Here is a 1,113,506-nt window from a genome sequence, read left to right on the forward strand (position 1 = left end):
TGATGGAGCCCCATGCAAATAAAAGAACAAAGGGGAAACAGCCCAAGTTGTATGCAACTGACCCTTGAACAACACAGAGGTTATGGGCACCAACCACTCACACATTCGAAAATCCCTCTATAACTATTGTCCCCCCACCAATTTTACTAAGTTTTTCATTGACTGAAAGCCTTACCAATAGCAGAAAGAGTTGATTAACACATACCTTGTATAAGTCTTATATACTATATTCTTACAATAAAGTAAGCTAGAGAAAAGATTAAGAACATCATAAGGAAAATACATTTACAGTACCGTACTGAAAAAAATCCACATGTAAGTGGACCCAGGCCATTCAAACCCATGTTGCTCAAGGGTCAACTATACTGGGATAATTACATCATGCCAGAAAAAAAAACAATACCTGGTCACAAAGGAAGTGATGACTATCATCTAGCATTTCAAAATGAGACATGATAAATTTTAAAGACCAGAGAAGCTATGAAAGAACAGCATAGCACTCACAAATGGTACATCTAGAACACAGAAGAATATGAAAACAGAGCTGAAAGAGCTCAGAGGCTGCCATCAGAAGGGAAAGGGCATAGAAATGGCAGATAGGGACACTGGAGACAAATGCCACAGACATCACCATTTACAACCTGGTTCTTACTCAGAGAACAAATAAGGGCTCAGTTCTCTAGCTAATTAAACTTCTGCAGCTCTGTCTTTGGATTGCCCCCTACCTGCCTTTGCTTGTCCTCACTATAGCATTTTTGTATCTCCTTCTGCATTATCACTTGGGTTTTCCTTCTTAATCTCATATATTTTGCCGACACTCTCTGAGCCATGCTCCATGAACGTGTCTAGTATCACTACTTGCACCTACAGGGCCCATGGTGTTCACACTCCACAAAGAATGAAAAGTCTTAACCCTGGCATCCTTATTGTTCCCTCAAAACCCTCCATCTCACCCCAAGCAATAAGTAATTCAGACTTTGACTGCAGAAGTGACACTCAGCAACTGGTGACAGTTTCTCCTGGCAAACAACCATCAGATAAATAAAAGAGACTTGGATTGTGTCAATTTCCTAGCAGATGATGTGGTTTTAAAAATGGGGGTAGAAAAACTCCCTTTCATGTATGTTGAGCTGATTTTAAGTACACAATAAGTGGAATAATTGAAGCCTAAATATTGTATGTAACATACTTCGCTGTTTGTACTGTTAGGTTAATATCAGACAGTGGTGACATTATGAAGGTTCAAGTACACCAGCAACTCCAGAAGGAATCATTCTCTCCCTGAGATTTCTTCTCTCTGTTCATTGTACAGCCTCCCAACAGCCTGGCTTTCATAAGGCAGACTACTTCATGGTCAAAAATGTAGTATGATGCTAAAAAGGCCAAGAGAAGTTGCTGGGTAAAAAAAAAAAAAAAGAACCCCCCCACCAAAAAAAAAAAAAAAAACATTTCAGCAAGCAGGAAATAATGCCATCACCCTTTTAAACTAAAAAGCATCTTTGATTTTATAAAGCAGATTGCAGAAATATTAATTCCCCTTTATTTTAAAGTTTCATTCTGAATTTTTCTCTTAGTTAAAGGTGTTACAACCACCTTGACACTTGGAAAGCTACGGTGATTTAGTAAGCACATAAATCTGAGCTTAATATCTAAACCAAGAGCTTCTAAAGACTTACGGGTTTTACTCCAAAGACGACAGCATGTCCTTCCAAACAGCTCTCTGCCACCATGTAGATGAGAACCTGACCTCTGAGGATTACAGTTGGTGATGAGGAGCTTCCAACTTTGCTCCTAAAAATCTAAATATAGTTTGGGTAACAAAATCCAACATGATAAAATAAGATGGCATTTCTGATCACATTTCTGTGGCTGAGCAAGATGCTCAAGGTACTCTGTATGCAGATTGCCTTAGAACATGCTGCAGATGTAATGTATAACCAAAGAGAAACCTACTGATTTTAATTTAGTGGAATAAATAATTGTGAGAATGGCATCAAAATCCAAACCCAGACCATGGCTCAGTTGGTTGAGGAAAGGGACAAGTGCAATCAGGATGGTTTATATACCTCATTTTCTATATAAACAAATTTTGATGTGTGAGAATGTCAGTGCTGGCAGACTGTTTCTATAGTAATATCCTAATAGCTTGGAGACCTCCTGGGGAAATTATTTCTCTCTTTGCTCTATCTGGTGGTATGTGAAACCAATCACGTCCAAAATAAAACACTGAGAACAGCACAAAATGTAAGCATGGAGAAAAGAAATGTGTTAGAAGGCTACCCTCTTGATCTTAAGGAAAAACTAGAAAATTGAGCCTGTTTTTAGCCAAAACTTTTGCCCAATTATTTAAGTAGAATATGGGGAGAGGGTACTTCCTTATTTCTATTGTTCATGAATTTGAGAAAAAGACAAATACTCCCAATAACAGAGAACAGTGATGAGGTGAATGATTACCAAAGGCACTTTTCTTCTCTTTGCCTCCTCTTCTAGGTTAGAGACAGGGGCATTTTTGTTTGTTCAGAAGGTCTTTTTAAAAAGTTTAATAATTATTTTAAGAAGAATAGTTTCTAAAGCTAATATAAATTAGTGCAAACATTATTAACATATATAACATTCTCCATTGTCACTTAAATTAACTGAATTCCATTTTAGGTCATTCCATTTAATTAAATCAGAGCTGCTCGCAACAAAGCTTTTCCCAAAATAAGTATAGTGAGGGCAATTACTCTGTTCTACTGTAAGTGTTGCAGGTGAAAATCAAGGAGGAACACCCCTCAACCAAAAGACTATTTATGTTTGAATTTAATTAAAGCCAATTCATTTCTCCAACTGCCCTGAGACACCTAGAATTTCCAGAATAATCTTACTATTTTGTGCCAAACTCAAGAGATAGTGCAGGATTGGGGTAGAGTTGAGACGTTGTTTTCTTTTAAATAAGAGGCAATGTTTCTTGCTTTTCCTATAACTGTGTGAATGAGAAAATGTCTGGCTCAGACTGTCTCACAGTAAGATTATAGCAGGAACACGTGAGTCTTTGATACAAATTATTTAGTCAATAGTAGGTATAATGCAAGTTCTGCATCTAATGATATGACTATAAGTTACAAACAATATAGAAAAAATGCAAAAGAAGTCATGGCTAATTACTTTGAAAATGCAAACATGGTCTTTATCAATGGAAGGAAAGACTTGGTTCTGTTTAGGAGGGATCAGAGGAGGAGGAAATAAAGGGACCACTTCACCAACACTGCACATTTTTTTGTCCTAAACAGAATACACATGAATACATTAACAGCATGAGAGTAAGCTAGCAATGTCATTATCCACAGGAGTGTAGAAAGTGTGTGAAAACTGCTCAAGTCACTCAGGAAATTCAGGTTAGTACAAGATTACAAATAGCTCTTTCGCCTCCATATATGCAGAGCATGAGCATCTTTGCACTAATTATCAAGGCATAGAAATACAGTTCTAGTATCAAGTGCAGTCTATAAATATGGACTCAAAATAGGACTCAAAGGAACAAGTTTAGCCTGGCACCATATAGAAAACCTGGCCAGTACCCCCTTGCCCTTAAGCTATGAGACAAAAAATTCAAACTAAATAGATTTTTTTTAATCCCTGAGTGAAACCCTATATCCTTTTCTTTGGGAAAGACAACAAAATAAGCCATTGACTTTTTAAAAAAATCTCTAACTTAGCCAGCATCCAAAATGCAGTACAATACAGGATATTTATCCCACCACCCTTTGCACAAATACAGATTTCCATAAAATCAATTAATCTCAGGGTAGAAGGGGCTTTGGAGGTCATGAAGCCCAATCTCCTACCGAGTTACTCTCACAGCCAGAAGATTGTCCAGCCGTGTTCAAAAACCTCCATTTGGGGAGCTTATTGCTGTTTAAGGCAGCCTCTTCCACTGAAAAAGAGCAGAAGTTATTAGACTGTGCTAATATTGGGCTGAAATCTGCCTCCTGGTAATTTCCATCCACTGGTCCTAGTTTTATCCTCTGAAGCATTTCAGGGTCTAAACCCTTATCATCACCATGACAACTCTTCAAATATTTGAGGGCTATGAGAGCTTTCTTCACCAGTCTATACATTCCCAATTTTCACACTTCCTCATTTAGAAATAGACCCTTCATTCCCCCCAGATGCTATACTTGAAACTAAATCTTACTTGATCAATGTCCATGTTAAAAGATACAGACCACAATATGATACAGTAACACATTTGGGCCTGGGTTCAAAGACTTCTGCCCTTTTCTAGCAACACACATTTCCTTACATAAGAATAAAAGTTTTGTTCAATCACTCTCTCTAGTAAAGCCTATTACCAGAAACATAGGTGGTAATACTCAACCCTGACATCTCCAAAATAGAAGTCTTTCCTAGAAAACATTACAAAATTGACTTCAGTTCAAAAAATGGTTTCAAGTGCTCACAACAAAGAAGGTTTTATATAGAGGACATATAAGATACAAAATCCTAAAAAATATAAAAAATATTATTAGATATGGAGAAAGGGGAAATCATTTCCTTGGAGAAGTCTGGGAAGGCTTCATGGAGAGCGTAGGAAGAGACAAGAGTTGAAGGGTCTTGAAGGATGAGTGAGATTTTTTTAAAGATATTAGATATTTATTCATGAGAGACACAGAGGCATATCTATATGCCTAGGCAAGACACCTATCTTTTGCCTAGGCAAAGGCATAGGCAGAGGAAGAAGTAGGCTCCTCACGGGGAGCTTGATGCGGGACTGGATCCCAGGATTCCAGGATCATGGCTGATGACTTTTCTACTCAGTGTAGGAATCCCTAAGATATTCATTTCTATACTCTTATTATATTCAAGTGGAATTTGGACACACAAAAACATGCCTATTTAAATGGCCATCATTAAAAGACAGGCAATAACAAATGCTGATGAAGATGTGGAGAAAAGGGAACTCTGGGGCACTGTTGGTGGGAATGTTAATTAGTACAGATACTATGGAAAATAGTATGGAGGTTCCTCAAAATATTAAAAATAGATCTGCCATATGATCCAGCAATTCCACTCTGGGAATATACCCAAAGGAAATGAAAACACTAATTCAAAAACGTATCTGCACCCCTATGTTCACAGAGCATTATTTACAACAGCCAAGATATAGGGACAATCCATGGACCCATCAGTGGATGAACAGATAAAGAAGTTGCAATACACACACACACACACACACACACACACACACACTAAATATTATTTAGCCATTAAAAAAGGAAATACTGAGGGATCCCTGGGTGGCTCAGCAGTTTAGCGCCTGCCTTCAGCCCAGGGCATGATCCTGGAGTTCCGGGATCGAATCCCACATCAGGCTCCCTGCATGGAGCCTGCTTCTCCCTCTGCCTGTATCTCAGCCTCTCTGTATCTCTGTGTCTCTCATGAATAAGTAAATAAAATCTTAAAAAAAAGGGGGGGGGGGAAATCTTGCCATTTACAACAACAAGAATGAAACTTGAGGGCATTATACTGTCTTTAAAACAATCAAATTTATAAGAAAAGAGATCAGATTTCTGGTTATCTGAGACAGAATGCTGAAGGGAAGGGGAATTGGAAGATGGTGGTTAGGAGGTATAAACTTCCAGTGATAAGATAAATTTGGTGACTCCCGCTAACACTGCTGTAGAATACACAGGGAGATTGTTAAGAGAGTAAATTCTAAGTGTTCTCATCACAAGAGAAATTTTTCCTTTTTTCCCTTTTCTTTTTATTGTATCTGTATGAGAGAATGGATAGTAACTAAATTTACTGCAGTAATCACTTTACAATTTCTAGAACTCAAACCATTTTGCTATATACCTTAAACTTACACAATGATACGTGTTGATTATATCTCAATAAAACTGGAAAAACAGAGATATATTATATGTACATATTTTGCAAACTCAATAACAGCTACCATATTGTACTTTATGTTGTGCTATTCATATGCCAGGCACTATACACTAAATGCTTTACACAAATGAACTCATCAGACATGTAGAATGCCCGTTTGATGCAGGAACTATTATTTTCTCCTTCTCTATAAGAAGAAACTGAGTCATAGAGAGGTTAAGAAACTTGTCCAAGATCACACAGCTAGTGAGTGGGAAGAGTAAAGATTTGAACCTAAAGTCTGGCTGAGGGCTAATTTGTTACACTATGCTACCTCTCACATTAAGTATGTGGTTATTTATTCTAACAACCTGCTTATAATCTTACTAATTCAAGTTTTTAAATGCTATTTTAGTCTTCAGGATGAGCTACAGCAACTTTTCAGTTTATATCTATCTGTTCAGCTTCCAGAATTCTTATGCTATTCTGGATACTGATTAAGGGACACAGTTAGCCTGCTGAATCCCATGAATTCTGAATCATCATAGGAAACAAGCCATTTCTCCACGGCTAACTGAAGGGAACTTGCCTGTGATAAAAATACATCTACAGATCATGCACCGTTCCCCTCATACCTCCTCTAAAGCATATTCCATAATTAAGGGTAGGCTAATCTCCTCAAGCTGCCACTCCCTCCCCACTTCCAGGATGGTTGCTGCTAAACAACTCTGACAGATAAAAATGTAACCTGCTGTTAAATCCCCAGGAAAGAAAATTCCACAGCCACCCCCAAGGTAACAAATCCCCTTGGCTGATCACTTGGAGCCATGCCTATTCATCAAATGAGAAAGTTTATTTACATACTTCCAGTGAAACTGCTTTCTCTTGATTTCCTCAGGGGCCCTCTGGTCCCTGAAAACTTGCTTTGTTCTGTGGCAGCTGGCACTGTTTCTGATTCTAGGATCACTTAATTGGGCCATGACTTGTTTTCTAGTCCTGACTCCTCTGCCACCAAGGAAACTTGCTGAAGTTAGCAGACTAAGCGGAGGTGACTTAAGGGAAATCTAGACCTCTAAAGGGAGATTTTCTTATCTTGACCACAGAGCTGGGCACATATGTAGGTCCCTATGCACCAACGCAGAGAGGCTTGCCCTCTCTCAGTTAATCCTACACCTTCTTCTCCATGTCAGCTGAGCTTTCTGCTCTGATAGTCTGACTCATCTTTTGGGGGGATCACTTACTTTTCAAGTCTTCAGAGACTTTCAGGGCTAGGCTACATTGGGTAGGAGAGTCCCAAAGTCTACAATTTTTTCAAGAAGCTTCAAAATTCTATAATAACTAGGAATAAATTTAACCAATGAAGTAAAAGATATATACTCTGAAAACTATAAGACATTGATGAGAGAAATTGATGACAATACAAATAAATGAAAAGACATTCGGTGCTCATGGATTGGAAGAACTAATTATTGTTAAAATGTCCAAACTAACCAAAGCAAACTATAGATTCAATGCAATCCCTACCCAAATACCAACGGCATTTTTCACAGACCTGGAATAAATATCTCCCAAACTCATGGAACCACAAAAGAGCCCTGAATAGCCAAAGAAATATTGACAAAGAACAAAGTTAGAGGTAACACAATCCCTAATTTCAAACTATACCAAAAAGCTATAGCAATCAAAACAGTATGGTACTGGCACAAAAACACACACATAGATCAAATAGAACAGAATAGAGATCCCCGAAATAAACTTGCTTATATTGTCAATTAATCTATGGCAACGGAGGCAAGAATATGCTACAGGAAAGACAGCCTCTTCAACAAATGGTGCTGGAAAAAAACCAGACAGCAACATGCAAGAGAACAAAACTGGACCACTTTCTTACACCATACACAAAAATAAACCCAAATGGATTAAAGACCTGAAACCATAAATATCCTAGAAAAAAACAGGCGTAAGCCCTTTCACCACAGTCTTAGCAATATTTTTTGGGGTAGGTCTTGTCAGGCAAGGACAACAAAAGCAAAAATTAACAAATGGTACTATGTAAAACTAAAAAACTTTTGCCTAACAAAAGAAAGCATTAACAAAATGAAAAGGCAATCTACTAACTGAGAGAAGATATTTGCAGATGATATATCTGATATGGGACTGATATCCAAAACATACAAAGAATTCATATAACTCAATAACAACATCAAAAACACTCAATTAAGAAATGAACAGAGAAACTGAATAGATATTTTTTTTAAAAAGGACATAGAGATGGCTGACAGACACATGAGGAGATGATCATTATCACCAGTCAGGGAGTTGCAAATCAAAACCACAATGAAATATCACCTTATACCTGTACAAATGACTATTATCAAAATACAATAAGATATAACAAATGATGGTGATGATGTGGAGAAAAGGAAACCTTCATGCACTATTGGTGGGGATGTAAAGTTGTGAAGTCAGCATGGAAATCAATATGGAGGTTTCTCAAAAAATTACAAATAGAACTACCATATGATCCAGTAATTCCACTTTGATTATTGATCCAAAGAAAATGAAAACACTAATTCAAAAAGATATATGCATCCCTATATTTATTTCAGATTATCTATAATAGACAACATATGGAAGCAACTCAAGTGACCATGGATAGATGGATGGGTAAAGAAGAAGTGGTATACATAAACAGCAGAATATTATTCAGCCATTAAAAAAGAAAGAAATCAAAAAAAAAAAAAAGAAAGAAAGAAATCTTGCCATTTGCAACAACATGGATAGACCTAGTATGCTAAGTGAAATATGACAAAAAAGACAAATGCTATATGATTTCCTTTATATGTGCTGTTTAAAAAACAAAACAAATGAGCAAACAAAACAAATGAGCAAACAAAACAGAAATGGACTCATAGATTAAAAACAAACAAACAAAAAACTGGTGGTTGTGAAAGGATGAAGGAGATTAAGAGGTATAAAATTCCAGTCATGAAATAAATAAGTCACAGGGATGTAATGTATAGCATAAGAAATATAGTCAATAATATTGTAATAATTTTGTAAGGTGACATATGGTAACTAGACTTATCAAGGTGATAATTTCATGATATATAAAAATATTGGATGAATATATTATATAGATGAAATTAACATAATATTATATGACAATTATAACTCAATAAAGAAGTAAAAATAAGGCAACTCTGGCTACAAAAAAATGAACATTCTTGCACAGACCCTCAGGGCCACACCTAAGCCCCTCTCCTCATCCCAGCCAGCAAGGATAAAAGCATAAGACACAGTCACCCTCCCTTCATTTCATACTTTTATCCACACATTCTCCTGGTATAGCTAAATCTGGGATACAATTATCCCAACTTTAATGACTCCACTCAGAACATGCAAGTCTCAAACCACCAGCCTCTCCTGACACCAAGCAGCCCCTGGCTGTTTGTCCATTCATGAGGTAGAAGGATGCTTTCACTCCTCTACTCTTCATTCACTTATTCAACTAACACTTATCAAGCATCTTCCAAGTTGCCCCAAATACTGCATTAAGTGCTTGGGTGCACAAAGATTATCAAGTCACTGCCCATACTTTCTAGGAGCTCATAGTCTAGTGGGAGAGACAATTATAAACCAAATCACTGATTTAGAGGGTTATAAGTCCTCTATCTGTTGTGATGTTTATATGTTATGGTGCCTGGAGAAGAAAGCAAATAAGTACCTGGGGAAGTTGGAAGATGCAAAATTTAGCCTGAGTCTTAAGAACGAATAGGAGTATGCCTGGAAGAAAGAAGGAATAGAATGTTCTTGTCAAAGAAAGTACCTTGAACAAGACACTAATATATAAAAATATATGCCGTATTCAGAGTCAAGAGGATGTGTCTACTATGGTAACTAAGGCCAAGGGGAAGGGGAGAGGGCCAGAGAGAGTAACTTGAAAGAGAGGTTGTGACTAAATTGGAAAAACCTTGCCAAGGACTCTGGTTTCATTCAGGGGCCACAGGTTTCCAGAAGAGCTAGAAGTTTTCTCTTTGTTTTAGAAAAATCTCTCCAGTGTGGAAAAAGTATAAAAGACATGAGTACTGGAGATAGAATGGTTAGTTAGATAGAATGGGGGATTATTCTAACAATCCAGATTCCTGTCCCTTATTCTCCCTATTACCGATGGGGAGGAGACTGTGAGGGAACATGACAGCAGATAACAGATATTGGAAGGCACATCCTGAGGGAGAGGGCTCAGTGTACTTTTCCAAAGTCCCTGAGAGTAAGATGATTCTTCATGGAAGAGTGAGATTTTACCTCAACAGAAGGGACAGGTAAGGTTTGACACTGAGCATGGAAAGTGCTTACAAATGGTGCCATGCTATAGAATTGGAAGAGTTGGGTGTTCTATTTCATGTTCCTCTGAAGTCCATTTAGAATCTTATAATATGCTAAGGATGTACAAAAAGATTCCCAAAGCACTGTCCACTTTGATCCTACTGCTGTGTAGGAGAAATACATTATATCTTCAATTTTTTTGGCTAAGGGATAACATGGAGATTTGTGGCTAATATAAAATATTGCTGATGTTACTCAAGAAGGAGCCAGCAAAGCCAATATTTACCAAACCCCTTTTGGAATCCACACAAACACTAGATGAGGTAGATATTATTGTTCCTATTTTGCAGATATTGAAATGGAAACACAGAGCAGGGGACACTTACCTAAAGCAATTGTGCTGGAGGGTGACAGAGATGGGATTGGGTCTCAAAGCCCTTCACCTCCCAAGTCCTACATGTTGCCCTGAGCTGCCCTGGGGAGGGTGGGCAAGCGCTGAGAGGGGCTCTGAACTGGAACACAGAAGCTGGTGTTGGAGCTAGGAAAGACATCAGATGCAGGGTATGGCTCTGGGCAGCAATATTTGTTTAATACACTTTTTCTAAGTGAAGCCACTTTCATTTCAGTATTTTTCCAACTATTTTTTAGGATAGAAAGAGGAATGGGTCACAGACCCTGAGAGACTGAAGTGGCTCACCTTCTAGCTCTGCCTCTTGTTTTGAGGGAATAACCTAGGTCAGCTTCCCCCAATGGAAAAAAAGTTTTAAGGAAAAAACTTGTTTAGTTTTGTATAACTCAATAGTTCAAAAACTAACTTGATCACAGAGTCTTTTATCTATACAGCACCTAGCACCTTGCAGATCGACAGTTCAGAAAACACATAGTGACAGAGGCTAAGGACCTCTCTCCCCCAGCCTTCATCTCCTCCAAGGCAATCCCAATATTGAGATGTGGATTAACCTTGTAGGTAATGATTCAACCAGAGCCTTCTGCAGGCAATGTGGGTGTGAAGAAATAGAAAGTGCAATGTAGTGATGATTGCTTGAGTGAGTCATTAACTCCTTTGAGCCTCAGTTTCCTTATCTAGGCAGTGGAGGAAACATAACGTTGTCTTGGGGACTGATGAAAGAATGTAGTGAACGGGTTTCATATAACTGCCTGACACTTAGTAAGACTCAGGGAATGTTAGCTATTACTTTTTAAAATCATATTAAATGCTGGAGGTAACATTACATGAGACTTGTGAAAATGCTTTATAAACTCAATAATACTATATAAATGTCAATTCTTCACTGTTGTTGTTATTATGAGACACTACCTAGTCTCTATAAAATGCTGCAGTTAAGTCCTCTGTGTCCACAGAAATACTCAATTGTTAAAGATTGATTACTCTGCTTGTTAAGGCTTCATTACTCATGTGGCCCTGACCTGCAATGGAAAAGAACAAAAAATCCTTCTGTTTCCCCCTCTATAAATGGAAATTACTTTTCAAGAGGCCACTTCCTTTTGGCATGAGAAGTGAAATAAAGAAAGCACTTTGGGTGGGGGTGGGGGGGCTTGCAATCAATAAAGTGTAAGAAAGTAAAGAACATTTAAGCAGATAAGAAAGTTTTAATATAGCAATCTGCAAGGATCTTTAGCGTTTTTTAGTTTGAGCAGTCAATTCTTAGCTAACTGACCATACACTGGAATTTCAAATAGCATCAAGAAACTAGAGGACTGGAAAATAATCCATTATAATCCATTGAGCTCCTACATGCAGCTAGGGAGTCCTGGCTGCTTCTACATCGGCTTCTGATGAACAGGTTTCCTATGCAAGCAGAAGCTTTGTGAATGTTTCCTTTTCCACAGGTCTTGTTTATTCATCTGGACTCTCAGATGAAAAAGGTGAAACTCTTAGCTTCAGTCTGGCTTTGGGATCCATCAGGGTGTTTACCTGGAGGAGTTCAGTATCCTTCCCAAAAAGGCTAATTGCCTATACCAAGGTGCCTAGAATATGCTGGAAGAAATTGTCCTAACATAATGCAGATGTGTGTGTGCAACTGACTATGAGGACTTGATAGGTGAACATTACACAGTCCACAGACACTCTATCTCCTCGTCCTCCCTCAGTTGGGGGTGAGGGGGCATAAACACAGAGACAACAGCCCCTGTGCTAGTCCTGCAGCTTCTAGATCTCTCCCCTCTCATCTCTTGTCCTCTCTACTCCCTTCCACTTTCTTCACTCTCTTTCCCCCTTTCCCCAAAGGAAATGCCTTACCTACAAGACCTTCCAACTTACAAGGTAATTTTACAGTTCCCTCTAATACATGGACTTGTGAGTCCAGAGAAATGAGTCTGTGTTTAAATCCATCTCAGACACTCACTGACTACGTGCCCTTGGGCAAGCAGGCTAACTTCTTTAAGAAGGGTCAGCTAAGAATATCTAACTTCAAAGAACTGTTGGGAACATAAAATGATCTAATGTATTAGAGCATTTTCCGCCGCAACCACCATGGAGAAAGTACTTGTTAAGTAGCAACTATTCATAGCAGGCCCTTCTGACTTAGAGACTAATGGCATCTTAAGTAAAATGGCACCATTTTACTTAAGAGAAAACTAAGACAGAGGTAAGATGACATTGCCAAGGCCATCCAGTTAATAGGAAACAGAACTAGACTTTGAATCCAGGGCATTCGACTCCCTGGACAATTTTCATTATCCCAAGAAATGTATTTCTTAGTAACATGCAGAATGATTCCATAAGATTTCCTTTATTTTCTGGCTCTGGAAGCCAAGAGCTGATATGATATGATTCCCACCATCCTACAGTGGCCAGGAAAGTATGGTCTGACTTGGACAATCAATAGCTTTACACAGCTTGCACACATCAGTATGTATATGCATATATACATACATATATGTGTATATATGTGCACTAAACTATAAATGTTCTTTTATCCAAAAATATTATAGATAAGTTGGTATGAGAAATCTGCAGTGACTTTCAGGGAACATTCAAGAACAAAGCAGAGGCCATCCAATGACACGAGAGGAGAAAACACATTCCGCTTCCAACTTTGCTGCAGCAATGCTGATTCAGTGTTTTTATTTCTTCAAAGAAATATTTGCAGTAGCTCGTATATTTAACAAGCCACCTTGTGCTTAGTGTTTTATAAATACAAAATAAGAATACAATTTTTTTAAAAAAGCAAGAACACAATAATACTGAGTAATGCTGAGAAAGCATCATAATTTGGTACAATAAGAAAAGAACTCTGGGTACAGTTTGGATAGTTATTATCTTAGAACTCGAGAAAATACATACCAAATACTAAAAGGTTATCAAATATAATCACATCAAGAAGTCAAAAAACTTCACTAGACCCTAAATAAACACTTGTAAATGAAATCTACTTTTTCTTACAACCTGCTTCCAAACTATATGGGAAATTTCTTTCAGGTTAAAATCAGTAGCACTTTAAAATGTATTTTATTAATACTGGGGAAACCACTGGAAAACCCTCAAAATGGAGAATGTTGTGGGGTGGGTTGTAAGTAATTACCTTGATCCTCTGAAATAGCTACAGGAGTTCTTGAACCTGGCTGTCCTTATACTCTGACTTCCCCAAGTTGCCCTGGCTTATTATTGTAAGGGTAGGAAAACCCAGGAAATGCAAAGGCATCCTTGTGCAATCATTGTAAAAATGAGTCATTTCACCCACAGTAGAATTTTATTACCTATAATAAATATACTTTCAGTTTTTAGTATTAAATATACTTTTTTTTTTTAAAGTAAGGCTTTATATTCCTTTAGGTTCCCAGCAAAATTAAAGGGAAGGTATAGAGATTTTCCCATATACCCTCTAATCTCATGCATGCATGGCCTCCCCCATTATCAACTTCCCCCATCCCAGAGGGGTACATATGTCACAATCAATGAACCTACAATGACACATCATTATCACCTAAAGTCCACAGTTTACATTACAGCTCCCTCTGGGTGTTGTACATTCTATGGGTTTGGACAAATGTATAATGATTCTCTGTGCTCTGCCTATTGATGCTTCCCTCTCCCCAACCCCTGGGCAACCACTGATGGTTTTATGGTCTTCATAACCTAGCCTTTTCCAGAATGTCATATAGTTGGAATTATAGCAGTATATAGACTCCTCAGATTTTTTTTCCTACTCAGTAGTATTCATTTAAGATTCCTCCATGTATTTTCATGAATTGCTAGTCCATTTCTTTTTAGTGCCAAATAATATTCCATTGTCTAGATACCACAATTTATTCACTTACTTACTGGACATTAACAATATACTTTAAATCACAAACAGTACTAATAATATGGAAGTAGGATATAATACATAAACCCTCAGAGTTTTGGGGTCTAAGACCCAAATCATGTTATAGAAGAAAGCTCTCTGAGGAGTTAGGTTTAAATCTTGGCTCTACCACTTATGGATTCATGTGCTTTTGCACAAAACATTTAGCCTCCATGAGTATTTGTTTCCTCAAATTATAATATAGGGATAATAATATATACCTCAAATATGCTTTGGGAAATGGGCCAGGTAACATACATTAAAACTCCTAGCATGGGGCTAAACATACAAGAGTTCTGCAAATGTTGGTTGAGTCTAAATACGAATTGAGCCTGAAGCTAGACATATCCAGTCCCTGAAGGCAAATATACGTGGCTTCTAATTCTCTTGCTGCCCCCAACCCACCTCCAATTCCTGGAGAAGAATTCAGAGAACAGTGAGTTTTCAATCCTTCTGACTGGTATTTCCTTCAGAAAAATCTCAAAATTCGTACACATCACTTAACTCTCAGAAAGAATCACACATGTTCTTTGAAAGCGCCAGTTTCCAAACATGAGGGAGTTTTATTTGTTTATTTTATTTTGAGGAGAACAATCTTTATTACTGAAATTTTATGTTGAAGCACAATCTGTATAAAATCAGTAGAACCTGTGAGTTTATGCTGGTGAAGGTATGAGTTTGGAACAGGGTAGCATCTGGCCTTGAGTCAGCTGTCTTCTCTCCAACAACCAACCTCTTCTACAAACCCCAAGAGCCTCCAGGTAACTCTCAGATATCCCTGGGACAGTTTGAAAATTTCTGTTCTTCAGGGACAAATAAGCCTTCCCACTCTGAGGTAAAAAAGCTGCTAGAAATATTATGTCACAACCCCAATTTTTAAATACCAGTAGGGCCACCATCTATGGAGGAGTCAAAGTTAAACAGAAATCTACCCCCATATTTCATTTCAAATTCTTGTGAACTTTAAAATTATCTTGGACTGGGCAGCCTGGGTGGCTCAGCGGTTTAGTGCTGCCTTCAGCCCAGGGTGTGATCCTAGAGACCAAAGATCGAGTCCCATGTCAGGCTCCCTGCCTAGAGCCTGCTTCTCCTCTGCCTGTGTCTCTGCCTCTATGTGTGTGTGTGTGTGTGTGTGTGTGTGTGTGTGTGTCTCATGAATAAATAAAATCTTTAAGAAAAAAAAACTATCTTGGGCTAGCTAATTAATAAACACTCATTCATTTTAACCCAACTTATTAACCCATCCTTAGTATTAGTTTGGTAGTGAATGAAATAAATGGAAGTCACTCCGAGTATTTCTGATTTGGGTATAAGAGAACAAAACTGCAAGGTTCGGCATTCTGCAGGTTTAAAATCATCTAATACTTAGCACCTAGTTGCAGGCATCCTCCAAAAAAATCCTCCAAAAAATACATACAATCCATTCGGGTCTAAATTGAGCAAAGTAGGCATAGTGATATGAGAGTATTATAGACAAGGCCTTGCCCTGGTGTCAAGTGTACTTTAATCTCCAGAGCAGAGGGAATAAAGAAAGTACTGTGCTTTAATTTGGGGGCTATTTATACACCTTAGTAATTACAGACGTGAAAGCAATGTCTTTGTAAGAAAGTTCTGGCTAAAACCATAGTTTTAAGGATCTGGATAATAGCTTTCCAGTAGCTATTTGTATTTCTCTCCAGATTGACTATCAGTTGTATCTTTACTTAGAGAAATGTGTCCCACACAGCTAAATCTAAGATTATTATATTTCAGAAAAGAGACTCTCTTTATTTGGTTGGAAACAGACAGAGGGTATCTGTGTTAATTCTCTGCAGCCCCAAATATTTTCCCCAGCACCACACTTAACAGTTAAACCATTTTAACTCTTGAATGTAAGTGATTATATAGCACCTTGCAAGTTAAACTCTTCTCTTAAATAATACCTATTACTATTATCACCCATAAATTCATTTTCATGCAGACCCAATTTATAAAAGATAAGTGTTAATAGTACACAAGCTGCACTATTTCCTACAGAGAGTGGTATCCATTAATACAGCTCGCTTCAATCTCTTAGGAGATGGTTGTTTTTAAACCAGTGAGTGGCTTCTAATCTAGTAAATTCAAATCAATCTGAATTTATTACACTCTGCTCTTTTTTTGCCCTTTTCCATCTTAAAATTTAAAGAGGTTTACTTAGTCCCAGACCTTGTGCTTGCTCTTGGAGCAATGTAAGAAAAATTTCCTGAAAGAATCATGTTTTCCTAGTTGTGAACCATAAAGAAACAGAACATGTGGGGCTGTGAGACACTGAGGAGGCTAGCTTGGAAACAGAACCTGCTGCTCAGCCTTATGGCTGAAGATATAAAAGTGCCAATGTTCTAGTCTGAACGGGTGGCTGAGTTTCATAAATATCCATGCTGTTGTGTGATTAGCCACAGAAAGAAGAAACTGTGAGTCATTGAAATGCAAGCAAATTAAAACAAACAAATAAACAAAAACCCAGAAAAAAACAAAACTGTAATTCAGTGCAGTATTCAGGGATAAAATGCTGTGTCATTGCCAATGGCCACAGGTTACATGCCAATTCTAGCTGGGAAATTTAGCTTTCCCTAAGCCAGGACTCAGATTCAAGATGGAAAACTGGGCATATGCATCATGAATCCTTCCTCATCTTGTGTCCTATTGAAATGGTAGAAAAGTGATTGGTTTTTTTAATAAACATCTATCACAGAAGAACAGAAAGTCCAAAGGAACCAGGAAAAGACAAAGCAAACATGATCAAACGAACAAAGGACACAGGATAGGGAAACAGTACTTTAAAACTACTATAGTGTTCAATGAAACTTCAAGATTTAGGTCAACTAATACAAAAAACAGAAATGGAACCTGGGGCACTCATCAAAATAATTCACAAAGAGCTAAAAGCCAGCTGAGCCAAATAGCCCCTTCCAATTTCTGGAGTTAAAAGGACTGACATTTGTTGAGGCCTTACAAAAGCCAGGTACACATTCAATCTTTATAACAACCCTCTGAAGCAGGTATTATTATTACTATCATCCTTATTTGCTAAATAAAGAAACTGAGGCACAGAGAAATTAAGCAACTTACTTACAGTCACTGGCTAGTAAGTGATAGAATCCAAACCCAGGAACAGTTTAGCTCCAGAAAAGATGTTTCTATTAGCCATCTGTATTACTGCCATAGAAGGCCAGTTGAAGACTGCTCCTTTATGAAATTGAGGAGCTTCAAATTCAGAATGGCAGACTAAGCACCAGCTATAGCCTTACCTTCTCAGACCATCCTCAGAAATAATAGCAACAAAAAATTTTTAGTATTCATTTCTACAATGAAAAGCAAGGAACACCTTTATAGAACCAGAAACTTTGAGGACTCATAAAAGGCAGAAGTCAAAAGGGATCAAAGAAAGAAACCACAGACCAAAACACTTGCAAAAAAAGGACTAAAGAGAAAAGAAGAAGGAGACCTATGTGTTTGAAGCTCAGACTTGACAGTTACTGGAGGGAGAAGTAGGCCTTGAGGCAGCTAAGGAGACAAGTGCCCCACCCTGCCCACAGGCTGTGCTGTTGAGCAACAAAAATGCTGGCCCTGTAAAAATTATGACTGCAGCACTTAGGTCTTGGATGCAGAACTAAGCCCTGGCTAAAAGGAGGAGAAACTGGTATTCATTGTCCTCTGGATATAAGCTCTCTTCCAGTCACTGACCCTCTTTCAAAGGCAGGCTTTGTGGACAAGCTAACAGGGAGGCTCCAATCTGTAGAATAATGTAAAACCATGAGGCACCAGTATTTGATGTAGAATATCACCAAACATAACAAGCGGAAATGTTCACACCCTGAGGAAACAGAGCAAACAGAATAAACCTTTGGGTTAGGAAAAAATAATGTCCACAAAATCATAACAGTGAATATGACATCTATAAAGTAAATCAAGTATAAGTCTTGACAACTAGAAATTTGATCATTTATATAAAAAAAAAATATGGTTGCCTGGGTGGCTCAGTGGTTGAGTGTCTGCCCTTCAGCTCAGGTCATGATCTCAGGGTCCTGGGACCAAGTCCTACATTAGACTCCCCACAGGGAGCCTGCTTCTCCCTCTGCCTATGTCTCTCTCTCTCTCTCTCTCTCTCTCTCTGTCTCTCTCTCTGTCTCTCATGAATAAATAAATAAAATCTGTTTTTTTAAAAAAAGGCAAGTTAATGAGCTAGATGATCAGAATGAGGAATTCTTCCACAAAGCAACTCAAGACATTGAATGTACAACAAAAAAAGTTAAAAGGTTAGACCCAGATGTTCTAATATTTATCTAAATATCCCAGAAAGGAGATTATATAGTATTGAAGGGAGTAAATATTCAAGACAATAATGGAAGACAATTTTCAACAACTGAAGACAGTACCTCCAAGATGGGAGGACCCACGAAGTGCCAAACAGGATGAATAAAAAAAGACACATTATAGTGTATACCCAGAACTCCAAAGAGAGAGAGAGACAAAAATCTCAATTGCTTCACAAAGGAAAAATATTCTAATGCTAAATAAAGAAACAAGTGTCAGACTGACATAGGCCTTCTCATCATCCACAGTACATGCAAAAATGTCTTCTTGGGGTCATCTCTTACAAATTCATATGGGGAGTGTGCCTGAGTGACTCAGTTGGTTAAACATTCCATCCTACCCTTGATTTTGGCTCAGGTCATGATCTCAAGATCATGAGATCAAGCCCCAAGTCAGGCTTCACACTGATCATGGAGCCTGCTTGAGATTCTCTCTCTCTCTGCCCCTCTCCCACCATGCCCACTCACTTTCTCAAAAAAAAAAAAAATCATGTGGGAAAACTAACCTAGGATTCTAGGTCCAGAAAATTATCATTCAAGAGTGAATCAAAATAAATACATCTTTGAACATAAAAGGAATCAGAATTTTTTTGAACCAATAAACTCTCTCTCAATGAATGACTCAGTTTTAATTCAGAAAAAAAAAGACAAAAAGGCAAACAAAAAAATGAATCTAAGAGTTTGATCCAAAAAAGCAATGATAAGCAAAAATAATAATATGAATAATACTATAATATATATACTGTGTCATTTGTATCATAGTATATATAATTATAAGATATAAATACATCCATTATATACCATGTATATACTATACTATATAACATATAAAACATAATGGTATAAATAAAATAATATAACAAGTACATAAACATTTCTGACAATCTGGAACTAAAATCTCAGATAATCTCAACATGGTAAATAACTGGGGGAAGTGAAGTAGGAAATATAAGGATTCTAAGGTTCTTATCGTTTTTGGAGAAATCATACAGATATTGACTTAAAAATATTGCTAGAAAAATTTTCACTGCTATTAAATTTTTAAGAACAACCACCAAAAATGAGAAACATAATGCAAAGATTGTAGAATTTCCAAACCTCAGGATGGAGGTAGAAATGGAACAGAAAATGATCTATCCAAGAAAGAACAAACAGAGGGGGAAAAAGTTCTTGAATGGAAACTAGAAAACAAAAAGGATAGCATGCAGCATAAATCCAAGCATATCACTTATCACAATAAATATGAAAGACTTTAAAAATCTTTAAAATAAAAAATATTAATGAGGATAAAAAGAACATAAAGAAAGATTATAACAATAGGGAGCTGGAAACAGAAAGATAAATGGTTATTAACTTAGAGTGCTTGAACTAAACAGAATCTCTTGACTAGGGGAAACGAGATATAGCTGAGGGAACAGTTATCATACAAAAAAACAGAGAAGTCAGTCAAAGTCTAGGTAAGTATACACAGAATCTTGAGTGACCTATTCCCACCTGGATCCCAAAATGTTTTTAGTGATGCATTTTCCCTTCAGACAGAACACCAGAAGATTCTTCTCTGAGAAATAAGACAACCCAAAAGAACAGACCAAAGGACACTGACATCAGGAATTCTCCAATTAAACTGCCTGGTCAATATCCCTGTTGGAAAACCAATGGTCAATAGCCCAAACTATGTTCACAAAGGTTCCCATCAGCTTTTTAGTGCCCTATTCTTAAATAAACATAGAACCAAGGATCGATATATATATTGATATATATATTGATATCTTCAGATATCAAAAGCTAATAGAAAAGACCAAAGCTATATTCAGAGTAAAGAAAGTTGAAGGAAAGTTTGTTTTAAAGAAAACTTTGAAAAATACTATCTTTAATATTCTCAGAGAAATAAAAGAAAATATTATAGTCATAAAATAAAATTAGGATGCTTTTAATAAGAAGCATTCAGAGCAAAACCATCTCTCAAAATTAGATATATGATGGATAAATATTAGAATACTGGGAACAAAGAAAAAGTCCTAAAAACTTTCAGAGGCTAAAAATAGGTGGTGTGCACACCTAAAAAAAAGAATCAAAATTGTATTAGACTTTTCAATGTCAAAACTGGAAACTTGAAGAAAATGGAACGTCTTCAAAAATTCCAAGGGAAATGGAATCCAACACAATTTATTTTAAATCCAGTTAATCATCAGTCAAATATGAGGGTAGAGTAAAGATGTTTTCAGAAATGTAAGATGTCAAAGCTTATATCCCATGCACTGTTTCTCAGAAATCTGCAGGAAGAGGCATTCTTCCAAACTGTCAAATAAGTCAAATAAGAAATAAAATGTGAGATTCTGGAACAAGGCATTCAACTCACATGTAGTGAGGAAATTCCCAAAATGATGGCGCAAGGAGGCCCTGGATGATAGCTATGCAACAATCCTGGAAAGAAACAGGTCCAAATTAGAGAAGTTTAGAAATCTCCAGAGAGATTCTCCAAAAAGAAAAAAAAATTGATGACATACCACATGTGCTCAAATATTTATCAAAAGAATACTTAAGAATTAGCAGAAAGTGTGGGTATAAATCAATGATAAATAGATTTTTAAAACTATCATAAAAAAACCTTTCCAGGCCAATAGCATTCTCACAAACATGGTCAATGTTCCTAGAACCCACCAGACTTCCTGCAAGAAGTGTGTCAAGCATCAACCCCACAAAGTGACAATACAAGAAAAACAAAGATTCTCTTTCTGCCCAGAGAGTGATGTTAGGACAGGAAGCAGGGTGGCTATGGTGGGCAGTCAAAGACAATTTTCCAGAGGAAAACTACAAAGATTGCACCAAGGCTTGAATGCACTGAGCCCAATTGCAGATCTAAGAGAATGCTGGCTATTAAGACATATAAGCATTTTGCACTGGGAGGAGATAAGAAGAGACAGGACCAAGTAATCCAGTTCTAAGCTTCGTATTTTGTTGTATCATGAAGACAATAAAATCTTGAGGTTATGTAAAAAAAATGAACATAAAAAAGAAGTCAATTACTCTAGGGAGAGCAAAAAGATATACAAGTAGCTTTGAATAAAGTTTGCATGGTCATAATCATAAAAAATGTTAATACTGATCTAATCAAAATTATCAGTTCATTGAAAGATAGGTGGAATGGAAGACTACTTGGGGGAACTGAATGATAAATCTTCAATTTATAATATAGAAGGTCAATAGGTAATTCCCAAAGCTTTTTTAAAAAAGTGACAGAAAAATTTTATTTAATAAGTTTTTAAGAGCTATTTGATTCAATCAGCAAATAGCTATAAGTTAGAATCACGAAGTATTTTGCTAGAACAGGACTCCCACCTACCTACAAAGAAATGAAAACACAACTGGCACCAGGCTTCTCATCAATAACACTGAATTCTAGAATACCAAATTGCACACCTTCAAAGGCCCAAGGAAAAATAATTTTCAAGCTGAAATTTTATACCTATATAAATTATCAAATATAAGAATAAAATATTTTCAGCTTTGTATGGATTTGGAAAGTTTACATTCATCCATCTCGTGGGAAAATGATTTCTCTAGAAAAAAGCAAAACAGAAAAAGAATGCAAGAAAGACTACAAAATGAGATACAAGGAACCATGGCAACCAAGCATTAACCTAAAAGAAGACAGAAAAACTAAAGATGCAAATCCATGTTCTTTGGCATGTAGGATATATTTTTTCTCAGTAGTAGTGTTCAGATACACAGTATTTTAGTTCTTTATTTTTTTAGAGCAAAAAGAAAACCTGACTTGGCAATGAAGAATATTTAATAACTATGTGATTTTTATTTGGTTTAAGTTTTTAGAAACAATCTACAGATAAATCGGAGAATGCTGAATCATAAAGATCATTTTGTAAATATTATAGATTCTGGCCATGAAAAATAAGAATAACTCCTTTTTTAAAAAGCAAGAAATTGGAAGGATTGTGGTTAAGAAACTATGTGTACAAAGTTCCTCATCTTTCACTATTTAGAATTAAAACATGACATATAAATTGTGAATTATGAACCATAAATATTTTATTTAAATTATAAAGGAAAGCTCCAGAAGATAAAAAATAAAAGCAATTGAAAATACTAGTACTCATTTTGAGAAATGGAATTAGGTCTAGGGAGAGATGACAATTATTATTTTTCATTTTATATATATTTTTCTCATTTTTGTTTGAGTACTTTTACTATGTATGCTGCTATGGTCTGTTTGTGTGCTCCAAAATTCATGTTTAAATCCTTTCTCCAAAAGGTTATGGTAAAAGGTGGAGCCTCATAGATGAGTTCCCACAGGGCTCCCAAAGCCCACCGATCACAGGAGTTCACAGCAAGAAGCTACAACCTGAAGAGCGGTCTCACTTGATCATATTGGCATCTTGTCCTCAGACTTCCAGCCTCCAGAACTGTGAGAAATAACTTCCTATTGTTTGTGTGCTACCCAGTCTATGGTATTTGGTTATAGCATCTTGATATATGCCTAGATAAAACTTGAATTTATATAAAAGACTAGCTTAAAATGAGAAGGACATAGGTTGATGCATATGTTAGAAAGAGGATACACCAAAAGGTCAGAATCAGGAACAGAAGGTGGAGGAAATGAATGATTTCCATTTTTAATTCCTAAATTTGTTTCAGACAAGTGTTACGTTTGGAATTTTATAATTTAAAAATTAAAAATAACAAATTTGTAGTAAAACTAATGAAAACTAGTCAAGAAAATGGACAACTGAACAAAATGCTATTCTTCATTTCTGGAAGAAACAATTTAAAACATTTTCCCCACGGGTAGTTGTTAGCATTATTTTCCTACAAAAAGGAAGAATGCCATTATTTATTATAATTAATTATATTTATTAATAAATATAATAACAAGCACTTAGCTAAAGATACTTTCTAGAGTGTTAATTTATAGTCCTTTAAAAAAATTGAATTCCCCAAGCATTAATTCTTACTTATGTATCATAGGCCTCGTATGCTTTAATTAAGTTAATTCTTTTTATGGAACAGCTCAGTAGTTTTGCAAGTCTTTAAAATCTAATAATGCAATCCACTTACATACAATAAACTTTTTGACAAGAGTCTGAGTGACAGGACCTTTGCTAGGACCTGAGGGACACAAAGATGAGTAAGTCAGAAAAGCAGCTCACAGGAAGTTCACAAGGGAGTCTCAGTGTCCATAGAAGGATTTCATCACCCCTTGAGAGCCATAGAAATCTTTCACAGCTAGCCTGTGGTTCTCAGCTTCTCACTTCTGTATCAAGTTATTAGGTTATTTTCTGAAGTGGCCAGGAGTCAATCGTGGCTTTTTTGGTTAATAGCCATTGGTTAGAAATGTGACACTGAGGCATTAAATATAGCTTCAATATTTGATACTGCCCTCTTTTCTTGTATGTGATATCAACAACCAAAATTAGAGTTATGCTATGCCCAGAACTTGAATGTAACCCCACTTGTGTGTACCAATGTTAAAGCTTTAGCAGTCGCATTTCCATTTGGATTTGCAGATGCACCAGCTCTGTGTGGCTCTACCTCCGGAAGGCTTCATTTTGCATGGATTTGAATTTAGCTGCAGGTCTCTATCAGGTGACGGTAAGCAGTTGAAGTGCTCTTTCTCGTGGTTTACTATTGCCAGAAACCAAAACTATCCAGCACCCCAGTGTTTGTACCTTTTTATGACACTTTTTATTGTTGGTTACTTTATACTCTCACATACCTATCTTCCCCCTCTGGCACATGAGTTTTGTGATACAGGAGACTTGTCTCATTGTTAAGTGTCTCCTCGGTTCTGTGTAAAATGTCTAGAAATAAAATTTTGATTTGTGTTTAACGAATCTTTTAAAATATTACTTAGTGGACAATCTACCCTCTTGTTTCTACACGTTCACCCCCATCTCGCCAAGGTGCAGAATCTCTGACTCACCATTTAAAGAGCACTTATGAGAACTGGGCCCTAATCACAGCAGCAACATGTATGGATTCCTTTTTATGTTCCAGACCATGTGCTAGGTGTGTATTTATTTACACATAGTGGGTTTTTTCTATCTTTACAACAATCCCTTAGGATCCATTTTATTGCCACTGCACGCATGAAGAATCAAGGCCTAGCAGGAAATGTTCCCCACATCAAGACACAGTTCATAAAGGGTAGACATAGGATTTGAACCTACACCTGTCTGTCTTTTGAGTCTAAGCATTTAACCACTGCATTATACTAAAGGTGGCATTCCCAAGACTTTGGGAGAAAATGGAAAAGAAATTTATTAATCTCAGGAAGTGGCAGAGACAAGCAGGGGAGTTTAGAAAGACATGGCTATGACTGGAATGCTGATCTTGGGGTTGGGTAGAAGTTAATTCCAGTGACATGGAATTCCTTTGCATTAATAAGAATAATGTACTTGACAAGTCATTTCATTATATTTTTCATGCATGTAGTCACTTGCCATTTATTTACAATGTGGGAATAATTATAACACATTTTGTAATTTGTACAAATATGCACAATGAACCATTTACAATTGTTAGACTCATGATTACGGCATGTAATTAAAGCACAATGGTTTTGCATTTTTTCACAAGTGTTGATAAAATTAATCCTTTCTGTTTTGTTTTGTTTTTTTCAAAATGACTTTTTAAAAATACCAATGTTTAATTATTAGTATTATTTTTTCTAACCTTTTTTATTTTTTATTTTTTTAATTTTTATTTTTTTATGATAGTCACACAGAGAGAGAGAGAGAGAGGCAGAGACATAGGCAGAGGGAGAAGCAGGCTCTATGCACCGGGAGCCCAACGTGGGATTCGATCCCGGGTCTCCAGGATTGCGCCCTGGGCCAAAGGCAGGCACTAAACCGCTGCGCCACCCAGGGATCCCTAACCTTTTTTTTCTTTTTAAGGTTTTTATTTTTTTTATTTTTATTTATTCATGATAGTCACACAGAGAGAGAGAGAGAGGCAGAGACACAGGCAGAGGGAGAAGCAGGCTCCACGCACCGGGAGCCCGACGTGGGATTCGATCCCGGGTCTCCAGGATCGCGCCCTGGGCCAAAGGCAGGCGCTAAACCGCTGCACCACCCAGGAATCCCCCTAACCTTTTTTAATAAACCGCTCTTGCCTTGCCATGGAAGTGTTTTTAAAGCCTTGGCAGAAAAGCCTCAGTTTATGTCTTTGTCTACCCCTCTCTAGTTTTGTGACATTGGACATGATGCTTAATCTCCCTAAGCTTCAGATAGCCATACACAAAACAAGAAAAAGGAATCCTAACTTGCCAAGTTCTTTGAGAAGAGACGAAGTACATGAAGCTCCAAGTACAGGGTTTGAAGCATAGTAACTGTGATAATGATGATGATGATGATGATGATGATGATGATGATGATGATGACAGCAATCTTTATTAAGTGCTTACTATTTGCCAGGCACTTTTCTGAGTGTCTTATATGAATAAACTCATTGACTCCATAAAAAGTAGCAAGCAAGGACTCCTGGGGGCTCAGTTGATTAAGTGTCTGCCTTCAGCTCAGGTCATGATCCCAGATCATGATCTCAGGGTCCTGGGATGGAGCCCCCACATCAGGCTCTCTGCTCAGCAAGGAGACTGCTTCTCCTTCTTCCACTGCCACTCCCTCTGCTTGTGCATTCTCTCTGTCAAATAAATAAACAAAATCTTAAAAAAAATAAAAATAGCAAGCAATAGTTGCTGTACTAGCAGTGCTCAGTTCGAGGACTGCATGCCCATGCCAATATTTCTCCACTGGAATTATAGTGATGGCAGGTTTTAAAACTCATTGTAGTTCCTCTGTGTACCCAAATGAGTTGAAAACTTAGGTTGACACAAAAACCTGCACACAAAGGTTATAGCAGCTTTGTTCATGATTGCCAAAACTTACAAGCAAAACAGCTTTGTTCAGAATTGCCAAAACTTACAAGCAACCAAGATGTTCAATAGCTGAGTGGATAAACTGTGGTCCATCCATACAATGCATACTTTTCATTAATAAAAGAAATGAACGATAGAGCCACAAACAGATCAAGGAACCAGAAATGCATGTTGCTAAGTGAATGAAACCAATCTGAAAGGCAACATACTGTATGATTCCAACTATAAGACATTCTGGAAAATGAAAAACTACAGGGACAGTGAAAAAGATCAGTGGTTGCCAAAGGTTCAGGAGGTGGGAGGGAGGGAGGAATAGCGGAGGCAAAAGGGATTTTTAAGGCAGTGAAACTGGTCTATATGATAATGTAATGGTAGAGACACATTATTATGTATTTGTCAAATATACATAGATTATACAAAGAGTGACTCTAATTAAATTTCTGGAGTTAACAATAATATATCAGTATTAAGACTGAATCATTAATTGTGAAAAATGTACCACACTAATGCAAGACGTTAATAGGAGAAATTATGTGGTTGCAGGTAGGCAATATTGTCTGCTCAATTTTTCTTTAAGCCTCAAATTGCTCTAAAAAAATAAAGTCTGCTAATCTGTAAAAATATACCAGGTTGTACACTTAAAGAATATATTATAGAGTTCTTTCTGAGGCTTAATTAATAAAGATATTTTCCCCTGCCCACAAAAGAAATATATTTTTTTCCCTGGAAAGTCATTGTAAAAAACTAAAAGCTGAGAATGGTCTTACTTAAGTAAAAAAAAAAAAAAAAAAAAAGGAAGGAGAAAAGTGTTCAGAGACTAAATAAAGAGAACCCACCTTGAGTGCCCACCTCATCTATGCTGAATAATTTCAGACACAGAGGAATTCCCAAGTCAGTGATTTCTAAAGCAGTGTCCCTGCAGCAACATCAGCTTCATAGGCAACTTGCTAGAAAGATTCTTGGTCTACCCGGATTGGGCTGAGTCAGGGGTGGAGCCCAGCAATCTGTGTTTTGACCAGTCCTCCACATGAGTCAGATGCTTGCCGAAGTTCCATAGCTACTGCTCAAAGTCAGTGGATCTCTACTTTCCTTCTTTTTATTATTTTTTAAAATTCTTCTAAAAGATTTTATTTTTAAGTAATCTCCATACCCAACATGGGGCTTGAACTCACAAACCCAAGATTAAGAGTCAAATGTTCTACCGACTGAGCCACTCAGGTGCCCCTCTCCTTCCCATTTTTCAGCAGACACATAAATTCACAAGCAAAAGTTTCCCATGTTTGATGACAGAGCCCCAGCGGATAGGCGCTAGGGTGAGGTAAGTAGGGTGCCACAACACGGAGAAATCAAGATAGATCATACTTCAATGCAATGCTTTCAAAATCAAATGAATACAAAAAATATCCATGATGAACAAAATAATAAAATTTTCAATACAGACAGGATCGGTGTGACTGATTTTTCCCTTTAGCCTCAGGCTGCCCACTGATCACAAGGCATTACTTCAGCATGGGGGGGGCAAGTGTGGGGGGCTGGGGGTGGGATCACTGAGGCCAGCCTTCCCTTTCTCCTGACTGAAGTACTTGCCCTGTGTCACACCATCCTCCTTCAGGCACTTCCCCCATTAAACAGTGGTACTAATTGGAAACTGAGGATTTCTAAGAGAAATCAAAGAATTACTGTTCTTAAGACTTAGCATTTTTGTGGGAAGACTGAGTTTACACACAGAAATAGCAGAGAACCCACCAAATAACATCTCCACATGCAAGTTACAATAGTGCTAAGGGTTTAAATTCTGACCAATCACCCAGGACAAGAGAACTGAGCTACATGAGGCTTACTTGGTAACTTGATGAAAACGCTCTGGGGACTGCACATGGCTACAGGAACAGTGGCTGTGTTACAGTGATCCTCCAGGGAGACAGCCACTTGGAGCCAAGTTTGGAAGGTCTGCAGAGTTGGCAGAGGGGATGAGAGAAGAAGCAAAATCTGCTGTAAGCCTGAAGAAGAAACGGAAAAAATGGGGAGTGTGGGAAATGCAGCACAGGTTTGCTTAGCTCCTCTAGAAATAAGGAAAACCAAGGAAAAGAGGTACAGGAGGTATCAGAGGGAAAGGGCAGAGTGGGAGAAAGAGTGAGGAGGAGAGAGCTACAGCTTGTGATTAAGAGTATTGCTTAGCCACAGCCTTCCCCGGATTCTGGAAGCTAAGAAACGGGAGGTCCTGAATCGAGTTAGAAATGGCAAACAACTAAAAAGGAGCAAAGGAAGAAGTTGCTGTGGCCAAGTTCAAAAAGGGTGTTGCCTGTGTTCTCCTCTAGGATTCTGATGGATTCTTGTCTCACATTTAGATCTTTCATCCATTTTTAGTTTATCTTTGTGTATGGTGTAAGAGAATGGTCTAGTTTCATTCTTCTGCACACGACTGTCCAATTTTCCCAGGACAATTTATTGAAGAGACTGTCTTTTTTCCAGTGGATAGTCTTTCCTGCTTTGTTGAATATTAGTTGACCATAAAGTTGAGGGTACACTTCTGGGATTCTCTATTCTGTTCCATTGATCTATGTGTCTGTTTTTGCGCCAGTACCACACTGTCTTGATGACCACAGCTTTGTAGTACAACCTGAAATCTGGCATTGTGATGCCCCCAGCTATGGTTTTCTTTTTTAATACTCCCCTGGCTATTTGGAGTCTTTTCTGATTCCACACAGGTCTTAAGATGATTGTTCCAACTCTCTAAGAAAGTCCATGGTATTTTGATAGAGATTGCATTAAATGTGTAAATTGCCCTGAGTAACATTGACATTTTCACAATATTAATTCTTCCAATCCATGAGCATGGACATTCATGAAGGCAAGAGAAACAAAAGCAAAAATGAATTATTGGGATTTCATCAAGATAAGAAGCTTCTGCACAGCAAAAGAAACAGTCAACAAAACTAACAGACAACCTACAGAATGGGAGAAGATATTTGCAAATGACCTAGCAGATAAAGGCCTAGTATCCAAGATCTATAAAGAACTTATTAAACTCAACAGCAAAGAAACCAACAATCCAATCATGAAATGGGCAAAAGACATGAACAGAAATCTCACAGAGGGAGACATAAACATGGCCAACAAGCACATGAGAAAATGCTCCGCATCACTGGCCATCAGGGAAATACAAATCAAAACCACAATGAGATACCACCTCACACCAGTGAGAATGGGGAAAATTAACAAGGCAGGAAATCACAAATGTTGGAGAGGATGCGGAGAAAGGGGAACCCTCTTGCACTGTTGGTGGGAATGTGAACTGGTGCAGCCACTCTGGAAAACTGTCTGGAGGTTCCTCAAAGACTTAAAAATAGATCTGCCCTATGACCCAGCAATTGCACTGCTGGAGATTTACCCCAAAGATACAGATGCAGGGAAACGCCAGGACACCTGCACCCCGATGTTTATAGCAGCAATGTCCACAATAGCCAAAGTGTGGAAGGAGCCTCGGTGTCCATCGAAAGATGAATGGATAAAGAAGATGTGGTCTATGTATCCAATGGAATATTACTCAGCCATTAGAAATGACAAATACTCACCATTTGCTTCGATGTGGATGGAACTGGAGGGTATTATGCTGAGTGAAATAAGTCAATCAGAGAAGGACAAACATATGGTCTCATTCATTTGGGGAATATAAAAAATAGTGAAAGGGAATAAAAGGGAAAGGAGAGAAAATAAGTGGGAAATATCAGAGAGGAGACCCCTAACTCTGGGAAAGGAACAAGGGGCGGTGGAAAGGGAGGTGGGCGGGGGGATGGGGTGGCTGGGTGATGGACACTGAGGGGGGCACTTTATGGGATGAGCACTGGGTGTAATGCTATATGTTGGCAAATTGAACTCCAATAAAAAGAAATTTTTTAAAAAAGGAGCAAAGGACATTAAAACAGAATTAAGTGGTCATATAAAAAATTTCAAGTGAAGGAACCTGTGAAAGACTTCAGTGCAATTCAAACACGTCAACTGAAGTGATGAGTGGGGGACTTCCACAGCAAAAACTTTTTTTAAAAAGAAGAATGCTCAGATTGGGAGCACTGAGCAGTTTCTGCGCCCCTTAGTCATTCTGAATGGAGACACGCAGCACCGCTGTGAGAACCTAACACCCCGGTGATTTGGGCAGGGCTGGACTTTGCAAACTGTTTTCTTTTTGGAGAAAGGTATTTGTCTTTCTCAGTAATTGTTGCTGAAGATCTGCAGCTGAGACCCAGCAGCAGCTGCAGGAGCCAGAACAGGACAAGCTCAGCAGGTTACAGAAATAAAAGCTCCAGTTCAAGCTGAGAAAGCAGATACAGAGGAAACAGACTGGACTACGTAAAGCTCACCCTTAACCTGTTGCTAAGAAGGAAATTGCCAGCAGACAGTAGGGTCAAGTAGGAGTGGAACAGCACTGTCATTGCTTTTTGGAACAGAGAATGAAAGGAGCTTCTCAGGGTTATGGGCAGAGCCTGTGAGAACTAGAATTATGTAAGATCCCTTTTTCAGGGACAGCCATTAGGCATCTGAACAGAACCTATAAGGTCATGATGTCTACCAGGATCAGGGCCTATCACTTCTGTTTAGCAAGTTATCAAACTAGAGCCATCACCCAGATCAGAAGTAGGAAAGAATGAGGAGGCCCTACAAAGCACAGACTTTGTGGAATAGGAAAGTGCCATGGACTTGTTCTTGCAACCTGGTACTCACTGGCCCACTCCACCTCAGGCTAGGGAGCTCTGGGCTGTCCTGGTCAGAATATTCTTCATATAAGTGGTCAACACTGGCTGACTTGGTCTAGGAGAAGCCACTGGCCAGAGCTGAGATGAAGCTCAGCTCTGGAAGCTCAGCTCTGGATCTAAGGAGATGTCAACCCTAGGACTCTACCCAGGGAGGAAAAAAAAAGCAAGACCCTTGGTTCTTTTTTGTTTTTGTTTTTGGATTTTATTTATTTATTCATGAGAGACACAGGGAGAGAGGCAGAGACACAGGCAGAGGGAGAAGCAGGGTCCCCACAGGGAGCTCAATGCAAGACTCGATCCCAGGACCCCAGGATCATGCCCTGAGCTGAATGCAGTTGCTCAACCACTAAGCCACCTGGATGCCCCCAAAAAAGCAAGTTCTGAGAGAGAATTCTACCAACCTAGAGGCCATGCCAACTTCAGGGCTGAAGTGAAGGAAAGAAATTCAAGGCTCAGATTCTGCAAGATGTGTTAATAGATTATATAATGATTGTCCTAAAATTTATCTATATATGTAAACAGTTTTTTAATATTATATATATGTTTTGTTTCTCTTTTAGAGTTAATTACTCATCTCCTATGAAAATACTAACTTGTCTTTGATCAATTGGGAGTAAATGATTTTTGTCATTATTTGAAAATAAAAGCAAGGCCAAAAAGTGAAAATCTTTGCATTATAGAGCAGAGAGTTTTTAAAGATTCTTGAGTTACCCAGTGATATGATGAAATCAGTCTTCAAGGACAAAGATCTGAGCAGTAGCCTAGTAGAAGTAGGAGAAGAAGACTGAAGACAGTAGAAGACTGAAGACAGAAAGCCTAGTATTGCATACTATTGAAATGATTTTAAATCTAAAATAACAATTGCTAGGACTTGAGGGTAATAGTAGAAAGGGACAAATCTGAGAAAAAATTGTTCAGAGCTGCATGTAGGGAGAACAATGAAGGAGAGATGGCACCACATCTTCCACAGAGGGGGTTAGAAGAATGTGGGGGCTCTTGATGGCAATGAGGGAAGGATGCTGAGGGTGCAGATCATGAATCCTGTCCATGTGAGATTTTAGGATAAGCAGAACACCCATCTTTTGTGGGCAACTAGAGATAAGGTAATGGAGAGAGACTGTGAGGTCAAAAAAAATTTAGGAAAGAAAAGACCCAGGTTGAAGCTATGTGCACAATGGTAGAGAAAAGATCCAAGGGTACTATAATAATAATAGCAACAAGAGTAATTACAATTTCTGTGACTTATTGAATGGCTACTGTATTCTAGCCACGTTACCAGCAGTGTCACCTGTTTCGCCTCTAGACACCATGAAATAGATTTGATTGCTCCTCTTACAGATCGGAGATTGATGCTCCTTGAGGTTAAGGGACTTGCCTAAGGCGACCCACTTAAGGACCAGGACTAGATTTCCAGTCTGTTGACTCCCAATTCAGCCTCTTTCCACCAGGAATTCCTTTCATATGTGTAGTGGGTCATTCTTCTTGTCACAAAGCACTGGAGGTGGAATTATGAAAATATGGATATCCTATTGGAGTAACTTTAATGGAAGAGAGGAAGGGAAATCAGAGTATTAACATTGGTTGGGCCTGAGAGAGGCACAAGTCTGGTAAAGAAAGAAGCCAAAAAATTTGTAATATCCTCCTACAATGATAAAAAAAAATCAGTAAAGAAAGCATTACCCCTTGTCCTAAACCTGACACAACACAAAGATAGAACTTTGAAACATAATTTGGTTTTGGAACACTTAATTACCTCCCCCACTAATGCAAAGGGAAAGATGAGATCCAGACAACAGCTTTCAAATGGAGCAGAAGTTCCAGTAGGGAGTTGAGCAGAGAGAACTGAGATGCTTTACAGCTTCATTAATAAATTCCCAGAACATTATACATATCCACATTCACTTATAAGCCCCTCGCCTCCTTGTCTCCTCTCTTTGGCCCCAAACATTCCAAAAGTGAATGTAAGCAACTTTTATTCTATTTTCTTAGGATTTATTATGATAATTATATATATGTTTTGAGGTCAAATGATAAGATTCTAAAATCAATGCCATTTAACAAGCACTTAGTTAATGTGTTCTAATCTCAGTAGACACCAGAATATGTTAGACATTTCCTGCCTTCCAGAAATGCACCATCTTTACATGGGCAACCATAAATCAGGATATGTGATGAAGGCTGTAAGAGAAATAGGAAATGGGGATTCTGTGCAAAAAAAAAAAAAAAGAATGAGAAGAATAAGGATTTACATTATACCTAGAAAGACCGGGTGGAATCTTGTCAGGAGCTAATGTTTATTCTGGGCCTTCAAAGGTGAATAAAATTTTTCTGAGGGGTTCAGAGACGAATAAGAAAAATGGAGTATTTTAATTGGGGCAGAAATGGAGGCTGCAGTACTTGACCAGACTACAACTGGCCTCAAAGAGAAATAGCCCATGACCTAATGGACAATGTATAAAGGAGCCTAAAAGATATATACCCTCTCTCAGGCCTGATACTGAACACAGTTCCATCAACTGGGGGATCAGCAGCAGGAGCCCAGACGGCAGGGAGCACAGGAAGTCTGAGGATCAGCAGAACCGTGGCTCCAGGTCTCTCTTACTGGCCCTGCGAACTCAAGCCTCAGAGAGACTTTGGCAAAGGCTTAGCCTTGGACTTGACAGAGAGTACTGTCCCTCTTAGTGTTTGAGGATGTAAATAAGTTGAGGACCATAGAGAATGGTCCTGGCCATTCCCTTGATAAGCAGACTGCCAATGCCGAGACTTCAATCCAGAAACATCACATATCAGATTTGGGATAATAAGATCAATCTGACCCTACCCAGCCAGCATGAGCTAGTTACAATTCTTTTTTTTTTTTTTTTTATGATAGTCACAAAGAGAGAGAGAGAGAGAGAGGCAGAGACACAGTAGAGGGAGAAGCAGGCTCCGTGCACCGGGAGCCCGACGTGGGATTCCATCCCGGGTCTCCAGGACCGCGCCCCGGGCCAAAGGCAGGCGCCAAACCGCTGCGCCACCCAGGGATCCCTAGTTACAATTCTTTTTACTACTTCTCCAAATTACTACTACAGTGATTTACAGCAAGTAAGTATTCAATATATATTTCTGAACAACTACCTGAATATGTTTTTATGCTACATTAAACTTGTTTTGCCTCCATTTCCTGCAGGACTACAAGCTACATTATCATTGTCATCAATCATCATCATAATCATGTTACTAGCTTCCAATTATGGTGGGTTTACCATGTGCCAGATGCAATGCTGGATGCTGGGGATCACTAATCCTCATAACACTTCTACAAGGCAGATACAATTAGCTACACTTTACAGATGGAGAAAGTCAACTTCAGAGGAATTACAGATCTTGCAGATCTTTCCTGGAACTCACATATAGCTCACCAGTGGCAAAGTAGTGGGACACCAACACCATGTTCTATCCAGTATGAAAACAACCCATTTCAATTGTAAATAAGCAAATTTTTAAATTTGGTCAATTGCAAGGGAGCAAAGTTATTGTGGTCAGTTGGTTTTGCGAGGGTGTAACAGGTATGTGACTTTTTCTAAGGTTTTATTAACCTTATATATACTGAAAAGTAAACAATTTGATGAATTTTCACCAGCTGACAAAACTGATTTTTCCCATTTCAGTCCGAATATGAGAATTCCATGAATATAGCACAAAAATCACCTTTTCTTTGTCCATTACAGCCATCTCACAAAAAAGAAGAGAGATAACAGTTTCCAATTTACAGACATGTGTGATTTTATTCTAAAATTCACAAACAGTACTCTGGCACCGTATCTCAAAGGTTTACTTTCCTACCCTCCACACGTTAACAATGCTGATTACTTAATGCGTGCAATCAACTCCCTCACCAAGAGATTCTAGAAGGACTTGGGACATTTTTATTCGACTACATGCAGGTTATCCTTCCTAAAGAAATATCTCAATTCTTCCCACTATCTCCTAAGGAAACTCAACTCCCCTGAACTCAGTTCTGCGTGCTTCAGAAGTGAGAGATCTAGTAGAACTGGAGTAGCCCCATTTATTCTCATCACACAGAGCTGCAAAATGTAGCAAGGAAATAACAGAAGACTAGCAAAGAACCTTGCAACATCCCTTTTTAAAAGTGTTCCTGTCTGTCAGGGCATATGAATTATTATGCTACACCCCCGATTGCTAAATCTGCCCCCCCTCATGGAGGTGCCAGCTGCTGCCTGTTCACCAGCAACAGCTCTGTCACTTTTACTTTGCATCCTAATTAAGAAGACATCGAGAGACACATGGAAGTACAAGTACCAGAAGGATTGTGCTATCTGTCATACTGTCCTCCAGATGTTTCTAACGATGCTTTTGAATTTGGATGGAGGAGACACACAGAAAGAACTCTGGTGCCATGAAACCTTTCCGTGACTACTTGTTGAAGAAAGACAATTAACCAACCGAACAGCTGCTAATGGGAACCTTTAGCTGGAAAACTTGTTAGGAAGAGCACTTACCATCTCTCAGAGGAATTCATACTGATAAACACCTTAGTTATGCTTCTTATTTTTGTTCTAAAATGCACAATTCATCCTTCCTAAATCAGTTTCCTTCAATTACTAAGAGAGCTCATTAAGATAAAAAAGATTTATCACCAGTTTAAGAGAAAAAAAAATTTTTGTGAGCTCATGGAAGCCTACAGTAGGAATCATTTTCCTGAAATGTTTTTAAAACTTCCCAAGTATTTGACTGGTAGCTTCCGGTATTATACTATTGAGGAATTGCAAACATATAGTTTTGAATACTGAAGCCACATTTTAGGAACTTCCCTGTTGGACATATCACTAAATTACTTTTTAAAGATACTTTACTTAGAATACTATGCCCCACCTCCACATTCCTATCCAGAGGCAATAAATACAAGTTCTGGCTTTGGATACATATGGCTTATGGGGGGTGGGTAGGGTATAAGAGAAGGAGAGAGAGAGAGAGAGAGAGAGAGAGAGAGAGATTCTTAAATAATCATTTTGGCAATGGACCTTGTCTTTGGAGTGGCCAGACTTTATTATAACTATAGTGTACACGTGTTCTTATTTGTTCTGAAGTGTGGTGTGAAATTGAAAGGTAAGCTTCGCGTAAGGAAAGTGATCTTGAGCAAGTCTCAATCAGTGTTGATCTCATTCCCTGAAGGGAAAGAAAGACTAATTAATAAAATGATATTTTAAATAGAAACTCTGACAATTCTGTCCAATTTCATTATACTAACAACCTCTTTCTCTACCCTCAAAGAAAAATGAACAACTCTTACTAATTTTCATAAATACTGTACTATACAATCAGGAAATAATTAATTTGGAGCTCTTCATCAGTAATGGTGATGAAGTTCTTTAATGAACAGCCTCCCTTTAACTCAATGATGAGACAAATATTCCTGAAATATTTATTGGTATAAAACTACATCAAGGAAAGAAAAAAGAAGCAATTTTTTAAAAACCAGGTCAAATCTTGAATAAGGTATAGCTGGTTACTTGTCCTTTTTTTGCACTGAAGGAATGAAATTCTAAAGAGTATTGGAACTTTAAAAAATATATCTAAATATTATTTTTATTAAAAATAATTGTCACATTTCTATGCATCTTCTCTGTCATAACACTATGTTAAGTTACAGAGCTATCCAAGTATGAAAAAGGACTTTTCCTTCAAGAAAATCAGTATCTAAGTCAGAATCTCTCAACAGCACTCTATGGACACTTTGGACTAGATAATTATTTGTGCAAAGGCTGTCCTGTACATTGTGGAATGTTTAATGGCATCCCTGGCCTCTACTCAGCCTGTGGCACCACCTCTTGCTTGAGTTATAACAACCAAAAATGTTTCAGACATTCGGGACATTCAGACAAATGTCCTCTGAAAACAAAATCACCTCTAGTTGAGAACTAATTGGACTTAAAGCTCAAAAACCTTTAAGGACATGGTTTTCATAAGAAGGGTGCAATGATAGATTGAATCAAGAAAGGTATCTAAATAGCTAGACAAATGGGTGATCTAGTGATTATGAGTCAGTTGGTTTAGGTTTACATCCTGGCTCTACTTTTTACTGACATGGGCAAGCTACATGTTTCTTGTAAGCCTCAGTCTCTGATCTATAAAATAGGGATAATAATAAAATTTACACATAGGGTTGTCTTGATGAAGCAAAATAAAGTACAGAAAGACCTAGAATGATTTGCATCAACTTCCATTACCATAGGTGGCCATCAAACTTTTGTTGGATAGACTAGACCTATAAATATCCATCATTCATAGCGACATTAATAAGTACAAAATAGATTTGAATGAGTATTTTAGTGCTAATGGAAATGTAAGCTTTTTTATGCATTGGTAGAGGGCTACTTACATTTTTTTAAAAATATTTTACTTATTTATTCATGAGAGACAAAGAGAGAAGGCAGAGACATAGGCAGAGGGAGAAGCAGGCTCCTTAGAGGGAGCCCAAAGTGGGACTCAATCCTGGAACTCCAGGATCATGCTCCGAGCAGAAGGCAGATGCTCAACCGCTGAGACACCCAGGCATCCCGCTATTTATATTTTAAATAATGTTTTATAACAAATACATCATGTTTAATCTTGTGAGTTTTTCCTTTAGAGGAAATGACTCAGGAATAATTAATCCATAATGAGCAAAATTGAGACATAGACTAGAAAAGTTCTTGAATTTCAAAAATAAGCCCAAAATGTTGGAACAGCCAGGCAAAAATATCAAGCAATAGATAGGAAAAGAGAGAGAAAAGAAAAAGCTGATCTAGCTTTCTCCATAGAGTCCAATGCCAAAACTCAGAGAATCAATACCTGTAAGATTATCAAAGAAAGAATTGTGAGCTGTGGAATTTATGACCAGTCAAGCTATCCTTCAAGTTTTATAAAATGTTCAGTCAAACCCCTTAAAATATGTAAAAATTCAGAGAATATTGCCATGATTCTTCCTTAAGAAAACTACCGGATGACAAGTTTCATCCAACCAAAATATAGCTGGGGAAAGGAAGCAAGAGATGGATGATGATCACTGAGTGTATTTCACTATAAATAAAAGAAAGAATATTTTAACATGATATGACTAACTAAAATTATGAGAGGATTGTGAAAGAAGGTGGTAAGTTTTCTGCTTTCTTCATCTTTAATACACGGAAATCAGAGGATGTCAAAGGTAACAGAGTCAGATAATATAAATTTAAACATACTTAGCTGTTCAAAGGGAAACATTTAAAAAGTTGGTAGTATTGATTGAAATAAGTTAATAAAGTAAAAGAAGAGAAGGGGAAGGAAGAGGGAACATGTGAATTTCAGTACTGCATATAGTAGGAAACTAACAAGTACAATCTAAAAACAAGAAGGAACTAAAGATACTACATAAAAGTATAATTAAAAGATAACAAAACAAAAATGCAAACTTCTTACTACCAGAAAAACTACACAGAGGCAAATCGAATGAAAATAGACCACAAAGTAAAAGTTTCTTCAAAGTAGAAAAGATAGCATGAACTAATATGATAGAATCCAGACCAAATATATGGGCCATATCAATAAATCTAAATGGCCTACACTAATTGAAAGACGAAAACTGAATCACAAGTCAAAACCTAATTCTATAAAAAGGAAAAGTGAACGTTATTAAGAAAGTGAAAATAAAGAGAAAGTGTTTTAACAAGCAAAAGCAAATAAAAAGAAGGCAGGGTTTATGATTTTAACTGGCAGAGTGGAATTCAGAGCAAAAAGTATTAGACAAGACAAAGAAATCTACTTATAATGACGTTTTGTAAAATTTACAAAAATACAACTGCTACAAACATTTTCGTACCAAAGAACAGCAGTGTCATGAATACAGAAAAAAAAATTATAGGAGATTCAAAGAAAAATACCCAGAAATACATTAGAAGAAAGAGATTTGAAGTCATCTCTCTCGGTCTATTGACAAATAGCATAGACAAAAAATAAGTAAAATTATAGAATAATAAAATAAAGATTAACAACAGAGATCTGACTGATAAATATAAAATTCTGCACCCTGGAAAATTGAAACTATACCTTCATTTCATGTAAACGTAAACATTCACAAAAATTAACAACGTATTAGACCCCAAAGATTACCTTGTAAATTGGGAAAAGTAGAAATCACAATTCCATCTAGAAACAGTAAAACTCCCCCTCAACCACTCTTGAGTAAAATAGTAACTGGAAAAAAAATAGTAACTAAAAAGCAAAATTCCAAATTTCTGGAAAACAATATTTTATGATACTGCAACATATCAGGATAAGATATTGCTAACACAGTGCTAAAAGAAAAACTGATAGCCTTAACTGCCTATTTGAATAATAAAGAATAAAGATAAATGACACAAGCATCCAACATTAAAAGTTATATATGGATCAGCAAAATTAACAAAAGGGAAATATCTGAAGAGAATTAATAAAGACAATATAATAGTAATAAGTTAGAAATAGAGATATAGTAGAACTCATAATTAGATACAAAACTTTTTTATGAAGGAAGAGAAAGGGTGAATAATTAAGTATCATTATCAAGAAAAAAACAAAGGAGAAAAATTGCATATACAAGACAAGATGATAAAATGGAAACCCAAACAGAAGAATTTAAAGAATCACAGGAGATTAATTTGCATAGAACTTGCTGAATCCTATGGAAATCAATTTTAAAACCTGTATGGAATAGATAACTTTCCAGAAAAGGCCATTTACCAAAACTGATGAAGGAAATGAAAAATCTAAAGTAAATAAATTCCATTAAAAATATAGAGAAACATGTCAAAGAATTTCAAACAACAAAAGCACTAAGCCCAGTATATTCACAAGATAATTCCAATGAATCCTGAAAAGTAATTAATTCCAATGCTCTTTAAAGTGCTTGGATTACAGGTATTAACCAGAACTTTTAAATTATTTTTATGAATAAGTATAACATTGGTAGCTACATCTGACAAAATAGCATAAAAAAGAGTATTACAGATACATCTCATTTACAAATACTAGTGCAAAAATCCTAAATAAAATATTTGTAAGCAAAAATCTAGCAGCACTTTATAAGAATAATACAATGTAATTAATTACATGAGTCTTGGAGAGATGTATTTTAAAAAAATCAACTACCATTCTTGAAAGGATAACACTCAGTAAAATAGAAAAATATGGGTACTGTCTTAACATGGTCCTAAAGCCAAATTCTTTTTAAGGCCAAACCTAATAAGAAAACACTAGGGGCATTTTCACAAAAGTCAAGAACAAGAAATGATGCCTGCTATCATCTTTATTATTTAACATTTAACTAATATTACTTGCCAATAGAATCTGCCAAAAATAAAGAGTTGGAGGTATAAAATGTTGGAAAGGAAGAGGTCCTTTTTTTATTATTTTTTTTTAGGCAGATGATCTATCTCTATAGAACATTCAAACTAATTAACTGCAAACAATAAGAGAATTCAATAAGGGAATAGGGTAAAATAAGAGTAATCAATAGCTTCATATAAATAAAAATAACAAATAAAAGATATGATAGAAGAAATGACCCCATACATCACATCACCAAGGAATGAAATTATCAAGAAATTTACAAGAATATTGAGAAAGTCTAAAATGTCACTGAATAAAACAAAAAAATGGCATGAACAAATGGAAAGACATACCATTTTCTTAGACACAATGACCCAATACTACAAGGAGGTCAATACTCCCTAAAGTAATTAAATATTCAATAATATCCCAATAAGAATACCAATTTATATCTTAACCAAACAGTGAATTTTAAAGTCCATGTAAAAAACTAATACACACAAAACTCTGATAATGGAGAGCAATAAGAAAAGCTAGTATCACTAAATTTTTATAAAAATTACAAACTCTCAATAATTAAAACAGTGCTCTGGTACATGAACAGATAGAGCAATGAGTTCTGAAATAGACCCAAAACCACCAAATGATTTAGGATGTCACAAAGGTGATATTCCAATAAATGAGGAAAAAGGGTAATGGTGTTGGGAAAAATGCATAGTGCTAAGGGGAAAATATCCACACTTTGAACCAGGATCATTTCTAGATGGATTAAAACGTTAAAAGTAAAAAGTTAAACATAAAAATACCTGGAGAAGTGTCATGGCAGAAGTGTTTTTATATAACTCATGATTCTCTAAGTTTGACACAAAATCCAAAAGTCACAAAATAAAAGACTGATAATTTAAAATATGCAAAGCACAAATTTGCACATGGCAAAGGCAAAAAAAAAACAACACATTAAAAAAATAAAGAACCTAGGGGCACCTGGGTGGCTCAGTGGTTGAGCCTCTGCCTTTGGCTCAGAGCATTATCCCGGGGTTCTAGGATCAAATTCTGCATCAGGCTCCCTGCAGGAGTCTGCTTCTCCCTGTGCCTATGTCTCTGCCTCTCTCTGTGTGTCTTTCATGAATAAATGAATAAAATCTTTAAAAGAATAAAAAATTAAAAAATAAAGAACCACAATATATTTACACATACATCCCAACAGCTAATATTGCTAAATTAAAAGGAGACCATACAACCCAATATGTGAAAGACCAACACTGAATTTTAAAAGGCTATGAACAGTTCAAAGAGGAGGAAGTGAAAATGGCTCCTGAACATATGAAAAAATTCTAAACAATGAGATGATATTTTCCCCTTATGTTGACAAAGATCAAAGAGTGAGATAGTACACTGGGCTGACAAGGGGGAGGGAAAAGACACCTTCATGCAGTGCTGCTGGGAGGCCAGATACACTCAGCCACCACGGAGGACTATTTAACAACAGCATAATTACAACAGTCCTTACCTACCCCTCCAACCTACAATTTCACTTCAACAAATGTAGGAATCTATCCATAGGATAGGTAGACACTAATATATCTGATGTGGTACTTGTAGTCACACAAAACTTACAAACATTTGCAAGCACCAAAATGGACATTAATAGGGAAAGAGTTAAACAAATTTTGGTGCATCCATAGTATAGAATTAGAGAATAATAATATACTGAAATGGAATGACTTCCAAGAAAGAATGGTAAGAAAGGGAAGAAAAGAAAGAATGGAGGGTGGAGAGGGAGGGAGGAAGGAAGAAAAAAAGCAGAAGGGTGGTATAAAGTTGGGGGTTGGACTTCGGGAATAGACACATATTTGTTTATATGCACATGTGAACAAACTATCTCTGGAAAGATACATAAGAAATTGGTTATAATTTCTCAGCTGGGAACAATAGTAGAAGAGAAATTTGCCTTTCCCAATACAAGCAAAAGATGCCTTTTGAATGTTTTTTATAAATCTATTTTTGAGTCTACAGGTTGGATTTGGTCTATAGATTACTACTTTGGGTTTTTTTTTAAAGATATTTTTATTTATTCATTTGACAGAGAGAGCCTTAGAATATTGGAATTATGCAATCGACTTTATCCCAGTATGACAATTATTACAACATAAGTACTTCAACTCCTAATGTCCCAAATTCCAAGTCCATTCCAAAAATAAAGAATTTTACTATGTTCAGAGGTGGGATTATTCTATTGCAGAATAAATCATACAGGGTTTTGCTTGACAACCCTTCTATCTCTGACATAATAATCCTATAGTGTAGATTGATTTATATAGACTGAAAAAAAATTTATCTTGTTAGAAATTCAAGAAAGAGAAAAAGGAAAGATAATATGAGTTTATTTGGCTCTGTCCATCTCTCAAGAGAAACATATACTACATTTGCTCATATTTGCCTTTAAAAACATAAAGGCTGATAAATAGTAAGTAATCATATAAAAAGAGAAACAGACTCACTATATCTGACAGTATAATCCCAGAAGAAAATTTTTCTTTTTTTTTGTCAGAAGGGTTAAGAAACAAAATCACCCCGAATTGAATCCAAATTGCTCTATAGATTCAAATCTCTTTTGTCAGTCCCTGAATGGTCTGAATTTCTCAGACTTGAAGACTTTTTGACCTTTTTTTAATGTTTATATTGTCAACCCACACAATTTCTTGTATACTTCTGACTCCCAATTAAATCTGTAATGGATTTTGACCAAACTGATACTTCCTATTTCGAGTAATGGTGCCACATCTAAAGAACCTACTGCAAATGCTATCTTCACAATGATCTCATTTTCAAGTTTTTCTTCCCAAAAGACTACTTCAACTTCTCACCATATAAATTGAAATTACCCACTATCTTTATTGGACTGTTTATCCATATACTCTTGCTGTTATTTCATATAAAAGGCTTTTGGTGAAACAAGAAGCATGTTCTCTTGAACCTTGCCCTTTAATTAGTGTAAGCTCCTTGGGGACTAATGGCCTGACTTCATGGCAGGTAATAGGATGGATCTAGGAAACAGGGCTAAAATTAAACATTCCTTCCAAATGTTTCGGGCAATCCTAAACCATGAAATGCCTGCCAACCCCCTGAGAAGATCAGATCAATAGAGCAACCACTGGGCATGTAAAGCAGAACCGCCCACTGCAAAGTCCACTTAATGAAAATCCCCAATGGGCACTAGGTCTGCAATAGAAGAACATTCTTACAGAAGAATAGATTCCCTTTGTCTGTGTTTCTGACTCCAGTGGATGGTCCAATGAGCAATTAGGCCTGCAAACACTAACACCTACCAGTCCCAAACTGATTAGATGGCCTCACATAAATAAGATGATTAGATTGTTTTGGACTTCTTGCCTTTAGGAATCACTAGAGTACTGATATTAAACACAAGTATTCTAGGGTCATCTTAGGCAATAGAGCTTTTTCATCAGGAAATTCAACTCCAATCAGCAAACACTTAAGATTGGCTCTTGTAGAAAAAGCACTTTGTCTTTTACCGAGCAGCAAATTTATCCATGTCTTTGGTTTGCTTCATTAAATTTAATGCACATGTATTGTACATTATTTTTAAAGAGGAAAGACATACTCAAGTGTTACCAGCTCTTCCTAATAAATCCATCAATACAGTGGAGTATGCTGTATCTACTTTGCAATTCTATACTAGGTTAGAAGCTCCCTTTCAACAAGTTATTTATCTTACTAACAATCTATCAAAGTAAGTATCTCCTAAGGTACAGCATTATTAAATATTTTTCACAGCTGAAATTCCCCAACCCCCTCAGGCAGAATTAATAGTTTTTGTTCATACATATATCATGATGCTTCTCACATTTTTAATGGGTGCTGTTGTTGATGGATCTTTTATTACCACCAGATTGGGACCTCCTGAAGGTGGACCACAGTTCTTATTCATCTCTGAATAAGCCCCAATAACTTGCAGAGAGCCTCCCACAGTATGGATGAATAAAAAATGAAATCTTGTAGCAAGAGGTTTGTTGTCCTCTCTCTGCTACCTAAACCCCATAGCAATGCTGGGATAGGAGTGGCAGGGTAGAGAGGGGCGGGGTGTTGAAGCACTAAAACTACTTCCCCTGAGTTCCTTTCAATCCCATGGCCCTCGTTCTTCTCCCTTCAATTCTATTGCTATTATGACTCCTAGATTCACAATGTAACTTTCTTCTGAATGTGGCATTTACTACACAGAATGGCAATTTAGACCTATGACAGTTGAGCACAGAAACAGGTAGCCTATGGCACTGAAATGACAACACAACCCCTGGAGTCCCTGGTGGTGACACCCTGTCACACTGCCCACTGCATAGCGCGCCCTCAAGTCTCTCCCACAGAGCCTCTCCTCGTCCCTTCCTTCTGCTTCTTCTCTATTACTCTCTTTTCCTCCCAACTCCATTATTCCCACTGCCCTGCTCATGCAGATGATAGCCCATGGGCTAAAAATACTGCCAGGTAGGGATGGAAAATGTCAAGCAGAGTGTCCCCACCATCTTTCACATGCCCAGGACAAAAATCATTAGTTGACTCTTTAGACGCTTACCTGCAACCTCAGAATTCTAAAACAGGGCTAGAAACAGCCACCAGCAATTACGATGAGTGGGCATGGAAGATAAAGTCTCCTTGCAATCTCTAGGAAATTTTTACCTTCTTGGCAGTTAAAAGTATTAATTTATTTAAGCCTTAGTACTGAACTGACCAAAAAAAAATCTTCCTTTTCTTTTCCTCAATCCTCACCCCCCCCCCCCCCCCACACACACAACCAAACCCCATTGTGATTGACTGGTAGTGGTTCTGCTGGAGTTCTGTGTTTAAAATAATCAAGAGGTAGCATCCTGGCCCAACAAGAAAAGGTATTATAATGCATTAGCAATGTCTTGCTAAGTGATCAAGAATAGAGAGCAGTGACATACATGCTAGTTATTTGCCCCATTTGCCTAACTCTCTCATCTGGTAAATTACTATTCTTGATGTAATCACCAGGGCTTGCAAACTTTGATTCATTCAACAATTAACTGAACTTGAGTACAATTTAATTAGAATTGAGTATGAGCCAGCACTATGCCGGATACTGGACATAAAAAAATAACTCAGCATAGTCCTCAATCTCAGGCAAGAGTCAAGCTTCTCACAACCACAATATTCTGTTTGCACTTCAGTGAAACCAGCCAGTAGGCAATGTGATCCATGTTTGTGCAGTTTAGTAAATGGCTGGCATACAACCATCCTTTTAATCTAACAAGGAAAATCTTAACCTTGGATTTCCAAAAACCTAAACCACTGGAGGGGAGAGGAGAACGCGGAATAGACGAAACAGGTAAAGGGAATTAAGAGGTAGAAACTTCCAGTTATTAAATTAAAAAATCATGGAGATGAAACTACAGTTTAGGGAATACAGTCAATAATATTATAATAACTTTGTACAATGACATGATAATTACACTTAGAGTGAGCATTTGGTAATGTAAATACTTGTTGAATCACTATGTTGTACATCTAAAACTAGTATAGTATATGTTCATTATACTTCAATTAAAAACAGGGACACCTGGGTGGCTCAGCGGTTCAGCACCTGCCTTCAACTCAGGTCATGATCCCAGGATCCAGGATCAAGTCCTGCATCAGGCACCCTGAGAGGAGCCTACTTCTCCCTCTGCTTTTCCCTCTGCCTAAGTCTTTGTCTCTATCTCAGTCTGTGTCTCTCATGAATAAATAAATAAATTGAAAGAAAAAAAAGAAAGAAAAAAGAAAGAAAGAAAGAAAGAAAGAAAGAAAGAAAGAAAGAAAGAAAAGTAAATATAATTGAAAGAAAAATTCTATTTACAATACACTTCCACAGTGTAAAGCAGGTACATAGAAGTCTAATAAATAGACCTATATAAAAATTAAAATAAAAAAAAATTAAAATAGCTAAAAGAAGATGAAATTAAAAAAAATGTTTATTGGAGTTCAATTGCCAACATATAGCATAACACCCAGTGCTCATCCCGCCATGTGCTCCCTCAGTGAGGGGGCCCCCTCAGTGCCCATCATCCAGACAGCCCAACCCCCCACCCACCTCCCCTTCCACTACTCCTTGTTCATTTCCCAGAGTTAGGTATCTCTCATGTTTTGTCACCCTCACTGATATTTTCAGTCATTTTCTCTTTCCCTTTATTCCCTTTCACTAATTTTTATATTCCCCAAATGAATGAGCCACATAATTTGTGTCCTTTTCCAATTGACTTATTTCACTCAGCATAATACTCTCCAGGTCCATCCATGTCGAAGCAAATGGTGGGTATTTGTCGTTTCTAATGGCTGAGTAATATTCCATTGTATACATATGCCACAAAAGAAGATGAAATTTTTAAAAAGCCTAACTCAGTCAAAAATATTCCAAAGGGTCTCCCCAAATTTTCTGGTTACATTTGAAAGGGGCTTAGGGCCTATGATGTAAGTTCAAATAATCAAATATTGAGTTTTGCTACTCCAAAGAGTTTGAGAACCTATAGTTTATACTTACATAGTACATGATACTGGTAACAATAGCTCAAATGAGGACAAGCCTAGAGGAATAACAGACAAAAGCAATATGGCTTTGTACAGAAGTGAGTATATGAGTATATGCCATGCAAGCACTGACTAACTTTCCATAATAATCAGTTCAGGGTGAAGTGTAACAAATGTAGAAACTGTGACATTGACACATCCACACTGGAAGTAACAAGTCTGTCTATGCTAAGAAATGCTGTTGCAATAGGAGGATCCATTCAGCCTGAGAACCAGGGCAGCAACAGGAAGAGGACAGATCAGAAAGGAAGACACACAACTTAGCCCTCTGAGCTAAACCACAGCCTGCCCTCAGGGTCTCCACCTCTCTCTATCCAACATCATGGTGGCTTCATATCACCTTCAAAATCCTCCCCAGCATTAGGTGCCTGCTGTTTTCTAGATCTCAAAACCTTGTTTAAGACTGAATGGTCTTGGACATCTACACTATTAGCAAATTTGGGGTTCTTTCTTTACTTGCTTGGGTTACATTTGTACAGAGGCTTAAGAAAAGTCTCCTAGCTTTTTTTAACTAGATATATGCACTATATTAAATATATAATTTTTAACTAAATACATTCCAACATGAACTGAGAGAGGGTGTGTTGGCCCCCACACATAATTCCAGAATTCATTTATTTTCAGCTGTGGCTCTCTACTCAAAGGTGAGAAAGGTATCCTCCCTATGCCACGGTTAAAATGAACAGGATCCACATGACAAGGTATTTCTCAAGGTGCAGTCCTAGAGCACCCATCTTGAAATCTTCCTAGGAAATATTAAAATGCAGATTTCTGGGCTCCATATGGCAACTATTAAGGGCTCATAAATCTGCATTTTAACAAATTCACCCAATGACTCATGAAGAGATTGAAGTGTGAGGATCTCTACTATTTTATGGTAATTGGTCCTTAAAGGCATTTAAAATATATCAGCAAGGGTGGTTCAAGTCAGTGAAGCCATGACTCTTGATTTCTACCCAGGTTATGATCTCAGGGTCCTGAGATTGAGCCAGGCTAGGGCTCTGCAATGTTCAACATTCTCTCTCCCACCCTCTCTGCCCCTCCCCCACACTCATGCTATCTCTCTCTCAAAAAAATTTTTTTTAATTAAATATATCAGCCAACACAATCACATCACAGTAGCATTAGGGTAATTCAAAGTTCAGATCACTAGAAATTCCCAGAAAGTTGGCATGACTCCTGCCCTGGGGTCCCCATGGGATTAGAATAATCCTATTCCCTGAGTGCAAGGCAAAGGAAGGCTGTGGATGTCTGCTGTGAGGGATGCTAAGACTATTTACAGATTGGGGACAGATCTTCAACACTCAGAGGGGCCCCTGGCAGCAGGGTCCCCACTCTTCGCAGGATGGGCAAAAGCTGTAGCTCCTCCGCATGCCTCTGACCCCCTGTGTTGGTATTTATTGGTGGATATTCCTGGCTCCGGAGGGGCAGCTCCCAGTGTGAGTCACAAAGAGATTTTTGCCTGCATCTCTGGCCAATGCTGTTCACGGTGGAGCACCCATAAATCCTCCTACCCGCATCGATCAATAGCAGACACAACAAAACTTGAACCAGGCAAGTTTAAAGTTCAGTGTGGTCGCTAAGGGAAAACACACTGTTCTCTGATTCCCTTTTTAAGAAAGAAGAGCTCAGAGATAAATACAGAAAATCATTCTCTTGCTATTTTCAAATATCTAACCTTTCACTGTATTGAACTTCAGCAATTGCCTGAGTTATGACCACTTTTGAAACCAGGTTCAAGTTAAATACTAAGTTCCCTACTTGATTTTCTTCTCCAACACCTCAAAAGAACAGTTATTTTGATTCAGATACATGTCACATCACACTTATTAGCACACTCAAAAAAAAAAAAAAGTCCCTGTGCTAATGTTGGTATAGAATGAAAATATTTGAATTTGTTCATTTCCAAAGTATTTGTAAGCCTGCTGGTATCCCTATCACACTTCTAGCTAATACACTTCGACCTATCGAATTCAGAGCATGATTTTGTGCAGGATCATACATACATGAAAGATCTATAGCCAATGAAATAATTTCAAAGTTAGAGACAAAAATGACTAGAATTTAGTCTCCAACCCTCATCTTGCAATGACAGAAACTGAATTCTGTACAGTGGAACTCAAAATTTACTTCCAGCACTGAGATTGTGATTTCATACTCTAACAGAAGCTATTGGTACCTTCCTTTACTCCTTTGTCAGTTAAAGTTCCCACACCTGCCCACAGCTTCCTACAACAAGCACCTGTGCCTCTCTACCTGTTGAGAGACAGCTGAGTTGCCTGGGTAGGAGGGAGGTACTGGGGAGGGAACACCCCCAGGCCAGCTCTCAGCCAGTGACACAAATAAGTTAGATTATCAGCCAGTGTTGAGTCCCCAAATGGGACAGCTTTAAGGTGTGCATTACCCCAATCCCAAATGTGGGTAACCTGCCCGCTGCTACACCCTGTGCTGGCTTCCCTGTCCTGCCTGGCCACTCCTTGCTTACACTCAGATCTAGTCTCAGGATGTGCTTCTGGGAGTTACACCTAAGTCCCCCAGCTATGGAAGGGGAAAGCCAACATGGTTTGGTTTTACATTAAAAAGACAAATAAATATATCAGATTATGTCAGGGGAACCTAGAGGAAGGGGTAAACAGTTCTGTCTCAAATAGTGTGAGTGGTGTTCATCTGGTTCTTATAAGTGCCAATTTTTCAGAATCTTTGTCTCAATTCACATTAGACAGTTATTATGCCTTGAATAAGAACATATATCAATCAGGCTCAAAACTGATCTAATGAGCAATTTTGAAGTGAAACTGAAAAAAGTGACCATACTTCCTCAAAACCCAAAAGCAGCATTTGGGATACTTTCCTTAGGAGACTAAAGCATAAGAATTCTGCAGATGTCTTATTTGGTCTAGCTAAGCCTGGTGTCTCCATTGGTTCACTATGTTTCACTTTTACTTTAACCGAGACACTTTCATACCTCCATTTCCTTAAATATATATTGAAGTAACCCTAGAAATACTTGCTTGAAAACTTTGTGTTTTACTTTCTATTCTTATTAACTGCTCTCTGATAGCACTTTAGTCTCTATAACAATACATGATTTTTATTAAATAGGTTTTGTGGAGAATTTACAGGTTTTCAAGCCAAAGGCTTTTCTGTCTTCCATTGTTATATTGATGGATATGTAAAGACATGAAAAGACAACTTTAAATTTGAGCCTTTGCTCCACTGGGTCTGAGGTCACTCAGAAGATGAATTTAGGATGAAAAAATGTTGTAATATGTATTTATTCCCAAGGAAAGATATTACCTTAAAAATAGTTATTGCTGCAGCCACACTCACAGAAGAGGGGGAAAAAAATCTATGTTTTCTAGGACAAACCAAAACACTAAGATTGTAAGTGAGCAAGTGAATTGCCTGAGACCACTCAGTGAGCCAAAGGTATGAGCGAAAACAGGCTGCAGGACACTAATTCCAGATCATACCGTCTAAATAAAAAGTTGGTTATTGAATCTCACTGCCAGGCAGAGGTGGATTTACCCTAAAGCCAATGAAGCCTTACTACATAGGTATGCAATATTTCCAGAACCCTGGGTGGCCCTCTCATGTGATCTCACATGGTCATATGGTTCTGTAAAATTTGCAGAAGTACAATTCTTTTTACTGTAATTAGTTAAAATCTATTTCCTGAAGAGGACCTCCTCAAATTTTATAAGCTTCAGATTCTATAAAATCTGAAGCCTTCCTTCTACTGGGACTACATGAACATTCCCTGTACTTCCCAGCTGAACACTTATCCTTAGAACTCAGAAACCCACCAAGTAAGTATGCTCTTCCCAGAGAGACATTGTATTACAACATTAGCTCAGGCCTCACAGCACCTCCCCAGGTAACAACTTCACTAATCCATGGACTTCCAGAAAATATTTCACAATGACTCTAAACCTTTGTGAGAAATTTAGAAAGCTTTAGTGCATCAGTGAGCAGTTAATATCTGCGGGTTCCTACTGAGATCTAAGGTATCAATTAGTGGTAACTAGGATTCTTGATTTTTTTTTTAACCAGGATTCTTAGCAATGGGCTTTCAGAGAGAACAAGCATATGCTGATGTTTTAAATTAAAAACGTACTCTCCTGTACAGAATGTCCACAGAGCATTCATCTTCTTTGGACCATATAATTCTTATTACATTTTGCCCTCCAAAAGTGATTATGGCACTCATGGAAACACTGAATCCCAAAAGAAAATATTTCTTTATGAGAAACCATAACTCTTTGCCATTATTTCCTGGACTTTTAATCATGTAGCTCTTTTTATTTTTTGTTTTTGTGAGCCCCTGCAGCTCATTCTTCATTCTCTACCACCAAACCCCAGCCAAAATACTAGATAAAAAAGAGATGAGCCCTAACATAATGGCAGGAGACCATTGTGTCCTGGAAGGTGTTACCATCCTTCTAGGCTATAGGGTAGACCTAGAGAGGAGCTGGCAACTCCTCCTTCTCTCCAACTCTTGTTATTATAACTAATGTTGCCAAGTGTGCCTGAATCGGTTTCATTAACAATAATACTAGCTACCATTATTGAACTCAGACTATGTGCCAGGCACAACATTAAGCACTTGACATGCATTATCTCATTTAAGCAACCTCAAAACTATAAAAGGTAGGTACTCTTTAATGTCCCCATTATATAGATAAGGAAACCAAAGCACAGCAATGTTAAGTAATTTGCCCAGAATTACTTTTTGTTTGACCACCTTCCGTCTCACCCAGGGACTCTTAGTACTAGCCTCTCCCAATATAGGATTATACATGTAACTCAGGCTGGCCAGCTAGAGAATCCTATCCTCCCGGCCATGATGGTTGATTCAGGGGTGGCATTGTATTAGTTTTCTATTGCTGCATAACAAATCACCACAAACTTAGAAGCTTAAAATAACATTCACAATTCTTGTTGGTCAGAAGCCTATACACAGCAGGGCTACATTCTCTGCTCAGAGTTTACAAAGCTAAAATCAAGGTGCTGGCCAGGCTGCATTCTCATCTTCAGCATCTTGGGGAGAAGTCCACTTCTAAAATCATTCTTGTCATTGGCAGAATTCAATTCCTTGCCTTTGTAGGTCCAAGGTCCTTTTCCTTGCTGGCTATTAGCTTTGGGCCACTCTTAGATTGGAGGTGCTACCCACATTCCTTGACACATAACCTCCTTCATTTTCAAATTGGCAACAGTATGTTGAAGGCTTCTTATACTTAAAATCTCTGATGTCACCATCTCTGAGCTCAAGACCTGGATTTAAAGTATTTGTGTGATTAGATCAGAACCACCCAGACAATGTCCCTATCTTAACATCAACTGATTTGGGGACCTTAGTTATGTCTGTAAAATACCATCCAAACAAGTGCTTTGCGGAATAACTGCAAAAGGATATTGTGTATATCAAGGGTAGGAAATTTTCAGAACCATCTTAAAATTCTACCTACCACAGACATACAGCTCAGGTCAGGCCAGTCAGAATCCTCTAAACAAGGAAGCATTCCCTCTTCTCTGGGCTCACTATATATACAACAAATTCATAGAGCTGGGAAATGGAGAGACTGTGCCTACAAATGAAGCCAAAATAGAGGAAAGAAAAGTTAAGAGGGAGAGAGAGGTCACTGATAATATTTGAATATCTGGATACAGATACCTGCTAACTTGACTGGCATCTGTTACACCCAACCAAAGAATTCTGACCAACACAGCTAAATCTTTCTCATTCCAAAGCCCTAGCTCTTTTTTTTTTAAAGATTTTATTTATTTATTCATGATAGACACAGAGAGAGACAGACAGACAGACACAGGCAGAGGGAGAAGCCGGCTCCATGCAGGTTGCCTGATGTGGGACTCAATCCTGGGATTCCAGGATCATGCCCTGGGCCAAAGGCAGGCACCAAACCACTGAGCCACTCAGGGATCCCCAAAAGCCCAAGTTCTTAATGATGAAATCTTGTATTTTCCTTTTATGTTAATGATCGTTAATGCTATCAATAACAAGCATGTATTAGGGAAAGAAATAAAAGTGTAGAGTTTTTGTTTTTGGTTGAGGCTAAGTTTTTATCAGCTTAAAACAAACTGTTAAAACTATAAGATGTTTTATGGAAGCCTCATGGTAATCACAAAGAAAATACCTTTAGAAGCCACACAAAAGATAAGGAAATTAAAGAACATCACTACAAAAATCAAAGTACAAAGGAAAGCATATAAAGAAAAGCAAAAACAAAAAAAATTATAAGATGGAAAATGACAATTTTAAGTCTTTATATATTAATATTTACTTTAAACATAAATTGATTAAACTTCTCACTGAAAAGATATACAGAGCAGTTTAGCGCCTGCCTTTGGCCCAGGGCGTGATCCTGGAGACCCGGGATCGAATCCCACGTCGGGCTCCCGGTGCATGGAGCCTGCTTCTCCCTCTGCCTATGTCTCTGCTTCTCTCTCTTTCTCTCTCTGTGTGACTATCATAAATAAATAAAAATTAAAAAAAAAAAAAGAACTGAGGGGGAGGGGCAAGATGGCGGAAGAGCAGGGTCTCCAAGTCACCTGTCCTCAACAAATTACCTAGAAAACCATCCAATCATCCTGAAAATCTACGAATTCGGCCTGAGATGTAAAGAGAGACCAGCTGGAACGCTCCAGTGAGAAGAGTTCGCGCTTCTATCAAGGTAGGAAGACGGGGAAAAAGAAATAAAGAAACAAAAGGCCTCCAAGGGGGAGGGGCCCCGCGAGGAGCCGGGCTGAGGCCGGGGCGAGTGTCCCCAGGACAGGAGAGCCCCGGCCCGGAGGAGCAGGAGCTGCACCGACCTTCCCCGCGGAAAGGCCTCCCGGGGAATTGGAGCAGGATCCCCAGAAAGGCGGGGATGCCCTCGGGCTCCCTGGGACAGTAAAAGAGGAACCGCGCCCCGGAGAGTGCGCCGAGCTCCCTAAGGGCTGCAGCGCTCGGCGGGACCCGGAGCAGCTCGGAGGGGCTCGGGCGGCGGCTCCGCGGAGGGGGCTGCGGGGCGGGAGCGCGAATCCAACAGCGCAGGCCCCGGAGCACAGGGCGCCGGGACACAGCCCAGGATCCGGCCTCCCCCTGGACAGGTAGAGGCCGGGAGGGCCCAGGACACCAGGGACGCTCCTGCCTGGAGCTGAGCAGATCAGCGGCCCCGCCCGGGAGCCCCCAGGCCCTGCAGACGGAGAGACCCGGAGCTACTGCGGGGGCTGACTCCAGGGTCCCAGAGCTGCCCCCGCCACTGGGGCTTCCTCCCGGGGCCTCACGGGGTGAACAACCCCCACTGAGCCCTGCACCAGGCAGGGAGCAGAGCAGCTCCCCCAAGTGCTAACACCTGAGAATCAGCACAGCAGGCCCCTCCCCCAGAAGACCAAGGAAACGGACCAGTTCCAAGGGAAGTTCAGGGTCTTAAAGTATACAGAATCGGAAGATACTCCCCCGTGTTTTTTTTTTTTGTTTTTTTGTTTTTGTTTTTTTGTTTGTTTGTTTGTTTTTGTTTTGTTTTGTGCTTTTTTTTCTTTCTTTCTTCTTGATTTCTGATTGCTTCCCCCACCCCAACCCCCCTTTTTTTTCTCTTTTTTCTTTCTTTTTCTTTCTTTTTCTTCTCTTTTCCCCCCTTTTTTTTCTTCTTTCTCTTTTTTCTTTTTCTCTTTTCTTTCCTTCTCTCTCTTTTTCTCTTTTTCCCAATACAACTTGTTTTTGGCCACTCTGCACTGAGCAAAATGACTAGAAGGAAAACCTCACCTCAAAAAAAAGAATCAGAAACAGCCCTCTCTCCCACAGAGTTACAAAATATGGATTACAATTCAATGTCAGAAAGCCAATTCAGAAGCACTATTTTACAGCTACTGGTGGCTCTAGAAAAAACCATAAAGGACTCAAGAGACTTCATGACTGCAGAATTTAGATCCAATCAGGCAGAAATTAAAAATCAATTAAATGAGATGCAATCCAAGCTAGAAGTCCTAACGACGAGGCTTGACGAGGTGGAAGAACGAGTGAGTGACATAGAAGACAAGTTGATGGCAAAGAGGGAAACTGAGGAAAAAAGAGACAAGCAATTAAAAGATCATGAGGATAGATTAAGGGAAATAAATGACAGCCTGAGGAAGAAAAACCTATGTTTAATTGGGGTTCCTGAGGGCGCCGAAAGGGACAGAGGGCCAGAATATGTATTTGAACAAATCCTAGCTGAAAACTTTCCTAATCTGGGAAGGGAAACAGGCATTCAGATCCAGGAAATAGAGAGATCCCCCCCCTAAAATCAACAAAAACCCTTCAACACCTCGACATTTAATACTGAAGCTTGCAAATTCCAAAGATAAGGAGAAGATCCTTAAAGCAGCAAGAGAAAAAAAGTCTCTGACTTTTATGGGGAGGAATATTAGGGTAACAGCAGACCTCTCCACAGAGACCTGGCAGGCCAGAAAGGGCTGGCAGGATATATTCAGGGTCCTAAATGAAAAGAACATGCAACCAAGAATACTTTACCCAGCAAGGCTTTCATTCAAAATGGAAGGAGAGATAAAGAGCTTCCAAGACAGGCAGGAACTGAAAGAATATGTAACCTCCAAACCAGCTCTGCAAGAAATTTTAAGGGGGACTCTTAAAATTCCCCTTTAAGAAGAAGTTCAGTGGAACAATCCACAAAAACAAGGACTGAATAGATATGATGACACTAAACTCATATCTCTCAATAGTAACTCTGAATGTGAACGGGATTAATGACCCCATCAAAAGGCGCAGGGTTTCAGACTGGATAAAAAAGCAGGACCCATCTATTTGCTGTCTACAAGAGACTCATTTTAGACAGGACACCTACAACCTGAAAATAAAAGGTTGGAGAACCATTTACCATTCAAATGGTCCTCAAAAGAAAGCAGGGGTTGCCATCCTTATATCAGATAAATTAAAATTTACCCCGAAGACTATAGTGAGAGATGAAGAGGGACACTATCTCATACTCAAAGGATCTATCCAACAAGAGGACTTAACACTCCTCAATATATATGCCCCGAATGTGGGAGCTGCCAAATATTTATACACCAATTGGACCTAAAGGACATATACAGAATATTCCACTCAATAGCAGTAGAATACACATTCTTCTCAAGCACACACAGACATTCTTCAGGATAGACTCCATATTAGGCCACAGAACAAAACTTAACAAATTTAACATTGAAATTGCACCACATATCTTTTCTGACCACAAGATATGAAGCTAAAAATCAGTAACAGGAGGATAACTGGCAAATTTAGAAATATGGAAATTACACAACATTATCCTGGAAAAAGGGGTGGGGTGTCAAAGAAGAAATCAAAGGAGAAATCAAATGAAAATGAAAATTAATGAAATGTAAATTCATTTAAATGAAATTTAATGAAAATTAAAACCCAACATATCAAAACTTATGGGATACAGCAAAAGCAGTACCAAGAAGGAAGTTTACAGCAATAAATGTCTATCTTTAAAAAAGAGAAAGATTCCAAGTAAACAACCTAACTTTATACCTCAAGGAACTAGAAAAAGAAAAACAAACCAATCCCAAAGTTAGCATAAAGAATAATAAAGATTAGAGTAGAAATAACAGAGACTAGAAAAACAATAGAAAAAATTAATAAAATTAAGAGCTACTTCTTTCAAAAGAGAAACAAGATTAACAAACCCTAAACTAAGAAAAAAAAGGCTCAAATAAAATCAGAAATGAAAAAGGAGACAGTGTAACTAATGCCAAAGACATTCAAAAGATCATAAATAACTAGTAAGAATAATTATAGGCCAACAAAATGGGTAATCTAGAAGTGGATAAGTTACTAGAAATATATGACTTACCAAGACTAAATCATAAAGAAATAGAAAATCTGATCAGGTCAATTACTAGTAAAGAGATGGAATCAATAACCAAATCTTTTCAATAAAAGAAGTACAAGACCAGAGAGTACAAAGGTGAATCTACCAAATATTTAAAGCATAGTTAACACCAACATTCTTGAAGTCTTCCAAAATATTGAAGAAGAGGGAACACTTCTAAACATATTTTACAAGTCCAGCATTATCCAGATACCAAAACCACACAACGATGTCACAAGCAAAGAAAATTTCAGTGCAATATCCCTGATAAACATACATGCAAAAATCCCCAAGAAAGTGCTAGTAATCCAAATTCAACAATATATTAAAAAGCTCACCACAATCAAGTGAGATTTATGCCTGGGATGCCAGGATGTTTCAACATATGCAGATGAACTAATGTGATATACTACATTAACAAAGTGAAGGATAAAAATTATATAATTACCTCAAGAGAAACAGAACATGTAACAAAATTCAACATCTATTCATGATCAAAACTCAACAAATGGTATAGAAGGAATGTACTTCAACATAATAAAGACCATATATGACCAAGCTCAGAGCTATCATTGTACTTAACAGTAAAAACCTGAAAGCTGTTCATCTAAGATTAGGAAAAATACAAGGATGCCCATTCTTGCCAATTGTAGTACTTGAAGTCCTAGTCAGACCAATTAGGCAAGAAAAATAAATAAAAGTTATCCAAAGTGGAAAGGAAGAAGTAAAGTTATCTCTGTAGATATGATCTTATTTACATGCAGAAGATCCTAAAGTTTCCAACACACACACACACACACACACACACACACACACACACAAATTCTTAAAACTAAGAGACCAATTCAGTAAGGTTCCAGGACACAAAGCAACATATAAAAACAGTTGTTTCTATACACTAACAAACTACCTGAAAAGGAAATTATCAAACAATCCTATTTACAATCACATCAAAAAACAATAAATACTTAGAAATAAGCTTAACCAAGAGAATGAAAGACTTGTACACTGAAAACAACAAAACACAGATGAAAGAAATTAAAGAAAGAAATAAATGAAAAGACATCTATGTTCATAGATTAGAATACTTAATATTGTTAAAAGGTCCATATTATCTAAAGAAATCTCATTTTTCAATGCCATCTGCATCAAAATTCCAAAGGTACTTTTTTTTTAAGTTTTTATTTAAATTCCAGTTAGTTAACATACAGTGTAATATTAGTTTCAGGTATATGATATGGTGATTCAACACTTCTATATAACATACAGTGCTCATCACAAGGGCACTCCTTGATCTCTATCACCTATTTAACCCATCCCCCCATTGACCTCCCCTCTGGCAACCATCAGTTTTCTCTTTATAGTTAAGAGTCTCATTCTTGGTTTGCCTCTCTCTCTTTTTTACCCCCCTGTCTTGTTTGTTCTGTTTCCTAAATTCTACATATGGGTGAAATCATGTATCTGTCTTTCTCTAACTGGCCAAAGTGACATCTAAATAAAAAAATCTAAAATGTATTCTGAACCACAGAAGTCCTGAATAGCCAAAGTCATCCTGAGAAAGAATAACAAAGTTAAATGGATCAACAGGTATCATGTATCCTGATTTTCAAATATATTACAAAGCTACAGTACTTAAAACAGTGTAGTATAAAGACAGACATATTGACCAGAAGAACAGAATAGAGAACCCAGAAATAAACCCATGCATAAATGGTGTACTGATTTTTTATAAGAGCGCCAAGAATACACAATGGAGAAAGGATAGTCTCTTCAACAAATGGTGTTGGAAAAACTGGATACCCACATGCAAAAGAACAAATTTGGATCCTTCTCTTGTACCATACATAAAAATAAACTCAAAATGGATTAAAGACTTAAACATAACACCTGAAACTATAAAACTCCTAGAAGAAAACTTCTTGACATTGGTCTTAGCAATGACATTTTTATTATGACACCAAAAACACAGGCAACAAAGACAAAAATAGACAAGTGAAACTACATCAAACTAAAGGCTTCTGCACAGAAAACAAGAGAGTGAAAAAGGCAGTCTACAAAGTGGGAGAAAATATTTGCCAACCATATATTTGAAAAGGTGTTAATATCTAAAATACATAAGAAATGCCTACAACCCAATAGCAAAAACACAAATAACCTGATTTTAAAATGGGCAGTAGATCTGAGCAGACATTTCTCCAAAGAAGACATACAAATGGCCAACAGATGCCCAACATACCAATCATTAGGAATTGTAAATCAAAACTACAATAAGCTATCATCTCACACTTGTTAGGATAACTGTTATCAAAGAGACAAGAAATAGCAAGTACTGGTGAGAATATGGAGAAATTAGAACCCTTGTGTACTATTGGTGGGAATGTAAAATGATGCAGCTGCTGTGGAAAATAGTATGGAGTTTCCTCCAAGATGTAATAATAGAACTACCAGATGAGCCAGCAATCCACTTTGAGGTATACTTTCAATAGATTTGAAATCAGGATCTCAAAGAGATATCTTTACTCCCATGTTAATTGAACCATTATTCACAATAGCCACAATATGGAAACAACCCAAATCTCTTGTTAACAGATGAATGGATGAAGAAAAATATGTATACATACAATGAGATGTTATTCACCTTTAAGAAGAAGGAAATCCTGCCATAGGTGACAACATGGATGAACTCAGAGGACATTGCTAAAATTAAATACAAAATGGAGAGGAGACTTGAAAATACCCTGAGCAGACAAAAACATTGAGCAATATAAATGAAACTTAATTTAGCTTATTCTGCAAAACCAGCTGAAACTTAACTTGGGTCGATCCTTATAAAAGAAACAAGCCATCCTCCAAAAAATTATATAAGATAATCACTTTTAACCATTCTCTGATTAAAAACCATCACTTTCAGGAAGGGTCAAGATGGCGGAAGTGTAGGGTCCCCAAGTCACCTGTCCCCACCAACTTACCTAGATAACTTTCAAATCATCCTGAAAACCTACAAATTCAGCCTGAGATTTAAAGAGAGAACAGCTGGAATACTACAGTGAGAAGAGTTCATGCTTCTATCAAGGTAGGAAGATGGAAATAAATAAATAAATAAATAAATAAATAAATAAATAAATAAATAAGCATCCAGTGGGGGAGGGGTCCCCTCGAGGAGCCGGGCTAAGGCCCCACGGCAAGAGCCTCCAGGACAGGAAAGCCCCGTCCCGGAGAAGCAGGAACTTTACCAATCTTCCCGGAGGGAAAGGCAGGGAGCTCCAGCAGGATCCCAGGAGGGGCGGGGAAGCCCTCAGGCTCCCAGGGGCACTAACAGAGGACCTGCGCAGGGGGAAAGCGCCAAACACCGAGGCGGAGCTTCCTAAAGGCCTGGAGTGCGCACCCGGTGTGGCCTTGGGAGCAGCTCCAACCGGGGGTCAGGCACAGGGGCTGCTCGGCCCCGGGAGCAACTCAGGCCACTCCTGCCACCGGGCAGCCCGAGCTGTGCTGATCAGCATCCCCCACCCAGAGCATCCAGGCCCCTGTGGACTGGGAGACTGAGGTAGTTACTGCGGAAGCTGACTCTAGGGCTGGAGAGCTGGCCGCCGCCACTGTTGTTGCTCCTCCTGGTGTCACCTTGTGCCTGGGACTGAGAAGGGCCGCCAGGAAGCAGGGGCCTCACAGGATAAACAGCTCCCACCAAACCATGCACCTGGCGGGGGGAGGGGGCGGGGCAGCTCTCTCAGGTACACACACCTGAGATTCGGCACAGCAGCTCCTCCCCCAGAAGATCAGCTGGAAGGACAGGGGAAGAGTAAGTTCTTGACCAAGCAGCGCTGGAAAGCTCCAGGGGAAGTCGAGGGACTTACAGTATATAGAATCAGAGGATACCCCTCCTTGTTTTTTCTTTGTTTCCCCCTCTTTTTGCCCCCTTTTCCTTCCTTTTAACAGTACAACTTCTTTTTAACCACTCTGCACTGAGCAAAATGACTAGAAGGAAGAACTCACCACAAAAGAAAGAATCAGAAACAGTACTCTTTCCCACAGAGTTACAGAATTTAGATTACAATTCAATGTCAGAAAGCCAATTCAAAAGCACAATTATAAAGCTACTGGTGACTGTGGAAAAAAGCATAAAGGAATCAAGAGACTTCATGACTGCAGAATTTAGATCTAATCAGGCCAAAATTAAAAATCAATTCAATGAGATGCAATCCAAACTGGAGGTCCTAACAACGAGGGCTAATGAGGTAGAAGAGTGAGCAACATAGAAGACAAGTTGATGGCAAGGAAGGAAGCTGAGGAAAAAAGAGAAAAACAATTAAAAGATCATGAGGAAAGGTTAAGGGAAATCGATGACAGCCTCAGGAAAAATCTACGTTTAATTGGGGTTCCAGAGGGTGCTGAAAGGGACAGAGGACCAGAAAGTGTATTTGAACAAATCATAACTGAGAACTTCCCTAACTTGGGGAGGGAAACAGGATTTCAGATCCAGGAGATAGATCTCCCCCTAAAATCAATAAAAACCATTCAACACCCTGACATCTAATAGTGAAACTTGCACATTCCAAAGATAAAGAGAAGATCCTTAAAGCAGCAAGAGACAAGAAATCCCTAACCTTTATAGGGAGAAGTATGAGGTTAACAGCAGACCCCTCCACAGAGACCTGGCAGGCCAGAAAGGGCTGGCAGGATATATTCAGGGTCCTAAATGAGAAGAACATGCAGCCATGAATACTCTATCCAGAAAGGCTATCAGTCAAAATAGAAGGAGAGATAAAGAGCTTCCAAGATAGGCAGAAACTGAAAGAATATGTGACCACCAAACCAGCTCTGCAAGAAATATTAAGGGGCACTCTATAAAAGAAAGAGGAAGTCCAAGGAAACAATACACAAAAACAGGGACCGAATAGGTATTATGATGACACTAAATTCATATCTTTCAATAGTACCTCTGAATGTGGATGGGCTGAACAATCCCATCAAAAGGCACAGGGTTTCAGACTGGATAAAAAAGCAAGACCCATCTATTTTCTGTCTACAAGAGACTCATTTTAGACCTAAGGACACCTACAGCCTGAAAATAAAAGGTTGGAGAACCATTTACCATTCAAATGGTCCTCAAAAGAAAGCAGGGGTAGCAATCCTCATATCAGATAAATTAAAGTTTATCCCAAAGACTGTAGTAAGAGATGAAGAGGGACAGTATATCATAAAAGGATCTATCCAACAAGAGGACCTAACAATCATGAATATTTATGCCCCTAATGTGCGTGCTGCCAAGTATATCAATCAATTAATAATCAAAGTTAAGACATACTTAGATAATAATACACTTATACTGAGAGACTTGAACACAGCGCTTTCTGTAATTCACAGATCTTCTAAGCACAACATCTCCAAAGAAACAAGAGCGTTAAAGGATACACTGGACTAGATGGATTTCACAGATATTTACAGAACTTTACATCCAAACGCAACTGAATACACATTCTTCTCAAGTGCACATGGAACTTTCTCCAGAATAGACCACATCCTGGGTCACAAATCAGGCCTTAACTGATACCAAAAGATTGGGATCATCCCCTGCATATTTTCAGACCATAATGCTTTGAAACTAGAGCTGAACCACAAGAAGTTTGAAAGGATTTCAAACACGTCGAGGTTAAGGACCATCCTGCTAAAAGATGAAAGGGTCAACCAGGAAATTAGAGAAGAATTAAAAAGATTCATGGAAATTAATGAGAATGATTCAAAATCTTTGGGATACAGTAAAAGCAGTCCTGAGGGGGAAATACATCGCAATACAAGCATCCATCAAAAAACTGGAAAGAACTCAAATACAAAAGCTAACCTTGCACCTAAAAGGAGCTTGAGAAGGAACAGCAAATAAAACCTACACCCAGCAGAGGAAGAGAATTAATAAAGATTTGAGCAGAACTCAATGAAATAGAGACCAGAAGAACTGTAGGACAGATCAACAAAACCAGGGGTCAGTTCTTTGAAAGAATAATAAGATAGATAAACCATTAGCCAGCTTTATTAAAAACAAAAGAGAAAAGACTCAAATTAATAAAATCATGAATGAAAACGGAGAGATCATCACCAATACCAAGGAAATACAAACGATTTTAAAAATGTATTATGAGCAGCTATATGCCAATAAATTAGGCAATCTAGAAGAAATGGACGCATTTCCAGAAAGCCACAAACTACCAAAACTGGAACAGGAAGAAACAGAAAACCTGAACAGGCCGATAACCAGGGAGGAAATTGAAGCAGTCATCAAAAACCTCCCAAGACACAAAAGTCCAGGGCCAGATGGCTTCCCAGGGGAATTCTATCAAATGTTTAAAGAAGACACAATACCTATTCTACTAAAGCTTTTCCAAAAGATAGAAAGGGACAGGATACTTCCAAACTCATTTTATGAGACCAGCATCACCTTAATTCCAAAACCAGACAAAGACTCCACCAAAAAGGAGAATTATCCCTGATGAACACAGATACAAAAATTCTCAACAAGATACGAGCCAATAGGATCCAACAACACATTAAGAAGATTATTCAGCATGACCAAGTGGGATTTATCCCCGGGATGAAAGGCTGGTTCAACACTCATAAAGCAATCAATATGATAGATATATCAACAAGAGAAAAAACAAGAACCATAGGATCCTCTCAATAGATGCAGAGAAAGCATTTGACAAAACACAGCATCCATTCCTGATCAAAACTATTCAGAGTGTAGGGATAGAGGGAACATTCCTCAGCATCTTAAAAGCCATCTAAGAAAAGCCCACAGCAAATATCATTCTCAACGGGGAAGCACTGGGAGCCTTTCCCCTAAGATCAGGAACACAACAGGGATGTCCACTCTCACCACTGCTATTCAACATAGTACTAGAAGGCCTAGCCTCAGCAATCCAGTAACAAGAAGAAATAAAAGGCATTCAAACTGGCAAAGAAGAAGTCAAACTCTCCCTCTTTGCAGATGATGTGATACTGTACCTAGAAAACCCAAAAGACTCCACCCCAACATTGCTAGAACTCATACAGCAATTTGGCAGTGTGGCAGGATACAAAATCAATGCCCAGAAATCAGTGGCATTTCTATACACTAACAATGAGACTGAATAAAGAGAAATTAAGAGTCAATCCCATTTTCAATTGCACCCAAAAGCATAAGATACCTAGGAATAAACCTAACCAAAGAGGTAAAGGATCTATACTCTAAAAACTATAGAACACTTCTGAAAGAAATTGAGGAAGACACAAAGAGATGGAAAAATATTCCATGCTCATGGATTGGAAGAATTAATATTGTGAAAATATCAATACTACCCAGGGCAATTTATACATTTAATGCAATCCCTATCAAAATACCATGGACTTTCTTCAGAGAGATGGAACAAATCAGCTTAAGATTTGTATGCAATCAGAAAAGACCCCGAATAGCCAGGGGAATATTAAAAAAGAAAACCATAGCTGGGGGCATCACAATGCCAGATTTCAGGTTGTACTACAAAGCTGTGATCACCAAGACAGTGTGGTACTGGCACAAAAACAGACACATAGATCAATGGAACAGAATAGAGAATCCCAGAAGTGGACCCTCAACTCTATGGTCAACTAATAATTCGACAAAGCAGGAAACACTATCCACTGGAAAAAGGACAGTCTCTTCAATAAATGGTGCTGGGAAAATTGGACAACCACATGCAGAAGAATGAAACTAGACCATTCTCTTACATCATACACAAAGATAAACTCAAAATGGATGAAAGACCTAAATGTGAGACAAGAATCCATCAGAATCTTAGAGGAGAATACAGGCAACACCCTTTATGAACTTGGCCACAGCAACTTCTTGCAAGATACATCATGAAGGCAAGAGAAACAAAAGCAAAAATGAACTATTGGGACTTCATCAAGATAAGAAGCTTCTGCACAGCAAAAGAAACAGTCAACAAAACTAACAGACAACCTACAGAATGGGAGAAGATTATTTGCAAATGACCTATCAGATAAAAGGCTAGTATCCAAGATCTATAAAGAGCTTATTAAACTCAGCAGCAAAGAAACAAACAATCCAATCATGAAATGGGCAAAAGACATTAACAGAAATTTCACAGAGAAATTTGTGATCACAGATTCATGGCCAACAAGCACATGAGAAAATGCTCCACATCACTTGCCATTAGAGAAATACAAATCAAAACCACAATGAGATACCACCTCACACCAGTAAGAATGGGGAAAATTAACAAGACAGGAAAGAACAAATGTTGGCGAGGATGTGGAGAAAGAGGAACCCTCTTGCACTGTTGGTGGGAATGTGAACTGGTGCAGCCACTCTGGAAAACAGTCTGGAGGTTCCTCAAAGACTTAAAAATAGAACTGCCCTACGACCCAGCAATTGCACTGCTGGGGATTTACCCCAAAGATACAGATGCCATGAAAGACTAAGACACCTGCACCCCAATGTTTATAGCAGCAATGTCCACAATAGCCAAACTGTGGAAGGAGCCTTGGTGTCCATCGAAAGATGAATGGATAAAGAAGATGTGGTCTATGTATACAATGGAATATTACTCAGTCATTAGAAATGACAAATACCCACCATTTGTTTCGATGTGGATGGAACTGGAGCATATTATGCTGAGTGAAATAAGTCAATCACAGAAGGACAAACATTATATGGTCTCATTCATTTGGGGAATATAAAAAATAGTGAAAAGGAATAAAGAGGAAAGGAGAGAAAATGAGTGAAAATATCAGTGAGGGTGACAAAACATGAGAGACTCCTAACTCTGGGAAATGAATAGGGGTAGTGGAAAGGGAGGTGGGCAGGGGGTTGGGGTGACTGGGTGACGGGCACTGAGGGGGGCACTTGGCAGGTTGAGCACTGGGTGTTATGCTATATGTCAGCAAATTGAACCCAATAAAAAAAAGGAAAAAAAATCACTTTTTAATCATTTTCTGCCTTTTGAAACTCTCACTTCAATAACTAATCATTGTAGAAATTAAACAACTTCTTCATTTTCACTTTGTAAACCATCATGTAATGGCATGCCCCTGAGCTTGACATCAGTCTTGGAATTTGAAGGTTTCCACTTCAAAAACTGTTCTTATATCCACAATAAACTCTTACTGAGTACTATTTATTGATTCAGTGGTTTTAATTTTGCTATTTCTGGATTTTGACATTTTCCTAAGTGAAACAAGCCAATCAAGGAAGACAAATATTGCATGATTCCACTTATAGAGGGTATCTCAAGTAGTCAAAATAATAGCAAAGAATAGATTGGTTACTGGAGGCTGGGAGCTGGGAGATGAGGGAAAGTTTGTTCAATGGCATAAAGTTTCAGCTTTGCAAGGTTAATAAGTTCTAGAGATATCCTTTAAAACAATGCCAACAGTTAACAATACTGTATTGTGTACTTAAAAATGTGTTAAAAGGGTCAAGCCCATTTTTTTAATTACACAGATGCACACAAAAAGTGTTCCTACCACAAGAAAAATAAACAAAGGGACAGAAGGAAATTTTTGGAGGTGATGGATATGTCTATTACCTTGATTCTGTAATGGTTTCATAGGTGTGTGAAAATGTCTAAACTCCAAATTATATTCATTAAATGTGCCATTTTTAATATCAATTATACCTCAATAAAGGTATTTTTTAAAAAACTGCTTATGGAGTATTTTCCCCACTGATTTCCATAATAAATCCAGAGGTGCATCTAAGAATATATATGCAGTAGAAAGGGTGACAGTGACAGAGCTTAAAGAATGCTTATTCTTCTTCAGCAGTGCCCTACCTTCAGAGATTTTTATTTCATTGCTCTGTGGTGTAGCCTAAACATCAAGATTTTTTTTAAACTCCCAGGTGATTTCAAAGTGCAGCCATGGTTGAAATCATCTGATGCACAACAGTGCTTCTCCAACATAAATAAACATACATATCCCCTGGAGATCTTGTTAAAATGCAGATTCTGATTCAAGAGGTCTAAGGTGGAGCCCGAGTATACATTTCTAAAATGCTTCAGGGCATGCTAGAGATGCTGATCTGTGCCTTGCTCTTGGACCAACAAGCCTATAGTATGTAGCAATATGCAAGGGTAGCATTAATTGAATGAGAAAAACCAAAAGAATATTTGGATACAAGAAAAGTGGCACCTACAGAAAAACATATATAGTGCTTCTTCAGCTTCGGCTACTGTGGAATCACCTTGCAGGGAAATCCATGAGTGGGACTCTATCTTCCTTGTCTGTTTCCATAAACTCATCAAGTAACCAGAACATCATGGATCTGTTATAGGGATCTAAACCAATCATTGTTAAGATGGAGAAATAACAGCTTCTCTTTATGAGTAGAGACAATCTGGAGTAGGAAAGATGCATTCATCTTCTTTTTGTATTGCACCAGTCTGTGACAAGCTGTAAACAACAGGGGAATTCATTTGGCATATTTTCCCTGCAGCCATTTGTCGGTGTCATAATTCTATGAAAAAAAAAAGCCCTTGGGAAATTATAATAAATATATTCCTTACTATTGAATTTCTGTTTATGCTGATATCTCTTAAGAGTCTTAGCTTTTATCTGCATGGCAACATCATTTTAATATTAACATCATTAAACTTTATGGGGAATTATTATTTGATACACAAACACAAAGTATTTTTAGTAAAATAAAACAAGTACAGTATTTCAGAATTCCAATTCCCCATAAAAATGGGCACCTAGAAATAACCTGAAAAGACATTTACAACACTATTACACAATTACAATTACAACACTATTAAAGTTTTTTACAGCTATTTTTCTATATCATAGAAATATGAGTGCTTGTTTTCATTTCCATACTAGTAAATAGAAGATGCATAAATGAAAGGACTTAAATGTGACCTCAGGGTTATTTTTTTCTAGACCAGTGGTTCCCAAACTTTTTTTGTGCCAGGACTCCTTTTCATCCTTAAAAATTATTGGTGATACAAATTGCTTTCATTTATGTTACTTCTACTGATATTTACTCATTTAGAAATTAAAACTGAGAAAAAAAATTGTATATTTAGTTCACTTAAAAATAACAATAGTATATGCATTACATTTCATTATAAATAATGTATCTTTAGGAAAAGTAAGTAAATTTTCCAAAACAAAAAATATTTAGCAAAAAGAATATATTTTTTTTACATTTAAAAAATATTTTTTGAGTCTGTCTTCCTAGAAGAGAGATGGATTCTCCTATCTATGGCAGCATTCAACTTATTGCGATAGAAAGAATATCCAGCATCTCAAGATCTATAATCTGGAAAGGAAGAGTATTTTAATATTCAGATAGTTGTGGATATCCTTCTTTGATACTACACCAAAACTCAACAAGTGGTTGATTCTAAAAGGTTAACTGCAATATGGTACCAGAAGCCATATCAATAAAGTTTTATGCTGTGTTACATTAAAATCTACTTGTCTAGCTTATTCTTTGAATGGTTCTTTTACCCATGTATGACCTTTGACATTCAGAGCATGTTGGTTCACTGAATTATGGAGATCTTCCAAATGTTGACATTTCATTATACAATATCAAAAAAATAATCCATTAATATTACTACCAATCTGATTTAAAAGGTTTTTACATATCAGAAAGCTATCAAGATCATGGGAGCTGATACAAAATTCAATTTTCTCTTAGAAGCTCAAACTTTATCATTAAGAACAAATGTTGTTAGTTGTTTTCCTTGTAGTTATAGGACCAAGTTATACATTTTTTGAAAGATGTCAGCTAAATATTCATGTCTCAATACCAATAGTTTGTTAGTCATTTTTTCAAGTGAAAAGGAAATTTCCTGGTATTCTAGGTAAAACATTTTATCTATAACTCAAACTAATCTACAAATACTTTTCCTCAAGATAATCAGCCTACTTCACAGGCAGTAGAAATATTTTGTACATAATTCCAATTAATCCACCCAGATTATTAAAAATAGTGTGCTCAATAGTCAAGATTTAATAATTTTAATAATTTTTACTGCTCCATTGAGGACATTACTAAGTAAAACTAACTTTGGTTTGTCTGTTTAATTTTTTTTTTATTTGGGTATAGGTAACATACAATGTTACACTAGTTTCAGCCATAACAATTTAGGGATTTGACAAGTTTATACATAATGCTTTGTTCACCACAAGTTTAGCTACCATCTAAACTATTATATCACTATTACAATATAATTGACTGTATTCCTTATACTGTGCTTTTTATTCCTGTGACTTATTCATTCCATAACTGGAAGTCTGTATCTCCCTCTCCATTTCACACATTTTGTCCAATCCCCAACCTCCTCCTCTCCAGTTATCATCAATTTATTCTCTGTATTTACAGGTCTGATTCTGCTTTTTGTTTATTTTTTTCATTTTTTTAAATTCCACTTATGAGTGGAATCATATGGTTTGTTTTTCTCAGCCTGCCACATTTCACTTAGCATAATACATAATACTGAAAGTCCTAGCCACAGCAATCAGACAAGAAAAAAAAAAAAAAGAGAGGCATCCATATTGGTAAAGAAGTTAAACTGTCACTATATGCAGATGACATGCTACTATAGACAGAAAATCCTAAACACCACCAAAAACTAGTAGAAGTGATGAGTGAATTCGGTAAAATGGCAGGATATAAAATTAATACCCAGAAATCAGTAGCATTTCTACACACTAAAAATGAAGTAGCAGAAAGAGTAATTTTTAAAAAACACCATCACTTACAACTGTACCAAAAAGAATAAAATATCTAGGAATAAACTGAACTATAAAGGTGAAAGACTTGTACTCCAAAAACTATAAATCACTGATGAAAGAATTTGAAGATGGCAGAAACAAATGGAAAGATATTTCATGCTCATGGATTAGAATAATTAATAGTGTTAACATGTCCATATAAAAAGACCTACAGATTCAGTGCAACCTCTATCAAAATACCAACAGTATTTTAGCCATAACTAGAACAAATAATCCTAAAAACCACAGAAGATCCTGAATAGTCAAAGCAATCCTGAGAACAAGAACAAAGCTGGAGATCAATCCCAGATTTCAAGATATACTACAAAGCTGTACTAATCAAAACAGTATGGTACCTGTACAAAAATAGACATAGAGATTAATAGAACAAAGAGACCAGAAATAAACCCATGATTACATAGTTAGTTAATCTATGACAAAGGAGGTGAAAACATACAATGGAGAAGACAGTCTCTTCAACAAATGGTGCTTGGAAAACTGGATAGCTACACGTAAAAGAATGAAACTAGGCCACTTTCTAACATCAGACACAAAAATAAACTCTAAATGGATTAAAGGCCTAAATGTAAGACCTAAAACTCTAAAAATCCTAGAATAGAACAGGGCAGTAGTTTCTCTGACACCAGCTGTAGCAACATTTTTCTAAATATGTCCCATTTGGGAAGGGAAATAAAAGCAAAAATAAACTATGAGAACCACATCAAACTAAAAAGCTTTTTCACAGCAAATGAAAGCATCAACCATCAAAACAAAAAGACATCCTACCAAACAGGAGAAAATATTTGAAAATGATATATTTAAAGAAAAGTCAATATCCAAGATATATAAAGAACTTCTACAACTCAATACCAAAACAAATAAATAATCCTATTTGAGAATGGGCAGAAGACTTGAATAGACATATTTCCAAAGAAGACATCCATATGGTCAAGAGACACATGAAAAGATGCTCAACATCACTCATCATCAAGGAAATGCAAATCAAAACTACAGTGAGATGTCATGGTGTTTTTTATTTGTTAGATTGGGTTGTTTTGTTTTGTTTTTTACTAAAACCATGGCAATGAAGAATGATTACTAGTACACTTTGGGCCACTACCCTGATTTGTGCTAAGGCATCAGCAAGTGTACCCATCATGGATTTTTTGCTGTCATTACTTGACCACGGGAAGTATTTCTTTATTTCTTGAAACTAAAACTGTTTTCTGGAAAAGTGTTCCATGGAACACATTTGGAAAAAGTTGTGTTAAATACTTCTTTAGTCCTTTCCTACTTCTAGAGTTTATGGTTACATCTACCTCCCATATTATCCTTCAAATTGACATATATTAGGGGGTAAGAAATTTTACCAATGAAATTTTACCAATTTTCATTAGGCTTCAGTGTTCTTTCCTATTATTTACTAATCAAGTTTTGACTTCTATCTGTAGTACCTAACACAGTGCCTGGAACAGAGTATGTGTTCTAAAAATGAATGCTTCTTCATACTTTAGCATTTTTAAAAGATGATTTGAGGAATCTTACAAAACACATACAATATGGCAAATGTATTTTAAAAATCTGATCAGAGATGCTCGGGTCGCTCAGCGGTTGAGTGTTTGCCTTCGGCTCAGGGCTTGATCCCAGGATCTGGGATGAGTCCTGTATCAAGCTCCCTATGGGGACCCATAGGACCCATTGCTTCTCTCTTTGCCTATGTCTCTCTCCCTCTCTCTTTCTGTCTCTCATGAATAAATAAATAAGTCTTTTAAAAAATAACTTTAAAAATTTGATCAAAGGGTTACCTGGGTGGCTCAGTGTCTGATTCTGGGTTTCAGTTTAGGTCATAATCTCAGAGTACTGGGATTAAGCCCTGTATCAGGCTCCATGGTCAGCAGGGAGTCTGCCTAAAGATTTCTCCCCCTCTTCTTTTGTCCCTCCTCCCACTAATGCTTGTGCTCTCACTCTCAAATAAATAAATCTTAAAAAAAAATAAATAAAAATCAGATCAAAGAAAAAGTACAGCCTGAAAAATTAGTAGAAGTGGGTTGAAAATTTGACTCAGAAGTTTCTGATGGTCAAAGAAACATGAAATCTCATTCAGTTAGAAAAGCCACATTATGAACTTAGGTTTCATAAGAATTCAGCAGAAGGAAATTCAGGGTCATAAAAAGTGATCCCCATCCATATTTGGAGGTGGGTTGAGACAGATTAATAAATACCAGATGTAGATTTAATTTTGGGCTAGTAAAATATTACTTCTCTATAATTTTATTATTTCATTCATAATTTTAATCAAATCTACTCTTTAAAAAAATAAAATCTACTTGAATTATAGCTGTGAGGAGTCAAGTTGTTCAAGAAGTATCCAGGGTATCATCAGACCCATTTATTGAGCAAATTAAAAATCTCCTCACCATGAAAACTCCAGAATCACAACAGCAGCACATGCCAATCATTCTAGAAGGATTAGGGCTTATAAAGAACCTAAATGTATTTATTAAACTATTTATGTATTCAGAAAGTATATATTGGGTATCTTCTATGTGTAAAATCACTGTGTATTAGGTATTATCTAGATGAGATCTTCATATTTCCTGGGAGTCAGATATCCAGGTGATACAATTCATACAGATAATTTTTCCCTAAAAACATAAATAATAATACTTAAGAAGTAGTTAAAAGCAATCAACTTTACATTCATTAGGGCATATCATCCTTGACCATTGTATGCAGGACTTAGATTAGAGCTTATATTAGGTAGATGTGCCTATTTAGGTCTGGAACTACACAGCACAATATAAGTGACAGCTTACAGAAAATATAAATGGATTGGAACTGGATTTTGGGGACAGATGAATTATATGTGGTGGGAGAGAGGAGGAAGATTATATGCTAGAGCAAGAAAGTTATTACTATTGCAACATTTATTGGAACTTTTTAAACTTTTTCTCCCATTTTTCCTAAATGTAAAAATTTCATTACACCAGGTAATTGTTCTCATGTCTTAGAAATTCAGATTTACTCTACCTAATCATAGTGACTTTATTCAAGCTGTTCTCCACCAAAATATAGATTAGAAGGATGATAGATAGATAGATAGATGATAGATATAGAGATATCTTTTCCATTCCTTTACCTCCACTCAAAATTCTATCTGTTCTCCAAGATACAGTTCAAATTTCATGTTATACATGAAACATTCTTCAACATTCTACATCGCCTTGTATTCTCACACCACTCAATTCTTGGAGCACATATAATACATACATTATTGATTTAGAAAATTATTCATGAGCTTTTGCTCTTAATTTTTTGGTCATTTATGATGTCAGATTTCTCTGCCTACCTGATGTGTACCTCAAAATGCTAAATTTTAGCTTCTCAGTCCCTGACATAATACTAAATACCTACAGGATAGGTGCCCAATAAATATGTGTAGAATTTAATGAAATTTCACTGATCTGTGAAAAAGAAGACACAACCACCTAGCAATGACGAAGAGACTTTTTTTTTTTTTTTTTGGTTTGGGTATCTCAGGAACTCATAGAAGAACATTATTATTATCCTTGCTTACTGAGCTCTTTCCAGGTTATAGATTCAAAGGTAAATAAATCAAGATGTGCCATATTGTTACAGCATGTTTGGTAAGTTATGTTTAAATGGATCTTAATATTTTTTAAGATTTTTAGTCATTTCTTTTATAACTAAAAGAATAATAATGTATATGTAGTACCAGAAAACCAGTTATTTTACTAAGTCAATGAAGGAGCCATTTCATGTCATGAAAATCAGCACAACATCTTGCTCACACAGGCAAGTGTCCAGATGGATTAAGTTTGGCCCTGGGAAATTTGGGTACACATCACCAGAGTGACTAGAATTATCATGCTTCAACTGTGCCAGACTATTAATTCTTCTTAATTTGGCATGTTTATTAGTTCTATTCTAAGTCTTTCTTAAATTTTTATCTTAGAAGATAAAAGGGAAGAAAACCCTTTAAAGAACAAAAGCATAGGCTTCATTTGGTATCCCATATGTCAATGGTCCTTTAGGACAATATATTTCAGCTAGCTTTTTGAAACAGCCATCATCCAAAAGATTAACTTGGGTTAGACATTAGATAAATAATAGACCTGAAGATCCGAGAATGACATTTTCTCAAGCTTGAAACAATTTGAGCAACAGGAAATGAATACCCCCTTTATAATTACCTAGAGAGTAATTGATCTAATTAAATCCTTCATATTAAATCCTTCACCCACATTGCCTTTTTATGGTGAAAGCCTAAATTCTAATGGTTTCTTCATGCATCATTGACATAGGACCAAACCAAAACCTAGGAGAACTGCTGAATTTTACAAATCTCCAACTCTGTTAATTAACTGACCAAGGAGGTTTTACATAAAGAATACTTAAGAATGTGTCTTACTTCTCCTAAGTAGCATTTCAAAGGCTGGAAGTAATTACATATCTCAAGGATCCACCCAGAAGGCTTCGGGAATTACATTTCTTATCATAAATGGGCCTCCAAAATACACTGATGACAGAAGACTTGTAACATGGTATTTTGTGATTTGTATCTAACAATCTATTTGAACAGAGATTTGAATTTAGACAGAATTGCTGAAGTTCTCTAACAGTTATTAGGAATCCCACTACCACTTATGTATGATGTATTTCAGACACTGAGCATATCCCCATAACTGCAAAGCAGTGAAGTTGAATAACTCACAGCAGGTCATACAAAAAGTAGAAGAGATAGGATACAAATGTAAATCTGTTTAATTTTAAAGTCCATGCTCAGAAATACTGTGTTATACAGTTCAACCTTTTACTTAAAAACTAATTTAAATAATTTATGAAGAGAATTCAAGGTAGCTCCTAATAAAGAAATAAATATAATTCAGATAGTAAAACAATGGTATAAGAGATGTAAACAAGGAAGGGAGATCATTATATCAAAGGTCCCAATTAAAATACAATTTCTTAGACAACCCTCAGAGGAAAAAGGAAACATACATTATATATTTTTCTCTCTCTGATAAAAGGAAACAGAGTAGTAATGTGAGAGTTACCAGGTTCCCTGCCACTAAGTTTTTAGGAAATGTCATTGTGTCCATGGTTAGAGATGGATCATTGAACACAATTTCTTCCATGCACAGATTTGTAAAAGATGTACAAATATTCCTTGTGTGACTACTACTAACATCAGTCTTCAAAAAATGTTGAGAACATAATGTTAAATCACCATCCTATGAAAGAAATTTTATGATACATAATTTTTTAGTGATCTAGTATAAGTATAAATCTTGGAGTATACAGAAGTGATTGTTTAAAATGTCCCTTAGATGGAACTTTCACACTAACTTTGAAATATTAACTGTTATAAGAATTGTCATCCTGCCATAAACAAATGGAAAGCCATACAAAATATGGGAAATGACTCTTTTCATCCAGTGGACATCAAACAGTGTAGAGTTATGATCTCATGCAAAAGAAGTGGGCCCTACAATTACCCCAACTTACTGGCTGAAGGGTTTTCAGGGTGTAGTATAAAGAGAGGAATCCAACTAAAGCCCAGTCGTGCTAATTGTACTGGAAGTCCTAGCCAGTGCTGTAAGTTGAAAAACATAAAAAAAAAAAAATGGCATATAAAGATTGGAAAGGAATAAATTCAATTGTATTTATTCACAGATGACATGTTTACCCATGTATAAAATCCTAAGGAATCTACTAGAAAGTTACTGAAGCTAACCAGTAAATTCAGCAAATTCACAGTTTACAAAGTCAGTATTAAAAAAATACTATTTCTATAACATACAATGAACGGTTGGTATTGAAATTTTAAAATATAATTACAGTAGCACCAAAAATCATGAAACATGGAAAGAGATACAGTGTTCATGGACTAAAAGACTTAATGTCAGTATCAGTTTTGCCCAAATTGATCTCTAGATTCAATGTAATTCTAATAAAATTCTGATCAGTTCTCTTATTTTAGTAGAAACTGACAAGTCAATTCTTAAATTTATATGGAAAGGCAAAGCATCTAGAACCATTGAACAATTTTGAAAAAGAAGAGAATTTTGGAGGACTTACAGTAACTTACAGTAATTTTGCAAAACTTACTCTAAAGCTAGTTATGAAGATGATGTGATATTGATATAAGGAAGGCACAGAGATCAATGGAACTGATTATAAATACCAGAAATAGGTCCATGTGTATATGGTCATTTGACTTTTTTTTTTAAGATTTTATTTATTCATGAGACACACAGAGAGAGGCAGAGACATAGGCAGAGGTAGAAGCAGTCTCCCTGAGAGAAGCCTGATGAGGGACTCAATCCCATGACCCCAGGATCATGACTTGAGCCAAAGGCAGATGCTCAACCACTGAGCCACCCAGGCACCACTGGTCAATTGACTTTTTTCTGTGTGGGTATAAAGGTAATTCTGCAGAGAAAGTATAATCATCTCAACAAATAGTGCTGAAATAATTCAATATCAATATGGAAAAAAATGAATCTCAAACTCTACCTCATGGTATGTATAAAAATCAACTTGAAATAGACTATAGATCAAAATATTAAAGCTAGAACTAAACAACTTTCACAAGAAAACATAGGAGTAAAATTTTATGAGGTTTCAGTTGGTCAAGATTTTTTAGGTAGGACACAAAAATAATGAATCAGAAAAGAAACAATTGATTAACTTCCTTTAGCAATTTTGTAGAACAACTCTGCTAGTAATGAAATCCTTTGGTTTATATTTATCTTAGAATATCTTAATTTCTCCTTTACTACTGAAGGGTAATTTTGCCAGAAATTTTTGGTTGACAATTTTTTTTCTTTTAGTACTTTTTAAAATCACATCTTGGCCTTTCAGCTAAGATCAAATAAAGTACTTTTAATAAATGTCATCTATTATCTTCTGGCTTCCACGATTTCTGATGAACAATGAACTGTTAATGTTATAGAGGATCCCCTGTATATGATGAGTCATTTCTGTCTTGCTGTTTTAAAAATTCTTTTTTTGTCATTTTACAATTTTATTATAATATGTGGGTATCTTTGAGTTTATCCTTCTTGGCATTTGTTTAGCTTCTTGGATGTGTAGATTTATATCTTTAATCAAATTTAGGAACTTTTCAACCACTATTTCTTCAAATATTTTTTTTGTCCCATTTTTTTCTTGCTTTTCCTTTTAGGACTCCCATGATGAATAACCTGATACAGGTGCTGTCATTTCTACATTCTTTTTTCTTTCTGTTCCTCAGAAAGGACAATTTCATTTGCCTTAGCTTCATGTTCACTACTTTTTTTCTCTGTCTACCCAAATTTATTGTTGAGCCCCAGTAGTGAATTTTTCATTTAAGCCATGATACTTTTCAACCAAACAATTTCTATACGGTTCCTTTATAAAAATTTTCTCTGTATTGACATCCCCTATTTGTTCATACATTGTTTTTCTGGTCTTTTTTAATTCTTTGTTCATTGTTTTCTTTAGCTCACTGAACACATTTACTAGAGTTGATTTAACTTCTTTTATTTTTTTTAAACACCACTATTTTTTTATTTTATTTTTTTAATTATTTTTATTTATTTATGATAGTCACAGAGAGAGAGAGAGAGAGAGGCAGAGACACAGGCAGAGGGAGAAGCAGGCTCCATGCACCGGGAGCCTGATGTGGGATTCGATCCCAGGTCTCCAGGATCGCGCCCTGGGCCAAAGGCAGGCGCCAAACCTCTGCGCCACCCAGGGATCCCCTGATTTAACTTCTTTGATTAGTACTTCCAAAGTACAGGCCTCATCAGAGTTAGTTTCTGTCAAATTCTTTATTTTCTGTGAAAGAGCCTTATTTTCCTGTTTCTTTGTATGCTTTGTCATTTTTGATGTTGTTGAAAACCAGACATTTTGAGTATTGTAATGTATTATAATGTGGTTAATTCTGGAAATCAGATTCACCCTCTCCTCAGGATTGCTTTTTTGGCATATTGAGGGCTTTAGTTGTCCATTTATATGGTGACAGTTCCCAACTATTTTTTCAAAGTCTGTAGTCCTTATGTGTGTGAAGTTTTTTTTCCCATTATCTCTGTAGTCAGCCTGTGACCTAAGACAAATTTCCTTAAATGTGTGGATTACAATTTGTTAAGGGTGTGTATATCTCTTTAAATCTTCCAATGGCCACTACAGGGAAAACCAGTTCAGCTCAAGGGGACTGAAACAAAAGCAATCGCCTATTCCAGTCCCTAAGGGAACTGCCAGACTAATTAAAATGCACAAACCAAACTTTTTGGAGGATAAGTTCCTTAGTATCCATTTGACAATAGCCAGCTACTCTAGGAATGTAGGCCACTAACCCCAATAGCCATGGAGGTTCTGAGGAATGAGGATGGTAGCTTGGTTCACACATGCCACTCTCTTACAAAGTTCAGCAGCCTCTCCCTTAATCAAGTGCTTACTTGGTTACTCTAAGTGTTTGATCAGGTCTTAGAGTTCAAATAGTTTATTCTGATCTTATTGTCTAGCTTAATGGTTGTTTCCATAGAAGGACTGACCTCTGGATTTTCCTACTTTACTCTTTTCAATGACATCACTATCTAAGTTTTAATTGTGAAAAATATTTAGGTGTCCCTTTAATTGAGATAAAATACTATGTTACAAATTTAGCATATAACTTGATAACCTTTAATTAAACCTAAAATATTCATAGAGTTGGCTTTTTCTGTCATTATCATAAAAGAAACCAGATATGCAAGGCAGATGAATGATATAAACATTATTGGCTAATAGGCAAATATAATACTCTCTTACCAAGCATAAAACTCTCCTCTTACGATGGATCAGGTTAAACTTCAGCAATGATGGAAATATACAGGAAAACAATTGTTGTCCATAGTACAGTTTCTGTAGCATTAATAAACTGTTATCAGCTTCTCTTATCTGAATTTAAATGGGCTGGGGTTATGACTTCTGAGCTCTTGACACCTTGGAGTCTGCTCAGTGTGTTTCTTAGCCTCTGTGTATCTATCATCATCTCTTTCATCTCCCTAACCAAATATACACACATTTCCTTTTGCAAGTAAAACCTAAGTAACTTGGAAAATTGACCTGATTTTAATTTCTCTTCCTTGGTATTCGTTTTTGTCATGGAATCTAAATAAGAATCTTTCATACTATATTATATAATATATATATTATATATAATTAAAAATTATTTATCCTAACATTTGTATAGTCTTACCTTGATGATAAGCCTTCTGTCCAGGAGTTAAATCAAGGCGTTTAGCTATGACTGTGTTAGAGAAATGTTGGAAAAGAAAACATGAATTACAAAAACATATTTTTTGTAATTCATTCATTCATTCAACAAATATTCATTCAGTATCTTCATATCAGGAGCTGTTCTTATGCACTGGGGATACAATTGTAGACAAATAAAAGGGTTTTTTGCTTTCATAGAACATATTCAGTGGGCAAAATCATGATGATTTTAACAAAATCATCAATGCTATGAATATACCAGAAAAAAAAAGAAAGGGGCCCTATAGAAAAAAATGTTAATCTAAGAGAATACATAACAAATGAAGATTTAAAATTCAGGAAAACCTTCCCTAAAGAAGGGACCATTGATCTAAGATCATAAGCATGATACAGTGTTAATTTCATAAAGAGGATGAGGTCCAAATGAGGGCCAAAGAGAACTTTCATAGATAGATTTGCCTGTGCAAAAGCCCTGTAAGAGAAAGCAGGAAGGCAGGATTGGGAACTTGAAAGAAGACCCTGTGGCTATAGGGAAGATAGCAAGATGAAGAGAGTGAAGTGAGTTGGAAGAAGGACCAATCTATGAATGATACCATAGGATCATAAGGATTTCATTCTTTATTAAGAACAATGTGAGGAAGAGGAAGACATAGACATGGCCAACAAGCACATGAGAAAATGCTCCGCATCACTTGCCATCGGGGAAATACAAATCAAAACCACAATGAGATACCACCTCACACCAGGGAGAATGGTGAAAATTAACAAGGCAGGAAACCACAAATGTTGGAGAGGATGTGGAGAAAGGGGAACCCTCTTGCACTGTTGGTGGGAATGTGAACTGGTGCAGCCACTCTGGAAAACTGTCTGGAGGTTCCTCAAAGACTTAAAAACAGATCTTCCCTACGACCCAGCAATTGCACTGCTGGGGATTTACCCCAAAGATACAGATGCAGGGAAACGCCGGGACACCTGCACCCCGATGTTTATAGCAGCAATGTCCACAATAGCCAAACTGTGGAAGGAGCCTCGGTGTCCATCGAAAGATGAATGGATAAAGAAGATGTGGACTATGTATACAATGGAATATTCCTCAGCCATTAGAAATGACAAATACCCACCATTTGTTTCAATGTGGATGGCACTGGAGGGTATTATGCTGAGTGAAATAAGTCAATCGGAGAAGGACAAACATTATATGGTCTCATTCATTTGGGGAATATAAAAAATAGTGAAAGGGAATAAAGGGGAAAGGAGAAAAAATGAGTGGGAAATATCAGAAAGGGAGAGAGAACGTGAGAGACTCCTAACTCTGGGAAACGAACTAGGGGTGGTGGAAGGGGAGGTGGGTGGGGGGTTGGGGTGACTGACGGGCACTGAGGAGGGTACTTGATGGGATGAACACTGGGTGTTATTCTATATGTTGGCAAATTGAACACCAATAAAAAATAAATTTATAAAAAAAAAAAGAACAATGTGAAGCTAGTGGAAGATGTTAAGAAAGAATGAGTTGACATCCTAGAAAATAGCTGGCAATAGGCCACTTGAGAGGTGATATTCTAGTAGTCCAAACAAGTGTGGATAGTGGGTTGGATTAGAGTAATAATGGTGGAAAGGGTGAGAACAGAAACATTTTGAGAGAGATTCAATACGATACAATTGATAGGACTTGGTAATATATTTGATATAGAAAGTGAAGGAAAAGTCCAAATCCAGGATAACTTATGCTTTCTGCCTTAAACAAATAGACTGATGAGAGAATCATGAGATAAGAAATACTAAAAGATGACCAGGAGAGTATATGGCAAGATCTAAAGATCTAAATTGGATAAGCTGAATTTAAGGTATGTTTGAGATACCCAAGAAAAGTCAGTGGGCAGTGGATATTAAGACCTGTACTTAGAGAGGAAGTCTTACCCGAAGATGTCATCTGGGCATCCACAGTAATTGAACTATAGTTCTAGCTGAGATTCCTTAGGGAAAGAATAGCAGTACAAGAAAAAATGGGGTATGGAGAGCAAGTCCAGGACTCCACTTTGAGGGAGATGATTATGAATAAAGGACACAGAAGAGTTGGCTAGAAAATATAAGATAGAAATAGGGGATGCCTGGGTGGCTCAGCAGTTGAGCATCTGCCCTTCAGCTCAGGCTGTGATTCCGGAGACCCAGGATCGAGTCCTGCATTGGGTTCCCTGCATGGAGCCTGTTTCTCCCTCTGCCTGGGTCTCTGAGTCTCTCATGAATAAATAAATAAAATCTTTTTTAAAAAGTTCGAAATAGAAGTATATAAGAGAATATTAGGAGAACTAAGAAAATAAATTATTTTAAAAGGAGGGTGTGGTCATCAGTGTCAGGTCAGTGATTGAATTCCAAGATTACCCATTGAATTTGGCAACTCAGAGGATGTTGGTGATCTTCACAGAAGGCACAAAAGTTATTTTGGTGGACTGTTGAGGACATAAATTAGACTGTAATAGTTTTCAAAGGAGTGAAGAATGAACAATGTCGGTAGGTAAGTCTTCAAGAAATTGAGCTGTGAATGGGGAGAGAATAAATGGGTTAGAAACCTACATGGATATCTGAGGTTCAAGAATTTATTTTACTTAGGAGAAACTTCAACAAGTATAAATGTGTGTAGAAACGATCCATATTCATGGTGAACGTGAATACATTGATTCAGATACCAAAATTATCAACAAATGAAAGAGACACAGGGATGACATGAACCAAGAGAAGGATAGAGTGATGGGGGGGAATGGCATGGGTTTCAAAGAAAAAGACTTTGAAAGTGAGTAAGGGAGTACAAGTTGAATACTGATTCCATCTCGAACTACATGGTATGGAATGTGAGTAGTAAAAGAATAAATAGCATCACTTTGAATAGCTACAAGAAATGCCTTGTCCTCAGGGAAGAGGTTAGGATATAAGAGCTACTGTCTACTAGACTGTGAGATCCAGGATCTCACATGGTGAGAACCTTAAGATCAACGATTATGTCTATATTGACAAGATAGTTTAGAGTTATGCCTCTCAACCTTTAGTGTAACATCGGAGTCACCTAGGAGATTTGTTAAAACACAGACACCTGTGTCTTATCCTTGGGTTGTCTAATTTTAAAAATCCTGGGTAAGCCCAAAGATGAGCATTCCTAATAAGTTCCTATATCTGTTGATGATGCCAGTCTGCATACTACACTTTAAAAACCACTGAGATAATCTATGTTGTGATAAGAAACAAACCCTAAAATCCCAACAGGTTAATAAAGCAAAAGTTTATTTTCACTTATTCAAAACCTAGCCTGATTGGGTAGCTCTCTAGAGCATTCTTTTCTAAGCAGAAATCCAGGAATCCAGGTTGTTTCTACTTGGAGTAATGCCATCTGGAACCTGTGGCCTCCAAAGTCACATAGCAAGGGAAAAGAGACTGAGACAGTCATGTAGTATGTATTCAGGGGTCAGATCTGGAGGTGGTTTACATCCTCTCTACTCAGATCTCATTGGTCAGAGCTTAGTCACATAGTCTAAAAATAATAGTCAGAGGGTCAGGGAAATGTAAAGGAAAGCATGTGTATTTCGTGAGCATTTTTTTAAAATTTTTGTTTATTTATGATAGAGAGAGAGAGAGAGAGAGAGAGGCAGAGACACAGGCAGAGGGAGAAGCAGGTTCCATGCACCAGGAGCCCGACATGGGACTCGATCCCGGGTCTCCAGGATCGCGCCCTGGGCCAAAGGCAGGCACTAAACCGCTGCGCCACCCAGGGATCCCTCCTGAGCATTAACAGCCTCTGTCAGAGCATCTTTTGTGTCTAACCTCAACAAAGGGAACAATGCCAGCCAAAATAAGGAGCTCAATATATATTGGCTAGCTCAATAAGTTGAATAGAATTTAATAGCTATTGACTAAAATCTGGGTTTTAGTTTTCCTTTAGCAAGGCAAAGCATCCCTTGCAACTAGCTGCTGTTATTCACATATATCCTTCAACACACACACACACACACACACACACACACACACACACATCACTGCCTTCTCTGAGTGACCTTCTCTGACCTTGCCAGGTTCAACTTTACATTGTTACCCTTGGGACATCCATAGATTGAATTGATATGAACATGCTGAAATGGAAAAGAAAATTATACTGATGAAAAAACAAGACTGTATCATGTTCACTCCTGTCTGCCAGGAATTCAGAGATTTGAGGTAAAGTATTTAGTTCAACATAGGGCCTCATTTTTGAGAAGGTTGTGCCCTTGGGATGTTCCACTTCCCATATTACCTTCAAGGCCTTTATTGTATTCAAGGTGATGGCTGAGTGACAGGAATGCTGACAGTTCTATTAGCTGTAGAAGCAGGACAGGTCAATCAAGACTTCTCACATCTCTAGGTAACAAGTGGATTTCCGAAGGCAACCCAGATTCCAGCAGGATGAGCTGCAGAGCCTTGTTACAAGATGAAAAGGGCTCTTGAGGGCTGCTGTTACCTCTAAAATCCTTGGCCACCACTTAAAATGGAAAGCATTAGTCCTGCTTCAAACTTGCTTCCTGCCCGCCTTTGGTAGCACCTAGTGAAAGAGTACAGAAATACAAACAGAGGGAGAGAGCGATTGTCTGGACTCTGAGGTGTCAGGAGAACATGCTTCCTCTTTGACCACTCATGGTCTCTCAGTAAGGAAAAGAGCCTGTGATGGGTACTTGAGAGAAGCATATCTTTTGGTTTTAACCTATGAAGATAAAAGAGGTCTTGTTTTAATAATTTATATCTTATTCTTCTCTCCCTTTGAGGCACAAGTTTCATGATGCTGAAGAACTTTACTTTGTTTAATAAACACATTCATTCAGGGGAAAATGAGAAAATCTTATGCAAATTGTCATGAGGGAAATTCCAATGAGTAGTAAAGAATGTGTTATTTAGTGTCTCCATATAATTGGTGTAATGGGGTGTTTCCACTTAAAAAGTAGTTAGATTGGCATCTTATTGGATTTGTATTTTTTATAGCATTTCATAGATAGAAAATAAATTAGAACATGGAGTATCCAGCTGCTCTTTGAATCTTTGCACAGTACAAATCTTATTTATTTTCAAGTTCTCATGATAGTGACCAAAGGAACAAGTCAGATTTTTTAAAAAGATTTTATTTATTTATTCATGAGAGACACACAGAGAGAGGCAGAGACATAGGCAGAAGGAGAAGCAGGCTCCATGCAGGAAGCCCGATGTGGGACTCGATCCCAGGACTCTGGGATCACGGAGCCAAAGGCAGATGCTCAACTGCTGAGCCACCCAGGCATCTCACAAGTCATATTTTTAAATCCTGACTGTCATGAGATGACCTAAAAAAGAAAGCTGAGATACTTGTAGCAACTGTCACTGAGTTTACTTTTCAGGTAAAAAAAACATACACTAAGGTTTGTACAAATGTGACCTGCATTCAGACCCCTACACATCTCAGGAAATGATTGGCTGAATGATATCAGATTTATAAAATGTCAGGTGGTCCAAAAGCTACTCTGCAGGGAGGAGTTGTTGTTTCAGGAAGGAAAGTCTTGGTTTTTTTACATTCTGCTATACAGATCTGGGAACCAGAGCTGTCCAAAGCCTCCAGAAACACATAACACTCCACAGGTCAGTGTTTATTAGGGTGCTATTGCCATTTAAAAAGACAAAAATGGCATCACTCTGCAATAAATTTTGCACTCAATCGATACATATTTGTTTGGACCTATTATGACCAGTGAAAATAATTCTATATATTTCTACACAATTTTTATTGAGTACATAGAAAACTGAAATCATGAACCTAGGATCAGGGTTCATGTTTTAAAATGTGGACAGTGAGCGCAATTCAAAGAGGTAAGTATATGTTAAACTACATTGTAACTTGTTCAGGGACTGTGTGATATAACGAAAAGGAGTCTTATGAAATTTTTCAAAGATATTTATTTATTTATTTATTTATTTATTTATTTATTTATTTATTTATGAGAGAGAGCATGCACAAGTTGGGGGAGGGTACAGAGAGAGAGTGAGAGAGAATCTCAAGCAGACTGGCACCAAGCAGGAAGCTGGACATGGGGCTCCATCCCACAACCCTGAGATCATGACCTGAGCCAAAATCAAGAGTCAGATGTTCAACTGACTGAGCCACTGAGGCGCCCTAGTTTTTATTAATTTTTTAATTTGCAAAACAGGTTTTTCCATTTCAAACTTATTTTCAATCTGTGGGATTATAGGAAAGTTACTTAAGGTTCAGTGAGCCTCAATTTCCCACCCATAAAAGAGACATAATATTTTTGCCTTGTAGAGTTGCCATGATAATTAAATGAGGGCTACATGAAAGCCAAATTTGTAGTAAATGCTCAATGAATGGTAGCCGTAACTGAACTATAATTGTTATTATTCAGCATTCTATGAATAGGTGATTGTACAAAATATTGTTTATCAAAAGGAATTTGATTTCTGAATAAAAAGTGTCACGGATTGAATGTTTGTGCTTCCCCAAAATTCATGTTAAAACTTAATCTCCAGTGAGGTGGTAATTTGGAAAATATAGATCATAGGAGTGAAGTCCTAATGAATAGGACTAGTGCCCATGTATATCAAGCCCTCATATATGTAAATGAGATGACAGAGAACTCCCTCACCCCTTCCATCATATGAAGACACAGTGAAAGATAGCATCTATGAATGAAGAAATGGGTCTTCACCGCACATGGACTCTGCCAATTCTTTGAACCTGGCCTTCTCAGCCTCCAGAACCATGATAAATAAATTGTTTATGAGCCAGCCTATGGGATTATGTTATAGCAGCCTAAATAGATAAAGACAAAAAGCTTTCTTTGAAAAAAAATTTTAAAAATATCTTACTGCACAATCATATTTTTGTATAACTACTAACATGAAATAAATATACATTAGCTTGTAAATGCCCGTTAACCTAAGGAGTTGGTCTATATTTCAAAATAAATGAGGATGAAAAATAAGAGGAAATGAATTCCTACTTCCTATTTGATTATCCTTTCTCTTGTAAATTTGAATTTTTAAAATGTCCACTGACATTTATATTAAATTGTTTGTCATGGAGTATATTTTGAACATTCTTTAGACTTGTCCCTAGACAATTTAAAAGAACTGGGCTAATAGTGGTTATCAACTACATCATACACGTTGAAGTTTATCAAACACCTTACGAGAGAAAGATGATTCCTGAGTCAAAGCCCAAAGAAGTGCAAAAGTGGGAAGTTATTTAAAAATCTTTTCATTTTAATTAGTTCCTATAACATCATTTATCATAAACTGTGAGAGACTTGTTCATAAATATTAGAATTTGAAAGTCACATTTATAGATGATATACGTGCTAGGCCTTCTCTACCTGTCCAATTGTCTAGAAAGAGGTCGTTTTTCACATGGACTAGACACACATTTTTATGGTTCTAAGACAATTCATTTCTCGGAGGTTGTGGTCACAGTTCCCAAAAGAAAAACTTCAAAGGATATATAATCTAAAGAAATTAGTATGTCTTTTTACCAATATGAAGCTCCTGGTTTCATTTTCCACACTGTTTGACAGATTTAAATGTCGGAAATCAGTAACAAAGCTTAAAATTCCATGCCATCTCTGAAAAGAGTGTAAATTAAAAGGCTGTCAAGCTATTTAGTTTTAAAAAATGAAGGCAGACTTCCTGGCAGTCACATTTTTCCACCACTGATGATTCTGACCATATCCAGAGAGGATATGAACTAACAAACCAGGAATAGGCAAAAAGGAAGGACAAAAGGAAGTGAGAAGCAAAATGAAGGAAAGAAAAATAGAAAAAGAACAGTTTTTAAACAAAGAATAGAAATAATCAAGCTATTTTTCCAATTGCAAATACAAAGAGAATACATAGAGAATTCAAGAAAATTGAAAATAATTCCTCAGTAAGATAAAGTAAACCAACTAAAAAAAGCACCCCTTCAGAATCGAGAGGGTTTTTTGTTTTTGTTTTGTTTTGTTTTAAAGATTTTATTTATTCATGAGAGACACACACACAGAGAGAGAGAGAGAGGTAGAGGGAGAAGCAGGCTCCCTGCAGGTTGCCCAATGCAGGACTCAATCCTGGGACTCCAGTCATGCACTGGGACAAAGGCAGGCGCTAAAACACTGAGCCACCCAGGCATCCCAAGAGTTTTTAACTTATATGCAATTGTGCTTGTATGGAAAGAGATACTTTAGGCCAGTGTTTTCAAATTGCATTCTACGTACAGATTACCGTTCATATTATAGTTTTAGGAGTGACTATACAAGCCCGCCAGACATTTGGCTTTCCTATCAGATCCAAGCAGTGGACTCTGATAGGTTACATCTCTGATAAATTGATTTGAGGGATGAAAGCAGGATTTCGGAAACTAATTAGATTTCTTATCTAATTTGTCCTGGTTGAAATAAATGAGATTCATTTCTTTCACAGAAATAAATTCTAGAACTAGGGGTCATCTATGCTAATTTCTTTTTTTTATGCTAATTTCTATACAGATATATGATCATGTTCTTTCTTTTATACACATTAATATATCTGCATATTCTCCTATAAAATACTAAAATAAATCACACAAAAGATTAGTGTTAATCTGTTTAGATCACAAGTGGTTATAGAAGACAAGGAGGAATAGAAAATGGTATTTAATCGACACAATAGGATACTATTGAAACAGATAGATTTAGACATACTGTGGTAAAAAATATATCTAAATACCATTTCTCACTTAAAAAGGCCCCTCCTTAAAATGGTTAATTTCAAGGCTGGAACAAGGAAAACATAAGATGAGCCTAGAACATCTTGTGCCAGAAAATGCTCACAGAATGAACGAGACATTCCCAAAGAATCAAGAAATCAAAATCATCTTGAAGGTGCTCCCACTGGGCAAATTTGAGACAATTAGATCATCAAAATAAGTACAATACAAATGACCAACACACATTTGAAGCTGTGTGTGTGTCCATTTACACACGGATCTTTTTCCAATAATATAGTATGGTAATACAAATGTATTTTCTCTTCCCTATGATTTTCTTAATAACATTTTATTTTCTCTAGCTTACTTTATTGTAAGAAGACAGTATATAAAACATATACAAAATAGTGTTAACTGACTATTTGTTATTAGTGAGGCTTCTAGTTAACAGTAGGCTATTAGTAGCTCAGTTTTGGGGGAGTCAAAAGTTGTATATGGATTTTTGACTGCATGGGGCTTGGCATCTCTAACCTCTCTGTTGTTCAAGAATCAGTTGTATATCCATAATTTTGTGGGAGAAGTGATAGAGTGATTGGTTAAAAAAAACTTCCATCAGAAGGTATATTATATTATTATAGCTGTTGAAGCAAGAATGAAATTGAAATCCAGCTTAAATTGGAAACTAGAACAATGTACAATTTATGGGCTATTAATGACAATGTTATTCTTGTATTTTTTTAAATAGGTGATGATGTAACATTTTGATTCCATACTAGTGGCTAATCCATACATTTAGAACTAATGTAAACAGGGGCTCCTGGGTGGCTCAGTCACTTAAGTGTCACTTAAGCATCACTTAAGCATCTGCCTTTGGCTCAGGTCATGATCCCAGGGTCCTGAGATGGAGCCCTGCATTGGGCTCCCAGTGCTGTGGGAAGTCGGCTTCTTCCTTGCCCTCTGCCCCTGTTCGCTTGCTGGTGCTCTCAAATAAATAAAATCCTGAGCCTGGGTCGCTAGTTGGTTAAGCACCTGACTCTTGATCTCAGGGTTGTAAATCGACCCTGTGTTGGGCTTTGTGCTGGATGTGGAGCCTACTTAAGATTCTCTGCCTCCCTGCTCGCCTCACTACCCTTTTCTCCCTCCCTCTCTAAAATAAAGACATAAATAAAGTTTTCAAAAGAATGTATAACTATCTGAAAGAGTGCATAACTTCCAGTTTGATTTTAAAATAAAATTGTTTACATTAGTTTTATTTTTAAAAAATATGCACTCTTTCAGATAGCATAACTTGCAGTTTGATTTTAAAATAAAATTGTTTACAGGGCAGCCTCGGTGGCTCAGTGGTTTAGCCCAGCCTTCAGCCCGGGCATGATCCTGGAGACCCAGAATTAAGTCCCACATCAGGCTCCCTGCATGGAGCCTGCTCCTTCCTCAGCCTGTGTCTCTGCCTCTCTCTCTCTCTCTCTCTGTGTGTCTCTCATGAATAAATAAATAAAATCTTTTAAAAAAATAAATAAAATTGTTTATATTAGTTTTACTTTTTTATTTTTAAAAGATTTTATTTATATAGTCCCAATAGTTTATTTTTGCTTTTACTTCCCTTGCCAAAGGAGATATATCTAGAAAAAAATGGGATTACCATCTATGTTTTCTTCAAGCAGTTTTATGGTTTCACATCTCACATCTAGATCTTTAGTCTATTTTGAGTTTATTTTTGTGGATGGTGTAAGAAAGTGGTCGAGTTTCATTCTTTTGCATGTAGTTGTCCAGTTTTTCCAACATAATTTGTTGAAGAGACTTTTTCCCATTGCATATTCTTACCTCTTTTGTTATGAATTAATTGACCATATAATTGTGGGTTTATTTCTAGGCTCTCTATTTTGTTCCATTGATCTATGTGTCTATTTTTGTGCCACTACAATACTGTTTTGATTACTACAGCTTTGTAGTGTATCTTGAGATTAGGATTGTGATATTCCAAGTTTTTCTTCTTTTTCAAGGTTGCTTTGGCTATTTAGGGACTTCTGTGGTCCCATATAAATTTCAGGATTATTTGTTCTAGTTATGTAAAATTGTTGATGGTACTTCTATAAGATTGCATTAAATCTGTAGATTGTTTCAGGTAATATGGACATATTAACAATATTGGTTTTTCCAATCCATGAAGATGGAGTATCTTTCCACTTATTTGTGTCATCTTCAATTCTTTTATCAACATTTTATAGTTTTCAGAGTACAGATCTTTTACTGCCTTGATTAAGTTTATTCCTAGGTATTTTATTCTTTTTAGCATGATCATAAGTGGGATTGTTTTCTTCAATTCTCTTTATGTTATTTCATTGTTAGTGTGTAGAAATGCAACAGAGTTCTGCATATTCATTTTGTAGCCTGTGACTTTACTGAATTTATTTATCAGTGCTAGTAGTTTTTTGGTGGAGTCTTTAGGATTTTCAATATATAATATCACATCTTCTGCAAATAGTAAAAGTTTTACTTCTTCCTTACCAATATGGATGCCTGTTTTTTTCTTGTCTGTTTGCTATGGCTAGGACTTCCAGTACTATGCTGAATAAAAGTGGTGAGAGTGGATATCCTTGTCTTGTTCCTGATCTTAGAGGAAGAGCTCTCAGTGTTTCACCATTGAGTTTGATGTTAGCCGTAGGAGTTTTTCATATATGGCCTTTATTTGGTTGAAATATGTTCCCTCTAAACCTAGTTTGTTGAGAATTTTTATCATAAATGGATGTTGTACTTTGCCAAATGTTTTTTTTTCTTGGAATTGATGGTATGGTTTTTATCATTTCTCTTGATGTGATGATTTGTGACCTTGATTACTTTGCAAACCACCCTTTCATCCCAGGAATATATCCCACATAATCATGGTGAATAATTTTTTAATGTATTATTGGATTTGGTTTGCCAATATTTTGTTGAAGAATTTTGCTTCTATATTCATCAAAGATATTGCTTGCAGTTTCCCTTTTTCTGTATTTCTTTCTCTGGTTTTGGTATCAAGGTAAGGCTAGTCTCATAGAATGAATTTGGAAGGTTTTCTTTCTCTTTTATTTTTTGGGATAGGTATTAACTCTTCTTTAAATGTTTGGTAGAACTCACCTGTGAAGCCATCTGGTCCTGAACTTTCATTTGTTGAAAGTTTTTTGATTACTGATTCAGTTTCATTGCTAGTAACTGGTCTGTTAAATTTATTTTTACTTCTTCCTGATTCAATTGTAGGGAGTAATATGTTTCTAGGACTTTATCCATTTCTTTTGGGTTGTCCAATGTGATGGCATATAATTTTTCATAATATTCTCTCCTAATCCTTTGTGTTTCTGTGGTGTTGGTTGTATTCATCTTCTCTTGTTTCTGATTTTATTTATTTGAGTCCTCTCTCTGTCTCCCTCTCTTTTAATGACTGGCTGTTTTTTGTTGATCTTTTCAAAGAACCAGCTTCTGATTTCATTGATCTGTTCTATTAGTTTCTCTGGTCTCTTTTTCATGTATTTCTGCTCAATTTTTATTATTTCCTGCCCTCTTCTGACTTTGGATATACCCAGATATTTTAAATAGAGCCTTGTCGCTTGCACATTTTGGTCATTCCATCTTCTATTTCTTTAACTATATGATAACATGTCATTTTATGTTCCACATCTTATGGAACTATATTTTTTGATTCCTATGTTCACAGTCTTTTAGGGTCTATGTCTGTTGTAGGTTACCTATTCTAACTCTCACCAACGTCATTTATTTAATTCATGTGCATGTTTGGTAATCTTTGATTGTGGGCTTATGTTTGATTGACCTTAATCACGGGAAAACCTGAGAGCCTAAAATAAGAACACTTTTAGCAAGGAAGAAGCCATGAACCAGGATAAGCCACCAACCAATGACCACTTCAGCCACCCACAAGGTTCCTACTCTTAATCTGGGACACTAATAGTTAGCAATTTCTCATCCCCACCTTGTCACCAGGCCAGGGCAATTTCATGGCCACAGTGACAATCTGGTTTCTGACTTTGAAGAAATCCCTCCTTTCATATGTGTTTGTTGTTTGCTGACTCCTCACAACTTTTCTTTCTCCCCCCCTTTGGGCTTTTTTGAGATTTGCCTTAATTCTTCAAACCCAAATACCAAAAATTAGGTCTCATGAAGTTTTCAGATTTTTTCTGCAATAAGAAGACCCTTCCCTCAAAACACACACACATACACACACATACACACACACACATAAATATTCCATTCATTATATTCCAAGAGCTATAAGCTATGAAAATAATTTCTACCAACAAGTCTCCCTCACAATTAGCTGCATATGACCCTCAACCCATTATATAGTTATTTCCGTAGGTCCTGAACATAATGCTTGAGTTTATTTCAGTAGCTGGAAAAATACTCACATTTGATTTCCAGCTCATAGAGTAAGAGCTATAGAAAAACAGGTTCATGTGCAGCCCTGTGTATCTCTCTTTTTGTACAGATTAGTAAGTCAAGAGCAATACTACACCCCTAGGAGAAAACAGAGATTATTGCTACCAATGAGAAGGGGAAATGCAGGGTAAATCCAACATGCCCAATTTAATTCTCCAGTTTAGTTAATGTAAAATATAATTGATTCTCACAAAGTAATAATGAATTTTCAGAACTTAAGTTAGTTGATGATGCCAACAAAAGCTGCTACAAATAGCTTTGCCCTTTGATCCCCATGACAGCCAATTCAATGATATGGCAAATTTTATGTCTTGGGAAGGTTAAGATGAAGCATTACACCTGTGGCAAATCTCAGTAGAAGAGTCATAGCAAAGGCTCCGAAGAATACAGTGGTAAGCACATGCTCTTTGATGTGTAATTTTTTATTCTTTTGGGAAACAACATCTTGCTTGCCACTGAGTCCTGTTAACCACGGGACATTTGGTAATCAGAAACCTCAGTTGACCATAATAAATTTGGAGTTTTCAGATCCATCTAGCCCTAAAACTGACTGTAAGCAATGGACTCAACAATCAAGGAGAAGTTGATATATTAGATATCAACTTTAGGAAGATCCTCAAGGCAAAAATTGAAAAAGAAACATTGTCCACACTTAGTAGGGTTATGTCTCTCATGATGTCATGAGACAGCTCACTTCATGGGCTCACACTGATTCATGAAAAGTTCCCTATGACTGAATGATGTGGAAGAGAACTCTGTGGCTGACAACAGAGAGAGGTAGATCACCATAATACTAGAGCCTACTTCAGGGTTTCCCTGAAGAGAAGTAAAGTGAAGAAGACAAATCTTCCCAGAAGGCAGAATTTAAGTACATTTTTTGTCTATATTACTCAATAGAATGTCCTGATTGGTTAGACTGAATGTGTTTTCAAGCTCTGAGAAGCCTGAACCCTTCAATATAGTAGAATACCTAACTGGACCAGGAAGCCATCTTGTGGCAGATTGGTAATGCTGAATCCTGCTACATCCCCTGGAACAAACATTTGTCCTGGATTTGGATATTCCTTCCATGTTGGACAGTCTTTTCAAGCAACACCAACCATAAATTTACTGCATGGTTTTTTCATCTTCATGGAATGCCTCACTATATTCCTTCTGGTAAAAAAAGTCCTTCTACTATAAAAAGAAAGAAATGCAATAAAAATTTACTGGTCATATCTGTTTCCCCATTACCCAGATGTAGTTGGAATTGCCTATTAAATATTCATTTACTGTGTCAAACTAATGCATAACATTTGGCTAGTGTGAAATGCTATCCTACAAGATATGATAAATGCTCTGAAAAGGATTCAATTTATGACTAGAAGACATGAGTACCAGCAACAAGAAGTGAGTGGGGTTGGCACCTGTTGTAATTATACCCACTGACTCTTTACAAAATATTTTCTCCCAATCTCCATGACTTTTTATTCTGCTGACTTAGAGTTTTCAATATCCAATGAGGAACCATCAAAATATTTAACAATAATTTGACTACATTGGAGGTGGCAACTACCATCTGTCCATTTGGTCCTCTTGGGGACAATAAATGAAAGCAAAAAAAATGTGGTATTTGGTCCTGGCTCCTTAGGGGAAATTGACTGGAGCAAAATGGGAGCATAAAGAAGTCTGGCTAGAACCTAGTTGATTCCAAGATGGTTCTATTAATCTAAGAGGTAAAGATTAAGAAGGGTCCTTCAATCTGTCCAGAGTGGACATTAAGAGCTCAGATTCCTCAGGAATGAAGGTTTAAATGAGAAACCAAACAACCTGAGGTGCTTGCTAAAGGCAATATCAAGGCTCATGACAGTTGCATACTTTTTTCTTTCTGTGTTACACATATATTCATATACCTACACAAATGCCCTTCTCTTTCCTTTTCTCTCAGATAGGTAATTTTGTTGTATTATACTTGTATTGCATGATTGAGATGATAATCTGACTGAGATCCTAAACAAACTTTAATTTCCCCGTTGGAGAATTTCTGATCATCCAAATGATTGCACATTAGCATTTTTTTTAAATTTAAGTACAAGATTTGATTTTTATTTTTGTGTACATAACACAAAACATAAGATAAAGTATATACTTGAATAAATGTTTATTGAATAGGTATATGGAAAGGAAGGATTAATGAATAGGTAGATGGATGAATAGAAGGCTAGATGAATGGATGATTCTGTGGTAATAGCAAATAAGAAATGTATGTGATTTTTTCTTTTAAGGAGAATTCTAAACTCTGTTTCTTCCTTTTAGAGTTTGTATTGGGCATATATGTTAGAATATTATTCTTTATGTCTGTCTCTAGTTCATATTATCCATAATTTTATCTGAGTCACATTACAAATAGTTTTCTTCAGATCTACCTTCCAATTCACTATTTCACTCTCAGCTCTAATATTCTAATATAATTGAATTTTTATTTAAATGGTTACAGTTAAATTTCTAGAGATTTTATTTGTCTCTTTGATACTATCCATGTCATGTTCTTTTATACTTCTCCTTTTAATCATTTTAATACACCTTTTTAAAATCAAATAGATGAATGTAACATCTGAATTTCTTCAGGTTATGATCCTACTGTTTACTGTCTTTGCTGCTCTGGTTCAGGGTGAATGATTTCCTTAAATATTTTTAAATTTTAGATTGTGAACTCATCTTCAGCATATCTATTTCTGTGGGAAACTTCTGTGGTCAAGTCAGGGTATTCAATTTTCACAAGTCACCCATGGTTTCACTGACCTGTAACTCCTTTTCATGTTGATTCTCAGCTTGTGGATTTATGAAGCATCAGAAGAGTATATATTTGAATAAAAAACCCATGAGATGACAATCCGATGATTATGAAATTCTCCAGGGGAATTTTGTTCCCTAGCAGCAAGGCTTAGTTTTAAAGCACCTATGTGGCCTCTTTGTGTGGGTGATATTTATTTTCTAGTCACTCTTATGGAACATGTGGCCCTTAAAGAGTCTTTAAACAGAGACCATCTTTATGCAGAGGTCTTAGTTCTAACTCCTGCTTCTCACAGGCCCCAAGGCTTGTCATCCATCCCTCCATGCTGTTATAATCTAAACATAATTTAAATCCCTAGGGTTATCATGACTCTTGGCACCCATGTTCCTATACACACACACACACACACACACACACACACAGCAATAACAGTATCTGCTACAGTGTCAGATATGGCTTTTTATGCACTTGCTCTCTAAAGATTATGTTTTGTGAACTCATCTATGCATTTAAATAGGAGGTTCAAAAATATTCATTCAAAATTTCTAGGTGTTTTGTCATGGGAAAACTTGCAGCTTACTTAGCATAAAATATTGTCTGGCAAGAGAGTCTCAAGTAGTAAGAAACTGGAAAGGTCTCTGAGATGATGAATCTTAGGGGAGGATTTAATTTGCTGAGAAAGGTAAAGAGAAACATGAATGCAAGGAAGGAGAAAAAAGGCGCCCCAGGCTGGAGAGTAGCGCTTGTAAAGAATCCATAACAGGAAAAGGTAGCAGTTGGCTTCCATGACTGAAGGGAAAATTGCTGATCCAGGCCAGAAAGACTGTTAAATAAAAGACCACAGAAGGGGTGGAATGTGCTGGTATTTGTGTTTCCTGGGAAGTGATTGGAATTTTATATCAAAGACCTATGAGATCACTATAAAAAGAAGTAAACAGTACATATGGCTTTAAGAATCAGCCTATCTTCCCAGTTACATGGGGAAAGGGACATAAGAAAAAATCCTGACAGCTTTTAAGTGAAAGCTCATTTGACCAAAGGAGATATAACAGAGCTAGCAGGCAATTGTCGAAGTCCAAAAGGAGACTGAACTCTCTGATACAATTTGACATTGAACAAGTGTTGACAGATTAGCATCCACAAGCATTTCTGACAAGATATAGTTCCCTCAGGCTGTGGACAAACCTGGAAGTGGGCACCTGACAGCCTGCAATACACATACCACTGTATATCACCTTGACCGCATTTTATGATTACAAATCAGTTTTCTTTGACATGCCCCATTTTTCACTGCAGCATCTTCGTCTCAGTGCCTTTATCAGTTATAACTTCATCAGAGCATTTGAGTGCACCATTTACAAAATTGCTTTTTTGCTGAAAGTGAGCGAGTACAAAGCAGTGCAATTCTGCAGAACAAAAGAGAAGAAAGAAGTACTACCTAGAGACTCTAGCACAGATGGCCTTCATTTTTCTAACAAAACACTCCTGTGAGGTGTTTTGCCAATAAATATCTTTATGTTTTACAGAAAGGTGAAATTACCATTGAGTTGATCACACGTTCAGGTTTTCTCCATAGGTGAATTAGAGAAGAAAGTCAAAGGCCTGCAATGTAATGCATGCATGGTGAAGCGTTCATTATCCACATGCAAGCCTCTCTCTCAAGTCCGCTAGCTCATGTCATCACCACTTATTCCTATTCCAAATGAGAAATCAGCTCTCTTTACAGGCAGTTCTATTTTATGCCCTTTCCTGTCTGTGTTCCCAGCCTTCCCTAATAGACTTCAAGGCCTACAGTAGAGAACTGGCAAATCCTTTAATTTCTAGAAACTATCTTCACTGTCAGCTCAGTTTGGGCTTCCTCTTCTATTGACAAAATTTGCTTGTATTTATTCTCTCATTCCATGCATTCATGAAATGCGAATCATTACATGAATCATTACTGCAAGATCAGCTCCAATGGATTCATTCACAATTAGGACCCATAAACAATCTATAACACATGAATAAATAACCTGATAAATATTATTTTATTATTTATGAAAACAGCATCATATCCTTAAAGTCACAGATTTCTCCCAGTATCAATCATGGCAAATAGAGACTGGCATTTGCAATGTAGCTTCTGCTATGCCTCAAAGGCCAGATCCCTGGGACCAGATTAGCTTCTTTGTGTTCTAATCCAAACTGTGCCATGAAGCCACTAGGCCAGAGCAGATAATTTACCTTCTTTCTGCATTAGTTTTTCAATCAGCAGAGTGAGAGCAGGCTACTATTTGCAACTGGGCTAACAGAGTTCAATAAATGTCATTGAGCCATGACTATAAATGTTCTTGAAGTATGCCACAGAACTACCAGGTGTTATTGTCCTAACAGCTAATTACTTCAAAGTGTAAATATTTAGTTTAAAAGTTGAATTGAGGCCATTTTTATATTCCAGGGCCACTTCATATAACAAATTATCCTAGCCTAACACAAAATAAACACCTGTCACACTTGGGTAGCTACCAAATCCTATAAACATGAGACACATCATTTATTTAGCACAACCCCCTCCCCCGCCTTCCCCCCTCTGGCCCCCAGCACATGCGCACACACACACACACACACACACAACCCAAAAACCTAGCAAATAACAACAAAAACAACCAAAAAAATACCTCCAGCTGCCCTCATGGAAAGTTACTGTCTGGAAGAGTGTTAACTCCCAAGAGTCTTTGAATGGGTGGGTGGCTAACCCTTTCCTGAATCTGTTTTTGCATCCAGTCCAGTGAACTGGAAACAACTAATGATTATCAGATTTCTACAGCCCTGCAGCGACCAGAAACAGCAAGGTGTCCATCTCTGCCCAGGGCGAAGGGGATCGTCAACTGATTCTCAAATGATACCACTGTAGTCTGTACTTGTCCTTTTCTCCTTTTCCTTCCTTTTTTGGGCAGTTTCAGCAGATTGATCCATGAAAGCCCCAGTGTTTTGTGCCCCTGAAAGAAGAGCCCTGTTAAACTCAATGTGTGAATGAATCTTTCCTTCACCCATGCTCATTTTTCACTAGCAAATACTACAAGTTGAGCAGGATGGTTGTTAAGTCAACCCTTCTCTGGCTTGAACAAGTGTGGGGGTCTGAATAAGTTATGACTTATTCCATCTTCAAATTTCTTTCTTCTTTTCTTCTCCATCTCTCATCACTTACATATTTGATGTTAACATTTTTACAGCAGAGTCCACAGTAATGTTTCACGAGTGGCCTTGCTTAACGGCACTCCCATCACTCACATTTCTTCCCCAGCAACTCTCTCATCACAGATGTTGCTTGGGGCTGGGTAGGGTTGGGGACAGGATCAATAGCTCTCATACACCTATATACCTGGTGATCTGGCAACATGGCCTTTGTGTTTTCAGTTAATGTTTGAAGAACAATTTCTGTAAAAATGTAGAAAATTTATTTTAGGTAAACTAGTACCCATCAGCTCAGAAAATATCATTATAAAGAATTTTGCTCTACTATCTTGAGCCATTGCATCATTCTTCTAGAATTCAGCCAAAGGTTTGTGTTAGTATCCTCAGAGGTTTTGTGACAATGACAGGGTCTGGTGCACTTACGGACTGTTCTGTTTCAGCTGGACCCTGTCAACCCATATAACATCAGAAGTACAATTATAATGCCCATCCAATCCCTGGCCCAGACTGTGGCCCAAAGTTTTCAGCCATAAGGCCATTTCCACACACTCCAGGGGCAGCACCTGGCCATATTCCATATCCCTGGTATCCTCTCCTCAGGAGCAAGTAAAAAACTGCCCTGCCTTGTCCACATCACACGAGGAGACAGGATTTCTCACAGGAACTAAACTCAGACCCTTCTTCCTGTCTGCATGGATTTCGATCAAATGTACTTCTTTGGTCAAGTCCACTAGGCCTTGATACATTAATGATCATTAAAAGAATCAGAACATTCCTTGTCTTAAAAAGTCTCACATTTAAATGTGTCTTCTTGCAGAATTCTATTTCAGATTTCAGGAGCTAATTTCAAAAGTTCTTGCTTTCCTTTTCTGCTTTTCTTTTTCATCTTGTTCTCCCTGATTCCAGCCCCACCCCAACTTGAAACTCAATTTATCCTATATCCCTCCTTCCCCTTTGTGTTTCTATTAGAACAATCTTCAACCTCACCAAGGCAAAGAATGATCTCCAGAATAGAGTAGGGGAAAAGCAAAAGAGAAAGTATATATATAGCTTAACAAATTATCCCCCTCACAAGTACTCATCCTATCTGTGACTCAGTTGAGCTGCCTGACATCTACAGCTCACTGCTTTGTTTCCCTCAGATCTTCCTCTCTTTTTAAACCTTTTTTAAAGTAGGCTCCAGGCCCAGTGTGGAGCCCAATCTGGGGCTTGAACTCACAACCCTAAGATCAAGAACCAGTCACTCAACCAGCTGAGCCACCCAGCCTCCCCTTCCTCAGCCCTCTTAACAAGTTGAGCCATATCTTGAAACCCTTCCTGGCACCATCTTCATTTCCCCTCTTTCTCTCTTTAAATCACTTTCCTCTTTTTTCTGCCCCTCACATACTCTGGGGATGGAAGCTTCAACGTTGCCTGAACTTTTTCTTCTCATCTCCATGACTTTATCCAAACTTTTCACTTCTCCTTTAATTTTTGACCATTTGACTTCCATTTCATCACCTCTGCCTCTCCCATGCCCATCTCTAGAAATGCTTCTGCAGCTGAGAATATACATTTTAAGTTTTAAAGTCTTCTGATTTAGTTCTTCCTCCAAGTGCTTCTGGAACACAGTGGGGATATTTCATGTCGTGATCGAGGGAGTCTTAGAAGTTATATAGTGAGCATCCATTCTTAATCTAAGTCCCAAAGGAAAAAAAATTCCTTAGCAAGAAGAAACCCCAACCATTAAAACTGAGGACCCAGGACTGGAGAAAGTACCCAGCTAAAGAATATTCAGAGTTAGAGAGGGGTCTACAGCAGGGTCTAACAACAGCAAGAGGTAATTTTTTCAAGTTACAGTTTTTCAGTAAAAAAAAAAAAAAAAAAAAAAAATCCTGCCTTTACAGGCAGCCGGCATTTTGCAGAGCACGGTGAAGGAAAAGTCTCTATAAAGACTGCACTAAAAGTGAACAGTTACATTTGCATATTCACTGACCGGAGGCAATTTGCAACTAGCAATAAGAACCCTGAAAGGAAAGAACAAACGCCACCACTATTTACTGAGTGTTTACCATGTGTTGGGCAGAATGCAGTGTTTTACAGCATTATCTTAATTTTCACAACTCTGAAATTGAACTATTATTTTAGCAATCTCACTAAGAGAGGAAACAGGTTCAGAGAGGTTAAATAAATTGTCCCAAATCACACAGTATATATGTAACAGAATCCAGGTGGTTTCAACACGAAGCCTACACTCTTGGCCCAGAATCATGTGAGACAAGAAGTAGTCATAGGACATAAGAAGGATCTGGACAATACAGGAGAGAAGTAATCTAAAACAGAGCCTTCTCATCCTATAGGACGATCATCTAATAGTTCATGAAAAAGAACATGGTTTTGACATCAGAACCCCACTCAGTATATATCACCAATGTATATATTTAAACTTTATATAATAGAATTATGTCACTCTCTTTACAGAAGGTGGGCTCAGACCTTCTGAATGAATTATTTTTATATCTTCATAAAATTATATGTTAAAGGACCCCTCTATTGTCAAAAATAGCTACATGAATATTTCAGCCAATACTCTGGTAGAAAGAACGGAAAATTAGACAAATAGTCCCCTTGCTACAGAATTAATAACTTAAATAGCGTTTTAACTTGGTGTGCCAATGAATACTCTAGTTCATATTGTGTTATGTAATGCAATTCTATATTATCTTGAAAAGAAACAAGAAGTTCTCACTTTTAATCATTTTAAATCATATGCTAACATTTTCTCTTGTTTAAACAAGAGGATTTTTATCCTCTATATATTCTTTGCAAAGTGTTCTAGTGCCTGAGAAATTATTTCAGCTATTGCCAAAGCATGATAAGAGAGAGTGATCGTGCTATGTTACATTTCATAATCACAGTTCTATTTAGCTCATAATCCTATTAATTCTTTTGGTCTACTTCCTTTTTGGTAAATATTTGCACTCCAAAGTATTAGCATATGTACCTAGATACATACCTTCTAATTCTCCCTCTTGGAATATGATTAGAAAACGTGACGGCACCATTAAACATTGTAAACTCCTTAAGTTTACACAACTTATTAATGGTGTTAGCAGAGTGCTGGGTGCAGTAAAAGGTACTTGGTAAATATTTGTTTACAAACAAATACTACCAATACTAGTAGTAGTAGTAATAATAATAATAATTAACATTTCCTGAGGGAAAGTAACAATTTCCCATGTGTCTGTCATTGTTCTAGGTTTTAAATTACTTTTCTCATGTGAACTTCATAAGAACACATTATTTCTATTTTCCCAATAAGGAAATTCAAATTTGGGGAGGCCAGTTCCTTTCCCAAGATCCCACATCCAATAAGTGAGGCTGCCAGATTCCGTCCCAGGCATATCTGATTCCAAAGCCCAATGCTGAAATACTATACTATCATCTCACCACCCTGTTATCTTTCCTAAAACCCTGCTGAAAAACTTTTTAAGCTCATCATTTTCTTTCACATTTCCTTGCAAAATGGATATATTTACAAATTTCACTGCCCATACCCCTCCAATTCACATACATGCTCCTGCAAGGAAATGTCAGATCTTAGTTCATGTGCTCACTATCACTCTTCCCAGTGCTGTGCTGCCAAGCATTTAACAATTGACTCTGCGGCTAGAGGAATCTAAAGGAGCCCTGATTTGTAGCATTTGTCTGATTTCCATGCTATAAATTCTGCTACTATGAATGACTATGAAAATGATGTCACTGAACACAGGGTCAGAAGGAGATGTGTATAAATGACTTTATCTGGTGCCCATGTACGTCAGCATACCACCAACTCTTCTCCATGCTCAGAGTGTGGAGTTGGAAAAAAATTCAAAAATGTGCTCCCTATTAGGATTAGCTTTGGATGAGCAAAATGAATAGGAAACACATCTGTTTCTAACACTCACATACTGTCTGATAAATTTAAGTGTTTTTTTTTTTTTTTTGCTCTTCTAGATCAGTGGTTCTCAAACTGTGGTCCCAGACCATCAGCATCAGCATCACCTGGGAACATGTTACAAGTTGCATATTCTGGGCCTCATCCCAAACCTACTGGATCAGAACTTTGGTGGGGGTTGGGGGACATCAGCAATCACTGTTTTAAGGAGCCTCAAGGTGGTTCTGATTCACCATAAAGTTTGAGAGCCACTGTTCTGAATTTCAAAATCTCACTTCCAGTTCAACCCACAAGGTAAAGAAGTCAAGGTAGAGAAAGCTAATAAGGGGGAACCCTAGGTCAATTTTAATGGAATAAGTGTAGGTGGTCACAGGCCTGGCAAGTAAGTATGTAATGCAGACTGCAAAGAAAGGTCTCACTTACCACTTATCCAAGTACCACTCACATCTGAGTCAGAAGTGAATGTAAAAGTAACTTGCAGGAGATCTCTTCAAAACAGAGAAGATATTCATTGGCTCTTTGAGGCTCATCCCAGAAGCAGTGTCTTAGCAGGTATCAAAAGAGAAAGGATCCAACTGAAAAGGCTCACTCTTTAGTCTTCAGTTGAAGGAGCTCTGTACTTTACATATGTGAGTTGAAATACAAGTTCCCTAGCTAATTACCACCTGGGTTTATCCTGGGTTCACTTGAGAGTAACTTTTTTTCTGCCTTCCTCTGTAGTTCACCTGCATCAGATTCTCCTGAAAGGCTTGTTAAAACACAGATTGCCAACTTCATTCCCCTCCCCTACCTCAACCAGTTCCTATTCCAGTAGGTCTGGGATGGGACCCCAAATTTACATTTGTAACAAGTTTTGGGTGATGTTGAAGCTACTCCTATAGGATCTACACTCTGAGAACTACTGGCCCTACCTGTGTGCTCTATATGCGCTCCCACTCTGGACAGTGCTCTTGATTTGCTTAGGAGCTGTTGGATTTTACCCAGAGGCCACCTGATGGAGCGGTAGGTGAAGACATGTGTACAGTAGAACCGGCAATAGCAAAGCTTTCATTTTGGTAAAGCCATCACTGCAAAACAGAACCACAGTTTAATCAGAGCCATAATTGGCATATTGCGTAAGGATTTTCATTTACTCTGCTGCATCTCATTTAACTCTGAAGAGGCATTAGCTGCAGACAGTTTTTAAAGGAAAATGTTTATAATTAGAGCATATATGTGTAATCAATTTTGGCTTATGGGAAGGCTTTTCTAGAAATCAAAATGCATACTGGCATCAACACACAAATATTCCAGAAACAAACATTATGTAATTTACAAGGTATTCATTAATATACCAATATACTATTTCCAGCATCTCATTCAGGAACCAGCTGATAATTTGTCTGTGAAGACTCAGTGTTCCTATTACTAAAATGACCCAAAGGCAGCAAAGTAGTCAGTACAGCCTGTCTTCATCATTCTGCTCCTAACCACAAAAATAACCAAATAGCATTCATTAAGTTTGCAGATGGCATCAAGCCAGAAGAGAAATTACCCCAAAGGGGAGAAAAATATTTTAAGTATAGTATGACTTTAATAATTTGGAGCAAGGAAGAGAAAATATAACAAACGTTATCTGAGCAAGGCAATATATTGAAGGAGAAAATCCAAACTGCAAGATAAAAAGGTCAATATACATTCAAGTTTGCCATTTATTTGTTTACTCAGCAATTAATTATTAAGCACCTATTATGTGCCAGGCTTTAGGGACACAGTGGTGAGCAAAGTAAATATTGTCCCTCACTCATGGAGCTCACAGACAAGAGAAGAGAGGCCTTAAACTAGTAAATAAACAAACAAAAATGTAATTTCCAATTGTGGTCAGAGTTTTGAAGGAAAAGAGCAGACTAACAGAAAAAGAACAGCTTGGTGTGTGAGGAGGGACTATTTAGGTGGAGTGGTTGGTTAGGGAAGCTTCTCTGAGGAGCAGACATGAGCCAGAACGTGAAAGATGAGATACGGTCAGCTTTGAAAGAACATTATTCTAGACAGAGAGAACTGGTCCAGGCCAAGCCAATATCCTGCAGTAATTCCCTGGGCAGGAAAGATCAGTATCAAGGCTTTTCCTAGGAAAGACCAGGGTGGCTTGAGCACAATGAGCAAGAGAGAGGGTAGAGAGAGATGAAGTGGGAGAGAAGGCATCCAGGGAAACATGCATCAACAGCCAAATAACATTGTAAATCTGGGGATCAGCAAACTTTCCCTATAAATGGCCAGGTAGTAAATAGCATAGGGTTTTATGGGCCATAAGGTCTTTGTCCCAAGTACTCACTCAATCCTCTGGTTGTAGCAAGACAGCAGCCTTCCACAATACTTAAATGGATACTTTTTTTGTGGTTGTGCTCTAGTACAACTTTATTTATACAAACAGTCAGTGAGTGGACTTAGACTGCTTTCTTACAGTCCCGGAAGCACACAGGCAGGCATGAGACTGTGCTAGAAAACATAAGTAGGAGGAGGAAATTAATCTCCTAAATGAATCAGACCAGCTACATTCATCAGGCCATCATTCCATGAAATGTCTTCTTTGGGCTCCACACTTAAAGTGCGATATAATTAAACAGGCATAGGTTTTAAAATAGTGATGATTACAGCTTTGGAAAACTCTGGCAAAGCACAAAGGTTGAATGAGTTGATGAGTTCAACCTGAACAACAGAGAAAAGTAGTAACATCATTTTCATGTGTCCAAAGTGTTATTTGGCTGCAGGTGTATCCAACTGTTTCCAGTGTTCCCAGAATAGAAAGATAGGGGAATCAGAGGGAAGGGAGAAGTGAGAGAAGGAACTGGAAGTGAAACTGGCAGCCTGACCAGGTCAACCTGTGAAGAGTGGTCCCCCCTGGCTATCCTCCCTGTGTCTGTTGCACACAAGTCTACTCAGGAATATTTTAATCAGTGTGTCTCAGATATACCACTGTTTGAAGGAACATCATATTATACAACTATTCAAGTGAATAGTTGTCCCCTAATGTATATCCATTTCTAAACACTGCGTTTTCCTATTTGCAAAGAAACCAGCATGTATTGATCACTACCTACATGCCAAGTGTACTAAGTGCCTAACACGCATTGTCTCATTTGCTCCTCAGGAAGTCAGTATTATTTTTGCCCTCATTTACCAATGATGGAGTCCTTGCTGTTATCCTCATTTCCCAGAAAACTTAGACTGAAAGATATTAAATAATTTCCCCCAGGCCAATTAGCAAATAAATAGTAGACTCAATTTATTTTATGTTTATAATAAAGTAGATTAAATGAGGAACACTGAGTAATATAAATCATAAAACTGTCACTTTTTTGTTCAAAGGGCCAAAGGTTAGAATGTACTTTTGACTTTAGCCAATTTAGTGCATCACAACTCTGTAAACCTTTCCAGAAGATCAGTGATTCCTATTTATTGTCTATGTGCAAGTGAGTATTAGGTGGAGAGGCTCTAATCTTGGGATATTCAACATGTAGACTTAATTTTCTAGGCTTTCCTAATATCTTTTGCAGTAATTAGGGTTTTATATTTCTTGAAGCATAGGAAGTGTAGTTGTTTTATCTAAAACAACTCTGATACTTCTATTATCTAAAGTATTTGTGAGTCTGTGTCTGCTGTCTCTTATTCTGTTCATTCTTACTCTTGTGTCTTATTTCTTTATAGGCTTAGATATCTTTTACTATATGATGCTCATTTCCTTCAGAAAATTATTTGTGAGGGGGTGCCTGGGTGGCTCTGTCAGTTGAGCATCCAACTCTTGATTTCAGCTCAGGTCATGATCTCAGGGTCCTGGGATCCAGTGCTGTGTCAGGTTCCATGCTCAGCGGGGAGTCTGCTTGAGGATTCTCTCTCCCTCTGCACCTTCCCCCACTTGCTCAATCTCTCTCTTTCTCAAATAAATAAAGAAATCTTAAAAAAAAAAGAAAGAAAATTATTTGTGAGAATTTTTTGAGGCCTAGGATGAAGGTGCACTCCCCCAGAGAGAATTGGAATTTATTCCCTGTTTGGAGGCACTGTCAATTTAAGGCCACTTAATTTTTTTTTAATTTTTTAAAAAAGATTTTATTTATTTATTCATGAGAAACACATAGAGAGAGGCAGAGACAGAGGCAGAGGGAGGAGCAGGCTCCATGCAGGGAGCCCGACGTGGGACTCAATCTCAGAACTGCAGGATCACGCCCTGAGCCAAAGGCAGATGCTCAACTGAGCCACCCAGGCATCCCAATTTAAGGCCACTTTAAACAAAATTCACAGCCTGGGTTTCATTGGACTGCAAATCTGGAAATTTAGGCTGCAGATCTTTGTTGGGATCAGCCTGCAGTTCCACGTCGGCTGTCTCTCCTTCCATCATTACTTGGCACCAAGGTAAATATCCTTACATTCTCTTGGAGAAGGATGTGAGCTGAATATTTCTGGTTCACCCTTTCACTTTGAGGTTCCAGCATGATAATAAGGGTCTGGTGTTTCTAGTTCTCACCTTGGGCTTTGCCCTGGTTCCCCACCCCTTTTTAAAAAATATTTTATTTATTTATTTATTCATGAGAGACACAGAGAGAGAGGCAGAGACTTAGGCAGAGGGAGAAGCAGGCTCTCTGCAGGAGGCTGATGTGGGACTCAATCTCAGACCCCGAGATTGCTCCCTGAATCAAAGGCAGATGGGCAACCGTTGAGCCATCCAGGTGTCCCAAGGTTCTCCACACGTTTGAGGCCAGCTTGACCCACCCACCAGCCATGAAACTGTCCTCAAGGCAGGAGTGGCTGCGGGATTGCTTACCTTTCTGGGTTCCACCTTTGTTTAATTTTGGCATAATAATTCTGTTGTTAGAGCTTTGATGTTCTTAAAAAGAGGGCTTTTCAATATTTTGTAGCATTTTATTTTGTTGTTATAGTATAGAATTAACCCCACTCAAAGAGATGTCTAGCCTTCAGTTTTGGTTCTGGGGAGGTGATCTCTAAGTCCTTGGAACGTACTGCCTGAAAAGAGTGTCTTAGTTTACTCAAGGGCCTTGATTCACACCAATGGACTAACAATGAGATTTAGCATGGGGGCTCTAAGTCACTTAGCATCGGCTCTGGAGGGGTGAGCCACTCAGGCTGTGAACCATGTCTTTGGTGACGGAGCCCCAATAAAAACTCTGGCCCACAAGGCTCAGTTAGCTTCCCTTTTTGGCAATACTCTGTGCATATCATCACACATCATTCTGGGAGAAGTTAGCTCTAGCCATGACTCAACTTGGACAGAGTAATGAAGCTTCATACATGAAGCTTTCCTGGATTCTTCTCCCCTTCTTGGCCCTTGGTATATTTTACTCTGTAACCTATTATTGTACTAAGCAATAACCATGGGTATAATGGCTTTCAGTGAATCCTGTGTGTACTTCTAGCATCAAACCTGAGGGTATCTTGGGGATCCCCAAACTTGAAATTGGTATCAGAAGTAAGGATGGTCTTGGGGACCTCCCAAACTCTGCAATTATTTTCAATGGAAAGTTGTTGCTCTCAGTGGGAAGAAAGTCTCATTACCTAGCTAGTCATATGATTAGAAATGGAAGAGTCTGTAATAATTAGGAAATGCAATGCTATCCTGCCCTTAGTCCATGTTTACATACAGAACTATTTGCTTGTGTTGAGCAATATGATTGAGCTAATTTTAATCAAAATATCAGAACCACCTTTTATGAATCAGACTTCATCAAACCCTGACTGGATATTTTTCAACCAAGTAAATGTCATCATTTATGTGTGAATATATGCACATGTAACATATGTATATATATAGCTACATTTGTATAAATTTACCTGAGAAGTTAACACTGGATTAGTAATCAAAAGACATGGGTTTTACTTATAGTTTTGACTTTATTACTTTCTAGAAAAGTCAACTTTGGTAAGTCATCTATCTTTTTTGAGTCCACTTCTTCATAAATCAAGTAACCAAGGCTGGGGATTCTCACTGGGGTAATTTTGTCTACCAGAAGTCATTTTGGAAATTGTTTGGGTTGTCTGCATCCTGCACAACTGTTGGATGTTTTATCAGACATTTGTTTAGATAAAGCATCTGTCTATAATTGAGCCTAGAACCTCTCTTTTATAAATAAAAATAATTTATGTGTCTGCATCATTTTAATGTGCATGGAATCCAGATTTATAACTACTATGTAAATCAAGGGAAGATTACATATTGTCTTGTTTGGCACTTTCCCAGCAAGGCTACTTATGTGTTTGAGTCACTGAGACCAGTCACCTGCCTGAGTCTGCGTTGTGCAGTTTTTTTTTTTAATTTTTATTTATTTATGATAGTCACAGAGAGAGAGAGAGAGGCAGAGACACAGGCAGAGGGAGAAGCGGCTCCATGCACCGGGAGCCCAATGTGGGATTCGATCCCGGGTCTCCAGTATCGCACCCTGGGCCAAAGGCAGGCGCCAAACCGCTGCGCCACCCAGGGATCCCTGCGTTGTGCAGTTTTTATACTCAAGCCCCTCACTGTAATCCTAAACTGAGCATTTACATATTGAAATATAGGTTATTATATCCCTTTCTTTCATTTCTTACCTATATTACAGTCAGTGAATTATATATACACATTTATTTTATATATAAATATATATATATATATAGAGAGAGAGAAAGAATTTCATTTCTTTTTTTTTAAAGATTTTATTTATTTATTCATGAAAGACACAGAGAGAGAGAGAGAGAGAGAGAGAGAGAGAGAGAGAGAGGCAGAGACACAGGCAGAGGGAGAAGCAGGCTCCATGCAGGGAGCCTGACATGGGACTTGATCCCGGGTCCCCAGGAGCAGGCCCTGGGCTGAAGGCTGCACTAAACTGCTGAGCCACCCAGGCTGCCCATGGATTTCATTTCTATGTGGGGTTCTGGTCTGCCTGTCAAATTTGCCCTATGCCAAATAGACAATGACTTGGGATCTTCCCTTTTTATGAAAAGTTTTCCAATATTAAGAATATGCCAAGGTAGGGGTGCCGGGTGGCTCAGTTAAGCCTCTGCCTTCAGCTCAGGTCATGATCCCAGGGTCCTGAAATCAAGACCTGCATAGGGCTTCCTGCTCTATGGGGAGACTACTACTGCTTCTCCCTCTGCCTGCTGTTCATAAACTCTTTCTTTCTTCATTTCAGTGAATTAGTCTGGGTGGTTTGGGTGCTGTGTGGTAAACAACTGTGGGTATATTTCTAAGCCTTCCGGCCCTGTGTAGCTTCATTTATACCTAACCCCTCAAGGTATGGTCTGTTATCAAGGATGATCCCCTGGTTCAGAGAGGAAATAGGGGACACAACAATTTCACTCTCAGAGGTAGCCTCTGCTCAAGACCAGGTGAATATGTTTTTATTTTAGCATCATTCATTTCAGTGAACTTACTACTACTAAGTAATAGTAGTACTATTACTACTATGTACTACTATGTATTACTACTATGAGTACTATGAGTAGTACTCATCACACTGATGAGTAAGATGATGCCCATCATCACAGAAGACTTGTAGTCTAACTGGGGAGAAAGTCTTAAGCCCAAAAATCTATGCCATAATTCAGGAAATGGAAGAATCTGAAGTGTGAAGTATAAGCAAAATGCTATGGGAGAACTTATATGGGGAGTAACTAATTTGACCTGGGAGAATGAGGGAAGGTTTTAAGAAGTATAATGGGATATTTTCAGGCAGGAGGCACTCCATTAACAAGGGGTAGAATAGAAGCTAAAAAGGCAGGCCACGGGAAAGTCTGGTTAGTGATCTCAGAAAGTTAACATCAATAAGGAGTCTTGGACAAGGTAGGGCTGGAAAGGAAGTTTGGAATCCAATCATGGAGGAAAGCCAGGCTGAGGAATCTGGACAGAATTCTGCAGGCAGTTCTACAGAAAGCCATGATGTTTTGAGGAGAGTGATAATGACTGGAGCCATGGTTTCTGAAAATTTTCTAGCTGGTGTCTGTAAGATGCATTAGGGGCCAGGAGAAGATAGGAAGAAAGGAACTTGTGTTAGTAAGCAGTTGTACCAGTCCAGGTGAGACTAGCAAGGTGGGAAACAGAGTACCCAAATGGAACCAGAGGGTAGAGGGAGAGACTCACAGGGGGGAGGGAATATGGGGAGGTGTATACACCTTGACTCTAAGGGCTCCGGCCAGCCTGCATGAGTTCCCAGTGATGATGCTGTAGCGCTGATACTGCCAACCATTAGGGGAGGGTTGCCCAGGAAGATGGAGGTGATAATGAGCTTTGTCTTTAGACCAGTTGGATTTGAAAAGTAGACACTATATTCATGTGGAGATCTCCAGCAAACTACCAGAAAAAGAGACTGAGTGCTCTATAATTTCCAGATTATCCAACACTTCTCTACTGCCCTTTCCTCCTCTGAAAAAAGCCCTATTCTCTGCTAAAGTTGAAAGGTTACAGATAACATTGTAGTTAGAAACTTATGCTCTGACCCAACTGACTTAGACTCAAATACTAGCTTTGCCACTTTAGCGGTATGAGCTTGGCTAAGATCTCTAAGCCCTCAGTTTCCTCATCTATAAGATGGTGATAAAAAAAGTATCCTTTGCATAATGTTGCTTTGACGACTGAGTTAGTATCTAGCATATTTTAAGTACCTAAAAATGTTACCTGCTACTAAACCTGATAACGTACCATTTCCAAACATACCCTGAAATTTCCTACCTCCAGTCATTTGCTCCTGCTGCTGATCACAGCTTAGAATGCTCTCCTATCCTGACCCCAACCCACCCACCAATGGAATTCATCCCTGCTATTCACCTACTCCCTACTCAAGATCCTGAAATCCAACTTGCTCTGAGAGTCAAGAATCACTGAGTTGGAATTTGGGATTATCCATAAGATTGGAAAAGTTTGCACATTCATTGTTTTGATTACACAAAGTCTTGGCTGGCTTGGAAGGGAAAATCCAGAATTTATTCTATTATAGAAAATACTCTGATTCTGTGAGGTTTCCTAATATGTTTTAATAGAGGGGTTCATGTAGCAAAATCATGTGCCAAAATATAGACTTTATTGAGTATGAAAAGCAGAAAAATGAGAATTTGGGAAACCCAGACAAATTTGGACACATATCCTTTTTTTTTTTTTTTTTTTTTTTTTTGCATGGACAGTTGAGCACTTTTTCCTTAGCCCTTCTATTTTGGATTCCTTTTTGGCAGTATTTTCCCAGGTGAAAAGTGCTACCAGTCAGTTCTTTCCTGCTACCTTCCACCCACGCTTTGTTTTGGCAAATGTAACTTGCCTGAGAGCTACAGAAATGCTACCCTGCACAGCCCTGATGCCAAATTGGAAGAAACATTGTTCTCTGTGAAATTAAGATAAGAGTTCAGAAGGGCCAATCTGCTTCAAAGTATGATTTTAACAATTTTTTTTTAAGTTAACTGAAACAGTAGCTCAATGTCATTCTTTGGGTTTCTACTTATTACAGTATCTTTCTTTTGTTTTAGAACAGTTCCTATAGCAATATGATGAAAATAACCTTTATTTTTTGTTCAGCTGCAAAGACAGAACTATAAATTATTCCTTACCCTAGTTTCCTTTCAGCACATACAAAAGCCAGTGCTTGCTCTGCCCCAATAAATCAAAGCTTCAAAAAGGGCAAGGCAGCTAATCAGAGAACGCAGCTTCCACTAACTAGACAATGAAATCCTGTGTCTGTCATCTTTGGAATTAAGAAGAGATAAAGTGCTACTTTACACAAAGTTTCCAAACCAGGTCAGGAAGGAGTCAAGACACAGAATGGATTTGTAAACTTGGTCATTACATTCATCTAAGACCATATAATCCAATAAAGATTGAATTTCCATCTGCATTTTACAGCCCCAGATAAATGTCTTCAATGCATTTCCAATAGGACCAAAGACTTGATTTTACTTTTGAAAAATATATTTTCAAAAAATAAATATTTTTGATTTTTGAGCTGGAACTGATAAGGAAAATGTTTCTGAGAAAAAACAATATTGGAAATAAACCTTGAAGGATGTAGGACCATTTATTTATTTATTTATTTATTTATTTATTTATTTATTTATTTATTTATTGGATGTAGGACCTTTTAATGGTCACAAAGATGCATAAACATTTTGTAAGACTGGATTGGCTCAAATCAATTCTGCCCTATAGATCCTGTTCATTAGTTTTGAAATATTCATGTCTCCAATAGAGGCATTAATGAAGCCAACATTTATTGACTATATTTAAATTAGGCATCACTGCTAAGCAGGAGATTAAGAAGATGAATACAGCATTGGGCCTGCCCTCAAGGAGCTCTCACTCTTTGAAAAACTCTTCTGTTACTTCATTTTATTACACAAAATAAAACATGTGCATCATTATAAATTAATCCTGAGGTTCATCTGGGAAGTCCACATGAAAACTTTGCTTCACAGAAATTTTCTCTGTGAAATGAAATCAAATGAGCAAAAATACAAAGAAGACAGCTTTTGAAGGGCCGAGTGTAGTTACAGTTACATAAATTCACCATAACCATAGTCACAAACTCAGTAATTCTATAAAACTGCTTGAAAACAAAAAAGAAAAAAATGGTTAACATTTATGTTACAGCACTTTCTTAAGGGCAGAACAGTAAAAAATATAAATGTGTTTGGAACCCAAACAGTGCTAATATGTAGGATTTCTGACCTGAGTGTGTTTATGTGAGGGAACAAGAGAGTTACTGGAAGAAACTAATTTTATTTATTTACTTACTTACTCACTTATTTTAAAGATTTGGGGTACCTGCGTGGCTCAGTGGATAAGCGTCTGCCTTCTGCTCAGGTCGTATCCCAGGGTCCTGGGATCAAGTCCTGCTTCAGGTTTCCTGTGGGGAGCCTGCTTCTCCCTCTGCCTATGTCTCTACCTTTCTCTCTGTGTCTTTCATGAATAAATATTTTTAAAAAATAAAATAAAATTTTACTTATTCATTTGAGAGAGTGAGAGAGCACAGGCAGAGGGAATAGCAGAGGAAGAGGGAAAAAGCAGGCTCCCCACTGAATAGGGAGCCTGATGCAGAGCTTGATTCCAAGACACTGAGATCATGACTTGAGCCAAAGGCAGTGCTTAAGCATGGGCTTGGTTCAAAAAATGGTGTGTTCATGGATAGTACTCAAAGTTTGTCTTTAAGTCCAGCTGCTGGGCTAGGCTAGGCTGGGCTACAGACTTCAAATTTTAAAAAATGAGGGACATCTAGGTGGCTCAACAGTTGACCATCTGCCTTCAGCTTAGGGCGTAATCCTGGGATCCTGGATCAAGTCCCACATTGGGCTCTCTTTGAAGAGCCTGCTTCTCCCTCTGCCTATGTTTCTGACCATCTCTCTCTCTCTGTCTCTCATGAATAAATAAATCTTAAAAAAGAGGTTTTTTTAAAATGATAATGTAATTTTTACTAAAAACTTTATAGACACTGGGGTGTGGGATAACACTGCTTTGGGATCCATTTTGTGCAGCACAAAATGGAGGGAATCTACGTTCTCACTACTTTTGTAAAATACACAGCTGAATATTGGCTTATAGAAGTCTCTGAGATGATGGCACTCTTTTACTCCATTGGCATGTCCAGGAAGGTGAGGTGTCACACTTTACACAGGACAGCCCCCATGGGGACACCTTAGCAGTGGAGATCACCAGCATCAAATGATGCTTATTGAGAAGAAAAAGAAGAATGTGGCAGATGCCTTGAGATTGATGATAGGCAGTATAAGAATGTATGAGCACCACCTGGGACACCTTTGATATAATTTGAGTAGTTTGTGGTGAGTTGCAGGATTTTCCATAGTAAGTGGGGAGAAGAACCAGAGAAATATGGTTTATTCCTGCTCATCTAACCCCATTTGTCTACTTCCCTGAGCTGGAGTGGACTACACACACTACATAAACTATAAGTTACTCAAATGTTAGGTCCTAATTCATTTCAAGAATATGATGAATTATTTTCTAAGAAAAGTACCCACTTATCTGAAATTTAGTAACATATTCAACAACTTCTTTCCATCTGTGGAATTTCTGGTCAAGCACTCATATTTTATACTGTTATGACCATAGCATAATTCTAAACATAAGTGTGTGTGTGTGTGTGTGTGTGTGGAGGACACAAAGAAAATTAAGAATGCAAGGGAATAGAGTTTGTTTGCCATGAAGACCTCCCTATTCTCCTAAGAACCAGTGACACTGAGCAACAAAAAAGGATTCCTGGTACCTTTGGAAATTACATAAAAGGTAAATTGAACTTTAGTCCAGATGACATACCTGTAGGATGTCCGGTCAGAAAGTTCTGGGCTGGATTCTCTTCCTCATTTAAAGGTTTTTGCAAAAGCTTTTCTGCTCACAAGAGAAGACTCTGAAAAAGAACTCATTTTTCAAGGTTTATGTGAAAATGCTCAAAATGGGTTATCCTGCACTGTTAAACCTAAACTGACTGCAAATGGAAAAGTATGTATCCTATTGTACTTTTAGTGGCCTTCAAAAATAATTAAAAGCAAAGAAGGAAAAAGCATTGACAAAGTTATTTGGTGAAGACATTCTAGGATAGCTTTTTTTTTTTGGAATTGGAAAGCCTCTTGTTTTGCAACAATGGTCTTCTTTTCTTCTTCTCAATCTACCTTGTGCTCTGCTACCAGATTAATTTTTCTAAGGCATCACCTTCATCATGTCATTCTTCTGCTTAAAGCCTCAGAAAATAATTTCATAGGCAATGGGCAGGGGGAGTGGCAGAGAATAGCAAGTTCATAGAGGAATAACTATAGCTAAAATGTATTGTGTGCTGTGTGCTAAACACTGTTCTAAACACTATACATGCAGTGATCCATATAATACTCAAAAACTATGAGATAGATGATAATTTTTTTTTACCTCATTTTAAAGATGAGACTAAGGAACTAGCTCAAGATTATATAGGTGACATTTCAACCCAAATAGTCTTGTGGGATGCTAGGCCTCTCTCACTCTTCACCATTGCATTTCTTTCTTTGTTTTTGAAGATTTTTTTTCTTTATTTAGAGAGAGTACATACATGGGAACGGGGAAGGTACAGAGAGGGATAGAGAGAATCCCAAGCATATTGTGGTCTGAGTACAGAGCCCAACACAGGGCTTGTTCTCATGACCCTGAGATCATGACTTGAACAGAAATCAAGAGTCAGATGCTCAACCAACTGAGCCACCCAAGAGCCTCTTAATCACTGCATTTAAATTCTAAAGCTCAGGGCACATGGGTGGCTCAGTCAGTTAAGCATCTGCCTTGGCTCAGGTCATGATCTCAGAGTCCTGGGATTGAGCCCCACATCAGGCTAGGCTCTCTGCTCACTGGGGAATCTGCTTCTCTCTCTGCTCCTCCTGCAGCTTGTGCTCTTTCTCTCTCAAATAAAGAAAATCTTTAAAAAATAAATTGTAAAGCTCAAGAGGCCCTCAGTGTTGGGCACACACACACAATATTTCCTGTTCATGTTGTGCTTGATCCCTGAGAAGTTAAGACAGGCATTTAGTGCCTTCCACAATCTAAGAACTCTTTCCTATTTTATCATTCACTGTCACCTCTTAGTTCCTCCCATATGGCCAAATATTCTTGCTGTTTTGTATGCTGCTCTTCCTGAGGGTCTCTGTCTTCCTGTCTTCCCAAATCTTAACTATCACTTAAAGCCTACAACGAACCCTGGCCTCATCTGAACAAAAGTATCTTCTTTGTCACATTCATTGAAGAGGACCTCTTTGGACTTCCACAATCACTGGGTTCCATTCTAGTGGTTTTGTATCATCACTCATTACTTTGTAGAGTTCTCTCCCCAAATGCTTTTCTTCACCTCCATTCTCAGTATAATCCCATCAAAACCAGGTCTAATGACAGTACACGCTTCAGAAACACTTTATTGATTACATAAGAAATACAACCACCAAATGTTCCATAGATAGAGCCTTTATTTAGAAGACATCCTTGGCTTGATAGAATAAAGCAGAGGAACAAATAAACACAAGTATGGAATTGAGCTCTTCTGAAATTGCCTTGGACAATTATCTTAGGGTTGGAGATATACACAGGAAATGTGTTTTATTGATCAAGTCCTTTTTGTTTCCTCTAGTGATTTCTAACACATACATTTCCAATTTACTGGTGATTTCTTTTTTAAAAGATTTAAAAATACATTTCAACTTATTTTTCTCTTAATATCAACAATAAAATGACTTCTTTTGTCTGTGCTTAATAAGAGTAACTTGACTACTTTTTCTTTTCTTCTTGACATCATCATTTCTCAGATTTTACTGAATTAAAATGTGGAATTTTATTCAAATGCCGTTGTTACCTTACATACCTCTTAAGAATTCTTTCTTAACATTTGGATTAAGCTTTATGTTCACAAGGACACTTGAGAGGATTTATAGTGCCTTTTGCTGAATTTATTATTCAGGATATTTGGAAGAAAGAGAAGGAGCTATAACTAATTTTTTTTTTTTCAAAAAGTGTAAGTGGATGGTATACTTTCTAAATCCAATATATATTAATTTGGGACATAAAACTAATGATGAACATGCTCAAATTAAAAAAAAAAAAACAAGTTTATCATGGAAAAAAAACTAACAATGACTAATTTTGATACTGTCACCATCCTTTGAGGAGAAAGTTGTTTAGACAGGCCACTCCAGTATGAAGGTTATTTTGAGCTGAAAGTAACTGAGACCCTACAGGCTCAAAAGAAACTTTTGACCTTCCTGTAACAGCCTAGAAGAATCTAAATGTAGGGGATCTTTCTCAGAATAAGGATTATTAGCAGAGATAAATTTATCTGAGGGACTCATCTGGGTAGTAGGGCAAACATCTAATTAGCTAATGTATGCTCTACTTCTTATCACCCAGTGAATTGCATTCTTCCCTCTGAAGTCCCAGATCTCTACCCCCTTCTCCTTATTTCAGGATGATATACAGACTTCATTTTGTCTTTCTTTGGAATTTCCATGCCTGTGTGGATTCCTCATACATATGCTATTAAATTTTATTTTCTCCTGTTTGTCGGTCAATTTGATTCTTAGTCTAGCTAGAAGGCCCTTTGAGGGGACAAGAATTCTTGTTCTTCAATAGTTTCAAATGAAGAGGCCACAACTCTTAAGTCTTGATTCTGGAAGGGAGCACAAGGGTAACCAAGACTGGCACTTGGTATTGTTTAGGTAGGGGCAGGGAGAGTGGTAGGAAATGAAGAGGAGGTACAGGTCAAAGAGATCTGTTCCTGTTCCCAAGCATGGGTTTCCTAAGACTCAGTGAAGAAACAGATTTTGTTATGTTATGAGTATATATATATAAAGTGCTTTGCTTCTACAGTTCCTTTTCTAGTATAAGTCTACAGAAAGCCTACTGTGGCCTACTCAGGCCTAGAAGGTTCTGGGCAAAGAGTAACGACCCTATTTTTCTTGAGTTTAGAAAAGGTTCAGCCAGAAATTCCAAATTAAGTTTTAAATGAATTTACCCACTTACAGTGTTCTTGATTTGGTTTTTTTTTGGTTGACATATTGAAATTTGTAAGCAGGACAATAATAGAGTGTGTATAAATGAGTTCTGGCAGTACAAATCCTTCTCTTTTTTTCCTCCAAGACATATAAGATAAAAGGAAAAATTGTTATTGAATCATGAAATGGAGTCATCTTGTCAGCCATTCCCACTCTGACCAGAAAGGCTGTGGAAGGTCATAGGTGAGTCTGGGCAAACCCGGCACTGTTTATTGCACCTTGTGGCCAAAGGACCCTGTCATAAATGTGGGGCCCTGAAAATGGGTTTTTTACTTTTTGTAGCAGGTTTGAAGACAAGTTGGTTTAGTCTATTCTTGAATGAAAAGGGAACCATATTCTTTAAAAAGAATAGTAGTATAGATTGGATGCTTTCTAACCTGTTCTTTTAGGTACGTGTTTATATCATTACTCTTAAAACTAGGGAACTTACCTGTTAAAAGAACTTATTTCCATGTAACTCTCTCCCACTTTTCCCCCAGATTAAGGAATGATGATGAGCTCTGGCTCAGAAGATACAAGCTTGAAGCATCTCAAGAGGCAAACAAAGAGAAATTGTTATATTAAGTCACACTCTTGAGTATTTAAGAAGATGTAAGACTCTAAGATAAGCAATTAGTGGGAACCATCCCTCTGATGTGTAAGATAAATGTTAATGCTTTTCTAACTACAGGCTAAGATATACCAGTCATCCTTACATTCCTGAAATGTGGGCCCCAATTAATCTTTGTTATACACTAAGAACAAAAACAAATGTTCCAGGGACAATAACTAGATTGGCTTTATCTATCATACAAAACCATTTAACCTTGCTAGCATTTTTTACTACAGAGGCCACTGATCAGGTTCAATTACCGAAGTGGTTAGTGCAAGGTCAATTATGTCCAAGGGCCTGGTTCTGGCCAGATTTTCTGTAATTAATGGAATCAAACAAGCTTTGCTAATATTGGTATGTCCTTGTTTAGCCAATCTACTTTTGGCAAAATGATTTCAGGTCGTGGATTCTACGCTATCTGTTGGTATTTACTAATGTATCTCCATAGTCACTAAAGACGAGAGTTCAAATATTGCGACCATATATGCACCAAAAGTATACATACACTTAAAGCTCAACCTGTCCAAAATAGCACACTCTGCACACTCTCCCTTTATCCGTTTTTTTTTTTCTTGCTGTACTTATTATTTTCAGAATGTCTTTTTTTTTTGTCTGTCCCCCCATGAAAATATAAGCTCCATGAGGGCAGGGACTTTAACTGATCCTATCTGTGGTACCCAGAACTATGCCTGGCATGAAGTAAGTTTTCAATGAATACATATGAAATGAACAGACTTAGAGATTGGCTTGCCAAAATTGGTGGCCAGTAGAAGTTTTCACCAGTATCTATCTATTGTTGTTATACTAGGTAAGAATGAGTTCACAGAACCACTCATTCACGGCAGTTTTCAGATCTCAAAATGGATTGTAAATTTGGTGTTTTAATATGGCTCTGGCCCTTGCCAATCTCCTTTTCTTTCTCTTTCCTTTCTTTCTTTCCTTCCTTCTTTCCCTTCTTCCCTCTTTCTTTCTTCCTCCTTCTCTCTTTCTTTCTCTCGACTGTGTTGATTGTGTCACTGGTATCCAAGAGGTTCAGTGGAATAATGACTATGTCCCTGTGCTCCAAACCCAGCTCTGCTCCTTACTATGTGTCTAAAATATCCACTTACCCTCTGGCCCTTCACTATTCTCACACATAAATAGGGATTGAAAGAATTCCCTCATAGGATTATTTTGAGAATTAAAAGAGAGATAATACATGAAAGCACAAAGAGCAAGACGTGAGATATGGCTAACATAATCTGCTATTAGTCTTTTGACTCTCATTTGGATTTTCACTATTTCTGGGGTTTTAACTTCTTTTTTACTTTTCCCATTCCTTTCCTTAACTTCAGTCATTTTTGAATACTACATGGTATTTTTCTTGCCCTGTGTCTTGCCTTATTCCCAATTATTTAACAAAACTTGCTTCATTATATCTATTCTGTTTGATCTTCTTTTACCCAGAGGCCTCTTACTCAGAGCTCTCTGACATCTGTGGTAAAGTGCCCAAGTGGCTCCCTAGTCCTACTTTTACCTGTCATCTGTAAAATGGGAAAATACTGGCACCTGTATCACAGAGTCGTGGGGAGAACTCCATGAGGTAATTGGTGTTAAAGACCAACAAGAGTGTCATGCATAGAATTATTCAAATGATGACAGTGAACTATTTTTTTTTTTTTACCCACAATGTCTCTTCCTCTTTTTGCTGACTAACCCTTGCTCGATTTTTGTTTTTTTCCAACCTCTTAATAGTGTATTAAAATTCTGTGCTACCATCATCTAGGACTGCTACTGACTAGATTCTGGAATTGTACACATAAACTACAGGAGGCTAATGTGGAATTACTTCCAAAGGCCAATATGGAGCTTGTACAGCCTGCCTCAATTGCTTCTAGCCCTCCTTATGTGGTTTAACTAAACCTCTTTAATGTTGGCTGGATACTTCTGTCTCTATCAGAGAGAAATAAGCTTTTTTTTTTTTTAATTTAGCAAAGAGAAAGGATAACTAGAAGTGCTCCCTTTTCCCTTCTTTCCCCACTCCCTGTGGCCCTAAAGGAGACTCATATGGGTTTACATGTGACCCTCAGGCCTACCCAGTGCATAGACATTAACAGCTCACTCAGGCACTGGCTCAGCTGTGCTGGCCCTCCTTTCCCAATGGTAGGAGAGCCAATAGACATCTGTTGAGCTTGAGAACCTCACCATGGCAAAATTTTAAGTTGCATGATAGGTGCAATTTCACAAAGTAAGGGTAGTCTATAGTCAGAAATCTTGTGTGTGTGTGTGTGTGTGAGAGAGAGAGAGAGACAGACAGACCTTCCCATACTCCTTTCCCTCCCTCAGAGCTGCTCACAACCCTCCACCCCCATGTCCCACCTGTGCCCTCAGGAAGGTGTGCTTAGCCCTCTTTGGCCTGGTTCCACCTAAGACTCAAGAGAGAGGTGAAGGGGCCTAACTATACTTGACTCAACCTGATTTTATTTAGACAACGTTAGTAAATTAGAACACTCTTCTAGCCAGGTTTTCTTGACTGGTCGAGTTGTCCTGAATCCTGAGCACCTTCACCATCTCAACTGCAAACAAACACAGTAACAGCTGCTTTCTTCCCCAGAGGAATAAAGACTGTCTCAGAAGAAATTTCTATTTTATGCACTGACTGAACTCTGCTTCACTGAGTTTATTCCAGTCTCTAACAATACAAACTGAATTCTTAAGAAATATTCACACACACAAGTATTCAGCATGAATGCATTCATTTGTGAAACCAATAGTATACTAACAGACCACAGGCCACAAAAAGACCTAGACTTTGTAATGGCTATGTCAGTGGCAACGCACAACTAAATGTAGTCACCAAATCTTGTTTCATTCTCTATGGCAATGGTTTTCAACTGCAGTCGATTTTGGACACCAGGGCAAAGTCTGCTGATGTTTTTAGTTATCACAACTGGGGTAGGGGGCAACAGGAATCTGGTCAGTAGAGGCCAGGGATGCTGCTCCACATCCTTGGGTGCACTGAAGTGTGCCAGGATATGTCACTACAAAATCCACCCCTGTGACAGAAGGACTATTTTGAGCTAAAGACAATTGAGAGCCAGCAGACGCAGAAAAAAGCTTTCTACCTCCGTGTAACTGCCTAAAAATAAAGTATAAATTTCCTTTTTTTGTAAATGAAATTTACATTTATAAAGGAAATTTCCATTTGTAAAGACATTGAAGAGAGCTACTCTGGGAGACAACTCTTATCATCTGAGGAACTCTTATCTACATAACAAGACAACCCTATTACCATACATTTCCTTCCCTCACCTTCCGATAACTTGCCTCCCCTGCCAAGAAGCCCCAAACTCTTTTTTCTTTGTTTAGCCTAAAATGGTATATAAACCTCAATTATCTGACCACCTCGTTGAGTCTCATTCCTTTGTGAAACTCCTGTGTGGATGTATGTAATTAAATTGTTTTTTTTTCCTTGTTAATCTGTTTTTTATCAGTTCTCAGTTTGATTTGAAAACTGCAGCCATTGAAAAAGATCTTTCCTCCCCACAGCGCAGGAGCTCAGGACAGTCTCCCACAACAATCATCCAGCCCCAAACAAATGTAAATGGTGCCGAGGTTGAGAAACCCTGTTCTACAGGGATAGCTAGAAATCTAATGCATGAAAAATCAGGTTGGTGTTTGGGAACTTAGTAGCCTAAGAGAAGCCAAACTCTTTCTAGTCTATGGCCATGTGTTGTGGACATATCAGAGATCTTCAATGTTTCAAACTGTGCTTAATAAAGTGACTCTGCAGGGTCAAACAGATGGGTCTCATTCCCCCGCTGGTCTGCTGGTGACAGATTAGGAGTGCGACACTATCCTGCTCTGCTGGCAGGACAAGTGTCTTGGTGAAATGAAAAGTTCACCAAAGTACAATGCCAAGTGACACTTGTGTTTTGAGTGTTAGGAAATTAGGGCATGTATAACCTAGTGTGTTTTGAGGGGAGAGAGGTATTAGGTGGCCTTTGGTCTCGGATGAATGCCAAGAGGCTGGATGAGCAGCTAGTGAGGTTGCAGATCCAGACAGTCCTCCTGACTGTAGAGGGCGAAAGGAGATCTGCCAGGCTCCAAATCCCACCCCAGCTTTGGCCCGAGCTGGTGACTAAAGGCAAGGAGCAAACCTTTTCTGTGAAATCAGTAGCTCCCCCATGCTCTGTAGGATTCCCTCTAGCTCTGTCATTTTCATTCCATGGTTTCTTATTCACCTGCTCTGGCACACAAGGATTAAGGCAATTCTGTAACAGGATATCAGTGAGGTATACTTGTTTGATAGGCAATAGTATTTGGTAAAGGAAATATAGAATAAAAGGAACATGTGCAGGTTTGCATAAACAGTAAAACCTTTAATTTGATAATCACGCATTCAACAAACATTCATTTACGGAGCATCTCTTCTGAAGAAGGTATACATAATTCTCCATTTTTCTTTCTAAAAATTTGTTTTCAACAAACCAAATGGGAAGTTTCTAAGTTTGTCTGCTTGGCTGTATAGCAGTTAACATTCAGTTCCACTAACGATGACCCTCACTGCGTTCCCCAAAGGACAGATGGGACTCCACTAGCTAATACCCTTCCAGGTGGTGCTGATACAGCACATGTTTGAATATTCCTCTCTGTGGGAAATAGAGGCATAACTTCTCTGCTACTGTAACTTCCTTCACGGCCTTGGTTCTTCAAGGATTTCAAGTGAACTCAACTCTTAGAGACTTTATGCCAACACGTAAACTCACACAACTTCAATGCAATGCTCTTATTCTGTAGCTCTGGTTCTTGTGTCTGTAATGGCTGCCCACCGTGCAGAACGCTGGCCTCCCATGTGCTCCGGCCCAGAGAGCTGTCCTCTGGGGAGAGGAATGCCTCAGCTCCAACCATCACATCTTCAAAAAGGCCACCTGGAGAAGGAAGAAAAACCCACGATGCTCTACTTCTATAACATGATGAAACAGCTAAATGCACATTAAATCAGAATCAGGCAAATCTGGTCAATAAAGAGGCATGCTGATCTAAAAAAGAAAAATGACTCTTAGGGCAGACATTGACATTTTACAGCAGGAGCCAATTACTCCTTTTTTAATGAACCATGTCGTAATTAATATGATTCACATACACGTTAGAGAAAAAAATGAAAGTTTGTATTGATGCTCAAGTTGTACTGGCGTGAAGTAATCCAGTCCCTCTTTCCCACTGGTTCCAATGGCTGTTTGGGACCTTCCTGGAGCAGAATTTTGAGTCGCGAAGATTTCCAGGCAAGTCGAGTTCCGCACAGCTGGCCTCTACTCAGGTCACGCCAATGCTTTCAATCCCATGCAATTATATTTATTGTGCTTTTCAGTAGCAACTGATTTTAAAACTTAGTGTTTAAAAAAATTCAGACAGCTCCACCTACCCACTGAATGAGGCCCAGATCAAATGCATCTATTTTCCCAATAGTTTTAACCAACAGAGAAACAAACAATAAAGTTAATCATAAAAGTTTAGAAAGTTTCAGTTCAGAGGCAATAATAAGTTGGGATGTGTGCCAGTATCAGGAAGAGAGCAGACTGCAGATTAGTGACAAAGATGGAGAAGTGTGGGAGGATTGGCAAGCTCATGTGTGGCCTTGTTGGGGGGGAAAGAGTGAGCAACAGAAATAAAAACATTCTGCTCCTGGACAGTTGGTTCTTAAGTCCCCAAATGCAGTCAAAGAAGGCATGGATTTAATGATCCCTGTTAAGGGGAAAGGAAAAAGGAAGAGTCATGCAGGGCAGAAAGCATCTGTTTTATGTTGAGTAATTCAGAAGGATGTTACTCTTCATACAGTGCTAGTAAGAAAGGCACCTGCTGAGTTTCCATATCAACTTCCTGCTGGGTTTTCTATATCAGGTTCTGCAATGAGAACACCAAAGTTGAAGGAACAGGCAAGGAAGAAAGGTTAAGATTCCTAAACAAAATGTAAACGCAGACAACTGATGCAAACTTCAAGGGCTTACTATGAAGATTAAATGAGATCATAGTTATGAAAATGTGTGTGTTTCACTCCCGTGAAGCTAACAGATATTAGGGGCCCATGTATCTACCAGATAAGAAGGGGCTGTTCAAGAGACAACAGTGGGGTCCCTTAGGGGATGGTCACAGAATTACAGAGGAAGGTGTCCAGTCTGACTTCTGGTTCTCTGTGGATGGTATTTCCGTCAAGTGACCCTGGCCCTGTAAGAAAAGTTTATGGGGACCTGCCAAAGAAGATAATGCCACTGTTAAGATTCAGAAACAGGCAAACCATGGATGAAATCCAATTATCTCCTTTTTAATTCCAAAAATTGCTATGTCATGAAGTATTGCTCCCAGAATAATGGTAATACTGATAAATGTCATCATAAAGTGGTTAATAACTTTAGTTCTGGAATCACACAGACCAGTGGTTCTCAACTTGGGGGTGATTTTGCCCATCAGGGGACATTTGGCAGTGTCTTTGGACATTTTTGGTTATCATAAATTGGCGGAATGTTGTTGGCATCTAGGGGGTAGAGGCCAGGGGTGTTGCTAAACATGTTATAATGCACAGCCCCCCACAAGAAAGAACTATCTGTCCTAAAATGTAGAGAATACTGATGTTGAAAAATACCGACATTATGGACACAGGATCTTAAAACTATTGCCATATATTCGCCAATTTGCCAGCCATGTGGCCTTCAACAAACTTGTCAGCAGCCTCTCTTAGCCCTTCCTCATCTGCAAAATGGAAATTATAATAGAAACTACTCAAAACTTGAAAAACACTTCATAGCATATTTGGACTGCTATCACCCTTGGCACAACCTGTGATTTACATAAAGCAAATGAAGAAACAGAAGCTCAGAAAAATTAAGTGACTTGCTTGGGAAACAGAGCTATTAAGTGGCAATAATGGACTGAGGAAGATATTTTGATTCTTAATCAATGCTTTTCCCACTCTAAGTTTTCAGATGAATGAGGTAAACTCCAGAGATTTGGGGACTTTGATTCTTATTGCTTCAAATATCAAAGATTTATTTTCTTTTGCATGCCAGTGAATATGAACTCAGGATGGAACAGCTGTGTAAGAGACTGAGCTGATTAAATAATGCAAAATGGTGCTGCTGCTGCCCCCTACCCCTTAAAGAAAAACTTAAAGAAAAACTTTAAATTTGACCTCACGTTTTTTTCCATCTCTGGTTTTCATAGTTCTGCCTGCCAAGTACATAATGTATTTTGCAGGACTTAATAACAAGAAACTGCAATCATCCTTGGGAACAGGTATATACAATGCATTTTAGCTTCTTTTTATTTAAAACACTGTGAGTTAATATATTTCAAATGCTGATTTTGTGTTCTCTAGCTTTTATCCATGACAGCAAAAATTGCTTTCCCTAACTGCCATTTATTTTGAGAATAATTTTGTTTCATTACACTGAGAAAACTCCCTGTATTTCATCTTTTTAGCTTTATTCTTGAAAGTGAAGGTACAGCTTCAGGCTCCGTTGTTACATTTCTGGAACATATAGTTACAAAAGTATACATTATGATTAAAAACAAGGGGAAGAGGGACTTTTTCCTGTTGACTCTAAGGTTTGAGTCTCCGAATTCTGTGTACTTGGATTTGGACAGTTGGGAATAGGAAGAGGGAGAGGAAGTTAAGATGCCTAAAAATAATGTCTCTGCTTTGAGTCATCACCTAAAAACAATCTTCTTAAACCACAACAAACAGGGCTATGCTGATGTGATAGCTGACCAGATGTTAAGTTTAAAATCCTCCATTTACGTATGTTAAATACCTTTTAATGTTCTTTTATCTTGGTTAACAAATTTATATTATTAAATTCAATTCCTCAATGTAGATTTGAAATTTCAATCAGTAAAGACATATGTTGTCAAGGCAGGCTGTACAAGATAAGGCTATCTAAGTGCTTTGGGGTGTGCTAAACAAGACAGATAAAACTGGAAAATACTGGAAAATGTGAACTTCATAATAATTGTAAGCTCTAGAAAAGACACTTTAGAATATGCACAGCCATGCACGCATGTTTCTTTTAAAGGGTACTGTAGACTTAGAAAATTGAATATACAAAACCTGCCTTAAATATGTATTTTTGTGTAGGTATGGCTCATGTTCAGAGTTACGTTCTGAAGCAGAATGCTTTAATGGCATGGAAAAGAGAGTTTATACTTCATGTTACAAAACTTCCTAAAATGAAATCTTATTTACAAAATAAAAGATATAAATGTAAATTCAAAAATAATATCAGAAAATGACTCAAGCATTTGTCAAATATATTTAACATCTCAAATTACATTAAGCAATTTTTAGAAACTCACTAAAATACAGCATGGGTCAGGCCCACGTTTATGATACCTGGTCTCCACTTATCTAAGTTGGAGAAATAGTGTAAGGCATTCCTTTCTGTGGGATGGCGGGCTGGCTTCATTCATTCAATTCATTTAATCCTTAAGTACTGTCTATGTGCCAGTGATTGTCCCAGTCACAGAGCACACTGAGAAGGCATTCTCTCACGGTGCTAACATGCCAGTGGGGGAGACAGCCCAGGAACGAGATGATTCTAATAAGGTGGGATAAGTTTAAGATGGATGCCTAGCGCCTGCTGGGAGAAAAAAAACTATTCTGGGTTTATGAAAGGAAGTACGATTTCTGAGGCAGTACCCTGTGAGAGGTCATTATTACTCTGATTATGAAAACTGTGTTGATGGGGAGGCAAAAGCCTGGCATGGCATAGAGGAGCAAGCACTTTTTCCTATTTAAGGACGGCGGCTTGCTAAATGAATAACTAACAAACAGGAAGGATGGAACAAAAAAAAAACAAAGAAACAACACAATAAGGAAGAAGAGCCTGTCCCTCTAAAATGACAATTATGTGTATACTTAACTGGGGACCGAAATTTTAGACTAAGGAAACATTAGTGAAGCCTTCCAACTCTACACTGTTAACAAAAAATCTGTAAGAGCTTTTAGGAAGTAGGAAAAAAGAAGTAAGATAGACGTCTGTGAATTAATTTAAGCCTTGATCTTGTATTTTCTTTAAGCCACAGATGCACTATGGTAACTTATAAATAAAAAGCCTGCTGATTTTCATCTACGTGGGAGCCAGGTAAGTGAAGCATGGCTGTTTTCCAGTGCACATCTAGGTGGAAAGCCAGCAGTATGTCAAGTATAAGAAAAGAGACATGTGTAGGGGGAGAAAGGAAGACTGATGCCCCTTGATCTCAAGACAGGGCTGAAAATGTGCTCAGATTCAAAAGTTACTGGATCTTGATCCTATTCACCAAATCAAGGAAGTTCCAGACATGAAATTGTCATCACCTCTTCCAGAATATGGGGATGGTGGAGAATACTGCTGACATTGGATGGTGCTCTTATAACACTGTAGTGAACAAGGAGTTCTGATGCAATCACTGAAGCTTCTAGTTAAATAAAGCAAACCAAGTAACTGTGCTAATGATAGCAAACTCAGGGGCCAACATTTATATGATAGTAGTCTTTTTTTTTTTTTTAAAGATTTTATTTATTTATTTATTCATTCATTCATGAAAGACACAGAGAGAAAGAGAGAGAGGCAGAGACACAGGCAGAGGGAGAAGCAGGCTCCCTGCGGGGAGCCTGATGTGGGACTTGATCTCGGGTCTCCAGGATTATGCCCTGGGCCAAAGGCAGGCCCTAAACCCTGAGCCACCCCAGGATCCCCCATGGTAGTAGTCTTTAGGTGTTACATAAAAATATATGACCTCAAGTACAAGATGTATTTGTTAAAATAAATAACTCGGCGGGGGGGCAGGGGGGTTCAAATGCATGATATAAAACACTGCCACCATTGCCTATGAATCAAAAGTATTTTTAGTTACTCGTTCCTATGGAATATCTATGGATGATAAGTCAGCAGAAGGGAACCAACAGTAGAAATGCAGCCCTGGACATGGTGTTGTGAGAACCCCATTGTGCTGTCCCATCAGCGATAGGCCTCTGACCAAACAAGTTTATTCAGAACCAGAGTTACCAGAGCTCAGAAACAAAGGAGTGTTTTCCTCCAGTTATTCATTAATACAAATATTTACAGCAAACTCACTTGAATAAGTAATCTTTTTAGGAAGCCATGCTCATTGTTACCCATCTTTCTTAAATGACACGCACTAGTATGGAAGAAGACAATACACTTGGCCTATCAGTACAATTAGAAGTCCCAGATGGGGAAATGAATCTACTTGAGAAACAAAATACTCTTCTATGGCAGATGACTGTCTGTTTAAATCTTATTTCAGTCTGTTTAGATATTTTTAAATTTCTGTTTTACTTGAAAATATTAATTCTTCTAAAAGAGATGCAACCAAGTGAGAAACCTACCAGATTTAAAATACTTTCTGACCCTATTGTCAAGGATGGAGGAGAGACTAGTTTGTGAGGCTGTGGACACTTTTCCAGGTATCCACTGGTTAACAGTGGAAAGGTGTCATTAACACATTTAAGTAGTAGTAATGCAATGCTGTAATGCATGGTCTTGGGGCCAGACCTATTCGTGTGTTAGTGCAGAATTCTGACACTTAGGAAGAAGGCACAAGGTGATTTACCACACTTTTAAGGGAGAGGGCTAAGGAGGGTCATAGCTGCCTTTGTAAATGGTCCTGGGTAACTTATCTCATGCCTGAACAGCTTATTTCTGTTGGCTGGTATTCATTAAGGTCTTTAACTGCAATTATTAAAACTTAGAGACATTGAAAAATTAAAATAAAATAAAACTCAGAGAAATCAAGGGTTGTATTGCTCAATTTTTCTTGTTTTAATAACTGATTAACAAATATATGAATTACAGACAAAATTAGAAAATACAGAAAATTTTTTTGTGATACCATTACTCACTGAGTAATAATGTTATTACTGAGTAATAACATTTTAGATTGCTCTAGAGTTCCATTCTCTGTGTCTAACTGGACATTTCTATATATGCTGTCTTATAATATATAGCTTCTTTTTAGCCTAATAATGGATTGTAGTGACCTTCCCATGACAATGATTATTCTATGATATTTTTTAATGGCTGCACTAAGTTCTGCTACATATCTGTATCACTTAGGGAAAAAAAAAAAAGATAAATGCAAAACTAATTTCACCAGAAAACAAATTCAAGGGTTTTCTTTGGCAAGAATAGGAATGGATGGGGGTGGTGGTTAAGGGATGGTATTGACTGTTAGGCTCAGAAGGTATTTTGGTATAATCTAGTCCAGTGGTTCGCAGGGTGCTATCTCACTAGGCGTCTCCATTTTTAATTCTAGAAGATGATAAGATTGTCCAACAAGGGAGAAATATCCAGTCCTATATCCTGATATTGATAAAGGAGAGTGGGCCCAACATCTATAAAAGGAGAGCTGAATCCTTTTTGTTAGTTATCTAGAGACTGAAGGGGCCAAATATCTCAGACTGACCTACTCTGTAAAGTTATTCTGTTAAGAGTTAAGTGAATGATTTGGGGGGGGCGGGGTGGGAGAGACAGCTTCTGATATGCCCTAATGTGGTTCTTTTCTAAACCTAATTTTCCCATATGGATTTCTACCAAAATTATTTGGTTAGTTCAGTTAAAGAAAACTGTCCTAAATTTTGATTCAAAATAAGGCTACCAGGACAGCATCAAAAGCTGGCAAAGAAACAAAATCTCCCATACATGGCTGGGTGAATATAAAATTGTACAGGCATTCTAGAAAGTAGTTTAGCACTTTCTTTGAAAACTAAACATGTAATTATTAATATGGTCCAGCAATTGCAATCTTGGACCTTTAGACTAGAGAAATGAAAACTTTTTGTTCACACAAAAAACCCTATACACAAATGTTTATGGCAGTATTATTTTAACAGCCAAAAACTGGAAATCAGCCCAGAGATATGGTTAAACAAACTGGAACATCCATATTGTGGAATACTATTCAGCAATAACAAGTAGCAAATTAAGGATATATGCAACTTGGAAGAATCTCCAGGGAATTATAATGACTTAAAAAAAGCCAGCCTCGGGATCCCTGGGTGGCGCAGCAGTTTGGCGCCTGCCTTTGGCCCAGGGCGCGATCCTGGAGACCCGGGATCGAATCCCACATCAGGCTCCCGGTGCATGGAGCCTGCTTCTCCCTCTGCCTGTGTCTCTGCCTCTCTCTCTATCTCTGACTATCATAAATAAATTTTAAAAAAAATTATATAAAAAAAAAAGCCAGCCTCAAAAGGTTATATACAAGGGAACTCCATTTATATATATTTTTTTCCCTTTCACCTATTTAACTTATTCTTCCGTCACCCCCACCCTGTAACCATTAGTTTGTTCTCTACAATTACGAGTCTATTTCTTGATTCGTCTTTATTTTTTCCCTTTGCTTGTTTCATAAATTCCACATATTGAGTGAAATCATACAGTATTTGTCTTTCTCGGACTTATTTCACTTAGCATTGTATCTTCAGCTCTATCCATGTTGTTGCAAATGGCATGATTTCATTCTTTGCTATGGCTGAATAATATTTCATTCTATATAGATACCACTTTGTTATCCATTCATCAATTGATGGACACTTGGGCTTCTTCCTTATCTTGGCTGTTGTAAGTAACACTGCTATAAACGTAGGGCTGCATGTATCCCTTTGAGTTAGTGTTCTTGTATTCTTTGGGTAAATATCCATTAGTGTGATTGCTGGATCATAAGGTACTTCTATTTTTAACTTTTTGAGGAACCTCCATACTGTTTTCCACAGTGGCTGCACCTGTTTGCATTCCCAGCAACAGTGCAAGAGGGGTCCCCCTTTTCCACATCTTCACTAACACCTATTGTTTCTTGTGTTAATTTCAGCCATTCTGACAGGTTTGAGGTGGTGTCTCATTGTTTTGGTTTTTCAGTTTTGATGTGCATTTCCCTGATGACATGTGATGATGAGCATCTTTTCATATATCTGTCGGTCATCTGTATGTCTTCTTTGGAAAGATATCTGTTCACGTCTTCTGCCCATTTTTTAATTGGATTATTTATTTTTTGGGTGCTGAACTTTAGAAATTCTTTATATGTTTTGGATATTAATCCTTTATCTGATATGTCATTTGCAAAAATCTTCCCCCATTCCTTAGGCTGCCTTTTAGTTTTATTTCCTTCTTTGTGCAGAAGCTTTTAATTTTGATGTAGTCCCAACAGTTTATTTTTGCTTTTGTTCCCCCTGCCTTAAGAAACATATTTGGAAAGAAATTGCTTTGGCTGATGTCAAAGAAGCTACTGCCTATGTTCTCTTCTAGGATTTCTATGGTTTTAGGTCACACATTTAGGCCTTTTTTTTTTTTTAAGATTTTTTTTATTTATTCATGAGAGACACAGAGAGAGAGAGAGGCAGAGACACAGGCAGAGGAAGAAGCAGGCTCCATGCAGCGAGCCCGATGTGGGACTCAATCCCAGGACTCTGGGATCACTCCCTGAGCTGAAGGAAGACACTCAACCACTGAGTCACCCAGGTGTCCCCACATTTAGGTCTTTAATCCATTTTGAATTTATTTTTTTGTGTATGGTATAAGCAAGTGGTCCAGTTTCATTCTTTTGCATGTTGCTGTCCAGGTTTTCCCAATATCATTTGTTGAAGAGATTTTTTCCCATTGGATATTCTTTCCTGCTCTGTTGAAGATTAATTGACCATATACTTGTTGGTTTATTTTCTGGATTTTCTATTCTATTCCATTGTATATAACATGTTGAAATGAAAAGATTTATAAATAGAGGACAGGGTAGTGGTTGCTAGTGGTGGTGGAGAGGGGAGAGATAGTGCCAATATAAAGGGCAATAGGATGGATCCTGGTTGAAATGCTGATGGACCTGCTCAGTGTCTTGACTGTGGTGGTAGAAACAGAAACATACACTGGACAGGGGATAGAATGCACTCACATATGGAACCACATACATGAGTACACACACACACAAAGGGATAAAATAAAACCAGGGAAATCTGAGTAAGATGGGAGGGACTGTACCATGTCAATACTTTGGTTGTGACACTGTACTATACTTCTGCACAGTGTTTCCATTGGGGGACACTGGCCAAAGTGCACAAGCAATCTTTTACATTATTTCTTATAACTGCAAGTAAATCTACAACTATTTCAATAAAAATTTCAACAAAAAAATGCTACAATTCTTGGCAAATGATGTTGTCTAGCTTTCTTTAATCCAGTTACCTCTACATGTAGCTTTCAAATGCATATTAAAAATCTTGCCCATATTAATGTTCTGGTCAATATATCACTGAGATCCCATTTACCTCAGGGGAATGACCTGAGTAAGCCAGTAAGTTAATTTTGTAATGAGTTCTAAAGCAGATGGCTACAGTGAGACAGAACACCATTACATTTAACGTGGTTGGGCTGACAGCCTGGCATTAAATGCTTAGATTACACACAATAGCATCTTAAATCTTAGGTTGTATATGAACTACTTATTCTAAATAGTCCACTAAGCACATTCTTTTTTGCTTTTTTTATTGCCTTGGAGTAAATTATGAAGAAAGATTCTTGCATGTTTTTAAACTCAAATGTCATAGAGATTTTCTAGGCACATAATAAACACTAAATATTTTTTCAGACTGATTACATTAGACTTAAATTCTAATTTTACTCTTAAAAGTAATGTTACCTTAAACCTTATAAGAGATTTGGAGAAATGAGAAAAAGGAAAAAAAACATATGCTATAATAATCTAATATAATTATCACTTGGGCCTAGGGTCACCTACGTGAGTGTCCAATCTTGATTTTAGCTCAGGTCATGATTTCAGGGTCATGGGATTGAATCCCGCATTGGGCTCTGCACTTAGCAAGGAGTCTGCTTGAGGATTCTCTCTCCCTCTCTCTCTATCCTACCCCATCTCTGTCTCTCATTCTCTCAAGTAAATAAATAAATCTTTAAAAAAAAATTATCACTTGGGCCTATTTCTATATAGTTTTAAGATGCATTTTTAAAATATCGATTATCATAATTACATATTTTTGATATCATAAACATTTTTACATGTTGCTCAGTAAGTCTTTATTCTATTTTAATAGCTGCAAAATAATTCATCTGAACTTAATCTATTACAAACTTACATTGTTCCCAGGTTTATTAAGATCATAAGCAATAATTAAATAATCATTTTTATCTTTATAGAATTTTCCCATTTTTCAGGATATTCCCTTAGGATTGAGTCTCAGAAATGGGATTACTGGATTGAAAGGTATAAATATTATTATAATTTGATGCATATTTTTTCCAATGAGCTGTACCAACTGGCAATGCCATCACGATTAGGTTTTTGTTTTTTAATCAGCACTAATTTAATAAAAAAATGACATCTCAATCCTTTTTGAATTTATAATTGCTGTGAGTTTAAACATTCTCCCAAATGTTTGTTTAATAACTTGTTTTTCTTGTGAATTGGCTAACTGTGAATTCACATCTTTTTTCTTTACCTACCAACAGGGGGTTTAGTTTCTTTTTTTAATAGTTTGGAAAAGTTCTTTAGTAAATGTTAATATGTTTTTTATGCAGGGAAGAAATCAAGTGCCAAGCACAGTCTCATTTCACTAAATCCTTACAAAATCCACTTGAATAAATATCTAATTTAGTTGTCCCAAGTTATAAAAGAGGAACCAAGATTCAGAAAAAGTAAGTAACTTTTGCTCACAAATATAAGCAAGGAACAAGAGTAGGTTTGCAATCAGTTCTTTGTTTCTGAGCCTAGTATTCATTCCATTATAAAAGCTCCCTTACCTAATTATGGCGAGAGATAATTGCTATAGTAACTTTAGTTGAAGAAAGAATCCATAATATCCCAATTTTAAGCCAGATTTAGTAGCAGTTAAAATGATGTAGACACTCTATTTTTTAAGAAGAAAGTAGATTACTTCTTTTGGATTAGACATAAGAAGGAGAAAGAAGAACTAGAATGCAGATTAAAACCCTTGTAAAAAGAATTCCTTGGTTGGAAGACAAAGCTTCTGAAAAATGAAGAGAGCCAACAGGACAGATGAGAAATTGGCACAAAATCCCAGAATGGAATTTTTATCTGTAAGTTTAAAAAGCAAGATGAGTTAAACTGGCAGAGTTTAGGCAATTCAGTAAAAAAAGATTATGACTTGGAATCATTAAATAACAGTTAAGGCCTGGCAAGAAAGGGATCAAATTGTAACCAGATGCCTATTTTCTTTGGCCGTTTACTAGTAGGCATTACTTTGAAAATATAATATTTAAGAACAAATAAATCTTTAAAAAGGAAAACATGGTAATATATCCATTTTTACATAAACACCATTTATTTCTTAAGCCTGTTATTTGGAGTTGTGAGAAATAATCAGGGATCATAAAACTGTTAATTAATCTATTTATTTTAAAGGAGAGGTAGAGAAAGGTTTATGAGGATTTTGTAACTACAAAACACAACAAAAGTAAACTCTCATCCTAACAGAGCAGAACACACTGAAGAGGACAATGCTATGTGATGTTTTACTGTGCACAAGTTTTTGCCTTTTTTCATTCTAAGCCTCACGGAAAACAAAGTGGGGCTCTTTTCTATGAAATTGCTTGTGCAGCTTCTCCAAGTTAGGAATAGCTTAGGGTCTGGGACTAGAAAAGGGCATGCAGTAATCAAGGTGCAGAGCTGGAAGTTTTATACCCACCATTTAAGATCCAGAAGAAGCTGGAAGAATCAGTGGGATACTAGGAAGGCTCACAAAGGAGAACTCTAATTGCTATGGAAAGAAGACTGGAAAGCTGGAGATAAGAGTATAATAGAGAAATGTAAAAACAGATTAACATGAGAAGGCAGCACTCTGCACAGCTAGAAGCTGCAGGACAGCAAAGATCTAGAGTCTGGACTAAGGGAAAGCTAAAACTAAACTTGTCCTCTAACCCCCCACTCCCACCCCACCCTATGAGCTGAATGCCCACTGAGAGCCTCAGCTCACTCTGGTTCTGAACACTGATGGGTGTAGGGATAAGTGATAAAGAATGTAAATGGCTTGGCAGGCCCTGAACAGATGAGTCTCTCAATGAATGAATAGAGCTTATTATTATTATTACTATACCTAAATGGTTTATGTATTTTATATATTGCTGATATATATATATAATATATACATTATATATATAAATATAAAATATATACATATATAAAATATATATATAAAATATATATATTTTATATATTGCTACAGATGCATCTTCTTCTGTCTGCTGTTCATGAATGACTCTAGGTTTAATTATTTTTATTATTTTATTTTTTAAAGGCTTTATTCATTTATTAATGAGAGAGAAGGAGAGGCAGAGACATAGGCATGGAGAGAAGCAGGCTCCCTGTGATGAGCGTGATGTGGGACTCAATCCCAAGACTCCCAGATTATGACTTGAGCCAATGGCAGATGTTCAACCACTAAGCCACCCAGGTGCCCCTCTTTAATTATTTTTAAAGAAAGAAATACAAATGGCTTATAAAATATCCAAGGCTTAAGTAAGGATTTTTTTTTGTTACCCTAAGTAACAATAACATTTACCAGTGACAGTTACCAAAATTGCAGATATTGACAAAACCATTGCAAACCTATAGTATTTCCAAATAAAGAATGCAGATGGCCTAGTGCAAAATATCACCTGCTACATGAAAAATAACTCCAAGCTCAGAGGCCACTGAAAGGATTACGTAGAGGTTCTCTGGAGGTGTGTAATGGGTAGCACTCCTAGGGATGTAACCTCAGGATAGCCAGCATATCCTTGGTTATCAACATAATCTTCTTCTTAAACATGCAGCTCTGAATCCAGGATAACTATGAGCCAGGAACTATAATCCAGGACTATACTATGAGTCTTTAATACATGAAATTATTTGGCTGAATTTACAATGATTACGTCCTTACCAAATATATCCAAATTATATAATAACATTAACCAGAAAGAAGAGTCTGACTGATTATTCAAGATATTCTGTAAAACGGTGGGAATGAATAGGTAGATATAAGCACAACCTATAACCACTCAATCATTAGTGTATTACAATGTAAACTGGACTTTTCTGGCTACTGGGGCATCAAATACTTGGAAATGACCAAAATTCAACTATATTTTGTTGGGAAATACCAGCATCCTTCAAAATCAGCTAGCCATAAAACACTGGCCTTTAATTCATTATGAGACCGGATCTTGGCATCTCTCCACAAAAATGCAAGTTCTGTGAGTTGGCATCACTGATTAACTGAAGAATTTGCATAGTTCAATGCAAATCAAGGCTGGTACAACATATACCTGGAAGAAACAGCCTGGTTTAGGAGAAAGAACATACCTATTTTCCAGAAACAAATTTTGGTCAGGCTACAAAATTTTCATGCCTTAGTTTCTTCATCTGTAAGAAGGGGTCTCCCTCTCCCTCCATTGGTCAAGGATTGCACCAGACACTGCAATGTTTGTAACTGGCCCCAAACAGACCAACCTTTTCTCCACACTCGGGTCTGGCAAAGCTTATTTAGTCAAGAGCCTTCCTCCATGTGTCTAGAAGGGGTCTGAAATTCATGACTGGTGAGCTACAAAATTAAACACCAAGTAAGTACCTAGGGGTATTTAATGGTAAAATGAGAAATATATTTTTTTTCAGGATTAGAGTTTTAAGAGAAAATACAGAAATATAAGTTTTGATCTGATAAGAATAAAGACTATAACTTCTCCAAGTCAACCATGAGAAAAAATACATTATGTTTTGATGGAGAGTGAAGAAAAATTTGAAACTCCTATGTTTTGGGTGTCTTTAACACATCTCAATTGCTAAAAGGCTTGGAGCATAAACAAGTATTCCACTGAGTGTGCTGTGCTCTCAGAACTATTCCACTTGGTATAGGCTTTAAACACTTTTGACAAATGCTTTCTATTTGCCATTGATTTAGGGGTAAAAAATGTCTTTGAAAAGAAACAATGTTTTTTAAAAAAAATTTCCTTCCCTGCCAGGTCTTCATCTTTCTTTCCTGTTTTTTTTCTAAGGATTTATTTATTTATTCATGAGAGACACACACACACACACAGAGAGAGAGAGAGAGAGAGAGAGAGGCAGAGACATAGGCAGAGGGAGCAGCATGCTCCTCCCATAGAGCCCAGTTGTGGGACTCGATTTGGTATCCTGGGATCAGGCCCTGAGCTGAAGGTAGACACTCAACCACTGAGCCACTCAGGGATCCCAGGTCTTCATCTTTCTAAGCTGTGAGAAGTAAGTGCGCCCAGATGGCAGTCCCTCAGTAAGGATACTTGGGCGACCAAAACCCAGAATGAGTTAAAGGTGTACAATCTCATTCCTTTTCCCAAGAACCTTAGGTTCATAACATTAGTATGATGCTAGTAACAAACAGGGAGATAAAAATTTTGGGATCAGGTTAACCAATGGGATACTAATGTTTTTGTTCTGAAAAACTTATAAAGAAACCCAGCAGGATAGGGCTCCTTACTCAAGCCCAGTGTTCCCTAGGAGCCAACTCCCCCTGTTCAACCTTCTGCTAGTTAACCCATGACAACAGCAATCTGCAGGACACTTAGCTGTTTTTGGTTTTTAACTTATGAAAAGTTTCAGATATTAACATTCTCTAGTAGAGAGGACAGTATAACAAATCCATAAATAATCAGAAACAATAATTACCAACCCATAGCCATTTTGTTTCATCCAAATCCCTGCCACAACTTTTTGAAGCAAATCCCAGACCTGATATTTTGTACATAATTCAGTATGTATCTTTAAAAGACTATAAAAATAAAAACACAGTGCCATGATCACATCTAAAATATTAATAATTCCTGAACATAAATATCCAGTTGGTAATCACATTTCCCCAACTAGCTCATAAAATATTTTAGCAATTGTTTGTTCACATCAGAATCCAAATATCCAAATATGCTCCCATTATTACAATTCATGTGTCTTTTATATCATAAGATCCTCTCTCTCCTTTTTTTCTCCTTTTGCTTTTTATGTTTCAAAGAAATCAGGTCTTTTGTCCTGTAGTATTTCTCAGAGACTGGAATATGGTGACTGTTTTTGTGTTTGTTCATCATGAACTTATAAAAATATATTTGATATGCTTTAATCCAATGCAGTCATTATTCTTATGGATACTCAACTTGTACTATGTTGGTTAGTGAGAATCTTTCCATTTTGAAGCCTGTAAGTCCTATTGATAATGATCCTTGTAATTTACAATAGTTTTGTTTGTTTACTTTTTTTTTTCCTTCTGGTAGGAAGGATTCAGGAAGACTCAGCCTCATCTTACACATTTCCTATCCTAGACATAGAATCAGCCATTTCCCCAAGAAGCCTGGTTCCTTTAGAGAGGGATAGTATTCAGAGATCACAACTACAGATTGTCCTTTGTACCTGTTACCTCATATATACACGTATACACAAGACACTCTTCTTCTGGAACCCAGCGTGTTCCCTTTTCAAAGTTCAGTGAGAAAATACCAAGCTTCAAGCATCCTTGCATCCTGTTCAGAAACCAGGTCCTAAACAACTCAGAGATCAATTTTTTTTTCACCTGGTCAGCCAGGTGACAGGTTAAAATACCACATTAGCAACAAATTATTTTGGTGGACAGAAACTAAAAACAAGAAAGCTCATGAGTCCCTTCCTTTTTCTGGTATTAAAGGAAATACCTTGGTTCCATTTTGAGAACTTAGATGGAAAAAGGAATCTTTGTACATAGAGAATTTAATTTTTTTTAACTAAGTAAAGACATTCCTGTATGAGTAAAAGAAAAATTCTAGAAAAAGACTCACCAAGAATCTCCCTTGGACATGGAATTACAAAGGTGACTCACTGCCTTGTGTGGGACGGGTCCCTGCTGGTAATTTATTTGTCAAAGCTGTGGAAGGATGACATAGGGCTGATCATTGTGTGAGGCTGTGGGCATTCGAAGGCTATCCCCCAAAAAACAGAAGTAGTTTTATATACTTGTCCGGCTAATTAGGAGGAATATTTCTGACCTCACTAAAGGAAAATATTCTTTAAACCTCACAGTATGTTTGAAAACAGAAAAGAAAGCATAAAACAGAAGGGTATGTCTCATGGTAGTTTTTATACTTTAGAGCAAATTTATTCAGATGGTAAAAGGTTTCTCAGTCCCTAAGGAATAGCAGCAGGTTCCTATAGGACTGCTATGTGGGGATAGGGAATTTAATGGAAAGTCCTACAAATTAACCATAAAACTACTTAAAAATACACTTCCAAAAAGAAGATAAATGATCAAAAAGCACCTGAAAAAGTATTCAATATCCTAAGTTATCAGGGAAACACAAACAAAAATCATTATGAGATACCAAAACAGCTAAAATAAAAGACTGACAACTCCAAATGATGTTGATGATGACTTGGAACAACTGCAACACTCATACACAGCTGCTGGGAGTGTAAAATGGCATAACCACTAGCAGAAGTGTTTGGCAGTTTATTAAAAGTTAAATGTACATCTACTCTACAGCCCAGAAGTTCCATTCTTAGATATTTACTGAGAGAAATGAAAACATGTCTACAAAAAGACATCCACAAAATATCTGTAGCAGCCTTATTCAAAATAACCGCAAATAAGAAACAACCCAATTGTCCATCAATAGCAGAATGGATTCGCAGAGTGTGCCATACAATGGAACACTATTCTGCAATGAAAAATAAACCACTGATAAATGCAGTAACATGGATAAATCACAAAAACATCAAGTGAAAGACCAGACAAAAAAAAGATAGTGTTTGATTTAGTTTATGAAAAGTTTAAAAATTGGCAAAAAGAATCTAACATGATAGAAATTAGATACTGTGTTTTTGGAGGGTAGACTAAAGAAAGAGTCCAAAGAAAACTTTCTGGAGGAATTGATATGATCTATATCTTCTTTTCTGAACATTAGTTACATGGCTATATATCAGTGGTTCTAAACCAGGGTGATTTTGCCTCCCAGGGGACAACTGGCAATGCTTGGAGGCACTTTTGATTGTCATGACTAGGGGGGATGCTACTGGTATCTAGAGAGGAGAGACCAGGGATGAACAAGACAGCTTTCCTACAACAAATAATTATTGAGTCCAAAATGTCAATAGTGCCAGGGCTAACAAACCTAGTATATATACAATTGTCAAAACTCATCAAACTGAAAAGCTAAGATCTGTACATTTTATTAAATGTTAATTATTACTGAAAGAAAGAAAGAAAGAAAGAAAGAAAGAAAGAAAGAAAGAAAGAAAAGAGAAAGAAAGAGAAAGAGAATTCAACAACCCCCTCCTCACCTCCAAAAATATATTTGGAGAAGATTGGCTAAAAAAAAAGAAAAGAAAAGAAAAGAAAAGAAAAACTTCATATATATTTTTTAAAGATTTTATTTATTTATTCATGAGAGACACAGAGAGAGAGAGAGAGAGAGAGAGGGGCAGAGACACAGGCAGAGGGAGAAGCAGGCTCCATGCAGGGAGCCTGACGTGGGACTCGATCCCAGGTCTCCAGGATCAGGCCTTGGGCCAAAGGCAACGCTAAACCACTGAGCCACCCGGCCTGCCCAAAAAACTTCGTATTTTAAACTTAGGAGAGTTCACCTGCTCAAAAAATGAATTTCGTATTAAAACTGTATGCAATTAATGTTTATCGAAACAAAAGAATATTGGTTTTTGGTTCCACATGTAAGGAGCTTAGAAGTTACCACTCCATACAAACAAGTGAAAAGCTGAATAGACTGAAAAATCAACAATTCTTCCTGAATCAGTAAGAGTGGGGAGGCCACAGGGCAGACTACTGCCTTTAAGATTGGAGAGACAAGAGAATATAGGGAGTCCTTGCTTACTGGAGCAGAAATTGAGGAGCAGAAACTGCTGTGGGAACTAGTACTACAGTAGGAAAACCTGAACGCATAATTGATGAAGTGCTGGAGGCTCAGTGTGGACAAGTCTGAGAGCTAAAAACTCTAAGGGGATCCATCATAATGAACCCGCACAATTTTGTGAGATTGACCTCTTGGGGGTCGGCCATGAACTCACAGAAAATATCAAGAAAAAAAATCCTCTCACGCTTCCAGATTGGGAAGGGAAAAAAGGTCTATTCAGAAATATACCAGAACATTCTCTTCTTAACAAGGTCTGTCCTCTGGGGAAACCAGTTAACCACAGCCTAACCTGCTAGGGTGTTATCAGAACCAAAAACTAATTTCCCCAGATAAAACCAATTTATCTGGGAAAAGGGAAATAGCCAACTTCAGTCAGCTCTAGCCATTCTGTCCCACCTGAGGGGAGAAAAAGAAAAAAAAAATGAGAAACAGATGTATAGTTCACAGTCCAGAGGCATAGGCTCAATAAATAAGACTTAATTACAGGACTATAATAATTCCCCTCTTCATATACCTCTCTACCATATTCTTAAAGGCCTATTTACAAGCAGTTCCTTTTACCCAGTACATCAGGTCCAGCTATCAAGAAAAAATGTCAAGGCATGCTAAAAGTTAAAAAACAATTTTGAAGAGACAGAGCAAGAACCAGGTGTGGCATGACGGAATTCTCATACTGAGAATTTAAAACAACAATAATTAATTAGCTAAGGACTCCTTGATATAACAGAACATGTAAGAATAGATGTATAATGTAGCAGAAAGATGGGAATCCTAAGAAAGAACCAAAAAGAAAAACTAGAGGTAAAAAACATTGTAATAGAAATGAAGAATACTTTTGATGGGGTTAGCAGTAGTAGACCAGACACAGCTGCAGAAAGAATCACTGAATTTGAGGCTATCTTATTTATTACTGAAAACCAAATGCAAAGAAAAAAAGGACTGATGGAAAAAAAAAATCTAAGGACTGTGAGACAACTACAAAACATGTAACGTATGTGTAATGAGAATAGTAGAAGAAAGAAACAGAAAAAATAACTGAGAGTTTCCCCCAAATTAATGTCAGGCACCAAACCACAGATTCAGAAAGCTCAGTGAACATTTAGGCATTTAGGATAAATGCCTAAAAAACTCCACTACATTTAGCCATATCATTTTCAAGAAAAAGATCCTGAAAGAAGCCAGAGGGGGGAGGGAAATACCTTACCAACAGAGGAACAAGGTTAAGAATTAGATCCATTTTTTCCCAATTTTTTATTCAAAGTCATATAAGCAAGAGAGTAAAGTGAAATATTTAAAGTATTGAGAAAAAAATATAACACCCCACCATCCTAGATTCTACACCCTGTGAAATTATTCTTCAAAAGTGAAAGAGAAATTTTCTCAGAAAAACAAAAGTCAAGGGAATTTGTTGCCAGTAGACTTCTTTCAAGAAACATTATAAAAGTTCTTTTTTTTTTTTTTTAAGAGAGAGAGACCAACCACATGAGCAGGGGGGTGGCGGCAGATAAAGGAGAAAGAGAGAAAGGCTCTTAGGCAGGCTTTCCATTGAAGGCAGAGCCCAACACAGAGCTTGAACCCACAACCCTGAGATCATGACCTGAGCCAAAATTAAGAGTCAGACATTCAACTGACTGAGCCACCAAGGTGCCCCAAAAGAAGTAGTTTAGGAGGAAAATCATATAGGTCAGAAACTCAGATCTACATAAACAAAGAACATCAAAGAAGATGTAAATGAGGTAAAATACAACCTTTTTAAAAACTGGTCTAACAGGGGTGCCTGGGTGGCTCAATCAGTTAAGTGTCTGTCTTGGGCTTGGGTCATGATCCCAAGGCCTTAAGAATGAGCCCCACACTGGACTCCCTGCTCAGCGGGGATTCTGCTTCTCCCTCTTCTTTTTCCTGTCACTCCTTCTGGTTATGTGCTCTGTTACATAAATAAAATCTTAAGAAAAAAATGGTCTAACAAATAAATGTATTTGATTATGTATGCTTATGTATATATCTTATGTGTGCGTGTGTGTGTGTGTTTATGTATTTATACGGGAAATGAATGACAGCAATGATATAAGGGACAGGAGGGAGCAATTAGGATTGTTTTGCTATTATATTCACTCTACCTGTGAAGTGGTATGGTGTTATTGGAAGTGCACTTGGGGGACAACTGGGTGACTCAGCAGTTGGGCATCTGCCTTCCGCACATGGGATCCAGGATCAAGTCCCGTATCGGGCTCCCTGCGGGAAGCCTACTTCTCCCTCTGCCTATGTCTCTGTCTCTCATGAATAAATAAATAATCTTTTTTAAAAAATGAAGTGGACTTGGATTAGTTGTTTTTTTTTTTTAAGATTTATTTATTCATGAGAGACACAGAGAGAAAGAGAGCACATGGCAGAGGCACAGGCAGAGGGAGAAGCAGGCCCCATGCAAGGAGCCCGACATGGGACTCGATCCCAGGTCTCCAGGATCAGGCCCTAGGCTGAAGGCGGCGCTAAACCGCTGAGCCACCCGGGCTGCCCAACTTGGATTAGTTGTAAATGTATATTGCAACCTCCAGGGTAACTATTAAAACATTTTTTTAAAGAAGTATAACCACTATGTTAACAAAGGAGAGAAAATGCAACCCTATAAAATGTTAAATTAAAACCATAAAAGACAGAAAAGAAGTATAAGGCAAAAACAGGAACAAAGAATAAAGGCAACAAATAGACAGCAGCAACAAATTTGTAGATATTAACCCAACTATTATGAATCATCACTTTGAATGTCAGTGGTCTAGAAGCACCAATTAAAAGACAGAGATGGTCAGAATGAGTCAAAAATAAGACCCAAACAAATGTTGTCTACAAGAAACTCACTTTAAATATAAAGACACATGTAAATGGGTAGAGAAAAAGATACCATGGTAACACTAATCAAAGAAAGTAGGAGTAGCTATTATTTTCAGACAAAGCAGACTTCAAAGCAAAGACATTACCAAAATCATAAAGGGGTCAATTCTCCAAGACCAATTCTTTTTTTTTATAATTTTTAAAATTTATTTATGATAGTCACACACACAGAGAGAGAGAGAGGCAGAGACATAGGCAGCGGGAGAAGCAGGCTCCATGCACCGGGAGCCCAACGTGGGATTCGATCCTGTGTCTTCAGGATCACGCCCTGGGCCAAAGGCAGGTGCCAAACTGCTGCGCCACCCAGGGATCCCTCCAAGACCAATTCTTAACCATGTATACATACAACAACAGTGCATCAAGCTACATGGGGCAAAAGCTAAGAGAACTGTAAGGTGAAACAGACATATATACTATCATAGTTGGATATGGACAGATCCAACAGGCAGAAAGTAAGTAAGGACAGAGTAAAATAAATAAAAATCAGTAAGAAAAAAGAGATAGGAAACCCGGTTTTAAAAATGGGCAAAAGACTGGAATAGACATGGCACAAAAAAGGGTGTCCATGTGGCCCACAGAGAAGGTGCTCAGCTTCATTAGTCATTAAGGCAAACAAATTAAAAGCACAATGAGCTATCATGGCATTTACCAGAATGGCTCAAATAAAAAAGACAGAAAATACTCACTGTTGTTGATGATTTAAGGGAACCAGAATTCATATACCCTGGTGGGAGTTTAAATTAGTACAAATACTTTGGAAAACTGCCAAATATCTACTAAAGCTGAACGGATTCCATAATCCTCCTCCTAGGTAAATATCCACCAGAAAAGCACAGACAAGCACCAAAGACTCTATAGAACTGTTCATAGTTGTAGTGCTTGCAATAGCAACGAACAGCAACCTAAATGTCTGTCTATACAAGAATGGATAAAGCACAGTTTACACTCATCAACTAGAATACTACACAGCAGTGAGAACAAATGAAGGACTGCCATAGGCAATCATAACTTTGAAAGAAAGCAGACTCAAAGGGGCATCTCCTGTATGATTCCACTGACAGGATATTTTGGAATAGGCCATAATCATCAACTATGATAGAATTCAGAGTGGAGATTGCCCTTTGGAGGACAGGATCCACACTCCATTTATTATTTCTTGATCTACATGCTGGTTAGATAGGTGGACCTACTTCTTAAAAATTCACTGATAAGGTTGCCTGGGTGGCTCAGTTGGTTAAGTGGCTGCCTTAAGCTCAGGCCATGATCCTAGGGTTCTGGGATCGAGCCCCATGTTGGGCTCCCTGTTCAGTGGGGAGTCTGCTTCTCACTCTCCCTCTGCCCCTCCTCGGCCCCTGTTTGTCGTCTCTCTCAAATAAATAAAATCTTTTTAAAAAATTCACTGATGAACATTTGTGTACTTTCCTACATGCTATACTTCAATAAAAATTTGACTTACAGAATGTAAAGGAAAAAAAATACTGGGAAAAAGACTGATGGGGACCAGGGAGTCATTTCAATAACTCTTTTCAAATATGCTCTTATCTTCCCTTCTTACACTTGTATAACTCGTACCTGGACTACTCTACCTAAAACCTCCTGAGGGAATTAAATTTTGGCCTTAGGGAAGTGTTTAGACAGTCCATGCACAGACAGTCCTGGGGTGAGAAAGCAGCGTGGGATTGGAGTAGAGTCTGGCACAGGCTGCAGGTGAGTCAGGCCAGGGTTCCTGGTAAGCCTCAGCATTCCTTAACCCAACCTGGAATGTCACACTCTTGCTGGGCCCATTTGCTCAGTGCTCAACAAAGGCATTGGGTCTGAGGCAGCCACAGGGAACAGCAGGCATGGAGCATGGTGACGACTTCCAAAGGGGCATCCCTTTGTCCCACAGGTCACAGTAACAGGCTGACAACTGAATTGTGTAATTCCATCTGAATCTCAGAGGAAATTTCTAGTACAAAGTAGAAAGTTGTTCTTCAGTGGAAAGAAAAATGGATCCGAAAATGTAATGCTGTGAACTAGTTTATAGCACGGGTACTATTAACTCTGATGTTTGTGAAAAACAAGTAGCTCACAACTTGGGTTACTAAAGTTGAATTTCACAAACATTTTTTTCCTTAGGGGAATCTAAACTGTATAATATTAGCCTTCCTGCCAGGGATTTTCAGGCCTTCCTAATGCTTACAGTGGTACCTGGAATACATTCTCTACTAAGCCTGGAGGCAGCCCTGAGTCAGCTCTTCCCGTTACCTGTACACCTAAGCCATTCAGGAGATATTATTCAGAAATGCCTCTGGAGGAGATGCTACAGAGCTCCACCAATAATCTGGCCTTCTCCTCTACCAAGAACTTTTTCTTTAAGTTTAAATTAACTGACTTATAGGCATTCACATCTGCTTTCTTTCCCTTTATGTAGGAGTTGCTGCTTCATCCTTTGGGTGGGACAAACTAGAACTCCCAAGTTAAAAAAAATTGTCCACAAAAACTTCGTCACTCACTCCCTCTCAGAAGCCTGATTTCTATACTTGTCTCTAACCTTCACATTGATTCTCCAGGCTTCGAGGTCTATGAGCAATGAAGCCCATTAGCTAAATTCTTTTGGAAACCTGACAGCCTCACACTGTGCAGTTGTTCCTATGGGCACATCTGCTACACAGTAGGGGAATGAGATTGGATACAGTCCTTCCCCCACCTCCTAACTTTACTGTTTAAAATGGCACCGAGTTTTAGAAGTGGTAGGCAGTAGACAATTAAGGCATCCTTATACTTTGGTCACTATCTTGACATATTCAAATACTCCAGCTTTATGTTCATCATCGATTAAACACTTGAACTGCTGATTCCAGAGAGCTACTTCTTAGAGTGGGATTCAATAGACAAAGCAGTAGTGATTTTCAACTCCCAAACCTTGCATGTGACATAGCACCCTAGTATGTGCAGCAGCCCTTGCTCATGCACACAGACACATGCCTCTTTTTGCTAACACTCGGTGTTTTGGTTTCCCCAGATAAAAAACATTCTTATATCCCCAACTGCAACACCAAACTTCCATGTGGAATGGTGATATCTTATCTAAATCTCTATATATCCCTCCATGAGGTCTTGCATACAGGAGGCTGACAACAAATATTTGTTGGCTGGAAGGAATAGTGATTGAATTAATGCATTACATAACTAGAATCCAAGTTTAGTATATTTCTTTCTTTTTTAAAATTTTTTAGTACATTTCTATACAGTTATCAAAGAAAATAATGTTTCATAGGATGGAGCTAAAAAGAGATTGGGAATTCTGATATTTCTAACCCCAGTATTCCAATACTTTTTCTATGTTACCCAGCAAAGCACCCTTGCCAGAAAATGACTTTGCTTGGAGCTTTGCCCAGCACTGCTTCACAGGCATCAAAGTTGAGAGCAAGGGGCAGAGACCCTCACTGCTCTTCCCAGCTCTCGGAAGAGATAACTATCACATGGGGTCCTGAGGATTCTGGGGTCATTTTGTTTCTTATAAAACTTATTTGTTGGGGTACCACCATAAGATTTCAAGAATTAGAATCGGGATAACAGTCTTCATATTGAAAACACAAACTTAAAGGTGGCATCAATCACTGAGTGATTTAAAATATTGGAATTAGGCAGGTGGTGACACTGACAATGTGAAGACTATTCCAAGTGTTATTCTGAACACTGGGGTACAGTCTGGTCCTTAACAATGACCATGGCTCACCAGTTTTTCAAGTGTTTGCTTGCCATGCATATATTATGTCATTCTAGTCTGTTTAACTCAAAAGATTTAATCCCACAAGATCACCTATAATTAGAGAGTGATGATGCATTCTTAGAAGACAAATATAGACACCACAGAGGTGATGCATCAGCAGTCTGAAAATAATTAATGCTTATCCTCACAAGGCCACCTACACCAAGACACTTGGGAACAGTTCACTATTGCCATAATGTCATAGAAGGATGGCAAAATCATTTTTCTTATCTGCAGAAGTAGGTCACAGCAAGAACATTAGGCCACCCCCCCCAAAAAAAACCCCCCAAAATCCAGAGTGGACATGAATAGTTTTGTGACACAACCTTTTAATTTTTCAACTCAATGTAAGAATGTAAGACTTGGTCACTGATTAACTCTGTTCTCTCTACACATCTCCCTACATGGTAATAGACCGGAATGAGGCCTTGAAATGCAGTATTTGCAGCACAGCAAAAAAGCTCCATTACCAGAATGCTGCTTCTTGACTGACAAGAGCTCAAGGATTTGAGGCAGCCACTGGTTTTGTTGTTGTTTTATTTCCAATGACAAAATAAAACCGATCATCATAAATTAGCACATCTATCAGGAGTCTGAGCTAGGCAAAATATAGTCATAGAGGCTAAAGGTTATAGCACTTCCAGCTTTTAAACTCAGCATATGGCACACGTGGGGCAGCATTTTATTCCCATCCATATGTCTGTTTAAGCTCAACTCAACAGAACTTGCAAAAACAGTCTGAGTTTTGTGCATTGCACTAGTGCTGGTGCCTTCTAAATAATAAGTGCCTTTCCCAGTGCCAATGAACAGGGTATAAAAAGGGGTCGCACAGTAGTGGGAAGAGGGACCAGGACATTCACGTGGATGATTCTATAATCTCAGGAAACTTATCAGAGAGGCAGAAATCCACACTGCCTAAGGCTTTGCCCTGTCATCAGTCAGACAGACACAGCATGATTCCCATACCAGCAGCTTTTCCCAGTCACCGCTGGGGCTCCTTACAATCAGGCACTTGGGTTCACAGACTCACTGACACTGGACTTTCTTCTTGGGGAACAGATAAATTATCTCCAGGAAACCAGGCTTCTCTCCTAACTATGTGCTCTTATTGACCTACATTTTTAAAGAAATTTATTCTGAAGTTGTGGGAAGGGCTAGAACCCATTCTTTGGCTCCAATTCTGAGTTACTCATTTGGCGCAGTCCTTCCTCTCTCTTTTCCCCTCAAATGTACTGAAAAGCTTTCCTCTGTCTTTTTTTCCCCTTGCTTTCCTTACTTCCTTCTTGCTCAGACTAATCCTATTTCATTTTTTACAGAATATGATTTTCTGTGTTCACTTTATCATTTTTACTCCTCTTAGTATCATTGATGACCTTCAAGCTTAGTTATTCCCTGCTTTCTCTTCCACATTCATCCTTATTTTTCCCCCATTTTAGCACTGAAGGACAACTGTACAATGAGTAAATTCTGAAGTTGTGTCACAGTTCCCCTAGGGACAATCTTCTTCCTCGAGCTATTAGATTGGAAAATGGTTTTTTAAAAAAACATCAAGGCTTTGTCACAGAGCAGGTGCAATCATTAAAATGTAAAATTAGTCCTTTTTCCAACAAAAGTGGCGTGATACTTTACTTCTAACTGCACAAAAGGATTTAGGAAATGGAATATAAAAAAAACCTATCAAGAGCTTTGAAGAGTTAGGTGCCAAGTTATATGATATTTTGTTCCTACAGTGTCGATGATAAAGCCATAGCAGGGTGGAATGCTATAATTTTGCTTTCTGTATTCACTATTGCAAGGTCAATTAATTTAAGCACTGAAAATTGACCTGCTTTTTATTCACGCACACATCTGTTTACTCATTTATTCAAGACATTCATTGGGTTCTTCCAATGTGCCAGGCAGAGTAATAAAATAAAAATTAAAAATCTTTTTTATACTAAGAAACATGTCAATGGTTAGTCCCTATTCTAGACATACCACTCACTTCAAAGATAATCTCATAAATTCTATTTACCTGCAGAAAATGAGGAGCAGCAGTAATAATAAACTTACCTGCAGGCAGATTCAGGAAGGCATACATAGTTTCACAGCACTCTGTAAAACCTGTGACTGTTTCACTAGCTATTAACTGGCAGCCTAGTGGGCTTGGACCACAGTGGGGAGAAAGGCTCTGGGCTTGCATTCCAGCTCTGTGGTTTGCTGCTGGTATGGCTTTTCTTAGGCCTCCCTGAGCCTCCGTTTCCTTCTGTGAAAAACAGAACTAGCTGTATTAGTCCCCAATAGTGGCTATGATGATTAAATGAAATAAAATCCACAAATCTACTACTATGCCCATCTCAAAGTTGATGCTCAATTAGTGGTACCATTATCATGACTGGAGTTTACGGATAGAAGAAATGACTGCCCCAAACCAAGTTATTCTTTTCTTTTCAGAAGAGGAATGATAACGTTGATTTCAAGGAGACATAGGTTAAAAATTAGTGTATCGCATGCATTAGCTCTGCTCCTCTTGAGTTGTGCTATTTCTCTCACCAAGCACCCCATTTATTATTTCCATAAATGCACATCCACATGAGCACCCTATTCACTGATGCTTACCTGCCATCATTATCTTTTTCTCCTTTTAGCCCAAACTTGTTTAGAGAAAGCTCAACACAGGAAAGTAGTCACCTACTTTACATGAGTCAACAAAGGGAAGGCAATGAATCAATTTCTTTTTGCTTAGGGTTGCAGGTGAGGGAAATGTGAGGAAGAGAATAATAAGGATTTTTTGGGCCCCCGAAAAGAGTGACTTAATGATTCAAGCCTAGCAACAGAAACTGATGCTTGGTTGTAGAGAAGACTATTGATTTCATGTGTTCACTTCAATTTGGTTCACAAAACTACACGACATTAGAGCTGGAAGAGATGTAAAAAATAATTCAGTCAAATCCCATTTTTTTAGAGATAGAGAATTTGAGGTCCATAGAAGTCTTAGATGTCTTGTGAAGGCGACCCAGCTAATTGCTACAGAACTAGAACTAGAATCTAGGTTTCTCACATTTTCATTCCAAAAGAAATTTAAAATGACTAGGGTATAGTGTATTTAGGTGGTTGTCTTTGTCTGTTTGCCAATGTGTTTTTGTCTAGTGTGGAAAAGAATCAGACTTTTAAAAGGGGTTTGGACCTGGGTGATTTACTTTATGTGCCTAGTGGTGGTAGTGAGCAGCCCATCAATGCTTTGAAATGACACGCAAAATTTTAAGTGGATATGCATTTTTAGGGGTGGGGGAGGGGCAGAGAGAGACTCTTTTTTTGTTCTTTTTGTTAAAGATTTTATTTCCTTATTTTTAGAGAGTGCATGCGAGAGAGCACATGCAGAGGGAGAGGCAGAGGGAGAAGATAGAGAATCCTAAGCAAACTCCCCATTGAGGATGGAGCTGGAAAAAAGGCTCCCTTCTCATGACTTTGAGATCATGACTGGGCCGAAATCAGAGTTGGATGCCTAACCAACTGAGCCACTCAGGTGCTCTGTGGGCGTACATTTTTCTAGGAATAAGGTCCAAAGCTTCAACATAGTCTCAGAAGCATCAGCAAACAAAACAAAGTTAAGTGCAGTGGATTGGGTAGAGACAAGAGTAATAAGGCCAGAGGTTTCGAAGCTGCTGCAGGCTGGGATGCTTCTAGTGCAGGCATGGAGGATGTAGGGTAAGAGGAGGCTAGCTGGCAAAGAGAACTCTGTGGTCCCACCTTGCTTTCCAGAAGGGAGGCTTTATTTTGTATCTGTTTTCCACATTAGCGTTCTGCTCAATTTGCTGCAGGAAGGATGCTACTACTGGCAGTAGGGGGAATGAAAACCACTATTGGACCATATTTTATAAAATTTCAATAAATGTGTGGCCCTCCCTCTGCCCATTAAAAAAAAAATAACCTTCAGCATTCTGTCAAGAGTTCCTTCTCCTCACTTGATGGGATGAGCACTGGGTGTTACTCTGTATGTTGGTAAATTGAACACCAATAAAAATTAATTTAAAAAAAAAAAGAGTTCCTTCTCCTGACTATATCTGTTGTTCTGTGTTTAACAACCAAGGTATCTCTTGTCTTCCCCATATCTTCAATGAATGCCTGCTAGTGGCAAGAAAATAAGGACCAGAAATTGAAAGTGGTTGGAAAAAAAGAATCTGAGTCCATCCTATCTTATTTCATGAGGATAACAGAAATCACTTTCTTTTTTCTTTTCCCTAGCTTCTCACAGGATGATCTTCATCCCAAAGGCCAGGGGTGCTGCAATAGCTGTATCAGAAACCCCAAGTGGATTGTCCATCTTTTTCTTTATAACCTGAGAAAAGATCTTCCCTCTATTTTTCTCAGATAATAAAGAGTTGAAGGTATATATTTAGAAACCAGTAGTTTTAAGTTTTATAGAATGTTTGAAACTTGGGATGGGGAAAAATGAGAACTAGCAAAAAGCAATAAAGCTTAGAAAGTAATATATTTGGTCATTTTCACCCAAAATTAGAACTTCATGCCCCTAAGACACAAGCCTAAATAATATTGTTTGTGTTGCATTAACCTTAAGGTATAATATGGCAAAAGCAGATTACAGGAAATCACAAAAAAACCTGTTATAACATTAGCAGCAGCTAGCAGGAGTATTTTGGCAAGCAATCACTCTTACAGATTGAGTTATAAACATTGGGATCATGGCCTGGGTCTGTGTGAGTTTAGACACAATTTGCACATAAATATATGACTTCAAAAATAAGTACCATATTGAAAAATGGCCACCCCACAAGATATTTTATATGAGGTTTGATGTTTCTCTTGTTTTGCATTTTGCCCTTCACTTAACGTGTTTATGAAGGACAGGAGAGCCCAGGGTTGGAGGAATAGTGAGGGATCAGCTGGTTCAACTCTACCTCTCCTGCGCTCCACAACTTGTCAACATGGTATACATGGATTTAGGATTTTCAAAGATACTATCTCATTGAATAGCTGGACCAAACCCAATAATCTTCTGGTTATTGTGAATTATATTATAAAGTATAAGATAGTGGCACCTGGGTGGCACAGTTGGTTAAGCATCCAACTCTTGATTTTGGCTCAAGTCATGACTGTGAGATGGAGCCCCACATGGGGCTCTGCTCTGGATGTGGAACCTGCTTAGGATTCTCTCTCTCTCTTTCCTGCCTCTTGCCCTCTACTCTCTTCCTCTCTCTCTCAAATAAATAAATAAATCTTTTTTTTAAAGTATAAGATAATGTTCCCATTTTTGAGAAATTTATGATCTCACTGGAAACCCTGGACATACATTTAAGCAGCTGTCAGTCATTCTAAGTGGGGGGCAGCCAGAGCAGGGGGTGATGAAAACACAGCTGTTAATCATATTGCCTTCTTTGGTACCCGTAAAGGCTAAGTACTCAATAGGAGGTATATAAAATATAATGTAGCTTGTTGCACTAGAGGAACACAGATAATACAGCACTGGGCTGCAACATTGGAGCCACGTCTCTCATAGTAATAATATGTTCAAAGTCAGAAATGAGAGGAAATAAAAGTAACAGCCATTTATTTAGTATTTATTACATTCCAAGTACTCCTCAATATATTCACTGATTTATCATTACAATAACCATAAGGTAAAAACAAACATAGGCTCAAAGACATACTTGCCTAAGGTTCCACAGCCAGCACATAGGGGCTGAGATTTCACATCAAAGCTGAGTTCTAAGCCCATGCTCCAATCTCAACTCCTCATCCTTGTTATTTCCAAGATTCTTCAAATGTGTTAACATACCTATGATGATGCCTTGTTCAATTATGAAATATAGCAAAGCTCATAAAGTATGTAGAACTTTCTGTAGAAATTTTACTGATATCTAAGTATGTAATAATTTTCTATGTTTCATATTAATATATCTCAAGGACTATTACTACAGTATATTCAAGATAATGAGATAGAGGACACATTATATTTAGTTTCTGAAGGTTTATATCAAAGGCCATACATTCAGAATACATTCATAACTGATAAATTGTTTGGATATTTTACTCAGCTTGATGAATGGAATACTGAGATGAGATCAAGATATTTAAGCATTGGGATAGAGTCAGTGTTGGTGGGGGAAGGCAGATATAAATCTGTTATATTTAATGGTACTGTTTTAAGAAAATGACTGTAAACAAATAACATCAACACACATTTTAAGTATAACTTTTAAGTAGAAACAAATACAATGGACTGTACAGTATAAGGAAAGTACACTTATAAAGTCCTATCTGCTGCTTGAAGAAAGTCAGCTGAAGGTACATTCACTTCTGGATGCAGCAGCTAATTCATATAATGCCTGGGCGTGTTCAGTCAAATCCAATAATGCCAACTTTATTAGTTTTAGATTATGACATTTTAGAAGGAACCTTCCATTTTATCTACACAGATTCTGGCACTTGCAGCATCTCATCAGAAGTCAGACACTAGTTATTAAAAGCTGGTTTCGAAGGATTGAATCTGATGATTAAGGATGACTGTAGAGAAGGGGTACATGGGGCCACTTAGAGAACAAAGGAAAGGCTAAGCTTCTGCCTCAAAAATCCTGCATGAGCCTCCTTTTCTAAAGGATATTGAAAATGACATCTCACGTGGGGCACTTTTTTCCAGTTCTCATAAGGAAATGAATTCCCACTCTCTCCTGAGAGAGAACAGAAGCTCAACTGGGAAGAAAGGAGAAAGCAAGGAAGGCAAGCCCAGTGCCAACAGCAGCAGCAAAGGCAGGAAGAAAGGAAGTTAACTTCTTTGTTTTGGCAGCAGTTTTGTATTTGCCTTTGTGGCATCTCTGAATTCCTGAAAGCGCCATCCATAATCACTGGCCCTTCTCCTAGGGAAGTAAAAAGAAAGAGCAAGCAAAAGAACTTTATGTCCTAAATCTTACTGTGACAGGAACCTTTCACAAAGCTGAGCTTTCTAGGCTACTCATATGCATGATTTATGGTGAAGGTTCGAGGCTCTTAAAGTCATTTTACAAATGAGAAAATGCTTAGTACCTTAGCAGGTACTAAGAAAAATACCTGAGTGTGCTTGATGAAAAAGTTGAAAAGAAGACCAAAGCCTTTTCCGGAAAGGGTCCTAGTTTAGCTTATATAATTAGTGCTGTGGAAACATAAGGTTTGTTGTAACAGGATAACTTAATGAGACATAAACTAGTGTACCGTCTTTGATGCTATGGACTCCTTTGCAAATGATTGCAAGAGTTTTCACTCTCCTTTCCTTTCTCTCATGCACAGGAAAGGCAGAAAGACCCCAGTGAGTTTGAATGCCTACCTCCCTTACCCCTCCTGGAGGCTACAGCTTCCAGAGGCCAGGGAAGGAGGCCACTCCACAAGAACAAAGTAGGCTTTCTGAGATGCAAATCAGGGGAGACAAGGTTAATAAATTCCAGAGCAGTGGCTCTGTTTTTAGTGTCTGGCCTTATAAGTATCAGATCTGAGAGGGCAGATGATTATGACGATGCCAGGGGAGACCCTGGATGCAGCAGCACGGGTCTCTGGAACTAGCCTGGCACACAGGGAGTTGAAACACCAGGAAACTGTCATCTTTTGATTTTGGGCAGAGTGTCTTCCCAGAAATCTTTTTTTCTGATTTTCCTGGACTGACAGAGACTGGTTACTTTAGGGGAAGGAAAACTTGCTTGAGAAAAATAGACATTGCTGTCTCAGTATTTATCCCCAAACTGGAGAACAGAAAACAGTGTCACACACGAAAAAGAAGGTTCACTGAAAACACTCCCTACTTGAGAAAACAGTACTTCAAATACCACCACATGAAATTGCTGTACTAAGAAAGTCACACTTTCCAAGTCTGATTCATAGCATTAATGTTCAACTGGAAAAAAAAATATAAATTTCTAAGAAACACTTCCATACAGGGAAGTATATATTAACACTATAACCAAATACCACACGGTTGGCTGAAGTTGAGAGAGAAGTGTTTGAGGATAAATTACGGAACAAAAGGTATCCACGTCTAGCAATTAATCTCTAAAGTCCTTGGCCAAAGCTTCTCTTCTCATCCAAGCTGACAAATGTGTTTTGGGATTTGATAGCCAGAAAAATCCTTGGGAGGTATTTTAAGAGTAATTTTTCTTAGAGGAAGCAAAGGAGTAAAGAAGGCAAGGTGAAATGCCTTCAATATTTCTTTGATATGCTTATCTTTTTAATATGATAACAGCACACTGATCTGCAACAAGACAATTTAAATGGAAATTTAAGATTTATTACACATTTTGCTGTCTTTCAAAATAGCAATGCACCAAACCTAAAAAGATTTCATCAATTTATAATTTAACATTTTCTTGATGATCCAAGGTCAATATTATAAATTACCTACTAGTTGTGAGATCTTGGGCAAATCACCTGAATCTTCAGTGTCCTCATCTTTACCATGGGAATGATAGTATCTGTCTTATAGAATAGTGGTGATGGATTAAATGAGATCATCCCTGCAAAGCACTTAGCATAGAGCCCTTTACACTATTAAGAGACTCAAAATGGTGGTTACTGTTTCTTTTTAATATATTTCTCTGCTCATGATTATGATCTAGAAAACTGAGTTGACCTGTAAGTTTAACTTCTGAAGTTACCACCTAAAATTTAAAACTTATATTCTCTTTTAGAAAAGAAAAAAAGATCAAATAACCATTTCTTTCAATGTGGTAGACTTAATGTCAGAAGCAGCCCTTGGTATAAAAGACTAAAAATGTTGAATAAATATTTTTAAAATCTCTAATACATAGTTGAGTTGTCAGGAGAATAACTGAATCCTATAAGGTAAGAAAGAATTCTGAAACCTCTTGGTAAGCCAGGGCTGAAGAAAGAGTTTTCCAGAGGAATCCGCTCATCCTTGAAGGTCAAGACTAGAGCATGAGCTTTATGCTGGGGGTCAGAGGACAAGCTTGGGACCCTGTAAAATAAAAGGCTGGATCAGAAGCCCTTAAGATACCTGCTCCTCCTTCCCTGCCACTACCTCGTGGTAAATGAATTAGAAAAACAATCTGCCCTCCAGAGGCTGACAGTAGATGAAGCTATTTACCTGCCTCAGCCTTGGTCAGTCTGGCAAGGAGGGTGAAGGGAAAGGCACCTCTGAGAATCCCCCCTTTTTTTTTTCCTCTGAGAATTCCTAATCACAAGTTCACTCTTGGGAATATTTGGGGATAGAATCCATACTATTTATGGGACCTCATAAACGATCCTTTCTGGAAGAACATACTTTTAATCTAGACCTCAAAGAGCTCCCACAGGAAAAAAAAAAAAAAAGCTCCCACAGATAAATACTAGGGAGAACATGAGCCCACGGTCACTATCACTTACCTACTTCATGACCACAGACAACTTTGAAAATATTTCTGTGACTCAGTTTCCTCATGTAACAAATGTAGATGATAATAGGACTTGTAATCGGGACTCTTGAAAAAATTAAATAAGTTACTATGTATAATATGCTAGGAATGGTGACTACCCCACCACAGTAAATACTCAATAAATATTAGCTATTACTAAAGGATATGGGAAACTATTTATGACATAAATGAAGAAAGTAGGATTTAACATTATATATAACCTGCTTCTGGTTTTTCTTCATCTCTTTAACTGCCCTCCTTCTGCCGCAGCATGCCTGCAGAGAAAACACTGGAAGGAAATAGACCAACATGCTAACTCTGTAGGATATGACTCAGGGAAATTTATTTTCCTTTTAGACTTTTTAGTTTTTAAATTTCCAACAACCATTATATATTTCTTCTACAATTAGAAATACTTAAAATAAGAAAAGACTACTGTTTCCTCTCGTTGTATCCCATTACCCACTCCTCCCCCCTAATGCTAGCATGCTCGTTTTCTTCACAGAGTGACAATTTAGCCACATAATTTTCAGGTTAGTAGGTAAAGAAGAGAAGGACATCTAAAGGAAAAAAAAAAAAAACATATCAGAAAGAAAAAACTGGCAGGTTCCCACATCATGGAGGAGAAAAATAGTTTAAATACTTCCATGCATAAAAACAGATTGGCCAGTGATGGCACTCATGTTAAAAGCCAGCAGAGGTGTGGGGGTAAGGAAGATTTTTTTATCCCCTCGGGTTTAACTTGCTTAGCTTTTGTGATTATGGCCCACAAAGTCAAGATGTCCTATATGTATAATTATAGACAAATATCTGAATGATAAGGGCAAGTAACACAGTTATATCTGAAAACAAAGTCTACTTTAAAAATAAAATACATTATTTGAAGAAGGAATAATAAACCAAAGTCACCTTTCTTGTAATTTAGATATATTTTAGTCTTTAAGAATCAATCTACTATAACAAAAATGTCCCTGGAGTGCTGTCATATTTTCTGCCTGCCCAGCACCTTCTTCTGGACACCCTTGAAATGTTTGAAGAATTTCTTTGGTCCTACTTTCCTAGGACAGAGCCAGAAAACTTGTTTCCCCTGCCTTCCCTGAAGTCAGGGCAGCATTATGGGACCAGATTCTGCCAACCAAATGCCCTGCTCAGCACTAAGTTTGAGAAGTAACTTGAGGAAGAAATAATGGAGAATCCATCCTATGGTGACCATAGAGGGAAGTATCAGACTTTCTGAGGGTAGGAGGTCCCCTGGATAAGTGACGTAGTGACATTTTCCCTAAAACAACCTGGTTGGCGTACTGGGCTCTGTTCCTGGCTGCACATGTAACTACTGGATACCCTTTAATAAATTCTGCTTCTGCTCAAACTAGCCAGGGTGAGTTCTATGGTTTCAAAGAAACCTGAAAATATGAGGAATGATGATAATGAAGCCTCTAAAACATGAAGAATAACAGTAGATGCACCACAAAATTACAAAAATACTAAATAACTATTATCTCACTGGTTGGTCCTTTGTACACAGTAGAGACTAAATTCTCATTTACAGGTGGGGAAACTTTCCCAAGATCACACAACTTATAAGCATATGGTAGAACTGGTATTCAAATCCACATATTTCTGGCTCCAGAGTCCGAAATCTCACACTGACATAAACCTCTCCCCTGATACAACCCAACAGGGGATATAAAAAAAATATCTAATGACACTTTAAAAATACTTCCTAAAGAGGGAAATCCCAGTGTGCTTTATCCAAGCCCCTTTTCAGACTCTTCAGTTCACTTTACTGTGACTTCTAAACTAAAACACAGAAATGGAATGAAATCCATATAAAAAGTGAGTAAGAATGCAAAAATTTGTTCAGATGCTTAATAGATCCCGGGAACCACACATATGAATGACTTTCTTTTTAAAGCCAATTCCTATCAATCACTAAAAATAAAACAATACTACAATCTCTCAGGGACATCTGAGAACATTAATATTGTTACATATATCATAAAAAGCAAAGGACAGGAAATATGAATTTTTAAAAATACAGTTCAACTATATCCTGATATCTGTAATCAGCTCTATATTGCAAATTGCCACTTCATCATGGTAATTTTGCAAATGTACTGGGAAGCTTTAGAAGACCTTTTAACACCTGTCTTAGGGAGACCAACCACCTTATATTAGCCCCTCTGCACATTTAGAAAACAAGATTCATTTACCAAGTCTGCTTAAATCTTAAAATATGAATGTATTCAGTGATAATTTTATTTTGCAGAGTAGAAAGAAACACAAGGGAGCTTCTAAATGTTGGCTCTCATTATACTTCCAATTATTTCAATTATTTCAGATTATGCATAAGGCATTTCTCCTTTGATAAAATGCTGGATAAAGATAACCAGGGGAATCTAAATAGCAGCAGTCTTTGTACATATGGTAAATTATGTTCTTGGGGGGGGGACAAAAAGCTCTAAGTTAGGTGATGTAGTATGAATTTGATTTTCTTATGGAGACACTATTGTAACAAAGCCTCGCATAACTAAACCTAGTCCAAAATTTATATATAATAATTATAAACATCTCATTTAATAAACTGTTCTGCATTATTTCAAACATAATTCCAAAAAAAACAAAATTGCAACCAAATAATAAAACCATGCCTACAATGATTCCTGCTTGATTTTATGTTAAAAACCAGAGGATAAAAAAAGGCATAATCAGAACCCATAGAAATAACAAATCTTTCTTTGGGTAAACATAAGATGTCCATTTAGCCCTACAAACCAATAAACTCTTTCTTAAGGATTTTCTTACTTCATAGGAATGAGTGGCTTTTCAATAGCCATGTTTGTCCTGTATGACCTTGGGCCCCGATCACATCTGACAGAGATAAACTCTGACCTAATAGAACTGCCTATCTTATCACAGAACTAAGACTTTTGGGAAAAAAGGGTGACTTAACTGCTTTTTGAGAAAATATCATTTTTGCTAAGCTTTTTTTATAATTAAAGACCCAGATATGGGCTTTCTAGAACTAAAAACCAAAAGATTTTCAATTTTCTTAAGATTCCAACTCCTCAATACCACCAGCTATTCTTTGAACATTGATGTGAAGGCACTGGAGTCTTTAAAAAGATGAAGATAACCAACATTTACTTCTTCAGCATTTTTCCATCCATTCTTTCCACTTCTCAGAATGTGAGTTCATACCATTACAAGCTACAAGGCTCTGAAATAAATGGTGGCCAAACTGGAAGACAATTAATTATGGTGTGTACATGACTCTACATCAAGCCTTAGATGTTATCTTACATTTAATAGTAATAAAGTAAGCTACACTCAGTCTGATGTCTTAATTTGTATCCAGCTACCTCCTGGTCCCAACTCTCAAATGGAATTTGGCCATCCCCTAACACCTCTCTACTTTAGTTGGCATCAGTATGTTTCCTTTCTTAAGGCTCTAATGATAAGCCTTGGTCTAGTCCCCTATCTTGTACAGAATATTTTTGTTTTATTTTTTTGATTTGCTATCTTATATTTTAAAACTTTTATTTTGAAATATTTTTAAATTTAGATAAAATTGCAAAAAAAGTACAGAGCATCCCCATAAGCAATTTACCTAGCTACTCCTAATGTCAACATCTTACATAATCACAAGATGATTATCAAAACTATGAAATTAATATTTGTACAACCCTATTAGGTAAACTACAGATCTTATTCAAATTTCACCAGTTTTTCCACTATTATTTTTCATTTGTTACATTTACAGCCCTAATCAATTTGGAGTTTATTGCTATGTATGGTGTTAACATATGGATCTAATTTTATCTTTTTCTAAAAAGCCACCCAATTGTTCATAGCAGCATAATTACGATAGTAAAAAAAATAGTCAACCAAATATCCACTAACTGATGAATGGATAAATAAAATGTGATATATCTATATAATGGAATATTATTCAGCAATAAAGAAGACTGAAGCATTGATCTATGCTATGACATAGATAAACCATGAAAACTATGCTCACTGAAAGAAGTTGATCACAGAAGACCACACTGTCATCATTTTTTTAAAACTCTGTAATTTTAATTTATATGTTCCCTTTCACCCAGGAGTTGTTTAATAAGAGAATTTATTAATACCTAGGTATAAAGGCTTTCCTCTTTTTTGTCTTTTTTGTTTTTGTTGGCAAACTGTGGCTTTTAAGCATTTAAAAATGTCGTTTGTCATGTTTAATGCACTGTGGCTTGAATTCTGTGTTGTCTAGTATCAGAATCACTACCATTCCTTTTTGTTTCCATTTACACAATACAAACATAATTCTACCTTTGTCCATCCTTTCTTTTTAGAATATTTGAATCACTGTTTTAGCTAGTATCTGATATAGAATATATACTTGGGTTTTACAACGTAAGCCAAATTGTAAATCTTTTTAATAGGTAAATTAAGCCCATTCACATTTATCGTTAGGACTGATATGTTTAGTCACACGTTTATCATAATATTTTATAATTACGAATTAAAAATAAAATTCCTGTTTCTTTCGCTACAAGAGGCACATATTGATATTTAGGAAAGTTTCTTACTTTAATTCTAGTGATTACCTTTGTACTTATATTTTTAAATGTTCTTTATTTAGGGGCGTGTGGATGGCTGTCAGTTAAGCATCTGCCTCCAGCTCAGGTCATGATCTTGAAGTCCCAGGATCAAGCCCCACATCGGGCTCTCTGCTCAGCAGGGAGTCTGCTTCTCCCTCTGCCCCTCATTCTGCTCATGCTCCCTCCCTCTCTTTTGCTCTATCAAATAAAAAAAAAGTCTTAAAAAAATTTATTTAACTATTCACCATATTACATTTCTCTTTTGGCTAGGGGTATTCTTTATCATCCATTTATTATCAATTCAAAAAATGATTTTTTTCTATTTTCATCTTTCTCTATCCCTTCTCCCTTCAGTTTTTTAGTTATACTATTTCAATTTTGTCACAGAACATAACATGTGTGTTAGTCTTCTATCATCATGCCCATCTCTATTCTAGTCTTACATGAATATCTATATATATTTAAAGGCCATGATCAATGTTAGTCCTATGCTGACGTTTTCTCTGTCATTAGTTGGGAATCCTCTAGTGTAGAGGTCAACACCCTTTTCCTGTAAAAAACCAGAAAGTAAATACTTCAGTTTTGTGGACCATATGGTCCTTATCACAAATATTCAACCCTGCCACAGTGTAGCAGAAAAGCAGCCACAGGCAACATGTAAATAAGCAACTATGGCTATTTTCCAATAAAACTTCACTTACAAAAATAGAGAGGCCATAGTTTGCTGACCCCTGCTCTAGCATTCTTTAAGAAGGACTGATAAATGCAGGATTCTCTAAATTTTTGTATAGTTAAAACTTTCAGTATTGCCTTGGTATCTGAAGGAGAGCTTGGCTGGATATAAAATCCTTGATTCACACTTTCTTTCATTGAGGCTTTTTCAAAAAAATGCTACTTTCATTGTTAAGTTTCATGCTAGTCTAATTATTTTGTCTTTGCAAGTTATTTGATCTTTTGGCCCGGAGCACCTGAGTATTTTATCTTTATCCCTGAAATCTAAGAGATTTAGTATGATATGATTTTAGTCTCAGATTTGGTCAGTCTACATTAATTTTCTCAAGTGCCCAGTAAACTCTCTCAACGTGCAGATTTGGGTCTTTCTCTGTTTCTGTAATTTATTTTTAAATTATAGTTTTAAATATTAGCTCTGTATCATTGTTTTGTTTCCTTTTTTTTTTTTTTCCCCTGAGGGACTCTGAAAAATATTTTTAAATGACTTCTTTGCTCATCTTTTATTCCCACTTCTCTTGGACCTAAAGGGTGGCAGAATAAGGCACTCCAAAATATGCCACTTTAACATAAAAATTATTTTGAGTTAAAGCATTTAAAAAATAGCAAATCAAAGGAAAACACATTGACCTTCCTTCTTTTTCTTAAAAGCAGGATATGAAATTCCCACGTGAAAGATGTCCTTCCTAAACCAGAAGGAAAGTAACATTCTTATCCAGGACCAGAAACTGAGACACAAAAATTTTTTGTGCAAAAACAGACCTTGTTAAAATAATTCTTACCTTTCTTTAGCCTGTTCACGTAGTTTCCCCCCAATTGCTTCCCTGTTCAACCTACTATAGAAGAATGTGGGTTTGGTCATTTCTTTGGGTCTTCATTCCTTATGAGAGTTTGTGTCATGCAAAACTTGTATAAATGTGTATGCCTTTCTCCTGTTAATCTATCTCATGTCAGTTTGTCAGAGCTTGCCAAAAAAACCTAAGAGGGCAGAGGTAAAAGCCTACCTTTCCTTCAGACCCTATTTCCTTCTTTCTTTATGTCATTTTCATTTTCCTGTCTATCTTCAAACCCCTTATTAAATTTTCATTAGAGTCTATTTTCTCTTCTTTTTTCTAAAGATTTTATTTATGTATTCATGAGAGAGGCAAAGGGAGGAACAGGCTCCTTGAAGGAAGTCCTATATGGGAAATCTATCCCAGGGCCCAGGATCTATTTTCATTTGGGCACTTTTAAATGTATGCTTCATTTCTGAGACCATTTTGTCTTTCCATTTCCTGAGTTCCATCAAGTCCTTTTTTATTTATCCTGGTTTTTGTCCATTTTGCATTTCTGACTCAGAATTGTTTTTCATATCCTCAAGTGCCTGATGCCCTTAATTCTGTCTGGATTGTGAATTTACACTCTTCTTTTGCCTCATGGTTATTTTGCAGGGAAGGATTTTCCTGAATTGATGGTTGTGATTTTGTGTTCTCTGATTTTCTGCAAAATTTCTCTACTGACTTTTTCTCATTTTTATGATACTGGAGTGGTTTTTTAAAAAAATCTCTATTTTGAAAGGAGCCCTCTTCTGTCAGACTAGCAAAGCCCAGGTACTTTACTGGGTTTTTCTGTCAAGTGTTTGTTTTGGTGGTGGGAAAGGAGTCCTCTGATTATGTAATTCTGTCTTACAGAACCCTAAATCCACCCCCACCTTCAACTTGCTTTTCTTCCTTTCTCCTTCATGTATTTGCTAAAAAGCACTTCTTTTCTTTTTACTTTTTTCCCCCTCCTCCAGAAGAAAGACTGCCCTAGTAAGTAATGCTTACCCTTTTAAATTATTACCCTTTAAACTGTATCTGTCTTCTTAAATGTTTTATCTGGTCCTATGCCACATGACCCTTTAAATCACACATACTTTAAAATCTCTTGCCTATACTCCAAGCTCTGATCTGCTTGGACATTTTTCCAGCATTTTAAAATTTAGGCTAAATTTAACTTTTCTAGTGGCCATTCAAAATCACCCTTAGGCACTTTTGCTAGCCTCTCTCTTCTGTCTTCCTTGCAGTTTTTCTTGTTCTGCTTTTGCTCACAAAAAGCCTTATGGCAGAGTGGAGGTGGGAGGGAAGTATAAGGAACTGAACACCAGAACTTGTTGATTTTTTTATTTTTCTATTTACTCAAAGTTATTTTACACTTTTGGCATTATCTGTCTCCAAGTATGTGTAAAGAACTTTCATAATCAGAGAAGTTGTTTCATACTGTTTTCAGTTTTTGAGACTGATAATTACATAGCTCCCATTGTTTTCTGCTACCTAGAAAATGTATAGGATATTTTCTGTCTCTCCAGAGGATGGGGAAGGAGCAGGATACAAATTTTTCAATTTAAAAAATGACCACTTTAAGGGGAATAGCAGGGCTCTAGCTGACTGTTGCCAAGAATGTGGCAATACGAGAAGAATACATTTAATTTTGTGTATCCAGAGTCAAAATCATGCTATGACTTCTCTCATTGACTCTCAACACCTGCCAAGGCACATTTGTTTGTTTGTTTGTTTGTTTTAGAGGGAGGGAAGGACACAAAGTGGTTTATAAAACTGACAGAAAGTACCATATCCACAGTGAGGCTCTCTCCAAGCCCTCGACATTATGAAATCAAAGTAATAATCAACTTTTGACAGACATAAAATAATAAACCCTTGTATATCTAGAGCAAGTTTAGTTTAAATAGATTTTTAAAAACACCTAAACACTATGTAGCAAGGTACGTTCCAGATACTATTACCGGGTTAAAAAAGAAACAATAGAGTCAAGAAAAACTGAAAATACAGGGAATGGTTGAGCTAGCTCTATTGTCATTAAACGCAATTTCCTTTCCATTTCACACAACTCTAAAAGTAAAAACAAAGCCACAATCCATTTGCTTCTAGAAACTACTCTGCAATTTGTGACCTGAACTGCTGACAACATATAGCAGACAACTAAAAATCTGAGGATATGTAACTCTATCATGACCTAACATATTTCATTTCCTCACCATGCCACCCAACCCTCCTCAACAAATTTGACTTCAAAGATAGAGAGTAGTGGTAAAATGTGATACCAATTGCATTAATTATAAAAACGGCCACACCTTGCCTTTTTTCTTTACAAAGTGCTGCAACACGAAGGGTATTCTCCTTCTACAGATATTAAAACCAAGATTAAGTCATAGAAAGCCAATGACAACACTAAAATTCTAAAACACATGAGAAATTGAACTCTAAATTAGCCACAAGGTTAACAGCTAGAAGATTAAGCAGCTGTAGACATTAAAGTAACAGAACAAATAAAAAAGACTTAAGAGCATGCTGATTTCAAATTCTCAGAAAAAATTCTGAAACTTGGTATCTTGGAAATACAAAATATATATCCATTGAAAGAAAACTCAATAATGGGGATAAATACCAGAATTTGTGAATTGGAAAACTCAGTACTAAGGGATTTATCCTGAATTCATATATATATATATATATATATATATAAACATTAAAGAGACAAAGGAGAATAGTTTAAAAGACTCCAATATATGTCTCATAGGGGGTAAAAAGAAGGACATGGGAAGGGAGGGATAATGGAGATTTACCATACAACTGTTAACAGCTTTCCAGAACTAATTAAAGATAGGAGTCCTCAGATGAAGTGGTCTCAGAGTATTATGAAGAAAAAAATGTTTTTAATACAAACCTGGACATCACTATAAAACTATTCTACATCTGGCACAAAGATAAAATGTTACAAACTGCTAGGGAAAAAAGGATGGATTATCTTCAGAGGAATGGCAAATAATCTTACAACAGCTGTCTTATCAACAGAAATAGATGGCAGAAGGCAATGAGTGATCTCAAATTAAAAAGAGGTACAGAATTCTATACCTGGCTTAGTCATCGTTCAAGATTGTGAACAAAATAAAGACATTTTAGACAAAGAAAGATTAGGAGACTGTGCTATTTACAGGCTGTCAGTGAAAGGAATACTAAAGGATATGAAACGCAAGAGGAAAACAAAAAGCATGACAACTGATAAGTATGTATATGATAAACATTAAAATACTTAAAATTAATAACTAATTTATTTATTTTTAAGCAAAACAAACAGAAACGGTAGACAACAATGGGGAAGATGTGTGATGAAGGGGAAAATGTGCTCAACAGAAAGTTAAGGAACATGCTGGGGAAGACACAGAGTAGGAGGATCCTGAGCTCACCTCATCCCAGAGATACTCGAAGGCAAGCACATCCATTACAACTAACTCTGAAAACAGACTGGCAGAAAAGATCTTCCACACCTAATCACATAGAGACCACAGAGAAGAGGGCACGAGGGGCAGAGACATAGTCAGGAGCCAAACCTCTGGATGACTACCTAAAATTGGGAGGGACATCACAAACATTGAGAAGTGGGGATCCAGACCCACACTGGCCACCCTACCCTGGAGATTTGCACTGGGAAGATGAGTCCCCTAATATATGGCTTTGAAAATCAGTGGGACTTAACTCCAGGAGAGCTAGTGGGTGTAATGAAATGGAGTCCCCACCCTTAGAGAGCCCATGCTAAATAGTTCAGCCTGAGACTGCAGAGAAGCAGCAGTTTGAAAAGTGCCTGAGGTCAATGAGATTTACATAATAATCTTACATTCATGCAGGAGGAGCAGGGATTTATGGGAGATTTTTCTAGGCATGCGCCATTTATCTTGCTCTCCCCCAGCCTACACAGCCAGATGTTTGCAGAAGCCAGTTCTAATACTGCATCTACCTTGTTAGCACCAAATGTCTCACCTGGCATTCCCTAGCAGACTCATCTCCAAAGTGACTTGTGACCTGGGAAGGCAGGGTAGATAACCTCACACATCAGCATGCCCACAGTTCCAACAGCCAGACAGGCCTCTCAGCTTCCTGTGCAGAAAGTAAGTCCTGTGTTCTATGCACCTGCATGCAGCTGTAGCAGAGAGGCTAACTGCAGACAGTCAGGCTGAGTGCTGGCCCCACCTACCAATGAGCCCTTGCTGTCATAGCCAGGCCTCTCAACAGTGAGGGAATAAACCATGCCTAGTATACCCAGAGCAGGCAAATCAGTTCATTGCAGCCTGCTGGGCTGAAGGCAACTGCAGCTCTGCCACAACAGGAAGGCAGACACATCCCACAAAGGGAATACCACTTGACCACTTGGTTTTGGTGACCAGAGGGCATTGCACTACAGAGCACGAGAGAACCTCTTCTATATGAGGATACTACTTTCAAGATTGGGAGATATAGCTTACTTATCTAATATACAGAAACAAATGCAGAGTTACACAAAATATGGAGACAGAGGAATATGTTCCAAATCAAAGAACAAAACAAAAAAATCACAGAAAAAGAACTAAATGAAATGGAGATAAGCAATATGCCTGATAAAGAGTCCAAAGTAATGGAAAAAAAAAATACTCACTGGACTTGAAAAAAGAATGGATGAACTCAGAACTTCAACAAAGAGATAAAAAAAGAAAGAGAGCTGAAGAATACCTGAAATGAAAAAATACTCTACGGGGATTCAGCAGCAGATTCAAGATGCAGAAGAATGAATCAATGATCAGAAGACAGGATAATGGAAAGCAACCAAGCTGTATAATAAAAAGAAAAAAAATAATAATAGAGAAGAGGTTGGGGGAACTTCTTGATGTCATCAAGCATAAAACCATTCACAATATAAAAAATGACTAGAGTCAAAAGTTAGTAGGAGGAAGGAAATAATAAAGATCAGAATGGAAATAAATTTAAGATGAAAATAACAATAGAAAAGATCAATAAAAACAAAAGCTGGTTCTTTGAAAAGATAAACAAAATTGATAAACCTTTACTAGACTCATCAAGAAAAAAACGAACTCAAAAACATAAAATTAGAAATAAACGGGTAAAATAACAATTGAAATAAAAAAAATACAAAGAATTAGAAGAGAATACAATGAAAAATTATATGCCAAGAACCTGAACAACTTAAAAGAAATGTATAAATCTAGAAACATACAACCTTCCAAAACTGAATCAAGAAGAAACAGAAAATGTGAATACATGGGATGTTTGGGTGGCTCAGTGGTTGAGCATCTGCCTTCAACTCAGGGTGTGATCCTTGAGTCCCTCATTGGGTTCCCTGCATGAAGCCTGTTTCTCCTTCCTCTGCCTATGTCTTTGCCTCTCTCTCTCTCTCTCTCTCTCTCTCTCTCTCTCTCTGTGTGTGTGTGTGTGTCTCATGAATAAATAAAATCCTTTTTTAAAAAAAAAGAAAAGAAAATGTGAATACACAAATTACTAACACCAAAATGGAATTGGTAATAAAGAAAAAACAAACTCCTACCAAACAAAGGTCTAGGACAGATGGCTTCACAGGTGAATTCTACTAAAAATTTGAAGAAGAACTAATATCTAGTCTCAAATTATTCCAAAAAAATAGAAGAGGGAGGAAACTTTTCAAATTCATTCCACAAGGCAAGCACTACACTGATACCAAAACCAGACAATGACTATATAGAAAGAGAACAACAGGCCAATATCCCTCATGAACACAGATGCAAATACCCTCAATAAAATATTAGCAAAGCAAATTCAATATACATTAAAAGGATCATTCACTCAACTAAGTGGGATATATTTCAGGGATGCAAGGTGGTTCAATATTCATAAATCAATGTGATATAATACATTAACAAGAGTAAGGATACAAAACCATTTGATTATCTCAATAGATGCAGAAAAGCATTTGACAAAATACAACATCCTTTCATGATAAAAACACTCAACAAAGTAGGCTTAAAGGGAATATACTTCAACATAAGAAAGGCCATATATGAAAATCTCACAGCTAACAACATACTCAATGGGAAAAAATTGAAGCCTTTTCTCTAAGATCAGGAACAAGACAAGGATGTCCACCCTCACCACTTTTATTCAACATAGTAGTGGAAGTCCCCGCCAGAGCAATTGGATAAGAAAAAAAGGGGGGGGGGAAGGCATCCATATTGGTAAGAAAGAAGTAAAACTTTTACTATTTGTAGAAGACATGATATTATATAGAGAAAACCCTAAATACTTCACCAAAAAACTCCTAGAACTGATAAATAAATTCAATAAGGTCACACAGTATATAAAATTAATGTACAGAAATCTATTGAACTTATATACACTAATAATGAAGTAGCAAAAGGAGAAATTAAGAAAACAATCCTATCTATAACTGCATCAAAAAGATTAAAATACCTAGGAATAAATTGAAACAAGAAGGTGAAAGACCTATTCTCTGAAAACCAGAAGGCAATATGAAAAAGATTGAAAATGGCAAAAACAAATGGAAAGATATTCCATGCTCAGGGATTGGAACAATTAATACTACCATACTGTCCATACTACCGAAACTGATATAAAGATTCAATGCAACCCCTACCAAAATACTCAAGAGTATTTTTCATGGAATTAAAACGAATAAGCTAAAATTTGCATGGAACCACAAAAGACAGTATTTCACTTGAAATAATCCTCTCTGTTCCATCCATGTTGTTGCAAATGGCAAAATCTTATTCTTTTTTATGGCTAAGTAATATATATAAACCACAGCCTCTTTATCCATTCATCTATTGGTAAAACCAACTTTTCATCCCTGTAACTTATTTATTTTACAATTAGAAAGTTGTTCCTCTTCATCACTTTCACCTATTTTAAAAACCGACTCCTGGAGTAGTGAAACAGGATAGAAAGCCCAGAAATGACCCTATGCATAAATGGTCAATTAATCTATGACAAAGGAGGCAAAAATACACAGTGAAGAAAACAGTCTTTTCAACAGATGGAGTTGGAAAAAGTGGACAGCTACATGCAAAAGAATGAAACTGGAATAGTTTATGACATTTAAAAAATAAATTCAAAATGTATTAAAGACCTGAAACTATAAAACTCCTAAAAGAACACATAGGCATAATCTCTTGGAACATACTCTTAGCAGTGTATTTATGGATATATCTCCCCAGGCAAGAGAAACAAAAGTGGAAAATAAACTACTGAGACTACATCAAAATCAAAAGCTTTTGCACAGCAAACAAACAAAATAAAAAGGCAACCTGAATGGGAGAAGGTATTTGCAAATATATACCAATAAGGGGTTAATATCCGTAATATATAAAAACCTTACAGAACTCAAAAAAACAAACAATCCATTTAAAAGGTGTGCAGAAGATCTGAATAGACATTTTTCCAAAGACATATAGATGGCCAATAGGCAAATGAAAAGGTGATCAACATCACTAATCACAAGAAAAATGCATATCAAAACCACAGGACACATCACCTCACACCAGTCAGAATAGCTAATATCAAAAAGACAAGAAATAACAAGTATTGGCAAGGTTATAGAGAAAAGAGAACCCTTGCGCACTACTGGTGGGAATGTATATTGGTGCAACCAATGTGAAAAACATTATGAAGATTCTTCAAAAAATTAAAAATAGGAATACCGTAAGATTCAATAATTCCACTACTAGGTATTTACTGAAAGAAAAAAAATACTAATTAGAAAAGACATATACATCCCTATATTTATTATAGTGTTATTTACAATACCCAAGATGTAAATCAACCCAAGTTACCAACAGATGAATGGATAAAGAAGCTATGGTTTATATGTATTACTTAGCCATAAAGAAGAGTAAGATTTTGCCATTTGCAAGAACATGGATGGAACAGCGGGGATTATTTCAAGTGAAATAAGTTAGAGAAAGATAAATACTGTATGATTTCACTTACAAGTGGAATCCAAAAAAACAAAAGAAATGAACAAACAAAACACAGACTTTTAAAAGTCAGAGAACAAATTGGTGGTTGCCAGAGGGGAGATGGTTACTGAGGGGAATGGACGAAATAGGTAAAAGTGATGAAGGGGAACAAATTTCTAATTGTACAATAAATAAGTTACAGGGATGAAAAGTACAGCATAAGGAACAGTCAATAATACTGTAATAATGTTGTATGGTACCTACACTTAATTGTAATGAGCACTGAGTAATGTATATAATTGTTGAATTACTACATTGTATACCTGAAGCTAACATAATAGTATTGTTTTTTTTTATTTTTTCATAATAATATTGTATGTCAACTATACTTCGTATTTAAAAAATAGATAAAATATTAATAAAATTCTTGCCTGCTTGAAAAAGGTAAAGATATTGAACAATTTTGTTTTTGCTAGAAAATTTTCTATTCTATATATTTTAAAATTTTAAGAGCAACCACTAAGAAAAACCTGCACACTATTGCTTCCAAGACAGTAGAGTTTTTAAAAGGATTAAAAATCAAGATAATAGAATATGAAATAGAAGAAAAAAAAGTATGACAACCAAGAAATACATACTTCTCTCAACACACTGATATGCAAAGATAGTATACATAATTCCTACTATATTAGAAATCACGATCATGTAAGCAGATTTAACACACCTATTTAAAATAAAAATATCAAGAAGCATATCTTCTATTTGCAGTGCCCTGATTTCTGCTAAAAACATTAGTATATTAGTAAGACTTGCTTGAAAAGTGGCTGACAGTGCAAATGGACAATGTCTCAAATGTTTATTTTCCTTACAAATGGTACCCAAACTGAAGTTAAATGAGAAGGAAAAGGGGGCACCTAGGCCTTAGTGGGTTCATCATCTGCCTTCAGCTCAGGTCATGATCTTCAGGTCCTGGAACTGAGCCCCACATCAGGCTTCCTGCTTACCGGGGTCTCTGCTTCTCCCTCCCTCTCTCTCTCTCTCTGCCATTCCCCATCACTCATTCTCTCTCACTCTCTCAAATAAATAAATAAAATCTTTTAAAAAAAATGAGAAGGAAATAATCATAATTTAAGACCAGATGGAAGAGAGTCAGAAGCATTGGAAGTGTGGACAAATGTGGTTGTTTATAAAGAACTACATATATATATATATATAGTTCTAAAGAGACAAGAAAAGGCACCAGCACCTAAACATTACTCAGCCTTTTTTTGGGGGGGGGCGGGCAGGGAGGGGCACTGGGAGAGGGAGAGAGAGAATTTAAGTGGGATCCATGCCCAGCACATAGCCCAACATAGCTCAATCTCACAACTCTGAGATCATGACCTCAGCTGAAATCAAGAGTTGGGACACTTAAGCAACTGAGCCACCCAGGCACTCCTCAGATAATTCTTTACTCCAGTTCAGTTTGTTTTCCTTTATTATAGCTTCGGACAATGCACCAGACACTCTTTTGTATGCTACAGATTAATCCAACTTAAATTGTTGAAACCTAACTGGAGATATTAACTCCACAAAGCCCCAGTTGAAGCTATAGATAGACCTTCTGCCATTCCAACATAATCATTCCTCTGCAACCATCATTTCCAGCTTCTACCCTAGTAAGAAGCAACATGTTGCCTCTCTATCTTAAGGGATGTTAGCCTTATATTAGATGCCAGCCTTTCTTCTTCAGGTGAACTTAATTCATAAGTTTTTACAGTACTGTGAATCCTTTAACTACTGAGACTCAGCATCAGTGGATTTCAGAGAAACCTAAGATCCAGGCAGGAAAGTGACTTTACTGGTCACACTGATGCAGGAGGAGCAGCTAAGAACAGAATCAAATCCGGTCTCTCACTTACATGCCAGGGCTTTTCCCCACTGTGTCACTTAAGTGTATAAGGGCAAGGATGGAAAGGACAATAAAATAACTTCATTTCTCACAGTACCTTTGGCCTGGTTACCCAAAACCTTTCCTGTTCTAAATTTCTTCACTTTGCTGAAGTTATTATTCGTTCCTAGGAGGGCTCACAGAGAGGTTCTCAGTGGAGGCTTAGAATAGTGCCACGTTCCAATCCATCATTTCCTTGAATGTTGGCATCAGTCCCAGGCTGTTGTCTCCCCCTTCCAGCCAGCAAAGCTCCTGTAAACAACACAGTGGCTACCTCTTTGGGAGAAGCAAGTTCAGTCATTTCAATCTTGATGCTACTTTATTTCTAAAAGCAGATATTTATCTTTAAGTGTCCTTTTCAAGGAAGCAAGACTCGGCACCAGGAAGCTACCTGACTGCACTACAGCTGTGCTGAGTGTGTGAGAAAGAATCAAGTCCTCAGGATCCCTGGGTGGCGCAGTGGTTTGGCATCTGCCTTTGGCCCGGGGCGTGATCCTGGAGGCCCGGGATCGAGTCCCGCATCGGGCTCCCTGCATGGAGCCTGCTTCTCCCTCTGCCTGGGTCTCTGCCTCTCTCTCTCTCTTTCTCTGTGTGTGACTATCACTAATAAATAAATAAAATCTTTAAAAAAAAAAAAAAAAGAACCAAGTCCTCTCCTTAATACCTTCAGGCAAGGGGAAAGGTTCACATTTTAGGAAACTTTCTTAGAATAACCATATTTACAAATAAATGCAAACACAAAAGCACTGGAAAATTCCTAAGTCACAAATGTTTCCATGTGTATCAGGATCCAGAGTCAGACTCTGGAGATGAACCCAAAAGTGGACGAATACTGAGGGAGGGTAGAAGGAAAAGGGAAGCAGAGAAATCAAGGGCTGTCCAGAGGATATCACAGCTTTCTTTTACTTCCTTTTCTCTGACAGCCCATCTGCCAGAGGACCTTCCCATGAAGGAGTAAGCTGGGTCTCTCAGGAAGAGCTGGAGGCCAGGCAGCACTCCAGTGCCATCATTTCCGACCCTTCTTTGTGGCTTCTAGGAAGGTCTTGTGGCATGGACTTCATTCTTTTGGAGAGAAAACAAAAACAAAAACAAAACAACAACAACAACAAAAAACTACATAATATGGATTTACCTATTCTTCAGTTAAACACTTTGAAGATATTCAGGAGAAACTTAGTCCCATTAAGAAATAAAGTTATATTATTCAGCCTTGGTGAATAAACTAGGAACAGCTGGGAACAGACAAAATGCCTCTGTGTGAATCGACTTTAAAAGGAACATTACAATCGAATCCAATCTCCTCAATGTACAGATAAAAAAACTGGGACCCATATAGATTACCTAAGACCAGCATCACAAGCCGAGTTGGTGGCAGATCTAATGACTACACTATACCTTAAGTGTCCCACATCAGGGTGAGCAACTGTCCTATCAGACCAGGCTTGCCATGAGAGAGAGAGGGGACTCCAGAGGTTGTCTATCCTTGAGAGGAGGAAGAAACTCAGGCTGGGAGACACTGGTAAGTGTTCATCCTGAATGGCAGCAAGATGACTTACAGAGCTAACTAACATCTGGATTCTACAAAGCATCTAAGTGTACAAGGGAGAGGTCATGGTAGAAGGAAAAAAGGGGAAAGAAAAAATACAAGCTTTGTGACAACGATTCACTATTTCAACAGTCAGGGATTGTGTTAAGTGCTGGTTAATAATGAAAAGCAAAGACAAGAGGAAAATAATTATTAACCTACTTGAGCTAGAGATCAGGGTTTCATCCTGAAAGATTTTTTCCTTTACATTTACTGGGAGTATATTCTATTATAAGTGTTTTTATACCTTGGTTCTAGAAAACCTTTATTAGAAACACTTTGGAGGATGCCTGGGTGGCTCAGCAGTTGATCATCTGCCTTTGGCTCAGGGCATGATCCTGGAGTCCTGGGATCAGTCCCACATGGGGCTCCCTGCAGGGAGCCTGCTTCTCCCTCTGCCTATGTCTCTGCCTTCTCTGTGTGTCTCTCATGAATAAATAAATAAAATCTTAAAAAAAAAAAAAAAAAAGAAACACTTCGGATGTTTGTTAGAACGCAGATTCCTGGGCTCTCCTCCAGGGTTACTGGCTCAGAAGCCTGAATTTCAAACACTGACATATAAGAATCAACACTAGTCATAATCCCATCACCAAAGAATTAGATAGACCCTATTTGTCTTCCAGTCCTCCCCACAGCCATTTCAGAGTCAGAAGTGTAGAGATAGTGAGTGCCCTCAAATCACTAAGGTTGCTCAGAGCCTGCCAGGCCTTGCCATCAGGACTTCTCTCCCCACCATGTCAGGAAGGACAGATGGACTGAACTGGGCTGGATCACAGTTGGTTTAATTTTAAGATTCTATCTTTTTGGTCTAAAAGTCCAAATACATATCATTTTGTTAATGAAAACCATACCACATTTTCTGCCATAAGTATGCATTTCCTTTAAAGTCAGGGGAGGAAGAAAGTTAATGTATTAAAAATTAGTAAAACAAGAGATATTATTATTGATTTTCTGGGCTAAAACTCAATTCCTGCTTTTCTCAGTAGGGCCAAAGACAGAGCACCCCTAGCCCAGTCAAGCTCTCCTACCAAGTAGCAGCTCCTCAGGGTACAGGCCAGTGCCATGTATGGCCTGGAACTCTCCTGCTCTGTCTACAACCCTAGCTCCTTGGTAAGGATAGAAATTCCTGAGGAGTGGGGCACATGGCAGGGAATGTGGGCAGGGCGAGTGGCCTTTGGCTGGCTCACTCCAAGCTCTCTCTAGAGTAGGGCAGCATGGTAGTCAGGTATGAAAGGAAGCAGAGTGAGCCAGAATCCACACTAGGTAACTGCACTAAACTAAGGATACCTGCTCATTTTCCCAAACCAAGAATGCCCTGCAGGACAAAAAGGGATGAAGAAGGCAACAGCCTTTTCACCACCAAATTGCCGAGGCAATTCTCAGAAATCTGTTTTGAGAAGATTGAAAATAGAGCAGTAATCACTACCTATGAGACTGGATTCCCTAAATATAATGAGTAGCACTCAACTCCTGATTATCTCTGCCCACTGAGCAAAAAGGAAATCAGGAGGAAAGAAAGAATGCTGACACTTCTCAGGACTTCAGAGTACCAACACTACTGCCCTAATTCTCTGGAATGTGCACAAGGATTACCATCAAAGCTGAGCACAAATTCTATCAAGTGCCTGCCCATCTTAATGAAGGTCTATCCACCGCCTCCTCCGTCTGCAACAGCCCTTGGATATCTGCAATGGTTTATAGCCTTCCATCTTATCCATGCTCACCTAATAACAGGACCTTAATATGGAAGTCTCCATGCCAGGAGATGAAGCAAAGGAAAGAGGAGAATATTGCAGTATCTTAATTCCCCTCATTTCCAATGAGGCCAGTTTTATACTAAAATATATTTCTATTTGTGTATATACATTTGCACATGCATTTTCAAAGAACATATAAAAACACTATCAATAATTACCCTATAATGCCAATATTGGTTATTCCCAGTGATTTCAATTTTTTTTTACATTTTTCTGTATTTCCCAATTTTTATCATGAAAGTAATCTTTTTATAAACAAATTATAAAATGTTACTTTAAAAGGTATTAATGGTTATTATTTATCCAGAGATGAACATGGTGTGCAACAGACAGATAAGGCCATTTGTGTTGTGCAGTGTCTAAAAGTAGATGGAAGAAATGCTGTGGAGATAGAAACCTCACTTTATCTTCTCTGTAGCCCTTTTGTTGCTACTCATCTGTAAAGTTCCAAGGCCTCTACCTAACAATTTCTTGGAGCCCTTATTGATTATATATATTTTTTAAATTGTTTAAGATTAAACCACAACTTCCTCCAAACTAGTGTACCATCAAAACTTTTTAACTAAGATGCCAACAAATTGCCAAATGATTAAACCAAATTTTCATGTGTTATTTTCCTTCCTTCTTCTCTCATGATGGAGGTTTTAGCAGGCAGTGAAAAAGCAGATGGATGGGAGAATTATTTGTAAAATTATTAATTTCTGAACTATTGAGAAGTTGAATATATCAGTTTTACATCATGGAAATGATGAAACTTAACTATCTGTGGACTTCTTAAAGCTAAAAATCAAACTACACACAAGTATCATAAATGAGAATTTTCTTCTTTAACCAGTATACAAGTCTCTTACTAAGACACTTTATCTGCTTCACCCTTCCCCAGCAAACAGTGCATGCTTTCAAATCCACCTGGAGCTAAGAAAATTTCCCTGAACAACCCTAATTATCAGATGATAATAGATAAGCTCTATAAAGCTTTTGTTTCTTCTATCCTACATATTTTCACTATGTAATTCAATAACACAGCATTATACATAAAACTATAATCAGATGAAGCTCAACTTTTTTGCTAGGATCCATAATGCTTGAGAATGTTACACTACTCCCATGTTTGAAGGTTGTGGTTCTCTAAAGGATGATATTAATAAAAGAAAAACTGTTGCTGCCAGATGGTAAAAATAATATACTACAAAACCCAGGATTGTGAAAAAGGACCATTTGCCATTTTATTTGATGAAACTGTCATGGGATGAATAATAGAATCAGAAGACCTAGGTAGGCATTTAAAAAAAAAGAAAAAGAAAAACACATAGCCCTACATATTAGTAGTTACATAAACTTGTCTAGATTACTTTCTGTACTTTTTTTTTTTTTTTTACTTTCTGTACTTTAAAATGGGGTTTGTTGTTGTGGGGATTTAAATAAGGACAATGTCTGTGAAAATATGTACAATCGTTGTAGAACACAGCTATCTACCTGAGGGAAACAAAGAAGCTTTAATCTGGGGGCTCTATGTCCTTAGAAGTACCACCTGCATAGCTGGGAAGGCCTGGAGCGGCTGATGGAGCTGGAGTTAATGAGGTTAAGTGTGGAAGAAAACAAAAAAGATTTCCTCAGCTTGAGGCAGTGGTACACTCCTTATCTCTCAGTGAGTTTAAGTTTCCAGGAAGACTTCTTGGGAATTCTCTGTGGGGGTCAAACTGTAAGTTAGGAGAAAGAGAGAGAGAGAGAGTTAGGTACATGGCTCCATCTATTAATGGAGCCCTCTGCCATGTTACCACTAGTTGTTCCACATTTAGAGCTGACGGGACCCAACTGCAGTAGAAGTGGAAGCAAGTGCAAACTGGGAAAACAACATTCAGCTGTGGGTCTTTGGGGCCTCTGGCCTGATTAAGTGGTACACCAAGAGTGCCAAAGGCCGGTCTTGTTTCTGATAAGATGTCTGGATTTTATTTTCATTGCAATAAGAAGGTCACAGAAGAATTTTAAGCCAGGAGCAATGAAAGTCTATCCTTCTTCTTGGGGCACAACAACTATAGCATGTACTTAGCAATGCATCAGTGATTCTTAACCAGATCCTATATTCTGTTTGTTCATGATCATCTACAGATATTAAGGTATGGTAACACGGTACAAGTTAAAATTACAACAAATCCGGGGATCCCTGGGTGGCTCAGCGGTTTAGTGCCTGCCTTTGGTCCAGGGAGCGATCCTGGAGTCCCGGGATTGAGTCCCGTTGTTGGGCTCCTGGCATGGAGTCTGCTTATCCCTCTGCCTGTGTCTCTGCCTCTCTCTCTCTCTATCGATCATAAAAATAAAAAAATAAAAATAAAAAAAAATACAACAAATCCACCAAAAGATATCCCTATTTACCTGGAAGAAATGTTACATTATAATTTAAGAAGTTAGAATTTCATGTATGTTAATAGCTCTAATTAATAAGATAAACCTTTCCTTTTGGGATTTGGCAGTGATAACAGCCCAAGCAGGAGTGCCATTTGAATCCCTGGAAACCTAAAATAACATTTTTACAAAAAAAGCAGCAGTGCTCACAGTAACTAACTTGGCCTGGAAAATAGAGAATTGGAAATGTAAAGATGGTATCTTTAACAAGTGTCATTCTACTATTTTACAGCTCTTGCCAATACAGCACTTTAAAGGATATGCATTACAGTGAATTTCCAATTGAAAAAGTAAATCCCAAATATGGGCAAAATTAGCAGCCCCACTCTTTGCCATTGTAATAAATGATTAAGTAGGTGTTACAAAGATGAAAAAGCAGAGCATCTCTTTCTAATCCTGACAGACATCCTCCCCTTCTTCACTGATCCTTTATCTTGCAGTGAAGACCTGCATAAGGAAGTTGATTCCTGGTATGTTCCTGATACCTGGTATGTTCCTGATAAGACACTTTTCGTGAATTTGTGCCAAGTTTCTATGAACCTCGGAAACTGGGTGGGTATCTGTGCTCCTGATTAATACTGTCCAGCAAACAGACCAAAACTACATGAAGTATAATCACTAACAGGGAGGGATAGTCAGTCAGAGAGCTCCTGTGGTTGAGCTGCTTTGAGGCCACTAACTCAACTGGCGGCAGTCAGGGCTTTCATGCCCATGTGCTGACATGAGCCTGAGTTGAGATCATGAAGACATGATGGCCCCCTCTGTTTTGGGGTCAATATAGGATGGGCCTCCTCTCCTCTCAATTCCTCCACATCCTAAAAGGTAGATTTTCTACCTTTAATCTCTTTCAGACTTGAGACTACTTTGTAATAAAACTATTCTCAATTTACATCACATATGGATGATTATTCTATCTCCCTCATATGCTGCAACATCCTCCAAGTCAGAGTCATCACTCTTGATCCCCATTCACCCATTATACAAACATTTCAAATAGTATATGAGAAAGTAAAATAAAGAGTAAATGTCTTACAGCCTTACTCCCCAAAGATGACCACTATTAAGTTTCTTGCATCTGTCCCCATAAATGTTTGTGGGCATATACAAACTTCTATGTTATTCAATGTTTGGTCCAATGAACAAAACTTAAAAGAAATATGGATATACAGAATTTTAAGTCATTTCTGGTTTAGGGTAGTATATAATTATAAGTAACTGCAAAATAAGATGTGTATGGACATTCCAACGTAATAGACATTCCAACGTAATACAACCTGCCTCCATCAACCACTCATACGGTCTCCACCTTCCAGGACTTCAGCAAGTATTGCATTTGGGTAGCAGGTGGAATTACCAGAGCACAAGCCTGGTGAGTCCAGCTCTGTCTCCAACACATGGTGGGTACTCCCTAGCCAAGTCACTCCACCTCTCTGAATCTCAGTTTCCTCTCCTACAAAAGGAGAAGGTGTTTTCAAAGGTCCCTTTGAGAGTTCAGAATTGAAGCTGATAATCAAGTACTGATAAATAAAACAGGTACACCAAGGCCAAAGTATGAAAATCAAACACAATTATCACAGCTTACCAGGAAAATAAGGATGCAAATTAGACTGGAGCAGTTATTTGAAAAATATTTTTAATTGAGGTATAACTGACATATAACATTATATTAGTTTGGGGTGTACAACATAATGACTTCATATTTATATACAGTGAAAAATGATCATCACAGTAAGCCTAGTTAACATCTATCACCATCCCAATTACAAAAATATTTTTTTTCTTGTGATGAAAACTTTTAAGATCTAATCTGTTAGCAACTTTCAAATACACAATGTAGGATTATTAACAATAGTCACCATGTTGCACATTATATCACCAGGACTTACTTATTTTATAACTGGAACTTTGTACCTTCTGATTGCCTTTACCCATTTTGTCCTTTCCATACCCATGAACTTGGATTTCTTTGGTTTTGTTTTTTATAATCCACATATAAATGAGATCATACAGTATTTGTCTTTCTCTGTCTGACTTATTTCACTTAGCATAATCTCCTCTAGGTCCATCCATGTTGTCACACATGGCAAGATTTTATTCTTTTTTATGGTTGAATTATATATATATATATATATATATATATATATATATATATATATATATATATATACACACACATATACCCCCCCCACAACTTCTTTATCCATTCATCCATAGATGGACATTTAATTTCCATATCTTGGCTATTGTAAATAATGCTGCAATAGGGGGTGCATATACCTTTTCGAGTTAGTGTTTTCATTTGCTTTGGATAAACACCCAGTCATAGAATTGCTGGATCATATGGTAGTTCTATTTTTAATTTTTTGGCCAACAGGTTTCTGTTTTCCATAGTGGCTGCATGAATATATATTCCCACCAACAGTGCACAAGGGTTCCTTTTCTCCACATCCTTGCCAATGCTTGTTCTTTCCTATTTTTTGATGACAGCATCCGAAGAGATGTGAGATGATAGTTCACTGTGGTTCTAACTTACATTTCTCTGATGACCAGTGCTGTAGAACATCTTTTTCATATGGCTGTTGGCCATCTGTATGACTTAGTTGGAAAAATGTCTGTTCAGATCTTTTGCCCATTTCTTAATTGAAACGTTTGGGTTTTTTGCTACTGAGTCATATTAGTTCTTTATATATTTTGATAATTAACCCCTTACAAGATCTATGATTTGCAAATATTTTCTCCCACTCAGTAGGTTGCCATTTCATTTTGTTGATAACTTCCTTTACTGTGCAGAAGCTTTTCAGTTTGATGTAGTACTTTATTTTTGCTTTTAGTGTCAGATTAAAAAAATCATCATCAAGACCATTGTCAAGGAACTTACCTCCTATGTTTTTTTGTAGGAGTTTTATAGTTTCAGGTCTTACATTCAAGTCTTTAATCCATTTTGAGTTATTAGTTTTTTGAGATGGTCCAATTTCATTATTTTGCCTGTGGCTGTCCAGTTTTCCCAACACCATTCATTGAAGAGAATGTCCTTTCCCCCACTGTATATTCTTGGCTCCTCTGTCATAAATTAATTGACCACATATACATAGGTTTATTTCTGGGCTCTCTATTCTGTTCCACTGATCCATGTGTCTGTTTTTATGCCAATACCATGATTACTATAGCTTTGTAATATAGTTTGAACTCAGGAAGCATAATACTTCCAGCTTTGTTCTTCTTTGTCCAGATTGCTTTGGCTATTTGGGATCTTTTATGGTTCCACACAAATTTAAGAATTCTTTGTCTAGTTCTGTGAAAAATGCTATTGGAATTTTGACAAGGATTACACTGGATCTCTAGATTGTATTGGGTGGTATGGATAGTTTAACAATATCAATTCTTCTAATCCATGAGCACAAAATATCTACCCATTTATTTGTGTCTTTTTCAATTAGTTTCATCAATGTCTTACAGCTTTCACTGTGCAGGCCTTTTACTTCTTAATTAAATTTATTCTTAGATATTTTATTCTTTTTTGATACAACTGGAAATGGGATTTTCTTAATTTTTCTTTCTTTCTTTCTTTCTTTCTTTCTTTCTTTCTTTCTTTCTTTCTTTCTTTCTTTCTTTCTTTCTTTCTTTCTTTCTTTCTTTCTCTCTCTCTCTCTCTCTCTCTCTTTCTTTTAGATTTGACAGAGAGAAAGAGTGCGCACACAACCAGGGGGAGCGGCAGAAGGAGAAGGAGAAACAGGCTCTCTGCTGAGCAGGGAAGTCAATGTGGAGCTCGACCCTAGGACCCTGAGGATCGTGACCTGAGCCAAAGGCAGATGCTCAACCCACTGAGCCACCCAGGCACCCCTTAATTTCTCTTTCTTAGAATATAGAAACAACAGATTTTTGTATATTGATTTTGTATCTTGCTACTTTATTTCTTTCATGAGTTCTATCAGTTTTTTTGGTAGAGACTTGGTTTTTCTCTATATAATACATAATCTGCAAATAGTTTTACTTCTTTCCTTTTTTAATTTAGATCTCTTATTTCTTTCTCTTCCTAACTGCTTTGGCTAGGACTTCCAATACTTTGTTAAATAAAAGTGGTGAGAATGACTATCCCTGTTTTATTTTTGATCTTATGATGGAGTATGATGTTACTTATGGGCTTGTCATATTGTGGCCTTGATTACGTTGAGGTTCCTTCTATACTCACTTTGTTGAGAGTTTTTATCATAAGTGGATGTTGAATTTTGTCAAGTGTTTTTTCTAAATCTATTGAGATGGTCATATAGTTTTTATCCTTTGTTTTGTTAATGTGGTATATTACACTGATTGCTTTGCAGATGTTGAACCATCTTTGCATCTCTGGAATAAATGCCACCTGGTCATGGTGTATGATCCTTTTAATGTATGTTGAATTCGGTTTGCTAAGATTTTGTTCAGGATTTTTGCATCTATGTTCATCAGGAATATTGGCCTTTAATTTTCTTTTCTAGTGGCATTTTATTTGGTTTTGATATCAGGGTAATGCTGGCTGTATAAAATGAGATTGGAAGCATTCCTTTGGAGCAATTTTTTAAAACAATTTCCTGATCTATAATTCATAGGAAATCCACTTCTTGTTTTACCAGAGGTATATCAAGCAATATACACTGATCCTGAAGTTATCTTAGGATATAGCCACAATCCTTCAGAAGTAGAGCCAACCCATGTTTACTCATTTCTCAGCAATGCATGTGACCTTCTCATCAGCCTCAGAGAGCTTATGAGTATTTTTCCATTGTCAAGAGTCATATATAAGTTCAATGTTACATTCAGTAGCTACAGGGACACAATTTAAGCAACTAGTTAACATCGTAATTCCTATTTGCCACCTCAGTGACAATTAGCTGCCTACCAGGGAGGAGGTTCCTGTTGATCAGACCACATATGCTGTTCTGTCCTGTTTGTTCTGTTTTGACAGGGTCCTTTACCAGGAGCATAGATAAATATCCGGAGGAGTGTCAAAGTGATGAGGGAAGGACTTGAGAGAAAGGGAAAAGGTGCTGGAAGCAGGTAGGGTACCATCAGTGTTAAACATCTATTGGGCGATTTGACTGCAAGCTAACAGCAGCAAAGCTACTAATAATGGTTGAAAACCTTTGTTCTAGGGCAAAGCTAGGCAAAGGAAAGTGGCATTCACAGTGTCCTTGTGAGGTGTTTTTGCCATTTCTCTCAGAGGCAGGAGAGATGGAGGTTAACAGAACAAACTCTGGAGTTAGAAAGATACGGGTGCTGCCACTATTAGACTATTACCTAAGCAATTCTGAGCCTCTATTGTTTATTTATCTCAAAGAGACAGACAAGGCAATACATGCATTGTGCTTATTATTATTATCATCTGGAACTGTGGATTCTGTGGGTTATCTCCCACTAAACACAAGAACCTTAAAAAACAATTACAAACAAAACTGAAAAATTATCCCCTGGTAAAGGAGCTGTTCTTACCTGAAAGGAATTCATATAGCGAAGGGATGGAGGCAGTGTGGCATTATTCCTTGATAAAATCAGCAGCAGCTCTAAGCAGGTTGCAGAGGGCAGGGTTAGAGAGTGGATGCTGATGTCACTTTCCCAAGCACTGGAAAGCCTGAAACATAATGATGTGGATAGTTTCATAATTGTGGGGCACTTGGGTTGCTCAGTCAATTAAGCATCCGATTCTTGATTTCAGCTCAGGACATGATCTCAGGATGGTGAGATCCAGCCCTATGTTGGGTTCCAGGCCTGGCATGATTCTTTCTTTCTCTCTCACTTCCTGTGCCTCTGCCCCTCTCCCATCCGCTCCATACTCTCTCTCTCTTAAAAAAATAATAATTTTATAATTGTATCTGGTCATAATTGTTTCAAAAATCTGATGGAGAAGAAGACTTTCAACTGTGAAAGGGAAAAACAATGCACAAAAATAGAAATAAAATGGTTATACTAAAATTTCACAGAGTAAATGTCTAAGACATTTTTATAGTGTTTTTGACATGAAACAGATTAGGCAATTTTTTTCAGGTCAACATCTCATGTTCAAAGTTTAAGAGTCACATGAAATGCAATCTTATTTGTGAGGGACGTATGTGGGGTGGGGAATGGATAATATAGCTAACAGATTGCTTCCTATATTCTATGTCCTCTTCTATATGTAACATTGTGTTCACCCCTCAGATACCTATGAAATGGAACTGTTGTTGTCTTCTTTCTACAGATGTGGAGATTGTTTTTGAGCTGGATATGCCCTATGAAATATCTAGTTCGTTGATTTTCAAACCTTTAAAAAGTAATGGAATCCTTTTATCAAGAAATCTTGTGAAAGCTCCATTTGTAATACAAATAAAAGCAAAGCTGCTCTGTTGGAAGGGCAAAGGTTGGCAGGAGGCTCTCTTCATCTTTCAAAGTAGCCTATGAAGCATCTCTGCTACATCCTGTTGAACCTACTTGAAAATTCTTTCCATTCAAGAAATGAAGAAACTGAAGGATAGAAAAGTAGAGAGACTTCTCTGGGATGAGGTACGTGTTTAGAAAATGATATGGCTGGATCTAGAATCCTGCTTTCTGGACTTCCCTTCTAATGTTTAATGTAAAGGGGAAAATCAGAAAATCATTATGGAAAAAAAACAATGTAATAAGAATAGGATATATCTTATGCTGTCAATTCTTCTATTTACCTATTTCCTACCTGTGTCTGTATCAAAGTATCTCTTATCACTGTCCTAATTCTTAAAGAGAAATTATATATATGTAGATGTATGCCACTTATGTAAACTTCTTTCTGTGAAGCTACCTAAAAAATTCTGGAATGTCAGAGAGCATCAGGGGCTGAGGGCATAATGGATTTTAACACTTATATGAGTCACAGGAGATGGTTTAGCTGTGTCAGCAGTCAGATTACTTGTGCCAATACATTTTTGATGTGGGGTGGGGAATTAACTCTTCTTTGCAGCATTTGTCAATTAGTTGGACTGAAATAGGACACTGCCCACTTTCCCAAAAAAATGGTCTGTTTTCAGCAACAGCACATTTGAATGTCTTCTCCATGTTTTAATGTCTTCTCTATTTTATATTGATTGCTATGTTATTCTTTCTCCTCTTATTAATTATACAACATTCTCAACATTTCTCTAGGATGGAAATAAAAATCTTGCTGTCTTTGGTAAAAGTCAAATGTAGTACTAGTACAGTGGCTCTAAGCTCAGTCTCCCTACCCCCTTCCTTATGCTCTCTACAAACCATGTAATTACTTGTGTTACATTAAACACACAGTGTCTTGCTCATACAGTTTTCTGGGCCTGGAAGGCTTTTAAGCTACCTGGTGAACTTCTGTTTATCCTGCAAGACCCACATATGTATCATTTCCTTGGAGACTCCTCTTGTTTCCTTTTTAAGAATTAACTACTTGCCTAATACCATACTTGTATTCATTATAACACTTACCACCACCCTACTTGTATTCTTATTGGATTGTGTGACTCACCCTAGATCAGACATAAGCAACCATAACCCGTGGATTTCTCTAACTCTGCTGCCCAGTGTGGAAATAAAGGTTAGATTAGTTGTTTTTCCTTGGGCACACCCAGGTATTAACCTGGCTATAAGAAAAACATTTCACTGACATTTATTTGTATGCCCAATAATTTATTTTCCAAGTGTTATTTTTATAATCAGAAACAAGTTAATGTCATGATGTCAATGGGATTTCTGGGTCACACAAAGGAATGTTTAACTGCTGCCCAAAGGTGCCAACATGCTGCTAAGTGGCTATGGTGTGATCTATCAAAAAAAATACTCAAGTAGAAATTAAAATACATTAGTATTCCTTGTCACAGACCAATGAATGAGCTTAGACAAACACTCTTGGACAAGTCTGGTTTCCTCAAGAGATTCTGGAGTCCATACACAATCTATACAATGTATTAGTCCACCAAAATTTACACAAAAGAACATTCATCACACTAATGATATCCATAGTCACAAAAAAGATGCACTTAGTTATACATGTGAGTTATTCAGGTCTCCGTGTAATTACAAATATTTGCATGGTATGTGGATTCAACCTTGGCATTTAAAATCTAATCCTTCGGGATCCCTGGGTGGCCCAGCGGTTTGGCGCCTGCCTTTGGCCCAGGGCGTGATCCTGGAGACCCGGGATCGAATCCCACGTCGGTCTCCCGGTGCGTGGAGCCTGCTTCTCCCTCTGCCTGTGTCTCTGCCTCTCTCTCTGTGACTATCATAAATAAATAAAAATTTCAAAAAAAAAAAAGGTTTAAAAAAATAAAAATAAAATCTAATCCTTCAAGTGTCCTGTGATTTAACAAATTCTTATCCCTATTGAAGCTCATGGAGTTGAAGAGTGTTGTCCTGATCACATCGTAAGTGATGGAAAAGAAACTCAAGTATGATCCTCTCCATCTAAATTTCATTCCCTTTTATATCTTATAAATGCTTGGTATTTCTGAACAAATTCTATCCAAAAAAGCCAAAGGGTAAATGATGGAGTAAATTTTAGATATCTTAGAACATTTCTTAATAATTTGAATCCCTTATTTTTGAAATTAAACAACCCAGCTAGACCTAGGATGCCTCAAATTCCTAATATTTATCCTTTCATTTCTCCTAATATTTATTCATTTACTCTTTCTTTTCCCACAATATATATTCATTAGCTCCAGGATTTACCTTTTTATTGCTAAGTTTTATAAACATTCTTTATAATCTTAACCACATATTATTTTAATCACATGAAACATCCATATATGAGGACAAAGAAAGTAATACATGAAAAGTGATTAACAGTTGTTTTGGAAAGTTAGAACTATGGGTAACTTTTCCCCAAAACTTCAGTCAATGTTTTTACATTGTGTGTGTGTGTGTATGTGTGTGTGTGTGTGTATGTTTTGTCTTGGTTCATTCTGACTTAGGAAGAAAGAAAAACGAAAGCAAGAAGATGGAGAAATGGTCTGTCATACTTAAAATTCAGGTTACCGTAAAACAACCAGCAAACTCATTATGACAATTTAAGGCATGTATTAATTAAGCCAGAAGTGATCCTTGAGACGATCTACTCATAGCTCAAATATCAATACAAAGTTATGTTAATGACATAAATATTTTAAGAAGCACAGGATTATAATAATCCAGAATTTAGATTTCTGGTATTTCCTGCAAAAACATCCTAGACTGTTAGACCTAAATCAGTAAACTTCCACTATAAAACTGACAAGAAAGATAATTCAAAGTGAATAACAAACTTAACATTAACTGAAATTTATTTTGGTGATTTTAAAGTAGTGGGAGAGGAGAAGCTTTCCTAAGAGACCAGAGCTATCAGCCAGGTGACCTTAGTCAGAGACCAAAATGCAAGCAGAGGACACACTATCCTTATTTCTGAACTTTTGCCTTGACAAAATTCCCTAGAGAAGAAACTATGGCCTATTTTTAAAGAGGCAATGAGAAAGGGGCAAAAAGCCACTTTCCATCATTTCTAACAAAAATAGTGAAATTGAGAGTGAATCAACCCCCAATATATATCAGAAGAAGAACTTGAGAAAATGGAAAGGTGATACAGTCTACTAAAAACCAGGGGTTGTTTAATGTAATAGATGAAAATGACAGAGATGATAAAACTCAACAAAAATTAATATATTTCAAATGATTCCAACATAATATATGGAGAAGAAAAAATACTATGGTATAGGAGAACTCAAGATGAAAATATTTAACTTAAATTTCATGTTTCTCACGTATTAGCAGTTGATTTGGACTCTCTAGTCTTAGAAGGATGTAAGAAAGCAAATAGCCTATTAATAATAAAATATAATACTGTTTGTATCTGTATATTTTTAAATTTCAATTTCAAAGTTATAACAACGATAAAGCTCAATTTAAGCTCTCAAAATACCAAAACAAGCATATGACCACAACTTAGTGCTAGAATCATTATAAACATATAATTATTTAATACATTATTTAGAGAAGGAATCAAAATTTTAAAAATTCTTATACTGTCAAGAACACAAAATTCAGAAACAACCAAATATACTGTTTATCTGTTATGATAATATTTACTCCAGGATATTTAACATTTCAAAAAAACTAATTCATAAAAATAGAATCTAAAAAGTGCTTAAACCAACTGCTCCTTATAAATTTCAAAATAAGGTTCAATAAGTTATAAACAGCACTTCTTTGAAATTACAGTATTTTCTTTAAAAAAATTACAGAAAAAAACTGAATTTTTTTATGTCACAAATGTCAAAGCTGTCCTTCAGTTTGCTTTAAACTAAAGGGCTCTTGAGAGGAAAAAATTAGGTACACAATTCCTAAAAGCTATGCCTTTTAAACTCTGTCCACAAAACATATAAAATGTCAAGGCAAGCTCTCTCTCTCTCCCACATATCAGAGAGCATGGAGGAAATGGTTCTGCTTTGAATAAGATATCAACGAGGCAATCTCAAAATTAAGTGTTCTTATTCTCTGCCAAAAAACAATAAAAGATTTTGTTTTTTATTAATGGCTATATCATTACAGGATACCACTTGTTGAAAACTTAGGGATTAGATTGGTAACTATTTGTTTTTGTTTCCAAGTATTTTGCAATTTATAAATACTGGTTTTATTTTATTAAAAATAATTTTTTGTATAGTTGACACATGTAAAATGTTTCCAGTGTACAACATAGTGATTTTCTTAGATGTTCTGGAAAAAGATTTTTTTAAAGATTTTATTTATTTATTTGTGAGAGACAGAGAGAGAAAGAGAGAGGCAGAGACACAGGCAGAGAGAGAAGCAGGCTCCATGCAGGGAGCCTGATGCAGGACTCGATCCCAGAACTCCAGGATCACTCTCTGAGCCGAAGGCAGATGCTCATCCACTGAGCCACCCATGTGTCCCTAGAATGACTTTTTAATCAATTAATCTTTTACATTTATGCCTTTAATACACTTTGAATTTATTTATTTTTTTAAAGATTCTATTTATTTATTCATGAGAGACACACAGAGAGAGGCAGAGACATAGGCAGAGAGAGAAGCAAGCTCGCTGAGAGGAGCCTGATACAGGACCCTAGGATAAAGACCTGAGCCAAAGGCAGACACTCAACCACTGCGCCACCCAGTGCTCCTACACTTTGAATTTAATTTTTTTTTTAATTTTTATTTATTTATGATAGTCACAGAGAGAGAGAGAGAGGCAGATACACAGGCAGAGGGAGAAGCAGGCTCCATGCACCGGGAGCCTGACGTGGGATTCGATCCCGGGTCTCCAGGATCGCGCCCTGGGCCAAAGGCAGGCGCCAAACCGCTGCGCCACCCAGGGATACCCTTGAATTTAATTTCAAATATGGTATAAGATTTTTTTAAATTTATTTATGTATTTATTAAATATACCTTTCTATATTTGAAATTTTTTGCAACAAAAAGTTTAAAAAATCTGAAGGAATAGCTGGCCTTTTTTGATAGACTTCTAACTATGGTAATAATATTGTGAAGTTTCTGGCAGGCATGTTCAAAGAGGTGTATCTCCTTTAATGAAAGTGTTACCATTGCACAGCCATTAAAAAAAAAAAAAGGGCAGCCCCAGTGGCCCAGCGGTTTAGCGCTGCCTGCAGCCCAGGGCATGATCCTGGAGTCCTGGGATCGAGTCCCGTTTTGGGCTCCCTGCATGAAGCCCGCTTCTCCATCTGCCTCTCTCTCTCTCTCTCTGCCTCAGGCTCCTCTCAGCGAGCGAGCTTGCTTCTCTCTCTGCCTATGTCTCTGCCTTTCTCTCTCTGTGTCTCTCATGAATAAATAAATAGAATCTTTAAAAAAATAAATAAATTCAAAATATATTAAAGGCATAAATGTAAAAGATTAATTGATTAAAAAATCTTTCTAGGGACACATGGGTGGCTCAGTGGTTGAGCATCTGCCTTCGGCTCAGAGAGTGATCCTGGAGTTCTGGGATCGAGTCCTGCATCAGGCTCCCTGCATGGAGCCTGCTTTTCTCTCTGCCTGTGTCTCTGCCTCTCTCTCTCTCTCTCTCTCTGTCTCTCACAAATAAATAAAGTCTTTAAAAAATTTTTTTCCAGAACATCTAAGAAAATTACAAAAAACCTATATATATAAGGCTTTTATATTTTTTAAAATTGTATTGTTAAGAAATAAAAAATCTTTAAAAACCATAGGCAGAGGAAAGGAAATTCTATGATAAAAAGAACTCCCATATTCTCCTATATATATTTATAAAAGAAAGACAGCACAAATTCATCTTTCAGTAGTGAATTTTAAGTTTCAAATAGTGAATTTTAAACCATTTGAAGATCAGAGGTCTCTATGGGATATGGTTAAAACTATAGATTCTTCCCCCACAACAGCGCTTATTTAAAAAAAAAAAAGATTTATTTACTTATTCTGAGAGAGAGAGAGAGAGAGGGAGAAAGAGGGCGAGAGTAGAACACAAGCAGGGAGAACAACAGAGGGAGAGGGAGAAGCAGTTTCCTTACTGAGCAGGGGACCTAAAGCAAGCCAGATCTCAAGACCCCAGGATCACAACCTAAGTCAAAGGCAGATGCTTAGTCAACTGTGCCACCCAGGTGCCCTGTCAACAGTGCTCATTTATACAAAAAAATTTTTGTACATAAATCTGAATATTTCCCAGACCACCTAATTCCCCAAGCCTAATCATGTCCTCCTTTCATATTTATGGAATTTATCGAATATATGCCTTTTCTTGTCTGGCTTCTTTTACTTAGCATAATGTTTTCAAGATACACAGATCTCAGAGTAAGATCCCTTCCTTTTAGATTAAAATATGACTTCTAATTTACCACTTTTTATAGAATATTAAAAACAGTTCCATCTTTATATCATAATACCTATGTAAGCATATTAATAAGTGTAACCACTTATGAAAAGCTTTCAAAGAGTTTTTGAAGAGGTTTCCTAGCTCACATTTTTACCTCATTCCATTACCAGAGAATATCAATTGAAGGGAAGGCTGAGAAATGCACTTCCAACCCGTTAATCACTTCACTGAGTAACTGGAAATCAACGTATGAGGGCTGGGATATAATAAATCAGGTCCACTCTAATAACATTCTCTGAAGTCAACCTCACACTGGCAACCACTGGGTTCCCTGTCCCATCAGGGAGCCAATGCCAGCCAACACTTTCATTAATCAACACTGCCCAGTCTGCCCCACAGTTCAAGTCCTTTGCCAATGTGGATGAAAAGTGTTTGTGGTGCACAAAATACAAAGCAAAAATTTAAGACTGCTGGTTTTACTATTTCCTGGCCTAGGAAAACATATAGGTTTTCTTCATTCTTCAATTCAAATTGGTTGGGAGGGACTGTGTTGAGATGTATGGTGAAACCATGTTTGCTCTCAGCAGAAAAGAGAGAAAATGATCTATTAGAGCTCTATCAGCCCATGGCTTCAGATAAGGATGTATCCTGGTGGTCTGGCACCACCCCCAACTCTATTCTCCGCTGCCTTTATAAAACACTGTCACCTTTAATATCTCTGGCTTCTCTCTACCTTCTTCCTAAGTCCACTCTCAGATGGCCTTCTCCTGCAAATCCATATACTCTTTCTGTACAAAAGGGCACTGGCAATGGTGTAACTCAACTCAGGTGAATTAGGCCTGGTCAATCTTGGTATCTTAGCTATTAAGATACAATAATTTGCATAGCCGAAGTCACCATTAGCTCTGTCTGACCCATTAAAAGGCATATCCCAATGACTAAAACTGTGTCCCTCAATGAGGAGAGATGAGAGTTCAAATGCCAAGATCACTAACCTACTCATGCTCTCCATGCAAGCATCCCTTATTTTAGAAAATGTCCTCTTGTTTTAAGACTCCAGACCTTTTGTGAAATCACATGTCAATGTAACTCTGGTAGAGTGAAAGCACAGTTGGCCATATATATTTCAGGTAAGGTAAGAAAATAAATTTCCAAGTAATTTTGCATAGAGAAAATTCATTTCTACCAACTTAAATTCAATTCCTCTGTAACAATCTGATTCTTCAATGCCTTACTAAAACAAAAAATAAGATCTACCAAGTCAGTCCAGAAAGTCTCCTAAATTTTATGTCTATCATTTACCCACTAGTCCTAAAAAGATACAATTGTAGAAATGGACAAATATGCTTCAAAGTTTTGCTCAAGAATTTTATGAGTTAAGGTGTATTCCCTAGGAAGATGATCTTAAGTCAAAGAACAGAAATATTTGGCTAAATTTATCTAAGGCAGAATCAAATATTATTAAATGGAAATTTCTGGAACCTAAGGAGAATTTCATTGAAACCTCCAAAGGCCATGATTTTTTACAGAATTATTAAATACATAATATTCTCTTTCCTTACACCACCACCTTGAAATGAGGTGTCTCTGGTAGCTGGCTTCACTATTCTACATTCTGTCATTTTGGAGAGGCTATTCTCAGTATTTGAAACCAAGATATAAAAAAGACACTTTAAATGTGGGTAATCCTTTCTGTACAGCGTATGTGCGTATAATTGAGGTAGGAAGGAGGGGAAGTGTTAAATGTGAGATACTCAAGAAATCAGTATTCTAGAAAAATTTTAAAGTTATTCTCAGAAACTGGTTTAACGTAAGTACCTGAATTTGCCAGTGCTAGAAGGGTTAGAAAAGCTAACTTGCCCTTTGTTTCAGCAGCAGTATATCATACTATGGATATAAAAAATACTGTCATCTTCTTAACCAATTCATAATAATGAGAAATTATTTGTGAATGTTAAAGTAAGGAAAGCTTGTATTTTGTAGCCTACAAAATAGAAAGCAAAAAACAATGTTTCTTGATGATCTAACTAAAAAAAGCTTATTTAATTTTATTTTAAAAAACAAAATGCTCCATTTATAACCAAAGTATTTTTTTAAACTACTGATATAAACAGTGGTTTAGTGCCACCTTCGACCCAGGGCCTGATCCTGGAGACCTGGGATCGAGTTCCACGTCGGGCTCTGTGCATGAAGCCTGCTTCTCCCTCTGCCTGTGTCTCTGCCTCTCTCTCTGTGTCTCATGAATAAATAAATAAAACTTTTAAAAAAATACAAATTTCCTTTAGTTAGTAAAACACATATTTTTCAGTGAAAGCAGCAAAATTATACTTTTGATACCTGAGTTCATCTCTTATTAATACCCCAAGTATTATCTTCAATTCTGCTTTCTAATTTACTTACAACATTGAGCTTTAGAAACTAGCAAATATAAATCACTGCTTCAAAGTATGAAACCCCTCAAAAATCAAGCCTTAAATAATAATTATAAATCTATACTGACATGGAAAGGCACACTATTTTGATAAGTTGCTGGGGTTTTTGTTTTGTTTTGTTTTGTTTTCGCTTTTTTAAGAGCAAAACAGGGGCACTTGGGTGGCTCATTCACTTTAGTGTCTGATTCTTGATGTCGGCCCAGATGATCTCAAGGTCATGGAATTGAGCCCCAAGTCAGGCTCTGTGCTCAGCAGGGAGTCTGCTTCTCTTTCTCTCTCTCTCTCTTTCTCTCTCTCCCCACTTCTCCCTCTGCCCTTCCTCCTACTCATGCGCACTTGCTCACTCTCTCAAATAATAAATAAAGGAAATGAAGCCTATCTTGGAATGTTTAAAATGTATATTAATATTATATCAAATGAAATCAGCTTTTTTAATGCAAGAAACAATCAAATCATCTTAACAAGTACTTTAAATCTTTCATTTCCCTGAAACTACCTTAATGGGTAGTCTTTTCCATGAGAAAAGGTACTTGAAGTGATAAATTTTGAATTCAAGAATTTTATCATTGTGAGCATCACTCAAGTTGCTCTAGATATTAAAAATTCATTGCCAAAAAATAATAAAAATAAAAATGTATTGCCTACAAATTTACAAATTTGGTGGCTGCTATTAATACAATTCTTAGATCACAAAGAGTCGGAAATAAAACAAATGACTGACAACTTGGAGTGACTTGAGCAGGTATATTATCTATTAAGAGACTAAATAAAGACATGTTAATAGTATTAGGGAGTTTTCTTTCCTTCTTTTCTTTTTTAATACTAGGAAAAAAAGTTTGTATCCAAAGATTATAAGGCACAATTATTTCAGATAATTTCCATGAACTTGGAACAAGGTAAAAGCCCATGTTATCTGCCTTAGCACTTTGCCCAAACAAACCAGGGAATGTGTCTTCTTTGGAAGTCAGTGTTCCAACCTAGCATTCAACCTAGCATCCATTCATACTTTTGCTATGTCCAATAAAATCAAAACAATAGCCAATCTGCCTGGTGCTATGATCCCATTAGGTCTTGCAACAGAGCCAGCTTAAGTTTAATCAGACCAAACAGCTGTTTTAACAGTTGGGTTTCTCCAAAATTAAAATATTCTATTCCTGACAGTGCCTAGCAACTCAACTGTTGAAACAGCTGCTCAAGTTGAAGAGGTAAAACCAAATGTACATACAGTCTTCTTCCCAGTTGCAACTGCTATGAGATTTTTTTCAGGATAGAAGTTCCTAAAGTTAAGTTCATGTTGACATTTCCTAACCTGTTTAAAACCTCCATCTCTGGTCAATATTTCTGCCATCATCATCTCTTGGTGTCTGCTCTTTTGTCTCCTTCACACTCTAAACCAGCTGGTGGCTCTGTACTTCCCTCCTTAGAAATATCATCAGTGTGCTTTATATTCTTATTTCTCTCTCTATTGTCTTGGGAGTATTTTTATTTCCTATGAAACAGGGGTGGTAACTCAGGAGTCTCCAGACTCTACTAAGTGATGTATTATTTCCCCATGACTTACATCAGCACTATTAAGGATAACTAACTGCTGAAGACCCTTAAAAACAATCTTAAAAATGCTCTCTGGCTAATGGTTTTTATTTCTGGTCACTTTATAAATGTTTTCTAGATTCTGGACTTGTCACTACGATCTCATTCAGATGTGTCTGTTTGTTTAGTCTTTTAATACTCTGTAGCAGAGATACCTTTTCATCAACAGTCCTATTATCAATAGTGAATGCTTTCGTCTGTCTCTCTACCCGATCTTTCTATCCATGCATTCATCATTTTTCCAGCATCTTCTCATCTTAAAATTTCTGCCAACTAGACTGGACATACCCAGACTAATTGACTTTGATAAGCTCTTAAAGTCTGCAAAAGATCTTGACCCTGGTTTTGTAACATTTGCTTTCTCCCCTCATAATGTCCTTACCCCTTTAAATTGTACTGCATTACAGATAATTTAAAATCCTGGCTCCCAGGGTCTGTCTAAGAATAGATTTACTGCAGGACCCAGACTCATCAAACCAGAACACACCTACAAAGACGCTGAACACGTTTCAAGATTACAAATTTTTTCCTGCAGCAGCTCCAGCTCTTCCGCTAGGTTATGTACAGAGTGATTCTGGCACATTAATCTTAGAAACAACCTCTCTCCCATGCCCCATTTCTCAGTGGTGGAGGGCGGAAAAGATACACTTCAACAAGTGCAGATACCATAAATGAAAAGGTGCTCACCACCTCGTACCAGGCAACACAGACCTGGGGCAACCTGACTCCAAGGGAGATACTGGAGTGCTCTGCGGAACAGGGCTCCCAGGCTGGAAGTCATTTCAGTATATCATGTCAAACCCTAAATTACCAGCATCATAAAGCTAAGTTTTTTTTTTAATTAAAGGAGACTTTGAAATACTGGCTCTGCTATCACTATCCCATTACCATGATGTCAGTGTAACACTAGCCCCGGAGTTAACTAACTTTGTTTTTGAATCAGTCTGCAGAACGGGATTCATTCTTCCAGCTTACAGTATTAAGATCAGTTTTGCTTCACAGGGCTAAACATAGAAAAGTTTTCATTTTTAATAAGAGCTTAGATAAATAACCCTAAATCCCAAAGGACCTCGTTAAAGCAGCCTCATAAAAGTTTTACACTTGCATATGAGTTTGAAAAAAAATTGTCTACCTAGCAGTTTTAGCTCCTGCTGACTTCTCTAGCCTTGGGGAAGTTATTGTTGAAATTCATGTCTTGCTATTTCTGATGATTTAAAGCAGTCTATTATGATAAATCACCATGAAGTACACCAAATGAAAGACACTATTCAAACAAAAATTTCAATTTTAAATACACAAAATACACACAATGCACTCATCCGTATGTTTAAATAGCACTAAGGTTCTTATATGTTACTCATCTAGCCACCACATATTTTATCCTCACAGCCTAGGATGCAAAAACATATTTTGTACGAGGTGATCTATTTTCCCTTTCTTTTTTTAGGAGGTCATTTCAACACATTATTCTCTACTCTGGAGAATTAAAGTCCATGCAGGAAAGTTCCAACAAAACTGGAAACTACATCAGTTGGAATAACAAGAACATAAGTAGTGGGCAATATTAACATTTCATCATTTTCCTCACAGGACATGGGAAAATCAAGACTGATACAGTATATTTAAAAGGTGAGAGAAGGGGCAGCCCTGGTGGCTCAGTGGTTTAGCGCCGCCTTCAGTCCAGGGCATGATCCCGGAGACCCAGGATCGAGTCCCATGTCGGGCTCCCTGCATGGAGCCTGCTTCTCCCTCTGCCTGTGTCTCTGCCCACTCCCACCCCACCCCCACCAGTGTCTCTCATGAATAAATAAAATCTTAAAAAAAAAATAAAAGGTGAGAGAAGGATTGAAAACACAACAGAATCTTATATGTTCAATAAAACACCAGAGATGGCTTTTGAAAAATGCCTCTGTGCAGCATCTCATCTTACAATATGGTAAGTGCCTAATATTTACTTAGTGAACTTGAAAGAAATCAGCTTATAGATCATTTTCTGCCATTTTATCCCATTACAGGACAATCATCACTAGTGCTTCTCGGGCCTTGGAATCAGTGACCAGGAGTCTTCACTGAAAATTTGTTAGATTTCAATGATAAAACTTCAGAGCAAAATCCGACTTGAGAGGAATTAAGCCCCTCTGCAATATTACTCATATGTGACTATATGGTCTTGAAAAACTCCAGTAACAAGGAAACTCACTGCAAAGCCCTTCTTTAAATGTAGTGAAATCTACTTCAGAACCCAAGCCTTTCAGAAAATATTTCATAACAACTAACACTTTCTCTTGATTTTTCTCTAAGATAAACATTCCCCATTTCCTCTAACAGGAAATATATTCCATTTCCTAAACATTCTATTTTTATGACCATGTATTGAAACAGCCTTACCATGAACTTCATCATTGCAGAATGAAAAGCTGCATAGGATCTTTTTTTTTTTTTAAGATTTATTTATTTATTCATGAGAGACACAGACAGAGGGAGAAACCGGTTCCTCGCAGGGAGCCTGATACGGGACTCGATCCTGGATCCTGGGATCACAACATGAGCCGAAGGCAGGCGCTCACCCGCTGAGCCACCCAGGTGTCCCTGCATAGGATCTTATATGTCATCTGACTCTTTCACACGTATCAGTTCATTTAGTCTTTACAGGAACATTGCAAAATGGGGTTTTGTTTATACCCATTTTACAGATAAGCAGGCAGAAGTCCAAGAGGTTAAATGACATGCATATGATCTCACAAAAGAATCAGGACTCAGCTCAGTACCTCTGGCTCTGAGTTTTCCATTACACTCTTTAACCTCAGTCTTTTCAGCTGTAAAATGGGAGTAATAATATTAAGCCTATTATTAAGTAATAATAGTAAGCCTCAAAGGTTTCTTGTGAATATCAAATGATAGTGTATAAAAAAATTAAAAGCAGGTTTTTATAGCTAAGATCATTCATATGCAAAAGATCTATGCTCTTTCAAGTATTTAATTTATGAATAGGAGAAGTCCAAGTCACAGACAATATGAATGTCATTGTTCTTTGCTTCCAGAATTCAAAGCATATAGGAAACTAAATGATCTAGGAATTTAAGACTAACCCCTAAAAAGACAGGGGAAAGTCATTCATCCTTTGGAGTTTAGAATTCAATTAAGCAAGCACTTTCCTAGAAAAACTAATTTTTGCCTGTAATAAATGCTTAGTACTCTGTCAGTCTTATAAATTATATTACAGTATGTTACAGATTTTTGTGGGCTAGCTTGGAAACTTATTTGACATTTATCATTTTATGAGAAATACTGTTCTAGTTCTAGGAAAGAAACTTTAGATTATAACTATTTGTAAGGTGAGAAGAGCCTTTTTCCCCCTTGTTAAGGCCTATTAATAGGTTCCTAAGGCATAATAGGGTATTTTTAAATACTTAGTTTTATTTTTCAAGGAGAATAAAGTGGTAGTATAAATTCTAGATCTAGTTGATGAATGGAGAGTTAACTTTCAATTCAGGTACATTTTATTAAGTACTGCTGCAAAAACACCACAATAAGACAAGGATTTAATTCATTTAATTGTTTTCTAAAAGTATGAATTGATATGCAAGCAGAAACCTAATAAATTGCCTCTGTTTCTCAATGAAAGTCATTTAAGCTAAATTGTAAAAAGTGTTTTGTCAAAAATTTGAAAGGTACACAAAAGTATAAAGAAGCATAATGAACATCCATATCCTTATCACCTTCAACATTATCAATGACTAATCTTGTTTCAGCTGTATTTCCCACCAAATACCCTCAATCCCTGAATTCTTTTAAAGTGAATTCCACGAATATGATCACATTATCTGTAAATATTTCAATATGTACTCTGAAAGATAGGGACCCACTTAAAAATATACCCACAATATTATCATACCAAAAAAATTAACATAACTCTTCAAATGTTCATATGTCCTCAACTATTTTAAGTTTTTTTTCCCTCAGTTCATTTAATTTTTTTAAAAAATTTTATTTGACAGAGAAAGACAGCAGAAGGAGGCAGAGCAGCAGGAAGAAGAAGCAGGTTCCCACCGAAGAGAGCGCCCAATGTGGGGCTTGATCCTAGGACTCTGGGATCATAACCTTAGCAGAAGGCAGACACTGACTGAACCACTTTGGCGCCCCCTTTTCAGTTCGTTTAAACTGAGAGCCACATAAGTTCCATAATGTATTGTTTGATAAGTCATATGTTTCTTTTAATCAATAGATTCTCCTTATCTTTTTCCCCCCTTGCTAACTTTTCATTAGGTTGTCTTATAGTGTTTTCAGCCGGAATTTCGCCAATTACATGATGGCATAATTTAATATGTTCTCTCCTGAATTTCCTGAAAGCTGAGAGTTGGATCTAGAGACATGACCAGGTTTGATGCATTCGGGAAGCTTACTTCATAGGTAGTGTTATATGTCAGGAGACATATAATCATCACTCCTCCCCCCTTTGTCTTTCTTTTTGTGATGTTTCCAAGTTCCATGATTTTATGATGGGTCAGTATATGGTGATATTCTAATTCTAGGATTTCTTTTTGATTGATCAGCTGGAATCTTTCTATAAAAAGAAACTTCCCTTCATCATCTATTTGGTTACTTTGAGATATGGTTCAAAAAAGAAAAGCAGGATAAATGCTATATTTTTCCCCCTTTAACATCCAGTTTTCAAAGCAATGAGATGGCTCGCTAGCATCTTCCAAAGGTAATGATCAATGAAATTTCTTGGATTTTTTTAAGTATCTTTAAGAACTTATAGATCTAAACATATTTACTGCTTTACCTTTATTATTAAGTTATTACTCTTATTGATATTCAAACTGACTCATCTTTAGCTAGTGAAGCCTATTCAGGTTGCCTCTTGAGTTCTTTTGACATGACCCTGATAATATTTGATAACTTATTTTCAGTTAGAACAAGATATTACAAAAAAAAAGGAACAAGATTATTACAAGTTCTTCTTATATACTGCCTAAACATATCTGCAATCACCCACTCCTGGGTGGAGTCTTGGTTGCTTTTAGTGGGAAATGGTATTTAGAGACCAAACAATCTAAGTTCTAGAAATGCACTGTCACTGAGTTAGTCAATGTTTTTAGGTCCTTCTCAATAACTAACGCTAAAAAGTATTATCTTTTTAAGTTTAAAATAAATCAAGTATTCATTTTAATATTCTACTTCAAATCCAGAACTACAGAGTTTTACTTAACCTCATCAATCTTGCAACCTCATCTGCATCTTTTCCCCATGCCCAAACTCCCAGTTTCATGACACCAATAAAATTACTCATTTGACTTACCTAAAATGCACATAAAAGTCTCAGTGTATCAGTACCACACTATCATCAATAGTATGATTACTGAAGAAATTTTAAATTTTTTAAAAGTTTTGTGTGTGTGTGTGTGTGTGTGTGTGTGTCATTAGGGTATGTCCCAAGAAAGATGTATAATCAATTACTGTGTTTTAAAGTCTCTTGGAAAAAAAAAAAAGTCTCTTGGAGTCCTTCCTCTTTATGCATTTATGTTATCAACCATATATGCACTTACATTCTCTTTAAATTTCCTTTAGATTTTTAGGGATAGCTTTTAAAAATTATATTCTGTCTTATTATTAAGTAAAATATATACTTGTTCCAAAGACAGATCTATAAAATCAGATAAATTTCAAAAAGTCTCATCTTAATTTCTGTTCTATTTACTTATCCTCTTATCATCCTTTTATAAATACCATTTAAATTCTGTTTTATTCTTTCATTTTTTAAAATTCAAGCAAATATATTCATATTCTAACTATTCTTCAATAAATGACAGCCTACTATACACTTTCCTTCTCTAAGTTTTCCTCACATTTTCTTCACATATTTTTCTTCACTTTGCCATAATGAGATCTGTCATTACTTTTTACAGTTGTATGGTTCTTAATTGCAAGCATGCCTCAAAATTTATCTAGTACCCTATTGATGGACATTGGGTTGTTTCTTTGTTTCATTCATTCATTCATTCATTCAGGTTACTGACAATACAAATAGTAACAAATTGAATAGTCTTGTATGTTTGTTCTTTCATTTTGGCCAATGTGTCATTGAAATAAATTTCTGTAAGTGAGATAGCTCCATCAAAAGGTAACTGCACTTGTATTTTGCCACATTCCTCTCCATAGGATTTTATATTTTGTTTTCCCAGTATTGTATGAGACTTCCCATTTGTGCAGTTTTACCAGCTGAATATGTTGTCAAACTTTTGGATTTTTGCCAATCTAATAAAATCTAATATAATGTTTTATTTTGAGTGTTTTGTTAATAAAATATTTTTTATTAAGAGAGTGAACATCTTTTCATATGTTAAAGAGGTCTTTGCATTTCCTTTTCTGTGAAGTATCTGTACATATCTGTAGTCCATTTTTTATAGGGTTGTTAGCTTTTTTTCTTCTGTTTATAGATTTTCATACATGAGGGTTATCAGCCTTTGTTTGTGGTTGAATTTAGAGGTTTTCATAGTTCTTCTTTTTTACCTTATAATGCTTTTTTGAATAAAAGGGTTTTTTAATTTTTATGTAATTAAACTTATCACTCCTTATTCCTTTTAGATTTGAGACACAGAATATTTTTCTTCACTCCAAGATGATGAAAGAATGCACCCATATTTTTTTTGTACTTACGTGGTTTCCTTTTTTAAAACCTCTGATCCACCTGGAATGTGTCATGGTGTATTTATCATGTAAAGATTAAAATCTTATTTTTTCCCTTGTATATATCCTATTATCTCAACACTAATTATAAATTCTATATTTCCTCACTCATTTGTGTGACCACCTCTATTATATATTCTATTTCCATATAAGATTAGCTCTATTCTACTGAATTTCAATCTGTCTATTCATGGGTCAGTACCATACTATTTTAATTACAGTAGCTTAATAATATGCTTTAGTATCTGATAGGGCTAATCTCTCCTATGATTTCTTTTATTTTTCAGGGTTTTCTTAACTATTTTTGTTGCCAAATGAACTTTATAATCAAATTGTCTAGCTGGAGACAAGACAAAACCTGATAGTATGTTTATTGAGTTTAATTTAATTGGGTTTTTACATTAATTTAGGTATGACTGACATTCTAATGATATTTAACCTTCTTATCCAAGAATACGGTATATATTTTCATTTGTTTTAGATCACTTTAGAAGTCTCTTTCAAGAGTCTTTTATAATTTTCTTCATATAAGTTTTGAACATTTCTTGTTAATAAGTCAATGAATTCTCTTTTTCTATTGTAAAGGGACTATATTCCCTTCCATAATATATTCTAAGTGATTTTTGATTGTATATTAAAAACCTTTATATAATTTACTAATAAATAAATTTGCTAATTAAATAAAATTATTTAATAATCTTAAAAATTAATAAATTTATAGTTTTTCATGGATACTTTTGGGTTTTCCAGACATGTAATCATAACACTTTTAAATAATTCTTAGGCCAAAATTGCATTCTCTTGTCAAACTGCAGTAGCTACTATCTCCAATGTGAAAAAAGTTAAAAATTTTAAAGTTTTAAAATAGAGCCAAAATAAATAAATAAATAAATAAATAAATAAATAAATAAATAAATAAATAAAATAGAGCCAATATTTAAATTAATCATACTGGAAAAAAATCACATTAGAAGAATACTATTTATAATAGCAAAATAACAAATTGGCAAGTTAAAAAGTACTGGCTATGATGTGAAGCAACAGGAATGCTTATGATGCTGGTGTGGGTGTAAATCTGTACAGCTAACTTTGGACAGCTATCTGGAAGTATCTAATACTCTAATACTGAAATGTACTCTAAAACCTAATTATTCCATTTCTTCGTGTAAAGAAGAGAAAAGTACACACAAACTAACAAAGAGTGATGAATAAGAATACAAAGTGCTGCATTATTTGTAATGGAAAAAATTGAAAACAACTTGAATGTCCATTGAAAGGATAATCAACAAATAAGTTGTGGTATATTTTGACAAAGGAATATTTTACAGAAATTAAAATGAATAAATAAACTACAAGTATCAACATGAAAAGACCTTAAAAAATGTTAAGTGAAAAAAGCAAGTTGAAAAAAATACATACACTGTGTATGTATTGATACCATCTACATAGCACTTAAAAACATGTAAATTCATAGCATATAATCTTAGTATCTATATTTAGCAAAAGTCTCAAAGTACACATACTTAGGAAAAGTATACATAGTAATCAACAGTATATAATCTGGTTTACAGATGCATGCATGGCAATGAAAAACATCACATTTCAGATTACACATTTCCCCTGGGGAAGGATAACAGGGCATGGATTCAGAGAAAGCTTCAACTGTTTTAATATTTTATTTTTAAAAATTATCTACTTACCTACCTACTTATCTATCACAAATATGGTAATATGGTAAGGTGTATTAAAAACAGGGAAGAAAACAGATATTCAATATATTATTCTCTAATAACTATTCTATAAATTCAGTTATATTATTCTCTAATAACTATTCTATAAATTCAAAACAGTTCATAGCAAAAGATAATTATTTAGATTATAAACTTGGTCAGAATTCTTAAGAAATTAGCTATAATACCCTGAGAGACTGGACCCCCTCATTGAAGTATAAGATGTGAGGAAACAAATACTTTTCCCGACATAACCAGAAATACAGACAGAACTCTTATACAATTAGCTTCAAATACAAACGCATGAATTTGGTAATTGCTCTTCCCTGCTGAGGACATCAGCCAGTGTTCACAAGATGTCTATATGACTACACACTGGATATTAAGCTTGAGGAGGGGCACCTAGCCAACCACAGCAGAAATAAGATGAAATGACTGTATAAAACAGTGGCATAATCTACTACATGCTATTTCCTTTCTGGACTTTTTCTAAACTAGATTATTAATAAAGCTTGAGAAATGTCTAGATATTTAAGGATAAACATTTAGCACACTGGAATCAAAAGTACAAAGCAAAACCCAGCTGTTGCCAGGAAATTAACTGCAAGAAAACGGAATCGGGCCAGAAGTTCCAGGATTAAACCCAATACTAAAGTGAGTATCACTTTTATCTGGGAGAATCAAACCATAACTCTTAGTGACAAGAAGGTTCACAACATCATACAAAATGGAATCAGAAGGGAAACAGACCTAAATCTTGCCCTCAAGCACTTTATTTCAAAATAACATATGTATCATCTATATATCAAGTTTATGAAATTCTTCAGCTAAAAGAATAAAATGTTAGGTTGTCCAGACAAATACAGAGGAAGAAAGAGCTCCTTTATAGTAAAAAAATTTACACAGGCCTCTCCTACTTCTGCTCTTTATGGCTGAAGAACCTTGTTAGCAGTTTAAAGCCCCAGTGTGTTCAACTCTGATCCAGTGTCATTAACCCTTGCCCTCTGCTCTACAAATCTCATTTCTCCAGGAGGCTGTCCAGATAGCCACTTCTTCCTGAAGCCAGGATAGCAATTACTCCTGTGGGGCTTGAAGAGTCAATTTTAATGTATTACTTACCAGTCGGACAGGCTGCTACATGACATGTAGTACATTCGCTCATCAGTTAGAAAGGTGCATTTTAGTTACTACTTTTTGCCACAAAAATGCCAATCTCATTTCAGTACTAAAAAGTAAAAGTCAAGCAAACTTTTTCATAAAGGGTCAGATAATAAATATTTTAGGCTTGTTGGACATCTGTCACAACAACTCAACTCTGCCGCTGTATATGGTAACAGCAGCCACAGACAATGTTTATACAAATGGGTGTGGCTGTGTTTCAATAAAATTTTATTTACAAAAGCAAGTTAGTGGGGGGAATCTGGACTTATCCTGCTGGCTACAGTTTGCCCAACCGTAATGTAAAGCAAGCAAGCATACTTTAAAAGAGAACTGTCCCATAGGACCATGTTAGTCCTTTTCACTTTTTAAAAGTTCAATTCATTCCGGTCTTCATCAGCAAATACACATCAATTACTGATATAAGAGATATTTTACACAGTGAAACCTTTCTATTATTTCTCTGGGCCTCACTGCTCTAATTCCTCTGAATGAAAACAGATTTGTAGCCTTTCAGAGATTAAGAGCTCTGTTTGGAAGCTGATGCAAGTTTTGAACACTTGCCATAAAAAATGCACATGCATAACGCACATAATTTTTTATCCAATTTCATGGGGTTCACAGACATCATAAAATTTGCTAGAAGTGAGGGTGAAGTGTCTAAGAACTCCATGTTTTTGTCTTATCTCTTGAGTTAGTTATCTACTGCTACATAACCACCTCCAAGTTAGACAGCTTAAAACAACAAACATCAGTTTCTGCAGGACAGGACTCTTGAAACAACTTAGCTGAGTGGCTCTGGTTCAGGATCTCTCCTGGGGCTACAGTCAAGATGTCAGCAGGGGCTATAGTGATCGGAAAGCTGGGCTGGGGCCTCAGTGCCCTCATGCTGGCAGCTGGATCACCTAAGAGTGAGGGAAGCATACAGCAAAAAGGAATCCACTGAGCCTTTTATGACCTACTCTCAGAATTCACCCTCTCTCAGATCTACTTTGTTCATTAGGAGTGTTCACTAGGTCCAGCTCACACACAAGGGACAGGGGCATTAATCTCCACCCCTTAAAGGGAGAAATGAAGAATTTGTGGGCATACTTTAAAATCATCACATATCTCTAAGTTACCCAATGATACCAAGAAGATGGGATTCCATTTAATCTGCCTGTAATACCTCAGCTTTCCTAGCACCATGCTTATCAAATAAATACTCGACACAGATTCATTAATATGCTGAGCTAGGGTTCAGATAGTTTTTCAAAATAATTCTTTAAATTTGGTAGCATACCATTTTTAGAAGTATCTAAGCAGAATCTTTAACTGGCACAAAGGAATAAAACTATAACAAAGAATGGATGATGATTCCTGAGCTATGCTGCCACGGCTTATAAGTAAATCTTCTTCCCCCCAAAATTTTGGTTGAGGGAGATTTATACAAGAAGGTTAGAAGGACAAATTTTGTTGATAAGAAAGAGTTATCATTTTGAAATTAAAAAAAAAAAAAAAAAAAGAACAATAGCATAGCAATCCCTAGCTAATTAAGACTTACCTTCCAAACTGGCTGAACAAAAACTATCTTCCCCTGAGCACTTCCTGAATTCCCAACTTTTTGAATTTTCCCTTAAGGTTTTTCACCAAGGCTTTGATTATCTATAAACCTGCCAAGCACACAGCCTCAGGAGGTAGGTCTGCCAGGTACAATCAATATGGTCGGAGAAAAGATGTATGTGTCACATTAGCATTAATAAGTGTCACCTGCAAAAGTCCCAAGTGCATCAATAAAAAATTAAGATCTTCATATAAAAAAATCAGAAATTAAAATTTTTCCATTAAATTTTCTTTAGTTTCAATTGATTTCAGTGCAAATATGTACAGAGTTTATATAAATATTCCAAGATGTCAAATAAGCCCTCCAACATTTATAGGTCATGTCTCCAAGGTACAGAAATGGAATCTGTAGTTACTCTGCTTCTGTAAAAACATCTGCATTCTTTAGGAAAGGGAATATAAAGTAGAAGAAACTGAATTTTCCAGTGGAAGTATGAGCTGGAAGGAGGATTATAGCTTTGGGACAGTTACCTCTCCCACCTTCTTTTCTCCTTATGAGACCTAGGCCCTGTGGTGAGTAACACTTGGCTACATAGGTATACTTTCATAAGAGATCCAGTAGTTGTAATTTCTCATAGGCCAGCTTATTTCTAGTTACAAACCCAGGAGCCCAGTACACTGGACAGACTCAACATGAGTGGTTTGTGTATATACTGATGCTATTGGACATATTTTATATTATAAACCATTCTAGGGATTACTTCTATTTGACTCCTTTACTAAAAACTAACTGTGCTTTTTTGGTATTTTCTTTGCTATACTAGATTAATACCAGATGTAGATGAATCGCATTCCTAGACTATATTCTACAGAAGCAAGAGTTTCATAGTTTTTACTCACCAATCTGTACCTATCCCCTGACACACTGTTAGTTGAATGCATGAACAAACACATAAACAAACAAATCTTCTACTTACCTCTGTGTACAGTAGGACAAGGTTCTCGTGAATGTGTGTGTTAGCAAAATACAATTCACCATTTGAGTAGTTTAAAACATACTAACCTTAAAACTGTAAATAAATATAGATTCTCTTATTAATTTCCTTCCTTTGGTATACACTCTGGGAAATTACCAACATGTCACTGGCCTCCTTCAGTCTATTCCCCTTGAGAGATATAACCAAGCTATACTTGGTGTACAGTGACACCTACTGGCTGACAGAAAATGTCTTCTATGTGTGTTTACATTCTGCAATCTCTTCCTTAAATTCTTATTTTCCAACTTCCATTCATTCAGTATCAGAAAGTATCTCTATATTCACTCCACTCCACTGACATACAGGATCTTCTTGTGCAATTTTTCAAAAGTATGTTCTTTGGGTCTAGTGTTCCCATGAAAAAAGTTTCCATGATCACATAAAATTCACAAGTGCTAAGTAAGTACTGTTATGTTTCTAATTCACACTGAACCTTACTGCTGTTTGGCCAGTGCAGCAGTAAAGATGCTTATACATAATTTCACTGAGCCCACTGACTCATAGATTTGTTTGTTAACAAAAATGACAACAATAATAAGTAACAGTAAGGGACGTCTGGGTGGCTCAGCGGTTCAGCATCTGCCTTCGGCCCAGGTTATGATCCCAGAGTCTCAGGATCAAGTCCCACATTGGGTTCCCTGCATGGAGCCTACTTCTCCCTCTGCCTATGTCTCTGCCTCTTTCTCCGTGTATCTCTCATGAATAAATAAAATCTTAAAAAAAATAAGCAACAATTATTGCACAGTAAGAATCTCAATTAGCTTATTTGACTATTGCATCCTTTTTTGCTCCCACAAAAGACCTATTAATATCCTTTGAAATACATTTTGGGAAATGCATCCTGCAATTTCCTATCTCTGCTCAGAATGTCTCCTCTTCAACCTCCTGCCCCCATTATCTTTCCATCCCTTAATTCTGAGATCAAATGCTATCTTCTCTATGGAATTTTCCTTAATTAGAACTAATGAGAAAGCCCTCTGTTTATGTCTATCATAGGACAGAGCATGTGTACCTTCTAGAGCTTTTATATAACTTGTTTCCAAGATTAAACACTGAGACTCTGGAAGTAAAAATTCTGTCTCATTTATATTTTTATCTTCGGTATCTCTAAGCAGAAAGTTTTACACACAGGAAGACTAAGTGAATGTCTGTTGAACTGAATCCGAGGCTAAGCACTGCATTAATTAAATACTTATAGCAAGAGAAAATTAAGCCCTCCGTTTATAAGACAAACTAAATACAACAGAACTTGAGATCACACTCTTGAAATGCTTCTAAATATCCCAAAGTCATGAAATTGCATAAAATTAAGTATACTTATCCTAAAAGATGAGGAAATTAAGGGCCAGATTGGAGGCTATCACTAGGCCTGGCAAAGTAGCTAGTCAATAGAAAATCTGGGACGATATTCCATGTCTGACTCTAATCCCATACTCCCCCTATTGTGAAATGTCAAATATTCTCCTACAACTCTAAGTGCCCCAAATGTTTCAGATCATCTCAGTATCAAATGCCCTAACAATCACCCCCAATTACAGATGGGGGAATCATTCTTGTGACTGACTTACTTCAGAGTGAAGTCCCATGCCACAAAAGATTATTAAATTTAAGAAATACATTTCTACAACTGCATCATGAAGCCCCATGCCCAACTCTTTCAGTTAGAAGACAACATGGTCACTTTAATCTTTCTAGGTTCACTCTACTCTTCTAGAATATGTTTACTGAGTAATATGTAAAGTGAACTAATAGTTTGTATGTGCCTACTAGTATGTGAAAAACTGTTTAGGTAGGAATTTTGCTAAGGACACGGCTTTTCCAAATAATCTCCTACCCTAAAGTTCTGCTTTTACTGCAGTTGTTTTTTAAACACTGGCCAGACAATTTCATCAAAGAGGTAAAATGTGGCTGGTAAGCCAAGGTGGATCTGAAAGTTTTACAATGACTAAGGCTGTTACCCCACACTGGAAGAAGAATGGGTGAATATACAAGCAGCTATTGGAATTAGGTCCAAAGAAGCCCAGGGAAAGCAAATCAGGTAGGAGACCTAAATGAGAACTCAATACAGAGAATGTTGAAAAAATAAAGTATTTGCAAAGGAGCCAAGCATGTCAGTCAAAGGTGGAAAAGAGAGGGAAGGAGGTTAACCCAAAAAGTGTTAACATGGTTAGAAGCCTTGTGAGGACATGGTATAAAAATAGACTAAGATGGGCTTGGGAGCAGCCAATTAAGACTGGTGTTTGCAACCAGAAGGGAAAAAGAGTAGACACTGAAATTAGGTTTAGAAGCAGAAGCCAAGTTTAGGCTTCGTTAGGTAGGTAAAAAGAGTGGATAAGTTAGTCTTACTTGGGGGCTAACAGGAAGAAGTCTCGATGGTATCAATCTGAAGAGTCTAAAAGCAGTGCTTTGTAAATAAATCCATTTCCACTTTTTTTTTTTCTTTTACAGGCAGTGTTTGTTGATGGTGGTCTATAAATACTGACACAAGGACACATGGCAGATATAACCAAGGGTTTTGAAGACAGACCTATTTTTGAATCCTGTATCTATTATATCTTAGCTGTGCCTCACTGGGCAAGTAACCTTAATTTCCATGACTTGTAACTACAACACTTTACCACACATATGTTAAAAGGATTCGATGATATGAATGATACGATGTATTACAAAACTTAGAACAAGTATGATACATTGTAAAAGCTCAAAGATAGTAAATATCTTTATTAGATCATTAAAACTACAATACTTATCCTGAAAGACTTTAAAGAGGAGGGGATTTATAGCAAGCTTACAAAAAAGAAGACGATATAGATGCACAGAAAATAAAAAAAAAAAGAGTATCACCAAGGAAAAGAATATCAGAATAAGAGTCTATAGTGCCTTTATAAGCCTTATTTGAACCCAGAGACACTCCTATTCAGAAAAACCAACTAAGCCTGAGTAACTTTCAGAGTTAACTTAAACAACCTAGCACATAAAATGTCAGCTGTGTCTCCCAACCTCCCTGTTGGCCTTATTGATTTTGAAACAAACTCTGTGATAAAATTAGCAAGGTTAAGTCACTTTACCACTAAAGGTATCATTATTTTATGTCGCTATGTGATGGAAATAAGAGATGCTAAGAAAATAAGAGTTAAAAAAAAAAACCAGAAATCCACAGGGCTTAGAATAAATTTTTATATATTTAATTCATGTAATTCCCGAGGATGTGCATGTATTAGCCATGCACAATAGAAGAAAAAATTTTATAGGTCTGTTAATGAAGACCTTACTCATGTAAGAACACTTAATAAACAAAGATGTCCACTGCCATATCAATCCCTTTCTTATAGAATATTACAAAATAATACGGACATTGGTTGAAATGGAAAGCTTAGGGTCCTATGGGTAATTATAAACTTTTAAACATAATGAACTACCTATGATCTGCACAGATGAATATTTGAGAAGCTGTAGAATTCCATTCTGATTGGACACAACAAAATCAGTGTCAGGCATAGGACAAGGCAGGACTAAAGTGGTTAAACCAGAGCCAGGCTATAGAAGAACTCATACAATAATGCAAGGAGATAAAGATTTTGGGTAGGCAGGAGGAAGAAAGGGAGTGATGTAATTGGGGATGGCTAGCTGGCTACATAATTTAGGCTGGACTACAGAGTTTCTGGCAGGCTCAACAGATGCACATAACCTCCACGTGAAGAGTAATGAATACCTGAACTAGGTTGATTAACAATACCAAAGAGAACAAAAAGAATAGATATGAAGGAGATTTAGAAAGAACACTGGACATCACCTCCAAACTGCCTGGAAGTAGAGGAACTGGGAAACAACAGCCAACTTCACAATCTAAGCCTGGGTGACTAAGAAAAATCATGATGCCATTGATAGATATAAATGAGAGGAAAACATATGTTCACCAGGAACATTAATGAATTTCTTCTACCTCGCACATATTGAATTTGAGAAGCCAATGGGATATCTGGCATGGATAACCCAGAAACAAGACAGAGATATAAGCAAAGAACTTGGTGAAATGTAGGTCTGAAAATACAGACTTGAAAGTTTTTACTCAATGGAAATTAGAGTTTCTACAATGAGAGTAGATGAGCTTTAGCAAAAGGGAAAAAGAAATCAGGGATTTGGTTGTCAAGCTATAGCAAAAAGCAGAAATGTAAGGGAGGAAGGGAAGAGGTCAAAACAAAGGAAAGAGAGCAGGCCAAAGAACCAGAAGAAAACCAGGTGAATGCCAGGGCAAATATATCCAAGAAGAAATGGTGAATAAGGATTAAATAAATGCTAAGGATTAAGAAAAAGCAAATGATTTTGCCTACTGATGACCTCTTGAAATCTCTGTCTGGATCATTAGCTTCAGTAAATAACTGAAGTAGAAGATAAGTGAACTTGTTAGAAGATCTCCTTAAACATGATACAAATGCAAAAGCCTGCCAATTCCAATTTTAATTTTGATAGGATCAAATTATGATAGGACTCTAATTTTGATAGGATCAAATACATAACAAGACATCATAAACCAAGTTTAAAAGTAAGCTAAGGGATGGAAAGAAATGTTTCCAACAGATAAAGGATGAGGGTTCACAATCTGAAAGAAATCCCAATACCAAACACAGACAGGTGGGTGCACGCACACACATACACATACATACATTCAGAAACACAAATTTAAGTAGGCAAAATAACATGAACAGGCTACTGACAAAAGAGAAAACTCAAATGGCTAGTAAGCATAAACACAGATATTCAACCACACTAAGAAAAACACTCATTTGAAAAAGATGCAGTTCTATCAATCTGAAGGAGATTTAGACTATCAGACTGACCAAAATTAGTATACCTGATGATATCAAACACTGGAATAGGTATGAGGAGAAGGGTAAAAGTGCCAAAGAAAATAGCTCCTAGGAGAACAATTAGACAATATCTATTAAAATTTAAAATATCAGTGGTGGGGTGTCCGGGTGGCTCAGTCAGTTGAGTGTCTGACTCTTAGTTTTGGCTCAGGTGGAGATCTCACGGTTGTGGGACTGAGCACCACATCAGGCTCTGTGCTTAGCAGGGATGAGATTCTCTCTCCCTCTCCTTCTGCTAGTCCCCCTACTTGTGCTCTCTTTCACTTTTTCTCTCTCAAATACATAAGTAAATAGACTCTTAAAACAAATAAATAATAAATAAGGTATCAGTATTAAGGGCCACTCCCTACTCTCTAATAAAAAGAACCAGAACTCCTGTTGGCAGATTCTAGGGCCGGGAAAAATATGAATCTGGGGCATTTTGCAGTATCAGGAAGTAAAAGGGTGATCAAGAATTATTCGTATGGGGGCATGTCAAAGGGACCCAGGAGCCAGCCTAAAAGAGCTCCCAAAAGCCAAACCTAGAACAATTTAAACAAGAAAATAAATTAATAACAAACATATAAATAACAAAATGTATACCACGGTGTTGGATTATAACCCAAGTTATAAAATAAATATACATGAGTCCATCAGATAAAAATGACTGAATAAATAGAAGAAACCAATCTTCCTTATGTAAAAATTCCAAATAATACATATAGATAACACCCCTCTTCCGGGAGATGAAGCTTACTTTCCTCCTTCCCCTTTGAGGGAGGCTGGACTCAGGGACTAGATTCCAAGGAACAGAATATGGTAAAGAAAAAAAGGTCACTTCATAGTGAAAAAAAAAAATGGCCAAGTGATCACGGTGAACATCACCAGTGATGGCTGTGGAACTCTGAACCCCCTGATATAATGTGATGGTATTCTTTTCCAAACCCATAATCTCAGTCTAACCAGGAGAAAAATGTCAGATAAACCCAACTAAAAGACATTCTAGAAAATTCCTAATCAATCCTTCTGAAAAATAAGTAAGGTCTATAAAACTGTCCAAGACCAGAGGAAACAAAGAAGACACAAAGAATTAATGTAAAGTAGTATCATGGACTGGATCCTAGAACAACAGAGAACATTAATAGAAAACCTGGTGAAATCCCAATAAAGCTTGGAATTTAGTTAATATTAAGGTAACAATGTGGTTTTTAGTTTTGAAAAAGGTGCCATGGTAATGTAAGATAATATGAGGCAAAACTGGAACTGGGTGAAGGCTATGTACACAGGAACCATCTATACCATTTTGTAACTTTTCTATAAATCTAAAACTACTTCCAAATAAAAAGTTCATTTTAAAAAATATAAACTTAATATATCTCAGGAGCAACTCTATTTTTCCTATCCACTCAGGAGCAGCAACTCCACTTTTTCCCATCCACTTTAAACAAGTCCTTGTAGAACTGTACAAGAAGGTACGTACAAGGGTCTTCACTGCATAATTGTTAGTATCAGATAAAAATATAAAAAACTGTAATAGACAAAAATTGTAAACATTATGGAACATCATACAGTTGTTAAAAATGAGATATCTATCTATATGTAGTGAGAAGATATAATGCTAAGTGAAAAAACAGACTGTGGGAGGGTACTACCATATGCGGTAAGAAAAAGGAAAAGATATATAAAAGATAACATACAAAACATTTCTATATACACTCCTGGGGCATTTATAAACATATGTCTATGTTAAGATAAAGAGTAGTGACGGTGGTGACTTCTATCGAGATGGTGGCCAAGGGGATTTGAGCTTTATTCTATGATGCTGAAGTTATTTTACAAGGAGAATGTCTTCATCATTTACCTGGGGAACTATGAGCAATCAATGTTTTTAAGGTAGGGAGATAATTTTCCTCTGAAATGGGAGAGAAAATGGCTAGAGTAAGGTTCTGGTAGTTGTTACCGAGCAGTGATCCACAGGGTTTCCCATGGAGACTGGCAGTATTACAGGAGGCCTGGGGCCTGAAGTCCTGCCTAGGTCCTTGAGACAAGCACTTACTGTCACAGCAGTCAGCCTTAACAACAGAGAGGTCAATGACGTAATGTTCAACGTATCTTGTTTCCAACAGAGGTGCGAGTACCTGGAGGACTCATGCAGCCATCTGGATTTAAAAAAAAAATCCCCACGTGCTATTGAAACGGACTTCTTCCCTCTACTCCAGTTGATCATAGAATCCAAAGTTCATTTTTCTCTCTCAATGACTAGAATAAAAGCTGAACTAACCAGGACCATTGCAGTTGCTCTAGATGACAAATGTCAAACTAAAATTTGGCAGCTATGGAAGATTAAGCACTTTTTCTTTTATACTCATTATCCCACATTAAGCCAATAGATTTCCCTATAAAATGGGATCACAAAAATCATATGGAAAATCTTGAAGAATGTTTAACTCAGAGCATATATTTAAATAAGTGCTTAAAGCTCCATTTAAAGTACTACAGTTTTCCTTAATATATTTAAATGAGATCATTTCACAACAGTAATTTGATATTTTTAAAATAACATTTGAGGAGCTTTAGCAGTACAATGAAAAGTAAATTTCTCCTCTACCAAAGCTACATTTCAGCAGCTGAGAAGCCAAAGTCCTTCTCCAATTCTCAGTCTTCAAACAGGCCACATAGATTCTATGGTCTGTCATTTTAATAACACAAAAATAACACGACACTCTTTGCATCGAGACAATAAAGCTTGAATCCTGCTGACCCCAACTATGCTTTCTCTGTGCTTAAACCTGGGTAGATGATACACTGGACAGTCACACTATAAATTTACAACCACAAACCTCGATGGGCAGTGAACCACACCTACCAATCCCACACATCTCTAGTCATCTCATTCACCTCCTCTCCAAATGACCATTTTGAATCTTCTCCATTCTTCTCAAACTTCCAACTGTCTACTACACTCACCCCTTTTATTCTTAGGCCTCTTCCCCCACCATTCCTACTTTATTGATAAAATAGAAACCATTGGAGGACAAGTCTCTCACTGCCCCAACACCTAGTATGCATACCTGTTCTATCCATTCCAGTTCTGATCCTCCCTCCAGTAACAGAAAAGGAATTAACCCTCCTCTGAAGGCTAGTTGTTACACCTGAGCTTGAGATACGAGACTGCCCGATCCTATTGGAATCCATCACCACTTCTTTCTCACATGTAATCAGCCTCTTCTCAATAAGATCCTTGCTGTTGGCTTTTGAACAGGTGCAAGAAGGTCTAACCGCATCTGCCTAACTGCAGTCAGTTCCCTGTCCCCTTCGTATCGCTCCTCCCCTTTAAGCTAAACTTATTGTTTCTGTCACAGCACCTGCCACTCACTGCTCACCCATTCCAATCCAGCTCCCAGCTCTGTCACCTGACAAAACAATCCCTGCTAAGGTCACTGAAAACTTTTTCAATCTAAATCCAATACACATTTTATACTCAACATCTTATCTTATCAGATGCTTCTGATCTGATCACTTCCACCTTCTTAAAGTATTTTGTTCTTCCCTCAGCTTCTATGAAACATACTCTGTTGTTTCCCTCCTACCTCTCTGGCTGCTCCTCTAGCTTCTTTCTAGACTCATCCTCCTTTTTCTGGCCCATAAATGTGGGTAGTTCTTCACAGCTCAGTCGTTCCATTCTCTCTTCCTAAACAATCCCACCCCTGACCTTGTCATCAATTATGACCAATATGCAGATGACTCACGAATCTAAAAACCCAGCCCAAAACTTTCATCTGAACTCTGGGTCTATATATTAACTTCCTATTTGCTATTTCCTCTTGAATGACTCATATAGTAACTCAAACTCAACACATATAAAACCAAACCTCATTATCCTCTCCCAAAACTTGATCTTCTTCCAACGTTATCTATCCCAATAAATAGTGGTTTGGTTCCAAAATCCAATCAATCACAAACACTGCAATATTACCAACTATCTCTCAAATCTATCTCAGCTACCATCGTCTACTATAGTCATTTCTCTTGGGCTTCTGCAATAGCCTCCTAACTGATCTACTATATCCAATTGTTCCCTAGTTGGCTGCCAGGATAATATTTCTGAAGCATAAATAAAACCATCTCACCCTTCTCTCTGGACAAAACATTCAATGGATTCTTATTGTTCTTATGATAAATACAAAGACAAAGCTCTTTAAAATGTCTCTAAGATCCTAAGTTGGTCTGGCTCCTCCCTACTGTGTCCTCATTTCTCATTCTCGCCTGGTAGCCACCTTGGTCTTCCCATCTCTTGTCCTCACTGTGTCCTCTCCCACCAGAGGGCCTTTGTACTGCTTTCTTTCTTGCCCAGAGCCTCTTTACATAGTTTGCTTATTCTCCTCTTACAGACAGCAGTCAAGCATCAGTTCTGCCTGGAATCCTATCCAGGCCTGGCTGGTCTCCCTACAATTTGCTCCTCTAGCACTATATAGCTTTTTTTCATAGCACTGATCATATTGTAATTTACTAGACTCTACTTAGGTCTATGATGCAAAGCATCACATCTCTTTTATATCAATTTTCTTTTTGCAGTACCTAGCACTATAGTATGGATTTAATAATATCTGTTGAATGAATGAATAAATGAACATCTTCAACACCTGAGATTGAGAACTTTTTTAATGTCCAAATTCAATGGGTTCTTGAAATTCAGCCTCTCCAGTCTGGTACCACTGTAAATGCCTTCTTCTCTTTCCATCTAAATTACCTAAAACAGGGATACCTGGGTGGCTCAGTCCATTAAGCATCTGCCTTTGGCTCAGGTCATAATCCCAGGGTCCTAGGATAGAGCCTTGCATCAGGCTCCCTGCCCAGCAGGGAGTCTTGCTTCTCCCTCCCCCTCTGCTCATGCTTTTACTCTCTCTCAAATAAATAAATAAATAAATAAATAAATAAATAAATAAATAAAATATTTCATAAAAAAATAATTTAAGACAGCCCTGGAGGATGAATCCCTAGCTCTAGCCACTCTCTGATTCACCCTATCTATGTAAAGCTGACAGGATACCGGGGCAACATCATCTCATAGGCAATCAAGATAGTAATAGGAAAGGAGACCAAGTGGAAAAAAAAAAAAAGAGAGAGAGAGGGAGAGAGAGACAGAAATACTGCACAAGGAAAAGGGAGCTTGAAACCATTCCATTTGAGGCTCTTAAGCCTGGAAAAGAGAAAACCTAGGACTGAATGTCAGATTATTTGAATATTTGAAGAGTGGTCATATTCAAGAATCGACAGATTCATTTTTGATAGCTCTGGATATGAGTTTCTGGGAGACAGATAGCTCAATAAGAGGAAGACAATTCAGTCAATTAGAACTACGTCAATGTGGTCAATCTTGTTAAGGAGTGACTTTGCCATGACTCAGTGAATTCAAGCCCAGTATGGTGAAAAGTGCAGCACAGAGAACAGTGGTTCTCAAGCATTTTTGTATCAGCTGTGGAACCCTTTCTTCAAATAAAAGCTTTTGATGAGAATCTCATTTGCCACACAGATAAATGGGAGCATCTCTATGGGCAGATGACTGCCACTCTCTACTCCCCACTTAACCCCTATGCGAGCTACCTGCCACTGCATCGGCAACAGCCTACTGGAACTCCCTACATGAAAACATGCATACTTTTGGGGTGCCTGGGTGGCTCATTTGGTTAAATGCCTGCCTCAGCTCAGGTCATGATCAGAGGATCCTGGGATTGGGCCCTGCATTGGGATCCCTCCTGAAAGGGGAGTCTGCTTCTTCTTCTCTCTCCCTCTGCCCCTCCCCACTGCCTGTGTGCTCTCCCTCTCAATAAACAAAATCTTTTAAAAAGAAAACATGCATGCTTTCCCTGCCCACCCCTCTGCAGCTTTTACTGGGGTGAGGGTGGAGTAAAGTACTTATCTCTTTTCTATTTTCTCTGATTCAAATGATTATGATTTTCCATGAAAACCCTTTCCTCAGCATGTATGTAGATTTTGCTCTTTTCAAAGAATTTTTCTTTGTACATGTTGCCTTAACTTTCCTGTAATTCCTTTATGGCAGTAATCTTTGGTCTCCTGCTTTAGAATCACACATAATAGCAAGTATAGGAGGAGGTAGGTAATAGCAAAGAGGAAAAGGAAAACCCAAACCCTTCTGATGTGAAAAAGTGAAGACTCCAGGTTGGACTCGTAAAAACATCTAGCACATGATTAGAAAACACAGAAAAATGAAGTAACAATTTCATAACATATCCTCTTTCATGATTTAGCCAATCCCGGTCCCCTTTCCTTTTCTACTCCCACAGTTCACGATTATACTTATCTCACATTCTTACATTAGAAGAGGGAACCCAGATTCTTTCCAGAAAGCGGTTCCAAAAGATGAATTGCTGTCCATAGGTAAAACATGCTTTGACTAGTATCTCTAGGGAAAAAGCTCACTTTTATTATATGTCTCAGTCTTATTTCCTATATCTTCCTTAATGATTATAAATTTATGGATAAGAATTCCAAATAAAATAAGTGTGAATTTAGGCCACTGTACTTACAGAGTGTAATTTTTCCAGTTACAAATTAAAGAAGTATGTGCTCAACTTGCTATGTAATGAAGAACAATTTCTAGATAGGTATATCCAAGTGATAATACAGAAGTGTCCAACAAATGTGCGGAAAGTACTTTCCAAATAAGCATTTATGTTTTCCCAGAGCTATTTGATAACTTTCCTGTTTTAGATTAATTTCCTTTCAATGGATTCCTGTTCTAAGAAGCTACAGCAAAGGACTTCTGAGAAAAAAAATTACATTTGTATCCTCAAACTCTAGTCTAGAAGATCAGGTATGAACATACTAGAAGTCAGAAGTTTCCACTGCTGATGTTATGTATTAAGATGCATAAATATTTACTAATATAGTACAGTAAGCAGTATATTTTGGGGAGTAATCAAAATGCTGGTACATCCTAAACTACCAAAGGAATTATTCTTGGGGAAAAATATACATTTATAGTGACATTTTCAGATCTCCTAAAATTTTATGGTGAGGACTACATGATATAATGAAAAAGGACAACCTGGATCAAATTCTGGCTCTATCACCAACTAACAACGTGACTATTTCTCTAATTGAGCCTCAGTTTCCTCACTTATAAATATAATACTTGGACAGTCATATCTGAAGTCTAAATTAATCCTATTCTACAAATGGAATGCCCTAATTAGAGTGCACTGACAATGTCAGTCTATGACTTCTATCTGGGGACATAAAAAACACTTGAAATGCTTTAATAAAGTGCCCTTTAGGGATTGGTAACACTTGCCAATTCATTTGTTTGCTTGCTAATTTATTTATTCTAGCATCATATTCACACACTATCCAAATAAATTCATGTGAAGTGTTTTACGTTATATAATTATTAAATAGCAGGTCTTAGATATTCTGCTAAATATAAATTAGCATAAATTAACATTTGGTTTATGTTTTCATCAGTCAAAAAGGACAAATTCTTCTAAATTTCCTCAAAATCACCTAATTTTATCTCAGGCAATGATAGTATCTGACACAGCAGGTATAGGCACCTCAATTAAGCAGACTTTAGCAATAATTTTATGAATACACAGGCAACAGAATAAAAATAAATGGAACTGCATTAAACTTAAAAAATTCTGTGTATCAAAAGATCAAAAGACACAATCAACAGATACAATAAAAAAACACAATCTATGAAACAAGAAAAAATATTTGCAGCTCATGTCTGATTAAAGAGTTAATATAAAAAAATAAAAAAAATAAAGAGTTAATATCAGAATATATTAGCTCCTGCAATTCAACAACAAAAAAATCAAATAATCTGATTTAAAAATGGGCAAAGAACTTGAACATTTAGACAAAGAAGATATACAAATGGCCAACAAGTATATGAAAGATGCTCAATATCACTCATCAGAGAAATGCAAATCAAAACCCCAATAAGATATCGCCTCATACCCATTAGGATGGCTACTATTTAAAAAAAGAGAAAATAGGGGCACACGGCTGGCTCAGTTGGTGAAGCATGCAACTCTTGAACTCACGGTTGTTTGAGCCCCACATTGAGCATAGAATTTACTTAAAAATAAAATCCTTAAGGGGTGCCTGGGTGGCTCAGTTGGTTAAGCATCTAACTTCAGCTCAGGTCATGATCCCTGGGTCCTAGATCAAGCCCCACATCGGCCTGCCTGTTCAGCAGGGAGTCTGCTTCTCCCTCTGGTTGTGCTCTCTCTCATAAATAAATAAAATCCTAAAAAATAAAATAAAGTCCTTTAAAAACACAGGAAATGGTTAAGTGTTGGTGAGAATTTAGAACAACTCTTGAGGGAATGTAAAATGCTACAACTACCATGGAAAACAGTATGCAGGTTCCTCAAAAAATTAAAAATAGAACTACCATTTGATCCAGTAATCACACTTCTGGGTATATCTCCAAAAGAACTGAAAGCAGGATCTCAAAGAGAGATTTGCACAGCCAAGTTCAAAGCAGCACTATTCATAATACACAGGAAGTTAACCAAATATACATTGAGGGATGAATAAACAAAAGTATTACACACACACACACACACACAGAGTGGAACAGTACTCAGCCTTAAAAAGAAAGGCAATCTTGTTATATGCTACAACATAGATTAACTATCTTAAGGACATTATGCTAAGTGAAATAAGTCAGTTACAAAAAGACAAATACTCCATGATTCCACTTATATGAAGTACCTAAGGTAGTTAGTGTTATGAACTGAATTGTGTTCCCCCAAAATTCTTAAAAAGAATATCAACAGTTAGGGTTCTAACCCCAAAGTGACTGTATTTAATGATAGAACCTGCAAAAAGTATTTACTAAAATGAGGTCATTAGAATGGGGCTCTAATCAGAACTGCTGTCCTAAGAAGAGGAAAAGAACCAAGATCTCCCTGGCTCTATCCCCTCCCCATCTCTCTTTATTCTTTATTCTCTCTCCCTCTCTCTCAAAAAAAAAAAAAAAAAAAAAAAAAAAGGCCATGTGAGGACATAGTGAGATTGTGGCTATCTATAAGTCAGGAAGAGAGGCCTTACCAGAAACCAATCTTGATCCTGGACTTCCAGTGTCCAGAACTTTTGAGAAAATAAGTTTCTAGTTTTTAAGTCATCTAGTCTTTGGCATTTTGTTATGATGGGCCTGGCAGACTAATATAGCCAAGTTCATAAAAACAGAAAATAGAATGGTGGCTACCAGGGGCTGGGGGAAGGGGCAAAGGAGCTGTATAATGGGTACAGAGTTTCAGATGCAGAATGTAAAATTCTGGAGAACTCTTTCACAACATATATGTGAATAGATTTAACATTACTGAAACTGTATACTTAAAAATGGTTAAGATGGGGGTGACTGGGTAGCTTAGTCAGTTAAGTGTCTGCCTTTGGCTCAGGTCATGATCCCAGGGTCCTGGGATCCAGCCCCACATTGGGTTCTCTGATCAGTGGGGAGCCTGCTTCTCCCTCTCCCTCTGTAGCTCCCTTTGCTGCTCCCCTTGCTTGTTCTCTTTCTCTGTCAAATAAATAAGCCTTTTTTAAAAAAGGTTAAGATATGTGGTTTTAACCCCCCCCAAAAAATTAGGCATAATTTCAATTTACCTGCTGAAATAAAGGAGAAAAAAGATTTAAAAATACTATTTCACAAATAACAACAAATATTATTTTATTCATATGAAATGTATATATATGGGTGTAATTTATGTGTTTCTATTTCATCACAAAAACCAATAATGGAGGTGCCTGGGTGGTGCTGTTGGTTAAGCGTCCCACTCTTGGTTTTGGCTCAGGTCCTGATCGCAGGGTTGTGAGATCGAGCCCCACGACAGAGTTCAGAGCCTGCTTAAGTTTCTCTATCTCAAAAAAAAAAAAAAAAAGTTTCTCTATCTCTTTCCCTCTGCCCCTCCCCACCCTGCTTACTTACTCATGCTTTCTCTCTGTCTCAAAAATAAATAAATAAATCTTTTTTTTTTAAAGCAATAATGATGACTATATTAAGGTAAACAATACTTTGTTTTAGAAAGAATATTTATCAATACAGAGCCAACAAAGAAAAATCTAGTTAGTTTAAAAATATAATCTCTAAATTCACCAAAACTAAGGGTGAAGATAACATATCATCATTTCTTCCCTCAACATATTTTGCCGGAAAATGTTGCTACTAATTGTGGAAAAAGAATTTACATTCTCCAGGTTTTTTAATCAGATACTTTACCTTTTGAAAAATGTGGGAAGAGCCACTACCAGTACTTGGACTCATATAAGTTAAGAGAATTCAATTTAGCTTTTTTAAAAAAACCCCACTGATTTACACTCAGTGATTGATTACATTCCTGTAAATTCTCATAAATATTTAAGAACAAAGGACTTGAAACCTATAAAATTCTTCATCATTGTTTATTACAAATAAATCTATTTTTTCACGTTTCCCTAAAAGAAAATGAGAGAAGTATAACAATAAACATTTATATTATATTTGTATTTATCCTGTTTACTCTAAGTTGTTAACATGTGGGATTACAGAAGTTTGAGCTCATGCCTCAGTAAAACATCTCTTATTTGTTTGGCCTAATTAAATGTCAAGAAAATTGTGGGCTGTGACACCAGAGGGAAAGGCAGACACAGCCTGATTTCAGGAGATAGACTAAGACAGGGTTTTTCAAGTTTGGCACTACTGACATTTGGGGCTGGATAATTCTTGTAGAGGCTCTCTGAGGCATTATATGATGTTCAAGGCCATCCTGGGCTTTACCTATCAGATTACAGTAGCCCTTTAAGTTGTGACAACTAAAAATGACCCAAACATTGCCACACGTCCCCTAAGAGGCAAAATTACTTCCAGTCTAGAGAATATAAAGACATAGATGAATCGATGAATTAGCACAATTAAACTGCAGAAGTTAATTTCGGATCCAAAGCTACAAAGTTAACATTTAGGCTCTAAACTCTGATATGCGAAATCAACAACATAAGTTGTAGGATAACTATGCACAGGGGATAGGGGGATAAAAAACAATAGACTTCAAAATGTCAAGACGTGTGACTATTGCTAGAAAGAAAGAACATTCTAAATATACTACCTGCCACTTTATGTGTGTGCTCAAGGAACTAAAACCATAGTTGCATTTGCTGTTTTCCTCTTTTAGACTGCCATCTGGCAATCCACATTTCCACTAAAAAAATAATAAAAAATAAATTTGCAGCCGATTGGACTATAATAGTTAATGCACCACCTCACATGCCAAAAATATGCCAGGGTGTCTATGGTTTACTCAGTAATGCCTCCAAAGAAAGAAACTAATGTCCCTTAAAAGACAATGTCTCTAAAGACAAAAGCAAGTAACTCGCAGGATGCTTACCCAATTTATGAAGTTCCCTTCCTACCGTTAGGAGATACAGAGTGAACCAGTAGTAGGAGAAAAAGCACGGACAAAATCAGTTATAAACAACAGGCAAGCTGAAATCATCAAACTCATTTATTATGTCCCCAAGACATCAAAGTTTAAAAAGTCCACTAATAAAATATAGCAAAATGCAACTGACTATATTATTATATTTCCAGTATCACAGGGATTAGGAATGAGTGAAATAATGAGACAGTGCACTGAATTCTTGTCACACTCCTTAAGAGAAGCAGTGTAAAAAATTCTTCACGATAATGAATGTAAGTTCACCACTGTAACTGAATCTACTACCAATTCCTTTTCCTTAGCACCCAAAAGTTGTCAAAAAACAAACTGACACATCCAAACTGGTATATTCTTTCTTTTTCATGAATCCATAAAGGCAGACTATGGTAACAAGAATCTACAGTCATCAACAGATGAACACAAATTATCAAATATAATGATGAACAGAAAACTATGTACCATTCATTTAACAAATGTTGTGTTCGTTTTTTTTTTTTTTTTTTAAGATTTTATTTATTTATTCATGAGAGACACAAAGAGAGAGAGAGGCAGAGACACAGGCAGAGGGAAAATCAGGCTCCACGGAGGGAACCCAACGTGGGACTCAATCCCGGGACTCCAGGATCACACCCTGGGCTGAAGGCGGCGCTAAACCGCTGAGCCACCCAGGCTGCCTGATAAATAAAATCTTTTAAAAAATAAATTTTAAAAAAGGGTAAAAAAAATTTAATGTCATACCTTTGCTGCAGCAATTACACTTCTAGAAATCCTTCATAAACAAGTACAAATAATTACAAAAGAAATTTGTGTAACAACACACAGCACAACACTAATTATAGCAGCAAAATAGTAATAACCCAAGTATCTATCAACAGAAAAATAATTAAATTATTTGTAGTAAGTCCATTTCATAAAATGCCAAGCACTGACATGGAAAGAATCTTGGGGATCTCTGGGTGGCTCAGCAGTTTGGCGCCTGCCTTCGGCCCAGGGCATGATCCTGGAGTTCCGGAATCGAGTCCCACATCGGGCTCCCTTCATTGAGTCTGCTTTCCCCCTCTGCCTTTGTCTCTGCCTCTCTCTCTCTCTCTCTCTCTCTCTCTGTCTCTCATGACTAAATAAAATCTTAAAAAAATAAAAGAATCTCTAAGACTGTACAGTGTTGCCTTTTTAAGTATAAAAAATACACATGTATCACTCATTTTATGTTGATAAAAAATAAATAGAAAAAGATAAAAATAAATAGAAGTTGAAGAATATATAACATCCTTTTTACTTCCGGAGAGGGACATGGTGGAGAACTTACATATATTAGTTTATGTATGTCTGTTTAAATATTTTATAATTTGCACTTATATAATCCAAAAAAGAAAAGATGAGCAATTTTTCAAAATTTCTTATTTATTTCCTAGAAAAAGACTGGGATCTTTCTGTTCTTAGTACAAATTTGATCTAAGTCATTGGAGAGTACAGGACAAGTATAAAATTTCCGTTCCATTCCCTCTGCCAGGAACACTGTTCTCTCAGATAAGGGTCACTGTTTGACTTCCTTCAGGTTTTCCACTTAAATGCCATCTTATCTTAGAAAACTTCCTTGACTTTTCAATGTAAAATGACAACCTCCTCCACCTATCCTACTCTCCCCAACTACTTTACCATGCTTTATATTTCATTAGAGTAAATCAACACCTGTGTCTTAGTGTTCCTATCTCTAAAATGGGGGTGATAATAGTACCTATCCTGCAGGTTGATGTTAGGCTTAAATATGCCAGAAACCCTCTGATGAGTGCCTGGCTCTTAAGAGAGGCATATCAGTACCATTACTCCATGCCTCTTTTGTTGATGGTCTGCCTTCCCCTTATTACAATGACAAGCCCAGGAAGAAAGGACTGTGTTTAGTTCATGACTGCATCCTGAATGCCTGGAAAGTGCTTCTCAGTAAATATTCATAGCTATTGATGCCTGATTTAGTACTGCAGCCATATGCATAGACAGCTGAGATTACAAGAAAAAGACCAATTATTTTCAGTAAAAGAAGCTTCCTGCACATTAGCATGAATCATCTGTAATAATTCAATCTACTTTAAAGCATAATATTTAGCAGTATGACTCCTAGAAACTTCAAATACGGAAGTGGTATGGTACCATTTAATTCATTAATTTCTCAACACTAAATGGCAAAAGAAAACTAAAATATAATGTGGAATGAGAAAACAAAAACAACTTACTTTTCATTCCTGCTTTTGATGCATGGCTGGTAGAGGACCTTGACAGCATTCCAGGCAGAACCTGAATCTGCCTTCAAGACATCTTCCAATAAGGAGAACTTTTTGATACTTTTGGAACTTCTCAAAGATTCAATCACCAAACTATCTGAGTTTAAAATCCATAGCTAAAGATATGGAGAGAAAAGTCCAAGCATAAGGATATTATCATCACCCTATCCATATTTCATACCACCACTAAAAAACAAAATACAAAGTATAAAAATACCAGAAAAAAATATAGGAGAATCCAGTATATAATTGTAAGTATGGTAAGTCTTTCAAAGTGTAACATCTACTAGAGCTGCTGAGATCATAAAGTTTAAAAAAAAAAAAAAAAGACAACTAGGAGGAAATATTCAATATGTAGATAACAAAGTTATTATCTGTAATTTATAGAATTCCCAATAATCAATACGGGGGCAAAACAGCCCAACAGAAATAAAGGCAAAGAATATGAACAGAATTAACAGAAGAAGTGATAAACATATAAAAATGTTAATATAACTAGTAATAAAAAAATGTAAAAATCATATGCCACCCTTTTTCACTTATCAGATCAGCAAGAACAAAAAGATGGTAACATCCAGTTCAGTAGAGGGTTTGGAACTGCTAGTGGAAGAGTGTTTCAAGATTTGGATGCACACTATTTATTGAGGGGTCAGCAGGAGTCTGGCTTCAGCCTGACCGCATGGAGACCTCTGAAGCAAGAATCGCACCTACAAGGTCTGTCCCACCTTGAGCCAGGAGGCCACTGCTTTCTATCCCAGGGTCAAATCACAGGCAGCAGACAGACCAGGGCAAGAGTGGGGAAGAGGTAACTTTCTGAACAAGGTGGCATCTGTCATGTAAGGGCATGTCTCTGAAGACAGGCAGCTGTGTGCCTGTAGCAGCCCACATGTCTCAACAGCTGGGACATGGGTGTGCCAACTTGAGTAAGGAGGATCTGGGTGGGAGATCAAGAATGTCTCATTCTATGGGATAAATTAGTATAACTTTTCGGGGGGGGGGTGATAATTACCAGTTTAAACACACAAATTCTGTCTAAAATTGGAAAGAAGTACTAAAATACCCATGCAAAGATTATTTTTATTCCCAGCACTGTCTTTAACAACCACACACTGGAATTCTAGCCATTAAAGACTCTTATTTATATTAACACTAACAAGAAACAATCTTTATGACGTACACAGTTGTGTGAAGTAAACACGAGGAAGAAAAATGCTCATCATGTGATTCAGGTATGTTTCACAAGCAGAAAAGCAAACGTGAGTGTGTGAACATACAGTTGCATACAGGGAGGGAAAAAACGTTGAAGTGCACATACCAGATTGTTAATAACATCTACCTTCAAATACTATGATGTAGCAAGACAAGGAAAGAAGATGAGGGAATACCACCACTTCTTTTACATTCTTCATGTTGTCTGAATGTTTTAAGAATGTATTAGTTTTATAATGAGGAAGTTTTTTTGAATTTAAATATATATTGGCAGGTTTTAGGTTTTTAGGTATTTCCTATTCCCAAGTTTTAACTTGAAAACCCTTATAGTAAAAGAAAATTAAAACTAATTTCAGACTATGACTATGGGGCATAGTCACTTCAGTCAAAAAGTATGTTAGCTTTGGTAGAAATGATCTGGAATCAGAAAGCATGGGATCCCCATAATGGATGGCCAGCTACAAAGCCACACTTAATAACAACTTTTAACTCTCCCCCTCCTTCTAGCTACCATGTTTCCCTATTAGCTTGTGAGTTCCTTCATGGCATATTTTTTTCCTAACATGAATGCCTAGAACAGTACCTATAGAATAAGAAATGTTCAATATATGGAGGAAAAGAAGAGATGTAGGCCCTGATTCTTGGATTTTCACGTAAACACCCAAATTCTTTTCTGCAGACCATTTTCTTTTTTTTAACAGAAACAATAACAGTGCTTGTGGGACATGCAGGGGTTGATTCCACTAACTGGAGGACTTCTTACTACTCAAACATCAAAGTGTTAAAATCAGGATCTCGAAGAGGTATCTGTACCCCCATGTTCACTGAAACACTATTTATAATAGCCAAGGTGCAGAAACAATCTAAATGCCGATCAACAGATGAATGGATAAAACAAATGTGGTGCACCCAAACAATGGAATATTATTCTTAAAAAAAAAAAGAAGGAAAACTTGTAATATGCAACAATACAGATGAACTTTAAGGACAGTATGCTAAGTGAAATAAGCCAGACACAGAAGGACGGTACTTCCTGATTCCACTTACATAAGGAATCTAAAACAGTCCAACTCATAGAAGCAGAGAGTAGAATGGTAGTCGCCAGAGGCTACAGGAGGGAGAAATGGGGAGTTACTCATTAAAAGGTATATAGAGTTTCAAATAGGCAAGATGAGTAAGTTCTAGAGATCTCCCATATAATACTGTGCATGCCTGTAATTAACAATACTGCTATCATGTACTTAAAAACCGATGAAGAGGATAGATCTCATGTTAAGTGTTCTTACCGCATACACACATACACAGAAACAGGAGCAAGAGAATACAGAAGAGTATTAAAGAGTATTCTTTAAACAGAAGAGTATCAACAGGGAAAAGTCAATAGAGGGGAAAAAAGTGACAGAGACAGAATTATGTTATAATGATCAAGAAAAGCCATTAACAACTTGGAGTGAAAAATTTTTGCGGTGTGAGCAGGAATCAGGTTTTATTTCTCTCCATATCCCTCATACCTACCACATAGAGGCACTTGATCTTTTGTTATTAAATTAAGGGAATTTGATTTGTGAATTAAACTGATATTATGAATTCAATTTTTAATTTGTTTTCCTGACCTGAGAATTAAAGAAAAAAGAATGGCAAGACTAAAAAATTTCTGAGGCCCTGGATTACCAAGCTACAAAAAGCCGAAATAATTTCTTACCAAGATGTACACTTTTCCATCATGACCTTGAACAGTGAATCTAAAAGTGCTTCTAGCAGTGGAGAGTTCCACCAGACACTGGGCGATAACGCTCTGTACAAACTGAGACCTGTTTGAACAGAAATCAATTTTCACAATGTACCTCTCATAATAACTCTAAGTGGCAAGAGGAGCCAAAAATATCCACAGGGTACCTAAAAGGTATAGGTATGTGCAACTAGACTTTTCTGTACACTGCCCATTCCTTCACAGACTGTGCTAATGTGGATTTTAATATATTTCAATGTATTTGTTTGCTCCAGTCTTCTTATTAACTATTCTCTGATCCTTAACACACTTACTACCCCAAACCTAACTATTCCCCTTGACTGAATAAAAAATACTGTATTAGTCAATTCAATATTCCATTTGTGCTGTAGCACATTAACCAGTGAAGAAGTTAAAAAAGAAGGCATGATATTTCCTACCAAACATTAGACAGGATTACATACAATGTTTTCCATTTGTATCCCCTCAAAGAGTCAGAGCTGAGTTACAGAATCAAAGTATTTACAGGAGGATAAATTTTAAGGTTATATTCAGATTGCCATAATTTTTAGATATCCATAAATGAACTGGAAGATATACTATAGTTAACTTCTGTTTGCAAACTAAAAAGATTCAGAGAAAGAAAACGCTAATGGATCTAGTGGATAAGTAATATATACGTATTTTTTTAAAACACTGGAGTCATTTGAAAACTGAGTGTTTCAAAATTTAAATATGTCAAATTAAACCCAGAAATAATTATTCAAAAACCTACTGATGATTAAATTATAAAACCTTGGATACCTGGCATATAGAAAGAAACACAAAAAAACTTTCAGAATTAGAAGATATATATAATGAACACATTTGTTTATATCTCTATGTAACAAACAAACCATAAATGAATCCTCAAGTCTTTTATATGTGTGGTTTGGTTCAATTGTTTAAAAGTCTTTTTTGAAGGGTTTTGTTTTTCCATTTAAAACAAAGACAGGTAAGAATAAAAATGAATTCCCAAATAATCAATTGTACCTATCATTTTCCACATTTGAAATCACAGTATAATTAATTTGCCATTTGTACCTTGGTATGATGGGAAAATTTCTTTCAGACGGCTGAATAATTATCTCTGTCATATAAAGCTTGGTGGTTTCTAGAAGCAAAAAATAAGAAAATTTAAAATCTCCACATTCCACTAAGATTTTTCTTGTGAGCATGTTGGTCCCAATGATAACATCTCGAACTAAATATTTAAAATGTATACTAGTAAAATTCACATTCAGTAAAAATTTTTCCAAAATGGCTTAGTTTAAGACAACAAAGCACTGATGACTACCAGGAGACTGTAGAGGGCCTGATGTTCTTTCAGAAGACATGCCCCAAGTGAATCTGGACATGCCCCAAGTGAATCTGGTACAATGACACTCTGTTCACACATATGGAAGGTTAGAAAAATCAGCTGCATCACAGCCATAGCTCACTTACATAGAATAGAAACTACTCATTTGACTTCCTAATTTCCATAGGAGTCAATGAAAAGGGATTTTTATTTGAAGATTATTTATTTAGTTATTTGAGAGAAAGCAAGCACAAGCTGAGGGGAGGGATAGAGGAAGAGGGAGAAGTAGATACCCTGCTGAGTGGGGAGCCTGACATGAGACTCCAATCCGAGGACCCTGAGATCATGACCTGAGTCAAAGGCAGACACTTAACTGACTGAGCCACCCAGGCGCCTCAAAAAAGGCTTTTTAATCATAGTGTCCCAAAGCCCATGCAAAGATGCTATAAACCCCACATTAGTCTTTCCCAGAATACTAGTTTATTAATATTAGTTTATTAATCACTGAGTTTATTAATATACAATTCCCAATGAATCTGGTTATGTGATTACTTAGTTTACAGAAAAAATTAAACAGTAAACTAAGTATCTTACAGAAATGAATATAAACATAACCATTCTGAATTTTTAAAAAAATCAATTAAAAATGTTTCTTTTCACTAGTAATTGGCATCAAATACATATATTTGAATGACAAACTACAGCAATGATGAAGATATAGAGAAATGGGTACACTTATTCACATATTGCAGTCAGAGCTGCAAATAATAGATTTCTGAAAGCCACTTGATGGAGACCTTAAATATATTTTGAGGGACGCCTGGGTGGCTCAGTGGTTAAGTGTCTGCCTTCAGCCCAGGGCATGATTCTAGGTTCTCAGGACCGAGTCCCACATCGGGCTCTCTGCATGGAGCCTGCTTCTCTCTCTGCCTATGTCTCTGCCTCTCTCTCTGTGTGCCTCTCATGAATAAATATATAAAATCTTTAAAAATAAATAAATTTTGATGCCATAATTAAACACTTAAGAATTTATCTAAAAAAAAATTCATAAAAATTTATCTATAAAGATGCTTATATTAACTAAAAACAAACTAACAATTGAGAATGGTTGGCCTAGGGATCCCTGGGTGGCGCAGCGGTTTGGTGCCTGCCTTTGGCCCAGGGCGCGATCCTGGAGACCCGGGATCGAATCCCATGTCGGGCTCCCGGTGCATGGAGCCTGCTTCTCCCTCTGCCTGTGTCTCTGCCTCTCTCTCTCTCTCTCTCTCTCTCTCTGTGACTATCATAAATAAATAAAAATTTAAAAAAAAAAAAAAAGAGAATGGTTGGCCTAAACAATTATACATTTAGGCAAGAGAATTCTATGCAGTCATGAAAAGTGGTGTGCCAAACAATTTTTCATTGTTTTAAGATGGAAAGTTATTGTCAGTACATTTTCTGAAACTGTTTTCAATTGCTCAATATAACACACACAAAAAGGCAAAAAAAAAAAATCGATGAGTTTAATAGAGTATTACATATCTAGAGCCACGAAGATGAATTTATCTAGTTCAATTTTCATTTTACTATTTTGAAGTCATGATTAGATGCAGAATTAAACCTTTTAACATCATGAAGTGATCCCTTTTATCCCACTGCTGTTACACTATAATTTAATTCTACAATTTCAATCCTACAAGGTATTACTATTACTGCTTTATGTAGTTAGCATCCACTTAATGTCTTCCACTTACTTACCACTGTCTTCACCAATCCTTGAACTTAGACCTCCTATCTGAGATCACTTTCTTCTACCTTCTTCAGGTAGAATTCTATTCTTCTACAAAGTATAATTTCTTATAATTAAAAAATGAAACCACTAGAAATGAATAATTCTCATTTTTGTTCATCAGAAAATATATTTACCTATGTGTTGGTTCTTTCATATCATATAAATCCTAGGTTAACAGTTTTTAACCTTTATGCACATTGATACTACCATTCCATTGTCTTCAAACTTCCATCATTTCTGCTCATTTGAAAGTGATCTGTCATTTTTCTTCAGTTGCTTTTAAGATTTTCTGGTTTTTGTTTGTTTGCAGTATCGCTCTGGTTTGTCTAGCTATAGACTTTTTTTTTTTTTTAATTTATCATACCTGGGTCTCATTTAATGAGAAGTCAATCCATAGCTTACTGTTTTCTATCTCTTTTGTAAAATTCTTAGCAATTATCTCTTCAAATATTGCCCACGCTCCCTTGTATTTCTTTTCCTTCTAGAAGTGTGACTAAAAATATGTTAGAGTATGGAGGTTCCTCAAAAAGTTAAAAATAGAACTACCCTATGATTCAGCAATTGCACTACTAGGTATTTACCCCCAAAATACAAAAATACTAATTCCAATGGATACATGCTCTCTGATGTTTATAGCAGTAATATCAACAAGACCCAAGTTATGAAAAGGGCCCAAATGTCCATTGACTGATGAATGATGGTACACACACACACACAGGAATATTACTCAACCATAGAAAAGGAAATCTTGCCATTTGCAACAACATGGATAGAGCTTGAGAGTATTATGCTAAGTGAAGTATGTCAAAGACAAATATCATAGGATATCACTCCTATGCAAATTTAAGAAACAAAACAATGGTCGCCTGGGTGCCTAGTCAGTTAAGCATCAGACTCTCGATTTTGGCTCAGATCATAATCTCAGGGTGTGAGATCAAGCTTTGAATCTGGTTTGGGGCTGGGGTAAGATTCTCTCTCTCCCTCTTCCTCTCTCTACCACTCTCTCACAGAAAAGAGAGAAAAAAGAAAAAAGAAAAGAAAAATATCATAAGGGAAAAAAGAAAGGAAAACTAAACACTCTTAACTACAGAGAACAAACTGATGGGGAGGTGAGGTGAGGGGATGGGTTAAATAGGTGATGGAGATTAAGGAGTGCAGCTGTTATAATGAGCACCAGGTGTTGTATATAAGTGCTGAATCACTAAACTATATACCTGAAACTAATATTTTATTTTTTACCTGAAACTAATATTATACTAATATTAGTATATGTTAACTGGAATTGAAATAAAAACAAAAAACCTCAAAAAAAATATGTTAGATCTTCTTGGTGTATGTTTTATGTAGATCTTTCCCAAATATGCTTCCTGTTGTTTCCTTTGCCTTTTGATATCTTCAATCCTGTCTCTTATATGGTTCAATATAGTAAAGCATGGTTGTTGCAGTTTACATCTGATAACTCCAATAACAGAAATCTCTTTCCATTGTTTGCTGTTTTTCTTAGTTCTTATTGATAGAAGTCTAGTTTATCTTTGGTTGTATGGGGAACACTGTGCTTGGTAAGTTATTTGTGGTAATATTATGTTTCACAATGATGGTACTTTTCTCCAAAGGTGATTTGCATTTGACTTTGCCAGGCACACAGGTGTTATAGCTAGTCCAAGGCAGATTAATCAAGTTCAAGACATGAAATTCACTAAAGTACCAAAGGATTGACACCTGTCTGTAATTCCACAGGGCTGTTCCATCTGATTCACCTTCACACTAAAGGTATGGCTCTTTAGGTTCTCACATTTTTGTGCAGAAAATTACTACCCTTTTGGTGTAGTCTAATTCATGTCCTTACTTCTCAAAGCAATCAAAATAAAAGTTCTAATTTTAGAGAATTGGCATATTGCAGGGAAAAAGTGACTTCAATTTTGTGCTAACTTTTGAGTTTGCTTTTGTGATAATTTACCCACATATTTTTTTTTTTTGGCTTTTATAACATATTTTCTATTTATCTTGACCTTTGTTCCTTCCTATGGATTCCAGTTACCATTTGGTATCTTTCACTCCAGCCTAAAGAACTTTCTTTAGCATTTTTTTTTTTTTTTTTTTGTAGAGAAGCTCTGCTAGTAATGCATCACTTCCACCTATTTACATGAAAATGCTCATTTTTGCCTTCATTTCTGAAGGACAGTTTTGCTGGATATAGAATTGTTAGTTGACTTCGTTCACAGCCCCTTCGTTCCCAACCCCAGCATTTTAAATATCTCATTTTAGTGTCTTCCGGCTGTCACTATTTCTGTAAAAAGTCACCTTTTATTGTATCATGAAGTCCCTGTGTGTGATGCTTCATTTTTCTCTTGTACTTTCAAGACTCTCCCTTCATCTTTGGCTTTTATCAATTTGACTACAAGGTACCTGGGTGAAGTGCTGTGTGTTTATCCTACTTTTCACTGCAATTATTAGATCTAAAAGTTAGTATTTTTCACCAAATTTGCCAAGATTTCAGCCATAGTTTTCTACAAATATTTTTTGCTGATTCTTTTTCTTCTTACCTCTGAGATTCCATTTACACATTAACTGAAACATGTGATATTGTCCCACAGATCTCTGAAGTCCTGTCCATTTTGATTCAGATTTTTTTCTCTCTGTTCTTTGCATTGGTTAATTTCTATTAATATACCTTCAAATTCAATGGCTACTTTTTCTTCTGTCATCTCAAATATGTAGTTTAGCTGACCTAGTGAATTCTCCAGTTATGGTACTTTTCAGCTCTATAATTACTAATAGTTCTGAAGTTTCCAATCTGTTGAGATTTGCTATTAGTTCACTCAATGGTTTTTTTCCCTTTTAATTCTTAGCCATATTTATAATAGCCACTTTAACATCTCTACTACATTTAATATTTGCACTTACTCAGCACCTGTTTGTTGAATCCCCTTTTTTTCCTCTGAGTATCAATCACTCTTTTCTGTTTCGTTGCATGTTTCTTAATTTCTAAATGGAAGTAGGACATTGTATGTAATATAATGTTGCTATTCTGGATTTTGTTTTGTTCTTTCAAGGGTTGTAGTCAACTGACTAGCTTGGACTCAAACTATGAAATGTCTTCCCACAGCATGTAGCTGCTAATGTTTCTGCTCAGTTTTATTTTGCTTAGCCTGGCTCCCTAGAGAGTATTCACTATACCTGCATAGTTTAGCTCTCAGCAGGTTTTGCTCAAATACCTCAAGTCATTAAGGCTCCTGCCTCTGCTCCCCAATTGTGTGTGGATTAAGAAATGAAATCAAAGGCATGGGAAATGTGCAAGTCTCCCCAAGCTTCAATTCTTACTGAACTCTCTGGCACCTATTGTATGCATTTAATAGTCAGCCAGAGCTATGTGAAGAGGTTATCTCAGCCCATCCCCAGCCTCTTACTTCCAAAATCTCCATCTTACATTTCTAGTTTCTCCTTTGCCTACCTTAAATCTTATATTATTATGACTATAATGATACCATGGAAATATTTCCTTTCTTGTTCAGCCTTCTGTTTCCCTGCAGTGCATAACTGCTTTCTTTTCCACATTTAGTTTTCCAAGCACCTTTAGCTAATTCTTCCAATATGACAAAATGGCTTATCTCAAGATTGTTACATGTGGTCAAAGAAACCAAAGAATGCATCACTTTCATTTTGTAATTGAAAAAGTGTTTATCGCAATCTTCTCTCCTTTGCTTCAATCTAGGGTGTTATTCCCTAGGCCTGCCTGGGACTCCCTTATCTGTGTTAGATAATCTGTTTCCCAAACTCCATGTCTTCTTTCTGGAGGTCAAATCCTTAGGTTTGGGGAGGTATATCCTATGGTACATTCCTAAGAGAATATGCATTTGAAGTCCGTATTTTGAGACACTGCATTTCTAAAACTGTGTTATCTTCATACTTGATAGTCTGACTCTGATAGGATTATGTTAAAAATCTTTTTTCTTCTAAATTATGAAGGCATTGCTTCATTATCTTCTAGGTTTCAACAATGCTGTTAAGAGTTCAATGCCATTCTAATTTCTAAACTTTTGGACACCACTTGCTTTTCTTCCTCCAGAACCCTCTTCCTGGATGTTCAGAAACTGCTCAATGATACAGCTTTGAATAGCTTCCCTGCCATCTCATTAGTCATAATGGACATGTAGTAGGCCTAGCTCTAGAAAACAGCCTTGTAATGTTTTTTTTAGTATTTTTTTTCTTTGATAATTTCCTAAACTGTTGTCTCCATTCTTTCTTTCTAGCTTTCTATTAGCTAGATGTTGAATATCCTAAAATTCTCCATTCATTCATTCATTCAACAAAAATTTACTGGGTACCCATTATGTGCCAGATATTTGGTGCTGAGTTTACAGTGATAAATGAGATAGACAAGATCTCTATCCTCAGGAAACTTACATGATGATTTTTTTTTTCTATACTTCCTTTCCAATTTTCAATCTGAATTCTGGTTCTGATTTATGAGATAAGACAGCACCTTAATTTTATCTTCTAGTGCTTTGATTAGTTTTTAAAGCAATCACAGCTTTAATTCTATATTCTCTGAATATGGAGGCACTATTATTTCATTTCTCTAAGAACATTATTTTGTTAAAGATATTCTTCTGTTTTATACATACTTTATTTCTTCTCTATGCCTTTATTCTCTTTACTTCATTATTCAGTCTCTTTTATGGAGGTTTGCTCAAAAATTTGTTGATTCTCATCAATCCATTCATGTTTAAGCATAAGGTAATAAAATGCTGACAGGAAACTCAGGTGTGGGTACAAGTCTTGTTGACTGTAGGATGGCTGAATCTAAGCTCATTTTACTGTTGAGGGGCCATATGAATCAGTGTCTGCCATTCTCTTCTCTGGTTCATATTCTTCCATTTCCCAAGAAAGAGTCATCTAATCTCCTGCCTTGAGAGTATAAGCAAGTTGTAAATAGGGGAGGACTCTTAGGAGTCTTACAGTTCCATATAACAATTTTGAATTCATCACCCTTCCTCCAGCCCTTTGTCTCAGACTGCTTTCCCTGTTAACCTCCTGCCTCCAGATTCTGAGCAGACCAGCTCTGGGGCTCTAATAGTGAGTACTGGCTCACTCCTCACTCAGATGATCCGCAGACACTGACATTGCAATGCCCTCCATACTGCCAAGTGTGCTCTCATACCTTTCAGCTTTATAGTTTCCAAAAAATGGTCTGCTTATACCTCTTGTTTACATCACTGTTGCTTTGTCTCCATTGTCCTTTGTCTCTGTGGATGTACATCTTTTGTATTCCCTAACTGACATTTTAACTGGGCTTCAGGGAGAAGAGAAAATAATAAAAAAAAAAAGTCAATTTACCTAATTTGACTAGAAGCCTTAAAATTTTCTAGGATGTTACTTAAAGGGCTTGCTTTCATTCTCCAAAATGACGTTGAGGGTGGCATCCTTTACCACTATTCCTTCTTCCTTTTCTGTTCACTCTGAGCAAGTAACTACTTACAAGATTTTGAAAATATTAAGATACAAACAAAAAAAGACCACCATCTGCCTTCTCTTAGGTACAGTAGCTTCACTTAAATCACATCTTCTAATTAATTGTATTAAAAACAATTATTCATCACCCACAAAGCTAATGCAGCGTGTTGTAGCTCTCTAAACATTCTAAAACCACATCTTTAAATAATGATGCAATTATTAGGATTTTATTATATTTGAAAGTGGTATAACACAGACTTTACCTAAATATAATGAACACTACTGGGAAAAGAACAAGGAACAGAGTATAAAACTCAGAATATGTCTTCTTTTGTTTCAACCCCCAGCCCTAAAATACAGCCCTGAGGCAGAGGGCAGCCAAGAAATCTTCTCCACTGCCTCTAGCAACCAACATTTCTGATTAAGGAGTTGTGCTGAGAAAAAGAAAAAAAAACTCGATATTCTTTACGACAGAGCCAAGTACAAACTTTATACTATTGCTTTATATCCACAGAGAGGATATGAAATATTGAAAAGGACCCAACTTCTTAATGCTTAAAACTCAATACTATGTACTTATAAAGGTCAAAATACACAAACTTCTTGGCATATTGGATGCTATGTTAGCTGATTTCTATTTTAAAAATCATCAATTCTACAACATACATTAATTATCTATCTCTCATATAGATTTCCTATAAAACCTCCTTCTACTCTTTTTTAACAAGAAGGCAATCATTTTGGATTTTTTATTATGAAATTCTTACCTGATGACATGGTCTCTCCCAACATTACCTTGCAACGCTTACAAATTACTTTGGTATTTGCCTTTGGTTTCTGTAGAACAGAAAAATGTCATTTAAATGTCATTCAGCTTTTCTTAAAAGGAATATATAATTTTAACTTAGTCTCTAGAGTATACATTGAACTTTACATTTTATTTTGCCCTCTACTAAATACTGGGAACACATTTAGCTTGTATGCATAATTCACTTGCACAGAGATCTTCTTTTTTTCCAAATCTAAAGACAGAATAATGAATAGACTGATTTTTTCAAACCTAGCCACTTCTTGATAATATAACTGTTGTAAATAATTTGAACAAGAAGCACCTTACATTTCTAAAAAGCACTTCCAAACACCCATTACCATTTAGACTAGGCAGATGGTAAACAACAAAGGCAGAGAGAATAGGTGACTTGTCCCAATTCATGTGTCTAGAAAACAGGAGAATCAAAAACTGGAGCCATTATTTTGACTCCTAGTCCTGTGTAACTTATGTAAAAGTAATCTATAATTCATAATTACTTATCAGAAGTAGAAAATACTTAACCCATTCATATAATTCTATTTTTCCATGTAAGATACACATTATAACTGGAAAAACTGGAAAGTGTTCTGAGACAAATTCCTGAAGCATTCTTAAACTTCAACAATCCAAATTCATTATTTGGGATAGAGATTAAATAGCTAGCACCCATCTAATCATTAAGCAAACAAAAAAATGTTCTTTTACATTCAGAGAACAGAGGTGGTTACCAGAGGTAGGGGAGGAGGGGTGGCAAAAATGGGTGAAGGGGATCAAAAGGTACAAACTTCCAGTTATAGAATATGGAAGTCATGGGGATGTAATGTACAGCATGGCAACTATAGTTAACAATGTTGTGTTATATGGATCCCTGGGTGGCGCAGCGGTTTGGCGCCTGCCTTTGGCCCAGGGCCCAATCCTGGAGACCCGGGATCGAATCCCACGTCGGGCTCCCGGTGCATGGAGCCTGCTTCTCCCTCTGCCTGTGTCTCTGCCTCTCTCTCTCTCTGTGACTATCATAAATAAATAAAAATTAAAAACAATGTTGTGTTATATAATTAAGGTTGCTAAGAGTAGATCTTAAAAGTTCTCATCAAGTACTGGGTGTTATACCCAACTGATGAATTCTTGAACATTACATCTGAAACTGATGATGTACTATATATTGGTTAATTGAATTTAAATAAAAAGAAAAGTCCTCATCACAAGAAAAAAATTATAGTTATGTATGGTGATGAATGCCAACTAGACTTATTATGGTGCATATCTGGCAATACATACAAATATCAAATCATTACACCTAAAATCATCACAAGAAAACAATTATAGTTATGTATGGTGATGAATGCCAACTAGACTTATTATGGTGCATATCTGGCAATACATACAAATATCAAATCATTACACCTATATTATAAAAGTAATATAATGTTATCTGTCAGTTTTATCTCAATCTAAAAAATCTTACTGATTTGCAGTTTTTTCTAAGAGGTTATGTTATAAGCAATTGCATGGTAAGAGTCTGGGCCAGAATTCTTAAGTTTAAATCCCAGCCCTGTTATTTATTATATACATGACCCTGAGCAAGTTAATGAACCTCATCTGATTTCCTCATCTGCAAAAGGGAGTGAATAGTAGTGTTTAACTCATAGCGTTGTTTATTAGGATTTAAAAAGGAGTGTTATAAAGCACTGTACTGGGAACATGAGAACTACTAAATGGATGTTACATAAACAAAATATGTTTTTGGTACGTGTCATTCAAGAAATGGGCTGGAATGTCATACCTTCCCACAAAAGGATCAATTTTTTGCCTTTTATTGGACAGCGACTATGTATTAAGAATCTACCAAAAAAATGTTTTCACATCCATAGTAATACCTTTGTTAAAGTAATACAACATTCCTCTCACACAGATACGCTGTAACATGGGAAGTCACATAAGAGTGGGCAGGGAGAAGGAATTTCTGTAACTCTGGACACCTGAGGTCATCTCTCCTGGGAAACTATAGGATAGAGTGGTGGTCTAAGTAAGGAAAGAGTGCCTTTCTGATGTGGGATAACAGAAGGAATCTTATGATCAAGGTAAGTATGTACAATTTGATCAATTTGTTTGTACAAAGAAAATGTACAATTACATTTTCTTTAGCATTAATAACTATTTCCTAAAACTGCATATTTAAATTGAGTTCCATGGATGTGCTACTAGTAACTGGTAGAGTTGATATTTGAATCTAGATTCCTTCGATGCTAAAACTTGTGCTTCTTAAGTGCTATGCCAAGTGTTTTCCAAACTAATTCATAGAATCAATTCAATTGATAGAAGGTTATGGCCTATATTTTTCTTTTTAAGATAAAATAGAGGGGCATCTGGGTGGCTCAGGGGGTTAAGCATCTGACTCTTGATTTTGGCTCAGGTCATGATCTCAGGGTCATGAGATCAAGTTCCCTGTCAAGCTCTGTGCTGGCACGGGGCCTGCTTAAGATTCTCTCTCTTTGGGATCCCTGGGTGGTGCAGTGGTTTGGCGCCTGCCTTTGGCCCAGGGCGCAATCCTGGAGACCCAGGATCGAGTCCCACATCGGGCTCCCGGTGCATGGAGCCTGCTTCTCCCTCTGCCTGTGTCTCTGCCTCTCTCTCTCTCTCTGTGACTATCATAAAAAAAAGAAAAAAAAAAAGATTCTCTCTCTTTCCCTCAGCCTCTGCCCCTCCCCTGCCACTAGCTCTTTCTCTGTCTCTAAAAATAAAAAAATAAAAAATAAAAAGATGAACTAGAACAGCAATATCACAGTACTTCACACACAGTGTAAGTACTGCTTCAAAAAACTTTTACTTGACATGTGTTCATGTGTGTGCATCAGATTTTGATATAAATGAATTTCTGGGGTGCCTATGTCACTCAGGTGGCTAAGCATCTACCTTCAGCTCAAGTCATGATCTCAGGGTCCTGAGATCGAGCCTCACGATGGGTTCCCTGCTCAGAGGGGAGTCTGCTTCTCCCTCTCCCTCTGCCCCTCTGCTTGTGCGCTCTCTCAAATAAATAAATAAAATCTTCAAAAATATATGTATTTCTTACTTTAGGGGTCAAAAAAAGTCAAAGCTACAGAGAAACTAAGGCTGGTGAGAATTTGTTCAGGTGTAGGCAAGGATACAGGAAGAAGACAGCTCAGAAAGCAGGTGTATGTTCAACTGTGAAGTTTGACACTTGGGCAGTTTCATGCTTTCTTACAATAAAAACTTTCTGTATGGCTCTAAATTGGTATTAAAGATACTTTTTAAAGGACCTATTTTGTACAAGTTAAATCAAACCATCCTCATTAAATCTTACAGAAAACTAAAGGCTTTCCTAAAAACTATATATTGGAATAGCAATACCTGAGAAGAATAAATTTTTCTACTCAGAAATTTTTCTACTCAAAGAAAAACTTTAAGTAGAAAAATTTCATTAGGTACTCTGTTATGTATTTCATTTATAATTGCTCTTATAGCACATTTTGCTTTGTCTTTCAGTGAAGCAGGAGAAGTGGTATTTGTTGGTTAAAAAAAAAGTCTACCTTTTCAAGACACTGGTAATCAGGATTTTTAAATGTGACCAATAAAAAGCAAATTATCTCAAACAACCAAAGGTGTGTTGTTTGATTCAAAAAGAGCCCATTAGAAGGGACCTTTAACATAACTGGTAAAATCTGTATATGGCCTATATTTTTATCATCAAGTAATAATTGTTCATTTTGTCAAATGTGAAATGACACTGTGACTACTTAAAAAAGAAAAATCCTTCTGGGATGAAATGACAGAATGTCTGGAATTTGCTTTAAAGCACTTAAGTGGGGAGTTGGGGTGGGGGAGGGAATTAAAGGGACAGATGAAGCATACTTTATGAATCAAGATGATTGGTATACTGAGGTTCACAATTCTTTTCTTTTTACATTCATGAATATTTACAAAGTTCAACACGTGATTCTAAGAAAAAAAAAAAGCCTTAAGGATTTAACAAAACAAACAGCCAAAATCAACAAATTATTGCCAAGTACACCAGGAAAGAAAAAAAAGTGAAGCTGTTAGTCATGCTTGCCAGCTGTCATATAATCAAAGTTCAATTTTGTTTGTTCCTTAAAAAAATTGGATGAAGTCACAATGTGACCATACTTTCTAAGTCTACAATATTATGAATCTTATAAAAGGTTGAGATGCCATCTTTATCATTCTATTTTAGGATGCTGGTAGACACAAAAAAATAGCATGAAACACGTAAATGCAAGAAATAAGGAAAACTTCAGCAGGTATCATCTGAAAACAAAAGGTATATCCTGCCACATTAACAGGCACAAACACTGTATGTTCTAAAGGGATCTTAAAGGAAAGAAATAAGTGTTGGATTTTGTTCATTTATGCTACTTTTTAAATGAGGTCTTCTCTAATTAAAATATTATAACATTCTAAATTCTGTTTAAACAGAAACTCTGTTTTGTAATGCATTTCTCTTGACCACTACTTAAAGGAAATAATAAAGCCAATAAAGCAGTTGTGCGATAAAGCAGACTAACAGTGTGGGAACTCTACAGAACAAACATCAAAGACAGACCTTGTTGTGGACTAATTAAATCAATATATCTGAGAGACGGCACCACTGCTCAGAGATGTGGATTAGCCTCCTGTCCTCGTTTTTATTTCCCTTTGTGTTGTTTCAATTTCTAAGGACCCTTGATATTGTCTCGCCAAAAAAATGTTTCCCAAGAGATACTATTAGGATGCTGTGTCACCATGTGACATTTCAAAACCCTGCTAGATGGCTAGACTTGGTGATATGAGAAATAGGTTTTCAATAGCACAGAGCAGCCTTGTTCCCACAGGAGCCTTGAGAGCACTGTTTAAGCAGTCCCTCTAAATTTATGTTACTATTTTGGTCACAGGCATACTCTTTCAACTGCTGCAATATGCAATTAAAGAGAACTTCCATCTAGGCTAACTTGGAAACAATCCTGTCAACAGTGGCTTGTCATGACAGGAGTTTCTCACAGTCTCCTTGATACTAAACACCGTAATGTCTGAAAATGAAGGGTCCTCCTTTAATGCACAGGATGGTTGTTTGCAATTAAAAGAAATTATTGTAAATGGGCATCATATAACTGATAAAGACATAAATTGAAGAATATATTTCCAAATAGAGTGCAGAGTTTATCTAAAACGGGAAACTTGTGGTTTCTCTTAATCTTTCTCTTCTCCTTTTCCACTCACACCTTGCAAATATCTTAAAAATTTATAGCTTAACAGTCAAGTATTAGTATATAAATTTAGATTAAAGTGTGATTTTAACATCCATTTTAAACATATAATAGACCTCTGTTAACTTCTGACCATTTATTTTTGAAAACCATTCAAGAATAAAGTACTATAATTTTAAATGAATCATATTTAGGTAAAGGGATTGGTGTTTATGGTGAGAGATAAGGCAAATAATTCTGATAACTTCAATCTCTGATGACTTCCTTAACTTGCCCTCAAAATATAAAACAGTTCTATAAACTAACTTACAACCTGAGAGCTGCCCAACTATTGCACATTTCCTGAAGTGGGTTCAGTTTTCATTACAAAAATTAAATGAGTCTTAAATGAAATTTAATGTACAATGCTTTTGTCCCACCAATAATTAGATGTTAAAATGAAGATTCTCTGGCAATGATTTTCTTTACTTTTTAAATCACATCTGTATTGACTTGCCATCAGAATGATTTCTCACAAGGGCCAAGTCAATGCCATTGATTTTCTTTTAAAGTAAGGCAAACCACTTATTCTCTGTACTGAAAGGAAACTGCTTTCTCCCTAAAGCAACTTCTCTAGCAGGAGGCTCCTGACCTCACATTTTCAACCACCAATTCAGACCCAGTAGCACAAGCTTCATTTCCATGTTTGGACTCCTCCATTTCCTCTGTTTCCTTGATGGCATCTGCTTTTATGACATCAGCAGAAGTTTTAACTATGGGCAGACACAGGAAATACCTAGGCCTCGCTGTATGGCATGTACCTTGGAACAAAAGAACACTTTTAATTTAAATCAGACTATATAGATTATTGAATATTGTCCTAAAAACAAGAAAGTAGGGCATTTTGATTTGTAAAATGGCAACATTCCCAATTCTGGGCATGAAAAAGTCCTCTTTCCCTTCTTCCTGCAGCCCCTGTAAGCTGTTTTGGTCTAAGGCCATATGCTCTTCTTGTATCAAGAGAGCAGAGCTGGTGAATAGAGGCAGTTGAAAATCATGGATTTTGGTCCTTGGAACAGTCTGTGTAGTATGCTTTAATTAAGACTGGAGAATCCAGTTTCTAAGCCAACCTCTAAATTAGCATTTATTTTGAAAAGATATTTTACCAATTTAAAATGGTTCTCAGAAGAAGGACAGCATGTCTCCACTGGGGCTAATTCAGGTCTTGGCTGCCATAAATCACTTCTTAAATTCACCAAGAAGAAAGAGTCTCCAATAAAACAGTCATTCTCTTGCGGATGAAGTGGCTTATTAGCAAAGGGGTCAGGATGACAACACCATTCTTCAACTAGAGCTCCCCAGTTCTCACTCGGCAATGGGAGCACCCTGATGAGCTCCCTAGTAGAGAGAGGAAAAACATTTTTTTAAAGAACAAAATGGAAATGTAGCATTTTCTTAATTAAATCAGCATGAAAGATGAAAGAAATGCATTAACCACACTGTCTGCAATGATAACTTCCCGCCTAGATTACAAAAGTAAAATATACTTATTATAGGCAGTTTGAAAGTGTATAAAGGTATAGAGAAAATAAAAATTATCCTTTCAAGCAACATAGGTATACACATGTTCACAGTCCAGAATCAAAAGATATACACAAACTGTACCTTGCTTTCACTGTTTTAGTTATATTCTGATTCTTAATGATTCCATTCTATTCTATAGGTATGCCAAAACTTTGAGATCATTCCCTTTCTGGTAGGTCCTCAGGTTTTGAGTTTTCCAGTATCAACAACCCTGTCATGAACATTCCTATTAAAACATTTCTATACATATCTGATTATTTCCTTGGGAAAAAAATCTTGCAACTGTGAGATCACGATCACAAATGATATCCACGTTTTAAAACCCCACACATATTGACAAAGTGCTTTTCAGAAAGGCTGTATCAATCTGTAATTCTTCCATGTGCCTGCTTCAGAATTGAATACTATCACTTTTCCATGTAATGGGTGAAAATGGTCTCCATACCGCTTTAATTGGCAACTCTAATTACTAGTGAGATTGAACTGGCTTTCATATTTATTGACCAGCGAGTTTCTTCTGTGAGTTGTGATCAATGACTATTTTCCAATGACCTATTAGTATGCTGTTAGTAATTTTTAAAAGTATATTCTATCTAAGAATATTAGCCTTTTATCCATCATCTATGACAAATAGTTTTGTTATTGACTTTTAATTTGGTTTGTCTTAAATTCCAAATCACCTAACTCTCTCTTCAGTGATTTCTCCCATTAACTATTTTTAATTTTTTTTAAATTTATTTATGATAGTCACACACAGAGAGAGAGAGAGAGACAGAGAGGCAGAGACATAGGGTGAGGGAGAAGCAGTCTCCATGCACTGGGAGCCCGACATGGGATTCGATCCTGGGTCTCCAGGATCGTGCCCTGGGCCAAAGGCAGGCGCTACCACTGCGCCACCCAGGGATCCCCCCATTAACTATTTTTAAATAAACTTTTTATTTCAGAATAATTGTAAATTTACAGAAAAGTTACAAAAACAGTACAGAGAGTCCTTTTTTTTTTTTTTTTTTCAGAGAGTCCTTATACACGCTCCACCCAGCTTTCTCTAAGGTTAACATTTTATATAACCATGGGAGATTTGTCAAAACTACAGACTTTATCTGGATTTCCCTAGTTTTTCCATTAATGTCCTTTTTTCCTTTGATCTAGGATCCAATTCATGATAACACACTGCAGTTAGTCATCATGTTTCCCTAGTCTCCTTAATTTAGTCCGTTACATTTTCTCAGTCTGTCCTTATTTTTTAGGACGTTGAAATTTTTGAAGAGCACTGGTCTGGTGTTTTACAGAATATCCCTCAATTTAAGTTTGTCTGATGTTTCCTCAAGATTAGACTGGGGTTACGGGTTTGGGAAACAAACTGACAAAAAAAAACCCCACAGAAGTGAAGTGGCCTTCTCAGCACATCCTATCAGAGGGTACACTCAATCAATATGACTTATCACTGGTACTGTTAAACTTGAACAACTGGCCAGCATGGTATCTACTAGGTTTCTCCACTAATAAGCTATAGTCTTCCCTTTGCATACCCAATTCCTTGAAGTGAGTCACTAAGCCCAGACCACGCTGGAGGGGAGAGAAACTGAGCTCCACTCTACTATTATTTTTTATGCTTAAAATGGCCTTAAAATTAAGTAGGCAGTTATACTTGCTACTAGTTGTTTTTTTTTTTTAATGGTTTCATTTTTTTCTGGACAACAGATACTTAAAACTTTATCAGAAGAAAAGCTAAACATGATTTTACCTATATTCTAAATTAGGGAGATCTGTAGTCTAAGAGGAGAAGAAATATGGGCAGGATGATAAGAAGCTTCAAAATAATTAATCCTGAGAAAAACAGAATAGAACCACGTTCATGGTCTTCTTAATGCCCATGAGCAGTGTGATTGTTTAGAGCAGCCTGAGTACCTCCATTCCTCTCAGCAAAAACATATGCTCACTAGAGTCAACTATATTTGATCACAGACCTGATTGTGCCACTTATACATTATTTTAGTTACATAATTTAAAAAGCATGTAAACTAAGGAAATATGAATTGCTATTCCTCTGAAAACTAAAGACTTTAAATGAAAGCCAGTTGCCCAAAAAATAAATAAATAAATAAATAACTGATAAGCTGTAGGAGATACAACTATATATAGAACACTGGAAAAAAGGAAGAAGAATAAAAATCTAGAAAAATTCTACAGTTCCATTGCTTTCAGATGTCTAACTTCTCCTTCCATTTAAGAAAACACAAACTAGAAATTGTAGATGATGAATTTTGGATGGAATACCTACTAGTAAAAAAAGCTACACAACAGTATAGCCAAATTTAACAAAGAGGTATCGGTTCCATGGGACGCCTGGGTGTCTCAGCGGTTGAGTGTCTGATCAAGTTCCACATTGGGCTCCCTGCTTCTCTCTCTGCCTATGTCTCTGCCTCTCTCTGTGTGTCTATCATGAATAAATAAATAAAATCTTTAAAAAATATATCAGTTCCAGGATCCCTGGGTGGCTCACGGGTTTAGCGCCGCCTTCAGCCCAGGGTGTGATCCTGGAGTCCCAGGATTGAGTCCCATGTCCAGCTCCTTGCAAGGAGCCTGCTTCTTCCTCTACCTGTCTCTCTGCCTCTCTCTCTCTCTCTCTCTCTCTCTGTGTCTCTCATGAATAAGTAAATACAATACTTAAAAAATGTATATATATATATATATATCGGTTCCATAATAAAATATTCGTAAATTAATGGACATTTGTATGCTTTAAATTAAAATATTTAAGATGCAAATGTATCATTTTTTAACAATTTCCTCCATGTTAATCTTTTTTCTTTGATCTCAACAATGAGTCTCATAAAAAGACTCTTAACTACAAAGAACAAACTGATGGTTACCAGAAGGGTGGTGGGTAGAGGGATGGGTTAAATAGGGGATGGGGATTAAGGAGTATACTTGTGATGAGCACCGAGTGTTGTATGGAAGTGCTAAACCACTAAATTGTATATCTGAAACTAATATTACTCTGTATGCTAACTAGATAAAAACTTAAAAAAAAACACCAATAAGAAAATGACAGGTAAACATAGCACCTTCTCCTACTGGAGTCTTTGGTGAGAGAACTGTGGAAGCAGGTCTTTGGGCAGCATCTCCATTACCATCTTAGCAGCTTCTCAAGTACCAGCCCAAGGCCAAAATCCACAAAAGCTGACAGATGCTCTACTGCACTGATCCACCACAGAACTCTGCCCAGTAATTCTGGATCCACCAGCAACAACAATCCCCACAGAACCCTCAAACATTCTACCTGGAACCCTACTAGCAAGTGGACTCATGGATCATTTGGCTATTTGATCAGGGTTTGATCAGGGACAGGAGAGGGGGATTTGTAAATATAATGTGATTCACTCTATTACTATTTAATGGTCATTCTTCTAGATCTTTCTTACTATTCTTATATCATTATAAAATTAATAAATTAAAATATATTAAAATGTGCCAATCTTGTAAAAAAAAAGGCAATTACAATATGGAAGAAAGAAGTCATGTAATTTATAAATCCAGAGGACAAAGCTAGGAAGAAGAAAGGCTCATTTTAGTTTGACATAAGGAAGAACTTCCCTTTCAGATTAGGAAATGCCCTCTAGCAGCATCACTCCAACTGCTGAATCTGTTTAGGATATTAAGTGACTCTTTCAACATTCATTTTCTAAAAGTCTTCTATGAACCAGGCATTCTGTTGACACAAAATATTAATACACATAGTTCCTTCTCTCAAGGGACTCAGGGTCTAGTAGGAGACTTATAAACAATAAAACTTTATAAAATAAATGTAATAAATACTCCTAACAAAGTAATGGTTCTAAATTCATAGGGGGTTGGGAGAGAGGACAGCTTAGACCCTTCTGAAAATTTAATGAAAGCTTTCAACCTTTCTTCAAACATACATTCCCACAAGCACATAAAATCTGCATATTACTTTAGGGGATTCACTGATTCACAAAACCAACCCACAAATTCAGGGCAATAAATACAAAGTATGAGGGGAGTAGAAGGTATATGAATTTCAGAGAAGTGATACTTGAGCTGATCTCTGAAGGATGAATAGTTCCTTTTTCTTTTTTTAAGATTTTATTATTTATTCATGAGAGAAACAGAGACACATGCAGAAGGAGAAGCAGGCTCCCCTCAGGGAGACTGATGCAGCACTCGATTCCAGGACCCAGGGATTACAACCTGAGCCAAAAGCAGACGCTCAACCCCTGAGTCATCCAGGTGCCCCAGGTAAGAGTTCTTAAAACTATAAAAAGAATTAAGGATATCATGAATGGAGTTAACAATATAAAGGTAAGCACCGTATCTGTTTAACTTTTAACTATATTCCTAGTGTCTGGCACAGCGCGTGACTCACAGTATAAGTTCTTAAATACTTGTTAAAGGAATGAACAATCACATTTTGATACACATGAGGTCCCTGCTTGGCTCTGTCGCATACTGGGATAAAAGGGTTAACAAACCTTTTCCCTTGCTGCTTAAGAATCTAACCTTTGGTTTAACCACCAAGCTCTGTTACCCTGGAAACCAGGTAGATGGTAAGCATGAATTATATTGCTAGGCAACATTGCTTATGGTAAAAATGACCCCTGACTGGCAAATTGCATCTAGACTGACAAGAAGTATGAGTGAGCTACAAATATCTGATGAGGGTGCCATGCTTTGGACTTGCCTGAATGTAGTCCTTTGCAAGGAACCCTAGAAACTATGCCAAGTAATTGCTACAGAAGATGCTGGCTGCTTAGGACATGAGGCTTCTTCTCAGAGTAGCTCCTGCACCTCCTTGATTGTGGATCTCAAGCTTTGCACCTGGAACTGTGTCACATGGAAAGACAAGAGTCACTTGCTTCAACTGTTGCAGGATTCCTGCTGAGAGAAACTCCTTCTGATGCTGCCCTGCTGGCAAGCTGGCAAGAATTGTGGCTTGTGGTAGGATTTTGAGTCTGCAATTTTTTTAAGTTCTTATTTATTTATTTATTTATTTATTTATTTATTTATTTATTTATTTAAGAGAGAGAGAGAGAGAGAGAGAGAGAGAGAGAGAGTGGGCGAGCATGAGCCGGGTGGAGAGGTGTGGGGTGGGCAGAGGCAGAGGAAGAGGCAGGGAGCCTGACCCTGGGATCATGACCAGAGCCGAAGGTAGACACTTGACTGTTTAACTGACTAAACCACTCAGGTGCCCCATGAGTTTGCATATTTAATTGAATTTCACAAGATCTCTGGTGGGCACTGACATACACCTTATTCCATTTAATACTTACTACAACCTTGTGAGGTAAGAATTTCTATTCCCCTGCTACAGAGGAGAAAAGATAGGTTCAGAAATGGTCAATAATCTGTAATAAATTCACAGAACCAGTGGTGAGGAATAAAGGCAGGATCTTAACCCAGGTCTTCCAGGCTCCAAAACTGAATTCTTTCCCTCGGAATATTCCCTCCCCTGACAATGCAGAACATCAGAAAAGGAGACTGGGAAGGGGTGCAAACTGTGTGGGGTGTTACATGCCAACCTAAGAGCTAAGGACTTGTTTCTATAGATAGGTGGGAAGCATTACAAAATTCTAAGGAGGGAAATGATAGGTCAGATTTGAATTTTTATGAAGAAGCAAAAGAGTACCTGTTTCAAGTGGGAGGCAGACCTAAAGAGGCTCCTAAATCTCTATCACTGAGATTCTCTATCTCTTGACATTTTGCAAACAGATCCTCAATACATCGCAAAAGATACTAATATCAAAATCTCACACTTGATCACAGAAATGAAACTGCACCAAAATTTAAAGAAATCTGGGAGACTTGATACACATTAGCACAAAATGTGCTATTTCAAACTTAACTTGACCCCATATCACAGTGAATAAAAGCTAAAATATATCCCATAACTATCTACATAAGACATCAGGAGCAAGAAAAGTGCTCAATTCACAAGTCATTGCAAAGATAAAAGTGTTTTTACTACAGAAATAATTTTTTTCTGGTATTTCGAAAAACATAAAACCTCTTAGAACAAAAGATGTATTATAATCACAGCTCTACTGAAAGTGTATCTGTTGAAAACCTGAAACTTTGATATGATCTACTTCCCCAGAGAACTTTCAAAATAAAATAGATATCATTTTTTTCCAAGGCAGTTTTTAGGTAAAAACCTGTCAAAGCTCAGAAAAAGAGTGAAATGATTTCTTGAATTTTCTCTCATCTTAAAATAACATGAACAGTAACACATTTATAATTAAAATTTGTTAGTTATTTTTAATGCATCTTAACCACAAGCCTTAGGGACAAACAAAATACACAATGTTAATCAATACTATTGACTGATGATGCTTATTCAAAACTTAAACACGTAGAAAAGAAAATGAAATGCCCTTTAACTTTAAAATCAACAATTAATCATTGACAATAACAATGGTAATAACATAGAACTCTTACAGGTTGGATTATAAACAAGTGGACATTAAGAATCTTAGAATAACATCAAATATTTAAAGCTCAAATTATGGCTACTAAAATCTAGATAAATTGAGCTGATGATATCCAACTGGTAGATGACAAATCCTACAAACCAAGCTTTACATTTCATTACCATTATGTACTTAGTAAAATTAGACCCGTAAAGGTATCTTCATTTTTTTTCCCAAAAGTTTATACAATGTTACCAACAATCCAATTTGTGCCTGTACTCTTTTTTCACCTCTGTTCTTTTTCATAGACAAGCGACTGCATTCATAGTAGTTATTTTCAGACTACAATTATAGATGGTCTGTCAAGTAGACCAACTGGTTGGATACTCTGACATCTCTTATGTTTCCATAAAGTCTATTCTACTTGTTTCCTTCTAGAGTTTCTAAGGTCTCCCTAACTGCTGAGCTAACACTCAGCTCTGCTGCTGCAGGTGGAATGAGGAGGGCCTGTCCAGAGACCTTGGGAGACCTCTCAAGTGGGACTAAGAATCAAAATCTTTTATGTTTGAGTCTGTTTGGCCAACTAATATAACTCAATTCTGGCATGAATTTATTTCTAGGAGATGCAACAAATTCCAAACCTGATGATTATTTAGCTGTTTCAATAAAGTAAATTTTGTCATTATTGTTATTTGATATTAGGGCTTATTAGTCTCAACAGGAGCATGATGAAAAATTATATATGTTCAGACAATTTTTTTAAGAGAGGAAAAGGGGGTGAGGGGGCAGAGGGAGAGGGAGAGAGAATCTCAAACAGGCTCCCAGCTGAGTGTGGAGCCCAATATGGGGCTCAATCTGATGACACGAAGATCATGACCTGAGTTAGATGCTTAATGGACTGAACTGGTGCCCATGTGCCCCTGTTCAGATAATTTTCATACAAATACTCTGAACTAGTAAAAGTGTAAACTAGAGAATTTTATGGTAAGGAAATAAAGCATTATTTATTTTCAGATATCCAAAACAAATGGCTAAGATCATGTTCCTAAATTAAGAAAAAAAGACTGCTATAACTAGCAGATTTCATGCACCTTGATTCTAATAGGTATTAAAAGCCATTAATGAGTCTTTTTTTTTTTTTTGAGGTTTTATTTATTTATTCATGAGAGACAGAGAGAGGGGGGGGGTGGGGCAGAGACATAGGCAGAAAGAGAAGCAGGCTCCACGCAAGGAGCCCGATGTGGGACTCGATCCCCGGTCTCCAGGATCATGCCCTGGGCCAAAGGCAGGCGTTAAACTGCTGAGCCACCCAGGGAACCCATTAATGAGTCTTAATAGATTATAGAAATAAGGTGCAGAGGACTGTTTAATTTGCTTGCCAAGAATTTTTTTCATTAAAAAAAGGAACATGGATTAGTCTTGCACTACCCAAAGCATCATGAATCACAGAACCCAAGGTACAACTTTACATGGTTCATTAATCATAGAATTTTCTGCTGGTAGGACTCCTAGAGTTGTATCTAATCCAACCTCCTCATTCTACAGATGAGGAAACTAAGGCTTAGAAAATTAATGTGACTTATTCCCAGAAAATAAGGCTAACCAGTAAGCAGATCTTAACTCTGCTCCATCCTCTTACTAGAGGAGTTCCCAGTACAGATAAATCAACCTATCTCAAAGTGCCCTCCTGTAAAAGATGCTTACAATTAGTTGATTTCGATTATAGAACACACAAGCCTCTTTTGGTTTTGTTTTCTATTTAACATGCACAAAAGATGTCCTAACTACCTACATAAAACAGATATCTGAGGGAGAAACGAGAAGACCCGCTGAGTTTAATGTAAAAAGTCAACATGAAATCCTTGTACATATACTGGAGGATGCTTGTTTTTCCAACAAACATGAGGCATGCTGCCTGAGAGTGAAATCTCCTACTAAGGATTTCTCTGCATTGTTCAAGAGGCATACACTTGCCAGACACACAGGTCTGATAGGAAAAGGCTTTCAGGTAAGCCTTGCTTAAATGCGGCAAGGGCTAAGTCAACTCCATGTTTATTTTATTAGAAAGAATAGGGAGGAAAACAGGGTCATTTCCCTGGCACAGCTAAAAAATCGAGTCCTGAATCAAAAAGACTTGACACAGTAAACTAGATAATTTGCTAATTTGCTAAGAAGACCACTAAGCAAAGGGAAGGGGAAGGAATCTATAAAACCAATTAAAAGGAACTTGTCAAGCTTTTACTATTATATGTATGACAGCTTTTAACTGTTTTGACAAGTTTGGAAAATTGGCCTTATTATGTCTACTTAAGAAGAAACACAAATAGGAAGCATCATAAAATTTTAAGCAGGGAAGTGATTGGTCAGGTTTGAATTTTGACAAAGAAGAGGAAGAAGTCCAACAAGAGTGACTATTTAGAGCGAGAGTTAGGCCTAAGTAAGCTCCTAAACCTTCTCCATCACCAAGATTCTGTCTTTTGACATGTCTAAGATGACTCATTATGTCTACTTAAGAAGCAGCTGAAGGGATATAGACAAGGTTTCCTAGCTACTAAGTGGTGAGGCTGCGGTTCAAACCCAAGGTTCCATTCTCCCACTCCTGCTTTACACCACACAGCCTCCAGATGGTCACGGTTAGGGACCATGAAATTGTTCCTCTAGGTGCACCTATAAGCCCTTCTAGTTCTCAATTCCAATGATTAGAAAAAGAATGGACACAAAACAGAAGATATAGTTCCTGCATGGGAAGAATTGTTACAGGTAACAATTTTTTATATCATCATCCTTTTCCAAAGAAACACAGATACCAGCCAGTAATGGATAAGCATATCCTTTATGGTGAGCAGTACCAGGAAATAGTGCTACACTGTATTTAACTTGCTCTTCCTGTGACTTCTAGGTCACCTCATTGTTGTAAAGGCATGCATGTTTCAGCAACTCCATATGAGAATTCAACCAAAGCCTGAAATAGACTGAGAGGAGAAGTTTCCAGGTTTTACTACAACACAAAGAGGAATCCTATGGGTATTTCAGGTTACAGTGGGTCTGTCACACAGTGCATACTGTGCAGCAACTTCAGCTCTTAGGTAATCTGAGCAGGGACATTCTCTCTTCTGCAGATTTAGTCACCTCATCTCTTACCCAAAATAATCATTCAGAGGTGCTCCATTCACTATCCCCCCCACTTATACTAGGGTAACTTTCCATGATCTCATCTACCTGCGGCACTGCCAGGAATTAGAAAGTAAGCAAGAGAGGCTGGTGGAAGGCCAAAATAAACACCCTACTGTTTATTCAATTCAACCCAGGAAGAATTTATTGAGTACACTATTCATCAGGCACTGTGGCCTGATGCTGGGGCTGATGGTGACGATGCTAGGGCTAATAAGAATAATAATTATAGTGGTAGCCATCATATACTGAATGCCCAGCACGTGCCAGGCACTGCTATAAATACTTAAATTCATTTGATCCTCTGAATAACCCTACGTAGTAGCTCCTATTGTCATCTATATTTTTATAACAGGGAAATTGAGGAATGGAGTGGTTAAGTAGCTTGCCCAGAGTCACAGCTAATAAATGGTGGATGCAAACCAGACAGTCTGGCTTCTGAGTCTATACCACTAGTGGCTACCCTACACTGCACTCTAAATATTAGTGGGGATAAGGGACACAGGTCAATAAGACTATTCCAACACCTAGAGCCTATAGCCCAATTGGGAAGACAGACAAATAAACCTTTGAGGAGCACATAAACCAACCGAGAATTCAGGGAAGGCTCCTGGCTGTAGATGGCCTATCAGATGAAACTAGGAAGGAGCTAATCAGAAGGAGACAGGGGGTAAGGGGTACATTCCAGGGGAGAGAGTAGCTCTGTACAGGCAGAAGTTTGGCATTCATTGAGATAAGGAACACTGAAAGAGGAGCAGGTTTCAGATATGGAGAAAGATCTATCCCCAAAGAAGTCTCAGGCACCCATCTTGGAGGAAACACATCTAATGAAGAAATCTAACTTCTTTCTTTAAGGATTGTTAACAACAATGAGGTTTTGATCCGTCTTTCCAACCGATGAGTGATTAGAAGCTGAAAATTCAGAGGAAAGGCTTTGTGCCCAGGAAACAAGTAGGAGGGAGAGAGAAGGTGGAAAAAACAAAGAAAAGAGACAGACACCTTGGGAATACAAAGAATATACCAAAGGGCCCTTCCCATCTCAAATGAGTAATCATAGCACACTGTAAGAATGGGTTATAAGATGAACCTAATCACCCAGAAAAGGTTAATCTGTGCTCTGTATGCTCTGTTTTAGTAAGTAGGGAAATAAGAAATGGATTTTAGAGAGGGACTAAGAGAAAGAGTTCAAACAAAAAGTTGTGTTGCAAGAGCTTCTATGATTTAGAAGATTCACTTAATGTGGGGAAAAAACCTCATTCACCATCATGATGGATAAAACATGCAACAGAGTCCATGTCTCTTTTCAGAAGAGACATGCTTCGGTGATCAACACAGGCTTTCACCAAGGTAAGTCGTCCTCCCTCAAAGCCAGCATGCTATGTTCCCCTTTGTCACCTTTAGAAGACCTAACTGCTCTATGATTGTTGGAGAGCTTTATGGTTGATTTTGTTCAAAGTGACATTAAGCTGGCTCTCATTTGAAGGCCATATATTGCTCCCCTGATAATTACTTCAAAAATTCTAATAGAAAAAAAGAAAACCATTGCCAGGCACAGAATGAATCAGTGTAAAATACATTCCTTACCTGTCTCTTATTATGACTTCACCGCAGGACTGGCAATAAAATGTGCAACATTCTTGGGCTTGTGAGCTCTGATTAAACATTGAAACCAGTTCTAAAGAGAAATCAATGAAATAGCAAATCTTAGAGGTGTGGGACAAATATATTAACATACTTAAAGAGTTTAACAGCCACAATAAATTACTATTAATAAACACTGTTTACAATCCACCCAGAAGTACACATTTAATTAGCATTATCTGATGACTCAACTAGAAGCAAATATTATGACGTGTTCTCAAAACAACAGATTTTGCTAAGTGTTTCAGAGCTAGGTATTGCCCTAGATTATCCCTGTTACATACCAGAGTTATTTCACTCATTCCATAAATACCAACGCTAAGGATGGGAGAAAGATAGTAATTACTTTCACATCAAGCTAACTACAAGGGGCCTGGCCTCACCATCCTCAGCTTTCCTCTGCTCTGTCTTAGGTACAGCTTTTCATCAGTGTGATTGCTGCTCCTATCTCTTAAATTTAAGTTTAATTTGATTTAAATTACATACAAACAGAAAGAATCTCGAAATTGGTCTTCATTGGGCAGGTTCCTGGGAATGCAATGGTTTCTAAGAATTCAATCTTCCAAGAGCAAAACTCAATTTTGATTAAAGCTGTGGAAAAATGTATATTTCCCACATTATGTGAAGTGCATCATTCCCTTAGTTTCCATTATATCATTCATGAAGAAAGGAAACTTTCATTCCCCCCCCGCAAAAAAAAAAACAAAACAAAAACCCACACACAAAAATATCAGTCTGTATATATAAAAAAAAAAGTAATGAGGTCATACTCATTTCAAGCAATTTGAACTTGGTTCGTGTCACTTTGTATGTATGTTAAGATTTTAAAAACTCATGGTAGAAAATTTAAGCCTTGGCAATTAAAAATTCATCCTTTTAATTTCTAGGGGTCTCTGCCAACCCCTGTAGCACTAAGGTGAAGTAAACAGTATTCTTTAATTTTGAGCAGATAATAAGTAGACCTGGTAAGTCAACCAAAACAGTCTCTTCAGAACCAATGAACAAATTTTCAGTGAAACACTCCCCCCTACTGGTCACCCAGCACGATCCACTGGCTTAGGTTCAAGACAGAACTTCCTGACGAGGTGGCAGTGTGAGAGAGCACTGCCACCTGGGGACGAATCTAATGCTTGTGCTGCCATCAGATTTCATTGTAGTCAGTTTCATGTCAAGGGTCCAGCCTGATCTGACCTATGTTAAACTCAGGGGAGCGTAAAACAATATGTTTACTGTAGTCCTTGAAAGAACATTTATAGTTGCAAAGTCAACTTTTTAAAAACCTCAAAACACAATTGAATGTGCTAAAAATGTCGTCACTTCTACACTACATTTTGACTCCAGTCAACATTAGTATGCATCTACCTGGTATTTATTCATTCAGCAACTATCTATTCATCACCTATTATGTGGAAAGCTATTAAGTACTGAGATCTATTTTGCATACTCTTTTCATGCACTGCAGAGCAGGGCTATGAAAGTCTTCCTTTTCAGATATTTGAGTAAAATGTTTTAAAAATGTAAAGACACAGCAGACCAGTCAAATGCAAGCAATATGCAAACCAACATTCAGCAGTCAACTTTTACCATCCTATAATTACAGCGAAATAATAATGCTTGCTGACTTAAATTTCTTTTAATAGTTCTAGGTTTGCTATTTATTAACAACCTTTACCCAAGTTGGGTAGGCGACAAATCAATTGTTTCTCTAGAAGGCCTTCATACCTCCTCAGTATGGGACCTAAAATCACAAATCCAGAAAACTAGCAGACCTGAAAAATACACCACTGTGGCTTTTGTGCCTATCTTTGCCCAGTTTCCACAGCTGGTGTATTTCCCATCTTGGTGACCCCATTCTTCTTTCCATGGTTATTATACTAGTCATTCTTAGCATGTGGATACGTCACTTAAGCTCCATGAAATTTCAGTTCCCTATGCCTTGTTCCTAAATACAAATCTTTCCAACTCAAAACTAGCTATTCACTAATTTAGGACTTGGGCAAAAATCACTCTCCAATGAAAAAGCAGCACAAGACTCAAGGGAATGTGCCACATCTCCTAAATGGCTCTTCAGAACAATCCTGCTGACCCCACCTTGAGTCTCCAAGCAGCTCAAATGAAAGCCTAACTAGAGATGAGGCAGGAATGAAGTCTCAATGTGCGGCTGAAAGAATCATAACCCTTCCTTGACAAGGAGCATCCTGTAGGTCTGTTACAGTCTGTTTCCCCTTTCACATCATTTTTAATCCTCTGAAGTCTATTACTTACATGGGAAAAGAGGCATTGAGCCAATAATTTTATTAAATAAGTTATTCTGAGAAACATTTCTACCACCTTACTGAATCAATATGACAATAACAAAATACTAAAAATATAACAGCATAGCAATAATCAAGATCATATTATGCGTCAAACTCAATTTCAGAATCTATATATGCTGTTTCACCTGGAAATGTCTCTAAATGGATGGGATCATTTCCATCATTCAGTTCTCTGGTCAAATATCATTCGTCCTCAGAGGGGCCTTCCTTGAGCACTTTTTACCCTAGTCACTCCCTATCCCATTATTCTGCTCTACTTTGACTTTTCTCTGTATCCAAATAACTTATTTGTTCATTATGTTTCCACCCATGAGAATGTAAGCTCCTTAAAGGCAGAGGCTTTCCTAGCGTGTTCATTTCTGTATCCCTAGCACTTAGATCAAAGCCTAGCTCACAATGTAAGGCAAAGTTTGTTGAATGGATGAGTTTCTATGCAATGCTTTAAAATCCACCAGGTCACGCACAACTGCCATCTGATTTTATCTTCCTATCAACTCAGGAAGCTATGTAATTTTAAAATTAAAGAAACAAAGCAAGGGTTATATGGGAAAACTCTGGACCTTCAGCTAATTTTGCTGAACCTAAAACTGCTCTAAAAATTAAAATATATTAGGAAAAAAAAGCACATTAACCACACCCTCCCCCCAATCATGGAACAAAGCTTCAGAAAGGTTAAGTGGCATGCTCAACTGCACAGCTAATAACTCTGGCACAGCTGACAAAGAACCTTTTGACCAGCTCTTTCCATGCTTCTGCTAAACAGATTTTTCACCTGGGAAAAGGTCAACTTTTCAAAAGAAAAATCATCTTTGATTTACAACGGAAAACTAAATGCAGGAACGAAACAGGAGGCTGGGATCACTCACTGGCATTGGATTCTGCTCGCACCTGCAGACGCAGGTGCAGTCCATCTCCAGGGACATACCGCAGCCCACCACAGGAGGATGGCACAAGCCTGACCTCTGCTGGAAGCTGGAGCTCTGTGCAGCCTTCTGGGGTCTTCACCTGGAGTGAGCATGGCGTTATAGAAATATCCATGGACATACCTCCTTCTTTAGGCTCCCTGGTAATTAAAAACAAAACATAAAAAATTACTTCTCCTTGATGGAAACAAAGTGATAAAACAGAGAAAAAAGGCCAAGGACCTCACTGTTCCTCTTCAATAAATGTTCTAAAGTTACTGTCCTAAAAAAACAGTGAATGAACCATAAAGGAAATCATCCTATACTAAATTTAGATCAGGGCAGAGAGTACTTTTCCCTGGCACTGTAACATGAAAGTTCTAGAACATATTTTTATTCTTGCCTTTTTTAATGGTAATTTAAATGTGCGTGTTTCCCTCGTTGCTAATAATGATTTTGAGCCTCAGTTCTCTATCCTTTTTTTATTTTTTTATTTTTATTTTTCCCAGTTCTCTATCCTAACGCATCCTGCAGCTACTCCAACCTGGACCTACCTGGGGTTGCTCTCAGAGTCATTCTGCTCACATAGACCCCTCTCATTTCCTAACGCCCCCTATTTTCTCCCACAAGTTTCCCCACAAGGTTCTTCAAAGCAGCACAATCCAATGCTGACCTGTTGTACATCATGCATTTGTTCTCCCAGGGATCCCCTGTTCTCCAAAATATTTTGGTGAGAGGACACAAGGCAGCATAAGATAGTGGCATATCTGTCTTTGCATCTCTTGATCCTAGCGTGGTTTGTACATTCATTCTCTCTCTCTCTCATTCACTCAATACAGCTTTTTAAAGTTCTGTAATGTGCCAGGTACTGGGACTACCATTAACAAGGTATCTTCTCTGCCCCTCATCCCAAGTAGGGCATGGGCAAGTAAACAGGAATGATTAAGGGAGTATTATAAAAACAACCATGCACTGGCAGGGATAGGACTGGCAGCAGCAGGCCACACTGGCAGGGAATGGGCAGCCCAGCACCCCTGGGACAGGTTCTTCATGATCCAAAATCATAGGACTGCCATCTTCACAGACACCAAGGAGTAGAGCACCATGTTCAAGCTGAAGCATATCCTTGAGGGCATCCTCAAGTGGCCACCTGATGAGCAGCAGTTGTACAAGGATGACCAGCTTCTTTATGATGGCAAGACACTGGGATAGTGTGGCTTCACCAGTTGGATGGTATGGCCACAGGCCCTGGACACTGTGGGCCTGGGCCTCTGAGAAGCTCTCTCTACTCCCTTTCCACCAGATGAATGGTTCAAGGCCCTGCACATGGAGCCCTTCTCTAGCCTTCCTGAGCCATCATGAAGCCACAGGACTCAGGAAGCAGTGGCAATGAATAAGCAGTGCAGTGGGAGGCCCTGGGCCCACCCCTAGTGCCCTATCCCCTCTAAAAGAGATTTGGGTGTCAAAAACAACAACAACATTGTACTTATTCATGATAAACATAGAGTACTATGGAAACACATGGAGGGCTACAGTGACTATCACAGGTCAAGCATTGTTATTTGAACAATGAATGATGAGTGAGTGAAATATTCTTGCTTCTGAGACTAGCATTACAACGATGCTGCATTTTACTTACAATAAAGTACTGTCATTTGATATACAGGATTTTGATAAGGATACCAGGATTACATGAAACAAAAGATACAAGAGAAAGAAATTTCTTGTCAATTTTAACAATTATTTTTTTTTTCAATTTTAAAAATTGAAAAAAATCGGGCAGCCCGAGTGGCTCAGTGGTTTAGCGCCACCTTCGGCCCAGGCTGTGGTCCTGGAGACCCGGGATCGAGTCCCACATTGGGCTCCCTGCATGGAAACTGCTTCTCTCTCTTCCTGTGTCTCTGCCTCTCTCTCTCTCTCTGTCTCTTATGAATAAATAAATTAAATTTAAAATAATGATAATAATAATAAAATAAAATAAAACAATCTAGTGATGTATGAATACCAGATATAAAAGAACCGACTAGTCCAATTTACTACAAATAAAAATCACTTGGTAAAGGCAATCGAGAATAAAACACAGTCCATTCCCTGCCCACCAGGCACTGAAAAGTACAACAGCAGATATAGACCTATAGAAATGATCCTCATATGAAGCTAGAATATGCCTAGAATTCTAACAGAGGTGCCAAGCACTCTGCCTTTTAAGTGTAGACAGCAGGGGCAGGCCATTAACTCCACATCACCTACGTACAAAAGTCAGGCCATCTACTTGAGTATTATCTAAGTACAGAGATCATACCATGTGTTCAGCTGTCAATCTTGATTAGGCCTCTTAATTTGCTTTAGAAGATCCTAAGACTATTTTCTGGTTAGTTCTTTTTCAAAGCATATGGACTTGTACTTAATTGGCAAGAACCTGAGTCTTTTCCAAGGAATATATCCTTAAACTCTTGAGTCAAAAGTCTAGTTCTTTTTTTTTAGAGAGAGATTGTGCGCGCGCAAGAGAGCATGAGTGGGGGAAGGGGCAGAGGGAGAGAGAAACAGAATCCTAAGCAGGCTCTATGTTCAGTGTGAAGCTCAATATGGGGCTTGATCTCAAGATCCTGAGACCATGACCTGAGCTGAAATTAAGAGTAAGATGCTTAATGGACTGAGCCACCCAGGCACTCAGAGTCAATAGTTTTAAGAACTGATATTTAAGAAATAATAGTCCTCTAAAGCAGAGGTCAGAAGGACCAAATGGTATATATTTCAGGTTTTGCAGGCCATTTATGGTCTGTTGCATATTATACTATGTATTTTATTTTTAACAATGCTTTAAATAATGTAAAATCCATTCTCATAAGTTGTACCAAAACAAGGAACAGGTTAAATTTGCGCATGGGACATAGTTTGCTTAACACTGCTCTAAAGATAAATAATTTGTCCATTTTGCTGCTCAGAGATTTTCAAACTGGATTGTGCCACTGGCACTAGAAGTACCTTAAGGGACATCACTACATTTCTACGCCTCACCCCACCCTATCTCTGGCTTACCACTCTTCTTCCCCTTCATGAAAAATTCAGCCAATTTGAGTGGAGTAAGATTAGGCATCAATGCAAGTGTGGGAAAACCACAGCGGCCTGGAGATGTGGAAAACCCAGAAGAGTGAGGAAGGAGGGCATCCACCAGGACAGCCACCCTACAGGGATGTCAGATACCAAGAGGAAGGAAGAGAAACCTAAGTGGGGGTGCGGGGGTGGGCAACTCAGTATAGGGTTTCCAAGCCTGCCCTAGACCGCTCAGGCTGCTATAACAAAACACCAGAGACTAGGTGGCTTAACATACATTTCTTACAGTTCTGATGGCTGAGAAGTAAAAGTTCAAGGTACCTAGAGATTTGGTCCTTGTTGAAAGCCCTCTACCTGGTTGGCAGATGGCCACTTCCTCATTGTAACTTCACATGGCAAAGAGAAGCAGCTTTGGTATTTCCTTTTATAAGGGCACTAATCCCATTATGGTGGCAAAGAGAAGCAGCTTTGTTATTTCCTCTATAAGGGCACTAATCCCATCATGGTGGCTCCACACTCAAGACCTCATCTAAATCTAATTATCTCCCAAAGGTTCCACCTCCTAATACCATCATATTGGGGATTAGGGCTTCAGCATATGAAATTTTGAGGAAACACAAAAATGCATTCCGTAACAGAATCCAAACAGATGAGGAAGGTGTCAACACTGAGGGGAGGTAGGGGAAGAAGCAAAGGATGCCAGCATAAGATTAATTACATAGATGGGAACTGACCAAATAAATGTATGTCATGAGAATAATGAATGCCAGGATTCTCACTGTGGGAGAACAGAGTTATAAAGTGGGAAAGGGAAAAAATCAGAATGGATCCTATGGTAATAGACTAGAACTGAAAATACCTGTGTGAAGTCATGGTTTTCAATGTATATAAAGAGATACAGTAATACAGATGTGTATATGTGTATGTGTGTAGATGTATAATATACATCTACACACATACACATGCATACATTCATACACAAACATTATGCATATGCCACATACACACTCTAGTTTTGTCTACTAGGGCCTGGAAAAAGTGACAGGTCAATAGTAACGAGGATACTTTATGCTCAGATTCTGGTTTCTAAAGGTCATTTTCCAGTTTTATTCTTAAAAAAATTTTTTAAGGTTTATTTATCTGAGAGAGAGAAAGTATGCTACAAGTGGGGGGAGGGGCAGAGGGAAAGAATCTCAAGCAGACCATGCATTGAGCCTGAGTCCGACGTGGGACCCAATCTCATGACTCTGACATCATGACCTGAGCTGAAATCAAGAGTTGGATGCTCAATCAAATCTGCCATCCAGGCAACCTAGTGATTTTCCACTTTAAAACAAATGGACATACACAAAATGATGTTCCTTGAAAAAATAACTACATCCAAGGATGGAACAGGAAAAGAATGAGATGAGACTGGAACATGTTGCTGTGCAAACAAAGAAAAAAATTAAAGAATAATAGGAACATATTTAAAAAGACCACATTACAAAAGAATAATAGAAACATATTAAAATCATCTTGAAGGGACTCCCCCTGGCCACATCTGGTATAAATGTGAGCAAAAAAAGTAAACCCAATGAATAGATGATGATCTTGGGTCCATACTGATGTAAATGAATGAATTAAAAAAAAAAGTCTGATAAGGAACATTGAGCATTTATACATAGTCTCAAAAGGCATCTCCAATTAATACTTATTGATTATACAGTGTCTTGCCCGACTGAATCAGTAAGAGTAGGAAGAGTTGGAACTGGCTATTTCACTGAGCAAATCTGAGATATCAGAAGTATGAAGAACTCTCATTTTGTCACCTTGCAGTATTCTTCCTAAATATTGAAGCTCTTTACAGTATATATCAAAACTACCCATGAGCAGGGGAATACAAGAGGTTTGAGATTCCTATACATGTGACAAAAATTTTTTGTGTTTTTTTAACTCCACCTCAGATTTGCCTTTTTTCTTCCCTGTAAAAGTACTAACCCAGTCAGACGACTTCACCTAGGACCCCATTATGCTGTGCATTTACTGTGAGCTTTTGCCTGCCTGTGCTTTTACTTGTAAAGCCAGAGTGCCCAGTTTCTGCCTTCTGGAATACAGAGATAGTTTTAGCCTGTGCTGCCCTTGTTCTGTAGTTACTCTGATGATAGTCAGTGGGATTCTTGAAGTTTGCAGTATTCTTCTTTCTTGAATGGTTGGGAGAGGAGAAGAGAAAAACATCCTTTTTCTTTTATGATAGTGCAAACTGGCTAAAGTATATGTTCGTATTTCCTTATTATTAAAATACTGTTCAATTTGTTTCTTGAAAAAAGGAAAAATATTTTTGCATAAATGGACTCCACTATTGAAAAAGGGATCGTTTGGGGCACTTGGATGGCTCAGTCGGTTAAGGATCTGCCTTTGGCTCAGGTCATGATCCCAGGGTCCTGGGACTGAGCCCCGAGTCAGGCTCCCTGCTCAGTGGGGAGTCAGCTTCTCCCTCTCTGTTCCACCTCCCTCTCCTGCTCTTTCTCTCAAATAAATAAAAATAAAATCTTAAAAAAAGGGATGCTTTAGATTGAACCATTATAGCTTCAGAATCAATCTTTTCCTAAATAAAAATATCAAAACCAAAAAAACTAAGCAAAAAACAAAACAAAACAACACTTTATGGTGGAGAAAGCAGACATCATCTTACCTACATGCTCAAAGTTAACATATACTTTAATGAAATAAGCCAAAATCCTGTGATACTTGATAGGAGAACACAGCATCACTTCTGTGATATGCTTGCCAAAGATGTACAACCTGAACCTAATCCTGAGGCAACATGAGACAAACCCAAATGGAAAGATATTCCACACAATAATTAGGCTGTAATCTTAAAAAGTGTCAAGATTATGAAGGCCAAGGAAAACTGAGGAACTCTTCCAATTTTAAGACACTAAGGAAACACAACAACGACATATAAGGCATGATTCTGAACTGAGTTCTTTTGCCATTATGGGTATTATGTAGATCAGCGGCAAAATTTGAGAGAGGTCTGAGTATAAGATGGTAGTAACGTGTTTCCTGGTTTTGAAGGTTGCATGTTGGTATGTAGAGGAATGTTCCTATTTGTAGGAAATACACAGTAATGTATTCAGGAGTAACATTAACTTACTCTCAAGTTTGAGACTGTCCAAAAACAAAGATTTTTGAGACCCTAACTGTCCACACCTTTTATATACTTGTGGCTTTCTTCATTGTGCACACCCTGCTTGAAATTATCCAATGACTTCCTATCTCACTCTGAGTACAAGCTAAAATTCTTTTGATGGCCCATAAGACCCAGTGATATACTGGAGGCAGCTGTTAAAATTCCAGGCATTTTGCAAACTAGTTGACATCACTTTGGTAGCTTGACATCATCCATAGTGAAAGTATCTACATCACAGGAATCAGTAAATGTTGCAAATCAGGAAGATTTTTTTGTTAGTTTTATTGGTTTTCTTGGAAAGCAGGTTGTTAAACATTTACTAACATACACCTGTAAGACTATGTGCTCCACCAGGCCACCCACATCTCTCTGATTTTGGCACCCCTTCATGCTTGCTGTTTTCTCAGAGGGAAACAGTCTTTCACCAGGTATTATATAGTTCCAAACCTTTCCCCTTTAAGTTTATTACTCAAGTGTTGCTTTCTCATTTGGAATAAGAGGTTGTAATTTTCTCTCCCTATCCCTTTTTGTTTTATTTTTCTATGTATTTATTTTCGTTCAAATTCATATATATTTTGGGCACCTGGGTGGCTCAGTTGTTGAGTGTCTGCCTTTGGCTCAGGTCATGGTCTCGGGGGTCCAGGGATCAAGTTCCACATCAGGCTCCCTGTGGGGAGCCTGCTTCTCCCTCTGCCTTATGTCTCTGCCTTTCTGTCTCTCTCAAGAAGAAAATCTTAAAAAAAAAATTTATATTTTATTTATTTTGTACAATTTCTGCTCACTTATCACCCACTGCCACCATTATACTATAAGCTAAACGACAGCCAAGAATTTTCATCTTTGTTGCTGTCGTCGTTCATAGCTGGATACCCAGCACTTAGAATCTGAGTTTTTGGGGGCGCCTGGATAGCTCAGTGGGTTAAGCATTTGCCTTAGGCTCAGGTCATGACCCCAGGGTCCTGGGATTGAGCCCTACATTGGGCTCCCTGTAGGGTAGCCTGCTTCTCCCTCTCCCTCCCTCTGCCCGTGGTTTCTCTCTCTCTCTCTCTCTCTCTCTCTCTCGCTCATTCTCTCAAGTAAATAAATAAAATATTTAAAAAATATATTTAAAAAAAAGAATCTGAGTTTTTGGCACTAGAATAGGACCTTAGTAAACATCTGTGGACTCAATGAATGGCTAAGGTTTATCCCAGGAATACTAAAATAGCTTAACATAAACGGATTTTTCTAATGCAATTCACGGATATAAATATGAAAGGGAAAAAAATATGACCATCACAATACATGCACAAATCATTACAGAAAATAAAGTATCTATTCATGATTAAAACCCATAGTAAACTAAGAATAGAAAGGGACCACGCAATCTACCACACAGATTCACCAAGTCAATTTCATCATACCTAGTGATAAAATGCTAGAAACATTTCAAGATTAGGAACAAGAATAAAACTCAATCATATCATTTACATTAACTGGAAACAGACTAAAATTTTTAATTAAAATGCAGATTATCAGAATGTATTCTGAAAAACTCCACCCAGTATATGCTTTTAAAAATTTATATGTAAAGGCAAACATTAACACTAAGAAGACAGAAAGAGATATGTGAGGCCAAACAGTACTGTCAAAAATGTTTTCTGACAAAGATACTGTGTATTTCAATGGAAGAAACGGCACTCTTTTAAACTAATGGTGATGGAACTAGTGGATATTCTTACAGAAAAAATAAAATAAAATTTAACTCCTATCTCACTCCAAACACAGAAAATGAATTTCATCTAAATATAAAAGCTAAAACTATGTAACTCCTAGAAAATAAACATAGGAAAAAACAACCTCAAGATAAGCAAAGATTTCTTAAGAAGCAAACAACACTAACCATTAAAGAAAAAAATGCAATAAACTGAAGTTCATTACAATTAAAATTTTCTGTTCTTGAAAAGACACTATTAAGAAAATGAAAAGGCAAATTTCTGATTGGGAGCAAGCGTTCACAAATTCACAAGGCATAAATAAGAAAGGTCTTATTTCCAGAATCTATAAAGAACTCTGTAAATTCAACAATACAACAAACAGCTTGATTTTTTATAATGACAAAAAATTAGAAGACACACACACACACATAAAATTAGAAGACACCTTCCAAAGGAACATGTATGAATGACCAAAAAGCAAATGAAAAGGTACTTAACATTATTAATCCAGGAAATGCAAATTAAAACGACAATGAGGCTTTGTACCTTTATAGAATTAGGTAATTAAAAGAAATGAAAATGTATGTCTACCAAAAGACTTATATGACAATGCTATAGCAACTTTATTCCTAATAATCAAGTTCTAGAAACCAACAAAATATCCAGCAACAGAATGGATGGATGGATTGTATATTCATACAGTAGAAAACTACTCAGTGATAAAAAAAAATGGACTACTGACATGTGCAATGACACAGATCAAACAGGAATCTCAGAAGCAGTTTTGAAGGAAAGCAGCCAGAATTTAAAAAGTATCTACTCTATGAATCCATTTATATATAGTTCATGAAATGGCAAAACTAATCTTTGTTGAATGAAATCAGAAGAGTGGCCGCTTTGGCTTTTAGGAGAGGCAAGTTGGTGATAAAGTTCAGCAGCCAAAGACCATTGGGAACAAACCAGTCAGATTTCTTCACTTGCTTAAACAAGGGAGAGTAATCTAGGGAAAACTGTGAAGGGGCCCCTTGATAAGAGGAGGTGGGAACTTTGTCTTGTTTTTGTTTTGTGTAAGTTTGGGGTGGTGGATAACCCTGCAAGGTGGACTGGAATTGTAGATACTTATCTCAATGTATGATTTGAGAAGGAGAGGGAGACACAGAGAAAAAAAAAAAAAAAGAAAAAACTATCAAGTATCATCCCCGATTTTACAATTGATAAAGTTCAGACGAAACGATGCTACTCTGGTGAAGAAGCTAGAATTTGAAATCAGTTCTCATGCCAAATCCCAAACTGCCAGATCTATACTTGTCCGATTTAAGGAAAAGAAAGATAAACATCAATCTACCTCGGAGTGGCTCCGTGTAGTAAAAACTTCAGGATTTGAATATCTAATTTACTCTATTTGAAATGGCAGTCACAAGGGAATAATTAAAGGGGGCCACAAACAAGAGAACATTTCTCCTAAAAGTTTTTTTTTTTTCTTATTTATTCATGAGAAGCAAGCACAGAGAAAGAGGCAGAGACACAGGCAAGGGGAGAAGCAGGCTTCCTGCAGTGAACCTGAAGCGGGCCTCGATCCCAGGACCCCGGGATCGTGACCTGAGCCAAAGGCAGATGCACAGGGCAGCCCGGGTGGCTCAGCGTATAGCGCCGCCTTCAGCCCAGAGCGTGATCCTAGAGACCCGGGATCGAGTCCCACGTCGGGCTCCCTGCATGGAGCCTGCTTCTCCCTCTGCCTGTGTCTCTGCCTCTTTCTCTGTGCTTGCTTCTCATGAATAAATAAAATAAAATCTTAAAAAAAAAAAAAAAGGGCAGATGCACCACCACGGAACCACCCAGGTGCCCCTCTCCTAAAAACTTCTCGTAGTAACAAGTTAAACGTTTGTTGACTTCTCATTGGAACGCGGAATACGAATACCACAACGAGCTCCAATAAGAAGCCTGCAAGCTTGGTCAGTCGTTCAGTGAATGTGTCAGTTTTTCTGCAGAAAACAGCGTGGATGGGGGGGGGAGGGGGAACAACCTAACCGAGTTTATGTACAAAATAGGAAGCTCACAGTGGAACTTAACCCTCTGATGAGAAGCCCAGGAAGAAGCAGGCAAGGCTTTTTGTTTGTTTGTTTTTGTTTTTTTTTTGGAAAAGCCGGGCACTGTTAATGTTACATCAGTGCTCCTCAAACTTTGGTGTATTCTGAGTCCTGGGAGGCGTGTTAAAAGAGAAGTTCTGAGTCAGCGGGTCTGGTGTGGGGCTGAGACCTGCATTTCTTAAAAAGAAAACAAAACGAAACCTCCCAGGTGATGCCGAGATTGCCAGTCGAGGAGGGAATAAAAGCACGAGGGTGCGGGAGGAGAAGCTCCACTCTGAGCAAATGACAGGCTCTAAGCAACTGGGAAGAAAGTCACAGCTCGTCCCTCCGAGGGAGGCGGAGGCTCCAGGACCAGCAGCGACCCCGGCTAACGCCCCGTGCCTCGGGGCCCACGCGCCCAGCGCCGGCCTTACCCGAGGACGAGCAGCGCGCTCTGCAGCCGTCTCCGCACCTCCAGGAACACGCGCGTCCCCGCCGCAGCCGCCCCCATGGCGGGCGCCCAGCCGCAGGCGCTGGGGACGAGCGGCCACCGCGGCCGGAGCGGCGGCACGTGCAGCGGCGGCGGCGGCGGCGGCGGCGGCGGCGAGGCGGGGCGGGGCGGGCCTCCCGCGGGCCTCCCGCCCGGATCCCTGCGCCGACACAGCCCGCCAGCCCACAGCGCCACCTGCCGGGCGGAGAACGCGCAGCCGCCGGGACTCCACCTGGGGGCGTGAGCGTTTCCGGATGCTGGCCTGGGTCCGAGGGCTGACAAAGGTGGGCAGGGAGAGCCCAACTGCCCTCCCGCTCTTCGTCTTGTGGGCGGGGCCCGATGCGCTGCTCTCCCAGGATCCGACCTTAAAAATCTGAGCCGAGTACACCCCTTTGACTAGCGTGGGTGGGAATGAGGCTGCAAGAGCGGGGGATGAAGGATGCAGGAGATGCAGGCGGGCGCTGACCTCCCAGGAGGCTCGAGAGCCGATTTCTCCACCCCAAAACACAATCTTGTTTCGTTTCCTAATAAACGGCAGCATCTTCTGTATGAACTGTGGTCAGTCCCTTGGTAGTTCTCCTCTGAGGCAACGAACGTCCAGGATTGACTTGGCATTGCTTCTGGGTTCAGACGCAATGGCTCTAAGACCGAAACGGGTGCAAAAATGTAAGAGGTTTTGTTATCAATAAAGAAGAGCATGTAGTTAAGTCCAATATCGTGAATCACAGGATTAGCCTTTCCTATCATCTTTGAGAAAAGGAAAATGAGAATGATTCCACAGGTACATTTCCGCTCTCCACGTTTTGTAGAGGTCGACACTGATTCACAGGAGTCCTAGTCTTATTACTGCTAGAAGATAATTTTGGAAAGTTTTACCTCTGCTGTAAGGCCTGCTTCTCCCTCTGCCTGTGTCTCTCATGAATAAAAATAAAATCTTAAAAAAAAAAAAAAAAAAAAAGCTGTTCTCAACTCCTAGCATTCTTTCCAACTCTCCATACTTAAGATAGAGGGAAATGCTTAAAAATGGGGAAATATTAAAATGTAAGGCAGGGTGGTAAACTTATAGTAAGGATTCTTTAAAAACAAGAGGCTGGGGGCACCTGGCTGGCTTGGTAGGGGGAGCATTGGAGGCTTGAGGTGACCCCGACCAAATTGGGTGTAGAGATCACTTATAAGTGAAACCTTAAACAAAAACCAAGAGGCCGTTAGGTTTTAAAAACAAACAATGATGGCTTGTATTCAGAAAATCATGTCCATTGATAGCTTCTTAATTCGAAGATTTTCCAAATAATAAATTCACTTCCCTAGAGATCCTATTTTAAGACATCTTCTAAGGTCAGTATTTGCAGTTTTTAATTTTTTATTTATTTATTTATTTATGATAGTCACAGAGAGAGAGGCAGAGACACAGGCAGAGGGAGAAGCAGGCTCCATGCACCGGGAGCCCGACGTGGGATTCGATCCCGGGTCTCCAGGATCGCGCCCTGGGCCAAAGGCAGGCGCCAAACCGCTGCGCCACCCAGGGATCACCAGTATTTGCGGTTTTTAAGTTTATTATGGTGCTTCACAAATTCCTGTATCCACCGCAATGATTCAACATCATGGTTGGAGGTAGCAACACAATGAAGAGAGTCAAGTTTACTACTACCTTCCTACCTCAAATAACGGTGATCATGGGTGATGGTTTCAACTCCTAACCTCTTCCACCTTTAGTTCTCAGGCCTATTAAATCTTAAATGCTGCCACATTGTATTGAAATCTTTAACAGTCTTAGCGCAGCATGCTCTTCATACTTGATGTCTGATTATTTTTAAAGATTGCTTTATTGTACAGTCACACATTCGTAAAAACAACAACAACAACAACAACAACAACAACAAACCTTTTTGTTTCTTTGACCCTACAGTTTAGGCAAAAACAGTGCAATCCTCCCTGCTGCAACTACATGATTTAAAGAGAACATAAAGTTAAAATGTTTCCAAATCTGGTAACTATGTATCTCCTAACTTCAGTGTTCCAATTTCTCTGAGCCTCAAGGTCCTCATATGAAATATCGAGGAATCGTTTAACACTGAAAGGATTGTTTAAATAATAGATAAAAGCTGTTCTCGGGCAGCCCTGGTGGCTCAGGGGCTTAGCGCCGGGCCTGATCCTGGGGACCCGGGATCGAGTCCCACGTCGGGCTCCCTGCGTGGGGCCTGCTTCTCCCTCTGCCTGTGTCTCTCATGAATAAATAAAAATGAAATATTTAAAAAAGAGAAAAGCTGTTCTCAATTCCTAGCATTCTTTGCAACTCTCCATCAAGACGTGGCTGGCCCTGCGAGTCGAAAACCCCGGCTCTTCCGTTTGGAGGCCCACCCCCCTCAGTCGGTGGCCTCGGGCGGCTTCCCCCGCCGTGCGCTTGAGGGCGCTGTGGCGACAGCCAGCGCCTGGAGGCGAGGCGCCGACCGGGGGGCGGAGACCCGGGGCCGTCGACGTCGACGCCGGCGTGGGCGCGGGCGCAGTGCACGCTGGGAGCTGTCACTAGGCCCTTCGGCTCCCGGCCTCCGCGTCGCTGCCGCGGTTGCCAGGAGAGCGGCGCCGGCGGGGAGCGGCCGAGCCCACGGCAGGTAACAGCGTCCCCGCCCCCCGCGCGGTCGCGAGGCCACTGCGGGTCCTGAGCTGCGTCCGCGGCCAGGCTGGTTGCGGAGCCACGGGGACGCCCCGCGGGGCAGGCTGCTGCGGCGTCGGGGGTGTTGCCGCCCTGGCCCCGCCTGGATCCTGAAACCCGGCTGGCCGCCCTCGGGTTTCCGGAGAGGCGGGCGCCGCGCGGGGCTCGGCGGGCCGGGGCCGGGGCCGGGGCCGGGGCCGGGGCCGGGGCCGGGGCCGGGGCGGGGGCCGGGCGGGGCGGGGGCTCGGGGGCGGCCCAGGCACGGGCGGCCGCTCCGGAGCCCTCTGCGCTGGGGCCCCGCGGCGCGCAAGGTTGGGGTGGAGGTCGCACCTGTGCGGGCGCGGCGCGCGGAGTAACCCCTTTGTTGGTGGAATCGGGGTTCGTGCGGTCTCGCTCGCCGCCGGGCTCTCCTGGGATGGAGGAGACGCGAGTGCCGGCCTTGGTTAATGGTCCGCGTTGGGGGATTGGGAGGGAGCGCGCAAGTTTATTAGAGGAAGTCAGGTTAGTCCTGCGGAAGTTGTTGGCCGGGACCACCTTTGATTCTCCAGCCCTTTAAAGTTGCAGCACAACAATAGTTACTAGTTCGGTCCCTCGCATTCTTCTCCCCGCCCCTGGGGAGGGTGGGGGGGTGGGGGGGTATACCGCTGCTTTAAAAACGGAAAGGATTGTGTCTCTTACGCTGTCTTCTAGTTCTGCGGAGTTTGGGAAATAGATTTTGCGATCATCTGCTTTGGAGAGTGTAGTTAGAGCAATCAAAACAGGTGGGGTTTTTTTTTTTTGTTTTTTTTTTTTTTGCGTGTGTGTGTGTGTGGTTTTTTTTTTGTTTTGTTTTTTTTGGTTTTTTTTTGTGAATTACGAAAGAAAATAAGGAAACTAAGCGCTTGCCTGACAAGCCCAGAGCTGCGGAAAGACATAAATTTCTCAATTTTCGGTGTTCCTGGCTTTCTTCTACGCAGACAGACCTCGTATGTTGTCAATGGATAGTGTATGTCGACGTCGTACGCCAAGAAATTCACCGTCTGGGAAACACAGTGATTGAGTTGAGCCGACAGAAGTGGCCACGAGGGTAAATTAAAACCAGTTTCAGGACAAATGCTTTATTTCAGGGAGTAAGCCGCCCCTCTGAAGAAATTCCTCTGCACCACTAAACAGTTGTAAATCTCTAGGTGATTCTAATTGTTAAGAACCCTGGTCTTGAAGGAAGAATTAAAAAATACCTGAGTTAATACACAGACCAGAAAATGTGACACCATAACCAAAGTGTTAGGTGTGAATTCAACGTCTGACTATATATACAGTTTAGAGAGTCTTACTTTGTTGTTAAGGTAGTAGAAAGAGCCCCGGCCTGGGAATGAGAGATTTTGTTCACATTCTTTGTCCTCCAGCTGACCAGATGTGCTCCAAAGTCTCTAGTCATCTGTTTAAAGGAATTTCATGAGATCAGAATTTTCCAAACCAGTGTTTCACCTGAACACTTCTCAATCCAGTAACAGCCTTACTGCCCCAGCAGTGTTCCATGACAAATAATTTAGGAGCACATTGGGTTAAATCATGCCCTACCTAGCCAGAAAGCCTATATTCTCATGGCCAACTTGTTAACATCTAGAATACAATTACGTAGGACACCAGTCTGGAAATTACTGTCCAGATCTTCCTCAATTTATGATGGGGTTATATATCAGGATACATATATATACATATATATGTGTGTGTGTGTATATTTTTGCAGAAGTACACAACTTTAATAACGATAGATGAATGGAAACAAAAAGACGGATATAACACAGTAGGACAGGGGTGAGGTAGGGATGGAAGGGACAGAGGGATCACAGCAGCCAACGGGTGATTCTTTTGATGCCCTGAGGTCATGAGACACTTGACTCATGTCACCAATAACTGCATGTTGAGCAAACCACCAACTCTGGAAGGCAAGTAGTGGTACTATTGCTGAGCTTAGAACTGGGGCAGGGGTCCTCTCTGTCACAGAGTGGTTTTTGTTTTGTTTTTGTTTTTTTACAGAGTGTTTGTTAATTCTCAAGATTGCCTGGGCTCTTGAGTGTTAGGTCAGCATTGTAACATCAGGAGATGGCCTCTTGAGCACATGTTCCCCAACACGAGGTGGAGAAACAGGTCCCCCCTCCCACTCAGAGTAACCAGGATATATCCTGATAACCCCACCATAAATTTAAAATGTCAAAATTTGGAAAGGCATTTACTATATCTAACTTAATGTTAAACATGTGCACATTACTTACATTAGCCGTCGGGCAGAATCATCTGTCAAAGGTCATTTTACTATAAAAGTTTCGAATATCTCATATGACTTACTGAATACTATACTGAAAGTGAAAAACAGAATGATTGTGTGGATAAAGAATGGTTGTAAATGTATCAGTTGTTTACCCTCATGATTGCAGAGCTGACTAGTTGCTGAGGCTTATGGCCACTGGGAAAAAGGGTAAATTGAACTCTCATGAGTTAGACTGCCTGTGCTTGAGCTGGGTCTCCGTTCAGCTCTAAAATTCCCTACGTTACGCTTTTTAGCTCTCAATTTAAGCTTTCTGGGGCATAAAGATCTAGTGGCAATTCACTGGTATAACAAAAGGCTTGTATTTTCCTTATTAAAATATTAAGGATGCACATAGGTTTCAGTGAACTTTAATGCTTTTATTTATGGCTGAAGAAGACTATATTTTTTTTCTGGTCTCTTGATGCTTTTTCTATAACCATAATTTACATTTTGGATTTGATTTTGTGGTTAAGTCATTGATTTTATTGAGAATGGCATTTTAAAGTTCCAACAAAACTTGTTGATTAGGGCATTATTTTTACTATGCAAGAGTTCCCTCTTTAGTCATTAAGTTCTTAAACTATGAAACATAATAAAAGTCTCTTGAAATGTACTTAATAATAATTAAATTTAAGAGTTCAGTTCATTGGAAAGAGTTCAAGGTTAAAACAAATTCTAAGGCAGTCATTTCTGAGTTGCTTACATATAGGATCTAAGTGTTGAATACAATCTTAAATTATTTTGTTAAATTCTGTCAGGTGTCGCTAGCAAACAGCCAGTGTGGCCACTTTAGTCTGTTCTTTGTTACTTTGTTAGGAGTGAGTGCTATTATTGTGCTCTTTTGTTAGAGGGGGACAGTGGTGGGAACAATACATTTAATAGGTAATCCCTAATTGAGGTAAGCTTTCTTCCTGAAATGAAACTGTTGAGAAGTATAGAGCTGCAAGTTTTGTGTAATGGCTTATAGTTTTTATTGAAATTTTGCAATACAAAAATAGGTACTTTTGGTTCCCTCATCTTTAAATGGTGATTTCTTTTTATTGTATTTGCCTATTTACCTCCTCCTCCCCAAGCTATCCAAGCCTAAAACCTCAGTATTTTTCCATTGCATAAGTCAGAAACATGGTACCAAATTTAAGGAAAAAATTACAGATAATGTACATTCATTTTATGTGTGCATTATATAAATACACCAGCATAATCAAGATTTGGAACATGTCACCACTCAGGCCTGTATTGTTATGCTTTTGCTTTCTTTAAATGCGTGCTCTCCCAGGCTTGGCATGTCTACATCATGTTATCCTAACTTCAGTGCCACCTTGTCTGTGAATCCTTTTTTGATTACCTCATTTTGAATTTTTTTCTCTTCTGACTTTCCTGTCAGCATATATCATTCTTTTCTGTCCTTGATGGCTAAACCAATGGTATGCTCATAGTTCATAGTAGGCACTTATATTTATTTGTTGACCAAATGGGTAAGTGAAGTATTTCTCAAATGTCAATCATTTCTACATCATCTTCAAAATTTTGGTCGTATCTGCATATTTTCTGTATACCTATTTTCTTTGTATTTCTCTATATCCATGTAGTTATTAACATAATTTTTAGAGAAAACTTGAAATAATCACCATAAATAAAAAGTAGGTATCACTTGCCATCAACGGAATGTAGACATAAAGTTGAAAATAAGCAAACAAAACTTGTTAAATTCTGGAAACTACTGGATATTGAACACTCTAAGCCTAAAACTTGCTGTTCTTTGTTTAAAAGGGAGATTAACAAGAATTACAAAGGTGTTGATAACATTCTGCTATCAATAGGAGAACCTCTGATGCAGTCAGAGGAAATGCAAGAGAATGAAGAGGGAATAAGTTCCTCACTGATTCAGTGTCCCTTAGCCCTCTCCTTGGGCCCCATAAAATCATCTCACATCTGATTGGTGGCCAAAATTTGGGGAGACGCTGGATTAATCAGGGCCTGAAAATTCCTTAGAATTTTATCTGTGAAAGAATTGGAAAATAAAACCTTAATTGCAAATTAAAAAGTGTACTAGAATTAACTTGAAAAATACAATAAAAAGGCTTAATCATTATTGATTTAGGTTAAGTATCTTTTTTTTTTTTTTCAAAAAATGCTTTTAATGTTACTGATGTTACTTTTACAAATAAAACATTCAGCGTTTTATTAGGAAATCATAGTTGTAAGATAAACCTTTGAAGCTAAAGAAATCTAAAAATCAGTGGGAACCTTTTATATGACAAAGTGATGACTGTTGATTCAGGAGTGATGAAATGTTGATGATATATGTCTATCTGCCATAGCTCCTATAAGCATGGATAAGGTAATAAACTTAAGAGAATATAATAAGGGATCCCCGGGTGGCGCAGCGGTTTGGCGCCTGCCCTTGGCCCAGGGCGTGATCCTGGAGACCCGGGATCAAATCCCACGTCAGGTTCCCGGTGCATGGAGCCTGCTTCTCCCTCTGCCTATGTCTCTGCCTCTCTCTCTCTCTCTCTCTCTCTCTCTCTGACTATCATAAATAAATAAATAAAAGAGAGAATATAATAATTCCTTTATTTCTTTCATTACTTTTTAAGTTTGATCTAGGTTTTAATATTTCCATCCTGCAGAAGACATTTTTGACCTTTTTTCTTCTGAGGTAGTGAAAAATTCTCTTCTCATGGAAAGAGTTTAATGTGAATAGGTAGGAAAATAAATTACCTACTCTTGTTCTATTAAATATATCCTGTATTTCAACTTGCTGTGGTTATTTTCAGGCTTATATCAATATTGTGAGCTTAATGTTTAAATTACCATTATTTCATGTTCATGAACAAAGAGTTCAGGTAAATAGACAATTTAGTTTGGTGTTTCTTTTTTCCAAAAAATAATTTATCTGAATGGTAATACTAGGTTTATGAGTATAGACAATAATTTGCTATTCAACCAGAGGTCAGATTGCTGTTGATCTAAGGTTATGGGATACAGCCTCAATTTGGAATTAAGAAAAGAGCACTCCAGATGAATAGTCTTTATTTCATAAAAGACCTTTCACTCAAATAAGTAGTTTCTTTCCTGTGTCTCTACTGTAAAATAAAGAAGCAAGATAGAAGCAGTGCAGATAAACTTTTTATTATTTGAAGGTAACAACTGACTAATCGGAGAAACTATAAAAAACACAGCAGTCTTAGTCCTTTAAGTTATACAGATAAATAACCTTACATTTCCATTTGCTCTTTTTGTGTGCTGTATCAGCTACTTGAAACCCTTAGAATGTTTGTTAGTATAATCAATCAAATTTTCAAGATAGCTGGAATTTTTGTATATTGTACACCCTAAATGTCATTGCAGTCTGATGTTATGCTTTCTGCTTGTCTTCAGTGTGATACACTTTGCACAGTGACTTTTCATATACACTTAACACATATACACTTGACCATATTTAAAATTTCCTGGACAAAATTTTTTCTCTGTAAAAAAAAATAGAATATAGTATTTGCTTTAAAGTTAGTGTCTGTCATCTTGGGAAGAAAAATATTTAAATGACTTCCCATTTTATATACCAGCAATTCCATGAATGTTACTACCACCCTTAAGTTAGGAGTCCACCTTTAAGCCTGAAGAGGGATTCCAGCAACATGATTATTTTTATGGCACCTGTCATTTTATTGGAAGGCTATCTTCAAAGCATTGTACCCCAAGCCTTCCTGATTCTATTAATTTGAGGTTACCTGTTAGTTTTATGTGATGTGATTACTGCTGTGTTATTATGTCTTTTAAGTTGGGTGTGGTTTAAAAAGAAAATATTCAGTAGGTTGCCTTCTTGTTGATTGATTCCTTCACTGTGCAAAAGTTTTTTATTTTGATGTGATCCCAATAGTTACTGCTTGTCTTCCCATTGCCAAAAACCACGTATCTAGAAAAATGTTGCTATGATCAGCAACAAAACTCCAGGTTTTCCAGGGTTTGGTGGGGGTGGAGAAAGGGGACAGTTAATCTGTTGGCTGTGAGAGACCCTCCTGGGATATGAGAGAATGGTGGTTAAAGGGGCACTAACCTGGAAATCTGAGCATACCTGGACATTGACGCTGATGTGACCATGCTTAGGACATCACTAGCACCAGTCTGGTGTATAACCAGAGCACTTACCAGATGGCTTGTGAAATCCCCCCTCAGAAGGAATTGGTGCTATAAAGAACAGTGTACTGCCCAGGTCCTTGACAGGTGTTATTATGACCCAATTAAAGTTTCTGTGTTTTGGTTAAATATATATATATATATATATATATATATATATATATATATATATATATCAGAGATCAATGTCTATGAGATTGATCATGTCTGTCTAGATGTCTGTGACATCTAGAGAATGTCAATTGACTATGATCAATGTCAGAGAAATTACTACCTCCGTTTTCTTCCAGGACTTTTATGGTTTCAGGTATCACATTTAGGTCTTTAATCCATTTTATTTTTGTGTATGATATTAGAAAGTAGTAGTTCAGTTTCTTTCTTTTGCAGATATCCATCCCGTTTCCTAGCATCATTTATTGAAGAAACTTTTCCCCATTGCATATTCTTGCCTTTTGTCATAGAGTAGTTGACCATTTAACTGTGGGTTTATTTCTGGGGTCTGTATTCTGTTCCATTGATCTATATGTCTGTTTTTGTGTACTATACTGTTTTGATCACAGCAGCTTTGTAGTAAATCTTGAAATCTGGAATTGTAATACCTTCAGCTTATATCCAATAAGAGGTTAATATCCAAAATGTATAAAGAACTTATACAACTCAACACACACACACACACACACAAACAACAACAAAAAAAACCCCAAACGATCCAATTAAAAAATGGGCAGAGGACCTGAGTAGACTATTGTCTAAAGAAGACATACAGATAGCCAACAGATACATGAAAAGATGCTCAGCATCACTAATCATCAGGGAAATGCACATCAAAACCACAATATGATATCACTTTACACCTGCCAAAATGGCTAAAATGAAAAAGACAAGAAATAATAAGTGTGATAAGGATGTGGAGAGAAAAGAACCCCCATGTACTGTTGTTGGGAATGCAAATTAGTATAGCCAGGATGGATAACAGTATGGAGGTTTCTCAGAAAGTTAAAAACAGAAGTACCATATGATCCAGTAATTCCGCTGGGTATTTATCCAAAGAAATGAAAACACTAATTTGAAAGATATATGTACCTCTATGTTTATTGCAGCATTATTTACAGTAGCCAAGATATGGAAGCAGCTAAGTGTCCACTGACAGATGAATGGTTAAGGAAAATGTGATACAGACACACCATAGAAAATTACAGACGTAAAAACAATGAGATTGTGCCATTTGCAACAAAATGGATGGACCTAAAGGGTATTGTGCTAAGTGAAATAGGTCAGACTGAAAAAAGCCATACAGTATGATCTCACTCATATCAGTAGTCTAAAGAAGCTGACAAAAAGCAGGATCAGACCTATAAAAATACAGAGAACTGATGGATGTCGAAGGGGAGGGGGTGAGGAGATACGCAAAATGGGTGAAGGGTAGTGGAGATACAGGCTTCAAATTATCGAGTGGATAAATCAGGGGAATAAAAGACACACCATGAGGAATGTAGTCAATGATATTGTAACAGCATTGTATGGTGACAGACAGTAGCTAGCTACACTTGTGGTGAGCATACCATAATGTGTAAAGGTGTCAAATCACCTGATACTAATGTAACATTGTGTGTCAACTATACTCAAAAAGCTGTTTTAGAACATGAGAGACTCCTAACTCTGGGAAAAGAACAAGGAGTGGTGGAAAGGGACGTGGGTGGGGGGTGGGGTTGACTGGGTGACAGGCACTGAGGGGGGGGCACTTGATGGGATGAGCACTGGGTGTTATGCTGTATGTTGGCAAATTGAACTCCAATAAGAAAAAAAGCTGTTTTAAATAAAAATTTTTAATTTATTTTAAAATTTAATTTTAAAAGTTTAAATAAAATTATTTAATTTACATCTATGGCTGTATGACAAAGTATCTCAAAATGTAGTGACTTAATGAATACCTCTCAGTTTCTTTCAGAAGGGATTGGGGAGCAGTTTGGCTGTGAGTTTCTGGCTTAAATTTTGTGAGGTTGCAGATATTGGCCTGGACCATAGTCATCCTTATGTATGATTGAGGTTGGAGAACCCCTTTCTAACGTGGTTTGCTCACATACTAGCAAGTTGTTTCTGGCTGTTGAAGGGAGGCCTAAGTTTCAATGCATAAGGCTCCTTAAAGTGTCCCTATCACACATAAAGGCTAGAATGAGTGATCCAAGAAACAGCACATAGGCTAGCAGTAATTTTGTGTAGGACAGGTGACTATACAAGAGAATGAATATCAGGAGTTTCAGTATCATTGGAGGCTATCCTGGAAGCTAGCTTCCACATTTTATAAAGCTAATATGCATTCATGTCACTAGTAAGCAGTACATACTTAATCAGTATGCGGTTTATACATAGCTCATGGTTTTAGAATTTTTAAAGATTAACTTAACACTTGATTATATTACTAAATGAAGCAGGTACTTTATCCACAAAATTCTTAGTTTCTGTTTTTCTTTGGGGGATGGTGGGTTGATTCTTGGTTCAAATGTAATACTAAAGATGCAGATTTTATTCATTTTGGTTTTCCTTTATTTCTAAGATGAATGAAGGAGGGAATGCCACATGTTACACAGCTGCTGTTTGATTTGCTATGGAGATGTTATTCTTTTTTAAAAAATTAAGCTTAATACCAAAAAGAGGGAATAATGTGCATGATTTTAAAACTATACAAAAAGTATACGGAGAAAAGATTCCCTTTCCTTGGCCCTTATCTATGCATTTTCCACCTGGCCAACTGGAAGTAAGCAGTTTTATTTATTTATTTATTTATTTATTTATTTATTTATTTATTGCATGTTTTTTCAGAGCTGTATCATATATATGCAGATAATATGACTATATATTTTTTCCCTTTTTGTATAAATGGTAGCATACTGTGAACACTGTTGTGCACATTGATTTTTTTCTTTTTTCTTTTTTAGTTCATATATTTTAGGAGCATTATCTGAATTGGTACATACACTTTATTCATTCTTTTTACCAACTGAGTGTATTCTGTTGTCTTCAATTCATATCACCGTTATTGGTTATTTACTGTGAGTCAGCTGGGACTGACTAGGAGCTGGGGATGTGAAAGCTAAAACTGATGGATGAATACTCTGTCACAGGGATTAATACCCTTGGGAGTCAGGGTTCGATTAAGTAAAGCAAAGGAGGTTCTGTAGCAGAGAAAGTATAGTGTGTAGTGGGAGTTCACAGAAGGGAGATGTACATATGAGTGTTGGAAATAGAGAATAGTTAGGGAAGACTTCACAGCAGAGGTAAGATCTGAAGCCTGAAGGATGAGTAGGTACTAGTCAAGTTAGGATTTAGTGTTTCAGGCAGAAGGAAGTTTTAAAAAGACTTCAAAACCTATTACAACTTTAAAACAGTGTGGTACTGACAGTAGAGGCAAACATGTACACCAATAGAGAGGAATAGAAAGCCCTGAAATAAACCCTGTGGTCAAATCTTCAACAGAGTGCCAGAGCAATCTATCGGGTTTCTTCAAAAAAATGGAATTGAGAAAACTGGATATCCATATACAAAAGAAGGAAGTTGGAATCTTATTTTATGCTAGCTAGATAAGAAATAACTCAAAACAGAATACCTAAATATAATACCTAAAACATAAAACTAGTAGAAGAAAACATGGGAGAAAAGCTTCATGACATTGGTTTTGGCAATGATTTCTTGGATATGACAACAAAAGCACAGGTAACAAAGGCAAAAATACACAAGAGGGACTATGTCAAACTTAAAAACCCTTATTCATCAAAGGATACAATCAAAAACATAAAAAGGCAACCTACCAGAATGGGAGAAAATTTTCAGAAGTGATATATCTATATCTAAAGGGCATATCCTGAATATATAAAGAAATGCCACTCAGCAACAAAAAGACAACCCAATTAAAAAATTGGCAAAGACCTGAATAGACATTTCTTCAAAGATTATATACAAATGGCCAAGGCATATGAAAAGATTTTCAGCATCATTAATCATTAGAGAAATGCAAATCAAAGCTACCATGAGATGCTACCTCACACTTATTTCCATGGCTACTATCAAAAAACTGAAAAGTGTTAGTGAGGATGTGGAGAAATTAGAACCCTTATGTACTATTGGAAATGTAAAATGGTGCAGCTGCTATGGAAAACAGTATGGTGGCTCCTCTTAAAAACAGAGCTGCCATATGGTCTAGCATTCTCACTTCTGGGTATATTGAAAAGAAAAGATGATCCTGAAGAAATATTTTCATACTCAAGTTCATAGCAGCTCTATTCACAATAGCCTAGTGGTAGAAAATATAAATGTCTGTGAATGCATGGATGGATAACTACACATATAGAGTCAAATATTAATCTTAAAAGGGAAGGAGATCCTTGGGCTCCATGCTGGGCATCAGCTTACTTAAAAAAAAAAAAAGGGGGGGGGAAATCCTGTCACACAGTACAATATGGATGAACTTTGAGAACATTATGTTAAGTGAAATAAATCAGTCACAAAAAAGCCAAAATATCGTAGGGTTCCACTTAACATGAAGTATCTAAGGTAGTCAGAAGCAGAAAGTAAAATGGTGGTTGCCAAGGGCTAGGAAAGAGGGAAAAGAAGAGGGTTTTGTTTTGTTTTGTTTTGTTTTGTTTTTTGTTTTGTTTTTTTTTAATGTGTGTAGAGTTTCAGTTTGGGAAAATGAAAAAATTCTGGAGGTTAATTGTACAATGTGAATATACTTAATACTACTGAATTATACACTCAAAAATGGTTAAAATGATAAATTTTATGGTTTTTTTAACCACAATTGGAAAAGATAAATGACATTAAACTTTTAGAAACATAAAACATACATGCCTTTTAAAATGCTATCCTGTAATGAAAGCCACGTTTCTAAATACTGAAAAAGGAGCTGATTGAAGAATGAACCTAGAGGGTTTGAATCAGAAGATATTGTACTGGCTCAGTTGGTAGAATATGTGAGTCTCGACCCTGGGACCATGAGTTCAAGCCCCACGTTGGGCATAGAGCTTACATGAAAAATATACAGAGTCACAACATTTTGAATATAGGTTGATAGAAAAAATTTTAAGTGATGAAAGGGAGCATGGGGCATACCCAGAAGAGAAAGTGCATAATTAAAGACACTGAGGTGGGAGGCAGCAAGACTTGTACAGTTGGCTAGTTTTAAAAAATATTTATTGGCTCTTGTTAAAGATGGTAAGGCCAATTTTATTAAGGAACATCATGATAAGTATAGGGACCACTGCATTGGGATTTTATAGTGGAGGAGAGAGATGGGCCTTAACTTTGAATACATCATGGGCAAGTGTTGGTTTGTAACGTCCTCAGAGCCCTTATTTGAAATCTGAAACCGGCCCTGTCTGTAATGGGAAAGAAGTGACAGAACAAAGAGATCAATCCCTTCAGATTTGTAGGTGGCAAGCTTAATAAGTGAGGGAATTTACATATGAGGCTTGCCTTGGGTGGCCTCAAAACAAGTAGATCTCCACACTCACTCACCAGCTGGAATCTTACAAGTTTATAGATAAATCTTTATTGGGTTCAGTCACATATCCAGTCCAGGTAGCCTCCACACTACGTTTTTATCAAGTGTATCCTTAGAGCAGCTTCTGGGAGTAGCGAAGGCAAGCAGAATACACATTCTAAGGACGAGGGAGGAAGTGAGGAGCCTCCGATTACCTGGTTCCAGCTCATGGGTCAACGGGCAGTCACATCTTCTTGATGATCTCCTTGAACAGCAAGTGGGACTTTATAGCCATGGAGTAGGGTGGGAGACAGGATGGAAAATGATTCTAAGAGGAAGCATCAGGGACAAGGGGGGATTCTGGCTAAACCAACCTACCAGGATTCTTGCTCAAGATAGGTTGAGGTATCCAGATGATGGAGGATGAGAGTCTGATCAGGTATTGAGGGTGGTCAGATACTGATGGTGGGGGTTTCTGGTCAAGCTGACATAGCACGGTTCTTGGAAAAACTACATTTTGCAAGAAAGTTCACAAGTGGGCCTAGGAGAATATTCAGAAGTTTTACTAAAGTTTGGTCAAGCAAAGAAACTTCTGCCAAGTTTTGCTTAGATAGAAATATGAACTATAAGATTGAGTGGGTCCAGTTTATGAAAAGGCTTTAGTCAATATGATTAAGAGCTTGCATTTCATTTCTAAGTAATTGTTAACAATTCTAGCAATGATAGAGTATTTCTTAGGTGTTAAGCTTGGGGCTAAAGTGCATTTTGTAGACAAAAGTTTGCTTGCAGAGCTTCCAGCAGGGAGTAATATGTTCAAACTATGTTTCGCTGTGTAAAATTAATTGGCTCCTAGAAAGCTGAAGGTAGTAAAAGTAGAAGGCTGTTAAAATAGTCCAGGCAGAAACTATTAGGAGCCATGGTTAAAAGACCATTCTGAAAGATAATGCCTACCACAGTCAACTTTGGGGTGGGGGTGGGGAGGAGGAGGTGAAGTCATAGATAGATTCGATATAAGAATAGAAAATAAGGCCAAAGCGCAAGTTTGTGTGATTGGGAAGATGACAGTACTGTTTATTTCAGTAATGAAGTAAAAACAAAAACTCAGAGAATAATAATAGCAGTGCTTGATAGGTCATATTTCTTGTGTTGGAGTGATGTCCTAAAAAAAATTTTTAGAGCAGAGTGTGAAGCAGAAAGTGAGGAGAGGCATAATAATAATGATAAACAGTTCAGGGTTTATCAGTGTTTCAGAGGATACCCAGTTTTTGTAAAGGGACTCTGAATAAAGATTTTACAATAAGCAACACCATATTTTGGTTCTGATTCTATTAGGTGCTTCAGAATCTACCAATATATCTAGAGTTAATTCTCTCTCTTGCCAGGTAACATCTCAGCAAGGTTCTTTTGTTCTTTTATGATATTAAAACTATTGTTCTGTTTTCATCTTAATCTTAAAACATGAGACGAGATGAACATCAGAAGAGATAGAAAAGCAGAGGCAGGTCTGCTGTAGGGAATTCTCATTTGTCTCTGTGAAGTATCTCGGTATCTTCAAAACTAATTACAGCTGCTTTCCTTTGCCCTTTAAGGGACTTAACCCCTGCAGTGCTAGTTCCTGTCCAGCACCATTCATTTAAAACTTTGAATAAACAGATGTGCACAGACACATGCATGGTTTGTGTCCAATGTTAATCCTTTTCTTGTTTGTCTCTATATGCAAAATTACTTGGCTAAAATGTTAGTTTCTTCCTGTTTATTATTTTGATCATCTTCTCTAGATGCATAAGCACAATTGAATCTGCATCTTGTGTATGTGTGTTTTACTCATGATTTTACTTTTGGAATAGTTTTAATAAAATTTACAAAAGAAAATAAAACCCTTCATGGGATTTTTTGTTGTTGTTGTTTGGAAAAAAAAAAATATGTCTTTCTTCACAGTCTATAAAATTTGTTTACAGATGTTCAGTTAAATGCAGTAGGAAGTACAGAAAAACTTGTGCCATTCAGTATACATAATATAGCATTTTTTATGTTCATGTAGCAACCAGTCTCTGTTTTTAAGTTGAATACTGTAATAGTCTATTGCTTATTAATTTTAAAAATGCTGAGAACAATGCTATTTTAAAAATGATTAAATTTTATTTTCTTGGAAATAATTGTTTAATGTGGGTTTAATTGTACTGTAAATTTTGCTTTTTTTCTACATTTTTTTTATCTGTTTCAGTTAAGATTATATTTTAGTGATTAAACTCATTTGTCATTGTTAAATGAATAATAATAGCTACTAATGAGCATATTTATTTTGAGAAGGATACTTTCTGAAAAATGATTTTTTAAATAAACTTGAAAAAGCACTTGGTAGGATAGCTAACATTAATGTTGTCCTTCATCTTGTGTTTCACATTTCTCTTTAATCATTCTGAATAGGCACACTCTCATTTTTGTTACTTATCATTATCTCACACTTCACCTTCTGTGTATTGAAAAACAAGCAGTGTTTTCTCCTCCTAATTAAAAACAAAACCAGAATATGGTCAATCTAAATAATTTAGGTTTTCTTTAAGTGTATTATGCTTGTACTTACTCTCAGGCAGAAGATTTACTCTTGCCACCTCTAAGAAGTTAGTTTCATTTCCCACCACCAAATTCAATCAGTGTATATATAGAGAAATCAGACGGATTTAATATTACTAAATACTTAACATGAAAAAGATACATTTGGAAAAAGCATTATAAACCTCAAAGCCAAAATTTAGTTAACATTCTCAGTTTTAGATTATTCACACAAGTATTTATTTCTTTCTATAGATGTGGTTGATACAAATATGAAATGACTAAATCAGAATATGTAATTGAACCATCAGTGATGTCCACAGGTTTCATAAATATGTGGGTAACTTCTTTGAAATACTTGTTTTCTTAACTATTATTTTTATCCCCTCTTAACAGTCCTCATGAATTCTATCTCCCTTTCCCAAGAGAAAAACAAAACCTGTATTTACTGGATCTTGTAAAGAATCCCTTGGGTGCTTCATAATAAAATTTCTAACCTAGAACATACCCCTAATCCAACAGGAATCTTCGCATCATCCCTGGGTATCCTTAATTTAAGGACAGCCACATTTATAATTCTGTTTTTGGATGCCAAATCCAACCTGTAGCACCTCTCTAGGATTAATTCCACATGAGAGCACATGTTTACTTTTTTGGTATTGTTTTTTCAGGGGAGTAGATTGTGTTCTTGTACATACTGTATAGAGTGCCCCTTCCACCATGGTCATTTATTGAAATAGGATTTTTGTTTTACAAATAACCAAACAAAACCCTTTTATATCAGAATTTATAGTTATTTTGCCTTATACTTTAACCTACACACTTTCAGTATTCAGTAGTGACGTAGGTTTGGGTTATTCAGAGTTCAGTTTTGGTCCCTGTCCCTAAGCCAAGGTCTACAAGGAACAACAGAAATGTATGTACTTATATTATTATAGTGCTTTTAAAAAATAAGTGGAATAGGAAAAGAAACAACAATGTCTAAAAAATGAGTTAAAGAGTCAAGAAAGGCTATATAGCCTGAATAGGTTTTTGAAAAATTGAGTAAGAAAGGAGAGGGAGGCTATGTCAGGCAGAAGAATTAAGAGTTGTGGTAAAAATAGTAGTTGAGGAAGACTGTGATTATGAACCAGGCTAGGTGTCAGCCAGCCAGAGTTCTTCCTTCTTCCTCCTCTTAATTCTGTGTGAAACCTCAAACACCAAAATGTTCATACATACAGGACTTCATGAGCATACTTGCTTCATGGATTTGTTATGAAGATAATTTGTGTAAAAGGGCTTAGCATGGGGCCTGCCACAGAGTAATTACGAAGTCAGTGTGAGCTGCTATTAGTAATCATCATCATCTTGAATAATGTTTGGGCAATGTTTATTTGACCACTGTGCTTTGGGGACAGGATATTATCTTTAACTCAAGGACATATGTTGAGTTTCATTGTTACAGCTATTAACTATTTGAAGCTTACAAAAGAATCCTAGCTACCCATTAAAGGATCATTTTAGGTTGTAATATGTGCTCACACTGTTCTGTTTTTCTAAATTACTTCATGATGCTCATGACGTGTCACAAAAATCAGTTTAAAGCTAGAAGAAATCTTTAGTTATCATTTTTATAGAATTCAGACTATTTCTAACAGATGGATAATTTCTTATATGTCGATTAACTTTAGTATCTTTTTTCCAAGTAAATAAAACTTGCTGTTTGTTATCTTGCTAGAATTGTGGGATTTTTAATTTTTTGAATCTCAGGTGTTATTTTTATAATTTTCACTGAGATCAAAAGTGAGAATATAAATATATAATTAAAATACGGTGAAACTCTATGTCAGAATTTTCTCCATCTAGAGATTAGCATCTAATTAATTTTAAAAGCTTTGACTTCTGGGGACACCTGGGTGGCTCAGTGGTTGAGCATCTGTCTTTGGCTCAGGGCATGATCCAGGCAGGATGAGTCCCATGTCGGGCTCTTTGCACAGAGCCTGCTTCTCCCTCTGCCTCTGTGTTTCTCATGAATAAATAAATAAAATCTTAAAAAAAAAAAAAGTTTTGACCTCTGGGAGTATCATACTTTATAGAAGAAACAACAATCTCTAAAAAATGAATGAACCAAGTACTGAATACTGCTGAGAAGTTGATTAAGATGAAAGGCTGGAGAAATGACCATTGGCTTTGGCTAATGCAGTTAACTGGTGAACCATACATGGAGTGGTTTCCTTGGAGGGAGAGTGTCATGAGGCATTTTTTAGTGGGCTGAAGAGTAAAGAGGAAATGAAGAAATGAAATAGTATAGAAAAATGTTTTAGAAAGTTTTGTAATGAGAACAGAAAAATGGGTTGGTAATCAGAGAGTCTGTGAGAGTCCAGAGGAAGCTATGGATTTTAGTTTCTTACTATGGAAGACTCCAGGGCTTTGTAGGTGAATGGAGAATGATCCTGCACAGGAAGAGAAACTTACTGAAGAAGAGTAAACCAGTAAAGGTACTTTAGGAAAATTCTTGAAAAGCAAGAGGAGATGGGATCCAAAAAGAGCATAAGGGTCTTTGATGGAGGTGGGTCCTTTGTTCCTCACAACAGGAAAGTAGAGAATAAGGATATAAGTGTATATGGGTTTGCAGATTGTTGGAGGGAATGTAAGCATTCCTTTTGCTTCTCTTTTTTTATTGCTGCTGTTCTTTCATGATCTTAAGTTATTTTTAATGGTTAAATATCTTATTGAATTGGTGTGCTAATTTTTATTAATTTAAATTCAATTAACAGTGTATTATTTTTTATTTTATAGTGTATTTTTATTAGTTTCAGAGGTAGAGTTCAATGATTCATCAGGCTTATATAACAGCCAGTGCTCGTTACATCATGTGCCCTTGTTAATGCCTATCGCCCAGTTACCTTATACCCCCACCACATCCTCTCCAGCAACCCTCAAGTTTGTTTCCTATGATTAGGAGTCTCCTATACTTTGTCTCTCTCTCTCTAATTTAGTCTTCTTTTATTCTTCTCTACCCCTATGATCCTCTGTTTTGTTTCTTAAATTCTACATATGAGTGAGATCATTTAATTGCCTTTCTCTGATTGACTTAGTATCCTCTCGTTCCATCTACATTGTTGTAAATAGCAAGATTCCCCTTTTCGATGGCTGAGTAGTATTCCATTGTATATGTATACCACACCTTTTTTTTTAAATTTAAATTCAATTAGCTAACATATAGTACATCATTAGTTTCAGATGTAGTTTTCAACAATTCATCAGTTAAATATAACATCTAGTGGTCATCCCATTACATGCTTTCCTTCATGCCCATCACCCATATACCCCATCCCCCCACCTACCTCCCCTTGAGTAACATTCAGTCTGTTTCCCAGAGTTAAGAGTCTCTCATGGTTTGTCATCTTTGATTTTTTTTCCCATTCAGTTTCCCCTCCTTCACTTATGGTCCCATGCACTATTTCTCATATTCCACATATGAATGAAACCGTATGATAATGGTCTTTCTCCAATTGACTTATTCACTTAGCATAATACCCTCTGGTTCTATCCATGTCATTGTAAATGGTAGGTATTCATCCGTTCTGATGGTTGAGTAATATTCCATTGTATACATACCAGATCTTCTTTATCCATTCGTCTGTCAATGGACATCTGGGTTCTTTCCACAGTTTGGTTATTGTGGACATTGCTGTTATAAACATTGGGGTGCAGGTGCTCCTTTGGATCACTACATTTGTATCTTTGGGATAAATACCTAGTAGTGCAATTGCTGGGTGGTGGCATTTGCTTCTGTTTTCTTAATTAAATTTGCAGTTTGGTCTTTAGCAACAATGGAAGGAGGTGGTATTAGAGTTTTGAAAAGAAGACAAAGTATGAAATGCTTGTGTTAGGCAGTAGATTTACTAAGGAAACAGTGGTTTAGAACTGTGTTGAATACCTGGTTGAGGAGGTTTGTTTTTCAATTTAAAATGCAGTCAGCCACCCTGTGGTTATATGATTTTTCTCCAGCAATGTTCAGTTGCTTGAGCTCAGGCATAGAAAAAGCAGATAATCAAGTTCAACCCAGATTGGGACTTTGCCAGGTAAGTATTGAGAGAATAAGGAAGACATTTCACTCCCTGGCCCTGAAATGGGATGGATATAAAAAGGAAAAAAGCCTCCATGAGACTGAAGAGTAGTGGTGAAGAGTTAGAACTTCACCCAGGGGTGCCTGCTCTTGGTTTCAGCTCAGATCATGATCAGAGGGCCATAATCTCAGGTTCGTGAGATGAAGCTTCACATCAGGGTCTGCATTCTGGGGGAGTCTGCTTGAGACTCTCTCTCTGCCCCTCAAAAAGTTAGAACCCTAAAGCTAGACTATTTCTGTTCCCTGACTCTGCCATTTATAATATTTCTATACCTCTGTCTCTTTATTTGTTAAGTGTGGACAATAATGTTTACTTCATGGGCTCAAATAGGATTAAATTAATTAAAATATGCAAAGCATTTAAATGGTGCCTGGCATGTAGTAAGCCACAATTTAAGGTCAGCTAAAATGTTGTTTTCTCTGCTGCATCTGAGGTCTTATCCTGAGAAGGTAGCTAGGACCAGAAGGCAGCTGGATGTGCAGAGAAAAGCTACAGATCTGTTGACCACATATTTGGAGTTTCTTAGAGTGTATAATATTTTGAAGGTTTGAGATTGGGTCAGATGAGGGGAAGTACAGAATATCAGGATTCTAGTGGATACCTTAACCTATTTGTGAAATACTTGTTAGATGTTTTATTTTATCTATATTGTTAGGTTTCCCAGAAAGTTTCCAGTTCTCTGGAGTAACTGGCTGTATGAGTTGATTGAATAAATTATTTGCTAAAGATCATTAGTGTGTCAATTTTTGAAACTTAGAACTTTTGACCAAAATGAAATAAATTTGTTAATAATTGTCACATTCATTTGTTAGGTGGTAACAGTAACTGAATGATAATTTTTCATTTGGTAAAAAAACTTGGAAAGAGTGTCTGCTGTGTATATGTATATATATGTGTGTGTGTGTGTGTATGTATACACATACATATATATAGCATTTTTTAAAGTACTTTTTCATTCATAATGAACAATTAGAGTTTTCCCCTTGAATTTCATGGTACTTTAAGTAATCTATTTACATAGTTGGAATGTGATAAAACTCTTGGAAAGTCCCCAGATATATTTGTAGAATTGGCTAATACTGAATAGTCCTTTGTCTCTTCATCCCTCTCCTGACTTTTCATGGCAATGGAGACAGGGAAGCAGGGAGCTCAGCTAGTAATAAACAGATTAGCCAAAATATCTTTATTTGGTTATTTTCTGAAATTAGGTCTATTCATTTTTTATAACCACTTAATTTTTTTTTTAATTAGATGGTCTGTTGGAATGTTTTATTTCTTACTAAAATTTTGCCTTTTCACCCTGTAAAGTATGAAAACTCTAATAATTTTCATAGGGTCTAATTTGCCTAGAGAAATCTATGTCTTTTTTTCTTTAACAGCTGTTTTGTTTAATTTTTATATTTGAATGAGACAAAACACTACACTAAATCATGCTTTATGACAATTCAAGTCCAATTTATGTGAGTTATAACTTAGAAATAACAGCTAAATTGTCAAGGGATATGATTATAGATTAAATTTTAGAAAACTGCTTATTAATAGCTCCAGAAAGAATTTTTTTAACAAGGATAACTTTTTTTTTTTACAGTATTATATTAGATTCAGGTGTGCAATATTGTGATTCAACAATTCCATACTGAAAGAAAAATTATAAATGCCGTTTGACTTTCCCTGCAGCACTTTATGGAAGAACAAGCCACAGTCTTAATTTACCTTTTCAGGTTTCCTAGTTATATTAAATAGTTATTGTATTGATCAAGAAATAGGTTTTGGGTTTGGGGTTGTTTTGTTTTTGTTTTAATTTCAAACAAATAAAACTCATTTGATAGTGGTGATAGAATTCTTGTTTGGTTTCTTGTTTAAAGTGATGCACATGTTCAATATTTTAATTCTGGTGAGGAATCTTGATTGTTGTGATAGTTTTATGAGCATATATTAGAACTTAATAGGTATGTTAAATATGTACAGGTTAATAAAATAGTAAAAAAAAAAAAACCCACACATTTGGCAGTGACACATTTTGCATTCATGAGACAATTGGGTATAATTTAACTGTCTTCAGTTTTGCATTTTACTACCTTTACTAAATTCAGAGCCGTATCTTGTTCTTAATTACAATTTATTAGTCCTTATAATTACTTACTTCCTCATACTGTTTGTTTTTATTAGTGCTAATGGTGGCAATAACTTCTTTGAGCATTATCTATGTGCCAGACACTCTGATAAGTTTAATATGTTCTTTATTTAATTCTGATAGCCATTGAGCTAGGTATTATCATCTTGTTTTACGGTTGAGGAAACTGAAGTTTCAAATCTCACCCAAGGTCATACAGCTAAGTGTTAAAACTAGGATTTGGATTCCCAGCTGTCTTGACATTATTAATTCCTATGCTTGGAGACCCTAACTCCTACTGCCCATCTTTTTGTGGACTTGGGGTTCTACAAAACACAGTTTTGTTATTGAACATGTGCAGTTTTTGCCATGTATTACAACATTTCTGGAGAAGTTGCAGTGTATAAAGTTTCCTTGATCCAAATGGGAAATGTTATATTTGCATTAGGATCTAAGCCAGTGGTGTTCCAAGTGTGATTTGTGGGCCATTCACAAATTCTTTATTAAGGAAACATGAGATAAACACAGATGAAAGTAAGTATTAGACATTGGGGTTTTTTTTGCTTGTGTGTGTGTGTGTTTTAAGGTTTATTTATTTGAGAGCACTAGTGCAAATGAGGGGAGGGGCAGAGGGAGAGAAACTCAAGGAGACTCTGGAGTGGGACACAAGGCTTTATCTCAGGATCTGGAGATGATCACCTGAACTGAAATCAAGAGTTGGACACTCAGCCAACTGAGCCATCCAGGTGCCTCTCAATGTTTGATATTCCTACAACAACTATGTACATGGTTTATATTTTTATCAGCAATCGACTGGGGAAAAAAACTGGTTCTTCACCACACTTTGAGAAGTACTGATCAAACCACTTTAAAATAAAATATGGAAAAATAAAATACCTGAGACTTAGAATTTGCATTTGTTATAGATTGGATGAAAAATTAAAAAGTGATATCCCTACACTTTTCTTCTGATATGTAATGAGTAATTTTATTTTCATTAAAAGTCATTGAGGAAGCAAAACCTAATTTCTAGTCCTAGGATCTGACCACTTTTTCACACAAAAGCAAAGTACAATAGCTCCCTCCTGATGAAATTTCTATAAAAGATCTTTCTCATTTTTCAGCTGTTTGCATAAGATTTTGCTTACAATGTTCTACCAGATAGTTATATGTGTCTTTGTTATATCAACTCTTTTTATATTAAAATATTTAGGTAATTTTTAACTAAATAAAAAATAATTAAAGGATCAAATTTCTGCACTGAGGGGGGCACTTGACGGGATGAGCACTGGGTATTATACTATATGTTGGCAAATCGAGCTCCAATAAAAAATATATATACAAAAATAAAAAATAAATACCAAAAAAAGCAAATTTCTTATCTGACTTAACTTTTTAAGCTACAAACACAAAAGTCTAAACCCCACAAACTTAATTGTTTGTTATTGGCTAGTGTTTTATACCAAATTTAAAAAGTATGTCAGAAAATCTGTCAGTTGAGGTAATACTGCTTCACAATTAGATTATTAGTCTTATTACAATTAAAATGCTTTTATTTGGGAAGCCTGAGTGGCTCAGTGGTTTAGCGCCTGCCTTTGGCTCAAGTCGTGATCCTGGCTGGAGTCCTGGGATTGAGTCCCATATCGGGCTTCCTGCATAGAGCGTACTTCTCTCTCTCTCTCTACCTATATGTCTCTGCCTCTCTCTGTCTCTGTCTCTCTGTCTCTGTCTCTCTGTCTCTCAAGCATAAATAAAATATTTTTAAAAATAAAAAATGCTTTTATTTATAGAAATTACTTCTAAATTGATTTTCAGGTTAATTTTCCCAGTGCACAAATACTATATATCTTATCTTGAAAATGATGTATCTTACACTGGAAATATTACAAGGGGAAAAAATCCTTGTCAATAAAAATTATACATGTGCTTTATCTACCACTATTCTTAGGTATATTGATTATAATTTAGTTATTTTATACTATTATATATTTTCAGATAATCCAGTCAAGTTGAATTTTTTCTCTAAACTTAATTTGGTTTTACAGTTCTTCTGTAATTTCTCAGAAGCAAAACTAGAAATGCTTTAGTTTGTGTTCATTCTAACCTTCATTCCTTATATGTCACTATGTGTTAATATTTAACTCTTTTATCAGTTTATGGCTTTAATTGTTTAGTATGGCAGTCTCTTTTTGAAGACTAAGTATAATATATCCACTTAATGAAACCATTAAGAGTTATGATTACATACAAATTAATGTGGAAAATGTTGGTGACAAACATAGAGTTCAAGACATATGCTATATGATCTTAGCTATGTAAAAAAATCTGCATTAACAATTAAATAGAAAATTACGTTAACATTGTTATTCTTTGGCAAAAATATCCACCTGTTTACTTTCAGTTGTTTCTATTTTATTAAATGCATTTTTCATAATTAAGACCTATTTTTTAATTTTTTTAAATAGGTGCCACACCCAGTGTGAGACTTGAACTAATCCTGAGATGAAGAGTCACATGTTCTACCACCTAAGCCAGCCAGGGACCTCTATTTTTCTTTTATAAAATAAAAATCAGTTAAGAGAAATATAAAAATCTTTTTGGCCTTCTGATTTGCCTTTTATAATGATCTTTAATTTGTATTATCCTATGCCTCTGTTTTATTTATTTTTATTGAAATTTAATTGACAATATTAGTTTTAGGTGTAGAACTGTTGATTCAGCAATTCTGTACATTACTCAGTGCTCAGCATACATTATTACAATATTATTATTTTTTAAGATTTTATTTATTCATGAGAGATACACAGATAGAGGCAGAGACATAGGCAGAAGGAGAAGCAGGCTCCCTATGGAGTCTGTTACAGGACTTGAACCCAGGACTGTGGGATCATGACCTAAGCCAAAGGCAGACACTTAACCACTGAGTGGTGCCCCCATTATTATTACAATATTATTGACTATACTTCCTGTGCTGTATTTTTATCTTGGTGATTTATGTACTTCATAACTGGAAGTTTGTACCTCTTAATCCCCTTATCTATTTCACCTACATACCCACCCACCTTCCCTCGGACAACCACCAGTTTGTTCTCTATTTAAAAGTCTGCTTTTTTGATTGCCTCTTTTTGTTCATTTGTAATTTTTTATATTCAACATGGAATATAAGTGGAATTATATTTGTCTTTCTCTGACTTATTTCATTTAGCATCTATACTCATCCATGTTGTCACACATAGCAACATCTCATTCATTTTTATGGCTGAGAAATACTCCACTGTATAGATGTGCCATATCTTCTTTGTCTATTCATCTGTCCATGGCCCTTGTGTTGCATTTGTATCTTGGCTATTATAAATAATGTTGCAATAAACTAGGGGTGTATATATCTTTTCAAATTAGTGTTTTTGTTTTCTTTGTGTAAATTCCAGTAGTGGAATTAATGAATCATGTAGAATTTTTATTTTTAATTTTTTGAGGAACCTCCATATTGTTTTCCAATTTATATTTACAGTTGCTGCACCAATTTATATTCATACTAACGGTGCATGAAGGGTTTTTTTCTCCATATTCTAACACTTGTTATTTCTTATGTTTCTTTACTTTTAGCTATTCTGACAATAAAATGATATACCTTATTGTGGTTTTGACTTGTATTACCCTAATGATTTTGATTTTGAGCATCTTTTCGTTTGTCGGCCATCTGTATGTCATTTTTGGCTTCTACTGCCTTTGAGCTTTGTTCTTTTTCTAGCTCTTTTAGGTGTAAGGTTGGGTGGTTTATTTGAGATTTTTCTTTTTTGTTTAGGATTTTGTTTTTTGTATGTAATCTCCACACCCACTGTGGGGCTCAAACTCAAAACCCCCAGATCAAGAGTTGCACACTCCACTGACTGCCAGCTGGGCACCCCTCTTGCTTTTTTGATGTAGGCCTGTGTCACTATAACCTTGCCTCTTAGAACTGCTTTCTTTTATTGCATCCCAAAGATGTTAGACCATTGTGTTTTCATTTTCATTTGTCTCCATCTATTTATTTTTTTCTTTGATTTCTCTGTCGACCCAACTATTGTTTAGTAGCATGTTGTGCGGTGTCATGTATTTGTGTTCCTTCCAGATTTTTTCTTGTAACTGATTTCTACTTCCATACCATTGTGGGAAGAAAGGATGCTTGGTGTGATTGCAGTCGTGTTAAATTTACTGAGACCTGTTTTGTGGCCTAACACGTGATGTACCCTGGATAATATTCCATGTGCAATTGAAAAGAGTATTCTCTCTTTTTTGGGTGGAATGTTCTGTATATGTTAGGTCCACCTATTCTAATGTGTCATTCAAAGCCACTGTTTCTTTGTTGACATTCTTTCTGGATGATTTGTCCATTGATGTAAATAAGGTGTTAAAGTCTCCAGCTATTACTGTATTACTATTAACTTCTCCCTTTATGTTTTGTTGCTGTGAGAGTCCAGACTATGAAGGTATAACAATAAAGTATGTTTTCCCCCAAAATAAATTTTGCATTATTTTAAGGACCTACCCCTCCCAATTGAGAATGAAAGTATCATGAGGTCAGGAGTGTTCTCTTTATTCAGCATCTAGATGTAGTGCTTGGCACATGGTGTATGTACTGAAGTAAATAGTTTCATTAGTCAAGTGACTCTGTTTAAGATAATCTCTCTAGAAATGGCATTTGGGGATTTGTTTTTATTTTATGGATAAAAGAATCAAGGTAGAGAATTGGGAAGTTTATATTTGTCACAGCTGTAACCAAGAAAATTTTGATTTAATAGATTCATAGATCTTTACCTTTTTTCAGTGCAAACAGCTATTACTAATATAGGTTATATGCTCTAGAGTAGTGACTCTTAACCCTTTTGAGGATTTTGTTAAAAACCATTTTGAGAATATTATAAAAATAGTAGACTATCTCCCCAATAAAATTTAAGAGGTAAATTTTGCATATAATTCGAGGTAATTCACAGATTCTCTAAGATCCATTCTATAGAAAAAAAAGATGTAGATACGTAGAGATACAGATATCTGCACTGAGGTATAATTCATCTACCATATAATTCACCTATTTAAAAACACGTAATTTAGTTTTCAGTACAGAGTTGTGTGACCATCCTTAAAATCAATTTTATTTATTTATTTAACTGTAATTAACATCCAGTATTAGTTTCAAGTGTACAATATAATCCTGTATATTACTCGTGCTCATCAGAATACAGGTAGTCTTAATCCCCTTCATCTATTTCCCACATACCCCAACAGACCCTTCCTTGTGTAACCACCATTTTGTTCTCCATATTTAAGAGGTTTTTTTTTTTTTTTTAAATCTCTTTTGTCCATTTGTTTTTAAATTCCACATGAGTAAAATCATGGTGTTTGTCTTTCTCTGACTTTTTAAACTTAGCATCATACCTTCTAAGTGCATCAGTGTTGTCGCAAATGGCATGGTCTCATTTTATGGCTGAGTAATTCTCCATTGTGGGTACATATACCACATCTTTATTCATTCATCTATCAGTGGACATTGTTTGCTTCTGTGTCTTGGCTGTTATGAATAATGCTGCAGTAAACATAGATTTGCATATATCTTTTTCAAATTAGTGTTTTCATTTTCTTTGGGCAAATTCCCACTAGTAGATCATATGGTAATTCTATTTTTAAATTTTTGAGGAACTTCCATACTGTCCCCCACAGTGACTATACCAGTTTGCATTCCCACCAACAGTGCATGGGGGTTCCTTTTTCTCCACATCCTTGTTAACATTTGTTATTTTTGTCTTTGTGACTTTAGCCATTCTGACGAATATAAGATGATATTTCATTGTGGTTTATCTTTACATTTACATGATTATTGATGTTGAACATCTTATCATGGGTCTCTTAGCCAACAGTATCATATGTCTTCTTTGGAAAATGTTTATTCAAGTCCTTTGCCCATTTTTTTTTTTAAGGATTTTATTCATTTATTCCAGAGACACAGGCAGAGGGAGAAACAGGCTCCATGCAGGAAGCCTGACGTGGGACTTGATCCCGGGTCTCCAGGATCATGCCCTGGGCTGAAGGCGGCACTGAACCACTGAGCCACCCGGGCTGCCCTTCTGCCCATTTTTAAATCAGATTCTTTTGGTGTTGAGTTATATAAGTTCTTTATATGTTTTGAAAATGAACCCCTATTGGATCATTTTACAGATATTTTCTTCTCTTCAGTAGGTTACCTGTTTGTTTTGTTCATGGTTTCTTTCATTGCACAAAAGCTTCTGGTGTAGTGCCAAATTTAATTTTGCTTTTGTTTCTCTTGCCAGAGAAGGCATATCAAGAAAAATGTTACTATGGCCAATATCAAATTATTGCTTTTGTTTTCTTCTAGGCATTTTACAGTTTCAGGTCTCACATTTAAGTCTTTATTCCCTTTTGTGTATGCTGTAAGAAAGTGGTCCAGTTTGATTCTTTTGCATGTTACTCTCCAGTTTTTCCAGCACCATTTGTTAAAGAGACTGCCTTTTCTCCATTATATATTCTTACCTCCTTTGTTATAGAATAATTGATTATATAAGCATGGGTTTATTTGAGCTCTGTATTCTGTTCAGTTGATTTATGCCTGTTTTTGTGCCAGTACCATATTGTTTTGTTTATAATAGCTTTGTGATATATCTTGAAATCTGGAATTGTGGTAACTTCCAGCTTTGTTTTTCAAGATCGCTTGGGCTATTTGGGGTCCTTTGTGGTTCCAAATATAAATTTTTGGACTATTTTTCTAGTTCTGTGAAAAATGCTGTTGTTATTTTGATAGGAATTTGTAATAAATCTTTAAATCTAGATTTCTCTGGGGAGCATGGATATTTTAATAATATTGGTTCTCCCAATCCATGAATATCTCCCAACATGAAATATCTTTCCATTTGTTTGTGTCATCTTCAATTTCTTTCATCAGTGTTATATAGTTTTCAGAGTACAGGTCTTTTACCTCCTTAGTTAAGTTTATTCCTGTGTATTTTGTTCTTTTTGGTGCAATTAGAAATAAACTGTTTCCTTAATTTTTCCTGCTACCTCATTTGTCAGTATAGAGAAATATAACAGATTTCTGTATATTATAGATTCTGTGATGTTATAGATTTATTAGTTTTAATGGCTTTTGGTGGCATCCTTAGGGTTTATTTTTATATATATAATATCATGTCATCTGCAAATAGTGAAAGTTTTATTTCTTCCTTACCAGTTTGGATGCCTTTTATTTCTTTTTCTTGTCTGATTGCTGCAGCTGGAATTTCCAGTGCTTTGTTGAATAAAAGTGATAATAATGAATATCCTTGTCTTGTTCTTGATCTTAGAGGAAAAGCTTTCACTTTTTTAGCATTGAGTATATTGTTAGCTGTGGATTTTTCACATACGGTCTTTATTTTGTTGAGGTGTGTTCTCTCTAACCTTACTTTATTGAGAGTTTTTATCATGAACACAATGTTGTCCTTTGTCAGGTGCTTTTTCTGCATCTGTTGTGATGACCATATGGTGTTTATCCTTCCTCTCATTAATGTGATATACAGGTTATTGATTTGCAAATATTGAACCACTTTTGCATCCCTGAGATAAATCCCACTTGATTGTGGTGAATGATTTTTTAAATGTATTGTTGGATTCAGTTTGTTAATATTTTGTTGATAATTTTTGCATCTCTGGTCATCAGAGTTACTGACCTGTAGTTCAGGTAATGCTAGCTTCCTAAAATGAATTCGAAGCTTTCCTCCTTCTTCTAACTTTTTGGAATAGTTTGAGAAGAAAAGGTATTAACTCTTCTTTAAATGTATGGTGGAATTTACTTGTGAAGCTGTCTGGTCCTGGACTTTTGTTCGTTGGGACTTTTTTGGCTGCTGATTCAATTTCATTACTAATGATAGGTCTGTTCAAATTTTCTCTTCTGATTCAGTTTTGGGAGGCGGTAGGATTCTGTGTGTCCAATTTGTTGATGTAAAAGTTTTTCATAATATTATCCTGTAATCCCTTGTAATTCTGTAGTGTTGGTTCTTATTTTTTTTTTTTTTCTTTCATTTCTGATTTTGAGTACTCCCCTTTTTTTATGAGTCTGGCTAATAAAGGTAGATCAATTTTGTTGATCTTTTCAAAGAACCAGCTCCTGGTTCTGTTGGTTTTTTTAGTTTTTGTTTGTTTTTGCTCTAATCTTTATTTCCTTCCTTCTGGTTTGGGGTTTTAATTTCTTCTTATTCTAACTTCTTTTTTTTTTTTTAAGATTTATTTATTTATTAGTGTACATGGGTGAGAGCAAGGACAGAGAGAGAGAATCTCAAGGAGGCTTCATGTGATGCCGGGCTCCATCTCAGGACCCTAAGATATGACCTGCCAAAACCAAGAGATGGATGCTTAATTGACTAAGCCAACCAGGTGCCCATTCTTTTTCTAACTCCTTTAAGTGTGAGGTTAGGTTGTTTGGGATTTTTCTTCTCCAGGTAGGCCTGTATTGCTATAAACTTCCCTGTTAGAACTGTTGTATCCCAAAGATTTTGGACCATTGTGTTTTTTCATTTGTCTCCGTATATTTTTTTATTTCCTCTTTGATTTTTTGGTTGTTCCATTCATTGTGCTCTTTCCAGATTTTTTTCTTGGAATTGATTTCAAGTTTCATAGCGTTGTGGTCAGAAAGGGTGCATGATATGATTTCTTTCTTTTTTAATTTGTTGAGACTTGTTTTGTGCTGTAATATGTGATCTCTTCTGGAGAATGATCCATGTGCACTTGAAAAGAATGTATATTCTGGTGTTTTAGGATGAAATGTTCTGAAAATATCATTAGATCTGTCTTGTCCATTGTGTCCTTCAAAATCACTGTTTCCTTGTTGATTTCCTTTTGGATGATCTATCCATTGACTTAAATGAGGCATTAAAGTCCTACTGTTATTGTATTGCTATCAATTATTTCCTGTATGTTTTTTATTATCAATTATTTCCTTTATGTTTTTTATTACCTGCTTTATATATTTGGGTGCTCCGGATTGGGTGCATAGATACTTACAATTGTTATATCTTCTTGTTGGATTATTCCTTTTATGACCACATAGTGTTTTTGTTTCTTGTCACAGTCTTTGTTTAAAGTATGTTTTACCCAGTGTAAGTATTTTTACTTGCTTTCTTTTCATTTCCATTCACATGATAAAAGCTTTTCCATCCTATCACTTTCAATTCGAATGTCTGTTTAGGTCTGAAATGAGTCTCTTGTAGGCAGTATATAGATGGGTGTTGCTTTTTTACCCATTCTGTCACCCTATTCCTTTATTGGAGTTTTTAGTGTATTTACATTCAAAATAAATCAAAGTAATTGTTGATAGGTATGTACTTATTGCTGTTTTATTACTTGGTTTATGGTTCTTTTTGTAGTTCTCTGTTCTTCTCTTGCTCTTTTCTCTCATGGTTTGTTCCTGTAGTGATACAGTTGGTTCCTTTATCTTTATTTTTTGCATATCTATTACTGGTTTTTGATTTGTGGTTATTGTTAAGTTTGTATATAGCATCTTATGCACATAGCAGTCTATATTAAGTTGACAGTTGCTTAACCCATTCTTTACCCCTCTCACCCTCATAGTTTGGGTATATGATATCATACTTTACATCCTTTTATTTTGTAAATCCCTTGACTGATTTTTATTAGTATACTTATTTTTATGGCTTTTTTATTTCCTACTTACTTCTGCTTATGATATTTCATTTCCACTTAAGTAGTCCCCTTTAATATTTCTTGTAGGGATGGCTTAGTGGTTATGAATTTCTTTAACTTTTGCTTGCCTGGGGAGCTCTATATTTCTCCTTCTATTCTAAATGAAGGCCTTCTAGATAGAGTATTCCTAGCTGCAGTTCTTTTTTTTTTTTTTTTTTTTCCTCTCAGGACTTTGAATATATAGCATGCTCATTGCATTCTGGCCTGCAAAATTTCTCCTAAAAAATTAGCTGATAGCCCTAAAGGGTTTCCCTTGTATGTAACTTTTCATTTCTCTTGTTGTTTTTAACTTTCCCTCTTTATGCCTACTTTTTGCCACTTTAATTATTATGTGTCTTGATGTAGACTTCCTGGGTTGATTTTGTTGGGGATTCTCTGTGCTTCCTGGATCTCAATTTCTGTTTCATTCCTGAGATTCAGGAAGTTTTCAGCTCTCATTTCTGCAAATACATTCCCCCATTTTCTCTCTCTTCTCCTTTTGGGATCCTTATAATGCAAATGTTATTTCACTTCATGGTGTCACTGAGTTATCTAAATCTATTTTCATTTTTTATTATTTCTTCCTCTCTCTCTTGCTCAGCTTGAGTGCTTTCCATTACTCTGTCCTCTAGGTCACTGATCCATTCTTCTGCTTCCTTTAGTCTATTATTTATTCCATCTAGTGTATTTTTAATTTCAATTATTGAGTTCTTCATCTTTAATTGGTTCTTTATGTTTTCTGTCTCTTTATTAAGGGTCTCATGAGGTTCTCCACTCTTTTCTTAATAGTCCAGTGAGTATCCCTATGACCATTATTTTAAATTCTTTATCAGGTGTATATTTTACCTCTGTTTGATTTAGCTGTCACTGCGATTTTGTCCTTTCTTTCATTTGGGATATATTCATCTGCCTCATTTCATCTAACTTTGTGTCTGTTATATGTGGCAGAAAAGTCAGCTATGTCTCCTGCTCTTGAAAGTAGTGGCCTGTGAAGAGGGCCTGTAGTGCCCAGTGGTGTGTTGTTTCCTGTTGAGCAGAACCTTGTGCTTCAGGGATATCTCCTGTGTGCGTTGTGTATGCCCTGCTGATATGACTTAGCTGCTTTTTGCCTTCTGTTTATTCATCTGTAATGACTCTCTGCTGTTATGGACAGTGTTTGATCCTTGTTTTGTTAGTGAGCCAGTCTGGGGCTACCTTGGGCTTCTCTTGAGTCTGCCAGAGATATGGGAGCACAGAGCTGTAGGAGAATGTAAGAACAGGATGTGTGGTCAGTAAGGTTGGCAGCAGCAGGAACAACTTGCAGCTGCTGAGGACTGAGGTACATGGGTTGGAGAGGAATGGTTCACTGAAGTGGGTGGGGGTGGGGTGGGGGTGGGGGATGTCACATGTTGTTAGCAAAGTTTGCTCTGGTCTGCTGTGGGAGAAGATCTGAAATAGAGTTCTGGCTGGTTGGGGTGTTTCCGTAGGAGAATGGTGGGCAGGAGGCACTCTTCACAAGTTTGGTAGCTCCTGTTGTTACCCTGCTGGTTCCTGCAGGTATCTATGAAAGAAATTGTGCCTGCCAGCTCCTTTGTTACTGAAGAAGTCTCCCAAAGATCCCTGCCCCTCCAGCACATGCTCTGAGATTAGTAAGTAGATCTCCCAGATATCCAGGCTTTTTTCAAACTGCTGTTTCTTTGCTGTATCTCATTGGAGCTGTTTGTTGTGCTGTCTCTTTAAGGCTGGGGGGCTCAATTTCCTCTCTCCCTCCTTGCTCTCTCACAAGCCTCTTAATTTTTGAAGGACCAGGATTTAAGCCCTCCCAGTTGTAAGAACTGACAAAAGTTAGCCCCTCTGGTTTTCAAAGCCAGATACTCTGGTCATTTATCTTCCCCATGCAGGCTCCCTGGTGTGAGTCTTGTTTCTCACCTCTCTCAACACCTGAGATGTCCCTCCTTCCCATGGAAAGTCCCATGGGTCCATTTAGCTCCTGATCTGTCACGACCCTTCCTACCTTCTGTAATATGGCCTCTTCTCTACATTTAGCTGGGGAGAATTTGTTCTGCTGGTCTTCAGGTCATTTTTTGTGTCATTTATACCAATGTGGCTATTATTTGAATCCGTGGGACATGGTGAGCTTAGGGTCCTCCCATTCTGCAATCTTCCCCGGAAGTCCTTTCCTCTTTTCACTTTCTTGCTGATATCTTTTGAAGCAGAAAGGTTTTCATTTTGATGAAATCCAGTTTATTTTTTGTTGTTGTTGCTTGTCATGTTTTTAGTATTATTTCTGGGAAGACTGTGTAGCCTTAGGCCACAAAAACTTATTCCTGTGTTTTATTCTAAGATTTTTATACCTGTTACATTTAGATCTATCATCCATTTTTGGGTTGATTTTTGTGTAGATGTGAGGAAGGAGTCAACTTCATTATTTTACATGTGGCTATCCAGTTATCCTAAAACCATTTGTTGAAGAGACTATTTTTACCTTTCATTTAATCATGTTGGCATCCTGTGAGTCCCATTCTTAGACCCTCCTCCACATCAATGAATCCTAAAGAAAGGTACAGAGTTCGATAAAAATCCAATAGGATACCAGAGAAGTAGAGGAGAAGCAGCATTGGGTTTTAGATTGAGCCTCAGTTAAATCTCTATTAGTTATCTAGTTGCTCTGTTCACTGCTCTACTTTGTTAGTTGTCTAGTGCCTTGTAACAAATTTACCCCCCTAATCAGGGGCCTAAAGCAGCAAGATTACTGTAGGTCATGAGTATGGGGACTTAGTTATGTAATTCTGGCTCAGAATCTTTTCACGAAGTTACAGTCAGTATGCTGGTACTGCAGCCAAATCAAGGTTTGTTTGGAAATGAAAGATCTGCTTCTAAAATGGCTCACTCACACAGCTATTGGCAGGTTCACTGGAACCTCTCAGTAGGGCTCCTTTAAGTGTTTCATCATGTAGCAACTGGCTTTCTCCAGAGCTAATGATCATAGGGTAAGGGAGGAAGCTGAAGTGCTTTTATGACCTAGTCTTGGCCATTACATATATTCACTTCTGCCTTGCTATTTTTGTCAGAATAGAGTTACAAAGTCCAGCCCAACGGGCTGCAGGATTTGGAACCATTTTTTAAAATTAATATCGAAGAATATGTGAACATGTTTTGAACTATGTATTTCTTTTTTTATTAAAAGTAAAGTCTAATTCCAAATAGCTGATGTTCCTTTATACTGTGTGCTCATTTATTGCTTAATAAAATGAGATGATCTCCAAGTAATTAATTTTTTTCCTGTTCTTTTTTTTTTTTTTTGCATGTCTTTGATATTTCCAATCCAACCAGTCTTAGTGTATTTTAATATCAAAGCAAAGCAGAGGAATATGTCTATCACAAATGTTATATCAGAAAAAGAGAAATAACATGATTTCTAAACTGAAGTATCAATATTTCCTGGTCTTTCCTCTCCTTTCATTCTCACGGTCATTTTCCAATTCCTGGGAAGAAACATAAGAATATTATCTTTGAAGCTGTCTATAATAGTTCATGACTTTACATAGTAGCTGACCAATTTTGACCACTTCTAACTCACGAAACATTTTAAAGTTACCCACTAGTTTTGTAGCAAGAGCGTATGAGCCCATTTTAATGCTTTACTTTGTAACTTTGATTCCTTCTGCAAATTTTTTTTTTATAGGTAATGGTTTTACATGACTTTGGAACTTGTCTCTAGTGGGACGCTGTGGGAGGATGAACACAGAAGAGCTAGAATTACTGAGTGACTCCAAATACAGAAACTATGTAGCTGCAATTGACAAAGCACTAAAAAATTTTGAATATTCCAGTGAATGGGCAGATTTGATATCAGCACTTGGAAAACTTAATAAGGTATGTCCATTTTATCCATTCCATAAAAAGAAGTAAAAATCAGAAATCTCATTTTGTACTTACTAGATTTCTCTAAAATTTGAAGTAAAGAATAATAAAAATATAACTAAAGCTTAGAATTATTTTTGGTACTGCTGTTACTTTATGAGTTGCCTGTCTGTATAGCCAGGCATATTTTTGCAGCTAAAACAACACAGTATTTGAAAAATATATTCCATCATTGCCATTAAAAACATAAGACTAGGGCAGCCTGGGTGGCTTAGTGGTTTAATGCCTGCCTTCAGCCCAGGGCATGATCCTGGGGTCCTGGGATTGAGTCCCACGTCGGGCTCCCTGCATGGAGCCTGGTTCTCCCTCCGCCTGTGTCTCTGCCTCTCTGTGTCTCTCATGAGTAAATAAATAAAATCTTTTAAAAATTTTAAAAAAACAAAAAAAAAACATAAGACTAGGAAACAAATATGCTAACTCTGAAGGCTAATAAGTTTCTGTAATTGAGCATCAGATATGGTTCTACAGTTTCTGATAGCAAAATTAAAAACTGCGTATAGAATGTGGTGACTCATATCTTTTACAAATGGTATAGAACAGTAAGGAAAACTTTTTATCCAAGGAATTCTTAGATATATTCAGTACTTTTTACAAAAGTGACAGTAGTTGCTTAGGCCTTGGAGGTTTACCTTGAATATTTCCTCTTAACATGTCCAGTTTTAAGCCCTTATTATGATGGCATTTTTGGATCAATTCATAGCTTTAAATTTTAACACTTTTTTGTTTGCTTGTTTGTTTTTTAACTTAGATCAAACTATGCACCTCACACCTAGAGTTTTGATTTTGGGGATTTGGGAGGGATTTTTTTTTTAGCCATTATTATTGAATTGGAATGCTTTTAAATATTAAATGGAGTGGAGAAGAAGATAGGAAATGAGAACCCTCCCAGTAAGTATTAACATCATACAGCTGAGCATACAATTAGGAAAGAAATTGTCTTAAAATACATTACAAGGACACTACTGTGTCACCTCATACATACTACAGATAATTATTTTGATATCTTTAAACAATAACTTTCATTTTTAATGTGCCAAGGATTTATCTTAAAATTAAATGTACAAACTAATGCTTGACATGTTAAATTCTAAGATTTATCATTTGAGATTTGATAAATTGTCAGATTTTTCTTACAATAATCTCAAGAAATCACTCCAAAAGTATGAATGTGCTTTAAAGGTAATGAGGTTCTTTCTTGTTTTGAAGAGTGTCTCTCTCTCTCTCTTTTTCTCTTTTTAAAGATTTTATTTATTTACTCATGAGAGACATAGAGGCAGAGACATAGACAGAGGGAGAAGCAGGCTCCCTCTGGGGAATCTGATGCAGGACTCAATCCCAGGACCCCAGGATCACAATCTGAGGAATGTCAAAGGCAGACATTCAATCACTGAGCTACTCAGGCTCCCTGAAGAGTCTCTTTCTGAGGACTTACTAGGAATGCTATTTAAAAGCAGTTTATTAAATTGCAGAAATTAATATACATAATTGAGTACATAAGTTTTTTTTTTTTACTAAATATTTATGAAAACATTTTACCATATCCAGATAATCCAAAGTAGGATATGCAAGTCATGAAAACCTTACTTTAGGTTGTAAAACAGGCATGGATTATATGTAATATATGTAATATAAATTTGTTGAAGATAGTTTAAATACATGTTTTAATATAAAATTTTATTGTTTATTAATATACTAAATTTATACAAGTTTTTCAATTCAGAAATGCCTTTAGAAAATGGTGTTATAGGGCAGCCTGGGTGGCTCAGCGGTTTAGCACCACCTTCAGCCCAGGGTGTAATCCTGGAGACCCAGGCTCGAGTCCTGTGTAGGGCTCCCTGCATGGGGCCTGCTTCTCCCTCTGCCTGTCTCTCTGCCTCTCTCTCTCTCTGTCTCTCGTGAATAAATAAATAAAATCCTTTAAAAAAATGATGCTATATTTTACTCTTCTTTTAAAATTTAATTTGGTATTAATAGTTTTTTCATTAAAACATTTTGTGTTATAGATCATTAAATTTTCTTCTGCAGAGATAATTATACTTTTCCTTAAAATATATGTAAATATTAGGGTGCCTGATGGCTCAGTTGGAAGAACATGTGACTCCTCATCTCAGGATCTTGAATTTGACCCCCACGTTGGGTGTGGAAATTATTAAAAAACCGAATTAAAATATGTAAATATTGACTCTTGGCTTTGTGTTTAAAATTCAAATTAATATTTTGTTAATAGAAGTAGCTAGTTGAAAAATATTTTTCATAGCTGTATTATTCCTGGTGTTTTACCCTTATCTTGCTTTTCATTTATAGATTTAATTTTATTTACATTCTTTGCATCCAATGAATTAAAAGATTGTAGTTGGAAGAACATTGAAAATGGTATCTCTAATTGGACCTCAGTTCAAACCTTTACTTTTGTTATAAACTGGGAGATTTAGGGGCACCTGAGTGGCTCAGTGGTTGAGCATCTGCCTTTGGTTCAGGTCATGATCCCTTAGGATCGAGTCCCACATCAGGCTCCTCACAGGGAGCCTACTTCTCCCTCTGCCTGTGTCTCTGCTTCTCTCTCTGTGCCGTGAATGAATGAATGAATGAATGAATGAATGAATGAATGAATGATTTGGGAGATCTAGTCCTGACTTTTCTATTGTGGTACCTTTGGCGGGTCATTTTATGTATTTTAACTTCTGTTCTTTTTTTGCAAAATAAATGACTTTTTATATTTCTTCTAAATTCCAATTCTAGCATATTATACTGTTTTTATTCTGAGTGTTTATTTGTAGTGTTCTATCAACACTTTAATACTTTGAAGAACTTACTTATAAAGTTCTTTTTGTTGTTTAACAAATCTCCTTGGGTGGTTTATAAAATAGAATTGTCTATAAATTCTGATCTGACCATTATCTCTAAAGAAATACTATGTTTGAATAAATACAGTTAGTTGTATTTGGTCCACTTGGGAAATTAAATCAGCAAAAACAAATGGGCATTTATAATCTTAAGTAGATTCTTTTAAGCATTAGAATTCCTTGCTATCATATGATATACTAAAGCAATGGTTGCCCCTCTTCCACCTACATATTTATGTTGAGATCCAATTTCCTTCATATCTTTCAGCATATCAAAAATAGATGTAAGGCTGACTGACATTAGAGATCAGCAAAAATCTAAATCCTTTCCTTCTTTTATGAATAAGTTTGTTGGCAAAATACTGTGATTTTTTTAACATAAAAATGCTGTCTCTGTTACCATGTGGTGGGTTTAGTTTTTAACAAAATAATTTTTTTACATCCTCAGTTTTAATTTTAAATATGGCATATACTGATATAACTGACTGAGGCAAGAGTAATTTGGCATCCTTTATAAATATTTAGAGCCTAAAGAAGTCCTATAAGGATTTTTGATAATTCTGTGCTAGAAAATGGAAATAAAAGATATATTTTTGTTTTCCTCAACTGAATTACAATGTTTTCTTCAAGGTTTTACAAAATAATGCAAAGTACCAAGTAGTACCCAAAAAGCTGACCATAGGCAAACGCCTAGCTCAATGCCTACATCCAGCATTACCAGGTGGAGTTCATCGAAAGGCACTTGAAACATATGAAATTATCTTCAAAATCATTGGTCCTAAGAGACTTGCCAAAGATCTTTTTTTATACAGGTAAGAATAATTTTATTATTTATATATAAATTAAAAATATTTTCAACTGTTTCATGTTTATGCAGTAAAGACTAAAATATTGAAAACTTAATAATGGAAGTTTTTAGATCAATGTCAAATATTTTGATAGTTAAATGCTTCAGAAAAATTTAGGCTATTCATTTTTGTAAGTTTTTTTTTTCTTTGTCATTTATGGCAAGTTTTTGTTTAGGATTGTTGAGACTATATGGCTATCTGCCTTTTTAAACTTAAGGACAATGATGAGAAAAAATAAGATACCTTTATCTCTTAGTAGCTTTCAATGTAGTTAATCATTCTTTCCCTGAAGTATTTTTTTTCTCTTGGCTTACATTCTGCAGTTTACTTTTTCAGTCTTCATATGGACATACGGAATTTCTTAAAGCTTGCTTAGTCTTATGTTTTTCACTTTGTATTCTTTTGTTGGATAAGCTTATCCACATCCATGGTTTATTCTTTTAAGTGCTGACTCCCAACTCAGTATCACCAGTGTTGGCTTCTGCTTTAAACTTCTGGCTTACTCGCCATTTTTGTGTGGTTCTATAAAAGCAGCTGAAGTTCACCCTCTTCCAAACTAAACTCATTTTCTATAAACCCCGCTTTCTGCAAGTGTACTAAGGTTCATTAAATGGCATCATTTTCCATCCATTTATACAAGCCTGAAATCCAAAAGATTACACTTACTATCTTGTTTTCTTTTGCCCATATTCTTTTCATGTACCTTCTGTCACTAAAAGCTAGGTCTCATAATGGTAAAGAACAGAAGATGTGGGATCAAAATGGTTTATCTTTACCACTCACCAGCTCTTTGATCATGGATCATTTTCTTCACCTCTCTGTGTGTATTCTCATTTGCAAAAGGAGAATAAGTTTACCAGTTTCACAGGATTGTTAATAGATTTAAAAATGTAAATATGTATAAAGTGCTTAGAACAATGTGCAGCATATAGAAGTACTCAATAAATGTTAGCTATTGTTCTGATAGATGTTCCAGTGCACTTACTTCTTTCACCCTGACTGGCAGCATCTACTCTTAGGTAAATTATCTCTAGCTTAGTCTTTGTCATTGGCCTCCTAGCATGCATGTAATATCTGTTCTTATCTTTTTATGCCCTTTCTCCCCACAGTACCAGAGTAAAATTTTTAATACATTAAATAGATGTCATTCCCCTGGGAAAACTTCCATTGAGTTCTTCCTGTTACTTAGAAGTAAAATTCAAAGTCCCTACTGTGGCTTCTAAAGTTCTATATACTTTGGTCCTGCCTGTGTCAATTACCTCCAGCTCCTTCCACTTTCCATCCAAATTACTCCATTCTGTGACACAGTTCTTTTTATTTATTCTTCCTTAATTTTTTGTTTCCCTCACCCTGTGATGCTCTAATCCAGGTCTCTGATTAAATATCAAATCCTCAGAGAAGACTTACCTAGCTACCTTATCCATAAGAGCCTTTCCTCCACATTTTTGTCATTAGTACCCCATAATTTTATGTGATGTATTTAAGGGAGGTATCATTTTATTTATCCTGGTTGGGATTTATTGGGATTTTTAAATCTATGAATTAGTGACTTTTATCAATTCTGAATCTCTTCAAATTGCCTTTACTCCATCTGTTCTCTCTCCCTTTTTAGAACTATGAGTAAACATGTGTTAGATCTTCTCACTCTGGCTCTCCCATCTCTTATCCTCTCTTGTTTTAAAACCTCTTGTCTGTCTGTGTTGTATTCTGGATAATTTCCTCTTACCTAACTTCCAGATCACTCATTCTTTTTTTCATTAATATGTGAAATTCTCATCCTTAGTGAGATGTAAGTGACTATAACATTGTATAAGTTTATTGCATACAGCATATTATTTGATATATGTACATACTATGAAATGATTACCATAGTTTAGTCAATACATCCATCATAACCTCAGTTATGATTTCTTATGATGAGAACTTTTAAGGTCAACTCTCTTAACCTTTAAATACAGTATTGTTAACTATAGACACCATCCTGTATATTACATCTCCAGAATTTATCTATCTTGTAATTGGAAGTTTGTATCTTTGACCACCTTCACCCACTTCTCCTCCCCCCATCACCTAGGCAACCATCAATCTCTACCCTGTTTTCATGCAGCTGGTTTTCTTAGATTCCACATTTAAGTGAGATCATACAATATTTGTTTTCCTCTGTGTGACTTATTTATTTCACTTAGCATAATGCCCTCAGGTTCATCCATATTGTCACAAATGTCAAGATTTCATTTTTTTTATGACCAAATACTCCAGAGTGCATGTATGTGTGTGTGTGCACTTGTGTGTGCATAAGCATGTGTGACAGTTTTTCCACTCATCTGTCAGTGTCTTGGCTGTTGTAAATGCTGCAGTAAATATAGAAATACAGATATCTTTCCAAGATCCTGATTTCAGGGATCCCTGGGTGGTGCAGCGGTTTAGCGCCTGCCTTTGGCCCAGGGCGCGATCCTGGAGACCCGGGATCGAATCCCACGTCGGGCTCCCGGTGCATGGAGCCTGCTTTTCCCTCTGCCTATGTCTCTGCCTCTCTCTCTCTCTGTGTGACTATCATAAATAAATAAAAATTAAAAAAAAAAAAGATACTGATTTCATTTCCTCTAGGGTATATATCCAGAAGTGAGATTTTTGGATTATATTGTTCTATTTTTAATTTTTTGAAGGACCTCCTTACTGTTTTCCATAATTGTATCAATTTGCATTCTCTCCAACAGCATACAAGGGGCTCTCTTTTCTCCACATCCTTGCCAGCATTTGTTATCTCTTGTCTTTTTGATAATAGCCTAACAGTTTTGAGGTGATACCCCATTGCGTTTTTGATTTATATTCCCCTGATCATTAATGATGTTAAATACTTTTTCATGTTTGTATTGGCCATTCCAATATCTTCTTTGGAAAAATATGAATCCAGATCCTTTGCTCGTTTTTTAATTGGACTATTTGAGGTTTTTTTGTATTGAGAGATATGAGTCCCTTATATTAATTTTGGATATTTACTCCTTATTAGATATGTGGTTTGCAGATATTTTATCTCATTCCATAATTACTTATTCATTTTATTGATAATCTTTTACTGTGCACTAGCTTTTTAGTTGGATGTAGTCCTAGTTGTTTATTTTGCTTTTATTGCTTTAGATTTCATATCCAAAAATTCGTTGCCAAGACCAATGTCAAGGAGCTCTTCCCCTATGTTTCCTTCTAAGAATTTTATGTTTTCTGGTATTTAAGTAATATGTAGTGTATTGTTAGTTTCAGGAGTGGTAGATTTTCCTTTTTTTTTAAAGATTTTATTTATTTATTCATGAGAAACAGAGAGAGAGAGAGAGAGAGAAGTTATGGGAGGGGTGGCGGGGGGGGTGGGGAATGGATGAAGCACAGCCCTGGCAAAGGCCAACATTGGGCCTGGGACTTTTGGAGCATGGTAGCTTTCAGGAGGCTTCAACTGTAAATTTGGATCAGACTACCTAAAATTGGAGGCAGAAAAGTGTGAAACTAAGGGAGTTTTGTCTTGATGACCTCTATTTATTATATAAAGTAGGAGCAAGAGATTCTTAATGTATTTGTTAAGTACTTAAATGCAAGAGGACTTGGTGCTAAGGCCTTAGGATACAGAAACAAAAAGATAGTCATGGTCCCTTGCTTTCTGATACAGCTTTACCTGTTAGAATTTCTCTATAAGTACAGAATTACTTACTAGAATCAGTAAGTATCAGGTACTATAGGAACACAAAATAGGGAGCCTAACCTGGTCTAATTAGGAGACAGCCTCCTCTAGGAAATAGCTTGAGTTAATTCCTGAAAGTCTAGGAGTCAGCCAAGCAACAAAAAAAGATATAAGTCTGGGAATATGGAATTGAACCTGTCAGAGCAGCATGTGGAAAGGTCTGGATACTAAAAAGAGCATGGAAGGTTCTAAAACAAACCTGAAAAGGAATTTCTTCAGTATAGTTGGAGCGGAAGGTACAAGAGCAAAATTGGCAAGTTTATGTGGGCTGTACAGAGGTATGTAGTAACAAAATGTCAAAAAATGTCAAAAGTAGGGTGCCTGGGTGGCTCAGTCGGTTAAATATCTGCCTTCCGCTTGGGTCATGATCTCAGAATCCTAGGATGGGAGCCTTGTGTCGCTCCCTGCTCAGCGAGGAATCTGCTTCTCCTTCTCCCTCTGCCTCTCCTCCCAGCATGTGCACATGCTCGAGCTCCTGCACGCTCTCTCTCTCTCTCTGTCTCAAATAAATAAAGTCTTTTAAAAAAATGTTAAAAGCTACATTAAACTAAACTATCTGAAAGGCAATAGGAAACTAATGAAAGGTTTTACTGACAACAAGTGCTTCAGGATAATACTGAAGCAATACCTGGTAAGTCATGATAACTGAGCTCTATATAATGGTTATGTCTTCTAAGGAAAAGTCTGGTAGAGATAATTTATAATATTCAAAAAAATATCTAGAAGAATGATTTGGAGAGAAAACTTGGTGATTGATTATGAAAAAGATTATTTTGAGTTAAGGATCTTCCTTAATGTATATAGATTTTTGGTCAGCCAGATGGATGGTGGTGCCATATTTTGAAATTGTGAAATTTGAAGACTTGGTGAAATAACTGTGTAGCTACTGGGTTTGTGAGTATGAAGCTTAAGTGAGAGACCTGGATTGGTTAAATGGATGTAGAAGTCATCAATATATAGATAGCATTTTGAGCTGATTAGTAGTACTTCTTTCCTCAAAATACAAATCAAGATTCATAAATATATATATATATATGTATATATGTATATGTGAATTGATACTTTGTAGTTAATGTGCCTCTCCCCACTCCCTTTTGTTTCTATTTTTGGAAACAGTTCTGGGTTATTTCCTCTTCTTGCAAATGCTGCCATGTCTGTGAAGCCAACTTTGCTGAGTCTGTACGAGATATATTACTTGCCTTTGGGTAAGACCCTGAAGCCTGGTCTACAAGGACTGCTAACTGGTATTCTGCCTGGCTTAGAAGAAGGATCAGAGTACTATGAGAGGTAAGGCAGGACTGCTGGTGGTGCAGCTAAGCGATCAAAATCATGGATTTGTCAGCAAGCATCCTCGGATTAATGTTTTAACGTCATACAAACTAATTATTCTATGCATTTCAGTATATGACCTGAAGGTTTCTAATAGCCAAAAAAAAAAAAAAAAAGGTAGTATATTTAGTTTGTATATTACAATGAAAATATAGGTAGGTAGTACGAGCACAGACTTGAGAGGCCAAGGGACTGGGTTCAAATCATGGTTTGATGGACTGGACAGTTTAGGAACGCTTTTTCACCATTTATTCAGTTTCCTCATCTACAAAACAAACATTATACATAGTGCATTCTGTTGTAATAATCACTTAGTCCAGTGCGTAGCACATTTAAGTCATGAAAAAAATTGCAACCCATAATTTAAAATAATCAAAATATAGGAACTTAATAAAAGAATGGGAAATTGGGCCATATGCCAACAGTTTTTAAATTATTAGTGGTGGGTCACCTGGGTGGCTCAGTCGATTCAGCATCTGCCTTCGGCTCAGGTCATGATCCCAGAGTCCCAGGATCAAGCCATGCATCAGGCTCCCTGCGTCATGGGGTCCCTGCTTCTCCCTCTCCCTGTGCTGCTCTCCTTGCCTGTGGTCTCTTTCTCTGTCAAATAAATTAATTAAAAAATAATATAAATAAATAAGTAAATAATTAGTGGTGGAAAAGAACCTAATACCAAGTATAGTGCTGTTTTGCTAACATGATGCTGTTGATATTTTAACTTTTTAAAGAAAATGATTTAATCTATTTTGGAGTGTGTTATTTCTTAGAAAGTTTATAGACAGTGCACAATAGCATTAACTATCTTTAATAGCTTGTTACTGATATTCTTACCAAAAAGGAAATTATAAATTCAGGTGGAAAAAAAAACAGAAAATGCCAAGCTTATTTTATGAGTACATTTAATGATTTAAATTTAAGTACTTTACTTTGGTACATTGACCAGCTACTCTCTTTTATTGTGGTTATATATTCCTGTAATATAGTAAGAATCTAATCCTGAAAATACTGGATTACCTTCCTAACCTACTTGGAGAAAATCTTTGTCTCAAAACTTATCATTTTCTTTTGCTTACCTTTTTACTTACAATTTTAGAAACATGATATTTCATTTAGTGTATAAATCAGCTTTGTTTCTAATTGTTATATTCTAAGGGAAATACTTTATAAGTCTGCTAGATACAGTTAAAATTTTGACATAATGATTTTTATGAATGTAGTATCTATGGTGTATCTCATTATGTGTCTTCTGTTTAATATGTAATAACAAAATACCGCAGATTGGGCAGCTTATAAACAACAAATTTGTCACAGTTCTAAAGGCTGGAAGTCCAGTATCAGTACCAGCACAGTCATGTTTTGGTGAGGGCCCTCTTCCTGGTTTCATAACTGGACTCTCCTCCCTGTGACCTCACACAGTGGAAGGGACTATGGAGTTCTGTGGGTTTTCTTTCATAGTAACACAAATCTCACTCATGAGAGTTTCACCCTCATGACTTGAGCACCTCCCAAAGGCTCTATCTCTCCTAATGTCATCATTTTGGGGGGTTAGGGTTTTAACATGACTTTTGAGGAGACATTCAGACCATAGCATTGTGTTTTAACAGTTATTCCACACAAATTCTAATAAAGGGATTTATAAACATGTTCTTTTAAGCCATAGATACATTGGCTTAATGTATAGATAAGCCATAGATACATTGGCTTAATGTTTACTTGCCATGTGACCTAACCTAACACTATACTCAAAACTTATCATTTTCTTTTGCTTACCTTTTTACTTACAATTTTAGAAACATGATATTTCATTTAGTGTATAAATCAGCTTTGTTTCTAATTGTTATATTCTAAGGGAAATACTTTATAAGTCTGCTAGATACAGTTAAAATTTTGACATAATGATTTTTTATTATGTAAAAAGGGAGTATAGTGTTAGGTTAGGTCACATGGCAAGTAAACAGTAGAGCACATCATCAGGTTCTTTTGATTCTGACTCTACTGTACTACAATGTAATATATTTTTGTGTATTATGTTATTCTATGTTTGAAACAAATCAAAAGTAATTTATTTTAGAAGATAATCCTTACTAAAGCAATAATTTTGTTAGAGGTCTGATTCATCAAAGTTTAATGAATTACAGGATATGAGGGCAATCTGGCTATGATATCTGTCACCCCATGATAACTAGGGTTGATTCAGCTGACCTGGTTGAGTAGGCAGGTGTCCCCTTCCTTCACTCTTCCAGGTGTGTCCCTCCCAAAGCTGTGTGCTTGATCAGAGCAGCAACTTTCTACAATAGAGGAGGACCATTCTTTGGTCAGAGATAAATGATTAGCCTATATTCCCCTGCTAGAATCTCCAACAAACTTTTTATTTTTTTTTATTTTTTTTTAAGATTTTTATTTTATTTGTTCATGAGAGAGAGAGACAGACAGACAGAGAGAGAGACAGAGACCCAGGCAGAGTTCGGAGAAGCAGGCTCCACGCAGGGAGCCTGACATGGGACTCGATCCTGGGACCCCAGGATCACGCCCTGGGCCAAAGGCGGCACTAAACCGCTGAGCCACCCAGGGATCCCTCCAACAAATTTTTTAAATTTTGTGAATTACATAATACGATTTCAAATAGAAGGAAACATTTGGGAAATAACATTTTTTTTTTTTTTTGGAAAATAACCTTTAAGAATTCATGGGGTGGGGGTGGAATCACCTGGGTGGCTCATTTTGTTAAGTGCCTGACTCTTGATTTCAGCTCAGGCCCTGATCTCACAGGGTTCTGATTTCAAGGCCTACATTGGGCTCCACACTGGGCATGGTGTCTCCTTAAAAACAAAAACAAACAAACAAACAAAAACGAGAGGTGGTGCACCTGGGTGGCTCTCCACGGAAATCTTTAGTAAAAGGCGAAAGATTTATTGCACCTGGGTGGCTCACTGGGTTAAGTGTCCAACTCATGATTTCAGTTCAGGTCATGATCTCATCTCATGTCATGAAATCAAGCCCCAGATTGTTGGGCTCCTCAGGGAATCTGCTTGAGATTCTCTCTCTTCCTCTCCCTCTGCTCTTCCCCCTGTGCACATGTGAACATGTGCTTGCTCTCTCACTCTCAAATAAATAAATCTTTAAAAAAAAAATTTCATAGAGAGGTACCCGGGTGGCTTAGTTGGTTAAATGTCTGACTCTTGATCTCAGTTCGTGTCTAGATCTCAGGGTTGTGAGTTAAAGCCCCATGTTGGGCTCCACACTGGGTGTAGAGCCTACTTTAAAAAAAAAAAAAAAGAATTTCATAGAAATTAAACAAAATATATTCTGCTGTAGGATTACTATTAATTGAGATGTATAGGACTTGGGGCATTTTCGTTGTTGTTATCTTCATTTTACAAATTAGGACATAGAACTGAAGAAAGTTTGACTTTTCCAAATAACACAGCTAGTAAATGGGGGAACCAGGACTGAAATCTAGTCCTCTGAAGTATACACTTCTAGTTTATCACACTTGTCTCCAGGGCAAAGCACAGAACTACAGTATAAATGCTTTCATACTTTCTGGAGAAGAAGAATTTTTTTTTAACAATGTGAAACTAAATGCGTGTCTTCTTAAGCCACTTTGTTTTGTACCTCAGAACAAACACCTTGTTGGAAAAGGTTGCTGCTGCAGTGGATCAGTCAGCCTTCTATAGTGCCCTCTGGGGTAGTCTCCTCACCAGTCCTGCTGTACGTTTACCAGGAATCACATACGTTCTCGCCCATTTGAACAGGAAGCTTTCCATGGAAGATCAACTTTATATAATTGGCAGTGATATTGAGCTAATGGTATGTCTATATATGGTTGCTCATGTAACATACTTCTTTAGAGCCAGGCACACTATTCCAGACAGATAGTGAGAACTGTACCACAAACAGGGTTCCTATTTTTGTGGAGATATTTTTCATCAAGGAAACTCAAAGACCAAATTAGTCACTAATTATTGTTTTTAAAAGTTTCAAATTATTTTTTTCATGGAAATGGAATTATAGGTTATATGTTATTTCCATCGGTTATTCAAGCAAATAAATGGTCTTTATTACCATTTTGCTAACTGATAAGACCATTGTTAATATAGCCACGTTAATTATATGATTCCAAAAGAGACCTTCTACTCAGTCACAGCTCTCATAGGAAAGATGGATTTTTAACAAAGCAACAGCCGGATTCTGTAATGGGATTTGTACAAGAAGATATAGTACCAAAGGAGATGGTGCAAGATAATACCAAAAAAATTACATCAATTGCTTATACTTTTTAATTTCTAGATTAACAACAGAAGGAAACCTTTTATCTCTGTAGAGTGCTGTACTGTGAAAATTAGCAAAGTAACAAACCCTCAAAGGTCATTATGAAAAGTGTTTTTAAAAAATTGTGGTTAATCATTCTGTACTTTTTTTCCCATTTGATTATGAAATGACTGAAATTTTTATGCAGATTTTTGGTTACATTTATTAAATTATAATTAACGTATACTGAAAACAACATCTTGTGTGTACAGTTGTATGAATTTGACAAATGTCTACCATCAAGTAACCAATATTATGAACAAGGTAAAGACTATTTACATCACTCAAAAAAGTTCTTCTGTGCCCCTTTGTAGTTACTTCTCTTTCCCTACACTCCCAGGCCCCTACAAATACTGGTCTGATTTCTGTTCCTAAAGTTGTACTTTTTCCAGAATATTATAGAAATGGAATCATACAGTATCAGCCATTAAGTCTGGTTTCTTTTATTTTTTTTTGCAACACATGTGAGGTTCATCCACGGATATGCACATATCCATGATCCTTTACATTGCTGTGTAGAATCATTTTGCATGAATGCACTGCAGTTTATTTATTCATTTACCAATTAATGAACATTTGTTTCTGGTTTGAGCAATAATGAATAAAGTTGCTGTGAACAGTTGCATACAGTTGTTTGTGGAGACATATGTTTTTATTTCTTGGGGAAATACCTAGGAATGGGATTTCTGGTTCATATAGTAAAGGTACATTTAACTTTTTTTAAATGACAGCTTTATTAAGATAAAATTCACACACCATAAAATGTATCCTTTTGAATGGTACAGTTCAGGGGTTTTTAGTATATTCACAAAGTTGTGTAGTTATCATCTAATTTTTAGAACATTTTCGTCACCTTAAAAAGAAACCCCATAGTTATTAATCACACCACCTTTTTCCCTCACCTCTGTCCCTGACAGCTGCTAATCTTTGTTTCTATAGATTTGCCTATTCTGGACATTTCATACAAATGCAGTTATACACTATATAGCTTTTTATGAATGACTTCTTTCACTTGTCCTAATATTTTTAATATTCATCCATATTGAAGTATGTATCAATACTTCATTCCTTTTTATGGTTGAATAATAATGCGTTGTATGGATGGATGATACCACAATTTATATATCTGTCAGATAGGTTTTTTGGCTATTCTGAATAATACTCTGAATATTCATGTGTAAGTTTTTGTGTCAACATAGGTGTTCATTTAGTAATGGAATTGCTACATCATATGGTACCTCTGGGTTTAACTTTTTGAGGAATTAGCAAACTTTTCCAAAGTGACTGCACCAATTTACATTTCTGCCAGCAACATATAAGGATTCCCATTTCTCCACATCCTTTTTAACGTTTGTTATTGTCTTTTTATAATAGATACCTTAGCAGGTTTAAGTGTTATTTCATTGTGGTTTTGATTTGTATTTCCCTAATGACTAATGACATTGAACATATTTTCTTCTGGTTATTGGCATCTTTATATCTTCTTCCAGGAAATGTCTCTTCAGATTCTTTGCCCATTATTTAAACTGTGTTATTCCTCTTTATTGTTGTTGTGTTGTAAGAGTTCTTTATATATTCTGGATGGTAAACCCTTGTATATATGATTTAAAAATATCTTCTCCCATTCTATGGACTATCTTCTTATTTTCTTGATACTGTCCTTTGAAGCACAAAAATTTTAATTTTGATCAAGTCTAGTTTATCTATTTTATCTTTGTGCTATTGGTATTAGATAGTATCCAAGAAATTGTGTCTAATCCAAGATCAGACATTTATTCCTGTTTCTTCTCGTATATGTTTAAGGTTATAATGAACTGCCAAACTATTTTCCAAAATGACTATACCATTTTTATGCAGATTTTAAAACATATTGTTACATTTCCTTTAAATGACTTAATAGAAATTTTAAACAAATCACTTTATTTCTTTAAAAAATAAATGTCACAATTGGAAAACTATTTATAACATACTCCTGAGTACTATTCTCTATATTATTCAAAAAGCTATAATAAACAAACAAAAATTAATAAGTAGAAAAATGGATTTGAACAGATAATTAACCTAAAGGAAATAAAAATAACTCAAACATATGAAAAGATGCTTAATATTGCTTATGATAGAAATAAAAATTTACACCAGGATACCAATTTTCATAAATAGGATTGGCAAAAATAAAAAAATATAGATAAATATGGAAAAACAGAAATTGTTACACATAGCTGCTGGGAATATAAATCTATATAACCTTAATGGAAAGCATTACACTATTTATATTACAAATACATATACCCAAAGACTCAGCAGTACTACTTTAGATTTATCCTACAAGCATACTTGTATATCTTTGTATTGTATATTGCAGCATTATTTAAGATAGTAAATATGTACAAATAGTATAAATATCCATCATTAGGAGCCTATTAAAAAATTAGGATTCATCTATGAAATAGAGTATTTCTTTGTCCATAAAGAAATAATGAAGCTCTTTACGTAGTGTTAAGGAAAGATCTCCAAAATATATTGTTAAAAAAAAGGCAAAATCTGAGATACATGCATGTGTGCTCCTATTTACTTAGTTTTGGAGAAAATATTCACTAGTAATGCTGGTTGCATGTAAAAAGGAAATTGAGTAGTTTGGGGACAAATATGGGAGAGAACTTTTTGCTGTATACTCTTGTGTGTGCCTTAATTTTTTCTAAACCATCATAATATATTTACCTATCAAAATAATGTAAATACATTTAATTAACGATAAGAAAGAAGCATACAGAAGTATTTGTTGGAAAAAATGAAGCATTCTGTTTGCATGGTAAATCTTTCCCAGTGTAATAGACAATATATATTAAAGACTCTCTTATTTCAGGTAGAAGCAGTAAGTACTTCGGTGCAGGACTCAAGTGTACTTGTGCAGAGAAGCACACTGGACCTCATACTCTTCTGTTTTCCATTCCATATGAGTCAGGTAAAACATCAATAATATTAATCTGAGGAATTCTTTGGAAAAATCATAGATTCCTGATGCATAGTTATTTTTAAAATTGAATTTAACTTGAATTCTTTTGTTTTATGAACTGGTAAGTACAATACATAATTATGTACAATTCATGCAGGGCTTGAACTCACGACTCTGAGATCAAGACCTGAGCTGAAATTGAGAGGCAGACAATCAACTGAGCCATCCAGATGCCCTGAATAAGTTCCTTTTTTAAAGAATTTGTCAGAATTTTGAAAAAGAAGAAAAAGGGTTATTGATTTGCATAGGAACACAGGGAATTGAAACATTATTTCATAGAATCTTTAAAAATTCTAACCTATTAAAAAAAAAAAAAAACCAAGAGATAATCATTGCTGGTTCTAAGTAAGGCAGGACTCTGAGACCCAGGCCTTCTACCAAGCTATTATCTCTGCTCTGATGAAACTTATACCTTTACTTGGTTTGGCAATTTGATGATGTATGTCAGACCCTTAGCAGAGTTGGCTCTTTGAAAGCCAGATATTCAGTCACTGTGACATTCTCTAGTACTTTTTTATTACAGATGAAAACAGTTAACAAATCATGAGTGAAGTGTTTCATTGGCGGGACTTAATTTATTATCAGTCTCTTCATTTTTAAAGAAATGGTCTGAATTCTTTTGAGTTCTAAACTTTGGTGAGCTATGTAGAACAACAATGTATGAACATTCAGAATTAAAGAACAAAAGTAGTTAGATACGGAGAATTTCTGCCTTGGAAAAGCATATTTATTTCTAAAAAGTCATTAACAGAAAACACTACTATTTTGGGGTTTTGTAAGAACTATGGTTGGTAGATAACTAGTGAGTTTTCATTATGATCTGCCAAGCTCACATTTTTCTTTATTACTTTATTCAGTTGAAATTGAATTATTAATAATTGAATTTTATACTTCATTGCCTATATTGTCCCCAATTAGTACATAAACTATCCTTAGTTTCTGTTTTTGAGATTTTCCATCCTTAAACCAGAGGCCTTTATTCTGCCTCTGGCTTTTCACAGAAACACCTGCTGGGATGTCGAGTGGTCTAAACTTATCAGCATAGGAGTGGGCAAACAGCTCATCGGGTAGTAAGGAGTCTTTTTTTAAAACCCATAAAAGAAAATGAATATGCTAAAGTAATGTATATGGCTCAAAAGCCTAAAATAGTTACTATCTGGGTCTTTATTGAAAAAACGTGTACTGACTTTTACTCTTAAACTTTCCCATTCTTTTCTTCCCTTCCAAGCATTCAGCATTGTTTGTCTTTGTCACTGATAGGTGATTCAGCAAGATGGGAGGGATTAAGTCATAGTAGACTTAAATTGGGAAGAACCTAATTTGTAATCTCATTAGACCAGTGTTTTCTCAACCTTTTGTTTAGCTGATTTCTTTCAGTACTTTCTTACTCTACCACCTCTGTATTCCTACCAGCCAAGATTTTCTCAAGCCTTACCTTTTATAATTTGTATTATAAAACAATAGCTGTGTTTAATGTTTTTTTTTAAAGTACATATCCTACCAAGGCCCATTATAGTACTTCCCCCATTACTGTACCAAATTTTTAAATTACCTGAGAATATTGATGAAGACAAAATCATATTTGTTCCCCACTTTTCCTCTTTCTATATCTTGCATACAATACATTTTAAGCAAATATTGATTTTAATTGTAACTTAAGGGAGCCTTCATTATATTGTCCCAAAAGTGATTACTATTAATAACTTCAGCAGTTAGTGTTTATAGACTCTTTTTACTTATTTCATGGAAAATTGACCCTAATATCTAATACTTACACCTTTGAGAATTCTTTTCCATATTAGAAATATGTGGTTATGTCAACAGTAATCAAGAAATGACTTCTTATTTTCTAGAGTAGTTTGAGGTGAGGGGAAGGCACCTGGGTGGCTCAGTCAGTTAAGCAACCAACTCTTGATTACTGCTCTGGTTGTGATCTTAGTGTCCTGAGATTGAGCATGTGTCAAGCTCCATACTCAGCAGGGAGTCCACTTCTCTCCCTCTCCCTCTGCACCTCCCTCAACATGTGCACTCTCTCTCTCTCTTTTTTTTTTTTTTTTCTGGTTAAAAAAAAAGTTATTTGTGTGTGGTTTTTTAAAATAAAATTGGGGGGATCCCTGGGTGGCGCAGCGGTTTGGCGCCTGCCTTTGGCCCGGGCCCGATCCTGGAGACCCAGGATCGACTCCCACATCAGGCTCCCTGCATGGAGCCTGCTTCTCCCTCTGCCTGTGTCTCTGCCTCTCTGTCTCTCTGTGTGACTATCATGAATAAATAAAATCTTAAAAAAAACAAACCTTTAAAATAAAATTGGGGAGACATACATACTTTTAAAAAATTTTTTTAAATTTATTTATTTGAGAGAGAGAGGGAGAGCAAGCACATATGCAGAAAAGCAGACTCCCATTGAACATGGTGCCAGACAGGGCTTGATTCCACAACCCTGAGATCATCACCTAAGCCAAAATCAAGAGTCTGATGTTTACCCAGCTGATCTACCCAGGTGCCCCAAGACATTAGTCCTTTTCAACATTTTATTAAAATATCTGTAATCTTCATATCTGATGTTAGATTAGCAGTTTTCAAATGCTTTGGTTTTGAGACCCTATTATACTCTTTAAAAATATTGAGGATCCTGGGATGCCTGGGTGGCTCAATTATCACGTTAGCATAGATAACATTTTATGAAAGTAACTCTTTGCCAACACATTAAAAAAATTGATGAATAGAGTAGCATTGTTTTTTTTTTTTTTTTTTTGCAATTTCATTAATGTCTGGTCCCACAGTACAGAGCAGAATGCTCATATCTGCTGCATTCAATCCATTTTGTTTTGTTTTTTTCTTTTGGTTAAAATATATGGAAAAAATCTGCTCTGATATGTAATTAGAAAAGGGAGGAGTGTTTCAGCAGTCTGTTGTTGTTTAAGAAGCATATTCTTCGATACTACACCAAAACTCAATAAGCTATAGTTGAAAAAAAAATTAGTTGTATTATGGAAGCTGAAACTGAATCAATGAACTTTTCATATTCTGTTTCTTGAAAATCTGCTGATCTGTCTTGTACTTTGAATGCATCTTTTACCCAAACAAGATTCTATTTGTTTGGTTGGTTTTTGCTGGGCATGAGGTAGAGTTTGAACTCAGGCCCTGAGATAAAGAACCAAGAACCGAGCTGAAGTCAAGAGTCGGTAGCTCAATCAACTGAGCCACCCAGTGCCCACAAACATGCTTTTGTAACATCATGATTGGTTATTTGAAAATATTAGTTTACTGAATTATGCAGATCTTCCAAAGATTAACACAATAACAAACTATCACATTGCTCACTACTACCACAGATCTCATCAGTAAAATTTTTTAGGTATTGGGAAGCTTTCAAGCCAAATACAGATTTGCCAAAATTCTAATTTTCTTGGGGAGTCTGGCTCTCTCAGTTGTTAGAGCATGTGACTCTTGATCTTGGGGTTAAGTCTGAGCCCCATGTTGAGTGTAAAGGTTATTTATAAATAAAATCTTAAAACTAAAATTCTAATTTTTTCTTGGAAGCTCAAAATTTATTATCTGTAATGATGAATATTAATTGTTTTTCTTAAAGTGACAGCCTCACTTTGTTTATTTTTGAGAAAATATCTGCCAGGTGTTGAAACCTGAGTAATCATAGTTTGTATCAGTCCCTCTTTCAGGCAAAGGTGGTAATCAGTTAAAAAAAAAAAGAAATACTGGTAGTACATCTCACAATTCAAACAGGTAAACAGGTGTTTTTCCTCAAGACATCTATCATATATACATCAGTATATGTCAGAAGTGTTTAGTGTATATTCCCCATTTCATTACACAGAATATTAAAAGACTTGTGCTCAGGGGCTAGTGTTTAATAAAATAAACTTAAAATAAAATTTTTCTGCTTCATCAACAGCATTTTTAAGTGAAACTGGTTTTTTTGTTGTTGTTGTTAATTTAGCTGAAGTAGTACATGGCAGTAAAAAATATCATGACTACAAGTACAGTAGATGCCACTGCTGTACTGCTTTTGTTCCTGCTAGGGTGCTGGCAGTTTTACTCATTATTGCTTGATCAGAGCAAATGTCAACACATTTCAAAAGGCAGATAACATCTTGGTATTGTTGTGGGTATAGTTTTTACCTTGGGGACCTACTGAAAGGGTTTTAGAAATCCCCAGAAGTTCAGGGACCACACTTTGAGACTTGCTTAGATGAATAAAAGGCATTCATGTTCAGACGAGTGACCATAATTTTTCAGCTATTGATGATCTGTGTTCTGTAACATCTCCATTATTTCTCTAACATTCCTTTAAAACAAATAAGCTGAGTGAATCCTTTTCCAGTACTGTCAAGGACCAAAGAGTGAAAAGTTGACAAGTCTATGGTTAAGAAGTCTATTCTCAAAAAAAAAAAAAAAAAAAAAAAGAAAGAAATCACTTCTCTGTATTTCTGTATTCAGGTGAGGCACTAACCAGGTACTTGAATTTGAATTTGATGAAGTACTTAGGCCCTGTGAGGCTCTGGTTTTTTATTCTAGAGTGATTCTTAGACTAGTTGATTTCCACATTAGCTTTTTTTTTTTTTTTAAGATTTTATTTATTCATGAGATACACACAGGGAGAGGCAGAGACATAGGCAGAAGGAGAAGCAGGCTTCATGTAGGAAGCTAGTTGTGGGACTTGATCCCAGAACTCTGGGATCACGCCCTGGGCCAAAGGCAGACTCTCAACCACTGAGCCACCCAGGCATCCCTCCACATTACCTTCTAATGCTCAGATTCCAAAATACTATTATTAAGTAGCTATCTAGTAATATTCTTAAAATTAACAGCTATTGAATTAGCTGCTTTCCTTTTATCTTTCTTTTAACCTTACCTCTTTTAGCTAAAACCAGACCTTGATTAGGAAATCACTTTTTGAACATCTAATTAAGGCTATTAGGAAAGGCAAAGAAAAAAATTAATTTTCTCTTTATAAAAGAGCTGGAGTAAAATGAAAAATAAGATGTGTTAAAGCTGGATATGGGTACAAAAGCATTCATTATATTGCCTTCTATATTTTACTATCTGTTTGAAATACTACAAGATAAAAAATTTTAAGAGGTCAAGAAATGAAAGACTTGTAATTGATGAAGATAGTGAACTTCTAATGTAATTACTACTAGTTGACACCACTATGAATATGAAAGACGAAATGCATATGATTTTCTTGAATCTCTTCCATTTTGCTCCATTTTTTTGTTTGTTTTATGTCAAATCTTACTAATATTGGATAGGTTAAAGAACTTTAAACTGGAGATTGAAATAATTGAGTTATGCAGCTAAATAGCTGTGCTGCCTTTTCTTACTGTTTCTGAATCAATAAAATGGAAGTAATCATTCCTGTGTTCAAAAAGTCAAATGAATCTTAAATAAAACTACCTCATAAGCCCTAACGTTCTGAGTTTATTGCAAGGTAGTATTTTATTAAAGAGGAAAAAAAGGAATGTGTTTTTATATGTGATTAAGTACAACTACATTTCTCACTTTTTCAGGCCACTCGACCAGATATGATCAGGATCTTGTCAGCAGCCCTTCATGTGGTATTGAGGAGGGATATGTCCCTGAACCGAAGACTTTATGCATGGCTTCTTGGTAGGTGTTTGGTGTATATTGTCCTAGCTGAGGAAAGATAGAAACTCACCATACATAAATATTATCTAGTTATGTGTATGTCCTAAGTAAAGAAACTAATAGTTTGCTTGAATAGACAATAAAAAAATATAAATGGTATTGTCTATTATTTGAAGAAATTTCAAAATCTTCTTAAGAGAGGCTATTTTAACCCACAAGTTGTGTTTTCTTTGACAAGATTTTTTTCCACTTATAAGTTGAGGCTTTTATACTGTGAATATGTAGACAAAGCAAGATAAATTAATAACCAAAGTAATAACATAATTTTCAAAACTTTGAAGTCATCAAAAGAATCAGAACTATTACTGCTGTCCCACACATGGCTCCTTAGCAATCTCCCACTCAAGCAGTAAGTTCTTTGTTCTTCCATACTTTTTGTGAGTGTTTGCCTGTCTTCACAACTCCTTACTGTCCAGAGTGAAAAGATACAATATATCTTAACTTGGATTTTCTGACTCTTCAGCTATTTCACTGTTTGTAAGATTAAAAAAAAAAAAAAAAAAAGGCAGGATAATGCTGGAATACTATGATACTCACTTACATATTGAATTGGTTTCCCTTTATTAAACTATCTAAAATGATCTTTCTTGCTGACATTGACTGGGCTACTAATTGGTAAGTGTTTGGTGCTGTTTTTGAGATATTTGTTGTTTTGGTCTTTAGTGAACAACAGTTTTGAGAATTCCATTTTAATTTATTTTGCTATTTGTTTCCATGGAGGTTTTGATAACAACGGTGCTATCATAGGACCCAGAAGCACAAGACACAGTAATCCTGAAGAACATGCCACTTACTATTTCACTACCTTTTCAAAAGAATTGTTGGTGCAGGTAATAAATGCTTTCACTTTATTTTTTGGTTACTCCCTGATCAGTAGAGTTACTCAACAAATGTAAGGTCCTGTCTTAATTGAATTAGTATGTCTGGACACCTGGGTGGCTCAGTAGTTAAGCCCCTGCCTTCAGCTCAGGGTGTGATCGTGGAGTCCCAGGATCCAGTCCCACATTGGGTTCCCTGCATGGAGCCTGCTTCTCCCTCTGCCTACGTCTCTGCCTACGTCTCTGCCTCTCTCTGTGTCTCTTACGAATAAATAAATAAAATCTTAAAAAAAAAAAAAAGAATTAGTTTGTCATGGAAGGGTGGAGACAAGGCTCACAAATATCCTAACAATGACTATAGCAAGCAAATGATTACAATAAAATGGGTAAGTAATCTTTAGATTTACTTCCATTTAATTAAGTACAGAGATTTTTTTTTTACTTTGTTATGACTTTATTAATGCATAGTTTCAGCTTCTCACCTCTCTGCCCTATGAATTGGAGATCTTCCAAAAATGAGCTAGGACCTGCGTTATTTCCTCTGAAGCCTCTTGGAAATTTGGGTTGCAAAAGGAATCTAAATGTGGTAAAATTACTATTGTAATGGGAAAGTTAAAATGAGCCATAGTTTTATTATTTTTATTTTAATTATGAGATATTCAAGGTAACTCAAACAGGAAATACATGGTTTCTGAAGCATTTTTAAGTGAGTGAGGTTATAGGAATTCAGTTTTGAGTTACCAGTGGGAAGACAATTGCATAGTAGCAGATGCTGTCATGGTACTATGCCATACAGTACCTGTATGTTGATGAGACCTGTTGATGATGCTATTATATTAAATAGAAACATTTTTATCTTTTAGGCAAAAAGTTAAAGTAACTCATGAATTTTTCTAGATTTTTTTAACTTTTCCACTTTTTTTTCTAGAGAAATGTAAGCACTCTTTTTTTTTCTCCAGATGGATGAATATAACTTTTTTCCCCCTTAGCAGAGGAAAAAACCTAACTTCAGTGAAAGAACTTAAGAAAAGCAATAGATGTATATGTACTGCCAAAGCGAGCACAGAAAAGCAATAGATGTAAATCTCTATTACATATGGTCGTATTTAAATTTTTCCTTAAGAAAAAAGTATTTGCATCTGTTTATTTAAATGACTAATATCCTTTTTCTTTTTTAAAGGCAATGGTGGGGATCTTACAAGTGAATGGATTTGGAGAAGAGAGCACTTTAATGCAGGATCTAAAACCTTTTCGTATTTTAATCAGTTTACTTGACAAACCTGAGCTAGGTAATATATACTGTCCTAGGGCATAAGATCATGTGTGTTTGTTTTGTACTGCCTCATAATAAAAGTAAGACAAAGTCATGACAGAGAAATTGCTGTATTTTGAGGTGGCCTTCAAATACAGGTTCTCAACAATTTCTTAACTCTAGAACGTTAAGAAGATACAAATGTATATACCCAACCCATTTGTTCTCATATTTTACCTTGTACTATGTATGTAATGTATGTATGTAATGGAAGAGGCATTTTAAAGATACTATCTAAGCTCTTCTTAATCCTGATTAAGTTAACTGAAGCATCTGTGATCTGTCATGACTGTCTGTCTTATAGTTCACAAAATTCAAGTACTTGAGCAAAAGATACCTAGGTTCTCTCTCTCAGCTTAATTCCCCATGTCCCCTTTGTTTTGTGTGTTCTCCCTTTCTCCACTGTATATTTCTCGGATATTAGGTCTATTAGGAAGTTCATTATGGCACCTGAGACAGAAATTAAGAAAAACCAAAAATATTAGAAACAATAAAATGAAATATAAAATGGGTAGTTTTATTAAATTATATGCAGATGTTTTAGCAAATATGCATGTCTTCTCACCAACTCTTAAAAATGCAAAATTTTAAATATAAAAACAAGTTGTATTGATGGCTTTGATAATTTATTTTTAGCTGTTGTGTAATAATTGATGAAGCTCAGAAATTTTTTTAAGGAGATTGGCATCTGTTGTAATGAAGTTTTTTTCATATCATTTAAAATAATATCAGTAGTAATAAAAGTATTTATTGAATACTCAATATATTCTGGGAACTATGCTACCAACCTTATAAATAATTTTTCCTAACCCTGTAGCCCTGTAATTTTGGTATCATCCTCATTCTAGGCAAGGAAACCAAAACTCAGAGAAGTTAAATAACTTTTCCAAGGATGTTGCTATTAACTGCCGAAACACACTTGCTTGATTCTGTAATTTTTAGAATGTCAATCTGTTAAATAAACATTTGTTCAGATCAAAATGTGAAGTTTAATGTAGCTTCTAGAAAAAATTATTTTTTTTCAAAATAGTTGTTTTAAAGCATCCTATAATCAGGCCAATTTGTAAATAATCCTGATTTGTCAATGCTAATTAATTATTGTCTTTAATATGTATATTAATTTTAGGACCTGTAATTCTGGAAGATGTCCTAATTGAAGTATTTAGAACATTATATTCTCAATGCAAAGCAGAATTGGATCTTCAAATGGAACCACCCTTCAGCAAGGATCATGCTCAGTTAAGCAGGTGGATTACCAAAAAACTAAGCATGGATACAAAAATGTCCTTATTTATTAATATTCATGAAGTAGACACTGCTCTATGAAATTTGTGTTCCTGAGTATCTGATTTTAAATACTACTGTATTTTGGCAATATGAACTTTCATGATTAACTGTGCTGATCTTTGAAGTAGGCATTTTATAGTAGAACCACCACGTTCCAGGGTTGGTTCTCAATCTAACTCATTAGAATACTAAGTTGTAGCAGTTAATGTGAAGATAAAGATTCCAGGGAGTTTATTCACACTTTCCAAGCTCAAAGGAGATTAACTGCCACATGCCAGTTAGTAATGGAAATTGTACCTTGCTTGGTACTGGGCCTGGTTGTTTGGGTGGGGTTGTGCCTCTTGGTTACTCAACTCACTCAGGAGACCAAATCACAGTTCAGAAAAAGATTGAACTTGGAATTAAATGAATCAAAGGGCACCAGGTGTTATTTCAACAATTTTTTTCCAAGTTATGGTTATTTCTTCTTTCAGGTATATATACAAATATGTATTTTTTTAATGCCTGGGAAAAGTCATGGAATATTAGCATATCCTTTTCTCTAACCTGGTGGTAGATTCATGTTGACAATGTCATAACCATAAAGTCTCATCTGTCATTATAACAAAGGTTTCCTAAAACACAGTTTTACATATTAAAACATTTTAGGACAGTTTCTGATTTCTGATAAATATCCCTGTACTTTTTGTTTGAGAAGTTAATATTGACTACCCTGGTACCCGATTTCATTCTTTACACTGCCTGATAATCTATATTGCCCCATAGCATACTCAGTGAGTCTTTTGTGCTATTGATAGTACCGCACTATAAATAAAAACAACTGTTTTAGCTGTTAGGAAAGGTGGCAGGAGATGATAGGAAAGTGGGTGGTTGATAGGCCAGAGGACCCCCACTTGAAATAAGTTTTTTTTTTTTCCCTGATGGAATTTTAGTAATAATGGCAATTTACGGTATTATTTTGTTTTTCAGCTAAGAATAATAATTTTCAAGGGAAATAAAAGAATGTGGTGCCAAATAACAGGTCCTCAGGGTTCAAAAATAACTTGTTCTTTTGCTGGAAGCACAGCTATTTTTTCTTCTCGAAGGCTCATTTCTGATCTTGATCCATACATTTGAGTTATGAAAACCTGACTTTGGAAAAGTAACCACATACAAAGTAATAGAGTGTCGGTATATAAAAATTATTTGTTGCAATTTTCTCACTAGCAAGTGTTCTAGCAAATACCTAGGAATATGTACTGTCCTAACAACATTGTACTCAAATTTAATTCTGAAAAAATAAATGTTAATATTTCTTAGTTTTTGTTTGTTTCTCTTTTCCTTTTTTAGTAAATTAAGGGAAAATAAGAAAACAGCAGAGCTGATTAAAACTGCCAACCTTCTTTTTAATTCCTTTGAGCCTTACTATATGTGGGATTACGTTGCACGTTGGTTTGAAGAATGTTGTAGGTATGTTAAACTGTTTCATTCATTTTAATTTAATAGCATCCAAAGCCGATTTTAAGTTTTTGAGTCTAACGAAAAGAATGTTCTTTTATATATTCTACTACTACTGACAACTATTAATTATTTAGTAGCCATAATCTGGCTCTGTCATGTCACTTAGAACCATTGATCATATGCTTTTGAAGTTGAAAAGGAGTTTAGAAAACAAGGTATTTAGTCACCAACATAGCTGAAAGATTTTCTCTCTCCAGTTTATAGTAATCCAGTTTTTCTTCATTGTTAAGAAAATAACAAATTTGTGGCTGCTGCCTCAGTATACTTTACCAAAATGATTCCCACTTTTAATAACAAAAAATTCCTTGGAGATTCTTGTGTTTTTAAACTCCTAGAGCTTGCCCATTTTGTCACTGGTGAGTGATAAAAGCCCTCTACCTCTTAGGACATAAAGTATAAAAACTCTGAAAACCCAAGAATACTGTGAACCTGAGTGGAATGAATCTGTGGATTCTAGACAAAATCCTCTCAGAACCAGATTAACCTCTCAAGCCCTGGGAGCATGTAGTCAAAAAGTAAGCATGTACAATCTTGGAATTAGAAGTCTTTTAAAAATATGAAACATTAATTCCTTTAATGGTTTAGAAAGTTGTTTGCTTACTCATTCAACAGATAATGAGCACCTGGGAATATAGACAGCCCCTGTCTTCAAATACCTTATAATGGGAACAAGTGAAACATGCACATGCTTATTCTTAGAATTAAATTAAAAGTTACAGATATGTTGGGGCTCCTGGGTGACTTAGTCATTGAAGCATCTGCCATAGGCCCAGGTCATGATCACAGGGTCCTGGGATCAAGCCCACCCAGGTCAAGCTCCTTGCTCAGCAGATAGTCTGCTTCTCCCTCTCCCTCTGCTCTTCCCCCGCTCTCCCTCCCTCCTGCTTGGGCTGGTGCTTTCTCTTTTAAATAAATAAATAAATAAATAAATAAATAAATAAATAAATAAATAAATAAATAAATAAATAAATAAACAAACAAACTTTTAAAAAAAGTTTACAGATGCCTTTATATATTAAAATGTAGTAGGAATGTTGAAGAATAATGAGTATCTTTTTGCCACCTAGCCCTGGGTTTCCACCTTCACAAACACTCATCCATTCTTCTTTGCCCTTCTGTACTATTGCCTGAACACACATCGATTGACTGAACCTTCACTCCTGCTGCTGAGTCTTCACTTGTGCTATTTCTTCTAAAACATTCTTCCCCTTAGCCCATCTGGGAGATCAATAGCTTTCCTTTTTTTTTTTTTAAGATTTTATTTATTTATTCATTAGAGACAGAGAAAGAGGCAGAGACACAGAGAGAGAAGCAGGCTCCTCTCAGGGAGCCCGATGCAGGACTCGATCCCAGGACCCTGGGATCTTGTCTTGAGCCAAAGGCAGACATTCAACCTCCTGAGCCACCCAGGCGTCCCTTCTGTGACTCCCTTAAATCTTCCATCAGAATCAATGCCTGCACTGCCACATTGTTATATTTATTTATCTATACACTTTTATTTCTTGCTTGTTAGGGACTCTGTCGTATTCTTTGCATCTTCAGAGTGTAGGACAATCAATATATGGTCTAGGACTAATATGATTTAAAGTGAATGTTTGTTGGAGGAATGAATCAGAAGAGGTTTCCTGGTGGAGACACCTTTTGATCTCAGACCTTGAAGGATGGATGCATTCTGAATTTGAGAGAATGAGTTTGAGGGAAGATGGCGAATCAGGAGGACAAATTGGTATTAAAAAAAGGCCCCAAGGTTATAAATCAAGCAGCAAGCAATCCATTTTAACTAGAGATGATATATGTAGTGGAAACCATGGGAAATAAGTCCAAAAGAGTGAGAGCCACCCAGAACACTTGGAAGAGGATGAGCGTTCCAGGGAGAGTTATAAGCCTAGGAATATTGCTTTGGAAATTTTTCACGTAGAGTTAAGTGTTCTAGGGGAACGGAAATGTTCACAGGGACATCAATGTGTGTGTCCCAGTGTTGACTCTCATTAAAAAGAACGTGATGTATGTATGATATAAATATACATACCACTTGGTAGTATACTCAATAAAGTGAATTTTGTCCTTTTAGGAGAACATTGCATGCCAGACTTCAGATTGGGCCTGGAGATAGTAGTGAGTCATCTGAGTTACAGCTAACGAATTTCTGCTTACTGGTGGATTTTTTGTTGGATATAGTTTCTTTGGTAAGACCACCTTGGTAAAAAAGTATTGAGGAAATGTAATAACATAGTTCAAACATTTCATTTGGAGATAGACCTCATCTGTCAATAAATTTTCTTTTCAATGTTAAATTGATTTTTTTTTTCCCTTTTGGCATAGCTTTTTTTTCCTATGAATTTTTCCAAGTTTTGTCCTCTGATATATATATATATATGAGAGATATATATATGTCTTATGTAATACATGGAATATACTTCACAACTGCATGTTATTGAAATCTTAAATGTTAATGTATAGTAGTTTAATGCTGCATTTATATTTAACTAATAATTCTTTCTGTTAAATGAAGACTGTTGGAAATCTTTTCTCCTTTTCTCTCCTCAATTCTTTGCTTTCTCATTTTGAAGCCTACTAGAAGTATGAGGGTGCTGTGTCAGGTATGATATTTGGCCTGTTTTGTCTTGAACTGATTGCATTCACTTTTGTTATAGTTTCAGTAATATAGCAGATAAAACTGGGGTTATTTTATAATATATACCTTGAAGTACTTAAATTGAGAATTTGGGAATAGAAATTTTATAAGCCAGTAATAACATGGCCATACAATGTTAATTAAGAGCATGATACATATAAAGTATTACAGATGAGTAAAATTATTTCTTTTGTGTTACGTACATTAAAAATAAATGAAATAATAGAATTTTATATATATATATATATATATATATATACACTTTTGTCATTTCATTTTTCATCCTCAGGAGACTTACATTGAAATCCAGACAGAACACTTGCCCCAGTTGCTGCTCAGGATGATTTCTGCCCTGACAAGCCATCTCCAGACATTGCACTTGTCTGAACTCACAGATTCACTCAGGCTCTGCTCAAAGATCCTTAGCAAGGTTCAACCTCCACTCTTATCTGCCAGCTCTGGAGGTGTATTGCAGTTTACAAGTGGGCAGAGCAACTCAGTCAAAGAATGGGAAGACAAAAAGGTAAGGTTTGCTATTATTTTTGGTATTAGACCAACTGTATTTCTTCAAAGCAGACTAGTTTATATATAGTCATTTAAATATATATTTTTTAATTTTTATTTATTTATGATAGTCACACAGAGAGAGAGAGAGGCAGAGACACAGGCAGAGGGAGAAGCAGGCTCCATGCACTGGGAGCCCGATGTGGGATTCGATCCCGGGCCTCCAGGATCGTGCCCTGGGCCAAAGGCAGGTGCCAAACCGCTGCGCCACCCAGGGATCCCTAGTCATTTAAATATTATTGAATTTTTTTTTTTTTAGATTCAGTTGTTGTGGCAGTAGACCATCCCTTAGGCTTTTGGCAATTTAGCTGTCTATATCAGCCCTCCACTAAAAATATAATTAAGCAAGATATGTAATTTTTAACTTTCTGGTAGCCATATTAAGAAACAGAAACAGGTGAAAATAATTTAATTATATTTTATTTAGCCCAATATAGCTAATATATTATTTTAGCATATAATCAATATAAAATTGATGTAATATTTTAAAAATGAGGTATTTTACATTTATTTTTTGTACTAGGTCTTCAAAATTCCAGCATGCATTTTATATTTACAGCATTGAAATGCAAAATTTTTATCAGAAATAATTAATCTGTATTTAATTTTATAGTGTACGTTTGAAAAATTAAATTCACATACCAAGTTATTCTAAACCTATGTAAAAGTTGTATCATAACTAAAACATTACTTTTTGAACTTTAATTGAAAAAAAATTTAGTTCCTTTGCCAGATCAGCCATATTGGAAGAGCTTAGTAGCCACATGTGGCTAGTAGCTACCATATTGGACAGCGGGTTTATAGTCTAAACTTTACTTTCACATATACACTAAATTTTTTTTGTGCTCTTCTTGATATCCAGAATCTTTCTGCTCGATTCAGTCTTCCAGATTCTTAATGCCAGCTTTCTAATTTTAAATAGAATTACGTAATTTTAATTTCTGGCCATAGTATCATGCTTAAAACAACTGTGATGCACCTGTGGAAAAAAACACATAGATAATTCCATTGAATTTAAGCACTATTTTAAAAACAAAGATTTAAAATTTTCTCTTACTTGGGATTCATTACCTAAATCCTGGGTTTGTATAGTTGCCCTTTTTTTTATTTCAGTTGCTTTTTAAAATTTTTTTACAGCTAGCAAAATATTTTATCAGGATCATCTAATATAACCTTTCCCATCAAGTATTAATCTTAAAACTTTTTTTTAAAAGATTTTATTTATTTATTCATGAGAGACACAGACAGAGAGAGAGAGAGAGAGGCAGAGACACAGGCAGAGGGATAATCAGGCTCCATGCAAGGAGCCCGATGTGGGACCTGATCCCAGGACCATGAGATCACAAACCTGGGCCAAAGGCAGGCACCCAACCGCTGAGCAATTCCGGCGTCCCAATCTTAAAACTTTTTTAGTGAATTTTTTAAATGTATTGTTTTCCATATATGAAATGAATGTCCCTGACCCATGCTCAGTTTAAACATATCCCAGGATTATCTTACATAAACCAAAACCAGTCTCTTATTTTTGTTCCTACCTGTTTATTATTTATATGTGATACATAATACTGATTCTGTTAGGAGAATTGATTTTGTTCTGTTTCCTTAATTTATGCCTCTAGGATGTACTTAGAAATAAACCTAAAATAGTTGTTAATTGCTTTGTTTTTGTTTTTTTTTTTTTTTTTTAAGATTTATTTATTTATTCATGAGAGACACTGACTGAGAAAGAGAGGTAGAGACATAGGCAGCAGGAGAAGCAGGCTCCTTGCATGGAGTCTGATGCAGGACTCGATCCCCGGATCTCGGGGGTCATGAGCCGAAGGCAGGAGCCCCCAACTGCTGAGACATCCTGGCATCCCTGTTTTTTTGTTGGTTTTTGAATGAGATTAGTTCAAAATGGGAGGACTTCAGCACTCTCCCATTAGCATATTCAAATATGTATTATATAGAAAACATCTAGAGGCACTTATTAATGGTTATAGGTTAAAGTAAATGGGAACGTACATTCATACTAAATGAAAGACAAATACTTTTTTAAATTTTTATTTATTTATGATAGTCACACACACAGAGAGAGAGAGAGAGAGGCAGAGACATAGGCAGAAGGAGTAGCAGGCTCCACGCACCGGGAGCCCCACGTGGGATTCGATCCCGGGTCTCCAGGATCGCGCCCTGGGCCAGAGGCAGGCGCTAAACCGCTGCGCCACCCAGGGATCCCATACTTTTTTTTTTTTTAAACATAATTGGGTATTAACTTGAAAGTATGCTTTACCCTCTCCTCTCTCTTTGGTTCTCTTCTGTATTCTCAGACTATATATGTTCTTCCCTTTTCTTTTACCAAAGCACACTGATATTATCTTCACTGAAATGTCTAAAATTTATTATATTTGAAAGCTGAGGGTATTTTCTTTATTCCTTTTTTTAAAAGTATAAGTGAAGGAGTGATTCTTTAAAAAAATCATTACTCTAATTTTGTCTCCATGTACATTTTTTAAAAATTTTGGATTTTTAAATGTCCAAAATGTCATTTCTTTCTCTTTTCAGAAATATATTTTATTATAAAATAATCTGAAACAGTTATATAATATAGACCATACAACTAAATAAATGTATATAAGTTTAACTGAATTTATAGCTTGAATTCTATTAATGTAATGTTCATTGTTTTATGATCCTTATATGAAAAAGATTAATACAGAAATAACTTTACAATAATAAGCTAATGACAGTTGTATCATTTAAATAAGGCTTCTTTTCAAAAAGGTGTTACAGGGTTTTAGATGGTTTTAACCTTTCAAATTAGAAATGTTGACCTTTCAAATTAGTTCAATTCTGATTGCTGCCTCTAAACTTTGGCAGTGTGATATGGAAGGTTCTCATACTGTTATAGTAATAGTAAAAATACCATGAAGTTCAGAATCATCTAAGCAAAGCTCTTCTAATAACTACTAACCTTATTTGCTATGTAAGCTTGGGCAGATTTTGTTTTCAACTTCCCTGGACCCTCAGTAGCTTACCTTTGAAAGAAATAGAGCAGACAGCCTCTCTTTATCCAATACCCACTTTGTGTATTCATTGGTGAAGTAGGCACAGTCCCTGACTACCTGACTACCATTTTTGCTGGTTGGGAGGCAGGGGTCAGCTCCTAGAGAGCCTTTTCACCATGCTGGGGCTTTTATTCTTTTATTTTAGAAGCAATGGGAAGACATAGGGTAACAGGCAAGTGATATAACATGATTCATATAATAGATAAATTACTTGCAGTGTGGAGCCTGGATCTCAGAAACAAAATGGATGTGGGGAGACCTACAGTAGTGCAGGCAAGAGGTGGTGGTAACATGCTATTAAGGTGGGGACATGAAGACTGAGAAATAAATGGATTAGCCATATATTGAAGAGAGAAAAATCAGTAAGACTCTACTAATGGATTAGAAAGGGTAATGAATGATCACTGACATTTATTGAGTGTTTACTAACTGGCAGGTACTAAGCCATGTGTTTTATATATACTGTTTTACTTAATCCTCACAGCAACTGTAAGATATAGGAACTGTTGGTATCTCAATTACATTTATCAGGATACTGTTAAATAGCTTGCCAAACTAGTGTCAGAATCTTAGCTAATTCGTGGCTAGTACCGTTAACCGCTATTCTGAAGTGGCTATAGGGAAAGTGAGAAGGAAAGGTGGAGAAGATCCCAAGAATCCCTAGGTTTCTGTCTTTTGATTTGATGAATGGTGATGTCATTCACTGAAGCAAGGAACACTGTGTGAGGCCCAGCTTTGTAGCAGCAGAACATTTAGTGTGTATCTTCAGTAATCTTCAATAAGATCACTTTTTAGTGATTAAAAGGTGCTCTTATTCAGGTTCAGCTTATGCTTTGGCATGGTCCCCAAGCAATGCATGATATGTACAACTTTTGTCTCCTTAAACTAAGCCAGAAAATATGCTCAGTGATTGTACTTCTCCTGTCTTTGTAGGAAAGGGATGGTTAATGCATTCCAGCTCCACTCCAGTGGCTGGTCCATGTTTTGTTGATAATTTTAATTGTCTTTCTATCTTATTCAGATTTCAAACTTACTCCTTTTATTCCTAGTACCTAATACAGTGTCTGGCGTATATATAATGTAGGTTCAGCATCTGTTTGTCAAAAGAATGTAAGATTGATGGCAAACATTTAAATAGTACTCTACACATTTCATACAGAAATTTCACATAATGGTTTCTGAACAGATGACCTATTAGAATTTATTTCTGGTTTTTAAAATTTCTCATTCCTTGCATTGTTTAGACATTAGGAAAGTGATTTCATGAAGTAGACTGAATAAATTGTCAGTTGTTTGAAAATAAGGATACATAGAGATCATAGAGATTTGTGCATACACATATTTTGCCCTCAAGAACCCAGCCTTATGTTATGTATGTAGTGAATAATAAACACTTAGCGAATGAGTTTATATTAATCTATTTATTAGACTCATGAGTATTTCCTATTGATTATCATAGACCTATGAATCAGTTGTAGGAATTGTTCTGAGATTCAAACAGACATGTAGATTAAGTTTTAAATCATCTAATCCAACTGACATTTCTCAAAGCATGGCCATTTCTAATTTTTAATTTCTAATATACACAGTTAACTGCTTAGCCTTTGCTCTTTTTAATGTCTACCAGGTATCATCAGTTTCTCTAGAAAATCCTAGTGAAGTGTTTGAAGATGGAGAAAATCCACCAAGTAGTCGATCATCAGAGAGTGGATTCACTGAGTTTATACAGTATCAAGCAGACCGAAGTGATGACATTGACAGAGACCTGAGTGAGGGGCAGAGGACAGCTGCCATCCCCATTGGTAGCACATCCTCTGAGACAGAAACAGCCTCCACTGTGGGATCTGAAGAAACCATCATCCAGCCCCCATCCATAGTCACTCAGGGGACAGCACCTCGAAGTGGGAAGACAGCCCAGAAAACCGCAATGCAGTGCTGCTTGGAGTACGTCCAGCAGTTTCTCACCAGACTTATCAATCTCTACATCATTCAGGGTAACACTTTTTCTCAGGCTTTGGCTACAGAGCATCTGGGGGATCCCAGTCGAGAGCAAGGAGAGACTTCAAAATGGGACAGGGATTCGCATGGAGATGTAAAAGAGAGAAACATAAGTAAACACAAAACTTCAAAAGAATACCTTTCTGCCTTCCTTTCTGCCTGCCAGCTCTTCCTGGAGTGCTCCAGTTTCCCAGTTTACATTGCAGAGGGGAACCATACCTCAGACTTACATACTGAAAAATCAGAGACTGGTAAGGTCATCTTGGTTTTATGTATATGTTTAAATATTTTTTACGACACACTTTTTTTTTTTTTTTTAAGAAGCACTCAGATATTAAAACTGGGATTTTTTTTTTTTTAGCCAGTTAATTTTTTAAGGTGTTATTTTAATTTGTAGATTTTTAAAAATGAAATACTATCTTTATGGGGAGATATATATTGCTATATTGGAAAATTTTGCGATTTTGATGTCTTTCACTGTTTGCTTGCAAATGAGTAGAAGCTAAGAAGGAAATTAACTCCTTTGGAGAAACATAATGTAACATTTAAATCCATTGGTTTCCTTTATTAAGTGTTTAGCATTATTTAATTTTTTTATATAGGTACACCCAAAATGCAGCGAGTGCTATATAATGTTTATTGATTAATGTACTGTGTGTCAGGACAGGGAAATAGATTTATGACTTGGCATAAAGAAAATTACATACCAAAAAAGTTTATGAAATTCATGTTGCTGTTTTATTTTCTTAAAGCTCCAGTCTAGGTGAGAAATTATGGAATTATGGTTTTCTAACAGATCAAGGCCAAAAGGTAGTAAGAAGAGGTGCTTTGTTTTTTTTTTTTTTTTTTTTAAATTAACCTGGAAGTTAGAGTCTGTGTGAAAGGTTTATCATGATGGACTGTGTTGTCTTCCATCTTTTGTTTCAGACTGGGAGCACGTGCAGCCTCCACTGTGGCTCCAGACTCTGATGAATGCTTGCAGCCACGCAAGTGATTTCAGTGTGCAGAGTGTTGCTATTTCATTAGTCATGGACCTGGTGGGACTGACTCAGTCTGTGGCCATGGTCACCGGGGAAAACATCAACAGCGTGGAGTCTGCACAACCCTTAAGTCCAAACCAGGGAAGAGTAGCAGTCGTTATTAGACCCCCCCTCACTCCGGGCAATCTGAGATACATAGCTGAGAAGACTGAATTTTTCAAGGTAAATTCTAAGAAATATGGACATGACTAAGATGGTACTTGACCTAGTTTGCTTAGCAGAGATTTTAAAGATGGTAATCAGCCTTCATTAAATACCTCTTCATATTTTACTATATAGAAAAAGATGTATACCACACTTAATCTGTACTACTTGGCCAGTCTTGTCCCCAGTTTTGTGAGAGGGAAGAAGATAAGGATGAGAGGAGTTGAGGATGAGGTTAGAGAAAGCAAGCAATAGGGCTCTATACTCTAAAGCCATGGAGCTGAGTAACTACAGCTAAAAAAGAAGTAAGTTCATTTACACAGTGAAACTTATTTTCCACATGGTGGGGTTATGACACTTACTCTTCATAGAGTATAATTTCAGCTCTCCAAAACTTCCAGGAAAAGTTTTTCTTTTTTTGACTCTCTATTATCTGATTATCATCTGTGGTGTATGATGCCATTCACAAAAAAACGCACAGTTTTTTATTTTGATCACAGCAGTACAGATGATATCTTCTACATAGAAAGAACATCAAGTATATTGGATTATATTACATCTTAAAGTAGGTAGATTCTTTGTATATAAAGCTTTTTAAAAGTTTTATCTCATTTCAAGTCATTGTGCCTCACCAGATCATTTCTCCTGCTAGATTTAGAGTTGGTTTTTCTGTAATAACATTATGGTGGTAAACCCTAAAAACAGTTACATTTTTTGTTAATGCTATCATAGATCATCAGGTACTATGTTAACATGTGTAACTCTGAAATACATACAACCTATATTTTGTGTGTCTTAAGTAATTTGAATATTTGAACTATGAATTATATTTAATTTTGTAACATATAACCATAAATATTAAATTATATTCTATGTGGGATTTGTATCCTCTTAAGGCTAACGTATTCTAGCAATATTTTACTAAATGTCATTAGAGGTAGTGAAATGGGGTTCTCTCTGGTACCTGTAGAAAGTATTTACATGTTTGATGTTTAAAATAAATATCATTAGGAAGGGACTTTAAAAAATAAAAATTCATCATTAAAGGTCTATCATAAGAGGTTCTAATGGCCTGGATGACCAAAAAGTGAGCACATGGAAAGCTACACTTCATCCTTGTGGCATAAATGAATGTTGATGACCTTCAAGGACTGGTATTCAGAGGCTTGTACATAACAGGAAATGCTTGTTAAATAAGTTTTAATTTATGGTGTCGTAACATTGTCACTTTTACATCTTTTTCTATAGCATGTAGCTTTAACATTGTGGGATCAGCTGGGAGATAGGACACCTCAGCACCATCAGAAAAGTGTGGAACTGTTTTATCAATTACATAACTTGGTTCCTTCTTCTAGCATCTGTGAGGATGTTATAAGTCAGCAGTTAACCCATAAAGATAAGGTAAATTCTTTTTTTTATCTTGTCCCTCCCTCACCTCCCCCACTCCCATTATACCAAAAGGTAAATTAAAGAAACTTTACCAAAACTATTATAGCTAGTATCTGATTAGAGATTATATAAATTCATTCAGAGTGATCTTCATGTCTTTAAAACAAATTTCTTCTGTTCTCTTTAGAAGAAAGTTCTTTACAAAAGCATCAGTAATAGGAGAAATCAAGTAACCCATAATCAAATACTGGGTTTATTTCTTAGTTTAGGACATCAGTTGTGGATAGCAGTGATTCAAGTTGTTGCTGGGCCAAGTTCTTGGCTTACTTAAGGAGGAATCAATAGCCTTGTTTTGGAAGTATGGCTGCATTAACTAATGTATGTGAAATGAAGTGATGTGTGTTTGAAGTTATGTTTATAAGCCACAGAATGCTAATATGTGAGATATTATTTTGCATTATAATAAATATTCAAAATAAGGATTTTGTATCCTAATGTATATGAAATGATCCTAAGTCAGTAAGAGTAAAAGTAATAGAATTATAGGTGCTCCTGAGAAGAAGCCAGAACTATCATTCTGGTTGACCTCTTCAGGGCAGAGTTTTGTTTTTGTTTTTTAGATTTTATTTATTTATTCATGAGAGACACACAGAGAGAGAGGCAGAGGTACAGGCAGAGAGAGAAGCAGGCTCCATGCAGGGAGCCTGATGTGGGACTTGATCCCAGGACTCCCAGATCACGCCCTGAGCCAAAGGCAGACGCCCAACTGCTGAGCCACCCAGACATTCCTTCAGGGCAGTTTAATGAAGTGTGGTCTTCCCATGCCTGCTCTGTAAAGTCAATCAAAGATTTTTTTAAACAGCTCTTAGAGGTGCATCACCTTAATTTTTAAGTACTGTAAACGCTAGTAAGTTTGAATGGGCCATTAAAAAGAAAAAGGCATTGTGTTGAGTAAATGAAGCTTTTGGCAAGAAAGGAAGTGGCAAATGAAGGAATAAGCGGAATAAAGTTGGGTGATGGGCACTGAGGGAGGCACTTGGTGGGATGAGACTGGGTGTTATGCTATATGTTGGCAAATTGAACTCCAATAAAAAAAAAAAAGAATAAAGTTTATTAAAATTCTATGTCTGCTTCAACACATTCTTTTAAAATTGTTTAGGAATAAAACATTTGATAAAGGCTTGCATTTAATTTGTTTATATTAAATATAAATCTAGGACAAATTATATAACTGTTTACTTATGTGATATTTTTAAAGAAATACTAAGTTCTGAATAAACGTATACATCCACGAAAAAATTAAAATACTGTTACTTTTCTTTTTTTATGTGTTTGTATTGGTTGATGTACAAACACAGGCTTCATAGGAAAAGATTTATTAAAAAAAAAAAAAAAGAAAAGCATTTATTAGGCCCATAGAAAAAAAAAGAAAGTCCTCTAACTGATCACCCACAGTTTAGACAGCTTTCAGTCCCTGATGCTGGGGGGCGTTTACTTGATTCCACAAATGTTGAAGGAAGACTATAAAAATCTAGATAACTTCACAATTCCTACCTGATTTACATTAATTCATGTTCATTATCTAGACCAAATGCTTATCTTTCTGAATATTTTTCCGTTATTTTGTCCATTATTATATCACTTAATGTTTTCAAGATAATTTCAAAGCAATATAATGTTTTTCTTACATAATTTTTTAGGTGTTTAAATTTTTTAATCTAATAAACCAGCTTTATAAGTAATGACACATTCATTTGAGATTATTATGTAATTCCTGGGACCAAAAATAAACTTTATAGTGTAGTAAATTTTAACTACTAAGTATGTATATTAAAATAAGAAGGAAAGTGCATCCTATACTGTGCATTCTTAGTTCTTTCCATCCTGTTGTAATCTAGAAAACTGGTTACCTAGTCTAAACTAAATACTAATGATTTATGAGATAACATGAGATGATCCTTCAGGTTTAATATTTCTGTATACATTTAAGTCTCTTTTATGTTTCTACTTTCATAAAAACAATTTATTGTGTTGTGTGTTGAGTACTATGAACATTGAACCTAATACTGCCTCGTAAATTACTACTTTCATTTATTAAAATCCCTTAATATCTTCAAAGGAGAATAAAATAATTTAATCTCCCATCTTCCTCCTCAGAAAATAAGGATGGAAGCACATGCAAAGTTCGCAGTTCTTTGGCATCTCACAAGGGATCTCCATATAAATAAGTCATCATCCTTTGCACGTTCTTTTGACAGGTTGGTTGCATTTGATATTCGGATTTGCAGTCAGATATCTCAATGTCTCTTTTCTTGAATCCTCTGCCTAGTTTGGCAGGGGTAGAAAATAACTTACAGATTTTATTTTATTTATTTATTTATTTTTAACTTACAGATTTTATAAAGAAAACTTATAAATTGTTCTTTTAATCTAAGCTATATTAAAATGCATGGCATTGAAGCACCCAGAGCCCCTTTCTTGCACTAGATGACGATTCATCAAGACCCTACTATGTGCCAGGCACCATTCTAGGTGTCAGGGATACAGCAATGAATACAGCCTTTTTGAGTCTATATTCACAGTGAAGTTTCATTTAAACAGTTAATTATGTATCTGCTTCTCCAACAGTTATATTCAATCTTCTGCCTGAACTGGACATAATAAATCTGTTGCTAAAATACTGACAGACCACTTACATGGATTCAGAGAACCTGTAGCTACCTAAGAGTGGTTTCGCTACTTGTCTATCTAGACCACTTAAGATGCCTCATACCCCAAATATAAGATTTGCATTAACTTCCAAGGAGAGGCTATTATATGGTAGATTCAGATATTGGCACTGGATAATAGGAGTCTCACCAGCAGGTCTCCTGGAGGAGGCCGTAGATCTGACTCTGCTACTATGCTTATAGCCCCAGCTCAGGACCAGATGTGTGCTTTACTGAACACTAATTTTTCTACAGCATCACCATTTTTAAATGATCTGCTGTTGAACCAGTACAATGAACGAGGTGCTTGGCTTAGGTACTTTACAAATGCCATCTCTATTTGACAACTCCCTTTTCTCATCATACAAATGAGGCACTGAAGGACCAGAGAAATTAAGCAGCTTGCCCCAGACCACACATAAGGTCGAGTGGATAGTCCACATTTGAATCTTGGGTTTTCTGATTCCAAAACACATCTCCGTACCTTTCACAGAAGGTCTTTCCTTGACTTAAGCACGTAAGTTTGACTTGGTAAAGAGATTGGGTACAGAAGAGCATGTAAAAAGTGCTGACTTGCAGGGAGTTTAGTATTTGGTGATATGAGCCAGGAATATGTTGCTGAAACAAGACTAAGAGGTTTTTTTTCCTATTCTTTAGTATCTATCTTATAAAGATAATGTATGCTTGTGAAATAAAAAAAAAAAAAGTGTATAAGAGAGAAAGACCATTTTCTCCTTTCTCATATCTACTGAAACTGTAGGGGTTAAGATGATTAAAATGCTATGGTCACCAGTTATCCTGAAGTATGATTACTTTTTAAAAGTTAATTCAAAATAGTAAAACTTAAATAATACTGATTTAAGAAAAATTAGATTTAAGAAAAATTAGTGTTAAGATTAAAGTTGATGTTCTGTTGCTTTAATTATTGGTGTTCATTGTAGGTCACTGTTCATCATGTTAGATAGCCTTAATAGCCTCGATGGTTCTACTAGCTCTGTGGGACAAGCCTGGCTGAACCAAGTGCTACAAAGACATGATATTGCAAGAGTTTTGGAACCATTACTGTTGCTCCTGCTTCATCCCAAAACCCAGAGGGTGTCAGTGCAGCGTGTACAAGCAGAACGTTATTGGAATAAGGCTCCCTATTATCCCGGAGAAGAGAGCGACAAGCATTTTATGCAAAATTTTGCCTGCAGCAATGGTAAATATCACATGGAAGTAGGACAGCTTTATTTAAAATTAAATTATTAAAATAAAGTGAGAGGTGAACATGGTGGTGATTGGCAACAGTAAGGTGTTCCCCATGGGCTTTTTCTCCCCTCCACATGTGCCAGCAATCCTCATTGTGGGCCCTGTCAGAACATACTCCGCCAGTGATAACCTTAAGAAGACTTGTCTCTCTTTATCAGTTGACACTTTCAAGGGAGGAGTCAGCACAACTCTGGTCAAAGACAGTCTTCAATTTTGATGAAAATGCCTTTATAATTTAATTAGCAATTTTGATCCTTCAAGGCTGGGGAGATATTTCATTGGGAATGTATAATCTTGTAGTGCACATTTATATTTCATGAATCATTTTTCTCATCTGTGAAATAGTAGTAGTAGGACCCACCTTTCCAGGCTTTATTGTGTACATCAGACATTGTCCTGTGACATGTTTAGTGCAGACTGGCATATCCTAGTGTTTGTTAAGTAATCAGTATTACCACTTGAGGTTCACACTTTACAAATGGTCAAGTGATGCCATCTATAACACAGAGATGATGGCTGCATAGATTAGATTAGTTTATTATACTTCAGAGACAAACGATGCCCACATACATCATTTGTATCTTAACAAGTAACCCTGTGTGGTCAGTGATAAAAAGGTCATTTTCCTGAGCATATAGCTGATGCTGAGAGGGCAGTGGCTTTCTCACAGTTGCGTGGCTGCTGAGTAGTAAACCTGCGACTGAGCCATTGTGCTTCTGCTTCCTCTTTAGTGTGTTTCTACAAGCCTTGTTTCCTTTCTCCACCTACTTTTCCACCACTTCTTCTGAGTCTGCCTGGGGCATGTTCCACCCTGCCTGTCACCCCAACTTCTTTGTGTTAGCGCTTTCCCCGCTGCAGTTCCTGCCTAACTGCTGAATTCTCCCCTTGCCTAGAGATCAGCTTCCTTACCTGTAGGGTCACTATGCTTTCCCTGAGCTTTATAACATTTCCTTTGTACTACTCCTATGAAAGGAAGCCTTCTGCTCTAGGTGAAAGAATGCCAAGAGCTTAGTATGCCCCCTAAAAGGTACAGAAAGCGATGAATATGTTTGTGATCCTCTCCTAAGTTCAAACTCTCTAGAGAGCAGTGATGTTTTTTCCTTCTCTCACCCCCATTATCTCCAGGTTTAGGCATACTAGATAATTCATAAATACTGAGTTGTATTGAAATCAAGAAGATCATATATATATTATATATAATTTATATATAATATATAAATACATATTATTTGTATATAATATATATTTTACATATATATATAATCAACTACCAAACTATTTGAATTCTTAGAAATAGCGTAACTAAAGGAAATATCACACAAAGAGGGAAAAAAACTAAAATTTTGAACTGCAGTAAAAATGATAACCTTATTTGGGGAAAGGGAAAATTTTTATATTGTTTCTGTTTTAAATGTGTTCTGTTTAATTCAATTAATAGACATTCTATTGTTGAATTGTCTTTACTAAATTCTAGTTACTAGTCATTTACAAAATTTTCTAACTTAAAGGATCTAAAATAGTAAAAGTAAAATATAATTTTAGTAGGGAAGTATAAATAGGTGATGAAAGTAATGAGTAAAAATCTTGAGTTCAGTCTACATTTCAATTATTGTAATATGTTTTATGATTTTCCTTCTGTACTGTTTTTCTCCTATGCCAGTAAGCCAAGTACAACTCATTGCATCTAAAGGAAATGGTGAAAAGCCGCTTACCATGGACGAAATAGAGAACTTTAGTCTCACTGTTAATCCATTGAGTGACAGACTTTCCCTTCTAAGTACCAGCAGCGAGACAATTCCAATGGTTGTATCTGATTTTGACCTTCCAGACCAGCAGATAGAAGTTCTCCAGAGTTCTGACTCTGGATGCTCACAGTCCTCTGCTGGGGACAACTTGAGTTATGACGTCGATCCTGAAAATGCGAATGTCCAAGAAGATTCCCAAATGCCAAATGCCAGCTCCCCTGATGATGATGTTCAGCAGGTAGTGTTTGACCTGATATGTAAAGTTGTAAGTGGCCTCGAAGCAGAATCTGCATCAGTCACGTCCCAGTTAGAAATGGAAGCTATTCCCCCAAAGCACAGTGATGTAGGTCTGGGTGAGGAGGCACTTAAAACTGATGATCAGTCTGCTCAGCAGAGCCAGAGTGCTTTGCTGAGTAATGATGGTTCTCCATTTCTGTCTGTGTCTGCGGAGGGAGGCCCTGAGTGTGTGGCAAATGGAATCTCCAGAAATAGTTCCTCACCTTGTATTTCAGGAACCACACAGGCTCTCCAGGACTCTAATGTTGCTTCCATAGAAACCAAATCTAGACAGAGGAGTCACAGTAGTATCCAGTTCAGCTTCAAAGAAAAATTATCAGAAAAAGTCTCTGAGAAAGAAACCATCGTTAAGGAGTCAGGTAAACAACCAGGAGCAAAACCTAAAGTAAAACTTGCCAGAAAAAAGGATGATGATAAGAAAAAAACTTCAAATGAAAAACTCAAACAAACCAGTGTGTTCTTCAGCGACGGTCTAGATTTAGAGAACTGGTACAGCTGTGGAGAGGGAGAAATTTCTGAAATTGAGAGTGACATGGGTTCTCCAGGATCACGGAAATCTCCCAATTTCAACATCCATCCGCTCTATCAGCATGTGCTTCTGTATCTCCAGTTGTATGATTCATCAAGGACTCTGTATGCTTTCTCTGCTATCAAAGCCATCTTGAAAACTAACCCTATTACTTTTGTAAATGCCATTTCAACCACTAGTGTAAATAATGCATATACCCCTCAGTTGTCTCTGCTTCAGAATCTCTTGGCCAGACACCGGATTTCTGTCATGGGCAAAGACTTTTATAGTCACATTCCAGTAGACTCAAATCATAACTTCCGGAGTTCTATGTACATAGAAATCCTCATTTCCCTCTGCTTGTATTACATGCGTAGTCATTACCCAACTCACGTCAAGGTCACTGCACAAGACTTAATAGGCAATCGAAACATGCAGATGATGAGCATAGAAATTTTGACGCTTCTCTTTACTGAGCTGGCAAAAGTAATAGAAAGTTCAGCAAAGGGTTTCCCTAGTTTTATCTCTGATATGTTATCTAAGTGCAAAGTTCAGAAAGTGATTCTTCACTGTTTGCTGTCATCTATCTTTAGTGCACAGAAATGGTATAGTGAGAAAATGGCAGGTAAGAACATGGTTGCCGTGGAAGAAGGTTTCTCAGAAGATAGCCTTATCAATTTCTCAGAAGACGAATTTGACAATGGCAGCACACTCCAGTCACAGCTTCTTAAAGTGCTTCAGAAGCTCATTGTTCTAGAACACCGAGTAATGACTGTCCCTGAAGAGAATGAAACAGGTTTTGATTTTGTTGTATCTGATCTGGAACACATTAATCCCCATCAGCCCATGACTTCTCTTCAGTATCTCCATGCTCAGCCAATTACATGTCAAGGCATGTTTCTCTGTGCAGTGATACGAGCTTTGCATCAACACTGTGCCTGTAAGATGCACCCACAGTGGATTGGTTTAATCACATCTACTCTTCCTTACATGGGAAAAGTTCTACAGAGAGTGGTTGTTTCTGTGACACTACAGCTTTGCCGAAATTTAGATAATTTAATCCAGCAGTACAAATACGAGACAGGATTGTCCGATAGTAGGTAAGGGTTGATTTTTAACTTTATCGCTGATATTTTTCACATCATGACTGCATAATTGTCCAGAAAATCAGTTACAATTTGAGTAAATAAATTAGTGGTTATCAGTTACAAATAGTACAAGGTTACAAATAGTATCTTATTTTCACAAAGGAGGAAATTCAGCTTGAGGGAGAGTATCAGTAAAAGAAATCCAAAATGGAAAAGAGGAGTGTTTAAACAGGCCTTTTTTCTCCTCTAAGAGTTTAAATTAATTTTTATGTTCTTCTTGACTGAGCTGGCAAAAGTAATACAAAGCCAAGCAAAGGGTTTCCCTAGTTTTATTTTATAAGTTATCTTAGTGGAAATTAATATCACACTAAAAATTAAAAATAACTCTTTTCCCATCTGATTTTTTATTTCCAATTTTTATAGTTTAGTGATGTCTTCCACCTGTATCCCCATGCTCAATTAATCTGTCAGAAATTAGCCAAGTGTTTAATAGACAAGTGTCTGCTTTATGTCCTGTATAAACTTAGCTAAATTTGTATTGTAAATATTGTAAAATATGAGAAAACTGCCTGTATTATCAATACTGATACACCTGCTATTATGTAGTTGCTAGATATTTACTGGCTATATATATTGAATTCTTTAGCCAAAAAGAACTCTAGTACAACTCACTTGTTTTAGATATTAGGATATAAAAACTTCTAATGGGTACTCTTAGTCATTTTTTCATGTAATATTTATTGAGCACCTACTATGTGCCTAGCACATGCTAGACATTTACTATTGATAAAACATGAACACTTCTTTCACAGAACTTGTGTTCAGATGAATACATTTTATTTCAGACCTCTGTGGATGGCATCAATCATTCCACCAGATATGATTCTTACTCTTTTAGAAGGGATCACAGCCATTATCCATTACTGCTTATTGGATCCTACTACTCAGTATCACCAAGTAAGACTGCATGAATATTTGACACCTTTGAAAAGACTGAGGTTTAATACCCGTTTGTAAACCTTGGTAATTGGTATGTATTTTTACCCCCAACTTTGATAGCTTTTGGTCAATGTAGACCAAAAACACTTGTTTGAAGCCCGTAGTGGAATCCTCTCGATTCTTCATATGATCATGTCCTCTGTGACATTGCTTTGGAGCATCCTGCATCAGGCTGATTCTTCAGAAAAGATTGCTGTTGCTGCTTCTGCATCTGTTACCACTATTAATCTTGGAGCCACTAAGGTTAGTCAATTCACACTTTCTCTGTGTATAGTCACAAAAAACTCAAAAGAGTTTTTTCTGGGACTTTCCTAAAGATTTTATTCAGAATTTGTGAATAATTTAATAAATTAATAAATTAAAAATAAGTAGAATTTATGGCACGCTATGTGAATTGAGTAATTCTCAAATAATTTTAACTGTTACATTGAGAAATGATGTATCACATAATTCACGCATTTGTAAGTATATACAATGATTTTTTTTTTCTAGTACATTCCCAGAGTTGTGAAACTGTCACCACAGTCTTTGAATATGTTCGTCACCACAAAAAGAGTCCTGGTACCCATTTGCAGTCACACCCTGTTCCCCTCGCTAACTCCATTCAACCACTAATCTGTTTTTTCTGCATATACATTTGCTTTTTCTGGACATTTTTAATAAATGGAATCATGTGTTATTTGGTCTTTTGTATCTGGTTTCTTTCATGTGACAAAATGTTTTTGAGGTTCATTCATACATAATTTTATTCCCTTTCTTTAGGTTGTTTTAAGTTGACATTTTAATATGCAAAACCCTCCTAGAAAACAATTTAGCAATATGCACAGAGAGCTTTAAAAGTTTTGTAGTCTGTGACCTAGTAATCTACTTGAGTAATGAATTCTAAGGTGATTAAAATTATGTGAATATATATATATAAATGTATATATCATTATAGGCTTATTTAGTGGCAGAAAGAGAGATCCTAAACAGTAAATAAGAAAATGGTTAAATAAATTATCCTTTTAATGTTACATTACAGTTATTTAATAATTGCAGTTTTGAAGAAATATTAGTGGATGGAAAATGTGTAAAACTGTAGTGAAGTAAGGATGTTACATAAATGAACAAATCTTGTATTTATAGTTATATAAAAATGATATGCAGAAGAAATTAGTGTGCTAATAATGACTATCTCAGTATAATGTGATTAATGGTTGAGTTTTTAAGTTTTTTTCTTACACTGGCATTTTCCAAGTTTTCTCCTTCATACTTAGAGGAAAATTATATTTGAAAGCATGTTCTGCAATGTCAAGTTGTTGAATTGATATCCCTCAGTTACCTAATCTTACTTGTAGACCTGACTCCCTAGATCTGCAATAATGGGAGAACAACTGAAATTGAGGGAAGAGGAAGGGCAGAAACTCAAAATTTTTTACTAAGTACTTGTGTTTAGATTAAATATGCTTTTCTGTTGTGTAATTTCACTTAAATATAAAACACCCCCTTTCCTTTTTAAAGGAATCTACTAATGTAATTGAATTTCATTTATACGTTTTCTTATTGTCATATAGACTCTTGCATTTGGCTGATTGGCAGTTGTCATTTTTATAGGGTTTGGGGTTTTTTTTTCTTTTCCAGTTAAAATAACCATGATTGCCTCTCTTAACACTATTAAAGTTTCCTCTACTGTTATTTCGGTAGCAAAACATGAAAGTGCTATATATTATTTTTTAAAAAAACTAGAAGTACAGTCTAGTTATTAATGTGTCATAAGTTTTAATTAACTTGTCATTTGTTTAAATGATTTTAGAACTTGAGACAGCAAATCCTTGAATTATTGGGCCCAATTTCAATGAATCACGGCGTTCACTTTATGGCTGCTATTGCATTTGTATGGAATGAAAGAAGACAGAACAAAACCACCACCAGGACTAAGGTATCTATTTAACTATTTGTTACTGTTGTTGTTTCATTTGGTAAGCATTTGGTGAGAACATGCTAGTTTTCAACTCTCCATTAGTTGCAGTGGGGCTGGGATGGGATGGGGAATAGAAAACGGGTAGTTTTTCTACAGGTTTAGATAATGTATTCATTGCCTAAATGTCTTAAATAAAAAGCATTTTATGCAAAAAAAAAAAAAAAAGAAATTAGTATGATATTAACTATATTTGAAATAGAAAAGTTAACATAGTGTGTTTTTTAAGATTTTATTTATTTATTTATGAGAGACACAGAGAAAGGCATAGACATTGGCAGAGGGAGAAGCAGGCTCCCCGCAGGGAGCCTGATGTGGGAGTCAGCCCCCCTCCCCCACCTCCCATCCTGGGATCACGCCCTGAGCCTGAAGGCAGAGGCTCAACCACTGAGCCACCCAGTGTACTTTTTAAATGTTAGTCATTTAGGGTACAAAGCAAGATTATGGAGTTTTCACCTTAGTTTTTCATTAAGACATTATAGCTTAAGTAGTTCATTTCTAAATGTAATCTATATATTGGTTTACCTGGCTTATATGTGAGATTTTTGCTGCTTTGTGAGTTTGAAAGCTCAAAAATGTTCTAAATTGGAAATAGTGACTCAGTAGAATATTAGGCTATTAAATAATCAAACCTCACATATATATGATTTGTCTAGTTAAAGGTTTCTGATGTGTTATTTTTGTGCTGATTTCACATCACATATATGTTGAACTTTCAAAAGGAATGAAAATAAACATTCCTACTTATGACATTTTTTTTCATGGGATAATTGAATAGCAGATACTACATGAGACAGAAGTAAAATCCTGGATTATTTAAAATCAGTCAAGGACCTGTGGTTGAACAAGGTATATCAAACATCTGCATTTTTCTCTGTCCTTCTTTCAAAATTGAGAGTAGAAGAATTTGGAAAGACATTAAACCAAAACCACGACAAAAGAGAGAGCTGACCACAGAAAAATAAGTGTCAGCAAAATTTCGCAAGATGAAAAAAAACACAAGTCTGAGTGGTAACTGATTTAATAAAGAAAATTGATAACCGAATTGCTGCAAGAAAGGAACCAGTTGCCACTGTAAAGGCTACAGATAGCCTTTGGAAGTGGAAGTGTCAGGTGCTTCTAAATATAAAAGGTTGGGATGGGGCTGAAATCTGGAAGATTGATTGAAAATTTATATATAAGGAGCAGCTAACTACTCCTAGATTCCTTTTTCCCAACTCATATGACCACCAACTGTTATGCTACCCAAGTGGGAAACTGGAGTCAAGTTTGCTCTTTAAAGTGTTGGTCAAGAAAGGCTCTGAACCCAAGGGCACAAGATTCATACAGGTAGACATTAGACTTCATGATGAAAACAGGAGCATTTGCAGAAAGTTTATATACTGAAAAGTGGGCATTAGCTTCACCCAAGTGAGGTAGCACGAAGCCATATAGTCCTTAGGAATTTTGAGGATTCCTCCCTGGGGAAATGACCTGACCAATAAAAAAGACCTAGAGGTACTAAAGTTTTTGGGTCTATAAACAAAAAACTAGGCTGTAGTCACCACACAGGGAGGCCTCTCTACCGATCCATATTACACACAAATGTTTGACTTCTCATTACTTTTTAATAACCTTTTTCAAGGGCAAGAGTAGCATGGTTGTTAAGAGCATAGACTTTGAAACCAGATCCCTGGGTTTCATATCCTTAGTTTACTCACTAACTGATTGACCCTGAGGTAAAAATACTACTTCATGGGACTGTCAGAATTGGAAGAATATATATATCTACGGTACTTAGAGCAACACCCAGCACTTAATAAGCACTCTGTAAATATTAGCTATATTATTCTTCCTCACATAAATATAAAGAGCCAAATATATTGAATAAATATGAAATACCAGCCACATGACAAAAGCCTCTAATATGATAGATAGTGACCAGAACAACTAGATAAAGTCTAAAGAAATAATGCAGGTAACAGAATAACAGGTAAGTAATAATATAGTAATGCCTTTCCAAGAGATGAAACTATTGCATCCATTATATAAGATTATAAGAAAGACCTTTGCAAAAATTAAAATTTTTCTTGGATATAAAATTTTTTATAGCAGACACCAAACAAAATCAGTTTAAGGTCAGAAGAGAAAGTGGAAAAAAAAAAAAAAAGAGAAAGTAAACACCAGAAATAAAATACAAATTTAGAGATACAGAAAGTAGAGGCAAGGAGATCAGAAAATTAGGAGTGATACTGGGGCGGGGGGGGGGGTCACTATCTTCTTGCAAAAAGAAAGAAGAAATTGAGAAAAAATATTAATAGAATTGTACAAGAAAATTCTCCAGAAATGAAGGAAATCCATTTCTACACATACTGTGAAAAGAGATCTACACAAAGATCAGGATGTAATTTCAGAACACTGGATATCAGAGATCTGAGAATGTTCTGAAGAGAAAATACTGATCCTATTCAGTGGAATAATGATATATTTGTTAAGAGCAGTGCTGGGAATTGTGATGGGAAAGTTAGTTTCAACCTATAATGCTATATCTAGTCAAACTGTCATTCGAGGCATTTTGAAACTGCAATATCTATATTTTAAAAAGGCATTGCCATCAATTCACACTTTCTCAGCTACTGAGATGAAAGAAGCATCTCCACTAGAAGAGGAATAAAATAAGGAAGAAGACGTGGGATCCGAGAAATAGGGGTTGGGACACGATAGACAAGGAACAGGAATCTCAAGGCTGATAGTCACAGAAAAGAGATCAAGATGTTAATGTGTAGCAAGCCCAGGGAGTACCAAGCCAGGGTAGAACAAAAAGACCTCTAACAGATGTCTCAAGGAAAAAATAAGAGAGAGAAGAGAAGGAAAAGGTAGAAGATTAATTACCTAATGCATTTGAATATGTAATGAGAGGTTTACAGTTGTTGGAGTATTTGGGGGATGAATCTGATAGAAATGGAGAAAACCAAACAAAAATAAAGCAGTTTATTAACTCTAGGAAGAACAGAAAGTGAAAGAAAGGTAATGACAGTATAATACACAGTACAACAGTACAACCATACGTAGTTAAATGAATATTGGATATTGATTAAAGTAAAATTATGACATAACTATGTTGGGAAGATAGGGGAAAAAGTGTAAGGAAGCTAAATTTTTGTCTTCTGAAGTAGGAAGTCAATAGGAAATTGAAAAAAATCATGAAAAGGAAAAAATAGCTATCTGTATTACTCAGAAATAAAAAAGAGCTGAGTTGAGCATGATTGCTTTGGGGTGTGAGATATAGGATAGGACACAGCTGTCTTTTCTTGTAAGGCTTATTGTCCTGTTTGATTTTTTGAAATGATATATATACATTGTATTGATACTTTTTTTTTTTTTTTAACCTAAAGTAATCAAGAGACTTGCAAAGTCTTTTATATTAAAAAGGGGCCATGAGGGCAGCCTGGGTGGCTTAGCGGTTTAGCGCCACCTTCAGCCCAGGGCCTGATCCTGGAGACCTGGGATCCAGTCCCACATTGGGCTCCCTGCGTGGAGCCTGCTTCTCCCTCTGCTTTGTGTCTCTGCCTCTCTCTCATTCTCTCTCTCTCTCTCTCTCTCCCCTCCCCTCCCCCTCTCTCTCTGAATAAATAAGTAAATAAAAAAATCTTTAAAGGGGGGGGCATGAAATATTCTCTTAATTCTGTGATTTCTCTTAAAAGACTTATGTACCTACATACATACAGAAATACAATGATGTGTTTATTCAGGTCATTCCTACAGCCAGTGAAGAACAGCTTTTACTAGTAGAACTGGTTCGCTCAATCAGTGTCATGAGAGCAGAAACTGTTATGCAGACTGTGAAGGAAGTTTTAAAGCAGCCCCCAGCCATAGCCAAGGACAAGGTAAGAAGAGCTTTCCTTTGCTTTTATTTATAGTTCTATTTCAGAAATGATGCTGGTAGGTAAGATATTTTTTTGTACAGTAATGTCCTTTTAACTCTTACAGATTGCAAAGAGGAAGGCATGTTGCCCTCACTCTACTGTGATAAAAATATTTGTCAACAGTGACTGCCATTGGGATCTTTCCTGTAGCCAGTGAAGAGCCATTAACTGCTAAGATCTCTTATGTGAACATTTAACGTAGTTAAGAGTTGTATGACTGAATTCTTAGGGGAGGTTTTTTTTTTATGGTCATTTAAAGGAAGAACATGCAACCAGAAGCTAAGGTCTGCTTACTTCAATTGTTGCTTTTTTTTTCTTTTCTGTTTTTTTTTTTTTTTTAACAGCTTCTTTATTGCTTTCTCTTTAGAACGAATGTCTAACATTTTGCCATAACCTTAGTTCTACTTAGTGTCATTTCTTAACCATGTATAATCTCAGACTTTTCAAGGACCACAGAAACTAAATAATGTAGTCTGCATTCACAATGCATTACCTCTAATTAGGCAGATAAGAAGTCTCCAAATCAGTAAAATTATGGACTTCTCTACTTTCTTCTGCTCTTTGTTCCAGCAATCCTTTTTTTTTTTTTTTGTTCCAGCAATCCTAAAAGATATTTTCAGAGAAAATATTTATGACCTGTAAACATTAGACTGTAAGCCAAGCCAAAATAAACCAAATCATATCCATAACAGAATTATTACATGTATCTAAAAATGTTTGTTTTTTTTTAAATTTTATCTTTTTCTTGAATTCCCAATGGAAAGAGTATACTTGTGTATGTGTGAATAGCTAATATTCATACTAGCTTCGTATTAATTGGCTTACTATTCTAACATCACCCCTGAGGCATTTGCAATAGGATTAAAGTTGTCTATGAAAGCTCAATTCATAATATTTTGAGCATCTGCTTGTGCCAGACATTGGACTAAGCATGGAGGATATGGAAATAAGTACTAGCAAATTCTGCCCCACCCCCTACAACTGCTCTAAGTTCTGAAGCCAGAACTTGATTTTTCTTTGTGTGATAAAGGGCAACTTTCAAGGGAATAGTTGATACTAAAAAGAAACAAATTGGTAAATGTCAGTGGACATCAGTATCATTTTCTTGCCTATTTCTTGCCTATTGCTAATTTCTAAGGGCAAGTGTTTTTTATTGTATGTTAACACTTGGTACTCTCTAGTTAAAGAATACATTAGGATACTATTAGTAGTTGACATCAGATTTGAATAAGCTACATTAATTTAGTAGAAACTTGTAGTAAAATAGATTTAAATTCAAATTTCATAAAAATCTTCAACCCAATTCTGCTAGCACTAAACAAGTATACGCTGATTAAAATAAAACTGATCTTGATGCTTACAGAGAGTAGATGATCATTGAAAAGTAATGGCTGGAGTGTCAGACTTTTGATGTATTGCAGGTGGGAATTGAGAATCTTTTGATTTCTTCTATGCATTTTCAATTTTTTAAACAGCTCCAGGGTTAAGTTTTTTTTCTACTAAATGAAAGAGACTTTGTGAGGCCTTTTTTATGACAAACTAGTGTTTTTGTTTTCTTTTAATGTTTAGATTAAAAATTGGCAGTAAAGTACAGAGTAGTTGCAACAATAAAAAAGCAAAGGCAGCGTTTTTCTTCACTGTAAAATTGATTTCTTTTGTTTATAGAAACATCTTTCTTTGGAAGTCTGCATGCTTCAGTTTTTCTATGCTTATATTCAAAGGTAAGATAACCGATGTGGATCTCTCCTTACTGCATTAGCAATGTGTCAAAGATAGGGAATAGAGGAGAAAAACACCTGAATTCTTTCAAGTTGCTGAGTTGTCCTTTGGAAACGAAAAATGTTAGAAACATTGCCTATGGGTGTATTTATACAAGTCAGTGGGTACGTTAATGAGCTTGCCATAGAGATCCTGCACCTAAAGACCTAAGTTTATTGAAGATACACTGGATACTGAAGCAGTGAATTTTAAGAAAATCATTTAAATATAAGTGAAAAGCTGAATCCAACTCTTGAAACCATGCTTGTTGCTGCCGAATTCATTATTATTTTGATATAGGTGAACATGTGGTAATTTAATCTGATTTTTTTTTTTTTTTTTTAATATTAGGGATGATGATAAAATACCTTCTGGTATTCCAGTTTGGTGTTTAGTTTCTTGTTCTGGTATTCCAGTTTGGTGACCCCTGAGCAGAAGTCTGCTGAGTTTTGATAGACTTCTTACTAGAGAACCTGAATCTTAATCCTCCCTTATAGGGCAATTGCATTTTAATCACAAAACTTGGCATCAGTTTGTGATCTGTGACTAACATCTATAGTTAGGTTAGGTAGTATATTTAAACTGTGATTTAAGCAAGGACTACCTAAATAAAATTTGAACTTAGATGTATAGAAGTGTTAGAGTTAAGGCCAGACCAAAACAGAGATAATCTTAATTTCTCTAGATGTTAGACCGATGTTCAGGATAGATTGATGACTCTCCCTTAGATGAGCTAAAGACTCATAGGTGATGGAAAAAAGAGCAAATACAAGAGTTAAGTGGAGAGAATAGGACCAAGAGCAAGGGACTATGATGTTAGTAATTAGACTTACTGCGATTGTATTTTACTTCTGAGAGTCCATGTTATGAAAAACTGGGATTTGTATAGCAAAATTTCTATAAAAAGTCACACTGGATATTTTAAATGTGTTGGGTTTCTTTTTATATAATATTGGTATTTAGAATATCAATTTTATATTATTTTATATTATAGAATTTTATATTATTGGTAGAAAACATAGAGCTTTTAGGAATTTTGCCCTGTTATAGTCTACACAAATTTAGGGAATGTTTAGAGAAACTAGTAGGAAAATGTTTTAAAGGCTGTGGGAAAATACAAAGAAAATTACATATATACAAAACCATATTTGTCTTGCAGAATTCCAGTGCCCAATTTAGTGGATAGCTGGGCATCACTGTTGATACTTCTGAAAGACTCTATACAACTGAGTCTTCCAGCCCCAGGGCAGTTTCTTATACTTGGGTAAGCAATTTCACTTAAAAATATTATTTTGAAGAAAAAAAAATGTTCATTGTCTTAACTGCTGAATAACAGATGTTTTTAGGTGACCATGGAATCTCTCTGTATTCTCATGGAATTCTCAAGGTATAGAATTAGACATATGGTTTGAGACCTGAAGAAAAAGGGGCTGGATTTTGGTAGGGAAGAAACAGTGTGTCTTTGTACAAAATGCAAATGCACTAACATAAAACTAATAATAATTGCTTTAGGGATGAGTAGGATGGCTGATGGGGAAGAGGAGAGTCATTAGAGTTTAGGGCCCTCAACATAAACAGGCTTAAAAAGTCATTTTCTCTATTTTAAAGTTTCTTTATCTATGTTACTAATTTGTACGATTACTTGATAAATCCATCATCCATTCTTAACTGCAGGCATCATGGTATCATGGACAATGTTGGTTTTTTGCTCACCATTGTTCATTACATGTCTCCAGTAGATACTAGTTCAGTGAATGAAGGTGTCAGGAGCAGAAAGCCTTTGTGGAGACAGAAATGGGAAGGAACACTAGAGCAATGTGTATTGTCTGGTTTGGTTCTTAGAGTAGAACAGAGGGGGAAAGATGAAGATGAAAAGGGATCTGGGAGCTAGATGGGAAAGGATTCTGTGTTTTAGTTTAAGATATTTGGTCTTGCACAAGGATGGGAGTGTTGGCAGGTCTTGAAGAGGGACATGACTGGCAAGTTAGTAGTAGTATGGATCCGAGGAGAAAGAGGCTAGGCTAGGAATGCTGTTCCATTTGGGAGGCAGGGAGTGTGTGAACTACCAAGGATGGGACAGTACAAATAGGACAAAGAATAAAGAAAAAGAGACCAGTGAGGGAGATAGAAAAGGAAATATCAGAAAACTGGAAGAAAACCATATATGTTCCATGTTCTAGAAAAAGAGAAGAGGCTCCAGTAGCACTTGCAGAGAGATTACAGAAGACCAGGGAATAATAAGAGGGTGTATTTATTGATGATTTCGAGAGGACTGGTGATTTAGGAGAGAGGAGTTTAGTGAGATAGTAAGCACAGATGTTAACAGCCCAGGGTTAAAGTGAGAAAGTGTGGACTACTTTTTGAAGATGTTTAATCATGAGAAGAAAGAGAAACCATAAAGTCGCAGTAGGAAAAGTGATTTGGAAGTCATCATTAATGGTAAAGAAGATTTGGGGGCCCCTTGCTGGCTCATTCCATGGACATGGAGTTCCAGCCCCATGTTGGGTGTATTTGGAAAAAAAAAAGAAGAAGAAGAAGAAGATCTGAGGATGTTAGTGAACAGCAGAGATTTTGAAATTGCCCTCTGCCTGCATTCAGTTCCCTGCTCCTTCACTTCTTAGCTGTGTGACCTTGGGCCCATTATTTAACCTCTCCATCTATAAAATGCATATGATAATAATGCCAACTGAAAGTTCTTATGAGGATTAAATTAGTTAATATTTGTTAAATTCTTAGAACAATGCCTGGCCAATAATGGGTGTTATTTAAGTGGGAGCGATAGAAGATTCTAGTCTAGAGAGAAGAGGGCTCACTGATAGCACCAGATTCCAGAGGCAGCTGGGAGGGAGAACAGGGAATGGCAGGTATAAAAGTGAGAAAGGAGAATACATTTTCTTGAAGACTTTGCTGCTTAAAGGTTGATGTTTAGCCAGCAGCATTGGAATCACCTGGAAGCTTACTGGAAATGTAAGATCTTAGGCTTCACCCCAGACCAACCCCATTAAAATCTGCTTTCTAGGAAGATCCCTGTGATTTGAGTGAGTACACCCTAAAGATTGAAAATGACTGCTTAAGATATAAGGAGGGGGATGGAAAGAAAATAGAGTAAACTTTTCCCCAACCTTTTTACATTACCTCAGACAGTCCAATGAGGTCTTTAATAGCCGGCAACAGTCAACCTGTTTTTATGCTGAATGGATAGAAATTCAACCAAGTGCAAAGAACTTTGACCTTTTAGTTAACTTCTGTAGTTCTAATAGGGATTTTATATGTGTAGATGTGTGATTCTATATATAGAGGTAGCTTCTGCACTTAATTCCCTTATGGGAACTATCAATTCTGGCTTGGCAACCAATGATCTAGAAAATTTTGAAGTGGAGGAGGAGGAAGGTGAAGATTCTTCAGTGAGGTAGCCTCAAGTTTTCTGGTAAATGGGAGAATGTAGTCTTGCACTAGGCAGCAGAGAGGAGGTAGAGGAACCTTGCTGAGTGTTTGGTGAGAGTGGGTCAGCCTGAGGTAGTTCAGTGACACTGAGGTCCGACCGCAGCCAAAGTGAGCCAGATACCTTGCTCAAGAATTTCAGGGATCATGATGATCCCCAGTCCCTCACACTATTTTGAAAATTATCTAAATCAAAAACCCGAGGGAGTGTTAGGCATTAAAGATATAATGAAAAGAGCAGAAAACGCAATGTCTACAATTCCTGAATCAAAAGTTAAGATAACTGGTGTGCAGGAGTTTTAGTGTAAATGTAACTCCTAGAAATCAAACAGCGTAATCATGAAGATTTCTACTTCTTTTTGGATCTCTAGTTCCAGCCCTCATCCCTGTGACCTTGGGTACCTCAGTAAATCTCTCCAAGGCTGTTTTCCCATTCATCAAGCAAAAATAATGGCGCCTGCCCTACCTACCTGAGTAACAGGCTCAAAGAAGGAATATATGTAGTTTTTTGAGTTATCAGCAAATAACCCTGTCATTAAAAATTAAAGCTATCTATTGTGACTTGTGGCTTCTCCACAGAATACTGTCTCCTTAGATAACTTTTCTTCCTTTCTCATTTTTCAGAAAATAAAGGATCCCACCTCCTTCTCAAGTGTGTATACTCAGATTGTTTAAGCAAAAAGTTGGACAATTTCAGAAAACCTAGGAACTTCATTCCCTTTTTGAATTTCTGGTTATGTGTTTATTACCAGCCATTCCATTGATGCTCTAAAAATTCCTAATTATAAAATAGAAATTGATATGAAGGTTGCTTTTTAATATAACTTCACATGTTAGTTTAGAAATAATTATGCATATAATTTATCTTAATAAAAGATAAATATCGGGATGCCTGGGTGGCTCAGTGGTCAAGTGTCTGCCTTTGGCTCAGGGCACAATCCCGGATCGGGCTCTCTATGGAGAGCCTGCTTCTTCCCCTGCCTGTGTCTCTGACTCTCTCTCTGTGTCTCTCATGAATAAATAAATAAATCTTTAAAAAAATTTTTTAAAAAAATAAAGATCAGTAAATATTGAGTGGAACTTTAGCAAACAAGAGAAGTTGAATTCTTTTTCATTCATGAAGTATTTTTTTAAAAGACTTTATTTATATATTCATGAGAGAGAGAGAGAGAGGCAGAGACATAGGCAGAGGGAGAAGCAGGCTCTCTGCAGAGAGCCCCACATGGGACTCGATCCCAGGACTCTGGGATCACGCTCTGAGCCAAAGGCAGATGCTCAACTGCTGAGCCAGCCAGGTGTCCCGTATTAAATAGATTTAATCTATTTATATACACACAGGGTAAGAAACTTTTCTGTGTTGTAATTTAAGATTGCAGGGGTTTGGGGTTTTTGTTTGTTTGTTTTTTAATTTTTTATATATATAAAACAGAAACAAAAATATATAAATAATTAGTATACTCTCCACAAGTTATTACAGAGTGAACACATCAATTATATAATCAAGGCCAAATTAAGAAATAAAACACTATATGTCTTCTCAGGTCCCCTCCCAATTACTGTCCTTTCCCTTCTCCCCAAAGATAAGCATCATTCTGACTTCTAACACCACAGATAAATTTTGCTCTTTTTTTGAACTATTTGTAAATATTTTATTTTATGTCTGCTGCTTTCACACAACATATAAGATTCATCCATGTAATTTCACATAGCTATAATTTATTAAACTTATTGCTGTTTGGTGTTTTACTGTATGAATATGCTAGAATTTATTTCTTCCTTTGCTGGACTTTGAGATACCTTCCACTTTGGTGCTTTCACAAGTAATGTCATGAGCATCCTTGTATATGTGTTTTTGTGCATATGTTTATTCCTTTTAACAGACTCAAAGGATACTCTATATATTCATTAAACATATAAAATAGAAATTGAGGCCATGAAGCCACTTGGTCATTGTGAGAAATCAGATTGCATAATTTCCTTAACACTGATACCCTGTTTGTTTTTTTCTTTGGCCCTTTTAGGGTTCTGAATGAGTTTATTATGAAAAACCCTAGTTTGGAAAATAAAAAAGACCAAAGAGACCTTCAGGTAAGGCATTTTGAATTGAGGGCTGTTGCCAAAACTTTGTCTCTCTCAGTGCCCTCAACTCTAAAAAGATAAGGTCTGGGACGCCTGGGTGGCTCAATGATTGAGCATCTGCCTTTGGCTCAGGGCATGATCCCAGGTCCGGGGACCGAGTCCCCCCACATCAGGCTCCCTGCAAGGAGTCTGCTTCTCGCTCTGCCTATGTCTCTGCCTCTCTCTCTCTCTCTCTCTTTCATGAATCAATCAATCAATAAAATGGTCAAATAAGATCATCTATGAAGTTGGGCGCACACACATACATATGCACACATATACATAACTTTTTCCTTGTCTCTTTAGGATGTGACTCATAAAATAGTGGATGCAATTGGTGCCATTGCTGGTTCTTCTTTGGAACAGACAACATGGCTGCGACGAAACCTTGAAGTTAAGCCTTCTCCCAAAATAATGGTGGACGGAACCAATTTGGAATCTGATGTGGAAGGTATTGATCTCAAACATTGAGGTTTATATTCATAGGCACCTGTGTAGTATGAAATCATTACAACTAGCACTGCAAGCACTATAAGATCATCCCTTTTCTCCTGTTAGCAGATAGCTTTTGTCACTGGGAAAAGACCTAACTGTATCTTTACCTGTCTTTTCTCTTATTTAGATATGTTATCACCTGCAATGGAAACCTCAAACATAACTCCTTCTGTATATAGTGTCCATGCATTGACATTACTTTCTGAGGTAAATATCAAGTTTCTTCACATGAACTTCCAAGTAAACGATGTCACATTTCAATATTAGCAAGCAGTTCTTACAGAGGAGTTTTTAATTTGAAAAACCGTTGTGTGCTTCTAGAGATCACTGTATAGAATGAAGTGTTTTTTTTTTTTTTAAAGATTTTATTTATTTATTCATAGAGACCCAGAGAGAGAGAGAGGCAGAGACACAGGCAGAGGGAGAAGCAGGCTCCACCCAGAGAGCCTGATGCGGGACTCGATCCAGGGTCTCCAGGATCATGCCCTGGGCTGCAGGTTTCGCTGCACCACCGGGGCTGCCCTAGAATGAAGTTTTGACTTTGTAGTCAGACTGTAGTTTGTTAAATATGAGTGATAGCTTTAGATATTGCTTCCTTCCCCATGCACTATTTTTTAAAAGTATGATTTTTAAAAAGAAAAGTGCTTTTGTATCACAGTACGATCAGGAGGTTAGAGGTGGTATAATGATGCTTACCACTCTGAAATATCTTACAGCTGACCAATATTTTTAAATCTATCTTCTGACATGCTCTTTTTTATATCCTGTTATAGTCTTGTAGGTCGCTTTTGTTTCCCCTTTCAGATGTGGATACCAAGTCTCACAAAGATTAGAATGATATGACTAAGGCCAAATAGCTATTAATTGATAGAGTTGGGACTTAAATTTGGTTAGTTTATTTCAAGCCCTCTTTTAACAAAGTCAGAGAAATAGAATACTAGGTGTCTAGTCTTTAATCCACCATTTACTCACTGTCACATTAGAAGGTTCTTGATCTCTTTTTTCTATACTTCCTTGTCTCAGTTGGAAATAGTAAAATTTGCTCTACTTCTGTCCTATATTTATAGCGGGCAAAAACCCAAATAGTGGCAAAAACCATTCATGTAAAAATGGCTTAGTGAGATCTGACTTTAGCTTTTTCTAATTTTAAGGTATTCGAGGCATTCTTATAGACTGAAACTCCAAATGCTGTCAGTTTTAGCTGCTAGATTATACTTCATTTCTTATGTTTTTTAGGTGTTGGCTCATCTTTTGGATATGGTTTTCTATAGTGATGAAAAGGAACGGGTTATTCCTTTACTTGTAAATATTATGCATTATGTTGTGCCCTACCTCCGAAATCACAGGTATTGTTACTAACGGTTATTTCTTAATTCAAAACCTATTAGAAACACATTGTGTTCCTTTATTTCCATTTTTGGAATTACCACAAAGTGACATTATTTTTGCCTGGAATTGTAATGATTAAAAAAAAAATTATTTCTGTTATGGTGCCTTCTGTGTCCTGTCATTGTTCTAGGTGACTGTGATCACTCATGAATCACATGATGATTCAAGTCACAGCATACAGGTTAAAGTGGTTCTGGTTCTCCTTCCCTCCTAGTGCACATAATGCCCCTAGTTACCGAGCCTGTGTCCAGCTGCTGAGCAGTCTTAGTGGCTATCAGTACACACGGAGAGCCTGGAAAAAAGAAGCCTTTGACCTTTTTATGGATCCCAGTTTCTTTCAGATGGATGCTTCTTGTGTTAATCAGTAAGTCGTCATCCTTTATTCAGTGCAATAATGCATCTTGCTGAAATTATCAACTATCCTGCCAAGTAGAACACTTTTTTTTTAGTGGTAACAACAACAAGATCTTAGTTACATATCATAATCCTTGTTTCTTTCAGTTGGAGAGCAATTATGGACAATCTGATGACACATGATAAAACAACATTTAGAGATTTGATGAGTGAGTATTCATAAACAGTGTGTTTCTTGATCTTGACCCATTCTTACTGTTTACCTTGTTTTTCTCCAGAAACTACTGAATTAGCTCTTTGTCAAGTTATAGTTAAAATCCTATAGGGATGGAATTACTAAAATTTAGAAAGGACCAGACATCTGGGTGGCTCAGTTAAGTGTCTGCCTTCAGCTCAGGTCATAATCTCAGGGTCCTGGGATGGGGCCCCCAAATCTGGCTCCCTGCTCAGCAAGGAGTCTCCTTCTCCTTCTCACTCTGCCCCCACTCCCACCTCCAACTTGTGCTGGCTTGCTCACGTGCTCTCTCTCTCTCTCAAATAAAATCTTTTTAAAAAAAGTTAAAGAGGACAACATGGTGATAAATGAATAGAACTATTTGTTTTTGGTTTTTTAAAGATTTTATTTTATTTATTCATGAGAAACACACAGAGAGAGGCAGAGACACAGGCAGAGGGAGAAGCAGGCTCCATGCAGGGAGCCCGACATGGGACTCCATCCCAGATCTCCAGGATCACACCCTGGGCTGAAGGCAGCGCTAAACCGCTGAGCCACCCAGGCTGCCCTATTTGGTTGTTTCTAATTTGTTTTCAAATTGTTTTCCCAGCACACAGCATATAACCTGGCACATAGGAAGCACTCAATAACTAATTACTAAATGGATGAAAGACTGATAGATGGTGAGGCAGGGAAAAGCCGGCAGTTGGATTCAGCCTATCAGACAAGTCACTCTCAATCCAAGGGCTCTGTTTATCTCCTCTGAAGGAAGAAAGAAAGACCAAGAGGATCAGAATCATGCTCCACCCCCCTTCTACTCCATTTTGATTGGCTTTATATTAGGGTTCTTGTATTTCATCTGAAAAAACGGTTTTCTTGTTGTCATTTTATTTATTTATTTATTTATTTATTTATTTATTTATTTATTATTTTATTATTTTATTTATTTATTCATGAGAGACAGAGAGAGAGAGGCAGAGACACAGGCAGAGGCAGAAGCAGGCTCCACGCAGGGAGCCAGATGTGGGACTCCATCCCGGGTCTCCAGGATCACACCCTGGGCTGAGGGTGGCGCTAAACCACTGAGCCACCCGGCTGCTGCCGGTTGTTGTCGTTTTGATTTTAGTTATTTACTGTAAGTAAATAACTACACTTAGCATGGGGCTCGAACTCACCATCCTGGGATCAGGAGCCACATGCTCTTCCACCTGAGCCAGCCAAGTGCCCTGGTTTTCTTTTAAAGTTACTAAACTAACGACCTTAAATATTAAAGCTGGATTACTGATGGTTTTGTCTAAGTTCTTTAACACAAGCTGTAGTTTCCTATCTGGGAAAGGGGCAACATAGTTTCTCTCCTCTCACCATCACAGGATGGTTTTAAGATTCAGATTCATCTGTTCAAACAATATTTATTAAAAGACAGAAATGGGCCAGGCTGTTATTGCTAACCTTAATTAAATAAATGAATTTATTTCAGGGAGTCAGTAGTTGTGAAGGAGGTAGGGTGATAGGATAGTTTTGAAGTAATACCTAAAGAGCTCACAAGTGAGATGAAACTATAGAAGCCAACTCTGGGAAGGCCCGGGGACGAATTATTCCTTGCACAGGGAACAAAAATTACAAAACCCGGGCCAGATAACTTTTTAAAGCAGTGAGGCATTCGGCAGATGGCCTGAAATGTTAGAGGGTTTTATAAAATGGTATTGTTGGTGTTCAGAATTCTCTAAATTTTCATCTTTGTCCACATTCACAATTGCTACCCCCGGTCTTCCGCCTTATATGTGCTGGGTGTCTTTGGCAGCCCTTCTGCCCCAGAGAGGAGCCTCAAATCCTCCACCCTAAGCTCCTCCTACTCTTGAAAGTCACAGGGTGTCGAGCCATTTTTAAAAACAAATAACAGAATTTTTTTTTTTTTTTCAAATGATTGGATGGGTATGTGACAACCTCTCTCACTTGCACTTTTTTTTTTCAGCTCGTGTAGCTGTGGCTCAGAGCAGTTCCCTTAATCTTTTTGCAAACCGGGATGTGGAGCTAGAGCAGAGAGCCATGCTTCTCAAAAGATTGGCATTTGCTATTTTTAGCAGTGAAATTGACCAGTACCAGAAATATCTTCCAGATATACAAGGTAAATAGTGAAAACCTATTTTCTCTGTCTTCCAAATTAAGTTTTTTTATTCCTTAGGAAATACTTCACCTAAACTGTAAGTTGGGGTGAAATATATACCAAGTGTAGGTGGTGGAGAATGTTGTAGAAATAGAAATTAGTTCTACTAAATCAACAAAAGTTATCATCCGCAGCATGTAAAAAATCAAGCACTCAATTTGTAGGACTTGCCTAAGTGTGGTCTCTATTTTATTTTTTGGTTCAAAATTGCTAAGAATTCGTTTAAAGACGAGGCATAAGACTATTTTGCTGCAGGTAGGCATGTTAGTGGGTTGGGGTTTTTTGTTGTTTTATTGTGGATAAGGGGTTACATATTTTTAAGGAGAACTAAAATATAGTCAGAGCCAAGAAATTTTGGCCAGAAATAACATTTGGAGATCGGTAGTTTGGGCAGGGGATTATATAAGGTTTTTGATAACCTTTACCAAATAGGTTTCATGGCCTTCTATGTCACCCTGTGCCACTAAATATCTCAACAGTGGGGATGGACTTGCCCTGAGGCAGAACTGTTCCATACCTGAGTCAGTGTACTTAGGCAGCCACCAGCTTCATCAGCCAACGTGGGCACTATGCAGGGAAGGACAGTTAGGACAATTGTCCTCTCTTTCGGGAGATCATTTCTCTCAGAAGATAAGTGGCTCCATCTTTCCTAACCCTTTATACCAAATGTCAGATATGCAACATGGATAGTTTGTCCTGTGATTTTTTTTAAGTTGACCAAATTAGTGCTACTCAAAAGTGTGATCTGTGGATCAGTACCAGTCTGTTATCCCTTTCATGATAAGTTCGGAAATTTATAGTAAACATTTTAAATTTTTTTAGCACTTTGACAGAATCTGTTGAATCTGATTATAAAATATTTTTATTTTAGATCTTCCTTTATTTTCCTAGTAATTTTTATATTTTATGAAAGTAACAATCAGCAGCAGATTGGATGTTTTTTAATTGCTCCTTCACCAGTTTGAGAAGTAGTAGGCTAGGTTACGTGGAAAAATTGACATGAAAATGATTTTAATTATTAAGCTACTGAAAATATACTGCCTTTCTTTCAGAGAGATTGGTTGAGAGTCTCCGTTTGCCCCAGGTGCCAACTCTTCACTCTCAAGTGTTCCTGTTTTTCAGAGTGTTACTTTTAAGAATGTCTCCACAACATCTTACCTCACTCTGGCCTACCATGATTACTGAACTTGTGAGTTAATTTTAATCATCAGGTTATAAATCTAAATTATAAAACAGCGTGATTAGCATCAGCATGCTTACTATATAAAAACAAATTGTGGAAAAGAACTGAACTCTAGTTAAGCTTGTTATAACTGACAATTTTTAAAGTTGAAAATGGTAAAACAAGTTTGATTCCATCTCCATACAGCTGAAACTTCCTTGAAAATCGTTACTTCATCTGATCTGGTTTCATTTATTCTCTCCTACGCCACATTTTTAAGTTTGTCGTGGCTGCGAGGCCTGGTGGCAGTCCGTAGCACTACCTTTGGAGTGCTTAGAGATGGTTTACCTGGGTTTAAATGGACTGCCATAAGGCTCGTGCTCACTCTTGAAGGGTGGCACTTACCCTAGCTAAGCTTCCTCCACAGAGACTTTCATTAGATTTTGTAATCTCCTAAACAGTAAACATCCCTGAGTCCCACCACACCAGTCCTCCTCCCTGGATCATACCGTCATCCTCATCTGAATGATTTGGGGAGCTGGGGGAAAGAACATGAGTAAAGAAAGGGAAGTGTATTTGTAACTCTGAAAACCCAAGCATTTATAATCTCACAGACTTTGGCTTGAGGTTTTTTATTTATTTATTTTTAAGTAACTAACAGTGTTCCAGCATCACCAAACAAAAGCCTGGCTTCATCCCAGTTTGGTCAAGTTACTAAGAATGTTCTGTGCTAAATTTGCAGTTTAACTTTCAGAAACTAGGTAGGATTTAATTAGATTGAATCCTAAAATTTATTTTTGAAATAATGAAAACATAGCCTGAAGAGAACTTGAAATAAACATTAAATATCCAGCTTAAATAAACATTTAACATGAATTTCACGGTCTTTAGGTACAGGTATTTTTACTGATGGAGCAGGAACTCACTGCTGATGAAGATATTTCACGGTAATATGTACTACATTTCCATATTTTCTCGTCAGTGTTCAGAATCCTAAGTCATCCAGAATGTTCCAATTAGGAGAGTACAGATACTGTTTTATTTGAATATGTTTGTCTGTTATAACCTAATCAGTCATATTTGGATATTATATAGATCATTAATTTCTTAACCATTTCAGTCTAAACTATCAGCATTCATAGCCTTTGTCTTCTTAACAAATGAAGTTTAAAGCAGTATTATTTCAGCTACATGAGCTGTGCTGGTTTTGGTAGGTCAGATCATGTCCCTGAAACATGCAGCAAAACCTATCATGGCAGGTAACCAATACCTAAGGTATCCATATGTCCAGATTTTCCAGCATGATCTCCATGTACTACAGTTTTGTTCTTTTTAGTATAGGCAGTATACTAATACGATTAAGTATAATTTTTTATTTATGTAGAAATTTTGTACAAATAAAGCTTGTAAATTAAAATGTACCTTAAAACCATATGTTTTGAATATATTTTATTCTTCAGTGCTAGGTTTAAAAAAAAAAAGTCATTCCCGTGCCCTAACAACTTTTTTTTTTTTTTAATAGAAAGACCCCTCCCCCAATCTTTGCAGAGACATCCAGTAGTAGGGAGATCTCTTGGTTTTATAGATTGTATTTTTATATTTCTTGAGTGTAACATAAGTTATCCTGTACTATTGTTACATTCTCAACATAAGTGAACTTTTTAGGGACACCTGGGCAGCTTAGTTCGTTAAACCTCCAACTCTTGATTTCAGCTCAGGTTCTGATCTCAGGATCATGAGATCGAGCCCCACATTGGGCTCTGTGCTGGGCATGGAGCCTGCTTGAGATCCCTTTTCCTTCGCCTCTGCCTCTCCTCCACTCTTTCTCATCACCCCTTAAAAAAAAAAAGTGAACTTTTTATTTGAAAACAGCAGAATGTAGTCATGACCTTCCTCAGCAGTTACTGGTACACCTACCAGAATGAAAACTATTAGCTGGCACTTTGGGAATTACCTGTTAGGAAATGGGAATAGCTGCTGACAGCACTATCTCCTGCTTACAGGACTTCAGGCCCCTCTGTGGCTGGTCTGGAGACGACCTACACAGGAGGTAATGGCTTTTCTACTTCATATAACAGCCAGCGGTGGTTAAACCTCTATCTATCTGCTTGCAAATTTTTGGATTTGGCTCTGGCATTGCCCTCCGAAAATCTTCCTCAGTTTCAGATGTAAGTAAAAGCAAGGATATTAAAGGGATATTTTTGGAAATGCATCTGCTTTGATAACTGACATCTAGGACTAATTTAAAAGAAATAATCTTTTTTTTTTTTCTAAAATGGGGGGGCGGGCAACACAGTTACTGGTACTGAATGGTTGCTATAGATAAATTAACAGAGCATTTAAAAACTGCCTGCCATATGTGAGGCAGTGGGATACAGGAGTCACCAACTTCCAGTCCAGTGTAGGGGACATACAGTTGAACACACGCTGGGTGTTCTGAAAGCTGACATGCAGGAGGCTTTTGAGGTCATGCAGCAGAGACCCCTTCCTTGCTTTAGGTCTGTGTGCAGATCTATACTGACATGGTGAAGAGTGAGGGGGTGGTGGAGGCACACGGGGAGTCTGGGGGGTTGAAATGGACCTGGTTTGTTTGAAATGCTGAGGAATCAGTATTGCAGGAGCAGAATGTTGTGGGAAGAGGCTGGAAAGAGGCTGAATGCTGTAAAGCCTTGAAAGCTATATTAGAGCATTTGAACCTTAAGGACGACAATTCATAATAAGGAATGAAGTGATGTTACCAGGCTTGCATTTTAGAAATTTTATTTCAGCTGCATAGTTTAGACAGAGGACTGGAGATGGGCAAGCCTGTAATCAAGAGGCTTTTCAGAGGATAGTGAACTGAACTAGAGAGATGATAGCAAAGGGGAAAGGGAGAAACTAATAGAAGTAAATTCTCATATTTAATTATGGTTTCCATTTTAATTTTTAAATAGGCAAGCTATATGATTGTTTTATCAAATACAGCTAACTTGAGAATTTATCCATATGATCAAATATGTATTTATATATAATGTATTTTATTATTCTTCTGGAATGGAGTATCCATAGGATGAAGAGTAAGATACCAAAATCTGCTTTCTATACTGGACATACTCTCTAAAAATTGCTGTTTCACAAGCTTACTTTTTATTAAATTAAATAGTAAGAACTAGAATATCTGAAAACTATTATACATCTATTTCTTAACAAATATGAGGAGTCTGTTTAAACTGATGTTACTCCTGAAGAAATTCAGAAAGGGATCCTAAGCAGAATTGTAGGAAAGTGGCCAGAATTAATTAGGATGCTTATTATCATAAAAGTGATGGAAACTATAGGTTTTGATGCTCTAGGAAGAACACTGAAGTAGTATGCTCATGGTATTGGCTTTTTGGCTTCCATGATCAGAACCAAAATGAGTTCATCTGGTTTACTTGTCAGGAGAATGTTACTAGAAAAGGGATGAAGTAGGCTGTAATACTGAAAATAATAATAATAATAGTTTTTTAAACTGCTTTTAAAAATCTATTAAGTAGTAGAAGAGTGACATGAGAATTTAATCTTGAAAGAGTAATATCTTTCTAAACATGAAATATTTTCCAAAAGTTAAAGAGAGAACCACAAAAGATTTTAGTCTCTGTAAGACTAAAAAATACCATGAAGTGGAAAAGGCAGCAATGAGTTGTGTGGTGACAAAAGTCTAACTTGCCTAGTATGTAAAAAATCAGCCCAATACAAAAATGAGCCGACAGATTTAATAAATAGTTCATAGAAAAGGAATGGCCTATAAACATTAGAAAAGTCATACTTATCAGAGAAATTCCAGTTATAAATAACCATCATAATGGTTAACATCTAAAAGTATATTCTTTTTAACCTTAACAGATTATTATTCTAGTTGCAAGCATACAGTGGTATCATCCAGTTGTTCTCCAAAGGAGGTGATGTTTACCAAAATTCAAAATACATTTTCTTTGAGCCAGTAATTCTGCTATTTCTAAGGACTTCTATATCACTATACTGTCAGATGTGTACAAAAGTCAGTATTATGTAAGGGTGGCCATTGTGGCACTATTTGTAATACCAAGAAATGGGACATCTAGGAGACTGGTTAAATCAGTTCATTCCAACACTGTAGTACCAAGTAGTTGTTAAAAGACAATAGGAGGTTTTATATATTATCTCCAGGATATCTATCTAGTTAGAATAAGCAGCAGTCATGCTTTTTTAAAGTTTATTAAAAAGGAGGAGGTTGGTTGTATGCATATATGCTCTATTATGCATGTACTCTGTATGGACACACAAGGGACTGGTGATACTGACGGATCCTGTGGTGGGAGGGAGACAGACTACTTTTCCTTAGTATGTCCTTTGATACGGTTTGAATTTTTCCCATAGATATTAATTTTACTTATTAAAGACAAAAATATTAGGGAGGTATGAAAGAAGTTCTATTTATTTTTTTCTTTTCCCCCTACTGTGTGTGTATGGGATCATCTGGCCAAGTATATGGTAGAGATTTTGCCCATTAACAGATGAGGATGGAATCATTTAAATTACTTGCTTTGTGCTCACAAAAAACAAAAAAACAAAAAAAAACCCACTTTATTTACTATTTACAACCCTATGAGGTAGTTAATAGTATTTTTCTTTAATGGTGAAGACAAGGATCAGGTTAAGAATCCTGTCCTAGGTGACAGGGCTGCAAGCAGCACAGCTGCCATTTGAATTTAAGTGGTGGGGTCGTGATCTTTTTCACTATACCTCTGTGGCCTTATCTTGCATGGTACATCTTGTCTTACCAGTATCAATATTCTTCTGTACAAAGGTACCGGTGGGCCTTTATTCCAGAAGCCTCAGATGACTCCGGTTTGGAAGTCAGAAGGCAGGGCATACATCAACGAGAGTTTAAACCTTATGTAGTTCGACTAGCAAAACTTCTTCGGAAAAGGGCAAAGGTATTGCATTCTTCTTTTTTCTTTTTAAATGTAAGAAGATAAAATTTGTAAAGTGTGTTTATATGTCTTATGTACTTTATATTTTTCAGTGTGCATCAGGCTAGAGATCCTTGCCCCAGAAAATAATAATGAATTTGGCATGCTCCTCAGTGAGCCTTTGTTCCAAATCTTTTGTCTTTTTTTTTTTTTTTTTTTGCATTAAAATTTTTTCAGGGGCATCTAGCTCACTCACTTGGTGGAGCATCTGACCCTTGATCTTGGGGTCATGAGTTTGAGCCCCATGTTGGGTGTAGACATTACGTACAAAAATAAATAGAACACAAACTTTTCAAAATTTTTTAATTTCTTCAAAAATGTAGAGTTTGGGGATGATGTGGGTTTGCAGTGTGTGCTTTGAGTGCTCAGAAATTTTCCAGTCTTCTGGGGTCCCCTAATCAGGCAACAGCCCCTAAACTGAACCACATTCCACAAACTAGAACAATGAGATGGGAGGACAGTCACTTAAGAGGATGTTCTGCTTGAAGGATCTGAGGAACTTGATTTTAAATCAAGTTGTTTCTTTGGGAACTAAGTAAAAGGGCAGAGATGAAGATAAAAGTTGGATCCAGAGTTTGTAGAATAGACCTTGGGTACCTCTCACTTTGATATCAGAGTTCAAAAAAATCATCATGATGACAAATCCAGAAGCCGTGTGATTGTGTATGACCTCAGGCACATGCACTTTGTCATCCCTGCATCTCTTTACTATTGACAGTTTTTATAAGACTCCTCTTGTATCTGAGGGATAAAGACAGCTTTTTGCCTAAAACATGTCCCCCAGCATAAGAAAAGTTTTGATTAGAAAGCATTTTCTGCACGTTAAACAAGGTCTTCATGGCCAAGCATACTTTTCATTGGAACAAAGGCTATGAGTTCTCCTCTTTCCTTCCACAGGACAAGGAGGAGGACTTTAAGACAGTGATTTTGGAGGGATTGGAGATGGCCAAGCATCAGGTGAGGGTGGCTTTTTGATGCTTGTGATATGGTGGCTAAAGTTGCCACATCTGGACCAAATATTGAGACACAAACCCAGGTCTGGGTTTCAACAAGTACAAGAGAGGTAAACAGGAAGGAAGCCTGTCTTCAAGTGTAGACTGGTGAAGTGAAAGGAGAAATCATTTTTCTGGAAACATGTCTGACTTTTTAATTTTATTTATTTTTGAGGAGGTGGTATTCTGATGGATAAGAGCAGAGCACCACAAATGCACTCTTTATTGGTCAATAGCTTCATAGTAAAAAGCCCTAAGTATGTTTTGTCTGGAATAGAAACAAAAAGTCACACCTTAGTTCTCTCACATTTGTAAACTAGTTGTATAGAGGGTTCAAGCATATTATGCATTTTCCCTCAGGATAAACTCATCTCTGTTTACCCTTAAACTACTGTTGGATTGCAGTTTGATGTAGGGGACGGTCAGCAACCTAATGGTAGTCAGTGATGTGAAAGTCAGTCCCAGGACTGGTAAAGCCAGTGTTCTAGTTAAAAGGAAGAGAGATTTTCTGTACCCTCGGTTTTAGATTGGGAGGTTAAAAAATTGCTGGGACTGGATGATCTTTTTTTTGTTTCCTCCTGCTTTAACTTCAATCTATTTTCCTTTCTCAGGATTTCATTTTTAAATGATCACACACCAGAAAATAAGCTGGGTTTTTACATCTGCATTCTCCACTGGGAAACTAGTGTTATTTAAAAATTAGATTAACAGTGAAAGTTTCTCACAACATCTGATCTCACAATATCTATCACAAGCAAACCATTTGTTAATCAATAGGACAGATTATAGTTCTGCTTTTTAAGTTCCAACCCTTCATATTTTTTTGCCCATTTTCTCTCTACTCAGTGTTTTTGTATCTGTGATTCTGCCCAAAACCAGACATCTCAGTTCTCTTTCTTTCCCTAGAGATCTACATCTTTGTATAATCTAGTTGGCTGCTTAAACCAGCCTCTTGGTACACAAATTATTTTAACTGTATTTACTTTTAGTTGGACAGTTTTCACCTACATTCTTGTTTGACTTTTCTGCTGGAAGATAGATTTCCCCACTTTTTAAAATGAGGAACCTTTCTGCATCTTGCCCAGATGCCCCCCCAGTGAGTAAACTGCAGAGCCGTGACACCAACCCTGTTATTTTGACTCCAGGTCCAGCTTTCTTCCCCACGTTGTTTACCATGGGGAAGAAGCAAACGTCATTGTCTCTCCTGAGTGTTCCTTTCCTTTCTCTTGTACTGACAGTTACTCACTTTGAAGCCTACTACCATCTGTGGCAAGTGTAAGCCACTTGGCTAAAAGGGAATTACCTGACTTAATAATTAGGTGAACTGGAGAAGACTACTGTCTCTTCCGTTTAACCTCCTTCTGTCATCACCTTATGACTTAGTCCTGGGTCACCTTAGCGGGAGCCCAGAAACCTGGGAGCTTTTTGAGTATATGCAAAGCACAATATAAACTGTTAAAATCTGACTCTCCCTCTCCAAAACCAATTCTGCTAACTGAGCTTGCTTGCACACTCCAGGTGGAAAATGTGCCTGCAGTGTCCACACTTAGAAACCGGCACTAAGAGGCAAGAGTTGAATCAAGTCTGGAATGGAGATTTAATGTCATCATCTGTTAACTGTTGCTGGTGTTTGTACCCTTTCAGATTTTCTCATTTGTTAATAACATTCCCTTTGTGTTTTCTACAGAAAAATCCAGAGGAAGACAACTCAGGGAGAACGTTGGGTTGGGAGCCGGGGCACTTGCTGCTTACCATCTGCACCGTGCGCAGTATTGAGCAGCTCCTGCCATTCTTCAATGTGCTCAGCCAAGTCTTCAACAGCAAAGTCACCAGCCGATGTGTAGGACACTCAGGGAGCCCCATCCTCTACTCAAACACCTTCCCTAATAAGGACATGAAACTGGAAAACCACAAACCATTTTCCAGCAAAGCCAGGCAAAAAATAGAAGAGATGGTAGAAAAAGATTTTCTGGAAGGGGTGATAAAAACTTGAAACACCACAAGTGATTCCATTTAGTTATATGTAAATGTAATTATTTAAAACAAACATTGCTCTGAGTTGTATAGTTTCTTTTTTCTCTTTTTTGTATGTAACAAAAACCCATTTCAGGTTGTATTTAATTTAAATATTTGTAAATAAGAGCAAATGTCTGAATGTGGCCTGAATCAAGTTTAAATATTGTTGGCTCATATCGATTATGGTGCCTGAGAGAGATCTATATATACATATATAGTCCGTTGTTTTACTGTCCTGAGTTGTCTTAAACCTGCAAAATACACACTGCACATTTTTTGCTATTGGTTTCAGGCTTTAATTTAGATCTGTTGCGCTCTTTCTGTTATTAACCACATTCTAGTATCAGAATGATGTCGCTTCTCTGTTGGAGGCATAGTAATGTATGACAATTTTATCTCACATACATTCCTAAGAAGAGTAAAGAATAACTGGAGCCTGGGCCATGCATCCTCCTAAATGTAGCACGAGCATCTTAACCTCAGTACAGAGATGCACAGCGTCTGTATCACGCCTCTGAATTCCTGGTGATGTTCATTCAAGAGGTAAGTCATTTAAAAATCATTCTAAATTTGGCTGTGGAAAAATTGGTTGTATGAAGTCTTCTCCACCCTCCTCATTTGTATTAACAGTGGTGAATCCTCCAGAACAGTGAGCATGATTAGGTTACGACGATGGAAAAGACGTTCCAAGGAGCTGATAATAAGGTTTAATTTTCCAGCAGCCCTCGTGAATTTTCCCTGCATGTATTATAAAGTTGATAATTGAACTATAGAGTGAAGCCCCACTTTACATTAATGAGATTGAAATTAGGTAAGTTTTGCTTTTTAAAAACTAAATTTAACAAGTCTTACCTACTTCTAAACAATTACTATGGTAGTGTTTAAGAAAAATAATCAGTTTTAGAAGCACAATCTAATCTAGTAAGATGCACTGTAAACATTATGATTACAAATGGGTTTGAACCTGTCACAATAATGGGAGTACTATTATTTTGTAAAAACTTTTTAAAAATCCAGTTTCTCATGAATATAAAAATTGTCTTCAGAAACCTGCTTGGGGTGGTTCTCCAACTCCTCCAGCCAGCTGAAATACTGCCAGGCTCACTGCGTGTGCAAGGCTATCTGCATTTTCCTGCAAATTACGTGAAAGGAGATTAGATGAGAAAGAGCATCTCTCTCAGGTAACTTGGGACTGTGAAGGGGAGGGGACTTCTTGATTTTGTTTCACTAACATATTCAAATGAAAAAAATTTTTTTCACCTTTCAGTAACATTCCAACACTCTTAAATAAATAAATGGAAATCTCAAATTCTTCTAAGTCAGGTGAGTCCTTAACTAATTTTGTAATCTGATTTGATTATCATTCCAAAACTCTGAATAATTCATCTATTTAGAAGCAAAGCCACAACTGACCTAAAAGTAACTGTTACAAGGTCCCAGATGGCCTCTCCCCATAAATCAGAAATTTTTATTCCCTGTATTCTAGGATGGCCTAAGCCTCTGCCAAAAAGCTGCCAGCTCCCTAATAAAATGCTTCCTTCTGAGTGCCTATTCAGTCCACTCTATATTGCCTCAGTTGTGCACACACTTTCATTTTATCAAGGGTTTAAGATGATGGTGTCTGAAGAGGACAAATGTTAAAAATCCAGACTGTGAGGTCTTCGCCCTACGGCAGAGACACATGGCAAGGCTGTTTAGAGGAAATTACTTTGAAAAACAAATCAAAAGTCCAGGAACAAAGGGGTGGTTCAGTTGGTTAAGTGACCGACTCTTGGTTTCCACTTAGGTCATGATTTCAGGGTCATGGGATCAAGTCCCACATTGGGCTCTGTGCTCAAATAAAAAGTCTAGAGACAAAGATGAATTTCGATCAACATGGCTGATGGTACCATTAATTTAGACATGTACCTCAAAACTGGTTGTTTCTGTAAAGCAATAAGTTTATGTTTTTAAAGAAGGAAAAAAAGGATAGTCCACTTCAGGCCATATACGCTGAACATAGGCAAACTAAGTACTAGTTACTCATGCCACAGCTAGAAATAGGACAGTTTCAGGAAGTCTGGAATAAATCAAAAGAAAAATATTGGGGGAAATAAACTAAGTGGGTCTAAATTTTTTAATATGAACCTAAAAATCCTCCATAGACAAATCTCAGATGTTAAACCCTGAATTATCACAGTGAGACTGCAACACTATTCAAATTGTTTTCTTTTCTCTCCAACTACTACCCCTACTACCCAATGCTGTCAGATTCTCACTGCACATTTTTTTAATAGAAGTGTCCCAGCTTACCTGTGAGTCTGCTTCTGCATATACTCGGACGATATCTTCTGTACCAGAAGGCCGGACAAAAGCTCGGGAAAGCTTGTACTTCTTCACGAGGTCATTGATTGCTTCCTGTAGGCCTGGAGGTGTAACTACTTGTCTTTCAGCATCAGTGGTGCTGATAACTTGTCTGTCTGCAACCTATGCACAAACATTTCATATTTGTCACTATATCACAATTCCCACCAAAAGATTGTAGCCATTTCATTTTAATAACAGACCTCATTGTACAGCCAAGTGCAACACTGTCAGATAGTAACCTACCGGAACAAATACAGAATGCAACTGCATTAAAATTTTACAGGGTGCCTGAGTGGCTCAGTGGGTTGAGCTTCCAACTCTTGGTTTCAGCTCAGGTCTAATCTCAGGGTCCCGACATAGAGCTCCACATTGGGCTCTGTGCACAGTGGGGAGTCACCTTGAGGTTCTCCCTCTGCCTCTCCCCCTAGCTCAGGAACTCACATGTTCATTAATCTTTTTTTAAAAAATTTTATGATTTTTATTTGACAAAATCAGGGTTATTAATTTCAGTTGTATAACTTCCTTCTTCAGTCTCTAAACAGTTACCACTAAAGTAATGGCCAGTACTATAGGACTTCAGTACACTGATCAAATAACCATAAGAAGGTCATGATAAAAATCACCTAAATAAGCCAAAAAACTAATCTGAACAATCAGTAGCCATTTGTATGAACCTGGGCTTTACTACCTCTAATGGTCTTTCACAAATTCTGTTGGCAATTGGGTACACTGGTATAAATCTGTATAGACATCAATTAGGATTTATATGAAATGCATTTATATGAAATGCCTTTAGAAAAAATTCTTTGAGCCCACAGAGCCTACTTTTTATAAGCATCTAGCCCCAGGAAAATACTGTGTGAACCAAGAATCATGCAAAGTAAACATTCTCACTTGAAATGATAGGCTATCAGGATTGATTCAGAAGAACATGGGGGATATGAGAATGGTGAAGCAATGGAGAATAGTTGAAATCTGGTGAAACTTTTGTTCTCTCCACATTTATATGTTTTAAATTTTCCATAATAAAATCTTTATTATAAATAATATGTGTCACTTTTTCTGTAAAGTATGTAAACTGAATACTTCTCAAACAATTGGTTATTCCATAATTTTTAAGATATGAGAAAATACATGATATAAGCATGTTCTATTCAATATATATGTATACAATGAATTATGACAAAAGGAAAAAATTTTATATAGAGGTTAGAAATAATGTATTTTAATGTATTATGGTAATTTTCAGAAAAGTAATTTTACAATCTTTCTCCCACCTTAACTTTGAGCTGTCTGTTTGGAAGATCCATATAAAGTGCATCCCACTGTTGTACAGTCAAGCCCTTCAGAGTCAAGATTGCCTCAATCACCAGCATGTCAGAAATAGCATCACCAGCTGCCTACAAGACAAAGTGAAAGAAATTTAATGTCAGCAAAGCTTGGAGATGAATGCTCTATCTTAACCAATCACAGTATCCTGTGCCTTCTCCCTGCCCACCTCCACACAGGATTATTACACTGTAGTATATGGAGAAAGAGAAAGGGAATGGAAGACCACAATGAGTTATACAAACAATACTGAAACTACCTCAAGAAACCTGCCATTAATCTTCCTCATTATAAATTAAACCGGATAACTGTTAAGTTTCCAGCATTAACATTCTATGATTCAAAATTTCCTTTATAACAAGATCCCTTTTGAGATATACCATGATAATGGAAGGCATCATGCATGGTAAAGTGTAAGACACACCTAAAGGTGGATCCATACTCTTCATTTATTAGCTCCAAGCCCTTTGTTTCTTCATTTATGAAATGGGAATTATAGTAATGCCTCTCCCTGTATTATTGCAAGGATTATACAATGATGTATGTCAAGTGCCTCAAATGTGTAAGATATTCAAATATTAGTTCCACCACTTTTCTAGGTCACACTCTTGGCTCTTCTGCCATATTGTAGACTCCAGTCTCAATGATGCAACCCATTTATAAAAGACTCAATAGCTGATCTTGACTCTAGGTGGAAGCAACTCATTACACTTAATTTTCATCATAAAATGTAGGGGGAGGGAAACACATCAATGTTCTATCACCACATTTCAGTTCAATGTAAATCTCAACTGTATATACCACTGTGGCAAGGAAGTTGCCAGGACTTTTCTACTTTAATTTTTTATTCAGGCACGCCTGGGTGTCTCAGGGTTCTGCATCTGACTGCTGCCCAGAACATGATCTCAAGGTCCTGGGATCAAGCCCCATGTCAGGCTCCACCCTCAGCGGAGAATATGCTTCTCCCTCTGCCCTTACCCCCTGCTTGAGCTCACTCATGTGCTCTCTCAACAAAATCTTTCAAAAAAATTTAGACAGCATACTATTCTACCTTCTGAAAATGTAAAAGTAACCAAGAGCCTGCCACCCACCAGCTCTGACCTGATTAAACAAATCAATAACATTTTCAAGCATCTTAGCAGCTTTCCTTTTCTTATCTTCTAATTCTTTTGCTAGTTGTTTTATCCTTATTTCAGCAGCTTTACTAAACAGTACCTGCAATGAAAGCATAAAACAGAAAGTCACAAAACACACTATCCATGCCCCAGGCACCCTAGCTAAACCACTTTTGAAACCCTCAATGACTGCAAAAACGGGAAAAATAATGGCAACTTTAGAATGAATGAAATTAGGAAGATCAAATCAGAACCCAAAAGATACTATTGGGGGGAAAAATTTCCTTTATGGATTATAAAACTGGCTATCAAAATTTAAAGAGCTGATTACAAAGAAAATTCTACCCTAGCAGAGGCAAATGCACATGATGAGTTCTTTATGTTTGCCCCTCAACCAGCTGCATCACTTCTGTGCAACCTGATTCTTTAAGCCTATCTGTATCCATTTTACTTAGAAGAATATAAAATTCAACAAAAGTAGTATAGTTTTCTTGTCCTGAAATACTTTTACCTAGCTTATATCCCTAATAATAAAGAGATTCATCATATTTATCACATTACAGCAAATAGTACCATGGATGTTATACACATCATGTTCCTCAAGATTCTTGTCATTTTAAAATTCTTTGCCCGTGATTTTAGTGCCTTCCAAGGTTCAATACCATAGTCAGCACTCTGGTCACTGTTTTTGCCTGACCACAGCCATACCCACTTACCCTACACCAGCAACAGAAACCTTGTAGCCCAATGACTAGAATACATACTCTCTTTAAAATCATTTATCAATATCTGAATTAATTAGATCACTGCAGTTATAATTTAATTGCATTTCCTAAGAACTGATTTTTCTTAATTTAAGGCCTCTAGAACCAGTTTGAAATTAAGGAAAATAATCTGACCCAGAAAACATTTTCTGTTGGCCACCTCCATTTATGAAATGAGGTGAGGTATAAAAATATTTTTTATAAAAATGTTTAAAAAAACCCTGAATAGTATGAGTATTATTACTAAAAGCCAGATAATATACTTCAAAATGTATAAGGTATGTGTACTATATTCTCAAACTTTTCAAATACTCTACCTACAAAAACCCTAAAAATTTTATATGCTTATGGCTCATTATACTCATTATGAGTTGTTCATAACTTAATTCTCAAGTGTTCTAACACTTGAATGCTACTGAACTTTTCTTTACACTGGTCATAAGTGGTAAAAGGAAAGATTTTTAAATGATATATATATATAGACCACCTGCTTGTAAAAAAAAATTAACTGCATTTTTTTTTTAGGAAACTAAGAATAATGTCTTCATACTCAAAAATCACTATCTAGGGGAGGAGGGCGGGTGTTGGAGGGGAATGGGTGACGGGCACTGAGGCGGACACTTGACGGGATGAGCACTGGGTGTTTTTCTGTATGTTGGTAAATTGAACACCAATAAAAATTAATTTAAAAAAAATAAAATTAAAATATGAACATAAAAAAAAAATGATTCCTATTTCATAGGGGATTTGCAAAGCTTAAATAAAGAGACAGTATTTGTAAAGAAAAAAAAATCACTATCTAAAAGAAAATCAGTTTCACAACATAGAAGACTATATTAGTTAACCAAATAATTTTCTTCTGCCATCATACTGATCATTTCAACAAAGGGGGCTATAACGTAGTACTATCCAGATACAGAATTCCCATCACTAAAAAACGTCCAGCTACAGCCAGCTGTAGTTGATTAAGAGAACTTACCGTGCCATGCCCATTTGCTTCAAAATAAACTCCAATGTCAAACTCTTGAGCTTTGTGGTGCAAATGTTTTACACCAGTTTTAGTACAATAGACAGGCACCTATGACATATTTAAAAAATGTAACTGCAGTTATTCAATTGGCAAATAGTTATTTTGTCCCTACTCTTCCCAAGGACAGCACAGGGAACAAACCTCCTGGAGCTATCTAGCGAGGATGACAATTAAGCAATTAAAATACAAAGTGATGTTAGTGAGGGGGAGTGAAGGCACTTACAGAAGCCCACAGCCAAGGAAAAATCAAGAGTGTCACCTGATAAGATAATGCAGGATGGGGGGAGCGGGGCGGAGAGTGACGTGATCTAATTGTAGAAAGCTCAGCTACAGTGTGGAATGGCTTATAGTAGGGGGTCTGCAAGCTTTTCCTACAAACGGCCAGATAATAAATATTTCAGGCTTTACAAACCGTATGATCTCTGTCACAACTGTTCACTTCTGCCACTAATGTAAAGCAACTACAGACAATACAGAAACAAGTGAGCATGGTTGTATTCCAATAAAACTTTATAAACATGTGGCAGACTGGATTTGGTCCACAGGCCACTCTCTGCTAACCCCTGGCTTAGAAGGTTAAAAGAGCAGGAGGGTTCTAGGACTAAGCCCATTATGAAATTACAGTAGTCAGACTAGCAACACTTGGGCGGCCTAAATCTTGGATGGATCTAAAAGAGAAGAGTGGTTACGGCTGATGGTGGCAAAAGTGCAGAAGAGATCAAGATCAAAGAAGATTGGCATTTAACTCGATGTAAAAAACCTCAGGAAAGCTAGAGCTCAAAAGATTTCATCCATCCATAGGAGAATGGGTTGATGATTAACAGTTTCAGGTGTGTTCAGTTTCTTAAACAGGCTATCTTAACCTATAAGAAATTTTTTAAACAGAAAAATAAGAAAATACTGAAACAGTAATCCAGGAGCTGAGAATTCCTGTGAAAGATGAAATGCTGCGAGTGTTTACTACAACCTTATACTTAGGTCACAAACTAGCAGCCTCCAGATGTGTTTCATTTTGCCTACCTATTTATTTTGAATTTTGAATCAGTTGCCAAGACTTAAAAAAGTAAGAGATTTACACAAAATTCAGATTTTCAGCTTCTCTTAAAGAATCTGACTAAAGGTGACAGCTGCTGGCCTGGCTGGGCACATACTTCTCTGTCCTCTTCCCCCTGCTGTACTTATTTACCTCACCTACCAAGGTTCTACAAGAATTTGACTTTGCCATCCTTGCTTAAAAAAGAATGGAAACGCAACACAAACCAGTAAAATGCAGAAATTTGAAAAGGGATACACAAAAGTTGGAAAATAATACATTAGCTAATGAGAAAGAGTAAAGGCAAATCGATCTAATTTTGGCTATGAACCCTCTAACTCTTGGAGATGATATGGTACACAGGATGGTCATCTGGTGGATGTTGGGGGGGGGGGGGAAATTAGATGTAAAACCTCCTACCAACCCAGAAAACTTTTCCACAAAAGAGTAAGAAAATAGTTTTAATTACGGAATAAGCATTAAGCCAGACTGATATACCAGAGGCAATCTGCTAAGAGAATGCAAAGACAGAAATCTCACCGTTGGGCAGGCCAGGTGGCTCAGCGTTTAGCACCTGCCTTCAGCTCAGGGTGTGATCCTGGAGACCCAGGATCGAATCCCATTGTCAGGCTCCCTGCGTGGAGCCTCCTTCTCCCTCAACCTATGTCTCTGCCTCTCTCTCTCTCTCTGTCTCTCATGAATAAATAAATAAAATCTAAAAAAAAACTCACCCTCATATAATAGAGCTGAAGCTAATAACAGACCAAACTTTCCCTGTGAGCCTGAACAGGTCCTGTCCTTGGGTGTCTCCCACAGTGCACTGTCAGCAACAATCTCCTACCTTCTAAAACTGATCAAAGTCCTCGCTCTATCCCATCCCCCAGGTAGTATGTAATCACCCAGGCCTGCCTTCAGCAGGAGTTCAGGTAGATTGAGCCAGAATCCTCCCTGATCCCTGATGACTGCTCAGTAATTTCCCAACTACCAACCACCCCCCTTGCTCCTTGGCTACAAAATCTCCACTTTTCCTTATTGTATTAGGTGATGAGCCCAGTATCTCTCCCCATACTATGAAACCCCATGACAATAGTTCCTATGCCTACTGAATAGGCCCACTTTGCAAGAAGACTTCACAGGGCCATTTGTCACATGTTTTTTGTCTTAAATTTACCTGATAACTGCAGTGGCCATCGATGTTTAATCCTTAGGAAAAGAATAATAAAATTTCTCATCTCTCTATAACAAGTAGATAGGTGGCTGGCTCCGAGGTATAACTAACATAAACTCAGGATCCTGGGAGACAGGTGCTATCTTCCCTGAAGTTCACATTTCAGTGCAGGGACTCCAGCCCCGGAAAACATTCCTGAGCCATAAAATTTACTTAGCCTTTAAAAAGATTTACATTCATTATAAAGGAGACAGAGAAGGAATTTACAAGTTTTCTAAAAGAAATGCTCTAAAAAAAGGGAAGGGGGAAGTCTCTTTCCCTTTTCACATCAGGGACAATTTCCTTTCCTATTTTTGATTTCCACTCACCCTTAAATGGACAACAGCTCAGTTTCATGTACTACAAGCTATTCATTTATTCATGTAAGTGAGGACATTGTTTTCCTCAGGGAAAAATCTTAGAACATAATAATTAAGAAGCTACGAGAAAATGGAAATGGTTCAATACCTTCATAACTTCTTCAAGATACCGTGTTGAACTTCCATTTGCATACGCAGTTTGTACAACACCAATATTCAAACTTTCTCCAATCTAGATAAAAACAATGATAATTGGCCATCAAAAGTAAAGACACTAACTTATAAAAGCAAACATGTAATGAGAGTCCCAAAGGATGACAAAATCACCCAGTTCAGCTGTGTCTTAGTTTATGCAATAAAAGCTGTAAATGAAAATTTACATGCATGCCAGAAAAAAAAGCTAAAATACTTTTGAACATCATTTAAATTCCATAAGGAATCTCTTCTAAAGAAGTTTGTGATTTCTTGCTAATTTTTTAAATAAAAGTATTTACTGAATTCTTAAAGTATACCTTTTTCCACATTATAATAATTACTTCCCATTACATTTTATATTTAAAGCTGGCCTAAGATTTCCAAAACAGCAAAATAGAGCATACCTCTTACATTATTAAGTATAATACAGAAAATACAGATCTCAGAGAATAAGATTTTCTGTTTAAACTTGAGGCTTTGGAAGTGATGATGGAATTCTCATTAATAAAGTGCTAGTTATGAAGAAACCAAAACTGCATAAAGCTTCAAATCACAACGTTGCCAATATAAGTAAGAAAAGAATACTTTCAGGTTCCAAAACCAGTGCCCCATGTTGAAATGACTAATATTACCATATCTTCTTATATTTTCTGGCCACAAAGGTAAGGAACTCCACATGTATTGTGCCTCTGAGACATTCAAATGCCTGTTAGTCACCAGTAAGTCTTGCTCTGAAGGGCAGTTGATCACTCCACCATACCTCCAATAGGAGTTCTTTAAGGAAGCTGCTAATTAGTGTTGCTATCTTGTCTCCATCTATGAGATGAAAGTGACCATCTACATCAAGGTAGTAATAAACAATTCTGTCTGCATCTCCATCAAAGGAACAACATCTTTCGTTAGGCTTCATTTCCATTCCTAGCACACAGAATTTAAAAATGGATTACAGTCAAAGAAATGGGAATAAACCTCCATAAGAAGGTTTTTCTCTTAGTTACAAGGAAGAAATATTTCACTAAAGTATGATCATAACTGGCCTTATGTATTCTATCAAACCATGTCCACTATCACTTTTCAAGAAGTACTTAAAATTATCCTTCCAAATAAAAACCAATGCCTTAATCTTTAATTAGTATAAGGGTTTATTGGTTGTTTTTACAGGGTAAGTTCTTTCACAGCTAACTGGAAAAGAAGAATTCTATGCTGAAACGATGTAATATTAAAATAAAATTCTGTTCTGTAAGCTACTTGGTTTGGCAAGACAGGGTCCCATAGTTTTTTGTTAGCTACAGATATTTGTGAAAGCAACTGACCTAGTACTATGATGTCCTTTACATATAAAAAATAATCAGCAATAGATGAGGTATGTGCTTTAATTCCAATAGAACTGATTCTTATTTGTTCACACCATCGTTAACAAGAAACACTGGTAAGTTAAAAGCAAAGAATTATAACATGTGAGAGAAATATAGCTTGTGTAATTTGCATAAAGTTTTCAAAACCTCAGCAACTGTCATGTCCAACTTATTAGAAAATTCTGCTATTCCTTAACCATGACAGCAGCAGGTGGACAAATCCAACATGAGGCTTCCATGAGGAATATTTTTTTTAAAGATTTATTTATTTATTTATGATAGACATAGAGAGAAAGAGAGGCAGAGATATAGGAGGAGGGAGAAGCAGGCTCCATGCCGGGACCCTGACACAGGACTCGATCCCGGGACTCCAGCATTGTGCCCTGGGCCAAAGGCAGGCGCCAAACCGCTGAGCCACCTAGGGATCCCCTCCATGAGGAATATTAACGTAAGGTTGACCACAAGGCATAACGCAAGCTTCAGGAAAGTGAGAGGGCCTTTAATGGTTTTGTTCATACTGTAGCTGCGTGATGCAGGACCGCCAAGCTCAACAGTGAAGAAAGAATTCTTGAGATATTTTAAAGTGTAAAAGGTGCTTTTATTATAGGAGGGGAAAGGACCCACGGGCAGAGAAAGCTGCATTGGGATTGTGATGAGTGAATGATTATATACTTTTAAGTTTGCTTGGGGGGTATGATTAGAGAGAAGATAAGTTTCTAAGGAATTTCTGCATGCTGAAAGTGAAGTTTACAGGACCTTCGAGGTCTGTTATTGCCAAGATAAGGGTACTTTTAGTCTCTATCAAATACATCAACATGAAGGCAGCCATGAGTTCCTTGAGGTATAGTCACACACTGCATGTCTCAGGTATTAGTGGGCTGCAAGTTGTAAGGAGATTTAATTTTAGCAACGTTTCTTTTGCGCTAAACATTTCTCATTACTCCTTCTCACCAGCGTCTAAAGCAAGGGAGCAGAAGAGCTCATTTTAGTGAATGGACAGATGAGCGACCCAAACCAAACTGTCAGTAAAAGTCACAAAAGCAAGTCAATGAAAAGGAGTTAAAACTGGTTGATTCAACTAAAAATGTAAATGCTTACTACAGTGAGGCGGAATAACAAATGAGAGAGAGGCAACTGGATGAGAACTTCTGTGGAGTTCTGAAAAATGATGTCCTGTCTGAAGTGAGCAGGAGCTACTCCATGGCAGCTGATTATTGCCATGTAAGAATGGACATTTTCTGATTTTGGTAAAGAAGTCAGAGTTTCTAATATTTAAGTAAAATCACAGTATTTTTAAATGGTGACAACTAATGCAATTACACACACAAGCAACAGAGCAAACAAAACACATCTATCTGCCAGCTAATCATGGCCAAAACACTAAACAATTTAGTATCTGTACTGCTACAGATATTTTTAGTGCAACTATAATCTCTTAGTACAACTACAATCTATAGAATAGTTTTCCTCCTGATATGCCAATTGTACAAAACAGTGATTTTTCAGACAGTTATAATTAAGAGTTGCATTCCCTTTCCATAATGTGTATAATTCAGATAAGGTAAAAAATTAAAAAATGCTACTTAACTATTGCTATCCTTTAGATCAATGATTCTCACAGTGTGGTCCCCAGACCAGCACCATTAATGAAGGTTAGGCACTTGACAGAAATCAAATTCTTACCCTACCTAAATCCTGCTCCACCATCTACAAAATGAAAAACTCTCGAATCTAGGAATCTACGTGCTAATAAGCCCTCTAGGTGATTCTCATGCATGCCACAGTTTGAGAATCATGGCTCTAAAACACCAATTTCTGATTTTGCTAACCCCTCACCCCCAGAGATTTCCTACACACTGTAGGAGTTGTGTGACTTACATACAAAGAGAGTAGACCATGTTTTGAATGACACTGACAAGTAAGGAAATGCTCAGATGTCTAGAGCAGAAGCACCAGGACTAGCTACATGACTCAACTCACTTGCCCACCTCTGTCTGTAAATAAGATTCATTTTAAAGAGCTCTAAAAACAAATTTTCTACATACCCTGTGGAGGCTTTTGATGACTTTTCACAAAATCAGCCCCACATAAATGGTTGAGTTTCCCTTTCGTCCCATCATTAAGTAGCTGAACTGACAGCTCCTGGGAAATGTAGTGTTCCATTTCTCTCAGCTTCAGGGCCCCTATGCCATTTGCACAGTCAACCTTAAGTGATCTATATTCATCTCCACTGTAGAAAGCCTTAAAAGGAAAAGACATAAAAGAAAAATTTCAAGCTATAAGAGAGTGAAGCATAAAGCACATATAGGTATATGTAAACATCTTCCATCATTTCAGTTAACTCATCTATTTTAACCTGAGAAACAAAAGGGTACACATATTTAGATGAAAACTGTAGAAAACCAAAGTAAAATTTAAAAACCTTTATTTTGGACTGACACTAGAACAGTTTCACCAATTGAGTAACTTACGGAAATGGAGTTTTTATCAGAATTTAGCCTCAATTAAGCAAGGTCCCTTCAAAATAATACTACAGCCTATGTTACATGACAGGCATTTAAATGTGGGAATGAGCATACAAACGAGCAGAATGACACCTGTCACTCTCTTGATAGTACATAACACCACTGGGCATGTCTGGATTTTTCCTGTCAACCTCCTCTTTGGCCCATCCTTAGTTCAGAATATAAGTTCTAGGAAAATAAGGGATTTGGTCAACAACATGTACTCAATATTTGTTGATCAAATTAATTATACCCCCCAAATCTCAACCAGGGTTTAAGAAGTTAATCTTCCGGGAAAAAAATCTCAACAGTAGACACCTCAAGTATGAAGCCAACAGCATCTAACATTAACCCTACAAGAAAATTCATCTGTATGAATATTTATGAAATCACAAGAACCCCATATTTTCTCAAGAAAATTCATCTGTATGAATATTTATGAAATCACAAGAACCCCATGTTTTCTCTTCCAATTATCTCAATGTACTACATGCATTGGCAAGTAAATACCAACAAACATTCAGCAGAATACAAGGGTCAAACCTTGTGGAGCCTTAGAAAGAAAAAGGAAATACAGCACATTATTGGAAAAAGGAGGAGTGACAAAATAAGATAAATTATTCAACTGATGTTACTTTATTCATTTGCTTAAACCCTAACCATGTTCAAGAGATTTTCACCTGTTTGGTAAGCTCCGTAAAGGCTTTAGAGAGTTTCTGGCAGTAACCTTCTATGGTTGCCTTTCCATATTGGCCACTGGTATTTCGACAGTACACCATGTAGTGCAGCTGGGGCGTCGTTAACAAGCCGTAATCTATCATAGAAATGCAAAAAGCAATTTGTCACATTTCTTAAACAAAAAAAGTTTAAATGTATTCATATCACATGAATTTTAGAGTGACAAATCTTTAAAAAAAAAAAAAAAGACCTTTCAGAAAACAAAAATGCCAACTTCCAAATTATTCAGAAATACACATAAATATCCACTGAAATTATTACAACTGCCACATTGTGATGTCGTGATTTATAATAAGAAATAGAGACTTGGTCTTTGTCAACATTCTTGGCAGAGCTTCTAAACCCTTAGAATTTCTAAGTGATGAGAGCAAGGAATTAATTGTCTTTTATTACGCTAAAGAATGGCATTGGAAAGCTCCTTAAGCAACTAGGATGGGGCTGGTTGCCAGGGAAACCAACCATGTGATTAGAGAGTAGGAACTTACAGACTTCTCCCTTATTCCTTGGCCCCCCGCCACTCCAGGAAGAGAAAAGGGCTAGAGATGGCATTCAAACAGCAACGGCCACTTAATTAATTGTGCCTATGTAATGAAGCCTACCTAAAAACCCAAAAGGATGGGGTATGGGTTGGTAAATATGTGCAGAGTGGGGAGAGTGGCTGCCCAGAGAGCCTGGAAGCTCCATGCCCCTTCCTGCATACCTTGCCCCGCACAGCTCTTCCATCTGGCTGTTCTAAGTTAGATCCTCCATAATAAATCAATTTAGCTAGTAAAATGTTTCTCTGAGTTCTGTGAGTACTTTAGCAAATTAACCAAACCAAGGAGGGGTTGTCTGAAGCCCAGGTGACTGGATTCTGAAATGGGGAAGGGGGCATGTGGCACTGAGCCCTTTACCTGTGAGATCTGACCCTACCTCTAGGTAGATAATGTCAGAGTTAGATTAAATTAATTGTTTGGTAGTATTAGAAAAAAACACACACTGGACACATACTCAATTCCAAAAGAAATATGAATGACTACTATTGATAATAAATAATCATTTAATATGGACAGGTAAGATAAAAATAGAGCAATATAGAAAAATAATAACTGAACTGTTTCCATTAACACTGCAAACTGTGTAATTCAGATGAACCCTCCTCTTGAAAACCAAAAATGACAGACAAAAGTCTCCTAAAAAACCATTGCTGTGCCAACAAGTTTCAGAGGACTAATGCCAAAATCTCTGTGAAGAGAGGAACTTCAAAATTTGAGCTCTGGGAAGCCAGTTTTGCTTTGAGGGCATTCCTCTAAACCAGAAATTAAACTGCTTTCAGTGAAAAAAAGTCCACGCTGACTTAAGATGAGAAGGAAACCCGGTAGAAGACCAAACCCTCATGAAGCTGAAGCCTCAAAAAACTATTCTTCAGTATAAGGGTGAGTCAGAAGTGAATTGGCCCCAAGTACCTACTGTACCCTACTCCCAGGAGAGTTGTCTTGACACCAAACAGAGCAGGAGATAACCCATCCCTGAAGAGCTGTTATCAGAAGCACAGGCCTCCCTTGGTTTTCTAGCCCAAATCACATAACCACAGGGATCCAAAACTCCATCACCAAGGAATCTTGTTATCCACCAGTCAGGAAGCACCCTCAGACACCCTGCAGAAGGATTAACCAAACTTTGCCACAGAAACAGACCTTCGCCATAAACCTCAAAAAGGTCCCACAAATAATTTCCTAAGAAAAACAAACAGCTTATAATCAAAAATAGGTAAACATACAAGAAAAGCACCAAAAGAGCAAGACACAGAAGAAACAGCAGAGATGGACCAGTATCCAATAAATATTCTGTAACTAAATCCATCAAAGGTCTTCAAAGTCAAGCACAAGAGTTTGGACTAAAGACAAAAAGTCATTTAAGCTACTGAGTCCCTGCAGTTATAACAAAAATGGCATTCTATAAGGCAACTATGGTTCTGACACAAGGATCACGTGGGAAGAGGAGGAGGAACTCAAAAAAGTGGATCAGTATTTAACCTAGTTTAATGGAGGGTGTATAAGGAAAGGAAAATGATGTTCCAAAAGACTTACAACACAATGACAGAACAAAAGGATTTTGTAACCACTATCGACACTAGCAAACATTTATTCAATAAATTTTTATCAACAAAAAATGACTATTATATACAGTTACTCATCTGTTCCACTGATCAACTCAGAAACCTAGAAGCCATTCTTCACAGCTCTAGCCTCCTCATAGGTCACAAAATCTTGAGGTCAATACTAATTCAAACTTCACTTCTCTTGCTATCATCTCCCTTGCATGAACTACTTGTACAGTCTCTTTTCCATTCTTACAACCTTCCTATCTCTCTCCACAAAAGCCAAGAATGAAAAGCCAGAATAACTGACTTAAAAGGGAAATATGATTATATTCCCATGCATAAAACCCTTCCATGGAGTTCCCACGAATTTGAAATAAAACTCAAATCTTGGGGCAGCCCCAATGGCCCAGCGGTTTGGCGCCGCCTTGGGCCCAGGGTATGATCCTGGAGACCAGGGATCGGTCCCGTGTCAGGCTCCCTGCATGGAGCCTGCTTCTCCCTCTCTCTCTGCCTGTGTCTCTGCCTCTCTGTGTCTGTCATGAATAAATAAAATCTTTAAAAAAAAAACAAAAAAAAAACTAAAATCTTTACCACAACCCACAAGGCTTGGGATAATATGATCCCTGCTAACTTCCCTAACCTTATCTACTATCTTCCTCCATTCTCCTTATGCTAAGGCTACATTAATCTTCCGTTTCCTCAAGTACACTAGGCTGAAGAGAGAAACAATGGAAAAGTCAAAAAAAAAATTACTCTCAAGTTTTTCTAGACTAAAATATTAGCAAGGTGATGGTTCTGAGCCAGAATGACAGTGCTGAAAAACCAATCTGAATACGGTGAAACAGTAGTTTCAGGCCAGGTGAAGCTGGGATAAGAGCAGATCATTAAAGTGAAGGCCTCACTCAGACCAGTGCTTTACAAATTGCAGATCTGAGCCTGTCAAGGTTCATGGAATCTGCTTGGTGAGAAATAACCAGCATTTTTGCATTTTCTAAAAATATCACAGATGAGGGACACCTCGGTGGCTCAGGTCATGATCCTGGGGTCCTGGGATCAGGTCCCACATCAGGCCCCCTACAGGGAGCCTGCCTCTCCCTCTGCCTGTGTCTCTGCCTCTCTCTCTGTCTCTCATGAATAAATAAAATCTAAAAAAAAAAAAAAAAAAAAAAACACACAGATGAATGCAAGTTGTGCAACGTGGGTATTATTTACTGATAACATGATGTATAACTTTTTTTTTTGATGTATAACTTTTTTGTCAGTTATACATACAAGTACGCATGCACACATGATACAAAATGGGTTTCTTTAAGTTGTGACTGGCATGAAAAAGAAGACTCTGGAGGGTTATACATAGCAGGCAGTCAAAAATGTATGAACTAATAAATGAATAATAATACACAGCTGGGGCTTTGGCAATAAAGACGATCATTCAGAAATCAAGCAGAATGATAGGGAGAAATAAGGAACACCCATATGAAGAGAGAAAGCTCACCCAGAAGACCCATATGGAATAGTGGCCAAAGCAGTAGAAGCCTCAAGAAAGAAAGGAGGAGTTCACAGTGTAGAGAGCTATCAAGACAGCAACTGAAATAAAAACTGCAAAATATAAATTCTGAAAGTTATTTTTAGGTCACAGATCCCTTGGAGTATCTGACAAAAGCAACAACTCCTCTTCCTAGGAAAACACTCTGCACACTGTATCAAGAGGTCAACCAGGTCCCTGTAGATAACCACATACTTCCCAGGGAGTCCTGGGCCCCAAGCTAAAAATCCCCACTTTATAACAGCCACTGGATTTGGCAATTAGGATTCAGATGAGTGCTGAGAAAGACATTTCACTGACGGTACAAAGGAGACTTTGCCTGCAGTTGGGCTAAGGAGTGACTAGAAGAGCAGAGAAGTAGGCCAGGCAAGCTCTTGGAAGAGGCCATTAACTCTGAAAGAAGACCACAGAGGAGTTGGAAAGGAGGTGAAAAGGTCAAGGTAAGATATTTTCTTTTTTTTTTTTTTTTTGTAAGATATTTTCAAATGAGAAACTAGGGAGACACCAGGGAAATTTACCACCAAACAAAATGGAGCTTCAGCATTCAAAAGGGGTATGACTGATGTGAGAAGAGGATCTTAGCCTCCATTTTTGGTCATGTAATTCTTCATTTGATAAAACAGAAAAAACGACCCAGCAAAACTTCAAATCAGATTTAAGTAGGCCAAAGATATTTGCCATCACTATTTGATAGGAAACAGCTGATTCCACATGTGATCAGTTTTTTGGGAATATGTGATACCAACAAAAGCTGCCTAGGATAAACATCTGCAAGTAATTTCAAAGGTTTTTAAATCAGGACTTTGACCTTTTACTGAAGTTAAGAAAGTTAAGATCAGTATTTCTTATATATAATTTCCTATAGCTAAAACAAAATATGCACACCCAGAAAAAAAAATGTTAGCTTTTTAAATTTATTTTTTTAAAAAAAGATCTATTTATTTATTTATTCAAAGAGAGCGAAAGAGAGGCAGAGACACAGGCAGAGAGAGAAGCAGGCTCCATGCAGGAAGCCCGACGCGGGACTTGATCCTGGGTCTCCAGGATCACACCCTGGGCTGCAGGCAGCGCTAAGCCACTGCACCACCGGGGCTGCCCAGCTTTTTAAATTTAAAAAGCTAGTATTTTATAGCTAGTAGTTCTTTTTTTTTTTTAAAGATTTGAGAGAGAAAGAGAGACCATGTGCACTTGTACATGGGGGAAAGGGCAGAGGGAGAGAATCTTCAAGGAGTCTCCCCACTGAGCGTGGAGCCCGACTCGGGGCTCGATCCCATGACCCATGAGATCATGACCTAAGCTGAAAACAAGAGTCAGACACTTAACTGACTGAGCTACCCAGGTGCCTCTATACCTGGAAGTTCATTTTCTAAAAACTTCTTTTATCTGTATTTTCTAAAATGTTACTACTTTTACAATTTTCTTAAAAGATTTAAGTTTTTTAAAGATTAATTTAGATCAGGACAGCTACATACCATGGAATTGACCTTCTAAAACAGTCACACCATCTATTACAGACTGTGAAAGTTTCTCACTGCTGGGCCTAGAAAAGAAAAGGAAGAAAATAACACATCCCACCCTGAAACCAAGAGTTGCTAGTTCTGAAAGCAGATGTAGAAATTATGGGCTACAAATTTCAGAATAATAGGTTCGGTGTATTTGAACTAAAACCTGTCAAGTCTGAAAACACTGCAAAGATAATACAGGTAAAATATAAGCATTTTCTAGCAGCCTTTCACAATATATTTCTTGGAAAGAGTCTGGCTCTTAATGAATTTAGAAAACAGATATAAAAATACACTAATTACACCATACCCAAATACCTTTTCAAGTTCAACTGTAACAATATATACATTACCTAAAAATAGTAGCAAGAAATACTGAATGCACACACTTTGCATAATGCAGTACCAAGAATATAGAACCTATTTCTCATTTGGAAAAGTCATAACAAATTATATATCTGAAAGTAAAGTAGATCATTATAACTGCCTTCTGGAAAATGTTCTATATCATTTAAACTAATTAATTGGTAAGAGGCAATTACATGTGGGATGGCTTCACTGTGAGATAATAATTTGTTTCAGAACATAAGTCACTAGGCTATTTCTGATACCCATAAATCCACAATCAATGGTATTTAGAAGTCTCTCTGGTAACACACTAAGGATAAAATACTAGACATTGTCATATCATTAAGACTATGATGAGAAATTTCCTTTAGAAAGAATTTCTAAAATGAGATCTTACACTAAAGAGAATGCTTCTGTTTTAAGGCACAATTTTAATTTAACATTTTACAATACTTTTTTGTAAAGAATGCAAAAGCTGCCAAATATGACAAGTAGTCCCCTCTTGTCCATGGTTTCAGTTACCTGAGGCCAAATGTAGTCCAGAAGCATGACATATCATCAAGTCAACAGGAGCCTAACACTATGTCACAATGCCTACGTGATTCACCTCACATCCTCTCTCATGCAGGCATTTTATCATCTCACATCAATAACAAGAAAGAGAAGGGGGAGTACGGTACAGTAGGATATGTTGACAGCGAGAGACACTACACTCCCAGAACTTTTTTTTGTTTGTTTATGGATTTCATTTATTTGACAGAGAGCACAAGCAGGGGGAGTGCAGGCAGAGGGAGAGGGAGAAGCAAGCTCAGTGCTGAGCAAGGAGACTGATGCGGGGCTCCATCCCAGGACCCCAGGATTATGACCTGAGCCGAAGGCAGATGCTTAACCGGCTGAGTAACCCAGGTGCCCCTAACATAATCTGTATCATAGGGGCGCCTGTGTGGCTCAGCTGGTTAAATGTCTGACTCTTGATTTCAGCTCAGGTCATGATCGCAGGGTCATGAGATCGAGCCCTGCCTCCAGGCTCAGGACTGGGTGTAGAGTCTGCCTGGGATTCTCTCTCTCCCCACATGTGCACACATGCACTAATAAAAAAAAAAAAGGTTAGGGCAGCCCGGGTGGCTCAGCGGTTTAGCGCTGCCTTGAGCCCAGGGCCTGATCCTGGAGACCTGGGATCGAGTCCCATGTTGGGCTCCCTGCATGGAGCCTCCTTCTCCCTCTGCCTGTGTTTCTGCCTCTCTCTCTCTCTGTGTCTCTCATGAATAAATAAATAAAATCTCTAAAAATAAATAAAAATAAAAGCTTAAAAGAATTCATCTTTATAATTATGTATGTAGAGAGGAAAAATATGGTATAAAGAGTTCAGTACTACCCATGGTTTGAGGTCTACTGGGGTCTTGGAATGTATCCCCTGCATATAAGCAGGGGGAGGGGACTATTGTATGTAGAAATAATATACATTGTTAATGTTTTCCAGTGAAATCCAACATGTGCAAATGATACCAAAAAATGAATGAACAATAATGCAGATTATTAGGCAAATCTCTATAAATACTGAGTTACAATCAGGTATTCTTATTCTCTAAAAGAAAACAATTAACTTACAGAAGTAAAGGGTTGGTAGACATATGTTAAGTACTTCTCTCAGGTCAGGTATTTTGCATACATTATTTCACGTAATTTTCACAAAAGCTTTATCATCAACATTTTATAGATGGGCATACGGAAGCTCCAAAGGTTAAGTAACCGATCCAATCATATAGTGTTAGAGTTGGAGCTCAGACCCCAAAACCCAAGATGTAGGAGCAACTTAGCTCCTACATCCTGCTAAAAATAAAAAGGCCAGGTAGGTGGAGGAGCCTCTTAGGGCAGTTCCACTTAATTCTTTCAGTTTATTATGGGTACTAAAACTGATGCAATCATTTAGGTCAAGTTCCCAAAGCTCCTTTCACCAATAAGTTCGATGGTCACCTGGTATCTCTACCAATCACTACGAAGGCATCTTGTTGCAGATTCACAGCTGCTTTCACACTGATGTCCATCAAAACTCTTGGCATATCTTGTTCCTCAGCATTTGCCAAACAGGTAGCATGTTCCTCCCAGGAGGGTGCCAACATTTCACCCAAAGGATCAACCAATTTTACCCCATTGTCTTCCTTAAAAGAAAAGCAAACAATAAGCCATCTGTGCATATTCACAAAGGGTGAGTTGAAGAAGTAAACCCTAGCTGTTTTCCCCTAAAAAAGACATTCATGGCTGAGTGGCTTCACATGTGACCGTATGGAATCCCAGGGAATGGACTGTTTTATATAAATCCTCACCACAAACATCAATCTTACTAATAATCCTATTTTTATTCCACTCTTACTTTGTAAAAAACAGAGTTTTAGAGAAAGTAATCTGTTTATATTCATACAGCCAATGAGTGTCAGTGCTGGTATTAAAACATCAAGTTGGGGCACCTGGGTGGCTCAGTGGTTGTGCATCTGCCTTCTGCTCCAGGTGTGATCCCAGATCCCAGGGATTGAGTCCCACATCAGGCTCCCCATGTGGAGCCCGCTTCTCCCTCTGCCTGTGCCTGTCTCTTTGTATCTCATGAATAAATAAAATCTTTAAATAAATAAATAACAAAAAATAAATAAAACATCAAGTCTATATTACTCTTAAACCCACCAGCCACTATGCTTACACTAGTTTTTTAAAAAGGCTATTATCTGTGCATTCACCATCAATTACATGACCAGGGCACAAATGGAGCAGAAGGACACCAAGATATCCTCCTCACTATGACTCTGGACTCTTTTTTTTTTTTTAAGATTTTATTTACTTATTCATGAGAGACACAGAGAGAGGCAGAAACATAAGCAGAGGAAGAAGCAGGTTCCATGCAGGAAGCCTGATGTGAGACGGGATCCTGGGACTCCGGGATCATGCCCTGAGCCAAAGGAAGACACTCAACTGCTAAGCCACCCAGGCATTCCAACTCTGGACTCTTTAAGAACACACTGGCCAATATATCAACCAGTCAGTGACAGAAGCTGAAAGGTGATTCCCAATTCCATTCTGCTCAAATGAAATAAAGGGGGGAGGGGAAAGGGGTAAGAAATAAAAATATAATTCAGAGTGAATGTCAACTGAAGGAAATAGCTCAGTATTGTTTTAAGAATTACTTCTAGAACTAGCAATAAATTTAGGCTTCAGACCACAAGTCAGTAATCAACTGTGGTGATTCAGACATTCAGACACACATTTTATAATGATCCACATTTACAAGTTGGACGAATAATGTCCTTTTGTGTGTTGGGGGCGGGGAGTAAAGGAAGGTTATACTCCTTCACAGATCTACATAGCTTTAATTTGCTACTGATTTAGCTACAAAGACAAAAATCTCATGCTCTTGCAACCAAACAGAGGCATATTACTCAAACCACGCATCGGTGAACTATATAGGCAGTACAAAACAAAACAGCTAAACTATGTCAAAAGGAATATTTTGATTAAAAAGAAAAAATGGAGGTGACTGAATGGCTCATTCAGTTGAGTGTCCAACTCTTGGTTTTGGCTCAGGTCGAGATCTCAGGGTCATGGGATTGAGCCCCACATTGGGCTGTGTGCTCAGTCAAGAGTCTGACTGAGATTTTTCTCTCCCTCTCTGCCTCTCCCAGGTTCGCACACTCGCTATCTCTAAAATAAATAAATAAATCTTTAAAAAAATTTAATTGTCATAACACTAGAACCATCAATCCTCATCAATAACCTGCTCGAAGCTTACTTTAATATACGTGGAACCACCTGTTTGGCTGTTCATTCAGAACAAGAAACTATAGAAAACCAGTCTAAAAATTTTCAAAATCCACTAAACCTTTTCAAATGTTTGCCCCATCCCCAGCCTTGCCTCCAATCTCTACTAAATTAACACAAGTAACATTTTTGTTATTGATACTGTCTCAATACAACTTGGAAGGACATTCTGTTATTTCTCTAATATGGACTTAGTCCAAGAAATGACTCTCATTTTCATTCTCTCCACACCCTTTAAAGTCATGAGCTAAATGATCACTCATCAAGAAAAAGCCACTTCAGGGTGCCTGGGTAGCTCAGTCAGTTAAACATCTGACTCTTGATTTCAGCTCGGGTTGTGCGTTGTGCGTGGCCTCAGGGTTGTGGGATCCAATCCAGGGTCAGGCTCTGCACTCAATGGGGAGTCTGCTTAGGATTGTCTCTCCTGCTGCCCCTCTCCTCACGTTCTCATTCTCTCTCTCTCTCTCTTTCTCTCTCTCTCATAAATAAATCTTTAAGAAAAAGCCATTTCAAATCCAAAGGCACATAGGCAGCCCCGGTGGCGCAGCGGTTTAGTGCCGACTGCAGCCCAGGGTGTGATCCTGGAGACCCGGGATCAAGTCCCACATCCGGCTTCCTGCGGGGAGCCTGCTTCTCCCTCTGCCTGTATCTCTGCCTCTCTCTTTGCTCTCTGAATGAATGAATAAATAAATCTTTAAAAAAAAAAAAAAACAAATCCAAAGGCACATAATGAGTAGGCACATTCCTAGAATCCAAATTTGTACTTCAGGTCAAACTGTTCAGACGCTAAGATGTGTTCCTGTAAATAAAGATTTGCTTTATCAGAGCACTAAAAGCATTACCTCGGGATTATGTGATGCTGTTACCATGACTCCTATTGTAGATTTTGTCTGTTTTGATCTCAGGACAGCTAATAATCCCATGCGAAACATGACATGATCAAGATGTTCTGCTTTTGTTCGAAAGCCAGCAGTCCCATACTGAAGAACGAGTCCACTGGGCTTGACATGTAACGCTGAGTATTTTGTAATAGCATCTAAATCCATGTCTACAAAATTAAGGAATATTTTTAATCATAAGAAATCCTTCAAGGACCATTTGCTTCAAAAACTGCCACCCTAAACTAACAGATCTGCCTCGCTCTGAACCCCCACAAAGAACGTTTGAGAAAGAAAAGAACGGCAGAATAAGTCCCAGTGGTGGGCACTGGGAAGATCCTGCCCAACTTGTATCCTCCACTCCAGGGCAAATAGCAGGTTATCCCCAAATCTTCTCTCATTCTGGCTCTGGGGCTATTCCTTCCTGTACCCAGGTGGAACTTAAAATGGTCCACTCTCAACTAAAATGAAAGATTGCACCCACAGACTCATAAACTCCTACACAATCAAAGATTGCCCCATTTTACAAATGGAAAAACCTAAGCCTAGGTCTCAGTTAAATAACCTACATTTACTTGGGTAGCTGGTGACAGACTGGGGCCCAAGGGCAATACTGTCAAATGAACTGGGACTACATATCCTAAGTATCTGAGGAATCTGTCAGTTCTTTTGTTATTCCTCCCAGACCACAGAGACTTAAGCCCAAGGAAAGGCAAAGGGCAACAGCCTCCTCTCCAAGGCTGCCCAGACCTCCTAATATACCTTGCAGTGGATTTTTCCATTTTCATAAGGAAGGATCAGGACACCCTTCTAAACTACGCTCTGAAAGTGGTAACATCTTCTTTTTATCTCTAATTGGCCCCTAGACCACTAGTACTTCTTTCTCTGGGATACTCCAATTTTAGGTGGAACTTGGCCTTTGTCCAACCTCAGCTGCAGGTACTATTCAGTTCTCGGGTCAGTCTCATTCCCAAGGAGCCCAGAGATGAGCAGCCGTCCTACCTTGTTTTCTTCCCTGTCCTTTGTTGCTTCAATGAACAAAAGTTAAAGGAAATGGTGAAAATTTTTTTGCTTTCGTCCAGCTGTATAAAAAAAAAAAAAAAAAAAAAAAAAAAGCTGCTAATCTGCAAGCTAATTTAGTTTGGCCCCAAGGGATCAAATCTCTTTCACAAGCGTGCGCACATTTTGTTAAAAACTGACCGTTCGGGAACAAATCATGATTATTCCTCAGGGCGTAAACCAGTCCTGTTAAATCCAGGAAATCTTTTTTTTTTTTTTTTCTTTTTAAGAAGATAAAATGCTTCCACCCTTCAAAGCGTTTTCGGTCTTAAAACTACGTTCAAAAAAAAAAAACACTATGTTCAATAAAAGCGAACGTGCGAACGAACGCTTTTACTCAAAGTCCTTACAAGTCCAAACAGCGACCACTCTAAAAAAAAGTTGAAAGCATCCACCTTCTTTCCATTCAATTACCAACCGCTTGCTTGTTCCGCTTTCCTTCCAGCCCCCGACGGCCGCACGCTTCCCGGCTCCCGACCCTGAGGCCGCCTCCCCCTCCCCCCGCCCCCAGTCCTGGCCTCTGGTCCGGGGCCCCCAGGACGAGACCCTCACACGGCTCTGAGGCGCCAGGGCGGGGGTGTCCCGCGCGCACCGCCCGTGGGTCCGCCCGCCCGCCAGCCCGCCCGCAGGCCGAACCGCCACGGACAGGAAAGCCCCACCTCACCGCCAACCTAGGGGCCCCGCTCCCTCCCCTGCGCCGGGAGATCCCCCTCACCTCCAGCTGGTGGAGCGGCTGCCCCGCGGCGGCGCCTCCTGCCTGACTGAAGCCCTCAGAACCCGCGGACGTGGCCCTGCGTGACTTCCGGCCCGTCGCCACGCCCCCGAGCCAATCACGGCGGGGGAGGATCCGCTGGCTCCGCCTCGCCTCTTCGCGGAGCATGCGCAGCCCGCGCCTGCGGAACTGCGGATCCAGGCTCCGTGAGGGCTTGGGGCTGTTTCCCTTGAATGACCGGGAAGGGTGAGGCCCCCGCGGTGGCCCGAGGGTTGGGGCCGAGGGTCGTGGGCCATCCGAGCAGTGCGACCTGCAAAGACGCAGCCCCCGCCCCCAGACTGGGGTCTCGGAGGGGGCATTCTTGCGTTCCTGGGAAGCCAGGGTTCCTGGTGGTCCCGGCTGGGGGGGACCAACGCCGATGGCCCCCGAGACAAGGGAGCCTTTTCCCGCATACTCTCCTAAGATCCTCGAGGTTGCCTCCGGGAGCCTTCTCGAGCCGCTGCCCCCAGCCCGTCTCCCCGCACCAGCTCGCACTAAGCATTTATGTACCTGTAAGCCCCCCCCTTAGGCTGGGCCCCTCCGGGCAGAGGCCAGGTGGACCCAAATGGCCCAGAACTCTCAGGACGCTGTCCCGGACTGATGTGGCTCCCGGGAAAGCCCTAAAGGCGCTCGGGAAGGGTCCTTGGAGCCGGGGCCGAGGGACGGCACCTGGCGGAGGCGGCGGGGCCCTCCCGACCTCGGAGCAGAGGCACCCGGCCAGCCTCGGGGGACTGCGGGCCTCCCTTGCCCCGGGGCGCACCCCGCCCACGCCCGAGCCCCGAGTCGGAGCCGCAAGCTGGGCCCCTTGCCTTTCCCGGAATTCGGGCTTGCAGAGCATCTGCAGGTGTTTGCCAACCACCTACCACGGAATAATTTGGAGCACCTGTTGAACGTCCAGATTCCAGGATTTAGATGGGAAGCGGGGGTGGGGGTGGAGGTGGGGAGGTAACGGACTGCGAATCCGAGGGATTTTAACGAGGTGTCTCGCAGGGATGTTGTGCATCTTAGACTTGGGGGTTGGGAGATAAAGCGAAGAAAGAGTGTAAACGTCCCGGTTTGTGCCCCTAGCTGTCGGCGCGCAGCGTTCCTGCAAAACGGCTTCCGCGGAAAGGGACCTTCGGGAAATTTCTCTGGACATCGCTGAAATTAACAAACCTAGTGGCCCCCGGACCCTTACGGATTTCCTGGCAGGTGGATTTCGAGCAACATGTCTGCTTCTATGAAAGAATGCCTGCAGCTTCAGCTGCTAGAGATGGAAATGCTGTTTTCTATGTTTCCTAACCAAGGAGAAGTAAAACTTGAAGATGTCAATGTCCTGACGAATATAAAGAGGTATTTGGAAGGCACCAGGGAGGCGCTGCCACCCAAAATCGAATTTGTGATTACCCTGCAGATTGAGGAGCCCAAGGTAAGTACCCTGAGTTGTTTTCACTGCTGCTGGGTGCCCAGTTTTTAGTGGAAACACTTGAAATGTGAGCTTTCTGTTTAGGAAGCAAATAGAGACTATTCTAGATCTGTATATCCTTTACTTGTTTGAAAGTGAAATATGTAAAATTGTGGGATGCCCTGTAAACTGTCTTCAATAAATATCTTGAATTTTACATAATTATGCACATCTTTTTAAACAAAATATGTCTAATGGTTGTAGTAAAAACATCTTGTAGTCTCATACTACCATTATTTTTCTCTTCACTTAACCAGTTTTTTTTTTTTTACCATTCCAACTATTGTAGTATGTACTGTCTTGTACATATATCATGATTTTTATAAATCTAAATATTGCCTTTAGCAAAACTGACCTGTAAGGAGTGGATGAATGTTTCTTTGGTGGCACCATAACACAAAGCAGATACAGACAGGAAATCTAAATACTAAAAATGAATTGTCCTTCCTCTTCTGATCCATTGTCTCCACAACATTAGCATGCGTTAACAAGTGGACTAGGCGTTTGAGAACACCTCTTCTTGGTGATTTCCTGTTCATCCTTCCACTATCATTCCCTCACAGAAGATCTCCTGGTGCCCAGACTGAATTCTATCTCATTGGTTACACATTTCAACAGATCCCTGTGCTTCTTACCATTGAAATGAAGTACCTGGATGTATAACTATTAGTTTAATGTCTGTTTCCTTCACTTTCCTTCACTAGGCTCTAGTCTTCACGAAGAGCAGAAATCATGTCTGGCTTCTTCACTTATTTATCCTAGCATGGGGTCCCTGACACATGGTGGGTGTTCAGTAAATACTGGAAGTCATGAATGCCTAAGTGGAAGGAATAATGTCTGTTATATTCTCAGTATAGTCTCTGGCCCAGAGCTGACACTTAATAGTAGCAATGATTGTTATATTTAAGAATCATGTAGTTGTCACTGATAAAGTAGCTTAGGTGATTTTATGGTACTTAAATCTATTTGATTTTCATTTTAAGGTGAAAATTGATTTGCAAGTAACCATGCCTCACAGCTACCCCTACGCAGCACTGCAGCTGTTTGGACGGTCGTCTGAGCTTGACAGACAGCAGCAGCTACTTCTCAACAAAGGTCTCACTTCCTACATAGGGACTTTCGACCCAGGTGAGCTCTGTGTATGTGCAGCAATCCAGTGGTTACAGGACAATAGCGCCTCCTATTTCCTGAACAGAAAGCTTGTTTACGAACCATCTACCCAAGCAAAGCCAGTCAAGAACACATTCCTCCGAATGTGGATCTACAGTCACCATATATATCAGCAGGACCTAAGAAAAAAGATTTTGGATGTCGGGAAAAGGTTAGATGTGACTGGATTTTGCATGACAGGAAAGCCAGGCATAATCTGTGTGGAGGGCTTCAAAGAGCACTGTGAGGAATTCTGGCACACAATTAGGTATCCCAACTGGAAGCACATTTCCTGTAAGCACGCTGAAAGTGTTGAAACCGAAGGAAATGGAGAGGATCTGCGCCTTTTTGATTCTTTCGAAGAACTACTCCTTGAGGCCCATGGGGACTATGGATTAAGGAATGACTATCACATGAATCTGGGCCAATTCTTAGAATTTCTAAAGAAACACAAAAGTGAGCATGTTTTCCAGATACTTTTTGGTATTGAAAGTAAAAGTTCAGACTCTTAGGAAGCTATTAAGAGGCCGATGCTTCACTAAGTCAGTATTTCTGTCGATAAGACCAAAACAAAAGGGCCAGTGGCTAGGTAGCGTCATCTGTGAGACACCTAGCTCCAGAATTTTTACCTGGTAATGAAACACAAAGGCCTTTAAACTTTATAACAGTGCAATTGTGATGTTACCTCTCTGTTCTTGTGTTAACTGAAAAGTATTTAATTGTACACTAATAAAAAGTCAATTTAACCAGTGAAGCTGACTTGATTAAAGAGAAGTCCAAATCCATAGTTAATATTAAGCTCTGAACTCATGAATAACGTTCCTCTCTTGGATGATATTAGCACATGATGACACACCACACTTTCTTTTTTTCATTATTGGAGAATGAATTCAAAGTCTATTTGAAGTGAGAAGACCACATGTTGACTACATTTCTTACTTTAAACCTCCTATTTATAGTTTTTTTTTTTCTTTTAGTAAAACCAGATCCTAACTGTAATGGCAATCAGAGCAATGAAATCTCAAGAGTAATGAAGATGACATGTAATGCTATGTGTTCATCTGGCTGTTTCACCAGCTGATTAAAGATACTAAGGATAAGGATACCAGTATTCTTAGTTCTCCCCCAAAGAAGATGCAGTTTCTTGCCTCCAAACTGTTCCATAAGTAGTGCAGACTGTCAGCCTTTGCCTGTGTACCAGGACACATTGCTGTGTAGGGCAGGAGTGTTGAGGAGGACCACTGTGGATGGCTCTGCTCCATCACCATGGGGGAAAATCAACCTCTGCATTTTGAGAAGTCACTGCTATTTCCTCTGAAAATTCTTGGCTTCAACAGCCTTTGTCAAAAATCAGAGTTTATTTTGATGACAGTGATCCCTATTTAACTAGCACCTGCCACACCTTTTCCTTTTCATTGCCAAGGATCCACTCACTCCAGGAATTTCTACTAGTCTTGCCTGTGTTAGGAGATGTCCTGAGCTGACTCTGCAACTTTCTCTGGTTTCAATGGTCGCTCTTTAGCCACTACTGCCTTTTCTCAGGGAGTGTTTCATTCTCCTACTGGACTCAGGCCCCCCACTGATGCCCTGGTCCCCTCAGGATGCCAAAACTGATGTAACTTGGAAGGGAATGAATGCCTCACTCCCTATGTTGTAATACATTCTCTTAGATGCCAAACATTGCCACATGTGCTGGGGAGCTGACAGGATTTTTCGTGAAACAGTACATTCTGGTGTTTCTTTCTGTCTAGGATACAGACACATGTCCTTGAGCTAGAGCAAGGACATAATGTAACAGCAGACCCTGCAGCCTTGGCATGTGGTCTACTCTGCCCTGCCCCACACTAGTAGATCAGAATGAGTTGCTTTCAAACCAAGGCTGTCATCATGGACTGGCCCTGCCAGATGATCCAACATGCCCATTCATGTTTTAATCCTAGCCATAGATGTGGCTGGGACCCAAGCAAGGGCCTTAAACTTTACCTTAACCTATATACAAAGGGAAGAAATAGGACTTAAATTGCCAAAGACTCATTTCTCAATCTTTGTCATGACTGGAAACAATACAGTATAGGAGTCAGTATCCTGCATAATCTCCCCAAGACCATCAGTAGCTAGCATTCACAAGTTTTTAGGCCCAAATAGATGTGACTCTTTTTTTTTTTTCCCATATTAGGTGCTATCCACCTAATATGTGCCTAAACCTCTCATTGAGGGTTTTTTTCCTATGATTAAATTAGCAGAATTAGTGATGGAAAGATAAAGAAGCTTAACTAAAATATGGGATAAAAATTATTTGCATAATTAAATAAATGAAAGGAATAACTTATGAACTCTTCTTATGGGGCTATTTCTGGTGGTAATTTTTCAGAATTTATTTTTACATGCTTGGCATTACCATGCAGCAATACTTTTTTTCCTATCAGAAACACTAATAATAGACTTTAACTATGGGAATATAGGTCTTAAAAAAATAGACATATATGATAATTCAAAGTTCAGCTTTGTATGCATAGTAGACTGCTAGTTTTCTTTGGCCGGCCTGGTAGGAGCATGGACCACCTTCCTCCCCTAGCAGCCAGCACCCAGCCCCACACACATCCAACACTTACTCTGAGGAGCTGCCCCTTTCTCTGTATGGTTTGGGAGAAGTGATCAGAATCAAGTCACCCTCTGGCAGCCTTCTGGAGAGATGGTTTTGAGCTCTTGCTGCTTAAATCCATGGTGCCACCCTCATTAATGACCATTTATTTCTGACCTGAATATTCAGTTGTTCAACACTTCTTTTCAGCTACGTGACATCAGCCCTTTTTTTCTTAAAAGTCAGAAGTCTGAATTGCTTGACATTTAAGAATCAGGATATTGTACACATTCTATTTTTTAAATGGTTATTCGGAAAGAATGCTCTTTATAAATATTGTCTTTTTAAAACTTACTGAATTAAATAAGCCTTTCTTCAAGTATGTTCTGTGCTTCTCATTCCTTACTGGTCTATTATGTGTCAGGCTGAAGGTTGAGGCTAGTTGCGTCATGGACTAAAGAGTGGGTCCAAATAGCTGATGGACATAATACAAGGACCTCTAAAACATCCCTATATTAAGTATGTTGCTAGTGAATTTGAACTTCCATCTATGACTTTTACATGCCAACCATCCCTTCAGAGAACTTGTAAAGGCCTGAGGGAGCCTATCTGAGGTCTTCACAGAACCCTTTTGAACAGGACAATTTTCTTTCATTTGCTTTTATCTTATATAGCCCAGTAGTAAATTGAAAGAATAATTTTCTGAAGATGTCATGGTTTGCTCAAAAAGGCTTGTTTCACACAGAATCCTGATTTGCCTCAAAATTTCACCCATTGTGTCTCCCTCATAAGTGCTACATAGTAGAACTACTTTCACTGCAGCCTGGGCCAGCTTGGAGCAGCCTTTTTCTGAGCCCAATTAAAGCTAGCATTTGAATCAACCCAGAAATCAGTCTGAGCAGTGGACACAAATTTCAAAGAAACTGAGGCAACATTGAGGGACCGCCTTAGTGATAGGATTGTAACACTATAAAGTACACTATTATTCGCTATTCGCTATTAACATCCTAACGTGCATCAGACATTCAACCTACACAAATTTGGCTGAGGCAGCAGACTCTTGTGCTTTCATGAGATATTAGCAAGTATTTGGAAAATCTAATGTCTGTGCTCTGGGTACTATGAACATATCATTATCAATTTATTGGACCAGCGTGATGCCCTATATAGCAGCGAGATGATCAAGGTCTGGTGACAAGAATTATAATCTGTAATATTGTTTATTGATAGCACAAACTGTATCAGTAGCCCTCTACTTAATGGAATATTGGAAAAGCAAAAGTCATTGGCCTAATCACTAGCTACCTATTGATTTGCTCCAAGAAAGAGAACTTGTCTGTCAGCTGCAGTTGGAATCACCAGCTGATCCAATGATCACATTAAGTCAAGATATGATTAGAATCACACCCCTGCTTCTTTTAAAGTTTTTGATGGTGGGACTTACCGCTGTTAGTCCCTGCCAGAATAACTCTATTTTTGTGTGTGATTAGGGATCCAATGTGGTGATAGATGATGAAGAAATTAATTCTAACTCTTCACTGAGAAAATGACTAGATGGTGGAATTGTTCCTGTATACTTAGTCCTAAACATATGCTGAGTCCTATAACCACAGTAATTTTTGAGACCCTAGAAATTTGTATTCGTTCAGAGCTCTGTTACCAAGTGATTTCCAAAAGGACTAGAGGTTTCCTTTCTGCAATGCATTATTATTCTAGTAAATGGAACCTCAAAGGAAGATTTTGGATATTACAGAATTCATCACCTTCAGGGTCTCTCATTCATATCTGAGCAAGGCAATTTGCTGAAGGCCTTCACACTCTATATTGGTGGCTCCAGTCAGGTTTTCTACTGTTGTTGTTATACATATCAAATAGGCCCTACATTGGGTTGCCCACCTACTTGGTCCTAAGCCCAGATAATATTTAACGAATATACATTAGTGTGGTTGTATCAGTTGTATACACTGGCACTCATTTTCTTGGTCAGCATCTGTGCTGCCCTAGTTGTTAGATATTCCAACATCATTTCAGGCTATGAGGCCCAAAGATTTCTGTAGGCCAAACTAAGCCAATGACAGTGGACCAGCTTCCTATGATAACAGTTTCCATTGTGTCTCCAGTTGTTAATTGCTGCAAAGGACTGCTATTCAGCCTCTGTCAACCCCAAGATTCTGATGTCTCCATTAAAATAGGGAGCCCATTTAAAATAAATAAAAATAAATAAAAAATAAATAAAAAGTAAACAAAATAGCCCATTTTTGACCACAGCATTTCCTACAAGTATCCCAGGGTGATTAAAATGTCCTTAATTAAAAAAAAAAAAGTCCTCAATAAACTGCTGATTCCCTCAATACATTAAAAGGAAGGATGCCTGGGTAGCTCACTGATTGAACATCTGCCTTTGGCTCAGGTCATGATCTAGGGTTCTGGGATCGAGGGAGCCTGCTTTTCCCTCTGCCTATGTCTCTGCCTCTCTGTGTCTCTCATGAATAAATAAATCAAATCTTTTTAAAAACATTAAAAGGATTATACACCATGAACAAGTGGGATATATTTGAGGGTTGCAAGGAAGGTTCAACATCAGCAGATCAGTCAATGTGATACATCACACTAACAAAATGAAGGAAAAAAAATCATATCATCTCAACAGATGCAGCATTTGACAAAATTTAATATCCATTTAGAATAAAAACTGAACAAAGTTTATGGAGGGCATAATAAAAGCCACATATGACAAGCCCAGGGCAAATATTATACTCAATGGTAATAAGCTGAAAATTCTTCCTCTCAATCAGGAATAAGGCAAAAAATGCCCATTCTTACCACTATGTTATTCAACATAGTATTGGAAGTCTTAGCCATAGCAATTAAGCAAGAAAAGAAATAAAAGGCATCCAAATTAGAAAGTAGTAAAACTGTCTCTACTTGCAGATGACATGATACTATATACAGAAAACCCTAAAGACTCTACCAAAAATCTTGTCAGAACAAATGAATTCAGGAAAGTTGTAGTATACAAAAATGAGTATACAAAATATGTTGCATTTCCATACACTAATAACAAACTATCATAAAGAAAAATTTTAAAAATAATCCCATTTACAAATGCACCCAAAAAAACCCCTAGAAATAAATTTAACCAAAGAAATGAAAGATGTGAACACTGAGAACTATAAGGAATTAAGAAATTGAAAACAACAAACATAAATGAAAAGAATTAATATTGTTACAATGTCAATTACTGCCCAAAGCAATCTACGGATTCAATGTAATCCTAATCAAAATTCCAACGGCATTTTTCATAGAAATGGGAAAAATAATCCTAAAATTTGCATAGAATCACAAAAGAATCCAAATAGTCAAAGCAATCTTGAGAAAAAAAGAAGAAAGCTAGAAGCATCACATTCCCTGATTTCAAACTACATCACAAAGCCATAATGATCAAATAGTATGGCACTGGCATAAAGACAGACACATAGATCAATGGAATAAAACAGAGAACCCAGGAATAAACCTACATATTCAATAGTCAATTAATTTACAACAAAGGAGTTAAGAATATACAACAAGGAAAGGACAATCTTTCAATAACTGTTGGAAAAACTAGAAAGCCACATGCAAAAGAATGAAACTCAGTCACTCTCTTACACCAATCACAAAAAACAAATCAAAATGAATTAAAGATTTGAATGAAAAACCTGAAACCATAAAATTCCTAGAAGAAAGCATAGGCATAAGCACCTTGATATCAGTTTTGATAATGATTTTTTTGGATTTGACACCAAAAGCAAAGGCAAAAAAAAAAGTAAAAATAAACAACTGAGACTACATCAAAATTAAAAAGCTTCTACCCAGAGAAAGAAACCATCAACAAAATGGAAAGGCAACCTACTGAATGGAGGAAATACTTGCAAATCATGTTTGACAAGAGATTAATACCCTAAATATTTAAAGAACTCATACAACTCCAAAGAAAAAGAATCCGTAAAATGATGGGCAGAGAATCTGAATAGACATTTTTTCAATGAAGAGTGCAGATGGCCAACAGACACATGAAAAGATGCTCCACATCAACAATCAAGGAAATGCAAATCAAAACCACAATAGATATCACATCACACCTGGTAGAATGATGATTATTGAAAAGAAATAACAAATGTTGATAAGGATGTAGAGAAAAGAGAAAACTTGTGCACTGCTGGTGGGAATGTAAATTGATACAACTACTACGGAAAACAGTACGGAAATTCCTCAAAAAATTAAAAACAAATACCATGTGATCCAGCAATTCCACTGTTTGGTATTTATCCCAAGAAAATTAAAATGCAAATTTTAAAAGATACCCACACATCCATGTTTGTTGCTACATTATTTTCAGTTGCTAAGATATGGCAACAATCTACATGTCCAATAGCAGATGAACGGATAAAGAAAATGTAATTAGTGTGTGTGGGTGTGTGTGTATGTGTGTGTGTGTATAGTTCAGTCATTAAAAAACAATAAAATCTTGCCATCTGTGACAACATGGATGGACCTTATGGGCATTATACTATAGTGAAATAAGTCAGAGAAAGACAAATACTGTGTGATCTCTTTTATATATAGAATCTAAATAAATAAATGGGAATGTTATGTACAGCATGGTGACTATTGTTACCAATACTGTACTGCAAATTTGAAAGTTGCTGAGAGTAAATCTTAACAGTTCTCATCACAAGAAAAAAATTTTGGTGATGGATATTGACTGGACTTATTGTAGTGATCATTTGCCTTAATATATACAAATACAAAATCATGTTGTATATGTGAAACTAATATAATGTTAATTACACCCAAGTTTTTAAGAAAATGCGTTTCATGGATGCTGCTACTCCCATCTCCAATGTATTTCTCAAGGCTTTAGTGAAAGGAGCCTCAGTGATAGGTTTTCTTGGGAGACTTAGGAGATCCCCAGGATTAAAATGGTCTGATTGCCATGACAAATCCACTCCAACCTTCCTATCACTGAATCTTTTAATTCCTTTACATTATTTCAAGGAAAGTTTGCATTTTCAGTTTCATTTAATGTGGGCCATTATTCAGTCTACATTTCAATCAACTAACTGAACAAGTAGAATGACTTTCAGCTGCCTAAAGCAACATACTGAATCCAGAATCTGTGGCAAGTGCACCCCTACCAATCAATTCTATCCAATCCAAAATTGTACTTCTCCTTTCTCAGTACATTTTCAGAATCCCGTACATTTTCACTCAATTTTTGCCAATACAAATAAGCAAAGTCAAGAATTCTTTTGGTGGGAGTCTTCTTCTGGGTCTCCCTTTATAACTATATCCACCACAGCTTCTCTCTGGAATCTGATATTAGTGTGTGGAAGAGGAGCAGGAGGTAAACTGAGGGAGCTGATTATAGGATCTTCAAGCAAGGCAGTTAACAAAGTAACAGGAAGAGCTCCCACTTTGATTAGCAAGGGAAGATATGTCAATTCTCTGTTTTCCTAGGGGTTGAGAGATTCTCTGGGACACAGGGCTTTCAGTATTCAAACCTGGATTATTGTACACACTAGCTAGGATATCACACATCTTCCAAATATCCATACCCATAGATCCCATTCCAAATCAAGGTCCTCCTGTTTCTGATCAATACTCTCAAATACAAGATCTGGTGAAGCTGTGAATGCAGCTCCTGGTGGAATTTGGCAACGAGTAGGATCAAACCTGACCTTGTTCTCAGTGATTTCAACCTGACAGCAAGACAGAAAAGATTCTTTTGGCAAAAACATAGGCATTTTTCTAGTTTTTACACCATAACTTGAGCTGAGGATTTAAGCCTTTGAGCCTCGATGATCTCCTTCTTGATGAACCCATCTCTATAGAACCAACCACCCTCATCCCACAGTCCTGAATTTCCACTCCTTTACACTGTTTGGGAGTGGCAGCCATTTGTCAGCCCAAACTTGCCCATCCTTTGATAGTGCGTTCCATCCATTTTTTGCTTCTTGTTTTTGAGGGCCCAAAGATATTTCATTACATTAATTTTATTAACTATATTTTTACTATTTATATTTACTTCTTTAACCCATCCAAAGTCTCCCTTTTTATATGATATAAGGTATGGTTCTAGTTTTAATATTCTCCATGTGGTAGACCAGTTTTCCCAAGCCTTTTATGAAAAGCCCTATTCCTTTCATCTGTTGATTTTCATCTGTTGATTCCTTTCATCTGTTGCTACTTTTGTCATTCACATATTCAAGAGGTCTGTGAGCTTCCAGGACTTTGATGTATATGCAAATATCTGGATTCTGGAGGCTAGTAAACGGTAATGTAAAATGTTTCATTAATATTTTTATATCAATTACATACTGAAATAATATTCTGGAAGTGTCAGTATTAATAAATAATACTGACATAATATAATAACATATTATAATAATAAAGTATTAACATGGATTCTTCCTGTTTCTTCTTTTTATGAGGCCACTAGCAATTATACAGGTGGCTCACTTTCTTTTTCTTTTAGATGATGCTATATTCTAGACTGCACTCAAGCGAAGAGAGACTATGAAGCAAGATTAAACACAGATTTACAACCCACCTCCTTCACGAATTAGCTCTGTGCACCTGGTAAGTTCCTTCAGAGAATACCTACTTGGTAAAGAACTTATGGGACTGCAGCAAATAATATATACAGAATACTTGATACATAGTAAGTAATCATCCAGTCCTTGCTTTATTCTCTTCCTATAAGGATAAGGAAGTAGCTCATTTATCATAGTATACAGCAAATATGACTACACATTTATTAAATGAAGGTCAAGCTAAAATCAGCTATTAGAATATTTTTAAAATTCATACCCTGTCACATCACTGCCAAAACACAGCATTATCACTTTAAAAGGTGACAATATTTTAAGAGAAAAAGACAATCATAATTTTATTCATTCACTTTTTCTATGTTTTAATAAATCTTTTGCATAGGTAGATACATTTAATTAGAGCTACAAGACACATGAAACAGACAAGAAATCAGCATTCTGGATCTTTTCAAAGTAACTATATTGAGGAAACTTTTGACTAAATGTTACTTTCAGAAATACCCCCCAATCCCTTCTATTCACACCTAAATCAATCTGTGTAACTGTCAACCTTTAATAAATCAGTTTATAGTATGGTTTATCTTGAACATCTTCTTATGCTTTTTGAAAGCATTATTTCAAAAACAAAATTCTCCAAATAATCCTACAAATAAATAGCAAATGTTATTGCACCTGAGCTTAAGAATTTAAAATTGTTTCCACTGGTTCAGTAATTAACTTCTAAAGTAAAACTTGAAATAAACATTAACGTCTGGGCTATAACTACTGATGATAACTAGAATATCTCAATACCTGATGTCCAAATAATTTCTGATATTGGGTAATTCGTTACAAAATTTCCTCCAAACTCAGAGGAAAGTGAGTTTGTTGTAATAGAGGGAGCTCCTCATTACCTGAGCTAATCAAGGAAACATGAGGGCAGGTCACTCATGTGGGAACCCAGCTTATCTGGGAACCATACTCTCGCTCCTGCCTCTGGAGATCTCTGTTCTAACAGATAGGTTCCACTGGCAGCCCTTTCTCAAAGAGATGATCTGCTCTCTCTCAGCATTTTCCACGGCTTGGACTATGCTAAACTAAGGGTACCAACTTCAGGACAGGACCACAGTCTACAAATGCCTGGCAGCAATAATGTGGAGGACAGGGCATTCAGTCAGGGGCAAAAAAGGTGGTTTGGGAAGGGATATCTGACTGAGGACCAAAGTGATAAGTCACAATGGTGAAAGAATATTAAAATCTAAGGCTGCACAAGGCACTGTAAACAGCAATGATCTTTATTAGAAATGTTAGAGTTCAGTTGCACTAAAAGAGCTAATATAATCTAGGATTGAAATAAAAATACCTGAGAAGTTATTTTTCTCTAGGCAACAAAGTAAGTGTTGTTTCTGTTTTTAGCGAAAGTTCATCGATGCCTTAATTCATTTGTTTTCATAAAAAAAGAGTAGATTTTTAACAAAATGTTCAACAAAAGAATTATGGATCTTAATGCTGAGTATATCAATTTACTACTTATTTTGGTCTTTCCATTAGTTACCTATATAAAAATGGTGTGTTTCTCAGTAGCAGGTACAACAGCTTTTAAAGAGAACTTAGGCAAAATAAGAGAGAAATCACAAATATCAAGAAAGTAAATGAAGCAAAATTGTCTAGTGTCATGTTCATCCTAAAGTATATTAATATTCTTCCATGGATTTTCATTATTAAAGTAAAATTCTTAGTCTAATGAATTATTACAAAAGATTCCAATCTTTAAAAATGATGAAAGACTTTAAGATCTCATTAATGGAATTAGAAATGTCAGTTCTTATGCTACTGGTCAAGTTTGGTCTGTATTTTCTGGGCCTCTTCAGGCCAAGAATAACAATCAGGTAGGATCTGGTCATAATCAGTATCATACATCTGAGAGCGGACAAATGCCTCCTTGTTTGGGGGTTCAGGATAAACTGTGGCTGTCTTTTCTTGGTAAGCATCTTTCACAATCTAGGAATAAAAAAAGAATATTGATTAACAAATAGAGTTGATGGTAAGTACATGTCAGTTTTTATCTGTTTTGAAAAATTAATTTATGTCACCTGTTTAAAAAAATAGGTTAGATTATGATAAAAGCACACATACAAAAAGAAGGTTTAAAATGAAAATGCAACTTTAAATCATATAGCTGGAGGAGAACATGATGTCAACAATGGAAAGTGAGAATAGAAATGTATTATATGTGATCATAACAGGATTTAGCAGATAATCCAGTGGTAAAGGTCTTGACATGACTAGAATGATAATTAACTTGAACTAAATACCTTAATATTCCTGCTAAGTCTGAACTCAGTGTGCAACTTCAACAGTCCCTATGCTGACCACAGCCTCTTACAAAATGTCCTTATTTATCCCTGCTCACCTAATCAGCTGGACTCTGTCCTCAGTTTCAATGCTCCTCGCCAGTATCACAGGATCTCCCCTCCCTGTCTCCCTGTCAAACTCACCATCTTAGCCCCCAGCCTGAGGGGGGGACCCCAGTGCTGGCTTTCTTCCTTCATGGCTCCCTCCTGCGATGTCATACTTTTCCTAACCCTACCTGGGTCACACATTATGCTTTTATCCTTTTCTTTGACAAACAAAAACACTTTCTCTCCTAGTTACCACAGGCAGTTGCGAACCTTCCTCCGTCACATCTGCATTTGACTCTCACTGCTGTACTGAGAACATCCCAGCTAATCAGAGAAAACAATCTCAATTTCCCCTTCCATCAACTCAAACTATCTCCTCTGTATCTTTAAACATTCTCTCTTCCCTTACTTTCTTTGAAAAGAATGGATTCTTCCTCTTGTCAAGATTAATCAGTCTATACATGTTCTGACTCCAGTTGTAAAAAAGGCAATCACTGGCAGCTATTTATGTAATAGAGTTATTTGGATAAGTCTGATTTTGAAGACTATTGAAATGATCAAGTATCCTTTCTCAATGAAAAATTATGCATTTGTGAAAAAATATGGTTCCAAAGACTGACGTTTTATGGAGAAATGTTTATGAAAAACATGAAATAGATGTATACATCCATGATTATGAAGATGTTAGCAAAGCAAGCAAGCAAATGAAGAAAGACTGGAGGTGAATATACCAAAATGGTAAAACTGCTTATGTTAGAAAAATACAGTAGCAGGTAATTTCTTCTCTTTTTCCCAAAGTATCTATAATGTGGTATTATTACTTTTTAACAGCTTTTTTGAGGTATAATTCATTGACTACAAAATCCCAACATATTAAGTACACAATTATTTTTGTAAATTCATAGAGTTGTGCAACTGTTAGCACATCCAGTTTCAGAACATCTCCATCATCCCAGAGAACTCTTATGCTTTCTGCAATGGCTATATTTTATAATAAAATACATTGTTTTATTCCTGACATAGACCTCTGGAAGTTTACTCCTCTTTCTGCTCACAGGACGTACTGTATCAATGATCCCCTCTCTCCCTGAGGTCTTTACTCTGTCCTTGTCAATGCCAGACTCTGCAAGAGCAACTTGTATTGGTTGCTTTCCTAATTCTCCCTAGATACAACTTCTGTGCTATGGAAACTTTTGTAAAAGGTTCTGGTCACTTTTAGGTACTAAAAGTTCATCTGTTTCTCACTACCCCAGCTGCGTTAATCAAAACTTCCACTCCCATCCTGACACTGTATCTTGTCTAGTTTCTGACATGGGTTTGGTTCTGAGTCTCTTCTTAAAATGCTGACTTCTCCTCTTCCTGGCTTCTTGCCTCTGTCTTCTGGACAAAATAACAAACCATGTTCTATCCTTGGTTCTCACTTGTCAATACTTGCTGTCTTAGTAGCCTCAACCACTCCTGGCACCTCCTCTGTTACCACTGGGAATACAGCCCACATCTTTGTATCTGGCGTCTCTTTAAGTTTCAGTCATTTCCACCGACTTGCTGGAACTGTATGGATTGTACATGAATGTCCTCTGAAAGCTCATACTTTCAGTCCACTTAGACCATCTTCCTCCCTTCACTTGTTTCTTTGTCTTGACTTGATATTCTGCATTCTGTGCCTTCCCATTACTCTAGGTGTAGTATCTGAGTCTTTCTAAACTTCTCTGAGATTCCTTGCCTTTATTCTTTCTCCTCTAATCATAAGCTAACACCTTCTCATTTAAATCTTCAAATTGGGGATGCCTGGGTGGCTCAGTGATTCAGCATCTGCCTTCGGCTCAGACCGTGATTCCAGGGTCCCAGGACTGAGTACTACATCAGGTTCCCCTGCAGGGAGCCTGCCTATGTGTCTGCCTCTCTCTCTGTATCTCTCATGAATAAATAAAATCTTTTTAAAAATCTTCAAATTAAACTTAACATGATAATGTGCTGATCAGTGTATTAATAATCCAAACTTGGTAAAAACTAGGATATAAAAATAGTAGAACGTAGAATACTTATTTATGGATAGGTAACCAAGCAGACCATCTAGTTTTTTGAAGTTTTACGTGGTTTTTGAAGCATGTGCCCTCAATCAACAAGGCAAATAGTGACATGTGAGTCCTAAATATCGTATTGCTTTGCTAAATTTGCTAATGGCTTTGATTTTCAACCAACAGTAATTCTGCCCCTGAGGGGACCCTTGGCAATGTCTGGAGACATTTTTGGTCATTACAATTGGGCAGGGGCTGTGGCAGCCCATGGGTAGAGGCCAGGTACGCTAAGTATTCCATAGTGCCCAGGATAAGCCTCACAACAAAGAGTTGTTCAGCCAGTATGTACATAGTGCTGAGGTTGAGAGACACTCATTTAAAGAAAACATATAAACATAACCATTATGGGCTGACCTATGTCACCAAAAATTCATTTGTATTTATCCCCACTACTCCAGAGTGTGATATTTGGAGATAGGGCCTTTAAAAAGGGTAAGTAAGTTAAACTGAGGCTGTCTGGGGGTCCCTAACCCAAACTGACTAGTGCTCTTACAGGAAGGGTAAATTGGGACAAACCAAGAGAACCAAGGATGTTTGTATACAAAGAAAAGACCACAGAAGGACACAGTGGAAAGGCAGTCATCTACAAGCCAAGGAGAGAGCCCTTGAACAAAATTAAGCCTCTACCATCTTAATCTTAGATTTCTAGCCTCCAGAACTGTGAGAAAATAAATTTCTGTTGTTTGAGCCACCAGGTCTGTGGTATTTTGTTATGGCAACCCTAGTAAGCTAATACGATTATACTGCAAAAAAGTCAATTTCCCACTCCTTTTAATGAAAATTTCTGTGAGTTTAGGTTCTTCTGCATTAATTGTTTCAAGAGCTCATCTGTCAGCCCAACAGTTCTGAGTTGCTTGCCCTCATTGTTTTTACCCTCTGCCCGGTGTTATCAGTTATGATCTTTAAGATGCCATGCATCCAGCAACATGGTTAAGACGGGTGATTCAAGGTCTAAACATTAATCTACCATATCTGCAGCATTTTGGTGACCATTGCCAAGTGTGATATGGAGAGCAATAAGTAAAAACAAAAAAACAAAACCAGAAAAAAACAAAAACGTGAAGCTGGGGAAACCTAACCGAAATGAAACCCTGCTAACTTTTTTAGATTATGGAAAAGAATGATGGGGAAACTAATCATTCATCCCAATTCTTCAATTCCTAGGTATGAAATGCAGTTCCTAAGCTCTGCTCAGGTACTGTGGCTCATTTCTCTAACTTCCAACAAAATAAGTTGATACAGATATGCATTTCAAGGGAGTTGATTTGTAGTACCTAAAAATGCCTATTTAGGAACAGAAAGAAGGAAAAATAATGAGACTTAAACACAAGTGGTTTTACCTTTGCTGCAATTTTCAGAGAAACATCTCTAATGGTGTCCAAAGGAGGATAAAGCCGGCCCTCTTCCAAGTGTTTATCTGATACTTGCTGGGCTATAATCTTTCAAAAAAAGAAAGACAAAAATGTTTTTATTTCATACCACAAAACATTTCCTTCCCCTTGTCAATGGGAAACCTGAGTCCACAGACACTTGGGGATTGGTGGGATCACACCATTACTAAAGTTGGGAAAAGAATCTTCATTGTCCAACTCTCTAGTTCCTTTTCTACTATGCCATGAAACTGGAAGCTTTTCCCTTCTGATATACTAGTGGAATAGGAGAGAGAGGAGCAAGGAAGGCAGAGGAGAATGATGCAAGTGATAGTACAGGAGGAAAGGGACTCAGGGCTGACCACACTACTTCTCCCAGATCACATATTCTGGCACAACAGGTAGAGCAGGAGGCTGAGAAAGCCATTTCGGAGTCACACTGCAAGTAGGATTTCAATTTACCCAGATTCTGGATTATCTGAATCACCTAACTGGCCCTGGCATTTGGTATCCCCAAGCCCTTCTGTATTTCTAAATCAAATGGCATACGCTTAAAAATTTGCTAAATATTATCTCTCTCTCTCTCTCTCTCTCTCTCTCTCACACACACACACACACACAATAATAGAGAAAACAAGAAAGGACTTTTGGCAGTAATGGATATATTTATGGCATATGTTTTAGTGATCGTTGCACAGGTATATATTTATCTCCAAACTCATCAAGTTGTATAATTAAATATGTACAGTTTTTTGTATGTCAATAATACTTCAATAAAATGTATTTTTTAATGAGACAGACATTATATGCCTCCTGATGTGGTGCACCGAGAAGAGTGCAATTATTAGGCATTTAGTACTCCTAACAAAACCACATACCTTGAATTCAATCATGAGGAAACAATCAGATAAACCCAAAGTGAGGAACATTGTAAAAAACAACTGGCCTGTATGCTCCAAAATGTCAGCACCATAAAGGAAAGACTGAAATATTCTTGCAGATTAAAGGATTAGTCTAGGGGTTATAAAGGCCTTTTTTATGGATAATTGGAAAAATCTGAACTTGGACTATGCATCAGATAAAAATATTATATCAGTGTTAAAGTTCCTGAATTGAAAATGGAACAGAGATCACATTTAAAAAATGTCCTGAAATATCTAGGGGTAAAGGGACATAATATTGTAAGTTGCTCTTGAACAGTTCACAATAAAGTTCTATATGCTAAGCTATTTGCTAAACTTCCTGGACCACAGAGGTAGACTCAGCAACTTTGAAGTTCCCTTCAGCTGTAAGACTTTGATTAGGTATTCAGTGTGGCAAGTCTAAACCAGTGGGTTATGATTTAATGGAGCTGAGGATGCAGAGAGGAAGTAGATAATCTTCCTCTTTTGAACACTTTGAACCAGCCGCTTATTTCTCAGTATCTCGTAATATCTCTTAGATTTTTTAAATCATGAAATTATTTCTGCAATTGTTTTACTCCATCAGCAAATATGAAAGACACTGAGCGTCACATCAAGAGAGGTTAAAAAAACAGCTCCTGCCTTTGAGAGAGTTGTAAGTTAGTGACGGAGAAAAGAGAATGCTGGAGGGGAGGACAGTCTTAGCTATAGGTGACATGTAGAGTATTAGGAAATCCAGAGGAATAGTGGAGGGACCTGGAGTATGGGACAAGTTAGACAAACAGGGAAGGCATGGGCACTCCAGAAAGTAGATTCAGACCAATGGCAGAGATGTAGGGGCTGGACTCAGTGAGCTGAAGTGTCCTGATCTTGGGGAGCTGAGGGGTGGTCTGCATAGGGAATAAGGATTGGGGCACCATCAATACAAATTAAGTTCTGGTGGATGACTGAAGACTTCTCAGGCAGGGTATTCAGGCAAGGGTTTGGAGTGGAGGAGAGCAAGATGAAGTTACTAGTGTAACTGCTATGTGATTATTACATTGCATATTATGCAAAATATAGTGTAAAATTATATTAATAGAAAGTCGATCACAAGGAATTTTATAATGACATTGCTTAACTCATTTATTTCTTGCCTTTGTAATGGGATGCTGAGTAAAACTTTTCCTTTGCCCCAGAATTGGTGATCAGAGCCCCCCCGCCCCCAGCACAAACAGACAGAACTGTTTTTACAAACAGAACATTTTAATGAAGCCATCCAATAAGTGAGGACTACCATCTCCCTCAGAACTGAAGAGGTGGTGGAATCAGCCCTGCAACCCCCATAAACACAGCCACTCCCCTTCCCAGAAGGCTGAGATCAGGAGAATCAGGGAGAGTCGCTAGAACCATGATTTGGCCTAGTGGGTAATGCAGTGGCTTGTCCTTCCTCTTTTTATTGCATGCTGTCTCTGCTTGAAAGCTTCAGGTGCCCTCAAGAAGGAGAGACTGGCATTCTATTCCCCACTTAGCCTGAGCAATTACAGACGTTTATATAAGTAGAGGTGAACTGAAGGAGAGTGGGGGAGAATGAGACAGAAAGGGGGGATTGCTGCAGATCGGAAGGCATGAGCTTCCAAAGTTGAGTGACCACTGCAGAGGATGATCCAACAGGCTGGGTAAGCTGAGGAAGGGGAGGGAGGCTGAGCTGGAGCCACATGTCTCACATCCTGCCCAAGAGGTTCCCAAGAGTCCTTTAAGCTCTTGTACACATGCCCCATGAGAAAGCCAGATTTTTGCCCTGGCCTCATACGGTTTAATGGCCTAAAAAAGTGGAGAGTTAATAAAACACATTTGCCCTTTTCTATACACATGTGAGGAAATAGGCCTTAATGAGGCAGGGAGAGGTTTTTCAGAGCCAAACCAGTTTCCTCCAAACCACTCATGGTGCTGGTATGAGAGGTTGGGGTGGGGGGCAGTAAAAGAGAAGATGACTCTCTGCCAGCTGTTGCTGCAGGCCTCTTGCACTGAAGGGAAAGATACCTGAATTGTATACAAATTCTGAACTAGAGAGTTGTTTAATAATTGTTCACTGATGTATCCCCAGCACCCAGAATAATGCCTAGTATACAGTAGGTACTTAATTAATACTCGTTAGAAGAATGAGTAAGAAACAGAATTAAAAATTACTTGAGATGCCATTAAGAGAAAGAAAAGAGGGACCTTATGGGGAATTATTTCAAACGATGACTGGGCCAAAATAAAACCATTTTATGTTGACTGAATAAATTGGGCTGCTTACAAAATCTTGTTACTCCTTGTACTGCAAAGATTTTTTAGCACATTTAAATCAGTTGACATTTCTTAGATGTTAAAGCAAACACTTGTATGGAGAGGCAGTATTGTTATTTAACTGGATAGAGAAAAAATAAGCACAATCATGAAAGGATGTAATAGCACAGTGGTTGAAAGCTCAGGCTCTGATGTGAGGTAGGTCCGTATTCAAAATGTAACTGCAATAATTAGTATTTGCTTGAATTCAGGCAAATTAATTAACCTTTGTAAGCCTAGTTTTCTCTTTGGTGACAGAAGACTAATAACAATTCCAAATTCATGGGATTAAATGATATAAACACCAGTAAGGAGTTTACCACATTGTCTGGGAAAGTAAGCGTTCGATAAATCTTAGCTATTTTACTTTTCAAAGAACAGATGGCAGCCAGCATGGAAGAATGGAAATAAAATAGCTTTTGGGGTCAGATCTTGTTCTACAACATATTAGCTTATTAGCTTTTTGACTTGAAGGAAACTTATATAAACAACCAACTGCAAATTATTTCTATGAGATAATATGTATACCTCTCCTCTCACCATTGGCATATGGCTGGTATCCAACACCATTGTTTTTTCTCTAGAATGTTACACAGTATCATTTTAGGGAGATCTGGGGCAGTTAGAAGACTGCTGAGTAAAGAAGAATCAGTCTGAATCTTTGCTTTCCATGTATGCCTGTCAGATAGACAGGGAGCCAAGAAACTGTAGAATAGCCTCAAGTAGCAAACAGGTAACAACAGGGAACCTCACTGCTAGGAACCAAATCACTAAAATGGAATGGAGGAGTGTCCTAGGGGAAAAGGAGGGATTATAAAAGAGTCTTGGTGTCATTCTCACCTAGTAGCTCATTCACTCAAAAACGATTTGCTGCTCATGATTTGCCATTGGTGTCAAACTATGTTGTGTCCACTTTCAAATGACCTCTCTTCATTTCATTTTGGCAATGTTACAACAGCTGTTTTTTCAATTATCCAGTGATTTAAATCAATCAGTTTCCTCCAGATGCTGTTGTCAGTGGTGATCATCTCGTGTTCCGGACAGACATCAGAAAGGGGTGGGGTGAGGCAGGTGAGAGGACGTGAAGCAGGTGACTCAGGCAGAACAGTGTAGGCATAGGAGGCCAAGGCTTGCCTCTTAGATGTGGACAATAGATGAGGGGTTTTTTTCCAGGCAGCTGTACAGACAATGCAGAGCCACAAGGCTGATCCAGCGGAGCACTAAGTGCTCCTATCTGAGGTCCAGAAGGCTGCCAGAGTACCAGGAAAGCTAGAAATCTCTTTGTTATATAAAAATGCCCAGGAAATCGTCAGGATTGATGCTTATCCATGAGATTTCTAGTTCCAAAAGAGACTCAACTATTTAAGGAAATAATCCTTAATTATTAAATTTTAGGTTGCCAAATTCACCTAGATCTCCTACATGTAACTTTTGTTAACTACAAAATATAATCTAGTAAGGACTTCCTTCTTTGGTCCCCCTAGCAGTGAGCACCTGTGATACTGTATTTATTCTTCTTGATAAGATAAATGCCTAGTTCTATTTAGCTCAATTCAGTAAATATTTACAAAGTTTCTTTATGTGCTTTAGCATTGTGCTAGGTGCTAATGGAGTTTTGAAAGAAGTATATGAAAGACTGTCTTTAAAGAAGATAATCTACAATTTAATTGTAAGGCAACACCTAACTGTTTGAAACATAAAGCTCTCTCAAGAGCATAATACAAGTAGAAATTAAACTAAATGTCAAGGTGTTTGATAAAGACAGCCATGGCTAAAGACAAAGATCAAGATGAGCCACGGTAGTCACAAAAGGAGTTAGGCAGTGACCAGAAGGATAGGCTTAGCCAGGTGGAAAACAGTTCTGAGTTTTCCAAGCAGGATAACAGAGCAGTTATGCAGGTCTATGTGTGTACCATGTGTTTGAAGCTTTGAGATTAGGGAGAATGAAAGAATGTCAGGTTTCTAACCTTTAGAGTCTGCTTAGAAAGGGATGTCACTAATAGCAATGCAAATATTGAGGGTAAGGGAAGATGAGAAGTAAAGTTTTATGCATCTTGAGTTTAAGGAAACTCAGGCATTAAACAGGCATTAAGGAAGCAGGCATTTCTGTGGAAATATCGATCAGACATAAGAAAAGATGAGACCAGAGATACATAGATTTGGCCACTTAGAATTAAGATAATGGAAACTAGAGAATGGAGGAGATCCCCAAATTCCCCAGATTCATAAGAAAAAGGGAAGAAAAAAGTTAGGACAAAATAAAAAGGATGCTAGAAAAAAAAAAAAAAAAGCTCTTAGTTAAAAGGGATTTGAAAAGAAGACAAAGAAAACAATGAGGTGGTATAAATAACAGGAATGTTGTGTTGAAGCCTGAGAGAAAAACAGGGGAAAGGTCAAAAGATTTAGCTGGAGAGATCACTAGCTATGATAAGAATAAGACTATTGACATTACATTTTATTTCTTTTCTTCATAGTTTTTTGGTAGTGATTATTACTACTTTGTCTAGAAAGTAAATGAAAGGATTTTTTTTCATGAACCTTGTCACTAGATGGTGCTGGAGTTATTCAGGAAAGCAAACACGGGCTACAATGAGTAAAAGATCTCCCCCACCCCCCACCGCTTTGATGTGTCTGTTACATAGAACAATGATTACATTTTCCTTAATGTATAAACAGCTTTGAAAAGCTCTCCTAGTAATTAAACATCTATTTATGTTTAACAAGATTTTTTTTCAAAGCTCGGAGGGCACCTGGCTGGCTCAGCCAGTTAAGCATCTGCCTTCCACTCAGGTGATGATCCCGGGGTCCTGGGATAGAGCCCCACATTGGGCTCCCTGTTCAGTGGGGAGCCAGCTTCTCCCTCTTCCACTATGGCTCCCCTGGCTGTGGCTCTCTTTCTCTGTGTCAAATAAATAAAATCTATATTTTAAGAAAAGGAAACTGAGACATCAGCTGTCATACTTTTACTGCAGTGAAGAGAAAGAAAGGAGCAAAACATAGCCTTCAGACTTCAGAATATTCTGGACTCACAGAATGATGCCAGGTTCTAAGCACTGATATTATAATCCTTAGATCAAATCAATAGCATAAGACTCTTTATCTGTATTTTTAGAGTTCCCCTTCACAACAGAAAGAATAGCATGTTTGCAAGATGAAAATATTTGAATTTTAATAAATTTTTATTTAGCTCAGTTTAGTTATAATGTTGGACAGTGGTTTAACTTTAGAAGAGATTCACTCAAATTTCTCATGAATTGGATCCTGTTCAAACATGCTATCAACCAGATGAACATTCTGATTGTCAAAAGCTCATGATTTTATAAATATGTGCCTGATATTGTATCATCCCCCTGAAGTTTGAGGGTTAAGAGGAAGTGAAGGGAAGCTGAAGTTTATGGTACCTCTTGCACCATAAGTAATAAAGTACTTTGTTTCTGACCTAAGAGTTTTGTGTCGTTTGCCAGCACCTATGAAACCATGGCAGGCTAACTTGTTGGCTTGCAAGAAGGGTAACTTCAGATCCTTCAGTTCTTAAGAGTTCTTATCGATCCCTCATGAGTCTGTTTTGTGATGTTCTGAGGATCTTTCCTGAAGGCCCACACTCAAACCTACATCTGTGCTTTTAATAACTTTATAAACATTAATTCCTTGTTTTAATTTTCTTTCCGCTTGAAATATTACAGTAGTTTCTATTTTCTGCCCTGAATCCTTAATGATAAGTACTTTCTAACTATGCCAAATGACTTTTATTTTAAACCTTCAAAATGCAGTTATTAAGGAAGGACTGGAGAAATACTTACCACTTCATTATGATTTGCAACAGTATTTTTGTGTCACTACTGTCACAGAATTCGATTGGAAGTGTGAAGACAAAAAAAAGCTTCCTTGTAAGAGATCAGAAGTTTTCTACTGGCTACTGATGAACAGTCTTTTATTCAGTGACTCGATATGAACCTACTACCCACCCCTTACTGTCCACTAGGAGAGTTTCTTTCCTTTTGACTTTGTATCTTATAGGGAACAAGCTGAGATTTTATATAAAGAGATCATTAAACAACCAACACTGAGCTCACTTGGAGTTTTATAGCCTTGGTGAACACAGAGTATTTTACAATACCTCAGCAGTTGTGAGAAAAATGTTATCTGTGATATGTCTCAATCCACATGCCACGACACCAAGAGCGACTCCAGGAAACACATAGGAATTGTTTCCTTGGCCAGGATATAGGGTCCGTCCATTTGGAAGGGTGACCGGATCAAAAGGACTGCCACTGGCAAAAATCGCACGCCCCTACAACACAGACATGTGGCTAGCTTTAAAAAGAAGCATGATATTTTCAAACAAATGTATCATAGCAGAACTACCCCATAGTTAGACAGTACTGAGTGTTTAGAGAGAAGGCTAATTTTTGTTTACTCTCTAATAAGTCTGGGCAAGTTTTTATGATGTTGGCAATAAGTTCTGAGGTGGATGATTACTGTTGTTCTCTGCCTCACTCTCCTTAGAGATGTGTGCAAAGCACAGGATGCCCCAACGTCACCACTCTCTTCTCTGCAATGGTCCAACCAATAAGCCTACCAACCATTTCTATAGGGGCTTCAGATTATACACTTCTAAACATTAAAAAAATGAGAGATTAACATTACAGCATTGGAAAGTATGACATTTTAGGTTAGAGTTTAGAGATCTACACATTTCAGCATAACCACTGGGACAAATTTTATGTATTTCCATATTGTGGAGAATTATATAGAAAATCACATAGAAACAAACTCAATAGCACAAATGGGATTAGCAAATAAGAGTAAAGTTAAATTATCAATAATTGTCAAAAATTGTCATTTTTTCATATTTTGTTACACTGTTTTTGAGAAATCTCACATATTGCATGTCTTAGATGGCAGTGACTTAGGGCCTACTAGGTGCTGCAAATTCATACTGCTAATCAAAAAGGAAGAGGGGCACCTAGGTGGCTAGTAGGTTAAATGCCTGACTCCTGATTTCAGCTCAGCTCATGATCTCACAGTTGTGAGATTGAGCCCCGCTATGGGCTCCACACTGTGTATGGAGTTATGGAGTCTGCTTGGGATTCTCTCTCTCCATCTCCCTCTGCCCCTCCACTCTTTCTCTTAAAAAAAAAAAAAAAAAAAGGTTGGGGGGAGAATCTATCTGATCTGTGAAAATGAGGGTGGAAATGTAGCTGAGAATAGGCTTCTAAAATAGTTATAGGAAACCCTTGACAAATAAAGCATCACAATCTAAGAAATCCATTTGAAAAAAGCAACATTTAAATAATGACAGTTTTTGCTGTAACTTTCCATCCCTGCTTAGGATCTAAATTCATTATAATATTAATAATATTAACTTAATATTCATTTTTAACAAAGGCCATAATATATTTTTGTATACAGGTAAAGTTGTATAATGATTCAACCTTCATCAGGGTATAAAAAGATGAAAACAGGTAAGAAAGAAAATAGAAATTGTCATCTAGATGTCTTTGGACACATGTTTTATAGAACATTACATTTTGTTTTCAGACAAGTCTGATAACTTCATCTGTTTAGCAGATAAAATATTTTATTATAAGGAACTTTCTAATGTAATTTTATTTTATTTTTTTTATTTATTTATGATAGAGAGAGAGAGAGAGAGAGAGAGAGAGAGAGGCAGAGACATAGGAAGAGGGAGAAGCAGGCTCCATGCACCAGGAGCCTGACGTGGGATTCGATCCCGGGTCTACAGGATCGCGCCCTGGGCGAAAGGCAGGCGCTAAACCGCTGCGCCACCCAGGGATCCCCCTAATGTAATTTTATTATTTGAAATATATATATCTTCAAAAAATTATAGCTGAGAAAAAGACCTACAAAACTATATATATGCTTATCTCCTTTCTCACCTCCACTTCCTGCCTACTATTTTATAATCATCATTTTAAGGAGGAACAACACTCAATAAATGATAGCTACCATTCTCATGTACATGGACTGTTAATATGCAGAAGAAAATCTCTCCATACTTTTGGATTATAGTTCTTCATGATTCAATCATCTTTCTGTATTTTGTATTTTTAACCTTTCCTAATGACATTAGACCTTTCCTAATGAAGCAGCAGAGACTTATCCAGCACAGATGGACCTTTGCTTGTGCTGTGATCCTTTGGCCAAACCAGTATTTAAATTTTTAGCCTCAAAATAACCTTCAATTTTATTTAAAAATTTTTAACAACATAGAACATTAGGTAAAATGGTGAGAATTAGGCCATTTGTATCAGACACATTCAAATTTAAAAATACAACTATAAATTTGGCCAATTTTGTTCATGTCTATTCCTGGGGAGTCTACAAACTCTTCACACCTACTGAGATACATGACAAAATAATTACATAAACATTTATTATGCCTAATGCACCATGCTAAAATCTTATTTCCCAGAGGAATCTGTTTTCCCTTTTAAAGGCTTAAGGACTACTGAGGAATGTCAGACAAATTCTTCAATCTAGAGATGGGTTGAAAATTGAAATTATTGAGAACACTGATGTCATCACAAATCAGAGAGATAAACAATGGGGTAGCTCCTTGCCAACAAGTTCATTAATTCTAATAATGAGCATTTAATGTTATAATGTTAAAGGACCAGTGCCATCAAGCTCTGATTTGTGCAGAGTGACCTAACTTTGTGTCATATTTACCTTTTCTAGTTCATTTTGGATTTATTTCCAAAATAAAAGTGCTAGATATATATGATCCAACCTCTATTTTGTTGTAATGACATTTCAAGTCTTTCAAGGGAAAATAGTTCCAACCTATTAGTCAAATTTTATATTAATACAAACATAGTATAAAATAAGCCACTTTTTTTTGGAAATAATAAAATCCTTAACCTCTGAGGATGCCTATCCCAACCTGGCTGGATGTCAAAATAGCTTCCCAAATGTACCACCATGCCATAAAAATCCAAACCCAGGATTTAGCAAAGCAAAAATAAGATTGTGGTCTTACACTGTTTGCTTCAATGTTCAGAAATAGCTAATTAAGAGTTATTTTAGTAAGCATCTAGAATCACACTTTTTCCTTTTTAGCTTTCATATTTAAATCTTGGAGACTTCCAAATCACTGGAGAAAAACTATCAATAAACATTACAAAGTTTATTTTGTTTTACTGAAGAAGAGGAGGATTTTATACAACATTCTGGAAAAGGAAATAATTCTTATCCCTTCTAACTTATTCACTTTGCTTTCAATCATGGTTGTTTAATTTTTAAAGATTAAGTGGTAAGAACCTTAGATATCCTTGGCTCCCCTATAATGAATAAGAATTAGATTATAAAATATCAAAGTCTGTGCCAGCATTGGTGGAGCTGGGGAATGGAGGAGGGGTAGAAATCAGTTATACTTTTGCTTTACCTTGGTTAGTTTATAGCACTGCTCTGCAGTACATTCTGCTTTGCTAGTTGGATTACTCAAAGCAAAAATAATAGGCCGTTCATTGAAGGCAGCCATATCTTTGAGAATTTGTTCTGAGAATGCACCACCAATTGCAGCAACTCCTAATGTAGAAATGAGAAACCAGTGAATAGACTATCATTGTTCAATTAATCTAAGAAGTCCATGCCCTCAAACAACGAGACATGTCAGGTCACTTTCTAATAGACCCTAAACAAAATACAGAATATTTGCATTAAAGTGACAAAAAGAGATAAGTTCATTAATGCCAATGATTTATAGGGTTACAAATCTATAAGTATCTACAGAAAAAAATCACAGATATAACATTCGGCTCATAATACACTGAGTTAGTGACCCACTCCCTAGGTATTTTGATTATAGACATTTAAATCAGGAAATTAAAATGTGCCTAAGATATATTATCTCTCTATAAACAATTCTATGAATATATTCCAGTCTCTCAGGCTATAATTATGTTTTATAAACCAGTGCTTGACACTTAAGACAATCATCCAATTCAATTGAAAAATTGAAGTATCACTCAATGAAAGAATCCTCACAGAAGTATACGGCAATTAGCATAATGGAAATGGAAAAAAAATCAGATCCCTGATACAATATATTTTGTAAAAAACAACAATAAGAGCTTATTATAGTTTCTGGCAGAGAGTATTTGCTTGTATTATGATTATCATTATCATCATTGTTCTCAATACTGTCATCTATTTCACAAGAGCATCTAGGAATGAAGTATGATACAAAACAAGGACTAACATCATATACACACAAAATATGGCCTAAAGCTTCATAACTTCGGCTGCGTTTAACATTAAATCTGACCATAGTAAAGATCATATGTGCACATACACTGTAAGCTACTGCATTAAGTGCTATGAGGAATATAAATATGGTCCTTGTCTTCAAGGAGTGTCTAGTTAGTTCAGTGTTTCTCAACCTCTGGGATATTAACAATTTGGGTTGGATGATTCTTTGTTGGCAGGGGAGGGCTTTCCTATGCATTATAGGATGTTGAGCAGCATCCTCAGTCCCCACCTACTAGATGCCAGTAGCCCTGACACCCCATCCCCAACCTTTCCAAAGTTGTGACAACCAAAACCATCTCCAGACATTGCCAAATGTTTCTCTGGGGGCAAAATCACTCCCATTTGAGAATCACTGTCTATCTGGAGTAATCAAGCCTGGTAAAGAGTGGATTATGCCAAGGATTAACAAGCTGACAGAGTCAGCAAAGGGGGCCACACACTTTAGCTGGGATTGGTAGTACTGAGAGGGAAGCACTATATTTACAAATCTATATGATGTCTGGGGTACTGCTGATTCAGTGAATGTGTGAATTCCAAAGGTTAAATTTTCAAAAAGCTCAATTATGCCTCAAAAATCAGTAAGAAAATGAATCAGGCCAAAATGAGGTCAGAGTGGGGTTTATGGGAAAAAGGGAAAAGTTTACCTATGAGGGCAGTTGGTTTTATTTCTTGAACAATGGCTTCTAGGTTCTTCATTTCTTCATGTTCATGGGCAAATTGCTCCTTCTCTTGTGTTAAGGCAACACGTCCCTAAGTAAAGCAAATAAAAAGAAATGTTAAATCTGCCAAACATATGTGAAACAAAGACATTTTGGAATATTACACATATTACTGGTATTTGTCCTTAACATCTTCATGCATCATGCGTTACAGCTGTTCTTAAACTCTCTTCTCCAATTATTAGAGTATTCCTTCATTCAGTCTTTCAACAAATACTGTGTCTTAGACAATGTCCTAGGCAATGGGGATGTAACAGTGAACAAGCTAAAGTCTTTCCTTTTCTTTCTTTTTTTTTAGTCTTTCTTTTTCTTAACTGTTATTTAATACTAAAAATCCTGATTCTACAGACATTTGTGAGAAAATGGCACTAATAAATGGCAAAGCAAAATGTTTAAATATCATTTACTAAACAATATTTGTGTTAAATAACAGTGTTCTCTAATGCAGAGCTAACTTTAGCCACAGCACTCTCAATTTATGTACCACTGAGTTAAAAAATAGAACTTGATGCCATATTTATATCATAGTTTGATTTTCTGAATAAGCACTAGCTTTGTATATTTTATCTTAATGTTCTGATTATGAGTGTGTCATGTTTTATCTAGGAAACATGCAATTATAATTTTCTAGCTGCAAATTTTTAAGATTTTCACTTAAAATCATAAATCACTGCCTAATGTTATATGGTACTGGATGACTTGCAAGTTGTTTTCATATATTTCATATGATTCCCTCAACAATTTTAAGAAGTAGGGCAACTAATATTACACTATGTGTTAACCAACTGGAATTTAATAAAAACTAAAAAAAAAAAAAAAAAAAAGGAAAACCAATATTTAAATAAATATTATTCACAGTAGCCAAGACATAGAAGCAACCTCTGTGCCCATCAATAGATGAACGGAAAGGAGGAAAACAAAACATGGCGCGTGCACACACACACTCACACACACAGAAGACTACTGACTATTATTCAGCCATAAAAAAATAATGAAATATTGCCATTTACAACAACATGGATGGACCTTTAGGGCATTATGCTAAGTGAGATAAGTAAGAAAAAGATAAATATCATATGATTTCACTTACATGTTAGAATCTAAAAACAAAAACAAAAACAAAAAAACCCCAAAAAACCAACTACAACAATCCTGAATTTAAAGATACAGAGAACAGATTTGTGGCTGTCAGAAGTGAGGATGGGAGGGGCAAAATGGATGAAGGAGGTCAAAGGTACAAACTTTCAATTACAAAATAAGTAAGTCCTAGGGATATAATGTATGGCTTGGCAACTATAGTTAATACTGTACTGTATATGGGGATCCCTGGGTGACTCAGCGGTTTAGCGCCTGCCTTCAGCCTGGGGCGTGATCCTAGAGTCCCAGGACTGAGTCTCACATCAGGCTCCCTGCATGGAGCCTGCTTCTCCCTCTGCCTGTGTCTCTGCCTCTCTCTCTCTGTGTCTCTCATGAATAAATAAATAAAATATTAAAAAATAAAAGGTATAATACTGTACTGTATATTTAAAAGTTGCTAAGAGAGTAGATCTTAAAAGTTATCACAAAACCCCCAATTATAACCCTATGTGATGATAAGTGTTAACTAGACTGGTGATCATTTTGCAATATACACAAGTATTGAATTATTACGTGTATACCTGAAACTGACACAAAATTATATGTGAATTTATACTTCATTCAGAATCAAATTTGAAGCTGTTTCATATTCACTTAAAAGAACATTCTAGTCTCCAGTAGTATTAAATTGAATGTAGTTAGATCATATTCTTATTTAACTTGTTTATTAAGAAAAAAGTCAAAAGCATCACATAAATTATTTTTTTTTACAGATTTTATTTATTTATTTGAGAGTGTGAACTGGAGAGCATGTAGGGGGAGGGTCAGAGGGAAATGGAGAAGCAGACTCCCCACTTAGCAGGGAACCTAAACTAGGGATCTATCCCAGGACCCTGAGATCATGACCTGAGCCAAAGGAAGCCACTTAACCAACTAAGCCATCTAGGTGCCCCCATAAATTCAGTTTCTATTTCTATCAGGAGGCATCTAATTGTTCAATAAACCCTATCTATTATCATAGGCTTTTTAGAATTAGTCATAGGTTCAACAACAAATAGTTTATGCAAATCTAGACTGATTTCATGAGTAAACAGTAAATATTCTGTTTTTTATTTAGAGACAAGATTTTTTTAATTCCTTTTTAATAATATAAAGAAATCTATGACAACACTGAATGAAATCTTTACAACTATCACCAAATTGTGGGGAGGGGATACCTGGTGCCCTCATCCTCATCTCTCTTTGCTTCTCAGCCAGGAAATCTATTTCATTTACATATCTCAATTATAGAGATTAATTCAACATTATCCTAGTATATAAATAAAGGCTAGGTTTAATGATAATTTATTAATCACGAATGAAAAAAAACAGAGGCATTTGGAGTACCTCAGAATTCCCTCCAAATATTTTGATAATTCAGAGTTTGCCTTAGGCCCCAATTTCATCTATTTCCTGTGTCAATGTTCTTTGCATTGTAACTTGACAGTTCCTCCTACAAAAAGCACTTATACTTTCCAAGCCCTTGTCTTTGGACTTGAACATGTGATTCTTTAGTTAATAAAATGTACACTGAAATGAGAGTGTGTCAGTTCCAAGCTTAGATCTTAAGGGTAATTGGTGTTTCTACTTATGTTCTTGTGCCTTTACCATTTGTGCTTTAAAAGTGCATAACCTGACTAGCTGGCTGGTCCAACGAGGATGAGAACCTTGTGAAAAAGGCCTGGACCCAACCTATGGCTTAGAGCCACCCAGCCAACATCATCAGAGCTACTCTACCTAACCCTCAGGTATGTGAGAAATAAAGTATTATGGTTGTATGTCACTGAGATTCCGTGGCTTTCAATAAATATGCAATAGCTGAGTGATACAGGGGATAATTTGTTTTTGATACAGGGGATAATTTTAATTTTGATTATACATTCCATCATTTCTTTTTACTCATTGTTCCTATCTGTTGCTTTGGGAATAAGAGGTTCCTTTTCCTGAAACAATTTAATGAAAGGAATGCTTTTGCAATCTATCTCCTACCTCAATGCTCTTAGTTATTTGCAAAAAAAAAAAAAAGTTGCATTATTGGAAAGGAATGAAAAATTCTGGTCTTGGATAGGAATAAGAACTTGGAACCATTTGAGAGTTACAGTATTTAACTATCTAAATTATTTCTGAACTATTTCTGGGAGTAGTATAAGCTAAAATTCATGACTATTTTTGTTCTCGCAACAATGAAATTTCTAGGACAGGTACTAAATAAAGTTGCAGACATATTTCCTGGGAATAATAACTTCCAGATTCCAGCATTCTACACTAAACACGACATAGTTTTGGCTTGTTGCTCTTTCCCAGAAACGCATATACTCAATTTCAAGTATAAAGGCAAGAGGTTAAACTAATATCTATCTGAGGCTCTATATGGCAAACACTATAGAACTCCAAATTGCTTCTAGTATGACTTCCTGTACATTTGAGGCTAAAGGGATAAACTAGATCTTGCAGCTAGAGTTTCTACTTTCAACCCAGCAGTCACCAAGTTGATGTACCTTCATAGGACTCTGAGGGAGAAAGTACACATCGTGAAGCATGGCCATGTGGCTTTTCCTGAAGCTTGCGGTAGTGCTTGCTGGTTTTCAGGCAAAAGCAGTGGTCTCTAGTGTCTAGCCCACCACCAACAGGTGAGTGCTAAGTAATGGTGGTGGCAGTGGCCACCATATTTGGCAGCTTTCCTGTTTGTGGCTGAGACCCTGATGCTCCAGTCCATGGCTACAGTAGTCTCCTTACTATAATACAGATATGCACGACAACTGAACATTCAGCCCTGTTGTCTACTACTTTTAAGATTTAGAGATTTGCATTTCAGAATGTTTTTATAGACAAAGGAACTTTAACATGTGCTAGGTTCTCTGACAGAGAAAAAGATCTCAGGATAATTAGTCACCCACTCCAAACTGGATAGTCACCTCAACACAATGTTACATAATCTTGAGAAGTGCTAAGAAAACGCGTAACTCTTAGAGAAGATGATGTATTACAGTGTTTGCCTACTGGTCTTTTTGATTTTCCACCTGACAAAGTGTAAGTATTATGCAAATATAATCCAATAAATTTACTATAGTGTCTCAAAATGTCATATTTCTTTTATTTTTTAAAACATTTTATTTTTTTAAAGATTCTATTTTTAAATAATCTCTACATCCAATGTGGGGCTTGAACTTACAACCCCAAGATCAAAAGTTGTCTTGTTTTTTTTTTAAATTATTGTGAAAACACAATATGAAATCTTAAATTTTTAGATGTGTAATCCCTTTTTAAAAAAGCTTTTTTTTTAAAATTGACTCTTTTTAAATAAGATTTCCTAGTTTTAGCCAATCACACTGCTGCTCAGGTGGAGACTGCACTTCTTACTCTCCTTGCAGCCTAAAGTGGGCTGAGACTATCTCTGGTCGAAAGGATGGAGTGAAAGTGATGTGTGCAACTTCTGATGCAGCACCCTCCCCCTGTCCATTCCATACCCCCTCTCCCCAGCTGGCTGGGACAGTGAGAACTGGAAAGCTGCTTCAAACCAGATGCCTCTCTTCTTCTGCCTATCTCTAGACTATTAGATGACACAGAAATAAATTTTAACTTGTTTAAGTTACCATATTTGGAGGTCTCCTTGTATAGCAATTTAACCTGAAATCTAACTAATACTGATCTTTAGAGTCACTTCATTTCATATCTGAAAATAGCACACACACTATCAGGAGGAAACTGCCTTGACAAGCCCTTATCATCTGGGAAGACCAATGACCAAAGAGTAAAAACCAAGAAACTGTATATACTTTTTTAAAGATTCATAGCAATGTAAATTCTACCATTTCTCTATACTTTAACAATTAATTTTTTTACTCCCGAATTCCTGCTTGCTGCATTTATACAATTTCTTTTTGTTCAATTTTGTATCACTGTCCTTATACACTCTTTTGTGTAGGGGTGGTGTCTGGGTGGTTCAGTTGGTCAAGCATCTGAGTCTTGGTTTTAGCTCAGGTCATGATCTCAGGATTCTGCGACTGAGCCCCACCATGAGACTCTGGTGCTCAGCACAGAGTTTGTTTATCCCTTTCCCTCTGGTCCTACCCCTCACATGCCCTCTCCCACGCCCCAAATAAATAAATACAATCTTTTAAAAAAATATTTTGTGTATGTTAAAACAGATACTGAATCATAGGATCTCCTTTCCCAGGTGAGGAACTCTGATGTTTTTAATCTATTTTTCTACTTGAATCTCTCTCTCTTCCCTATAATTGGTTAGTGGCTCAACAGAACTCTCAGATGCTCTTGTTCTGCTTTATATACCACAAAATTGAAAAGTATTCCATGAAAGGAATAACCAATGTTGAACATGGTCAAGGAAGATCATACTTCCTAGATCTGTCTTTAAATATTGTAATACTGCATTCTAGTATCATGCTTTCTTCTTTAATAACAGTAAAACATAATTGGTCTTTTCCTGTGGTTTACTTGAAGTAGAAAGAAATCCCAAAGAAAGGATGGTGAGAGAAAAGAACATTTATAAGATTTTCAGAATTATCATCAGAATAAGAATAGGAAATACTAAAAAAAAGGAAAATATGCCACTGACTTGTTTATTTTAAAAACTGCTTAGGCTCATCAAACAGTAAGATCCCACACAATCCATGGAAAAACAGTCTGCCCAAAGCATGAAGTAGAAGAATCAGGTGCTCACAGTGAAGGCTTGCTGAAAGCATCTAATGTTCCCAGTCCGAGAAAACAACCAGTTCTTGACTATTCAACTACTGACAAACAACATGACAATGCAAGTAGATCCAAACTGTTTCTGGTATACAGTTTAAAATAAATTCACATATGATCCCCATAAAAATGGAAATCTATTCATTTTCATTACATCACCAAGGCAAGTAGCCTCCCACATGAGAAAATAAAACTAACTTAAGAGCAAAAGTCTTAGAAATGATTTTCTTAACAGCTGAAATAACTGAATCCAACCTGGTATAGTATGAATTGTGTGGCTGCAAAATGCAAACAGAAGGGGGTCTAATCTGTTTATATTGAATGTGAGCCTGCAAAATCATGATGTAAATGGAGTTTAGAAGATGCCGAGTAATCTGAAAGTGACAGACATGATCCCCATTTTCTTAATTCAATGACTCAAAGTAGTTTCCTGAGAGCAGTGTCTCAGTTTATCCAAAACTGTAAGTTTAAAAAAATTTTAAATGTGTTTTACAAGATTGTCCATACAACTGCTGATTGTTGTCAATATACCATTAATTAGTGATAAACTTTGTTGGCTAGGGACATGAATAAAATCACTGCTATCAGAATGCATTCTAATAGCCAACAGCAAATAAATTTGTTATTTCTGAAAATTTCTAATGATATTCAGAAAAGTAAAGAAAGCGCCTGCCTGAGTGAGACACAGAAAATGCCATCTCCAAATTCTGGGGACAGAACATAAGACTAAGGCTCAGGATCACAGTCCCCAGGCTCTTCCCTTCACTCATGACCTAGGGCATGTCCTTTGATATTTCCATGGATATTGATTTCTCCATCTATAAAGGCAGTTTGGATTAGTGACGATGACAATGTGATAAAAGTGAACCAGATCTGAGCTTTCCAAAGCTAACTGAGCACCAGACTCACCTCAAGAAAGAGCGATTCCTGAGCCCTACTTTCAGATATTCTAATTTAAGACCAGGATGAGGCCCTGGAATCTATGCATATTTTCTTTTTAAGTTTCCCAGGTAACTAGGCTGATTACCAGTTTTGAGAATCACTGCGCCAAATGATTTGTCAGATTTCTACCAGATGCATTTTTAAAAGATTTGTGATATGTTTTCAAAAACGTATAAAATGATTTTTCCTTTACTAAAGAAGAAAAACTGCAGAATAACAAATTATTAATCACAGATTCCTAGTACTGCTTTTTTCATGGCCAACTTTAGATATAATGAAAAATATTTAATTTGGTTTAAATCCCCTAAATATCCGGGAATGAGAATCAAATTGCAAAGAAGATGGATAAACATCTTGAAAGGCAAAGATGTATGTTTTCAGCATGAACACTTTACTTTCTTAATCATAGATAGCAACAGTATTGGCAGCTCCTAGCCACTGCAGCCAGATCCTGACCAGAAAACATCTACCCAGTAAGAAACACAGATTACCCACAGTCTCTCCCCGAAAGGCTTGATTCTTTTTTTTTTTTTTAAGACTATTTATTCATGAGAGATACAGAGAGAGGAAGAGATGTAGGCAGAGGGAGAAGCAGGCTCCCTGCAGGAAGCCCCATGCAGGACTCAATGCTGACTCTGGGATCATGACCAGAGCAGACGCCCAAACACTGAGCCTCCCAGGTGCCCCAAAGACTTGATTCTTGACAGTTACTTAGGAAGGCCAGGAATCATGAAATGTAGTACTAGCACCTCTGAAAGGCTCTACTTGCCCAAAACAGAAGAAATTGGAAGACAAAAATAAAGGTCTCTCAAATATTTTCTATGCCATTTTGAAAATTAAGCTGATGATCTGGTTTAGATAAACTACTGGAATGTGACCTCTAGATCTGGCGATACTAAGGTGACTGCCTATACTTTTGGACTTCTATTTTCTGCACCAATGGCTCATTTTCTTCCTCCTTTCAAAATCTGAACTGGAATCCATATTCTTTATACTACCCATACCAGTTGGATATGGATATAGAAGATTTTTCTGTTCACATTCCCCTTTCCAGGATCCCTTACTGAAATGCTTTTTGCCTTCTTTTGGCAAAGTGCACATGAGTATTTCTTATCGTAGAAATCCCAACTTCTATGTGTTTGTTTTTTTTTTAAGAGTCTGTAATTAAACCAAATGTATTATGGATAGCGGAGAATTCTTTTGAACGTTATTTTTTTCTTCAATCGCCCCTTCCCCCATATTTTGTGCCGGTTCTTAGACAAGAAGCGGCTAACTGTACTGAATTACTACCTTTTTCAAAAGCACAGATGTTCTGGTGCAGGTGGAGAGGATACATGGCAAAGACCATCAGGATTTGGGGTTAGCATTTCATGACCCAGGACAGGTACAAAAATGAACTATAGATTGTTACTGATAAATATTTATTTCTGCCTGTACATAGGCACTAGAAGAACTCTACCACAAGTGTTTTTGTTGGCCTTCTTTTGGAATCCATGCCTTCTTGGACAATTTGCACAAGTGTGCCATGCTGGTTCTACTGTCTGGTCATTATTTGTTAGAGTTGAATAGGGCTCCTCTCTGCATCTATAGACAGGGCCTTCTTAGCGGACTGCCAATGCCATTTCACTGTCAGAATTAATCATCTAGTCTGATGAAGATGTAACTCCATAAATGAGGCAATCATACAGTATGCTTTTTAGTTTCTGGCTTTATGTCTTTAAAGAGTGAAGGGGTTTGGTGTATTTTTATGTATTATAAACAATTACATAACAAGTTAATAAAACTAATAAAATGATTCTTATTGGTTCTTTTTTTAAATTAATTCATTTATTTATTCATGAGAGACACAGAGAGAGAGGCAGAGACACAGGCAGATGGAGAAGCAGGCCCCATGCAGGGAGCCCGATGTGGGACTCGATCCCCGTCTCTAGGATCAGGCCTTGGGCTGAAGGCGGCGCTAAACCGTTGAGCCACCCGGGCTGCCTGATTCTTATTAGTTCTCAGGAGAGTTTATGAAAGGATTAATGATAAAGGACAACACCCAAAAAAACATGTAAATTTGAAAGCAAGATTATATTAATTTACTAGTTGTCCTAAGATTTATTAGTTCCGCAACAAAAATCAACATAATAATTCTGACTTTAAAAACCTGAAAGGAAAAGTGGTTAATTGAAGCTTCATGTTCCTTTTATATTAAAGAGTGCACAAGCTGTTAAATATATAACAACCTTTTAAAATGTAACTTTATCTTGGCAAGCAGAATATATGCGGTTCTTTATTTTGGCAAGTAAAAGACATAAAGTAAGAGTGACTGATTAGGTCTAGGCAACAAACTGCACAGTTATTCCAAGTATTGTAATCCATGGAATTTTGAGTCTCAGTTCAGTAAATCTATGCTAAAATTATCTGACATGCTAAAATCTGTATATTTTATAATGATTTCACATAAAACATGTTACTAGAAATCACAGAAGAAATCTATAGTCCCAGACTTTCACTTTTTTAGATACATGTATCTAAGGTACAACACTATTTGTATAGCTTTTCCCATGGCTCCAACTTTTTACATGCATATGTCACTGAAATCTATCTCCAGGAGCCCAGACCCTTATCCTGAGCATCAGTATTATATCTCTGATTGCCAAGGAGACATTTCCATGAGATGTGCAAAGGTACCTTCAACTTGCTATGTCCAAACTGGATCGTATTTTCTTTCTCTTAAACTTGGTCTGTTCATCATTCCTTTTTTACAGTAATGGCCATATCATTTATCTAGACACCCAAGGAGTCCTGCTAGATTCCTGCCCATACTCTATACTTCTCCTCCTTCCATATTTGGTGTTTAGCAAGTATGCCAATACTATTTGCTAAACATCTACTGAATTAAATGTCTTTCACTTATTCCAATAATCACTGCTTTATTTCAGGCACCAATTAATTTTTATCTGTATTACTACAATAGCTTTGTAACTAGTTTCTTTTACTCAGTTTTACCTCATTTCAATTCATCCTCCACAATGCCTAGAGTGACAAGACACAAAACTCCTCTGCATAAGTTTTTTCAATTGCTCATTGTCAGAATTTATAAGAGCCTTTGTCACTGGTCGGTCAGCTGCTTCCTTTCCAAACTAATCCCTAAATGCCTCTTATAATGAAATATCATCTTTTGTAAATGCTGCTCTTCTGCCTGGAAGGCCATTCATCAATTTATTAACAAAATATTTATTGTCAATTATGTGATAGACATCACATAGGTCTTTGAAGACACAGAGATGAAAGACGTGATCCATAGGTTCCATCATGATCTCCTAGTGAACTTCTGATTATATTTCCCTTGACTCACTTTTACATAGGAGACATTCAAGACATCCACGGCGACTCAAGATAAACTCCTAACTTCCCTTTCAAACTGAGGTGAAGAGACACTTTTTCTAGGAACTTTCCTCAGCACTCCCATTATTCTCACCAATGCAGTTGGGAACATTATCTCCAGGGCACCCCTGGCACCAAGGACCCATTTCTATAACATTTTCATGCAGAGATGTAACTTTTGGCTTGTCTGAGTTTTTCCCACTAGTCTGTGAGGCTCCTGAGATCAAGGGAATTACTGAATCCCACAGTCTACAATGCCTACCTAGAGTCAATTTTATTCAGTAAATCTCATTTCAAAACTATTATATATTATGTGGCCACAATGTACAGTTTTTTCTATTTATGCTGATTCTTTAAAGCAATAGAAGTTTTTAAGCCAAGACATTTTAAACTTAACATTTTTCTAATATGTTATAAAAAATTAAATTGCAAGTTAATAAAATGATTATTATTTGATTCTCAGGAGATATTGTATAAGTAGTTCCTATCTTATTTTCCTTCCTTATAGATTCTCATTTGCCACAAAAAGTTATGCATACAATCTTTCCTTAAGGCAAAATTTGTCTATACTAATTACAAATTTTTTCTAGCTTTATAAGAAAACAATTTCTAAGGAGAATTTGGAATATACAAAAAGGCATCAAAATAATGTAATTTTTAAATCACACATATTTTATACATTTACTTCTATAATTTTACATGCAACTCAGTTTTTTTTAGATTTATTTATCTATTTGAGAAAGAGGGTGCATGCAAGCAGGGATGGAGGGATGGGGCAGAGGAAAAGGGAAAGAGAGACTCTGAAGCAGACTTCCCACTGGATGTGGAACCCAACACAAGGCTCAATCCCATGGCTTCAAGATAAAATCAAGAGTCATCTGCTTAACCAACTAAGCCACTCAGATGCCCCTGCAACTCAATTTTTAAAATAAAATAGTAATATATAACATGTTGGTTTTTTTTCATCTAACATTATACTGCTAATCATTTAATGCTATTTGTAGTTCTTTAAAAAAAAAAGACTGTATATTTCTATTCATTTATCTACTCCACAATTACTTCACAGCTATCCTTTATTTAGGTAAACATAGCATATTACATTTTTTCTTCAGCTAAGACAGCATATTACTATTATAATGACTGTATGATAAAACACATCATTTTTATGAGTAATGCTGTGATAACATTCTTAAACATAAAATACTGTGACTGGCACAAAAACAGAGACATAGATCAATGGAATAGAATACTTCGTTGTCAATCTTTGACAAAGCAGGAAAGAATATCCAATGGGAAAAAGAGTCTCTTCAATAAATAGTGTTGGGAAAACTGGATAGTAACATGCAAAAGAATGAAACAGGACCACTTTCTTATACCATACACAAAAGTAAATTCAAAATGGATGAAGGACCTAAATGTGAGACAGGAAACCATTAAAATCCTAGTGGAGAACATAGACAGTAACTTCTTTGACATTGGCCATAGCATTTCTTAGTAGATATGTCTCCTGAGGCAAGAGAAACAAAAACAAAAATAAACTATTGGGACTACATCAAAATAAAAAGCTTCTGCTTCTGCACAGCAAGGGAAATAAACAACAAAACAAAAAGGCAACAAAACGGGAGAAGATGTTTGCAAATGACATATCTGATAACAGGTTAATATCTAAAATATATAAAGAACTTATAAAACTCAACACCCCCCAAAAATGAATAATCCAATTTAAAAATGGGTAGAAGACACGAACAGACATTTTTCCAAAGAAGACCTACAGATGAGCCAATAGACACATGAAAAGATGCTCAGTATCACTCATCCTTAGGGAAATACAAGTCAAAGCTACAGTAAAGTTATCACCTCACACTGTCAAAAGGACTAAAGTCAACAACACAAGAAACAACAGGTATTGGCAAGGATGTGGAGAAGAGAGAACCCTCTCGCACCGTTGGTATGAATGCAAACTGGTGCAGCCACTCTGGAAAACAGATGAAAATTCCTCAAAAAGTTAAAAAGTACAACTAGCCTATAATCCAGCAATTGAACTACTAGGTCTTCACCCAAAAAATACAAAAAGACTAACTTAAAGGGATACATGCAGAATGTAGATAATAGAAGCATTATCTACAATAGCCAAATTATGGAGCCCAACTGCCCAGTGATAAATGAAAGGATGAAAAAAAAATGTGGTGTGTGTGTGTGTGTGAGGGAGAGAGAGAGAGATGGAATATTACTCAGCCATAAAAAGAATAAAATTTTGCCATTTGCAACAACATTGATGGAGCTAGAGAGTATTATGCTAAGCAAAATAAGTAAGTCAGAGAAATACAAATACCATATGATTTCACTCGTGTGGAATTTAAGAAACAAAACAAATGAGCAAAGGGAAAAAAAGAGAGAGAGAGGGAGGCAAACTAAGAAAGAGACCCGTAACTATAGATAACAAACTGATGGTTACCACAGGGGAAGTGGGTGGGAGGTTGGGTTAAATAGGCGTGTACCTGTGATGACCACCACGTGTATGTAAGTGTTGAATCACTATATTGTACACCTGAAACTAAGCTTACACTGTATGCTAACTAACTAGAATTTAAATAAAAACTTTTAAAGAAAGAAGAAAACATAAAACATTGTTACATCTCTATCTCTTGTAAGATATATTCTTACAATGGAAACTATTGCATCAGAAGCATAAACTTTTAAAGGTTCTGGATACACATAAGCCATTTTTCCAGAAAGTTTGTACACATTTCACATTTGCTTCTATAATAAATTCCTGAAGTCTATGCTTATCACTGGTTATTTTAAAAGTTCATCTTCAGGTAGAAAGAAGATTTACAAGTATTTTCTTCTGGCAGTTTAAAGAAGAGTGACTAATGTGCATAGATGGCAGAAGTAATATTAATGCCTTATAGCCATGTAGCAACATAGTCAACCTACCCAGTCTTATTTGGTTCTCACAATAACTTATGAAGTAGGTCCTGTTATCTCTATTAGAGCTGGGAAAACGACCTTTCAGTTAACACTGAAATAGTCATTTTTTAAAGCACTTCTCAGGAATTCCCATTCAAACTCTCAAGAGTTTAGTTGAGAGAAAGTAGCAGGCAAAAGGGAAGCTATTTCATGGTTTGTTCTTTTATCCTAGCTATTGTGCAATTTGCCAGATAACCTTTAATAAAAGGAGCTACCCTTAGGTGTTTCTGCTGTATCAATATAATACTGCCTCATCCAGAAACTAATTCAAGTGGACTGACAACCCATAGAGTAGTAAGGAGCCAATAAACTTCATAGGCCAACCCGATTTGGTAGCTGAGCCAGTCTTCTTTTTCAGAAGAGTATCAGTATTATTGTATGACATGTGGTCATTCATATACAACAGATTTTCTTTCAACATAGTGTTGGGAGTATGGTGAGTGGAAGCAGTAGTAGTCTTTGAGATGGGCATCCAGAATGGCACATTAATTTTTATTCAGTTAAAATTGACAAATTCTGGGACACCTGGGTGGCTCAGCGGTTAAGCGTCTGCCTTTGGGCTCAGGGTGTGATCCCAGGGTCCAGGATCGAGTCCCACATTGGGCTCCTGCAGAGAGCCTGCTTCTCCCTTTGCTTATATCTCTGCCTCTCTCTCTGTCTCTCATGAATAAATAAAGTCTTTAAAAAAAAAAAAAGAAATTCTTACCTTGACTATTAATCCTTTTGAGTCAACCAACCATATCTTTTTCATGGCCTTCTCTTTTGGTAAACCTTCTTTTTCCATGGCCATAACAATCAGGTGTGCGATCCCTAAGGCAGCCTGAGAAGACATTATAAAAACAAAACTTTAAAAAGTTGTTCTGCATAATAACTTATCAAGAGTTACGTTTCACTCCATTTTATCTTTGTTAATAAGAAAGAACAAAATGGCTCTACTACTGACCTAAACGGTTATATTCATTCATTTATACTGGGAGCAAAGTATTTTTGTCACATTTGGGGTAAGCTAAAGGACAATTATTTACTCTTCTTATCACAAAAGAACCACTATTATGTGGCCTGCTCTTTAGCCACAGATAAATCAGTGATATCCTTGATTGTCATCATCTTTAATCCTGTTAATGCAATTAAGATTTGCTCCAACGAGAAAATATTGAACTTAAAAGAATGACCTGATCAGCCTTGCTTATTGGACTGTATTGTTTATTGTTGGGCTCCAGCTCCTCTATTGAATTTGAAGAATGAAGCCTGGTCATTTGGATGGGAACTTGACCAATTAGGCAATAGAATAAAACACATAAAATCTCTGTCCCTAAGCATTTATTTACTCTATTAATTTGGACAAAGAAAGTACTGTGAAATCTCTTTCAAGATTAAAAGCAATCAACTTCTTTGGTATTTGATAAATTTTGTGATAATCTGTGAATGTCCAAAACCTTTTCAGGGACAAACAAGTGCCAGTTTTGAATCATCCAACCATGAATACATCTGCCCTGCTGAGTATCAAGAACTGACCTGTACCATTCATCAAAATCCTTTGGAAATTCAGAGAATTTGAAATAGAAGAAGCTGACTAAAATTAAATACAGCATGTAACCTTCATCCAAATAAAAAACTCAAATTTTAATAAGATGTAATTTAGCCTTGATTTTTATTTTGATGTGAAAATGAACTTGTGATTTATATTCTGAATACTTTGACATGTTTACATCTTGGCATTTAAATTCTAGCTTTGTGAATTTTATTTTAAGAACAAGTAAAATCAAAACCAACATAATATATACAATTTCTACTAGTGTAATACATTTGTTTATAATCATATTCAATTTGAAAATTTAAAGGTTCTTTATATATAGCCACGAAGTATTTCTTCTTTCACTCCATCCTACAATTCTAAACAGATTTGGGCAGTTTTTTCACAAGAAGCTCAAACTCAATTGACATTTTAAGTCCTATTTTGGGGACATGAATTATCAGTGGAGTCTAGTTTTCTTCTTCCAAATGATTAACTCACAGCAGAAGAGAACAAAAACAGCCTACTTTTACTTTTGTCTCCATGCCTTCTCCTTCCAGCAACTGTGAACGTTTTGGTTCTTTTGCATGTGAACAGTTATAATGCACAAGTCTCCAATTCAAATATGTTTTTCTTAAAAACTTGAATATAGTTATATATGTGTACACTGATTTGTGAATCAAATTAAGAGAACTTTCATATGGGACACTGGAGGGCACTAAAAGCATCAGATATAATAGCTTAAAAACTTAAAAGCTTTTATACATAATCACACATTGGAAACTTTTTTGTTCCCACAAAACACACAAAACAAAAATCCATGCCACCATTCGATAATTTTGGAAATTTATGACGTGAAAAGTGTCACTATATCTCTATGATAAATGAATATACCTCAATACTTAACTGGGGTATCTTTCAATAAATAGCTGCAATATATTGAAAATTTGAAAAAATACCTTAAACTTCAAATTAGTGAATAATTAAGATAAATTCTGTTCATCACTTTAAGATAATGTAAGTATTGTATAAGGCAAGTACCTCTCCAGCTCCTTGGAAGAGTATTTTTTGATCAGACAGTTTGTTTTTGGTTATTCGAAGAGCCGCAAGAATGCCTGCCACTGCAACAGACGCTGTTCCTGTAACAAGAAATAGCCTTACATGATCCTCAAACAGATCCTGCCAAATTCAAAGTCTTGAATCTTTATTTGCCTCTTGAATTCATTGTACAACAAGGTAACTGGTACAGAAAGGGAACCTATGGTTGTCTGACCTCATGCTCACATATGACGTTAAATTCTCAGGCTATGGACATCAATATTTTAACACAGCAACTCTCCACTATTCTTGATGGCTTTCCAAAAAGATGCTATGACTTAATGTGATATAATGAATAAAAGCATGGGGTTTGAATTCTTATGTGGATTCCAGGTCAACCTGTTTACTAGCTAGATGAATTTAGAGAAATTATTTTTTTTTCATTTTGGGTTTCTTAAAAAAGATTTTATTTATTTATTCATGATAGACACTGGGGAAGAGAGAGAGAGAGAGAGAGAGAGAGAGAGAGGCAGAGACACAGGCAGAGGGAGAAGCAGGATCCATGCCGAGAGCCTGACGCGGGACTCGATCCAGGATCACGCCCTGGGCCAAAGGCAGGTGCTCAGCCGGTGAACCACCCAGGGATCCCCTCATTTTGTTTTTTTAAAGATTGTATTCATTTACTTGAGAGTGAGTGAGAGAGAGAAAGAGAGAGAGAGAGAGTGCATACAAGCGGGAGAAGAGTAGCAGGAGAGGGAGAAGCAGACTCCCCACTGAGCAGGGAGCATGATGTAGGACTCGATCTCAGGACCACAGGATTGCAGGATCATGACCTGAACCCAAAGGCAGGTGCTTAACCGAATGAGTCACCCAGGTGCTCCTAGAAAAATTATTTTATCAGTTTCCTCATATGTAAAATAGTTCTACTGTGTGAGACTAAAGAGTACTAAGTGCTATTAGATTCTTCCACCTAATTACTCTAGGGACCCTGAAACCTACTACTAATCCCGTCTATACAAAATAGGTGTGCAGTAAATTCTTGCTGATAATGGCTGTGCTAGTAATGACGTTTCCAATACATTTGGAATTTGATCTTTAAATCTTTAATTTTAAAAACTGACAGACAATAGCAATTAAAATCTGGTGTTATTGTGTCCTTTAATTGGCTATTACAATTAAACCTATAACAATCATTGGTGGATCCCAAAGGTGCTGGACAATATTAATGTAAAATTTATTTAGGATAATAGACTGAGTTTTCCTCATCATGCCCCACGGTCATAGAAACTTCACCAGTACTACTTTTACTACTTTGGCATATAAGCTTTCACAGATCACAGAGCAGTTTTCTTGCTTTTAAACATAATTTCATAGCTCAAATTCTTTATTGGCTCAGGTCTGAAGTAAAACTTTGCACCCTCTTGCAGTATTTCCCAGCTCTGTCATCTATTTTCACTCCTCTACATAACACATTACCTATAATGGTTCTTAGATCACTCACCTAGGTAGCAAAGCTTAATTAAACTTTAAACATCCATATTTGGTATAAAAAAATAGATTTAGACTAGGTCTGATGAATGACACAATGATGAAGTGTCATATATGCCAAGTACCAAGGATGAATGAAGCATTTCACCATTAGTATATGTTTGTTCTTTTCAAACTTTTGGTTGTTTCTTTCTTGTAGAATCTGGTAGTCATAAATAAGATCATGATAAACAATAATTATTGAAGACCTGTGTCACTTGCATGTTTTTTTATTTAGAAACACAACATAAATCACGAAAATAAAATGCTTGAATTTTGAGGCATCATTATAATAAACTGTGGTAAGTGATACGTTATGTAGAGACAACTCTCCTATATAACATTTAAAATGAAAGCCTGTTTTCTTTGGGGAAATACGTAGTAGTGGAATTATTGAATTATAGGGTATTTGTGGTTTTAGTTTTTTGGAGACTCTCCATACTGTTTTCCACAATGGCTGCACCAATTTGCGTTCCCAGCAACAGTGCACAAGGGTTCCTCCTTCTTCACATACTTGCCATTCACATACTTGTTATTTCCTGTCATTTTGATTTTGGCCATTCTAACAGGTATAAGCTTATATCTCATTGTGGCTTTGATTTGCATTTCCCTGATAATGAGTGATGGTGAACATATTTTCACTGTTGACCATCTGTATGTCTTCTTTGCAAAAATGTCTATTCAGATCCTCTACCTATTTTTAACCAGATTATTTAGTTTTTATATAAGTTATTACACAAATAAGTATAAGTTATGCAAATAAGTATTATTTGTAGAAGTTCTTTACATATTTTGGATATTAACCTCTTATCAGATATATTTGCAAATAAATGAAAACACCAATTCAAAAGGATATATGCATCCCTATGTTTATTGCAGCATTATTCATAACAGCCAAGATATGGAAGCAACCCAAGAATCCACTGATAAATGAATGGATAAAGAAGATGTCTATGTACACACACACACAAACACACACAATGGTATCACACAGCTATATAATGAGATCTTGCCATTTGTGACAACCTATATGGACCTAGAGGATATTAAGCTGAGTGAAGAAAGTCAAACAGAAAAAGACAAATACTTATGTGTGGAATTTAAAAAAATAAATGAATAAAAAAAGCAGAATCAGATCTATAAATACAGAGAATGAACAGACTAATGATTGCCAGAGAGGGAAGATGGGCAAAATGGAGGAAGGAGAGTAGGTGATACAGGCTTCCAGTTATAGAATGAATAAGTCACAGGAATAAAAGGCATAGCAGAAGAAATACAGTCAATGGTATTGTAATAGTGTTGTATGGTGAGAGACAATAGCTACACTTATAGTGAACACAGCATAACAAATAGAGTTGCTGAATCACCACATTGTACACCTAACACATAAAATTGTATGTTAACTATATTCAAATAAAAAATAAAATAAGTAAAATAAAATAAAAGCCTAGGTAAAAATATGGCTGATCTGTGTAGAAAAGACATTACAATAGGATCAGAATGGTTTGTCTCTTACATCCATGGTACTTACAGGAACTATTAAATAGAAGAAAATAATTTTAGAGAGGTATAAGTATCCAGTCACTATACAAGTAGCTATTCACTAATACTAGCTCAAGTTATCTCATTCTCAGGCTTTTTGAAGTAAACTGACCAGAAGCTTGGATTTGAGGGACTCTAAGCTCCCTTCCAACTCTGAGACTTCTATCATTTTAGGGTCTCTATAGCCTCTATCAGAACCACAAGATTTAACCAGCTGAAGAATCAAAGTTGAAGCAATCACTGTATTTGTATTATTGTTTTGACTTTAAATAGAACTGGGCATTTAAGAATAGTAGAATAAAATCTTTCAAAAGATCCAAACTATAATGTGGTGACATTTTTATATGGTTATGCTGGATCATTCTGTATTAAAAGCCAAGATGTTTTAAGTTTGTACATATCATCTCAAGTAAGATAAAATACATCTCTGTTTACGTTAGATGTTAGTGCCTTCTATTTAAATATATATTCCACAACATCTCATGAGGCAATAATGAAACATCTAAATTTCTCTTCATAGAATAAAAATAAAAAAGATATTTTTAGCACTATCAAAAAGCTAATTTGAGCATGATTCCTTTTTTTGACATGTTAGCTGAAATTTATTTTTTTGTAATAATTATATGTATGGGTTTTTTGTTTATTTTTTTTTTTAATTGAGCATGACTCTTGCACATGTCCTAGTCCTACTTCCTGGTACGACTTTGATTTAAATCAAAGTCAAGGGATCCCTGGGTGGCGCAGTGGTTTAGCGCCTGCCTTTGGCCCAGGGCGCGATCCTGGAGACCCGGGATCGAATCCCACGTTGGGCTCCCGGTGCATGGAGCCTGCTTCTCCCTCTGCCTGTGTCTCTGCCTCTCTCTCTCTCACTGTGTGCCTATCATAAAAAATAAAAAAAAAAGAAACGACAAATACTCTTTAAAAAAAAAAAAAAAAAAAAAAAAATAAATCAAAGTCAAGGGAGTAAATGTGGCAAGATGATATCTCATAAAAATGCTGAGTTTTTGTAACAAATTATTCCAAAATAATTTTTGAGATTGAAAACTAAATTTTTAGTAAAGCAGACAAAGACAGGCTGAAGTTTATCTTTGTACTAGGACTTTTAGAGTACTTCATATTTAACACTGATCAAAGAATGACCTCTACTAATACAGTAATTTGTTAAATCTGATTAGAATTACTATATAACTAGCAAAGGAGACTGATAAGTAATCAAGTTAAACTCCTCATGTGCTACTAAATAAGTAGTTCAGACAGCACCAGAAGCAAGGGGAGCAGGAGTAACTTTTTTGAGCAGGGCTACAGTATTAGGAGTACGTGCTACTCAAGCACAGTATTAAATAACGTGAGAGGTCCAGGATTTCTGACAGGGCAAGCATGACACGGAAGCAGGGAGGACTGGTCAAAATGGGGGATTGAACACATAATTTAGTTTTCCCTCTCCCCAATAAACTCTACTGAAACAACAGAAAGGATATTAAAAAAAAAAAAAAAAAGATCAAGAAACCACAAGAGGATAGCAACAAAATTGCTAGAAGCTAGAAGGCAGATGGGCAGATAGCAACAGACAGTGGATGCGAAAAGGCTGAGTTCTTGGCCAGCCATGGGAATGCCTAGAAACAATCGGAGTGAGAAAGCAGAATTATCAAAAGACCTGGCTACGGAGGCACCAAATACCTCTGAAAGTGGGGATTTAAGAAGAGATGTAAAACATGAGGCTACTCAAAAATCTGTGAAGAAGTAGTTATAACCTAGATCCATTTTCCTGACCTTCTAGCAGATAGGTGACCCTCTACACTCCGGAGGTTTATTTAAAAAACCAGAGGTTTATTTTCTAGAAACCATATCTGGATTGTAAGACATGAGGCACAACCGTAAGGCATCAGGGATAATTGGTTGCAAGGGTGCTATACCTTGAAACAATGTTAAATGCCAGTTAACATACTCAATATAGAGACTTCCAATCTTCCCCCTACTTGGCTCCAAGAATACTGGCAAAAAGCTCATCCTAGCAGAAAGCTAACATCAAGAGAGAGACTGAAACAATCTTTTCTGTGGAATCTGAGCAGTGTAAGAGAGAAAACAAAACCAGACTGCTATGGAGGATTTCCTTAAGAAAATGGCTCAATCAAGTATCTTACAGTAAAGACCTAGAATACAAGCTCCATTTGTTTACCAAGCCTTCCAAAATGTAAGAGAGAGGACACAGAACACATGTGAAACTGTAGTATAGTACTGCTGAAACAAACACAACTTACTAGAATGCTGCATGATATGATGCTGAAGTGTTGGATAAGATCATGCAGGCTCTTCCACTACATACTAATAATAACTGTATATATTGTTTTATATACATATAAATATATAATGTATACATATATCATATACATAAATAAAACTAAAATTATAAACTGTATAATTATAAAATTATATAATTATAATTATAGGTAACATGGCTAAAAAATTCTAAATTCAGAGAGCAGTGGGGGAGTAATTTGAGAGTTGGGGGCTGATGATCACTGCAATTATTGAGGAGAGAGGATATTGTAACAATCCAAGAAAGAAGCAAGTTGAAAGGGAGGAAATAATTAAGAGATAAAAATCAACAGGTCTTAATGATTAAATGCATAGAATGGGTGAGGAAAAGTCCAGAATAATCATACATTTTCTTGTTTGGGTGACTAGGAAAAAGTTTGCAAGGAAAATATGAGTTCAATTTTGAACTTGTGAGCTTGTGCTTCCTGTCTATGTGCTGCTCAGGGGGAAATGTCAAGAAGGTAGTTAGATATACAGGTCCGGAACTCAGCATAGAAATCTAGGTCAGAGATAAAAATCTGGAATTTGAAAACATGTAGTTGTATTTAGGTCATGTGGATTGACAACACTATTCAGTGAGTGGCTAAAGGAGAGAACCCAAAATAAATATAAACATTTAAGGAATAAGGGCAGAAGAATGTGATATAGGGGAAGATGGCCAAGTAAGAAAATGATCAAAGAGACAGAAGAAGCAAGAAAGCCTATGGTACCATGGAACCAAAAGGAAGAAGTAGTGATAAACAGTGGAAAGGTTAATCAAGAAAGGCAATGATAACAACTACTGGATCTGACGATTATTACATCATGGTGACCTTTCAGAGAGCTATTTTGGTTATATATGTTAAAGCCAAAGCTGAAGGGCAGCATGCTGAGGAATAAATAAAAGATGAAGAATAGAGACAGCAGATGTGGAGTATTCCTTGGAAAAGTTTAAATAAGAAAATAATGAGATGAAAATGGAGATGGGGGCAGGAGGGAAACAGGGCCAAGAAAAATATTTTATTTTTATAGGAAGAATGACAAGGACTGTTGGAGGAAAGAATGTTGGGTCAAGGTAATTATTTTAAGAATTAAAGAAATTCTTAAATAAACCTAAATTTTCTTAAATTTTGGGTGTCTGGGTGGCTCAGTCGGTTAAGCATCTGCCTTCAGCTCAGGTCATGATCCCAGGGTCCTGGGATCCAGCCCCACATCAGGCTCCCTGCTCAGTGGGGAGTCTGCTTCTCCCTCTACCCCTCACTCTGCTCATGCTCTCTCTCTTTCTCTCTCTCAAATTAATAAATAAAATCTTTAAAAAAAAGAAAGCAATTTAAACATGATATAGCCTAATGGCAGTAGAGACAAAGAAGCTGAAGTCACAGGAAAAGAAGCTACCCACTAATTCTAATGAGCTTTTTCAAACTGGTCTGGTTTCACCATTAGGAAAGCCAAGTATGTTTAAAAAATTCTTTTCTATTAAATCCTTTTGTAAAATAAATAAATAAATAGATAAATAGATAAATAAATAAATAAATCCTTTTGTAATAAGAATATCTGACAAAATATTCCTGCATTCTAGTTCATGTATTGATTTTTAAAACAAATATTTGATAAAATAAATTCTAATATAACAAAATAGTCTGAATAGTTTTTGTCTCCTAGTATAAAGACATCTTAGCAGAAATGCAGGGGAGATCTGGGGGAGCCTGGATGGCTCAGTTGGTTAAGCATCTATTTTCAGCTCCGGTCATGATTAGAGGCCCTGGGATCAATCCGTGTGTCAAGCTCCCCAATTAATGTGGAGTCTGTTTCTCCCTCATCCCTCTGCCCCTCCTTCCACTTGTGTCTCTCTTTCTTTCTCAAATAAATAAATCTTAAAAACAAAAAACAAAACCAAAAAAAAAAAAAAAAAGAGAGAGAGAGAGAGAGAGAGAGAGAAATACATGGGAATGTAATTATGGTATCTAGATATAAAATAAAGTACTTTGGATTAATGTTAAATCAACTGAGAATTAACTTAGAATCTACAAATAAGAGGAATGTCATCTGAATACTATTTTCCCTTTGTTTTCCATTTAATTTCTCTTATACGATAGAGTTATATCTAATATTCCTTCATATAACTGGTATTAAGGATAACATGAAAAATGACTCTTCTAAGAGATGACAGCAAATGCCAAATTACAATATAAAGTAATGACAGTACCACTTTGAAAAGAACACTAATAGAAGCATTGGGTTTTTGGTATTATAACTAAAGACTATACTTCAGGTAATTTTGTGTATGGCTCAACAACTCAGTAAAATGTGCTATCTTTCTACACTTGAAAAAATGTATTCATAAATACATGCCCATTGTAACAAATGCATTAAACAGTTAAAATCCAGATTGACAAAGACTAAAAAAAAATCACTTCTAATCCTACTGCCTGGGTAGGATCATTTTCAACATTCTGATGAATACTTGTACAACTGTTTTCTATATCTGATATATGCAAATTAAAGAAAATTTTAATTTGCAAAAAAATATTTCACGCCATGCCTACTATTTTAACATACTTTCTGACACTTAAAAATATCTTGTGACTAACATACGATGTTAATAACATATTTTAGAGGACTTCTCATTTTTTGCTATTAAAAAAACATTGCAATAGAGATTGCATTCCAGAGATAGTAATGGGTGGCCAGGACCCTCCTTGAGCCCAATCCTTTCCCCATCCCTTGCCTTGGGGGGGGAGGGGGCAGCTGCGCCACCTGCCACCTGGAGAGGGATATAGGATCCTATATCCTATAGAATATAGGTTTGTTCCTGTCTGGCTTTCAGTGCCAAAGAGCCAGACCCAAAATGTGGTGCGGATAGGCCAGGTTCCAAAGAAGTTAAATAACTGATGCTGGACTCACTGGCTCTGTACCTGCCCTGCTCATGCTGCTTGCTCCTTGCTCCAGAATTTCCTGGGTATGGCACCAGGTATGCATTTGGTACCAGCTGAAAATATGTTTCTAAAATGCAAGCTCAGTTTAGCAGAACTCTTGGGACAGCCTTGCCCTGTCCTCGAAAATTGGATCATGAAGGTATTAGAAAAACTGTTTCTGGATGTTGCTTCTAACACTTCGTTTACTAGTGGGTGCCGTGGAACACAAAGAGATATCAGAACATGCCATCAAGTTGCAGCTTAATGAAGCAGAGGGGCAGCTAGAACTCAGAGGAAGCAGTGGGTCCTCCATAGTTGCAGAAAGCTGCCTGGGCTTCTTCACTAAAAAACTGTGGTTCTTTACTAACTGAAAAGGGCCATAGAGAAGTGGAAAAAGACGCTGGCCTATGGAATGAAGAAACAATGTTCCAGGGGTACACAGTTGTAATTTTCCAAAAAGAGCTGAATGAAGTGAAAAATTATGGTCTCCTAGGCTACATACGGCCCTAGAGAGCCCTTGAGAAGAAAGAATGTGTGAAAATTCCAGCAGCAGGAAAACATCAGGGTGACACCTTCGAAACTACACACCATCAAAACAGAAGTTTATCCATGTTGATGATATTCTCGAAGATGGGAGAAAGGCAGCATATTGCTCTGAGGAAGGCATGGAAGTACACACTTTTGATGACAATAAATGAGGCAAAAAAGGGGTCAATTTGAGGTAGTTCTGAAGGCGAGAAGAAGAGGTCAACTCTAAACAAAATCTCACAAAATAAGAAACGGAGTAGGATGTAGGTCTTAGCGTGGTGACTCTGAAAACAATGAATATATTTTGACCAAGAGATACAACAATCCCATATGCATTTCACTACTTTCTTTTTTTTTTTTTAAGACTTTATTTATTTATTCATGAGAGACACAGAGAGAGAGGCAGAGACACAGGCAGAGGGAGAAGCAGGCTCCATGCAGGGAGCCCGATGTGGGACTCGATCCTGGGTCTCCAGGATCATGCCCTGGGCTGAAGGCAGGCGCTAAACCACTGAGCCACCCAGGGATCCCCCATTTCACTACTTTCTAAAGAATACTGTGACCATAGGAATGTTGTCTTTACTGAGAGCTGGCTGTGCACAAGAGGACTGCCTACAACGTTGTGTTACACTAATCGTGGTACACTTGGGAACTCCAGGACTAAATAGGATTAAGTTAATAAACTTACAATCAACTTACTACGAGGGAAGACATTAGGAGAATCTTTTTCTTATTGGCTTAGAAGTTTTCCGAGCAAAGCTAAGCAGGGTAGTGAAGACTGCCCTACCAGGACTGTGATATGTGACTCTATGAGTGATTATATTGGGCTTCTTCTGGGGATACCTTTTACAGATCAGATCCACTAAGAGCATCTTTATTTCTACCTGCCTGTCCGTATCGAGCATACCCTTAGTGTCCAGATTCCTCATGGGTAGTAGCACACAGGGTGAAAAAGAAGCACTGACCATAGCATGGTGCTGCTTGGAATAATGCTCATGGTGCCGGATGCACAGCTGGCATGCTGACCCTCATCCAAGCAGGAGCCAATACTTAGTTCAATATTGTCATGCTGTACTCTGAATACCGGCTTGTTGGTCAGATTCTTTTCTCCAGGCCTGCTGCTTTTATTCCATGTCTTATTATAAAGATTTACCTCATAGGACCATATTATCTAAAGCTGTGTATGGAAAGCAATGGGAATAAAAAAGCTCTTATCTTAGGAATCTCTGCTTTCATCTTTTTAATGTTAACAGTCATGGAGCTGTTCGATTTCTCCATGGAGCTAGACTGCATCCCGACCAGAAAGCTCCTTCTTTTGTGAAAAATGTCTTCTATCAAATTTGATTTTGATCTTTTCGATTATCAAAACATTTAGTATAAGATCAAGCTATATTTACCTAATTTTTAAAAAATCCTAATAACCAAACTAGTTCATTATGGCTAAACCTCCTATGTAAATAATTACAATGTCATGTTAGAGAGCAGCCATTCCAAGGAGGCCATTATGAGAACAACCACCTCTTTTTATAATTGATTTTAAATGACCAGAGGATGAGACCTTATTATTTTGATCTGAATTTGAATTCTGATGGTCTCTAGATTATATTATTAAATGTCCAATTATTTATAGATTTAGCCAGCACTTTTTCAGCTAAAAATAATTTATAGTTAGACTGCATTGAAGTCCAAATCTCTATCCAAAACCAAATTGTCTATCATTTAAAATTATTTTAGGTCACTAATATAGAATTATAAGTATTTTTAAAATCAAATACTTTTTATAAACTATCTTTAACGCATCTGTTAAAAAAAGAAAAGAAAAATGTTCTCCCAAGAGTTTGGTGTGAAACATTTATTTACATGATGTGGCTGTAATAGCTAAATAGCTACATAATTATTTTCCTTGGCACTGAAATGCAATTTTTATGCCCACAGTGGGGAAAGTATTACATTGTGGGCAAAATGGTAAAAACATAAGGTTAGAAAGGTAAAATAGAAACACATGGGGAAAAAGTATCATTAGAGACACTATTTTGGTATGGAGAAATGTACAGAATGGTTTGGTCATTTCTAATCAGAACCCCAATAACTTGCCAAAAGTTCTCTCTAGCCAGAGACTGGGGCCATTTTTCTCAAATCTGTCTTTTTGTTGGCTAAGTCAGAAATGCTCTAAAATTCCTATGTGTAAATAGGTAACTACGCAGATTATATTTTAGGACAGATTAACTGGGGTGAAAAATTAAATAATTAATGCCTCCACATTGGTGACCCACTGGGTAGAAGGGGGAATATTCTGTGGTGAATCCTACAGAACGACTGCACATGCAGTGCTATTTGGACTTGGCTTAGCATCTGCCTCAGATTTCCTGTGCTCCTGACTTTAATTCTGATGCAGCCCAGACCTTGACCTCTAAATTCCTACTCCTCATTGACAGGAGCTCTGATCCTAATTACAAAATACTCATTTTGTTTGATTTGGATTTAGCATTCTTTTTATCTTAAACCGAACTCTAATGCCTATCAATTCTGCATAATGGTTCAAAAGTATGTAATATTGGTCTTTAACTTCTATATGGACATTTCTGTGGGACCCCCAAAATTGAAAGATAAGAGTATTAAAGAAAGGACAGTTTGCTCAATAGTTTATGTGGCTATTTATTTATTTTTAAGTAATTTCTACACCCATCATAGGGCTCAAACTCCAAACTCCGAGATCAAGAGTTGTATGCTCTACACCAAACTCTACACCAACTGACCCAGCCAGGTGCCCCTAATATAGAGTATTTTAGAGACCACTGCAAAATGAACTGGTAAATGACTCAGACACTGGTCTACAAAATCTTTGTTTGTAGCACTGAAGGCATGCTATCACTATACATGTATCTTCTAGGAAGGTCTATAGCTCTGTAAAATTAGACTCTTACTACCCTTCTGAAATCCTCCAAATACTCACTTCTCATGAATAAATACTCAAAAAGAAATTTAATAACACAGGAAGAAAACAAAGTTGAATTAATGTAAAGCATCTTTGTCATGAAAATGGCACTAAAGTAATAATGTGATAACATCACAAAGGATTTGGGGAAAAGAAAGATTTGACCAACTAATTTAGTGTGCCCCAAAAGATACAGAGACTCATTATTTTTAAACACATTATATCTATATAGCTATGTCACACTATAAATTTAAAGCATAGTGAATTTTAAAAATTATACCTGTGAAGTACATTTTATTTTACAGGGCACTTTCACAAATGATTATTTGTCCTTAATACAAACTCTATGAATAGAGAAACATCATCCTCATTTAAACTTTTCTTTGACCACCTCATTTCCAATGGCACTCATCTCATTTCACTTTGGCTGTCTTCCTCCAAAGTTCCATGAGATGGTGCTTACTATCACTCAGATCTAATCCTTTGTGGTAATACTACATTAGAATACCTCACTCAGGCAGCCCAGGTGGCTCAGCGGCTTGGCGCTGCCTTCAGCCCAGGGCGTGATCCTGGAGACCTTGGATCGAGTCCCACGTCAGGCTCCCTGCATGGAGCCTGCTTCTCTCTCTGCCTGTGTCTCTGCCTCTCTCTCTTTCTCTCTATATCTCTCATAAATAAATAAAGTCTTAAAAAAAAAAAAAAGAATACCTCACTCAGGGTCTACAATTTCCCACCCTCCCAGTTGATTCAATTGTCCCCATTATGCTTATTCTTTAACTTCATGGGAGCCTCTGGGCCCTCCTGTCCTTATCTTCACTCCCCTTTCCAGCTTACCTTGAATATCATCATTGAACGTACAATATCGGTTTTGGTATTTCTTGAGGAGACGAAAGGCATTTATATTGGCAAAATCTTCAAACTGAATAAGGCAATTCATCCCATACCTATGGGACAAAACATTCACATGAGAAGAGGTTCTTGAAATAACGTATCAAAATAAACCTCAAAAAAATTCTATCTTGCTACTTAACTATAAACATGTAATACAATGTCTGTTCAGCAAATATTCACTGTATACTTACTACAGAAAAAGTATTGTGTTGGCACTGTGAAATAATATAAAAATTACAAAAATATGGTCCCTACCATGAAAGAATTTAAAATTTACTAGAAACAAAAGTACTTTGAAATAAATGAAAAGTAACCTAAAAGTGGTATAAACAAGGAATTACAGATGTTGAGAGGACAGATATCACTTCTGGCTGGTGACACAGACCAAGCAATAAATGAACTGAGTTTTAAAGAATGGCTATGATTTAAAAAATAGAGATGTAGGTTTTTACACGCTAGGTAAAAACTAGAAGCAACATAATTGAGGTGAAAATTGAGAAAGAAAACAGTCTTTAAAAAATAGCAAGAAGCCCTATTTGGCTATCATGTGGTGATACATGTAAGGGTATACTAAAAGATAAGGTCAGAATTTTATATGAGAACCATTAAAATTTTGGGTTCTGGTTTTTACTCTACAGCAATGGCCAAACACTGAAGGGCTTTGAGCTTTGAAGTATATTGGACAGATTTTTACTTCTGAAATGAGCAGGTTGTCTCACCCTTTATTTGTATGATCATCCACCTACCTAACCTATCCAAGGCAAAAGAAATTAACATTTTTTTAAAGATTTCATTTATTTATTCATGAGAGACACAGAGAGAGAGAGAGGCAAGAGACAGTCAGAGGAAGAAGCAGGCTCCCCACAAGGAGCCTGATGCAAGATTTGATCCCAGAACCCTGGGATCATGACCTGGGCCAAAGCCAGACACTCAACCACTGAGCCACCCAGGTGCCTGAAATTAACATTATTGATAACCCAAGATTCTTTTTAAATTTTTTTAAAGATTTTATTTATTTATTCATGAGAAACACAGAGAGAGAGAGAGAGAGAGAGACAGAGAGAGAGAGAGAGAGGCAGAGACATAGGCAGAGGGAGAAGCAGGCTCCATGCAGGGAGCCTGATGTGGGACTCAATTCCGAGTCTCCAGGATCACGCCCTGGGCCAAAGGCAGGAGCTAAACCGCTGAGCCACCAGGGATCCCCAATAACCCAAGATTTTAAGAGTTGCCAGAGAAAGCCATATCGCCATGAACATCCTTGCCACTACAGATTTATGGTCTCCAACCTAGGCGAGACTCCCACTGCTGCTCTCTATGTGATTCTTCTCATTTTTTCTTCATCAGCTTCCATTTCCATCACACCCAATGGTTACTCCTAATGTTTCCCAATCCTTTTAAATCTTGACTTCTCTACTTGTCTCCTACATGTGCATATGGTTTTCCTATTCTAGCACATACTGTGCCATTAATCATTTACAGTATTCCTGCTTGTTTTTACAAAAAGAATTTTAAATTTTTAAAATTTTTTATTTATAGTTGCTGCCCTTGATGGTATGCTTCTTACAGTCTTCTCCACAAACATTTATTTAAATATTAATCAAAAATTTCTTCTGGTGAGAGCATCGATTTAGGAAATAATCTCTGTTATCTATTTATTATTTTATTATTTTTTATTTTCTTACTGTCTTCATTTAAAAAAAAAGATAATCAAAATTTCTGTTTTATATATTTGAGAGTCCATATAAATAGCTGTAATTAAAATCATGAGCGTGATTAAAATTCTACTAGGATGCACACATCCATACACAGTAGTCAAGGAGAGAGTAGTAGGAAACATCAGTGTTTAAGTGCTAAGGATGCTACAAAGGAGAAAGAAGAAATGATCACATGTTTAGGAGACGGCACATAAAAGTATGACACCCCAGAAGTCTAGGGGGCAGAATGTTAAGAAAAAGACAAATCATCCAACTATGCCATCATAATTTATTTAATAGTCTATCATTTCCTCTCATCAACGGTAATCAGATACTATATTATGTTATATAGTAGATTTGCTTTCTGTGCTTTTCCTCTTTTATTCTATTGCTAGTAGCAACAAAAATTTTTTTTCACTTTTTAAGTAGTATGTATGTGTCTGTATACACTTGCTTATTCTTTACAACCACTCTATGATGCTGGCAGTATTATTACTCTTATCTTATATATGAGAAAACAGGCACACCATGTTGATACTTCCTGGTAATAACAGTCCAATAGTAATGATTAGTGTATTAATATCTTTATCCAGAAAAAAAAGCCTCTGTTTTAATTACTATGGTTTGTAAATACCTTTAACATTTAATAATATTTATCTCTCATCTTTCTCTTTATGTATTTGCTTGGCTGTGGCAGTGGTTTAAAACGCAGACTTTAGATTCAGAGTTCCTGGGGTGTAATCTTGTCCTCCTCATTTATTCTGTATTCTTAACTGTCATGTGATTCTATATCTACACTAGAATAAGTGAGAATAATAACGGCATATTATCATAAATTTGTTATCAGAATTAAATGATATGTATAAGCTCTCAGTGTGCAAAGACTGACGCATGACTGCCCTATAATCATGAAGCATTTTTCACCTAATACTAACAATAGAAGTCATAGACAGTGCTTTAAAGGTCTAACAGAAAATAACTGTCATCCTAGGACAGTATGTCTACCAAAGCTACTCTTCGAAAGCAATGTTGTAATTCAACTATACTTCTTTAAAAAAAATGAATGAATATAATGTTTTTTATAAGTAGAGTTGAAACAAAGACATCTGCAGATAAATAAAAACCAAAAGACTTCAACTAAAGGAATCTTAAAAATGTATATTTCAGAAATAAAGAAAATAATCTCACTAAAAGTCTATGATAAAATTTAACAGTAAAAGATAACAGGGAATTTTTAACCCATAAAATAGTAAAGAGGAATAGGCCTAACAGAGTGAGGAGGTTGAGAAAATTTTCCTCAAACACCAACAATAAAGCAGAACTAATCCTTCAAAACCACCATTTCAGGGCTTGGAAATCAACTAAAGGCAATGTAGCAAAAATGTTAAAGTAAAATGTGGGATTGGGTTCAAATCTTGAATGGAACATAAAATCTTTATGCTCCTTATATATATGATGCAATTCTAGCAAACTCTTTAGCTAGCCTTATTAAAAATTACTAAAATGTTTTTAAGAATGAGTAAAAGCATTTCTATGATTATAAATTACTACTTTTCTTTACAACCTTAGCAAAGAAGGAGAACCTGTGGTAGCAACCGATCACCCCAAACACAATCATCTGGTGCTTGGAATGGCTCCTTTCCTACTTCTCTGGTTTCCACACAGGCCTTTAGAAAGTAAAGGCTGTGCGCTTTCAGACAGCACCCTCATACAGTTTGCTCCTGATGTGTCATGTACTGATGATGGTCTAGCAGCATTAGACGATCTGTCATTATGTTCAGAAGCAGCAGAACTGTGTGGTTTCAGTATATGAGGACGAATCAGAGCCTTCTCAGTTCTATTCCTGGATCTACTACTTACTCGGGTCTTGTGGTTTTGGACTTGTTACAATTTCTCTGTGGTTAAAATGAAATCCCCACAGTACGGTTTGCCTTCAGTGTTTAGGACACAATGTGGTCAGGCTACAAGTTTATAATATTTTCTAAGTAAAATCTAGGAACAGCCAGCCACAGGTACTAAAATGCTACACAAGATACTTTATCATTTACAAAAGTTTATTTTAGAATTGTTCCCTGGAGAATATTGTATATCTGTTTCAATTTCACAACTTTTCTCTACCTGGTAGTTAACTCTGATTTGATTCTTAAAGATTTAGAGAGAGGCATCCTGGATTCATTTTGTGATACAGCATCCTGTATCATATAATAAAAAAAAAATGTAACAGATATTTTGTTCCACACTGAACCAGCCTTGTCACTATGAAATTATAAGTAGTAGAACACAAGGATGTTAGCCAATTCAATTCTACATAACTATGAAAAGAACCTACTATTTCATGATCAAAATAACACATAAAACAGTGGGTGTAAATGGTTTTAAAAGTTAACAGAAATACCACCCATAAAATTAGCCTGTGAAAACTGCAAATTTTATCTTGTGGCATTGTTAAACCACAGAAAACCTCATTACAGTGACTAATCACTACATCCAGCACTTCGTGGGTGCCAGGCGCTGTGCTCCACTCTTTATATGGATGTTGTCATTTAATTCTCTCAATAACCCAGCAAGGAAGGTAGTTATTACCCATTTTACAGATGAAGAAACTGAAGCTCAGAGAGATTAAGGGCCATAGCTGAGTGCATACTGTTAATGAGTGGTAGGGTCTAGACTGAACCGCAGGGCCCACCATTTTAAGTACTATATATACCGGGTCCCAAGAGCACCACTGTCATAACCAAGTCAATGAAGTGAACAATATATTTACAAATAAAATGATTGAATTGATCAAATAAAAGAGTTGTAATTTTATAAAACTAGCAAGATAGCATTTGTATGTATTCAATACCCTAGGTATTTTTATTATAGAAAATATATAAACAGGTAATTAGTGAAAACAATTAGTCTTTCTTTGATTATAAATTCACTGTAACCAGGTCAACCAAGCGCATTTTTCTTTTCCCTAAGAGATACAGTAAAATGTGGTTCTTTCAGGATTTATTGCATATATGGCACTATGCAGTATTTAAGATCCAGAGCCCTTTAGTCCTGATGGGTTCCTCAAAGATAATTTATTACAAATTACTCATTCTTAATAATGTACCTGGAGTCTGAGGATGCTTTAAGAATTTGGCAGTAATAGGACACATGGATCTGGTGTTTAAAATGCTTACAGTCTCATTGAGAAGATAAAGGATACAAGCAAAAATTTAGAGGCTCTGGTTAAAAGGAAAGTCAAAGGTTCAAAAGAGATCAACTATAGGATTTAGGGAAGACAACATGAATTCGAGGAGGCTTCAGCTGGGCCCATGAGTAGAATTCTAAGATAGGTAATTTGAAATTCAGTGAGGTTCCCTCTGGCCAAGAATCATCCGAGTTTTATTTTCCTTGTAGGTAAGAACTAAACAGAAAATTGTCCACTCCCTTGTTAGTTCATTGTAATATAGCCCCACTTCCTACTACCTTACATCTGTGTCATTGTGTAACATTTAAGTATTCTTCTCATTTCTCTTATCATCCCTTCTATTATATTTTGTTGACACTTCTTAATTATTCTCTGTGAGAGTGGAGACTATAAAGATCCAGCAGTAATCATCCATTCTTCCGTTCTTTTCCCCTCTATCTATAATCCTCCCCTTATCAAGTTCACTTATCCTAAGGGATTTATCAGTCATCTTTATTTTTTTTAAAGATTTTACTTATTTATTCATGACAGATCGAGAGAGAGAGAGAGAGAGAGAGAGAGAGAGAGAATGAGAAGCAGGCTCCATACAGGGAGCCTGACGTGGGACTCAGTCCCGGGTCTCCAGGATCACACCCCGGGCTGAAGGTGGCACTAAACCGCTGTGCCACCGGGGGCTGCCCCATCAGTCATCTTTAGACAGATGACTTCTAAATCTCTCTCTCTGTTGCTGATCTTTCAAAGAATCTCCAACTCTCTGTTGTCAAAATGATAGTAAAAAAGACTTGGAGAAATGCTACATTATGGATCTTTTTTCTTTAAATGAGAAAGAAATGTTGAAGACAGTGTTGTTATATATTGTCAACCATTCCTTTTCTTTAAAGATTTTATTTATTTGAGAGAAAGAGAGCACAAGAGAGAGGGAGAGGCAGGTAAAGAGGGAGAAGCAGACTCCCCACTGAACAGGGAGCCTAATGTGGGGCTCGATCCCAGGATCCTGGGATCATGACTTGGGACGAAGGCAGACCAACTTGGCTTAACCAACTGAGCCATCCAGGTGCCCTTGTTAACAATTCTTACTCTAAAATGAGTTTCTGTGAAATTTTCTATAGTATCAAAAAAATTACAATTCAATATCAAGGACAACCAAGAATCACAAGCAAAATGGAGTCATTTTGTTTAGATGTTGACTACTCAAAAAACAAACAAACAAACAAAAAAAAAAAACACAGCAGTTTGTGAGATTTTAAGTTCCTTAAAATTCAACAAATTCCAAAGCTGCTTTTATAACTAAAATTTCCACTTGGTATATGTTACTGAAAAGCATTTTAAAAGTTACTTCTTGCCTCCAAAATCAGTGAACTCTTATCCTTTATGCTTTTAATTTAACATATAAATACAAAGCTCCTAAAAATTCTAAGCTTTTTCCCTACAAAACTGATTGCTCAAACTTTTCCTATTTCTATCATTGGCGCCACCAATGCCAAAGCACTAAAAGCATTTTCTAATTTGCCTTTCCCCTCACATCCTGGGGTCAAGTTCTGTTGTGCCTTCTTCTTTCTTTCATATTCATTGTTCTGCCTTCTGTTCTAAGGGCCTCAATTCAAATTCAGGCTCTTTGGGCCACAGGGTCACAACAGTACTACAATCTCTTGATTAGTCTCCTTGCTTTTGTTTTCTTTCCCATGGAAATCATTTACATGCTAAAAAAAAGTCTTGTCATGGTATTTTAAATAGGTACTATGTGATGAGATCTTGTCTAAGTTTATTATCTCTGCTATTCTCAAAAGGAAACGTTATCCTTCTTTCCTTCCCTTATTTATTCATCTATCAAATAACACACTGAGGGCAATGAGGGGTCAGGAATACTCTAAGTGCTGTTGACACATTCCTGCCCTCACAGAGTTTATAATCTTTTGGAGAATACAGTAAATAGGAGATTACAACACAGTGTGATAAAAAGTATAACAAAGGATATTTAGGGCGCCAAAATGCAGAGCAGGGGCACCTACCTAAAATTAAGGAGATTAGGAGAGGCTTTCCAGAGGAAGCTGAGGCCTGAAGGATTAGTAGGAACTTGCCAAGTTAAGAGGATGGGGAAGAATTTTCAAGGCAGAGAGAACATACTCATAGGCCCTGAGTTAAATAAATCAATGTTATGTTCTAGCAACTGAAATCAAGTAAATATGATTGAATCACAGTATTTATAGGGAGAGACAAGAATGAAGACTAGAGAGGTAAACCAGGTCAGATTATGAAGGGCCTCTAACCCGTGTTGGGGGTTTATACTTGACCCTGAGTGGGACATTACACAGGAGCACAACATGATCATTTCTACTTTAGACTGACTCACTTTGCACAGTCAAGATAAAGAATGGCTATCACAAGGGCAGGACTAGAGCAGGAAGCTTACTTAGGAGGCTGCTGCAAAAACCCAGCCACGCACTTGGAAACAAGAACAGGACAAAGACAAGCAGACGGATTTGAGAAATATTTATGAATTAACAGTATCAGGTGAAGAGAAGCAGATGATGAGAAAAAAGAAATGAAGAATGAATTCCAAGTTTATATTTGGTAACCTGGCAAAGGATGGCTTATATTTTTTAAAAAGTAGAAAACCTCAGGAGAAGCAGGTTTGATAAGGAAGATCAGTTCAGCTTTGAATAAGCTGTGTTCCAGCAACTAGAGATACGTAAGCAACGGAAGTTGTCAGGAGACATTAAGATGTATGACTTTAGTATTTTAGAGTTTGAACAGCTGCAGGGAAAGATAAGGCCCATGAGTGGGTGTCTCAAGTGATGTAGCAGTAAAGGCCATTAGAAATGAAGAACTTAAGAACAAGAAAGGCCAACATACAAGAAAGGTCACTGACATGAAAGTTAAACGGGGCTGAGAACAAGACTGAAAATGGGTGAGAATTGGGGGAGAGTAGTTTAAACTGGGAGAAGATAGAGAGATGATAAACCTAATTGACATAAACCTCAAAGAAGCCTGTGGGGGGGGGGGGGGGGTAATTAAATGAGGATGGAGGGCTCATAGTCTGAAAGAGCCAGAGGAGAGAAGATATTGATCTCATCTCCCAATCCTAAAATGTTGTGTGGACCAATAAGCATCACTGTTTGAAAGTGCTACATGAAAAATGGGAGTCTCAAATGAGAGCCATGTTGCCATGAAGCAAGAATGTAAAGGGAACATCTATGGAGGAAGTGAGGACACAAGGAAGTCTTTTATTAAAAAGACAGGAAAAAAGTTTCAGAGGGAGAAGTGTTGGGAGTTTGGTTTAGTAAACATGAAACACAAAGCATGAAGTATGTGAAAGAATATATGGAACTAGATAAATGACGTGTTACTTTTACATTGTAACAATTCACATTTTAATAGACATGAAGCAGGATTTGCTAAGAATTGTGTCTCGAGGTCACTTGATGGACTACAAAGGTAAAATGTAGAGAGATGGGCATATGGGAAGGGATAGGTTGCATCCTGGGCTCTCAGTTGGAGGGCAGCACCCATATAGGCTGAAATGCTCAGGGCAATGATCTGTGCTTCTACATAGCACTGTTTTGTGACCTTCTAGTCTGTCATTTCTCTTGCCAGAATGCCTTCATATAAAGGACTTAGAAAATGTTTTTATAAACCCCATCTGCAAATTTACCATAGAGAATTAAAGGTCTCCTCAAATGCAGGTTTCGGTAAATACCTTATCCCAAACCTCAATCATGTCATTTACTTCTACAGTTTGAATCACTAAATCTGTCTATGTCTCCTTCTCAATTTAGTCTAAATCAAACTGTTTATTTCTAAAAGCCAACAACTTCCACAAAACACTAGGAATCAAGTTTTGAGCAGCAAGAGAATTATATGTTATTTTGCTGAAGGTTATTAGAGTCATAAGATTTTCAAACTAGAAAGATCCTTAGACACCATGTAGCAACAAGTAATGGCCAGGAATGTCAAATAACACCCAGGATCACAGGAATAGACGTACCAGTGAGTACTGCGCCTAAGAGAAAAGACAGAAAAATCAAGTACTTGGTACTTAGGACGCTAGTAGATAGTAAAATTCACTAAAATTCTAGTAAATCTACTAAAATCAGTTCCAATGTTTTAAAGTTCTTTCTTGTAGGTTATCTTCCTCCCTATTTCTTAACCAGCAATAATCGATTTGAACAAATATTTTGTAAAATAAGAACTTGATCCAAATATTGACTTGGATCAACAGTCTCATTTTTACTATTCCCAAGAATCAATATCAGCCTCAAAGGGTTTTAGTTTAAATGTCATCATTATGATATTTAAAAGAATTGCTATAGGTTCTAACGATAATCTTCAAAGAGGCATTCCAAAAGTACTGTGAATATTAACAGTAATTATTGTACAGTGTTCCAGGGTATTACTTGGAGACAGATAACCCTCATTTGGATTTAGCTTTGTTTAAAAAAATAAATAAATCACATTATTCTATAATGAAACCTCAAAATCAAAGTAAAAATGAAAGACTTTTTTGCATGTGTAATTCCTTAAAAACACTGAAAGACGATACACATTCTTGTGCCACTGAATAGCAGAAATCTATGCATATTATTCAAGACAAATCTGAGAACTCTACATTTAGAAATAGCTGAAGGCACAAATCCAATGTAAATTACAAATCTGGCTTCTTTGGCACAATCATCTGGATTAATGTCAAAGTTTGAACACTAACTATCTTCATAACTAGAGCCCACCTACCAATAATGTGTCCTGAAGCTATGTGTCTATAATTCCATATTAGTGGTATTTCTTATGGGAGTGTTATTGCCTAATACCAGTAAAAATACCAAAATATCATGTTCCCTGCTTTATTAATAAGCTCTTTTCTTCCCTGGGGGCCTTAAGAACTAAGCCAGCATATGTTCCAGTGGTACTGAAATCTTTTAAACCCAAACTGGTTTAAAACTATTTCTATTGGCCTCTGTATGGGTACATTTATCTGCATGTCAATGACTTTTTCTCTTTTAAAATACCTTAATAGTTGGTTGAATTGATTTAATCCAATATACAAAAGTTAGATTTCTATTATAGAATTCCTACTTAGTTTTGAACAATTCTTAGGAATAAAATATAATCTAGTGCTAAGAACTGTTTAACTTTGTTTTGCATTAAACCATTTTTAAATGACCATGATACTTTTTTGAGTTAACAAGTACACTTATATTTCAGTTTAAATTTTCAAGAATGCAACTCTTTGACAAACTGACATATTTTCAAAATCTGATTAACAAAGCTATCTTTGTGTTAGAAGGGTAATTTTAGGTAATTTACTGAGTTTACTATAGGGGTGTGTGGAAGTATAATTTAAGATTTGTAAACTACTAATTTTATTCTGGTATCACTGAGAAATATAAGCCAAGACAAGTAATTTCTGTGCCTAAAATAGTACTTACTGAAAGGAACACTTAAAATGGAGTTAATAATCCAAGGGGCTTAGAATGTAACTACTTGGGTTTAAGTTTTGCCTTTTCACTTATAAACTGAATCTTTTAAGTCAAATTCTCAGTCTTTCCACTACCTGTCTTAGAACTTCTTTGTTGGCAATTCTAAATCTATAAAAAGAATTAGAAAAATATCAAATTAACAATTCAGGCCACCTACTAGTACATAAAATATTCAGTTTTTGAAAAAAATTGGACTTTGTTACCAATCTGATTCATGAAAGTGAGAAAATAAAAATCTGACAATTTTGCTCTCGTTTATTTCTTGTCTTTTTTAATATTAGCCATCCTGACTAATGTGAAGTGAAATGTGAAGTGGTATCTCACTGTAGTTTTGATTTGCATTTCCCTGATTATGAGTGATATTGTTGAGCATCTTTCCGTGTGTCTTTTGGCCATCTGTTTGTCTCCTTTGGAAAAATATCTATTCAGGTCTCTGCCCATTTTTTTAATAGAATTGCTTGCTATTTTGGTGTTCAGTTGTATAAGTTCTTTATATATTTTGGATATTAGCTCCTTCTCAAATGTATCATTTGCAAATATCCCTCCTATTCAATAGGTTGCTGTTTTGTTTTGTTGATTTCCTTTGCCATACGAAACTTTTTTTTTTTTAATTTTGGTGGAGTCCAATCTTTTATTTTTCTTTATTTCCCTTGCCTCAGGAGACATATCCATAAATAAGGCCAGTGTCCAAGAGACTACAGCCTATGTCTTCTTTTAGGAGTTTCATGGTTTCAAGTCTCATATTTAGGTCATTAATCCATTTATTTAAAAGACTTTATTTATATGTTAGAGAGAGAGAGCGAGCAAGCTTGAGATGGGAGGAGGAGAGAAGGGAGAGGGACAAAGAGAAACGACTCATTGTGCTGAGCACAGAGCACAGAGTCCGACATGGGGCTCCATCACAGGACCCGGAGATCATGACCTGAGCTGAAGTCAGACACTTAACCTACTGAGTAACCCAGGTGCCCCATCTTTAATTCACTTTGAGTTAATTTATGGTATAAGAAAGTGGTCCAGGGATGCAAGGGTGGCTCAGTGGTTGAGTGTCTGCCTTCAGCTCAGGACATGATCCTGGAGTCTTGGGATCAAGTCCCACATCGGGCTCCTTGCATGGAGCCTGCTTCTCCCTCTGCCTATGTCTCTGCCCCTCCCCCCTCTCTGTCTCTCTTGAATAAATAAATAAAATCTTAAAAAAAAAGGTAGTCCAATTTTGCCAATACCATGGAGCAAAAAGACCTTCCCCATGGCATATTCTTGCCTCCATCATCATAGATTAATTGACCATACATATGTGGGTTTATTTCTGGGCTCCCTAATATGTTCCACTGATTTATGTGTCTATATTGGTGCCAGTATCATACTGTTTTGATTAGTACAGTTTTGTAGTCTATGGGACTGGGATTGTGATAACCTCCAGCTTGGTTCTTCTTTATCAAGTCTGCTTTACCTTATAAAACTTTTTTTAAATGGATTTCAGTGAAATGGTGTGAAGCTTCCTTGAATGTATTATTTATTTGGATCTATAAATAGGATGCTATGTGAATAAGGTTTAGATATGTACCTATTGTTTCACTACTAAATACCTATTTATATTTTAACATAATATTTCAATCATAGAGAAAAGCATTAGAGAATAATGCTTCCCTACATCCATGTGCTCCCTACACAATTTTGTGAAATGTTGACATTATGCCATATTTATTTCAGAATAAAAAAAATGGCCACATATCACTTAAAACCCCTTCTGCCTCTCCTTGATCCCAATTCCTTCAGCTATTCTCTTAAATTTGATGCATATCATTCCGAAACATGCTATACTTTTACTACAAATGTATGCTACCCAAAAGCAAACCTCACATTGTTTTTAAGCTTTATATACATAAAAACCGTATATGAATCTGATGGGTGTTGAATGGTATCTGATCCTTTTGACATCTCAGTGCCATTATTCACAGCTCAGGGTGAGTGAATTGAATGGTCTCCTTTTGTTTTTGTTTTTTTTTTTAATGGTCTCCTTTTGAATTTTTTCCCTGAGTTCTGTAATTCTTAGATATATTCATGTGGACATATGAAGCACTAATGTCATTCAATTTTTATGTGCTGTGCAATACTGTATGCTATATATACACAATTTATCAATTCTCCCATTGATGGACATTTAAAATACTTTAAATTTTTCACTACTACAAACAATGCTGTTCTGAAAATTTATGAACATGCCTCCCTACAAATGAGTTGCTCTGGGGTGCAAATGCCATACAGTAGGTTATGATAATCTTAACTATACTGCCAAAGTGTTTTATGAATTTACATTCCTGAAAGCAGTGTTAAGTATTCATCCCCAGCTTCACATGCATTTGGCATTGTCAGATTTAAACATTTTTGGCAGTCTGATGGAGGTGACATGGTACTTGATATCTGTGAATTGGCTGTGTGGTGCTGGGCAGCCAAGGGAATACGCTGTTTGGATTGCCCTTCAAGAAAGAACTTGCCTAAGAGTGCAGTTATAGACAGCTTTCTCCACCACAATGGTTTAAGATTGGAGATGCAGCATTCCATCCACAGCCACACTCTTCCCAGGGAGTCCCCAGGCAATTACTGAGCACAGCAGTAATACTGGGGCCAGGTCATTTATACTCAAGGTAAACTCATCTAACAAGCAATTTTGTCTCTGGAGCTTCCCATTAGGTTGGCTGAGACTTTGTCAGATATGTATTATAGTCCAAGGTGCTCTCTGCCCAATTCTGCTTCCCAGATGTGCATTGTGGTCTGAAGGCTTTTTTCCCTGCCTTACCCTCCTTCTCTGCTAATGTCTCACAGGCATTACCCCTTATGTACTTCTTACACTTCAACACCATCTCAGGAACTGCTTCATGGAAAATGCAAACTGATATAATCTGTAGAGTTCAAGCCTTTACTGAATCAAAATCCTTATTACCTCTAGAAGTTGGGCGGGTTATTTAATTACTCTATACCTCAGTTTCCTCATCTCTGAAATAGGAATAATAGTACCTGCCTTACAGGTTTGAGGGAATTAAATTAATATAAGCCCTTGGAACAACCTCAAGCACATACTATAAGCTCTCGGTAAGTATCAGTTTTTATTTGTCCAGTATGATTTCCTTATTTATCACAAAAGTTGTAATTAAGGTTGGGGATATTTGAAACTATTACTAAGTAAACAAGGACCTGGGAATATTTATTGTTTCCTTCCTTGGATTGTGCATTTAGGCAAATGCTATTATAGCATGTGGGTAAAGATAGGGCGCGATCTCAAAACACTCAGTGATAAATAGTTCTGATTATCTTTGTCAATGATAAATCTATATTCTAAAACTTGTTTCTCTACCATTTATATTCTGGGTTCTTTTTTGCTCATAATAAATTACATATACAAGTAACATTAAGGAATGCTAACTGTAACACTTAAATATTCTTGGGAGTCTTTGATTAAATGCCTTCTCTATCATACAGTATACATTTAGATTTTATAGTCTACAACTATTGGGACTATTAGTTCCCTTTGGGGTGATATTAAGTCAAATATCACAAAAATTTCCTAAGATAAGGCAGAAATCAGAGCTAATATTCCTTTTTAAAATGATTTTCCCTGAAATTATTTTCCCAGAAATGTCCACCAGTTCCCCTTTAATCAATAATTTTTCTAAAATCTAGAGTAATTGTAGCCCCAAATTAATGTATCTGTGCAGAAAGATCAAGAAAGCTCAGCAACGAATGCATTCTTCCTATAATCTTGTCCTCAGAGATCAGGTTAATGAGAATTTGGAAGAGCATTAAGTCTTTAAGAATGACCCAGTCAAACATTTATTGTAATCAGATTCTTTTCCCCCTATCTTCAGTTTTAAAACTGGGAGTTTAGCCAAAAATGAATTTCTAGAATAAGCAGATGCTTATAAAAATAAAAGTCTTCATTAACTTTGTAAATGTATTTTCTGTCTCATTCCAAAATTCTCCATTTCTCCATAGCAAGAAAAATAACCTCTGTATTATTCCAAAACTCCATATGAAGTATATACACAGAGGTCTCAGTCTACAGACCTCTGTAATACATTTGTGAAAACAGATCATATATCCCATTCTTTAATTCACTCAATGGAAAAACACCAGAACAGTGTATCAGAAAATAGTACTGAAGCAAGTGGTGGAAAGAGAAAAAGATTTGTACTATCTTGTCAGCAAAATGAGTGATATCATCACCCTTCAATTGATTTGAGTAATAAAATTCTATTGGGTTTTCTAAGACATATATGTTATTAAAATATATTTCTTGGGATGCCTGGGTGGTTCAGTGGTTGAGCATCTGCCTTCGGCTCAGGACGTCATCACAGGGTCCAGGGATGAAGTCCCACCTTATGGGAAGCCTGCTTCTCCCTCTGCCTATGTTTTGTTTTTGTTTTTGTTTTTTTTAGATTTTATTTATTTATTCATGAGAGAGAGAGAGAGACATAGATAAAGGGAGAAGCAGCCACCACCCGCCCCCGCCCCGCTGCAGGAGCCTGATGCAGGACTCAATCCCGCACCCCAGGATCATGCCCTGAGTCAAAGGCAGATGCTCAACTGCTGAGCCACCCAGTTGTCTCTATCCCTATGTTTCTGCCTGTCTCTCATAAATAAAAAAAGTCTTTAAAAAATAAAATAAAATATATTTATCATATTGTATCTGCTTTTACATACTATATTTTAGCTCGTCTTCATTACCACTCTTCATTTCTTTATGTTTTTTTTTTAATTTTTATTTATTTATGATAGTCACAGAGAGAGAGAGAGAGAGAGGCAGAGACACAGGCAGAGGGAAAAGCAGGCTCCATGCACCGGGAGCCCGACGTGGGATTCGATCCCGAGTCTCCAGGATCGCGCCCTGGGCCAAAGGCAAGCGCCAAACCACTGCGCCACCCAGGGATCCCCTTCATTTCTTTTTTAAATGTTAGCTAAATTTCAGAACAGTTCAGGTTCCAGGTTTCTGGATAAATGAGCAATGATCAAAATCCCTCTTCTCTCTCTACCCCCCCCCAACAAATTAAAAAAAGGGGGGGGGCTTAATCTTTTGCAGGAGAAATCCTACTTAATCATTTAAACTTCCTCTGAGGAAAGTGATCACCACTTTGCCTAGTTATTAGAAACATCTAAGAAATTGAACTTTTCAGAACCTTGTGCTATAGTAGTATTAACTGGGATTTTGCAAAAAATAGCAATCCTTGAGCAAGTGTTTTCAGAAACACTAGACAAAACAGGTCTCTTCATCCAGCATTTGAGTTCTTAGAACTCTAAAATACTATTCTGAACTGATAATCTCTGAGAAGAAGCTGCATATGTGAATTTATCATTCTTATTTAACAAGAAAATACCTTTTTATAGCCCCCAAAAGAGGTGAAAAGAATACTGAAAGACCAAGCATGTACAACTGTTAAGACAGGGTTAAGAAAGCCCTTAAGTTGTTCAACAGTTTATAATAAAGATCAAAATCTATGAGAAGTAATTATTATTCTATACTGGTAAATAGAAGGACATCATTTTTTAGAGGAGAAAATTTTTAGTCAAAATGAGGTAATATAAATCATTAAAGACAAAAATTTAGTTTCAAATGAAGAGAAATTTGCAGCTGAGCTAAGAAGTAAAAAATAAGTATAACAAAGAACCTCTACACAAAATTTCAGGAAAGGACTTTCTACTTCTGGTAACGCAAAATAAAAAACATCCCAAGGCTTCTTATTTGAGGATATTCCTATCTTAGGATTATTTATTGGCCTAGCTCTCTTTTCAAAGCTAGATTTATTAAATAGTGAGAAACTTCACAAAGTTTCACAAAACTCAAGATGGATCAAAATTTTTAAGTAAGTCAAATACAGTTGACAGACATGGTTTCATGAATTCACTTGGTTTTCTGTTCTGAAGGGCGGTCCTATCAGTTCACAAGACAAGTACACGGAAGCAGAGCAGAAAGAAAGGGAATGTGGCTACAACTGAGTCACATGGAGGCTGCAACTGGTTTAATAAAAGCTGGCAAAGCTTAAATCACAAGCATATGTAAAGAAATCTCTGCTCGTTCTCATGTGAGCTGTATTAGTCACTTTGTTTTCCCACAAGCTGATAACAATAGCATTTTGTGGTGTCTAGAAAAAAATGAAAGGTTTATATTTTCAAATCCCCAGTTAAGAAGGAATTTTTCAATTGAGGAGATTACAGATTTGGAGTGATGCTGGTTGTAGCTAAATATCAACTATGAGACATTCCAAATTCTTCACATACCAAGCAATGTAAAAACAATGTGAAGATCATGACTTCAAGGAAAAAGTTTACAACGTCATAATCAGAATGTAAGACAGTAGGGACAGCATTTAAAAATGGGTACATCATTAAACCAACTCATTAGGATAGACTAAAGGACCTTAAAGACAGGAATATGAAGTACCCCTGATATTTCACCACCACATAAAATAAATAAATCCAAATCTCCTTTGAAGCCATGGTGTAAGAAGGTTTTATTTTTATTTATTTTTGTATATTTTTTATTGGATTTCGATTTGCCAACATATAGTATAACACCCAGTGCTCATCCCGTCAAGTGCCCCCCCTCAGTGCCTGTCACCCAGTCACCCCATCCCCCCTCCCACCTCCCCTGTAGGAAGGTTTTTTTTTAAAGTTTTTTTATTTTATTTTATTTTATTTATGATAGTCATACAGAGAGAAAGAGAGAGAGGCAGAGACACAGGCAGAGGGAGAAGCAGGCTCCATGCACCGGGAGCCTGATGTGGGATTCGATCCCGGGTCTCCAGGATCGCGCCCTGGGCCAAAGGCAGGCGCCAAACCGCTGCGCCACCCAGGGATCCCTGTAGGAAGGTTTTAACAGTCATTAATCCCAGCAAAGAGAAGGATTTTTTTCCTGAAACATAATATGCTACCTTACACTTCACATTGCTGTGTGTTAAATTTTAAAAGATGCCAATTTCAAATGTTACAGAAGATAATCTGTGTTTAACACACTTTAATTGTATCAAAGTACAGTATTCTAGGCTTTAACACAGAAGTATGTGACAGATTTCTGAAATAAAAGAAAGTGAAACAAAAGATATCACGATTAAAGTTGGGGAGACTTCCATAGTATGCTTTCAAATAATCCTATGGTTCTATGTATCAGGGAAGCTGTGCTTCACTCCTTTTAGGGGTAACTGGAAATGCAGTCAGCTACTAACTCTGACTGGCTTCATAAATCTGAGGACTAGATTCACACAACTAAAGCCAAGATGAAGCTGTCCTTTAAAACTGAGGGCATACATATCATGCATTTACAAAATCAGTCTCTATTGATTTAGCATGCATATACTTAGCATAGTTATATGCAAATAAGTTTTATATATCTTATATGTTTTATATCTCTATAGTTCTATAAATCTAGAATTTATATTCATGTTTATTTTTCTGTTTTCTTTACATGTAGATTAAATCTATAAAAGCAACTAATAGCTCCTTGAAATAAAGGCAAAAGCTGCGATATTAACTTCTAAAATGAGAGTTTCAAATGACCTCTTTTAAGAAGATACATAAAATAAGGTTTTAATATTCCTATGAGCAAATCTTTTGAAAGCTCCAGTTAAATATAAACAGTGACTAAATATATCACAGAGAAATGTTATTTTCTCTAGCTTGGATTCACAAGAGCCTTGGTTTAAAGACTGCTTTCCAAGTTTTCCACTGTTATCAATTTTTAACAAAATATTTAAAAAGTTATAAAACAATCAAACGTCTCAATTCAAAACATACTTTCAACGAAAACCCCTAAAAGTTAAGTCTTTTTCTGTGACCAAAACCAACATTCCATGACTGCAAACAACTTCTTCTATAGCAAAGTATTTTTTATCTAAAAAAAGATAGAGGTTGGTTTTCCCTTAAGCTCTTTAAATACAATTATACTAAGATGCAAATGGCTGATTTTAAGGTGCCAAATCAGGTAAAATCACTACCATTTTTGAAAGGAGACTTTGTCTGCCAACAACAAGAATGTTATTTCATGTTACGTGTTAAGAAATGAAAGTTATACGACACCATCTCTGCTGCTTCAGTTAAACCTTATTCCTCTGAGGCTTCACTCCCCCGCCTTTTTAAAGTTTTTATTTAAATTCCAGTTAGTTAACATACAGTGGTAATATTAGTTTCAGGTGTACAATATAGTGATCCTGCCAAAGCTTTTTAAGTGGACCCACAAGTGTGCCTTCGTGACATTTAGTTAAGTGCCTATTAACCCCTTATGTCAAGTAGCCTGTTCTTATAATGAAAAAAAGGTGAGTTTTTTTTAAAAGATTATTTATTTATTCATGAGAGACACAGACAGAAGGAGAAGCAGGCTCCTCACAGGGATCCCGATGTGGGACTCGATCCCAGGATTGGGATGATGCCCTGAGCCAAAGGCAGATGCTCAAATGCTGAGCCACCCAGGCATCCCAAGGTGAGTTTTCAATTGCAATTTTTTAATCCTTTCCTTGCTTGATTCACTGCTGTGTTGGTCCCTGTTAGTCCCTCCTTTCCTGAAACTCTTATCATTTAGCCTCACTACTACTACCTTTCCAGCATCTAGCTCCTTTCCTCTGCTGGGCTAATACCCAATAATCTGCCAACATTGAAATATTGAAAGGGGGAATATAAAATTATTTTATGCTTACTACCTGATTTTAAAATTTCTATTCCCCTACGGTATTGATAGGTGTACATGTCTATGGTGACGTTAAAAAGAAGAATGGATGGAAAGTGCATTTTTCTTAGTTTCTTGATTGCAAAAAGTTCTATCTCTAACAACAAATTGCTAAAGGAAAAGAGGCTAAAAACTTACATGCTATATTTCTCTAGTTCTATGATAAACTGTTAAAAGATTTTTAGACTGAATTCCAGCACATTAAATCTTAAAACAACCATCTGTTTTGAAGTAAACTTAATCCCACCTCAAAGAATACTTGAGATGAATGATAGCATTCCTTTATAAGAAAATACAGCAATATACATTCTCTCAAATTTAACTTTTAATACAGCTTGTGAACTATGTAATTAAAATAGGCAAGCCACTTAGATATCCATTACATTGCCTTTTATAAACAGAATATTTATATTCTTATATTCATTCTAAGAGACAAGATGTGCAGTGCCAACCACTTACTACCATACCTTTTTAATAGTGTGTGAAATTCAACGGCTTTTGAATCTGAGTTCTTAGGCCTCACTTTACTCAGAATCAGCCAACAATTCTACATTTGCAGGAAATTCACCTGAAAACCAAAGCTCACATTGCCCACCACAAGTATGTTAGTTCTGGGTCATGGATAATCAAAAATCATGGAAGACTGGAGGCTTAGTTGGTCTTGTGGCAGAACAGGAATAACACTATGGAGTTTAAGGCAACACAACATCTGGAGAAGATTCATACAGGATGTGCTAAGGTAAGGCCACAGTTCACACCATCAAACTAAAACTGAGAACAAAAATTAAATTTGTAATTCAAATTAGTGTGCTGCAAAGCTCCCTCATCTTCTTGTATCTCCTGCCATCTGTATCCCAGACTTCTGAATCTAGGGTCAAGGTTTCTGGTCTAACACACAAACGGCTTGGAAGTTGATGCTACAGTCATCACAAGAAAAAGTTGAACAAACTCAAACTAAATAGCTCTTCATAGACCAATCATACTGAACCAAAGAGACAAACAGGCAAATACAGATGATCACAGTTTACTGGAAGCAGAAGGGCAGGAGCAACCTGGCCACTGGAGCCAATATCTGTGCCAATGTTTTCAACTGTAATTGATGAATTGCTGGCAGCTCAGTGAAGACTCACTTGAGAGTTAAGAACTCCCGGGGGGCCCACTCTTGCCGGTGGGGGGGGAGAGTGGTGGTGATAATCCCGCAGTTTTATCCTCTAAGAACCTAACCAGGTTCTCACAGTGAAGATCAGAGAAAAATTCCCTTATGCTTACAGTAGAAGGAAAGCAAAAGTAACCATTTTGAAATACTCCCAATGTTTCTGTTCTCCTTGGAAAAGGCCCCTCTGGCCTTCAAGATGGGGGGAGGGAAATACACATCTTAGGCTCACTAAAGGCTGAGACCTAAGCATAGGACTACAGCATGCCTTCCCTCCCCCCACATCGTTTTTTTTTTTTTAAGATTTATTTATTATATATATAGAGAGAGCATGCACACAGAGAGGGAAAAGGAGAAGCCGACTCCCCACTGAGCAGGGAGCCCCACATGGGGCTTATCCCAGAATCTGGGGATCATGATCTGAGCCAAAGCCAGAGCCACCCAGGTGTATCTCACCCCACATCTTATTAACACGTCAACAGGGCTCTTCTAACAGGAGATTTCAGATAAAAGAACTGCAAGCCTTAGACTCTATTGAAGATATAGGAAAATCCAAAGACAACAAGGAAGACAAAAACAAGGACACTGAAAAAATTTTGCCTCCTAACATCACAGCTACAGCAGACTGTAAACCCAATCTAACTCCTAGCCAGAGAAAAAAACCTTCACATTAAAGACCTGTATACTTATTCAGTCCCTTTTATATCATACATCCTATCCAGCTTTCAATAAAAAATTACAAGGTATGCTAACTCCCCTGCCTTTTTTTTTTCTCCCCTGCCTTTTTAAATAAAAAAATACAGTTAGAAAAGACAAAGCAAACATCAGAATTAGATTCAGATATGATATAGATTTGGGGATAATCAGACCAGGAATTTAAAATAAATGAACATGCTAAAAGATCCAATAGAAAAAGTGGACAACATGCAGGAACATAAGGGTAATGTAGGAAAGAAATGGAAACTCTAGGAGAATCAAAAGGAAATCCTAAAAATCAAAATCGCAATAAATAAATATTGCATCTGATGGGCTAATTTGTAAACTAGATACAGGAGGAAAAAAAATAGTGGGCTCAAAGATATGTCAATAGAAACTTCTAAAACTAAAATGCAAATAGAGAAAAAGAATAGGATAGTAAAGATACAATATATATAAAATACAATGTAATTTGTATACCAAGAGGAGAAGAAAGGAACAGAAGTAGTATTTGAAGTGATAATGCTAAGAATTTTACAAAATTAATGACACATGCCACACCACAGATCCAGGAAACTCAGAGAATTTCAACCAGATAAATACCCTACCCACCCCACCATCACCAAAAAATAAATAAAATAAAAATAAGTAAAATCCATAGATATATCGTAAGTATAACATATCCAAAACTCTAGACAATCAAAGATGAAGATAAAACTATGAAATAAACCTGACGGGAAAAAACACCTTACCTACAAAGAAGAAAGTTAACAATACATCACACTTCTCTTCAGAAACCATGTAAGCAAGAAGAAAGTAGAGTGAAATATTTAATTTTTTCTTTTAAAAAACCCACCACCTAGAATTCTTTACCAACCAAAATTATCCTTCAAAAGTAAAGGAGAAATAAGGCTTTCTCAGACAAATTAAAATTGAAGAAATCTGGGGCAGTAGACTTGCCTTGCAAGCAATATTAAAAGAAGTTCCTCAGAGAGAAGGAAAATAATATAGGTCAGAAACTCAGACCTACATAAAGAAAGTAAAAACAGTACCTTTTAAAAAAAAATCTTAATTGATCTAATAGAGAACAGTTTGTTCAAAACAATAATGGTAATAAAGTATTTGGTGATTATGGTTTATAGATAAGTGAGATGAGTAACAGCAATGTTATAGGGGATGGCAGGAAGGAAATGAATTGGGAATATTGTAACATACCTAGAGTGTCCATGAAGTGATACAGTGTTATTTCAAAGTGGACTTGTATTAGTTGTAAATGTATGTTACAAACTCTGGGGCAACCACTAAAATTTTTTTTTCTTTTTAAAGAAGTAATAGTGGGGACATCCAGATGGTTCAGGTGTTGAGCATCTGCCTTTGGTTCAGGTCACAATCCCGGGCCCTAGGATTAAGTCCTGCATTGGGCTCCCCTCAGGGAGCCTGCTTTTCCCTCTGCCTATGTCTCTGCCTCTCTCTCTCTCTCTCTCTCTCTCTGTATCTCTCATGAATAAATTAAATTAAAATTAATAAATAAATCTTTAAAAAAGTAAAAGTGATACACTAATGCAGATGAGGAAATGAGTCTAAGGTCAGAACTTGCTTCTTTTTATACTAGTTAACCCCTTGGCCTTCCTTTACCTACATGTCTGTTACATGTGTCTTCTGGAGCAATGTGTATATAAAGTTTTGGATGGTCCAATTGCTCTATCTTTTTGCAGTTAATGTTTCAGCAACATGATGAATATATTAAAGGAAAAAAAAAACAAAAAAAGCTGCACACAATACTGAAGAACTGATCCCACAACCACACTGACCAAACACATGGATGCATGTTGCAGAATTCTATAAGCCTTGCCTCACGGTAGGTAGTGGTCGGTTATAACAGAACTCTGTACAGATGAGTCTGATAATACTAGTAGTAAAAATGTATCTATACCAGTGCCTAGAACACCACCTGGCATATAGCATAAACTTGATATTTATTGAATGAATAAATGAATTGATGTAAAAAGGAAGAATATTTGATACCAGCTGACAAAATTTTTTTAAATGTTATTTATCAACTTGCTTCAACATCCATCTTAGAAATAAAATGAAGTATCCTATATTGGTTTGCATTTCTGAAGTCTAACTTTACACAAGTATTTAAAAGCATGCCTGGGAAAGATCTTACATCTGGCACATTAAAAGGTATTGAGATCAGGTGTCTAAGTGTTTAAACATAAAAACACTCACTTGTGGAAAAAATACTTTGAAAGCTTTCCAGGTATGTTTGCATATTTAGGCAGCCTTACCCCATGATTAAAGCCAATTTCATGGAAATTGAATATAACTTTTCAAAATATCTAGGGATGATGGTGAATCAAAATGTACAAAGTGAGTAAAATATGCCCCTAATTTTAATTTCATATGGTTTGGCACTTAAGAAAAAGAACAGTTAATACTATTTTTTCTATAAAAGCTAGAAAAGACAAGTGAAATAGGTCCTCTCTGACAACTCATCTTCCCCCATTATTTATCAGGTACACTATATTCTTACAGCACCCTACCCTCATTTCCACTAAAGGTTTATTAAAAATGTCTATTTATATATCTTCCCAATTGTGAGTTCCTTAAAAGCATTTAGCAAAATGAATGCTTCAAATGTTCAATGTGTTTGTTCAATGAGTATATAATTCAAAGTACCCTAAAAATTTTCTTCAACTAAGTTTACAGAAATCATTGGCATGATTGCAGAATAGCTCTGGAAGACTAGACTAATTTCTCTGTTTACTGGTCAATAATGTTTTTGTTTTTGTTGTTCCCTTTACCCTAACATCTATCTGTTTTCCATTATATCCAAATAGCATACCCAGAGGGAAAGTATAACTTAGACAGTAAAAATTATTGGTATGATTGTGAACCCACACCGAAGCACACATTCACATTATATCCTGTTTGGCTACAACATGCTCTTTTCCTGCATACAGCATTATATTGCTAAAATCGACCAAATTATCAAATTAAAGTGGCTAATTTTCTATTCATAAAGATGTCTGAGAAAATTTTTTACCTCTGTAGGCCGGAATTTAAAATTTCAGACAATGACTTTCTTCCTCATTAAAAAAATTAACACATTGCTGTAAACAACATCTAATGGCAACCAATGCATAGCAGAGTATAAGGTGATTCTGAAGAAAAACAGGACTTCCATTCTTTTTATGTTTTTACAGAAATAACACATGAATTCTTATTAAAGTGACATATAAACATTAACATAAATTGAGATAAAATTTAGGAACAAAGGCCAAAACACATGATGAATTCAAGGGCTTTATTAGCTGGATTAAATCTGCTTGTAAGAGAGAATACAACTTCAAAAGAAATCTATTTACTCTTTGTTTACAATTTAACGTGCATTAAGTACGGGATATATTTGCTTGTTTTGTCTTAACATTACAATGAAAAAGTAGGAATGGGAGTAGAATAGATTATAAAACTAACAACCTTAACTATTGTAGTATACTAGATATTTAATAGTTATTGAAAAGTTACTATGTGCTAGGGACTATTCAAAACCAAGTGGATTGGCTGTCTCAGATTTGTTCTTTAACTTGCAACAAAAAGCATGAATGCTTTAATTCTGGTTAACTACCCAATAAATCTTAATGTGAAATATTTTGACATCAGAGATATGTTGAATGCACTCAACAAGTATTTCCTGAGTGCTTCCTACAGTCAGGCTCTGGGGATACAGCTGTGAACAAAATAGACAGAAATCCTTGCCCTTCTGGAGTGTATCGTGCATTTGGGGGAGACAGACAATAAATTATAAATAAATTATATAACATGTTATGAAGTGGTAATTAGCACAGAGAAAAACACAAGAGAGAAGGGAGACGAAGAAAGCCAGCATGAGACATGCAATTTAAGACAGAATGATGCAGGTAGGCTTTAGAGAGGGGATAAATGAAGAAAGACTTGAAGGAGGGGAGGAAAAGGGAGAGAGGAAGGCATGCAGGTTCAAGAGACCAGCAAGGGCAAAGACTGTGAGGTGGGAGCACCCCTGAAGTGTACAAGAAACAGCAAGACTTGGAATTCCCATTGAATGAAACTCCCCCTGAATTCACATGCATTTCCTATCTGTTTATAACTCAAATACCAGAAAATATCATCACACAGTTTTGTTTAGAAAATCATATAGGGAAACAGAGAAATTCATAGTTTTCAACCAAATTACCTAGTTTTCAACAACTGCTTTTTCACAGTTGTTAGGGTACTGCTTATCTTCATGGCTACCTGTTTAAAATTCAGCCAAAAGTTTACAGTTGTTGTTTCTATTTTCTGCATTGTACTAAAAGTTGCATTTGTAAGACATCTGTCCTATAGATAGATGCCAGGCCATTTGCATGTGACATATCTGGTTAACACTCCTTTAGATCATAGAAGAATGTAGTACAATGACTAAGAGGGGTGGCTGGGTGGCTCAGCTACCCAGGTAGCTGAAGGTTAAGTGTCTGCCTTCAGCTCCTGGACCTGCAGAGATCTCCACAGGCTCTCCTCTTGCTCAGCTGTGGCTGAAGGGAACTGGTGGAACAACACTGGCCCTTTCCAGGACCAGGGAGTTTCGGTTTGAGACTTTTCCATTCCCCCTTCTCTCAAGTGCCTTAACAGGGCTAGCTATATGGAAAGTAGGGGGTAGGGCAGGCTGGCAGCTCTCCAATGAGAGGCTCAGTTTTTACTGAAGAATCACAGCAGCTGGACTCTTGCTTTCTATTCTGAACTAATTTATTGCCAAGCTGAAAAATATATATATATAATATGTTTTGATCTTACCACATCAAGGATCAAGTCCCACTCCCACATGGGGCTCCCTGCTCAGTGGGGAGCCTGCTTCTCCCTCTCCCTCTGCCACTCCCTCTCTCTGTGCTCTCTCATTCACTCTTTCTCTCTCTCAAATAAATAAAAATCTTAAAAAAAAAAAAGAAAGAAAGAAAGAAAGAAAAAGAAAAGAGCATGGGCTCTAGAGCCAGACTATCTGGACTTGAATCTCAGCCCAATAACTTTCTGGTTGGGTAGCTATTGAAATTTACTTAAGCTCTTTGTGTCTCTGTTTATCTTACCTGAAAAAAAATGGGGATAAATAATTATAAGAATCTCATAGGGCTGCTTTGAAGATTAAAAGAATGTAAAAGCACTTAGAGCTTGGTATATGTCTTAAAAATGTGCTAGCTGTTGTGGTTATTTTCACTGTTACTAATACTAATGGATGACATCTGTCTTGTTTTGTTTTCACGTGTCATAACCAAAATAAGAAGGAATTACTCCTCAATTTTTCATCTTTCTTTCTCTTTATGGAATTGGTAAAAATCATTATTTAATTTTGTAAGATTCAAATGCATGAATACATGAATGCATGTGCATCCATGTGTTTAAAAAGCTATTTCTAAACGTCAAGAAAACAACACATTCAAATCAGGTCACCTTCTCATAATTTCTAAGTTAGAAGAAAATATGCCTTTTAATATCTAATACTTATAAGTGCTCAGCAGACTGTAAAAGGTATACTTAAAAACAAATTCCTTTGTTTTTTATAGCATTTAGAAAAATACAAACAAGTGATAAATAGAGGAGCAGGGTTGCTATTCCAGGGATATTCAGTCCTTAAAAAGCACAAAATATGGAAATCTGGAAAATGTGTATTTGTATTAAAAGTTTCCTTATAGCCTCAAAGTGTTCTCTGTGTTTATAAAAAGTCCATGTGAAATACTAATTTCCCCACATTCTTCTCCCCAGCTCATAGTAACTACCTTTCTACATTCTTTTTTTCTCTCTCTCTCTCTTTCTCTCGCTTTTAAAGAGAGAAAGCTTTTACTAGCACATGAGGTGAGGGAGTAGCAAAGGGAGATGCAGAGAGGAATCTTAAACAGGCTTCATGCCCACCCAGAGCTAGAGGCAGGTCTCAATCTCACAACCCTGAGATCATGACCTGAACTGAAATCAAGAGTTAGATGCTTAACAGAATGAGCCATCCAGGTGCCCCAGCAATTACTGTTCTACTTTTTATTCTTATGATTTTGACTACCTTAGGTACTTCACATGAATATACTCACATACTACTAAGAATTTAATTTTGGTATGCTTTACTGAAACTGTAGATTCAGTGCCTAGCATTTTAACCTAAACTGAATGGAAATGAATTTTTCCAGGTAAATCAACTATCTCTCTCTCTCTCTATATATATATATATATATACACACACATATATATATATATTTTTTCTATATATATATATATGAAGTGGGCTAAGGGAATAAATAGGGGGAAAGAGAGATTATAATATATCTGCTTCTGGGCCAATTGTTTCACTGCATTTGCCCTCATTCTAGGGTAACTCCTCAATCTCTTTTGACAAATTCCTATTTCTAAATAACATCTCTACCATACAAATTCTCCAGGGTCACTTTTAACACAAACACCACTAAAACAAACTGAACATTTTAATTCATCTCATGCATTTACTTGCAGCATCGCTATTTATTCTCTGTGTACATAGGAGATTTATGATAGTTGTAAATTCCCCTGAGCAGACACTACAGGTCTGGATAAATCCAAATATTACAATAACCTAGAGTTTAATTAATAAGGCTAAAGAAGGTTAAAATTATTAGTTGTTACATCTTTAACTGTCTGGAACTGAAAAACAACATAAATGCTGCTGATTACATCATCTATTAAGTATGGAACACACATAAAGTTAACCTTTCACTTCCTATGTAAAATCCTATTACCTTGAAATACACAGACAATACTAAAGCTTATCCAAAAACATTGAACAAATATACAATCACTCTGCTTCGTTCATTGGTGAAAGATTGTTAGTGTTACAGTACAAAGCCTTATTTCCTTTTAGAATTCAGAATTAGTTTCATATAATCATTTGATACATACTCCCTTAAGGTTATACACAGTCTTCAGATACAACTTCTGTGACATTCCAGAACTGTAAGACTTTACCTTGGCCCTCAGTCAACAACCATTTGTTGAGCATCTATTATGTATTATTATAAGTGTCCTAAAGGAAAAGAAAAAAGACCTAATCCTTGACTTCTAGTATCTTCAAGACTTAGTGCCAACTCAGTGTGATACATGCTATTAGAGTATATCCATGCTCAGGAACCATAGAGGACTTCTTTAATCTAGACTGGGATAGTCTAGCTATTTAAGCTGAGTTCTGAAAGAAAAGCAAGAATTAAATAAGCAGAAACAGTGGGCAAGAAACAGTATGTACATGGACAGAGTAGCAAGAGTGACATGCACAAGCAATTAAAACTTTTTTTTTCCTTTTAAACATTTATTTATTTTAGAGAGCACAAGTGAGCTGGGGGGAGAGAGCAAAGGAAAAGGAAAAGAGAATTTCAAGCAGACTCAAAGCTGAGTGCAGAGCCTCAGGGCTAGATCTCACCACCCTGAGATCACAATCTGAGCCAAATCATGAAACTGATGCTTAACCAACTAAACCACCCAGGTGCCCCAAAGAATACGTGGTAAGAAAGGAAGGTGAAGTGCATGTGCCAAATTAGGAAGGGATTTATTTGTAGAAAATGAAAATAGTTAATAAAAGGGTAAAGATAAATACATGAGAACTTATTAATATAACACAAAAGACAACTAGAAGTTACCGAAGGTTTCTGAGATGGTGATAAAGATATAGAGTGCTCAAGGTCTAGGGAAGTTGGGTATAGTTATACAAATGGAATCAGGGCATGGATCAAGGACATATCAGAAGAACTGTCTAGATGGATTTAGTAATGAATTTGTTCTTGAGGTAAATGCACAGGAAAGCATGGGGGAGGCATAGAAGATACTCCAGAAGAAGTAATTACTTCAATATGCTTTAAGATATAATCAGATGATACAGATATAGATATCTGAGAGAGAGAGAGAGAAAGGACTGGCCTACTTGATTGGCATAAATGGCTTGTGTTATGCTTAAGTCTCATTTTAATCACTGCAAAGTTAATTCAATGGTTTTTAATGTCTTTGTATCATTTTTATTGTATTTACTTTTAGTTTTTATTATGAACCCACTCTAAAGTTGACTATAAAAGTAATATGTAGCATAGGGAATAAATGCAAGGCAAATAAAAACTTTTTGTGAGGGATGCCTGGGTGGCTCAATGGTTAAGCATCTGCCTTCAGCTCAGGGCATGATCCTGGAGTCCAGGGATCAAGTCCTGCATCAGGCTCTTCAGGGAGCCTGCTTCTCCCTCTGCCTTATGTCTCTGCCTCTGCCTCTCTGTCTCTCTGTCTCTCATGAATTAATAAATAAAACCTTAAAAAAAAACTTTTTGTGAAATATTTTCTCTTGAATTCATCACCTAGCCATCTGTCTCTTGAGCTCCTAATAAACGAACTTTGAGTAACAAGAGTAAGCTAAAGTTGATGTAAACAAAATAATTTAAGACGTTGAATGAGAAGCTTATTCCTCTGGGTCAAGCATAATTATATAATGTGATGATCAAACATTTTCAACTGACTGATAATGATAACAATTATCAATGAACTGATGAATTTTATGATACAGATCAACCCAAATGTTGAAACAAAATGCAGCTTCTTTAATACTTTACTAGAACTAAACTTGGAACATTTTAGAGAATATTTAGTTCTAATCCATCCTCCACTTAAGGCAGAAATCTTTATATATTAAGCATATCTCCCTACATACTTAGAGTGACAGAGAGGTCACAAATATTATTAACAACAAAAACAACCAAGAATAACAACTAGTGAGTGATTTTTATATGCAAGCATTATAGTAAGTACTTTTACATACATTATTTTGGGATAATGCCAACTATTAAATGTTCTATATAATATTAAACTGAATTTACCAGCCTATAACTTTTAACTAAATTATTGACCCAAATCATGCTTCCAAGGAAAAAAATTATAAATACTATTTATAGCACTTAATAAAAGTAATTTCTTAAATGTCTTATCTCAATCATCTCTGAAGTGGGTACTGTTACTATTTTTCAAGAAAAGGAACTAAGCCTTAGGGAAAGTCAGTAACTTTCCCAAGAGTGCAAATGTGGTAGATGATGAGCTGAGGAATGATTTCAAACGCCAGGTTTTACTTACATTTGTCCCTGAGACATGGCTTTTGTAGTCTGGCAAAATTAGGTTTCTAAATTTCCTGAGCTGAGTCAGATCTCAAACCACTGAAATAAAAAAGTCATGCTATGCGGCCTCTAAAGAAATGGACTGTGAACCTATTCCAGGCAACACCACATGTGCTCAGTATGACTGAACCTTTTGCCATTCAAATTTCTACACTTCTCAATCAAACCATATTGGTTAACAATAAATTTAACAACTGCTTGTTTTGTGTTCTGTTTATAAATGTAGTAATCTCTACCATAAATACTATAGGATATGGTATTATTTTGACTGAAGAGGTGAAAAAAAATGGGTCACCATCTGTGAATGCCAAAAAGGAAAACAGTCTTATGAATTAATCCTTACATCACAGTTAAATTGAAATCATGGCATGCTGTGTTCATTTTGGCTTGTTTTACAGTTTATGAAATAAAAACAACAGTCAATGATGGAAAACTGAGTTGCCAGAAAGTGATCATCTTGGTAATATGAATGGTTATTTTGTTTTTAACTCTTGATCATAGCAAATTTTATGCAAATCTTGTTACAGCTTTAAATGACAGAATTGTGAAATCTATAGTTCAAAAAATATTTACCACCAACTTACATTAAATGTAGTTGCTTTATGTAATATACCAACCTCAGTACTTATCTCTACCCCTCAAGGGATAGCCTGTTCATGAAGCCTGAGAAAATCAAGTTCTCCTTTCCACATAAAAATAATGCTAGTAACTCATCAAAAGTAAAGCACGATTAAAATTTAATTTTCTAATAATGGTGTAAGATTTGTGTCAATGCACTCACATTTTCTTATGTGGCCTCCCTTTGAGTAGTTCAGTTCAATTCAACATAGGTCTACTGTGTATCTATTCTGTGCTAGGCACTGATGTAGAAACCTGTTCATAAAAAGAACTAGATCCCTGTCCTTGGGGGTGCACACATTCTGGGGGCTGAAACACATAATCAGTAAATGTAACAAATGCTAAATTATATACAATTATAAAATAAGAAAAAGTATAGCAAGGCAAGAATATCAGGATACCCAGGAATTGGCAGAAGGTGGGCAAAGTTCAGTATTATTTGGGGTCATCAGGATAAGTCTAGAAGAATGAAAGATTTCAACAAATACTAGAAAGGATTAGGTTGTTAAGTCGATTTCTGGGGGAGAATATTTCAGACAGAGGGAAGAGCAAAAACAAATATTCTAAGTGGGAAACGTGTTAGGAGGTCAATGACTGTAAAGGCAGTGCAGACAGGATGGTTGCAGGATTGCTCATCAGAGAGGCCAGGAGTGGCTGTGAGGAGGACCAGCTTTTACTCATGGAAATGCACTGCCCATAAGGCTAGGTCAACGCAGGATAAAACAGCAAATTATTTTCGCATTTCCTACTGAACAAAAAACTCCCCTTAATTCCTGACCTCACCCTAAACCAACTTTCTAACTTTGCTTCTGTAACAATTCTTTTCCTTTCAGCATCTTTAATCCCCATTAATGAAACTACATCTCCTTCAAATATTCTTATAGTATTCCTCCATCAAATTGGCCACACAGATAATCTTTAAAAATAAAAACTAAACTGTGCTCTCATAAGTGCATAATCACTTTATCTTTGTTTACAAGTACATTCAAATTGAGGAGGGCAAAAGAAGATTACAACCTTATTTTGACCCATAAAGCATTGCTGCTGATGGTGCTTTCTGGTTTTGTCTGGTTTTGTTTTGGTTTTTGCTTTTGTTTTTAATCTTTGAGCATAATAAAGGAAATCCACCCAGTCTCCTTTTTTAATATTACCAATAAGCAGATATATACTCATTCTTATTTTCCAATTTATTACGCATTGTAATATACATGGAAAACTATAAGAAACATAAGCTTTTAAGGAACTAGGCTGCTTTACCTTGCTAAATAAAAGTCAAGATTAATAAAGAGAGAAGCACGATACACAGATTTTGTCAAATCTTAATGATCATCTTTAATAAATATAATAATTTACCCCTAATAAACTCGAATAAAATATTTAGGGATTTACTATATAGACCTCAATGTCAATTCAAAAAGAAGAAATAATGTGTTGGCCATGTGTATGCTTTCTTTGGGAAAATGTTCATGTTTTTTTTATCGGGTTAATTTGGTTTTTTTGGTGTTCACTTTTATAAATTCCTTATAGGTTTTGGATACTAACCTTTTATCAGATGTATCATTTGCAAATATCTTCTCCCATTTCATAGGATGCCTTTAGTTTTGTTGATTGTTTCTTTTGCAGAAGCTAGAGTTTCCTCGAAGAGTTAAAAACAGAAGTACTCTACAATCCAGCAATTGGACTACTAGGTATTTACCCAAAGAATACAAAAATACAGATTCCAAGGAATACATGAACCTCAATGTTTATAGCAGCATTATCAACAATAGCTAAATTACGAAAAATGTCTACCAACTGATGAATGGATAAAGAAAATGTGGTATAAATAAAAATAGAATATTACTCAGCCATAAAAAAGAGTGAAATCTTAACATTTGTAAAGATGTGGATGAAGCTATAGAGGATTAGGCTAAGCAAAATAAATTCAGTCAGAGAAAGACAAATACCTTATTATTTCACTCACATGGAGAATTTAACAAACAAAACAGATCAACACAGGAAAAAAAAAAATGGAGAAAGGCAATCCAGAAAACACTCTTAACTACAGAGAACAAACTGATGGTTACTGGAGGGGATATAACCAAAATGGATTAAGGAATGCTCTTGTGATGAGCACCAGGTGGTATATGGACGTGATGAATCACTAAATTCTACACCTGAAATTAATATTACACTGCACTAGCTGCACTCCACTAGCTGGAATTTGAATAAAAACTTGAAAAAAAAAGGAACAATGATGGATACAATAGGAATTTATCAAAATACTTTCTTCTTCAGAAAAACTTCAAGATCTAAAACATAAATGTATCTATACAATTAAAATTCAAATCTTTACCCATGCAGAATTACTTTATTTGGAAAATTGTGTGTTTCTCTAGTTTACATTAGTGAGCCACCTTTCCTTTATGTAAATGTCACTGTAGTTTCATGAAAGTTGGATTCAATGTTTAAGGCATGCTTTTTCAAAAGCAGTTATTTTATGCCCAGTATGTGGTAGAGTATATCGTGGGATACTCAGAAAAACAGTAACCCCTTGAAAAAAAAGTTCTTTTTCTGACACAATTCATATTCTAGTAAAGAAAACAGGGCACAGTGGAATATGTTCATAAGAGTCAAACAAATAGAATAAAACCAGTATAAAACATTTATATTCATATTAAAAGAATGCCAGAATTAACACATTAGAATTAATGATTTTTTAAAAATTGATTAGGCAAGGAAAGCACCTAAAACGAAAAAGTTGTAAACCATGTTCAGCAAGAAATGAAGATAAATTTAACTATTCCTCAAGTCAAATTGGTTCCTTTAAGGTTGGGCCAGGATACAGACAAAAGTGCAAAATGAACAAAATATCCCCCTTAAATCTTTATATATAAATATAAATCTATGTATTCTTTTTTTATATGTACATATTCTTACATACATACACGTACAGCATACCTGCAGATTTCTATATGATCTATGTTTTTTATTCACTTGAAAAAAGTGGACAATGAGATATAATTAGAAATAGAATTTTTAAAATAAATGTTTCTTTCCTTTGTTTTTTGAGAGAGAGAGAGTGCAAATGGTGGGAGATGGCAGAAGGAGAAGTGAAAGAATCTCAAGCAATTGCCCCACGCCAGGGGGCTTGATCTCACAACCCTGAGATCATGACCAGAGCTAAAATGAAGAGTCAGACACTTAACTGACTGATCCACCCAGGCACCCCTAGAAATAAAAATTTTAGGAAAAATATGGCCTTGGTTAAATTGTCAATCTGATCCTTCTTTGTATGGAAAAGTGGAAAAAAAAAAACCTCTGAGTCATAAATTTCATCTGAGTCATGTTCCTTGGTAAGTAACATGGTTACTGATTTTTCTCATATTGACATTCTTTCCATTTGATTTTTTTTTTTCAAATGGTTTACCTCACCTTTGGACCACATAAAAAAATAGCAGATGGTGTCCCAGAGAGTCATATGTTTTCATTAAATTTCTTATGAAAACCAAAGTAAATTATGCTGATTAAAATGATGGGTGGAATCCAAAAGGCCTCAGATTTATAGATAAAATCATCTAAGTTATAAATATATCCATTCAACTAAAAAAAGTTGGCATAAAAGGCAATGATTGGAACAGGTGGAAGAAAGTAGCATAGAAAGTTAGTGATGAAATTCACTGCAGCAGAAATGGCAGAAAGACAAACAATAGGAACAAATGATAAGGCCAAAACTTTAGCATGGTTAAGTAACTATTAAATTGCAATCTTGTGTAAGGGTGAAGAGCACATAAAACTTGTATTTCTGATGACTTCTTCAAAAAGAATATTACAAATAATAATAAACTTAGTAAATCTGGCCATGATGATCAGGGGCTATATATCTTATTCTTATCTTATTCTTCGAGAACTCTGACCAAATTAAAACTCTGAATAGTTATGTGAATAGACACACAGAGGCTTTATTTTAATACTGAGTGAATGAAAAAAAAAAAACATCACTTTATGAAAACACTATCAACATACCCTGCAGTATATGGCAGATGGCATGGGGCTTTAGACGAAGATTATTTCTCTTAAATATTATGTGACTGATATTAATAAAATTTGCGATGGCCACCAAGGTTGAGGAGAAGTCATCTAAATATTATTATAATCATCTTTTTGGCCATTCCTTGTGCTTTTAATTGACTTTTAATTTTGATCATTTAAAGTAAAAAAGGAAAAAAAACTTAAAATAGAGTCTTTGCTAAATAGTTTTTATTTTTTTCATTAAAAAAAGTAATACCAGCTTTTTAAAAACTCACTTGAGGTACAGCTTTTTTTCCTCATTTAGTTAATAATCATCAATGAAATTCTGATATTGAGAATTTTAGGCAGCAAAGCTGAAGCAACCATTACTTTTTTTATTAACATTCAGGGGCAACTGATTCAAGAAAAAGAAGGCTACTATATGGAGGGGGTGTAAAAAGTATAGTTTTAGAATATGTTCAAATTTAATTTTTTATCAACTTATAACCATTATAAACATAGGATGTTATGTGCAAACCTTGCAATAATCACAAAGCAAAAACTTTTAATAAATACCTAAGAGAAAATGACAAAGAAGTCTGAACATAAAGAAAGCCATCGGGATCCCTGGGTGGCGCAGCGGTTCGGCGCGTGCCTTTGGCCCAGGGCGCGATCCTGGAGACCCGGGATCGAATCCCACATCGGGCTCCCGGTGCATGGAGCCTGCTTCTCCCTCTGCCTGTGTCTCTGCCTCTCTCTCTCTCTCTGTGTGACTATCATAAATAAATAATAAAAAATTAAAAAAAAAATAAAGAAAGCCATCAAATAAGGAACAAGAAGTAATAGGAACAACAAAAACAGCCAGAAAACAACAAATTGGAAATAAGTACCTATTAATAATTACTTTAAATAATAAAGTAACATTTAAATAATAATGGATTAAATTCTTCACAATCAAATGACAGAGTGGCCCAATGAATGAGAAAACAAGATGCATCTCTATGGTGCCTACAAGGAACTAACTTCAGAAGCAAGGGATACACAGACTGAAAGTAAAGGGACAGAGAATGATTTTTCCATGCAAATGGAAATAAAAATAAACCTGGTGGAGCTATACTTATATCAGACAAAATAGATTCAAACAATGTCATAAAAGACAATGAAGTACATTACATAGTAATGTAGGGGTCCATCCAGCAAGAAGATACAGCATTTATAAATATGTACAGCAAACACTAACAAACCTAAAGGAAGAAACGAACAGGAATAAAATAATAGTAAGGGATTTTGACATCCCACTTTCATCATTGGATAGATCATCCAGACAGAAAATCAATAAGGAAACAACGGCCTTAAATGATACATTAGACAAGATGAACTTCATAGATATATCCAGGATATTCCATTTAAAAGCAGAAAAATACAAATTTTTTTCTCAAGTGCTCATGGAATATTCTCCAAGGCAGATCATATGTAAGGTCACAAAACAGGTCTCAATAAACTTAAGACCAAAATTACATCAAGCATCTTTTCTGACTACAATGATATGAACTAAAAATCAATTACAAAGAGAAAACTGGAAAAACTATAAATACGTGAAGATTAAGCAACATGCTACTGAAAAGCCAACAAGCCATCAAAGAAACCAAAAGAGAAATCAGAAAACACCTACAGACAAATGAAAACAAACACAATGTACCAAAATCTATGGGATGCAGCAAAAGCAATTTTAAGAAGTTCATAGTGATACAGGTTTACCTCAAAAAACAAGAAAACTCTCAAGTAAATAATTAACTACACACCTAAAGGAACCAGCAAAAGAACAAATGAAGGCTAAAGAGAGGGAAGAAAATACTAAAGATCACAACAGAAATAAATGAAATAGAGACTAAAAATTCAATTAAAAAGATCAATGAAACTAAGAGCTGATTCTTTGAAAAGATAAATACTGACAAACCTTTAGTTAGACAAACCAAGAAACAAAATTAGAAACGAAAAAGTAATTACAGAAATACAAAGGGGTATAAAAGACTACGATAAACAATTACATAACAATTTGGACAAACTAGAAGAAATGGCTAAATTTCAAGAAATGCAATTTTCCAAGACTGAATCACAAGGAAATATAAAATTGGAATAGACTAATTTCTAGTAAGAAGACTAAATCTGTAATCAGAAACCTCCCAACAAAGAAAAGCCCAGGATTAGACAGTTTCACTGGTTAATTCTATGAAAAATTTAAAAAAGATTTAATACTTATCCTTCTCAAATTCTTCAAAAAAAACTGAAGAGAAATAAACACTTCATAACTCATTTTACAAGACCAACATTACCCTGAAACCGAAACCAGATAAGGACACCACAAAGAGAAGTTATAGGCATTATTCTTAATAAGCATAGAGGCAAAAATTGTCAACAAATATTAGCTGATTCAACAAAACATTAAAAGGATCATATAGCATGAACAAATGGGATTTATTCCAGGGATGCAAAATGGTTCAACATCTGCAAATCAATTTGACATACCACATTAACAAAATGAAGAATAAAAAGCATATGATCATCTCAATAGATGCAGAAAAAGCATTTGGCAAAATTCAACATCCAACTAAATAAAAATTCTCAACAAAATGGGCAGAGAAAACATATCTCAACACAATAAAGGCTATATATGACAAACCCACAATGAACATCATACTCAATGCTAAAAGCTGAAAGTTTTTCCTCTAAGATCATGAAAAAGACAAGCATGCCCACTCTCACCACTTACATACAACATAGTATTGGAAATTCCTAGCCACAGCAATGAGACAAGAAAAAAACAAAAAGCATCCAAATTGGAAAGGAATGAAGTAAAACAATCTACTTGTAGATGTCATAATATTATATGCAGAAAACCATAAAGTCTCCATCAAAAAACTGTTGTAAGATACAAAATTGATGTACAAAAATCTATGGTGTTTGCATAAAATAACAAATTAACAGAAGAGAAATGAAGAAAATAATCTCATTTAAAATTGCATCCTAAAAAGTCTAGTAATAAATTAAGCCAAGGAAATGAAAGACCTATACATTGAAGACTATAAGACACTGATGAAAGAAACTGAAGAAGTAGGAAAAGAAAGATATTGAAGATGACACAAATAATTGGAAAGATGTTCCATGCTCATGAATGGAAAGAAATAATTTTGTACTCTGAAAACTATAGAACACTTATGAAAGAAATTGATGAAGTATACAAAGAAATGGAAGAACATTCCATGCTTATGGATTGTAGGAACAGATATTGTTAAAATGTCTATACTACCCAAAGCAATGCAATCCTTCTCAAAATGACACCAGCATTTTGCACAGAGCTGGAACAAACAATTCTAAAATTTGTATAGAACCAGAAAGAACCTGAATAGCCAAAGTAACGTTGAAAAAGAAAACCAAAGCTGGAAGTATCACAATTCCGGACTTCAAACTGTATTACAAAGCTATAATAATCAAAATAGTATGATATTGACACAAAAATAGACACATAGATTAACGGAACAGAATGGAAAACCCAGAAATGGACCCTCAACTCTATAGTCAACTGACCTTCAACAAAGCAAGAAAGAATATCCAATGAAAAAAAGACAGTCGCTTCAACAAATGGTGTCAGGAAAATTGGACAGCCACATGCAGAAGAATGAAACTGGGCCATCTTTTTCAAAAGATTTTATTTATTTATTTATTTATTTATTTATTTATTTATTTATTTATTTATTCACTCACTCATTCATTCATTCATTCATTCATAAGAGACAGAGACGCAGAGACAGAGAGAGAAGCAGGGTCCTTGCAGGGAGCCTGATGTGGGACTCAATCCCCAGACCATGATCAAGCCCTGAGCTGAAGGCAGAAGCTCTACCGCTGAGCCACCCAGGCGTCCCACTGGACCTTTTTTACAACATATGCCAAAAAATTTCAAAACGGATAAAAGACCTAAATATGAGACTACAATCCATGAAAAACCTGGAGATAAACACAAGAAGCAACCTCTTTGGCTTTGGCTACAGGAAATTCTTGCTAGACCGGTCTCCAGAAGCAAGGAAAACAAAAGCAAAAATGAACTATTGGAACTTCATCAGGATAAAAAGCTTTTGCACAGCAAAGGAAACAATCAACAAAACTAAAAGGCAACCTACAAAATGGGAGAAGATAGTTGCAAAGGACAATATCAGATAAAGGACTAGTATCCAAGATCTATAAAGAACTCTTCAAACTTAACACCCAAAGAACAAAAAACCCAGTCAAAAATGGGCAAAAGCATGAACAAATATTTCTCTAAAGATATACAGACATATGAAAAAAAGCTCAACATTACTCATCATCAGGCAAATACAAATCAAAACCACAGTGAGTCAGAATGGCTAATATTAACAACTCAGGAAACAACAGATGTTGGTGAGGATGTGGAGAAAGGAGAATCCTCTTACACTGTTGGTGGGAATGCAAGCTTGGTGCAGCCACTCTGAAAAACAGTATGGAAGTTCCTGAAAAAGTTAAAAATAGAACTAACCTATGACCCAGCAATTGCACTACTAGGTATTTATCCAGGGAATACACAAATAGTGATTCAATGGGGGCACATGCACCCCAATGTTTATAGCAGCAATGTCCACCATTGCCAAAATATGGAAAGAGCCCAGAAGTCCATTGACAGATAAATGGATAAAGAAGATGTGGTATATAAACACAATGGAATATTATCTGGCCATGAAAATGAATGTTAATCTTGCCATTTGCAATGATGTGGATAAAGCTAGAGTGTACTATGCTAAGTAAGTGAAGTCAGTCAGAGAAAGACAAATACTATATGATTTCACTCGTGTGGAATTTAAGAAATAAAATGTCCATAATACCCAGCACAAATTACAGATTCAAAGCAATCCCTCTGAAAATTCCAATGGCATCTATCAAAGAACTAAAACAAATTATTCTAAAATTTGTATAGAACCACAAGAAATCCCGAATAGATAAAACAATCTTGAGAAATAAGAACAATGCTGGAGGTATCACACTCCCTGATTCCAAACTATAATACAATGTGGTACTGGCATAAAAACTGATATATACATCAATAGTACAGAATCAAGAGCCCAGAGATAAATGCACTCTTACAGAGACCAAGAACATAAAACAAAGCAAAGTCTCTTCAATAAGTAGTGCTGGAAAGACTGGACAGCCAAGTGCCAAAAAAGAAAGAAACTAGAACACTATATCACATCATACATTAAAAATTAACTCAAAATGGATTAAAAACCTGAATATAAGACCTAAAACTATAAAATTTCTTGAAGAAAACATAGGGAGTAAACCCTCTGACAATGACAGTTGCATTGAGAATATAGTCAATTTATTAGCAATCTATTTCTGGATCTGATTCCAAAGGCAAGGGAAACAAAAGTCAAAATAAATAACTGGGACCATAATATCAAACTAAAAAGCTTCTGCAAGGTGAAAGAAACCATCATAAAAACAAAAATTCAACCTGAGTGACAGAATATATTTGCAAATCATAAATTGGATGAGATTAATATCCAAAATATACCAAGAATTCATACAGTCAACAATAATTTTTAAAGAATCAAACAACCTGATTAAGAAATAGGCAAAAGATCTAAATAGACGTTTTTCCAAAGAAGACATATAGAGGCAAACAAACACATGAAAAGATGTTCAAAAATCACTAATTATCTGGGAAATGCAAATCAAAACCACAATGAGATATTACCTCACACCTGTTAGAATGACTATCATCAAAAATAAACGATAAGTCTTGGAGGGGATATGAAAAAAAGGAATGCAAATTGCTGCAGCCACTATGGAAAACAGTATTGATTCCTCAAAAACTCAGGAACATATCCACCCTATTGCCCAGCTATTGCACTTATGGGTATTTATCCAAAGAATATGAAAACACTAATTTGAAAAGATATATTTACCCCTGTGACCACCAGACATTATTTATAATAGCCTAGATATGGAAATAGCCTAAAGTGTCCACTAACAGATGAATGGATAGAGGATGAGACAGACACAAACACACAATGGAATACTACTCAGTTAAAAAAATTGAAGTCTTGTCATTTGTGACAAAATGGATTGGATATTGTGGGAATTTACTCAGTGAAGTAAGTCAAATTGAGAAAGATAAATGTTCTATGATATCACTGATCTGTGGAATCTAAAAGAAAAACAGACAAAAAAAAACCTCAGAGTTTACTTTAAAAAAATACTAGTATAAGAAGTAGAACCAGAAAAACAAACACAAATATTTAAGGAATGCATACATTTGGTGATTTTAATATATACTCAACATATGCAAGGATTGTAAGAACTTTAGCATTTCCTAAATTAAATCACTTGAAAAGAAGTAATTCCTTGAAATACCAGACTTCTTCCCTGGTATACCTGGTATACAAGAAATAACAAATGTTGGTAAGGATGTAAAGAAAAGGAAAACCTCATGCACTGTTGATGGGAATATAAATGGGTACAGCCACTGGGAAAAGAGTAGGGAAGTTCCCCAAAAAATTAAAAATAGAAAAGTCATATGATCCATTAGTTCCACTATTAAGTTATTTATCCAAGGAAAGCAAAAACACTAATTCTAAAAGATACAATATTTATAATAAATATACAATAAATAATTTATTTATAAGAAATATTTACAGTAAATATGATACAATATAACAAATATACAATTTTATAATAAATATTTACAATAAATATACAATTATTTAAGTATTTACATATTTGTATCTAATATGTAAATATGCAGCATTATTTATAATACCCAAGACACAGAAGCAACCCAAATGCCCACTGACAGATGAATGGATAAAGAAGATGTGGTATATGTACACACAATGGAATATTACTCAGCTGTAAAAAGAATGAGATCTTGCCCCTTGTGAGAACACAGATGTACCTAGAGAATATTAAGCTAAACAAAATAAGTCAGACAAAGACAAATATCATATGATTTCACTTATATGTGAAACCTGAAGAGCAAACAAAACAACAACAAAAAAAGCAGAAGTAGACTCATACATACAGAAAACAAATTAGTGGTTGCCAGAAAATAAGGGGGTGGAGAGATAGGCAAAATGGCAGAACGAGAATGAGAGATACAGGCTTCCTTCCAGTTATGGAATGAGTAAGTCACAGGGATGAAACGTACAGCATAAGCAATACAGTAGATGGTAATGTAATAGTGTACAGTGACAGATGGTAATCACACTTGTGGTGAGCACAGCATAATGTTTAGATTGCTGAATCACTATGTTGTACACATGAAACTAATATAACATTGTGAGTCAACCATGCTTCAATTTTAAAAACTTGAACACACAACCAAAATAATAGTAACAACAAAATCAGAAACAGCTCATGGAGAACAAACTGGTGATTGCCAAACAAGAGGAGGATAGAGGGATAGGTGAAATAGGTAAAGGGGATTAAGAGGTATGAACTTCCAGTTATAAGATAAATAAGTTACAAGGATAAAAAGTACAGCGTTGCGAATATAGTCAATAATATGATAATAACATTGTATGATGATAGATGGTGACTACACTTACCATGGTGAGAACTGTGTAATGTACAGAATTACTGAATCACTATATTGTCTACCTGAAACTCAAAAATGTTAAAAATAGAACTACCCTATGATCCAGTAATCACACTACTGTGTATTTACCCAAAAATATAAATCACTAATTCAAAGGGATACATGTGCCCCTATGTTTATTGCAGCATTATTTACAAGGGCCAAACTACGGGGGCACCTGGGTGGCAAAGTGGGTTAAGCATCTAACTTTTGGTTTCAGCTCAAGTCAAGATGCACAGCACAGAGTCTGCTTGAGATTCTCTCTCTCTCCCTTTGCCTCTCTGACTTGTATGTTCTCTCTCTCTCTCTCAAATAAATAAATAAATCTTAAAAAAAAAAAAAAACTATGGAAGCAGCCCAAATCTCCATCAACTGATAAATGGATAAAGATGTGGTATCTTTATACACAGTGGAATAGTATTCCGTCACAAAAAAGGATGAAATCTTGCCATTTACAACTACATGGAGAGAACTAGAGAGTATAATGCGCTAAGTGAACATGGAGGGAACTAGAGAGTATAATGCACTAAGTGAGATAAGTCAGAGAAAGACAAATGTGTGGAATTTAAGAAAAAAAAATAAGTGAGCAAAGGGAATAAAAAAAGAAAGAGATACACCAAGAAACAGACTCTGAACTAGAGATAGAAACTGATCAGAGGGGAGGTAGGTAAGGAAGATGGATGAAACAGGTGAAGGGGATTAAGAGTACACTTCCCAAAGTGAGTACTGAGTAATGCATAGCATTGTTGAACCACTATATTGCACATCTGAAACTAATATAATACTTTATGTTAATCATTAATTAAAATTAAAAACTTACCTAAAAAATGAAACTAGCATAACATTGTATGTCAACTACACTTCAATAGTTTAAAAAAAAAACAAGAAAGAATTTCCAAAATAAAAAATGATGAATGACTAGATGAGGTTACCAAGGAAGTAAGGATAAATAGCAAAGAGAAGAGTTTTAACCTCTGGCCCTGAAGCACTCTGAAGTGTAGAGGTTAGGGAGATGAGAATACATAAAGTAAGGAATCACTGAGGTAGAAGGAAACCAAGAAGAGTGGGCTATTCCAGAAGCAAAGGGAAGAAAATCATGTAATAAAAATGTTCAATGAACCTATTTGGGCATAAAATTCATTCATTATTTAGGATTATTTTCTTTTTCTTTTCTTAGGATTATTTTCTTAACCTATATTCTTAGATGTAGAATTACTAGGCCCAACTAATAAAACTGTTGAAAAGGCAAGTTCCAGGAAAACAGACCCATAGTATTCCACTGGATATGCTAATTAATATCCAGGCTAATTAATCAGTACTTTCTGAATTCAGTTTTTCCATTGTTTATTAATTTGCCTAACTATAATTAAAGGGTTCACATTAATTTTCAACAAAAGCATCATGATCAAAAAAGTATCAGGATTTGGCAATAAACTTCATAAAAGAGAAAACTATATCAATTAATAAAATAAATAGAAGAAAAGTAAAATCTGTGCTCAAAAAAGAGATAACACCATTCATCTGACTTACATAAATTAAGTCATCTATTATTCTTAGTGTAATGTTTCCATCATTACACTTATTATAATTTCATTGTTTCATTTGATTATTTGCTTGTTTACCTATTATCTGCCTCCTCTAGTAAAGAATAAGCTATATGAAAAATAGAGATTATTTTTGCTTTATTTATCCCTATATCCCCAGCACCAACACACTGCCTGACTTTTAACAAATAAAAATGAATCAAAACAATAAAAAAGAAAACCTAACTAGGTAGTTTGACAAGACCTAGGTACTAGAGAAACCTAGCTCCTGTCGGGGCACAGGTAGCTAGGGCAACTCAATGGTTTGCTCCAATGGCCAATTTCCTAAACAAAAAATATTTTGCAGAGGTTAGCATTTTTCTGTAATATGGCTTGATAAGAAAATATCAGAAATAGACTATTCAACAGATTCCAAGAATGCACATGCTATGTAAAGCCAGAAAATCCGTCAGATATTCCACCTGAATGCCCAGAAAACATACCATCTACCAAAGTCATAAGGAATATGCCAATAAGAAGATATCCACATTAGTAAGTTTTGGTTCTCTCTCGTGAAGGCTAGAACTAACAGAAGGAAATGTTGTTCTAGAACTGGGCTCATTGACAGCAATGGAGAAGACAAGTCTAGGTGAGGATCAGAAGTCATGAGAAGATAGCTGGACATAATTATCATGAGAGTGGCAGGTTGGGGTTTCTGAGGGGCTGGCGCACAGAAAATTATTGAGATAGTTAAAAGAATACAGCATCTGTAACGGCAAAACAGCTGACAAGGCTACTAGTCAGTGTATAAGATCCAAAGAAATCAAAGATGAATGAACAAATTGGAGGGAAGCTTCCCCAATTAAGCCACAGTATCTTTCTCAGCTTCTATTCCTGAGCTAATTTTTGGACTCAGAGCCCTCTAACTTAAGAGGCCTAGAATCCAGAGGGAAAGATCTTGCAACGCTATGTTAAGACTACATGGTAATAATTCCCTCAATCCTTCTCCCACGGGACCTATACCTTTTTATTCAGGTAACTGTGCTATGGGGATAAGGAATTCCCAAACATCTCAAGGGCACAGAGTTGACAGTGATACTAGAAGGCCAAAAGCATCAATATGTCATCACCCTCCTTATTAAAGTAGAAGCATATGGAAGTTAGTAATAAACGGAGCCTTGGCCAAGGTCTAGCTCATAATGGATCCATTCACTAGGACTATAGACTGACCTGATGACTTTCTCAGTCCCCAAATGTATAATCAGAATAGACTAACTTAGGAAGTTACCACAGCACCCATGTCAAGTCCTTGTCCTATGAGGTAAAGAGTATAACTGTGAAGAAAGTCAAGAAGAATTTGAAACTGCCCCACCCAACCCTGAGAATATAGTAAGTAAAAAAACCCAGCATAGTATTGGGAAGCAGGGGGATTGGTAGAAATTAGTACTTAACTGGACACAGGGATGGTTCCAATGAAGTTATTCAAGGCTGCTTGTGGTTTCATGGTGCAGCTCGACTTCTCCCTGTATCCACTCCTATTTCTGTCCCCTCCCTTCCAGAGGGGTTTATTCCAAGCGCACTCCTTAATCAGCATCCAATTTAGAATCTGATTCTTGAATAACTCAACTTGCAACAGTCATTTTACACCTTGAATTTTGGTTACATTTTCTTTTTTAATAATCTTGAGCTTATATTCAGGACCACTTCCCAATTTAATTGGGTAGTGCTAGGTGTCACTGCTAAAAAATTTTTCCCAAAGCAGTAGCATGCCAGAAACTATTTCTGAAAAGTCTTTAAGATTCTTCTCTGGGAATAGTCTATGGTATAACTCCTGATCTATAGGTGCCCTCTGCATTTAAAATTATTTTTTTTAATCCAAATTTCCTTATCAAAGATCTTAGGTAATCCTTCAAGTCACTATTTTTTTTTAAAAAAAAAAAAAAGCTTTTTTGACTGTTTATTGACACAAAACATTCAAAATTAGCTCATATCTCATTTTCTGAGGAAAACTTCTCATTGATTCCAAATGGAATTATTTCTCTTTTCATTTTATCAGCACTTAAGCATATAGGCCATAAAAACTATGTTCATCAAAGAAGTTTAACAGCTTCTTTCTAAGTATACTGAAGTTATGTGTGTATATATATATAGATACACACATACACACATATACACACACAGACTCTATTTACACAGACAATAAAAACAAATATAAGAACTGCATTTCCCTTTTCTTTTATAAAGCATCACAATGTTCTCTACATAATCTCCTGATTAATGTTGGTATCTAGTAAGTTACAGGTAATTTCAAAACATTTCATTATATATGAGAAACTACTAGAAATTAACTATACCATGCAATCTTGAACTTAAACTATACAGTTTCTCAACTATTTATATGAATAAGTATAGCTTAACCAAAAAACTAATAATAACAATAAATCCACCAGGCATATGTTTTTAAAAAGTAGACCATACCAACTGGCAAATATACTCCACCCTGAAATCTTGGGCAATGGTGAGAGATTCAATATATCCTAAATATTGTGCAAGCTGATGAAAGCACTCTCTGCTATTGCATATAACTTCTGAAAATTAAACCTTATAATAAGAAAAACCAGAAGTACGTCTCCAGTTACAGCTGAGTCTAGTGATGAGTTTATTTCTATCAAAAACCAAGGCAACGTATACGGTTTAAAATAGCCCATGGTTTCTGTGGCTGTATAGTGACAAATGGGATGGCTGTCCCTTAGTGTGAAAAAATTCTCTCAGAATACATCACTAAATTATGGTGGAAGTCTCTTTGCTGAAAGAAAAAGAAATTGGAAAACTTTATAGTCGCACTTGGCCCACAATTAAATGCTACCTAAATTAGGTGAAATACAGTAATGCATTTTAATCAAGGCTATAGTTTTAATCGGACTCATGATTTGTGATTGGATGTCCTGGTTCTTTTTTTTCTTTTTTTCTTTTTTTTTTTTTAATGTCGTGGTTCTTAAACACCATCCTGGCTTGTGGATTATACTAACTCACATTCAGTCCCTACTTCCTCTCCCGCTCTTACCACCAAAGGGTCAGATTCACCCACAAAGATGACTGGGAATCACATTTTATTAGTAGCCAGAAACAAAGTACAGACTACCAATAATTATAAAATAGCTTGCTCGGGTAATTTGGTCATTGGCCACTGCCTCATTTACCATAATTACGCATTTCAATAACCACAGGATCTAAAGATTTTCATAAAATTATCTTTACAGATAGCAATAAAGACAACCTTTTTTGAGATAGATGCATGACTTTGTCATTTGGCCACCAATAATTAAGATAGTACGTGTGTATGCATTTCATAAAAATCACTTCTAATTACTAAACATCCTATATCAAACTTGGACAACTTTATAGTTTATTATGTTAGGTTATCTTTAAGTTTTTGAAATTCAATTCAAATATAGATAAAGATTATACATACTTGGAAGAAACTGCCTCCATGAATTCATCCAAAAAATCATCATATTCAGGACCTCTCACTCTTCTCTGCCGTAGCCCAATGTACAACGGATCTTTAAGTAAAGCCTATTTAAAAAAAAAGTTACCACAGATATAGGAACAATGATAGGAATGTCATTCACAATTTCTAAGCCTCAGTTTCCTCATATATAGAAGAAATGGAAATAAAATCTTTCCATACTGAGAATTAACCTATAGTATTAATGTCTATTATATTTGTAAGTCAAATAAAAAAATACTAAATATTAAAATATTCTGCCTTATTTGGGGAAAATAAAAAGAATTAAAATATTTTAGTGATGTTAATTAGAAAAGTTCAATTCTGATTTTATAAGCAAAGTTTATCATGTAGAAAAGTAATACTAAGTTTTGAAATACTACATTAGTTTAGGAAAAGGAAAGGTACCAATTCTTTCCTTAGATTTGTTTTGTTTATGAAAGCAAAATCTTCAACAAAATTTTGATTATATCTTTAATATATTAACTGGTGGATGTTAAAAATAAATATTTAGCCTTAACTAAAGTTTTCTTAAACTTTTTAAACTTTACAAAGTTTTTTCTAAAACTGATAGATATAAGACATTACTCCGTTCAAGTTTTAGTATATATTACACTCTTTTTTATGAGACCAGTTTTTTCATCAAGGTATAAATTATATACTATATATACTATATATATATATAACAAAAGCTCCTAGTAAACTAGGAATGAGAATGAATTTCCTCAACCTAACGGAGGGCATCTGTGAAAAACCCATAGCTAACAACATATTTAACAGTGAAAGACTGAATGCTATTCTCCTAAGATTAGAAATAAGACAAGGATATCTACCCTTGCCACTTCTATTCAATGTTATACTAGAGATACTAGCCATTACAATAAGGCAAGAGAAAGAAAATAGGAATATAGAAGGAAGAAAGCAAACTTATTTGCACATACATGATGATGTACATGGAAAATATTTAGAAATCCTCATACAAAATAATCCACTAGAAAAGATATATATGAATTTAACAGAATAGTAGGCTCTAAGATCAACATATACAAATCAACTATATCTTTATGTCTATCAATGAGCAGTTGAAAATGAAATAAAATACACAACTTCATTTACAATATCATTCCAAAACATAAAATTCACAAGGGACATATTCACAAAATATGTGTAAGCCCAATACACTAGAAACTACAAAATATTGCTGAAAAAAATTAAAAAAAGACAAACTGCTTTTTTGGGCTGGAAAAAGAAAAACCTGCAACCTATGTCTTATAATAGTGAAACAATGGACAAAATGGTCATCTTCAGGGATGTGAAAAGACAATGTACCTAAAGAACCCATGAATCTGGCAGAAGAGATATCCAGGCAGAAGGCTGAATGTGTAAATTGGCCTCTCTTAGCTGTATGATAAAGTTAAAACAGGGATGAGTTGAAGAAGGAAATGTTTAGCTGTTGAGCAAAATTTAGAGAATGTAGAGGAGACGATACTTGCTTGTAAAAGATTTCCAAAGTAAAATAAGGCCTGCAGTCAAAGATCAAGTGTGTGGTTATAACAACTTCTGTGAAAAACTCTGAATGATCTAAAGTGGAAAACTCTGAATGATCTAAAGTGGAGCCTAACAGGCCATCATGGCTAAATAAAAAGAACTGGTTCTGCAGCACTATGGTACATCAGTCAATGTAGAGAGGTGTGTTTTGAAAAGAATTATGAGTAAGTCCTTTATCTAATGGGGTAGATATTAGTCTGATATGGAGAAAGCTTAAAAAATACAATTTAAGGATACTGTACTATTTAGATGATTTGGGATAAAGACACTTCAAAATGAAAATCCTTCTCTGGACCTTCAACTTTCCATAGGCAGAAAGCAGAGAGAGCAAGTTATTCAGCTGCAACATGGCCACTTATTATGGAAAAGGAAGGATGTCTCAAAGGACAGAGCCAAGAGCTCAGAGAGCAGAGCCAAAAACCTAAAAGAACAACGAATTACAGGACCACTCTAAGGGAAGAGAATTAGGCCTCATTCAAAAAATATTACCTACCCCTCAGGTAGGTGGCCTGGCAACATGTCCAGTGGCAATTCAGAATTGCCAGGAACCAGAGAGCAATATGATTCCCATTTTGAATTGAAGTGTTGATTATGGTTATTCTGTCCCTGCCTCACCACTGAACAGCTAAGAGGAGTCACACCAAGGAACAAAACACAAGACACTTCATTTGCATCTAGATGTATTTAGATGACAGGACCCCAGACTCTGGGCCTGCTGTTGTTAATGGGATGAAACTTCTGGGAACCTAGAATGGAGATATGCATATTTTACATGTGGAATGTGAACAATCTGTGAAGGATAAGAATCTAGATGGAGAAAAGCTGTGCCAAGCATCCTGACCTACCTAGCCATCCCAGTGAATCATAAACATTAACAAAACAGTAAATGTTTTAAGTCACTAAATTTGGAGGTGGTTTGTTATGGATAAATGATATGTTTTTGCAGGTGCTGTGATGTTAAAAGTTAAGCCATCTGAATCACCTGAGTTGGGACCTTCTTAAAGCCAACAGAAATTATATGCCAGTTCATACATATTATCCTAGTATAATTATTAACAGCATCCTCTTTTAGTGGGTTTGGCCAGTAGATTCTGTGGTCATCCTATTTATAATAAACTGCACAACAATGAGTTAAGGCTCTCCAGCTAGCTGTTCAAGTTAACATATTTAATCATATAAATGTATCTCAGATGAAATACAAAATCTGAAATAGTGCTGTAGTAAAGTCCAGCTGTTCTGTGAGGCCTAATAACTTTAAACAATCTACTGGCAAACTTCTGAAGAGCTGAGATTAAAGCACCAATGAGCTACTGCCAGAATTAAAATACTTTCTCCATGTGTGGAATATATTTGGACTTCTAAAATGTGAATTAGGAAAAGAACACAATTGAGAAAAGACGCTACATGTTTCGCCTTCTCTTTTGTCTCATTCTTTCCCATTCTAATAATTAAGTATGTATCATAAAGAATGATACATACATACAATGAAGAGTCAAGTATGAAGATTTAAGAATAATTTATCTTGTAATCTTTGAATTAAATCAGGAAGTTATAAAATGCTTCCAAGTCATAATGTCCCTGTCAAAAGTTACTGTTTTTTTTAAATTTCATGATAATTGCAGCATGAATAATAAATGTAATCTTGGAAATATCACTGACCAAAAAAATTAGTATCTACAAAAAGCAATTTAACAAGATTACCCAATTTTGATAATGGTTCCATAGACCAAATAGCCTGGCACAGAAGTGATACTAATTCATTGGCTTAGAAACTTCTTATTGCCAAGGGTAAAAATTTAATAGATCTTTGTTGGAGAATAAATGAAAGACTTGAAATTAAGAAAGCACTTAAAAAAGTTTAGACTTCCTTTAACAAGAAGTGTCACATAAAATATATGTGGTGTCACAAAAGACTTATAAGCATGAAAAAAGGGGGAAAAAGCAGAAAAAAAGCAGGGGAAAAATATTAAAAGACAAAATACATAGAAATAGAAGAGAGTTCCAAAAAGAAGTAAGGAGGGACTACACTGGTGAAGGTAATTACTTACTCATTAGCAATATCTCAATTCTGAAAACTTGGAAATTTTTATTTGAAGTACTCATTTATTTAATGTTGATAGAAATCATTTTTAACTCTCACCCTGTTTCAGTTTCTCGCATTCTTACCTTGCCAATCTGGAGTTTGAGAATTAAAAAATATTTTCTTAAGAATGAAAAAAAATAATTTATTTTTCATTCCTAAATAGACTTTGGTGTGTGTTTAGGGGCTGCCAGGCATCCTATATGTGAATGTGGACATGTCCTGAATTTAACAATTTTTATCCTGTGTCTTATACTGACTTTGTCAGAACACCCTAAATATTATTCTATATTCAGCTTTTTTCAGTAAATTATAAAAATTTGGTAGTCAGGAAAACTATTTTTTTCTTAATATTTTAAGGTCTTTTTTACATTAGAAAAGCTACATTTGCCTAACAGAAAATTTGAGAGAACTGAACAGTAAAATTACAAAGAATACCAACAATCTCTACTCACTACTAGCACCTTGATGCATATACTTCTAAGTCATTTTCCCGATGTCTATGCATGTAAAATACTATCTCTTTAAATGTGTGACTATATCATAGATTGTTTCATAACCCCTTTACACAGAGTAATATATTATGAAAAGTTTTCATGTCACTAGATGAACATTTTAAAAACTTGCAATCTATACTGAAACTCTGCCCTTCTAGAGAGTATGAACAAATTAATATCTCCACCCAGTAACATATAAATACAGGCCCTTCCTTGCCTTACAATAGAATTACATCCCAATAAACTCATCATAAACTGAAAATATCTTAATTGAAAATGCATTTAATACACCTAACCTACTGAACATCATAGCTTAGTCTGGACTCCCTTAAATATGCTCTATACAGGAGCACAATCATTGACAAATAGCCTATTTTATAATAACGTGCTGGATATCTCATGTAATTCCTTGAACACTATACTGAAAAACAGAATGGTTGTCTGGGTACAGAATGGTTATAAGTATATTGGCTGTTTAATGTCATGATCACATGGCTGACTAGAAGCTGCAGCTCGCTGCCTCTGCCCAGCATCATGAGAGAAAGAGATTATACCACATACCACTGGCCTGGAAAAAGATAAAAATTCAAAATCTGAAGTATGGTTTCTACTGAATGCTTATAGCTTTGGCACCATTGTGAAGCCCAGAAATCCTAAGTCAAACCATCATAAGTCAGGAACCATCTATGTCTCTATTTGTTGCAGCATCAAATATATTATCTTTCTCTATATATGTATATATATGAAATATACACATAAATATATGATAAATATGCAAATATTAAATATATAAAAATACACATTATTTGATATATAAAATGTTGTCAAGTGGCATTCATTTGTATTTCTCTTCTAACATTGAACATTTTTATAAGTTCATTGACCATTTTTAACTGAAAAAATCAGGTTCTGTAAGGAATATAAATTTCGGCTGTTTTGCTGATTCGTATCATCAATAATACACTTACAGAAACTATACTACCAACATTTAGCCAAGAGTCTGAGCCATAAAATTTTAAATATTGCATAAAAGCAATATTTTAAATGTCATCATGCATATGAGCTGGCATGAATGTAAAAAAAGTGGTAGAAATAAAAATGATTCAAGTTTGACTATGATTCAGTAAGTCTGGAGTGGAGCCCAGGATTTTTCATTCTTAACACACGTCCCTGGTAATTTTGAACCAGTTGGTTCATAGAACATATAGTTAGTGAGAACCACTAACTTCAAATTTATATTAAGTTAAAACAAAAATATTCTACTTCCCAAAAGGTTCTTATCTCAGGTAAATATTTTGTCTATTTTAATTTATACATGGGTGATTCTAAAATATAGCACAAACTTCAAGGGCTTCCCAGTAGTTTTAGTGCATATAAAGCCAAACTGAAGATCCCACCTCGTTCCCAAGGCATTGCTGTAGTACTTCAAAAAGCAAAGAAATTCTTGATATGATCCATTATCATCTGATTTAGATAGGGTGAGATAAAAAGAAATTGCAAAATGTAAGCACATGACACGACAAATAGAAAACCTGGAAACTGAGGGATCTTCTTTCCTCTGGCTTTATTATAATCATTAGTGCTCATTCCAGTGCAGAATCACTTGTCTGAAATGACAAGCAATCCCATCATATGAAAGGGAAAAAAATGAAGGAGAGTGGAGGGACAAATGATGACATTCTAGCTGGGACTCGGTGGTAAGAAGAATAATGACTTCCCTCATCCTTAGAACCTGTCAATATGTTACCTTATGTGGCAAAAGGGACTGCAGATGTGATTAAGGGTAAATCTTGGAAAGTGAAAAAAATCTTTCCTGGCTGTGCTCAGAGAAAGAGAGGTGATGACAGAAGGAGAGCCAGAAAGATACTACACTGCTGGCTTGAAAATGGAAAAAGAGCACCATAAACCAAGGAACAAGGAGGCAATCTCTAGAAGTGGGAAAAGATAGTGATATAAAACACAGCCCTGTGGACACCTTTTAAGATTTTAGCCCTTTGAACCTTGTGTCAAAGTTGTGACCTATAGAACTATAAAATAATATATTTGTGTTGCTTTAAGCTAAGTTTGTAGTGACTTTTTATAGTAGAAACAGAAAATTAACACAGGCCACATTTTAGGGCCAACACTAGTTTCTGTACACAGCTACAGGTGACAGAAAGTCTAAAAGGTTTTTCCTTCCTTCAGTTTCTCTCCATCATGGCCAGTTCATGCAAGATATGAAGAGTACTTTCCAGAAGGAACACAAGGATGAACTTTCTAAACGGATGGAGGCTTCAACTTTGTGAGTTTGAGTTTCAATAAGAATTCTAGATCTAGTTATACTGTACACATGAACTAAAGACCAGACTAAACATAAAATGAGAATCAGAAATGAGACCTGGAGCAATGATTCCATAAATGAAGAATAACTATGCAAAAACAACTGCCTTTAGCCTCTTGGAAGAGTAACCAAATGCTATGGGCCAAATTGTGTCCTCACCAAAATCATATGTTGAGGTCCTAATCCCCAGTACCTCAGCATATGACTATACTTGAAAACAGAGTCTTTAAAGAGGTAATTAAGTTAAATGAGGTCATTAGGGTGGGTCCTAATCCAATATAACTAGTGTTCTTATAAGAAAAAATTAGCACACAGATGCACAGAGAGGGAAGACCCTAGGGAAACACTGAAGGAAAACCAGAGGAAGAAAAGCCAAGGAGAAAGACCTTAGAAGGAATTAACCCTGTTGACACCCTGATCTTAGAAATCTAGCCTCCAGAACAGTGAGAAAATAGATTTCTCTTGGTGCACCACCCAAATCTATATAGTACTGTTATGGCAGCCCTAGAAAACTAATATACCATGTAATACATGAAAGCAGTCTTTAAGACCTAATAAAACCTAGATCGGTATGTAGGGAACACAAGGAATATCTACTCATGTTTTTAATCAAATAGCAAATTTTGATATTTGTCACTTATAAAAGAACAACCAACAAATAATAAATATAATTAGTTTGAAGGTTTTGCAACGGCTTATAAAGAAAACTGAGTATGGTATGTTCTGAAAAGACAACTGAAAAAATTAAGGTAACAGAAGTAAATTGTATATAGCTACAGTTTCACAATTAACATAAAGAAAATGTGAACTGGGGATGCCTGAGTGGTTCAGCAGTTGAGCATCTGCCTTTGGCTCAGATGGTGATCCCAGGGTCCTGGGATCGAGTTCCGCATCAGGCTCCCCACAGGAGCCTGCTTCTCCCTCTGCCTATGTCTCTGCCTCTCTCTGTGTGTCTCTCATGAATAAATAAATAAAATCTTTAAAAAGATTTTTTTAAATCTAAAAAACGAATATGTGACCTGTGACATAACAGATGAAAAATATGAAGGAAACACAAACATCCTACCTAAATGAATGCTTTGCTTTATTACCTAAAGAATAAGAATAATTTTTTTAGCCAACCATTTTATGGCTCAGTTTCATCATCTTTGGCTTTTTTATTTTTTAAGATTTTATTTTTAAGTAATCTCTACACTCAACTTGGGACTTGAACTTACAGCCCTAAGATCAAGAGTCACATGCTCTATTGACTGAGCCAGTCAGACACTCAACAAGTGTCTTTGTCCTCTAAACCTCCTCATAGTGAAAGATGTTGAGATGAAGGAAGTCAGGCAGGTGTGATCTTACATCAAGTGAAGAATGTCCTATCAATTGGCTCTTAATTTCTTTCCTATTTCCATTACTATTCAATATATGAATTTATAATGAAAAAGCAAAGTGTTTATAATTTATAAAAATGGGATCTAGTTCTCATTAAACTTTGCTGGAGTATTCTGGATAAGAAAATAAGTGGTGTTATCAATTTGTTTTTATATTTTTACCATAAAATGTAAAATTGGACAGAGATTCACAAAGAGATGATTTTAAAAGTTTTACCATAGGGGGAAAAGTTTTTACCATGGAATGTTTTTACTAAAAGCAGTTTTCCACATATGAAAGTAAAACATAAATCAGCAACATATAAACTTCATTACATTTTATATTCAGTCATATTCTAGTGAATTAAATTTTGTCTTTTTAGTAAAGCGGCAATACAAAATAAAAAGAATAAAGTGTCAGAATGAATTAAATAAGATTAAGAGTTAATAACACATCTCACTCTAAATATTTTTCTATTCTCCTTTAGGTATTATTTAAGAGCTATAAACATAAAATTCAGGTTAGATTGCTTATAAGTTAGAATGTTATAACGTATTTTGAATTCCAATAGCTCACAAGAGAAAAACAAAGTCATGTGTTGGAGCATTTTTATTTTAAGCAACAGAAAAGTTAATCTAGAATCTAAATGGCTTCTATTCTTCCTGATATATAAGTACTTTATTGTTTATAGACTACAGTTGATTTGTCTGTCCCAAAAGTTAAGGAAATGACAAAAATATATTCTGCTTTATAAATACAGCATACCTCTATTAGTTTTTGGAAAAGACAAGGCAGATGTATACTTGTAAAAAAAAATCATTCTTCTGATGAACTAAATCAAATGTCACTATTTCCTTGTTAGAAAATTTGAAAAAAAAAAAAAGAAAATTTGAATACCACATAACATCAGCAGAAGAAACTATTCTTGCTATTTTGCAAATGAAACAATTTTTGTTAGTTATTACAAATACTTAGGAAAACTGTTGAAATTTTAATATTTATTTTGCAAGCAGTCACCTTACTGAGGGCTCTAATTTGGTCATGATAATTGTTACTTGATTTTCTTGGGTTTCATCAATAAACCTATTACCTATAAATAATGATAACTGGGTCGTTTCAAATCAGTCAACTATCCCATTTGTTTTTCTTGTCTTATTACAAAGGCTAGCACTTTCTGAACAATCAAAGAGAATACTGATAACAAGTGTCTTGATAACTCTTTAAAAGAAAGTCTCTAAGGGGCACCCAGGTGGCACAAACATCTGACTCTTGGTTTCGGCTCAGGTCACGATACCAAAGTCATGGGATCGAGTCCCATTTCAGGCTCTGCACTCAATATGGAGTCTGCTTACAGACTCTCTCTCTTCTGCTCTGCCCCTCCCCCCACCATTTGAGCAGTCTCTACTAAAATAAGTAAATCTTTTTTATAAAAATTAAAAATTAAAATTAAAAATAAAAGAATGCATCTATCACCATTAATTATGAAGTTGCTAATAGTTTGAATAGTTTTTGATATTAAAAGTATCTGGCTAAACTCAACAGCCAAGAAACAAACAATCCAATCATGAAATGGGCAAAAGACATGAAAAGAACTCTCAGAGGAAGACATATACATGGCCAACAAGCACATGAGGAAATGCTCCACATCACTTGCCATCAGGGAAATACAAATCAAAACCACAATGAGATACCACCTCACACCAGTGAGAATGGGGAAAATTAACACAACAGGAAACCACAAATGTTGGAGAGGATGTGGAGAAAAGGGAACCCTCTTGCACTGTTGGTGGGAATGTGAACTATTGCAGCCACTCTGGAAAACTGTGTGGAGGTTCCTCAAAGAGTTAAAAATAGATCTGCCCTACGACCCAGCAATTGCACTGCTGGGGATTTACCCCAAAGATACAGATGCAGTGAAACGCCAGGACACGTGCACCCTGATGTTTCTAGCAGCAATGTCCACAATAGCCAAACTGTGGAACGAGCCTTGGTGTCCATCAAAAGATGAGTGAATAAAGAAAATGTGGTTTATGTATACAATGAAATATTACTCAGCCATTAGAAATGACAAATACCCACCATTTGCTTCGACGTGGATGGAACTGGAGGGTATTATGCTGAGTGAAATAAGTCAATCGGAGAAGGACAAACATTATATGGTCTCATTCATTTGGGGAATATAAAAAATAGTGAAAGGGAATAAAGGGGAAAGGAGAAAAAATGAGTGGGAAATATCAGAAAGGGAGACAGAAAATGAAAAACTCCTAACTCCGGGAAACGAACTAGGGATGGTGGAAGGGGAGGTGGGGGGGGGGGTGACAGGCACTGAGGTGGGCACTTGATGGTATGAGCACTGGGTGTTATTCTATATGTTGGCAAATTGAACACCAATAAAAAATAAATTTATATAAAAAAAGTATCCTGTAAGGTTCAGTTTGCCAATATTTTATGAAGAATTTTTGCTTCTACATCTACATTCATAAATATCTACATCTACATTCATATAAGCTAAAGTTTACTAAGTGCTTACAAAATGCCAATCACAATCATGAATACTCTAAGAGCATTAAATTATGACAACTATGTAAGATAGGTACTCATTTTACATGAGGAAATTAAAGCACAGAAGAGGTAAGTAACTTTTTCAAGATTACACACCTAGAAAGTGGTAAAGGTAGGAACATGGGTAAACATGAGACAAATTAGCAGTTTCTTATTATATGCTATCTTTTTTTACCAGGTTTGGATATCAAGGTTATGTTTTCATAAAACGGAATGGGAAGCTGTAATTTTAATATGCTCTAGAACATTTTATAATGTATAGGAGCTACTTTTCCTTAAAAGTTTGAATGATCAGGGGATCCCTGGGTGGCTCAGCGGTTTGGCGCCTGCCTTTGGCCCAGGGCACGATCTTAGCGTCCCGGGATCAAGTCCCACGTCGGGCTCCTGGTGTGGAGCCTGCTTCTCCCTCTGCCTGTGTCTCTGCCTCTCTCTCTCTATGTCTATCATGAATAAATAAATAAATAATTTTTTTAAAAGTTTGAATGATCAAATTCATAATCTTGTATAAATTTAGAACTGAATTCTATTTGATTTAACTTAATTCTACTGAATTAGTTCATAATTCTACTAAATTAAGTCAAATTCTACTGAATTCTAATTAATTTAACATTAAAATTTAGACCTATTTTCCCTTTTGTAGGCTTGTCTCTTCTAATTCTATTGCTTGCATAAATCTGGTGACATGGTTCATAAGCATTCAACCATTTTGGATAGAACCTCACTATTTTATCTAAAAGCCTAGGAGCCCCAACTAATTGTCACAAGGTGTAGGCTAGCCATGCCAGAAAAACTAACCATGTGACCTGGATTGAGGGACTTTGATTCAAATGTAATCAAACTGGTGCCTGGGTTCATGGGGGCAATCAATCAATCAATCATGACTAGGTAATGGAGCTCCAATAGAAACTCTGAGCAGTGGGGGTACAGATCAACCTCATATATTAACACCATAGGTAACTTGCCCTGTCTCTACAAAGAGGAAAATAAAAGCTTCACACTTGGAACCCTCTGAGACTCTCCCCCCTACACATCTCTTGCTTTGGCTGATTTTAATCTACCATAACTGTGATTATAATAGTTTCATTGGGATCTGTGCATCCTTTTAGGGAATTATCAAGCCTGAGAGTTAGCTTTGGGGAATCTCCTACCAAACACACAGTTGGTCTCAGAAGTGAAGACAGTTGCAAGGACTTTGTAGTTTGGCTAACTCTACACAAAACGAAGTAATCTTTTTAAAAGAAACAAATAATTTACTCTTTTTAAAATAGGAACTCTAGCTGCTCAGATATTAATATACAGTTTCACCATTGCTAAATGTGACTTATAGAAAAATGGGAGTTATAAGCAGATAACAGTAATATAGAGACTAACAATATATTGTAAATGGCAGAGAAGTGGTTTGCTAATTGTCCCTTAATGGTTTGCCGAATGTCCGTATCAAAGCATTTAATATATTTTGAAACTAATTACATATGTACCTCTTTTTCTTGATTCAGAACATCTTGCTGGCAAGATCTTAAATTATTAACTCCATTATCACCTAGGTTTTGCTTAGGCCTTAACAGATAGTAGGTGCTCAATATTTATCTAATTCAATTAAATCTATAATGGAATCTTAAGAGTTTTGAAAAGGTCTCTCAAGCTAAAAAGTGACCTGTCAAAGAGTTAAAATTCCACTATTCATTTTTTTCCCTAATATCTCCAAAAGTCCACTGGCAATAAGCAAAAACCTCTAGAAATAACACATAGCATTTCAATAACAAGATAATGTAAATTATCAGATTATTTTCTAATTTAGTAACTTGAATACCTTTCAAATGTAGTAAGCACCAGGCATGTTTAATGAGAGAAGGGCAAAAGAAAGCAAGATTTACAACAAGGCAAAGTAAGAAATTTGATGAAGGATCAATGGATATGGATTCTATAGGCTGAGGAGGTAGAATACAGGACAGAAATGGAATAAATGTAAAAGCCCTGCATGCAAAAAGAATAAAAGAATACTATCAGATAATGTGAGAAAACTCAAGACAACTAGCCAATTTGACAATTTTAAGACCTCTTTTCGTGAAATAAAGTATCTCCTATAACTAAATACAACCTATCAGTGCAAAATACCCAGTGTTATAGTTTCATCATTAGTATGTAACTTTCTCTATGTCCACATTACATCGACAACATCTCAATAAAAGACCCAAGTTTGGGGTTCCCGGTTGGCTTAGTCATAGGAGCAGGTGACTCTCGATATCAGGGTTGTGGATTTGAGCCCCTGCTGGGTACGGAGACTCCATTAAAAATAAATAAATAAAATCTTTTAAAAACAAGCAAAAGCCAAAATTTAAAACTGAATTCTTACATTTTTGCATGCCTTTCCCATCACTCCTGACTCCTCTTCACCTCTCCCTAGAATTCTTAAGATGTTCTACAGATTTGGTAATGCTAAAGGTTTTATTTATTTGAGAGAGAGTGAGTAAGCAAGAGAACACAAGCAGGAGGAGGGGCAGAGGGAAAGGGAGAAACAGATTCCCCACTAGCAGGGAGCCTGATGTGGGTCTGGATCCTGGGACTCCAGGATCTGACCTGAGCCAAAGGAAGATGTTTAATGGACTGAGCACATCCAGATTTTGTAATTTTAAACTATACCTGATGTTACTGTAATTTATCACAGAAGAATGTTTTTAAAATATATGAAAAAAATAAAGAGAAAATCTTAATGTTCAATATGCATACGTAATTTTAGGATGATTGTTCAAAGATGTCAGGTTTGATCATTTCTAAGTCATTTCTATTAGTATTGAAAAAGAATATATCAGATAAGCAGCATGCTATTATCAAAATGTTCCCTTTATAAAGGTTAAATGAGCACTCGCATACATAGGAAGTTAGATATTATAATTTTCTCTATTAATGAATATAAAACCTGTTCAAGTTAATATTATACTATCAATGGGTTAATTGCCTTAGTAGGGAAGAAAACAACTATAAAAACTGTATACGTTCTACCTTTAATTTCTAGTATCTATCACAATAACTGAACCTAAATATTAGCAATAAAGGATGAGCAAAAATATGTACTGATATACAACCTTAGGATTCTAAAATATTGATACAGGAATGAGAAACACTAAATTCCAAATCATCAGAGGCACCTGGGTGGCTTAGTCAGGCATCCAACTCTCGATTTTGGCTCAGGTCATAATTTCAGAGTCCTGGGGTAGAGTCGGCCATGAGGCTCTCCACTCAGTGGAGAGTTTGCTTGTCTCCCTTTCCCTCTGTCCCTCACCACTGCTCACCTGAACACAATCTCTCTCTCTAAAATAAAACTTTAAATAAATAAATAAAATTCCAAGTCATCTACCACAGGTTTAAAACAGGCTTCTAGAACAAGATTTCATACTGATTAAACTTAGTAAGGCCTTTGGGATTAGTTCCTAATTAGTACGAAAACAATAATTTTAAAAAAGAAACCATGATCTCCTAAAGTAAAACATATACTCTATAGAATGATGGTTGAGTGTTCCTCAAAGGATAAAACACTAATAAACAAGCTGGTAAAAGATTAGTCACATTATTGAGAAGGAGAAGAAAAGAGCAAAAGAGAAAGAATAATTTTCTTATAGTTCTTGGGGGATGAGTTTGAGGAGGGAGGGAGAACCAGACAAAAAGAAGTGAATGTTATGAAGTTCCTGAAAAAAACCTCAAAAGACAAGAATTGGTGCTGTTTTTAAGGTGTCCAGACTGTCTTACAGACTTAAATTGTTTACCTCATTTTCTGTTCCCACATCCAGAATAACAGGCAGACATTCCTGAGGATTCATCCCTCCGCAGGCTGTATACAGCGCCAACTTGCCCACAGGGATGCCCATTCCATTACAGCCAAGATCTCCCAAGCCAAGAATACGCTCTCCATCAGTCACCACAATAGCCTAAAAGAGATAGAAAAAGTAGCCATTAATAGATGTTTAGAAATCCAGGGGCACAATTCCTTGTCTCTGCCTTCTGAAGTTAATACTCCTGTAATGAAATACTAAGCTGTCGAAAACCAAAATTTAATATATATATCTAAGAGATTTCATATGATCTTAAGTGTGGAAGAGTGGAGACAAGAAATAAAGTTGGTACATATTTTTAAACCATTTTTTAAAAATACATATAAATGATTACTTTGGTTAGTGAAGAAGAGAGGGTATAACACATAAAGATCAGAATAACTTTGTGGCAAATGGGAAGAGTACAGGGAAACAGGGGCTCAAAGTGGTAACTAAAGTGAAATGCAGAGCAGCTTTGATACCAATCCCATCCACTTTGAGCATAATTTTGGGAGAGCCCTAGGTAAATAATGCATGATTGCTATGTAGCCCCCCAATGCTCTGATGTTTAGTTTATGCATCTTGGCACCATTCTCCTATTTTCACGGCAATGTTGATCCATCCTCTTTAACTCCTCTAGCCACTGGATACTGTTCTGCCATTTTTGAAATATGCTGAGTACAGTTTGCTACTTCTCTTACCTGAAAACCTTCCACTAGACTTAATGAATTTTGTTTAGTTTCTTTCCAATAACCTTGAGTATCTATGAGACATACATTTTAATCATGAGGAGATTTTATTTCTATTTTATTTGATATCTGTATGAAATTAATGCATCTAACATCCTTATTCTGTGATTCATGGCCATTATATGAATTTAAGCAAAACCAAACTTGTGAAACACAATTTGTTAGGTTCTCTTTCAACTCCTACACTTGTTTCAATTGACCCTTGGGAAAATGTCAGTCATTTGAACTTAAATAAACGGATGAATTAAATCTTCTGTTTCTTATTTGTAAAACAGGAATAATAAAGGTACTTTGCAGAGGCGCTACATAAAAATAGGAACCAACTCTATTTTATTCTGCTACTGTACAGCAATACCATGCATAGTATTTGGCACATAGTAAACAATGGATAAACGTTAGTTAGTTAGTTAGTTAGTTAGTTAGTTAGTTAGTTAGTTAGTTGCATAAATCTGTGATTCAATAAAACAGGAACATGATATACAAAGTATTTACCATACATAGTACCTGGTACATTACAAATTTTCAACAAATTATAACTATTGATACTACCATCAAGAGTATTATACATGGTCATGGTATTATAGAAGAGGAATTAAGAGTATATTAGATGAACTCATCTATTTTGTTTTATAGATTAGGAAACTGAAGATCACAGAACTGAAATCATCTGTCTAAGGTGATTTACCTGGTTAATACCAAAGAATCAGAAACTGGGTATGTTAACTCCTAATACAATGTTTTTCCCCTACACCACAGTGGAAAACATTTTAAAATATACTTTTCAGATCTTTTTAATTTTCTGTTCACTTATATTATATTATGCAGCTCTTAAAGAACTGCCTTAAAATAAATACACCTGAAAAGCAGGTGAAAATTATTTTTGCATACCCCATAAAGCCGACCTTTGTCAAATTTTCCATGTTTAATTGCAAAGGGTCAATAGATTATGTTATTTTGAAGATGACAACTTGATAGCACTGGTTTAGTCAGCTCTGAAGATAAGATAAATACCACAGAAAAATGTAATTTTGTTTTTTAAATTAAAATCAAATTTTCAAAGTCCAAATACTCCAATTACATATTTGACATTGTTCTATTTATCACATTATCACAAACAGAAGTACTTTTATCTATTGCTGGTAATGCATACTTTTATACATTATTTTACATACAGGTAAAGTTTAGTTGGCCTGCATTTATTTTAAAAATATTTTTAAAAGATATTTTATAAAGAGAACATTGTTGTATAACTTAGGTATGATCTGGATAATAATTTATACAATGCTTTCCAGGTTCATTAAAGATATTTAGACCCAGGGAGTTGCTACTTGCGATTTTCATCTGTTTCAACATTTTTGAAAAAGGGGTTGAAAGTAACAATAATTTTCACTTATTTTTGATAGCACATCTAAGTTATACTAAATCTATGTCTTGTATGTAAAGGAAAAATGTTACTTTAATTCACTTCTTCCTGAGTTTTATTTTCTAAGCCCTCCTTTCATCCTGAGCTATTAGTTTTGTTATATAAATATTGCCATGGGCTTTTATATAGGTGGTAGTCATTTAAGTAACTTTTAAAAAAGATTTACTTATTTATTTTGGGGGAGGAGCATGCATGGGTGAGAAGGGGCAGAGAGAGAATTCCAAGCAGGTTCCATGCCCAGCAAGGAGCCCAAAATGGGGCTTGATCTCAGGACCCCAAAATCATGACCTGAGCATAAATCAAGAGTCAGATGCTCAAATGACTGAGGCCACCCAGGTGCCCATGAGTAATGTTTAAACTGTTTTTGAGACATTTGCTATTTTATCTGCTTATGCCTTGTTACAAAACACTAATTCACAAACATCTCAACATTATAGATTCTAATAGTGAAGGAATCCTCTGGAAAACAAAATTCTAATAGTGAAGGAATCCTCTGGAAAACAAAAATGTGCCACCTACACAGCTTATCATTAAATTGACATTCCCTTGGCTTTTGTTTTTACCTACTTTACCTCCCACTTAAGGAAAAATAAAGCATTTGGATGTCTTCCACACAATAATGAAGTTACAAAGCAGGATGATCTCAGTAAACAACCATAATTCTCTCAACGATGTCTGCATTTCAGAAATTTCATCTTCATTCTACTGTGTCAATTAATACCTAGGCATTAGCTGACTAGTAACTCTGCATGAGTATACAGGGGTTCTCCTGAACACACACAGACACCCTTACCATGTATCCTGTTTTCACTCCTTCTTTTCCTTTTCTAGGACCTGAATGCACACCTCTTGCCACTTTGTTGCCTGATGAGTCTTCCTCAATATTACTTATAGAAAGTTACTCCTATCTATAAATATGACATACTATCATTTCAAGTCTAAATCCCTCTGAATTTTAAGACCTAACATAATAATTTGATCACCTCTTACTTAAGCAATCTTAAACCCACTACATTTCCATATTAACACTTAGCTTTAGGCCAGCCAAGTAATTCACTTTCTGCACAAAAACACTCCATTCTCTTCCTGTACTGGATACTTAAATTCATCTGTCCCCTTTTTAGAATAAAATCTTCTTCCCTTTCCAGTTATCAAAGGCTAAATTTAAATTCCAACTTTGGTACAAAAATTTCTTAACTATTTTACCTTTTCTAAATGATAGTCTCCTCTAAATGAATATGGCATTAATAATTTATACCAGTTTAATTATATATTGTCTAATAATTGATTGTCTTTGTTTCATGTGTGCTTTCTTCAATATTCTATTACAATAAAGAGCTGCCATTTAAGTGCCTATTCTGTGCCAGATATTATGCTAGGCTTTTAAAATAATACTAAGTATAGTTAGTGATGTGGGAAACAAAGGCAGAAGAAAAATTATTAAATTTCCTTATTACTTACAGCCCACTGATAAGTCCTTGAAATACTCAGAGTGATCTTGATCTAGGAATTCAACTGCCTCGATATTAATACTTTGCTAAGGGCAAAGGGCAATTTTAGCCCAACCCTGTAAGTCTACCTTAACATATAAAAATCCTTTAAAAATTTCCTTTCTCTCTAAACCCCCCAAGATATGTGTTGACAATCATCCCCCAAGTATAAAACCCACCAATATCCACCTGAAGGGTCTCACTGACTAAGGTTTTATTAGGCTGTAATAAATGACCTTTTCCCCAACAATAGCTAGCCCCCTCATGGCTTCCAAGAGAGACTTATGCTATCCCTAACCCCCTCCCAACTTAAAATATATAATGGGCGACTCCTCATCATCTGGGGGCAGCTCTTTCTGCCCACAGGTCCTGTCCTCGTGCTTTAACAAAATCACCTTTTTGCATCAAAGATGTCTCAAGAATTCTTTCTTGGGGACACCTAGGTGTCTCAGTGATTGAGCATCTGCCTTTGGCTCAGGTCATGATCCTGGGGTCCTGGGATAGAGTCCCGCATCAGGATCCATGCAGAAAGCCTGCTTCTCCCTCTGCCTATGTCTTTGCCTCTCTCTGTGTGTCTCTCAGGAATAAATAAATAAAATCTTAAAAAAAAAAAAAAGAATTCTTTCTTGGCCATATATAGGCTTCAAACACTAACATCTTTTCCTATATCAGTTAGGATCAGGAATATCAGTGAGGGCCCAATATTAAGAGTTGAAAAAATAAAAGTAGGCTACTAATGAAAATAAATGCTCAGAGATGAACTAGTAGGAAGAACACAAAGCAAGGTAACTGTATTGCCTAACTGTTATGATTATGTGGGTATGAATTAGTCCTCTGTACCTTAGAACTATTTCCTATACGAACTCATTCTTAAAATCCTTTCTAGATTCCAACTAAAATGTAAGCATCCTTCTTAGACATTTTATGCTTCACAGAATTAACACTTTGGGGTAGTTTCTGAGGACTGGATCCAAGGATACTGCAGTCTACCTAGTAGGATAAAAGCTAAGGAAGCAACTTTGGGAAGAAAAGCGAAAAAACTGGGAAGACTAGAAGTCATGAAAAACATTTTGCCTTCTAAATTTGCCTGGCATAAGCCTTAGAGAGCAGAGTGAATCAATACTAGTCATTCTAGCTCACAAGAAAAGGAATGATGCAGAGGAAGACATAGACATGGCCAACAAGCACATGAGAAAATCCTCCACATCACTTGCCATCAGGGAAATACAAATCAAAACCACAATGAGATACCACCTCACACCAGTGAGAATGGGGAAAATTAATAAGGCAGGAAACAACAAATGTTGGAGAGGATGTGGAGAAAGGGGAACTGAACCCTCTTTCACTGTTGGTGGGAATGTGAACTGTTGCAGCCACTCTGGAAAACTGTGTGGAGGTTCCTCAAAGGGTTAAAAATAGACCTGCCCTACGACCCAGCAATTGCACTGCTGGGGATTCACCCCAAAGATACAGATGCAGTGAAACGCCAGGACACGTGCACCCCGATGTTTATAGCAGCAATGTCCACAATAGCCAAACTGTGGAACGAGCCTTGGTGTCCATCAAAAGATGAATGGATAAAGAAGATGTGGTTTATGTATACAATGGAATATTACTCAGCCATTAGAAATGACAAATACCCACCATTTGCTTCGACGTGGATGGAACTGGAGGGTATTATGCTGAGTGAAGTAAGTCAATCAGAGAAGGACAAACATTATATGGTCTCATTCATTTGGGGAATATAAAAAATAGTGAAAGGGAATAAAGGGGAAAGGAGAAAAAATGAGTGGGAAATATCAGAAAGGGAGACAGAACATGAGAGACTCCTAACTCTGGGAAAAGAACAAGGGGTGGTGAAAAGGGAGGTGGGCAGGGGGTAAGGGTGACTGGGTGACGGGTACTGAGGGGGGCACTTGATGGGATGAGCCCTGGGTGTTATGCTATATGTTGGCAAATTGAACTCCAAGAAAAAAAAAAAGAAAGAAATGGAGTGATGTTTCAGAAGTCACAGCTGAAGTGCCACTGTACCCCTAAAAGGCATCAGTTCATTCAATCTTACTCTTAAGACATAGCACAATGTTGCCTGGCACTTAAGAGAAAGTAAAAAACAAAAAAGAAAGAAAGAAAGAAGAAGAAGAAAAAAGAGCCCAAGAAGGGACAAGTATATCTTACCTTCCATAGACAAGAAAGGCATTGGAGCAGCACCATGTCTAAGAGTAGTAAGGGCTCTGTGGCCTGTGTTCAGTCCCACCACCACCATGCACTGCTGTGTAGCCACCTCGCCTTCCTTTCCTCATTGAATTATCATGATAATTACAAGAGTCAATCCAGGTAGTTTCTCACACAGAAAACTACTAAACATTCAATACTATTCTTATTTTACTCTCATTAGGTCACTGAGAGAAGAGAGTCAGATGAACTACTTCAGGTCACAATGATATAGGAAGTGAATTAATAGATTTGTTTGTCTACTTATGTATTCTTAGTGGATGATTAAACCCAACAAATGTGAAAAGGGATTTTGCTTAAAGAAATTCAGGGTAATTTCAACATTTATTCAACATTTATCATCATTTACAATGGGCAAGGAAATATTGAGAAATTATATAGAAATAGTAGAGAAACTCAGTCTCTAAATGGTACCAAAATAAAATTAAGCCAGTATGCAAACATCAAAGAAATATAAATTAGGTGACATTCACTAGAAAAGCGAGTAAATGCTGATGCAGAGAACAAAGGCAAAAAGGAAATGTAGATAAAATTAAATTTCCTTTAAAAAAAAATTAAATTTCCTTACAACCTGCAGCCCAATAACAAATAGTTGAGGCAGGCAGAGTGTGACATTCCTCCAACAACTCCCAATCTTAATGTTAATGCCTTGCTAGAGAAAAAAGCAACCTTAGCCAGGCCTCCAAGATACTGTGAGTCTTCTTTAGTATATGAAAATCCTTTTGGAAACTTCCCATCTTCACCTCCTCCAACACCATAGTAGTATATATCAATTGCTCCTCACAATCCCAGGGCAGTCCTTTCTGCTCATGGATCCTGTCCCTGTGTTTTAATAAAACCACCTTTCAGCATAAACATCTCAAGAATTCTTTCATAGCCATTGGCTTTGAACTGCAATATCTCCACACCAAATGCTATTTGGTAACATGAAAATTATCAATATGTTATAGAATAGGAAAAAGAACAGATTTGCCATACTAGAAAAACTTAGATGACTTACCTTGATGACATCTTCTGGCCATGCGTTAAGAACTGAAGCAATATGTCCTCGATCATGGATACTAATAAAGAGACCTCTGACAGAAAAAAAAAAAAAGTAGTTTTAATTTACTTCATACTTGCCAAAATATCATGAACGTTTAAAATTTTTTTTTCAGGGATGCTTGGGTGGCTCAGTGATTGAGCATCTCCCCTTTGGATTAGGTCATAATCCCAAGGTCCTGAAATCGAGTCCCGCATCAGGTTTCCCTCCGCCTATATCTCTGCCTCTCTGTGTGTCTCTCATGAATAAATAAATAAAATCTTTTAAAAAAAAATTTCCAGGCAGTCTGGTTGGCTCAGTGGTTTAGCCTGATCCTGGAGACCCAGGATCAAGTCCCATGTCGGTCTCCCTGCATGGAGCCTGCTTCTCCCTCTGCCTGTGTCTCTGCCTCTCTCTGTGTGTGTATGTGTCTCTCATGAATAAATAAAATCTTTAAAAATTTTTTTTTTCCAAATCAGTTTAATTCACTTCTGTTTTTATCAAATTCATGAAAATTATTTCCTTAAACAAATAAAAGGAATCTTATAATTAAGGGAGAAATTACTTTAAACAATGTATTGATATCTATAATAAAGGTTAGACTCATTCTTAAAATATATATCCTTGAATATTTTGTAAAGAAGCATTCACTCCGTTATATGCAGAGAATTTTTTTTTAAGATTTTATTTATTTATTCAAAGGAGGCACAGAGAGAGAGAGAGAGAGGCAGAGACACAGGCAGAGGGAGAAGCAGGCTTCTTCTCCTTTAGCAGAAGTTAAAGGTGGTGCTAAACCGGTGCGTCCCCGGGGCTGCCCCTATGCAGAGAATTTAACTATCAATTCCACTCATAGATTCATTTAGTCTTTTATTAAATAAATATAAAAGCACATCGAAAAACATGAAGCATGTGTAAATAGGCATTTTCAGTTTATATTTCACTTTACTACATCTTCACCGTCTGAAGATGAGAGTCTGTATTAGAAATGGGTTAAGTGACTAATGCTGAGCAGTCCTTTTATGTGAAACATACTTGACTTTTTTTTAAGTTCAAACATCCAAGTTATAATTCTTTGATATGCAGTCTTAGTTGCTGTTTGCAATCTGTTATTTAGACTCAAATGAAGACTTTGACACTGCTCTCCTCCTATCCCCCATTTCCTAGGAAAGTGTAACAAGTAACTAAAAAAATTAAAATTAAAAATAAATCTCAGTGTCTTAATCTCATTTAAACGTTTTACTTTAGGGACACCTGGATGGCTCAGTGGTTGAGCGTCTGCCTTCAGCTCAGGGCATGATCCCGGTCCAGTCCAGGGATCGAGTCCCTCCATCAGGCATCCTCTCAGGAGCCTGCTTCTCCCTCTGCCTATGTCTCTCCCTCTCTCTCTGTGTCTCTCATGAATAAGTAAATAAAATCTTTAAAAAGAAAAAAAAGTTTTACTTTAGTATTGTTAAACGTAATTCAAATACAAAGAGCTACGTACAACCAATGTACAGCTTAATGAATTTTTATAAGGCAACCACCATTGTACATAATACCCATTTAAAGCAGAGTCTTGTCAGTATCCCAGAAGCCTTCCTCATGTTTCTCCCAATCAAAAACCATTCCCTCCTAAGAGTAACAACTATCCTGACTCTTATGGTATCATTTAATTTACAGTTCTATCATAAAATGATAAGCTACCCCTAGACACTACAATTTGTCTTCTAAAGTTTCTCATAATCTGGATTTTGCTGATTACATTCCTATGGTATAGATTAACAAACAGGTCTTTCTTCCATACTTCTTGAGAAACTGGTAATTAAATCAAAAGGCTTAATCAGATTCATATCCATTTTTTATGAGACAATTCATAGTCTGGTGTTATGAGAAGATGCACAGTACTGTTATAAGCTAGACCCCAAGACCTAACCTTTACTGCTCACCTGCTTATACTCACCAACCCTTGTCCCACATTTTTCCTAAAGCTCATTTTTCCAGCTTATCTCTTAGGCAAATGGAAACCAAAACCACCCCTTGAGCCATAACAACTGCCCTGGCAAGATCTGCAGCTGGCCCAGACCAGCCGGACCAGTTTCAACTTAAACCTTGACTTGGGCCTACGCAGATAGACATGGAGTAACCTCTAGAATGATCCACAACCACTTTTATCTCATTAGTATACTAAAATCTCTACCCAAGGAGGAACACAAGCCTCATTTAAACAACATATAATGTGTATATGGGCATGTTTCCTTATGGCACATCTGTGACCTTATGCCTGCCACTACTTACAAAGACAAGGCTTCCCTATCTAAATATTTACTTCAACCCTAAATAAAAGAAATCCATCCACACTTGCTTGGAGAGTCATGGCTTTGGAAGCTATTCCTCAAGATCTTATTTGCTGCAAATAAAGTACTTTGTGTAACAACTCAACCTGGGACAGTTTCTGACTCACCAAGAGCAAATTCACATTGGTTTAGTTACAGTGTCTTGTAGTCCTTTACATGACTTTAACAGCTGCTGATGCTTAATATCTAAATTCACTAATTCACTAGGAGTTACAACATGGAATATTCCAGTTCTAGCAATCATTCCCCATGTATTTGCTGAGACTCTTATTTAAAGACAAATTTCACCACACCTGTTGTTTGGCAAATGCAAGATTCCTTCTCTTAACAGTTTTTGAAATAAAGAACTCATTGCAGGGCACCTGGGTGGCTCAGCTGGTTAAGCACCACACTCTTCATTTCAGCTCAGATCATGATTTCAGAGTGGTGAGACTGAGCCCCACATTAGGCTCTACACTCAGCAGGGAGTCAGCTTGAGATTCTCTCTCCCCATCTCCCTCTGCCCCTTCCCTGGCTCATGTGCTCACTTGCTCGCTCGCTCGCTCTCTAAAATAAATGAATCTTAAAAAAAAAAAAAGAAAAGAAAGAAAGAAAAGAAAACCTAGCTCATTTGCTGAAATCCTTCAAGAGTCTCCACTAAAGTGTGTGTGTATGTACATGCATGTGTTGTGTGTATGTTCTGGATTAATATGAACTCGTGGACTTAAACATATTTGATGTGCTTTAATCCACTGCAGTTATTTTCTTTACTGGGACTCAAATTATCCCATATTTAACCAGTGGAAGGCTCTTCATGTTGGCCTCTGAGTTCTTTTGACAGGACTATAACTTGTGGGTTTGTCTTTTTTTTTTCGCCTTTTTTTTTTTTTTTTAAGATTTTATTTATTTATTCATGAGAGACAGAGAGAGAGGCAGTCTCCATGCAGGGAGCCCGACGTGGGACTCGATCCCGAGTCTCCAGGATCAGGCCCTGGGCTGAAGGTGGTGCTAAACCACTGAGTCACTGAGGCTGCCCTAGCCTTTTTTTTTTAAAGCATGAGATCAAGACCTGAGCTGAGATCAAGAGTCAGACATTTAACCAACTGAGCCATCCAGGCACCCCATGACTATAGGTTTTGACAGCCTCCTTGTTCTCTGTTATGACAAAATATTCCTTGTTGTCTTAGAAATGTCCGCTTCAGGCCTGAAATAATCCATTTCTCTAAGAATTCCTTCTTTCTTTTAGTAGAAAATGGTATTTCAAGACTACAATATAGGTAATAGACATCCCATCTGCCACTAGTTGGTGAAAGTACTGTTATAGAAAAATTATAAAACAATGTTAAGATTCGCTTCCTATTTATGGCCAGAGATCTCAAACTGGCTCTCTTTAAGTTTATTTATTTAAATAATCTCTACATCCAACATGGGGCTTGAACTCATGATACCAAGAGCTACATGCGTTTCCAACTAAGCCAGCCATGCATCTCACACTGGCATTCTTCTTTTACAAAGTTTACCACTATGATTTCCTAGCAAATTCAACTTCGCAGTCTCTGAGAAGGCCATTTCACACTTTCTCATTTCTCCTCACCTCCTACACTCATCTCCCTCTTACACTCAGCTGATCACCAAATCCTTCTTTTTTTAAGATTATTTATTTATTCATGAGAGACACAGAGAGAGGGAGAGAGAGAGGCAGAGACACAGGCAGAGGGAGAATCAGGTTCCACGCAAGGAGCCTGACGTGGGACTTGATCCCGGGTCTCCAGGATCAGGCCCTGGGCCAAAGACGGTGCTAAACCATTGAGCCACCCAGGGATCCCCTGATCACCAAATCTTAATTTCAAACAGATAGATGCAATAGGGTGAAAACTACCTCATCTTTCTAATATAAATTCTACTAATTCATCTGCATCTTTTTAAATAGGTTTTATTAACAGTATTAGGCTCACAGCAAAATAGAGCAGAAGATTCAGAGACTTCTCATAAACTTCCTGGCCCCACACATGCCTAGCCTTCTCCATTGTCAATATACCTCACAACACAGTAGGCACTGACACACCATTATCACCCAGAGTCCATAGTTTACATTAGGGTTCATGTTTAGTGTTGCACATTCTGGGGGTATGAACAAATGTATAGTGACATGTATCCATAACTAAAGCATAATACAGAGTTGATTTACTACTCTGAAATGTCCTTCCCGCTCAAACCCCTAATAACCACTGATCTTTTTTACTGTCTCCATATTTTTCCCTTGTCTAAAATGTCATATAGTTGGAATCATATAGTTTATAATCTTTTCAAATTGGCTTTTCACTCAGTAATAAAGATTTAAGGTTCCTCCATGTCTTTTCATGGATTCACAGCTCATTTCCTTTTAGCACTAATATTCCATTGTCTGTATGCACCAGTTTGTTTACTCATTCACCTACTGAAGGATATCATGGTTGCTCCCAAGTTTTGGCAATTAAAATAAAGCTGTTTAAAAACATTCGTGTGAAGGTTTTTGTGTGGATCTAAGTTTTTCAATTCCTTTGGGTAAATAAATATCAGGGATAGAATTATTGTATTTAATAAAAGTAGGTTTAGTTTTGTAAAAACTCGCAAACCATCTTCCAAAGTGGCTGTATCATTTCGCATTCCCACCAGAAACGAATGAGAGCTCCTATTGCTCCACATCATGACCAACACTTGGTGTTGTGTTCTGCATTTTGGTCATTCCAAGTAATTGTGTAGTAGTATCTCACCGTTGTTTTAGTTTTTATTTCCCTGATGACATGCAATATGGAACATCTTTTCAAAAGCTTATTTGCCATCAATATATATCTTCTTTGGTGAGGTGCCTGTTAAGATCTTTAGCCTATTTGTAAATGAGGTTGTTTTCCTATTGATTTTTAAGTCCTTTATCAGATACATCTTTTGCAAATAATTTCCCTCAATATGTGGCCTGTCTTTTCATTTTCATGACAGTGTCTTGTTTTTTAAAAGTAAGTTCAATGCCTAATGTAGGGTTTCAACTTGTGCCCCAAGATCAAGGGTCACATGTTCTACCGAGTGAACCAGTCAGGCACCCTGAGAGTATCTTTCATAAAGCAGAGATTTTAAATTTTAATGAAGTCCAGTTTATATATTATTTCTTCCAACAGATTATGCTTGTGGTGTTGTATCTAAAAAGTTAACCATACTCAAGGTCATCTAGATTTTTACTATGTTATCTTCTAGGAGTTTTATAGTTTTACATTTTCCATTTAGGTTTGTGATCCTTTTTTTTCTTTAAGAGACAGACCATGCATGTGTGGGGGTAGAGGGGGGTGGGGAGAGAGAGAGAATATTAATAAGCAGGCACCACATCCAGCATGGAGCCCAGTGTGGGGCTCAACCTCACAACCCTGAGATCATGACCTGAGTTGAAATCAAGAGTAGGACATTTAACCAATTAAGCCACCCAGGCGCAGGCGCCCCTGTTTGTGATCCATTTTGAGTTAATTTTTGTGAAAGATATATAGTCTGCTGAGATTCACCTTTTTGTATGTGGATGTCCAGTTGTTCAAGCACCACTTACTGAAAAGACTACCTTTTCTCCATAGTGTTGCCTCCGTATTTCTGCCATCCCCCGTTATAGTGAAAGAAATTTTCTACTATCACGGACATCCTCTCACATGAGCTCTAGATTCTATTCCAGGTCAACTTTTTTGTTTTTTTAAGATTTTATTTATTTATTCATAGAGACACACACAGAGAGAGGGGCGGGGGCAGAGACATAAGCAGGCACCATGCAGAGAGCCTGATGTGGGACTCGATCCAGGGTCTCCAGGATCACGCCCCAGGCTGCAGGCGGCGCTAAACCACTGCGCCACTGGAGCTGCCCTCCAGGTCAACTTTTTAAAGGTTTCACTCCTACCCATCTTTATGCTACATCACTTTCTCTACTGGATTATTCTTATTGGCATAACAACTTGCCCTAACATTATTTATCTTTTGAAAAAACTGGATTTTTGCCCTCTATTCTCTCTTCATAGCAAAACCCTTCTAAGACTTATCTTTTCTTACTGTCACTACTTTCTTGCCTCCCATTCTCTCTTCAATCTATTAATAAGGCTTTTCTCCCTCACTGCTTCACAGAAACAACTCTTACCAAAGTCTCTGATGACTCACATCTGCTAAAGGCAAAGGTCAACTCTCAACTCTCATCTTACTTGACTTCTCAACTGTGTTTGACACGGCTTTAAATATCATGTTCATAATGACTCTCAAACTTCTATCTTCAATCTAGCCCACTTCCTTGAGCTCCAAACTATAAATTTAGCCAACTAGTTAACTCCTGTCATCATTCAGGCCCCAACTCATAGCTTAGTTCTTCAGACAGACCTTTTCTGATAACAGCAAATAAAGTACCCTTCATACTAACATTTTGATCATCTTTACAGTATTTCCAAGTATCTGAAACGATCTTAAATTTTCATGTTTACTGGTCATCTCCTCCTTGCCACCACCCCACAGTACACATACATACACAATGCAACAAGTTCCTTAAGTACAGATTCTATTTTGCCCATATTTGTAACCCCAGTGCCTGCAACTGTGCTGGTACATAGTTTGTGTTCAACAATACATGCTGACTTTAGTACTGAAAAACTAAGGCTTCTATAATTAAATTTTTGAAAGTATAGAAAACATGAAATAAACCCAGACTTATACTGACTTATTAAGTAACCAAAAATTATATTATGATAGTAAGTGCTACAGGCAGATTACTGATGAGTGTCTGACTCAACAAAAATATTAATTTACCAAATTGGCACTAAATTACATCCTTTCCTGGGTTATTTTTCATATGAATTTATTTTGTTTCTCCAAAATGATAATAAGCTCTGTATGTTACATATTTTTTTTGGATCCCTGTCACATCCAACTATGCAACCAACAAGATCTCAATAAATTATTCTAAAATTAAAATAAAATGTATTTGGACTTTTTAAAGGCAATTTTGTTGAATTATCTAAACTGTTCTTGGCAGTACACCATTCAATAATATCTCTTGGGAACTTCTTAGTTAGCCAAGATTTTTCAAACAACACTAGTCTCAGGAAATAGTACCATTTTTTTTAAAATGAGAGGGACAATGAATGATATTAAAGTTTGCATCAATTAAATATAAGAGCCATTTGGTCACCTGTAATCTCTTGCACTGAGCAGAGATTCATTTGTGACTAACATGTTTACCTCCCCCCCTTTTTTGTTTTTCAGAGAGGATGAGAAAAAGATGGTGGGAGAGGGGCAGAAGGAAAGGGAGGGAATCTTAAGCAGGCTCCATGCCCCATGGCTCATCTCACAACACTGAGATCATGACCTGAGCTGAAATCAAGAGTCAGATGCTTAACCAATTGAGCCACCCATTCAGTTACCCAGGCACCACTAAAATGCTTGTTCCTACAGAGAGCTCAATAAATGAAGAATCTGTAATGTCCAACTGAGGTCAAGCATTTTGAGAGAATAATTTGCAACACTTCATGGAATGTCTCTTTGATCAGAAACCTAATAAGAGATACCCAAAAGTCAGCAGGACATGACTCATATTTGCTGGTACAGAGCTGAATATGAAACTTTAATCCTCAACATATACATATAGTTACAGTTATAAAATGAAAACTTTAGACCAGAAGATTATTTATCAATGACATTTTTAAATGAATGGAATTTCAATAAATATTTTTTCTCCATATGTTCTTGTTGGTCAATTTGTTTAAAATAATTTTTATTCTATTATTTCTATGTATTAAATTAAACATGCCAATTAAAAATACTCATGCTTTTATGTCTATTTCATGTCAAAGACATTTTTAAAATATGAATCATTTTCTCATGTACATAGTTCAAACTTCTCTCATAACCTCTAACATTGTATATACTGCACTCTCAAAACAGATTTGTAAGAGGAGATAATATTCTGACTGCATGTTGTCTCACATAACATCCCTAATAAGTTTATTTCATATCAAAATAGAATTCATTTCCTAACATATAACCTTCTATTATGACCAGATTTGTATTTTCTTCTGGAAATTAGTTCATGACCTTGCGCCTGACTCAGTGAAGGAGGCAACCACTCTACAATTTTCTGTAAGAATCCTCTCTTTCATGCAGAAGCTCATTTTACTATCTTTTGGAATTAGAAAATTAGACTTCATATTTTTCACAAAATATAAGTATGTACTCATGAGTCCTAGGAATCAGGCCAAAGTTGAGTTATATCAGCAGATCTGAGCTGTTGGGAAAAGAAGCACTAAAGAAAGCTAAGTTCAGGTCTAATCAGGAGATACCTCAGATAAAGATGCAGAGTTAGAAGGCACATGTCTAACAGTTGAAAGGAACAGAATAACTTGCTAAAGGAGAAAGAAGTGAAGGCCAAGGGGAAAGCACTACAAACTAGTGCCCATATGAAAGAATAGGATAAGAAGAATCCTTGAAAAAAGGAAGGAGGAAAGGAAAGAAAGAAAGAAGGAAAAAAGAAAATAATCTAATTGGACAACCAATATTTCTAAAGTCAAGTAAAGTCAAGGAAGGAAGGACAGTATTAAGAAGGCATGGATCAATATTATCTTCCTGCAGTAAATGCTTAGAAGAATTCTTGTGTGTGCTCGTATGTGTGTATGTGTGCACGTGTGTATATATATATATATATATATATTTTTTTTTTTTTGAGAGAGAGAACACATGCAAGTGGAGAAAGGGGCAAAGGGAGAGGGAGAGAATCTTAAGCAGGCTCCATGTTCAGTGAGGAGCCCAACACAGGGCTCAATCCCACAACCCTGAGATTATGACCCAAGCCAAAATCAAAAGTTGGACACCTAATCAACGGAGACACCCCGGTGCCCCAAATTCTTCTAAGTATATTAAGAAGAATTGTTTTTTCCTGAACTATTTGAGAGTCCAGTAGCCATCAATACTAGTGTCTCATTACTACCAAACAATTTAGTGCATTTCCTATAAATAAGATACTCCCCTACATCATTATAATTGGAAAATATTTTAAAAATATATTGATACATTAGTACCATCTGATTTTCAGGCACCATTCACATTACACCATTTGTTTCAATGATGTCCTGCATAACCGGAGTCTAGTTCAAAATCCCATGTGTGCTCAGTTGTCATGTTTAGTTGGTCCTCTTCAGTGTGGAATATTTCCTCAGTCTTTCCATGACTTTCATGACCTTAATACTTTTAAAGTTATAAGTCAGTGTTTTGTAGAATGTCCCTCAATTGGGGTTTGTGTGGTATTTCCTCATGACTAGATTCAAATTATACATCTACTGCAGGACTACCACAGAAGTGATACTGGCTTCTCATTGCACTCTATCAGGTGGCACTGTCCCTGGTTTGTCCCATTATTGGTGATGTTAACTCTGATCATTTGATCAAGGTGGTATCTTCCAAGTTTCTTCACTGTGAAGTTACTCTTTTTTCCCTTTATAATTAACAAGTATGAGATGATACTTCAAAACTCCTTGTTTCTCTGTCCAACTTCCAATTTATTGATGTGTTTATTCATATCAATATGGGCTCCTCTTTATTATTTTATTCAGTCAGTTTTAATCAATAGCAATTATTTATTTGATGCTCAAAATGTCCAGACATGACCAGTGAGAACCCCTTCAAGCTGGCTGTTGTTTGCTTTTGACACATCCCCATGATTCTTTGTGCACTTGCTTACTTTCTGTTAGAAGATGTCCCAAACTCATCTTTTACTTATCCTGGTACAGCCCTGAAATCAGCAATTTCTCTAAGGAGCTTTGGTTCCTTTTAATGGAAATAGTACTTAGATATGAATGCCAGGTATGCTCATTGTTACTGGGGTATTGCTGCTCCTAGGACAACTCAATGGAGAGAAATAGGATATATGTATATACATACTTTATACATATGTGTATATATACATACCTACATAACGCATATATATTTCTATAGCTATCCATCTTCTCTATATATACACTGAAAACCATATGTTCACACATATCCCTCAATTCCAGTTCAACACCATAAGGTTCATTCTAGTATTCTTCCTTCCATTTTCATACTTACAACTTTCTCCTATAGTGAGAAACCTAGTTCCCATTATGCTTAACATATTTACTTATTTGACCAGTCCTCTTGTATGAAACCAATCTTGTCCCCTCCCTGGGCAGACACCTTGCTCACTTCACTAAGGCTCCACTCTCTGAAGTAGGCAACACCCCCTACTCAGGTGCCCTCTCCACCCCCTGAGGCTCTGACATCCAGCATTGGACCATCCTCCTACAAGAACTCTCCCTTCACCTTGCTTGGCTCTCACACCCTGAGTCAGGCTACCCTTCTATATGGGGGTTCTTAACCCTGCCAAGCCTCCAACACTCCCATTCCAGGCCCCTCCACCCTTTTAATTGGGGACTGAAGCATGACGAAGCAGAAGGAGGGTGCAGACAGAATGCTGCTGTCCCCTTGGAAGAACATGAGAAAACTGGCACTGTATATAGAGGAAGCAGCTATAATTATCCTCTGCTGCTGGAAGACTACCAATCACAAGCACATCTTTACAGATTAGGGATTTTTATCTTGGAAATATTTCCATGTCCTCAGCTCATCATACTTATGGAAATTATTCTAATTTTTTTATCTCTCACTTTTGTTGGTGTTGTTTCCCATTTATATACAGTGAAACAAGTGATTTTTTTCTCCTTTCAGACATCTTATGTATTTTTTAAGCTTACAAAGTCCTGCCTCATCAATTACTTTTCTATATACTTTCTGACAGGAGAATCTAATATTCCAACTCATACTTTTCCAAATATCACACTTCTGCTATAACTACACTTTGACCTCATTAATGTCTATTTTTTGACACCAGCTTTTATTTTTTTCCCTTCAAATTAGCAATGGATCTTGACTGAATTTCCTTCTTTTTTCAGCTAAAGTTTATCCATTCTGCCAACTATTCTTAACTCCCCTGCTTTCCTGTCTTTCCATCACACCCTTTCTGAAAACCTCCAAGTCTAAATCAATCCATTTGCCTTCTCTTTTCCTCAGGCCCTACTGGAGAATGATGCCATTTGGTCAGGTGTGTTAGATCCATTAAGACTTCATCATCAATATGTATAGACAAAAAAGATGTGGTGCATATATGCAACAGAATATTATTCAGGCATAAAAAAGAATGAAATCTTGTCATTTGCAATGACATGAATGGAGCTAGAGAATATAATGCTAAGTGAAGTAAGTCAGATGAATAAAACAAATACTGTATGATTTCACTCATATGTGGAATTTAAGAAACAAAACAAGTGAGCAAAGGGAAAATGAGATAGAGAGAGAGAGTGAGAAACCAAGAAACAGACTCTTAACCATAGAGAACAAACTGATGGTTACCAGAGGGGAGGTGGGGGGGAGGATGGGTGAATTGGTGATGGGGGTTAAGAGTATATTTATCAGGGTGAGCACTGAGTAATGTATAGAATTGCTGAATCACTATATTGTATACCTGAAACCAATACAACACCGTATGTTAACTATATTTGAATTTTAAGATTAAAAAAAAATTTTTTTAAACCCAAAACCTCAAGATCTCTCCAGTGTTATCTGGGTCCTCGCAACTCAACAAGACTTTCTTAAAAGTATCTTCTGCTGGCTATTCTTATATTACCCATTAAAACTACTTTGTAGGGCAGCCCAGATGGCTTAGTGGTTTAGCACTGCCCTTTGGCCCAGGTCCTGATCCTGGAGTCCCGGGATCGAGTCCCACGTTGGGCTCCCTGCATGGAGCCTGCTTTTCCCTCTGCCTGTGTCTCTGCCTGTCTCTGCCTCTGTCTCTCTTTCTTTCTCTCTCTCTCTCTCTCTCTCTCTCTCTCTCTCCTGCTTCTCCCTGTGTCTCTGCAGCCTTGCTCTGATGAATAAATGAAATCTTTTTTTTTTTTTAAGATTTTATTTATTTATTGAGACAGACAGAGAGGCAGAGACACAGGCACAGGGAGAAGCAGGCATCATACAGAGAGCCCGATGCGGGACTCAATCCAGGGTCTCCAGGATCACGCCCCGGGCCGCAGGCAGCGCTAAACCGCTGTGCCACCGGGGCTGCCCTAAATAATATCTTAAAAAAAAAAAACAAAAAACTTTGTATTTCCACTCTTGCCCATTCCCACCCCTTTATACACTATCATCAGATTAGCACACTTTTCTCTAAAGAAAAAGACTTCCAGCTCCTAGCGATCTACCTATAAACTTTCTTGCATTATTCTTCGGTGAATAAAGTGTCAATATCACTGTCCTCTGTTCTAGTTTACACTCATGCTGTCACTCTCTGGCCACTTAGTCCTCTTCATTGAATGCCAGCATTCTCCAGGTTCAAAAAGTTCTCTTTTTCACTCTAATGCACAGTGAAGGCCTAGGGACTCTGCTCTGTTCCCACCCTTGGAATAATTTTCAAAGTCTCCTTTGCCTCAGCTTCAGCTGAATGTCTGATCTGTCTCCCTTTTGGTCCCATTCTTGCTTTTGGCATTTGACCAACTAATTCAGCCTGAGAACTATCTAGTTTCCAACTCTGGATGATCTTTTAGGGATTCATTTAGGCATCCCTCCAATACCTTCAGTTCCTCTTCATGGCTAGGCTAGCTCCTAATTGCTTATCAGAGGCAGTTCAAGTGTTATCTCCTCTTGGAACTATTTCCTGATCCACACTCAAGCTGCATTGGAATCTCTCTGCAATTCCATAGAACCTTGCTGTTTTTCTCTATTATAACATTTATCATATTTTTCATATAGTTTTTCACTTTCTTATATGTCTGTTCCACCAGAACTCTTAAAATCAGGAATTCTGCTTTCCTTACAGAAAGCAAAGAAGGAAATAGTTTATAGAAAGAATGTAGTAGGGAGAAAAGAAGGTAGTTCAGATGTGATTATGGCACTAGCGGGTCCATTGGTGGGTAAAGCAATAGAAAATAAAAAAACAGACAAAAAACAAAAACTGGAATGCAGAACACTCAGGAGCTATGTGGTCAATGTATATACTTTTGAGGGTCCTCTAACAAGACCAAGAAACAGAAGAAATCAAATTTTAGGGAAAAAGTCCCCAGGAAAGTATAGCAAGAACCAGAGCCAATGCCCAGTTCTAGGACATGGAACACCCAGATGCCAAGAGTTGAGCAGCATGAGATCTATGTTAATAGAGGAGCAACAGATCTTAATGACAGTAAAGAGCCTGAGAAATAATGAGGGACCCAGTGCCACTGGACCTATGGAAGAATCATGAAGTATAAGATCACACTAGCTTTGAAAGAAAAGTGAAAAAGTAGTTCAGGCTTCAGTCTGGCTTACTCAGAAATAAAACTATGATAAAACTAAGATAAGCTTTAGATGGAGAGGGACTCAGGAGAAGGCACAAGGGCTAATAGAAGGTGACATCCTTGGGACTAAATACCAATTCTATTACAGAAGTAAAGAAACATTTAATTGAGGCCAGAAGAGAAAAGTAGATTTTCTATTTCCTCTTGTCCCCGATTCCAAAAATAAGGTTTTTCTTTTTTATTATCACATAACAACCTAGTATTACTAACATGAGTGATACTGTTCTATAACTAGTTGATTTCACTCTGCAATAATAATCTTGTGAATTTGTTTTGTTTATTGTAGATAATGCTTAAAGTTCTATTTCTAGTCTAAATCCTCCTGAGGAGAGAAAATCAGCATGGTGGGCAGATTTCTAAGATGGGCCAAGATCTCCCAGCTGCTGAAGTTCACATCCCCAGTACTGCACACGATGGATTTTACTCCAATTAAGTTACATTAGAGGAAGGAATATGTTCTTTCTCAGGTCAGAACTTGGCAGTTATTTATCAAAGTCCTATATATTTTCAACTTTGGTTGAAACCAAATCAGCTTTGGTATAACAAAATTTAGATCTTATCTAATTATAGATAGTTTTTTAAAGGGTCCTTGAAGAACAGCAAAAAGGATTTAATATTTTAAGAGGAAACCATTAAAGGACAGTTTTAAAAGGATGAAGTAGAGGAGACATAAAGAAAAACATACATCAATTTTAAATATTTATAGGATTATTACAAAAAGCACAAAAATCATTATTTTAAAAATCTCAACCAAGAATAAAAACTTAGGGGTGCTAGGTGGCTCAGTCAGTTAAGCATCCAACTCTTGGTTTCATCTCAGGTCCTGATCTCATGGCTCCTAAGATCAAGCCCCATGTTGGGCTGGCTCTGTGCTCAGCAGGAATCTGCTTACATATTCTCTCCCACTCTTCTTTCACCTGTTTGTGTGTGCTCGCTCTCTCTCCAATAAATAAATAAATCTTTAAAAAATAAAAAATAAAAACATAAGATAAAACACATGTGATTCATGCTTACACTTTAAAGATCTCTTCAATATGAAAGGGGATAAGTTTAGGAAGATTGCAGAAGAAGTATTCAAGGTTTTCTGTGTTATCAGAAGTTAAGGAAATAAAGTAGCTAACAGAGTCAGGTTTTTCTCAGTCTGTCCTACTATTTCTCCAAGATACTATATTGTGAGCAGAAAGAAAAAAAAAAGCACAACAAATTTTACAATTTAACTCTGCAAGGGACAAAACCAGTCACCCTCACCTACCTTGTGTTCAGTCCCCTGCAATAAAGACAGCAGTAGCAAAGACACCAAGAATACCTGCTGAACAGACTAAAATTCTTTGAATATGACATTATAATAAGGGAAATTTAAAATGCCGAAAGCTAAGAAGGAAATGAAGACAGAGAAACATGGAGAAATGACCACAGAATGGTAAATTCCTACACCCAAAAACAATTGGACTGGCACCAATTATGTGCCAAGCATCCATCTTACTTATCCTGTCTGAATTAGCAAATTCTATCAGAACAAAATAATTACCTAGTCTCACATCTATGCTGGTATCTCAAGTTTCTTTCCAAAATGATAAATAACAGCAAAGAAATAAAGGGGAAAAGGTACTTTTTCCTCTCACTTTTAAGGGAAAAATAGTTATATCCTATCAAACATTTATTGGCAATGCAAGGGGGAAAAAAATCCTTAAAAAAAAAAAAGAATGCTTCAGTTACTTGATGTCTATGGAATGAGTCCTATTCAGGGCCAGTATAAACTGACTATTGCAGTGGGATCCAAGAACGGAAATAATAGAGACACTCAATGATGGAAGTGCACTATAGTCATGCTGCTGCTTTTTGTGCAAGAAGTCAAAGCATTAAGGACAAGGAGCAGCAATGAAAACAAGGATATAAAAGAATTCAACTACTTCTATGCATACAATATTTTACTCAGACCATTAAGATTTGCCCCTATGTTTACATGAAATTTACCCACTCAAGCTCATGATCCCATGTCCAAAATCTTTAGAGTATCTCCACATTAATGTAACAATCTCTATTAATCATACTGTTGTTGCTATAATTGGACTAAAGTTTAATTCTTTCATTCTTATTTCTCTGATAAACAGCATTCTTGGATAGCAACAACTTCTTAGTTGAAGCTTTGTTTCGGGGTTTCTTTCAAATCACTAATGAAGTAAATCCTACAGCCTTAACTCTGGGCCTTTATCCAGAAGTCTTTCTTTTTGCTAATCTTTACTTTCTTTGGAAATATTATTGCTGACTATTTTATCTAAACTCAAAAACTCAATGCTTTGATCAATTAGTCTCATTTCCTTTTCTAATATTAAAGAAAACTGAGAGCCCAATATGCATATGCTGAGAATTACAGGAATATGTCTTTATTAATCTAAAAGAAAAACACTGCTGTGTACAGGCATTGTCCCTAGGTAGCCTATTTTTTTTTTTCAGAGAAAGAAAATTCTTCAACAAAAATATAAGCCACATGGGCAGACCTGGTATACTGCCAAATATAGTTCAAGCAAATTCCTTTAATATGAGGTCACTTTTCCAAAGAATTTTCCAGGGGAGGTTGCCACTACTGGGTCCCAATTTCACTGGTTCTCCCCAATCTTACTCCAAGAACCAAACAATGCCCATTTTTCCCTCAGACTTAAACTATCCTTCCATTTTGATAGTAAAATTCAAATTTATACTATCACTGGAAATCTGTCACTGGTTTCCTTTAAGTGTGAGAAATATGCTTTCAAAAAGATGAAGCTATATTATCACCACTCAATAAGACTCCCAGAAAATTAAAGGACAAAATTAAACAGCATTAACTCAACATAATAGAGTTCTCAGGCTACTTCCTTCAAAAGTTGTGCTTCAATTCCAGTTCTGTCTGGGTTAGGGATCCCTCCTATGATTCCCTAGTACCTTGTACTCTCCTATCACATGGTGTTATAATTGCTTAAGGTTTGTCCCCTCCTATTAGACCTTATGCTTCATCAGGCAAACTGTTATGTCTATTTTGTGCATGATTTTACTACAATGACCTAACAGAATGTTTGGCACATGGCAGCTGAGACACATTCAAGTTGGCCATAGACTCTTTGACACTCCTCCCATAAGAATGTGAGTCTATTTCCCTTCCTTGATTCTGCTTTGACCAACAGAATATGGCAAAAGTAACACTGTGCTAATTTCTAACCAATTCTTAAGAAACTAGAAACTCTATCTCAAATAAATAAAATAGAAAGAAAGAAAGAAAGAAAGAAAGAAAGAAAGAAAGAAAGAACCTAGCAACTCCATTTCCATTCTTCTACAACACTTGTTCTTACAACCCTAAGGCTGACAAATATGGCTAAGAAGTATTTGTACAAGGAGTACAAATACATAGAATAGTTTTAAGGGAATCGATTTCCAGATATTTACTTTCTATTTGTTTCCTAAAATTGATCCACTATGACTTGATATGGCTCTCTAAAGACTAATCCACTCATGCAGATTATGCATTTCCTATCTCCTTTTATACCAGACCTTCTATTTTATAAAAGAAAGACATTGAATTACCTATCCTGAATTTTACTATAATGTACTGTCCCAAGGTAGAAGACCTTTGGGACTTTATTGGCTTTGGTGAAGCATGACTTGGCCTTTCACACAATGCTGTTACAAGTAAAGTGTGGCACCAGAATAAGGATATTTTGACTCTGAATACAGACATGGTATAGAGTAAACCAGTGGGGATTTGGCCTCAGTCTTGAGGGAGACACCAACAAAAGGCAAAAGAATCATACTTGAAAATGCATTTCTTCTCCTGATATATTTATTAAGAAGCATACTTTTTCAGTTATTCTCAATAGTTAGACTATATCTACTAGAAATAAATCTTCAAACAGCTGGAAGTAGTAAATGGTTAGTGATGTTGTTTTAGGTATAAACTGAATACTTCCCCAAATTACTAACTATTTCTGGATATACTGGATAAAACCCACAGATAAAAATTTAACATGATTTCAATCAAATAAAGGTATATATTTTAATAAGGTATTATATACTTTTGTAAAATTTACAATCTATTCCTATTATAATAAATTCTATTACTGTATTTTATAAAACGGATATTTTCTACATCTTTATCTCAAAGGTAAAATCATTACTCACCAAATCAATTCATTTTTAGCAGTAAGTATTCTTACCTTTCACTATATATGTAGGAAGTTTGATCATTATGTCTGACAAAATTAATGGATTTTTTATATATATTTCTTACCTATTTCTAAAAGCCCAACACAGAATTTAATACATGATTACACTCATTCTTACCAAGTAATGTCATGCCTTCGTTCATACTCCTTACTTCATAAAAACTTATAATTTCAGCTATATGTTATATTGCTGTATAATAAATGAATGAGATTCCAATATCTTGTTTTGTAGTTTATTTTTTAAATAGATAAATCAATTTAATTATCTGCACCATTTCAATCTTGATGTAATGACTAATTCATTAATCAACTATCTATAAATTATTTCTCATTGTTTTTCATAATATTCAAAGAAAGAAATACTAACACATGTTTTAAACTGACCAGTCTTTGGCTGAAAGAGTTAGTAAAAAGAGCAATTTAGGCCAATAAGGAGTATGACAAGTACTTCACATGAATGAGCTAAATCTGCAACTTCCGAGTTGTGACAAAAGCATAAGATAAAGATATTTTATATCTAAAAAGTCTGTACTGTAAAAGAGGTATTGAAATTAATGTTTCAATTTTCCCAAGCTTTCTGAGTATATTAGGTTAAACAAAATGCTAACAAGTGAAGAGTAACAGATATTAGCAGCTATTTGGTAATATATAATATATATAGTAAGTCTTGGTAAATACTTTGTGATACTTCTCAGAAATCAAAATTGTGACTCTTAATAACTGGGTAACAAAGCATTTTGCAATTCAGGTGGTTTCTAATTCTTTGCTTTCAACATTTTTGAAGGAAGAAGTAAATGAGCTGTCATTTAGTTACTTATTCAAAATAAATGTTCATTATACATCTCTATATGATTTTTAGCACATAACTTGGAAAGCATTTAAAGAATTAAGTGATATAGCTTTAACAAAATTCTCTTCAGTCCCTTCTATTTATTTGCATGAATAAGGTTTTGCAGCACATACATGTGTAAGTATAAAAAACAGAAATAAAACTGATCCTAAGGGGTGCCTGCCTGGGTGGCTCAGCTGGTTAAGCTGTCTTCAGCTCAGGTCATGATCCCAGAGTCCTGAGAGCAGCCCTATATCGTGCTGCCTACTCAGCGAGGAGTCTACTTCTTCCTCTCCTTCTACCCCTCCCCTATTTGTGCTCTCTTTCTGTCAAATAAGATCTTAAAAAAAAAAAAAACACAACTGATCCTACAAATTATTTTCTACCTATAACTAACATATGTCTAGATATACATGAGAAGGGAAAAGAAAAAACCCCATTTCATTAAATGATTTATTTTCAATAAAATTGTTTTTATGTTAATAATCAAAATGTAATACATTTATTTATTGTTAGATCACTTGTATACCAGTAATAATCCTAACAAATTTTTAATGCTTGGAACCTTAATTACAGAGAATAGAAACATTAATGTCACTCCTACACATAGTTTTGTTGCATGGAAGTGTAATGCTTGATCAATAAAAGACTTTCAAGCATTAAAATGTATTAGGATAAAATCATCAACACGAGTGGAATGAAAATATAAATCCAAGGAGATAAGTGAATATTATAAACTTTCTCGGGATCCCTGGGTGGCGCAGCGGTTTGGCGCCTGCCTTTGGCCCAGGGCGCGATCCTGGAGACCCGGGATCGAATCCCACGTCGGGCTCCCGGGGCATGGAGCCTGCTTCTCCCTCTGCCTGTGTCTCTGCCTCTCTCTCTCTCTGTATGACTATCATAAATAAATAATTAAAATTTTTTTAAACTTTCTCTTAAAAAAGCATTTGTTTTTATATTTTTTTTCTTTTTTTTTTTTTAAATTTTTTTGTTAACTTTTTTTTTTTTTTTTTTTTTTATGATAGTCACAGAGAGAGAGAGAAAGAGGCAGAGACATAGGCAGAGGGAGAAGCAGGCTCCATGCACTGGGAGCCCGACGTGGGATTCGATCCCGGGTCTCCAGGATCGCGCCCTGGGCCAAAGGCAGGCGCTAAACCGCTGCGCCACCCAGGGATCCCTGTTTTTATATATTTTAAATAGATAATAAAATATATAAGACTATTCCTTTGGGTACATTTAAGTTTTATTTTGATATGTCAATAATTTAAATATGCTAGAAACTATATTCCTTGCAACTATTCAAGGTTATGATGTAAGTTTTTAAATGTCAAGTTAAGAAGGGCAAAGGGTACAGTTTCTCAATATTCTCTTAAGGGATTTAAAAGCAAAATAGTATGATGATGAACCATAATTCAATGCTGTTGAATTTTCACTGATGTTGACAGTTGTCCCACTTCAGTTACCTAAATTTCAGTGTTAAGTAACATTTATTCCTGAGTATGACTGGCCACAGAATTGAGCAAAATTCTTAAACAAATCAGTTAAGTAGCAAACTAAGAAAATATATACTTTGATAGGGATTAGCAATGATTTAGAATCCAAGAAATAGAGTTTTCATTGTATTTAAGATGAAACATATGAATTTTAAAAGTTATGTTTTACTATTTCTAGATTGCTCTTATTAAGGATTTGTGTTTCCCATACATTGTGAATAGCTGCAGAATCTTCCCAATGGTATAGTTATATACTGGCCCGTTTATAATATGACCTGAAGTATTAGGAAAAAAATTTAAGTTCCGGGGTGCCTGAATGGCTCAGTTGGTTAAGCATCTGCCTTCGGCTCAGATCATGATCCCTGGGTCCTGGGATCAAGTCCAGCATCAGGCTCCCTGCTCAGCAGGAAATCTGCTTCTCCCTTTCCCTCACAACCACCCCTGTTCGTGCTCTCGCTCAGGTACACTCTCTCAAAAAAAAAAAAAAAAAAAAAAAAAAAAAAAAAAAAAAAATCCTAAAGAAAAAAAAATTAAGTTTCTATCAAGCATGGTTCTTCAGAAAAGGAAAGAAAATCATTTGGCATTGGTGAAATTACCACAGTTGCTTGAGAGTACTGTTATTAGAAATTTTAAATTTATACTAATATTTGACAATATATTGATAATCAAAAGAATTTAATCTTCTAGGCTCCCAAATATGTAACAAATTAGTTTAAAAAGGAGAGGCAATAGGTTAATGAAGAATTACTTGAAAGGAAAATGTATGAAGCCTTTGGGATCTCACCCTACAGGTCTCCCTCAAGACCTTGCTAATTAACTATGTCACATGTTCACAGCTGGGAAAACAAAGGGCCTGGTGTTTAAAACACATTAGAACAAAGGCTAAAATGATGGTTTTAGTTTCTGGTCTTTGTTTTCTGCTTTAAACTAAAAGAATAGATAAACAAACTGATAAATGTTTTCATTAAATTAACAAAGGTATGAGGCAGTAACCAACACAAGTTATAGATTCGGGAAACTGTGAACTCTTGGTAGAGAAGTTACAGTGAGCACAGAGATCCAGAAGACTGGCAAGCTTTAGTGTATTTTGTCTGAACTGCATGAAGCCACCCCACCTTGGAGAAGAAAGATGTGCAACCCTAACAAGACGCCTTTAATTTTTTTTTTTTAATTTAGCCTGGGAAGAATATGGGGTCTAATGACTGTCTAAAACCCAGGTTTTGCAATACAGACTCAATAAAGAGAATATAATGAGGGGGAGGGGAGACAGGAAAAAAAAAAATGGTCTAAATACACCTTCTGCAATTGAAAGCAAAATACAGCCAGAGCCCAAAGGTGAAAAGGGGGTTAGTTCTCAAGTCTAATTAAAGGAAGTATATATGGCATCTGGGGAGGGGGGGACATTTCTTCCATTTTGAAAGGCATTTATCAAATGGTCTTTATATAAAGGACATTGAACAATATGTTAGACATTGTTTCCATAAGAAGTTTTAATAAAAAGATACAGAAGAATCTTATTTGGCATTTCTTTCTCATACGGACCCTAATAAATACAAAATATAATGTTAAAATATGAATGAATGCCTGCAAATCAGGTTCAGTACATCAAAAATACACTTTACTAAGAATAGTTTGCTGTGTCGTTAAAATATCAAACCAGGGGATATATTCTCTACTCAGTAATTTATTTATCTACTGATTGGGGCATGTGAGGAGAGGGAAGGTTTTATACAAATTCAAGGTCACAATTACCAGATACTAGGGACAAAGGAAATCCTTCATATAAAAAGTTTCTTATAAGTAGCTTAATATATAAATGAGACTTCCAACAACTTATTCATCTGTTTTCCAACCACAAGGAATTCTTCCCACAATAGTCATAGGTGGTTTTCTCTGGGTAAGGAGTGAAGAAGATGGTCCTCTGAGAGTCTTTTGTATTTTTTATTTTTAGGGGAATGTATCTCATTCCAAATAAAAGAAGAAAGCTGTTCTATATATATATACTCTTTGGTATTGCTCATTTTAATGAGTTACATACGTTAATATACACATAGTGTTCAAATTACTTCCTTACTTAGGTTACTTATAAAATGAATTTTATTAATACAACATTTCACCTTATTTAGTGAACTTTGTGCTCTATTTGCTGTGTGAAAAATCATGGAGAGTAATAAAAGAAAAAGAAACCACACCACCACGTCCAAGACTAACAGCCACATGTTAGGAATGTCTTATAACTGCAAAATAATAAATTAGATACTGAATTTGGTAGAGAAATAAACTTTGCAAAAAGTATGTGACATCAGTATCTCATGTATCTTACTTCTAAAATAAGTGAGCTCACCTTAAGTTTAAAAAAGATAACTCCCCAGTATTAAACAGATCTTTTTCCTGGGTAAGGACTTCTTTGAGAAACTTTATATAGTTTCAATTATTGCTTACACTTAACACTTTCCATCTGTTTTCAGAAATGTTTGTATTTCTTTAGAAGTACCAAATGTATACTGATCATGAGGCTGAATTACATAAAAATTTGCTTTGTGTTCTATGAATACTCATAAAAATATGTTTTTGGTAATTATTTTGTAAGTCTTTACTTGCTAGGATCTTAGTAATATCTTCATTAATTAGGTTTATAATACATAACTTGTATTTGCATCTAGGTTTTTTGAAATCTTTTAATCCTAAAAATAATTTGGGTCAATGATTCACAGGATACCCACACTTTTCTATTCTTATATTTATCTAAATATATTTTATAACACAACTAGTTATATTCCAATTATAGCTGCTGTACTCAGTGTTAAACTGAGTTTCAATACTTCGAAAAAGAGATTTTTGCTTCATAAGATACTTGAGAACTATAGATACAAACTGAACTTTAGATAAATCAGCTTTTAGTTTCTGCTATACATTTCCTGTTCAAAATAGGTTTTAAAAAGATCATCTTATTTAAACATCAAAACAATACTCGTTTTACAAATGAGGAAACTACCTAAGATCCCACAGTTGGTAAGAAGCAATAAAGGAAAAAAAAAAAAAGAAGAAGCAATAAAGAGATTCATAGCAGGCCTTTTCAGGTCCAAACCACACTATAGGCTGGGTGTGTTTATTCACCCTCTCACCCATTTATGCACTCAAAAAAGACTGTGCTAAGTTCTGCTAGGTTCTAGGGTAGAGGTGAAGGGTACAGCTGCTACCCTTAAGGAAAAAATGGTCAAGAGAAAGTCAGATAAACAGAAAAGGATCAGATGCTGTACATCAGTGTGAAATCACCCACCGGGGACCTGGGGGATTCTTGACTTGAGGTGGGGAGCTGGGTGTGAAGAGCAGGAAAGGGGCAGCAATGAAGACAGAGGTAAGCAAAGGAGCCAGATTACAAAAACCCTTGAAAGCCATGCTAAGAAGCTACGATTTTATGGTGATGGAAATGAGGAGTCATTCGATGATTTTGGTCAGCAAAGTGACATAATTAGACATTCCTTTTTGAAAGCTCACTCTCGGGATCCCTGGGTGGCGCAGGGGTTTGGCGCCTGCCTTTGGCCCAGGGCACGATCCTGGAGACCCAGGATCGAATCCCACGTCGGGCTCCCAGTGCATGGAGCCTGCTTCTCCCTCTGCCTGTGTCTGTGCCTCCCTCTCTCTCTCTCTATCATAAATAAATAAATTTAAAAAAAAAAAAAAAGAAAGAAAGAAAGCTCACTCTCTTTTGAAATGAGAAGGGCCTAAAGGAGTGGCAGTAGGACTGCATGGATGAGAGAGATTTAGCAGAAAATTAAGAGGTAAAACTGGCAAGACTCAACAAGGGAAAGGAAGGCGGAGAACTCCTGATGACCTCTGAGGTGTTTGGTTTAGGTGACTACGTGGGTGGTGTCGCAACTTACAATGTTAAGAAACCTGGGGCCTGAGGATGTTAAGCTAAGGAATAACAAGACCTGAAAGAAAGCATCAGAGAACACTGACGTTTTCATAGGTGTAATGGATTACTGTACTTAGTTGCACAGATGAAGGAAATATATGAAAGAGAGGAAACATATTAGGTTGAGTTCATGGAAATAAAATGTTAAGCCAATGAACTCATAGGGGACATGGGGAAGAATATATGAGATAAGGAGGCTAAAGCCGCAGGGTGTTTACATTCTTATAACCACAGGAGTGAGATAAGCCAAGAACACAGCTGGAGTTAAACTCTGGATAAAAGATCCAGCTGAGGCTGAACTCTGTAGGCAGAGTTATACAACTCCACCTCCACATTAATAATATTTTAATCAATCTAAAAAACTGGTGCACAGAAATGAAATGAATAGTATTTTATGGCAGCATAAAACATTGTCTAATTAGCTCTTCCTTGAGGGAAAAGTGTTAATTCAGGATGGATCTGCGCAGTAGACAAAGGACAAGATCATACGAGTATTGACTTGGGTATTAAATAAACTGTACTAGCCTGCATGCTTGAGAAATTTCTATGTATAGCAGATCTTCTTATCTTCTGCTAATGTTTTTAGGGTCAGTTAAATACACAATGGTTTATATATCCATTATCACCTCACCTACTTACTGCAGTCAACACTGCAGGACTAAGGGACTTACTTGATTTCCTTGCTCCATAGCCTAAGAGGATCAAGTCCACTCAAAAGCAATTAGGATTGATGGAAGGAGAGCCAGTATCACAACAGTCTTCTTATTGGTCTTCCTATTTCCATTCTAGACTCTCATTTCGAATAATTTATCCACATAGCAGCTGGGATAATCTTTTAAAACTTTAATAGAATGTTATTATTCCTCTGCTTCAGATACTTCAATGGCTTCCCAAATAGATTAAGAATAACTATGAGGGATGCCTGGGTGGCTCAGAGGTTGAGTGTCTGCCTTCCAGCTCAGGGTGTGATCCTGGGATCCTGGGATTGAATCCTGCATTGGGCTCCTCATGGGGAGCCTGCTTCTCCCTCTGCCTATGTCTCTGCTTCTCTGTGTCTCTCATGAATAAATAAATAAAATCTTAAAAAAAAAAAAAAAAGAGTAACAGGGAAATTCTACCTTGACCCATGAGGCCCTGCATGGATAGGACTCCTGCCTTATTCAAACCTTATCGCCAACTACCCTCTTCACTTTTGAACATGCTACTTCCTCAGCCTCAAATGCTTTTTTTCCCCCTGGTTTTCACAAGCCAACTCCTTATCATTCATGTGTCAGCTCAAATACTGTCTCCTCAGACACATCCCTGACTACAGTATGAAAGGAATTCCCTTATTATTCTTTATCACTGCCTTCTGTTCATATCCTTCATAATACAAGCTGTGGTCATGTATTTCTTTGTACACTTAATACCTGTAAGTTTCACAAAAGCAGAAAATAATGTCTTTTATTTACCTGTACTTCGATTAGTAAAGTATTTGGCATGCAGTGCATGCTCACTACACTTCTGTCAAAGAAAGGAAGGAGAGAAGAAATAACGAGCACAGAGAATCTGCACAAAGATTTTGAAAAGGCGGCAGAGTTGGGGAAGAAAACACAGCAAGAATCTTAGGTAAGAGTTAAGTGATCAACAATGTTATTTGACAATTTCTAAAACTAGGTTTAAATCTTAAGTTACTGGCATTAATTCAATTAGTGCTAGAAACTTTTTAAAGAAAAACCATGTTTTAGCAATATTCATATGAGATACCTATTAGGATTAAACTCTTTTAGAAAGCAAAATATGAACTTCTTTGCATGTAAACACTACAGTATTTGGGAAGACAATCTTAATTAACAAACATACAATTTTAGCTTTTGAAAATCAGAACACATATTAGTCAATGAGGAACAGTCTAAGAAACTACATGATAAGAGTGCAGCTTCTCTGAACAGCTCAGAGCCAAGATAGAAAACATAATCAGTCTGAGATAAAAAGACCCCATATTGGTCTGGGAGGATGTGATGATTAATTTTCTCTGTCAGTTTGGCTAAGCACAGTATCTAGATACTTGGTCTTATAGTACTCTAGATGTTGTGAAGGTAATGTGTCTGTGTGTGTGTGTGTGTGTGTGTGTGTGTGTGTGTGAAGGTAATTTTTTTTTTTTTGGTTTTTTTTTTGTGAAGGTAATTTTTAAGCGATATTAACATTTAAGTCAGTAGACTTTTTGAGTAAAGCAGATTACCCTCCATAATGTGGATAGCCCTCATCTAATCAGTTGAAGGCTTTATCGGAAAAGATGATTCCTCCTAAGGAAGAAGAAATTCTTCCAGCAGACTACTTTTGGATTTGAGTGTAGCATCAACTCTTGCCTGGGTCTCCAGCCTGTCAGCCTACCCTGTAGATTTTGGACTAGCCAGCCCCCACAACTGCGTGAATCAATTCCTTAAATAAATCTCTATACACACACACACACACACACACACACACACACACACACGATTAGTAAAGTATTTGGCATGCAGTGCATGCTTACTACACTTAAGAATTCTTCCTCTGGAGAGCTCTGGAGAGCTCTAATACAGAGGTCTAAATGGTAGAAAACACAAATTCCCAGCTCCAGTACTTAAAACCAGGGTGATCACTGAGCCTCGGAATGATTGTTTTCGATTACAAAGTGAATGGATTGAAAAAAAAGCAATTACCAAATGTTAATGACTCCACCTCTGTCATCCACAACTCAACCACTGTTTCCAAATAAATGTGAAATGAAAATGTACATAAAAACAATTTTAGGGAGATGTCTGGGTGGCTCAGTGGTTGAGCATCTACCTTCAGCTCAGAGTGTGATCCCAGATTCCCAGGATGGAGTCCTGCATCAGGCTTCCCGGTGCGTCTCCCTCTGCCTGTGTCTCTTCCTCCCTTTCTCTCTCTCTCTCTCTCTCTCTCTCTCTCTCTCTCTCTCTCTCTCTCGTTCTGTGTCTCTCATGAATAAATAAATCTTTAAAAATAATAATAATTTTAGGTAAGCTCTCATTCATTTATTCATTTTTAAATTAGTATGAGCATACCGACTAAGTAGAAATTAATAGATGCTGTTCTGATGGTTAAAATCCAAAGGACTTTCCATGGTAGAAAATATTGGAAAGAATCCTAAGGTAACACTAAATTCAACAGACAGATGGCATTTACTTGGCACACTGCCAATAAAAGTTAACTTCTTCCATTAGAAAAATAATATACTTACAACATTTTCAGCTTTTAAAATAAATTACCTAATTTCATAGTGAAAATGTTTTACTTCACAAGGCAACATTATTTTTGTAAAATATGATAGCCTCCAAATTATTATGAATGTCATTCATTCAGTCACAAAACAATCATATTAAGACTAAGACTTATATTGGTAAATGAGAAATTTCTTTGCTTAGAAAAAAGTGAAATTTAATAACTTTCATAGAAAATTACATAATCTGGAATTCTATGAAATATTTTATAAATTTTATTACTGTGAATATAAAATATACATGGAGCTAAAATTGACAATTTCAATTATGCCTTTAAATGGCTATATATTTTTTAAAGATTTTATTTACTTATTTTAGAGAGATGAGAGATAGCATGAACAAGAGGGGTGGGGGGGTGGGGGCGGAGAGAGAATCTCAAGCAGACTTCACACTGAGCAGACAGCTGGACCGGGGGCTGGATCTTACAACCCTGAGATCACAACCTGAGCAAAATCCAAGAGCTGGATGCTCAACCGACTGCACCACCCAGGCACCCTTAAATACTTATAATTTATACTACAAAATCACCTAGGCATAAAATATCCAATATTTTTAAAGGTATATAAAAGAATTCCTTTAAAAAAAGAATTCTTAGGGGGATCCCTTGGTGGCTCAGTGGTTTAGCACCTGCCTTTGGCCCAGGGCATGATCCTGGAGTCCCAGGATTGAATCCCACATCAGGTTCCCTGCATGGAGCCTGCTTCTCCCTCTGCCTGTGTCTCTGCCTCTCCCCCCTCTCTCTCTATCTCTCATGAATAAATAAAATCTTAAAAAAAAGAATTCTTAGATGATAATTATAGATTATTTTATCAAGAAAACTGATGAAAACAAATCTTCAAATTTCAGAAGCATACCTTAGAGGCACATAGGAAATTTTAGGAAGGGTAATAGAAGCAAACTCTAACCTGGTGATTTCTCTTCAACTACTGATCTGGGCAGAGCAGGGGCAGTAGGGGAAGCATAAACACTGCCATAAAGACAATAATTCCTAATAATGTCTCTCCTAGATAAACTCCAATTAAGTTAAAGATATATATAAAAATACAAGAGTTTAAAAGAATATACAGAAAAACAAATAGAATGAAAAAAACTACATAGAAGATCAGATCAGAAGGATATTCAAGTAAGAAAATGTCAACATTAAACTTTTTATCCATTAAAATGGGAGAAATGTTGAAACCACAACATTGTAGCCAGGATACAGCTGTGTAAACTGACATGTTTGTGTGTTTGGGAGAGGGAGTAGGAATTTTGATGAGCTGTGTCATCAAATCACTTTAAATCTGTTTAAAATCATTTTTATTTGAAAATATATTATTTTTAATAATTCCTAAAATTGTAATTAAAGTTGTCACTAAAAAACTTGCTGAATGAGAAAGCAGGGTTATTTGAAATGAAGAGTGAGTTAGTTGTGAGATGTTCCAAATACCTGGAATTATTCATCTGTAGGCTGCTCTTTTAAAAATTCACTAAATTTTTTTAGTTAAAAGTGACCTGAGAATTCAACTAGTTTAGAATCATACTCAAGGCAAGAATCTCATTTATAATGTATATCCACCAATAGATCATCCAAACCATGTGAATAATTCCAATGAGGAAATAATTCCAATGTCAGTTCAATTATCAGAAAATCTTCCTTTACATTGAAATTAAATCTATACTTCTGTAATAATGTCCATCCTCTGATTTTAGTTTTACACTTGGAAGCTATACCATGCAAGTTTATACTTTTTTTCCACATGAAAATCTTTCAAACAATTGAAGACTTAGCTATGGGACGCCTGGGTGGTTCAGCAGTTAAGTGTCTGCCTTCGGCTCAGGGCGTGATCCTGGAGTCCCAGGATCAAGTCCCATATCGGGCTCCCTGCATGGAGCCTGCTTCTCCCTCTGCCTATGCCCCTGCCTCTCTCTGTGTGTGTCTCTCATGAATACATAAATAAATAAACTCTTTAAAAAGAAATGAAGACTTAGCTATAACCCTTTCAAGTCTTTTCTTTTAGACTAAATATTTCTATTTCCTCCAGCTCTTTCTGTTTTAGCAAGCAAGTTTTTAGTAATTGCCACTGGTTTGGTCACTCTTCTTTGTTTGCCAACGATCCTGAAAGGTATGGCATCCAAAACTGAATGCAATATTCCAGATGTGATCTGGGTATGTGATGTAGAGAACTACTGCCTCCATCTGAAAAAAAAAATCTTTATTCTTAGTAGTAAAGACAAGGATTTATAACCCCTCTTAAAAATACAGAATGATGCCCTAATTAATATAGCTTTGGAGATAACATTTGGCAATTTTTCTTAATTCTCCATATGCTCTGTGTATCTTTAAATCAAAACACCTGGATGTACCACACAGATTGTAGCAGAGTTATTTTTGGATCCTAAACTTATATTTCCATTAAACTTTTCCACACTTAAAGTCTCTACATAAATATTGAGACTTGATGAACTGTTACTTTGTATTTTTAACAGTCTTTTACCGTAAAAGATAAGTTTCACTGCCTTGCTAAGGAGATTTACATGTCTATGCATACAGTCAATCTTTAGATCTTGATATGAAGAATTTAAAGTTTGAATCATGCCTACATTTTTTCCATTCTCCAAATTTTTCCTAATTATGGCTATACTTAGGGAAGAAGAAAGTTTGGAATTTTAAACTACTTCTGGGAGCACACTGATTTTTCCAGTACTAAGACATAGGATATTCTATCTCACTCCTATTTAGCACAAGTCATCATATACATTTTCAAAAATATAGCATTTAGTCTGTTCAGGGAAGAAAAGTTAATTTAAATTACTAGTTCTACAAGAGGTGGTAGAAAGGGAGGTGGGCGGGGGATGGGGGTGACTGGGTGATGGGCACTGAGGGGGGCACTTGATGGGATGAGCACCAGGTGTTATGCTATATGTTGGCAAACTGAACTCCAATAATAAATAAATAAATAAATAAATAAATAAATAAATAAATAAATAACTAACTGAGTTCTAGGAATTATCTACATCTCCATAGTAAATGAAAAGCAACTTTTTGCAAATAATTATCTCTAAGAAATCGGCTGAATAGGTAAGGGACTTGAACTAGTTCAGACATTCCACCTAACTTGTTTTATGTCTTTGAAAAGAAAAGAAAAACCCAACACATAATATCTTTTTTCATTCTTTAAAGTGGAGTAGATGCAAATATTAGGCCTATTTCAAGGGAAATGAGAGCAATTAACAAAAGAATATTTTGAAGTAAGTATAAATCAAGACCAAAGGCTTATTACTGTAGGTAAATGGTGAAAAGTTTATTAACATCTAACATTAAAATGATTGCTTTTCTAGAAGTATTAAAAAATTACTCTTAAACATCAACTACTTGAGTTTCTAGAGATACAGAAAATTCTAATATAGTAAAAAAATAAAAATTACAAACTAAACTAGAACTTAAAGCCAAAAATATCCCCTGGTTCTCAAAAGTCTCCTAAATATTTCTGAAGAGTCCAAAGTGGCTTAATTGAAGAAAGCCAAATCCACTCAAGAATAATCCTGGTCCACCTGGGCAACTGTCCTATCCAGGAGGCTGTCCTATCCTACTTAGAGGGGCAGGACCTGCTCTCACTCCTTCCCAGAGATCCCTGTAGTACTGAAAGTTAGTTGATGGAAGAAAGCAAGAGATATCAACCTCTGGAACCTAGATCACTCTACTGTTTATATCACAATGGTCCAGTAACAACTAAATAGCATTCAACTATTGAAAGGTGCCACAGCCTTACTTCAAGGATTCAACATTTCCTTGATAGCTGCTATTGAAACTATGAAACCATGTTTCTTTTCCATAAACAACTTAAACTCTATTTAGAATTCATTACTGAGGTACTGAAGTGCTTATAGCTTATTAAAGTGAAATCCCCATCATATACCTCTATAATACATCGTAAAAATAGATTATGCTTAAAACCTGGTAGATTTAACATGAGAAAATTAAAAAACAAGAACAATATGAAGGTATCCATTCTAAACTGTTCAGTAATAGCTATTATAGTTATAATCTGCCATATATAATGAGATAATTATTGGGTTAAAGGAGTATCAGCCTTGGGAAGGTTTCTTTTTATACTGATTCCTTTTAAGCTTCTTTTCTTACTGCTATTTTACAGACTAAAAATCAAAAGCAACACTCTCATGCTGTAAGATGACAAAATTTGCCAAACTTTTGGCACATCTGCAGAAACTATGTTTCCACATGAGTAATTTCCATTTCTTTTTTTAATAAGTTGCCTATTTATTTATCCATTTACCTATTATAAGTAGGCTGGCTCTAGGCCCCAGCTTAAGGCTTGAACTCAAGACCCTGAGATCAAGAGTCTGCACTTATGCTTAAGCGACTGAGCCACACAGGTGCTTCTTAATTATTTATTTTTAAAATAATCTCCATCTCCAACATGGGGCTTGAACTCACGACCCTGAGATCCGGAGTTAGAGTTAGATGCTATATTGACTGAGTCAGGTCAATGGAAATAATTTCCATTTCTAATCATAATCTAATCATGATCTAATCACAGTATAGTTAAGATTGTTTCTGTATCACTAGGTATTCTTCCTCATACAATATTGTATTTGGGATAATAAAAGCTTAGACCTCACAATTTAAGTAACAAACAGTCCTTTTTGGAATTTTGAAGGAAATAAGTATACAAATAACTATAAATGTAGAAAAACAATTTTAGTATTTTGTTTTGGTTCATCTCAATATATCCTTTTATTCATTTTTCTAAGAATTTTCTGGAAAAAAAAACAAATAGAACATCTTATTGACCAACTCTGACAATTAGTCTTGTTGATAATCTTAGTCATTGTCAAAATCAAAACAGGTACCATTTATATAGCATATGAAATGTGTAAGTTGAGATATAAGAGCTTTAAATATATTATCTACTAAGTTCTAGGTCCATACATTTAATTGCCTATCAGACTTCCTTATTTCGAAGTCCTCTGGGGTGCCTGGGTAGTTCAGTCAGTTAAGCATCTGCCTTTGGCTCAGGTCATCATCTCAGGGTCCTGCAATCAAGCTGAGCCCCGCTTGGGGCTCCCTGCTCAGCAGGAGAGTCTGTTTCTCCCTGTCCCTTTGCCCCTCCCCCTTGCTCATGTGCACTCTCCCTAAATAAAATCTTAAAAAAAAAAAAAACTCAACATGTCCTCAAAAGAACTTTCTATCTCCCTTACAAACATATTCCATTATTCTAAAACTCAGTGAATGATACCATCATCCATTTATCTATTTAGTCATCAACAAACCTGGGAGTTATAATAATATCAGTTGTAATTACTACCTAGGAACACCTACCTTGTGCCAAGAATTATGCAAAGTATATTACCTATATTAAATTTAATACCACCCTCCAAAAATTTGCAAATAGGTATTATCCTAAGAAATCTTATGGTAAAGAATCCTGTTTAATTTCAGTTAATTCAACTTTTCTTCAATTAATTTTAGCACTGAGGGCAGCCCGGGTGGCTCGACGGTTTAGCGCCACTTTTGGCCCAGGGTATGATCCTGGGGACCCCGGATCAAGTCCCACGTCGGGCTCACTGCATGGAGCCTGCTTTTCCCTCTGCCTGTGTCTCTGCCCCTCTCTCTCTCTCTCTCTCTCTCTGGGTGTCTCTCATGAATAGACTTTAGCACCGAATGCTGTTTTCACCATAACTTCTGGCAAACTAATTAATGGTACTAGTCAGATCAAACTCTGGAAATGCCTTTTTTTAAAAAAAAAAACCACAAACTGTTTTATTAGCTCATTCTTTTTGCCAAAAATCTATTAGTGATCTACTGGATAAAGATTAGTAGATGAAAGGAGGATAAGAGTTTAAAGTTGTCTTGTCTATCTGTAATCTAAATTTTACTTCTTCATAGCCTGATTCCTTAGAATGAATCTAAATTTAGAATGAATCTAAATTTTACTTCTTCATAGCCTGATTCCTTAGAATGAATCCAATTTCTTTCAGATCAATTTTACAAAAATTTACTTTATAAAATAATTTGCTTAAATAGTAGGAGAAATAAAGAACAGTACTCTGATTTTTGTGTATGTGTGTGTGTGAATGAATGAATGAATAGAATAATATTAAGTTACTCTTTCTATGAGGTAGCAAATAACATATTTACTTTATAAAATAATTTGCTATAATTTACTTTATAAAAATTTACTTTATAAAATAATTTGCTATAAGGTATATAAAATAATTTTTCTATGAGGTAGCAAATAACATATTTACTTTATAAAATAATTTACTTTTAAAAAATTTACTTTATAAAATAATTTGCTTGAGGTATATAATAATTTGAGCAAATAATAATTTGCTATGAGGTATATAATAATAATAATTTGCTATGAGGTATATAGTAATTTGAGCAAATAATAATTTGCTATGAGGTATATAAAATAATTTTTCTATGAGGTAGCAAATAACATATTTACTTTATAAAATAATTTACTTTAAAAAAATTTACTTTATAAAATAATTTGCTTAAATAGTAGGAGAAATAAAAACAGTACTCTGATTTGTGTGTGTGTGTGTGTGTGTGTGAATGAATGAATAGAATAATATTAAGTTACTCTTTCTATGAGGTAGCAAATAACATATTAATTCAGCACTAACCAGGCACTAAGCTTAAAAGCACAGGAAATACAGGAATAATTTATAAAATATGATCACTTTTCTCTAGATACTTATAATCTATTTGGGACTAAATAAAGAGTAAAATGTCAACAAGAGAGACCAAGAGAAGAAAGAAAGAAAGAAAAAAAAAAAAACCTAAGGTCAAAGATAGAGCAGATTGTGATGGCCAAATATGGGGGATGGGAAGTAGGTGAAGTGGGTGAAGAGATTCAAAAGGCACAAATTAGGGGTGCCTGGGTGGCTCAGTGGTTGAGCATCTGCCTTTGGCTCAGGTCATAATCTCAGAGTCCTGGGATTGAGCCCTGATCAGGCTCCCAGCTCAGGGGGGAATCTGCTTCTCCCTCTCCCTCTGTGTACGCTCTCTCCCTCTCTCTCAAATATATAAATAATTCTTTTAAAAAAAAAGTTGCTAAGAGAATGGATCTTAAAAGTTGTCACAAGAAAAAATTTTTGTGCCCATGTATGGCAACATATGTTAACTTTTAACTAGACTTATTATGGTGATCATTTCACAATATGCAAGTACCAGATCATTATGTTGTATACCTGAAACTAATATATGTCAATATACCTCAATAAAAAATAAATAAATAAGTAAAATAAAAACAGACCAAGAGTACTTTGATAGAACATTAGAAATACCAAAGTAGGAACATGATTAATTGCCAAAGGCATGGTAAACAATATTTAACTAATAAGAGCTTATAAGAGAGAGAAAGATGATTCTTGGAAAATGGAGTATAAAATATAACAGGTAGAAATATTTCCAAAAAAATAACAAATCTGCTTTAGCTGTCCCTTATGTATACCTGCATTATTAATTTGGACATAATTTTTCTTTCAAAAAAAGTTTTACAGAATACAAATAATTTAAGTAACGTAGTAAGCTCAGCATTCTGCAAAAATACAAAAAGAATCATCCCTAGCTCCAAAAATCACCTCTATCTACAAATTAGCCACAATTCGATGTGCTGACATAACTGTATTGCACTACCAAATACTGGAAGTTCTGCAAAAATTAAAATGTTATGGGTATGTGGGAACAAGATAATCCAAACAAACTCAACATTCTTAAAAATCATTATTTGCAACATCTTGAAAAACCCACACAAAGTATCTATGCCAAAGAAAAAAAGAAATTCCATACAAGACCAATAAATGGATACTCCAGTATCATACCTTAGGAAAAAAAAATCTGGAAGAGTTATCCATTTAAGAATTTATTTTTGGATACCCAGTCAGATTTTAATGCCATATTCAAAATGAATAATAAGTACCTAAACATAGAAAAGTATCATATTGAGACAGGGAAACTAAAAGAATCCCATGAAAAATTACTTTATTCACTCTTTTTCCTGCTTCCACTCTTGCTAGGACCTACACCTCACTTCCCTTACACACACCATACAGAATACATAATACATGTCCTACTCATAAAGGTCAAAGATTTAATGATTTCTTCAGAGTCTTTAGCACAATAGATAACATCGAAGGAGTTACTGGGCAGGGTAGTCATGAACATTTTCTAAGATCATTGACTCAACAAGAACCCTGGCTGCAGGGCACAAGGGAGAACCCCTAAATACTTCTCTTTGATCCTGAATTACCGAGAAGATGTGTGCACCAGACCACCATCCTCAATAAAAATCCTAGGCCCCAAGCAAAGACAAGACTCACCCTTCCTTCCTTTCTCAGGCTCTCAAACACCTGAGATACTGGTATCTGTATTCTCTCTACCTTTAATAAACTGTTTCACCTCCTCTTGGCTAAAGTTTGATTTTTAACCTGTATGAAGTCAAGGACTCTCTTTGCTGTTCCTGTGGGAACCTCCCTCTGGAACCTTGGACCCAGCCAGCCTGCATCACTATCACAAAGATGTATTAAAAAGTATGAGATCAGGGGTGCCTGGGTGGCTCAGTTGGATAAGCGTCTGCCTTCAGCTCAGTCACGATCTCAAGGTCCTGGGATAGAACCGAATTGGGTTCCCTGCTCAGCGGGAAGCCTGCTTCTCCCTCTCCCTCTGCCTCTCTTCCCCCTGCTTGTGCACTCTCACCCCCTGGATTGCTCTCTGCTGAATACATAATTAAAATCCTTTTTTAAAAAAGTTTAAAAAGTATGAGATCAAAAGATATACCTCTTTGCAAGTGTATTAAGCTTAGTACTTGTACTATTAACTCTTAACTTTTACTATGTTCCTAATTGCTATCACCAAATACACAAAGTAAATATAACAAGAGATATAATCCTCCTGTTGAATAGTCTCAGAATACATGCTATTGCAGTAGGAAAGATTTAATAGACATTTGTCAATTTTGGCTTAAAATATAGTCTAACATGCTAATTAAGGTCTGAAAGAGCCATCATTCAAACACCATCACAGTTTTCTTTCCAATTAAATACAATGTCTAAATATATGCCACATAACACATTTTTAAACAGGTTCCTTTTTTTTTATAGTTATAGGAGAGGCCAGGAGAATTATTTCATTAAAGAATTTCAAAATCATCAGAAGTTTAATATACACATTAAAAATCAACATGACAGGAAACTACCTGTAGAGATCATATATAAATGGTTTTAGGAACTACTTTTTCTGTTAGTAAAGCATTCCTTTACCTAAATTTCAAATACCATGGAAAAGTTGAAAAGGATAAGATGAATGTTGCCACCTACATTCAACATTTGTGAGCATTTTGCTTCAAATGCTATGCTACCTCCTGCCCCACCTGCCCCACTTCCTCCTCTTCCCTTTCCCTTTATCTATCAATTTGTTTCTTTTTGACAAACACCATGTAATCAAAAACATTAACATGTCTAAAGATAAACAGATGACACTCAGTCAGATAAACACTATAAATATCCATTTATAAATTCAGTTCTACTTGCTACTGGGTGGGTTCAGACAGATCAGGTTTTATCCCAAATGAGTTTTTTTTTTATATATATATTTTGGCTTTCAAGTTTAAATTTAAAAATTGAAGATAAAGGATGGTGGGCTGTAGTTTAATCCCAATGTTACAGAGGAAACTGAAGCATACAAAGGGTAAATAATTTATTAAAGACTAAAACAAACAGCAAAACCAAATACATGAAAATAGGCAATATACTCCAGAGCCCATACTTCTGCTCCAGGAAGTCTCTAATCCAATAGGTAATCCTCATGATTTTTTTATCTAGAATAATTCCATCACCCCTAATTCTGATGCTGCCCTAATCTGAGACCCCATCCTCTCTCACTGAGTTTACTGCACTGTCCTGCTAACCAGGCTATTTGATTCTTCTATCAATTTAACTAATAGTAAAAGCTGAAGTTCTCTAGCCTACAAGAAACTACAGGTTCTATACTCTCACTGATTTTACATCAATGACCTCACCTACTACTCTCCCCTCTCTCACACTGCCAGGACACTGGCTTCTATGCTGCACATCCCCAGGCATGTCCCCCCTTATGGTCTTGACACTGGCTATTCCTCCTGCCTGGCATATGTTTCCTTTTGTTTGTTTGTTTGTTTGTTTTTTAAAATTTTTATTTATTTATGATAGTCATCACAGAGAGAGAGAAAGGCAGAGACATAGGCAGAGGGAGAAGCAGGCTCCATGCCCTGGGAGCCCGACGTGGGATTCGATCCCGGGTCTCCAGGATCGCGCCCTGGGCCAAAGGCAGGCACTAAACCGCTGCACCACCCAGGGATCCCATATGTTTCCTTTTGTATCTACATGACCGCCCCCTCATTCCTGCAATATCTTTTTCTAATGTGGCCCTACATTGTCCACTTTATTTAAAATTGCAACTGCCCACCTTTGGCCCCGCACAAAGCAACTGGCTCGCCAAATCCCCCTTTCCTGCTCTAGTTTTTCTAACACTTACTACCCTTCAAATATTTTAGATAATTCACTCTTTTTTATTTCCCTACTTCTTCTGCTCTTAGATTTATATGTATACTAATATATCCTAAACCCTTAAAAAATTGCCTAGTGCATACTTCATGCTCAAAAAATAATACTGAGACTTCTATGTCAACTTGAATCCAAATATTTTGAACTACACCCTTCTACATATCTTTCTTTTTTAAAAGAGTTTATTTATTTATTCATGGGACACATAGAGAGAGGCAGAAACACAGGTGGAGGGAGAAGCAGTCTGATGCGGGACTCGATCCCAGGACCCCATCATCATGCCCTGAGCCAAAGGCAGAGCAGACACTCAACCACTGAGCCACCCAGGCTTCCTCTTCTACATCTCTTATAGTTGTTAGCATTTCTCAAGATCTCACAAGAAGTTAGAATTTCCAAAAATATGCTTAAATTACATTTTAAAACAGCCAAGTGTTATACACTTATGCTTTTACTAAGATTATTTATGTAGAAATATACTTTATAGACTTGAAGACATGTTCATGATATCACTCTGGAAAGCCAGATAATGAAGAGCTTTTATAGTATGATCCCTTGTATAAGGAAAATAATATGTATTCGTGTGTATTTACAGGTTTTCTAGTATTATGACATTAGGTATTTTTAAAGCATTTCTCCCTTTTGTGTGTTTGTATTTTCTCATTTTTTTCAATAATGAATACGTATTGTTTGTATGATAATAAATATACTTCTAACTCTTGCTCTTTGAATAAAATATTTACTCACTGTTAATATAACTTTTATAAATGCAATATAGATATGTGCTATTAATGTAATTTAAGAGACCATTTACAGATATTCCTCTAATTATTTTCTTTATACAAGGGATGATGTGGCTAATTGTTTCATTTATACAGAGAGTAATGTGGCACAAGTGTGCTAAATATTACCACTACATCAATATATCTATGGGAAATCCATATATTCAATCTAACTTTGAGGTATTACATGAAATACTATTCAAATACTATTGAAATACTATTCCAATACTATTTCCAGTGGAAGTACTTTTAACAGGCTTTTTATATTTGTGGTATAAACTTATAAACATTTCTTTTTGATCTTCAAATTCAGAGTGATAATTAGCATAAATACATTCAACTTGAATTTTGTTGTTGCTGTTAAAAGTATTAATATTTATTTCAATTGTTCCCTGCTTCAAAAGTATTTACAGTAATATAATTAATAAAGTAAAGCTATGGATTTAGAAAAACTATAGTCTATATTTTATACATCTTTAAAGGTTACTACTTTATACATCTTTATATTTTATACATCTTTAAAGGTTACTACTATTTCACTTAAGGAAAATAAGCAAAAGAGCTACTTTAATGCCAACTCTTGATTGAGAAAATATATTCATTTTCATTAGAATTTGGAATCCTTGCTTTAACTTCTAAAATAGATATGTGTTAATTAGCATATCAAAGAAAAGCTTAATTATTATTCATTTCTTTCTTTCCAAACAAAATACAAGTTCACTTGTCTATAAAAGGAAACCTAAACATGTTTATAATACTTTTCTACAATCTTAAATCTAGAAAGAAAATACTATATTTTAGTGTTTACATACATTTATACCTAAGTTCTTTTAAATGAAATTTGATTTAAATTTTTCTAAACTTAAATACCATTCAATGATTTGCTTTAATTACTGCAAAAACTTTACAAAAAATTAAATACACAAAGGTATTTAAAATGCAAAGTTTACATACCTTGGCTTCCGAAATGCTAAACTGTATTGCTGGCAAGCCAGACCCACAGTGGGGGTATAAACGATAGGCATGAATTTCTCAAGGTCAGACATTAACACGCTATAAAAGAGCTTTTCGTTTCTATCTTGGAGATCCATTAAGAGAAGATACCTGTGGAAATTGGACATAATGAGACCTATATTCCAACAAATCATGAAACAGCTGCTTGGAAATGTAAACATGTTGCAACAAAGTATTTTTTAGATCACAGAGAAAACATCTGATCAAAAAAGACTTTAGAAATATTCTTAAACATCTCAAAGAATGAAGAACCATATACCTGAGCAACTGTCATTTAAACATTAAAATCATTTTGCTGAAACAGCAGTTTTATTTGATACCTGGAAAGACTTTGTATCTATTTTAAAATGAAAATACCAGTATAGATAGAATTTAAACATTAACTTAACTAAGTAAATAGACTTCATCCTATAAGTTTTAGTACTAAATAACCAAGGGAAATGACAAGTGGAAAATAAGAAATGTAAGCACCAATCCTAAAAATTACTAAGGTAGGCAAGTTCAAGAGAATTATTTGTATCAAATGGCCATTTCTTTCCAGAGGCATTGCTAATTCAGAGTTCTCTTTCTAAACATCAGCCTTATCGTGTTACCTGTAACCTTCAATAATTCATAGAATAAAATCCAAACTGGTCAGTACAACTTAAAATAGTCTTGCAAAATTGTACTTAATCCTACCAGCATTTTTAGGCTGATTTCCATTCCCTGGAAAAGTTGAAAATGCACAGAATTTGGAGTCAGATACAAGGATCCTAATGTTTAACAAACAGATGGGTTATACCAAACCCCTTTAACATTTGGGAAGATAATGACTTTCAGGCATGCTAAAACTGATTTAGTCACGAGTAAATCATCATTGCTAAGCCAATGATCAATTCTCAGACCTCAGCTTATTTTACCTGGCAAAACATCTGACACAGGTGCCCTTCCTTAGAACTCAATATACTTTTTTTACTTGACTTCCAGGATATCTTATTTTTCTTCGTTTTCCTCCTGTCTCAGTTCATTCCTGATTTTTTGTTGATTCATCCTCTTCTCTGAAAGCTAACACCCAAATCTAACACATTAGGAAATAAGTTTGGCTTTATCTTCAACATAGTATCAAAATCTAAACACCTTCATTGCTAACATCCTGGGTCTAATTTCTTACTTGGATTAATGTAACAGTTCCCTAAATATTCTTCCAGTTTATACTCTATTCTCAACATTGCAGACACTTCTTGAAATATAGGTCAGATCACATTGATCTTCGGTTCAAAATCTTGAATGGCTTCCCATTTCACCCAGAATAACACCAAAGCCCTTTAGTGGCCTTCAAAACCATTCATAATCTGTCCTCTACCTAACTTCCCCTCCCAACCTACCATTTTCCCCTAGCTCATTCTGCTCCAGGCACAGGTCTCTGCTGATCCTAGAACATAGCAGCTGAAGAACATTGTTGCTCAGATTTTCTCATAGTTAATCACCTCACTGCCTTTGATTATTCGCTCACGAATCACTTCCTCAATGAAGTCTATCCTGATTGATATAACAATATAATAACACAAACTGACTATACCCACCTTCAGCATTCTCAGCCGCTCCCCCTCTTTACTTTTTATTCATTAGCACCTGTCAATTTCTAGCATAGTTATTATGTTACTATTTACTATTTAATAATTTTTTAAAATAATTAACCTAAGTTCCATGAGGGCAGAGACCATGGTCTATAATCCCAATATCTCAAAAAGCACCTGACACTCAGTTGATGCTCAATAAATATTTGAGGAATACTCTGTGGTAAAAACATGAATGTGACCAGCTCTTATGAGGTAGAAGTAAATGGTCTAGGAAAAGAATATAAAATATAAAAATATCAGAGACTGAAAGAAAGACTTATGGAACAAATGAAAGGGATTACAAAGGAGTTAAAGAAGCAGCAAACGGGATTCCTGGGTGGCTCAGCAGTTTGGCGCCTGCCTTTGGCCCAGGGCGCAGTCCTGGAGTCCCGGGATCGAGTCCCGCATGGGGCTCCCGGCGTGGGGCCTTCTTCTCCCTCTGCCTATGTCTCTGTCTCTCTCTCTCCTCTGTGTCTATCATGAATAAATAAATAAAATCTTAAAAAAAAAAAAAGCAGCAGCAAACATACACAATAGGCAAAGAGGTCAGCTTCTTTCCCCAGCTGCCCCTGTCATATCTCATGGGTTCATGAAAAGTAGCCATGGCAGGGACGGAGGTTATCCATGGGCTTAGCAACATAGATGTCCACTGATCAAAGCCAACCTGGCTACAGACACTGCTGAGTACCCCATCTGCAAGCAGAAAAGACCAGTTCTGAACACCATTCATATGGCACCATTCTGGAGGTGATCAGCAAGCTACCTGGTGGCAGGTTGATTAGAGTGGACTGGTTTCATCATGGAAGGGGTGGTGTTGGTTCGTACTGAAATAAATACTCTGGATACAGATTTTGCTTTTCTTGCACACAATACTTCTGCCAAAACTAAACCATGGATTTACAGATGCCTTAAATACCATTATGGTATTCCACATAATACTGATTTTAATCAAAGAACTCAATTCCAATGAGAATAAATGAAGTGTGGCAATGGGCCCATATTCATGGAATTCACCAGGTTAGCTGGCTTGACAGAATGGTCTTCTGAAGACTCCATTACAGCACCAAGTAGGTGCCAACACCTTCCAAAGCTGGGGCAAGGTCCTCCAGGATGCTACATATGCTCTGAATCAGAGTCCAATATATGGTGCTATTTCACCTATAGCCAGGATTCAAAGGGCAAAGAACCAAGGGATGGAAATGGAAGTGGCACCACTCACTAAGACCCTCACTGACCCACTAGCAAAATTTCTGCTTCCTATCACCATGAACTTATGCTCTACTGGCCTAGAAGTCTTAGTTTCAAAGGGAGGAATGTTTCTACCAGAAACCAATAATTCCATTGAAGTGGAGTTAATACTACTGCTAGCCACTCTGGGCACCAAAAGCCTCTGAATCAAAAAGCAAGGAAAAGAGTTACTGCGATGGATGGGGTGACTGATCCTGAATACCAAAGGGAAGTTGGACTTTTACTCCATTTTTTTTTTTTTTTAGTTATTTATGATAGTCACAGAGAGAGAGAGAGAGAGAGAGAGAGAGAGAGAGAGGCAGAGACACAAGCAGAGGGAGAAGCAGGCTCCATGCACCGGGAGCCCGATGTGGAATTTGATCCCGGATCTCCAGGATCGCGCCCTGGGCCAAAGGCAGGCACCAAACCGCTGCCACCCAGGGATCCCCTTTTACTCCATTATTATAGTTATTATTATTATTAAAGATTTATTTACCTAAGAGAGAGTGTGCACATGTACGCAAGCAGGTGGATGGGCAGAGGGAGAGAATCCTCAAGCAGATACCCGCTGAGCCAGAAGCCCAATGCCAGGTTCCATCCCATGACGCTGAGACCATAACCTGAGATGAAACTAAGGGTCAGCTGCTCAAATGAATGAGCCACCCAGGTGCCCCATCTACTCCATTATTATTAACTCCCCTGCAAAAAGGAATTCTGCCAAAAGACTGCCTTTGGACTGAAACTGCAACTCTTCCCTTCCTTGGTTTCCTGCCTGCCAATCCGCCTACAGATTTAAGATTGATCAAGGCTCCATAATTATGTGAGCCAAAGAAATAAGGCGGAGGCAAGGTAGATGGCGGAGGAGTAGGGTCCCCATCTCACCTGGCCCCACCAACCTACCTAGATAACTTTCAAATCATCCTGAACACCTACAAATCCGACCTGAGACTTAAAGAGAGAACAGCCAGAATGCTACAGAGAGAAGGGTTTTCACTTCTAACAAGGTAGGAAGGCGGAAAAAAATAAAATAAAGAATCCAGCGGGGTTCTTTATCCTCGCGAGGAGCCAGGCTAAGGCCCCAGGGAGAGTCTCCAGGACCGGAAGGCGCAGCTGCGGAGAAGTGGGAACTTTAAAAATCTGCACCAGGGATCCCTGGGTGGCGCAGCGGTTTGGTGCCTGCCTTTGGCCCAGGGCGCGATCCTGGAGACCCGGGATCGAATCCCACATCGGGCTCCCAGTGCATGGAGCCTGCTTCTCCCTCTGCCTGTGTCTCTGCCTCTCTCTCTCTCTCTCTCTCTCTCTCTGTGACTATCATAAATAAATAAAAAAATTTAAAAAAAATCAAAATAAAAAAAAAATAAAAATCTGCACCAGATTCGTCCCGGACGCAAAGGCGCTTAGCAGGGAACTCGGGCAGGGTCGCAGGAGGGGCGGTGAGGCCTCCAGTCTTCCAGGGTCACTAACAGAGGAGGTGCGCCCGGGGGAGAGCGCCCCATACCCCGCGGGCCGATCGCGGTAAAGGGCTGGAGCGCACCCGGCAGGGCCTTGGGGAGAAGCCAGTGGGTCAGGCGGGGGCTCTGGGGGAGGAGGGGGCTGCGTGGGCTCAGGAGCGCAATTCCAGTGCAGGCCCCAGATCCCAGGGCACCAGGGACACAACTGGGATCCTGTGCTCCCCTGGGACAGGCGGAGGTGGGGAGGGCACAGGACAGCAAGGATGCTCCTGCTGCTGGGCGCCCCTGAGCTGTGCTGGTCAGCGCCCCCACCCCGGAAGCATCCAGGCCAGTGCGGACTGGGAGATAGTTACTGCGGGAGCTGACTCCAGGGCTGGGGAGCTGGCCACCACCAGTGCTATTGTTCTTCCTGGTGTCACCTTGTGCCTGGGAGGAGCAGGGCCTCCAGGGGACAGAGGCCTCATGGGGTAAACAGTTCCCACTGAGCCGACATCCGGTGGGGAGTGGGGCAGCTCCCCCACGTGCAGGCACCTGAGAATCAGCACAGAAACCCCTCCCCCAGGGGGATCCCTGGGTGGCTCAGCAATTTAGCGCCTGCCTTTGGCCCAGGGCACAATCCTGGAGTCCCAGGATTAAGTCCCGAGAGGGGCTCCCAATTGGATCCTGATTCTCCCTCTGCCTGTGTCTCTGCCTCTCTCTCTCTCTCTCTCTCTCTCTGTCTCATAAATAAATAAATAAAATCTTAAAAAAAAAAAAAAAAAGCTCCTCCCCCATAAGACCAGCTGGAAGGACAGAGGAAGAGCAAATTCTTCACCGAGCAGCAGTGAGCAGCACTGGAAAGCTCCAGGGGAGGTCGAGGGATTTACAGTATATAGAACTAGAGGGTACCCCTCCTTTTCTATTCCTTTTTCCGGTACAACTCATTTTTATATCAGACTATAAACTTCCAGTTTTTTTTCTCTTTTCCCACCTTAACTATACTATTTTACCACCCCTTCATTTTTAAGTTTCTTCCTTTTCGACTTTCATATTTCTACAATTATAGGTCTTAGATATATTTTCCACTTCTAGATTCCCTTCAACATACTCAATTTTGTGATATATACAAGATACGATTTTTTTGTTATGTGTGATTTTTTTGCTTTGTGTGATTTTTTTTGTTTTCTCTGGCTCATTTTGTTCTACAATGGGGGAAAAGTTAATACCTTCTAAAACATGACCAGTATGCACCCAGAACCAAGTGGTCACTGCTGGTTCACTCTGTGAGATTATATTCTCTCTTCATTCCCATTCAGCCCCCCTCTTTTATCTCATTTATGTTTTGGTGGTCAATAGTGGGGGTCTCTAAACTATTTCTGGTTTATGTAAATTTGGGACTGAGCATTTTCTAACATACAGAACTTAATATACTCAGAACCAAGAGGATGACCCTCTAAGACCCCTCAGGTAGACTACATTCTCCCTCCATTACAACTTCATCACCACCACCATCTCCCAATACCCCTCTTTTTTCTCTTTTCTTTTTTTGCCTTTTTACTTTTGCTTTTTTCTCTTTTTTCTCTTTTTTTTCTTCTTCTTTGGGATTCTTGGCCTTTTATTATTTGACTACTTTGTTTTAAAATTTGTTTTTCACTTTAGTGGTCCTTTTATTTTATTTCATTCTGATCTTTGTTTTCAATTTCTGGTCTCTGACCTTGTCAGAATCATCTAGGGTGAAATTTACTTAGGTTGTGGTTGATAGTCTGCTCAGACAGCCACTCTGCACTGAGCAAAATGACTAGAAGGAAGAACTCTCCACAAAAGAAAGAATGAGAAACAGTACTCTCTGCCACAGTTACAGAATTTGGATTACAATTTGATATCAGAAAGCCAATTCAGAAGCACAATTATAAAGCTACTGGTGCCTCTGGAAAAAAGCATAAAGGATTCAAGAGACTGCATGACTGCAGAATTTAGATCTAATTAAGCCAAAATTAAAAATCAATTAAATGAGATGCAATCCAAACTGGAGATCCTAATGACGAGCATTAATGAGGTAGAAGAAAGAGTGAGTAACATAGAAGACAAGTTGATGGCAAGGAAGGAAGCTGAGGAAAAAGGAGAAAAACAAAAGACCATGAGGAAAGGTTAAGGGAAATAAATGATAGCTTCAGAAGGAAAAATCTACATATAATTGGGGTTCCAAAGAGCACTGAGAGGACCAGAGGGCCAGAAAGCATATTAGAACAAATCATAGCTGAGAACTTCCCTAACTTGGGGAGGGAAAACAGGCATTCAGAAGATAGAGAGGTCCCCCCCAAAACCAATAAAAACCATTCAACACCTCAACATTTAATAGTGAAACTTGAAAATTCCAAAGATAAAGAGAAAATTCTTAAAGCAGCAAGAGACAAGTGATCCCTAACTTAAATGGGGAAAAATATTAGATTAACAGGAGACCTCTCCACAGAGACCTAGCAGGCCAAAAAGGGCGGGCAGGATATATTCACGGAACTAAATGAGAAGAACATGCAGCCAAGAATACTATATCCAGCAAGGCTCTCATTCAGAATAGAGGGAGAGAGAAAAAGCATCCAAGATAGGCAGAAACCAAAAGAATACGAGAGCACCAAACCAGCTCTGCAAGAAATATTAAGAGGGACTCTGTAAAAGAAAGAGGAAGCCCAAAGAAATAATCCACAAAAATAGGGACTGAATAGGTATTACGATGACACTAAATTCTTATCTTTCAATAGTTACTCTAAACGTGAACGGGCTAAATGATCCCATCAAAAGACGCAGGGTTTCAGAATGGATAAAAAAAACAAGACCCATCTATCTATTTGCTGTCTACAAGAAACTCATTTGAGACCTAAGGACACCTACAGCCTGAAAATGAAAGGTTGGAAAACAATTTACCATTCAAATGGTCCTGAAAAAAAAGCTGGGGTAGCAATCTTCATATCACATAAATTAAAGTTTATCCCAAAGACTGTAGTAAGAGATGAAAAGGGATACTATATTATACTTAAAGGGTCTATCCAACAAGAAGACCTAACAATCATTTATGCCTCTAATGTGACATAAATATTCAATTACTAACCAAACTAAAGACATACTTAGATAATAATACACTAATAATTGGAGACTTCAACACGGTACTTTCTGCAAATGACAGATTTCTAAGCACAACATCACCAAAGAAACAAGAGCTTTAAATGATACACTGGACCAGATGGATTTCACAGATATATACAGAGCTTTGCATCTGAATCCAACTGAATACATATTCTTCTCAAGTGAATATGGAACTTTCTCTAGAACAGATCACATACTGGGTCACAAATCAGGTCTCAACCGATTCCAAAGGATTGGGATTGTCCCCTGTATATTTTCAGACCACAGTGCTTTGAAACTAGAATTCAATCACAAGAAGAAATTTGGAAGAAACTTAAACACCTGGAGGTTAAAAGCATCCTGCTAAAAGATGAATGGGTCAACCAGGAAATTAGAGAAGAATTATAAAGATTCGTGGAAACTAATGAAAATAAAGATACAACCATTCAAAATATCTGGGATACAGCAAAAGCAGTCCGAATAGGGAAATACATTGCAATACAAGCATTCCTCAAAAAATTGGAAAAAACTCAAATATACAAGCTAACCTCACACTTAAGGGAACCGGAGGAAGAACAGCAAATAAAACCTACACCAAGCAGAAGAGAGTTAAAGATTCGAGCAGAATTCAATGAAATAGAGACCAGAAGAACTGTAGGACAGATCAACAAAACCAGGAGTTGGTTCTTTAAAAGAATTCATTAGATAAACCATTAGCCAGCCTTATTAAAAAGAGAAAAGACTCAAATTAATAAAATCATGAGAGGGGGGCACTTGACGGAATAAGCACTGGGTGATATATGTTGGCAAATTGAACTCCAATTTAAAATTAATAATAATAATAATAAAATCATGAGTGAAAAAAGAGAGATCACAACCAAAACCAAGGAAATATATTTTAAAAACTGTATTATGAGTAACTATACACCAATAAATTAGGCAATCTAGAAGAAATGGATGCATTTCTGGAAAACCACAATTTACCAAAACTGGAACAGGAAGAAATAGAAAACCTGAACAGGCCAATAACCAGGGAGGAAATTGAAGCAGTCATCAAAAACCTCCAAAGACACAAAAGTCCAGGGCCAGATGGCTTCTCAGGGGAATTCTATCAAAAGTTTATAGAAGAAACAATACCTATTCTACTAAACCTGTCCCGAAAGATATCAAGGGACAGAACACTTCCAAACTCATTTTATGAGGCTAGCATCACCTTAATTCCAAAACCAGACAAAGACCAATATCCCTGATGAATTATCAGGGATATTGGAGAATTATAGACCAATATCCCTGATGAACACAGATGCAAAAATTGTCAACAAGATACTAGTCAATAGGATCCAATAGTACATTAAAAGGAGAATTACAGACCAATATCAGGGATATTGGTCTATAATTATAGACCAAAAGGAGAATTATAGACCAATATCAAAAATTCTCAACAAGATACTAGCCAATAGGATCCAAGAGTACATTAAGAAGATTATTCACCATGACCAAGTGGGATTTATCCCCAGGATGCAAGGTTGGTTCAACACTCGTAAAGCAATCAATGTGATAGATTATATCAACAAGAGAAAAAACAAGAACCATATGATCCTCTCAAAAGATGCAGAGAAAGCATTTGACAAAATACAGCATCCATTCCTGATAAAACTCTTCAGAGTGTAGGGATAGAGGGAACATTCCTCAGCATCTTAAAAGCCATCTAAGAAAAGCCCACAGCAAAAAAAAAAAAAAGAAAAAGAAAAAAAAGAAAAGCCCACAGCAAATATCATTCTCAATGGGGAAACACTGGGAGCCTTTCCCCTAAGATCAGGAACAGAAAAGGATGTCCACTCTCACCACTGCTATTCGATATAGTACTAGAAGTACTGGCCTCAGCAATCAGACAACAAAAAGAATTAAAAAGCATTCAAATTGGCAAAGAAGAAGTCAAACTCTCCCTCTTCACAGGTGACATGATACTCTACATAGAAACCCAAAAGACTCCACCCCAAGATTGCTAGAACTCATACAGCAATTCAGCAGTGTGGCAGGATACAAAATCAATGCCCAGAAATCAGTGGCATTTCTATAAACTAACAATGAGACTGAAGAAAGAGAAATTAAGGTGTCAATCCCATTTACAATTGCATCCAAAATCATAAGATACCTAGGAATAAACCTAACCAAAGAGTTAAAGGATCTATACCCTAAAAACTACAGAATACTTCTGAAAGAAACTGAGGAAGACACAGAGATGGAAAAACATTCCATGCTCACGGATTGGAAGAAATTAATGTTGTGAAAATGTCAGTGTTACCCAGGGCACTTTACACGTTCAATGCAATTCCTATCAAAATACTATGGACTTTCTTCAGAGAGTGGGAACAAATTATCTTAAGATTTGTGTGGAATCAAAAAGACCCCAAATAGCCAGGGGAATATTGAAAAAGAAAACCAGAGCCAGAGGCATCACAATATCAGGTTTCAAGTTGTACTACAAAGCAGTGGTCATCAAGACAGTATGGTACTGGCACAAAAACAGACACATAGATAAATGGAACAGAATAGAGAACTCAGAAATGGGCCCTCAACTCTACAGTCAACTAATATTTGACCAATCAGGAAAGACTATCCACTGGAAAAAAGGACAGTCTCTTCAATAAATGGTGCTGGAAAAATTAGACAGTCATTTGCAGAAGAATGAAACTAGACCATTCTCTTATACTATACACAAGATAAACTCAAAATGGATGAAAGATCTAAATGTGAGACAAGAATCTATCAAAATCCTAGAGGAGAACACAGGCAACACCCTTTTTGAACTTGGCCACAGCAACTTCTTACAAGATACATCTATGAAGGCAAGGGAAACAAAAACAAAAATGAACTACTGGGACTTCATCAAGTTAAAAAGCTTCTGGACAGCAAAAGAAACAGTCAACAAAACTAAAAAACAACCTACAGAATGGGAGAAGATATTTGCAAATGACCTATCATATAAAGGGCTAGTATCCAAGATCTATAAAGAACTTATTAAACTCAACAGCAAAAAAACAAACAATCCAATCATGAAATGGGCAAAAGACATGAACAGAAATCTCACAGAGGAAGACATACACATGGCCAACAAGCACATGAGAAAATGCTCCGTACCACTTGCCATCAGGGAAATACAAATCAAAACCACAATGAGATACCACCTCACACCAGTGAGAATGGGGAAAATTAACAAGGCAGGAAACCACAAATGTTGGAGAAGATGTGGAGAAAGGGGAACACTCTTGCACTGTTGGTGGGAATGTGAACTGGTGCAGCCACTCTGGAAAACTGTCTGGAGGTTCCTCAAAGAGTTAAAAATAGAGCTACCCTATGACCCATCAATTGCACTGCTGGGGATTTACCCCAAAGATAGAGATGCAGTGAAAGACCGAGACACCTGCACCCCAATGTTTATAGCAGCAATATCCACAATAGCCAAACTGTGGAAGGAGCCTCGGTGTCCATCGAAAGATGAATGAATAAAGAGGATGTGGTCTATATATACAATGGAATGTTACTCAGCCATTAGAAATGACAAATACCCACCATTTGCTTCAACGTGGATAGAACTGGAGCATATTATGCTGAGTGAATTAAGTCAATTGGAGAAGGACAAACATTATATGGTTTCATTCATATAAGGAATATAAAAAAACAGTGAAAGGGAATAAAGGGGAAAGGAGAGAAAATAAGTGGGAAATATCAGTGAGGGTGACAGAACATGAGAGACTCCTAACTCTGGGAAACGAAGAAGGGGTAGTGGAAGGGTAGGTGGGCGGGGGGATGGGGTAACTGGGTGACAGGCACTGAGCGGGGGCACTGGGTATTATACTATATGTTGGCAAATCAAACTCCAACAAAAAAATATACAAAAAAATAATGTGAGCCAATTCTTTAAAATAAATAAAATTTTTAAAGTCTCTCTATATAGGACCAGCAGGACATATATATGCATGTATGTGTTGGTTCCTTTCCTCTGGAGAACCCTAATACAAATACTTCCTACGTGTTAGTCTGTTACTTCTTCTAACCTTTGCGACAATATTTTCAAATAACTCTATTTCTTTCAACTCAAAAATGAAAAACCTCAGGTTTAGAGAGTTTTAGTACCTTAATAAGAAAGAGCCAAGCCACAGGCACAGGGCAAGGCAGACACAGTGGTCATGGCACTGGTTGTAGTAGTTTGCTCAAGGCCCCACTGCTGGTGAAATACAGCCAGAATTTCAACTGACAGCTCTCCAATTCCAAAGGTAGAGAACAATAGTACCTTCGTCTTTGTGCAAACACAGAAACAGAATTCTAAAAGTGACCCAAATTTGTAGGAGTGCTAGAACCAGCCTTGGAAGTTGAAAAAGTATGCTTTTATCTACAATGAACCTAAAATCTAAAGCCATTATGACCTGATTTTACTCTGCCTAAAAGGGCATTTCCAATAATTCACCTTCACAACAACCATTTGATCACAAGAGAAAAGTCGTCTCTCTGAGAATATAGTTTAGGAAAGAAAATTTTCTATTTTTCTAATGTTCCTACCAAGGGTAAATTTGTTTTAAAACATCATTGTATTTATAAGCAAATTCTTCTCAAACTTGACTACTCTTTCCAAATCACTTAATATTTTAACTTTCTCATCCAATAAACTACTAAGAAAAATATAAAAATCATCTTCAGGAATGTGTTACCTGTCAAAGTCAGAGGTCAGACGCTCAAAATTTTTAATGATTCTAAGAACCTGGATATCCTGACTGATGAAGCAAGGTGGCAACAATCCATGAATATTCAACTGTTGTCTTTCTTCCAGGGTAAAAGCCAAGTCCTAGGGATAAAAGAAAAACAATAATTTGAAGGAATAAAAACCAAAAATTATACACACACACACACAAAATTCCAACAAACACATGGAATTAAAAATCAGAAGATCTGGTCTTACCTAAACACAGCCATTCAACTTTGAGATCATGTGATCTCTCAATACCTGTTTCCTCATCTTTAAATATTAGAATACTATAAGTATTTTCATGTGGTTTGTTTTAAAATTAGGTAATGAAGAAAATGATGTGAAGATATGCAAATGAAAGATATAAATATTATTGCTGATATTCAATATACAAATGGGTAGGAGTTATAAGAGATTTTAAAATTATGAACATGAGTAGGTCACCTATGACCTGCTGTGCCTCCTCCTATAAAATAGTTCAGAAAATGCTTTATAGGATTGAGGCACTTGTTCCAACACTCCTTTTCCAAATTATCTCCTACTATTCTTAACTACACTCCTAGATACACAAAATTTCTCACCATTGCCTGAACACAACATACTTTTATTCTTGCATGACACCATGGACAAAAATGTGTTCCCTGCTTCTTTGCCTTTCAAGTTTGACCTCAGATGCTCCTTCCTCTCCAAAGCCTTTCCAGACTCAGCCAGTATGCCCATTAGAAAACTATTATTATACTATGTTATTTGTTTACATAAACACTGACTATATAAAACATGAGGCTCAAAAACAAACAAATATAACTGATGGGTTGATACAGAAATTCAGAATAGACTGAAGAGATTTGCTAGAATATAATATGAAGATAAGTAATAGCAGAGAAACCCCAGGAGTCCTTAATCTGGAAGAATGGAATGAGCAGTTCCCCCTGGAGATGATGCCCCTAGAGCTACCGAAGCCCAAGACACTTCTTTGACTAGACTGACAGCTGTTGCCCTGGGTCTGGCAAAAGTGCTGATGGTCAGGTTCACTCACTGGAACCACGACTGATGCTTCTCATACAATAAGGATGGTAGAAATGTGTTCACTAACTTTGTATTGAGCAACTCTACAGCTATCCTCCTCTGCCTCTAAAAGTTTCTTGTAATGGTAAAATAATAACTCCCAAATCTTGAGGAACTGTATTATTACTCTGGGAAAAAGACAATTTGGTTCATCCCAGATGTGGATGACCCTGATTCTTGAGAAATGAATACGTCCAACCTCAAAAAGTAGGTAAAGGAGATCAACAGGCAAACAATTCTTTCTTCTAATTTTTTATATATTTAGGCCCAATAATTCATGTCGCTGATGGAAAGCTTTATGTTTGATTAAACTCCTGCATCAGGGGGCAGACTGAAAAAAGTCAGATAGAGTTGTCCACTGAATGACCCCTAGTGGAGCTTCTAAATTGCCTACAAGGGCTAGCTGGGACCAATGGCTCCAGAACCTCCAGTACAAGAAACTTTACAATCCTGACTTCTCAAAAGGTCTCCAAGTGCTATCAGCACAGATGTCCAGTTCCCAGAGATTTTTCTCCAATAGCAGCCACTCTTATGACTGCAAAAGCCCCACTGTTACATGTTCAGTTGGGGGTCCTTGGAGCTGCTCTGCTCCCCAGCAACTGGATGGCCCCTTTCCTAAAGGATAATCCAGTATGTTCAACTGTGCCTGGCCCCACTACCCTCTACTGGAGGCCTGGAGAAGAGCAGACAGTGCACCTGTCAGTCCTTTGCCTAGGAGTTCCAGCAGGCAGCAGGAGAAAGGGGAACCCTCTTGCACTGTTGGTGGGAATGTGAACTGGTGCAGCCACTCTGGAAAACTGTCTGGAGGTTCCTCAAAGAGTTAAAAATAGATCTGACCTACGACCCAGCAATTGCACTGCTGGGGATTTACCCCAAAGATACAGATGCAATGAAACACCAGGACACCTGCACCCCGATGTTTATAGCAGCAATGTCCACAACAGCCAAACTGTGGAAGGAGCCTCGGTGTCCATCAAAAGATGAAGGGATAAAGAAGATGTGGTCTATGTATACAATGGAATATTACTCAGCCATTAGAAACGACAAATACCCACCATTTGCTTTAACCTGGATGGAACTGGAGCATATTACGCTGAGTGAAATAAGTCATTCGGAGAAGGACAAACATTATATGGTCTCATTCATCTGGGGAATATAAAAAATAGTGACAGGGAATAAAGGGGAAAGGAGAAAAAATGAGTGGGAAATATCAGAAAGGGAGACAGAACATGAGAGACTCCTAACTCTGGGAAACGAACAAGGGGTGGGGGAAGGGGAGGTGGGCGGGGGGTGGGGGTGACTGGGTGACAGGCACTTAGGGGGCACTTGATGGGATGAGCACTGGGTGTTATTCTATATGTTGGCAAATTAAACACCAATAAAAAATAAATTTAAAAAATAAAACTTAATAGAAACTGAAAAAAAAATTTTTAAAAAAGGAGACAATATTGCTGGCACCTTTTGCATGCCATTTTCTTTTTTTATGGTTTATGCTCCCCACCAGAATGCAAACTCCATGAGGTCAGGGATTTTTGTCTGTTTTTTGTTGTTGTTTTTCACTGCTTCATCCTTAATGGTTAGGAAAGTACCTGGCATAACTAGAATTCAGTAATTTGCTGCATAAATAAAATAGAAAGCTTTAAATATTTAACTTTAGAGAAATATTAGAATTTTAAAAAGAGTAAAATTATTGCTTAGGAAACTGATAAGCATATTAATTCTTGGTAAGTTAAATTTAAAATTAAAAGGAACTGGGGCACCTGGTAAGTTAAATTTAAAATTAAAAGGAACTGGGGCACCTGGGTGGCTCAGCTGTTCAAGTGCCCAACTCTTGATTTTGTCTCAGACCATAATCTCAGGGTTTTAAGACTGAGCCCCTCCCTCATTGGGCTTCATGCTGGGCACAGAGCCTGCTTAAGATTCTCTCTCTCCCTTGGGACTCCTGGGTGGCTCAGTGATTGAGCATATGCCTTTGGTTCAGGTCGTAATCCCAGGGTCCTGGGATCGAGTCCTGCATCAGGCTCCCTCCCAGCTTCTCCCTCTGCCTATTCTCTCCCTCTCTCTCCCTGTCTCTCATGAATAAATAAATAAAATCTTAAAAAAAAAGATTCTCTCCCTCTGCCCCCCCCAAAATACATGCAAAAATAAAATTAAACAAAAAAAAAGATATTTGTATAAAAAAGTAACTATAAAACGGAAAGCACACTCCACTTGTTATATCTTTAACTGGGAAGACTGATCATTTTAGGCAAAAATGTCATGGATCACTATAGATTAAAACAGAATCAAGTACAGCAATGTATTTGAAAAAGAAAGAAAATTCAACAGATTTTCCTCTAGCTCAAAATGAAAAATTTGGAAATTTAAAAAATGGGAAAAAACAAGAGTAAAGTTAAAAATCTCAAAAATACATGACCATATGTAAAAAGCAACAAGCTTCTGAATACTATGCCTTAAAAATCTACCTGCAAAATAATAATCAAAATTATCAATATTCTGAGAATAAGGCTTATTATCAGAAGCACTAACATATGCTCCTGTGTTCACTTAATAATGGCACTTAATCATTTATTGTTAGCCAGTATTTTTATTTTTACATAGATTTTCCAATGTTGGGCAGCCCCGGTGGTTCAGTTCAGTGGTTTAGCATCACCTTCAGCCCAGGGTGTGGTCCTTGGGACCCGGGATCGAGTCCCACGTCAGGTTCCCTGCATGGAATGGAGCCTGCTTCTCCCTCTGTCTGTGTCTGTGCCTCTGCCTCTCTCTCTCTCTCTCTCTCTCTCTCTCTCTCATGGATAAATAAAGAAAATATTTTTAAATTAAAAAAAAAAAAAAAAGATTTTCCAATGTTGGTCTGACCTAACAGGTCTCCTGTAGCTTTTGCCACGTAAATGACAATGCCATCTGACTCTTTTGCTATCCTTTGATAGTAACTACAAACACCCACATACTGTTAGCCAAATATTCTATGGCATAATAAAGTGTCAGTTCAACTCTTAACCACCACCACCATCAAAAACAAAACAAAAAACCTAGGGCTTAAAAATCTGGGGATTGGGGCCAAGTTAAAGTCCTATGACTGGGTTCATATTCTATTACTACCCTTTATGAATTAAAAAAAGGTCAATGAATAAGCAAACTTAAATCTTAAAATCCCTGAAAATTTAAAAAAATATATATAGCATGATTTCCGTTAAATCAGTTAAGAATGACACATCAATGTGATTCCTACCAAACAGCAGCTTCCCAGAAAGTAGTCAGAGAAATAATAAGTGGAATTTTGAACCATTTAATGATCTTGGTTCTATGTTTCATTTTTTTTCATACTAACAGATATATTCATATATATTTTTTAGAAATTATAAACAGTAGCTTAGTACATTCTCCTTACTAAACACTAGCTTAATAAGGTGAAACACTAGCTTAATACATTCTACTCATTAAAAGCTGATGTAACAAATACCTGTTTCAAAGAATTCTTACCTCAGGGTTATGCTGCAGGGCCTATCCAGCAAAGGATAGTGTATCCAAAGTATACATGCAGCTTCTAACTTTCATTTGATTTCTACTAAGTCTTTCATGTAGTTAAAAAGTTTAGACTTCTATACATATATTAGGTTTCTAGACCACCTATAATTTTAATTCCCTAAAAGCTTTCTCATACACCAGATCCCTAGACAGCAGAATGGTATGCTATTTCACTGCCGAGGACAGCACACAGGATAACTATTCTTCTGGACTCTACTAATTGATCTATGTATCTCTTCTTGAGAAAACTGAGACTATCAAGCAGAAATGAAAACAAAATTCCTGACATAACAAGAGATTTATATTATAACTGTGTTTGCACCTGAGAAAGAAACATTGTCCTGAGTAATGTATCAGAAATGATTACCATAAAAATAGAATAGATAACAATCTGAATTCTGTACTAACCATCTTTAATGCTTGCAATAAACTTCAGTAATTTGCCTTGTTTTTTCCTGAATAAAGACTCAAAGTAATCAAGCAGAATGGAAAAAAGGAAAACATCTAAGTCACAAAAATCTTTAAGTAATCTACATATAAATACTTCATTATAAAATGCATTTATTGTAATGTTTGTTTTTGCTATTTATTATTCTGAAATAAAGATATCAAAGTGGCTTAGCTCTAAATGTCAGTATTTTCAAATGCATTAGCATACGTTATATGCACATTCTGTAACTATAGAAGGAAAAATGGTACTAATTTGTCCTGGACATATACTGAAGGATTCCTTCCCCCAAGTCTTCCAGAGTGCCAAATATTGATCTTAGAAATTGATTTTTTTTAATTCTAATTAAAAATGTAGATTATGACTTCTAGAATTTTCCTGGTGTATGCAACCTCATTCCTTCAAAAAGCCAGGGACCCAGATGGGATATACATTTCCAAAGTAAAGTTTTTAAATGATTATTTTGAGTGCATTCAGCTGTGTAACCAAATACTTTAGTGACAGTCTCCTCAAAAGGCAGAAAATCAATTATTTAAAACCAACAATATATTAACAGCAGCTTCTTTAAGAAAAACATTTGGTGTCATTACATAGCAATTAATTTTTACTCATATCTTTATAGATCTTGGAAACTAGCCCTTTATCTGATACGTCATTTGCAAATATCTTCTCCCATTCTGGAGGTTGTTTTTTAGTTTTGTTGACTGTTTCTTTTGCTGTGTAAAAGCTTATCTTGGTGAAGTCCCAATAGTTCATCTTTGCTTTTGTTTCTCTTGCCTTCATGGATGTATCTTGCAAGAAGTTACTGCGGCCAAGTTCAAAAAGGGTGTTGCCTGTGTTCTCCTCTAGGATTTTGATGGAATCTTGTCTCACATTTAGATCTTTCACCCATTTTGAGTTTATCTTTGTACAGTGCAAGAGAGTGGTCTAGTTTCATTCTTCTGCATGTGGATGTCCAATTTTCCCAGCACCATTTATTGAAGAGACTGTCTTTTTTCCAATGGATAGTCTTTCCTCCTTTGTCGAATATTAGTTGACCATAAAGTTGAGGGTCCACTTCTGGATTCTCTATTCAGTTCCATTGATCCATGTGTCTGTTTTTGTGCCAGTACCACACTGTCTTGATGACCACAGCTTTGTAGTACAACTTGAAATCAGATATTGTGATGCCTCTGGCTATGGTTTTCTTTTTTAATATTCCCCTGGCTATTCGGGGTCTTTTCTGATTCCACACAAATCTTAAGATAATTTGTTCCAACTCTCTGAAGAAAGTCCATGGTATTTTGATAGGGATTGCATTAAACGTGTAAACTGCCCTGGGTAACACTGACATTTTCACAATATTAATTCATCCAATCTATGGGCATGGAATATTTTTCCATCTCTTTGTGTCTTCCTCAATTTCTTTCAGAAGTATTCTGTAGTTTTAGGGTATAGATCCTTTACCTCTTTATTAAACTCAACAGCAAAGAAACAAACAATCCAATCATGAAATGGGCCAAAGACATGAACAGAAAACCCAGAGGAAGACATACACATGGCCAACAAGCACATGAGAAAATGCTCCGCACCACTTGTCATCAGGGAAATACAAATCAAAACCACAATGAGATACCACCTCACACCAGTAAGAGTAGGGAAAATTAACACAACAGGAAACCACAAATGTTGGAGAGGATGTGGAGAAAGGGGAACTGAACCCTCTTGCACTGTTGGTGGGAATGTGAACTGGTGCAGCCACTCTGGAAAACTGTCTGGAGGTTCCTCAAAGAGTTAAAAATAGAACTGCCCTACGACCCAGCAATTGCACTGCTGGGGATTTACCCCAAAGATACAGATGCAGGGAAACACCGGGACACCTGCACCCTGATGTTTATAGCAGCAATGTCCACAATAGCCAAACTGTGGAAGGAGCCTCGGTGTCCATCGAAAGATGAATGGATAAAGAAGATGTGGTCTATGTATACAATGGAATATTACTCAGCCACTAGAAACGACAAATACCCACCATTTGCTTCGACATGGATGGAACTGGATGGGATTATGCTGAGTGAAATAAAGTCAATTGGAGAAGGACAAACATTATATGGTCTCATTCCTCTGGGGAATATAAAAAATAGTGAAAGGGAATAAAGGGGAAAGGAGAAAAAATGAGTGAGAAATATCAGAAAGAGAGACAGAACATGAGAGACTCCTAACTCTGGGAAAAGAACAAGAGGTGGTTGAAAGGGGGGTGGGGGTGACTGGGTGACGGGCACTGAGGGGGGCACTTGATGGGATGAGCACTGGGTGTTATTCTATATGTTGGCAAATTGAACACCAATAAAAAATAAATATACAAAAAAATTTTACTTATATCTAATATAAAGTGATTTAAATTGGTAGAAGTAATGTTTACAAAAATGTATCTAGGGCAGCTTGGGTGGCTCAGCGGTTTAGCACTGTCTTCAGCCCAGGGCCTGATCCTGGAGACCTGGGATCGAGTCCCATATCAGGCTCCCTGCATGGAGCCTGCTTCTCCCTCTGCCTATGTCTCTGCCTCTCTCTCTCCCTCTCTCTCTTCTCTCTCTCTCTGTATGCCTCTCATGAATAAATAAATAAAATCTTTAAAAAAAATTATCTAAAATACACTTGGCGTAAAGGGAGGGAAAAACAAAACCAGAGAGGGAGACAAACCATAAGAGACTCTCAACTATAGGAAGTAAACTGAGGTTTGCTGGAGGGGAAGTGGGTCAGGGGGATGGGGTAACTGGGTGATGGGCACTAAGGAGGGCACAGGATGTACTGAGTACGTTATATACAACTGATGAATCATTAAACTCTGCCTCTGAAACAAATAATACACTACATGTTTATTGAATTTAAATTAAAAATAAATAAAATATACTTGGCCCTAAATACCCTAAAATCTACATCAAAATATCATAACTGTAACATCTAAAAATAATTTCATCTAGGTATTATAAGATATCGCAAGCATAACTATTTTGTAGTTACAAGTGACATGTTTGTTTAATTAAAAGACAGAAGATCTCTACCTAAGAGAGCAAATGGATTTTTAAAATACTGGATGAGAGGTTTCATTAAATAGCTTAAGTATTTCTCACTTAAAATTCAGGTGACTAATCTTTACAGATTCCTTATAAAGCTGAGAAATTATTTTTTTTTAATTTTTTTATTTATTTATGATAGTCACACACAGACAGAGAGAGAGGCAGAGACACAGGCAGAGGGAGAAGCAGGCTCCATGCACCGGGAGCCCGACATGGGATTCAATCCTGGGCCTCCAGGATCACGCCCTGGGCCAAAGGCAGGCGCTAAACCGCTGAGCCACCCAGGGATCCCTAAAGCTGAGAAATTATTAACCATCACTGTTAATACTACATTTTTCAAACATAGCTCTTGATAGTATGTGTAGTGACTATTCATTTATGAACCAGAAATACCAAGATTATAAAATAACCATTTACTGTTACTTTGATTTCTTAATTCTTTGAGCTAATCAAAGAATCTATAGAGTATGAAAATTAGATGGCAATTTAACACATTACCAACTAAATTACACATAAACTTGTAAATGTCCCTTTCCTATTCCTGAATAATGAGGAGAAGGAGGCTTTTCCTCCTCCTCTCGGGATTAGTGAGTTGTCCTCCAATGTACTTCCATAACATCATATACTTCTGTCATGAAACTTCTAGTACTTCATTATTTCTGCTGAAGTGCTGTTTTACCCAGAAGTCTAGGTGCTTCTGGAGGTTAAGATGGAGCAGGGCCTCAATAAGTTTTCAATAAACAAATGGATGAATATGTGAATCTGAAAAACTTTTTCATTTCCATGTGGTTCAATTCTATGTACAGATCTTCCTCAACTTACAATGGAGTTATATCCTGATAAACCCCTTGTAAATTGAAAATACCATTAAGTCGAAAATGCATTTAACACATCTAACCTACCAAAAATCAACAGCTTAGTCCAACCTACCTTAAATGTGCTTAAGACACTTACATTGGCCTACAGTTACAAATTACCTTATACAAAGTCTATTATATAAAAAAGTACTCAATACGCTCATGTAACTGATTAAATATTACACTGTAAGTGAAAAACGGAATAGACATATATGTACAGAATGGTTATAAGTGTACTGGTTGTTTACCCTTGTGATTATGTGGCTGACCACATGCTACAGCTTGCTGCCACTGCCTACTATCACAAGACAGGATCATACCACATATTATTAGCCCTGGAAAATATCAAAATTCAAACTTCAAAATACAGTTTCCACTGAACACATATCACTTTCATACATGTACCTAATCACAGACACTAAAGGACTCGGAAGATAGAATTCATGAGTCTTTCAATGTAGGCATCTTTTTTTTCACTAGGGAACTTAGTATTTCCTTCCATTGTAAAAGAAGATAATAAAAGAAGTAGTAGTAGTTCCTGTGACTGTCATAAATAGAAACAGTATTTTATCACATTAAACTTCTGGCATATATCTTGAAAAAAACATTTTTGTCTATCATTACTTTGAAATTACAGTAGATTTAGACCCACAGTAAGTTTGTTTTAGAACATGAAGAAGTACACAAGCTAGTCATGTCAACAACCTCCGTATGAGTCTCTTTAAAAAATGAAATTTTACTTTAAATTGCTCATATTTTTTAAAGGTTTTATTTATTTATTCATGAGAGACAGAGAGAGAGAGGAGAGAGAGAGAGAGAGAGGCAGAGACACAGGCAGAGGGAGAAGCAGGCTCCATGAAGGGAGCCCGACGTGGGACTTGATCCCGGGTCTCCAGGATCACACCCTGGGACGAAGGTGGCGCTAAACCGCTGAGCCACCAGGTTACCCAAACTGTTCATATTTAAATAGAGTCTTGCTATTTAAGTCTTTCATAAAGGGGAATAGATCTTATAGCACACATTTATTTTTTAGTACTTTGATAGCTGTATCATACTTGGTTTCTTTTATAATACTATGCATTCTATTTATCTGGAACCATTTATTTAAGAAAGCTGTGGACTTCAAATTTCCAAAGGGATTTTGGTACAAAATATTTTAAGAACTGTTGCAGATAGTGAAGGAAAAAAAAGCAACAAAACTAAAAAACAACCTATGGAATAGAAGAAAATATTTGTAAATGATGTATCTGATAAAGGGTTAGTATCCAAAATCTATAAAGAATTTATAAAACTGAACACCCAAAACCTAATAATCCAATTAAAAAATAGGCAGAAGAGGGGTGCCTGGGTGGCTCAGTCAGTTAAATGTCTGACTCTTGATTTCGGCTCGGGTCATATCTCAAGGTTGTAGGATCAAGGCCTAAGTTGGGGGCTCAACTTAGGCCTTGAGGGACCAGGGACCCATGCCAGGGACCATGTTCAGTGGGGAGTCTGCTTGAAATTTTCTCTCTCCCTCTGCCCCTCCCCCCTAAAATAAATAAATAAAATCTTTTTTAAAAATGGGCAGAAGACATGAAGAGACATACTTCCAAAGAAGACACACAGATGGCTAACAGACACATGAAAAGATGCTCAAAATCATTCATTATCAGGGAAGTGCAAGTCAAAACTACAATGAGGTATCACCTCAAACCTGCAGAATGGCTAAAATCAACAACACAAGAAATAACACGTATTGGTAAAAAGGTGGAGAAAAAGGAACCTTCATGCTCTGTTGGTGGGAATGCAAACTGGTGCAGCTGCTCTGGAAAACTGTATGGAGTTTCTTCAGAAAGTTAAAAGCAGAACTACCCTATGATGTAACAATTGCACTACTATATACTTATCAAAGGATACAAAAATATTAATTCAATGAAATATATGCACCTCAATGTTTATGGAAGCATTATCTACAATAGCCAAATTATGAAAACAGCTCAAGTGTCCATCAACTAATGAATGGATAAAGATGTGGTGTGTGTGGGATCCCTGGGTGGCGCAGCAGTTTAGCGCCTGCCTTTGGCCCAGGGCATGATCCTGAAGACCCAGGATCAAATCCTATGTCGGGCTACCGGTGCATGGAGCCTGCTTCTCCCTCTGCCTATGTCTCTGCCTCTCTCTCTCTCTGTGACTATCATAAATAAATAAAAAATTTTTAAAAAAAGATGTGGTGTGTATGTGTGTGTGTGCAATGGAATATTACTCAGCCATAAAAAAGAGTGAAATCTTGCCATTTGCAATGACATGGATGGAGCTAAAGTATAATGCTAAGGGAAATAAGCCAGAGAAAGATAAATACTACATGATCTCACTCAAATGTAAAATTTAAGGAATAAAACAAACAAGCAAAGGGAAAAAAAAGAGAGAAACAAACCAAGAAAGAGACTCTTAACCATAGAGAACTGATGGTTACCAGAAGAAGGGAGGTGAGGTGGGAGGATGAGTTAAAGAGGTGACAGGGACTAAGGAGTACACTTGTTCTGATGAGCACTGGGTGATGTATGGAAGAGTTCAATCACTATATTGTACACCTGAAACTATATGACACTACCTGGAATTTAAATAAAACTTAAAAAAAAAAAAAAGAACTGTTGCAGAGAACTATGTTTCAGTGTCCAAGGGATACATACTTCACTTATCAACATGATATTCCCAGAAACGCCACAAGATGGCTTTCTTACTTCAGATCCACAGTTGATATTTTTCAGAAATGTTTTGTCTCCTTTTACTTTATGGGAGATTGTCATTGGTATTGGTCAGGGGTCTCCACAGAAACAGAACAAATAGGGTGAGTGTATAAACATCACATATATGAAGAAATTTATTATAAGGAATTGGCTCATGCAAATATGAAGTCTGCTAAGTCCTCAGATCTAAAGTTAGCAAGTTGGGGACCCAGGAGAGCCAATGGTGTTGTTCCAGTCCAAACCCAAAGACCTGAGAAATCAGGAGAGCTGACAGTATACTTCTAGTCAAAAGGCCAGCAGGTTTAAGACCCAGGAAGAGCCAGTGTTTAAGTTCAAATCTAAAGGTAGGGAAAAAAAACTGATGTCCCACCTTGAAAGCAGTCAGACAAGAAGGATTCCCTCTTCCTCACAAGAGGGTCAGCCTTTTTGCTCTATTTAGATATTTAACTGACTGGATGAGGACCACCCACATGAGGTAGGCAAGTCAGCTTCACTCAGTCTACCAATTCAAATGTTAATCTCATCCAGAGATACCCTCACAGGCACACCCAGAATAATATTTGACCAACTGTCTGGACACCCAGTGGCTTAGCTAAAATGACACATAAAATTAATCATCACATTCACACCAAATATTTTTCACCAAAGATATGCTGAGTGAATGCTTCACACTTGTAGTTAGGGCCTAAGCCAATGAAACAGTGATATGTCCAATATGGTCCACAGCCTCTTGAAGATAATAATCTAGAGAGCTTACCAGGATATTATATGAATAGCTGCACAAATAATTATAAAATAATAATGTGGTAAGTATAAGGGAAAGAAAGGGAAAATTTACTAACTCAACTTAGGGGCTTAAAAGAAAAGTTCACTTATCAGTGATATTAAAATGAGATCTGAAGGACAAGTAGAAGAGTAGGAGCTCACCAGGTGAAAGGCTCAAGGGTGACTGTGCAGAGAACAGGAAGGGCATGAACCCCAATGCAGAAGAGCTTGGCTTCTTGGAAAAAGTATAGGGAAGGAAACATCAACTATGAGAAGAATGTTGAAAGATGACCAGATGACCCTGGGAAGACAGGCAGGAACCAGAAGAGGCCGCCCTTGTTAGCTGGATAATGCTCTAAATTTTATCCTAAAAGTAACCAGTTCTTTGCCGGATTTGTGATGCCATTTTATTAAAACACTACAATTAAGCCAGCAGCACTCATCCATAATATTTGTTATTCACCACGCTGAGGAATCTCCATACTAAGTCTACCTCTTTAAAGAAAGAGAAAACAGCACTTCAGAAGCAGTTTCTAAATACCAGGCAGATGATAGAAGGTTCAGTCTGGGCTCGTGATTCTCAATCTGTCTTCCAAGCCTCTGTAGGACTCACGTACATACTTCCAACTGCAACATTTGTCTTCATAACACCACCTCCTAGCCACCACACGAAGGGCAGATCTGAGTCATGCCCTACATTGTTAACATTTTGGAGTACCTGGGTGGCTCAGTTGGTTAAGCATCTGCCTTTGCCTCAGGTCAGGTCATGATCCCGGGGACCTGAGATGGAGCCCCTTGTCAGGCTCCCTGCTCAGCAGGAAGCCTGGTTCTCCCTCTGCCCTTCCTCCTGCTTGTGCACTCTCTTTCTCTCTCTCAAATAAATAAAATATTTTTTAAAATACAATTACATTTTAACTCATATCATTTTAACTTAGAAAATTAACTTCAAAAATATATACTTCATACAATCCTTCTAGTATATAACAGAAAACCTACTGATCACTTGAAACCATACTGCATCTAGAAAGAACGAACTAGCTGCAGCACCAAAGTGGGAGGGAGACAGACTTTTCATTACTCTTTTGTATTTTTATTTTCCTATAGTTAATCTGTAAGGCTATGGAAATTATTAAGAACTATTAAGAACCATTTATCTCAATCTCCAAGAATAATATAACCATACTTACTATTTACATTTGTTAAATCTCTATCCTTATGTGTCTGGCACTTCTAATTATAGCAGAGACTGCTCATTGCCTACAGTTAACACCGTTCTCCCCTTCTTTCCCAGTAAGGGGACCCCCGTATTATTTAGGGTGGTAATGTATCAGCTAAAAGACTAAATTTCTAGACTCCCCTAGAGTTAGATGAGGTCCTGTGACTGAGTTCTGATCAGTAACTGGTAAGAAGTGACATGTAGGATGTGGGGAAGAACCACTAAAGAGAGTTGATCCCATTGGAAAGTGGACTTTCTTTTGTTTCTCTCATTTCTTCCAGCAGGCAGCTTGGAATAAACAAATATCTATAGACCAATTATCAGTCAGGACCATAAAGTGTTATTGAAAATGGAAGAGCAGCAATGTTCCTGATGATTCTGAGACCCACCAAACATGGCTAGACTGACTCTGATTTCCTTCATGTGCCATAGAAAAATAAGCGACTTCTTAACCAAGTCACTATTATTTGTTTTTATTGTTGTTATTATTATATGCATCAAAACCCAATCCTAAATGATACACTAGTCGTCCCTATAGCCACTAAAGGATCAATAGCATATTCACCCCACAATATAGACTGTGACCTGCGGAGAGGCTTATAGACATATCTGAAAGGCAAAATAGAGCTCCAAAAAGTTACTTCAATAATTATGCCTCATTTATCCACTCAAAGACTTTTACAGAATACTAACTATATTCCAGGTCCCATGAGCCACTACATTAAAAGATAAAACTATGATATACACACCAGTAGAACAACCCTATCCACCTTCCCAGAAGAATTTTGAACCTTGAAATTTCTGTAGCACTTTCTCCCCCATGCATGAAACAGAAGTGAAACATACAGTATCAAAAAGGCCAAGCGGGACACCTGGGTGGCTCAGTCAATTAAGCACCTGATTCTTGATTTTTGGCTCAGGTCATGATTTCAGGGTTGTGAGATTTTTTTAAAGTAAAAAGAATAGTATTCCCTTTAGGATTTAACAAAAACCTGGAATCCCATAATATGTAAAGGAGCCCCAGGTCCAGCTCCTTTCTCAGCAGAATCTACTTGATGACTGTCTCTTTCCCTCTGCCCCTTTACCTGTTCTAAAATAAATAAATACATGTTTTTTTATTTAAAAAAAAAGGCCAAGCATTTTTCTAAATCCTCAAAATATAGAAATTTTATAAATTGTTATTTTTACATAAACTTTCCCACAGAATAACCTTTCCTAACATTACTATGCCAAATATGTGCCCAGTAAATGGGGAGGGGAGGATTGGGAATATATCTTTGAGAGGAGATTCTCTGATTTTCCCCCCCTAAAACTTAAAACCAAGTTAGACTGAGTTTCACAAGTTCACATTCTAAGAATAATAAATCTGAGGGTGCTGGTTCTGTGCAAGATGGTGTAAGCATACTTTATCTTGTCTCTCCCAATGAATCCAACTATAAATTTTGTACAGAATGCACTGGGCAGCTATTGGAAGACTCTGAAAAGTAAATGGCAGAAGAACAGAGAAGACGACTAGAATCCAAGGTACTACCAAACCAACAAGTGAATTTCCTGGAGTTCCTTTCAGTGTAGCCTGGCTCTTTCCCCCTCTAATCAACTGGCCTTCACGTAAAAAGCAGCCTCAGGACTCCTGGGCAGCTCAGTGGTTGGACATCTGCCTTCAGCTCAGGTCATGATCCTGGGATCTGGGATCAAGTCCCATATCAGGCTCCCTGCAAGGAGCCTGCTTCTCCCTCTGCCTATGTCTCTCATGAATAAATAAATCTTTAAAAAGAAAATAAAAAAATAAAATTAAAATTAAAAGCAGCCCAAAAGCCAGAAGGGCAACTGAATACAGACAAAAAAAAAAAAGTGCCAAGAGAAGCTTTCTTTTTCTGGTCCAAGAATCAGGAAAGGAGACCCTTAAACATCACAGAAGAGGGAAATCCACTATTATTTTCCATTCTCTCCAGCCTCAGTGCCCCCCCCCCCCCACACACACACACACCGACCCAGTATCCCAGAGCGGGTGACAGGAGCATGACCACCACAGACATCTAAAATTGTAAGAAAGGAAAATCATTCTCTTTAACCAGCAATGATCCCAAAATCATGGATCAAATGTCTGTTGCATTTTTCTCTGTCTTCCAGTCACTTGGCCCTAAGTACAAATTCAGATAGAGGAAGTATATGCAGAGCAAGGAAACTAAAGGGCCCAGTTTTCTGGCTAGTGAGCTGGGAAAGGGGGACATCAAGGAGACAAAGTATCAGCAAGATCACAGAAAGAAGAGAACTCAAGAGAGCAATTCCATAAAGTTGTATACAAACTCCTGGACTCACCTCTGAGCTATGCATGTATAGACCTGACCTTAAAGTCTTAAAAAGGATTTGAGAACTCAACTATGGTGTAAAACACTGCACAGATCCTACACTAGCCACTGGGCAGTACACATGAAGAAACAGATCCAAACAGCACTACAAAGGGCTTTGAGAAAGGAATACTGGAACCACAAACTACAGAAGGTGGGTTCAACTTGTGAATTGACTGAACAAGTTTGAAAATTAAAAAGTAAAAAGAAGGAAAAAAAAAGTAAAAAGAAGGGGATCCCTGGGTGGCGCAGCGGTTTAGCGCCTGCCTTCGGCCCAGGGCGCGATCCTGGAGACCCGGGATCGAATCCCACGTCGGGCTCCCAGCGTATGGAGCCTGCTTCTCCCTCTGCCTATGTCTCTGCCTCTCTCTCTCTCTCTCTCTGTGTGACTATCATAAATAAATTTTTTAAAAAAATTTTTTTAAAGTAAAAAGAATAGTATTCCCTTTAGGATTTAACAAAAACCTGGAATCCCATAATATGTAAATGTCCAGGATACATGCAAAAATTACTCAGCATATGAAGTACCAGGAAAATGTTAACTTTCAAAGGAAAAGAAAATCAATGATGATATGGAGAATGGAGTTATCAGATAAAAAGTTAAAAACAATTATTGTAACCATACCCCAAATTGTAAGGGCAAGTCTTTTGACATGATGGGAAAATATAAAGTTTTATCCAAGAAATTAAAACTGTAAAGAACCAAATGAAAATTTCAGAACTGAAAAATACAATAACTAAAATAATAAATTCATAGGATAGGCTCAAGAATAGAATGGAGATAAAAGAGCAAAAAAGTCAGTGAACTTACAGATGGATCAACCAATCTGAAAAACAAAGAAAAAAATGGGAAAAAAAAAACACAAAAACACAAAAACAAAAACAAAAAACACCTAACCTAACTCCAGAAAAATTATTTCGAAATGCTGAAAACTAGAAACAAAGAAAAGGAGCCAGAAAAAAAATAACCCTTGCATGCATACAACAATTCGATTGACTAGATTTTTCATCAGAAACAAGGGAGCCTGGAAGGAAGCGCAATGACATTTTTTTTATTTAGGGGATCCCTGAGTGGCTCAGCAGTTTAGTGCCTGCCATTGGCTCAGGGCATGATCCTGGAGTCCTGGGATCAAGTCCCACATCAGGGAGCCTGCTTCTCCCTCTGCCTGTGTCTCTGCCCCTCTCTGTGTCTCTCATGAATAAATAAATAAAATCTTTAAAAAAACTAAAATAAAATATTTTTTCTCCTTTCTCCTTTATTCCCTTTCACTATTTTTTATATTCCCCAAATGAATGAAATGAGTGGGAAATGTCAGAGAGGGAGACAGAACGTGAGGGACTCCTAACTCTGGGAAGCGAACAAGGGGTGGTGGAGGGGGAGGTGGGCGGGGGTGTGAGGGTGACTAGGTGATGGGCACTGAGGGAGGCACTTGATGGGATGAACACTGAGTGTTATTCTATATGTTGGAAAATTGAACACCAATAAAAAATAAATTTATAAAAAAATAAATAAAACAAAATAAAATAAATGCTACAGGCAATTCTTTTTTTTTTTAAGATTTTTTAAATGTATTTTTTTGAGAGAGAGCATGTATGTGAGCAGGGGGAGAAGCAGAGGGAGGGAGAAAGAACCTCAACCAGACTCCATGCTGAGCATGGAGCCCAACGCATGGCTCAATCTCAAGACCCTGAGATCATGATCTGAGCTAAAACCAAAAGTCAGACACTCAACTGACTGAACCACCTATGTACCCCACTAAAGGCAGTTCTTTAGAAGGAAAGCAAATGATATCTGACAAAAATCTGAAATTGCAAATACAGTCTGGTAACTGTACAGTTACAGTCTGTAACTGTAACAAACTACCCTTTCCCCTTAAATTCTTTAAAATATGTATGACAGTTAAAATAAAAAATAATAAACATTACATTAAATTATTACATCAAAAAATTTTTTTCATAACAACTCAATAGCATAACAAACAATCCAATTTAAAAATGGGCAGAGGATCTGAATAGACATTTTTCCAAAGATAAACAGACAACAGACACATGAAAAGAAGCTCAGTATCAGTAGTCATTAGGAAAATGTATATCAAAACCACAAGAAATCACTTCATACCTGTTAGAATGGCTATTATCAAAAAGACAGGAAATAGTAAGTGTTTGCAGGAATGGAAAAAGGTATATCCACTATGGAACCAGTATGGAGTTTCCTCAAAAAATTAAAAATAGAACTGCCATATGATCTATCAATTCTACTTCTGAGTTTTTATCTAAAGAAATCAAAAATACTACATGGAAAGTATATATGCAACCACATATTCATTGCAGCATCATTTCCAACTGCCAAGATATGGAAACAACCTGAATGTCCATCAATGGATGAACAGATAAAGAAAATGTGGCCCATATATATGCAATCTTATTCAGCCATAATGAAAAAAAGAAGGAAATCTCACCATTTTCAACAACATGGATGGATCTTGAATGCACTATGCTAAGTGAAACAGTGTCAGAGAAAAATAAATACTATACGTGATCTCACACTCACTAATTTTTTAAAAATAAACTTTTTAAAAGCTCATAGATACAGAGACAAGAGTGCTGGTTGGCAGAAGTGGGAAGTACGGAAGTAGAGGAAATGGGTGAAAATATTCAAAAAGTACAAACTTCGTCATAAAATAGAGACGGGGATGAATGTGCAGCATGGTGACTATAGTTAATAATACTGTATTGCATATTTCAAAATTGCTAAGGGAGTAAGTCTTAAAAGTTCTTATCACAAGAAAAAATATTTTCGGGGCAGCCCTGGTGGCGCAGAGGTTTAGAGCCGCCTGCAGCCCAGGGTGTGATCCTGGAGGCCTGGGATCGAGTCCCATGTCGGGCTCCTTGCATGGAGCCTGCTTCTCCCTCTGCCTGTGTCTCTGCCTATCTCTCTCTCTGTGTGTGTTTCTCATGAATAAATAAATAAATAAATAAATAAATAAATAAATAAATAAATAAATAAATCTTTAAAATTTTTTTTTAAAAAAGAACACCATTAAAAGAAAAGAAAAGAAAAGAAAAGAAAAGAAAAAAAAATTTTATGACTATATATGGGGACAAATGTTTGCTAGACTTATTGTGGTGATCATTAGCCAATATATACAAACATCCACTCATGTTGTATACCTGAAGCTAATTTCTGTCAATTATATCTCAATTTAAAAAAATTTTATGTAATGTATGGAAATGTAAGCAGATGTAATATAACAACTATTACATAATCAGAGGAAAGTAATAAGATGTGATAAGACTTCTATATTCCAACTGAACTGGTAAAATGGTCTTAAGTAGACTGAAAACTTATGTATAACATAATTCTTAGAGCGAACAAGTACCAAAAAAGGACTATAAAGAGAGACATTCAGTCCTGCACTGAAAACATGATGTTAAAGTCTGCTAGTATTAATGTTTATTTCTCTTGGAATGTCCTGTAGGAGGGTCTTTTTTAATGAAGGTAGCTAACTGTGTTATTTGGTGCATAGATATTAATCACTTTTTTAACTTCATTCCAAATTGCACTTTTCAGAATTACAGAATATTTTGTCTCAATGCTTTTTGATATGGATTCTACATTGTCTGATGTCAGGTATAACACTGATTTCCTGCTGTTTGCATTTTCCCAGGTCTTTATTTTTAGTCTTTTTATAGCATTTTGTTTTGAATGTACCGCTTATCTATAACATTGTTTGCATATGCTTTGTGGCATGATCTGAAAGTATTTTTATTAAATAGGTGAGTTATTCTCATTTGTATTTACTGATATTCATGAATGATAGTAGCGAAAAATGTTTGCCTTTAGCCCAAAAGGCTGATCTATAACACCCAAAGTTCCATTAAGTATCAAATATAATGCTGGTGGCTACATTTTTTAAAACATTGAAACGTATGTATGTATGTATTTCTGTATTTAAGAGCAAGGGAGTGGGGAAGGGCAGAGGGAGACAGAGAGGGAGATCTTAAGCAGACTCCCCCCAAGCATGGAGCCTGATCTGATGTGGGGCTCAATCTCACAAGCCCAAGATCATTACCTGAGCCAAAATCAAGAGTTGGACGCATAACTGATTGAGCCACCCAGGCACCCCTGGTTGCTAAGTCTTAAAGGATCCCACCATTGCCTGGATATTTCACTGATAGCTAATATCAAACTGAATGATAAACATCAGAGAAATCTTGTGAAAGTAGTTTTGAGTAGAAATTCAAAGAAGACATTTATGGTTGATTACTTCCTGTACATCCCCTATCCCTTCAGTACTTTGCATATAATCACCAACTTTATACAACAAAAGTGCAGTTCTCTCTGCCCATGGATCCTGTCCCCATGTGGCTTAAATAAACTTAACAAATAGCACCATAAAACACCTCAAGAATTCTTTCTTGACTGTTGGGTTTAACAACCCCACAACACTATGACCAATATGTTTGATCTCAACTCTGTAACCATTATGCTATAGTTACCATATATAAAAATTAAGTATAAGGTTTTGAATAAGTAAAAACTTAAAATGCTTACAAAAATGCTCATTAAGCAAGTTTTGGTTTCTTCCTGGCTCTGAGCAACCAAGTAAGGACTTACTGTTTTGCTAACTAACCAAGATCTGCCACTGTTATTAACAATAATGGTCTCATCATTTCAAGATTATTGATTTAAAAGATGGACAATTTGGACATGTAGACAGAAAAACAGGAAGCTGGGCCAGTACTGTCAAGGCAAACTAGAAGCTCACTAGTGCACCACTAAGCCAGAAAAGAAAGTTACTCTCCAATAACTTTCCAGGTATGTGAATGCACTACTTAAAGAAGTTAAAGGGCACTGTTTTTTTTTTTTTTTTTTTGAACTATGGACTGTGATTCACATTTTTAAGATTTTATTTGAGAGAGAGTGTGCACAAATGGGATAAGGGGCAGAGGGAGAAAACCTCAAGCAGATTCCCCATTGAGCACAGAGTCTCATATAGGGTTCAATCTCATGACCTATAAGACCATGATCTGAGCTGAAACCAAGAGCTGGATGCTCAACCAACTGAACCACCGAGGTGCCCCTCACATGTTTTAAAAATTGAAATGTAACAGGTAACTGCTGGAGTGCACTAAACACAGTGAAGTATTATATTATGAAATTTTGTTTCAATTATATGTATATTAGTTTGCTAAAGCTGCCATAATAAACTACGAGACTAAGTGACTAAAACAACAGAAATTTACTTTCTCACAGTTCTAGAGTCCAAGAATCAAGATGTTGGTAAAGATCCTTACAGTCTGAGGCTTTTCTCATTTACTTCTCTTTGTGTTCCCTTTCTTTTTTCTTTATAAGGACATCAGCCATATTGAATTAAGGCCCATCCTCAAGACCTGATTTTAACTTATTACTTCTGTAAGATCTTAGCTCCGTGACACCTGGATGGCTCAGTCAGTTAAGTGTCTGCCTGCGGCTCAGGTCATGATCTCAGGATCCTTTGTCAGGCTCCCTGCTCAGAGGGGAGCCTGCTTCTTTCTCTCCCCCTACCCTTCGCTCTGCTTGTGCTCTCTCTTCCGCTCTGTGTGTCAAATAAATATATAAAATCTTTAAAAAATAAATAAAGATCTTAGCTCCAAATATGGTTACATTCTGAGATACTAGGGATAAGTACTTCAATACATGACTCTTGGGAGGACAAAATTCAGCCATAACATTATGTTTATACATATATTATGTATGCATGCACTCTGTCAAAATAAAAAAAGTTTTAAAAATATCTTATTAGAGAATTCTGAATAGATAATTCAAATGTATTACATATATTCTAAACCTAAGGGGCCTAGACCTAATTTTATAATGGAGTCTTAGGATTCCTTCAGTCTCCAGACTTCCAGGTCTTCAGTGAGACAGTTTAGAATTTAACTACCCCAGGGGTACTCATAATGCAATTATGAAAATTTGTATGAACGTGTAAGGACTTTTGCTAATAGTCTTACTCAGTATTACCTGATTAAAAAAATAATCCTAGTGTTTTAAGTGTATGACTTATTAGTACAGAGCTCTAACAGTTATATTTCCATGTTTCTAGAGACTATTATTCATTATTATATTGATTTCCCAAACTACCAGATTAAACTATAAAAACTTAAAGCCATACTGCCTCTCCCTCTCTTAAAACTCAAAGTCCTTAAATATCTAACAGTTTAATCAATGGCTAACCTAGATGTATTTTTAAGGACTGAGGGAAAATATTGATGTTTAAAATTCTCTAAATTCACTTACAGCAACAATAATCCTTTGTTTAAAATATACTACTTTAGTGGTGCCTGGGTGGCTCAGGTCATGATCCTGGAGTCCTGGGATCAAACCCCATATCTAGCTCACTGCTGAGCAGAGTCTGCTTCTTCCTCTCCCTTTGCCCCTCCCTCTAGCTGTGTGTGCACACACACTCTCTCTCAATAAATAATTTTAAAAATAATAAAAAAATAAAATGTACTACTTTATATACAGTAAGCTAAAAACAGGTAAAAATTAACATATAAGCCATAAAATATTTTAAATATCATTTTAAGAATACAAATATCCATATTTTACATTTAGCATGTCTATGGAAATTTCCTAATCATTTAGGTTTAAAATATTGCCAAATTTGTTCCACTTTATTGAAAAATATCTTATGATTTATTCTTCATCTATATACTATCAAAGTTGGTTGAGTTGGTTCAATAACATAAAATAATGAGGTAACAAATAAGCCAAATCAGGACAATCTTGGATCTCTCATAGTATTTGGTAATGTCAATTTTGAAAACCATTGGAAAACAGTCCAAATATTTTTTTTGTCAGAGTAACTGATTTTTTCCAAAGTCAAACAGAATCAAGTAAAGGCTAGTTTCACACCACTGGAACTTTTAAATTTCCTGGCTCTGCAATTTACTCCCTCTTCTCCCAATAATTTTAACTACCAAAGCATATTTCTACCTTTCTCTAACAAGCCTAGTTTCTTTCATTCCCCCAAGCCTTAACACATTTTGAACAGAGTTTCGAGAAGTAGAACACTTTCCTTTTTCACTTCTTCACAAGTATATTCTTTAAAACCTACGGGTGGCATTCCGTTAAAGTGTATGCAAGATTGCAAAAGTCATGTGATGTCAGTCAAGCTCAGTTATATGAATCTGAGGGTAAAATACAAATCTTTCTCTTCCAGAGAGAAGACGTATTTTGCTTTTTACTATAAAATAAAAAGGGAACACAATCATGTCATCCAAAATTCAAGAGAAGGGGGTTAGTACACTAAAAAATAAGTTCTTTATAACTGCTCAAGCTATGACCTAAGGCTTTCTATACAAAAGTGCTATATTAAAAATTAGACTACTAAAAAACCTTGTTTTAGTATAAATAATTTAGAAACAATATTTACTATCTCAATCTTTTCAATATCTAAGTGAAGAGGCAAGGTAGGTTTCATAGGCAAGGTTTCTGTTTCATATTACAACAGAAATGTAAGTGTCCTCACAACAAAAATCTGATTCATTGCTTTATTCCCTGAACCAGAATATTATCTAATATAGAGTGGATTCTGAACAAATATTTTCTAAATAAAAAATAACAAATGAATGCAATTATCACTTTATTTTGTAAGGGCAGTAACTGAAGCTAATTAAGATAAGTTCACTCAGGGCATCCCCGGTGGCGCACTTTAGCGCCACCTGCAACTCAGGGCGTGATCCTGGAGACCCGGAATCGAGTCCGCGTTGGGCTCCCTGCGTGGAGCCTGCTTCTCCCTCTGCCTGTGTCTCCCTCTCTCTCTCTCTCTCTCTCTCTCTTTGTGTGTGTGTGTCTATAAATAAATAAATAAATAAATAATAAAATCTTAAAAAAAAAAAAAAAGAAAAGTTCACTCAGGGATGCCTAGGTGGCTCTGCGGGTGAGCGTCTGCCTTTGGCCCAGGGCGTGATCCCAGACTTCTGGGACTGATTCCCACATTGTGCTCCTTGCATGGGGCCTGCTTTTCCCTCTGCCTATGTCTCTGCCTCTCTCTGTGTGTGTCTCGTGAATAAATAAATAAAAATCTTTTAAAAAAAAAAAGTTCACTCAAATTCTCACAACTGCTGAATGGAAGAACTGGGGCTTACACTTTCTTCTAAATACAATGTCTATACTTTGCATTATATTGCATTTCTCTTACTTGCCCAAAGCTCAGACAGAAATTAGAACACAAAAATGAAAAGTCTCAAACTTTCTTCAGTATTTCCTATACTCCATATCACCAGTTTCGAAAGTTCTCAAACTCATCTCTGTACTTCACTTGAGCACATTATTTTGATTTTGTGCTACCCTATACTACCAGTGTTGTTTGAAGTACAGCAAGGTAACAGACAAGTATGGAGGTATATAGCCCTACATCCACATCACAGGGAATTCCTATCAGTGGGATTCCACATTAAATAATACATCAGTTTCTCACATTGCTGAGGTAACGCCAGAGAATTGTGGTAGATAAAACTCCTGGATAATTAACTCTAGTATAGTTTACACTAAAAAAAAAGAAGGATCCCTGGGTGGCGCAGTGGTTTGGCGCCTGCCTTTGGCCCAGGGCGCGATCCTGGAGACCCAGGATCGAATCCCACGTCGGGCTCCCGGTGCATGGAGCCTGCTTCTCCCTCTGCCTATGTCTCTGCCCCTCTCTCTCTCTCTCTCTCTCTCTCTGTGTGTGTGTGTGACTATCATAAATAAATAAAAATGAAAAAAAATAAAAAGAAAAAAAATACTGAAAATAAAACCAGCAAAACTGTCGTAGTTACCCAAAACGTGAGGTGATGAAGGTTTGTGTTTGACTGAATAAGGCTTCCTGTAGCCAGACAACAGGATGGGGTTTTCAGTGGTATGATCTACTAGCCAAAGTTATCATAAAAATCAATAAAGATTCTTAGGCTACCAAAAAACTTTAAAGCCCAGAGATCTTCAGTGCAGGGCAGATCAAGAATGTCTCATAACCATGGTTTCAATGATCCATGCAAGGCCATTCTGTTACTTCCATGAGGCACGACACGGCTCACCCCAGAGTTGATGAACCAGATTTTAAATCCAATTTGATATTATGCAGATAATAGAGTTCAATTATTAATTCAAAAATGTGCTCTTAACACATCATATTGCACCTTTCAACTCGGTGGAAGGTCTCCTTGATATTATTGCTAAGTAGACATTAATCCTTATTGGTAAACAGGAGCCAAAAAGAATTCAAGAACATATATTCTTGATGCAAACAGTAAAGGCATAATTACCCTTGCTCAGTGACTACCTGTTCCACCTACCCACTTCAAACACTCATTCTTGTCCATGACCTCAGGAAATTCAAACAGGTTATACCACTCAGTGGTCTTTCTTAAGTGACAACCCATTACCTGGTCATAAATTACAGACAGTAGACACACATGAAAGTCACAAATTGTTCTGTCACATCAGGTATTTCCTCTGTTCTACTGAAAATAATCCCCAACCTGCAGAATAATAAAAAGGAGGGCAGCCTGGGTGGCTCAGTGGTTTAGCGCTGCCTTTATCCCCAGGCATGATCCTGGAGACCTGGGATCGAATCCCACCTCAGGCTCCAGGCATAGAGCCTGCTTCTCCCTCTGCCTCTCTCTCAATAAATAAATAAAATCTTAAAAAAAAAAAAAAAAAGGAAGAAGAATAAAAAGGGAAAAAGCAAACTAGCAATTAAATTCATTTTGAAGAAATAAAATAAGTAGGAACTATTTAAAATTCCATTAATGCTTTATGACCACAAATACTAAATAACTATGTATTTGTAAAACTTAACCTGTCACCACAAAAATCAAAAAGAACTCACACTAGCTACAATTTACTAAATAAAAGAAATCACAAGTCTTCAAGCCATTAATAATGATCAACAAATCACCAAAAACCTGGCCAGAAGGTAAGAGCCGAGGTCCAGTTGCTAATGAAAAAGCAGGTCCTCAAGAAACGAGCCGAATGACTAAACAGACCTCTGTGCTGCCCGATGGCATTCCTCATCTCCTAAATAAGAAGGATATGCCAAAAGCACATTTACACAAAAAGCCATCTAGAGACAAGCCCGGCTACAGAGTTAAGTGTGCATGTTTCACATCTAGATAAGCAAAATTATAAATCAGGTAGTTTTCATTTGAGAAAATATTAAGTGTTTACACTCCATTACCAGTGAAGAAAGATGAAATGGTACCAGGATCTGAAAAAGAATCTCTAAACTACACTGAATTCTGTTTTAATAAGAGATCTTAAAAAAAAAAAAAAAAGTTTTAATTTCCAGAAGGCCAAATTTAAAAAGAAAAAAAAAAAAACCAGGAATGGCTTTATCCACCGTCCCAGGTCTACGACAAGGATTTCGTACCAGGCCCTGCAAAGTGTCTGAGGCAGAAGCACCCCCCCCCCCACACACACACACACACACGCATTCCCAGCCTCTTAATTGTGTCGCTCCAGAAACGAAGAGGCCTCGCCTCCGAGCTTGTCAGTGAGACCCGAGGCTCTCAGAACTCCTCTGCGCCCAGGACGGGCCAGCAGGGCCCCTCCCTCGGGGGCAGCTCCAGGACTCGCCGCACTGAGGGGAGCCGGCGAGCGCGCGGCACGTCCACCGCCGGCGGAGCGGCCGCCCACCTGCAATCCTCACAGAAACGTTCGGTTCCCTCACGGAGCCCGATACTACTTTCTCTGGCTAGACTGTGGAGAGGAGAAGCCAGAAAGCATGTAAACAAGCCACATCCTCTTTCCAAAGCGGGATGCCGAGGTGCAGCGGCACCGGGCGCCCATCCCACTGCGCGGCACGGAGCCCCCGCGCGGCGCCCCCAGGCCCCAGGCCCCAGGCCCCGAGGACGGCGCCCCGGGAGGGCCGGCCGAGGGGCGAGGCCGAGCCCGGGCGCCCCCGCAGGGCCTGCGTCCGCCCAGGTGGGCCGGCGGACTCACCTTGTTGAGGTGGGGGTCGCGCGTCACGGCGTAGCCGCGCTGGCGGGTGTGGCGGCGGCGGGGGGCTGCAGGCTCCATGGCGGGCGCGCGGGTGGGCTGCGGGGTCGGGCCGGAGCGGGCGGCGCGCGGGGCAGGAGGCGGATGCTGCCGGGGCGCCCGCGCGGACTGCGGCGGCGGCGGCGGCGGCCGCGCTGGGAAAGGGCCGGCGGGCGGGGGCGGGCGTGGGTGGCGAGAGGGGGTGGACGCGGCGGGAGGAGCCCGCGAGAAGCCGGTGTCCCCGGCCCGGCAGCCTGCGGGAATCGCTGAGTCATGGCAGGAGATCGGCCGAGCCGGCGAGTGAGGAGGAGGAAGAGCGAGGCGCTGGCGGCGCCGCCGGGGGGCCTGAGGGGAGGCGGCCGCGGGAGTCGCTCCCTCCCACGCGCGGGGCCCCGCTTCCCCCCGGGCTTCTGCTCCCCGCTGTGCAGCCCGGCTCTGCGTGGGGCGTGCCTGTCGCTCAGGGAACGCGCTTGCCCCCCCACCCCGGGACAGCGCGGGGTCCCCCGCCCACCCCGGGGGCCGTGCGGGGACCATCACCCCCGGGCCGCGCCCCGCCCCTCGCAGGAGCCCCAGGGAAACAGGGAGGGGGCGAGGCAGAGGCTGCACACTGAGGGATGGGAGCACTGGCGAAAGGGACTCAGAGGCTGCTAATAGCCGACCTCGAATGCCTGGGACTCCAGACCTCTGACCCTTTCCTTTTTTTTTTTTTTTTTTTTTTTTTATAGATTTATTTTTTACTGGTGTTCAATTTGCCAACATATAGAATAACACCCAGTGCTCATCCCATCAAGTGCCCCCTCAGGGCCCGTCACCCAGTCACCCCCACCCCCCTAGTTCGTTTCCCAGAGTTAGGAGTCTCTCATGTTCTGTCTCCCTTTCTGATATTTCCCACTCATTTTTTCTCTGTCCCTTTCCAGTAGGGGCTTCGAAGCTCTCTATCCTCCCTCCGAGGCTGGCCACACCCAGGGTCCTGCACAGAACCCACCTTGACCCAGAAAGCAGAAGCCCGAGCAGCCCTAGGAGAACAGGTAGTGTGGGGCCCGGACACTGTGGCAGTCTCTAGATTAGCAGGGGGGGGATTTTATTTTACTATAATTAAATAAATTTTAATATAATTAAAATAAAAGTCTAGGTGTGTTGCACTGCAGATGTGTCAGGGCCCACTCAACAGTCTTATTTATATTGTATATAATGTTGTGAGACTGCAGAAATCAAGATGTTTCTGGACTTCTCTGAGTATTAATGGATAACAATCTATAAGGGGCTTCGGTTTCTTCTTTGGTAAAAGGGAGAGGGTCAGGATCTTCCAGCACTGTAATTCTGTTATTGGTATTTATACCTGAACTTTCAAGGAATGGAGGAGCAAAGTCAAAAGGAATGTATGACGCACAAAAAAAAACACTAAAGCTTTCTGTGCCCCAGTTTCTTTTCCAGGTAAGTGCGATCAGTAGTTTCTGCCCTATTCATTTCTACCTCATAGTGGTACAAAAGACAGTATTAGGGATTGATTACGGGTTCATTTTATATATCCATAAACTAGACAACACACTGAATGTTTTACATTGCTTGATCAGAAAGATGTTACAATAATTGTTTTTTGGTCATACTTCTATCCAGAAGCTTCTTGGGCCTATTCTTTGAATAACCTAGAATCATCTGTTTCAAGGGAGAACATTTTATTAATGCAGAACATTTTATTGGCATCAAAGTTCTTTAAAAGCATCCCTTGCATTCAAGTAGCACTTTTCACAGTGAACGCCATAGTCCATAAATAGTTAACCCTACCTAGATACCTGAGAAGGTATGCTTTTACAGAACTCACTCCCAGGAGTTAACTGAGGCAACTTACAATTAGAGAGCTTTATCAGAAACAGAAACCGTTTAATTACAGGCCTACGATGCAAACCTAAGATGCTGAAGAAACAAAAATATTAGTACAACAGAACCTTATTATAATGCCCCCTTAGAGAAGTTCAGCTATGTTACTGATTTATCCCTGTTTCTGTGATGTATTGTGTACAGATACGAAAGCTGACATAAATAGGGGGAGAAGCCAAAAAAAAATATGTGGGCTCGTCCCCCAAGCCATCACTATGAAGGGATTACAAGATCCTGGCAGTGTAGGTAAAGAGAAGTAAACATATGGGAGGTGTGAATTTATGAAAAAAAAAAAGTCCATCATTTTCAATATAACAATATGAGGCCTAACTGAGGGAGTGACTTTCTCTATCCATGTGCAGTTGTTCTAAGAGTACTGAGAACAATCTCTTTTTCCATGTAAATGTTATCCAGAACGTCAGATTTCAATCTTTTTTACTTGTTTGTAAGGTTGGGTTTTATTTTCTTTAAGATTTTATTTATTTATTCATGAGACACACACAGAGGCAGAAACACAGGCAGAGGGAGAAGCAGGCTCCATGCAGGGAGCCCAATGTGGGACTCGATCCAGGTCTCCAGGATCACGCCCTGAGCTGAAAGCAGGTGCCAAACCTCAGAGCCACCCAGGCGTCCCAAGGTTGGGTTTTAATGTAAAAACCAAAAAGCAAAAAATTTTGGAGAAAAGAAAAAGCTTGTTTTAATTTTCCTTTTAAGACACTGCAGTTATGCAGTCACTCTGCACATAATTGGTAGTGTTATGAGTAGGATTCACAGATTAAAGGGCTAGATCCTGTAAATTTCCATTATACAGGTGAGAATACTCTCAGTCAAAATGAAATTTTTCTTGCCCAACTAATGCACTAATAACTCTAGTCATTAAAATATGATTACGGTATTCTGATCTAATGTCATTGAGATTAAGTACAGAAAATTCAGGAAATATAGCACATATAGTATTTCAGGTGTTTTACTTTCGAACTTAAATTTCCCCACAAGGAAGGGTTAGTCTCCATCATTGGTGTATACTTGCAAAACATTTCAACACTACAAACACTAAAAGTTTCAAGATGTGCCATTAGAAATGTTTTACTTTCATGAGAAAAAAAGATAATCTGATAGAAGGATGTAGCTATATGATATTAAGTAAATGATTATTTCTTCATATAAAAACCATGTTACCGCTATGTAAAATAAGTGATTTTTAAGTTGAAAACCTCAACATGCCTTGTTCTTGATGTGCAGAATCCTTTTCTGCATAAAAGAAAGACCTTGGGCCTTTGGGGGTTTTAATCTGAGAATTCCAGTGTTCAGTATATTAGAAGAAAGTTCACCAGGGTAGCTGACCCAGAAAGTTCAGAATTTAATGTAGGCAGCTGCATCCTTGCGATGGCCAGCTCCAGGCTAATTGCCAACCAAGCAAAGAGTTAATTTTTGTCTGCCTTCTTCAGTGAGGATACAACTAGAATGAGTGTTGGTGTTGGGGGGAGGCTAAACTCCATATCTACCCATCGTAGGTTTTCTGATGGGACTCATTACCAAAAGGACATTATCAAAAGAAAAAGTTTATAAATACTTGCAGTGAACATCACACCGAAGAACTCGAAAACAAAGAGTAACTCAAAGCAGCAGTTTAAAATTGTGGTCTTTATAGCATCTTCAGCAAAGAACAATACATTTGTAGAAAAATGATAGCACAAAGAAAAGCAGTTTTAGGTTTTCTTTTCTTTTTTTTTTTTTTTTTTTTTTTTTTTTTAGTTTTAGTTTTAGGTTTTCGAGGGTGGCAAACTGGAAAGGTAAATATATGGGAAGAAATTAACAGTAAGATTTGTTTCCGGATTCCTCTTCCCAAAATTATATATTTTGGGGTAGCATATCCTGGTTTCCTTCACAAGTCTTTATTCGTGGCTCTAAGGAATCCCTGACGAGCCAAGCTCTAAGTTATTGGTATTTGAGTTAAATCACAGTTATAGGTGAAATGGGTGCATGAATCATTTCATTAAAATGCTTTGAAAAGATGTGCCCTTATTCTCTTTAACCAAAAGTGTGTGCAGAAGCCCCATCCTCTAAGGGATTCTACAGAATGTCTGGAGCTCTATAGAGTTGGGTTTTCTTTTTTTCCTTCCTGAGGAAAGCAATATTACTCTTTAACAGTTAAAAGCATTGTTCCTGTTTGGGATAATGTAATACCACCTCATTCTTACTATATATTACAATCATTATGCATACAACTGAGGAGGGCACTTGATGGGATGGGCACTGGGTGTTATGTTGTATGTTGGCAAATTGAACTTCAATAAAAAAATATATACAAAAAATAAAAATAAAACTGTGAAAGAAAAAGACAAAAAGTCATAATAACTAAATGTAATTTGGAAAAACATTTTGTAAATATCTTGGATCTACACATCAATTTATGTATATATGTATGTATTTACATTTGCATTGAGAAAACACTGTCACACACCAAAATAAACCTAATGAAAGCCAAAAAAAAATCATTATGCATACAATATAAAAACAGACACTCCATAGTGACTAATTTTGGAATAAAACCATAGACTAAGTCACAGCATATATAAATCATTTATATCTTAACTGCTCACTTAAACCTGAACAAATTTTCATGAAGCATGTTAATTTTCCTATGGTATAATTTGGTTGTAATATTTTGCTGAAGTCCATTTGAAGAAGAAGCCAGTTGTTTCACCTATTCTGGATCATGTTATACAGTATTTGTATAGAAACTTAAAAAGATACATTTTCCCATCAGGAGACATTTTGTCTATATCATCGATTATATTTACAAAACGTTTTAACATTACAAACATTAGCAGTTTCAAGGTGGGGCACCTGAAAAGGTTTATACTCTGCTACAGTGATGCAGGTATGCCTTTTACACAAGACCTCTTAGTGCTGTCAAGCAACTGGAAGTTAGATCTGTGAAAAACGATAAATGAAGTTGAAATGGAGTCTGGAGACAATGAAGGGAGCTTCCTGGCAGCTTACTTAGCGTACTTCAGCATGAAGAAGGAAGATTCTCCTTGCTTGGCAACAACTCAGCCAGTGAGAAACCACATGAACTTAGCCAATGAGAAGTCCTCACAACCTCAAACTCTCCAAAGCAATCCCTTCCAATTGCTTTCTTTCCTCTTTATGAGGATATTCTTTTTCCTTCCATCTTAGGGCTTGCCATAATTATCTGTCTCTTTTAAGTCCTCTACATAAAGGGAATATGTCATCTTCTCTTTGGCAAAAGATTTATCTGGAAATATGTAATGAGTCACCAGAATTGGAGATAGAAAATTCATTGTTGCAATAACTGGTGTTAACAGCCTTTCAAATAATTCTTGATCTTCAAATCATTCTTGAAAAATTCATGTTTTGGGGGCACCTGACTGGCTCAGAGGAGTGAGAATATCAGGATCTTGAGGAGTTAGAGCCCCATGTTCCGTATAGAAATTAAATAAATAAAACATTCTTAAAAATTCATGTTTTCTATATTCCTGTAAAATGACATAAATTTGGTTGAGGCTATTCTCTAATCAATATTCATTTGGATTGTATAATTTTGTAATGTTTTAGTACCCTGTAGAATTATATCTACTGTCAATAATGTCACTCAATATTCATGAGTGAGTACTCATGAATAGCATGTATTGTATTTTTTTTAAGATTTATTTATTTATTTATTAATGAAGACACACACAGAGGGGGACAGAGAGAGAGAGAGGCAGAGACACAGGCAGAGGGAGAAGCAGGCTCCATGCAGGGAGCCCGATGTGGGACTCAATCCCAGGACTCCAGGATCAGGCCCTAGGCTAAAGGCAGCGTTAAACCGCTGAGCCACCCGGGCTGTCCTATTGTATTATTTAAAACCTAAAAGTACAACTATTATGAAAAAGATCCAGTTCCATGACTTTTGTCATTTAATATCACTGAATTAAATTAAAATTTTACTATTTTCTTAAATCTGTTTTTAATCAATTAATCGAGATAAAAACCAATTTCCATCATTGTCATGAATAAATATGTAGCATTGTTTTCAAATACTGTTTAGTATAGCAACTCTGTCATTTGTTGGCATGATTTCTTTTTTTAAATTCAATTTATTTAAACTAAAAAAAGAAAAACAGTTCATTCATTTCTTCCACACATGCGCACACTCTCCTACCTCTGACAACTACCAATCTATATCTGTAAGCTTGGTTTTATTTATTTATTTATTTATTTATTTATTTATTTATTTATCGATTCTACATCATATAAGAGAGATCATATGGTATTTGTCTTTCTCTGTCTGACTTATTTCACTTACCATAATGCCCTCGAGGGCCATCTATGTTGTCACAAATGGCAAGATTTCATCTTTTTATGGCTGAATAATATTTCATTGTGTGTATATACATACATATACATACATATACATACACATACCACATTCTTTTTCTATTCATCCATCAGTGGAGACAAGTTGTTTCCATACCTTGGCTATTGTAAATAATGCTGCAATGAACATAGGGATACACATCTCTTTTCAAGTTAGTGTTTCATTTTCTTTAAATAAATATCCAGAAGTAGAATTGCTAGATAATGGTGGTTCTATTTTTAATTTTTTTTGAGGAACGCCATACTATTTTCCATGGGAGCTGCAATACTTTGCATTCCCACCAACAGTGCACAAGAATTCCTTTTTCTCCACATCCTTGCCAATACTCGTTATTTCTAGTCTCTTTGATAATATCCATTGGTGATATCTCATTGTGGTTTTGATTTGTGTTTCCCTAATGATTGATATAAAGAGCATCTTTTCATGTAACTGTTAGAAATTAGCGTATGTTTTTGAATGATGAATTGAGGGTCTTATTTGTGCTGGCCACATTTCAAGTGTTTAATAGCTACATGTAGCCAGTGGCTATCAAATTACCACTAATCTAATCCAATGCATTTTGGCTCTTCAATAAATGCTTTAAGTGATAGAAGATCAAATATACATATCCATATGTATATGTGGTGACTCTTACTTTCAGAGTCACTCAAGTTATACTACCTTATTAATCTTTTGCTTATATACCTATTTATATCTATAAATGCTATGTAGCATATAGATTTCCTTTACAATGCCCTGATTCTTTTCCTTCTTTTCAACCTAGTTGGTTCATTCCTCCAACTCTTTTATTGAAAGCTCACAAAGTCCCAAATGATTACATGATACATAGAATAAAATGTAAAATAGGGGCACCTGGGTGCTTCAGTGGTTGAGCATCTGCCTTTTGCTCAGGTCGTGATCCCAGGGTCCTGGGATCAAGTCCCACATCAGGCTCTCTGCAGGGAGCCTGCTTCTCCCTCTGCCTGTGTCTCTGCCTCTCTTTCTGTATGTCATGAATAAATAAATAAAATATTTAAAAAATAAATAAAATAAAATGTAAAATAATATTACATTTAAAACAAACTTCTGGGATTCAGGTGTTCAAAAAACTATTGTTCTTCAAAATAGCCATACTGCTTGAGAAATTTTGCACATATTCCTAACATTGCTGCCAAAAATTGAAATGTACTATTCCAATTCTCTTTTGGAATTATTTCTTGTTCACTTTAGGTAAGCAGTAGAGCACAGCCATTTGAGAGTATGACATCCACAGGTACCAGGGGTTAGGACTTCAACATATCTTTGGGGAGTCACAATTTTATACAAAACAAGCATGAAGTCAGACTACTGTTTGTTTTTTAAGATTTACTTACTTAGGGATCCCTGGGTGGCGCAGTGGTTTGGCGCTTGCCTTTGGCCCAGGGCGCGATCCTGGAGACCCGGGATTGAATCCCACATCAGGCTCCCGGTGCATGGAGCCTGCTTCTCCCTCTGCCTATGTCTCTGCCCCTCTCTCTCTCTCTCTCTCTCTGTGACTATCATAAATAAATAAAAATTTTTAAAAAAAGATTTACTTATTTATAGAGACACACACACACACAGAGAGAGGCAAAGACACAGGCAGAGGGAGAAGCAGGCTTAGTGCAGGAAGCCTGACGTGGGACTCAATCCCAGGTCTCCAGGATCACGCCCGGGGCTGCAGGCGGCGCTAAACCACTGCGCCACCAGGGCTGCCCCAGACTACTGTTTGAATCTTGAGCTACCACTTCCTAGTTCTGTGACTGGGAAACATTCTCTCAGGGCCTCAGTTTTTCCATCTGAAAAATGGAAATAATAGTATCTGCCTTTGGAGTTGCTATGAGCATTAAACAAGATGTTTTTGTGTATTTAGGGCAGCCCAGGTGGCTCAGCAGTTTAGTGCCGCCTTCAGCCCAGGGCGTGATCCTGGAGACCCAGGATTGAGTCCCATGTCACGCTCCCTGCACGGAGCCTGCTTCTCCTTCTGCTTGCGTCTCTGCCTCTCTCTCTGTCTCTCATGAATAAATAAATAAAATCATAAAATGAAATGAAATAAAATAAAATAAAATAAAATAAAAATATTTGTGTATTTATTTATTCAAAAAATATTTATTGATCATTTACTCCATACCAGGCCCCAGTGTAGGCCCTAGAAAAACAGTAATAAATAATACAAAATCTGTGGCCTTGAAAATTATATTCAATTGACACAACAAACAAGCTATATATCACATCATATATTATACAATAAATGTATAGTACTTAGAAAAATGCCTGTCACATAGTTAGCACTCATCAAATCTTATTTTTTTCTTCAAGATCCAATATCGAATATCATCTTATGAGGCCATTCCCCATTCCCTCGCATATAGTTATTCGTACCTTAGTTTATTCAAAATGTTTATTGAACACTTACTAAATACTAAGCCTCAGACTAGGCACTAGTATACAGAGATAGACTTGTGAAGAGAAACAGCTAATACACAAGTAAAGAAGTTAATAATTATAAAATATGAAGTGTGAAAGAAATCAGCATTCACTTCAGCAATCAGTAACGTGAACACTAGTTTTAAATATTTCTAATGTTTTTCAACTGTATTTTTCATAATACTTGGCATGCTTTTTATTTAAGTACTTGAGAATATTTCTGAATGATAGAAGTATTTCTTCCACTGTAGCTACAGATAACATCAATAAGGCTTCAGTTACCTGTGTATTGCAGATTTGTCCCCAGTGCGGATATTTCCAGAAATATTTCATTGACTGTGAAAGGGAAAACACACAATTATACAAGTAATAGCTAATGTTCCTGTCAAAGAAGTATTAAAAGTAGTAATTTTGGGGGCGCCTGACTCAGTCGGTTGAGCATCCAGCTCTTGGGGATGGCTCAGGTCATGATCTCAGGGTCATGGGATCAAGCCCCACTTCAGCTGTGTGCTGAGTGTGAAGCCTGCTTTGAGATTCTCTCTCCCTAAGCTCCTCCCACTCCTGCTCATGTGTACAAGTGCATGGATGCACACACACACACACACACACAGACACACTCTTTCCTTTAAAAAAAAATTAGTGGTAGTTTGGAATATAGTCATCGAGACTCTGGAACCAGATTCCATAGACTTCTATTCCAGCTTCACCACTTCCAGCTTGTGTGCCCTTGTTACATTACTTACTACCTCCCTTTGTCTCCTCGGATGATTTATCTTCGCTAGCAGTAACACTCTGTGAATATTTCTCAAGTGAAAGTAAACAAGATAAATCAGGCACACTATATACTTAGCTTGAACTTTTAAAAACAAAACACTATCCATTCATTATCACTAGAAGAAATTAAGTGTCCTAAGAATGATTTTTACTTAGAATTTCAGCAAATAGGTGTTTTGGCAGAATTGAGACTTGACAGGTATTAATACTAATCCTGGAGTATTAACTAATGCACTAGATTCTTCTGTGTATTTTTTGCTCTCATAACTAAATAAATATTATTTGAAATTGCCTATTTTGTTTAAATTTCATGTTTTTAAATTTGGAAATGAAGGTGCTTGAAAATAGGGCTGAATCCATGGAAGCTTTTTAAATTTGTTTTGTTTTTCCCCGATATCATCACAGTATAGCTTCCGTAGATTAACTCTCTACGTATTGCATGTGAAGCTCACCACTCTATTGCCCATGGTTCCTGTACCAGTCCAAACCTCTTGCTTAGATTGAGGAGTGGTAGAGCTGTTCAGGTTCTATAAGAAGCAAAGAAATGACATTACTAAAAATTTGGAAAAGCTCGTAGGGTATCCCAGTAGGGTATTGGTATGTAACATGCTACTCCAAAATTCAGTAGTGTGAAATGATAACTATTTTGTGATCTCTCACAGGTTCTGCAAATTCGGAATTTGTGAAGGGCTTAGCTGGTTAGTGCTGGCTCAGCATCTCTCCTGTGATTGCAGTTAAACAGGAGCTGGGACTGGGAAGAGGGATCCCTGGAGCAGCTGGGGCCTGTACAGGCACCTCTCTCTCTCTCTTGTCCTCCCGTTTCATGTAATCTCGGGCTTTCCGTGCGAGTCTCTCACTGCGGGCTGGCCTGAGTTCCTCACACAACAGCGTGGCCACCACAGGACAGTCAAGCTGCTTACACGGAGCTTGAATTCTTCCAGAACAAGTATTTCAGGGAACAGGGTAGAAAGCACTTTTCATTTTGATTACCTAGACTTGGTAGTCACATAGTGTCACTTCTCCCGTACTCTCTTGATCCAAACAGTCACAAAAACCAAAGAGGAGTTTGTGATAGGAGATGTGGTGCAGACATTTGGAAAATTGCATTTGCCACAGAGGATTGAAGAGATTATTTACATTTACTCCCATCACTTTTTTTATATATATATCATTAGTTCATCTGAAATATGCTGTGGGTGATGCACTTGACATAGACAAATTATCAGCACCCGTGTAAAATTTGCAGGAGTAAAACAAGTTGAGAAAAACTTATTCCAGAAAAGCATTTAAGAGGATATTTCATAATTCAATTTAGATTCAGGCCCAATCACTTACTACATCTTTGGTGTATCAGATTTTAGAGTCACTGGTGATTCTGAATACAAAGAGATTTTCTTTTCTTTTTTTTTTTTTAAGATTTTATTATTCATGAGAGACAGAGAGAGAGGCAGAGGCACAGGCAGAGGGACAAGCAGGCTCCATGCAGGAAGCCCAATGTGGGATTCCACCCCAGGTCTCTAGGACCACACCCTGAGGAGAAGGCAGACGCTCAACAGCTGAGCCACCGGCTTCCCACAAAGAGATTATTAAGTGCTTTCTAAATTGTTTTCAATGTGTTCTAATGTGGTATGTTTTCTTCTAATGCTTTGAAAAACAGCAATTCCTAGGAAAATATGCGTTAGTGCTCAGCCTGGACATTAAATTATCCATAATACACCATTCTATGTTATCTTTACTGTCTTAAATAGTTAGGAGATTATTAAATTGGGCTAGCTTCATAGACTGTTAACAAGGAGCAGTAAAAGAATTGTATATTAGAAATCAAAGGCATTTGGGTTTATTAGAACCATGTACTGATTTAGCTGTGGTAGAAATAGAATAGCATGTTAAAACTAATAATGGACATTAAATACTGACTGAATAGAGAATTCCTTTTTTTTTTTTTTGAGAATTCTTTTTTAATTTGAAAAAATATGCTCCAAAGTTATTGATGGTTTGTTTCATTTCATAGTTCTGTAGTGCTTGAAATTTGTATAAAGAGCATATATTACTTTCATATTCAGGAAAAAAACTTAAAAGGTTGGAATATACCCAGGGGAGTCTGTAATTAAAGCAATACGCTATAAAATTTTAGGAACCTCAATTTTTTTCTTTCGTTCCAAAAGTAATTAGAGATGATGATTTGGCATCATACCTCATTACCTTTCTGCAATACGGATGCATTAAAATCTCTCACTGTTTGCCAGTAGGCACTGAAGCCAATAACATAATGTACCTGTGAGACAGAGAGGATAAATTTCATAATACTTTACTCTGCCAAACACCTTTGTAGATCCACCTTACTTTTCTTACTTCAAAAAAGCTGGACTTAAAAACAAACCAAAAAAAAAAAAAATCCTAAAGTTAAATAATCAAAGCTAAAAAGACTTGGTAGAAATGTACCCCTTTTTCATAACAACATATATTAAAATTTACCATTTAACTCTGCCTCACCTACAGAACAGATTTGCATGCAATGTAGTCAATAAATAATTTTGAAATATAACATGATGTTAGCAAGAATTCTCTAAATTGTGATATATGGCTTTTTACTTCTCAGTATCTGCTACATATTTTGAAATTTTTGATGTTATAATTAGAGAAAATAAATATTAAGTATGACTTATTTTCAATTAAAGTTTTTTTTAAAGATTTTATTTATTTACTTGAGAGAGAGAGAACACACAAGCGGGGGGAGAAGAGGGAGAAGCAGAAGCCCCTCTGAGCAAGGAGCCCAAAGCAGGGCTCCATCCCAGGCTCCCGGGATCATGACCTGAACCAAAGGCAGCCTCTTAACCAACCGACTGAACCACCTAGGTGCCCTTCGAGTAAAGTTTCAATTGCAAAAAGATAATGTTTCAAAAAGTAGCTTAAATTTCTCCTTGGAAGGAATAGCTAGTTATTGCCTCAGAATTACCATTAGTATCTGACACTATATTGAATTGTCTTCATATCTCAAATATTATAAAAATAAACAAAAAATCACACACATGAAAAGTTAGCCTTACGAAGTTGCTTTACGTAAGTGGAATTTTAAAAGATGGAATATTGTTTTGGAGATCAACTCAAAGTATAACGACCTTGTTAACCTGGAATCCATGGGCTGCATTTAGTGGTAAGTGTCTAGTGATCTGCCAAGAATACAACTAAGCCAGCATTAGGTACCAACTATCATTCTGTAATGTCACCAGAAACTTGGCATTTCAAATCTAGTTCTAAACTGAAGCTCCTAACCCAGTGGCAGAGCTCCAAGCCCTTTGGTTTATGTGAGAGGGAGAATATGTATATGAAAGGTTGTACTCAGGAGAGTTGTACAAGAGATTCATTCATGACAGATGAAGAGACTCGAGAGAAGGCACGTAGGCCTGAGGGGAAATTTGAGGACTGAAATAAATCTTGCCGTAGTGGAAACAGCATGACCGAACCATTTTTTGGAACATATGGTACAATTTCTGAAGGGAAATTGGGAATCTTTGGGCAGGGGAAAAACATTATATGGATTTGATAGGAAAGTTATTCTAGGGTTTTGAAAACAACCAGTCTTTCCACACAAATATATGTAATCATTCAAGATTTCCCAATTCAAGAATTTATATTGACACAGGAAATATCCATGTAATTGTTTGTTTTCAGATTTGGAGATACATATTTGCTAGAACCATATGCAAAAAAAAGCTGGAGGAAGTAGTCAATCACTTGTCCTGCACCCCTCCTACCCTCATCTCTACCCACAGAGCATGTTTATCTTCTGTAGCTTAGTGAAGCTTCAAAGGTGGATTTTTCCTCACCTTACACTGTGGAGGCTGCTCTGTTCTGCAGTTAAAATGGGCTTGGGAGGGACTTAAGACCATTATCCCAATGAGATATTTCTGGCCAGAGCTAGAAAACCTGGGGTCTCCCATTTCCCAGAAGGGCTACTCCCACTTCACCTCTTCATTGCCTCAGCTTTTCCATCTGTAAAAAGGTGTTAATAGTACCTACCATTATTACACACACACCCCCCCCCAACACACACCTCTGCCATGGGCTTACTGTGATGGTAAATATGGGCCAGGCAGGAATGAACTTTTATCAGGTAAGCCAGAACCATACCAAGACAGGAATAATCTCCCACACTCTTCAGCTTTTTCCTTTCCTTTCTTCATGCTTTACTAAACCACTCTTGAGGCCCTGGAAAAAAACAAGGAGCAAGAAATGACTAGACCATGCTGAGCAAAAAGGGAGGAAACATTTAAAAAACACAGGCAAAGTTAAGAGCAAAACTATAAAAATCACTTGTGTTAAAAGGAGTGTATCAAAATGCTCTCAAGGCCTTAGAATGAAGTTCAGACCCAGCTCCAGGTCTGTCAGAGAATACATGTCTGACGTTTTACTTATACAGAGACTCATACTTTGTCATACTTTGACTTGTTTGCCCGGTCTACAGAGAAACTGATATATAATTGTTGAAAATATATTACTTAATACAGATATTAAATTACTTGCACTGTTTTCTATCATTTTTCTTGCAATTCTTCTGAGGATATCTGTTGGGAGACACTAAGTCTATCTCATAAGGCTAAAATAGTTTTTTTATTCATAATATCTTTCTCCAATCTGTATATTTTCTTCATAAGTAGATCCACAATAGAGAAAGTAAAAGGACATAATTAAATGTCCAATTCTTGATTTTGGCTCAGGTCACAATCTGAGTCGTGAGATCAGCCCCGTGTCAGGCTCCACATTTTCTGTGGAGCCTGCTTGAGATTCTCTCTCTTCCTCTCTCTTTCTGCCTCTCCCTGACGCTTGTGCAAGCCATTTCTTTCTCTCTCTAAAAAAAAAAAAAAAAAAAAAAAAAAAATTATGACAGGGTGTTCCTGGCAGTAGATAAGGTAGTTCTTGATGTATTTGTTATCTACCAATATTTAAGAAATTACCACAAAACTGGCTAAAATAACAGCATTTTTATCTCATAGTTTTGTAGGTCAAGAATCCAAAGGCAGCTTTGCTGGTGCCCTGGCTCAGAGCCTCTCACAAGGATGTGGTCAAGGTGACAGCCAGGGCTGTTTTCATCTCTAGGCTTGACCCTGGGAGAATCAGATTCTAAGTTCACCAATGCTGGTAGGATTCAGTTTCAGTCTTGGTTGCCCCTGCTTGCTCTTTGAGTTCCTAGGGCAGAGCAACCTTAGCAGTTTGCTTTATCAGAACAGGCAAGCAAGAAGATCCAGAAGGAGAATACGAGCAAAATGGAAGGCAGTCTTCTATAACCTCATTTCAGAAGTGACATCACATCACTTTTGCCATATTCTGTTCTTCAGAAACAGGTCACTAGGTTTAGTCTACACTCAAATAGAGGAAGTGTCATAAAACATGTAAATACCAGGAGGTAGGGATCTTTGGGAGACATTTCAGAGATTGCCTACCACCCCTGATGTGCAAAATTCTTTGTAACTCCAGAGGCTTTTCAAATTGTAATACTTTTGAATAACCATTTCCAAACATTAGTGGGTTTTATTTGAATATAACATGGTCTATTTTATACTTTAAAATGTAGAGAAAAAGATTTTTTGCAATAATTTTTATATACATTTTTAAATAGTTCCCTAGTTTTCACATAGTAGTGATATATCTGAACACTTAATAGATCTAAAACACTTTTTTTGGCTAAACAAAATTAAGGGGAGTCAGAAGGAGAAAAAACCAAATAAATTATATATATGTATGTATGTATTTTTGGAGGTTTATTTATTTTTTCGAGAGAGCGAAAGAGAGCATGCAAACAAGGGGAAGGGCAGGAGAGAGAGAATCTCAGGCAGACTCACCACTGAGCATGGAGCCTGACTTGGGGCTCCATTTTACCACCCTGAGATCATAACCTGAGCCAAAATTAAGAGACAGGTGCTTAACCCACTGAGTCACCTGGGCACCCCTTAACCAAGTACGTACGTATGGATTCAAAACTTGATGTGTATGTGCATGTTTCTATAGAGGGAATTAATTGCATTCATCAGATTCTCAAAAGACTAAGAACCATTGCCCTAGGCAACAAAAATTTTAGGCAGCAAATTCTCATATAGAGTCTCATGAGTTTATTGGATTTTCTTTCAAACTGTTTCAACAGGGACGCCTGGGTGGCTCAGCAGCTGGGCAGCTGCCTTCGGCTCAGGTTGTGATCCCAGGATTTGGGATCGAGTCCCATATCGGGCTCCTGCGAAGAGCCTGCTTCTCCCTCTGCCTATGTCTCTGCCTCTTTCTCTTTGAGTCTCTCATGAATGAATAAATAAATAAATATTTTAAAAAATAAAATAAACTGTTTCATCAATGTAACTGCTGTAATATGACTGCAGGGAGCCTGATGCAGGACTCCATCCCAGGACCTCAGAATGACTTGAGCCAAAGGCAGACGTGCCCCTTCTCTTTCCTTCTTGATTGAGAACAGTTTGAGAGCAAGACCTACATTTCATTAATTTCTGAATCCCTAAGGCTTGGGGGCTCAGCAGGAGTTTTGTAAAAATTTGTGGAGCCGCACCTGAAGGGAGGGGCTGCTGACAGGGGAAGGATTGCACATGACCCAGGACTTTCTCTAATTTCTGCCCTAGGGGGAAAATACAGAGTAGCATTTTTCTCCCTCGGGTTTCCGTCAAAATCAATGAGTGTCATTGATATGAGATCTGATACAATGTAAGAAATGTATTTATCAAGTCCAGATGCATTCTTTCCACGGAAAACTGGTTAGAAACACATTGCTGTGTTTTATTAACCAAAACTCCTTTATCTCCACCCTTTCCCTCTTCTCTGACCTGAACCTCTGTAGCAGTTACACCCATTGTGCTCTACCTCAGCTCTTGCCCTGAGATGAGCAAGTGATCTGGGTGCTAGAGAAAAGAGGACCATGTTATGAAGCGGATAACCCCTGCTTTTGCCTGTCGTACTGGCAAGTGTTAGGAAAAAAAACATACAGATTAAGTTTTAAGATAAATTTACAAAAATAGAATCTGATTCAAATGTCAGGTCTTCGGGGAAATAAAGAGAGATAAAAATTCAAATAGAACTGAACTTCTCAAGGTCAATGTGTTCTATGTGTATATTGTATCAAAACAATTACATCATGTAGCCGTTCTTCTCTGAATAAGGCCTAATATCTGCCCACACCCAGCAACATGTTTTTTTTTTTTTTTTTAAATTCTAAATGTTTCACGAAGGCAAATTCTTTCCCACACTCAGAAATGTGTTCTTGGTCCTCTGAGTATTCGTTTTATGCCAAGTTTCAAAGTTTTAATTCTAAATTCTTTTGTTTAACTTTTTAAGCATATGCTATAGGAGAAGAGAACATTATTTTTTTTTCTGCTTGATTGATTTAAATAGTTAATTATTATTTCTAGAAATACTTGATAAAAGTACTTTTAAACCAGGAAGTAGTAGGAGAAATTCCACGAGACAATCTCATATTTTGAGAATACAACAAACAGGAGGACATAGAATCAAGGGCCGTCTTCTTATGGATCATTATGTTGTTACCTTATTAATAAGTTATGAATATGTTACTATCACCCAGGAAGAGTTAGATTAAATTAACAACCCTAATAATAAATCGACAGCCCTGAATCAGCCTGAAGGGAAATCTCTAATTGAATGACAGAGGCCTCTATCATTGTCTATATTCTTTAACACTGAACCTTTTAGATGAAAATGTGAAGGCATACCTTTTAAAGTATAATGGTATATGTATTTTTTATAACTTTTCATCCTAATTTTAAAAATAGTTCATGCTTACTACAGATAGTTTAGAAAACATAGGAGGAAATTGTCCATAGTAATATGACTTTTCTTTCCCATGGGTAATTTAGATTTCTTGAATAATTTAGCATGGCTCTGAAATAGTTTCGTATTTGCCAAAAATCTATTTGATAGGCCTAGCAACATATTAACTAAATTTATGACTGACATGGGGATTTTAAAAGAATAGTTAATATGTAGAGGAGAGAACTAAGAATCAAAAACTCTGCAGGCTGGAAGAATTAGGTTGAAAAGAACAAGATAAACTGCAGCAAAATCAAATGTAAAGCTCTGGTACAGAAACAAGTGTGCATACATAGGAAGCAGGCAGTGTGTCCAAAGAAGAGTTCCTATGGAAAAGACCAGGCACTTCTAGTTGATGACAATTTAGTTAGTAATTTGCTTTAGTCACTACAAAAAATGCTAATGCAAGCTTATGTACCACTAGTGATGCACAGAATCCTGATGAAGGGATTCTATTTCACATGGTTTGGGCTACATCTAGAGAATTGTTTTCATTCTACGTGCACATTCAAAGATAGTGTTGATAAACCTGGAGTCTTCCCTATTAAATTTTTTTTAAAATCATGTGATCTAAGAACAAGTTGGAGGGACTGGTGCTGTTTAACTTTAAAAAGAAAAATCTAAGGGAATACATACCAGCTGCCTTGAACAATTTTTCTTTAAAAGTTTTATTTACTTGAGAAAAAGAGAGTAAGTGAGAGAGAGAATGAGCAGGGGGAGGGGCAGAGGGAGAGGGAGAAGCAGACTCTCCTCTGAGCAGGGAGCCTGACCTGGGGCTGGATCCCAGCACCCTGGGACCATGACCTGAGCCAAAGGCAGACACTTAACCAACTGAGCCACCCAGGCCTCCCTGCCTTTGAAAATTTGATAAGTTTTTTTCCTGGGCTGCTCCAGGGAGCATAATGAGGATCAAGGGTTAGAAATGTCATTCAGATTTCAGCATGAGATTTCCTCAGCAATGTTTATCTGAAGTAGCCACCTGGTAACAAGTATACTACCCTATTTTAATTTTCTGTATAATGGGTTATCACTATCTATTCACTTGATGTTTTTTCCCCCTGTAAACTTAATTCAGTTACTTATTGTCTGTTGGTCTGTTTTTTGTTTGTTTGTTTGTTTTATTTTTATTTTTATTTTTTTATGATAGTCACACACAGAGAGAGAGAGAGAGGCAGAGACATAGGCAGAGGGAGAAGCAGGCTCCATGCACCGGGAGCCCGACGTGGGATTCGATCCCGGGTCTCCAGGATCACGCCCTGGGCCAAAGGCAGGCGCCAAACTGCTGTGCCACCCAGGGATCCCTGTTGGTCTGTTTTCTTACTAGAATATAAATTCCTTGAGAATGAGGTTCCTTCTACCCTGTTCACAGTTCTATACAGTACATTGAACAGGGTTCCTATAACTGGTTTTTTAATGAATTAACTTACAGGGAGGCAGATTTGGGCTTACCAGAAAAAAAAAAAGGATTTTCTTTCTGTGGGAACAGAATAGTGTGGGAGAGGGGAGTGGCTATCAATCACTAAGCATATTCTACATTAACTAGTTTTCTCTTCATAGTTTATCATTAGCTATTTTTTGAGCACTTATATGCCAGAAATAGGCAATGGAGTCAAAGCTCAGAAAAAGTAACTTTGAGCTACCCCACATTGCTAGAACTGGGCTTATAATCCAGCCTAGTTCCAAATCCAGTGGGCTTTGTGCTATACCATAAAAAGAGCAAAATTTTTATGGAGATGAACTTCCCATCAAGGGTGCTAGCTAAGGTTAGGTGGTCATCCATCAAGGGTGCTAAATTATGCTAGATAATGGATTCTTGAACTGAGTGAGATGTTGGACTAGACCCAACTCTAAGATTCTGTGATTCTAAGATAGAATCAGCCCATTCATAAAAGGAACTGATTCTGTAACAGGATTTCTTTATTTTGCAAATAACAAAGAAGAAAAGAAAACTTTTCTGAAAGTGTCACTGGGAACCCAAGAATGTGAACTTACACACTTGCTGAGACATTATCCCTTAATCCTAGCTGGATGCTGTGGAAAGTTCATGCAGAAATAGATTTGTGCTTCAAATGTAATCACTCCTATAATCTGCAGGTAAAAATAAAAACTAAAACGTTGAAACTAAAATGGAAAGTTTTCAATAAAGGAAGTAAATTGTACAGTGATTAGGGTGATAATTGTTCCAGATGAATATCTAAGCAAAGCTCATTTCACAAACTATGAAAAGGAGTCAAACAAAGAATAAAGAATATTGGCAATGTGCCAGGAGTCATTCTTGGAAAGAATTAGTCTGCCTATTACAGTATTAGCCATTATAGGATTAGCTGATACAAATCACTTCAAAATGAGAATACATTCTGTGGAAGCTACATATTACCTTACACCTTGAATATATTCAGAATCTTTTTTTTTAAATCGAAACTAAAGTTTCTTTTACGGGATCAATGTAAATCAGATACTGGTGAATAATTCATTAATCATAAATCTTTAACTCAGGTGTTTGAGAGGAGTTACGTTTAGATCCATGAAGAAAAGATATTCTGCAAAGAGATTATCTTTGATACAGAGGTTAGCAATATATCAAGGCTTCCAAATGATCATAAGGAACTATGTGAGAGAATTTTTTTTTGGAAATGTTAAGCACTTCCCAACTTCCCAATTTTTGCTAGTTTTTTGGTTTTGCTCTTTAATGCTTATAAATAAGGATATTCCTATAGAATGTACTTAAAATTCTATGCTGAGTACAGTAGCTAACCGTGAGAAACTAATATGCTTTTTAATTGATACAAAAATTAAAAGTGAAAACAAGTTATGCATTTGTAGAATATAAAATATTAGCATGTTTTGTCAGTCATCACCACACAAAGGTGACTTGTGGTATCCAAAAGAGTCATGAAATGGTTGTCAGTGAAAAAGTCAAACAAATTCAGGGCAAGGTAAATAGGAACTAAAAATATCTTTAAAAACAGGATTATGTTGGAGAGGATGTGGAGAAAGGGGAACCCTCTTGCACTGTTGGTGGGAATGTGAACTGGTACGGCCACTCTGGAAAACTCTCTGGAGGTTTCCAATATAAATAAATAAGTAAGCAAATAAATAAATAAATAAATAAATAAATAAATAAATGGATTAAAAGACCCTTTTTCATATGTGCATCTGGCACATAAAAGTTACCAGGCAAATGTTGTTTCCTTACTTACCGTTTCTATGTTCAACTCTGGCAAAGGAGACATTGTTCTGTCCACAGGGGTCCTGACTTATGATGGTTTGACTTCCAATTTTTTGTCTTTATGATACGGGAGAGTTTGGTTCTTGTCTCATGGAGTTGAAGAATGAATCTCACAGATGAGCAAAGCGATAGAGGTTTATTACGCAGAGATACAAAGAAAGTCCTCATAAGTGAGCTGTATCAATATTGAGGGCTGCCACCGAGGGCTTTTATGGTCTTTTATAGGAAGATGACCGGGTACTTGGTAAATTTCTTATCAATATCAGCGTAGAGGGCAGCCCTGGTGGCTTAGCAGCTTAGTGCTGCCTTCGACCTGGGTCGTGATCTTGGGGACCTGGGATCAAGTCCCGCATCAGGCTCCCTGCATGGAGTCTGCTTCTCCCTCTGCCTGTGTCTCTGCCTCTCTCTCTCTCTCTCTCTCTCTCTGTGTGTGTGTGTGTGTGTGTCTCATGAATAAATAAATAAAACCTTTAAAATATATATATCAGCGTAGATATTTAGAACAAACATGGTGAACTTGTAACAAACAAGTTTTTTTAAAAAAAAAATATCATGAGCACAAACAAGATGTTCCCTTCTCTCCAGTTAATAGCTTCTCCATATTTTTTTTACTTCTGGGGTTTCTGTGAGCCTAATAGCCTTTAAAGGGGAATACTCCCTAACAATTTGGAATTTTTCTGTTTTTACTGTCTTATATCTGTTCCCTAGAGATGGGTAAGAGCCTGACTTTGGGGCCTTTCCCTTATCTTCCCCTGCCTAGCCCTGTCTGCCCCTAACTCATTCCTACATCATTTACAATGATGCAAAAGCAATACACACTCAGTAAAAACTACTTTGAATTCTGAATTTTGATCTTTCCCTGGGCTAGTGATATGTGCTAAATCTTCTGTTATGATGCTGTGCAGTCAGCCATTAGATCACAAGGGTAAATAACCAATAAATTGACAAACATTTTGAACCCACACAACCATGTGGGTTCTTTTTCACTTTCAGTACAATATTCAATAAATTACATGAGATATTCAACATCTTATTAAAAAATAGGATTTGTGTTAGATGATTTTGCCCAACTGTAGGCTCATGTAATGTAAAAATGTAAGTTTTGAGCATATTTAAGGGAGGCGAGGCTAAGGGATGATGTTCAGTAGCTTAGGTGTATTAAATGCATTTTCAAATTATGGTATTTTCAATTGATGATAGGTTTATCGGGATGTAATCCTATTATAAATTGAGGAATATCTGTAGTTGTGTCTTATTTTATTCTGTGAACTAAATATCTTTATTTTGTAAACTAAATATCTCAAATGGATTATTAGCATTTATTTTAGTGGTATGTAGCAAATGATAACCTTATAATTTCTACATTGTGTAAAATTGCATTGTTTTAAGTCAGTTTTGCTTAAACAAAAGAAACCTTTTAAGCTATTGAGTAATGGGTCATATCTACTTGGCATAAGATTCAGGATAACAAGGCAGTATATGACATCTCCATACTTAGATCAATGAAATAAACTGCTATATTGATTTATTCTTTTTTTAAAATATTTTAATTATTTATTTATTAGAGAGAGAGAGAAAAAGCACAAGTAAGGGGAGCAGCAGAGGAAGGAGAAGCAGGCTCCCTGTTGAGCAGGAGTCCAACAGGGGCTTGATCTCAGAACCCAGATACCATGACCCAAGCTGAAGGCAGATGAGATGCTCAACCAGCTGAGCCATCCAGGCACCCCTAAATTGATTTATTCTTAAGCATCAATGTGGTGTGATCTGAGATCAGATGCTACATTACTCTGCTTTTGGCTGAATGCAACATTCCAAACTTTTGAATCAGAAGGGTAAATGTAGTTCATTCAAAATAATTATTCTTTTATATAAACACATTAATCAAGTTATAAAAATATTACCAACTCTTGAGGCAACTTATCACTGTAAAATTCCCAAGGGAGGATTGGGATGACACTATTGAATACAAGTGAAAATACCTGACAGGGGGTGCTTGCCCCTCCTCCCTCCCATCTCCCCCTTTCCCCTCTTACTCATGTTCTCTCTCTGTCTCTCAAATAAATAAATAAAATCTTTTAAAAAAATACATGATAGTAGTCAACAGAGGAGAAAAAGTCAGACATAGGAGAGAACAGTATCTAGGAGAAGCCAGATGTGTATCTAAAGCTTAATAATGTGGAATTCCTGATGTCTTAGGCTACAGCAGTTTCAATTCAGAGTAAAGTTAATATCAGTATGTCAAGATCCTCATATTCTGCTGAAACACATTTGTCAAAATTATTCTCTTTCCTCTATTATATATGCTATTTTTTTCTCTCCTCCTTTGTGTATCCCACATTTCTAAATATATAATTCACTGTCAGTAGAAAAGTTCTTTTAAAAACACACACACATATTTTTATACAATATAAATTCACATCTTTAGATCAGAGGAATCTTCAGAGGATGCATGTTCTGATTTAATCTTTACATAGCTTTTGTTTATTTTAACTCTTCCATGGGAAGGAGTGCCATAATATCATCAATAGATCATTAATATTAAATTAATATTGAGAGTAACCTAAATGCTTGCAATTTCTGATTTTAAAATTTGGCATTTTTATTTGAGTCAGTATAAAGGTGATTGTGTCTAAGATTAACTAACTTCCTGTATATCAAAAAAGAGCAAGAGCATCTGTGCCTTGTAACAAGGAAACATTAACACATCTGTTCCTAAACATCCATGTAACCGTGGCCCAACTGTTCATTGTGTTCTAAATTGTAAAGACCAGGGCACATGGATTATGTGCCCCTCTGAAGGAGACTGTAAAGGAAACTAACATTGTTGGGTATCTATTTTGTAGAAGGCATTTTGGTAGACGCTTAACATACAATATTTCACTTGATTCTCACCACCATCCTGCAAAGTGAATATAAGTATTGCCATGCTCCACTGATAACTCCTCCTTGAAGAATGACCCAGGTCATAGATACCACATATGGTAGTAGGAATTTTTCTTTTAAAATATTCTTTTTAAAAGTTTATTTATTTATTTATTTGACAGAGAGAGGGAGAGCACAAGCAGGAGGAGCAGCAGGCAGAGGGAGAGGGCACTCAGTAGGCACTTGTGGCCAGTGGCTCTTGGATTGGACAGAATAGAACATTCCCCTCATCACAGAACGTTCTATTGGGCGGTGCTAATTTTAAGTTTGCAAAAATCAAAACAGACGGCATTTTCATTGCAGAAAACAAAAAATAGAGCTTGCCATTCAACTGAGTAAATAGATTGAGCAAAAATTATTTCAATATTAAATGAAAATTATGTGACCAACAACAAAGGTGGTCTTAATCTTTCCCCTCCACCTGACTAATCTTTAGACAGGCTTCTTCCTTACACTGGGGCCCCTGACTTCCTTTTTCTTAGGTCATTTTCTTCGGAAAACTGGTAATTGTAAATCATTTGTTTGAAGCTTTGGGATATATGGAGTCTTTTAAAAAGCATCTTGCTGGTTTTACAGCCCAGAAATATCTTTCACAATGACTTGGGACCCATCTCTTTGAAATGTAATCATCAAAGGAGATAGCACTCCTGTCTTTCAGTTCCTGTGGGAGGGTCTTGGAGCCTAACTTCCCTGGGGCTCTTGCTCCAGGTTACAAAACTATCTCCTGTCATAAAGATATGAGCTTATTATTCCTTTGGATAAAGCCAATTAGCAAACAATGATGGCCTATGGCTTCCCCCCAGTATTTCCCAGTACTTTTCCACTACTTCAGCCCAGCCCTTTAAAAGCCCTGCCTTTCTGCCTGAGTGAAGTTAAGTTCCCAGTTAGTTCTGACATATCCTCTCCCCTATTGCAACAACCTTGAATAAAGTCTTTTTTGCCTACTTAACTTTAATGCAATTTTTGCCTTAACATAAGTTTTCAAAAAGTTGGAAATAGTCATTCAAAATACTGTCTTACTGGGACACCTGGGTGGCTCAGCAGTTTAGCGCCTGCCTTTGACCTGGGGCATGATCCTGGAGTCCCAGGATTGAGTCCCATATTGGGCACCCTGCATGAAGCCTGCTTCTCCCTCTGCCTGTGTCTCTGCCTCTCTCTCTCTCTTTGTGCTTCTCATGAATAAATAAATAAAATCTTTAAAAAAAAATACTGTCTCGTTATACTGAAAATAGTTTCGATGCTTTCTTAAGATAAACCAACTATGAAAGGGTCTACATAGTTGTAATCAGAGTTATACGGCTGAAGTGAAATGGTTTGATTTCAAAGGTAGATCCAAATCCAGGATTTAAGGATAGAGAATCGCAATTACATGTAGCTGGGCCTGACATCATTTCATCATACGCTTAAATCTCACATAGGCTTAAAATGGTAGATCTGCGTTCACTGGGGGAAACTTCCAGCAATCTACAGTGGTGTCCCCACTTATCCATGAAGGATATGTTCCAAGACCCCTAGGAGATTACTGAATATATATGTATTATTACATATATATATATATATATATATATATATATATATACACATATATATCCATATGTAAAAAATATTTGCCTAGAATTTATATTTTCTGAAAATTTCAAGGAATTAATTATCATGTCTTTTGGCTTCTTTTCAGCATTTTGAAAGTTCTATTTATTTATTTTTGGAAAGAGAAAGCATGTTGTGTACCTCTGTTGTGCCCACTTCTCACTAAACCATGGCAAATTTGTGCTTGGGTTCCTACCACTTGACTAACACTACTCCTACTAAGGTCTCCCTCTTCCCCAACCTCTTTGTGAAAACTTTTCAATGCCTGTCTACCCAGAGTATCATCAGCTCTTTGCAACTACACCTTACTCGGTTCTCAGACATCACTCTCTTTCATTTTTTCCATGGCTTCCCCAGTTGCCTTTTAAAGGACTCAACTTCTTTTACCTTAGAGCTTCCCAATAGACAGGAAGCAAAGAAACATTGATTGCTTTACCCAGGCAGGGCCTGGAAGTCCAGGACCTCCTCACTGATAGCCACCACTGAAAATGTTTTTATTCTGTGCCCCTATGAGGGCCACGTAAGAAGAGTGGATCAGAAAGTGTGCCTCTCTCCCTCCCACCACACATGGAACTCACTGCTCTATTGAGTTGTTCTGGTAGAGGCCAAGCTGCACATCAATTCTAGTAGCCTGAGAAAGAATTTCAGTCTAACACAGAACTGGAGGATATAAAACGGGAAAAATCTCAGTGTCCTCAGGAAAATAAAACTGAAGTACTGGAAGACTGATTTCTGGTAAACGCCTGATTCACGGAAATTGGATAATATTGGCATTTTCTTAAATGACAAGAAGTTGGTCAGGGGCTGCCTCATGTCAACCTTAAGAAGTCTTAGTTTTGGCTACAAGAGGCATGAGCAAGAAATGACCCAGATCAGGCTGGTCTCACAAAACAGGCTGACTTGAGCTTTGTCTCTATGACTGAACTGGTTTGTCTGTCTGCTCAGGAATTTTCAACGCTGGTCTCCACTTGTTTTTGATTTTCCCAGACTCTAACTGAGCTCTCTTCTCTTTATATTCCTTGCCCATAAATACAGTCCTCCCCAAATCCTCAAGGGACTTGCCTGCAGCTTACTTTTACTACATACATGTCCTGAGTTGCAATTCCTCTGCTATTTTCTGAAAACTTATCTTTCTGACACTTTTGAGCTTGCCTCAGTTTATCACTTTATTTGGGTTGACAAGGCCAAGAGGGGTTGTATATAGCAAAAGATAAAGCTGGTGGTAGGAGGAAAATTAGAAGTAATTCCCTCCTATTGGAGCAGCAATCAGAGGACCAAATTCTGTCTTCAAATATATAGCATCAACTACACTTTGAGTAGTCACTAAGGTAGTTGCAGGATGACTATCCTTACTATATACTTGTTCATCAAGAGAAAATTTGATTGAGTGGTTCTTGAGAGGCTCATCTGGTTAAGCAACCAACTCCTGATTTCAGCTCAGGTCATGATTGTGGGGTCGTGAGATGGGGCCCCCAAGTCAGGCTTCATGCTCAGCTGGGAGTTGGCTTGAGATTCTCTCTCCATCTTCCTCTGCCCCTCCCACCTGATCTGTCTCTCTCTCTCTCTTTCTCTAAAATAAATAAATAAATCTTTAAAACAGAAGAGAAAATTTGGTTGGATTCAAAATCCATTCTCTGCAAGAAATTTACTATTACATTCGTCAATTTAAAAAATAAGCTGATTGGGCATCTGGGTGACTCAGTCAGTTGTGTCTGCCTTTGGCTCAGGTCATGATCCCAAGGTCTGGGGATCAAGCCCCCTGTTGGGCTCCCTGCTCAGCTGGAGAGTCTGCTTCTCCCTCTCCCTCTGCTCCTCCTTCTGCTTGTGCACTCTCTCTTGTTCTCTCTCTCTAAATAAAATATTTTTTAAAAAAATGAACTGATAGCATTTTCAAATATAATTTCAACTGTCATAAATTTTTGAGTGATATAAAAATGTTCTTGCTTTTTAAAAAGATTATTTATTTATTTGAGGGAGAGAGAGAGAGCATTTGTGAGCAGGGGAGGGGCAAAGGGAGAAGAAGAGGGAGAGAAGCAGATTCCCTGAGACTATGACCTGAGTTGAAATCAAGAGTCAGACACTAAACTGACTGACCACATCTGTTTTAAGATGACAGGGCATGTAGATATCCAGAATCTGGAATCCCCATGTACCAGCTGAGAAGCCTTAAAGCCTGTAACACCTCTGTCTGCCTACTCATTGCTCTGATTCTTAAGCCAGTGTGCCACAAAAAATGGCACCACAGTGTTTAGCTCCAACAAAACTATGCTGGTCACAAGGATTACAGATTCCAAAAGCAAGAGAGTCCTGACCTAGAGCAGCAGTACTAAATTGGTTGCAAAAGCACTTTCAACCAGACCTTCTACTTCAGCTCAGAAATTTTCTGGAATGCTAAGTTAGTAGGGAAAAACTTTGAAACAGATAGGAACCTAAACTTCCAAAACCTGTCAGTGACAAGGCCCCACATCCTCCTCCTGAAAGTGGCTGGGTTTAACCTGCTCATGATGCCCAGCTGTGGCCCAGCTGAGGTCACCAAGACTGTGAGAGCCCTGTGTTCCCACACTCCTTGCTCCTCATTGCACTTCCTCTCCACTTTCATGCAGAGAGGTACACTCTCGGCCCCATGAAGGAGAAGGCTCCTTCTGCTTCTCTGGCCCTAGTGACAATGCCCCCAACTGGATCCTACCGAATATTTGTGATGAAGATGCTAAAAGAGCTACCAGGCATTGCCACCGTTTCCTCTGTCCCCTCACTGCTGCTTGTCACTGCCTGACATTCATGGCAGAGGCAGGGGCTACTGTAGCCTCTGCTAGTCATGGGGAAACACCCTACTTCTCCCTAGAGACTGCCTCTGACATCCCCTCAGATGACATGGGTACCCAGTGTGTTCTCTTGGGCTCCAGCTCCTGGAGAATGTTGTGAAGAGTTACATCTTTAAAGTAGTGTTTATAAAGAAATATAGATCACCTCTTTCCCTGAGACGTCGGGAAAATTATCTTCCTATTTACGTCCTGCTATGCTATGTTCTAAGTCATGTTGCATATTCTGCTGCCCATGGCTTCATTAAAAGCAATCCAATCATGCAAAAGACATAAACAGAAATCTCACAGAGGAAGACATAGACATGGCCAATAAGCACATGAGAAAATGCTCCGTGTCACTGGCCATCAGGGAAATACAAATCAAAACCACATGAGATACCACCTCACACCAGTAAGAATAGGGAAAATTAACAAGGCAGGAAACAACAAATGTTGGAGAGGATGTGGAGAAAGGGGAACGAACCCTCTTGCACTGTTGGTGGGAACATGAACTGGTGCTGCCACTCTGGAAAACTGTGTGGAGTTTCCTCAAAGAGTTAAAAATAGACCTGCCCTACAACCCAGCAATTGCACTGTTGGGGATTTACGCCAAATATACAGATGCAGTGAAACGCCGGGACACGTGCACCCTGATGTTTATAGCAGCAATGTCCACAATAGCCAAACTGTGGAAGGAGCCTCGGTGTCCATCGAAAGATGAACGGATAAGGAAAATGTGGACTATGTATACAATGGAATATTACTCAGCCATTAGAAATGACAAATACCCACCATTTGCTTCGATGTGGATGGAACTGGTGGGTATTATGTTGAATGAAATAAGTCAATCTGAGAAGGACAAACATTATATGGTCTCATTCATTTGGGGAATATAAAAAATAGTGAAGGGGAATAAAGGGGAAAGGAGAAAAAATGAGTGGGAAATATCAGAAAGGGAGACAGAACATGAGAGACTTCTAACTCTGGGAAACAAACAAGGGGAGGTAGAAAGGGAGGTGGGTGGGGGGTGGGGGTGACTGGGTGATGGGCACTGAGGTGGGCACTTGATGGGATGAGCACTGGGTGTTATTCTATATGTTGGCAAATTGAACACCAATAAAAAATAAATTAAAATCAATTTGGAAGAGGAAAAAAGCCCTGAAGGGACTATACATTATTAGAAAGCATATCCATTTCATTGCAAACATAAAATCTGCTATTAAAAGTAAGCTGAAATACTATATAAATTCAATATTTAGCACTCATATTTCTTATTTTATTTCCTTGTTATACTTATGGAATAAAAAGAAATTATTATGGATTGAATTGTGTTGCCCCTCAAAAAGATACATTGAAGTCCTAATCACCAGTGCCTCAGCTTATGACCTTATTGGGAAATAGGGCCATTGCAGATGCAATTAATTAAGATGAGGTCATACTGGAGTAGGGTAGATCCTCTGATCCAATATGACCCATGTCCTTGCAAGAAGATGGTCATGTGAAGACAGAGAGATTCACAGGAAAAATGCTATCTAATGACAAAGGCAGATACTAGAGTTACACCATTTCAGGCCAAATATTGCTGGCAAACCACAAGAAGTGAGGAAGAGGAAGCGTTTCCCTTATGGGTTTCCAAAGGAAAACAGCTCTGCCTTATATTGATTTTGGACTTCAAGCCTCCGGAACTGGGACAATACATTATTAAAAGTGGCAAGACAGATTTTACCTGAGCTACTGCAGCATGGGAAAGAGATTTCAGTATAGAACTGAGGTAAAGTAGGTAAATTCTGCAAAACAGAAAGCAGGAGGCTTTTAAGTTCTGGGTGTGTTAAAAAAAAAATACTGAAGGATACTGTGTGTTGGGGGGTGGGTGGCCAATGTGGTAAACCCATCTGTGTCTGCTAACGGGGGTCAAATTTAGGCTCCTATTCCTATCCTTGATGATAACATTTCAAAAGGATGATCCTATATTCTTGAGAAAGGCATTCCTGGATTGTAGAATATACAATCCCAAAGACAGAGAAAAGATTAACAATCATATGTTTTCTAAAGTAAATGCTCCGAGGAAAGAGTGGTCAGGGGTCTATAGTCAGATTTCGTCTGACTATAAATTCTTTCAGCAATGTTGAGTTTTCTCAGGCATAGCATTTTGAGGAGACTCAGGTACTTATGCTAGGAACACAGATTTAAGCTGATAAAAACTATATTTGTGTTTAAGTCTTAGTGTGGGAGGTAGATGAAGTCATTTGTGCTGAAAGGTACAAGTTCTCTAGAGGCAAAGGTTGAGGCCTGGTTAGGAAGGACTCAGAGGAGTGTAACAAAAGTTTAGTCAAGGAAAGAGTCTTTGTCAGTGACCATAAGAATTAATATTTGTCCCATGACACTAGTGTTCCCAAAGAATAACCTGATAGGTGTTAATTTTTCACTATTTTAAAAATACCTAATAGTCCAGATTATGTATTTTGTGAAAAGCAGGAGTCAGACTCAATGAACTTGCAACGTCTATTATCACTAATGTTCAAGAGGCAGACATTTAATTTATATTAATGAGACTGAGAGAGGAATTTATTGGAAAAACAAACTAGGTGGCCTCTGAATCTTTGGGTTGCACCTTTTATCATAAGTAAGCAAATGGACTCTGTACCCCACCTAGATATCTTGCCTTGAAACATGCTTTGTGCTCCAAGGAAAATCCGGATCTTTCAACAAATATTTATTGTGTGCATTAGGTTCTGTTCCAGGCACTGAGAATACATTGGTGAATAAGACAAACAGATCACTACCCTTAGAGGGTTCATATTTTAATAGTAGGAGACAGATATACGTTAATAAACAAGCCCAATTTAGTTGAAACATTTTATAGGAAATTGCTATAGCATAATCCATACAGGGTAATGTGATAGAGGGTGATGGACCGAGGGAGAGCCTCTCTGAGAATCAGGGAACCCCTCTGAGCAGGCATTTAAATTAAGACCTAAGTGGTCCTAAGGTCATACAAAGATCTGAGGAAAGAGCATTCTGGACAGAGGGCACATGTGCAAGTGCCCTGATGTGAAAATAGTTTTGGTGGGTTTACAGAAAAGAAGGAAGTACTGGAGCATAATGAATGATCTGAAATGTGGCTGGAGGAAAGCCAGGTTATATAGGATCTTACAGGGAGTGGTGAGGAGTTTTGATTTATACTAAGTATAATGGAAACTCATGAAAGATTTTAAGTAGGGGGTGATCATGAGAACATTTCATATTATGTATATTTATTTTCTTCAATAGTTTTGGTTGTGAAAAAAGAATGGTAGGGAGCAAGAGTAGAAGTAGGAGAGCAATTTTGAAGGTGTTACAAAAACCTGGAGTATATGTGATGGTAGTTTGTACTGCCTGCTGGATGATGGCAGCAGCAGAGAGCAAAAAAGACACAAATAGATTAAGGATATATTTGAGAGGGGAACTGATTTATGAATAGATTAATTGCAGGGAAAGGAGAAATCAAGAACACTTAGATTTATGTCTTGAGGGAAATATTGGGGAAAAATAGATTTGGGGAAGTGGGCAAGAGTTAACTTTAAAGGAAATGTCAATCAGGCACTACATATATGAATCTAGGATTCAGGTAAGGCTTCAAGCTCGAGAAGTTACATTTAGGAGTCATCTATTTAAACATTCCCTTTAGGATTTGAGGGACACAAAACAGAACACAAAATGGGAACATTTTAGTCAAATGGGCAGATGAAGCAAATCAGTTGTCAATGTTATTTATTACATATAATAGTAGTTGTTACTATGTCTTGCAAATGTGCATGTGGTATGCTTTATGTTAAATGTACCCATAGGCATATTCAAAAATATCATGAGGGAAAGGAGAGAGACTTTACCATTAGGTTTTATGGTGTTGTAATCCTCAAAGCATATATCAATTTTGCAAGTTGACAGTCCTCCCCGTGCTAATAATTAAAACAGTGTACTCCCTGGTATAAAGGCAGAGAGCAGAAGTGCCAGTCATTATCTCCTGATGCATTCCTGTGCTATTATGCATCAAGGGTAGTAAATGCAGTGAGTCTGAGCCATCCCTCACTTCTGGAAATAGGAGGGTGGAGCAGAAGAGCTCCAAACAGAATTGCTCCAATGGCCCATCTGAGGCTATGGCTCATGGTGTCATTCAGGATTACTGTGTGATTGAAGCATGCCTTTCATGACACGTCCCCAAAGTGTGTCAGGTTGGGCCTCTCACAACCAGTAGGCAGTTCAGGCATGGTTTGCTTATGCCTAATCCCCATCGCTCATATGTCCCAATTCTTTTTATGAGGTTGTACATACTCCAACAGCAGGTCCAACCACTCTAGAGTTCCATCAACACCATTCAGATATTGAAGATGTTCCTTGGGAAAGGTATCTTTCTCCTTGGCTTTGGGTTCAGCCTCAGCATAACCACATCCAGTTTCTGTGGCAGGCTAACCATAAATATTACTGTGCACCCAAAGTTTAACAAGCATTTTGTGGAATTAGAAGGGAAAATTATGCTTTTTTAATTCCTGCGGTGGTTGGAATAAATAATTATTTTCTTTTGTTTTAAAGACTTTATTTACTTATTCATGAGAGACACCGACACAGGCAGAGACACAGGCAGAGGGAGAAGCAGGCCCCGTGCAGGGAGCCCGACATGGGACTCGATCCCACGTCTCCAGGATCATACCCCAGGCCAAAGGCAGAGCTAAACCGCTGAGCCACCTGGGCTGCCCCAATAATTATTTTCTTCAAGGTTTATGTTCTATTTATTTGAAATGAATGCTATAGATTACTGTCCAATAGAAACTATCTCAGCAACATGGTCTTCTAGTCTTGTCTGAACGCCTCTGGTAAACAAAATTATCAATTCTCTGACTCACTCTATTCTAAGGTAGCACAGTGGTGGCTTAAAGCTGATGTATTCCTGATACACACAGCAGTGGTTGGCACAGATGAGAACTAAAAATAATAACTCACAGGCATTGGATCAATTATGGTTTCAGATATCAGTTCTTATTCTTTTAAACTGTTATTGGAGATGTAAATCTTGCAGACTTCACTTTCAGCCTCTATAAAATGCAGTTAAAATGTATATCTCTTTCTCTGTTATGAGCGTTAAATGTCAAGTGCTTAGAGCAATGTACGGCAATGCTAAACATCTATAAATGGTAGTAAGGTGAAATGCTATTGCTGTATGTGAAAGCCTCTCCTCTCATCCCTCTCACCCCATGACTCTCACTCATATGGCCACTAGAAATGCAGTCTGAAGCTTCCATTGCCTCAAATAAAACAGGCGGCTTCAAATAAAACAACACTGCAAAATGTCAAATTCTTCAAGAAGGATCTGAATGAATAAGTGACCCAATTCCTCCCATCCTCTGAATATATAATAATCCTCTGGAAGCAAGAGGGGGCATTAGAGAAGAAGAAAGAGTGTGTGGATAAATGTCCCCAGACCCTGCCCATCTGGCTTCCCCGTTCCATCAGCAGCTGTCATATAGGGTTTGCAGTTTTGCACAGCCAGCTTGTCACTTTCTAAGCCGATGCTCTTTGCACCTTGGTGTGCTTCTGGAGAGAAAAAGGCCCCCTTCTGGGGATCTTGAACTGACCTCATTTGCCCTAAAATGTCTTTTCCCCTGCAATTGGAGGCTTTAGATAAAATCTGATAGACTTAAAAAAACAAAATTACATTTTGCAGAGGTAAGTATGTGACTTACAAATTCTCCTGGCCATAGGAACTTTTAGCTTTCTATCAACCAAGATACTAAAACACTTAATAAAAACACTCTCCTTTTTATTATCCAGTGGTCATATTTCTACCCACTGGTGCCATGGTAATATAGCTTACATTTTATTTAAAGATTTATTTATTTATTTTGAGAGAGTGAGAGAGCGTAAGAGAGAGTGTGCAAGTGGAGAGAGGAGCAGAGGGAGAGAGTGAATCCCAAGCAGACTCCCCACTGAGTGTGGAGCCCAATACAGGGCTCCATTTCCTGACTCTGAGATCATGACCTGAGCTGAATCAAGAGTTGGATGCTTAACCACCCAGGTGCCCTAAATATAACTATCTTTTACCCAGTAATTCTGCAAATATTTTAAAATAGAAATCCTGTATTTCTCATATTTTCTCTAAGTTAGCATTCTTAGGTTCATTAATCAGTTATCACATAAAATGATTCTAGACCCTTCCATTATAGTTACTGTTATCTGTATGTGGTCAAGCATATTTATTTGTCTCTCTTAAAGATCAGTGATCGAATTGGGTTTTGTATTTTTGATAAAATTTTATTCTGCTAAATGGAATTAATCTTTCTCGACACTAAATTGCTAATGGACATTTAAAGTAATGGGAATAACTGTTTTAAAACATAGCAACAACTATATGGGTGTAGTAGGAACTCAAGTTTTTGTCATTTAAATAAATTTCTCTTTTCCTCATTCTGAGCTTGGTCATCTCTTTTAGACTCTCCATAAATGCTAGCATTTATTGTGATTTTATAAAATAACTTTGTCACTAAGAAACACTCTTACTGATCATATCTATATTTTAATTAATTAATTAATTAAAAGTTAATAATACTCAATTAAAGCGAATTCCATACTCTCTTATTTATATCTTAGAGAAGATTACAGAATGTCCATAATATGGTATGGGTTAATGGCAGATGGTATGAGTATCAGCCAAATCCAAGTGAAAAATTTGTCTAATTAGAATGCAAAACAATTTTGTAAGGGTTTTGTATTTCCTACTTCCTCATGGCCTTACACAAGCAATGACCTTAGTTTCTGGTGGATGTCAAAGATGATGGCTTGTTAGGCAACAAATATAATTATAACATTAGAGGTATGACCTACTGTATTAACAACCACCACCAGTGTAACCATCTCCAGACTGAATAGCTTGCAAGCTGACATCTCTGTGCTATTCTCGTTACTATTTAAGTACAGCTGGACAAAGCTCTTTAGGATCCTGTGCTAGTAGCTCCCAAAGAGAATCATGCAGATGTGCAGCAGTAGCTAGAGAAGCTCCGGAGCCCCTAGGGATGCTTCTTTGTCACTGCTCATCAAATGCAGTGTCTAATTCTAGGCATTATGCTGCCTGGCCTGCTGAGCAAAGCCTGGGGAAGAGGTCAAGATTAACGAAGTCCATTCCTGCCTTGCAGCAGATTTCTGGGTAATCAAAAAAGAACAGATATATTTGTATTAGCAGAATTTAGGAGTTTAAAACATCTCCATTTAGTAATGAAACAGTTTTATAAGGATTTAAAATTTTCCACTTTCTCATTTGCATTCATCCACTTATTTAGCTCCTCAACCATTTTCTTTTTATTTTTTAGAAGATTTACTTATTTATTTGGGGGGGGGGGGAGAGAGAGAGAGAGAGAGAGAGAGAATGAGCAGGAGTGGCAGAGGGACAGGGAGAGAGAATCTCAAGCAGACTCTAAACTGAGCATGGAGTCCGATGTGGGGCTGGACCTCACGACCCTGAGAACATGACCTGAGCCAAAACCAAGAGTTGGATGCTTAGCTGACTGTGCCACCCAGGTGCCCCTCTTTTTTCAAAAGATATTTTTATTTTTAAGTAATCTCTATACCCAATGTGTGACTTGCACTCATAACCCTGAGATCAAGGATTGCATGCTCCACCAACTAAGACAGCCAGGCACCCCCTTACCCATTTTCCAATGGCTTTCCTCATCCATCACCCCCATAACTATTTTTTGTTTGTTTTATTTTTAACTGAAGTAAAATACACTACATAAAATTTACCATCTTAACCAGTGTACATTTCAACAGTATTAAGTACATCCACATTGTTGTGCAGCCACTCTCCAGAACTCTTTTCAACGTGTAGACTTGAAACTCTATACCCATTAAACACACCTGCTCAGTCTGTGTCCCCCCACCCTGCCCCTGGCAACTACACTTTAGTTTCTGTAGCTAGGAATTTGACTGCCTTATATAAATGGAATTATACAGCATCTATCTTTTTTGTGACTGGCATAATATCCTCAAGTTTCATCCATGTTGTAACATGTGTCAGAATTTCTTTCTGAATAATGTTTTTTAAGACCAGATAATAGTCCACTGCATATATACCACATTTTCTTTGTCCATTCATCCCTCATTGGACACTTGGGCCACTTCTACCTTTTGACTATTGTGAATAGTGCTACTCTGAATGTATGTGTACAAGTATCTCTTTAAGGTCATGCTTTCAATTCTTTGGGATATATACCCAGAAATGGACTTGCTTGAGTCATAGGATAATTCTATTTTCAATTTTTTGAAGACTGCCATACTGCTTCCCACAGTACTTGCATCATTTTATATTTTTATCAGCTGTGCACAAGGGCTCCAATTTCTCTACATCCTCACCAATACTTGTTACTTTCTGTTTTTCTGATAGTAGCTGTTTATTGACTGAATTATGTCCTCCTAAAATTCATACGTTTAAGTTCCAACTCCCAGTAAATCACAATGTAGCTGTATTTTTAGATAAGGCCTTTACAGGGTAATTAAATTAAAATGAGGCCATAAGGGTTAGCCCTAATCCGATCTGACTCGCGTCCTTATAAGAAGAGATTAGGTTATTCCAGGGATGTGTGCACACAGAAGAAAGGCCATGTGAGCACACAGTGAAAAGGCTGCCACCTGCAAGCCAAGGGAAGAGGCCTTAGAAGAAAGAGAACCTGCCCACCCCTGGAGACTTCCAGCCTCCAAAACTGTGAGAAAATACATTTCTGCTGTCTAAGCCACCCAGGCTGTGACATTTTGTTATGGCAGCCTCAGCAAACTAACACAGTTGTCATCCTCATGGGTGTGAGGTGGGAACTCATTGCAGTTCTGATTTGTATGACCTTAATGGTTTGCTAGCAGCATCTTTTCATGTGCTTATTGGCCATTTGTATATCTTTTGAGAATTATCTATTCAAAACCTTTGCCCATTTTCAAATTGAGTTGTTGATTTCTTTGTCGTTGAGTTGCTGGAATTCCTTACATATTCTGGGTGTCAATCCTTTATCAGATATGACTTACAAATGTTTTCTCCATGCCATTTTCTCTAATATGCCATGTTGATTGCCCTTTGATGCAGAGACGTGGTAGGAGTGGGGGTGTGGGGAATGACAACCATGCCTGCAGGAACTTATTTTTCAGTATATCATTTGCTACACGTTGCAAGAGTGTTTCCCTACATTGAGCTTCAACCAGGAAGGTGACTGGTAAACTCTTACTGCAATGGGTGGCAGTTCCTGGTAAATTAAGTAGGTACTGTGTGACACATAGTTTCATGTAATGATAGGATTAGAAGGAAACAAGGACATAAGCCACTGGGGAGGATCTCTGAGCAGGGAGTTAAGAAATACTGGCTCTGGCCAGCTCTGTCACCAAGATAAGTGACAGCTCAGAGGCTCTCCCAGGCCCCATCCTCCTTTGCCAACTCACTTAGTAAGCAGGGGCCTTGGTTTTTATTTCATATGGGCTACCAGGAGCTGCAGCTGGATGGATGAGGACATGTGATTATAAGGTATGGTCTTGCATAAAGTCAAGCTCTGGAAACAAAAAGGCAATCTGATGGCTGCTCTGCAGAGTGGCAGACAATCTGCCATCAGGTCACCCAGGAGCAGGAGCAAACTAGAGTCTCTGAGACAAAGCCCCAGAGCAGATCTCCTGAAAAGCCCATACAGTCTGCAGCCATACACCCTGAATGTTTCTGATCTTGTCTGATCTTGGAAGCTAAGCAGGGCCTGACGGTAAGTATTTGGATGGAAGACCAAAAACCCATACAAAGAACAGGTACCCTTTTGTGGCATTCCTTAGCCACAATTCTGGGTGGGAAATGAACCAGTAAGGACACCAAGACAGTTTAGACATCCTCTTAATTAGGTCCCTGGTTCCTTGCTACTCAAAGTGGGATCCAGGAATTAATGATCCTGGGATCACCTATGAGGTGGTTAGAAATGCAGAATCTTAGCTCCATCCCAGACCTATTGAATTCAGGGTCTGAATTCTGGTCATTTTTAACCAGATTTCTGGTTGATTCTCATGCTCATTAAATTTTAAAGAGTGTTATCAGTGAATCATTTGTATTACCACATGCTTCCTGGTTGTTTCTGAGAGCTTTGGCTCAGAGGTTTTCAATAGGGAGAGGTATGACTCCCTCACACTGGGAAGTTTGTGGGGGCTTTTGGTTGTCATAAGGACTATAGGGGTGACTGGCATTTAGTGGACAGATTCCAAGGATGCTAAACATCCTGCAATGTGTGGGAATGGTCCCTTAGAGCAAAGAACTGTCCCACCCAAATGCCAGTGGGTTCCTGATGAGAAATGTGTTGGTTATTTCTTAATCTATAACATAAGCACTTGGACTACATAGATTCCAATGTTTATCCCAGCTCCAAGAATCTTTTGTTCTACCACTGGCTTCACACCAGTTTAGAAAGTTCTCAGTGCTATCTTCCCCTCCTTCTAATTATGCCTGCTGTAAGCCCATGTCATTTTCAGTTAGACAATCCAATGGAGCCAGTCACAAGAGATTAATCTTAATGAACGTAAATTCATATTATTCCCTATTACATACAACCTGCCCATTCTGGTGAGAATTCAAAGGGCCCTTTCAGTCAACTTAATGAATTTGTCGCTGTGATGCTGATAACACTGACAAGCCTGGAAACATTATAGTCAGCAAAATATTTTACCAGTTAGCAGTTCAAGGCAATCATTGCCCTGTCAGATTTGAGGTAAAGCGGCTCTCCCCACTCCCACAACCTCTGTTCTGTTTGGATTAACTGCAGGTCCTGCTGGGGTGGCATGGGAATAAGGACACTGGCCGAGATGCAATCTCCAACAGCTGTTTAGCATTGTCTCTGAAGAGAGAACACAGGCAGCAAACACGTGGAGGGTCATAAGCAGAGCCTGGTGAACCTGAGCATGCTGAGAATTTTCTGAATCTGTGGGCCTAGTGGAGAAGATGAAGACAGATTGAACTGATAGAATGAATCATAAGAGAATCTGAGTAAACAATTGAGCTTCCCTTAAGTGTGGTGTGTCTTTTGAAAATGAAAATGTGAATTCGCTCCTATGTACCCCATTGTAGTGCTGTGAGGACAAAAGAAAGTATCTTTTGAAAAATGTGAACTTCTTGGATGAAAGGTACTATGTGCCTCTAAAGTGCTGTTGGTATTTATCATCATGCTGTGCTTGACACACTACAGGTGCAAAGGTTACGAAAATAAGGTCCTTTCAATCATTACAGCTAAAGGAAAAACAATATACTAGAGGAGATTTTTCCCCCTGGGATTATTTGTCCTTAGGTTCTATGGAGCAGTTTCTGTTAGTGTACTCACCACATTACCTTCTTGCTTCAAAAAATTAATGGCATGAATGACAAGCACAGCCTTCTGATGGTTGATGCGCACACATGCCTTCTCTATTTATATAGTGGCTGGCCATTCTGATATGCAAACAAAGGAGATAGTGCTGAAGACTGGGATTCTGTCTGTGGCTTAGACTCTATGTCAGTTAATAGTGTACTAATTATGCCCCATTTTAGCCTATAGCCTGGGTCAGCAGTGTAAGAGAAGTTTTATTAGAATCATTAGGAAAAGCAGTTGGTTGCGAAAGCAGTTCAAAATAATGAAAATATGCCTTTTCATTTTATCATAAAATGTGTCAATGAACATGGTTTGTGAGCCCTTACTGAAATCTATTCTTTGAATCTGCTGAGTTGAGGGATTCCATGACCACATGTTTACATAAACAATATGCCTAATGCATTTGTCGCATTATCCACTCTCAGTTTCTTAAAAGTGGAATAAGAACTAAAGCCACTTCTGGAACAACCTCGGTGCAAATCCTGGGCTGTTAGTGTTTTCTAATCTTTTATAAATGTCTTGTCAGGTATTTTCACAACAATATGTAAAACTATTGAATCTTTTCCAGAAATTAACAATTTAGTTTTCATAGAAACAGTAACTTTTTCTTTTCTCACTTGTACTTGCCAGTTTGTTAAGTCATATAATCACAATAACAGGTTCAACAGGTATGAACAAGTTTGAGAATCAACACTGCTGACTCTTAAGACATTCACCACTCAACATGTAGGAATAGTAGTAGGGGCCAGACTAGCCAGGAGTATTCTAGCCACAAGCAGTTGTCAGGCCGTAAGTATGTACACTTTTACAAAGGAAATGGAGATGACCAATCAACCTGAAAAGTAAGTTAAGTATGGTTACTGAAATAATTATCTGTTATACTGAATGTGTGTATCCCTCTAAAATTAGTGGAAGGCCTAACCCCCATGTGACTGCATTTTGAGGAAGGAAGTAATTAAAAGTTAAATGTTAAATTAGAAGATCTTAAGGCTGGGGCCCTGATCTGAAAAGATTAGCATGCTTATGAGAAGAGATGCTAGAGCTTACTCACTCTCCCCTGTGCAAAGACACAGCAAGAACGTGGCCATCCACAAGCCAGGGAGAAGGCCCTCACCAGAAACTGACCATGTGGACCTGGATGTAGGACTTCTACCCTCCAAAACTGTGGGAATACAAATTTCCATTGTGCACCCAGTCTGTGGTATTTTGTTATGCAAGTCTGAGCAGATTAATGTACTATCCTTTTACACTAAATACTATGTCTTTGGTTCTGAGGAACACTTAGCAGTAAAGTTCATTGATTAAACACAAAATTATTACCATTTCTGGAGAACTGACTTAAAGTGCAGAGCCTGAGCTAATGGATCCTGATAAATAGTCTATTCAGTTTCATATTGGAATGTATTTACAGGCCTCATTCTAGTAGTGAACTATTGAGTGTAGCTACTTAAATCAGCTCTTAGGCTTATCACTAGAAAATAGTCACAGAGAGCCCTTTATTGGTTAGATATATTTTCTTCCTGTAGTATCTATTAGCAAGACTGTCAGGGTGTTACTATAACTACATTATATAATTATATTACATGATTAGTATATATAATTATATAACTGGCAAATTATTATATAATATAGCTACAGTAATACCGCATATATATAGGTATATTGTATCGTATACTATATGCAGTTGACCCTTGAACAACATGGAGGTTAGGGGTGTTGACACCCATGTAATTGAAAATCTGCATGTAACTTATGACTCCCTTGAAACTTACATACTAATAACCTGTTGACTGGAAGCATTACCAATAACATACATAGTCAATTAACACATATTTTGTATGTTATGTGCATTATATACTATATTCTTAACAATAAAGCTAGAGAAAAGAAAATATTAAGATAACCATAAGCAAGAGAAACTATGTTAACAGTATTATAGTGTAGAAAAAATCTGCACATAAGTGGACCCATGCAGTTCAAATCCATGTTGTTTAAGCACCAACTGTATATATACACTGAAATCCCATGTAATATACTATATCATATACTATATTGTTTGTAGTAGTATTATATAGTTAAGGGGGATGTAAGGATTCAAAAAAGTCACAAAACTGTCATTATTTTCAACTTATATACTTTTCTACGTAAAAATATCCAAAAAAAACAACAGATAAATGGTTATGCAAACCAACTACATTCCCAAAAACCAGAAACAAATAGTTCAAATGATTTTTAAAATGTCATTTATAATAGCAACAAAACACGAATGGTAACTAAAAATAGAAATTTTTAACAAGTGTGTAAGGCTTGAAAGATATTAAAGAAACAAATGTTCACAATGTTCACAGATGGAAAACCTCAATAACATGAAGACATCTGTTCTCCTAAAATCCAAAGTCCAAAGGTTTTTTGATAAAAGTTAACCAGTATTATCCTTAAGTCCATTTCAATGAGCAAAGGACCAGGAATTGCCAAAATGATTTTGAAGAAGAACAAGGAGGATTCACTCTTCAAAATATCATGCATCTTCTGTCCTAAAGCTATAGTAATTAGGACAGTATAGTTTAAGACACAGTAACACTAGCTGCAGGGATAGAACAAATAGATTGATAGAAGGCCTATAAATAGTTCTACCTCCATATGGAAGCTTGTTATGTTATAGAGGAGGCATTGCAAATGAGTGGAAATAGGATGGGAAAAGCTAGTTTTCCATACTGAGATAAAAAATCTCTTCGTTCCCCAAAATAAGTTTCAGGTGAATAAAAATGTAAATGTTGACAGAGAAACTTAAAAAATTTTAGAAGAAAATATAGAAAAATGTCTTTATGATGCTGGGTTAAGAAATGATGGTTTTAGACAAGATTTAGAAATTACACACCAGGGTACCTGGGTGGCTCAGTTGGCTAAGTGTCTGCCTTTGGCTCAGTCCACCATCCCAGGGTTCTGGGATAGAGCTCCCCATCTGGCTCCCTGCTAGATAGGAGGTCTGCTTGTCCTTCTCCTTCTGCCTCTTGCCTCTGCTCATGCTTTCTCTCCCTACCTCTCTCTCAAATAAATAAATAATCTTTAAAAAAAAGAAAAAACTAAATATTTATTAATAGAGGAACTGATAGTGATATAATCACAAAATATATGGTGAAAATGAGCTAACTAGAACTGTATTTCCCAACATTGCTGGAAGAAAGAGTCTTATCCTATTTTTTTTTTTAGACTTTATTCATTTGTTTATTTTAGAGAGAGAGAGAACATGAATGGGGGAAGGAGCAGAGGAAGAACCCATGGAGAGGAAGAACCATGGAGCCCATGCTGAGTGTGGAGCCCAACGAGGGGCTTGGTGTAGGGTTCAGTCCCATGACCCTGAGATCACAACCACAGCTGACATCGAGTCAGATGCCCAACCAACTGAGCCACCCAGGTGCCCGAGGCTTACTCTATTGTTGATGGTTGACTACTGACAGCTCTTAGATCCTCACCCTTCTTCTCTGTCCGTCCCACATCTGGGCAACCTGATAAGATAGCTAGTGCACACCACTCACCCTCTGGCACCAGTGGGCAGTTCAGATCCAGCCTGTGCAAAGGAACTCTTCCCTAGGAGCAACTGGGTGTCTCAGCCAATTAAGTGTCTGCTTCTGGCTCAGGTCATGATCTCAGGGTTGTAGGCCCCTCTCCCCTACTCTCCCACTTCTTCACACTCACTCTCTCACATTAATGCATAAAATCTTAAAAAAAAAAAAAAAAAGAACTCTTCCCTAGTCTCATCTCCTACCCAACATAAGGACCCAAACTTCTTTTGGTTTCATTCTTCACATCTGACTGAATCTGATCCCTTCTCCCTAAGGACTTCTTTTACCCTTTCTGTGTGAGTAATAAACTTTATGTCGTATCTATTGGTGCCTATGCGTCATTCCTCTCAGTGTCTTCATAAATTTCTGGGTGAGAGACTGTCTAGTATTCATCTAGGAATATTAGGTAGTCAAATAAAATAAAACTGTTAACATCATACATAAATGTTTGCTTTAACATTTAGCAAACATGCTAAATAATGACTTTAAAAGACTAAGACAGGGATCCCTGGGTGGCTCAGCAGTTGAGCGCCTGGCTTCAGCCCAGGGCGTGATCCTGGAGACCCAGGATCGAGTCCCATGTTGGGCTCCCTGCATGGAGCCTGCTTCTCCCTCTGCCTGTGTCTCTGCCCCCCGCCCTTCTGTGTGTCTCTATGAATAAACAAATAAATAAATCTTTAAAAAAAAAGAAAAAGTCTAGAGAACATAAGAAACCACTTTATACACATTATCAGGGTTAAGAAGTAAAATATTACTGACCCATACCAAACTCCTGTGTGCTCTTACCCAGTCCTATTCTTACTTCAGAGATAATCACTATCTCAAATTTGATGTTTCTCATTCCACATGTTTTTATACTTTTTAAAAACATTTATGTATCTATAAATAATATATAATACTGTTTGCATGTCTTTTAATATAAGCATAAATGGCATCATACTGTGACTTTCTGCAAACTGTTTTGATTTTTCTTACTCAATTTTGTGTTTTTGTTAACAGTTTTATTTGAGTAAAATCATATGGTATTTGTCTTTCTCTGTCCGACTTATTTCACTCAGCACAATATCCTTTAGATCCACCCATGTTGCAAATGGTAAGATCTCATCCTTTTGGGGGCACTGGGTGGCTCAGTGGTTGAGCATCTGCCTTTGGGTCAAGTGTGATCCTGGGGTGCTGGGATCAAGTCCTGCATTGGGGTCCCCACAGGGAGCCTGCTTCTCCCTCTGCCTATGTCTCTGCCTGGGTCTCCAGATCACGCCCTGGACTGAAGGCGGCACTAAACCACTGAGCCACCTGGGCTGCCCTAGATTTTTTTTATGCTTAAAATATTTGTTAACTTTTTAAAAAAAGAGATAAAAAAGAAAAATTTAGAAACCTGGCTATACCTTGCTGGGGTGCACTAGTTGAAAAATATACCAGTAAAATACTCCCAGTAAAAATGAGTATCTCTGTAAGCAAGTTGTTTTTCTCTGAGAATCGTGCCTTACCATTTGCATGCAATAGTCAGTGTTGAATGTAGAGAAGAAGATGGAGATATAGGAGAAATGGGCCACTTTTCTGCATAATAAATTACCATAAAGCAGTTTAAAACAATATCCATTTCCTGGGTAGGTCCTGTTCCTGATCAAGGTAGCCGCAGGCAGATCAGTGGAAAACTACTTTGCTATTTGAGCCAGCTTTCCAATTAATGCCATTGTAAATGATACATAAAAATAAATCTAATGTAAATACAAAGTTAAATATAAATATAACTGAATATAGTTATAAACAAAGCATTTTTAAAACCAGAATATTAAAAAAATAAATAAAACCAAAATATTTATAAAATGGAAAAGAATTAAAATTGAGGGGAACTGTATTTCATTTCCTATACACTTATAGGCTATGTAATGCTCATTCTTCCATATTTTTGTATAGCAGCTATTCCTATTTTAAACACAGAGTAAGAGAAATTATAAAAAATTGATGGTTTAATTAGCAATAATGATAGCTTGGCATTTAACAATCTTTGGTATGGTCCATCTTATCTTTTACTACTTTCTTACTTGTGCTATCTCATGTAGCAACAAAACAGAGTTGTTCCTTTTTCCCTAAACCCACCACTACAGCTTTAGCCATGTGTCTACCTCTGATAATACTTTTGATGCCATCAAATTCTATTAAATTTGTCAGATTCTCTTTTTAAAAAGATTTTATTTTTATTTATTCATGAGAGACACAGAGATGCAGAGACATAGGCAGAGGGAGAAGCAGACTCCCTGCAAGGAGCCACATGTGGGACTCAATCCTGGACCCTAGGATCATGCCCTGAGCCAAAGGCAGACGCTCAACCACTGAGCCACCCAGACATCCTGAATTTGTTAGATTCTACTGGTCCTTTTGGGACCATCTCAAATGTTGCCTTCTTGGTGAAACATTCTTTGATCTATATCCCAGCCTTTGGTAAAAATAATCTTTTCCATCTGAACTCCTTTAGTACTTCATTCAAAATTAAGTTTCCTGTCACTTCCTACCTTACCCTGTGGTTATTGTGTTCCTATTGTACCACCCTCTACTTGACTGTGTCCTTGTGCAGTAGTAATTTGGACTCTTTCATTTCAGATTACCCATGAGCCTGGCAAAATACCTCGCACTACAAGTATTTAAAAACTGTGGGATTATCTATTGAATGCATGTATTTTTTGTCTCTATCACTGTGCCAAATCAAGGTAAAAGAAATTAATATAATTCTTGCTCTAGAGAAGACCTTAGCCACATCAGCTAGACCTTAGTCACAATTATATTTCACAAATTATTTCTTAAAATTCCCCAAAGTTTTAATTTCCCCATTTCAGCAAACAAACCCTCAGTAGAACACAATCTCCGCACATGCACAGACTTGCGTCATACCTGTGTGCTGCAAGCCTCGATCATGTCAAACACCGAGAGAAGTAAGTTCCTCTAGACCGATTGCCCCAAATCCTTCCTAAACTCTCTCTTCCCCTGAAGCTTTCCAAACAAAGTTTGACCACATTACCGGGGGGAGAGGAAGGTTTTTTCCTTAAATCAGTGAAAAAAGAAAATGTCTACAAGAAAATGAAACAGTTATCTGTTTCTCTTGTGACAGAAGTGGATGACATGTCACCCTCCTATGGTTTTCACAAATTTCATTGTCATAAGATTTTATGGAAATAAATACTGAATTAAATTAGATCACTCATATCTGCCCCATGAGATATTTTATGAACATACAACCTTTTTTTTCAAACATTTGAGTTAAATTTTGGCTTACAAGTTAAAACGGTTTGACAGAACCACTTACTCCTTTTTTTTTTTTTTAAGATTTAATTAGTTTATTTGACAGAGAGAGATAAAGAGAGAGAGAGAGAGAATGTGGACAAGCAGAAGGGAGCAGCAGCAGAAGGAGAGGGAAAAACAGGCTCCCCACTGAGCAGAGAGCCTGACATTGGGGCTTGATTTTATGACCTGAGCCAAAGGCAAACACTTAATCGATTGAGCTACTCAGATGCCCCAAAACCATTTATTCTGATAGACCATTGTCATTTAACTGATTACTTCATTGTACTCAGAAATTAATGAAGAGATATAATTAAATTATGAAATAGGCTCTAAAAATTCACCACTTATATACTTAGGAATTACAGGCAACATTCACAGGGCACATGATAAATACAGGCACATGTACATGCATACGTGTTTGTGCACACATAGGCACACATACACCTACATATATGCAAACACTCATTCACGCATACACATCTATATATACATACTACACACTTTGTAATGGGAAACCAACAGTTTCACATTGCAAAAATTATAATTACAATGCAAAAGTATAAAGGCAAGAAGTATGACTGTGAATTTTGGTGCACAAAGCCTTTGAGTTAGTAATTCATTCCCTAAATCACCAAAACATCCCAAGTTAATATAATAGAATAAACAAAATAGGGGGAAATTTTTACTACTCCAAAAGAAGACAGCAAAGGAAGAGCAAAGACAATAGAAAAAATGAAAACAAATATTGAGATGGTAGACTTTAAATCATATCATCAATTACATTAAATATGAGAAGACTGAACATTCCAACTCCAAGGCAGATCTTATTAGATTAATTTAAAAAAAACAGACTCAATATTCTCAATATTTTTATAAGACACAAACTTTAAATATTATGACACAGAACAGTTGAAAGTAAAATGATGGAAACATAAATACCATATACCATGTAAACACTAACCATAAGAAAGCTTAAAAATTAAGGTTACATTTATAAAAATTATAACTGTGGATATAATGTCAAAGTAGACTCTAAGGAAAAATGTATTACCAGATATAAAGAGGGACATATAATACTGATAAAAGGGTCAATTTAATAGGAAGATCGAATACTCCTTAATGTGTGTGGGCCTGATAGCATACCTTCAAATAGAAAGTAAAAATTGACAGAAATAAATAGACAAATCCACAATTAGAATTGGAGATTTTAAAATATTTATTTCTCTAATGGGCAGAAAAGACAGATGAAAATTATTAACAATATATAAGATATGAACAATCTGACCTAAACAGACATTTGTACAGTGCTTATAGGTTATTACAGCCAACAACTATAAAAAAGAAGAAAGAATACATACTATTTAAGTGCACATAGATTGTTCATCAAAGTAGACCATATTTTGGCCTATAAAGGAAGTCTTGATGAATTTCAAAGGACCAAAGTCTCACAGAATATGTTTTGTGACCACAATGGTATTAAACTAGAAGTCAGTAACAAAAATATAGAAATCTTCCAAATGTGTTGGAAATTAAGCAACACATTTCTCAATTATCTACTGGCCAAAGAAGAAGTCACCAGGGAAATCAGGTTCAACTATTTTGAATGAATAATAATAATACAAATAAGCAAGACTTGTGAGATACAACTAGAACAAGGTTTATAGGAATTTATATATTTTTAAAGGACATTATCCATTTATTTGAGAGAGAGAGTGAGCATGAGCAGTGAGGAGTGGGAGAAGGAGGAGCAGATCCCCTGCCGAGCAGGAAGCCCAAGGCTGGGCTCGATCCCAGAACTGTGAGATCATGACCTGAGCCAAAGGAAGACACCCGACTGACTGAGCCACCCAGGCACCCCAGAATTTATATGTTTAAACACATATGTTAGAAAGAAGAAAGCTTTAAAATCAAAGATCTAAGCTTCTACTTCAAGAAGCTAAAAAAGAAAATTAACATTAAAAAGTATGCAAGATCTATACAGGGAAAACTCTCCAACATTGCTCAGAAAAATTAAAGAACAACTAAATGAATGAAGAGACACATCACTGATGTGATATTAAGATAACAAATCTTCCTAAATTTATTATTCCTTTTTTAAAATTGATTATTTCTAAATTGATTCAGCACAATCCTAAACAAGATCCTAGCAGGCTTAATTTTTGTGTTTGTATGAAACAGTAATCTGAATCTATAATTTATTTGGCAATGCAAAGGACCTAGACTAGCAAATACAATCTTAGAAAAGAGAAGAGGGGTACATGGGTGGCTCAGTTGGTCAAGTGTGGAACTCTTGGTTTTGGCTCAGGTCGTAATTTTACAGTAGTAGGATAAAGCCCTGCATCAGGCTTGGTGTTCAGTGTGAAGTCTGCTTCAGATTCTTTTCCCTCCCACCCAGGCCCTTTCTGCTGGTGTGTGTGTGTACTCCTTCTCTCAAATAAATAAATAAAATTTAAAAAAATAAACAAACCACATTGGAAGACCCATGCCAACAGATTTTAAACTCACCCTAAATCTTTGGTAATTAAGACAGTGTAATATTAGCATAAAGATAGACAAACAGATTAGTAGAACTGAGGAGAGTCTGGAAATAAACCCAGGTAAATGTGTTCACTTGATTTACTAAAAAGACATTCATGCTCTTCAAAGAGAAATAATGGTGTTATTAATAAGTGATGCTAGAGCAACTGGACATTCATATGAAAAAGAAATAAAATTTGACTCTTGTCTCATGCCATACACAAAAATCAATTCTAAGGATATCAAAATGTCAACTTGAAAGCTAAAACTACCTTGAGAGAAGAGTTTTTAAATAGGACACAGCAGAAACCATTAAAAATTTAAGTTATAAATTAGTCTTCCTCAAAATTTAAAATTTTTCTCATCAAAAGACACTATCTAGGTAGACAAAAAGGCACTCCAGCTGCTGGAAGAATGTGTTCACAGTATATATATCTGACAAAAGATTTGTATCCAGAATATATGAAAGACTTTTACAATTCAATAATAATAAAGCAAACAACTCAATTTTTAAAAAGGCAAACATTTAGGGAGATAATTAACAAAAGAAAATATATAAATAGCCAATAAGCATTAGAAAAATATTTAACAATTATATTTTTTTAACAATTATCTTTATCAGGGAAATGCAGATTAAAAACACAATGAGATCTTTTTATGTGCCCACCGAAGTTTTACAATTAAGAAGACAGTTACTTGTGTTGGCAAGATGTGGAGTAATTGAGACTCTCATACACTGCTCTTTCTGGCTGTTTCTATTCAAAGTTAAACAAATGCCTTTTCTATGACAACTATGTCCATAAAAAGACTTATGCCAGACTATTCAATTGCATATTCATTTATAAGAGTCAAAAATTAGGAAGCATCCAACTGTTCATCACAAGAAGGATGAACAAACAGGTAATGGTATATTCATACAATGGAATGCTACACAATAATAAAAAAGAAACATACAAAAACATCCATGAAGCTGAAAAACATGTTGAGAGCAAAAGAGGGCAGATACAAAGTAGTGCGTACTGTATGATTCTGTGTATATGAAATGCTAAGATAGACAAAGCTCTCCCACAGTGATAGAAGTTAGTATGGTGGTTCCTTTGAGGTTGGTTTTATTGTCTGGAAAGATGCCATGGAAACTTTTTTGGGGAGACAGGCATGTTCTGCATGTGGTAGTTACATGGGTTTGTAGTATTCAAAGTTTATCAAGTTGTGTTAAGATTTATGTATTTTACTATATGTAAACTATACCTTAATAAGTAACTTACATGTTAATGAAAAATAATCTTTAAGCTATATAAATTTGTAAAATTTTGACAAATTGTTACCTAAAACACAAAAAGAAAAAGGAACATACAGGTATTCAACTTGTAGTGTGAGAAATACACTGAAGCTATATTCCACTCAAATTTGAATTTTGGGTGTTGAGTGGTTGATTCCACTCAGATTTGTGCAGTAAGTTAATGCATTGATGGTAGGCTCATTACCCAGTAACAGTTCAAATTCCAATTGTATCAAAAAAGTCATATTTTAAATAAGTTGTTTGAATCAAAATCCAAATAAAGTATGAATATTGCAATAGGCAAATATCTACCAGTTGCCATTTAATCAATCAATTTATTTTTTCCTTGCAATCTTTTTTTTTTTTTTTTTTTTAAGAAAATGGGCTATTTGTTCCATAGAACTTTTTAGAGTTCGGATTTTGCCAGTCACATATCTTGCTTCAGTTCTAGTGCCTGTTAACTGACAGTTAAAATTAGAGGTTTAACACATTCAGGTTCAATGTTTTTAACATGACTATCTCATCTTTGAAAGTATCTCAAAGCTTTTAATTTCAGTTATCATAATCTTATTTTGAATAATTCTCTTTGGTTCTTTTTTTCAAATATGTTTGGTCTTTAAAAAACCAATCTCTTCATCCTTATGCATACTTTCAATGCTCTTTTTTTTATTTAAGTATATGAAACAAATTTGTTTAAAATTTATGTCTTTTAATTCCAGTATCTGCAATCTCTGTGGAGTTGGTTCTCCTGAATCTTGCTCATGTGTCTTGTAACTTTGTGAGTTCACATTCCTCAGAAATGTGTCTGAAATAATTATTTGAGGCCTGTCTTGAAAATAGTTCAATGTAAATAAATTAAAGAGATTCAGAACTCTCAATTTCTTGAGCCACAAGCCACGGATCCAGAGGAATGGCCACAGGAGCAGAGTAAAACAGGTGGCAATATGACAGATGTCATTACTGCACTGTATTCACAAGCTGATCATGGTATCATATGACTCTCAGGAAAGGCCTGGAGACCTCTAATGTCAGCTTCTCTCTGCCTGGGCGTGTTATACTTTCCCGTTCTTTTCCTCTTATACCCTAGCACTCTGATAGAATCTCCTAGAGGTTGAACAAACGAGTGGGGGGCCAGGGAACGACAACTGAGAAAAGATGGCAACACGTGCGAATGTAGTCTTGAAAGATCAGCAGATTTGCTTCCAAATATGCATGAGAGTATAGATGAAAAAAGACAATAGTGAAGCGGGTGATGGGGATGTGGGCATTTCTTCTAGTCTGCTATTTTTGTACATGTGCATGTTTGGAGAATTTAGAAATTCTCCAAAATAAAAAGTTTTTGGGAAACCAAAACATCAATAGATAGGTTTAACAATAAAGGATACAAAACAAACTGGAAGATGTACTGGAGAAAACTTGTACAGAGTGCAAGAGAGAGGAGGAGAAAAGGAAGCTGAAAGACTAGAGTTTGTGCTGAATGCTGGAGCATAGGAGCAGTGATACAAGGAGAGAGAAAATAAGGGGGGCGGGTCAGTATAAGCTGAGAGCTCCTGGTAATTTACCTGGAAGGATAATGTAGGTTATGGTTTTTGCTTGTACAAATACTCATCCAGACAGATTCAGATTCATTCCTTAATGTCCCAAAAAAAAGGACCTATCTTCCCTGGCAACCACCATCACTTAAAGCAAAGTCCTAGTTGGCAGGGAAGAGTACCCCATCTTAGTGAAGTGCAACTACCTGGGAAGTGGGTCTGGACAACACTGGCATCCCTCCTCATCTTCAACCCCACCATTTGGCGGACGAAGAGCCAATGTGAAAATAGTAAAACTTGCAGCATTAACAGGTACACCAGAGGAACATTACTTTTCTTTAAGAAGTGAACCACCCAGGATGCCTAGGTGGCCCAGATGTTAAGCTCTGCCTTCGGCTTGGGCCATGATTTCTGGGTCTTGGGATTGAGAGCCCTACATCAGGCTCCCTGCTCACTGGAGAGTCTGCTTCTCCCTCTGCCTCTTCCCTCTGCTTGTGCTCTCTCTCTGTCTCTCTGTCTCTCTCTCTGTCTGTCTCAAATGAATAAATAAAATCATTTAAAAAATGTTAAAAAAGTGAACCTGCCATCATTAGGTCACAAACATGCTATACTTCAGTTGATTTGTGACAAGTCATATGTAAAATGAAACAACAACAAAAACTCAATCTTAAAATGTCAATAGCAAACTGCAAAAACATTTTCAAGAATATGATAGACAACTGGAGAAGGTAGGTATTTATTTGCAGGAAAAAATGGTTTCTGTCTACAATGAGAATACTGACTTTAAGCTTTAAGAATCAGTAAGTTGATTGTATTTCTGGTAATGCTATAAAATTTTGTTAAATCCTACGAAAAATATTGACTTCAAAAAAAGTTTTAATAGATTTTATGTTCTAGAGGAGGCTCACAGAAAAATCATAAAGTACTTCTGTACAGTTTCCCTTGTTATTAACGCCTTCATTAGTGTGATATGTTATCATTGATGAGGCAATAGTGATACATTATTATTAATTAAAGTCCATAGTTAGGATCCACTCTTTGTTGTATATCCTATGGGTTTTGACAAACGGGTAATGCCATGCATCCATCATCACAGTGTCCTACACGATAGTTTCATAGCCCTGAGAATGTGAGGCAATAGTGATACATTATTATTAATTAAAGTCCATAGTTAGGATCCACTCTTTGTTGTATATCCTATGGGTTTTGACAAACGGGTAATGCCACACATCCATCATCACAGTGTCCTACACGATAGTTTCATAGCCCTGAGAATGCCCTGTGCTCTGTTCAAACCTCCCTCAGGAGCCAAACAAAGGCAGACACCCAACAGATGGAGCCACCCAGGAGCCATGACTTCTTTTTTAACTGTTTATGTGACAAATTACACTAGCTGGTTTTTAAATGTTGAACCAACCAGTCTTGCATACTTGGAATAAATCCCATTTGTTCTTGATGAAGTATACTGAAGTCTGCAACTTACTTTATAATGTCTTTTTAAAAATAAGATGGAAAGAGATAGGTTTTATAACAAAATGTTAGAAAAAATCATAAATCTATAATAGACAAGAAATACAGAACCAAAGACAAATATAAAAATGAAAGTGATGTGATTTGTGGTGTTTGTGTTAGTGTAATTTATTTTTCTCTTTAATTTAGGGCAGTCTAAGTGTTGCTAAAAACTTTTTTAAAGCATCATTGGCAAATCTACACTGAGTTTTTTAAAAATAGTTATTTATTTATTTATTTATTTTGAGAGAGAGAGAGAGAGAGAGCCACGCAAGCAGGAGGAGGGGCAGAGGGAAAGAATCTCAAGCAGACTCCACGCTGAGCCAGAGCCCAACACAGAACTTGATCTCATGACCCTGAGATCATGACCTGATCTGAAATCAACAGTCGATGTTTAACTGAGTCACCCAGGCACCCCGCCCCCCACACTGAGTTTTTAAAAGTTCCTTTTAATTCTCTATAAATGTTTGTTTTAAAACTCATTTTCTGGTTTTTAGCCTTAATGGTAAAAATTCTATCCAGTATAACTTTCAACAACAGCAGAAATATTCCTTCTCTTGCACCCTGGTGCTTTTTTTTTTTCCTTATTGACTTAAAAAATCTAACTAAACACATAATTCATTCTTTTTTTTCTGATGTCCTAAATTTTATAAGGACATACTAGGCATTATGAACAAGACTGAAGTAGTTAAACTTGCAATAAAAAAGGATCAGCCAGCCACTCACCACATGTCTATTCATAACCACTTGGATTTGGGAAATGATTTCTCTGATCTTGGTGTTCCATAAACAGAACTACATGTTTCTGCATTTGGGTTGTTCTTTTATTGCAATTCTGAACAACTTTTTTAAGAGAAAAGAGGACTAAATTAACCAAAAAGGATGTTTTGTGCATTTAAAAAAATTTTTTTTAAGATTTTTTATTTTTTTATTTTTATTTTTTTTTTAATTTTTTTTAAATTTTATTTATTTATGATAGTCATACAGAGAGAAAGAGAGAGGCAGAGACACAGGCAGAGGGAGAAGCAGGCTCCATGCGCTGGGAGCCTGATGTGGGATTCGATCCCGGGTCTCCAGGATCGCGCCCTGGGCCAAAGGCAGGCGCCAAACCGCTGCGCCACCCAGGGATCCCTTAAGATTTTTTATTTAAGTAATCTTTCCATCCACTATGGGGCTCAAACTCAGGAGGACCCCGGGATCAAGAGTTGTATGTTCTTCCAACTGAGCTAGCAAGGCATGCCCAGAAAGGATATTTCTAATAAACAGATTTCAAATTCAAATATCTAAGCCCAGCAATATCAAAAGGAAATGTTTATTGTTGCATTTTTTCAGTCTTTTTCAACCTTAGAGAAACACTTTGACATTTCAAATGAATAAGCTTAATTATCCACAATATTCAAATTCTTGTGCTGACATATTTTGGAAATGTAACAATGAAATAGAGAAGGTCCCTCTTTCACAATACAGAAATCCCAGCATTTCAAACATCATATGGTAAGAACAATACCAGCAGGAGTGGGAGAGAGGATAGTGGTGCTGACTTTGTGGTGAAAGGGGTATTTGGCCTTAGATGCAAAGCAGCCTCAGAGGAAGGGCTTTGCAGAACAGGGCATGTATTAGGGTCCCCAGAGAAACAGAACTAATAGGATGTGCTGAAGAGAGGAAGATTTACTTTAAGGAATGGGCTTATGGGATTGTGGAGACTTGGCAAATCCAAAATCTTCAGGGTAGGCTGGCAGGCTGGAGACCCAGTCAAGAATTGCATTTCAAGCCCTAACATGATCTGCTGAAATAATGCCCTCTTCTTCCAGAGGCCCACCCACATCATGGAGGACACTATGCTTTACGGCAAGTCTACTGATTTGAGTGTCCATCTCATCTAAAAAATGTTTTCATAGAAATATCTAGAATGTTTGACAAAATATCTGGTCATATCAAGTTGACATAGAAAATTAGCCATCACAAAAGAATTCTAAGGTGAAGAGGAAAAAGTTAAAAAAAAAAAGATCTTCATGTCAGATAATTTTGATCTCTCAGAGAAAAATGAGGGATTTGTTGGAAGGGAGGCTGAGGGTTGATAGCCATTGAAAGTACACTCTGGGGACAAGGATGGGATTTAGAGATGAGAAAAGCTTTAGGAATAGCACTCAGAATAACCTTTATGTTTGAAGCAATGTTGAACCTAAGTCAGATTTCTCTCTTTTTTTTTCCCTTCAGCATGGTTTCTAAAAGAGGAAAAGCTGTGGAATCATACCAACTGAAATGTGAGTCCTAGAAACCCACTCACTAACCCACTATGTGACCTTGGGAAAATTATGTGAAAATTAGTCTCTGCTGTAAAAAGTGAATAAAATTATTTGTGTAAAAGTGTCTGGAACAGGGAGTGGTTACTTAACTGAGGGTGATCTTGCTCCTCAAAGGACATTTGGCAAAAGCTGGAGACATTTTTTTGGTTGTCATAACTGGTGGTGGGGGGGTGTTATTGGCAGAAGTCAGGAATGATGATACTTAAACCTTATTCAATGTATAAGACAGGACCCTTCCCCACCAACAAAGAACTATCCAGTCCAGAATGTCATAGTGCCAAGGTTGAGAAATCCTGGTCTAGAACAATGTCCGAGGCATTACAAAAACAGTAAATCTTGGTTTCTGTCTTTATATTAATCATGGTAAACCAAATGGAGTAGAATTTTTACCTGTAAGTGGCCACAACTGAAGGTTTCTTTTTCTAAAACACTTAAAATATTCTGCTGTAAAGAAGACTAACAGGAAATTTAGAGACAAAAAGAAGGAAACTCCGTTCAGAAATAAAATTCTCTCACAAATAAAATGTGAAAGAAATGAACAAATTCAAGAAATATCAGAAGTCTAACTTCTGGGCCAGGACAGACTCATTCTAATATATCATGTGCTACAGAACCAAACTTTGAGGGAAACTTTTAGTTGACTGCGATTTACATTTATATATTGTTTATACATTTTTCCTATATCAATGATATATTTTAGAAATAAAACAGAGAACCCAGCAAATTGAATAGTTAGGTTTTGTCCAACTTTATGTGTAACTTTTCGCTAAAAACCAAACTGAAATTCTTTTTTTATATATATAAATTTTATTTATTTATTCATGAGAGACACAGAGAGAGGCAGAGACAGGCAGAGGGAGAAGCAGGCTCCCTGCAAGAAGCCCGATGAGGGACTCGATCCCAGGTCTCCAGGATCACGCTCTGAGCCGAAGGCGGCGCTAAACCGCTGAGCCACTGGGGCTGCCCCAAACTGAAATTCTTAAGCAACTTCAGAACCAACACAGTACAGCTTTACCTGGAATATCTCACTACCTCTGGTTTCTGTGAGTGCAGACACTGAACAAATACGCAAAAATAAGGCAATTTTAATTCTTCCATACTGATTTGACCAAATTTGCATCAAAAGTTCTATCATTTCTATTCTATTTGGATGGGACTGGGAAGGAGGCCAGCGCTGTAAACCCATTAGTTAGTTCTTGAGCACTTAGTAACGCTATCACTCTAAGTCCCACATTTGTTTTTAGTCTTTTTCTTTAGATTGTGGCAAAACTGGCACAAAAAATAAAACTTGCAAAACCTGCAAAAACAGGTTTTTTTGTTTTTTGCTTTTTTGTTGTTAAATGCAGACAGGAGTTTCAAAAATTACTTTTTTAATGGTAAGTTTTATTTTTTTATTTTGTATTTATTTTTAAAAGATTTTATTTATTCATTCATGAGAGACACACAGAGAGAGGCAGAGGAAGAAGCAGGGCTCCTCACAGGGAGCCCCAAATGGGACTTGATCCCAGGACCCTGGGATCACAACCTGAGCCCAAGGCAGGTGCTCAACCACTGAGCCACCCAGGCATCCCTAATGGTAAGTTTTAAACTAAGAAGTCAGATCAACTAAAAGTTGGACGAGGAAGAAACTAGCGTGAGCCCTGATGCCTGCTGGCTGGCCGTCGGCCTGGAAGTCCTTCCTTGGCTGCAAGTCACTGACTAAAGTCTAGGGAAAAGGGGAGAACCATTACCCCTGGAAATGGACAGAAAAACATTAGTGGAGATTAGGGAGGAACTCAAGACTGTGGCTGAAATCAGTCCTGTTACCCTTATGAGCAGAGTAGAGAGTGTTTTCTAAAGCCCTGGGGAGCCTAGCTGCCATCTGAGGAGAGCCTACTGTGGGCCAGGCGCTTTTGAATATTCTTTTATTCGATCCTACAAACAGCCTGAGACATCTAGATGCTGAGCAGTTGTGCTGGGATTAACACCTAATATGAGAGGGATGCCGAACGACTGGAATTTGTGCCTCGATTTGTGCATACCTATGATGAAAATAGGTCTATTGTGGATTTGTAAAAAAATAATAAACTTTGTTTTTAAGCAGTTTTATGTTCATATGTCATGGGCTTGCAATACCAATTTTATAAATAATCTATAACCATACAAGAAAATTAAAATCAGTTGGAGTCCCTCAAACTCCATGTAACCATTTCACGCATTTTTTGTACAGTTATACATACCTATGCAATTTGACAAGAATGGAATCATATTCATTCTTTAACAATTCAAAGACGTTTTATGATATATTTTTGCTTTTGTCTCCCTGTCTCCCCCGCTTCATTCACATAATCCCCCCTCCACGTACATGTTTATAAATGTACACAAATCTGCATATCCTTACACATGTAGGTTTTTTTGGTTGTTGCTTTTATATTAATGGAGTTTATATTCTTTAGTGCATTTCACTTAGACTTTGAGGAACCCACTCCAAGTAAACTGGTTTGGACCTGGCTTATTCCTGATGGCATAATGTCCCAGAGTACAGGTTTACCTACACTGATCCTGAGAATCACATGGGGCTCCCTCTGTTATTCCCATCTCCCACTGCTCAGCTCCTCATGCCCTTTTCACTCTGACCTCTGGTGGTCACTCCTTGTTTGTTCATTCTCTGGGATGTAACTTAAATGTAGTGAAGGCTGTTTGATTTAATTGAAGCTTTGCCCTTGGATCTAGTCAGAGTCTTGGGGCATGAGAACAGAATGGGAAGCATGGACAGAGAGAAGAGCTGACATTAGAGATCCCTGGTCCATTATCTCTCCTGGGAGTCATGTGGAGGCATAGAAATCAGCTTTTGCTGGCCCCTGGGAGTGAAGTAGTGACCACTGCCAGATGTCAACCACACACTGTTCCAAGGACCACTTCTCTGGATCTACAGAGTTGGAATTCTAGCTCTATTTATTGCATGCCCATTATGTGCCAGGCCACAGTTCAAGACATTCACATACCTTCCCACATTTATGCCTCACAACCAGGCAAGTTTTATCATGCCAACTTTTCAAATGGGGAACATGGGCAATGAGAGATTAAGTGGCTTGCCTCAAATCACATAGCTAAGAAGTGGTAGTGTTCGGTTTCAAACCTTAGTCTTCCAACTTCAAATACATTTCCATTGAGTGCATTGTTGTTACAAGCCCAAGATGGATTCAGTGCCATATTCAGGGGCCATGTAGAAGGAGGGGGAACTTTACTCTTTCTGATTGGATACATGATGAAGAGTGTGGTTTGCCCAGGACCATCTGACCCTAATAAAGATCTTTATTGAAAGCTTGTTCGTGTCCATTTGTTATCTATCTCTATTTCCAGAATGAAAACACATGTGATAATAGAAAAATGCTACCTACCATAAGCTTCCAAGTTTGGAGCATAAATGATGGCGCTTCATCAGCTTCAGTTTACATTCCTATGAATTCAGCTTTACAAGAGTCTCTATGTTCCAGCAGTGTCCTATGAAATCCTGTCTCTGAGAGACTTTCTGGTACTTTCTGGTTGGGACCTGATGTTTGTACCCTCGCGTTATTGCCTAGAGTTCATGTCCTCTTCAGGTTTTGTATTCATACATATTTTTGATGGTTCTAGGTTAAGTCTCAGTGATTTCTGTAGGAAATTCAGTTTCTTCTCTATTCAGAGAATCTTCTCTATTCTCTAAACTATAGAAGAGAGGGGCAGAGACTCCTTCAAGTCTCTTTCTGGAGACATTTGCTTTTTCTCAGTAACATTCATTAAACATCTGATTTCCAGATACTGCCCTTAGTGCTGGAGATAGAAAAGTTTTGCTGCCCTTGAGACTCTCACAATCCAGTTAGGGCAGCAGACACAGGAACAAGGAATTCCAAAGAAGTGTGGTAAGTACACAGGTCCAGGGCCAGCACAAAGGAGGAAGAAAGCAGCTTGGCCTATCTGAGAGAGCAGGCCCCACACGGAGGCAAGGCTACACCATGGCTGCAGGGAAGGACTCAATCTTCAGATTTCACTTGGGAACACACCATTGTTTCTCCTCCGGTCACCCACAAGGATGGGAAAGTCAGGGGTTCTTCAGGTGAGTGGAAAGCCCACAATAGCTCCGTTAGCGGATTGCGGGTCGCTCCTGCCAGAGTACATCTAATCTGAATACAAATGCCATCTTATATTTTACTTTGCTTTGTCATTAGATTTGCTTAATTTACGAAGTCTGTCTTAACCAAAAGGCCCTAGGTTTTTTTTTAAGCATGCCGATCCATACTCTCTAATGGGTAAAGGGTTTTGACCAAACTTTGGGATTAAAAGTTAACAGAAAAGATTCCAGCCACAGCAAGTCATGCCCCTTCTACAAGGCTGAGTCATCACTTAGACCTTGACCATAGACCATGAAACATCTCCTCTTCCTGTCTTTCCATTGCTAAAACTTTCCAAGTACATTTCCATAACAAATAAGATTTAGCTTTGGGAAGGGAGCTGTTCTTTTTTGGTCTAGGTCTCTTGGGAAATCAAGTCTAGGGGAAAAAAAAAAAAAAAAGCTAAGCGGCATAACCTTAATCATGGCCAGGAATGATAGGGATCACCACTTTTCCTTAATCACAGTATTCCCAATGCCCTGAAATGTGACAAGAGATGCATCCAGGCACTCTGGTTCATTTCTGGAGAGTTTATACTAAAGCCCCCATTAGGCGAGGGGCCCCACAAAAGATGGATAGTTTTTAATTCTATTGGTGTGTAAATGGAGAGACTGGGTTGTATTAAAAGTATTTTAATAAAATCTTTGGTCATGATAGTCACAATACTAGAACATCAAGTCTAGGAAGGTTGGGGGGAAAAGCTAGCAACCTCAATATTTGTTTTTTAAAAAACTGATAACATTCCTTACAATGCATTATTTACTAAAATAGTAGGAGTCACACTGTACAAAGTGTCCATTCTCATGTAGAAGACTGGTTGTAGAGTGGTGGAAAATTGTAGGATCATCATAACAGAACCAAATTGGGGAACTTAAGGCATTAGGAAGGGCCTGCTTTTGATATAGTTGGATATGGGTGCTAACTTGCTCATGCAAGGCTACAGAAAAGCTGTGGGAGATAGGCTGGGAGATAGAATCTTTGTTAAGCCAGAATCCTGAACCAGAGAAGCAGGAATTATCAAGCATCAGGGCCAGAGGAGGTAATGCTAGAAATGAATTAGTTAATTTATTTTTAAAAAGTCAAGTTGATGCTAAGACAACCTCAAATAGATGCAGAAATAAAGTGCAAGCAGGGCTTTGGGTAGATTGAAGAGTGATGTCACCGAGGCCGCAGAGTAGGAGACCCCCAGCCTCTGCTCTCCCCACAAAGATCAACAACTAATGGCTCTTGATGAATAAAACAGACCTAAGAGCTCTGGAAGCCAGTTAAGAAACTGTAGCATACACTGAAACAAAAACAGCACAAAAAGGGAAGGAAGACTGCTTGGCTTTGCCTGCGTCACCCCATCCCCCAAGCCAGCATGGCTCCACCCTAAGAAGTAACTTCCAGGCTAGAAAAGAAGTCCCCCCTGGGGCGCCTCGGTGGTTCAGTCTGTGGGGCGGTGGGGCATCTGGGACACTCTTGGTATCCGCTCAGGTCATGATCTCATGGCAGGGAGTCTTCTTGGCTTCTTGGGGACTCTCTCCCTCTGCCCCTCCCCTTGCTCTCTCAATCTCTCTCTCCTTCTCTTAAATTAATTAATTAATTAAAAATAAATAAATAAATAAATAAATAAATAAATAAATAAATAAATAGAAAAGACTTCCTCTCGCAGGGAAAGGAAGAACAGGGTGAGCAGAGAGCTTCCTCTGCCTTTCAGGGTAGTACATGAAGGTCCCACTTCAGTTTCACTTCACCCTCTGACAGGCAAAGCTAAGACACATGGAGAGGGATGTGAGAAACAAGGCAAAATAGCAGGGGCTTGCCAGGAGCAATCAGGCAGTGGGAGTGACCGTGGCTTTCAGTGACCTGCTCTGTGGACAGACCCAACAGCTTTGGCCACTGGAAAGGAGAAACAAAACAATGGCCCGCAAAGCCACAGATCCTCCATCGATTTTACCAGCTTTCATCTCACAGGTGTTCATGTTTGCTGACACCAGCCACCTGAATCTCTCCCTGTTCCCTCCCCCAAACTCTGCCAGAGCCCAAGCACCACACAAGCAGCCAGCGCAGGCCTCCGCAGCTGCACGAGTGCAGGACATTGGCCTAGACGCCAGTGGCTGACCTCTACCACTGTGGGCCAGGTCAAGGCTAGCTCCTCCAGCTGCGCACTTGCATATCACTAGCCTGACGCCCCTCACTGGCCTTCACTGATGTGCATGTGCCCAGGGAAGAGACTGCAGCCATGGGAAAGCATGCCAACAGCCAGAATCTCTGCAGCAGCTTATGGGCTCTGATCAAGCCCTGTCTTCTGTCATAAGCCTGCATCACCGTGCTTCCCTGCCACTTGCCCCTCCAGCTTACATGTGCATGCCCCAGGCCAACCTCCATCGCCAGCCTCCACCACTGTGTGCCCATGGCAAGACACAGCAGCCATAGTAGTCAGTGCCAATAGCTAGGGCCCCTGAAGCTGCCAGCACATCAGTAGTGGGCCTTGGCTCTTGTCACCTGCCTTGGCCCTCACCACTGTAGGTATTTCTGAAACCAGACCCTGCCACTATACAGGCGCCTGCACTTGTCTCCACAGCAGAGCTGTGCATACCACAGGTTCTGGCCACTACCAGTGCTTGCCCTAGTCCTTAGCTATTCGACCTAGAGGTGCTGCTGAGGACTCAAACATCTCTTGCTCCCTCAGCAGACACTCTGTTGTGCTCACCCAGGACCATGCAGTTGTCAATGCCGTGGACATTGAGGCAATGGCCTAAGGCAATGCCCCCTTGGACCTGGTGCTGCCACACACCTCTATACGTAGCTCTCAGTGGATTTTTCAGCACAGACTTTGCAGACCATAAGGAAATGGGTTCATAGTCTAAGCATTAAAAGAAAGGAACTGCCAATTGAGAATACTTTACTCAGCAAAGATGCCCTTCAGAAGTGAAGGCAAGATAAAGTTTCCCAAACAAACAAAAGCTGAGACAGTTCATTACCACTAGACCTGCCTTACAAGAAATGCTGAAAGGATGATAACTAGAAACATGAAAATATATGAAATTAACACACTGGTTAAAATAAATATGTGGTCAGATTCAGAACACTGTAATACTGTAGTATCAGTGGTGTGTTGACTACTTAATTCTAGTATAAAGGTTGGAGGACACAAGTAATAAAAATTTCTATAGCTATCATACTATGTTTATGGATGGATACACAATGTAAAAACATGTAAATGTGGAACACTGCATGGGACTCACTGTACAAAGGATCAGTATCCATGCGTGAAGTCTGTGTATGTGATGGCAGGGAAGGGTGTGAAGAGCATCACTTCCGTGGCTGTGACCGAGTGCTTTGCCCATCATTCAAAAGCTAGAACCACAAATTGCAGTTGCCAAAATACTTGCTTGTTAGGGGCTAGACAGGATTGAGAAGAAACTGCCTATTCTGAATCAGCCAATAAACCAGATTGTTGCCAATGCCAGAGGTGCTATGACCAGGGCAAAAGATGCTGTAACTAGAGCCAAGGATTCCATGGCCAGCACAATCACTTAGGTGATAGACAAGACCAAAGAACAAGACTGGCAGTGTGGAGAAGACCAAGTCTATGATCAATGGCAGCATTAAAACAGTCTTGGGTTGTCGGATGATGCAGCTGGTGAGCAGTGGAATGGAAAATGCACTTACCAAATCAGAGTTGCTAGTGGACCAGTAACCTCCCTCTCACTGAGAAAAAAACTAGAAAAAGAAGCAAAAAAAAAAAAAAGTTGAAGGGTTTGATACAGTTCAGAAGCCAAGTTATTATATTAGATTGGGATCCCTGTCTATGAAGCTCTGCTCACATGCCTACCAGCAGGCTATCAGCTGGGTTAAAGAAGCCAAGCAAAAAAGCCAAGAGATCATTTCTCAGCTCCATTCCACTATTAATCTGATTGAATTTGCCAGGAAGGATGTGCATAGTGCCAACCAGAAAATTCATGGTGCTCAGGATAAGTTCTCTCTCTCCAGGTGGAGTGGAAAAGAAGCGTTGGCCATGATGATACAGACGAATCCCACTGTGCTGAGCACATTGAGTCATGCACTCTTGCTATTGCCTGCAACTTGACTCAGCAGCTCCAGACCATGCGCCACACCCTGCTGTTCAAAATCTGAGGGTTACTGCAGAACATCCAGGATCAGGCAAGTCACTGGGGGTGATGGCTGGTGACATCTGCTGGGTGTTCCACAATGCTGCCTCCTTTAAGGAAGTGTCTGATGGCCTGTTCACTTCCAACAAGGGGCAGCTGCAGAACATGAAGGAGTCTTTAGATGTTGTGATGGATTATCTTGTTAATAACATGCCTCTCAACTGGCTGGTAGGTCCCTTTTATCCTTAGCTGACTGAGTCTCAGAATGCTCAGGACCAAGGTACACAGAAGGACACAACTAATCAGGAGGCCCAGCAGCCTGAGCACAAAACACATCAAAGCTGTACCATCAAAGTTCATGGTACAGGCAGCCAGATGACACTTTCTCTTATGTTGAAATTAACCTGTTAGACAACTCTGAATTGAGGAAGCAGCTAAGTAGAGATAAGGTCCTCAGTTATAGTCATTTCTAACTGGATTAAGAGCTTTAAAATTTTTGGCATTAGCAGATGAGTTCTGTTGTTTACCCGGCTGGTCAGAAAATGATAGATTGGTCACAGCCTAGCCAGGACTCCCAGAAAGTTTCAGTGCATTTATAGTCTCATCCTATTACCATTGTTGCTGTTCATATTGAATAAAAACATTGTCATGTGGGCTGTGGTGTGGGCTGCCATCTGCTCAGACGGTTTCGTCTGAGCAGGCTTCATCTCACTGGTTTGTCTCACAAAGCATGCCTGTACAACTCTAGGTTTTTAAATTTTTCGTGAAGGAATGTGCTCTATGAATTCAATAAAATAAACTGCAAAATAGATCAATGAAGAAAAGATGTAAATGTCATCTCAAAAACTTAAAAAGTGGTGGGGGGTGATAAAAGAGTAGGGTTTTTGTATGTGATTGAAGTTAAGTTGTTATCAGCTTAAAAATGACTGTTATGTTTACAAGATGTTTCAGGTAAGTCTTCGAGTAATCACAAATGAAAACCTATAGTAGATACATAAAAAATAAGAAGAAGGGAATCAAAGTATACCCACTACAGAAAATTCAACACAAAAGAAGACAGCAAGAGGAATAAAAGCAACAAGAAACTACAAAATAGCCAGAAAACAATGAACAAGATGGCAATGGTAAGTCCTTACCTACTAATAATTACTTTAAATGTAAATAGATTTAGGGGATCCCTGGGTGGCTCAGCGGTTTAGCAGCTGCCTTCGGCTCAGGGTGTGATCCTGGAGTCCTGGGATCGAGTCCCACATTGGGCTCCCTGCATGGAGCCTGCTTCTCCCTCTGCGTCTGTCTCTGCCGCTCTGTGTGTGTGTGTGTGTGTGTGTGTGTGTGTCTCATGAATAAATAAATAAAATATTAAAAAAAAGTAAATGGATTTAAATGCTCCAATCCAAAGACCTCTAGTGGCTGAATACATAAAAAAACAAGACCCAACTACATACTGCCTACAAGAGACTCAGTTCAGCTTCAAAGGCACACATAGGCACAAAGTGAAGAGATGGAAAAAAATATTCCATCCAAATGGAAACCAAATAGTGTGGGTAGCTACACTCATATCAGACAAACAGACTTCAAGTCAAAACCTGTAGCAAGAAATAAAGAAGGTCATTATGTACTGAGAAAGGGGTCAACACATCAAGAGGATATAACAATTGTAAATATATAAGCACCCAACATAGGGTTACCTAAATATATTGAGAAAATACTAAGAGATCTGAAGAAAGTCATAGAAAACAGTACAGTAAGAGCTGGGAACTTCTGCCTTACTTTTAACAATTCACAAATCATCCAGACATAAAATCAGTAAGTGGAAAAATAGACTACATGTTAGAACTACATGTTAGATAAAATGGACCTAACAGCCATATGTAAAACATTCCATTCAATAGCAGCTGAATACACATTCTTAGGCACACACAGAACACTCTCTAGAATAGATCATATGTTACTTACAAAACAAGTCTTAGCAAATTTAAGGTTGAAACCATATCAAGTATGTTTTCTGACCACAATGGTATGAAACTGAAAATCAGTAACAGGAGGAAAACTGGAAAATTCACAAATATGTGGAAATTAAACATCACACTCCTGAGCAACAAATGGATCACAGATGAAATTAAAAGGGAAATAAAATATATTAAAGCAAATGAGAATGGAAACATAACATACCCAAACCTATGGGATACAGCAAAATCAGTGCTAAGAGGAATGCTAATAGCAATAAATGCCTACATTAAGAAAAAAGAAATATCTCAAACAATCTAACTTTACACCTCATGGAACTATAAAAACAAGAAGAAGCTTAGCCTAATGTTAGTAGAAAAAAGGAAATAGCAAAGATCAGAGAAATAGCAAAGATCATAGTAGAAACAAATGAAATATAGAATACAAAAAAATAGAAAAGGTCAACAACATTTTGAGTTGGTTTTCTTAGGTGGTAATAAAACTCACAAACTTTTAGCTAGACTTATGAGAGAGAGAGAGAGAGAGAGAGAGAGAGAACAAAATCAGAAATGAAAAGGGAGATATTACAACTGATACCACAGAAATACAAAAGATCATAGGAGACTACTATAAATGGTTATATGCTAACAAAGTGGGCAACCTAGAAGAAATGATAAATCCCTAGAAAATACAGCTTACCAAATCTGAATCATGAGGAAATAGAAAATCTGAACAAACAAATAACAAGTAAGAAGACTGAATCAGTAATTAAAATCTTCCTAACAAAAGAAACCTAGGACCAGATGGGTTCATAGGTAAATTTTACCAAACATGTGAAAAAAGAATTAATGTAAATTCTTCTCAAACTCTTCAAAACCACTGAAGAGAGGGAATACTCTCAAATTTGTTTTCCAAGGCTAACATCACCCCATACCAAAGCCAGACAAGGATACTATAGGAAAACTACAGATGATGATCTCTAATGAATATACATGAAAAACTTCTAGAAGAAAAACAACAACTAGCAAACTGAATTCAACATCACATTGTTTTTTTTAAAAAAGATTTTATTCATTCATTTTAGAGAAATAGGAGGGAGAGGGTTAAATGGAGAGGGAGAGAGAGAATCCCAAGTAGACTCCCTGATGAACCCAGAGCCCTACTGAGGACTTGATCCCATGATCCGAAGATCATGACCTGAGCTGAAATCAAGTTGAGCCAGTTGAGCCATCCAGGCACCCTTCAACATCACAGTAAAAGGATCATACACCATATTCAAGTGGGATTTATCCTGAGAAGGCAAGGATGGTTCAATATATGCATATCAATAAATGTGTGATATACCACATTAATAGAATGAAAGACAAAAATCAAATGATCTTTTCAGTAGATGCAGAAAAAGCATTTACCAAAATTCAACATTCTTTCCTGATAAAAATTCTTTAAAAATTGCTTATAGAATGAATACACCTCAATATAATAAAAGGTCATATATGACAGGCCCATAGCTGACATCATACTCAATGGTAGAAAATTTTCCCTCTAAGATCAGAAACAAGACAAGGATGTCTACTCTCACCACACTATTCATCATATTACTGGACATTTCAGACTGAGCAATTAAGCAAGAAAAAAAATTATAAAAGCACCTAAATCAGAAAGGAAGAAGTAAAATGGTCTCTGTGTGCTAATGACATAATTTTGTATATAAAAAACCCTAAAGACTCCACCAAAAAACTATTAGACCTAATAGAGCAAGTCAGTGAAGTTTCAGGATACACAAAGTACAATAGAGAGCAAACTAAGGATTGATGGATGGGAGGTGGGTAAGGGATGGACAAGATGGGTGATGGGGATTAAGGAGGGCACTTGTGATGAATCACTAAATTCTACTCCTGAGGGATCCCTGGGTGGCGCAGCGCTTTGGCGCCTGCCTTTGGCCCAGGGCACGATCCTGGAGACCCGGGATCGAATCCCACGTCCGGCTCCCGGTGCATGGAGCCTGCTCCTCCCTCTGCCTGTGTCTCTGCCCCTCTCTCTCTGTGTGTGACTATCATAAGTAAATAAAAATTAAAAAAAAAATTCTACTCCTGAAACCAATATACCCTATATGTTAACTAGAACTTAAATAAAAACTTGAAACAAATGAATAAAAAAACAACATACACGAATCAGTTGCATTTCTAAAGACTAACAAAGTATCTGAAAACAAAATAATTCCATTTACAATAACAAAAACAATAAAATACTTAGGTATAAATGTAACCAATCAGGTTAAATATCTATACACCAAAAACTATAAAACATTGAGGAAAGAAAACGAAGATAAAAATAAATGAGATGATATCTTGTGTTCATGGATCAGAGAAGTTAATATTGTTAAAATGTCCATAGTACCTAAAGGCATCTATAGATTCAATGTAGTTCATATGATGTTTTCAAGGCCATTTCTCACAGAAATAGAAACAAAATCCTAAAATTCTTATGAAACCACAAAAAAACAAAAACCACCAAAATCTAACCAAAGCAAATAGCCAAAGTAGTCTGGAAGAACAGGGCTGGAGATATCACACTTCCTGATTTCAAACTATAATACAAAGCTATAGTAATCAAAACAGTATGGTACTAGCATAAAAACAGATATAATTACCAATGGAACAGAATCGAGAGCAAATAAATAAATAAATAAATAAATAAATAAATAAATTTATACAGTCAATTAGTATTTAACAAGGAAGCCAAGAATACTCAAGAAAGAATGGTCTTTTCAAGCAATGGTGTTAGGAAAACTGGATATCCCTTATCTTACATCACACACAAAAATTAAATTAAAAGGGGGTCAGGGCTTAAAAGTAAACTTTGAAACCATAAAAATCCTAGAAGAAAACACAGGCAAAATGCTCCTTAACATTTTTCAGATTTGACACCAAAAGTACTAGCAATAAAACCAAAAATAATAAGTAGAACAACATCCAACTAAATGTTTCTGCACAGCAGAAAAGGGAGATATTACAGATAAAAGGGAGATATTAGCAGAATGAAAAGGCAACCAATTGGGACATCTGGGTGGCTCAGTGGGTTAAGTGTCTTCTGCCTTCTGCTCAGGTCATGATCCCAGTGTCCTGGGATCCAGTCTGGCATGGGGTGGGATCCTTGCTCAGCAGGGTACCCACTTCTCCCTCTCCCTGCCCCTGGCTTGTGCTCTCTCTTGCTATCCCTATCTCTCTCTCAAATAAATAAATAAAATCTTAGGGAAAAAAGGCAATCTATTGAATGGGAGAAAATATTTGCATGCCATGTATTTGATAAGGGGTTAACATCCAAAATGTATAAGGAGCTCATTCAATCCAATAGCAAAATACCCCAAATAATTTGATTGAAAAATAGGTAGTGGACTTGAAAGGACATTTTCACAAAGAGATAGAAAATGTATGTGAAAATGAATTCAGTATCACTAATTATCAGGGGAACGCAATCAAAACCACATGAAATAAATATCATCTCACACCCATTAGAATGGCTGTTATCAAAAAGAAACAAGATAACTAATACTGGGGACGATATGGAGAATAGGGAATCCTAGTTCATTGATGGTAGGAAGGCAAATTAGTGCAGTTACTCTGGAAAACAGTATGGAAGTCCTCAAAAAATTAAAAATGGAGCTACCATATGATCCAGTGATTCTGCTCTAGGTCTATTTAAAAGAGATTATCTGCACACTCATATTCATTGCAGCATTATTCCCAGTAGCCAAGGCATGGAAGCAACCCAAGTGTCCTTTGACAGATGAATGGATAAAGAAAAGGTTTTATGTATATATAAATATACATAAAAATTGTATATGCTTACATATTTAATGGACTATTATTCAGCTGTAAACAAGAAATCCTGCCATTTGAGACAACATGGGTAGACTTGAGGGCATCAGAATCTAAAAACATCGAATTCATAGAAACAGAGTAGAATGAATGGCGTAGTTGCCAAAGGTTGGGGGAATATGGGGAGATGTTGGTCAAAGGGTACAAGCCTTCAGTTATAAAATGGATAAGTGGGGATCCCTGGGTGGCTCAGTGGTTTAGCGTCTGTCTTTGGCCCAGGGCGCGATTCTGGATCCCCGGGATTGAGTCCCACGTCGGGCTCCTGGCATGGAGCCTGCCTCTCCCTCTGCCTGTGTCTCTGTCTCTGTCTCTCTCTATGTCTATCATAAATAAATAAAATCTTTAAAAAAATTTTTAAAAAATGGATAAATTTTAGGGATCTAGTGGACAGCACAGTGACTATAGTTAACAATATTGTAATTTTGAATGTTACTATGAGAATAAAGCTTTAATGTTCTCACCATAACAATTTAAAAATGACAATGAGGTGGAGTAAAGGATGTGTTAACTAACCTTATGGTGGTAAATATTTTGCAATGTATGTGTGTAACAAACCATCACACTGCATGCCTTAAACCTACATATGTCAACTGTATCTCAGTAACCTGGGGCGGGGGGGCGGGGGGCGGGTTGTGGAAAAGAGGACTTTTGGAGAGCACTTGGAGTCAGTTTTACCTGGGATGATGACTGAATTCAAGGAATCAGACCTGGGCCTGCAGTCAATCCTCTTGGGTTTATGCAGTGTTAGAATCCCCTAATGAGAAGCGCAGACCGCAGACCTCAGGGACCCCCAGCTCAATCTTCTTGATTATAGCTGAAGAAAATAAGGCCCAGCACACAGATACTTAGTGTCGGAGAGGACTTTCCACTCTGAGTTCTAGGCTTTCTTTAGGGCTACACCACACTCCGTTTCACTGGCAAACTTGCTTAGTTGAATACATAATCAACACCTATCATATCCCAGGTTCTGTGGCAGAGGGCGAGGATTCAAAGATGCCTATGAAGATTATGACCTAAACAATGAGACAGAGAGCTTCAGAAAGAATTATTTTATACCAGATAAAAATTATTAATAGAGTTTCATTATATGCGTAAGTGCATATATACAAAAATGCTAAGTGAAAAAACCAGCAAACAAAATTATATGTATATTCTGTTCGCCTTTTGTTAAAAAAAAAAAAAAAGAAACCATAGAAACTTGAGAAACGCATAATGAGCCATAATGAGCCAAGTGTTCTGGAATATGCGAAGACCTTGTGTTATCAACACCCGTGCACTTCATTTGACCTCCCTTCTTCGAGGTCCAGGACCCAGTTTTTGTACTTGTTACGGGTGCATCTTGCCGCACACCTGCCGCCCGGTAGCAGCTCAGGGGACGCTGCATCAGTGATCTGCACGAAGCCGCTACTCCGAAGGGGCGAGAGAGAGAAAGGACAAGGGAGGGTAGCGTGCTGGTGGGACAGAGGGGGGCGAGCATCAGGAGCTCGCACAGAAAAGGCCAAGTAGCCTTGGGGCGGACGGAAAGCGACGCTCTCCCCCTGGCGGCGGCCCAGGATGCTGGGGGGACCCGTGGGCGCCCGCGGGACCTGGGCCCAGAGGCAGCCCGCGCCCCGCGCGTGGGCTCTGGTCGGATGGGCCCGGGGGTGGGGGTCCGTCCCTGGAAGCGAGATGCCCGACAGAGACAGCTTGGGATGGGGTTGGGGAAACAGCCCTGGTTCTTCTAGACGGCTGGGGTCTAGACTGGGGGTGGGGGCACCCAGTGAACAGCCCCACAGGCTCCCGTCACCCTTCCTCCGCAGCTCTCAAGCCTCCTCCGAGGATGCACGCTGTCGCGGGGACGCACATCCCCTGTGAATCGACTCGGGGACTGCTCCCCGTGCTTCGTTGTTTCCCCCTGGGGACAGAGATGCTGGGGCGTGAGGTCTGCTCCGCACGTCCGAGGACCCCCATCCCCCACGCCGCCCCTCCCGGGCGGGCGTCCGGGTTCCTTCGCCCTCCCTCTCCGCGAGCCCCCTCCTTCCCTCCTTCGCCCCCCCCCGTCCGCCCGGCGTCATCGCCCCCTTTCCCCTCCCATCTCCCCCGCGGCGCGCAGCTCGGCTCCGGCCTCCTCCGCAGTCTCCGCCACGAGCTGCCGGCGGTGCTGCGGGTCCGCGAGGCTCGTGGCTGCAGCCCGGCCGCCCCGCCCGCGCCGGCACCGCCTGGGGGGCCTTGGATCCCGGCTGGGCAGCGCCCGAGCACCCAACAGGCTTCGCAGGTAAGGACGCAGCACCGCCCCCCCCCCCCCCCACCCCGGACAGGGCAAGACCCAAGAATCTGGAAGTTTCCCCGAGAAAGGCAGACCCGCCCAGGAGAGCTGCTCTGCAGGGCTCCAAAGGTAGGGCCCAACTTAGCACTTGGAGACCTCAAAGAAACCACTCTCCCAGGAGGCCAGTGTGTGTGCCCGCCTCGGCGCAGTTTAATGTGAACGGTAACAGTGTTTGCATTGGACTATAAATGGAATTCTTTCTACTTCAGCAGTACCAGAGGGGACCCTCTTGATTTTTATGATTATTAACAGATGCCATCTGAAAGAGGTGTTAAAAACGTTCTTGGAAAGTCTACTCCGGTGGAAAGCCTCGTTGGCAGGGTTACTATGAAACCTAGGAACAATTGTCTGTCTCAGACTTTTTTGTCTGTCTGTCTTTCATCAACTTGGCTGCACAGGTCAGCAAAAGGAGCAGTGAAGAACATTTTTAAAATGAGAAGGTGACATGAAATGGAAAAGTCTTGGACTTGCTTTAAAAATCTCCCCAAAAAAGGCAGGGGCGGGGGCGGGGTAGAGGTAGATAGACAAAGCAAGATTGGCCAAGTATTGGTCATTGTTGAAGCTGGGTGATGGGCACATGGGGTTGTATTATTTTCTCTACTTTTTTTTTTTTCTTTTTAACTTTTCCCTCTACTTTCGTGCAGTTGGGAAATTTTCCACAATAAAAAAGTGTTTTGAAAAGTAGAAACACTCCCACCAGCTTCCTTTGACCTTTTTACACTGTCACTGATTTGAAAAGAAGCTGCTTGTCCTATCTCAGTATTTCCTCCCCTTTTATTAACACTGCTCACTTCTAAAATTAATTCTCATTTTATCCCCATACACTCCTCTCTACAGCGGATTATAAAAGTTCTGTAATCCTGGAGAATTATGCTATGCTTAGAATCTGGTTTATAATTTAGAAGAGAGAATGTTCAAGTTCCAGCCAAATAAGACATCGAGGCTTGAAAGTAGTGGCCAAGTATATGGAATTTCATTTATATTAGGAAATATTAGAGGAACCCTTTTAGTGTGAGAGGAGGTTGAGCATGGATACTCTGCCCACATTTTCTTGCAGACAACTCAACCTGTACATTCTTAAGAATCTTTTTCGTGTTTTTTTTTAAAGATTTTATTTATTTATTCATGAGAGACACACACAGAGAGAGGCAGAGACATAGGCAGAGGGAGAAGCAGGCTCCATGCAGGGAGCCTGACGTGGGACTTGATCCCGGGACTCCAGGATCATGCCCTGAGCTAAAGGCAGACGCTCAACCACTGAGCCACCCAGAGTTCCCTTTTTCATGTTTTTAAATGTGAGATTGTTTAGCTTAGTGCTTGGCACATAGGTTGTGCACATTATATGTTAAGATAAACAATAGCTAATGTGAGTTAATATACCCTATCAAGTAAATTATTTATCTTTCTCTGCCCAGTGCTCAAATATCCAAGGCCAGCATATTGCATTTTAACAATAGAATCAGACTTGGAATTCTGGAGGCTGAAGCCACCTCAGCTGGCGTTGAGTTAACTTTGCAGATGAGAAATCTGAGATGAGAGGTTGGGAACCAGCACAAATTAGTGGGAGAAAAGTTATAACTTCACTTAACCCCATTTTTTCCCCCAAAAGCTTCAAATAAGTTAAACTGATACACAATTGGCCAACAACATTGTGATCCTCAGATGCTTTAAAGCCTGCAGAGTAGCCAGCCTAATACATTCATATATATTCTTGGCTCTGAAAGGCCAACTTGCAAGATATAAAATAAGTCAGGAGCCATATGCTGCGCGCTTCCTATCTCAGTGGATGAGAGAGCCAGCACAAGGTTCCCTTGGGGCTTTCACCCCAAAGTTGATTTACACACAGCATATCCACTGCATAAATTGAAATGTCCATGCCCTGGAAAAAGAGCTAAAAAACAAAGGGGGTTTTATTTTTTATTGTGATGAGAAACAGAAGTTGTGGGTTACTGTAAAATAATCAACTGTGTAACTTTACCATCTTCCTACCCTCAAGTACTGCCAAATTTTTAAAGCAGACATTACTTTGTCTCCATTCCTGAAACTAAACTTGAAAATAGTGCTATGGTATGGTATTTTGAAAAGAAATTGGCACATTGACAATGAACTTTCTTGCCGTTTCTTTTCAGCATTGAGTCAGTGGACAGCTTATCCTCTGGTAATGGATTATAAAGTATTTGATAAACATATGGGGAGTATTTGGCAAGTTGAAGATTTTCCTTTGTGTTGAAAGGCCTTGCAGCACATTTCGGGGACTATTTAGCAGTGCTGTAGGTCAGAGTGGAAGTGTGTTGGCACTACAATGGTTTTTGGAAAACCCACCTGCCAGAAAATTGTCTGGCTGTAGACAGCATCATCAGCCCTCAGTTCATCAGGATAGGCTTTGTAGCCCGTAGATGGGCTTTCTAAATGTGATAAATTCCATATGTAACGACCATTTAGTATATTATTAGCCAGTTGGATGTATCCCCCTGTTGAATCTTTTATGCTTTAAAAATAAATTCTGTATCATAGCTCAAGGAATGTAAACAATTTAAACGCAAGACTTTAGATTTGCTATCAGCAGGCCAGCCCTGCCATCTAGTGGTGGCAGTACAGACAGCAGGCAGGTTGCTCCAGCGATCAGTGCTTTTAAGCTTCTTGAGGATCACTGATGGGTAAGTTACTTGTGTTTTCTCATTTGTGGCTTAGTCTGAGACTTAAAATTTTTAAAAAGATTTTATTTATTTATTCCTGAGACACACAGAGAGAGAAAGAGAGGCAGAGACACAGGCAGAGGGAGAAGCAGGCTCCATGCAGGGAGCCCGATGTGGGACTCAATCCCAGGACTCCAGGATCCCACCCTCGGCTGAAGGCAGCGCTAAACCGCTGAGCCACTGGGGCTGCCCAGATTTAAAATTTTTTTAAACATTCTATTTATTCATGAGAGCACACACAGAGAGGCAGAGACATAGGTAGAAGGAGAAGCCAGCTCCTTGCGGGGAGCCCAGTGCGGGACTCAATCCTAGGACCCTAGGATCATGCCCTGAGCTGAAGGCAGACATTTGACCCCAGAGCCACCCAAGCATCCCTTAGTCTAAGACTTTAGAGCTGAGAGGTATGTTAGACGTGTTCCACTCCAGCTCCGCAGGTTGAGAGGATTATCACAGAGGTTCTTTCTTAATTTAATTTATATTTTTAGAGATTTTATTTGTTTATTTGAAGGAGAGAAAGTGAGAGGAAGAAAGAGGAGAGAGAGAGGGAGAGGGAGAGAACGAGCAGAGGGGAGAGGGGCAGAGGGAGAGGGAGAAGCAGACTCCCCGCAGAGCAGGGAGCTGGATTACAGGCTTGATTCCAGGACGGCGGGATCCTGACCTGAGCCAAAGGCAGATGCTTAACCGACTGAGCCACCCAGATGCCCCTATCAGCAGAAGTTCTTAAGGAAAGAAACTCTGAAATGGTGCATACCATAGAACTCAGTATGTGTTTGTTGAATAAACAAATTTATCTACCCCGTTCTAGTTCTTGTCTCTGGCAATATTGCTCCCCGCCACCAAAAGGTTTTAACATGATCTTCTCTTTTTAGTTGGAAAACTGCATGACTGTTTAATTTTCCTTAAAATGAAAATCTTCCTTTATGTCAAAGTGTCTGAACCAAACTTTCTTTTCCACTTTATGTCACTCCCTACTGTTCTGCCTTTCTAAACATCCAGGGCAGACAGTTGTAAAAACTAGGCTCTTAATGTATCTGCGGCTGCTGCTGTAAAAATGATCAAAAGCGTAGAGATTTAAAACAACATGTTATCTCACAGTTCTGGAATCCAGAAGTGTCAAGAGGGTACGCGGGATTGCATTCCTTCTGGGAATTCAAGGAGAGAATTTGTTTCCTTGCCCTCTGCAGACTCTAGAGGCCGCCTACAATGACCCTCCTTCATATAAGGACACCAGTGAATGCATGGGCCTCACCTGGATAATCCCAGCTAATCTCCTCATGTAAGAATTCACTAAAGCACACGTGCAGTCTCCCTTACCCTGGAAAGAACATATTCGCAGGTGCTGGAGATTCAGATGGGGCTTTCTTCGGGAGCCGTTATTGGGCTTGCCACAATGAGGTGCATGGCCGTTAGAGATGTTTGAGATCGCTTCTAAATATCTACCTATGTTTTGATTCCTTTTGTTTGATATTAATAATGATTGCTGTCATTTGTGGGTGCTTGCTGTGCCCTAAGATACAGCATATTCGTTTCTCTCAGAAATACTCTAAAATACTATTTGTGTTTAACCAGTGTTAGAAATCCTGCTGGGAGAGGTTAGTAACCCTCATGAGATCATATGCCCGCAAAGCCCACTGCCTCCGTCATCACTGAAACGCCTTCTTTTTTTTTTTTTTTTTTCTGAAACGCCTTCTGTTATAATCACTGACACTGCTGCTTTCTCCTCACCGTGCTTCCAGACACAGGGTAACCGAACCGCTGTCTCTAGGCAGCGCTCCAGTCAGTGATTGACCTTAGGTGAGGGCCTCAAAGGGCCAGGAATTAGACTTTGCAAAATACCCATTCTCCCCTGCATCAGCGCCCCCTGTGTAAGGGTGACTATTAAAGCTCCTGCAAGTGACCTCTGCAACTGAATGCATGTGATGCCAGTTGCACACCTGCTTACTCTCCCTGCTAATGCTCCTCCTCTCCCGCTGTGGCTGTTTGCCTAAACCAGCACTCCTGCCTGCAGGATGGAGAGTATCTGGGCCAGGCCCCGGTGTCTACCTGTTGTGTGTCAATCTTTAGCGGGCGGGGGGAAGATGAAAGTGGAGCAGGAGCGAAGGCGGCCGTGCGTGTTTCTGCATGTATGTAGTGTGTGCGTGTGGGAGTTGTCGGGAGGGGCAGATGGCTGGAAACATAAAAGGCTAAATAAAACACAGGCGTGTTATTAAAAGTGGCTATGCAATAGTTTCTGTGTCATAGCATACACATTAGGTAGAAGTAGGTGTTGGCTCTCCAAGGTCATTGATGTGAGCAGTCCCTGACCCACACCACCCCTACAAAATCTTTGACAGGTTCATGTAAAATTATGTTCTATGGGAGCGCAGTATACACACGAATTTGGACAAGTACCTAATTGTACAGAGCAAGGGACCAGATGCAGAGACAGGCCTGAGTAAGTACAAATCAATACCTGGTGAGGGAGAGCAACTCCTTCCCTGCAAATTCTTTTCTTTTTTTCTCTGGCTTTATTGAAGTATAATTGACAAAATAAACGATGCATATTTAAGGTGTACATCATGATATTTATGGTAAGTCAGCATTCTTATTTTCATATAAAGGAAAAATAATTCATTTGAAATATTTAGTATAGTGAGTAGTCATCTAATCTTTCATTAGTCCACCTGTCCTACTTAAGCTTAACTATACAGTTCTTGGGGTAAAAAAAAAACCCAAAACAGAAGAGGCATTGAGTCTTAGAATATAATTATGTTGTGCCATAGTAAAGTTCTACACATTCTAGAATAGACTCACTCGAAAATGTAGATTTTTATTTCACTGTAAACCACTCCCTTGAAATAATTATTTTGACATTGACTCTGTTTCTTTTTAGGCTGAAGGCCTGATGCAGTTCTAGAATTCCTAATGTAGATCCAGGCTATAAATAAGACACAGGAAATGCAATTCAAGTGTTCTGTGGCTGGGTAATGTTTCATCACACTTAAGTTTAAAAGCTCTGAGAAAAATATATTTCAAAGCCACAGATATTCACAGACGTGAGTAATTAGGAAAGCATTCATTGGGAAGTCTCTAAAATGTAGCTGTTCTTGAGCAAAAAAATCTCAAAACAAAGAAAAGGGGAGTTTGCGAGTGTGTCTAAAACTATCCTGAAATAAAAATATTTGTTTAGTTTTAGAAAACTAAGTGCTATAGCTTTGACTTAAGTAATAAACTATTTTAAAGTGATATTAATTCACCCATTAAAGTATAATAATAATTATAAAAGGACCTATTATTGACTGCTTACTATGCTCTGGGCTCAGAGATAATTATCTGGCTATATCATTTTACTTAATCCCCACGGTTTTGTTCTAGGTTAGAGATTACTATTTTCCCCACTTTGCGGATGAGGACGCTGAAAGCAAACTTAATTGTCCAAATTCATGCACCCAGTAAGTGGTAAAGAGGAGACTTAGTCCAAGTGTTCTTAACTCCTCGGCCAATACCCATAACCACAACACTGGTACAGATGGTCCAATATTCTAAATACTATCAGCAATCACACCTCTAAGAAAGCATGAACAAACAGAGGAATAGTAAGTTATCTCTTGTAGTTTTGTGTGGTTATTTCTATTAATATAGACCAAGTACAAATGTGGAGTAAGTCTGCTCCATTGGTAATTCGTAGATGAATTCTACAAATCCTGATTCTTGCTTCCTCCCTAATTTCTTTCTACTCCATTTGTCCTCATGATCCAACCTATAATCAACTGTGTGTATACTGACTCATGGCGGAGACCCATAACCTCACTTTTGTTAACCAAAATTGGAATTTGAAGCCCCAAATCCAAGGCATCTGGAAAGTGACAGTGAAGGTCACAATTATGACAGAAAACAGGAAAAAGGAGGAGGATGAAGGAAGACATGGGACATTAAAGCTTTCAAAATACTATGGCTGCCCCGCCAATTGGGACTGTGTCTCTTTAGATCAATGAGTTGGTGCTTTTTGGATGATGGGCACATGTAGATGTGTCCACTGAACCATGGATTGCTCTATCGGTAAGAGCTATCATTTACCTTACACTGACATTTTACCACAAGGCAAACTTAGATTTTTCCAAAAGAAGTATCCTTAAACATTTGTCCAATTTTAAATTACAGGCCAAATTAGGCTAACTAAATTCATGTCCTCTTATTACTGTGATTCTGAGGTCATATTATAAGGCTCTGCCCTTCCCATGCCCAAGGATAGATGTGGGCATAGTTTTTCCTGTGGTACACTGTAACAGAGCAACAGAGCTCCCTCAAAGGGCCCCAGACAGGGCTGGCAACTCCATGCTCTTGCATAATTTGTAGCATCAGATGTTGGAACCATTACATGCAAGCCTACTGAATTTTTTAAATTGAAGTATAGTTGACATGCGATGTTACATTAGTTCCAGGCATGTAACATAGTGATTTGACAATTCTGTAGGTTATATTGTCTGTGCTCACCAGGCGTGTCACTACGGTGGGTCACCCTACAGCGCAGTTATAATACCATTGACTGAATTTCCTCATCTGTCCCTTTTATTCCCATGACTTAACCATGACTGGAAGCCTATAGCTCCCACTCCGCCTCACCCATTTTGCTCATTCTCCCCCTTCCCCCCAGCCTACTGAATTTGAGTCTTTTCAGATGTGTTATTAACTTATATAAAAGTATGTTTTTTCTTTATTAATAGCTGAACCATTTGATATTAGCAGTTGCTAACACAGTAAAAGAGCAAAACTTAGAATAAATTTGTACCCAAAGATGAAGCAGAGCTCATTTGGAACTTGGTTAAGCAATCATCCCTGGATAAACTGGCTATGGCTCAAGATGCTGCCCCAGGGCCTTTACTATGGCAGTGGTTCTCAAACTGTACTGAGTATCTGAATTACCTGGAGGGCTATAGTCAAAACACGGATAGCTGGGAATCCCACCGCCCATCCCCTTCCCTGCCATTATGGAGAGTTTTGGGAAGTAGCTCTGGGTTGGGCCCTGAGAATTAGCATTTTAAACAAGATCCCGGGTGATGCTGACACTGCTGCCAGGTCTAGGACTGCAGTCCTGACATCCTTAAATATGGTAGAGTTATTTTGCCATACAAGTATGGACTTTTGTTAATTAATAACATTATTTTGAGTTGTTCCTATTTTGAGTCCAAAGGCAGGAAAATAAAAACCAATGTCCCAGCTCAAAGCAGGCAGGAGGACTTTCCTCTTCCTCACAGTAGGGTCAGCTTTTCATTCTATGTAGGCCTTCCACCGATTAGATGAGGCTCACTCACATTCAAGAGGGAAGCTGGCATTAGTCAATCTACCAATTCCAATGCTATTATCTTCCAGAAACACCCTCATAGATGCACTCAGAATAGTGTTTGGCCAAATATCTGGGTACTCTTTGGCCTAGTCAAGTTGACAAATAAAATTAATCATTACACGGGGCTTTCTTAAAAGTCTGCCTAGAGAATTATGGCACTGAGTACATGTATTATTGGTAAAGAGTAAGGGAATTTCTATATTTGAGATTCATGTTCAATGATTTGTGTAGCAAAAGATCATTACCATATAATATTTGCATTCTGCCTTTCTAATCCCTAAGTAGTCTTATTGTAAGGCTAAATTAAATAGTAGTGAGAAAAAAAAAAACGTAACTGGGGAAACGATATCACAGTACCGTGATTTAGATATCCTCCGTTTTGCCTAGGAATGCCTTTCACACATTTATTACTCCACGGATCATTAGTATGAAGTCTTAACATGTACAGTGTGTTTTTTGTATTTCTCACCGTGGATATTTGGCTGACTTTCAGTCTTTGGTGTATATATTTTTCTAAGATTTACTTATTCATTTGAGAGAGAGAGCGTGTGTAAGAGTGGGGGGAGGGGCAAAGGGAGAGGGAGAAGGACAGAAGCAGACTCCCCACTGAGTGGTGAGCCCATTGCAGAACTCAATACCAGGACCCTGAGATCACAACACAAGCCAAAATGAAAAGCCGGTCACCCAACCGACTGAGCGACCCAGGCACCCCTCTTTGGTGTATTCTTCTTCTTCTTTATTTTATTTCTTTATTTGAAAGAGAAAGAGAGAGGGAGAGAGTGCAAGGGGGAAGGAGAGGGAGAGGGAGAAGCAGACTCTCCATTGAGCAGGGAGCCTGAAGTAGGGCCTGATCCCAGGACCCTGAGATTATGGCCTCACCCAAAGGCAGATGCTTAGCTGATTAAGCCACCCAGGTGCCCTGTAGTGTATTCTTATATTAAGTTCACAATGGATAGCTGTTGTCATAAAGAACTAAATTAATAAAATTGATTTTTTTAAATTTTGTTGCCTACACTAAAAATTTTTCTTGATTGAAATTTTGCTAAGAATCAAGTAGATACATACATCAAATACACATACATTAAAAAATAATCCATTTTGCTTTGTTGTTAGGCTAAGAGGCAGCAAATAACTATGATTTTAGCTTTATTTTAGGCAAAGACATAATTTTTCATCTTGAGAACTACCCACTTAAACATGATTTAAAGGCCTCAATAGTTACTGAGTTTTTAGTCTTTTTCACTCTAATTCAGTTAAATAAAACTGACAAAATAGTTCATTGTGAAAATTGCAGAGGAGATGACAAAACAAAATACTAACTAGCTCAACAAAATCATTACCAATATAATTATTGCTTTGTATAAAGTGACATTTGTCATGGTGATGATTAGAAAATATTGTGACATGAGTGTGGATCTTTTTCTGAATTAGGTTCTTTATTGATTTTTTGATGATATCCATCACTCTGTACAGAAGAGTGCCCTGTCTCCAAAATAAAACAAATTACAAGCTATTTAGCAAATAAGACAGTCTAATATTAATCAGAATCACCATTGCTCCACCTTCAAGTATCAGTAAATTTAAAAAAAAAAAAGGAAATTGCAAAACTTCTTTGTAATTTTGTTGATGCCAAATCATGGTAAAGATATTCTAGGGCAGCCCAGGTGGCTCAATGGTTTAGCACCGCCTTCAGCTCGGGGCCTGATCCTGGAGACCCGGGATCGAGTCCCACATCAGGCTCCCTGCATGGAGCCTGCTTCTCCCTCTGCCTGTGTCTCTGCCTCTCTCTCTCTCTCTCTCTGTATCTCTCATTAATAAATAAATAAAATCTAAAAAAAAAAGATTATTCTAAATTTGCTTAATATGTCCAAATATATGATGATACAAATTAATTATGTCATGTTTCAATGAATACATCATGTTTAAACAGTAAAGTGGTTCATGTAGTATATGTTCTTGTTTTATCAAAAGAATGCTATTAGTGTGTTAACAAACTTCTCTACTTGTATATGGCCAGATGAACTCTCTTATGTCAAAAGATGCCCATATTCAACTCTGCCTCAGAAATAACTTTTGCTTTTCATGACAGTGCATAGGATCTTGCAAGTGTGCCATGGGTTGTGGGCCATTTCTAACATTTCTCATTAGCTTTTTTTCCATGCCAAACCCCCCCAAAAAATCCCCAAACAAAAAGCAACCTTATCAGAAAACATTAAGAGTAATGGTACTGTAGGAATAATCTGACCTTGAATTGTCCCAGCTTTCTATAAAATGAATAGCATATGGTAAGCCTTGATATTTTAGCTATTGGTCAAAAATGACTTGGAGCATAGCTCACAAACAGTAGCGACCTGGAAGTTCAAAATTGCTGCTCTAAAGAATGTTACCACTGTCGCCTACCCACACAAAGCAAAAACTGATAAATATCGATTCTACGAAACAGATTTACATGCCAGTGAGCCTAGAGAAGCAGGAAAAAAGGCAAGAAGATGTAAATAGAAGAGGTATTATATAATTTATCAAACATTGGCAACTTAAAAAATATTTAACAAAAGCACTGCTCTTAGATGATGAGACTAATGATGAAAGGGGACTATATTTAATCATGATCATATTTCCCCAAGTGGCAAATTCAGAACCACGATCTTAAATTCTTACAGCTAATTTTAATACATGGTAAAGTTCTACTGTGAGGCATTTTTATATGTTGCTTTGCTTAGGTGGTAGTTCCAGGCACAACTTGGTTTTAAGAAAAGTGCATGGTACATTGCACCATCGGTCAGCCAGGTCTGCAAACCATGGTTTAAGGAAATTCACTGTATTATAATGAACATATTCTGCGCTCTGTACTAGGCATTTATATATACTCTGGGAATGAGGAATTTATGATCCCTGCTCTTAAAAAGCTAAGTGTAGGGGAAAGTACGGGACATCTGTGGCTTTTTTCTAAATCACCTGGAAATAAGGTTGTAGGAGACGTAGGAAGGAATCCTCAGGCAATAGAGAACCCCAGTTCTCCACTCCATCTTACCCTCCCATGTGTTGGGGTGTCTGGGGAAGTAGAGGCAGATATGGCAGGTGGGGGTGGGGGATGGTGGGGTAGGGCTGGTGGAAGGAAGGTTGGGTGAAATACAATTTACTCATTTTGGAAGTCTGTGAGCCTACTGAGCAAGGTGTTTATCTAATCTCAGTAAAATCTAAGTACAGTGCAAATAAGGACTCCTATTTGTGGTGATGGTACATTTCTAAATGAAAGGGATAAGTAATATACTTAAAAGGGGAACATTATAAAGCCTCTCTTTGTTTTTATATTTTTAAGGACAAAGGAGAAAAAGGAGAACAAAATGGAAAATATGCTATTTTGTTGGATGTTTTTCACCCTCGGGTGGACCCTCATTGATGGATCTGAAATGGAACAGGATTTTATGTGGCACTTGAGAAAAATACCCAGGGTTGTCAGTGACAGGACTTTCCATCTCACCAGCCCCACCTTTGAGGCAGATGCTAAGATGGTGCTCAACAGAGTGTGTGGCATTGAATGCCAGAAAGAACTCCCAGCTCCCAGCCTTTCTGATCTGGAAGATTCTCTTTCCTATGAGACCGTCTTTGAGAATGGCACCCGAACCTTGACCAGAGTGAAAATTCAAGATGTGGTCCTTGAGCCAACTCAAAATATCAGCATGAAAGGAGTATCTGTTAGGAGAAAGAGACAGGTCTATGGCACAGACAGCAGGTTCAGCATCTTGGACAAAAAGTTCTTAACCAATTTCCCTTTCAATACAGCTGTGAAGCTGTCCACGGGCTGCAGTGGCATTCTCATTTCCCCCAGCCACGTTCTAACAGCTGCCCACTGTGTGCATGATGGAAAGGACTATATCAAAGGGAGTAAAAAGCTAAGGGTAGGGCTGTTGAAGATGAGAAATAAGGGTGGTGGCAAGAAACGTAGGGGTTCTAAGAGGAGCAGGAGAGAAGTGAATGGTGGTGACCAGCGAGAGGGTGCCAAAGGCAATCTGGAGAGAGCCAAGGGTGGAAGAAGAAGAAAGGAATCTGGTCGGGGTCAGAGAGTCGCTGAGGGGAGGCCCTCCTTCCAGTGGACCCGGGTTAAGAATACCCACATCCCCAAAGGCTGGGCTAGAGGAGGGAAGGGGGATGCTGCCTTGGACTATGACTATGCTCTTCTGGAGTTGAAGCGCGCTCACAAAAAGAAATACATGGAACTAGGAATCAGTCCAACCATCAAGAAGCTGCCTGGGGGAATGATCCACTTCTCAGGATTTGATCATGATAGGGCTGACCAGTTAGTCTACCGGTTTTGTAGTGTGTCCGATGAATCCAGTGATCTGCTCTATCAATATTGTGATGCTGAATCGGGCTCCACTGGTTCTGGGGTCTATCTACGTCTGAAAGAGCCAGATAAAAAGAACTGGAAGCGCAAAATCATTGCAGTCTATTCAGGCCATCAATGGGTGGATGTCCACGGTGTTCAGAAGGACTACAATGTGGCTGTGCGCATCACTCCCCTGAAGTACGCCCAGATTTGCCTCTGGATTCATGGAGATAATGCCAACTGTACTTACGGCTAACAGAAATCTGTACAGAGTCCATGGATTATCTAAATCGCAGAGCACACTAGTTACAATTATTGTAGCAAGATCACTTCATAGGCTATGCCTGGACTTGAACCCTATCAATAATAGCATTCAACATTTTTATAAATTTATCTTTTCAAAATTAGGAGCTTTTCATATGTTTAAAAAATCCTTAGGTACAAATGCTGAAACTAGATGGGCACCTCAATGTCAAGGATATATTCTTCTTTACATGGTGATAAGTATTTGTGGGAAGTCTTTTGTTTCTATCTGCCTTCGTAAAATTAGACACTTTTAAAACTTGTTTAAAACTTCAAACTGGTACTATAAATAATATGTGATTTCTTAAAGGACTTATTCTCAGGGTCCTACTCTAAGAATCTAATAGGGTGCTGGTGCATATTAAATGTGAAACCACATATACAGATGTAGACAGTAACATGATTAGAGGAAGGATAGAGACAGTAATTTACAACAGTTTGTACCACCTGGAGATGGACCCATTCGGCTCATGCCCTCCATGTTTATATAGTATATTCTGTTGGGTCTGAGAAACTTTGGTTTAGTTTTTTTTTTTTTTTTAAGAATTATAAGGTACAGCAAGCTTTATAAACAAAACTATCAACTATTTTACTGCTTTAAAAAATATCAACTGAAGTGTGTATTATTTAAAAATGGGAGAAATACTTTGTTCTATGAAATGAATCTAGTTTAAAAGTAGGGAAGCTGAGGTATTTTAGGATCTCAAGTTATTATTTAACTGAAGTTCAAAACATGGATTTTTCATGAATGCAGAGGGAAGACAGTTCACAAATTATAAATGATTTTGAAAGCCTCATCATTTAATGCTAGTCTTCTGTGTATGAGGTGTTAGAGTTTGAGGAGCAGGAATTTTAGTCTTTCTCAAGAAAGAGCCTTTTCCACTTGACAGATTTCAGCTTTCTTAATAGGGCCATACACATATTATTTGGGTGATTTCTCTGACTAGTGTTTTTAGATAAATCTCTAAAAATGAATATAATTGACACATATAAATCTAAAAGAAGGGTCTGATTATTTTCATTATTATTATTTCAGACCAAGGCTGTGCTGTCGCTCTGGCCATCGTGGCAGCCCCAGCAGACAGAATCAGAATCCCGGGTCTGCTTTCAGGCAAAACACAGAGTAGTTACATATTTCTTGAATGAACAGGTATTTGCTGAATGGTTGTAAAAGGAGTTTCGCTCAGGCTATTATGTTTAAAGGGTTTTAGTGATTTGCAAGTGAGAGCACCATAAAATTCAGGAATTGAGGCCTAATTTCTGGTCTGCTGTTTTTGGCAGTTCCTACAGCACACATTCTTTTCTCTTGTGATTCACCTGAGTCACTGATTCTGCCAGAGTTCAAATTTATTTTATATGTTATTTTTTTAAGAGAAAGGGGAGTATACCCTTGTTTAGTATGCAAAAGAATATTTGATAAGATTGTGATAAAAGGTGGTTTTATAAATCTTGTCCAAAATAGCTGGAATACAAGTATACATTCTTTACTGCGATTCTGTTTAAAAAAACCATTCAATAAAAAATTAAAAATAAATCAATCATAACTCTTACTGTATCTGTAAATATGTTTTATAATCAGGATCTTAGTGAATATTAAATTAACTGTGTCATTTACTAAAAAATGATTTAATTCCAAATGCATTTCACTAAGCAGTATTTTATCCTTGGTGCTAGTGGGATAGGGATATTGACTCAAAAGATTTTGATCAAATCATTTTGGGGAACATCTATATGATCATTCCAACAGAAAGTGTTTCAACGTGAATTTTGCACACTTATAAGCTTGGAAACACACAAAATCTTCATCTTAGATTCTTAGAAAATAATTCCTGGGATTTGTGTAAGTTCAGAATAACTTATGATATTCTTGGTGTTGATAGTTGGTAGCCTAAGCTTAAATTCTAAATCCATATGATTTCCTTAAAGTCATTGTACTTTGAAAAATATAAAATTTAGCCTCTTTTTTTTGCAAAGGTTTATTTTATTTTGCCATTCTCTTTTCCAAGTGAATCATGAACCATTTATAACTTAGGGCCACTAAAGTATATTTATATTATTCAGAAAGTTTTACTTCATATACTTTTCTTGTTATACTTACCAGATTTGAAATAGAAATTGACTTCACTTAGCTGAAGGGATACACTCATGCACACACATGATGTCTACTGTGTGCAAAGAACTATAGTGACTTTTTGTCTGAAGAAACTTAACAGTGATTTGAATTCAAGTAACTCCTTATAAGTAGTATTTACCAAACAGCTGAAACTTAAAATTATATGGTTTTTATTTTACCCAAATAATGTATTTCATCTTATTTGTTTTTTTCTTGTTCAAATTGGTGTGTGGGCAGAAGAGACAACATTTTTTTTTGCTTTTTTGATGTGCTTATTTAAATCCCAAATGTTCTTTTTGAAAAAATATTTAAATGCATATTTGACCAAGATCAGAGTTCCAGACAAATCATTGGCCTTTTTATTTGTAGATCAAAGAATTCTTCGAAATTCTTCTTTTCCTAGATAGAATCTCAGAATTAGAAGAGACCATAAAGATCATTTAGCCTACCTCCAAGATTTAGATTTTAATTTCCTCCATCACATTCCATTCAAGTAGTTGTCCAGTAATAAAAACTTCACTACTTAAATATTTGTTGGTTATTAAAATTAATTCAGGAATATAACTTAACTGTTTTAAATTACAATTTGTTACATTCTGCAGAAATTATATGTTCATCTTGCATTTTATCCCAATCTCCACATTTCAATTACTCATACTTCTTTGGCCTTATGCTAGCAAATTGGGTGTTTACTCTTATCAAAAATGAACTGTGATCCTTAATTAAGAATATTGGGGTAAGGCAATTGAATGAAGTACTGAGCATTACAAAAATGTGGATCTCTAGCTGCAAATAGCCTAGAAATAGCATCATTATTCTTTTACATGGTATCACTATAACAAATATATTTTGGCTACTGATTTTAAGATTACCTAAGGCTTAAAAAATAGTTTTAATGCTTAGTAAATATCTCCAATTAATTAATGGAAAAATATTTTTAATAAATTGATTTTTTTCGGCTAGAATTGTTTTTTCTTTAATGCCCTACTCATAAGGCTCAAAGATACTTAGCAGATTTGGTCTAATTGATCATGAAATCATGTTCTCATCAGATGAGGTCAGTGTATGGATGGATTCACGACTATTGATTCACTATTTAACTGAGGGGAATAAACTTCTTAGATGGTTTTCTTTTCTACTTATAAATAAAGCCTAGGGAGGGAAATTCCTTGTCTACTTCTTTCTACATTTGATAACTGGCAGTTTGATTCAGTTAGTCCAACTGTCCAGAGCATGGTGGCCAACTTAACTTGCAATTCAAATCTGGGCTAGTTTGCTTTACCTCCAGGTAAGGTGGTGTCTTAGTTTTGGCTGCCATAAGAAAGTACCATAGACTGGATGGCTTAAACAACTGAAATTTTGCTAGGTACCATCTTGCTGTGGGACTCACATGACCTCTTCTTTGTGAACATTCAGAGAAAACGCAAACGAGCTTTTTGGTGTCTCTTCTTTAATTTTTTTTTTAATTTTTAAAAGATTTTATTTATTTGAGAGAGAGAGGGAGAAAGAGCATGAGCAGGAGGGAGGGGGAGAGAGAGAGGGAGAAGCAGACTCCACGCTGAGCAGGGAGCTCAATGTGGGGCTGATCTCACGTCCCTGGGATCATGACCTAAGCTGAAGGCAGATGCTTAACCAACTGAGCCACCCAGGAGCCCTGGTGTCTCTTCTTATAATGGGATAGTCCCATTATAAGGGCCCCACCTTCATGACCTCACCTAACCCCAATTACCTTGCTAAGGCCCCACTTCTGAATAGCATTACTTTGGGGGCATGAACTTTGGGGGCATAGTCCACAACAGGTATCAATTAAAAAGCCACTAGTTGCACCTTGTGCCAGCCCCAGGAAACCTCACAAACACAGCAGCCACCAGAAGAACTAGTCAGAGGGTCTGAATGGTAGCTCGAGGCAACTGATCTCCTTTTCACCACTTTCATCATTACGTCAAGTGCTTGTACCTGGCAAAGAGGAGGTGACAAATGCATGCTAAAAAATACCACCAAGTATAGCTTGAGGCTTACTCTTTCAGGGCATTACTTATTCTGTGCTATATGACAAGGCTTCAAAACACTAGAGGTATTGTCTTAATTGTATATTGCACTTAAGATACAGCTATATTTAAATAATAGGAATATTTATTTGTGATGAGAATTTTATTACTGAAATACTGTAGCATGGCACTTAAGGTGTCAGATATTTGCCATATTCCCTCCTGACTCATGTGTGTGTTTCTGATAAAAATGCCTACAAACTGACAGGAGCCAGGCTGCCGTAGTACTGCTCATCCTCTCCAGCTGCCATATAAAGATTTAATCAGATACTCTCTGCCTCAAAATTTGTCCCTAAATTCTTTTTGCTTTAGTAGCATTTAAAATTAAAAAAAATAAAATTTTCTGAAAACATCTTAAAATCCACTTACTTTCGTCAAGCACTGGGACGCTACATGGCAGTCCACGTGAGCATATGATCCACTGCTGCATTCCAGTATGGTGTTACCAAACTGAGGCTGTAACATCTGTGTTTGTAAACATTTTACTAATACTGAAACTCCCATTTATGTTATTGAAATCCTGTATGTATCAATTCATAAACTGAAAAAGTGTGCATACTTTCACCCACGTGGCATAGATAAAGTGAGTACTTCAGAAACTGCTCACACAACTAAATATAGAATTTGGAAGCTTCCTCTAGGCTCTTAGCCAGATGACCACCCATTTCCTTACTCTTCTAAATATTTTACTTTAATTTCGTCAGTAATTTGTAATATGCCATGCAATTAACATGTTATCTAGAATTTCCTTTGTGAATAATTTGAAGTGTCCAAAATATAAAAAATATTAGCCCAAAAATGAGTGACATGAAATTACTTTTACTCTAGATATAATCTTAACAAATTTGGTAACCTGATTTCTCAAGTTACAATTAGAAGGCAGCTGCAAAGGCAAGTCTACAATAGCCCCACGAAATGACAGTGACAAAAAAGAAGGATGCCAGCAAAGTACTAAATGACTTTTAAAAAAGTATAAAGACCATAAAACTATAGTCATTTGGAGCTATTGTATTGGTGCAGTTAGTTATGTGAACTGCACTGGCCTATGGAGGCATATCAATGTATGTCATATTTATAAAGATGATTACATGATCAATTTTAAATTTAGTATGTTCAGTAGGAGTCTGGAAGGCATTACATCATAGAAAAATTTTTATTTGAAAAGTTTAATATATATATGTATTTATAGATATATATATTTTTAAATTTTTGGTTGAGGCACAGAGAATGAGTGTGGGTGCATGTGCACGAGAGTGGGGGTGGGGGCATGTGGGGAGGGGCAGAGGAAGAGAGAGAGACAGAGAGAGAGAGAATCTAAAGCAGTCTCCAGGCCCAGCACAGAGCGAATCGTGAGGGCTCAATCTCACCCTGAGATCATGACCTGAGCCAAAACCAAGACTAGGATACTTAACTGACTGAGCCATCCAGACACCCCATTAACATATTTTTTTAAAGTCTTGTTTAAAAAAGAGAAACATCAGTGGTCTACATAATTGATTTGTCTTTATACTCAAGTGAAATTCTAATCTGAAAAATCAAGAAAAATACCTTTCCTAAATATTTTATCAAGCCTCCAACATCCTATTTTTTCTTTTAAAGAATTTATTTGACGGCATGAGGAAGCAGAACAGCAGGTAAAGGGAGAGAGAGAAGCAGGGTCCCCACTGAGCAGGGAGCCTGATGCAGGATTTGATCCCAGAACCCTGGGATCATGAGCTGAACGAAGGCAGGTGCTTAACCAACTGAGCCAGCCCAGTCACCCCTCAAATTCCCAACATGCTTAACTGTTAAAATATTTGTGCATTTTGAATATTAATGTGTGTTATTCCAAGTTTAGAATCTGATACAGTTGCACCCTACTTATGCATACATTTAGCACTATGGCATATAGATACAGCAACTCTGGAGTAATGGAAATAATTCAGGATATGGAATAAAATACCTTTAATTGTCTGACCACAGTAGACTGCCTTTATAAAATAAGTGTTCAGCAAATAGAATAGCTAATTAGTATAAGATTGTAGAAATTACCTTATATAATTGAAAGAAAGACTGACATTTCCTAAAAGCAGAGAGGCCAGCAATCATTTATCCTGAAGAACAAGTGAGTATGTTTGTATATGGTGCACGAGCTGGGAGGATTAGGGTAATGTACCTCTTGTTCTCTGAAACTAGTACTCCTTGCCTGCCCACCCCCCTGCACTATTTACTTCTAAGCTTCCAGCTTACTGCTGTTTAGCTAACAACACAATGTTTTTCTAAAAACTGCCCATCAAGGAGCTTATAAACTAGATAAACAATTAAGGGATTTCCTAAAAGCAATCCTTATAGTATTGAGTCTTCTGGATGGTAAGGAGGACAAGTTCCTTTGGGCTCCAAGCATCTTCCCCTTATCAGCCCTTCTCTTCCCATTAATTGGTAGGAGTCAGACTTTGCAATTTTTGTTTTATTTAGAGTTTACAGTTTAAACTACTGCAAATGACTCAGACGCCTGATCACAAAAGAGCATACATTTCAGGGCATAGGAAAAAAAATGTAATAGTACATAATAGAGAGATCTGGGAGGACTCATGAACTCCCCCCCCCCCAAACCACTTTAAATGGATCAGCTGTTAGAAACACTTGCAGCTAACCATCTTAAAAGATACAACTTTAAATTTCTCAAAAATTTTTCCTTGTGATACCTAGAAACATGCTGTTTATTTTTTCTTTTAAAAATTAGTATGGGCTTGGTGCCATTCTACTGCCAAACAAAAGTACCACCTTATCAAAGCAATTGCCTAAAAATAAAAGCATGCTGTTTTTGAGACAGACCTGAATTTAGTATTTTTGCCACTGCACTTAGGAAATTTACTTTAAAAGGCTTTCTTTGTGGCCTGGGAAAAGAAGTGACACTATTGTACCCACCAAATGGGCAGCTGTGCCACTTTGTGTAGACCAATGTGGCTCCATGAAAGGACATCCTGGGCAGCCATTGGCCCACAGATGGCAGCATCTCCCTCCTGCACATACCCCCTAATTAAAGCTTGGGTTTTGGTGGAAACTGCTGTATCATAATGCAATATGGACTACCTTTTTTTATGATTGGTAACTAAATGCCTCCATTTTTAGACAAGATGAAACAAAATGCTCTTTGTGGTTTTCCTATTTTGAAGTATTCAGAAAATTTCTCTTTTGCTGGCACCATCTATAACTTTTAAATAGAGCTACTCACTGTGATTCCACGGGATCTCTGGGTTTTCAGTGGTTTTCCTTAGCTTGGGTGCTCATCAGAATGCCCTAGGGAATTTTAGAAAGCCTGTTTCCAGGCCTCACGTATATCTACCCTGGAATCCCTCAGAGCAGGGCCCAGAGATCTATACTTGATAGAGCTCTCCAAGGACTGATGATGATCATCCAGGTTTGGTAACCACTATCATAATGCGTTTCCTAAACCGTTCTTCCACCTTTCATAGCTCTCCCGCCGTGCACAATGATGATGTCTGTCTTTTTCTTCCAGGTTAAATGTTTTCTTAGCTTTACCTGCCTTTATACATTTTCTTGGAAGCTACCTCAAGGACTTTGGTAATGGAAGTCATGGCAAACTGTCAACTACCTGTATAGTATTATTTTTATAAAGTGAAAATACATTTTAGCAATCATATTGCTATAATCCTGTTTTATGATGGTAAGAAATGAATCAAATTCACCAAACTCTTGAACATATGTTGAACAGACAATCGTTTTACAATCTGTGAGAGAATCCAATTTTATGTATTTCTTGAAAATTAGATACTATATATTTTTAACTTATAATCCACTTCACAATGTAGGTTAGATCAATTTAATATAATTCCACAAGCTTTTATTGACCCCAATCTTAGGCACATAGGATATAGTTAAGTCTTAGAGTCTACCCTTCCTTAGAGAATTCATAACATACTAAAGAAGCCAGACATATATTTTAAAAAATAGTGTGGAAAAGGTTTAGTATAAGGTGAGGAGGGAACACATTTGAGAAGGCTTGACTCTCTCAGAGTGGGCAGATATGATACAAGACATGCTTCTTAGAGGAGGTGACACCTAGGTTGGGTTTTGAAGGATGAGCTGAAGTTTGCCAACCTCTCAATGGGGAACTTGGAGGAGGAGGGCATCCATGGCAGGAGAAACAGCCTGTGCACAAGTCTGGAAGTGTGACACTCCGGCGTGTGTTGAGGCTACAGTATTTAAGGATTGTTGCTATTGGAGATTAGCACCTCCTACTGGTGAGGAATGACAAGAAATGAGGTTTCCAAGCTAGACTTCAAGCCTTGGAAAGATTTCTGGGCTTGAACGTAATGCTAGAGTTTTGACTTTAACCTTTAGATGACCAGGAACCGATGTAGGTTTTTAAGTTAGAGAAATGTGATCAGATGGGCATTTGGGGAAGGAAACCTGGCGGTAGGTACCCTTTAGGCTGGACTGAGGTGGGTTTGCGTAGGGATTAGGTTAGAGGCAAAAAGCCCAGTGAAGAGGCTGCTGGAGCCGCTGTGGTAAGGAAGTAGTAGTGGGAATGGCAGAAGAGGGCCGTTTGGGAGGCATCCTGAGGCAAAATGCTCAGCATATTCAGTAGCCCACTGGATGCAGGAGAGAATTGAGGGTGTCATGTCCCCCAAGTGGGAGACGGGAGACCAGGTAGATTGTGGGACCACCAAGCAAGACAGAAAAACTAGGCTTGAGGAAAAAAATGAATACATTTTCAGACATGTGTGTGTAACATTTTTGTAGACTATCAGTAAGGTTGATAACATCCATACACAAAGAATGCAATGCCAAGAAAGTTATGTAACAAGCATATCTGGCTTTTTTAGTGAACTAACCTTTAGTTAACACATAACCACCCTGGTAAGTTATTTAACTATATTTTGTTCTGAACCCAATCAAATAGCAACTGCATCTTTGCCTCTGTTCTAAACTAAATGCTCTTTTAAATTTAGCTTTGAAGCCATAGTTTTGTTTTTCTGAGAAGGGATAGGTTTCCTAAAAATCTGGTCCTAAATTTACATCTGAAATATTGCATACATGGTCACAACTCTATTTCCTGTTTTCAATAGAGTACCAAATCCACGTGATCCAAAATAGAGTTTTGAAAAAAATAATTCCAAATTTCCTTGGGACATACTTATGAGGATTTTCAGGCTGTAAAGTTTACTTCCTAGCTTAGGTTTTATAAAGACAATTACAAATTATAAAATCAGTTGAGTTACCCCAGAGATGTTCTCTACTCTGAAAGAAATGAACCATGGGATGTTTGGATGTGTGGAGATGCATCTGGTATTCAAGACTGTTAATAGTGCTGACTGCCCCTCCTCTCCTCCCAACAGGTTCTGAATAGTGCCTGAGCCCCTGCCCCATAGGGCTGAGGGGTGGGACTGGGGGTGTACAAGTGGCCTGCCCTTTTCTGTTTTACACTGAACAGCTTGTTCTGAGGTGGGAAGAAGGGGAGAGTTCTAGATTGGGCTAGAGGGGGTGGGGGTGTCAGGGAGGCAAGTGTGTTGTGTTACTGTGTCAATAAACTGATTTAAAGTTAAAAAACAAAACAAAACAAAACAAAACAGCAGAGGGCATCATCAGGGAGAGATGACTGTCTCCCCCTCGCCTGGCTGGGAAGGGACTCTTCTCAGTCCTGACCCTTATGCGTGCTGCTGTCCGCAGGCCTGGGTTCTGTTCCAGGCTAGTCTCTTTAGTCATAGGCTTTTATTCAAAATTATCTTGTTCCTGCAGCTCTGATGGCTACAACCTGCACACACGATGTCCATTCTGGATATATTTAACTTCATCTGTATCTTCCATCTCCAATCATCACTAAATATTTTTTAAAAATCACTGTTAAAGTATATTTATTAAATGTTTTGATCTCCAGGTAGAAAGATTTAATTCTATTATAAAACATTTATCATGTCAGTATCTGCCATTCATGTTCTTAAAAAAGTATCATTAGGTATTGGAAAATTAAGAAGGAGTCTCTAAGAAACCGAGTCAAACTCTGGTGGGTGTTGTGTCCTCCCTGCCCACTTACCCCCCAGTGCTGTGTTGAATTGAGTTGTATTTTTTTTTTTTTTTGAGAGGAGAGAGAAAGAGAGAGAGAGAAAGAGAGAGAAAGAGAGAAAGAGAATGTTGGGGGGGGGGGGAGAGGAGGAAGGAGAGAGGATTTTAGGAAGGCTCCATGTTCAGTGCAGAGCCTAATGTAGAGCTTGTTTTCACAACCCTGAGATTATGACTTGAGCTGCTGAAATCAAGAGTCAGATGCTTAACTGACTGAGGCACCCAGGTGCCCCATGAACTGTATTTTTATGTATAACAGGCACTTGCACTTATCAATTTTTAAACACATTTAGTACTTCCGGTGACCATACTTTATATTAAAGAATATTCCTATTATTGACTATTTTTATACCTCTCTCTTCTTTGTCCTTTAGTGTTCTTACAACTGTAGACAACTGGCAAAGTTTATAGTAACTGTAATAATTTGAAAAAGTAACAACAGCAATATGCATGAAGCATTACTCTGTGCCACGGATTTTCCATACCTTATCTCACTTAATGGTATGTACATAGATGGAAATTTTCTTCATTCCACAGACAAGAAAACTAAAGTTTAGAGAAGTTAATTAACTTGCCCAAGGTAACAGGGAGTGTGAGCAGAAACCCTCTTCCATGGAGACTGATGCAAAATTCTCATCCTTGCACGAGTCCAGCATCACCTACAAGGTAATGTCAGGGTGGCGGAAGTAGGCATTTGGAGAGACTGAACAAAAAAAGGTGGTGCTGGGGTTCTTTTATTCACACACAAAAAATATAATCTGATAAAATGTAACTAGTAAATTTCATCTTTCAAAGATGAGAACAATTCTTTATTATTTTTTGAAGATTTTATTTGAGAGTGAGAGCACTAGCAGCCAGGAAGAGTAGAGGGTGAAGCAGATTCCTCACTGAGCAGGGAGCTGGATATGGGACTAGATTCCAGGACCCTGAGATCATGATCTGGGCCAAATGCAGACACTTAAATGACTGAGCCACCCAGGTGCCCTGAGAACAATTCTTTTAGATCTAAAGAAGCTGTTTTCAAAGTATAGTTGGGGGATGCCCAAGGGCTTCAGAGACTCTTTCAAGTGGTCTGTGTGATCAAAATTATTTTTATAATAATACTGGGAGGTCAAAACTGATTTTATAATAACACCAAGATACTTATTTTCTCACAACTGTGCTCATGGTAGATTTTCCAATGACTGTTTGACATGGGATACTGACAGCCACAGTGAAAGCAAAAACAGGTATAAGAAGGAGGCTGTCTTCTGTTAAGACTAATATTAAAGAGATTTGTAGAGATGGCAAAACAATGCTACTCTTTAAAATTTTTGAAATTGTAATTTTCATAAATATTTTTTACTTATGTTAATATGTAATGATTTTAATACTTTTATTTATTTTTTAGAGAGGAAGAGAGGGGAGGGAAGAAAGGGACAGAGAGATAGGGAGAGAGAGAATCTTAAGCAGGCTCTATGCCCAGCGCAGAACCCCATAGGGGCTCAATCTAACAACCCTGAGATTGTGACCTGGGCCGAAGTCGAGTCGGATGCTGAGCCACTCCAGTGTCTAAATATTTTTATTTTTAAATGAATTAAAGACATTTAAAAGTTCCTCAGTTTTAAATTCTTAAACATAGTAAGCATTGACAGAACCCATATAAATGAAAGCTTTTTGGGGGCATCAATAAAAAGTGCATGTACCTTTTGTACATGAGTTATAGAGTACCTACTACAGAGTCAATTATAGAATTCCTTTGTTTCAGAATTGTTTGAACATGCACACATGGAAATGAACTCAGATGCACTGCAGCTCTGAGAGTTTAGCTAAGGTTAATAACCATATCACTAAATCGCAATCATAGCTCTCTGTTTCTGTTTACAGAAGGGATCCAAATAATGTGCTCACTAGTGAAATCTTCTGTCAGCAAGGCTCCGAGAAATTGAGATTTTCTTACAGCCCAAGAGGATGAACAATAAACTACCACAAAACCTGTTGCTTGGAAAATATAAACCAATGTGGCTTCTCAACTAAGATAACATCGATTTTTATTTTGAACCAGTTTTTCCACACAAGAAACACTATGATAATCACTCCTGCAAGAGCATGCCCCTTTCCACCAACAAAAATCTGGGGATATATTATTAAAGGTGTCTACCTAAGAGGGAGAAGGAGGCCTTCACACAATTTATCTTTCTGTGACTTTCCATTTCTCTTTTTATGTGTTCTCCTTTCCTCCTCTCACAAACCCCTCCTAAAGTCTTTGGTCTTTATCCTTTTTAAGTACAATAAATTACATAAAAAAGAACAAAGGTGGCACTTTAATATGGAAAGAACCACTTGCAATCATTATACTATACAAAAAGGGACTCAAAATCTTCAACTAAAGATGAGTTTTAATTGATGTTAGTTCTGTTACAATGAGCTGACAGAGAGCTATTAAAACTCTAATGAGGGGATCCCTGGGTGGCGCAGCAGTTTGGCGCCTGCCTTTCACCCAGGGCACGATCCTGGAGACCCGGGATCGAATCCCACATCAGGCTCCTGGTGCATGGAGCCTGCTTCTCCCTCCGCCTGTGTCTCTGCCTCTCTCTCTCTCTGTGACTATCATAAAAAACAAAACAAAACAAAACAAAACTCTAATGACATCTGACAAACATGCCATAGGAGAGTTATTCTTCAGTAGTTAGAAATATGGTGTTAGCTCAGCAGTATCCAGGTAAGTGAGGACATGTCTAAGAACTAGTATACTTGTATTCATCTCACAGACACCAGCACCTACTAAAGTGCTAGTTCTTGAGGGTATGAACAGGAGAGGTTTCTTGCCTGTGAGGCTCACAACTGGCCATAGCAGATGCCACTGTCACAGATGATTATAATATGTTAAGTCCCATAAAGTTTGATAAAAACTGTGCTGAGTAGAGTAGGGTGGGGAGCCATGATAGACAAATGGGATTTAACAGAACTGCTGGAATTGGTGAGGTAATTCCAGGCAGAGGGTCCTGCGTGAGCCAGCAAAGTGCTTGGTGTTCTGCTGCCTCAGGAGAGGAATGGTTATGCAGAGAACAAGGGGCATGTACCCACATGTACTCTCTGCATGCAGAGGATGGGGTTGAGCCAGAGGTGAGGCTAGAAGGGCATGCTCTCCATGTGGAAAAACGTCATGGGTACATTGGACCTGTGTTGAAAATTATCCAGAGAGGTTCACTTTTTAAGTACCCAGAGCACCTCGTTCAGCATCTCATCTATATGACAATTCTATAAGGATCACCCAGAGCCTCACTGCGGCAAGGTTCGAGTGTCTGATTTAAAAATAATGCTCTTGAAGTTTCATCTATTAAGAATTTATACCATGTGAGCCATTCAATGAAGAGAGAAAGCTTATTAAAAAATACAATATTAAACTTAAAAGTACTTAAAGTCTAAAACACATTTCTATTACAATATGCCTACACAGTAATATATGACCAAAATGTAATCTATAAAAAATTATAATACATAATCAGATACTAGCTTTTGAAAGTTAGTTCTCAGGATATAAACCCTAGTTAGGGAAAGATAGTTTTAGAAATAAGGATATGGGAGCACCTGTGTGGCTCAGTAGTTGAGCATCTGCCTTGGGCTCTGGTCGTGATCCCGGGGTCCTGGGATTGAGTCCCTCATCAAGGATCCCCACAGGGTGCCTGCTTCTCCCTCTGCCTATGTCTCTACATCTCTCATGAATAAATAAAACAAAATCTTAAAAAAATAAATAAGGATATACTTCTAGCTAAGAAATACTTCTATTTGAGATTGCATTACTTTTTGAGTCATTGTCACAATCTAGTTATAGGCATAAAGTCAGTTTTCTAGATTTCTCTGAGTTTATGGGCAGGCGTCTTATTATTCTTCAACTTCCATGGAGAATTCTCACAAAACTAATATAAGAGCTGTGTAATTAAAAAAAAAATTTCATCCTTTTCTTTTTTGAAATATGGAATTTCAGCTTATTTGGCAGCAGCCACGAGTCCCAAGTTTAACGACAACTGATTAAAATGTTTTTTCCCTCATTTTTAATTTATTGTAAAATAATAAGAACTATGTTGGTATGGACAACATTTTTCACTGTGAGTGTTTTTAAATTTTCAATATTTGTATATGCTGTGTGTCATTTGAAACAGATGTTTTCTCTAAAAAATAATCGAAAAGAGAAAGATTGTGTTTGCATTTTCTTTGTTCAAGGTGTTTATTGCATCTCAGAGGGCGTACATGCACTGGGTTTTTAAACTGAAATAGAAAGAAATGCCATTTTGAAATTGGTTTTAGGTAATTTTTTCCCCATTACAGTGTATGTTATCCCCACAGTAAATTCAGATACAACCACTTTTAAATGGTACCATACATCTATTAAATAATTTGAAAAATAGGCAAACACCTTTCCAACCCAATATGCTTTTACGAAGAGCTGCCAAGCCACTAGCAACACTGATCAACAGTGACCTCATTTATGCGTCAAAATCTTAAGCCAAGCCATCAGCACATACAGTATGACAACAAATTAAAAATTAAAGAATACAGTATGTACAGTAAAGGATACAATTCTCTGAATTAGTTTAAATCCTAATCACAATGGTACAACAAAACCTACTCTGAGCTCAATTGAGGGATGAAAGAACACTAGTCTACAGAACACACAAAGAAATAGTAAATTAACAGATGTACAGAAAACCCACAATAAAATAAAAATATTTGCAGTAATCTTTAAATTACACGTATACTTTGTGGTGCCTTCATAATCATTTGAATAGTACATTTCTAATTGCATTTTCACGGACAGGATAGAAATGGACCCTTTACTTTTCAGTGCATTTAATCAAGAATGAATAAATAGGTCAATTTAGATGCAAAACCTGTCAAATATAATCAAAATATACATTTTAATGTAGCAGTGATTAAATATGGAATTCTTTCCATATGATTTTTTCATTCTTGATAAGGTAGCTTCAAGGAGAAATATTTATTATGGACGTTAACCCTTATATTTTTTTTAAAACAAAATTTCTTAACATATACAGTGCCACAAAAATAAACATTTCTCACAACAGTTGAAGTTCCTGTGATTGGAAAAATGTACTCCACACCGAAAAAGTTTTGTATATTTAAGAGTGTTTTCCTTACTATTTGATATTATCACACTATGTTTGTAACAGAGATACAGAGAAAAAGAGAATTTATGGGAAGAGTTTAGGTTTGTCCAAAAGTCATATATACATCAAAACCCTCAAAAACACAGACACATCTTTCCAAATGGCTCACCACACAACAGCTGCATCATCCGTCCATGGGCGAGGTCCAGAAAAGCACTAAAGGCATCAGAAACATCCATTCATTGTTTTTACATCGTACAACACACAAATAACCCAAATACACTACAATTTTGAGAGTAGGGATAACAGCTAAGGTAGTACACATTCCTAATGTTCACTTTCACAGCTGTGCTACACGTTTTGGAAGAGAAGTTACGAGTAAGCATTGGGTTTGGTACTGGTGGCTCACTTTGAAACTCTGAGCATCAATTTTATTTGAAGTCTCCAAACTCATTATTTTTTTCCTATTCAGTCACAAAAATTGCAGCTGTAAAGATAAAAAGCACTTGAATTAGAAAATAACATTATACACTCCTCAAACATATTGCCTTCCTGGCAATTTTACCTCACAGTTACTAGGAAAAATCTTCATGCAAAGGATGTCTTTATAACAAATTCACATTTACATACTTTCCACAATTCTTTGCTTAAAGTTTCAGCCAGGAAGAAATTTTTAGAAAAAATTTTAACGTATAGTTTCATTCTAGGTAAAAATTGTATCAGCAAAAATTTGAAAACATGGATACTTAGGATAAATTTCAGTAGTGAGACATTTACTATTAAATAAGAACAGTTCACCCTTAAAAAAGGGCAGACGGAAAAAAAAAAGGAATGGCAGTGATTTTCATTATTTTTGGCTTCTTTTCAGTTATGGCATTCAGTAGGTTACTCAACAGCTGAACAAGTAACAGAACAGAGGAGGAGGGAGGTATCAAGGTGACTCAGCGCCTTTGCAAATGCGGCTCCCCCTCCTCTGTCCCCAGGACCGCCAGCCCATGCTTCACCAGTCATCTCTGCCTGGGAATCTTCCTGGGGTTGAAGGCTTAGCCACGTGGGTAACTCTTTTTCATAAATTAGTCTGTGTTTGTCTCCCTTGTGACCATGAACCTCTGAGAGCAGGGGCTATCTCAAGCATCTCTGTTTCAGGTGCTCATCAGAGCTCCTGGCACAGTATGAGAGCAGTATTCACAGAAAGATAGCTGGATAAAAGGCTGCTCCCTTCGTCAGTCCTGAACCTATAACGGCTAAGAAGTAAGTGCTCATTGCCTCACTTATGCCTACACCAGCCCAGCCCAAAATGGAACAGAAAAGTCAGACACAAGGAGGAATTACTTGACTAAGATGTCAATGCCTCAAAATAATAAACTCATCAACCTTGTATAAGAAAACAAAAAATCATAAAGTAGGAATCCACAAAAATCTTAGTATGCATTAGAGAAAGTTTAAATATATGTGTGTGTGTATATATATAGGTTGTAAGCTGCATTATACAAATTACACTGGACAGTGGTCTCAAAACTTTGACACTCTTAAACCTCCCTCCAGTGTGCAACCTTGAGCAACTCACTCAATGCCAAGGATCAGTTCCTTTAGCTGTGAAATGGAGACAGAAAATATCTGGCTAGTATAGATCACAGGGTTTCATTTCCTACAGGGACAACCAAAGGAGTTCATGACTAGGAAGTGGGTATGAAAAGTACTGTCTAAAGCAAAAGCAGTATTACTGTTTTTCCACTTTCTGCAAGTACTTGTTGAGAATCTACTCATTGTGTTAGGTGCTGGGGTTAGTAGTAAACTTTTTTCCTTTATCAGTTTCTTTCCGTAAGTCCATTATTAATTATGTCATAAATCATGTTAGAAAACAGAATGTTAGAAATTTAAAATTCTGCTTGAGTGCAGAAATTGCTAAGGGTAACAATCTAAGCTTTGAGGAAGCCAAGTAAGGAAAAACAAAAAATACAATTTTGTAGCCAAGTATATTCTTAGATGTTTTCTAAATGCAATATAATAGATGTTAGCTTTCTATAAATTCCTGTCATCAGGTAATAAAGTGGTAATTTTCTAATTTACCAAGTAGCTTGGGCAGTTTTTTGCTCTATCAATAAAATCTTTGTGCTTTTCATGACAACTTGGAGGCCTTTCTCCCTCTTAGTTTTGTAAATTAATTAAGATTAAAAAATTTATTGATAATTCATTGGCGGCTTTGAATATTGATTTAAAAAAGTATAAATACTTAAATTATTATTATTATTATTATTATTATTATTATTATTATATACATGTGTTCAAAGCACAAAAGTACAAATATCATACCTGAAATAGCTAAGCATTGCATAGGTCATTATTACAAGCCCACAGGAAAAGCTCAATATTAGATACCTTAAATTGTTTACAAGAAATCCTTGATGTTAAGATCCGCTAATGGGTCCTTTGCTGGAGGTTTCTTGGGACTCTGAGTGGCAGGTGTAGGGCTTGGAGAAAGCTAATGGGGAAAAGCCAGCCCAGGATAGCAGAAACAGAAATCAAACAGAGAGACAGGTAAGCATTAGGCAGAGCACATGACACAGAAAACAAACATGCAGAAGATCAGATGGCTAAGGGATTACAAAATCTACTTAATTTTACTTAGCCACAGTGTTGTTTAATTTTGGTTTCATAAAGTACACTTCAAATTATATTTGGCTTTGCTGAAATTCTTTGATATCAGATTTAGAGGACTCTGGCAGAACCATATGGGTATGAGTTAGGGAAGATGCAGAAAACTCGTCACATACAGATATTATGAATATAGAGTACAGTAACACAACAATCAGTTGCTCTAAACAAAAGCATTTTTACTTTGAGTTATTAGTACTACTAAACTAATGAAGGAATTTTAATGACTTGTCCTTATAGTGAGAGTGAGTTTAAGGGAAAAACTGAAAGGAAATAATTTGCAGAAAGTCACTAAAGAAATTACTTTAAATTATTAAATATACTAGAATTTCACTTAAAGTGTTTTAAATGAAAAACAGTCAAGTTTGGGGGCACTGTTTATTTCAGATGAGAAAAGAATTGCCCAAGTATGAATATCATTAACTTCCAATAATTGCCTGTCCAGCTCGCAGAGATTAATTAAATGCTATGGAAAGAATTATATTGCACTTGCTAGCAAAAGCAACAAAGAATTAACTTACCTTGTTTCTGCTTAATCCCTAAATTATTTCATTGTGTGACAGACATAAGCTTTGGAAGCAGCCTTTGCAGGAGTGTTAAGGTTTGAAACCCTGAAAGAGGTCATGTAATCTGTATAGAATAATGTGTCCTTTGAGTTTAATTCTTCTTCTATGTTTGTAACCTGACAGAAATCTCAGAAATCTGGGGTGATGAGGTAGCAATGTATGTTTTTATTGGTTCAGTAAATAGAGCTCCAGAAATAGAGATTTTTAGATTTGTTCCCATGTCCAGAAACTATTTCCTCATTGCACTACCTATTAGTCAAATTTCCATTACTTAAAACAGGAATCATTCTTCATAGAAAGATCAGAAAAAGATAAAATGCAAGGGTTGAAGTTGTTTGGAAGGTAAGAAATTCAAGAGTTGATTCATCATTAATAATTTGGTGAGATGACATCATGAAGGTTGATATCAACTGACTGAGATAGAGTGGAACAGTCAGTAATGAAAAACATCAGTAATGTTGTCACATTAGTAATGAAAAACATTATTTTGTTTTCCGAAGTTATAAAATCATATTTACTTTACTATTTATTATAATCACCTCTGCTGCTTCTCTGATATAGGAAATATAATTTTAAACTTTTTTTTAGAAGGGGGGAGGGACAGAGAGAGAGAGGGAGAGAATCTTAAGTAGGCTCCACACCCAGTGCAGAGTCCAACCGGATGCAGGGCTTGATCTTACAACCCTGAGATCAGGACCTGAGCCAAAATCAAGAGTTGAATACTTAACTGACTGAGCCATCCAGGCACTGCTACAATCTATAACTTTTATAAATATGCCATTCCATTTCCTAAATCACTATAAATTCAATTAAATGACTAAAACACTGTTTTCATCTTATTATCTATTTTTCACTTTCATTCTTTGAATTAAGTAAATAAACTCATGCTGTATAATACTGGTATCATGAAGAAAAATACCTACTTTAATAAAATTGTGTTAATTTATTTCTAAAGCTTTTAGTACACCAAATACAATAAGATTTTAAAAACCTCAATAATATTCTTCCAAGTTAATAAAAATAGAAATGTCCTGCCTTTTTTCAAAAGTATGTTAAATAATCATAGATGTATTCAACCATCAAGAAAACATTAAAAAAATAAGATCCTTTTTAGAATTTAAATATATCTAGATTAAATTTAACCCTAACTATCACCCCCAAAACCTTCCTCACTCCCTTCAGAAACAATATGAAGCAGAGTTCATTAGTCTCAGAACAGACTAGAAAACTTCTCATGAAGCCAGGGCTTTGAGTATAGCCTTGAAGGTTAGGGTTTCTCATATTCTAAATTTATCTCTTTAAACACCCACCATTCTCTCTTCTGGTCCCTGTGGCTTTTGAGGGGTGAAAGAGGCTGAAAGTAAAATTTGGGAACAGGTAGACAATAGATTTTAGAGATGGTTAAAGGAAGCAAAAGGGATTAAAGTCTACTCAGAAAGTTCAAAGTAGGAATCCTATGGATAACAATATAAACGTTCATTTGGTGAGTTAAAAATATCATAGAAGTGGGGCGCCTGGGTGGCTCAGTCAATTGAGTAACAACTCTTGATTTTGGCTCAGATCATGATTTTGGCATTGTGAGATTGAGTCCTATGCAGCAGGGAGTCTGTTTGAGATTCTTTTCCTCTGCCCCTCCCACTGTCCCTCGAAATAAAAAAATAAATATTTAAAAAATATATAGAAGTGAAATTATTTACTGATGCCATTATAATATATTTCAGCTTTTTGTCTTGGTTTGCTGGGCATGGTGCTAGTAAAGTCATAATGTGGTGTTCTGACTCCATCAATGTCAACTTCTCATGGTAAAAACCTCTTTGGTTTTCTACCTATACCTCCACCTTAGCCAGGCAACCTACAAAAGGAATCAAGAACTGGTTCCTCATCAGCATTATTATCACTATCAGCAGCAAAGCAGTTCAACAAAGTGTATGTGTTTTACCATCTTGGTAAACAAAGGTGGCACTTTGTGTTGAAACAAATTTGGCCTCATCTAAAGGGAGGTTTGCTCTTTTTCCTGGATCCTGGTAGGTAACCTCTAAATCCTTGGAATTTCCTGAGTAATAGGAATGTCTTTGTTATTCAGGGTGGCTTCTTAGAACCACACCTGATAGTTTATGCTAACAAGAGGACTCAGGGTAGGGACTAGCCAACCAGAAAGATGAAGAATGTGATGAGAGTGTTAGGTCTTGGGGTCTCATGATACCAGCCTTTCAGTGAAGTTGGGCAGGGCTTGGAGATTGAACTCAACCACAGGGGAATAATTCAATCAATAATTCCTATATAAGGAAACTTCAATAAAAACCCTGCATACTGAACTGCAGGTGAGCTTCCTGCGTTGGTAATACCACATATATACTCTTACACATTGATGTCAGGTGAGTAATACATCCTCCAGGACAAAGCTTCATGCTTGGAACCCTCCCAGTTCCAGACTTCACCCTATGCATCTCTTCTTTTGACTAGATCTAATTTGTATCCTTTCACTGTAATAAAACTGTAATACATTTCATGCTTTCCTGAGTTCTATAAGTTGTTCTAGGAAATTGAGAACCTTCAAATTTGTAGGCAGCTGGAAGTGAGAGGGTAGCCCTCAGGACTCCCAAACTTATGGCTGGTGTCTTAAGTGAGGATAGTCTTGTAGGGACCGCTCCCTGAGACTCTTCAGTTTGGCAGACTCATTGCTCTTAACTAATTGTACGAAAAGTCACAATTCTTGGGAAAAACTGGTAGCCTGGAGGACTGTGCCCCTAACCTTGAGTTTAGCTAGTTCTGGGAACATGTGAGAAAACGATGGATCAGAAGTACTCATTTTTCTGGAATAAATGCCCAGATACTTTAAACGTCTAGTTGTTCTCAGGAACTATTCTGAATTAAGTAGGAGAGGAATGGAAGGACTTAGGATAGTGAGTTACTTCTAGCATTTTCCTCCAAATCTCACACTATTGCTCATATGTCTTCCATGTTCCCCCTTTACTTGTGAAGCAACAGATATGAGGATATATATTAGGTAAAAACATTTTTAACAGTTTGCCATGTGGGTTTAATACTTATAAATTAATATCATTATTTTAAGGACATTAAAAAACTGACCTGTGTGCCAGGTACAGCTGCAGCTCCAAAGGGTGGCCTCATCATGGGTTGTGCAAACATGACTGGCTGCTGAGGCATCATGGGCATGCCCGTCCCAGCAGGAGGCTGAAGAGGAAGAGTGGTTCATAGCATGAGTGGAATCCACCCACTATGGTAATGCCCTGACATTTATTCTTTAACGTTTCTGAAAAGTTTTGAGGAATGCAGGCCTGTGAGGAAGTATAACTTGTGACTTTGAACAATGGGTGCTGTGAGGCTAGCAGATGGCAGAAAATCACTGAGGTACAGTAGAAGCCTAGCTGGCCACATGGCACCCTTCTCCCAACCAGGCTTTGTGGTGATTATTTGTCTTCTGTAAGCATAATTTTTAAGAGACAAAACCTCATTAATTTATGGACCCTAGCCCTAAAATTTGCTAGTGATAAAAGTGATAAGTGAAAAGTCCAAGTATAATGATTAAGAGTTGATTCTGATGATTGAGCTAAGAATATGATTGGTAAATAGTACTCCAAAACTGATATAACTATATACTACAGGAATTATTTTGATGACAGAATTTAAGTATTTTATAGCTGGCTTTATCATATCGTGTGTAGACCTCTTAATGTCTAACACAGATGACTTAATTTATTAAGTCTTACATTACTGCATTTGGGGAAGAATCATATTCTACAGCTGTATTTGTTAATCTGGTATTTGGCAAAGGCCTCAGACATGTCAATTACAATTTCTAGCACAGGTTGCCACTCACCATTCCAAATCCTGCTCCAGGCTGTCCAACAGATGGGGCCCCGGCAACAGGAGGAACCGAACTGGTTGGAGGTACAGCTCCTTGCTACCAAAAAAACCCCACAAAACACACGCACAAACACCAACAATAAACAAAAGAACCAACATAATTTGGTTTTAAAATGACAGAATATAATTTTAAAAATGCATGCCCCTTTAAATATGTGTGGTTATGTAAAGAAATACCAGATTTCCATTTTAAATTTAAAAAAATGGCTCTCACACCATGCCATGATATGAACAAAGTTACTAGCTTAACGTTCATTGTTGTGGTGCTATTTGGGCTCACTGGCTTGCAGACTACTGACAACACTGGGCTTCCTTTCTACCTCCTTATATGCTTCTCCTCTACCCTCACTGTAAATGTGTCAAATTTCTCTAACCTTGTCTTTTCCTATCATTATATCCTCCTAAAGGTACTGGGTTAGACATCTGAAGAATGTGTCCTCATTTACATATCAATGCTTGGTTTCCATTTGCCCATTTTTAGTGTGTGTGTGTGTGTGTGTGTGTGTAAGGGGAGGGAGGGGCAGGAGAGGAATAGAGAATCTTAAGCAGACTCCATGCCCAGCATGGGAGGTTGGGGGTGGTGGAGAGTATGGGTAGGGCTTGATCTTACAACCCTGAGTCATGCATGACCTGAGCTGAAATCAAGAGTCAGACAATTAACCAACTGTGGCACCCAGGTGCCCCTTGCCCTTCAGTTTTAGATTCTCCTTTTTGTGTTATACTTCTCTCTGACTTTTGACTGCTATACATTTGCACAAGGGCCAAAATTATTTCCAAGTTTTATGAAGCATTTAGAAGACTACGCATAATAAAGCACAATTATCCCATTTCAGGTACAGATTTGACGGTTTTCAGTCATACAACAATATTTCCCTTATGTTTAAAACTAACCCTACTGAAATCTCTTAAATTTAACTTAAACATTAAAGCAAAATCCTAGTGAAAAAAGAAAATACTACATTGATGTCAGCAAAAATGGTGAAGTAAGGAAATCTGAAATTTTCCTCAATCCATAAAATCAGTGGAAAAACAGGCAAAAACTATTAGAATCAAATCAACTATTTTAGAACTCTGGAAACTAACTAAAAGTTTGCAGCAACCAAGAAAGTACTTATTCAAGAAAATCAGCTGGATCTCGGCAAGAAGAGTAAGCTTTATGGCATTTTAACTTACCCTAGTTTCATCCACTATTCTTCAGCTCAGCTGTAGTCTTGAAAATAACAGCTTACATTCTCAGTAATAGTACCAAAGGGAGCAGAATATATCTAATTATTTATTTTGTCTCCTTGGGTGGCTCCCTGGAAAGACTGGATCAAAAGGCTCATCTTTGTCTCATGAAACTGGGGATGCATCTAGTGCTAACGTTGTTACCTGAGGCCATTTGTGGAAAACGTTTACAGGCAAATGTTTTAATTGTTGCTGTCTAAAGCAATGGGTAACAGGGCAAATAGTAGACTAAACAAAAAGCTTGGAGGGAAGTCTGGAGAAGGGAATGTTTGGGGGATTATGGGTTCAAAAGCTCAGCCATGCCTCTGGGAATTTAGAAGTTCATGCACATGCCTAGGGCTGTGTGCAAGCTCAGGAAAGACGTGAGAAGGCCTCTAGCTGACCCTGAGGCTTTGAACAAGCAGTAAGTGACTGATTGCTAAGGCAGTGTGGCAAACTGCCTGGTTGATTCTTAGGGCATGCCCCAACACAACTCAAGACCCTCTACAAAGACTGGGAAATATTCTGGTTTAAGGAATTTCAGTAATAGTTATCTAATCATTAGTTGACCACACAGCTAAAGAAGCAGAGACTTTAATGGTCACACATAATAAAGAACAGAGACTACAGAATTAGTTCAGAATAGTCACTCAACAGAAAAACAACCAACCACAAAAAAGTAACCACAACAAGCCTGTGGGGAAGAGGTAGAATTTGATTTCCAAAGCTGCCACATTTAAAAATGTCTAAGTTTCAACAAAAAAATTCTGAGGCATTCAAAAAAAAAAAAAAAAAAACCCAAGAACATACAGTCCATATGCAGGAAAAAGACTTCAAATCAATAACCTAAACTTCCACATTGAAGAACTAGAAAAAAAGGAAACAAACTAAACCCAAAGTAAGCAGAGGGAAGGAACTAATAAATATGGGAGTATCGACAAACAAAAACTGATTGAAGAAGTCATAAAAAATCTAAACAGACGTGTAAGAAAAAGACTATCAGTCATCAAAAAAACTTGCATCAGTAATCAAAAAGGCCCTGAACCATATGATGATTTCAATAACTGTAGAAAAAGCATTTAATAAAATACAGTATCTGTTGATGATAAAAGCTCTCAATAGACTTAAGTTTAGAGGGAACATATATATATGGGTGTATGTGTGTATATGTGTGTGTATATATATATATATGTATGCATGTGTGTGTGTATGTATATATATATATATATATATATAGACATATATATATATATATAGGCCATCTATGAAAAACCACAGTTGACATCACACTCAATGGTGAAAAATTGAAGGCTTTTTCTCTAAGATCAGGAACCAGACAAGGATGTCCACTCTCATCACTTTTATTCAACATAGTACTAAACATCCTAGCTGCAGCAATTATACAAGAAAAAGAAACAGAAGGTGTCCAGATTGGTAAGGGAGAAGCAAAACTCTCACCATTTGCAGAAAATATGATACTACATATAGAAAACCCTAAAGACCATATCCAAAACATCATTAAGACTGATAAATGAATTCAGTAAAGTCAAAGAATACAAACTCAATACACAGAAATCTGTTGCATTTCTCTAAACTAATAATGAAGTAGCAGAAGGAAAAATTAAGAAAACAATTGTACCAGAAAGAATAAAACACCTAGGAATAAATTTAACCAAGGAAATGAAAGATCTATACTCTGAAAGCAATAAGACATTGATGAAAGACACAAACACATGGAAAGACAGACCCTGGCTCATGGACTGGAAGAACTAGTATTATTAAAATGTTCATATTACTCAAAGCTATCTATAGATTTAGTGCAATTTCTATATAAAAAAACTAATAGTATTTTTCACAGAACAGGAACAAATAATATTAAAATTTATATGGAACTACAAAAAGACCTCAATAGGCAAAGCAATCTTGAAAAAGAACAAAGCTAGAAGTACTATAATTCCAGATTAGAAGATTAACTACAAAGCTATGATAATCAAAACAGTATGACACTGACACAAAACCAGATACACAGATCAACGAACAGAATAGAGAGCCCAGAAATAAACCCATGCCTATGTTGTCAATTAATCTATGACAAAAGAGGCAAGAATATACAAAGGGAGAAAAGACAGTCTTTTCAATAAATGGTATTGGGGAAAACTGGACAGTTACATGCAAAAGAATGAAACTGGACCGCTGTCCTAGGTCATACACAAAAATAAACTCAAATGAATTAAAGACCTAAATGTGAGACCTGAGACCATAAAACTCCTAAAAGAAATCATAGGCAGCAATCTCTTGGATATTGGCCTTGTTAGCAACATTTTTATGGATATGTCTTCTCAGGCAAGAGAAACAAAAGCAAAAATAAGCTTGAGACTACACCAAAATAAAAGGCTTTTACACAGCAAAGGAAACTAAATGAAAATCAATAAAACAAAAAGGCAACCTAATGAATGAGAGAAGATATTTGCAAATAATAGATACAATAAGGGGTTAATCCCGATGTTTCTAGCAGCAATGTCCACAATAGCCAAACTGTGGAAGGAGCCTCGGTGTCCATCGAAAGATGAATGGATAAAGAAGATGTGGTTTATGTATACAATGGAATGTTACTCAGCCATTAGAAACGACAAATACCCACCATTTGCTTCAATGTGGATGGAACTGGAGGGTATTATGCTAAGTGAAGTAAGTCAATTGAAGAAGGACAAAGAGTGTATGTTCTCATTCATTTGGGGAATATAAATAATAGTGAAAGGGAATATAAAGGAAGGGAAAAGAAATGTGTGGGAAATATCAGGAAGGGAGACAGAACATAAAGACTCCTAACTCTGGGAAACGAACTAGGGGTGGTGGAAGGGGAGGAGGGCGGGGGTGGGGGGGAATGGGTGACGGGCACTGAGGTGGACACTTGACGGGATGAGCACTGGGTGTTTTTCTGTATGTTGGTAAATTGAACACCAATAAAAATTAATTCATAAATTAAAAAAAAAACTAAAAATAAAACTAAAAAAAAACCAATAAGGTGTTAATATTCAAAATATATAAAGACCTTATACAACTCAGCACCAAAAAAACTAATTTGATCAAAAATGGGCAGAGGCCCTGAACAGACATTTTTCCAAAGAAGATCTACAGATAGTGAACACATACGTGAAAAGATGCTCAAAATCACTTACTACCAGGAAAATGCAAATTAAAAACATAATGAGATATCACTTCCTATCTGTCAGAATGGCCAATACCAAAAAGACAAGAGATAAGAAATGTTGCTTAGGATGTGGAGAAAAGGGAACTCTCATGTGCTGTTGGTGGGACTATAAATGGGTGCAAACACCGTGGAAAACAGTATATAGGTTCCTCAGAAAATTAAAAGTAGAAATAGCATATGATCCAGTGATCCTACTACTATTTATCCAAAAAAAAAAAAAATGAAAACACTAATTCAAAGAGATACATGTACCCCTATGTTTACTGCAATGTTATTTACAATAGCCAAGATATAGAAGCATCCTAAACGTCCACTGACAGATGATAATATGAAGTGGAATATTAGCCATAAAAAAAAGATCTTGCCATCTGTGACAACATGGATGAACCTACAGAGTATCTGTTAAATGAAATAAATCAGACAGAGAAAGACAAATACTATAAGATTTCACTTAAATGTGCAATCTAAAAAGCAAGCCAAATGAATAAAAACACAGATTCTTACATATGAAAAACTAGTAGCTGCTAGAGGAGAGGTGGGAGGGGAGAGGCAAAATACATAAAGGAGATCAGGAGGCACAAACTTCTAATTATAAAAAAAAAGTGCAGCAGGGGCACCTGGGTGGCCAGTTGGTTAAATGCCTGCTGTTGGCTTAGGTCATGATCCCAGAGTCCTGGGATTGGGTCCTGTGTTGGGTTTCCTGCTCAGCCAGGAGTCTGCTTCTACCTCTTCCTTTGCCTTCACCTCCTTGTGCTCTCTTGAGCACGCTCTCTCTCTCAAATTAAAAAAATTGAAAAAAAAAATCTTAAAAAAAAAAAGGTGCAGCACAGGGATTATAGCCAACAATAAAAAACTTCCACCACAGAAAAGCCCAAAACCAGATGGCTTCACTGATGAATCCTATTAAATGTATTAGGAAGAATTAATATCAATCCTTCTGAAGCATATAAAAAGAAACAAAAGTGGGGGAATACTTTCTAATTATTCTTGGATGCCAGTATTGCCCTGATACCAAAGCCAGACAAAGACATTAGAAGACTATAGACCAATATCCTTTATGAACACTGTTGCAAAAATTCTTGACAAAATACTAGCATAGCAAAGCTAGCAGGATGTTGGAAAAATTATATACCATGACCAAGTGAGATTTATCTCAGAAATGTAAGGTTGGCTCAATATAATAATACATCATATTAACATAATGTAAGAAAATCCCGACATAATCATGTCGTTAGATGCTGAAAAAGCATTCAACAAAATCCAACACCCATTCAGGACAAAACAAACAAACACCACTCAACATACTAAAAATATAAGGGAAACTCCTCAACCTGAATAAGGGTATCTGCAAAGAACACATGGCTATCATACTTAATGCTGAATGACTAAAAGCTTTCTCCTTAAGAATAAGATAAAATGTATTGGAAGTTCTAGTTGTGGCAATCAGGTAAGAAAGAAAGAACATCTAGAAAGAAAAAAAGAAAGTAAACAATCTCTATTTGTAGATGACATTACCTTCCATATAGAAAATCCTTAGGAATCTATATACAAAATAAACCATCAGAACTAATAAACAAGTTCAGCAAAGTTACATGATACAACATCAATATACAAAACTCAGTGATCACTGTACACTCAATGAATAATCAAAAAATACAATTACCAAGACAACTCATTTACAGTAGTGTTAAAAATAAAGAACTTAGAAATAAAATTAAGAAAAGAAATACAAGAGTTGGGGCACCTGGCTGGCTCAGTTGGAAGAGTGTGAGACTCTTGATGTCAATCAAGGTTGTGGGCTTGAGCCCCCATGCTGGTTATAGATTACTAAAAAAAAATAAACTTATAAAAAAAGGACAAAGGACAAGACTTGTTGAAACACTGCCAAACAATTTGTTGAAGCACTGTTGAAATAAAAACTTAAATAGAAATGTCCAAGGATTAGAAAACTTAATATTAAAGTGGTAAATATTTCCTAATGGCTTTATAGATTTAGTGCAACCCCTTTCAAAATTTCAACTTTTGGAAAAATGGACAGTCAGAACTTAAAACTTACATGGAAATGCAAGAGATCCAAAATAGCCAAAACACTCTTGGAAAAGAAGAATAAATTTGGAGGACTCATACTTCCGGGATTCAAAACTTACTACAAAGCTGTATTGAAACATGATAGTACTGGCATAAAGACAGACATAGAAATCAATACAACAGAATAAAGAGTCTGGAAATAAATTCTTATATCTATGGTCAACTGATTTGTGACAAGGATGCCAAGATCAATAAATGAACATTTTTTTAAATAAATGGTTTTGGGAAAACTGGATTTCCGCATGCAAAATAATGAATCTGGACCCCTATGTCACACCATACATGAAAATAAGACTAAAATAGTGAAAGAACTAATGTAAGAGATGAAACTGTACAACTCTTGGATAAGTGTCAATCTTCGAGACCGTGGATTTAGTTTCTTAAATATGATACTATGAGCACAAACAACAAAAGCAAAAATAGATAAGTTGGGGTTTATCAAAATTTATCAAATTTATCAAAAGACACTCTATCAAGAAAATAAAAAGACAACTCAGAGAATGTAAGAAAATATTTGCAAGTCATATATTTAATAAGGATCTAGTATCCAGAATACATAAATATCTCTTAGAACTCACAATAAAAAGCCAACCCAATCATAAAATGGGTAAAGGATGTGAAGACATTTCAAAAAAAAAAAAAAAGATATACCAATGGCCAAGAAGCACATGCAAAAATGCTCAACGTCATTTGTCAATCCACAAATGAAACCTTACATATTGCTGGTGGGAATGTAAAATGAAGTAGTTGCTGTGCAAAAGTTTGGCAGGTCCTCAAAAAGCTCAACAAAGTTAGGCATGAGCCAGCAATTCTTTTCCTAGGTATATGCCCAAGAGAACTGAGGACATACATTCACATAAAAACTTCTAGACAAATAATACAAGTATTTTTCATCACAGCCAAAAAGTGGAAATGACACAATTGCCCATTAGTTGATGAGTGTGGCATATCTAAAACATGGATTATTTGTCCATAAAGAGGAATGAAGTACTGATACATACCGCAACATGGATGACCCTTGAAAATGTGCTAAGTGAAAGAAGCCAGTCACAAACCTCTCCATATTATAGGAGTCTGCTGATATGGAATACCCAGAATAGACAAATCTATAGAAACAGGGTAAATTATTAGATGCCAGGGGATAGGGAGATGAGGAAACTGGAAAGTGACTGTTTCTTTTTGGGGTGATGGAGATACTCTGGAATTAGATAATAGTGATGGTTTTATAACACTGTAAATATACTGAAAATCATTAAATGGTACACTTTATAATTGTGAAGATGGTAGATATAATGTTTATGCAAATTTTACCTATAAAATTTAAAAAAAGAAAATACTGAAGTGTAGCAGAATATGCCATCCCTAAGTATGCCTCTCTGGCAAAATATTATTTTGAGAAACAGCAGATGCAGGAGAAGCTCTGAAAACAGAGTAGAAGTTAAACTTCTGTAAGGGGCATTTATATTACAAAGGAAATTTCCATTTGTAAGGGTCTCTCCCACTGTACCAGGAAGAGAAGGTTGACTACATCACAAGAGGATTATACCAATGGAGAAGACGCTGCCTGAAATCTACACAACAAATCTCACCTCTAGATTACCCTGCTTTTCCTGGTAGCTTCCCCCAGACTGGCCACTGAACAGCTTGCTTCCTTTTGTCTGCGGCTGCAGATGGTGTTGAAGCCAATGGCTTAGATGACCTTGGGGAGTTACTTGTTTTTCCCTTGGCATCTCCTCTATACATGAGGTATACATGTTAATAATAATAATAATAAACTTCTGTTTTTCTCTTGCTAACCTGTCTCAGCCAAGAATTCAGAAAGTGAGAGGGAAAGTTATTTTTCCTCCCCTATACTACAGGTATTATATTTTCAGATTCAGTCTTTGCTCATCATTTCAACAGGTTAGGTGGTCGGCTATTCACCAGACCCAGAATCCTATCATTTACCAGGATTGTATCCTACAAACTGTAAATTTTATCAGAACTGTTATTAGAACTTCAGGCTATGAAAGAAAAAAGGTTTTTTATTATTAATCAAAATAAAATGAACTTGTGGAAATTCCTGATCAAATAAACGGATCAAATAATTTAAAGATGGCCTACGTTTACTATTTTGCTCAGATTAACTCTTAATAATTTACTTCCCAAATATTATTTATATCTTAAGGTTTTAAAAATTGTTTTCTTTTTCAGCATTCAACTGAATGTGTCATCTCTGTAGGCATATAAAGGTTGGTTGTTTTTTAGGGAAAGAACTGTGGATTCTGAGGTCTCCTGTCAAATGCATGTATATCTGAATTGCTAGTACCTTCCCAGTTTGTGTGATGAAAACTTAAAGAGGTCTGTTTGCATACGAAAATAGGTAGAAGTAGCCCTGGAAACACAGGGCTCTTGATGGCTATGAAGACAGAACCCTGCCAGCAGACATATTTTAAGTGCTCAAGTCCTGTTAAGATTTTTAGATCTAACTTGAGCTCTGTACTCTGACAAATTTTAAAGCTGCACCTCCAAGCAGCAACTGTGAGAAATTTGAAACAAACTGGGAGGAGTAACCTTAGCTCTTGTCTATCAGGAGAAACTTTAAAAGTCAATAGAAGGATGCTCACTCTCCCATCTGCCCTTTCATCTCCTACTTGAAAGAAGTTTGCAGACTACCAGGAAATACGGAAACACTGCTTTGCTGCTTCAGAGGCATAAGTTTTATTTTAGTCGTCCCTCTTCTTTTTCTTGAATATTCTTAGAAAAAGAGACTCAAACATGTTTTAAGTAATAGGAAAGTGGAAGAGATGTTTTATGAAAGAACTGGCTGGAGGGAAGAAGCCAGAGGCCTTCTTACATAATAAACCGGAATAATCTCTTAAATTAAAAGCAAAGCCAGAGTTTTGTAAAAAAAAGAACTTCACAGGAAATGGGATAAATAAAGGGCAGTGAATTTACACAGCTGCATATAAGACTGAGAGTTGATACAGATAAAATAACTCTGCATTTGACCGCCTTTATACTGTCGCCTAAAATGTCAAGGAAAATAAAAGAAACAGAACTACCTGGTAACTCTGCCCTCTTGATAAATTATTTCTGTTGTTCTAGTTTCTCTTTCTACAGAAAAGATACTTTATGCGAAAGCATGCTGTCTTTTACTTTCTGGAGTTGTTGTTAATTACTAACAACTTAAGGTCTTCTTCATAAATAAAAATAAGGAGTTTCAGAGTTTTAAAAACAATGAGAATATTAATCTCATTCTCAGTGATGGTGCTTGCCCATCAGATAATTAGTAGCCCTGTTGTCCTGAAGAAGCAAAACAGCTGTTAATTAAGTATTTGATGAATTCTTAACCTTGTATGGTTAAAGTCTTGATCTCAGGAGACACGTAGACCAAGGAAGATTTCCAACTTAAAATTGTATCCAACTTAAAATTTTCCAACTTAAAAAAAAAAAAAAAATATATATATATATATATATATATATATATATATATATTTTTTTTTTTAGAGAGAGAAAGAGGAGGGAGGACAGAGTGAGGAGAGACTCTTAAGCAGGCTCCACTCCCAGTGAGGAGGCCAACGTGGGGCGATAAGGGGAACACATGGCGCTTCTTTAATTTTGCATAAAAGAGAATAGGAAAATTAGTTCTTTTAATTTGGTAATGATAATATAAACTGTGAGATTTAATGTCAACATGTGGTTTTCATAGATTTATAAGATCGGTTCTAAAGAAGCTTTCTTTCTTTCTTTCTTTCTTTTTCTTTTCTTTCTTTTTTTCTTTCTTTCCTTCCTCCCTCCCTCCCTCCCTCCTTCCTTTCTTTCTTCCTTTCTCTTTCTTTCTTTCTTTCTTTCTTTCTTTCTTTCTTTCTTTCTTTCTTTCTTTCTTTCTTTCTTTCTTTCTTTCTTTAATTTTATTTATTTATCCATGAGAGACAGAGAGAGAGAGAGAAAGAGAGAGAGAGAGAGAGAGAGAGGCAGACACAGGCAGAGGGAGAAGCAAGCTCCATGCAGGAAGTCTGATGTGGGACTCAATCCCAGGACTCCAGGATCATGCCCTGGACTGAAGGCAGGCGCCAAACCGCTAAGCCACCCAGAGATCCCCTCTTTCTTTCTTTAGGGATCCTATTACATTTATTGAATCTCTCTCCCTCTATCCTCAACAAAGGTTTCTGTTTCTGAGAACGGAGTGTGGCTCCCTAAGACACACAACTATCTGCTTATGGTCCCAGTATCTATCTATCAGTTACAGGTAAACGACTGAGGTCCAGTGTAATAATTATATGCTCCCTTTCACTCTCAAAAAGAGTTCTGGCTTGGACAATAAATGGTCGGCATAGGTCAGTTTAAGAGAGATATAGTTTTCTACAAAGTATCCTTTGTAAAATTAAAACGGAACTCCTTATTTTATAGCTAAATATGGTCCTCTTAAACACTGCTTTAAAATAATGCAAAGAAATATTTAAAAAGATAAATACCTAGATCGATAGGTGATTTTCTCATTGTTATTTGTTAGAAATTACTCCTTAAAATTAAGATCTTTCAGACTTTGAGCTCACCAAAGGCAGAGAATATTAGTCCTTAAATCTCCCTCTTTCTTACTAACAACATGGGGTTGGATGGGGAGACTACAGGTTTTGAGAACTTAAGACTGAGCACAAAATGTTTTTTCTTATAGAAACTGTGGTATAAATTGTAATTTGATTAATACTGCTAGTATTGTTTAGCAGTAAATTTTAGTTCAGAAGGCCTTTTTCTGATTGGCTTAAACATTTTATTTATAAAACTGTAATAAAACTGTTTATATATAAAAATATTACTATTTATCAGGTTATTTAAAAGAAAACATGTTTTAAATTCTAAAATTCAAGCATTCAAATTAATTTATGGATCATAATTATTTTTAATCTCATCTACAATGTTTATATTCTAATTCATATTAATTCACTACCATTCATGTTTATTTGGCTGGGGTTGGTGAGTGATGGTTAGGAATTAATTCAGGCAACAAGGAGAGGATGGCATCAAGAGAGCCTTAGAGGAGACTGTGGTTTAGACAGTTGGAGGGAGTAAGGTGAAAAATCACAAATAAGCTTGGAAAACAGTGATGACCGCTGTTTTTGCAAAAAGTGGGGCACATACAAAAAAAAAAAGCCAGTAAATTTTCCTATCCTGGATATGTCCTTTTTTTTAAAAAAGAATTATTTATTTATTCATGAGAGACAGAGAGAGAGGGAGAGACACGGGCAGAGAGAGAAGCAGGCTCCATGCAGGGAGCCTGATGTGGGACTTGATCCCAGAATTCCAGGATCACTCCCTGGGCCGAAGGCAGATGCCCAACCATTGAGCCACCCGGGCATCCCTGGAAATGTCCTTTTTGTGGTAGCAAAGCTCACAAAATAACTAGTCTTTATTATCAGTGATAGGCTCTTTCACAGAGTGAATGATGGTATTAGTTGAGATATAATACACAAAAATGAAATCTATTTAAATTTTTTAGAAAAGATGGTGTTGGTAGTTTCAATTTAAAAAAATGATAAGCAGAAGTGGACTTTAAAATCAAAGTCCACTTACACAATAGCAAACTGCCCAATCTTTCTGATTAGAAAAAAAGTTTTCCCTACTTATTAAGACAATCAGATAACTTGGACAAGAAATGAGATAAAAACATAGGTAACGATCGGTGATGGTCAAGACTTTTGAAAAGTTGTTTCTATGTGCAAATACAGAATTGATATCTAAAGAAGCATAAATACCATTTTGAAACGATGAAAATAAAGAATAGGTCACAATCTTTATTAAAACGGAAAGTCAATGAAAATTGCATTTTGGTAAATGATGTATCTTGCTCAGGTTCCTTTCATGTGGGTGAAAAAATACGTCAGTAGCAAAATTAAAGCACGCTCTGTCCTATATACTTAGAAACTGGCAAACTTGCCCTGGCTGGCCCTTGGTAGCTACATACCAAAGGTGCACTTGGTGGGACGCTTGCTGACCAGGTTGCGGGGGCTACTTTCGGCTGCCAGTTGGCTCCACCAGTCAACTTTTTCTCTCCCGCATTCCACTGAAGATCTCCCCTAAAATCAAGCATGCAAAAACAAAGACAAGTATTAACACACTAATAAGAAAAGAGTGTGTGTGGCTCATTAGATACTTTAATGTGGGGCTAAAAACAGTCTGAGTTGTTAAGAGAACAGGCTAAAAATTATAAAAGTCTCATCATATTGTATTTAAGAAAGCATAAAAGCATTTGGAAAAAAATCATTTAGAGTTTGGATCTCAATGGTAACAGGAATTTCCTATCACTTCCAATGAAGGAATGTGCCGCAAAATTCAACTGAATTAGTCACTGGTTATTAAAAATTCCAAACAGAAAAAAAAAAATTCCAAACAGTGTATCATAAATACTGTATACCTATACTTTGTCAAATATCTCTATTTTGTTTCACTCATAATGACACTTCTAAGCATGAGAGGGCCCATCAGAAGGTTTTACATAACTACATCATGACTATAACCTGCCTTACAGTGACTGTAAGATACATCTGTTGTAAAATGCATCCCAATTTTAGAAATGTTAAAATGTGCATCTATAAAATGGGCACATTGTTTATCATTCTTACTATCCTTCCTTGAAGCTGATCCTCCATGGGAGACTTTTTAAAAGCTAGGAATAGTGTAATGATTCTAGAATTTAAAGCTATTAAAGCACTCAAACCATAATTCCCAAGTAGTTCTAGCTATAACTTAGTGACAGTCTTGGAGACTGAAATAGATTGCCCCTTTTCATTGCAGAGTCAACAGTTTGAAGGTTCCAGTAGAATAACAACAAAAACAAAAATCCAGAATGTAATAAAAACCAATTTTGAAACTGCTTAGCCTGAGAGTGAGTTATTACTCCAATGAGTTTACTAGTCTCAAATAAATGTAAATACACTGTCATGAGGAAACTAGATAATTTCAAAAACACTTACTTTTTGGATGTGGTACCAGAAATTCCAAGATCTATAAAAGGATAAAAGAAAACAGAATTCAAACCTCTATACTCAGCTTAAATGATATGACATTTAAAAGATCAAAGAGTCAGAGGCCTAGAAAAAGTCCATATTTTGCCTAAGAATGACTGTATTCAATTTTACAAAGGAGAAACTATGTTAGGAAACATGTTCAGAAATCCTAACATTTTCTTTTACTTCACGTTATACTTAAGGATCACATTTTAATGTCAACTGGTGTCTAGGAAAGAGTAAACATAACAGGCTTGAGACTGTTCTCTTAGAAAGGCCTATGTGCCTGGCATCTGAGAACCTCGCTTAATAAACTGTTCTCTATACTGAGATAATACTTTTCCTAATGATAAGGGTGGCTTACTCTGTCTAAACTGTTTGTACAAACAATGTGGTTCATGTTGAACACCTGCTTTTTGCTTCTGTGAGACTGAAATTCTGGGACACGTTAGGCACAGACTGCCTACACGATCAGCGTTCAAAAAAATCCCTGGGTGTGGAGTCTCTACAGGGTAGAAACATCACACGTGTTGCTGCATTTTCTTATGCTCTTCCCCTCATGGGAAGGGGAGAGCATAAAGAAGTTGAGCATAAAGAATTGCTTATTATGTTAATAAGCAATTTAATCATGAAATACAGGCTGAATAGGAACCTTAAACTAATAAAAACTCAGAAAGTGACAAAGGCGCTTGAGCAAATTTATGTGGTATGTGGTATGTGGATTCTTCTTAACTCTGCCCATGTCTTTCTCCCTGATGATTCAGCTGTGTGTCCTTACTATGTTGCTGTAATAAATCTTAGGTGTGAGTATAACTATGTGCTGAGTCTTCTGGGTCCTAGTGAATCTCTGAATGGGAAGGTGGTCTTGGGGACTCCTGACACAACTGGCTTACTCATTCTACTTTAATCTCAATTCATTTAATACTTCAGTAAGTATTTGTTGAACCTCTACAGATGTCAGGCAATGTTCCAAGCACTTGGGATATATTAGTGAAGAAAACAAAGAACTGATTCCTAGAGAAATTTGCATTCTAATAGGGTGAGCTAGATGGTAAAACAACAAAATAATAAAGTAAATTATGTAAGTCACTAGAAGGTAATAAGAAAGCCCACAGGAAAAAGCAAAGGAAGAGCAAGGTATGGGGGTTCTGGTTGAGTAGGATGAGGGTGAGAGGCAGCATTAAACAGGACACTCAAGAAGGCCTCATGAAGAAGGTATGATTTGCGCAAAGCTGGACAGAGATGGGGAAAGAGCATTTTAGATTAGTCACCTGGTATACTCTCTGCCTACAGGTACGTTAGATGAAATTGCCAAACTGCTTTCCACAGTTACATTTTCACCAGCAATGTTAGAGAATTTCAATTTCTCCACATTCTCATCAATGCTGGTTGTCTTTTCTAATTATACCCATCCTCATAGGTGAGAAGTGATATCTCATGCGGTTTTGATACCCATTTCCCAGATGACTACTGTAGAGTATCTTCATGTGCATACTGGCCACAGCTATATTATTTGGAGAAATGTCTATCTAAATCATCTATTTTAAAATTGGGTTATTGTCTTTTCATTATTGAGTTGTATTAATTCTCTATTTATTCTGGGTATAAGTTCCTTAACAGATATGTTCTACAAATACCTTCTCCCATTCTGTGGGTTCTCATTTTCTAGATAGTGTAATTTGTAGCACAAAACTTTTAAATTTTAATGTAGTCTATTTATCTATTCTTATCTATTGTTGCTTGTGCTTTGTACAGATTATAAGGTTATTACTCACACCTAAGATTTGGTGTCATATCTAAGAACATTACCCAATCCACGGTCATGAAGATTTATTTACTAATACATTTTCTTCTTAGAGTTTTAAAGTTTGAGCTCCTACATTTAGTTCTCATCCACTGTAAATTAATTATTTTGGAGTAGGTAAGATATGTAACTCCACCCTTTTGCATGTGGATATCTTATAGCTGCCCAGAACCATTTGTTGAAAAGACAACTCTTTTCCCATTGAACAATCTTGGCATTTTCGATGATAATCAATTGACCACAGAAGTATAAGTTTATTTCTAGACTATCATTCTATTCCATTGAGATATATGCCTACCCCTATGCAGCAGTACCACTTATCTCAATTACTATAGTTTTGTATTAAGTTTTAAAATGACTAAGTGTGAATCTTCCAAGGTTATTCTTTTATTTAGAATTTTGGCTATTCTGGCCTCCTTGTATTTCCACATGAATTTTAGGTTCAGCCTGTCATTTTCTGTAAAAAAGCAAACTAGAATATTGGTAGGGAGTACTTAATTTTTTTTTCAGTTTTGTAAGATATTTTAATTATTTTATTATTATATTATTATTATTATTTTTAGAGAGAGAAAATGCTTTCCCTCTCTAAGTGAAGTGGTGGGGAGAAGTGGTGGGGAGAAGGGGAGGGAGAATCCTAAGGAGGCTCCATGCCCAGTGTGGAGACTGACATTGGGCTTGATCCCATGACCCTTAAGTCATGACCTGAGCTGAAATCAAGAGTCAGACACTTAACTGACTGAGCTACCCAGGTACCCGGGGAAATATTTTAATTAAAAAAAATGTTTACCTATAGTGAAAATCAGTGGTTTTTTGGGGGTGTAGGTTTTTACATTTGTATAAATTTTGATAAATACATGAATTAATGTAATAATTACTATAATCAGGACATAGAGCAATTTAATTACTCAAAAATATTCTCTCTTGCTACCCTTTGCAATAAAAAATACACTCTCGGCAGCTAGAGGTATAAATCCTTTATTTCTGAAGGAGAATCTGGATGATACACTGTAGTGCCAGCAAAAGCAGTTACCACTGCCAACTATCCTTCAGTGACATGAAATTTTAGAGTAGGAAGAAATACTCAAGTAACCTCTCCATGGGTGTCATCAAAGCATTTTAATGGATGCCCAGATCAGGGACAATGAATAGGAAACAAAAATATATCCGTTGGATAATGCATAGGAAAAAAAAAAGGCTCTATCAAGGACCTTCTAAAGCCTTGAGAAAAGTCAAAGGTATCTTCAATGGTGAACCCAGTCACCTTAATGAAAAATCAGATTCAGAGTTAAAAGAAAAGATCAGTCTTTATACCAGCTGCCCTCATCTCTTAGGACTCTTTCCTTCACTTGTCCATCTCCAGTCTTTGGTCTCCTTGTTGTTCCTTAAATATGCCAGGCAGTTTTCTGTCCCAGTGCTTTTGCACTGACTACCTCCCCTTTGCAAGCAAATATTCTCCTTCAGATATCCATGTCGTTCATTTCTTTACCTTCAAATTTTTGCTCAAATTGTACCTTCTCAGTGAGACCTGCTCTAACTCCCACTCTGCAGCATTCCCATTCCTCCTTGGTCTGTTTCTTCCTCCATAATGCTTATGACCTAACATACAATAGAACTTATTTGTAAATATTTATTTCTCCCCTTCCTGAGCACCATAAGAACAGAAATTTATACCTGTTTTGTTTGCTGATTTATCTTTAGAGCCTGGAAGAGTGCTTGGTACTCAATAAATATTTGTTCAGTGAGTTACTTAAATTCACATGGACATTCATCTGTCAATATTAATTTAATTATTTTTTAAAGATTTTATTTATTTATTTATTCATGAGACACAGATGCTCAACCGCTGAGCCACCCAGTGTCTCCCAATTGTCAATATTTAAACATTTAAGTTACCCTATGTTCTTATTTCCAAGTGAAATGAAAAATCAAGTACTTACTATACATAATGTACTTGGTTTCACACTTGAATATGCTCTCTAATTATAACTTTAGTAATTTAGATTAAAAATGGCATAGGTACTACATGTGAGACAATGAATGGCACCGCAACTGTTTATCTTCCAAGGAACTGTACTGGGTAACGCACTAAGAATTTCCATCTACTCCTTGATATACTTAACCATAAGTGAATCCAGAAAAAAAGTACATATATAAAAAAGATAGAGAAAAAATTCACATACGACACAGTAAAAAACAAACAAAAACTGTATTACTCACTGCCTACTAAGCTGGCAAGAGATGAGTCAAGGTCACTCCCAAGGGCTTTGCTTGCTGCCATTGCTGGACTAGGTGGAACCATTGAAATGGGTGCAGGCTGCCCGGCTGGTGCCATGGTTGGCATCAGTAGATCGCCTAGACCATCAAACACTGGAAATCAAATAAACCAGGTTCAGAATGATTGAAAAATAAAAAGGCCATATGCAAAATTAAAGGGAAATTATCTTCTGAAAAACTATAAAACAAGTGAATATACAATCTTACAAAGGAAGGCATGGAATCACACTTTTTATGACTCTAACACCAAGAAGAACATTTCAACATATGTCTACTCATAAAGTACAGAAATACTAGTCAACATAAACAAAGATGGGAAAAAAATCTGTGTAATGTACAAGAAAGAGCACAGATTTTGCAGTTGGCATTAGGCTCAAATTTAGTTGCATGCTTCACTAGCTGTGTGATTTTGAGAAAGTGACTATCTGAGCTTTAGTTTCCTCATCTGTAAATGTGGAGGGTACTGCTATCACATAGTTTTGTTGTGAAGATTAAATTAGATAATAGTATGTCTTTATAATAATGATTGCTCTATATAGGGACTCAGTTAAGTGGTAGCCACTTATACTCTTATTAAACACAATCACTAAAATACTTTATTGAAAATGATAGTAATTAACAGCAAAGCCTAAATAATTTACTCTCAAATCCTACAATGCTTTTTTTCCCTCTACAATGCTTATCTTTAAAACAATTCTTTCATGAGAAAAGAAGGCTGGATCTCCTAGTTTCCTATGAAGTTAGTGTTAGAATAAAACCTGATCTAATGGGCAGTACTTAGTAGTAAGTATCTGAAAAACAGCTGACCATATTTTAGAAGTAAAAGTTTTGATCCTCCCTCTCGTTATAAGCAGTAATTTTTGGTTCTAATTTTAAAGGAATGTTTAGAGGAAAAACTATTTTAACTATTAGGAATCATGCTATTATTGATGGTTCCTGGTCACTATGTAACAAATTACCACTTGTTTAGTTCCTAAAATACAGAAAGACCATTCAAAATATAGACTCAGAGGATTTGCATGAATTGTTGCTAATACCTATGTCAAAATTTTTGTGGTTAATTTTCCTTTAAAAAGTATGAATATTTACCATCAGCACTACTGTACAATAATTCTAAAGTGGAAAAAGGATAGCATTCAACTAGGCACTGGCAAGAGAAGCAACTAAATTGTCAGGCAGGGGTATATTTAGGGTGTTTTCTGAAACACATTTAATTGCCAAAAACTCACCAATTGAAAATTTGTAGTAAGGACCCAGCATGGAAAGAGTAGAATGGAAGAAAATACAAACAAAATGACAGCAGGATGAAAGATTAAAGGCAGGCAGAGAATACTAGTTGTGTCCCAACTTCATAAAACCGAGGGCCATGCAAGCTTCAGAGGGTGTAAGCAATGGCAGTGGGAGTGTCCACACATTCAGATACTGCATAAAGTGTTTGTTTTCCCTTAACCATCTCTAAACCACGTGCATGTAAGCTCATGCAAACAGATGGTGTGTGTGTTGTTAGATTTCTGCTAAAAATTGAAACAGAAACACAGAAAAGGATTACAGGTTATCCTTAAATCTTCCAAAATGTACTGAAAATATATACTTAAAATACAGAATAAGAGATTCATTAAAGCTTTAAAACCAGGTCGTCACTCAATATCTGCTTAGAAGTTTCCTGATATCATACTAACCTTAGGTGGGCTATTTTACAATCAGAATAAATGAAAAGAACATTTGAAAATCACTGCCTCACCTGATGGATCAAAGGAGCTGCTGCTAGAAGTTGAAGGCGTTGTTCCAAAAGCTGCCTCAAAATTGGGCTGTAGCAGGTTATTCTGAGCTGGAGTCACTGGTGATGGAGAAGGGGCCATAAAAGAACCCCCAAATCCTGAGGAAACAAACAGTCCCAGAAAAATATAAATGGAAATAACTAAAGGTAGTTAAAGGCCAGAAAACCAGACAGGAAGAGTCATAGGAGACTGAATCAATATAGATAGACGAGAAGTCAGTAAAACCTGGGAAGTTAGTTTTTAAAAAGTTTTTCATGTATCTTGGTATCTGTCATATATTTTTTAAAGATTTTCATTTATTTTTTAAATTCAAGTACAACATTCAATATTACACTAGGGTTTCAGGGGTACCGTATAGTGAATCAACAATTCTATACATTAGTCAGTGCTCATCATAAGTACTCTTTAATCCCTATCACCTATTTCACAACCCCTCCCCTCCTAACCTCCTCTCTGGGAACTGCCAGTTTTGTCATGTATTAATGAGACTAAAGTTAATTAGAAATAAGATAGCACTTAAGAATACATACTCTTGTTAAGAGAACCTGTGGCAACCAAACTTATTATTACAACAGAACTACATAAAACTTAAAAAAAATCTCAGGAGGGTTAAAACTGAGATAATCCTATTACATTAAAATTTTGTTTCTTCAAGTCACAATACCAAGTAAGCTAGAAAATGCTTAGTTGTACACATTGGCTCAGTATAATAAAAAAAAAAATCAGAAAAATATGCAGGAACTCTGCCACCAAATCCTCCTTAATATCTTTCCTACATGTTCTAGTCCCACTGCTGCTAAATTTGGGATCCTTCACATTAGCTCTCAGGATTTATAAACAGCCACCCAGAGGGGCTTCCTGCCTCTACCCTGGACCCCCCCCCCAATCTAATCTCTGCTGTGCAACTAGACTGACGTTTCTGAATGGAAAACACTGACAAAGTTACTTGTCTAAAGTCCTTCACTACCATAACTTTCAGATTCATATAATGCAGATTCCTTTGCATAGCAATCAAGCTCTTTTGTCTCTGTCCCTCTCTCCCTTCCTAACACCTCATGAGGAGTCAGATGCCCACTCCAGGAGGGCCTCTTGGACTGATACTGTCACCCACAGCTATGCCACCCCTGACTCCAAGTATGCTTGAGTTACATGCTCTGCCTCTGTGTCCTCCATATTGGATACATCTCTCCATCCCATTCCCATCACATGTCTTTATTTCCATCCGCAAGCTCCCACTCTGGGGATGGCTTTTTGGTGTCAGGAACTGTGTCTTCTGTTTTTCACCAATATTCAGCACAATGCCTAAGACATGGAATTACTCTTTACTGCATACAGACACTTCTGAATATAAAAGGTACAGAGGAATCAAAGGCCACTGTAAGGTAACCAGACTTCAAATTATTTACCTTTTGAAGGCTGGAAGCAAGTAATTTCTCTCAAACAACAGATAGAAGCAGAAACAAAGTTCACTCTGTACTGCTTTTGTACAAAACAAGCAACCAGTGAAGGCAGTGGTTTCTTAATAAGACACTGAAAGATATTCTATTATCAAAGAATTTACTTCCAAAGTCTCTTCTATATTGTTTGGGTATAAATATTCCTTCTAATCTAGTCACATCTCCTCTTTTTTACAAACTTCTTGCAAAAACAAAGAATGCTTTAAAAAATCCTTAAATTTTCATTCTATAGAACTAGTTTGTAATTTGGAAAATGACTTCCACTGAAATTCTCCGGCTATTTTCTAAAGCAGGCAATAACATTCAAGTCGTATTGCTCCCAGACATTGATAATGGCACAAGTTTAGACTTTTCTTGCATATGTATTAAAAATGCAATTTGAAAACTGTTATCTAATAGAGGATGGTCTTTAAAGCTCATAGTGGCTACCTGAACTGATTTTAGTATTTTAGTGACATAGGCATTATGTAAATTTCCTAAATGAACAAAAGACATTCTCTAGATCTTTAAGAACTAATACTTTGAAGCAAAGATAGGCTAGAAGTAATTATTTCTGTGGATGGGATTGTTTGGTTTTAGGGAGATTGATGGTTATGCTGATGCTGACTTCTTGGAAACATCCCACACCTCAAGTTCGAATATGGCTGTGCTTACTTGAGGTAATTTTTCTGTGGTGTGGTTCTCTTTGTAATAGATGGATGTGCAAACAGCTGTTCTTGACTCTCGGTTTCTTAAAACTGGACCAAGAAGAGACAATTTATTCTACAATCGCAGCATTTAGTGTTGGAAAAAGCCTTTTGATCATCTGTTTAAAGCCTGTCTTTCTGTGAGTGGAAGAAAGGATGCAAAGGCCATCCAAGATTCAGTAGTAGAAAAAGAAAAATGAGCATTTACACTAGGCTCATCTGCTTAGTGCTACTGAGTTTCATGAGATAAGTTCATAGAGATAAGATCACATTCATAGGTGAATAATGAAAAAAAAATTAATGACTTCTCTAAGAAAGTGAAGGGTAAAAGCCAACACTGGCATGAGGCTTACTAAATACCAGCAGGGTTACTATTTTAAGCATTTTTTTTTTTAGGTTGAACCATATGAACCATATGGATCGCTAATAAATATTTAATCATTTTGGTCCTACAAAAACAGGTTATATTGTTCAAACCAAAACATTTAATCCTCACAACAAATCTGTGAAGTTTCACAGAAGAAGACACTGAGGTCAGAGAAGTTAAGTAATCTGCCTAAGGTCAAATGACAGCAAATAAGAGCCAGGATTCCACACGGGAATCATCCAGAGGTTGGGCTCTTTACCACATTACTACATGGCCTCTTTTCCATAGTGGGGAGTAACTCCAGGGTTATACTCTTTCCTGCAGGATTATGAACTTGAGAGAGATCTAGAAAGATAAGACTTTTCCCCATTAAATTCAGTTCTTATGAAGTAGGTGCCCTCATAAATCTGAACTACTTAAAAAGCTATAAAGTGATATAAGATAACCAACTGATTATGTCAAAGAAAAAAATCTGCTATATTCTAAATGAAGGGTTAAATGGGAAAATTATAGATATTAACAAGGGAAACTCCTTCTGTTAAGTGAAAAGTTTTAGAGCCCTGGAATAGACATAACAAGAAAACCCAAACCAGTAATCTTTCTATATGGTTCTAAATTATATTAAGAAAGATATTCTATGGAGTTGAAGGTAACAATCATAGGCTTCCAGATATCCTGCAGGCATATTTGGACTGTCTTACGCTATAACTGAATCTCCATCTCTCTTCAAGTGCTCAACCATCTCTAAACACACTCTTTTGTCACAGATAGTTGATCTTATGAATCTTTCTAAAGGGAACAGCCTACACACTTAAGGAAGTTCTATTAACAGACATATCAAAACTGACAGTCACAGTTGATATATCACTTGGGTCAGGAGAGTGAAATTTTAAACCTACTGGTAGATAAACACACTCCCACATACCACCCCCACACTCAAATATGTTAAAGATGATGTCATCTCACTTATCTTGTAATATAGTCAGCTGTTAACAAATTCCATTTTCTAAGATCAATCTGAGATAGCCAATATTTCTAGGAATAATAGCCTTTTGTCTGACGTGTTTCAGACAGCTTCCCCCACCCCCTTAGAGTATGAAATAGTTGGTTCTCTGTACATCTTCCCATTCAGTGGATATTATGTTATTAACTCCACCCTGAACATTTTTACATTTTAAATCAGTTCAAAGACCTCTGTGGTTCTGCTAAAAAGTCATCTGTGTCATGTGGTTAACAGAATGCAAAACTACAAAGGGTCTCATAAGACTGGCCCATATTTTTCTCTGCCTTTGGAATTAAAGATAGGATAGATAGGATGTGGCACATTCCTACACTAGTACAAATTTATGGTGTGGTCACTCTAGAATTGTGTCTATTATGGAAGAACATGGTTTTCCTGCTTGCTGTCAACCTGAGAAGTTAGGCATAAAACATCTAATCTCCCTTAAGAATCCATTTTTACATCTGTCATCCAGAAATCTATATATTTCAGACATCTAAGTTTTCAGGTGGTGTATCTTAAGAGGAATTTAAGAGCTTTATTGTTCACTGCATGAAACAATATTTCCTTTTATTTGATACAAACTTTACTTTCATGTTTCCAGTAAGACTATCCCAGATCTGGATAATATTTGCATCCTACCAATAATCTCAATGATTTGGAGATTCTTCAAGCCTGTTCTTATTGTAAAAACAGCTGTCTTTTCTAGAATAGTCTCAGGTTTAACCACTTTGGATACACCAACAGAACTTGAAATTTTTACTTACAGGGTAGAAGATGACTCAGGTGATATTTCATGCACAATTTAATTCTGGAATTGGTATTATTTGAAAGTTCTAGTGGTAAATTTGAATAAAGAAGAATAACCAGTTTTTATGAAAGATATGCCCAATTTAAAACGATCAATTTAGCCTTTGTTTTCTAGTTTTAAATTATATATAAATTTTTGGCAAAGCTTTCCTCCCCAATTTTGAGATGATTCTTAATTTTTGGTTTAAAATCTCTAAAAATCAATTTATTTTATTTTATTTTTTTAAATTTTTATTTATTTATGATAGTCACAGAGAGGGAGAGAGAGAGGCAGAGACATAGGCAGAGGGAGAAGCAGGCTCCACGCACCGGGAGCCCGATGTGGGATTCGATCCCGGGTCTCCAGGATAGCGCCCTGGGCCAAAGGCAGGCGCCAAACCGCTGCGCCACCCAGGGACCCCTCTAAAAATCATTTTAAACATTTAATTATACTACATATTTATTGCATTTCCCTTGTTACATATATGTAAATTTATTCCCTCAAAAAAAAAGTTGGAGGAGCAAGAGCCCTTGTTCAGCAACCAATGCTACTTTTAGAGAGTACACTTTCCATTACAATATATGTGCATTATTTTTCTTTTATTCTCACAAAATAGTTTTATTGCTGAAAGTGAATAATAGAAGATTCTAAATACTCACAAAATACAACTTTTTCTCTTTTTTGGTTCAAATTCTTACTTTTGATCTGATATTTGTGGACTTATTATCTATGATTGGGCTCATTTATCCTAAAACAACAACAAAAAACGTTCCTTTTTATTTCAACAGCTTGTGGACTTAACTGTTCTCTCTCCATAGACACACATACAAGTATAACTAACACATGTTAAGCTTCACTGTAAATTACCATAACACAGTGCCCCAAATATTTGTTCTACCATTGATATTCATTCAACACAAATGTCTGGGCAATTTGAAAACTCTGAAATAGCCACTGTCAGCTAGATTAAATATACAAATGTGACTGGGGTTTTATACTGTGTACATTTAGCAGGGTTTTTTTCTTTTTTTTGGCTAGGAAAGTTGCTTCTAGTTCATAGTATAAAATTACATTAATATTCTATGATATTCTTTAATGAGAACATGGATTCTTGCTGTTTTGTTACCTGAACAAGTATGAGAAACATTTTTCTATAAGCAAAACAGAAAAACTATAAAAAACAAGCCCAAACAATTAAGACCTAGAAAAATTAGAATTTAAAATCTCTTATATCAGGATATAAGGTAAAAGAATAGTAGGCCTCATGTGAGGTAAATCAGACTCAAATATGTACAACAAATTAAATTATAAGAATTGTTTGTAAAGCAAGCCAGACATTAAAACTCATTCCCACCTACTTACATTAAAATTAATCTGTTCAGATTAAAAAAAAAAACAGAGAAAGAAGAAAAGATGCACAAAATACTTTCCCATCACTAAATAAGTCACAGGATGATGCAGTGGAAAAAATGGGACGTGTACAGTCAATAAAACCTATGTAAGTGACATGGTCACTTTCATCACTGATTTTTCCTTTTCTATCCGATTTTACTAAGATTTCAGGATGGACATTTTAAGATTGCTTTTGGTGAAGTGTTCTAACATGCGCTTTTCATGTACTTTCCTTCTGAGACATCCTCATACACAGAGCTGTGCAGCTGAAACGGAGGTCCTTGATGCTGCATTTGGCAGTAACTGATGAAACTTCCTGTTTGTTTCAGGTGTGTTTTAGATCCTATCTCACTCCCAGAATCAAATCTCTTGGCTCTGCCGCTGACTTCTGACTTTGAATTGGAAGAGAACATTGTTTTTTTCCCACAGGCTTTGACCAGACTCTCTGTACGTACTTCCAGTGTTCCTGGCTCTAGGAAACAAAAGATCTCAGGTTTCAGCCCTGGAAGCACAAGGGGGTTAAATGGATTGAGGACAATGTGGCTTTGCAGTCTGGAGGCGCTTAACATGACGGACCAGGCTCCTGCCAGGCTCCTATCTGATAGTCTTACAACTCCTCATTAGGGTCTGTGGCAAGAAAGGAGGTAACCCCAAGAACGAAAGACTTCTTAGAACTCTCCAAAAAGCCAGAGCATTTGATTTCATATGCCATCTCAACCTCAATTACAACTGCAAAGCCAAAGGCTTATAATCAGTACACTCATTTTGAAATTGACAAGGTCATCTTCCCCAAATAACCATTTAAAACTATGCTATTTCTGTGGCCTGTTAAAAACCCATTACTGAACCTTGAAAACCTGAATTAAGGTTATTGGTTTTATAAGAGCTTGAAGGTTTTATGACCAATTTGAAGACTCTAGGAAGAATACCCAGGGCAGAAGAAAAGCCAAGTAAGCTAGTATTTTTTCCCCAAATAACCAACTATGTTTTGCGTTAAGTGCACTGCCTTTTATCATATCTGCAGCTTCCAAAGTCCACAGTGACATCACAGTGGAACTCTGGTTCTTCACTATTCAGAAAAATACCAGCTGGCAGTCACTGGTATGAAGGGGATTCAGCAACCAGGAGTGTCATATTTAATCAGGGTAGTCTGAGTCTGAAGAGGAGAGGACAGACACAAATGCACTGCTATCACTCCCAAGAAAGATGGCTAACTAGCTAGTCTGAATGACTGATGGAAAGGAAGGGTAGCAGCTGGGCTGTGCTTACCCTTTCTGGCCTCTTGAGAAAAGATTGGACCTCATACCAAACTTCCTATAATACTGAAAGGTGACCAGGGTCATTTCATGAGGTCATTACTCATTACTAATCCAAGAATGAATGTGCTGTGCCTGCTGTACCTGGCCAGGACTGTTCATTACATGAAAGAGTGAAACCTAGTCACTCTTTCAAGGGTAACATGATCAGCAGGAAAGTTAACTTGAGAGACTCTGAACATGGCAACTTCCTTGTGCTGATGTGACCCACACTCTCATCAATCCCCTGCCAACATTATGACCAAAATGCATCCCTCGTGGTGCCTGGGGAGGGGCACTGGAAGCTGCATCTGAGTATCTGAGGCTTCTGTGGTGCTACTGCTGCACTTCCTGTTATATACCCTTCTAAATCAAGTCAGAGTGAGGTAAAGTGCCAGTGTCTTATGAGTTTGATAACTTGAGCCTGAAACTTACTATTGTGGTCTTGCATATGGCAAATGCTTTGCTTGTAAAAATAGTAATTTCTAGATCTGGCTATCATTAAGCACACTTTGCCCTGCCTCCAATGAAGACTGATGGTTGACTTTTACTATCTATGAGCATTTGAAATGTCCTCTTTTATCTATATCATTCTGGTAATAAGTAATAATCCTAGGCATCTTGTACAAGTCTACTTCACACTTCAACTCTCTGTTAACTGTGATCTTTGAAGAGGTTTTCAGATAAAAAAAAAATCAACTAGTTAAAAAAGTGGCATAGATAGTGGCAGCTTCAACCCTGGTGGAAATCTATGACAGTTTCTTTTAGAGTGATTCATGTTACAGAATCAATTGTCAAGCATAATGGTATCTTTCCACAAAAATTCCTTTAAAAAATGGGCAGAGTCAATACAAGATAAAATTTGCTACATAAGCATAATACTTCTTTAGTAAACAAAAAGAAATGTACTGAAAGTAAGGCATTAAGGAGCATCCAAGGAACCACAGGGGTGACTTGTATATAATTGTGATTTTAAATACTCATTTCATAAAATCCTGAGAAATAACTTTTTATTACACAGTGTTTTGTTTTTCAATTTTATGTCTCAAAAGGGAAAGAAAACATGCACCTTGAAATTTACATATCTGTTACTCATAAAGATATATGCAAACTTAACTTTCACAAAATACCATTTTATTTTAATTTAATTAATTACCAGCTAGTAGGTCTGCCGATGCTGATGAACTAGAAGCAGCCTGAGGTGCAGGTTGGGGTTCAGAAGCACTACTTCCAAATGCATCTACCCATTATCCATTGTGCAGCAAAAAAAGTAAAAGAGTGTAAACAGTAAGTACAGTAAGAAAATTAAGTGTTTTGCCAAGAAATGCATAGACGTGACACTTTCTGTGATGAGTGTGTTGCCTGTGGATATGTCAAATGACTGAGTAAACTGAATTATGCTCTAACCAGTTTATTCTCTCAAAAAAGATTCCTAGAATATTTCAGATTAACACCTCTTTGTAAAAGTAAGGCAATTTTTGTTTTTAAAAATAAAAGTTTTAGATGAGATCCTCTCATCTCTTAAAATAGGACTGAGGTTTAAAAAATTTTGCCCAAAGACAATACAACAGAATTTCCCCAATTAGAACTCTATTAAACTTAGAAAAAAAATTAACAAACCTAATTCAAGCAGCAGCAGCCCTACTTGTACCCATTTATTAAAGTTCAGTGTTTATTTGCCACAAGATTTGAGCTCCTAAATGTTCCAGACTGTTGACACAGTTGTACTCCTCATGACCCATCATGGCATATACCATGATGCTGCAATGTACGGTACTCAATGCGGTTTTAATTTGCTAAGAATGGTATTTTAGCCTGTGGCATAACATTTATGGACATTCATGAAGAAATCACTTCAAACCAGTACTTTTCCCTATAAATTTACTGCTAATAAAAGACTTTAAATGCATCACCCAAATTAGTGCAAGAGTTAATTCAGTACATCTCCCTGCCTTCAGATAATATACAAAGTAAGGGGAAAATACATTTAAATCAGTGCAACATCTAATTCTCTGGAAGGATTTTAAAATATTACACTCAACATAAATGAACCCCACAGAATAATGTATGGCTCTACATCTTAAGTTTTCAGTTTGGACTGCTTATTTGTTTTCAACTCTAAGTTATCTAATGTTTAGAATACTTTTAAGAACTTAGAAATGTTGATTTAGCCAACAGATCAGGATCACCAAGGAAGAACAGTAGAAGGAAATTCCAACCGGCTGACTCTAAATTAGGATGAACAGAAAGTTAAAAACATAAAGACTTCAAATGAAAAATGATTTGATTCTATTAGGCCATGCATTGAAAATTATGACAAACTAATGAGAATGAAGATAATGATGGAAAAGATCTTAAAAACTTAAATTTATAGTTAAGAGATGGAAGTAACTTTAGAGTCTAAAGAAAAAATGATAGAATATAATGAAATAGAAGATGTAAAAACTCTTCTGAATAGGGGAGGGAAGACTCTTTAGATGTTGAAGGAGGAGAGATACGCACCCCCAAAAAGGTCTATCACACCTGAAGAATCCACCTTTGCTGGAGAGGCAGTGGTTGCAGGAGATGGTGCTGCAAATGCATCCACTGCAGTGAAGCACACAACAGGAAAAATTGCATGTCACCCAAGTAAAATAAAACCATGAGCCTTGACAGATGGCTTCTTGGGATTTCATGTTTAACGGCAGGCAGTAAGATTGCAGACAATCTTACCAGTTAAGAGAAAGCAAATAGATTTAAAAATATAGACTTTCCAGAAGAAAATAAAATTTGACTTCTTGAACTCAGAGGTTCTAGCATGGGGGGTTGGGGGGAGTTGTCTCTTCACCAGCAGTAGATTTGAAATTATTAACCTCTTTAGTTGGTGATGGGCCAAAATGAGATTTTTTTTTTTCAAGTGAAATTTGAGTTTAAAATGACACAAGGCAAATCTGAATGTTTCCGTATCCACCTCTCCACACATAACCCCCATCACACATGTCAGAAGGCTTGGCCTTGGCAGAAGCACTCACCGGATAAGAGGTCAGCAGTGAGAGAACTCTCAGGCACAGGAGAGGCCCCTTGTGGTGGAGAGGAGAAAGCATCTTCCAAAAGTGAAACAAACCAAAACCAAGCAGAGGTAAGTAGAAAGCTGAAATCAAAGTTAAATATCTAACAAATGCATTATCACAGGTGAGCACAAAGAGTTCAATCATGAAAACATCTGGGGAAACTAATGTAAAAAAAGGGTTGATTTAGTTTTACCTGTACCAAACAGGTCTATGCTAGGAGCAGCATCTGGCTTAGGCGCCGCAGCGACTTCAGGAGGAGACTCAAACAAATCTAAGACCAAGAACACACATGCCTTTACTCAACTTGACAAACCAGCCTGACATAGCATCGCTTTCCAGTTCTGAATTAGCACTGGGGAGAATTCTGAAGTAAGGAGTAGCAAATGGTTTCTAGAGAAGCAGGTTGTTACACAGTTGTCATGCAGTAACAGTTGTGTATGCAGGGCATCTCAAGTACCAGAATTTAATCCACCAGATGGACAGAGTTCAACAACAACAAAAAATTACCACCAAAGATATCTAGAGCAGGAGGAGCGGCGGTGGTGGTGGCAGAGGTGGTGGCGGTGGCGGTGGTGGCAGCGGCGGCGGCGGTAGTGGCAGCAGTGGCAGCTGCAACAGCGGGAGCAGGAGAAGGAGCAGTGGCGGGAACCGGAGGGGCTGTGCTAGCTGTAGGGGTAACTACAGGAACACTGGTCTCAGGTGGCTTCATTGCAAAGAGGTCCAACTCGGGTGCAGCCTCTGCACTACCTTCAGATGGGGCAAAGGGGTCTTGTGGAAAGGAAAGTGGAGACACACATACAGCATCAGTAAGGAAAGAGACAAGAGAGACGTGTCATATCTATGGGTAAGAGACACCTGACACAGATATTCACACACTAGCTAGGCATTAAGCTGCTTGGGTTGAACTACTGTTTTATTAGCAAGGGTCAGTGATTAGGATGTTTTTCTAAAGAAAAAAAAAAGAAAATTTAGTAGGTAACACAAGTTAAGAAACTGAAATGCTATGAAGTACTATAAAGATTAGCCTATGATCTGGGATCAGAGACTGTTATTCTTCAAATCCTCAATCTGGGAAATTTGGTAGCTTTGAAAATTAATTAAAATATGCCTATTTATTAGAACTCAGTGCTACAAAAGAGTACGATACAACAGCAGAGGACAAAAAACATTAAGAGAGCATACTTGCACTGACAAAAATTGTCAATCTTGAGAAATTGTCAATTTTGATAAGTATGCACTTCATTGTCTTAATGTTTTAAGTGCCAGCACTATTTATTCAGTTATGATGAATGATACTTTATACTCAAGAAGAAATTAAAGTTAGAAAAACATATGGCCACATCTCACTATAGGAGTTTCACATCAGGACAGAAAAACAACAGACTTGCTCATGACTGTCAACCCACCATTTCCTGAACATGCATCAAGTGCTGCGGCTACGGGGGCTGGGGTAGCTGGCACGGCGGCCCCTTCGGATGCTGCAGGGGCCTCCCCGGGAGAAGCTGCAAAGGCATCTTGGGTGCAGTTTTTAAAATAACAGAAATTAAAGGAATAAAAAGAGAAGAAAATATAGTAAAAGAACCAAGTTAAATTGCGAAAAGGCTCCCTTATACAACATGAATTTTTTCAAATGCATTCTTATGGCCCATGCACTGTTGGCAGTCACAAAATCATAATACTTTGCGCTCCTTTGTGTTAGTTACATGCAAGGGGTACAGTGTTTACACTGCTGAAGCCTATTAGGATCCATCGGGTAACAAAAGTCTTATTGTATAAGGGCTCTGAGAAGCATGTTTTATGTAACATTAAAAATTAATGGATGTGAAAATTAAAACACAAAAATAACCTTATTATGTGATTTAAGACATTAATCTTTCATGTACAGCTAATACTCATTCACTATGTTACTATGATGTCTCTGACTGTGGTTTCTACCAAATATAGATGTCTTGTTTAATGTCAATAAAATTAAACATATGATGGTAATGTAAACAACTAATTAGAGTTAAAAATTTTTTTATGGTCTAGGACAGGCAAAATTACACTGTTAACATGAAAGGTTTACTAAGTATTCATAAAAGTTAAGTCTTTGTTATCCTTGAAAAACATTTTCATATACACCAAGGATTTAAGGAAATAGATAACAAAATTAGGGAGTGACACTGTAATGCCTTCATTTCAACTTAAATTTATCACTGTTTTCAAATATTGCATTGCTCTCATTATTTGGAAAATGATCTATTTTCAACAGACTAAAAACATAGTTCCGTGCTTTAAGACTATAAGCATATTACTATTTTTAAGCAGAAAATCCATTAACATATAGGCAGCCCCAGTTTATAAATGCCCAATATATAAATGGCTGATGTGTACAAACAACACCCAATATGTTTTTGCCAGTAAACCACGTTAATTTGGTAAAAACTCCTGGAGTTTTCAAAGAGATTCTATAGTTCAAAAGTACAAAAGAATGAAGTTATCATTAGTATTATTTGCTCAGAAGAAACTCCTGGAAATACCCACCTAGAATTTGCCACTTACCTGCTAGACTTCTCATTCTAAAATACTGCCTTCCACAATATCTACAAGTGCCCCCTACAACACTGTTCCTCGGGTCGTTAAAAATAATTTTTCAAGTATGCTTGTAAAATTCTACACAGTATATCCCCTTTACTGGAGATTTATGTAATATACATTAGGCTGTAGATGGCTCTACAGTCAAGGCACTTGTTTCTGAATTTAACCCAGCATGTTCCAAACTGATCTGAGTATGAAACAGACTTTCCTGCTTTCTTGTCCTGAGGCCCAGCACTAAGTGGAACAACAAACACTAATTGGACACTTGGGTTAAAAGGTCCTTTACAAAAACACAAATATCTTTAGAAGACACGAGACAGTTAGTTGTTCTTATCTTACAGATTTATTTGATCTGCTTGCCTCTCTCAGCTCTCAGCTACACAAGGGAGTAGGATTCCTGAAAAGTAGAGATCTGTCCGGGGAGAGGCCACATAAAACTGGAGTATGGATAGGCCAGGCTTGCTTCCCCAGATGCAATGCGAAAGACTGTAATAGAGGGCTTAGAGCAATCTGAAAACCCTAAGAGCTGTGGCAGTACACAAGAGACCATAAGAGGAAGCTGGTAGGGCTTGAAAGTATTTTGCCACAAGTCAGGTCTGTTTTCTTTCTTTTGATTCCCGTAAAACCTAGAACTGAGGCTAATAATACTAGAACTAGTAAAAACAGGAAGAGCGGTCACTAGTATTTATGTGCCAGTCACTGGGTAAATATTTTATGTACATTATTAAATTTAATTCCTGTAAGTATCTCACAATATAGGTTCTATTATCTCCACCTTGTGGAAAAGAGAACAAAGTCTAAGTGACTTGACCAAGGTCACAAAACAGGCAAATGGTGGAGTCAGGATTTGGTGGTAAACCGATGGAGGTTTGTGTGTTTAACTACCATGCCACATTGTCATGAACCATGGCACGCTATACTATTTCGTCTTTGTAGGATGGAATAAACACCAGTTACATCAGTGTTGGGGGGGTCAAATAAATATCCATGGGCTAGCCTCTTCGATTATTATCCATGTGTAAGTGAGTGAAACCCAAATTTGTAACCATGTCCTCAGAAGAGGTTTTTTTCCTTCCCTGTCAGCAAGACATCTCCTTTTAATGCTTCTCCTGTTACTTAAAACTAAACATTATAAACTTATCTAGTTCCATCAGAACTTCTCTTAAAGACAGGAGCCTAGCTGCTCCAGGTCTTATCCGCTAAGTCTTAGGCCAGGAGGGAGAGATTTGCATAAGTAGGACTGCAGAATACCCCAGCCCCAGTCACTGCCTGACTAGCCAGGAAGAAGGCCTGGAATGAGAACTGTCTAGAAGAGCTCAGTTGCCCCAGAACTGTGAGAGGGAATACATTTTTTTTTTTATTAATAAAAACAGAACTTGTTTAACAGAAATTGTTTAGCTTTCTTTCATTATCAATGGCAGCATTATCCTTCCAGTTTTGAAGACTTAAGCTCTTTCCAATCAAGTTCTCTTTCCCTTGTTTCCCACTTGCAATTCATTTTTACATTCTGCCTATTTTCGACCAGTGCTATTTCCTGGAAATGCACATTCTTGCTGTACTACAATTATAAACCCAGTCCAGACCTTCCCCAGCAAAATAGTCTCCCTGACATTGCTACAAACCAGTCTTTTTTTTTCCCCTCTAGCAATCTAGGAAGAATTTTCTCTTAAAGTTTTTAAACACGTGACTACCTTTCCAAAAATTTCAAATAGCTGTGATTTTCCCCAGCCTGAATGCTCTCCATTTTCCCCAGGCACAAACCATCTTTAAATTATGTATTTGGCACAAAGGTTTCAATCATTGTCAATAGCCTGAAAGTCAACCTTCTAGTCTTCCTCAAAGTTCCCAGATTATAAGACTCTTACATGAAATTTACTTTTAAGTGCTTATTTTTAAGTACTGGTTACAAGGAAGATTAACTTAGTTTGTCAACCACCTTGTGCAAATGAAAGGCTTGTGAGTTAACGTTCTCTGGTTTTTCGAGCCACGTGGTTCCATGCTCACCAACTATGTCCTCATGAAAGCTTGCTCACAAATTGATTCAGGTGATTAAAAGGGTACCCTGGTGAATGTGTAGAGGAATTAGTATCAATTTAGCATTCTAGTACTTAAAAATCCCTGTGTCGTCACAAACTAATGTACTGCCGTTAGTAAAGTTTTCGTGAGTGAAAAATAGGATATTTTAAGGAAGTTTATCTTTTATCAATATCTGTACATTTTATTGATTTTTTAAAAACATGATACTATCTTGCAGGTGGTTTGCCTGACCACAGAAAATAGATTTTTTTCTTAAAAGTTCACTTTAACAAATAAAAAGCATTTAATAAATATAATGTTTCTGAAAAAAAAGTTTTTAATAACTTACATTGAACTAAAATGTTATGTGGGGTATCAATCTGAATATTTAAAAATAATATTTCCTATTTTTCAAATTTGTAATGAGAATACACAGAAAATATCAATGTTTGTGTATTTCATATTCATGAAATTAATCAATGACTTTTCAGAAATTAAGTATCTTTAACTTATTTCTAAAGATATCTATTTAGTACTGCTGTACAAACTAGATAAAACCTCAAAAGCACATGGTTTGAAGTCATGGAAACAAAATATGCGGTGCCCTTACTGTATTTAAGAGTTCTATCAAAAAAAAAAAAAAGTTCTATCACTTACTGATTTCAGTGACAAAAAATAAGAAAAAAAATGGCCACACAGCATGGCCCATCTCTAAATGATTCCATATAAATCAATAAAGAGCATGAAATAAATTAGGGAATATCATTGAAAACTACATAACAGGAAGTGACATATATAGACTCTTGACCATAAACGATAGAGATTTTATAGCTGTCAGAGGTTAGAAGACAGTTATGGGACTATCCATATCAATAAAAATAACTGTGACAAGATTTATAGATGTACTCATTTTACCTATAGCCAGATGACTTGAAAGGATATTGGTAAAATCACAAGGAGAGCTCCATTCTTTGGTATTAAGTTATACTGTTTTCTTTAGTATTAGTTTTTAAATTTGTATTTCAGGATAGAAAAAAAATGAAAATGTTCACAAACATATGGATTTTTCTGCGTGATGAATGTAGAAAAATCTGTAATGAGTGATCAACACAAACAGCATGATGGCACAAAGACTATTTCAAAGCAATATATTGGGTGTTAGTAATCTAGAGAGCCATGAGGGAAGCAAGATGGAGTTGACTGATTTCTTAAAGGCAATTAAGTTTCTTACAAATAGACTGAAAAACAAAAATCGAAATACCTAAAGATCTAGAAATGTTTAAGCACGAAATAGTTATCCATTCTGTTCATATTTTCCTTGAAGTTTTTGTCAATATAAGCCTATGAGAAACCACCCATCCGCAATACAAATGGAGGGGATGGCGGAGAGGAGGTAAAGAAGTTGATTTTACAAACTTAAGCTAAAAATTTAATATTTGGTCTCAGAAGTTATAGATGCATAACTGAAAAACTAACTTTTGCTAGTGGTTCACTATTTTTAATAAAATACTAAGGAGCCTGCAAACCCCTTTCTCCTTTTAAAAAAAAACCACTTTTCTCCTATAATAGGAATGGCAGTGCAGCAGGGCAGTAGCAATTTCTTCGTGTGAATGAGTGGCAACAATGCCATGTCCAGCTGAGTGCTGCTCCTTGTCTTAGACAATGTTAGCAAAGCTCAGAGACTGGGGCAAGGCAGGTAGCACAGTGGTATGTGGCAGTGTGTAAGTGTATGCTCCCAGGGGAATATATGAACTCCACCAGAGCTTGCCAAATCTCTCCTGCTCTCCCCATCATTTGCCTCCTCCAATTTCTTTACCATATTCTCAAAATGCCCTGGGAAAGATGTTATATGGTAATGGAGAAATACAAGACTATGATGACTATAACACGACTCGATGTATATATTTGATATGAGCACTTCTCCAGGTGTGGACATTAGTACCACTCAGATGGGAATCTGTAAATACACATGCTTCAGATGGTTCATCAGGTCCAGGCATATAATACTGCCAGAGTCTAGGATACCTGACTTAACTTCATAGCTGTAAGTCAACTCTGTCAGAATTTATATTTGCATGTGAAGTATATTTTCAGGCAATCATTTCAAATCCTGATCTAAACCTGTTTTCAATCAGCATTTTGAGCGTTGTATCAAATGATCTCTCAGAGTTCCAATGCCAAAGATGATCTAAGTTTTTGCTTGTACAGAACAAGCTTACAATTACAAAAATGGGCATATTCCTAAACTCTCTTCAGAGACATCCAAATCTGAACTACTCTTAGATGATCTTTTTGTCTTACATCTTAAAAAGTAACTTAAGCCAGGACTTCTCATTCCATATTCTCCAAGTATTATTCATTCAGCCAGTTTGATTATGGTCAAAAGTCAAACCTAAATATGATAGAGAGATCAGGTATCACCTTAATATTGATACTGTGGGGCAGGAGCATATATGGGGTAAGGGTTCTAATAGCAACTTAAATCTTCACTTTTAAGTAATGGAAAAATCAAATGGGCCTAATGCATTACAATCTTTACTCTAAAATCACTAAAATTAAGTGAAGATAAAGTTGATAAAGTTAAGTGAAGATAAATATATATGAAGAAACATGTAAAAAATTGTTAAACACTGACATGCTGTTATGTAATATAAACATTTTTAAGCACCTTAACTCTAAGGTGATTTTAGCAAACCTGGCAGGAAAAGGACAAAACAGTGATGTGACTGACTAACCTCCAAAAAGATCCACGTCAGCAGTGACAGCAGTGACAGTTGTAGTAGTTGAGGCAGAGGCTGAAGCAGTTGCAATTTCAGAAGTTGTAGTAGGAGGGGTAGGTTCTGGTGCAAATGGATCTGAAATTTGTGCTTCAGAGGGAACAGAGGAAAGTGCAGCCAGAGAATCTATGTTGCACCATAGACAAAGAACAAACAAGAGACAAGAAGAGGAAAGGACAAAGATATACCAGGCTCCAAATGATCAAATAAGGACAGTCATTAAGAGAAGGAAGGCTCTCAAAAACACAAGTTTAAAATAAAGCTTTACTCACCCTCTCCCAAGAGGTCTATTGATGTCCATTATATGTCAGCGTATGAAGAAATAAGAGAGAAAGCTGAAACATGCAACCACACTAATGTCCAAGCAGGGCGAGGTACTAACTGAAGACATTTTAGCTTTATGCACCTTTATGGACCACTTGCAATTACAAAATAATGTATTACCTATTATTATTATGGAATGTTTGAGCTGGAAGGGACCACAGGGATCCTCTAGACCAAGCTTCGTATTATATTATACACAGGAAAATGGCGAGCAAGCAAGGTCAAGAGACTTACCTGAAGTCAGCTCTAAATGACTTTGACAAACTCAATTTATTTCTTGCCAGATTTACCATTTCATCTGCTTTGATTAGTTTCACTATGTACTATAAATATGAATTCATAAGAAACTGCAGTTGATTAAACTTTATTATAATCTTATACTTGATGTGTTACTTCAGTCCAGAATACCACAGAATAAATACAGGCCTTATGATAACTATAGTCTAATCATATAGAACATGCCAAATGTAGTAAAAAACCTGAGTGCAGGGCAGCCCAGGTGACTCAGCGGTTTAGCGCCACCTTCAGCCCAGGGTATGATCCTGGAGACCCGGGATTGAGTCCAGCGTCAGGCTTCCTGCATGGAGCCTGCTTCTCTTTCTGCCTCTCTCTCTCTCTCTCTCTCTCTCTCTCTCTCTCTCTCTCTCTCATGAATAAATAAATAAAATCTTAAACAAAAACAAAACCCTGAGTGCAAGTGTAGAGGGTAGGGGAAAAAAAAACCCCTAACCTACATGATTTTTGTCTTCACAAATTTTGCATTACTGGATGCTTTTCAATTTGATAGGTAATCTTTCTGTTTATAAACATTTTGTGACAACATATGATAATTATTTTTAAGATGAATGTGACAGATTGTGTAGCATCCAAACTTTTCAGGCCTTCTGAAGTCTGCATTCCTTTTGGAGATGCATAATTTCTTAAGGTTCAACAGTGGGATTACAGTTGGCATCCTAAATAAAAAGCCTAGGACCAATAAAAAAATATACAAAAAAAAAAAAAGCCTAGGAAGGGTAATTCTTAACTGAACTATGACTTTAGGTGAAACATTTTGAGTGTCCAAGAGCATTCTTGTATTCCCAGTCCTGTGATAGACCCCAGGGCTCATATTTGGATTCATGACTATTACTGGAAATTAAATTTCATCAGAACTCATTAGGGAGCTATTTTTTTAAAGAGCCTTAAAAACAATTATGAGAACTCAGGAAATTAAAAGTTCTAGAAGACATTTAAAAAACTGAGACCCATAAATTTGACATAAAATATGGCCACATTCATTTAACTATGCAATTTGCAAACCCGATAAATATTAGATAAAGCACTCTATAGATACACTAAGATAAGGCTCTTCCTAACCAAATCATATATGCCATGTGATTTAACAGGTTTCAGACTTGCTATTGTCTTTGACAGCGAATGGAGAATTTATTTCATACATTTGGTAAGTGAGAAAGGAGAAGACTATTCACACATACTAGAAGGAGAGAGAAACAAATATTTTTTAGAAGTATAAAAGATGAAAATGCTTTTAAAAACACATGTTTCTGACTAGTGTTCTATTCAGATGGAGAGTTCTAAAACTTGCTGCAATATGATGAAAGATGGGAAGTATAATTTCCTAGGGAAACGTACTAGTATGATTAAACATACTGGTGCATAACAGTTGTTGGAAACTTTTGCCACAGGATTTAGTCTCTGAAATCTTAATTTTCTGGATGAAATATAATTTATGTTACTTATGTCTTGCTTTATGCAGAATTTTCCCTACTATAAGAGAAAGCCCTAATTCAGGATGATGGGAACAGTTATTATTCTCAAAGCCAACACTTTTTATAAAGAATTAAACTATATAAGCCCTCCCTCTGCCCAACACCCACAGCAGTAGAGTTCAATTCACTGGCAGGTAGTACAAAATTAGAAATATTTTTTTTTGCATTATGGAAATTCTAGAAAATATTCACTGTAATTGAAGAAATAGAACTACACTGAATTAATAAGGATATCTAATTTTACAGTGATACGAAGCTAAACTTCTTAGGTTATTATAAAGATTAAATGTGTTAATATATTTCAGTGCTCACCATATCTGGAGTATATCAGATGCTTGCTAATCGTAATAATAGCAATACCTAACATTTAAGCCAAGTTATAATTTTCATTATAGAACTATGCATTTCAAAGCTTCTATAAATCTTTCTATATGTGTGTGTAACATATGCATGTTTCCAAAACACCTCATAGATATCCCCCCAGATTTAATTAACAACAAAATGGTAATATAGGTCACTAAAATTGCTTGTACTGTGGGTAATATTCCCTATGGAAACTATTAAAGTCATATGATTACATAATAATGATGAGCCTTCACATACACGTTGGTTATTACTTTCTATTAGGTCTCTTAATTCTAATAAACCCTAATCAGGTCAACTAATTATAGTAAAACTCTAAGAGGAATTCTGTATTTCTCAGAAAATAGAAATTTCACCTCAAGTATTTATAATGAGAAATTATCTGTTTCCCACTTCTAAGATACGTAGAAATACATCACATACTCACTTGTTTGTGCTGAGAGATGAATTTACTATGAAGAGAAAAACACTCTCCTTATTATGAGCCCAAAGGTAGGGATTTAAAAAATGCTCTGTCTTCTTCAAACATGTTCATTATCAGCCCACAGAATGCAATTCATATATACATTATTTACCTTAGGTTTACTAAAATATGAATTTGCTAAAATTTGGGTCTTATACCAACAGGAAAAATATCATTTACAATTCGTCCCTTAAAATGGCAATATTTTTCAGTGCCTCTAACACCCTTAAGAGAAATTTATGAACACCTGAAGTGGCCAATGGTTGCTGGAAAATGAATCTTCTTACTAGCATTATGGTCAGATAAGAATATCCAAATAGGTCTGAAGAGTTTTAAGGTTTATATTTTGCTGTCAGGTTATACAAAATTAAAATGTGCTTCAATAATAGAAGCAGCTTGATTTTATCAAACAAGATTGAGAAAGTGATTTTATTTATTTTTGCTTAGTCAAATGAGCCAAAACATATTTGTTACAACTTAGCATCACATTCAACTACTACTGGATATCTATAGGAGAAATGCAAGCTGAAGGTAACTAATAATATTTCTGAATTTCATATTATACAAGTTTACTTCAATTTCTTAAGGCTTATAGTTTTTACTATTTTGCTTAGGAATTAGAGAATGTATTAGTATTTTTCTCTCTACCTGACTTTCTACTATTATGAAATACTGCAGTTACAGATATCTTCTTGAGACAGAATACTAACGTTGTCTAATTATCAAAAAGTGATCATGAGGCCCTGAGCCAAGGTTCTGCTAGTCTATCAGGAGCTTTGTACTATATAAAAAAGTGCTGTCTCAGCAGCGGCAGATAGGAAAAGAAAAGTACTTCTTTCTTAAGGAAGAAAAGGCTCACAGCTTGACTCTCAGAAAGCAGGCTAGAGTTTAGTCCCTCTTGTCCAGCCTTTGAGCAAGGCATAAACTGCATGTCCCTGTTGAACAGCCCTGACTAAAACCACACTATTCTGCTTTCCTATATATCCACTGCTATCTTAATGCCTCAATCACCAATACTTATTTCTAACAAGACTGAAATGTATTCTAATGAAATTGGTTATTATAACTTATCCTGTAGAGTACTGTAACTTGGCAAAAAGTGCCTGAAGATGGAAATGAATAGAAATGTTTCACTGAAATTTTAAAAGATTTCACCTAGCTTTATCTTTTTACTTGGCATTCTTTTGGTACATAATTAAAAAATAAAATAAAAGAAAAGAAGAAGTATTCCTCTTCGATTTCATGCCAAAGAATAAGGTGAAAGGGGATTGTTTACAGTTTTAGTGTTTGTTTATTCATTAAAATTCTAGGTAAATCACTAAATGTTCGGTAAGTTCTAAAAATTAGTGTGAATACCTATTGAATGAAATAGTTGACAGAATTAAGGACTTAATACACTCATATAAAACTGAAAATATTTTTGTATGGCCCCACAAATTATAATTAACACTAAGTTTTAAATTATAAAAGTTCTCTGAAAGTCATTTATATGAAATTATGACCGAAGAGGGCTGATTTAAAGATATGGATTTGAAGCATTTTAAATGAACCAGAGAATACAATTAATTATAGTAAGATACTGTGGTAATGAAAATAAATTATTAAATTGAAATAAACACTTCGGAAAGATGAAACTCAGAATGAAAATATGAGAGCCAGAAGAATGTACTTATAAAATCTCAGCAGCAATACTTTCCTTCTACCAAATAAAATTTAATAAAGTTAAGTGAAGTTGAAAGAGCAATTTTATTTAAAAAAACTGATAGCTATAGGCATGGGAGTTCAACACAGAAGGTTTAAATATTTAAAGTGGAAAACCACTAATACTTAAAATGCTCATATTTATAATTAGCAATTTATTGCAGGACTGGTTACACCTGTTGTTTATTTTGTTGTCAAAACAACTTGGAAATAAAATCAAGAGGTCATAGTTTGTACTCTGATGTCCTATTGACACACTGTTTAGCAAGCTAGGATTATTTAATTATCTATGGGAATGCAACTTTATATGACTTTGGAAATTTAAATGTTAATTAAGGATTCTGATTCCAAAATGACATATTAAAAGCTACAGATCTTGCCTACTAGTGACTCAAGTAATATTCTGTCTGGGAGAAGATAACCTCAAGATACGATCTTTATTGCTCTATTGGACATTAACTAGTTTTGTATTTAACCTAGTTAAGTTATTCTAGCACTCCTTTTCAAACATGGATAAATACCAAGTCCCTCAAAACATTATCTGAACCACCTTTATAATCTTACTGATTTTCTCATCAGCAAATTATTGTCTTTTCACCTGTGTTGTTTCTTTTCCCCACCTTAGCTTTACTGAGGTATGTATTTAAGATGTACAATGGGAAGAAAAAAAAAGATGTACAATGTGATGATCTGACATACATGTACATTGTGAAATGATTATTACAACCAACCTAACACATCCATCACCTCACATAGTTACTTAGGTACTATCTTTATTCTTATGGTGAGAATTCTTAAGATTTCAGCAAATTTCAAGTAAACAACAGTATTATTAACTACAGTCACAAGCCATACATTAGATCTCCTGGACTTATTCATCTTATAATTGACAATTTGTGCCTTTTGATCAATGTCTCCCCATCCTGTGCCTTACTTTCCATCACCTGCCAACCATCAATATACTTTCTGCTTCTGAGAATTTGACTTTTTTAGATTCCACAATACAAGTGAGATCATATTTGTCTATGTCTGGCTTATTCCCTTAGCATAATGTCTTACATGTTCACCCATGCTTTTGAAAATGGGAAGATTTCCTTCTTTTTAAGGGCTGAATAATATTCCACTGAATTTACATATATATAAAACATATTTTCCTTCTCTATTTGCCCACTGAAAGACATTTAGGTTATTTTCATATATTGGCTATTGTGTATAATGCTGCAGTGAATATGGGAGTACAGATATCTCTGATATGTGTGTTTGTGTGTGTGTATCCTTTCAGAAGTAAGATTAGTAAATCATGTGGTAGTCCTATTTTTAATTTTTTTGAGGAATCTCTATGCTGTTTTCCATAATAGCTATACTAATTTCCACTCCCACCAACAGTGTACAGGGTTCCCTTTTTTCCATACCCTCATCAGTACTTGCTATCTCTTATCTTTTTGGTATAGCCATTCCAACATGTATGAGGTGATATGGTATTATGGTTTTGATTTGCATTTCCATGATAAATGATCCTGAACACTTTTCCATGTATCTATTAGCCATCTGTATGTTTTCTTTGGAAAAAAGTCTATTCAGATCCATTGCCCATTTTTAAATCAAGTTATTTGTTTTTTGGGGTTTTTTTTTGGCTATTGAATTCAGTCCTTACATATTTTGGATATTAACTCCATACAAGATACAAGGTTTGCAAATATTTTCTCCCTTTCTGTTGGTTGTATTTGAATTTTATTGTTCCTTTTACTGTGCAGAAGTTTTTTAGCTTGATATTGTCCTATTTGTTTATTTTCACTTTTGTTGCCCATGCTTTTGGTGTCTATCCAAAAAAATCACTGCTAAGACCAATGTTTAAAAAGATTAGTTTCTCTGTTTTCTTGTAGGAGTTTTTATGGTTTCAGGTATTATATTTAACTCTTTAATTCATTAAAGTTACTTTTTGTGTATGGTATAAGGTTCCCATTTTATTCTTTTGCATGTGGATATAGTTTTCCCAAAACCAGTTATTAAACAGACTATCCTTTCCCTGTATTTTTGGTGTTCTTGTCAAAAGTTAGTTGATCGTATGTGTGTGGATTTATTTTTGGGCTCTCTATTCTGTTGGTCTGTTTTCATACCAAGTACCATACTATTTTACTATAGCTTTGTACTATAGTTTGAAATCAGGAAGTGTCATGTCTTCAGTTTCGTTCTTCTTTCTCAAGATTGCTTTGGCTGCTTGGGGTCTTTTGTGATCTGTACAAAGGATAGGATTATTTTTCTATTTATGGGAAAATGCCATTACAACTTTTCTAGAGATTTCACTGAATATATAGATCACTTTAAGTAATACGGACATTTTGACAATATTGATTTTTCCAATCCATGAATACAGAATATTTTTCTCTTTATTTGGGTTTTCTTCAATTCCTCTCATCAGTGTTTAACAGTTCAGTGTACAGATCTTTCATGTCTTCAATGAAAATTTATTCCTAAGTATTTCATTCCTTTTGATGCTACTGTAAACAGAATTGTTTTCATTTTTTTTCAGATAATTTGTTGTTAGTGTATAGAAATGCAACTGATTTTTGTATGTTAATTGTGTATCCTGCAACTCTACTGAATTCATTTATTAGTTCTAATAGTTTTTTTGGTAGAGTCTTTACAGTTTTACACATATAAGACGATGTCATCTGCAGAGATAATTTTGCTTCTTCCTTTCCTATTCGGATGCCTTTTATTTCCTTTCCTTGTCTAGTTGTTCTGGCTAAGACTTCTAGCACTAGGCTGAATGGAAGTGGAGAGTGGGCATCCTTGTCTTGTCCTGAATCTTAAGAGAAAAAGGTTTCAGCTTTTTACCATTGAGTATGATGCAGGCTCATCATATATGGCCTTTATGATGGTGATTCTTTTTGCATATAATCTGTTAAGAATTTTATCATGAACAAATGTTGAAATTTGTTAGATGCTTTCTCTCCATCTATTGAGATCATATGATTTCTTTTTTTTTGAAGTAGGCTCCATGCCCAGCATGGAGACCAACATGGGGCTTGAACTCATGACCCTGAGATCAAGACCTGAGCTGAGATCAAGAGTTGACATGTAACCAATTGAGCCACCCAGGCACACTGAGATCATACAATTTTTATCCTTCATTCTATGATATCATGTATCATATTTACTGATTTGTGTATATTGAACCATGCTTGTATCCCGGGGATAAATTCCACTTGATCATTGTGCATGATCCTTTTAATGTGCTACTCAATTTGGTTTGCTAATATTTCATAGAGCATTTTTGCTTTTTTGTTCACTGAGGTTATTGGCCTATCATTTCCTTTTCTTGCACGGTCCCCCCCTATGTGGCTTTGGTCTGAGGGTAATACTGGCCCAGAAAATGAGTTTAGAAGTGTTTCCTCCTTTTCAATTTTTTGGAAGAATTAGAGAAGGACTGGCATTAATTCTTGTTTAAATATTTGGTAGAATTCACTTGTGAAGCCATTTAGTCATGGTTTTTCTTTGTTTTTGATTCTTGTTACAATTTCTTTCCTCATTATGGGTCTGTGGAGATTTTCTATTTCTTCATGGTTCTGTCTCAGTCAGTTATATGTTTCTAGGTATTTATCCATTTTTCTGGGTTATCCAATATGATGGCATATAATTGTTCATAGTAGTCTCTTTATGGCCTTTTGTATTTTATAATATCAGGTATAATGTTTCCTCTTTCATTTATAATTTTCTGAGTTTTGCTTTTTTTTCTTGTTTAGTCTAGCTAACGGCTTGTCATTTTGTTTATTCAAAAAACCAATTCTAAAAAAAAAAAAAACAAAAAAAAAACAAAAAACCAATTCTTAGTTTCACTGATATTTTCTATTCTCTTCATAGTTTCTATTTCATTTATTTCTGTTCTAATCTTTATTACTTTCTTCATTCTGCTAACTTTGGGATTAGTTTGTTCTTTTTTTAGTTCCTTGAGGTATAAAGCTAGATTGCTTATTTGAAATCTTTCTTCTTAATGTCGGCATTTACCATTATTCCTTCTTAGAGCTGCTTTTGCAGCATCCTATAGGTTTTGGTACATTATGTTTCTGTTTTCATCTGTTTCTTTTTTTTTTCTCCAACCTTTCTTTATACAGTATTCATCCTCTCTGCTAAATAATTTTTTAATAATAAATTTATTTTTTATTGGTGTTCAATTTGCCAACATATAGAATAACACCCAGTGCTCATCCCGTCAAGTGCCCCCCTCAGTGCCCGTCACCCATTCACCGCCACCCCCCGCCCTCCTCCCCATCCACCACCCCTAGTTCATTTCCCAGAGTTAGGAGTCTTTATGTTCTGTCTCCCTTTCTGATATTTCCTGCCGATTTCTTCTCCCTTCCCTTCTATTCCCTTTCACTATTATTTATATTCCCCAAATGAATGAGAACATATAATGTTTGTCCTTCTCCGATTGACTAATTTCACTCAGCATAATACCTTCCAGTTCCATCCACGTAGAAGCAAATGGTGGGTATTTTTCATTTCTAATGGCTGAGTAATATTCCATTGTATACATAAACCACATCTTCTTTATCCATTCATCTTTCAATGTGTGTCCTGAATGTTAAAGTGAGTTTCCTATAGGTAGCATATTGTTGGATCCTGTGTTTTCACTTTTTAAAAATATACATTGAACCATCTGTGTCCTTTGATTTGGGGACTTTAATCCATTTACATTTAAAGTAACTACTGATAAGTAAAGACTTATTATTGTCATTTTATTTACTGTTTTCTGACCATTTTGTAGTTCCTTTTTTCCTTTCTTCCTCTTTTCTTTTGTGACTTGTTGATCTTCCATAGTGGTATGCTTTGATTCCTTTCTCTCTGAGTATCTACTAGAGGCTTTTTCCTTTATCATGAGTCTTCTATAAAACAGCTTCTAGTTATAACTGTATTTTGAGCTTCAAAAATAAACTTCAATAATAAACCAAGTCTTATGCTTTTGCTCCTCCTCCCCGCTCCTGACTTTCTATGCTTTTATGTCATATCTTTTAATATTGTGTTTATATTAACAAGTTATAGTAGCTTTAGTTATTTTGAATTCTTTTGTCTTTTAACTTTTATACTATAGTTAAAAGTGATTTAACTACCACCACCCAGTATTTGACCATAGATTTACCTTTACCAGTCAGCTTTTTCATATGTTTTCATGTTGTTACTTAACATGTTTTTAATCTGAATAACTCCCTTTTACATTTCTTATAAGGCATGTCTAGTGGTCATGAATTTCCTTAGCTTTTACTTATAGAGGAATGTCTTCATCTTTCCACTTCTAAAGGACAACTCTGCTGGGTATAGTGCTCTTAGTTGAAGTTTTTCTTTTTTCTTTTCTTTTCCTTCCACACTCTAAGTGTATCATCCTGATCTGTGAGGTTTCTGCTGAGAAATGTGCTGAAAGCCTTATCAGGGTTCCTTTATATATAACAACTGGATTTTCTCTTGTTCTCAAAATTTTCTTTTTGTCTTTGACCTTTGTCAATTTGATTATACTGTATCTCATTTGGGTTGATCTTGCTTGAGGACTTTTGAACATCATGAATATGAATATCCATATCCATGTCCATATAATTTGGGACATTTTCAGTAATTATTTCTTTAAATAAGCTTTCTGTACATCTTTTTCAGTCTTCTTCTGGGATTCCCTTCATGCATATATTCATCTGATAGCATGGTCCCATATGCTTTCTTCACTCTTTTTTGTTTCCCTCACTGGTATCCCCTAATGATCCATCTTTGAGTTTGCTGCTTCTTTATTCTGTCTGATTAAGTCTGCTATTGAAGCTTTCTATTGAGTTCTTCAGTTCAGTCATTATATTCTACAGCTCTAGGATTTCTTATGGCCTCTATTTCTTTATTAGATTCATTTTGTTCATGTACTATTTTCTTGACTTTGTTTATTGTCTATTTGTGTTCTCTTGCATCTCACTGAATTTCTTTAAGATGATTATTTTGAATTCTTTGTCAGGCAATTCATAGATATCCATTTCTTTGGGAATGGTTATTAGTGTTATTAGTTTCCTTTGGTGGTGTCATGTTTGATTCCCTGATTCTTTGTAATCCATGTATCCTTGTGTTGGTGTCTGTGCATCTGAGGAAGTAAACAGCTCTTCTAGTCTTTAAAGACTTATCTTGGTAGGTAAAGACTTTCACCTGCTCTGTGCTAATGACATTTCCCAGAGCATCAGAACAGAATCACAGCTGAGTGGGGTTGGATCTGGGTCATACAGCTGGATATGCTGTGATGTCCATGGTTGGTGGGCCTCTTACGAGGGGCTTGGATGGGTTTGTATCCTGCCTCATCCCTGGGTGGACCTTCAGGACCTTGGTTAGTAGGGCTGGAACTGGGACAAGGGTCCTTTCAGGGTCTGCAGTTGAGTCCACAGATGGTGGGCTTGTTAGCAAGTTCATGGATGGGTGTGGCTCTCACTAGGTGCCTGAGTAGGCAGATATCGTCCTGGACCATAGCTAAGTGGAGCTGGAACCAATCAGAAGGTTGTCTTAAAGGCCATGGTTGGGACCCAGGTCAACGGGCCTGCCTCTGAGGGCATGGGCAGGTGTATCTCTTGCTGGATTCCTGGACAGGCAGGACTGCTCCCAGACCATGACTGAGAGAGGATGGAGCTGGGTCACAGGCCATTTCAGAATCCACAGTTGAGACCAAGGTCAGGAGACCTATTACCCAAGGCAAAGGCCGGCATGGATCCTCCTACATCCCTTGGCAGATGTTGCCTGATGGCAGGACCAGGGCCAAACAGGACTATAAATGCACCCATAGGGGCATGGTGGTGCTTCCGGATCTGTAGCCAGGACCAAGTTTGGTGAGCCTCTCATCCCTGCATAGGCCTGCTCTCTCAAAACAACCTTCCCTGATCTTAGGCTCCATTACCATTTTGCAACCTCCTACCTGGATCCCAAAGCTCCCACAAAGGCACTTTGCTCATGAATGGCAACCAAATTATTTTTGCTGTGGGGATCTATGATGGGGCACCTCCTATTTCAACCCATTGCTTATGTTATTCCCTCTGTGTTTTTCTATAGTTGTATGAATCACTTTTTAAACTTAAAAAATGTATCTTGATAGTTTGGCACAATAGGGCAAGGTATTTAAAACCAACTCAGTGCAGCACTGAAAATGATGCAGTAATTAACCTATTTTTATATTTGTATTTGATTTACTTTTTAATCAAATATTTATAAAAGTTTAAGTTTTTTCAAGATCCATGAATAAAAATGGGCATCAAGCACTTAGGTGTGATTCTTCTGGTTAGTTTAGTATGGATCTTTTCTGGCACAAACAAGAATCTATCCCATATTTCAACTACCTGAAATCAAATACAATGTGAATTAAAACTAGCTTAGGCTTAAAGGAATCCAGGAAGTAGGCTACATGTGAACAAATCAAATTAGAAATGCTGGGGATCCCTGGGTGGCTCAGTGGTTTAGCGCCTGCCTTCGGCCCAGGGCATGATCCTGGAGTCCCGGGATCGAGTTCCACATCGGGCTCCCTGCATGGAACCTGCTTCTCCCTCTGTCTGTATCTCTGCCTCTCTCTCTCTCTCTCTCTCTGTCTCTCATGAATAAATAAATAAAATCTTAAAAAAAAATTAGAAGTGCTGCCTTTGAGTAATTTCAGAAGTTCACAGGAACACCTAATCCTCAAATGTCTGAATCTCTAGAGACCAATTACTAAAAATAATCAGATTTTCAGAATAGCAATGAAAAATATTGCCTTTGCTTCAACTTTTAAAAACTATATGACTACTACAGAGAGGCTCTCTACCTCTCTCTTAATATGTATTGAAATCAATAGATGCCATTCTCAGCATTTTATCTCCAAGTTTCTAGCAACATTTTAGACAATCTGAAGGTAAGTAGCCTGAATAAAAACAACTGAATAGGAAAATGGCACAACTGTCTGGTTTCACTCACCTCCCCATGCAGTGGCTCCTCCAGAAGGTGGTGGTGGTGCTGGTGCTGCGGCTGCTGCCGCCCCTCCAGAAGGAAAGTCTGGCTGGAGGTCCAGGAGATCACTAGATGGTTTAGAAGCGCTGAAAGGAAATTACAATTTTAAAATAACATTTAAAAATTTTATAATGTAAAGATGCTTTAAATAAAGAGTAATGCAGAAAACAAAGATTTTCAATATTTTAAATCCAATAAGAGAATAATACTTTGGAAAGTATAGCCTATGTCCTTCTATACTGAGGGCTGGCAAACTACTTTGTAAATGGTAAGAAGCTAAATATTTGAGGTTTGTGGGCTAGATAGTCTAACACTATTCAACTCTGCCAGTGTAGTATTAAGTAAGACATAGACAATATATAAACAAATGACCGTGCTTTTGTTCCAATAAAACTTTATTTATAAAAACAGACAGTGGGCTAGTTTCGCCCATAGGCCATAGTTTGCCACCTCTTGTTCTATACACAATAACATAGGTAAACCATACTGCAGGCAATGGGCCACTCAACCAATCATAAGGCAGAAATTAAAGGGGGGAACACACCTAAATGCCTCAAATTAAGGGGGAATTTTATCACATATATTAATGTCCACTGGGTAGAATCTGAAGGGCTGGTTTTGAGGACTGTGATAAAAGGAAGCATACTCCAAATATTAAAGTATCGGAGTAAGAGAGTCATGGGTAATTTTTCCTTTTTTCTATTTTCTAAGTTTTTTTGCAAGAAAAAATTCTTGCTTTAAGAATTTATTTATGAAGCAAAGAATACTAAAATGAATAATCACTATATACCTTTTTTTCTAAGTTAAACTATAACACATCAAGTTTGCCTATAGAGGCCTCATCTGAAATACTTCTGTATGTTTTATTCTCATTCAGTTAGGGCTATGCTTTTCAAAGCTCCTCCATCTGCAAAAGTTCCAAGGAAGGGCCTAGAGATTTGCTATTCAAAGTGTGGTCTTTAAACTAGTAACATTCTGAGACATGGCGTAAAATACAGGATATTAGGTATACCTCATATCTTCTATATCAGAATCTTCATTTTAACATGGCCCCAGGAATTTCATTCAGGTTTGAAACACACTAATCTATAGGTTACCAGGCCAGGTACCAAGCCACCAGGGTCCCAGAGTCCCCACCCTTCTTCATAAATAGCAGTTCCATCTTTAACCTTTTTTAAATATTAGATTTCCAAGTAATATTCTTTTGAAGAAGAATTCTAGTTTCTTTTTTAATTTAAAAACACTTGAAACTTGCTTAGTTTTGATTTCCATTTCATAAATATAACTTCTCAAAGTGCCAGGATAGGAAACAAATGATTAAGACCTGAATCAAAGTTTTTAGAAGAAGCAATTTATCTTAGTATAGAGGCAAAAAGGACTTGGCTTTCCCAAATTTGTGATTACAGGCAAGTAAGAGGTAACACACAATAGTTAACATGGGTACATTACATGGATTTATCACTCAATTCAAAATTCAGATCTCCAAATATAGGGCATTCATAATCAGTCATAGATACTATAAATCCTCTCATGACAAAAGAAGCAAACAAAACGTGACCTAAAATTATTGTCTGAGGAAGCCTCTTTGAGCTGGCATTTCATCTGAGGCAGCCCTGAGATTTTACACAATGCACAGTTATCTCCAACTTTCTCACTATTGTTCTCACCTCTAGGTGCTATAAAAGCTGATTAGAAACATCTTGATGGTCTCTTCCTACCACCAGAGTCTGAGTTCCTCATAAGCACAACTGCGAACGGTTTTTGTTTTGTTTTGTTTTTTAAGTGCTGTAAGACACCCTTTAAATTTCACACAAGAAGAGGCTAATTTCTGAAATCACTTTCCATTTCTTCACAATTTCAGAAGAACCCAAAGCATCTGTACCATTCTTCCACCTCCTTCTCTAAATGTGTGAGCAGGAAGGTGACCCAAGGTTTCTACAGCTTGGGTCTTCTGATGCTTTGAGAATACAGGCCCAAGGAACTGTAGAAAAAGCAAAAGAACTTACTTTGTGAACCTAAAGATAGCCCAAACTATTACATGTTACTAGGACTGGATTTCATTTTGTGAAAACATCTGGGTTCAGTACATAAAAATAAAACAAAAACCTAATCAAAATATTAATACACAGTTTAGCACATACTCATGAACTAACCTGACAGGGACAGCCGCAGACGCAGTTGCAAATAAATCAACTGGTGGGGATGTGTCGATAGTTTTAGCTGGTGTAGAATTAGGAGACGTAACAGTTGTGGCTGGAGAAGACTGAAAGTGAAGATGCACAACACACTCTAGTCAAATGTGAATCTAAAGGACACAGAGCAACAGGACCTCCACTTTGTAGACCTCTGGAATTCACAGCAATTTTTTGGTAACTCCTTGTGGGAGAGGAAAAAACTCAAAAAAATTTGAAATGGAGAACTGTAATAAGTAATCAATATTGGCCAAAACAGGTTTTAAACTTTAAAAATTAAATGCAAACTATATAAAATTATGTTTAAAATATTTGGCTTAACATGGCAATGACTTCTACTCATGTATTTAAAATCAAGGTTAAATAGTTATTTCCTAAATAGAATTATCAGGAGAGATCTTACTAACTGCTAAAAATGAAAACAATTATCAATTGGAATAACTGCTATAAAACCAAGGCCATTTTTTTCCTCTGCATTCAGGCTAGAATTCATATAAAGCCTTCTCAGGTATCTTTAAATTCTAGAAATCTAACTTTCAAAATAGTTTACAGGTGGCAGAGAAAAATTTATAAAGAAGATACAAGTCACTTACAGCTTAAAGGTACCATGACTATATCCCATCACTAATATGAAATAGATAAAACTAAAAAAATGAAATAAAATCTAACATTTATTGTCCTGTACTGGTTTATTTTTAAAAAGAGAACTTAATTGTTAATATATTAAAAATTAAGATTTTTGTTGAGGAAACTATCCTATTTCCCTTTATTTGGTATATTTAATTCTTCATATATTTACAAGAGAAAGATTGAAACATCTCAAACCAGTCCACCAATACTTACTGTAAGTGGAAGTGTGATATAATAGCAAGTAAGGTATGAAAGAATAAGAGCAGCCAAACGCTATCAGATACTGCTATAAATGGACATCTAATTTTAAACAGACCAAACGAAGGAAAGTTTTTAAAAGAATAAATTAAGAAAAAGGACTGAAGAGATAGTGTTCAGGGGTCTTCAGAGTGAAATGGTATTTGTTTAATACCTATTTGTCCCAGAATCGAGAAGTCAAAATTCAATAGATACATAATTGCTAAACATTCAGCACATCAGGAAAGACAAACACATGAGCAATATGGATAACGTTGCTCAGAAAAACATCAATTCAAGCCTTTCTCTTCACCAAAATGTCAAAATTTTCAGGTGGGATATGACAGTTTATTAAGGGAATAGAAAGGACCAACGAAATTTAATTTGTATGTTATCCACAGTGGACACTGACAACTCTTCTAAAAGAAATTAGTATTTTTTTAAACCAATACATGTAAATAAGTGATGTTTATGAAAATGCCACTGAGAACTTAAAGACAACAATGAATCTACCAACATAAATGCAGAAATGAAGGTCTTCAGAGCCTCATTAAAAATGCCTTCTAACAATAAGCTCTGGAGAAATGAGACAGCTAGGGAAACAGAACCAGAATAATCCTGTTATTAAGAAAAAGAAAATGTCAATAAAATTCAATTTGGCCAAAATGTAGAGACAGACCACTCCAAATGATGCCATAATTTTTATCACACTCTACTCTACAGTCATATGTTGGAATTTTTCACATAGATGTAATGATTTTAAACCTGGTTTTCTATCAGAATCACCAGGGAGCTTTTTGTTTGCTTGGGGTGCCTGTGGGAATCTTAGGCAGCCAGCCAGGTATTGACATAGTACAGGGCGTCTGGGAGCCACCAGTGCAGTCATAATGACATCCTTCACATCTGTAATAACAGCAATCACAAAAAGGAAATTTGTCATAGAGGAAAGAGCACATTTATTACATTTTTGTCTGAAAAATACAATGGCAAATGTAAGCTACAGACCTAGGGAAATGAGTACTATTATTGTCACTGATAACCCAGATCCTGTCATTCAAAATGATAAAAAAAAGAGGGAGTAGAGTTATTAAAATTATCACAGTAGAGTATCTAAAAGGCATGCTTGCAGAAAGACACTCCATCACAACTGACTTCTTTACCATTCAATCACATATAAAATTATATATCTCACAGGGCTGGGATTCAGAGTATGTATGTGCTTTGTAACTAGTCTGTTTTCAGTTGCAAATATAAATGTAAGAAAATTTCTCCTACTTAAAAACTTAGTCCAAATAAAGGACTAAGAAAACATTGCTATTACTACAGTGGATTGAGAAACTAATAAAGTAGAATACATGAACTTTACCTTTCTTTTCCTTAAAAACCTAAAAAAATTACCATAAGATCCAGAAATAACAGGTATTTACATACTTGAACATTTACATGTTCACCCAGCAGCAGTGTTTACAATAGCCAAATGGTGGAGGTAACCCAACTGACCAACTGACAGACAGAAAAAGAAAATGTACATACATACAATGGAATATTATTCAGACTTAAAAAAGAAGGAAATTCTGACATATGCTGCAGCATAAATAAATCCCCCCAAAATATTACACTAAGTAAAATAAGCCAGTCAAAAAAGGACAGATACTAGATGATTCCACTTATTTGAGGTACCTAGAGTAGTCAAATTCATAGAGACAGGAAGTAGAATGATGGTTGCCTGAGGCTGAGGAGAAGGATGTGGAATTAGTGTTGAAAGGATACAGAGTTTCAGTTTTGATGGCAAAAGTTCTGGAAATGGATGACAGTGATGGCTACACAACACTATGTAGCCAATGCCACTGAACTGTACACTCAAAAACTCCTAAAATGGTCAAAACAAAACAAGCAGCAAACTTACCTTACTTAATGGAGAGGGAGCACCAGATCTAAAAGGCAACAAAAAAAAATTAAAACTGAATATACATGAATGCATTTGTAAGCATTGAAGTTTGATATCACTTGGAGAAATATTAACCTGTTTATATACATATGTTTTAGTAATGGGTAAACTATTTTTTAAAATAATATATTCTTCACTCAATTAGGACATCCTTTTGCAGTATTTTCCATTCACTTAATTTCTACTACTAGAAATTCTTAAATCCAAGTTCTTTTCTATATCTCTAGCAACTCAATTTTTCAAGTTGACCATTATTGCCTGTATCCAACAAAAATAAAATTGGAATTTTAAAAATATTTCCCAGACTTGGGGAAAATAATGTTTTACAGAATTAAAAAAAAACCCTCTGGTGTATTATGTTAAAAAGCTAGAAAACTCCTTAAGGTACACTGTGATTCATTTAATCATAATTGTGATGCATTAGAGGAACATCAGAATTTAAAATATCCCTATGAGCACGTGCCTGAAATGCATCTCAATTTCCACATGCATATTCCTGGTTTGTTTTTTTTCATGGCTGTAATAAAATCTATGGGAAATATTCCCAGTATCCTGTTAGAACTATTAGGAGATTGAAAAAGAACAGTAACCTCATGCTTGTTTCTAAAGGAGTGAGGGAAAATTAGAAAGGAGTAAATTTTTTTTTTAGTGAGATAATTGCTACCACTCTGCCTTGTACATCATTTTTAGCACAGTGCTTCAGAAACGACTGTCTAAACAGGTTACACTTTACCAACCCAAGTTAATGGAAAACAAACTAATGATAAAACAAAATGAAGAAAAAACATTTCAATAGGAAGCCTACTGTCAGCGTCTTAAAGAATGGCAGGCATGGCTTTCTATTCATCTATAGAGAAACTAGCACAAGTAGCACTAGTAAAACAAAATTAGCAGAAATTAAGTAACTGAAATTTTGTACAGTATCATGAATTTTTGTTTTATTTAATGTAGCAAAAACAGATTTAATAATATACATCACATTAATACATTTTATGTTCAATCTTATTTGCAAATACCTGCTATTAAAGATTATCATCCTCAAACCTAAGTACAAATATCATAATTGGCACAAGAATCAGTTTGCCAAGCTCCCACATGAGCACCATTACTAAATGACACTTCTAGTTACCCCAAAGAGTAAGCAAATAAATGAAAAACCATCATCCCACTTACCACATTGTATCTTGTCTCTTTAGTTATCTGTCTTTTCCACTAGAAGCTAAATTCTTTTGAAGAAAGGGAATCTATCCCATTGTTTTATACCCCTAGCACTTTACACAGCACCTGACATCTTCCAGGCAGTGATATTTCTGTATTATTTGAATTTTAGATTAAGAATGCATTCATGTGCTTTGTGTAAAAACAGATTAATCATAAGTCTTAAAAATTATTTTGTGTAAAACTAAACTGTCAGAATGAGTGACCTCTGTTCCTGTGGACCGCACCCAGCCTTTGCCATGATTTTTCATCTAAGAGGTCAGACAGAACCAGAGGTGTGCTCCCATTTGGGGCCATAGCCTTAAAAAGTATCACTAATCACTGATTAAAATCTGAGGGCTCAGAGGCTTAGAGAAATAAATAACTTGCCCAAGCCTCATCACTATTTAATAGTGGATTTAAGACTTTAGTTCAAGTCTGTCTGATGCCCAGAGCCTGTGCTCATTTCACATTCCAGCCTGTCCTGACACAAATACAGATGAGCCCAGCACATGAGTTCCTCTCTTATACAACACACAGGCTGCTTCCTTTCATGTTTCTTCATTGATTTACTTCTCTACCATTGGTCATTTGCCCTTTATAAAAGAAAATACTGCAATCTTTTATATATAGATAATGACACTTACTAAAAATCAATACTTATTTTAATGATTTCAGCAAATATCCAGAAATCTAGTACATGGTAAACTGTGTTGGGAAGAATAAGGCATGAATATAATTTTAAAAGAGAATGACCCATGTAGTCCTATCCTAAATTCTGTGAAATGCTACAAACAGATCAATGGGTTTTTATGATGAACATAGAATATGCCAAGGTTTACTTCCATGATGTTAATAGTAAATCATCGAAAGAGGAAATGTTAATGTCTTATCCACAATAATAATCTCTACATAATTTTGGCTATAAATGTTAGCCAGAAGACAAACAAAAAAATACAGATGTGAAACCCTATCTATGTCTTCCAAATAACTTTAATTACAATAGACTTATCAAATTTACTGTACCCTCAGCACTTAGTAAATGCACATATAAAATAAAATCAATTTCTCTTTTGTTCTATGGCATCACAGAATCACACATATACAAATATATCACACAGTATTGCATAAAACTTCAAAAATGAGTATTGGTGGATAAAAGCTATTACATGTAAAGAGTATATATATATATATTTATAGTAGACATTTGAAAACGCTTGTCTCTGAGATTAGAATCATTTCATACTGCTACTTAAAGACAAACAACTTTAATTTTCTAATACTGTCTTTTGGTACTTTTGCTATATACCATGGGAAAATCTTGTTTACTAATCAAATAAAAAAACTTTGATTTCCAAAATCTAAGAGGACTGCGCATACACCTAAAAGAGATTTTTTTTTTAGTCTTTATCTAAAGAGACCAAGATAAAGTAAAACCATTTATGCCAGTCACATTGGGAGACAAATAAAAAAGGATAATGAAAACACAGATGTGTAAAATTGACAGAAATGAGTTTTAAATGCTCTAAATACCAAATGTGGAGCCTTAAGAGTGATTTTTGCATTTTTAGTAATAACAAATGCAAAAAAGTCACTCAATGTAGTACTCACCCTTCACTTAAGTTCCCAGGTAAGCACAAACATACAAAGAAGAAAACAGTTAACTACTATAGTTCATTTATATTAAAAATAGGGAATAAGCAAAAGACAAGTTCATATGTGGTCTCAGCCAATTCAGAAGAGAAACAGGACAAGCATAAAATGATTTTAAAGGAGAGAGAAACATTACCCTCAGTCAAAGGTAATTCAAATCAGGAGATCACTGAATTTCTATTTCTCTACACTTACAAATGTAACTATGTGTACATAGCTAAGTTTTGCAAAAATAGTTTACAGCAGCCACAAGGGGGCGAATTTAGACTTGAAATTAAGGCTAACGAAATTCACCTGAAAAGACTGCTTTTTTGGTGACTGCAGTACTGGCATGTTTAACGTGGGAAAAGTGTGGCTCTGTGCAGGGTGTTGGGGGACCCTGAAGGGAAAAGAATACAGAGAAGCCGACTTTTCATCGAGCCTTCTGAGGTGCCTTGCCAAGGGAGAGGCTTTAAGTCCTGAGGATATACATGTTTCCTTAGCCAAAGAGGTCCTTCTACCACAGGAGCAGGGACAGTTCTTAGGCTTCTTGCCTCCTTTTGCTTAATTCTTACACAACTCTTTTGGCTTCTTAGACACTCTAATACAGGGTAGCCCAGCAATAACTGGAAGTGGGCAACTTAATGTACTCTCAAGTCACCAGATGCACTCTCATGTCTTTTTAGCTGGCATCAATCTATCCACAAAACTCTGATCATCCAGGGCTACAATGAAGTGGAGAAAGACCTTGCTCTTGCACTGTGGTGACAATCTTAACAGAGTCTCTACAAGGTCCTGTCATGCATCATACCAAATACCTCTGCCATAACTGCCTGAGAGATTCCTACACTGTTGTTCATCATTGAAAATATAAAATATGCAATTATTTTTATGCTAACTTGGAAAAGATGATAGAAATTACACTTAGCTAATGAAACAACAAGCAACAAGTAAGAACAGGACATGAATCTAGATTCTGTGCAAATGCTGAGAGAGAAGAAAACAGAAAGGAGTTGCATTTTGATAGCTGCATTATAGGCAAAATCCATGAGCAACATATAGCCCTGCAATGTTGTCTCTATGAACTTCTGCTGTCAATCTAAATGAAATAAACATAAAGCTGGGACCAACAGACAGATTTCAAGCTAACTCTGTAGACATAGCTACAGGTGGAGATAATGAAGTATAAAATTGTCCCTGAACTTTAGAATCAGAAAACCTATTTAAACTACATATGTGGGAAAAAAATGGCCACAGCACAAGGTAGTGCATGATTAAAGAAGGTTTAATGAGACAGCCCTCCCAGGATGGGTAAGATTTACACACACACAGAGACAAGGAGGGTAGACAGCCAAGACCAGCAGAATTATAATTTGAGCAAGGTACAAAGACTGGAAAGCATTGCGTACTGTGAATAGACAAGTTTGATACTTGCTAGAGAGAAAAAAAAGAATTGGAACCGGCACATTTTTGCATGCAATGTGGAAAAAATAGTAAAAAATGTATGTGCCCAAACACAAAGGTATGAAAATACAGTAAAATTGTACTTATTGCTGACTGATTGCTATCCACTCTATAAAAAAGATCCCTGAGCAAAATATCAGCAGCATGCCATGCTGAAGGCTTCAAGTGGGGAGAGTCTAAAATGCAGAAAACTATACCTGTGAGCTCTGCTTTTTTTCACAAAAAGGTAGGTAATGTAGTAGAATATTCAAGGCTACCTGTGAAACTGTGCGTTTTACTTCTGCCCAATGATAACAGCCTCAGTTTTTAAACACGAATAACTCTTTTTCTGTATATTGTAAATCCCCCTGTAAGGGTAAGTATATACGTCATCAAGTTCAGGCAACTGAAGTACAACCTACTAATCTGCTGCATTAACCTGCAGATAGACTGCTTATGCCCGGGGTGACACTGCCATAAGTTAATTGGATGGATGGGATCTTGGCGGAAACCTTGAAGAATTACAATAAAGCATACCCTAAAGCTGTGGTGGTATAATAGTACCATGATACATCTCATTCTTATAAAGAACGACTGTTAACATTTTTCATTTTATTTAGAATATACAACTAATGCGTACTTGTTTCCAGGTTTCTTTCCTTCTAATGTGTTTAGATGCTGTTCAAGGGTCTCCATAAGACTGCTGGGAGCCTACAATAAGAAAGTAAAAATAAATGTCTGCATTGCTTTCTTTCACAGTAAATACACTGGAACATCACTGTAATTTTGTATGGTGGAGCTCTGTGTGTGGAGCCCACTGCATATGGGAGGTAATTTCATCTCAGGTTCTTTTGGTACTTAAAGATTTATAGATTCCAGAGAATCTCAGACGGGCCCATCTTACATATAGTTAACTCCACTGCACAACAAATGGCACTACAGTGTGGTTTCAGTGTAGAGATTGCATTGGATAGACTTTTCTATGATATTACTTATATGAAATAAACTCAAATCAAGTCCACCATATGGTTCCATAAGATCACATGAGAAAATAATAGGTATTTATATCCAATTAAAAAATATAAGTGCCCAAATACAAACTTATAGAAGTCTGAAACTACAGTAAAATCTCACTTATCTACATGTGACTGAAATGTCAGGAAAAATTGCCACTGTAGTAAATAAAAGTTGAGGGGTGTAAGTGATAGTTATGAAGAAAATGATACATCTTTAGTAGTCAAGAATTAAGATTTTCTTATTGAGCTACTTAATTTATATATATAATAAAAACTTTAGCAATATGATAATGTTAAACTACTGTATTTTAGAAGATTTAATATATTTCAACTCTTTTATTAAAAGGTACCTGAATGTTTGTTTTCATGCTAACATTTTAGGCAATACAAAGCAATGGCATTTTACTGTATATTAGAAAGAGAAATAATAAGTTCATACATATATTCCACCCCATTTACTCCTCAAGCATTAGGAATTTAAGGTCATCGTTAAATAATTTTAACCTAAATTAGTCCTTAACAGCAGTGTAAGCATTCCATGAATGAAATATGGAGCTACATTTACAGATACATTTAATTCTAACAATTATCCTTCAAATTCATATGAAATTAATTTTGAAGACCTTTCACTATGCTAACTGCTAAAATAGCTCACATAATGCAAGGAAATTCATATAACTGTACATTTTACATTGTACCTGTAATGACAAAATCAAGTGGAATTCTTATTAAAAACTTTTAATTTTCAAAGTTCAGGATATTTAATCTCATTTTCACTTCACTAATAGATTCATGAGCCATTTTAACAATTAAGTGATTATTATATATGTAATTATATGATTATTATAAATATAAATTACTAAGTAAATAAAAATATTAATTTGATCAAAGTGACAGAGGTAGGGTAGAAAGACTCAGTCCTATTAGCATTATCTAAAATATTATGGCCTATACAGTAGAAAAAGTAAGCTTATGGGGGATATAATAAATTTAGAAAGTTGTAAAAATTAGAATTTAAAAATATAATTCAGGTGAAAGTAGACTTACTTAGCAAATTCCAAGAAACTGAAACTAAGACTATACCCATAAGTTGTAAAAAAATAAATTTTTAAGAGAGAAGGAAAATTTTGCTCCATAGGACTAACAGTATACTATAAAGATGTATTCATTTAATACACAGAATATGCACTGTATTTTTAAAAGCAAGAAAAAATGCTTCATAATTTTTAGGTGAATTAATACCCGATAACTTCAAAATTATCATGCTAAATGTCATAATAACAATTACTATAATTGTCAGAATAATGGGACCTAGGAAGCCTGGGCATATAATTTCAAAATTTACATATTTCTATTTTTTTCTACTGGGATCATAGTAAGGAAAAAAAAATCAAGCCACAGAACTCCTCTCCATCCAGTTACAAGACATAGGTCCTCTAAATGTTCAATGCAACATAAAGAAAATGTGATTCCATGTTAAAATGGCTTAAAAAGACAAATGCTACTTATAGTCACAGAACAGAACAATATGGGATAACAAAAAAGGAGGTGGTGTTTTCTCCTATAAACTTCCTTGGTTACCTTAAGAACAAAAAAACCAAAAACTGGGACGACAGTTTGCAACTTCATTCTTTTTTGCAAAGTTTCTTAATAATTTTTGGATGAAACATTCAAAAGAAAGTGGCAGTCACAAAAATTACTAGTTTAAAAAAATCTTACCAAGAGCACAGATTACAAAACTAACTTTTGTCTTTGAGGGGGGTTATTCTGTGATAAATTGCACATAAAATTAAGTTTGGAGCATTTTACCTTAAAGGTTTAAAAATGCTTCATTATTTACATTTTTTACAAAGACATGTGAGATATAATAGAAACAAATTCCTCAAATGTTTTTGGAGGAAAAACATCTATTTTGATAGTAATGTTCACAAATATAGGAATATTGGCTGCCTTCTTAACTCTACCTATGGCACTGAGTCTATCTTGGCAGTATAGTAGACAAAAAGTGTCTCAAATTTCCAAGCAGCAAAACTTTGAGAATGCCCCTGCTGTTGTAAAAAGAATCTAAAAGAACAAACTATAAATAGCAGGATCTTAGTTGCTTATTTTTAAAAATGCCACAGTAAATAGACCAATCAGATGGAAACACCAACCCAAAAATCGAGTCATTCTGTGGAAGCTAACAGGTAACAATAATGTATCACTGTTCCAGAACTGATCAGTGGTATGGTTTTTTTTTTTTAAAAAAAAACAAAAACAAAAACAAAAAAATCTTCCCTTTACTAGTAGTTTTCAGATCAACCAGAATTCCCAACACCAAAACCTAAGATGTTTTTCACAAATGGAGATACTTTAAATTTGGATCACACACACACACACGCCAAACAGAAAATGCTTTAGAACCTAAAGTATCTGAATTGTCAATGGTTGCTTCCTTTTGGATCCTGGACTCACAGTCAGCTTTGAATTTGTTCCAAGAAAAGGATTTTCAAAATATCATTTAATTGATGTTCATAAATCATTTAAATGCAATCATGATGATATGCACAATTATCTAAAAAGGACTATAAATGACCACACTGGTATTTATTTTGCATTTTCCAACCAAAATGACATCTATTAAATTCCTCTTCTCCACCTTGCTGCAAGAAGAATTCCAATTTTTTTTTTCAGACATAAGCAGCCTATTCTTACTCCCAGTCGCTAGGTAGCTTCCCCACATCTATCGCCTTTATAACCCTCATCCATGTTGGGTATTTTGGCTCACTGCCACAGCTAGAATCAGTGGCCTTGGTGGCTACAGAGGAGCCTGGCAGAAAGTAGAAACTAATCTCAAAGATGTTAAACGAGTCCACACAACCTGGCATCTCTGACCCATCACCAGATTAATCTTGGTCTAACACTGTGTAAAGTTGGACTAACTCTAGAGCAGCTCACATTCCAACTCAGACCTGATCATACTGTCACAGTGGGTCTAAATTGCCAGATCAATTAGAAGCCTCCACTAGACCATTGGAAGGGGCTCTAAATAAGAATTAGGGAGAGTGTTTAGTCCTGTCACTCATAATCCCAACAGAAATCATAATTGGTTACTTATTAAGAAATTTCAAAAGCACACAATACTCTTGTTTTGAGATTTAAATATATGCTCGAGAAATGAACCAGAGAATTTTTGCCTGTATGATGAGGTAATTTTAAAATAGACGTCACTATGGAAGTTTATGTGGCTCTTAAGGTCATAAAAAATGCAGAGGAAAGAATGATATCAGATTCTAATAAATATCACAAAATACTCAGGGCAAGATTTTACCCTTTTTAAGGATAAGATCTCTGTTGCCCTTATTACAGTAACACAACGTACACCATTAAGTAGTATGTCTCTGGACTACTATTTCAGAGAAGGAGATTCTATAAATTATAATGAATATTATAGCAACATTCAAAATTAAACCCAGGTTTGTGAATCCTTCTTTCAATGACGTATTACAATTTTCTAATTAAAAAAAAGAGAACCAAGCCGGGCCTGAACTCAAGACCCTGAGATCAAGACGTGAGCTGAAATCAACAGTTGGACACTTATCTAACTAAGCCATCCAAATGCCCCCCCCAAAAAAATATTTAAATATTCTTTTAAACTTTTGTCTCAGATGTTAATACAAACTGAGACAAATGAGGACCTAGTTTCTTCTTAACTGAGAGCCTCTATGATAATATATTTAGTTTTACTTTTATTCCATAGTAAGAGCATCTATACAGTTGAAATAAAGATTATTTACCATTTCTAAAAGCTATTCATTGAGCAATATATTTTAATATCTACCTTTTTTTAGGTTAATATGTATTACTTGGCTATTTTACCAAACTACAATGTAAATATTTATTTATTATTTTTAATTTTTTAAAATTATTTATTTATGATAGTCACAGAGAGAGAGAGAGAGAGAGAGAGAGAGAGAGAGGCAGAGACATAGGCAGAGGGAGAAGCAGACTCCATGCACTGGGAGCCCGACGTGGGATTCGATCCTAGGTCTCCAGGATCGCGCCCTGGGCCAAAGGCAGGCGCCAAACCACTGTGCTACCCAGGGATCCCCTTTATTTATTATTTTAAATATAGAAACATTTCAAAGGATTATAGTCATTTTGTTATTATTAAAAAGTGGGTCATCTTTTATTATGACAGTTTTCTTCTATTATGATGACTATTTACAAAGATAGAAAACTCATACATTCACTACTGGTATGTAAGATAGAAGCTCTATATTCTCTCTTAATACCTCACAATCTCTAGTTAAAGGACATGTTTGGGACAGAAATTTACCATAACACAGTAAAGAGTTGATTAAATGAAAACAGTTCCTGCCAATTATGAGAAAAGTCACACAGTAATTCTGGACATGTGAATGGTTCTTGATTCTACATCTTAGGAGCCCTAGAGTGTACCCTCTTGACAGATGAAAGGATCCATAAGAAAGCACTACTGTTATTTTTGCTTGCTAGATGATCCCTAGAGAAATCACTTATCTACTACTATGACTTTTTTTTAAAGGTTATTTATGGTAGAAATTCCTCTACTTGATAGGGAAGACAAGAATCAGTGTAGTAGAACTATAGTATCAGAGTGCTCCTCTTCCATGCCCCTCCTTCGTACCTGGGAAATGTTGAAAACTAGGAGAACAAGCAGAAAGAACATTTCAATGTTCCAACTACATGCCTACCAATAGTCACTGTTCAGAGACAAAATGCTTTTCAAACATTATTCAAGGCTTCTTTTTGAATCAAGTTCAAGAATGAAAAGATGGTCCTCAAACAGTAAATTTGGATGCCTTTAAAAGAAGAAACTATGTTATAAGGGCAGGTAAATCCAAAAAAAAAAAAAAAAAAAGGCAGGTAAATCTTCATATTAACTCCAGAAATATATTCAGTAGCTAGAAAAAATATGCAAGCTAGAATAATTTCCAAGAAAGTTGGTTGGCCTAAATTCAAAATGCATTAAATGCTTATAAGACTATGCCCCAGGTAATATCTTTTATGGCAAACTATGGAGTAATAATTTCATGCCTACTACACTTTTCACTCAGAGAATCACTTACCTGTGTGAGGTCAGGAATGTCACCTTTATCAATGCCAACTTGCTGCAGATTAAAAAAGATAAGGTTCTTAATGGAAATTTTTAAAATTAATTTCTTTGCATTTAACAGAAGACAATCCACAGAATAGTTAAAACCAAGCTGAATCTTGGTATAAAAGAACTGTCAACTCAACATAATAGAGCAATGATTTTCTTAATGTAGTTAGATATAACAAATGTACAGAATTTCACTAGAACCCAAAAAAAGACACAAGATATTGAAGTATAAAATTTAAAGTTTTCCTCCACAGCTAATGACAGCTAAAAGTAAAAAAAAAAAATTCTTAGACTAAATTTAAATTGTTATAAATGCTCAGTAAATCCTCTGGACAGGGAATGGTCATTTAGGTTTAATAACTTGTTCAGGGTGTAGAATCCACCTCTCTTCCCACAGAGAGAACCACTTTGTGTTTTACTTATGTATCCTTCCAGAGTTTCTTTACGTATATCTAAGGAAATCAGAAATATATAAATACATATTTATTTCCTTCATTATTATACAATAACAGTGTATTATATACACTGGGCTTATATTTTTCACTTAACAATACATCTCAGACAGATATCCGCATTAACACACAGAGTTTCCTTATTTTTTTAAAGAGCTTCTTTCCCTATGATTTATTTTTATTTAATAAGTCACATATTAACGGACACTGAAATTGCTTCTAATCTCTGGCCATTGGGAGCAATGCTGCACACAGCATTTTGTATGTATGTGAACATACCTGTAGGATATATTTGTAGAACTGGAGTTATTAGGTAAAAGCACGTGAAATTTTAGTGTTGGTAGCTTAGGGAAGGGAAGCAGGGGAGGGAGGAAGAACAGAAAGGAGAAATAGCACGAAAGAGCACAAATATGGGAATATACAAATGAAAGTGAATCAATGAAAAGAGTATATATACACGTTAACTATACTGTTCTATCAACTCTTTTGTGGGTTTAAAAATTATTCAAAATAAAAACCTGGGGAAAAATACAAATCATAACTTCAATTCTCTCATTATGTAAATGATAAAATTTAGGCTCAAGGAAACAAAGTAGGTTAAATCAAGTCTCTCCCTTTGAGACATGAACTGCCTTGATTATGTTGATGGAAATGCAGAAGCAAATGCATGAAGCAAGCATAAGTACTGGGTTCCTACAAAGACAATAAAATAAACTAGAGATCGGAAAAACCACTTGTTTGACAAATGCTCTTAGCTAAGTTCTTATTTTGCTTTCTCTAGTCTATAGCAGGGTTTCTCAGGCGTGGCACCATTCACATTTTAGGATGATAATTTTTCAGGTCTGTCTTTTGCACTGTAGGATATTAGCAACATCCTTCTCTACCCACTGGATGCCAATACTTTCCTTTCCTCCAGTTGTGACAACCAAAAATGTCTCAAGACACTGGTTGCTGGGGAGAAGAGGGGAGCAAAATCACCCATTGTGGAGAACTACTGATGCAGAGCATTGACTCTCATTCTCCTAGAGCAACTTAGGCTGCAGATTCCTCCTGAAGGTATAGACATTACCTGCCAATGACTGAACTCTGGCTTTAGGGAAGCTATTGTTGCTTCCCAAAACTCAATTAACTATCACAAATTATGGAAATTATAAACTTAGGTAACTTCATTCCATTTATTTCCATATTTTAATACATCTTTAAGTGATCCATTAAAAATATTAATATGAATGAAGTCAGCATTTTTGAAATTAAAGTATCATGCATCTTTAATATTAGGATCATCTTGATAAAAGGTGATATGTTTCTCTTAAATAGATAGTTAACAGAACTTTTTTGAACCGAAGACATAATGGAATTCTTTTTAGAATTCTTTAGTTTAGGAATTCTTCCTTGACACTGCTATTTTCACTAACCTGAACTTCTGAACCATAATGTAATTGGAGGCTTGAGCTGAGGTGTAACTGTATTCCAGAAATCTCATCACTTTCTGTCTGCAAATATTCTGGGAGACATAACTCCTACGACTTGGTATTTATCTTAGAATAGCAAACTAAGAATAACTTAGTTCTATAAAAAGGGAAGTGTGTTTAGAAGAAATGCCTATTAGTTATAAAACGACCATTTTACAAAGTTTCAATTGCCTGCTTTAGGAGACTTCATCGTAAAAATTCAAAACATGCAAAGTTTTCTCATTTCAAGCAATTCCTCTGGGATATTTGAATGTTTCCACAGACGTTGTTCAACTACTCTATGTTCCTTTTAACATGGCGGACAATTTGTTAATATTTGCCAATAGCCTATATAAATAGTTCTATTTTAAAAATGGCATTCTAGAAGTCTTCTACACATTCTTCAGGAAAATGGTACCAACTACAGGGTAGCTACTGGATATGGTCCATACATATGTACATCATACAAGGGTTGTTTGGTAGAGAGAGAAGCTTTGTACATTTGTTAAGAAATTTCTGTATTTACCAATCATAGCTGAACCACTCAACATTGGTATTCAAACAATTAATACCTAATTTATGAATAATGTAATTTAAGTAAAGAAAACACAAATGGTTGTTAGCCCATTGTGGATTAGTATTTATTCTATTAAAATAATTTTGTAAATTAGTATCATTGTATACAAAAGTCATAGTCATAAAGTTCAAATAAAAGTATAATATTTATATTCAGCTATTTAGACTAATTTCTGTATACTTTCTTCTCAACAGCCTGAAATGCGCCTGTGCTAACATGAAATTATCAAGATATATGAAATAAAATGTTACACCTAAAAAGAGAATGAATTAATAAATAAGTACCCCCTTTCTCACAAAGACCTTGAATCCAGCCTTACAGTGTTGATTAGAGAAATGTATACCCTAGATTGTCACACATCCAGCTCCTTACCTATCTAATATATACAATAAAGAATGGGGGAGCTGGGCAGCACATGTACCGAGAATCAATGGAACAATGAAAGGATCTTCTGCTCTGGATGCTTAGGCATAATTGATATTTCCACAGAAAAAAGTCAGGCAAATTTTACTAGATTATATTGATAACTAAGGTTAAACCAGAGGAAAATCTTATCAAATACAAAAAGCAAAATTGTATAGCAGGAAAAGCAAAACTTTCAAGCAAGTCTATCCTTTCTTAAAGACAACCATCATCAATAAGCCCTTGAGAAATACACATGCCTTCATGTATATGTAATTCCTGTAAACTAGTCTTTGCCCTTTGTTTCTCATATTAGATATTAAAAAATACTTTTGTTGATTACAAACTATATGGACCAAGGTCAAGAGACTATGTTTTGCAGTTATCAGTCCCCTAATTTGAACTTGACAATTATTATTCCTGTGAATAAGTGAAATCTGAAAGATAATGCATGGACTACAATGCTTTTGGAATTGTGTGTATAAAATGCTTGTTCTTGTGCTATATTCTCAAAATGACAAAAATTGAAAAAGCATGGCACAAATGTTCCATGGCCACAGCCTTGTATGCTTTGCTGTTCACCTTCTGAATACCTCGCACATGGCACTCCAGTCAATACAATTTGTTCACCGACACATAAGATAAGACCCAACTAGTCATCCTGCCAAACGACTGTGATAACAATGTTGTAACTTCCGATATCAGTATGAATCAATAACTGGATTTCATGAGAGAAAACACTAACTTACAAGTAACACCTCCTCAGGAACACCAATTGTATGGTTACACAGTTATTGTGATTAAGTACAAACAGACATCCTTAAGAAACAATTTATAAACTTCATAAAATTAATGATACTTTAATTTTTTTCCTTGTATTTAATACTGACAAAGTAAGGAGGTCATATGTATGATTTCTACACACTAAGAACAATAAATGGACTTTCTTAAGGGCTTTTTAAAAATATTTTATTTATTTATCCATGAGAGACCCAGAGAGAGAGGCAGAGACAAAGGTAGAGGGAGAAGCAGGCTCCCTGTGATGAGCCCAATGTGGAACTTGATCCCAGGACCCTGGGATCATGACCTGAGCCGAAGGTAGACGCTCAACCACTGAGTCACCCAGGGGTCCCATGGACTTTTTTTTTTTTGTTCAGGGTTTAATAAAAAGGAAGCTCTTCCTTACAATCAAAGATAGCCATAAGTGGAGAAGAGGGATGAACCACCTTTTAAAGCTCTGAATCTGCTCAGTATCCATGAAACTTGTATTTGAATACAGAATGATCATTTAATTGGGATGCAGGAGTGTACAGTTCTCAGTGAGAAGTTGAAGGAGAGCACCTTTGAGGCCACTTTTAGCCCTAATACACTGGAGTTCTGGGACAGAATGCCTTGCCAGATTATAAACCCCATTACTGACTCCAGATACATAAATTTATATTCTTAAATTATATTTCCAACACAGCTTAATATTACTTACCTCTGCAACTTTGAGAAATTCAGATACTCTTGTCATTCTAGTTAGAAATCGTTTGTAAATTTCTAGGGCATCTTTACATTGTCCTTTCTTCATTTCAAAAAACTTTTCTGGAAGAGATAGATAAGCATTTTGAAAAGACTATTATTTCAATTTTCTTCTAAGTTTACGTTAATGCTATTAATTAAAACTTAAATGAGTGTTTGGATCAAAACAACAGGCACTTCAACCTGTATGAGGTTCTAAAGTACCTAAAAGAAAGGGGACTCACAAAGTTTAATGACAGAGTTATGTTCCAGGTGTCTCAAATGGAAGCATTTAAATAATGAAAGCACAATTAAAGTAGAAGAACAGATGAAGTGTCGCAACAAGTTAAATTCATGATCCATATATATATATATCCCAGTACCCTGCTTTAGAAAATAGAATCAAATACTTGCTTATAATCTCATAAGTTTTACAGCATCATTATTTTCTTATTAGCTCACCATAAACCAATAACCTATAAAGCAGTAAGTTTCTCCAAATTAAAGAATTCTTTAATTCTTTGTCTACACTCTGCATAAATTGATACTTTTGTTGGCCATAAATGGTTCTTTCAAACATTATAATGTGTCTCTTGCTAGAAAGTAGTGGTGTTTTGTGAAAAATATTTGGTTTACCAAACTCATCATGGCTTCCTAGTCCATAATTGTATCCTCCTTTAACTTTCAACTTTCCAGACAGAAAAACAGAGGATCCTTTTGCCACTCTCTCTTGCACTCCCAAGACTGGAATTCACAATTACAAGGGTACTATAGCTACATTATAATTATACTACACAAGTGTATTTTCTACAAAAGTGTTTGGAAGAAAACCAGCATTTTATCAGTATTTTTGCCAGCCAGTCATTTATCAGTTCATTCAGTCAATAATTATTGACATTGTGAATGAAGACAGAGAAGGCCAGGGTCTGCAACAGCTTCCAGGCCACTCTAGATCATAACTGAGGATGATTCTGTATTCTTCATTATTTTATATTTTCACATGGTAACACACATGCTATTTTTATATTCTCTCATACTTTAAGGTTCTTAATTTCATTCAGCATGTAATTTTACTACCTTAAAAGTATTTTTAATTTTCTCAAGAAAGGTTTAATAATATATAATTACACAAAGAACTAATTATTGAGGGTAGCTACTCATTACCTTCTGTTGACAGTCTGGGTAATTTTACATTTAACATGGACCTCCCCTGTAGGGTATTCAAGGGAGGCAAAAAGATCAAGAAAACAAACACATACTGTTTTGCACTTAAGAGTCGAGAGGGAAGTAAGTCTTTTAAAATATGGCCATATCTAACCTAAAAGGTATTATGCTAAGTGAAGCAAGTCAGAGAAAAACAAATACCATATGATTTCACTTACATGTAGAATTTAAAAAGCAAAACAAAAAACGGACTCTTAAATACAAAGAACAAACTGGTGGTTGCCAGAGGGGAGGTGGGTGGGGGGATGGGTGAAATAGATGAAGGGAATTAAGAGGTATAAACTTACAGTTATAAAATACATAAAGTCACAGAGATGAATAGCAAAGCATAGGGAACATAGTCAATAATACTGTAATAACATTGTTATGGTGACAGATGGTGACTACACTTACAGTGAGCACTGCATGATAATGTACAGAATAGTCAAATCAGTATTGTTGTACATCTGAAACTAATATAACATTGTCAACTACACTTCAGTATCTAAAAGTGGCCAAATCTCTTCTTTATCCACTCTATCCTGTTTTCTAACGCTACAGGTAGAATTATGGTGCTATAAGGGAATAAATCTTTAACAGTTTAAACTTTTTTTAAAAAGGACTTATCTTGGCAAAATAAAATTCTTTCTTTCTTTCTAAACAATCTTCACATAAATAATTTCTTCCAAACATCTAAATTACTTTTCTTTACTATAATCTAAGTTTACTTATTTGCATCAGATCTTCAGCAGTAACACAAAAAAAGAAATCAACTTAATAATTTTAATTTCCTTTTAGAACCAATGCATCAGAACCTTACACAATTTGTCTCCTCTGGATGCTTTTTAAATTGTTCATATCTTTCACGGTAATTTAGGATTCAGGAACAAAGTAATAAAATTATTATGGCTTTAGGTTATAATTTCCAAATTGTTTCTGTAACAGTGGTAATGATACAGAAAAGCAACATGTACTGATATAGGGGAAGCTGCGAGATTCCCCTGTCCCCTAAGAGACTATGGTAGGGCCAGGAGCAATTCATACTTTTAACAGAAGGGATGGGTTATCCAGAAATAAGCTTCTGTCTTTATTTCATACTAAAGATAACATATGTTGATTTTCAGTATTTGAAATGAAATTTGAAATTTGGCCTTTTTATGTGAATCTTTATAATGTGTTGATAAATTTCCTTGCCATATTACTATTAATTTTCACAGAACAACTGTCCTAAGGAAAAGAATCAGACGAAAAGGAATCTCATTCCTGTGAAATAAACCAAGGCTTTTGCACATGGACTATGACTAATGCCCATTTGTCAAAAGGAAAGCATCTTCTTACTTGCACGTCGGAGTTTCATTATAAGTGATAAAATGTTTGCAAAGATTTGTGGCACCAACATGGATTCCAACATTAGCTGCAGAAAACTGCTCATGAAGTCCTTGATTAAAACTAACCCATAATTTATTTATCAAGTTAATTCCTAGCACTATTTAGTAAACAAGCAAAAAACATACCTGTCTCAAAACACTCAGGATATAGTAAGCGTATCTATCTTCTAGAGTGTTATTTTTGTAAGAGCAATTTAACAGCAATGCTGAATGAAGGCTACTCAACACCAGAATGTGATAAGGCAAGAACACATACCTCTACCACTTTTGAGGTCAAGTCTTTAATATGAAGATACAACTCTCCTTTTCTGCTCCTACTGTTAGACAACAGACTATCCTTTTCAAATTAGATGAAATAAAAATATATATCGCATGGTTATTATTTTAAAATACAGAGAAAATGCATTCTTACTACAATCTTATCTCTGAAGTCAACATAAAGAGAAAGTAAAACAGAGCAGCATTTAAGCAGATGTTCAAGACAATAGAGGAGAAACACATGGCTTAACATGTTTAATTGCTCAATGAATCGTAAAGGCAGTAAGTCCAATCAATGTTTTTGAAGCAGAAGTAGGAAACCAACAAGGGTACACACTAGTGAGAGGGCATGAGAACAAATCGGAACTTCATTTCTGACTGTCTATGGAGTTGAATAGGATAAGCAACTTCAAAATAACGGAGGTTTTAGGTTTAAAAGACTAATTATGTATCAATAGAAATGAGATTAGGAAGGGCAAATTCAAGAGTTCCGTTTTGAAGATTGCTGAGTTTTAAAAACACAATATCTAAATTTAAGTGTCTACAAATAAGACTTGCAAAACTGGTGCTCAGAAGAAAGGTTACAGACTGAAAGAATAAATCTGGGACTCATCATAAGGATATCTCCATAGGAAACCATAGGGTTCCCAAAGAAAAATATATAAGAAAGCAGGAAAATAACTGGCTAGAAATGAATCATAGCAAAAACTCACATTTATGAGTGGTAAGGAAGAGAAAGATATGCCCATAAAAAGGAATGGGAAGATCTGTTATTTGTTTTACTGGTAAACCCTCCCACTTGAAATAAAGGTAATACAGTGTTGAATTACATATTAACAGGTATCTTTCCCCAATAGGGCAAAATCTCTAAGAGCACTGTGTTTGATTGCCTTACCCAACCTCCATTCTCTCTCTTTCTAGACTTAGAAGCTAGGATGTCGGATACAAATTCAGTTCTGTAAATTAGACAGACCTGTGAGAGATCTGGAAGGTAAAACTGAGGTAGAAGCCATCTTCCTGTATGTTTTTAGCTATTTCTGTGACAAGAAAGTCCCTAGAAATGTAAGATTATCCTTCCGTAGCATTCCACTGTCTACCCTCCACCCTCCAAGGTTCTGAGGAGTAGTGGTTATAGTCACACCCATTTGATATGACTCCCTACTTCCTGGATTATAGCTTCACGTGTCTATTCTCTAGGTTCCTGGGGCTGCAGGGCAGCTGAGGTGGTGGCAGAAGTTTCTCATTTTTAGTGTACCATAAAGTGGTGGGCTCAGAAGTAGTAGCTTTCCTGGTGTGTAAGAATTTATCATTTCAGAAGTCATTCAGGAGGCTAAGCCTAGAACCACTTCTGATAATTACTTAAGCACCCAACTTCCTACATTAGATCCCTTTTAATTCAGAGTATGTGGAGTGGTTTCTGTTTCTTGAGTAAGCACAGTATTTGGTATTTGAAGTACTTGTAGAAATCAGACCCTCAAAATAGTCAAAGATGGGAATCTGGGACTAGATAAGTAACTGGCTGGATCTGAAGGCAGTGATGACTACCCACAACTAACAGAAAATTGGATTCTCACAGTCTGTGCTATACAGGAGCAAAATGATTACTTAAATTGTCACCTATGGTTTTCTGAAATGAATAGCTAAAATGAAGCTTACTGGGAGAGACCACCATGATGGGAATAAGACAAATAGAAGGTAGAGTGGATGGCTGCTCCTAACTCCAAAGGAAAATGACAACACAGGATTTTAAATTATTGGCTCGAGGCACCAGTCAGACAGTGGTACTCCAAAACTGCCTTCAAATAGTCTTATCTCTTGCAGACATAGGGCTGTCATCGCTGAAAGTCAGAGAGTCTAATCTTGTTAAGTTGCTGAATTACAATGTATGTGGTTAAGTTAAATTCCCAGCCTCACCACTGTCTCCTCTGTGAAAGTTAGGATGTTTATGGAGAAGAAAAACTAGAAAGGAGAGTGCTTCAGTAGATTCAAACCAAAGTGAGCTACTCTTGCCTGAAGAAGCTTTTCCTCAGTCTGAAGAGGCTGGTCCTGTCTTGCCTGGTGATCCTATAATGAAATCACCTTTCATGAAAGAATGAAAATTTTTCTTATATTCAATCCATCTATTTCTTACCCCTTTCCCCTTGTCAACTGCCTCAGTACCTAGAATGAGATTTAGAAGGCAGGAATCCCTGAATGCCTCAGAAAGACAAGTACAAAGTCTGACCCAGGACAAAAAAATATACATGCTAATAGAAGTGCAAGTCCTTGCAAATTCTGTTGGCAGTAGGGTTGCTAGATAAAATACAAGATACTGATTAAATCTTAATTGTAAATAGGTAACTTTTTAGCATAAATATGTCCCAAATATTGAACAGGATTTATTAATGTAAAAATATTCATGTTGGTCTGAACACAAATTTAACTGGGCATCTTACATTTTCCCTTCTGAAATCTGACAACCATCATTGATAAAAATGTAGAGAGTTGGGTACAGATTCTAAAGGTTCTGAATAGGCAGGAAGGCATATCATATTAGATTTCGTGATATAATTGATAATGTGTCAATTTGGGTGAACATGCTAAAAAAAAACATGGATTCAGATGCTAGCCTGAACATCTGGAATTAGCTCTAATATAGTGATTCCCAAACCAATATCCCAAACCAGTATCAACAGCACCACTCAGGACCTTATTAGGAATGCAAATTCTCAGGCTCAACCCCAGATCTACTGAATTAGGAACTAAGGGTTGAGGTTTAGCAATTTGAATTTTAGTAAGCTCTCCAAATATTCTTAAGAAATGTCCTTGCAGCACACAGCCAAAAGACTTTTTTTCCTCTTCTGTCAGAGACCTTTATCTGGGTGACTAAGCCCAGGGAAAGGGGATATACCTAGACTTTCCAGGAACACAAACTCTAAACTAATGTTACTCCCCGGGAACCCAAAATGTTACTCTACATTCTACCAACTTGAGGGGAAGCTTTTCAGGGATTAGGCAATAAAAGAAAATTAGATCCTGTGGATGTACGCAACTATCTGTAGTTGAAGTTTCCCCAGTTACTGGAATATATGTTTGGAATGGAAATACTATGAAAATAGCAGAGTCCCCACACTAGTTTCATGAACTCTTGAAAGATACAGGGGTAGCAATTTTTTTTTTTTTAGGGGTAGCAATTCCATCAATTTCCTTGATTAACTTGCATATCTGGTTTGTGAAATGGGTCATAGGTAGAGATTTACAGTAAATTACTGTGAACCTAATCAGGTGATGACCCTTACTTGTAGATTTCCAGACGTGTCCCTGTTACCAGCATACCAGGATAAAATCAGCATCATTCTTGACACTTGATAGGCAGCTATCAAACTAGAAAACTCTTTTTATCCCTATCCCCAAAAACAGAGCCCACCAGAAGTAATTTGCTTTCATCTGGCAGGGATGATAGTATATGCTTGCTGTCTTATTTCAAAGATATCAACCTCTCTGGCTATCACAATTCCACGGGTTGTCACATTAATGACATCAGGTTGATTGTACCCAGTGGTCAAGAATTTCAGTTATGCTAGGTGCCTTGATAAGTCACATGTATGTCATGGAGTGGGAGAGAGAATTTATGAAAGTTCAGAGACCTGTTACATTAACAAATTTTCTTTGGGTCCAAAAGTCCCCTGCATGTGAAGAACAAATTGCTTCACCTTATAACCTCTATAACTAAAATGTAGGCCGAAGTTTGCTGAGCTTTTTTAGTTTTAGAGGTAACATATACAACATGTGTGTGTTCTACTCTATAAAGAGTATCAGGTATGGTGTCAGATTTAAGTAGGATCCAGATCAGGGGAAGGCTCTGAAACTGCTCCAAAATGGAACCACATGGGCCTTTGTTCCTATGAACTTAAGAGTACTCAAAGTGCCTGCAGTAGATCCAAATGTTGTAGAATGCATCTGGCACACTCCAACAGGAAAATACAGTGGAGCTTTGGAGCAGAGCCATGTCTTCTTCAGACAGTAACTAATCTCCTTTGGAAAAACTGTTCTTGGCTTGCTTATAGAGACTGAGATTCTAACCATAGAATATCAAGTGATCATAAGACCTCAAGTGTTATCTAATATACATACGCATAAGTTGGACAAGTGTAAGAACACTCTATCATCAAATGAAAGTGGTATTGAAGCAGTCAGTCTCAAGTGAATCCTGAATACCCATGTGGGTTGTACAAACAGATGGCTCATATTCCCACTGCACCTACTCTTCTGGGCTGTGTTTTTCCCTCCAATCATACCTACGGCCTTTGGGGAATTCCCCATGACCAGCGGACTGAGGAGAAAAAGAATTCAAGGTTGGTTTAGAGATGGTTTTTCATGCTGGCACCAGTTAAAATTGGTTTGCTAAGTCATTATATCCCCTCCTTGAGAGCAGAAAGGAATCTTAATGTAATCCAAACTTCAAGCAGTGTATCTATTTTCACTTTATGTCAAAGTTAAGATGATGAGTTGGGGCGCCTGGATGGCTCAGTTGGTTAAGCATCCAACTGTTGATTTCAGCTCAGGTCATGATCTCAGGGTTGTGGGATCAAGCCCTGCATTGGACTCTGGGCCCAGTCCATAGTCTGCTTGAGATTCTTTCTCTCCCTCTCCCTTTGCCCCTTTCTCCATGCATGCTCATTTGCTCTCTAAAATAAGTAAATGAATAAAATCTTTAAAAAAAAATGGTAAGACAAATGGAACTACACCAAAAGATGAGCAGTTACTAACTGCTGGCCTAGATGACCAAAAACTTGGAAAAAATAAAATTGGAAGATTGGTGACAAGGTCTAGAGAAAAGGTAGTGGATGGACCTCTTAGAATGAATAAAGAGCATGAAGCTATTTTCATTTTATGCAAATATAGATTAAAGGGTAATTACCACAAAAAGATTCTCAATGATCAAGGGATAAAAGGACTCTATGCTGATGAACATATTGCCTATTATAAGTGGAGGTTATGAATAGGTCCAACAACATAGTCTGATATATCTGCATCATCGCTAAGTCTTCAGTCTGTCAATACCTGAGATCAACTCTGAGCTTCTACCCTGGCATCATAACCCAGGGAGTGTAGAGTCATCCGCCAAGTAACAAGTTAAAGATTAATTCCTTTTACCAAGGAAAAGAGCAGTGATCTCTCTCGTCTAGAATAGATAGTTTATCATGGATATGGATTTATCACCTCTGCCCATATTGCTTTGCCAGTACCACCATCTGGGGAATTACTCCCCATTATGGTATCTCACACAATACTATTCTGCTACACAAGAAGTGAGACAACAGACGTACCCCACATGATTTGTCAGTCTTAGCACGAATCCCTTTAGTCCAGAAATAGCTGATCTTACATAATGATGGAATGGCTCTACAGAACACGCTATTTTAAACCTACTCTAAGAAGATACCTTAAGAGTTAGAGATTCTGCACCACCGGCCAGTCTATGGTACATTGTTCACCACAGCTAGAGTATATGGGTCCAGAAACCTAGGAGCTGGAGTGGCTCTTCTATAATACTTAATGAGGTGGCAGTGGCTTCTTATTCCTATATGTTTCTAGGGGTAGCATCAGAGGTAGCCATTAGCACAATGACCAAGGGTTATTGGGACTTATTATAAAAGGCAAAGCCTAGAACCTTCAGTCATTCTGGTACTTTCTAAGTACCAAAATCCTTGTATGATATCCCTTCTGCTTGAAATTTCTAGAGTGCTTTCTGTTTCTTGGACTTAATCTTTGACATAAAAACAGAGAAATGTGACTAGAATGAATCATATATTTAGATTTTTATCTATTAAGTCTATGGCATCCAAATTTTTGCATTCTGATCCAGTCTTTATACAAAGATACCATTTTGAAGTTCTACCTACCAAGTAAGTTAATAACGCCATCATTGTAGCAAGCAAAAAGTTTGATAAGATCTTTGAAAAGAAGCATAAATGCAGCATTTATGACACCATTTGTTAGCTCATTTGGATGCACCTAGAAAAAGATAAAAATTTAATATGTTAATTACATGTCATCAAATGATAATTTTTCTCAGAGCACGTGAAAATGTCTAAAATGATTACTAAGAAATTAATCTATAGTCTACAAATGTTGTATAACTCTTTTAGTAGTAACTCTACCAATGTCAAAAGATGGACTGCAATTTTTTTTTTACTTCAATTTCAGTCAAGGAAGTTACTTCTATCAATTTTAAGATATATATACATTCTATTTGATCAATGATTCATAGGTCAATCAAATCTAACTTCTGAACATCTAGTCTTTGTTACTTTTATCATGCTATATATATATATACAAGCTCTGTTCTTTTTCCCTCTAGGACTTTTCTCCCTTAAGACAGAACTGTTTTTAAGGGCAAGAAAAGCAAAGAAAAATAAATAAATAAAGAGGAAAAAAAGTTAAGAAAAGCAATTGCATAAATATCTAGTAAGTCCTTACTGTAAAATCCATCAAAAAACAAGATGCTTTGCTGCTTTTACTGAAATTTCAAAAAGAGATGGATGTTGTAACTAGGACTCAGTTATAGATTAAACCGTATGATCTTAACAGAAATTTTAAGTCACTAATAGATGGAAATCTTTGTTCCAGGCAACCACCAAAACAGAGGAAAGCTAACATTGTGAGTTAAGAATCTTCTTACATGTCAGAATATTTATTTTCATGAATCAGATATGTCTATTTGAACTTTTCATTTTGAAATAACTGTAAATCCACATGCACTTGTAAAAAATAGAGATTCTAAGTACCATTTAACCAGTTTCTCCCAATGGTAACATCTTACAAAACTACTGTACAATATCACAACCAGGATATTGAAATTGCTACAAACCACCAGTCTTGTTCAGGTTTTCCCAGTTTAATTTGTACTCTTGTGTGTGTGTCTGTGTGTCTGTGTGTATGTGTGTAGGAGGGTTAAATATAATTTTACCACATGGGTAGCCTAATGTATTTATCACCACACTCAAGATAAGGGTATGGTTTTAAGAAATATGTCATATTGGTATTGCCAGGAGGAAGGACCATGACCAAACAAAAATAATGCTCTTCAGTGGATGGTGCCATTTAAGCAGTCTATATAAAATGGCTTCTAATAGAAGGATAAGGTATTTAACTATTTATTTAGGCTACAGATACATCTTGCAGCTATTTCACCCTGTCAAACACCAAAGGAGAACATCATCCTGCTCTGAACATGAGGTTCCAAGAATGTCCCATTCATATCTTTCCATGACCTAAGTAAATGCCTGGTAAACCACTCAGGCAACCTGGATAACCAGTCATCTTTACCATGCTAAAAGCCGACATGAAGTGTTCGAGTAGGTCATCGAAAAGAGGGAGACCTCAATCTGCTTCCTGAGTAGATTCCCAGCTTTATCTGTAGCCCACCTTCAAACAGAAGACAGTACTAATCACGTAGGACACATTTTCTAGTACGATACATACATCAAATTCAAGCAGTGCATCAATTTGTCCCTGCAGTATTGGCATACTCTTCAGGAGCTTTTCAGGAGCCATTGTCCTCATTACACCGTCCGCCCTACAATTGTTTTAAAAAAAGAAATAGATGCAACTTCCTTGTATATGGAAATTCAAGACCACATGAATTTTCCAAGCTGTGCCCCTTCCATTTCCCTGTTAATCTCATGGGATGATTGAGCTATTAAAAGGTTGTAGTTGATTCCCCTCTACATTACTTCCTCTCATCGATTCTTGTTCCTCAATCACATGGGCAGTGCTTTCTTTCTTCCTGCACTGACCTCAGGAAGAAAGCAGTGTGGTCTGGATAAAAAGAGATCAGTTGAATTACTGGATGGATTTTTCCATATCTATAATAGAGGTGTAAGTTTTGTGAATGCCAGCTTGTTTGTTTGTTTTTGAGAAAGAGAGCACATGTCTTAAAAGTGCAGAGTGGTGTATGCTAATAACTATCAAGGGAAGAAAAATGCAAGATGATATGCACAATTTGGACAAAAGGAGGTAGAGTTTAACTAGCTGCGGAGGACACAACTGGAGGTCCATGCCTGAGGGTGCATCACACAGGGCACTGAAGCGAGTGCCCAGCTACCGGCCTCTTATGGAGCCCTTGTATCCAGGGATGGTCCAGTGTGGCATTATTGAAATAGTTGAGGAAAATACCCAGCTCATGTCAACAGGCTAAAAAATGCCAACTTTCAGGGTCTCTCCCATTTCAAGGGTGGGGAAAGCATCCCAAAGTATCCTTATGTACCCATAAAAGAGTGCAGAGGTTTCTACAAAGGCTATGGACCCACTGCAGAAAGGCCGCAATGCAGCTGGGCATGTCAACAATGGTTACCCAGGGTCAGAGGAAGACATGTAAACTAGAATCATCTATAATGTGAAAGGGATGAAGTAAAAACCTTAATTTTATAAAATGTTCACCCACAAGAAACTAATTTATTTTGAACAGGCAAGTTTATATTGTTCAGCACCATGATAAAAAAGTAGTTCAAAGCTAAGGATGGGTCAGTCTTAGAAAAATAGCGTTGTCTTTTTGTGTGAATTCTTGAGAGTAAAATATTAAACATTCTGCAATACCTTGCCATTATTTCAAGTCAGGAACAATTATAAGATTTATGGCTGGGTACTTCTGATTAAATTCAGTATCTATTTAGAGGGAAATAAATGATAACTATGTTTCTGTTTCAATGGGGTTTTCTTAGTATTAAAAATCAGTTCAATTATGGTGTCTCTGTGAGTGTGAGAGTGTGTGTAATGCTAGGGAATTATTACTTCTCAAGAACAGATCTCTACCAAATACACAGTTTAGTTTTACCTCAATCAAAACACAAAGAAATAACTATTGTGAACTGAAGCCACTGTTCTTTAAACTTTGAAAGAACTTTAAATTCTCTCTCTTTAAAATTATTTAAAGGAATATATGTGTTAACAATTATGAATTGATTCTAACAAATAAAATGTTATACCACATCAACTCTGAGCAGCTAATCAGATTTTCTGCATGAAAATATAAAGTAATGCATATTACAATATCCAGCCTAACTTCAATAATACTATTGGGTCTCTTTTTTCAGGTGATTGTAAACTGGGCCTTCATGACCAAAATTTTTGATATTTAAGCTTAGTTAAGATAAGTCAAGTATGCCTCAAAGACTTACTCTGCTCAAATAAATATGAGAAAGAAAAAAACATACCCTTTCTTCACTCTGGCAAAATCAAATGCCATCTGTCTGTAAGAGAAAGCCTTTTCATTCAAATATCTACTATAGCGCCTTATGAAGGTAGACATATCATAACCTGGAAGGAAGAGCAGAAGAAATAAAACTAATCAATAAAATACCTTCAATTGTGCTTTGCTTAGTACCATTTTTTTTAAAACTCCCCAATTGTAAATAATGCTAGGATGAGGTCAATAAATGTACCAGAAAGGTCTCATTTAAAATCCTACTGCAGAAAAAAATCCTACTGCAAGAAAAATTTTAGGCATAAGACATTCCAAGACACTTCAATTTCGTTATGCTACAATCCTTGTACAGAATCTCTTTTCTGATTTTTCCTTGCATTTTTGTTCACCATTTCAAATAACAGGCTGTTTTAGGCTTAATACATGTAGCTATCTGAGAACTATCCACTTGCTTGGTGTACTTGCAATCAATAAGGATGATAAATGAACATATGACTGTGTTTTAAATTCTACTAATTTACAAAGAATGTTTCTTTAATATTGGATTTTTTTTAATTGGGAAAGTATTTTTCATTTCATTACCTTTTGTTTTTTTTTAATTTTTTAAATTAATTAATTAATTAATTTATGATAGTCACAGAGAGAGAGAGAGAGGCAGAGACACAGGCAGAGGGAGAAGCAGGCTCCATGCATGGGGAGCCCGATGTGGGATTCGATCCCAGGTCTCCAGGATCGCACTCTGGGCCAAAGGCAGGCACTAAACTGCTGCGCCACCCAGGGATCCCCCCTTTTGTACTTTCATAAACAAATGACTATGGGTCTAGAATACTGACTGTTACAGTAAATACTCAAAAAGACAAAAAGCAAAATTAGAACGCAATTTATATGCTGAGTTCTCTAACAGTTAAATATTTTAATGCTCTACAAAGTAACTATATAATTACTTTTACATTTTTTCTTAAATACAACAGAACTACCAGCTATACTAATTATAGATTAAGAACCTAACCTCACTTCAAAAAAAAAAAAAAAAACAAAAAAACAAAACCTTGCATCAAAAGCATAAAAGCATTATCCAAAAAATTAGAAAACATAAATATTCTCACCATGGGATCCACTTTTGTCTAAAAAATTGCTGAGATTGAACAACGTATTTCTAGAAGCCAAGTACTGAATAAATCTCTGAAAAACAAAAATCAGAATTAAAATCAGTATTTCCAAATCATCCCTTTAAACAATTGCTGATACTAAGCGATATTACAAATTCTCTTTATGATTTTTTTTTTTTTACTCAGTTATACAGTTTCCTAGTCTACTGACTTTCTCTAAGGAAAAAAGACCAAAAAGTACTAGCTGAATTAGAATTAAGTTTTATGATTTTTCACTTTTTATATAACAAAGACTGCAATTTAATATGATTCAGTAAGTACCCCATGTAATAAGGGTAATTTTTATTTCATTAATATTTTCCAAGATTAAGCATTTTTGTAAAAGCAATTTTCACTTAAAGGTGCAAAAGACTGTTTCTAATGGGAAGAATAATTTTATTGTCCCTTTCTCCTAACATTTTTGCCCACTAATACATTTACATGAGATATGCCTTTTAGGTACTAGTAATATTTAATATTTCAATGTCTCCCAGAGAATGTCTAACTTAACATTTTAAAAAATAGCAAAATAGAATATTAAAATTGTACTCTGGACGATACTGAGCCATATATCTCCTCTTCTTCTCCTAATTAATGAAAAGTAAAAGAGCCCTCCATAAATGCCTCCCTCCCTCACCGAAAAAAGGAAAAGTTTACTCCATTTACCTCATTTCCATGCACCATGAGATGATGTGTTGTGACTAAAGCTTTAAATACAACCACCCAGCTACTGTTTGTTGCCCGCTCAAAGAGTGTGTCAGCCATCTGAGGAATATTAACATTGGTCTCATTGGTAGCCTGGATCAAATCTATGAAAGTACAAGAAATCCAACAATGATATTAATCATTACATGTGAAACTTCATTTCAAATTTTAAACATTTAAACCTGTTTACTAAAATAGGAGTCCCCAAATTGCTTTGACAATAGCTACCAAAGTAAAAAAAATAAGCGGTAATATTTTTACACATACACACATATACATGATTTACCCAATGCATTTATTTTTTCTTGAGTTTATTTTTTGCCATTGAATTCTCTTCTGTGTCTTCTGAATTTTATGTTTTCTCATACTAATGTCGTTCTTTAAAATTGCAAATTCCAGGAAAGCTAAGCCTCATGTTAATTCTCTTTTCTCATACAATTCCTCAAACATGTGGACACTTATTCTATACACCATTTGAAGGCCGTAACATAAGTGTATTTTTTTAAACATTAAATGGCTAAACATATACTTCACTTGGATTTTAATTTTGATGGGAGCTAATAAATATACTTGCCACCCAAGTGGCAGAATGAGAGCAAATAATTAAAAAAATTCTATTACACTTACCTAAGCTTCCGAAGAATACCATGAATGCATTAAATTACTATTATGTGACATCAGTCTACAAAAGTAAACCTTTATAATGTATTCACTGTCCACATTTACATATCAAATATGTACAATTCCAGCTATACCTCAGAGGAAAAGTTTTGTTTATATAGTGGCCAGGGTGGGCTGCCAGCATTCAGAATAACTGGTGAGTGCTGTCAAAAAGTTATCTGAGGCCAAGTTCAAAAAGGGTGTTGCCTGTGTTCTCCTCTAGGATTTTGATGGCTTCTTGTCTCACATTGAGATCTTTCATCCATTTTGAGTTTATCTTTGTGTATGGTGCAAGAGAGTGGTCTAGTTTCATTCTTCTGCATGTGGATATCCAATTTTCCCAGCACCATTTATTGAAGAGACTGTCTTTTTTCCAGTGGATAGTCTTTCCTGCTTTGTCTAATATTAGATGACCATAAAGTTGACAGAATAGAGAATCCAGAAGTAGACCCTCAACGTTATGGTCATCTAATATTAGACAAAGCAGGAAAGACTATCCACTGGAAAAAAGACAGTCTCTTCAATAAATGGTGCTGGGAAAATTGGATATCCACATGCAGAAGAATGAAACTAGACCACTCTCTTGCACCATACACAAAGATAAACTCAAAATGGATGAAAGATCTCAATGTGAGACAAGAAGCCATCAAAATCCTAGAGGAGAACACAGGCAACACCCTTTTTGAACTTGGCCACAGCAACTTCTTGCAAGATACATCCATGAAGGCAAGAGAAACAAAAGCAAAAATGAACTATTGGGACTTCATCAAGATAAGAAGCTTTTGCACAGCAAAGGATACAGTCAACAAAACTAACAGACAACCTGCAGAATGGGAGAAGATATTTGCAAATGACGTATCAGATAAAGGGCTAGTTTCCAAGATCTGTAAAGAACTTATTAAACTCAACACCAAAGAAACAAACAATCCAATCATGAAATGGGTAAAAGACATGAACAGAAATCTCACAGAGGAAGACACAGACATGGCCAACATGCACATGAGAAAATGCTCTGCATCACTTGCCATCAGGGAAATACAAATCAAAACCACAATGAGATACCACCTCACACCAGTGAGAATGGGGAAAATTAACAACGCAGGAAACCACAAATGTTGGAGAGGATGTGGAGAAAAGGGAACCCTCTTACACTGTTGGTGGGAATGTGAACTGGTGCAGCCACTCTGGAAAACTATGTGGAGGTTCCTCAAAGAGTTAAAAATAGACCTGCCCTGCGACCCAGCAATTGCACTGTTGGGGATTTACCCCAAAGATACAGATGCAATGAAACGCCGGGACACCTGCACCCCAATGTTTATAGCAACAATGTCCACAATAGCCTTATGATTTTCTTAATAACTTTTTTCTCACTTTATTGTAAGGAATATAGTATATAACACATGTAACATAAAAAATATGTATTAACTGATTATGTTACCAGTAAAGCTTTTTGGTCAACAGTAGGATTTTGGAGAAGTCAAAAGTTATGCTCAGACTTTTGACTGTGCTGGTGATCAATGACCTTAACCCCCGAGGGGTTGCTCAAGGGTCAACTGGTACTTCCTACAGCACAGTATGACCTCCTTGGAACAATACGACAAGACTTCTATTACAGGCCACAGCTACCTTGCAGAGAACAGCATATGATACTCAGTTACAAGAGAATCCCACGCAACAAATGCAGAGAGACAGACTTATCTTTTTCCTTACTCAAAATCTACACTCAGAATCATTAAACTATACATTTGCTTTATACGTTTCTCTATTTTACAAAAAAAATAAGGTTTAAAAAAGTTGGTACTGCATCTCTGAAATGAATTCTAGACTAAAGGGTATCAATAACTGTTCTGAATTATAAATGGACCAGATTAGGCTTACTTTTTACTTTATTTTAAATTCCAGTCATCATCCCTATTCATTTTAACATCCTTCTCTCAATATTTTTCCTTTATTAGAATTCTACTCATCCTTCCGGAAATCTTTCCTGGTCCTTTTTAAAATGCAGCCCCACGTGGCCTCCTGCTGCTTTGAAACCTGAGGCATTTTGTTCCTGGTGCCTATTCAGGTTAGATGTGTATCCATCAAAACTTCCTACCATACCAAAGCTCCTTGAGAATGGAAAGAATCACATCAATGTCTGTTTTCTGTGTAGAGCTTTGCAGAGCACTGTGACAATAAACAACTGTTGAGAAAATGTACGAAACCTCCCATACTTTAACCAAAATATAGCAAAAAGTTCTTTGAAAAGGAAAAATCACTAAGCAGTAACATTGTTTTCTAAGGCTACATTATGGGACTACTTTACACTTGAAATTCTGTTTCTATCACAAACTCTTCTATTCATTTATTGAACTGGGCTCTCGGGATACAGAAACATATTGCTGGTCAGAGAAGACAAATACCTGTTCAGATAATAGAGAAAGCCCTATAAGAAATGAGTAAAGAGAGGCAACAAGAGAGAGTAAAGAGAGCTCAGGTCCAGGGACTAGCTTAGCCCCTGTCTAGATGTACAACTTGGCAAACTAAATGTCTCTTTGACTTAGGCCCTTATCTTTAAAATGGGAAGGAATAATCACTACCTTTTAGGACTATTATAAGGATTGCAAAGTGTCTGAGCATAGTAGGCACCTAAAATAAATGTTTGTAAATACTGTTATACACATACTACATTATGAAAACAGAGCAGAGTAGTAGGAAAGGCTCCATGGGAGAGGAACCTAATGTCACAGCTACGCTATAGGAGAGGAGTGAGAAGGACATTTTTACCAAGTGTGCAAAAAAGGAGAGCCCTAAGACATGGTGTGTTCTTGGAGAACTGTGGTGGTCTGGGACCTGGAATGTGTGGTGGGAGGAACATAACTAAAAAGCTAAGGGATGACCACTGAGGGATTTCACACATGACTTAAAGAGTTTGGACCGCACCCTATGGACCAACAGGAACCCTTGGAAGTATTTTAGTAGAGAAGTAGAAGACTTTCACTTTTCCAGTCAACCACATCATTCAGCGACTACTAAATTCCATCTGCAAGGTAAGCAGAGGCATAGAATAACGAATAATTACCTTTGCCTGGAAAGATATACTAGAATACAGGAAAAAGAATAAGTTAGCCCAGTGAGAGTTAGATGAGGTGAACCTGGCTAATGAATAGGAATGGAAATAGAGGGACATAATGAATGGAGCAGAAAGATATTCAGTTCAGGAGGCTCAACTGATGGGATTTCCGGGTGTGCAAATGGTATTAGAGGGGAAGGGAAAATGAATCATGAACAATTTCAGATTTCTGGTTTGGGGTTCAGTAAATGCTTTTTGTTTTTACTGAAAAGGGAGGGAAGTTGGTTTCAAAGGAGACAAACTATTTTGAACACAAATATTTGAAATAGCTGCTGGAGATCTACGTTGAGATGTCTGATAGGGGACTAGAAGCATGTTCTAAAGTTCAGGACAAACATTTAGCCTAGATACAAATTTGGGAGTCATCAGCAATGAAATGGGAGCTGAATCATGTTAGGAGAAGAGGTAACCCGAAGATCCTACAAAGAAACAATAGAAATAAATAAGTAAAGAAGTAAGGATCAAAGCTAAGAAAGACCAACATTTAAGAGATGAATAGAAGATGAGTGAAATAAGTCAGATGGTAAACAGAAGCCCAGGAAAGTGAAATAGTGAAAGTCAATTAAGAAGCAAGGTTTGAAAAATTCAAAAGGCAATTAGGGAATCACCAATGTAAAATACTACAGGGTCCTCACAAGCTGAACCCCAGGAACAGAATATGTACAACTAAGGGACTGCTCCCGTGGGAAGGAAATAAAGCTCAAGCATAGACTAGATATAAAGGGGAGAGTTTCAAAGAAAGGGTTTTTGTTTTTGTTTTTATGGTTTAACGAAGGGAGACATTTAAGCACGTTTAGGACTAAGCAGGAAAAGCCAAAAAGAAGTGAGGGTAAAAGGAGAGTAGAGATCACTTATGGGAAAGTCTAGAGGCAGAATGAGCTCTAGAATTCAAGGCTCAGATGTCAGAATTAGCCTCAAAGAAGAGGGTCATACAACAAGGAGAGGTAAAGACGGGTGCTGGAGTGGAGATGGAAGAATGATCAGATACAATGCTACTGACAGGTATGCTCTTGGTGAAGCAGAAGTTATAAATTGTATTAAATCTTGACCTTGGGATCCCTGAGTGGCTCAGTGGTTTAGCACCTGCCTTCGGCCCAGGGCCTGATCCTGGAGACTCGGGATTGAGTCCCACATCGGGCTCCCTGCATGGAGTCTGCTTCTCCCTCTGCCTGTCTCTGCCTCTCTCTCTCTGTGTGTCTCTCATGAATAAATAAATGGTCCAGGGCGTGATCCTGGAGTCCCGGTATCGAGTCCCACACCAGGCTTCTGGCATGGAGCCTGCTTCTCCCTCTGCCTGTCTCTGCCTCTCTCTCTCTCTGTGTCTCTCATGAATAAAGATTTAATGAATAAAGATTTAATTTATTTATTCATGAGAGACACACACACAGAGAGAGGCAGAGACACAGGCAGAGGGAGAAGCAGGCTCCATGCCCAATGTGGGACTTGATCCTGGGATTCTAGGATCACGCCCTGGACCGAAGGTAGGCACTAAACCACTGAGCCACCCAGGGATCCCCTAAATAAAATCTTTAAAAATAAATAAATAAATAAATAAATAAATAAATAAATAAATAAATCTTGACCTTAAAGTAGTCACCTTTTTAATATTCTGTGTCAAGGGTTGGCAAACTACAACTTGCTGGGCAATCTGGCTTGCTTCTTGTTTTGTAAATAAAGTTTTATTGGAACACAGCCATGCCCATTTGTTTGCATATTGTCTAAGGCTGCTTTCATGCCACAGTGACATAAATGAACAGTTACAACACTCAACTCAAACTAAATTCAGTGGTCCACGAAGTCTAACATTTACTCTCTGTCCCTTTAGAGAAAAAGTTTGCTGATTTTGTTCTGTCACTAAATGGGAAGTGTGCATGAAACACCTCTGATGTATAACATAGATTAATGGCTGTCTCGAGGAAAAGCAATTGTGTGTTCGAATTGTAAGCTGAACTAACTACTCACATAGACCACTATTTTTACTTGAAAGAATGACTGATAGACTTCAATCCGTGGTAGTTTTGACTTGGTATTCAGCTCTCAACAATAAAGTGAGCCTGTCACATCAAAGAAAACAAATGACAGTACTGACTGCCAATGATAAAATTCAATCTTTCAAGTAAAAATTGGAATCTTAGCAAACTTGTGTCTGCTACAGTAAGCTTCACAATTTTCCAGTTTTATGATAAGACTGTTGGTGACATTAATGAGTATCACTTGTTGATATTATATAATGAAATACAACAACATTTTGGAAGACATATCTCAGTGAACTGGTATTTTTTAAATGACTAGTATGTAAAGTTATAAAACAATACATTTGATTAATTCAAAGTAAAGACAAACTAATACTAATGGATCTTAATGTAACAGAGTACATAAAAAATCCACTGATGTAGTTTCTGAATCAATACTGCGATTTAAATTTAAGAAACTATCACTTAAAGAGTTATGGTGTATAAAAAGGATATTAAAAAGTGTATTAAAAAGTATTTAAAAAGGATATCCACAATTTTCTGAAAAAGCTATTAAAACAGTTCTCCCCTTTCCTACTGTGTATCTGTGTGAGGATGGATTTTCCTTATATACTTCAACTAACACAAATATCCCAATAGATTGATACAGAAACAGATATGAGCATCTGTCTTCTATTGAGCAAGACATGAAAGAGAGGTATTAAGATATAATACCACTCCTTTCATATTTTTTTTGCTTTGGAAAACAATTATTTTCCTTAAAAGTATTATTTGTATTAATATGTCAATAGATTTACTATTGCTATTTTAAAATAAAAAATATTTTAAAATTTCCTCAGTTTCAATTTCTAATACATTAAATATCTAAAGATATAACTTACATAAATGAAAGTTCTTTGAATTCCTCAATAATTTAAAAGTACAAAGGTATCCCGAGACCAGTTTGAGAGTTGCTATTCTTAGTATGTATCTAAAAAGAGAATTGCTAGGTTGTAGAGTATCCACATATTTAACCTTACAAAATGTTTTTACATAGTCATTGCAACATTTATATTCTCACTAGTAGTTTATAGAAGTATCTACTGCTTTACTTGCTCACCAAATAAAGGGTTTCTATTAAAGAATTTCAAAAATTAAAACAAAGAATAGACAAAAACACAGAAAAAAAGTTCTTAAAACTGTAAGAATCTAAATGCTGAATACCTGTCCTTAGAGTTCCTTAGAATTCAAAGTGTTAGCTGAACTTGGGGAGACAGATCTGATATCTTTTAAGAGACAGGTTTTAAAATAGCTTTATTGAAGCACAACTGACATACAAAAAAAAACTAGATGTTTAAAGGATATTTTAAGTTTTGACAAACATGTATCCATAAAACTATCATCAAAATCAAAATAATGAACATATCTATCACCTCCAAAGTTTTCCTGGAGACTTTCTATAACTCTTCTTTCCTACCCCTCACCATTCTTTGCTGCTGTACCTTAGCAACTAACAATTTGCTGTCAGCCAATACACAAGCAGTTTGTATTTTCTAATACAATAAAAGTTCTCTAATAAGGAGAATAGTCCATTTGGCGGGTGGGGAGGCAGAAGAGAAGTTCTGGCTTCTTTCATTCGGGATAATTATTTTGAGATTCATCTAGTTCCTGCAGGTATCAATAGGTCCAATAGTTCATTCCTTCTTATTACTTGGGTATGTTGTGTTATATGGACAGAGCAAATTATTCATTCACCTATTGATGGATATTTGGAATGACTCCAGTTTTTGCTTATTACAAGTAAGCTGCCATGAACATTTGTGTACGAGGATTTGCATGAACATATGCTTTCAATTCCTTGGGTTACTGCCTAGGAGTAGACTGTTTAAATCACTTCAAAGTAAATATTTAAGATACTGCCAAACTACTTCCAAAATGGTTGTATCATGTTACACTCCCACCAGCAGTGTATGGGCAGTCCAGTTTATTTTTTTGCCATTCTAACAGGTGTGATATGGCATCTAATGATGGTTTTTCTTTGCATTTCTGTAATGGTACTAATGTTGAACATATTTTTCATCTATTTTTTGTTACTTTATTTGTCGTAGGCATAAATTCTTTGCCCATTTTTATTGGATTGTTTCCTAATTATTTCCTATTTTGGACCAAGTCCACTATCAGATATATAATTTGCAAATATTTTCTCTAAGTCTATGGCTTCCCATTTCATGCTCTTAACAGTGTCTTTCAAAGAACAGATATCCTCAGTTATGATGAAGTCTTATCTACTAAGTTTTTCTTTAAGGGTTCAATGCTTTTGTGTCATATCTAAGAAATCTTTGCTTGAGCCAAAGTCACAAATATTTTCTCCTGTGTTTCTTCTAGAGGTTTTTTTTTTTTTTAAATTTTTATTTATGATAGGCACACAGTGAGAGAGAGAGAGGCAGATACACAGGCAGAGGGAGAAGCAGGCTCCATGCACCGGGAGCCCGACGTGGGATTCGATCCCGGATCTCCAGGATCGTGCCCTGGGCCAAAGGCAGGCGCCAAACCGCTGCGCCACCCAGGGATCCCGTCTTCTAGAGGTTTTATAGTTTTAGGATTGTATGATTATGTATGCTTAAATCTATAATACATTGTTAATTTTAATAAATGGTATGAAGTATGGATATAGGGGTTTTTTTTTTTGCATGTATCAAACTGTTCCAGCACCATTTGTTGAAAAAAATTATTCTCTCCTACTCTTTATTCTTTCCCACTTTATACCTTTCTCAAAAATCAATTAACCACATATCTTGGGGTCTACTTCAGGACTTATTCTGTTCTTTTGATCTATTTGTCTGCTTTTATACCAATACCACACTATCTTTGTTAATGTAAATTTTAATAATTCTTTAAATCAGGTAGCGTTAGCCCTCTAACTTTGTTCTTTTTCAAAGTAGTTTTTGTTTTTTTAAATCCGTTGTATTTCCATTAAGTTTTATAATGAACTTATCACTTTTAACAAAAAAATGTCTGCTGGGATTTTGATGGGGATTGTGTTGATTACATAGATCTGAGGTGATTCGGCACTTTAGCAATACTGAGTCTTCCCACTATGTACATGGTCTGTCTCTCCGTGTATTTAGATCTGCTTTAATTTGTCCCAGCAATCTCATGCAGTATTCAGTATACAGATCTTACATATATTTTGTCAGATAAATACTGCACACATTTTGATGATATGGTAAATGGTATTGTTTCTTTTTTCATTTCAATTTCTAATTGTTCATTGCAAATATTAATACAACTTACTTTTGTATATTGACTGTATCCCACAACTTTGCTTAACTCATCAGTTCTTTTTTGCAGATTGTATCATATATTCTACAGAGATGACATTATCTCTGATAAAGTTAGTTTTTACTTCTTTGCAACCTTGATAACTTTTCCTCCTCCTCTTGTTTTTTTTTTTTTCTTTATGGTATTGGTACAGGCTAGAATCTCCATTGCAATTTGAAGAGTGGTGAGAAAGAACATGTCTTTCTTTTTTCCAGATCTTAATCAGAAAAAAAATTCAGTTTATTCAGTTTTTCACTAGTGAATGTGATGTTAGCAGTAGGTTTTTTACAGCTATCCTGTGTCACATTAGGGAAATTTCCATCTATTCCTAGTTTTCTGAGAGTTTTTGCTATAAATGGATATTGGATTTTTGTCAAATATATTTTCTGTATCTACTGAGATGATCACATTGTTTTTATTTTTCTATTACTATGGTGAATTAATTTTATTCTTTTACTAAAGATTTTATTTATTTATTTGAGAGAGAGAGAGAAAGTGCAAGGCAGAGGAGTAAAGGGAAAAGCACACAGAGCTCTCTGCAAAGAGCACGCAGTCTGACTTGGGGCTGATCCCATGACCTTGTGATTATGACCTGAGCCTGAATCAAGAGTCGGACACTTAACCGATTGAGCCACCCAGGTGCCATACATTGAGTATTTTCAAATGTGAAACAAGCTTTGCATTCTTGGGATAAACTCCCGTGGTCATGATATTTTATCTTTCTGCCACTGGATTTAATTTGCTAAAATTTTGTTAAGAATTTTTATGATTGGGGTGCCTGGCTGGCTCAGTCACAATGTGTGACTCTTAATCTCAGGATCGTGAGTTTGAGCCCCACACTGGGTGTAGAGATTAAATAAAAATTTGTTTTAAAGAGAATTTTTAGGGATCCCTGGGTGGCGCAGCGGTTTGGCGCCTGCCTTTGGCCCAGGGCGCGATCCTGGAGACCCGGGATCGAATCCCACGTCAGGCTCCTGGTGCATGGAGCCTGCTTCTCCCTCTGCCTGTATCTCTGCCTCTCTCTCTCTCTCTCTCTGTGACTATCATAAATAAATAAAAATTAAAAAAAAAATAAAAATAAAAAGAATTTTTACATCTATGTTCATGGGGGATATTGGCCTATAGTTTCTTTTGTAATACCTTTGTCTGGTTCTGCAATGAGAATAATGGGGTCTTAAAGTAAGAATTCTCTCATCTTCAATCTTCTAGAAGAGTTTGTATAGAATTGGGATTATTTCTTTTTTTATTTTTTTTATTTTTTATTTTTATTTTTATTTTTTTTTGGGGGGATTATTTCTTTTTTTAAATATTTGGTAGTCTTCTGGGCCTGGAGTTATCTTTGAAAGAATGTTTCTAACCATTGAGTCTGGGTAGCTTGTGCTTTTCAACACATTTGTCTTTTTCATGTAAGTTGTTATATTGGCTTCAAGTTGTTGGTAGCATTCCCCATATTGCCCTTTTAACATCTGTAGAATCAGTAGCGATGTCATCTCATAATTGCCTGTTATTGGTAATTTAAGTCTTTTTCTTTCTGATCAGTCTGGGTAAAGTCATTTCAATTGTATCAATCTTCCCAAAGACTCAGCTCCATCTCTGCAATTCAGAGGAGGCCCCAATTCAGGTGGGGTCCTCCATCTTGTGCTACAGTCTGGACCCCCTCTCCTGACAGTAAGCTGGGACAATCCTAGAGCTCACTTTGTTCTCCATCTCATAGGGATCACTGAGCCCTAATGCCTGATGTTCAATACACTGAAAACAGTTATTTGATACAGCTTTGTCCAGTTTCTCAGTTGTTTCAGGCAGGGGGGTACAGACCCTGTTACAGACCCTGTTACTCCATCTTGCGACAAAGTAGAAGTCTTCTTTTTTGGTAGTTTTAAGTAACTGAAAATATGTTAGAAAATCCCTCTAAGGCAAGATAATCAACAGAATAAGAGAATAAAAGAAATAGATACGAGTGGAAAAAGGACTTTAACTTTGGAGAACTGTAAAGAACTGCTCACTAAAATAAGAAAATAGTGATAAACCCGAATAGCTCTCAAATTTGTGATCACTTACTTCTTTTTCCACTACTACATGAGACTTTCAACCACTTCCAGCATGTCAAAAGGTAGCACATGACAGGGTCCTTGTTACCTCTTTCCTGGACTTCTCTATAACCTGTTCTCTAGATTACCTCCAGCCTACAACTAGATAAAACTTGTGGAAAAACAACTGGCCAAGTGTACACTTATGATCTTGGCAGTTACCTACTCACCAACCCCCCACTTCCTGCTATCCACTGAATTAAATACAGTTACCTCAATCCTGAGTTAAAGAGCTCCTATCAGAAGGCACAGTTACTTTCCTACCCTTTTTTACCATCTGTACACCAGCAACATTTTATCAATACCTTTTCATGGTGTTCTTATTGCCTAGAATGTCTCTGCCTTCACTCTTTTGAGATCTCATCTTTTAAAGTCATCTCAAATACTATAATCTCCAAGAAATCTCTTCTGATACTGCCCTCAAATGGAGAAGAGACTTCAGTTCTCTCTTTCATGCAGGGCGGGGCAAAGAACACTGACCTGGGGCCAGAGACCTGGTTTACAACTGAACTCTGCAACTTATGGACAAGTTGATTTGGCCCCTCTGTGGCTCTATATTTTAACTAGAAATTGGAGTAATATGAACTACCTTACAGGACATTGTCATGTGTGCTAATCTTTACATACCTTCATTATAGGCCTTATTACACAAAATTATAATTGTTAATTTACATGTCTTTGCTCTCTTGGAGCTCAGGATCCAAAAGGTAGGAATGAGGTCATATCTATATCTCTTGATCCCTAGTCCCTAACACAGGCTCTGGCATATAAAAGACACTCAGTAAATGACATGGCTATGACTGGCTTAGCATTCTGTGCCTCAGTGTACTTTCATACTAAACTGATAGTGGGTGGTAAAGGTGTAATTCTTTCCACAATTCTTACTGGATACAACTGGATCACCAAATTAGAGTTACTTTCTATGTCATGGATTTATATATACTTTTATCAGCAGCCTAAATTTAGAAAGGGAACTTAAGTTCCATTTTTAAATCTCTAAGTTTAATTTCAAGATTCTTGTCACACCCCACCAGAACAGCAATTTTCCTTAGACTGAATGTCAGAAAGGGGAACAAAGATTGATCATTACTTTATCTTACAATCATCTTCTAAATTCACCCCCCTAAAAAAGATGAGAAGCTACGGAACAACGTCCAGTGATACACTAATATAGATTTCAAAAATAACATCTCAGAGTATTTGCCACATGATCTAAATTCGATATAAATTCATTAAATGTTCTTTTAAATTTATATCTTTTCTTCTCCCTTCTCTACTCTCTCCCTTTCCTCCTACTAGTTAACAACATTGGAGTGTTCAAACATTTGAAAATAGAAGGTGATCTTTCAAATTTGAACAATACAAAAAGATAATGACGCAGATGGTCTGAGGTTGTTTGGGTTCAGTATAAAAGGCAGACATTAATGATTGCCTCATCAATACCTATTTCCTTCTCTCTTCTTCCTTCGCAGCAAATGCCACCCATTCCTCCTGCCTGGCCCACACATCAGAAAAGCAAAAATATGCCAGATACATGCAATCCCTCTTTCCCTTGTAGCTAGACATGGACATATGAGGGGCAGTCTGTTTGGTCACCATAGAAAACTTTTTACTTTGAAATAAATGGCGTTTTGTAATTAACAGGGTGGAAATAGGCCTTGAACGGATACAGTTGTGTAGGCATGGGACATCATGTGTATGCATGAGACATAATGGTCATCTTGAGATGGAAGCAAGCTGGAGACAGCAGTGGGGAAACATGAAAAGCACCTGGGTCTGTGTTGGTGCTGTTGAGCTGCTAATCAAACCCTGGAACTGCCCCACCTCCAGACTTATTAAGGAAGATAGTAAATTAGCTTATTAATTTCCAACTTGGGATATTCTGTTACAGCCAAACAATCCTAAGTGATACAAACTGCAACAAAACACAATAGAAGGAATGAGGCCCATGACTTCTACAGCGTCTTCCAGCTTTAGTATCATTTAAGTATCTCCCTGTTTCTAAAAATCACATTATTTCTGCTCTTTTACAAGTTCAACAACCCCCAGCAGTGCCTTCCCTTAGATTAAGGGGTCCTTTGTGTAGAAGCTCTGTTTCAGGTGAGTTGGTTATAGGAACTAGGAAAAAAAGCACAGATGAAAGGATCACATTTTGGGAAAGAAAAAGATAATATCCTTCTGCAATGCAGAAAGAAGACCTAATAATGTGAAATAATTTTATAAAATATAAATTTTGCATATACACCTTCTGAGGCGGCATGGGGAAGAATGGAAAATAATCAGAACAAAAATATGAAGCAGGTGGTCAGACATCCCAAGATTGAGGAGAGGTGCTGGGAGAATTATGTCCACTCTAGGCAGGGCTGGGCATGTAGAATGAAATGGCCTCATGAGGGTTGAGGTGGGAGCAATGCCTAACAGGGAAGCACTGAGAGCCGCATAAATGACAGCAAAGGTGGGACAGCAGGAGTGAGAGCTGATGACCCTCACCTGTTAACTGTAGACAACAAGGCTGAATGGAGCAGGAACCAAAAGAATAAGTACTAGTGGCTTTACAGAAATTGATGTGGAGCAGTTTGCAAATCTGCCTGATATGATGAACAAAACTTAACAACAGTATCCTTCTTCAAATAAATACTCCTTTAAATAAAAATGCATGAAATGTGAGCTTTAAATTTTTTTCATTTAATTTAGTCAATATAGATACATAAAAACTTTATTTGTATTTTTATATTACTACAATATGAACTTTCTAAACTAGGTAAACTATTATTTTTTTCATCTCAAAGAAAATTACGTATACTTTATGACTTTTTTGTAGTTCTTTGTACTACAAAAATACCCTTCTTATACTGTTTGTTCCTCTATAGGATTTTGGCAGATTCGAAATAAGGAGATGCAGTATACAGCATAGTTAAGTCATTCAATTAAGGTTTTGGAACGAGACCAGATCCATCCAGTTCAATTACCATCTGTTATTTAATAACTGTGTGACCTTGAGCAAAGTTGCTTCTCTTAACTTCCATTTCTGCATTACTATGATAGAGAAAATAATGGCACCTATCTGACAGCTATTTTATTAAAGTGGGTAAGGCAAGCAAAATGTAGCAGAGCCTGATACCTAAGGGATGGACATCAAAACATCTCTCTATATATTTTCATATATATGTAAAATTCATCAGTATATAAATAATAAACATTTATATATAGATATACACATAGTATAATCCACACTAAGGGTTGGATACACATAATTCTAATTAGATTCACTGTCTGGCCACATGTATCAAAACAACTTGGCATACATTGTTAATTAATTTCATTCATTCATTAACAAATATTTACTGAATGCTTATCACGTGCTCAGCAGAGATAAGTACTGTGATAGAAAATAAAAATAAGGGGTAGAGAATAATACTGGGTACTATTTCAGACAGGGTGACGAGAAAAGGCATCCTGAAGGAAATAACATGTAAAGAGACCTAAATGCAGCAAGAAAAGAAAGAGAATCTGTGTAGAGGAAGGCATGTGCTTTTTTTTGTTGTTTCTCTTTCTACCCACTTTACCCTACTCTGTCATTCTCTTCTTGGACTTCACTCTTAGCCGCAGGGAATGCCATGCCTTGTGTAATGTTTGAACTACACCCAAAGGTATGTCTGTTGTCTGTGGGGCACATAAAAGGATGTCCTCAGAGTTATGTCAATAATTTAAGGCATCATGGCACACTATACTCTAAAGTGTTCTAAATATGAGTCAGTTTGAGGGGCAGGCATCAGAAACTTCTCAAAGTGAATGTTATAAAATTACTATAAATCCTCTGACCCATTGGAGTAAAGGGGATACTGACCATCCTGCCTCCTCAGTGCAGCATCATAAGTCACAAAGCTTCAAGGAGCCAGCTTAATTGCCCAGCCACCTGCCTGCATGAATCTGAGTCCAGGGCCATGTACCATACACTACTGTGTGAAATTAGGGTCTGGGAAATAAGTACGCAATCCATGTGCCAATACTGCATCCTCAGTTCACTCTAGTTAAGACTCTGGTGGTAGAAAATCATTAGGACAAAAACTGAAAGTCTCTCTTTTTGTCTTTTAGGATCCATACACAGCCTGCTCTGGCATTAACCATGTAACATTTAAGCAAGTCACTGGATTTCTTTAGCCTAGAGTCTTCATCCAAGAGGTGGAAATAATCACATATGTCCACTAACCATAATACTACATTGCTTTTATGTTTTATTCTCTTGAATGTTTTCTTATAAACCATCACCTGGTTCTCAAAAGAATTCCATGCTTTAAGAAGCAGATGACAATTTATATGAACAGAACTTTAAAAGGACATGTAGGTAGTACTATAAAAAAAGTAGGTAGTACTACAGATGTGAAAGATGACATTTGTAACAGGCCACTGAAACAGAAGATCTTGGTGTTCTGGGCAATCCACAAAGAATGTTGAGCCAGTTCTCTAAGTTGGCAGTAATTGCTGGAAGGATGGCCTCTGTTGACTTTGTTGCTAGGGAGATTTTAGAAGATACGTGTGGTTTGGGTTTCTGATTTCCTTCTACTGCCACACAATGATCAACTACTTGTGTCTAGTCTTCAGGTGCATCAGGTAAATTCACTCATGTCCCATTTACTTCATGATCTTAAAGTTTTGATTTTGTTTTTTCACAGAGCCTAGGTCTAAAAATAAGCATAAGGGGTTTATATTTAAATTATTACAAAACAGTATTCTAGGGGTCTCTTGAGAAGAATTAGGCACATTAGTAAATGTACCATATCCCAACACTCATCAACCCTGCATATCTTTTTAAATATTTAACTTAAGGTCTTCATGCTCTGACCACAGCCCATCACTTCCTATTCTGTCCTCAGAAAGGACTAGCCACCTCAATCTCAGTTAACTCTTTACATTCGACACCTCCTTTTAGAGTGTTCTCCAAGCTATAAAGAACAGCAGTATTTCATAGTCAGGACCCATCAGCAGAAAGAAGACATTGGTTTTCTGTTCCAATCAAGCTCCCTACCAACATATGTGCAGCTTATGTTTCCTAAAAATAAAAAATATCCCAAAATGGCAACTCCTGCTGCAGACACTCAGGACTTCTCCCCTTTGCTGTAGCTATAGCCTAATCTCTAGAATGTCTCCCAAAATCATATCCATCTTTCACTCCAAGGCTAGTACAGGGCTAGATTTTACCTACTTTCCACTCCTGCCTCTCCCCTAGGCAGGATCCCTTGGCAACAACACTTTCCAACGTTATCCTATCTTCTTGACCTTAACTGAAGTTTTATTTTTATTTTTCAGAACACTTTATGGAATTTCCAAGAAGGAAATGTCCAAAAAACATCTAATTCTATTTTCCTTCTGTAATAGCAAGGAAGACAACTTTAGTTTTTAACACATTTTTGTTATACAGATAAATATAATACCTTATCTTTATCTGCAGTAAAAGAAAGAAAAAGAATATTAAAGTGAAATGAAAAGAATATGTAATAATAGTGAAAGGGAATATAAGGGAAGGGAGAAGAAATGTGTGGGAAATATCAGAAAGGGAGACAGAACATAAAGACTCCTAACTCTGGGAAATGAACTAGGGGTGGTGGAAGGGGAGGAGGGCGGGGGGTGGGGGTGAATGGGTGATGGGCACTGAGGGGGGCACTTGACGGGATGAGCACTGGGTGTTATTCTGTATGTTGGTAAACTGAACACCAATAAAAAATAAATTTATTATAAAAAAAGAAAAGAATATGTAAGCCTCTCCTCCATATAGATCCTTAATTCCTAAGAGAAAAAAAATAAGAGGAAAAATTGAGAAAGGGTTCTATATGTATTTTAGGTGCACTGTACAGAAGTTGCTGAGACTACATTTAATGGTAAGTGGATGAAGGGGGAAAAGTAATAAATGATCAGAAATTCAGATATAACAGGTGGCAGCAGCAGCAAGGTAAATCAGTAGGTTGACCCCTGAAATACCAGGTCCTCTCTCTCTCTCTTCTTTTGCTCCCAGCCCTGAATAGCAGACAACCCCTACCAGGCTAACAGAGACTCTCTTCCATTCAAGAGCCAGAAAGAATTAAGTCCCTAGTTCCACAATAGATTAGGGGGCCAGGAGGGAAATATCTTTCTGATGACCCATAATGGAATTCACTGTCTTTAACCCTAAAAATATTGCAACAACTGTTAGTTTCATTGGTGAATTAGTCCTAAGTTTCATTATACTTCAGGTACATTATGATTACTACAGGCTTTGGTGAGACACCTAGGGAACTTAAATATTAATCAGAACATTGTTCTAGAGAAAAGTGATATTTCAGATTTACAAAGCTTCAGTGCTGTAATTGGCATCAAGATACTATTAATATGAATATACTATTCATGTCCACTTCTTTAGATAAATTTAAATATAACCACCTTTCCTGTTACTCAGATAACGCTTTATTATTATTCATTCTTAATAGCTCTTTATAAAGACACCTTAACATCTCTTTCGCTCTTTATAAAGACAGCTTAACATCTCTTTCACACTCAGAGCTAAGACATTTTGGGCTAGATAACTCTTGGTTGGAGTGGTAGCAGGGAGCATGCTGTCCTGTGCACTGCAGGATGGTTAGCAGTTCCCCCATTCTCTACCCATGAGCTGGCAGCAGCACCTTCCCTCCCCCAGTTAAAACCATCTCCAGATATTGTCAACTTCCCCCTTTGGGGCAAAACTTCCCCCTGTGGAGGACCGCTTGCCTAGAATAAGAGTTTGGAGATCTCGGAGTTCAAATGAGGTTAGTGTAGGGCCCCTGGGAGGCTGTCCCAGCTTATATTCAATATTTTGTCCAGTTTCAGTAATGGGCAAATGACCATGATGTATGAGTAACAGTCTCTAAGAATGGAATATACAGCATTTACTGTCAACATTTACTGTTATAACTAATATTTATAGAAAAAGAGACTCACACTTAATTAAGGGCAGCAGTTCCCAGCTTTTGAAGGGGTTATGATACAAAAGTTTACAAGTATATTTAGAATCAAGAACATATTCAGTTGAACTCTCCAAAATTACCATTGTTGTCTCAGTTAAAAAAAAAAAGGCTTAACATCATCAGCAATTTCATATAATTCAACCTAGTAATTTCTTTCTGTAGCAATGGTAGGTTCTCACAAAATCCTATTGAAGTATTCTATTCCTGCTGCCTTTTTCTCCCAAGGTCTCTGGGTGCTACTGACTTCATTTAAATTTTCCTCAAGAGCAGTCACTGCTTCTGTAGAGGCTATGCACACAGCCCCAGAGCTGTTTTGACCCTGCAGTCCAAGGAGAGAGACGCCTATTTTCCCACGTTTCTCTTCAGCTTCTTTTTCCTATTTGTTTAGATTCCCAAAATAAAGACAAATGATGAGTCTCTGTATATACAGGAGATAGAAGATTCATCTATGGTTGGCAATATAACAAACATTACTAGACAACTCACATGCACACACAGCATCAAAGGAAACACAGATGAGGAAAGAGAAAGAATTGCACTTGTTGGAGGTGAAAAATTCTACAGAAAGCAGATAATGAAGGGCATATACTCTGAGCAGCAATTGTCTATTCCAGATGACAGCTAGGGTTACAAAGCAGATCAGAGGTTACCTATTAGTCAGCAATAAACTCTGATACCAATAACGTGTTCCAAGGATGACTAATTATGGTCTACCACTCCCCACAAGTGTTCTGAAATTCAGAGTGGTGGTAGGAATCCTGGACTCAAAAATCCTTGAAATATGGAGTTTAAATGTGAAGCTCTATGGGTCACAGAACTCACATTATCGAGTCACAAAAGTGGGAGTAACAAGTACATTGCAATGTGCTTTTAAGTTACAGGACAACCAAAGCTCCCTTAAACTCTAACACCCTCTAGATCTCCCTTCCATTTGGTGACATGACAGTCCACTGTTTTCTCTCTTCAACCTTGGAGAAAGATGAACCCTCCCCTCCTTTCTGGCCACAGCTCATTCTGGGCTTCCACCCGCCCCCCCTTAGGCCTTTCTCCCTACTTACTCCCTACATCTTTATCTTCTTTCCTTATACCCTTGCTTCTGTTTATTTTATTTTTAAGATTTTATTTATTCATGAGAGACACACAGAGAGAGGCAGAGACATAGGCAGAAGGAGAAGCAGGCCCCTTACAGGGAGTCTGATGCGGGACTCAATCCCAGGACTTCTGGATCACAACCTGAGGCAAAGGTGGATGCTCAACCACTGAAAAAAGATACAGAGCCCCCCCTCTGTATCCTTTAAACACATGCTTAATAACATAGTCCATTTCTGAGGACAAAGAATGAAATCCCTTTCCTGACTCTGAGTTCTACTCCATGTTCTATGTATTGAAGTTCAGATAGGGAACCCTGATTGAGAAAGGCTGACAACAGGCTCCTGCTGCCCAACCTCCATCACATCCTGCTACTTCTTCACAAATAGCCTGCCTTCAAAAATGACAGTCCCCTGTGCAATTTTACATCTGTACTTGTAAATGCTGTTGTTCAGGCCTGGCATTCTCTTCTTCCTGTCCACTCTAGGGCTCCCATTCATCCTGGATATTCACACAATACTTTCTTTGGGAGCTTCCTTGGACTTTGCCAAGTAGTCCTTTCCATGGTCTTTTTACTTACCTTTAGAGCTCATCTTATGATATCATGCAGGTTTATTCACATATCTGTGTGCTTACTAGAATGTGAGCTCTACGGGACACCTGGGTGGTTCCGCGGTTGGGCACCTGCCTTCGGCTCAGGTGGTGATCCCAAGGTCTGGGATTGAGTCCTGCATTAGGCTCCCTGAGAGGAACCTGCTTCTCCCTCTGCCTAGCTCTCTCAGTCTGTGTCACTCATGAATAAATAAATAAATCTTAAAAAAAATTGAATGTGAGCTCTGGAAGACATGACTAGCAAAATTCCTGAAATATAGTGGATATAAAGTAAAACTTTTTTGAAAGAAACATAATAATGCTTCTTTTCTCCTTATCCTCAAAACTTGTGTTAGTAACTCAATTCCTGGAGCTCTATCCATTATTTTTTTTAAAAAATCAGAAATTAATATCACACTGACATTAAAAACAGTTGCAAGAAACCCTGAGTCACCATGTAATGATTCCTCTTTCTCAAAGGAACAGATGGAGGGAGAAAATCATGACAATTATTCTTAAAATGAGTTACACCAAGATCTGTGTCTCTTTTTCCAGAAGATAATCAACATGTGGCAGAAAAGGGGGAAGGGCATGTAATATCTGCATAGACCTTGCTAGAATTCTTTTTAAAGATCATACTTGTTGGCTGCTCTAAGTTCCTGTTACAAAAAGAAGCAAAACTTGTCCCTCGCTGTGTAAACAAGACAAAAATTATGATTGGATGCCACAAGCCCAAAATTTATGCTTTCAAGAAAGCTATAATAAGGGTCAGAACACACCCCACACAGACAGAGTTGCCTGGTCATGCCCTCAGAGCATGACTACTGGAAGGGAGGAAACCCCTCTATGCTATCCCCAAATACAGAGAATTGCATCAGTTCATTCCATGCTGGAAGACATCTTATTTCTGGCAGAGGCTATAAGCAGTAGGAGCAATGCCTAATGCGTGCTTGGCACAGATGAAGAAAGAGAATCAAAGAAATCATAAACACTTTGATTTTACTTGTCCAAAAACATTCATCTCAATGTTATTAAAAAGAATTAAAGTGAGGTCCAACACAAAGAGGTACCATCCCTCTTTTAGCAGATCGAAGACTATCACACATTGCTTAATTTCTTATTTAACCATTCTGTAGGGCAAATTTAAACAGGCAACCTGCCGTCTTTCACTCTTTCATTTTCCTTATCACCACACTAAGTTATTATAAGCTTCATGTCTTTTACTCTATCCATTCTTTCCAATTTCCCTGTACGTGCCACCTACTAAGCCTTTAGACCAGCTTTGGTGTTTTCAGATAGTCTTACCACATGGATTTTCATCCCTCCAATTCCCTCTACATTTGAGAAGACCAATGTCCCCAATACATCTTATTAAGCCAATCATTCTCTTGCTCTAAACATCAATGGCCTGTCACCTACACATAAAATCCAGTCATTTTTATCTTATACTCAAGGCTTCACCTAATGAATTCTTACATCTGTGATTTTTTAAAATATTTTTTTTTAATTTCAGAGAGAGAGATAAAGAGTGTGTGTGCCAGTAGGGTAAGGGGCAGAGGGAGAGAATTTTAGAGCAGACTCCTCGCTGAGAATAGAGCCCATGCAGGGCTTGATATCTCCACCCTGAGATCATGACCTGAGCTGAAATCAAGAGTCAGACACTTAAGTGACTGAGCCACCTAGGCAACTCCCCCCCCCCACCTCCCTCACATCTGTGCTTTCATCTCTTTTTCCTACAGAATTTTTTGTCTTTAACATCTTACTCTATTTATTTGTGTGTATTGCTCATGGACTGTCTTACTTCCCACCTCAAATATAAACTTATGAAGGAAGCATTTTCATCTGCTTGGTTCAGACATACCCCTAGTCATTTAGAATGGTACCTGGTACACAGGTTGAGACCTATTCATTAAGCATTTGTTGTGAAACTGGAACACACTCTGCCTTGATCTCAAGCCTTCCTTCATATCCTACAGTCAGCACTAATTTTTTTTTTCTTATGTCTTTTACTTAGGTTCTTCCTGTATCAGGCCTATGGAAGTTCTTCAAAATCAGATGAAGTCTCTCAGGTGGAAGCTGACTACTTGTTAACACTATTTTTATCATATCAATTGTTCTTCTGAATAAGGTGGTCATATTTATATAGCTTATAATAAAATTCACCATTTACTTTTTAAAAAGTTACTGGCCCCAGAGGTATTTAGCAACAGGGAGTAGAGTGTAATGAGTTCATCAGAATTTAAATATTAAAGAATCTCTTTTCTTCAAAGCACTGACAAAGCTTTGTGCTTAAATTGTGGCTAGTAGGTCTTTAGTGACTAATCCAGCAAATAAGTTAACTTAAATTTAAAGCCCAATTTGGGTCCAGGCCATTAAATGGGGATAAAATCACTTTCATACTTTACTTTTACATTGTCTTTAGATAGCTTGGTTGAATTTCAGGTGTAATATATTAGAGCCTAAACATCTTTTAGGACAATGACTACAACCATTTGGATTAATGGAATGATTCAATGGCTGACACTAAATTTCCCAACTCTAATTTCAATTAGTAGAGCTTAATCAAACTTCTCTTTAGTGCTGTTGCACATGGAATACAACTGAGTAAGGATGAGATAAAAGCCAATTTGCATAGAGATTAGAAATAACGTGAGGCACTCTTAACCAACATGTTCACAACTGCACGTCTGGCTAATTAACAATAATGCCTTTTCTTTTGTTGATAGGCGTGAAAGTCCAAATAGGCACTTACAATGTTCATTTTAATAATAAGGTATGTTACTAGGTTTTGGCTTTCTTGGCTAATAATTCTTATGTAAATACTTAAGTCATTGATAAAGGCCAAGTTTATCAAGTTTTGATACTGAAGAATGAATTTATTGCTTTATTGCACTTAGCCAGGTAGTCTGTGCTTCACTGAAGCTGTTAACTCTTTAGCTTGTTGAGTTGCTACTGGGATTTGATGAGCTCTCATAATTTAAGCAGAGTGATGTGTTCAGAGGATCTGTGATAAAATATCAGCTACTTCAAGTGAACATGTTTATGTCATAAGATTTAGCTGTTTTTACCTAAACTGTGTCAAGGAAAGACATCATTTTAAGAAATATATACCAAGTTATTCCATGCTCTTCAGGAAATAATATCCTAAATGGGTCACATTTGTTATGAAGTTCACTTAAAATTCCGCTACAATGTAACTGTGGTGAGAATTTCCAAATCATACCAATATCACCAAGAACTTAAATATAATTAATGATATGGTTAATAATGTTCTTTCTACATATATTTCTTTTTCTCCTACTATTTTGTTTAACTCATCTCAAGCAGAGACCATCATGCTTATCCATGCAGATATTTGGGGAAAGGGCATTTGAGGCAGAGGGAAGAGATGGTACCAATAAAAGGGCCTCCCTGACTTGCTCAAAACAGTTGAGAGGCCACCAATGTGTCTGGAGCCCAGTGTGTGGTGAAGAGGGCAGAGGCCAGATCCTACAGGGCCCTGAAGGTCATTACAATGGCTTTTAGATTTGCGGGTGAGTGAAGTGGAGATTTTGAGCAAAGCAGTGCCATGACTGGAATTAGATTTAAAAGAATTACCCTAGCTGTTGTGTTGAGAATACATTGTTGGGGATAGGGGAAGATGGAAGCAGAATTAGGCAGCTATGGAAGTAATCCTGGTGAGAGAAAATGGTGGCTGGGAATGGATGGTGGCAGTGGAGGTGGTGACAAGTGGTTGGATCTATATATGTTATGCAGATAGAGCCAACTGGTTTTTCTGACTAAGTAAATACAGGGTAGGAAATAAAGAAGAGTCAAGAATGACTTTAATGACAAATGACCGAATGGGTGAAGTTGCTGTCAACTGAGATTCAGATGACTGACGTGAGATTAATCAGGTCTGGGGCCAAGATGAAGAGTCCAGTCTTGGATGTGCTGAGTCTAAGGGTCTGAAAATGTTTTCAAATGCATAATTTTGCCTCCATAGTTCGCCCAGCTAAAAATGTTAGGTAGCCTCCTAGCTCTCCTTCCCCTTCAGATACAAGCCCATTGCTTCTGTAGCAGAATCCCTTTCCCATCCAGCCTCTCTATTTTATGCCCTTGGTAATGTCCTTGTGTAGGCCTTCATTACCACTTGACTCACTTCAGTCTCTTGATCTGATCTTGATTCTCCCTAAAGAACCTGTCTTCTACATAACCAGATGTATATTCCTAAAAAATAAATCTGATAACGGTACACTCCTATTTAAAATTCAGCACTAGCTTGTTACTACTATATAAAAGTTAGGGCTCGCTTCTGTGATCCTTTACTATATTGCTCCACTCTACTTCTCTTTTCTTTTCACTACACACTAAATATGTCCTGCCCATCATGCTTCTTTGTCTGGCAAACTTATTCATCCCCCAATATCCAGCCAAACATTAATACTTCAGAAAAGCCTCTCCCAACAATGCTCAAGCAAAATTGGCCATTCCCTCCTCTGTGCTCTCCCAATATATCCACCATACCTTCACTGTATCATTTATAATGATGAATCATTACAAGTTTGCCTATATATCTATTCTATGAGGCTCTCAGTAGAGGCTGCTTGTCTTATCTGTTTTCCAAAGCACCTCACTAATTTGCACCCTCTGCTTACTGAAGCCCTGAGGGAAGCCCTTAAGTGTTGCTCAGATGTAGCAAAGGTACCTATTCGAGATCTTTCAACTTCAAGTGTGTCACCCTTCAAGGCTGGGGTGGGGCTTTGAACATCCTCTCTCTTTCTGTCTGCAATATTAGGGGTGAAGACATTTAGAACCACCAGAAGAAAGAGAAGCTGGTAGCAGAGAAAACAGCTTGATGACAACGCAGCCATCATGGCTGAAGCCAGCCCTACGTATTTGAATATATTTGAATATATTGTGGTCTTTATGATGTATATACGAGACTACGTGGCACAGCTTTCAAATAATCATCCACTTAAATCCTAGAAATTAAAAATTCCATTTTGGCTCTCCTACCAAATTATACAACCATGAGAGCAAGAAAATCAACCCTAGTGGATATACTATGGTCTTCAATAAACATTTACAGCAATGATAAATGAACCTTGATACATTTTGCTCACGTAAAAAAATGGTAAAAAAAAAAAAAGATTACTAGAGAAAAATTAACAAGCATTAAAATGGAAATTTCCAAATAACTTTGGGATATTTTTTAAAATCTGGTAAATATTAGCCTAATTTCATATGATAGTGCTCCTTTCACTCTGTCTAATAATCAAGAGAAAAGACAGGAAAAAAAAGAATGAGGTTTCAAATTTAGAAAATAATTTTTGACATCAATCCTCAAAAAAAGTATGGATATAAATATTATGTTTGATTTTCTATCAAACTATGTCAAATGTTTGTCTCCAAACCTCCCGTTTCTTCACATTAGGTGCTTCACCTCTATTTTCTGTCCTATACATTCTGATACTTAACTCCCCACCTTTCCTTCAGGATATAGAATTTTATCTTCAGTGACTTACTATAACTATCTTTATTTTTTCCCCTTTTACTTCCTTTCCATTTCATTTACCTTATTGTCATTATATATATTAACATTTTTAATTAAACAATAGTTTCCTATTTCCTCTACACTATCTCCAAATAATTCATTAAAATTTTCTTTGCATTTGTAAATAATACAGAAAATACTCTCAGATAAGTTTTCTTAAACATAAGGGGAAAAGAGATGATCATATATTGAGGATTTTCCTAATGATTATAGACATAGAACAATAACTTGATAATTTTAATTTTTTCCAGGGAATGGTTCCTAATACTGCCATCATGAACATATCTCTCCTTGAGAAACAAGCAGTACTATTACTCAAAACAAATGTAACATGTTTCTGAAGTACTTCTCCTTCAGTACAGCTTTTTAAGAGATCTGTCATCTCATCTTTCTTTTGCTGTATAATTCAGAAGAAACTATAACATATTTTGAGATTTCAAAATTAGTTAGGAAGCACTTGTTGAATAAAGATTTGCAGGTCTAAGAAAACATTGTTCAGCTAATTACACATTATTAATAAAATACTCAATTCTTTATTAAAGCAAAAGTTACACTGAACATGTTTTGTTTGGCTGGTTTTATCCATATTGATTGACATTAATTTCAAAGAAAGAGAGGGCCAAACATTAGAAAATCCTATGTATTTTCACAGAAGTTTGGAGACAGGAATAGTGAATCTTTGGCTCAAGAGAGACAAGTAAGTCTTACAACTTTGGCAATTTCCTCTTTTCCATCTTCTGTCCTAATACCCCTCAGTTTTATATCTTCTGTATGCACTGTAAGAAAACTGAGATGTGTAATATTAGTTTGGTTCCCATATTAACAGTCCAAAAATAACTGTTAAATGAGTATGGAACAGACATTAATTTTTCTAAAAACTTTCATATAATATAGAGAAAACTATTTAAACTACAAAATAAGTTTTACATAAGACAACCAAGATTTGTCATACATAACAGATCATACTATGATGCAGAAATTGCTAATATTCTTTTTTTATGCATTTCAATTCCAATATTCTACTACTGACAGTTAATTTTTAGATTTTTAAGATTAAAGGTTTAATTCAAGAATAGTACTCCTGAGTCAAGGCAAATGTTTGCCTCTTTCACACTTTTCAAAGCAGCTGGCCAAGTTTAACCATTTAATTAATTAAACAAATGCAAAAAAATGTTTAAAAATAAAATAGCTCATATTTATAACCTGTTTGAGATTTTGACAAACTCTAATAATTACAACTTCCCTCAAATTATATTGTATCTGGTCCATTAATTTATTAATAGTTAAAAATTCTTAACCACAACCATACAGCTTACTGTTAGTTAGAAGGATGAAATTCTTACATGTAAAATTTAAAGTGATTCAATTATTCAGCTAGCAGTTTTTCAAAATATCTTCAAACAATAAACATAATATCCTAAACATTATTAAACTTTTTTTACACAGTACTAAGTATTGTTCATGTTTCTAATAGTATTAAAAATTGTCCAAGTCTTTCAAACATATTTCACTATTAGTATATACAATATAAATTGAGATTCACCATGAAAAACAATCTTACTTTTAAATCAATTTTACTACCAGTTCAAAATTTTTTTCTAAATCTTAAAAAAACTCTTTTCTTAGGGCACCTGTGTGTAGCTCAGTTGTTGAGTACCTGACTCTAGATTTCGGCTTAGGTTATGGTCTCTGTGTCACGGGATGGAGCCCCACATCAGCCTTTGCACTTAGCTCGGAGTCAATTTGGGATCCTCTTCCCCTCTCCATCTGCCCCTGCCCCCATTCACTCTCACGCTCTCACTCTCTAAAATAAATTAATAAATCTTAAAAAAACCAAAAAACTTTCCTTAAGAGCAATTCATTAATGCTTAATGCAAAAACAGTCTATCTCGTGTATCTCCATTTCTTTTTTTTTCTACTCACGTCTTCAACTATAACCTGAAAGCGGTGCAAAATGCTAACAATAAAGAATGTAGGTCCAACAATAAAGTCACTCCACATATTTTAGTTCTGTCACTTCCTATGTCTTAAACATGTCTTTGGACAACTATCATTAATTTTAAGAAGCAATAACCCTCTTTTACTAAAAGTATATTTGAAAAGCTTAGTATAGAAAAAAATGCTAAGTTTATACCTATACCATCAAGTCTCAATAAATTTTCAGAGACGATTTTAATCAAAGTTACACTGATATTTTTATAATTAGTACTAACATTTGTCAAGAGAACAAAACAAGATCATGAAACCAGATAGTGAGGGTTTAACTGCCCCATTCCTTTTTTGAACCTCCTAGGAATAAACTATTATCTCTTAAGTAATGCAAGACCAGCACAGAGCAGCTGAAGGTGGGCTCCTTTTGCATAGTTACTGCTGCATACAGGACCTGAAAAGTATCTAGGAAGATAATTGTTGGGGCCCAAAAGGCTTTTGCCTCTAATAACAATAATTTGTAAAGTAATTTAGGGTCAAAGTTTGTTGTCATTATTCCTGTTTTTAACAAATCTATTCTTTCAAGTGTTACCGTATCCCCAGGATGCCTTAGAAAAAAGAGATTGAGGCCCAAAGAAATGAAGTTAATCTGGACAAGATCATAGCTGGAAAGCAACAGAGCCTGGAATTACATTGGGTCCTCTGATCACAAATCCGTGTTCCTTCTGCCGTACCTTCCGTCACCTCCCAAGGTCCTTAATTAACACTACGATATAGTAAGGGCTTCAGCAGCAAGTTATCAAAAGACATAAGTGATGAGGGGTGAGGCTGGGGCTCTTTTGAACTGAGCCCCCTCCACCTTTTTTCCCATTAGCCAGAGAAGGGTCTTTGGCAAGGCTTTTGCCTATCTAGCTAATTTACTAATGAATTGCCTTTATATCTCACCCTCTTTTTTTCCTCCCTAAAACAATCACATGGTGCTTTAACTGGTTTTATTTTGGACTACTGCTACTCTGACACTAGAGATACAGACAGCAAGCAAGAAACACAATGCAAAGGAAAATGCCCCCATAAGTCTTACAGTTACAACGTCTGATAAAATAATAGTGACAGGGAATAGAGGGGAAGGGAGAAGAAATGAGTAGGAAATATCAGAAAGGGGGACAGAACATGGAAGACTCCTAACTCTGGGAAACGAACTAGGGGTGGAGGAAGGGGAGGAGGGCGGGGGTGGGGGTGACTGGCCGGCGGGCACTGAGGGGGGCACTTGACAGGATGAGCACTGGGTGTTATTCTGTATGTTGGCAAATTGAACACCGATAAAAAATAAATTTATTATATATAAAAAAAAGGTAATTGCTTTTCCCTACCACACACACAAAAAAAATCCTGACTTTTCCCCCTCATTATCTATGGGACCTTGGATGAGTTCCCTAACCAGTTAGGGCCTTGTTTTCCTTCGCTGTTAAGTAAGGATACAAGTATTGAGCTCACAGGGGTTTGTGAGGATGGCAGCAATTGAGAGCATATGATGCTGATGGGTGAGCCTCTCCTTCACCCCAGAAAGCCCCTTCATTTTTCTTCATTTAAATCTTACAGGAAGGGGATTCCTGGGTGGCTCAGCAGTTTAGCACCTGCCTTCGACCCAGGGCGTGATCCTGGAGTCTCAGGATTGAGTCCCACATCAGGCTCCCTGAATGGAGCCTGCTTCTTTCTCTGCCTGTGTCTCTGCCTCTCTCTCTGTCTCTCAACAATAAATGAATAAAATCTTTAAAAATAAAAAAATAAACCTTATAGGAAAAGACAGTTAATGTACTTATACATAAAAAAGTGAGGGGATCCCTGGGTGGCTCAGTGGTTTAGCACCTGCCTTTGGCCCAGGGCGTGATCCTGGAGTCCTGGGATCGAGTCCCACATAGTGCTCCCTGCATGGAGCCTGCTTAAAAAAAAAAGAAAAAGAAAAAAAAAGTGAATAAAGAAGCATCTTACATTAGAGAAGAAACCATATCCATGTAGGTACTTAAGTTACAACTAAAAGAAAATTTCTTGGTACTAAAATTAAGATGTGCTTTGTGTAATTTAAGGCAACTAATTAAACAGAGCAAGGAAGAACTTCTCCCATAGCCTACCCACACAAATCACTAAATTGCTAGATTTTAAAGACCAGGAATCTCTGGGATCACTCCCTGAGCCGAAGGCAGATGCTCAACCACTGAGCCACCCAGGCATCCCAAGACAAAGTCACTGTCGGATGAATTCTGCCCTTGGAACCACCCAAGCTGAGTGCCAATCCATAGTGTTAGATAAATCCAGCAAATGCTTTGCCTTACTATCTAGCATGAATAAACTCCCTAGACAAGGGATGGCAAATGTGTTCCATCTTAAGTGCCAAATATCATTGACAGCATAAATCCAGAGCATTGTCTATGAATGTACTAGGAGGCAAAATCAAACTTTGAAGAAAATTGTGCCAGGATCAATCTGCAATGTCTGCCAAGGATGGAGAAATATGCAATGAGTCTACTGGCTGGCCATTAGTCATCCATTTCCAGACTCATGTGGTCTCACTGAAAGAAAAATTTACAGTAGCTAGCTTATTACTGATCACATTACTTATAGCAGCAAAATCCCTAGAGATCTAGGCGGCATGCAGTAAGTATTTTAAGATATAGGTGGATTATAGCCATAATCCACTTTCTTTTTCCGTGGACATGGTAGAATCAACCCTATGTGATCATATCCCATTTCCTTTCCCTGGATTTGCAGCTAGTCTTCATCTCCCACTTTCTCCTAGAGAGGCCACTGAGTTCTTGCCAATGGAATATAGGCTAAATGATGTCTAGGCCTGGATGCAAATCTTCCCCTGCAATAACTGCCTCTCACACCTCGCCCTTTCTGTCTCCTTCTTCTGTCAGACAGATGCATAGAATGTAGTGGAGGCCTCTGAAATCCCTTGGTGAGACTCCCTAGATAGAAGGAACCATACATAGCAGACTGAGATGTGGGTAAAAAATAAAACTTGTATCAAGCCACTAGCTCTTGGGATTCCCAACAAGGTAGTTCTGGTTAAGATTGACAACCACAGTATCATGCCACATACAAAAATAAATCACGACCTGAACAAAGCAAATCAGAACTCTTCCCTGTGAATTTGTAAAACTCTAGGTATAGAAGGAGAATCCCTTTCTTTTGGTGAGGCTGTGGTGATGTAAGCCTGTGAGCCATCATGTTTCCAGACTCACTAAGAAAGTTAAGTTTGTGAGAATGAAGGATGTGCTCAATCACTATTCTGTGAAACGGAGGCAAGAGAAATGAGGTGGGAGGAGAATCCTGAATAAGAACCAGAGAGGCCCAATTCAACCTGCCTTTCCCTCAGCTTGGTCATAAGGGCCAAAATAATCCTGCCTTTGCCCAAACTAGTTTGATCTATATTCCTGTAACCCATAATCACAATAGTCATGGATATGGGTATAAATTAGGAAGTGAAAATCCTTCAACACACAGATAACATTTTGGCATATAGTCTACTAAAATATGTATCACGGTACTTTTAAAAAAGAAAATTAGATTGTATCCAATAAATTGGCTTTACATGTCAGATATACTTTAACAACATCATTTTTCAAGGTTGCCCAATATTATATTGTTTGGATACACCACCATTCTTGAATAAAGTACTTAGGTGTATTCAATTTTGTATTCCTACATACAATGTTGCAACAAACAGCTTTGAAATCATACTTTTTCCTATTTTGCCAGTTATTTGAGATAAATTTACAGCCATCAATTTTGAAGAGTTTTGAGTAATATTGCCAATTTTCCGTCCCAAAAATTTGCACCAATTTATGCTCCTACCAATTGAGTGCCCAATTTATACTCTTTTTTATCCATCTGAAAAGTAATGCTGAACTCAACTGAGGAAGCACTTCTTTTTATTTATTTTTTAATAATAAATTTATTTTTTATTGGTGTTCAATTTGCCAACATACAGAATAACACCCAGTGCTCATCCCGTCAAGTGCCCCCCTCAGTGCCCATCACCCATTCACCCCCACCCCCCACCCACCTCCCCTTCCACCACCCCTAGTTCGTTTCCCAGAGTTAGGAGTCTTTATGTTCTGTCTCCCTTTCTGATATTTCCTACCCATTTCTTCTCCCTTCCCTCTATTCCCTTTCACTATTATTTATATTCACCAAATGAATGGAACATATAATGTTTGTCCTTCTCTGATTGACTTATTTCACTCAGCATAATACCCTCCAGTTCCATCCACATTGAAGCAAATGGTGGGTATTTGTCATTTCTAATGGCTGAGTAATATTCCATTGTATACATAGACCACATCTTCTTTATCCATTCATCTTTTGATGGACACCGAGGCTCCTTCCACAGTTTGGCTATTGTGGCCATTGCTGCTAGAAACATCGGGGTCCAGGTGTCCCGGCGTTTCATTGCATCTGTATCTTTGGGGTAAATCCCCAACAGTGCAATTGCTGGGTCGCAGGGCAGGTCTATTTTTAACTCTTTGAGGAACCTCCACAGTTTTCCAGAGTGGCTGCACCATTTCACATTCCCACCAACAGTGTAAGAGGGTTCCCTTTTCTTCGCATCCTCTCCAACATTTGTGGTTTCCTGCCTTGTTAATTTTCCCCATTCTCACTGGTGTGAGGTGGTATCTCATTGTGGTTTTGATTTGTATTTCCCTGATGGCAAGTGGTGCGGAGCATTTTCTCATGTGCATGTTGGCCATGTCTATGTCTTCCTCTGTGAGATTTCTGTTTGTTTCTTTGGTGTTGAGTTTAATAAGTTCTTTACAGATCTTGGAAACTAGCCCTTTATCTGATACGTCATTTGCAAATATCTTCTCCCATTCTGTAGGTTGTCTTTTAGTTTTGTTGACTGTAACCTTTGCTGTCTAGGAATAAACCTAACCAAAGAGGTAAAGGATCTATATCCTAAAAACTATAGAATACTTCTGAAAGAAATTGAGGAAGACACAAAGAGATGGAAAAATATTCCATGCTCATGGATTGGCAGAATTAATATTGTGAAAATGTCAATGTTACCCAGGGCAATTTACACGTTTAATGCAATCCGTATCAAAATACCATGGACTTTCTTCAGAGAGTTAGAACAAATTATTTTAAGATTTGTGTGGAATCAGAAAAGACCCCGAATAGCCAGGGGAATTTTTAAAAAAGAAAACCATAGCTGGGGGCATCACAATGCCAGATTTCAGGTTGTACTACAAAGCACTTCTTTTTAGATTCACAGCATTACTGCATGAAATGATTAGCACAGTCCATAGAAGGGCTAAAGAATTTCAGTATTCCACTGAAATACAGAGAACAGACATTACCCTAAAGAGAGTAATGTTACTGCAGCACACAGTTCTTCATAAAATGCAATAAAGTATCACTAAAAGCTAAGTGACTCCTTTGGAACTATGATGAGCTCCGTTGGGGATAAAAAGGAAGTATAGGACCACAAAGCAATGAAGAGATGCAGGTGGTAAACAGTGGGTTCAGCCTGTTTCTTGGCATTGCCTCATATCAACCTTCTGTGGAACCTTCCAAGGGTGCACTCATTCTCACTCAAGGCAGGCAAAAAAACAGAATATTAAATGTTAAAATGCTTAGTGAAGAGCCCATAAAAACATGAACACCCTGCAATCCTATTGAGTTAGGGAGACAAAAATAACAAAACTTTGTTAAGCCATGGTCTAACTGAATCTGATGATGGGGAATCTGTAAAGTGTAGAGTTTGAAGCTATTATAAATAGCTATAAATTCTCTTTCAGCTTTTAAGGAAAAATAATAAAGTATTTTCTGATATTTTTAATACTTATCTTAAGGAAAAGAATTCTAAGAGGATGATAATGTGAAAACAATTAGTTTTGGAGAGAACAGGGAAAAGATAAAATTCTTCACCTGGATATTTCCTTAACCTCAATTTTAATAACTTAAGTTTTTTCTTGGGCATTAATAGACTAACAAACCCAGTGAAGTATGGCATAAACATACTTAAATATACTTAATATATATAGTGATGAGGGGGGTTACTTTTGTTTTGCATTAATAGTTAAGCCTGATTATAAAACTCCATTATTTCAGTGGTGATAGTTAAGGAATGTTATAAATTATGTCACCAAATAATAAGACCAAACTAAATGGCCTCTAAAGCTCATTTAAGAAACAGATTTTAGAAGACTTTCAACTAAGTTACATGAGTCTGTAATCTTTTTAGTCTTCACTATCACTAATGGCATAGGTAACATTCTCTGGTGTTAGCACCATGACCCAAGAACCAAGCAACAGACAAGAAGAGGGAAAAGACAAAAAGGAAATGCTGGCAAGATGAGCCCTGGAGTGCCATTAGGGACTGCTTCATGACCGTTCACTCTGTCAGAAGTGCCCTCGGTTTGTTTTGCATTTATGGTGAGTTCGAATTCAGACTATTAAAGTGTCTGTGTGTGTGCATTTATGTTTAAATATGTTTACATTTACATGATTCACACAGATATTTCCTGGCACCAATGCAGCAATCAGAACTAGGTGAACAAGGCAATGACCCAATAGCGCACCTGTTCAAGAAAGATAGATAAGAATTATTCAGTATTAACCAATATAGAATGTATGATTTTGCCTCTTTGGAACTTAGATTCCTCATCTGTGAAAATGAAGATTCTCTCCAGCCTAGAAAGCCCTCCATAGCTGATCCTGGTTCACAACTCAGGTCTTCTTTAACCTTCTTGGCCTTCTTAAATTCAGTTTTCCAGTAACCTTTCACTACTTTAAATTCCTAAAATGTGTCTTGTTCCCTCTGAACCTCTTCTTAGATAAGAGTGTTCAGCAGCTCCTGGTCGCACCTCACCTAGGTAGTCCACTCATTTTTCAGGTCTAGACTTAAACACCACTTCTGCAAGGTACCTCCACTGGAGTCTTCACTTCCCCTGTTAACACTTAATTCCTTTTGAGTCACTTGTAAAAGGACTGTCTCCCATACTAAGTTGCTAAGAGTTATGTCTATATTGTTTACCATGGTACTCTTGCCTCCTGGAACAATTCCTGACATTTAGTAAATACCTAAATATTTGTTAAATGAATAAATAATGAAATTGTGCTAAATAAGTTACTGAAAGCCTCAATATTGAAAGTAGTTTCTAATTTCTACAAACAGGTCATTAAAAGCCAAATTAAATATGCTAACAGTTATTGCTCTCTTTCCAAAGGCAAAACAACGCAAAATTTTTAGCTAAAGCTTGTCTCCTTTCTTCAGAGCTTTTCTAAAATCCTCATGTTTCTAATGGTAATACTATCATGTTAGTGAATAGCATCACCATCTATATAGTGAACATCATTTTAAAGGAAATTAAGGGTATATAGCTACTTTAAAATAATGTTTTTCTTCCATAACTATACCTACCTGTCATAATGTATGTACTTGTGATAAAGCAGATACTAAAAAACAGTGCTTCCTAACTCTAACTCAAAACAAACTAAAGCAAATGGGTACACACATATACACACAATAAAGGCTAGTGAAGAATTTTCTCTAATATTAATAATCACCTACTACCTAATTATTGATGATATACACTAAGAGAAGTATGCATATGCTTTAAATCCACAACCAAAAAATCTTTTAATATCAAGGACATAATTTTACCCTAGTGAAATTTTTTAAAGTAGGCTCCACAACTAGCATGGAGCCCAATGTGGGGCCCAGATCCCCAACCCTGAGATCAAGACCTGAGCTGAAATCAAGAGTTGAACACTTAACCAACTGAACCATACCCCCTGGTGAAATTTTTATCATGTCACGAGGATACAAGCATTGAAAGACTATCAGGAAATGTACAGCTATGTACATTAAGCAATGTAATGTTTCTTTTGTTTGTTTTCCTTCAATACTACATTTCTATGGCTTTCAAAACCTTGAGAGAAAATGGATCAAGTTTAACTCATTGCTCTTCTGAAAGGTTAGCAAGTAAATGCAAAATCTTTGAAGAAAAAGTTTTTAAGAACCAAAAAAAATTCTGAAATTTGGGAAATATGAAATCTGTAATAAAAAAAATCATTCAGCAAATGTTTACCCAAATATACTGCCATGCTATGTTTGGTGTCAGGGATAAGGCAGCCTCAATGAAACTGCAGGCTAAAGGAAAAAAAATTCCACTAAACAGGATCCCACTACAACCCCATGAGTGATATGACGGGGATACATGTCCTGAGAAGGAATGACTAAAGCTAAGTTTTAGAAATGAGATTTTTAAAATATAAGAGCCCAGAAGTAATATAGAGGATAGTGAACCTAATGAATGTCAAAGTTTCTCAGAAAGGAACTGTGGTGTGTATGGGGAGTGGAAGAAGAGGAAAGAATGGTGGATAGGAAGCAGGTTGCTTCCATTTCTAGCATACAGAAAAAAAAACATATCTGATAATTTATATAAATATTACTGGCATCCTTCCACTTATCTGGGTGAACTCACAAGAAAATAAAACTGATGCTCAAGCCTAAAACATAAAGAAGATGCAGAAAAACACATGGTAAAGTGATACGGAAGAGAAAACTCCTTGAGGCCAAGTGTTAATCTGAGTGGCCGGAAGGCTTAGATTTTAAGAGCCCTATGGGGAACAGAAAACAAGTTCTTTGAGACTAAGCAAGGTGGTTAAGTTGGAATAAAGACCTTTACAGAAAGCTGGGACCCTCAAAGAGTTACTACCTTTGTAAAATCAGGAGAAAAAACAAAAACAAAAGAGAACACTTTGCAGCAAAGGAAGTCAACAGAAAGGCTTGTCCCACTTAGTCTAGGTTTTGGGGAAATGAAGGGGAAGAAAAGAAATCTTTAGGGCTTTTGTAATCATAGAAATCCCCCTGCACAAGTTTGTGACTCATACTAGGCTACAAATTAATACTCTTCTATTCAAGACTTTCAGAGCCATATGTGTTTCAGAATTAATGACTCCAGATTTTACAAAAGTAATATGGTAAATACTCCATACATTAAGTAACACCCCAGTCTAATCTGGACAGCATTCTATGATACAACAATATTTCTATAGTTCAACATACAAACTTTCATGGTATGTAGTACGGATTTTGCTACCAAGTGATTTACAAAAAAGGATTCTGGTCTTCTGAGCTTTTCAGACTTTGTAATTATGGACCTAGACCTGCCCTAGATGGGAAACTCCAATAGCAGAAATCAACTTAAGGTGCCCCCAGGACAGTAGCACTTGTGGGATCTGATAGAAGCAAATACAAGTCTCTCTAAGTTATCCTCAGTTTTCAGGACTACCTCAGATGAAGTCCAAAATGACAAACACACGAGGAAACATTTCAGGATTGAGGGTCAGGCAAAGATCATAGCAAACACAGAGGTTCATGTAATGGATCTATGAAATACAGAACGTGAAATGAGTTGTGTTTCAAATGGTGAAGAAACAAAAGAGGAACTAAAAAATGTAAGAAATAGGTCATCCCCAAAAAAGATCAAATCTGAAAAACTTCAAAAATGAAAAATATTAGGGAATGAAATTAAAAACTAAGGATGAGTAAAAGCAGAAAAGACATAGCTGAAGAGAGAATTAACTAGAACATATCTGGAAAACAAAGCATGCTAAACAGTGAATAAAGCATCTGAAATGACAAAGAGTATATTTAGAAATACAAGGATATGATCTGAAAGTTTAGTGTATATATAATCATATTTGAAGGCAACAAAAAAGAAAATGGGTGTAGGCCACAATCAGTAATAAGACAGACTGAGAATTTCCCAGCTCTGATAAAAGAAATGAATTTTCAGATTCAGGGAACCCAACAAGTCCCAAAGAAGATAAAAAAAAGAAAGCTATATCTAAGAGGAAGGAAAGCTTCCAAATTCATTCTATGAGGCCAGCATTACTCTCATATGAAAACCAGATAAAAACACTACTAATGAAAAGAATTATAGGCCTGTATCTCTGATGAACACAGATGCAAAAATCCTCAACAAAATATTACCAATCCAAGTCTAACAATACATTAAAAAGTCATTCACTACAATCAAGTGGGATTTGTTCCTGGGATGCAAAGGTGGTTCAATATTCACAAATCAATAAATATGATATATCACATCAAAAAGTATAAAAACCATATGATTATTTCAATAGATGCAAAAAAAGCCTTTGACAAAGTACAGCATCCATTCATGATAAAAATTCTCAACAAAGCAGTTTTAGAGAGAACTTACCTCAACATAATAAAGGCCATATATGAAAGTCACAGCTAATATATTCAATGGCGAAAAATGGAGAACTTTACCCCTACGATCAGGAACAAGATCATGCCCACTCTTACCACTTTATTTAGCATAGTACTGAAAGTCCCAGCTGCAATAATCAATAAGAGCATCCAAATCAGCAAGGAAGAAGTAAAACTTTCACTAGTTTAAGATGACATGATACTATATATAGAAAACCCTAAAAACTTCATAAAAAAACTACTAGAACTGATAAATGAATTAAGTAAGGTCATAGGATACAAAATCAATATATTGAAATCTATTGTATTTCTATGCAGTAATAATGAAGTAGCAGAAAGAGAAATTAAGAAAATAATTCCATTTGCAATTATATAAATAATTAAGTGCCTAGAAATAAACTTAACCAAGGAAGTAAAAGACCTGTACTCTGAAAACTATTAAATGCTGATGAAAGAAATTCAAGATGACACAAAGCACTAGAAAGACATTCTATGCTCATGGATTTGAAGAATACTGTTAAAATTTCTGTACTACCCAGAGAAATCTATAGATTTAATGTAATCCCTATCAAAATACCAACAGGATTTTTCACAGAACTAGAACAAACAATCCTAAAATATATATAGATCCATTTAAAAAAAAAACCCAAATAGCCAAAGCATCTTGAAAAACAAGTATAAAACTGAAGGTATCACAACCCAGATATGGAGATATATTACAAAGCTGTAGTAATTAAACAGTATGGTACAGGTACAAAAACAGACACATAGATCAATGGAACAGAATCAACCAGAAATAAACCCACAAATATATCGCCAATTAATCAACAAAGGAGGCAAGAATATGCAATAAGAAAACGACAGGCTCTTCAAAAAATGGTGTTGGGAACACTGGACTGCTACATGCAAAAGAATGAAGCTATCTTACACCATACACTAAAAATAAATTCAAAATGGATTAATAGACCTAAATGTGAGACATGAGGTCATAAAAATCCTAGAAGAAAGTATGGGTAGTAATTTCTCTGACATCCATCAATCATAGTGAAATTTTTCTAAATGTGTCTCCTGAGGCAAAGGAAACAAAAGCAAAAATAAACCACTGGAACATCAAAATAAAAAGCTTCTGCACAGTGAAGGAAACAACAAAACTAAAAGACAACCTACTGCAAGGGAGCAGATATTTGGAAATGACATATCCAGTAAAAGGTTAGTATCCAAATACATAAAGAATTTACATAACACTAAAAAAGACCAATAATCCAATTAAAGAAATAGAGACATGAACAGGTATTTCTCTAAAGAAGACATACAGATGGCCAATAAATATGTGAGAAGATGCTCAACATCACTTATCTTTAGGGAAATGCAAATCAAAACCATAGTGGATATCACCTCACGCCTGTCAGAACAACTAAAGCCCCCAAACACAAGAAACAATAAGTGTTGGTGAGGATGTAGAGAAAAAGGAACTCTCTTGCACTGTTGGTGGGAATATAAACTGGTATAGTCACTATACAAAACAATATGGACATTCCCTAAAAATAAAAAGTAAACTACCATATCATCTAGTAATTCCACTACTGGGTAATTATTCAAAGAATATGAAAACACTAATTCAAAAGACATATGCACCCCTATGTTTACTGCAGCATTATTTACAATAGCCAAATTATGGACATTGCCCAAGTATCTACTGATAGATGAATGAAAAGAAGATGTGGTATATATACACACAATGGAATTACTCAGCCATAAAAAATAACAAAAATCTTGCCATTTGCAACAACATGCATGGATGGATATAGAGGGTATAATGCTAAATAAGTCAGTCAGAGAAAGACAAATATCATATGATTTCACTTATATATGGAATTTAAGAAACAAAACAAAGAACAACAACATAAAAGACAAACCAAAAAATAGGCTTTTAACTATAGAGAAGAAACTGGTGGTTACCAGAGGGGAGATGGGTGTAGGGGATGCATGAAATAGATGAAGAGGGTTAACAGTACACTTATGATGAGCATTGAGTAATGTCTACAAGTGTTGAACCACTATCTTGTACATGTGAAACTAATATAACACTAGTATAATAACTATACTGAAATTAAAATCAAAAAAATCAGGAAGCTACATCTACACACTCATATACTACAGAAGGACAAAACAAACAAGATTACAAAAGCTGTCACAAAATAGTATTACCTAAAGGCAGGCAGACTCACAGATAAAGTCTTAAAAGGAACAACAGAAGCCAAAAGAGTGAAATTATCTTCAAAGAAAAAATAATTGTCAATCTAGATTTGTGTATATAAATTCTTCTTCAAAAATATGCACAACAAAGCTTTTTTTTAGACAAAGTCAAAGTTGACAACTAAAGAGCCTCACTGAAGGAGCTTCAAATGGATACAGTTCAGGAAAACCCTAGGCATAATGAAGAAATGAAAGTGAAAAAAGAAGTTGAGGAGGATTTACTGACATAAACATTGCCTGTATCGAACAACGTCTAGTTTGGGGGGTTAAGATTATGTTAGAATTAAAATACTAGACAACATAGCATGTAAGAAAGAAGTGGGTGAATGGAGTAGTTTCTAAGTTTCTTTTCTTTGGGAGGAAATAAAAAGATACTGTTCTACTTTAGAATTTAAGTAGGCAGATTAAATTTTTAAAAGTGATCACTAAAAAAACAGAAATAGTATCTGTTTTAAGCTTCCAAACTATAGACAGAGAAGGCTGGAATTAATGTAAAGACTGAAGCAACTGAAAGCAGGAAGCAAGAAACGTGCATGGAGAAGTGTAAGGGCAAATCGCTAATGAACATATCTGTTGTTACAGTGGTGGTAATAGCAGTAACGGTAATAGCAGTAATTTTACAAATGAGGTTTATTATGGGGCATCTGGGTGGCTCAGTCGACTGAGTGTCTGTCTTCGGCTCAGGTCATGATACCAGGGTCCTGGAATTGAGCCTTACATCCAGCTACCTGCTCAGTGGGGAGCCTCCTTTTCTCTCTCTGTTTCTGTCTCTCTCTCTCTCTCTCTCTCTCTCTCTCTGCCACTCCTCTCCATCCTACTTGTGTACGCATTCTCTTCCAAATAAAATCTTTAAAAACAAAACAAAACAAAAACCGAAAAAAACAAACAACAAAAAAAACCCACAAATGAGGTCATCACTGATCTAAAGCAAAGCATAAATAATTAAGAAGGAGATTTCAGAGTTTTTAACAACTGAGCGCTCACTGGATATGAGAGATGAGGGATAACTCTTAAAGTACTGGATTTGGCCAGTTGGGTTGACAATGCTTGGCACCTAATAGCAATCCTATTATTTCATGCACATATTAAGCCAAAGACACAGAATATCCAAAGAAGGGTAGACTTGTGTTTGTTTTCTTTGGGTGGTGAACTTCTGTCTCAATAAGCTTGGGTCTGAAAGAAAAACAAGGGACAACAGGTTGGTTGCTGAAGAGGTCATAGAGTCCAAGGAGAGTTATGTATAGGTGGCTTTGTTTTAAATGGAGATACTTGCAAATGGTTATAAGAAAGAGAGAAGAGATTAAAATACAGATGACAAAATAACTGATATAGAAAGGAACAGAGTTATAATTTAAAATAAAAGTGCTAACCCTGGGAGAATAATGATCAGGCCAAAAAGCAAAACCACAAGAAGCAAAGATGCATCTTCTCTCTTTCTTGAGAAACCAGGAGTGGCATATCACAAAATTCTTTGGGAAACATTAGATCCTTCTTAAAGATGTATAATAGAGGAAGTTTATATATATATATATGTGCAGACCCTCACACATTTGGAACAAATAATGAGCAAGAACCCAGTTGTAATAAGGCTGTGGGCTTCAGGGCACAATTCTCTCTCTGGCTTGTTCTTTCACCCAGCTGCTACTAGGAAGACTCCATCATGTCCCATAGGTCATCATGCAATTGACACTGGGTATGCCATTCTACTATTCTCCCCTTTACAAGGAACAAAACATAGAGCACATTACATAAACACCTAAGAAAAAACAGACAGCCAACATTTCCCTTTATAAGCAATGTTTCTCTATAAAGAGAAAAAACTGCCAACAAGGCAGAACTGAAGAATGTGGCAAGAAATGTGACTTTTCTTTTTTTTTTTTAAATGCGACTTTTCAAATTATTTAACTGAACTATGATTATATTTAAAGGCTCAGTCAGTAGCAACTGGCTCAGGAGTTGAGTCACTTAAAATACAACTCTGTAAGAAAAGCATCCTAGGTCCTCAGGGAAGAGGGTTATATGTCACTTCTGACCTTCTTTACCAAGTTATTGAAACCTAGATAAGCTCCAAGAACACCCTATCCCAGCATCAATCAATCTGAAAAGAGGAGGTAAGATATTTAAAGGGTATTTATTTGTGAAAAGCTAAGAGATGGATCCATAGCAACTAAGTGCACAGATTAAATTACAAGTAAGACTTCAGCAGCCATTTATTAAACATTAAAACTCATATGGCAATGTACCAAAAATAAAGATTTTAATCTAAAATGCTATAAGCTAATATAGCAACTGAGATATGAATTTACCCACATAGTTTTATATTTTTTCCATATATTCAATTTTTACAACCTGTAAAAAATTGATTTGAATTACCAATTTTATACTAGTTCTAAGAAAGTATATGCTATCCACACTTATCACCAATATCTAAAGTGAACCAAACAGAATTAACATTATACCACATAAAAAGATATCCCTGAAAATATGGAAGTAAAAAGATCCAGAAAAAAAATCCTTATTGTTCCACTAGCTGATATAAAGCCTGTTTAATTATTTTAAGTCATTTCTAAAGCATGCTCCCTGCTATTTACCTGAGACTCTTTGCCACTCTTCTGCTTCATCTGCTCCTGCCAACCCCTGAACCTCACAGGATCTCTCTGCCCCACCTCCTATTATGCTGAGTGTCATCTGGGAACGTCATAGGACCATACAGACTGGACCCCTTAAAGATTTGCTGTTATCAATCAGTGATCATCTACTCGAATGCTTTTTCAAAAGTGTATTTCCCCCAGCTCTTCTAAACTGCCTAAAAAATATTATCTCTATCTCCATGCTTGGGCTCAGTCTTCTAGTGAAATCAATAAGAAGAACAGAGCATGCCTTGGTATAGAAAAATGAGAGGGTATATTTAGTTGATAACAAATAGTGAAATGAGAACTAGAATAAAAGCAAAATGTATTTACAACAAATTAGCACACTTCTTATGTTGAAATTTACTCCAGTGGTCAGCAAACTTTTATACATTGATCCAATTAATTTTATTTAATAATCTTTGCCTGCTTTCTGGATCTGTGTAATATAGAAAGCTTTATTAAGTTATCACAAATATAGATATGGTATCAACTGAATTAGTGTGCAAACTGCATTTCTATAAATCAAAATATATTTTATTTATCCTAAGCAAGCTTAGTTATAGCCAATATATTTATTTTAATTAACTAATTTATTTAAATTTAGGGTTAAATTTTCATTCTGTTTATAAAATGTCTTATTTGCAGGTACTTTATGAATAAAATTAAAGCAGCAGGAATTTTGTGGTAACTTGCCAATATTTGCCTTGAGTCAAAACAGAGACCATATCTCCCATTTCTTTTACCATAATATTTCTAATGAGAAATAGAATCTTATTTTTTAAAGATTTATTTATTTATTTATTTATTTATTTATTTATTTATTTAGAGAGCAAGTGAACCGGGGGAGGGGCAGAGAGAGAGAGAATGTCGAGCTGACTCCCTGCTGAGTGTGGAGCCTGACTGACATCAGGCTCAATCTCACTGCCCTGAGTTCACAACCTGAGCTGAAACCAAGAGTTTTGCCCAACCAACTGAGCCACTCAGGTGCCCTAAATCTTACTTTTTCTTAATTTGGGAGGATAGGAATCATTTATAAAATGCCAGTCAGTATCTCTCAAAATGTGATTTAGAACTTGAATCATTTGCTTATTATGTGGCGTAAGTTCATTATTAAAAACCCTCAAGAGATTTAGAATGGGGAAAAATTGCATTACTGAGAACTAATTTGGCTTTTCATGAGGTTTGGTGTGATATTAACAGTAATGTCTGTCTGAATTTTGATAATGTTAAAGATGTTTTAGTTTAACAACATAGCATATATAGAAATTGTTGGTAAAAGCTATTAACAGAAGCGAATCCTATACTAGAGCTGTCTAACTTTCCAAGTTTCTCCCTACAGGTATTACATTGGATTGACGCTATTTTTTGGTTGCTCTGTAACTGTGACACAGCACTTGGGTAGATATTAGGTTCCTTACTGGATCTTACCCCTTTATTTGACTTGGGCTATCCTTTAGGCCATCAACTACAAAACAGAAAAGGAAAAGCAACTGAAATGTACGATAGTTGTAACCAAGGTAAATACTTGCTGAATCCTGGATGTTTTATGTGTTACCAAATAGGTACACAAAGTTACAGGGAAAAGGAACATGGATGTGCAGGTGGCCCAGAAAAATTAATGTCAAATTAACTTTGGTCAGGTGTTTATTAATTTTCATGTGCTAGCAGCAACATTATTATAGCAGAGTATGGAATAAAAGTTTTACATAATCCAAAAGTACCTTAAGATATATAATCATTTAGAATATTAAAAATATTCTATTTTATTTTAAATTTAATATATAACTGGCGATTGTGGTAAAGCTTTTCTGAATATATTTTTCCTCTAAGAAACTTACTGTTATTGAAAAAAAGGGGAAAAAAAATCTGAGACTGTATGTCTGGAGTTTATCTCTACCTTTTCACCGCATTTAATTCTGTCCCCAGATGTTACCAAATCATTCCTGTAAACATTTAAATCATATATCATTAAGCATAATTTCATAAATCCCAAGAATTAAGTAATATTCCTTGTCTATCAACCTACAAAGAAAAAGAATTATCTTTTAAACCAGTACTTTAGATAAGTAATATTAGAAGCCCATTCAGTTAACTCAATATCTGAAAAATCACAAAACCATAAACTCAAATCTTATAATCTTCCAACGTAAATTCCAAACTAAAAAGTTATACACCAATCAAATTAAAAGTTTAAATTTTTTTGTCTCAAATCCCCAACTCTACATTGTGCTCTTTTCCTCTCAAGTACTATTTAATACTTTTAAAACTAAAACATTACTTAAGAATGCTTCAGTGCCTATAGGGAAACTTAGTTATGTGTCTGCATGTTCTAATAATAGGTATGATTCACTTTTATAACTGGTGTGTTACTGAAAACCTGTGAATAAATTACTAAGTTAGTCTACTGTTATTTAAAAGAACTTCACAAGGAATTCCAAGCAAAGATGCCCTCTTACGACACATATAAATACAACAATATTTGTATTTTCAAATTTTCCATATAATTTTTTTTCTTAAAATAGGACACATCAGTAATGCAAATAGCTGTCTTTCCAAATTCTGCCCTAAGGTTGGTTTTAAATGCAGTTAATTTATTTTATTACTTATTCAGAAAGTAAAATGTTAAAAAGAAAAACTAATACTGAAAAGTGCTTGTCTCTTGCTCATTTTTTTAAGTGACCAAATTAAAAATTCTCCATGTATATTACAGAGATTGCAATAAGATCATGGGTTGTGTTGCTTGATTTCACACAAAGCCATACACACAGGATGAGTATTTTGGAGATTAAACCATTCAGGCTAATACTGTTCTTTTTTTCCACACCCAATAGAAAATATTACTAAATAAAAACCAGACAACAGGTAAGTGCAGTGGTTAAAAGCTGTGAAAGTTAATTACCTTCCCTGAACCTGTTAAGCAGCAATAAATTAATAATGTAAAAGCCCAGTGCCTGGCATATAGTAACTGCTCAATAAATGTTTAGCCGTTATGATTTTTTATTCACATTAATAATTCAATACCAATTCCTGCTTCATCTGCTTTCTAAACACAGAATCTCCCCCTTATGTTCCACATCTTCAAAATCACCCCACTCACTAAATCATGCTGGAGATCCTGGAAAACCTCCCACCTTGAAAATTTTTAAAAGACCATCCAGATCTAAAATATTAAGGCGACTAAATATTTAGATATGGAAGAGTGAGTCTTTATCTGAATGATGTTTTAATGAAATGCTCAAACCTGTGAATGTTCTATGAAATGTATCGATATGTTGATATACCATTTTCATAGCATTTAGCAAATCCATAACCTATAGCTTTTTTATTAAAAGCATTTGCTAGACTAACACATACCTTTAAGACATGAGTCATCTTTCCAGAGTTGGGGAAACTGATGGAAAGATGGCTAAATGATTCAGCATGCTGCAGCAAAATGAGCTGGTCATGAATTTATAATTTCCACTTCTGTTAGGTGCCCTGGCCTTGATGGCCTCTTCCATCCTGTACTGCATATATAACCCACGATACCATAATCAACAAATTTTGTTAAAAATTCCCTCAGGAAAGGAGTAATGGTATTTTCCCCTCAGACAAGCGTCTAGAAGCAAAATTATTCAATTTTATGGCACAACAGCCTCACAAGGCTGGATAAGCCTTACAATGTCCAGCTGTAAGCTTCATCAAGCTGTGCTTGCACAGACAATAGGACTAAAGTCAATTCTAACACTAGTGCCATTTTCTCAGCTGCACATGGGGGAAGACCCAGAGCAAAAGAAACCCAGAAAACGGGCAAGGGAAGTCAGATGGGGAATAGGTATGGCTATACTTTGTGTACCTTTTTTTTTTTTTTAAGCTTTTATTTATTTATTCATGAGAGACACACACACAGGCAAAGACATAGGAAGAGGGAGAAGCAGGCTCCCTCAGGGGAGCCTGATGCAGGACTGGATCCCAAGACCCCAGGATCACTACCTGAGCCAAAGGCTCAACCACTGAGCCACCCAGGTGCCCTACACTTTGTGTCTCTTATGCCAACACTGATCTTTACCAACAGACATCATAAAACAAAGATGCTAACCAGGCCAAAAAAGACTGCATAGCAGCTATGGAACATACTCTGATGTAGCCTTCCCTATAAAGAACCTCACTACCTAAAGCCAGGGAAAGCCTTTCTCTAAGTCCCTATTTCTCCTTCAACAACAAAATATTTACTATGTTCGTCAAATGCTAAATTTACATCAGAAATACATAGATTCCAAACTGGAATAAAGCCCTTTTCCATCAAATAACCAATAAAAAGAAAAAGCATCATGAATGAAATATTTTCTTGTAAAAGTGCACCATCTCGAATGCTGAGAAAGCACATCCATTTTGTGACCACAGCATAGTCACTCTGCCCAGCAGTTTCTGAGAAAGGGACAAAGAAGTGTGCCAGGATGTGTAAAATGAAATCGCCATGATCTCTGAAGTCCCATTTCCTCACTCAATAGCTTGAATTTATTTTAGTTTGTTGTGGTTACATACAACATACACTCACACACCCACACTCACACATGAAATCTCAGCAGCCACACTGAAAAAGAAAACACTATTTTAAAACTATCCAAAAATGCATTTGGAAAACTAGGGTGACAAGTTTGACCTTTTATGATTTCATCTTTCTCATTCTTTTTTTTGGGGGGGGGCGGGGGTGTATGACTGTATAACCTCTAATTTCCTGTAACCTCGACAAAGGGATGGGGTGAGGAGCAAAAAAAAAAAAAAAAAAAAAAAAGTGAGAAGTGCCTAATCCAGAATGTACATGTTCTCAGTATTTTATAACATTAAAACATTTTTTTTTTTTCCTCCACCAAGACCTTAGAGGTCAACAGGAGGAAAAAAAAATGGCTCATACACAAGGTTTCGGGGTTGACCCCAGGCAACACCTCCAGGTCTGGAGATTTCCAGCTCAGGGGCAGCCCAGCTGGGAGTTCTGCAAGCTGCAGCATTATCGACAGCAAGCCCAGGCCGCACGCCGGCATCCAGGGCGCCTCTGCCGTGCGCATGTCCCACTTATATAAAAAGATGCTTACAGTCCAGGTGCTTTTTCTTGGGGCCCATCACTTCATGAGTGGTGGCTTTGCAGACCGCTCTCGCAACAGCGGAGCCTGTCACGCTGTACTGAGCGGCGGCGATCCGATCCGTGAGCGTTTGGCCCGACATCTTCTCCGGCCACGTCTACCACCTCCTCTTCTGCGGGAAAAGAAGGGGAGATGGTCCTGCTTTACCCCCGCAGCCCCTGCGCCCCGAGGACCCCGGCCTTGCCTCCTCCAGCCGCACGGCGGCTCCCTTCCCCTGCGTCCCCGCCCTGTACCACCTCTAGGAGCCGGGGCGCGCCAAGCCCCGCTGGTGGGACGCGACCTGGGGGGTCTTCCGCAAGAGCAGGTCCGTCAGGGCCCCAGGCTCGTGACCCCGTCCCGGAGGTCCCACGCGCCCAGCCGCCCCCGCCCCCGCCCCCGCCCCCACCCCCGGGCAGTCGGCACTTCGCTTGCAGCCGGATCCCGCGGTGCGTCCGGGCTATTCCCCGCGCGCCGCGCCCACCGGGGGCCCACCTCTCGCGCGCCCGCCGCCGCGTTCCTTCCTAGCGGCCCGCAGGCTCCGGGGTGGGAATCGGATGCCCGAGCCCCACCGTCTCCCTCGTCCTCCTCCTCGCGCGGCTGCGGCCGTGGGCTCGTCCTCCCCCGGGCGCGGCGGAGATTAGCCTAGCATTGCGCCATGTTATGCCCTCGCCTCCCCTTCCTGCCTCGCCGCGCCGAGGCCCTCCGCCCGACTCCCCTCCCCGCGCCCCCAATCCCGCCGCAGGGGCCGCCCCGGGGGCTCTGCGGAGGCGCCCGAGCCTCCGGGCGCCTCGCCCTTCCCGGGGCTGACAGCCCGGCCCAGCCCCCCGCCCGCACCCGAGCGCGCCGCGGAGCTGTCACCGGCCGCTGCCCTTCCCGGCGCCCTAGGATTATCCTCTCCGGATCCGCGCGCCGCCCGGCGCGGGGGAGGGGGCCGAGCCGGGGCCGCGGGTACTCACCCCGCCCCAGGAGCGGCGCCGCCCGCCGCAGGATGCGCGGAGCCCGGCCGCCGAAGGAAGCCGCGCCGGTGGGTGTGTGCGGCCGCGCGCGGACCCGGTGCCCCGGGGCGAGATGCCTCCAGCCCCAGCCCGGCCCCCCCGCCCGCAGCTCCGGGTCCCTGCGCCCGCCGCTCGTGAGCGCAGGAGCCTGTGCCCGCCCGCCGCCGCCGCCGCCGCCGCCGCCGCCTCCGCCAGCGCTGCCGCGTCCCTCTAGCGATCCGCGCCGCGTTCCCATCCCCGCCCCCACCTCAGCTGTGGCTGCTCCGACGAGTCAGGTGACGGCGGCGGACTAACCCGGGCGAGCTCTCCGCCGAGCGCCTCGCGGCCCCCTCCCAGCTACTCACACGCGCCCCCCCCCCCCCCCCGCCCCGGGGACCGCCCGCTTACAGGCAAGGGGGCGCCGCGCGCGAGCATCCCCGGCCGGCGCGAGACGGGAAGGAGGAGGCGGGCTGGCAGGGAGGCCGACGCCCACCAGCCAACCCCCCTCCGCCGGCGAGACCCGCACCCGGCGCTCAGTGCGCGCGCGCACCAAGCACACCTGCCCGGCTGCCGCGGGCTCCGCGCAGGGCGGCGGGGGCGTCGGAGCGCCGCTGCCCGGGGCTCGTCGGTGCCGCGGGGAAGGCCCGGGGCGCCCAGGGCGTCGTCGCGCGGCCCGGCAAAGCGCAGCGCTCGCTCCTCGGCCGGGAAGGGCAGGGCCATCTAAACGTCAGGCCCCTCGGGCCAACCTCGCCGTTACCTGTGCCTCCTCCGCGAGGCCTTGGAGCTCCTCTGCTTGTTTCAGTTACGCTTGGAAGCCGGGGTGGGCAGGTAATTCTAGCCACTTTGATCTTAAATGGATGCAGAGGTCGGCTGCAAGCGCGACTAATGAACAAAGCCATCAATCAGTCAAGGCCCAGATTATATTCACAGCGATTATTTGGGTGTGTAGGGAAAGCTCTTTGTGTCTCCGAAAAGTAACGTCTACCAATTAAATATAATGTTTGAATGTCTTGGGTATATTTCAGTTGCATACATGAATTTCTAAACAGGGTTAAGAGTTTCACGTGTTCACCTTTTCAAAGACTTCCTTCTTGTAATCTTGAAAAACTTTTACCTTCTCAGAGTAGAATCAAGATCAGAACTTAAGCTGGGAATTTTCTTGACATTTCTTTTCTGGCTACAGGTGGCCTCTATTGGACCTTAAGGGCTTAAAATGTCTGCCTATAGGTATCGAGGTTTTGTGGTGTACTGCTTTTACCTGTTAGAGTGTTCGTTATGAAGTCATGATTTTCTAACTTTGGGGACTGATTCTAGCATTAATTAAAAGTGGGATGAGTAGGGATCCCTGGGTGGTGCGGCGGTTTGGCGCCTGCCTTTGGCCCAGGGCATGATCCTGGAGACCCGGGATCGAATCCCACATCGGGCTCCTGGTGCATGGAGCCTGCTTCTCCCTCTGCCTGTGTCTCTGCCTCTCTCTCTCTCTCTCTGGGACTATCATAAATAAATAAAAATTAAAAAAAAAGTGGGATGAGTAAAGAAAAGTGGGATGGGTAAACAAAGATAGCCATTCCTTGGTGTCAGATACTGTTCTTACCGTGATCTAGCAGTAGAAAACCTAGATATTTATCTAAGTGAAATAAAGAGACATTTCCATTTTTAAAAAAATGCACCCAAATTTGAATGGCCCCAAATTGAAAGAAACCCAACTGCTCTTCTACTGGCAAGGGGTAAACAAAATGTGGTCTGTTCACACAATGGAACGCTACTAAGCAATAACAAAGAACAAACTAACAACAGTGGATGAAAATGCGTTATGCTAAATCAAAGAAGCCCACACACCGAATGCTACATGTTGTGATCCCATTTATATAATATTTTGAAAAAAGGATAAACTATAGAGTAAGAAAGCATATCAGATGTCAGGGGTGGAGGGAAGAGACTGAACACAAAGGGACAGAAGGTAACTTGTGGGAGTGATGCAAATGTTCTACATCATAACAGTGATGATGATTACACAACCCCATATATTCTCAGAACTTATCAATCTCTACGCTTAAAATTAGTGAATTTTATTATATGTAAATTATATCTTAATAAAGCTGATAAAAAGAGCTCCATTGGCAATATTAACATCATACAAAGTAGACTTCAGAGTAAGGAATATTAGTAGGGATAAAGAGGCACATTTCATAATGATAAAACTTCATCAAGCATATGTAACAATCCTACATGTTTATATACCCAGGAACAGAGCTTCAAAATAAGCTAAAATAAAAACTAAGAGCTTTAAAAGGAGAAATAGACGCATCTACAATTATATTTGAGGATTTCAACATTCCTAGTAATTGACAGAACAGGTAGATAGAAAATCAGTAGAGTATGGATGGCCTGAAATAACCATATAAACATTTGACCTAATTGACATTTATAAAGAACTCCACCCAACAATGGTAGGATATATTCTTTTCAAGAACATATGGAACATTCACCAGGATAGACTACAGTTCGGGCCACAAAACTAGTCTCATAAACTTAAAAGAATTACAATCATGCAAACTATATTCTCTTACTACTGTGGAAATCAACTAAAAATAAATAACAGATACCTGTGAATCCCTAAATATTTGATAACTGAACAACACATTCTAAATAATCCATGGGCCTAACTTTCCCATGGGAAAATTTACTTTGGAAGTGAATGATAATGAAAACGCAACATATCAAAATTTGTAGGATGCAGATAAAGAAGTGATTAGAAGGAAATTTAGAGGATGCAAATGCTTGTAGTCAGAATGTAGAAAGACCTAAAAGTAACTATATAAGTTTCAATCTTAAAAAGCTAGAAAAAGAACAAATGAAATTCAGCATGAGGAGAAAGAAGGAAAAAATAAAAAGAGTAAAAATCAGTGAAAAAACAAATAAATAATAGATAAATCAGTGAAACCAAGAGCTGTTAAAAAAAAAAAAGAAATTGATCAAGGACAATATTATTAGCCAGACTAATCAAAGAAAGAAGGAGATGACATAAATTTTCAGTGTTAGGAATGAAAGGCAGAATAGATCCCACAGACATTAAGAGGATAAGAGGACATTATGAACAGCATTATGCAGATAAGTTAGACAATTTTCATGAAATAAGGAAATAGTGTAGAATAGTGATTCTCCAGCAGTCCAAAAGTAATGTCATGTCACATATATTGCTATTAGTTAAGAGGTTTGGAGCAAGTAACATGTTTCCAGTAATGGTCAAAATAATATAGTCTGTGAGTCATTTCTTTTCAAAATTAAATTGGAGTAGATTCACGGTCAATCCTAAAATAGTGTGAAATTACATGTAGTTATTTAAGTACGGCACTGTGAAGTATGGGAAGCCATAGTCTGTCTCTGATGTACTAAGCATGTCGCTGGTGCTATGCACGGGAGGGTATTCCATTAATGGACATCCTTCTGTCATGGGTAGTTGTAGAAAAATATTTGAAAATCTGCAAACTATAAAAGCGTCACATACAAATTAGTAAATTATGTAAAGTGTAGAACCAACTTTTGAAATGTTTTGGAAGAAGGTCTTATTGAGCTTTGAAAATAATAGAATATTTGCAGTGTCAAAGATTAAGAAATGCCAGGTTCTTGGGGCACCTCGGTAGCTCAGTTGATTAAGCAATCAACTCTTGATTTTGGCTCAGGTCATGATCTTATGTCCTGGGATTGAGCTCCACATCAGGCTCCATGCCTATGGGTAGTCAGCTTAAGGATTCTCTTTCTCCCTCTCCTTTTCTCTCCCCCCACTTGCATGTGCGCTCTCTCTTTCAAATAAATAAAATAATTTTTAAAAAGAAAAAGGAAATGCCAGGTTCTTCTTTCTAGGAAAACCTAGAAATACAACCATAAATGTTGTATATGAAATTGAAAGAAAGAAAATTGATCAAAAGATAGAAATGCATTGAGAGGAAGAAAAATGATTCCTTATCAGTGTATTCCTTTTGAAGGCCCAGGAACACAATAAATGGTATCCAATAAATTTTAGTGAAGAATGGGCTAAAATTCTTGGCGCCTGGGTGGCTCAGTTGGTAAAGCATCTGACCCTTGATTTTGGCCCAGGTTGTGAAATTGAGCCCTGCATCGAGCTCTGTGCTAGGCATGAAACCTGCTTAAGACTCTCTCTCTCTTCTTCTCCCTCTACCCTTCTGGCCACATTTGCACTTGCATGCTCTCTCTCTCTCTGTCAAAAAAACCTTAAATTTAAAAATAAACAAACAAATAAATTCCATGGCAACCAGCATATTTTTAGGAACATGTACATTTTATATATATATATATAAATATATATTTTATATTTTATCTATATTCTTTCAGCTGAAACCTTGCTGAAAGCAAGTCACAGAGACATTTATATATATATATATATATATATATATATATATATATATATATATATACACACATATATAAAATAATGAAAATAATTTGGTATCTTAATTTTGCTTCCCTGTTCTGTTTTAAATCTAATATGGCCATTCTGGTTTCCTAATATTCTGGTTACCCATAACAAATCTTGTCTTAAATGATTTTTTATCTCTCACACAGTTTTGTGAATTAACAGGGCTCTGCTGGGTGGCTTTCCTTTGAAGTCTTTCATTTGGTTGCCATCAGATGACAGCAAGGGCTGTAATCATTGGAAGTCTCTATTGGACCTCTCAAGATAACTTACTTATTCATTCATATGTCTGGCAGTTGATGCTGGCTGCTCACTGAGCTCAGCTGAGGTTTGGACCAAAACACCAATATAGGGCATCTCTGTGTGACTTGGCTCCTCATGTGGGAGTCCAGGGATGTCACATTTATAACATGGTGGCTAGCTTCTAAGAGAGAACATCCCAAGGTGGAATGTTCCAAAATACCTTGGTAGAAGTTTAAGGTTTCTTATGACCTAAGTCCAAGGTCCTACAGCATCAGTACTGTTATATTCTTTCAGCTGAAACCTTGCTGAAAGCAAGTCACAGAGACAGCCCAGATTTAGAGAGAGGAGACTATTAAAGGGAAGTTCATTGGGAGACTAACTGTCATAGTGATATACAAAAGTAAACATTTGTGAAGAACCTGTAAAGAGCAACCTGTTCTCTCAGAAGTTTGAGGTTAAGTGATTCACTTAATATTCATTGAGAACTACTGAAAAATAATTGGAAATTGATTTAGAAAATGACTTGGGCATACATTAAGATAACATAATGAATTATTTACTCTAGTTTGAATATTCTCTCCCATAGCAGGTAAACCACTCACCCCTTATGACCTCATAGCAAGTTATATCATGACCTGCAAATATTTCCCAAATTCTCTATGTTAGCCTCCTTTTTACAGATGAGGAACTTTAAGACTAGAGAATTTAAGTGACTTCCTCTGTCACACTGAAGTAATGACACAACCAGTCCTAAACTATAGTTGCCAAATTTCTAATCCAGTATTCTTTGCACTGAACCTATTGCTTCTAATAAAGATATAATAGTGTTATGCTAGACTGTCATTTCATTATATTAATTTGCTCCTTATAAAAGTCCTTGTTAAAATGTATGCGCTGGAAAGTATGGTAGCTATTATCTTAGGTTATGGAATTGGACAAGCCCTGGTTTCAGTTCCTAACATTGGCTCTTACTAGCTGTGTGACTTTGGGCAAATTCTGCAGCCTTTAAGGCTTAGTTTCCTGATATACAAAATGGGCACAATTATAGTATCTACATTGAAGGATTGTTATTATCAGCAAATGTGATAATGACATATACAGCCAATAACACAGTGTGTGGCACACAATGAAAGCCCAATAAGTGTGATTAATAGTACTGAGTGAGTAGTTGTTAATGGAGTAATTGATGTTATTATTTTGTTAATTTATGGTTATATTATATTTTTATTATCTTATTTGGAACTGTGACCCAAGTTTATACAGTTCTCTGATATATTACTCTACTAATATCATTTCTAAAGTGAGAAAATAAACTAATAATTTACCTAGCTCCTGAGACGTAAACCCAGATTACTTCAAATGTCATCATGGGTTGGACTGAGTTCCTATTTTTCCCAGAAAAATAGAGTAGAAAATATATGCATATACAAATAATCATTATGCAATAATCCTATAACAAACAGCCATTCCTTCTGTCTTTTTTCCCAATGTAGTGAGATAATGTCAAGGAAATTTTTGGGAGTGAGAAGAATTTTCTCTGAGAAATGAGAGGATTAATCAGAAAAGTGTGTCTGGCAAAGGAAGTTTTCACAAATAAACTAACTTAAAAGCATGTGAGGGCTGAGCCAGTGTGCCTCACCTTAGAAAACCTAAGATTTCCTCTCACGATCTTATTTTCTCCTTTATTTTTGCTTGTATTTGTCTACAGCTCACTTTACATTCTGGGCTGCTTAGGGTGAGTGACTTGGGATCCATCTGATAATCCATTGCATTAGTGTATAGAAGGCCATGCATTTGTCTCTGTAAAGCTCTGGGCGCACAGCATTGTGCTAAGTGAAGACCTGGTGTTCTCACACTCATCAAATTGTGTAACTGGAACATATGCATTACTGGCTGGTTTTAAAAGTTCTCTTGTAAAATCATTACTTAGATCAACTATAATCATAATTATATAATTATTAACCATAATTATATCAGTCAACCATTTCTGTGTCTCCAGTAAAGGCAACATTAAAGAGAAATGGAAAGTTTAGGCTATTTGATGTTCAGTATAACCAGATGAGAATGAATGGCTGTGTTACTGTTTAAACTAATTTTCACTGGAATAAGGAAGACCTTACGCTTTTTAGAGAATAATCCATTGAATGATACTGTTTTTCTACTTGCCTTGAGTATTCTTCTTTGTCCAACGACTTAGACTTTAGCCATTTGAGAGTCATTATAATGGACAGAACATTGTCATGGGAGGCTTAGCAAATTAAAGAACTCTACATATATAGTTTGTTCTAATAGTTATGTTAGCCTCGTCCTAGAATGTTCCCAAATTAACCCTCAAATAAAAGTGTAATGAAACAAAATATAATTTCCTTTTTCAAAGAAATGTTTGTTTGGAGAACCAAATTATCAGCATAGCATCACATTTTCATGTAAAAAGAAAGATTTTATTTATTCATTTACTTTTTTAGAAAAAGAGCAAAAGCAGAGGGGGGGAGGGGCAGAAGGAGTGGAGAAAAATCTCAAGCAGATTCCCTGCTGAGTGCAGGGCCTGATGCAGGGCACCATCTCACCACCCAGAGATCATGACCTGAGCTAATGCCAGAGTCAAACGCTTAACTGATTGAGCTACCAGGCACCCCCACATTTTCACTTTTAAGTAGGAAGTAGGTAAAAAAAAATGCTAGAGTGCCAATTATTTCCTATGGAGAAACTAATGATGAGTGGATTGTTGCAATTCTCCAAATTTATGGCCATTATTGACTTGATCAATGGAAAACTTCCCCTTAAATTTTTGTTTTTGACCTAAAACTGGTTTAAATTCTACTGTCATTGTGAATGATTTTAGATGTAGTCGTAAAAAACAAAACACAGGAAATTCTCTGGCATCATCACTCATCACTTACAGACTTGGTTGCTTGTTATGTCTCTGTATTGATGTTTCTAAATGGGCATTATCAAAGATGAGCATTTGGTTTAATGACACCTGAATCAGTGTCAGTGGTGCAGCTCTTATATCTAGTAGATATGAAGAGACAGCCAATTTGTTATCATTGTCACGGACTTTATTATTCTACAACCCCTGTCAACTTCACTCAGGATTTTGCCGTTAAAAAAGAATGAGCATTAAGAAAATCCTAAAACTTCCATTTTGAGGGCAAAAGCAATGAAATATGAGTCAAATGAATAAGTCAATAAACTTAGTATTTATGCAGCATTGTTTCCTAGGAGCATAAAAATATTTCTTATTAATAGACCATAAAATTTTGAGGGTGTATACATTTCATTACATACTAGAGATATACATACTGTTTGTATCTTTGAAGTTTTGTTGGGGATTTTAGCCCTTGGCCTGGTGATATCCAGTGAGGGACATTATCTGGCAGCTGCATGGGTGCTGGGTGCTGTCCTTTGCACTTGGAGATGTTATTGATTATCATTACCACATGGTCCCTATTAGGGAGCCATAGTCCATTCTGAACTGTGTATATAAATATTGTTGATTGATTTCCAACTACAGTAATGGTTGGTGTGGCTGCTTCCGTTTGAGACCTGCCTCAGAAATACAATCTCTTTCTCCTAAACCCTTGATGGTAATTATATCTGCCCAAGTACATCATCTTTCAAGGTTTATCATCCCCCAGTTCTGTATCCTCAAATGAAGCAAATGAGAATGAGGATACAGTCAAGGAGTTCTGCCAGCAGGAGGTGGAGCCCATGTGCAAGGAGAGCGACCACATTCACATCATTGCACTGGCCCAGGCTCTGAGCATCTCCATCCAGGTGGAGTGCATGGACCGCGGCGAGGGCGGCACCACCAACCCGCACATCTTCCCCGAGGGCTCTGAGCCCAAGGTGTACCTTCTCTACCGGCCTGGACACTACGATATCCTCTACAAATAGGGCAGGCCCTGGCCTCCTGCTGCCCTGTCTGCCCTCCCCTCTGCCGGGCGCTAGACATGTACAGAAGTTTTTTGTGGTTGTAAATGGTCATATTTCACTCCCTCCTCCACTTTCCCTGTCACGAAACCTTCCACATTTTATTAAAGGGGATGCTTGATCCCTGGGTGGCACAGCGGTTCGGCACCTGCCTTTGGCCCAGGGCGCGATCCTGGAGACCCGGGATCGAGTCCCGCATCGGGCTCCCGGTGCATGGAGCCTGCTTCTCCCTCTGCCTGTGTCTCTGCCTCTCTCTCTCTCTCTCTGTGACTATCATAAAAAAATAATAATAAAAAAAATTAAAAATAAATAAATAAAGGGGATGCTGGTGATGAAAAAAAAATCCTGTATCCTCATTCTCATTTGCTTCACTTCCTATAGCTGTGTGTATAAGGAATCACCTTAATGATACAAGTCTGTCTACAGTCAAGGAACTCATTGCTCAAGAGTCACGGTTACCACTTTGTTCTCCATTGTGGCCATCTCAAATCCTGATGTGACATTATGTGTCGTTATGATAGATGACATTTAATTGTTACTGTCATCTGGGAGTTTAGACAGTTACCTCTGAAGCTGGATACCTCGCCAGTTTTAAACTTTACCAGCTTCATCTCAGCCTCCTCAATTTAGAAAGCCAAGTCACCTATCATCAAACAATAATACTGTGGCTTCCAGCCCCACAGAATAGATGTGAGGTCCTGATTGTGATAGGGCTACCTCGCAGAGGCTTGTATGAAATCAGGTCAGTAAAGATGTGCTCATTCCAAATTTCTTTCTACATGGAAACTTCAAGAAGAACAGCACTTGGCAGGATTATTTGAGAAATAAAAGAACACGAATGACCTTCATGATGCTGAAGGATATCCTGGGCTGATGGAATGAACGATTTTCTTACAGGTGTGGGAGAATGTTCTGGTACAATCTATGTCTATTTTTATTAACTACAAGCAAATTTATGTAGAATATATTGTTTAACTGTTGCTGAAAGCATGTATTCTGATGTCTTATTCAGGCTGCTTCAGCTACAGAAAGTTTTAAAAAATAGGATAAGGACCGGATCCCATTTTGGGGTTCAAAACACAGGTGCATAAGCCCAAATTGCACATACTAGGCTAACAATGTGCCAGAAAATGCTAGGTATCTGTTATCCATGGTGAGCCAAGGACTAAGCAGGCAGTACCCAGATAAGTGTTCTGTGAGGGAGCAGAGCCCAGTGAAGGGTAGAGTAGGCCAAGGGTAGAGGCAGGATTCTAACATTGGTAGGAGAGCTGGTAAGAGAAATATAGGAGAGGGATTAAATGCATTCTTAAATACTACCTGGCGTGATTCAGACTTGGAATAGCACTGATTTTGCAAATATGAACAAAGTAGCCCAATTTCTAAAAATGGGTACAGGGGCAAGACATCAAGCTCAGCAAAAACTCTGCCCTGTTTTAGTCTTACTATCTTGCACTGTCGTTTCATGTATAAGTTATCTTCAAATGGTTTAGAAGGCAGACTATTAATAATACGTGAACATGTTTCCTCATAGTGCTAAACATACAATTGAAATATTATAATTACTTTTTGGTGTCTATGTTTGGCTTAATATATCTATGTATGTTCAATACAAAGAAGATTTTCAATAATAATCTCACCTTCTTGCCTTCAACTTTATTTACAGCCAAAATAATTTTTAAAACTGGAGCTAATTTGAGATGCATTCTTTTCATAAAAAGACATATTTGTCTTTTTCTACCTACTTAACTCTTTTCACGTTTTTACAGCTAATTTCCAGACTATGCAATTGTCCCATGTAACTTCTTAAAATCTTTGTCTCTCCTCAATAAAAATAAATAAATGTTTGGCTAGTGAGCTAACGAATGAATGGACCAATAACTAACACAGTGCCTAAAATGTAGTAGATGCTCAATAAATGAGTTTAATAAATGAGTGAATGGGAAATTATGAGTAATAATGACATTGACAAAAAGAATGGGTTTTTCAGAAAAATTTTAATTTGTGAAATAATCCAGGAAACTCTAAGGGTCCTTCTGATTAGATGAGGTCAGCCACACAGGGAAATTCAAGGCAGGCTGCTTGGCACTTTGTACAAATCAACTGGCTTTTCTCCAAGGAATTCTAAACATTGCCACAAGCCGTAACTTGCCAACTGCTTATTAGTCCTTAAAACACCTTCAAGTAAGGTTACAATTATTCAAAAGTAAATGTTCAAAGGGTTAATCTCTGCTATGTTGTGAAAAAAACTTTAATTTTGTCAGCATAATAGTACATTTTGACAGAAATATGCAACACCTTTGTAAAATAGCTAAGCTGTCTCTATGACTCATGATTCCTGACCCAAGTTTCATAATCTTTTCTTCTTAAAACCTGTTCAATTTTTAAAAATCAACTAAAAATGTTTTTTCATAAACTCGAATAAGCAGATGATGAATTTCTGCTGCAGCAGCAATTTTCATGTTTAAGATTTAAATTACAATATATGCTTTGCCTACAGACCACATAGTTAGGAAACTGTGTTTTTAAACCGAGTGTGTTCAGTCATAAACACTGATAGATAAACCATCTTACAACATTGCTTTAAATAATAATGTGATGTGCTTTAAGTCAACAAATATTTGTTGAAAGCTCATCTGCCAAGCACTTCCTAGGGAAAAAAAAAATCATTGTGGATCTTATACTCTAGCAAGAGAAGACAGGCAATAAACTAATAAGTAAATAAATTGTCTAAAATGTTAAAAGATTCCAGCGATACAGGAAAAAAGATGAGTAAGCAAGATCTGGGAACTGGTATGGGATGAATGGTCATGTAATCTTAGGGTGGTCAAAAGTGGAAAGTTCGTGGACAAAGGGCATTTGGGTAAAGACTTGAAGAAGGTAAATGACTCACTGATATACAATACATTGATAATTACTCTTGTAAATGTCCTTTTGAACAGCCCTCATTATGTTTATATATTTATATGGATGATGTCATTCCCTTGCCTAAACCTTCAATTGACTTCCTATTGCTTTAGGATAATGTATCTCTTTAGGATGTTTTATGACTTCTGTGATCTCACCCCTGCCTCAACTTCTGTGATCTCACCCCTGCCTTAACCTCCAGCCCCTGCCTCTTTCTCTTTTTGCTTAGTCTGCTTCAGACATGCTGGATTTATTTTAATTCCTTCTCAAGTACCAGTGGCTTGCTCATTTTCAGGCCTTCCAACAGGCAATTCTCTCAGCATGTAACAATTCCCTGGACTTTTTTTTTTTTTTTAGCTGACTAACTTCCCAACTAACCATCCATCCCACTTCCCAAAGTATCTATCCCGTATTCTTAGATTCTTGTTGCACTGCAGTTTTGCCTTCCCAGTCCTTTTACAATCACAAGTAAATAATTTTTTGCAAACCAAATGCCTTTCCTGATATCCTGTAATGTGCTAGACTCTATCCTAAATGTTGCATATATAATAAGTAAGTAGATCTGGCCCTGCTCTGTTACACTTGCAGCCTAGTTTGAGCTAGTTAACTAGAATTTATTTGGAAGTTTCTGAACACTATTAAATCTTTGAAGTGAGTCTTATCAAACACTATGCATGTAGAAGTACAGACCATAAAGTGATATTCCAATTCTTCAAAATGAAATGAATGAGGAGATGTCTATTTGGTTATCTGGCATATGACATTTCTCAACTCTTGAAAAAAATCCTGTTTAGAAGCAGATGATGACCCTCATGAGCCAATAAGCCATTTTGTCAAAAGTATAACTGCACAAAATATATTTTTCATAGAACTGTTAATCAGAGGATTGTATAGTAGGCAATGGATTCTACAACTAAAATAATCAGATAGATGAAGCTCTTACAGTGGAAAAAGCCATCTATTTAAGAATAAAGCATTCATCTACTTAAAAGGCATTCTAAGTGGATTTCATAGTAGCCCAAAATAATATGCATTTATTATTCTAATCTGAAGAACATGACAGTCACTTCAGGTAACTTGTTCTTGAATAAGCAATAAGGTCAGTGCCTTAAAAAAGGAGTAACAGAAGAGGGGAAGCAACTAGAGAGAAGCCAAATGTCCAGTTTGGGATGTATATTTATATATCCAACACCTGCTACTGTGGAATTCTAAAGATCTCATCCGTGCGTTGTTACGCTATTAGAAACCATTTTATCAAGTGTGCATTTGAATTGTTGGTGTATTAGATAATATTCTTTCATCCACTAGCTTTCAACATTCTAAGCTTCCCATGAGTGTGAAGTGTCACAAATTCTGATGTATGAACACACGGTAATTCTGCTAGCACACAACAAAAGGGCACATTTGTTTTACCCAGCTATTAGTATTGCCACAGGGTAAAATTTACTCACCACTACAGTGTGGGGATTTAACATTTTCCACTGCACTCCTTACTCTGTAATACATATAAATGGAATCATTAATGCTTTCTAAAGTGTCCACAAATAACTTTTTGACAATGTTTTCATTTTATTTCTTTGCTTGATGCCTACATTAAAATAAAATTATGACAATTGTGATTAACCCCACAATGAAACTGACTCTTTAGCAAAGTATACAAAGGTGTTATAAGCATTACTAAATTGAACTCTAATGGTTTGACTACCGAGTTAGTTGTATATTTTGCTAGTTTACTTTTACAATATAATACATGATACAGGAAAACACACAAACGATATAGCACTTGACAATTAAAACTGAGAGAGTGCATTTTGAACATGTTACTCTTGATGACATATTAAAGTAAAAGGATACCTTTCATACCAGCAAACAGTTGTTCACTTGGTCCTGCTAGTGAATTAGTGAAAAAACAACAACAACAACAACAACAACAACAACACTGCATTTAAGAAACTAAAATCCTCACTAGCTTTCTCATTTTAAACTTTCTAGTAGTCAATGGGGGTAGTTACTAAATTTCTTAAGTACAAAATATTCGTTCTTTTTAGTCTTGTTCTGTGGAATAAGAGTATCAAAAGTCTCAACAAATAGGGTAAACATGACTCTAAAGAGACCTAAAGCTAAAAAAAGCAATCTGAATTAGATTCTGTTTTCTGAAAAGGGAAGGGTTAAACTAACAGTTCTAGCTCTGGAGCACTAGAGAAAAATATCATCAGAGCTTGCTAAGGGAAAGCACTAAATTTAAAGTTGCATGTGTGCATTCAGCTAAGAAAATCCCCCATAGCAATGGGAAAATGTTGAGAATTTCATAGAGGAGCTAAAAGGTTTTCATTTCTATTATGCTTGCCCTGCTGCTAGGGTTAACTTTGGATAGAATGGAATTTTTTTTTTTTTACCTCCAATCACTTCAGGACTTTCATTCTAAATTTTAAGATCTGATTGTGAAACTACTTTCTTATATTTGAGCCATTGAAAAATTACTTTGTAATACAAAACAGTGTCTGAGGCCAAATTGAATTCTGTAAGGGATGACACCACTGATCTGCTAGTTAAATGTACCTGGAACTTTGTGCTTCCAGTTTCACTTGATATCACTTTTAAAGAGGTCAATGAAATGATGGAGTGGAAACAGTGAGGGTCTTTCATAGGAAGGCAGAAGCCACCTGGGATCTATTTTTATAAACAACTGAAATCAGTTGTTGTGAAAGCAGCAAAACCATTTTTTTACAAAAAGGAAAGGACTCCCTGGTATTCTTCTCAAAATAATTCCTACTATTTCTTGATGCCTCTAAAGAAATAATCTACCTACTTACGATACTTAGTGGAAAGCTATTTTTATGCAAATCTAGTGATCAAGAAACAGCTGATGAATTTTAAAAAAATAATGGTCAATTCCACCTTGTGAAGTATTTATGGCTCTGAGAAAATTTATCAGACTTAGAGGAACCTCAGGAAAACTATAAAACTAGGGACCTTAGTAAGTAGATAGCCCTACTTCTGAAGCCTACAGGGACTGTTAGGATGAAATGAAGATCAATAGCCATTTAGGGATATCCCACAACAACTTTACAGCTTCCAAATAAATACAGAAGAGAAATACAGTTAAGGTAAAACAATGAAACATATATCACAAAATCCCTGGGGATATTTTTTCCTTTCTCAATGCAAATAAATTGTTTTATCAGGCACATTTGTGTAAACAATCTACCTGGATTTCAGGAAGGCATTTTCCAAAATCTCTTATGACAACATAATGGATGGGAGAGAGAGGAGTGGGTTAGGTTACAAGACACCTGTATAGATTTGTATGTGCTCAAGTGAGACAGGAGTCTCTGGGTATGTGTAAGGGATCTTATATTTGACAATAATTTTGAGCCAGCAAATTGGATGAAAACACTAGAGCCATTTTTATCAAGTTTTAGATGATAAATTTGCTAATGTGAATGTATTGAGAAAGGGAATTCATATTTGGAAGAATGCCAAAAGGTAGATTAATTGGTCAAAATTAATGAAATTGAATTTTAAAGAAAGTGCATGACCACTTGCCTTCCAATCCCACGGTCTCTTACAGTTTGACAACTTTCTAAACTTTAAGAGAACAGAACATGAAGAAAAAGACCAATAGATCCTCTCAATGCAGCAATGCAGGCTGGAATCTCTGCATGGGGCAGTGGCCAATGGGAACTACCAGGAAGTGGCAGAGGATGCAAAGCTGGGGGTTTAAGCAGCTGTCTACCTGTGCTGTGCCTCAGAGGATGGGATCTGCATTAACACTCTTTAGGGATACCATGATCTCTGTGGGTGTAAAGAGCAGTTTAAGATCATGACACCCAAAAGGGGAGGTAAGCTCAGGATCAGAAGAAACCTTTTCTTGTCACTAAGGGTTCTGTCTTATAAGTGGGGCAAGGCAGTAGGAGTTTCTCAGTGGAGCCTACGGTCTGCCTAGGAGCATCCAAGAGGTCTGACTGAGGTGAGCAGGAAGTCTGGCTGAAAGAGTGGCATAATCCCCAGCAGTGGAGGCTGGAAAAGCTGTGCAGAAAGTTAGTCCTATAGATAAGTGAATGTCAGTCCTAACAGGTAAAATAAATTACTTTCTGGAAACAAAGGCAAAATCTCCACATCAGGATTGCATGTGGGGAGAGGGAGGGAAGGAGTCAGTGAGTAAGAGGATGTCTGGGGCCCACTTTGGAGTATTTCTTACTCTGAAGTCTCTAGCGTCATATCCTGGGTCGACCACTTACTAGTGGACAAACTACTTAATTTCTCTGCACCTCTGATAATAGCAGTCTCAAAGGTTTTTTGCAATGATTAAATGAACTAATGTTTATAAAGCACTTAGAACAATACCTGAAAAATAATCAATGCTACATAACTATCTGCTAAATAAAAATAAATTAAATGAACATTTGGATTGATGAGAGGAATACAAAAAGCCTATCTTAGCATATAAATGGGCAAAGAACCTAGTCAATCACACAACAGGTGATTCAATGATTGAGTAAGCATGGAAAAATACTCAGTATTAATAATAACCAATGAAATGCATCTTTAAAAAATAACAAGATACCACTGTTTTAAAAATAGCAAGATACCATTGTAGACACTATGGAATGGGTATCTTCCTCTATTGTGTCATAAAACACTAACTCTTCAATTTAGGTACACTTGTAGGTACCAGAGCTAGAAAAATGAAGACCTCAGACTTGCCTTGAAAACCTTAGTTACAGTCTAGGTGAGAGACAGATGTGTAGACAATGATTATGAAACAATGTGGTGAATTGTGTATCTTACTCATGCTTACTGAAGATCTCTCACCCATGGTGCATGTACAAGAGGCTAACCGGGTTACAGGACAGGCAGGCAGAGGTTATTACTCCTGCTAGGAGGAAATGACCCTGGAAAGGTAATCTGAGGCCAATTTATAACAGATACTCACACAGCATTGCTAGGGAATTCCCTGTAAACTGGACAAGGACAAAAATAGCTCTCTATTTTCCAACAGTAAGAAGTTAAACTCAGGGGGCAGCTGGGTGACTCAGTCAGTTGAGCATCTGACTCTTGATTTTGGCTCAGGTTATGATCTCAGGGTCATGGGATCCAGCCCCTTATGGGGCTCTGCACTCAGCAAGGAATCTGCTTGAGATTTTCTCCCTCTCCCTTGCCCTCTCCTTCTGCCCCTTCCCCTGTTCTCTCTTGCTCTAAAATAAATAAATAAAATCTTAAAAAAAAAGAAGTTAAACTCAATATCCAGAATATCCTTTGAGTAATCTGAGAGGAACAAAAATATCTTCAAATGCTCATTCCTGGAGAGTTAGAGAAAACTAGTAGAAGCATCTCCTTCTAGTTTGGCAATAGTACTGTAGATTCATAGAGGGATTCATCCAACCTTATAATTCTGGGAGTTAATTCTAAGGAAATAAATAGAATTATTTATAATAATAAAAACTAGAAATGCTTAATGGAACTGTGGCATATCAACTTCATGAAAAATTTGTAGAAAACTTTAAAAAGATGAAAATTTTGGAATCCATTTAGAAATATGGAAATATGCTTATGACATAATGTAAAATGAAATAATTCAAGATAGATCTATGATATAATTACTATTATGCATATAAGAAAGACTTAGGGAAAAATTTAACGAGTTGACTTGACATGCTTAGGTTGGTGAGATTGTGGCTATTTAAGCATTTTCCAATTCTGTTTTATTAATTTTAATACAAAATAAAATAAAAATTTCTTCATATAGGGCCAAAAAGATAACTATTGGATTGAAGAGACTGTACTGACAATATATCAGATAAAAAATCCCGGAGAGTTGAATAAACTGTAAATTCAAAATAAAATGACAATTTGATATTACTCCTCAAAGAGCAAATCCCATATTAGGAGTAAAAATACAATGGGCAGCCCTGGTGGCTCAGCAGTTTAGCACCGCCTTCAGCCCAGGGTGTGATCCTGGCAACCAGGGATAGAGTCCCACTTCGGGCTCCCGGCATGGAGCCTGTTTCTCCCTCTACCTGTGTCTCTGCCTCTCTCTCTCTCTCTGATGAATAAATAAATAAAATCTTAAAAAAAAAGTAAAAATACAAGAAGAGGATTTACAGTACGAAAGTGATAGCCTCTGTCAGTTGTCATTGATCAGACTGTATCTGAAACTTGTTTGTTCTGGAAGCCACATTTATTAAGATGTAGGCAAGTTAGAGTACATTTACATAAGAAAGGATGAGGGAATGGAATTGCATAATGTGCCATTGTTTAATTCGGAAACAAAAAGGCAACATGGGTAGATAGCATATTTATATTAAAAAATATTAAGTGCTGTCTTGGAGAAGACAGAATAGATTTTCTGTGGACAGATCCAGGAGTCCCTATCAGTGAATATTGTGGAAAAACAGATCTAAATTTATAGAATTAACTATAATTTATAACGCACGTTAGTACTACTCAAAGCAAAATGGTCTGTCATGGAAGATGATGAAATCCTTGGAATTAGACTGGTTTAGCTTGCTGATATGATCTGTGGGGATATTACATACGAGGTGAGAGCTTGGACTGATGTCTTTTAACACCTAGCCCAATCTTGAAAGTCAATAACTCAAATTGCAGTCTCAAGAAATCCAAAACTTGGCATGCTTTCGAACCTGCAGAACCTACTTGTTACTTCTCTTTCGTATCATGCTTATGATTGACTGGGCTGCCATGCTTAGGAATGAGAAAGGGCTGGGTGAGGTGTTAGAATGACAGCTAAAATGAAGAAAGTTGCTCTTTAAGGATGAAAAGGGGAAGCTTGAAAAACGTGTTACTATCAAATCCTGTAGTAATAAAAAGTTGTATGAAAAGCTGAAAGCTTGTGTTATGGTCACTATTCCAGTAACTGACATTTTGCAATGAGGAATGGTTTTATTAAGTTTCATTCCACTAAAAATTAAATCCATTTAAATCCTCAGAAGGAATGTTGAAGGAACATTACAGAACCTGGAGAAATAGTTATCAGCTCACATAATTTCTGGTCTTTGAGAATGAAAGATATACTTCAGACATATTTTAAAGTGGACTTTTTTATTCTTGCGAAGATGGTTTCTGAACTAGGAGTTTTCTGTGACTATTAAACACGTAGTTTCAAAAATTTCCAAAATAATAGCATATTTATTGCTTCCTATGTCATCGATTTTCATAGGATAGCACTCATGTCCTTGGAGTAATAGTATAAACAGAGATATTCAGATTATTTTTATAATCCTTCAAGTCTTTTTGCTTTAATTGAATGATCTGTGGCAAACTACAAGGACATAGGAATGTTCTGCCAAAGGAATGTTCTGAATCTCTGGTTTGTCTTCTCATGACCCTTGAAGTGTTGCATAGCATAAGCAGCAAAAAACAATGAACATTGTGGAGTTCCTTCTTATAACAACTTACTTTAATCTGTTGGGTATTAAGATTTTGTTTTAATAGGGGATTTTAAGTATAATTGCTGTTATCTATTTTTGAAGTTCCTAAGAAGTATCTATAAATACTGTATTTAGTTCTTTAATTAGGGTAATGGGGTGCTGTAGTAAACTAGTTTAATTAAAAATGCTTGATTGAAATTATTTTATCTTGTGGCAAATTGATTTTGTGACTCTAGAGCAGATGACCCATGTAGCATACATTTCATTTCAAGACAATTTGGCTTTGTCCTTCCTGTCTAATGAGATTTTGTTTTGTTTTATTTTGTTTTATTTTAAAGATTTTATTTATTTATTCATGACAGACAGAGAGAGAGAGAGAGAGAGGCAGAGACACAGGCAGAGGGAGAAGCAGGCTCCATGCAGGGAGCCTGACGCGGGACACGATCTAGGGTCTCCAGGATTACACCCTGGGCTGAAGGTGGTGCTAAACCACTGGGCCACCAGGGCTGCCCTTGTTTTGCTTTATTTTTTTTTATTTTTTATTTTTTTTGTCATCGGGAATTTTGTAGATCTCGAAGCTTTGATTCGGTTAAAACTTTAGTATCTTTGATAGAAAAGATTATATAAATATATGCATATATGTATGTATATATATCACATATAGGTGTATGTTATTTGTCATTTCAAGAAATAGTTCAGAAAATTATTCCCTCTTGTAAACATTTTTCTTCTCAGGACAGGTTATTTATATTTTAAATCTAACTTTCTTTAGTGATTGCTAGGCTGAATGACATTTCTTTTAAGGATAGCAGACATAAGTAAATCAGAATGAAAGGAGTTAATTAGGTTCAAGCATATAACATGCTGGTACCCAAAAACATTTGAAAGCTCCCATTGCTAAATAAACACACAGTCAAATATAAATGGTTAATATGAACATTATGGCATATTTATTTATTAGATTGCTATTGTCCCTCCCGCACTGGCTAGATAATTAGCACTCGGAACAAATACTTCATAATCGACAAAATGCAAGGTAAAGGAAGTAGAGCCCAACAATTATAAGCTTCCTTTCACCAGAGATTTATAAACAGGTGCCCTTAGTATACACAAATACACACAAACACACCCACACATGCCTTCTATCAACAACTGCTAGTGCTCTACCCTATAGACCAATTCTGTTCTTGGCTGACAGCCATGTGTTTCTGGCCTTGAGCCTTGACATTGTCCTTTAAAAAGGAAACAGATGACTGTAGGAAACTAGTCCAAGAAGATGTAGGTCTAAATGATCAAAATAGCCAGTAATCCAAGGGAGACAAATGCACTCATGTCCTTATAGAGCCTGAAGCACTGCCTATGGAATCCTTTGATAGTAAGAAACAAATAAAGAGTGGCATTAATTGATAGAGGAGACCTTGTAGGGACTAAGGAGAAGTATCACATCAAGTCTGAATGTTCCTGCATCCTGGCTATATTCAAGGAATCTTAAATTAGTAATGTTTATCCAGAGCCCTGTTTTGAGAAATACGAATTTAACTACTACAAAAGGCTTTAGAGTATGAACATTTATTAGGAGATAGAAAAGAGAACCTGATTAAATGGAAATCCACATAGTCTATGTTTCTGGTTGGGAAGTCTAAATAGGATATCAATTCTTCCCAAATTAACTTAAACTTTTAACATATCTGAACACAATCTCAGTGACATATAGAGGAATTTATATCAATATTAATATAGATAAAGAGAAAAAATCAAGAACATAAATCACAAACTTGTAAGTACTTAACCAAATTGCCATGAAATATGTAAAAAGTTAAAAAAATAATAAGCAAATTTGACATATTTGCAATAATAGTGGGCAATTTAATATAAAAATTTTATAATTTTTAAAAATTTATCGGCACAGCAGACGTAAAATTAAGGACATGGAATAGCCTGCTAATGATGAAATAACAGGTTTGATTTAATAGCTATATATATATATAAAACCATACTTTTCAATCAGAGAATACACATTCTTTTCAAGCCCACGTGGAACATTTATAAAACATTCAAGACAAGAAGGAATTCCAATATATTCCAAAAAATCAATGTAATACCCATCAAGTTCTCTCACTTTAAGTTTGTTAGAAAATTGGAAGAAAATATGAACATGTTAACTCTATTTCTTTTGTATTGGGATTGTGGATAATTTCTATTCCTTCAAATACTCCGCTGTGTTCCCTTTTATTAACAAGAAATTATAAAAAAAAAAAAAAAAAAAAAAAGAATCCGTGTGTGGCTGGAGGTGGAATAGCAGACCAAGTGGAAACTTCAAGGATAAAGGAAATAACTTCTGAAGTCCTAATAACTCTCCTATAAATCTTGCCTAATGACCAAGACTTTTGTCCACCTTTTAGTGTTTATATGACCTAGTCCAGGCAAAACCAAAACAAACCAACAAACACATGAAAAAAGTAATCTTTGTATTTAATTTCATCTAGGTATTCACTGAGTAGTCCTTATGATGATGCTTAGAAATATTAATGAACTACAGAGTTATACTCCCATGTATTGTCATGTAATTGGATTTCTCATTCAGTTGTTGATAAATCTTTTGTTGGCAGCTAAATCCTTTCTCTCAGTAATGTTTATTTTATCTTTTAATGTTATTGTTTCTTCAGGTCCAATGAATTTATTTATCAGCCAATCTTTACTGACACAGTTTGTTGAGATACTTAGCTTCTGAAAGGCTCCGTTTTCTGGTGCACATAATGAAGGATGTTCCAATGTTTTTCAAACTTTACTGTTTTTTTGAACGACTTAGATCCTGTTAAAGCACAGATTCTGGCTCAGTGTGAAGTGGAGCCTGAGAATCTGCATTGCTATCCAACGTGTATTTTTAGTCGCAGAGTTCTAGGGACCTTTGCAGCCCCCAGAGGCTTCAGAGACAATATTTCATCACTGCTTTTTAAAAATAATATTTTATTTATTTATTCATGAGAGACACATAAAGAGAGGCAGAGACACAGGCAGAGGGAGAAGCAGGTTCCCCACAGGGAGCCTGATGCAGGACTTGATCCCAGGGCCCAAGGATCATGCCCTGAGTCAAAGGCAGTTGCTCAACCACTGAGCAACCCAGGCGTCCCTCATCACTTCTTAAGGTGATTTCTACAGAAATGTGGGACTTAGAGTGAGTTATACTGCAAAGGGTCCCTTCTTCATCTTCTCCCTACCAACACTTTTATCACCTTGAATCTTGCCTAGAGGGCAGAGTGGGGAAGAGACACCTGCCAGATTGTGACTATCAGTGTGGAAAAGTTGGTTGAATGGTGGCAGCGGCTGGAGGAGGAAGGGGAATTGCACGCTGATATGAGTCACATTTGCTGACCGAGCTCTATTTTACTGAGGCTGTGCCCGTCTCCTGCCTTCTCACTGGAACTAATTAAATAGGCCCATCAGGCTGATATGTGATACAGTTTCAACCCACCACATTGTAAAATTATATTTGTCCCACTCCTCCAAGCCCTGGGGACTCTTCTACCCACTGGTCTAGTGCCAGGCACTGAAGTCGATATAAAACAAGGAGACTTGATTTTCTCCTGCAGGGGAGCTTAGACTATGGTTGAGGAGGCAAAAAAAGATGGAGAAAAAGCAAGAAGTGAAAAGAGAGAAGAATCTGAATATTGTTACTTACTCTGATTGAGGACATAATGTTAACCTTGCTTTATTTGAGCAAAGTTTTTGGTGGCATGAATTTAATAAGAGAAAACACTGCATCTGAATTGTTCCTAATCAAGCTAATTGAACAAAGGGAAGAGTTCCAAGAACACCTTTAGTACTGATGGAGAACATTTATTTTCACTGCAAGACATAGACCCTAAGGAACCCTCCATTCCTTTCTCGAATGAAATGTGAACTCTTACAATAAGGTTGATATTCCATTTTACGTCATTGATGGGATCCAAGCATAGTAATGGGATTACTGATCAATGACATGAATTTTAAATTTATAATACTAAATCATTTTTTTGTTTTTATTTCAAGGAATAGATTTGATACAATTTTTATTGGTCATCAGAGAAACAAAGGAATTTGGTTTGACAGGTGGTAAGGCAACCGAAAACAACGGCTTTGCATTCCCAATGTTGAAACTTACCGAAAGTACCTTTGATTGGCTAGTTATTAAAAATGCACAAAAGTGTAATGTTATAGGAAACTGATTTCAAATAAGTTCGCAGGAAAGCTCTGGTGTCCTTAGATAATATTCTTATTTTGCCTAATGGACTTTTATCTGTTTTGGGCAGCTCTGCTGACCAGTAGTAGCTGTTTCAAGAGGGGAAATCTTAGTGGTAAAAGTGGTGCTCAGCTTGTGGCAAGGCAGCACAAAGGAGACAAGGGAGAAAAGAATTAATGCCCCCAAATTAGGACTTTTAAAATGTTTACTGGATTTAATGGCTAAAGAGTGCCCTGAGTGGAATTTAAATTTTATATTCATGATATCTGGATTTAGGGAGACAGGAAAAGGCTAAAGAGGTTTTTGGGAAATGATCCCTGTACACCTAGAATCTAGCTGAACCTCACCTGCTCAGAAGTGAATATCTAAAGTATGGCTTAAGATTGAACATACTTCTAATGAGATTCTAGGAGCTCTCTTTTCCCCTGCTGATATTAAATCACTTTTTTTCTTAGAGTTACATCATTTCCCTCCAAAACCCTTTTTCATATTCGATCTTTCTTGAAAACCAAACTAGAAAGCTCTTTCAAAAGCACATTTAAAAAAGCCTTCCCAGTGACCTTACAGTGCACCAAATATTTAGGTCAGTGAGATTTTGGAATATTTTCCAAAGTAAATGGGGAATTTTTGGCACACACTCCAGGTTGCAAATTTAGACGATATCTATAGTCTTACAAGTGAAACCTGGGGTCATTTTGAAGGATTGGGATCTTTTTTAGACATGACATAACTGCATTCTGTCCTCATGGATCTCTGTGGTGGAATCCATCCCCTTTCCAGGAAGAACTTGATGCTACAGCCATCAGCATCTTCCTAGATTTGCTTCAGCTGCAGACAGCCACACCCTCAATGGCATCCCCTTTCCAGACGTCCACATCCAGGGACCTATGATGGCAGGGTTATCAAGGCCCAGTGAGGCCTCACAATGATGAACAGTACATGTTCTAATTTCCTAGGGGAGTTGCTGAGGCTTTATCATCCTGTATCACAGTTTGACCTTTCCCTCTGCTCAATCTACCCCTGCCCCTCTCTTACACATGTGCTCATTGTTGCATCCAGAGACAATACCAGGAGTGGTTCTAGAACACAGGCAGTAAGATAGGGCTTTGGTGTTGAATCCCTTATGTTTAGCTGACAATGAGGACTCCACTACTGGTGATGAGTGGAACATAGGGAGCCCCTAGCTCTGGTCGTGAATTAGGATGGTATACTATTAGAAAGGAACTCACTAGCAGATGTTTTATCAAGCATGTTGAAAAGTACGAAGAAATAGTAACTGTAAAGAAAACAGCACAGAATGGCTATCGCTTAGTGCCACTGATGTACTAGAAGATAAAAGGTACAGGTTAAGAACTAGTGCTTTCACCAATAGAAAATGAGTGGAGATAGGGGCTGCTGGGTAGCTCAGTCTGTTGGGCATCCTACTGTTGATTTCAGCTCAGGTCATGATCTTAGGGAGCCCTGTGTTGGGCTCCATACTGGGGGTGAACCTGCTTAATATTCTTTCTCTCTCCCTCTCCCTCTGCTCCCTCCCCTGCACCCAGGTGCGTGTGCTCTCTCTTACTCTCTCTCTTAAAAAAAAAATGAGTTGGGATTTAGATAAACTGGTAAGAAAACATATTTCTAAGCCCACAGAGTAGGTGTAGGTGACAACACTCTGGAAGACAGAAAAGAGGAGGAGGAGGAGCAGAAGAAAAAGGAATTTAGAAGGGATAAAGATTTCAGAAAAGAAAAAACTGTGAGGAGCTATCTGCACCAATATAACTTGTTGCAATAAAGCTGATTATTGTTGGTCACTCTCCTTTATTAGTTCTTAGTTTCCTAGCCTTCCTTGTGTTTTCCAGGGGTTAGCTGTATCTTTATTTGTGAATCTCAGCTATGAATATTCAAATCTTCTTCACACATAAATGTGTCAACTGTCATGGTTGCTAATAACTGGATGTACAAAGTGAGAATACATCTCTTTTGTTTATATTGCCAATACTCTTTAAAAAAAAAGATTTCATTTATTTATTCATAAAAGACACAGAGAGAGGCAGAGACACAGGCAGAGGGAGAAACAGGCTCCTCGCAGGGAGCCTGATGTGAGGGACTCAATCTCAGGAACTCAGGATCACGACCTGAGCCAAAGGCAGGTGCTCAACCAATGAGCCACCCAGGTGCCCCAGTATATTGCCAATACTCTTGAATTTTATTTATCTGTATGTGTTCCACACTGATCACACCAAAAGCAAAAATTATGGGCATTTCTCTACCTTTATCATTCTGTCGTATAGAACTAAGGTTTGGAATGAACATGATAAGCATTTTTTTACTGTGATATAACTGACATAACATTATGTTAGTTTTAGGTATACAACATAATGATTCAATAGATGTATAGATTGACAAATGATTGCCACAATAAGTCTAATTAACAGTTGTTACCATATGCAATTACAAATTTTTGTGTGTGTGATAAGAACTTTTAAGATCTACTCTCTTAGCAACTCTCAGATATATAATGCAGTATTATTAACTATAGTTGCCAGCATTTTATTTTAGAACTGGTAATTTGTAACTTTTGACTGCCTTTATCCATTTTGTCTCTCCTCAACCCCTGCCTCTGGTAACCACCAACCTATTCTCTGTATCTCTGAACTTGATGGTTTTTTTGTTGTTGTTGTTGTTGTTTTAGATTTCACATAGAAGTGAGATCACACAGTATTTATTTCATTTAGCATAATGCTGTCAATGTCTAGCCATGTTGTCATAAGTGGCCAGATTTCCATCTTTGTAGTTGAATAATATTATATATATGGATACATAAATATTACATATTATATATATAAGATATATATATAATATAAAATTTATGTATCCATTTATCCTTTGATGGATCCTTAGATTGTTTCCATATTGGGTATTGTAAATAATGCTTCAATGCACAGAGGGGTATATATTTCCTTTTGAGTTAGTGTTTTTATTTTCTTCAGATAAACACCCAGAAGTGGAATTGCTAGGTCATATGATAGCTCTATTTTTAATCCTTTGAAAAACCTTTATATGTTTTCCACAGTGGCTGCACCAATTTACATTCCCATCAACAGTGCACAAGTGTTCCTTATTCTCCACATCCTCACCAATACTTGTTATCGCTTGTCTTTTTGATAGGAGCCATTCTGACAGGTGAGAGATGTTATTTCATTGTGGTTTTGATTTGCATTTCCCTGATGATTGGTGATATTGAGCGCCTTTTTATGTACCAGTAGCCATCTGTACATCTTCTTTGGAAAAATATTTATTCAGATCTTCCATCCATTTAGAATTCAGATTGTGTGTTTTTATTTGTTTTTCTGTTTTGTGGGGTTTTTTTTTTTTTTTTTTGCTATTGAGTTGTATGAGTACTTTATACATTTTGAATAATAACCCCTTATCAGAAATGTAATTTGCAAAGATTCCCATTCATTAGATTGCCTTCTCATTTTGTTGATGATTTCTTTCATTGTGCAGAAGCTTTTTAGTATGTCATAGTACCACTTGTTTACTTTTGCTTTTGCTGCTTTTGATTTTAGTGTCAGATCCAAAAAGCATCACCAACACCAATGTCAGGAAGCTTACTGCCTGTGGTCTCTTCTAAGGTTTTATGGTTTTAGGTCTTACAGGCAAGTATTTAATCCATTTTGAGTTGGGTTTTGTGTATGGTTGAGACAGTGATCCAGTTTCATAATTTTGCATGTGGCTGTCTAGTTTTCCCAACATTATTTATTGAAGAGACTGTCCTTTCCCCATTGTGTATTCTTGGCTCCTTTTTTAAAGTTAATTGACTATATATATTTGGTTACATTTCTGGGCTGTCTGGTCTGTTCCATTAATCTATGTGTCTGTTTTTATGCCAATACCACACTGTTTTGATTACTATAGCTTTACAACATAGTTTGAAATCAGGACATACATACAACATAGTTTGAAATACATTTGTGATGCTCCAAATGTATTCTTCATTAGCATTTTGTAATGGACCAAAAATTGTTTCTCAATCTCCTGATGGAGAAACTTTTGTTTCCTTAAGCCTTTTAAGGATCTTTCTAAGTGATTTTTTAAAAAAGATTTTATTTATTTATTCATGAGACACACACACAGAGAGAGAGAGAGAGAGAGAGGAGAGAGAGGCAGAGAGAGGCAGAGACACAGGCTGAGGGAGAAGCAGGCTCCATGCAGGGAGCCTGATATGGGACTTGATCCCGGGACTCCAGGATCACGCCCTGGGCCAAAGGCAGGTGCCAAACCACTGAGCCACCCAGGGGATCCCCTCTAAGTGATTTTTAAAGAAATACTTATTTAGGGACACCTTGGTGGTTCAGTGGTTGAGTGTCTGCCTTTGGCTCAGGGGCTGATCACAGGGTCCCGGGATCAAGTTCTGCATCAGGCTCCCCACGGGAATCCTGCTTCTCCATCTGCCTGTGTCTCTGCCTCTCTCTCTGTGTGTCTCTCATGAATAAATAAAAAAGATCTTATTTATTTAAAACAAGATTTATTTATTTATTTATTTATTTGAAGAAGAGAGAGAGAGAGAGAGAGAGAGTGCGCACACGTGAGAGAGTGCAGATGAACAGGGGGAATAGCCGAAGGGGAAAGAATCTCAAGCATACTCCATGCTGAGCACAGAGTCTGATGCAGGGCTCAATCTCACAACCCTGAGATCATAACCTGAGCAGAAGGCAAGAGTTAGACACCTAACTGATTGAGCCCACCCAGGTGCCCCTAATCTTTCTAATGATTTAAAAATGAACAGAAGGTTAAAGCAAAAAAAAAAAAAAAAAATTGGAAGGTAAACACTGGAGATATTAGAACATTGGTTTAACTAGTACCAGGTAGAGAGGTAAAATGACACTGAGAAATACATATTACTTCATGTTTTTTATGGATACATTTATGCACTTGCCATTTAAAAAATAGAGATGATTTAAGAATGTTTTTATGGGAAAAGAGAAACCTTCACTCACTCTTGAATGAAAGTGATCTCTCAGGCACCCCATGGAAACTACACTGAATGGGTTTGTTGGGGACAGTATAAACAGCTTAAGATTTGGAATTCCATGTATAGCACACATAATCAAGTTCTGGTGGAATCAAGAGAACTTGACCAAATCACCTCACTTTCTGGAACTTCAATGATCTCTTCTTTATATAAGTGGCTCTCAAAACTAGATGCATGTTAGAATCATTTGGGAGCTAACAAAGAAAATTCTATCATCACAGATTAGTTTTGCCTTCCTCTGAACTTTATAAAATGAAAGAATACATAATTTACTATTTTGTGCCAGCTTTTTAAGTTTAGCATCATTTCTTTGAAATTATCATATTTCATTATTATTGCTATAAAATATTCCATAGCATAAATATATCATAAATTATCATTTTCTGTTGATAGACATTTGGGATGTTTCTAGTCGAGGGCTATCATATGTAATAGTGCTATGGTGAATTCTGTGTCTTCGAGTATACTGGTGTTCTCATTTTTGAGGGGTAGATGTGTAGAAGCAGAATTGCTGACTCATAGATATTTTGCATGTTTTTATTTTAACATATATTTCAGTCAGATTTCCAAAGTGGCTGTGCCAAACAACAGGTCATAAGAGTTCCAGTTCTCTGATATGTGGTATCTTTTAAAATGTTTTAGTAATTCTGGAAGATATGCCATGATATTTCATTGTGGTTATAATTTTCACTTTCCTACCTGTTGATATTGAATACTTTTTTCAAGTTCTTATTGGGCATTTGAGTATCATCTTTAATGAAGTGCCTGTTAAAGGTTTTTGCCCATTTAATCACTGGATTGTTTGTCTTTTCCTTATTGGCCTATAGTAGTTCTTTATGTTTTGGATATGAGTCCCTTGTTGACTTTATGCATTGAAAAAAGTTTTTCCCTCTCTGTGACTTGCTATTTCACTTTTTTGCTGTCTTATGATAAAGGTAATTTCTTAATTTAATGAAATCTGATTTATCATTGTTCTTTATGATTACCCTACTTAAGAAATCTTTACCTATTCCTTGGCCATTAAATATTCCATGTTTTCGGGCTGCCCTGGTGGCTCAGTGGTTTAGCGCTGCCTGCGGCCCAGGGTGTGATCCTGGAGACCTGGGATTGAGTCCCATGTCGGGCTTCCTGCGTGGAGCCTGCTTCTCACTCTGCCTGTGTCTCTGCCTCTTTCTCTCTCTCTGTGTCTCTATGAATTGAAAAAAAAAAAAAAGATCTTTAAATATTTCATGTTTTCTTTTCCCAATTTTATTATTCTCAATGCTTTCACATGTAGGTCCACAATGCATTTGGAATTAGTGTGAATTAAGGGTCAAGGTTCATTTTTCCCCCCATATGGATATCCAACCATTTATATAAAGGATTTTCTACATCTATGTTCATGAGATAGATTGAGTGATGATTTACTTTTCCTACAATGTCCTTGTCAGATTTGGTTATCTGGGTTATGCTGGCATTATAAACAAATCAGGAAACGTTTCCTATTTCTCTATACTCTTAAAAAGTTTGTGTGAGATTCGTATTATTTCTTTCTTAATTGTTGGAAAGAATTAACCAATGATGCCATCTGGGCAGTTTCCCAAATCAAAGTCATGCTGGGTTAGTGGTTAGCCTTCTGGTTTTTCTCCAATATGTCAATGCCTTCTTAATTTTTTTCCTTATTTGCTCAGTTGTAAAGCCATTGAAAATCACAAGGAAGAACTTGAATATCATTACAGAAGATTTTTAGAGGATATTCACATTAATGCCCAATAAGGAAATTCTAGTTATGGTTTTAAGAACTAAGAATCGTGTCATTTCTCCAGAAAACACATTTAAGTGGATGAAAACAGGAAAAAAATAGTGTGTAGGTGTGATAAGTGCTTTCCTTTTTGTACAAAACAAGATAGGAGCACTGTGTCTGTGATCTAAGGGTGCATTTGCTTATTTGTTAGATTTCTAAAAATGTGCCTTCACTAATAGGCCTCTGGATGTTGGTAAAAATAAGCATTGTAATTAAACAAATGAAATGGCATGGCTCTGTTGAACTGTGAGAGTTTTGTTTCAGACTGTAGTCCAGTTCAGGGGAGAAGCAGAGAATAAATAGACAGGTTGTCCAGGTTTGTAACAGATACCATCACTATCGGCTTATGGGAAGGAGGGAAAAACTGATGCCTCCATTAACTTAGTACTACATTAAGTGACTTGGAAAGTATTAACTGCAGCAGTATTAACTACTACACAAAATCTCTCTGTCTACCTATTTCTCTCCCCTCTCTCCATCTCCAACAGCTTTGACTTTATCACATTTCACCTCATCTGACCTCCCTAACTCCCACCCACCCTGCCAATACAGCTTAACCACAAAATGCAAAATAAACCCCTATCTCCCACAAAATAGAAGGAAAACTAGACAGTGAAACAATTCAAATGGAAATCTTAAAAGGCACTAAGATGATGCTTCATGTGTTATTTGAGGAAAGAGTGCAAACTAGCTGTAGGTCTTGGAGAGGGGCCTCTCTGGGCACAGGGTTGAGGAGGGTACCTTGATGGTGAAAAAAAAATCATTGGAAAAATTGGAATAAATCTTGGGAGATTTTAGAGAAGATTTTAAAACAGGAAGAAGTGGTTACAGTATGGGTAACTCTTGAGTTTCTGACCCAGGGATATGTAACTGGGGATAATTGTATAACAAAAAGAAGTTACAGTTCAAGTGGATTAAAGTGAATGAATATGACCTGGAAACAGAGGTGAATCTGTAAGCTCAAAGAGAAGCAATTTCACTTTCTCATTAATCAAGGAAGCCGAAAGAAATGTTTCTGGTGTGCAAGGCAGATGGAAGTACAAGCAAGTTAGGAGGGGGCCTGTGAAATTACTGTAAAATGGCATCGCATATGTCAACTCACCTCAGAAGGAATGTATCGCTGCAAAAACACGTAGCTGTAACCCATTTGCCTTATGTGTAGTGAAATGTGTGTTTATTTTGTAGAGCTGAATGAACAACTGCAGAATAGGATGGTAGGAGAGCTGAAGGAATCATGATTCGAGTAGCAAGTTCTCTTCAGGGGAAACATCTGGTTTTCTGGGAGTTAGAGGCAGAAGGTAACCTGAGTGAAACTGCAAAGAGCTTTTTTTTTTTTTTTTTTTTTTTTTTTTTTTTTTTTTTTTTTGGTAACTGTTTGTCCATCTTGTATTGCCCTAACATAGCAACCAAGACAGAGATTGTTTACCAAGCTTCTTGATGGGTCCGATGTGGTTGGCTGTGAGAATTCCCTACAGAACCTCGTCAGTGTCAGAACCACTAGGGCAAGATTTATAGCATTGCCTTCTTTGTCGCCTTTGCCCTGCTACAGCCCAAACAGAAAAACGCTGGCCCTGGTATCACCCTCTGGAATTCCATCAGATCTTAGCATTTCCCAGCTGTTAACAACCATGTGAAATTGCTCGTAACTGCACTTCAGTGGAACTTTAAAGAGTTTCATCAGACCATTAGATACACTGATACCCTGCCCTGTTCTGTTTGCCAGTCACTGGAAGCAGGCGCTAGCATGCTCTGCCGTGGTTCTTCCTCTGATGCCTTCCTCATTGGTTGACCTGAATTCACACACAGCTTTCACTTCCTTTCTAGAAGTGAACCAGAAATACTTTGGTCAGCCTTTTAAGGTGTATAGTGCCTTATGAAATAGAGGGATATTTCTTGAGCCCAATGTGGCCATTCTAGTGTAAAATTCAATACAAGGATCCCTTTCCAATTCTCTATACATCACCTTTCTTTCTTCTTGTCCTTCGCCGTCATGCTGGAGAGAAATCTGTTGGCAGGGAGTCATTATCGTGAAGATCAAACTATGCTGGAAGAATACAGTGACCATTTTTCTAAAGCGAAGGTGGGGTTGGAGGTGTGGGCTGATAACTGCTGATGACTCCGAGGAAGTTATACTTCTTTCATCCTTAAACAGTAATTTTATTTGTAGCTTACACACTGAAAAGTGAAAAAGCAAATCTAAGAGATCATGTAGGTTAGAAAGGCCAGAGGGTCCTCCAAAAGAAGCAGTTCCAAATTAGATTTGTTCCTACCCTGGCTATTGAACCATAGATAGTAAAATCTGGAAATTGATATCAACTCTTCCCTGGTTCCTACAGAGTGAAGTCCAGGAAAAGTGCGAGCGCACTCTGAGTTCATTAAAGTCTTGTTGACTGGTTCATTTATTGCTAACCCTGCTGCGTTCATATACTCCCACCCTGATCTTCTGTCTTGAAGTTATAGCAAGTGGTTGTGGTATCATGGAAGGACTGCTCTTTGATCACTCTTTTCTCTCTGGCGATAACAGGAAATTAGTAAATGTAGATTGAATAGATGAGTGAGGAATTTCTGGACAACATCAGTCAAGGGAGGGTGGGAGAGCAGAATGGCCAAGGAAGGAAAATAGAGCATGGAAGGATGGGCTAGGAGGCAGAGAGGTCTGATGGGAAAGGGGTTTAAGGGATGAAAGTGGATAAGGTTTTGCAAAAGAGGATTGAAGAGTTGTTAAAATAGTTCTCCCTAGGTGTTTAAGGGGACGCTTAATCCCCTTCCTGCATCTTTTTATCCACTATGCACCCTAGTGATAAGGCACAGGAGATAAATCTAGGGTTTCTGCCTACTTTAGGAGGTGGGTTTGGAGAGTATTCAAGGAGGTAAAGCCCCCTGGCTCCTTTTCCTTTTAGGTCCTTTGTGTGTATATATTATTTTCTTAAGGATTCTCATATCCATCCTTTCTTCTCCACCCAGTGGTGTGCCTTAATTCAGGCTCTTGCATCATTTCCTACTGCGGAGATTAGAGTGACCTTCTGACTTGTTTTCCAGCTTCTAATAGCACTGGCCCAAAGTCCTACCAACATTGCTACCAGAGACATCTTTACAAAACACAAATCTGATTGTATTACTGCCTTATTAAAAGTTTTTCAGTGGTTTCTTTATCTTCCAAACTCCCACAGACACTTTATGATTGAGACCCTGACTACATCTTCAGTCTACCTTTCGCCAGGTTCTAGCATTACTAAACCTCTTGCAGCCCCAGGAGTTTACATAGTGTCACTGACTACTATGCATTTGTATAAATGGCTTCCTCTGACAGGAATCCTTTGCATTGTTTCCCTTCAGCAACCTTCCACTCCCATCACCTAGTAACTTCTACTTATTCTTTTATACACTTAGTGCAAGTATCATCTTACCTGAAAACCTCTCTGGCATCATCGTCGTTGGGGTGCTCTTTCTGAGTGCTTCCTTAGCACTTATTATAGCCATTATGACAATACCAAATGGCTATTGTTAGCTTCCTTTGGCTCTGGTCATGATCCCAGGACACTGGGATCAAGTACCTCATTGGGCTCTCTGCTCAGCAGGGAGTCTGCTTCTCTTTCTACCTCTCCCCCTAGCTCATGCTTACTCTCAAATAAACACATAAGTAATCATGAAAAAATAAAGAAAACCCTGTTGCCTGTAATAGTAATGAGCAGACAGTGGGTATTCAATGACTATTTGAAAAAAAAAATAAAGAGTGAAAGCTTGAAGGAGACTATACTAGAATGTTGATCATTGCTTCCCCTGCTCATACCCTTTCTGCGCCATGTGATCCTATTCCTCAGCTCCAGTGGATTAAGACTATCAATAGTATGGTTTATAAAGATGAACTGAGCCAATCAAATTCATTTTCTGGGGCTTCCATGTTGGGGAATGAGAAGCTGAATGATTTAGGAAAGGGAAGCAATGCTAAAGGTGTGATGTAGAGTCAAGACATAGATGTGGTGGAAACAGAAATTATAGTAAGGAGAAGACGTCAGTTAATGGAGAGATGCAAAATAGAGCAGATGCAAAGGAAAAACAGATGTCACGAGAGAGGAATCATACAACCAGAGAGAGAGAGAGGGAGAAAGAGAGAGAGAGAGAGAGAGAGAGAGAAATACAGAATGAGAGACAGAGACAGAGAGATTTCTGTGGTTCCTATTATATCCAGAGTCCCAACTAGAGGTGGATTCTCTTTACCATTAAATCTTCATGGGAACTAATCTGAATAAATCCTGTTCATTGTTAGTAAGAGTCTTAACTGAAACAGAGAGAATGAGAGGAGAGGGGAGGAGAGAGGCGATGTGACATTGCAATTTATAATAAGAAATACACATTTGGTCTTCTTCCATCCTGTTTCTGGCAAAGCTCCTAAAACCCTTTGAATTTCTCAAGTGATGAGTGTGACAAAGGTGTCTTTTGTTATGTGAATGAGATGACTTTTGGATCTCCTCTAAGGATGGGGCTAGTTGCCTGGAGAACCAACCACGGGTTTAGAGGAGATGGGAAAGGAACTGCTGGTAAATCAGTCATTAATGGCCAATCATGCTGAAGTAATGAAATTTTCATAAAAACCCAAAAGGGCAGGCAGAGCTGCCCTTTGGTGTCTCTGGGTTGTGGACAGATGGAGATGTGGGGAGAGTGGCTAAAAGCCTTGCGCCCTTTCTGCAAACCTTGTCCTGTGCATCTCTTCTGTCTGGTTGTACCTGGACTATATTCTTTTATAATAAACTGGCAATCTAGTAAGTAAAATGTTTCTCTGACTTCTATGGGCCACTCAAGCAAGTTAACCAAACCCAAGAAGGGGCTTTGTTAGAACCTCCGATCTATAGTTGTAGGGTCAGAAGCACAGGTGACAATCTGGATTTGTGATTGGCATCTGAAGTGGCGGAGGTGGGGAGTAATGCAATTTCAGTCTTGTAAGATTTAACCTGTGGGCTCTAATGCTATCCTCAGGTAGGGTGTGTCAGAATTTAGATGAATTGTAGGACACCCAGCTGCTGTCAGAGAATTGCTTAGTGGAGTGGGAAAAAAAATCCTTATATTGGAATTGGTAACCAGAATTATAGAAAGGAAAGAAATGAAAAAACAAAACAAGTAAGACTTGTTTTAGACCTCCAGTTTCCCTCCTCTCCATGCTTCTCTGCTTGCTTCAGGATTTAGTTCATGCTATAAAGAAACAAGGAAATTCTTCCTTTGCCCACTAGCCCAGACCCTTGGGACTAGGTAGCCATCATTTTTTCTCTCCTGTAGGCTCACCCTGCCTGCTGCTCTGTGGCATTGTCACTGTGAGTTATGTGCAAGTGAACAGAGGTCTGAGGGAACAGTATAAATCCCTGATGCTAACATATTTAAATTAATTAAGGAAGTAAAGCATGTTAAATACTCTATTGAACTTCAGTTCAAATAGAGTCAAACTTCAGTAGCAAATGTAAATGCACAATAGTCAAACTTCAGTAGCAAATGTAAATGCACTTAAGAAATATTTTTGGCATTAGCAAGTTGATTACTAAATGTTTTTAAGATCTGCAAATATCAAATATTAATACTTTCAGAGAAAAGTTGTAAGACAATAAACAAACGATTTTATTTCTAATCTGTATCTGAACAATTGTTTTATTGTTGCAAAACTGACACTATGACCTATAATATTAAGAAATAGTTCTTATTTACTATTTTATGGATTTATCAAAGAGAATATCTTCAAAGAATGTCTTACAAGGACTCTCAAAATATTTTCAGATACTAATTGGTAAATAAGAATTAATATAATTATGTGAGACTCCAAAAAACTGACAAGATAGTAATGATTTCCTTGTAGTTGGGAGAATGACCAATATTTTAATAATTTTTTAGGAAATAATAAAAAAATATGAAAAAGTGTTAGATGTTGGCAGAAATTCATTAGCTGTGTGACACGTCATGGAAAGACTTGGGGAAAAAAATCCCCAAACATATTTGTATGGAAAGGACCAAAATTTCCAAGAAGTGTTTTTGACGGTTAAGTGAGAGGAAGACTCACATTTAACTCTTGAATTATTTCTTTATAAAAAGCAGAAGTTAGAAAATTCCTAAATAGAATGAGAAGGAGTGCCATGTCAAATCTAATGAGTCCTTTGGGGAATTCCATATATTTTTTCAGCTTATTAAAGTATAATTGACAAAATTGTAACATACTTGAAGTGTCCATTGTGGTGATTTGATATACATACACATTGTGAAAGGATCCCCACCATCTAATTAATTAACACATCCATCACTTCACATATTTATTTTTTAGGGGTTTTTTGGGTAAGAACATTTAAGCTCAACTCTCTTAGCAACTTTCAATTACATAATAAAGTGTTATTAACTACAGTCATCATGTTTTACATAAGATCCTCAGAGCTTACTGATCTTTGAGTTGACGGTTTGTACCATGTTACCAGTCTTTCCCTATTTCCCCCATCCCCAGCCCCAGGCAACCACTCTTCTACTCTTTGTTTCTATGAGTTTGACTTTTTTGTTTTAGATGCCACATATAAGTGAGATCATACAGCATTTTTCTTTTTTTTTTTTTTGGTGTCTTTCATTTAGCATAATGCCCTCAATTTCCATTCATGTTGTTGCAAATGGCAGGCTGCCCTTCTTTTTAGCGGCTGAATAATATTCCATTATTAGTATTAATAATATTTTTCAATTATCAATTAATAATTCCATTAATACATATGGACTTTTTCTCTATCCATTCATCCATTCATAGACACTTAGGTTATTTCCATACCTTGGTTATTTTAAGTAATACTGCAGTGAAATAGGAGTACAGAAATCTTTTTGATATCCTGTTTTCATTTCCTTTGAGTATATATCCAGAAGTGGAATAGCTGAGTCATATAGTAGTTTTATTTTTAATTTTTTGAGGAACTTTCATACTGTTTTTCCATAGTGGCTGCATCAATTTACATCCCCACCAACAGTGCACAAGGGTTCCCTATTCTCCACAACCTTGTCAATATTTGCTATCTCTTGTCTTTTTTGATGATAGCCATTCTATCAGATGTTTTGATATCTCATTGTTTATTTTATTTACATTTCTTTGATGATTAGTGATGTTGAGCACCTTTTTATATATGTGTTGGTCATTTGTAAGTCTTTTTCAGAATAATGGCTACTCATTTCCTCTGCCCATTTATTAATCAGTTGGGTTTTGTTGTTGTTGTTGTTGCTTTGGGGATTTTTTTTGTTTCTATTGAGTTGTGAGTTCTTTATATATTTTGTATATTCACCCCTTATTCAACATAGGATTTCAAATATTCTCTCCCTTACATAGGCCTGGAAATATGATATATTTTTTAAATAGTTTCTTTTTTTTTAATTTTTATTTATTTATGATAGTCACAGAGAGAGAGAGAGGCAGAGACACAGGGAGAGGGAGAAGCAGGCTCCATGCACCGGGAGCCCGACGTGGGATTCGATCCCGGGTCTCCAGGATCGCGCCCTGGGCCAAAGGCAGGCGCCAAACCGCTGCGCCACCCAGGGATCCCTAAATAGTTTCTTTTAAACAAATGTTGGTGAAGATGTAGAGAAAAAGGAATCATCATGCACTATTGGTGGGAATGCAAACTGATATAGCCATTTTGGAAAATTGTATGGAGTTTTCTCAAAAAATTAAAAATAGAACTACCCTATGATCCAGTTATCATACTACTGAGTATTTACCCAAAAAATATGAAGATGTGAATTTGAAGGGATATATTGACCCCTATGTTTATTGCAGAGTTATTTATAATAGCCAAACTATGGAAGTACCCCAAGTGTCCATTGGTAGATGAATGGATAAAGAAGGTGTGTTATCTATATCTATACATAATGGAATATTAGCCATAAAAAGGAATGAAATCTTGCTGTTTGCAATGACATAGATGGAGCTAGGTGTATTATGCTAAGTGGAATAAGTTAGGCAAAGAAAGGGAAATACCAAATGATATCACTCATGTGGAATTTAAGAAATGAAATAGATGAACATAGCAGGGGAAATGGAGATGCATACCATAAAACAGATTCTTAACTGTAGAGACAAACGCAGGGGATGATGGAGGTGGGTGGGGGGATGCATTAAATAGGTAATGGGTATTTAGGAGGACACTTGTGATTAGCACTAGGTGTTGTATGTAAGTGACGAATCACTAAATTCTACTCCTGAAACTAATATTACACTATATGTTAACAAACTGGAATTCAAATAAAAAATTGAATTAAAAACTAACAAATAAAAAGAAGATGTGGTAAATATATATACAATGGGATCTATTCAATCATAAAAAAGAATGAAATCTTGGAATGCCTGGGTGGCTCAGTTGGTTAAGTGTCTGACTCTCTATTTTGGCTCAGGTAGTGATCTCAGGTCTTGGGATTGACCCCCATGTCTGGCTCTGCACTCAGTTGAGAGTCTGCTTGAGGATTCTCTCCTTCTCTCTCTGCCCCTCACCCTGCTTGGAACAAAGATTGTCTTTTGAAAAATGGTGCTGAAACAACTGGACATCACATGCAAAAAAAAAAAAAAAGAGGGGGGCGGAGAGGAGAAGAAGAAGAAAAGAAATGAGCAAAAGAAAATGAGCAGAGACTTGGACCTTAACTCCTTCACACACACACACACAAACACACACACACACACACACACACACACACACAGACAAAACCTCAAACTCGATCACAGATCTAAATGTAATATGCAAGATTTACAAAACTCCTAGAAGATAACTAGGAGAAAACCTAGACCTGGCATGTGGTCATCTTTCCAGATAATATACTAAAGGCACAGCCATGAAAGAAATCATTGATAAGCTCAAATTCATTAAAATTGAAAACTTCTGTTCTGTGAGAAACAACGTGAGGAGAATGGGAAGACAGTCCATAGATTGGGATAAATGGGAAGACAGTCCATAGGTTGGGATAAAATATTTGCAAAAGAAACATCTGATAAAGGACTGTTACCTAAAGCATACAAAAAGTCTTAAAACTCAACAATAAAAAGATGAACAATCTGACTAAAAAATGATCAAAAGACTTGAACAAACATGTCACCACAAAAGCACAAGCATATGAAAAGATGTTCTACATCATATGTCATTAGAGAATTATAAATTTAAGTAACAAGATACCACAGCACATGTATTACAATGACCAAAATCCAAAATACCGAGAACGTAAATGATGGTGAGGATGTGGAGCAACAGGGATTCTCATTTATTGCTGGTGAGATTATAAAATAATATAGTCATAGTTTGGCAGTTTCTTACAAGACTGAACATGCTCTTACCATAAGATCCAGTAACTTGGTATTTACCTAAATGAATTGAAATCTTATATTCACACAAAAATTTGCACATGCAGCTTTATCCATAATTATCAAAATTTGGAAGCAACCAACATATCCCTTAGTAAGTGAACAAATAAGTAAACTGTGGTACATCCAGACAATAGAATATTGTTCAATTCTAATAATAAATGAGCTACCAAGCTATGAGAAGACATAGAGGAAACAAGTGCATATCACTAAGTGAAGGAGGCAATCTGAAAAGTCTATATTCTGTATGATTTCAACTTGCGACCTTCTGGAAAAGGCAAAACTATGGAGCCAGTAAAAATATTAGTAGTTGCCAAAGGTTGTGGGGAGAGTAGAGGATGAATAGTCAGAGTCCAGAGGATTTCTAGTGAAATTATTCTGTATGATACTATAATAATGATGGATATGTTTCACTACACATTTATCAAAACCCACAGACTTATAACATCAAGAATAAACTCTAGTGTAAACTGTGGGCTCTGTGTGATAATGATGTGTCAGTGTAGGTTCATCAAATATAACAAATGTACTACTCTGGTGTGGGATGTTTGCAGTTGGGAGAGGCTGCATATGTGTGTATATGGGGGCAGCAGGTAGATGGGAAATTTCTGTATTTTTCACTCAATTTTTCTGTCAACCTAAAACTCTCCTAAAAAAAATAGTTTGTTACTTAAAAGAATGATGAAAGACCTGTATTCGATAAGCACAAGAAATAGTACATTGTTCTATTATATGTTGTAATATGTAATTCAGAGAGAAATGGTGCTATCGCCAACACCAGATCCTCTTTTTTTTTTTTTTTTTTTGTTCCATTTTCAAGGCTCTAATCTCCAAAACTTTCTATTCCTCCTCTACCTCTAACATATGGAGTTTGGAGAAAAGTCCTGAGAAATTTTAGATCAGCAATTTTCCATAGGCACAATAATTCTGCTGATTTTTTTGGTATATTTTTTATTGGAGTTTGATTTACCAACATATAGTATAACACACAGTGCTCACCCCGTCAAGTGCCCCCCTCAGTGCCCATCACCCAGTCACCCTTTCCCCCCATCCACCTCCCCTTCCACTACCCCTTGTTCGTTTCCCAGAGTTAGGAGTCTCTCATGTTCTGTCAGCTTCTCTGATTTTTCCCACTCATTTTTTCTCCTTTCCCCTTTAATCCCTTTCGCTTTTTTTAATATATAGTTCTGCTGATTTTAATGACAAGAAAGTTGCCCTTTAGAGACTCTTAACTAGAAAACCGCCACAGGACCAGATGGAGTTCAACTATTCAACAAATCAAATCATGACTGAGTGATATAGCATTATTGTAGTCTTTGAATCTAGCCAAAATTTATTTTCCCATGGCACTGATAGAAGCCTTGAAATATTTTTGATCTAGACCTACATCATGATATACTCGTTGATTTACATTCCATAAGGCCTGCAAATACCTCTAACTTATCAATATTTGATTATTGTTTGTGTAGTCACAGAAACAAAATTGTGTTCTACTACAATTTCATGAACTGAACAAGAATTTGAAAGTTGGAAAGATGTTTGGCAGTGTCTCATTTTACAGGTTAGGAAACTGAGTGATTGTGAACTTATAGTGACTTGACCAGTATGTCATAGCTAGTTAGCAGCAAACCGGAAACTAGAATCCAGTTCTCTGACTCCATAAAGAGTTCTTAGTTCACAGAATGCAAAGTGTTGGCCTCAAAAAGAAATGTGAGAATACTTGCAGACTTAATTTTTATCAGTTAAAATTGTGAACAATATGAATTATTGATTTGATCAAAAAGAGTTAATGCATCAATTCAAAACTTCTTGGACTTAGTATGGTTTGCTTGCAATTGCAATGCACTGTAACGAAACAAAGAATTTATAGCAAGATGTGACTTCAGTTTGCTTCTCCTTAAATAGAAGCCAGCTCTATTTAGAGCACAGGTGTGTTATTAGGGAAAACACACTGACTTTACACTTTGAGTACACTCCAATAGAGTACTCAGTTCCTGACAAAGAGAAGTGAGGACATATGCTGAATATTTAATGATATGCTGTTTTGTGGTTTCTCCCAAACCACAATGTGAAGGCAGTATTTGTTTGCTTTGAGTGATGATTATATTTGGTGCATTATGTTCCATTTGGTATGTAATATATACCATGTCAAAATTGTTAGTGCCGTGAGAGGAGAAAACAAACAAAACTGTGGTTGTTTGTGGTCCCAGAGAAGAGAAACAATATTTTTATCAGAACGTAAGTCAATTTTCACATTTAGAATGCATCTCTACCAGAGACCAGCAAATAATAAATTATTCTCTGTATGTGAGCTTTCCAACATGTCCTTTCCCTAAGATGACTCTTCGTCCACATGCCTGACTGTTGCTTTCACATCACTCAATTCATTGATTTACTTCCCACATTGTAATAAAGTGGAAATGAGAGTTTCTGTTAAGAAGTTTTTTTCCCCCCTATGGAAAAGCAAGGATGAAGGCTCCCTACCTTGAACTGTATTTAAATACTTTGAATCTACCTGCGTGATATTTCTTTCTCTTGCTCAGTCCTCAGACAGCTCTTCTAATTTTAACTTTTCTCCTGACAGCTCTTCCATAGAAAGAACTTTGATTTTAGAACCAATACTTACTCACTGTGGAGTAGCACAAGCAAGCAGTATATTGATTTTTCTCCCACTAATTATTCCTTGCTTCTATTTAAGTTAATATTGGCATTTGGAAATTGTGTTATCACATCTGAAAAATTCAATGCTAAGGCAAACATTTCTTTTGTCATTTATGATGAGTGTTATAGCATTCTTTTTCTGTGGCTCTGTCCCTGATATTGCTGAATTATCAGGCTTTTCCTTGAGCATTTGTTCATTTCTTCACTTAGTTGTAAAGAATTTACACCAGGAATACAAATAACTTCAAAAAACCCGTAGGTGGCAAAAATTGTATATCTATTGGCCATTTCTAAAATTTACCATTTCTCCTTCCATACACTCCTGATTATCCTACCGCTCTTCCTTATCACTGCTGGTGAGTGTGGATGCCTCACGAAAGCAGTCACATGGCGATTGTGCGCAGATACTCACACCCAGCAAACCAAACCAGAAAAACCATGGCCGTTTCATGAAAAGTGAGATCATTTACCTGAGAGCAATTTGTGTTTGCAGCACAAGATAGTGTTAATGTAAATCCATGATATCAAATTATTATTAGGTGCTGTTGAGCAGGGACACTGGACTAGAAAGAAGCCAGGGACACTTATTTCTAGACTCTATCCTGCCATTCACCACTTATAGAACTTATAGCAATTTTGAGTGAGTGATGGAGAATTCAAATTCATATCTATTTGAAGATTAGTCTAACACCAATCCTATCCTGTTTTTATTATTTACTACATTATTTGCCTATGTATCTTTCTCACCTATTAATATTTTGTTCTTTAAAAAATTGCATGAATTCTCCATCACTCACGCAGAGCCCTATTACTGATATGAAAAAAATGCTAAGAGAACTTCAGCTGATGAGTGTATTTAACTCATGCATCCTTCTCAGATCTTATGGGTTGAGCCCAAATCTCATGAGGCCTGTCTTGACTTGTTTAAGGCTCTGGTGCCTGTTTTTTCACATCTGATTTAAAATAAGCTTTGTGTCAGGAAGTGAGATGGAAGATATAAAGTGCAGGGGATCATTTTGCAGACAAAACCTCTGCAGAAGATCAGTTGCAGTCTTATCCAAGGGAGGCATTTGACATGATCGGTGTCAAAGTTTAAATGTATGCACACAAATCTCCCCTTGAAACAGGACTTCTGCTCCTCGCAGCCTGCCAAATAGAGCCTTGCCTCCCACAACATGGAAGCCACCACAAAATCCCTCTGAGGACTATTTGCTTAATGCATTTTTAGGGTGTGCTCTCAAGTGAGCCCTATTTCTAGCTGTTCCTGCCTAGAGATTGTAGGTTTCCTCTGGGTCAAATGACAGTGGCTGGATGAAGTGCTATGTTTAAGATTGTGTCAGAATGATTCGGAGCCTATCTCAGAGGTCGGTAGTAGAGTGTGTCCTTAGGCTGTGGCAGTACACATGCCATTGGTTTGCCCTGTCTGCTGAGTATTTTTGATACTAATAATGCCTGTTGCTTATTACGCTTGCCCTTCCAGGCACTTCTGTAACGCACTGTAAGACTCTCCATTTAATTCTTTAAATAATCCTGTGAGGTATGTACAATTAATATTGCCACTTTTACAATGAGGAAACTGATGCATAGAGTTAAGGAACTTGTTCAGGACCGCATAGCTATTCAGCAGCTGGTCTGTGATTTAAACATAGGCGGTCATTTTCCCATGCTTGGATGCTTACCACTATGCATACTGGCTAGGTATATTCAACAAGAAGTGTCTTATATGACCCGGATGGCTCAGTGGTTGAGCACCTGCATTCAGCTCAGGGGGTAATCCCGGGGTTTTGGGATCAGGTCCTGCATCAGTCTCCCCGAAGGGAGCCTGCTTCTCCTTCTGCTTCGTCTCTGCTTCTCTCTGTGTATCTCTCATGAATAAATAAATAAAGTCCTTAAAAAAATAAAATGCATATATTTGGAATTGTAAGGAGACTGTGGGCTTATTGAGTTCATTGCTACTTCTCACTTTTTCCCCAGCAAAGACTTTGGATATGACATTATCTGACAAATGATTTTGCTTTGAATATACCTCCTTTTTTTGTAAAAGGCTCAACAAGAGCCTTTGTCTCTTTAACCTGATAACAGAACATCAGCACATCCCAAGGACTCATGAGAGGGTGCATAAATGGACTTCACTTACCAGTGTTTGGAAAGGACCAGAATATACTCTGATTTCCCTCTAAATTAACCCCACATTGCACTGAAATAGCTAAACTGTCTTGTGACAAAGGACATTAATAAAATATAAACAAACCTTGTGTTTGATAAATAGGTATGTTACTGAAAGGAAGACGATGCTCATTAGTTGGCAAAGATACTTTTCTATGGTAAAATTTGGGAAAGATATTCACAGTTAATTTTGTATTAATGTAGGCATGCTTCACAAGTAGAGGATAGATGAATGATCTCTACAGAAGGATATAATTTTCCCAGGCTACACCTCCAAATCACATGTCTTTTAAAGTTATAAATGGGTACCTACTTTAAGCCCTAGGTTCTGATCATGGAATGTAGGAGAAAAGTCTTTAAAGATTGGGATCATAAGATATCTTAATGCCCATATATCCTCATATGACTTACTGTGGTTACTCGGATTAAACCTTGACAGAGCCTTCCTCATGTATTTGTGCAGAAATGTAAACTTACAAACCTATTATATTCAATAAACACTCTTTTGAGCACTACTGTGTGCTAGCATCTGTGGCAGAGAACATTAACTACAAAACAGACTGAGCAGAGAAAAGAGTTGATCTGTGAAACCCAATTGTTTGATAACATTAATCAGTATGCTAAAGTATGTTTAACAAAAATGACAGTTTGGGCATGGCTGTAATTAGTATTTAGATTTTTAGAAAAATAACACTATTCTTTTGAGGCCATTTCTTGTGCTGGAAGAAGTAGTCATAAAATCAGCATATAGGATATTTATCATCATGGCTAGGGTTATGGCTAGGGTCACCTGGTTTTCCTGAACAGTTCATGTTGATTCCTGATGCTGTGGTATAGGTATAAATAAGGCTCTATTGTACCTTCAAAATTGCCCCAGTTTGGGGGACAAATTATATGATTATCTTAGTATTGCCACATGTCCTAATCCAGACAAGTTCAGATCTGACACACATAGTCAAGAAGAAAATCTCGACGGAATGACAATGGAAGGGAGAGTAGAGGATCTCAAGAAACTATATCACATAAAGGCCCCAGAAGGTGTATTTTAGTTCCAGAGAAGATGTTACACAAAATCCAGTCTGGTAGATGGGACCAGCAACAGGCAATTCTCAAAAACCAAGCATATGGTCCAGTTCTGCTTAGAACAAGACTCCTTGGAACAGTTGGTTTTGGTAGTGTTGGTGGAGACATATCAATAGGAGCTGGGTTAGTTAAATAAAGCTTTCCAAAAGGGACTGGCTTAAGTTAGAGAACAGCCCAGCCTAGGAGGGAGACTTGGTTGCTAGTGGAGAAAAATGAGTTATAGATTTTATTGTAGAGATTTTTCAATACAATGGGAAGTAAGAGAGAGTTGCAATGTGGTGGATTCTTTCCAGGTACATTAGATGTTTGATCCACACCAGAAAAACCAATCACAGATTCAATCCACCATTATTGCTGCATCTCTTATTGTCAGTGCTGGCTCTAGAGCTAGGTGTGACTGAATGTCAGGTGGAAGCCATCATTGTAAGAATAGATGGAAAGGGCTGGGAAAAGGTTGTCTAAGTCTCTTTTGAGGGAATAAGAAACAAGTTTGAGAATTTGATCTCAAGGCAGGAAGCTTGACACAGATCAGTTGATTTGCAAAGATTTGTTGAGTGAGTACTCAGATGGTATGGGTTTTACTGTTGAGAACCCCCAACTAAAGAGAGCTATTAGTACAAATGCCCACCAGTCTTTGAAACGGAGTCAAAGGGTCTACCAGAAAGTCACAAGTCTTAAGATCAGGAGTACAATCACACACAGCTGATGGAGGCAAGGAGCAGACACCAGACTGGGTCAAAGGAAGAGCATATGGGAACAAAGAAGGAAGGCCCAGGCCAATGAGCATGTCCACTATTGGATGACAGTCACTAACCTGTGTGGATAGACAGATGTGTGGAGCAGAGGTGCGTCTGTTACAGATACAGATTCCAGTGCGGTTGTTGGTAAAACTGATCCATGGGAAATAAGTGGGCCTGAAACTGACACAATTGAGAAGCACACTGAAAGCCAAATAAGAAAGGCTGGGGATAGCATCCTGTTTTATGCCAATTTAAAAAACATAAATGCCTAAAAAGGCTTCTCTGCCTATATTGATTCATGTGGTGGGATCATAATAAAGATTCTGAGAGAGCTTTAAAACTTTAAATCAATACTGCAATTGTAACATTTTCTCTTATGTATGACTCCTGTTCATGAAGGACAAAGGACAACACATTAAATATTTCCAAAAATAAACTCAAACATCTTTCACACAAAATATCCTTAGTTGAAACACTATAATAATAGTCAATGGTACTGTGAACTTAAAATCTGATGACTACTCCTGCGGGATATTGGATTGACAAAACCGTATCTCAATTTATTGGAGAAAAAAGTGGCATTTTAGGAGAAATTACCCATTGAAAGATAGATTTGTAATTTAGAGAAACTGAGTTTCCCCTTTTGTAGATAAGCTGTAGAATGTTTTCATCTGTTTTGTGGGTACTATATTCAAAGTCTTATTCCAGATTGGATAATTACATATAAACATACACATATCTCCAATTCTCCTAAGGTGGTACTCATCCTTTTATAGATGAGGAGATGGGATAACTCATCTAAGTCTAAGAGCAGGATACTGGTAAGGGGTTTTAAGTCCAGGCTCACATGACTTCAAAGTCCATTCTCTTTCTCCCTATGCCATTTTACCTTGATTATTTTATGTCCTAGCCTGGTGCTCTGTATGTGCTATGGACTCAATAGACAGCACTTACTTATTAAATTGTATAAATAAGCACAGTAAATACTATCAAAAGTTCCATCTTTGATTATAATCTATAAACTCCTAAGATTATTATTTTTTTAAATTTTTATTTATTTATGATAGTCACAGAGAGATAGAGAGAGAGGCAGAGACACAGGCAGAGGGAGAAGCAGGCTCCATGCACCGGGAGCCCGACGTGGGATTCGATCCCGGGTCTCCAGGATCGCGCCCTGGGCCAAAGGCAGGCGCCAAACCGCTGCGCCACCCAGGGATCCCTAAGATTATTATTTTTTAAAAGATTTTATTTATTCATTTATTTGTTTATTTATTTGACATAGAGAGAGCACAAGCAGGGAGGCAGAAGGAGAAGAAGAAGCAGGTTCCCTGCTGAGCAGGGATCCCGATTCGATATGGGGCTCCATCCTAGGACCTTGGGATCATGACCTGAGCCAAAGGCAGATGCTTAACCGACTGAACCACCCAGGAGCCCCAGCTCCTAAGATTATAAGTTCCTGTTCACTGATGTACCCTGTGCAGCTGGCATATAGTAAGCGTTCAAAACACATTTGATAAAGGAAGGGCAAAAGAGAAAGAAGAGGGAGGAGGGACGGGGGAAGGAAGAATATTATAACCTGGGATAATCATGGATGATGATCTATATGATCATGGAGAATGAAGAGCAGGGATTTGAAATATCAGCACTAGAAGGTAAAGATGATTATATAATTATCACCCAATATGACACGAGGCCAAAATAAATGATAGAAGGGCATGACTGGCTCAGATGAAGCAGATGGGACTTAAGAGGTATTTATAAATATGTGGAAATCTGTGATTTTGAAGGGTGAGAGTTTGGAAGGCATGGAGGTGAAAAGAGAAGGAGAAAGGAAAAGAAAGAAAATGGAAGTGGAGTGGTTAAGTTTCTTGCGCTATGTCCAGTTAGATGGAGAAGATGAAAGGCTGATGATGACATGCACACAGGGGCAGCTGTGATGGTAACAGGGTCCACAACTGGCTAGCCATCTATAGAAAGCCTCTTGAAAGTAAATGAAGAGCATTAGCTAAATCTGTTATTATTTACAATATAGTATCACAATATGGTATCACAAAGACTGAGAAAGCAACAGGAGCAACTTCTAATATACATTTACCATGAAACTGCAACAAAACTTTCAGCTAAATGAAAATGATACACACCTTGGAGAACATTATAATACAATTTATAATATCCAAGAGGAGAACTCTGGGACACTCCAAGGCGGATCCTTTTGTGCTTCTTGCTATTTCCTTTACCCAGGGTGCATTTCAATTAACAGATGAAAGGGATCTAAAATTTCAAGAATCAATACGTGAGAGCAACATAAGTCTAGGAGAATAATATCAGAAAGGCTCAAGTGCAAGATACGCTGATTTTGTGGAAATGTTAACAATATTTTTAAAAGGTTTTCCAGTGATCTTTTTCTTAAGCTAAGTTCAAAGCAAGAACAATAAAAAAGAGACATGGCTGGGGATCCCTGGGTGGCTCAGCAGTTTAGCGCCTGCCTTTGGCCCAGGGTGTGATCCTGGAGTCCCGGGATCGAGTCCCGCGTTGGGTTCCTGGCATGGAGCCTGCCTCTCCCTCCTCCTGTGTCCCTGCCTCTCTCTCTCTCTCTCTCTCTCTCTCTTTCTGTCTATCATAAATAAATAAATAAATCTTTTAAAAAAAAGAGACATGGCCAAGATTTGGGGCAGATGGTATGATATCAACAGACAAAAGAGAAAAGACAGAACCTTAGAACTCTCTATTTCTCTGTGATGCACGTGGTATTCAAACCGGGACTCATAAAGTCAACATAGTTAGGAGGGGTCAAAAGGCCAGCTTCAGAGGCAATCATTGAAAATCACTTGCTTCCTTGAATGTGTTTGAAACTATAGGCATTCACAAATCATATGCAAGATTTTCCCCCTCAAGATTTATTGAGAGATAATGAACTGTATATCATTATTATATATGCCCAAGATTCTTAGAGGTCTAATCACAGGGTCTCCTTAGGTAAGTTTGAAGGTTCCCAGAGTAAAGTTCAGGTGCCTGAAATAGGAAAAGATTGCCACCAGTTTTAAAAAGTCAGATTCTGAAGGGTGGATCTTGGAAATACAGATCAATGAACTTGAGGTCAATACCTGGCAAAATTCTAGCATAGATTATTGAATAGATGGGCGTCGAGCCCTTAAGAAAGTCCACCACCAAGCCACTGCAAGGGCGAATATTCACAGTGGAAGGAGGAAGGAGAGCAAGGTAGACTATGGGATCTGAGGAGCTTAACAGGCCTGAAACAAGTCAAACTTAGAATTAGAAAATCATTCTGATAAGAGCAAGAATGGAAAATATGATACCAACCAAATGCAGAGGAATGAAGGGATTGTTGATAGGGCTGAAGACAGAGACAGCAAGAGACAGAAGTAGGGCTGGGAAGATATTTGAGTGAGACAAGGCCAGTAGCCATGAAACAAGCTAGATCTGGCAAATGGAAGCTGGGTGTGCCAGGGCTAAACTGTTTCCTCACTGATTTGGTGCCTTCTGGGAGCTTCTGACTCAGCTGCACCCAGGCTGCTCAATACCATATGCTCTTTAAAGGGCCAGACACCAGGGAACTAGGTCTCCCGCCTGCCTCCAAGAGCACCTTCCAGATGCTTTCATTTCTTTGTGTCAAAAAAAAAAAAAAATCACATTTTTGAAAAGAGAGAGAATTTAATTTTATTATACTGTGGATTGTTTAAGATGTTGCCTCAGGGAAGCCCTGGGCTTGCTTAGTCACCAAGTACTGAGCACTCACAGAGGAAAGGCACTTTTTTTCTTAGACATCACTGGAGGCAGAAAATCAGTGTTGCAGAGCAAGTCATGCTTAACTAAATGTTTTTCCCCCTGTAACTTAAATAAAAGATGTTAGGAAAAAAACCAGAATACATGCTTTCCTTAATTAATTGCAGTGAGTGTTGCTTATCATTTTCAGCATCATTTTTTAGTATGATAACTTACCCCAAATTAACTAACTCTGGGCTTGGGATGCCTGGGTGGCTCAGGGGTTGAGCATCTACCTTTGGCTAGGTCATGATCCCAGGGTCCTGGGATTGAGTCCCTGCATCTGGCTCCCCATGGGGAGCCTGCCTCTCCTTCTGCCTATGTCTCTGCCCCTCTCTGTGTGTCTCTCATGAATTAATAAAATCTTTAAAAAAACAAACAAGCAAAAACACTAACTCTGGGCAAGACAGTATCAACTGCTATAGCTCATATTTCTTATACTGGGGCAGTTCTTTATTAGAAGCTAAGTAATAATAGCAGAATGAATATATATATTCATGACACACACATATGTGTGTGTGTGTGTGTGTGTGTGAATAATTTTTTTCCCTTCTGACAATTATATAATTATATCATCCATTCTCTTCTTAGGCAACCTTTCCTTAGATTAAATTTCCCATCTGCTGTCATGTATATTTCTCATCCTTAAATGGGTTCAGAGTTAGGAATAAAACAGATATCTTTATGGGATATATCTCTTGAATTATAAAATACTTTATTTGATATTATCTGCCATTTAATAACTTCTTGACTATGTGATGAATAATTTATAAGAAAACATATAATGTTGATGATTGGAAGATGTTTATTTTTGAGAAGTTAAACAAATGACTGTTTTTCATGAACTCAAATTCTCTTTTTCCCTCACTGTGCTCTTTCTTCCTCCCTAACCCCCATCTCTAATTTTGACACGATTTATTAAATACATTCTCAGTGGCAACTAATAAAAAACACTCCAGTGGCTTAAGCAGGTAGGGTTTATTTTTTTCACATCTCAAGAAGTCTGGAGGTTGGTAGTCCAGGATGTCTGGTAGCCCAGTGATCCCATCAAGGATGCAATGTCTTCCTGTCACACACACACACCACTGTATTAAGTATGTTGGCTTCTACTGTCATGATAGTTACCTTATGACTGGTCTATTCTGGGCAGATATTTGTCTACAATCAATAATTGTAGTCCTACCCCCTTGCCTCTTTGAGAAGAGAGACCAGGAGTTTTAAGAAAAGAACGCTAAGTCTGGGACCCAGGGTCTGGGTTTGCATCTCCTCTTAACACTTACTAACTATGTGACCTTGGGATGCTAAATGTTTAGTGCTTGGTTGCCTGAGTATAGCTCTTACATGAATGTTGGCTGATATTTTCATTTATGTTACTGAATAGGACAAAAATGAGGCAATGAGGATGTATTTTGGAATGTCAATGATGTGACTTCTTTATTAAATCGGATAGTAGGATTTAAATACTGGAAAAATATTTCCTCAAATGTTTGTGCTATTCACAATGTAACAGCCATAGGCATAACACATTTTTTGACATAACACATTTTTATTAATTAATTTATCGTTTGAGGGAAAGAGCATGAATGAGGGGAGGAGAAGGAGAGGGAAGGGGAAAGAATCTCGAGCAGACTCTGCAATGAGTGTGGAGCCCAACATGGATGGGGCTCTATTTCATGATCCTGAGATCATGACCTGAGCTGGAACCAAGAGTCAGATACTTAACCAACTGAGCCACCCAGGCATCCCGACATAACACAGTTTTAAATTTAATATCCTTTATTAACATTTTCCTCATCACTTTTTAAAATTAGGCAATCAACATAGTAATAAATAAACATTGATTTTTATGCCATAAATACTTTCACCATAGCCAATTTCAATCTACCAACATAACATTGCTGAATGCAGAGTTGGAAAGACATGTGCAGTGAGTAGCACATCATTGTATGATATTTCCATTATGTGGATACAAGAAATGTAAATAGCCTTAATATAATGGTAAAATAATTAAAGTGATGTGTTTGCGTGTCTATTATTTTTATTTTTAGTATAATTTAATTGTAGGTAAAATTTAATTTTTAATCATGACTGTGTTTAACAATTGACTCCCAAGACCCCTAAAAACTTAACAATTGGCTCTGAGGAGCCTATGCAAGTTAGCTCAACTACTGAACTTGACCTATTTGAGTTACTGTTCCCTTATTACTGAATGGAAATTAAAATGCTTCTTTTGTCTACCTCAGTGATTGCTGTGAATATTACATAAAGTGACCCATTTGGTAGAAGAACTTCATAATGCCCAAGTGCTATGTAAATACATCTCAAGACAAAAAAAAAGGATAAACATAGGAAGAGAAAGCAAAAAGTATGTTCTGGAAAATGTGCAGGATTCAAAGTAATAAATTTAAACTAACCCATCAATTTGATAAGAAGACACCTTGCTAGAGTATAAGAAAAGGAAGGGAAATGAATTGAGAGCTTTGGTGGAGTATAAAAGTGGCCACAATCCTTCCACTGTCCTCCCATCAAGAGGCAAAATGTGGGCTGACTTGTGACTTGCTTTGGCCCATTGAATGTGGTAGAATCATGTGAGTTCTGAGCCCAACCTTGAGAGGCTTGGCAAGCTTCCAGTCGGGGTCTTGGAAGGCTACGACTGCTATGGGACTTGGAACCAGCTGCAGATACAAGGCAGATCCCAGTAGAGATTAGTCAAGACTGCCCAGATAAATGTAAGGCATAGTTGAGCTCACTCCCAATGACTGACCTTCACTGTTATGAGCTAAATAATTGGTGATTGTTCAAAGTCACTAAGAGTTGAGGCAGTTCCAATTAAAAACTGGGGAGAAGACATGAATAGACTTTTTTCAAAGAAGACATACAGATGGCTTACACACAAATGAAAAGATGCTCATCATCACTATCATCAGGGAAATGCAAATCAAAACTACAATGAGATGTCACCTTACACCTGCTGGAATGACTAAAATCAACAACACAGGAAACAGCAGGTGTTGGTGAGGATGTGGAGAAAGGGGAGCCCTCTTGCACTCTTGGTGGGAATGCAAACTTGTGTGCCCACTGTGGAAAACAGTATGGAGGTTCCTCAAAGGTTGAAAATAAAACTACCCTACAATCTAGCAATCACACTACTAGGTATTTACCCAAAGAATACAAAATACTAATTCAAAGGGGTACATGCACCCCAGTGCTTATAGCAGCATTATCTATAGTAGCCAAATTATGGAAACAGCCTAGGTGTCCATCAAATGATGAATAAATAAAGAAGATTTATATACAATGGAATATTACTTAGCCATAAAAAAGAGTCCTTGCCATGTGCAAGGACGTAAAACTAGAGAGTATTATGCTAACTGAAATAAGTCAGTCAGAGAAAGATAAATATCATATGATACCATATGATATGTAGAATTGAAGAAACAATAAATGAGCAAAGGAGAAAAAAAGAGAGAGAGGCAAACCAAGAAACAGACTCTTCCCTATAGAGAACAAATTGAAGGTTACCAGAGAAGAGGTGGGGGGGGGGGTTGCAGGGAAGGATTGGGTGAAATAGGTGAAGGGTATTAAGGAGTGCACTCGTGATGAGCACTGAGAGTTGTATGGAAGTGTTGAATCACAATATTGTATACCTGAAACTAATATGACATTGTATGTTAACTAACTGGAATTTAAATAAAAACTTTAAAAAAAAGAGTTGAGATAGTTCTTTACAGAGCAAAATACAACATTGCCATATTCAAAGGTTCATGAGTTTATACTAAGTTCTTAGTTCAAGGGTTTGTATTAGATTCTTTGTATTATCTAATCTCAATCTTTATAAGAGTTTAATTTATTTAATTAAATTTAAGTTCAAATTATTTCTTTAAATTTAATTAATTAAATTCTTAAGGGACATGACAACTTTGTTTAGAGGGATGAGATAACTATTGAGTTGAAGAGTGTATACAAGGGCATATGTGATTTATGGGAAGAATATTTATAGGTGTGTTAGAGTTTAAAATCATATGTGGAAAAGAACTTTGAGAAATGAGACCAGAAATCTATTGTTGAGTAACTAAATAATGTATACTTTAGTGTGTTTAAAATTTGGGTCATTTAAACACTGTGGAAAATACACTTTCTATACTTAGATTTTTAAATAAAGATAAGAATTTGAGGAATCAGTTTTCTTCACAAAAGTCCAAGATTGTGTCTGATAGTTACTACTAGTGATTCTGTAAGGAAAGTAATGTTTCCTAAATACCCTTGAAGAATTTCTACTTGTCCCCAAATAACCCTCAATGCTTTTTACAGTTGGATGTTCTTTCTGAATTTCATAATGATATTTTGCCTTCAAGGCATAATAGTCATTATGCCCAGTCATTATGCTGGGCATAATGACTATTAATATTTATTGCATTTAACAAAGATATGCTGTAATTTCTTAACTTGAAGTAACAAATTCACAGAGAAACTTAAGTCACTCTGAAGTTATACACAAACATGTAAACAGGTAATTATTGATATATATTTATTTAATCTTGAAATAAAAAATGAAGAAAAAAACTTGCTGTGCCTTTACTCCCACAAACCTTGGTTCTTTCCTAAGAAGGTAAATATGAAAATGCTGAATTTCAGTATTTTCTCCAATTCTCCATTTTTCTTTCCTTAAAATATCCCACTCTTAAGTCTTAGCTTTTATATATATACATAAATGTGTATCTTCCTGCATGGGTTATGAAATGGGAAATTCTGGTAATACTATCTGCATACAGCAAGAAATTGTTCCACTGCTTGCTTACTATCATCTGTTTTACTTTCTTGTGAAGGAAAATTATTTTGAGATCCGTTGTTCAAAGCCACAGGGGAAAAAATGGAATTATTTGCACACTTCTTTTTCAAAAGAAATTTCAGGAAATATAAAGCTCATTCTGAAGGTACAGAATTGGTCACAGGCAAATCATGAAAAATAGTCACATTTGTCTTTGGGGCTCTCATCTCTAACACTGGGCTCATTTCTTTTCTCCTCTGCATCTTTCACAGCATCCTCATGCTCCCTTCCCACTACCCATGGTGGATAGTGCTTCATCATACAACTCATTTTAGGAAGTATTTGAACTTTATAAAAATCAAATCCTTAAACTAAATGGATAAAATTTACAGCAAGAAATTCTCAAGTTAGTTTGATTGGGGGTAGTGTGCATGTGCAGAAAAGGAGGAGTATGTGGATCAATGACATCACATCATATACCAATGACCTGTTTCATGAATGCAGATTTGGATCTCCAAGGCTCTTAACTGCTGAAATAATATTGCTCTCCCAAATAAAAATATTAAACTGTAAAACAAATGCAAGGAGTTCAACAAAGTTTTGGCTTTTCTAATAGTTTCTATTTGAATTGGTTTTAAAATCAATATTAAATACTTTCAAATATATGGTTTGGTCATTATCTTTGGGTCTTTGCTTATCTCTGGGGCCATAAACCAGATGCTGAGTGGTGCCCTTTGGTGATCCAGCAGAGCACATGTGGCTAAGATGACAAGCTTGCTTTCTAGAGACAGTTATATAGTAAGACAGCCTCTTAAAAGGCCATTCAACATGAGGGCAAAAAGCTTACTTCTTTTTAGTCACTTTTGAGTTGCTAAGAATTTGGAAAGATATTTGAAGATAATTTTAGCCTAAAAAATCTTTACATAAATTCATACAAAGAAACGATGGTAGTTGTGATACTTCTGCGGTATCATTTGAAGAGGGGTGGGAATGGACCAGGTTGGAATGGCACCAAAAGAGGACTTTAATCTTATCTTTAATAATTTAGAATTATTACAAAAAATATATTTATATACTACTTGGTACTTAAGCTTAATTTCAAATGAATTAATATGGCTAAATAAGTATCATTTAAAAGTTATGATTTTGGTCCACTTTAATTTTTCTTGGAGTCCCAGTGTGGGTTCCCTGTGCATTATCAAAGCCTCTTTCTGGCATTGCTCTTTCCCCTCTCCCAGCTCCTGAGCCAATACTATCTGCCTCATTTCTCCTGGTGAGACTTTGCGCTAAATTCCTAAGCTCTTGTCCTCGTTTTAGAGTTGCAACTTGCCTCTAGTAGTATCTACATTCTGAGAGTGAGGGTCCTGAACTTGAGCTCACCTGTAGCCCAAGGTCTTAGCATCTGTGCCCATTCAGAGACCTTCATCCATTAAGCTGCTTAGTTCGCCAGCTCCATGATATGAGTACCAGGGCTCTTCCCTTCTCTCATTTGACCCTTGCCTCAAGATTGGAGATTGTCCTGTAAACATGACCCAGTGGCTGGGCCTTGATCCTGTAGGCTCATCTCCCTAGGAGCCTCTACCCATCCATGTAGCTTCCTGGTATTCCACACCAGCACTTCCTCATCACCATGGCAGCACCAGCGGCCTGCTGGGAAATCTCATTATAGCTGAAACTTCCACTAACTTGTGCTATTTGCTTGAGTCCTGCGGTGAGCTGTTGAAGCAGGTCAGCTAGGCCAGGAGCTCCATCCCTTAAATCCTTTGCCATATGAAAGAGCCCTCTGGAAATCTTCAGAAAGAGCAGAATATCAGTTGCAACATCTGGTTAGAATACATGCCAGCCAGCCAGAAAGACCCAAGTCTTTACCTGAGAGATGGCAGTGTCAAGGCCAGATGGAGGTTATCTAAGGAAGGAAGGAACCGAATAGGCAAAGTGTTTTGGGGGGTTGGGGACAAGACAAATCAGGCTGAGGTGGGGAGACGCCTGTATGCACAGCAGATTCAGCACAAAGCAATCAAACTGATTAAAGACTCAGGCCATGGAGTCCTCTAAACAATTCAGGTTCTTCTTGAGGATCTGGGTAGGGTGAGGAAAGAGCCCAAAGTGATGAGCTCCACCAGCCAAATGCCTCCCTGCTCCTTCTGCCCTATTTCACTCTGAGTCAACTGCCATGACTCACTAAAAAGAAAAAAAAAAACCCAAATACAGCAGTCACATCCAATGGTATCCTTCTGAGTCACCAATTCTGACATCCTGAACCATGCCAGGGACATTTATATGATAGTGTTGTTTTATTTTTAAATAAATTTCATATTATTTTATTATTTCCATGTAATTGCAGAAAATTAAGAAGATGCAAACACGTAAAATGAAGAAATAAGAATCAGCTTCACATATGCCACTTTTATATATGTATTGTTAATATAAAATAATTTTGGTGCATTTTTTATACTTTAAACTGTGTATATGTGTGATCTTTCTACATCTTTTTAAATGAGATCAGACTGTACATACTGTTGGCAGTTTGCTTTTTTCATGCGACAATATGTCATAGATATCTTTAATAGAACCACTTTCAAGTAGTTCTTTTCTTTTGCCCTACTCCTTTCATAGAATCATCTGACAGCTCTTTACTTTTGTACATTCAGTTATTTTGAATTATCTGATATAGTTTTTAAAAAATGTGTTTTGAACAGCCTCACACTAAGTTCCTTTGGTTTATAAAGAATTGTCAAGGCGGGCAAAGAAAGCAAAAGCAAAATGACTGGAGAAGTGTGAGCCTGAAACAAAATAATTAATATAATTTGAAGTTTTTTTCTGATTTTTCAATAAAATTAAGCCCCTCCAGCTATCAAGTTGTCCTATAGCTTTTGCAACTTGTATTTTGATTCAACTTCAATTATTCATAAATTGCTATTGCAATTGTCTTCCTATGGGTGAAATATGCAGGAAATACCTAGAAGGCATGCATTCTATGAAGATACAGGCCCAAGTAATGCAACCCAGAGTGATTCCCCAAATCACTCTGTGATTCTAAATTTCATGTTGTTGTTTTTTTTCTCTAGGGCAGTGAAGCCAAATGAATGTGGTCAGTCCCATTCTGTTGGATGTACTACCGTAAGATTTTTCTGCACAAAAGGCCTCTTGAACTGTATTTTGTTTCCCACCCAAACCCTTACCTGGAGGAGTTTATCCTGGGACCTCCCACCTTCTGGTGTGGAATTACTGCCTTTCTCACTAGAGCACAAAGCTCAGGCAGGTGTCTATAGCCTCTTAGTCAATTCTGTTAGCACCTTCCTAAATATTATGGGAATGCTTAAGTTCTTGTCTATGTTTTTCCTACCAGGTACTGTTTTCTTCTCATATTACAATCTTGGTTTTAATATTTCCAGATTCTTCTGCCCAGTTTACTATGTTCAACATCTGTGATGTATTACTCGGCTACACTGACTATTTATTTCTTACATATTACTGACCTAAAGCCCCTTGCAGTGAAAAACTATATTGTGTTTTAAAATAAACACAAAAGTCTGATGATTAGTCATTACTTCTGGGCGTGTGAATTCTGTGGTTCAGCCATTCAAAGATAATTTTTAAAATAAGAATTCACTTAATACTTGTTTGTGAGTACTTGTTTGGCTGCTGTGCTCACAAACTTCCTCTTGAGTGGCCTATGCTTATGATGTTCATCCTTCCAATTTCTCTGATTCTCTTGGTAGATTCTTGTTATTTTTTTCAGCACATGGTATATTTAGCTGCAGCCATTCTCTTTACTGCTTCTTTGGATTATGTGGCCAGGGAGGCTTTTCTCCCAATACCCCTTTATTTCCTCCTGAGCCTTAACCACACTGTGCCTCTTCCTGAGGAGTAACTTCCGAGTGTATGATTTGCCTCCTGAGTGGGATTTCAGTGATTTGGGAGAGATGTGAACTGTGTAAAGACCTCTTGGGTTGGGCTTTGTAGCAGCCATCTTTTTCTCACATTAGAAGTTCAAATGTCAAATGTCTCTCTCCTTTTTTTTCTGCTATGACATGTTTCCCAATATCAGTTTTTTGTTGTTGTCATTATTACCAGTTAGAATGACAACAGCTTTCTAAGAGCCAGAGGATGACATTGTGTTTCTAGGGTCCTCCTGGCATCTGCTCCTCCTGAGCTGTGCCCATGATTCACAATCCTGGCAGTGTCTACCCAGTTGGGCTTCTCATTTTCCCTCCCTCCCTTTTCCCTCAAGGGCTCTGGGAGCATTTATCTTCTCATTAAAGCCCATCTATATCCATAAACCAAGTTTTAATGCTGAGTTCCTGTACACGCTCTAGTCTTCCATGATTTTTGTTGTAAGGCTCAGGTTTCCTGGAGCTCGCTTTTGTTTTCTCTCTGTCCTGATGTAATATTTCTCTCCTCGCTATTTTATCAGAACATAAAAGAGATGCCCATCAAACTCTTAGTGTGAAATTCTGTGGTATGCCACATCCAAGAAAGTAGTCTGTGCAATTGGATATTATTGACACAAAAATGTTAAAATGATTTTTACCTTTGAAAAATGTAACATTAGCATTCCTTGGAGCTGACTCACATGGTGTAGAGAGTTATAAATTCATTAAACAGAAATTCTGTAGTCTTGTTCTCAATAATTTTCCAAGCCACTGTTTGTCAATACGCATAGTTGTTTAAATGTTCTGAAATTATTCCTTGATGATTAGAGTTATAATTCCATTCTGAGACTTTAAAAACATGTTAAATTAGCTTTTTGGATCATATGGTGCACTCTAGTGGGGTCTACTTGAATTACAAATGGTCTTGTTTCCTACTCGTTCCCACCATTTTTGAGTGGGTGGGGCATGACTTGGAGAGGCAGAAAGAAGCTAAAAAAAAAACTATGACAGTATTCATGATGAAGAAAGCTGAAGAACTTTTTGAGTAAGAGAAGCATATCTCTGGAAAGGACACAGAGACATGCAGTTCATTCCATTGCCTCTAATTAGCACTTCACCCAAGATAATACAGAAGATAGAGTTCTACCCTAAGCATATGTTTGAAGGAGGGAAGATGTGAACTGTGCCACATAATCATGTTATGTTCATTTTGAGAATGTTTCACATAGATGTTAAACGTCATTATCACGAAATGTTTACAGAGCATGGCTTGTGTACATGAAATTGTACTGGATGTTATGATTAGTTTTTCCTGGGCCACTGCACACATCATAACTTCTAACAAGCCACTTACACATAACTATGGCTTCACAGGTCAAATAATTTAATAGAGAAGCCAAAATGGAACTCTTCTAGGATGAAGCATTAGAAGTTCAAATGTCAAATATCTCTCTCCTTTTTTTCTGCTATGACATGTTTCCCAATATCAGTTTTTTGTTGTTGTTGTCATTATTACCAGTTAGAATGACACTATGGGAGGTTGAAAAATCAAATAACATAGAGTACATAATTTACCCTACAGATGACACACACATTTCCATTCTGGTTTGCTTTTGCCTTACCATGCTACCCCCTAGGTGCAGTTAAATCATAACTTTACCCTTTAGTCATTATTTAAATAATAGCTGTTAGTACTTACGAGGCTCTGGGCAATATGTAAACACTAGGGTCATAGTCCGGTGATTCCTTAGTTTTTTTTTTATTTTATTTATGTCTCTAACTTCACAAAATGAGTTCTGTGGTTAAATACTTCATACTAAGCAAAATAGTTGATTTAGTCAATATAGTGCCTGACAACATGTAATCAAATTTTAAATACAATTCAATTTTTAAAAAAGCTAAGAAAAAAGAAAACAATGCTATCAAAATCATATGCATTTACATGAAACCAAGCATGTTACTGTAGTGTCACATAATTTTTACTAGTTTCTCATATACACAGAAAGCAAATGTTTAAAAATCATAAAAAAATATTGCAATATTGCTTACCTAAGATTGGTAAAGTGCCTGTCCTGGTGGTAATAAAATGTATAAGCTATGTAACATTCAGCTTACTATAAAAGCTTTAATCATCTGCATGGCAGTTCTATATTAAGGCACATGCCAAGAGCAATTGAAGAATTTGCCATATAGACACCCAGATCAAGTTTCTACATTTAATTAGCTACAGACAAACTCTATATTTAGATCACTTCTCAGAGCAGTACTTTAGTTATTATCTCTAACTTGTGAAAAAAAAATAATGGTGGAAATTAGTCATTTTAAAGCTGATAAGCTTTCAAAAATACCCTAATTGACAAATTCATGCTAAAAGTGGATACTATATAGATTAGCACAGGAAACAAAATACTGTATGATGATTCAATTGCCCAGAAATTCACAGGTACTCCATCTCAGGGGAGGAGTTAGTCTTAATCTGATAACAATTACCTCCTCTAAAGTTCTTGCCTATCATAGGTCATTTCCTATCAGGGAGGTATTCAGACTTTAGAAATAAAAGCATGGTTAGGGCTGTCACACTATGGTATCCTGGGTGACATTTGACTTGGTTAGCCCAATAAAATTTAAGCACAGATTTTTAAGCTGTCTTTCTATAAATGCTAAACTATCCCAAAAACTAATTACCTCCACTGTCATGAAATATTCTAATATTAAATGCATGAACTACTAACAGCAACATTGTAGAAGCGGAAGCATTTAATTATAATGGAAGACCTTGGAGGGAATATATTATCCAAAACAGAAATTCTCATTTGTAAAGTGCATGCATTTGCTTGAGCTGTTTTCTTCCTGTTACATAAGGACCTGGGAGTCAGCCAGTGGACATCTTGCCACAGAGAATTGACAGATGCCTACTGAGTAAAAGTGGAAACAAGCCAGGGAGTCCAAATTAGTGCACTTCATATTGACTATGGACAAAATATTTGCTTTATGAAAGATATGCAACCAGTTTTCCGGTTTTGACATAATTCTTAAAACTGTGTTAGTACATTTATTGCCTCCTTTTCTGAGGTTTCTTAATAGCAATTCATACCTTCACTTTTATCAAATGCAACGGTGTTATATTTCCCTACAGACCCGAAAATAAACTGCAATATGGTGTGTGGCCAGAAATATTGAATGTTTCAACATTACAGGCATGTGCTGTTGCTTTTGAGGTGGCGTTAGGAACCTGTATATTTGCAAGGAAATTATCAGTTAGTAAAAGAAGTAGGAAAAAATCTCAAAAGTTTTTCTACAAATAGCCATTACCCCACAACGCTACATTTTATTGGTATACTTTGTGTTTAAAACCTCAATCTCATTCTCGTCCACATTTCCAGTTTACCATGTAGTATAATAGGAAAGGCTTGGGCTCTGAAACCTAGTTCTACTACTTCCTAGCAGAATGACCTCAGAGACTGAGCCTCGCCTCTATCATTTAGACAGTAGAAATGGAACTATTTCATTTGGATGGTTGTGAGGAGGATGAAATCAGGAAATGCGCTGCTGGTTGCGCTTAGTGAGTAGATGTGCAAACTGCTGTTGTTTTGCCTCAAATTCCCTCAAAACAATAAAACAATAAAACCTGGGCACATCCTGAGTGTATTGTGGTTTTAGGTCGTGTGAAACTTAAGAATACAAAATTAGTTTTTAAAGTAAATGTGAAATAAATAAATAAATAAATAAATAAATAAATAAATAAATAAACAAATATGTCTATTTAAAAGAAAAATAAATCATAACATATTACAAATTTCTAAAAAGCTGATCTAGGAACGCCCTGGTGGCTCAGCCGTTAAGGGTCTGCCTTCAGCTCAGGGCATGATCCTAGAGTCCCAGGATTGAGTCTCACATCGGGCTCCCTGCATGGAGCCTGCTTCTTCCTCTGCCTGTGTCTCTGCCTCTCTCTATCTGTCTGTGTCTCTCATAAATAAAAAATAAAAGTCTTAAAAAAAAAAAAAGCTGATCTAAAAATCCAGATCAAACATCATACTCTTTGATTGCTTCCTTATATGACCATAATTTTGTAATAGCATTTTTGTATATTGAGGGAAGAAAAATAATTCGTTTTTTTTTTTTTAGCATTGTTGATAGACCTTTGTTTTTTTATATTCTATTTAGTCTATGGAAGTTTTTTTGAGACCATACTCATTATTGACAATGGCATGGTAAATTTTAGAATTATTGTCAATTTTAGGAAAATTTTCATCAAGTTTCTTTCATATATAAGTTGCAAGATTTGGGGGGATTTCAATTTTTCTCTGTGACAAATTTTAAATACCCTTTAAACTGGCAACATTTGACCAATTTTTTACTGATCGTCATCATGTTGTGATGTTTGGTAGAGTGGACAGAAGCTATTTATGGAAGCTATTCTTAAACCCAGTTGACCGGCAACAATTTAACTGTACCCAGATGTGACTTCGTACCCCGTGATTTCAACAAATCTAAACTAAATGTATCTCCAATTCAACTTCCCCTCAATTGCATCTCATACTGTGGAGGTGAAATGAAAGTGGAAAGGAAATGGTCATCTAGCCACTTGCAGTTAAAACATCTTACTCTTGCAAAATTTATAAAACAAATGATCATAGGGGCACATTGCTAAGACTCCTCCCAGGGCCTTAGAAGGGGCCCATGAAGGTGAGGGGTCCTGAAGCTTAAACTTCATTACCTTCACCTAAAATTCAACTCTACTTTTCATCTATTTTCTTTTTTTCTCTCCCTTTTGTTTTTTTTTTCCCCCAAAAGGATTTATTTATTTTAAAAAAGCATGACTTCCTATGGTAGTATGCAGTATTATTTTCATACATGTACAGTTGAAGCAAGATTTTAAAAAAATAGCTGTTGTAACAATAACCATAATCTAATTAGCATGTCCATCACTGTTCCTACATTTTCCAAAGTCTTCTAGGATCTCCTCTGGTTCCAAGTCTCAGGGCTGGACACAGAAAAAAGTTTGCAGACTTTTTTTTCTCTACAATTCAGTCTTCAGCAACTTCAGAGCTTTCTTCATGTTGTCGAGCAGTAGAGCTATATCTGAAGGTTCATAAGCGTAGAGACGATTTGAGTATCTTCCAGTGATGTCAGCTCTAACTGTCAGGGATGGGTCTACAAATATGATCCTGGGGACATACTGGCCATCAGGAGAAAGGTGTTTGTCAGTTGTTTCATAGACTAGATTGAGGAGGACAAACTGCTCTGCCAATTTCTAGGTTTCTTTATTTTCAGCAAACACTTTCTTTAAAGCTTGACTGTGTGGGCATTCATCCAGGTGATGGATAATCATTAAGGGTTTGTTGCTTGTCTTGGATTTGTATAAAACTTCTTCATAGGTCTGAGTCCAGATGAGCTGATCACCCCAACCTCTGGAGAGGGTCTGGGGCAGTTTGGGGGCTGAGTCCTTGGAATCTTTCTTTGCTTCTGATTTAACTGTGATATCTTTGGCCAGAGTGTAAGAGAGGGTGACGAGGAGCAAAAATGCTGACACCGAGATATTCTCCATAGCAAATCTGTCCGTATGAGCCAGCCGGCCTCAAAGCGGTCCAAGCCTCCTAGTCTCTCTCCCTTTCCTGCTCATGCTCTGCTCACCTCTGTCTTTGTCTCCTTCATTGCTTCATCTTTCTATGATCTGACACAGAGAGTTCTATCCCTACGTTGAAATTGCTCTCTTGAATGTGACAATATTCCATAGCTTTTCCCTTATTCTCTTCTGACTTGCTCTTGTAACATTTTAGGCTATCAATCACATGTTCCTTGAAATACCTCCTTCTTTTGTATTTTTGGTGACTCCTCCCTTCCCTGTTTATTCAGCCGTTCAGTCTTTGTTTCCTGCACTGTTCTGGCTTGTCTTCTCTCACCCTCCATATTATATGGATCCCTAGAGTCCAGCTATCTGCCTTCGATACTCATCTCTATGTAAACTCCAGAGAAAACCCTCTTGGCTCTCCTGACTCCAGCTGGAACCTCTACAAGAGTGATTTCTAAATCTCTAAGTCCCATCTTACCTTTTTGGTATGTTACAGTTTCACTTTTTCCACCCACCCCAAGGATAGGTCTTTTCAAAGTTACACAGAGACATTGAAATTATTCAAAACCCATCTCAACCTCACCCTTCCTAAACTGACTCCATATTGGTCTCAAGGATATAAATTTTGGAGTAATTTTTGACAAGACTTTTTTGCCACATTTTACATATCAGGCTATCTCTAAAATGATTCACTGAAAATATCCCCTTATCTATCTCTCAGTATAAATCCCCACTGCCTTCCATCTATAAACTTTGAACCTAACCCCCAATAGTATACTCTGAGTAGCCAAATGTTATCTATCTTTCAGAGAGGAGCTCATGACCCACATCTTCCACAAAGTCTTCCCTGAATTTTCCCATTAACACAGATCATCCACATGGCAAAATATTTCTCTGAACTGGGTCTGATTTTGATTCTTAAAAAAACAAAAGATTTTATTTATTCATTTGAGAGAGAGAGCAGGAGGGAGAGGGAGAAAGAATCTGAAGCAGACTCTGCACTGAGTGCATAGCCTGATGTGGGGCTTGATCCCACAATGGTTCATTAGGCCATGACCTGAGCAGAAACTATGTCAGACACTTAACTGACTGAGCCACCCAGGTGCCCCTAATTTTGGTTCTTCTAAGTTAAACAATGAGACAGTTTAAGGACTCTTAAGAGAGCTTCAGGTCAGTCAATTTCTCTGCCATCCCTTTATTTATTCTCTACTGAGAACAATATTTATATGGCATTTTGATGTTACCAATACAAGTTTGGGTACTCTGTTGGTGAGCTTTTCCCCCAAATGCCCAAGCATATTTGACCTCTATTTTTGGGGGTGAGTAAATAAAGTTATATGCACATCCAGGTTATTGCTTCATAAGAAGTGGTATTCTCACTATCTTTCCTACCTCTTATGTGACAAAATGATAGCCCACTGTGCTACAAACATAATTCCATGTCCTCATATGAGGATGGTTCACTGGGTAGGCCCATCTCTTCTTTGAAAGTGATAATAAAACAGCCAAGAGAAGCTGCTTTTCCATTTGTTATAGTTTGTGAAATTTATCTTCCTGGAAAGAGCCTCAGAGATCCCTGCAATAAAGAACCATTACAATCAACTAATTCCATTCCTTTCCCAGTGGTGAGGAAAAATAGTCTGTGGTTGACATGGGCTTAGGGACATGTGAGAGAAATTGACCAAAGATCTTCTAGAACTCAACTATATCACTCTTCTCTGAATTTCTACTCCACTTCTAATATGTATTTTTGGAAAGGTGTGAAGGTAATGTGGGAGAAACAATGTACTTCTGACACACCCTAGGGATCCAGTGCCAGAAACAGAGTTTTTATTTTTATTTTTTAATTTTTTAAAGATTTTATTTATTTTTTATTATTTATTCATGATAGAGAGAGAGAGGCAGAGACACAGGCAGAGGGAGAAGCAGGCTCCATGCTGGGAGCCCAACGTGGGACTTGATCCCAGGACCCCGGATCACGCCCTGGGCCAAAGGCAGGTGCTAAACTGCTGAGCCACCCAGGGATCCCCAGAAACAGAGTTTTTAGAAATTATTTCTTTATGGAGGTCTCACACATCAACCTACAAGCTGAGGGAAGGTAAGAAACTCTTTAATATTTGAATTCAAGCTTCAGTGGGGGAAAGGATTTAGGTAGGATGCCTATACCTAAATTACTTATTTATTTAATTATTATTACTTAGTTAAGTATTAATAATTACTTAATTATTAATTATTATATATATTGACCTCTATCATGTGTTATCTCCCAGAAGATCAAATGCTTACAAAGGGCTAGAAATGTTTGCCCTTCCTCCTTCCTTTTTGAATTCCCAGACAGTGCTTATTAAATAATATCTACTCAGGGGGCAGTTGGGTGGCTCAGTTGGTTAAGCATCCACCTTCAGCTCCAGTCATGATCTCAGGGTCCTGGGATTGAGCCCCATGTTGGGCTCCCTGCTCAGTAGGGAGTCTGCTTCTCTCTCTGCCTCTCCCTCTGTGATCTCTCTTGCTTTCTCTCAAATAAATAAATAAATCTTTAAAAAATGGTTAGTCAGTAAATATGTGTAAATAATTAAAGGAATTTTTAAACATTGAGAAAATCCTATACATCTGCAAGGGAATAGATTATGTTCAACCTTGTTTGCCTAAATAGACTTTATAAGCATAATACCTATTACATTTCCAGGAATCCTTGAAACATGGGGAAAAACCACTAAGATTTATGAATATGTTGACACATGCACAGTACTCCAATTGTTTGGTCCTTCATTAAGATGAGAAAATCTGTCAAACACTACCATCTGCCATCCAAAGAATCAGAAGATTAAAAAATTGCACAAATGAAGTCAATTGATGACTCACAAAAGGGATACAAGTTGAAAAAGCAACACATTATATAATGACTAATAAAGTCTGAAACAATGGCAAAGCTGCAAGGGTAGAGGAGGAGGGGGAGGCCGGGGGAGGTCTGATGGTGATTATCCAGTTGCCATGTCACTGCCAAACTACAAGACAAGATGATGTAGGGGGAAGATGACTAAATTAACTATTCTCTTCCCTCATCATTACTAACCTCCTGTTGCGGAGACACAATGTCTCGTTTCAGGAAGACTGCTTGTTGTGTTTCAATAGTATGATTGTCTTTCATTGCTTGGTTAAATCTGTAATCAATGGTGGGCAAAAAGTGAGAGGATTGAAATGCTCCGATTTACCCACAGAAAATAGTCACACCCTAACAGACGCATAATGGTCTGTGGTTGTTCATATTTTCTCAGGGGATAACCCAGCTTGAGCAAGAAAAATGCTCCTGAAAAGAACTGGAGGCTGACATTTCATAACCCAGACCCATATCCTGATATCTCAGATAAGGAAACTAAGGCATAGAAAGGTTAAGTAATTTTCCCAAGATTATACTGGTTTCATGTCTTAATGAAAAAAATCTCTTTATTATTATCATATTCTGTTATACTACAGCGCATTTTAATGTATGTCAGGCCATTCTGTTATAAAAAAAATAGAATAATATGAATTAGTTATAGTTGTATTATTAAAACACCAGTAAAACTTAAAATTCAGTAAAAGTGAACCATTATGGGTTACTTGGAGGATCAGATGGTTGAATAACCTACTCTTGATTTTGGCTCAGATCATGATCTCAGGGTTGTGAAATTGAGCCCTGCATTGGGCTCAGCATGGAGTCTGCTTGAGATTCTCTCCCTCTTCTCAACTCCCTGCTTGGATGCACACTCTTTCTCTGTCTCTAAAAATAAATAAATAAAGTCTGGATATTCTTTAAAAGAAAGCAAGCCATTATAATTACTTTAGGTATTTTTTAAGATTTATTTATTTATTTGAGAGGGAGCATTTCATGTGCGAGTGAGTTGGGGGAGGGGCAGAGTGAGAGAGAGAGAGAATCCTTAAGCAGACTCCCTGCTAAGCACGGAGCTTGACACTGCTGATCCCAGGACCCTGAAATCATGACCTGAGCCAATAAAGAGTTACCCACTTAACTGACTGAGCCACCCACCCAGGTGTCCCTAATTATTTCAGTTTTAATAAGAGAAACTGATGCATAAATAAACTATAACCGAGAGTCAATGTAAAATAATGACATCCTAAAATATACAGCAGTTCCCCCTTATTTGTGGTACTTATGTTCTAAGACCCCAACTGGATGCCTGAAATTGTGGTTAGTACTGAATCCTATATATGCTATGTTTTTTCCTATACATATATGCCTTTAATTCATAAACCAGGCACAGTAAGGGATTAACAATAATAACTAGTAATAAATAGAATAGTTATAACAATATATTGTAATAAAAGTTATGTAAATGAGGTCTGTCTCTCAAAATATCTTATTGTACTGTAGTCACCCTTCTTGTGATGATGTGACACGATAAAATACCCAAGTGATGAGGTGGAGGTAGGCGAGTGACGCATGGGTTATGACATAGTGTTAGGCTACTATTGGCCTTCTGATGATGAGTCAGGAAGATTATCTTTTTCCAGATGGCGATTGACCTTGGGTATCTGAAACCACGGGTAAGGCAGTACTATTGTATCCTGCTTTTTGTCTCTCAAATGGTATCAGATTGTATATACTTTTTTAATCAAGTTAAAAACCTTAATATAATTATAGATTTATCCATGTTTAAATTTAACTCATTTAAAAGAAAAAAGGGAAGGCAGTAGCTACACTTGTAGTGAGCACAGCATAATGTATAGAGTTGTGTAATCACTATGTTGTACACCTGAAACTAAGGTAACATTTGTGTCAACTATTAAAAAACAAAGAAAAAGGAAATAAAGCATTTGAAACATCTATATCCTACTATTGCCAGAAATTCAAGTATAGAAATTTCATTTAGCATCTCAATTCAGAAAGTTTTGAAAGGCTTTATAAGCTTCCCATCTGTAAAGTGTTTAGAAACATCTGACACAAGTTATCTTTAAAAGATTTACTTTTAGGGATGCCTGCGTGGCTCAGCGGTTGAGCCACTTTGGCTCAGGGAGTGATCCCGGAGTCCTGGGATGGAGTTCCACATCAGGCTCCCTGAATGGAGCCTGCTTCTCCCTCTGCCTATGTCTTTGCTTCTCTCTGTGTGTGTCTCTCATGAATAAATAAATAAAATATTTTAAAAATTTGCTTTTAAATAAAACTAGTATATTATAAGCCAAATTTACAATAACCTCCAAATCTCAGTTTGGCCTCCCACAGGAGCAGATCATAAGATAAGAATTTAAGTGTAAATAGTTGGGGAGGAGAAAGTCATGACCAGAGAAGAGTTGGGAAGTGAGACAGGGAAGGAAGCAGCCAATGCAGGAGGCAACCATCACTAGGTATGAATGGAACCTAATCCCACCAGGGAAATCCTGACCATGCATCCCAGAAGGATGAAGGAGCTGGGACATTTACATACCAACTCCCATCAGTCATTGAATGAGCACTGCTCTGGTGAAGGACGACATCTCTGCCCTTTGTTAGGCCCACTTACACGAGGCAGAGTAGTCTCCTATAGCAAGTCCTTGGTGCAGGTGTTGGCCACTGGAAGTCTAGCCAGTGTGCAGCACTAGCACCTGTGCCACCTTTTCCATTCTGCCTTTCACTCTAAAGGACATTAGTTTGTCTATAAATCTTTATATCTACATAGCACTTACTTTTTGAAATAACAAAATAAAAGATCAACTTACCCTACAGACCCCATCATGTTGGTTTGTGTAAGGGCTCCATTGAAGCAAATGCCCAGTGAGCAGATCCAAGCTCCCTATGTCAAGCTGCTCTAATGATCAAACACACAATGTCTTGCATGAAATCATAGAGTATGAGTTAGTGGGAAAGAATACATGTGCAAGAAGCCAAATCTACTGAGTGTATATGACGGATATTGGGTATCGAGCTGTCCTCTAGCAAGACTCTCTCCCTCCCAGTACCAGGAGTAAAATGATAGTTACTGCTGGGCCTTATGGTCACCCTTCTTACTTTTTCTATTCATGAAACCCTAACATTCTGTGTGCCTCCAAAACTTTAATTTTTGAGGCAAGAAGGTTTGTAGTCCAGAGGGAGATCAAGTGGCTTATCCTTGGTCAGAAACTGAGTTCATGGTTCATCTAGAGCCAGAACTGATTCCCCACAGTCAAGGAGGTGGCAGGATTCTGAGTAGGAAATCTGCTCCAGCTCACCCACTCTCCTCTAAAGTGTACATATTTTTCCATTCTCACCCACCCTCTAATTTGTCTGATTCTTTCCTTTCTGTCACATAAAGCCCAAATTGGCCAAATGGCCAAATGACCAGATAGATGTTTTTTCTTCTTGGTAGTGTCACTTCATGCAGGCTATAAGTTATGACTTGTATCCTCTTTTTTAGGAATGAAAGAAATGAAGAAATGAGATAAACTCATGGGATTAGAAGATGCAAAGAACATTCCTACCTGCCTTGTACCATTTTTGTTCATCTGTTTCTCGGCTGTATGCCCATGTAAATACAAAAATGGATTTATTTGTGTGTCTTACAGTTTGCCCCAGTTCTTCCCATATTAAACTTTTCCTTAGAATATACTCTGATGTTTTGCCCTGAAACATCCTCATTCATTATCCAAACACTAATAATCAAAACTATTTAACTTTGAAAAATTAATTAAAAGCATTTCCCAGGTTGGGAAAAAAACATTCAAGAAAGAAATGTCATGTTTTAACAAGAAAAGGTAATAAAAGTGGGAAAACACGTGCTCAAGTAAAGTGTGATTTTCACCCTCTTGTCGGATGCCTGACAGGATCGCTTAAAAGAGAAAAAAAAAAAAAGGGTCAACTATGTGATTTATATTTTCACGTTGAAATTTGTCCCTAGCCTGAAATCAGATTTCTGTGTTTACTCAGCCATACAATGAAATCACATTACTCTTCTGACTCATGACTCACAGGAAATACTGGGTGATTTTTAAACAGAAAAGTGAGCATAAAACTCCTTTTTGAGCATCCTGAGATAAAAGGAGATAAAAGAAGGCTGGAAAATGTCTTCCCATAGCCACTGCTTGATAATACTCATCGAGTTCTGAAAATAGCAGAAATATTGACACTTTTTTCTGGTTTATGCAATGTGAAGTATGAAAGATGCAGTTATATAGTAAGTGAATTTGTTAGGAGGTTTTCTTCTCAACTATAACTCCAGGTGTGTGTGTGTGTGTGTGTGTGTGTGTGTGTGTGTCTGTGAAAGAGAAAGGCAGGGCACAGAATCGGAAAAATAAAACTTATAAATATCACTAGGCTTTTTATGCATTTTTTTTTTGTATCTTTGGAGAGAAACATCATAAAGGTCTATAGTATATAAACATATGATTATGATTACAATGGAAAAATAAAATACAACAGAATGATCAAAATTGCATATTTAAAAGTTTGCATAATCCAAATATTACACTAAGTCATCTTTGGTAGAAAACCATACATTTCTAAAAAAATATATATATTATGTAGAGTACAATGTATGCATAATACTGTGTTTTAATTGCATCAGGAATACTGATACTCAGCAAACACTGATTGGATTTAGGATTGCCAAGAAAATCCTGCCAATTTAGGGTTTATTTATTTACTGTGCTTGGTTATTTAGTTGACACTGTTTCAATTATTCATTTAATACTCTTGCTAATTTGATCTATACACAAGTCTCTTCATCTCTAGTTTGATAGACAATGGCTCTTAGGTATGTACTTACAAAAGAGATTGTATTTCATTTATTTATACTCAAGCGTGCTATTCCTATAAAATGCTTTGACATTCAATTCAGAGAAAACGTTGAGGACCAAATCTTGATTTCATAGTGAGCACTCCTTCTTTTACATACTAACCTGGAACTTGTGACTCAAGGAGTACATAGGGAATTCAGATCCTTAAATATGAATAAAAAATTATTAAAAGATAATATCAACTTTATAGACATTCACAATTACCAGAAACATCTGGGAATAGTGGCAAATTACCTTAACCATTTCTAATAATAAGCCACTTAGGTGGAAATCTTAATTAATGCCAGGAGAAAAAGAACAAAAGTATGAGGTTATTCTGGCATTATGTAGATCTGCAGGTAGAAAATGTAGCATGTTTTTATCCTATAAAAATATAATCTCCTGAATCTACAGAACAGAACCATCAAAGAATTATTTGTGGTGGTAGAAATGTTCTGTATCTGCTTTGTACATTGCAGGAGCTGCTACGTACATGTAGCACTAGGAATGTAGCTAGTGCAATGTATTCACTCTGTCTGCTCTTTCTACAGGCCAAGTTGGAGGCCCAGGGTCCTGAGAGCTAACGTAGACTGGGCATGGGAATGAGAAGGGGGTTAGCCATGACTGCGTGATCAAAGCACAGGGCACTTGGGGTTCAAGTTCCATGAATCAATGAGAGGTCAAGGTGGCAAGTCAATGAGAGAGGACTGAGAACAACAATGAGAAACACGGGGAAGGTGTTGTTGTGTAGAACCTGCAAGATGTAAGCAGGTTTGAGAGACAAGGTCCAGAAGGAGTTCTAGAAGCAACTGGAAATAAGGCAAAGGACCCTTTATAAACTGCGATTAATGAATTCAGGGACAGGAAGGGAACTGCTGAGATAAGAGAGCCCACTAGACTGGCTTCTTTCTTTTCTCTGATACACCACCCTAATCTAAGCCCTAATACCCATATTATTATTTAATTACTTTATTACTATTTTGTCTTACTTGTGCTATCTTTGGCAAGTTGTAAAGCTCTCAGTGCCTCAGATCTACATCTGTAAAAGTATTCATACCTATCTCATAGAGTCATTTGAAGACTGAATGTAGAACACTCAGAACAGAGTTGGCACATAATACATGCTAAATAATTGGCTATTGAATTATAGTGTTATATTAATATTAGTATTTCATAACAGGTTTTTGATTGATCCATGTATCTTCAGACTCTATCACTTCCATTCCAACCTGCATTTGGTTTTGTAATCACTTTCTTCATGGTACTTCCTATGGCCTTCCGTGTTTCCCAAATCACCTGATGATCACGCCCAAACTCTTCTATTATGACCTTCAATAATCCAGCCCCTTCTACTCAACCTGATGTATCTTTGTTTTTTTTTTATTTTATTTTTATTTTATTTTATTTTATTTATTTATTTATTTTTTTGATGTCTCTTTGTACCCAATGCTCTACCTCTTCTTCTTCTAGCATGGCCCACTTACTTTCTTCTATGGAAGTCATAACCTTTCATACCACCTCACCTTTGTTTATGTTGCTCTCCCTTTCTAGAAGGATCTCCTTACCTTCTACCTGTCTCAATTCTAACCACTTTCAGAGCCTAGCTCAAGTTCTACCTCCTTCACTATGGCATAAGTAGTTTCTGTTGTGCTTTTCCAAAGTATATGTCAAATAACATCAAGCAGAATGCCTGACACAACAGGAAGATTTCAATAAATATTTCTATCTTGTTTATCCTTGTGCTAGTCCTCCAAATCATAGATTTTAGAACTTACTATTGTTTGATTGATAGTTTATGAATATATATTGCATCAGTTTAGAAAGCCTTCGGTTATATGTCATGGAAGACCTTGTTAATGGAAGGTTGAACTCTAGAGATATTTATTGTGTGCTTCCAAAGTTTCATCAACAAGTCAAAAAACCCTTTGGTTTCATTATCCTCAGACTATTGGATTTCCATCTATATACTTTTTGCTTCACTATCACAAAATGGCTGCTGTAGCTCCAGGCATTTCATCTCTTCATGAGTGAAAGGTAGAAGAAAGTACCAATGGAAAGTGTGTCATGCCTAGGTAGAGAATTAGCAAAAAAGAAAGAAAGAAAGAAAGAAAGAAAGAAAGAAAGAAAGAAAGAAAGAAAGAAAGAAAGAAAAGAAAAAACAAAAAAAAGGGTTCTGGGAAAGGAGAAAAGGGATGCCATAATTGGCTTAAATAATTCATCACTTGGGGCAAGGCAAACTGCTACCCAAACTGGAGTTCTGCTGGGAAAAAAGAAAGAAATGCCTCATGAGTAGGCATCGTGGTTAGTGTCTGCCCCTATTTTGTATTTTTATTCTCTACTATAGTCTCCTATAGAAATAATGTCTTTATTCCCCAGGGTACACAGTACAGTCTTGAAAACATAGCAGCCACACAGCAGGTTAATTGTTTGATTGTTGACTTCTTAACTGCTGTTCAGGGCATTCCCTAAGCCTTCACCTTCTGCCTTTGTTTTGATCCATTTCAGAGTCCTAAGCAGACACCTATTTTGAAAGTAAGAAAGGTTTAACAAGCACAGTGTGAGCTACTAGACACATAAATTTAACACACTTTATACGGATTCCTGCAGAAGCTCAGAAGCCAAAATAGAAATTTTGAGAAGTTTTTTTGTTGCTCTCTGCCTGATGTAAACATTATGTGCTTAGCTGAGCTGGGAGTCCTTTAATTATCTTTTCAGGAAGCCTTGTTGAGAGTGTAGATCCTAAAGCAACCAACCAGAGCAGCCTCCTGACAACAGCCCATGCTCTAAAAAAGTAGTCAACTCCAAATAATAGTCCCTTTCCTGAGCATTATAGTATTTATCTGAGCACAAAGTAATTAACATCTCCAGCAAGTAAAATCTCTGATTGCTTCATATGGTCTCAGCAACTTTCAGGTCACCACCCATCTGGTTGCATTGATTTTGCCATTTGCCAGCATGTGGGTCTGTGTGTGTGGTGAGGGGGTTGTGGGGGGGAGTAGTGGAGGGACCATCAGGTGTTTGGAGTAACACGTTACCACATGTGCATGGTTAGGTTTGTAATGTGGACCCAGTCGCTCCATCCCTCTGCTCAAGTAAGAAAGGGACAGATGCTCCTGGTTACATCACTCTTGGATTTAAACTCTGATACAGTCCTTGCTTGTTGCCTCTGAAGAGTAACACAGCTTGGAAGAGATAAACCTTTTACGATTAATTGGATGAAAAGCTATAGTCTAGCAAATTCTTCAGCTATGAAAGAAAAATTCTATAGATCAGGAAAATAATGGCTGTACTGATTTTAAGCCATTGGAGAGAATGATACATAGACAAAAAGATATTGCTAACTAGACTCCATCTATGTATGTATTCCCAAATGATGCATATGTAGAATAATTTGTACACATGGCCTCAATAGAGCAGTGGAAAGTGAAACATTCGAAATGTCACCAGATTGTTTGGTTTTTTGATGGTCTACACCCAAATACTTTGGATCCCAAGTCTTATTTTTAGCTGCTTTGAAAGTATATAAATGTGATAAACAAATTTGCATAGGTGTAAGGAGAAGTGGCCCAATTTATACAAAAGTGAGTGCAGAAGCTAGGAAATACTCAACTCAGATTTCGCATTGTCTGAAGTTGCTGATCCTAAAGCGATCTTAAATCATTGAGTAAATATAGATGATGGAGTAGCTATGTTACTGTAACTCACGAAAGGTCATTCTGTAGATATGTCAAAACACAATAAAAGAAATAAAACAAGCTATCGATATTCCACACAAGCTAAACATAGTACTTGCAACAAATATTACCTAATAATTAATAAGTGTTGTAAATTTTATCCATTATTTCAATATGTCTTTTGGGGTTTTTTTGTTTAGTTTTGTTTTCCACACACACAAAAACACCAACTTAAACTGGAATGAGCACTCGATATGCTCTCATAGGGGCTCCCATGATCTTGCTTTGATAATAGCAATTAAAGCCCCCAGGCTTAACGTGAGAGGCTGGGGTGAGTGGGAGAGGCGGAGAGGGAAATTATCAAACTGTCTTTACACCCCACAGTGTTCATGATTGCTCTTTGCTGTTGTTGGCTCTGACTCATTTTCTTAGATTTAATTAGCCGACGCTGATGTTTCCACAGCGTGGAAAACATCACAGAGAGTGATAGAGGGTGTTTGAACAGGGAAGTGTAATGGTTAGAGTGGAGATTTGGGAGGCATTGAAAGCTGGCTGCACTAGGCTATGACTTGGGGGAGTTGCTTATCCTTTAGAAGTTTCAATTTCCTTTTTTCTCTGAATTGGGGTAATAATAGTAACTCTCATAGGATTAAGGGCATGAGTATTTATATGAGTAAAATAATCATATAAATTGTTTTGCCTGTTATAAGCCATATAAATGTTAATTATTATTATTATTATTTCAGTTATAACTCATGATAAAAGAAGAGGAAGAAAGGGGCCTTTTAAAATCTATTCCAGACATCATTTTTCACTCATTTCTTCATTTAAAAGAAAAGAACCTTGATTGTCATTTTGAATGCCTTTTGTATTGGGATAGACATAATGGCTTTGGGTACAACACAAGATCTTGGTAAAATCTCACCTAGTTGAAATTTGCCTTTCAAATTTCTCACCTCCATTTCAGCAGTCCTCCTCCAGAGTATTGTTGTCTCCCACTGACCTGGTGATTCAGAGCCAATCACTGAAGTTTACCTTAACAGGCAAAGCTGTCACCTCAGTCAGCCCCCACCAAATCTCCTGTGCAAAGTCTGATTTCTTCAGATTCTTTTTTGGTGACTGGCTTATTTTCATGCTGAGGTGTTAAATTTTCTGATCTGTAATAACTCTTCCAGTTTATTATTCCGATGGTAGAAACATAGTGCCTTACACAAAGGAGTCTTTCTTATATGGAATTTCACAGTTCACAGTAGGCTGGGGTAAAAATGTAGGGGCAGATAAGATTTTCAGTGTCTCTGAAATCAATTCTTACAGGAAGTTCTGTCTGTATGCAGGAATATCTTGGTAGAAGGTAATGAGGTCCTGTCCTGATATGACGGAGCATGTAGTTTAGTTGAAGATTAAAATTATAACAATTAGATAATGATGCTACTACTAGAAAACACAATGCACAATATTGTTAGATAATAAGTATCAGGTAATATTGTTCTGAGAATACATAAAAATGCCAAAATTATTTAGTAATAACTGAATGTTTATCAAAATATTTTATTGTAGCAAAATACCACATGTAACATAAAATTTACCATCAGTGACATTTAGTATATTCATAGTGCTATGCAATCATCACCACTATCTAGTTCTAGAACATTTTAAACATTTCAAAAGAAAAAAAAAAACATCTCAAAAGGAAACCCTATACCCATGACACTCCTCATTCTTCCCTCCTATCAGTCCCTGGCAACTATTATTCTCCTTTTTATCTCTATGGATTTGCCTATTCTGGATACTTCATATAAATTGATTCATATAATTTATTGCTTGTTGGATCCACTTTGTTTTATTTTGCATAATATTTTCAAGGTTTCATCCATGGGGTAGCATATATCTGTACTTTATTCCTCTTTATGGCTTACTAATTTTCCATTTTATGGATATACCACATTTTGTCTGTCCATTTATCAATTGATTGACATTTGGATTGTTTCTGTGTTTTAGTTATTGGGAATAGTGCTTCTCTAAATATTTATGTTCAAGTTTTTTGAGGGGCATCTGTTTTCAATTCTTTTGGGTATATACCCAGGAGTGGCATTACTGGGTCATATGATTTAACTATACTTGACTTGCTGAGGAACTGCTACACTATATGTCACAGTTTCCATTTTATATTGTCACCAGAAAGGTATGAGGGTTCTAATTTCTCCCCATCCTCACCAACATTTGTTATTTTCGATTTTTTTTTTTTTTTTTTGGTTCCAGCCTTTGTAGGTAGTATGAGGTATTATCTCTCTGTGGTTTTGATTTGTATCTGCCTACTACCTAATAATGTTGAGCATCTTTTCATGTGCTTGTTGGTTTTTGTGATAGCATTTTAAATATCTTATCTAGGGGTGCCTGGGTGGCTCAGTCGGCTGAGCGTCTGACTCTTGGTTTTGGCTTGGGTCATGATATCGAGGCCCACCTCAGGCTTTGCACTCCACATGGCATCTGCTTAAGATTCTCTCTCTCCCTCTCTCTCTGCCCTTCCCCCTCTGCTCTCCCTCTCTCTTTCTCTAAAATAAATAAATAAGATCTTTAAAACAAATAGATAAATATCTTATCTTGTTTAACTCTTAACAGAGATCTGACATGTGTTTTACAGATGAGTAAACTGAGGCTTTAAAATTAAGATGAAATATATTGTCCAAAGTCATGAGAGAATCAAGTTCAAATAGATTTTCACCCTTTGGATATAAGGGAAATAAGCCTGAAAAATGATGGGCTTGGGCTACCCATCAGAGTATCTGGACCTCCTGTGTTACAAAAACCTTCCACGGACAGCACAATTTCCATCAAGGCATGTTGGAAGCGACTCACCCCCATAGAAGGTGGGTTGCAGAGGACAAGGCACACACAGCTGGGTTGCTGAGCCGGTTGTTAAATGTGTTGCTCAAGGCAGTGAGCTTCCACAAAGGAGATTCTGGGGAGCCTCTGTAGGCTATTGGCAGTTTTCATTTCCATTTTGTTTCTCATTATTAAAAAAAGAAGTAGCCTGTCATAATTGCACCGAGATCTAATTTCTTTTACAAAATGCCATTTTATTTGATTAACTAGAACATTGAGGTCAGGATATAAAAGATGAAGTAGTTAGACTTACATAACCCAATAGGAACAAAATCCAGACTGTATTTCAAAGAGCTTCGGATCACTCGGGATGTTCAAAGAGCTTTGGAATAGGACAAGTGAATAAAGAACACATGCCCTGGAGCCAGTACTCTTTTAACCAATGGACTGACCAACTCAATAGCCCATGAGAAGAATGTCTGTGCATATATGGATGAGCAACAGGCTTGTCATGGGCATGCCACATGGCATTGGCATCTGGTAAGACTTTGCATGTATCTTGGTTCACTGCTTTGCCTCCTCTTTAGATTAGCCTGCCATTGGTTACATAATTTGGAAATAAAGAGAAAGAGCGCACAGAATGAAGAGAGTTCCTACAAAATGCCTTTGATATCATAGTTTCTAGGAAGAGCTCCCCAGCCCCTCCATGGTAAAAGATGCCTAAAGTCCCATGGAGATTGAGCCAAATGGAAAGGAATTTTAAGTTCTAGTATACCTTACCTCAAATACTGAAAAATCTTGTACTCTCTACGAGATGCTATTAGAGCGATGTATGGCATGGCATTGTAAATCAGCAAAGAGAGTCAAATATACACAGGGACTAGTTAGAGACACCAAAGGTTTAATGTTGATAACTTTAAAAGATATTGACAAATCATATTAATGGACAAAGCTTGCTGGACATACTATGTGGGAGCACTGTATTTTCCCAGGTACTTGTGTGAGTAACACTTTCCTGTCACATACCACCTGGACAGTGTGGGGTGTTTTTATTAGCAAGCAGAAGCAGATCTCCAGCCAACACCAGAGCTTTCTGTTTACTTTAAAGGAAGTGCAAAGTATAAATGTTTACCAAATCTGGACTAGATTGCCTCTTTTCCAAATGAGTTTGGTTGTGATTTCTTTCTTAAATGTGTTTCAATATAGATAGAACAATTTTGGACAGAAAATAGTGAGATTCACTTGGATACCTTTTCTCCTATGATCTGAGCCTTCCAAGGAAAGATGAGGAAACTGGCAGGAATTTTCTCATCAAGGGTGGTGACTGTATAAATCACCCATATGAAGTATACAAAGTTATGTTTTTAAGAAACACTTTGTAAGGTGTTTTAAAAAAAATCCCCTCTCCCCCAAGAATCTTCTATCCTCATATTAAATAACAAAAGCAAAAACTCCCAGCAAAAGTAACATTTATGTAAAGACAAAGCATTAGTGAAAACAACCAGGGAGCATTTGCTGGTGCCAGGCCTGCTATCTGGAGCATTTGTTTCCTGGAGAGTGTGGTGAGATAAAGTGAGCTCTTTTATCCTCTGGATCCAAAATACAGATGCTTTAAATCCCGTTTTGGTGCAGAGCTTAATCAGAGTTGGAGTTGAACCGTGAAAGCACAGACTCCTTGTAACAAGATCTTTATATATATATATATATATATATATATATATATATATATATATATATATATATAAAACTGGCTGTCCACTGCAGGTACAACCCAGCTGACTCTGTTTGAATTCCCCAGATGTTGTAAGAATATTTACTGACCTTTCAAAAACAGTTATAGGTTTATTAGCTATGCAATTCCAAATTCAAAAACAGAAAACCCAAACCCAAGATATTCTATATTAAAAGCTAATGGAAAATTTCGGGTAGACATTACTGACTTTTTAAAAAATCTTCTATGCTCTAAAACATATTTCACTAAGAGTAGTACACCATAGAAACACAGTTAATTAGTGTATCCATTTGCTGCTAGTCAAAAAGAACTACAGTTTTTTCCCCTTTTACTTTTCATATTATTTTAGTTTAACTTCATTGGTTTTCCTGATAAGTAGAAAATCAGAACATTGCTGAAAAAGTAGAAAGTGCAGAAAATGATAAAGAAATAAAATTACCTATAATTGCAACCCCAGCTCTCACAAATGTTAATGTTTTGGTTTATTTGTCTCATCTCCTGTCTATGTTTGTGTGAATATGTTTGCACACCTAGGTATTTGATTCCCTACAGAGCTGATTTCATACCTTAGACAGTTTTCTTCCCCAATTTCACTGAATTATAAAATGAGATTTTAACATGTCATTAAATATTCTTTGAGCATAAGATTTATTTATTTTTTTTTGAGCATAAGATTTAAAATGGCTGAATGATATTATCCCTTAACAATTTATGTATTATTGAATAGATTGTTTATAATTTCAGTTATGAATTTGTAAGTAGTTTTCAACATAAATTTTTTGATACATAAATTATTTTCTTTCAATATGTTCTAGAATTGCAATTGGTGAGTAAAATAGAAAAGTGAAACTTTTTGAAGCTTCAAATATATTTTGCTTTGTTGTTCTGAATGAGGGTGCCAATGTAAATTACATAAACTCCCACCACCAGGGGAAAAAATATGCCTGTATCTCTCACTATATTCTCATCGAGACTTCTTTATAGTGTTAAAAAAAATTAGTTTCCAGGGATGTTTGGGTGGCTCAGCGGTTGAGAGTCGGCCTTTGGCTCAAGGTATGATCCCAGAGTTCCTGGATTAAGTCCCACATCAGGCTCCCCCAGGGGAGCCTCCTTCTCCCTCTGCCTATGTCTCTGCCTCTCTCTCTCTCTGTCCCTCATGAATAAAAAAAAAAAATTAGTTTCCAGTTTGATGTGCCAGAAATAGTACTCTGTTGTTGCTTCGGCTTCCTTTTCTTTAATATTAGTTAAAATATACATTAAAATTTTTGGTAAGTGAAAATTTCTTTGAATTTTCTTTGAAAAATGTTCATTTTCTTTAACTGATTCTCTTTTTTTCTGTTAATTTATTTTTTTATTTTTTTTGTTTTTAAACAAAAAAGATACCTGTTATAAAAATTTCAACAATTATGAAAATAAAAATATGAAAATTACCTTCTACCCACCAGATACAGTTTTTACATGTCTTACAGACATTTGTTTTCACAACATACACCATTATACACGTACATGTATGGGATTTTTTTTAACATAAATTGCATCATTTGTTTTTTCTTTTAAATTTATTTATTCATAGAGACAGAGAGAGAGAGAGAGAGAGAGATTGAGAGAGGCAGAGGGAGAAGCAGGCTCCATACCGGGATCCCGATGTGGGACTCGATCCCAGGTCCCCAGGATCACACCCCGGGCTGAAGTCGGCGCTAAACCGCTGTGCCACCGGGGCTGCCCTCATTTGTTTTTTCACTTTAAAAGTATATCATAGGAGGCACCTGGATGGCTCAGTTGGTTGAGCATCTGCCTTGGCTAGGTCATGATCCTAGGGTCCTGGAATCGAATCCTGGGATCTAGCTGGCTTCCATGACATGTTGGTAGCAGTTCCCTGCTCAGCGGGGAGCTGATTCTCACTCTCCCTGTGCCCCTCCCCCTGCTTCTTCTCTCTCTCACTCTCTCTCTTTCTCTCTAATAAATAAATAAAATCTTAAAAAGACAAAAAAAACATGTCATAGATTTGTTTCCTTTTTGATACTGACAGATTTTCGTGACTAGGTGAAAAAACTTTGTTCTGAAGTAGCACAGTTAATTTCATCATTTCTTTATTTATGCATACCCTGAGCATATATTTTTATGCTCCTTGTGAGTAAGAGACTCTGGCCTTTCCTACGTGTCGTCCCTCTAACCAAATGTAAAATACGGATATAATTTTCCATTATGTATCTTTCTCAGAGAAGAAGCTTCCATCCTACAGCTGAGAACACAGTTCTCGCTAACTAGTTAGAAGAGCCAAGGGCACAATAAAGTGCTCTAAGAGACCCCATTCCCCATGCCTCAGAAATGACAGGACAGGATTCCTGGAAAAGCTGCAAATGACGGCTGAGGGCCTTCCCCCATGCTCATTCTGAAATCAGAGAAGAGGAGCAGAGCTATTCATGGCTCAAGCCATGGGAGAAGAGGGTTGAGTCACCATTTTGCAGCCTGTCCTCTGCTGAACTGGTGGCTAAATGCCTGTAGCAGTGGAGGAGGTTGCCACTGGCCAGACGTAGGGGTCAGGCTCTCTGTTTCTAGTATAAGAACTAGTATATATGGCCTGTGCAGCTGTATGCAGCTTGGTTTCTACCTCCAGAAAATAGCTCAAAAGGCCAGATGAGGAAGAAGCTATCAGGCTCAGGCCCATTTCACCTCCTGCCTCAGAGTGGGTTTTTTCTTTTTTTAGTTATCCATCTATCTCTTTGAGAGACAGAGAGAGAGAGAGAGAGCACTTGGGGGAGAAGGGGAGGGACAGGTGGAGAGGAAGAGAGAGACTCTCAAGCAGACTTCCCAATGAGCGGGGCCCCTTGCAGGGCTCGATCTCATAACCCTGAGATTATGACCTGAGCCGAAGCCAAGAGTCAGACACTTAAATGACTGAGCCACCCAGGTGCCCCATGCCTCAGACTGTTCTAAATGGACTGCCAGTAGAACTGGGCACAATCACCTGCCCGACCTTCACTATCTCAGGTGAGCATGATGCGTGGATGCTATTATGCAGACCCATCATTCACAATAACATACTCCTGGAGATCCTGGGAATGGATCATAGGAAATCCATTTTTTCAACAACCAGATATTTATTAAGTGCCTCCATAATACAGGTTTCTGGAATCTTGTTGGGTAGTGGGAACACAATGATGAAAAAATGCATGATCTTTTCCTTCCAGGAGCATATAGACGGGGAACAAATGATTATAACATATGCTTGATGCCTGGCCAGAAGTATATCCAGGGTGGGAGAGGCACAAAGGGGGCGGTGAGTTATTCCCACTTAGAATGAAAAGACAAGGAAAAGCTTCATGGAGTAGGTGCTTTTGGAGCAAAGTGTGCTGGTCTTTCCAAGCCTGGACTTCCTGAGCATCCCTGAAGCTATATCTGACTCCAGAGCCCGGACCTAGAGACATTAGCTAGTGTGCAACTGCTGAGCAGGGCCATCCCAGTGCCCAGGACTTGGGGTAAGTCTATGCAGAAGGACTTTTAAACTAGAAATGATGAGTCTAATCCTAGGAACATAGTGTGATCTCTCAAGGTCAAAAGCCAGCCCTCAGAGAGGACATGGATTTAAACCCATGGGCGATTATCACTTTGCCTTTATTTTTGTTTGGGTTTTCCCATAAGTAGACCCTGACACAAAGCAAGCTCTCTCTTCAAAAAAAAAAAAAAAAGAAATTTCAGTAAATTGGATCCTCATTACTAAAATTCATTCTGTTTGAAATTAAATTTCAATCTATCAACAAATTAAATTCAAATAATTAAATCTAATATTATGGAGTAAACATGCCATGGAGAATGAAATCTAGAATCTTTTATTTCTCATAGGAAGAGCATTACACGCACCACCTTTTTATCTGGGGGCAGAAACCTCCAATTCTAAAGTCAGCGTTGGAGGCAGAGAGACATTCCTGAGAGACCTGAAGCTTCTAGACCTTTCAGCCAGATCTTCGCAGCCTGGAATAGCCTCAGCCAACAATAGAGTCAGGAGTGTTCATACCTGCTATGATCTGGTTAGCCCAGTTCAACTCTTACCTCCTCATTGTGATCATTGTGGTTTTTAGAAGCCATCCTGCTGAGGAGGTCACCTAGAAGGATCCTGTTTGGAGATAGCAGCAAGTGATAGATGCCTTGCCTTGGAGGCAGCACACCCTCACAGCTGAGACCACCATCCGCACCTCAAATCCCATCACAGTTGTTTACCAGATCTGGGACCTGCAGTTAAGTTGCTCAGCCTCCTGGAAGACAATTTCCTTCATCTGTAAAAATGCAAATAAAATTATTGTGAAAAATACAGCCAACCTCGGTTCTCAGGATTGTAAGGCTGGAGATGGATTTGCCATTGTTCAATGTTTCTTTCTCTTCCTGTAAATTCCAAAAGGGTCAGATTTCTACAGAAGCCTGTCACTAAGTGTGCCTCCCTTGGATGAGATAACACTATGGAAGCCCCCAAATTTCTTCTGGGTTGTGTTTCATAAGTTCATAAGTTCATAAGTTTCATAAGTTCATAAGTTCATAAAAGTTAGAGTTCTGATTTTTAATTCAGAGATTTGGAAACTTTTGACCAAGATCTGTTCCTTAACATCTGTGTCTAGATAATATAACCTGATGTTTGATGTTATGAGCTTATATCTGTTCATAATGTCTATACAAAACCTATCGCTCAGATTGACTTGTTAAAATCTGAGATTTTTAATTGCTTAAAATATTCACTAAAGAAATTAGTTAACTTCATTATTTGAAACTCTGTTATGATTACTACATTGCCCTGAAGTCCTTGCCAGTTTATGAACGATATTACCAAACCATACCATAGATTTGGGAGATGAGGCTGTGGATGCCTTTGGAGGGATACCTGGGGGTGCATAGGGGAGGGGAGGCATCATTTTGCCTACCACAAGTATCATGCTGTTGAATATAAGCTTATTATAGGACCATCAAGAACCATTATGGGGTTTCTACACTGCACAATGACTTGGTCAGATTTTATGTTAAAAGATAATGTCTGTAGAGTAGAGACAAAGATTCTGGACAAGTCCAGGTGGAAGATGGTGAGTATCTGAACTGGGAAGGGCACAGTGCCTGGGGAGAAAAAGGAACCATGAAAAAAAAAAAAAAAGAAAAGAAAAAGGAACCATGGAATACTCATGGTCAAATTTAAATATTCAATCACTCTTTCTATCCTGTTCTTTCTCTACACTTTCTTTGCTGAATTAGAGGGATGGAATGCAATTATTTCTTGCCCTCTGGGAGAGTTCAAAGACTGAGCCTTCCATGCCCTTTAGAGAAAGGCATTTGACTATTTTGGTCGCTTTTCATTTAGGCTCCAGATTTAATGAGTCATTGAGGTTTGTGTTAAGAGAGCACTGAACATGCGGAGGGGTGTTGAGGCTGCCTGCCACACACATAGGTGTGACTAAAACACGTATGATTGTGCTTGCATTCCCTAAGAGAACATCACTTTGCAGACATCTGTGCCAGACCCAATAAGTTTACAGTAGGAGGGACATTTGGAAAGACATGATTTTCTGGGGTTCTTTCTGATTATCCCATGGATGACCCTGCCCACCCACCATGGCACCTCCGAATGCTGTGAACCCAAGAGATGTCAGATCCTAGACACCTAGTAAAACACTGGGGTTTTGGAAAGATCTGACCTGTACTTAGGAGGATTGAACTGTACTTGCAAAGTCTGCCTATGCAAGAGAACTCTAAGGTGAAATAGCAGTTACTGACACCTTGGATACACTGTGATTTTTTTCTTTTTAAAATTAGAGAAAATAGGAAAAATGCTGCTTGCTGCTTTCATGGACATAATCCCTGAAGCCAACTTTATTTTGACTCTGTAGTATTTGCTCTGTCTTAGCCTAAGTTCCCACCAGAGCAGAGCCTGAAACAAAGACCTGTGTGCAGTAGGTTTATTTAGCATGTGATCGCAGGGAGCATGAGTAAGGGCCCAGAAAATATAAAGCAGGGAAGAAGAAAAAACTGTTCTAATGATATATTATCAAGTTATTCACTACTGTGGGCAACTGAGGCTTGATCCCACTAAGGCCTGCTGAGGAATGGACAGTTTCAGAACTGTCTACCAAATGATTTGACCTGGAGAGATATTTGTTTCTAACGTATTGGCTGAGGGTAGCCCCAGGAGGCAAAGCTCCCCTGACTTTAGAGCTGTGCAGGGAGCATGCTGATCAGTGTCGATGGTATTGGAACAGCTGCCCCAGCCAGGCAGCCAAAGATATTCAGGGCCTGCTCAAGGTCAAGTGCTGTCAGTGTGAAGCCACTGGAAACCGACACAACAGTTTCTGAAGCTAAGGCTGCAAAAATCAGTAAGGCTGAGAAGACATGAGGCAGGGCCTAACAGGTGTCTGATACAGAGTCCTCTTCCCAAAATATCCTGATCTCTTCACAGAGAATTCTTGAGGGCAAGAATTCTGGGCTCTTACTTCCCATTTTCTAGAAGCTGAAAGCCAAAGCTACAGATCTGTCTTCTGCTTGATGTAAGCTCACCTCATCAGTGAATGGATGACTCCAGGAGGCAGACCCTACACACCGGGAGGATGTCCTAGCAAGGTTGAGTTCAGTTTTTTGTGGTTGTGAACAACTTGGTAACGCCCTTGTAGGGGCGTAGGTAGGGTGAAGGACAGCCCAGACCTTGAATCCCCAGAGAGTAGAGCACACACGGAGGCACTCTGAAGATCCATCTTATACAGCGGTGGTGTCAGCAGCAACATTCCCACCAGGCTATTCTTTCTGAGGGATGGTCTGTATTCCCTGCTTCCTGTGTCAATTCCTCTGAATTTCCTTGTTCTCGCCACTCCTTTGCCTGAATTTCAGCATCCCTTTGGGTCTATGGACCCCTGATACCCTTTCAATAAATTCCCTTTTCCTTAAAATAACCACAGATTGACAGGACAATCAGTGAACAAATAGAAGACCAGGTGGGGAGTGGGATGGGATGGATAGGTAACACCATTGCCCCCCCCCAAAAAAGCCTGGAACTCATCACATGACTCTGCCCTAATTTGTGTAACAAACTACTGGATTCAATACCCAGTATATAATATGTGTATTTTATGTACACGTGTGCACTATGTATATTATGGCACATACATGGTGCGGTAGTATTAAATTGTCTTTAGAAACCAGTTCTGGCATAATTTGCTAGAATTAATATTCCTTAAGAAAAAAAACGGGGCACCTGGGTGGCTCAGTTGGTTACTGAGCATCTGCCTTCAGCTCAGGTCATGACCCCAGGGTCCTGGGATAGAGCCCCATATTGGGCTTCCTGCTCCTCGGGGAGCCTGCTTCTCTCTTTCTCCCTCCACCTGCCACTACCCCCTGCTTGTGTTCTCTCTCTCTCTCCCCGCTAAATAAATAAATAAAATCTTTTTTAAAAAGAAAAAAAAAATCTAATTTCTGCCTTAGCAGACAGTTATAATAAGACTGTACACCCGATTTTATACTGACCTATAGATTGTTCTTGGTTCTGCTTCAGTCTAACAACGTTTAATGATATAAAGAAGTATCTGGAAATATGGATTGAAAACATACATTTGTCTCTCCTAAAACTCTACTCAGATGATGGTAAAGGAATGCAAATAGGCACACTTGCTCAAGGGCAAAGAGAAGGAAAATATGGAGGACTAGTAACTGAGTCATCAGTTTGAAGAAAGCTGACACCTGAGCCAGCAGTGGGAGAAGACAGTACCCAGAAACGAGCTGACTCATGCTGCAGAGCCCTGGGCAGTCTCAAGAATTGAAGGTACCAGTTATCTTTGGAGACGAGAATGTGGAGTAGTGCTGAAAACAGAAGAATTGAAAGTCTGTATTAGTAGCAGTTAGACATCCCTTCCCCCAGCATATGCACCAGGAAAATATCCCTCCCTGACCAGGGCTGAAAGCTGCAAAGGTCAACCCTGACAAGTTCTAGATGTGAGGACAACAGGCATTGTAGAGGTGTGGGTGAGGCATGATACTGACATGACGGGGGATTAAATGCATCTATGACAAGGAAGCATCTTACATTCTAAAAACTTTAGACTATAAATAATTTAATGCTATATAAGTTTCAAAATTTTTAATATCTAAGTGTCTATTTCAATATAACCTTTCTTAGCTATCATTTATAAATACAGGCCCTGGTAGGACCCAGCCCTGCCTTGCTTTTGACAATCCTTTGCTGTGGATTGTCAAAAGGATGAATCCATGACCATAGACCTCAGCCTAGGAAAGGAAACCTGTTCTCAATAAACCACCAACCCAGATACTATTCATTCTAGTGAATATTTCCAGTGTTCAGCTCTGCTTGTTGTTTTTTTATAACAGGATGGTGATAGAGCACATTCTCTGGAGTTGAGTTGCTTGGGTGTGAACTTTGGCTCTAACAGTTACCCACTAAGGGATCTTAGACAAATCACTTAATTTCCCAGTGTGTCAGTTACCTTATCTAAAATGAATTTTTAAAATGCTTCCAAATATTTGATAGTTACAATATGCCTAGGACTAACTAGGATTTTCTGTAAAACAACAACAACAACAACAACAAACAACAACAATATCCATTGAAATCACATTGTGCTCCAAGACAGAATTTCAAGAACTTCCAGTCATGGAGTGAATATTTGTGCTACCTCAACATTCAATATGTAGAAATCCTAACCCTCCAAATGTGATGCTGTTGGGAAGTGGGGCTTTAGGGATGTGATTAGGTTATAAGGTGGAGTCCTCAAGAATGGAATTAGTGCCTTTATAAGGAGACCCCAGAGAGATTTCCACCTCTTTCCTCAATGTGATGATATAGAAAGATGGCAGTCTGCAATCCGGTAGGAGGGTCTCACCAAGACCTAACCATGCTGGCACCCTGATCTCAGACTGCTAGTTCCAGAACTGTATTGTTTCTATTGTTTACAAGCCGCTAGTCTATGGCAATGTGTCATAGAAGCCTAAAGGAAGACACTTTGTTTTTAAAATTTTTTTTTTAATTTTTATTTATTTATGATAGTCATGGAGAGAGAGAGAGGCAGAGACATAGGCAGAGGGAGAAGCAGGCTCCATGCACCGGGAGCCCGACGTGGGATTCGATCCAGGGTCTCCAGGATCGCGCCCTAGGCCAAAGGCAGGCGTCAAACCGCTGCACCACCCAGGGATCCCAAGGAAGACACTTTGTTTACAAAACCATGGATTATTCATTATGCTCCATGCCAACATGGAATTCAAACAGAATTCTGAATAATAGAATATCTGGATTTTTAAAAATATCAAAACATGATGGCCTAAAATGCAGGTGTAAGGAATGATGGAGCAAGAAAGTTGTCACTTTGAAACTGTCATCATAGCAATTAATTTAGGCAAGAATCGTCAGTGGATTCCAAAACTAGTGGCAAACATTTGTGTTTTTTTTGTTTGTTTGTTTTTTTAAATTTTTATTTATTTATGATAGTCACACACACAGAGAGAGAGAGAGAGAGAGAGAGAGGCAGAGACACAGGCAGAGGGAGAAGCAGGCTCCATTCACCGGGAGCCCGATGTGGGACTTGATCCCGGGTCTCCAGGATCGCGCCCTGGGCCAAAGGCAGGCGCCAAACCGCTGCGCCACCCAGGGATCCCCCAGTGGCAAACATTTGATGAGAAACAGAGTATTTATGTGATCTCAAACTATCTGCCCATAACGATTTATTAGTTACAAAGGGAAAATAACTTCACAATGGAGAAACCTGACAGATACTACTTTAAGGAAGTGATTAAGTTTGATATCACAAATAATGAAAAAAAGTCACATCACGTACCACCTGTTAGGATGCCTTGCAAGATGTAAAACATCACTGCTGAGTTATTCCCCCCAAATTTGTATAACCTGAATTAATCATGAGGAAACATCAGATATACTCAATTTGTGGAGCATTCTACAAAATAATTGGTCAATGTTCTTAAAAAGCGAAACACAGAGCAAAGTTGAGGGACTACCACTAATTAAAGGAGAATAAGGAGACATGCAGACTAAATCCAGTGCATGATTCTGGATTGGATCCTTGGCCTGGAAAAGAAATACAGATATAAAAGGCATTATTGGGATAATTAGTGACATTTGGATATTGATAGGAAATGAGATAATAGTTATTGTAGCAATGTAGTTTCCTGATTTTGTTAGTGTGCTGTGGTTACAAAAGAAATTGTCCTGGGTTTTAGGATATGCACACCAAAGTATTTAGGCATAAAGGAGCATGATGTCTACAACTTACTCTTAAATAATTGAGAAAAAATGTGTTTATGTGTTTCTGTGTGTGTGTGTGTGTATGTGTGTGTGAGGGGGTGTATGGCAAAGAAAACAATAAATCATGTGGGACAAAATGTTTAACAACTGGTGACCCTGGGTAAAGGGCATATAATATAGGAGTCCTTGAGATCTTTTCATACATTTGAAATGATACATAATTAAAGGTCATAAAAAATAAATATACTATAATGGCCAAAAGATCACCTCCTGGATATAATATCCTCCAGGTAGCATTCAATGATTCAGGGTGATTCCAATAAACCAATCTATCCTGTCATCTCACCTTTGCAAAGTCAGAGAAAACTTGCTTTCAAACTATACCCAGTGCTATGATCAAAAGCAAGATAGTTCCAGGCTCCCAGAGTCCATTGAACTTGTGAGTATGAAGAACTGTTTTATGAATTATTCTTCTGATAAAATTTCTTGTGGATAGTTTTAAGTTGTACCTGATGTAGAACAGTAGGACATAATCTGTTAGTTACCACCCCAATATTCATTTTCTCTTGGTAACAAATCTCCCTGTTTTTAGGTAGGGATAAAGTTGCTGGTTTGCTCACAATAAAATGTTTCCTAGCTTTCCTTTCAGCCAGGTGTGGCTATGTGGCTAAATTCTTTTTTTTTTTTTTTAAAGATTTTATTTATTTATTCTTGAGAGATAGAAGGAGAGACAGAGCCAGAGACACAGGCAGAGACACAGGCAGAGGGAGAAGCAGGCTCCATGCATCGGGAGCCCGACGTGGGATTCGATCCCGGGTCTCCAGGACCGCGCCCTGGGCCAAAGGCAGGCGCCAAACCGCTGCGCCACCCAGGGATCCCCTATGTGGCTAAATTCTGACCAAAGAGACTATATATATATATATATATATATATATATATATATATATATATATGTATATATATATATATATATATACAGCAATTTCCAAGACACCTCCTTAAAAGATGTCATTGGCCCTTTTACCCTTCTTCTTTGTCTCTTCTACCATAATATTCCCTGAAGTGTAGATTGATGTCTGGATTTCTAGCAGTTATCTTGGGCAACAAAGGCTAGGTTCATTTCCTAGGGATGCTGACGCAAAGAGACAAGAGGAAACCATGTAGATCCCTCATTAAAAAAGAGCTGTCATGGGTGCATGTATAGCTTACTCATTTAAGCGACTGACTCTTGATTTCAGCTCAGGTCATGGTCTCTGGGTCATGAGATCGAGCCCCCCAGTTAGGCTCTGCATTCAGTGCAGGGTCAGCTTGAGACTGTCTCACCCACACCCTAGTCCTCTGCCCCTCCCCCCTGCTTGCAATACATAAAATCTTAAAAAAAAAAAAAAAAAAAGAGCTGTCATAACAACCCTGGAATCTATGTAGTAAACTATTCTATATGAGAGAAATCTATGAGAGAAAAAAAATAAACATCCATTTTGTTTAAGTCACTGCTAATTCAAGTTTCTATTATGCATCATAAAATAAAAGGTATTGTTTTTCTTAAATAAGGTGCTAAGGCCTGACTTAGACCAATAATTTCTATAAAGTTTTCAGGAAATAATTCACTTTATGAGAGTGGATCCCATCAGTGTCTCTCTCTAGAGCCTAGCAGAGTGGTCACATAACTTAAGGTGATGAATATTTCTGTGGATGAATGAAAATTCTTTTTGTAAAATAACTCCAAAATGTTGCCTGTAACAACATTAGTAATTCATCCCAATTTTGTATTGTTTTGATTATTACAATTTGCTACAAAGGTCACATTAAATATTTTTCTTTCTCTATAAACCTTAGTCAAAAGTGATACAATCCTTATCTAGTAATTCCAGCTCATTAAGGACAGAATTTTATGACTACACTGTTTCCTTTCATGGCACTGTTCTTTAATGAATCATAAAGTAAAGCAAACTTAGGCAACATAGGTTTAGTTATATCATAGGAATAAGCAAATCCCAAATCTCACTAGTTTAAAACCACAAAGATTTGCTTCAGCAGAGTCCTTCTCCATATCTTTCTTATTCAGCTAATGGCATCTTCTCGATCTAGACAAGAGGGAAAGGAACATGAAAAATTGCTTATTGGTTTTTATGGCTTCGTTCAGAAATGAGACATTTCACTTCCACTCATATATCACCGGCCAAAGAAGTCACATGGCCACACCTGACTTCAAGGGACAGGAAGTGCATCCTGCTATGTATCCAGGATGAACATCGCAGAATTACTGGAGAACACTAATGATTATCAGACACAGCATTTTATAGTTAATTCGGAGCTCACGTCTTCTCATTTCAATCTTCTCCTGAATTTACCTTCAGTAACTTTTAAAAAGTTTTTATTTATTCATTTAGAGAGAGAGAGAGAGAGCATGAGTGGTGGGGCAGGGCAGAGGGGAGAGGAAAAAGCACACTCCTCGCTGAGCAGGGAGCCTGATGTGGGGCTCAACCCCAGGACCCTGAGATCATGACTCGAGAGCTAAAGGCAGATGTTTAACCAACTGAGCCACCCAGGCACACTTGCCTCCATAATTTTTAAATATAAGAAAAATTTGATGGGTTAATAGAATGAGCCAGCTACATTTATTATGATTATGGAGTGTAAAGTTTTCCTGAGGTTATATAGAATTAGCTTTAACTCTCCTAATCTGTCAGTGTTTGTTTTTAAGTACCTGCTGATGAAAAACAAAACAACATGGCTTTTCAAAGTCTTGTCAGGTCAGCAGAGTCTATGTTATCTTAGATCGGTGGTTCATTAAGTGTGCAGGACTCCTGAGGATTCTCTAGAATGCAGTTAAGGGTTCACAAAATGCTTTCTTTTCCAGAAATATCTGTCTGAGACTGGATTTTCTCCATGCATTTCAACCAAGACAACATATTGCAACAGATTGAATGCAGAACAGACATGAGAATCCAGTCATCTTTCATTAAGCAGACGTTAAAGAAATCTGCAAAAGAAATTAGTTCTGGAAAGTATAGTCATTTTTTTGTAGATATAGATTTTATGGTAATATGCAATGGGTAATTGTTGTTTTAAAGGAATTAATAAATACATAGTTTAAAATGTTCTCAATTTTAAATTTTAATAAATTAAATATTGATAGATATGATCCACATAAGCTAGAGGTCTTTGGGATCCTGAATAATTTTAACTTTTCATTTTGAAATAATTATTCTTAACAATTTTTGAGAGTTTAAAGGGGTCCCGATGCTAAAAGACTTGTGAAAGTAAATGAAAGCCTCATTTAAAATGGAGTCAGGGGGGATCCCTGGGTGGCTCAGTGGTTTGGCGCCTGCCTTTGGCCCGGGGCGCGATCCTGGGGTCCCGGGATCCAGTCTCACATCGGGCTCCCTGCATGGGGCCTGCTTCTCCCTCTGCCTGTGTCTCTGCCTCTCTCTCTCTGTACATCTGTCATGAATAAATAAATTTAAAAAAAATAAATAAATAAAATGGAGTCAGGAAGCCCAGAGGGAGAGCTTTCAAGCACTACTACTGGCAATAAGAAGCATACTTTGCATTCCCTAACAGGGAGAGGCTTACTTTCCATAGGAGGCAAGAGGATAGGAGAATTTCTTTTTACCTAGGAGCAGCTCAGCCAATGGGAAACTACCACACTCAGCCAATGAGAAGTTGTAACAGACCCTCCCAGCTTCCTCCTTTCCCCTACAAAAGCAAGCCCCTCTCTTTTGATTTCTGGACCTGCTTGCTTCAAATTGCAATTCTCTGCTATTCCCAAAGAAACTCATTTTGCTAGTCAAATAATTAATTGGCTCTTTTTTTAAGGTCAACAGGCTTAAGAACTACCATCTTAGATAATACCCTGCTTGTTAAATTTCAGGGTAAACTTTCAAAAGACAGAACAGCTTAATAGCACTTTCTCTACAATAAAGATTTTAAGGATCAGTGAGATAATGACAACAAATTTGTATTTACCTACTCAAGGAGCACTGTATTGTGGAACCACATCCCATTGCTGGGAAGAATACTTTGGTATACCTATATTAAAAACTCAAATCAACTGCTTATTTGGATTACAAAACAGTATGTTCAGTTAGTCTATTGAATACTACCTGAAAATAGAACTCATCACTGGATGAAGATACATGCAGCTACAAATAACGAAAACACCTTTTTAGGGGGTAAAATTCAAATGAGAAGATTCACATTCTTATACTCAAAGTCCGGATGTTGGATATTTCCACAGATGGTTATCAAAATGCTCCCAGAATCTATCTAACATCTTTCCAACATCTTTGTTTCAGGATCTTAGCTCATATAAGCTTTCATGAGCCCCAGATTTTGGTATCAAAAGTAAATACAAGATTGAGAATTAGAACATGGAGGACTGATATGTTTCCTCCTATTTCTTTTAGGCAATAAGAAAACTTTTTCCCGAAATCACCCTGCCACCATAATACAGACTATTTTAAAAATATTATTGGTCAGAATTGGATCATATGACTGCCTAAACTAATCACCGGCAAGATCACATCACAATTCTCTCCTTGCAACTGAGGAAGAGACTAGTTTTTCCCAAAGCACTTGATTTCTTAATATCTGCACATAATTAGGATTCTTTTAACAAGAATGAAGGAGGTGGGGTGGGGGATGGCTATGGGATAGGCAACCAGTAGGTTCTTGCACAATCGTGGTAACTGAAATGTCTCATTGTAGTAACCAAGACTATTATGGGATAACATAAAATTTAGACAAGTTTTATAAGACTGCATTTGTCTGTTTTTCTTCTTTCAATGATTCAGTCATTGTTAAGAGCCTAATGGATGCCTAGCAACATTAAAGATATACAAAAGTCTCACTTTCTTAAATCTTCACTGATAGTTCACTCTGAGCTTGTAACCTTCTATAAATCCCCATATATATTTCATTCAATATTAACAAAAAGTCAATTCTACTCAGTTTCATACCCCTACATTTTGGTTTTCCTACTTAAATTATCAATCACATATTGCTTGTTGTCATATTATACTATGACACCTTTTAAACTTAATGCTTTCAAAAAAATAAATAAATAAATAAATAAAATAAACTTAATGCTTTCAGTTAAAATTTGGCTCCTGATTAAACTGGAGTCATTTACATATTTAAGGAAAATAAATTTAATTCTCTAAGTAATTACTAAAACTCAGAAACAAATACAGAAAAATACTATCCAATATATCTTTCCTTCTCTAGTACAACCCACACATCAGTTAGCTGTCTGGTTTCCCACTAATAGCATGAGCCAATCAGAACAGGTAGGTATTTTCTGCTATGATTATGTATGGTCTGGATATAGCAGAAATAATTTATAGATCATTTAGGAAATGGTCCTGTCTCATTTTTCATTCAAGGCTCAGCATAAATGTCATCTCTTTGTAGGCCTTCCCTGACCACCCTGTTTAAGAGAGGCTTCCTCCAATTACTTTGTATTAAATCCATCTTAAATTCTGTCTGTAGCACTCTTGAAAATCTGTGATTATCTCCTTTATTTATTTATTTTCTGTTTTCTAGCCAGAATACAAGCACTATGAGAACTGAAAATAAGACATGTTGGTCTTATTCAAACTATATGCTCAATGCTTAATGCAGTGCTTGGCACATAGTAGCTGATCAATAAATGTTTAATTGAATTTAATTTCTTTTCTGAATCATCTCTCTATTTTATGTTGTATATTAAAAAGAATAATTAGGGCAGCCCTGGTGGCCCAGTGGTTTAGCGCCGCCTTCAGCCTAGGGCGTGATCCTGGATACCCGGGATTGAGTCCCCTGTCGGGCTCCCTGCATGGAGCCTGCTTCTCCCTCTGCCTGTGTCTCTGCATCTCTCTCTCTTTCTGTGCCTCTCATGAATAAATAAAATAAAATCTTTAAAAAAAAAAAGAAAAGAAAAATTAAAACTAAATTCTGGTGTTTATCATATTTTGGCCACTGATATTTAATAATATAGGATATTAAAATTGTATGGTTAATGACATTTAACATAAAGGGTCAGACGTGACAAAACATGGTAAAAAACAGTTTTGTAATGAGACAGATCAATCTCCTTTTATGTGAAGTGAATACACTTTTTACATATTGTGTTTTTATTTTATATAATTTATTAGGTAGGAGAAATTAACCTGTTTGGGGCTAGCAAAGAAGTTTAGAAATGTCTAGAAATGAAGCCATAAGGAAGGAACTCTGCATAGTTTACTTGTCCATAGCTAAACTTCTGCAAATACTTTGTATCTTCAATATACTTTGAATTGGAAACACCTCTCATAAACTCTCACTGTGGCTTTAATAACATACATCCAATTATAATATAAAGTATATTGTTTTTAGGCCATTAAATATTATACTCTATTGTTGTTATTAACCATTGTAAGAAAGTTGCTTAAGGAGCACAATGAAATCTGGCTGTTTTCAATGGAGATATTCCCATGTATGAGTGTGATTAGCACAGACTTGCTAAATCTCTCTCTGAGCCATCTGTGAGCACCTTCTTAGTTTAAAACAACACACGCTAGCTCTGCTCAATTCTAAGTCAGTTTTACCACAACTGTTATCTTTATCTTAAACCTGGGAAGATCCTCAAATGCTTGAAGCTTGGAAATGCCACCTTTCACAAAGAGTCTAATCCTCAAACTGAAAAAAGACCTCTATGAGATCAATTATTTCAAATAAGATTTTATTGGCATAAAGTGTTGACCATAAGTTTCAATCCAATTAGAAGAGGGAAAAGGAGTATTTTAGCTTACTAACAGGCTTAGAACCCATTCATGTGTTTAACTTTCTAGTAATGCAATATAAAAATCATAGTTGCTTGAAAACATTTGCTTGCTCTTTAGTTCAATTTCAAATTGAAGTGATGCAAATATTTCTTTTATAATGGCCTCACTGTGAAGGCCTGGCTCCTGACAAATCAGCAATAGTGGAGACTTTATTGACAGATAGTTTGTCACTGTACTCAAAGGTTTGGAGGACTTAAGTCCTTACAGTAGACCGAATACAACCTTTTCTAAAGATCTTGCTCTGATCACCATGAATCAAAGCATTGATGTGGAGCCTTGCAGAGACTGCATGGTAATAAAACTACCTAGAACTGTCCAGAGACCAGTGTAAATGTAACACGTGCTTTAAAACAAATTTCAAAGTTATAACAGACGTTGTTACAACCACTTTTTCTATCAAAGATCTATATTTTAAAAAAATCCAAGTCAGAAACACTGATTTGATAGGCTTGATTCTGACTGCAGTGTTTACTTTCTCAAGCCCAGACTGAGTACAGTTAGGAATCAATACTTTAATGTCATATTTAAACTTTTTATATTGAGCTACATTTTGCACACCATAAAATTCATCCAGTTTTACCGAATAAGTTAATGACATTTAGTAAATCACAGTTGTGCAGCTACTCTGGTGATCCAGTTGTAGAACATTTCTATCACTCTAAAATGATCCCTCATACATATTATGTGTAGGCCTTTGTATTTGATTTTTTTCTTTAAAGATTTTATTTATTTATTCATGAGAGACATAGAGAGAGAGAGGCAGAGACATAGGCAGAGGGAGAAGCAGACTCCTCACAGGGAGCCCAGTGCAGGTCCCAGACTGGGACTTCCTCCTGAGCCAAAGGCAGATGCTCAACCACTGAGCCACCCAGGCATCCCTGTAATGGATTTTTCACAATCTTTTTTTTATGAAAACATAATTACCTAACTAAAGTAAAATACCAAAAATAAGTAAATTAATAAATTTGACTGTTGGCATTCAAGCACAAATGAGAAATTATCCTAGAAAGGAGCACATTTTATAGGTACAGTCTTTAAAAAGGAGTCTAGCTTATAAGGCATATAACTTTCCTTAAATAATGTTCATAAAATCACAGATAAAAAAGGATGTGTATAAACAGACTGGGTCTGGTTTCATACAAGCAAAACTGGCATTATTCAGGAGGCACATGGTGGCAATAGCAGATGTGAGTCATTATATTCCCCTCATTCCTTCACACTTCTGTTTCTCACCTTAGTCCCTAAGTGGAGATTAAGTCATACCCTAGTTGAGGTCATCATGTCCATTGAAAAGGGTGGGGCAACATCAAGTCACATTCAAAATGGGAACCTAGTTCAAGCTCTAATTTATCTTTTCATTTAATATTATCTTCTGGGTAATAGAGAAGAACATATTTCTTGTTTTTATGTGGTTTTGATTTTTCTATCCATCCTCTTCAAGGACCATTGTCTAGCATCCTTTCTCGAGAGTATGCTTCCCTTCTCTCATTTTATAGCCATACAAAAATCCAAAAATTAAAAAAAAATTGTTAGGTACATAGGCACCAGGTGTAAGATGAGTTTGTAATACTTTCTTTTTAGTAAATTACAAACATTGGTGGCTTAGATGTCTGTTAGAATGTAATCTCCATGAAGGAAGGGAGTTTTGTCTGTTTTGTTTACTGACATATCTCAACCTCCTAGAATAGCACCTGGAACATTGTAGGTGTTCAATAAATACTTGTTGAATGAATGAAGATTTTTATAGTTTATATTTGTATGTTTTTAATCCTAGAAGTCTACCTTATTGGTATGTTATGAAAAGCATATTGATATGTTACATAAAGTATATATTTTAGAAATGGATAAATTCCTAGAAATGTACAATCTACAAAGACTGAGACATGCAGAAATAGAAAATCCAAACAAGACAATTACTAGTAAGGAGATTCAGTCAGTATTCAAAAACCTCCTAACAAATAAAAGTGCAGGAGCAGATAGCTTTACTGGTGAATTCTACCAAACATTCAAAGAATTAAAACCAATCTTTCTCAAACTCTCGAAAAATAGAAGAGGAAGGAACACTTCCAACCTCATTTTACAAAGCCAGCATTACCCTGATATCAAAATCAGACAAGGATACTATAAGAAGAGAGAATTATAGGCCAGTGTTCCTGATAAACACAGAAGCTACAGCCCTCAACAGAAGATCAACAAATTGAATTCAACAATACATCAAAAGGATCATACACCATAACCAAGTGAGATTTATTCCAGGGATGCAAGGATGGCTCAACATCTGTAAGTCAATGAATATGATATACAATATTAACAAAACGAAGGATAAAAATCATATCACCTCAACAGATTCAGGAAAAGTATTTGACAAAATTCAATATCCATTTATCATAAAAACTCTCAACCAAGTGTTATAGAGAGAACATACCTCAACATAATAAAGTCCATATATGACAAGCCCATATCTAACATCACACTCAATGGTCTAAAGCTGAAAGCTTTTCCTCTATGATCAAGAATAAGACAAGACTAACCACTCTTACTGCTTTTATTCAATATAGCATTGGGAGTCCTAACCAGAGTAATTAGGTGCAAATAAATAAATAAATAAATAATAAAAGATATCCAAAATGCAAAGGAAAAAGTAAAACTGTTTCCATTTGAAGATGACATGATGTATAGAAAACCCTAAAGACTATGCAGAAAATGCTAGCTAATAAATGAATTCAGTAAAGTAGCAGGATACAACATTAATACATAAAAATCAGTTTGGTTTCTATAAACTAATAACAAATTATAAGGAAGAGAAATTATGAGAACATTCCCACTTACAAATGTGTTAAAAAGATTAAATTCCTAGGAATAAATTTAAGTAGGGAGGTGAAAGATCTATACTCTGAAAGCTTTAAGATATTGATGAAATAAATTGAAGCACAAAGAAACAAAAAAATGGGAAGATATTCTCTGTTCATGGATTAAAAAATTAATATTGTTAAAATGCTTATAATACTCAAAGCAATCTACAGATTCAATGCAATCCTTGTCAAAATTCCAATGGCATTTTTCACAGAAATCAAACAAACGACCACAAAAGTTGTATGGAACCACAAAACCCCTGAATAGCCAAAGTAATTCTGAGAAAGAAGAACAAAGTTGGAAGTATCATGCTTCTTGATTTTAAACCAAATTTAAAGCTGTACTCATTAATACAATATTGACATAAACACATACATATGGACCAATAGAACAGAATAGAGAGCCCAGAAATAAACCCTTGCACTTATTCTCAATTAATTTATGACAAAGGAGGCAAGAATATGCAATAGGGAAAGAACAGTCTTTTTGATAAATGATGTTGGGAAAAGTGGACAGACCAAGCAAAAGAATGAAACTGGATCAATATCTTGCACAACACACAAAAATCAACTCAAAATGTCAAAAACTTGAACATAGGATCTGAAAACATAAAATGCCTAGAAAAATAAAAGCATAGGCTGTAAGATGCTTGACATCAGTCTTCACAATGAGTTTTTTTGGATTGGACACTAAAATCAAAGGCAAAAAAAGCATAAATTAAAAAAAGCAAGTGGGACTACATCAAACTAAAAAGCTTTTGCAGAGCAAAGGAAACCTTCAGCAAAATGAAAATGCAACCTATTGAATGAAAGAAAATATCTGCAAATCAGACATCTGATGAGGGGCTAACATCCAAAATATATAAAGAACTCTTAAAACTCAATAGCAAAAAAGTAAACAAGCTGATTTAAAAATAGGCAGAAGATCTGAACAGATATATTTCCAAAGAAGATGTGCTGATGGCCAATAGGTATATGAAAAGGTGCCCAATATCACTAATCATCAGGGAAATGAAAATCAAAACCACCTCACGCCTGTTAGAATGGCTAGTATCAAAAAAAAACAAGAGGTAACAAATGTCATCAAGGGTGTGGAGAAAAGGACACACCTGTGTACTGTTTGTGAGAATGCAAATTGGTGCAGCCACATGAGAAATGATATGGAAGTTCCTCAAGAAATAAAAAATAGAGCTACCATATGACCCAGCAATTGCATATCTGGGCATTCATCCAAAGGAAACAAAAACACTGACTTGAAAAGATATCTGTACTCCCATTGCAGCATTATTTATAAAAGCCAAGACATGGCTATCATCAATCTATCAATAGATGAATTGATAAAGAAAATGTAACATATATTACATAAAAAAGAAGGAAATTATGACATTTGGGATAACACGGATGGCACTTGAGGGCATTATGCTAAATAAAATAAGTCAGAGAAAGTCAAATAACATTTGATCTCACTTATATGTGGAATCTTTAAACATATAAAGAAGCCCTAACTCATAGATCCAGAGAAGAGATCAGTGGTTGCCAAAGGTAAAGGGGGTGGGTGTGCATGAAATGAATTAAGGTTGTCAAATGGTATAAAATTCCAGTTATAAAATAAATAAGTCCTGGGGATGTAATGTACAGCCTAGTGACTATATTCATTAATAATCTTTTGTATATTTGAAAGTTGCTAATAGAGTAGATCTTAAAATCCCTATCAAAGGAAAAGAATTGGGGGGGATCCCTGGGTGGCGCAGCGGTTTGGCACCTGCCTTTGGCCCAGGGCGCGATCCTGGAGACCCAGGATCGAATCCCACATCGGGCTCCCGGTGCATGGAGCCTGCTTCTCCCTCTGCCTGTGTCTCTGCCTCTCTCTCTCTCTCTCTCTTTGACTATCATAAATAAATAAAAATTAAAAAAAAATTAACAAAGGAAAAGAATTGTAACTGTGTGTGGTAATAGATGTTAACTAGACTTACCGTGATCATTATTTCATAATATATGCACATATTGAATCATCATATTGTACACCTGAAATTAATATAACATTCTATGTGACTTATATCTTAACAAAAAAGCACATATTTTAAATGTGCAAGTGGGGCCCATATAAATTTCTAAATAAATTTTAAATGTAACATAAATAAGTTCTTTTGGTCTTGGCCACATCAGAGATGAGCTTCAATATCTGTATAAATAGGTGGAACAAATATACATGGTCTAGTTCCAGCAATACATATTTCTATCTCTTAGTTTATCTAAATTTGATCAAGTATATATTTTACCATATTTTTTTGTTAATGGGTTCTCCCTTTTTCTTTCTAGCAATGCATTTTTTTCACAATTTTGAGATACTTTATGTTCTCTCAGATTCATATCTCATCATCACATTACTCCTCTTCTTCCTCATGCCAGATCTAGACACCTTGATTAAACTTGCTTCTTGCGTAATCACTGGTGTGCGTATCCTCCAACTGCATGAGAATCATCCCCATGGCTACTGATCTCATTTCTTCTTTCCTCCGAGGGGTCCTGGAGCCATCGTCTAGCCCCCTTTCTCTAGAGGCCTCTCTGCTCCTGCCTCATCTCTTCATCTTACATTCTTTTGCCTCTTGCACCCTAAAAACAAAACCCCCCTAATGACCCAGCATTCCTCTTCTCTTTCTCTTTTCCTTTCAAGAAGGTAGTCTCAATTTACTGTTTTATTTTTTCACCCCTACAGCTCAACTCACTAAAAAAAAGCTTCATCTCCATACACTTGCTTAAAAGTCACTCATGGCCCCTAATTTCCAAATTCAATGAACACACATCCTTGTTTGACCCAGTGGTGGCACTTAATTTCTTAGGCATTTCCTTCTTTGTTGGAATTATTTTATCCCATTGTCCTACCACACTTGATCTACAAATACACCTTGTACTACCTACCTTCACCATTCCTTTTCAGGGAGGTTTTGTTTTGCTTTGCTTTGTTTTGCATCTCTTCTCACTTCACAATCAAATGTTGCTCTTCAGAGCTCTGTCCTTGGTGCTGTTCTGAAGCTACAAAATTTCCTGGGAAAATGAATCAGTCCCTACTGTTTTATATTACTACTTCTTTTCTTAGGACTCCCATTTAAATCTTTAGTCCTAAACTCTCTAGTGAACTCTGGACCTCATATTTCTGATTGTCCTTTGTATAGATTCTCCACCTACATGTTACTAAGTCTTTTAAAATCTGTTAATTTTATTCCCTCCCCCTGTTATGACAAACAGCACTGTTCCAGTGGAAAGAGGTGCCATCAGCTTGTATTCATAAGTGAAGATGACCTAGAGTAAATCCTACCCACCAAAAATGAAATACAGCATGAGTCAGGTATAAGCCTCTATGTTTTAAGGCTATGAGAGTTTGGAGTTCTTTGTTATTGCTGCATAGCCCAGCTTGACCTGACTGATTCAAGATCCCAAACCAAATTCATTATTTTTTCACTATTTCATTATTATTTCACTATTTTGCACACTATTAACAGAATAAAGCAACCTAAAGGCATCTCATCTGTTCTTCCTCCTATATTCCTTGTTTTCTCTGTCTTTGTTTGGGCCACCATCATTTACCGACTTAACCAGATTAGAAACCTAGGAGCATATATAGATTCTACTTTTATGTCTCCCCCACATTTTATTTTATTTTTCCCACACACACATTTTATGATTTAAGTAGCAGTGTAGATTCTATTTCTTAAGTATCCCTCAGATATATTCTTTCATTTTTCCATCCTTACTATACATCTTCTCATTACCTTTTGCCTGAACTATTGCAATGACTTTGTAAATGATCTTGTTTCCAATATTAGCCTTCCCTAAATCTGTCTTCCATATGGCTGCCAGAGAGACTTTTATTTAATGTTAACTTGGACCATTCCATTCTCCTGCCTAAAATATTTCACCAGTGCTTACAGAATAAAGCTGAAATGCTTTATTATGGTTTATTAGGCTCCTGTTAGCCCAAGCCCTTCTATCTCCTCATCCATATCACTGCTCCAGCCATTTCTACTCCCTAGAAGCACTGCGCCTTCTCTGCCCCCTCCTGCACCATGTACACAGACTACACTATTTCTTGATCCTTCTAGAATCCCAGTTTAGGTTTCTTTTACTCTAAAAAGGTTTTCCTGGCTGTCCCAAATAGACTTACCAATTCCCTCTCTTGTACCACTTCTCAGGTTAAAATGTGGTTTTGTTATTGAATGTGACACTTTTAAAAAATCTTTGCTTATGTGGTCATTGTGATGGTCATAGATCACAATGACCATAACCCTCTTGAGGATGTTGGATGGGGTGTGGAGCCGATATCTTATTCACCATTACATCCAGAAAGCACAGTACTTACCATATCCCAAACACCTTAAAAGATTTTTATGAAACCCAAATGATGAAATATTTCATCAGATAGCTTAACATCTGTTAAGGGCTTACATTTTTTAAAATAGCTTAAAGTTTGTTGAGAGCTTCTTATGTGTGAAGCCTTGAAGCAAGCATTCTGTAAATTTTGTTTTATTTAGCCAGTAATAATTCTAGGGCATCGAGACATGTATTAGGTACCTATCCTTACTGATTTCATTATCTGAAACAAACCAATCATTATAGATCCTTAAATATTAATTAGGTTGTTTTCCTACACAACTACTGAATGAATAGCAAAGACACTATTGCTTACACTAAAAGCTTTTATTTGAAACTTTTAAGAAGTTCAACTCTATTATTTAAGACATTTTGAGAAAAATTATGGCATTTATACATCATCTTTCCTTTGAAGCATAACACTTTTCATACAAGGACCTTTGTAATAAGTGAGAGTTGGCTTAAGTAAGAGAAAGAGGGTCACGGAGAGGTTGACAACTTGTCCCATAACTTTTCAAGATTTCATCATCATTCTACACACACCCTGCCTCCACAAAATAATTTCTAATTATCATTGAGTGACAAAATGCCAAGTAGTGACTGACGTCTATACATGATATTCAAGACTTCTCTTCAGGGGACACTGATAAGATAATCAGGGAAAATCACAAAGATAGGAGAAAATAATAGAGAGCTAGATGCCTGAATCACACGACTCCAGTCTTCCGCTCTGGGGGCTGGAACGTTCAGTCTTGTACAATTCATTTTTTTGTGTGTGATTTAAAAAAATTTATCTTCAAATAATAATGGGCAGAACCTAGTCTGTCAATGCATTAACAAAAATGTCCTTTGGTAAGGAGTCGGTTCATTTCGCCCAGCTCTTACTCTGCCAGAAAGAGGATTTAAGGCCATTCCTTTCAGTGTAGCCTCATCCCGGCTTGGAGCAGACTTGGATCCAGCTTGGATGCAGCTTGGATCCAGCTTGGATGCAGAGCTTGCTGCAGGGACCACATTCCAAAAGGCCTCGGGTCAAGTAATTAACCAGCCACTTGGCCCCCCTTTTTTTTTTTTTTTTTTTTTTTTTTGCAGAAATACACAAAATGTGTAGAATCGCTTCGTTTTATCTCCTCCTGGACTCTTGGAAATTGGCTGCTCGGGCGAATGTTGTTTTTCCCCCGCGGCCATGTGTCGCAGGGCGATTAACGCCAGCTCGGCGCAACCCATTCCCGAGCCATTTGGGAGCTGCACGCGTTCGCACCGCGGCCCGGCCCATTCCGCCTTCACGCGCAACCTTTTTGTTTATGCGGCTCGCGGGGGAGAGAGGGGCGGGGAGGGAGGGAGGCAGCCACCGCGTCGGGAGGCAGCAGGCGGCCGGGGCTGCAGATATAAAGCCCAGGGCTCGGGCCCGGCCCGCGAGCCGGCAGCCGCCTCCCGCTCTGCCCCGCCGCGCCATGGAAACCGGGGGACCCTCGGCGAGCGGACCGGGCGGGGGCGAGGGCGAGGGCGAGGGCGAGCGCGCGCACCGCCGCCGCCTGCAGCCCGCGGGGCCCGACCGCCCGACGCGGCGCGGGGGCGCGCGCTCCGGCGGCCGCGCCTCCCCCTCCCCCTCCCCGTCCCGCTCCCCGGCCCCGGCGCCCGCGTCCCCGCGGCTCCTCCCCTCCGCTCTCCACCCCGCACCCGCCCGGGGTCCCCGCAGATCCGCAGGCTTCTGGAGACCGTGGGCTGACGCCAGAGGCTCCAGGGAGGAGGGGGCGCCGCCACCCGCGGCGGAGGCGGTGAGTGAGCCGCGCCCCCCCCCGGGAGGGGGTGCAGATGAGCCGCCGGGACTGGGTCTGCCCTGCCCGCGGAGATGCGCGCGCCGCCCGTGGCCCTCCCGGAGGCCCTGTGCGTCCCGATGCTGCGCGAGGGCCTCCCCGAGCTACGGGGCCCCGGGATCGGCCGGGAGCGCGGCTGCTGAGAGCCCCGGGATCGCGTTCCCCGCAGGCGCGAGGAACGCGTGCTTAGACCGCTTCCCCCCATTTCCAGAAGGTGACTGGTAACTGCGATTCATCTTCTTTCGTCCCCAGATGCCGGACAGCCCCGGGGTGACCGAAGCCTCAGGAAAGCTTTCTCAATACAGACACCCAGTCAGGTGAGTTGCAGGCCTCCCGGAAGGTCTCCCGCTCCTCCAGCCCAGGGTAGAGCCCGGAATCGCATCGCCTGGCTCCAGGGCTGGCCTTGCCGTTTGTTTTTTTGTTTTGTTTTTGTTTTGCTTTCCTTTTCGTTTTTTCCCCTTGGAAAAATCTGCCTTCACGGATCCCAGAGGTCCTTTACTCCTTGAATTGGTAAATTCATGAAGAACTGTTAATCAGCGCACACTCAATAAACTCTGAGAGAATATATTATAAGGAGGGGAAGTGGATGGCATCGGGAAAGTGAACCGATGACATGTCGTGTCTACACACCAGTTTCTTTGTTTTGTTTTGCTTAATGCGGAAGGGTTCTCAAGAAACAGACTTCACAACAGGCCGAGTGTGTTCTTATTCTCTTGCAAACCAGAGGGAGGATGGTGTTCATAAAGATCACTAAGCTTGGGGAAAGGGATGGAGGGACACCACAGGGAAAAGCTAGTTTACTGTTCCTACCATAGGAAGTCGGCCTTTCTGTAGAATTCTTTGCAGCTCTTATTCAGGTGAAAGGTTCATTCTGCAGTTTGTCAGCTTCAGAGAGCTGTGAAATGGAGAACTGTATGATATTTCTATGTATGTGTTCATAAATAGCATGTAGAAGTCAATACATGTTGATTAATTTCCTACCATGTGCTAGCACTAGGGGTGGACACGGGAAAAAATAATCACACCCCTTTGGCAAGTGTTGTAATAGTTTAGTTACAGCGGTTTTACCAGTATGTGCAGGACACGAAGTACCCAACTCTGCCCCAGGGAGTGGGGAAAGATCCGGGAAGTGTGTATGATAGGATGTGGTTGCCTAGCTGAGTCTTGAGATAGCTAGATGGATGGTAGGTGGGGGAAAAGGGGACAGAAGAAATACTATAGGAAAAGGGATACAGGGTCATAGAACAACATGGCTCCCTACCGGAGCATCAAGGAGCTGGAATTTGGGCGCAAGAAGGTGTGGTCATTCTGATAGGTAAGCCATAGGTGGGATCTTGTACCGTTCATATAGAGTTTTGCCCTATTCCTGAATGTGGCACTGGGAACCCATGGACTTTATTCTGTGAATGTATCGGGAGTTAGTCAAAGGTAGTGTGATCAGATTTATATTTGAGAAAAGCACTAAGAAAATGGTGTATAGGCTTATTTAGAAAACCAGAATGAAATTGGAAGTTACTGTAATTTAGGCAAGATATGATAAGGAGCCATTCTAAGGCATTGGAAGTGGGGATCAGACTGGGTGAATTTGGGGAACGCTTAGGTGACACAATAGATTAGGTTTATAATTTATTGGATACGGTAGGTAAAGAACAGGTAAAAAGACAGAATGGCTTCCAAGTTTGTGGCTGATGACCAGATGAATGCTGTATTAACAGAGCGGAAATTAGGACTTAGATTTGGGGAACAAGATAACAAGTTCAGTTTTATATAGCATATTTATTGTGTCTTATGGGCTATCCAAATAGGTATGTCCAGTAAAGAGCTCTATGTGTGTGTGTGTTTGTGTGTGAGTGTGTGTGTGTAAGGGACCCAGAGTCAAGAACTGAAGTGGAAATACAGGCAGTTGGGAGTCTTCAGTAAAGGAATGGTTGAAGAACTCTTGGCAATGGATCAGGTGTTCCAGGGGAATGAGAGAGGAGAGATGATCACACTTGGTGAGACACTAGGGAAGGCCAATACTAATCTATATACTGAGATAAAGAGATCCACAAAGGAGATTGAGAAGAATCACTCAGGACAGGGAAGAATTCAGGAATGTATGATGTCCCCGAAAGAAAAATGGTCAGTAAGAGATTCTGGACAGTATGGTAACAATTACACAACATTCTTTGGGTTTGACAGTTCTACTTAAGCATTAGAAAATCAATTATTTCCTATATAAGAAATCCCTTTCTCTTCTGAACTACTGTAGCCATTTATTTTTACTTCTTTTAGGTTAGTTTTATTTTTATTAATTTCCCTCTTGAGTACTATGTATATTTCTCATTTGTTTTACTTAATTGTCAGTTTCCTGAGGATAGGGAGAATTTTTTCATCTTTGAATTATGAATTATGTCTGGCACAGGAGATCATAAAATATTTATTGAATGACTGAATTATGGATGGTTGCTTAGTTAGGCACCAAAATTAGAAACTTTTGTGTTTTGTTTTTTTTTTTTTTTGTCATTTCGCTAGAAACATTTATAAACTGCATTACCTGTTTTTCTGCCTTTTAAAATGAAGTGTACTGAGCATAATATAACCTCTTTGCTAAAACCTCTCTCTTATAAATGGACACATGGGGCTGGTTACCCTAGACTAGAATGGCCACACTGTTGTTGGCGAGTCAGCATATCCTTCTTTTCTTTACTTTGGAGGAAAAATAATAGAAGACCAGATGGCAAGATTAAAATCTGTCAAAAATGAAATTCTGAGGTAATTGTGTTACATGCAAATTATATAAAGCCAATATTATTTTTAACATCTCAATAAGGTATTTTCAAATTTAGTTAGATGGGGGAAGGGCAGGGAGATGGGATCAAGGTTGGAGTTAGAGAAAGACTTCTTATAGCCCCAGTGTGAGTGCATAGAAAAACTTTAAAATATTGGTTTTTGGGGCAGCCCAGGTGGCTCAGTGGTTTAGTGCCCCCTTCAGCCCAGGGCCTGATCCTGGAGACCTGGGATCGAGTCCCACATCGGGCTCCCTGCATGGAGCCTGCTTCTCCCTCTGCCTGTCTCTGCCTCTCTCTCTCTCATTGTTTCTCTCATGAATACATAAATTAAAATCTTAAAAAAATACTGTTTTTAGTACTTTTCTTTTTTTTTAAAAAGATCTTTATTTATGTATTCATGAGAGACACACAGAGAGAGGCAGAGATATAGGCAGAGGGATAAAAAGGCTCCCTCCGGGGAGCCTGATGTGGGACTCAACCCCAGGACTCCGGGATCACGCCCTGTTTTTGTTTAAATTTACATTGGGTACATCTGTAACTAGCCACTAAATCTGAATTTTAAGCAAGACACTAGGTGATATCTGCTTTTCTGGAAGGTGTGTAATATTTTGTCATCTTTACAAAATTGTCAGAATTTTTTTTCCAAAATTGTCAGAATTTTTAATGTAATATAGTAGGATTCATTTTTTCCCCCAAAGGAATTTGGAAGTTGGAAGACAAACCTTTTGTATATTGTAAGAATAAATATATCCATAATTCTCAAAGTAAGCTAAATATTTATCACAAAGGGTTTTGTGTGAATTTGTTTGATCCAATTTATAGATTGTATAAAGATTTAAAATGACTAGTTGTTAATACTTTGGTGAGTAGACTCCCATGACAATGAAGATAGTATCTTTTTAAACTATGTAAAGACATACATCAATTGTTAAGTATGTGGAGCTCTTAAAATTTGAACATTTCATGAGTTTAAGGATTCTGAATGTGAAAAAAATAAAGCATATTATGTTGTCTGCTTCTTTCAGACTATTTTGGCCAAAATCAAAGTGTTATGATTACTTATATCAAGAAGCAGAAGCTCTTCTGAAAAATTTTCCAATTCAAGCCACAATTTCATTTTATGAAGATTCTGATAGTGAAGATGAAATTGAGGAGCTGATCTGTGAAAATTAATCTAATTAGTTACTTGTGATGACATTCAAAGCTTAAATTTAGTGTACAAATGTATCATAATCCTTTAAACTAATTTATTTGTATATAAATTATTAATAAAATGAAATATTTTGTAATCCTATAGTAGTTTGGCTTTTTTTTACCCCTACACTATAATTCAATGTTGGAATTTAAAAATAAATGCCATTTATGGATGTCTTGATTGGACTGTAAACATTTGGGGCTTACAAAAGATAATTTCGAACTTTTCATCAAATTATAAATTTAATTTTAGTTATAATTTTGCAAATAGTTAGCTAAAACTTTGCAAAGAATGACAATATTTAGCTTTCAAGACCAAATCTTGTAACATCTGGTATTTTCTACTGATCTCCATTAGATATTGTAGTTGCAAATGGATATTTTTAGTTAATAAAGAAAATCACCTTATGCTACCAATCACACAATATTATGTGTTTGCTAGCAGATGGCGAAAAACACTTTAAATCATTGACCATAATTGAGAAGGGAATTCATGCCATGGCTATGAAATTTTAGGAATTTTTAATAAATGATGAATCAAGTTATACTCACATTAATACTCCTCTGCTGTCCTTAAATCCAGTAGTAAAATAGCATTGGTGTTTAATAATTAGAACACTTCATTGAGAGATCCTCAGAATTAAAACAAAAAAAAATGTTTAAGTGAGCAGGACTCATATGGAGTCTAAGAAAGGGGAGTCAAAAGGTTAGAATTTGATCTTTTCTATTTCTGTCCATGGGAGAGCTAAGACATTCTGCAAATATGAAATATTATTCAACAATGTCACTTTCCTTTGTTCTGGCTCCTTGCTCCTGATGTTGTCATGGACGCTTTTTCCAGTGAGATAAATTTTCCGTGATTAGCATTTTTAAATGTAGACTTACAAAAGAATATATCATCATTAAATGACAGAGAAAACAGGAGCACATTGCAAGGTAGGGGTAACCCAATATGGTCATGAATTTCTTTAGTTCAAATACAGTCGCACAATAAGCATTTTAATTGCAAATGTTTCTTAGTATCCTAGAATGATGATGGATAGAGGTGAAGGTCAGAGATGGTTACCTGGCTAAGAAATGCCTATTACTTGAATGGCTACATAGATCACACGCTTTTCCTTTTAACTGAAAAGATACTACAAACATTGATTTACAGGCACTTTAAGGACAAGGCTGTTGAAATAGAGCAAATTCAAATCACGTGTCAGAGTCAGGAAATGTAATAATAATGGATGGGGAGAATTATTTAGAACTCTATTTCTTCTGAAAGCTTTCCCTTCACTGGACTCTACACTCAGGAGAGAGTGTTTCCCCCAAGAGATATGCAACAAAACAAAACAAAGCAAAACTCAATAACCACACCACATCACCAGTCTGGATCTTGATCATTAGGGACTTGTTTTTAGCCGCACAGTTATTTGAGCTTCTCTCAATATGTCAGAAAAATATGATGAGCCACTGACCTTTATTGAGTACCTACTATTTTTTTTAAAGATTTGTTTATTTATGATAGACATAGAGAGAGAGAGAGAGAGAGAGAGAGGCAGAGACACAGGAGGAGGGAGAAGCATGCGGGGAGTCCAACGCAGGGCTCGATCCCGCGACTCCAGGATCGCGCCCTGGGCCAAAGGCAGGTGCTAAACCTGCTGAGCCACCCGGGGATCCCCAGGTGCCTACTATTAACCAGAGACTATACTAGGTAGTTGACATATGACAGCTCATCTCATTCTTTCTGAGACCTAAATCTATTAGGCAGAATGGGGAAAATGAGACTTTGAGATACTAAATTAACTTGCCTAAGGCTGTTCATTTATTAAATGCAAAGAATCCATTCAAACTAAACCTATCTGACTCTTAGACATAACTGTTCGTCACTACATTTGGGGATGGGCTGTGTCAGTACACAATTCCCTGTAGCTTTCAGTGAAGACAGACTTAGATGAGGAGGAAGAACCTGAGAGTAGATGAATGGAGACCTCACTAAGTTTTTTTTTTTTTTTTTTTTTTTTTGACTCCTTCGTTAGTCACTCCGGAGGGTGGCAGTTTGCATTTGACGCCGTAACTCTTAAACGTTTTCTTTCCTGTACAGCCGGGTGCTGTAGAGGAGAAGAGTGGCAGAGAGATCAAAATGCTTTGATAGTGTTTTGTTTGTTTTTCTGTTTTTTTTTCCCCCATTTTTCAAGTAGTGTGATGGTAGGGCTTAACGACAGACGACGCGCGTGCTCCGGGTTAGGAGTCTGTAGGAAGTTACGCTCCGGTTCTGTCAGCACCAAGGCTAAGGCACAGCTTCCCTCCGTCCCTAGTCCTTCCGCGGAATAGCTGTCACCTCCCTGCGGTGCTGAAATCGGGCTGCAGGACTAACGCCGCACACGCGCTCCCGTTGGGTCCCGCCCCTGCCGGCGCGGCGTTCGTCCCTTGGCTCCGCCCCCTTCACGGCCTCAACGTGCTGCGTCACGGCGCGCCTCACCCCGGGCGACCCCGGAAGTGGGTCGGGGGCTTGGCCTCTGCCCGGCCTGGGAGCCGGAGCGGGAGGTTTTACCTCCGAGGGGTGGAGCGGAGCGATCCTGTCCGGCGGGAGACCCCGGGCAGGGCCCGGGCCAGGGGTCCAAGATGCTGAACGTCCCTTCCCAGTCTTTCCCGGCCCCCAGCTCGCAGCAGCGAGCCGCCTCCGGGGGGCGTAGCAAGGTAAGCGGGTGACACCGCGCGTCGCGCTCAGCTCGTCTGCCGCCGGCGGTTCCTCGTACCGAACGGTCCCTTCTCTCTCTCGGCCCCCGCTTCCACCTCCTGTCCTCCGCTCTAGCCTTCCTGCCTCCTGCCTTTGCTAGCGATCCGCTTCTGATGCCCGGCCGTCTGCAGCCCTCCAACTCTACTCACCCCCATCTCCCTCTCACACCTGCTGGCCGTTTCCTTTCCCGTCCCCATGGCCCGTTCTGGTGAAGTCGTTTCCCGCGAATTAAACGGAGTTGTATAGGACAGGGCCAGCACCGTGCTTGCGGTGATCCTAGGCACGCCGTCACCATTAGCTTTCCTCCCCTCAGTCTAGCCTCGTCTCCCGTCTTTTGTTCTGCACTTTCCGAAGGAGTTGGGAGTGATGTGGGTTCTGTAGGAGAAGGGAGAGGTTGGGCAGTGGCGACGTTGACCAGTGACCCTCCTCCAAAGGTGGGGACTCCTGGAGCTAGGGAAGATGGGGGTGGGGGGGGGGCGGGGAGCGAGAGCAAATGTCTAAAATCCCCCGGTGGGTCTGCGGACGCTTCTCTAAGTCACGCTGCCTTTCTTCCTCTGGTACCTGTTCTTCTCACACTGTCTTTCCTGTCGGTATCCCTTTGCTGACTTTGAAGCTAATATAATACTCCTAACTTTTTGTGGAACATAGTTACTGTTGGCAACAGGTGGAACACAGATGCATTTTTTTTAAGACTTTTTAAAAAAGATTTTATTTATTTATTCATGGGACACACAGAAAGAGACAGAAGGCAGAAGACACAGGCAGAGGGAGAAGCAGGCTCCATGCAGGCAGCCCGACGCGGGACTCGATCCCGGGTCTCCAGGATCAGGCTCTGGGCTAAAGGCGGCGCTAAACCGCTGAGCCACCCAGGGATCCCATACAAATGTATTTTATATTTACGAAATTTAATAAAATTGTCTCCGGTGTTCATTGCAATGTTAGGTGTTAAGTACTGCAGTTATTGGTTGGTTCCTCATTCTGTAAGTTCATCTTCATGTTTTGTTCATGTTTTGTTTTTGAAACTTCCACCTACTTGGGCCACCCTCCCCCCCTCCCCCCCTCAATTTCTAGACTCATGGGTCTTAGCATTATTTAGGATCTTCTCTGACTTTTTTTTTTTTTTTTTTTTTCCCCCTCTCCACTTAAACCTGGCATTTGACTCCAGATCAGAATTATGGACTCAGGGATCTGTAGCTTTCATTAGCTTTTCAGAAATCTGTAATTCCACCTATAATAATAATAGTAATATAGCTGAGATTTATTGTGCTTACCGTATTTATGTTCTAAGTGTTCTGAACGCTTCATGTATATTAACTCATTTAATCTTTACAGTAATTTTGTGCTTTTGTTGTCTCTATATCACAGAAAAGGAAACTGGTTAAGAAATGTTGCTTTGGATCCTAAAAGTTTGTTGGGATGTGACTCTGGCTATAATATTTCATTTATTGCTCCATATGTCATCTAGCTATCTAATCACCTGTCCCCTCCTTCTTTAAGGATTTTTTTTTTTTTAATTTGTTCATTCATGATAAACAGAGAGAGAGAGGCAGAGACACAGGCAGAGGGAGAAGCAGGCTCTGTGCCGGGAGCCCAATGCGGGACTCGATCCCAGGACTCCTTCGGGGACTCCAGGATCGCACCCCAGGCCAAAGGCAGGCGCCAAACCACTGAGCAACCCAGGGATCCCCCTGTCCCCTCCTTCTTGATGTTTGACCTGTTTCTCTTCTTGAACTAAATGCTTGGCTAAATAGTATAGACTTTCTGGAGAAAGAATCTGAATTAAAATATAAGAGCTCCTGGTCTTCTGTATTAAAACTAAAAACCACATTCTCAGCATCCTTTTAAAGAAAGCTCAGGGATCCCTGGGTGGCGCAGCGGTTTGGCGCCTGCCTTTGGCCCAGGGCGCGATCCTGGAGACCCGGGATCAAATCCCACGTCGGGCTCCCGGTGCATGGAGCCTGCTTCTCCCTCTGCCTATGTCTCTGCCTCTCTCTCTCTCTCTCTCTCTCTCTGTATGACTATCATAAATAAATAATAAAAAAAAAATTAAAGAAGAAAGCTCAGAGGCAAAGACAAAAGGTCCACAGGTGGTGATGGTAAAGTTGAACCTTTGGGTCCAAAAAGAGAACAAAATACAATTATTGCACAATTCAAAGGGAAACTCAGAATTTTAAAGTGAGGTAATCTTACACATGTTAGAACCTGAGTCAGGATTGTATGAAATGGGTAGAGGTTGAAAAAATAGAAGCTAGTTGGGGAGGATATGACTATATTTAAAAGCACACACTTTTGAGTGAGAAAGACCCAGATTCTTTTCCCAGTTTCCATGACTTAGTGTCTGAGTTTCAGTTTTCTGAGGTGTAAATGAGAATAATAGAACCCATTTTATAGGACTATTCATAGGATAAAATGAGATAATGTTTCTCTTAGCACAGTCTTGGTCTGTGGTAAGCACTCACTGTGTTACTTGCTCTTAGACTTTTATTTATTTATTTGTTTATTATTATTTTTTTAATATTTTATTTATTTATTCATGAGGGACACAGAAAGGCAGAGACACAGGCAGAGGGAGAAGCAGGCTCCATGTAGGGAGCCCAATGCGGGACTCAATCCCAGGACCTGGGATCACACCCTGAGCTGAAGGCAGCCGCTCAACTGCTGAGCCACGCAGGCGTCCCTAGACTTTTATTTATATTCTATGGATTGTTATGTGATTGTTGTGTAAGTCTCTGAGGACAGCGTCTAATGCATAGTATGCATTGTATATAGGATAGCTACTATTTCTACTAACACTAGTAAATAAATATTTTTTGAGAACCTACCACATGCTGGAGATGGAGTGTCAGTTTCCAAGGAGTTTAGTCTAATAGGCAGCACAGACTAATAAATAGTTTTAAATGTCACTAAGTACTATAACTGTGTTATGACCACAGAGGGATTGGAGTCAGAGAAGTCTCTTGGAGGAGATAGTGTGCGTCTGGGGGGTGGGAGGGGGGGTCCTTGAGCCAGGCAAAGGAGCAGATATTTCATAGCAATCAAGGAATCAGTTCCTGTTTGGCTAAAGCATGTAATAGGAAAGAGCAAAAATTAAGATTCAGAGCTAGTGAGGTAAACAGTGATTGATACAAAGGGCCTGGTAAATCACTCTAGGGAATTTAGAGATATTATTATATGGTGGTATGGGGAGCAACTGAAGGAGGAAGGGCCCATGATTAGATTTACATTTTTGGAAGATTATGTGTAAATACCCAGTGGATTATGGAATCCACGTAGACAAGAGAGGTGAGTGACTTTGGTTTGAGATGGGAAAGATCATATTCTCATATTTTACTTCATTTATTGAGATCAGGCGACCTAGAGAGTTTCAGGGATGGTAAGAATGGGATGATGTGATTGGTAGGAAGGAATGCGAAATTGCAATGTTAACACACACCTATTAACTAGGTTATTTAGGGGATAAATGAATACCTACGATAGATGAGATTCCAGAAAGTGAGGTATATAAATATCTTAGTCTATTCAGTCTGTTATAACAGAGCACCATAAGCTTGATAAGCTAGCTTATACACAGCAGCAATTTATTTCTCACAGTTCTGGAGGCTGGGAATCCTAAGATTAATGCACCAGTGAGTTTGGTATCTGATGAAGGCCTGATTCCTGGTTCATAGCCATATTTTCCCCACATCCTCACATGGCAGAACGGATGAGGGAGCTCTTTGAGGTGTTTTTAATAAGGGCATTAGTAGCATTCATGAAGGCGCTGCCTTTATGATTTAATCACCAACCAAAAACCTTATTTCCTAATACCATCACACTGGAGGCTAAGATTTTTCTTTTTCTTTTTTTTTTAAGACTTTATTTATTTATGCATGAGAAACACACAGAGAGAAGCAGAGACATAGGCAGAGGGAAGAGCAGGCTCCCTATAGGGAGCCTGATGGTGGGACTGGATCCCAGGACCCGCGGGATCATGCCCTGAGCCTAAGGCGGATGCTCAACCACTGAGCCACCCAGATGTCCCTGGAGGTTAGGATTTCAACATGAATTTTGGAGGGACACAAACATTCAGTCTGTAGCAATAGACTTCTTTGAACATGCCTTCTTTTACATTAAATATTCCTCTGGTACTATGTTACAAACTGCTTATGAGTTTAGACAGTAGTTCAATTCCATCTTTGAAAGGTTGTCTTAACTGTTCTTAACTGTTAAAATATTAGTAATATCTCTCATCCAAAAGCATATTATTTAAAGCATATTTTGAAAAAAACAAAAAGTTGGGACTCTTGAGTGGCTCAGCGATTGAGCATCAGCCTTCAACTCAGGGCATGATGCCGGTGTCTGAGATCAAGTCCCGCATCAGGCTCCTTGCAGGGAGCCTGGGTCTCCTTCTGCCTATTTCTCTGCCTCTCTCTCTGTGTGTCTCTCATGAATAAATAAATAAAATCTTAAAAAAAAAAAGAAAAAGAAAAAGCTATCAAAATCAAACATCCTTTACTAAATCTTCTGTTCAGGGGTAGATAAACTTTTCTGTAAGGGGCCAGATAATAAATATTTTAGGCTCTGAGGGCCCCATGACTACTGAGTCTCTTCACTACCACCACTACCACTTGTGAAAATGATTCTGAACTCCAGGGTGATAGAGAAACAGGCACGGGCCAGTTTGCCAAACCTTCCTTCAAGTGTTACAGGTTTTTTTTTTTTTCCTCCATTATTTGATAACTTTTGTTTCTTAGTGAATTCTTAGAAAACAGATTGCTGCCTTATGATTTTCTAATGTCCTGTGTATATTGACAATCCAGAAAATCAACTTTAGCTGGCCATTTATATTTTCTTCTATTAAATCTCTTGTGACTTTTGAGGTAAAGAAATTTTGGTCCAAGTTGCTAAGTAACTCCAACATGTGTGACAGAGTGGAGCCAGGACCAAAACTTGTTTTCTCACTCCAGGTTCAGTGCTGTTCTTGTTTTGTTAGATACCATTATGATGAACGTTTGCATGACACCATTTCTAAGCCATACCTCATAGTCCAGATAGTTTATATTGTTCTATTTATAATTCTGATACAATGGAGATGATTTTGACAACCACCTAAATCAAAACAAAACAAAATGTAGAATTGGCAGATTTGAATTTTCTTATCTTTTTGAATGAGAATAAGAGAAAGAAGCAGCCTTCAGAGAAGCAGCCGGTAGGAGTGGGGAAAGCAGCTGACTTCAAGAAGCCACATTGAGTTCTTTCCTTTTCCTTTCTTAGGTCCCCCTAAAACAGGGCAGAAGTCTTATGGATTGGATTCGCCTCACCAAAAGTGGGAAGGATCTAACAGGATTAAAAGGCAGGTTAATTGAAGTAACTGAGGAAGAACTTAAAAGACACAACACAAAAGACGATTGTTGGATATGCATTAGAGGTACGTGGAATTTATTAGGTACAGCAACAAGTTGTAATGCTGTGACCTCATGATCATATTATTTGGTGATACGATTCACAATTAGATAACAACAATATGCCTTACACTGGGCTACAAAGTATATAATTCTGAATTTGGACAGTATTTCTTTCTTAGGTAACTGTTTCCGTACCATACCTGCACTGTAGTTCCTTTGAAAGAAAACAAGCATTTGCCAGGCAATTATTCAGGAACACTACAGTTTACATACAGTAATGGCCCACCTTGGTGCCTGATAACAGTCTTTGTGAATGGGAGAAAGTGTTTTGCCAGAAAAAATGTCTGTGAGCATCGCAAGTAAATCAGAAGATCTGTGTTTAGGCCAGATTGTTAAGTTCTCACATGAAGCAATTTTTATTATTTAATGTAAGTTTCATAGCAATATTAATTACCTGATTTTTCGCCTGTAGCAAATCAGAAGTGCCAAACTAGAAATGAGTGGGTTGGAGAGTGAGTAGAGAGATATAGGAGAGTAGTTGGTGAAGGCAAACCTCATGGTAATCAATAACCTCACATCTCAGATGGGAACAAAAGCAACAAAGAACATAGAAATGTACAGTTGGCTTCCATAGCGATGTCATTGAGTCATCCAGACATTGTTAGGTATGCCCACTATCTTCAGTTTAAAGGGTTGGTCATTCATTGCCATTATACAATTGTAATTTTATCATTGTAAAATTGTGGGATGTTGTCCTTTGTCCTGATTACACTGTAATCTGTATGAGGGAAGAGACCATGCCATGTTAGTCATACTGCTCTGTCCTTGGTGCCTGGCACATAGAGATCATCAATATGTGTTGAATGAATGTGCTTAGCATTTGTAAGAAGTTTTGTTACTTAAAGAAGTGTGTGGTTGTCATGGTAGTTTGGTGATGTGATAAATGCAAAGACACCAGTAGACACTATTAGTTTGCTAGGGATGCTGAAACAAAATAGCACAAACTAGATGGCTTAAACCATAGAAAATTATTGTCTCACTGTTCTGGAGGCTAAAGTCTGAGATCAAGTTGCGTTTTTCACAAGGCTATGAAAGAGAAATCCGTCTGTGTCTCTCACCTGGCTTCTGCTGGTTTGCTGCCCATCTTTGAAGTTGCTTGGCTTGTAGAGAAGCATTACCCCAGTCTGCCTTCAGCTTCAATTGCATTCTCCCTGTGTACATGTCTGTGTCCAAATTTCCTATTTTTACAAGGATACCACCAGGCATATTGGATTAAGACCCTACCCTACTCTAGAATGGCCTCATCTAATTATATGTGCATTGACCCCATATCCAAATAAGGTGGTGTTCTGGTTTACTGGTGGGTAGGAGTTCAACATATGAATTTGGGGGTATGCCATTCAACCCATAAGAGACACAAGTAGAACACTGAAATTTTTTTCAGCGGCAAAGGAGTGGACTCTTCCAGCCGGTGATGGCATAGCTTGTTCTAAGACAGAAGAACAGTTGTTCAACTCCCCAAAGTTTCTCAGGGAAATACAACTGTGTACCCACAACCTGGAATGAGGATTCTGCTAGATGCAGAAAACTCTTTTTGGCATTTTATTGTATTCATTTAAACATTTTTTAAAAAAGGATTTCTTTATTTATCTGAGCGCGAGAGCGTGCACACATGTGAGAGGGAGGCAGGGCAGGGGGAAAGGGAGAGAAACAGGCTCCTTAGTGAGCATGGAGCTTGACACAGGGCTCCATCTCATGACTCTGAGATCATGACCTGAGCTGAAATCAAGTCGGCCACTTAACCGACTGAGCCACCCTGGCGCCCCTTCTTTTGTCATTTTACAGGTTTTTAATGCCTTCCTTGTGCTCTCTCCATGCTGCCCACCTGTTTTACAAGATGTAAGTACCTGGTAGAAAATGACTGCCACCCTCTGCGTGAGTGTTTTCTGCTAGACTGGGTGAAGTGGTGGTCAGTGTCCCAGGAGAATATCTCAGCTGGTCCAGGCTGTAAACACACGAATTCTGTTTCTGTGTAGTAGGAAGCCACTTCTTCAGAAAACTCACATATGTGAACCCTCAGTATCTTAGTGATGTTAGATAAATAAAGCATTAATATAAGACAGTCATAGTTTATTATTCATTTGGTGTATTGATGGGTATAAGGGACTAGTGTGCTATGTTCGATGTATCCTGCTCCCGGTTATGTATCTCCTATAAGGATTTAATGTATGGTACCTTTTCTGGTAAGATGATTGATTTAAGGATAAATTTGTTTAAAGTGTCTGTTGGAGAATGTGTTCTACTCTATTAATAATAAGCCTGGTAGTTTTGGACAGGTTTTGATCAGAAAATAAGGAGGGAGTACATCAAAGTGGAGGGAAAAGCCTAACCTATGGAAGCAGAAAGGCTTGAGATATATTCTGGAATTTAGGTTAACTATTAGAGAGTTATAAAGAAGACTAGAAAGGTATGCTAGGTCAGATTGTAAAGGACCTTGAAAGCTAGGCTCAGAAATATGTCCTTAATTTAGATGACAGTATGAGCTCTAGGAGGTTATGAATATGGGGACAGTGTGATTAGAATATGCCTTGGAAACATCAGTTTAGTGGTAGGTGTAGTGAATTAAATGGGACAAAAAGCCTATAGCTCCTTAGAGAAGTTCAGGTGGTATTGGAGGAACCAAGACAATAGAAAGTAGGTTGAATGTAAGATAAACAGAACACTGGTAATTTCTAAGACAGTTGTAATTTAAAGTAAGCATGTGATTACATGTTACTGTCTTTTTCTTATTAGTTGCTCTAATTAAAAATATAAATGATAGCTTCTTAAAAGGGGAAAGATGCCAAATTTAGCTTCCAAGGTCAGAGATAGTTTAGGCTTAATTTTTTAGCAAAGCTGTACCACAGCGAAACATGGTATCATGGTATCATTTTTCCCTCTTGATAAAATACTAAATTCTTCATTTGTCTAACAATTGCCCCAGTTTTAGGTCTGTGGAAATTTCAGCTGATTGGGTTAAGATATACACAATCTTTTTAAGAAACCTGGAAAATATACACTTTGGTGTGGGTTTTTATGGCTACTATCATAGACATTATTTTCTTTTTTTGAATATATATTAGTGTTTATCTACATGTTCAAGTATGTTGAGTCTAGTCACATTCCTGAAAATGATGGTGTGGAAAGAACAATTGGCTGGCAGCAGACTGTAAGACATAAACTAAAATGTGAGCACTGGCTTAGAATGATCTGTAAGGCAGTATATGGAGGTTCCAATTTGTTCACTTAATAATCACCATTTTCTGTTAAGTATTTAATTACTGTAATGCATTAGGAGGTAATTGGAATGTTGAGGGAATGGATAGGAGAGATAATGCCTTTAAAAAATCTTGTTGAATTTACCATTGATGTAGAATTTTATAGTTTTCTCCGTTATTGCTGTTCTTTCTTGAAAACTAAAGATGATTTACAAACATGCGAAACTTTGAGCAAAAATCTAAATCACTCATCTGTGAGAGCTCTGTAGAGCCTAAATCAGACATTGTTTCTCCCCTGTATTTATTGTAGGATGTAGTCCGTATGGGTAATGATATATTAAATTAGAAAATCATTTTTTGGCATCAAGATATACAACCTTTGATCTCAGACGGGAATGTTAGTCTGATACTAACAGTTATTTAATGAATGGTATTTAGAAAAAGTTGATTACTATCAGTAGATTGGCTGCTCTGTTAAAAATTGATCAAATTTGGGATACCTGGGTAGCTCAGTTGGATAAGCCTCTGACTCTTGGTTTTGGCTCAGATCATGATTGCAGGGTCATGAGGTTGAGTGCCAAGTTTGGCTCTGTGCTCAGCAGGGAGTGTGCTGGAGATTCTCTTTCTCCCTCTCCCTCCACTTGTACGTGCACATGTGTGCACCCTTTCTCTTTTCCCTCTCAAATAAGTAAATAAAATCTTAAAAATAATTTAGCAGATTAAGTTGCTCATAAGGGATTTAATGGATTTCATTTATAACAGAAATAAACATGCTTTGATTTCTTCTAATGCTGATATATACTAGTAAATTGAAGAGGCCTGCTTAAGATCACTGTAAAAGTGACTTCAAATGGGACCTTATTCTTCATGTTTCATTACTGTTTAGAATAGTTTGGTGCACCTGGGTGGCTCAGTCGGTTGAGTATTGGCTCTGGATTTTGGCTCAGGTCATGATTTCAGGGTCCTAGGATCAAGCCCTGCCTCAGCTTCATGCTGGGTATGGAGTCTGCTTGGGATTTTCTCTGCTACCCTTTCTCCTCACTGCATGTTCTCTCTCTCCTCTTTCCCTCTCAAAAAAAAAAAAAAAAAAAAAAAAAAAAGGAAGAAAGAAAAGAAAATCTTGGCAAATTGATTCCGAGAACTAGCATTTAGTCCTATAATATTTCTAATCCAAATTCCTAGATTTCTAGATACATTTACAGTAAACCTTTTTAAAATTTACTTTGTAGTGTGGTACTATAAATTTTTGTGTATACAGTCAATCCTCATTATTCATGAATTCCAAATTTACAAATTTGCCTACTCACTAAAATTGCTTTGTAACCCCAAAAATCAATACTCACAGTGCTTTCATAGTTATTTACAGACATGCATAGGGCAGGGAAAAATTTGTTTGGCCCAAGCACACATTCCTACATGAGGTTGAACAAAGCGATGCTCTGCCTTCGTCTTTCTGCTCTCATACTGTAAAGATGTGTCTTCTTTGAGGTCTAATTAGTGCCAAGTTTTTCTTATCTTATGCTTTTTGTTGGTGATTTTGGTTTAAAATGGCCCTCAAGGATAGTGCTGAAGGCTGTGATGTGGCTACAGAGAAAATATTTATGTTAGATAAACTTTGTTCTGACATCAGTGCAGTGCTGTTGGCTGTGAATTAAATACTCATGAAGCAGCAATACCTATTGAATATGGTGTCTTTAAACAGAAACACACCTTAAGCACCATGGTTATGTGTGGTTTGACAAAAATGTAACCAGAGGCTTGCAGAAACCACACGCTACCCTTTCCCCTAGGAGCAATGGTTCAGTATCTGCTAATTTGGTGTTCACAGTGACTTTGTAAAACATGACTGCTGAGAAAATGGAGAATTGACTAGGCTGTTTTTTATTTATACTCCAGAAATAAAGTGAGTTGTATATACGTTTTGGGTTAGATTCAAATCCACCAAGAACAGAGCTGATTTTTCCAAGAGGCTCTTTGCTTTAGGTTTCCTTAGCTCCTTGCCTCACTTTTATTTTGAGAAACTTCAGTATTATTTGCCTCTAGCAGAGAAACTTTTTTCCTCTAAGAACAGCTTTTCAAATTGGGAGCTAACTTTTTAATTTGTAATGGAATGTATTATCACAGTTATGCAGAGTGTATCTGAACAATGATATACTGTTGTTATAGGTAGCTCAGCTCTCCTGTACATGGTCTACTGTCCTCATTAATTCTTTTTTTTCCCCCAAAGATTTTATTTATTTATTCATGAGAGACACAGAGATGAGAGAGAGGCCGGCTCCTTGTGGGGAGCCTGATGCAGGACTCAACCTCAGGACCCCGGGATCATGACCTGAGCTGAAGGCAGACACTCAACCACTGAGCCACCTAGGTGCTCCTGTCCTCATTAATTCTTGACTGTGGATTTCTGAGCACCTCTCTTCTGCTATCACTTGCTTGTTTAGGAAATACAAATCAACATTTTTTTTTACAGCTACATTTCCCCTTATTTTCTAATTTGATCCATAGGTTTTCCTATTGCCTTTTTCTTACTATTAAATACAGGTAATCTCATCCTTGTTGATTTTATCTGTTCTATCCTTCTGACATCCAAGATGATTTGCTTTTCTTTTACTTTTACTCTGTCTTTATCTCCTGAATGGTCAGTCTTCTCCTTGTTTTTGTTTTTAAATTTTCTTCTGTCTGTACCTTCCTTTCATTCACTAAAAATTCAATAGAGCAAAAAAACCTGGTGGCCTCGGGGCGTCATCTGTAACCCACAGGGGTTTTGTTTGGTTGACCCAGTGGTTTATAAACTTCAGCCAACATTTTAAATTTTCTTTGGGAATTTTTTAAATTATAAATTCAATTTTTCAAAACAATGGAGGGCTATTCAAATTCTCTTTTGTTTTTATGTCAACTTTTCTAAATTATGTTTGTTCAGTGAATTTGTTAACTTTAATCTCAGTTATTGACCATATTGACATAACGTAGTTTACAACATTCCCTTAGGAATGTCTTTAGGTTCTATAGTGAGGTACCCATTGTAGTCCAGATATTGCTAATTTTTGGCTTCTCTCTTTTTTCTTGATCAGTCTTACTAGAATTTTATTAACTTTACTAATTTTTTCACTTTTATTTTCTTTCCTGCTTGTCCATTTTCTATCTCATTAATTTCTACTATCATAGTTAGGAAGGTGGCTAATTTAAGAATTAAATTAAGAATATAATTCATTTTCCTGCAGCATTGGCATCAATATATTTATGGAGATAATTTGGAGTTATCTTTGTTATATTTTTGGTGAATATCTGAACTACCTGATTCTAAGCTTTTATGCTTAAACTATTACAGTATACTGTCTCCTGTTTTATTATATTCAACTCTAGATTGAATCCCAGTTTAGCATTTGTGTGTAATTCACTTTGAGTGCCATATATAAATTAGTTCATTAAGGAATTACCATGGGGTGCCTATTATTTGTAGTTCCTTTTTGTGTTAATTAACAATCATATAGGATATCCCTGAGACAGTTTTTATCTCTGGTAATTTAATGAAACATAGCTTTTGCTTTTTTTGGTACCTGTGTGTAGTTGTCATTCATCAGAAATAGAGAAGATAGGCTTGAACTCCTCTATCTTGGTTTATTCATTTAATCAATATTTCTTGTCCTGCGCTCTACCAGGTTCTAGGGATAACCTGGAAATATAGAACAGAAATTTCTTTTGATCTTAGGGAATTTACAATCCGGTGGAGAACACAAAAGCATTAATCAAGTCTGATAAATAATATTGTGAAGGTGAGGTACGCTGTGCTGAGTGATGCCTGCAGAAGATTGACCTGAGATCTGAAAGCTAAAGGAGAGTTAACTAGACGAAGAAGAATGGGAACTGCACTCCAGCCTCCAGAAGAAGCATGTGCAAAGTTTGGGTGGTGTGGCGCTGTGAGAGACAGAGGTCATGTGCACACATGTCGGTGTTTGCCTGAATAGAAGGTGCTTGAAGTTAGTGATATGTGTCTTCTTCTTTCTTCTCTTGTTTGGATTGGAAAGACACATTCTTTTCAAAGATACCACTGTCTGTAAGACATTTTCTTCCCTATAGTCGTCTCTGTGTGTTCTCATCAGTCCTCTCCAGCCTCATGACCGTGGACAGTAGCCTGTCCAGCACTGCTTAATACCTTTCAATTCTGTCCTTTCTGCCAACAGTTTCTTCCTTTCATCAACCCGTGACTTTGGCCCTCTCAGACTGTGTTTCTTTCGCTGGGCTTGCTTCCTTAGCCCTTGGTCTTGGACTTCTGTTAGAACATTTGTAACATTTTTTGACTATTTTTAGTATTCTTCCTATTTTAATTTAATTCGGGAATATTAGTATACTGTTTCTCTCCCTACCCCTAGCTTCTAGCACAGGGCATGGCTCCTGGTTAGTGTTTATAGTAAATGTACCTTGAATCGTGTATATATTTTGATAGGTGTAGGAGGTTGGGTTTTTTTTTTTAAGATTTTATTTATTTATTCATGAGAGACATGGAGAGAGAGGCAGAGACATAGACAGTGGGAGAAGCAGGGTCCTTGTGGGGAGCCCGATGTGGGACTCTATCCCGGGACCCTGGGATCATGCCCTGAGCTGAAGGCGTAGACACTCAACCACTGAGCCACCCAGGTGTCCCAATAGTTGTAGGAGCTTTATTTTTTTATCTTTTATTTTTATTTATTTATTTTAGTTGTAGGAGTTTTAAACCACAGTATGGTTTTAATTATTTCACAAAATAGTAACCAGTTCAGAAACATGATATTTGATGTTTCCAGATTATTGGCCTCTGGAGTTCCTTAATCAGTTTGAAACTATTATTTCTGGATAACTTTTATATATAGATTCATGGTCCATTATTCATTTTTGAGTCCCATTTTAAAATGTAGTAGTATTTCCATTAAGCTTCTTTTTATGGTTTCTGTCTCTAATAAAATTTCCTTTCTGTTAAATATCATCCACATTTTCTACTAGATTTTTAAAAAGATATTAATTATAGTAATTTTAATGTCCCTGTGTAATAGTCCTAGTATATGCATCATCTTAAGTCTGGTTGTGTTATTGTTTTTCTCTCTTGACAACGGGTTCTTTTGTCTTTTGTTTCTCAGTGTGACTTGTAATGTTTCATCAAATGTTACACATTGCATAAGGTGAACAGTAGAACCTAAGATATTTATGCTTAGAAATGAGTACACTTTTTTTGGCAGACAGTCTGATTGAGTCAGTCTGGGTAGTAGTTGAGCTGGTTTTGAGGTTTATTGTTGCTATTGTTATTATCAGTATACCACAGACTTCAAATTCTTCCAGCAGTGGGTTGCTGCTCACTTGGTTTTAGAGCAAAGCCTGCAGTGTTGGAGAATTTTCTCCTTGTTTCTATTCTATTCTGAGCTGACAGCTTGCCTAGGTATCTGTGCAGGATTTCCTTCTGTGCTCTTCCCCTCTCCCCATGGTGGACTGCTCTTGCGTGTTACCTGGTGCAAGACTTGTCGAGGCAGAAGGGTTTTGCAACCCTTTTCCTGTTTGAGCCTCAGTCTTAGGCAAGTCCTGTGCACTTGAGCCCCAGGGGCTGAACCTTTTCACTGCTTGTATCACTTCCCCAGTGGAGATTATCTTTTGCCTCCTACCTACTCCATGCAAGATCTAGAATGTAGGCAGGTTTCTTGGTTTTTGCCTCTCCCCATCCCCTCCCCTCCTGCCAGCTGAGCTTTGCCTTGTATTGGCAGGGGAGGAGGAAGACAGGGACAGCCTGAGCAATTTCCCTGCTTCCCTTCCAGTGCTAGAAGATGTCTATTTTGTATCAGCACAGAGTCTGGGCATGAATGTGCTTTCTGTCCCTCCCCCAGTGTTTATCTTGCATTTGCCTAGTGTCAGACCAGAGGAAAGGAAGATGAGTATTTCCTTCCTTTTCCAGCAGCAGCTAACATTTTCCTGGTATCAGTGCAGGGGCTCAAGGATGAGAGGCTTGACTGTACCTTCCCAGCAAATGGAAACATTTGCTGCAGGTGAGGGTTCAGTCTGAAGGATGGGTGAACTTCTTGCTTCTGCCCCACTGGGAGCTGATAATCACCTTATATTTGGGTAGTCCAAAAGTATACATAGACTTCTTGGTACTCCTGCTCTACCCTCAAATCTTGGAGCAGGCATTACACACCAATACCAGCAATTTTACTTTCTCAGCTCTGCCCTGCTCATAGTACTTCTCATGAGCATCTCATGAGGTAGAAAACTGTAAAAAAGAAAATTGTGGGAGGGTACAGAATCCTGTGTCTAAGGCTTCCGGGGTTCTAAATTGACGTGAGTACACATTTGGCCCTTAAAAGAGTTTGTTAAAATTTCAGGTGTTTTGTAAATGTCTCTTTTCCATGTTCTATCAAAGATGAAACAATTCATGTATCCCATCTCCTCAGAGGATCTTCTCATTCTGGATTTTAGATTATTGATTGCCTTATGACTTCAAGTCCCTGATGGGCTCAAAAACTGGTGGTTTTTATGGATTGTCTGGCTTTTTCTTTTTTCATTTTAATTTCTTTTTATTTTTTAAAGATTTCATTTATTTATTTGAGAGAGAGAAACAGAGAGAGCGCAAGTGGGAGGACAGGCAGAGGGAAAGGGACTAGCAGACTTCCCACTGACTTCAGAGTTTACAGAGCCTTGAGGCAGGGTCCAATACTGGGCTCGATTCTAAGACCCTGAGATCATGACCTGAGCTGAAGTCAGATGCTTAACTGACTGAGCCACCCAGGTGCCCTGGCTTTTTCTTTTTGTTAAGGGTAGGGATAAATTTTTTATATGACTTTTTACTTTTGAAGTTCATTAGTATCGCTTAACTAATGATAGCTTAGCTTTGTAGCTGACTTGTTTTGGAAAATAAGAAATAATCCAAAGCACAAAGACATATTTACTTTTTTTTCTCCCAAGTAATTAATAGCAAGGCAGTCAAATGCTGGTCACTGGTAGACCTAAGACACAGGCAGACAGAGGGAAATAATCCCATGGAAAACTGATCTTTTAGAGAGAGGGTGTCTTGCTTAATATTGACAAATTGTAAATCCACTTTAAGTATATAGTAACTGTGGCTATTGCTAATGATGTTTGGTCATTGTTTTCCCTAAGAGAGGTTTGTGAATTTTTTTCAAAACATTTAGAGTAATGATTCCTGAAACTGTTGATAAAATTTTAATGCTTTTACTAATCCATTTCCTTTTGAATCAATTTCCTAGTTAAATGTCAGGGCTGTTTTTCCTAATACTAATGTCCATAGGATTATCTTTGATAATTATGCCTGTTGATGTTCTGAAGTGCATAGAGGCCTTTATTACATTCTATTTAAATTTTCCCATGCACACTGAGCCATTCAGATCAGTTTGTCTAAGCTCTTTTGTAAATTAGACTCAGCATGATTGAAGAAATTGTTTGGTGGAGTTAGAAGCTCTAAGTTGTATTCAGGACAGTTTTTACCTGGCTCTTTTCTAGTTTCTGTGATGTAGTACTGGCCTCATTTTTCATCTTTTTCTTTTTAAAATTGTGCACCAGAGGTTGACAATTTAAGTGCTTAGATACTAATCTTAATTTTAGAGCCTTTCTTCAAATGTCTGTCCTTTTATTTTGCGAGTGATAGACCAGAAAGCTAAATGGAAGCTCCATGCATGTGGGCAGAACTCTTTTTTTGCATTGGTTGGCTGCACTGGCAGGTGTCCCCAACTGACTGTATATAAGTCTTTGGGCTGGAATCCCCCCATCGTCTGCAAATAAGTGTTCTGAAGGTTATTTGGGAAATGGGAGCAGCTGGGATGGTGGTAGGTAGGAGGTGGATCTTAATTTTTTTTTTTTTTTTTTTTAGATTTTATTTATCTTTTCATGAGAGACACAGAGAGAGTCAGAGACATAGGCCAAGGGAGAAGCAGGCTCCCTATGGGGAGCCTGTTGTGGGACTCTTATTCCCAGGACCCCAGGATCAAGACCTGAGCCAAAAGCAGACACTCAACCACTGAGTCACCCAGGTCCCCTGGATGTTAATGTTTTGATATGTTAATTCCTTTAGGAATTTTAGGTTTTTAGTTTAGACCTCTCCACCACTCCCAAGTGTGTTTCCTTCCATATAAGGTTTCTCTGGTTTATCCTCTGTAGAGAAAAACCCTACACTTGTTGCAGAGTTGGGAAGGGGCAGGCTGCTTGGTTGTGAAAGAAGAGAGGAGGGGATTTAAGGCTCATATTTCTTCTTACATTGAATTTGAGAACTTCCTGCCCCCTAACTTCAGAACTACCTGGAATCTCTGATTCTTATACTTTTTCTGGGAGGTGGGGGGTTCTGTTGCACACATTGGCTTTTTATAGATTCCTCAACTTACACAGGGTTTATTTTTACCTTTTTCATTCTGCTGAGTATGTTATCACTCATCCATTTGGCTTTCAGGCTCCTGAAACTTTATTACTGTCATCTCCTCTGATTTCTGTGTCTTTTTGGTTTTATGTGTTATTTATCCTTTACATGTGCTCACTTGGCAGCACATATACTAAAAATGTTATTTATCCTTTACAGTCATTTTAGAAACTTTTTAGGAGTATAAGAGACAAAAGAATGCTTTTAATCTCAAAATCCTAAGGTATTCTACTATTTAACATCTAGTTGGGTACAGTATTAAGTAAACTGGTTAAAGTTAAGGATATATATTGTATTCCTAGAATAGTCACTTTAAAAATAATACAAAGAGGAATAGCTAAAAAGTCAATAGATAAAATGAAATTCTAAAAAATACTTCGTTAACCTCAAAGGAAGTAGGGAAAGAGGAATAGATAGAAAACTTATAAGATAGAAAACTTATAAAAAGAAAAAGAAAATTTGAGTATAAGGATGAAAAAGAATGTAGAAATGTCTCTTTAGGTACTCTGTAAAAGAATGAACTTTAAATATAAAGACACAGATAGGTTGAAAGTATATGTGTAGGAAACTGTATATTATCTGGACAGTAAGTATAATAAGGTTGGACTATATTAATATTAGATAAAAGATACTACCCAAACAAAAAAATCTTACTAGAGGTAAAGACATTTCATCATGTTAAATTTTTTTATTTATTTATGATAGTCACAGAGAGAGAGAGAGGGGCAGAGACACAGGCAGAGGGAAAAGTAGGCTCCATGCACCGGGAGCCCGACGTGGAACTCGATCCTGGGTCTCCAGGATTGTGCCCTGGGCCAAAGGCAGGCGCTAAACCGCTGTGCCACCCAGGGATCCCGACATTTCATCATGTTAAAGTCAGTTCATTATGAAGACTTTATGCTTTAATGAAGCTTCAAAATACATGAAGCAAACATTGATAGCATTGAAATGTAGAATAAAAATTCATAGTCATTGTTGCATATTTTAATAATTTTTTTTTAAATTTTTATTTATTTATGATAGTCACACAGAGAGAGAGAGAGAGAGAGAGAGAGGCAGAGACACAGGCAGAGGGAGAAGCAGGCTCCATGCACCGGGAGCCCGACGTGGGATTCGATCCCTGGTCTCCAGGATCGCGCCCTGGGCCAAAGGCAGGCGCCAAACCGCTGCGCCACCCAGGGATCCCTGTTGCATATTTTAATACCCTCTCTTAGCAGTTGATAGATCTAGATAAATATCAGTAGACTTAAAATAATGTGCTATTTCTTTACTGAACACAAGATGGCAAACTGGTCATGGTACTTGCAAAAATGGATCTGTGCATTTGAATACAGGAAAATATACTATGATTTTATTATGTGGAATTAATTTATTATGTGAATTATTTTACTTTTCCTTCATTTATTTTAAAACAAAATGAATAGTGGCAAATAGTGAAATAAATAGTAATACTGCAATGTAGTTGTATAATACTTGACATGTACATGATAAGCATTAAATGAATTTTTGAAAAAAAATTTTTGTTGAATGAATATAATGTGGGACTTTAGAGTTAAATCTATGTTTGAATTTTAAACAAAAATTATTTTTAAATCTGATTACAAAAATGCCACTTTCACTTATAGCAATAGTTCTCAAACATTTTTGGCTTTAAGATCTCTTTACTCTTTTTTAAAAAACTATTGAAGACCTCTAAGGAGTTTTTGTTTATGGTTATATCTATTGATGCTTTCACCTTTCAGAAATGAAAATTATGAAATTTTAAGAGGCAGCTCTTTCTGCCCAAGATTTTACTTATTTGGTTATTTATTTGAGAGAGAGAGAGAGAGAGAGAGAAACAGAGAGAATGTGAGCGGGGAGAGGGAGAGGATCTTAAGCAGACTCCACACTGAACACAGAGCCTGACGTGGGGTTTGATCTCACTACCCTACGATCATGACCTGAGCCAAAACCAAGAGTCTGACAGTCAACCAGCCAAGCCACTCAGGCGCCCCAATTAAACCACCTTAAAAAAAAAAAAGATATTTAAAGAACATTTAAAAATTCATTTTAAAATAAAAACAATAAACTCACTATATGTATTGTATGTTATCACAAATAATAGATATTTTTATGAAAAATAACTCTCTTTTCCAAGAGAGTTTTGTTTTTCCAAAACAAAAAATAGAGAAGTGGCATCGTCTTACATTTTTGCTAATCTCTTTAAAGTGTGGCTTAGGTGACAATTGTATTTTTCTATCACTTTCTGCATTTAATCTTACCACATGTGAAAGATTTTTTAAAAGGTGGATAACATCTTAGTATTACTACAAAAATGTTTTGGCCTTGGGCCACTTACCAAAAGACTTTTGAGCTCCCTTAGGAAGCCCTGGATCATGCTTTGTGACTCTCTGACATAAGATAGAGCAAAGAAAATGAGGAATTATCGTTGGGTGTGTGGCTTGAACCATGAGGATGTAGTTCACTCCTTATCAGTGGATTATTATGGTTCTCTTGTGGTTACCTAACCTGAAAAATTGTAGGAACCTTATCTGGGAGATAGATTAGTAAGTGTAAATGTTTCTTGAGTCTAACTTTGTGTGTCTGATGTAGAGCTGGGGTTGAGAATGAGTTAGAGCTTGCCGCAATCCAGTTGTGAGTTCAGTTATCTGAGATAAGTGATTTGGGGTCTGTAGGTGGGAAAAGGCTTTTTCTGTCTATGGGAAGTTGAAGTGGTGGCTTAAAAAGAGTGCTCTGACGTTGGAAGCTTTACACATTGCTGTTGAGAATAGAAAACATTCTGGCAATTCCTCAAGAGGTTAAACATAAATTGTATTATGACCCAGCAGATTTACGCCTATGTATATACTCAAAAAGAAATAAAAATATATGTCTACATAAAAATGGGTACATGAATGTTCATGGCAGCATTATTCATAATAACCCAAAAGTGAAAACAAGCTAAATGTCAATGAACTGATGAACAGGTAAACAAAGTGTGCTCTGTCCATATACGGAATATTATTCAGCCATATAAAGGGAATGAAGTATTGATACATACTGCAACATGGATGAACCTTGAAAACATTATACTAAGTGAAAGAAGGTAAACAAAATACCATGTGTTATATGTTCCATTTATATGAAATGCCCCAAATTTGCAAGTCTCAAGAGACAGAAAGTACATTAGTGGTAACTTAGGAATACTACCTGAAGAATGTTTCTGCATATTGGTAAGTCATAGTACCTGTCACATGGTCAGTGACCTGTACAGGGACTCATCATATCAACATCAAAAGCTTAGAGGGGGTTTCACCTTTTTAAAGAACTGAGGAGTCCCCTTTGTTTCTTTTTAATACTTTTTAAAATCAGATAATGCAGCTAGTGTTATTAGTGTCTCTTTTTTAGCTGTGGCTGCTAGGAAGTTCAGGATGACATTTACTGCTCTATCACAGTAACTTTGTTAGTTGGGTTAGGCAAGTGGTATATTTTCTTTTACACATTTTGTGGGTTTTTCAAGTTTCTACAAACAAACTTAAATATTTTGTTATAAGATGTCTTAGTCTTTAGCAGTAGTAGCTAGGGTTTAAATTACAACAAATATAAAACGTATATGTGAAAAACTAGGGGCAGCATTTACCAAGATAGAGAAGAGTTCTTTCTGTGTAAAATGGCAACATTAGTTTTTAGGTAGAAAAATGATAATGATCCTTGAACGAAGCCTTTAAATAAGCAGTGAGCTCCTAGACACTGGCACTATTTAAGCAGATGCTAGATGATCATCTGTTTGTAGATCTTATAGAGGTAAGTCCTGTATTGTACTGGAAATCAGACTAAACATTACCTTTAGAGTTCTCCCAGTCTTAAGACTCTTTCAGTGATTGAATTGGCAGTAATCTCTGATGATACAAAGCACTAAGTGGTAATTTTAAAGGGAGTAATTTTTATTCTAAGAACATATTTGAGAGCTTAGAGTTCCAGACATATAACACATGAGAGATAATTTAGTATGAAAATATTAGAACAGGTACTACCAGTACATTGCCTAAAGAACTCAGTGTAGCTGTTGTTCTGAAAGTGTGCTCTCAATTTCACTGCAGCTCAGCTAGGATAATTTAGCTAAAAAATCCACCTCTGAATGTTGCTAGAGCATTTGAAAAGTGATGTATTTAAACATTACAGTATGTGTTCCTAATAAAACTGTTGTATCTTAATTTTAGTAAGTTCTTTTTTTTATCAATTTTTTCAGTTACATTGAGATATAATCGACATATAACACTTTGTAAGTTTAGGGTGTACCACACTATGATTGGTCTGTCTATTGTGAAATTAACTTGCTCTTAACAGTACTCAGTCAATCCTTCAATCTACTCTGGGTTACAGTTTATAAAACAAAATACAAAACAAAAAATATCAGTATAAAGGAGGGGATGGATGAATGGATGGGTGAATGGGTGGATGGATAGATTGATCGATTGATAGATCAATAGATATTCTCCCTAAAGCCCCCTGTGTAACTGAAGGTCACCCATATAAATAACCTAAAAGCACCAGTTGGGCTGTCACCAAAATCCTCTGCTACATTCAGGATTGGTGTTTTATGAATCTCTTCCTGCCCATTTTTGTTCTTAATGTTATTGTTAGGATTTAGATTTTGCAGAATTTATTAATAGCCTAGAATTAAATTGAGATTATGCCTGTGGATTCCTAAATACTATCTATTTATATTTAACAGGCAATCAATTGTATAGATCTGCCATACTGGAGCAGAGTATCTAGAACTGTGGGGAGAAGTTAATTGTGTCATTGCAAAATTTAGCAAGTTGCAAAATTAGTTTCTAAAAACCAGGTGGTAAGAATCCATAGGAAGCTAGAGGCTTAGACATGAGAGACTGCTGTCTAAAACCTGGGTATAGTACAAATAGAATACAATCAAGCATGAAAAAAAAAAGCATAAAGTTAGGTTTTTTGCATTTATTTTCTTTTGCTACAGTTAAGTTTTAGTTGTTAGGAAATGCTTTTGAAAAGGAAAAAGAAAGGAGATAAGATAGAGGAAGAAAAAGAAAAACAGCAGTTGCATTTTGGGAGCTGGGTTTACATCTCATAATTAATAAATTACTAACACTGCCAAGTGTGGTTGGATCTAACATTTCTTGGACTGAAACATTAATAGTCTCAGTTCCTGAGAGTGAGGGATTTTATTGGTATTCCCAGTTTTGTCCATTTGAAGAGCATGGAAGCTGTTCAAATCTGGAGTGAGAATATGAGAGGATAACGGTCCATCAAAAGGGTTGTGAGGGGGCAGCCCCGGGGGCACAGCGGTTTGGCGCCGCCTGCAGCCCGGGATGTGATCCTGGGGACTGGGGATCAAGTCCCGCATCGGGCTCCCTGCATGGAGCCTGCTTCTCCCTCTGCCTGTGTCTCTGCCTCTCTCAATCTCTCTCTCTCTGTGTGTCTCTATGAATAAATAAATAAAATCTTTAAAAAAAAAAAAAAGGGTTGTGAGGTCAAGGAGAGCACCTGTGGGATGTTTTAAGCTTTATATGCTGATTATGGATAGCTGGCAAAGCTGTTTATCTTTCTACTGGTTGCTAAAACACATGACATTCCATTATAGAAGGTTCACGAACCTTCTATGTGTATTTTAAGTTTCATGTTCTTGAGAAACTCTAGTCCAGGTTTGCTTGCAGAGAAAGTTTGGAATTCCTTTGTTTGGAAGGCATTCTGTCTTAAAACAACAACAAACAAAACAAAAAACAAAACAAAAAACAAAAACAAACCCCACACCCACTGGGAATAATTTTGATCCTAATCATTACCTCTGGCATTTGTGGTCTGTGGATTTTAAGCATTAAACAATAGGAAAATTTCCTTCCAAATTTGGTGGGGAAGGTGGATAGGGAAGAAGAAAGGAGGGAACTCCACCAGTGTTTGGATTTTTTTTCTCAGACTTATTCGGAGGACTGCTGAAAGAGAGATTTTGTGAATTTACTTCTGTCTGTTGCCTAAATTGCTTTTAAGCCATTTTATAAAGAAATATAGCTGGTTGGTTATTCTCTAAAATTAAACTTGTGGAAAAAAGACAGTACCTTTTTGGGTCTGAAATCCAATCTCTTTCTTCTAAAGATTATTATATAGAATGAATATTTTAAGTTACCTGAAGTTATTTAAATTCACGGAGTCATAACATAAAGAGGGAATAGTCCTGGATATAAGAAAAACCAGTTGTCCTTGTTCTCTTGAGGTGTCTTTAGGGGTGGATTTGTCTACTATATAGTTTTCAAGTAAAGGATTAAAAAGCAACTCATTTCCTTGGGAGGGCTGTTCATTAAGAAATTTTCCTCCATTTGTTGTTCCCTTTTTTTTTAATAAAAAAAATACATTTAAATGTATGAACAGATAAAATAAATGTTTGAGGAAGATAAAAGGATTATTAAGATCTAAACCATAATCTTTGTTCCTTGGACAACTGCAGAGAAGGATTGTGCTTCCTTTCTCAGAGCATGCATCAGTGGCCCAGTCACTCCTGCTTGCCCATTGTTCACTGAGATGAAATAATGAATGTTTCATTATTTCTTTGTCTTAGGAGGCAATTCTCTATAGGTTTTTCAGATATCTGCACATCTTATAAGCAGAAACAATGGCTGTCTTTGTGCTGGACAATCTTTTCAGGGATATTTGCATAGTAAACAACCTTGGGTAGTAGAACTCCTGACTTCTAGAGTAATGGACAGGCTTGCCTACTGTTTGGTATAATAAAGGTAATGTCACCCTCCAGAACAAAGGGTGCATCTCCTTACTGCCCATTATAAAAGATTCAACTTTCCTAAACTTGAGTTCCCCTCCTGTCATGCTGTGCATTGAGTGCATAGGTACTGTCTGGCCCTCTTCACATAGGTCTTCAGGGAACCCAGCAAATGCTGATATTATAGCCACTGCTACTGCTAGTGATGTGAGTACTAAATTATCCTTTGTGTCTGATGTTTTCTGCCCAGGACCCATGAAACTGGCAGGCTAACTTGTTAGCTTGAGAGTATAGTGAAATTTTATACCCTGTATGTACTAAATACTTTGAAATAATAATAATTTGTTAAATAGGACACATTTGAAAAGTGAAAAGATTTTTTGAAACTTATATTTATAGTTTGTACAACTCTTAAGAAGTTCATTTAAGATATTATTTCCCCTTGTTTTGATATAGGGTTTGTTTATAATGTCAGCCCGTATATGGAATATCATCCTGGTGGAGAAGATGAACTCATGAGAGCAGCAGGATCCGACGGTACTGACCTCTTTGATCAGGTAAGGCGGTGAAGGTGATCATAGTATTACAGTAGAAGAATTCTCTTAGATTTAGCAGTATGATGGTTGTAGAAGAAAAAGAAAATAGTTGCACAAATTTCATATGTGTTGCTTGAATTTTGAAATGTAGGAAGATGCTCATAAGTACAACAGTTTGTTTAATTTGCCTTTGAATTATTTTGCTATAATTTAGAGATGGTTTCAAATCTGTATCTGGTCGTCTACTCTTAAGTGCTTGCTGTTTCCTCTGCTGGCATCTGTTTACTTACTTTTGATTGATTTTGAGAATTATGATGATTGACTTATGGGAGGCAGTAACAATTAGAAGAAAGAACAAGACACTTAGCTTCTCTGCACTTAGTTTTTTCTCCTTTGGGGAGTGTTAAATAATCGTCCCGTCTTGCTATGCTGAATCTGCAAATGATGTAGAAAGTTAGATGATTAATGAATAGAAAATTTATTTTTCCTAGTGCGATAGCAGAGCTTATGTATATTTCAAAAGATATTTAAGTTAGTCATCTTTCCCCATATATTTACTAAAACCAAACATTAGCTCTTATGCTATTTAAAAGTTACATAGAGTATGTTTACTACTATTGTGAAACAACAATCTTGAGAAGAATAGAAATTTGCCTTTGTCTCACATATGCTTTATTTTGTATTTTAGTGATGACGATCCATGTTATGGCACGAGAGTTTTACCATTTGAGATACTGGAGTGAGATTGGGTTATTTTTAGAGTTGACTTTTTTTAAAGATTATTTATTTGAGAGAGAGATAGAGAGTGCACATGAGTAGGTGGAGGGGCAGAGGGAGAGAATCCTCAAGCTGACTCCCTGCTGAACAAGGAGCCTGACACGGGCCTTGATCTCACTACCCAGGGATCATGACCTGAGCTGAAACCAAGAGTCGGACACTCAAAATGACTGAGCCACCCAGGCACCCCGAGTTGACTTCTGAACAAATATAATTTGATTTCTGTTCCTCCTACCTTCTCATCCATTTTAAGTTTTACTTATTAAGCAGGTTGCCAGAAATACTGTTTGTTTTATATTTTAATGATACTGATGTGCATCTGCTTAAATAGCAGATTCCCATTTGCTGTTAATGTTCTTCCTGGGTTGGAGGAAAGTTGTGTTTGGCCATTGGTCATAATAGCAGTTTCTTTGGGAGGTTCTTATTGCTGATTTAAGGCAAATTCCTATTGTCATTTGGTATTTGTTATTGTCTAGCAGTGCAAGCTAAATAGAAAAGTTTGGGAACATTTGCATGAAAAATTATCTGACATACTTTTTTCTTATATCTGTTCTGTAACCTCTTGATACTGAGTATAGTCTTCCATAAAAAGAGGTTTCATCCAGTAAAATCTAGTCTTTATATTCCTCAGTGTTGTGAGGTACAGGGACCTTATTTAAGTAATAAACCTTATTTAAGTTTTGGAGAAATCACAAGAACTGCTATGTTGTTAAATTCTCTAGCAGTTTAACGGTACATTAATTACCAGATTGCTGCATTTCCTTTGACTTCAACAGAAACAGTGATATTTGTTTAAGACTTTCACTTACCACAGAAGTAAACAACTTTATATTCTAGAAACTGTGGTGAAGCTTCTTGTATCTTTAAATATTTGAGAATTTATTCAGGGCTAGTATTTGAGTTGTACAAAGAATATTAAGTAATCTTTTTTACTACTGTCAAATTTCTGTCTCTACTTCCACTTCTGACCTCTTATTTTGTATTTCCAAACGCCTAATGGGCAATTTGATTACCCATTGGCACTTCAACTCATTTTGCTTTCAAATAATATCAACTCATCTTCTTTCCTTTTATTTCCCGTTTCCTGTTTCTGGTAATGGGAACTCAAAGCCACTTGAGTAATCTTTGCCTTCCTCATTGTGCACCAATAACCAGTCACTGGTGAAATCCTGTGATGCTGTCTTTAAACATTACATCCTTTTCTTTCTTCCTGCTGCCGTAGATGAAGTCATTATCACCTTCTCTGACCCTGCTATTTTAATACTGTCCTCATATCTTTGCCTTCAGTACCAATGTAAATAAAATGACAGCTAGATGAGTATTGCTTAAAAAAGACAGTCATCTTAGCACCTTGTCCTACAGCTCTTCAGATGTGCATCATTAACAGTGGGATAAATTGAAAGTCATTAGCGTGGACTTTGAGGCCTTAAAAGACTGTCTAAAGGCGAATATTCTCTTTGAGCAAACTGAAGTGCTTTGAGCAAATCACTAGTTCCATGATTAACAAATGTCCTACCTTTGCCTTCTTGAATATCTTTCTCCTTCCTTTATCTGTTAAAATTTACCCAACGCTATAGCCCCAGGGATAGTGCTTTATATGTCATTGGATGTTCCATAAATATTTGGTAAAAGGAATTTTAATTTTTATTAACAAATGAGTGCCCATTTATAATTATATATTATGGATTTGCTACTTTAGTATATATTTATTTACTTAGGAGCATATATGAAGATTCTCATGTCAGTATTATTTGACCTGGTTATTTTACTAATGAGCTATCATTTTGTTGAATAGTATATTAGTTTTCCTTTACTGGTCTTCTACAATTGGACATCTAGGTCATTTCCAATATTTTGCTAATATAAAAGTAGTCCTATGATGAATATCCTGGTACCTGCATTTTTGTGTATATGTGAATATTTTCTTAGGTGAATTCACAAATTACTTAGTGAAAGAGCTGTGTATTTTTAGGTTTTTAATATATATTGAGAAAGCGTCCTCCAGAGGATATTTAAATTTAATTCCCACTGGTGAGCTTGGCAACAAATACAGTCAGTTGTTTTCCTTGAAGTGACAGTCTCAGTCTGTTCATTTTCAAGCAAATGTCTGTCAGTTATCCAAGTCTGAATAACCAGTTTGTTTTTCAGTCTTTTTTGTTTACATATAAATGGCCTTCTGAGACAAAAAAGCTCGATTCAGTTTGCAAATCAAGCAATTGGGTAGGTGTTTTTCCTTAAGGTGACCATCTTACTTTGCAGCAGGAGTGTTTTTGAGAATGTCTCATTTTGTCACACAGAATGTAAACAAGACCTATACTCAAGCGTTGAGATTTTAGAAAATTTGATAATTTCTTCTACTTCATGAAAGTTATTCTTTTTTTAAAAATAGGCTCCACATGTAGCGTGGAGCCCAATGCGGGGCTTGAACTCACAACCCTGAACTCGAGACCTGAGCTGAGATCAAGAGTCAAATGCTCAACTGACTGAGCCACCCAGGCGCCCCTTCAGGAAGGATATTCTTAAGCCAGTCCCCCACCCCACCACCCCACCCCTGTGGATATGTGATGGTGAAGAATATAAAGATTGAAACTGCTGCCTTGATTCATACCAACATGCAAGCAGTTTAACCACTGTTGCTTTTTCCACATTAGTGCAAGTGTCAACACCAGTGGAAACAGCAAAAGCATCTCATATTATTATGAAACTAATGGAGACCTCATGGATATATGAAAGGGTGTTAGGAACCTCCAGAGGTCTATAGACAACACTTAGAGAACATTGTCTAAAGAATTCCCTATGTATACTGCCTCCCTGTCACTCCGTTATTGGCTGATTGAATCTGCTTCTTAGTTTTTCAGAGCAGTGTAAGATTGTTCAGTTTTGCTGCAAATAAAATGAGAGCATCTCATGGAGTGTGAGTCATGTTTCTTTTTTGTCATTTATATCCCATCCTAGGTTCATCGTTGGGTCAATTATGAATCCATGCTGAAAGAATGCCTGGTTGGCAGAATGGCCATTAAGCCTGCTGTTCCTAAAGGTGAGTGGTGCTGGTGCTAACCTGGCAGGGATGTGTGACACTCCTGTACCTTTTTTAACTTAGATTTCAACAGACAGATTTAAATAAATCACGGTGTTCTTATTTTTCACTGTCCTCTTGGTCCAGCCACTATAAAGGTTTTACATTGGTTCTTTAGATGAAGCAGTGACTTAACCTTAAAATTTTGACATGTTTTGAGGGAACACTCATAGTGGGAGGAATGAGCATTATGAAAGTGAACCAACTTTATTTTCTCCTTATATAGTTTTCATTAGTCTTTTATTCTGTGGTCATATAGATTAGCTAGAATAGTTAGAATTGACTTTTAACTAGAATTTCTCTTTTGAATATGTAATATATTCACATGACTCAAAAATCAGAATATAGGGGCGCCTGGGTGGCTCAGTCAGGTAAGCATCTGCCTTTGGCTCAGGTCGTGATCCCAGGGTCTTGGGATTGAGTCCCTTGTCAGGCTTGCTGCTCAGTGGGGAATCTGCTTCTCCCTCTCCATCTCCACCCTGCTTGTGCACATGCTCTTTCTCTCAACTAAATAAGTAAAGTCTTTAAAAATTCAGAAAATATAACAAGTTATATAGTGAAATTTTTCCTCCCAGCTCTGTCTCCCCTTTTGCCCTGAACCTTTTGCCTCTTTGTCCCTTTATTATGGAAAACCTATGTTCTGATTTTAAGCCACTTTTAAAATACACCCAGTTTCTCCCCCTTACCTTTTGACCTGACTCTATAATCAATATGGTGTTGGAGATCAGCTCTTTACCTACTAAGCCTATTTCAGAAGAGCACCCTCTGAAAATTTTAGACATGCAGTAGGAATAGTCGAATTGTCTTGCCTAATTCTTTACATTGGAAGGATATATTCCAGCTATGTGGTCTCAGAAATTTCAAACCAAAAAATAAAATGGCCTCTCATTAGTGGTTTCTCAGGCTGTTTGGCAGAAGTGTATACAAATTTTCATCGTGAAACACATTTACAACCTAAAATCCTCAAAATCCCCACATCAATACACATCAGATAATTATTAATACACAATAAAAAATTAGATAACACATGAGGAAGAAGCAGGTCAGCAGAAATGAGCAGATTTTTACCCCTAGGACTTCATTATTCATATACAGAATAAAATACAGAATAAAAATAATTATACTTGAAATATATTTCAAATAATTATATTTGAAAGAATGTATTGGCAACAAATAAAAAAGATTAAAAATCATCATGTTGAATTTAAAAAAATAAAAACAAATAGAACTTCTAGAAATGAAAAATAGAGCTAGTGAAAACTACATAGCATGAATAGCCAGAGTTTAGACATAGTAGAAGAAAGAGCTCAGCAAACTGCAAGATTGAGCATCAGAAATTATACAGAATGTGGCACACAGAAACAAAAGGGTAGAAAAATATTCATGAGATGTAGGGGATCTGACACTTGTAATTAGATTTCCAGAAGTAAGTGGTAGTAAGAAGGAAGAGGCAACATCTGTAGGGGTAATGACTAAGAATTTTCCAGAATTGATGTCATAAATCCTCAAATACAGCGATTTCAACTAATTCCAAACAAGGTAAGTAAAAAGAAATCCACGCATAGACTCTTTGTAGTAAACCTGCAGAACACTAAAGACCATGAGAAGATACGGAAACAGCCAAGAGAGACAGATGTACCAACAAACCAGTGCTTGCTGGAGTGACAGCTAACTCATATAATTTATTAGCTGCTACAGCTTATTTACTTGAACCACAGTAGAAGCCAGAAAACCATGGAACAGTATCTTAGAAATGCTGAGAGAAAACAACTGGCAACCTAAAATCATTCAGTTACAGTGAGGATGAAATACAGGTAGTTGAGACCAGGAAGAAAACTAAAACAACTACAAAACCAAAATCAGGAGAGTTTGAGGGATTGAGGAAACAGGCTTTCTAATTAAATCCTAATCATAAAGAAATAAACTATAATGAGTATTCTTTCTCCTTCTCCTCCTCCTGGCTCAGGGGAGCGCAAACACGTTTCTCACCCAGAATGAGATACAGAGTCAGATATTATATATTCGTAAATTATTGAGTTTCCTTTTTAACCCTGTTCCCAGCCCTGCTATTGATGACTGAGGCAGCAGAGGATCTGCAGAAAGAGTGCAAGTTTCATAGATGCCAACATGGGTTCAGATCACATCTCTACCACTCATAAACTGTTACGTTCTTTGGCATCAATTAACAGATCTGAGTTTTCCTCAGCAGTAAAATAGGGTTGAAGAACGAAACGTCCTAACATCACTGGGAGGGCTCAGGGAAGTCATGTTTGCTGACCATCTAGCACTAGGAAGTTGCCAACAGATGGCAATACTATCATTATTATTGCTTTGGCCTGTGAGATTAGGGCTGTGAATCTGTGTTTCATTATAAAGCGTTTTTAGAGTGTCAGTGTTTTGCTAGGGTAAAGCCAGCAGCAGGTAGTGATGAGACAACTTGCAAAGCATTAGGAAATAAAGACAAGAATTTTACTAGTAGGCAAGGTGTTGATTGCAAGTAAGGAGATCAGGGTTTTTTTTTTGTTGTTGTTTGTTTGTTTGTTTTTTTAACAGTAGAGACTTTAGATCTAGCAAGATACAGTTTGAACTCCAGGCTAACCGGCAGGAGTAGAGCATATAAAAAGGGGCAGAGTAACTAAAGAGAAAGATCTGATGTGTCAGAAATAAGGAATATTCACAATAATTAAGGCAAAATACCACTGTAACGTAAGTACTACTTGTGCCTTTCATCTCTGGCCAGGGATTGATCATTGAACTCAGCTGGCCTTATCGATAGAAACTACTAGAATGGGTTAATGGTGTAGTTGTCCAGATTGAGGCAGTTCTGAGTATGCAGGGAGGCTCTGTTAGTAATTGTGCTGGGATGATGGGGGTAAATTGCGACTCTGGCAAATCAGAGCATATGTTCACTCCACACTTAGAACTTTCTAGATGAGTTGGGAACAGAGGATGAAAACAGATGGAGTAGGAATAGACCGTGAAACCAGAGAAGAAGTGGGAACAGTAGGTGGAGAGAGACTATTGCCAATATGAGGATTTGTGGAGGAAGATGGGGAGACTGGCTACGCTGAAGAGGAATTTTATGCATGGGCTTCCTTCAATATAAGATCCCTAGTACCCTCTTTTAGGTAGGTAGCCTGCCAGACCCCAAAGCAGGGGTATCCAGAATTGGCATTCTATGAGCATCTACAGCTGGGCAGTTCTGGAAGGATAGTTTTTAGTTTATCTGGTGGTTTGTAGTGTAGCAGTGGTGAAATGCATGGGTGTCTAGGAAGAAAACAGAGAAGCTAACTGCATCAGAATATAAAACATAGTACTTGTAGATCCTTATGAAGCAAAGAATCAGTGATTTTTAAAAATAATCCTTTGTTTAAAAAGTATTATGGTTCGTATTGTGCTTTAGAAAAGTATCAATAATGAATAAAAGGAGAAACTTGCTTGTAAAGGTAAGCTTCAGTTCTTGATTACTTATTTATGTGGATGGAACACTTCATTCTCTGGCAAAGATAAAAAAGGTTCTTGTTTTTTGCCCTATGTTAATCCACTGTTGCCATTATTGTAGGCACAGACCACCTATGGCTATCCAGTGCTAGAATGTGCCTTGTCCAAATATAGATGTGTTAAAAGTATAAAATACTGCATTCTAAGACTTAGTTGAAAAAAAGAATGTAAAATGTCTCATAAATTTTACATTGATTACATGTTGAAATGATAATGTTCTAGATATATTATGTTAAGTAAAAATATATTATTAAAATTAATTTAACCTGTTCCATTTTATTTTGTTAATGTGGTTATAGAAAATTTTAAAGTATGCTTATGGCTTGCATTATATTTCTTTTAGGCAGCACTGCTCTAGATCATAAGTATACTTTAAAAAATTTTAATGGAAAAAAATTTTAAAGGAAGTCATATTTTAAAAATGGTCATATTTTCCAGTGGCATAGGGTAGTGTCAGAAATATTTCTTCTTAATTTCTCATTGCTTTATCATGGTTTCTAATACTTTATGTTTTTCATTTTTACACCCACTCACTCAAGCAGTTATTGACTATAAAGCACTTGGAACCATAGATCAGTGTAGACTGCTTAGAGATGGAAGAGGATTTAGAGGTGTTCTAACACCTTCACTTGAAAAGTTAAGATGCTGCTTCTCCCTCTGCCCTACTTGTACTCTCTCTGTCTCTCTCTCTCAAATAAGTATAATCTTAAAAAAAAAAGATGAACACACTATATGTTAACTAAATGGAATTTCACCCTCCTTCATCCTCCCATCCCCCCCCTTTTTTTTAACTAACTGGAATTTCAATAAAAACTTGAAACAAAGAAAAAATTACAAAAAAATGTTTAAATAAGAATAAAAGTGAAGATACTGAGGTTTATATGTATATTTACTTAAAGGGTATAGTTACTCAATTGGAGAATCCTGCTATTTAAAGAACCATGGATGCTTCATGTTGTAAGGCAGAGAATCACCTCATTAAAGTTACCTACTTTTGCACATATATATGTGTGTGTGTGTGTGTGTATCAATGATTCTTAACAGGTTGATTTTGCTCAAAGGAGCAATGTCAAGACATTTTGGTTGTCACAACTAAACTAAGTGCTACTTGCATTCTAGTGGGTTAGAGGAGAGGGCAGTGTGCCATTGCATACCCTTAACAGTGCACAGGGTAGACCCCCTCAACAAAGAATTAATTAGCCCCAAATCCAGCCCAATACACAAGATAGATTCCTACAACAGAGAATTTATCTAGCCCAAAGCTATCCAACCCAAAATCCAAAGGGTTTTTGAAGTAAGAAGAGAAGATGAGGTATGTAGCTACATGTAAAACATTCAATTATAAATGCTTAGCATTTCTTTTCCTAGAATACTTTTCTTCAGAGCCTTGTGACAAATGCCTACATATTTTCAATACATAGCTAAAATATTACGTCCTCAATAGAGTCCTTTCAAATTCCTTCCAAGTAGAGATACCCTCCTCTATGCTTCTCTATACCTTACCTTCTGCTTATCTCTTTTAAAGCATTTATCATATGTATTTAAAAGAATGTATCAACATTTTATTTTTAATTCTGTTTATTTATTTGAATAAGTAATGCATTCACATGACTCAAGTGTGAGAAATGTTAATTTCTGCCCCTGTTAATACCTGTCTCCCATCTACTTGTTTCCCCCTTCCATACACACACAAAGGTAACCATGTTACTACTTTCATTATGGATCTTTCCAAATTTGTGGATAATTTTAGTAATTCAGTAAGCAAACAATTTATATCCATATTTTCCTAACATTTTGCCAAAATGGTTTTATATCAAAATCTCTATTAAGATGATGATCAATAAATATTTATTAAAAGAATGAGTATACTGGTAAAACAGAATTTTTCTTGCTTTATCCTAGAGGAGTCCCCCGTGGCTCCACTCAACAGAGGTAAACTGGATTAGGGTCACAATTAAAAATTCTCACCCACGCTCTTACCAAAAAGGAATAGAGTACAGTCTATAAATTGCAGTGCTGGCTTTCACAATGACTCTGATCTCTCCAGAAAGCAGACTCTTAGTAGAGTAATGCAGTTTAACCAACATTGTGAGAAAATACAAGTTCTCTTGGCCATGGAGCAACTAAATAATGAAATTAATTATCTAGACAGAATATCCGATTTCTTGTCAGTCTCATGTGACTAAGATGATTCAGATGTAAATATACTTAATAATACAAAATAGTCTCATTTCTGTGTTTCAGTTTTTTAGAAGAGTTGCAAAAGACTAGTAGAGTTTTTAAATATAATTTAGATCATTTTTAAAAAAGGTTTTATTTGTTTATTCCTGAAAGACAGAGAGAGGCAGAGACATAGGCAGAGGGAGAAGCAGGCTCCATGCAGGGAGCCCAATGTGGGACTCGATCCCAGTACTTCGGGATCATACCCTGGGCCAAAGGCAGATGCACTCAACCGCTGAGCCACCCAGGCGTCCCTAATTTAGATAATTTAATAGAAGATTTCTTCCTGCTGGTACTTTTTGTATTAAAAAATAGACTCAGGAAAAAAATTACCGATTTAGTAGGATCCAGAAAGTTCTGACAGGTTCAATCAGTTCACATCAGGCAGAAAGCAAGTCATATAAGATAAATGTACATTTTCCTCTGGAAACAAATTACCTGGGGCGATATTTTAAAATCTGTGATCCTCTTAGATAAAAACAAATTGTTTGACTTGATAGATGAGATTCTTCAAACTGCCAACTATATGGTGCACTGAAAATAGATTTAATTTACTTATATCTGTGAATTTGTTGTTTGTTCTAAGATAAAACAATCATAGCTGCAGTAGGAAAGATAAATGAAACCCACTGATGAAAGTAAACAATCAAGCAGGGACAATCGGTGATCCCTTAAAAAGTTTGTAAAGGTTTGTAAGCTCATTTGGAGGTAGAATTTAGATTATTTTTAGGTCTTTTGTCTTTCCGGGAAGTATTAACACTAGCAATGCCATGGTAAGAAATACAATGCTGAATTTGAGAGAAGTCCAGTCTTTGTTGCTGAAGAGCTGTGGATTTCATTTTGGTTTTCAGTCTTAAATGAGGGGATCAGATGGTAATTTATGTATGTTGTTAAGATTCCTTTCAGCTATGAATTTTTTTTTGGTAAAATGAGAATAAAAAGAATAGTCATCTGGCCTCCTTAATCATGACTATTTTATGATACTTGGGTGAAGTGGTGGAGGTAATTATGGGATCTCTGGTTGATTGAAAATTAGAACGTAAAAAATTTCAAAACTTTCATTGAAGTAGTTTAGTTTCTTTTTCCTTAAAACAGGTCACCTTAATGATTGATATGTCAGTTTACTACTTGTATATTTTGTTGGCTTGTCATTCTTTTTTTTTTCTTTCTTTCTTTTTTTTTTTTTTTAACTCTGTTAACTTGCTCAGGGTTTTGACCATATGGTGTAGCACTTGTGATGATCAAAATACAATGTAGATTTGTGATTTGGCTGCCATCCTGAAAGAAAATACCTGTTAAATTTTCCTGGGTTTGTAACACTAATTGTATTACATTGTCTATACAAGTGAAAGTCTAATGTTTTAATTATTTTGCCATTTAAATTTGGAGCAACAATAATTATTTTACTGACATAGATTAAGAAAGATAATAAGGTGTCTTTCTTTAGATTGTTAACATGTATGTCTTACATATAATGGATACTTTTGACTACTTTAGAATATGATAACCTGGACAAAACTTGGGTTTTTATATGCTTTCTAAAGAAATTAACCAAGATATTAGGGGAAAGATGTTGAAAGAAGTAGAAAAAAAGATCAGTGAAATGGGAGATGAATACTAGGAGAAGAAATAGTCTGGTAATTTTCAGAGATGAAACTTTCTTATTTCAAACATAGGCCATCTATTTATTAACCTTTTCTACTCAGACCTTTAAAGAAAACCCTTCCAAAAAAGGGCTGTTATCTTCAAATATAATATTAACTGATATTCTCTTTGATGTTATAGTATAGTTACGTGGCTCTTTTTTTTTTTTTTTTCAAAATCACCATACAGACTATCGTGAAGAAAAGAAAGTCTTAAATGGTAAGTCATATATGTTTATGGTAAAAAATGGATCATATTCGCAAAAGTTACATTGCCATACAAAATTGCTTTACAGAGTTATTTGGGGTAGCTTTGAGATTTTTTTTTTTTATCCAAAGATGCCTTTACTTGCCTAAATTTAGAGGATTTGGCAGAACTTTATTGATTCCTTATTCTAGCCATTACTCTTATAGTAAGTAATCCCTCCTCTAACATCCCTGAACATATGTTCATTTGCCTGCGGCCTGAGTATTTGTAGTGATGTTATTCTACTCACAGAAGCAAAGATTGAACAAGTCACATCCTCAGGCATGGAGCTCAATGCGCACAGATGCTGAATAGCCTGTTAAGCTGCTTTTCCAGGCTCAGCAACTCTGGCTCAGCCATCTGGTATGACTCAGAATTATGGCTGCCAATGTCCATCACCCCCTACCTAGCTCCCACTCCAAAAAAAACAAAATAAGTATGATGTAGTGGTCAGTATTGACTCTTAGGAAATGCTGGGGGCTGTTCTGAACTATCCTATTAAGATATGTTTAGAAATGGGTTTTTTCTCCATATTTGCAAAAAAATTTTATAGAAATTCAGCTACAAACTAGATTGCCAGATTACCTCTTCTTTTTTAACTTGAGAAAATAGTTTATATTACAGACTGACTTATTGCAGTTTATGATTTAATACCAGAAGCTTTTTGTCTGATAGCTTAGCACTACATTCAATGAAGGACTGATCTTAGGTTTCACATGATGATTGACTCATTTTGAGATAGGCATACAAGCTTCACTTAAAGACTCATTACTTATGGACTGGGCGTTACCATTCTCACCACAGATGGCTTCTAGAACCTTTACTTTCTTATTGCCCACTTCTGAATCTACTACATTTAACTAATACCTTAGTTCAAGGTAGTCTTAATCTTAAGAATGGATTATTCTTCAGTAATCTGGCCAGCATAGTAACCTATTATGATCTTGGATTCTATAAGATTGTATATTTATATTTATTACCTGCTTCTAATATTTGGCTAATTTAAGTTTATGTGGTAAATCTGTGTATTTGCAGATGTGATGTCTGCCTGCAATGTCATTATTCAAATAGCTATTTTAAATCCTGAATGAGATAAACTACTATGGTATTCCACTAGAGACCTGATCCCTTCTAGTTAACATCAGTCATCAAGCAGTACTTTTGGGGGAGGAGAATGTTCATTTAGTCCACCTACTTTAATTAATTATTTTATTCCACCCACATTTGCTATAGATTCAACTTTTCTGGAAGTATATTATATATAAGATGTTTTGTTTTGCTTGCTAAATGTTGAAATTGAGACACATTTCACAGCCTATTACATTAGTCTGTTTTTAAAAGTTATGTTTGTATGATACCGTATGGTTTTTTTTTAATACGTGGAAATTATTTCATTTGCTCTCTCATGAGATTGCAGGGCAGATTTCTTTACTAGTTTGGATTCGAGGAGACAAAAATGGTGGTTTTTATAACATCACAGTGCTGACACCTGAAATCCAGATTTCTTGGTCCTAATCAGATCCTAATAAGATCAAAATTGACTAACAATCTGTGAATCCTGTTGATAGCTTTTTCTTATCCATATTGTTAGGTTGTGATATATTTGTTTTTTATTTATATATCTATAAGGCCTCCAAAAGCTAAATGACATTAATCTCTTAGTAAAATATCTTTCCAGTGATTTTCAAATAATATAATGTTATCTTTTCTCATTTTTTGTCACTTTAGACAAAAATACATTTTAATTATTATAGTCCTGTTGTTATACTTTTAGTTTTCTGGTAAAGCATTCTTCTTAGGTTCACCATTAGTTAGTTCATAACTTTGGCTTTGTTATATCACATCTCTGAGACTTCCTTTGTTTATCTGAAAGCTAATTGTGTTCTGTAAAGTTACATAGGGAGAGATGGAAACTGAGTAAGGCCTGAGCTCAGGGCTCATGATCAGCCTCACCCCCAAAATATGGCTATTCGATATCCTGTGCTTGCACTTAAATTGGCTTTGAACAGAAGTTTCTCAGCCAGAAAGAATCCTGAAAACCTCTAAAATAGCCTGTCTGTCCCAAAGGTTCCTCCCCTCTCTGACTTTTTTAATTACATGACTTCTATTGTGAGAATTCTAAGACTTAACAGAGACTACTCCTAAAATTTGTTTTCCTGCAGTTTGAGGAATAGAAATATAATTGATACAGTGATTTTTTTAAGTCTTTTAGCAACAGTCCTCCTTTTTTCCAAGCTAAACTTTATAGATACAAACAATGCACTCCTGTTGTGGGAGGGAAATACTTAATGCTTGCAGAATCTCCAGAATTCTTCCACGTCTGTGTTTTCATTTGAAAACCACAGTTTTAGTGGGCTTTTATTTTATTTATTTATTTTTTAAATTTTTATTTATGATAGTCACAGAGAGAGAGAGAGAGAGGGGCAGAGACATAGGCAGAGGGAGAAGCAGGCTCCATGCACCGGGAGCCCGACGTGGGACTCGATCCCGGGTCTCCAGGATCGTGCCCTGGGCCAAAGGCAGGCGCCAAACCGCTGCGCCACCCAGGGATCCCTTAGTGGGCTTTTAAAATGCTATGTTGATGCATGTCCACAACGATGACCCAGATGGAAAAATACAGAACACCACCTGTTGGTGAGGTTGTGGAGCAACTGGAACTCTCAGACACTTTTGGGAAAAAGTAAACTGGTATAACCATTTTGGAAAAGTGTTTAGCACCTTCTACCAAAATTGAACATACACGCAACCTAATAACTTACCAGAAATGTGGATATACATTCTTTAAGAATGCACATGTACATAGAACAAGAATATTTTTAACAGTGCCATTAATGTCTAATAGCAACTGGAAACAACCCATATGTCCATCAATAGAAAAATGTATAAATCCTCGTATATTTATACAATATAGTAATATTTAGTAATAAAAAGGAACAGACTATTGTTGGATTCAACAGCATGGGTAAAATCTCAAAAACCCAGATTTGATTTATTGCTTACTATCAATCATGCTTATTTGACATAATGCCTGTAATATAGGATGAAAAAAAAGCCAGACCTAAAGAAAACATATCTTATGATTACATTTTTATAAAAGCCAAATACAGGCAAAAACTAATGATATTAAAAGTAGAATAATGGTTACCCTAGGGGGAGGGTGGTGAATGGAAGAGGGGATAAGATGAGTGCTGGTTACAAGAGTATATTTTACTTTATGAAAATTCATTATGTAGTACATCTGATCTATGTATGTCCTTTTATGATATTTTAATAAGTTTACTAAAAAGAAAAAAGATAAATGCTATCTAGAAGAACTATAGCTGTTTTGTTTTTCTTTGTGAAGGCATGCTTCCCAAGACCCAAGTGACAGATACACTTACCAAAGAAAGTCCTGGTTCTCCAAGGTATGCATTCTTGTTTTACTTTTTAAAAGCTTAATCAGTTCTTTACCAAAATACGCATTAAAAAGAATAAATAGCTCTGACTTTGAGTTATTGCTTACTATATTAATCATGCTTCTTTGACACAAAAACTATAGTGTCCCATTTATCAGGTATTATAGGAGAACGAGCTATTCTATCAATGTGAATTTTTAGTATATTTGAAGTTTGATCCAATTTAAAGACTTTTGTGTTTAAATCTTTGTGTTTAAAAAATTAAAATTTAAAAAACCTTCAAAAATATTTTTGGCTTTAAAAAACTATTCAAAAATATTTTTTCTGATTACAAAGTATCCATTCTTGATAGAAAACTTGAAAAAATACAGTGAAATACAAAACAAGCCATAAAATCAGTTGTAATTTATCAGCTTTAGGTATATACTTAATATTTGGTTTATTCCATCCAGTTTGATTCATATAACACCTATTTCCATATTATTCTATTTTGATAATTCTGGCATTGCAGTGTATTCTATGAGCAGTTTCCTATGTCATTAAATATTCTGCAAAATAATTTTTGTGTGCTTTCCATCATATGACCCTACCAACTGCTATATTCTGTTTTTGTGTTTTTTGTTTATCAGTTTTTAGTGGAAGTTCTTCAAAATGCACTGCATAGCCACTGTCTTAGTAAATTATTTGATCCATTTGTATTTTTGTTAATGTTAACATTTCAAATGTCTTCAGAGTTAATAAGTACTCTGTGATTTTTTTTCTCTTTCTACCTTTCTCTCCACTGCTAGTCTGTAATATAACAGCAGCATCCTACTACATTTTTAAAATTTATTAAAATATTTCATGTACAGTGTTAATTTAATAGCATAAGGAAAGGGCAGCCTGGGTGGCTCAGTGATTTAGCACTGCCTTCGGCCCAGGGCATGATCCTGGAGACCAGGGATCGAGTCCCACGTCGGGCTCCCTGAATGGAGCCTGCTTCTCTTCTGCCTGTGTCTCTGCCTCTCTCTCTGTCTCTCATGAATAAATAAATAAAATCTTTAAAAAAAATAGCATAAGGAAACCTTCAGGATTTACCTTTGGGTGTCCTAATGTATGTAATAAGTGCAAAAACAATATCAGTTTGATGAACAGCTATTACAGAAGACTTAGTTTTACCTTAGGTTTTACTGTTGAACCATTAAAAGACCTTGATGAATTACTATGTTGAATAATAACATTTGTGACAGGAAGAAGTGAAGGTAATAAGCACATAGATTTTGTCATGCTTCTTAAGAAAATATGCCATATTATTGCTCTTTTAAAAGATTTTGGTAGAATTTGTAACCTTTCTAAAAAATATCTTGTCAAAGGTATTGTTTGTATTAATCCAAGTTGGAATACATTTTAGTATAGGCATTTTAAAATCGGAAATAATTATCACTTATATAATGGTAAACCCCCCCCCCCATTATTTAGAAAAAAAGTTTACTTAGAGAAATATATTTTTACTGTAGACTTTAAGCTATATATTTAAAATTATATACTTATGTTAAGTCATATTATATATTTTAAACCATATATATTTTTAAATCATATATTTAATGATTTAATATATGTTAGTACATGGTTGTTGATGTAATTATTCATTCTTTTAATATTTTACAGCTATGACTGGTTCCAGACAGACTCTTTAGTCACCCTTGTCATATATACTAAACAGAAGGTAAACTGTAAAATCAGAAAAAAAGTAAATGCTCGATAATGTTAGCTATATTCTAAGCACTCTTCTTTTACTAACTTATTTACTCACAGAAACTCATGGGGTAGATCCTTTTGCTATCTTTGTTTTATAGGTGAGAAAAATAGAAAGATTAAGTAATTACCCAGCGTCACATAGTAAGTGGCAGATCTAGCATTTTGAACCCAGGCAGGCTGACTGCAAAGTGTATATTCTTAACAACCATGCTATAGCCTCTTTAAAAAAGCTAGACTAGGAAAAAAAAAAAAAAGCTAGACTAGGAAATATTTTATATACTGTGTGTGTGTATTTTAAGTATAGATAACAAAAGTGAGAATCCCAGTTAACCTTATTGGAAGAACTAATTTCCTATGCATAAATTGGGATTTGAGAGACCGTAGAGACTTTATCACTGTGACTTAGTAAGCCTAAACCACTAATGGGATTCAAATGCCCTCATGAAACTAAAATTAAGGAGATAATTTATTAAGTATCTTGAATTTCTACTTTATTTGCAACATTATTTGAAAATTCAGGGACCTAATGATGAGCCAGATAGGTAAATACTTGGCTTTTATGGGGCTTATAGTCTGTCTGGGAGATCAGATAAATAACAGGCAACTTGCAACATCTCCAAATACATCTTTCAGCAATTGGCAAGGTTCCCACATTTGAGACATCATGTGAATTTTTTTTTTTTTTTTTGCATCATGTGAATTTAAAGACAAGTTCTGGCAGCTAGGAATTTCTGAGACTGTATGCTACTTCTGTAGTAAGAAAGCTCCACTGACTGTGGCAGCGTGATATGAGCAGACTCTCTGCCTGATACAGTCCAGAGGGCTAGAGGCACTGCTTGAACCACTTGCACTCCCTCTCGTTACGCTTCCTCATCATACAGTCCAAAACCAAGAGGGCACAGCTAGGGAGGTTGGGGTCTACTCCCTTTGGTAATATCAGTTAGGCACAGAGGATGAATGACAGGAAAGGGGGAAGATTGCTATGTGGAATAATGTGGTCAGTATGGTATAAATGATAGGTACCAAAATAACTTACACCAAGGCTCTGTAGAAATTAGAGATATCTAAAAATTTGTTAGTGAATTTTTCTTATAAGCTGAAGTCAGAGGTTGTGTAATTTGTCCAGCATCATGTAATAGTAGAAAGATTAAAATGAATGAACATATCTTGACTGCTGGTCTGATTCTAAATTTTTTTCCAAATTATTTATTCAACAAATATTTATTGAGCACCTGCTAGATACCAAGCAATATTCTAGACAGTCCCATACATTTAGAGCTTAGAGATGAGTGGGTGAGGTAGATATTAAGCAGAGACAAATGTATAATTAAAATTGCAGTATGTGCTTTAAAGGAGTAACTTTTATTTATCTTGTGGGTACTATACAGAAGTACCATGTGAACATCCATTGATTATCTTAAAAGTATAGTTGTAGAAATTTGGGGAAAATTTTACTTTTTAATCTTTCTCTTTTTGCCTTCTGTTTAAGGATATTAATTCAGATTCAGTAATAGTTGATCATCAAGTTGATTCCTTTAGAGCAGAAACAATTATCAAGGATTATTCATACATTATACATATTGGTAAGTACTTTACTCTTTATTAATGGAAATAACTCCAGTTTCTTTTAAGTTTGGCAATAACTTGGTCTGCAGTCTAGGTAGCTATAATATTTTATCTGATATTATTTTGGTTTGTCATTTTTGACCAACTTTTTTCGTTTTTTTCCTTATGCTTAATGATAGTGCTCACAAAAGGCAGCATGACTTCACCTTTCCCAAGTTGAAAGAATTGAATGCAGTTGAAATCAATAATATGAAATAATTTGTCGCCTTGGCTTTGTTAAGTGTCTTTTACTTGACACCTACAAACAGATCTCTGGAGGCCTGCCACATGCTCCTACTGAGCAGCCATCACTAAGTGGTAGTTCCATTGGCTTGGGTTTTTTTTGCCAGTTCTGTCGTGGGAAGTCAGAGGCTACACCAAAGCAGCATGAACTGTAAGGTCTACCAGATTCTTAATCTACTTTTCACCCAAACTACTCTAGAATTTCACCCTTTTCTTCTCTAATGCAAGTAATATTATTCTGGTTAGAAGTTAGAGATGAAACCAATAAAAACAATAACAAGAAAATTGTGTTTTAAGCAGGCAGTCTTATATGAAGAACATACCATTTACTTTTGCAAAACAGACTGATTCCCTGGACATCAGCTGACTCAGGATTCTATTCACTGCTTTATTGTATTGATGAAGTACTTTTTGTCTTCAATTTGATCAGAGTTTTCAGTATTTTTTCTTTCCTATATTCTCCATTCAGTATATCAATCAAACTGAAACCTTAAACTTTTCTTCTAGAAGTAATAACCTGTCCTGTTTTTTCTTCACATAAGATCTAATGCATAGGGGCACCTGGGTGGCTCAGTCGGTTAAGTGTTTGCCTTCAGCTCAGGTCATGATCTTAGGGTCCTGGGATCGAGCCCCGCATCTGACTCCCTGGTCAGTGGGGAGTCTGCTTCTCCCTCTCCCTCTGTCTCTCTCGGCTTATACTCTCTCTCTCTCTCAAATAAATAAATAAATAAATAAATAAATAAATAAATAAATCTTAAAATAAAATACTAATATATATTGCCTTTAGGGGAGAGTTTTAACCAAACACTCAGAGATCTAGAAAAGTATAGGTTACTCATGAGCACTGCATGATTTTTTAAGTCAAACCTCTGTGTCACCATTTATTATTTTTCAAATACTTTAATTACTAATTTTGTTCATATTGTACCTAACAATATGTAACACACAATACAAAAGAAACAAAAAGTCCACAGTTAAAGATATGACTCTTAGGTGCTGATACTGGATTGGAAGAACTAAAATAATGCAGAATTGTAAATTCCAGATAACCATGAAGTGGTTTAGAATGGCTGTCTATAAAAACATTTCTTACATCTCCCCCTTCTGGAATGCAATTTCCATAAGGGCAGTGTTTTTTCTTTCATTAACAGTTGTATCCATAATGCCTAGAAAGTAACACATAGATACTCAATAATTTTATTTCAATAACTGAATGAATATTCAACCTTAGAGAACCATAAGAAAGGAAGAACTGAGCCCCAAGCCTGGTCTGTATGCACATCTGTACTTGTGCACACATTAGAGAATACGCACTTCAGGTATTGTATCCTTACCAACCCTGCTCGCTTTGTGGTTTTTAGGTTTAGACTAGTGTGGGTTACCCTCTTGTGGGCAATTGAGTATTTGCTCTTTAATAGGGAGAGAAATTGAAAAGTTGAAAAACTTTATTTGTATTTAAATAATTGGAGATTTTAGTTGTGTACAATTTCTTTCTTTTGGCTATCAGAATATGTTTTACTTATCCTGAGAGATTTGAAATAGTGTGTTTAAGAACTTGTTTAGATGATCTTACATGGTATTCAAAGACTGTATGAATTGAAGTTGGATTTTAACTAAACATATTTTTATTTCCTAGGGCTATTAACTAAACATATTTTATTTCCTAGGGCTAAGCCATGAAATTCAAGAAGATTTTTCTGGTAAGCTACCAAAAATAATTGTGTGTATACATACACATATATATATAAATACATAGGAAGAGAGAGATAGAGGGAAAGAGAAAATAAGCATTTGTCTAATTTTTCATATGTATACTTTTATATTGCAAAACAAAGGTGACATTTTCTATATAAACAAATACACATAATTTTTATAAATATGTTCTCCCACTGGTTTCCCGTTTTTTTTTTTTCTTCCTTATTCCTTTAATTCTTTTACCCTTTGCTTTTTATTTCCTTAGAAGAAAATTCTTGTATTCTTTCCTTTCTCCCTTCCTTCCTTAGCTCTGTCCTCCTCCTGACATGCAACATGTAGAAATATACTAGATCAGACAAATTTTTCTTAGGTGTATATATTTAAATGTGTGATGTTGACAGGATATTAAATAATGAATATTGCTGCATATACAAATATAGTGTGGAATTCACAAAGCTGTTTAATAATAGAAGATTCATAGAATGGTGGTTTCTTTTTTTGTCGTTTGTTTTTAGCTCTATTGATGTGTAATTGACGAGATTGTAATATATTTAATTGCATGATGGTTTGATAGATGTATACATTGTAAAAAGATTCCCACAATTGGGTTAACACATCCATCACCTCACATATTTACTTTTTTGTGTATGAGAACACTTAAGTTCCACTGTCTTAGCATACTGTAATTATACAATAGTATCAACTGTAGTCACCATAGTTATATATTAGATCCTCAGACCTTCACTGAAATTCTATACCCTTTTATCATCTCCCCATCCCCTAGCCCCAACCCCAGCAACCACCATTCTACTCTCTTTTTAATGAGTATATGACTTTTCTTTCTTTAAAGATTCTACATATAAGTGATACCATGCAGTATTTGTCTTCTGTGTGGCTTATTTCATTTAGTGTAGTGTCTTCAGTGTCATCCATGTTGTTGGAAGTGGAAGGATTTTTTTTTTAGGCTGAATAATATTTCATAATATAGATAGAGATATGTGCACACATGTGTAAATGTATATCCTTTAAGAAAATATATATCATATCTTATTTTAAAGTACTGTCAGAATACCTTATGCTGGTACTGTGCCTTCTCTTTCCTATATACCATAGCAAGCTCTGTAAATTCTATCAATTAAAGTCAAGGACCATGTTTCTGTATTTGTTAGGCTTCAAATAAATGCTCATTGAAATGAATGTATTTGACTAATCTATTTTAAAAAGGTATTGTTAAATTGCTGCTGAATTATTTATTTACCTTGAGGAAGAACATATTATTTCTAAAGATAAACTAAAATACATTTTTAGGTCTTCAAAAGAATATTCAACTCATAAAATATAACCAGTATAGGAAAGTCTGTATTTTATTATTATACCTGTATATTCTGAACTTAGTAAAAAATTAAGATATCCTAAAAGGTTTTAAATTAAGATTCATATGTACTTTATTGATTCATGAGGCTTTTTCTTTGTTTAGTTGGCTCAGTATTGAGCTATTGAATTTATTCATAAGAACCCATCAGGTCCCAATTAAGAAATGTTAAGACTATAAATTAAATTTGCTTTTATAGGTCCACTCAATGATAATTTGTATATGTCAACCCCCCCCCCTTTTTTTTTAAGCTGTGTGTTAATTACTTGCCATGGCTATATTTAAGCTTGTATAAAAACTAGCAATACGTATTAATTTGGCCTTTGATAAAGTAGTTTGAAAGGAGTTAATTTGAATTATAAAATAAGCTGGATTTAAAATCATTTAAGGCATAAACAATTTTGATGTATATATATACAAAGTCTTAACTTACTAATGGTCCCTGTTATTCGTATCAGATCACAACATTTGTATTGTTTGAGAAAGATTGATTTTAAAATGTGTTATATTTACTTTCATTGAATACAAATGGAACTTATCTTCTTTTTAGTGCGAGTTATTGAGAATGTGGGAAAAATAGAGATTGTCCTAAAGAAAAAAGAGAATACTTCTTGGAAACGACTTGGTCACCCCCTGGAGAATCACAATTCACTTATTCCAAAGAAAGATACAGGTATGCTGTGCTATTATTTTGAGTTCTGTGTTCATGAAATTGTATCAGTGATGCAGTTGTACCAGATTTTGGAAGGCCATTTTGGGATGAGCCAAAGGTTCTCTTGTATCGCCCTGTAAGAAGTTGAAAAAGAACATGTATCTGTTTTCCTCCTTTTTTCAAATTGAAGTATGATTGGCATATAATATTATGCTAGTTCCTAGTATATAACCTAATGATTCCATATTTATAGACTTTATGAAATTAAGTCTAGTTAACATCTGTCACTGAACAGTCACAAAAACTTTTTTTCTTGTTGTGAGCTCTTTTAAGATCTACTTTCTTAGCAACTTTCCAAATATTTGTTACTGTATTATTAACTATAGTCACCCTACAGTATATTATGTCTCCATGATTTATTTATTTAATAGCTGGGAGTTTATACCTTTTCACACTCTACCCTACCACTTCTACTCTGACAACCTCCAGTCTGTTTTCTGTATTATGAGCTTGGGTTTTTTGTTTTGTTTTGTTTTTTAGATTCCACATATAAGTGACATCATATAGTATTTGTCTTTCTGTGCCTTACTTGTTTCACTTAGCATAATATCCTCAAGATCCATCCATGTTATCACAAATGGCAAGTCTTTCTTATTTTTTAAAATAGCTGAGTAGCATACCATTGTGTGTGTATATATGTGTATATTATATAGACATATATGTATATTTGCCATATCTTATTTATTCATTCAATTAACAATGGACACTTAAATTGTTCTCATATCTTGGCTATTATAAATAATGCTGCAGTGAACATGGTCGGGGTACATATATCTTTTCAAATTAATGTTTTTATTTTCTCTAGATAAATACCCACAAGTGGAATACTGGATCACATGTACTTCTATTTTTAATTTTTTGAGAAACCTGCATGCTGTTTTCCATAGTGGCTGCACCAATTTACAATCCCTTCAATGGTGCACAAGGGTACCCTTTTCTCTGCATCTTTGCTAGCACTTGTTACTTCTTCTCAGAAGAAGCACTTGTTATTTCATTCTCACAGGTTTAAGGTGATAGCTCATTGTGGTTTTGATTTACATTTCCCTGATGGTTAGTGATGTTGAGCCCCTTTTCATGTACTTGTTGGCTATCTGTGTGTTCTCTTTGGAAAAATGTCTGAGTCCTTCAAATTTTGTTTTTAGATTTTTAATCTATTTTTTAATGAGGTTGTGTTTTTGCTGTTGAGTTGTATGAGTTTTTTAAAATATATTTTGGATATTAACTCTTGATTACATAAAAGATTTGCAAATGATTTCTCCTTTTCAGTAGGCTTCCTTTTTGTTGATAATTTACTTAAAAAAATTTTTTTTATTTAAATTCAGTTTAGTTAACATATATTGTATTAGTTTTCAGGGGTAGAATATAGTAATTCATCAGTTGTCTATAATACCCAGTGCTTATTGCATCAAGTGCCTTCCTTAATACCTGTCATCTAAATATCCATCCCCCCACCCACCTCCCCTCCAGCCACCCTCAGTTTGTTTGGTAAGAGTCTCTTATGGTTTGCCTCCCTATCTATTTCCATCTTATTTTATTTTCCTTCCCTTCTCCTATGTCCATGTTTCGTTTCTTAAATTCCACATGAGTGAAATCATGGGATATTTGTCTTTCTCTGACTTATTTCGCTTAGGATAATACCCTCTAGTTCCATCCATGTTGTTGTAAATGGCTAGATTTCTTTCTTTTTGTTGGCTGAGTAATATCCCATCATGTATATCTGTGTGTGTGTGTGTGTGTGTGTGTGTGTGTGTGTGTGTGTTATTTGTCAATGGACATCTGGGCTTTTTCCATATTTTGGTTATTGTGGACATTGCTGCTATAAACATGAGGATGCATGGGCTCCTTTGAATCTCTATGTTTGTATCCTTTGAATAAATACCTAGTAGTGCAATTGCTGGATTGTAGGGTAGCTCTATTTTTAACTTTTTGAGAAACCTCCATAATGTTCCAGAGTAGCTGCACCAGTTTAATTCTTACCAACAGTGTAAGAAGGTTCCCCTTTCTCCACATCCTTGCCAACATCTATTGTTTCCTGGGTTGTTAATTATAGCCATTCTGACCAGTGTGACATAGTATCTCATTGTGGTTTTGATTTCTATTTCCGTGATACTGAGTAATGTTTAGCATTTTTTCATGTGTCTGTTGATCATTTGCATGTCCTCTTTGGAGAAATGTCTGTTTATGTCTTCTGCCCATTTCTTGACTGGATTATTTGTTTTTTTGGTGTTGTGTTTGATAAATTCTTTATAGATTTTAGATACTAGCCCTTCGGTAAGACATATGCAAATATTGTTGACAGTTGATGGTTTCCTTTACCGTGTAGAAGCTTTTTAGTTGATGTAGTGTCCCACTTTATTTTTGTTTTTAGTGCCTTTGATTTTGATATCAGGTCCAAAAAATCATTGCCAAGATCAACGTCAAGGAGCTTACCATCTGTTTTCTTCTGGGAGTATATAGTTTTAGGTCTTACATTCAGGTCTTTAATCTACTTTAATTTTTGTCTATGGTATAAGATAATAGTCTATTTTCATTATTTTGCATGTAGTGTCCTGTTTTCCCAGCACCATTTATTTGAAGGGCATGCCCAGCACCATTTATTTGAAGGGCAGTCCTTTCCCCATTGTATATATTCTTGCCTCCTTTGCCATAAATTAATTGACATATATATATGGGAGGGTTATTTCTGGACTCTATATTCTGTTCTGTTGATCAAATGTGTTTTTATCGCTACTATACTGTTTTGCTTACTATAGCTTTGTGGTATAGTTTGAAAACTGGGAATGTGGTGCCTCCAGCTTTGTTCTTTCTCAGGATTGCTTTGACTATTTGAAGTTTTTGTGATTCCATACAAATTTTAGGATTAAATGTTCCAGTTCTCTGAAACATGCTATTGGTACTTTGATAGTGATTACACCGAATCTATAGATTCCTTTGAGTAGTATGGACATTTAAAAAAAAAAAAACAATATTCATGCATTCCTACAATTTGTGAACGTATTATTTCTTTCCATTTATTTGTGTCATCTTCAGTTTATTCCATCTATATCTTACAGTTTCAGAGTGCAGATCTTTTACCTCCTTAGTTGAATGTATATCTAGGTATTTTACTCTTTTTGAGGCAATTGTAAATGAGATTGTTTTCTCAGTTTCTCTTTCTGTAGTCCATTATTAGTGTATAGAAATGCAGCAGATTTTTTTGATATTGATTTGATATTGCAACTTCATTTATTATTTCTAACAGCTTTTTGGTGGAGTCTTTAGGGGTTTTTTATATATAAAAACTATGTCATTTGGAAATGGTGACAGTTTTACTTCTTCCTGGCTAATTAGATGCTTTTTATGTTTTTTTTCATGCCTAATTACTCTGCCTGGGACTTCCAGTATTATGTTGAATAAAAGTGGTGAGAGGGGGCATCCTTGTCTTGTTCCTGATCAACTTTTTGCCATTGAGTGTAATGTTAGCTGTGGGCTTCTCATTCACAGCCTTTATTCTGTTGAAGTGTGTTCCCTGTCTACCCACTTTGTTAAAATTTTCGATCATGAGTGTTGAATTTTGTCAAATGCTTCTCCATCTATTGAGATGATCATATTTCTGTATTCCATTTATTAATGTAGTGTATCACATTCATTGATTTGTAGGTGTTGAACCATTCTTGTGTCCCTAGACTAAATCCTTCTTGATCATGGTGTATGATCCTTTGAATGTATTGTAGAGTTCAGTTTGTTACTATTTTGTTGAGGATTTTTATATTTATATTCATCAAGGTGTTAGTCTGTAATTTTATTCCCTTCTGGTATCCTTGTCTGGTTTTGGTATCAGAGTAATGCTAGCCTCACAAAATGAGTTAAGAAGTATTTCCTCCTTTTCTTTTTGGGGGAAGAATTTGTAAAGGCGTGGCATTAATTTTACTCTGAATGTTTGGTAGAATTCACCAGTAAAGATATATATAATGGCCCTGGACTTTTGTCTGTTGGGAGGTTTTTACTTACTGACTCAGTCCTTTCTATTAATTGGTTCATTGAGGTTTTCTTCCTTAAAAAAAAAAAAAAAAGATTTTATTTATTTATTCATTCATGAGAGACACAGAGAAAGAGAGAGAGAGAGCCAGAGACACAGGCAGAGGGAGAAGCAGGCTCCATGCAGGGAGCCTGACATGGGATTCAATCCTGAGTCTCCAGGATCATACCTTGGGCTGAAGGCAGCACTAAACGCCTTCAGGTTTGCTGAGCCACCTAGGCTGCCCTCATTGAGGTTTTCTATTTTTTCATGATTTGGTCTTGAAAGATTGTATGTTTCTAGGAATTTATCCACTTCCTCTAGGTTGTTCAATTAGTTGATGTATAATTGTTCATAGAATTATTTTATGATCCTTTTATTTCTCAGGTACTAGTTGTAAAATCTTCTCTTTTATTTCTGGTTTTATCTATATGAGCCTTATTTTTTTTTTTTTCTTGGTGAGTCTAGCTTAAGATTAGTCAATTTTACTTAGCAGGGAACCAGCTTTTAGTTTCATTGATCTCTTTTATTGTCTTTTTAGTGTATTTCATTTATTTCCACTCTGATATTTAATATTTTCTTCCTTCTGCTAACTTGGTACTTCATTTGTTCTTTTTCTAGTTCCTTGAGAAGTGAAGTTAAGTTGTTTAATGGAGTTTTTTTGTTTGTTTGTTTATTGAGGTAGATATTTAGCATTATGAACTTCCTCTTAGAACTGCTTTGCTGCATCTAATAAATTTTGGTATGTTGTATTTTCATTTCATTTATCTCAAAGTTTTTTTTTTTAATCTCTCCTTTGATTTCTTTGTTCACTCATTGGTTACTCAGGCATGCTATTTAATCTCCATACATCTGTGAATTTTTCACTTTTTCTTGTAATTAATTTCTAGTTTCATACCATTATAGTTTGTTATTATTTTAATCTTCTTAAATGTATTAAAACTGTTTTGTGACCTAACATGTGATCTATTCTGGAGAATGTTCCATGTGCACTTGAAAAGAATGTGTATTCTGTTACTTACTTTTGTTTAGAATGTTCTATGTATATCTATTAAGTCACTCCAGTCTAATGTGTCATTTAAGGCCTGTGTTTCCTTATTGATTTATTTCCTGGTATAAGTGGGATATTAAAGTTCTTTTCTATTACTGTATTGTCAATGTCTTCAGTTAGGTCTGTTAATATTTGGTTTATATATTTAGGTACCCTAACTTCTGTTGGATACATATATATTTACAAATGTTATATCCTCTTGTTGGATTGACCCCTTTATCATTATGTAATGCCTTCTTTGTCTCTGATTACAACCCTAGTTTTAAAGTCTATTTTGTATGATATAAGTATAGTTACCCCAGCTTTCTTTAGGTTTCCATTCTCATGAAACATCTTTTTCCATCCCTTTGCTTTCCGTTTGTATGTGTCCTTACATCTGAAGTGAGTCTCTTGTAGGCAGTATATAGATGGGTCCTGTTTTTTAAGCCACTCTATGTCTTTTGGCTGGAGAATTTAGCCCATTTACATTTAAAGTGATTATTGACAGGTATGTACTTTTCCCCATCTTGTTCATTGTTTTCTGGCTGTTTTGTAGTTCTTCTTTGTTCCTTTCTTCTTTTCTTGCTCTCTTCCTTTGAGATTTGATGACTTTCTTTAGTGTTACACTTAGATTACCATGAGGCTCACATACAAAAAATCTATATTTGTAACGGTCTATTTTAAGTTGATAACAACTTTAAATGCATTCTACAACTCTACGTTTTTCCTCTTCCCCCAGACCCATGTTTTATGTTTTTGATGTCACATTTAATAAGAACCTTTTTCTTGTATAAACCTTAAATAATTATTATAGTTGTTTTTATCACTTTTGTCATTAACCTTCTTACTAGCTTTATAAGTGATTAACTACTACCTTTACTATATATTTACCTTTACCAATGAAATTTATACTTTCATATATTTTCTTATTACTAATTACTGCTCTTTCTTTTCAGCTTAATGAAGAATCTCTAACATTTCTTGTAAGACTGGTTTAGTTGTGATGAACTCCTTTAGCTTTTACTTGCCTGGAAAACTCCTTTTTTTTTTAATAGAGATTAAGTTTCAGCATCTACTATCCAATGTTTAGGAATTACAAAGTTGTTAGGTAGTGATACCTGAATGTAGAAGCCCACTTGTGCTTAGATTGTTCAACCATTTACTCCTTCAAGTTCCTTTTTATAAAAGGTGCACAACCAAGTTTTAAGTTTATACCTTTTATGCACATCTCATTTTTTCATATTAAAGAAGACATGTTTATTATTTTTCTGCTTATCTCAACCATTATCTCAATTTACTCCTAAAGGATGTAATTCATTTCCTTCTTCATTTCATTTATTTATTCATTTCCAAAAGGTATGCATTTTATAAATGTTCGACCTGATGAATTTTCAATGAATGTACACTTTATTTTCTTTTTTGAAATTGGTAGGATTATTTCTTGTTCCAAGAATTTTGAAATTTCACAATTTGATATGCCTTAATGTAGGTCTGTTTTCATTTTTCATGCTGGCTCTTTCTACTTGGAGCTGTCTTTTCATTGTGGAAACCTAATGACCTTCCATTTTGAGAAATATTGATTTTCCTTCTCTTTATAGTCTGTTTTTGCTGTCTAAAAGTGTTCTTATTTGAAACCTTTTAAACTTTTAAACAGCTCATTTTTTTCTCTTTCAATTTTGTCCTTTTGTTCTTTTTTGGGGGTGATTTCTTTAGTTGTGTCTTTCAGCTCTTCTACTGAGTTACTTATTTTCAACTCTTATGTTTAACTTCTGAGAACTCTTAATTTCTATTCCTTTGTTTTAACATCCTGTTCTTCCTTTTTTTTCCTTCTTAAGAAAGGGAGAGAGCAGTAGGCAGGGGCGGAGGGAGAGAGAGAGAGAATCTTAAGCAGGTGCCACACCCAGTGTGGAGTCCAACATGGGGCTCCATTTCACAACCCTGAGATCGTGACTTGAGATACAATCAAGAGTTGGACTCTTAACCAACTGAGCCACCCAGGTACCCCTAGCATCCTATACTTAATAGCCTCTGATATCTTTTAAATAATTACTGATAGAACTTTTGAGTTTCCCTCTCCCTGTGTAACCTCCATCCCCAAAGTTTGTTTGTTTTATTCTTTCATTTTAGATGCTTTCTTTAAATGTCTGCTCATCCTTGACTATCTACTCCTTGACTATCTACTCCTATTTCTGGGGGTGGAACTCGCAAAAGCTGCTCAGAAACATTGTGCATATGTGTGTGACTTATTAACATCAATATTAACTATATGGGTGGAATATTTCTTTGGGAAAAATTCAGTGACAGTTATTTTGTCAGAGTCTGGAGAGTAGACAGTCTCCTACTTTGCATCCAGAATTTCAGAAGTCTTATGGGAAAAGAAAACTGGGTGTCTGTAAAATTAATTCCCTTTGTTTGTTTGTTACCTAACATACTATATTATTGCTAAGGCTGTCATAACAAAGTATCAGACTGGATGGTCTGCTAACAGAAATTTATTTTCCCAGTCTAGAGGCCAGAAGTCCTAGATCAAGGTGTTGGTAAAGTTGGTTGCTTCTGAAGATTCTGTCTTTGGCTTATAGGTGGCCATCTTCACATGGTCTTCTCTCTGTGTGTTTATGCCCCTTATTGCCTCCTTATAAGGATATCAATCATATTGTATTAGGATCACCCACACTAATGACCTCATGTTCACTTAATTAACCTTCTAAAAGAACCTATCTCCAAGTAGTCACATTGTGAGGTGCTGGGGGTGACAGCTTCAACATAGGAAAATTGAGAGGAACACAACTCAGCCTATAACATCTACCCAATCCAGAGACCCTTTGTTTTACCCACCCTAGAGAATACCTTTCTAATACTTTGCCAGAATAGAAGAGAGTCAGTCATGTGGCTAGACTAAGTAGAGGAAGACTTCAGAAAAGATAGGGGGTGGTAGTATCTAGGTTTCTTAAATGAACTTTCATCCAGAAAGTGGTTTCAGCTCCACCTTCACTATGATTCCAGAGTGATTATGATCCAGAGATAATTCGTCCTGCCAATTTCTGAGCCTTCAGGGATTTTGTTGTTGTTGTTGTTACAAATGAGTTGAGTTTTGGCTTTCTTTATTTCTAATTTAAGATTCAGCTTTATGGAGTCTGCTGAGTCAGTTACCAGGCTCTCTTTGCCTTGTCAGCTCCTAAAGTTTTGTTGCTTTTCCTTATTTCCATTCTTTCTGTTCTTGCAGGCTTATGCCTCAAAAAACAACCACACACACACACACACACCTTTGCTGTTACTTTAAGGGAGTTAGAAGGAATTAACTGCATATATTCGTATTAGCATCTTTAAATATTTAAAATTATTATAACTACTTAAAATTACAGTTATATTTGTGGATAATACATGATTTCAGAAAAGTTATCAGGTAGCATTGTTTTGAGGCCACATTGTGAGTAGAAGACTGTTGTAGGCACTGTGTTAATTATTTTCCCAAATGAAAGAATATACACTGACATGAGATTGAAGAATACTTTTATAAAGCAAAACACCAGCAAGAACAAGTTTTATAGTACAAATTGAGCATATTCTAAGCTAACCCCAAGCTAACAGATGTGGATCCGTTTGATTGTGAATGACTCCCTCAAAGAAGTGAATTTCAGGCAATGTTGTAAAAATAACTTTCAAACAGATAACAAAAAACTATGAAGGGTTTTCCAGGAAGAGCTTCAAATTGTTACTAGGTACTTATTGTGCCAGGCATTTTGCAGATTATAGAGAAAGAAAAATGTAAGCCACAAGTAGGGAAAGGTCAAATAGACTTCTTTTATAGGAGCAGAGGTCCAAATTTTGTGGTATTAGGAAGGGAGCAAGAACATAGAGGAATAATAGTGTGATCTAGCAGATGAGAAGAAAATAGATAAAGCCAGTGACAATGAAAAGAGGTATTATTAAAGTGAAACCTCTTGCCCTGAAATTATCAATCTAGTGGTTGAAAAATCATAGCAAACCAGATAAAAGCCAAGTCCAGGAGATAATACTAAGAACAAAGGGCAGCCTCCATTTGGAAATTGTTAGAATGAGCATCACTCAGGTTTTCTCAGTAATTTCCCGAGGCTTTCCAATGAACTCTTTTGCCTCTGCCATAAATTTCTGCTTGAGTCATGAGCCACCAAGAAAGCTAGTTTTAGCTTTCTGGTCTGAAATTGGAGCCATGCGAGTATTTTTCATTGAATTGGGTTTTCCACTTTGGAAAATGACTCAGAGTTTAGGGAACACTTTTATTTATGTGACTGAATCAGCAAAGGTGATTTCTTCTTTGTCCTTTCCACTCCTTAAATCATGACAGAAATTGTAGATTATTTTATTCACTAGCAAAGCTGAACACTTACATCATCAAATTATTATGATTAACTTGCTGGCAGTAATGTCACATGTTTCCAGTCTGTCATGTGGTTCCTAGGTTTTCAATATGTTGAAATGACTGACTTTAGTGATGCTAAAATGCTGGCTTCCTCTAATTGAAATTTCTTGGCTACCTGAATTTTGTTTGAAAATAAGCATGTAAATTGAAAACTTTAATTTTTTAAAAAATTGTTTTAAAGATTTTATTTATTAATTAGAGAGAAGGAGAAAAAGTGTGCACAAGTAGGCATAGTGGCCGGCAGAGTGAGATGCAGAAGCAAGGAGCCCCAGTGTAGGTGAGGCTCAATCCCAGGACCCTGGGATCATGACCTGAGCTGAAGGCAGACACTTAACCAACTGAGCCACCTAGGCGCCCTGTAAATTGAAGGCTTTTAATGTGATAACCTTCTCATATCAGATCTAGGATTTACTTATACAAAAGATTAAAATAGAGCAAAGAACATAATTAGAGAGGAGAAACTATTTTATTTTTACCTTTAATCCAAATGTTGTATGTGATATTTTAAGCTATATCAGTGGAACTAGACTACTATTTATAAATTGCATGCTTCCCATTTTTCCCCCCAAAGGTGACAATGATGAGTAAATTGTGCGTGTGTGTGTGTGTGTGTGTGTGTGTGTGTGTGTGTGTGGCTGAGGAACTTGTTTGTCTATTAAGGGTCAGAAACCGATAAATTGGGTTACTATTTCTGTATCCAACCTAAAATTTTATTTTGATTGCAGTTGCCTTTACTGTGGGGTCTTTGATCACCAGATAAAGTTAGTTTTATAGATTTACCAACAAACAATTCAGTAAAAAAATGAATATCAAGATACAAAATTATAAAGAAGAGTTTTAAAAATTTTGAACAATTTTGATGTCAGCAGCCACATATAAACCTACATGTTAAATATATGTATTGAATTTGTCTTTTTAATCTAAGTTGAACTATATAAAATTGCTGATATTCTACAGTTTTTAACCTAGAAAGCTGACAATTTTGCATGGTTTGACTCATACTTTATTTTTTATTTTTTATTTTTTGACTCATACTTTAGTCATAGTTTCTTAACTGCAGACACCACACACATTATACGCCCACACACACCCACATACACACACTCTGAGGTACTGTCTGTGCTCATAAATATGCTTGTGGACACAATGTAAGCAATCATTTAATTCAGCCTTTTTTTGTGGGGCCTCTGATTCCACAGGCAAGCTACTTGCTCATAATGGAACAGAACTTCTTGCAGGTGTAAGAAGAGCTACCCTCACACTTCTCCCCAACATTTGCCTGTACATCCATGTTTCTTTGCTGCCTATAGTAAGCATTCAAAATTACTATAAATAGAGAAATACTGCAAAGAAGACTTCCCTGTGCTTTGTTCTCTTAAATTATCTCTTCTACCCAGCACACATGAAGTTGTGCGTACTCCGGAACCATGCAGTGCTTTGGCATCTTGCTGTCTTATTTTCATCTCTTTCAAAGTGGCCCAAACATGAAAGTGGTATTTGTAAATATATATATTCAAATGTTTAGACATATAATATGTGGGTCTCTGATTATATTCTCACTCTGGGTCCCAGAAAGGAAAGGACAAGGAGATCATTTGAACCTTCATTTCTCCTTCTAGCTGAGACTTTGTTCATTGATCCTTTGTCAGTCTGATACTGGATTAGGTGTTCTAGGATATACAAATGAGTCCTTTAGCTGTAATCTGGTCTAAGCTACATGCTGGCACTAAAAATGAGGTGACTTCAGTAATGCCCTTTGGTTTTGCTGTACAGTGCTACACTCTGAAGGTATGTGTGTACAGGGCTACCATGGGAACAAGTGGAAAGATTTAGTGACCAGGGTCTTTAGGGCCCAAAGGGACAAGGGAGGAAGAGAATTGGGTGAAACCATGGCCAAAATGATTTCTTAGGATTATAAGTGAATTTCAGTTTTCCACAAACCATTGATTATTAGGTATTTAAGATCTGGAGTAAATTTGTACCTACTTAAATATTTTTAGGTTAAGAAAAAAAGAGAGGATAATTAGGAAAAGAAATTGTTTTCTGTAAATGCTGTTTTATAAGAAAGGAAATAAGCCAGTATCATCAGTCTGGTCTGGCATGCTGTTTATGTTCACAAGAGTTTTGTAAATGAAAATATTAATGCCTTTGGAATTTCTGTAACAAGTTCTTCTAACCTAAATGCTATTATTTTGCTCTGTATGCAAATAATGTATATTTTCTGAGCTTGGGATATTAATTTCAAATATTTTCAGTATGAATAGAAACTGTTTCTTTTGTTTATTTGTATATTAGTAGAACAAACTGGGAATTTTCATTTTTCACTTAAATTAATTTTCCAGATAATGAAAACTTACACTCTTAAACATAAAAATTTATTTTTTTGTTTTAATCATTTCTTGAGAATTAAAAAGCTCTATAATTCATTCATACACATAGAGAAATAGAATGTTTATTTTTCCCGCATTTATCAAAGACGTTTTATTTAATAGCACTAATATTGTTAAACCTGAAATATTTGAATTCCAAGACCACTCTGTAAGAAAAGACTTTAGAACGTAGTTTTTTTTGATTATCAAATATTTTTCACATTTGTAATGTAGTTATATAGCTGTGAATATAAAGCTTAAAAGGTGAAATTTTTTAAAAAGTGAATTGATGGAGAGGTGAATTAGGTTTTAATTTCTTAGAATGTAATGCTTTTAATATGCTATTATTACAGACATGAGAAAATAAGACTCAATAAAGTTTGTTTTTCAAACTATAAAAGTATTGGTAGGTTTTAGAAAATATATATTTCAGTAAATAAAATGAAATTCTGACTGTAAGATTTTCAGACTCCTGATAAATTTTTAAAGCACAACAGGCATTTTATTTAGTGATATTCAAGCTTGCTAAACCATAGAAGCTGGGTCTCTGCTTTCACTTAGTGGGTCTAGTGTTACTTCTTATTTATTCATCAATAAGAAAATGAATTGCTTTCTAGGTTTGAACTACAGAAAGTGCCAGTTAATTTCCAAGGAATGTGTTACTCATGATACGAAGCTTTTCTGCTTGATGCTGCCACCAAGCACTCACCTTCAGGTGCCCATTGGGCAACATGTTTACCTCAAGCTAACTATTACAGGTAAGGTGAATAGAGGCTTTGGGGAAACATGTTCCTTACTTACGAGCAGTTTCAAATCAGTACTGCCCTTTTAGGAAGTAACCATTTAAGTTACTAATACAGGTTTCTGTCAGCTGAGTGAGTGATAGCCCAATTCCAGGTTTGTAGATCCAATGTTCCTCCATGTGGGAGCCATAGCCATGCCTCATCACTTTAGGGAACAGAGAAGCTGCCACTGTTAGAGAGAGAGAGTTCCATCAGCACTGTAATGTGTTCCTCAGGAAACTGTAAAGGAAAGAGGTGAGGGAGTTCCCAAGTGTTTCTTTGGGGAGACAACTACCGGCAACACATAAACTATATCTTAGTAACCGTGTCAGATTGTGTCATTTTCAGAATGAGTAGGTGATTATAAATGATTTCCTTACATATGCCACTGGAATAAGAAGCTCTATGAAGATATTCTTGACTGAATTTTCCCCTTCATTCTCATCCTAAAGTTACCTTATGTACTTGTTTTAAATACCCTTCTTAACCACATCTACCATTTTCTTGGTCTTTCAAAGCTGCAGAAGGTCACATTCTCACATCAGTCAGGCCAGCTGACTGCCAGCCAGAACTTGGTAGGTGCAGCATGTTACCATGACACTAGGGAGCTCCTCTCTACATCACCACCACTGCCAGGCTGTCATTCAATCCCTGGCATCCTCCCTAGTACAGTTATTGTTGATGACTTATCATTTACAGGTAGATGAATTATGTATATATCACGGAGCCACATATAAAATGTTGGTCTTTCCAGTGTGTGGTGACTCCTCTTTCTTTGGAATTTGGCTAGCTAAAATATAACATCAATTCTTATTAAATTTATCCTGTTTTCTTAATATTATATTCTTTTTTTTTTCTTAATATTATATTCTTAGAAGTAGTCAGATTAACATATTTTCCTTCAGTTGCCAAAGTAATGTATCACATATCAGAACGTTAAGACAATTCAAAATGTGTAAAGTAAAAAGTGAAATTGTTCCCCTTCTCAACCCAAATGATCCCAGTGACCATCAGTAGCAATTGTTAAAAATTTGTTGAATAATTAAAGTTATTATGTAAATACCTTCTTACATCTCTGTGTAAACTTTTGGTTCCTTTCTTTTTCTGTAGGCCCATTATAAAGTTTATGTTCCGATAAAACAGATGGTTGTCTAAATTTATTACCATAAATCTCTATCATCTTATGCCACACTTAATAAAAATACATTGTTTATATGATGGGTAAAGTAATGATTTGTGTAAATTATTTGAGCACACATAGGCTTGGGATATATATACATATATATATAGAGAGAGAAAATATAGTTAGAATTATATACACATTAAAAATACTGTTTTAAATATGTACTGCTGGCATCATAAAATTAGAATGTTTCATCTTTATTGAGAGCTGTTTAAATTTTTAGAATTGAATTTCTTTGTCATGACTTTTTCTAGGTACTGAAATAGTGAAGCCATATACACCTGTATCAGATTTCCTACTCTCAGAGCTCAAGGAACCAGTTCTCAACAATAAATACATCTACTTGTTGATCAAAATCTATGCTGCTGGACTCTTCACACCAGAGCTTGATCATCTTCAGATTGGTTGGTATTCTTTATAAACCTCATTTGTGTTCTAGATTGAATCCCATGTTATACTGTCCTCTAGTTATGTACACGTGAGAGTCTATCAACTAATTAAACTCAACATGTCTACTACCAAAGTCATATTCTCTTTGTCCCACCCAACCTATCCTCACTACCACATTCCTCATCTTTATTATTTACAGCCTCACTGTTCATCCTTGGCTCAGTCTGCAGGCCTGAGTCACCTCTGACTCCATCTTCTCTCTCCCGGTCCAGTCAGCCACTAACTTCTAGTGAGTCTGCCGCCCAGTGACTTTTTTCTCTTTTTTTTCTATCCCTTCTGCCACCCTGTCAGATCAAGCCTTCATCATTTCTTTCATGAGCGCTGTTCTCTCGCAGTTGCCTCTAACAATGTCTTTCTCTTTTTTGTTTATCTGCATTTCCAACTGCCCTGGGGATACATTTAATCATGTTGTACTGCAGCTTTGAAATTTCTGATGGGCATCCATCACTTAACTCATTAAGTCCTCTGCATGGCCTACACAGACTTTCATGATTGTTCCAGCTTCCTCTCTCGCTGTAACTACTAGTATAAATATAGAGTGCTTGTGCTGCTCAGAGTCCCACAAATTTGCCATCCTCATGCATAGGTACGTGCAGGCGCCTCACGTAGGACGCCCATCACCCCTTTCTCTACCTGTCAAGGAACCTTTTTTTTTTAAAGACCCAAACAAAATATCAGTCCCTTATGAAGCCTCCCTTCTACTGAGCCCCTCAGGAGAACATTTTGTTCATAGCTCCAGGATAAGAATAAATAACATTCCTTCTTTACAGACTGTAACTTTGAGGTTGAGGATAAAGATCATCTTAACTTATCTTTGTAGTTCCTGTACCTAGCATGGCACTTGGCACATAATAGGCTCTCAATAAATGTACTCTGGAAGAATAAAAAGACTATAATGAAATTTACTAAGATTTCAAGACCCCTATTCTTATTTCTGTCCCTTTTTCTGTATCTTCAACTTTTCATTGCCTTCTGTTTCACAGTAAAAGTGCTTTTCCTATTTCTAACACAGCATTCGCAGTAACATCCAGGTATCATTGAAGTAGATCACTAAAATTTGAAAATTAAGAAAGGTTGTTGCTTTCTGAACGTTAAGCCAGTGTATACATAATGGATGTGATTAGTCCTCTTTGGTTACATAAATCAAAATACTGAATATAAATGTGAACCTAAAGAATCTTGAATGGCTGCAAATCTAGTGAGGGTGAGGTTCATCCTGTGGTAGACTGACATGATTGTAATATAGCATGCGGACACTAAACTGATGTTCTCATAACCTATTTATAGAGATAGTGTAAAGAGCAGGGTGGAGAATTAGCCTAGAGCATGGAAAAGGAAAGCCCAAAGGACTAGATGAGTGTTTTTTTCAGCTTCATCCTGGGGAGCTAGACGTAGTACAAATACTTGTGTCACTTAGAGGATGACATACCAGCATGGTAGTGATAACTCATGAAGCCTCATCATGGCCTAAATGAGCTACCCTATGAAATTATCCGCTTCTTTGTTTCAATTCCATGTTCATTGAGCAACTGTTATATGACTGTTTTGGGCTTCCAAATGTTCTGATACTGGGAATGAGATGCCCTGGATGGGGTGTGTAATGTTCAGTTCACGAGGTAAGGGTTGCCTTCTGTAATCAGTTGCCATTCTGGCAGGTGTATTTTATCTTGTGAACTGGATTAAAATCAGGTACCTTGCCTGAGTCTAATCAGTTGTCTGACATTCGAAGGACTGGACTGCTGACAAAAGTTATCAAGTTAACATCATTCTTTGAGGCATCTTTAGTAAACAGTCAGCTGACTTTTTCCTGAAGATATTCTGATCTTATGGTCCTTTTGAACAGGGAGCATCTGTTCCTTTCTAATACTTAATTCATCAGTTACTAAAAGATTCTTACTATCCTGCTTACTATAAACAAGAAGGAAAATATTATGAGCATTAAAAATAATAAAGCAAAGTATTTGAAATTGTTTTTAAAATGTTTAACTGTATTTTTTATTTTTAAAATTACATCGAAAATTTCTGAGATGTCCTAAAGGCAGTTCTCTTATATGAGTGATACATAGTGATTATATCAAATGCACTGCAGAAAAAATGTTTCTCAAATATTCTTATTCTAGATTGAATGCTCTAAGTACAGTTTCTGGTCTTTGTTTTTATAGGCATTAAATTCAGAACAGCTGTTCTTTTAATCAGTAGGTCTTTTCAAAGATTTGATGGAGGTGATGTTAGCACATTTACTAACATAAGGCTTTAGAATACATTTTTATTTCCATTTTCTCTCTTATTTTTGTTGCTGTGGCTAAGAATCAATATGAAAGTAGTGAGTGTATATTCTCCACCTTGTACTGTGCAAGACAGGTATACATGGACTCTGCTTTTGAGGTGCTTATAATTTAGTTTAGCGATCAATCCTTTACTGATAATTTATACTTAAATACTTGCCAGTAATTTGTAAATTAGAGGCTCCAGGTGGTTTGGGAAAATGATGATGGGAAATGAGTGTAATGAAACCTCATTATTAATTTGGTTAGAATGATATAATCTGAACATACTTGGGAGCTTAATGATTATTCCCAAAACTCCTTATACATTTTAAAAACTAAGGTGTAGTCTGAATGTTATGCATTCACCCTGTTACTCATCAGTGTTCTAAATTCAACTAGCTTAACCTCAGTTTCCCTGATTTTTTTTTTCTGATTTAGTTTATATTTCATTGTTTAGGAGATTTTGTTTCCGTAAGCAATCCTGAGGGCAATTTTAAAATATCCCAGTTCCAAGAATTAGAAGATCTCTTTTTATTGGCAGCTGGAACAGGCTTCACACCAATGGTTAAAATACTGAATTATGCTTTGACTAACATACCCAGTCTCAGGTATGTAATTTTATCTTTAATTACTGTCCTTTGTGAAGCTGTTAGCTTAGTATAAGGTATTCTAAATTAATTAAATACTCAGTGGACCTTAATAGACATATTCTCATTCCCTCATTTATCATTTCTTACCCTACGTCCTCCAGTCCTAGCTGTCTTATTAACTTGATTCTTTTATTTTTGATATTTTTTGTTACTTAATTGGCACTAAGAAGCATTTCATGCCCGTTTATGTTTAGACTCTTCCATTCATGCATATTTTAAATGTAATCGAAATAGTTCTTTTTGAGTTGTTGTTTTTTTTTCTTTTAAGGAAAGTGAAGCTGATGTTCTTCAATAAAACAGAGGATGATATAATTTGGAGAAGCCAGTTGGAGAAATTAGCATTTAAAGATAAAAGGTATCAAACTGGTAATAGCTCTGTATTTAAATATTCAAAAATGTATAGTCAGTCTAGGCCTCATCTCCTTTGATTGGAGTTTTTAATTGGCCAGGAAGCTCCTTCAAAGACAAAATAAACTAATCAATAATTCTTTCAATGTAAATAATGTTAAGACCCCTCCCCCAAAGAAATCTTGTTTGATAAGATTAATATGACATCATATATGTATCAATAAAATATATACTGAGTTTTACATTTGTGTGACCTGTACTGAGTTGGGTTTCATTGAAAATGATCTGGTATAGATAATTTGATAATTCAAGATTTTCTAGTTATAGTGGGTACAAATCTAATAAATTTGATGAGATGGACAAAGCAAAAAATATTTTTCTTTACTACGGAATTTCTTAGGGCCTTTCATATGCTAATGTCCATTGTGACTTTTCAAGATGGGGGGATTCTTTATACACGGTTAAGATTTTCTTCATTTTTGTTTATTTACATTAACACTTAATGGCTGTGGTCCTCAGTGCACACTTTGGGAAATGGTGGGATAGGCAATGAGTCAGGCTGAACTGTGGTAGAAATTGAAAGCACGGAAATCTGTTTCATTGCAAAAAGCCCTAGTACAGTCAGCTGAAATAAGATGATTGAAATGGGCATATGCCTCATGTCCTGTAAACAGATTTAAAAGCAGTAAGAAATTTTGAAGGACCTTTTTAGAAGAGTGAATGGGACTAGCTGTCATACTTTCCAAAGGTTTCTAAAGCTATTTTTAAGAGATTCTGGACTTCATAAGTACTTCACACAAAATATCTGAGGTAAATATGTAGAGGATCATATAGTATAGATAAAACTCTACGCCTTTTGAAAGTTGGAATTAAAGACATCAGAAACACAGCTGTTCTGGGGCTCCTTTTCTTGTGAATACTCTGGAAGTGACCTATCTAAGGCAATGCTTGGCCACCACTGGCTTTTCCTTCCTCCAGCCTTCCTCCTCTTTTTCTCTTCATAAATAACATTCACAAATTAAGGATGACCTGAACTTATTTATCCTTGAGGTATTTAGTCTTCTTACATACTTAAAACCGTAAACCTAAGAGTATTTTCTATATCTAGGTAGCTATATGGCAGTTCAAAGCATGGTTTAAAGAAATACAAATTCCTGGGTTTACAAGTGTGTTTTTCACTATTTTCAAAGTGGAAAATTAGAAGCAGCATGAATCAAAAAGCTTGAAGCCCTACATTCTAGTTTTCATTCTACTCTTCACCAGCTTGAAACTTACTCAAAAATTACTTAGCTCTTTGGGCCCATCTCTTTATCTTCAAAATAAAATAATGATGCCTTTCCTACTTATTTCATAAGGCTAATGCGAGAATTAGAGAAAATTGTATAACTACTCTGAAAACTGGGAAGCCCTGCTTCAGATAATTGAATTGTGATTTAGAAGAACTCTATGTACATGAGTTTCATATCTGTATTACCTGTATGAGCTCCCATTTTCTAAACAAACATTTAAAATAATTAAAACAACATAGCTGGGCTTTTTGACTTGAGGTGTTTTTTTTTTTTTTAATATTTCTGGCAGTGTTTTGATAAAGTTATATTTTAAGATAGTTCCCTTATATAAGAAGATCCTTTTAGTATGATTTTAATGAACAGACATTGTACTTGTAGTCTTTCAATAGGAGTTAAACTTGATTTAAGAAGTATTTGGTATAAAGAAATGTGTTGACAGCCTCTGAATATACACTGTTTTGTTTTGTTTTGTTTTGTTTTGGTCTCTAGTAACCTGGGTTGGTGGATCTTGTAGGCTAGAATGTTGAGGGTGAACACTCAAGGAGAAAGACCCCTTTTCTTTCACATGTGGATGACTGGTTCTAATGGCTCTCACCAGATGAGGCCTACTCTCCACCTTGCAGAAAGAAGTGATGTGTTGTGACTTCTGGCCTGCCTTTATCTTCCCCTTTTCTGTGCCCTCTCTTTCTATTCTTGCTCTGCTGTGGGCTCCTGTGTGTGCACTCTTTCTCTCTCTCTCTATCTCTCTCTCTCTCTCTCTCTCTCTCCCCCCCCCCTCCTTCTGCCTCCTCACTAACCCCCCTCCTTCCTCTTCCCAGAGACATAGCTGTCCTTGCTTGAAGCACTCTGTTGGCACTGACTTCTAGCATATAATTTATGCTCCCTGGAGACTCCTGTCAGGCCCTCACTGGAAAACAAAAAGGCTGGCTATGCTTATAGAGATGGCTTTGCCATGTTTATCAGGAATGTTACCGTATTCTGAGGTTTTATGAGAAGCCTGGCTTCAGGGCTTATTGGTGGGTTTTGTAGCACTATTGATTGATTATTGAGTCCCACACAGAAAAGGAAAGTGAAAGTTTAGATTTAACCTAAGGTTGTTTTAGTTGGTCGCATCTGTATTTCAGTTAGCATTTTAGGCCTCAGTTTTTCCATTTGTGGAATAGGGATATCCATACCTACGTCATAGAATTGTTTGGGCATGGGGGCCAGTGTGATAGTAGGTACCTACCCAGAATTAGCATATTTGTAACATTCATTTATTCATTAAATACATGTGAAAGAAAAAAAAAAAGACATGTGAGCTTCTACCATGTGCCCATATAATACAGGCATACTGTGTTGGCTTATTTTCTCATGCAATCCAAGGAATGTACCTCTTTATTTACCTACATGGCTAAACTTAATAGAATTGTAACACAGGTATATCATAAGCACTTTTTTTGGATATTTCTGTTTCAGTCAAGTTTCCAGTAAGCATAAAATTTGAACAGAAAACCACTTACTTGATTTTTATCCAAATATGTTATTACACTTGACTCTTAACTCCAGTTAGGTAAGACTTCATTCACAACATTTCAAATCTAGCAAAATCCCACACACTTATTTTCCTTAAAAAAATTGAGAGAAAACAGAAGGCAAACATGTATGGTAGTAGATGTAGCTAATTACTATGTAAACTAGAATGCAAATTGAATTTCACTCATCTTTCTCTTGACTACTGCACAGTGTTATGCATGAGGTCCCATCTCAGCAGAATTCCCTAGCTCTGTGAGTTTCTCAGCTTTTGCAGACTGATTTTTGAGGGGTGGGATAGCTTGACAATGAGATTGACTTCTGGGCAATATTTCGTAATATATAAATATAACCAGCGTTTTCTTTCCCCTTCAGAGCAGTCATTTTTAGAGAAAATAACCTTCTTTTAGTAAAGCTGCCTCTGGCTTTAACACACAAACACGCATGCTCTTATGCATACTCATCTTTTTTGTTTCATATTTTTTAAATAATGTAGTCATAATAACTATACATTTTATAACTACATTTTCTACTTAGTGTATTACACCTATTCTGTGTATAGAATACTTTAAACCAGTGGTTCTCAATCTGGAGTAATTTTTGTCTGTAACGTCAACTCTTCACCCTAATCCCCATGACTTCACAGGCATTTATGTCTGAAAACATTTTTTATCACCACAACTGAGGGCATCTGGTTGGTAGAGGCCAGGAATGCTGCTAACATCCTACAGTACACAGGACAATCTCTCGCAACAAAGAAATATCCATCCCCAAATGCCAGTAGTGCTAGTTGGGAAAACCTGCACTACACTATGAGTTTTCATAGCTACATTATATTCAGTCGTGTAAGCATACCATGACGTATTTAATCAATCCCCCGCTGGTGGGCATAGTGATTAGAAGTTGTTCTGTACCTCTCTGTGCAGGGTAAAAATTCAGCAGAAGAATCATAAGGTCAAAGAATACCAAGGCCATTGGTAACATTTTGACAAATAGCCTCTAGAAAGTACCCAGCACAGAATATTATACCCCACACATTTAATATGTTGGGTCATTATTTTTCCTTTAGAAAGGATGAGGTTAACATTTAGGGCAAAAGGGAAAGAGAGAAAGGAATCCCAAGTGGCAAAGAAGTGGGGCACAATGGACAGGGGATTGTGTACCCCGTTATGTGCACCAATGGATCACGTGCACCACTTCAGGTATTTGTGTGCTCACTATTTGCAAAATGTGCTTAATGTTAGGGAAAGAGTGAGTAAGGATACCCTCATGGTGGAGAAGTTCTGAAGGTCAGCAGTAACTGTGAAGTCTGTGTGTTGAAATGAACAAATCCTGTTAGAAAGGTCTAGGAAGAGTAAGAGTGTTTTTGTGAGTGCAGGGTTGGCAAAGCTTCAGGGAAGAGGGGTTTTTGAACTGGGCTTTGGGAAGCAGTTAGCATTTCTGTGAACAGGAAAAGTAATTTGGGTAATAGGATTTTAGGAGCAAAAAACCATGAGGGCCAAGGGCGCCTGAATGGCTCAGTCAGTTAAGCGTCAGCCTCTAGCTCAGGTTATGATCCTGGGGTCCTGGGATGGAACCCTGCTTCATCATCATTGTTTATAGTCCCCTGTTTAGCGGGGACTCTGCTTTTTTTCTCTCCCTCTGCCCCTCCCCCTGGGTTGTGCTCACTCGCTCTATCTCTCAAATGAATAAATAAAAATCTTTTAAAAAAAACATGAGGACCAGTATGTTGAGTGATTTACCAAAAGAGCACAGTCTAATTTTGTTGAACTCTATACAGAGCCTAATGGAGAAAAGTGTGAAATAACTTTGCAAAAAGCAAAACCATTGATTATATATATATTAAAAGGAATCTTAGTGGTTGGTGATCACTTCTAATCATCTTTTAGATCACTATCAGCCAAAGAAACAGAATAGGTTAAAATCAGGGAATGAGAGACCTTAAGTGTAATTCATATATTAATAAGTATCTATGAAGTGGACATGGGAAGCTCCAAGAACATGGGAAGCTCATCTCCCTTTATCACCAACAGGCTCTCTAGGTAATGACTGGCTATGTTTCTGTACTCTGGTGTCCGCATTAGGACTAGCAATGTTTCAGTCCAATTGAGATAGCAAAAGCTGATGACCTCAGAGGCACAAGTAAATTGAAAATGTGCCCAAACCCCTTTCTCTTTCTCTAGCCTATGCTGTGCTCAGGATATGGGCCCGTAGCCTGGACCCTGAAACACTCTGTTCCTCCCAGATGTTCCTCATTTGGGGTTTCTTGAAATGTATTTTTTGAAATATTCGTGGGATCCCCTCTAAAAGGCTCTGTGAATGAATAAGTTTGAGAAACAATGTGTACCATATCACCTCTTTGAAGGTTTGCTGTGAAATTAGCATGTTCAGGGTTCTGAGAAATTTTGAAATCTGTAACTTTTCTTAACCCAGTAGTCCCAAATTCATTTGATAGGTTAGCTTTTTCTCGTGGATTACCTCTAATATCTGGAAGACTACTAGTGTTCCATCAGATTTATTTTGAGATACATTTACATAATATGTATATTTTATGAAATTTTAGCCCCTAGCTATTTATTTCGCAAGCTATTTTCCTATGAGCATATAGCAAGTCTTCCTGCTATTTATAGCTTTTTTCTTTTTCTTTTTATTAAGTTTTTCATTTTGATTCCAGCATAGTTAACCTACTCTGTTGTATTAGTTTCAGATGTACAATATAGTGATTCACCAATTGTGTACATTACTCAGTGCTCAACGTGATAAGTGTACTCTTAATCCCCACCACCTATTTCCCCCACCCCCACCCATCTCCCCTCTGGTAACCATCCATTTGTTCTCTGTAGTTAAGACAAACTTCTTGGTTCATCTCTCTTTCTCCTCTTTTTTTCTTTCCTCATTTGTTTTGTTTCTTAAATTCCATGTATGAGTGAAATCATACGGTATTATTCAGCCATAAAAAAGAATGAAATCTTGCCACTTGCAGCAACATGGATGGATCTAGAGGGTATAATGGTAGGCAAAATAAGTCACTTAGAGAAAGACAAATACCATATCATCTAGTATTTTTCTTTATCTATAGAAATCTAGGCCCCAAATACCCTGAAATACTTTTCTCTAGGCAGTGCCAAATCACAGGGGCTTTGTAAACAAGAAGTTGTAAGATGGGATCGGGGTTTTTAGGAGAACTAATATGGCAATGATGTGTCAGATAGATTAGGGTTCATGGTATTAGAGCAGTCTTTTAGACAAGAGGTATAAGGGCTTGATGTGTAGTTGTGGCAGTAAATATAGGAAGGTAGGGGACATGTCTAAGAAATGTGGAGGAAGTAGTTTTTGGAAACGGATTGGCTGGAGGGGGAGGGAATGGGTTGTTGGATGACTGCAGGCTCTGCATAGGATTTAGACTGAATAAATATATTTGTATTTCAAGATTTTTCATCTCAGATCATTATCAGTCTCCTCTAAAATTGTTTTTTCACAAGCTTATTTACTTCCATTGACATTTAGACAATACAGGCATTCCCCAAAAGCAGATCTTTTTTTTTTTTTTCTCTTTCTCACTCTCTTTTTATGTTGATTTCACTTTATGGATTATCTAAATTTGTTTTCAGGTAACATTTTCAAGAGTTCTGGTCCTTTCCTGCATTTCGAAATCATAGGGCAGAAAGGAATTTTAGGACATTTACCCTTATGCTTCAAGGCTCTAATTATTTCAGATACTTCTTTCAGAATAATCCAGAAGAGAGGATTCCATAGTAACCATCTATATCTTGATATGGTAAGAAGGAATCCTTCTTTAAAAGTATTCTTGAGTCTTAACTTGGTATTGTTCCTATTCCAGTTTAAGCTCTTTTAGTTCCTGTAAAGGGGTTAAGCAGCACAGCAGCCTCTTTACAATACACATAAAAATTGCATTCAGGTGACTGTTCACGTTTTCCATTGAGTGCCCAAAAGTTATGGCCAGGGGACCAGTGTGTGTGTGTGAACAAATATGAAATGCATAAGAAGTTCACACTGTTTATGTTAGGATCACGGTTATTTACTACCCATTAGTAGATGTCTGCAGAAAGTATGCCAATGACTAGGTTTGTTTTTTTTTCTCTTAAACATCTCAGTATAAAGGAAACTTATGATTTTTTTTTTTTCAGATGAGAGGGATACCAGTATTGGTTTATATTTTTTAGCAGTTTTATTCCAGTGACAGAGTTGTTGGAAATAGAGCCAGAGAAGATACATTTTTATGTTTTATTTAATAATACAGTTGCTGTCTTTTATCTAGTTGTCTCTGTGTAATTGGAAATGTCTTAAGATAGTAGTTCTGCAGCTGCTTTTGGGTCTCCTTTGATAATCCAATGAAAGGTCTTCCCAGAAAAATGTACTTACGAATTCATGTGGATTTTTTAATGTGATTTCATAGATGTCAACATGACTTTGTTCTTTTTTAGTTTTGGACAGTATACCTTCTTTGTAAATACATTTCTTTAGTCATTCATCAAGCATTTTTGCACACTTACCTCAAGCCAAGCCTGGATACAGTACTAAATATAGCAGACAAGGATTCTGCCCTCCTGGAGCAGTAGACAAATATGACATTCTGGAATTAGCTAAAATTATCCGAAAGAATCTTCATTTTAAATGCTAGCAAGGAAAAAATCAGTGAAAGTATTTGGGGAAACTGTTTTGTACAGAGTAGATTGTATTGCTGCTAAAACTATATGGGAGCCTCAAAGGTAAGAAATAGAACATAACTCTGTAGGGCTTTTAAATATAAAATCAGAATCTCTATAGAGATTATATGGCTCTTCCACCTTGTTCTAAATGGACAAATAAGCCCGAGAGGCTGGGGTCTGGGTGAGAGCTAGGACTGGTTCTCTCACCCCTGGCAGGCACTCTGAGTTGGTGTGTGCTGCTTTGTGCTCCTCAGTTTTGGGGAGCTTCATCTCAGCTGCAGCACAGCAATGTGAGGGCAGCAGCACCAGCCACATCTTGTTTCTGTTATTCGGCTCCCCAGGCCCCTTCACAAGAGAAAATGTTTATTTCTGCTCTTTCTTAAGATTGACATGAATGGATGATTAATTTCTGCTAGTCTTGAGAAAATACCTCAGTTATTCCCCAGAAAAATATAGAAAATATTTTGATCTGATGCTATAAAAAATGGTAAGAATTAATTGTGTTTGCTACATTGGAGAAAGTTTGTAATTTACTATGATCCTTTACCAGCAGTTCACTTAACATGACAGAAATCTGGGAAAAATTGGTCTGTAGTTACATCGTGAGATTTAGTTTGATGTTCTTCTTTCTCATCTTAATTCTTACTTTTTCTTTCATACGTTTCACTTCTTAGTATTTGAGTGCCTCCTGTGTGTTGGCCACTAGGGATGCAGTGACAGCCACAGCAAACATGGTCCCTGTTCTCATGGGGCTTATGATCTAGCAGGGAAGGCAGACGTCAGTAGGATAATCGTCTTGATGACCACATATTTACAAGCTGAAGAAAAGGGAAAGGCAGACATTTCTCCAACACATATATCAGAGGACTGATGGGCTGCAGTACTTCCCCCTGTGGAAATGATGCTTGAGCTGAGAACCGAAGAGTAGGGCATGATAGAAGCATTATAGGAAGAACAAGGATGGGCAGCATCTGAAGACTGAGACGACTAGACACCTAGTTTGGAGCTAAGACTTGGTGAGGTTGTCCATATGGGAGGTGAGGCAGAGAAAGATCCTGAAGATAAATCCCAGGCTCCTGGCCTTTGCAACCAAGTTCCATGGTGCCATTCACAAGGAGAACATCAAGTGTAGGGTAGGGAGATCACAAGTTGAGGTTGAAGTGAGTGAGACAGCAATAGTAAGTAGTCAAATAGGCTCTCTGGGGTCTGGAACTCCTTGGAGAAGCTCAGGTCGGGGATTAAAATGCACATGTCTTTGGTAATTGCTCTGAACTGTGATTTATACAAGCAGATTATTAATAGAAATGTGGAGTTCTCTGAGATCCCTTGGAACTCAGTAAATAATGCCAGATTACTCTACTTAGCCATAGCAAAAGCTGATGCTTAGTAAATATGGAGTTACCTATATGGTTTTGTTAAATTTTTGCTTACAATCTCTTCTGGTGCTTTTCTCGCAAGTGTATCAATCTTCAGGTATTAAATTGTTCTCAAAGGGAACAAAAGAAAACATTTTCATGAACTTGAAACATACTAATAATATGTTTAAAATAATAGGCTTTTAAAAAATGTTTCTTTTCTTTAGATTCCAGGTTGAGTTTGTTCTCTCAGCACCTACTTCTGAGTGGAATAGCAAGCAGGGACACATTTCACCAGGTCTTCTTTCTGAATTTCTGAAAAGAAGTTTAGACAGATCCAAAGTCCTCATCTGCATCTGTGGCCCAACACCATTCACAGAACAAGGAATAAGGTGAGTAGCAATGTGTTAGGGAAAAGAATACCCAACACTGTGAAATGAAAATCTTCCATGAAAAGCAATAGCCTTAGCTATCCGTTCTTCCCATTCATACAAACTTACACTGTAATAGTCTGGTACAGCCTAAGAAAATAGTCAAGTTTTTAACTCTCATGCAGGTGAGAGGTTGGAGGCCAGGATTATGCATGGGGTTAGATGTGAATGATGATCTCTGCTAATGACCGGCAGTGTGGATACAGATTCATGGGTTTGGTGCCACAGTCTTATGTGGGACATTGGATTCAACTTTTCTTCCACCAAAGCTTTCTAACATATGGTAATTAATAAACATTGTTCATCTCACTGTAGCTTTCGACTTTTCTTCATTCTCTGCAATTAGACAAAAGCTAGTAAATTCCAGCAGTTGAAAGCCAGATGGCAAGACAGAAGGAGAGACTAGGACATAAATAAGCAAAGACTAAGAGTTGACTATGGATAATGAATTATCAGTGGTAGTGTTTGTCTTATTTAAAATTCATCTTGCTCTGATTTAAATCTAAAGTGAAACTTTAAAATATTTTGTTAAATGTCGCTGTGATTGGGTGGCTAGGTGATTTTAAAATACGACTGCCTTAAATGCCCTGTTCATCCTTATTTGATTGACTGAACCTAACATTTTCTGGATAGTTTTCTCTCTTGCCTTTTTTTTTTTTTTTTTTTTTTTTTTTTGCTATTTTGTTTTTTAATTGAATTAATTTAGAAAAAGATTGACCTCAATAGATAAAGACATTGAGAAGTGTTTCTCTCCATGTTGTATTTAAAAAGTATTTTAATTAAATTTAAGTGTATTTCTGGATTTTAATACCTTCAGAAAAATACTCTTTTGTTTAAGCACTCTCAACTTAAATTTTAAAAAATATTATGATTTAAACTTTTTTAATCTTTCAAAGCTAAAACATAACTATTAAAATGATAGTGAAGACTAACAGTGTGGTTTGAAGTAAAATAATTTTTAAAAAAGAAAAAAGCTAAAAGCTACATTCTTCTATTTTACTGGCACTACCATTTTAGATGTATCTTAATGCTTCCTTTATAGATCGCAGCATAATAATCCTTTTACATGATGGGAATCTTGTAGTCTTCAGCATTGAAAGAGACTGTCTTTAAGGCCACTTAGCACAGTTACCTGACTGAGGATGAATCCCTGGTCCAGCCTCCTAAAGAAGTGGGTTGTTTTCTCCCGTGAATGGTGGGCTGTTTGTGGGCTCTTCATTCTCATTCTCATTCCATGCAAGGCTTAGCACATTTCCTTGCACACCGGAGCCTCTGTGTGTGGAACTGAATAGAAGGTCACATTTTAATATTGACTGTAATCTCTACAGCTTTAGTTTCTCAGCTTTACCTTAGCACTAATCTTTCTGTCCTGCATTAATTGCCTTGCCTAGAATTGCTCAGGAGTATTACTGATCATTATATAGGGATGTCTGCTTTTGCTCACCTTTGAACATGCTACATGGAGTTGCCTTGTGAGATTTAGCCTGATTCACAGCATTCTTCATTTTATTGCTCTTTCCTTGATTGTGTTTTGTAGATGTTGCTTTTTTATTTTTTTATATTTTTTACATATTGAAGGTTGGTGGCAACCTTGCAATGTGCAAGTCCATATTTTCCCAATGGCATTTTCTCACTTTGTGTCTCGGTTTGGTAATTCTCACACTATTTCACACTTCTTCATTATTATTATATTTGTTATGATGATCTGTGATCAGCGACTACAACTTGGTGAGAGCTTAGATGATGGTTAGCATTTTTTTAGCCATCAAATGTTTTTTAATTAAAGTATATACATTTTTTTTAGACGTAATGCTATTGCACAATTACTGAACTAGAGTATAGTGTAAATGTAACTTTTATATCCACTGGAAAACAAAAAATTCATTTGACTTGCCCTGTTGTAATATTTTATTGTAGTAGTGTGGAACCGAATCCACAACATCTCTAAAGAGTGCCTATACTTGCAATTCATAGCATCTGCCCTTGTGACACCTAATTTAGGACTCCTGTTTCTTTGATTTTTTTTTTGCCTTGACCATCTTAATGGATGTTGTGTATCTCTTACTTGGCAGTTACATGGGACTCTTAATATGTCACAGTTTTTGCTATCCTGAAAAGTGACTCTGTGATGCCCACTCCTTAAGGCCCTCCAAGGTTAATCTCATGTCTGCTGCATATGTATAAACATTTCAAACATATTCTCCATATTTGGTGAAATTTTGTTAAATTTATATGATATGGTAACAGAGAAGGACTCCGAAATGGATTTTATTTTAGTATAGATAAAGAGCAAGATAATTATTTGCGTAGTAAAGGTGCTTTCATCTACTAAATACCCACTTGTTTATTACAGAGATCAATAAAACAGTCTCTGCTTTTGAAGCTGACACTGTCTAGTGGTGGAAACAGATGCATACACTGATAACTAAAATATGACTCAGAATATCATAAGCACTATATGAAAAGTAAAAGAAAAGTGTCATGAAAATTCAGGAAGAGGCAATTTACTTTTACCTTGGGCTGTGTATTGGGAGAGAGAGGAGCTGCATGGTCAGGAAGACCTGTTCTTTATTTATTTTTATTTATTTTAATTTTTTAAAAAGATTTTTATTTATTTATTCATGAGAAACACAGAGAGAGAGAGAGAGAGAGGGAGAGCACAGCAGAGACACAGGCAGAGGGAGAAGCAGGCTCCATGCAGAGAGCCCAATGTGGGACTCGATCCCGGGACTCTGGGATCATGACCTGGGCCAGAGGTGGTGCTAAACCACTGAGCCACCCATTCTGCCCAAGACCTGTTCTTTGAATGATGGCAAAAACATTGCCAGTCGGAGGCAGAGAAGGGCAGGGTAGGCAGAGGACCAAATAAACACATGGAGGATGCAAGTATTCAAAAATCTAGACTAGCGTGGTCAATATGAAGCCACTCACCAGTGAGGGGCAGCACGTATGGCTGGAAAGGTAGGATGAATCCAGGCAGCGAGAGGTGTGACTGCTACACCAGGTTGGCCCTCTGACTCCTGTACCATACTGGTACTTTGAATATGTATGTATGTGTAGAAGCTTCTAATTTGAGTTTGAATCCCAATTCTACCACTTAATAGTCATCTTGCAATCACTAATTAGGCGTCCTAGAACCGGTTAACCTTTCTAATAAGCTTTAGTGCACTCACCTGTACAAGGAAATAAAAAATAATACGTAGGCATGTGAAGTGCTTAGTACAGTGACTATATACAGTAAGTACTAAATAAATGTTTTTATTTTCACCATTTTTTATGAAGTATAATTAATGTATACTGTTGTTAGTTTCACATATATAATATATATTATATGATATAATTCAGCATTTCTATACATTAACCTAGTGCTCATCACAATAAGTGCACTTGTGACCCCTTTCATCTATTTCACCCATCCCCCCACCTACCTCCCCTCTGGCAACCACCCTTTTGTTCTCTGTATTCAAAGGCCTATTTTTTCTCTTTTTTGTTTGTTCATTTTGTTTCTTAAACTCCACATGAGTGAAATCATAAGGAATTTACCTTTCTCTGTTTTCAGCAGCATTTTAAACAGAGGTACTTCTAAGATTTCAGTCTCAGTGTTTTCCAAATTGAATTATACTTAAGAGTATTTCTGCTTGTCTTGTTCAGTTTGGGAGAATGAAAATAGAATGCTAAGGGGATCAGTTCCTTACTTTGAAAACTGATGAATAAAGGGGGGGAAAACCAGGCATTTATTCTGTCTTGTATGAGCTGTACCACTGGGTAACCGCATATAGCAGAAGTTTGTTTTTCTTTGTAGAATTCCAGAGCTGAAAAATGAAGAAAGAATTATAGTAGTATCACAACTTCAGTTACTATTGAACTAATGGATATGTATGTAGACCAGCAGTGGTTGTTAGCATCCAGAAAGAGTGGCAGTCAAGTATTATGTGCCTCCTGGCAGAAGAATACCACCAATGAAGTAGTCTTGTCAAAAAAGAATCAAACCTGTATTTGAAAGCCTCTGGATCCAATTATTAAACTGTGGGAAATAAGAGGACTAGGAACATTTAAAAAAAAAAAAAAAAGAGGACAGAGGAACATAAAAGAGACCATGGGAACATATTATTAAAGTATACCACAAAGATGCAGCAAAATGAAGACTCTGGGATTCTCAGCACTTAAAAATATGGTTTTGTCAACAAAGAAATTGCAGGACAGAGAGAAAGAGAGAAGGGATATTCTAGATCAAAAGATACCTAAAAGACATCACTCAATCACAATGAGTAGACTTTAAATTGGCATTAAACTGACTTTAAAATTATGGTGTTTAGGGACACCTGGGTGGCTCAGGGGTCGAGTGTCTGCCTTTGGCTCAGGGCATGATCCCAGAGTCCTGGGATCCAGTCCCACGTGGGGCTCTCTCCATGGAGCCTGCTTCTCCCCCCTCTGCCTGTGTCTCTGCCTCTCTCTCTCTCTCTCTCTCTCTTTCTCTGTGTCTCTCATGAATAAATAAATGGAATCTTTAAAAAAAATAATAATAATTATGGTATTTATTAGACAATTGAAAATTTGAACACTGACTAGATACTTGATGATCTTAAGAAATGATGTTAGTTTTTCTAGAAGTGATCATTTCTTTTTTTTAAAGAAATGGTTTTTTTTGTTTGTTTGTTTGTTTTAAGAAAGTACATACTAAGCAGGGAAAATGAAAAAGCACTATGGTTATAATGGTAAACTTTGGTCTTACCTCTTTTAAACATTTTCCCAAAGGATCACGTACTTTGTCTTTGTTTTTCAGGTTGCTGCAGGATCTGAACTTTTCCAAAGATGAGATCCATAGTTTTACAGCATAATGAAGAGCTGTCATTGTCCTTTACTCAACTGTTTTTGTCTAAATTTGTGATTATTTAGGATTTTTTAAGAGACCATTTTTGTACATACCAACTAAAAGGTCAGCTAGAATCCAGGTTTCCGTTTCTTCAATGAAATCAACTATTCCTTCAGTATAGATGACTTGTTGACTTTATTTTGTACCATAACTTATTTTACTACTGATCTTTGACCTGGAATCAATCATGGCAACAAGTCTATACAGGAGTCTTTTGTGATGAGTCACAAACTTCCTTACCATTTAAAGTGTATCACTGTTCTACAGTAAGCTCTTGTGTTTTATGACATGATAAAGTAAATGATCATTTTGATCACGTTTCTATGCCGTACAATGTCTTATTAGCAATACAGATTAAATTTTACATTGCACTGTTAACTCAGGAAATGATCATTTATGTCCTTGTATTACTATTAAAACATGGAATGTTATAACTTATTAAGTGATCCAAACATTTTGTGTGTGTGTGTGTGTGTGTGTATGGCAGTGATACAGAGTAGAATAAAAGTACTCAGGTACTTTTTAATTCTTGTGGTAGAAATGTGTTTAAATGCAACAATATCCGTCTAAAGGGAATTAAAAGGCAACAATATAAGATCCTGGAGACATTTCACATATGCGGTTTTGATTAGACATTAGATGTGTCAGAGAGTTTGAGAGAACCTTAACAACTATTTTGATTCTTAGCCAAAATTAGAGGTGTCAGGAAAGATCACAAAAGTGTGGCATCTGGTCCCAAGACCTAAAATGATCATTTATGCTTTAGAATGAGTTAAATTTTAGTTCTTTTTGAGCCTTTCTAGAGGAACACTGTGTCCTAAATGCCACCTTCCCTGGCTGGCTGCTTTCCCCACAGCTGGCAGTTCAGCAGGAAGCCCGGTGTGCGGGCAATTTATTGTCTGCCCCTGCTGCTTAGAGGCAGCCTTCAAATACTTTCACAGATTGGAATTTAGCAAAGGGTATCAAGAAAAGTCACTGTGAGCATTTCATGAGGAAGCTCTTGAATGCTTAGGTGGCTACTGCAGGAGCTTAGATTTTTCCATCTTACCCAATACAGCAGCAATGTTTTCAGAAAAATAAAGGGAGTGGGAGAAGTCTCCAAATTCCCTGAAAATGATGCTGGAAGTAGCTAAAATCTTCACTGAATGTTGTAGTCAAGAGGAACACACTACTAACATTCCTGAGATGACACTCCCAGTTTATGAAGCTGCGTGTGTGCAGGTGCCTGGGGGACTCATTTTCTGTACCTCAGCTTTTGCAGCCATTTCCACCCACATCGACATTCACTGGGCCCAGCAGGATCCAGCAGTGCTCCCTGGAGGCAAACAGGAACATTCTCTACCTTTTCCACCCCACGCCCCGCCCCACCCCAACACCTATTTTTTCTTCTCTAAAAGAGATCATGAACTCTTTAGGGCATACCTTTTTTGTAGTTTATTTGTAAATATACCAATTAATTCCACCTCAGCCAACAGTTTTCTCATCTTTTCTAACCTCATTTCTCTCCAGTCCTTTTCTAGTTACCTCAAGCGCACAAAATCCTGTTTGTCACTCTTTATATGTATCTCTTCCTCATTCCTCTTGTTGTATTTTAAAGCAAAAGGAAATCCATAAGCATCTTCTGGACCCATACGTTAATTATTCCCAAATTGGAGTCTCTAATTGAGAATCACCGAGCTTCACCTTTCAATATCCAGGCACCTCCTGGTGCCACATGGATGTTCCATAGCCCCCCATCTTCAACTCCCACTGTAGGCATCTCTCCCCAAGTCCCCTTCTCCTCTTGCATTCTTGGATTCACTGGACCTACCTTCTGCTTCTCCCGCCCTTCCAGAACCATTCAGTATGGATGTCTCCCTCTCCAACCTGACTTCCACACACTAGCTCACTCTCCCCTGTCATTCCTCAACTGGAGTAGGACAGTGTCCTGGTTAGAGTCTTGATCTCACTGAAATCCATTCTCCACTCTTGAGTCTTCCAGAAAGCCCTGGAGAGAAAATGCCCTACATAAAGCTTCAGTCTCCCCTTGTAGACAGCCATATTATACTGAGGGGCATAGATTGTAACTTTTTTTTTTTTGTAACTTTTTTTGATCAAAGAACTCCAAGACTCTTACATCACATGTTTGCAATGAGGAAAGGGGATTATATTCAGTCACTTTTGCTTAAGAATTGTTTGCTTGCTTGCTTCTTAAAAAAAAAAAAAAAAAAAAGTTTATTAGTTTTCTATTGCTGCCAGAACAAATTAACACAAACTTAATGGCTTATAACAACACCCATTTATTATTTCACGGTTTTATGGGTGAGAAGAAGTCTGAGCATAAGGAGCCTCTGCTGGGCCTCTGCTGAAGGCCTCACCAGGCTGAAATTAGCTCATCCACTGAGTTGCGCTCTTCCCTGGAGGCTCTGGAAAAGATTGTGTTTCTAGGCGTGTTGAGGTTGTTGGTGAATTCAGTTTCTTGCAGTTGAAGGATGGAGTTCCCTGTTTTCTTGCTAGCTGTCAGCTAGGGGCCAGTCTTTGCTTGTAAAAGCTGCCCGCGTTCCTCTCATGCTGTCTATGCGGCCCCTCTAGCACTGGCCGGTTCAGTCCCTCCCATGCTCCCAATGTCACCCAGGTTTCCTCCTGCTACATCTTTTGCCCCAGCTGGAGAAGCTCACTGCTTTTAAGGGGTCAGTGATTCCATTGGGCCCACCCACATAACCCAGAGTAACCTCCCAATTGTAAAATCCATTGCTTATTGCTGCAAAATCTCTTGCCATTTAATGTAACATACTCAAAGTTTGCAAGTGTTAGGCTGTTGCATTCAGTGAGAAATATCCTGCCTTCTACTGTCTACAAAGAATAGAGAGAAACTTGTCCAAGGTAAGATCATTGTGTTCTGTGTAGATGTTGCTGTGGACTCTTACTTTTTACCTTAATGTGATAGAATGTGAGAAGAGTGCAGGGTGCTCTCGTACCCCAGAATGCTCAGCTTCACTGTGCTGACAAAGGCTCTGCTCCCTCCATGATCCACCACCTCTGCCATACAGACTTGGCCTGTTTGGGGCTATATCAGTGATGAACCGGATGAGCCAGACTCTGGTCTATAATATCTAAAATTCTGGCTAGTAACAAAAAGGAAACGCAAACCTTAATCATTCCCAATCTCTTGGTTTCTTTCTGCTTTGCTCTTACCGGTGAATCTTTTCACCCCGAGCTGCCGGTTTGGCAGACCTCAAATCAATGGCAGAGTGATCTAAAAGGCAAAAATGGGTTTTCTCTTCTGTCACCCAGTCACCACTCGTGGTGTGGAGGCTCTACATGGGATGCAACACACCAAGATTGGGATCCTACCCATGAGGCAGTGGCTCCATACCAGGCAAGCCGAGAGGGCACATTAGGCTGCTTCCTCCCCCCTCCCCCAAGCACTCAGCTCTCAGAATGGGGTGTCACTTGGAAAAGCTTGCTGTTCCCCAGAACAGTCCCTGTCCTCAGAACATTCATGTCCAAATCTTTCTGTGCATGTATTTTTAAATTTCTCTTGGATGAATAACTAGAAGTTCAATTACTGGGTCATATGGTAACTATATATTTAATTAAAAAAAAAACTATTTTAGGGATACCTGGGGTGGCTCAGTCAGTTAAGCGTCCAAATCTTGATTTCGGCTCAGGTCCTGATCTTGGGGTCATGGGACAGAGCCCCGCTCAGTGGGGAGTCTGCTTGTCTCCCTCTACCTCTGCCCCTCCCTCTGCTTACATGCCCTCAAATAAGTAAATCTTTACCAAAATACCACCTTGTTTTCTGTATATATTTCTATGCCTAATGTATAGACAAATATTTACTAGTTGGATTATTGTGCTTTTGAATATACTGTTTCACACTTTGAAGAAAATGCCAGGATTTTTTTGCCCCAAATGTATTTGTGTCATTTTACATACAGTGTTGTGTGAGACTTTGTTTATCCTGCATCCTCACCAACTTTGAATTATTAGTCTTTTAAATTTTAGTGTATGGTATCTAAAAAAACACATGCTATCTTATTGTGTGTGTGTTTTTTTTTTTAAGATTTTATTTATTTATTCATGAGAGACACAGAGAGAGAGAGAGAGAGAGAGGCAGAGACACAGGCAGAGGGAGAAGCAGGCTTCATGCAGGGACCACGACGTGGGATTCGATCCTGGGACTACCGGATGATGCCCTGAGCTGAAGGCAGACAATCACTGAGCCACGCGGGCATCCCTCTTATTGTGTTTTTAACAATACACATCTGTCTGATGTTTGGTAATATTACACATATCATCATGTGCTTATTGGCCATCGGTATATTGTCTTTCGTTAGGATGTCCATTTAAATCGGCCCATTTTTAAGTTGGATAGATTTCTTGTTACTGAGTTGTAAGCATTCTTTCTATACCCTGTGCACACACATCTCAGATATGTTTTGCAAGTATTTTCTTCCACTGCGTGACAGCAAATCATGTGTGTTCTCACAGCTATTAGTGCTTAGGGCAAAAACAAGCTTAGAGACATTTAGATTTGACCAAAATAAAAATGTACAATAAATAAGAGTACAGGAGGTGACTGTGAAGTTGATCTGCAAATGACTGCACTTCTAGGAAGATACCTCTAGTTGGGGGACACTAGATTCTAGAGGGGCCAGACTGACAATTAGGGCCATGATGCAGCACCTGCAATTCTGCTTCACTGGGAAACACTTTACATACTGAGCGTCATAACTCTGCTATCATGAAGGCAAATAGAAACCATCCAGAATTTCTGTAAGCTCGGCCATTAGGAGGAACAAACCATTTTTACGTAGTACATTTTGTCCATTGCTTTATAGCAACTGGGCCCTTGGAGGTAAATCTGAAAATGAGCTGGCAACAGTTTTTCTCCAATTCAAAGAGCTTATGTTCTGAGTTGGGGATTCCTAATCAGCCATGTCAGCCCGTGGTGATTAGAACAGGAAAGGGGGTGTTTTTATTTGTAGTGTTGGCTGAAGTAGCCTGCGTAGACTTCATTACAGTTCCATTTCCTCGCATTTAGACCATGCTGTGGAAAGCGGTTGTGTTCGGCAATTGCTCTTTAAATATGTCTAAGGGAAGAGACTGCTGAAATTTTTAGTAGAATATATTCAGGTGTTTGTTATGCTGAGGATTTCCCACTTTCTGAGCAAGTTAATATTTTATTTATACAAGAAATGTCACAAGGCAATTCTCAGAGCAGCCACGTTATTGTGCTTTTCAGAAAAAAAAAAAATTCCAGAAATCATTACACATCTAGATTTCCATCATTAACCTTTCATATATTAAGTGCGGCATTTTTAATATATATATACTTACCATTTTCAATCTTAAATTTATTATTCAAAACCTTTGATGTAGTAGAAATTCTGCCCAATAAACCTTTAGAAGAAGGAGTCTCCCTCACCCAGTTAGGGAGTGGTAAAGGAAACCAAAGATCGGGTCCTCTGTTCTCCCTGGGCTTTCAGGAAGAACATAGCACAAAAGTCAAAAGCAACATGTTGCAGATCCCGTCAGCTCTCTCCTAACCAAACCCTAGAGCTCTGCCCCACTGAGTTGAACGGACTCCCGGGAAAAAACACTGTTCCTTGGAACCCCACCGCACTAGACTGGGGTGCAGGGGAAGGCCTTAAATTCAGGTACTGCACAAGGTTTTCCGTGAGTTGTGGAACAATATTCTTGTGGGAGATATTTTCACCCTTAAAAGTTCTCCTTTTTTGTTCTGTTGGTCATGAAATCTTAAATAGTAGTAGCTAATATGTATATAGTGCTTTTCAATCAACAAAGCAACTTCCAGCAACACTCGCAGGGGGTGCTGATAAATGTTTAACAACCAGCTCTCAAAACAAACAAACAAGCAAACAAACAAACAGCCCTGGGATGCAGAAACTGTCAATTTCTGTGGTATATATCTTTCCACTATGGTCAGTTTCAAATGCAAGGTGACCAAATGTGGATTTGGGAAAAGATGGGCATCATTGGTTCTGCCCAGAGGGTAACCGTCTCAGGGAGTTTACAGACCTGGAACTGTGCTTATTTTCATTTAACTTGAACAAACGTGATGAGGTTTTGTGATGAGGCTTACAGAAGCTAAGTTGTGAGTTGGAAGTGGTGGAGCTGGGACTAGAATTCAGGTGGTCTGGTTAGTTTGCTAGAAGTCACACAACTGGTGGGAGCTACTTCAGGGCATCAGAGCCAGGTGTTCTGAATAGGGTGGCCTCACTTCTCCTAAAGAAGCTCTCTGAAGAAGCCATCTGTATGTCTGTTTGTGTCTTCTCATTTCTTAGGAGAAAGGACACAAATCGTATCATTTCAATAGATACAGAAAAAGCATTTGACAAAATACAACATCCGTTCATGATAAAAACCCTCAACAAAGTAGGTCTAGAGGAAACGTACATCAACAGAATAAAGGCCTTAAATGAAAAACCCACAGCCAACATCATACTTAAGGTGAAACACTGAAAGCCTTTTCCCCTAAGGTCGGGAACAAGACAAGATGTCCACTCTCACCATTTTTTTTTTAAATACACATTTATTCAGTGTCATGATCAGACTCTTAACAATCAACAGCATGGGTGCAAAAAAAAAAAAAACTACATTAAAGCCCTTTGTCAGAATGCTTTATACTTTCCACAGAACAGAAACTAAAATAATCTGTTATATTATTAGTCACAAATGCAGCCCTTGAGTTTTTTTGCCCATACACACGAGTATTGTCTAAAACATGTCTTTGTAGCAGCGAGGCCCTGCCACCACTGTGCTTGGCTGAGTTCACAAATCTGTTGTAACCTGTAGCTTTCCTGTCACTTCTCTGGCTCTTCTCTCCTGCTAAGCTTTGTTTCCTGGCATAATGAAAACCTTCTGGCACTGCCATAGCTGCTACTGCTGCTGCTGCTTCTGGAACCACCATAGTCACCTCGGTTTTGTGGTTTGGCAAAGTATTGGCCTCCACCACCATAGGGGACAGAGCTTCTGCCTCCAGAATTTCCTCCTTTTATGGGTCCAAAATTTGAGGATTGATTGTGGTATTGCCAAAATCATTATAGCTTCTGCCACCTCCAAAGTTGCTTCTGTCATTACTAAATCCGTTTTAGCCATCCCCACTGCCTCCATATCCACCATGACTTCAACTGCCACTGAAATCACCTCACTCACTGAAGATACCTCCATGACCAGTTGTCATTCCCACCAAAACCATCTCCATGACCACCACCAAAGTTTCCAGAACCACTTGGATCTCTGGTTAAATGAAGCACTAACCATCTCTTGCTTAGATAGGGCTTTCCTTACTTTACAGTTGTGGCCATTCACAATATGGTATTTTTGAATGACAATTTTGTCTACAGTCATGGTCAGCAAATGTGACAAAAACAAAACCTCTCTTTTTGCCGCTGTGTCGGTCAATCATGATCTATCACTTCCATTTTCCCATACTATTCAAAATAATCTCTTAGGTGATGTTCTTCAGTGTCTTCTTTAATGCCACCAACGAAAATCTTTTTTCACAGTTAAGTGGACACCAGGTCTTTGAGAATCGTCTCTTGAGACAGCCCTCTTTGGTCCCACAACTCTTCCATCCACCTTGTGTGGCCTTGCATTCATGGCTGCATCCACCTCCTCCACGGTGGCACACGTGACAAACCCAAAGCCTCGGGAGCACTTGGTGTTTAGATTTCTTATTACCACACAATCTGCAAGCATTCCCCATTGCTCAAAATAGCTCTTCAGACTTCCATTGCTTGTTTCAAAGCTCAAACCTCTGATGAAGAGCTTCCGTAGCTGCTCAGGCTCTTTGGGAGACTCTGACTTAGACATGATGGTGGTGGTAGGGGAGACGTTAACGATGCTTACTGGGCAGCATCCACGGGCAGAAAAGACTAATCTAACAAACGTATCTCCACTCTCACCACTTTTATTCAATATACTACTGAAAGCTGTAGCCACACCCATCCCATCAGGCCATAAAAAGAAATAAAGGCATCCAAATTGATAAGAAGTAAAACTTTCACTACTTGCAGATGATATGCTGCTATATATAGAAAATCCCAAAGACCATCAAAAAACCACTATGCTGATAAATGAAGTCAGTAAAGTTGCAGGATACAAACTCAATATATAGAAATGTGTTGCAGTTCTATACACTAATAATGAAGCAGCAGAAAGAGAAATTAAGAAAATAATCCCATTTACAACTGCTTCATAAACAGAGATAGCCAGGAATGGTTCAGTTTAGGAATAAACTTAACCAAAGAAGTAAAAGATCTATACTCTGAAAACTACAAAACATTGATGAAAGAGTTTTGTGGTTTTGATGAAAGACATTCCATGCTTCTGGATTGAAAGAACAAATATTGTTAGCGTCCACACTACCCAAAGCAATCTGCACACTTAATGCAATCTCTATCAAAATACCAACATCATTTTTCACAGAGGTAGAACAAACCTAAAATTTGTATGGAACCACAAAAACAAAACAAAACAGAATAGCAAAGTAATCTTGAAAAAAGAAAAAAAATGGAGGCATCATAATTCCAGATTCAAGTTATATTACAAAGCTGTAGTAATCAGAATGGTATGGCACAAAAATAGGCACATAATCAATGAACCAGACTAGAAAACCCAGGAATGAACCCACAATTATATGGTCAGTTAATCTCTGACAAAGAATGAAAGAATATACAATGAGAAAAGGACAGTATATTCAACAGAGGGTTGGGGAAACTGGGCAGTAGCATGCAAAAGCATGAAACTGGACCACTTTCTTACACCATACACAAAAATAAACTCAAAATGAATTAGAGACCAGCATGTGAGACCTGAAACCATAAAATCCTTGAAGAAAGTACAGAAAGTCATTTTTCTGACATCATCCATAGCAACATTTTTCGACATAGGTCTCCTGAGGCAAGGGAAATGAATGCAAAAATAAATTATCGGTACTTCAAAATAAAAAGCTCTGCACAGTGAAGGAAACAACCAATAGAACTGAAAGTAAACCTACTGAATGGGAGGAAACCTTTGCAAATGATGTATCCAATAAAGGGTTAATATCCAAAATATGTTTTTAAAACTCCATGTTTGTCTTTATACTTTTCTGTGTATGTACATAATCTTAAACCATAATCCATGGAACATAATTATACTTTATGTTTTAAAACTCTCTGTGAATAATATTGTGTATGGTCTTCTGCTACTTGCTTTGCTTTAATAGCACGGTTTAGGGGATTAATGCACATTGATAGATGTGGCACTAGTTCATTCATTTTAACTGTGATACAGTATTCCATTATTGAATAAATATATAACATTTCAAAAGTCAGTTCTTCCATTGTTAGATATTTAATTGGTTTCCAATTTTTTACCATCCCAAAATGGTTAATTGTACATGTCAGTCTTGTTCATACATATGAGAATTTTCTCTGGAATCCATACCTAGAAGTAGAATTTCTAGGTCACAGAGGGTGTGTGCACCTTCAGTTTTACCAAGGCAAACAAGTCCATTTTCAAAATTGACTGTGTCAGATTCCCTGCCCAATGCCAGCGTATGAGAGTTCTCTTCAATCTGTATCCTTAAGATGCTTTTGACTCGTCTGACTTTAGGAATATTCCAGATCTGATGGATATTAAATAGTCTCAGTGTCGTTTTAATATGCAACCCCCTGACGTGCTGGGCATTTATTCACCAGTTTGCTGTCAGGTCCTGACTCAACCTTTCTCTCTTTCTATCCTGGAGGGAGCTCATCTCTGAAAAACATTTCCCAAGGTCCCTTGCCAGCTGGCTTCCATTTTCATTCAGCAAATGGGAAGCACATGTAGGAGATTGAAGGGGAGAAGCCAGGCTCTTTCTCCCCATGTACTCTGCTTCTGGTGCGGTCTCCAGCAGGCCTTTATGTCCTCCAACATCCTCGCTTCTTTTGTTCAGTCCCCCTAACGACTACACCTCTGCCCAATGGCCCTCTTTCCCTTCAGTGACTGCTGGGCAGCCTGAGCTCCTGGACTCTGAGAATACCACCTCTCTTTGCTTTCCCGCCTGGGGGTTCTGCAATTATGTTTCCTGGTTGCATTACCTTCTGGTTTTCAAAGCTTTGAAGTAGTAGTTTTCGTGTCATTTAAATATCCTTTTCTACCCAGGAATTTATTTTTTATTTTTTATTTTTTTTATCTAACTCATGCGTTTCACATTCGCATGTAACTTTGTTCTTCACATTTCAGGTATTTAGCTCATGTGAATGGAGTTTCAAATGTGGTGTAATACAGAGGTCCATCGTTATTTTTTTTCCTACGTGTAACCAGTTTTCCTACAATCAGTGTACTGGGGTTGCCTCTTACCAACTCATGAGAGTCCGTTGCTAAATCCTTGGGAATTTTGTTAGTCTGGCTGTTAAGCACATCACTGGCTTATAGTGGTCACAACAGGAATATTTATACCACAGCAGTGGGCAAACACTACAACTGAACTCCCCTTCCAACCTGGGGAAACTGTTCTTTATCATACTAACACTCTACTGCTCAGAACTCTTTATCAAGAAACTTATTGTATAATGGAGCTTTTCAAAGTGGTTATGGAATCAGTTTTGTGGATTGCAACAGGAAGTATTTTTTAACAAAATGGGATGAATAGAAGAATACCAGAATGCATGCCACATAGTAATTGTAACTATTTCTCTTGAATATTCTGTTTCAGTCGTCTGTATATATTCCTGTATATACACATCACTGTTTTGGTTTGTTTTTTGTTTTTTTTTTTTAATTTTTTTTTTAAATTTTTATTTATTTATGATAGTCACAGAGAGACAGAGAGAGAGAGAGGCAGAGACATAGGCAGAGGGAGAAGCAGGCTCCATGCACCGGGAGCCTGATGTGGGATTCGATCCCAGGTCTCCAGGATCGCGCCCTGGGCCAAAGGCAAGCGCCAAACCACTGCGCCACCCAGGGATCCCCACTGTTTTGGTTTGTAAAATAAAATGCACTTCTTTTTAAAATTTTTGTTTCTTTATTGAAATATAATTAACATACAATGTTATATTGATCTCAGGTACACAACACTGATTCAACAATTCTATATATTACTCAGTGCTCACCACGATAGTATAGTCACCATCTGTCATCATATGTTATTACAATATGACTGACTATATTTCTTATGCTGTACTTTTCATCTCCATGACTTTTTTTAATAACTGTAAGTTTGTATCTCTTAATCCCATTTATCAATTTCACTTGTCCTCATACCCACCTCCCCTCTGGAACAACCAATATGTTTTCTGTATTGAAGAGTCTGTTCTTTAGTTTGTTTCTTTGTTCACTTGGTTTGTTTTTTATATTTCACACATAAGTGAAATAATATGATATTTCTCTTTTACTGTCTGACATTTCACTTAGCATAATACCCTTTAGGTCTATCTATGCTCTTACAGAAGGCAAGGTCTCATTCTTTTTTATGGCTGAGTAATATTCCATTGTGTAGAGAGATAGATAGATGGATAACTCATCTTTATTCATTCATCTATTGATGGACCCTTTGAGTTGCTTCCATATCTTGACTATTGTAAATAATGCTGAAAGAAACATGGTGGTGCAGATTTCTTTTTGAATTAGTGCTTCATTTTCTTTGGGTAAATACCCAGTAGTGGAATTACTGCATTATAGGGTAGTTCTATTTTTAATTTTTTGAAGGAACCCCATCCTGTTTTCTTTTTTTAACATTTTATTATTTTTTAATACAAATTTATTTTTTATTGGTGTTCAATTTGCCAACATATAGAATAACACCCAGTGCTCATCGCATCAAGTGCCCACCTCAGCGCCTATCACTCAGTCACCCCCACCGCCCACCTCCTCTTCCAAGCCCCCCAGTTAGTTTCCCAGAGTTACAAGTCTCTCATGTTCTGTCTCCCTTTCTGATATTTCCCACTTATTTTTTCCTCCTTTCCCCTTTATTCCTTTTCACTATTTTTTATATTCCCCAAATGAATGAGACCATATAATGTTTGTCCTTCTCCGATTGACTTATTTCACTCAGCATAATACCCTCCAGTTCCATCCACGTCGAAGCAAATGGTGGGTATTTGTCGTTTCTAATTGCTGAGTAATATTCCATTGTATACATAGACCACATCTCCTTTATCCATTCATCTTTCGATGGACACCGAGGCTCCTTCCACAGTTTGGCTATTGTGGACATTGCTGATAGAAACATCGGGGTGCAGGTGTCCTGGTGTTTCATTGCATCTGTATCTTTGGGGTAAATCCCCAGCAGTGCAATTGCTGAGTCGTAGGGCAGATCTATTTTTAACTCTTTGAGGAACCTCCACACAGTTTTCCAGAGTGGCTGCACCAGTTCACATTCCCACCAACAGTGCAGGAGGGTTCCCCTTTCTCCACATCCTCGCCAACATTTGTGGTTTCCTGCCTTGTTAATTTTCCCCATTCTCATTGGTGTGAGGTGGTATCTCATTGTGGTTTTGATTTGTATTTCCCTGATGGCAAGTGATGCGGAGCAAATGGTGCTGGGAAAATTGGACATCCACATGCAGAAGAATGAAACTAGACCACTCTCTTGCACCATACACAAAGATAAACTCAAAATGGATGAAAGATCTTAATGTGAGACAAGATTCCATCAAAATCCTAGAGGAGAACACAGGCAACACCCTTTTTGAACTTGGCCACAGCAACTTCTTGCAAGATACATCCATGAAGGTAAGAGAAACAAAAGCAAAAATGAACTATTGGGACTTCATCAAGATAAGAAGCTTCTGCACAGCAATAGGGACAGTCAACAAAACTAAAAGACAACCTACAGAATGGGAGAAGATATTTGCAAATTATGCATCAGATAAAGGGCTAGTTTCCAAGATCTATAAAGAACTTATTAAACTCCACAGCAAAGAAACAAACAATCCAATCATGAAATGGGTAAAAGATATGAACAGAAATCTCACAGAGGAAGACATACACATGCCCATCCTGTTTTCCACAGTGGCTGCACCAATGTACATTCCTACCAACAGCGCATGAGGATTCCTTTTCTCCACATCCTGCCAACACTTCTTGTTATTTCTTCTCTTTTTAATTTTAGCCATTCTGACAGGTGTAAGATGATATCCACTGTGGTTTTGATTTGCATTTCCCTGATTAGTGGCATTGAACATCTATCATGTGTCTGTTGGTCATCTAAATATTTTGTTTTCTTTTTTGAAAAATGTCTACTTAGGTCCTCAGCCCATTTTTTAACTGGATTATTTGCTTTTTTTTTTTGGTGTTGAGTTATGTAAGTTCCTTATATATTTTGGACATTAACCTCTTATTGGATATGTCACTTGCAAATATCTTCTTCCATTCAGTGGGTTGCCTTTTCATTTTATTGATGGTTTCCTTTGTTGTGCAAAAGCCTTTTATTTTACAGTAGTCCCAATAGTTTAATTTTGGTTTTATTTTCCTTGTCTGGAGGGACCTATCTAGAAAAGTGTTGCTAAGGCTGATGACAAGGAGATTACTGTCTATGTTTTCTTCTAGAAGTTTTATGTTTTCAGGTCTCACATTTAGGTTTTTAATCAATTTTGAGATATTATGATGTATAGCTTAAAACAGTGGTCAGTTCATTCTTTTGCACGTAGTGATCAGTTTTCCCAGCACCATTTTTGACGAGTCTGTGTTTCCCATCATATATATACCTACTGCTTTTGTCATAGATTAGTTGACCTTATAAGCATTGGCTTATTTCTGGGCTCTCTGTTCTGTGGATGTACGTGTCTATTTTTGTGCCATTAACATAATGTTTTGATACTATAGCTTTATAATATAACTTGAAATCTGAATCAAGGCCTCCAGCCTTGTTCTTCCTTCTCAAGATTGCTCTAACTATTTGAGGTCTTTTGTGATTCCTTACAAATTTTAGGATTATTTGTTCTAGTTCAGTGAAAAATGCTATTGGTATTTTTTAAATTAATTTTTATTGGTGTTCAATTTGCCAACATACAGAAAAACACCCAGTGCTCATCCCGTCAAGTGTCCACCTCAGTGCCCGTCACCCATTCCCCTCCACCCCCCGCCCTCCTCCCCTTCCACCACCCCTAGTTCGTTTCCCTGAGTTAGGAGTCTTTATGTTCTGTCTCCCTTCCTGATATTTCCCAACATTTCTTTTCCCTTCCTTTATATTCCCCTTCACTATTATTTATATTCCCCAAATGAATGAGAACATACACTGTTTGTCCTTCTCCGATTGACTTATTTCACTCAGCATAATACCCTCCAGTTCCATCCACGTTGAAGCAAATGGTGGGTATTTGTCGTTTCTAATTGCTGAGTAATATTCCATTGTATACATAAACCACATCTTCTTTATCCATTCATCTTTCGATGGACACCGAGGCTCCTTCCACAGTTTGGCTATTGTGGACATTGCTGATAGAAACATCGGGGTGCAGGTGTCCCGACGTTTCATTGCATCTGAATCTTTGGGGTAAATCCCCAACAGTGCAATTGCTGGGTCGTAGGGCAGGTCTATTTTTAACTCTTTGAGGAACCTCCACACAGTTTTCCAGAGTGGCTGCACCAGTTCACATTCCCACCAACAGTGTAAGAGGGTTCCCTTTTCTCCGCATCCTCTCCAACATTTGTGGTTTCCTGCCTTGTTAATTTTCCCCATTCTCACTGGTGTGAGGTGGTATCTCATTGTGGTTTTGATTTGTATTTCCCTGATGGCAAGTGATGCAGAGCATTTTCTCATGTGCATGTTGGCCATGTCCATGTCTTCCTCTGTGAGATTTCTCTTCATGTCTTTTGCCCATTTCATGATTGGATTGTTTGTTTCTTTGGTGTTGAGTTTAATAAGTTCTTTATAGATTTTGGAAACTAGCCCTTTATCTGATATGTCATTTGCAAATCTCTTCTCCCATTCTGTAGGTTGTCTTTTAGTTTTGTTGACTGTATCCTTTGCAGTGCAAAAGCTTCTTATCTTGATGAAGTCCCAATAGTTCATTTTTGCTTTTGTTTCTTTTGCCTTTGTGGATGTATCTTGCAAGAAGTTACTGTGGCCGAGTTCAAAAAGGGTGTTGCCTGTGTTCTCTTCTATGATTTTGATGGAGTCTTGTCTCACATTTAGATCTCTCATCCATTTTGAGTTTATCTTTGTGTATGGTGAAAGAGAGTGGTCCAGTTCCAGTCTTCTGCATGTGGATGTCCAATTTTCCCAGCACCATTTATTGAAGAGACTGTCTTTCTTCCAATGGATAGTCTTTCCTCCTTTATCGAATATTAGACGACCATACATTTCAGGGTCCACTTCTGGGTTCTCTATTCTGTTCCATTGATCTATGTGTCTGTTTTTGTGCCAGTACCACACTGTCTTGATGACCACAGCTTTGTAGTACAACCTGAAATCTGGCATTGTGATGCCCCCAGCTATGGTTTTCTTTTTTAAAATTCCCCTGGCTATTCGGGGTCTTTTCTGATTCCACACAAATCTTAAAATAATTTGTTCTAACTCTCTGAAGAAAGTCCATGGTATTTTGATAGGGAGCTATTGGTATTTTAATAGGAACTGGATTGAATCTGTAGATTGCTTTGGGTAGTGTGGAAAATTTAACAATATTTGTTTTTTCAATCGATGAGCATAGAATTTCTTTCCATTTATTTGTGTCATCTTTGATGTCTTTCATCTGTGTTTTATAGTTTTCAGAGTATAGGTCTTGATTAAGGTTATTCCTAGGTATCTTATTAATTTTGGTGCAATTGTAAATAGGATTGTTTCTTAATTTCTCTTTCTGCTACTTTGTTATTATTAGTGTATAGAAACACATCAGGTTTCTTTTTTTTTTTAATTTTATTTATTTACTCATGAGAGACACAGAGAGAGAGGCTGAGACATAGGCAGAGGGGGAAGCAGGCTCCCTCCGGGGAGCCTGATTCAGGGCTTGATCCCAGGATCCCAGGATCATGACCTGAACTGAAGGCAGATACTCAACTACTGAGTCACCCAGGTGCCCTGAAACACAACAGATTTCTGTACATTAATTTTGTATCCTGGAAATTTACTGAATACATTAATCAGTTCTAATAGTTTTTTGGTAGAGTTTTCGAAGTTTTCTATATATAGCTTTATGTCATCTGCAAATAGTGAGTTTTACGTCTTTCTTACCAGTTTGGATGCCTTTATTTCTTTTTGTCAGAATGTTGTGGCTAGGACTTCCAGTACTATGTTGAATAACTGTAGCAAGAGTGGACATCTCTGTCTTGTTGCTAATCTTAGAGTAAAAGCTCTCAGGTCACCGTTGAGTATGTTACTAGCTATGGGCTTATCAGATACGGTCTTTATTCTGTTGATGTATGTTCCCTCTAAACCTACTTTATTGAAAGTTTTTATCTTGAATAGGTTCTGTATTTAATCAAATATTTTTCTGCAACTATTGAGATGATCACATGGTTTCTATCCTTTGTCTTGTAATGTGATATATCATGTTGATTTGTGAATATGGAAACATGCTTGCATCCCTGGAATAAATCCTACTTGATTGTGGTGAATAACTTTTTAAAATGTATTATTGAATTCAATTTGCTGATATTTTATGGTGGATTTTTGCATCTGTATTTATTTGAAATATTGGCCTGTAGTTTCGTTTTTGTTGAGTCTTTATCTGGTTTTGGTATCAGGGTCATAGAATGAATTTGAAAGTTTTCCTTCTTCTATTTTTTGAAATAGTTTGAGAAGGATAGGTATTAACTCTTCTTTAAATATTTGTTAGAATTCACCTGTGAAGTCATCTGGCCCTGGACTTCTGTGTGTTAGGAGCTTTTTGATTATTGTTTCAATTTATTATAGTAATGGGTCTATTAAAATTTTCTAGTTCTTCTTGATTCAGTTTGGAAGAGTATACATTTCTAGAAATTTATCCATTTCTGCTAGGCTGTCCAATTTGTTGTGATATAATTTTTTATAATTTTCCCTTATAATCTTTTTATTTCCATGGTATCAATTATTATTTTTCTGTTTTCCTTTTTTATTTTGCGTCCTCTTTTTTGAATCCTCTTTTTTTTTTATGAGTCTGGCTAAAGATTTATCAATTTTGTTTATCTTTTTCAAAGAACCAGATGTTACTTTCATTGATTTTTTTTTTTTGTCCCTATTTCATTTATTTCTGCTCTTTTATCATTTCTACTAGCTTTGGGCTCTGCTTGTTCTTCTTTTCTAGCTCTTTTAGGTGTAAAGTTAGGGGGTTTTTTGAGGTTTTTCTTGTTTCTTGAGGTGGCCCTGTATTGCTATATTCTTCCCTTTTAGAATTGCTTTTGCTACATCTCAAAGATTTTAGACCATTATGTTTTCATTTTTGTTTCTATCCATGTATTTTTTTATTTCTTCTATGGTTTCTTGATTGACCCATTTATTGTTTAGCAGCATGTTGTTTAACCTCCATATATTTGTGTTCTTTCCAGATTTTTTCTTTTTTTAAAATTTATTTTATTTTATTTTTTGTATATTTTTTATTGGAGTTCGATTTGCCAACATATAGTATAACACCCAGTGCTCATCCCGTCAAGTGCCCCCCTCGGCACTTGCGACACTTTTGTTCTTGACTTCTGAAGAATTCTGCCCCTCCAGCCCACATTCTGAGATTAGTAAATAAATCTACCCCAGGTAATTTTCAAACTTCACTATACCCCAGGTAATTTTCAAACTGCTGCTTCTGTACTGTGTCTTGGGTGGAGTTATTCATTATTCTGACACTTTACAGGTGGAACTCAGTTTCCTATCACCCTTATCTCTCCCAGTTAAGCCTGCCTATTTAAGATATTTGTAGTTTTATTAATCTTATTAGGTCAGAGAAATTTCTTTTTATTCCTAGTTTGCAAAGAGTTTTGTTTTTAATGTTTAGTGACATTGATTTTATCAGATGAGTTTTTAATTCTCCTTTCTACATTGAGTGTGATTTTATTGTTATGTTAAAAGTTTTATTAAGTTGAGGAAATTTCCTTCTATTCTAAGTTTGTAAAGAAATGTGCTCTTTTTTAAAAATCATAAGATATTTTTTAAACATTTTTTTCTCCATCTACTGGGACAATCTGATTATTTTTCATTTGTTAATCAGCTAATGGGATCATTGATAAAATATAGACATAGATTTAAAAAATGTTTTTTCTGAACTTAAATTCTTGGGGCCAGTTGGGTGATAATTATTAGTATATTTTTAATCATTGACTTTGCTTGGCTAATATTTTATCTAGGATTTTTATGTCAAAGTTCATAAGTGGGATTAGCATGTTATTTTTATTTATTTTTTAATCATTATAGCCTGGTTTTAATATCAAAGTAATAGCTGGTCATATAACATGTGTTTTGGAATAGGCAGTATTTCATCTTTTTTTTTTTTTTTTTGAGGTAAAAATCCCTGTATGGCAGGAATCTGTTCCTTCAACAGTTGGTAAATCTCATTTGTAAATGGTTTCATCACCTTTCCACTCATCTCATAAGGTTGGGTTTTATATTCCTGATTGTCTTTAATATTTTTAAGTCTACTTAGGGTTTTCTTAGTCCATTTGGACTGCTATACAAAACACTACAGACTAGGTCATTTATAAACGACAGACATTTACTGTTCACAGTTCTCAATGCTGGAAGTCTGAGATCAAGACACCAGCATAGTAACACTTTGGCAGAGGCCCTCTTCTTTTTCATAGCCAGTACCTTCTCACTGTGTCCTCACATAATGGAAGATAGGGATCTCTCTGGGGCCTTTTTTATAAGTACTAATCCCATTCATGAGAGCTCCACCCTCATGGTTTACATATCTCCTGAAGGTCCCCTCTGCTAATACCATCACCTTTTGGGGGTAGGATTTAAATATATTAACTTGGGGGAAACAAAAACATTCAAACCACAGCAAGAATTCTATTAATTTTTTTTCTTTGAGTTAGTTTTGCTAACATATTTATCTATAAAATGGTTTGTTTCATCTAACTTTTCGAATTTTGCTGGGAAAAACAATTCGAAGTATTTTCTTCTTTTCTGGGGGGCAGCCCCGGTGGTTTAGCGGTTTAGCGCCTCCTTCAGCCCAGAGCGTGATCCTGGAGTCCTGGGATCCAGTCCCACATCAGGCTCCCTGCATGGAGCCTGCTTATCCCTCTGCCTGTCTCTCTCTCTCTCTGTGTGTCTCTAATAAATAAGTAAAAATCTTTAAAAAATTTTTTTAAAGTATTTTCTTCTTTTTGATACTGCTTCTCTACCTGTAGTTAAGGCCATTTTGTCATTACCTTTGCTCTTTAGCTTTAATATCTACTAACTGTGCCTGCTTTACCATGATTCCTTTTCTTCTGGGATTAGAGAGCAGAGCCTGAGAGGACAGAGAAGAAAATGTACTATTCCTGAAATGAAATTAAGCCAAGAAAAATTGATGCTGGCATTTCCTCTGAGAAGTACTAGATTTAAGTTGTTCTTTAAAGGGAAAGTTTGAAACCCTGCTTCTGAGCTACTTGGAAGGCCCCAGAAGGTATTTTCTAGGGGGGTGGGGTGTATTCAGAGAATGTTAATGTTGTTTTTATTGCATAACAAATTTTTATGCAATCTTAGAGGCAAAAGGAAAAGGATCTTCTATTTTATTTATATGCTATAATTCATTGCAGAGATCATAAACACTACATGGCAACATGGCAGGTAAGAGAGAAAATAAGAAAGCACTATCTCTATAATTTATTTGTAAGTCACAGTGTATGGACTGAATTCTTTTAGTTATCTGGTATTTTGCCTACCTGATGACCTCCTAAGCACATGCAGCCAAGACCCACACAAATGGCAAGAGTTTCCTTGCTTCCAGCATGCACCCAGGTACTATGGAAGTAGTAGGAAGAGTTTGTTCACAAAGTCTCTATTGTCACCCACCAATTTGATCCCTTTCATAGTTAGAATTTCTGATGTCATATGAGCTCACTTTGAACTGATACTTCTCTCTCTCAATATAATGGATTTTTAAAAATTAAGCTCCTAGTTTAATGTGCACAAATAAGTAGACCAACAACTGAAGTGCATTACAATAAATGCTATATCAGAAATATGCAAAGGATGCAATGAGAGGCAGAGAGAGAATCCCTCACTCAGCCTTAAGGAGTCATAACAGGATTCCTGGAGGAAGAATGGAAGCTTAGGTTCTCAAGCAGATAGAATCTCTTTCAAAGTGGTCATGGATGGGTAAGAGGAGTTAAGGCCAGAGGGATTTTGGGATTGGTGGTGCGGTATAAAGGCAATGATAACTACATCCATGGAGGAGTCAGTTTTCTTATCTACTAAAACACTCCAGGAATGAGGAAGGAGGCAAGAGAGGAAAAGAGACGGGGCACAAATAGTGAAGCATACCTGTCTTAATTGGAATGGCTGGTGGTGCCTTCCAGCACAGGAGACATTCAGGTCTTACACAAAGGAGGAACAGTGCCACCTCTCTCAACCAGAGACAGTCCAAGGATGAGCCATCTGCTCCCATCTCACCTGACTGGCTTGCCATCTGCATGTGCTCTCAGATGAATGGTTTGGAGATAAGATCTCTTTCCCTGTCTGTATCATGCCATTTGTTGACTTTTTCTCCTACCTTGTCATTTCTAGAAGGGAGTATCAACTAAGTCAGACCAGAGTGGTAGGAAATTGGGGCTTAGACTGATCCAGTCAGGAAAAAGCCAAACCTCAGGATGCGAACATGGATGACAGCCATGCTGGCTTACTAGCAGGCTGACCACACCATGTGCTTAGAGGGTAGCAAAAGCAAATAGGGAACCTGACATTCTCAGAGAATGTTCTGTTTCAGAAATAACTTCAAAGTTTTTGCCATAAGAATTAAAAGAAGATTGTGTTAGAGTTTCTTACAATTACATCAGTTTATATAAAGATCTTAATCTGGCCCCAGATGAAAGGTTGGCAAATTGGGACCAAGTCCCTGATCCGAAGGATTTCTTGGATGAAGGACCTGCAATAAGTAGTCCCTGGCTGACCCACTCACAGGAGTAACAGGTCTATAGCAAATATTGTAAGGTATTTTTATGAACCACATCTCATTTATTCCTCACTAACCCTATTAGCTGCACTATATCAATAATTCTTACTTTGTGGATGGGGCATAGATGCTAGGAGACATTACGTAACTAACCCAGTTCCTCAGCTGGCAAGCATAACATTCAGAACTCAAGCCTAGATCTTCTCTCCTGAGCCATTGTTCCTTTCCCTCCCCCAAACCATGGCTGTAGGTAATTCTCATAATCCTCTCTTCACCTCAGCTCTAAGAGGATCCAGGGGGATCCCTGGGTGGCGCAGCGGTTTGGCGCCTGCCTTTGGCCCGGGGCGCGATCCTGGAGACCCGGGATCGAATCCCACATCGGGCTCCGGGTGCATGGAGCCTGCTTCTCCCTCTGCCTGTGTCTCTGCCTCTCTCTCTCTCTGTGTGACTATAATAAATAAATAAATTAATTAATTAATTAAGAGGATCCAGGTGGGGTAGGAAGTCTAATCCTTTAAGGTCTGGCATGCCAAGTAGGGCCTCACTGGAGGGGGAAGTTCAATACAGGTCCAAAGAGAGAGCAGAGTCCAAGGTCAGAGGAGCTCGCACCAAGCCACTAAATTGAACTTCAGCCAAGTTCAAGACCAGAGTCAGGGCAGCTGGAATTTTGCACATGTGAGAATGAAGAGGCCACAGATGGCAGAGTGCAGGAGTATGGAGGGGGCAGATAGTTACAGCAGGGCTCTGCTTTTTTCACCTCAAAGTAAAGTTTATTCACATACTGCTCGATAACCATGAGAAAATTGTTCTACTTCTCTATTTTTCTCACTCTGAAATTAACTGAATATATGAGTACCTGTTCTGTCAGGATGTAGAGATGATTCTAGTCCTCAAGGCATTTACACCTAGAAGGGAAATAATGCATTTAAAGGATTTCCATATAAGGCCAAATATTAGAAGATAAAAGTTTTAAGAAACCTATTTTTTGGAAAACATATAAGGGAACTCTTTTAGATTATGAACATCAAACAAGATTTTGAGTGGATTTGGTATATGAACTGGCCTTTGTCAGGCAGTAGGTTTTGATGGGCAGGGCTGGGGAGCAAATAGAGTGGCCTGGAAGGGTCAGGTGTAGTTTGGCTGCTTATGGAAGGGTGCTTGACCTCAGGTTAAGTCTGAGTCACATCACAGAGGATCTTATGTGTCAATATAAGGAGTTTGTATATAACTAAGGGCAGTGGAGACCCCTTAAATGATTTCTAGCAGGAAAATGGCATGATGAGAGCATAAGTAGTGATAAATGATACTCTTCCAGAGAAAAGCCAGTGATTTAGGAAACATGGCTGGTTAATCAAAGCATTTTTTAGAAATCAAGTTTGCTATACTTTGGTGCCCAGTTTGGTCAAATATTTAGTTTAGATGTTGCTATGATGCTGTTTTTTGGATGTGATTAATCAGTAGATTAAATCAGTATTTAATCAGTATTTTTAAATAATAGAGTACCCTCTTTAATGTGGGTAAGCCTCATGCAATAAGCTGCAGGCCTTAAGACTTAACCTTGAGGTTTCCTGAAGAAGAAAGAGTTCTGCTCAAGACTGTGACATAGAAACCCTGCCTGAATATTCAGCCTACTTGCATGCCCTGGACTCAAGACTGCAACAACAACTCTTGATCTGAATTTCTAGCCTACCAGTCAGCCCTACAGATTTTGGACTCACCAGCTCCAGACATGTGAGCCAGTTCTTAAAATAAATGTTGGCAAAGGCTGTCTTGTGCAGTCTTCTGGCCCCCATTTGACTGGGTAAGAATGGCCCTTGGGCCCTTGAGATGAAGAATCTACACAGCCCAACCAGGCTCATCACCTTGTGTGGGAGCACCTTTCCTGTTTCATGTTCTATGAGTGCTCCTTTGTTTTGCTTAAATGTGTTGGAAGTGGCCCTCAGGCACATCCCCAGTTTTCAGTATTTCAGTCTCCACAGGGAATGGGTCAGGGTCCTTCTAGTGTGGCAGGAGGGGGAGGCTCATAGGCCAATTGCCCTGTGTTGGCTGTGCTGGAGGTGGGCCCACTGACTGTGAGGAACCAGTGTGCCCTATTGGAGCTAATCTTGCTCTGTCTCTTCTCTACGCGAATAAAGATTTGTTCCATCCTAGTGCTTGACTTGCATTGCATTTTTCTTGGTTGCTCCAATCTAAGATGCTCTAGTCTCTGGAGAACCCTAATACACACTCCAACTATTTCCAAAAGTATTTTGAAATGGCTAAGCAACCACCTTTAGTATAGTCTGGATTTACATTCTGTAGGTTTAAAAAATTTTTTAGAGCAATGACTGAACCTTCAATAGGTTTGAGTGGTTCCTTTCTTTCCTCCCAGTTCACTGCTTATTGTCCACAGGTCACTGCCCTCTCTACCCCATCTGATGATCCTATAGCAAATGCATTGAAAGAATAGAAATGATGGGTTCGTCAGACTGAACCCTGGAATCTGGAAACCAGATTTAGTCTGCAATTGATACTAAGAAGTATTAACATGGCCTACATGCTGGCCATTCTGCCTCAGGATTTAGATATCATATGTTTGTAAGAATGAGGTAACATCTCTGAAGGAAAGCAGAAGTTTATGGAGTGAAACATATTTAAAAGCAGGGTGGACAGAAGTCTTAGAAGCTGTGACAAGAAGCTTACAGGAAGTTTGGCAATGTCAATTAGGGGAAAATGGGGACTAAGAGATAAGACATTGTTTCTCCAGGGCTGACAAACCATGGCTGTAATGAGGACTCAGTCCCAGGCCTCCTAGATGGCTCTGGTCTTCTCCACATACACACTCTAAGACTTCTTTGTGACCTGGAAGACATATTTCCTCCTCTTGGATCCCCATTTCCATGTCTGTAACATGACAAAATTGGGCCAGGTGATCTCAAAGTTCCTTTCTAGTTCTGGTCTTTTGTTACTTTGTAACTCATATTCTTGGGTCAGCTCTATGATTTGGAAGAAAATGAGATGATATTCCAGTAGATTTTGAGTTCTTCCAGTAAATGAAATTGAAATATTCATGTTTTCATATTCAAGTCCTTTGCGGGCTTTTGTTAGCGTGGACAAATTCTCCCAAATGACATCCAGGCAGACTAATCAGGTCATCTGACCAGACCAATGTATTCCTTCCCAGCATCCAAGGCATTTGCACAGTTACCACTGGGAATGGGGTTCCCTCCCTGTAGCAGACAAAGAAAAACTAGCTTTTAAATGCTGTAATAATACATGGTGAAAAATTAGGCAATTCACAAAGTATTAGGAAAAAAGAAAAAAGGTAAGAATTTTACCATTCAAAGACAGACACCATTAACACATCATTGATCATTCTAACATGTATTTTATGTATTTATATGCACACACATACAATTTTATATAATTGAGATCATATTACATAGGCAATTTTGCAAAGTTTTTTGAACTTTGCAATATTTTTTAAAGATCTTATTTATTTATTTATGAGAGACAGAGAGAGAGAGAAAGAGAGAGACAGAGAGAGAGGCACAGACAGAGGCAGAGGGAGAAGCAGGCTCCATGCAGGGAGCCCGATGTGGGACTCGATACAGGGTCTCCAGGATCATGCCCTGGGCTAAATGCGGCACTAAACCACTGAGCCACTGGGCTGCCTGAAATTTTGCAATATTTAAAAAATTGTATTGAAAACCTATAATTAAAATTTTTATTTAAAAAACCATTGTAGAGTTCAATAATTTTATTGTAAAATTAAAAAATTATACTGAAACCAATATTATATGTTAACTAACTAGAATTTAAATAAAAACTTGAAAAAAGAAAATAATCTTTTTCGCGATAAAAAAATATAAAATATTTAAAGAAGAGTACTGACATAAAAGATTAGAAGATCTGCTTTCTCAACTCATAGTTGTAACATCCATGTCTAAAGATGCTGAAAAAAAAACATAGAAACTGAATAATAGAGAATCCTCTATTTTTTAAAGAGACTGTGCAAAACCATAAATGAAACCAATGACAAAAGCTTTGTTTGCCTCACTTTATAGATGTTAATAATTTGCCAATTGGGTCTTTCTTATTCAACAGAAAATTTTCAGGTATTATGTAGTGTCAAGTCATCACTCTATATTGCCAATGTGGAGTTGCTAGTTTTCAGACCTGTAACTCAGAATTTAAAGCAGAACTAATCAGATATTTTAAATATAGATTTGATGAGCTCTTAAATGCCCAGAATTATTTGTTACAACTTTTTGTTTTTTTAGAAATGAAAATTCCATGAAGCATCTTCTAGGTTATTATGAAACTAGAGGAGTAGAAACAATAACTCTGAGACAAAGCCTTCAATAATTTTATAATCAGACATATCTCAATGCTTGTTGGGGGAAAAGTAAGTCAAACAAACAACAGAAGTACCACTTCCCAGTGTTACAGCAACTCAGTGAACTGAAGATTTCACTACAAACATGAAGACTGAGTTAACAACTCCTCTGCAGAACCGCATGTTTGCCTTACAATCAGAGCAATTTGCAGACATGAAACAAATGGCACCTGCTACATGGATCTCCTACCAGCACTAAGCACAAAAGGGATGTTTGCTCCTTTATATGAATGCTTGGCCACAAGCCACAACAGCTCTAAAATATTCAAAATGTTGGATAACTTTTTTGAATCTATGGTTTATCCTTGGGACAAATGTGTGACACTTTACTGGAGACACAGAAACACTGGTATGTGAAACCACACCCCATGGTATGACCTTCACAGGGTGATTATGAGCATCTCATGAGTGAGTTTTTGATCTAATCACTTTAAAGTGATGAGAATGGTGCCTGGTCATAGTGAGCTCTTTGTAAAAGTTTATTAAATACATTTAAAAATTAACAAATACGGTATGTCTTGTTTTTCCTTTAGAAGCCTGTTTGGTTCACAATGGGGTGGGATTGGGGGTCTCAAGGTACAAGCATCTTCCTCTAGCACCTGTTTGCACCAGTGAGCAGCTCTCTGGGCCCAAGGCCTAGCTCCTCACAGACTACCTCAGTTTCCCCAACTGGATTGCATCTTTCTGCATCTTGAGAAGGACCATCCTACCTAGAGAACAAAATTTCCACATTTAGGACAAGTGAAATGACTGCCCTTCAAATATGACAGGCATGTTTTATGACGTTTCCTTCCCAACTGTGTATAAATGTCAAGATGATCAAAAGAAGGATGAGAAGAGCATTCTCTCAGAACAGAAATTACTCAAAGAACAAAAGAAGGGAATAAAATAAGTTCAGACTGAGAATAAACATTTCTGGATTATGTTACAAAGTTGTGTGGTTGGGAAAAATTACCCTGCTTAAAAAGATTAATAAATCTTTTCTGTCTAGCGTTCTTTCTGAATGCTAGACACCATGAAGGAGCCTTGAGAAGGCTTGTCTACTAAAAGTACATAATCTTTGGCTATAGTTTGTTCAATAGAAGTGGGTAATTATTATACATTTGAATTAGTCCCATCATGTTGGCTGAGCTTTTAAATTACTTCAAATTGGATCGGTTGCAAATCTTTTCTTTTTCCTATTTAAGCCATAGTACCTGGAATTTAGATGTGTTTAATTTCCTCTGAGCTGTTAATGAGGATAATGTTCTTCAGAGTTGGAATAAAAGAAAAATTATCTTAAATAAGCCCCAGAAGCCTAAGAAGTCTCATGGAACTATTATGCCCTACAGACAGGAACCAGCCATTGTCAGAATAAATATTTTAAAATAGGTATCTTTCATATGCTTTTTCTACCATATTTTACACAGGAAAGTGCCAGTAACTAAATTCACCTTTGAAGAATGGGTGGTCTTCAATAAACATTTGAGAAGATGCTAGAATTGTGGCATTTGCCAATGGATAACATGACTCTAATTCATTGACCTGCCCAAACTAACTGTAACAACAGAGACACCATTGGCAAGAGTATGCAGCAGGGTAGCCTGCTCAGGGGTAGAAGGAGGAGATTATAGAAAGCCTCAGGGTGCCCGTGAAGAGTGACTTCAACCTGCAAGTTAATAGGTCAAGTGCTTAATAAATGTTGGTGCTGTTCTTTGACTTCCCTACTTGACTCCAGTGGCTGGAGGAAACTGACAGCCTGTACGATCTGTGCCCACCTGCAGGGACATTAGGGTCCCCTTTACATTCTGTCCCTCAGGTGTAGGGTCATGAACAACATTTAAAAATGTTGTCTCATTAGTAGGCTCTCTTGCCTGGCATTTGATCTGATGTTGAGTGAGGACAGCATGTCAGTCCTTTCCTCTGACAGTCTCCACAGAAGGCTGGAGACATTCTCCAATGCATCCAGTTCTCTCTCTTCACTTATAGCTCTACCTCACAGTCAATTTACCTAAATCTATCTTGAGTCTTGTAGTCGTCACCCATTTCCTGCCCAGTGAGCAGGGCTGTTTCATTTGTTCTGTGACTCCTGTGGGCAGACTTTGAGCATAGATGGCCTTCCTGCTCTCCTTGGGCATTCTAGAGCTCAGTGAGCAGATGTACGCCCACTACATCTATGCCTGTGTAGTCAACAAACTTCAACTGGATTTGCCCTCAGCTCTGGTCTTGCCATATGCATGAACCCTAATCACTGTTCATTCACTTTAGGTCTGTGCTTACATATGTCATTTTTATTGTTTGGGATATCTTAGTTCAATGAACACTTGTTGAGCTGGTGCTGGGTTACATTAAGTTGTCTGTCTTTTCCACTCACACCAGACCATGGTCATGCAAGGCTGTGGTGGAGGCAGGGTGGCGTTGTGGAAAAGCAACAAACATGGGTTTTATAGTCAGACACACATAGTTTGATTTTAAGCCTTGCTCCTTGCAAACTCTCTAACCTTAGGCAAGCTGCTATAGAATCAGAATAACAATGGCACTTAGCACTGAGTATGAAAATGAAATAAGATACTGTGAGTGCACCTCTAGCCCAATGCCTGTGTTCTGTCTCCCCATCTCCCCTGCCCACAGCCTGTTCCTGTTCCACCCCTTGCCTTGAACCTAATGCAACATTGAGGCACTGACTCACAGCAGCAGGGACCTCCTCTGGCTTCCTCTGGCTCTTCTCACATAGGGCTGGGCATCTGTAGCAGTAGGCATTCAACACCTAAGAGTGTAAGTGGTACAACTTAAAACAGTTTAGCACTTTCTTAAAAATAAAGGCATGTTTCTACTGTATGATCCCACCGTTCCTCTGCTTGGTATTTACCCAAGAGAAATGAAAGCATATTCACACACAGATTTGAAAACAATAATTCATAGCCTCTTTATTTATAATGGCTCCAAACCAGAAACAACACAAATGTCCATCAACAGGTGAATTAATAAAATGTTGGTATATCCATACAATGGAATACTACCAATAAAATAAATAATATTAGCAATGAAAAGAAATTAACTATTAATATAGTAACATGGATTAAACCTCAAAATAATTTTGTTGAGTGGAAGAAACCAGATAAAAAGGGTACATACTATATGATTCCATTTACATAGAGTCATGATAGATACTAGAAAATACAAACCAATCAATAGTGTCAGGCAGCAAATTGATCAGTGGTTGCTAAGGGGTCTCCTGAGAAGGCAGGCTGGTATTCTGAAAGGCTGGAGATTTTTCTCGTGGTGCCTACCTCACTATCTTGATTGTGGTTTCAAGGGTGTATGCATATGTGCAGTGTATTCTATGTCAATTATACCTCAATAAAGCTGTTAAAAAATTTTTAAAGGAAAAAACAGACAAAAAGGACTCTGAAGCAGGCAGTTCTGAGTGGTGCCTTAAGCATTTCCTATAATTAAACAGGCCACTGTTTCGTCTGGTGACAAAAAATTTAATCACTTTTTAAGAACAATTCCTGTTTTGTTGTTCCAGCCCATTGGGACTACTCCTGATGCATTGCTCAGTTGCTAAGAGACTGTGCAGCACCTCCTAACCCTGCAGGAAGGTGACCATACTCCAAATCAGGCTGAGCATGCTGTGCCCATTCGTTGTAGCCACCAGTAAGTTCTTCTTCCCACCTTTGCATCTGAGTGAGAAAAAATGACATAAACATCCATAACTTCACACAAGACCAACTTTATCTCCTTCTCCTTTCTTCCCCCTCCCGTGTCCTTCTCTAACCCTGATACAAACCTTGCTTTGATGAGCCATGGCCCCAAGCACTGTGTGCCCACAGGAAGTAGTTTCCTGAAGTAGGTTGGTTTTTACAAATTTTCTTCTGTAAACTCAAAAACGAGTTCACAAGCTCAAGGAATCAGCCTGACTTGGAATTTATGTGTGAACATGACGCAGAGTTAATTAAAAAAAAAAAAAAAATCAAGAACACCTAAGACCAAAGCATCTTTGTTGCAGCTGCTCAGAAGGAGATTTTTGTGACTTCCGTTCTAGCCTCTTGGCAGTAATAATCCTGAGTTCTGGAAAAGTCAGCAAGGTCAAGGGAAGCAAATGGTGTAGAAAGTGATGTTCTGATAAAGAAATGAATTTGATATATAATGTGAATATCAGCAAAATAATTTCTAAAATTAAAAACTTAAAAATAAGCCTTTGGTTAGAAAAAATAAAGAGAGGGATCCCTGGGTGGCGCAGCGGTTTGGTGCCTGTCTTTGGCCCAGGGCGCGATCCTGGAGACCCGGGATGGAATCCCACATCGGGCTCCCGGTGCATGGAGCCTGCTTCTCCCTCTGCCTGTGTCTCTGCCTCTCTCTCTCTCTCTCTCTCTGTAACTATCATTAAAAAAAAAAAAAGAAAAGAAAAACAAACAAACAAAAAAAAAAACAAGTGGCAAAAAAGAAAAGAAAAAAAAAAAAGAAAAAATAAAGAGGACTAGATTTTATACCCCTGAGTATTAAGTTCTGGTTCAAAAAATTGTAAGAACACATAGAGGAGATTCTCTGAGGTGTTAACACAGCAGAAAACTCCATTCTGATGGGTGGTTGCCTGGTATGTAAAGAAAGGAGCACCTGGGTGGCTCAGTGGTTGAGTGTCTGCCTTTGGCTCAGGTCATGATTCCAGGGTTCTGGGACTGAGTCCCACATTGGACATCCCGCAGGGAGCCTGCTTCTCCCTCTGCCTTTGTCTCTGCCTCTCTCTGTGTCTCTCATGAATAAATAAATAAAATCTTTAAAATGGAAGAGAAAGAAAGAAGAAGAAAGAAGAAAGAAAGAGAAAGAAAGAAAGAAAGAAAGAAAGAAAGAAAGAAGAAAAGAAGGAAGGAAGGAAGGAAGGAAGGAAGGATGGAAGGAAGGAAGGAAGGAAGGAAGGAAGAAAGAAGAAAGAAAGAAAGAAAGAAAGAAAGAAAGAAAGAAAGAAGAAAGAAAGAAGGAAAGAAAGAAAGAGAAAGAAAGAAAGACGGCAAGACAGCAGGCTGGTCCAATGGAGAATAACAAGAATCTTCGACTCCTGTGACTTGAGCATCATTCAGAGATGATGAACACTCACTGGTTGTGTGACCTCAAATGACTTTTGCTAAGTCTCATTTTCCTCCTCCATAAAATAGAGATCATAGTATCACCTGTCTCATAAGATTGTTTTCAAGTGAATCACGTAGGAAAACATTCTTTAGTATTTAGTGGTAAGGACTCAATAAGTGTCACCTGCATTTTTATAGAGTCTGATTGACATATGCTTAAGCCATTATCTCCTATGTCAGTTTCCCCCCAAACTTGCCTCATCCCAGGAATCATTTGAGACTCTAGTCCACCATACAGTTCCTAGGGCCTAGCATCAGACCTCCTGAACCTGCATGTCCACGGAAGGCTCCTGGGAGTGCACTGGACAAGAGGCCCCAGAGTTCCAGGCATATTTGGGAAACATAGATGATGTTAGTAAAATTCCATATTCCCTATATCTTGAGTCTCAAATTTGGGGATCTGGTTGAAATACACGCTCCCAGAATTCCCCACCCCACAGGAAATTCTGATTTAGTTCTGGGATGGTGTCCATGAAATTGCATTTTAAAGAAGCTTCCCATCCTCAGTGATTCTGAAGAAAAGGGCTCTCAGCCCACACTTGGAGAAGCACTGCCAGGTGTTGTCATACCTCCATTTAGACTAAAATGGGAATTCTAAGAATAGTTTACAATCTTGGGGGAAATGTCCTATAGCTTTAAGGAACTACTTTGTCTCTCTGCCAACTATTACTCTTTCTCATCCCAGTTTAAACTGATCTTTTCGATGCCAACTTCTTTGACTTGGGGTTAAAAAGTAATTCAAAGTCTACCATGAATTTGATGTATCTGTGCGGGGTTTGCAAGGTTGTGCCTGTGTAGGCCTTTTATCTGCTCTGATTACCTAATCTGATTTAATAACTCATAAGCACCCTGTAGGGAAGGATTGTGCTTGCTTACCTTGTGTGTGATGCTAGGCATTTCTGATGAGTAGAGGGTTTGAGTGAAGCATGAACAAAAGAGATGAGAGTGGGTCTGAGCATAGGAGCACTCAGTTCCTAGTAAGCCTTTCTTGTTCTGAACTTACCAGTTAGTTGCCCCATTGCCCCTCATAGTCCTGTTGTCACTTAATGCACTGAGATAAAGAAGCAGACAGATCCTTATAGTAGAGTCAGGCTACATGGACAGAGTATGTGTGGACTTCTATGCAAAGCACTTGATGCGTCAAAGATAAACACACAATCACATAAGCAGCCAACAGATAGGTCTGGAAAGATGTGCAGGATGTTTGAGCTAGAAAGTATTGAGATGTAGAAGGGAAGCACAATTCTAGCAAAGAATGGCAGAGAGCTTTTCTGCTAATCCGGGGGATCTCAACCATGAGCCAAGAAATCATTTCAGTGCGACAAGTGTGCAGCCATCCACATAAACTTAAGAGCCATACCAAAACAGAATTTAGGGTAGAAGTATAACCAAAAATGTGTTGCCAACTTGGGGGAGCATCTTGCTAAATAACTGACATTTCCAAATGTGTACTAGCATGTGTGATCCATATCTTGGATAATGTCATCCATCTCCTTTGGAAATGGATTTGCTCTGTTTTTAAAAGCCAGTCCAGGTGCTCAGTCTTATTTTTCATAATGTTCCAATTCAAAACTACAGTTCTTGAAACACATCTAAAATGATAAATCAGGGAGCTTTTATTTTTGTAGCTATCTCTTTTTATATATGACAATGTAAAAGCTTGAGGTTTACTTTTCCCAAGCAGCATCATTCAGAGACGATGAAGGATAAAAATTTGGGAAGCACAAAAGTTTATTCCTATCTCCAGTTCTCATTTGCTCAGAGAATTCTGGCAAGTGATTTAAACTAGTTCCTGAATGTCTTTTCCTGTGGTCCACAGCCAGTTACTGGGGGAATCATTTCACAGCGGTCATAAGAATGGAGATTACCATGTCTTCCCATAACTGCACAGGAACCCTATTCACTGGATAATAAAGAGAATAACAGCTTACATTTGGGAATTGTCAGGATGCAGGTCTTCTTACAAAAGTCCTGGGAATACTCAATGTACCGAATGAAGGGGTTGGTTTTTTTGTTTGTTTTTCAATGGCCACACAGAAAATCTCATTAGTATTCTTTCTTTCCCCACACACCTGTTCCATTTAGCTTAGAGGCACAGGATTAATTTGCTTTGTATCATGAACAGAGAAGTATTCAGAAAATTAAACTGTGGATCAGTTGGAAATAGACATAGTCAGAAGTGATCTCATCATTAAGTTATGTTAAGTATCCAAAGTCCCAGAACTCTTCCAATTTACAGAACTCAAGCCAGCTTATAAACCCTATGTATTTCTGTCCTCCAATCTTCCAGCTTTCCCTACTTTCCTAAATATGAATTAGAAATGTTTTTAGCTGCAGGTAACAAAGCCCAACAAAGTGTAGCTTAAATCATGAGGCTATTTATTGTTTGCTTATAACAAGTCCAGAAGTAGGTGGTGTCAGGGTTTTTGATAATTCAATAATTCCAATAAAGACCCAGACGATTCTTTTGTTTCACCATCTCTAGAGTGTTGGCATTGTTCTCTTGTCACTGAATGCTCATAAGGTGACTGGCATGACTCAGCATAACATCCTTTACATAGTTTTCAGTGCCAGAAAGCAGAAAGATAAGGAAGAGCTGCAAAAAGAGGTGGTTTGGCACTGACTAGTTATACAAGGAATGAAAGGAAGAGGACTAGCTCCTTAGCAGGGTGTAAGTTAGGAAAAGTTAGAGAAAAAAAAAAAAACGGAAAAGTTAGAGACAAAGAACAATATCAAGCACTTTATGTCAAACATTATATTCACAATTGTTACCTTTTAAAATTCTCACACCAGTGCTAGGGGATCAGTACTATTAAAATACCCATTTTATAGAAATACAAATTTGATGTAACAAAATTAAAAGTGATTTTTTACAAAAATATTTCAAATGACGTTTAACCTATCGTTCCATAGAAAATATTTTCATTTCTGTCCTGGATATGAACATATGTGGCTTCTTCAAGGAAGGAATTGTTGGCTCAGCTACTAGGAGTGTCATCAGCAGACAACAGGTGAACTCAGGTGGAGGCCCCTGCAGGCTGACAGCTGCCTTTCCCAAGGTCACCCCTCACTGAAGTGTGCCCAGGGACTGAAGGTGCTCCAGTGACTGAGGTGGGTGAGAGAGTGCAGGACAGCTATTCTGGCCCACCAGGGACAACTCGGATAGACCAATTCATCTAGACTTCTCCCTCTGCCCATCCTCCTTGCTTTCTCTTTTCCAGAGTTTGTTGATCTGAAGGGCTTCCTGAGAAACATCTTGAACCCAACTCGGTCTTAGAGTCTGTTTCCCAGAAAAATTAAACTGTGACAATTTTGAATATCCTTTCTACCTCTTGTCTACAAGACAAGAGGTATGTCTTTATATTGCAGACATACCCAGGTACTTTTAATTTCTAAACTTAACATCCTATTCTGAACATTTCCTCACATTACATAGCCTTTTAAATTACCTATTTAAAATGTAAAGCTAAAGTAATATAACATATTACAGATGCTGGAAAAAAGAAGAGAAAGTTACCCATAATCCTACTACCAAACACAGTTGATTGATATTTTGATATATTTCCTTATTTTTTCCTCTGAATAGTTTGAGAAGGTTATAATCAAATGTATACATAGTGTCCTTTTTCACATTCTTTGAACTTTATTTATTTTTATGCTCTCCCTTGAACCAGAAAAGATTAAAGACAGGGTATAAAATTACATAAATTTAGTAAAATGTAAGTTGGACACCAGCTAGGACCTCCTATTCTTCAGATATTTTTGTAAACATACATCTGACACTTGAACACATGACGAATGAGAATTCAGAGCCCTTCTAAGGGTTTTGAGAATTTCCTACTACTCATTTATCATATTTTTTGTTCCAGCTTTCTGTATGCCTGAAGGAGACAACTAGCTGCATGAATCTTGCCACGTCAATCTGGATGTTAAGCATAGGACCTTCACCAGTTTTCTCACACAAACCACCCACAAAATAAACAAAACCAAAACCAAAATCTACTTTCCCCAAAACATTTTGTGACTTTGCTTGCTTCTCCAAAGTTTGGGAGACCCTGGGATGCAAAGCCTTCTGCTCTCTTGCTGGCGTCTATGTCCTTCCTCTTCTGCTGGAGCAACCAACAAATTCTTCTCTTCACCTCAAGCATAACAGTTCCACTCACTTTGGGACCCTTCAGGCTCTGCTTCTCCCCCAAAGCAGCTGATTCTGATTCAGATTATTTCCTCAACAAGGTCAGGTCTTGTCCTAAAGGAGTTCGCTGTTTCTCAAGGCTAAGAAAAGAAAAATGCTTTTGGATTTCCACATTAAAATTAGAAGGTGAGGAAATTGGTCAGAGAGAAAATAAAAGAAAAAGAATATGATGCCAGGAGAGAGAACAGTACATAAAGTGTATGTTATGAAGTGACTGCATTTGAAAAGTTGCTAGGGAGGGAAGAGGAAGGGTCAAAGTCAAGCAACATGATAAAGAAGTATTTGACTAACTTAGTAGCTAATGGGGCCTGAAGAACAGAAGAGATGGTGAAATCAAAGGTAACACCAGAGTTAGGAGTCGGGGACTAGGGAAAGTGGCCCCACTCTGAGATGAAATGTGGAACTTGGTAAGGAAGGCCAGTTGGGGGGGGGGGGAAGTCAATGCATATATCTTTGCTGGTAAGAATCCAGCTAGATTTGTTTGTAAATGGACACAGTGTGTATGTATAAACGGTACTGGGAGCATTATTTGCCCTATTTTGGCTCCTGGCTGCCTGTAAACATTTGCGAAGAACTGTGGAATGACACTGTACCATCGCATCTGTCCAAAGAGAAGAGGAGATTTATAGTAAGAGATGGGATGAATCAAAATATTTTTGGTAGGGATCAGATGATAGGGTGGTGTGGAGAGATGGATTAATGGAGCAAATAAGATTGTACCTATGAATTCTAGAGTGTCCACAGTTAGAGATTTTCTTTTGTGTTATTTTGTCTGTCAGGGTGTTGGTGTTATTTTGTGAAAAAGGAAGGAATCGTGCTGGGAATGAAAAATGATTTTCAGCCACTTGCTGCTTTAACTCTGTTACCATGGCAACCAATTTCCTCAGCCAGGAGGGAGGATTTTACTACAGAAACACCCTATATTGGACTGTTGTGATTTCAAAGGAAAATATTTACAGCTCAGTCAGTATAGCTCTTCCAGTTGAGATTGCGACAGCATGGCCCTATAAACTCGATTTCAGTGATTTCTGAAGAGTTTTTCCATTATTGACTCCAAGTAACATCACTATTTTTGACCATGCCATGGGTTTGCTGTAGGAGGCATAGCCCATGTTGGTTGGGGTTCATTTATCTTTTCCTTTCATCTCTATCAGTGATAAAATTAGATGATCCCCTTTGAAGTTAAAGCAAACCAAAAGACTAAAATAATTGTGTGACAGATGTGGTTGGGCCCTGTGGACAACTTTTGTCCTCATCTCATGACTGGCTTGGAGCAGAACTCTGGAGGCTCCTCATTTTTCCAAATAAAAAGCCTCTTCCTCAAACATTGGTGAGAAATGGAAATTTCACCGCAGGCTTGATGGGGAAGCTGGTTGACATCAGAGAGCTCAGAGCCTTTCCCTTCCTCTCCACTGTGGGCAATTTTCCTCTGTCTTTTTTGTAGCTAGCTGCAGTCTTCCCTGTCGTCTCTCTGAACCATTCCCCCTCCCTCCAGCACTTCCCTCCTTTGGGTACCCTCAACTCCCTCCACATCTCCATTTTTAGATTGACAGAGGGTGCTGCAAACTCTTCCAGCTGGGCCTCACACTCATCTCCTCAAATTCTCTTTGAAGGAAGCCAGAGGTCACCATACTCATGGCTTTGTGCTCCACAAATAAAATCCTTCACTTACCAGAATACTTCCTCCTTAGATCATAGGGGGTACTCATATATAAAAATTGTCTTCTCTGTTTGCTTGTTTGTGTTAAAAAACTATATGAGGTATTTTTTATTTCTGCAAGTGTTTGGTGTGGAAACCAGATTTCTTGGCTATTGAAGTAGAGCACCTCCAGATTCCTATAATAACAAAAGCTGGATGTACTGTTCTGCACCAAAAGTATAGAGAATGAGACTAAGAGTCTGAGGCTTTCAGAGTCAGATTGTTTTCCTCCTTCTAGTGTAAGATTGCTTCCAACCTTCATTAGCAAGGTGTGGTTCTGATTTGAACTGAGCACTTGATTATAGCATTCAGATGATTGCTTCCCACCCCATAGTGGTATTTTCCATTTTGAAAGATGAGCTTATTAATGAAATTAATCTGAATTGAAAAATCATTTGTGTATTAAGGGAGGCTTCAAGGGGGGGTGGATAATGAGAATTCTTGCATCTTTCCAGACCTATTCTGGAACCAGCAATACTTCACTCTCAAACATAGTTCATCAGAGAATTAAATACATAGGATCAGCTTGCAAACACTCATCACCAAATGCTTTTTAACTTTTCTTTCAAACTGTCCTTAACTTCACCTAAAACAGAAAGTCTCTCATTCACTTTTTATTCATGCATAGGCTTGTTGAGAACCTGTTATGAACTTTGGACATATGGACATATATTATGGACATTACATTTTTCATATTCTTGAATTTGCTTCTGGCAGGTTGACTTTTTTTTTTAAATGGCAGTCCAAAACCTCCCCTAGACCTAGAATCTGAGGTTCTTATTTTTTTAAGTTTATTTTTTTATTTAGTAATCTCTTTACCCATCATGGGGCTCAAACTCGCAACAATCAAAAGTTGCGTGCTCTTCTGACTGAGCCATCCAGGTGCCCCTGAGTTTCTTTAGGTGAACAAAAAAGCACCACACTTCTACTTTTTGAGAAAAGATAAGACTAATTCAGGACTTCAAAAAATTTAAATGGTTGGCATAATAGGAAACTTCCCTCTGAATTCTTAATCAAAACACCATTAACACCTATACTTTCTTTTAATTTTAGCTGTGTGAATTAAAATATTTTAAGAGTCCTTATTTTTACTTCCCCTCTAAATGCAGACATGGTGCTAGAAGATAGTAATGTGAAGACTGATGAAGACACAATCTCTTTTCTCAAGAGGGGAGAATTAAAAGTAGGGGAGCTAAATGGGTAATAAATAGTCTATTGCAGTAATAAAGACAATGACAGAGGTATGCCTAGAATGTAAAGGCAGGAGACCCAAGAGTGACTAACTAGCCTAAAGAAATGGGAGGAAGTCAGAAGGTTTTCTCAGGGTGTGCTGACACTGGTATTGAAGGGCCAAGAGGAGTTTACCTCATTCGGGTACTGTATAAAGGGGCAAGTGTCCTCCAGGCTAAGGAAACTTGAAGTAAGGTGTATAAAATATTGATTGGCAAATGAAATCATGATTTAAAAAACCACAACCACAACACAACTTATTGAAAATCTATTATGTGCCAGGCACCATGTGCTACCAATTTCTAGGTTATTCATAATTCAAAGCTCTCTAGGGAATCTTGTTTTTATTATTCCTCCTTTATAGGTGAGGAAACAAAGATTTAACAAGGATGAGTACATGGCCTAAGGTCTATTGTATGATTCACTGCAAGTTCAGCCTAGTTGGGTCTGACTTCTGTGGCGTTTCATCCTATTTCTCTGGTGTAGATTCAATATGAAATTGAACTGAAAGAAGACATTAGTATTTCTGGTTGATTCATTTTCCCAGTAAGTCATATGATAATTTATTACAATTACGGATAATGTGATCAATTATGACAAGTAAAATGATTGCATGGGGCCTTGGGTGTTTGTACAAGCCTTTAGATGTAAAATACGAACCTGAGGAGCACCTGGCTGGCTCAGTCAGAAGAGCATGGGAGTCTCGATCTTGGCGTTGTGAGTTTGAGCCCCATGTAGGGTGCAGAGCTTACTGAAATAAATTAAAAAAAAAAAAAAAAAAAAAGCAGGCAGCCCCGGTGGCTCAGCGGTTTAGCGCCGCCTTCAGCCCTGATCCTGGAGACCTGGAATCGAGTCCCACGTCGGGTTCCCCACATGGAGCCTGCTTCTCCCTCTGCCTCTGTCTCTGCTTCTTTCTCACTCTCTCTGTGTCTTTCATGAATAAATAAATAAATAATCTTTTAAAAAATAAAAAAAATAAAAAAATTTAAAAAAGCAAAACAAAAAAATCACTTTAAAATATGAGCCTGAGATTGCATTTGATAATGGAAACTTTGGATGAACCATACATTAAGATGTATTTTTCTGACATGGTAGAGACCTACTTCCAAGACCAAGACTTCATAAAGAGGTCCTATTTGTGTTTGTTTTACAGTTAGAGATGTGGTGTTGGAGAGGTCAAGGTAGAAGCATTTGTGGACTTTTTCTCCCTTTATTTTTAAGGAAATAAACCAAAATACTAAAATAAACCGGTTGTACATTATACTTGGAAATTTTAAATACCTATGCTATAGTAAAACAACACACACCAAAATTATCATTTTCCTGGAGTATGATTACACAACTGACAGAGCTTCACTTTCACAGTATGCTTTTGCACATTTATATTCCTTGTTGTATGATTACACTGACAGCAAGCCCACTGCACAGCTTTTGAAATGGAATATATTCTCATGTATTCAGTACAGTCCAAGGATTGCCTTGGATTTTGTCCCTAACATTATAAATATAGTAGAGCAGAGTAGTAATCATCTCATTTCTTCAAAGTGTTTGAAATATATAAGCACAGAACGGCTGCCCAATTTTTCTCATTCCCAATTATATTTTTTATACTTCACTATCCAGGCAGTCAGCATTATTTGAGATCAGGAATTGTGCTAGCTGTAGGCCATCATATTGGTTTCTAGGGATAAAAAGATAACATCTGATATCTGCCAATTTTAATGAGGCATCAAAATCATCATACAGCCTAATGAACAATACAAAACAGAAATACGGGCATTTGACATGGGAAGGCGTATGAGAGAACAACAAATTGTGCCATAATTAGGAAGGTCTCCAACACTGTTTCACAAAGGTCTTACTTGCTCTCTTGGAGGATAAGTAGAAGGATATTCCAGGAAGTGAGACCAGCATCAGTAAAGGAAAATGCACAGGTTTTAAAAACAGGAAGTTATGACCAGGCTGGAAGTGAGAGTGTCTTGTGTGGAAGAAGGAAAGCAACAAGGGCCTAGCAGCAATCGCTCTAGGTTAAAAGGTAGGCTGGTGCGGATTATGTGTATATTTGTATTCTTTGTATTCTAAAGCAACTGGACCAAAAACCTGTGCAGGGTATTTAATAGAGTGAACTGAGAGTTCTGTATTTCAAGGGAGGCTTCAGAGAAAGCAAGTCTGTATATTCTTTGGATAATCTAGCCCTGCATTTGCATTCTTATTTGGATATCAAAGTGAGGCCACATTTTACTCCTAGTCTCTCCTGTTTTCAGAGAAGATGCAAATGGCGAGCAGCCATCTTATATGTAGGAATTCTGTTTTATCACTTCTCAGTTTTCTCTTTTCTAAGCTGAATTACACAGACTCACTCTTCATTCCTCGTGAAGCTTATTCACAAGTCTTTTGGTATTGCCTCTGTAGCAGTCCACTGACTGACCTCCTGCCAAGTTCTTTTCCTCCTGCAGTCTCCTTCATTTAAAAAGTCATTTATTTATTTTTCACTAGGCAACATATTTATAAAATTAAACCATGAAACCCAATAGCATCCTTCTTGCTCTGTCCTTCCTCTACTCATTTCTTATTGTCCCCTCCCAAAGGTAACCACTCTTGTTAGTTTCCTATTTGCTTTTCCAGGGATGTTAGCATATAGAAGCCAATGCAATTCATGTGATTTCTCCTTCTTTAAAACAAATGTTAGATTTTTTTTCATAAAGTTCTGCACCTTGGTTTTTTTTCACTTAATGTATGGAAAATATGTCCAAAGCAGTTCAGAAAGTTTTTCTTGATTCTTTTTAAAGGTGGATAATAACCCATTGTATGACTACACCATTATTTAACCAGCCCCTTATTGATGGACACATAATTGTGTGAAGATATTTGCTATACAATTCACATGTGTAAATATAGCTGGAGGAGAAATTCTTGGAAGTGGAATTTCTATGTTAAATGAAATATATACTTGTAATTGTAATTTTGATAGATAATGCCAAATTGCACAATCCCACTGTAATATGAAAGTCTTGTTTCCTCACACGTTCACCAGTATAGCATCCCGCCAACATGATGTTTCCAGTCAAACAATGAAAATTATGATGGAGTATGTTAAACTTGCATTTCTCGTATTAACTTATAAAAGTGAATGTGAACATCCTTTCATTTATTTAAAAGCCATTAATAGACATCCTTTTTCTTTGAACCATTTATTCATATTTTTGCTTATTTTTCTGTGAACTGTTTATATTCTTGCCACTTCTCTATATCTTATTGACATCTTAGGAACTATAAAATTATTATTTTATGTTTATGCTGGATCCTTTTTTTTTTTTTTTTTTTTGGCAAACCTGCATTCATTCACATCCCCTGTCATGCCATTTCCTAAATCACGGGGGTGGAAGCTAGAAAGTACATTTAGTAGGCTTGCTTTCCCCTTTGGATACAATTTATATTGTATGAATAAAATGCATGCCTATATTATTTTGAAAAGTGGAAGGAAGGCAGAAATCATGGTTTCTTCTGGCAGGGAAGGCAGATGAGTGGGCTTTAGCCACAATGAGTATTTGCAGGAACCTTCATGGTCCCCTGTTGGTCATCTTCTTAAGCACTAGAGAGGCACTGTGAAGTTGATTACAGTTTCCTGGCCTGCAACAACCAAAATCAGCTGAAAAATCTTCTACAGTTCAGTAAAGGAGCATAGTTTAAAACTAATATTCACAAATCATATATATTATACATATAAATTATATCTATATAATTATATATTATGTATCTATATAATTCTCTCCATATACATATTTATAATCAGTACAACAGTATAGTGGAATGAAAGAGCCTATTAACAAAGTGGCAAAGAAGATAAAATACCAAGAAATAAATGTAGCAATAATTAGGCACAAACTGATGTGGAGCAAATGCTACTAAAGGAAAACTGAAACTTGGACAAATAGAAAGGCATTCATTTTCTTGGATGGCAAAACTCATTATAATAAAGAATTTATTTTATTGGGACTTTCTTTGTTGCCTAGTTTGGTCAATTTTGGTGACTATACCATGGATGCTTAAAAAGATGTAGTCACAATTTTTTTTTGGATATTGGGTATTTATTGATTTACATATCCTATTAATTTTGTTATCTAGGTTGTCTGTATTCTTATTTTTTACCAATTTATCTCTCATGGGCTGAAAGATGAAATAAAGCTTCCTGCTAGAAATGGTTTTGTCAACATTTCTAGTATTTCCTATCCTTTCTGAATTATAAAAATTTATCTGTGTTATTTTGTGCTTAAGTAATCATTTACAGCTGTCACATAATCTTCATTAATTGCAGGTGTTAGGATTATAAAATGCCTTTGTTTTGTCTCCTTTCATTTTCTTTTTCTGGTAATCCACTTATCCTGATATTACAGTTGAGATATCTGCTTTCTTTTGGTTTATATTTACCTGATTCATATAACTTTTTCCACACATTTATTTTCAATTTTTCTGAATCACTTTTGTTTTAGGTGAGTCTTACACACAGCTTGGAATTGTGTTTTACAGACACACACACACACACACACACACACACACACACTGGAATATTATTCCATCAAAAAGAATGAAATCTTGCCATTTCCATTCCAACGATGTGGATAGAGCTAGAGAGTATTATGCTAAGTGAAACAGTCAGAGAAAGACAAATATCACATGATTTCATTCACATGTGGAATTTAAGAAACAAAACAGATGAACATGCTAGGGAAAAAAAGAGAGGCAAAACAGAAAAACTCAACTATAGAGAATAAACCAGGGGATAGGTTAAATAGGTGATGGGGATTAAGGAAGGCACTTGTGATGAGCACTGGGTATAGTATGTAAGTGACGAATCACTGAATTCTACATCTGAAACTACTATTATACTGTATGTTAACAAACTGGAATTTAAATAAAAACTTGAAAGAAAAAAATAAAGAGAAGTAAACTGGGATGGATAGAGTGACTGATGCATTAAAATGTATTGACTAATGTTCTGAATATGTAAGAAATTTGAAATGAGATTACTTATCTTACAGCCCTTGATGGTTTTGATGTAACAGAGACTCCTGAAGTAAGTAATAGAATTATTTTATTTATAATACCTTGAAATTATTTTTGTAAGAATAAAAAGTGGTATTTTGGCCAAAAAAAAAAAAAAAAAGGAATTGTGTTTTACCTTTTGATCTAGGGTAGGGTACATTTTTTTTTTCTTTAAGTAGATGAATTAAATCCACATACACTTCTTAATTTGAAAACTATATGTGGTCTTACTCTGTTATGTTATTTTTATTTACTGCCTTTTTTATTTTAAAGTATTTCATGGGCAGCCCTGGTGGCAGCCCTGGTGGCACTGCCTTCAGCCCAGGGTGTGATCTTGGAGACCCGGGATCGAGTCCCACATCAGGCTCCCTGCATGCAGCCTGCTTCTCCCTCTGCCTGTGTCTCTGCCTCTCTCTGTATCTCTCATGAATAAAATAAAAAAAATTTAAAAAAAAAGTATTTCACTCTGCGATCTATTTTCTTTTTTTTTTCTTTTCTTTATTTTGATGTGGATGATTCATCTTAGAAAGCTCAGTGTTTCGTTTTGCAGTTACTTGTGTAATTATAAATCTATAATCCCCTTAGCCCTTTAATTTTTTAGAGACAGTATCCGTTTTTCCTTACTATGTACAAATATTAAGACACGCTTATTTGCACAACCTTCTCTCAACTTCCTCTGCCTGCCCTCCCAATTTTGATCAATACAATATTTTAAAAATTTATCTTTGTACAATTCATACATGCTAGTATTTCCACTACTTCACTCCCAGCTTTAAATGATATCTTTTCACTCAGATATATTACAGATCTGTGTACTTACTCTTCCTTCCACTTTTTTCCCATTTTCCCATTTCAATCTGTGATAATTAAATAACCTTTATATTGCTACACATTCAACATTTACATTTCTCTATTGCGGGGAGGGGGTATAATATTTACCATTTTGTTTCTGTCTCTCTAATCACTATATTGTTTGTCTGTTTTTCTTTCTTTTTGGTGATACCAACTATGCATTGGATTTCCTTCACCCATTTCTCTATCATTTTCTCCCTAATTCTTTTCACTTTTAAATAGTTTTTTATTACGCTTTACAGTGTTTTGATTTGTGATCCTTCCAGTTTTGCCAGCTTCAAGTAGGATATCTCTAGGTCCTGTCCAAAGGTAGCAACTCAACTGGATTATTTTAATGAGGCAAAGGGCACTGGCCTGACATTTCTTTCAAAAGCCAGTTGCTCAGTTGTGGCCTTCTGTATACACAGAACTTGCTAACATCCAAATCTCATAGGTTAGCCCAAAGGTATACTTTTTAGGGGTGAATAGGACTACAAAATGGTTTACACAAAATGGCTTCTTGGCCTTTAGGCATTTTTGTTAAAATCAGGAAAAAAAAAACCTGTTACTCCTGTGAGTTGAACTGTGTCCTACACAAAGATATGTTGAGGTCATATTCCCTGGTAACTGTGATGGTGACCTTATTTGATAAAAGGGTTTTTGCAGATGTAATTAAGATGTAAGTTAAGATGAAGTTGGCAGAGCCCCTTATTCAATAAGACCAGCATTCATATGAAAAGAGAAAATGGAGAGATATATAGAGAGTGGGAACACCATGTTGATAATGGAGGTAGATATTATAGCAATGCATCCACAAGCATGGTAAGATATTGGCAACCACCATAGGCCAAGAGAGAAGCACAAGACAGACTCTCCTTCAGAGCTTCCAGAAGGAACCAAAACTTGCTCGTCCCTTGATTTCTGACTCCCAGCCTCCAGAATTGTGAGAGAATATATTTCTGTTGTTATAAGCCCCCAAGTTTGTGGAACTTTGTTACAGCAGCCCTAGGAAATTAATATGCTGATCAAAGTGAAGGAGTCCAGTGGACATTACCTCAAAGGTCAGTATGATCATAAATAATCTCTTCGTGTTTTCTGCAATCTCACCACCCATTTCTTCATCTCTTAGAACCACACCATACTATGGATGATGCTTTCAACATAGAAAAGACTGTAAAATAAAAATATAAGATTCACCAGTATAAGCATGAACTAATGTATAGGTCACATTTAGGTGGTTACTTTGACAAGACATTCTGGGTTGGATTATAATTTTGGATGGAGAAGGAGGCTTATCACTCCCTTGACAAAATTTGTACTTTCCCTGCTAACAGGCTTTCTTTCTTCCAAAGGAAGAGAAAATAGTTTTCTAAAAAGCCAAACAAAATTTAAGTCAGCTTCTGGTTTTTTTTAAAAAAACTTTTTCTTAATTCTAGTTAGTTAATGTACAGTTTAATATTAGTTTCAGGTGTAGAAGATAGTGATTCACCCAATGAATGATGTGATTCATACATCACCCAGTGCTTATCACAAGTGCTTTCCTTAACTCCCATAACCTATGTCACCCATTCCCCTGCCCACCTCCCCTCTAGTAACAATCAATTTGTTCTCTATTATTAAGAGTCTGTTTTCTTCATTTCTCTCTCTTTTTTTCCCTTTGCTCATTTTTTTTTGTTTCTTAAATTCCACATGAGTAGAATCATTGTATTTGTCTTTCTCTGATTTATTTCACTTAGCATTATACTTTCTAGCTCCATCCATGTCATTGCAAATGACAAGATTTCATTCCTTTTTATGGCTGAATAATATCCATTGTGTGTGTGTGTGTGTGTGTGTGTGTATCCCATTGTGTGTGTGTATACATATATACGTATATATACTACTTCTTCTTTATCCATTTGTCAATCCATAGACACTTGGGCTGCTTCTATATTCTGGCTATTGTGGATAATGCTAACATAGGGATGCGTGTATCCCTTTGAGTTAGTGTTTTTATATTATGGGGTTAAATACCTAGTAGTGCAATTGCTGGACTGTAGGGTAGTTCTGTTTTTAATTTTTTGAGGAAACTCCATTCTGTTTTCCAGAGTGACTGCACCAGTTTGCATTCCCACCAACAGTGCAGGAGGGCTCCCTTTACTCCACACCCTTATCAACACCTGTTTTATTTCTTGTATTGTTGATTTTAGCCATTCTGACAAGTGTAAAGTAATATCTCACTATGGTTTTGATTTCCATTTCCCTGATGGTAAGTGATGATGAACACCTTTTTATGTGTCTATTGCCCTTCTGTACATCTTCTTTGGAGAAATGTCTGTTCATGCCTTCTGCCCATTTTTAAATTGGATTATTCATTTTTGGGGTGTTGAGTTTTATAAGTTCTTTATGTTTTTTGGATACTAACCCTTTATCAGATGTCAGTTGCAAATATCTTCTCCCATTCCGTAAGTTGCCTTTTAGTTTATTTCCTTTGCTGTGCAGAAGTTTTTCATTTTGAAAGAGTCTACTAGTTTATTTTTGCTTTTGTTTCCCTTGCCTCAGAAGACATATCTAGAAAAAGTTGCTAAGTCAATGTCAAATAGATTACTGCCTGTGTTCTTCTCTAGGATTTTTATGGTTTCAGGTCTCACATTTAGGTCTTTCATCCATTTTGAGTTTGTTTTTTGTGTCTGATGTAAGGATGTGGTCCAGTTTCATTCTTTTGTATATCTCTGTCCAGTTTTCCCAACATCATTTGTTGAAGAGGCCTTTACCCATTAGATGTTCTTTCCTGGTTTTTCAAATATTAGTTGATCATATAATCATCAGTTCATTTCTGTCACGTCATATTCTATTCTGTTCCATGGATGTGTCTATTTTTGTGTCAGTACTATACTGTTGGTATATAACTTGGTAATACAGCTTGGTAATAGAACTTGAAGACCAGAATTGTAATGCCTCCAGCTTTGCATTTCTTTTTCCAGATTTCTTTGGCTATTCTGGGTCTTTTGTGGTTCCATACAAATTTTAGGATTGTTTGTTCTAGCTCTCTGAAAAATGCAGTTGATATTTTGATAGGGATTGACCTAAATGTGTAAATTGCTTTGGGCAATACAGACATTTTAACAATATTTGTTCTTCCAACACATGACCATAAAATGTCTTTCCATTCCTTTGTGTCATCTTCAATTTCTTTCATCAGCGTTTTATAGTTTTCAGAGTACAGTCTTTTACAAACTCTGTGGTTAGGATTATTCCTAGGTATCTTACTGGTTTGGGTGGCTTCTGGCTTATTTTAAATAGATTGTTTATTTCTACTTTTGTCCTGAGTTTCCTCATTAAAGTCATACTTCCCTGGAACACAAAGGATGCCTGGCTGGCTCAGTTGGTTAAATGCCTGACTTTGGCTCAGATCATGATCTCAGGGTCTTGGAGTCAAGCCCCATGTGGAGCCCTATGTCTTAGCAGTGAGTCTGCTTGTCCCTCACCCTCTCCCCCTGATCATACTACTTTCTCTTTTTCTTAAAATAATAAACAAAATCTTTTTTAAATTTTTAAAAAAGAACGGGGACATAAATACACATCAAGCCTTGATATCATTTTCATCTTTAGAAACAAAGTGAAGTATTTTATTCACTTAGAACCATGGGAAGATTTTCCTTCATTTGTTGTGATTTTCATGGTAAAGTCTTTAAAATTTGGCAAAAGGTTGAAAGTAGAAGTGTGTAACTTCTATGACAATTTTCCTTTCCCTTTGTTCATTCAAAGAGCCACAGTTCTGGAAACATGTACTCCTGAGCATCAAGAAATGAGGGAGTGGACTTTGAACTTTCCCAGACTTTAGGGTCACTTGCTATTAATTGGGTTAAACACAGGTACTAAATGAATAGAAGGAAATAATTTGTATTACCTGGGCATTGCAAGGTATGTGGCCTAGGATAAGCAAGATCATCTTGAGAGATGATAGGGACTGGATATTACCTGATGAAGAGTTTCAAAAGAAGGCTTTTTGAAGCTTTTATAATTGCTATAAAATGGCTTTCATCTGTTGCTACCCAGACATACCCTTGTGAATATGTTCTTACAGCTCTCTCAAAGGATATACTAGCACTTTGAATTTACAGCATTAAAAATCATGATAGAATTTTTTCCCTTTATTTTTGTTCTAAGGGCTTCAGATTCAATTCTAAAGAGACACATAGAGCTCTACAGTGATGCACTGGCTTGCTTAGGAACAGTCAGGCTAGGAAAAACAAGTGTGAGCTCATAAATGTACTTTCTTACTGGGATATAAAAGTGCCAGAGTTGTAGTTGAAGGCGAATTTGATGGAAGCCTTACATTGGGTGATATTGAGAGATCCATGGACACTCTTAAGTTTGGGGTCTAAAAATTACGTGGTCTTCTGAATCCCAAACCCTAAACTAGTTGAAGGCTATGTAATTAATTGCATGTTTTTAAGTTTTGTTTCCTCAACTCTTATCTGTAAATCCACTGGGGTTAAAAAGGAAATGTTGAGCATATTTTCCTTACCCATATATCTTTCATACACATTATAAATTAAAGCCCTCGTGTTCCCATTAGAACAGAGTTTTTTCAATTACTATTTCTTCTTTAGCTCTCTTTTCTCAAATGAAAATGACATAAAAATAATTTCTGAGCACTTATTGCCTTTTCTTTAAAGGTCCTGTACTCTCATACTTATCCCATTTACCAAAATATTGCTTATATGTAATGCTGAATTCCCAGAATTCCTAGGTCATACAACAACAATAATTTATCCAGATATCATTAGGGACATTAAGGAAGATGGGGGAAAGGCGGCCTATTAAGAAAGTAAATCTTCCAGCTCCAACAAGCATGAAGCCTGGGTTTGTTGTTGTCATTGTTGTTTGTATACTTCATTGCCTTTTAGTTCTAGATTGACCAGCTTTATTTTATTTGCCTGAGGAGCATTCCAGAACTTTTTGTTTTTGTTTTTGTTTTGTTTTAAAATATTTATTTATTTATTCATGAGACACACATATAGAGAGGCAGAGACATAGGCAGAGGGAGAAACAGGCTCACTGCAGGGAGCCCGATGTGGAACTTGATCCCAGAACTCTGGGATCACACCCTGAGCCACCTAGGTGTCCCAGAACTATATTTTTGGAACACAACTCTGGAAATTGCTCTGTGGTCATTATCATTTACTTTACATACTTATACATATTTCAGTAAATATCTATGAAATGAATGAAGTCTTTCAAAAGGCATTGGGGTTTTGCCTAGTATAAGCAATACTTAGACTATAGCACTGACCATTTTGCCCTGAGCCAAGATTTTATTCTAAGAGGAAATAATGGAGTTTAGAGTGAAAAGAAAGATGCTTGTTCCTTTTTGAAAATACTTGCTACTTGAAGCTTGATGAAACTAAGAACAGAGAACACAGCTCTGGTAAAGGAGGTATAAATATCTCTCAGGATCTGCTTATCTAGTTTGTTTCATTCTGGTTAGGAAGGACCCCCTTCTCCAAGAATGCCTTTAGAAATTTATGAAGATTGTAGAGAGTAATTATAGTCCATTCTAAGAAGAATATGTAGGTTTATTATACTTCGATAGCACAATCTGCAAAGATTGTAAAGTGGATCCTAGTATTAATCACCGTTTTTCATTCTTAAGAGAATTATGGCAACTTAAAGAAAGGTATCTGAGTTGTAGAACAGTCTGGATTCATGTGTGTGTCCCTGTGGCTCTTGTCCTCCCAATTTGTATTGAATTAATTTCTTTCATTTGTTCAGGGCACATATTACTAAGTGTTTGTCTTTTTTTCTAAGATTTTATATATTTATTTGTGAGAGACAGAGAGAAGGAGGCAGAGGGAGGGGCAGGCTCCCCATGGAGCAGAGAGTCTGATGTGAGACTGGATCCCAGGACTCTGGGATCATGACCTGAGCTGAAGGAAGATGCTCACCTGACTGAGCCACCCAGGTGTCCCAAAGTGTCTTTTTATTATTTTTTTAATAGAACTATAGTTGACACATAATGTTACATTAATTTCAAGTGTACAGCATAGTGATTTGACAAGTCTATACTTTATGCTCTGCTCACTGCAAGTGTGGCTACTACGTGTCAACATACAGTGCAGTTACAATACCATTGACTATATTCCCTATGTTGTACGTTTTATCCCTGTGACTTACTCATTCCATAACTTGAAGTCTATATTTCCTACTCCTCTTCACCCATTTTGCACATTCTTCTATCCCTTCCCTTCTAGAAATGATCAGTTTGTTCTCTGTATTTCTGGGTCTGTTTTAGCTTTTTGTTTGTACACTCATTTGTTTTTTAGATTCCATATTTAAGTGAAATCATATGGTATTTGTCTTTCTCTGTATACTTAATTTACTTAGCATAATACCCTCTAGGTCCAACCATGTAATTATAAATGACAAGATCTCATCTTTTTTATAGTCCTCTGTGTGTGTGTGTAAGTATATGTGTGTGTACCACAGCTTCTTTATCCATTCATCTATTGATGGACACTTGGGTTGCTTTTGTAATTTGGCTATTGTAAATAATGCTGCATAAACATAGGAGTGTATATATCTTTTCAAGTTAGTGTTTTGTTTTCTTTGGGCAAGTACCCAGTAGTGGAATGATTGGATTGTATGGTAGTTCTATATATATTTAATTTTTCGAGAAACCTTTATATTGTTTTCTATAGTGGCTTCACAAGCTTCCATTCCCACCAACAGTGCATGAGGGTTTCTTTTCTTCCACATCCTCACCAACACTTGCCATTTCTTGTCTTTTTGAGTCTAGCCAATCTGACATGTATAAGGTGATGTCTCATTGTGTGTGTGTGTTTTTAAAGGTTTTATTTATTTGTTCATGAGCAACACACAGAGAGAAAGAGAGAGAGAGAGAGGCAGAGACACAGGCAGAGAGAGAAGCAGGCTCCATGCAGGGAGCCCAATGTGGGACTGGATCCTGGGTCTCCAGGATCACACCCTGGGCTGAAGGCAGTGCTAAACCGCTGAGCCACCCGGGCTGCCCTCATTGTGGTTTTGATTTGCATTGCCCTGATGATTTGTGATGTTAAGCATCTTTTCATGTGTCTGTTGGCCATCTGTGTGTTTTCTTTGGAAAAACGTCCATGTAGTTCCTCTGCCTATTTTTTTATCTGGATAGTTTGGGGGTTTTTTGGTTTCAGTTGTGTAAGTTTTTATATATTTTGGATATCAACCTCTTATCAAATGTATCATTTGCAAATATCTTCTTCCATTCAGTAGATTGCCTTTTTGTTTTGTTGATGGTTTCCTTTGGCGTCGTTCCAATAGTTTAATTTTACTTTTATTTCCCTTGCCTGAGGTGACATATCTAGAAAAATGTTGCTATGGCCAATGCCCCCCGCCCCCCCAAAAATTACTGCCTATGCTTTCTTCTAGCAGTTTTATGGTTTCAGGTTTCACATTTAGATTTTTAATCCATTTTGAATTTATTTTTGTCTATGGTGTCAGAAAGTGATCCAGTTTCATTCTTTTGCATGTAGCTGTCCAGTTTCCCACTACATTTATTGAAGAGACTGTCTTTCCCCATTGTATATTTTGCCTCCTTTGTTTCAAAATAATTGGCCATATAAGAGTGGGTTTATTTCTGGGCTTTCTCTTCCATTCTATTTATTTATGTGTCTATTGTTATGCTAGTACTCTGCTGTTTTGATTACTATAGCTTTGTAGTAAATATTGAAATTTGGGATTGTGATTCTTCAGCTTTGTTCTTCTTTCGCAAGATTGCATTAGCTATTTGGGGTTCTTTGCATTCCATACAAATTTTAGTATTCTTTGTTCTGGTTCTGTGAAAAATATTGTGGTATTTTGATAGGGATTGTACTGAATCTTTATATTGCTTTTGGGTAGTATGGGACATTTTAACAATATTAATTCTTTCAAACCATGAACATGAACTATCTTCCATTTATTTGTGTCATCTTTATTTTTTTCAACAGTATTTTACAGTTTTAAAAGTATAGGCCTTTCACTTCCCTGGTTAAGTTTATTCCTTGGTATTTTATTCTTTTTGGCACAATTGTAAGTTGGATTGTTTCCTTACTTCCTCTTCCTACTAATTTATTATTAGTGTGTAGAAATGCAACCAATGTCTATGTATGAATTTTGTAGTCTGCAACTTACTGAATTCATTTATCAGCTCTAATAGTTTTTTGGTGCAGTCTTTAGGGTTTTCTATATATATAGTATCATGTTATCTGCAAATAGTGACAGTTTTATTTCTTCCTTACCAATTTGAATGCTTTGTATTTCTTTTCTTGTCTGATTGCAGCAGCTAGGATTTCCAGTAATATGTTGAATAGAAATGGTGAGAGTGGGCAACCTTTTGTTCTTCGATCTTAGAGGAAGAGCTCTCAGTTTTTCACCATTGAGTATGATGTTAACTGTGAGTTAACATATGTTGAAGCATGTTCCCTCTAACGACACTTTATTGAGAGTTTTTATCATGAATGGATATTGTACTTTGTCAAATACTTTTTCTGTATTTACTGAAATGATCATATGATTGTTATCTTTTTTTTTTCTTGATGTAATGTATCACACTGATCAATTTGTGAATATTAAACCATCTTTGAATTCCCAGAATAAATCCCCTTTGATTGTGGTGAATGATCCTTTTAATGTATTGTTGAATGTGGTTTGCGAATACTTTGTTGAGTATCTTTGCATCCATGTTCATCATGTTCATCAGTGATATTGGCCTGTAGTTTTCTTTTTCTTTCTTTTTTTTTTTTTTTTTGTAGTGTCTTTGTCTGGTTTTGATATCAGGGTAATGCTGGCCTCACAGAATGTATTTGGAAGCTTTCCCTCCTCTTCTTTTTCTTCTTTTTTGGTGGGGAATAGTTTGAAGAATTAGGTATTAATTCTTCTTTAATTGTTTGATAGAATTTACCTGTGATGTCATCTGGTCCTGAAGTTTTGTTTGTTGCGAGTTTCTTTTATTTACAGATTCAATTTGTTTCTAGTAATTAATTGGTCTGTTTAGATTTTTTATTTCTTCCTGATTCAGCTTTGGAACATTGTATATTTCTAGGAATTTATCCATTCCTTCTAGGTTGTCCAATTTGTTGGCATATAACTTTTCACAGAATTCCATTATAATCCTTTGCATTTTTTTAAAAAAAGATTTTATTTATTTATTCATGAGAGACACAGAGAGAGAGGCAGGCAGAGAAATAGGCAGTAGGAGAAGCAGGCTCCATGCAGGGAGTCCGATGTGGGGCTCGATCCTGGGACCATGGGATCACACCCTGAGCCAAAGGCAGACACTCAACCTCTGAGCCACCCAGGTGTCCCACCGCTGAGCCACCCAGGCGTCCCTCCTTTGCATTTTTGTGATGTCAGTTATTACTTCTCCTCTTTAATTTTTTTTGTATTTTTTTATTAGAGTTCAATTTGTCAACATATAGTATAACACCCAGTGTTCATCCTGTCAAGTGCCCCCCTCAGTGCCCATCACCCAGTCACCCCATCCTCCCGCCCACCTCCCCTTCCACTACCCCTTATTTGTTTCCCAGAGTTAGGAGTCTCTCATGGTTTGTCTCCCTCCCTGATATTTCCCACTCACTTCCCCTCCTTTCCCCTATAATCCCTTTCACTATTTCTTATATTCCCCGTATGGGTGAAACCATATAATGATTGCCCTCCAATTGCTTACTTCACTCAGCATAATACCCTCCAGTTCCATCCACGTCAAAGCAAATGGTGGGTGTTCGTTCTTTCTGATGGTTGAGGAATAATCCATTGTATACATAGACCACATCTTCTTTATCCATTCATCTGTCGATGGACACCGAGGCTCCTTCCACAGTTTGGCTATTGTGGCCATTGCTGCTATAAACATTGGGGTGCAGATGTCCAGGCATTTCACTGCATCTGTATCTTTGGGGTAAATCCCCAGCAGTGCAATTGCTGGGTCATAGGGCAGGTATATTTCTAATTCTTTGAGGAACCTCCAGGCAGTTTTCCAGAGTGGCTGCACCAGTTCACATTCCCACCAACAGTGCAAGAGGGTTCCCCTTCCTCCACATCCTCTCCAATAGTTGTGGTTTCCTGTCTTGTTAATTTTCACCCTTCTCACTGGTGTGAGGTGGGATCTCATTGTGGTTTTTCATTTATTTGTATCCTCTCTCTTTTTCTTGATGAGTCTAGGTAAAGTTTCATCAGTTTCACTTATCTTTTCAAAGAACCAGCTCTTGGTTTCATTGATCTTTTCTTTTGCTTGTTAAGTCTCTATTTTATTTATTTATGCTATGATATTTATTATTTCCTTCCTTCTACAAACCTTGAACTTTTTTATTGTCCTTTTACTAGTTCCTTTAGGTGTAAATTTAAGTCATTGTCTTTTTATTTATGATTTAAAATCTGCTCCAATTACAGTTTATGTACTGAATCTTTGTCAGTTTACTTCTAAGGGAGTGTTTGCTCCCCATTCAGTATGCTCTGGCTCTTGCTGACTTTTCATTTCTTGAAATCTTAGGCAGAAAGACTCCCTTCCCATTGAGAACCCTCGTGCACCCCACCATAACACTGCCTGTGTAACTATTTAGTCTCTCCCTCTACCCAGCAATATCACTCTGGAAATAAAAATTTAATTACTTAGTGCTCAATATCATATATTTTCCAAAAGCTCTAACATGAGGAATGTCAGTCTAGATAAGGAGCTCCTGAAAATGTAACTGCCAGATCAGGGCATCTCAGCAACAAACAAAGTCAATCCTAGAAACAGAAACTTAGAATTTTTTTAAATAATTTACACTAATAATTACCTAATTATGTACAATAATAATTACTTATTATTGTCAGCCTTTTCCAAAGACTGTATGTTTTGTGAAGCAGGGACTGAGCTTCTATGGCCCACTAATATGTCCTTAAAACCTAGTACAGGGCCAAGAACATAAAGGCAGTTAATAGTGTTAGTTTCACTTTATATATCATAGTGTGTGGCCCTAGTGCTTAGTTAAAGTTGGACAAATCACTGATCTTTGGTCTGTCTGATTTATGCTGGATTAACTTGCATTAACTTCTGAGTTTTCCTATCCCATTTTTAACTCTATTTCCAGTCACATTTTGTATTTCCACTCACCTAGAAAATGCTCTCAATTACTTTTATGCCAAGACAGGCTAGGAAGATGGCAAAAAATACATGGGATGAATGAATAAATGATCTTGGAAGGGTTATCTGGCATCTAATGGGAAATAATAATTTGGGAGCCTGGACATAGAACAGGGAAAACAGATAAGACCTTCTATTCAGACCCAACTGATGAAGGCAGAACTGGAACAAGAGGGAACTTTCTAGGCTTTGGCAAAATGATTGAATCAAAACAGCAGTTGCTCACTCTGTCCAGTACCTTGTAAGTGATATCTGCCCACTTCCCGATTGAGGCTCCTGGCCCACATGCCAAGGTTTCCATGCATGTAACTTCTTAGATAAAGATGGAATATTTTAAGGTAGAGAATAATTAAATGCTTTTAAATTTTGTGTTTAAAATAGTCAAAGGCAGGATAGCTGAGTGGATAAGAGCATAGATTCTAGAGCAGACTCTAGATTGGAATTAAGCAAGCTGTGTGACCTTGGACAAGTTATTTGATCCCTCTCTTCCTCGGTTTTCTCATTTGGAATGAAGTTATAACAATAATACCTACCCAACTTCAAATGGTTGCCACAGGGATAAAATGAATTAATCTTTGAATTATGTAATGAATTTTATAAAGTACTCATAAATGATATATAAATGTTAAATATAAACAAACACTTGTCTTTGGAGGAAGGAAGGTAAGGATGTTGCCTTGTATATTAGTTTCTGAAGTCTCTTATGTTACAAATAGTCTATATTTCATGTCTTTTTTAGAGTATGCAAAAATCCACAATATCTACCTGGGATACCTATTTGAGTTATTGATTGACACCCTGTATCTGATGTGGAGTTAAACAGTGCTTGCCCAGTGAGATGTCTGAAATGGATCTCACAGTTGATTACTCAGTTTTCATTCTGCTTCCACAATCTTGGGAAACATCCATTAGAGTTCAGCAGAAACTCTGTTCTCTAATCAACACTGCAAGCCCTCAGTTTTCCTCTGAAGCTGGAGGAAAGCGCTGGTTTTCAAGCACTTGCTTTCGTTTTTTTTTTTTTTTTTTTAATTATTTATTTTTGATAGTCATACAGAGAGAGAGAGAGAGGCAGAGACACAGGCAGAGGGAGAAGCAGGCTCCATGCACCGGGAGCCCGACGTGGGATTCGATCGCAGGTCTCCAGGATCGCGCCCTGGGCCAAAGGCAGGCGCCAAACCGCTGCGCCACCCAGGGATCCCCAAGCACTTGCTTTCTAAAGACATACCTTGCTTAGTTTGTCTTGAGTTAAATGATTTCACCTGGTCCTGGCAGGAAACTGACAGCTCAAGTTCTCATCTGCACTCCAGAGGCAACTGTTTCTGGTGACTAAAGCAACCACATGCACATTCATATTCTAAATTTAATCAGGAGACATGTTGCTTAATGATTCATTTGAGTTGTATCACAGAATGCTTTCAGAAGGACTAAAGGAAAGTAATTCTCTCTCCATCATGAGGGAGAAGTGCATGTGAACTTTATTGTTCTTGTTGTTTAATAAGGCAAGTATCTTACCAAGGCTGAGCCCAGAAGGATGAAAATGAAAAGGACGTGGGTAGAAAATTGAAATGATTGGGAAGTCCAGGGACAAAGGTGGATGATATGGATTTATGTGATGGGGTTACTGAGAGGCAGAGCTGGGGGCAGGATGGAGGGATGTGTCCAGGAACTCACTCATCCACATCTTACCTGGAAAATATTGGTGTTACTTCTTGGCTTGATTGAATATCTTGAATAAAAAATTCAATCCACTTGGAAAGATTTGACAATGTTTGGTATCACCATCCCTTCTCTGATATTATGAGCTTAGCTACATTCAGAGTCAAAGAATAGTTTATAATAAAAGCCCTTTATTTTGAATTTGAGAGAAATCTGCTGGATGGGAATGATATCTCTACTTGGGTTTCTGAATTGCATCCTTTTATCCTTTTAATACTCATCTAAACTGTCTCTTCGAGGACCAAGTCCCAGGTCCTTACATATGGCTGATCTCAAAGGTGATTCAAAATGGACAAAATTAACAAGGCAGGAAACCACAAATGTTGGAGAGGATGCGGAGAAAAGGGAACCCTCTTACACTGTTGGTGGGAACATGAACTGGTGCAGCCACTCTGGAAAACTGTGGAGGTTCCTCAAAGAGTTAAAAATAGATCTGCCCTACGACCCAGCAATTGCATTGTTGGGGATTTACCCCAAAGATGCAGATGCAATTAAACGCCGGGACACCTGCACCCCGATGTTTATAGCAGCAATGTCCACAATAGCCAAACTGTGGAAGGAGCCTCGGTGTCCATCGAAAGATGAAGGGATAAAGAAGATGTGGTCTATTTATACAATGGAATATTACTCAGCCATTAGAAACGACAAATACCCACCATTTGCTTCAACGTGGATGGAACTGGAGGGTATTATGCTGAGTCAAATAAGTCAATCGGAGAAGGACAAACAGTGTATGTTCTCATTCATTTGGGGAATATAAATAATAGTGAAAGGGAATATAAGGGAAGGGAGAAGAAATGTGTGGGAAATATCAGGAAGGGAGACAGAACATAAAGACTCCTAACTCTGGGAAACGAACTAGGGGTGGTGGAAGAGGAGGTGGGCGGGGGGTGGGGGTGAATGGGTGACGGGCACTGAGGGGGGCACTTGACGGGATGAGCACTGGGTGTTATTCTGTATGTTGGTAAATTGAACACCAATAAAAAATAAATTTATTAAAAATAAAATAAAATATTCCAAATAAAGAAAACAAAAACAAAATGGACACTTGTGTTCAGTTTATGGAACCTCCCAAGAAGATATGAAGTTCACCCCACAGACTGATGCCTGCTACTTTAAATTTGAGTGCACTCCTCCCTCTTCCTTTACTAAACTCCTGGATGATCCCAAAAAATGGGACTGTGACATCAGACTCACATGAATCAGAGTTCTTACCTAAGGGCGCTTTACTAATAATTTCAAGGAGACAAGTAATCAAGAGGCATAGGGTAAGCCTGAGCCAGTCCAGGACTGGCTCCTAGGCCCTTTCTCAAAGTACTGGATTGATTCTGGCCCGGGTGAATATATGAGGGCACTAAGGGATACGTGAGGGTCAAATCATTTGCACAGAAGTGGGTCATTTGAGCCTTGAAAACTCTCCATTTTATACTCAGCTGGTTACATATCTTACATGAGTTTTCAGGGAGACCTGCCCCAGAAACTCACAGATGTCAAGTTTGTTTACCAGAAGCAATCTTAGGCAACCTGATACCTATACTAAAACTGTTTTTAGAGAAGGACTCTCCCGCTAGCGATTCAATTATTTTGCCTGGCAGGAGACCTGTCATTAGCATCTTTGTAAGATCAGACAATGTCACCTTCTTTACCTCCTTTATTTCCTGGGGACAACCCTGTGGAGAATAGATTACAGACCTCCTGCTAATCTTATCCCAGACGAAAAGTGGCTGGTCACTTGGAAAGCCTGGGGGAGCACTGCTTTGGGGAATCCAGGTTGAAAGCAAACATCATAGAGTTCATTCTTCTTATCAAAGGAAAGAGCCATGTTATTAGACCTACCAAGACAGCAGGTGGTGAAAAACTCCTTTTCATTTTTTTCCCAAATTTTTATTTAAATTCTAGCTAGTTAACATACAGTGCAATATTAGTTTCAGATGTAGAATTTAATGATTCATCACTTAAATACAACACCTGGTGCTCATCACAAGTGCTTTCTTTAATACCCATCACCTGTTTAATCCATTGTCCCACCCACCTCCCCTCCAGTAACCCTCAGTTTGTTCTCTGTAGTTAAGATTCTGTGTCTTTGGCTCAGTCGGTTAAGCATCTGCCTTCAGCTCAGGTCACGATCCCAGGGTCCTGGGATCAAGTCCTGTATCAAGCTCCTTGCTTAGTGGGGAGCCTACTTCTCCCTCTACCTGCCGCCCCCTCTGTTTGTTCTCTAAGAAATAAATTAAATCTTAAAAATAAGAATCTTATTCTTGGTTTGCCTCTCTTCTCCTGCCCATGTTATGTTCATTTTTGTTTCTTAAATTGTGCATATGAGCTAAACATATATTTGTCTTTCTCTGACTGATTTCACTTAACATAATACTCCTTAGCTCCATCCATGTCCTTGCAAATGGCAAGATTTCATTCTTTTTTTTTTTTATGGCTGAGTAACATTCCATTCCATATATATGTATGGAATATATATATATATATATATATATATATATATATATATATATAACTTCTTTTCATTAATTGATGGACATTTGGGTTCTTTCCATAGTTTGGCTATTGTTGATAATCTTTTACAAACATCGAGGTACATGTATCCCTTCAAATCAGTATGTTTCTATTCTTTGGGTAAATACTGAGTTGCTACAATTGCTGGATTGTCGGGTAGTTCTAGTTTTAATTTTTTGAGGAAACTCCAAACCGGAAAAACTTCTTTTCTGCTTGAACTGGGGATATTTCTGCCTAGTGATTTCTTTTCCCTCATTATTTTATTATTTTCCAGAGTTCGAGTTCCCCAAGCCTACATCATTTATGAGAAGGAAGCAACCCAGCTCTAGAAAACAGGCACAGAGGAAAAGCACAGTAGGAGTAGCTGCATTGTTTCCCTGGGAGATGTTCTAGTTTCATGGAAAGCCTATTTGAGGCAAAAGGCCTTCAGGTCTTATGGTGACACTGGTTGGAAGTAGGCTCTCCTTGATTCCACTTTTTATGTGGCTCTGGAATTGAAGCAGAATTAGTTGCTACTTGCGAGGTTTAGATGAGTGATGCTTTGTCATAAAAAGGAAATAAATAGATTCATCAACTTGCTCAAAGTACAAACTTTACTTTTGGACTCAAACTGAAAGTCAAATATCCAGACTCAAAATCTCATCTTTTCTCAACAAGGTAGAGACTATGGCCAAGTGACTGCTGTATCATGGGTAACCAAGAACAGTGGCTACTGCCCTCTGATGAGCATTTACTCTGGGCAGACCCCCTTGTAAGCTCTTCACGTAAGATATCTCATCCTAGTTGCAGCAATCCTGGAGACAGTATTTATCTCTACTTTGCAAATGAGAAAACTGAGACACAAACAAGTTGGTGGCAGATCAGAAATTTGAACCTAGGTTTCTAACTCAGAACCGTATTCTCACGGCCTGTTACACTAACTCTCCTTGATAGCTTGGATCCCACCAAACGACCTCATTTCAATAACTGATTAAAAATTTTTTTTTTCACAAATGAACAAGAGTGAATTTTTTCTTGATTTTGCCAGAGCACAGATATCCATGAGTTTAGAACGGTCTTCAGGATTGAGCTTCTATGGGTTTTCCCATCTATCTAGATAGGTGTGAATTTTAAATTATTTTCACCTGGTGCCCTTTCTCTTCCACTGAACATTCCCTCTCTCTCATATTCATTTTATTATGCTTGACTTTATTGCACTGTACCACATTTAAAAAGTTCTTACGATATTTCAGATTTTTTCATCATTATTATTATATTTGTTATGGTGATCTGTGACCAGTAATTTTGATGCCGCTCTTGTAATTGCTTTGGGAAACCACCAACCACACCCATGTAAGACAGTAAGCATAACTAGTAACTGTTGTATGAGTTCTGACTGCTCCAACAACCACTTCTCTCCCTCTCCTTGGGCCTCCCTATTTCTGGAAACACAACAATATTGAAATTAGGCCAATTCTAAGTGTTCAAATAAAAGAAGAGTTGCACATCTTTCACTTTTAACCAAAAGCTAGAAGTAATTAAGCTTAGTGGGGGAAGGTATGTTGGAAGTCAAATTAGACCAGAAGCTAGGCCTCTTGTATAGTTAGCCAAGTTTTGAAGGCCAAGAGAAATATTCTTGAAGCACTGAACATTCTTGTTCTAAGTGCTACTTCAGTGAACACACCAATGGTAAGTGGAACAGCCATATTGCTGATATGGAGAAAGTTTGAATGATCTGGATAGATGATCAAACCAGCCACAACATTCCCTTCAGGTAAAGCCTAATCCAGAGCAGAAGGCTGAGATAAGTGATAAAGCTGCAGAAGGAAAGTCTGCAGTTAGCAGAGGTTAGCTCATGAGGTTTAAGGAAAAAAGCTGTCTCCATAACATCAAAGTGCAAGGGGAAACAGCAGGTGCTGATGTAGAAGCTACAGCAAGTTATCCCAAAGATCCAGCTAACATAATCCAGGTGGTTACACTAAACAACAGATTTTCAGTGTAGACCGAACAGTCTTCTGTTGGAAGAAGATGCCACCTAGGACTTTAATAGCTAGAGAAGAGAAGACAATGCCTGCCTTCAATGCCACAAAGGACAGTCTTATTCTCTTGTTAGGGGCCAATGTAGCTGGTGACTTTAAGTTGAACCCAATGCTCATATAGCATTCTGAAAATTCTAGGGCTCTTAAGAATTACCCTAAATCTACCCTGCCTGTGCTGTATAAATGGAACAACAAAGCCTAGATGACAGCACATCTCTATGACATGGTTTATAGAATACTTTAAGTTCACTGTTGAGACTTACTGCTCAAACTAAAGATTCCTTTCCAAATATTACTGCTCATCAACAACCTGGTCATCTAAGAACTCTGATGGTGATGTACAAAAGTAAGATTCATGTTGTTTTCATGCCTGCTAATATGAAATCCATTCTGTGGCCCATGAATCAAGAGTAATTTTGACTTTCAAGTCTCTTATTTAAGAAATACATTTCATGAGGCTATAGCTATCATAGATAGTGATTCCTCTGGTGGATCTAAGCAAAGATAAGTAAAAACCTGGAAAGGATTCACCATTCTAGATGCCATTGAGAGCACTCACAATTCATTAGAAGGAGTCAAATTATCAGGATTAACAGGAATTTGGAAAAAGTTGATTCCAGCTCTCAGAGGTGACTTGGAGGGGTTCAAGACTTCAGAGGAGGAAGTAACTCAGATGTGGTGGAAACAGCAAGACAACTAGAATCAGAAGTGGACTCCGAAGATGTGAGTGAATTGCTGCCATCTCATGATCAAACTTGAGAAGATTAGCAGCTATTTCTTATGGCTGAGCAGAGAGTGGTTTCTTGAGATGGAATGTCCTAGTGAAGATATTGTGAAGACTGTTGAGATGACAACAAAGGATCTAGATTTTTTTAAAGATTTTATTTATTTATTCATGACACAGAGAGAAAGGCAGAGACAGAGGCAGAGGGAGAAGCAGGCTCCATGCAGGGAGCCTGATGTGAGACTCGATCCCGGGACTCCAGGATCACGCCCTGGGCCGAAGCCAGGTGCTAAACTGCTATGCCACCCAGGGATCCCCAAAGGATCTAGAATATTATATAAACTTATCTGATAAAGCAGCGGCAGGGTTTGAGAGGATCAACTCCAATTTTGAAAGAAGTTCTACTGTGGGAAAAATGCTATCCAACCACATTGCATGCTGCAGAGAATTCATTCATAAAAGGAAGTCACTCAATACACCAAACATCATGTTGTCTTATTTTAAGTTGCCACAGCCATCCCTACCTTCAGCAATGACCTCCCTGATCAGTCAGCAGCCATCACGATTGAGGCAAAAATTTACAATTTGCTGAAAGCTCAGATGATGGCTAGCCATTTTCAGGAAGAAGGCAATTTGTAATTAATGTATGAATATTATTATTTAGACATAATGCTACAGCACACTTAATAGACTATAATATGGTGTAAACATAATTTTTATGTGCTTTGGGAAACCAAAAAAATTCATTTCACTCACTTTATTGCAATATTTGCTTTATTGCAGTGGTAGGGAACTGCACCCGCCATATTTCTGAGGTGTGCCTGCATGTATGTTTATTTACAAATCTATATGTTATATTTTTTATTTATGTGCATACTTTTCTACTTTAGGTTTAATATGGCTTTGTCCTCAATTAATGAGAACTTGAAAAGGAAGCATGGTGCTATCTTTTCATTAACTTGTTCCTCTAAACAGAGGCCTTCCAGAAACCTGCCATAGAAAGATGTGTTTATTTTTCTTAACTTCCATGGGCAGAGAATGCCTGTGATGGCAAAAGATGACCCCAATTCTGGGTAAATACAATCCGGCGAGTATAATGAAAAATTTAGCTAAAATACTAGAAAACTAAAGGCTAGAATGTAATTAAACTGAACATATACTGGAATGCACTAAAAATCATGCGTCTCTCAAAATAATCAATGCTTTAAAATAAAGATTAAGTCAGACTCTTGTTTCTCTAAGGCATCAGTCCTACACATGTCTTATCAAGCATTTCTATAATCCATACACAGGTCCTTATCTTACCCTTTTGTTTTCTTGGAAGTCATGTGAAATGCCATAACTTTCCATTTCTGAGGTAGTATAATTTCACAAGAAGAGCATACTTTAAAAACATGACATAAGAATAGCATTTGAGGGGTGCCTGGCTGGCTCAGTGGGAGGAGCACATGACTCTTGATCTCGGGGTTGTGAGTTCAAGCCCCATGTTGGGTTTAGAGATTACTGAAATAAACTTTTAAAAAAAAGAATAGCCTTCAATACTTATGAGTTGTGGGTATCCATTAACAAACACTGATAGAGCCCATGCTGTGTGTCAGGCGTGGAGTTTTAAAAGATGAACAAAATATAATGTTAGTCTTTGAGAACCTCACAGCTTAGAAAGTATACTAGGCTTGTAATGAGCACTGCCTCTGATGTTTAATCTCTTTGCTACATTAAAAATGCAGTAATTTTTAGGGAATTGAGGGTGTGTTGGCCAGTCTCGAAGTCTGAGGTGGGAATACAGGAACACGAGCTCCTCTCCGCATGCAGTGACGGCAGCGCTGGGAGCACTGGGGCAGGAGCTCATAGGGCTGGCTTCCATTTTTCTTCCATATCTCTGTGTGGGCCCCTAGCCAAGTCACTGGTCCTTTCTAAGCCTTAGCTTCCTTGTGCATAGTGGGGAGAATCCTTGCTCTGCTCACTTCACCCAATCATCATGAAGTGAAATAAGAAAAAAACTGCAGAAACTTCTCTTTAAAGATTTTGTTTCTTTATTGGAGAGAGAGCACAAGCAAGGGAGAGAGGCAGGAGAAGTAGGCTCCCCACTGAAAAGGAAGCCCTACAAGGACCCTGGAATCATGGCCTGAGCCAAAGGCAGATCCTTAACCATCTGAACCACTGGGGTGCCCCTACATACAGAAACATTTTGAAAGTATTTTAATGCATGAATTTTTGTCTGTTTTGCTCACCTTTATAACTCCAGCATTTAAACCAATGCCTGAATCATAATATGTGCACAATGCATACTTATGGCATAAATGCAAGCCATTATAAAAAGCACTTTCATTTTCACTTTAAACAATTTGAAATTATGGTATTTGGATTCTCTTTCTATTTCACAAAAGGAAAGAACTCATTTTGCATGATATCTATCTATCTATCTATCTATCTATCTATCTATCATCTATCTATCATCTATCTATCTTCATTTTGTATAACTTCTAACAGTTACCACCCCTCAGGGCTGGAAAGGATCTCACAGAGCATCCAGTCCAGCTTTGCAGGGTCACTTGAGTTCCCTGACTCAGCTCTTGCCAGGGGCTTGTCCAGCCTGCAGATCACAGCCACTGAGGGGGCTGTCTCGGGGCCATTTGGCAGAAGTTCCCATCACTCAGCTGAAGCCTGCCTCCCCCTAAGGCCACAAACCAATTCTCCCCCAATTCCTTCACCTTCAAATATTTGGTTGTCATCTCTCCCTGCCCTCAGATTTCTCACATCCAGGTTAAATTGAGTGGTTTCTCATTTATGAACTTATATGCTTCATAACTAGATTTCTTGTTAATAGGATAATTAGAGATTTACAGTTTGTAAATAAAAACAAAACAAAAACTTTTACTAGTATACATCTGCTATTATTTATAGTGGGCTCTTGCAAAGGTGGTTGTTGTTAACTCCACTTGTAGGCATGCATCTGAAAAATGTTTGGAAATGTAAAATGAATAGTAAGGTACAGAGAGCATAACTGCTGTGTCTTTTGTTATATCTGCCATTATATAAGATAAATACAAATATTGTAGCAAAACTTATAGTAGAAAAAACCTGGAATCTAAATGTCTATCAATAATGAGACAGTTGGAGTAATTATGGCACCTACTTAATGAACTATTACAGCCATTAAGGTTGATGCTTACAAAAATTATACAATAAAATAGAAAATGCTTACAATATAACAGGATTAAGTGAAATTGATATGTATTATCATATAGATATATATCATATATACATATCATATATGTATATGATAATACACATATATATTCACATACATTTACAGGTACTATATGATTATAATGTAAACAACCATGTTTTACAGCAGTCTAAAAGGAAATGCAAAAATGCTGTAATTGTTAGCTTTATGGTAGTGAAGTTACAGATTTTTTTTCTTCTTTTTGGCTTTCCATAAAGTGCTACTTTAAAAATAATAATTTAAACGTTTTTGCATTTAACATTTCTTTGATATTTTATACACAAGTACACATACTTAGATACATGCATGTACACGTGTGCAAGCATGTGCGCACACATACATCTTCCCTTCCTTCTGTTCCTCCTCATTATTATTCATCTTCTGTTATTCATCATTGAGTCAGTTTCTACAAATAGAGACATGCCCTTTGGGGGAATCAGAAACATTAAGAATGGGTATTAGTGATGATTTGAGGAGAGGTAGAAGTACACTGAATGATTTCAGCACATGGGGCATATTTCTATCTTTGTTAAGCCGTAGTTTCCTCCACTGTAAAATGGGGATTGTGATAATAGCAGTAGCTATTTCATAGGGTTGTTGTGAGGCTTGAATATGATGTTTGCAAAGTGCTTGGAAAGGCACAGTGCTGAGTGTTATTGGCTTCTCCTCTAAGATAACTGTAAAATTGCAATGGATGGAAGTTGTGTGTGTGTGTGTTTATGTAATGTGTGAGCTGTCAAGCAAGGCCTGAGGGGAAGGTGGCCAGGGTGACGAGACTGTGGCTGAGAGGTAGAGACAGTCTCCCCTGGGGCTAGTCCCCCAGAGGCCTGACTTCCTGATGCTCCTGGGAGATGAGGGAGAAGCAAGGAGGGTATGCCTAGGTTCTGGGCCAGCAGTGCTAAAGAGCCTGCGGAAATTCAGCAAATGCAGGTGACGGTGGGCTGCCATTGAAGCAGGTGGCACTTTAGGGTTTGCATCTGGGTCAATTTGTGTTCTGTGAGGGCAGGGTATACTGGCTTGGTCATAGACTAAAACCGGAAAATGAAATCTTTCATGTAAAGATGATGAGTGCAGTAGACCCCCGAGGCAAAGGGATCAGGAAGAGAAAAATGGGGAGAAAAGTAGACTCTGTGGGAGGGTGAAGCCGTGCAGAGTTGCAAGATCTCATCTTGTCCTCATCTACCTACCTGTGTGTAGGTAGGCATGCAGACCCAGAGATGTATGAATACTTGGGACACACACGTGGGCATAATCTCCAATATCAGAGCTGGAGTAAACATGTTTTTCCATTTTGGAATCATTCTTGCATGCCTTATACTGGCTGGGATATACTTTAAGGAATGATAGGAAGCAAGGAGCCAAAACAAACCATCTCTTCTTTCCATTTGCTTTCGGTGAGTCAATGAGCCCAGAGCCAATAAACTGCAGCTTTGTCATTATTGTGTGATAGTAAACAAATAAGAAGACAGCAGAAATTCACTCTAAATGCACAATTTGATTTTGAGAAAAACAAATATGAGTGTTAGAGCCTAGGGCTACGAGTTACCACTGAGAGACTGTAGTGTCTCCCTGGTGCACTCTGTCTCTCTCTCTCTGGTGGTGTAAAATGCATTCAGGTTGACATTTCAGAGTGGCTCAAAGCTCTGTCTTCCTGATTGAATGTCAAACATGAACTGAAATACATTAGATGTTTTGTCTGCTTGGTCCCACGCTCTGTGGGTGGAAGTCTGTGCTTCTCTGCCAAAGGAACAATAGGATTAGCTGCCAGAGGGAAGCTCCAAACAAATGTGTGAGCCCTGGAAGGGAAGGAATGGGATAGATACCATGAGGAGGGGTCCTGTCTGTGCACATGCATGTGTATGACATTCACTGGTATGCGTTTGCTCCATAGAGTAAAAGGAAGCAGTTGGCAAGGGAGAGCAGTTTACATAGCGCTCAGGAATAATTGCACTAATTTAAAAAGAACAATAGTATAAAGCCAAGATAAGGCACTAACATACAATATATGCACAGTACGGAAAAGGTGACAATTCTCAAATCATCTAGGATATTAGGTGGAGAGCTACCACTATTAATGACTTGGAAGAGATTCATGATTAAAAACGTTACCAACTGCAGCCCGCATACCTCACATCTTAGAAGTATCAGCATTTCTTTTTTTATTTTTTTTTAAGATTTTATTTATTTATTCATGAGAGACATGGAGAGAGAGAGAGAGAGAGGCAGAGACACAGGCAGAGGGAGAAGCAGCCTCCATGCAGGGATCCCGACGTGGGACTCCATCCCGAGACTCCAGGATCATGCCCTGGGCTGAAGACAGGCGCTCAACCGCTGAGCCACCCAGGGATCCCCAAGTCTCAGCATTCTAAACACCATTCTATTTATTTTCTGAAACTTAATTGAGCAACTATATCACTGAAGTGAGTTGTGCTTCCTGCCCCTTGGATAACTGCATGGTGGAGTGCCTGTGTCCGTGTGTGTGTATGTGTATGTGTGTGATTTCACTTTTCATGTGAGTTGATGATGGATTATCCTGTTCTTTGAAGAAAACAATCAAGTTAGGTAACTGTGTTATATATTTTAACATCTGAAAACAATTGTATTATTCTTTCTCATTTTCTTCATTTGGTTCTGGCCATATTTATTATTGGACTCTCTGAAACACTGCCAAATTTTCCTCACCCAGACAGATTAGCCATTAGGGATGTGTCCTTCTCTGAGACAGGTCTGGATTTTTACTGCTTCCTGCTGGGTGGATTGGCCTGGGTCTAGTTAACTGAAAATAAGTGGAGCTGTCTCAGGTCCTGGGGCGACACTGAGGCCCTGCCTTCCAGATGCTGAAAACTGCCGGCCAGCCCATTGCCAGCAGGCCAGACCAGAAGCCACCTTCCTCTCGTTCTTCTCTGCTTCGTTTTCCCTATTTCCTCTCCTTTTCTGCAGTGGATTTTCCTAATGCCTCCAGGTTTTCTATCTGTTCATTCTGCTTCCAAGTCTTTATTACTCAGACACTTGGGATCATCCTTGCTGTGTTTCATCATTGTTTATCTTTTTCCATGAGAAATTTCTTAACTAGATAGTGCCATCCCGAATAGCTGGAAGGGAGTAGCTCTTTTGTTTGTTTTTGTATCTACCTTCCCCTTCCTAGAAGTTCCCCATGCCCTGTAGGATCCAAGATAAGGCAAGGTAGTTACCGCTGAATGAATAAAGGAATTTCCCAAAGGATGATTCAGTTAAAATTTTTCTTTGTCTCTAGTATTTAAGTTGATTTATTTTCTTACTCCGTTCCCCAGTATCTTATTTCATCAATTCTTTCCTCTCTCAAATCTTCAGCTTCTCTCCTCCTTCTGGGTCCTTCCTCTTAATCTATAAATATGTTTAAGACTTTTTCATCTGAAACAAATTAATAAATGATGGTAAAACAAAACAAATACAACCTGCCAGTTGACTCTGCATCCCATTCATTTATTCAGCATATGTTACTATACCTACTGTGTGCCAGGAGCCATAGTGAGTGCCTGACAGAGACAAAACAGTTGCTGCTCTCATGGAGCAGGAGGGGAGACCCCAATAATAAATAGACAAATAGGAAAAGCTCCAGGTACCCCTTTGTTATTCAAGGCTAGGCAATTTGGTGCCTCTGCCAGAAGACCTTCCATCGACCTGCAGGCTGAGGCAGGGGACAGAATATGGGGCTGGGGTTTAGTCCTGGATCCCTGGACCTTCCTACACCTGCACAGAGGTCCTCAACAGTCTCACCTCCAGCTGCTCCTCAGCCTCCTTAAGGGAGTAGCCCCTTACTGCCGTCCTGACTCCCTAACCAACAGAAATCTGACCTCAGTTTCCAGCACATGACTTCTATGCAAAGACAAATGGGCTCTAGTTCTTAATCGCATAACCTTGGGCCTTTGACACTATTGCCCATTTCTCCATCAGGTTCCACCTTCTCTCATTCATCTCCTATTTCTCTAGTTTCTCTCTGTCTTCCTTCCAGGTTTGTATTCCAAGCTTCTGATACCTACCCTTTCTCTTCTCTTGTCTTTTCACTGTGTGTTCCTGGGGAGCAATTGCTTCCATTCCCAAAGCTTTAGTCATGCCTCTTTGCTCCCAGATCCCAAGTTGTCTGAAGATTGTCACTCCCCTGTTCCCAAGACCTGCCTGTGACCAGTAGAGTGGCACTAGATTCCATGCTTAGGAAGGACCTCATTTGAGATTTAATGTTTTGTGGCCACCATATTAAATTTCTTAAAACTTTCATCTTTGAATTTGAATTTATGTTTTGTAAATCTATTAGTTTTCTAGGGCTATCACAATAAAATATCACAGGCTAAATGGCTTAAACAACAGAAATGTATTGTTTCATTGTTTTAGAGACTGGAAGTCCAAGATCAAGGTACCAACAAGATTAATTTCCTCTAAGGACTCTCTTCTTGGCTGGCACATGGCCTTCCTTGGTGCCTCTCCCCATGGTCATCCCTCTGTGTACCCAAGTGTCTGTATGCCTTTACTCTTCTTATAAAGACATAAATCAGATAGGATTAGGGCCCATTCATATGGCCTCATTTAAACTTAATCACTTCTTCAAAGGCCCTATCTCCAAATACTATCATATTGTGAGGTATTGGGGGTTAAGACTTCAGCATAGGAAGTTGGGGTGGGGGATCCCTGGGTGGCGCAGCGGTTTGGCGCCTGCCTTTGGCCCAGGGCGCGATCCTGGAGACCCAGGATCGAATCCCACGTCGGGCTCCCGGTGCATGGAGCCTGCTTCTCCCTCTGCCTGTGTCTCTGCCTCTCTCTCTCTCTCTTTCTGTGACTATCATTAATAAATAAATAAATAAAAATTAAAAAAAAAAGAAGTTGGGACGGGGTCATAAGTCTGGTAGGGCAATGGAGCAGGCACTGAGGGTTTAGAATCTTGGTTCACTGTCGTCCTGCTTTCCACTGCCTCCCTGGTAAACGTTCTCAGCTGTCAGCTCCCTACCTTCTGGTATGTTGACTGCCCAACTATTCCCTCTTTCTGTCCTGGGAGGGGATCTGGGTGTAGGTGCTGGGAGGGTCAGGGGTCAGCTATCCTTACCCAGGGCTGGCAATGCACTGCATATTTGGAGATGATTTGGCAGGAGTGAGCCTTGTGCCTCCCCCCATTCCTGCTGTTGCCATCCCTTGTGGGTTTGCCTGTGTTCTGTGGATTGGGCAGCAGATCATGGCAAGGGAAACTGACTGCCCCACCTCCTGGCCCTGGGGCAGTCAACCCCTTGGAGAATTTCACTAGAGCTCTCAGACCTCTTCCCTGGAAAGCACACATACAGACATCCAGAAATTTGTACATTTTCAGAAGGTAATGGGTTCCATGCAGCCAATCCACGGACCCCTTGTGTTTTGACTGTGCCTACCTTTCCAGCTTCATCTCAGTACTGCTCTTACCATGCTGCAGCCCCCCTGTATCACTGCAGTCATTCCCCAGATGTGCCTTATTCCTCCTTGCTTCCATATTTTTGCATATGCTCTTGTCTTTGCCTACTGTATGCTTTTCTCCATTATCATTGTAACACAGTATTATATATCCTTCAAAATTAAAATTATATTCTATCTTCTCAGTGAATCCTTATTGTCATTATCTAATCTAAAACAAAGGGCCCCTTTAGGGCCTCTCCTCATCCCTTTGATAAGATTTATAATGCTGAAGTCTGAGCATTTCTAGCTTGTCTGTCCCTTCTACCAGATCGCAAGCAGTTTTGAGGGCGACAACTCTGTTTTTCCGTCCAGTTTTATGGAGATGTAAATGAGAGACATCACTGTATAGGTTAAAGGTGTGTACCACGATGGTTGGACTTACGTATATTGTGAAGTGATTGCTGCCACACATTTAGTTAGCATCCATTATCTCATACAGATACAGTAAAAAGAAAAGACAAAAACAGGACAAAAGTTTCCTCATGATGAGAAATCTTAGCACCTATCTCTTAGCAACTTTCACACATATCCTACAGCAAGTCATTGGGTCCTACATTATCTCCTCATGCCTGCCTACTTATCTTATAACTGGAAGTTTGTTCCTTTGGATCACCTCCCTTCAGTTCCCCAAGGACTGTGTTTGAATCATTGCTATTTTGTCAATGCCTGCTGCAGAGTAGAGACAGTAAATCTAAATATTGATTGAAAGCCCAACGAATGTATGCATCAATGGATGATGGAATAAGGAGCAGCATGAGCTTGTAGTGAAGAGCATGCACCTTGGAGTCTTGGCTCAAGCAATGATTAGTATTGTGACCTTGGAGAAATTACCCTTAAACCTCAGTTTTCTTTCTTTCTTTCTCTTTCTTTCTTTCTTTCTTTCTTTCTTTCTTTCTTTCTTTCTTTCTTTCTTTCTTTTTAAAGATTTTATTTATGAGAGAGAGAGAGAGAGAGAGAGAGAAAGAGAGAGAGGCAGAGACACAGGCAGAGGGAGAAGCAGGCTCCATGCAGGATGCCTGATATGGGACTCGATCCCAGGACTCCAGGATCACACCCTGGGCGGAAGGCAAGCGCTAAACCGCTGAGCCACCCAGGGATCCCCAAACCTCAGTTTTTAAACGTCAGAATGGGGTAAATAGAATGTAGCTCAAAGTAAAACTGTTGTCAATGTATATTGACAATCAAAGCTATAGGTACATATAACTCAGTCTTGCACTAAATTACTGGGGGCTTAAAAACTATTTTGGAATGAAAAAACAAAATTAAGGAACACCTGGGTAGCTCAGTGGTTAAGTGCCTGCCTTAGGCTCAGGGTGTGATCCCAGAGTCCTAGGATCGAGTCCTACATTGGGCTTCCTGCATGGAGCCTCCTTCTCCCTCAGCCTGTGTCTCTGCCTTTCTCTTTCTCTGTGTCTCTCATGAATAAATAAAATCTTAAAAAAAGACAAAATTAAGAGACAATGAAATGATATTTTCATAAATTATTAACAACAAAATACTCATTAAAGGTCCATTGGGTGCAAGGCAGTATGCTAAGACTTGTGGATAAATTAAACAGAAAGCAGGCCTACGGAGGGACAGGAGGAGGCTGTTTTAGAGCTAAACTTCAAATAACAGATGCTGTAAGAGAAGGATCACAGTTTAGAAGAAGAGTTCATTTGTAGCTGGAGCAATGAGGAAGGCTTCCTGAAACCAGTGGCATTTGGGGCAGACCTTGGAGGACAGGTGGGAAAATACTGCTGGCACTGGGGCAGGGAAGAAGGGAATGGAATGGATGCAGCCAGGAGGAGGCAGGGAGGCCTAGGAGAGAAACGGGAGCCCCACTATCCTATTGATGGTGTCACTTGCACAGGAGGCTGCAGTCCCAGCACCTGAAACTGATGGTTCTTGATCTCTGCCACATAGGACAATGTGCCCTAGTTTTCTGCCTCATGAGCCTTTGGGACTCTGCCCCAAAGAAGCCATCAGATTCTGACGGCTAAGGCAGAGACTGGTTGGTTTGCTGTTGCCTCAGTGCGGGTGGTTCTGCTACCCTGCTCTCTGATGGCTTCACTGCTCCCTGCTGACATGCGCGCAGGCTCCAAGGCTGGGGTGATGGATGGTGTCCACATAAACGAGCGTGTGCCGCTGAAAGCAATGCACAGAGTTAGGGGACGACTAATGAATCTCATCACAGATGGTCAGATTATGTCATTGAGAACTGAACTGCCTGAGGATGAGAATTGTACACACAGCAGTAAAGACGGTTTGCAAAATAGTTCATATTATGAGTAATAATGAAACTAGCAGCTGAAAAAAATCAATGAAATCAGGAAATATTTTTCTGACGCTGTGAGATGGAGTTAATCACACAGCCACCAGCCTGCCTGTGTGCTGCTAGAGTTGCGTTTCCCCCACTGCACTGTAGTCCTGTTTTTTTAAAATAAATTTATTTTTTATTGGTGTTCAATTTGTCAACATACAGAATAACACCCAGTGCTCATCCCATCAAGTGCCCACCTCAGTGCCCGCCACCCAGTCACCCCCACCCCC

General features: G+C 37.1%; 9 protein-coding genes and 6 pseudogenes across 63 annotated transcripts; 9 read left to right on the forward strand and 6 right to left on the reverse strand.

Moving 5' to 3' along the window:
- Positions 1–21,457: 21,457 nt before the first annotated feature.
- Positions 21,458–21,765, forward strand: LOC112926348 (large ribosomal subunit protein eL42-like; annotated as a pseudogene).
- Positions 21,766–122,739: 100,974 nt separating this feature from the next.
- UBE3D (ubiquitin protein ligase E3D) lies at positions 122,740–270,741 on the reverse strand. 6 transcript variants are annotated; one of them, XM_072736132.1, is made up of 11 exons: positions 270,552–270,741; positions 260,090–260,286; positions 256,849–256,939; positions 245,248–245,479; positions 238,840–238,909; positions 230,592–230,661; positions 229,482–229,590; positions 226,523–226,686; positions 184,505–184,643; positions 149,975–150,167; positions 122,740–123,309 (listed from the first exon to the last, which is right to left on the reverse strand). In XM_072736132.1, exons 1-11 carry the CDS (start codon positions 270,626–270,628, stop codon positions 123,110–123,112), a joined length of 1,542 nt encoding a protein of 513 aa, XP_072592233.1. In that variant the 5' UTR covers positions 270,629–270,741; the 3' UTR covers positions 122,740–123,109. The 6 variants fall into 6 exon arrangements, with proteins under 6 accessions (XP_072592233.1, XP_025863203.2, XP_072592261.1 ...); XM_072736139.1 differs by having other exon boundaries at positions 122,886–123,309; positions 260,112–260,286; positions 270,552–270,704; XM_026007418.2 differs by lacking the exon at positions 149,975–150,167.
- On the forward strand, positions 261,176–261,573 carry LOC112926426 (elongin-B pseudogene; annotated as a pseudogene).
- Positions 270,742–273,071: 2,330 nt separating the features above from the next.
- On the forward strand, positions 273,072–383,942 carry DOP1A (DOP1 leucine zipper like protein A). 13 transcript variants are annotated; one of them, XM_072736176.1, is made up of 39 exons: positions 273,072–273,216; positions 307,305–307,495; positions 311,017–311,198; positions 316,078–316,248; positions 319,911–320,100; positions 323,465–323,563; positions 329,143–329,242; positions 330,029–330,111; positions 331,280–331,388; positions 332,538–332,658; positions 334,028–334,147; positions 336,270–336,384; positions 336,769–336,798; positions 337,123–337,356; positions 342,072–342,693; positions 343,370–343,644; positions 344,875–345,027; positions 347,173–347,273; positions 348,665–348,924; positions 350,635–352,624; positions 353,458–353,569; positions 353,672–353,854; positions 355,404–355,529; positions 359,300–359,434; positions 361,139–361,194; positions 362,391–362,495; positions 366,694–366,760; positions 367,097–367,241; positions 367,413–367,492; positions 368,522–368,631; positions 368,889–369,038; positions 369,176–369,237; positions 371,215–371,367; positions 372,459–372,595; positions 373,460–373,515; positions 374,572–374,736; positions 377,376–377,505; positions 378,439–378,498; positions 380,221–380,831. In XM_072736176.1, the coding sequence occupies exons 2-39, from the start codon at positions 307,358–307,360 to the stop codon at positions 380,524–380,526; spliced, it is 7,431 nt and encodes a 2,476-aa protein (XP_072592277.1). In that variant the 5' UTR covers positions 273,072–273,216; positions 307,305–307,357; the 3' UTR covers positions 380,527–380,831. The 13 variants fall into 13 exon arrangements, with proteins under 13 accessions (XP_072592277.1, XP_072592316.1, XP_072592304.1 ...); XM_072736164.1 differs by having other exon boundaries at positions 273,081–273,216; positions 330,002–330,111; XM_072736179.1 differs by lacking the exon at positions 273,072–273,216 and adding an exon at positions 274,214–274,323.
- Positions 319,106–319,227, reverse strand: LOC112926450 (U5 spliceosomal RNA; annotated as a pseudogene).
- On the reverse strand, positions 378,681–406,526 carry PGM3 (phosphoglucomutase 3). Its single transcript, XM_072736239.1, has 15 exons — positions 406,421–406,526; positions 405,649–405,728; positions 404,611–404,816; positions 401,939–402,123; positions 399,587–399,654; positions 394,428–394,561; positions 393,289–393,484; positions 390,649–390,806; positions 389,842–389,925; positions 387,083–387,181; positions 385,326–385,439; positions 384,173–384,295; positions 382,842–383,015; positions 381,600–381,681; positions 378,681–380,433 (listed from the first exon to the last, which is right to left on the reverse strand). The coding sequence occupies exons 3-15, from the start codon at positions 404,812–404,814 to the stop codon at positions 380,417–380,419; spliced, it is 1,638 nt and encodes a 545-aa protein (XP_072592340.1). The 5' UTR covers positions 404,815–404,816; positions 405,649–405,728; positions 406,421–406,526; the 3' UTR covers positions 378,681–380,416.
- Positions 406,527–406,544: 18 nt separating this feature from the next.
- On the forward strand, positions 406,545–412,012 carry RWDD2A (RWD domain containing 2A). Of its 2 annotated transcripts, none has more exons than XM_026007422.2 (3): positions 406,545–406,663; positions 407,525–407,864; positions 408,884–412,012. In XM_026007422.2, exons 2-3 carry the CDS (start codon positions 407,664–407,666, stop codon positions 409,559–409,561), a joined length of 879 nt encoding a protein of 292 aa, XP_025863207.2. In that variant the 5' UTR covers positions 406,545–406,663; positions 407,525–407,663; the 3' UTR covers positions 409,562–412,012. The 2 variants fall into 2 exon arrangements, with proteins under 2 accessions (XP_025863207.2, XP_025863208.2); XM_026007423.2 differs by having other exon boundaries at positions 406,569–406,968.
- Positions 412,013–418,338: 6,326 nt separating this feature from the next.
- On the reverse strand, positions 418,339–612,247 carry ME1 (malic enzyme 1). 2 transcript variants are annotated; one of them, XM_072736255.1, is made up of 14 exons: positions 611,811–612,247; positions 584,804–584,937; positions 572,663–572,812; positions 532,965–533,040; positions 526,026–526,187; positions 511,863–511,966; positions 464,492–464,601; positions 451,919–452,016; positions 450,071–450,184; positions 436,183–436,288; positions 434,673–434,815; positions 431,382–431,555; positions 424,023–424,121; positions 418,339–420,203 (listed from the first exon to the last, which is right to left on the reverse strand). In XM_072736255.1, the coding sequence occupies exons 1-14, from the start codon at positions 611,886–611,888 to the stop codon at positions 420,033–420,035; spliced, it is 1,719 nt and encodes a 572-aa protein (XP_072592356.1). In that variant the 5' UTR covers positions 611,889–612,247; the 3' UTR covers positions 418,339–420,032. The 2 variants fall into 2 exon arrangements, with proteins under 2 accessions (XP_072592356.1, XP_072592348.1); XM_072736247.1 differs by lacking the exon at positions 611,811–612,247 and adding an exon at positions 586,959–587,049.
- LOC112926354 (transmembrane and coiled-coil domain-containing protein 3-like) lies at positions 456,588–462,043 on the forward strand (annotated as a pseudogene).
- Positions 612,248–673,058: 60,811 nt separating the features above from the next.
- LOC112926428 (perilipin-2 pseudogene) lies at positions 673,059–675,538 on the forward strand (annotated as a pseudogene).
- Positions 675,539–682,697: 7,159 nt separating this feature from the next.
- Positions 682,698–697,576, forward strand: PRSS35 (serine protease 35). Its single transcript, XM_072736120.1, has 2 exons — positions 682,698–683,332; positions 694,722–697,576. The coding sequence occupies exon 2, from the start codon at positions 694,747–694,749 to the stop codon at positions 695,983–695,985; it is 1,239 nt and encodes a 412-aa protein (XP_072592221.1). The 5' UTR covers positions 682,698–683,332; positions 694,722–694,746; the 3' UTR covers positions 695,986–697,576.
- Positions 697,577–710,433: 12,857 nt separating this feature from the next.
- Positions 710,434–850,928, reverse strand: SNAP91 (synaptosome associated protein 91). 32 transcript variants are annotated; one of them, XM_072736302.1, is made up of 29 exons: positions 850,741–850,928; positions 848,983–849,142; positions 801,486–801,628; positions 800,778–800,853; positions 799,682–799,784; positions 797,952–798,045; positions 796,370–796,481; positions 787,613–787,719; positions 783,216–783,257; positions 777,750–777,820; positions 772,796–772,823; positions 769,984–770,093; positions 767,798–767,916; positions 755,500–755,514; positions 755,186–755,353; positions 749,264–749,371; positions 748,365–748,625; positions 748,051–748,128; positions 747,819–747,890; positions 747,310–747,393; positions 745,964–746,047; positions 737,784–737,918; positions 735,986–736,135; positions 731,932–731,962; positions 730,923–731,034; positions 718,427–718,510; positions 717,676–717,780; positions 713,744–713,846; positions 710,434–711,851 (listed from the first exon to the last, which is right to left on the reverse strand). In XM_072736302.1, the coding sequence occupies exons 2-28, from the start codon at positions 849,110–849,112 to the stop codon at positions 713,754–713,756; spliced, it is 2,715 nt and encodes a 904-aa protein (XP_072592403.1). In that variant the 5' UTR covers positions 849,113–849,142; positions 850,741–850,928; the 3' UTR covers positions 710,434–711,851; positions 713,744–713,753. The 32 variants fall into 32 exon arrangements, with proteins under 32 accessions (XP_072592403.1, XP_072592451.1, XP_072592386.1 ...); XM_072736350.1 differs by lacking the exon at positions 850,741–850,928 and adding an exon at positions 850,392–850,632 and having other exon boundaries at positions 735,986–736,120; XM_072736285.1 differs by lacking the exon at positions 850,741–850,928 and adding an exon at positions 850,392–850,632.
- Positions 850,929–913,121: 62,193 nt separating this feature from the next.
- On the reverse strand, positions 913,122–913,907 carry LOC112926349 (anterior gradient protein 2 homolog pseudogene; annotated as a pseudogene).
- Positions 913,908–936,058: 22,151 nt separating this feature from the next.
- RIPPLY2 (ripply transcriptional repressor 2) lies at positions 936,059–959,992 on the forward strand. The gene is made up of 5 exons (XM_072749266.1): positions 936,059–936,203; positions 954,971–955,141; positions 955,203–955,888; positions 956,180–956,244; positions 959,724–959,992. The coding sequence occupies exons 1-5, from the start codon at positions 936,059–936,061 to the stop codon at positions 959,869–959,871; spliced, it is 1,215 nt and encodes a 404-aa protein (XP_072605367.1). The 3' UTR covers positions 959,872–959,992.
- Positions 956,000–1,041,167, forward strand: CYB5R4 (cytochrome b5 reductase 4). 5 transcript variants are annotated; one of them, XM_026007435.2, is made up of 16 exons: positions 956,109–956,244; positions 967,871–968,024; positions 986,822–986,922; positions 990,634–990,715; positions 998,309–998,338; positions 1,001,709–1,001,769; positions 1,003,408–1,003,465; positions 1,004,987–1,005,080; positions 1,007,013–1,007,045; positions 1,008,963–1,009,085; positions 1,021,537–1,021,677; positions 1,023,139–1,023,288; positions 1,026,059–1,026,209; positions 1,026,520–1,026,606; positions 1,035,653–1,035,817; positions 1,040,640–1,041,167. In XM_026007435.2, the coding sequence occupies exons 2-16, from the start codon at positions 967,898–967,900 to the stop codon at positions 1,040,692–1,040,694; spliced, it is 1,458 nt and encodes a 485-aa protein (XP_025863220.2). In that variant the 5' UTR covers positions 956,109–956,244; positions 967,871–967,897; the 3' UTR covers positions 1,040,695–1,041,167. The 5 variants fall into 5 exon arrangements, with proteins under 5 accessions (XP_025863221.1, XP_025863220.2, XP_025863218.2 ...); XM_026007433.2 differs by lacking the exon at positions 956,109–956,244 and adding an exon at positions 962,347–962,577; XM_026007436.2 differs by lacking the exon at positions 967,871–968,024 and having other exon boundaries at positions 956,000–956,244.
- The last annotated feature ends 72,339 nt before the right edge of the window (positions 1,041,168–1,113,506 follow it).

Source organism: Vulpes vulpes, chromosome 1, assembly GCF_048418805.1.
Source record: "Vulpes vulpes isolate BD-2025 chromosome 1, VulVul3, whole genome shotgun sequence".
Taxonomy (NCBI): Eukaryota; Metazoa; Chordata; class Mammalia; order Carnivora; family Canidae; genus Vulpes; species Vulpes vulpes.

Coding starts and splice junctions, on each gene's coding strand:
- UBE3D (XM_072736132.1), bottom strand. CDS start 270,628: ATGGGGGCGGCTGCGGCGGGGACGCGCGTGTTCCTGGAGGTGCGGAGA. Junction 229,591..230,591: donor AATTTTCCCATCATACCAAG/GTACAAATGGCA, acceptor CTGTTCAAACAG/GTCTCAGTTTGTACAGAGCG. Junction 150,168..184,504: donor GCTATATGAATTCCTTTCAG/GTAAGAACAGCT, acceptor TGTTTTTCACAG/AAGGAAACGGAGGCTCAGGG.
- DOP1A (XM_072736164.1), top strand. CDS start 307,358: ATGAACACAGAAGAGCTAGAATTACTGAGTGACTCCAAATACAGAAAC. Junction 330,112..331,279: donor CAAAAGAATTGTTGGTGCAG/GTAATAAATGCT, acceptor TCTTTTTTAAAG/GCAATGGTGGGGATCTTACA. Junction 331,389..332,537: donor ACTTGACAAACCTGAGCTAG/GTAATATATACT, acceptor TATTAATTTTAG/GACCTGTAATTCTGGAAGAT.
- PGM3 (XM_072736239.1), bottom strand. CDS start 404,814: ATGGATTTAGATGCTATTACAAAATACTCAGCGTTACATGTCAAGCCC. Junction 383,016..384,172: donor ACAGACAGCTCAAAGTTAAG/GTGGGAGAAAGA, acceptor GTTTGTGCATAG/GTTGCAGACAGACAAGTTAT. Junction 381,682..382,841: donor ATGCAGAAGCAGACTCACAG/GTAAGCTGGGAC, acceptor CGTAATTTGCAG/GAAAATGCAGATAGCCTTGC.
- RWDD2A (XM_026007422.2), top strand. CDS start 407,664: ATGTCTGCTTCTATGAAAGAATGCCTGCAGCTTCAGCTGCTAGAGATG. Junction 407,865..408,883: donor TGCAGATTGAGGAGCCCAAG/GTAAGTACCCTG, acceptor TTTCATTTTAAG/GTGAAAATTGATTTGCAAGT.
- ME1 (XM_072736255.1), bottom strand. CDS start 611,888: ATGGAGCCTGCAGCCCCCCGCCGCCGCCACACCCGCCAGCGCGGCTAC. Junction 572,813..584,803: donor CTGACCTCTGACTTTGACAG/GTAACACATTCC, acceptor CAATTTCCACAG/GTATCTTCTCTTAATGGATC. Junction 533,041..572,662: donor TTAGCATTTCGGAAGCCAAG/GTATGTAAACTT, acceptor TTTTTCTGTCAG/AGGTCTCTTTATTAGTATCC.
- PRSS35 (XM_072736120.1), top strand. CDS start 694,747: ATGGAAAATATGCTATTTTGTTGGATGTTTTTCACCCTCGGGTGGACC.
- SNAP91 (XM_072736302.1), bottom strand. CDS start 849,112: ATGTCGGGCCAAACGCTCACGGATCGGATCGCCGCCGCTCAGTACAGC. Junction 777,821..783,215: donor ACATTCCTGACCTCACACAG/GTAAGTGATTCT, acceptor TTCTTATTGTAG/GCTCCCAGCAGTCTTATGGA. Junction 718,511..730,922: donor TCCCACCAAGTGCACCTTTG/GTATGTAGCTAC, acceptor TTTTTTTGGTAG/CAAGGAGCTGTACCTCCAAC.
- RIPPLY2 (XM_072749266.1), top strand. CDS start 936,059: ATGCTGATCAGTGTCGATGGTATTGGAACAGCTGCCCCAGCCAGGCAG. Junction 936,204..954,970: donor AGCTAAGGCTGCAAAAATCA/GTAAGGCTGAGA, acceptor TCCTTTGGTAAG/GAGTCGGTTCATTTCGCCCA. Junction 955,142..955,202: donor CACATTCCAAAAGGCCTCGG/GTCAAGTAATTA, acceptor TTTTTTTTGCAG/AAATACACAAAATGTGTAGA.
- CYB5R4 (XM_026007433.2), top strand. CDS start 962,503: ATGCTGAACGTCCCTTCCCAGTCTTTCCCGGCCCCCAGCTCGCAGCAG. Junction 962,578..967,870: donor CCTCCGGGGGGCGTAGCAAG/GTAAGCGGGTGA, acceptor TTCCTTTCTTAG/GTCCCCCTAAAACAGGGCAG. Junction 1,007,046..1,008,962: donor AATTCAAGAAGATTTTTCTG/GTAAGCTACCAA, acceptor TCTTCTTTTTAG/TGCGAGTTATTGAGAATGTG.